Source organism: Anolis sagrei, chromosome 3 (genome assembly GCF_037176765.1).
Source record: "Anolis sagrei isolate rAnoSag1 chromosome 3, rAnoSag1.mat, whole genome shotgun sequence".
Lineage (NCBI taxonomy): Eukaryota > Metazoa > Chordata > Lepidosauria > Squamata > Dactyloidae > Anolis > Anolis sagrei.
Window position 1 is genome coordinate 58266879 of NC_090023.1, and position 1061987 is coordinate 59328865.

General features: G+C 38.8%; 1 protein-coding gene and 2 long non-coding RNA genes across 5 annotated transcripts; 1 reads left to right on the plus strand and 2 right to left on the minus strand.

Annotated features, from left to right (window-relative positions):
* Window positions 1–197542: 197542 nt before the first annotated feature.
* On the plus strand, window positions 197543–974835 carry ROBO1 (roundabout guidance receptor 1). 3 transcript variants are annotated; one of them, XM_067466684.1, is made up of 32 exons: window positions 197543–197947; window positions 308504–308644; window positions 544109–544192; window positions 691276–691602; window positions 848442–848599; window positions 876263–876383; window positions 878189–878327; window positions 879594–879721; window positions 891511–891519; window positions 899657–899781; window positions 901279–901450; window positions 904732–904937; window positions 907404–907485; window positions 907648–907816; window positions 907920–908086; window positions 911936–912057; window positions 916110–916341; window positions 917415–917536; window positions 920850–921021; window positions 927458–927655; window positions 930846–930872; window positions 932459–932501; window positions 938838–938992; window positions 939942–940277; window positions 944828–944932; window positions 949915–950059; window positions 950260–950514; window positions 951523–951932; window positions 952566–952718; window positions 965528–965818; window positions 969062–969261; window positions 973179–974835. In XM_067466684.1, the coding sequence occupies exons 2-32, from the start codon at window positions 308557–308559 to the stop codon at window positions 973191–973193; spliced, it is 4956 nt and encodes a 1651-aa protein (XP_067322785.1). In that variant the 5' UTR covers window positions 197543–197947; window positions 308504–308556; the 3' UTR covers window positions 973194–974835. The 3 variants fall into 3 exon arrangements, with proteins under 3 accessions (XP_067322785.1, XP_060626519.2, XP_067322787.1); XM_060770536.2 differs by lacking the exon at window positions 891511–891519; XM_067466686.1 differs by lacking the exons at window positions 197543–197947; window positions 308504–308644; window positions 544109–544192 and adding an exon at window positions 641794–642217.
* Window positions 321243–325809, minus strand: LOC137096621 (uncharacterized). Its single transcript, XR_010909551.1, has 2 exons — window positions 325709–325809; window positions 321243–322209 (listed from the first exon to the last, which is right to left on the minus strand). It is a non-coding gene; the product is annotated as an uncharacterized lncRNA (long non-coding RNA).
* Window positions 915236–915781, minus strand: LOC137096713 (uncharacterized). The gene is made up of 2 exons (XR_010909637.1): window positions 915706–915781; window positions 915236–915380 (listed from the first exon to the last, which is right to left on the minus strand). It is a non-coding gene; the product is annotated as an uncharacterized lncRNA (long non-coding RNA).
* Window positions 974836–1061987: the final 87152 nt, after the last annotated feature.

The following is a 1061987-nucleotide window of genomic DNA, read 5'->3' on the forward strand; positions in this document are numbered from 1 at the left end:
TATATTACCCTGCATTGCAGAACATTGGAAGAGGACACACTTTTTTGTCTGGCATTTCCAGTGAAGGCCAAAGGAAAGACAACAACTTTGCTGATCCATCTGTCTCTTGAATAGCTCTTAGAGGTAATGGGTTGTATTTGCTCTTCTGTTTGGGCTAATTAACTAACTCTCTCCAAATTGTTTGTTCCTTTCCCCCCTGAAAACATGAATAATCTTCTCTTTTTCAAAAGAAGGCATACACTACAAAGAGGGGCAATCTTGTTATACTGCCAGGTTTGATGCACATCTGGTGATTCTCTCTAATCAATTTTCAGAGAACATAATGGTTCCAAGAACAATTAATTGATTGATGTTGCATTCTGCACAAAGAACTCTGAGTTTGCACTTTTGATCAAATGTAGAATGAAATGAACATTTTGGCAAGAACAAAGCAACTGTGTGTGTTCTTCATTTGTGTATGAAATGTGTTCTTCATTCCTGTATGAAAGGATGTTTTACTAATGTGAGAAAGAAACTGCTATCATTATCTTCAAAAAGACATAATAAAATGCAGTAATATCTTTGAAACTAAGGGAAAGAAGGTAGTCCTAGTATACTTTTTTGTGGGCACAGTCCACTTCATGAGATGTTACAGGTAATGAAATGGACTGAGTCTACTAATTATACTATACATTTCTTCTTTGGAATTAGTCTCAAAGTTGGTACTGTTTACTTATATGCTTTTTTAGGCTAAAAATATACTGACACAGCTTGATCCAAAGTGGTTTGATTAGAAGTAATGATCACTCTTGCGATTATCGAGCCAGTGCCGAAATATCAACATTTTACTGTCATATGTATTAAAAGCTTTAGAAACATGTGGTAAGATGACTGTGGTGCAATTGACTGCACAGGAATACAACAAGGATAGCATCTCCTTGTTGGAAAAGGAAACAATTCCCTGCAAAATGTCCTCAGAAGCACTTCAACTACCCGTTGGGTTGCTCTCCCTACATTTCCTTTAAAACCCTCCTGCTTAGATACATCCTACCTCTGTTCACGCCCAGTGTTTATTTTTAAAAATTTAAACTGTTACATCTGGCCTGGCCATAGGTTTTTAAAAAAATTAAAATTTTGTGTGTTATTGTTTAAATGTGAGTTATATTAATTGTATTGTTTTATTTGCTTATTGCTTTGTTGTTTTACTGATGTGTTGTCGAGCTTGGCCTCATGTAAACCACCCTGAGTCCCCTTGGGGAGATGGTAGCGGGGTATAAAGTTTTTGTTATTAGTATTGTTATTATTATTATTATTATTATTATTATCTCCACCATGCAATTAAATTCAAATTTTATATGTGTAAATGAAGCACCTGTGCAGGTAGCACCAATTATTTGGGTCTTTCCTGTCCAATTGTTGCCTTATGAAGGATGATTATATGATTGGCTTAACACAGATAGCTGCTCTAGTCACAAGCCTTCCGGAACAAATATTGCATTATTATAATCCATTTTTATAAACCCAGTTATCACCTAGGGATGCTCAATTACCACACGGACATTTTCAGAAGTGTGAATGATTGGTGAAAAAATTAAAAGAATCCCATTCAACAACAAATTTGCTTCCTTGTAAAAGAAAATAACATTGCAAAAGGAGAAATAAACCATGCAGTTGATTGATTCATTCCCCTACTATTTGTGAACATTATATTATTCTCTTTGACAAACTTTATAGAAGCTAAGGGAACTACTAAAAAGAGTATGATTTTAACTGCAGTATGTTCTGTGCTGAGCAAAAAACTCCCAGATAAATAAAGTTAGAGAGATGTATTGTTGAAAGCTTTCACAACTTGAATCACTGGGGTGTTGTGTGGTTTCTGGCTGTATGGCCATATTCTAGCAGCCTTTTTTCCTGATGTATCGCCTGATGTATGTATCTGTGGCTGGCATCTGTAGAGGATCTGATGGTAGTAAAGCAAGTGGAGTATATATATCCGTGGAATGTCTGTTGAACAAGTGTAAAGGGTGTGATTAGCAAGCAAGATTTGAATGTGGTGAGTGGGACCCACACATTAGCAGATAGCATCATCAATTAGTGAGGGCATCTTCATCCGGTCATTCAGTCTAAAAACTACATAACATCCTCAAATTAGAGCAAATTCATCTGGTCAATAAAACTCAGGGAATCTTATCTCATACATTTAACAAAGGCAAATTTATTTATACAGTATAAATTAATTATGCACCCAAAGATTTTTTATACTACACAATCCTAGCAGTATATTCCACATTAACTGCCATGGTTCTATCCTCTGAAATCTTAGGAACTGCAGTTGGGGAAGGAAGATTTAGAGAACTCTAATGCCTCACCATATGAGAAAACCCAGGATTCTACAAAATGTTGTTGTGGCAGTTAAAGTAGACTATTGTGCTTAATTGGATAGTGTGAAAGAGCACTCAGTCATATTTCCCTTAAAATGCATAAGACTTCACTGAGTTGTTATTAAAATTCACCTCATTGATTTCAATTTGTTTTCTCTAATCATGTCTCAGCTTGATTCTATCTTGCTAGTTTTGCAGATATTTTCTAAAATGTTGTTTCAGTAAATGTTTTCAAAAAGTCTAAAATCTTTCAACCTGACAAGTCAAAGAATGACAAGTATACATTATCGATTCAAAATTCCCGGTGTCCATAGGCATTGATTAATCTTATCCATATCCAAAACAACACTACATAATAAATGAAATATGTCCTGCAGCTAAACATCTATCAAGCTCATGTTAATTTGAGAGGATTTCTTTGAGAAATTAACTCTAGTTCACTTGCTCAAGAAATGTGTCCCCTTTTGTTTCCCAGGCTGAACATGTTGCTCAACCATGGTTTCAACATTAAACAATAACTCCTTAAGTATAGGCATCAAAGAACATAACCCTGGAATAATAGAAAAGTCTACTCTAAAATGTTAACTATTTAAAAAAGTATATAGGGTCAGAGTCTACTGTATAGACTCATACCTTGGATAGTTTTTAAAAGTTTGGACTATAATTCAGAGATGACTCATCATCACAGTAAAATTAATACTAGTTGTTCCAATAAACCTATAGTCTCTGGACTAATTTTTTCAGCATTTGACATTTCGGAAGTTTTTCAATATTACAACAATATTTAGTATTTTTATTATTTGCATAGCATACACATAGTCACATCACTAGCTTGTGGAACTCATTTTCTCTTAGAAAGGTAAAGGTTTCTGCTGACATTAAGTCCAGTCATGTCTGACTCTGGGGGATGGTGCTCATCTTCATTTCTAAGTTTAAGAGCTGGCATCGTCCATAGACACCTCCAAGATCATGTGAACAGCATGACTGCATGGCTCGCCGTTACTTTCCTGCCAAAGTGGTACCTCTTGATCTACTCACATTTGCATGTTTTCGAACTGCTACGTTGGCAGGAGCTGGGGCTAACAATGGGAGCTCACCCAACTCCCCGGATTTGAATCGCTGACCTTTCAAACTGCAAGTTCAGCAGCTCAGTGGTTTAACCCACTGTGCCACCAGGGTAGTAGTAGATGGGTAATATCTGAGCATGCTTTTTATATTCTGTAACTACAGTGAAAATTGCTAAAGCCTTCTTGATAGCAAAGGGAAATGTTTTCCACAAATCTATCAATCATGTCTTTCTTTAAGTTTCATAACTAATAAAAAAGCCTTGCACATAATGTTGCACACAAACCATAATTTTGGTCCCGTATAAGCAGTTTGACCAATCCTGAGACAGAATAAGCTACAACATTTTACATGGCCATCCTGTGTTCCCCAGGCTTGAAGTGACTTGCACATAAGATGACACCCACTGTCTCCTCCCATTCCTCTCGTTGCGGCAGCAACCAGACATGACATGGGTCATGGTTGTGGCTTGTTTCCTGGAGTGACACTAGCCTGGGTGACAAGGCAATTGGAGATGGGAGAGGAAGCATCAATTTCTCCCCTTCTCCACTACCACTGCCTTTTTGCTCTGATACCCTAGCTGACGTTACTCAAGGCACTGAGCTACGAGCACACGCAATATCATGCCCGCTGGGTGTTGCAACAAGAAAAATTGAAGAGGACCATAAGACTGGCTACCTGGTGGAGCCAAACTGAGTTCAGCACAATTGAATGATCAGGAAAATGTCCCTTTGCAGCAGTTCCTTGTGGCAGTCGAAACCATCCTGTAGCTGATCCAACATTCACTCTAGCAGACAGGCACTAGGATAAATGGTGAGTGTAGATACACCCTGAATGCATTCTGACAAATAGTGGTTGTGGGATAATTTTAGTGATAGCTGGAATAATGTGATGACCCAATTAACTTATATGGTCCTCTTCACTACGTCCTGGCTGAACTCTGCTTTTTTAAAATTTAAGTGGAAGAAATGTGGTTGTATAATCCAGTGAGCTTCTACTTAATTAAATGTCGTAACAGTCATATACATCCTTACAGTATGTCCCCACTCCCCCGAAAAAAATCACCTTGTAGTGGCTTTACCACTACCCACCTCATCACAAAGGGCTAAATCGGCAACATGCCAGTCAGCTCCCATTACATGACACTGTGCTGGCTCTGTAGGTAAAGGAGGGCAAAACTGGCACATGTTGCCAACTGGGCAACATGGGAGATCTCCTGTGTTGTCATACAATCTATGGGGGAGGCACGTGCTCATACTCCCTCCCCCCACCTGATTACCCTTGGTTGGAGCCAGACGATGTGGGACATGGGCGCCATATTCCCCATGCCCCTAAACAAATCGGAGCTCTGCCAGTCGCAAGCCATCTGATGAGGTTGTTCATCTCCACTTCAGTTATTCAATGAAACTCACTCTTAGCAGAGTATTCACTGAGCAAAGGACAAACTAAAGAGCTGAACAAAAATAGCACAAAGGACAAAAATGCAAACACATGGCGACAAGCCAAACAGATCTCCCAGAGTACTTTATGCTTCACCTTGGTTAAGTTAAAGTTCTTCCTGTAAATGGTTCCAAAGTTTTCCTGCCTAATAGCATTAGAAAAATTATTTTTAAAATACAAAGTAAATAAAATCTGTGTCTGTCCTTAATAAATAAATGCATGGTTATGTCTTCTGTATCTTAATACTGTGATTTATAATACAGATTTGCTTGTGCTGCTCACATTTGGAATTTAGCTTTACACTATCCATCAGCAGGAACAATACTATTTCAGGATATATTCAGATTCTCAAGGACAATTTTAAGACAATTTAAAGAGCCTCTGTACTCTTCATTTTATTGCCAGTCAACCATTTGTAAGAAAAAAGCAACAACCAAGTGGAGAATTGGTTATCTGCCCTTTTAAAAAGCATGATATACTTGCTTTTATTTATTGTGTCAGGAGCAGACCAAACAGTTGTACTGCATTTTTTAACAAACAAACAAACAAACAAACAAAACAATACACAAAGTTTGCAAGCTTGGTAGTTGATTAAATGGCCTTTGACCAGTAGCTGGCCACTTGGAGTGCCTCTGGTGTTGCTGAAAGAAGGTCCTCCATTGGGCATGTGGCAGGGCTCAGGTTGCATTGCAGCAGGTGGCCTGTAGTTTGCTCTTCTCCACACTCGCATATCGTGGATTCCACTTTGTAGCCCCATTTCTTAAGGTTGGCTCTGCATCTTGTGGTGCCAGAGCTCAGTCTGTTCAGCACCTTCCATATTGCCTAGCTTTCTGTGTGCCCAGGGGGGAGTCTCTCATTTGGTATCAGCCATTGATTGAGGTTCTGGGTTTGAGACTGCCATTTTTGGATTCTCGCTTGCTGAGGTGTTCCGTGGAGTGTCTCTTTAGATCTTAGAAAACTATTTCTTGATTTAAGTCGTTGAAGTGCTGGCTGATACCCAAACAGGAGATGAGCTGGAGATGTCACTGCTTTGGTCCTTTCACTATTGGTTGCTACTTCCCGGTGAATATCAGGTTGTGCAATACCGGCTAAACAGTGTAATTTCTCCAGTGGTGTAGGGCGCAGACACCCCGTGATAATGCGGCATGTTTCATTAAGAGCCACATCTACTGTTTTAGCATGGTGAGATGTGTTTCACACTGGGCATGCATACTCAGCAGCAGAGTAGCATAGAGCAAGGGCAGATGTCTTCATTGTGTCTGGTTGTGATCCCCAGGTTGTGCCAGTCAGCTTTCGTATGATATTATTTCTAGCACCCAATCTTTGATTGATATTCAGGCAGTGCTTATTGTAGGTCAGGGCATGGTTCAGAGTGACTCCCAGGTATTTGGGTGTGCTGCAGTGCTCCAGTGGGCTTCCTTCCCAGGTAATCCTCAGAGCTCGGGATGCTTGTCTGTTCTTAAGGTGAAAAGCGCATGTCTGTGTTTTAGATCAATTAGGGATCAGCTGGTTTTCCCTGTAATAGGCAGTAAGAGCACCTAGAGTTTCGGAGAGCTTCTGTTTGACCAGTAATGGCGCGACCAGTAATGGCGCAACCAGTAATGGCGCAACCAGTAATGGCGCGATCATCTGCATAGATGACACTCTCTGTCCCTTCTGGTAGTGGCTGGTCATTTGTGTAAATGTTGAACATTGATGGAGCAAGCACGCTCCCCTGAGGCAGGCTGTTCTTCTGTTTTCTGGCCCTGGAACTCAACAAAAAAGCTCCTGTTTTGTAGCAGGTTTCCTATGAGGCGGGTGAAGTGGTAGTCCTTTGTGATATTATACATTTTTCTCAGGAGGAGGTGGTGGTTTACAGTATCATAAGCCGCTGACAGGTCTGTGAAGACAGCTCCTGTGATCTGCTGCCTTTCAAAGCCATCTTCTATGTGCTGAGTCAGGTTCAGCACTTGCGATGTGCAGCTTTTGCCTTTCCTGAAGCCAGCTTGCTGTGGAATCTGACATGGGTCTGTTTTTCCATAATTCTATGCAAAATAATTCTCTCCAGAACTTTGTAAAGGTGGCACAGCAGGGAGATTGGTCTGTAGCTTTTTGGATCATTATGGTCTTTGCCTGGTTTCAAGATGGCTATGACTCTTGCTTTCCTCCAGATTTTTGGATCTGACAGGATGCAGTGCAGTTGTTCATCAGTTCCAGCAGCTAGTACCTTGCTTTTGGACCAAAGTTCTTGATTTGATCCATAGATCATCCAGGTCAGCTGCTTTGCCATATTTACATTTATTGAGAGCCATGTCCAATTCAGTAGATGTAAAAGGTTTATGAAGGTTGTTGTTCTCAATATCTGGTTGTCTGGCTATTGGTTTCTTTCCTACTTTGGTGGCAAGGTTGGGTTTCCCATTCTTCAAGAGCTGGTGTGCTATCTGATCTGCCTTTATGTTGGCATGGGTATTAGTTTGTGAGGGGTCATTGCTCAACCATCTTAGCAGCCTCCATGCCTTCTGGCTGCTCCTGCCCATGTCGACTTATGTTATCAGCTTTATCCACTGTTCTTTCTTGGCTTCAGAGATGGAGGACACAATGCTCTGCACTGCCTGAAGGGTTTGCTCACTAAATGGGTCCTCGTTGCGGAGCCTGTAATAGTTTTCCAACAAGGCAAATGTTTCAGGAGTAATGCCCTGAAGGTAGTTGGTTCTGCAGACTCTCGGTATAGAGGCCCGTAAGCAGGTTTTCACTATTTCGATGAAGTGCTCATATTCCTCAGGGATTGGCACGACCGATATGATCATGTCATCTAAAATGTCTGAGAATTTAGTCCTATCTGTCTTTCTGAAGTTGAATCTTCTTTTAAATCCAACTTCCTGGGGCCTTACAGTTGGAAACAGTTGGCATACTATTGGTCGGTGGGGTGTTTGGAATTGGTGGTCCCACTGATTTAGTGCATTGCTGTACAATGCTGTCGCTCACAAATAAGAGGTCTGGGTTATATCCTCGGTGCCACCTCCTGCTGTTGTAGGATGGTGGGAGCTTACTATCATGAATGAGTGATAGTTTGTGCAGTTCAGACCAGGAGAGGATAGCCTCTCCATTTTTATCCTCTTGAGCATAGCCCCACACATAGCTATGGCTGTTAAAGTCACCAATTTCTATCGCCCTTTGGTGCCTATCAAAGTTCTCAGGGGAGGAGAAACAAAACTCTTCATTTGGGGGCTTGTACCCAGAGGTGATTGTGATGTTATTAAGCTCAACTGTTATAACCTCTGTATTGTTTTCTTCAGTGTTGTGGGCTGGTTTTACAAAGACAGCGCTTCCATACTGCACGTGTGGTCTTTCCGCTACAAAGACCATTCCTGGAACTTTTGGTTGTTTCTATTGTTCATCCCTGTGTGTTTCTTGGACACACAGCACATCGCATTTCTTATCTTGGCACAGTTCATAGAGCAGTTGTTCTTTGGCAGTTGACATGCCTTCAATGTTGATTGAGATTATTGTCATGGTTGGTCCTGAAAAGGTCAGTTGGTTGTTTTGCTTGCTTTTTTGCATGCTGCAAGTCACTTCTGGTCGCTTCTGGAGAGAATCAGCTATCTACGAAGACGTTGCCCAGGGGATGCCCGGATGTCTTGCAATCCTGTGAGGAGGCTTCTCTCCTGTCCCCCGATATACTTGCTGAAAAAACACAAATAACTTAGAAACTGGATATTACATGTATTAGGAGGCAAGTAAAAAGGAAAATGCTGTCTGTAGTAGTCATCCACATGTTCTGGAATATTTTGTGGGTAGAACTGTAATGGTAAGGATCACAGCAGTTGGGAGTTTGCTCATTATACATAGTGTGCATTAAATATTTTCACAAATAGGAAGACATTCGTATGTTGGGGTCAAACTGCCTTTTGGTCAGGATAATATTCCTAAGCAAACTGCTGCTAGCAACTTAGAACCAGAATTCACTGGTAAGTATTGTAAAGAGTGTCCCATCATATGTTCATGTGGGGGCAGTGTTATCACAAGGCCATTAAAGCTTCCAAACTTTTTTGCCACATAGCTCTTTTTGAAGCAAAAGTTTATTGTAGGGTCCCATGAAATGTTTATGTATTGTATTATATAATGTGTGTGTATATACACACACACCCACAGATTTGGCTTTTGTAATTAATGTGAATGTTTTACGTTCAGATTTTACATCATTGTATAATTTTTGTTTGATTATCATTAGTTTAATTTAGTGCTGTTAGGTTCTAATGCTGTTTTTATAGGTTGGGCTTTTCTGAATTTATAATGTTGGTACTTGTTTGCTTTATGGAGGCACTGAATGTTTGCCATTATATGTTGGAATTCACCTTGAATCCCTCTGGGGAGATAGGGCAGAATACCAATAAAGTTTATTATTTTACAAAAACACATTATGACACAGCAAACAAGATATATATGCTGGATTTCTTATAACAAAATTGCAGGTCGAACACTTCCCAAGTGTCTAGGGCTGTGTGATGTATTTTCGAATTATGCATGCAGATCCAAGTAAGGTGGCCTTTTGCAGTTGACAGATCATGCTTTTATCCATGTTTATTGTTGCTGGCTGGGATCTTTTGGCATGGCACTCAGTGTGCCAATTACTACTGGTACCACCTGTACTGGTTTATGCCAGAACCTTTGCAGTTCAATGGCAAATAATGTAAATAATAATAATAATATACATTTTAATAATAATAATAATAATAATAATAATAATAATAATAATAATAATATCTAGTCCAGTTCTCTTCTGCCATGCAGGAAAAACACAATCAAAGCAACCTCAACATGTGGCCACCCATTATTTGTAATAATAGTAATAATCAGAGGGAAAGGGTTTGGATGGCAAGGAAAAAAGGGTCTGGGCTACATGGGAGGCAGGGGGAAAGATTCTGGGAGTGAGGAAGGTAAGGGGAAAATGTTTTGGAGAGCAAGAGAGGCAGAGGGAAAGCTTTTTTGTGATGAAGGAGACAGGAGAGGGAAAGGAGCAGTAAAGAGGAGGGAATGTTTGGAGTGGGAGGAGGGGGAAGGAGAAGTGGACCACAGAGCCCCTCAGTATGCTTCCAGGAGCCCCAAAGGCTCCATGGAGCACACTTTGAGAACCACTGCCTTATTGGAAGGCATCTGAATAGTCATTGTTCTGACAAAAGCTGTATCCTTTCTAAAATGATACAGCTGGAGAAGGATAGAGTTTGACTTTTCCCTTGTGAAATTCACCTATGTTACAAAATGCTATTGCATATAGGCTTTTCTCAACCTCCCAATTCATGTTTTACCATTGTGGATCTACTTATTGTCTGTTTTTGAATGTCAGTCCAATTATTGGTTTTTCCTGTTGATTTTCAATTATTTATTTATTTATTTACTTCATTTGTATACCGCCATTCTCAGCCCTAAGGCGACTCATAGCGGTTTACAACAAGCAAAAACAAGGCGAACAATCAAGGCAAAAATTCAATGCGGCATCAACAAGGTACTTAAAAACAGTTAACACAGAAACAAATTAAACAATTTAACAGTAATAAACATTCAGTGGCGTCTAATAACTAGAATCATGATCCAAACTCGTCAGTCGTAGTTCCATTTCCTGAAATTCATTGCACTGCTTATTCAAACGCCTGTTCAAATAACCAGGTTTTCACTTTCCTCCGGAATACCATCAATGAGGGGGCCAATCTGATGTCTGTGGGAAGGGCGTTCCACAGCTGAGGGGCCACCACCGAGAAGGCCCTGTCTCTCGTCCCTGCCAGCCGCGCCTGTGTTGCAGGCGGGATCTCAAAGTCCTAGTGGGTTCGTAGGTGGAGATGCGATCAGATAGGTAACTTGGGCCAGAACCGTTTAAGGCTTTATAGGCCAAAGCCAGCACTTTGAATTGGGCCCGGTAGCAAATTGGTAGCCAATGGAGCTGGCGCAACAGAGGGTTTGTATGCTCCCTGTGTGCCACCCCTGTTAGTATCATGGCTGCCACACGCTGGACCAATTGAAGCTTCCGAGCCGTCTTCAATGGCAACCCCACGTAGAGAGCGTTGCAGTAGTCTAAATGGGATGTAACAAGAGCGTGGACTACCATGGCCAAGTCAGACTTCCCAAGGTACGGGCGCAGCTGGCGCACAAGCTTTAACTGTGCAAATGCTCCCCTGGTCACCGCTGAAACCTGGGGTTCCAGGCTCAGTGGTGAATCCAGGATCACACCCAAGCTGCGAACCTGCGCCTTCAAGGGGAGTGCGACCCCATCCAGCACAGGTTGTAACCCTATACCCTGTTCGGTATAGATGTAACTCCCATTTTATGCCAGTTTGCTACTGGGCACAATTCAAAGTGCTGGCTTTGGACCAAATTACCTGTCCAAACGCATCTCCCTCTATGTACCATCATGGAGATTAAGATCCTCCGGGGAGGCCCTGCTTTCCATCCCGCCATTGTCACAGGCACGATTGGTGGGGATGAGAGACAGTGATTGCTCCCCGGCTATGGAACTCCCTTCCTTGTGAGATCAGGTCGGTCCCCTCCCTCAGGGCAATTAAGCGACAATGGGAAAGATGGGAAAGATGACAGGGCCAATTGGATTTGATGCGGATGGCTAGGACGGTTTTAAATTGTGTTATTTTAAATGGTGTATTTCAAAATTTAGATAAATGTTTTTTAATGTTTATGTATTGTATCCAGGCATTGAATGTTTGCCATGTATATGTTGTGCTCCGCTCTGAGTCCCCTTCGGGGTGAGAAGGGTGAAATATAAGTGTTTTAAATAAATAAATAATAAATAATATCGTTTTAGACTATATGAATCTACATTTCAGCATTCAGCATTATACACATGCTGAATACTGAAATCAAGAGTCTACTCAGACAGACAACCTTGGGGTGCAGCCAGCAGGTGCAATGTGTTCCCCTTCAACTTGTAAACTTTGGTATAAATATATTAAGAAGCCCCTGAAACACAGTAAAACCAGGCTAATAATAGTGCAATGCCGAGAGAAGAATGGAATACCAAACTGATGTGATATAAGAGATTGGTCGTGTGCTGTAAATCTCATTGCTGGATATTTAAACAGTTTCACACATACTTTAGGCTTTTGTTTATATATGTACCAGTCTCTATGGTGAGATATGTATATATATGTAAAGCCATAAAACATGCATATGTACTGCTGCATAAACATATTTAAAAGTATATGTGTGTATGTGTGTCATTCTAAATGCAACATGTTACAAAATAAGCCCCACAAAACTCTGTAGAATTTATTTCTAAATATACATTGAATATCAAAGACCTAGAAGTAGCCATACATGGATCATGACACAAAAAAAATGCTGCTTAAATTGTGTAATGGCAAATCTGAGAACTCTTATTAAAATTATACAAGATTTAATGCAGATCATTGTTAAGGTTTGTTTAGTATTTTGTGTAACCTAAGCAATGACTAAATGCATAGCCTGTACCTGTTCAATTAATTAGTGTATTCTAATAGCTAATTACCTAAGGGAAGAAGGCTGCATCTGGCACAGATCACAAATGTAAAAAGCATTCTGAACTCATTTTGTATAAAACTTATTTAGATAATCATCAAAGATACAAGGCAAAATGTTAATAAATTATGGATCATTAAGGATAGAGATGATAAGAATGATAATGGGAAGAAAAAATAAGTTTCATTTGGTACAATAAAGCATAGTCACTCATCATAAAGCCTACAATGGAGCTCTTCCAGATTTCATTAGCTGACAAACATTAGTTGACAAACAACTACCCAAGTCTATATGCAAACACAAAGAGCATGGAAAGAAATTCATTCTTAGAGTGGCTATATAGTACAGGCTTAAATCATAATAACTAATAGTAGTACGGGGAACATGAATATCAGTTTTCCAAGAGTGAATTGATAGCAATGACAATTGAATACAAGTAGAGATGATGGATATGAAGGTGAAGGAAGAGTAGAGAACAAGAACATATGTCGTTTTGTCGATGATGTTGTAGATGCCATCATAAGATGGTTTGCATCAGAAAGATGAAATGCAAATATCTCAGTTTACCAAGACACTTTTGACAAGATTTTAATAGACAAGTCTCTGACTGCAATAACGTATGAGGTATAAAAGGAATGAAAGTCAAAGGCATAAGCATCATAAATTAAAAATATTAGGGCTTCTCGAATGAAATGCAGGAGTTGGAATCATCCAGGTAAAACGTGAAAAATGCACACACCAAGAATATACTGACATGTACTGAAACAGAAGAGAATTCTAATTATTACATGGGAGTGCTGGAGGGACAGGAAATAATATACTTCTTATGTTGTAACTATTTGACAAATGTTTAATTTACACATTGATGAATAAAATTCTAGAGAAATGGCACAATTTTGTAAACTCAGTGAAACAAATGAAACCAAGAAGTGGTGATGCAATCTTCAAGAATTTTATACAGATGTTTCTTTGAAATGAATGAAAATAAAAATATATGAATGCTATTGCAGAGATCTCATTATATGGGGTGTTTCCTGTATAAAGTTATTTGAGTTGTTGTTGTTGTTTATTCGTTCAGTCGCTTCCAACTCTTCGTGACCTCATGGACCAGCCCACACCAGAGCTCCCTGGATCAGTATAACCAGAGAGTTCTTCGGGGGGCTTTTGTTTTTACATGAACTTCGCATCACTTATAATCTGTATAAATCCCCTGGATTCCTATACACGGCAACATAATTATATAACATAATTGTTATATAACATAATTGGAGAAACTGTGTTATCTCCAAGTCTAAACATACAGAAAGGCAGTGAGAAGGCAATACGAAATTAGTCATAACGATATAGACAAAGACAGTGGAGGTATTAGTCTGAATATTCTGTCTTCTTCAGGTCTATATACCTTTTGAAACTGCACCAAGATCAAAAATTCAAAAGGAGGTGGTGAAGATTTTCCTTTATACATGAAGCTCATGTTTTTAGAATTGAGGTCCTATCCTTGCTTTATACACTTACATCTTTTTGGAGTGATAACATTCAGCACTTAGGGCTTTTAATGTATTTTAGTGGCTTACATTAGTTTGAGATTGTGAAAATCAGTTTCTTAAAAAATGCATTGCATTAATCCCCATACTGAATTAAGTGTTTTGTTGTAAACTTGACATTCCACTTCAACTGTTTTCTCTTTTAGATAGCAGAAGATGGCTGAGGAACATTGGTCAACTACAACCTATTTGCTATGATTTGTCAACAGGTCTGGGATGACTTGCTCTTATCTGATTGAGGAGTTCAGTTTTGGCACCTTTTTCCAGCTTGAGACTGTTAGTGAACACAGTACTGTCTACAAATTAGATACTGATCTCAGTTTGAGGTGCTTTTTCATCATTTCTCTGAAGTCTTTCATGGCCTATGAAAAATATACTTGAAATGACATTTTTTCTCCTCTTCTGAATCTACTCTGCTCATGGTTCAGGGCTTGTTTTGTGAACATATCATGATAGGTAAGAATTTGATTTATGTTGGCTGAATCACAAATTTAGCCATAAGCAGCATAGAATAAAAGTAAAAGAAAATCATATTTCTGCATTTTTGTGAGACTACATAGACAATACCCCTCAGGACATTTGCTGTAATTGTTCCAAGAGTTTAGAAGGACTTTCCTATTAAGTTTCAACATGTGCATCTTTTTAAATGGTATGCTATGCAATATTTATTTATCCTGGAAGAGAAGTCAGCTGGGCATCTTGGCCCCTGAATATTATTGTTATAGAGTAGATCATAGGTAAAGGTAAAGGTTTTCCCCTGACATTCAGTCCAGTCGTGTCCGATTCTGGGGGTTGGTGCTCATCTCCATTTCTAAGCCAAAGTGAAGTGTGACATCTCCAAGATCATTTGGCTGGCATGACTGCATGGAACACCTTTACCTTCCCACCGAAATGGTACCTATTGATCTACTCACATTTGCATGTTTTCAAACTGCTAGGTTGGCAGAAGCTGGGGCTAACAATGGGAGCTTATACCGCTCCCTGGATTTGAACCTGTGACCTTTCGGTCAGCAAGTTCAGCAGCTCAGCACTTTAACCCACTGCACCACCAGGGGCCCTAGTGGTTCCCAATCTTTAGTCTTCAGAGAGAGATGTTTTAGATTTCAGCTCCCACAATTCTTAATACCTGGTAAGCTAGCTAAGACTTCTGGGAGTTGGTTCAAAACACCTGGAGGATCAAAGATTGTGAACCACTATAGAGAGCAGGCATGGACAGCTTCAGCCCTCCAAGGGTTTTGGACTTCAACTCCCAGGAATCCCAGCCACCTTGCCAGCTATCAGGAGTAGTGGGAGTAACATCTGGAGTGTCAAAGTTTGCACATTCCTGGTATAGAGTGTTCTGTTTCTATTGATTACACCAATGATTTTACTATTTAACTCTTTCAGTGGGTTTTATAATATCATTTCTGGAAGATGTATTGAGTCTTATTTATTATTTCAGTGAGATGACTTTAAGCAATGCAAGGCATGCACAAATTAGATATAAAGCATGCTGTATAGAATCAGAGTCTGGCCAAGATTCTAACAAGACCAAAAACCACCCCACAGCCAAAGGAAAGAAGCAGATGAAAGTTACCTGCTGTCACCCCACTGCTTGTTAGACAAAGGTTAAGAATTAGGTCAAGGAGAACACCTAGAGCAAGTTAGCACATTCATCATGAAAAATAATGAGAATTTTTTAGATAAGAGTTTAAGGCAAAGATAAGGCAATAAGAACGAATGTAAAACTATTTGGAGATGCATACAGGGAAAATGGGTGTAGCTATATTCTGTTTCAAGAGATGATTACAAGTGGATGTTAGTTAAAGTTCAGGTGGATATTCCAGCAGGAGGTAAGGTTTAGCTTTGAACTCAGGTTCAAATCCAGAGGCTAGAATTCATATCCTAGCAATAATAAAACTCAACCTGGAGTATCTTATATGAGTAATCTGAAGTATTATTTCAACAACAAAGACATGTAGACTGATTTTAACCAAGGCTGCAGTATGACTGATTAGCTCCACTTCTGACAGGGAAACATACTGTAATTTAAGAGGCCCTGTTTAGCAACTGGTAGTGGAGGGACTGTGTCTCTGTTGATGTTCTGACCTAAGGTCCTTGAATTCCAAGGACAATGATAATGCAAATTCCTTAGGCTGTAAAGGTAGGCAGGATGTGTCATCTGTATGAGGAGAAAGCGTTCTGAAATGTTGGTTGTACCTCTTCTCTGATTTGAGAATTCTGGTATTACTTTTTACACCAGCAAAGGAAATCCTAAGAACTATTACAAGTCTTGCTATAGTTAATATTTTACACTGGTGTCTGGGGATGAATAAAGGTGGGAAAAACTCAATGCCTTTGGGAAAAGTGCACTTCTCTGACACAGAGAAGTCAACTGTCATAATCATATGGGTAAACTACTATAACCATAGATTCAAACTGCTTGATATGCATTGGGAAAGCACCAAAAAAAATCACAGAGATGGAAAGAATTTTTAGATCTCTTCCTACTTGTCCATCCCAAAGAAACAATTTCTTATAACTCATTATAAATTTGAGTTTCCTTGTAAAGAATAATAATAATCATCATCTTTATTTTTAACCAACCTCCTCTCTCCGAAGGGACTCAGAGAGGATTCCAAAGGTGAAAAGATGGCAAACATTCATGTCATGTGCAATAACACAATAAAACATTAAAATAGACAGTTAAAAATAAACAAATTAAACACCTTGGCTAAAACATATAAATCAGTCAAGCATCATAAATAGAACATATCTATGCAAATATAAAAACATAGCTTTTCACGAAGTTAGGGTAATCATTATCAACATCATCAGACGAGGTGGGATCAATGGTGAACTATTTTTCTTCTTCTCCATAGGCCAATGTACAAAAGCAGGTTTTTAGTCACTTCTTGAAAGATAGAAGGGGCTGTTCTAATTTCTTTAAGGAGGGAATTCCAGAGGAAAGGGGCAATCACAAAGAAGGCCCCCTCTCTCATCCCCACCATCTACGCTTGGGATGGGGGTGAGATTGAGGGGAGGGCCCCCTCCACTGATTGCAGGTTGGGATGTGGTTTGTAAAAAAAAATTGTAGGTTGGGATGTGGTTTGTAAAATAGTCTGGGTACCAACTGTTTAGGGCTTTATAGGTAATTACCAGCACTTTGTATTTAGCCTGGAAGAGGACTGGTAGCTAGTGGAGCTGCCATAACATGGGTAATGTCCGCTCCCTGTACAGCACTCCAGTTATTAATCTGGCTGCCAATCTCTTAAAAGCTTCCAAACTATCTTTGAATGCTGCCCCACATAGAAAGTGTTGTGGTAGTCCAGGCAGGATGTGACTAAGGCATGGACAACCATGGCCAGATCTGGTGTCTCAAGGTACAGGTGCAGCTGGCATACAGGTTTTAATTGTGCAAAGACGCTCCTGGCCACCACTGAAACCTGGGGCTCCCATGTCAACTATGAGTCCAGAAGCACCCCCAGACTGTGAGCCTGTATCTTCAGGGGGCTGTAATCCCACTCACCGTTCCACCTTCCAACTGACCAGGAGTACCTCTGTCTTGTCTGGATTTAATTTCAATTTGTTAGGCCTTATCTACTGATGACAGGCCCCGGTTCAGGATCAGGGTGACATCCTTGGCTTTAGATTGAAAGGAGTAGTAGAGTTAGGTGTCATCTGCAAAATTTGACACCTAAATCCAGAACTCATAGTTTCCTATGCCACATGGCTAGTTTTGAAATTAAGACAAATGTCAAAACATGGGGCTGTGGTTATGTTACATAAAGGAATCAATCATTTTACTGAACACATACATTATTTACATCTCAGTGGGGTACATTGGAGATGTAAGATGTATATTTAACAAATAATTCTACTTTCAAAGCAATGCTCATTACAGAAACAAAGCTCTTTTCAGATTTGTGCTTGCTTACACAAAAGGCAATAATAGTGTTTAAACAGGATGTTGATAATTATGCTCAGTGTAGTTAGATTTGGTTGCTTTCCAGATGATACTAAATTATTCACAGCACTGGGTCTGAAAAGCTGAACAGCAATAATCCTACAGTGGGTCAAGATTTCTAATTCTAGAGAATCAGTCTCATCATTGTTTTATGTTGTATGGCTTCATTTTGAAAAGACAGCTCCACTTAGCTACATAATAGCATGAATTATTTGTGATGATTAATTATACAGAGCATTTACAATCTTAAGAAAATTAATTACACTGCATCTATTCGGTATAATGTTGGATTCAATGATGTTCCACTTCACAGATTAGGGAAAATTTGGTCTGTTCTTCAACTAATTTTGAGCATTTAATACTTTTTATATAAATTAGAAATAGATTTTTTGGATCACTCAGGAATATATGAGTTTTGATATGATCAGCAGCTGTATCTTCTTCAACTTCGTTTCAACAGGCTTGAGTCTTCTTGCCATTCCTTGTATGTTTGTAAATGCATTTACTTATCCATCTTCTCTCACACTCTCTCTCACACACACATGACTTTTTCTCTCTCAAAAATGTTCTTTTTGATAATTTTATAATTAAACATCAAAGTGTATCAAATATGTTATGTTATTATTTTGAAAGACAGCTCTCATCTTGAAGTATAGTGCTATGCTATAAGTTATTAAAACATTGACACATAGATTGGAATCAAAGTGTTGCAAAGTAAGACTGTCATGACTCATCAGTGACTGATCTACACATCACTTCCAGTTGGAGCTCTTTGAGGATAACTGAGTGCTCTAACTGATCTCTGATCACAAGGCCAAGCCAGAATGCTGGAGAGAAGAGAAATGAGGAGATTGCACTTTACAACCATGCATTTCCCAAATAGAGGTCTAATTCAGTGTACATCCAGATATCTTAAAATACCAATTAAAACAATCTTAGAACAACACAGTAATTATGAAAATATTTAAATATTAGTAATCCAGCACATTCATTTAACAAACAGACAGCCTGAATGATCTTTGGGTTGTTGTGAGTTTTCTGGGCTGTATGGTCATGTTCCAGAAGCATTCTCTCCTGACATTTCACCCATATCTATGGCAGGCATCCTCAGAGGTTGTCAGGTCTGTTGGAAACTAAGTAAGTGAGGTTTATATATCTGTGGAATGTCCAGAAAGATCTTTGGCTTCTAGCAGAAAAAAAATAGGAGTTTGTCTAAATAGACTAACCTCCTTTAGAATGGAACTTTATATGCACCCAGTTAGTCTCCACCTGCATAAATCTGTGTTTTGTCTGCACCAGCAAAAAAACCCTTCCTTACCCCATAACCCCATTGTATGGTTGCAGTAATTGGAAATACCCCAAATAGAAATAACCATGATATTGCATTCAGTCTGAATGTGAATAGGTTATCATCATCATCATCATCATCATCATCATCATCGTCATCAACATTGTCATCTTTATTTATATTCCACCTTATCTCCCCAGGGGACTCAGGGCAGATTCCAACATACAGCGGCAAACATTCAATACCTCCATAAAACAAATACCAACATCACAACCCCCCCAAAAAACCCATATATAAAAACAACATTTAGAACCTAACATCAATAGATTAAAGCAAAATGGAATCAAACAAAGATTCACATTGATCTACAGAAGCCAACTATCATTCACAACATTGTGTGAGGTGGTTTTGTGGTCAGTGTGGTTATGTGGCCACCGATGATAACTGGATTAACATGGATAAGCAGAGCCCAGATATGAAATAATTCTCAACCAGAGGTCCGGTAGTAATCTCTCATTGTCTAATCCTCCTCCTCTCCATATGCTAGTTTTTTTGAAGGAGAGGAGGGAGGAGCCAGCTTTATTTCTTTAGGGAGGGAGTTCCAGAGCTGGGGGGGGGGGGGGGGGGTGGTGACCATGGAGAAGGTCCTCTCTCTCATTCCCACCAGCCATACCTGAGATGGGGTGAGACTGAGAGGAGGGCCTCCTCTGCTGAGCACAGTGTCTGAGCTGGTTTGTAGAGCTGCAGTTGGTCAAGTAGCCTGAACCCAAGCAATTTAGAGCTGTAAAGGTAATGGTCAGCACTTTGTATTTAGCCCAGAAGGGTATCGGCAGCCAGTGGAGCTGCTGTAACATAGAAGTGGATCTCTGCTTGTACAGGGCTCCAGTTAATAACCTGAGTAACCTGAGTTAGTTTTTCCCTCACTGTGCTTGCACACTTATCCTCTGCAAAACTACCACACCAAGGTAATGTTTTCCATAATGGGGACTTACCTTTACTTTGCTTCTTAACCATACAGTAAAGCTTCATTAAAAAATCTGCCAGTAGACATTTTATAGGAACAGGAAAAAGCCTTCTTCACTGCCCTCAATGTCACATGAAATGCATGACAACTATCTGAACTCAGTTGAGTTTATTCAAATATTTACATGGCTTGTACTCTTGTTCCACAGCATTAGACTTGGAAGGTAGACATGATCATGCTGATTATCCTTTCCATGTCACGATCAATGAGATTAGACAGTAAGATGTTGGCAAGGTACCTGTGATGTTAAATGAAAACTCAATCATGTAGGAATCTCTGATTGCATGTGTTTCTGCAGGAAACCAAACTATGAGATCCAAAAGTTAGCAGCCAAGATTCGGATCTGGGGATACAGTGCACAGAGATTATGCCTTGCCAAGTTCTAGCTCAACTGGGCCTCAGTAGCAGTGAGCTAGTTAATTTAATCTGAAGGTTTCAATTCTAACAGGCAAATTTAATAACAGCTAATGATCATTAGAAAGGCTTGTTAATTGGAAAATACATATATAAGCAAACACCATAATGATACAAATAGGTTACTTTCAGCAAAATTTCAAATACATGGCATTCTGTACAAACAGTACTGATATTTAAAATCTTTGCATTTTTAGAGGAAAGCTCAAGCATGTGCTTATGTCATTAGGGCACTTCAGACTGTTGTATTTTGTCTGGATCACATTATTCATAGCTTTTTCACAATTTTGAATCTAGTGAGTTGCTTAAGGGAAATATTGGATTGGAATGGCGCCTGGACTATGACTTTAGATCTGTGTGGTTTTAATAATTAATTTTTAATGTATTGATATTATGATTTTTTTAACTTTTATGGTTTTTAAGATATATGTTTATTGTATTTATATGTTTGTATGGTATTGTATCGTTGCCACTTTGGAAGCTGCTCTATGTCCCCTTCGGCATGAGAGAGAGCAGGTTAAAAATATAATAAATAAAAATATAAAAATATATGCATTTACCTTTTAATAACACCTTTTTCACTGTTGTAGTAGTTATTCTTGCCTGCATAATGATGTATTTTCAGATTAAATACCTGCATACTTATTTTTTTAAGTATATTATTTTGACATGTGTTACGTACAGTCTATCATTGGAAATAGAAAAAACACCAATCATGAATTGTATTGATCAAATGTACAGAGAGCAAATTGAAGTCCTGCAGTGTGACACCAAACACATTCTAAGTTCTGATAATTCATTTTCATATGTCTTCATCCATGCTATGGTAGTCTGACCTTCCCTCAGATTTATGTTATCATACACACTAGCTAGCTAGCTGTGATGTTACATTTCATTGTCTTCTGAAGTCTTTGGGGCTCTTTTTTCCTAATTATCACAATAAGCAGATTTGGGTTTCTTTTTCTCAACTTGATCACTTTTTTCATGCATGATGCCATCTGCCTAATAGGCTTCTTTATCCAAGACTGTTATCATTGATTTTGCTATTACATCTTGAGATATCTTAATGCATGCTTTCTCTTCATTAAAGAAATTCCTTCTTGTAAATAGTACATTTGAGCAACACATTTTTCCAGTATCATAAAAAGGTTTTTTTTAAAAAAAAAATGTAATGGACTTGTGTTTTAAGTTGCCATTGCTCCCTAGTGTAGAGTACATAGATTCACTTGTCAGTTCAAAAGGGTATGATTTCAGACACATACAGATGATCATAGCCATAATTCCTCTCTAAATTTTTGTACCAGCAGACCTGCTAGAATTGTTCATCCTTATACTGATTCTTTAATATAGGGGCCCTATATTAACCTTTAATATAGGTTGTTGATATTGTGTGCCTTCAAATAATATCTAATTTAAGTTTCCCCAAGATAAACTTATGTTTTCTCAACAATATGTGTTTAGAGGAGGTTTCTGATTTTTGTTACTGAGAGAGTAATTTCCACTAAATCATCCACTGGGCTTCCATGGCTAAGTGTGAGGAAGGAGGGCAGGCAGTGTCTGGGTTTCTGAGGCATATGGATGGAGAGGGGAGAAGAAGGAAATTCAGATAGGAGGAGGGCAAGAGGAGTAAGCTCAGGCAGGAGGAAGGCAAGAGGAGTAGGAAGGGGCTGTGACAGCTACTCTCAGCAGCAACACTCCCTCCATCTCCTTCAGAGACATACAAACCACCCATCCGTCCCTTCCCTTCCCCATCCCACTCCCTTCTCTCCCAAATATGAAAGAGAATGAGTGAGTGCACAAAGGGGTGCTCTTGTGGTTGAGCCCAGCCATGCTAGTTACATAGGATCTTTTTTGTGTATCTTAATTATGGTTAGAGAAATAGAGCTATTTATTATTCTTCCTATACTCCTAGCCTCTTTCTGTGCAGTACTTATTTATATAATTCCCAATATCTGTCCCCATGAATTCTACACAGCAGAATCACCCTTGGAGACAGGAGACAGGCTTATTTGGAAATTAACCCCATTGAAATCAAAACTTCATGATGATCCACGAAGCCCAACGGCTCCCATCTGATGATACAAAGGAACTTCTAGCAGGGCTCTGTGGGTCATCTAGAAGTCTTGTGCAGGAAGCAATGGGGAAAACTGCGTGATCGTTGCTTCCCCCTATGGGATCAGCTTCCTTTCAAGCTGGCCAATGCAGGGCATGGGGTAATACTAATAGTAATACAATATAATACGTTTATATTTCTTATTATTAGTAATATTACTAATAATAAGAAATATAAACTTATTATATTGTTACTTAAGTAAGTAAGTAACAATATAATAAGTTTATATTTCTTATTACATGTAATATTACTAATAATATTACAGTATAGTGGTATAGTACAATATAATAATATATAATACTAATATTGTGCTATGCTAATAATATAATATTTTGTATGTATATATAACTTTTAAGCCACTCTGAGTCCCCTTTTGGGTGAGAAGGGCAGCATATAAATGTCGTAAATAAATAAATAAATAAATAAATAATGCCCCCCAATGATGGTCGCTGGATTCGCCATGACACAATGGAAATTCCAGCAGCCCATGTGACGAGGTCATAATACTAAACAGTGCACTGTATTTTTGCAGAAACAGAACCTGTTAGGCAGCTAAACTATATATTATAGTTACTGCTTTCAAAATTACAAAATGGAAATACAATATAGGAATCATTGAGTAAATTTGAGTTTCAGTGAATGAGTATACCTGCATAGTTCATTAAAAAGGAGTACCTTCTAGTGGTTGATGTCTTATCATATATTCACAATGAATTTTAAATTGTTTTTTCTTTCAAAAGATTTTAAATAAGTGGAAACATTGTTTTCTAAATCAATATTTACTCTGTCTCTACATATTCAGAATATACATACAGTGGGGTTTTTTTTTTAAAAAAAAATCTAATTAAAAATTTAAAATAGGACGTTCACATTAATAGGCAAAGGGAAGCTTTTCACTGAATACAAAATATATGCATTCCACATCAATTGAAAATGTTTCACTGCTTTTTCTTTTAGGCAAGGACATTTGGGAAAAGATCTATTGTGTGCATCTCTACCACTTTTCCTCTGCCTTACATACAAATTCCATTTGCCTTACAAGGAGTTCCACTTCCTAAACATATTTTTTTCTAGAATCCCTCTGTGGTTCCTGCTTGTTAGATTTCATTTCTATAGCTCTTTCCACAGACTCCATTTTATGGATCCTTCAGTTATCATTATTCTTAATGAGCCAATTGGCACTCCAGGTATTGGAAAGAAATGCCTTTTAAGAAGGTGCTGTATTTACAATGTGCTGTTTTTAACTGTTCTATATCCTTTTACATTATAAACTATTAATTTTAAAAAATCATAGTTTAACTATGTATATTGCTATCATTTTAATCCGCAAACTGCCTTGGATCCTAGTTTTAGGGATCTGGGCATAAATTAAGAAGATTATCATAATGGTGACCCCGAATCTCTGTGTTTAAAGCAAGAAAGATCATAATTGAAATATCCTAAGTAATTCAGTCCATATATATTTTTGATGCAATTCTTTGCCACCATTGTCATTTTGCTTTTCTCTCACACTTTTTCTTACACACACACATACACACTCCACTGAAAAAAAACATTAAGCGAACTCAAAGTTCAGTGCATCAGTTCAGGAAAGCTAAGTCTGTGCAACATTCTATCTGCAAAAACATAAAGCCGGAGTGGAGTGGAGATAGCACAAAAATAAGTTATTCAATTTTCTATTATTTTCTATGTTAAACAATAGCTAAAACAAACATCAATATCCTCAGGAATCAGATTTCCCTTTTTTCAGTCTGGTCCCTTAAACTGTAGAAGAATTGCAATGGTGTAACTTCCTTAACTCCAAGAATACTACCATGTATTTACCTAAAGTTGGGTAACTAGAACAGAATAGTGATTTTGTTGGTGTACAGCCCACTCCACTGCTCAACAGTCTCCCTTCCTGAGCTAACTGGGATAGTCTCGCAGTTGGAGTTGGAGTCTCAGTGCCTAATGGTGCTGGGAGACTTCAAGATCCATGCTTAGAGTGCCCTGTCAGGTGTGGCTCAGGACTTCATGATCTCCATAATAATCATGGGTCTGTCCCAGGTAGTGTCTTGCCCTACAAATTGTAAAGCCAGAAGTAATTGTTGCTCATATCCCCCTTTTGAATAGAAATAATAAGATTAGTGAATCTTAGGGTGCATCTATACTGTAGAATTAATGGGGTTTGACACCCTTTAACTGCCATGCCTTAGTGCCAGAGGATAATGGGAGTTGTAGTTTTGCAAGTTCTTTTTGGTCTTCTCAGCCAGAATGCATGTGTTTCTCCATATGACAACAACCCATGATTCCATCGCATTGACCCCTGCTAGTTAGAATGGGATCAAATTGAACTATTTCTACTGTATAGATCAGCTATGGAAAAACTTCAGCCCTCCAGTTATTTGGACTTTAGCTCTGACAATAACAATAATATTTATTATTATTATATTTACTTATACCCCACTTTATCTCTTCAAAGGGACTCAAAGCAGCTTGATATAAAAGAATTAGTATACAATTTAAAATATACAAATATACAAACATGAAAACAGAATTAAACACAAACAGCACTAAAAAAAAATCACAGTTAAAATCCAGCAAAAACATATTCAAAGTTAAAAACCACAGCACCCCCTAACTAGATCTTAAACATCTTAATCTTTAAAAGCCTGTCTGAATAAAAAGGTTTCAGCCTGCCACCGGAAGGGGACCATTCTGGCTTCCCTGGGCAGGGAGTTCCAGAGTTGTGGGGCAGCCACCAAGAAGACCCGCTCTCTCGTTCCTGCCAACCAAGCTTGAGATGGAGGTGGGACAATTCCTAACAGCTGGTAAGCTGGCTGGGATTTCTGGGAGTTGAAGCCCAAAACACCTGGAGGGCCGAAGTTTGCCCATGCCTGGTATAGATGCACCCTTAAGTATTATTTTTTATTTACTGTCTTATTTACTCTCTTGTTTAGGTATCCACATTTATCCACAGTCTCCCCATCACCACTGCCATATGTACATAGAATATGTGTGTGTGTATACACACATATATATATTCCTTACCTCCCCAAAATTCTATTATATTGAATCTGGAGTGCTCTGGCTTTCACCCTTGTGTTCTTTATTGGGGTAATACCTGATTGAACTGTATTTCACTAGCTCAATATCTATTATTTGTAAATTAGTTAAGGTGTCTGTGCGAAGCATAGCTTCACTTAGCCCTGAGTTGGAAGGGGCTGTTAATCTTTAGAAAAGTTGTATCATGAACAAGACAGCCAGAAAATTATAGCTCAGCAGTTTTCTGGCTGTGGAAGGCTGGTTGTTTTAATGGGCATGAAATTCATGGCCAAGCCAAACCTCTTGCTTGTCGCTGACTCAGTATGTTTAAAACCTTCCTTCAGTAAACAAATGTCTTCAAGGGTACAATTTCATATACTAGACCAAGATTCACAGGTAAGTTCAAAGATCCAGTGTTGGATATTTTCAAACATAAATCCTGTGTATGAAAGAGAGAGTTTGGGGTGCTTGTTGTGCCTTTATTTTTCTATCTCATAATATATTACAACACTGTTATCAACGCAGTTGCCCACAGACCACATAATCTCTAAGCAAACAGAAAATGGCCCTAATTAATATGCATAAGCTAGTAATTAGGCTCATTAAATAGTCATCATTCAGTGTATAAAGTCAGTTAGCTGATCAGAATTATGAGGGTTCCCAAGGTATAACTTCTTCCAGGCTAAAACATAATATGGAGACTCCACCCTTAACGAGCGTTAAAAGCTCCCCTGCTTGTCTCTCCTAAAAGTCCTAAAAAGATACTTGTTTTTTTTTTTTTTTTTTTTAGGGCTGGGAATTGGAAAATGAAGATAGATGAATCTAAGAAGAAATGCAAGTTTGCAATGTGGTTGGGTGGGATAACAAAGAAAAATTCAAAAGACCTGAAAAATGTTCAGCATTACGCAAATGTGGAAAGTAATGATATAAAAACATCATAGACTGTATCTCCACGAAAACTGTTTTGCTTCCATTCATGTCCCAATAAACAAGAATGTACACATCTTTCTCTGTTACATAGTCATTTGGGCACATTATTGTTCTGGGTGCATTTTACAGCATTTCCGCCACAAATGTGATTTGTGCATTATGCATCACCCAACTGTTTTTAGTTTGTGGACTCTTGCCATTCTTCTGAAAATGGGACTTGTTTCTATGCTACAACTCATAAATAAAGAGTGGATATTTGACTTTTCTCCAATCACTGCAGGTCATGCTAACACTATTTGTTCTTTTTCAAGTTTTATTTCATCTCTGCCTGAGACAGGGAACAGTAGACCTCCAAATATTTTTGGCCTAAATTTTGCAGGGTTATGAGAGATCCAAAATATCCGAAGGGCCATACTTGCCAACCAACTTCCTTTACCAAGTATGGGAATCATGCAGTCTTCTATATGTAGTGGGGACTCCCAGAAGCCCTACCTAGCATAGCCAAATGGTGGGATGCTAGGAGGTGTAGCCAAACAGTACCTTGAGGACCCTACATAAACGAAAGCTTCAAAATATTGAGACATTGCTATGCTGTCTCAAGTGAAATGTGCTCTCATGTGATATTCAACAATTATTACATTGCAATGATTAGAAGACCTTAACATCTGAAGCATTTATTATGAATTTTAGTGTATTTCTAGTTGATTTCTAAAATAATACTGTTTTTAACATTTTAAAATATGAAACTTTGTTAGTAAGCGATACACAAAGCTTTTGAGTTTATAAAACAGATTTTACAATACATTTTATTGAATAATTGAAGATTATGTTATTGTCCCAGATATGAAAAATATCTACAATTATTTGAGAAAAAGCCTAAATCAAAACATCTTGCATTCCCATTCAGTCAAACACAGCAGTAATATTAGATCCTAAGAGATAATTTCAGTGGTGATAGCCATAATGAGAATAGCCATCATCAGTTGATTATCACTGTGTGTTACTTTCATTATAGTGATGAGAATTTTTTTAAAAACAATTTTGTTGGAAATTTAACATTTTAATTATATCTGAGAAGTACGGGAAATAAGCACTCCAAAATCTGTAGCAAACAAAGAATATCACTTCTGAGATCTAATTTCTTCAGAGAATGTTGAATCTCACAATTTCTTTGATCTGGTGCTCATCCAACACCAGTGTGCAATGAGTTTCATCAGGCTAAAATGGTACATAGGCAGTGTTGCCATAGAAATGGAATGGCACCATAGAGAGAGCCATATAATCAAGAGTGCACCTAGAATGTTGTCACACATAACTATGCATGAGAAACTGGCATGCTGGGATTGCATCTAAAATTATGCTGGGATTGCTTCTAAAATTGCTATTCCTGATATCTGGCAGTATACAGTGGCTGGTTTGAAATGAGAGTACAAAGAGGAAACAAAAGAAAATCTTCACAGAGAGTGAGAACAGAAGATAAGTGAGGGTCAGACAAAAAAAATGCACTGCGGGTAAATATAAAAAATTAACCAGAATAGACAAGTAAGTAGATGAATGAGAAACAGAGGAGTCTTCAGACTCAAGGAGAAAAAAAATGGAATAACATAAAATGCAATTTTGGACAAGCAATGGAAGGACCAAAAAATCAGGATCAATGGAGAAAATATTATACCCTTAAAAACAAAAGAAATGTGAGCAAGCTTTTAACAGAAGAACAGAAAGTGGTACAGGGGCTGTCCATCCTGATGAAGGTTGATTAAAGAGGTCATTTTTATTCATATATCTTTTAACACAGTGGTTCTCAAATTGTTTTGGCTTTCAATTCCCCGAAATCCCAACAGCTGGTAAACTGGTTAGGATTTCTGGGAGTTGTAAGCCAAAACACCTGCGGACCCACAGGTGAAGAACCACTGTATTAACATGCATTATTTGAAGTGAATTTGAAGTGAATTTGTAGGTATGTTAATGGCAGGTTTGATAGTTTGTTAATTATTTCAACAAGATGTGTCATCTACAAGTATTCAGCTGAGTAAAACTAAACAATGTAATGTTTATGTTTTCCTTACTTTAATTAGACAATTGATTGAAATTACGTGTCACCTTTTAGCCAATAGATGCCAGTGGATCTGATACAGTACTAGAGTTAAATGGTCACAGTCCTCAGTTCAAGACAGTGTTTTTGTCCCCCCCCCCCCCCCCCTTGTTCTAGGTGCCTTCTAATTTGAGATTCTCTCTATTGGAGTCTGCCTGCTAACAGCACCAATGCACTGTTAGCGTAGATGAATTTTTCTTCTTTTAGCATAGATGCAGTTTTCATGATTTCTTTATAAAAAAAAAACCCCAAGTAATCCAGGAAATTTTGGGTACATTTCTTACTTTGCACTTTATGAAATAGAATTAATGTTTACCCATATGGTATTCATGAACAAAATGAACTATTTCAAAGTTCAAAAATATGTGTAGAATTGTGCTTGCCCCTTGACCCCAGAAATAACGAGACAGACAACCATGATATGGATTCAAATTGGGCAACTTTTATTGAATGTTACCTATTTAAGTTCAACTGAACTAAACTATGTGTCTAGGAACTTGGTGGCTAGCCGAGGCAGCGTCCTCGGCTATTTAGTGTGTAATATCTGTGTGCCCTGGATCCCCAACCGGGCAACCTGAAGGTAAAAGTCTGGAGAAGCCTGTCTCATATTATTGTAATCAGCTTCTCCAATTTCTGTGCCAAGTGATGTCCCCTCACCCATTTGGTGACTTCTAGGTGAGTGATTGTTGTACAGTGCCCCCCACCCTTAAGGGGTGCCTTGCGTATACCTCCATGTCTGTGTTTTCCTGATCTATTTATGCTAACCTAGTTAAACCGAACCACCCCATCTAGCCCCTAATAACAGTATAGGGTAGGCGAAAAAATCCCCCAGAACATGAGAGGCAAAAAATTCCTACCCAGCTCCAACGGGCAACCAAATATACTGTCAATGGGCGGGAGTGGCGGGTAGAAAGTCTTAACAAGACTGAAGGAAGGAGGCTGGCTCACGTGATCAGCCAGCCCCCTCCCCTCTTCTAGGAGGTTCAAAGGAACCTCCCATTCTCTGCCTTCTGGGGGGAGGGGCAAATCGCTCTCCCCACCAACTGCGTTGGTTTGGAGAGTCCCTTATATATAGAACCTATATCCAAATTAGTGTGGATATTAGATATAAAACAAGCATGGTTCACAATCTCTTTAGACTGTATGATTGGGGGTCATTTTCCATTTGTAAGCTTATATGTTGCCATCTGGAGTCCATTTATCATCTTCTGGTTGGCTACCTTGTCTACCTTGTGATGGTGGTGAAATCAAGACTCAACTCAAGTATTGGAATCTCAGCATATTTACATGGGATTTTGGCTATTTATTACATGCAGTCATAGCCATACAAACATATACCCTCCCTTTGCAGCTATATCAATGTCCAAACATTTTGCTTTCATCATATCACATTACATTGCATGTAAGGCATTGTGCATTTATTACATTACAGGATATGTCAAGTAAGATGTTACACTTTCATAAATATTGCACCTTTATTTCATCTCATATTTCACTATCAGGCTTCTCTATAATTTTTATTTTTATTATTTATTTATTTATTTGACTTGTATACCGCTACTCCCAATTTGGCTCGGAGCGGTTTACAGCAGTAGATTAAAACAATACAGTAACTTTAAAATACAATAAAACAAGAACAGACATAGTCCCAAGTTATTCACCCATCAAAAGCTTGTCGGAAGAGAACGGTTTTACAGGTTTCCGAAAAGCAAGTAGGTCTAACATATAGACTAACATTATCATCTTCAACAATATAATTCAGCTATTTATCTAATTAGAAATGCCATCATAACTACTGAGAAACTAAACATTTAAAACAGGGATCTGTGAACACACAGGATTCTGACGGTTAATATTTTTGAATACTGCTATATCTATAATGAGCATCCACTACAATCATAATGGGAAATATATTTACATTTAGTATAGTTTCGTTGTTTCTCTTACCCCCACACTTATTTCTATCAGCATGCTTGGGCAATTTATCTGTTCAGAACTGTGCAGATATTTTCAGCTTTCTTTATGCTGTAGATACTAGCTAAAGTTGTCTTGACTTTTCTTAGCTTATTTTATTCAGCACCTAGCATCTGCCCAGCCTACCAGTTGTCCTGTCTGATCCAATAAAATAAGAGGTGTCTAGTAAACCTGGAGGTGACATAACATTGATCTTTCTCCTATCAGTTTTGGGAGATGATATAAACATTCTGGGTTCACCCAGTTCTTGGCTTTTGGCTGCCCTCTATCAAGAAATATTAGTCATTGTTCTGTATGCACCACCTAATAAGATATTATCAGCTCTGCTCATTTCTTTGTTTACTATTGTGTGGGCATTATGCTCGGAACTGTACCTAAGTTCTCTTCGGACACATGCTGATTTATCTTATTCTATGTACACTCAAGCTTGGCAACCAAATTGGATGAAAAAGGGTATAGGAGTTCTGAACCTTTAATAGTTCGGCAGATGAAATTTCAGCAGGAATGCGTTGCACAAGAAATAATGACTCACATTCCCCTTTTCTGTGTACGTATGACTGACAATTTTCTTTCAGTCAATTTTCATAAGAATTTATCAGATAGAAATAACATTAGATTAAAAAAATTAGAGAAAGTAAAAAATAGATGCATTCATCCAATCTCAGAGCTTTGAATGTCTAATATTAAAAGTGTGCCTTGGAATCCCTGTGAAAGAAATCATGACCTCGGTTGCTCCTTCTTTCTTTTTCCTTTCCTTTCCTTTCTTTTGAGAAGCTCTTCATCTTCAATATCTATATTGCAGGCAAATACAACTCAGAATTTCTATTCTGAGAATAGTTGAACCTATTTGGCCCACACAAAAAGGCAAAAGAGATTTTCCAGGTTTCTTTGTCTAAAATTCAATGATTCCTCCATAATTATGATGGAAGGGTTATATAAAGGAATAGTTTTCTCATTCAAGCTTCCACAGACCTTTAAAAGTGCAATCACTCTTTTTCATTTGACCACCCTTCCAAATTCACACATAGCAGCAGAATATTTATATATTTGGCAATGTCCAGTAACTTCTCCAAGTAAGTAGTGATTGCTAATATTCTGAATATTGAGAATAGAGAAATATAGAATTTAAAAGTGGATTGAACCCAGACAAACTTCTACAAGTTCACTTCAGTGGGTCTACTTTAGACATGACTTTCAACAATGAGTACTCCAGTTCTTGTCAAAGCTTCATTAAGACATCAACTCTCCCTTTAGGTTTTTCAGATTGATGGATGTGCATGAAATAATATGTTCCAGACTGTGAAGGGAATTTTACTACCTGATATACAGCTGTCAGCAGGACATGACTTGAAAAGTCAAACAAAGCAGGTGTCCTGTTAACAGGGAGCAAAATAGGCAGAATTGATAAGAGACAAAAACTACAATTTTAAGATTGCTAGAAAAGAGAAAAGTGAAGCAGGTGACAGAATGCATAAAGCATAAATAGAAAACCACTGGCATATTCATAGTTAGAAATGGAGGAATCACTCAATTTCACCTCGTTTCCTTGTAATGTTTTTAGTGTCATGTTATTTCCATCGAAAATATAAAGAAATTAGTACTGCAAAAAAAATCTTTGAAAATAACTATCTTCTCCCATTGCACTAGCTGACTATATAGCTATAGCTATATTCCTAGCATAGACATGAGTATCCTGTACTGCTATGGCATTTAAATGTTAATTATTTTAAAAGTGGCAATCTTAATTAAGCACTGACTTGTTTGACTCATAGGACTGAAAGCTAGGTTTTTTAAGAGCTGTATATACGTAGTTGGCCCAAATTCAAGCCCACCCCTCAATATTGCTCCCTCAACATGCTCTCATTTTAACAATACTATCCAAACTTTAAACCTCTTTCAAACTATCGACCTCAAATCACCTGTTCTTCTAATGAAGTCATACAGATTTTAAAACTCCAAGCTCTTTGTTTGTAAGAATGTGTGGTAGTGATTGTTTATATACTTCTATGTTTTCATTAGAAGCCCCGGTGGCACAGTGGGTTAAACCACTTAGCTGCTAAACTTGCTGACCGAAAGGTTGGCAGTTCAAATCTGGGGGCGGAGTGAGCTCCTGCTGTTAGCCCGGCTTCTGCCAACCTAGCAGTTCAAAAACTTGCACATGTGAGTAGATCAATAGATACCACTTCAGTGGGAAGGTAACAGCACTCCATGCTGTCATGCCGGCCACATGACCTTGGAAGTGTCTACAGACACTGCCAGCTCTTCAGCTTAGAAATGGAGATGAGCACCACCCCCAGAGTTGGACACAACTAGACTTAATATCAAGGGGAAACCTTTAACTTTTATGTTTTCATTTGCTTAAACAGTGTGATTTCTGCAAGACAACAGACAGGTGTGATAAAATCCTATACACAATGGCAAAATCATCCTCCAGAAAATCCAAAGGAACTCCATCACGTTCCAGAGGACATGTTTTGACATTACACATTTTATTACAGCAACATAGGCAGATGTTTCTCCATAGAGGATTATTTAGTGAATAAGAGTAAATTGGACTGATGCCTGCATATGGTGCTAATAGGACTTTATTGTCCTACAGCTTTACTTTTTAAAACGAGGAACTTGCTTTTCAACAAGTAATGCCATCCACTCTAACTCATCACAGTCAACACTAACTTCTAATGACTCTCTAGACTTTCAGAAGAGATAAAAATCTTTGTGAACATTGCATGAAGCTGCCTACCACTGATCTGTTTGCTAGCAAAGCTTGTGTCCAAGCCTTGTGCTATCAGTGTGCATACCCTGAAGGAAGTTATTGATATTTGTGAGGCTGTACAGTGCAGTAACATATCATCAATCACATAGCAGGTCAAAACAGAGGACAGGGTTTCTGCACATTTTATAGTTGTGTAAAATTCCAGTAGATGTGTATTGTCTTAAAAACTTGACCGGCTAAAGTTAAAGGTACAAGGGCCCACTCTGCTTTTTCGTGTAACCATCTTACTGGTAAAAAAAAAAAAAACAGGCTAATTGATTTAGCTCATTTTTTCTATTGCAATTGCTATGAAAATGAAAATTACTATATGCTCTTTTATTATAAACAATTTAAAAAATTGTTCATAATAAAAATGTGAAATTATTAATAGCTAGTGGGAAAAGTCCATAAAATCCCTATCTTGCGCAACTGTTAGAAGATATAAATTAACATGCAACCATGATGATTAACAGCAATCCAAAGAACCATTCATTTTATTCAAAAAAATAACAGCATCAGAATATTTTTAAATACATTTATAGCCTAATTAGTTAATAAAAATGTCAAAGAAAATTAATAGCAATATTTACTCAATATATGACATGAAAACCCTATGCTGCTGTTAATAAGTAAAATAATTTAGGAGCTTTTTCATATTATTATTTCTAGCACTTCACTGCATGAGTTAGCTTTGAAGTAGCCAAAAAACCCACATAATTTCCCAAGCTATAATGCTTATGACAAGATGTACCTTTCTTCATTACATATACAGTGGGTTCTTGCTATCTGTTGGTTTGGTGCCAAGACTTTCTGTGGATACTCAAGTCCCTATATATATATATAGAGAGAGAGAGAGAGAGAGAGCTGGGACATGCCAAAACTTCATTGAAATTCAAACTACCAAGTAGTTAATTTGGATGTTTATAAGGGTATCACTTCATTGTTTGATTTTTTTTAGAACCTCGTTGCCACTCATAAGTGAAGATAGCTACACAGTGAAGATGAGAAAAAGTGATCAAGACCTTTGCCTGCTGTAACGAAATTTGAGGCTGACCCTATGTTAAATATGTCAATGACCGATGTTGCTTGGTAGGTATGACTGCCACCACCCCAGCTTTTATTGGCCTGAGGAACCAAAGGTGTGAATGTGTTGTAGGTAAGGTGTGTTTGAGCTCTTGGTTCTTCTATTTCTTCTTCACTGGATGACTGGACTTTAAAAGGGTTTGACAGACTTAGTTCTGAGGAGATGGATAGACTGAGGCATACACCAGTTAAAAGTGAACTATGAAAGGTTTATTAAATTTTAAACAAACATCGACTCATATAATGAGCGGTACAGAAGCGTAATTCAGTTGTAGAGACTTAGTTACTTAAACAAGTAGTTCCACTGACAGTAAAGCTTTCATCAACTGTGAGATTCCTTAAACACACTGCTCTATCTTTAGAAACAGTAACACTTGGAGAACAGACTCCTATCTGTCTTCCCCACAGGACTAATAAGCTCTCTTATACTTTTCCTCAGTATAATCAGACAAGTCTTTCTGTTACTGATCCTCTCAAAACAGTAACCTTAGCCCTTGTCTGCTGCTTATTCCCTATCTTAAGGCTCACTTTAAAAAACTTTCTTTCCCTGTCAGATTCCTACTGTAGCTTCCTATCTTAAAATCTCATCCTTCTGTGTCTGATGTCAAGACACTTCTCTCTCCCTGTCAAAAGCTGACAGCCTATTTCCCTCTCTCAACCGACTCCTCCCCCAATTGCTATACCCAATCAGGAGTCAGCTTGACTCCTCCTCCTGCTTTTGCCTGTGTTCCAAGATGACAGCCACTGTCACTCAGGCTTCGGCCTTGTCGTCTTAAAGGTAGATTTCACTACACCTGCCCATCCCCAAAATAATGAGATCACACACAATGTCGGAACTCAGATGCCTTAAAGAGTAATGTAAACAAATCAACAGTTTATTAAATCAAAACAAACAAGACTCAGAGACACTTCCTTCAGTGTCTCTGGCCAAAACTCAAAGTTTGCAGCAATTTGCAGCTTAAAAAATGAACTAAGCAAATAAACTGGATTAAACTGGCAAATAATCTGGATTAAACAAGAGTTCAAGCAAAATGCATCAAAATCACAGTTCAAAGATAAAGCCAAAACAAAACACTGTGAAGAGAAGCTGTCGTCCAAAAACAGTCCAAAGTCGAAGAAGTCCCAGTAGAAGATGTTAAAGTCCAAGAAGCAGCGTCGTCGTCAGAAACAGTCTGTGGTCAAAGAGAGGGGAAATCCGCAAGTTCCCCTCTCTATAGTTCAAGCCGGTCAGCACATGAAGAATACAGCAACCTGCAGTTCCAGGACCCAAGCCCAACAAGAGAAGCGGCAGCAACAAAGCCCAAGACACGTATCCAACACTTTGCCTACTGCAAAGTTCCATTCTTTCAGTGCCTTCATTTATGCTACAACTCATCATCCGTTGATGAGCTGCCCTCTGCCCTTTCCTCATCACTGTCAGCTGTCTTACCTTTTACAGCTGAGCGCCAAAACCCATATCTCCAACCCTTCCACCTCTTATCAAGACTTAAGTCTCCCCATGAATCTCTGGTATCCCCAGACTGCCAATCCCCAGAAAAGCCCTCAAACGTATCACTGGATGTGGGTTGCATGCACACATTCCTGACTTCTTGCACTTGAGTGCAATCCAATGGTTCCCCTTCATCCTCACTACTCCCAGACCCATTACTTCCAGTAAAGCCCATGAAATCCTCATCTTCAGTGGGAGCACTAAGTATGTCCCGAATCCTTTTCCTCTAACATTCCTCATCTAACTCCTGCTCTCGAGTAATCCGTTTGACACCTCTACTCCCATCTCCCTCTTCCTCCTCACACATTTCACTCTCTGAGAAACCTCCGAAAGAGTCTTCATCTGTGGGAGACATAAGTATCTTCCGGATATGCTTCCTTTGTTGTTCTTCCTGAAGCACCTGAGCACCTCGTTTGCCTCCTCTACTACTCCCACTACTACTAGTATCATTGCCAACAGACTCTACTACAACACACAATGTCTTTTGGGCTAAATTGTGGCCAACTTTATTTAATGTTACCTATTTAATTTTATGCCTTAACCTAAACTAACAGGTGACAAGAACTTGGTGTATAGAGCCGAGGCGGTATCCCAGCCAGGTATACCCCTCAGCTAACTGGGGCGAAAAACCTAGCTTCCCTGGTATCAAACCCAGGCAACCGCTAAGGGAAATGTGAAAGAAGTCTTTCTCAAACATGTTGAGACTAGACTCTTCCATTTGTGGGCCATCCAATTTCACCTCACCGATTAACTTAACTTTCAAGTGAGCGTTTTAGCAAATGACCCACACCCCTACAAGGTGGGTGCCTTGTGTGAAACAAACTTTTGTATTTCCCTAGCTATTTTCCACTAAGGCCTATTTATATAAAGAACCCACTATACTATCTAGCCCCTAAACAGCATAGAGTAGGCAAAAAACCCTCCCAGAACATGGGAGGGGAAAAATTCCTACCCGGTCCAGAAAGGCAACCAATAATTATACTGTTAATGGGCAGATGTGGCAGGTCGACGCTCAGGTCCTGACTGAGGACCTCAAGGCCAGCCAGCACTTAAGCTGGCCATGCCAGTGTTGCTAGGGGTCGAAAGTCTCTTATTGCATTCCTCAACCATCCAACATTTCAAGTTCTCTTGAAGGAATACAACATTTATTTTTGAAATACACTTTGCAAATGACCCTATGCAGTAAAGAAAAGGGTTAATGGAAAGTTAGTACCCATCTCAGGAAAATTAAAACACATAGGAAAAAAATGGCATGGCCCATGTGACAAGGTCCTAGGACTCTGCCCATATAGCAAAAAATGTAACTGTTGGAGTCATTTATCCTTTCACCGTAATAGGTGATCTCTCATGGCTATGATAATCTTTGAAGGGTAGATCCTTGGTGGTGCATCTGTAAGTGACTGTAGAGCCCTATACTGGATCTGCCTGGTCTTTCACAATGAGGACATACATTTCCAGATAGAAGGTGGTCCCAAAAAGTTTGGAGTCACTATTGATAAAAAGTGGAAGAAACAGCAAGCAGTTTTAGACTCCCTCACTTCTGGTAAGCATGCCACCCATCTCTTCTGATCATGGATCAGAAGCAAGTAACTGGGGGCTTCCAGAAGGCAGGTGAGCATGAATGCCTGATGGCCAGGGCTTACCCCCACCTCTGGTTTGAATCTGAAGTAAGCTGAATCTGTGGATCCTGTAAGTGACATTTCAGTCCATGGGCTCCTCAGAGAGAATAGTTATTTATAAAATGCCATCAGTTAAGTCAAGCACCCTTAACATTTTGAAAATATTGTGTATAAAACATGTGTATAAGGTATGCTAAAATTTAGTTATAAATCTCGTTAGCCATTTCTTTCAGCAAGTGTTCAAATAAGCAAAATTTAGTAAAGCATTTAATTTAGTTCTTTGCCAACATAATTGAGAACAAGGATTTTTAATAGATAATGGAATGCATTTGTCTGCATGTTTATATCTTATATTGATATTCATAAAGGAATGTAATTATAACTTGTTCATAATTACAGCCATATCAACAAAAATAAACTACACTCACTAATGGAAATTTTAAAAAGGCTTTCAGAATTAATTATGAAATTAAATTTAATTGGTATTAAAAATACTAGATTTTTTTCATCAATGCAGAATTTGTATCAATACAATATGATGCTTAGGTTTGAATCCATGTATGAGTCCTAGTTAGAATAAACCCATTAATTAAATCAATAAGACTTTTATTTGTTATACATCTCCAAACAGTTAGCACAAATAAAAAAAACCACATTGGCTCCAGGGAACATTTTTCCTTATTTATTTCTTCATCCTATGCCTAATTTTTTACACTTCTGTCATGTCTCCTCTTATTTGCCCTTTCTCTAAACAGACCAAACATTGTCAAGTGTTCTTGTAAGAAAGTTGCTTCATTGCCTCAATAATCTGTCATGTCTCCTCTTATTTGCCCTTTCTCTAAACAGACCAAACATTGTCAAGTGTTCTTGTAAGAAAGTTGCTTCATTGCCTCAATAATCTTTTGGTGACTTTTTGTGCACCTTTTCTAGATCTATAATTTTTTTTCTTGGTATTTTTTGATGCTAAGACTAAAATCACACATGATATTTTGGTATGGTAACAGTTTGAATTTATATAATGTTAGAGCTTTCATTTTCACCTCTCTTTTTAAAATTATTACAGAATTCATGCTTTTCACTGAGATATCCACCCAACCAAAAGGCCACTTTCTTTGTCAGTTTATTGCTAGCTAAGATCCCATCATTACATATGTGAAATCTGTTTGCTCCAAAATGTGTTACTGTACAGTCTTTACAGTGAATCTATTTATCACTTTACTGCCTATACTACCAGTTTGATACTTTTGAATTCATTTGCAATCTATATTGTTCTGACCTCCAACGATGAAACTGAAAGAAAGAATGATTTCATACCACATTCCAACAGCTTGTAGCATTTTTAATAGAAGACAAACCAACCAAAATTGTCAACCAACCCTGTTTAAAAGCATAAACTCTCCCCACACCCAATAGATTAGGAAATAACTGGTGGTATCTGCATACATCCCAAATCAATTCATGTAATGTTTGCCAATCAGTGACTTGATTTGAGTAGAGAAGGAAAGCTCTAGCAGAATGTGATAACAATGTGCCATTGTTCTATGATACCATATTCTAACTATTTAGTGATTACACACACACACACACACACACAAACGAGGTGTAATATGTGTGTGTGTGTGTGTGTGTGTATGCAAGTTACAGTTTGTGTGCATAATTCTATTAACAAAAAAAAAGAATGATTTTCCTGAACAATATACCTCTATAAAGGTGTCGTAAATATAGGAAGTTGTTTATTAGTTACATTATGAAGAGGAAGTTTTAACAGCATAGAGACTTACCTGACATGAAAAACAGAAAATAGAAAGAAATGAACTGGATTACAAAAATTTGGTGGGGGAAATAGAAGAAATTGTGATTTTTTCAAAGAGACCGGAAACCCTAATGCTTTCATCTATCATACATATAGCCTTTCCAAACATTTTAGAATGGAGAACACAGCTGCTCATCTACGCAGATGCAATTTTTCTAAACAAGTCCATTATGCATAATATTATTTTGACATCTTCACCTGTGGCTTTTAATTGTAGGTGCTTGAAAATCAGTTTGTTTATCCACTGGGTGAATATTGTTTAAAGTGTCCATTACCGACATTGAAACTGATGCATTCACAATGTGTACAAGATTTTTTTTTGCTTGCCAGTAAGTAAATGGATGCTCCTCTTTTCATTACAAAGCCATCCAGTGCAACTATGATTTTCCCAGAGAGTTAGTTGTTTAATGGAACTAGAATTAAAATGATGCATAATCTATTCATTTTAATGGTTAGTTACCACTAGAAATGGCTGTTTGCTGAAATGGGAATTCTTTTTCCTAATACATTTACTTCAGCCTAAATGGAAATGTAAGAGTTTTGATTTGTAATAGGAGCCCCTGAGATTATTTATCCCTCTGCACTGTCCATTTCATAGCCCCATTTCTTTTTATGTCATATAATAGAAGTAAATTAAGTGAAAGCTTTCATAGAAATCCATAGTTACACTATTATAAATTATGTAAAGCATATAATAGCGCTACAAAAAATAAACACAGCCAACAACTATTGCAATAAATAGAAATATTTTCATAACTGACATTCTATTGTATTCCATGTTATCTTGATGTAAACTGATAATAGTGAATCTGCAGATAAATCTGTGGAATAGACAGCAAAACAGAGACATTCAGACTTTCAATTGTTATCAATTATGTATGGCATGAAATATTTAAAAACTATATGTCTGTTTTATGACCTCTCAAACTGCTGTTGAGCCGGTCTGGTGTAGAGGTTGTAGAGTTAAACTAGGACTCTGGTATTTTTGCTTAGCTATGAAAACGCACTGACTAATCTTGGGCAAGTCGCATTGTCTCAGACTCAATGAACCCTTTCTGAACAAATTTTGCCAAGAAAACACTGTGAAAAGTCTACATTGTATGTGTGTATGTGTCTTCAAATTGCCTGTTGATATATGACTACCTCATAAATTTCATAAGGGTTTCTTAGGCAAGGAATACTCAGAAAAAAATTACCATTTCCTTCCTCAGAGGGGAGAATCCTTCTAGTAAAATTTATACTATGTATATGCATCTGTTTTTACTTTTAGTTAAGGTTTTAAGATTCCATTCAAGGTTGCAAAACTAAGGAGTAGTGTATGTGGGACAATCCTGAAAACAAAACCTTCATAGCATTCAAGCCATTAGATATAGGTTCAATTTAGCATCTGATATATTATGATTATGAGTTTTAGGCAATTAAAACTGCAAAATGTTTACAACATTGTGACTGTGTATGTGGTACATACTTATAATTGGACTCACAGAACTCAAGAAGTAGATACACTTGTAGGAAATTGAAATATTGTCACATTACAATATCTTGTATGCTACAGCCTTATCATTTTCAATGACGCAAAATAATTATGGATGCACCACAATATATCTGAGTCAGAGAAAAACCTATGTACATCTAAGCTAAATAAAGAGTATTAGTCCTATAATAGTTATCCATATATGTGTCTAAAGCAGCCTAATGAATTACATGGTATAAAATTAAAGGATAAATTGGTCCATTAAAAAAACAAGAAAGAAGCATGAACATAAAAGAGACAGCAGTCCAGGAACCATAGGAGGCTGCGGCTGTTGATGATTTTCAGAAGAACAAAGAGATTGCATGGGACCAAAAAAAAAAGTCTTTTTAAAAGCCTGGACCAAAGCCATATAGTGCTTGGTCTGCAAATACTAGGTTTGAAAATCAATCCCCTGCTTCACAGGAAGCCAATGTACTTTTGCTCAAAATTAGAGCAACATGAAAAACTGTCTTGGAGTCATTAACCATCTGACTGCTTGTGCTTTTCTATCTTGTCTTTCTTTTCCACATAGGGAGCTGTAATTCAAAGCGTCCAGCCAGGCATCCAAAGGTTAACATATTTTCAGCCATATATCTGTACTACATGAATGCACTTCAGGGTCAGTGATAGAAGATTCATATATTACAATAGGCTATGTAAGCCAGAATTCTAGAATTGCCCGTTTCAAAATTGAGAGGGAGCCAAAAGAAAGTAAAGAGCAATTGAAAAATAACAGTTATAAAATATCACTGTGGAGAAAAATAGACTTTGTAAAGATATACTGTTCTGATCCAGATAAGGAGAAAATGAATATAGCTATCATTATATGGAATAATTTTTAAACAGCCTCTTAAAAATGATTATATCCACTATGCAGTACTCATGTAGCACTTCTGCCTCGAGTATATTTATGAAGCCTTTTCAAATAATTATTCTATTCATGTCATTGATATTTCTTTTTCTTTAAGGCTATTATGCAAAAGAGAAAGGGAGGGATTGTGTTCCACCTTGTAAATGTCCATTTAAATATATTTTTGTACTATTAGACTGCGTGGGGGATGCCTTCTCAAATTGGGTTAACTAGTGTTCTCTGCATTTTAGAATTTAGTCCCAACAATTATTTGGGGGCAAAATAAAAGCTGTAGTTTTAGCTTTCTCTCTCTTTCTAGTTTCCCTCCCCCCCCCCCCCCAAAAAAAGTACCTTTCACAGTCTTTTAAGAAACAAAATTCAATACAAGGTTTATGTAGCCTAGTGAAACAGAGAACTAAATGTTTTAAGAGGCATAACATCAATATTAAAATATTAGATTACCTAATACAACATTGCAGAAAAAGACAAAATATGTAGAATATTTCAAGGGGAAGAGTGAATGAGGAAAAACCATCTCCATTTGAGTGGAATATTTTTTTGTAGCTACAGTTTCCATACATTCAGGGGAGCCTCCCTCTACCAAAATATAATTTATACTTTTCTACCTTGTTTTTAAAATAGATTTATTGGTCTTCCAATCCTGGACTATTTACTGTTTTTAGTAAAGGACAAATATTGATGGGGAAATTTATTATTTTTCTTACTTATTGATAAGAATGTATCTTACTTTCAAAGCCTGCCTTTCTAAACTTTAACTGAAATCATAGTGATGTTAACACACTTTATTCTAACCCAGATGCTAAGTTGTTTAGACTAGGTTAATATTAAGATAAATCCTTTAGGTTTATCTGTGGACAAGTCTACACAGGGACCATTGAAATCCACAAGCATGAGGACAATTTCAACAAAAAGGGTGAAACCATGAAAATGAACAAAATCTGGCTACCAGTATTAAAAAAAAACCTCTAAAATTACAACACCAAAACAACAGAGAGGAAACAAACAAGGACATCTAATCACCTCTCAACAAAAGATTGCCCCAGGCACTGCCAGGCCATCAAATGCTAATCAAGGTGGTCAGTTGAAACATTCACACCTAGCTCCAACAGACAAGAGTTCTTTGTCCCACCCTGGTCATTCCACAGATATATAAACCCACTTTCCTAGTTCCAACAGACCTCACTACCTCTGAGGATACTTGCCATAGATGCAGGTGAAACATCAGGAGAGAATGCCTCTAGAACATGGCCATATAGCCCGAAAAAACCTACAACAAAAAAACTTTGCACCGGGATTGTGGCGCAGCTGGCTGAGTGTCAGCTGCATTAAGATCAAAAGGTCATGAGTTCGAAGCCAGCCCAGGTTGGAGTGGGTGTCCAGCCATTGTGTAGCCTGTTGTCGACCTTTGCAACCCGAAAGACAGTTGCATCTGTCAAGTAGGAAAATAAGGTACCACCTTGTGTGGGAGGCTAAATTAACTAATTTATGAGGCCATAAAGAAAAGACTCCGGGGAATGCGGAAGAACTTCATCGGTGTCGCTGGTGGACGATGAAAGCAGCAGCTCCCCTGGCGGCCAGAAAAAAGTTAAATAGCCTCTGTGTATTGTCTGTTTATGTTGTTTGTCAAACTGGCATTGAATATTTGCCATATATGTGTATACTGTAATCCGCCCTGAGTCCCCTGCGGGGTGAGAAGGGCGGAATATAAAAAGTGTAAATAAATAATAAATAAACAACCCAATCCTCTAGATACTTTCTCGTGTCTTCTTTCTTACAATGCATAAACATAAATTACAGAAGGTTCCAGACTCTCACTTTGCCTATCCATACATATTAAAATAAATTCTTCTTGTAGATTTAAAGTAAGGGTGATACCTCTCAGAAAAGCTGAACCAACATCCCATGATCAGATCAAACAGTGCAATTCTAAGTCATTTTTGCTACTTGAGGTAAAGTGGGTTACAACCTGCACTGTTCTCTATATGGAAGCTGTCTGGGCTTCCAAGAATCTCCCCCATACCTGAATGGAGAAACCTAAAGGATTGGCAGATGTAGGAGATCCTGTGAGTCACTCTCATTGTTAAAGGGAACAGCTAGAGAACTCAGGAGGCAAAGTCATAAACATGCTTTTCCTGCCACATAACATTTACTATTCAAAGTGCTTGTAACAGTTTCCCTGATGGCCAGTTTATATGTGTTTATCAATGAAGTGGTACTACTGAATTGCACTTTGCTTGCTCTCCCCCCCAATCAAGGCCCTTTCAGACAGACAAAAAAAAAACCAGGAGAAATTGGGATTTAAATCCCACTTCCTCTTGGGATGGAAGCCACACAGCTGGCTTAAACCCATGTTGTAGAGACATGGTGCCCAGATACCCCTGCCGATCCTAGACCAGCAGGAGTGGGTATTAGCACTGCCAGCTTCCCCCTCCCGTCTTCCATTTCCCTCTGCGCTTACTGGGAGAATGCCCAATTCCGACATGACCTCCCGCCTTCTTTGTAAGAGGCAAAGGAGGGCTTTGGGTAAGGGAAAGGAATTTCTCCTCTAAGGCCACCTGTTGGATCTTTCAGCGAGGAGGAAGGGAGGCAATTGCTGCTAACCTGCATGGAAGCCTTTCTTCAGTAAGTTTAGAGGAAAAGGGGGGCAGGAAGGAGTCCAGACAGGAAAGAGGGAAAGAAAACACATTTTTTCCATTCCATGACTACAGGGATACACAGGCATGGAAAAATGCATGTTTCTCAGGGAGAACCTGGTTTAAAGGGCAACTTTTAAACACGTGTTTTCCAGCCTTTAATCCAATTCCTCCTGCATTTTGGTAAAATATCGTTTAGCCAACCCTCCTTTCAATCTGGTTAATCTGAGTTATATGAAAGAGGAAGAAGAGAGTTACTGAAGAACAAGACATTCAAAATTAAAGTATAAAATGTTACATGGAGAGATCAGCAGACATGCACATGTACCTTCAGACTGTGTGTTGACTTAAGGTGATTCCTTCAATTTCATAAGGTTCTCTTAGGCAAGGAATATGCACAGATGGTTTTGTTAGTTTCTCCCTCTCAAATATAATCCACAGTACCAAGTATTCATTGGCAATCTTACATCCAAGATCTCACTTAACTTGCAAGATCAGATTGGATCAGGTGCCTTTAAAGTGTTTAGACCACATATTATCATATATTGATATGATTTAAGGTTTCACTCTTCTTCTCCTATAATTGCTTTTAACATAGTGTGTGCGAAATCACCAGCTGTGCAATTTTATACAACTGAGGTCTGTTGTTGTTCATTCGTTCAGTCGTCTCCGACTCTTCGTGACCTCATGGAGCAGCCCTGAGGTCTAGGAACTTGATATTGAAACTTCAGTTCTGAGAATTCTTGGATTTTTGATTAATTTAGGCTCCTTCTACACTGTCAGATAAAATCCAGATAATCTGCTTTCAACTATGGAAGTGTAGACTCATATAATCCAGTTCAAAGCAGATAATGTGGATTATCTGCTTTCATAATCGGGATTATATGGCAGTATATAAGGGGCCCTAGACTTTAACTCAAACCTTGGAAACTTATTATTTTATTTACATCATTTTTACCCCGCCCATATCAGCCCAAAGGCGACTCAGCCATTGTTGCCAAATATCTAGGTTTAGATGTGGATGGGACCCTCCAAGTTATCAGAGTTCTCTCCTTATTTTTTAAAAAGTCAGTTCCAATTATTTAATCTGTGATTCTAGTGGACTAATTCTGGACAACAAAATCATTGCCAATGTTATCCTAATTTCAAAACAAGGCAACAGAAAAGAAAACCTTTCTTTTCTTTTAGAATGATAATTCAAGATAAAAAGTAAGAACCTAAATCCAGCAGGGTAGTAGGAAAACAAATAATGTGGGTTTTTTTTAGTTATACCTGAGATAGACTACATATTTTCCTCAAATACAGAGGCCAGATGAGATCAATGATTAGATCTCCCAAGATTTAAAGCAGCTGTGGAAAGTTATGATTTTAATTGGAGCAGAAAAGCGTGGGAAGTGAGGAAAAACTGCTAAAGCTGCTGGAAATGATATCCTTCTTTCTTGTATTGTTAGCAGCAGCACCAAAAGCCAATTAAGAGAATGAAAACAAGTATGATGGGCAAGGGTTTCATGTATCCTTTCCTAGTGTAACTATTCAAGTCAAATTAAAATTGGTCATATCTGCTATCAAGCAGACTTCACACTGTTATAACATCCTGTCGAGGATACACTATCTCATGTGTACCTCGGAAATGCCTTAGGATAACAATATTCAGGTAGCTTTCACTTTGGGTGCCTGATTTCTGCCTCAATCCTTTGCCATTTCTGGAAACTGCTGAGTTTTAAGCAGCGTTTTTTAAAAAATGATTTCTTTGTTGTAATTTATCAAGGAACAAAAATGAGTAAAGTACTAAGATGAATAAAAAAACTAGTCTGAAGGGGCCAAGATGGAGTACAAATCTTTGAGAATTTTTGTATTTTGACCAGCTATACTTAAGCCTCAAATAGGTCTATTCAGACCTAGATGACAAAGGAATGTGTGACATCAATTACTATGTACACCTAGGTGGATTGTCCAGATCTTTTATAGGTAGATTACGTACATTGCTAAATCCATAACAATGACACTGAAGATCTCAAGGTCAAAAAGCATTCGGCCTTTTTAAAGTTTAGTGGAAACAATGCATGCACTTTAAGAGAATATCTTATAGGTCAGTTGTTTTAACCTTCAACTCCCAGAAATCCTAACAGCTGGTAAACTGGCTGAGATTTCTGGAAGTTGTAAGCTAAAATGCCTGGGGACCCACAGGTTGAGATCCACTGATCTAGATTGTAATATTGTAATAGTATTTTATAGATTAGTACTGATTGTGTATATGATACTAATGGTGTTGCATTATTATATAATGATCAATGATGCCAGTTTCAAGTGACCACTTCCATACCAGCAGGGCAGTGAATTCACCCCACACTTTAGTTTAAACTTTGAAGGAGCTATAATAGGTTGTTCCTCTGAAGTTCAGACAAACATGGATTTGCTGCCCCACTGAAATAGAAATAAACACTTACCATTCAGCACCAATAAAAACAATACAATTTATTTATTATGTAATGCTATTTCTTTACCATCTTACAAACAGATTTAGCAATAGATGGGAGCCACCAATCGCTACTGCTGGTACCTTGATTTAAACCTATGTTTCATTGTTTTATTCATGTCTATTAAAACTGTATTTCATTTTCTATTAATTCCTGTATCCTTACTCTTAGCACAGAAAATAACTCATTTTGTAAATCACTATATCGAAATAGTACTAGATTTAAGGAAGAGTAAGTGGATTTCACGAGATCCACACATTTCTGATCCTAACCAATTTTAGTTGGAACAAAACTTGTGTGACCTTGTTTTAAAAATTGTTATCAGGAGCACCTTTATTTGAGCATTGAATTGTAAGGTTGGGAAGCAAGTGCCAACAATTTGACATTCCTCTGAATATCCCATCTCTTCCATGGCAAGAAAAGCAGCCAATTGTATTCAATTAATTTGTAGTGTGGTGGAAAATGTGCCTCCTATCTATTAGAAATGGAAGGAAAAGGCATTGTGTACTCAGCCTTAAATGTACAAAAATACTATTGTATAAGCTTTTAAAAAATCCTATATTTCAAATCCTAATACATTTTAAAATTAAGAATAGAAGTTATCTAACCACACAAGATTCTATTGAAGGAGTAAATGAAAAATATTTTAAAAGTTTCAGCCAATGTTACGGAAACATAAAGACAATCCTGTATATCAATTGCCCTTAGAAAGCTGTGGGTTAATCACTGCAGATTTACTAAAGCAAATACAATTTTACCGAATTTGCTGTGAATACTAACAAGAATCATGAAAAGATGAAAGATCTCCCTTAGGGCCCCAGGAAGATATAAAGATTGTATTATTTATTGTCATGGTTTTGAGAAGTAATACTTCTAACCCATAAGAAGGGGACCTTTATAAGAAGCTAGAAATAACATGTAAGACATTTTAGAACTTCTGATTATATGTATACCTAAGATGTTGCTACATATCTGTGCATACAAAAATAATATTGACATATATAGAAAACATTTTTGAATGCTACTATATTTTGTTCGTCACAACGTAAGAGAAGGTAGTGAGGGCTTAGGAAAAAAAATCCTACCGGTACTCTGTTCTGCCCTACACTATCTTACCTACTTGGAAGGTGAAGTGGCTGCGAAGGAAAGAGATCGAAGACTATATTTCTCATACTCAATTTCTATAATTGAAAGGTGCACTATGATAAACAATTGCATCTGTATTTTGAAACTGAAGGAAACATTACCTGTGTTTCTTAGAGGTAATGTTGCCATTATTCACATTTTAATTATACTTATATTCCAACAGAGGAAGGCATATTGATATCCATGAGCTACATCTGACTGACCATGGAATTATTTTTGCCCCAAGTGCCTTTTGTGTCCCTCCTATTGCTTTTAATAAAGGCCTTTCCTAGGTTTAAAAATTTTTTGGAAGTCCCCAAAATGTGGAGAAAATGTCCTAGAATTATTTAGAGGTTTTTGAGGAGGCAAAAAGGTTTGAAATGGGTGATACAATGGAGGAAAAGTGTCCACCAATGTATTCTGATGGGCTAATGGTCATCTAGCTTCTAACATTTGCCCATATTCTTAACCACCAAATTAGTATCTTTCTGTTAGTGTGTCCTGCTCACAGGGAAAGTCAGCCTTGGATCCTGGCACAAAACCTCCTTCCACTTTCCTATTCAGTATATTTGTTTTAAGTCCTAAGAAGAGTACTTTGAGCCCCCCCCCCCCCAAGTGTTGCTTTACTTTTAGATGACATGAACAGAAATGTCAATTAATTTACTAAACTCATTAACTCATTGTTACTCTAAGGATCATTTACCCAAAAGATTACAAAAAGTTAGAAGGATGACACATTGATATATGAGTTTCAAGCTTCAGTTCTGTCTTCACCCTTTGCTTATCTGACGGTGACAAAGAAATATCCTTATAGAAGCTAGGCACCTTTCAGAAAATGAAAATCAGATTCACTAATTTAATTTTGGAGATTGTGTTTGGATATCTACCACGTCACATACCATAACATAAGCCTGCAATTTCATTCAGTCACATCATACAATATTGAAACATCAAAGCAAGTTGTGAAAAATGTATGTAGTGGAAAAAATCTGAGGCCATTTTTAGATTTAGAACACTAAAATCATATAAAACTAATATAAATATATTTCATAAAAAATTTTATAACACTCAGTTTGCGGACCTGTGAAATTAATCATGCCAGTGCACAATGCACTATATGAAGAACATGGGGGGGGGGGGGCATGGCAGGGTTTAGCTTTCAATCAGGAGAATGCTGGTTTTTTGATCTCTAGTAGACTAGCATGTTCAAGTTACATTATTTGTGAAGTAATAATTCTCATTCTAAAGGTGGAACATTTGTTACATGCATCAGTTCTCAGATGGGTAAGGGTTTTACTCCTCAATATGGCTCCTCCACAATATGTCACTTTGTTCAGTCGTCATTATATGTCAGGACATCTGGGCTCCTGAATACTGCTAGAACAGGGATAGCTCTGGAAAGTTATACCAAATGTTGATTATGACATCCATGACAGGCTGCAAGTTTTCTGTTTGAGGATCATTAAGAACAATTAAGAACAAACTCATCAAAGGAAGATGACTATCATGTGATAAATTAGCAACAGCATCAATAAAGACAGTGACAATGTGACAACACTATTATCTGCATTTCTGAAAATACAGCCTGCATTGTTGAAATCATAGATTTTTAAGATAAAAGTGTATCAGTGTGTACAACACCAATGAGTGTTTTTTTCCCCTGAAAGATAGGAAGAATTCAGGATTCTTTTAGAGATGGTGCAAGGAACTAAACACCTAAGCTTATACATGTGAGGTATACAAACTGATGCCAGGTGCAGATCTTTACAGTGCACTACATTCCTCTTAAAGGCAATTCCAAGACCCAGTACCCTGTTCTGGGAAATAAAAGGAGTTCTGTTTAATATTGGAGTGCTTATTCACAATGATTCTGCTCCATAGGAAGAAAAGTAATGCTGAACATTCTTTTGACTGCATCTATCATGGATTCCTCAGCAGGAACAGATGTTGTGTGCACTTCTCTCTGCAGAGGGGAAATGGCAACAAGAAAATCTTATATTAGGGATGTAAATCCTCACTTGTAGTGTTCTCATTAGTAAAATCAGCAACAGCAGCAACATTTTTTTCCTTCTATCTGAAAGATTGTGAGATATTTTCTTACTGTATCAATAAGGGTTCACACATTTGCAAAAATTGCGCAAATTTACAAAATGACACTATTTTCTCCATTCCAAGAAGTTTTACAAATGAGAAACACTGGAATTCTTTAGTTTTTCAATCAGGCAGTTCCAGTGTACTTGCTCTGTATGTTTATGTGCACACATACATATACTTTTCTTTACAAAGCAGGAAGACAGTAGATTTGCAGAGATACATCTTAGGTTACTTGAATATTTTTTTTTTTGTGGTGAAAAACAGTCTCATTCTCATTTTAAAGGCAAGAACTTTTGTAGTGACTCAAGAAACTTTCTCAAATGGAAATGGAAATATGCTTCTTATCTCTATTACTAACTGTCAGTCATCTCTTTCTCCCCGTCTACCCGCCCTTTAGATTTTAGGGAAGTGGGAAATTGGGAGCACACACAACAGGCATTATGGATTTGCATGCCTTCAGTAGATCTATGCAGAAATCCTTTTCAATATGTTCATTTCAATCTTCATCATTTTTAAGGGAGATGTACATGTTTCTCTAATTATTCTGTAGCAACTATTCATTTTTGTAATGCATATTTTGGCCTAGTAATTTAATGGATCAAATATTCCTGATGTAGAGAATATTAAGGTTTACTTGATTCTTTGTCAATTTCATGACCAATCCTTCTCCTCCTCCTCCTCTCCTTTTGGAGGTGTAAGGTTCTCTGTCACTTATTTATTTATTGTGTCATCCACAACCAGAACATTGTATTACATTTCTAACAGAACAAAACAAACAAACAGATAAAAAAACCACAAATTTTGCAAACTTGGTAGCTGATTCTCTGTTACTGTCAGCTTTTCTGTTCTTGGTAGTCTTAGCCAAACTCCACTATAAAAATGAAATACAGTTCATTTTAATTAAGAAAGTGCAATGAGCAGATCCATTATGCCACTATGCATACATTTGATGTATCTTTAGAGCAAGATGCAATCTTACATTCTTAACCCTAAATCCAATTGTTTGTCTCAACCACTGTACAGTGTACATCTATTGAATCAATGGAAATGTTATATTTCAAAACTTATGCAAAGTCCCATTAATTCTGGTTGACTCGTAATTTGATTTATGACTTACATTGTTACTTCAAGGAATTTCATATATTTTAAAAGAAAAAAATAACAATATGTAAAGGTCATTCATTATGTCACAGAACATACATATATATGCAGGATGAATTTTAAAAGGGTTGTCGCATTTGGCAGTAGTAATGCAACAGTAACAGAAAAAGAGCTCCTCAGTACATTTCAAAGATCTCCAAATGTATTTTGAGGTGTTAGTGTCTCACTAGGAATATGAAAAACCCAAAAAGTTAATGAACTGTATATTTCGAAGTTGTTATGATGCCATGAAACTGTTCATTTTAATATAGGCATATTCTAATGAATTGTCACCTCATCTTTTTAGCTGAATGTGAAAACGCCACCTTAACAGATCAAGTGCCATTGTTGTGATATTGGCAATGTCATAATAATAAGACAAGTATCTTGTGCTATAATCTAATTTCTTCCCTTTTCTTGGATGTTGGAAAAGAAGACTTTATGTTCTGTAACTCAGAGTAACTTGCTAATATATAACCATGCTCTGACAATATGACTAATTGTGATATTTCATATAATGAAAAAGAAATGGCTTTTCTAGTACAATCTGCATCAAGAACAAAAATCATATTTCAGGGGGAAAGAATAAATGGGACTCTCTCCATTTCCAATTTGTACATCATGATCATTTATAGGCACAGCTGCTTTCACTCAGGCTGCAAGGCACAGTGATTGGGTAAAACTTCTGGATTACAATTAGCTGATACTGTTGTTGGAAACCGGCCTGAGTCCCTCTACGGAGGTGAGAAGACCGGTATATAAAAGTTCTAAATAATAAATAAATAAATAAATAAGCTGCTTTTGTTGTTGCATCCGGAAACAATATCTGAGATCAGGGTCTGAAACTGCATGAAACTGGGTAGATACCATTAATTAAAACTGAATAATCAGATGTAGTTTTCACTCTTGATGTTGATCATTCCAGAAAGGTAAATTAATGCACAGGAAAGGCAATAAATACAACTGCAGAAAATGTAATTATGGCAGTGTTTATTATAGAATATTAAATAATGTAATGTGGAGATAAATGCATAATTGATAAAAAGAGATAGGAAATAATTCCAAGTTATGATAATTATTTTATTTGTAAGTTATGAAATACTGAATATTTATACAGTTTATGTATTTACCATGGTATAATGTTAAATATACAATTATAAAGACTTTTACAAAACAAACAAAATTAAATCTAAGTTCTCTATACAGCTATAGCCCCAGTCCTAGAAGGTTGGCATACAGGAGCTTGGCGATGGTAACAGGTGAGGCCAACAGGGTGTTTTGCCATTGAATGTAAGTGGAAGAAACAACATAAGATAAGCTTGGGTTCAACCTTCTCAGCCAAAGAGATGGTTTTGGAAAGTTTTTTAGGTTAAAGTGTTCTATCTCTTAGGATAAGACTATTTCTGTGAGCTGAGTAGGATGTTCCTTGTTTGCTCATTAAAGGTCTACTATTCAATTGCATTTGGCCAAGTGTATGCCTGTTTGGTTAAAGCTGATTGTTTGTGACAGTTTGGTGGGGGCTTGCTTGAGGGGTCCTTATTGTTTTATTGTTCTGTTCTGTGTAGATCTTCTTCCTAAGTAATAGTCTCAGGAAGGTAGGGCAGATGCTAAAAGAAAGCAAGTCAGAGATATAGTTAGAGAAAGACCTTCATTCCTGGTCCCTGAAGCTCAGAGTACAGGAGCACAAATAATAGGCCAGGCCAACAGGAACATTTTGTGTGCATGTTTACCAGGGAAGTTTTGGGGGAAATGCCTGGAGTTCTGCTTCAGTGCCTACTTGAAATTACTGAATATGCATAGTAAAGGGAGCTGCTACAGTCACCAGCAATAGCTGTAGTAGTTTTGGATTTTTGCTATATGCTGAGAGTTGCTATGCCTATACCAAGTCTATGTTGATGCTGGCTTATGGGGGACCTTTTCATCCATGGAGTTCTCACCATCTACCAAATGAATTACTTTTATTTAAGAAGCACTGCCTGAATATCAACCAAAAAGTGGGCATTAGAAACAATATCATACGAAAACTGTCTAGCACAACCTGGGGATCACAACCAGATACAGTGAAGACATCTGCTCTTGCACTTTACTACTCTGCTGCTGAGTATGTATGTCCAAGTGTGGAACACATCTCACCATGCTAAAAAAGTGGATGTGGCTCTTAATGAGACATGCCATATTATCACAGGGTGTCTGTGCCTTATACCACTGAAGAAATTACACTGTTTAGCCAGTATTGCACCATGTAGTGAATCATACCTTTTGTAGGCCGAAGCCTAAAAGACAGTAAGCCGGCCTCCATCTTGGTGAGGGAAATGCAAGGAAAGTCAGATCAGCAGAGGGGAGGAGTTTAGCTGCCCCAGGATTGGCTAGAACAGATGGGAGGAGCTGAAGCTGTCAGTGTAAAAGGGAGGCGGGCAGCTTCTGACAGGGGGATGTGATTTAACATCAGACAGAGAGAGAAGGGATTTTAAGGGTTTTAACAGCAGAGAAGGGAATTGGATTTCAAGCTGAGGGAAGAGGGTAGTCTGAGAGTGAGTGGAAGATTTCCTGAGGGAGAGTGTTGGAAAGGCAGGTGTGGCTATAGAGTGGCCTGGAGAGCCAATAGCCGCCTGTGAATGGGTGTGAGAGTAAAACACACTGGTTGTTATACACTCTAAAGATCAGAGTATTCTAGTGGGATCTAGATACGCTGAGGGAAATTGCTCGCGTCAAAGAACAGATACCCAGTTGAGAAGTTCAGCAAGCTTGTTAAGTCTTAGTAACTGTTTAAGAAGATTGTGCTGTGCTAATCATATATGCTTTCGTAATTCAAAGAAGAATCCAATTGTTTCTTCTCATATCTTTAAATAAACTTTGTTCTAGTTCAACTTTACAAGAAGTCCTCACAGTGATTCATTTCATTAAGCCTGTTCCAGTAGAATTCTAACATCTTTTCGCCTCAGACACTTTAAGGGGGAGTTAAGGAAAGGGCTGTGGCACACTAAGCTTTACCTCATACATAACATCAAGTTATATTCTCAAAAGCTATTTGAGTGGTGTCAGTAATACCTTAAAAGAAACACATAGAGCTTTGTGACAGGTGTCCAGTTGGAGCCTAAGAAGACAAAGTCTTCTACTCTGTTCCTTCAAGTTGGTACTAACGGCCGATCGATCCCTTAGTTCTGTATAAACTGGCGGCAACGGCCTTTAGTTCTTTATACACCACCTGGCCTCTGCCGGGAAATAGCAACCAATAGTGAAAGGACCAAGACAGTGGCTTCTCTAGCCCATTCCCTGTTTGGATATCAGCTAGCACACCAATGACTTAAATCAAGAGATAGGTTTCTAAGACAGACAACGCCCTGGCACCACAAGATGCAGAGCCAACCTTAAGAAATGGGGCTACAAAGTGGAGTCTATGACATGCAAGTGTGGAGAAGAGCAAACCACAGATCACCTATTACAATGCAGTCTGAGCCACACCACATGCACAGTGGAAGACCTTCTAGTAGCAACACCAGAGGTACTCCAAGTGGCCAGCTACTGGTCAAAGGACATTTAATAAAATGCCAATTTTTCAAACTTTGTGTTTTTTTAAAAAAATACAATACAACTGTTTTGTTCGCTCCTGATATGATAAATAAATATTTATTAAGATTTATTAAGCGGCTGTATTCTTGACAATTGCAGTGCAGACATACCTGTATAATTCATTCCAATACTTTTCCTGGTATTGAAATTAGGCTGATTAGTCTGTCATTTCCTATATCTTTTTTTTTTTTTGCTGTTTTGAAGAAAGAGACAATTTTTGTTCTTCTACAGTCCTTTAGCACCTCACCTGTTCTCCAAGATATCTCAAAAATGATTGCAGGGAGTAAGTCAGTTTAGTTCTTTAGTTCTTAGGATGCAGTTCCTTAGGATGCAGTTAATCTGACCTGGCAGATTGATTGATTGATTGATAGATTTCTATTTACTTCACTTGTATACCACTTTTCTCACCCCATCGAGGGACTCAGAAATTTAATGCCTCATATACAGAAACCTAACATAACGATAATAACATATATTATCAGTTAAATCATAAAACACAACATCATTTAACATTAAAACATGGAATTAAAAACTTATCAATATAAACATTAAAATCACACAATCTAACAATCATAGTCCAGGCCATTCCAAATATCATCTATTTCACATAATCCCTGATCATTCCTTGTACTGCTTACTGCCCAAAGGCTTGGTCCCATAGCCAAGTTTTTACTTTGCTTCTGAAGGCCGGGAGGGAGGGTGCTGATCTAATTTCATTGGGGAGGGAGTTCCATAGCCAAGGAGCCATCACTGAGAAATTTCTGTCTCTCGTCCCCATCAATCGCACGTGCGAGGGAAGTGGAACCGAGAGCAGGGACTCCGCAGAAAATATTAATATCTGAGATGGTTCATATAGGGAGATATGTTTGGACAGGTAAGATGGGCCAGAACCATTTAGGGCTTTATAGGCTAAAGCCAGCACTTTGAATTGTGCTCAGTAGCAACCTGGCAGCCAGTGGAGCTGGCATAACGGGGAGGGGGGGGTGTATATTCCCTTTACCCTGCTGTGAGTAATCTGGCTGCCACCTTTTGTACCAACTGAAGCTTCCAGTCTTCACAGGCAACCCCAGATTTTAATGTATTTCCTTAGCTAAATGGTTTCTGAGTAACTCCCTATCAATTTTGATTTCCAGTCCAGTCTCTTTGCCAATATCTATGCTGTTGCATCGAAGCACACAGTTCTCCTTTAGGGTGGAAACTAATACAAAATACGTATTAAGTATTCCCACCAGGATCACAGCCAGGCAGGAGGGTTAAGGGTTCAACTCCACCCCCGAAATGTGTAAGGTTAAAAAGAACCTGGTTATGAATTTTATGAATTTTAACAGCTTGACCAATTCATGAGTAAACCAGTTTTTTTTAACCGGACACTTTTTTTGAGGGGGGGGGAGGTTAACCCTTAAACCCCCCTGTAGAGAAGCGCTAATCCCACTAGATGCCACCAAAATTATGTGAGGAAGTATTAATCTTCTTTAATGCCACCAATATTCTGTGAGGAACCTTCTTTTAAATATCAATTAAGCTGCCACCAATATGTTTAGAGACGCTGGTTTATGTCTCTGTTTATCTTTAGTTGTGTTGTGAGGTGACTTTGGTAGTGTGGAATGCACCAAGCATAAAAGCAATGGAGGAGGCAGGTTTGAAATACAAAGAGAACAAGTTTTATTGTTAACAGAACGTAATTGTTGCAGTTTTGAGAATGTGAACTTGGCACAAGGCTTGATGTTACAAAATGGCTGGTTTGAGTTACATTCAAGCTTCTGATGTTACAATTCTACAAACTCCTTCTTTAGTGAAGTGCTTATACTACTTCAGAGTTCCCTATTGTGAATGTCCACACTGTTTGCCCTATACTCGGAACAAACCACTGATCACCAGTCTTTCCTTACTGGCGATCCTTAAAACCCCCTCTGTTAGATTCTTTAACCTAAGCAATCTAACAAGGTAACACCTTCAGCTCTCTTGCTGAAGAAATATTCACAAATTCTATGAACTGCTGAATTCTCACAGCTTCACAACCCAGAGCCCTAACTGACTCTGAACCTCTTCCCCGGGTCTCATCCACCGGACTAAACTACTTTTCCCAGAGTCCTTTCTTGACTCTGCTATTTCCCAGAGCCCTTAACTGGCTCTGCCCTCTTCTCAGGGTCTCTTCCTCCTGACTGAATATTAACTGACGCTTTCAAACCTTTTATTCCTTAAACTCCGCCCACCTCCTCTGAGGCTTTGTTACCATGGCAACCTATCTCTCTCAGCTAGGCCCTGGCAACAAATGTAATACATAAATACAGATTCAAACACATTATAGATAACACTTTATAATAAACATTATAAATACAGTCTAAACACATTATAAATAACACTTTATAATAAACACATCTCTACACCTTCCCCCCCAGAAATATTATTTTTGTACCATTCTCGATCCCAGAATGGCAAAAATAATTCCACATATTATTCAACAATATATATATATACATCAATTCTGAAAGGGAAACATATTAGGGTTAAATACATTTCGATTACACATATATACAAACCTTTAACCTATGGAATCCTAGATAAGGCGTCCGCAACTAAATTTCATTTACCTGAAACATGTTTTATGTCAAATATGAAATCTTGTAAACCCAAACTCCATCTTAACAATTTGTTATTCGTACCCTATAAATTTTCTAACCATTTTCATTTGTTGACATACTACATTTATCAGAATGCCAATTTTTATTTAAAACTCCCACAACCTCTCTTTTGTACTGTCCACGATCACCCTCCCAAAAAGAAAAGGGACCGGATTCCTCTGCTGAAACAATAAAACATACATTTGCAGATCTTACAACATAAGGCTTCAACATATTTACATGGACTCTTCTTTCTACATTGGATTGTTCATCAAAAATATCATAGTTTATGTGGTTGTGTCTTCTGATGACCTTCCATGGTCCAGACCAATCTAATTGAAGCTTGTTGGCCTTGTTGGGAGATAAAAATAAAACTTCATCTCCAATGTCGAAGACCTTTGGCTTAGCAGTAGAGTCATAATAGTCTTTCTGTTTCTGCTGAGCCGCAAGCAAATGTTCTTGAGCAATGTCTCTAGCCAGCTGCATTGTTGCTTGAAGATTTCTTAAATACTCCGTCACTGGAACAGGATCCTTCGCCGGACTTTCTTCCCAATATTCTCTTAACAGATCTAACGGACCACGAGCTTTCCTTCCATACAGCAATTCAAATGGACTGTAGCCGGTGCTGTCATGAGGGACAGTCCTATAGGCGAACAGCAGTTGTTGTAACTTGACGTCCCAGTCATAAGGCCTTTCCTGACTGTAAGACTTTATCATTTTGACTAAAGTCTTGTTCATATTCTCAACCAGTCCATTTGTTTGCGGATGATATGCTGTGGAAGTCAGGTGTCTAATTCCACATAACTCCAGCAACTTCGACATAAGCTTGGAAGTAAACTGTGTTCCCAAATCCGAGACCAGTTCTCTGGGATATCCAGTTCTTCCCCAAATGGACAGCAGGGCATTTGCAATTGTAGTTGTTTCGATGTTAGTCAGAGCTACAGCCTCTGGATATCTTGTGGCGTAGTCAATCATGGTTAAAATGTAACGGTAACCACGTCTGCTTGGTTTACAGAGAGGACCTACAATGTCAATGCCTACTCTGTAAAATGGTTCTCCAATTATTGGCATAGGGATCATAGGAGCTTTAACTTTATCCCTTCCAGTGCTCAATCTCTGGCAGATGTTACAGGATTGGCAAAACTCTTTGATCCTCTGGAACATGCCAGGCCAATAAAAGTTTTTAGTGATCCTTTTCGTGGTTTTTCTTATGCCCAAATGTCCACCTTGAGGTTTTTCGTGTGCCACCCTCATCAGCTGTTCTCTAAAACCTTGAGGCACTACAATTTGACTACATGTCACTGATCTTTCTGTCGAGTTTACACTTTTGGATTCTCTATATAAGACACCGTTCTTCAGTATAAACTCGGAGGGCTGTTCTTCTGTCAACACTGTGGGGTTTTGAGCTAAAGCAAATAGAGGCTTCAGAGATCCATCGGCTCTCTGTTCCTGCCGAATCTCCTCAACTCCTCCCGTCTTCTTAACAAGCTCAGCCACTGTAGCACTGGCTTCTGGGCTCTCATCCCCATCTTGTTGTATGGCAAAACACAGGGCTTTCTGTTCAGGGCTTTCATTGTTACATTCTTTCTCCCCACACGCCATCTTACTGTATTTAATCTCCTCAGCCAAATCATTTCCAATTAAACATTGGTATGGTATGTCAGGACTGACTGCAAAATCCCACATACCCTTCCATCCTTTATATCCTATTGGCAAAGTTACCACGGCTGATGGAATCGCCGGTCCTAAACCTTTTAGTTTTATTTCAGAGGTTGGCTGCTGAAACTTCTGAGGTATTATTTCGGGATGCACTATGCATACTTCGGAACCTGTATCTCGGAGTCCTTTCCTGTCTTTGTTATCAATAGAAATGGTTTCTAAGTAGTCCTTAGATGGGCTGCCTGACAGGATGAACAAACATTGTTTCTCTTGAGGCTCTGAGCTTGAACTCTCCTTTGTAACAGTAACCGGTTCTGCCTTTGGTGTTTCTTTCATTTTATTTATAAAGAGGGTTGTTTTCTCATTCTTTAACAGGGGACATTGATATTTTATATGATCCAATGCTCCACATTGAAAGCACTGTCGTTTTACCTCAGGAGCAGTTGGTCTTATTACACTCGGCCTCCTACAGATGGTGTCTTCTAAGTCAGCACCCTTTTCTTGCTGTGGGCGCTTTTGTTGTGAATAAAATGGCTGCCTGTTTGTTCTTTTGTCCCCTGGCAGATCTTCCCTTTTAAATCCTTCTTTCAAGGTTGTTATTTGATCTGCCATACCCGCTGCCTCTACAATCGTGGATGGCTTGCGATCTTGAATCACCCAACGAATATCATAAGGCACTAACTGAAAAAACTGTTCCAGCTTTAAAAATTCCCTCAGCTGTTGATAATCTTCCACCTCAGACGTCTTTATCCAACTATCGAACAGTTGAGATAATCTTGAGGCCACCTTAGCAAAACTTTGAGTTTTATCTTTCTTTAAGGATCTGAACTTAAATCTATAATATTCCGGAGTCAATCTAAACTCTTGTTGAATCTGTTTCTTAAACAGATCATAGTCTCCATAAGATTCTTCAGGTAACTGTCCATAAATCTGCAAAAGTTTCCCACTTATCTGTGGCCTAAGGTATGTCATCCATTTTTCCTTAGCCACTCCAAAATCTCGACAACATCTCTCAAAAGATATTAGGAATTTCTCTGGACAATCGTCCTTGGTATATTTTGGGAATTTCTTCATCAAATCTGGGGTATCCCCTCCAGATCTCCCTTCCTGAACATCATTGGATGTTTGAGACAAAGCCAATCTTTGTTTCTCTAGCTCAAACTCCATTCTCTTCAATTCTAACTCCCGTTCAAATTCTCTCACTCTTTGTCTTTCCTCAAATTCTCTTTGTTTCGCCTCTCTCTCCATCTCCAACTCTCTCTCTCTTTGTCTTTCTTTTGCCTCCATTTCCAGTTCTCTCTCTCTTTGTTTTTCTTCAAATTCTCTTTGTTTTGCCTCTCTCCCCATCTCCAATCGTTTCATCTCTAATTTGTACTTAAGAGCCATTTCTGACATAGGCACTAGCTCTGTCTCTGACTCAGAGCTCGAGCTTTCCTCTTGGTCTCCCTCTCTTTCCTCAGCCAGCTTTCTCTGCCGCCTGGTAGCCATGTTATCAACAACTTTTACCTCACAACTTATTCCTAAATTAAACTTAAGGCACTCGATTAGTTGTTACACGAATCCCGTCGTCTGCCACCAAAAATTATGTAAAGAAGCGCTAATCCGACTAGATGCCACCAAAATTATGTGAGGAAGTATTAATCTTCTTTAATGCCACCAATATTCTGTGAGGAACCTTCTTTTAAATATCAATTAAGCTGCCACCAATATGTTTAGAGACGCTGGTTTATGTCTCTGTTTATCTTTAGTTGTGTTGTGAGGTGACTTTGGTAGTGTGGAATGCACCAAGCATAAAAGCAATGGAGGAGGCAGGTTTGAAATACAAAGAGAACAAGTTTTATTGTTAACAGAACGTAATTGTTGCAGTTTTGAGAATTTGAACTTGGCACAAGGCTTGATGTTACAAAATGGCTGGTTTGAGTTACATTCAAGCTTCTGATGTTACAATTCTATAAACTCCTTCTTTAGTGAAGTGCTTTTATTACTTCAGAGTTCCCTATTGTGAATATTCCACACTGTTTGTCCTATACTCGGATCAAACCACTGATCACCAGTCTTTCCTTACTGGCGATCCTTAAAACCCCCTCTGTTAGATTCTTTAACCTAAGCAATCTAACAAGGTAACACCTTCAGCTCTCTTGCTGAAGAAATATTCACAAATTCTAAGAACTGCTGAATTCTCACAGCTTCACAACCCAGAGCCCTAACTGACTCTGAACCTCTTCCCCGGGTCTCATCCACCGGACTAAACTACTTTTCCCAGAGTCCTTTCTTGACTCTGCTATTTCCCCAGAGCCCTTAACCGGCTCTGCTCTTCTTCTCAGGGTCTCTTCCTCCTGACTGAATATTAACTGACGCTTTCAAACCTTTTATTCCTTAAACTCCGCCCACCTCCTCTGAGGCTTTGTTACCATGGCAACCTATCTCTCTCAGCTAGGCCCTGGCAACAAATGTAATGCATAAATACAGATTCAAACACATTATAGATAACACTCTATAATAAACATTATAAATACAGTTTAAACACATTATAAATAACACTTTATAATAAACACATCTCTACAACTCCAAACTCCTAACTCCTTCTCCTTTGACATCTAGATTTGCATGTTTTCAAATTGCTAGGTTGGCAGAAGCTGTGGTTAACAGTGGAAGCTCACCTCACTCCCTGGATTCAAACGATCAACCTTTTGGTCAGCAAGTTCAGAAGCTCAGAAGTTTAACCCACTGCACCACAGGAGGCCCTATACCAAAGAAAACCACACTGCATTTTTTTAGTAAATAAGAAAAGTGGGAGAATGTTGGTTTCTTCTCAGGCCTCTTCTACACTGCCATATAATCCAGTTTATCAAAGCAGATAATCCACATCATCATCTTTGAAATGGATTAAATGAGTCTATATGCCATATAATCCAGTTCAAAGCATATAATCTGGATGTTATATGGCAATGTAGAAGGGGCCTCAGACTAAATTGCTTTACCACAGGGTTACCATACACCTACCTTTTCCTGGACATGTTCTCTTTTTCAGAGTTAATTTTTTTTAAAAAAATGCCTTGGTTTTCTTACAAGTTTAGGGCTGAAGGAAATGGGTGATAAGGTAGTACAGCTCTGAGGAGAAGAAAGAGAAATATGCTTGGTTAAAGCAGGTTTCTACCTGAGGGAGCTATTTGAGACTTCTGGACTAGCTAAGCATGCTATTCAAAAGGATAAGATTTAAAAAGAAGCTTATTTGTTCTAGTTAGTTACCATATGGAAAAAGAAAAAAGAGCACAATGACTGACCATGAGATAATAATAATAAACTTTATTTATAACCTGCCACCATCTCCCCAAAGAGGACTCAAGGCAGCTAACATGAGGCCAAACCCAAAATAATACAACATGATGAAACACAAGATAGATAAGAAAATAAATCATAACAATGTATATAAAATAACAAATACATGAACAATATAAAAGAACATAATAAAACCGAACACAGAGGGTGGGTCAGATGTATGAGGTAAAAGGTTAAAAGGTTAAAACCCTGGGTGAGATAGGGATAAAAGTGCATTTATAAAAGAGAAGCCCAAAAAAGAGGAGCAATGAGATTTGGCCTTTATAGAGGGCAGGGGTAAGGTGCTTTATTCTGAGGGCAGCTGTAAATGGAAGCAACCAGATGGTTTGAGTGGTCACTCTCTGAAGGTGCATCAGAAGAACCAAGCTTTGAGATCTTTTTGAAAGCAGCTAGTAGGGGTTTGCCTGATCTCCCTAGGCAGCGAGTTTCAGAAGCGCGGGGGGGGGGGGGGCACAGTGGAAGAGGCCCTCTCCCTCATAGATGGTAGTGGTGGTTGATTGCCTTTAAGTTGATATTGACTTATGGTGACAGGTGAGTCCATCAATGAGAGACTTCCAAGTCATCCTATTATCAACAGCCCTGTTCAGATCTTGCAAATCCAGTGATGTAGCTTCCGGGTTGAGTCTATCTATCTGAAAAGCAGTCTTTCTCTTTTTCTTACTATCTTGTACCTTACCAAGTAGTATCATTTTTTTCTAGTGAGTCATGCTTTCTTGTGATATGACCAAAATACCACAGTTTCAATTTAGTTAACTTAGCTTCTTGGGAAAGTTCAGACTTGATTTCTTGTAGCAGCCTTTCATTTATCTTTTTAGCACTCAACGACAGTAGCAAAAATTAAGTTCAATACAACAATGCATTGTTTGTGATAACTTGAGGAATTTCATTTTACAGTTAAGTATTTAAAATTCAATTGTAAATCAGGTCAATTGTTTTTATCATTTATTTATTAAATATATGCCCCACCTTTTTCACAATAGGAGTCATTATTAAATATCACTAAATAGTCAACAAAAAACTGGGTTAATCTGGGTTAATTAACAAAAAATTCTTATTTTAATACAGTGAATACTATGAATATTACTAGTTGCAATGATCAAAGCTTATGTGGTATAGGTATTTAAAGTGAGAGTTGTCATAGTGATCAGTGGTTAAAATCAGTCGGTTAATATTAATCTTTTTTAATATTTTCCAAAATATGATATCTTTCCAAAATATGATAATTCTAGCTTATAAATATGTTCCTCCTGCATTATAATAATGTTACAAAACCTAATAGGAATGGGACAATATTTCTAAAATACAATAGAGGTAAGAGTTTTAGAAAGTATGCAAGAGAGTAAAGATAATGAAGATAAATCTGTAAAAAGAGGTTAAGTTGATTATATTTCTGATAGCCTCTTTAAGCTAGTATTTAATGGATAATCAATTTAAATGCTCTTATCAGAAGCCCTGTGGCAGTATGTAGTGTTCTCAAGAGGTTAAAGTTATTATACTCGAAATTCAATGATAAGATTTATAGCAGAAAGAAACAATAAGGCTGCATTTACAAATACATGGTATCTGTAAATATTTAATTCTAGCTCATCAAATATATTGAAAGCAAATGCATAATGAATCATATAGATATTATATTGCTAATAATGTGTACAAGATCATATATGACAAAGTGATTTTCCATTTTTATCTCATTCATCCCTTTCAAATACCCTCATTATGGGAAGGTTAATCCCAATTTACAGCAATTATGAAATATGTTTTGCCTGAAAAAGATGTCCTAGGTTCCAATTTCAAGTGAGAGATTCATAATCCATAGGGTGTTTGGAAATGGACTTCATGCTCTTTCCCTTAAATAAGCAGCTTGTTTCCTCAAATTGTCGGTAGCAATGACAAATGCTCTTTTGAAAAGCACACTGTATTGCAATTACGGATCCAGTCTTGCTGAGCTGTAGTACATAAAACATCTTATGTTGTGGGGGTCACCATCTTGCAAATGACTAAGGCAAGGGGCTCCCTGTGCTGGTAGTTATCATTTGAAATGCTATGCCCCACCTTTCAAGTGGTAAACATTTCATTCATGTATAGTTCATGGTTGCAAAGAAATAACAATTTCAAATTGGATCCATCTTTTCAAAACACCCTGTATTCGTGGACAATGGACATCTGTGGCTGAATCTATGCATGCAAGAATAAGTGTCATAAGGATGTAGATATGGTAATGGGTACTATGCCATTTCAAATGAAATGTATGGTATATCTCTCTTTGTATTAAAAACAAGAATTACCAAAACCAAAACCTCTATAATTTGTTTTAATTTTTATGAAATACACGATTATTTTGTTGATTTTCTATTTTATAGATTTTCTGTAATTATCTTGACAGTGAAAAGATATGATAAATAAGACAAACATATTTATAATCTCCAAACAAGCCAATCCTAGCACTCAATAAATGTTAATATTATGATATTTCCTAGGACAACAATGCCAGTGCAGAGAAGTTCAGAGCAATCCACAGGTGAAAATGTGAAATTTTTACCCCTGTATTCCAGTTCTTTGAAATCAGGTTCCAGAAATTAGTATTCTACTTATTCCCAAAAAGGTAGCAATCAAGGCCGTAGCTGGGGGGGGGGGGGTGTAGAGATGTGTTTATTATAAAGTGTTATTTATAATGTGTTTAGACTGTATTTATAATGTTTATTATAAAGTGTTATCTATAATGTGTTTGAATCTGTATTTATGTATTGCATTTGTTGCCAGGGCCTAGCTGAGAGAGATAGGTTGCCATGGTAACAAAGCCTCAGAGGAGGTGGGCGGAGTTTAAGGAATAAAAGGTTTGAAAGCGTCAGTTAATATTCAGTCAGGAGGAAGAGACCCTGAGAAGAGGACAGAGCCAGTTAAGGGCTCTGGGAAATAGCAGAGTCAAGAAAGGACTCTGGGAAAAGTAGTTTAGTCCGGTGGATGAGACCCGGGGAAGAGGTTCAGAGTCAGTTAGGGCTCTGGGTTGTGAAGCTGTGAGAATTCAGCAGTTCTTAGAATTTGTGAATATTTCTTCAGCAAGAGAGCTGAAGGTGTTACCTTGTTAGATTGCTTAGGTTAAAGAATCTAACAGAGAGGGTTTTAAGGATCGCCAGTAAGGAAAGACTGGTGATCAGTGGTTTGTTCCGAGTATAGGGCAAACAGTGTGGACATTCACAATAGGGAACTCTGAAGTAGTATAAGCACTTCACTAAAGAAGGAGTTTGTAGAATTGTAACATCAGAAGCTTGAATGTAACTCAAACCAGCCATTTTGTAACATCAAGCCTTGTGCCAAGTTCACATTCTCAAAACTGCAACAATTACGTTCTGTTAACAATAAAACTTGTTCTCTTTGTATTTCAAACCTGCCTCCTCCATTGCTTTTATGCTTGGTGCATTCCACACTACCAAAGTCACCTCACAACACAACTAAAGATAAACAGAGACATAAACCAGCGTCTCTAAACATATTGGTGGCAGCTTAATTGATATTTAAAAGAAGGTTCCTCACAGAATATTGGTGGCATTAAAGAAGATTAATACTTCCTCACATAATTTTGGTGGCATCTAGTGGGATTAGCGCTTCTTTACATAATTTTTGGTGGCAGACGACGGGATTCGTGTAACAACTAATCGAGTGCCTTAAGTTTAATTTAGAAATAAGTTGTGAGGTAAAAGTTGCTGAAAAATGGCTACCAGGCGGCAGAGAAAGCTGGCTGAGGAAAGAGAGGGAGACCAAGAAGAAAGTTCGAGCTCTGAGGCAGAGACAGAGCCGGTGCATATGTCAGAAATGGCTCTTAAGTACAAGCTAGAGATGAAACGATTGGAGATGGAGGAAAAACAAAGGGAGAGAGAGTTGGAGGTGGAGAGAGAGGCAAAACAAAGAGAATTTGAAGAAAAACAAAGGGAAAGAGAGTTTGAAGAAAGACAAAGAGAGAGAGAATTGGAACGGGAGTTAGAATTGAAGAGAATGGAGTTTGAGCTAGAGAAACAAAGATTGGCTTTGTCTCAAACATCCAATGATGTTCAGGAAGGGAGATCTGGAGGGGATACCCCAGATTTGATGAAGAAATTCCCAAAATATACCAAGGACGATTGTCCAGAGAAATTCCTAATATCTTTTGAGAGATGTTGTCGAGATTTTGGAGTGGCTAAGGAAAAATGGATGACATACCTTAGGCCACAGATAAGTGGGAAACTTTTGCAGATTTATGGACAGTTGCCGGAAGAATCTTATAGAGACTATGATCTGTTTAAGAAACAGATTCAACAAGAGTTTAGATTGACTCCGGAATATTATAGATTTAAGTTCAGATCCTTAAAGAAAGATAAAACTCAAAGTTTTGCTCAGGTGGCCTCAAGATTATCTCAACTGTTCGATAGTTGGATAAAGACGTCTGAGGTGGAAGATTATCAACAGCTGAGGGAATTTTTAAAGCTGGAACAGTTTTTTCAGTTAGTGCCTTATGATATTCGTTGGGTGATTCAAGATCGCAAGCCATCCACGATTGTAGAGGCAGCGGGTATGGCAGATCAAATAACAACCTTGAAAGAAGGATTTAAAAGGGAAGATCTGCCAGGGGACAAAAGAACAAACAGGCAGCCATTTTATTCACAACAAAAGCGCCCACAGCAAGAAAAGGGTGCTGACTTAGAAGACACCATCTGTAGGAGGCCGAGTGTAATAAGACCAACTGCTCCTGAGGTAAAACGACGGTGCTTTCAATGTGGAGCATTGGATCATATAAAATATCAATGTCCCCTGTTAAAGAAGGAGAAAACAACCCTCTTTGTGAATAAAATGAAAGAAACACCAAGGGCAGAAGCGGTTACTGTTGCAAAGGAGAGTTCAAGCTCAGAGCCTCAAGAGAAACAATGTTTGTTCATCCTGTCAGGCAGCCCATCTAAGGACTACTTAGAAACCATTTCTATTGATAACAAAGACAGGAAAGGACTCCGAGATACCGGTTCCGAAGTGTGCATAGTGCATCCCGAAATAATACCTCAGAAGTTTCAGCAGCCAACCTCTGAAATAAAACTAAAAGGTTTAGGATCGGCGATTCCATCAGCCGTGGTAACTTTGCCAATAGAATATGAAGGATGGAAGGGTATGTGGGATTTTGCAGTCAGTCCTGACATACCATACCAATGTTTAATTGGAAATGATTTGGCTGAGGAGATTAAATACTGTAAGATGGCGTGTGGGGAGAAAGAATGTAACAATGAAAGCCCTGAACAGAAAGCCCTGTGTTTTGCCATACAACAAGATGGGGATGAGAGCCCAGAAGCCAGTGCTACAGTGGCTGAGCTTGTTAAGAAGACGGGAGGAGTTGAGGAGATTCGGCAGGAACAGAGAGCCGATGGATCTCTGAAGCCTCTATTTGCTTTAGCTCAAAACCCCACAGTGTTGACAGAAGAACAGCCCTCCGAGTTTATACTGAAGAACGGTGTCTTATATAGAGAATCCAAAAGTGTAAACTCGACAGAAAGATCAGTGACATGTAGTCAAATTGTAGTGCCTCAAGGTTTTAGAGAACAGCTGATGAGGGTGGCACACGAAAACCCTCAAGGTGGACATTTGGGCATAAGAAAAACCACGAGAAGGATCACTAAAAACTTTTATTGGCCTGGCATGTTCCAGAGGATCAAAGAGTTTTGCCAATCCTGTGACATCTGCCAGAGATTGAGCACTGGAAGGGATAAAGTTAAAGCTCCTATGATCCCTATGCCAATAATTGGAGAACCATTTTACAGAGTAGGCATTGACATTGTAGGTCCTCTCTGTAAACCAAGCAGACGTGGTTACCGTTACATTTTAACCATGATTGACTACGCCACAAGATATCCAGAGGCTGTAGCTCTGACTAACATCGAAACAACTACAATTGCAAATGCCCTGCTGTCCATTTGGGGAAGAACTGGATATCCCAGAGAACTGGTCTCGGATTTGGGAACACAGTTTACTTCCAAGCTTATGTCGAAGTTACTGGAGTTATGTGGAATTAGACACCTGACTTCCACAGCATATCATCCGCAAACAAATGGACTGGTTGAGAATATGAACAAGACTTTAGTCAAAATGATAAAGTCTTACAGTCAGGAAAGGCCTTATGACTGGGACGTCAAGTTACAACAACTGCTGTTCGCCTATAGGACCGTCCCTCATGACAGCACCGGCTACAGTCCATTTGAATTGCTGTATGGAAGGAAAGCTCGTGGTCCGTTAGATCTGTTAAGAGAATATTGGGAAGAAAGTCCGGCGAAGGATCCTGTTCCAGTGACGGAGTATTTAAGAGATCTTCAAGCAACAATGCAGCTGGCTAGAGACATTGCTCAAGAACATTTGCTTGCGGCTCAGCAGAAACAGAAAGACTATTATGACTCTACTGCTAAGCCAAAGGTCTTCGACATCGGAGATGAAGTTTTATTTTTATCTCCCAACAAGGCCAACAAGCTTCAATTAGATTGGTCTGGACCATGGAAGGTCATCAGAAGACACAACCACATAAACTATGATATTTTTGATGAACAATCCAATGTAGAAAGAAGAGTCCATGTAAATATGTTGAAGCCTTATGTTGTAAGATCTGCAAATGTATGTTTTATTGTTTCAGCAGAGGAATCCGGTCCCTTTTCTTTTTGGGAGGGTGATCGTGGACAGTACAAAAGAGAGGTTGTGGGAGTTTTAAATAAAAATTGGCATTCTGATAAATGTAGTATGTCAACAAATGAAAATGGTTAGAAAATTTATAGGGTACGAATAACAAATTGTTAAGATGGAGTTTGGGTTTACAAGATTTCATATTTGACATAAAACATGTTTCAGGTAAACGAAATTTAGTTGCGGACGCCTTATCTAGGATTCCATAGGTTAAAGGTTTGTATATATGTGTAATCGAAACGTATTTAACCCTAATATGTTTCCCTTTCAGAATTGATGTATATATATATATTGTTGAATAATATGTGGAATTATTTTTGCCATTCTGGGATCGAGAATGGTACAAAAATAATATTTCTGGGGGGGAAGGTGTAGAGATGTGTTTATTATAAAGTGTTATTTATAATGTGTTTAAACTGTATTTATAATGTTTATTATAGAGTGTTATCTATAATGTGTTTGAATCTGTATTTATGCATTACATTTGTTGCCAGGGCCTAGCTGAGAGAGATAGGTTGCCATGGTAACAAAGCCTCAGAGGAGGTGGGCGGAGTTTAAGGAATAAAAGGTTTGAAAGCGTCAGTTAATATTCAGTCAGGAGGAAGAGACCCTGAGAAGAAGAGCAGTGCCGGTTAAGGGCTCTGGGGAAATAGCAGAGTCAAGAAAGGACTCTGGGAAAAGTAGTTTAGTCCGGTGGATGAGACCCGGGGAAGAGGTTCAGAGTCAGTTAGGGCTCTGGGTTGTGAAGCTGTGAGAATTCAGCAGTTCTTAGAATTTGTGAATATTTCTTCAGCAAGAGAGCTGAAGGTGTTACCTTGTTAGATTGCTTAGGTTAAAGAATCTAACAGAGGGGGTTTTAAGGATCGCCAGTAAGGAAAGACTGGTGATCAGTGGTTTGATCCGAGTATAGGACAAACAGTGTGGAATATTCACAATAGGGAACTCTGAAGTAATAAAAGCACTTCACTAAAGAAGGAGTTTATAGAATTGTAACATCAGAAGCTTGAATGTAACTCAAACCAGCCATTTTGTAACATCAAGCCTTGTGCCAAGTTCAAATTCTCAAAACTGCAACAATTACGTTCTGTTAACAATAAAACTTGTTCTCTTTGTATTTCAAACCTGCCTCCTCCATTGCTTTTATGCTTGGTGCATTCCACACTACCAAAGTCACCTCACAACACAACTAAAGATAAACAGAGACATAAACCAGCGTCTCTAAACATATTGGTGGCAGCTTAATTGATATTTAAAAGAAGGTTCCTCACAGAATATTGGTGGCATTAAAGAAGATTAATACTTCCTCACATAATTTTGGTGGCATCTAGTGGGATTAGCGCTTCTCTACAGGAGTGGAGAAGAGATTAGTGATAGAGGCCTAAAGTTGGTCAGTTAGCTAGCGAAGAAGATTATAGCTATTTGGGGAAGGACAGCTGGGTAGGAGTGACAGATCCCAAAAGAAAAGGGCTGTCTGTGTGGAGATTGGGGTTACTTTCAGAGAAAAAATCCTGTCAGTAATCTCTGGAGGGAGAAAGGAGTGTTACTTGTAATTAAGTTTTGGAACTGCTGAAAGAAACCACACGCTTTTAAGTCAATCTTTCAAACCAACTAAGCTTAATACCTGTTTTGTTCAAGTTCTCTGAAATAAACATCTTTGTTTTATTGTTCACTACATCTGCCTCACGTGTGCCTCTGTACAAGAAGTTCTAAAGCAGTTTTACTGAAAAAGTAAAAGGTTAAATGATGGCAGCGTATATTCTAAAGGAGAAATCCTTTCAGCGTTACCTCCGTGCACAGGCCTGAGTGCGAATCCAGCACATTCTAGCTAAAGATGCCTCGAGTAAGCCAAGGGCTTACCATTGCTTTTAGGTTTGGTGGATGCCAAAGAGCTTTCAAAAGGTTTTCAGCCAGAAGAGAGTTCAGCTACATTAGAGTTTTAATTTTGGGTTTTAAAGTGCCTAAGGCCACTTTCCAAAACAAGTGGTATAGTTGCTGGGATTTTATACACCAACTAAGCCTCAAACTATTATGCCATTCTTTAAATATAATAAACATCAAAGCACCCATATTAATGAGCACAAATCAAACAAACCAAATTATGGGACTATTGTTAAATGTTCAATAGATAGGATTTAAACATACATTTCAATCAATTTTTACTACTCAAAACCTGCAGAGGAGGGAAACATTCTAGTAGATAGCATTCTGCCTTTTAAGATTGTATTTATCCTTTTCTCCATTGCCCCTAAATTAAAATGCCTATCTAAAATCAAGTACAGTCCACTTGCTATCTGTTTGGAGATAGTATACTACAGCAGGGGATGCATTTCATATGTACAGAAATGCATTTAATTAAGTCCATTTAGATTAATGATGTAGCAAGACACTGTTTGTTTCTCTGCCCATAATAGATCCCATGAAACCATCAGAAAGCCAGCCTCAACTATCTGTCACCATTCAGTGGCATCACAGGAGCAGAAGAGGCAAATGAGATACAGACCCATATCGGGCTGCACAGAGGAAATGGATGAAATATTAATCACACCACTAAAATGCAACTCAAAAAGTCTAATGAGAAGGGGGTAATCTCAGTAGGCGATATGTTAGCATGGGGTGGGGAGTCAGAACTAAAGCAAAATGCAGTAAATCCTATCACATTTTTAAGTATGTGACATAGACTAAAGAGTATCATGGTCACAGCAGGATGCACTAATATTAACGGTAGCTACTCTTCCAAAGGGCAAATGAAGTCTGTCAGCAATAGTGTAAAGGCAGAGTCTGAACAGAACCGTTTATCAAAATTTCAAAAAGTAGCTCAAAGCAGAAGGACCTGAAATAGGGTTAATTTAAAGTGATTAATCTTTCTGATGTGCGCCTTGAAACACTTTGACTATAACATACATCTTGAGTACTGCCAGGGGTGTCTGCAAGTCTCATCCCTCTGCATGTTTTACGGAATAGAGAATTTGAATGCTTAGGCCAAAATCAATGCCTTCACATACTCCTCAATGCAAAAACAGCATAAAACATTAAAGCTGTGCAAAAAGTATAGAATATGCTGCCTGGATATAAAATGGGAAAATGTTTATATGGGCATATTCTTAAAATGAAATCTATTGTTTTCAGTACATTGGATATAAATCAGATTTTTAGAAGCACAAATGTGAGATTTTACCAACGTAGTCTCATACATTATCAACTTGAGCAAGCAAGCAAAGTTTATTGATTAGTCCATTGACCGTATCAACATTAAAAACAAAAACAGAAACATGCACAAATAGACAATAATCACTATCCTAAGACTTCCATAATAGTGAACTAACATACATTCAAACTTGATTAGGTTAAAAGATAATTAAAAATATCATCATTAAAATGGCAAGGTAAAATTTCACACCACAAAAACATTATCAACTTGAGAATGTTGACAAGAAGGTGCCACCTTGGATGCAGCTCATTTTTATTTTTTTGCAGCAGATGCATTTATTAAGTTCTGTTTCTTAATCACTCTAATACATACTGTACATCCTGGCACTATAACCTCAAAAAATATTTCAGAATGTTCCCTGCTCCCTGATTTTGCTGTTTATAAAGAAAGTGGGGAACATTGGGGGACCATTTGTGTTCAGGTTATTTTTAAGGATTATTTAAAGAGCATGCAATAGACAGAACTAAAAGCATGCATCATGTTAGCTGTGGACCCTTCCAGACAGACCTTTAATCCGAGACCTGTCTCACTTTTACCAGAGGCATTCAAATAACACCTCTGGTAAAAGCTAATTAATGTGGAGTAAATCAAGGTTTCCTAGATTACTCTGCATTAATTACCATAAATACCTCATCAGATCCGGACCTTAATGAAAATTCCAGGTCTGATGAAGTATTGGACCTGTGCGGGTTGACTTCCAGGATTGCATGCCACAATATTGTGGGTCAATCTTCACAGCCATCTTGCACTTTTGGGCTTCTAGAGCCCAAAGGTATGAGAGGGTGCTCTCCCCCAGCCCCTGATTTCATGCCTAAAACATACCCAAAAGGGGCTGGCAACCACTGAGTCTGTTTGCAGTATCCTCCTGACTGGAGGAAATTGTGACTTCTCAGTCACCATTTCCTTCAGCCAGGAGGATGCTACAAACAGGCTCCATGGTTGCCATCTCCTGTTGGCTGAGTTATACAATAGGGCAAAATTGGGGCTTTGTGTGGCTTCATGCCATCCCAATTCGACTTGCAATTGCAGGTAGCCATGCCCCCCCCCCCCCACAGGGAGTGACCAGGGTTTGGGTTGGGGGTGGGGACTAAAACCCAAGTGGAAGCTGGTATTTTAACCCATTTCTACATATGTTTTAGCTGTGTCTGGAAACACTCTCAAGTGACATACTTGAAAAGCAAGTGTCACACAGATTAAAGGAAAATAATTTTGGCTAAATTTATGTGAATTAATTTAGAGAATGGAGAACTCTATCATTTTCACTTTCTGGCTTTCACCAAAATACATTTTAAAATCCAAAATTATTTCCATGCTACATATGAACTCATTTAAATGCATTCATAATTGTGTCCCTATGTAGCATGGAAATAACTTCTTCAAAAAAGGAACAGAAACAAAATTCTATTCTTTGCAATAAACAAATTTAATAGGTGAAGTTATTTACATTGTTGAAAGAGTTATATTATACCTGTTTGATAAAAAAGTATCAGAAAAACATCTTCTCAAGGAAAAAAAACCCAATGACAACCCTAATTCAGCATGACATATGTGGTCAAATACACTGGGATTCATCCAATTTTTTAAAATAAAGTACTTGAAGTCCTGGTAACAGATGAAGAAATCTTCTTGTGACTATATCCTCCGTGGATAGAGGGGTTGCACTGTAATTTCATTAAGAGATGAGTTCACTATTTGTGGACACTGTTTTTGAATTCAGATATACGTATTTCTTCAGCATTCTACAATATTAAATATTCCCTCCACAGCACTGGCTTTACTTTCCATAAAGCTGCTGTCCTTAACAGGAAACCAAAAGAAATACACTAAGGACCTTGTCACATTTAGTGCTCTAATGCAGGTGACAGTGGGGAGGGGGGGGGGGAATTCACTCGGCATCACAGTGATTCCATAGGACATCAGGGGAATCCATCATGCCTTGCATCGCCACCTTCCCCATCACAAAGGTTAAAGCATCACTTCCCAGCTCCCACACACACAATGTTGTCCCCATTGCTGGCAACAAGAACACAGGAAATTTCCCGTGTTCTCTGTCAGAATATCATGAAGTCATAAAATTCCCTGTTAGAGCAGAATTGGCTCTATTAGCTCCAGTTAAGGATCTAGATACCTTCAGGTAATTGTAGTGGTCTTCTTCAGGAACAAGAACACACAAAGTTGTTCTTTCCAAAAAAGAAAGTTTTTCTCTTTAGTTACATCAGCAGTATAAGAACAGATATACAATATGTACAAACTCTTTCTCTACAATCTTCCAATACATCATCCTCATCAACTCAACAACCCTCAGCAAACTAACTACAACTTATATACTATAGTCTCAGAACTAGCCACCACACCGCAATTACAGTGACACCTATGGTAATCCCGAGACATTGACCCTGTTACCACTTAAAGAAATGCTGTATAACTTACAAATCCTGTCATTCTCCTTGCTCTGTTGTAGGACATTTCCAGCACAGTTATGAGACAGAACCCTGCCTGATGTAGCTGTACATCATTTGATGGGATCTTGTGAGCGCCATCCTTGAACTGTGCTGGAAGCGTCCTACAATGGGTAAGAATGCCCGTGTGATGAAGTCATAAGATGGGTATATTTATTCTTCCTGTTGATTAAACAAAGTGAGTTTTCCTTGCTCTAGAATATTTTGGAGGTATGGAGCCTGAAATCCTTTCTACCTAAAATATAAAGAAATGTGTGAATATTAATAAATGCTTATTAGGCATGGTTAGGTCCAGTCAGAATCTTAGTTATTCCGAATAAAGTCAGAAACATTTCCTTTTTGAAACAATTTTGAGGTTTTTAAGAAAACCCGGAAGTCCCTTTGCCCTTCCGAAGCTTTTTCGCCATTTTTGTTATGACTCATGAAGTTATTCAGAAATGATTCAGTGATACAACTCTCTTCTGGTCCCTGGTCCCTGGCCTCGGCTCAAGCCAGAGAAGCGTGGGATGAACGGGAGAAGCATGAATTTGCTCGGCTTTTGTCTCAAGTCAGAAAAGCCAGAGAGTTTTAAACCCATAAAAGTGAATTATAAATGGGAGAAACATGAATTTGCTCTGCTTCTGTCTCAAGCCAGAAAAGCCAGCCAGTTTTAAACCCATAGAAGTGAGTTTTAAATGGGAGAAGCATGAATTTGCTCCGCCTCTGTCTCAAGCCAGAAAAGCCAGCCAGTTTTAAACCCAGAGAAGCGAGTTATAAACCAGAGAAGCATGAATTTGTGAATTTCTTCTGCTTGTGTCGCACACCAAAACTGTGATGAGCACCTTTAAACACACCGCTGTTCTTCAATAAGCAAGAAGTTTATTGTTTAAGTATAAGGCGATTGGCAAAAGCAAAGAGAATATAAAAAGAAGTTCAAACAGCAATCCAATAGCAGTAAATTGAACCAACAAAGTTCCAGGGAGGAGAACCAATTTGGTTCTTAGATCCAGAGAAATGTCCACAGGAAAATAGTCCTTAAATCCAAGAAAGTAGTAAGCCCAAAGTCTCTTGAAAAACCTGAAAACAAACTTGAGGAAGTCTCAGCATAACATGAATACATGGTACAGGCCTGAAGTTCAGCGTTAAACTCAGTAAAGCACAAAGTTGCAGAGGCCCTTTTGCTTAGAGTCTAAGCAAAAACATTCCAATTCCCATGAGAAATATCTTTCAAATTCTTTCTTTCTCTTATCCTGGCAGAACGCCTGACTCCCCTGTCCAGATGATGATCCTGACATATCTGCCCTCTAAGATCAAAGATAACCCCTTCCTCCGAGTTGCTCGTTAGCACATCCCTTTCGGTTTCCCTATCTAGAGACGCAAGCTGGTTCCCATCAACTTGGCCTTGGGAACTAGGCATCTCCAAATCCTGTCTTTCACTCTGACTACCTGTATTTTCTAAAGCAACTTCTGTTTCCTACCAAACCCCTGAGAATGTACAAAGTCCTTTTTATTAAAATAAAACATAGACATTTCTGCAGGGTCCTCCTCTGAAAGGTACTGAATATCATCATGTTCCTGAGGCACAAAAACAATCCCAGGCTGGGCTCCTACAGCTTGCTTTTCCCTGCTTCTGGAGTAAAACTATTACTTTCAATGTAAAGACCATGCAATGGAACAGGAAATGACACTTTCAAACTATTAAGATTCAGAAGGTTCGAAAAGTTTTGAACTTTTTTTCTGTGAAAATCGGAATTGACTTTAGAATCGAACCACCGGCGCCCCCTACATCCAAAACGAGTTTTGAACCAATTTTTTTTTTGATCAAACAAGCCTAATGCTTATCAAAGCCTAACAAAATTCTAAGCTCTCTCTAAATAAAAGCACCATCAAAACCCTGGAGTGTAACAAGATCCTTTAAAAGTACCACAAGACTCCAAACAAATAACTTCCTATATGCCTTTGGAAGATGCTCTTTTAAAGTAAATGATATCTTTACTAATAGCAGTAGTAGCTGGTGTAGCATTGGAATAGTATTTGGACTTAAACACAGCTTTTATGCCAGAAATGGGACTAAAGAGTTATTCTTCTATTATTGGCATGCCCATATATGTTTTATTAGTCATGCAGAATCTTTTTATTTCATATTCCAAAATGGCTGCATGCAACTGTAGAGAAAAAAGCAAAGATCCACATGTGGTATTCATACTAATACTGTATATATTCAGTAGGCTTTTATTTGACATTGTATAATGGATGAAAATGGAAACAGAGATCCATGTTGGGAAACATCCCCTTTCATACTGAGGAGATTGAAAACAAACTACAGTGAGCCCCTGATCATTCTATAAAGGTGTTTGAGCTCTGACTGCATAGGACACAGAAACTCAATGTAGAAACATACAGTCACAATGTACATTGGAATTATTTAATAGGGTGTTAGCCATGTGTCTTTATCAGTGAATTACATATGTTATAGTGGTATCCAGTATAAGGATTGTATAGTGCAAATCAGAACATAACTCCTCTGGTGCTTATTTACACCTTGTCGTGGCTGAAGGGTATCACAACCATGAGCACTCATAAAAGAATTTTTTTTTAATCTATGTGTGTGATAATGCATATAGAGATAAATGCAGCCAAACATCTGGAATGCTGTGTCCAGTTCTGGGCAGCACAATTCAAGAAGAATATTGACAAGCTGGAATGCATCTAGAGAAGGGCAACCAAAATAATCAAAGATTTGGAAACCAAGCCCTGTGAGGAAGAGCATAGGGAGCTCTTAGAGAAAAGAAGGCTGAGAGGGGACATGTTTACATATGTGAAAGGATGTCACATTGATGAGGGGATGAGCTTGCTTTCTGCTGCTCTAGAGAGTATGGACCTCATCCCACAGGCAGGAGGGAAGGGAGGAGTGGAAAAAAGCAGGGGAAAGTGTCCTTAAGAGCGGGGATGCAACCTACCCCGGCAAAATCCATCTTTGGGGATGGCCAGCCATCCCACATATGTCTGTCTTTTTACAGCTTTCTTCCCCGTCCTACCACTGTCTTCAATCAGGAGTCAGGAGAATTGCCAAATCCTGAAAACGGACTCCTCTGACAGTCTTCACACGCTGGCAAAATGGATTTCAACAAGAAGTGGCTGTGTGTTGTGGGAAGACCTTAGTGGGACTCTGTTACATCAGTGTAAAAAGACAATCAGAAAACAGGGGGAAATTAGGGTGGGATAAAGTCATAGGACTCAAAGCAATGGATTCAAATTGCAGGAAAAAAAGATTTCACCTAAATATCAGGAAAAAAATTCATTCTGAAAATTACCTCCCCCCCCCCCCCCAAAAAAAAATGAGGTGGTCAAGTTTTGAAAATAGGAGCAGTGGCCTTTTTCTCTTTCTCTACCCCTTGATTTCTAAACACTCTGAGCTTAGACATTTGGTTTAATTCTCTTTTTTCTTCTGGGAAGGGTTGATTATTTTCTTGAAAATAATAGCAGTACATTAGAAACCAGCACAAAACTTACCGTCATGGAAAACACTGTTTCTTTTTCCAACACAGTAATCCAAACTGGATTTTGGAGTTAAGAACAGAGATTTTTTTTTTTGAATTAAAAGCAATACTGTCTGAGCCAATACCTTACAAAGAATGTGCCAGCACATCTTAGGAAGAAAGAGTTGTTTTTCATCACTCCATCGCACTACATATCCACATACAATAATAGCTAATGATGAAATTTCACTACATCTCGTGGCACATTGATTTCCCACTCAAATGGAGGAATAAAATGCTTTCCAGAAAAGGACAACTACAGATCAATAGGGGAAAAAATCTTTATAATCTTCTGTATTTTAAAATCTTTTCAGTTTTGCGAGAAGAATGTGATACCATTTGACCTCTACTTACTACCTAAACACTTTATTATATGAAGTTTCTTTTTGAAGTTGTTTGTGTCTGCTTCACCTCCACATTTGACATGGCAGAAACACATTCTGTTAAACTATAGTACTCACTCCTTTGCCACTTTGTTCCACTTCTCAGTTTTCAATTGATTCTTATTCTGGGTAGCAGATCAAGTATTTTATGTAAATCAAATCAAGTCCTAGCTGCATTTATGCATTTATCACTCTTTGTAATTTTTATCTACTCTTTACTCACCAAAAATGAAACTTGAGTAGGTAAAGGTAAAGGTTTTCTCCTGACATTAAGTCCAGTTGTGTCTGACTCTGGGGGTTGGTGCTCATCTCCATTTCTAAACTGAAGAGCCATCAATGTCCATAGACATTTCCAAAGTCATGTGACCAGCACAACTGCATGGAGCAATGTTATCTTACTGCCAGAGTGGTACCTATTGATCCACTCACATTTGCATGTTTTCAAACTGCTAGAACTCAAGTAGGCTAACAAAACTGAATAGGACAAGTACAGTATAGGCTTAACAAATATCTGACTTACAAATTACTCAGGCTTCAGAGCAGGGCTGAGATAGCAGGAAGTGAGAAAAATCTACCCCTAGGAAGTGAAATTCACTTCTGAAAGAGTCATAATGGGAAAAGGTGTCTCAACTGAAGCTTTCTCTCCAATCCTTGTTTCTACAACGACATTTTTCAAAATCCAATTATCATAGGGACAGAAAGTGAGGTGAAATCTTCTGAACAGGGGCACAAACATCAAAGCAAACACCACAGGGATATTAATCCTTCCCTATGCTATCCAAAGCATGTGGGTGTGTGCGTGTGTATGAAGTTACACTTAAAACATGTACCTGTTATGATTTACATACAAATTCAACTTAAGAACAAACCTACAGAACCTATCTTGTTCTCAACTTGGGGATTTCCTGTACAATGGAACTGTATAACTAAAGACACTTACGTTGTTTTTTTTAAAAAGTAATTAAATAAAAGTCAGATTTTTTAAAAAAAAAATCAAACTAAGAAAGCCAAAGAACCTGGATTAAAAATCCCTTCTGTAGTATCCAGAATTTGCATGAACAAAAAGAACAAAAAGAGAGAGAGCAATAGTTAATCTATTTTAAAGGGGGCTCTTCCTGTTCCTCTGTTTGGGAATTCCACTATCTAGAAATAGCTGCGTACAAAACCTCATGCAGTCTTCCAACATAGGTTGGGGGTGGGGGGTTTCTTATTCTATCTTACAGATATTTACATAGGACACATTATTGCAATTAATGTATTGCCTGAATACAGATACAATAACTATTCAATATCAGCCTTCTCTTCTTGGGATACTATCTATTCACTATACCTTTGAAATCAGGTACATTTTTTTCATTAACAATCTGTTTTTTTAATGTTATGTGTATTCTTAAAAAAAAAATATAGAACATGCCACTAGAATAAACAAAAGGAAAAGAGAAGAACAAGAAAAGCTCAAGAAAGAGTTAGAAGGGAAGGAAAAAACAGCAAAGCTGAACTTAGACAATAAAAAATTACAACACCAGATATCCATTCTAAGGAAAAAAATAACAACTCTACACTTAGAAGAAATGGGAAAAAAACTTAGATATGTGAAACAAGAATACTTCGAAAACGCAAACAAAGTGAGTAAATGGCTGGCAAGGAAACTAGCTATAAAAAGGCACTCCCGAATCATCACACAAATCGAAGAAAAGGGGAAACTCTTCACCCAAACACCGGAAATAATTGATCAATTTACGGAATATTACAGAAATCTATACGCTGAAGACAACATCCCAAAGGAAAAAGTTATGCAGTTCCTTGGAAAACAGAAGATAACGAAGATAACAGAAGCCCAGAGAGAGGTATTAAACAGAAAGATATCCAAGGAAGAGATAGGAAAGGTAATCCAAAACTTACCACAAAATAAAGCGCCAGGCCCGGATGGCTTCACGGGAATCTACTACAAAACCTTCATAGACCAACTAACAACACCTCTTCTAAAAACAATGAATAAAGTAATGGAAGAAGGGAAAATCCCGGAAACATGGAGACATGCAAATGTAACCTTGATCCCGAAAGACAACACGGACAAGACCCAAACCAAAAATTACAGACCGATATCACTCCTGAACCAGGACTATAAAATCTTTTCCAACATACTAGGAAACAGATTAAAAGAAATCCTAAGTGAAAGAATAGAAGAAGAACAGAAAGGTTTCCTACCAAAGCGCCAATTAAAAGAAAATATACGCATAATAATAGATGCAATCGAGTATTACGAGAAGAAGATACAAAAAGAAGTAGCATTTTTATTTCTGGACGCAGAAAAGGCGTTTGATAACGTCAACTGGTTCCTATTCAAAGAAACACTCAAAGAAATGGATATCGGATACAACTTTGCTACTGCAATAGAAGCAATATACTCCAAACAATATGCAAACTTACTAATAAATGGCCAAAAATCAGAAACAATCAGAATCGAAAAAGGAACAAGGCAGGGATGCCCCCTTTCCCCCTTGATATTCATCCTCACCCTTGAACTACTTCTATGTAACATCAGAAGAAACGAAGAACTGAAGGGATTACGAATTGGAAAATACTCATTCAAGATCCGGGCATATGCCGATGATCTCGTATGCATTGTAGAAGATCCAATAAATAGCATAGATAAATGGTGGCAAGAAATAACCAAATATGGAGAAGTGGCAGGACTTAAGATAAATAAAGACAAAACTCAAATGCTTACAAAAAATATAACGAAAAAGAGGGAGGAAGAACTACAAAAAAGAACATCAATTAAGATAGCAAAGAAAGTGAAATATTTAGGAATCATAATAACAACAAAAAATATACAATTATATAAAAACAACTATGAACAGAAATGGTCCAAAATCAGAGAAAAATTGAAGAGATGGGAGACATTAAACCTCTCCCTGATGGGAAGAATCGCGGCGATTCAAATGAACATCCTACCGGATATACTCCATCTATTTCAGGCAATACCAATAATAAAGACAAAAATAACCTTTAAAACATGGCATAAGGATATAACAGACTTTATATGGAAAAGAGGTAGACACAGAATCAGCCTCATCAATTTGTGTGACAGCAAAAAAAGAGGAGGCCTGGCACTGCCAAACCTACAGTTATATCATGACGCAGCCGCCATCTGCTGGATAAAAGACTGGATAGGACTCAGGGAGCGGAAACTACTAGCCCTTGAAAGTTTTGATTTAATGCAGGGGTGGCACAACTACCTTTGGAGAGGTAAAATAAAAGGAGAGAGTAATTTCAGAAACCACTTCGTATGGGACCCCCTAATCCAAATTTGGGAAAGATATAAAACGAAAATCTATCAAAAAACACCGCTTTGGTTCTCTCCCAACGAAGCAAGCCAAATTAAAGGAACATCGAGAGAAATATGGTTAACATATAAAGAAATACTGAAATACTCCCCCCAAGGACCAGCAATTAAAACCCAAGAAGAACTTAAACAGTATGACACCACACTCTCCTGGTTCCAATATCACCAAATAAATGAAAGTTATAACCAAGACAAAACTTTAGGCTTCGAAATAAAAGACACGATATGTGAGAAAATCATAAAGACAGGAAGCAAACAAATTAAAAAAGCATACCAGCAACTATTGACATGGGAAACGGAGAAAGAACAAATAAAAGACAACATGGTAAAGTGGGCCAAAGACATAGGCCGACCCATTAAACTAGAGGAATGGGAGGAAGTATGGACAAAAAAGCTAAAACTTACCTATGCAAATGAAATTAAAGAAAGCTGGTATAAGCTCTACTTCAGGTGGTATCTAACACCGGAACAAATAGCGAAATTTAGCAAAGGAAAAATAGAGGGGAAGTGTTGGAAATGCCAGAGGGCCAGTGGAAGTTTCATACATATGTGGTGGAGCTGCAAGAGGGTTAAAACCTATTGGCACCAGATTTGTACTGAAATAGAAAAAATTATCCAAATAAAAATTAAACTGAAGCCAGAATACTTTTTGCTTGGCATTCTAGACTTTAACCTGGAAAAAAATGAAAACAAGATTTTTTTCTATCTTTCTACAGCTGCCCGAATTAAACTAGCACAATATTGGAAAACCAACGAGATACCGACAAAAGAACAATGGATCCTGAAAACATATGATATAATGAATATGGACCTCTTGACGAATAAACTCTCAAGCAACTTAGACAAAACCAAAACCACGGATTGGGACAGAGTCCTGAAATATCTCGAGAACACAATGTATTCTATTCATTACATCTTTTAAAACAGTAGTGGTTGGGAAGGAAAATCATCACAGATATCAAAGAACACAGAGAACAAGAGGAGTACATCTTCAGCACAGCTTTATGTCAAAGCATTTTTATCCTTATTAAAAAAAACTATGTAAATAATCTTGGAAAATCTTGTGTGTATGTATAAGCCTGCATGTAAGTCCTATTCTATATGTGCATGAATCATTCTGATTTTTTTAAATGGAAAATGTATATTTGCATATAAATGTAAATTTTAAATGCCCATCAAAGTAAAAATGCAAAACAATAATTGCAATGTCAACAAAGCATTTGCTTCTGGCACCATTCAACTCTGAAAATTACAAATCTTGCCAATCTTACTTTCAAATGGAAATGTTATATTTCAAATGGACAGTGCTACTGTTAAATATTAAGACAGATAAGAGCTCGGTGTTACAGTAAGATAACACATGCCTCTAGGGCAATGTCCTATTAATCTTTATGACTTGACTACTAACTCAAGGAATGCATTCAATGTAATTTTAATTCTGCAAACAGTGGAGCTGGAATACTAATAAGATTAGAACATATTAAGACAAAGACTTTGTTATTCATTAATTTTACATTAACATATGAGACATATATATTATGGTATATTCCTAATAGGTGGAAACATAATGTGTGTGTGTGTGTGTGTGTGTGTGATATGTGTATGGGTGATATGTGAAACCCAAAGATAATGGAAATATTACCCTACATTTGAATATTCTTCCCTCAGTTAATTAGCCGAATTGGTTTATTGCTTCTCCCTTTCCCATATCTCCCCCTTCCCACCATCACTGCTATGGGGGCCCCCCGACCAACAGAACTCCCCCCTCCCTCCAGCCCCCTCCACTCACCATATCCTGACGATCTAATATTGCACTGTTATATGTTACATCAAGATTCAATCCCAATGATGTTTCATCCTTTTTACCATTATTATAATTCATTTTTCCGGTTTCATAGTATAACCTCCAGTTCTTTCCAAAAACATCACCATTATTCACGGAAGTTATAAAGTGCAAGGTGAAACAAGCAATTATAAGCTTAAAGTGACAAGTCGAGCGCAACATTAGAATGACCACTACCGGAAAATTATCCGGCATTGGAGTCACAGCAGCTCATAGTGCTGGGGGACTTCAATGTCCATGCAGAGACTACTCTTTCAGGAGCGGCTCAGGACTTCATGGCCACCATGGCAGACATGGGGCTGTCCCAACGAGTATCTGGCCCTACCCACTGTGCTGGACACACAGATGACCTGGTTTTCTGTCAGGGTTGGGAAGATAGTGGCAGTGTGGAGGAGCTGTCCATCGCTCCATTGCCATGGACCGACCACCACATGATCAGGTTTAGACTTTCTGCAACTTCTAACCTCCGCAGGGATGGTGGACCCATTAGGATGGTCCGCCCCAGGAGGCTTATGGATCCAGAAGGACTCCTGACAGCTCTTGGGGAGTTTCCCACTACCTTGGCAGGTGATTCTGTTGATGCTCTGGTCGCTCATTGGAATGGTGAGCTGACTAGGGCAATAGACACGATCGCTCCGGAGCGCCCCCTCCTAAGCAACCGAGCTAAACCAGCTCCTTGGTTCACCGAGGAGTTGGCGGCGAGGAAGCGAATGAAGAGGTGGCTAGAGAGCATGTGGCGGAAAGAGCCTGAGTCAAACCGAACATGCCTATGCCTTTATCTAAGAGCATATGGTGCGGCAATAGAGGCTGCTAAAAATTCCTTCTACACAGCCAATATTGCGTCAGCAAAGAACCGTCCAGCAGAGCTGTTTCGAGTAGTCAGAGGGTTGTTGAACCCCACCTCGAGTGGGTCCCCTGACGACTCGGCAGTGCGCTGTGAAGCATTTGCTCAGTACTTTGCGGACAAAGTCGCTTTGATCCGTTCGGGCTTTGACACCATATTAACGGCAGTCTCTGAGGATGTAACATGAGCACCTGCTTGTCCAATTTTGATGGATTCGTTTCAATCTGTTCAACTCGAGGATGTTGACAGGATTCTTGGGGAGGCGAGGCCAACCACATGCATCCTAGACCCCTGCCCATCCTGGCTGGTAAAGGAAGCCAGAGGGGGTTTGGCAGAGTGGGTAAAGGTGGTGGTTAATGCCTCCCTTTGTGAAGGCATCATTCCAGCCAGCTTAAAACAAGCTGTTATAAAACCGCTGTTGAAAAAACCATCACTGGACCCCACTCAATTCGTCAACTATCGGCCAGTTTCCAATCTTCCCTATTTGGGCAAAGTCCTGGAACGTGTGGTGGCCTCGCAACTCCAGGAGTTCCTGGTAGGCATGGATTATCTAGATCCTGCGCAGTCTGGTTTTAAGCCGGGGCATGGTACTGAGACAGCCTTGGTCGCCTTAGTGGATGATCTGCACCGGAAACTGGACAGGGGGAGTGTGTCTCTGTTGGTTCTGCTGGACTTCTCTTTGGCCTTTGATACCGTCGATCATGGTATCCTTCTGGGACATCTCGTGGGAATGGGCCTTGGGGGTACTGCTTTGCAGTGGCTCCAGTCCTTTCTCGAGGGGCGTTCCCAGAAAGTGTTATTAGGGGACACCTGCTCGACTCCGCAGCCGTTGTACTGTGGGGTCCCGCAGGGCTCTGTACTGTCCCCTATGTTGTTCAACATATACATGAAGCTGTTGGGAGAGATCATCTGGAGTTTCGGGGTATGGTGTCACCTGTACGCAGATGATGTCCAACTCTGTCACTCCTTTCCACCTGCTACTAAGAAGGCTGTCGAAGTCCTTTACCGGTGCTTGGCCGCTGTAACGGACTGGATGAGGGACAACAGATTGAAACTAAATCCAGAGAAGACAGAGGTACTCCTGGTCAGTCGAGAGGCCGAACAGGGCATAGGGTTACAGCCTGTGCTTGACGGGGCTACACTCCCCCTGAAGGCGCAGGTTCGCAGTTTGGGAGTGACCCTGGACTCATCGCTGAGCCTGGAACCCCAGGTCTCGGCGGTGGTCAGGGGAGCTTTTGCACAATTAAAACTTGTGCGACAACTGCGCCCATACCTTGGGAAGTCTGACTTGGCCACGGTAGTCCACGCTCTGGTTACATCCTGTTTAGACTACTGCAACGCTCTCTACGTGGGGTTGCCTCTGAAGACTGCCTGGAAGCTTCAATCAGTCCAACGTGCGGCAGCCAGATTGCTAACAGGGGTGGGGTACAGAGACCATACGACCCCTCTGTTACGCCAGCTCCACTGGCTGCCGATCAGCTTCTGGGCACAATTCAAAGTGCTGGTTTTGACCTATAAAGCCCTAAACGGCTCTGGCCCAGTTTACCTGTCCGAACGGATTCTCCCCTATGAACCATCAAGGCTACTAAGATCTTCCGAGGGGGGGGGCTGCTCTCGGTCCCACCACCCTCACAATCACGGTTGGTGGGGACGAGAGACAGGGCCTTCTCGGTGGTGGCTCCCCAGTTTTGGAACTCCCTCCCACTAGAGGTTAGATCTGCCCCCTCCCTCCTGACGTTCAGGAAATCACTAAAAACTTGGCTCTGGAAGGTGGCATTCGGGGACTGAACCTAGAACCTTCCCCGGTGATGAATTATGATGAACTGTGACTATGCGCATGACTGTGACTTTGACTGGATTGACGATTTGGCGTAGGAAACTGTAATGATGTAATGGTGATGTTTTTATTGTACTGTGTTGTGTTATTTTGATATGTAATGATTTGTACTTGTTGCTCTTTTATATGATTGTATTTTATATATGCTGTAAACCGACCTGAGTCCCTCGTCGAGGTTGAGAAGGCCGGTATAGAAAACCTATAAATAAATAAATAAATAAATAAATAGTTGTCTCCTTTCATTTAGTCTTTTTCTTACATCACTTCTATGAACCTCAATCATAGCTTATTTCTATAATAACTTTTTTAAAAATAAAAAAGATGAGAAAGGTGAGAAAGGTACTTACCAGAGATTACTTAACATTTTAATAGGACTACTAGATAAAAACAAAAATAAAGTTGACTACAAAAACAAAAATAGTAAAGTTTTATCAGATTGGTAGTGCATCCAGTATACCATTATCTTCTACTGCAGAATGACCAACCAGTTCACAGCAGGACAGGTATATTATACATATAGCACCTCCCTGCTCAGGTTACCCCACAATTTTTTTCACTTGGTGCAATGCTCTTCCTTTTCTATTGTTGTGACAACCAACATGCCTGTGTGATATGTAACTCAACACATATCACATACCATTCGTTCATTTCTAAAATACTAAGTTAGTACAAATCTGGCAGACTACCAGCAAATGCAATGTTTCAGAAACATTTTACAGCAATATTGAAAGAGATGCACTGTCAAGTTTCGTTTTAAAACATAATTTTAGATAGCTTCATATTGTTGGCCCTAAAGTCAAATGCTTGTTCCCAGTACAGCAGCTGTATTAAAATAGTTTGACTACAGAAAGGGCCTTGCCATTAAGGCCCTTATGAGACACTTCCCAGGAGAAAAGAGAGGGGTAGCGAGTAAACATGGGGAAAGCAATGCCCTCCCGGCAAAGCCATGTGTGATGTCCAGCATGGGGCTTTGTCTATTAGATGGAGTGTCCCAGGACACTAAATTCACCCCACCTGATAAGGTTACACGTGCTTACTTTAACATTTCTTATTCATTTATTCTGATGTGAGACCCAGGCTGAGACTAAAAATTGAACGCAGGCCGTTGTTTTTAATGCATATATTGTTGAATATTTATAATGTTTTTTATGATACTGTTGTGGCTATTTTAAAAAAAACAATGTGCCTTTTATTATGCTATTATGATGCATTTTGCAGAACAATGTTACAAAAATAAATGATAGAACAAATGATCTCTCTTTGAAACATATATTTCTCCTTTCCCCAAAAGAAAATTCATGTTTTCCAAAGCAGGGGAAAGTTCAGAAGATACTAAAATTTACAACAGTTGGCATAATTTCTAGTATTTTCAGTGATTATCTATTCCTTGCACATTCAGAGATTCTATTATCAACCAAGGGAATTTGGAAATGAAGGTCAATCTTTAAGGGTCTCGGCTGAGGTTTTAGCCAATGCTGTGTGATTGTAATGATTGGAAGTGCTAAACCCTAATCTGTAGACCATGATTCACTGATTGCAAAATGTCATAACACATAACAAATTATAGCTGTGTATTCCCAGAGATATATATCTTGGCTATAAAAAAGCAGCAGGCTGGAATTTGGCATACAAGGTCTTAGCCTGAAAGCAATTTTTTAAATCAAGTTTTTTAATATGCACAGAGCATATACTTTCATAGACACTTCAAACAATTCACATCAAAACTATCTTAATTAACCTAAACTGGCTATCTTTTTTCCCTTTAAGGGAAGAATTCCTGAAATACATATCTTTGATATAAATGATACATACATTTTACTAAGCCAATTATTCTGGATTTTCTTAGTTACATCAAAGTATTATACCTCTGTAGTAAAGAAGCACAGCTCAACTATCAGAGAAATTAAACCTTGCTATTTTAAGCCAACTTAGCCTTTGACACATAAAGTTTGCTTGCTTGTATCACACCGACTTCTATGTAATTTTAATACACTGTCTGCTTAAAAGAGTGGAGCTATATTATTTGAGGGGAAAAGTGGAAGTTTTAAGGAGTTTCTTACCAAGGTGTTGAACTGGTTGACTTAAACCTATACTGATGAATTGTTAGGCTAAGTCTAATTGCAATATGGTCTTTTTCCAGATGGAAAAGACATACTAGAGAAGGAAATGGGATGAGTGGCACTTCATGGCTGTGTTATACTACTCATTTTCTCCCACTGTATATAATTTTATTCTCCTTTCATATCTCATATTCCTTGCCTTTTTCTAAGCTGAACTCCAAATATTGAACCCTTTTCATATGAAAGATCTGCTGCAGTACCATGATTTGGGGTTAGCTTTTTGCCTCTAATTTGCTTCTAGATTATTCTTTTTGAGATGCAATAGCCAGAAGTTGTATTCTCACCATAGCTTTATAAAAGCATAATTTATTGATACCTTCCAGCCTACAGACAGAAACTTGTCTTTTTCACAGATGCAGCACATTTCCACTGAGGGGTTTGCTAAAGCCCCATCATCTCTTTTCTGATTACTTACAGTTGGTTCAGATGCAAGCATTGTTCATTTGAAATGAAGGTGTTTTGCCCCACCATAGATCACTTTGTAATCAAATTAAACTACATTCACTGTGTTTCCTTTAAATATGTGGTCTTTCCACAATTTAATTTTTGGATAGATTCAATGGAAGTGCCAGTAAAATTCACAATCCATTCTTATAATTAATCTGACATCACACTAAATAAGTACCTTCCAGCCAGAAGAAATGATGGCTATGGTCATAAGCTGGAGATTCATTTCAGTACCAATAGTAGTTGTAATGTTGGTTTTGTTGACCAAATTTGCTCAGAGGAAGTGTGACTTGCCTTAGATTTCCATGGCAGATTGGGGCCCCACATTTAAATCAATACACCATGCTAGTTCTCTGTTATACAAGTAGACGCTGAAATTTAGGGGCAGGTAACTTCAAAAGTCTGGGAAATGATGAAGTGAAAGAAAACTAGAAGACAGACAAATGGTAATGACCAAAGCAGAACTCTCCTTTTAAATCTTGTGAAAAGACTGATGTTTTGAGCAAAGCTGCAATTCCCAGAACCCTCCAGAGTCAGGGGAAAAAAACAATTTTTCCAAGCTTTTATTGGTTTGTTTGTTATAGAAACTGGAAACCCATAGGATGAAGGGGCACAGGCTTAAAAAAGACATTGGGGAGCAGCTTGCAGCCCCAAAGCCCAGTCTAATTATCATATTCCATAACCACTGTTCAGGTTTAACTCTCAATACACTAAAGCTATATCATATAAAAGACTTGATTCACTACTATTAGTTGAAGCCTAATCCTACTCACATGTCCCCTTTTGCACATTTACCTTGTATTTTTCCATTACTTATGGGTATTCATGCTCTTTCTTCTTTGACATTTTTTATGAATCTAACCTGGACAGAATGGTGGATTCTATCATGAGTATAAACTCACTTACCAATATTCCTGAATCCATGTTTTGTCATCGCTCTGCTACAGAAATGCAGCTTCAGCAAGGAAAGCGAGTTCTCAGCAATATCTTGAAAATTAACATAGCAGATGCTTGACTGTAATAGTACTTCTGCCTGAGAAAAAAACCAGAATGTTGCCCACAAAAAATAGCTAAATTTCCTGATTATGTTTACTTTAACCTTGGTAATGGTCAATTCCAGCAGTTACATGAACACTAGCTGTTTTCATAATAAAATACAGCTTTGAATTGCTTCCCCCCAAAATGATTCAGATCAAACATTTGCATATATCTTTTATGTGATGTATAGATGCAGTGTAATGACAAAAAAGGAAATTTATAACCAAAAGCATGTGTAGTGAGCAGATTCCAATGAAAGAGAAAAAGAAAGAAAAGACAAAGAGAAGAATGACAGAAAATGGCTGTCTACAAACTCTCACTCTCTCATTCTGTTCCTTCCCCACAGATTCTGAAATTGCTACAAGGAACATCTGCTTATCATTTTAATGCAAAGACAATATAATTTCTAAATAACATGCATTTTTCTTTGGATTGCCATATTCAGTATTAGTATTTATTTATTTATTTATTTATTTCGAGGTTTTATATACCGACCATCTCACCTTCAAAGAGGTATTCGGACCGGTTCACAACATGTGTTAACATACAAAGAATATACAATAACAACACAATGCCACTTCATAACACGATTAAAATATCAGCACCATACACATTAAAACATTATCATCACAGTTAAAAGAGCCAAATCGTCCAACACCATCACAATACCATTCATCATCCTCCTTTCATGTGGGCAAAGAATTAAATCAGTTGTCAAATGCCGCGTTCCACAACCAGGTCTTTGTTAGTTTCCTGAACATCATGAGGGAGGGGGCAGTTCTGATCTCTAATGGCAGGGAGTTCCAAAGTTGAGGGGCCACCATCGAGAAGGACCTGTTCCTCGTCCCCACCAGCTGTGCTTGTGCAGGCGGTGGGACCGAGAGCAGGGCCCCTCCAGACAATCTTAGTGGTCTTGATGGTTCGTAGGGGAGAATACGTTCGGAGAGGTAAACAGGGCCGGAGTCGTTTAGGGCTTTATAGGTTAACACCAGCACTTTGAATTGTGCTCTGAAGCTAATCGGCAGCCAGTGGAGCTGGTGTAACAGCGGAGTGGTGTGCTCCCTGTACCCAGCACCCGTTAGTAATCTGGCTGCCGCGCGTTGTACTTGCTGCAGCTTCCGGGCAGTCTTCAGAGGCAACCCCACGTAGAGAGCGTTGCAGTAATCTAAGCGGGATGTAACCAAAGCGTGTACTACCGTGGCCAAGTCAGCCTTCCCAAGGTATGGACGCAGCTGGCGCACAAGTTTTAATTGTGCGAATGCTCCCCTGACCACCGCTGAAACCTGGGGTTCCAGGCTCAGCGATGAATCCAGAACTCCCAGACTGCGTACCTGTGCTTTTAGGGGGAGTGTGACCCCGTCCAGCGCAGGCTGTAACCCCGTACCCTGTTCGGTCTTACGACTGACCAGGAGTACCTCTGTCTTGTCTGGATTTAGTTTCAATCTGTTGTCCCTCATCCAGTCCGTGACAGCGGCCAAGCACCGGTTCATGACCTGAACAGCCTCCTTAGTGGCAGGTGAAAAAGAGTGATAGAGTTGGACATCATCTGCGTACAGATGACATCGCACCCCAAAACTCCAGATGATCTCTCCCAAGGGCTTCATGTATATGTTAAACAACATAGGGGACAAAACTGAACCCTGCGGGACTCCACAGTACAATGGCCGCGGAGTCGAGCAGGTGCCCCCTAAAGACACCTTCTGAGAATGACCCTCGAGGAACGACTGGAGCCACTGCAATGCAGTACCCCCAAGGCCCATTCCCGCGAGGCATCTCAGAAGGATACCGCGGTCGACGGTATCGAAGGCCGAAGAGAGGTCCAGCAGAACCAGCAGGGACACACTCCCCCTGTCCAATTCCCAGTGAAGATCATCCACTAAGGCGACCAAGGCTGTCTCAGTACCATGTCCCGGCCTAAAGCCAGACTGTGACGGATCTAGATATTCCTTTTCCACCAGGAAATCCTGGAGTTGCGAGGCCACCACATGTTCCAGGACTTTGCCCAAGTAGGGGAGATTGGAAACTGGCCGAAAGTTGACGAATTGAGTGGGGTCTAGTGATGGTTTTTTCAACAGCGGTTTGATGACAGCTTGTTTTAAGCTGGCTGGAATCTTGCCTTCCCGAAGGGAGGCATTAACCACCACCTTTACCCACTCTGCCAAACCCCCTCTGGCTTCTTTTACCAGCCAGGAAGGGCAGGGGTCTAGGATGCATGTGGTAGGCCTCGCCTCTCCCAGAACCCTGATGACCTCGTCGAGTTGAACAGATCAAAACGAATCCAACAAATCTGGACAAGCAGATGCTTGAGTTACATCCTCAGAGATTGCAGTTAATGTGGTGTCAAAGCCCATGCGGATCAAAGCGATTTTGTCCGCAAAGTACTGAGCAAATGCTTCACACCGCGCTGCTGAGTCGTCGTGGGACCCACTCGAGGTGGGATTCATCAACCCTCTGATGACTCGGAACAGCTCTGCCGGATGGTTCCTTGCGGACGCAATATTGGCCGAGTAGAAAGCATTTTGCGCGGCCTCTATTGCGGTGCCATACGCCCTTAGATAAAGGCGTAGGCGTGTTCGGTTTGGCTCGCTGGGCTCTTTCCTCCACACGCTCTCTAGCCACCTCTTTGTTCGCTTTAGCTCCACCAGCTCCTTGTTGAACCAAGGGGCAGGTTTCGCTCGGCGACTTAAGAAGGGGCGCTCCGGAGCAATCGTGTCTATTGCCCTAGTCAACTCCCTATTCCAGTGAGCGACCAGGGCATCGACAGAATCACCATCCAAGGCAGCGGAAACATCCCCAAGAGCCATCAGGAGTCCTTCTGGATCCATAAGCCTCCTGGGGCAGACCATCTTAATGGGTCCACCACCCCTGCGGAGGTTAGAAGTTGCAGCAAGTCTAAACTTGATCAGGTGGTGGTCAGTCCATGGCAAAGGGGAGATTGATAACTCCTCCACACCGCCACCTTCTTCCCAGCCCTGACAGAAGACCAAGTCAAGTGTGTGTCCAGCACAGTGGGTAGGGCCAGATATTAATTGGGACAGCCCCATAGTTGCCATAGCAGCCATGAAGTCCTGAGCCGCTCCTGAAAGAGTGGTCTCTGCATGGACATTGAAGTCCCCCAGCACTACAAGCTGCCCGGACTCCAATGCCAGGCCCGAGACCAACTCTGCAAGCTCAGGTAGGGCAGCCGTGGTGCAGCGAGGTGGTCGGTACACCAACAACAGCCCTATTCTGTCCCGGTGGTCTTGTTGATACTTCACCTTGTTGATAGGAAGCTTCCCACCGGAGTGGAAATCATCTATCGGACAGATGGCAAGCTGTTTAACCTCAGCAGACTGAAAGCCAAAACCAAAGTTACAACAACATCTGTTATAGAACTCCAGTATGCTGATGACAATGTCGTCTGTGCACATACAGAAGAAGATCTACAAGCCACTCTAAACACCTTCGCAGAAGCATACACGAAGCTTGGCCTGTTACTGAACATCGAGAAAACCAAAGTGCTGTTCCAGCAGTCACCAGCCATCCCCTCCCCAATGCCAGAGATACAGCTTAATGGTGTAGCATTAGAAAATGTTGACCATTTCCGCTACCTTGGCAGCCACCTCTCCACCAAAGTCAACATCGACGCCGAAATACAACACTGCCTGAACTCTGCAAGTGCAGCATTTTCCCGAATGAAGCAGAGAGTGTTTGAGGACCGGGACATCCGTAGGGATACCAAGGTGCTTGTTTATAGAGCTATTGTCCTCCCAACCCTGCTATATGCCTGTGAGACGTGGACAGTCTATAGATGTCACATGCAACTCCTGGAACGTTTCCATCAGCGCTGCCTCCGGAAAATCCTGCAAATCTCCTAGGAAGACAAGCGGACAAACGTCAGTGTGCTGGAAGAAGCAAAGACCACCAGCATTGTAGCGATGGTCCTCTAACATCAACTCCGCTGGACTGGCCACGTTGTCCGGATGCCTGACCACCGTCTCCCAAAGCAGTTGCTCTACTCTGGACTTAAGAACAGAAAACGGAACATTGGTGGACAGGAAAAGAGATTTAAAGATGGGCTCAAAGCCAACCTTAAAATCTCTGGCATAGACACTGAGAACTGGGAAGCCCTGGCCCTTGAGCGCTCCAGCTGGAGGTCAGCTATGACCAGTAGTGCTGCAGAATTTGAGGAGGCACGAGTGGAGGGCAAAAGAGAGAAACGTGCCAGGAGGAAGGCGCGTCAAGCCAACCCCGACCGGGACTGCCTTCCACCTGGAAACCAATGCCCTCACTGCGGAAGAAGATGCAGAGCAAGAATAGGGCTCCACAGCCACATATGGACCCACAAGGAAACCCATAATGGAAGACCATCATATTCATCCAACGAGGGATCGCCTAAGTAAGTAAGTAAGTGGTCTTGTTACATTGGCAGCCAAAAATGTCAAGATGAGTATCTGTATACAGCATACAGCCTTTAAACTCTGAAAAACATGTGCTCAGAGATCTTTTTTCATGGATTCATTATTTGGTGCATTCAAGTGATGTCTCTTGAGTGATGTCTCTTGTTGTTTTGAATAGCATACGATCCAATACATACTTCCCTTTCTAACTGAACAAAGAAGACTTCTACATTTTTTTCTCTGAATATGTCTCGAATACATCTCCATCTGTTTAGACCAGTGGTTCTCAACTTCTGGGTCCTCAGATGTTTTGGCCTCCCAGAAATCCTAACAGCTGGTAAACTGACTGGGATTTCTGGGAGTTGTGGGTCAAAATACCTTGGGACCCACAGGTTGAGAACCACTGGTTTAGACTAAGAGAAACCTCCAGATGTTTGGGACTTCAACTCGGAGGCCCCATCTACACTGCCATATAATCTAGTTATCATGCATTATAATGGTCAGTGTAGACACATATAATGGCAGATTGAGCCACATTGAGCTGGATTATATGAGTCTACACTGCCATAGAATCCTATTCAATGTAGTGAAGCTGCATTCTGAAACTGGATTATATAGCAGTGTAGATGGGGCCTCAGACACCATCATCATTGGCTGTGCTGGTGGAAATCTTTGAGAGTTAAAAATAAAACAGTGGGAGGATAAAAGGTCAAAACCCCTTGGCTTAGAGGGTCATATTTTCAGCATGTCCCTCTCCTAGGTGCATTTTAGTAGCTCCACAACCAAAGAGAAATCAAGTCTTCCAAACTTGTAAACTTGGAACCCTTAACACAACACTAAGACTTGTTCCCCAAAAGTTAAGATGCACCCTGTACTGCAAGCTCAACATGATGGCCAACAGAACTATCTCTAATGGTAAAAAGCCCACAGCAAAAGGGAACAGAACTCTTCATTATCTCCTCTGAAACTTGTTAGGCAAAATGTACCTTGAGCAGAAAATCTTCAACTTTGCAAGGTTCGAGGTACATTTCAGAGAGACACGTCAAGTTTCTCTGTCTTATAACTATGAAGGAATCCACAGACGTAACGTCAGTAAAATATTCATTGACCAGTCATGTTTTAACTAAAATAATTGAACATAGATTTTTTGTGAAACCAATGTTTTGTAGAATTAAATGGATATTGTTGTTGTTGTTGTTCATTAATATTTAAAATAAACCTTGAGGTACTTTGACAGATCCCTATTTCAGAGTTCAAGGCAACTCTGGCCTTCAGCTTTAGTTAGTATTATGCTGCTGGATGTTACTTAATATCTGGATATAAATGACATGTGCTAATAGCTCTAATTTTCTATCTATTTTTTCAACAACTAGTGACTGACAGTTTTCATTATCTAACAAAGGCACAAATGCTCTGGAAGGTAGTAATAATGACAGAATATATTTTCCATTCACCAAACATATTTGCATTTTTATTTTTATTAGCCCTTCTCCATAGAGGTTTATTTTAAATTTCCACACATATTGGAATGTATTTTACAGTTCTAAGTTATCATTAAAAGAATTTAACGAGGCAGTCTAGACCAAGAGTAGAGAGAATTGCATTTATTCTGATTTTGCTGTTAGAATATATAATTATTTTCCACCCAAACTGGTATATCTAACACAATGATTATATAATATCACACTCAACTACAATTTCGCATACAACAGGAGCATTAAGGCATCTGTTTACCCTCATGCACACACTCCATAGACACTATATTTTTCTATTTCCAAACCATTTCCTTTACTACCTCCTCAAATCCCCTTACTAATTGGTGCGGTGAACAGCGAGGTAGTGGTTTAGGCGAATCGGGGCCATTGCGGCAAAAAGCGAGATAGCATTTTTATCAACTGCCCTGGAAAAATTATCCAGAATTTCTGGTACCTAAGGGTACATCTACACTATATTAACACAGCTTGAACCACTTTAACTGTTATGGCTCAAAGCTATGAATCTGGGAGTTGTAGTTTTACAAGTTCTTTAGTTTTCTCTATCAAAAAGTGCTTGTGCTTCACCAAACTACATCTCTAAAGATTTGATATCAATGAACCATGGCAGTTTAAATGGTGTCAAATTGTATTCATGCTACAGCGAAGATACACCTAAAGATGCTACTGAGATCATATTTCAGGCACAAGAGAAGAAAGGAAAGCAAAAGAGTATGAATGATCTCCCAGTTTGTTTACCATTGCTAAACAAGTAGCATCTGGAACAAAGAATGAGGCTCGATTGAGGGTGGATTTCTGCACTAAAAAGTCTAACCTGAATGAAATTGAAAAATGCTATCTATGGATGGATCAAAACTGCCATATATCCCAGGATCTGATCCCAGATTGTCTGGTTATATCAGATTATCTGGTGGTGTAGATTCATGTAATCCAGTTCAAAGCAATTTTTTCATGTCAGGAGCAACTTGAGAAACTGCACGTCACTTCTGGTGTGAAAGAATTGGCCGTCTGCAGGGACATTGTCCAGGGGACACCTGGATGTTTTGATGTTTTAACATCCTTATATGCTGAGTTGCAGTTAAACATTAAAAAAAACCCCAAGATTCTGGCAAGTGGACTGGTTGATAACTGGCAAATAGAGGGAGGAAACGTGGAGACAGTGACAGACTTTGTATTTCTAGGCACAAAGGTTACTGCAGATGCGGACTGCAGCCAGGAAATCAGAAGACGTATACTACTTCGGAGGAGAGCAATGACCAATTTCAATAAAATAATTAAGAGTAGAGACATCACACTGGCAATGAAGATCTGCATAGTTAAAGCAATTGTATTTCCCGTATAACCTACAGATGTGAGAGCTGGACCATAGGGAAGGCTGAGCAAAGGAAGATAGATGCTTTTGAACTGTGGTGTTGGAGGAAAATTCTGAGAGTGCCTTGGATGGCAAGAAGATCCAACCAGTCCATTCTTCAAAAAATAAAGCCCGACTAGTGATTGGAGGGAAGGATATTAGAGGCAAAGATGGAGTATTTTGGCCACATAATGAGAAGACAGGAAAGCTTAGAGAGAACAATGATGCTTGGGAAAATGGAAGGAAAAAGGAAGAGGGGCTGACCAAGGGAAAGATTGATGGATGGTATCCTTGAAGTGATTGGCTTGACTCTGAAGAAGCTGGGGGCAGTGATGGCCAACAGGGAGCTCTGGCGTTGGCTGGTCCATGAGGTCACAAAGTGTCAGAAGCGACTGAACAGTGCAGTAATATGCAGATAATATGGGATCACATCCTGGGATATAGGGCAGTGTAGATCCAGCCTGCGATACATCTCCACTGATGATCTTTGTCTTCTAAAATTGACATAACAATGAGACTCAGATAGAACTATTTTAAATTTCAGGGAAACGTTATAGCTATTTAAATACTATTTTCCTCTCACAACTCCCATAAAAGATTAATTTCTTATTTGACCTCTTCCCATTATCCCTTATATCACCTTATGTCATCTCCTTATCTTCTCCATTTTTTTAAATTACTGAATCCCAGTGAGAACTTAGCAAAAGTCACAGGGTGAAATGCTTTCAAAGCTCTGTCTCTGAGCCTCATTGTTATGTCACGTTTAGATGACAAAGACCATACTGATGCAAAATTTCTTATCATTTTTATCAGGTTTGGTTCTTTTGATTTTTTTAAAAAATCACTTAATTTTGTAATGTAAGAATAATCAAATAAAGTGATGTCAGTTCCAGACAAAGTGAAATGCTTAACCTTCTACTCATTTTGATGAAAGATTTAAGAACATGAAGCATTCAAAGGGCTGAATATTCCATTTATTTTATTTTGTTCATACTCAGTCTGGTATAGTAGTTTTAGTGGTTTACTGCGTGCTCAGTCATTGAAATCCATGGGACCATTTAGGACAAGACACATACTCTCAGTCTTAAACTAAGGCAAATGGTAAACCTCATCTGAATAGATATTGCTCTGAAAATTCTAAGAAAGGGTTGCCATAAGTTGGAGTCAACTTGAAGACAGAAAACAACATCAACCAAATTTTATCCTACCACTCTGTTAGAGAAATGGAGGTATATTTTTGTGTCACAACAATTCCCTGTGTTTGGAATATATATATACTAGCTGTACCTGCCACACGTTGCTGTGGCCAACATTCCCTCCCTCTTTCTCTCCTTACTTCCCTCTTTTTCTTTCCCTTCTACTTTCCCTTCTTCTTTCTTCCTTCTCTACCTGTTTCTTTCCTCCCTTCCTTTGCTCTTTGGTTCTATCCCTTCCTTATCTCTTTCCTTCCTTCCTTCCCTCCCTCTTTCTCTCTTTCATTCCTTCTCTCCTTCCTTCCCTCTCTCTTTCCTTCCTTCTTTCACTTTATTTTCTTCTCTCCGTCCTTTTCTACCTTTCTTTCCTTCCTTCTCTCCTTCACTCCTTCTTTCCCTCTTTCTCGTCTTCCTTCTCTCCTTCCTTCCTTCTCCCTTTCTGTGTGTATGTGTTTTGTGTGTGTGTATATGCATATATGTGTGTATATATGTGTTTATATGTGTGTTTGCATGCAAATATATGTGGTATTGCACATGCGTTGTAATATATTTTTTGCATCCGTCATATACATATGTGTTTGTGTGTGTGTGAATGGCTGGATGGCCCTTTGTCAAGAGGGCTTTGATTATGTTTTCTTGCCCTGGTGAAGGGAGTTGAACTGGATGGCATTAAGGCAGCATTTCATCACCTGGGAAGTCAAGACCCCGGGGGGGGGGTCACCAGGGGGGTGTCAGAACAGTCATCAAAGACCACCAGAAAACACAGTTTTCTGTTGGTCATGGGGGTTCTGTGTGGGATGTTTGGCTCAATTCCATCATTGATGGGGTTTGGAATGCTCTTTAATTGTAGGTGAACTATACATCCTAGCAATGACAACTCTTAAATGTCAAGGTCTATTTTCCCCAAACTCCATCTGTGTTCACATTTGGGCATATTGAGTATTCCTGTCGAGTTTGGTCCAGATCCATCATTGTTTGAGTCCACAGCATTCTCTGGATGGAGGTGAACTACAATTCCAAAATTCAAGGTCAATGCCCACCAAACCCTTTCAGTATTTCCTGTTGGTTTTGGGAGTTCTGTCTGCCAAGTTTGGTTCAATTCCATTGTTGGTGGAGTTCAGAATGCTCTTTGATTATAGGTGAACTATAAATCCCAACAGGTACAACTCCCAAATGACAAAATCATAATTTTTATTGATGGTCACTCCTTGTGTAGTGAGACATACAGTTGCCAAATTTGGTGTGATTTCATTCATTGGTTCTTTTGTTTTTAAGGTACTCATTACGCACAGAGCATCAATATATATATATATATATGAAACTACAGCTCCTAGATTCTATCAGTGAGCACACCTGCAATTGTAGAAATTCAATTAAGGAATAATAGAATCTCCAGTATAACTTTAATACAGTGTTGAGAAACTTTCTACTCCTTCGATTTTGTATATATGATACCAATGGAAATCTATTTATTTATTTACCGTATTTTACCCCACCCTTCTCACCCCAAATAGGACTCAGAGCAGCCTTATAATAGACAACAATTCAATGCCTTATCAAACAAACAATAATAGAAATAAACGTATACATTAAAAGCATAAAAATTAAAAAGCAATATAAACATTAAAATCAATTATTAGAACCACACAATCCATAATCATAGTCAAGGCCATTCGAGTCATGATTGGACATATTCCCGCTTCTCTTTGTTGCAACCCAGAGCAGGAAATGAGACCATAAGATAACAATCCACCACACTTGACTGTGGGAAAAAACAATCCTTTCTTATTGATGAAAAATGGTTACAAAATAGAAGAAAATGCAAAGTCAAAAAGCCACAGTAAAATTCAGCTGTCAAGAATATCCATGAACTAGATCAAAATCCAAAAGCAACACTGTAAAAACCTGGAACCTGTTAGCAATCCACTAACCGTACTTGCAGCACTAGAAGCCCCTTGGGATGTAGGCCACGGGAAACGGGAAATCTGCCAAGGTAATGCCTCAGTCTAAACGATGCCTGATCTAACGAGACAACCCGGCGAGAGGCACTTAAAACTGAAGAAACTGTTTCGTGACACGCCTCCAGACTTTGAAGCCTGTGTTTCCTTTTCCCTTAATCTGCTTGACCTTTGCAGACTCTGCGATTCACTCCTGTTTTTCCAAATCTGTCCTTTTATATCCTCATTAAGGAAGCCAGGTGTTAGCTCCTCTGGAGAGCTATCACCGCTTGGCTCTGCAACATTCTCATCAGAATGTGTAGTTTCACTTTCCAAGCCACTGACCTCAGAATCAACATTTTCATTACCATCAGGGAAAAATACATGTTCAGTAGCATCAGAAAATACAATCAGAGAATCAGGTTCAGGTTCACACGCAGGCTGAACCCCAACACTCTTTTTGTAATGCAGTTCTACCCAAAGGCTTGGTCCCAGAGCCATGTCTTTAATTTCTTTCCAAAGGTCAGGTGGGAGGGAGCTGACCTGATTTCACTGGGCAAAGAGTTCCACAACTAGGGGCCACCACTGAGAAGGCCCTGTCTCTCATCCCCACCAACCGCACCTGCAAAGAAGGTGGTGCTGCAACTCAGGGTAGTTTTCACCTTGCTCCCAAACACCACCACACCAAAGCTGTAGATTTTGTAGTTTACTGAAGAAAAGGCAAAGTCAAAACATAGTATGAGAAATGCAAAGTTTCAAAAAGGCTTAAATGCAAAGACACAGTTCCCAAGATCCAAAGGCAAAAACATGAAACATAATCCTTTAAGCAATGGTCAAACAATAGTCCATGAAAACCAGTTGAACACAAGAACCCAAAATCCCAGACTCAGGAAGCCAGAAGAGTGCTTCCTAAGGTTAATCGATAGAAGTTTGCATGGAAAGAGCCACGTTGAACTGACAATGCCTGTGTGTCAGTGAGAAGGCTAAATACCCTTTGCAGACATGAACACATTGCGATGACTTTTGGCACACTTGGCTTCTCGCTTGCTTGCCAAGCGAGAGCTTCTCTGAACCCTTAATTGCAGATGATCTTGCCTGCTCATTAATTCGTTATCTTCAAGGCTCTCTAACCCCTTATCATCTTGGTCCCGCAGCTGGACCGGATTACCTTGAGAGGGCAAAGGAGGCAAAGACATCTCCACCTGGCTGTGTGGGAATTCACTCTCGTTATCATTCTCACTGACATTCTTTTCCCCTGAGAACTGACTTGCTGTTTCCCCTTCTGCAGCCTCACCGTCAACCCTGTCTGAAGCATGAACAGAAATCTGTAACCCATCATCCTCATCATCATCTTGTAGGAACTCTGGCTCACAAAGCCCACAGGGGTCAGCTTCAGACTCAGAGTCAAGCTGAGTCACAACAGGTGGGATGGAAAGCAGGGCCTTAATCTCCAAGATACATTTGGACAGATAAGCTTGGCCAGAACCATTTGGGGCTTGATAGGCTAAAGACAGCACTTTGAATTGTGCTCGGTAGCACATGGGCGGCCAGTGGAGCTGATGAAAGAGCAGGGTTATGTGTTCCCTGTACGTTGCTCCGGTGAGGAACCTGGCTGCCACTCACTGGACCACTTGACGCTTCCAAACAGTTTTCAGAGCAACCCCATGTACAGTGCACTGCAGTAGTCTATTCGGGATGTTATAAGAGTGTGTACCATGGTAACCAAGTTAGCTTTCTCTAGGTATGGGTGCAACTGGCACACAAGTTTTCATTGTACAATAGCTCCTCTGGCCATTGCCAAAATCTGGGGTCCCAGGCTCAGTGATGAATCCAGGAGAACTCCCAAGTCGCAAACCTGTGTCTTCGGGGAAAGTGGAACTCCATCCAGCACAGGCTGTAACCCTATACCCTGTTCGACCATACAACTGAACAGAAGTACCTTTGTCTGAATTCAATTTCAATTTGTTTACCCTCATCCAGACTGTCAAATGTCTGTCACATTTTAGCTTTCAGTTCATTGGAAATTTGTTGCTGCCCCTTTGGAATCTGGTTTGAAGACTATTGTTTTTAAAAAGGCTTTTAATGGGAAGAGAAAAAATATCCAGGGATGTGGAGCATAGCATCAGCATTTTATGCTGAATTTTATTCCAAGAAAAATATCAATTCCACAAGATGAGCTATTTTCATTGATGGCAAAGAATGCAATTTTCCAAATATGGCTTATTTCCAGAACTCCTAAAAATGTTCTAACTCATGCAGATTAAAATAATCAGCATGGGGAGGACAGCCTCATTATCAGAAAGATTGGATCACTCAGGCAGCCAGATCTGCCAGGTAGTGGAGCAAAGCCAGGTGATTTCATTTTCTGGTTTCCACTCATCTGGGCCCTCTTGCCCTTGCTCATTATTTGCATTTTACCCTGTGGTGTTAGAGCCTTTTGAAAGCAATGAAAGCAAAATCCATTCTTAAGCAGAGCAGTAGAAGTTTGCAAATGAAAGCAACCAGTTTTGTTAAGAAGGAAAGATTAAGGCCAATGCTTCCAAGTACACACACCCTTTGAAGGGGGATGTAAATAATCAACATATTTAGATGGGAATGATATCTCAGAAAGACTTCCTTTGCACAACAGTAGATGCAAAAATGAACACCAAATTTTTCCCATAATTTATTATTTTGTATAAGAATTTCTCTATCACTTCCCAGGCCACAAGGACCCCTGAAGTGATGTACAAATTAAAACAATTCAAAGATTTAAAAACATTTAAAAATAATATTTTTGAAACCCCAATGTAGTCCAGCACTGTGTTGGTTTCAACTTCTGCTGGCAATAAGCAAAGCCACAGGGTGACAAGAAAAACCAACAAATGGAACACAATATTTCCTAGAGCACATCTACAGTGGATTAGAGGCAGCTTAGAAAATGACCTACAGCATGAGCGCATGCAGGAACATACTTTTTGAAGCCTTAAACTGAAATAAGCAAAATTGCAGGATACTCTGAAATAAATTACTTAATGCACTTCAGTGTACATAGGGGTAGCCACATTGCATGGCAAAAACAATGACATGGTTCATGTAGATGTGCTCCTATCTCAATCCCATCCAAATGGAATCAGTGATTGCACTTCACCTTTGTCAATGTGTTTCATTTTTTAAAAAACATACTTTATTTCAGTTCCCCCAAAATTTGTTGGTTTTTTTTTTGCAATTGATAATGGTATTACCTTTGATTTAATTTTGTTAACAACTGTACATCACAAATACAAAACACATAGAATCATAGAATCATAGAGTTGGAAGAGACCTCATGGGCCATCCAGTCCACCCTGCCAAGGAGCAAGAATATTGCATTCAAAGCACCCCTGACAGATGGCCATACAGCCTCTGTCCAAAAGCTTCCAAAGAAGGAGCCTCCATCACACTCTGGGCCAGAGAGTTCCACTGCTGAACAGCTGTCACACTCAGGAAGTTCTTCCTAATGTCCAGATGGAATCTCCTTTCTTGTAGTTTGTAGTTACCTTCCATAAGAAGTAACAAGATTCTAGTGGAAGGGTTTCTGGTATCAGCATCGTCCGGGGCTCGTACACACCTCCAAGCCAGTTCAGGAGCTGGATAGAGGCTATACTAGATGCCCCTGAACTGTTCTAGTGACTGGATGGTGACTACACAGCCTAGTGGCACCAGAACCTGTCCCCACCCCTAGATCTGTCATTTGCCATGTCCACCAGGCATAAACTGGAGCTGAATACTGCTCAGTGTTTGGAGTGATAATAATAATAATAACATAATAATAACACTTTATTTGTACCCCGCTACCATCTCCCCAAGGGACTCGGTGCGGCTTACATGAGGCCGTGCCCAAACACAATACAGGCAGTAATCACAACAATACAAGCAATTAAAATAAAACATAAACAATAAACATATAACATTATCAATAAAACAACATACAGTTAAAACTGTGGGAAGGCCACATGTATAAATTTAAAATTGGAATAGTGCTGAAGCATGGACGAAAAGGTGATAGTGCCGTTTGTGGAAGACATATGAGCAGACCTAAAAGTATAAAGTGCTTTGGAAGGACAAAGTGTTATGGGATCATTATTCTGGGAAGGCACACCGGAACAAACATGTCTTCAAGCTCCTCCTGAAGACTGCCAGAGTTGGGGCCTGCCTGATATTCTTAGGGAGTGAGTTCCAGATTCGAGGGGCCACCACCGAAAAGATCCTCTCTCTCGTCCCCACCAATCGCACCTGCGATGTTGGGGGGATCGAGAGCAGGGCCTCTCCAGATGAACGAAGAGATCGTGGGGGTTCGTATACAGAGATGTGGTCACGCAGGTAGGCGGGTCCCAAACCGTTCAGGGCTTTGAAAATAAGAACCTGCACCTTGAATTGGGTCCGGTAGATGAATGGCAGCCAGTGGAGCTCCTTGAACAGGAGGGTTGATCGCTCCCTGTAAGGAGCACCAGTTAACAACCTGGCTGCCGCCCGTTGGATCATCTGAAATTTCCGGGCCGTTTTCAAGGGCAGCCCCACGTAGAGTGCATTGCAGTAGTCTAGTCTAGAGGTGACTAAGGCGTGGACCACCCTGGCCAGACCCGCCTTCCTGAGGTATGGTCGCAGTTGGCGCACGAGTCTTAATTGTGCAAAGGCCCTCCCGGCCACCACCGACGCCTGAGCCTCAAACGTAAGTGATGAATCCAGGAGGACACCCAAACTGCAGACCTGTGACTTCAGGGGGAGTGCAACCCCATCCAGCACAGGTTACCACCCTATACCCCGATCCTGTTTACAATCGACCAGGAGGACCTCTGTCTTGTCGGGATTAATCTTCAGCTTGTTCATCCTCATCCAGACAGCCACAGCAGTCAGGCACTCGCCTAGCACTCGAGGGGCTTCCTTGGAGTTAGGTGGAAAAGAGTAGTAGAGTTGTGTGTCATCTGCATAGAGATGGCACCCAACTCCAAAACTCCGGATGACCTCTCCCAGCGGTTTCATGTAGATGTTAAAAAACAAGGGAGACAGAATGGAGCCTTGCAGGACCCCACAGGTCAAAGGCCAGGGGTCCGAGCAGGCGTCTCCCAACTTCACCATCTGGGATCTACCCTCCAGGAAGGACCAGAGCCACAACAAAGCCATACCTCCAAGGCCCATCCCAGAGAGTCGTCCCAGAAGGATACTATGATTGATGGTATCGAAAGCCGCTGAGATGTCCAAGAGAACCAGCAGGGTCACAATCCCCCTGTCCAGCTCCCTACGGAGATCATCCACCAAGGTGACCAAAGCTGTCTTGGTGCCATGGCCAGGTCTGAAGCCAGACTGTGACTGATCCAGGTAGTTGATGTCATCCAGGAAGCCCTGGAGCTGAGTAGCGACTACCCGCTCCAACAGCTTGCCCAAAAAAGGGAGGTTTGAGATTGGTCTATAGTTATTCAAGACCATGGAGTCAAGGAAGGTCTTTTTCAGGAGTGGTCTAACCACAGCTTGTTTAAAGCCAGATGGAAAAATTCAAGGGTCCAGAGCTGATGTAGTAGCTCTCACTGCCCCAAGGCAGTGAGAGCTACTACATCCTCAGAATGAACCTGCTGGAAGGAATCCCACAAAACTGGACAAGCAAATGCCTCGGTCACCTCTTTTGGAACTGCGATCAAATTGGAGTCCAAATCAAGACGTATCTGAGCAACTTTGTCTGCAAAGTGCCGCGCAAATTTGCAGCACCAAGTTTGCGGGTCGTCAAAGGACTCCTCCACCTCAGGAGGGTGAAGAAGCTCCCCAAAGACCCTAAACAACTTTGAAGATCTATTTGATGCAGACACTATACGGGCAGTCGAGTTTAGAAACAAATTTTTCCATGGTTGCCCAGCCCTAAGTCTATCACCTAGCAATCAACCAGGGTGTCAACATGATCGCCAGGCTCCATGGCAGGAAGAGCCCCAAGATTCCTCAGGAATCCTTCCGGATCCATCAGTCTCCTGGGGTGGATCATCTTAGTTGATCCTCCAACCCTGCGAAGGTTGGCGGTCGCAGCAAGTCTGAAACTGATCAGAAAGTGGTCAGACCATGACAATGGATAGATGTTTTGCTCTTCCACTCTGACCAATCCGCCGTCCGCTACAAAACCAGGTCGAGTGTGTGTCCAGCCCGATGGGTGGTCCCAGATATTATTCGTGACAGCCCCATGGTTGTCATGGTGACCATGAAGTCCTGGGCTGCCCCTGTTAAGGAGGTCTCAGCGTGGATGTTGAAGTCTCCCAGCACAATCAAGCGCTGGTGAACCAAGGCCGAATTGGAGACCACATCTGCTACCTCAGGCAGGGAAACTGCTGAGTCACGAGGTGGGCGGTACACCAGCAGAATCCCCAAACTGTCACGGTTTCCCACCCTCAGGTGAACACACTCGAACCTGGGAGATTGCAGAAGAGCACTTCTGATCTCGGCGATGGACAGCCAAAAGACTACTGCGACCCCACCTCCCCGACCCCGGACCTGGTCTGCTGTTGCACCCCAAAACCAGGTGGGCACAGCTGGGAGATATTTATTCCCCCCCCCCCCCCCGCTCGTCCAACCATGTCTCAGTGATGCAAGCCAGGTCCGCCATCTCATCCAGGATCAAGTCCTGAATGGCAACAGTCTTTCCATTGACGGACCTGGCATTGACCAGCAGGACCTTAAGTCCAGGGGGACTGCCATGGGGTCTACCACAACCTACCTTCTCCAGGGTCACAAGAACTCTGTTGCGCTTCTCCCTGGTAAAATTGTGACCTGCAAATCTCCTCCCCCACACAACCTGGATGGTGCCCAACTTCTCCGGAACCCCTCCCTCTCCCTGGGAATTAGCTTCCGTGGCTAGTCAACTCTCTGCGAGACGGGGGCTTGAACGTGGGTTATTCTGGGAGTCAAGTGTAGATGTTTCCGATGTCATGGAGAGGGAATCCTCTAGGGAATTAAGAGGGCTAAAAAGAGATGGTATCAGAGTGATGATTTGACGAGGGAGAGGAGAAATATCTCCCATCTCTGATGACCTCCACACTTTGGATATTCGGTCATCGGGGGGGGGGGGGCAAAAAAGGTGCCATCTCCTGCCCCTGTGCTGTCTGAGTCCAGGGAAAGCAGAATGGTATGTAACCTGTCATGGCCACTTCCCAAATACAAAACACATGCACAATTCTCTGGTAAATGAAGAAGTTAGGATTCCTCACATTTGTTCAAGGCAGACTGTAAAAGCAACATCCAGGCAACTTCACCAATTGAATTTTATAGGCTTAATGTGTATATCCCATTTCTAAACTTTTTCAGCAGTCAGCTTCAAGAAAGGTTTACAAGGCACAGGGAAGTAGTTCAGGAACTACAAGTGGCCATTTAAAATCCAACTTGAATTAATGCACAGAACTTTACAATGAATGCCTTCTGTGATAGTTTTTTTTCTGAATGTGAAGAAATTTCTTCATAATTCTGCAACATTGTCAGTATCAACAGCTACAAATGGAAAGTTGTTTTCAATGCTTAAGTGTTTGAAAACATAGGGCCCTTCCACACAGCCATATAACTCAGAATATCAAGACAGAAAACCCTACGATATCTGCTTTGAACTGGGTTATCTAAGTTCACACTGTCATATATTCCAGTTCAAAGCAGAAAATGTGGAATTTTATTCAGCTGTGTGGATGGGGCCATACATAAGAAACACAATGGAGCAAGAAAGACTGAATGGATTTGCACTCTTGATGTCCACCAAAGTTATCAATGGAGCATGTCAACATGTATTGACCCAGGCCCCATCTACACTGCCATATAAAATCCAGATTATCTGCTTTCAACTGGACTATATTGCAGATTAATATAATCCAGTTCAAATCTTATAATATGGATTATCTGGATTATATGGCAGTGTAGAAGGGGTCTCCGTTTTCAAGTGTTTCCAACAGGCATTATGGTATTATTTTGTAATCACTATTTATTTATCATGTCAGGAGCAGACCAAACAGTTGTGTTGCATTTTTAACAAACAAACAAACAAAACACAAAGTTTGCAAGCTTGGTAGTTGATTAAGTGTCCTTTGACCAATAGCTGACCACTTGGAGTACCTCTGGTGTTGCTGCAAGAAGGTCCTCCATTGTGCATGCGGCAAGGCTCAGGTTGCATTGCAGCAGGTGGTCTGTAGTTTGCTTTTCTCCACACTCAGATGTCATGGATTCCACTTTGTAGCCCCATTTCTTAAGGTTGGTTCTGCATCTCATGGTGCCAGAGCGCAGTCTGTGCAGTGCCTTCCAAGTCGCCCAGTCCTCTCTGTGCCCAGGGGGGAGTCTCTCATTTGATATCAGCCATTGATTGAGGTTCTGGGTTTGAGCCTGCCACTTTGGACTCTCGCTTGCTGAGGTGTTCCAGCGAGTATCTCTGTAGATCTTAGAAAACTATTTCTTGATTTAAGTCATTGACGTGTTGGCTGATATTCAAACAGGGGATGAGCTGGAGATGTCACTGCCGTGGTCCTTTCACTATTGGCTGCTATTTCCTGGCGGATGTCAGGTGGTGCAATACTGGCTAGACAGTGTAGTTTCTTCATTGGTGTAGGGCGCAGACACCCCGTGATAATGCGGCATGTCTCATTAAGAGCCACATCCACGGTTTTAGTGTGGTGAGATGTGTTCCACACTGGGCATGCATACTCAGCAGCAGAGTAGCATAGCGCAAGGGTAGATGTCTTCACTGTGTCTGGTTGTGATCCCCAGGTTGTGCCAGTGAGCTTTCATATATTATTTCTAGTGCCCACTTTTTGCTTGATATTCAGGCAGTGCTGTAATCACTAAATTACCATTTAAGGGTCATTTTTAGTTTTTCTTTAAGACTTGTAAGAATTTTGTAGCTAAAATAGAAATTTGATTTGAATAAGTCTATATAAAATATATACAAAATTTAAATTATGGACCTATTCTTCATTATTTTCTTTTAAAAAGTTAAGATTGTTGTGAACCCTGAGAATGGGTCCATGATATCTAGTGGGGTTGGTTTCAGGAAAAACCCCTTCACTGTGGATACCTAAAATCCATAATGCTCAATTCTCATTATATACAATGGTGTATTAAAATAGTGTCCCTTGTATGAAATGGCTAAAAAAAATTTTTTTAAAAAAAATCTAAGCTATGAATGATGGAATTTGTTGGAATATAATCCATTGATATGAAAATCTGACTCTACCATTTTGCTACACCCTTGTATATATGTCATCTGCTTAGACACAGCTACTTCATGTTTGTTTTGCAGTGATCCCTCCCCTATTTAACACAGACAAATACCAGAGAAATTTCTAAGCCCCTTTTCAAAAATTGCCACTTGATAAATTAAACTTGAACTTCTGCAATCAATTAATCAATGACAGAAAAGCTCCAGACTCTGGAGTGTTGAAAATGATGATGACAACAATCTCCATTTTGTCTTTATTAAGACAAATATTCTTAGAATTTCCCTCATATTATTCTAAATTGATAATCCAAGTGTGAGTGAAATGACATTTTAGTAGCTCTTGTCCCGTCTTTGGATCCTGTTTAAATTTCATTCTCTCAGATGATTGTAATTCCTTTGCAATTCTAGTTGTCATCATCATGATATCATTCTGTATATTATCATTAAAGCTAATTCATCTTTCTTTCTTTCTTTCTTTAAAAATGCAATTTTTCAGCAGATCTCTAACCCATTGTTATAAGTTTGACTGGCATCTAAGCAAGAGCAGAACTAGATTATATCTGACTTGCATCAGAAAAATCTTGTTCCTGAATGTCATTGCTAATCATCTCCAATTAATCATAGAGATTCAGCACAAAATGCCTGAAATTGCCTTCGTGCAAGCACTCAATTCTGCATAAATCAACAAACAGTTAGTTTATAATAACTCTAATAATTACATATATTTTGGGTGCGTATCAACTTGAGAGTGAGCAATATATATATATATATATATATAGGATTATAAGAGGCTTAAATGGATTTGGTACACTGCATTTCGGACACCACAAAAGTGATGCAAATTAGCCCTGCTGATACCCAATTACTTCAGTATAGAAGTTGTAGATCTCAGACAGACATTCTCCTTTCCAAAGACCACCTGTATATCACAGATCCACAATTTCTGCAGTTGAGACATTATAAAAAAAACCTCACTTAACAAAGTTTCTAAAAATAAACCACATGTTAACAATGGGTGTATCTATCTACACAGTGGAATGAATGCAGCTTGACACCATTTTAACTGCCATGCCCCAGGGCTGTGTAATCCTGGAAACTGTAGTTTTAAGTTTTTAGCCTTCTCTGCCAAAGTCAGATGAATTTCTGTCATCCAGTGAAGGCTCGTCCCAAGTCACATAGAAGTCTACTCAGATTCCCTAGTACATTGCCATTCTTGGCTTCACACTTCAGCATAAGTGGTCAATGTTCTCGCACATGTCTTCTCAAACTGATTACTTAATGTGCTATGATTAATTAACATATACAGACATGCTTTGTGTAAACAATGCATACATAGAAATGCATACTTAGATAGAAGGAATTGAAATATTAGTGTCATGGATCTTCAAAGTTTGATTATCTGAAGCCTGGGTTCTCCAACTTCTTCAGCCGTGGAGCCCTTTCTGAAGCAAAAGTTTTTCATGGAGTCCCAAGAAATGTTTATATATTATATTATATATAATGTATATATATCAGTCATAGGCAAACTTTTGGACACATGGGCCACATTGCGTTTTAAAATTTGGCATGAGCAGATGAATGGAGAGTGTTTGTGTGAACTAACTAAAAACATGAACAGATTCCTATGCACACTGTACATATTTCATTTGTACTGCAAATACAGTGGAAAACCCAAGGTGCCATCTAGTTCAACTCTCTTATGCTGTGCAGGGAAAGTGCAATCAAAGCATTCCTAACAGATGACCATCCAGTCTTAATTAATAATAATTAATAATAATAATAATAATAATAATAATAGCAGAAACATCAGGGGCCATCCGGACTAACCAATTTTGGCTTGCAAGAAAAGCACAATCAAAGCACCCTCTAACCGGTGGGAGGATAATAGAGTTTTGGAAGCAAAAGAAGTCAGAAGGGGGGGGGGGGTTGTGAAAATATCTGGGCAGTGATGGAAGTAGAAGAGAAATGGTTTGCTCCCCAAGAGGACACTGCTACTGCTGATGCTGTTGTTTTGACAGTTCCAAACTTTTAATTTCCTTCATTTCTAAGAAAGAGGAGGAAAGAGGAAGAGGCAGGGAGCAACATGGTCCCGGGTAGCCCCTTACTATCACTCTCAGAGCCCCAAGAGTTACACAGATCTGAAGTATGAAGATGTCATGATGTCAACTGCCATTGTCTAACATCAGTCTTTTTTATTGTGTGACATCAGATTTAGCTGAATTAATTCATGTCCTTTAGTTTTTTTTTTAAAAAAAAGCACAACTGAAACAGATTTACAGAAAGTGACATGTAAATGATCACTGTTGTTTTAAAGAAGCAAATAGAGCCATTTTCTTCTGCCAAAAGAAAAATCAAAACCCATTCCCTTTTGAATACCACATTTTGGAAATGAGCAGCGCTTTCTCTGTGAGGAAGGTGCAAGACAATATAAATCTCTGAGCCATTCTGGTTTCTTGAAGTACTACTTTTGTTGGTATAAGTGCATCAAATATTAATGATCTCTTCTGTGATATACTCTAGTGACATTGTTTCCAGGGACAGGAGTAAAACTTGCATATTGTGTTAGTAGTGCCACTAGACTTGGGTTTTTTAGTCAAATATTTTTGGTATTTTTGAAACTCTTGACATTGCTCTATGAAAGCTATTTCCTTAATAAAGCATATTTTAATTAGTTCTTCCTAACAAATTGTTTCTTGTCAGACAAAGGGAACTTTGCAAGTAACCCTGATAATACAGAATAGGATTTATAAATGGATGTAGAGTTTCAAACAATAGACACTGGGAATGCGTGCTCTGAATATCATCTGGAATCTGGGACTCAAGCCAGGAAATTAAAAAACAAAAACAGTGTATGAGGTAATGCAGTTTCAAATTCAAAAGACACCTAGCATGTCATGCTGCAGATATTTTATTTAAAATAGCTAGTTTGACTCACTGCTGACTGCCAAAAGGAAGAGACTGTTAGGTAGGAAGTTACATGGAGTGTAGATGGACTATTGAGCTACAATCACTTTATTAAATTAATTTTTATGGTTTGGAAATTATCCACATTATGTCCTGTGGAATTTTATCTCTATCATGTTATGACATGGACCTTTCTGATCTGATCTGATCTGCATCTCACATGGATCAGAACACAGGGAACCTTTGCATTTTGAGCTTTCCAATGTTCTTGACTATTTAAATGAAAAATGTTTTAAATGTCTGTTTTAGGATAAAGTATTTTTAGAAATGTCTATATTGAGAGAGAAAAATATTTTGGGAAAATAAATTAAAATAGGCATAGTATTTACATGTGGACTTTAGAATGATGAATAACACAGAATACTCCTGATCATACTAATTTTTATCTAAATTGTTTATTTAATTATGCCTTTTCTTACATCTGCCATAGATACTCCCTGATGCATCAGATCAAGGGTCTATGTATGCCAGTATCTTGTTTCCAACAGAGACTAACTCAATGCCTGTCAGAGTAAACTTGCAGTAGATCTACTCCTTCATCCTGGCCTGATTTCTTAGAATGTCCTTGACCAAGCATAGATAGCTTGCCAAGTTTTTTGTGAAGGGTGCACCTGTGATCTTGAACTACTAAACAATAAACCCTACATTTTTTAAAATATCTGAGAAAACTTCTTGCTTCCTAGAACCATGGTGGTTCACATTCTGTTTACATCCCATATAGATTACTGCTACACACTCTATGTGGGACTGCCTTTGAAGACTGTTTGGAAGCTTCAATTGGTCCAATGGGGAGGAGCCAGGTTGCTTACTAGAGCAGCATACAAGGAACATACCACCCCCTGTTATGTTAGCTCCACTGGCTGCCAGTCTGCTACCAAGCACAATTCAAAGTGCTGGTTTTGGCCTATAAAGCCCTAAACGGTTCTGGCCCAGTTTACCTGTCCGAATGTATCTCCTCCTATGAACCATCTCAGAGATTAAGATTGTCTGGAGAGGCCCTACTCTCGGTCCTGCCTTTCTTGCAGGCACAATAGGCAGGGATGAGACACAGGGCCTTCTCAGTGGTGGCCCCCTGGTTGTGGAATTCCCTCTCCAGGAACATCAGATCAGCCCCCTCCCTCCCAACCTTCTGTAAGAAAGTAAAAACCTGGCTTTGTAACCAAGAGTTTGGAGAACTTGAGAAATAGAAAGATATGGAATTGATGTGCACTGACTAACTGGAACGGTCGTGATTAACTCTTTTACTGGATCATGTGATTAACTCTTAATGTATTGTTTTATATGTTTTAAACTGTTTTAATGTATTTTATAACTCTATTTATATATTTGTAATTGTACATATCCTATGACTTTGTATGGTTGCCTACTTGTAAGCTGCCTTGAGTCCCCTCCAGGATAGAGAAAGGCGGGGTAGAAATGCTGCAATAAATAAATAAATAAATAAATAAACTCCAGGCCTTAAATACAACACAAGTCATTAAACCAATAGATCTTTCTACTGTTATCCCAGCAAGTGGTATTCAGAGCCATGTTGTACCTGATACTGAAGGTACATAAAGGCATCATGAGGAATTGCCTCAACATAGGCCCCCTCATTTCAATAGAAGTATGTCAGACTGAATAACTGTTCATACACACACACACACACACACACACATACCAGTTTTTATCTTTTCAGTACAGTGGGCATTATTTTTTGTACTTATGTAACCTTTTCTTCTGTTTTTTTACATGTCTCTTGAACTTATTCCCTATAATCCTATTGAGCAGTTACACACGCATAACTGAAATGTATGCACATGTGACTATTTCATATCCACATTCCAGCATAGCTTTAAGTTTAGGAGCTACATAGGACCATGAAGATGGGAGGCAGCCACTGAGATTAATAGAGTCTATTCTCTTATTGATTGGGAAGCAGCTGGTTGATGGTCCCATCTACACCCACACACACAATTTCTGGCATGGTGGGGGAATTGCAACAGTTTTGTAATGTCAGACTGTCTTATTAATCACAACACACTGGAAACAATTCTTCCAACACTTTCTATTTTAGAAAAGTAAAGTTGGTACCTGCAAGGAAACTAGTACTACCCAGATGCCTAAGTAATATGGTATTATCATGGTATTATCATAGGCAAGAAAGAAAAAGATATGAGACATGTAATTAAACTTAGAAATCAAGAGTAATCATGTCCAGACTGATATAAACCTGAAAGTGAAGGGCGTTAACCTGTGAGCTGAAATGGTAGCAAGTGGGATGTCTAGAACTATAGCACTGGGGCCTTAATATCCAGCAATTGGCCTTGAATACTTAAATGCCACAACTGTGGTAACAGTAAACATAAAAAAGGTTCAGAATGAATTGGTCACAATTGCAATAAACCTTTCTCTATTTTGAGGTCTATATTGATTCTTTTGCAGATGCTCTCTTGAAAGTAATTGAGGGTCACTGATTTATATATGTTAGCCCTGGAATGCTAGTACATTGCTGAATTGCAGCTTTAGTTGTGGTTCTCCAGATTAAAAAGTTGGTGGAGAGAGGTCATAAAGAAATTCTCCCAGTCTCCCTGTCAGGGGTTCAAATCAGCATGAAATTGCCTGGAGTATAGCGGATGGGAGTCTTCACTCCTGTTAGGGAGCCAAATACCTTATTGCAGTGAAATAGTCTTATCAGGAACAAAAGAACAAAAAGAGACACAAAGCTGTTTGTTCCAACTGGATGGCTTTTCTTGCTTTATCTGCAATAATAGTATGAATACTAACACAGCATGTACAAACGGTTTGTGTCCTTTCTAAGGGCATATGCCGCGGCAATAAAAGCCGCAAAGAAAACTTTCTTTGCGGCCACTATTGCGTCTGCAAAAAACCGTCCGGCGGAGTTGTTTCAGATTGTCAGAGGTCTTTTAACTCCCACCACCTCAGGCGGGAGCCCTGACAATTCGGTCACGCGCTGCGAAGCATTTGCTCGGTTCTTTGCAGACAAAGTCGCCTTGATCCGTTCTGGGCTGGACACCATGTTAAATGCAGTCTCTGTGGATGTGACACGAGCACCTGCTTGTCCTATTTTGATGGATTCTTTTCAGCTTGTGAAGCCTGAGGATGTGGACAAGATACTTGGAGGAATGAGGCCCACCACGTCCATCCTAGACCCCTGCCCATCCTGGCTTCTGAAGGAGGCCAGAGGGGGATTGGCTGAGTGGGTAACGGTGGTGGTTAATGCCTCCCTTCGGGAAGGCAAGATTCCAGCGAGCTTAAAACAAGCTATTATAAAACCGTTGTTGAAGAAACCATCATTGGACCCCACTAAATTCGACAACTTTCGGCCTGTTTCCAATCTCCCCTTTTTGGGCAAAGTCATGGAAAGCGTGGTGGCCACACAACTCCAGGTATTCTTGAGAGACACAGATTATCTGGATTCGGCACAGTCTGGTTTCAGACCGGGACATGGAACCGAGACGGTCTTGGTCGCCTTAGTGGATGATCTGCGCCGGGAGCTAGACAGGGGGAGTGTGTCCCTGTTGGTGCTCCTGGACCTCTCAGCGGCCTTCGATACCGTCGACCATGGTATCCTTCTGGGACGCCTTGCGGAAATGGGTCTTGGGGGCACTGCTCTGCAGTGGCTCCAGTCATTTCTGGAGGGCCGTACCCAGAAGGTGTTATTGGGGGACTCCTGTTCAACACCACAGCCTTTGACCTGTGGGGTTCCTCAGGGCTCTATACTGTCCCCCATGTTGTTTAATATCTACATGAAGCCGCTGGGTGAGATCATCCGGAGTTTCGGGGTGCGGTGTCATCTGTACGCAGATGATGTCCAACTCTGTCACTCCTTCCCACCTGCTACTAAGGAGGCTGTCAAGGTCCTGAACCGGTGCCTGGCCACTGTAATGGTCTGGATGAGGGCGAACAAACTGAAATTAAATCCAGACAAGACAGAGGTACTCCTGGTCAGTCGCAAGGCCGAACAGGGTATAGGGTTACAGCCTGTGCTGGACGGGGTCGCACTCCCCTTGAAGGCGCAGGTTCGCAGCTTGGGTGTGACCCTGGATTCATCGTTGAGCCTGGATCCCCAGGTTTCAGCGGTGACCAGGGGAGCATTTGCACAGCTTAGGCTCGTGCGCCAGCTGCGCCCGTACCTCGGGAAGTCTGACTTGGCCACGGTGGTACACGCTCTGGTCCCATCCCGCCTTGACTACTGCAACGCTCTCTACGTGGGGCTGCCCTTGAAGACGGCCCGGAAGCTCCAGCTAGTCCAGCGCGCGGCAGCCATGTTACTAACAGGAGCAGGACGCAGGGAGCATACAACGCCCTTGTTGTTCCAGCTCCACTGGCTGCCGATCTGCTACCGGGCCCAATTTAAGGTGCTGGTGTTATCCTACAAAGCCCTAAACGGTTCTGGCCCAAAATACCTTGCGGACCGCATCTCGGCCTATGAGCCCACGAGGGCCTTGAGATCGTCTGGGGAGGCCCTTCTCTCGATCCCGCCTGCTTCACAGGCACGTCTGGCGGGGATGAGAGAGAGGGCCTTCTCAGTGGTGGCCCCCCGGCTGTGGAACACCCTCCCTGTTGACATCAGACAGGCGCCCTCCCTTATGTCTTTCCGTAAGAGCCTAAAGACATGGCTATTTGAGAAGGCATTTAACTGAATGCTACATTAACTGGTAATGACAACTGGAACGGAATATGGTTTACGAGATTGGTTATGATTCTACGATGAGACAGAGCGGATCATTTAGTGTAATTATATTATTGTGTATTAGTGATATGTTGATTGTTTGTTATGGCTTTATTGTAATATGTTTTTTTTATATGTTGTACACCGCCGTGAGTCGCCCTAGGGCTGAGAACGGCGGTCAACAAATGCAGCAAATAAAATAAATAAATAAATAAATAAACTCAATTTCTCCTATCTTCATCCACCAACCTCCAACCCTCATCAACTCAACACAGGATTACTACAAACTTATATGCAACTGTCTCGGCATTCAGCTACCACATCCCAATTACAGTGAACCTGTGGTTAATTTTGAGATATTGATTTTCTTAGCACTTAAAGAAATGTTGAGTAATTCACATATTCTGATACTCCCCACCCAATGTTTAATCAGGTGTTACCACGTACCAGCCATTCGGTGATTCTAAATATTTTTCATATGCCTACATTACTAAGTGAAAAGCAAGTTTAAAAGACATGGGGAGTTCTAACATTCTCACTTTTTATTTTTCTGATTCAAATCAGGTAATAATAATAATAATAATAATAATAATAACAACAACAACAACAACAACAACAATACTCTGAACCATCTCTGTACTATCAGTAAATGACTACACCTTTGTCCTATATTAAGCTTAAGCATAAATATACCTCTTGCTACCATTTTCAACTTAGAGATTCACTCTCTTAACCTTCAGGCTTACATTAGTCTGAACATTATGATTATCCTTGACTTCTAGTCTTCGATTACACATTTCTGATGTCTTTCTCCCTCTACTCCATTATTTACAGTCTGCCCTGAACTTGATTTCTGATCCAACTATTTATATGCTGGCCTTGAACTTCCTGTGGAGCTGGTAAGAATTCTGTCTCTAGATTGTATCTCAATTATACCTGCACTGTCCGGCACATAGAGATAATATGTATGTATTGTGTTAGTATAGAGTTCTTCTTCACCCACTAGGAAGAAGTGATTTTAATTCCCCCATGTTCCCTGTGTTTGCTGCTAACAGACAAAGGCTAAGAATAAGCAGGGGCAGTTCGGTTGCCTTTGGTTTGTTTCTGTTACCTTGGGGAGGCAAGTGCAATTTGTTCTTTGCATAGGGCAGCCTGCTGTGACACACCTTGTGACACCCCCTGCCCTAGACATCTATCCGGCCAATCAATGCTGCCATTCCATGGCTGCTGGCAAGAATCCAAATCTCCCCTTCACATGACCTGGAACAAACACTCAGCGTTAACGGGCTCTGTGGTGACAATCATTCCCTATACTACAGCTGTGCAGCCAGTCTCCGTGTCACTGGAGCAGAGAAACTTCAGGAAAAATAATATGGTTACTGGTTACATACAGCAGTAGGGATTCAGAGAGTGAAAGGAACAAAATATCCTGTCAGCACATCTGACGGAGAGAAGAGATCGGGTGTTGCTGAAGCATTTCCATTCCCTGGTTGTCGTTTCCTTCTTTCTAACCAAGAAATGATCACACAGGAAATCTATTGAGCTGTCTGGACCACCTGCCAAATACAGACAAAATAAGTTTTACATTCCACAGAACAAGTGACAGAGTCACAGCTCACAAGAGCATTGTCTTTTGATAGCTCGAGGCAGCAATGTAGAAAGTTTCAGTGAACTGCAGAGAGTGACTTCAGATGGAACACTCACACTGTCAACTTTTTCTGCATTTAATTGCCTTCTAACCACACCATCTACAATCGCCTCACCAACCCCCTGTACTGTATACAAGACTGGAATTCTAGATAATGCTCCATGAATCTGTTGAAGTGAAACCTAGTTCTCAACACAATAGCTCATACTATAATGTTTTTAAAGATTGTTTGTAACAGTCTATTGCACTCACACAGTGGTTCACAACTTGTGGGTCCCAAGTTGACATAAAACTCCTAGAAATCCCAGCCAGTTTACCAGCTAGTGACTAGCACAAAGCCTGCTACACAAGTGGTTCTCCATTTTCAAAAGTGCCAGAAGACACTATTCAATATTGTGTTTTATTTGTGTCAGAAGATGTACAAAGTGGTTACACAAACCATGGTATACTTTATATTGTAAAAGCAATTGTGCCAGTTATTTCACAACTGGTTGTATAAGTAGTTTCAGTTATGCAGTGAATTGTTCAAGCATTTGCACAAGTATGTGCACAAGCATATGTGCAACAAATACAAGTGCTTGTGGAATTATATCACTCACCAGAGACCTCATCACACTAAAGAATGAATCCACTTTAAATTCATTTTCTGTCTCCTGTTTGTAGTTTAGTGAGGTCTTTAACAGCCTCACTAAACTGCAAACCCCAAAATTCTGCAGGAGGCAGAAACCGGATTTAAAGTGGATCCATTCTAGTGTGATGAAGCAGTAGAGAATGGATTTTCACTCCATTAGCATTATGCTGTTTTTAGGCTATACTTTTTTCAAGTTTTGTTGTTGTTGTTGTTGCTTTTATAGGAGCTAACAACACAGCGGCATGAAAGAAAAAGTACAGTGCTACCTCCCATCTCAACTCCTCTCACAGGAAAGGGTAAGATACAGTTACAACTTATGCAGGAAAGACTGATGTAAAAAAATCAGATTCCTCATTCAAGCACTTAGAATTGAATTGTTCCATCAGCTCCACATCACAAACCATGATATTGCATTAGCTTCACTGCCTGAATCAGTCACTTAGCTCTTGTAGATGTCAGCATAAAAAGTCTCCTGCTTCCCACTAATTTCTTTAAAAAATTTAACTTAACAATGTTTTTTTTTAAAGATTTAACACAAAATAAACATTGACTTTCATCTATATGGAGTTTTAAAAGAAATCCTGCATTGATTAACGTCTAGGGTGTTTTCTGATCTCATGGGAGTTCTAATGTATTTCAAGGGATAAAAAATGTCCCATGTCCACAGAAGTCTTTGGGACTATGCAATAAATAATTAGGCATTCACTTAGGACCAGAAAAGCCACATTCATGTCAAGCAGAACATTCATTCAATCTCATCATCATCCATGTAATAACATTACATTTTGTGTGCTGATAATATTACTATTGTTATTTCCAATTGCAAACAAATAGAGTTAGACCTCACTACCTCTGAGGATGCAGGTGAAACGTCAGGAAAGAATGCCTCTAGAACATGGCCATATAGCCCGAAAAAACCTACAACAACCCAAATAGAATTATTGTGTATCCCAAAAATTAGGAAATAGACATAAACCCTGAAGGAAAATAATAACAATAAACACAACAATACAGGCAATAATCACAACAATACAAGCAATTAAAATAAAACATAAACAATAAACATATAACATTATCAATAAAACAACATACAGTTAAAACTGTGGGAAGGCCACATGTAAAAATGTAAAATTGGAATAGTGCTGAGGCATGGACGAAAAGGTGTTAGTGGTGTTTGTGAAAGACATATGAGCAGACCTAAAAGTATAAAGTGCTTTGGAAGGACAAAGTGCTATGGGATCATTATTCCAGGAAGGCACACTGGAACAACCACATCTTCAAGCGCCTCCTGAAGACTGCCAAAGTTGGGGCCTGCCTGATGTCCTTAGGGAGTGAGTTCCAGAGTCGAGGGGCCACCACCGAAAAGGCCCTCTCTCGCGTCCCCACCAATCACGCCTGCCTCTCCAGATGAATGAAGAGATCGTGGGGGTTCGTATACAGAGATGCGGTCACGCAGGTAGGCGGGTTCCAAACCGTCCTTCTTTATTTTCTTTATTTTTTTCTTTATTTGTAGTAACCAAGTCTTCTCCCTTGATAGGAATATTCCCTAATAAAAGGGTCAGTCTTGGCCATTGTTTAAAACTCTTGACTTGGCAATGCTGTAAAATGCTTACCTTGCAATCTATTTTTCTGTAGCATAAAATAGCTTTGGTGTATTAAACTGTCCTGTCTAGTAGGATGTGGGTGGAGAAATCTCTACAGCTTTGGCCTAGTGCTTAAGAAAAGCATGAATTCTGCTTAACTCTTTTGTTCATTGCATTGCTCTGTGCTATATATCTTCAGGACTTTCTGAAAAGAGAACAATTAGATTCCATATGCCATTGGAATGAACCCACTAGGTTTTTTAAGAAAAATAAATGGCTGTTTACAAGAAGGCAATAAAATAAAAAGGAAACAATGTTAATAACTGTCCAAATATTAGGCTCTGTATTAAATCTCCAGTTATTACAGCATGCGGTAGAAGGACGTCATTTGAGTGCTGAGTGTTAAGCAGTTCACGGCATGCTATAAATTTCAAATGCATGCATGTTATATCAGTCTGCACAAATCATACTTTGGGAGTCAGTTTCATTTGTGCCATGTCTGCTGTAATAGACCAAAAACAATTCAAGCATGCTTAGTTTCCATTTTCAGGGGGCTCAGGGATCATTCAGTTGAAGGAATAGAAGCTTCTAATAGCATTTGAAATATAGCATTAAGAAACGTCAAAAGCAACTATTCAGCCAGCAGAACAGTTTATAAAATTCCTGCTCTCTCAGCACTATGGAGGATTCCATTTTTATCCTTTTCTTTTCTTTATCGCTTTAATTATGAAGTGAATGTTCCAAATGAAGCATATTTTGCAAAAAGTTGTCTTGAAGCAGAGAAACCCAACCTGTAACAATTCAAATCATTGCTCCATCTAACTCAGCAAGAACACCAGGCCTAGAGATAGGTGGGATTGCAATCTTCTATATATGATCCATGTATGCTACAACTAAACAGTGATCCCTCCTATTATTATGTCTGCATTTAAACAAACATTGAACTAGTTATTTATAAGTAAATTAACTTCCCATGCAGTCTTGACTTATCTGACTCATTGCAAGTTGCATGAAAGTGACATGCACCTTGTAATGAATTTCTTTTCTGCCACAACTAAGTAATAACATCAGTTGCATTATGATTGCAGTTTAATAAGTAATATCTCCATTAATTCCCATATAAAATTCTATTACATTTATAGTTACATGCCTGCAACCTCCCTAATGAGTGAAATCACATAGTTTGAGTGCTGATTAAACTGGGCTTGTGCTCAGTTGTGGGTATTAAGGTGAAAAGTTGTTAGTTGCACTTTCTTCCACATTTAAATGTTCAATGATTTTTTCTTTATTGAATATATAAGAGCATTCACATACTGTATTTGGTTATATCCTTTAAATATATAAACATAATGAAATAATAATAATAATAATAATAATAATAATAATAATAATAATAATAAACTTTACTCCACGAGGGGACTCGGAGTGGCTCATAACAATATAATTATGCTAATCATCTTGACAACAACACACATAAATATAGACAACAGTTAATAATAAGACAAAACAATATAAAATAAAGCAACATTTTAAAATTACATAAAGCATCATTCATTGAAAATCCCAGGAACAGTAAGATCTAATTTTAGATTTAGCTCATTTCTCCAACTGTTGGATGACATTAAGTTTACTCATTTTCAGATGGCTGTTTGAATAGCCAGGTTTTCAGTTCCTTCTGGAAAATGGATAGCGTGGGGGCCTGTTGAATCTTCACATATATGTATTGTCCAAATTCAAGAAATAATAGAGATATGAAGAATATTTGCAAAGAATCTTATTTTTAGTAAGGCGGCTTGCTGAGAAGTTTCAGGAGTCAATGAGAATTTTTACTTCCAGGAGTGAGAGAAAGGAAACTTTACCTTTTGTTGAGGTTACCTGTATTTGATGGGGTTACACTCCCCCTGAGGACACAGGTCTGCAGTTTGGGGGGTCCTCCTGGACTCAGCGTTGACCCTGGAGACCCAGATGTTGGCAGTGGCTGGGAGGGCTTTTGCACAACTAAAACTTGTGTGCCTCCAAAAGTCAGATATGGCTATGATGGTCCATGCTTTAGTTACATCTAGAACGGCTTACTGCAATGCACTCTATGTGAGGCTGCCTTTGAAGACAGCCCAGAAATGATATCTAGTAAAAAGATCTGCAGCCAGCTTACTGACCAGGACTCAGTTATAGGGAGCACACCATACCCCTATTAAAGCAACTCCACTGGCTGCTTGTAAGTTTCCAATCCCAATTCAAAGTGCAAGTTGTCACCTACAAAGCCCTACACACTACACAGTTCAGGTCCAACCTATCTATGTGACTGCATCTGTCAAGCACTGTTGGTGAGGGTGAGGAGGAGGTTCTTCTCGGTTGTGCCCCCCGGGCTTTGGAATGCCCTCCCCAGAGATCACAATTCAATCCTTTGGGGGGGGGGCTAAAGATATGGCTATTCAAGCAGGCCTTTGAAAATGGCTAATGTATCATCTAAGTGGAATGACCTAAATATAATGTAGTTTTACCCTGACATTTTAATGCTGATATTTTAATCTGTTTTGCAGTTGAGATGCTAAACATGGTTTGCATAGCTCGCTTTTAACTACAATTCATTGTTATATTTTTATTGGTTATTTCACTTTGCTTGAGGTGTTTTATGTTAATCTCTGTATGTTGTTATTTTATATTATTTGGTGCTGTTTATTGATTTTGGCTAAATTTTGTTATGTTTTATATGTTCTGTATTGCACTATTGTTGCCTTGTAAGCCACCCCTAGTCCCTTTAGCGAGATGGGGTGGGATATACATAAAGTTGTTGTTGTCGTTGTTGTTGTTATTTGCATAGCAATGTCCAAAAATACTCCACATGCACATGCACACGCACACACACACACACACCCCACCCAGTTAGGAATATGCAAAAAGTATAAAACTGGCCAATAGGCCAAAAATATTAAAATAATACATCTAGTTTCGTGTGGTAGGACAAAAGCTATCATTAATAATATTTGCACAATCTACACAATGTATGCAAAACTTCATTTATGATAAAACCTTCTTGAGGATGTCAAGTTTTATCCTACAGTAGTATAATTAATTGGAATTAGTTTCAATTCCAAGAGCTTTACATTAGATTTATGGAAGAATTTCAATTTCAAGATTATCTTACAAAAAATGAAACCTAAGAAAATGTTCACATGCCTAGAAGGACAAGCAATCTATTTATTTATCCTACATGTTCTGATGTTTAGCAAAGGTGCCAGAAGATTTGATGTTTGCTGTTCTTGCTGGGCTTTCAAAGTGGGCTTATCAAGCATTCAGGCATAACCACTTCTGCTATCACTCAACTAAGCACAGCAGCAATAGAAAAATGAAATTCTTCTAAGTTTCCATAAGGAACAGCTCCTCCACAATGCACACATACTCTTTTGAAGCATGTTGAACTTGAGAAAATTCAACATGGCCATAAAACAATAAGATGGACCTGAAACTGAATACTGAATTGAAATGTGACGGTAAAAAAAAGTCAAATCTTTCACAGTTTATTAAATTTTTTGTTATACATCTTCAATTTGTTCCTGACATATAGTGACCCTATCATAGAGTTTTCTTGACAAGATTACTGCAGAGGTATGCCATTGACTTTTTCTCTGTATTCTCCCATAATTTTATATTTCCCAAAATTTCCTATCTCCATGACATTGGTGTATGTTTTATAAAAGTACAAATATATAGAATGCAACTCATATTGTTTGTCTGTATTCATATCTACATTATATATCAATAAACCAAAAAATGAATATATTAAGATAACTTCACTTTCTGGAGAGGTTATAAAGAAAACATTGATATATTATTTGAAGAAAAAATATGACACAATAGAACGTTTTGGAGAGGGAAATGATTTGATATCTCACTATGCTGAATGTTCCACTCACTGCAACCTTGAGTGCCTTGATTTAGCTGATAAGAAGTTTAAATTAATGAACATGTTGGTAATAAACTTAGTCACATTGACATCTATTGCATTGGGCAAAGCTCTTGAGCACCATCTGCTGATGGAGTCAAACAACCTTAGTGAAAAAACGAAATCAAATTTGAATCTCATTTTACATTTTAATTTGAAGGAAGAAATAAAAACATCCCTGAGTAATAAGTAACATTCTCTGAGGCACCAAAAAGCCTACTAGAGTATTTATGTGAGCAAAAAAAAATCATTTCTAGTCTCATTTCACATCAACTCTTACTATTAAAATCCTATTCTTGTTTTACTAAAATCAGTAGGCTTCTGCAGCAGATGAGATGAAAATTTAAATATCCAAGGACCATGTATTCTTGGAAGGTACAACTGTGTTCTTTTATCATGAATAGTTTGTCATTGTATTATTTCTGGATCCTCTTCTAACAGCTATAGCAACTTAAATGACTCATTGAGACATTAAAGTAACATGCATCTAACTGCACATGCATTTCTTTAATGGGTTATTGTAAATATAATCCTCTCAGCTTTTGAACATATAATCCCCTCAAACATATAGAAAACTATAGTTCTCAGGTACATACATCTAAACCTTTTGTGAAAAACAGGGAACCAGTCCAGTTAATGTGGGGAAAATATAACAGGAGAAATATCAATCACAATAATCAAAGCAACTGATCTGCATGATTGATAATAATAATTGATAAAGCATAATGAGTTTCATTATTGTGGAATCAGAATGGAAACGTGAAGGCATTTTTCATTATTGTAAAAAATTAGTGCCAATATTTAGCGGTTTTCATACATGTATGGTTTAAAGCGCTAAAATATAAGTACACGAATACAGTTAAACCAATGGAAAATATGAAGTTTAATTTGAGAAATGATCTGAAATAATTCTTTTATAAAATGATTTACAAGTGTTATTTGACACCAGAGACTCTCTAAGATGTACAAAGTCAGCTCTAGCAAATTTTGGAAATGTGAACAACATCTTGGGGCATTTTATATGTGGTGGACTTGTAGAAAGGCCCAGAAATATTCAACATGATGTTAGAGTTATACATTAAGATAAAAATCAACACATAGAAAGTGTGAAATTTGTAGAATTTTAACTATGTCTGTTCGTTTGTTTGCTATTATAGTTTGTGTCATTTATTATTCCTTTTTTAATATGTCTCTTTTTTCTGAATAAAAAAATAGTTCATAAAAAATCTTCAAGAAACCCATGGAAGGCAATCTATAGTGAAAGAAAAGAATGCCACCCCACCACCTTATAAGGCTGCTTGCCATAAAAATACCTTCCAAATAATATTATAAAAGAATTGCACAAAAATAGTTATGCATATAATGTATTCTGACAGAATGACAAATCTGCATGGCCTTTAGTTTGGATTTGTATTACTAGCTACTGTACGCCTTTTCTCTTCCCTAAAATTACAGCAGGAGTTTCATAGTGGAGTTTGATTATCTCATAATAAAAATTATAGAAGATGACCAGCAGTTCATGGCATTCATGTTTGTTTGGCAACTATTCAAGCTCTTCTTTAAGCAAATATTTTTCTAAAATGTCAGTTAGTTCTCCTGTGGTATAAAAAATCACCATTTTAAAAAGTTTATCTCACTGTACCTCATTCTGTATCCTTATGTGACTAGAAAGCTAAGCTTCCTACTTGTTGTTGCCCTATTGATATTTAACTTTCCATAAAGCTACATCTGAGTCATCCCAGAGTGAAATAGCTTGTACATCTGAAATGAGCTATGAGTCTGGATACCCATGATTTCAGTAGTGGTCAGGGGTGCACTTGTATAGCAGAAATTAGTGCATTAGTTGTGCCTGTTTCTTGAGATGTTAAATCTGATTATGCAAAATCTTGGATGTGGATATATGATTGGACATACGAAGGTGAGTCCTGAGGCATACAGGAAAGGTGGGGATGGGATTTAGAATTTGAATCATTTACCTTTTTTTTTTCAGAAATGTTCTGTAATATCGGGATGTCTCCCAAGGTCAGATTAATTTTCACAATCATTAAGCAACTTTGGTAAAACCAAGGGAACTTAAAGTAAAGGCATGGAAACTTACAAAATCTCATTCTTTTGGCCACATTTTTGCCAGTGCTGCCAGAAGGGAGGCGGTGGGCATGGCCAATCAAAGCCATCGTAACTGTAGTTTGGGAAGTTTGGGAAGGCCAGGCTGCCATTGGTAGAAATTGCAAAAGGCCCTGCCATAAATTACATTTCTCAGAATGCAAATCTGCTCAGTAGCCAAATGATGGCTGAAGGACCCAAATAGCTGGCTGTAGCAGTCTCCATTTATAGTTAGTCTAAATATAAAATAAACTGATTGAATCTGCAAAGAGGCCTAAAGCAAGCAAACAAAAGCCAGGAAAATATTTACTGCTTTCAAAAACCAATACTTTTACTTTGGCCTGATTGCCATGAGCAAGGTACTGTGAGGGGCAGCCAGCCAGCCATTTAGAGTCAGTAATGATAAAATAAAAAGATTGAATTGGCAAAGAGAACTAAAAGTAAGTAATAGTATAAATATGTGCTAAGTTGAAGTTATGTAGGGATAATTAGCATGTCATTGGGGGATAATTGATTTGCTCTAAACCAATCTCTGTGCTTGGCTGTAAAAAAAAAAACAGTGACCTATATGTATGTGTCTTGAGGGTCCCCTCCAGTTCAGTAGAGGAAGCAAATGGATGGCAGGAGAGTTTGATGGTGCCTTTCTGCCTGAAAAAAAAGGGGTCAGTCTAGATATCCCTTGATGGTGTCTGTACAAGGATTTCTGTTCTTCACCAATTTAAACAGTTTGTGCCACATAAACAAAGTTTCTGGAGTATAACAACTACTTTCAAAGTTAAGACTAAATAATAAAACAGGAAATAACATTTTTAAACCAGGAACAGATTTTTTTATCATTAAAAATGTTTTTTTTAATAAAAAAATGAAAATTCACCAAAAATGCATGGATAAGTCAAATGTTCCAAACTTTGGTGTGCTAACAGTAGTTAATGTGTTCTACCACTGTAGCAAGTTCCATCAGGATAGCTCAAATAATGACAGTGAGAGAAGCCCCTGAAATCTCCCCATTGACAGTGATGTTTTCTTTAATGCACATGTGCAATCACATTAATGTGGTACTTTTGTAGATTCATAAGTTTTGAAATGTTTACCCCCAAAATTCAGAAAGAACTTTAGAAATAAAGTGGCAGCACCTACTTTTGAACACAGTTTAGAACCATTGTTTTATGGATCGCACACGCCTTCTGTTTATGGATCTGATTGCCGTATATATCTGTGGGGACTTTGGACACTGCTTCAAGTTCTGATTTTTTTCCAGTTGAACAATATCATCTTATTTTAAATCAAAAATGCAAAAATGCAAAACAAAAAAATGGGGGGGGGGGGGCTGTCACAGAACATACAGTTTTTATGCCTCCATCTCTCATGAATATCCAACCCAATCCAAAGACTGGAAAATAGAAGAAGTAAAGGCAGAAGTGATATAATGTAACTCCCAGTGTTGGCTAACCACCTTGTCACATGGCCACCAAAAGTGCCCTATCTTCCCCTGCTTTTCAGTGGGGCATGGGGAAGCTGCCACCCCACGCCCCACATTGCCAAGTTCCTCTGGCAGCTGATCCCATGGGGAAAGCATTATGTGAAGCGTGCGGCTTCCCCCCATTAAAGTCAGTGGCAACACAGGAAGCCTCCTGTGTGGTGGCATGGAACACTGGTTCTGCCCTCCTTCACCCATGGAGCCAGCAAGACAGCGTCTGATAGGAGCCGGCCAGATTCATGGGTGAACGGGGCTAGATCGGTATATCCCACCAATTTTAGACCCATATGATTTATTTTTTTTCATGTCAGGAGCAACTTGAGAAACTGCAAGTCACTTCTGGTTGAAGCCTTGTATGATGAGGGCAATAGTGACATAATGCAGACTGCTGGAAAATGTGGTGATATAATTGCTCTTAGTCCTTCTGCATTTTTCTCACCAAACTTCTTTTTTATTCTACTGCATGATCTTCCAGGCTTTCTATGTCCGTTTTCTAAACTATTACATCTAAACACATGTAACAGTTGCATGCATATTTTATCATTTTCCTCCCTGTGACCAAATTAAGTCAATCTATAGCAAAGGATGTTGAAAGCATGGTGGAAAGCATTCTAAATCTTTTCCATTTCAGTGTTTGGCTAATTTCTCCACTTTTCATATTTTATTGTATTAAGAGCAGGGCAGTGTACAGGAGGTTGATGTTCAGTAGACAAAGAAACACAAAGGAAAAACCTGAGCATCCTTTATGCCCTCTCTGTCTTTTTCTACAGATTACAGTTTCAGAGTTTCTGAATCTGGTTTGAGTTTTAAAGTGGTTTCAAGGCAAATATATAGCATAAAGGAGCATATCAGAGCAGATTTGTACAAACTTGCATACAAACTTGTGATACTTGTGATATGCATGTCATGGTAGAACTGATTTTCATATCTATGCCAAATTTAATCTCTCTTATGAGCTAAAACGGTTTTTAATAATAATAATAATAATAATAATAATAATAATAATAATAATATAGCAATGGATGAATAGGCTGTCCTTTTTCTGATTTTATGCATGGATGTCTTGAAGCATTTGTATAAATGAGATTATATCTCAAATAATGTTTAGTGTTCACCTGTGGGTTTTGATCCCCTTAGCTTCAGTCATGCTAATGAGGGTCATGTGTAAAAGATGCCCATGTACCATTGCCTGATGTAACCAGCTGCAATGCCTCTTTCTTTGTCATAGTGATGGAGGATGTGTCAAGCATCACAAGCATCTCTCTTCTTTTCACTTGCAGTGCTGCAATTAGTATCCTACTGTGTCATATTTGGAGTTCAGTGACTGTTAAATGTGCTATGCCAGCATCGCAGTAACTACTATATCAGTCATGTTCGATGACCCTCTTGAAAATTGCTGCCAAAAGTTTATGTGTCAGAAATCACTTTCCCAAATGCTTATAAAGTGAAGAATTTTTCACAGCCTTTCAGACACAGAGAACTGTCACTCAAGGTAATCAACCAGAGCCTTTTATATTATAACATATGCAATTCCAGAGTTTTGCTTGGACAATTACTACCTATCATCTGTCAGTGGTTGGGTACTGTGTTTAGGCAGATGTTAACCCTAATACCATAAAATAAGCCCTGGAAATCACTACAAGAGATCTGCCAAACACATCTGCATCACTCTAAGTTTAGATAATCCGTATGCATTGTTGTCAGACATACACTCTCAAATGTCACCAAGAGCAAAAGACAGCCATTCAGATATAATTTACAACTCTACTTGTTCTGTATAGATTATGCATCTCATAAAGGAATTGTTTCTGTCTTTGCCTGAATACCTTTGTCTCCTAAATAAATTAGAAAAAATTATATGAGAGGAGTATTCAATCAGTTTAACATTTTCTGTTAAGATGCAACAAACTATTTCCAATGTGTGTATTTAACTCATAGTGGAATTCCATACAAATTTCTCTAAGTGAAAATGCTGCTCTTGGTATAAGGTATGATGAAGCCCTTTGGGAAATTTAAGCCTACAAACAACATGCCAATTCCAGTGTTACCAAAAATAGTCCTCCCTGCAATTTATGTACCTTATTTATGACACAACTACATGGAAGACCATAGTATGTCATTGTTTGCATCCAGATACAGTGGCATGTTCTCAATAGAAATTCATATGTTGTAGTGGCTGAATAATATGCCACTCCCGTTATCAGTTCACTGACAATTGGGTCCTCTACAGGTCCTCTACAATTGGGTCGCCTGCAGAAGGTGCTTAGTTCATACATTGGACTACAAAGAATACCTATTTGCTTAGTTTTAGTTATCTGATTGCTACAAAGACAATGTTAAGTAAAAAGCCCTCCCTGGATCCCTGAATAAAAGTGCGTAATGACCAGCATTGATAATGGTGGTGGTGGTGATGGCAATGATGGTGATTTACCCAGAAATTTTATCTTTCATATGTTTTCTTAAAAAGGCAAACTTCATTGATTTTCTTATTTGTTTTTATTCTTGGAGCTTTGCATGAAATATAGGGGCCACAGTGGTGCAGCGAGTTAAACCACTAAGTTGCAGAAATTGCTGACCAGAAGGTTGGCTGTTCAAATCTGTGGGAAGGGATGAGCTCCCGTTGTTAACCCCAGCTTTTGCCAACCTAGCAGTCCGAAAACATGCAAGTGTGAGTAGATCAATAGGTACTGCTTTGGCAGGAAGGTAACAGCACTCCATGCAATCATGCCAGCCACATGACTTAGGAGGTGTCTACGGACAACTCTGGCTCTTCAACTCCACAGTAGGACTCGACTAGACTTAATATCAAGGGGGAACCTTTGCATAAATGGAAATAAAGCATCCTGGCAGCTGTAGAAAATTGTTACATTGACAATTGTGCTGTTAATTCCACATGAGGCAAACAAAAAACATTTAATTTCACACTGCTTTTAGCTCCTAAGGCATGATATTCACACAAACTAAGCAGATTATTTTTAAAACATAATTCCACAGCAAGCACATAAATGTAAACTGCCATGGATAGAAGTTTGCCATTTTCTTCTTTAATTTAGTCGAAAAGAAGATACACATTTTTGTAGCTAGCGAGAAAAGTTGTCCAAACCTCTTAGCTGCTATAATAACAATAATAATAATAATAATAATAATAATAATAATAATACATCTTTATTTATATCCCACTTTTCTCCCTAAATGGGACTAAAAGCAGCTCACAACATTTTAAAACAATACAAATCAACCAAATATAAAACAATACAATAAACATTTTAAAATCATTTAACAGATATCAGATAGTATTGTTGCAGGAACTTGTCCGTTCAGATAATAACTTTGCTCAACTCAATGAAAGTTAGCCTTTCTGTCATTCCAAATTAAATATTTTTATTAAAAACTTGCTTAAACAAGATGGTCTTCAGCTGTTTTTTAAAAGATGCCTGGGAAGGGGCTGTTTTAATCTTCTTAGGGAGGGAGTTCCAAAGGGCTGGGGTGGCCACCGAGAAGGCCCTCTCTCTCTTCACTGCCAACTGTATTTGCAATAGTGGCGGCAGCAAAAGCAGGATCTCTCCAGAAGATCTTAACATTCAGGTGGCTTGGCATGAGGAGATGCAATCAGATAAGCAAGTAAAACCTGAGCTGTTTAAGGCATTAAAGGTCAAAATCAGCACATTGAATTTGGCCTGGAAACATATTGGTAGCCAGTGCAGATGCTGTAGCAGGGGGTACTACACTACCTGGGTCCAGTATTTGTGAGTAGCCTGTCTGCGGATCTTTGGAATAGTTGAATTTTCCAGGAGCTTTTCAGGAGCGGACCCACATAGAGCCCATTACAACAGTCTAAATGGGATGTAAATAAGGCATGGACCACTATGGCGAAGTCCAGCTTCTCAAGGTACAATCACAGCTGGCTTAGTTGTGCAAAGGCCCTCCTGGCCACCACCGACACCTGGGCCTCAAGGTTTAGCGATGAGGACCTCCAAACTGCAGACCTGTGGCTTCAGGGGGAGTGTGACCCTATCTAGCACACAGGGGCGGCTCGTCCATTACACAAAGTAAGCGGTCGCAGAGCACTTTTTTTTGCCAGGGGCGCAGAGGCGCCTCTGTAAATGCCCCTCGATTGCCACTTGAGGAGCACCTCCTCAGCTCACAACAGTCCTAGCAGTCCAGGGGAAGCCTTGGCTTTCTTGCCTCGCTGCCGGGCGATCCTCTTCCCAAAGGGGCCAGGCCCTTGAGCCTCATCTAGCCCCTCTCGTTCCTGCTCCACCTGGCCGGCACTCAATCCTCCGCGTTCGATCCCTTCCCCATGACCGGCTCCCTTTCCTGATCCCCCGGTGCTCCACCCACCTCCTCTCCTCTACCCAATCTGCGGGTGGGCCAGGGGGCAGAGCCGCTGCGCCTGGCCTGCTTTGGGTCTGGAGGCGTGTCTGAAGACCCCAGCATGCGCACCAAAAGGCGCCTCTTCTCCTGACTTTCTCTTCAGCCATTGGGACCAAGAGAGAGAGAGAGAGAGAGAGCCCCTCCAGCTGGAGGTATCTCCCACCTCTGCTCCCTCCTTTGTTTTTGCGCCTACCTTCTGGACCCAAAGCGGGCCAGGCAAGGGAGCAAGTGCAGCAAGTGTAGTTACTGGGATGTATAGTTCACCTACAATCAAAGAGCATTCTGAACTCCACCAATGATGGAATTGAACCAAATATGGCACACAGACCTCCCACAACGAACAGAAAATATATATCAATGATTGGTTGGAGGGGGGGGGGGCGCCAAAATACTGTTTGCTTACTGTTGAAAATTACCTAGGGCCTCCTCTGCTAGCACAGGTTGCTATCCTATAGCCTAATCTGCTTATGACTAGATAAGTTCAGCAGACAATTACTGCAGGATTTAGTAGTATGGGCACTAAAATAAAAGTTACAAAAACACAAGATTGAGTGAAGAATAGAACAGAAGTCATTGTAATATAACAGCCAGCTCCATAGACAATAGCCCATGACTTCGAATTGATTTCAGGGCCACTCAAACAGCCCTGCAGTGGTAGTACCAAGATGCTATCCCAGCAATTACAAGGAACTAATAGCAGAGATTTATAATACGGAAGATTTTCTTGAAGACCTATCTCTATCTTCTGTATTTTCATGGAAATGATTTTTTGTGTTGGCATTTCTTCTGAAGAGAAAAGAAAACGAACTATTTAGGGAGCCCTCCTTGGCATCTTCCTATTCTTTGAAGGATTCTAAGCTCCATTGTTCGGGATGAGGGAGCAAAGCACTTCAGTGCAGGGTGGGATGAGGAAGGGAGGCCACACTGAATCTGAGCCAATATGCACTCATTCAATATGATTTGAGCCAATATGATTTGTTAAGAGTTTTTGTCACAGAAGGCTTGAATCTCTGAGGTTACTTCTCTGGGTTATGAAAAATCCATGCAGATCAGAGATAAGAGAATCATATACAGTAATGAATGACAACTCTTGTTGGGAGGCAGAGCAGTCTGGAGGACAGGAACGTGTGTATTTTAGGGTCTAACCTATTCCCAACACTTCTCATAGTCAGTGTTTGCTGCCCAGCACATTAAGGACTTTTTCTATTCTTGTTATTCAGCACATAGTCTACAGAGGAGTTTCTTTTATATGTTCTTTCTTTACCTTCCATACATCAGTCTGCCCTCCTGACTTAAAATCAAACTTGTTTTTCTCCTGATGAACTTTGAAATGGCTGCAAGGCACATCCCTGTCTTATGAAAGCCCCAGTGAACTTCAGAGCAGACTTCTGAAAGTTCAGTCAATGAACAGTGCTCAAATGGAAACATTGCTCACATCACCCTCAAGATACTATTCCCTACTTTTTGATCTTAAAAAAGATTGTGCGTATTGTTTGACTGCCAGTTTATTATTTTTTTACGCTTCAAAACCAAAAGGTTGATTTCAGCTGTACTGAAAGTCAAACATCTTCTCAACAGCCTTTATAATTCATACCATTCATTCCTTGTATTCATCATGCACATATGAGAATGGTGTGACTGTCTGATCTGACAGGCTTGGTACATGGGCCTGAAAAGCTATAATTCAAGAAAAAGACACGTGTTCGTTAAGAAAATCAAGGAGTAGCGGAAACCAAAAGTATGTTTTAATATGTTTATTAGGGTTACACATTTTGGTTTTGTTTTTTAAAAAAGATTCTAAATTAATCTGCTGGTATATTTTTCACCAGTATTTGTTTATTGATTTTTCTTCTTTAATGTCTCACATTTCATTTTAAGGAGAAAGTTGTGGTATAAATCTGTAATAATAAAAGAGAATTCAAAGACTAATCACATTCGTCTGTTTCAGCATAAGAAGACGTAAATGGGTCCTGTAGCACCTTTGAAAGCAAGAACTATCTGGCATAAGCATTCCATCTGTACTCATATTTTGCATTTCATTTACAAGTTCATGCTCACTTTTCCTGATCAGCTATTTGCATATATGTCTATTCATTCTGTGTAGTAGAACAGGCTTGGGGTGGAGTCCATAAAACCTGAGCTAATAATTTCTTTTTCTCACTTAGGTTCAAATGTGCTGCAAGCTTTTTTTATAGAATAATAGAGTTGGCATAATAGAGTTGGAAAAGACCTCTTGGGCCATCCAGTCCAACGCCCTGCCAAGAAACAGGAAAATCACCTTCAAAGCACTCCCAACAGATGGCCAAACAGCCTCTGTTTAAAAGCCTCCAAAAAAAGGAGCCTCCACCACACTCCAGAGCAGAGAGTTCCACTGCTGAACGGCTCTCACAGTTAGGAAGTTCTTCCTAGTGTTCAGGTGGAATCATCTTTTCTGTAGTTTGAAGCCATTGTTCCATGTCCTAGTCTCCAGGGCAGCAGAAAACAGGCTTGCTCCCTTCCCCCTATGACTTCCCCTCACATATTTATACATTGTCCTCATCATGTCTCCTCTCAGATTTCTCTTCTGCAGGCTAAACATGCCCAGCTCTTTAAGCCGCTCCTCATAAGGCTTGTTCTCCAGGGCCTTGATCATTTTAGTCACCCTCCTCTGGACACCTTCCAGCTTGTCAACATCTCTCTTCAATTCTAGTGCCAAGAATTGGACACAATATTCCAGATGTGGTCTGACCAAGGCAGAATAGAGGAGTAGCATGGCTTCTCTGGATCTAGACACTATACTCCTATTTATGCAGACCAAAATTCTATCGGCTTTCTTAGCTGTCACATGACATTGTTGTCTCGAGTTTAACTTGTTGTCCACACGGACTCCAAGATCTTTTTCACACGTACTGCTGTTGAGCCAAGCTTCCCCCCATTATGTATCTTTGCATTTCATTTTTTCTGTCTAAGTGGAGTATCTTGCATTTGTCCCTGTTGAACTTCATTTTGTTAGTTTTGGCCCCTCTCTCTAATCTGTTCAGATCATTTTGAATTCTGCTCCTGTCTTCTTGGGTATTAGCTATCCAGAAGAAAGGAGTAGAATTCCAAATGATCTTTCCATAATAATAAAAAATTGCACTGTGTATAGGAATATACACATGAATATATGTATATGAATGATTCATCAGGATTTTTTACTAGAAACTTCAAAATCTGAGTGTTTTAAGTGAATGAATGAATGAATGAATGAATTGTTTATTGTACTAGCCATAGGCCATGACATCAGTAATACACTAACTTTATAAACACTTTCCAATATAAACCTTAAAACATAACAAGAATTAAAACTAAAACAAGTTCTTTAAAATTATGAAAGCAGAAACATGACAATAACAGTGTCTGCTTTGTGTCATTCCAAACCGTTTCCATTTCTGACCCCCAGTATGGATTTTGCTACTTTGGCTCTGATCTTTTATTTATTTATTTATTTTCTTTATTTGGGGTTCTTTTACCCCGCCCTTCTCACCCCGAAGGGGACCCAGGGCAGCTTACAACAGCAAAGGCACAATTAGATGCCTGCATCACAAAACAATCATCACAAAACTACAACACATTCATAATTACCAACATTTCATGCATTATCCCAATAAAATCAATAGAATCAATAAAAACCAATACAAACCCACTTCCTCCTCCTACACTGTCAGTGTTCGCTATCTCATAGATCTGTTTTTTTATTCCACTTCGACAATCCTGCTGGTCCTTTTGGGCTGCGATTACGAATGTGGCAACCTTTCGTGTTATATTTAGTGTTTTAAGTGTGATCCAAGTTGCAGTGGCCAGTTTTAAGGAAAAAATCCTTGTGCAGGATTTCTAGACAAAATGCCATCTTCAGAGGACTGCTGACAGCCAGCTAACAGCTCTAGCTAATGCCTACCCAACTAAAAATGGATCAGAAATCTTATGTATATTTACTTTTACATATATTTATTCATCAATCACTACCTATGATATATCAGGAGGGAAAGAGGGAGGATGGAAGAAAGGGTATGCCTGTTTATCGTAACACATTTACATGTCCTATGAAAGGCACTTGAGGATATGATAATACTCTTCATGTGAAGATAAATTGTAAACTGAGAACTGTACCTTCTGTGCAAGTTATTACAACAGTCACTTTGTTGTCAAACTAGTTTTGGATAAGTTCCAGAAAATCTAAATCCAAACCTAATTTCTGGCAGGGCCTGTAGGATCAAATATGTCTCTTTGGCATTGATCTGCTGTGTGAAACCCTCAAAAGGGCAGTGAATGACAGCCAAACTTATTATCAGCTCCAGCAAGTGAAGGTCATTGAGTGCAACATCTGCCTTGCTGGGACTTGCCTGCTTATTCATGCACAGCTTTCTACTCATCCAGAGGTCACAAAAAATTCACCAAAATACCAAGTTGCCACTCGAACCGGCTGCTTCTACAGATATTGAAACAAATTATTTCTCTCTCAGTTCAATCTGAATTTTGGCAAACCTTACTGACTGCAGAGGTCATAGTCCACCCTGAGGACATGATTACATGCAAGTTATCAAGGCCCAGAAGTGTGCTTTCTGTGATTGTTTCAGTAGCACAGGCAGATTCATTTCAATGAACAAAAATGACTTTGGTTTGTAGAATAGCTTTCCTATCAAACTGTAGATGTTCTGTATGCAAGGGGGAAACAGCTATTCAGCTGTTATAAATCACCTAAGCTCTGCAGACAACTCTGTCTGATGACCTCAAGCTTATAGACTTATAGAAACAAAGCTTTAAATGTATAAGGTCAGCCCATCAAATCGGTAATTTCTGCAGAAAATCATCCATACCAGTAGAACTTATGCTTTCATTCCATTTCACAATATGATATAAACATTCTACTTATTATTAGTGACCATATGTTTCCTATATTGTGCAAGAAGTATAGCCAGTATACCAACTGTAACCCCACTAGTTTTAGTGGTTGAAATTGTGCTTGTTTTTGTTTATTAATTCTACACACAGAAAGTACACATTGGTTCTACAAAAGGATCTATATAAAGGAATGCATTCCTCTTGGGAATTAGATTCTTGCATGAAATAATTGTGTCAGGACATCCAACACAGGCATCTATGAATGTTTACAGAGTAATTCATTTCCTACTTCAAAAGCATTACCACATGGTTTAATTTTATCCTGAAGAAAAATAAACCACATATGAATTCGTATACAGGGGTTTGCTTTGTCCTGCTTTCCTTTTTTTGTAAAATTTGTTGTGTTTGTTTACATTTCTTTTGCATTTTTCTGCCACTATGGCTGATGGCATCATTGCAGCACTTATTAATGACAAACTGTGGCAGTATGCAACAATAAGAAGAAGAACTTTATTTTTCTACCCTGCCTCCATCTCCCTGAAGGGACTCGGGGCAGCTTACATGGAGCCCAAGCTCAGGCAGAATACAATTAAAATAAAACAATAACAATGAAAACAGCATAAAACAGTGTAAAACAACATAACAAAAATAGCCAGCAACAACAATAACAGCAGACTAATTTTGGAAGGGGGGGGGGAGGAAAACCACTATGTGAACTAGTTAAAGGATAAAGTGGTTTAGTAAGGTGGATAACAATGTATAACAGCTTAGGAAATATCATGGAAACAGAGCAAATTAACCAGATCAGTTAATATAATATAGGACATCAGACTGAATGACAAGACGCAGATAGTTGGGTTAAATAAGGCCAGCTTTATCCACCTGAAGAGCCTGCAGTGCTGCAGCAGGTTAAACCTCTGAGCTGCTGAACTTGCTGACTGAAAGGTCAGTGGTTCAAATCTGGGGAGTGGAGTGAGCTCCCAGTGTTAGCCCCAGCTTCTGCCAACCTAGCAGTTCAAAAACATGCAAATGTTAGTAGATCAAAAGGTACCACTCAGGCAGAAAGGTAACAGCACTCCATGCAGTCATGCCAGCCCCATGACCTTGGAGGTGTCTACGGACAACACTGGCTCTTCAGCTTAGAAATGGAGATGAGTACAATAAGTCAGATACGACTAGACTTATTGTCAAGGGGAAACCTTTACCTTTACTTGTCCATCTATCTAGCCCCTCATAGGCTTGAAAGGAATGAGGGAGGAAACTTTATGTAACTTTATGTACCTTACCTTGATTACTCCCTCACGCTTCCCTTGGGCAAAACACATTAGCCTCAGATGCAGTTCTAATTACTTAGTTGTTCCCCAGGTACCAGGTACTGGAAGATAAACTAACCCCCTCCCCCAACTCCCAGGACTCTATACATGTCCCAGCCCTACGTCTGCTTCCAGCCCTACGTCTGTTCACATACATGTCCCAGCCCTACGTCTGCTTCAAGGGGTACTATTTTTTCACATACATGTCCCAGGACTCTGATGGGCAGATTCAGGGTCCCACGCTACACCAAAAGGATGCCAAAGTGTACAATAAAACTCCTGTATACCCCCACTACCTGACAAATGACAATAGCACCTGGAGTCAATTGTCCAAGTCCCCCAGGTACAGGCTGGGGTCGGGTTAAAAACCTCATGAAATAATGATCATACTGTACTGAAGGTGAGAGGAGGAGCCACTAGAAAACTGGGATAGAGCGACATGAAAAGGTGGGCAGGCCTTTTATTGCCTGAGGCCCCACCCCTTCACAATGTTTTGACATTTGAAACTCAGTGCAAGATTTCAAGCATTCCTCCCCTGGAAGCCATCAAACATGGTCCCTAACCTGTACCACACTGGTAATCACGCAGGCCTGAGACACCATTATCACTGCACCAGTCAAACTTCAGCATTTAATGTTAAAAAGATGGGGTCTAAAAATTACAGAAAACTTCTGGATTTTTGCTTTTTAAAGAAAATATTTAGCTCTTGTAGAACTGGAGATATGGAAAAACCATGGAGGCAGTGGGAGCTGAAGTCCAAAACACCTCAAGGACCAAAGGTTGGGAACCACTGGTCTAAAGGAAGCAAGTCTGAGTGAAACAAGTAAAGGGTGCATAGTGAGGACATGGGATAAGGCAAGGGAGGCAGTAGAGGGAAAAAGGAGAGCAGCAATGCAAAAGAAGCAATGAGGGACACACTGTGAGGTGGGCCAGGGGTACAAGAGACAGTGTTATGTGTCGCTGGTGTTATTGGGAGTGCTAGTGGGATTTTAAAAACTCAAGTTATATCTAAAATCTGAATGCACTGACACTTTTTTCTTATTGTTAGCACTATCTGTTTCCATCATATTCTGTGGTGATATTCAGAGAGCTGATATTTCCTTGGAAAGGGAAACTGCTGGTCAATAGCATTACTTTGAATTGCTATATGTATACATCAGGCAGCTGGAGATCATGTTTATCTGACACATTTATATCCCAAACAGATGGGGCACCATCAAAGCCATGTGCTTCTGTTTTCTTAGCAGTCAATATGTATATCAAGAAATGTTCATATGGAGTCAAGCTTAGTTAATGAGCTATCAGATCTATACACTGTTCAGAAATGTATACATGTCTGTTAAAAAAGTTAAGTCTAATTAAATTCAGCTGACCTTATTCACAGGAAATAGTACATAAGGTTTGAGTCTAACTATTCTATATTCTAGCTAACTAGGCCAGCATTACTTTCATGCTTTACAGTAAATAAGTTACATATATTTGATATTTGGCTTCTTTCATCTTTGCTAAAACCCCAAGACTGTACATGCATACTTTTTCTTTAAATGTCTATATCATGTAGTCTTTAAAAATAAGACAAATAACATAAACTCCTACTTGGAAAGCTTTGTACTGTTAGAAACTCTTTTTGCCACAATATACAACAGATTTGTTCTCCAGCTGAGCTTGTCAGTCTCTAACTGCTGCATGTTAGCAGTCTTTTCTCTTGTCATCAGTTTCCAACTGTTACCATAAAAACAGCAATGTTCAAAATGCCCTTGAAACATTTATTTTTTGTTGATCGCCTGTGAAACAGTACCCTCCTGTAACTCACTATGTACAGACTGCTGGTGGCAACCTGGGGTCATCCACCCTGGATATATGGCCAGCCCAGCATATCTTTTACCGTGATGAGCATGATATCAATTGTGGTTGGCTGGCTGTACTTCAAGGCATCATTATTAGAAATTCTCTTGGCCTGACATGAAGAATATTGTGTTCAACCCATGGGTCAAACAGGAAACTTGTTTAGGAGCTCAATCTGACCTTGGTAGTAGACTGAGACCTGAAACCAGACAGAATTCTAATCTCATCCAATCCCATTAATGCACATCTGTGAATGCTTTGCAGATGAAAATACAGACATATTTGCAATGCCTCCATTCGCATACCAAGTATTACGGCACAGACTCCTACAATTTTCTCTTCTTATTTCATGTCAGTGCCAGGTGGGTTATGAAGCTAACACTTATTTTGCAATACTTACAAGATTTATTTAGTTAAAACCTTTTTGCTGTAATCTCTATAATAACGAAAGCACAGTACTGACTGAAATATAAAGTGTTTTTTGTTTAAAAAACCTTAATATTAAAGTGCAACATAATGCTTACAACACCTTAACTGTTCAGAGACAATTATTACAACCTAAGGTAATTAGGCTGAAGCAAAACAATTACTGTATTGTCGAAGGCTTTCATGGCTGGAATCACTAGGTTCTTGTGGGTTTTTTCGGGCTATAGAGCCATGTTCTAGAGGCATTTCTCCTGACGTTTTGCCTGCATCTATGGCAAGCATCCTCAGAGGTAGTGAGGTCTGTTGGAATTAGGACAATGGGTTTATATATCTGTGGAATGGCTGGGGTGGGGCAAGGAGCTTTTCCCTGCTGCAGTTAGGTGTGAATGTTTCAGCTGATCACCTTCATTAGCATTTGAAGGCCTGCCTGAGCCTGGGAAATTCTCTTGCTGGGAGGTGTTAATCTGTGCCTGGTTGTTTCCTCTCTGTTGTTTTGCTGTTGTAATTTTAGAGTTTTTTTAATACTGGTAGCCAGATTTTGTTCATTTTCATGGTCTCTTCCTTTCTGTTGAAATTGTCCACATGCTTGTGGATTTCAATGGCTTCTCTGTGTAGTCTGACATGGTGGTTGTTGGTGTGGTCCAGCATTTCTGTGTTCTCAAATAATATGCTGTGTCCAGCATATTAACTGTTGTTAATATGCTGTCCAATAAAACAATTACTGCAATCTAAAGTAATGGACTTGTAAAAACACATTCCAAAATACCCCTGCAAATTGGGGTGGGGAAAATGTAGCATATGGTATACAGGGGTCTCTTTGTCCCTAACCCCCCCCCCCCCCCCGCCACCACTCCATTAAAAAAAAGTTTCAGCAAGATTCTCATGTGAAAATCAGCAGAAAATTTCACTCCAAATACACACACACAAAAGCCACCTTTCCCAGCTCCCCCAAGGCCATCTAAGTAAGACCTTGTACCCTATCAAATACCTTTCTCCCGCTATAGATTTCCTTCAAAATGGTGACAAATTGCCAATTTGAAGAGGAAACAGAGGGCAGTTCCAGACAGCACTTTAATGCGAGTGCAATCAGGTTTTAAAAACGTGATTGAACTCTCATTGAAGTCTGCACATGCCCCAGAAAGTGCTTGTACTTTTTTTTTTGGGGGGGGGGGGATTTTTCTAGTTGATTCAGGTAATATTAAACAACACAAGGAATAGAGTAGAACCTAATAGTATCCCATAGTTTCATAGCCATGAGATTGAATTCTATCAATGCCATTTTTTGAATGGATGTGCAAATAGTAGCAGAACCAACACAACAGTATGTCCTGCTACCAACCTAGACAGCTTTCTCTTTGTTGGGAACAATGGACCCTTAGAAAATCAAATCTCAATTTAAGATGTTATAAACCTATCTTACTTTAGAGTTATGCTATCGTTCTTAAGTGACTAAGGTTTGTATTCTTCAAGTCATAAAAATGTAGGATCTTGGGATAAATTTTAAATGTTTCCTTCTACAGTGTGTTTCCTTAGGGAATGTAACATCAGCTGAATTCAAGGGCAGGCAGGGGGGAGAGGAGAATCTTATACATGTTCAAAATGATTCAAATTACAGAAAAAGAAATTCCACCTAAACATTAGGAAGAATTTCCTGATGGTAGGAGCTGATCAGCAGTTGAATATGCTGCCTCAAAAAGTGAATGGCTACCTGTCATGAGTGCTTTGACTATATTTTTCTACATGTCAGGGGGTTGGACTAGATAGTCCTTGTGGTCTCTTCCAACTCTGTGATTCTATATATAGCATTGTTTATTTACCATATTTATATCCCACATTTTTCACCCTGGAGGAGACTCAACACACCTGAAATTTGTTTACCTTCAGTGAAGTCCTACTCATAGTTTCTATTATTCACTCTCTAGCTTTCATTTCATTCTGGAATTTTCTAGAATTTATCTATTGAAGAATAACATTTCCCTGGTTTTCACACAAAATCCACAATTGCTTAACATTTTCACTTATTTTTTTCTGGTATAGTGTGTGCAGGTGTGAATATAAAAATAATATTTTGAATTTGAGTTTTTTCATTACAGTAATTTGGGAAACATAATTGGTTATTGATTAACACCATAAATTAAATAAATGATATCTGGACCTCTGGTGTGGTTGCAGAAATAAATAAAATGACTTGTGGGCCAAGACATCCCTAACTAATCTTGGTTCTTTAGTTAAGTCGTTTCTGTGCAGTTCATAAGGTCAAATAATATGGAGGGGTTTTTTCATTCTTAGTCACAACTTTTGAAGAAAATAAAGGCGACTTGACATTGAACAACCTGCTAATAATTACCAGTAATATTATAACATTTGGGTTTAATGCTTATCTAAATGAGCTCATTACTAATTATAAATGTTTGGAATAATCCAGAGACTTGAAATATTCAATCTTTATTATATTTCTGATATTGATCTAAGGGATTGTGTCTAGTGTGTTCATTATACTATGTCTACATAATATTGCTTAGTAGATCACTTGTTTCTAACCAATTATTATGCAAATAACAAGATTTTTTTTTCCTGACATGCCCTAGAGACAGAAGCTCATTGGTTTAAATAATCATTTTGAAATCATTTATAGCATTAATGAATGCAAATGTACAGAAAGTCAAATCTAGGGTTCTTCTTAAATTTCACAGTTGCGAGCAATATATAACAGCATTTGAACTGCCTTTATGAAATGAAATTTATTTTGTCGTTCTAGATGAATACCTATGTTTTACTATTCTGATCTAGGAGAGAGAATAATATGTGTTACTCTATGAGTTTTGGCTGACTTGATTATTATATATATATGCTTACAACACCTTAACTGTTCAGAGACAATTACAGTATTGCAAGGTAGATTAGGTTGCAGAAAAGCAATTGTTGCAACATTCCACGTGTGTGTGTGTGTGTGTGTGTGTGTGTATACACACATATGCCTGTTCATATGCTCAAAAAGTATTACATAGTGAGTTATACTTAACAGAGCAGCAAAAAGATGTAAAGGCAATCATGGTGTAATGACCAAAGTCAATTCTTGGAATAATAGAATTGTCTCATACCTTGTGTAATCTGTAAATTCACACAATGTTCATATGATATGGCATCCTCCATACCATCTATCTATCTATCTATCTATCTATCTATCTATCTATATGGCAAAAGTATCAATTAAAGAAAGTTTGTTTGAAAAATGTGTCACATTTGTCAAATTTGAAAGCCTATGTAGCATAGCCTAAGAGACCAGGGTTCAGATCTTGTCTCTGCCCTGGAAATGTACTGGGTGATCTTATGCAAGTCACACTCACTCAGCTCAGAGGAAGGCAAAGGCAAACACCTTCCGAAGAAATAATACCAAGAAAATACAATAATAATAATAAAACTTTATTTATAGACCGCCCTCTCTCCCCAAGGGGGCTCAATGCAGTTTACACACCAAAAAAGGCAAACATTCAATGCCCTACACAAAATACAAACATCACAAAAATAATACCAAACAATATAAAATAATTACCATAAACTTGTAACAAAACAGAAATTAACATCAGTGATAGGAAATGCATTGCCATTTCCCATGACTGACATTGATGGTTTTGTATACATCTTCACAACATGGGAGGCACTTCCCATATGATGGGGAAAGCATCACCAAGAGGGAGCTGCATATGGGGTGACAGATTCACCCCATTGACCTTCTCCTTTTGCCCCGATGTCAGAAGAAATGAGATGCTTTACCGGGCCTTTATGATGAGGTGGTAAGAGTACAATGGGGAAGGCTGAAAATCACATTTAGGTTGTTTTCTCTGTCATGTGGGGTCCTCATATATTTAATTCATAGGGGAAACAACTGGATGAAGATGATATTGAATAGCTGCATGGTGGTAGGAGCAAAAGTTAAGCAGCTACCCCTTATCTCCCCTACTTCCACTCAGATGACCAAAATATAGTCTGCTTTTGATTTTTAAAAAGCAATGGCGTTGTAAATCCATGCAGCATCTCCTTGGGTCCTTTGTCTTTTCTATTTCTAGAAAAGATACCAGAAAATTAATTATGCATGCTTTACAGTCACAAAAGCAGCCTGCTGAGGTTAATTGAAAATGCATAGAAAAGCTGTATGTGCTTACTAACAGTAGTCATGATGCTATTCTAATGTCTCACTTCTGATTATGCTAAAAGAGATTCCTTTCTTTAGCTCTGTCATAGCTGGAATATACTTCCGACATAGACATTAATCTTTGATAATATTTGACAGAAAGATAGATTAATTTTTCAGAACTCCTAGGCCCCACCTCATGACATGGCAGTGTCCTCCAAGTGGCTCATAACATGTCATAAATTAAATCATACTAACTCTAATGCATATAATATAACTAGTCTCCTACATTCTAAAAGTTTTTTAAAAAAGAAAAACAACTGTAAGATAGCATAAAAGCAGTGGCCTTACCTCCTATCAAAGCTTTTATGTTTGTTTGTTAAAGATAGCAGTGCATACACTACTAAGGAAGAGGGGCTGACCAGCAGCAAGATGGATGGATGGTATCCTTGAAGTGACTGGCTTGACTCTGAAGGAGCTGGGGGAGGTGACGGCTAACAGGGAGCTCTAGCGTGTGATTGTCCATGAGGTCACAAAGATTCGGAAGTGACTGAAAGAATGAACAACAACAGCGCATACGCTGGTAACCTCAAGGTTGGACTTCTGCAATGTGCTTTACATTAGGCTACCTCTGTAACAAGTTTTGAAACTCCCATTAGTTCAAAGCATGTTACAGGAACATCTAGGAGTGATTATATCAAACCTATACTGAAGTCACTCCAGTGGTTGCCAATTATTTTCTGGACAAAGTACAAAGTGTTGTCTTTGACCTTTAGAGCCCTAAATGTTTTGGCTCCAGGTTACCTATAGGATCACCTTCTCCCGTACAATTTGCCCCTGACACTGAGGCCCTATGGAGGGCATCTGCTCCAGCCTGCCAGAACCCAACTGGCAACCACCACTCAGAAGACCTTTTCATTTGGCTTCCCAAAGTCTGTGGAATGGCATGCTGGAAGAGATATGATGGCTAAATCAGTTGTCAGATGATGATGATGATGATGATGATGATGATGATGATTATTATTATTATTATTATTATTATTATATCATTAGTCCCTTACATGATTTCTGATGGAGACTCCTTTCTAATAGCCCTGGAAAGAATGTCCTCCTCCAGGTTTCATTGCAAAGGTGAAAGAAAGTGACTATTTTAATTCCTCACAATGTCCTGAAACCCGGAGAACTTGGAACACTTGGAAAAATTAGAATCAAGCTATGCAGGCTGTTACAACCCAGACGCCTTAAAGAGCCAGATTCAAGAGTATGTCCAAAAGAATAGTTTATTAATACAAAGCAAAAGGGACTCAGAAACACTTACTTCAGTGTCCCTGGTCAAAACTCAAAAATAGCAGCAAGTGTCAGCTTAAAAAGCAAACTAAAGCACTAACCAGAGAAAAGATCCAGATTAAACTGAAGTGCTTCCAAAGTCACACAAAACAACACAGCAAACGAAGGACAAACAAATAAAGAGCCGTGAAGAAAGAGCCATAGTCAAATGAAGTCCGAGATCGAAGAAAGCCAAGTCCGAAGTTGCGAGGTTCCAAAGTCCACGTGGGCAGCGTTGTCGTCAAAAGCAATCTGATGTCAAGGAAGGGGAAATCCGCACTCATGAGAATCCAAGCCAAGTTGTAACACAAACGGAAGCAGCAACCTGCAGATCCACAACCCAAGCCCAACACGAAAGCGGCAGCGAAAACCCAAGGCACGAAACCAACACTTTGCCTTCTGCAAAGATCTTCCATTTCAGTGCCTACTTTTATCTTACACATCATCATCTGATGATGGGCTGACCTACACCCTGTCATTATCCCTAACACTGTCCTTGCTTCTGCACCTGAACGCCAACGCCCATCCCTCCAACTCTTCCACCTCTTGTCAAGACTTAGCTCTCCCCAAGACTCCACAGTATCTCCCGATTGCCAATCCCCACCACCAGAAAACCTCACAAACGTGTCACTAGACGTTGGCTAAGTACATACATCTTGCCCTCTTGCACCTTGGTCCAATCCATCCCCATTACTCCCAGACCCATCACTCCAAGAGAAACCCATGAAAGACTCTTCATCTGTGGGAGCAGTAAGTATATCTCGGATCTTCTTCCTCTGTCTCTCCTCATCCGATTCCTGCTCCCGAGTAACCCTCTTAGTTCCCCTATTCACACCCACTGTATCTCCTTCCTCCTCCTTACTCATCAACCCTTCGCTCTCAGAAAACCCTTCAAAGGAGTCTTCATCGGTAGGTGACATAAATATATCCCAGGATTCTTTTCCTCTGTTGTTCCTCATCTAGCTCTTAAGCACTCCTTTTCCCTCTTCTGACACCCATGCTACCACTTGCAGTGTTACTAACAGACTCTACTACAACACAGGCCCTACAAGGGTAAAAGAAGAGCATTCTTTCCCTCTCTCAAACTAAGTATCCAGATTGTTCATTGTAGTTGGTAAATACCATAAATATATTTTCACTTTCAAGTTTTTGAAAAGAAAACAGGGAGATAGCTTGTGCACATAATAGAATAGAATAGAATAGAATAGAATAATTCTATTGTCATTGTACATTGTACAACAAAATTAAATGCTTTCCCCAGCACAAATTGCAAAACAACACACCCTTCCCTCCACACTCCAATCACCACCACACAGCCTTTATGGCCATATCAATGCATTGTTTGTCCTTGTCTTGGTCATCCTGTACTGTCTGCCAGATGGTAGTAATTTTAAAAAATGTTGGGTGAGATGGGTCCTTAAGAATGTTCTGAGCTTTCTTAAGGTTGCAGGAATTATAAAGTTCTTCCAAAGAGGGGAGGGAGTAACCAATGATACTCTGGGCAGTAGTGGAAACACTTTGGATCACCTACCTATCTGCTGCTGTGCAGTTAACAAACCAAGTGCAGATGCAGTAGATTAGGGCACTCTCTATAGCACAGCAGTAGAAAGTCACCAGCAGTTTTTATATCCCTGTAGCTAATAAATCTTTATTTATCAGATTCAAGGAGTTATTATAGTATAGAAGTCATATGGTATCTGCAGAGTTTGGTTCCAAAATGCCCAATTGGATGCCAAAATCTGTAGGTGCTCAAGTCCCATTATAAACAGTGTAAATTGTGCCCCTTATATAAAATATCAAAATCAAACTTTGCTTTCTGAATTTTTTTTAAAATCTTGCCATTGATACTTGAATCTGTGAATACAAAGTCTGTAGAATATGGAGAACTAACTGTATAAGAATGATATGAATCATGACATTGTTTCCAAATTACAGATCTTTACTTTTTCAAATACTTGTGAGTTAAGTGATCAGGGCTAAACTAGACAAGATAACAGAGTTGTGTGGATGTATTTTTTAATCTCTTTAAAATCATTAAAGGAATGGTCCAGATCAAAGAAATTTCTCCACCCAAGAGGACAACACTATTTGCCATATAAGCAATAGTCTGGATAAGCCGCCATGATATAATGGATTGAATGTAGAATATAGAACTACACTTATCCAACATAAACTAGCTGGCAGAACGTTGGATAAGTGAAAATGTTGGATAATGAGGCGGGATTAAGGAAAAGCCTATTAAATGTCAAAATACATTATGATTTTACAAATTAAGGACCAAAACATCATGTTTTACAACAAATTGACAGAAAAAGCAGTTCAATACATGATAGTGTTGTGTAGAAATTACTAGGGCTGGGTGGTTTCGTTTCGTAATTTCGTAATTCGTTAAAAATTCGTTATTTTTTTTATAACGAAGCGATAACGAACCATTCAGGAGCAACTTAAAAACGAAACGAATTTTTAAATTCGTTTCGTAATTGTTTCGGATTCGTTTTGTATTCGTTTCGTTATCGTTTTGAAATTGTTTTGTTATTATTTCCGCATGTCTGGGGCAAGTTTTATAGTTGTTGTTTGTTTAATCAGTGAAAAAAAATATCACACCAACAGTCAACGACAGAGGGAGAGGGAAGCTTCAGAAGTTCCCCCTGTCCCATTTGGAGTTTTTTTAGCGTATTGCACGGTCGCGTCCGCCATTAACGAATCAATTCGTAATTGTTTCATAATTGTTTCGTAATTGTTTCGTATTGTTTTGTAATTTACGAAATTTCGTAAATATCGAACTTTTTAAAAGAAAAATTTCGGAATTCTTTTAAAAATCAAAACGCAAAAACCCCCAAAAACCGAATCGATTTTAGAAACAAATTTTTCCGTTGTTACCCAGGCCTAGTAATTACTGTATTTATGAATTTAGCACCAACACATCGCAATGTATTGAAACAGCTATGGATCCAGGCAGGAGGCAGACTGCATTGGATAATACAGAATGTTGGATGACCGAAGGTTGGATAAGTGAGGCTCTACTGTAATTATGATTTTTAGCCACATATTGCTGGCAGTAATACTTGTTTTCTGCCATACTTCAGTAATGCCACCCTGATCATAGGTTTGCAGTGCCATTATAAGATTCATCCCATGTTCCTGACATTGGGTTTAGTAGCTTGTGAATTTTAGTTCTGAAACCAGTGAGCAAACTGAACTATCAAATCTCTCTGCTTTCTGGTTTCCTGCCAGATAGATAGCCTCAGTATAAGTTCTGAAGATGTTGAATTCAATACCTGGATCCCATCCCCTCCTTTAGATTTCATTTTGATTTAATAGTTCTTCAAATACCTGAAATACAGAATTACAAAATAGGATAATCTATATAATCCTTCAAAATGTGTAGATATAATAGCCCTCTTTTGAGCTATCATTCAAACTGTATGTGGGCCATTTAGGTAAGAGGGACAGTTCCTTGCAAAAAGGATATGAACCCAAGAAACTAGAATCATTCATTAACGTATAAAATTCCAGCCCTCTTTACAGAGAGATTTTCTTTTATCAGTCATAGTATTATTAAGAGTTGGAAGTAATGTGTGGATTATGAAGGTGAAATTGTCTGCAATATATTTGACATATGCCTTGTTTGAAGTTCTATTCACAAGGAGAAAGTGTCATTAACAACCTCTAAAGGTATTAGTTGTATGGCAAGGTAAAAGCCAAAGGAAATAATTTCAGTAAGTTTACATTATTGTATGCTCACTTTTTATGCAAGTAAAACGCTGACTGAGGACTGGCATGGTGCTTAATTTGACTGTTAGACTTCAACTCTAGAGGCTGGTGTTTCCATGCTCACTCATGGAAAGCCACTGAGGATTTTGAACAAGTTACACTGCCTCAGCCTTAGAGGAAGGCAAGGGCAAGCCCTTTCTGAACCAAACTTGCCAGGAAAGCAATTATATAGATATTAATGAATAAAGCTGCTCTTATTTCATCCCATACTTTGTGCTTGGTCTCTAGATATGCCTTCATGTCCCCACAAGTAAAAAACAACTTAGAGGCATAGAATGACAACAAAAACTCCTCTGTGAAATATATTTTAGATGATACTACCATACAGCTACTGAGACATAATTACTTCTGACTGTATGAAGAGATAAGATCCACAATATATTTTATTCTAATTAACTGGTTAAAGGAAACATTACGTAGTGCTGTCCTACCACATGAATAGCAAGGCCAGACTACTTCCCAGCAGATGTCAGGTGGTGCAATATTGACTAAGCAGTATAATTTCTCCAGTGCTGTTGGGCGTAGACATACTGTGATAATGCAGCATGTCTCATTAAGAGCCACATCTACTGTTTTAACATGGTGAGGTGTATTCTGCACTGGGCATGCGTACTCTCAGCAGAGTAGGAAAGCAGAAGAGCAAATGTCTTCACTGTGTCTGGTTGTGATCCCCAGGTTGTGCTAGTCAGCTTTTGTATGATATTATTTCTAGCACCCACTTTTTGCTTGATATTCAAGTAGTGCTTCTTATAAGTCAGGGCACAGTCCAGAGTAACTCTCGGGTATTTTGATGTGTTGCAATGCTCCAGTGGGATTCCTTCCCAGCTGATCCTCAGAGCTCGATATGCTTCTTGACTGTGCTGATAAGTAACAAATGCTTTAATAAAATATATTGAAAGCAAAGTTTGAATTTATAAAATAAAAATAAAAATGTACACAGATAATTTTATATTGATATAGTGGATCATTCTGAATGTAAAAAAATACAAAAGTACATATGGTGCAAAAGAAAATCTAACCTGGTTCAAGAAACATATTATAAAAATCTGGAAGTAAACAGAATACCTTCTGATGGTTTGGTTCATCTAATATCAGGCAGCCATGATGTTTTTTGATGATTTTTCCAGTCAGATGACAGGAAATAAACCTAACAGTATCTGAACTGCAGTCCACATACTGCTAGGTTCAAGTGAAAAACGTATTATTTACTTATAAAATCAAATAATTAACATTTTAATGCAACTTTCCCAAATCTGTAAAAACTATATTTCTAGCAAGATTTTTTTTTTGAGATTTGAGTTGCTAAATAGTTACACCATTGCCTTACCTTATATACTCATGTATAGGTCTAGAAATCAACTGAAAAACACGGGTAAACATCAACAGGTCAATGTAAGTGCTGTACCTTAACTCATATAAAAAAGAAACCACCATATGCTCTGATCCAATTGGTGAAAGGCAAGAGCTTAATCTATCCCAGGAGAACCTACAATAAGTACGGACCCCCGCCCTCCACTGCTCTCTCTGATGTTGTGCTATGTCTGGCCATTTGAATGCCTGGGCAAGGAAATGATAGTGAACAAGGCCAAATGGCACCCTAAGATGTCATTAGAGATTTTTCCTCTCCACAGAATGATCCCTGCCTTATCCATGGATCCGATCAAAATCCATAATTTTGACCTGAAAATCTTGCCACAACTTATACATGAGTACGTATGGTAATTATTATTTTAGTGACATATTTAGCAGCAGCATTTCTATGAGACTAAATGTTGAAAGCATAACAAAAGTGCAAAAATGCAACAGATCATAGATCTCAATTTTACACTGTTATTTTCTTGATGTACAATATCTTTAAGATAATACCCTTATAAATATTAGCAATAATTTCAAACCAGTTAGTCATGCTATTTCCCTTTTTTGCATCAAAACTCAACAGCAAAGCTTTTATCCGTACAGTCTCTATTGTAATTTTCTGTCAGCTTTATCATCCCAAGACAGTGAAACCATGTAATTACATTAACTGTGACTGCAAATCATTTTCAATTTTTTTAAAAAAAGCTTATGGTACCTTTCATGCAACATTTAATAAGCCCATTATTAATACTTTCTCCCCTTTAAATACAAGTATTTTTCCTGTGTTGAAATCCCATGTCTCTCACTATATTGGACTGTTTATAAATGACATAGGATTTCAGTGAGAATGAACATATAGAATTGTATAATAAGACAAAACAGAAAAGTAGTTCAAAGTGAATTAAGGATTCAATAAATCCAGGTGGATGATTTTCCTGGTGACTGATTATTTGAACAATCCCTCTTATTCTTGTGTTTGAAATATATATATAGTTAACTAAATATATAATCTACCATTAAACTAAGGACCTCATCACATGTATGTTTCCCCCTGTTTTCTCTTCATTTTCACACACTGGCAAAACAAAGTCCCATGGAGGCCATTCCATCATGTACAGCCACTTCTGGTGGCTGCACATGGGAATCCGTCTTGTCAGTATGCTAAAACAGAGAGAAGACTCTATTTTCAGTAGTCGGGTGTTACCGACTCCTGAAAAATCAGGAGTGTTACCTGACTCCTGATTCCAGAAAGCAGGGGAAAGCAAGGGAAAGTGGGAAGAAGATGGGGAAAGGTTGTAGAATGGCTGGCCACCTCCAAAGATAAGACTTTGCAGGGAGAGAATGAGGTAAGATGGTTTCCCCACTCTTCCCAACTCTTTCCCTTGCTTTCCCCCACTTTCCTCCTGCCTGTCTGATGAAGCCCTAAATGAGGTAGCCCCCAAGGGGGATTCTTAGAGGACAGCAGCCATTATTCCCAAACATTATCCATCTCCACAGATATGTGAAGCTGTGAAGTGTCTGGATACTTAAAGAATCATTAATCAACAGGACTTGCTTGGAAGATTCAAGAAACATGACAACTATGCATTTGGCTACCATTATCTGTATTTTATTGATAACCATTTCATCCTGCTATATGGTACAATCACACATTAGGCATAATCTACTTGTAGTTGCCCTTGAAAATTACTGGAACTCCACAGCTGACCATCTCCTGTAACAATTCAGTCAGGTTCAGCAGCTAACAGTCCAGACCACTCAGTTCATCTCTTACTGTCAGGTTGTCAGTACATTTGAAATGAGCCCCCGGTGGGGCAGTGGGTTAAACCCCTGTGCCGGCAGGACTGAAGACTCACAGGTCGCAGGCTCAAATCCGGGGAGAGGCGGATGACCTCCCTCTATCAGCTCCAGCTCCTCATGTGGGGACATGAGAGAAGCCTCCCACAAGGATGATAAAACATCAAATCATCCAGGCATCCCCTGGGCAACGTCCTTGCAGACAGCCAATTCTCTCACACCAGAAGCAACTTGCAGTTTCTCAGGTCGCTCCTGACACGACAAAAACGTACATTTGGAGGCCAGTATCTTAAACAGTTTTTGTCTCTGTTCTTCTGGAACAGGCACTTCCCAAAGCTACAGTTACTCTAGAGTAATACAAATTAATGAATTAAACTCTGCCTCTCAAAGCATATATTATTTTGAAACATGTTTTAATACATTCCAATGCACTTTTTTGTCACAATTCATCTAAAAGTATGATAAAATAAATGACATTGTCATAAACAGTGCACAGCAACACATTAAATAATTTCATGTCTAATGTGTGGGACAGAACCAACAGTGCATTTGGCTTTTTTAAAACCCTGCTGTCTCTAGGTCAATGCAACACATAGAAGAGGATGTATTTTTGTCTTTGTCTTTTCCGCAGTCTTGGAATTGTGCCTAATAAGAAAAAACATGAGATTGTCCTTGCAGTTTCTGCAGACTGTTTTTCAAAGGGTCAGTCAATGAAGCTGGCATGGCTTTGAAGGATTAAACCAGCTGCAGATACAGAGAAGTTTCTTTAGAATATTAGCTCTGGTAATTCGTTTAGGAAAAATAGTGAGAGTTCTTAAGAAACTGAGGACCCAGAAGATATTACAAACAATTGGAGAAAAATTCATTCCAAAACATAAGATAGAAAATGGGGTGGGAGGGGGGTGAACTGTTGTTTGGGAATTGTAAATGGCGTACATGAAAGGGTGACGTTTTAAGTGGGAACATGCTATATTCAGCATTCTTCTATCCATCTGCCACTCACCTGTTCAGAACAACCACTTCACAATTTCTCCATCATCCCCATTCAAAACCATTATCTTTAATCTTTTCCATTTGTTATAGTCCTTCCCACCTATTATACATTTTCTTTATTCATAACAGACATTTTACTTTAATCCATTCTCCAACACTACCTCCATTGCACCTCTATAATGTTGAGCAGAGTGGGATTAGATCTGAATTCTGAGAACTTCTCTCTATCTCTGTTGTAAATAATGAATGAAATAGCAAGAATATGTAGACTTCTTTCCACAGTGTTCTGTAACTGAACATTGTACATTTGTCTTTTATTGCTATCACCCTGGCACCATGTCTTTGTTTTATATTGTTCTGGAAGATTAGATATGACAACCAGGAGCAAACGAATACTGATGATTTTGTGCTACCTACCAAAAGTGTGTGTATGGGAGTGTATGTGTGATGTGTATATCTTTCACTCAGTAGTTCTCAATCCGTGGGAAAATGCTATCTGTGGAATATAGAAGTACTGCAGCTGGAAAACAAATACCATTACCATAGCCATAAGAATTTTTCCTAGTATTTCTCCCATTTTTGTTTTGCTTTACTATGAACATAGAACTAAAATTGCCTATAGGAACAATAGTATCAGTTAAGTTTCCACTAGCAACAGAATTGTTCTTTCTGTTTATGCTTGCCTCTAGAATATTACCATAATTTTTACATCCTAAAGCCTACCATAAATGATGAATATAACAGAATAATTCATGGGAAGGTTCTTTTACGGAAATTCTTTGCCAGAATAATTGGTAGAACAATCAAATATAACAGGTGGAGGACCACAGTTCTTCCATAATAATGAAATTGCTAGGAGGTGCTCATTGTATTTGCAGATTCCTTCTTGTCCTTCAGTCTTGGACAGTCTTGGGATTTAGGTATTTTGGACCACTAACTGAATCCTTTAATTACATTTGAATCAGATCTCATACTTCAGGCATATTGTTTAGTCATTGATATTCTAAGTCATAAGAATGCCTCAGAATAACAGCTACCATGCAGTAATGTACCATGTCAATTTTCAGGTCTTACAGTTTTGGAATATTGCCAGAGATACAATGCTGGCCACCACATTCCTCCTCATAATTTATTTGGCATTTCTAATTTGATCACGTATTAGCTAGTGGCTGGTGAACTCTGCAAGATAGCAATACTAATAAGTGTCATGAATTACATGTTACATGTATGATTACTATCCCATGCCAATCTTCTCAATGCTGAGCAGCTTGAAACAATAACGGGATAAGAGCAGCCTGTGATACTCTATTGACCTGTAGACCAGGAGTTCTCAAACTGTGCTCTGTGGAACCCTTGGGGCTCTGCAGGTTATAGTGAGGGGCTCTGTGGCACCATGCTGGGGGTGATTTGATTGTGTTTTTCCTGCATGGCAGAAGGAGGTTGCACTGGATGGATCTTCTTCTTCTTATTATTATTATTATTATTATTATTATTATTATTATTATTATATAGTTATATATATATATATATATATATATATATATATATTATATGGCTGGATGGCCATCAATTGGGGGTGCTTTGATTGTGCTTTTCCTGCATAAAAGAAGGGGATTGGACTGGATGGCCCCGGGGGTCTTCCACTGTAAAGTTCTTAATTTGTTCTTCATTTTAAATATTGTATTGTTCTTTTTTCTTTCTTGCTTGCTTGCTTTTTTTCTTTCTTTCCTTTTATTTTTTGCACTGTTTGAATTAGTTGACACAAACTCTCTTTGTCCATCTGGCACTGGCCCAGCTCATGTCTGATATAATACACACACACACACATATTTCTTGGGGCTCCACGATAAACGGTTGCTTCAAAAAGGGCTCTACAGCTGAAAAAGTTGGAGAACCCCTGCTCTAGACTATTGAACACTAAGTAGCAGAGATGGTCTGGAGTGATCAGAAGACCTTTCAGCACACCTTCATCATTTGCATACAGTGAAACCCCATGTCTAGAGGTTCAAGTCAGGGTGAAATTATCCAGTCTCAGACTTAATCATATGCATTCTGTTACTGGTTTTAAACATAGAAAAATGTGGAATATAGGACTTACCAAACCTACAAAAGAATTCTGAAAGCAAACTAGAATGCCTATTCACTCCTTAAGGCAGTTCTTCATAAGCCTAATGACACATCACTGTTCTTCCTGAGACTAATGCCATAAACACAAATGCTTTTAGTATGCTCTTTAACTAGGTCTTTGCTGATTTGATTCCTCTTTTCTTGGCCCACCTCCAAGCCTGATGTATGTCCTCTCTGCCTTGCCTCAGTTAATTACTTCTATTTGATGGCCACCTCTGCCAGTCCCGTTACTTATAGCCACTTGTGAGCGGTTGTAATAAAGGTGTTTGTCACTTACCCCAAGGTCATTCTTGCTCTGTTTTAATTTGGTTGTATTCCCTATCTAGTAATATTGATGATAATACAGTATGAAGCATTTTCAGCTCAGATTGACCCCATATGAGCAAGCACCGTGTATTTGCTGTAGGTAACTTCTGCTGAGTAAGCCTTTAGAACATAGGAGTGTTATCTTGAAATGTTAACTGTAAGTTATCACAGCTAACTGGGGAGCAATATAAGGAATCTGTTGATTCAGTCACTTCTAGGGGAGGAAAAATGATGTTGGGTAGTTTTTTTCTCTGAAATATGTCTTGCTTACTATTAATCTTTATTACAAGCTTCAATGGATTCCAGCTACATGCCTATTTCTCCACATGAAGTGCTTGTTACTATAACAATTCTCTTCTCCCCTGCCGCCACCCCATGAACACATAAAATGACATTAAACATTCATAATATGATCCTATATCACATTATATAATTTAATCATATTTAAAATATATCAGTTGAAATCAGCAGGTCTTAAGTTTGTTTTGACTAACTTAAATACCATTTATTTCCATGGACATCACTATAAATAAAGACTGGCTCCATTCTGTGAGTTGTCTAGGAGCTTCTTATTTGTCTTCACTTTTCTGATCATTTTTGAAGGAATTTCATTCTCAACTCCCCATTTTCTATTTTTTTCTTTGACACTCTTTCTTCACTGCACTCCCCGTGAGGACCTTTTACTTAGCGTCATCTATAACATACAGCAAAAATGTCTATAATGCTTTATCGTCTTTAAATTAGACAATGTCTCCTTGAGAATAAGGGATGTGGAGTTGCTGCTGGTTGGATAATAATGTTTAATATGTTAATATGCATCCCCTATCTAGTATGGAAAAGATCTCGCAAAACTGATAGAAGAGCATTATTTGGCTAGCTTCATGAGATCATTGCTTTAGGATTTAATTCAATCTAAAAAGCCCTAGGACAATTCATAATTTAATTCATATACTTGAGCTCTAAATGTGTATAAGTTATGCCGTGATAAGACAGAGCTACTGTTTGAGGAAAGAGAAAGTGGAAATGACTAAATCCATTGTCCTTTCTCAGCTACTATTTGTTGCCTGTGTTGATTTCCTGATGCATCTATCCTTGAGCAGCTCCAACAGTTGGAATGGTGAAAGAGATTCACATACAACATTTATTAACAGTTGCTTCCTTATACACTCACACAGAGGCTTGCTTCTACCTTCTGCAGGTGTATGCCTCCTGGTGGGATCAGGACATCTGCCTGGAATAAATGAATAATCAAACAGTTGCCTTTTAACAATAGATGGACGTTGCCAACAGCTCCCTTTGCTGAGTCTGAATATAATTATTAGCAACGTTTCTGTAGTTGCAGTTTTCTATTTGCTCTCTTTGACCCATCTTGTCAATTATGGATATATTGCCTTTCTTTGTGTTGACTGACTGATAGCAAATGTTTGTTCAGCTATACAGCAGTATTTTTAATTAACTTTCTTTTTTGTGGTTAATATAATGTGATTACAAAAAAGTAACTGTTGGAATTTTTTTATATAGAAAGGAAGAAATAATGATGGATGGCCTGTTCATATAAATAATAATTTTAAAGGAGTCCAGGTAAATAAAAATGAGAATCTGGTCAAAATATTATTTAGGTCTTGATACTTGAGAGGTAAAAAGATGTGATTCCCAAGTGTTCAAAATGTTAAGATTGGTAAGCAATAATGCCCAATGGAGGAGAAAAAAGAAGAGCTGTTTTCTTCCTTCTAGTTTACCACCCAACCAACAGATAATAATAATAATAATAATAATAATAATAATAATAATAATAATAATAATAACAATAACAACCCCGCTACCATCTCCCCAAGGGACTCGGTGTGGCTTACATGTGGCCGAGCCCACAATACATCAGTAAAAACAATAACAACAGTAATACAAATCAATACATAACTCATAATAAAAATAAGCAGTAAACATTAACAATAACACGATGATGTTTAAAAACCTATGGCTAGGCCAATTGTAATAATTAAAAATTTAAAAATAATGCTGAGTATGATCAGGTGGGATAGAAAATTTTCTGAGAGGGATGGGGCGTGCAGACAATCCTAGATCACTAATAAAAAATGCATTTAGGGACATATTGCTGGGAATTTCCTTATTCTGGGAAGGCACACTGGAACAACCTGGATAATATAATGGAAGCCCATCAGACCACAAAGTACTGCTATTTAACTCCTGGTTGATGACTAAAAAGAGTAGCTCAAGAACTCAAGAACGTAAAATGGAATGTTGGAAGATAGGAAAAGATATTTAAATATGGACTTAAAGCCAACCCTAAAAACTGTGGCATAGACACCGAGAACTGTAAAGCCCTGGCCCTTGAGTGCTGTAGCTGGAGGTCAGCTGTGACCAGCAGTGCTGTAGAATTTGAAGAGGCATGAATGGAAGGCAAAAAAGAAAAACATGCCAAGAGGAAGGCATGTCAAGCCAAACGTGACCAGGACCGCCTTCCACCTGGAAACGGATGCCTTCACTGCGGGAGAACAGCGGGTCAAGAATAGGGCTCCACAGTCACCTATGTATTCACCACCAGGACACCAAACTTGGGAGGACAATCTTACTCAGACAACAAGGGATCACCTAAGTAAGTAAACAAGGTGGCAGACCATACATATACAGGCAGTCCCTAAGTTATGAACAAGAAGGTTTCTGTATATTTGTTCTGAAGTTAAATTTGTATGTAAGTCAAATAGGTACATTTTTAAAGTGAAACTCCAGCCAAAAATATGTACTTTCTAGCTTTGGGTACCATAAGGAAGAGTTAACACACATATGGCCTTTTGTTTTACTGTCTTTACCCCTGCTCAGAAGATTTGATCTCACTTTCTGTTCCTGTGATAATTGGATTTTGAAAAAAAAAATGGCTTGTTGTGAAAATAAGGATTGGTGAGAAAGCTTCAGTGGAGGCACCTTTCCCACATGATAACCCTTTCAGGAGTGAATTTCTCTTCCTAGGTATAGATTTCTCTCACTTCCTGTTATTTCACCCCTGTTCTTAACTATTAGTCATTTGTAAGTTGGATGTTTGTAATTTGGGGACTGAAACTTGGTTAACTGAATAGGGGTGTTAAATTGTTTTTAAATTGTGTTAGATTTTAGCCTGTTCTTGTAAGCCGCTCTGAACCCCAGGAGAGTGGCGGCATATACGTTTGAATTATAAATAAATAAATAAATAAACAAATAAATAAATAAAAACATGACTCAGTTATGCTCACCAGCTTTTCAGGTACAGCAGCATTTGGGTGTATGGATGAAGGATGTAGAAGTGAACTTTCATGAGTCTGTTCCTATATTGAGGCACTCTGGCTAGTAATCTCTAAGATTTGAGTGTATACCTGACATTGAGACAATGACAGGATGGAGATCCTATTGGTGTAGTTCCCACCCTGCTGCCCAAATGTATCCCTGTTAGAGTTGCTGGAACACTGTCATCAGAGCCAGCTCAGAATGGCATGGCATTCATGGCAACAATTGGCATGCCTCAACTGGCATGATGAAGTGGACAGATTTCTTAGCGAAGTGAGGCCAGCCATTTGTCTGTTAGACTCATGCATATCATAGCTATTTTAAGATGATAAAATAGGTCTTGGTAATAGAGTTTGGGGTTTGTTAATGCTTCTTTGAAAAAGGGCTGTTTCAAATACTCTAAAAGAAATAATTGTAAGAGTTTTGTTGAAAATTTTTTATAGCTCCCTAGGTAACTTCTAGGCACTCTCTGATCTCCCCTTTCTAAGTTCTAGAAGACGGAGCGGATTATTTAGTGCAGTGGTTCTCAACCTGGGGTCCCCAGATGTTTTGGGCCTACAACTCCCAGAAATCCCAGCCAATTAATCAGCTGTTAGGATTTCTGGGAGTTGAAGGCCAAAAACATCTGGGGACCCCAGGTTGAGAACCACTGATTTAGTGTAATTATATTATTGTGTATTAGTGATGATTGCTTTATTGTAAATTGTTTTTTTATATGTTGTACACCGCCGTGAGTCGCCCTAAAGGGCTGAGAACGGCGGTCAACAAATGCAGCAAATAAATAAATAAATAAATAAATAAATAGAATGAGTGGTGGCAATACAACTCCAGAAGATGAAATCGATACCTCTAGCCAATCCAGTATGGGTTCACATCTTGTTATGGATGAGAAACTGCATTGTTCACTTTGCTGTACAAAGAGGTGCATCCCTATTGGTCCTCCGATCTTCCAGTGGCATTTCATATCATCAACTATGCTATCCTTCTGGGTTGTCTATCTGGTATAGGACTTGGGGACATGGCTTTGCAGTGGTTCTTGTCTTCCTTGGATGAATGTTAGCAGATGGTGATGCTGGAGGACTGTTGTTCAGCCTTTTGGCCATTAGCCTGTGAGGTCAGTACCCCCCTATACTTTTCAACATTGGAATCCACTGAGAGAGGTTACCTGGAGCATGGGAGTTGGGTGTCAACAGAAGGCTGATGACACCCAGATTTATCACTTTTTAAGAATGTAATCCTATGATAGGATTGCCATAGGACCTCATCACATGGCTCAAGGGGGCTGTGCCATTGCACCAGCAGTTGCCAGCTAAAGGGAAGGCATGTGGGGTGCTTCATGGTGGGAGAAAAGTGTGGGTTGCTCCATTGGAGTTATTCAAAACACTTTCCTTCCCATGGTGGAGGAAGAAGTGCCTGCTGACATTTCCCCTACACTGATGCTTCAGTCCTCATCCAGGCCCCAGCCTAAAGCAGCAAAACAGGTCAATTTATCCCTGTGTGAAGAGGTTCATAGACCACCACCATCACCACAACAACAATTAGAATCAATTGGCACAGGGAATTAGGGTTATGTCTTCCTTACTTCATCCCTCCTCATTAAAAGAAAGGGGGGAGGCTCCGTTGAACTGAGATACTACAAGGGGGCAGTTTCTCTTTAGAACTTGAGTAGCTAGGAAGCAACATAGTGACCTCCTAATGTTAGGATAAAATGAGATTATGAGAAAGGGGGAGAAAAGCAGAGATATAGAGGAGAGGTCACCATAGCAGTGAACAGAATGGAAAGATTCAGTGCAGTGTTCTGAGTAAGAATTGAAGAAGAATACAAGCCAGCTGATGATGTAGCATTTAAAGAATCCATAAAAGGGCAAGCCATAATCAACATAGTTTTATGAAGATAAATGACTAAAGATGGCAATATAGAAATAAAGACAGAGAAATATATATGAATTAAAATTAAGATACTCCAGAAAACTATCATGCCAGTTCACAGGCCTATTTCTGGGAGAAGGTTATAAATTAGTATATTTTTTTCTGACAGAATTGGATTGTGCTGAAATTTAAATGGTTATGTAAATCAAAATGCAAATTACCTATAATCTGCAGGCTGGTGGATTGTTGTCAGGATTGCTTCATAAACAAAATATTTCAGATAACAGCTTTGTGGTTATAAATTCTTATGCAAATTGGTTAAATTGTGTTGGTGTATAAATTTAAAGCTAAAGTTTTATTGAAGGTATGCCACCTGAGGACCTATTATTGCAATGCAACAGTGATGTTGTGTGCTGACCTCCCCCCCCCCCCCCATGGCTCCCTGTAGCTCCTTCCTACTAGTAGGAGATTATCTTAACTTGTCTTCTAGGATGAGCTCAGCAAGGAGCAGCTCTGCACTGTTCAGGAGCCAGATGTGAACCAAATGTGAATGTCTTTTTCTTTAAAATTACTACATCTATTAAGTTCTCATTAGCTAGTCAATTCCATTCTAAACACTGACAAAATAGATGAGTCACACAGCATTTCCTAATTTTACTGTGTAAAGTAGTATAATCACTTTATCCTTCATTAATAAAGAATTGGGTATTTCAGTGTTTGTTAAGATAAGACCTTAGGGTTTATTCCCTTCTAATTTCCAAATTCAAATTTTATATTCATCATTTTTCAAAATTTAACCTAGTCTTTCCATGCTTATAAAAGAGACTTCTAATTGTAAGATGCATTAATTATGTGAGGAAATAGGTGATTTGAAGTTTGCCCTGTTCAAATGATGTAATAGACGAGAGGTTAAAAAGGTTTAAAACAGCTAAATAGGGGTTCTCTGTTACTGTTTACAAAAATTAATAGTACAGAAATAGCTCACAGTGTTTTCATCATCTACCTTGTGTGATGGGTCTGTTCTGTTTCTTTGTTGACATCCCATCAGGGGGTGGGATTCTCCTCCTCTCCCATTCTATCCCCTCCCATTACTCTTCCCAAGCTGTCTGATTTGTTTTTGTTTAATATTTTAGCTATAAACTGTTAAATTGGCCTAACATTAAAATTTAAAATTATGGAGCAGTTTAAGTATAGGAAGATGAGGTTATGGGGGTACAGAGAAGTACAACCATAGGCCATGGATTAGTGAAATGGCACAATTTCATGAATAAAGGGATGTACAATATAGAAGGTGCTTATCATGATATATATCTGCTATGACAGTGAGACTTCTATGGAATATCATGTCTGTGCAATAAAGTCCACTGTGGGTGTATCTTCACTAGCACATTTACCACAAAGGAGGGATTTGCCTTGTGGTGGTTAGAAGGACCATGGATTGATGAAGGACCAGTGTATCTGTCCGAACGGATCTCCCTCTACACCCCACCTCGGAGTCTCAGATCTTCTGAGGAGGCCCTGCTCTCGACCCCGCCTCTATCACAAGTGAGACTGGCGGGGACGAGGAGCAGGGCCTTCTCAGTGGTGGCCCCCCACCTGTGGAACTCGCTCCCCGGGGAGATCAGATCAGCGACCTCCCTTCTCTCATTCAGGAAAAAGCTGAAAACTTGGATGTGGGACCAGGCTTTTGGAAACTCTGGCAGCTAAAAAGAAAGACCATAATGATGGGCAAATAATGACGAAACCTATTGGACCTATGGAGTGCGAAACATTGACCATGAGACTGTTTATTGTTGTGATATTGTTGTGCTATTGTGTGCTATTGTGCTATATATTGATGTTTTAATCTGCTAATTGTTTAATTATTGTAACTGTTTTATATTTTGTATGTATTTGGATAAGGGCATCGAATTCTGCCCTCTTTTTGTAAGCCGCCCTGAGTCCCCCCTCGGGGGTGAGAAGGGTGGGGTATAAGTAGCAGAAATAAATAAATAAATAAATAAATAAATAAATGCAGGATAAAGCAATCCAAAGCTAATTAATGCAGCCTCCGACCTAATTAACAGAAGTCATTTTGTTCCTCAAAATTCCACCATAAACCATAATTTCTGCCATGTATAATAAGCTATACCACTTCCTTTTTTGGGAAGTGGTCACAACTGCTTACTCCACCATCCCCCTTTCCCCATGCTGAGATATCCCAGATTCAGGGAATATCTACCTTGCCTTCTCAACTGCTGTTTGCATTGCCCATGGGTCATGAAAATGGAGTTGGACACTGCACAGAACCTGGAGTAATTATATCTGGATATTGTCTCTCCAGGCACCAAGCATTATCCAGCTCCAATTTCATGTCCAGCGGTAATTGCAAATGGCAGATCGAGAGGGCAATGTAAGGGTTGCAGATGAGCAGTGTTGAACTGGTTCCAGGGCTGAGTCATCAACATCCAGCCACCAGCTCAGCTCAGGACCACACTATGCAGTTGCCATCCAGCTCCCAAGCTGGCTCAAGGCATGGAGTGTAGCCTCCAGCAATGCAGCTCAGGAGTACCTTACTCGCATTAGTGTTGCTGGACTGTCAAGATTCACCCTGTCATACATGAAATGAAATTACTTTTCATTTATTATTTTTGCAAACACTGGAATATTAAATGCTTATTATTGTTTCTTCCTCCTTGAGATAGTCATTACCATTCAATGCTCTTTAGTCTTTTACTATCCAATTGATACCGCATGCAGATTGCTCCCAAACTCATCACAGGACATTTAAGTTCAATACCTATGCTCATTTGCTTGCAAGTAACACCAATCAATTCAGTGGGAATTACTTCTAAGTAACCATCAAAAGTATTGCATATTTAACAATTTACAAGGTGTGTTCACCAAGGCTTCTGTAATGATCAGGTTATTAAATATGCATTCTTAATGAAAAGCCATTGGTATAAGCCATTATGTCTGTAGCAGAAGTGCAAATATATTTAGTTTAATCACATTACATTTATTTCTTTGAAGAAATAAACAAACAAGACGACTTTCATTTATCTAGGGATGCAAGAGTATGTCATTTTGCTAGGGAATTGTATAATAATAATAATAATAATAATAATAATAATAATAATAATAATTCCACCTTATCCCTTATTTAAGACTCAAGGTAACTACACTAGGGTAGAAACACAGGCTGCTACACTAGGGTAGAAACACATATGAATTCAAAAATGCCAGTAGTCATTTAACATATTAAGCATTTGGAAAATTTATAGTGGAACTACATAAGTCATACTATTTCACTGATTTCCAAAACCAATTTGTCTGATTTCCAATATCAGTCCTTACCACACACACAAAAATTTAAATGGCTGTATCACATGCAGTCTGTAATTCAAAGGAAGCCCCACTTATAGGATCATCTCAGTCTCTTAGGTCCAAAATGTATGCCTAGATTGGCGAAGACCCATTCAAATTGGATAACCCAACTCTTTCCATCAAATGAATATAAGTAAAATAATGGATTATCCAGGTCATTCTAAATCAGTGGTTCGCAACCTGTGGGTCTCCAGGTGTTTTGGCCTACAACTCCCAAGATCCCAGCCAGTTTACCAGCTATTAGGATTTCTGGGAGTCGAACGCCAAAACATCTAGGGACACATAGGTTGAGAACCATTATTCTAAATTAAGACACAATTGGAAATGCCCAAAGCATCCCTAATAGTAAAATATGTAAACTAAGTCTTCAATACTACAAATGTCTACCTAAGATAAAAAGGAAAAAAGGGGAATCAGGAAGAACTTTTAAGACCAACCAATCTATTTTAGCAAGTACCATGATAGATAGAATCTACTTTGAAGAAGCAGAAAAATATCTACAAAAGCTTGTGGTGATATAGGTTGCTTAGCCTTAAAGGTACCTATAGATTCTTAATTCTTTAAAATCTATCTAGGGTTACATCTCATTGAGATCTGATAGATCAGTGGCTCACAATCTGTGAGTCCCCAGATGTTTTGGCCTTCAACTCAGGAAATCCTAATGGCTGGTAAACTGGCTGGGATTTCTGGGAATTGTAGGCCAAAACACCTGGGAACCTACAGGCTCAGAACCATGGAGGTAGATTTGCCTCCTCTGTGCATTCAGGTTGTGTATGAATCATCTTGTCATTGTTTTAATTCATTTTTCCTCACCAATTTTGGTGTTACTTTAATTCTAGTGCTGAATGTAGATTTTAGTTTTCAAATCTACATTACATTGTGACGTATTAGTATGCTCACTAGTTTTGTACTGCAGTTTTTAATTCTTATTAGAGTATTTTTATCACTCCCTATGTTCCACCTAAATCTGGCTATTTCAGGGCAATGTGCCATAGTTTTAAAAACATCAACAACAGAACAAAATACAACATGTACATTTCCCATGAAAATTATTCATAGGTTGTTTTATATTGAGAGTATGCGTAAATAAACTGTTAGCCCCAAATCTACACATGCCCATTTTTCCTGACTGTTGGTTGGTTGTTGCTTGGTTTATGTTTTATGATGTTTTATATTTATTGCTTTTATTGTTTTATTTAGCTGTTTATCATAGAATTATAGAGTTGGAAGAGACCTCATGGGCCATCCAATCCAACCCACCTGCCAAGAAGTAGGAAAATCACATTCAAAGCACCCCCGACAGATGACCACCCAGACTCTGTTTAAAATCCTCCAGAGAAGGAGCCTTCACCACCATATATTTTAACTGTGTCCTTTATAACCTTGTTTATATTGGGCTTTGTCCCCATGTGAGCCGCTCTGAGTCCCTTTGGGGAGATGGAGATGGGATATAAGAATAAAAGTTATTATTATAAATAGGTTTGTTTTCAACATACTTGGGACATGTCAGATTTCTAAGTATACCACATAGTAGGTGGTATAGTGCTGCTGCATGTCTTATTCCAAATACCTACAGAGTTGATTTCTGAGCCATGTATTACCAAGAGAGCCTCTCCAAATAATATCACACCAAATGGAACTATAAAAGATAAAGTAATATTCCATGTAACCAGAATAATTGAAGTTACTATGTTTCAAAAATATTCTGCAACACCTAGAGTTAATTTCATTAGGTGTAATACATAGTAAAGGAATAAAACATCCAACTATAATATAACACTATACCTTTCTAAAATAAAGAAATGTTTGAACAGGAGATTTTTAATCCTTTAGGGTTTGCTCGCTTACCAAAACTGTTTGAACATTGAAAGCAAGTACGTTATCCTTTATCCTCAGTCTTGCACATAAACCAAACTTTCTACAGATCAATAGTAATTTAAATGTCATCCTTCCCAGTGAAAGCACTCTGATTGCATGTCTGTTTATTTCACAAGTCCAATGATTCTCAAAATGAGTCTGAAAAAGCAATCACACTTGCCCCTTTGGAATTAAATGTTACAAACAAAAAGAAGAGTCTGCTGTTAAACTGAAACAGTTCAGATTAAGGAGAACTCACCTCTTCAAGTTTGATACTGATTTATTTAGACGAGGCTTACAATTTAATTCCAACACAAAATGAACTGTTAATAACAGATGCTATAAGCTGACAAGGAGAAAGAATATTTTTCAGTGAGCCAGTGAAACTTAACCCATGGTGGTATAAGTATTACTATCCAACTGTTATAACATTTATTTATTTATTTCTATCCCACTTTTCCCCCACATCGAGACTCAACAACTAGAGTAGATCCATTGCATGAATGATATTTACCTTAAGTGTTGACTTCTTATATCCCCACTAACTGTGTCTACTATTGTTAGAACTGACAATAGGATTTTGGCCATATTTGGCATGCTGTCAGATTGTCGTTTGTGCTTCTAACACAAAAGCTCATAGGACTACAAATAAAAAGTTGAATAAATATTCTGTCTTCCTCTCTTGAATGGATTTTATGAAGTAAGACAGAGGAGACAGACACAGCAATTGATCCCCTTTAAAATTCTGTGAAAGAAACAATACATGCAAAATAAAAAGCAGGTCCAGGGAGTACACATGAAATTGGAAGCATACATGAAAAAAGGGTTTAACTCTATCTATAAATGACATGTCTTGAATGTTCTAGAGCTGCATTCTAACCATCTTAGAATTATTATTATTATTATTATTATTATTATTATTATTATTATTATTTTATATATTTATACCCCACTTTATCTACTCAAAGGGGACTCATTTGTTTTTCTGAACTTTGTAATAATTGGTAATACAGTAAATGCCCTAACAGAAATTCAAAGGTGCATATACAATGTACAATGCAGTTTGACATCATTTTAACCGACATGTTTTAATGCTATGAACATTTCGCAGAGAAAGTTAAAGGACTTCTGAAATTACAACTCCCAAGATTCCATACAGAGTATTAACCCATGGCAGATAAGTAGTGTCACACTACATTAATTCTATAGTGTAGATGCATTCCAGGCATCTACATAGAATTTATTCTTTTGTTGCACTAGACATGCTCTAGTAGCCTGTTTTTGTCTAATGAGATAATCAAGTTAATTGGGATTGTTATTGTTGTGTGCCTTCAACTTGTTTCAGACTTAGGATGATAGTTAGCCTAAGGGTTAGGGCAGGGGCTAGGTAAATGACCTTGGAGGGCTGTTTTCATCATATATGTGCTTGGTTAGCCAAGGTAATGATAGATGTTTAGCATAGTATCGAAACATGCATGGAGTTATGTGTTCTGTCATTGGGAATCTCAGAACCTTTGGGAGCACCACAAGGAGCAGAAAACAACATAGATCTAGAGCCATTTTAGAAATGAAGCCAAAGACAGATTAGAACTGAAGTCAAAGTCATAACAATATTTACATAATTTAAAAATAACATCTTAAATCGTAGTACATTGTACTACATATATTGTAATACATATTCAATGCATGTGTTATATTGTTTTCATCATAGATAAATTTACAGATTAATTGTTAGAAGAAGTACACATAAAACAACAATTTAACAACAGTTTTTAAAATATATTTTGCCCATCATTTAATACAATGTGAACAACTGTTAGGCATCTCCAAGGTACAGACTAAAACTGACTCAATAGTTCTCTGAGGATATTAAAGTACCTTCAGTACTGTCATGAGATTGTTTTTTTTTTTTCTGGGGAAAATCATGACAGCATAACTGATATAAAAAAAACCAATATAACTTTGCAGTGTAGAAATGCAATAATAGCCACTAGGACTTCATGTCCTTTACAACAGCTCATTTGAAATGCATGAATTTGAAATTAAAAGGATGTGGACTTAACTAATCTAAAGTGACAGCAAAATGGATTTTAAGACAGAGCTTTAAGATTCTTGTCAATAAAAAAGTGAGATTGAAAATCTTCCACTGAAAATCTTCTATGCAGATTAATGTCAAATTTCCTGTCTGTTTGGCATATGATATAGTACTGCATACTGTTGATTGACCGGCATACTCTAAAAATACTTCTAAAAATGTGTTTCCATTTTTTATTTAAAATTTATGTATATGAAATGCATTTAAACCTTACTAGAAGAATAAAACAAATCATGATGTTTGGGGAAAGGCAGGATGTTGAGATGTAATAGCCAAAGTGACTGTCCCCATATATTTTCCCCCTTCTCATCAACACCTTTTCCTTTCTGTTCTTTTTAAATAACCTTTTCACAATTGTAGCAAAACCAGTGTAGTATAATATTGGAGCAATGAACTATTATTCTGGGAGACTAGAATCTGAATCCCCATTCAGCCATGAAAACTCACAGGATGATCTTGGGTAAGTCACACTCTTGATCTTAGAGAAAGGCAATGCCAAATTTCTTCTGAATAAATTTTCCCATGAAATGATTTTATATGTCAGAGTCAACCTGAAGAGACACAACAACAATCACAATTGTGCAATCAGATTCTCTATATTTTTAGAAGAGTGCAATTGAGCTGCAAAAGTGCCTTCTCCCTTATCCTTAGCTGTGTACTTTGCCATTCTACTTCCCACTCCGAAGTTTCAGACTTTTCTTCCCACAAAAGTAAGCAATAATTCAATGGCTCAAGGAACTGTTTTGCCATGGAAAAGGTGAGTTCTAAAGATTTCACACGCCTTTGCACACCTATTGCAAGACTTCTGTTGACTTCCTGTTGTGTACAGACCAGTGACAGCCAGTAGCATCCATATCGGTGGAACAGTGGAAGCTGTAGACTTCAGTTGAAAGTTACAAGATGGTGAATTCAATCTCTTAAACAGGTTTAGTACTTTTAATAGTTTCATTCCAATGCAGATAAATCCCAAACAAAAACTCAGTTAAAATTCAGAACTCATGAAGAAATCACCACCTTCCACTATCAGACATATCTGAAGGTTTTGCACATAAGACAGTGGAGGTGGAGTACAAGGATTTTCTGACATCCAGATGTATTTGCTGACATAAGATATTTACATGTGTCTAGGTAATAAGGGTGTGTGTGGTAGCAGTAGGTGATTTAAGTCAGCCACAGACTCTCCATTTCCCTCTTCAAATTTCATTGGCCCACTCATCCACCTACTTCCAAAGTATAGCATTATGTGGTTGCATTAGGGGCCGGGTAGGAATCCCCCCCCCCTGTTTTAAAAGTCCGTCCCCCCATCCTACACTGTCACAGAAAGTGGGCAAATTGGCTAGGGTGGTGTCAAATAAATAGCTTTTCTTGGCAGGTATTGGGAGGAACTATGATTTGGTGTTCACCTACTGGCACAATTTGGTGTTGATGGAAATTTTGAAAACCCCTTGCAGGTCAAGAGATCTGGAATGAAGGAGATTAGTATCCTGTCCTTAGGGCTAGTCTCTGAGGTCTTAGCTCTAGTTAGAAGTAAAGTGACTTTGAGGGCTTACACACCTTGATTAGCTTTCCAGATAAAAAATGGCCTTTGAGCAACCATGTAAATTATGGATTGTTAGGGGTTTTGGTGTAAATCTCAAGAGGTGGTTGGGGGCTCAAATCAGGGGTGACAGACTGGCTCAACTGCTCCCATATCAGATTGCTCCCCCAAATAGTTTGATTATTCTCCAGAAACAGCATAACTAGGTAACTACTCAATAAAAGTTGCCCTGAGTTCAATCCATTACTGTAGTGTGGTCTCTTTATTTATCTGGTTTGTCAGCAAACAAGTACAAGACTATTAGGAAAGTTATATGGGCAGAAAAAGAAAGGGAAAATAGGAAGTTGTTGAAGGATAAAGCAACATTTTCAAATATTTTTAAACATTTTTAATAGTGAAAAGGGACATAAACCCATTTGAAGTAACTCCTAGATTACCTACAGCAGTGGTCACAGATCACTTACATGGGGACAGGTTTCAGCATGTTAGACATGGCAGCACTTTTAGCATTCAGGTTAAAATTCACAGCAGATTCACCATTACACGGAAGTTACATGGAAGTAACAACCCCCCCCCCCCCCAAAAAAAAAAAAGACTACAAAGTGAAATGGCCAAATGTGTAACAATATAGAAACATCATTAAGGGCTACCTATACTAGGAGAGTTAAAAAGTTAAACTTTTTAACTTTAATACTTGGAGAGGAAATATTCCTGCCAGGTTAAAACATAAGGTGTAAAGAATAATACTATAGCTTCCATTAATAACACAAGGTGCAGCTCTTTCTTCTGTTTATTATTTACTCCAGAGTAGTGTGGGATTTGATCCAGACAAGAATGGATCAGTTATAAAATCTGCCACTCTCCTTATAAAATCTCTTCTCTGAAGCCATTTTGTAAAAAGGAAGAAAAGTTTACATTGCTTCCAATAAAAAAGATCAGTGTAAAGCATACTTGGATCCTAAATATGGTAGGTGTGCCTTGCAATGGTGGTAAAAAAATGCCTCATTGTCTCAGTACTTCATTGTGCAATCCTAAATTGAGGTCTGAAAGGTATCAGATCTACCATCTCAAGAAAAGCCCAACTATCCCCATGCTATCCTATCCATTGATTTTGCATTGTACTGTTCTTTGCAGTTAGCTTGCGTATACTGTTGGATAGAGTAAAACATATCCACCTTGTCTCTCTGGAACAGCATCCTGGATTATTTTGCAACACCAAGAAAATGGTGCAGACTCAGTGAAGGCAATATAACCTTCATTTGACTATATTTTGAACATTCATAAGGAGTTTTGTTACCAGAACATCATTGTGAAAAATTGGCTATATATCACCTATGCATGGACTCGATTGATCTGTATTGTTGCATACTACATTTATTAATAAAACTATATATCTTCAAGATATTCAGAGTAATAAGTGCATAATCATTACTTTGTATGATTTGAAGAATAATATTTTATCCTATTTTTCATTATACTTCACGGAGATTTATCAACTTAAAAAAATTTCTTCATATTCTAAGTGACAAGTTTCAACATGGAATTTTAATTGGTAATACACGAGGAGAGGAGGGAGAAGTGCACATAGCAATACAACACGATTGCTAATTAAAGGAAACTCACTAATTACAATCCATAATATAGTATGTGCATGCTTGAGGGACAATTAGCACAAAACAGCCTAAGGAGAAAGACACTAACTATTGATAAAGTCTGGATACTTGCAGATCTAGTTCCTTTGCAAAAAGGGAAAGGGGTCCTCTTCTTAATAATTGACTTTGGGGAAAGGCAGCCTATTTGTCATTCTTTTAAATAAGCTTATGCTGGCAGTAAAATTCAGAAATAAAAACCAAAATGGTAGTATATGGCCCAAGGGAAGAATCCAGCTTAGTTAAGAAGCAATACACTGTCTTTCCTTTGTAAGTATAAGACTAAACATTCGTTTTTCTGTAAAATAATCAAGAGTTATACATGTATACACAGGTTTTCTTCTGTAATTTCTGTACATTTCTTTAAAATGCCTTGTGAGTCGCTCGGACAAAGGTAAGACCTCAGTGGTTTTAGAGTGTTTAACAGATAATCAATGATTTGATGCAATACAATTAAATGTTTTAAGTTTATTAAACCTCAGAGACAACTGCAGAGTAGGTGTGGAAAACAAATTTCTTGGGTTGGCATTTCCCAAAAGAACCATCCATTCTGAGACTCCCAAGCTTGGCAATGGAACATAAAGTATTTTCCAAGCCATATAATGTATTTCAAAGGGTAAAAATATTAATACTGCTACCACCCATATATTTTTAAAAGTCAGGTTTATAATGAGAAATATACACAAAGATGGGGAAAGTGTACAAAATGCATACATTGGAGATGTATATCTAGTCATACGTTTGGGGGGAAGACTTTTTAAAAAATTACATGAATTAATATATGAAAAGGAGAAGAGAAATTTCACAACTCATATAGGATATTGGTGAGATTCTGAAAAATGTTACAATAACAAGATGGATAGATTTTCACATCCCTTTTACTTTATCATTAAATGGTTATTCTCATAATTTATACTAAATCAGATAGCAGTGGGAGTGTCAAGAGGTGCCTAAATTTTGTTTCTGAGAATAATCTTCTGGGATAGTTTTTTTAATTGTCCTCTTCCAAAAAAAACAGGGATGGGAAGGCATGTGAAACCATGGGCAAGATTTCTAACTTCTAGTCCAATAATAATTTTAGTACAATAATGTAACACAAACATATACATTTGGTCAGAATTAATAGAATGACATTAATGCTTCCTTTGCCAAAGTGAATGCAGTTAAAGTGCCTTTTCGGCTTTTTAGAATAAGCATACTGTGATATTATTTGTTTCTAACTAACCTTTCTTTCTCTAATAATGGGTAAATTTTTGTAAGTAACCATCTAAGTGTCCCTTCTCATAACAAGAAAAAGACATAAATTGTATAAGACAAGCTGTACAATATCAACAGTTGGGTTATATTTTAAATTTCAGAAATGCCCTTTTAAAAATGTTTGACTTCTGCTGTCAAGCTATAGTACTGTTGTAATTTACTATTGTACGTATAATGGCATTGGAATCAGCTATTATATTTCACAATGTTAGTACATTTAGCTAAGTATATGTGTCACTCCCAATATTTTAACTTTAATTTAAATGTCCAACTATATCACCATGCAAGTAAAGTAATTCTAGGAAATGTGTGTTTTTTATTGGGAATAGTTATTCCTTCTTTGCTGTATTCAACACTTTGGAGCAATAGTATTATCATAAAACCTGGCTCTTGCCAAATCCAGATGTAATGAAAAACAATTGTTTTACAAATGAGGAAGCAAGACAACTGGTGTAAACTAAGAAAGGAAAGAGCGAGAAAGGAATAGCTGGTATATAGACCTATTTAGATTAACACTGACGCTTCACTTCCTTTTCATAAAGATGTTTTACTTCCACTCAACTCCGCTTTTCCTTCTCAACTTCTGTCTAGATAGGAGTCTTTTAGAAGTGTTGACATTGGAAGGATATTTATGGAAGATTGAATTAATCCCATCTCTATGAAGCCTTAGCTATTAAGCCTTCTATGCAGTATCAAAAGCATGAAGGATTTTAGGAGACTATAATGAGAAAGTCCCACTACATGATGATTGAACACTGGCAAAGTCCCTTCAAGTGAGATCCCTCCTACATTGTTGGTTTTACTTGACAACAGAACTTCAGGGGGTTATGGTCACATGTAATAAAACTACCTTTTAGTCGGCTAGGCCGAAGCCTGCATGGCAGTGTTTGGCCTCCTGGTTGTTGAGCAAAGAAGGAGGAGGAGTCAGGCTGACTCCTGATTGGGTGTAACAATCAGGGGTGGAGTCAGCTGGATGGAGGGAAAGGAGCTGTCTTGTCTGACAGAAAGGGAGAAAAGTCTGAGAGTTAGAAAGAGAGTTGTTGGATTTTAGAGCAGGGAACTGACAGAAGGAGAGCTTTAGCTAGTCTCTAGGTGTAAGGTATATGGTGAAGACATTAGGCTAGAGCTTTACTAGAGAGGCTAGTAAAGGAGAGCTGTGTCTTATTGAGCCTGAGAGAGGTTTCAAGGATACCTTATGGCCAGTTGAGGGAGGCAGACAGGGGTCTGTGCTCCAAGTAAAACTGTGTCTAATAATAGAACAGTTGGTTATAGAGACTCAAGCTGAGAAAGCTATTCTGTCAGGAGAACTGTTTGTATTTAAGCAACCAAGTTACTGCAACTGCATCAAGATTTTGTACAACTCATTTCCAACGAGTTGTTGTTATTCTCAAGTTAAAATAAACACTTTATTAGTTTACTTTTAACTGGTGTTCGCCTCAGTCCATTCGTTTCCCTCAGTAATCATTCTCTCAACACATCTTTTAATCTCCAGTTAGCCATTGTAGTTCAGGAGCTCAGACATTCTTTTACTTAAAATACAATCACACCCTTTTGGTTCCTCAGGCCGGCAATTCTGAGGTGGTGGCAGCTATATTTTTACCAAGTGCTTCGGTCACTTAGGGTCAGCCTTTTGTTCCACGCTATATATCCAAGGGCAGAGGTGTGATCGTGGTGTCCACCCTGCCCGGATATTCCTTCAACTTTATTATATCACACAACACTAAATTGCACTTTTTTTCACTAAGATGACAATGGCTTTTATGGACTAATCATGTGTTTCCCTAAAAGATGCATAAAGAACATGGTAATATTGAAGAGAAAATAGTGGCACAGCAAATATTTCTCATGCGGAAGATATCTGCTTCAATCTCTAGAACTTCCAGTTAAAGAATGTCATGGCCGGAAAATGTCCCTTATCTTGACACCTTGGATATATATTAGATGTAGATAATATTAACTTAGATGAGTGATTCTCAGTCTTGGAGCCTCTGAATGTTTGGGACTTCCAGCTTCCAGAAACAAGAGACAGAAAGTATGGGACTGAAGCCCAAAATATCTGGAAGATGAAAAGATAAAAATCACTGTTCTAGAAAGAGGAATGGCCCAGACACAGCACAACTTGGTTTCCTAAATGTGTCTCCTATGGTGATCCACAAAGAGAAGCCACATAAGAAACCAAACCTCCTCATCTCTTTGTTCCGCAGCCTAATCTTGAGGAAGGAGGCGCAATTAGTAAGATAGAAGGAGGTTAATTTCATTATAATAAAATTTACATATTAAGTATTAAGAATATGCAGGTTTCAGCGGTCATTTCTCACTGGTATATCAGTGAAACTTTGAAGTTTAATCTAAACGTGTTTTGGATACTGTTTACAATAAGGACAAAATACTAGTAAGATTCAGATATTTCAGCATGTGTCAGAGAGAGATCGTACTTGTGACTAATGATGGAGGAGGCTGTCTAGCTTGCACTTTATATTAAGGTTCTGTGTATAAATAGTTTATGAAGGGGTAACAGAAGATTAATAGCTGTTATAAGCATGTAACAGCCATGACCATTGTGTGTTATTGAATTATAGGCAGTTGTAAGCACATCAGTACAAGATGTTATAAATCACAGCAGGAACAACCTGTTGGAGTCTGTTACAATCTATTATTGATTCATTCTAATATTCATGTATTAATTCTTTATAAGCTGTTTATAATATTCATACATCCTTTATGAGCTGCTTAAAAACGGAGCATCATTATGAAATGGGATGAGACATTATGCAACACTAAGACATCAATTCTGCCATATAAAGAAAAATCTTCTACAGTATTAAACCATAATGTACCTTGGCTTTTATTGACATAAAAATAATATCACAACATGGACAGCTTTGTACAGTGCAGAATTTTCAGTTTTTACTAGGAAAAAAAGTCCTAACATCAATCAAATTGTTAGAATTTCCTTAGAACATTGTAACCATCTAACTTTCTGAAAAAAGTATTATCTTGAAAAATTATGTTCACTTAACATATATTTGGCCTTTAAGATTGACCAGGTTCACATTGGATTAATTTGTATACCAATTAGGTGAATTGTGATCAATACCACCTAAATGCAACTTCTATTCTCTTATAGACAAACTGAAATACTAAGTATATTTTGAAATACTCTTCTACATTGATTCTTTTTGTACGAAACTATGGAACACAAGCTTTTGTATGTGCATGTGAAAAGGACACTAACAGAACCAACAAGAAATCTTTAGAGGCAACACAACAGTGTGATGTGATAACTACATAATCAGTTATTGATCTAATTACAGGCTATTTTAACATAGGATGGTAAATTGACATTTCATTTCTGTTGTTTTCTTTTACAGAACTGCAGTACATTTCCATACAATATGTATAGCCTGTGCTTTATTTTTTCTGATTCCTTTTCATAATTAGTAACTTGAGTGTATACTTCTCTAAGGGCACATCTATACTGACCATTTAGATAAATTAGGATCCGGTTTTGCAGATACCGTATTTGCTGTGCAGGTGATTACACTGACATTTCTGAACCTGGTTTGAGGCAAGGAAGGAGATTGCATTAAGCACAAAAGGTCTCCTCAGACCAATACCAAAATCTGCAACATCTAGAGCTTGACAGCTGCTGGAGAATGTGTGTATGTGCCCTCTCATTTGCTTGGCAAAATGTACACCAACACTCCAGAGGCATAAGAGGAGGAAACAAGAATGGAAAGTGATCGTTAGTATTGGAAGTAACCTCTTACACATCTCAGGGAGCCAATTGGTCCACTGCTGCCTGGCTATGCCCTTGGGGCATTTTTGGCATTTCCTCCCCACATTCTGAATTATATAATATAATAATAGCAATAATACTTTATTTATAAACAGACCCAGTCTCTCCGAGGGGACTCGGGGCAATCTCCAACACGTAAGGCAAGCATTCAATGCCAGCAAACATACCAACAAATTACATCAAAATGGGATACATCAAACAATATAAAACAGCCTAACTGTAAACTTATACAAGTACAAAGCAAGAAGAGAAAAAGCTAACAATTTTTTGCCCCACATAATAATTATACTTTTATGCACTTTTATGATCATTCAGTAGATGCTGGAAAGTCTTACAGATGGACACAATTGTTAAGGAGGATAAAGGAAAAAACAACCTCCTGCAATAAAACTTGCCATATCATTCTGGATGAAAGATTGTGACATCTCATCTGTTGGAAGGTGTCACTGAAATACAACAGTGGTATCACTGGAACTGTCAATTTTGAAGTATTTGCAACTTTTTTTAAAAAAAATTAGATTAGGATATGAAGAATGGAACTGTTTTTTTTTTTTCCTCTTTTAGATCTAGCTTCTGTTCTAAACCTAATTAAATGAATCTGTATAAAAATATGCTAGATTGCTATGGACAAACATATTCTAAAAATAGAAAATAGAATATACATGCCAAACTGGTTTGCAGAACAAGAAATGTAATGGTTAAGAAATATACTGGAAGAGGATTTTTTTTAGAAAAAGTGGGGGGAAAGCTCCAATTCCCTGAATGCAACTTGAACATGAACACAGTCACAAACATTAACCCAGCGTTTGCTAATGACTTGTTATTTTTCAGGATTCCCACCATATTTTGATGCAACAAATGACCAGTTTTTTAATCATAAGAAATAAAGCAACTTTAGTAAAGTAAATGACAGTTACTATCTCATACACATTCTGTATAGAAACATATATGTTGACTTTGCTTATACGCATGCCCTAAAGTGTTAAAGTTGTTTCTTATACTGTTCTGGCAAGTGTCCTTTTCTTCATTTGTGATCAATAATTCAGGTGACAGCGTCTCCCTCTATCCTTTCCCTTGAGAGGTTAGTGTTTCCTGATATTTCTCTCCATCCTTGGTTTGCTTTATATACAGTTAATGTATATTGACTGCACTAAATCCATCATCTTATGCCTGTTATTTTTGTCATTATACACCTTTTTTCTTCATCTCCATGTGTTATTGATCACTTAATATTTCAATTCAACCACAGAGATTCATTTACTCGCATTATTCCAGGGTCCTTCTAAAAGGTTAAAAGTTTGCTCTACAAAAGAAAGAATTCCACTTGTGGAGAATGAGATACTTTACAGAGGATTTTAACCATAAATCTAGGTGTTTCTTTTTAAAGATTTTCATATTTATTCATAATCAATAGACCATGACAAATTAAAAGACACCTTTGATAGAATTATAAATAAGATATTAAGATAATTTAGTAATACATTCGATAATATAGTTAACATTATACTGTAATATATAACATAAGAGTATGTGACTCACCAGGAAATAAAATAATGCTTGATAAGGTAGAAAGCAATAAGAAAAGGTCACATTACAGATTGATTGAGTCAGCCCTAAGTAGGGATGATGATGAAAGGGTGACTTGAAGGTCTATCATTCACAGATTCATCATGAATTAAAGTTATGAGAGCTGTATTCAGGTTCAGAGAAAGGTGCCACTCAATATCAGTTGCTCTGGTATAACAAGAAATCTCTTATCTTCAAACAAATAGCGGAGCAAACAGCAATTCAATATTTAAAAAGAGTCAGTCCCCATATCCATGGATTCTGCACTCACAAATTTCTATCCACAACTTGAAAATATTTTTTAAAATTTCTAAAAAGCAAACATTGATTTTCCCAGTTTATATGAAATGCAATCTGAATTTTGGTATCTATTAGGGTTCTGGAACCAGCCCAGGACCCAATGTAAACATTGCCAGGAAATAGTCACCTTGTAATCTCCTAAACTTTATCAGTTTAACATGCTGTACATTTCCATAAAAAAGCTTCCCGATGATGTTCAGACAGAATACCCTACCTATCTACCAAAATGTATGAACACGGTTCCAGTGTGTATGTATAAATTATGCCTGACAGACTTCACAGCATTTCATTGAAAGACAGTGCGGAGAACAGTTGTCGCACATTTCAACACATTTCCCAGCCTTTCTATGAAGCAGCTGCTGAGGGACTTTCTGAGAACTGAAGGAAGCAGCTATCATGTCAGGTATCTGGCACTCCACGCTCCACCTCACACCCCTCTCCTGAAATCCATGTGTTCAGACTCATGTCTAGATGTCTAACAGGAAATTATCTTAGAATCAAATTACCCAATGATGTGTATATATTCCCCAAAGAAATCAAAAGCATGTGTGTTTACAGAGGGAGAAAATCCTCATGTTTCAATGAATAAAAGCATTTGCTTTGGAATGGAATGTTCTAAAAACCTTGCAGTTCTGGTTTCTATAAATAAAATGTTACAACTTCCATTGAAAATCCCCTGCCAGAGGTTACTATTTAAATTTTCAATTGAAACAAAATGCTAGAAATTGTTTTGATTGCATGGTTTCCTTTGTCTAACAATATTAACTAGATATTTTTCTTAAGACGTTTTGCATTCGTTTCTGAGCAGTTATGATGCTCATACCACTACGAACTGTATCAATTTCTTGATATATGTAGATAAAGCTCATAAGAATAAGAATAAATAACTCTTTTTCTTGATTTTGGTGCAACAAACCTAAAACCTGAAGTACAATCAATTAATTAAATAAAAACAGGGGCATTTATAGCATATGCCTTATTTCATCTAATTTAACTTAAAATGTGTTGTGTTTTATTAAATTTTTATGGCCATTAGCAAAAAAAAAGGCATTTATTTCACATTTGCTTTTCATATCAATACTTCAATGATTCTTGTAGTCTCCTCAAAAATTAATTGTCAGTTGATGAAAAAAGTTCATTAATTAATTCCCTTAAGATCTTCTGTTGTATATCATCCAGAACTGATGGCTTGTATGGACTGAGTCTTCTCTTGTGTTTTGCCAGCATTTTAATGTCAGTTTTGTCAAGAAGGATTTTTTTCCCTATTTTTTCTTCTCTCCCTTTGTTTTATGAGAAACAATTAAAAGATAGTGGCTACAGAATCTATACAGATAAATTTCTATCACATGGACATTGGCTCACAATGAACAGTCTGCATGACAAACAAACACTGTTATTCTTTTTCAAGACTGCATGGCTTTTCTCCAAAAATCATATTTTCAAACAATATTTGGAAGTGAGCTTATTATAGTGTATTTGGCATTTTAGCCCTTCATACATTGTTTTTGTTAGCACTTTTGTGCACAATACTTTAAGCCAGGTTGGAGAGACAACTGAGGCATACACCCCCAGTTCATGCAAACACACTCAGAAGACTAGATCAAAGTCAGTCCTAGAATGAGAGACTCCAACAGGAATGCTGAAGAAGGTACTAACTAGGATTAAAGCCAAATTCTAAATATTGTATCTAGCAACTTTCCTTCTAACAGAACTATGGAAAGCTAATTTCTCAGAACTCTACCCAAGCCCCAGCTATAGATAGACACTTGATCTAATCTTGTGAAATGGAACTGGAGGAAATTCTGGAACTTCTCAATATTCCACTCGATGCAACAACTGGCATGTATGACTCTTATAAGATAAGGAAGGTGATTCAGAACAACAGAAAGCATTCTAATCTTAGTGGATGGGCTCCTACATTTTTTTCTTATGATAAGGTAGAATTACACCCTGAAAGAATAAATTATACCCAGGTTTCCCCAAGACCAACACTCTTGAGTCCTGTGGCTAGATAGTGGATCCCAGATCCACTCCACAGAGAATCCAGCTGACAAAAGAAATCTGTGGTTATATTGGGCAGGAAAAAAAAATAAAGGAGATTGAGCAACACATACATGACTCCTCTTCCATTCTACTAGCTGAGAGAAGTGTATGAGCAAGCTGCTAAAAGGAAAGTTTGCTTTTTCTTGTTTATTCCCCAACCTTTAACATCCAACTTAAAGTGAACACTTCTAGCATAGCCTATTGGGCCCAAAACAACTTTTTATGACACTGAAGAATGGCATTGGGCTGTGATACTGACAAGAACTCTAATACCCATATGAATTGCAATGCAATGCTATGTTTATTGCAATCACAGACCAAGAAATATATGACAGAAGTTAAAAAGGAACAGACAGCAAAAAGCTAATTCGTTTATGCAATTACAAGCACAATAAAACATTGGGGGCATTTATTTTTCCTACTCCTAATCTGCATTTAGATAAAAAAAATCTTAGACACTCTTTCAGAAACAAAAGAAAACAAATGTTCAAGCCAGTAGGAAGCAATACTTACAAAATAGTTTCTAGGAAAGCTATTAATAGGAAGATGCTAGCTGTGCCCTGAAAACTTAAAATCTATATACCTTATGGCAATGGTCATATGTGACATGCCCTATTGGATGATGCCTCTTTGGATAAAGGAGAAGGAGAAAAGTGCTGTGATAATGACCACAGTTTGGAGCAAGAGGAGGTTAGCAGGCCTGCTGTAACAGAAGAAAGGTCTCATCCATGCCAGGCAACACCTGCAAGTTGGGAAGGTGATATGGAGAGACTGCACCCTGTTGAGAACAGAAATATCAGAGACATTATTCTCTGCCTTAAATATACTATTCCAAGTTAATGAAGCCACTAGGCTAATTTACTGACTAATACAAACTGGCTCAGCCAAGACCTCTCCAGTGCTGCAAACAACACATCCAATGCTTCTCAGTATCAGAGTCAGCTAAGAACTGTTTGCTTCACTTGACTTTGGATTGTCTGAATTATGCTTTTACACTATAGACACTGGCATAACCTTGGAACTGATCTGGCTTTTCCTTGGTCAGCCATAACAGACTGAGGGTGTAGGCTTATAAGCTTGCCTGCTTGTAAAATATAATACGGACTGCACTTGTTTGTGATGATCACATTGCTCCCAAGAATAACTCTTTGCAAGAGAATACTTCTTCAAGCATCAGCAAGCTTGTCCATATTGTCAATAGCTAACATTCTCTAGGGATCATGGATTCAGGATCAGGGGTGGCTCAAACCCCTCCAATACAAATCTCTCCAGGGTAGGTGGCTGAGCTGTGACAGAAATAAGTAGAAAAAATTGAATCACCAAGGTTACTAGTTGTTCAGTTCTATCCATCAGAAATATTTTGAATTATTAAGGAAAACACCCAAAAATGTAACCTATTGTTGTTGAACACTCACAGAAATACCAAAGGCTGAATGCAATCAATCCTATGCTAATTTACGTTGGATTAAGCTACACCAAACATATGGACAGCACTTCTCACTACACATTGTCCCTGTAAGAGTCATGATACTGAAGAATGACTGAATAATAACGGATGGGAGAATTTGCAGACCTGCTGACTGTGCCCTCAAGCACTGTACTAGTTGTGATGGTCTGTCTGAAGAAACTAGATCACAGCAGGAGATAGAATTCCTGTTCTGAATAGCCCAAGGAAAGTATATATCCTCTCATTAGAGTTGTTCACAGAGCTAAAGATAGGTTTTTTTTCCCCTCTAGGACTAAGAAAATTAGTCAGGGGAGCTTGCAACTCTTTTCCTTTGGCATAACTCCAGTTGTTGGTCCTGACTAGAGTAGATGAATTAAATCAGGGATTAACTCTCCATTCAATGATTGATTGATTGAATGGATCTCTTCTGGTTAAGAGTAAGAGAAAAAGTTTAAGAGGAAAAAGGTTTAGAGCAGCAGAGTGACCCTGAATTATTCTTGGAGGGCTTTTCTATATTGGGGGTGTGGAGTCAACATAGGCTGTGGGATTAGTTTCTGTCAATCTTTTAGGGATTTGGTCCAATCTACATAAGTCACAGAATCAGAAAATTGATAGACTTCTCAATGATGAAAATCTAATCCAACTTCTTCCAAGGCGGAAATCCCAACCAATGCCTACCAGTCTCTGGTTATACAGAGGCTGTGTTATACACTAATATAGGCTGTATTGTACATTAATATAGGCCTTCAGTTTCAGTAAACTCAAAAAATTATTTTTATTTCTGCAGACTGATTTTCAAAGACATAGTATTAAACTTGACCAGAAACCTAAAAACCACAGTAAGACAAAACCATAGAATGTACATAAAAAATCTAAATTGTACAAAGGCTTAATATTAACAAAGAATTCAAATATTCTTTTTTGTCTCCTTATGATTTTTTTTTGTTTTCATTAAGGATATATGGAATTTTTCCATCTTTTGTTGCTCCTTGAGGAAATCAGCAAGAGGTTCACACTTTTTCCCAAGCTTTTCTCATTCATAAACTCTGTTTTGCTATATTTTTGATGTTTTAGTTTAATTTAAAGAATTCTTTAAAGATCCTGAATTTTTTCTCAATTGGTCAGCAATTAGTCTGATGTAGGAACATCAGAAGAATCTTGCTGAATTAGATCAAAGAATAATCTGATCTAACATTGTGTCACACCATGGTCAATCAGTTGTATGTGGAAAACCCATTAGCAAAACCTGAGTGCCACTACACTCTCCAGCTTGTGCTTTCCAGCAATGGACATATAGAAGCATGTCATATATAGCCATTCTCACTAGTGGCCATTGATGGACCCCATCCATCATGAATTATCAATTCCCCTTCAAAACCCTACAGGTTATCAATAAACACTACTTGTGGCAGTGAATTCTGCACTTGAATTATGCTCTGTTTAACTATGCTGTATACAATAATCTGTGCTGAATCTTCCAACATTTAGTGTCATTGGATGATCCCAAGTTCCAGCATTGTGGAAGATATTTCATTGTATGAGCCTCTACCATGTCTCCTTTTAATTTTGATTTCCCCCCTCCCCCCCACCTCAAACTAATGTTTACAGTCTGTTCTCTCATACGAGTTGTTTCAGTCTTTGATCATTTCAGCTTCCCTATCCTGCATATTTTCATCTATTGTTCCTTTCTCTTTTTTCAGGAGCACATTTATTTATTTACAGTATTTCTGTTCTGCCCTTCTCACCCCGCAGGGGACTCAGGGTAGATTACAATGCACATATACATGGCAAACATTCAATGACATAAACACACAACATATATAGACTGACACACAGAGGCTATTTAACTTTCCAGCTTCATAAGGGTATGCTTTGAATTCTGGCCACCGGGGGAGCTGTCGCTTCACCATCCACTTGTGATACTGATGGAGTACTTCCTCATTCTTTTGCATGCTGCTAGAGAGTTTTATGGCATTGTAAATTAGTTAAATTAGCCTCCCTGCATAAACGGTACCTAGACAAATAGTATAGGAGTTTACTCTGACCTGGGCTGGTTTCAAACTCATGACTTTTCGGTCAGTAGTTTTTTTAATGCAGTTGACTCCCAACCAACTGCACCACAACTGCACCACAACCACACACTGGGCAAAAATTTCAGAAATAGCAATATAACCACTAGATCCCTTGGTGAGCTCAGATCCCACCAGTATGCAGTATATGTGGTTATTGACATCATCATCACCATCACCATCTATTATATAGTGCCATCTTAACAAGTAAAAAACAGCAAAACAGCACCCTGCTCTTAGGTTTACAGTCTAATTTGGGATTATTAGTTTTTGCCCCACTTGTTTTTACTGAAATTTTCTTTAGCATTTAAGGCCCATCCTTTTATTTTAACCAGTAGCTTGTGGGACTATTTATTTATTTATTTATTTATTTATTTTTTCACCACCACAAATAATTTAATCTTAACAAATTATGAACCCTTTCTAGTTACTCAGCAAGAAGAGAAGGTAGAAAATTGGATGTCTATTTGACTTTTGATAGAAGATGCTTATAGAATCATTTTCTCACTGAAGGCAGAATTTACAGCATAAATGTATGCATCAGATGGTATCCATTGTGAGAATACAATTTTCATTTTTATTTGACATTAAAAGATTTCCCCATTTTCTCTCTCTTTCTCAAATTCTAAACTTAATTTTATTTCTATAGCTATCTTTTTTCTTGAACTTTATGTAGAATATCATCTAAAATGGCGTTTAAATGAATTTTTGCATTTCTACAATAATTACACAAAGAAATACAACACTGATGAATACTGCAAATTAATTCTTATACACTTCGTCCATGGTGTTGTATACATTGTTTTGAGACAATTTGAATATAACTCCTTGCTTACAACTCTGAATTTTGTTGATTACTAGGGATAGAAAAAAAAATAGATTCTGGAAGTCATAGATCTGGAAGAGACCACTAGGGACATCCAGTTCAATGTTCCACCATTCAGGAACACAGAATTAAAGCACCCCTGATAAATAGCAATGTAGCCTCTGCTTTAAAATTTCCAGAGAAGGAGACTCCACCATACTCTCAGCAGCATATTCCATTTCCAAACATCTGATTGTAACATCAGAAAGTTATGTAGCATATGGTATTAAAATTTTGCTTTACAACTTTTGTGCACTGCATTTATATGAAATTTTAGCCTCTGTAAAATCAATGTAAAAAGGTAATTGTGGATACTATGATTCAATGACTTGCACATTGTTATCATGACTATATATTTCCAAACCGTAGCAGAAGCATTAATCTGAATATCAGTTACTAGAAGAAGAAGAAACAACAACAGCCTTCATTGCCCGTTTTTTATTATTTATTATTTATTAACTTTATTTATACCCCGCTAACATCAGCCGAAGGACTCGGTGCGGCTTACAAAAGGCCAAGGCCCTCAATAAAACAACAGCATAACAAATACAACAATAAACTCATAAAGCAAAACAACAAACATTAAAGCAATAGCAAAAAACATTAGAACAATAACACCACAATGCATTTAAAAACTAAGGCCGGGCCAAATGTAATGAATAAAATTAAAAAGTGCTGGACATGACAGGTGACATGGATAAGTTTTTAGAGATAGGTGTGGTGAGCAGACAATCTTAAATATCTAATAAAGTGCATTTGGGACATGATGCTAGGAGTTTCCTATTCTGGAAAGGCACACTGGAATAGCCACGTCTTCAAGCTCTTCCTAAAGACTGCCAACGTAGGGGCTTGTCTGATGTCCTTGGGGAAAGAGTTCCAGAGTCGGGGGGCTACCACAGAGAATGCCCTGTTCCTCGTCCCCACCAAACGCGCCTGCGACGCAGGTGGCCTCTCCAGATGATCGGAGAGATCGCGTGGGTTCATATTTGGAGATGCGGTCACGCAGGTAGGCGGGTCCCAAACCATTTAGGGCTTTGTAGGTAAGCACCTGCACCTTGAATTGGGACCGGAAAATGGACGGCAGCCAATGGAGCTCCTTAAACAGGAGGGTTGACCTCTCTCTGTAAGGAGCACCAGTTAACAACCTGGCTGCCGCCCGTTGGACCAGTTGGAATTTCTGGGCCGTTTTCAAGTGCAGCCCCACGTAGAGCGCATTGCAGTAGTCCAATCTGGAGGTGACTAAGGCATGGACCACCCTGGCCAGATCAGCCTTCACAAGGTACTGTCGCAGTTGGCACATGAGTCTCAGTTGTGCAAAAACCTTCCTGGCCACCGCCAACGCCTGAGCTTCAAGCGTAAGTGATGAGTCCAAGAAAACACCCAAACTGTGGACCTGTGACTTCAGGGGGAGTGTAACCCCGTCCCGCACAGGTTGTCACCCTATACCCCGATCCGGTTTACGATTGACCAGAAGGACCTCTGTCTTGACGGGATTAATCTTTAGCTTGTTCATCCTCATCCAGACAGTCACAGCGGCCAGGCACTCATCCAGCACCCGAGGGGCTTCCTTGGAGTTAGGTGGAAAGGAAAAGTAGAGTTGTGTGTCATCTGCAAAGAGATGGCACCCATCTCCAAAACTCCGGATGACCTCTCCCAGCGGTTTCATGTAGATGTTAAAAAGCATGGGAGACAGAATAGAGCCTTGCGGGACCCCACAGGTCAAAGGCCAGGGGTCCGAGCAGGTGTCTCCCAGCTTCACCATTTGGGATCGACCCTCCAGGAAGGACCGGAGCCACAACAGAACCGTGCCCCTGAGACCCATCCCAGAGAGTCGTCCCAGAAGGATACCATGATCGATGGTATCGAAAGCCGCTGAGATGTCCAAGAGAACCAACAGAATCACACTCCCCCTGTCCAGTTCCCTGTGGAGGTCATCCACCAAGGCAACCAAAGCTGTCTCAGTGCCATGGCCAGGCCTGAAGCCAGACTGTGACTGGTCCAGGTAATTGATGTCGTCTAGGAATCCCTGGAGCTGGGAGGCGACCACCCGCTCCAGCACCTTGCCCAGAAAAGGGAGATTGGAGATTGGTCTGTAGTTGTTCAGCACCGTAGAGTCAAGGGAAGCCTTTTTCAGGAGTGGTCGGACCACAGCCTGTTTTAGTTGAGATGGAAAACCCCCGGCTCCAATGATGCATTAATGATCAACACAAACCAATCAATCAACCCATCCCTGGCTGATATAATTAGCCAAGACGGGCAAGGGTCTAAAGCTGACATGGTCGCCCTCACAGCACCAAGGACCTCCTCCACGGTCTCAGGAAGAACAAACCTAAAAGAATCCCACAAAATCGGACAAGCAGATGCGTCAGTCACCTCCCCTGGCACTGTGATGAAATTGGAGTCCAACTCAAGGTGTATCTGAGCAACTTTGCCTGCAAAATGGTGTGCAACCTCACAACACCGAGTTGCCGGGTCATCGAAGGCCTCCTCCACCACAAGTGGGTGAAGGAGCTCCCCGACAACCCGAAACAGCTCTGATGATCTATTGGATGCAGATGCTATACAGGGAGTCGTGAAAGACTCCCTGGCTACCCGTATAGCCGCTGTATAAGCCCTAAGAGAGGCTTTAGCCCGTGCTTGGTCAGATACGTCTCGAGATTTCCTCCATATGCACTTTAGCCCCCTTCTTGTGCATTTCATCACAGCCAGCTCCTCAGTGAACCAAGGAGATGGTGTGTCTTGACGCAACGTGATGGGGCATTCGGGAGCAATCATATCTATCGCCCTGGTCATCTCACTGTTATAGTGATCAACCAAGGCGTTGACAGAATCGCCAGGCTCCATGACATGAAGAATCCCAAGATTCCTCAGGAATCCATCCAGATCCATCAGTCTCCTGGGGTGGACCATCTTAATTTGTCCTCCACCCCTGAGGAGGTTAGAGGTCGCAGAAGGTCTAAAACTGATCAAATGATGGTCAGACCATGACAATGAAAGGATGTTTTGGACATTCCACAAAACTCTGGTTGTCCACTATGGAAATAAGTTTCTGAACTAAACAAGCCTGTAGTCTGATCGTGCAAAGGTCTTTTTATGTTTTTTATGTTTTATGTTTATGATCGTGCCTATCTCCATTTATTTGAACAGTTAAATACATCTAGCTTCATTTTAATCTAACTCTGTACTCACCTGGAATACAGGACTACATAACATACTGCAGTGGCTATCTGACAGTACCAATGAATCACCAACTCTCAAAATCAAAGCTGGCAAAGCTTCAGTTGTGGTCTGAGCACAAACATTCATATGATTAAAAGAGGAAGGAATACCAATCTTGCTGCAATGCTCTTAATGCTGAAAAATTATAGTTAGTACTAAATAATATGGGAAGATTACATTTACTTTTTTAAAAAACACGGTAATTTATAGGGTTGCTGTGAGTTTTCTGGCCTATATGGCCATGTTGGTTCCAAACTAAGGCCAGCAGATCAGAGGAGGCCCTCCAAAGTCATTTACCCAGCCTCCACCCAGAACTTTAGACTTAGGTTTGCCCTAAGTCTGAAACCACTTGAAGGCACACAATAACAACAGTCCTAATTAGCTTGACAGCCAAAAGAAGGTCCACACTTCCCACAGAAATACTGGTAAGTTTATGTTGGTTAAAATTGCTCTTCATTTTCAATATTGTATTGTTCTTTCATGGTTTTTCCCCCAGATATTTGCAGTGTGTATAAGAATTTGTTCATTTTTTTCAAAATAAAGCCCACCCCCCAAATAATCTGAAGTGCCATAAACTGGCCATTTGTTTAAAAAGTTTGAGAACTCCTGTATCAATCCATGAAATTATGGATATCAGTAACACATTGCAATATTTTATATTGTTTACTGCTTCCATTGCTGTTATATTAATTGTATTCTGAATTTAGTTGTACTATCCAGCCCCATTAAAGTGAATAGAAACAGCTCACAAACTCTTACATTGCTACCATTATTTTAAGAGTGATTGTGAAGAACTTCCCAAAGGATCTTCTTCATAAGGTGCCAGAGATTAATTTCAGGGGCTTGAGTTGCTTACATTTTTTTCATTCTTTAATGATTTATTTGCTCTGCCTATATCAGGCTATTACCCATGCAGAGATAATTGATCGGGCAATTGCATTTTAATTGTCTTAATAGAATGACCCAGTGATTTATTCCTCTTTGTTTTGTTTCACTACAGAGTCATAATCTTTGCTCAGATGGTTAACTGCCCACCCACTTTATCTATTAAACTTCCAATCTACCAGTTCTGTCTTATTAATCCTCACAGATCTAGCAATGAATGTGACATTATTTCCTGCGTTTGGCCAGTCTATCCCTATTACTCAAACTAATATTACTGACCCTGTTGGAAGAGCAAGACCGTTCAGCAAAACTCTTGGATGGAAATATTCAAAATATTTAATATGTGTGGTAGTTTGGAAATCAACAGAAATTTGAGATTCTGAAATGAAAGTTTTTTCATATCAGAAAAACTAAATTAAGCACATCTTCTCTAAACTGTTCTTTCAGCAATATTATCATTATCACTCCTGAATGAACTCTCCTCCTCTGGGTTCAATGGAATTTATTTCCAGGTAAATGCATAGACAAATGTATTTTAAAACAATGGTAACTGTTTAGACTGCTAGATTTTGACATTGTTAACTATTCCTGCAGTGCCTAAATACCATAAAGCAGGCATCCTCAAACTGTGGCCCTCCAGCTGTTCTTGGCCTCCAGATCCCAGAAGCCCTAGCTAGTTTGTTCAATAGTCAAGGATTCTGGGAGCTTGAGGTCCAAACAGATGGAGGGTCACAGTTTGAGGATTCATGCTGTAAAGGCACTAGTTCTCATCTGATCTTCAAAGCTAAGCAGAATCAACCCTGATTGGGACACCACTAGTTAATTCTACCACCTATAGACCTCCTTTGGTCTATATTCCAAAGGGAAAAAACTGACAAAACCAAGCCAGAGTATTCTGAAAGTTAACAGAAACCGGGGGAAAATATTATTTCAAATCTTACCACAACAATCCTGGAGGAAAAAGAAATGAGCTGTTGAAACACAAAATTTAGAAGACTTGTCCAAGACCCAGCATGATGTGAATACATTTCGAAGTACAGTATGAGTATATCATGACAGTTCCCACTGATATATTATCAAAGAGAATCCATAGTTACACCCCACCTCCAGAATATACACAGGTAAAACCTACTTTATTATTTATTCTGAATGGAGCTGATTCAACGTCTTTATCAATGACTTTGATGACAGAATAGAAGGCATGTTTATCTAATCTGCAGATGATATTAAATTGGGAAGGATAGCTAATACCTCAGAGGAGAGGATAAGAATCCAAAACGACCTTAACAGATTAGAGAGCTGGACCAAAATTAACAAAATGAATTTCAACAGGGAGAAATGTATGATACTATGCTTAGGCAGAAAAAGAATTAAATGTACAGATATATATGAATCACAACTGACTTAAAAAGAGGACATGTTGAAGGTGGAGGCTCCTTCTTTGGTGGAGGCTCCTTCTTTGGAAGCTTTTAAGCAGAGGCTGGATGGCCATCTGTCAGGGGTGCTTTGAATGCAATATTCCTGCTTCTTGGGAGGGGGTTGGACTGGATGGCCCATGAGGTCTCTTCCAACTCTATGATTCTATGATTCTATAATTCTATGAAGGGATCCAGGAGTCTTAGTAGACCACAAGCTGAACGTGAGTAAATAATGTGATGCACAAGCTTTAAAAAGCTAATGGGATTCTAGGCTGTATCAATAGGAGGATGGTGTCTTGATAGAGGGAAGTTGTAGTCCTACTGCATTCTGTTTTGGTCAGACCTCATCTAGAATCCTGTGTCTAGTTCCGGGCACCACAATTCAAGAAGAATGTCGACAAGCTGGAATATGTCCAGAGAAGGTTTACCAAAGTGATCAGAGGTCTAGAAGCCAAGCCCTATGAGGAGCAACCTAGAGAGCTGGGTATGTTTAGCTTGGGGAAAAAAGGATGAGGAGGACATGATAGCCATGTTTAAATATTCGAAAGAAAGTCATATTGAAGAGGAAGCAAGCTTGTTTTCTGCTATTCTGGAGACGAGCACAGAGAGCAACAGATTCAAGCTTCAGGAAAAGAGATTCCACTTAAACATTAGGAAGAATTTCCTAATGGTTAAGTTGTTTGACAGTGAAATACATTGCCTCGGACTGTGATGGTCTCTCCTTCTCTGGAGATTTTTAAGCAGGGGCAGGATAGCCATCTGTCAGGAGTGCTTTGACTGCATTTTCCTGCATGGCAGGGGGTTGATTTTGATGGCCCTTGTGGTCTCTTCCAACTGTATGATTCTATGAAAAAAAATATTTTGTAAAACAGACACATACAATGCATGCTCCTAATCAATGTTACAATTTAGTTTGATTAATTTCATCATTGTATTTTTGATTTCATCAATGATGATCTTTTACAAACAATAGTAAATTTTGAAAGTCTTACTATCAGTTCATCTCTTTGCAAAAGGAAAAAAAGATTTGTCAATGATCCCAGCACTCTGACAAATGTCATTGTCGCTTCTACACTGAAAATACAACAGGAGCTGTGTCAACTCTCTATTTTGTTAAGTCCAAATAGCAACTCAGTGCCATAGCTGCATTGTTAATTATCTTCATTATTGACCAAGTTGAAGATGCTACTCACTTCTTTCCATATGCCTTCAAGCCATTTCCAATTTATGGGAATTCTCAGGCAAATTTATCGTGAGTTTTTCTCAGCAATATTTATTCAGAGGAGTTTTCCCACTACCTTCACCCAGTGGTTCTCAACCTGTGTGTCCCCAGGTGTTTTGGTTCACAACTCCCAGAAATTCCAGCCAGTTTACCAGCTGTTAGGATTCCTGGGAGGTGAAGGCCAAAACATTTGGGACTCACAGGTTGAGTACCACTGCTTCATCTGAAGCTGAGATAGTATGACTTGCCTAAAGTCACCCAGTGAGTTTCAGTAACAGAGCAGGTATTCAAACCCTGATCTTGCAGTCCTAGTCCAACACTCAATCACCCTGCTGGCTCCTATGCTACTAACTAGTTCATCTAAATCAATGGTTGGATAATCATCAATTGGTGGGGTTGTTAGATGAAATGAGTGTCAGGGCCTCTGTTCTTTAATACTTATGTGGGAAAGAATTTCAACAAGCGTTCCTTGTCACACAGGGAAAGTCTTTGAAAGTCTTTGTTCAACACAATTAAAGGGATTGAAATCCTGTGCAATTTTTCACCCAGCCACCCTATTGATTAGATTACAGCATGACTTGAGTTTAACTTCTTAGGAATGAAATTTGTGTATAATTTTAAAACTAGGAAATCTGGATACAGTTACAGAGAATTATGGTATAACCGTAGTACAATTAACTATAGAAAGAAATGCATCTAGTTGTGTGTCTGGGAGAATCAGGGGTTATGTATTGACTTAAGACCCATATTGCTTTGGCTCACACAGGAAACAGAGCAAATCTATTTTCTAGTTTTTGAAATGTGTTCCAAACAAAACTTTAAAGATTGAAAAAGTAATTAACATTTGCAAAAGCAAAGGCTGGGTTTATGGGCTCAGTGGTTAAACAGCAGAACTGACATTCTTGGTAGAATAGAGGCATTTATTTATTTGTTTATTTATTTACTGTATTTATTATATATTTGTTTATTTATTTATTTATTTACTGTATTTTTACCCCACCCTTCTCACCGAAGGGGACACAGAGCGGCCTTACAATAGGTAACAATTCACTGCCATATAAAACAGACATATAATCAAATAACATATACTGTACATTAAAAACATAAAATTGAAAAGCATATAAACATTAAAACCGATTATTAAAACCACACAGTTCTGGAATGTACAGCCAGAATTTTCCCCAGACGATTACAGCTATCCAGTAATTTGGAAATCCCTAGCCTTTGTCTCACTGTAGCAGCAGTAGCACTAGGAGCTAGAGTGATGCTGCATTGGTTGTGTCTCAAACCATTCAGCAAGCGAGAGTCCAAAAGTGGCAGGCTGAAACCTGGAACATCAATCAATGGCTGAGACTAGATGAGAAACTGCCTCCTGGGTGACTTGGAAGGTGCTGCACTCTGGCACCATGAGACAGAGTAAATTTTAAGAAATGGGGCTATAAAGTGGAGTCTGCGACATGCAAGTGTGGAAAAAGAGCAAACTACAGACCACCTACTATAATGCAGTCTGAGTCCTGCCACATGCACAATGGAGGACCTTCTCACAGAGACACCAAAAGCACTCCAATTGGCCAGCTTATGGTCAAAAAAAATTTAGTAATGCCAAGTTTTTAACTGTGTTTGTGGTTTTTTTTTAATACATTATAACGGTATTCTCAATTTGCTTCTGACACAATAAATAAATAACCCTTTCAGACAGCCTGTGGTGTTTGAGAGTGTTTAGTTGTACTATAATGAGGACAAAATGGACATGGTGCTACTGAATGGGTACTTTTTGATCTTTTTGCCACCCCAAGAATGGTATAGTTGTCACCCGGAAGCAATTTTTCTTAATAAGGTGACAGAAGAAAAGCCAACCCACCTTTCTTTCTTTGCCAGGGTCCCATCAACCTGCAGTGGAGAAAGAAAGAAAAGAATCATTAATTGCTTTATGATCTCTCCCTCCCACACACACACACACACACACACACACACAAACACTTAATTTTCTACTCCTTTGCTTTTTTTTCTGGGGGAAGGGTCAGTTTCTTCAGGAGTGCTTGAAAAAACCAGAAGTCCTCTTGAAACCAGATTTGTGTTTTGTTCAGTCGCATCCAACTCTTTGTGACCTCATGGACAAGCCCACGCCAGAGCTCCTTGTTGCCGTCACCACCCCCAGCTCCTTCAAGGGCAAGTCAGTCACTTCAATGATAACATTCATCCATCTTGCTCTTAGTCGGCCCCTCTTCCTTTTCCCCCAGCATCATTATTTTCTCCAAGCTTTCCTATCTTCTCATTATGTGGCCAAAGTACTTCATCTTTGCCTCTAATATTCTTCCCTCCAGGTAGCAATCAGGGTTTATTTCCTGGAGTATGGACTGGTTTGATCTTCTTGCGGTCCAAGGCACTCAGAATTTTCCTCCAACACCACAGTTCAAAAGCATCTATTTTCCTTTGCCCAGCCTCCATATGGTCCAGCTCACATCCATAGGTTATGATGGGAATACCATTGCTTTAACTATGCGGATCTTCATTGCTACTTACACCAGTGTGATGTCTCTACTCTTCACTATTTTATTGAGATTTGTCATTGCTCTTCTCCCAAGAAGTAAAGATCTTCTGATTTCCTGGCTGAAGTCTGTGTCTGCAGTAATCTTTGTGCGTAGAAATACAAAGTCTGTCACTGCCTCCATGTTTCCTCTCTCTATTTGCCACTTATCAATCAGTCTGGTTGCCATAATCTTCTTGTTTTTTTAAAAAAAAATATTTAACTGCAACCTAGCTTGTGCACTTTCTTCTTTCATCTTGATTAGAAGGCTCCTCAGTTCCTCCTCGCTTTCAGCCATCAAAGTGGTATCATCTGCATGTCTAAGGTTGTTAATGTTTCATCCAGCAATTTTCACTCCAGCCTTGGATTCATCAACCCCACATCGTATGATGTCTTCTGCATACAAGTTGAATAGATAGGGTGAGAGTATACAGCCTGCCCCACTCCTTTCCCAATCTTCAACCAGTCTGTTGAAGATTGGGCCTCCTCCTCCAACCCCCATATAAGTGGAGCCAAGCCGCCTTTCTTTCCTTTGCCAGGGTCAAATCAAGCTGCAGTGGAAAAAGAAAGACATGATCATCAAGTTTGCAGATGACACCAAATTGGGAGGGATAGCCAATACCCCAGAAGACAGGAGCAGAATTCAACATGATCTAAACAGATTAGAGAGATGGGACAACACCCACAACATGAAGTTCAACGGTGACAAATGCAAGGTACTCCACTTAGGCAGAAAAAATGAAATGCAAAGATACAGAATGGGGGACACAGTAGCTGTGAAAAAGATCTAGGAGTCCTTGTGGACAACAAGTAAAACATGAGCCAGCAATGTCATGAGGTGGCAAAAAAGCCAATGAGATTTTGCACTGCATAAATAGAAGTATAGTGTGTAGATATAGGGAAGTCATGCTACTCCTCTTTTCTGTCTTGGTCAGACCACACCTGGAATCACACTGTGTCCAATTCTAGGCACTACAATTTAAGGGAGATGTTGACAAGCTGGAAGGTATCCAGAGGAGGGTGACTAAAATGATGAAGACTCTGGAGAACAAGCCCTATGAGGAGTGGCTTAAAGAGCTGGGCATGTTTCACTTTCAGAAGAGAAGGCTGAGAGAAGACATGATGAGAGCCATGTATAAATATGTATGGGAAAATCATAGGGTGGAGGGAGCAAGCTTGTTTTCTGCTGCCCTTGAGACTAGAAAGAAAAGGAGATTCCACCTGAACATTAGGAAGAACTTCCTGACTATGAGAGCTGTTCAGCAGTGGAACTCTCTGCTCCAGAGTGTGGTGGAGGCTCCTTCTTTGTAGGCTTTTAAGCAGAGGCCGGATGGCCATCTGTCAGGGTGCTTTGAATGTGGTTTTTCTGCTTCTTGGCAGAGGGTTGGACTGGATGGTCCATGAGGTCTCTTCCAACTCTATGATTCGTTGCGTCCCTTAATTTTGTACTCCTTGTCTTTTTTCTTGGGGGGGGGGGGTCGGTTTCTTCAGGAATGCTTTAAAAATCCAGAAATCCTCTTGAAACCAGATTTGTAAATTTGTTTTAGAAGGGATAGCCAATCTGTGAGGAAAGATCCTGCCTGCCAGTGCCAACCTTTCCTCCTCATCCGGATATTCTTCCCAAAGTTGCGTTCAACATCCCACATCTTCCTCCTCACCCACCACCCCGAACATCAGCCCCAGCGAAAGGGAAGGGCCTCCTGCCCGAGGCATCCTCTCAAGGCGGCTTTTCTTTGGAGAGACACCAGCAACCCGTCTCCCCACCACCGCCGAGGTAACGAATCAATTCAAGGAGAGTCCCCCTCACTCCTCCCATCCATGCCTCTCTGTGTGTGTGTGTGTGTCTGTCTGTCCTCGGAATCCGCTTGCTTTGTAGTTTCCCCCTGCAATGGAGCAGTAGGACCCAGGGGCCTGCCACAGCCACCAATAGACGCTCCTTCGTGGATCTATTTGTATGCAATGCCTTCTGCTCTGCGCATTAATGGTAATACTGAAAAAAACGGAGTCTGAAAGAATTCTCTGCTGAAGACGGATTGGATTGCCGGGGCTCCTGGCAGTGGGGCCAAACCCAGTTTCATCCCTCTTGTACGGAGAGGGGGGAAAACCTCTCGACTCGCGTGTTTGCCTGAACTCACAAGGAGGTCTCTCTCTCTCTCTCTATCTCAACCTCGCTGTGTATGTGTGAGTGCGAGCCTGCGAAGGAAAGTTGCAAGGACTGCCTGGATCATGGAGCCGCTTGTTCTCTGACCTCCTCCTCCTCGTCTCCGAAGGTAAGTGGAGAGTTAATCCCAACATGGATTTTTTTTTTTTACTTGCCTACAAGTGTCAGGTTTGCCTTTGGGGAGGAGACGGGGTGTTTTTGGATGGCGGTTTGGGCTGCAGTTGTGTTTGGGCTGCGGTTATGACGGCTTTGAGACCAACCAGTTTGGAAAGAGGGGAAAGGGACGATTGGAAGATGAAGCCGTTTGGCAAAGCCAACAAGTTTCCTTGAGGCGATCCGGGGGGGGGGGGTAGTTCCCGGGTGACGGGGAGGAGAAGAGAGGGCTCTAACTGCCACAGATGCGAATCGGAAAGTCGCAGGGCACCCCGAAGCGTGGCTTCAAAGCCTGCCAGTCTTTCCCTGGAGCGAGTGAATACCCCTCGTTTGGGAGCTGTCCAATCCATCGCCTTTCTCCGCTGGGTTTTGCTTAGGGCCCTTCCAGACAGCCCCATATCCCAGAATATCAAGGCAGAAAATCCCACAATATCTGCTTTGAAATGGGTTATGTGAGTGTGATCTTCTGGGATATAGGGCTGCGTGGAAGAGTCCTAAGTCTCTAGGTAGGGGACGGTTTGGGGAAGCAACTTTGCCAGAAGGGTTGGCTAACTTGGCTGGGCTTCTGGGACTGCAGAGGAAGGCGAGAGTGCCAGCCAGGTTTCCTTGAGCCTGGGACTTCAGATCTGGCCGCATAACCTTTTGCGATGGCGAGCAAAGCGGTGTGGATCTGGGGGGCATTGCTATACTACTATAGTCATGAAGTATATAGCCTTGTTTGCTTCTTCCTTGAGTTTGGACGCGGGGAATTTGGTGTTTTGGAGGAGGAGGAGGAGGAGAAGGAGGAAAAGGAACAGGCTCTGCAGTCAAGGCGAGCTCTCCTTCTGTGCCTCAGCTTTTGTGCTTGTGTTCGGGATGAAACCTATGCTTCCCTTTGAGATGCTTCTTTGAAAGGAAGAGTCCTCGCCTGCCTCCCCTTTCCTTTCCCATCCCAACGTGGGATTTTGCTTGAGAGCCGGCGCCAAGGAAGCGCCAGGGAAGCGTATTGCAGGTAGGGGAGCCGGCCAGCGCCTGCATTATGCATGCTCTTGCTAGAGGGAGCAAGGGGGGGGGGGATCCTCCTCCTCCTCCTCTGGCTTTGAGGCGGGGAGGACTGCTGTTGCGGCTGCCTCACACAATGGAGAGGGGGAAACCCTTCTGGTTCTGGGCAGGGAGGAGGAGGAAGAGGAGGAGGAGGAGAGAGGGGAGGAAAGGGGGCTCGCCTCGCCGCAGCTTGTTCTGCAGCCTCCAGTGCCGCAAAACTGTCCTCCTCCCTGCCTCCCCTTCTCTACTCCAAGCACACACTCCTCCATCCCTTCCTCCCCTTCCTGGGGACGTGGAAAAGGTACGCTATGGAGTGAAGCGACTCTAAGCTTGTGGGGAGAGAGGAGCAGGCGCCCCACAAATGATGGTGCTTGGTGTTGGCTCCTTTCGGCTGCCTTTTCGCCTTTTCTGTCCTCGGGAGAGGAATGCAAAGGGAGCGTCGCCCACCACCACTCCCCCTCCCCCTCCTCCTCCTCCTCCTCCTCCTCCTCCCGCCCCACCTCTCTTTCCTTCCAGCTGGACCCAAATAGACTGAGCTTGGTTTGGTCACTCGCGAGGCTCCTTCAGTCTCGCCCAAGTAGCCCCAAGGAAGTGGAATTTATTTTCCTGTCAATAAGACACTTGCTTTATTTTCCAAATTGGGAGGGATAGCCAATACCCCAGAAGACAGGAGGAACACATTAGAGAGATGGGCCAAAACGAACAAAATGAAGTTCAACAGGGACAAAAGCAAGATACTCCACTTAGGCAGAAAAAAAACGAAATGCAAAGATACAGAATGGAGGATGCCCTACATGTGAAAAAGATCTTGGAGTCCTTGCGGACAACAAGTTAAACATGAGCCAACAATGCCACGCAGCAGCTTAAAAAGCCAATGGATTTTGGCCTGCATAAAGAGGAGTATAGAGTCTAGATCCAGGGAAGTTATGCTACCCCTCTATTCTGCCTTAGTCAGACCACACCTGGAATGAAACTGTGTCCAGTTCTGGGCACTGCAATTGAAGGGAGATGTTGGCAAGTTGGAATGTATCCAGAGGAGGGTGACTAAAACAATTAAGGGTCTGGGGAACAAGCCCTATGAGGATAAGAAACAAGCCATTGTTCCTTATCCTGGTCTCCAGGGCAGCAGAAAACAAGCTTGCTCCCTCTTCCCTATGATTTCCCCTCACATATTTATACATGGCCCTCATGTCTTAAAGAGCTGGGCATGTTTAGCCTGCAGAAGAGAAGGCTGAGAGGAGACATGATGAGGGCCATGTATAAATATGTGAGGGGAAATCATAGGGAGGAGGAAGCAAGCTTGTTTTCTGCTGCCCTGGAGACCAAGATAAAGAACAATGGCTTCAAACGACAGGAAAGGAGTTTCTCCTGATCATTACGAAGAACTTCCTAACTGTGAGAGGTGTTCAGTAGTGGAATTCTTGGCCCCAGAGTGTGGTAAAGGCTCCTTCTTTAGAGGCTTAAAAATGGAGGATAGATGGCCATCTGTTGGGAGTGTTTTGAATGCAATTTTCCTGCTTCTTGGCAGAATGGGGTAGGACTGGATGGCCCACAAGTTCTCCTCCAACTCTATGATTCCATGATTCTGTGATTTTTTTTCCTGCATTTTTAACCCACTCTATCTCACTTTTGCAATGATTCAATGCCACATTGCAACATAAAAGCAGACCAATATACAACACATTAAATGTTAAAACCATAATAAGACCATATAAATACATTTTTTAAAAAACTAATTGAAACCATTGCATCTTAATCACACAATCACAGTCCAAGTTATCCTGCGGTTGTGCTCCTTCCCAAACACTTGATTCCACAGCCAGGTTTTAACTTTCTTTCTGAAAACCAGGAGGGAAAAAACCAATCTAATATCAGTGGGGAGGGAATTCTATAGTCAAGGGTCAAGAGGCTGGGACTGGGAGCAGGACCTCCCCAGAAGATGTTAACATCCAAGCTGGTTCATAGGGAGAGACACATTAGCTCCCAATACATCCTTCCATTCAGCTATGTGAAATGTTAGTACTAAAGTACTAAACTAGTGTGGTGTGGAGGCCCTATCCGGTGACCTTGGAGGATAGGTCACATTTAGCAAGGATCCAGGAATATGTATTGCCTCAGAATCAAACTTGTGGCTTCCCAGTTTGTATACATAGTACAAGAAACACACAATAGAGTACAACAAACACATTTCACTCTCCAAGGCCGAGCTAGAGTTGTCTCACACCCACAGTCTCCAAGGTGCAAGAGGTGTCGCATTCACGGCTGATGGAATGAGTTCAGGCAGGGAATTCCACAAGCATACATTTCTCCAACCCAACAGTAAATAATACAACAAATATAATAACTATCCATTCATAGCAGTGGCTTGAAATGACTGCGTGACTCAGTTTAACAGCGGGGTCACTTCAGATGGCCACACATGAACATTATACAAGTTAGGGCTTGTTTACATTGTTTTGACCCTGCAATGGCCCTCTTGAGGCTACTTGCACATCACACATATTGTAGTGAGATTGCCATAACAGGCCACACATTTCTCCCTGGCAAACTCTCCCCACTTGTTAGCTTGCCATCCATGTCTCCAATCTTTTGCATTATTTCCAGTCCCTCACATAAGAGGTCTACCCCCTCCCCCTCCCCAGGTCAGTGATGGAAATATATGTATTGTCTATTAAGTGGGGCTATGCTACTTCTGATGTTGCGATATGAAAGTATTTGCACATATTGATCTTCATTTAAATAATAATAATAAAACTCTTGGTGTGAATGACCACCTCCCAGCAACCAGTTCCACTCAGCCTCAACTTCACAGTGAAGCAATGCCACTTAGGCCCCTTCCACACAGCTGTATAAAATCCACATTGAACTGGATTATATGGCAGTGTGGACTCAGATATTCAAAAGCAGATACTGTGAATTATCTGCCTTGATATTCTGGATTATAGAGCTTTGTGAAAGGGCCCTTAGAAGGCCAATCACATGCCAAAAAGTCCAGATTTTCTGGCAGCTAGGAGATAAATGGCAAGATCTTTGAACTGAATTAAAGTCAAAAATTGTGAATAATTGAGAATGTTGTGTGTCAGGATCACAGTGCCTAGAGAAATAAGTAGGACTTTTTGGTTCAGGTAGAAGAACCCTTATTCACCATTTTATGGTGTACTTTTCTATCCCCAAACATCTGCTTCCACACCTCCTCAGATCCCCATACTAGTTGATAGTGATTACATCTTTATGCCCTGGAAAAAGATGTCCATAATTTCTGGTACCTGACGGTGCATCCACACTATAGAATTAATGCAGTTTGGCTCCACTTCAGTTGTCATGGCTCAATGTTATAGAATCATAGAAACTGTGGTTTTAAAGGGTTCTTAGCCTTCTCTGCCTTAGAGAACTGCTCTCTCACCAAACTACAAATTCTTTATTTTCTTAGTATTGAGCCCTGGCAAATAAAGTGGTGTCAAATTGTATTAATTTTGCAATGTAGACATGCCCTTCAGTGACAGTTCTAAAAGGGTTTTCACAGTTTTTGCCAAACAGTTACAACTCCCATGATCCCATAGCATTAAATCATAACAGTTACAATAGTGTCAAACTGCATTAATTCTACAGTGGAGATACACCCTTCATTGTCAGCATTTTTTCTGATGAATGAAGTCTAAAGTGACTACAGCAACTTCCTGATGCAAAAAAGGTTCCATAGCAGAAGCCAAGATTATGGTTTACAGGTGTATGTGTGTGTTTTCAGTCTGCCTCACATCTGTTATTTCAGGAATAAAGCACTGCCTAAAATGGATAACAAATGAGTATGCTGATCTCGCCAACACTGTTGTCACATCAATATATGAGGTACTTTTTCTGAGGAGCACTGTAATATAGCAGGATTTGTGTGTACTTTGACAAGGCATTTCACAAAAATCCCCTGAGATGAAAGCAATAACATACAGAAAACACTGCAGCTCCCATTGTGCCACAAGGTTGTTTCACTTTATTTGCTTCCTAAATGGATAGGATTTTAGATTTAATGGAAAGAATCAGTCCGCATATTGGCTTCGTGAAAAGGAATAAGCAACATTTTAGGATGTTATGTAATGTTGGTATGTCTAAAAGCATTTACAAAAATTTTGATGATACTGAAACATCTTCCCAAGATTGTAATTCAAAATCTAAATTTACCAGAACACTGGTTTTGCTTTTGCAATAGCTCTCATTCCTTTTTTTTCTATTGTTTACTTGTAGTATTCACACTTGCATATAAAGAGTATTGATAGAAAAGGCACCATTGTATGTAATTTTATAGGAACGTAATTTTGGTGAGTTCAGTTGTACTTACTCCTCTGTAAGTACTGCAGTCTATTCAGGAGCAAGGTTTTCATTTTTGTAGCCAGGAATTGGAGCTTCCGACATGGCAGGAAAAACAATAGCTGTGACAATTTTCCATAGATAACCCACTATACAGGAAAAAGAAAGATTCACTTGGTGTTCTGGCTGAATAAATCATCAGATCAGCCACAGAAGAAAGATGATGCTTATGGCTAGGGATCACACTTGTGACATAAAAACTGACTAGTATGAGCCATTTGAAAAACAGTAACCATAGCTATCCATCAGTAGTACCAGGAGCTTTCCTGATCCAATCTCTGGAATTTCTAAGTTGGGCTAGAGCAGGCATGAGCAAACTAAGGCCCAGGGGCCGAATACAGCCTCCTGGGCACTTACCTCAGGCCCTCCTCATTCTCCCTGTCTTCTTGGCATAAGGAAATGGCACCCCACCACTTCCTTGGGCCAAAAAGATGGGGGGAAGGCACACAGACGATGAGAGCCCTCTGGAGCACTCTCAGCCACCGCGTATTTCATTCTCCTCCCAACATAAGGACAGTGCAAGTGGCCCCATTCTTATGCTGGGAGGACAGCTCAAGGAAGGCACGTGGTGGCTGAGAGCCCACTGGAGCACTCTTAGCTGCCAACTGTATCATTTTCCTTCTGTCATAATGCTAAGAGGACAGTTCAAGGATCTGGGGAGGAGGATCAGGGCAGTCGTCGCATGTCCCGTCTTTCTCCCAGCCTAAGGATGGGGCAAGCAGCCCAGTCCTTATGCTGGGAGAAAAACCTGAAGATGACCCAGGTCCTGCTCTGCCTCCTCCTGGCCCCACACTCTCCCAGCCTGTCCCATCCAGCATGCAAACAGCCCCCCTCCCTCCTGGCCTAGCCCTCTTGGGCAAGCCCACAATGCGAACCCAAGGCAAAAATAATAATAATAATAATAATAATAATAATAATAATAATAATAATAATAATAAAAGCTCATGCCTGGGCTAGAGAAACTTCTGCTTAAATTGTGGCAAGTTGCTGCATGTGAATATGAATCATGGGCCAACTAAACTAGAGAATATATTTAGTGGTAGCCAAGTTCACAATGCTGTAGGAAAAGCAAAATCCAAAATCCATAAAAAGCAATAGCTTTATTGGCCAACCAGAAATGCACAAAATGTTGGTACATCATGCAAATTTGTTTGTTCATGGGCAGGGAGGGGAGCACATAGAAGAATAGTGATGACGTTAAGGTCACAGGCTTTCACTTTCAGATGTTATTTCTGTTGCTGGTTATGATGGTCTAGTGAGGACTCAGTGCAGATCTTGTGGGGACTAGGGATAAAGGGATATAAAAATGGGGTAATAAAATGCTTGCCTATGCGGAGACTAGCATAAAGGGCAGTAAAAGGCAGGTAATAAAATGTCAACTCCATTAGCAATGAAAAGAAACTTCCCTTGAGATTCAAGCTGTTCCTGTCCTGTGTGAAGCTGGCTGCACTTTTCTTAGGAAAAAATGTGGAAAAATATTTAGGTGCTGTATAGGTGAATCTTACCTGTTCAAACATATCTCCTTCTATGAACCATCTTGGACATTAAGATCTGCTGGGGAGGCCCTTCTCTCATTCCCACCACCTTCACAGGCACAACTGGTGGGGATGAGAGACAGGGCATTCTCAGTGGTGGCCCCTCAGTGGTGAAATTCTTTCCCTAGTGAAATCACATCAGCCGCTTCCCTACTGACTTTCATAAAAAAGCTAAAAATGTGGTTGTGGGATCAAGTTTTCAGATAGCAATTTCCAAGTGCAATAAATGAATGTGAAATAGTGCAATGACAATTGGAATGGCCTTCAACTATGATATTGGATTACATGATTTTAGTAAGTTGTTTTAATTTATAGGTTTTTTTTTTACAGTTTTTTTTATATTCCACCCTTCTCACCCCACAGGGGACTTAGGGCAGATTACAGTATACACATATATGGCAAACATTCAATGCCAGTTTGACAGACAACGAATACAGACAATAATGTTTGATATGTTTTTAGTGCTTGGTTTTTAATGCATTGTTTATCTGTCTGATGTACATCAAATTGTACATCAAATTGTCATCAAATTGTGCCTTATATGTAAGCCACTATGAGTCCCCTTTGGGGTGAGAAGGGCGGAGTATAAATGTGGCAAATAAATAAAAACTATTCAAATATTAATATCCAGGCTATTATTGACATAATATGAAATTACATGGATCTTAGAAAATAAGATAATGCTGGGTAAAACTGAACACTGAACACAGTAAGAAAAGAGGAAGACTACATTTGTAGGTGGATTGTCTCAAAGGAATCTACAACTCAGAGTTTGCGAAACTTGAGCATGGCTGCTAGTATCCTAAGTCTCTTGGAAGTTTCTCCTTCATAGGAACACCTTAATTAAGTAAAAACTAACTTGATATCAAATACCAACAAATAGGATTTGACTTTTCACATTGCTCTATCATTTATGTGAGAGCTGGGACATCAGACATTTCTCAAAAATCTTTAGTAGCTTTTACAGTAAGGCAAACATTAGATGACAAGAAAGATTACAGTGATTTAAAATATAGTACTCTATACCTACTAAATACTAATTTCAAAAATTTTATTTTAAAGATTTAATTATTTTTGAAGATTAAAGAAAGTATATTTTAAAGAACATGTCGATGTAAATCATCTTTATATAGGTAAAGGTAAAATAAATAACAGTATTGGTATAAATATTGTTTATGCTCATGTAGAATAGAATTCAATATGAATGTTCAATAAATAAAATGACTATATTCTGAGACTGAGATGTTATCACATTTCACAATGTGATTTCAGAAATATTTTTATTGTGACAGTTTGGATTGTTTATTTTGTAAAGACAAATTCATCATGACATACAATATTAAACTTTATTTATATTCCGCTTTATCTCCCTGGAGGGACTCAGAGCAGATTATAGTTTTACATATATTAAGCAAACCTTCAATGCCTTTTTACACAGTTACAAAGACATGCAATACACAGACAGAGGTAAAGGCCTTCATATTTTCTGTCTCCAGCGTCTGGAGGCAATGCTCAACTCCGCCCATGGGAGGTGCTCTCGTTCCATTTTTCCATGCCGAGGAGCCTGTTGTCCATAGACTTCTCTAATCGTGTTCTGGCATGTCTACATGTAGTACCCTTTTACCTGTCTACTGAGGTGGTACCTATTGATCTACTTTCATTACATGTTTTCAAACTGCTAGGTAAGCAAAAACTAGAGCTAACAGCCAGGAGCTCACCCCAACTTGCAGCTTCGAACTGCTAACCCTCCAGTCAGCAAATTTCCTGCAGCTAGTGATTTAACCTGCTGCGCTACCACAGCCCCCTACATTATCTATATATATAAATTTGTTAGGGGCATCCAACGAGGAAACAAAACTCAAAAAAACCCCAACGAAACTTAACCAAAATTCCCATGCCCATAACACAACCCACAAGGTACAAACATATCTACTCAAAATGAAAAACAACACAACAACACACTCACAAAACGGCAAAACAACAAAACTCAAAAATCCCCCAACAAAACTTAACCACAATCCTTGTGCCCATAACACAACCCACAAGGTACAAACATATCTACTCAAAATGAAAAACAACACAACAACACACTCACAAAACGGCAAAACAACAAAATTTATTTATTTGCTTCATTTGTTAACCCCCGCTCTCAGCCCTAGGGCGACTCAAAAATCCCCCAACGAAACTTAACTAAAATCCCCGTGCCCATAACACAACCGACAAGGTACAAACATATCTACTCAAAATGAAAAACAACACAACAACACACTCACAAAACGGCAAAACAACAAAACTCAAAAATCCCCCAACGAAACTTAACTAAAATCCCCGTGCCCATAACACAACCCACAAGGTACAAACATATCTACTCAAAATGAAAAACAACACAACAACACACTCACAAAACGGCAAAACAACAAAACTCAAAAATCCCCCAACGAAACTTAACCAAAATCCCCGTGCCCATAACACAACCCACAAGGTACAAACATATCTACTCAAAATGAAAAACAACACAACAACACACTCACAAAACGGCAAAACAACAAAACTCAAAAATCCCCCAACGAAACTTAACTAAAATCCCCATGCCCATAACACAACCCACAAGGTACAAACATATCTACTCAAAATGAAAAACAACACAGCAACACACTCACAAAACGGCAAAAGAACAAAACTCAAAAAAACTCCAACGAAACTTAACCAAAATTCCCATGCCCATAACACAACCCACAAGGTACAAACATATCTACTCAAAATGAAAAACAACACAACACACTCACAAAACGGCAAAACAACTGAGCATGCGCATTGGCGCCCAGCCGCAAGTTCCATCGCGCGCGCACATGGCCTTCCGGCCAACGTTCCCTCTGCGGAAACCATGCCCACTCCAAGTCCCGCCGCGCCGCTTCCCGCACACACACACACCCTGCCGCACACACACACGCAACCCCACGCTCCATCACTCCCCCGCCGCCGCACACACACATGCAACCCCACGCTCCATCACTCCCCCCACCGCCGCACACACACGCAACCCCACTCCCCCCGCCGCCGCACACACACACGCAACCCCACTCCCCCCCGCCGCCGCACACACACACGCAACCCCAGGCTCCATCACTCCCCCCGCCGCCGCACACACACACGCAACCCCACGCTCCATCACTCCCCTGCCCCAATCTTACCTCCTTTTACTTCAGGCCACCTCCAAACCCCACCCCGCCCCTTCCTGCCCTGTCAAAATCTAGGAAAGACAGGAAGGAAGGAAAGAAGGAAGAAAGAGAAAGGGGGGGAAGGAAGAAAAGTTAGAGGAAGAAGAAAAGGAAAGAAATGGAAAGATGGAAGGAAAGAAAAGAGAGGCAGCAGAAGAGAAAGAAAAAGGGGGAAGGAAGGAAAGAGATAGAGAAAGAAGAGGAGAAGGAAAGATGGGAAGGAAGGAAGGAAGGAAGGAAGGAGGGAGGGAGGGAGGGAGGGAGGGAAAGAAGGAGAGAAAGGGGGAAGATTGGCCACAGCAACACGTGGCGGGTAAAGGTTGTTATTTCTATTATTATTATGCTATTATTCCTATGAGACCCTTTTAGGGGGAATGGAAGAGGTGTCAGGTCCCAGAGGCAATGCATTGCATTATTGTTATTGTTATGATGGTGGTGAAATAAAAGGAAATAAAAAGTGAAAGAAGGAAGCAAACAGGGAGGGAAGAAAGGCAAAGGAAGAAAGGGGGAGGGAATGAAGGAAAGAGAGAAGGATGAAACCAAGTAGTGAAAGAAGGAAAGAAAGAAAGAGGTAGAGAAGGAAGAGAGGAGAGAAAGGGGGAAGGAATGGGTAGGGACCTCTCTTTCATAATAGTCCAGATATCTACCTCAACCTTGATAAGTTGTACTATAGGCCACAGCAATGCGTGGCAGGGCACAGCTAGTTAACTATATGTAGTTAATATTGCCAATAATATTTTCATAACACAATGGTAATTGAAAATGTTACTGTGGATTTCAGGATATTGTGAAACTGCCTTTGGCTGAGCTGGGCTACTAATCCTATTGGTTCTCTGAAGCTCTCTGTGGACTTATTGGAAGACTTTCACCATAATGCCTGGGAGTCTTTCTGACTAAGAATGATTCCACTGGACATTGTACATGAAAACATATATTCGCTTCTTGAGCTTAATTTGAAAGAAAGGGGGGGGGGGACAGCAGAAGGGAGGTCAGCACATTTGGCTATAGCAGAATATCTCATGGCCATAATATTTTCATTATTATTATTAGTCAATTCATTTAACTAAAATGGTTCCACAGGAAGCATTCATTTTTTTGTTTTGTACAGTTTATGTAGACAATACATTCCTGAGTGACACAACTGCAATAAAATATCTGCTAATGTAAATTCCTTTCAAAAGTAGCTGTATGTTGCATTTAAATATATCAAAACAAAACAGTTGATACTCTAGAATAACATAGGGCCCTTCCACACAGCTGAATAAAATCCCTCATTTTCTGCTTTGAACTGGAAAATATGACAATATAGACTCAGATAACCCAGTTCAAAGCAGATGTTGGATTTTCTGTCTTGATATTCTGGGATATAGGGCTGTGTGGAAGGGTCCATAAACAATACAAATCAAAACAAAAAAATACTGGTTGCTAGAATAATCTGTTTTAAATTTAAAATGGCACATAATTTGAATTGTCATGATGCTTCTAAAATAATGGTATTGAAGGAATGAACATTACCATTGTGACAATTTTATCTTCTACAAAAGTAAATGTGACATACTTTCAGTATGACAACTGAAAGTGTGCCACATCTAGTTATTAGGGCTGGGCGGTTTCGTTTCGTTAATTCGTAATTCGTTAAAAAATCGTTATTTTTTTATAACGAAGCGATAACAAACCATTCTGGAGCAACTTAAAAATGAAACGAATTTTTAAATTTGTTTCGTAAATGCTTCGGATTCGTTATGTATTTGTTTCGTTATCGGTTTGAGGTCGTTGCGTTATTATTTCCGCATGTCTGGGGCAAGTTTTATAGTTGTTTTTTGTTTAATTAGTGAAAAACATTTATAATATCACACCAACAGTCAACAACAGAGGGAGAGGGAAGCTTCAGAAGTTCCCCCTGTCCCATTTGGAGGTTTTTTAGTGTATTGCGCGGTCGCATCCGCCATTAACGAATCGATTCGTTATTGTTTCGTATTTGTTTCATTAATGTTTTGTAATTTTTTTAACATTTACGAAATTTCGTAAATATCGAACTTTTTAAAAGAAAAATTTCGGAATTCTTTTAAATATCGAAACGCAAAAACCCCCAAAAAATGAATTGATTTTAGAAACAAATTTTTCCGTTGTTACCCAGGCCTACTAGTTATGTAGAAGATAGAATTTCATCATATCATGCAAGCCGTATTGGTTGACATTCTGCCTGCAGCCATTTGCTATAGTCCAACTGAATTCAGTTATTCTTTGATACAATCTCACTGAATTCAGTGAATCCCTGTTAATTTATCCTACATACCAGAATCCCAGAATAGGAGGATCAGTCAGCTAGACCCCTAAAAAGGCACAAGAGAAAAACCTATTGCTCTGTATTGGGAAAAAAGCTAAGGCAAGAGATCAACCAATAAAAACTTTTCTTGATTTCCTAGCTTGATGAAATTATGTCCAAAGAAGCTTTTAGATCTTCCAAAGAACCTGATGAAAAAATGGAGGTATTCCTAAAAGTCTGGGAGTGCATACTGTTTATCTCTACTAATTTTATCTATTGATCACAAAAAATAACTGTATGTTACGAAAATATGTAAATTGAGAGATAAACATGGACAGGGTTGGATCCAAACTTTGATCCTGAAGAGTTTTTTTCCTCCAGTTGCCCCCTTTTTTCCATGTAGGCTGATATGTCTTTAAAAATATGGTTTTGATAATCCACTGGGACTATATAGGAAATAGCCTTGGGGGGGGGTGCAGGAAGATAATGTGATTATTATTATTATTTCATAACAAAAGCATTGCATAAATTAGTATAAAACTGATAAAAAAACTGAAGGAGCACAGGCGGCTAAAAATGTTTTGACCAAAAATGGGCAACAGCAATGGCATGGTCTGTAGCCTCCAACAATTCTTCCTCGTATATGAGACAGGGCATAGTGGACAAGCATACAGATGTGGAGTTGTCTGTTCTGCTCTACAGTCTCAGAAGTTGTGGGATTTTTTAAGGTAGTGCCATTTTGCCAGTTTGTCTTTTGATCTGCCCACTCCACTTCTGAGTCTGTTCAGGGACTTCCAAGTTGCCCATTCTTGGTTTGCCCCTGGAGGAAGACCCTCATGAGAGGCCATCCAGTTGGAATTTCCTGGTTTAGCTGCCCAGAGAGATTCCCTTGTTGTTGCTGTGATGGCGTCAAGAGGAGTGGTAGTTCTTATAAAGCTTTTCCTTGATTTGAGTCTACTGGGAGGAGGCTGGTAGCAATGTAGTGGATGGCTTTCACAGTGTTCAACCTTATTTTTCTTACATTTAGCAGCAACTTCCCATTGCACATCGGGGGGGGGGGGGGCAATGCCAGCTAGCTTTTAGAGTTTATCAACAGGTGTAGGTTTAAGACATCCTGTGATTATTCTGCATGTTTCATTCAATGCTATGTTCAACTGCTTTAAATGGGCAGACTTATGCCAAACAAGGCAAACATACTTGGCATTTGAGTAAGACAAGGCCAGGGCTGATGTTCTTATTAATTTTGGGTTTGCACCCCATATAGTGCCAGTAAGTTTCTGCAGGATGTTATTGCGTGCAGCTACTTTGTGCTTGGTGTTCAAGCAGTGTTTCCTATATGCTAGTGTTCGATCTAAGGTGACACTGAAATATTAAGGATGGAAACAATGTTCAAGCTCTTGATCTTCCCAGGTGACTTTCAATTTCCTGTTGTCTTCATGGTTGCGTAGGTGGAAAGCACACACTTGTGTCTTGGCAAGATTAAGCTTCAGGTGGTTATCTTTGAGGTAGCTGGAGAGATCTTTCAAGGCATTAATAAGTTGGATTTCAATTTGTAGATGGACAAAGTCTTTTGGTTCATAGAATGTGATGTTTGGATCCAACCTACTGACAATTACTTGAACGTTCAGGAAAGTGATGCATGTTTCCTGTTATTTTCACACAATTTCCCTTCATTAATTTTTGAATGCAATAGGAAAATACACAAATCCTTAGAAGTAAAAACATACTAGTTGTTCTGGTACAGTGTACCAGGAGCTCCAACTTTATTTGCTTTGTATTAAATGTTTGGTTGCAGTCCAAGGTTTCAGGGACTCTGCAGATAAGTGGCTTCCTTTGGTTGCAGTCATAGGGCAAGTCACCTGTCCATCATTGTTAAGTTTTGGTTCCGCCCCTTGCTCAGGGCAATTGGGAAGGGAAGGGAGCCATTTTTTAGTTAGTCTCAGCAAGGAAAGTTAATGTATAGGACGTGTGCAAGCTTCCCCTGTACAAAAGCTTCAACCCTCAAGATTTCCGGGGGGTAACAGTTTTAAGAGCATCCAATAATTTCCAGGAAAACAGCCCTAAAGACCAAAGAACTCCAGCTGGAGAGTCTACTGCCTTACTGGTAGGTCCACTCAGCGTTCGAGGCGCAGTTCAACCTGGTAGCGGAGCCCACATCAGTAAGGATTGGATTACAGTCAACCTGGGAGAAGTTAAAAAGGGGATTTTCCTTTAAAGAAGAAGTTATTGAAGACAGTTGTCTGTCCTTCGTGGGCAAGGTTAGGAATTCACCAGTTGCCTAAAAGCTTAGAATCATTTGCTTAACTTTACTGAAGACAAGAGAAGTTTCTGTTTGATTGTTCATTAATAAAATACTTTGTTATACTTCACAAGCCATCTAAAGACTATTTGTGGTGAAAACCCTCTGAGAATTTCTCTTTAGGCCCCCTGGCTTCCCGCTGGGCAAAGGTTGCACGTCCTGTTCTAAAGGAAATTCTTCACAGGCCCAGCGCGCGACAGAACACTAGTGCAATTTAAACAGCACTTACAATAATGATTGTGTAAATTAGTGGTTCTTGCAAACTATGCAGTTACAATACTATGACAGGCACAGTTACATTCTACAGAATCCCATGGTTTACCCTAAACTTTTCATGGGTCATATGAAAATCCATAATTTTGGCTTCAAAACCTATCCTCGATTTATACAGCAATAGAGCTGGCACCACTTTAATTTCTGTAGCTTAGTACTATAGAATCATAGGACTTGTAGTTGAAGGTCTTTATCTTTCTCTGCCAACTGGTGTGGTACCTCAGCAATCTATGACTCTCATGATCCCATAGCATCGAGTGGATACAGCGGATGCTAGAATTTCTTAGAGGCCACCATCTGTGGTTAATGTAATAATCATCCAGGCCTCCAACTGGTTTTCTTTAAAATATTAGTCTGATCAACCATACCGTGAACCAGTTTCTGCCATACCAGTTCAAAAGTGATATAAGTGCTTGGTGCAGAGGAGCTCTAAGTATGTTATGGGATAGAATTGGGAAACTGTGAGCACACACCTTTATATATCTCTTGTTTTATTGCAGTAGTTAGATACTGTGAATAATGCTTGATAGACTTAAGCAAGCCACTTTCTCTGAGCTCAACAATAGGAATAATGTGACAGTAAAATGCTACTACATGCTTTTTTTTTTTTTTTGCAAAAGGATGGAATAGAAATGTAATCAATAAAGATTGAAAGAAGTCTGACAACAGTGATTTAGGTAGAGAATGTCCTATAATGGTAATTGGACCATGTGATCGATATTCCAGCTCTGGTTTTTGAAAAGGATATGAATAGGTGTTTAGTGCTCCCAGAAAGTCACTCCATCTTTCTCCTGTGATCATGTTTCAATTCCTTTCCTATTCCTGATTAGTCTGTTACATTTATTTAATACTAAAAAAGATAAATTAAAACCTAGGTCTTGTTTCAATCACTAACACAAAAAACAATTTATTATTCCACATATGTTCGGCACTTTATTTCATTTCACCTAACATTCTATTATGAATAGTTTTAATGTTAAACACATGTCCTGGTTCACATGATCACATTTGGAAAAACTTTACAATACATGTATGATTGCATTTTTTTATTTCTGTGGTAAGACGTTTGTGATTATGGTACTAGAAAACAAACACGTCCTACATTTTATACAAATTATTTATCTTTTCAATGTCTTCCTACTGCCTAGTTTCTCTTTCTCAGATTGTCATGTTCGCTATGCTAGAAACTGCTGACAGGAGTTACAGGCGTTACATATCAACCAAATTCCTTACCCTTCTGTAAAAAGAAAATGAGAGACATATGGATAATTTTAAATAAATTATTTTTTATAGAATGAAGCTTAGCTCTGGATATATTGCTCCTCCTTTCAGTATCTTTGATATGTATACCATAAATTAATTGAGCAGCATAATATTGACATAGCCAGCCAAGACAAGGTGGATTCACCTTAAGTCGCCTCTGGCTGAGAAAGGTGGTATACAGATGCAGGAAATAAATAAATAAATAAATAAATAATAACTGGCCACAACTGGACTTAATATCAGGGGACAACCTTTACCTTTACTTAACTTGTTAATATTTTTCACCATCAGTTCTAATGTGTTCTGATAATTCAACACATTCTATTGTTTGTAGAAGAACAGGGCTAGAATCTTCAATTATTTTCAACTGAAGGTAGCCAAGTGGAAATGGTTAGGTATGTGCAGTCTCATGTAAAATTGTATTGCACTCCTAAAAGCCTTTCCATCTGGTTCGCCACAAAGTACAATAGAACTTAACACTGCATAGAATTGTTTTACAGTCGGTCATCCATATCCATGGATTCTGCCTCTATGGATTCCCCCATCCATTCCCCCATGACACCATTTTGCTATGTCACTGTTTATAATGGGACTTGAAAATCCACAGATTTTGATACTACAAGGGGTTTTGGAACCAAATCCAAGCGATACCAAGAGTCCACTATAGTACATTCTGAGGTAGTACAATCCCATGAGTTATTCATACCACTTTGATCAGATTTCTTATTGTATGTGTATCATAAAATGTAGCTGGAAATATTTGACATCAGTTTCATACATTTACTATATGTAAAAGAAGAGGATTTTCCTAATTCCATACTAACATAATTTTTCTAACATCCTTGTTACATTATCAGAGCAATGGTGAATAATTATGGTATGACTGAACAGCAAATGTTGGAAGATAATTAATCTGGTGGTTGAAGATAGCATAAATATTGAAATTATGTGGTCAAGGGTAATTGAGAAATATATAATAATCCAAAGCAATTTATTCTAATCCTGAAGATTCTTTTAAAAAATTTAACATGATAACTTATGTGCATGGGCTTGCTAAAATGATTGCGTAGCCTAATAGTAGAATAGAAGACTGTAGTCTGGGATCCTGAAGCCTTAGAAAGAGCAAAATGCTGACAAAACAACCCCCTCCATAACATGTTGAAGATTAATTGTGATGCCTATAGCCTCGTTGCTATTTTTAGGGAACGTTAGAGATTACTCCATATATTATTCCTGGAAATATGTCCCTCAAATATCAGCGATGAAAATTCTTCTTTATTAGTTGGGGGAGGGGGGAGGGATGTAATTACTGTAATTAATATCCACACACAGATGTCCATCTCTGGGACAAAGCTGTACATATGTGCCTGTATTTTGTTCACTAAGTATTGTGTGGGTGGATGTGTATGTGTACATCTGTATGTATGTTGCTACTTTGGACAATTAAAAATGGTGGCTCCTGCAGACTGAGTCAACAGTGAAATTTCTAACACATGGGATCTCTTACTTCATGGGGAAAGGATTCAGGGGACAGCCTCCCAAATCTATATCACTATTTTCTGGTTGGGTTGCCACAGATGCAGGCAAAACGTCAGGAGAATTCTGAAAAACTTAAAATAACCCAGTGATTCCAGCCATGAAAGCCTTCAACAATACATATTTTCTAGTTGATAGACTTTATGAAGTCCCTGTAGACATGCAATCATGACAAACATGAAGTTGTGAGGGCGGAGCACAGCATATACATGGCAAACGTTCAATGCCGGGACACAAATTCACATACAATATATAAATATTAAAAACATTTAATTCTTTCATTTTGCCATCTTTGTTTTCATTTTACCAACAAGTATTTTTTATTTATTTAGCTAAGCTATTGGCTATTAATAATTAATGGCTACAGAAAAGTCTTTAAATTATTTTAAATTGTTTTAAAATTAAATGAATTGATGCTATATTCCCCCTATCTGATGATATCATAAGTGATTTTCTAGTTGGTCCTTCATACAGTAACTGTTTTGTCTGTGTATATATGTGACACACATTTACTTTGTATCATCCAGCAGGGATGACCACTTGGAATACATAAGTTGTGTGTTATACCCTGCATATTTTATCTATTTGCAGATTCCTCCTTATCTTGGAAGCTAAATATGGTCAGTCTTCATTTGTACTTTGATGGGAGACCATCAATAAATAGCAGGTGTTGTAGGATATATTTCATAGGAAGAAACTAGCAAAGTCACTTTTCACTAGTTCTTGCCTAAGAAAACTCTGTGAAATGCAAGTGAACAGACAACTTGAAGACAAATAAACACTGTAGTCCAATATTACCAAGTACTGAGCAGTTGTATTTTCTACCACCTATTATCTGATCCTTTCTTTATTTCTCTCTTTAAAATATGTCTTTATGCAGGTAGGCCTTTGAATGTTAATTTTAGCAAAGACGTGTATGTGTGAACTGGTGTTCTGTATTTTTAATATTTTACTGGTAATCATGTTTTAATCATTTTAAATAGTTATTTAATTATTTTTAAAATATTGTAAACTAATGTTTTAGTTTTATCTGTTAAAAGTTTTTTGCAAGATGCCTTGAACTCCATTTTGGGAGAAAGGTAAGATTTAAGAAAAGAAAAGAAGAAATACTAGACATTTAAAATAGTGCATTCTGCATAAAACATATGGGCTCCAAAATTTTCCAAAATTAAGGAGACTCACCATCAGATAGCAATCAAGTAGCTTCCAGTAATGAGGAGAAACCAAGTTTCAAAAAGCTTTTGATCAAGTGACTTTCTTCTCCAAGCTAAAATGAATAGGTTGAGCTGAAATATGATGGTACAAAAATTGACATAAAGAACATTTGTTAGACTGAAACAGACCACAGCTTTATCAGTAACAGCTAATGAAGCTTGACCCCAGTACCAATCTATATCCAGGCATCAGTCAGCCTCCATGCCAACTGATTGAGACCAGTTCTCTAAGTCTGATAGCCAGAGGTGGCCCTAGGTAATTTTCAATGGTAAACAAACAGTATTTTGCCCCCCCCCCCAAAAAAAAAACCAATCACTGATATATATTTTCTGTTCGTCATGGGAGTTCTGTGTGCCATATTTGGTTCAATTCCATCATTGGTAGAGTTCAGAATGCTCTTTGACTGTAGGTGAACTATACATCCCAGTAACTACAACTCGCATATGTCAAGGTCTATTTTCCCCCAAGAGTGCCTCAAGAGTGCCCCTGGGCAAAATCAACTATACTGCAAATGCTTACTTTGCGTAATGGGTTGAGCCGCCCCTGCTGATAACCGATGTGCCCAAACTGATAGGTATACCTCTCTTATGACAGATATCATTCCCTGTTACCAGGTGTAAGGTAGAACCATATGTCCCTGGTTACCCATACCCCCAGGTCCTACACTGAAACTCCAACTAGCACTCCTGGGTGTCCTAACTGTATGTGGACCCCATGTTAAAATCACATAGGTGCACAAAAGATTCAAACATGTTGCAGAACACTGAACAGGAAAATTGGATAAGTTTGGGCCAAATCTCCTAAGCTGATTGGTGAGGATAACATGGGAGTTTGGCATCTAGCCGGGGTACAGATTGGCTGGCACAACCTGTGGCTCGCCAAGTTTTGAGACTCCAACTCTCAGAAACCGTAGCCAGATCTTCCAGTGGTCAGGAATTCTGGGAGCTGAAGACCAAAAAACCTAGAAGGCCACAAGTTGTGCAGGCCTGGTATAGGCTTACCAGTTCTGCCTGTCAGGCAGCAGTGTTGACCCTGATTCTTTCCCCTTCCTCAGAGTGTGCAGAACTACCAGATACTCAGAAGGGGGATGAGGCTTGAGAAAAGGGTTCCTGGTTCTGACTCAACATAATCTGGTGCTCTCTGATATGTCAAGCAGTGCTAATCCGCAGTGCTCTTAAAAATGAAAGGCAGAAGAGTGGAAGACATTTTTTGCCAATGACTTCAGAATGAAAAAACTGATTCGCTTAAAATCCATGCCAGGTCTTTCTGGCATTCTAATAAAAACGGAATATGAAACTACTGTTCATGAAGACCAAGCACTTTCTCTCTTTGGCTCTTGGCAAATGAATTGGATTAACATTGCATGCAGTTATTTAAAAGAGTATGTGTAACTGTTATACATTGTAGTCTAGTTTGAAGGCTGCTGATAAAAAGCAAGATACACATTTGTATAATTAGAACTAGAAGAAGAGTTGTGAAATAATTACATTATCTGTATTGACACAAATGAAAAATCTTTCACTAAATTATTCCTTTCCCAAATTTGAAACGTGAGTAAATCTGGCAGTCAATTACTTTGGCTGCATTTCCAAGACTGTACGAGAGGCTTTATTGATTGGCTTCAATTAATGTATGCCAGCAAGTAAATTAACATAGCACCTGAGGCATAATTCTCTGGCGGATCATGCACACTGACTTTTCACCATTCAAGCTGTTTTAACTCCTGTGGAGAATAAGGCTAGGAGGTACAGTGTTTGCAGTCTGGACATGAATAAAACTCATGGCTGTAATGACAGGTCATTTGCCAAAAAAAAAAACCCCATGTTTCACTACAGAACTGTCTCTTTAAGTGACATCTTATCAATGGTAATTCAATTAGAATTTTCAGAGTGAAATTCATTTTATTTTGTGTCATGTAAACTTTATTTTGCATTTTAATTTGTAGTGGTATTTTATATTAACATGCAGTTATGCAAAAATATTACATTGTTAAAATACAAAGATTGTATCATACAACTCACTAAAAAGTCTTTTCTGGTTAGTCAAAAATGTTTTCCACCTTTAAGTATTGGTATGATTTTACAAGAAACACATAGAACGGTTGTGATGGGAAAACCATGTATTCCACTCTGATCACTGGATTACCTTGGACAAATAATTACCGCTTAGCTTCATTAATACTTTCAGTAATATCTATAAGAGCTGATCAACCTGCTTCACATAGCAGACTGTTTCTTGCACACTTACACTTCAGAGAGACCAAAATAAATTTGCAGGTCTTAAAACTACTTTTTAAAATTCTATACATTTACAAATACAATTATTTGCTACAATGAAGTGCCCACCCATATTTTTTCTTTGTGCCTTATCATGACAGGAATCAAGTATTGCCCTTGAAGTGATGAGTCAGCACGGTCTGAAGCAATACATTAAATGAGTACAACAGGGTAAACTGCAGTGCATGGATTTTGCTGATGTTCATATTTGTGGTGGAGTATATGTAATCTTACTGTATCTCTTCCATCACTTTTCTCTTTTCCCTCAAGTGTGTTAATTTTCTTGTTTAATTCATGGAAAGTTGGGTTAGACTTATCTAAGTGGTATATGGGCTTTACATGGGCTTTACATGAATAAAAGTATCATGTTCAATACCCAGTATTGTCAGCTAGTACTGAGAAAATATCTGCCTGAAATCTTGGAGAACTTTTTTTATTTTAGTGCAGAGCACAATAAGCAACCTATGCCCTACAGATGCTGAGGTCAGCTCTCACTAATGAATTCTTAACTAGCTTCTTGATCTTTTAGGACCTGCATCATCTCGCTGGCTACAGATTGCTTACGCTTGGTGTGGACACTACTGAGCTAGTTAACTACTGGTTTCAGAACAAAATAGTCTCTTATAATCTTAAACATAGATAGTCTTCTGTTTTAATTATTACTTACAGTCTGAATAAAGTCTGAGCTATAGCATTTCAAAAATTTTAGAATTCTGTGATTGTGGGATTTTACACCATAGAAAACAAAAGAATCCTTGCAGACATTCATTTCAAACTTGTTAAACAGGAATATTTTAGCAAAGGAGATGCAACCTATGAGTAAATTCTAAAGCAGGGGTCCACAAACTTTTTAAACAGAGGGCCAGGTCACAGTCCCTCAAACTGTTGGAGGGCCGGATTATAATTTGAAAAAAAAACATGAATGAATTCCTATGCACACTGCACATATCTTATTTGTAGTTCAAAAGACAATTAAAAACAATACAATAATTAAAATGAAGAACAATTTTAACAAATATAAACTTATTAGTATTTCAATGGGAAGTGTGGGCCTACTTTTGGCTGATGAGGTAGGATTGTTGTTGTAGTGTGCTTTCAAGTCATTTCAGACTTAGGTTGACCGTGAGCGAGGGCCAGGTAAATGACCTTGGAGGGCCGCATCCGGCCCCCGGGCCTTAGTTTGAGGACCCCTGTTCTAAAGGATCTGTCTTTGCCTCCTTTATTCTGCTTCTGTACTTTTTTTCACCAGCTACTCATTCTTAGTAATAATAAAAAGTAAGCAGCACCAATTATTTGAACCAGAATGGAATTGTTTGGAGACTATTGGTATTCAGTATTTTGTCTTTTTTGTCTTCTTTAATATTTTGGAATATCTCAGGATGTTGCAACAAATTTATAATAACCAGGAAACAAATACACTCAATCTATCCTAAGAAATTATCACATGCATGCTTACAATAGAACATGAAAATAGTTTTCAGATTCATGACAGCATGAAAAGCAGATTTTGATATGATATGGCTCTCTGCTGTTCAAAACAAAATACTGGGAAAACAATTTAATTACAGTGTCATAGTTCTTTCAGTTTTTTATCCAGTCTTAAAATATTTGTATGTTCCTATTCCTAATATATTCCTAATATATTCTTACTATATTATACAAAACTATGTAACATTTTGTGTGTGATGGTAACAGAAATTATGTGCCTACTTCTTTGAAAGGAAATCTGACTGGGTTGTATTGAGCTTGTTCCAAGAAGGAATGCAAGGGATTGTTACACTACTCACAGGCATTTGCTGATGTACCATGATAATAACAACAACAATAAAAAAACATCAGACACCAGATAAAACAAGCAGCTAAATAGTTTTAGGCCAAAAATGGGCCACAATGCAACTGCATTGTCTGTAGCTTTAAAACAGTTCTTCCTCTGTGCATGAGGCAGGGCATTGTGGGCAAGCATACAAATGCTGAGTTGTTTGGACTGCTCCACAATCACACAAGGTAGAGGATTCTTTTAGGTAGTGCCATTTTACCATATTGTCTTTTGATCTGCCAACTCCACTTCTGAGTCCGTTCAGGGACTTCCAAGTTTCCCATTCTTAGTTTGCCCCTGGAAAAAGACCCTCGTGGGTGCCATCCACTTCTGATTTCGCTGCCCACAAGGATATTCTTGCAATTGCTGATGAAACATTTAAAGGAGTAGTGCTTCTCATGACACTTTCCCTTGGTAGCAGGGGCAAGCAGGAATTAATGAGAAGGTCTTTCTTTTATCTGGGTTGTGACAGTCTTTGACTTCCCAAGCTGCAGAGCCCATTTAGGTCTGGAATTTCCATTTTGCAGGACCATTTATGGCAAAATTGCCAGAGTTCTACCTTCTTCCATTACTCCTTCTCTTCCAGTGAAAGCCAAGATTGACCCCTGCATTGTAATTTGGCCACCCCAACCAAATCTTTAGACTCCATATGTGGCCTTTTGCCTTTTCAAAACATGTGTCTCTCCTCTTAGGTAACACTGAGCTAAGTTCCATTGAGTAAATGGGTGTACCCTCACTAGAATTAATAATAAGATCTAGGCCCAGTATTTTTATTTGGGGTGCTGTCAGAGTGAAGGGGCTTTTGAATCATCTAAACATTTTGAACATTATCTTTTTGGAAAAAAATCTCAAAAATCCTTATTGCATATCTTAAGTTGCTCATGTTCTTACAGCAGAATGTTATTTAAAACATGTTTCTTACACTAGAATACTGTTCTTTTCTCATCAGTAGGAAGCCTCGCCAAGTTCAATGGAGCTTAGAAATTAGTAAATGGAAATAGTGCAAGCCGAATGTTTCATTGTAAGCAAAGCCAAATATCTGAACACATACCCAAAGTATAACAGTCATTATGGTAACTTTATCATCTCTAGAAGGTTTTGAAAGGACAACAAAATGGCAAACAGTAATATAATAGAAGTAATACGGGCTTCTCTTGTGACTGATATGTGATTATATAGATTTAACAGAAGAAATGCAAAAAAATGATGGGGTATAGTCACATCCCATTTGTGTCTACCTGGAATAATACTCAGATACACTAATGCTATATTTTATGGTTATTTGTCCCATGACACTATTTAACAACACCAATTTTCAAGATAAATGTGTTAAAAGCATTTTATCCTCCTGCTATGAAAATGTTCTTTTTATAAATGTATTTCACAGGTCAGTGGTAAAAAGCAACAATGTTACTGTTTCTAAAGGTGCATATTATTTACAGAGTTTAAAATGTCATGAAGTAGCTTGAAGCACTATAGGGAGTCCACAGTAATGGGAATTTTTTTTTTCATACAAGTGTTTGTATTTCAGGAATATGGACTTTTGGTACACATTTGGTGATAATAAGCATGACATTGCTTAAGTATAATTCCAACACCAGCTTCTTAAAAAGCTACTTTGGTCATTGTATATAATGACATGGTAATGCACTTAAGGAATAGGCATGGTCCATAAGTACTGCTTATAGTATTTATAGACATTTATTCTATAGAAAGCTGTTAGGTTTTAAGAAAAGATAAGAAAAATGTGGAACCAATTCTATATGTTCCATATATACTGAATCTTAATTCTCACAATTTGATTTATTCAGAATGTTCATTATGGTGCATGAATACACCTGTTAACATAAACTGATTCACTGATAGATTAAAGCTGTAATCCTATGCATGAATGCCTATGAATCAGGGCCATTGAACTTAGTAATGTTTACTATTTAATATTCTTGTATGTGATCTTATTGTAGGCTGCTTTATGAAGTGCAAATTTCTGTATTTTGTATATCTTGAAGTTATATCTATCAACATGAACTCCAACCAAACCATAGTGTTGGTCCTAATTTGAGTAAGGTATCAGATTTGACAGATGTACTATTATACCTTAGGATTGGTGTGTATGTATATGAATAAGTAGTTTTATTATATAGGGCAGCCCAAAGTAGACTAAAAATGAAATATACTGCTGTTTTCCTTTTCCAGTTGAACAGCTGGAAGCAGTACTTCTGCTGTGAAACCAGCCACATGTCATGTGAACTATTCACAGCAATTGTACGGTGAGGCCATTTTATTACGTCTGTGTAGACACAACTTTGGTTATCTTAATAAGTACCAGTATGTTTCATGGCTGAGTAGGGATTTGAGACATGGTCTCCTAGGGCCCTAGTCCAATACACATTAGGAAAATACTGTTTACCCCAGAGCTTCCAGGAGGTAAAAGTAAGGTTTTTCCCTGACATTAAGAGCCCTTCCAGACAGGGCTTTATCCCAGGATCATCCGTGTTTAAAAAATGTGGATGTTCCTGGGGCCCTGTCCACACTCACTCCAGTGCGCACATTCTGGGGTGGGTGGCCATATGTTCTTCTGGGACTGGCCAAGAACACCTGGTGACTCTACCCCCTCTCCAAAATCCCTACTCCCCCCCCCCTTTAAAAATAAAAGTACTTACCAGCCTTCAATAGAGGATGGTAAGTATTTTATTTTTAAAGGGGGGGGGGGTAGGGCTTTTGGGGAGGGGGTTGGGATTCTCACAGTTCTTCAGGCTAATTTAGCCCAGAAAACTGTTGGAATGGTGTCTGGACTATAGTCCAGACACTGGAAGTAGTGGGTTTATCCTGTGCCTTCCAATAAGGAGTGGAATAAACCCGCTAACAAATTAATTCACCACAAACCAGGGTTTTCTTGGTTTGTGACAAATTAATTGGGATTTGTCCAGGACATCATCTGGACAGCCCCCTTTTCATCGTGGGAACTTCCATGTTAAAGGGGCTGTCTAGATGCACTCTAAGTAGACACCTCCAAGGTCATGTGGCCAGCACGACTGCATGGAGCACTGTTACCTTCCTGCAGAAGTGGTACCTATTGATCTACTCACATTTGCATGTTTTCAAATGGCTAGGTTGGCAAAAGCTGGGGCTAACAGCGGGAGGTCACCCCACCCCCTGGATTCAAACCACCAACCTTTTAGTCAGCAAGTTCAGCAGCTCAGCAGTTTAACCCTCTGCACCACCAGGGGGTCCTTCCAGGAGGCTCAAGAGTGATTTCTAGGAAGGTCAGAGATGCATTAGGAATGCACTGATGTGCATCTCTCCTGATTATGTGTGTGTGTGGGGAGGGGGGGGGGGCACTGTAAAGCAATTGAGTACAGGTTCCATTTTCTATGTAATCACCATCCTGGCCTCAAACCAGTTCCGGACATGGAAAGTCAATTTTTTGTGTTCTCATGCAAAATTGGTAACATAATGAGAATTCTTGCTAACTTTTTGGAAATTTTAACATGTTCTACATTTTCCTGAAGTTTTTTTTTAAAGAAATTCAAAAAATGTTTTTGTATGCACACATGCAAAGCACACGTAGAGATCTTTGACTGACATCCTATCAGGTAGTTATGTTATTGTAAACCAACTAACGATCAAAGTTGACAGGTCTCATTTTGCAGTGTTCATATTCTCAAAACACAATTTTATCTTTAGAGCCATTGTGTGAGAAGACAGACAATAGCAGCATGTGTCCTGTTGCACAATGAATCCCATTACACAATGGAATCATAATAATACGAGTTCCATTCTGCAATGAGGCCTTCATTACATATTGGAGTCGCCAGTATGCATTGAAGGGTGATGTCAAAGGCGTAGTTACATCATAGTAAAGTTGTGAATTGTACACTTCAGTGCATAGCTAGCTGGCACAAGTGTTTAACCCATTGCAGCACCCTAGATGTGGAAAGCCTTTCCACAAGAACTCTAACTAACCCACTTTCCTTTTTATTCAGACAGATCTCTGAGTTTTAAATTATATAGCAATTGTTTCTGTGTTTTCTTGAAACAGTTGTTTAGAGGTGGTTGCACTTGCCTTCCTCTGAGACTGAAAGAGTGTGATTTGTCCAAGGTCACACTGTGGCTTTTCATGGCTGGTCTCCCAATATTCAATACTCTCCCAATAGTCCAGTACTCAAGCCAGTACACAACACTGGATCTCTTGATTTAGAGATTGTACAGTTTTATTTTTGATCCCAATTACATTGCTGAGGTATAGCTATAAAATTAAAATTGAGCAAGCATAGCGGTGAGAAGTTATATTTCTTTGCCAACAAAAACAAAGCAATTGTGTAACTATGACAACAAAACCGAATAGCATTTAAGGGGCTAGATCAAAAGGTCAATAAAGAATGTTTTTCTATTCGTCGTTAAATTTTAAAAGTTCTATATTTGAAATTGTCTGCTTAATCAAAGCTGCAGTATGGTGCTGGAGATTTCAAACACACTGCAAACAAAAGGAAACCGTCCCAGTGTTTTTGTTCAAAGCCTAAGCCTTAGAAGCCATCAAATCTTCCCGTGATAGATTTTTCACCCCTTAAGGGCTGAAAGATATATATACACATTGGTTCCATTCATTTCTTTTTAAATGCTCTTCTGATGTATAAAACACATGGCAACAGCTCAGTCTCATTTATTTGCCATTTCTATCTTGATCAAAGCTAATCATGATCAAATTTCAACAAAGGCAGTGATCCATCAATTTTATTACCTAGAAGCATTCTGTGTGTTTCTCTTTTGTTTTGGTGAGGAGCAGGATATGAAGCCCCAGTGAGATATGGGTCTCATCAAAGGCTGACAGGTACAAACTGCAACTTCATATTTTACCCTATAATGTGTCTTGCTGCAAATGAAGGACACACTTCTCTCCCACACTCACACGCACAGAATATCAAGAATATTCAAAGACAAAGGAACAAACTGCTGCATATGTTTCTTTTTGTTAACAAAAATATGCTTGCCTGATTTTGTTGCAATAAACAAGCGCTTAGGCTTCATTTGGATGGGAAGAATGTCACATCCAGTTATACAAATGATACACTGCATAACTATAGGCAATTTCAGGTGAAAATTGCTTTGTGGTTTGAATGTGTCGATCACTTCTGGATAATATGCATGCAAAGCAAAATAGAAAGTAGATCTATTTCCCCTCAAATTTATGTTTTGCTTAGTGTGGATTTATCATTCAATCAGCGCAGAAATACATACAAAGACTACTTTTAATGTTTTGTCTAAAAATATAGCTATTGATCAAGATTGAGCTAAGTTTTTTTCATTTTTATTTTCTATCTTTTGCTGAGGTTAATATCATTTTTTGTAAAAACTGACTCAAAGTCTGGCACTTGAGGACAAAAATGGCCAGCTCTACATTTTGTGTGTATGTGTGTGTGGGTGTATGCCCTCAGGTTTTCTGTTCATTTATGGAGACTCCGTGAATTTCATTCTGTTTAATTAGGCAAGGTATACTGACAGGTAGTTTTGCCAATTCTTTCCTCTGAAATACATCTTGCAGCACCTGGTTGCCAGTTTCTCATTCAAGTACTAACTAGGGCTGATCCTGCTTAGCTTCTAGGATCAGATGGTGCCTTTAAGGTATTTGTGAAAAAAATAATAAATTACATCAATTTGGCTGTTCTTACGGTACATATTCACTGTAGAATTACTGTGTTGACTCAAGTCTAATGCTCCTTAATTTTGAAGAGGTAATTTTGCCCCAAATACAGTTTGACCCCACTTTGACTGCAATGGATCAATGCTATGGAATCCTGGGAGCTGCAGTTTGGTGAGGCACCAGCACTCGTTGGCAGAGAAGACTAAAGATCTTGTAAAACTACAACTCCCATGATTCTGTATCTTTGAGGCATGCCACTTAAAGCAGTGTCAAACTGCATTGAGTCATAGAATCATATAGTTGGAAGAGACCTCACCAGACATCCGATCCAACTCCTGCCAAGAAGCAGGAAAACTGCATTCAAAGCACAGTGCAGCTGCATCTTTAGTATGAATGAAATGAACTCCTTTCTAACCCAACTAGCAGTAATATATCCTTTTGAATATGTTTTTCTTCACCTTTTCGACTCCGTACTTTCTTGGGAGGTCCACATTTGTTCTTTTACTTTTCACTGGTGTGCTCCCAAATCGAAGGCAATTGTGTTAGTGTAGGACATGACTGACCCCTTTCCACACACTTTTCTCTCAATTAATGATACTCTTTCTTCTCCTGCATCATTTCCATTCATTCCTCCTCAGCCATGCACATTCTTTTTTTTCCTGCTTCCCCATACCTCTGGATAACCACATCTCTATAGCAACAGAGTCCCTATTGTATACACCTCAAAGACTCCATTGCCCATATTGGCCTCAGGTACAGCAAAATGTCAGTGAGACTGCAGTGCTTTTCTTATCAGTGTAGACTTATATAATCCAATTCAATATAATTAAACCGCATTGTATGATTCTACACTTACCATATAATGCAGTTCAATCTGCATTATAATGGCAGTGTAGATGGGGCTTCAGAGGCAGCTGGTGTGTTGCTGTCAAGCAAATTATAGAGCTGAGATACTTTGGTTTTAAACTTGTGTTCAGAAACATGAATCCAAGAGCACTAAAAGTATTTGTTAGGACTTTTCACTACAAGGGGTACATTTCGATTCACCATTTAGGAGCATGCCATACACTAGACCACAGCCTTTCCCTAGAAAAACAACATCATATCATTCCAACACACGCATGAATACAGATAAACAATTATTTAATGAAAACTTTAAGATGCCGCATGAGGCTTTAATTTGGACTAATATTGCTTAGAAATTTTGAAAGGGATACTTGGCAAAGAGGAGAGAAAAATGAATGAACCGTGTTGTCTCTCCCCCCAATCATCTCTCCCCAGTCATTGTTCTTCCTATAAAATGACCCAGCTTAAACATTTATTTCAAATTAGGTCCATATCTTCAGATAAGAAGATGATAAAGAAAAAAATACCCCCAAAACAAAAATATAGTAGCAAAAACTGTGTCTATACAACCTGTATCTATTTATTAGAAAGACATTTGCAGATATGAAAGGGAAACCATGTTTCATATTTCTTGCCCAGATATTTGGTTAATTGCATATATATATTCTCCTTAAGTAGTGTCCAGTAAAAATTCATTTCAGCTTCAGTTTGTGCCAGAAAATGTCATTTGGGAACCATTGCAGATAGCTCACTAGAAAGAATCAGGCCAGCATATACCATTTTATAAGAGGAAATGCATAACTCTACCTTTCTGGTCTACAGTCAAAAAGAGCAAAGATTTGCCAATAGACCACATAATGCATCATTAACCAGAACACCCACATTTGGGAGCACATTAGGTTTACTGGAGCACTATACAGAACATTTGCGCTAAAGATAATAGCCATTGATTAAAAATTGACACTCTGATCATTAGTTCTGGTTCTTAATTTGCTCTCAGGCACTGGAGCATTTGAGAGAAAAGCTGAGTGATATCTTCATGAGAACACATTTATTTCATTTGTAGTTTAATATTATTTATATAATTTCTTGTCCACATATTTACCAAATCCCACATTTATTATACTTTATTTAATCAGTCCCTTACTTCAGAATTGTTTGAGGGTGGTTGTTCTTACATATATTAGTAATTAGAAAATGTCCACTGAAATAAGACAGGCTAATCATGGTTAAATAAGGTCCTGTTGTTTTCTATATGTAGAGACAGAGAGGTTCATATTTGCCATAGGATCTATGAGACCTGGAACTATGTGGATACTAAAATTCCTTAGCACTATAAATTGAACAAAAATCAATGCCATCTCTGAGACCACCTGTACCTGTGGTTACACCAAACGGCATTCCAATGCTGTCTCATTACCGTGTGTGTGTGTTCTATACCTTCCTGACTACTCAGGCTTAAATAGTAGTATAGACAGTCCCTGAGTTACAAACATCTTACTTACTATGTCACATCTACTATGTGACTCATAGTAACAAACAGGGTGAGAAAACAGGAAGTGAGTGAAATCTACCCCTTGGAATGGAAATTCACTCTTGGAAAAGTTATCATGAAGAAACAGTATCTCCACTGAATCTTTAATTATCGATCCTTGTTTCTACAACGAGCCAAATTTTTCAAAATCCAATTATCACAGAAGCAGAAGATGAGGTGAAATCTTCTGAACAGGGGTACAGAAAGCAAACAAACACAACAGGGGTATTAACCCTTCCATGTGCTATCTAAAGGTTATATATATGGGCCCTTCTACACATAGCTAAAAAAACAGAAGTAACTGAGATAAAATGGTGTGGTGGCTACACGACGTTTCAACAAAGTGCAGGTGGAATCAGGTTAACAGCTGAAAAGCACATTTGAAAAAGATGAGCTTCGGACCTAATTCCTCCTGAAAAAATGCACATTTTCGCATGGTTGTATATTCCTTCAGTCAAGCAAAACATGTCTTCTCCTTCCCTTCTCCCTGTGTGGACTTCTCCAGCACATGTGCACAGGCTGTCAAAAAAAAAATGAGACCACAGGCACACAGGTGGCTAAAGAGAAGCAGAATGGGAAAGCAATTAGAACTCTCTACAAGCATTCCTTTTTGTCTTTATCATATTAAACAGAGCTTGAATTAACAATTTGGTGAAGAGAGAGATAAGAAATTTTCTGTGTGTATATTAGGACACCCAAGTGTGTGCATGTGAGGTCCAGCACATAATGGGGGATTTAAAACAAAAACTTCAACTGGATGTCCCTCGTCGGCCCTCCAACTTCATCCCCTTTAAAGGAAGTTGTGAGGACAGTGGGGGAGCATTTCCCAGAACTGACAGGTCTTTATGTGGACCTGCTGTCATGTACTAGGATTTTCTGCCTCCATTTTAAAACACACATCTTGGTGTTGTCTGGAAGTGCCCTATATTTGGTTGGAGGTACATTTAAAAATGTACCTGTTCTGACTTACATACAAATTCAACTTAAAAACAAACCTACACAGCCTATCTTGTTCACAACTTAGGGACTGCCTATAATTTCAGTCCTTAGAATCAAAGAATCATAGAGTTGGAAATGGTTGTCAAATAGTTGTGTCTCCGTTCCTTTTAAATTCTTGTTAAATTTTAAAGAAGCATCATGTGACACGCGTGTGACATACATGTGAGTTGAAGAGATAGTATTTGTCTATGAGGCCATTTATTTATTTGTGTGTTATTGTTGTTTGCCAATTTATGTCATTTTTAAAATAAATGAAATATGATATGGTTTGCCATCTTGCATGACATAGAACAAAATAAACTTGGGTGGGCTATATTCTGATAGAACACCAGAAAATGAGTTTATAATGGAAATCAGTGGTCTGACTGAGGGAGGCTGGGTAATACTTAATTGGTTGCCTAATTATCATTGCAGATATTAAGCAAACAGTTGATGTATGGATGGAAATATTATTAGATTAATGTTTAAGTTACCTTTAAGTAATCAAATATATTTAGACATGCCTCGTTCTGGTAACTACTTTCTCCTTTACTGTTACATTGTTTCCAGTTACTTGAAACTGAAAAAGTTAGGAAATAAGGCTGTGGATTTTAAATGCTAATCCAACACAATAAGTTTTTTGTCAATTACTCACTAAAATATGTTATTTTCCTGATACATTTTCAAGATATGTATCAGAAAAATGTCAATTACTCACTAAAATATGTTATTTTCCTGATACATCTTCAAGATATGTATCAGAAAAATATCATATTTTAGTGAGTAATTGACAAAAGCTTATTGTGTTGGATTAGCATTTAAAAAACATATGACACAATAACATATTTGATGCAGCTTATCATGTTGATTTTAGTGCATCATGATGTCTGAGATCTATTATTCAATATATTTCCAAATAAAACAGATATACCCAATACATTTTTACCAGTAGCAGTCCATACTTATGCAAGTTGTTCCTTGCTGCTCACAGGTGTGTGCTTCTGCCTTTCACAACAGTAGCCTCTAATAGAGGCTTACTTGATGTAAGATGAGATGTCATGTCCTGGTAGTTACTGCTCAATCCTATTTAAACATATTAAACCTAGATTTATCAAATCTGAAGGATTTATGTAATTATCAGCTTATAATTCAGCTAAATAATTTGCATATATGAAAGGTAAAACTTGTGTGAGAAATTTCTAGAATACTATACTGATAGTAAAATTACTTGTCGTCACAGAGGGCATATTTTAGACAAGCTGAAAACATGAAAGAAATGGGCTTCTACAGAACCAGTGTGAGTTACAATGTCAGCTCCTCCCAATAATTTAGCTTTAAGGATATGCTCTCACTGGGAATCAACAGCCTACAGCTCAAGGACTGGCAACAGTTCAAAGACCCACATCTAGATAGCACTGCGCTAAAGTATATTTCATGGGATATGGTTTTTTTTACATCATGTGATGGAACATATGTAAGTATTCTTGATTGAAAACAATGGTCACAGCTCTTTCAAGTGTTATTTAGAAGAAGATGAATGCAAAGAAAGTGCAATCCAATACAAATATTTGAGTTCAACAAAAGAAAATCTCTGAGAAATGAGAGGATTGATAAAAGGGAAGCTTAAAAGGAAAGTCAGGAGGTTGAAATCGCGCCACAACACTTGTCACAATTCCATAATGTATGTAACAGGTCAAGAAAGATCCAAGTCAAAGAAATCAGCAATATAGTTAACAAGCAGCGTCAAGGAAGGTATTGAATAAAAGTCGGATTTCCTCAGAAAAGTGGTATTGTTGAATTACAACAAAATGCTAAACACAGTTTTATTCCCTACTAGCTTACACCCATTCATTCCAGTGGATCAACTTTCTTTGGGAGTAAACTGTATTTAGGTCAAAGCAATACAAATTCCCAACAAAAAGCAATCTGAAAAGAGTGATTCATGGATATTACCATAATTTACCTTCAGAAGAGCTTCTCATTGAGAGGAGAAATGCCAGGACAACAACCTCAACAAAAATCTGAAGTCTGGTGTAAAGTCTGACTAGAGAGGAAGAACCCAGACTTTACAACAAGAGTTTTTCACCACCTTGGGAACAGGAGGGGAATGTAGACTCTATGCCTTTGCATCCTTATGAACAATGCATGGATCAAAATCTCTTAAAGAATAGAAGGAATAGGGATACATTTTTCACAGTGAAAAATGTGAGCATTAATGGCTCTAAAGGTTGTGATTCAGATAGAAAAACTTTAAATAATTTACAGTTATAAGTGGCCACCTTACTGAGAAACTATGTTTTGTTGAAAGATGGAAAAGGAAAATAAAATGTCAGTGTTACCGGACATTTGTATGAAAGTCATTATAGCAATTATTCCTTCTGTCAATTCCTAAAATAGTTAAATTTGTTTTTTTATTTTTATTCAGAGGAGCTGTCCAGAATGCTGGTTATTTATCATGATGTATGAAATAGAAACTCTGGTTTGTTTTTCAGCAAATCAGATGGAGGCTGTGTCTGCATGGCCCAAGTAAAATGGACTCACTTTTCACCTACTGCATGGAGTTCACGCAATGCACTGTCTCCGATCATAAGCATCCAGTACAAGGATAAACTAGTTATAGTCTGTAGCTTTAAGGAGATGTGGCTAGCTGGGCCTGGCCCAATCCAGTATCTATGGGTCCAATATACCCATCACTGTGTTGACAACTATGAGCAGCTCCCTCTCAGAGGATTAAACACAATGTGACTTCTCATGAAGTTACAACAGGAAGCTCAGTTATGTTACTGGAAGAAGTGACATTGCCTTTAAAAACTCTTTCAGGGAGCTGCTTCTGGCTGGTATCACGGCAGTGGTGGCCCCAATGTCCCTTCAACTTGACTGGTCATCTGGACACCAAAAGCGCTCTGGATATGTATCAGACGGCATCAAGCAGCTCTGGAACGGTTTACCCCAGAATAAGTGGATATGTAGAGATCCAGTCAGAATCATATGCAGAGTACAAGCCATGCCTAATGACTCTACCTGGTCTATGGAGAGACAAACCAGAGTACCTTTTTTGCAGGTTCCTCACAGAATGCAAAGGAGTGATAAACACCCTGATCTTTACAATCTGTTGCTGTGTATGAGTCCTTATCTCTACAACTCATCTTAACATTTTTCCCCTTGTCACTAGGGATGAAGTTTTATTTTTTTCATTTAGTGGGTAGTTTATCCACTTGGCAGGGAGAGCAGGGTAGGATAGTGTGAGCACCATGCACCTGCTCATTACAATAAGTAATATGTAAATGAAGCCAATAAGTGGTTTTTTTGTTTTCATCTTAAGAAAGACAACAACATGTTACATATAATTACTGGTACTTTTGTTGATTGTTTACATGATTTTCAAAGAACTTTATCAGAGAGCCATAATAATCACAACAATCAACAGATGTGACCCATTATAATTTGAATTTGGCATCAGTATCTGAAAACACCTTTGTACCAAACAGAAGTTGTAGTCAACCTTCTGGAGGCTATCATTCTAAACGTAATTAGTACTCATGTCCTAGCAAAGTTGGCTTTATATTACATGAATGGGCAAGATTCCTATGAAACAGATGGACCTGAGTGCTGGTGAGTGAGAAAGCCATAATTTGCATTTTGTTTAAATACCATCAGCTGGATTTCCCTTTAGGAATGTATGAATTTAGAAAACAGAAGTGCTTCTGAATGATGAGCAAAAGAAACCTTTCATTTCTATCTCCAAATTCATCAAAACTGCAGCAAGGTTTATTAAGCAGGTCTCTTAATAGTGTGCAAAACAAAGGAAATATATTTTTATATTAATGTACCAGATTGTAAAACTGGTACATTAATAACAGGTTATAAACAATATGCCTGTGATCCAAATTTCCTACACAACAGCTCAATATCAAATGATTATTTTTATTGAAAAGGCTTTGTATTCTAGTTCTATAAAAGCTTTTGTTGAAAGGAAGAGGAATACCATTAACAAAAAATCCACTCGTAAATAAGTACCTAGCTAAATATCAGTAGAAAGAGGAAACCTATAAGTATATTTACGATTATTTTGAAGTATTGTAACACCCATTTATGTTCATCTAAGGAAGCATTTTCTTCCTTTGTTCAAACATTTAGTTGGTAAGGTATAAGCATAATAAAATCTAAAGTATCCAGGAGAGTATTGTCTTATACTCTTGCCAATTGCAAATGTAGGCTGTAAATATAAACTAGAATAGTATTTACCAATTGACAAGGGGTGCATTATTCCAAGTTGCTGTGTATTATGTGTGAAGAGTGCCCCAGCTGTGTCATTGGGGAGGTTAAAGGTATTTGCACTTGCATCTTTTAAATGAACATTGAACATGAAAGTGAACAATTAAGTAAGAAATTTGGCTTGGTATCGGTGCATGCTGTGTTTTATTGTGATCTTGCCAGCTTTCCTAAATGAAAATGCAAGAGCAAATTAAACAGCTTTATGAACTTGCAGGAGGAGCAGTTGTTCTACTGGCTTTCATACAAATGTCTAATTAATTCTCGAACTAACCCAAATTGTCCTTTTGTGATCAGTGAAAGGGAATGTGCAAATAACCTGTGCAGATGAAACTAAGTGAAATGGGACATGGGATTTAATGATTAGCTGGCAGTTTGCTGTTGCTGGGACCAGGAAATTTTAGTTAGTTTTCTCATTAATATTACATTAGTAAGTTAATGAAACATTTGGGTGAATATATTATAAGCAATGGAGGCATTAATGTTATTTTTGTTCACTCAATTATGCTAATTGACATCTGTTATTTTGACTCAAAGTGTAAACCTGAGATGTGAAAATACAAGAACAAACAATTATACAAGAACAAACAATTGAATATGGACATTCTTTTTAAGAAAAATGTTGCTTTTCCAACATTATTTTGTACTGATTATTGCACTGAGATTTTTCTTTCTTTTGTTTTTTTTAAACATTTTCAGACAATACTCTATATTTATATTATGAAATACCTGTGGCAACTGCTATAAATGAGAAAGAATACACAGTTATGAAAGATTGCAGCAGTTTGCTTTCATCTGAGTCTTCCTGGAAGTGCAAAAGTCCACTTCTTCTTCCCCTCTGCTAAGTTAATTGGATGCATACTACTTACGTACTTTGAACTTGTTTTACAGAAATTGAAATTGAAATTGAGGAGAAAGTGGGAAAAATAGAAGAAGGAGAGAGAAAATAGGCCATTTTTAGAACAAGTGAAAAAGTCTGACAACAGAAGATCAATTGAGTCTGTCCCTGCCAAATTGGGACAGTTGGGAACTATACAAGTCCTATATTTAACATACTGAATGACACAATATGTGCCATCTAGGTTTCTATAGTAATAAAATGGTGTGTGTGTTTATACTTAAACACAAAGATTCCATGAAATAAAATGGTTTTGACAAACTTCAAAAGCCTATAGCACGATGGGCATACAAATCTCCAGAGAAGGAAAATGTACAGTCTAGAAGCCCCATTGAAAAGCTCTGCCCAGAATCCTCTGCCAGGTGTATTCCCATAAAACATTGATTTAAATTCAAATTTTATTGATTTAGTTTTGCACCAAGGGGCAGCACAAGCCTGGGAACCTTTAGACATGACTAAATGAAAGAATACAAAGCTGCAGATATCTAGATGTAAATACTTAAATACATGAATCTTTTTTTTAAGTAGCAGAAGCTGCTATGGAGAATAACGATGAACCAGGAAGCAGTTGAAAAAAATCATGAAACACCTTTAAATTACAGAAGAATGAACCTTTATGGACAGATCTAAGAAAGATTTTTTAAAGAGACTGAAGGACAGGAGAGTACAAGAACATGATTGAATGCAAGCAAAAAAGCAGAGTCAATTATGGTGTAAAGAGGGCATGGGCAGCTCAAACAACATGTGCTGGCACCAGGGTCATAGCCATGTTTTTGGGAAGGGTTGAAAATTTGGGGGGGGGGGGTTTGAAACCTGCCCCTAGCTCACACTGAAGCAAAGAGTGTGAGTGCAGCTCGGCCCCTGTCAACCACCTCCACCAAGTCTGGCCTCCTTAATGAGAGCATTCAACACCCCCCCCCCCAGCTTGGTTGCTTCACTACATTGGTTATTGCTGCAAGTAATGACAGTGTGAATAAATTATAAGTATTTGCTTGAGATAGTGCTTGCAGTTCTAGAGGGACTCTTAATTTTTTGTGTCTCATAGACTTAGCATGGGGGTTTGGTTAACTAGTTAAAATTCATGAGTAAACTAGGTTTTCTTTTAACCTGTAAAATTTTGGGGGGTTTTGAACCCCTACCCCCCCCCCCCCCCCGGCTACAGGCCTGGCTGGCACCGCTGTGCCAGGAGATTTGAATTTCTTTTTCTTGCACTGCTAGTTTGCATGAATCTATTTAAGTCATGCTTTTCAATCAGGTAGCTTCCCCAGGTTGCAGTCATAGGGCCAGCAACCTGTCTATCATCAGTAGAATCTTTAGACCTGCCCTTTTTCCCAAGGTTTTGGAGGGAAAGGGGACTTTTAGTTCAGTCTCACAGTTTGGAGCCTTACAGCAGGACGTGTAGGCTTTCTCTGTCCCACCTGTAAAAAGCTTCACTTCTTACAGCTTTTGCTGGGGAAAAAGGAAAACCTCTACAGCTTTGCTGGGGAGTAGAGTTACAGTTCCACAGTCTTTGCTGGAGGAATACAGCCAGCCTTTGCTGGGGCAAAAGAAATAGTTCCTACAGCCTTCGTGGAGAAACTAAAGGGCACCAGCTTGGCAGATCTACAGCAACCATTGCCTCATAAGGGACCACTCGGGTTATCCATAACGCAGCTTGGAGCCGGGAGTTGGGGCCTCACACCAGCAGGGTAAAGAAAGATTGCCCAAGGAGGGGTCAGAAGGTTTCCCTAAAGAAGATAGGAACAGTTTATCAAGCAGTTGCCTGGCCCTTGTTGGCAGATCGAGAAAGCTACCAGTTTTTCAAGATTATATAGCATTTAATTAATTTGTTCGAAGATTTAAGCCTTAATAAAGAACTTTGTTGAACCTATTTTGAGCCTCTACAGAACTTTGTGTTGGGAAATCTATGGGACCCTTTAGCTGGGCATACAGAAACTTTGTGTTGGGAAACCTATGGGACCAGTTGGGCAAACAGAAAGCATGTCCTGTAAACAGACATTGTCATAGGCCCACCGTGCAACAGCACACAACATATTGAATAAAACAACTAATGTATTCAATTTCAGTGGCAGGCAAACTTACCATATTATCAATTGAAAATGGCCATAAAAATACCTGAAAATTGTAGGTTGAAAAGTTTTGTCTAAGAACTTAAATCAACTTTTTGTCCATAAAACTCATTATTACACTGGCCAAAACACGTTTTGGTGCCTCTGATGTTAGTCCTGTTTCTGGGTATATTTGATGTGCTGATTCGAAAAATAGCACCAGTTTCCCCTATCAGTTTGAGTTTTTGAGATACAGAAATATTTGCTTGCCCATAGAAAATCTTGATAACTATATCTAAGAAATGAAAGCTAACGCTGTCTGTCCAATACAATTTTCTGAATCAACATCCCAAATAACTGAAAGAACAGACTTAAAACCAAGACACCAAGAATTATTTTAATGGGCTGTTATTATAATAATATTATAATATTATGCAATTGTTGAAGCTGGAATGTGTCCAGAGGAGGGCAACTAAAATGATCAAGTGTCTGGAGAACAAGCCCTATGAGGAGTAGCTTAAAGAGCTGGGCATGTTTAGCCTGGATAAGAGAAGGCTGAGAGGAGATACGATAGCCATGTATAAATATGTGAGATGAAGTCATAGGAAAGAAGGAGCAAGCTTGTTTCCTGCTGCCCTGGAGACGAGCACGCAATGTAACAATGGCTTCAAACTACAAGAAAGGAGATTCCATCTGAACATTAGGAAGAACTTCCTGACTGTGAGAGTTGTCCAGCAGTGGAACTCTCTTCCCCAGAATTTGGTGGAGGCTCCTTCTTTGGAGGCTTTTAAACAGAGGCTGGATGGCCATCTGTCAGGGATGCTTTGAATGCAACTTTCCTGCTTCTTGGCAGGGGATTGGACTGGATGGCCCACAAGGTCTCTTCCAACTCTATGATTCTATGTGAGGCACCACCATTCTTTGGAATAGAAGACTCAAAACCTTGCCAAACCACAGCCCCCAGGATTCCATAGCATTGAACCAAGACAATTAAAGTGAATTCATTCTACATCATAGATGCACCCCGAAGTTTTTTCCCCCATCACTAGAAGCTTTGGTGTTCTAACATAATTGTTAGAAATTCTAAGAATGCGGCAACTGTAATGCTCACCTTTTTTTGCCTAAATTATACAAAGTGCCCTTTTTGCTGGTTCACATTATATTTGGTAGCGAATACTTTTCTTGTTTTCAAGGTTTTGAAAATTGAGGTGCGCATTAGATTCAAGGGCACATTAGACTCAAGTAAATATGGTACTTTTTCTAGCATAGTATTCTATTTCTGTGATCACGATTTCAATGAGTATTTCAAATGTCTTTAGAACAAGAAGAACCCTCTATGTTTTTCATGATTTCTTGTCAACCACAGAAGATTATGTTTTGTTACCCACTCATTTAAATGTTGTTTTATAGGAGCACCATTGTAGAAACAGCCTTGAAATTTGTTGTAGTAAGATCCATTGGGAGCCTTTAGAACTGAGTGGAAAGCTCTAGTAAGAATGCAAGATATAGTGCATACAACAGCCCTGTTTACTGAGCCAAATCTGTGGCACAACTGTTGGTATTGTAATCATGTTTAAGCCCTAATGAATATGCTTGGGTATTACTAGCAGTATGCCACTTGACAAAATAGCCTTTCAGGCAGGATGGAGCCAGGCAAACATGGCAATTATAATGTAATCAGATATATCCCAAAGTAGCCTCCCTGCATGGCAAATGTGAGATTTGAGAGATTTCATTATGCAAACAAGCATGATATTATGCACATCAAAGACAAAGCTTCTATCTCCAAATTAATTTCTGGTAACCATAGGAATAACTCTTAATGTTGGTAGAATTGTGTTTTGTTTCTGCTAGAAACATTACATAGATATACATACATATATCTACAAAATGACTTGCTTAAATTGAATTGATATGGGCAATCTCAAATCTAGATTTTCTGATTCGGGTACAATTGTTATAGTCCAAATGTGATCTCTGAAAGGTATTGCAGACCAGGCTACATTGCTGCACCCTTCAAATCTGGAATTATGCCACTTGTTTACAGGAACTGCAAGTTGTTATTATTTATTACAAAACATTATGTATACATAGACTTTTATCCATTCATATCTGGGAATGGATACAATGAAGACATCTGTCCTTGTGCTTTGCTACTCTGCTGCTGAATATGCATGCCCAGTGTGGAAAACATCTCACCATGCTAAATAGTGGATGCGACTCTTAATGAGACATGCTTCATTATCACAGGATGTCTACACCCCACACCACTGGAGAAATTACACTGTTTAGCTGGTATCAGACCACCTGACATCCACCAAGAAGTAGCAGCCAGCAATGAAAGGATAAAGGCATTGACATCTCCAACCCATCCTCTATTCGGATACCAGCCAGCATGCCAATGCCTTAAATCAAGAAACAGTTTCCTAAGACCTACAGAGATACTCACAGGAATAAGTCAGCAATCAGGAGTCCAAAAGTGGCAGGCTAAAACACAGCACCTCAGTCAGGGGCTGAGACTGGATGAGAAATTCCCTCCTAGGCATACAGAGGAGTAGACAACTTGGAAGTTGCTGAACAGGCTGTGCTCTGGCACCACAAGATGCAGAGCTAACCTTAAGAAATGGGGCTACAAAGTGGAATCCACGACATGAGAGTGCGGAGAAAAGCAAATGATAGACTACCTACTACAATGCAACCTGAGCCCTGCCACATGCACAATGGAGGATCTTCTCATAGCAACACCAGGGGCACTCCAAGTGGTCAGCTTCTGATCAAAGGATATTTAGCATAATGTTCTTTTTTAAAACTTTTTTTGTGTTTTTAAATGCATTTTAACTATTAACTCGACTCGCTTTTGACACAATAAAATAAAAATATCTGGAAAATGATTGCTGACTAATTGAGCTACTCCATTTGCTGACACCTGGATGTGAAATTAAATCATAATTGCTTATTTATATTCAGAATGCAGGAGAACTGAGAAAATTCCAGTCATAGTTCTAAGTGCATGTAATAATAGCTATGGTTATTTTATAATAAGTGACAACATACATTTTCAGTATGCATTATTTAGGGATCACAGTAAAAATAATTTAATCATCTTTTCTTGTGTCTTTCTTACATTAAGAAAACTATAGCTGACATTTTTTTGTTTATTAAAACTATTAAGAATTTCTGGTTTTATTTCAATGGAAATGCTTAACATGTATATATTTTTAAACTATCAGGAGTGAAATTATTGGAGTGAAATGATGATGGTCTTGCTGAAATTAGCAAAAAATATTCTAGGTTTGCTTCGCTGATCTGATCCCTAAAATGAGGCCAGATAATTTGAACCCAACAGTGAGTAACATTTTTAGAGTTTGTTGAAGGCTTTCATGATGGGAATCACTGGGGCGTTGTGTGGTTTCCGGGCTGTATGACTGTGTTCTAGTAGCCTTTTCTCCTGATATTTCACCTGCATCTGTGGTTGGCATCTTCAGAGGGTCCTCTGAAAACGCCAGCCACAGATGCAGGCAAAACAAATAAGCATACAGCCCCACAAGTTGAGAACTACTGACATAGGTGATCATTCATGGCTGAATATGATTGTTTTCCAAAGTCTTGGAGGTGGGTCCATAAATGTCTGTGAAGATCTATTCTGGAGCCACACGGTATTTCACATTGAGGACATATATCTTCAGATGGAAGGTGGTCATGGAAAGGATTTGCTTGACGTACCTTCCTCTCAGCATGTTTCTTCCTTTAACCATACTTTTGTGCCTCTTCAAAATCTATAGCACAGTTAGAACAGCTGACCTCCAGTTATAATGCTCAAGTGCTAGGGCTTCCCAGTTCTCAGTGTTTATACCACATTTTTTTAAGGTTAGCTTTTAGCCCATTTCTTTCACTGTCTGCCAATGTTTTGTTTTCTGTTCTTATGTTGAGAGTAAAGTAACTGCTTTGGAAGATGATGAACAGACATTTGGACAATGTGGCCAGTCCAGCAAAGTTGATGTCAGAGAATTGTCACTTCAGTGCTGGTGGTCTTTGCTTCTTCTGGGATGCTGGTTTTTGTCCACCAGTCTTCCCAAGATATTTGTGTCTCAACTTCTGGAAACTTTCCAGAAGTTGAGAGCGATGTCTGTTGCTGTTCCATGTTTCACGGGCATACAATAAAGTTGGAAGGACAAAAACTTTCTAAAAACCATCTTGGTATCCCTACAAATGTCCTGAGTCTTGTTTATTTTATTTTATTTATTTTATTTATTTGATGCATTTGTTAACCGCCATTCTCAGCCCTTTAGGGCGACTCATGGCGGTGTACAACACATATAAAAGACAATTTACAAAAAGGCAATTACCAACAACATATTAACAATACAACAATTACAAAGTTACGCTAAATAATCCGCTTCGTCTCATAGTAGAATCATAACCAATCTAATATTCCTTGTTCCATTCCAGTCATCTTTACCACATTGTTATAGCACTTAATTAAATGCCTTCTCAAACAGCCAAGTCTTAAGGCTTTTTCGGAAGGACATAAGGGAGGGCGCCTGTCTGATGTTTGCAGGGAGAGTGTTCCACAGCCGGGGGGCCACCACCGAGAAGGCCTTCTCTCTCGTCCCCGCCAGGCATGCCTGTGAGGCAGGCGGGATCGAGAGAAGGGCCTCCCCAGACGATCTCAAGGTCCTCGTGGGCTCGTAGGCCAAGATGCGGTCCGAAAGGTATTTTGGGCCGGAGCCGTTTAGGGCTTTGTAGGCCAAAACCAGCACCTTAAATTGGGTCCGGTAGCAAATCGGCAGCCAGTGGAGCTGGGACAACAAGGGCGTTGTGTGCTCCCTGCATCCCGCTCCAGTTAGTAACATGGCTGCCGCGCGCTGAACCAGCTGAAGCTTCCGGGCCATCTTCAAGGGCAGCCCCACGTAGAGAGCGTTGCAGTAGTCAAGGCGGGATGTGACCAGAGCGTGTACCACCGTGGCCAAGTCAGACTTCCCGAGATACAGGCGCAGCTGGCGCACGAGCCTGAGCTGTGCAAATGCTCCCCTGGTCACCGCTGAAACCTGGGGATCCAGGCTCAACGATGAGTCCAGGGTCACACCCAAGCTGCGAACCTGCGCCTTCAAGGGGAGTGCGACCCCATCCAGCACAGGCTGTAACCCTATACCCCGTTCGGCCTTGCGACTGACCAGGAGTACCTCTGTCTTGTCTGGATTTAGTTTCAGTTTGTTCGCCCTCATCCAGACCGTTACAGCGGCCAGGCACCGGTTCAGGACCTCGACAGCCTCCTTAGTAGCAGGTGGAAAGGAGTGACAGAGTTGGACATCATCTGCGTACAGATGACACCGCACCCCGAAACTCCGGATGATCTCACCCAGCGGCTTCATGTAGATATTAAACAGCATGGGGGACAGTATGGAACCCTGTGGAACCCCACAAGTCAAAGGTTGTGGTGTAGAACAGGAGTCCCCCAATAACACCTTCTGGGTGCGGCCCTCCAGAAATGACTGGAGCCACTGCAAAGCAGTACCCCCAAGGCCCATTTCCGCAAGGCGCCCCAGAAGGATACCGTGGTCGACAGTATCGAAGGCAGCTGAGAGGTCCAGGAGCACCAACAGGGACACACTCCCCCTGTCGAGCTCCCGGCGCAGATCATCCACTAAGGCGACCAAGACCATCTCGGTACCATGTCCCGGTCTGAAACCAGACTGTGCCGAATCCAGATAATCCGTGTCTCTCAAGAATACCTGGAGTTGTGAGGCCACCACGCTTTCCATGACTTTGCTCAAAAAGGGGAGATTGGAAACAGGCCGAAAGTTGTCCAATTTAGTGGGGTCCAGTGATGGTTTCTTCAACAGCGGCTTTATAATAGCCTGTTTTAGGCTCGCTGGAATCTTGCCTTCCCGAAGGGAGGCATTCACCACCACTGTTACCCACTCAGCCAATCCCCCTCTGGCCTCCCTCAGAAGCCAGGATGGGCAGGGGTCTAGGATGGACGTGGTGGGCCTCATTCCTCCAAGTATCTTGTCCACATCCTCGGGTTTCACAAACTGAAAAGAACAATTTCTGCTTCATTTGATAAAATGCTGCATTTGCAGAGCTCAGATAGTGTTGTATTTTGATGTCTTTGCCAAATTTTGTGGAGAGGTGGCTGCCGGGGTAGCAGAAATAGTCAACACTTTCTAGCATTACACCATTAAGCTTGCACCAAACACACACATAGCTGGCTGAAAGCAGTCCTTCCTATATCTAAAGCTGCACAGTTTCCAGGGGAAGCTGTTTAGTTCTCAAGAAGAACTGCATAACTTCTAGAAAACAGCGGTTTTCTGTGGAATTTGCACATAATTTATTTTTAAAAGCTGCACAGTTTTCTGTTATTAAAGGGAAGAGGGAATTCTGAGTGTCTGGAAGCTACTTGTCAAAAACTGCTTTGTTATTATCAACTTCTGTTAGGACTTTGGATAAAAAGAAATAGACTTACTGCACTGTGCAGAATTGGAAGGATTTGAATTATCCAACAATCTATCTTTCTGGTTACTGTTTAGTTTAGGATTCTTATTGTGTTTAGTTTGGCACTGTGACTAATTAGTTTTTGATATGTTGTATTGTTTCATTTCATTGCATTTGGCTACCAAGAGTTTTATTTTAGGTGAGATAGCCAAGGAGGAGTCAAACCTTAGTATAGTCCACCAAGCAGGACATCTCCTCTATGTACCCTGTTTGGGAATATGCTGTGGCAAGATGTGATGGGGTGATTCATTCTTACTTTGCTCTTGTTGAATGGCCGCTGCTCACACTCCATAATGTAAACTGATTTAACATAAATGAAGTTCAGCCTATTGTAAAAGAGATGCTGCTGTTCTCTTCATTCTTGGTGGTGTGGACTGTACAATACTATTTTCAAATGGAACAGCTCATCTTCCTTTTACATAGAAAATATTTAGGGTCAATATGAAAGGGCAGATGAAAACTATACAGGATGTGCCATGAGTGGGTCATTAATTTTACAGCTGATCTTGTTAATCAGCTCTCTTTTCAGACTATTGTCATTTTTCTACATTGGGTTCACTTCTCTGTCAGTCATAATTGGTCTCATCATGGTTCACTGTCTTTGCAAATTAGCACTATCAAAAATGGAATCCTAGTAAGTATGAGCAATTCCACCAGACATCCACTGTAGCTGCGCCTGAACAGACTATATTTCTTTTCATATAAGAATCTATTGTCTGTGAAAAAGTATGAGATGCCTGTTTGCTTTGGCAGGTGTAGTTGCTAAAGATTAAAGTTTTTCCTTCTTTTAAGTTTGGCAATTGCAGCAGGAAATCAAAGTCCTGTTTCTCTGGCAAGTAGAATGATACTTCTTTTTTTGCCAACAAAACGATTCATCAAGAAGGAAAAATAGAAAACATTTATCTCTGTGTGTGTGTGTGTGTGTGTGGGGCTGAGGCCAGAGTCATATACATGGCAGATAGAATGGCAACTTTTGCTCAAATCGTATTGCTAGTTCCAACTACGGGAAAAAACTGTTGAAGCAAGAGAATTTACATGATGATGAAGCATGTTCTCTTTGATTTTAACTGAGACTACCAATAGGATTTAGGCCTCAGAAAGCTAGCAGTTGAAGTACAATGCTTGAATTGCATCAGTAATGTTGTTCACTTTTTCTATTGAAGTACCCCAGCAGTCTAACTTGACATCTATTCATTAGTGTAAGTAGCTGGGAAGATGTGTTGTGTTTAAGCATAGAGCTGGGCACTGTTATTACTTCTAATAAGTTTACAGTCGTCATCTGTCAAAATGCAGAAGAATTTCAAGCTTCTGAAGTTTAATATTTAACAATTTTATTGAAATACATATCTTTTAGGGCTGGGCAGTTTCGTTTCGTAATTTCGTAATTCGTTAAAAATTCTTTTTTTATATAACAAAGCGATAACGAACCATTTGGGAGCAACTAAAAAACGAAACGAATTTTTAAATTCGTTTCGTAATTGTTTCGAATTCGTTTTGTATTCGTTTCATTATCGTTTTGAAATCATTTCGTTATTATTTCTGCATGTCTGGGGCAAGTTTTATACTTGTTTGTTTAATCAGTGAAAAAAAATATAAATATCACACCAACAGTCAACAACAGAGGGAGAGGGAAGCTTCAGAAGTTCCCCCTGTCCCATTTGGAGGTTTTTTAGAGTATTGCGCGGTCGCGTCCGCCATTAACAAATCAATTCATAATTGTTTCGTAATTGTTTCGTATTGTTTTGTAATTTACAAAATTTCGTAAATATCGAACTTTTTAAAAGAAAAATTTCGGAATTCTTTAAAAAATCGAAACGCAAAAACCCCCAAAAAACGAATCGATTTTAGAAACAAATTTTTCCGTGGTTGCCCAGCCCTAATATCTTTGATTGAAACATTCCCCTAATGTCTCTTTTTGATCTTTAGAATTAGAAAAATAAGTAGTAAACATAGAATTATATAGAATACTTATTCTTCTTTTTTCCAAGTTTTCAAGTCAAATTAACATTCTATGACTGGACTTCCCAACATCTCCCCCCATAAATACAGCTATTGGATCAGAGCTGTGGATTGTAGGAGTAAAGGGTAAACCATTGCTTTTTACTTTTTCTTAATACAAAATGCCTCCTCCCTCCCAAATTTGGCCCTAACTGGTGAAAGAATACAGTGGCGCATTTCACAGATAAGGCTTAACTATGTTAACTAATATTAGTTTGACCAAAATCCCAGACAATGGGGATTATGCTACCAGATCTACCTTTAATAATAGATCTCCTCCCTTTACCTATTATTTTTAATGAAAGAAATACACAAAATGGATAGTTTCGAAAGATCACTTAAAAAAAGATTGCATAAGTATTGTATAGTATCATTGTGTAATTTGAGAAATTTATATATTGTGGATACAAATACATCATTCTTAAATGTGAAACTGTGCCTTCTCACATACAATAACACTTGCGTGGATTTGCATTTCTAGTATAACATTCAAAGAAAATGCATAGTGGTGCATGCTGTGTATGCAAATTGTGCTCATGGACATTTATGTAGCTTCCTCACCCCTGAAAAAAAATATGTGGGCATGCTGAGCTCTTTCCTTTATATTTCCCCAGAAGCATATGGTTTGTATCTGTAGGAGTCAGATTGACCTTTGTTCAGATTCAAGAGATTTCCTAGTGTTCTAAATGTGTCTTTTTAAAAGTATTTGTTAAATGTATTTATTTCCTGTTCATATTTATGCTCTATGCCTCTTCCTTCTGGATCTTTTTTCCCCTTCTTTTACCTCGGTTTTTTCTTACTTTATATCCTGTGTCTTTGGAAGATTATTCAATGATTTTCTTTTCCTTTGAAGCCACTAATTTTGCTCACTGTCCTCAGTTTTTTAAAAGTTTCCATTTTGTTTTTGGCTCAATTTGGAATTTAGTTTGGTATTAAATTGCAGTTAGATTTATGCTGTTTGTTCCTAATAAACAGTCGTCCTGTGGTTGATTTAAATAAAGTTTTGTTAACTTTTAGGGTTAACCTACCTTTTACAATACCATGATGACAATCATTGTGTTTCCCTTTAGAAGATAGTGCTTAAGAAACCTTATTTTCATAAACCCTATTTTCTGCACTTTTTAAAAAGATGTTACTATTTCCCTATTCATTATAGCATTTGCAGTTAGTTGGACTGATCAGACTGTGAGATGTACAAAAACCAACTGTAAATCTTCTCTGTGGCGTTGTCTCTTATTGGGCAGTTAAAAGGCATACACTAGGGTAAGAGACTGTTCAGTAATGTCAGATGAATCCCCAGAGCCTTGCACTCTGTCATATTATTCTTTGCAAATGTTGACATAAATGAAGCAAGCGATTCATTTATATTCATATGTACGTGATCATAGTAATGGGACAGTTGATGTTAATCCCACTATGTTAACTTTTATGTAAATAATATATTCTTTTAACAACAGAATGTTATTATTAATGTTGGTTTTCAAAATTTAGTTTTAATTTAGTTATCATGAAGAAAGAGAATTTTAACAGTTATGTTTCAAATCATATGGTAGCTAGCAGTTTATAATATCTATGTCTATATGCAAATGAAATGTGTGCATAATACAGTATTGAGGGAACAGAGCAAAGGGTAGTGACCGTTCTCTCCAAGAATTTCTCATTACTCCACACGGAATTGCACTCAAGAAGAATTGCTTCATAAAGAAAAGTATTGGGGGATAGAAGTCTTGACTAAACCAAGGTTGATGCTTACTTTGCTTTATTTTGTGTTTCTTCTTCTTCTCTTTTGTTCATCTGTTTCTTGAAAATATAGCTCCAGTTCAAAATGTGGTAAATATTCTTTCTCCTGGCTCCTGCAACCTTATTAGTCAAATCTGGTTTTTTAGTAAGTTAGTGTTATACGTACAAGTTTTAATATATAACATTGTCATTCATCCCCTCTTTTTCACTGCACAACCTTTCTGTTGTTTTGTTGTTGTTGTTTATTTGTTCACTCACTTCCGTAAATAATAATTGTAAATAATATATTTGTGACCTCATGGACCAGTCCATGCCAGAGCTCCCTCTTGGCCTTCACCATCCCCAGCTCCTTCAAGATCAAGCCAATCACTTCAAGGCTACCATCCATTCACCTTGCCCTTGGTCGGCCCCTCTTCTTTTTTCCTTCCATTTTCCCCAGCATCATTATTTTCTCCAAGCTTTCCTATCTTCTCATTATGTGGCCACAGTACTTCATCTTTGCCTCGAATATCCTTCCCTCCAGTGAGCAGCCGGACATTATTTTCTGGAGTATGGACTGGTTTGATCTTCTTGTGGTCCCAGGTACTCTCAGAATTTTCCTCCAACACCACAGTTCAAAAGCATTTTCTAATACATATATTTTATGAAAAAGCTCCTATATTTAAAACTATTGAAATACTATTGAAACAGGGAGCAACTATACAGTGTTCCGTCACTGCTCCCCATGAAACAGCGAGCCTGCAATAAGCGAACTGTGAAGTAGCAAGGGAACACTGTAGTGGGAGAACAGAGTTAAACATGCTTGGATCGTTCCTTTCATTCCACCCCATCACCTCTCCCAAAGAATCAAAATCAGAAAACATATCCAAGAAATTGGTAAGATAAAATATTACCTTCAAAGCTATAAGCTATCTTGACCTCTTCTTGTATGTAGTGAAATAGTCCTATGTGCTCTTGTTACTGGTGTCATAATGCTGTGTGTGAGGTGGTGATGTCATACATTGTATACAAAGGATTTTATATGCCTCCCTTTATGAGCTTATCATGTGGTGTTGTATATCAAGAGCACAGAACCTCAAACTTTTTAAACGGAGGGCAAATTCATGATTTCTCAGACGGGGGGGGGGGGGGAAGAGAGAGACTATACTTTGAAAGAAATAAACGAATTCCTATGTACACTGTATATATCTTAATTGTAGTGTAAAACTAATGAAAGAACAATGCAATATTTAAAATTAAGAAAATTTAAAACAACATAAACTTACCAGTATTTCAATGGGAAGTGTGGTCCTGCCTTTGGCTGATGAGATAGTCAAGTTAATTAGGATTGTTGTTGTTATATTCTTTCAAGTGGTTTCAGAGTTAGGGTGACCCTAAGGCAAAACTTTAAGGCAGGAGCCAGGTAAATGACCTTGAAGGGCTACATCCAGCCCATTGGGCCTTAGTTTAAGGACCACTGATCAAGAGGAAAGGCCCTCCTCTACAACAGACTGAGGAAGGATATGGGGAGAGAGAACACCATCTACCAGACAATTTGGAGTTACTGCTTTGTACGTAAGTTAGTTATTCAAGCAAAACAAGGTAGGTTTAGCTTAACTATGGCTAGCCATCATAGGAAGTTTTATTCCTTTAGGTTTTTTATGTTCTAGGTCTTGGCATTATTTATTTTAAATATTTATATCTCATCCTTCAGCCACAAAGGTGTCTTGTTTTCCAAAGTGTCTTGTTTTCTAGCCGTAAAAATTTTCTTAGAAATATATCAGTGCCATCTTGCATTTTAGCAAGTAGAATGGCATGATTTTTGGTATTTCTTCCTTGAAAACATTGGCTCCATATCCTTCACTCCACTGAGTGTGTTTCAATTTATAGAGTTCAATAGTTCTCTTGACCCAGTCAGAGTGGTATAGGAAACGAAAGCTTCCTGCAGTGATACTACCTTAATAGGCTATTAATATTGTATAGTGTCCTAAACTATAGAGAAAAGTTAGATGTTACAGTTAGAGGCATGAACCCTGACATCCACCAGTAAATGCTCAAAATGTTCTTATTGTAAGAGTAATATTTTTTTATTCATTATCCAAGGGATTTTTTTTTCAGAACTGTTATTTCTGTAAAATTTGCTAAACTGACAAATGGGAGTAGCTGCCTTTGTTGCATAGTGAACAAAAGTGGTAGTAGTGATAGCATCATTGGAATAAATCAGTCTGACAAAAAGAAAACCAGCTTTATACATAATGCCAAAAAAATGAAAAAAGATTTTGGCAATTAGTTCTTGTGCTAGAGGTACTCATTTGGAAGCTGGAAGATCTCAATTGGCTGCTAAGGCTACCTGTTGTGACTAATATTTCAGCAATTTTTTTAAAATTGCTACTCAGTATGTATTTAAATAAAATGACACAGGTCACCATATCAAATTCAATTTAATAATTATAGTACCAAAGAGCACCAAGGATAATGTGAGGGGGATTAGAAGAGAGAAAATCTGGGTTCAAAAATAGCAACATATTTATTACGTTCCTTCAGCAAAGATGGGATCAAACCTCTATTACGTTTTTTTTTCAATTAAAAGGATGTAGTCTTATGGGGGGAAAGATGTATTATGGTTTTTTCTTCTTTTAATGGGTGTGGAGAATTGAGAATATAGAACTATCAGGCAGAGAACATGAAGCCCCTAGACTAGGTATTTTCCATCTGTATGTGGTTGTAGTAGTAGTATGTTTTTATACTGTAGTAGGAAAATATATTTTGACTGTTTTTGTTTTTGTATTTTGTTTTATGGTTGTATTCTTGCTTTTTATGTCTATTTGTACATTTTGTGTTATTCTGTATAAAAATATCAATTAGAAAAAAGAAATAAAGAATCAAGCATTATGAAGAACCAACATTTTAAGATGTGTATTTTAATGACAAGTACATTGATTTAAAATTGTACACACACAACCACCACCACCACCACACCCACACACACACACACATAGTAGCTCCAATTTAATACTCTGTGCTCCCTATTCCCTGTATGACCTGCCTTAGTTGAAATGGTGTACGCTGCCTCAAGCCAGAGTCAAGAGGGAGAATTATTATTATTATTATTATTATTACCACTATCACTATCATCATCATCATTTCATTTTTAAATTTGACAAAAGCTGTACATCGCAAGTGCTGAACCTGACTCAGCACATAGAAGAAGGCAGCAGATCACAGGAGCTGTCTTCATAGACTTGTGAGTGGCTTATGATACTGTAAACCACCACCTCCTCCTGAGAAAAATGTATAATATCACAAAGGACTATCATCTCACCCGCCTCATAGGAAACCTGCTACAAAATAGGACTTCTTTGTTGAGTTCCAGGGCCAGAGAAGCAGATGGCGGAAACAGAAGAATGGCCTGCCTCAGGGGAGCGTGCTTGCTCCATCCATGTTCAACATTTACACAAATGACCAGCCACTGCCAGAAAGGACAGAGAGTTTCATCTATGCTGATGATCGTGCCATTACTGCTCAAGCAAGGAGCTTTGAGATGGTTGAACAGAAGCTATCCGAAGCTCTAGGTGCTCTTACTGCCTATTACAGGGAAAACCAGCTGATCCCTAATCCATCTAAAACACAGACATGTGCTTTTCACCTTAAGAACAGACAAGCATCCCGAGCTCTGAGGATTACCTGGGAAGGAATCCCACTGGAGCATTGCAGCGCACCCAAATATCTGGGAGTCACTCTGGACCATGCTCTGACCTACAAGAAGCACTGCCTAAACATCAAGCAAAAGGTGGGTGCTAGAAACAATATCATACGAAAGCTGACTGGCACAACCTGGGGATCACAACCAGACACAGTGAAGACATCTGCCCTTGCGCTATGCTACTCTGCTGCTGAGTATGCATGCCCAGTGTGGAACACATCTCACCACACTAAAACAGTGGATGTGGCTCTTAATGAGACATGCCGCATTATCACGGGGTGTCTGCGCCCTACACCATTGGAGAAACTACACTGTCTAGCTGGTATTGCACCACCTGACATCTGCCAGGAATTAGCAGCCAATATTGAAAGGACCAAGGCAGTGACGTCTCCAGCCCATCCCTTGTTTGGGTATCAGCCAGCATGTCAACGACTTAAATCAAGAAATACTTTTCTAAGATCTACAGAGACACTCGCTGGAACACCCCAGCAAGCGAGAGTCCAAAAGTGGCAGGTTCAAACCCAGAACCTCAATCAATGGCTGATACCAAATGAGAGACTCCCCCTGGACACACAGAAAAGTGGGCGACTTGGAAGGCGCTGAACAGACTGCGCTCTGGCACCACGAGATGCCGAGTCAATCTTAAGAAATGGAACTACAAAGTGAAATCCACGACATGTGAGTGTGGAGAAGAGCAAACCACTGACCACCTGCTGCAATGTAACCTGAGCTCTGCTACATGCACAATGGAGGACCTTCTTGCAGCAACACCAGAGGCACTCCAAGTGGCCAGATACTGGTCAAAGGACATTTAATCAACTACCAAGCTTGCAAACTTTGTGTTTTGTCTGTTTGTTTGCTTGCTTTGTTAAAAATGTAATACAAATGTCTGGTTGCTCCTGACATGATAAATAAATAAATAAATAAATAAATAACTAAATAAATAAATAAATAAATAAATCATTTCTGTTAGCTCTGACCTTTGCTTTCTCCTAACCAACCAGATTAACTAGTAATACTTTAATTCTGTGAATGAAAATATGGGTTAATGTAATTTTTTTCCACACACTTACTCTGCAATGCTTAAAAAAACCCACAGCTAACAGCAGTGCCTTCTTCAATCACTACAGTATTTGACAAAATCAACTAAAATCCTGTGTCTTAATTTTCTTTTCTTGTAATTCATCTTAGAGGCATGGTTTCAGGTAGAATGGATCTCTATTTGTATTACATATGTGTATCATATTCTCTGATGTCAATTTATGCTTGTATCTTAATATAGAATTGGTATTGGTTAAAATTATGCCACTTTATTCTTTGCCAGTGAACCTTTGCTAATTTCTTTTCCTAACACCACTACCAATATATGTGGTCCCAACTCTGATTGCAGTAAAACAACTTGACAAAACTTACCAATGTAGTTTATGACCAGTTTGCTTTAGTGAAGCTTTGTGTGTCTGTATGCCTGACTTCCCACATGTGTGAGAAGAAAGCTTAATATAGCTGCTAAACAATATTTATTACCTTTAAGATTTTGTGATTTTTCTTTTCTTGAAGACAAAGTAAACAAGATTTAAGAGATAAAACCATTTGTTTGTGATGCTGCATCATAAAAGAGACTTAAATGTAATACTGCTACAAATTTAAACCAAATGATGCTATATATTTACTCATAAAATGAATAGCAAAATGTGGAATAGAATAAAATATTAAATGAAGGTATACATAAACTCAGGCAATTTATAGAGCAAACATATCACCAAAGCTCATAACATTTGTTGAGTGATAAAAATAAGTAATGGTTTGGCAAATGTGGTTATAAAGTCAGCATCAAAGAAATATGTGTGTGTTGAATAGATCAATCCTAACATAGCAAACACTGACCACAACAGAGACCTTTATTCGGGATAGTAATGATTTCATATATATGGAATGGTTGAAGAAACTTCATAAATAAACCCATAATGCAATAATGAGCAAAAGGCTTAAACCTAAGTCATTTTAGTGAAATTTTTATTCTGACTTTTGAAACTCTACACTAATTGGGGGTAGTGAATAGCAGTCATTAAGCCTTTCATTGGGCATGTAAGCCATCTTGATAATTAGTTAAGTTTTGTCATAACAGTGGCAAGTGTTCATATATACCAACTCGTGCTAATCAGCACTTAATGTTTTGGCAGGGAAGGGTTGGAACAGCATAAAGAGCATGTCCCAGTATATGTACTCAGCCTCCATATGTCTATCTTGTCACATAAAATAAATCAAAACCAGGCATAAATAGTGCCCATTTGAAGTGAATTATGCCTTTGTAGGGTTTTTTTTGTTACTGTTGTTATTCCATCTATTTTTCTTCAGTGGATATTTCTACACTTAATTTTTTTAATACTATGTGACCAAAAAGGTGTGGACCAATATCCCTTCCTTATTCTTGGTCATTTGGATAGTTCTGCTGCTGTCATCACAGGGAGCCCACAATGGCCAGGAGCTCGCACTGTGGCCAATTGGAAGTAGTGACTGTGGTGACACAGATATGATTCATCCCTTTTTCCCTGTGGCAGTAGTGCCTTAGGTGGATAGCAGATGGGTCTGAATTAGACCCAATCCTGCTATCCACACTGCACCGAAACCTTGTGGTACTCCAGGGTTTCAGGAAAACAGCCCCAGACTTTTCTTAACACAACACTAAACCATATAAACTTGATTTACCCTGCAATATTTATTAGAGGTGGAGGAACATTGTGAAAATAGCCAAGATCAAACTCATGTTGAATATAGTTACTATGCTTGTGTAGAAGTGCTATCAGAGTATTTATTTATTTATTTATTTATTTATTTATTTAAAAGTTTTGTATACCGGCCTTCTCACCTCTCTTGAGGGACTCAGACCGGTTTCCAACCATAATATCACAAACAATCAATAAAACATCATAATACATATTACAGTAAAACATTAAAACAGCAATTACAATCAATAACTATAGAATAAGAGTATATTTGGTCAGGTTGGCTAGTTATGTAGTTAGGAGCAAGAATTTAACATAAATATTATTCCTACAAAATGCTTACAAGAGCTTCTTTTGTAACTAATGTCATGTCACATAGTGTATGATGGTGTAGGAAAAGTGACCTATCAAACCCTCCAACATAAAATTGAAAAAAACAGTCAGGTTTCCATTTTAAACCAAATTTGTGCTCCCAAATGCCCCCCCCCCCAAAAAAAAATACTGTAAGCACTCCAGAATAGTTTTTCTATTCCTCCTCCTCTACTCCAACTGATGAAACCTCTCTGAAACTGGCATAATTTCTAATCTAGTAAGAACACACTGAGAAGGAATTTGGAGGTGAAATTTGGCCCTCGTGCAACTCTGTTCTATTGAAGGGGCATGCACTTTGCATGTTCTCAGAAGTCCCATTTTGGCTCAGAAGGGTGGCACACCAATGAGTTGAATCTCTCTGAAGATAGCTTTATTTGCTGGCCATGGGGAATCACGTCTAAGAGTTGTATCTGCTCTCTTTGCAGGGGTTATTGCAGGTAACATTGTGAATTTACAGACTTGTATCATCAATCACAATTGTTGTCATAACCACAGCTTTCACCCATCCTAAATCAGGTAACCATGATGTGAACCATTCCACCAACCTGAATTTTTTGGGGGCACACATAGACTGAACTGAGTCTCTTGTCATGTCCTTTTTTCTACTTCCAAATCTGAGATGGCTTCATCCTGAGTAATTATAGCAGTTTGTTACCATTTTAATTATCACGGTATCATCTTATTCTGGGATTTGTAGTTGGTTGACCATAGTTGAAAGTTCTACTAATGTACTTTGCAGAGCTACGATATTAGAGTTATCTATGAGAGAATTGTAAATATCACACCAAACTACAATTCCAGGATATCATAAAGTGGTTTCAGAATGCTATGCCCATATAGTGTGTACTGTACTCTGAATTATAACATTACATGTTTTGATATGCACCTGCAAAGCAGTTGGCTTTGAATGCTGGGCATAGTGCATGCTGTCTACTGCAAATTCAACCTTTTATCTTCCATTCTGAACAGATTATATATTGGTAGGAAAACAGTGATGAATTCAAATTAAAATTATAAACCAGAATTTTTGCAAAGTTCAGTGATGCCAGTAAAATTTACAGTTGACTATCCAAAGCACATTGTTGTACTCTGACTTGATTGCTCCATTATTGAGTAGATAGAGAAAATACTTTCCCCCTTCGATCCATTTTCAAGATTTTTTTATTCTTATTTTTATTCAGACTTTTATGGTTTTAAAAAGAACATAATGCAGAAATTTGATAACAGGCTAGAAACCATTTTCTTAAGTCAACTCCACCATGTGAAGCAATGGAATTTCAACTTCCTTTCCTCACATATGAAAGTAATGTTGGAACCAATGTTGCAAATAAGATAGAGACATTTGTATTAGAAAGGAGTAGTGCAAGTGTCTCCAAACTAAGCCCCATGACCTGGATGTGACTCTCCAGGGTCATTTACCTGGCCTCTGCCCTAAACTTTAGAAGTAGGATTGCCCTAAGTCAGAAACGAACACAACAACTACAATCCTAATTAACATGACTATCTCATTAGCCAAAGGCACGCCCACACTTCCCATTGAAATACTGGTAAGTTTATGTTTCTTAAACTTGTTCTTCATTTAAAATATTATAATAGGTTTTTCATGTTGGTATTTTTGCACTACACATAAGATGGAATTCGTCTATGCATTTTTCCCCCAAGCTGTCATCCAGCTGCCCAACAATCTGAGGGATCATGAACCAGCCCTCTGCTCAAAATGTTTGAGGACCCCTGGAGTAGAGTTTAACTGGTTAATGCTTTCAGTGGATGGGAGATATAAGCATTGGTAGTCTTTTCTGATGCTAGAAGTTCATACATTCTAATGATCACTGCACTTCAATGAGCATTCATGCCCTTTTTAAAAATTATAAATACCCATGAAAATAAACTGCCACTCCATTCCTGCCATTAGCAGTCATTGTACTTAGCCGCTGCTAACCACAGGAAACTCCCTCGTGGATGCTCAAGAAAAATCATTGGAATAGAAAATAAAAATGTTGGGCAAAAGACAGCACATGCAGTATCTCATTTTTATATTGTTATATTTACAGACTTAGACTTTCTTAACAGTTCCCCCAATTCCCCATTAAAATATAAAACTTGAGGGGTTTTTTGTATTGTTAAAATGGAAAAAATAACTGAAATTATAACTAAACTTTGTAGCCAGAGGGAATAAAATAACACAAAGCAAAACTGCAAAGGGATGATGAAATTAAGGATGAAAATCTGTTGAAGTATGCATAAGGAAATGTTTTCTTCAATTCATTTTCACGGAAGATTGTAAAAATGGCCATGCAACATTTAAAACATTACAAGATAAAATTTAACTGCCTCTTAAAAATAATTCAGTGAAAATGAATTGGAGAAAGCATTTCTGTGTATACTAATCATTTCTGCATTTTATTTTTGGCTAAAATTTATATAGCAGCAAATAAAACAAACATGGGCATTCACAGCAAGCTATCAATTTACGCTGATTTAATTAGGTACTTCGCTCTTTGTGAAACTGGAAGACACTGCGATATTTCTGCAGGCATGCTTAGTAAGTTAGAGAAGGAAGCAGTGGGTCTACTGTAAATGACTTGACAGGGTGAAAGTCATAGGGAAAAATCAGTCAGGTCTCTCACATGAAGGAAATAAACCCCACTGCAATACCATCTAGAGGTAAGGGCTGCACAGCCTTGGTATGGGTAAGCAGTTGCAGTAGAAAGGAGACTGAAATGGAAGATTATTTTAATTAATATTACATTGTGTTCCAGCTATGCTCACTTTTGTCGTAATTAGTTTAAAAGACAAGGCTAAAAACCACAAAAAGGACTTTTGAAGGCATGGTAGAAGAGCATTATTGGAGGTGACTATCGTAAATATGGAGAATATCAAAGTTTCCTCTGCAACCTCATAATAGCATTGTAAACCAAGTGCCATTAAAGATTTGCTAGAAATGAAGTAAAATTGATTGGCAAATTATGACTTCAAATTTTCTGTGGCAGCTACATTACTATACTGGAGGATCTTTTGCTCTGTTTTTCTTTGTTATTCTATGTATTTTGAAAGGCTTTGCATATAATATATGCCTGCTTTATGTACCCCAGGTTGTAAATATGGTTATCATACGGACACCCAAAACAGAAAACTTTTAAAATATATTGCTTTATGCCTACTAAATATTAAACTGCACGTGCCAGCAGTAATATGTCCTGTCCTGATTCTGAGGTTTTTCAGTCTCTAAACTATGCCTACAGGCAGATATAAAAAGCAAGCATTGGTTTCCATGAGAAGTATGCTGAGGTGATGTCCCAGAGTGAAAAGACACCCCCTCACTCCCTGAAATTAAATTTCATGTTTTCACTTTACATATTGTAAAATATGTGATTTATATGTTGCCAATGGTCACTGAGAAATGACAATGTGGAAGGTTAAAGAATGTCATTGTGTATATTTGGGCAGGTAAGGAACTGGGGATTAGGATTAATAAATTGAAACTGTGGCAGAAGAGGAAATTGCTTTTTTCATATCTTTGTAAATATAATATAGCATGTTAGATGAAGCATAGCTAGAGTGGGATGGTTGACTACTCTATATATGAATGTTTTTCATTAGGCACTCAATTTCTCCTTCCTTAGTTTCATGACCTACTGCTCTATGATTGCAGTTTTTTTTTCACTTTAGTTCTCTTCATGTAAAACTCAGTCTAACTTTCTCCAAGAATGATCAGCTTTAATCATACAATCATTTTAGGAGGTTAGATACCAATCCCACCCCCACCCCCCAAAGTAATCAATACAAATCAATAATTGCATTAAAAATTGAATAAACTAGTGGATCTCCTGTCTTTTGTCAGAAACAGCACAGGCACCATATCACTTACCTACACCATTGTACATCGTAAGATTTTGAAATAAGCTTAAACTATTGTAGCAAAAACGCAATTTGTTATTTTAAAATTCAGCAAGAATGTTTTTTAAACCAAGGACATTACTATCTTTAAAATTAAGCCAGTAATGCTCATTATGCTAGTGTTAATTGTTACTGCTAATAGCTATGCTGTAATAAAATCATCACTGATATATGTCTACAACAGTATTGCCTTACAAGAGGGTTAAGAATAGTATGCTTTCATAATTACTTGCCTTTGGCTATACTACCTTGGGAAAATGATATTGCAGTCCAGCATCTAGTTTGATGAAAATGGAGGTAAAGAACACAAGTACAGTCCGTGGAACTACAACAGTTGAGATCTCTTGCAGAGAATTCTAGACACCAAACTACAAATCACAGAATTCCACAGAATAGTATTGTGGAGGTGTAAGTGGGAGATAGTGGAGAGTCCAACCCTCGAGTTGGAAAGAAGCTGTCCCTTTAAAACACCAGCAAGATCCAAGGATGCCGAATCAAAGCAAGCACCAAGACAGATGTGGAGTAATTGGAAGGAAGGAGGGAGAGTGAAGGAAGGGAGATAAGAGGGGGAGTGGGGGAAGAATGGGAATCTCCGTTGGATTTGAGTTGTTGGAGTGTCTGAAATAATAGTTACTGAGAGTATTCCAAACAGCTATCTGAGTCTTATTTTTCACAAACAGCTGACTCAATGAATAATGCTGGACCCTTTCACAGGGGGTTTATTGGTATCAGGCTGCTACAATTCTACAATGCAGATATGGGAAAATTATTAATGTTTCCTACAATAGATAGAGAGGGCCACAGCAATATCAAGCCTATCCTATGAATGTAATAGAACTAAAATAAGATCTTATCTTGAGGATCTCAAGAGATGGCCAAGTTCATATGAGTAAATAAATCAAGAAACAAACTGCTGAACAGGAGATGTGTTGTATCTAGAGAGTCATAGGCCCAATCAACACTGCCATGTAATGCAGTTTGATCTGTGTTATATGGTGAGTGTAGACTCATATAATGCAGTTCAATGCAGTTAAAGATGGGGCCATAGTCTATATAAACAGTTCCAGTTAACACTCAGGCTGCAACTCTTTCCACCTTTCTTCTGGAAGCATATCACATAGCGGAAATTCCTATTTTTTATCATAGTATATTTGAGTCACCAGGATCAAATATCTTAAAAGATGTGTGCATAGTTTACCTGATTTCTTTAAATATTTCAGATAAGCGCTTCTTTTCTAGCACTAGGATTTTTAAAATGAGCTAAGTGGATTGAATCATGTAGTTGTATTAATGAAAGTGAAACAGGACATTTATTCTGGCTCTTTGTTTTTTCTTAGACAGCTTTTCACTTATCAGTTTTTTGCCCTCTCATCTCGTAATTACTTAATTTTTCTCAGTAATCTCTTCTGGGAGACATTTTCAAAAGCCTTTGAAGTATAAAGAAATAGCTCTCATTTGCCTTTACTTCAAAGCAATCTTTTAGAGTAGTGGGACAAGATTTTCGTTAGCTGAAAATGTGTAGTTAGATGCTCTTAAATCATTTGGGCTTTTAATCTATTAATTTTTTTAAAATTAATATTCTTATGATTTAGCTAGAAACATATTTGGTTTATCTTCCTAAAAGGCATAGCTCTTTACTAATATAAAAATGTGCTCCCTTTAGGTCATTTATGCACTAAGTGAGTGGATTACACATTAAAATATATGATTTCAACCCAAGAACCAGTTGCTAGAAAGTATGAATGTTCCATTCTGTTGAATGTTAAAAACACCGCCCTGTATAGAGAAAAGTTGGCAAAATTGGCAACAGCGATTTTGTGAAGAGAGGTGGCACTGATTAATTGTTGACTCTGTTTATATTGTAACTATTGTATAATGGCATTCTGAATTCCATTGTAGGAAAGATATATAGACAGCATACAGTTTTATGGCCTTTTTCTCTCAATTGTCCAAATTTCTCAATAGTGTTATTTATGTCTGGCTCCCCCACCTCCTCCAGCCTAGAGAGTCAAGGGAGCCTGCAAAAATAGACATCATACAAAAGTTAAAACGAAATTAAACTACCAATACGATTAATGCAAAAAAGCCATCCTATTAAAATAGATAAACAAGAGATATAGATAATTAAACACATTTTTAAAGGTCATTTTGCTCTGAGCAATCCACTGTCAAAATAAGATTTGCTTGCAGAATGATAGCAAAGAGGTCACCAGCCTAGCCTGTCAAGACCCAGGCCAGGCAGAAACACAAACGGCACCGTTGGAGTTAAAGGAAGGTGTTTAATGTCTATTAGCAAAACAAAGGAGACTCTTATCTTCAGAGATGTAAACTAAGGAGGCTTGCAGTCAGCAGAAAAGTAAACAAACCAGTCTCAGTCAGCCTTGACTGACGAAAAGGAAAGTCAGTCTTTAAACCAAAACAAACAGCTTGAATTCAGCAAGGAAACATAGTCCATTCCAAAAGCCAACGAAACAGCATACGGCAATCCTCATGAGGAGCGGTCCAATGAAGTTAACAGGAACAGGCAGAGGCGTAGTCAGACAGTCCGAGGGTCAAGGCACAGAAGACTCACGAGTCAGGAACCAGCAGGGTTGTTCACAGGGTCAGGTAACACGAAGCTGCAACAAGAACTCAGGGCAGGAGTTAACACAAGGCACACGGCATGCGACACTTTGAACTCTGCGATTCGTCTGTCCCCAAGCTGCTGCTTAAATCTCATCCGAATCGCTGGAGTTACTGTCAGCTGGGTCCAAATCCTCAGGTGAATCCAGGCTGCGCCATTGTTGCCAGTCAGCACTCCGTGCTCCATCCTGCAAAGAATCATCTACAGCCCAATCATCCTGAAAACCCTGGAATTCACCACTTGAGGAGGGGGCATTAAGGACATCCATGACTTCCTGCACTTTAGTCCAATCCAGATCTTCCTCTTCGCTGTCAAAGTCCCCACAATCTGCTACATCTCTCGGGCGCTTAGCAACAGATCCTACATCGCTATTTGAGCTGCTGGCTGCTCTTTTTACACCTCTGTAATCGTCCAGCTCCATCTCCTCGCGAGTAAAACCTGCAAAATCCTCCTCATCGGTACTCTCTAGAAACAAGTCCCTGATCCTTTTCAGCTGCCGCTGAGCTTCATCATTCTCTAAGCCACGTTTCCTTCTACTACTGGTAGTAGGTGCATGAGACAGACGCTGAGTCTCAACACTATCCCCCCCCTCCAAGGCCCCCCCCTCCACAGGCGGAGCCATAGGGCGGGAAATACTCTCAGTCACTTGAGGTCGAGATTCAGAGGTAGCTAACTTGAGCATAGAGCGATGGAACACCGGGTGCACTTTCAAAGAAGGAGGCAGTCGCAAACGAAAAGCTACAGGCGAAATCTGCTTAACAATACAATAAGGACCCACATAACGAGGCGCAAACTTGCCCCCAGACGGTTTGAGATGCTTGGAAGAGAGCCAAACAAGATCCCCCTCCTTGAGTTCAGCACCCTCCTGCCGATGCCTATCAGCCTGCGCTTTCTGAGCATCCTTGGCTTCTATAAGAATACGGCGAGCAACATCATGTAAAGCAAGAAATTCATTGGATCGGTACACAGGATCTGTGGAAACAACATCATGCGCCGGAGCCGACCCCCACCTGGGCTGCATACCATAAACCAATTCAAATGGAGAGTGGCGACTGACAGCATGAGTCGCATTGTTGTAGGCGAATTCCGCCACAGGGAGCCACTGCACCCAATCCCCAGCTTGCTGCAAACAAAAACAACGCAAATACTGTTCCAAAAAGCCATTCACTCGCTCCGTCTGGCCATCCGTCTGTGGGTGAAAAGCAGAGGAGATATTGAGCTTGGTCCCCATCTGGGCTTGGAATTGCCTCCAGAATCGTGACACAAACTGAGGGGCGCGATCTGAAATTATAGTGTCCGGAGCCCCGTGTAACTTAAAGACATGCTTCATAAACAACTTGGCCAACCCAGGTGCTGTGGGAACCTTAGCGCACGGTACAAAATGTGCCATTTTCGAAAATAAATCCACTATAACCCATATACAGGCATATCCCCGTGCCCTAGGCAGATCTGTAATGAAATCCATAGAAATCACTTGCCAAGGTCTCTCTGGCACTGACAAAGGAGATAACAGGCCGCTTGGCCTCCCAGGAGCATGTTTGCATTGTTGGCACACCGCACAACTGTCACAATACTGCAAAATGTCCTGCCTCATTTTAGGCCACCAAAAATTTCTAGAAATTAGTTGCACGGTCTTAAACCTCCCAAAATGTCCTGCAGCTGGTTCATCATGGTGGGATCTAAGAATCTCAAGACGCAAACTGCCTGCAGGAACGTACAGCTGCTCTCTGCGCATTAAAATCCCACCCTCATTGTGGAGGTTAGCGATTACAGGTTTTTGGCCATTCTCCAACAGGGTTAGCTGTTCCTGAGTCCAAATGTCCGCAGCTTGTGCTGCCTTGACCTGGTCACAAAGATCCCCCGCACCCTCCATTAAGTTCAAGGCTGCTGTAGGTAATACAGTCTGCATAATGGGTGCTGTATTAGTCTTATATTCAGATTTCCTAGACAAAGCATCCGCTCTCAAGTTCAATTTCCCCTCAACAAACTCAACTCGAAAATCAAACCGGCTAAAGAAGATAGCCCACCGGATCTGACGCTGGTTCAATTTGCGGGCAGTTAGCAAATGCTCAAGGTTGCGATGGTCAGACCGCACCACCACCTGGTGCCTAGCACCTTCCAGCCAGTGCCTCCAAACCTCGAAGGCCACCTTGATCGCCAAGAGTTCTTTCTCCCAGATTGTGTAGTTCTGCTCACATGGAGATAACTGGCGTGAGTAAAAGCCACAAGGGCGCAAGATACCAGTCGCATCCAACTGGGACAGGACCGCTCCCAATGCGTAATTGGAGGCGTCAGCTTCCACCACAAAGGGACGATTCACATCAGGTTGGCTCAGGACTCTCCCATCAGCGAAGCTGCATTTGATGGTCTCAAATGCCCTCTGAGCCTCCTTAGTCCACGCGAAAGGCTGGTCCTTTTTCAAAAGGCGAGTCAACGGCACCGTGATGTCTGCATAATGGGGAATAAAATCTCGATAATAATTAGCAAAGCCCAAGAAGCGTTGCACATCTTTCTTGGAAGTGAGTTCCTTCCAAGAATGGACAGCGTCTACTTTATGCGGGTCCATTTTCACCTCCCGCCCCGAAACGATGTGTCCCAGAAACTCCACCTCAGAGACGTGAAATACACACTTGGAAGCCTTGGCAAACAGGCCGTGTTTCCGGAGCCTCTGTAACACCATCCTCACGTGTTGTCGATGCTGCCGAAGATCTTTCGAGTAGATCAAGATGTCATCCAGATAGCAAACCATGAATTTGTCTAGAAAATCTCTAAACACATCGTTCATTAACCGTTGAAACACAGCTGGTGAGTTACATAACCCAAAAGGCATGATTAAAAATTCAAACGCGCCGAGATACGTGTTGAAAGCGGTTTTCCACTCATCGCCTTCCTTAACTCTAAGCAAGTTATAGGCTCCCCTTAAGTCCAGTTTAGAAAAGACGGAAGCGCCTTGAACGCGAGACAATAACTCAGGGATTAGTGGCAACGGATAACGATCCCGTATGGTAAACTTATTCAAAATACGATAGTCACAAACTAAACGTAAATCACCAGTCTTCTTGGTCACGAAGAAAACTGGAGCGGCAGTAGGGGAACTGGATGGTCGAATGAACCCTTTGGCCAGATTCTCCTCAATGTAGTCCTTCAAGGCCTGACGTTCTGGAAGAGACAAAGCGTACACCCTACCCGCAGGCAACTTGGCATCCTCCATCAGCTTGATCTGACAGTCATAAGGCCTATGGGGTGGGAGTTTGTCAGCCTGAACCTTGCTAAACACGTCATAATAATCCTTATAACAGTCCGGAACCCCCTCGATATCCGTTGGATTTACTGCCAACGTGCCACAAACGGCTGGTGCTAAGGTAATGGTCTTGGCTTGCCAGTCTATTCTGGGATTAATCTTGGACAGCCAGTCCATGCCTAAAATGATGGTATACCTAGGCAGGGTAATCACATCCCAGGAAAACCAGCCCTCTACACCCTGAGCCTCCCACTTCAGGGGCCCAGTTTCCAGGGTGACAGACCGGTGGCCAACTAAAGCTCCATCTGCTCCTTCCACCCACTCTGGCTGTCTCTTCTTATGTAACTCAACGTGATGTTCAAAAGCGAAGCCTTTGTCCATATAGGACCCTGTCGCCCCAGAATCCACTAGGGCCCAGGTGGAGTATTTATTACCTTGACTGGAACAGAGTTCAATGGACAAAAACACATGGTCCTTACACCGGGGCCACTGAACCACTGGCCCTAATGTGCTTGCCCCTGAGCACATTAGGGCTGGCCTTTTCCCTGCTCCTTAGGAACCTTGGCCGGGCAGTTGCGGGCGAAATGGCCCCCCGCACCACAATACAGACATAAATGCAACTGACGCCGTCTCTCCTTCTCCTCCTTGGACAGCCGGCGTTGACTCCCCAGCTGCATTGGCTCCTCAGTATCCAAACTGGAACAGGCAGCGGCGGTGTTGACATTAGAGGGGACGGCGGGCAAGGTCTGCGGCTGTAAATACCCCTCCTTCCGCAGCATGTTCTGTCTTCTCTCCAGCCGAAGAGCTGTTTTAGTCAATGCCTCCCAGGTCTCCGGAGGTTCAAAGCGTGCTAATTCAATCTTTAAAGCTGGAGCAAGCCCCGCTGTGAAGCAAGTCATAAAAGCTTTCTCGCCCCAGTCTAAATGCTGTTTCAAGTAATTGAAACGATTCAAATAGTCCGTCACGCACTCCTTCCCTTGCTTGATAGCATGTAATTCACGACTGGCATTTTCTTCCTGGAGAGGGTCTCCAAACACCTCCTTAAGAGCGTCCAAAAAGCCAGCGTAATTATTCAGTAAGGGGCTATCACTGTTAACCAAATTTACAGCCCACTTACCCACTCGGCCCGACAGGAGGCTGATCACAAAAGCCACTTTGCTTTCATCAGTAGGGTAATCTGTTGCAGGCACTTGCTTAAAATAAACCTTGGTCTGCATCAAAAACAGTGGCAAACCATCCTTTTCTCCAGAAAAGCGCTCGGGGACAATAACACGAGCCTTACGCGGCCCGCCAGCCGATCCTCCCCCATGGAGTGCATCAAATTGCGCTTTTAAAAGGGCTATCTGGTCTGCCAACTCACCAAGAGATGCCATGCCTCCTGCTGGGTTTGTTTGTGGCAGAGTTCAATCTGTCAAGACCCAGGCCAGGCAGAAACACAAACGGCACCGTTGGAGTTAAAGGAAGGTGTTTAATGTCTATTAGCAAAACAAAGGAGACTCTTATCTTCAGAGATGTAAACTAAGGAGGCTTGCAGTCAGCAGAAAAGTAAACAAACCAGTCTCAGTCAGCCTTGACTGACGAAAAGGAAAGTCAGTCTTTAAACCAAAACAAACAGCTTGAATTCAGCAAGGAAACATAGTCCATTCCAAAAGCCAACGAAACAGCATACGGCAATCCTCATGAGGAGCGGTCCAATGAAGTTAACAGGAACAGGCAGAGGCGTAGTCAGACAGTCCGAGGGTCAAGGCACAGAAGACTCACGAGTCAGGAACCAGCAGGGTTGTTCACAGGGTCAGGTAACACGAAGCTGCAACAAGAACTCAGGGCAGGAGTTAACACAAGGCACACGGCATGCGACACTTTGAACTCTGCGATTCGTCTGTCCCCAAGCTGCTGCTTAAATCTCATCCGAATCGCTGGAGTTACTGTCAGCTGGGTCCAAATCCTCAGGTGAATCCAGGCTGCGCCATTGTTGCCAGTCAGCACTCCGTGCTCCATCCTGCAAAGAATCATCTACAGCCCAATCATCCTGAAAACCCTGGAATTCACCACTTGAGGAGGGGGCATTAAGGACATCCATGACTTCCTGCACTTTAGTCCAATCCAGATCTTCCTCTTCGCTGTCAAAGTCCCCACAATCTGCTACATCTCTCGGGCGCTTAGCAACAGATCCTACATCGCTATTTGAGCTGCTGGCTGCTCTTTTTACACCTCTGTAATCGTCCAGCTCCATCTCCTCGCGAGTAAAACCTGCAAAATCCTCCTCATCGGTACTCTCTAGAAACAAGTCCCTGATCCTTTTCAGCTGCCGCTGAGCTTCATCATTCTCTAAGCCACGTTTCCTTCTACTACTGGTAGTAGGTGCATGAGACAGACGCTGAGTCTCAACATAGCCTCTGTAGGAAGGGAATGTTAGACTATGGTAACAACCGCTTAGAATGCCCAGCAGATACCTCTGAGAATGGTGCAACAAAGAAAAGGGCCAAGGAGATATCATCTGTCAAGTATACTAAATGTAACATGTATACGATTTTATAGCTGAGAGCCAGCACTTATCAGGTAAAGAGAAAATAATAGAACAACATGGAATTCTCCTCTAATGGCCTATCTACATGAGCACCAAAATCTGTGGTCAAGCTCAATCATTGATGCTTCAGATCTGCCCCCGATTCTGCAGAGGTGTTTTCACGTCTCTGCTCCCAAACTGTGGCATTGGTGGGAGCGGAGTCCTTACCAGCCACTGAATGCACCCATAACTTTTTGCATATTTTGTTGCTATGAGGACAGCTATTAAACTCCAAAGAGCTCCTGGCCATCCTTTGCCAAATTCAGCAAAGATATTTGCAAGACAAGAGGGGGAAAAGAAAGGGGCGATCCCCTTCATCTCTCCAAATTGCACAGGTGGTTTTGCTGACATCAGCTGGGGTAGCAAATGATACAACAGGCAAGTGCCATCCCTTTTTAGAACTGACACAGCTGTTCACACCAACCCTGAAGTATGTGGTAGTTTCATAGAGAAGCTCAGTAGCATTCCCCAGCTTCAGCTAACAATATGGCAAAGACAAAATATGGCACAGACAAAATGTCTTTATGCACAATTTTGCATAAAGTTTTAATAAGATTTCTTTTACTCATATAAAGCAAATATTGGTTCAATGGACAACAGCCAGATTGCTAACAGGAGCAGTGCTCAGGGAGCATACAACTCCTCTGTTGCACCAGCTCCACTGGCTCCAGTCTGCTACTGGGCACAATTCAAAGTGCTGACTTTAGCCTATAAAGCCCTAAACAGTTCTGGCCCAACTTACCTGTCTGAACGCATCTCCCCTTCTCAACCTCTTAGGACTTTAAGATCATCTGGGGAGGCCCTGCTCTCGATCCCGCCTTCGTCTCAAGTACGGTTGGTGGGGACAAGAGACAGGGTCTTCTCAGTGATGGCCCCTCGGCTATGGAATGCCCTCCCTAGGGATATTAGATCAGCCCTCTCTCTTTTAATATTTTGGAAGAAAGTTAAGACTTGGCTTTTTGAGCAAGCATTTGCAAATACAGCATAACAGACATAGGAAAATGGACTGACTGGACAAATGAAATTGGACAATGGTTTTAACAAGGAGACTGGGATGACATATGTTTTTATTGATTTTACCATGTTTTTATATTATCTTAATTGTTTTACTGTATTCTTATGCTTTGATGTCGGACTGTAAACCGCCCTGAGAAAATCATGCTGAGGAATCTACATTATGTAAATAATACATCCTAATAATACATAATGTAGATTCCTCAGCATGATTTTCACTAGTCAGGCATGCTTGTATTGATCTAGTTTAGGGTTTCCTAAACCCCCAATTAGTAGGTAAAGGTAAAAGTTTTCCCCTGATGTTAAGTCCAGTCGTGTCTGATTTTAGGGGTTGGTGCTCATCTCCATTTTTAAGCCAAAGAGCTGGCATTGTCCGTAGACACCCCCAAGGTCATGTGGCCAACATGACTGCATGGAGCACCGTTACCTTCCTACTGGAGTGATACCTGTTGATCTACTCACATTTGCATGTTTTTGAACTGCTAGGTTGGCAGAAGCTGGGGCTCACAGTGGGAGCTCACACCACTCCCCGGATTCAAGCCTGCAACCTTTCAGTCAGAAGCTCAATGGTTTAACCCACTGTGCCACCAGGGGCTCCTACAATTAGTAGAGCAATGTGGAAAGCTGGATTTGCGGAACATATCCTTCTTTGGAGGCTTTTCAAAGAGGCTGGATGGCCATCTGTCAGGTGCACTTTCAATGTGCTTTTCCTGCACGGTAGGGGGTTGGACTAGATGGCCCGTGCAGTCTCTTCCAACTCTATGATTCTATATTATAGCTTTTGACATTTTTTTTGCTTTCTTTTTCAAACTTTATTCTCCAACTCCACCAATGGATATTAGGGAGATAAGGATCAAAATCTTGAGAAATCCAAAACTGTTCCTCGGGCCCCACTTAAATTACAGCAAAACAATTCACATTTTATAGAAGCTGACATTGTAGCATTTAGTAAGATAATATTAAAGTATGAGATCTATCTCTTACTTTAATGCTATTATGTTTTTTTCCAGATTATAGCTAGAGTGCAACTGTATTATCTGATTCCTTCTGTGTATTTTTTACATAATAAAACCAACCTTAGAACAGGTTTACAGAAGTTACAAAAGCAGTAAATTTGAATGTCAAAGAAAATGTAAGACAGAATGCAATCAGATGAGAGGTATTTGCATGATTTAGTAACTCCTGGAAGGAAAAAAAGATTTGAAAGGAGCATGATTATTGCTTAATATTCTTTCCTTTGTACTAAATATAATAGAACCATTAAAATGATTGATACAGGAAATCATAAAAAAGAGAAAGAAATAGCATTTCTCCATTTAAATCCTTGAATTCAAGGCTTGGATACCTTTGGTTTTCCCAAATAGGCCAGATCCATTGAATCAGTTGATGAATAATGAATCAATACTTATGTCAGTTCTAGCTGCTCATCAAACTGCTCTTGTTGAGGCTACCAATAATATACAGGGTCACATAGAATAATGTAAAAATGCTAATCAAGTCCAATCCCCTGGCATGAAGAAATGCACAATCAAGGCACTTTTAATAAATGACTATCCAGCCACTGTTTCAAGGGAAATTCCATTACACCCTGAGACAATGCAGTTGAACAGTTCTTAACATAGGAAGTTTAGATGGAATATTTTTCCTGTAGTTTGAATCCAGTACTTCATACCCTTCTGGATCAGCAGAAGAACATGCTGACTTCATCTTCAGTATGACATGCTTTCAGGTATTCATCCAACAACTTGCACTTTAACCCTGTATAAGTAAGGTTATTAAGTGACCACCATAGCAGTCAGTCTCTGATAACGCGTTATTGTATGCACTTAACAGCTTTCTATGCACTTTAACAGCTTAGACTAAATCTTTAGCACTTTAAGACCTAGCAATTTAAAATCTACTACTACTTGAACCTAATATCCTACCTCAACCTTGTATCAACTCTGTTCCCCAATGTCAGCATTCCTCCCTTGGGGTCTGCTTATTGTGTTACTGGTGGACTGGGAGGACAATAGAGGGTGGAACGGGTGGGGGGATCCTGGAATTAACACACCAGGAATAGGAAAGAATTGGACTGAGACTGAGTGGCAAAAGTATATAATCTGGTACAAGTCATGGGTTGAAACTACGAATTCTAAGTGCAATATGGTAGAAGAAGGGTATTCCACTGGCCGGGGGGCCCCCATAGAGCCCGTGACGGGGAGGGGGAGATACGGGAAAGGGAGACCACCAATTCGGCTAATTCGGCCTAGAAATAGTAAAAATTTTACAGCCCAAATTCGGCCTAGGGAAAGAAGGAAAAAAAACTTAATTACTTGTAATCGGTCTCCTGACTTGGTAAGTGGGTGTACCCAGGTTGGCAGTCCCTCTGGGTTGAAGATGGTGCTGCTGAACGCCAGATCTGTCAATGGCAAAACATCTTTCATCCAAGATCTAATCTTGGAGGAACGGGCAGATCTGGCGTGCATTACAGAGACCTGGCTGGATGAAGCTGGAGGAGTTAATTTGACCCAGCTTTGTCCGCCAGGATTCTCTGTACAGCACCAGTCGAGACCTGGAGGGCGGGGAGGCGGAGTTGCGGTGGTCTATAAAAATTCTATCCCTCTGACCAGAGGCCCCATTCCACAGTCAACCAATTTCGAGTGTGTCCACCTGAGGGTGGGCGACCGGGACAGAATAGGGATTCTGTTAGCGTACCGCCCACCTCGCTGCACTACGGTCTCCCTACCTGAGCTAGCGGGGGTGGTCTCGAGCCTGGCATTGGAGTCTCAACGGCTTCTTGTGCTGGGGGACTTCAATGTACATGCCGAGACTTCCCTAGGAGGAGCGGCTCAGGACTTCATGTCATCCATGGCAACCATGGGGCTGTCCCAACAAGTATCTGGCCCCACCCACTGTGCGGGACACACATTAGATTTGGTTTTCTGTCAGGGATGGGAGCAAGGTGGCGGTGTTGAGGAGTTATCCACCTCTCCGTTGCCATGGACCGACCACTATCTGGTCAGATTTAGACTCACCACACCTTCCAACCTCTGCAGAGGTGGGGGACCCATTAAGATGGTCCGCCCCAGGAGGCTTATGGATCCGAACGGATTCCTGACGGCTCTTGGGGATTTTCCTGCCACCTCGGTTGGTGATTCTGTTGAAGCCCTGGTGTCTCTCTGGAATGGGGAGATGACTAGGGCCATAAACACGATTGCTCCGGAACGTCCCCTCTCAAGTAGCCGAGCTAAACCAGCACCTTGGTTCAACGAGGAGCTGGCAGCGATGAAGCGAAGGAAGAGGAGACTAGAGCGCGTGTGGCGTTCGGACCCGAGCGAGTTAAATCGAACACGGTTTGTTGCCCTATTAAGGGCATATGCCGTGGCAATAAAGGCGGCAAAGAAAGCTTTCTTTGCGGCCAATATTGCGTCCGCAAAGAACCGTCCGGCGGAGTTGTTTCGAGTTGTCAGAGGGCTATTGAACCCCACCACTCCGGATGGGAACCCTGACAACTCGACGGCCCGCTGTGAAGCATTTGCTCGGTTCTTTGCGGACAAAGTCGCTTTGATCCGCTCTGGCCTGGATACCACGTTAACGGCAGTCTCTGAGGATGTAACACGAGCATCTGCTTGTCCGATTTTGATGGATTCATTTCAATTGGTGAAACCCGAGGATGTGGACAAGATACTTGGAGGAATGAGAGCTACCACATGCATCCTAGACCCCTGCCCATCCTGGCTTCTAAAGGAGGCCAGAGGGGGATTGGCCGAGTGGGTGGAGGTGGTGGTTAATGCCTCCCTTCGGGAAGGCAATATTCCAGCCAGCTTAAAACAAGCTGTAATAAAACCGCTGTTGAAAAAACCATCACTAGACCCCACTCAATTCGTCAACTATCGGCCTGTTTCCAATCTTCCCTTTTTGAGCAAAGTCCTGGAACGTGTGGTGGCCTCACAACTCCAGGTATTCTTGGTAGACACTGATTATCTGGATCCGGCACAGTCTGGCTTTAGGCCGGGACATGGTACCGAGACAGCCCTGGTCGCCTTAGTGGATGATCTCCGCAGAGAGCTCGACAGGGGGAGTGTGTCCCTGTTGGTCCTGCTGGATCTCTCAGCGGCCTTCGATACCGTCGACCACGGTATCCTTCTGGGACGCCTCGCGGGAATGGGCCTTGGTGGCACTGTTTTACAGTGGCTCGGGTCCTTCCTAGAGGGTCGTACCCAGAAGGTGTTGATGGGGGACAGCTGCTCGTCCTCACAACCTTTGTCTTGTGGGGTCCCGCAGGGTTCAATACTGTCCCCCATGTTGTTTAACATCTACATGAAGCCGTTGGGAGAGATCATCCGGAGTTTCGGGGTGCGGTGTTATCTGTACGCAGATGATGTCCAACTCTGTCACTCCTTTCCACCTACTTCTAAGGAGGCTGTTCAGGTCCTGAACCGGTGCTTGGCTGCTGTGTCGGACTGGATGAGGGTGAACAAATTGAAGTTGAATCCAGACAAGACAGAGGCACTCCTGGTCAGTCGAAAGGCCGAACGGGGCATAGGGTTACAGCCTGTGTTGGACGGGGTTACACTCCCCCTGAAGACGCAGGTTCGCAGCTTGGGTGTGACCCTGGATTCATCGCTGAGCCTGGAGCCTCAGGTCTCAGCGGTGGCCAGGGGAGCATTTGCACAGCTTCGGCTCGTGCGCCAGCTGCGCCCGTACCTCGGGAAGTCGGACTTGGCCACGGTAGTCCACGCTCTGGTCACATCCCGCATAGATTACTGCAACGCGCTCTACGTGGGGCTGCCCTTGAAGACTGCCCGGAAGCTCCAGATGGTCCAGCGCTCGGCAGCCAGGTTGCTAACAGGAGCAGCTCTCAGGGAGCATACCACTCCTCTGTTGAGCCAGCTCCACTGGCTGCCAATTCCCTACCGGGCACAATTCAAGGTGCTGGCATTAGCCTACAAAGCCCTAAACGGTTCCGGCCCCACCTACCTCTCCGAACGCATCTCCTCCTATGAACCGACACGGACATTAAGATCGTCCGGGGAGGCCCTGCTCTCGGTTCCGCCTGCGTCACAGGCACGGTTGGCGGGAACGAGAGACAGGGCCTTCTCGGTGGTGGCCCCTCGGTTATGGAATGCCCTACCAAGCGACATCAGACAGGCCCCTTCGTTGCTGGCATTTAGGAAGAAGCTCAAAACCTGGCTTTTTGAGCAAGCGTTTGGCTAATCAGCGCAATTGTACACAGAATGACGGTAAACTGAACATAGGAACGGTATAAGGATATGAGACTGGATCTTGGTTGCGATCGAGGCACTGTACGAATGGTTGTGTGTTTGTTATTGGGTATGCTGTGTTTTAATTGTTATTGTTGTGGTAATTAATATTGTGTAAACCGCATTGAGTCACCTATTATAGGTTGAGAAACGCGGTATAGAAATAAAGCAAATAAATAAATAAATAAATAAATATTTAAACATTGCTACTATGTTACATCTTCTCCAGGCTGAACATACCTACCTCCCCAATAGATCATATTCCAATTTTGTCCTGTTCCAGTTTTGATCACCCTCTTCTGGACATGTTACAACCTGCAATATCCTTCTTGAATTGTCATATCCAGGACCAGATAGAGATGTCTGACCAAAACTGATTTGAGTGGCACACAGGCTAGACACTATAGTCCTATTAATGAAGTCTAGAACCATATTTGCTTTTGTTTTAGCTGTTGCATCATGCTGCTGACTCATGTTCTCATGTTCAACAAAGACTCATATATTCATTTCACATGTCAAGCCCATCCTATATCTGTGCATGTCTTCTCCAGGTGAAACATATCCAGCTCCGCAAGCCACTCCTTGTAGGATATGAATTCCAGACTATTTACCATTTTGGTTACCTGATAATATTAGCAGTCACAAGGTTTACAGGGGATGGATAAGTAATATTTGATAATATTTAGATTTCAGAAATATTTCAGTACAAGGCAGAATATAGCTACGCTGATGTAAGTCCCAATGAAATTAATTTGTTTTGTTCCATGGAAGTATGTAAACGATTGCAGTCCTAGAATCATAGAATTAGAGAAAGCCTCTAGCGCCATCCAGATATTGTTGGACTACTGTTCCCAACATCTTCATTGGGGCTGTGGGAAGATGCATCAAAACAACATCACACTCCCATTCAAGATGAACTTTTCAGGTGATGAATCTCGATAAAGTAATAATTTCTATTTAATAATCATTTTTTTTAGGCAAGACAATATATGGGAATAAGAGGTGTGAAGGTGTATTCCAATATACATTTCTCTGAGCAATGAAAAAACTTGCAAAGATAATGTAAAGAGGTAATGCTTCATTTGGAGAGTAAGAAAGACTTTTACAAAAAAAAATGGTAATATTTGGTATCTTGCAAATACCAAATTAGAGCATAGACAAGATTCAAACAGTATGGGCATACCTACAAGGCAGCAGGTCAGAGTCTGCCCATTAGATTTCTAGGGAATATCATATTCCCCTCACATACACAGGCAATTGCCATAGCATCATAAATATACAAGCTGGTATGTAATGGGTTATGTGTACTAAACTCCCTACAGAGCACTCTCTCTCTCTCACAGACTCCTTCTCTAGATTCCTGAAAGTCAGGAGAGTCATTCATCATTCAGCTCATATTAAAAGTATACAATAAGTGAAAATTGTTGTTGCCATCATGCAGCATCATGGGAGCCCCCCTGCTACTAATGTAGTACCACTTGATGCAAAAAATTTCTTTCAATTATTTTTAATTATGATTTTTAGAAATGTTTAGTAATAAATTGAAAGAAAAGAGAAAAGTCTAATGTCAAGCAAAAAAGAACAAAGCAAATACAAACAATAGACAAATGTATGATTTGCATATCTCGTTTTTATCACTTTATTATTGTTGCATGCCTTCAAGTCATTTCAGATTTATAGTGACCTAGTGCTAACCTACCATGAGTTTACTTGACAAGATTTGTTTGAGAGGGACTTTGTCCTCCTCTGAGGCTAAAGGAGTGTGGCTTGCCCAACATCATCCTGTATTTCCAAATATTATTTGTATATACTAGTTCTGATCTTTTCAAAGAACCTACCTCGCTTGCAGGATGCCTCCTGCATTACTTTTTAAAGATCTGTACATATTGCTATGTCTTGAAAATGTTAACCAGGAAAGAATGACACATATTGATTTCCATGGGTGTTTGGCATGTAGCATATAGCTCCTGGAGTCAGACTGGAGGTCATTTGTGTTCACTTATTCCATTGATTATTCCATCTGTGAAAACAGAGATGTTGTGCTATATTTTGCTTTTCTTTGGTTTCTCTGGAACTGACCAATCCTAAACTTGCTTATCTTCAGCTTAGTACATCATATGTCTCATATTAGACTTATACATTTCATGAGTGACAAAGAACTTTAGCATCCATGATTCATTTAATAATCAGGTTTTGTTATTCCCAGAATTAACTAGAAATGTTGTCAACAGAACCTGAGACTTTTTCCTTTTTTTTAAAAAAAAATCTTTCTATCAGTAAATACAACACTAGAAAAATCAGAAATGTTTGTAGGGTAAGGTGCTGAACTTGGAAGGGTTTGGTTTTTTTAAAAAAAAGAAGTCATTATATTCTCAGTCCAGGGCCTCAAAAATCTAAATATAATCATCCCTCTATATCCATGGAATCTGAATCTGAGGATTCAACCACCCATGGCTTGAAAATCAGAAAACATTGACTGTGCCAATTCATGTAAAGGACACCATTCTACAACACAATTGTATATAATGGTACTTGAGCATCCATGGATATTGGTATCAATGGAGGATCATGGAACCAAACCCCAGAAGATAACTGTCTTTTGCATTTCCTTATAGTTAGTTACAATGTTGAAGTACCGATTTACTTCCCCATTTGTCAGAAGTAACTGAACTCTTCTATGTTGCATATTAAACGCCATATCTGTAATGTCTATTTCATCATTGATGCGGTATACACAACAGAACATAAAGCAAAATAATGAGTTATGACTTCAATAAATTCCACCATCATAGTTGTAATAGCAACTAAAATATGGCATTTACCAGAAAAAGCAGGGTGTTGAAAGACTGAAGTTATCCTTTGCTAAGTTGCAATCATAAAGTAATGTAATTATAACTTAGTTACTGTAACCGAGACTAACTGCAGTTAACCAGCCATTAATTTATTCAAAATGTTGGATATTCTAAAAAGAGTGTTGGTTTTGGTGATCACTGTAAAGAAATCAAGTATCAGAAATAAAGAACAAGGCTAAATCAAGTAAAGGTGAGGGTTAAATACTGCCTTGAGTCACCTTCGGGTTGAGAGGGGTGGTATACAAATAAAGTAAATAATAAATAAATAAATAATAGGATGAAATTTAGAAGTAAAATTTAAAAACCACAATTGAACCCCTGCCATGAAATAAAGAGGCCAGACAGCAAACATATGATATAAAGAGGTCATTATTTGACCTTTTTATTTATTTATTTATTGAACTTCTGCAACCTGTAGGTAAAAAGAGAGGTTAAATCCATCTGATGGGTATAGTTAAGCGACAGGTGTCACTGCACTGATCACCTTCACAGACCACTCTGGGCCAGCACCCAACCCCCAAGGGCAATATCCTGGGTCACTTCCAAAATCACAGGGTTTTACAGGAGTGAGAAACTTCTGTTTGAGCTTGGGGGGGGGGGGGGGAGCTTTTCCAGTCCACCAAGGTAGGGACCCTAGAGAAAGTGTCTCAGAAGCCCATTTCACCCACAAAAGGGATGACTTGGTGCCGACTAAATCTAATTAAAAAAATTTATGTGCCAGGGACAAACTATTTAATCATAATAAAATAATAAAATACTTCAAGCCTATATCCACCTCCTATTGAAACAGTGTAGTGTAGGCAAACTCCCCTCCCCCAAGATTAAATGGGGGATTCCTATCCTGCTTTACATGACCAGCAAAAATCTCACACTATCCTGAGAGTGGGTCACACAACTGGAAAGGAGGCTGATTGCCATATAGGTGTGTGGGGAGGGAGGCTTAAGCCATCCAATCCATCCTTCCCAGGCCCTGACTGGCCTCTTTGTGTGGGTCATCTAATGGCTTCCGTTACCACAGGCATTTCCTTTCTCACTTGGGTTGGGTAATTTACAAGACATATGGGTATAGTGTGAACTTGCAATATTAACAAAGTATTTGTTAGTTTCAGTTGTAATTGCTGACATTGAATGTCAGTAAAAGAAGTAATGGTCCATAAAAGGGTTTATACAGGTGTGGTAATTTAAGATTCGTTACTATATAATTAGTTCACTAAATGTATTTTTGTGTAGAATTAATAAACAGATACTTTATACAATATAAAGGGGAATTGTTTAGAGCACTGACTCAAAACTGAATGAGTTAGAAAAACCTGCCAACATCCAAAATGCCTCCTGTGCAAAAATGTCACTTTATAGAGACATCAATCTTTTTTGAATGTCTGAGGGAGAGTGACTCCTTCAGATAAATTGCCACCATATTTGATTGCTAGAAAGGGTTACAAGTTCTACAAATAAGACTCATCAACAGGAATGGTAGAAGGAGAAGTATATCTCCAAATTCTATACATGATTAAGGGGACACACTAGTAACATCTCTGGTCATATTTCACAAATTGAAGATCCTTCTCTGATTAAAGCACTGGAGCCAATGAGACAGACAGTCCTCTTTGACATCAGGTTAGATGAATGCATGCAAGATATTATGTTATGCTCTGCTCCAATGTTGAAGACAAAACATTTTTTTCTGGTCTGAGTGATCTATTCAGTCCTAGATACTGAGCACTGAGACCAAAGATTATTTCCTCCAAAAATACTGTTCTACAATTAGCTGTAATTCCAAACAGTTGTCAGCCACACCAACAAATCAAAATACTGTTTGGCCTTCATAACAATAACACCTTACTTTGTAAGGAACATTTTAAGTCTGTTGTGCTTTCTGCATTGTTGTGTTCTTTTTGCTGATTCAGAATCTTTGTTTGATATGCTATGCAACATGTATGTTGTTGTTCATTCGTTTAGTCGTCTCCGACTCTTCGTGACCTCATGGACCAGCCTACGCCAGAGCTCCCTGTCGGCCGTTACCACCCCCAGCTCCTTCAAGGTCAGTCCAGTCACTTCAAGGATGCCATCCATCCATCTTGCCCTTGGTCGGCCCCTCTTCCTTTTGCCTTCCACTTTCCCCAGCATAATTGTCTTCTCTAGGCTTTCCTGTCTCCTCATGATGTGGCCAAAGTACTTCAACTTTGTCTCTAGTATCTTTCCCTCCAGTGAGCAGTCGGGCTTTATTTCCTGGAGGATGGACTGGTTGGATCTTCTCGCAGTCCAAGGCACTCTCAGCACTTTCCTCCAACACCACAGCTCAAAAGCATCGATCTTCCTTCGCTCAGCCTTCCCTAAGGTCCAGCTCTCACATCCGTAGGTGACTACAGGGAATACCATGGCTTTGACTAGGCGGATCTTTGTTGCCAGTCTGATGTCTCTACTCTTCACTATTTTATCGAGACTGGACATTGCTCTCCTCCCAAGAAGTAAGCGTCTTCTGATTTCCTGGCCACAGTCTGCATCTGCAGTAATCTTTGCACCTAGAAATACAAAGTCTGTCACGGCCTCCACGGTTTCTCCCTCTATTTTCCAGTTGTCAATCATTCTTGTTGCCATAATCTTGGTTTTTTTGACGTTTAGCTGCAACCCGGCTTTTGCGCTTTCTTCTTTCACCTTGATTAGAAGGCTCCTCAGCTCCTCCTCGCTTTCGGCCATCAGAGTGGTGTCATCTGCATATCTGAGGTTGTTAATGTTTCTTCCAGCAATTTTCACCCCAGCTTTGCATTCATCCAGGCCCGCACATCACATGATGTGTTCTGCATACAAGTTAAAAAGGTTGGGTGAGAGTATGCAGCCTTGCCGGACGCCTTTCCCAATCTTGAACCAGTCTGTTGTTCCGTGGTCAGTTCTTACTGTTGCTACTTGGTCCTTGTACAGATTCCTCAGGAGAGAGACAAGGTGGCTTGGTATGCCCATCCCACTAAGAACTTGCCACAATTTATTATGATCCACACAGTCAAAGGCTTTAGAATAGTCAATGAAGCAGAAGTAGATGTTTTTCTGAAACTCCCTGCTTTTCTCCATTATCCAGCGGATATTGGCAATCTGGTCTCTCGTTCCTCTGCCTTTTCTAAACCCAGCTTGAACATCTGGCAACTCTCGCTCCATGTATTGCTGGAGTCTTCCTTGCAGGATCTTGAGCATTACCTTACTGGCATGAGAAATAAGGGCCACTGTACGGAAGTTTGAGCAGTCTTTCGCATTTCCCTTTTTTGGTATGGGGATATAAGTTGATTTTTTCCAGTCTGATGGCCATTCTTGTGTTTTCCATATTTGCTGGCAAATGGCATGCATCACCTTGACAGCATCATCTTTTAAGATTTTAAACAGTTCAGCTGGGATCCCATCATCTCCTGCTGCCTTGTTGTTAGCAATGCTTCTTAAGGCCCATTCAACCTCACTCCTCAGGATGTCTGGTTCTAATTCATTCACCACACCGTCAAAGCTATCCTCGATATTATTATCCTTCCTATACAGATCTTCTGTATAGTCTCGCCACCTTCTCTTGATCTCTTCAGCTTCTGTTAGGTCCCTGCCATCTTTGTTTCTTATCATACCAATTTTTGCCTGAAATTTACCTCCAATGTTTCTAATTTTCTGGAAGAGGTCTCTTGTCCTTCCTATTCTGTTGTCTTCTTCCACTTCCATGCATTGCTTATTTAAAAATAGTTCCTTATCTCTTCTGGCTAACCTCTGGAATTGCGCATTTAACTGGGCATATCTCCCCTTTTCACTGTTTCCTTTTGCTTTCCTCCTTTCTTGGGCTACTTCCAGTGTCTCAGCAGACAACCATTTTGCCTTCTTGGTTTTCTTTTTCTTTGGAACGTACTTTGTTGCCGCCTCCTGAACAATGTCGCGGACTTCTGTCCATAGTTCTTCTGGGACTCTGTTTACTAAATCTAGTCCTTCAAATCTGTTCTTCACTTCCACTGTATATTCGCTAGGAATGTTAGTGAGATCATATCTAACTGGTCTGTGTATTTTCCCTGATCTCTTTAGTTTTATTCTAAATTGGGCAATAAGAAGTTCGTGATCTGAGCTACAGTCAGCCCCAGGTCTTGTTTTCACCGACTGGATGGATGTCCGCCACCTCTGGCTGCAAAGGATGTAGTCAATCTGATTTCGGTGCTGACCGTCTGGTGAGGTCCATGTATAAAGCCGTCTTTTAGGTTGTTGGAAGAGAGTATTCGTTATACACAGCGAGTTTTCCTGGCAGAATTCTATCAGCCTGCGTCCCGCTTCATTTTGTTCTCCCAGACCATGCTTGCCTGTGATCCCAGTTGTCACTTGACTTCCCACCTTGGCATTCCAGTCTCCTGTAATGAAAATAATGTCTCTTTTTGGTGTATTATCCAGTAGGTCCTGCAGATCCTCATAGAACTGATCTACTTCTGCTTCTTCAGCAGCTGTGGTTGGGGCGTATATTTGGATCACTGTGATGTTGAAAGGCTTTCCTTGCACTCGAATTGAGATCATTCTGTCATTTTTTGGGTTGTATCCAAGCACCGCTTTAGCGAATTTCTTATTAATTATGAAGGCTACTCCATTTCTTCGATGTTCCTCTTGTCCGCAGTAGTAGATGTGGTGGTCATCTGATGTGAAGTGGCCCATTCCAGTCCATTTCAGTTCGCTGACCCCCAGAATGTCTATCTTTAGTCTTGACATCTCACCAATAACAACATCCAATTTGCCCTGGCTCATAGATCTTACATTCCAGGTTCCTATGGTGCGTTGATCTTTAGAGCATCGGATTCGTCGTTCACCTCCAGTACCGTCGGCCGCTAGCCTTCCTTTCGGCTTTGAGCTAGCTGCGTCATCACATCTGGGGCTAGTTGAACTTATCCTCTGCTCCTCCCCAGTAGCATTTTGGCCATCTTCCGACCTGGGAGTCCCATCTTCCAATGGCATACCGACATATCTCTGGTTGTACTGGTCCATTTAGTTTTCTTGGCAAGGATACTGGAGTGGTTTGCCATTGCCTTCCCCAGGGATCACGCTTGGTCTGACCTCTCTGCCACAACCGTCCCGTCTTGGGTGTCCCTTCACGGTTTCGCTCATGACATCATTGAGGTGCTCAAGCTCCAGCGCCCCGACAAGGCGGTGATCCTTTGCTGGAGATGCAACATGTATATTTAAATTTATTTTCTTCTCTTACATGGAAGATCAATAAATACTGTATAGCTTATCCTAATGTGATGGAAAACTAAAACCCAATATGCAGCCAAGTAGAAAGTAAATAAACTGTTGAAAAGAACATGTTGATATAGTTGACTTAATTTATATGCAAATGTGGGTGAATCTGTTGCAGATTAGTGTAGCTAATTACAAAATGCCAGTATTCAAATTAAAATATTGTGTTTTAAAATGGGAAAGTTGATGCAAGAAATCTTAAATTTGAACATATGAAAACTCCTTGTATCTGTATTATAGAAATCTGGCACCCATCACCACTTTTGTCATTCAGAAGGTTAGATCTTATTCTACGGCTATGTGCTAGTGTTTTCAATCACCATTCCTTTAAAAAAAAATGTTAGCATGTCTGTTAGGAAAAAATGCTGTCGATCTTAATTCTTAGACTTCACGACATCAGCATTGGCCATAACCTTGTTCCCTGGTGCTGTGCTGGATTTATATCTCTCCCTATCCCTCTAGAAAAAAGATTTGCAAAAGCTATAGCTCTCATAGGACATATGGGCCATGCAGGGCATAAAAGACCTCTTTGACCAGAAACCTTTCTGAGTAACCTCAGTGAGCAAATTTTGTCATCCTATTTGCTTTGCAGACTACTTTATTGCTGTTAGCTTCCGTTAGTTTAATAGTCAGCCCTTTGATTTAACAACACCTTTTCTTTCAGTATAAATTAATTTGTCAAAACAAAGATAGGACTTGTTTATAAATTCCATATAATTATCTTTATTCTTCTTTCCCAGGTGCACCAATATATTATATAATGGTACATTTTTAAAGTAATGCTAGATTTATTTTTTTTAGTAAGGATGATTTGGCCAACCTGGGGCATTGCTTTTTTGCTGCAAGCACCATCATAAATGAAATGACAGAATAAAGAAAAATGTTGTCTGTTCTTAAGCTTTTCACTTAAGCTATCACTTTTGCTTGTATCACACACACAGAGAGAACCATGCCTTTCCGCAGGTATTTTATGAAAGCATACAGGTTTCTGATAGAAGAGATGCATGTGAAATGCAATGGAAAATCTATCCACTGTATTTCTTTATAAATTTCTTCTGCAACCAGTGGCCATGCAGAGATGAAGCACCAGATCAGTTTTCAAAGATTTTATCTGTGTGACTAGTACAGAAGTAGTATCTCAGTACTTGTTTTTTTTCTTTTTCTTTTTGTATCTGACTGTCCAGATAAATATATATGTGCCTATTAGCACCATTGTGAAAAGCTAATCCAATGCTCACAGACCAGAAGTGCCACATCTTACCTGTTCTTCCAACATATCTCATCATGATAAATATTGTATGTCAACATAGATTATTATAGGCAGTGTTGTCAGGTACTGAAGGTGAAAATAAGGAACACAATTACAATAACTCTGAAGTTAAAGGCAAGGTGAGGTTTAGGGGTGAAGTATATGTTGGGGCAGAGCTCCTACCTGGCTACCTGCCTCTGTATTGATTGGTTCAGAGTGGCAGAGCCCGAGGAGCAGCTCTCAGGAGAGAGCAAGGGGTTCATTCAGAGGATGAGCGGTGAGTCTGGATTGTGGTCTCTTCTCTGAGGGGGCTACAGCCTTTTCCACTCTATGCATAGTGGGGTGAAATAGAATATGGGACAGTTGATATTCCAGGAAATAATGTTATGGGATGCATGACATATTATTAAAATGCAGGACTGTCCCTTAAATTAGAATCATAGAATCATAGAATCAAAGAGTTGGAAGAGACCTCATGGGCCATCCAGTCCAACCCCCTGCCAAGAAGCAGGAATATTGCATTCAAATCACCCCTGACAGATGGCCATCCAGCCTCTGTTTAAAAGCTTCCAAAGAAGGAGCCTCCACCACACTCCGGGGCAGAGAGTTCCACTGCTGAACGGCTCTCACAGTCAGGAAGTTCTTCCTCATGTTCAGATGGAATCCCCTCTCTTGTAGTTTGAAGCCATTGTTCCACGTCCTAGTCTCCAAGGAAGCAGAAAACAAGCTTGCTCCCTCCTCCCTGTGGCTTCCTCTCACATATTTATACATGGCTATCATATCCCCCTCAGCCTTCTCTTCTTCAGGCTAAACATGCCCAGCTCCTTAAGCCGCTCCTCATAGGGCTTGTTCTCCAGACCCTTTATCATTTTAGTCGCTCTCCTCTGGACACATTCCAGCTTGTCAATATCTCTCTTGAATTCTGTAACACCTAGCAACCCTGGCTATAGGTCAATATGCAAAGCTCAGCATATGTCATCATAACATCGCATGATAATATATTTTAACACATAGCAGCACAAATAGCATACTTTCATTGTCATCCCTTCTGAATGATGTACAACCTAAATTTCTTTTGCATTGGTAGTACACCATGTAAGATTGATTGAATCTGATCCGTTTCTGAAATGTATGGGTTATCTCACATATCTTGAGATTGGTCTTTATTTACTCTTATTTTATTTTTATTTCATTTTGTAGTTTTTAAATATTTGTCATTATTTGTTTACAGTTAGGTTGTTTATATTGTCTAATAAGCCCTGTAAGGAAGTTATTGAAACTAGGTATATGTATTTGAACTGTTTAACTATTTGTTTGGTAACAGTAGCTGAAGACTAGAACTGACTGGTTGTATCCACTGTGGCATTGCCAAGGAGACCAGGCAGGAGAGAGTGGAAAGTGGGCGGAGCCTAGCGAGAGAAAACTATCTGCGTTTGAAAAGAAGCTGTTAGTTGGGGGTTTGGAGTCGGAGTTAGCAGTTGAGAGAGAGAGTGGGAAGTAGAGAAGCAGTGTTTGTGAATAGTCAGAGGTTTCTTCAGTATAGGAAGGCTGAAGAGGGAAACCTGATTAGTTTCATTAGTCAGAGAGGACTAAGGGAAGCTTGTTTAGATCACTAGTTAGGAAACAACTAGAGATCTAGAGTTTGATCAAGAAAGGATCAAACAGGAAGGCTAATCACCTCAGGAAACATTGTTTAAGAAAGTGCTTCACTACAGTAAAAGTTAAATACAAGTTGTGTTATACAGAAGAGTGAACTGTATTGCAACCAAGTTACATGTAAAGTTCTCAAAGTATTTCCAAGTTTATTAACAGCCTGCAACCATACGCTTTGTTCAAAATAAACTTATTAACCTTTGTTTGAAGACCGTGTCATCCCAATTTATCTGCGTCTGGGGAACCAGTTCTCATCAGCATTACCTCCCGTTGGTGGCAGTTACATGAATTATATCTATAATTATCCACACCTTTTATAAATTAGCAAATCTTTGGAGATTTAAACAGTAGTAGGTGGAATACCTTCGCAGATTGGCCAGTGTTGCCAACCACAGTAAAACAAATACCATTACAAATTGGTGTCAGCGAGGTGGGACACTATTGCAAATTGGTGAAGTGGAACGTTCCCCCATTGCAAATTGGTGGCATTTGGTGGCATTAGAACGGTCATCTTTGCAAGCCCTATCTGGATCTTTAAAAAACCTGTCAGGATAAAAAGATTTTAGTCTGCCGCCAGAATGACAGCAGGGAGTGGGTATTCTGGCTTCCCGGGCAGGGAGTCCCACAGTCAAGATGCAGCTACCGAGAAGGCCCACTCTCTCATTCCCACCAACCAAGCTTGAGATGGAGGTGGGACCAAGAGAAGGGCCTTTCCCAAAGATCTCTGACCTGGGCAGGTTCATACAAGGAGATGTGGTGAGCCAAATACCCTGGACCCAAACTGTCTGGGGTTTGAAAGGTCATAACCAGCATTTTAGATTGTGTCCGGAAGCAGACTGGCAGCCAGTGAAGCTGGTGCAACAGGAGGGTTGTCTGTTCCGTGTACCCAGTTCCACTTAGTAACCTAGCTTCAGCTACTTGGACCAGCTGATATTTCTGAACAGTCTTCAGAGGCACTTCATATAGAGCTCATTACAATCATCCAGACAGGATAGAATGAAGGCATGTACCATTGTGGCTAGATCTGGCTTCGCAAGGAATGAATGCATTTGTTACACAAGTTTAAATTGTGCAAAGGCACTCCTGGCTACCACCGACATCTGGGCCTCCAGGTTTGGTGCCAAATTGCAAATCTGTGTCTCCATGGGGAATATGACTCCATCCAGCACAGGCTGGATCCATATTGCCTGATCTGCCTTCTGACTGACCAGGAATACCTCTGTCTTGTCTGGATTAAGTTTCAGTTTGTTTGCCCTCATCCAGTCATTTACTGATGACAGACACTAGTTTGGGGTCAGAACAACTTCCTTGGAATTAGGTGGAAAGGAGTAGTAGTGTTGGGAGTCATCCGCATATAGGTAGCACTGTACTCCCAATCTCTGGATGACCTCTACCAACGGATTCATGTATATGTTAAACAGCATGAGAAACAAAATGGAACAGCCAGGGGTTTGAACAGGAGTCCCCCAGCATCATCTTCTGGATACAGCCCCCCCCCCCCTCAGAAAGACTGGAGCCACTGTAAAACAGTCTCTCCCAGTCCCATCCCAGCAAGACAAAGCAGAAGGATAACATGGTCAATTGTATCAAGAACTTCTGAGAGGTCCAGGAGAACAAATAGGGGTAACCCACCAAGGTGACCAAAGCTGTCTCTGTTTCTTAGCCAGGCCTGAAACTAGATTGAAATAGGTCTAGATAATCCATTTCATCCAGAAATCTCTGGAATTGGGAGGCCACCATGTGCTCCAAGATCTTTATGAGAAAGGTAAAGTTGGACACTGGCTGGCAGTTGTCCATTATAGAGGAGTTCGGGGATGGCTTTTAAAATATAGGTCTCACAACTGACACCTTTAGGCAATTTAGAACTTTGTCTTGCTCCAAGGAGGCATTGACCACCAATTTCACCCACCCTGCCAATCCCCCTCTCGCCTGTTTGATCAGCCAGGAAGGGCAAAGATCTAGAATACATGTGGTCACTCTCACCTCTCCAAGGATCCTGTCCACATCCTCAAGCTACACAAATTGAAAGCTATCCATCAACACTGGACAAGCAGGAGCAAATGTTGCATCAATTGGAAATGTAATAACATCCAAGTTGGAACAGACTCAAAGACTCCTGCCTTCTAATCTGTCTGTCCTGATGCTCTGGAGTGATGCCACCAGAGGCACCAAAGCATTCCCTTTTCTGATTGCCTTGTTTCTCTGGCTGGAATCACTCCAAGTGACAAGCAACTGGTATGACCCATGTCGCACCTGCTAGCTGCCAAGACAAGGAGAATGAGAGGGTACAGTGAGTGCCATCTTATGTCCTCAGGACTCCTGAGCCCAGGAAATATGGGATGATCATATAAACAGGTGTAGCCAGTTTTGTCTTATGCCACTTCCACACTGCCCATGATCTGATCCCAGATTATCTGCTTATCCCAGGTTATCTGGTAGTGGAGACACATATAATCCAGTTCAAAGCAGATAACCTGGAGTCAGATCCTAGAATATAGGGCAGGGTAGACGGGGCCTTAGAAATGGCCCAACTGTTTAAATGGGTCCAAAGTCACAGTTTATTTTAGATTCTGTGGAGAATTCAGAACAACTTTGATTAATATGGTTCAAGGACGTGTTAAGTAGCTTTGGTTTGAATTAATTTAGATCAGCTCCATGCATTCAGTCATTACAGAGTTGATGTCACAGAGAGATACACTTCATCCATGTTATTTTCAGTGGTACAACACAGATTTGCTTCTCTGATTTCAGCAATAAGGGTCTTTTAAGCTTTCTGTAACTGTTTCAACAGTTTAGTAGATTTCAGGCCAGAATGTATGTTCTTTCAGGCAGTATTCAATTTATCAGAAAAGATAAGAAAACAGATGCTGGCATCTATAAAATTTTGAAAGATACTGGAGTTCTGTTCACTAAGAAGACTAAACTCATTTTTTGTACTCATTTTAAAGTTTCTGGGGCTATTTGAAATGAGAGGAGTGATACTATTAAAACAAAGATTTGGGAATACCACGAAGCCACTTTCTGAGCTACTTCCTCCCTCTATCTCTTTTGTTCTCTCCACTGGCAGAATTTTAAAGATATGTGCTATAAGTTGCATGCCTTAGTTCCCGCAAAACTTTAGCAAGTCACTTAAAGACTTAAATCTCTTCCTTGTCTAGTTAGTAACTATGCATGTCTAAACGCTAGTGTTCTTAGAAACATTATTGACTGAGGCTCTTGCTGTATCCATTTCAGTTGTTTCCGATCTATGTCACCCCACAAAGTGAACCTATCATAGGGTTTTCTTGCCAAGATTTGTTCAGAAGAGATTTACCATTGCCTTTCTCTGACAGTGAGAAAGTGTGACTTGCGCACTTGAGTGAGGGAAGATCACCTGCTAGGTTTCATCAACCTAAAAAACATGTGTCAAACCCAAGCCCTGCAGGCCAAATTTGTCCCACCATGTCATTTTATGTGGCCCATGAGGTCCAGATGCATTTCATGAGTCCTCTCGAGGAGATAGGATGGGTTATAAATAAAGTATTATTCTTATTACTATTACTTACTTATTACTATTATTAGTTACAAATGACCTTTTGAAGGCAATCATAAGGCTGATGTGGCCCATGGTGAAAATGAGTTTGACACTTTGATCTAAAGAGTTAAATCTCTACCCTGTAGAGATTTACCATATAGACCTCAAATACTTAGTTCTCAGAGGCTTCACTGCCTGAGGTATGTTTGTATATATGTCTTATAGCATGGAACTCCCAGTACTGAGTGGGGCCCTGTTCCATTAAGAGTCTGCTAAATGCAAGCCAAGATGCATATATTATTGGGAAACTGATTTATTGTTTTGCTTTATTCACTACAGCAACTCTGAGTTATATTGTTACTGCTCAGGCCAAATAAATAGATGACAGGTATAGAAAACTGTTTGATCTTCTATTCATATGTTACAAACTAAATATGAGTTATGCAGATATATATGAATTCAGTCTTAGAGGTAGGAAGCTTAACTTTCAAGTTGATCTAATGGCAAGTATTAGCAGTGAAACGGTTGTGGTATGTTCTGCTAAAACACACTTGTTACTACAGCTGAGCAATCTATACAAATGCAGACATGACTCTACTTTACCTAGAAATTGGTAAACTTTCACTACAGACTGCACATAGTAAGAAACAAATAAATCAAATAAGAGTGGCAGGTTCTAATACAATCTTTATTCATTTGTTCATGAGTACAGCACAAGAAATTCGTGAGTGCAGTACATTTCATTGTACCCTTTCACTGCACCAGTTTCAAAGTACTACTGCCTGCTATGTGCTTTTTTCTGAATAATAACTACTGTGGTGTAAATAAATACAATTTTACTGTGCATCATAACTGTTCATGTTCTCTTCATCAAAGAAAAGTTCACCCAGTGAAGGCTTTCCCAAATCACTTGAGGATAGGAGAGCATGAAATAATATTGATTAGATGTGGAAAAGTTCACTGTCTTACTCCTATTTTGTATTCTCTGGAGATATTCTCTTCTATGCATCTTGTCAGCTAAGTGAAATAGCTCGCTGTCCATCAATGGCTCTGGGACACATTTTAATTCCTGGTAGCCTCCTGTCAAGCCCAGCTGTGTGGCTCTGAAATCACTTGGCTGGTAATTAGGTATTTATCAGATTGTTTCTGAAGAGGGATAAGGCAGTTATCTGACACAATTATCTTTGAAAATTGAATCCTCCAGGTTTTTTTGTTTTTACTGAGAATGTGGCAAAATAGAACATTTAAAGCTAAATACCTTTTAGATGCTTTAAAAATGTAGCCATCAATTTTTTCCCTATAATGATTTATTTGCTTGAGGTGATATCATATGTATAGGTTCAGGAGGCAGGAGATGGCTTTCTTATCCATAAAGATTTTTAAAGCGAAAATACCTGTTATCACACATGTACTTATGTATGACTTTATGCAGATACTTATTTATTATTTATTTTGTTGTTAACTGTTTTATATCCTGCTTTTTTGTTGTTGTGACTCAACGCTGCTAACAGCCACACAAACTGATCACAGTTTAAAAGAAAATCAATGCAAAAATAAAAAAAATTAACAGTATTGTGTGGATATAAAGTTAAAATATAGTTAAAATATAGTTAAGATGTAATAAATAAATACAATTAAAATTACATCTAAAACTCACAACCCCCCTCCCACTGAATACCACCCACAACTTCCCCAGCAGTGTGCCCTTTTTTGCTTTTTATTCATTCCATTGCTTATGACTCTTCATGTCCAGCCCACGCCAGTATTCCATGCAAGCCATCGCCACCCCCAGCTCCTTCAAGGTCAAGCCAGTTACTTCAAGGATAACATCCATCCATCTTGCCCTTGCCCTTGGTCAGCCCATCTTACTTTTTCCTTCCATTTTTCCCAACCACATTATCTTCTCCAAGCTTTCCTGTCTTCTCATTATGTGCCCAAAGTATTTCATCTTTGCCTCTAATATCTATCTCTCCCCAAATTCTTGCAGGGCACATAAAGGTCTTAACCTGCCTGTGGAAGGCAAGCAGGGATGGGACCATCCTGATCTCTCTTGAGAGGGAGTTCAAAGTCTGAGAGCAGCCACTGCCCCGTGTTCCCACAAAATGCACTTGAACGAGTAGTGGGACTGAAAGAAGACTCTCCCCAGATTATTGTAGATATCTGACAGCTTCGTAGAGAGATATACAGTTCCTTAGATAATCTAAATCAAAGCTGTATAGGGCTTTGTGGGGCAAAACCATCACTTTGAATTATGCCCAGAAATGGGTCAGCAGTCAGTGAAGCTGTTGCAACAGAGGAATTGTACACTCCCAGTAGCCATCTCCAGTTAACAGTCTGACTGCTGCTCTTTGGATCAACACAGGTTTCTGAGCACTTTTAAAAGGCAGCCCCACTTAGGGTAGTCCAGCAAGAATATATTTAGTTATTATACTCTGAGGCAGTGTCCATACCTGCGAACCTACACCGGGGTACACTGTAACAGAAAAGTTTAACCAGTGATGAAGAGAGTAAGCCACATTTATAACCATCATAATTAGATTTTTGTTTTCATCCTCATAGATAAACTCTCTCTCTGCACTTTATATTGTACTCTCCCTGCACTTTATATATATGCTGCTTATGTTATCCATGCTGCTACTACCTAGGCACTTTAAACCAACATTTGCATATTATATCTTGCACTTTATATGTATAATGTCTTTACATTATGGCCAAGGGGAGGGGGGAGGGGGGAAATATATATATGGGAAAATAGGAAGCAGAGAAGGAGAAACCTTTTAAACAGTAATTTGAGCCATGGGATGAGGGTGGGGAGGGAGGGAGGGCAGCAGGTTGGGGGAGTTCCATCTGTTGGGGGGCCCTATAGAAGTGGTGGTAGGGAAAGGGAGATACAGGAAAAGGAGACCTAATCAATTAATTTGGCCTAAAATTCGGAATAGTGTACTAAAAACTAAATACTCTAAATTATGCTCCTGACATAACTAAACTGAGTACTGGGGATGGCGGCCCCTCTAGGTTGAGGGTGGTGCTGTTGAACGCCAGCTCGGCTAATGGAAAAACATCAATTATACATGATTTAATATTGGAAGAACAGGCAGACCTGGCGTGCATAATGGAGACCTGGTTGGACGAGGCTGGTGGGGTCAATCTCATCCAGCTTTGTCCTCCAGGTTACACCATGCAGCACCAGCCAAGATCAGGGGGGCGGGGAAGCAGGATAGCAGTGGTCTATAGAGATACCATCACTCTGATCAGGCATCCCATTTTACAGTCAACCTTGTTCGAATGTGTCCATCTGAGGATAGGAGACCAGGACAGAATAGGGATTCTGTTAGTGTACCATCCACCCCACTGCACTATGGTCTCCCTACCTGGGTTAGCTGGGGTGGCCTCGGGCCTGGCGTTGGAGTCCCGATGGCTTTTAGTGCTGGGGGACTTCAACGTTCATGCAGAGACCTCCCTTTCGGGAGCAGCTCAGGACTTCACATCTTCCATGGTGAACATGGGGCTGTCCCAACTAGTAACTGGCCCTACCCACAGTCCTGGACACACATTAGATTTGGTTTTCTGCCAGGGATGGGATGAAGGTGGTGGTGTTGAGGAGCTGACCATTGCTCTGTTGCCATGGACCGACCACCACCTGATCAGGTTTAGACTCATTGCACCCCTAACTTCTGCAGATGGTCCACCCCAAGAGGCTTATGGATCCAGATGGATTCCTGAAGGTTCTTGGGGAGTTTCCCACCACCTCGGTAGGTGATCCTGTTGACACTCTGGTAACCCTCTGGAATGGGAAGTTGGCCAGGGCAATAGACATAATTGCTCCAGAACGTCCTCTCTTAAGTAGCTGAGCTAAACCATCTCCTTGGTTTACTGAGGAGTTGGCAGCAATGAAGAGGAGACTAGAGTGTGAGTGGCAGAAAAAGCCTAGCGAGTCTAACCGAGCATGCCTATGCCTTTATCTAAGGGCATATGACGTGGCAATAGAAGCCACAAAAAACTCCTTTTATTCAGCCAATATTGCATCTGCAAAGAACCATCCGGCAGAGCTGTTCTGAATAGTCAGAGGGTTGTTGAAACCCGCTTTGCAAGATGGGTCCCCTGTCGAAGCCCGCAGCGAAGCATTTGCTCAGTTCTTTGCAGACAAAGTCGTTTTGATCCTCTCTGGCTTTGACACCATGTTAACAGCAATCTCTGAGGATGTAACGAGTGCACTTGCTTGTCCAGTTTTGATGGATTTGTTTCATTTGGTTCAGCTTGAGGATATGGACAAGATTCTTGGAGGAGCGAGAGCAACCACATGCATTCTAGACCCCTACCCATGCTGGCTTTTAAAGGAAGCCAGAGGGGAATTGGCTGAGTGGGTGAAGGTGGTGGTTAATGCCTCCCTCTGGGAAGGCAAGATTCCAGCAAGCTTAAAACAAGCTATAATAAAACTGCTGTTGAAAAAACCATCACTGGACTCCACTCAATTTGACAACTTTCGGCCTGTTTCCAATCTTCCCTTCTTAGGCAAAGTCCTGGAATGTGCGGTGGCCTCGCACCTCCAGGAATTCTTGGTAGACACTGATTATCTAAATCTGGTGCAGGCTGGCTTTAGGCTGGGACATGGTACTGAGACAGCCTTGGTCGCCTTAGTGGATGATCTACACCAGGAGCTCAGCAGGGGGAGTATGTCCCTGTTGGTTCTGCTGGACCTCTCAGCAGCCTTCGATACCATCGACCATGGTATCCTTCTGGAATGCCTCGTAGGAATGGGCCTTGGAGGTACTGCATTACAGTGGCTCTGGTCTTTCCTCGAGGGTTGTTCTCAAAAGGTGTTGCTAGGGGACACCTGCTCGACCCCACAGCCATTGTACTGTAGAGTTCTGTCAGGTTCAGTACTGTCCCCTATGTTGTTTAACATCTACATGAAGCCGCTGGGGGAGATCATCTGGTGTTTCGGGGTGTGGTGTCATCTATATGCAGATAATGTCCAGCTCTGTGACTCCTTCCCACCTGCTACTAAGGAGACTGTTCAAGTCCTGAACCAGTGTTTGGCAGCTGTAACGGACTGGATGAGAGCGAATAAATTGAAACTTAATCCAGACAAGACAGAGGTCCTACTGGTCAGTTGGAAGGCCAAACAGGGCATATTGTTACAGCCTGTGCTTGATGGGGTTACACTCCCCCTGAAGGTGCAGGTTCGCAGTTTGGGAGTGATCCTGGATTCATTGTTGAGCCTGGAACCCCAGGTTTCGGCAGTGGCCGGGAGAGCTTTTGCACAGTTAAAACTTGTGTGCCAGCTGCGCCTGTACCTTGGGAAGCCTGACTTGGCCACGGTGATCCACACTCTTGTTACATCCCAAATAGATTACTGTAATGCACTCCATGTGGGGTTACCTCTGACGACTGCCCGGAAGCTTCAACTAGTCCAATGTTTGGCAGCTAGGTTGCTCACTGGGGCTGGGTACAGGGAGCACACAATGGCCTTGTTATGCCAGCTCCATGGGCTGCCTATTAGCTTCCCAGAACAATTTTAAGTGCTGGCTTTGGCCTATACATCCCTGAACAGTTCTAGTCCAGTTTACTTGTCTGAACGTATCTCCCGATACAATCCACCTAGGGCCCTAAGATCATCTGGGGAGACCCTGCTCGTTGTTCCCTCACTGTCGCAATCGCGTCTGGCAGGAACAAGGGACAGGGTGGTGGCCCCCCAGTGGCCTCCCTGTGGTGGCCCCCCGGCTGTGGAACTCCCGAGTGAAATGAGATCCACTGCATCCCTCTTGACCTTCCAGAAACAAGTAAAATCCTGGCTATGGGATCAGGCCTTTGTAGATTAGGCTGACTTGCCGACATGTTGACTTATATAGAACTGATGGACTGCCCTTGGATGATGATTTAAACCGTGACCGCTGACTGATTGATTGTTGTTTTTATACTGTTTTATATTTTTTATACTGCTTATATTGTTTTATATTGCCATTACTATATACTGCCTTATGCAAATGCTGCTGGGAAGGGAGAAAAAACATGACAGAGCCCTGCCTCAGGTATATTGCAGACTTAACTCCTTCCTCTCAAGGAACCAATAAAATCCAGCTCCCTTAATCTGTTTTACCAAGGTATGCGACTCCATTCTTCCTGTTCTGTTTTTGAAGATTATATAAAATCAATCACCAAACATTATAAATCATTTTCATTCAAACTCTGATGATGCATGTAGAAGCCAGGGCTTGAAGGATCAGGTTACTTGTGGTATGTTTCTCCAAATAGCAGAGGTAGAGGTTTTTAACTTAATTTATTTGTAGACACTGCCCAAGGCAGAGAAGCATGCCATTGTTAATGGAGTGATTTCTTGACCTTAAGGATTCTAACCTTAAAACATGAAACAACCAAGTTTTCTTGGTAGTGTAGAAATGAATTAAAATCATAGGGCTTAATCTTACCTCAGTCAGGCTTTAAATCAATGAAATAAAATATTTATCAAATGCAGTTTTAATTTGAAAGCACTGATCTTGCATGATACTCTTGTACCTATTTTTAACAATAATCACTGCTCTGTCCATGTTACATGTGACAAATATGTCAATATTTACTCAAGTTATTTTGATATTCCCTAGCTTCATATTTTAAGGAAATTAAGATATATAATCAAAATGTATGTCTAAACATAAATTTGATCACGATATGAAAACTTTAGCAATAATTACACACACTATTTTGCTGTTTCCCGTGCATTGAAAAGTAACATTTTAAACAATTGTTGAATATGGCACAACCATTCATGCATTTGAGGTTTCTTAAGCTCTCTTTAGATGTTACGACATTTTTTAAATTTCTTGAACACGAGAGCAGGGGGACTTCCAATGGAGGGGTCTTGTTTTGTTAAATAACTTCCACAAAAAGAGGAACTTTCTATATTATCTCGGTATGCTTTCCCAAAAGTTACTGTAGAGGTGCCTTAGAGGTCCTAACATAGTCCTCGACAGGATGCCTGTCTAAAAATGTCTAGGTCCTCAAAATCAACACTTTGTGGTATGCCAGGCATTGATGTCATACAATTTAATGGTCTTTAATCATATCCAGGGTTTCAGGCAACCACTGTCTTGCTAGGATCACATTCCTTGATGATACAGAGTTAATACTGCAATCATCTACTCTATGATAAAATAATGTACTGAGCAATTGTATGCAACATACATGAGTAGTAGGGTCTGATGGGGCTTAGATTTTCCATCATTGCATTTTGAGATGAAAATTTGTGTTACTCATGACAGCAACTAATTTATTCTCAAAGAGATATTACTCTTTGACATCTTCTTCCTTTACAGTACTTCTGGGAGAGCTGTAGGTCACTTAAATGAGCAGCTGTACTATGCGACTTTTACCACAATCCCTTAAGCTCATCTAGGATAAAATAGATTTATTCTTAAAAGGCAGTAAGAAGAAAGTGTTGTCATAATTCATATTTGTTCAGGATTATGAAGTAATGTTTGCACAATTTTCTGTATAGTACAGAAGGAATTTCAATTTTTCTCTTAGCTACATGGTAAAGCTTTGCAGAAATTAGTGATAATATTATGGAAATATGTGGACTATATTGGTGGGCAAATATATTCTGAATCAAACTGAACTATATTAAAAGTTTTGCTTTTACAAGACAACTTCTAATCTTACATTTACATAAATGTTGATGGTATTTGTTTCTTTTTAAACATTACTAAAGATGTAGAAGGCATCATTTTAGTTACCTTATTTCTTACCTTAAATCCTGACTATAGAGATGCAGCATACTACTATGTTTTATTTTCTATTTTTTTCCTATTCTGCATTGAAATCTTTTTTATCCATTCCCAGTTCTCTTGTTTGTTTAGACTCCCACTTGCTTCTGTGGCTATATTTATGCTTTGTTACATTCACTGGACTGCTTATCTTATCTTCTTTCTTTTGTTGTTGTATTGTAAATGGTTCTCTGGTCTTGTCTCCATCCATTTTTCTCTTTCTTTCATCCATTATAATGTCTGTGCTATTGCTTTTCTATTTTTGCTTCTATAGTCAACCTAACTCCATTTGTTTTTTAGCCTTAACATTACAATGTCATCACTGTTGATAGTTGATCATTCTCTCCTTCATTTCTTTTATTTTGAACATCTCTTTGAAAAATGATCCAGATAACCGCCCACCAAAGCTTCATTCCTGAACAGATGAGTCTAGGAAGTCTAACTTTTTATTTATGTTTCTTTTTTAATGGTTTAAATTGATTTTAAGTTCATAGTTATATGTAGTAATTATTTATTATGATTTCATTGTGTGCTGTATGTTAGCATTGAATTTTTGCCATTAGTATGTTGTAAACCGCCTTGAGTCCTCCCAGGGGTGAGAAAGGCAGTATATAAATACAGTAAATAAATAATAAATTATTGCTTTAAAAAGATTGCAATGTTCCCTTCTCTTCACTTTTCATTTCCATCTGTATTCGGGCAGGCAGTGTTTTATGAGCAGCAATATAAATAGTACAGTTGGCCCTTCCATATTTGTGGATTCAACTTTTGTAGGTTTGAATACATGCAGATTTGACTGGTCACAATTGAAGACAGGGAGCCCTTCTATACTGGCTAGTATTATGTGCCTGATCTGGCATTCCAGATACTGAATCGGGTCCTCATGGCAGCCCGAAAGGGACTCTCTTAAGCACCTCAGAGGCAACAGGGATTCCTAACTGTTCCACTGTGCCAAACATCATATGGTGCCGAACACTGGGCAACCACTCTAGAGGTTGCCCCAGCCCTCTAATTTCAGTTTTCTCCAACCATGGCAAACCACCTAGCTGTTCTTGGGCACTTTGCCTGACATCAGGCAGAGTGCCATCTTACTAAGGAAGCTGGGGAGAAGTGGGGAAGGTTCTTGTTAAGGTAGCCTGGCCCTGGTTTAAACTAGATCAGCCTTGTATGACTCAGGCCCGTAGCCAGGATTTCGTTTGGGGGGGGGGGGGCTGAATTTTTTTGGGGGGGGGGTTCGGGGGGGCTGAGTTTCGGGGGGGCTGAGTCTGAGTGAAAGAGGGTCTAGCCTAGCAAACCTTTTGTATCATTACCCCAATACCCCCATGCATATGGGATATATTGAGTATGGTGATCAGATCATGATATGAATAAACATAACAGTTTAAATAATGCACCAGTAAGGCCTTTTCGCGAACCACCATGAGAATTTGGGGGGGGGGGGCTAAAGCCCCTCAAGCCCCCCCCCCCCCCGGCTACATGCCTGGTATGACTGATCCAAATACACAGTGTCAGTGTAAACGAGCCCCTAGAGATTCCTAGAGATATGTTCTCTCACATAGAAATGATAGCATTTATTTATTTACAATTTTCCACCCTCACAAGGATCCAGAACCCTTTAGTAACCATACACATACATGCAAGTAAATTGAAGCCCTTTCTTAGTACTCAGTGATGTTTTATCCTAGAACATAAGGAGCACACTAGTTCAAAATTATTTTTGTAGATGAAACAGTAAAATAATATCCTTCAATTTTACATGACAAACCACTGCTTTCTAATGTTCTTGCTTCTTTCCTTCATCCTTCATAATGTTATTAAAGTGCTCTGCTGCCAAATTCCTGTTTCTTTCTCTGGTTATCCAGCCACCAGTGGATAAAGCAGAAAAAGCAGGGGGTTTAAGTTATTGTTCCATTTTCTGAATTGTTTGTCTTTCAACTTAGTTGTGAAAGTGCAGGTGTAGTTAGGCTAAGGAATAGACAATAAATGAAGAGGAGGACAATAGTCACAGAGATTAATGAATCACATCTATTATGACCAAAATCGTTCAGTAGACTTTTCAGGTTACGCTCAGAAATCAGCTGAACTGACTGATTGAAAGTTGAGAAAATAGAATACTTTGATAATATTTTTGCTCGTTTTCAGATAGAAAGAAAAAGACCCGAAGGAACTAATATGGTTGAATGGATTAATAATTAACAGTCGTTTCCTATTTTTAGTAAACTGACCTCACAAGAATTTGATGTTTTCTTGCCAGATGAAACAATAACAATTCCACCCAAGTCAACAGTCAGGGAAAATGTCACTTTGAAGCTTTAACCAGGCACCTTTCTGACCTGCAGTAGTAAATAGTGCATCACACATGGGAACAGAATGGAACTCTTGTTCTGTGCCCTGTAGTGCCTAGCTATAAAAATAAACACACTGTGATGATCATATTTACTTGGCTTGATAGTTCTGTACTCCTCTATAGTTTTTTTTTGTAACCGAGATAACACTAAGTTAAGAGAAGCCGGAAAGGCTGATATTGATTAAATGCTTTCCCTGTATTGAGTACCGTGCTATTTGTCCCCTTGGGTTTGAGCACTTTTAATTTGCCATTGATTTCTTAATTATTACAGCTGCAGCAGAAGAACAGGTGTTTCTTTATATGCCTTATAGGTAACTCTTCAGGCTCAAATCTCTTTCATGTCTGCACTTCAGATTAGTGGGATAAAATATAGTATAAGAGAACCTAGTTAAGAGTAGTTCTCACTATGAGAGCTCTTTCCTTTCCTGCCTCCCAGTTGTTATCAGATGCATTGCCAATAGGTGAAAATTCTCCTTGTGCAAATATTACTGTATAATGAAGAGCAGGGGAGTCAAAAAAGGTAGGTAGCCATTGTTGCTAAGTAACTGGGCTTGCAGTATTGATTGTTACCTTGATTGCATTGAACAAAAGGGAAGCAAGCAGCTAACACAAGTGTTCAACTTTCTGTCATGAGTACATTTTGAATTTTGTAAAGCAAACCAAGAGATTCCAGTTAAGAGGACATTAGGATAGACAGATTCACAGCATATTAAATAATAATAATAATAATAATAATAATAATAATTTATTTTTATACCACCCTATCTCCCCAAAGGGATTCATTATATGCTACATTAAGTAGGAAGGAATATGCCACCTTCATTTGTACCTGTTTTAGTTATCTTATTTTAGTAATTAGAATAGAATCATAGAACTGGAAGAGACTCCTGTGACTAACCATTCCAACCCTACCATGCAGGAATACACAACTAAAGCACTCTCAATAAGAGCCATCCAACCTCTGTCCAAAAATCTCCAAAGACAGAAACTCCACCACACTCCAATCCAGTGCATTCCACTATCAAACAGCTTTTGCCGTCAGGATGTTCTTCCTAATGTTTAGATAGAATCTATTTTTCTGAAGTTTGGATCCTTTCTTCCGTGACTTAGAGTGTATCTACACTGTAGAATTAATGCAGTTTGACACACTTTAGCTGCCATGGCTCAATGATATGAAATTACAGGAGCTGCAATTTTATAAGACCTTTACCATGCACTACTGATTACTCACCAAAGTACAGATTCCAAGATTACATAGAATCAAGCTGTGGCCGTTAAAGTGATGTCGAACTACATTAATACAACATTGTAGATGCATCTCTAGCCTCTGGAGTAGCAGAAAACAATCTGCCTTCACCTTCAGTTTGACACTTTTTAAAATAGTGTATTTAAACATTCTTATGTTACCTTTTAGCCTTCACTTCTTCAGACTAAACTATTCCTCATACTGCATATCTTTCAGCCTTTTACTATTTGTCAGCCTCCTCTAGACACATTCCAACTATTCATATCCTTCTTAAATTGTAGTGCCCCAAACAGGATACAGTATTCTAGTTGCAGAATAGAGTCGTATTGTTACTTTCTTGATCTAGACCAGTGTTTCTCAAACTCTGCTCCTCCAGATGTTTTGGACTGCATCTCCCACAATTCCTAACTTCTGTTGATGCATCCTAGAATTTCAGTGGATTTTCAAGCTGCCGCATCTTCCACTTCATGAGTCACTGTTGACTCATGTTCAGTTTGCGGCCTAATAATTTCGCATGTACTCTTTTCAAGCCAAGTATCACCCACTCTATGTATGTACTTTTCATTTTTTTCTTCCTAAATGTAGCACCTTACATTTCTCCCTGTTGAAATTAATTTTGTTAGTTTTAACCCAACTCTCTAGTTGGTTAAGGTAATTTTGAGTTCTGATTCTGTTTTCTGGAGTATTCGCTACCCCTCCTAATATGCTGTCATCTGCAAATTTGTTCTCTATTCCATCATCCAAGACATTGATAAAAACGCTGAGTAGCACAGGATAGAATCCACAGGTACCCTACAAGATAGTATTCTTTAGGGTGAAAAGTTGCATTGTCTAGCCCTCAATTTACTAGCTCATTTAAAAGAATATTATGGGGATTTTTATGAAAGGTTTTAATAATATTAAGATATGCTGTATCCAATGTATTTCCTTCATCTACTAAGCTGGTAACTATGAAAATGAATGAGAAAGAGAGAAGATAATGACTGGTCTGGCATGTTTTTGAGAAGCCCATGTTGATTTATTGTGAGTATGGGATTCCGTTTTAAGTATTTCAGATTGTCTGTTTAATTATATGGTCTAGAAACTTTCTTGGTATTGATGTTAGGCTAACCAGGTGTTTGGGTCCTCATTTTTCCTTCCTTTTGGAAGATGGAAAAAATGTTTCCCTTCTACTCTGTTGCAACTTCTCCTGTTTTCAAAAATTACTGCAAGTGGTTCTGAGATTGCTTCTGTCAATTCTTTTAATATTCCTGGCTATAACAATATTTTTTATTATTGTATCAACATAGGTCAAATTCTAATGTCTGGAAACAGAAGACTGTACCTTTAGAATTCATTAGCCCCTAGTGATATAGGCCCAGTCCCTAGGTCACCAGATAGTACTCTGTTTTGCACTTCATCCACTTCCCTGGCCAATGTACAGTGTTTGCACTATCTCTTGCCCAGCTCTTTATAGTTTGGTCATGTCCATGCTATTAATCCTGGTCATTGGTTTTTGTTGAATCTGGACTGATGGGGCTTCAACTGCAATCTACAGGGTTAGTCAAAATGCATAGGCCAATAAGCCATTCAATTGAATGGCTTATTGGCCTATGCATTTTGACTAACCCTGTATTTTATACTCTTTAATGTTAGTGTGTTTTATCTGGATTGTATTTTATGATGCTTTTATTTTAATTTATGTTGTTTTTATGTTTTTGGGGTTTTTTTGCTTTTATGTCTTGTGGACATTCTGTCCCATGTGTAAGCCACTCCAAGTCCCCCCAGGGAGATGGTAGCAGGATATAAAAATAAAGTTATTTTACTATTATAACTTTAACTTATTATATTGAGTGTTACAATAGTCAATAGAGAATTATTTTCTTAATAGTTGTAGGCTAGAAATTTTAGTACATCTAAGCAGTTGAAATTGAAGAATTAAGAAGAATTTCTAAAACTCCTTGGAGCTCTCCATTCTAAGTTTCAGATAACAATAACATTAGGGTTGTTGTTAACTGTTCTGTGCTATACTGTTCTGTTCCCGGAGCCAACTCTTGAAGGCTCCTTAACCTCACGAGGAACAGATTGGGTGTGTATAGGTGAACAGTGAATAAAGAAATTTAATCAAGCAATAACAAGTCAAAATTCTAACTCTTTTTGTATGTCTATTTTTTTTATTTTGGCAGATTGTTTGGTACAAATGGCTGCTATTGCATTCAAGAAATGATAATCAATGTCTATTTCTTTCAGTATATATGACAAAAACTCCCAGTTGGTATTGTCAAAGGCCTTTTCGGCATCAAGGAAAAGTAACCCTACTTCTAGCTGCGGGGTTTTTTTTTCCCATAGTATTCTATAGTATCTAAGATCATTCTTATGTTATCACACATTTGTCTATTTGGTAAAAACCCACTCTGATCTTCTTTGGTTCTGTTATTCAATAATCTTTTCATTCTTCCTGTAAGGATACTAGCGAACATCTTATAGTCGCTGTTCAGCAGTGAGATGGGTCGGTAGTTTTTCAGCCTGATGGGATCTGTGTTGTCTTTATAAATTAGTGTTATGTATGCTTCTTGCCATGTTTTTGGTAAGCCAGATCCTGTCAGGATATTGTTCATCACCTCCATCAAATGTACACATAATTCTTCTTTAAATACCTTATAATATTGTGTTGTTAATCCATCTGGCCCCAGGGCCTTGTTGTTTGCTAGTTTGACATTTTTTTTACCCCTTCTTCCCCTTCTTCTTGGAATGTTTAAAAATTCTCTTTCTAGATCCGTGATTTTCTGCATTTTTTATTTCAAGATGAATTTTGTTATATCTTCCTTTTTCACCTGGTCACTTTTATATAGTTTCTTATAAAATTCCCATAATTGCATAGCAATGTCTTTTTCCCTTGTATAATTCTTTCCTTATTCTATTATTTGTATTATATGCTGTTGTTGTCTTTGTTTTACCAATTTCTTCACTAGGAATCTCCCTGGTTTATTAGCATTTGTGAAATAATGTGCTTTCAGATATTTAAGACTTCTGGCCATTTGCCCTATCTGAGCCGTGTTAATTTCTTCCTTAATTAGTTCAATCTCTAATTTAGTTTTCCTGTCACTTGGTCTTAGTTTTAATTGGTCTTCTTTTGCTTTTAGTTTCTCTTCCAATCTTTTTTGTTCTTCATTTCTTTTTTCTTTTTAATGGCACTCTGTTTAATGAAATGGCCACGCTTGTCTGCCTTGCTGGCCTTCTACACTATTTTTGTCTTTGTACCTTTGTTTGAATTGTTTTTGAAATATTCTTTTAGAATATTCTTATTATGTTTATATCTTCTTCTGATTGGAGTAAAGATTCATTTAGTTTCCACCTCCTATTTCTGATACAATTTATTATTTCTATCTTTAAAGGGCAATGGTCTGTGTTCACTTTTGGTAGGATTTTAACATTTTTTTGTTTTAGTAGTCAGTGATTTCGAAACCCAACACATATCTAATAGCGGGACCATGACTGATGTCTTTCTGAGTAATAAGAGTAGTCTTTCTCCCTAGGGTTTTTAAGTCTCTAGATGTCCTGTAAAAAAATTCTTTTTGGAGTTGTAAGAACTTTTGCAAGAGTTTGCCCCCTTTTGAGTTTTCCCCTCTTATTTTTTTCTTAGTTCTGTCAATCTTGCTGTCAATAACCCCATTAAAATTTCCCAAGATTATTAAGTTATCATATGTTTGTTCTGATATTTTCATCTTCAGGAGATTTATAAAGGCGGATTTGGCCCCTGTGGGGGCATATATATTACATATAACTGTGCTTTGTTCATTTAATCTAAATTTATCCCTACCATTCTCCCATCATTGTCTTTAAAAGCTAGTTCTAGTTTCAATTTTTCCTTTATGTAAATAGCAACCCTTCTTTTTTTTCTGGAGCAGAAGATTGGAAAAATTTACCTAGCTGTTTATTTTCCAGATGTCCTGTGTGTTTTTGTCTAATATGTGTTTCTTGTAGAACTGATATATCACACTTTAAGCTCTTTAATTCGTTAAATATCAGTTTCCTTTTATTGGGGGCATTTATTCCATTGACATTGTTAGATACTATCTTCATTGCCATCTCTTTGCTCCAGATCAATTAAGTCCTTTGTCGTCTTTGTTTGGTTGTATTGTTTGCCATAATCTTCTGGTGAGACTTGTCTTGGTCTTTTATCTCCTTTTTTGGTCTTTATTGGCATTAGAGATCTTGCCAACTTCATTTCCTCTTCTTCGGAGTCAGACGTCTTCTTGGGTCCTGTCTCATTTTTCAGTTGTCCTTTTCCCGGATCACATTCTTTTTAAATTTTCTGGTGAAATGCTTTCTCCTTCTCCACTGAAGTGATCCAGTACTTTTCTTCCTTAAAGGTCATCATTACCCCCTCAGTTCTTTCCCATCTGAATTTTATTTGATTTTTTTTAGTTCATCAGTTGGGAAGTAATATTGTTTTCTCCTACTCATAACTAGGGCCAGGACTTCCTTTATGATAGCCACTTTCTTTCGCTTGTATATTGTAGGCTCCTTTGCATTGTTCTTCAGGATTTGGTCTCTTAGTCTTTTTTTTTTTTTTGTAAAATGTACCACAATATCTCGGGCAGTTTTGTTTTTCTTTGCATAGTTAGTGTGAACTCTATATAATTGGTCAATATTCTGGTCCATCTCCTCCAGAGATATGTCTAAGATTTTAGCAGCTATCTCAGTTATTATGCTTCTTAGATCATCCTGCTCTTTTTCTTCGATATTCCTGAATCTCAGCAGGTAGTCAGGTTTTTTTTATCTCTATTAGTTCTTGTTGTTTATTTAATTTTTCACATAGATCTTCCAGTTTGTCCAATTTCTTATTCATTTTTTCTTGGGATTTCTTAGATGTTGAATTCTCTTTTTTGTTCTTGTTTATTTCTTTCTGCATTGTGCTAATCTCTTTCTTGACTGAGGAAATCTCCTCTTTTAATTCTTCTCTCATTTTGCCCATTTCTTCCTTAATCATTCTTTCCATCTTTTCTTGCAGCTTATCATGTGAATCCTGTAGCTTTCCTTGTGATTCTTGAATTTTGTGCAGTTCGGCCAACAGGTCTTTTAATGAAGGTTCCCCTTGTATAGAGTGCCTTCTTGCTGTCTGTGTTTTGACTGGGTTTTGTGTCATGAATTTCTCCTCTCTCTCTCTCTCTCTATATATATATATATATATAGAGAGAGAGAGAGAGAGAGGAGGAATTATATATATATAATTCTGTTCTTCTTTTTCCCCCTAATTAGGGTGGTTTTGGATCAGAGATATGAGTGTTGTTTGCGGCTTCCGTAAGAGTAGAGTATACCATAATTATTTCTTATCAATTTTAATTCATTAAATTCAGTAAGTTAATCTATACTTGTTTATGTTATTTGTGCTGATTTATCAATATCTCAATATGTCAAAACTTCCCAGAACAATGTTCCCATTAATTACACTTAAATTTCTGTTAATTATCAATATAAATTTGAACTCAAAGGCCGGGGCCTTAACAATTGAATGTATATAGTACAACAGATAAAATAGAGCTAATTGTCCAGTATATTATTGTCAATTGTTATCAATTTTTACAATGATGTAACAAACTATATTTATACAAAGGGTGTTACCTTATTGTTGTAATGTGTATCCTGAGTCTTAGATTTCTATAATCCGATTACGGCTGCCTTTCCTTCTTCCTTTTCTACACCACTTCTTGGCTTTTGCTGCCAGGATCATTCTTACCACCCTTTCTATCTTCTCCTTTATTCCTGGGCCTTGACTGTCTTGCAAGTTTATCTCTTACATTACTCATCCACTCTCGCTTTCCTTGGAGATGTGGCGAGTAGCTACTCGCTGATTTATTTGTCTTATCTTCTTCTGTAGAGTAGGATATTCCTCCCTCTTCTTTTGCCCGTGTGCTTTACAGCACCCTTTTACTTCTTGGCTTCTTGCTTCTTTCCAGGTTTTTTTTTTTTTTGCCTTTACTTTATCTTTTACAGTGTCTTCCTATAATGCTTGCAAGTTTTCTTCTGGCAACTCACGTGGCTCCAGTGCCCCTCCTCTTGTCGGAGTATCTGCAAGCAGTAAGCTTCAGTTCTTTGTGTTAACTGTTAAGTTTAAAGTATATGTTTTCTTCAGTAGCGTTACTTCTCTCTGCTTCCTTTATCTTTCTTAGGTTTTCTTCTTATTTGGATCTTTTTGGTAAAAAATGAAGGCGGTAGGCTTGTACGCTGTGCTTCTGCATTGTGTATCCTCCTCCCAAGGTCGCTACCTCTTCGAGGGCCTCATGTGAGGGTTGGGTGAAGCCCCCCCTGCCACCAGGAGTACCCCTCTGCAAGGTTAGCTGACAACCTGACCTCTTCCCTGTCGAAGTTGGGGAGACTTAGAGACTCTTCACCTTGTGGGGAAGGTTCAGGCCCCGATGCCCAGGAAGCTTCAGGGACCTGCTGCAGCCTCCATCTTGCCTTTACCCAGAAGTGATTGTTCTTGATTACTTTTGCCTTCTTCTGTGTCCTTTCTTTCTTGTTTTCCATACACCTGTTTCTTTAGTGTGTAGCACCAATTCTAAGTGCAGTGTGTTTTGCCTCTTTAGTCCTGTAACACCTTCTTGCAAATGATTGGCTCCAAGGAAGCTGATGGAACTGGCTATGAGGCTCTTAAAGGGAAAGAGTGTTAACCACCCATAAACTATACAATAAAAAGACTGAACCATTCTAACTAAGGGAGGTTTAATTTAGAGAAAATAGTAGAGGTCTGTATGGGAGCATGGCACTATACCATTTGTTGTATGGATACCTGCAAGAAAAATGGGTTCTGAAAAGAAAATAGCATGTATTTGTATATTTGGAAACAGGAAACTGAAAGAATCAGGCCAACATATGGTAATACACATCTTGATAATCTCTGGATGCATTGCAGAACTGCTTTGAAGTTGAGAACATAGCAGTCAGCCAACAAGGGCTAGTTAGTTAAAGTGAAAAGATCATGTCAACAATCAAAGTATTGTGCAGGCTTCTACTGTCTCCAGGCACAATCAGCATTTCTGGATTTGACCTTTAAAAGTGTATAAGGGCTAGCTTATAGTACCTGAAGAAATTTCTTCTTCCTAATGGGGCTCCACGTTAACTAAAGATATCTGAGAACTCAGGTATCTAGAATTACTGACTTCTGATTAAATTGATTTTTAATACACATTGCTGGGTTAGAGACATCACTCAGTAGATTCAGAAAGGTCAGGAAGTTGGACTAACAGCCCAGATGTTTTGTCCATTCTGAAGGTTTGTTTGAAATAAATGTCTGATTGGACAAAGGAGACCTGAAAAGAAACAGGGGCAGCAGAGTGTTCAAGCTCCCTTTGTAGCATTTATCTAACTTGGCTCTCTCTGTACAAAAGAGCAACATAACTACTGGAACATCAAGAGTAGCACAAATGAATCTGATGCAGCCCACTACATGAAAAGGATATTGCTGACTTTTAATAAAACCAAACCTTTAGCTTTTTACAGGAAAAATAAACATGGTTGGCTGGTAACCTAAAAGGAAAACCTGCCATGTCTGACCTTACTGCCTAAAACCAGAACAGGCAGCTGTCAAGACAGGGTTTTGTTACTGTTGTTAGCTGTTTCCTTACAGTAAAATTCTTTGTTGAATGATATTTTTGAGACCATTATGATGAACTCTTTTGAAGGCATGTAAATATGTTTTTCAAAATTACATAGGCCTTGAAAAGGTTGTTTGACATAGTAATTCCTTCTTGCATAGCTGTCTTTTTTGAGCTGATGCTCATAATTAGTAGGTTCTTAATTAGTTTTTTAAAGTTCTATTAGATTAAGCATGTCTACTCTATGTAGGATTAGCATTAAGGGGGAGTGATATGTATAATTCCACAAAACTGAAACTTAAGATCAATTAGAAATTAAAATGCAATACATTTAAAACTTACAACAGATCAACTTTAAAATGCAATTTGCAGTATCTTTTAAGAGGAATTTAGAACACACTGTTGAAATGATAAAAATACAGTAAAATGCTTACTTTAAAAGCAGTTTCTATTTATTTTATGTTTACTGTTTTTAGGTGAGGAAACAGAGGAGGTTAGTTTTAATGGTTGTACTGGTGCCATAAGTGATGTATTGGAAAATTACTGACTTTACAAATTGATCAATGATACTAGTCATGCCCCACAGAAGCTTTTATTGTTTTCTTTGCCAAGCCTCAGTTATTCCCTTAGTTAAAATAGGTTCAATTATTTTCTGTATAGTTTTCTGTGGAGAGGAATTTTAATTAGCCCTGTCCCTTTAAGAACCTTGGTACTGTTCCATTATTTGTGTGGAGGCCACTAGTGGGTGCTAGAGAGAAAAGGCAGTCCATTTTACAGGAGGGGAGTTGTAGGAGGAAAACCATTTTTCCTGTTCTCACTTATTTTACTCCTTCAACCATCCCTCCAACCCCATAAAATGCACTATTATTTATTTATTTAAAACATTTATATTCCACCCTTCTCACCCTGCAGGGGACTCAGGGTGGAGCACAACATATACACAGCAAACATTCAGTGCTGGGACATAAAACTCTAAATATACATAAACATTAAAATCACTTACCGGTATATCTACTTTAAAATCAGCTGTTTAAAACCATCTCAAGGCACCATCCTGGCTCCGGTCAACAGAGTAGGTTTCCTATTATTGCCTCATTGCATTGCCCCAAAGGCTTGGTCTCACAGCCTGGTTTTAACATATTTTTTTTAAGGACAGGAGGGAGCGGAGCACCACCTAGTAGCCTCCCCCCCCCCCCCCGTATACTGGAACAGTATCAGAACCCACCCCACCCCCCCCCCCCAGAGGCAGAGATTGCAGCCTTTAGCCCTTTGCAGCTATTTTTAGTTAGTAAGGGTGCCAGGATGGCCCCCTGGTGGCACAGTGGGCTAAATTGCTGAGCTGTAGAACTTTCTGACCAAAAGGTCAGCGGTTCGAATTCGGGGAGCAGGTGAGCTCCTGCTATTAGGCCCAGCTTCTGCCAACCAAGCAGTTTGAAAACATGCAAATGTGAGTAGATCAATAGGTATCAATTCAGTGGGAAGGTAATGGTGCTCCATGTGGTCATGCCAGCCACATGACCTTGGAGGCATCTATGGACAACATCAGCTCGTCATCTTAGAAAAGAAGATGAGCACCATCCCCCAGAGTCAGACACAACTAGACTTTTAATGTCAGGGGAAAACTTTACTTTGCCAGTTCCATGTCTCCTGTTTAAGAAATTCCAGTTTAAGATTAAAGAAACTAAAAATTAAAGTTTAGGAAACTCAGACGCAATCAAAAGAACATTAGTTAAATCCCATCTGTTCCTTTAAAGTTTTCGTTTAAACACCACCCTGGGAGGAGTTAAGGTACTGATCTTTCTTATCATTATTTTTTATTGTTACACCTTTTTAATGTGAGTTTCTAACTCTGTTCCCACTGAGAATTGGGCACCCAAAAGTTAGCTCTGGGGGCAGAACACTACTTATTGTGGTATAGATCGATAGATAGATAGATAGATAGATAGATAGATAGATAGATAGATATAGAAAATTAGAGAGTCATGGGAAGGGGGAAACTATTTCAGATTTCAAAACTCTGCCTGAATGAAGAAGTATTTATTTACTTGCTAATGGAAAGACTGCAATGAGGTAGCTGTTCTAACCTTTTTAGGACAGAAGTTCAGGAACCAGTAATGTCCTATCTTCCATCCCTATCAATTGTGTAAACTATTACTAAATTTTCTTTTCCCATGATATTGTTACAGATAATACTTCTAAAAGTGCTGTTGGACTGGTGTGATGCAAGAACAGAAGCAACATGAAATGGAAACATTATTCTTTTACTGTCGTGGTAGCTGTACTCAGCCTGTCCCCGATTCATCAGTTACTGGGTCAGCTTATTTCAGGTAGAATTTAATATATCCAAAATGTTGCTATATTTTTGTGTGTTGTATAATATACATGTTGTTGGTGCAAATGTCTCTCACTTTCTATGAGAAAGATACTCTGATGATTATGATTTATTGAATTTTCTCCATTTTACATTGACAGTGTTGTGTTGCTACCCATGGATATATGGATGTGAGCGCTATATATTACTAGTTCTAAAAAAGGGAAAGTGCAAACATAATAAATAATTTATAAACAAGATGCATTAATAATATGTGAGACATAACCTTTTGGTCTCAGCGTGTTGTTTAACCAATCATTTTATAGTCACAATTAGTTATGAATTTTAGAGAAGGTTTACTGAAATAATAATAATAATAATAATAATGCTTTATTTATATCTCGCCCCCTCTCCCCACAGTGAGTGTTTCACATTAAGACTATGACAATAGCCAGAAACAATGCATAGCCACATTAAGACAATAGTACAAAAGAAAAAACCCAATGCAAATTTACTTCCAAAAAACAGGAAATGAGATATATGTTCAAAATTTCCTTCAGCCAAGTTTACTTGGAAATATCTATTTATTTAAACTATATCTCTGTACACCTTCTATATGTATGGTAATATAAAGCATGAAGGTTCCAAACTGGAGAAGATAGATTTTGAAGAACTGTAAGAGTTCAAGATTCAAGCAGTATTGAATGATTTTCTATTCATACCCTTTTCACAGTCAATCATGAATAGCCGACTCAGTAATAAATGAGGTCAGGTGAGTGAAATAGAACTAAGTGTCTGTTGAAGAGAAATTTATATTTATGATCAGTTTTTCTACAGGTTGCACAATGAAACATGATAGTACACAGAAATAATGGCATAAACAGCAGTCTTGTGGCATATGAGGCATATTTATTGTGACATAAATATTCATAGAGTAGAAGCCCCTTTGTCGGATGTATGGGAGTATAGTTGTCAATTGCAGGTGCAGATGGAGCCACATTGTAGGAAACAAAAAGGAGAAAGGGGCGGGGGGAGAAATTAGGTATGTGGCTGCACATTAAGACTATTTGATTATTATTTTAGCAAGAGCTTTCAGGGATATAAACCCATTACTTCAAATGCAGTATAGAATGATATTAAGGCCTTAGATACAAAGCATATTTATATAGTTATGGGAATCAGATGGGATGTAATAGGATCCAAGATGTGGATTTTCTCACATTCTTTCTGCTTTTTATTACATTCTCTCCCATTCTCACTACTGTAGAAATATGCTTTATACCCGAGGCCTTAATAACCACTGCATTAAAGCTGAAAAAGTGGGTTTATATCCATGAATGTTCATGCTAAAATTTAAAAAAATGCTTAATCCTGGGGGTACTGCCAAATGTGTTCTTTTCCCCCTCTCTCCCTCTTTTTTTTTTTTACTCTAACATACTCTAACATAATGGCACGATTGCTTCTTTGAAGACTACTGCAATAGTAGAAGCAATGAATTTATGACATATCTCAGTAAACAAAATATATGCAATATTCGGGGGGGGGGGGAGAGTGAGCCATTTCACAACAGTAGTCATATGTGACAATACACTTGCTAGCTGTGATGTGCTAATTATACATCAAAGGGAGGAAGGATAAATCCATTGAGTTCAAATCTAACAGAGTTTAATTTGCTGATAACATTATTACTCTGCAGTGACATATTCAAATCTTCCTTTCAGTTTTCTCTATCTCTCTCGATAATGGTTTCTCGCACCAGAACGTTCTTAGAGACAAAATTTCTTCTATCAGATTCTAAAAATTTATATTTTTATAGCAACTTTATATCTATTTCTTTTTTTACACACAAACTAATTTAAGCAAAAAGGACATTGTGAGCACAACCCATGTAATGATGCAGTAATTACAGTGGAGTATAGTTTTTATGCTATGTGTAACTTTCAGTAGTGTTGCATAAGAGGATATTAAGATGGAGTTGATATCTACATCTATTGTAGGACTGGTTACTGTTTCAATGTTTCAAGGGAAATGCATAATTAAAAACTTGATCCTATATGGAAACAAATGTCGCTGATTTTAATCAGGTTCATAGATCGTGGAGCCTGCCAAAACCATTTTCAGTGCTAGTCCTACTGTCTTTTGCTGGTACCACTATCAAGAGAACTGACATCAGAACCATGACATTAACATTCAAACAAAATAGTATGCTTAGTTTAAGGGGAAACAGCCAAGTAGGCTTTCCCAATGTGCATTTCAGACTTGGAAACAGTGTGCCTAATTGACATTCAAATCTATTGATTAAGCAACCTTTGAGGAAAAGCACCCTACCAATAACATCGTAACAACATTCATTACAATTTTGCCCTAAAAATAATTTCAAGACTATTTTAGCTATAATTGTTCCATAATTGTTCATACAAGAATAGCTACCGTGCTCTTGCCATATATCCAGAATTCTGTTCAGAGTCTGTTTTCTTTGTATTGCTCTTGCCATTAAATTAGCTCCAGCATAAAATCACAGGTGGCATCTTGATGCTGTCCCTTGTTATATAATTAGCATGAGAAATGTCAGACTTCTACCAAGAAATTACTTTTCCTGGCCAGCCATCACACCCTGTTTCTGTCCAGCTGGTGATGGGGAAAAGGGATCTATATTACTATTATTATTGTAGAGTTGAATTAAAATACAGACATTGCATTTATTTTGCTTTCCTTACATAGAATAAGTCTAAAAATATAGATTTTTTTATTTATGCTGAACTAATGGAAAATGAAAGTTGTTTTATTTTAGTTTTAGAGTTGTTGTGACAGATTGCCCTGAATGGCCCCAAATCTCCAATCCCTGCTACTTCTGCCATTCACTCTGGCCTTGTTCCTCCAATTATTGCCTTGCTGAATTGGGTTATTGGGCCTCAAGTGATCCCTTTAAATGTAGACTTGTGCTACATTGTTGTGTGGATTCTTTAGTTTGGTACGCTTGGCCTAATGCCAATTCAAGCTTGACAGACAGCCAAAGATAAGGGTTTTTTCATGTCAGTAAGATTATCGAACATAGTAGAAAAATATATTAAACTTGAACATGTTCTTCAAGCTCACAAAAGCTATGAATCATGTTTGCTTCTTTCTCAAATCCAAACCTCTGTCTCAGTTCAAAATTAGTTCAAAATCCTGTCTATGCCAGCATACAGTTTAAACCCTGTCTGAGGCCATATCTACACTGACCATTTAATGCAGTTCAATGCTAGCTTCAAACTGCAGTGGCCAGACAACAAATTCCCATAGAGGTTTGTGAAATAAAATATGCATCAGTGTTCTTGTGGTTTTGGGTCTCAAACTGGTTCCAGGATTTCCTATGTAATCACTGCACAGCCAAAGCACTTTATTCAAAACCTGTTTTTAAAACTACATTAAATGGTCATGAAATGCTCAGAATCTTTCCAGAGACAAGCATCTGCATTTTGATGCATTTTATTACCTTGAATACCCTCTTCACAGCTTCACTTGGCTGCCTTGAAGCTATCAGCCTAGCACCTCTTCACAGTTGTGCCTTACATTTTCTGAATATTAATAAAGCAATAGTTTCTAATGACTAGTTAAAGTCAGTTTTAATAAGATAACATAATAAAATTATAATTGAAGTAGATTAGCCATTATCTTTAAAAATAATATGTATTTACTAAGTTTCATAATACCATAGAAAAGAGCTGTGAAATGATAATCATACTTACATTAATTGTAGTATTTTAATTGCATAGATGTAGTTTTAGCAATTAAAGTTGTGGTATTTTAATTGCATAGATACAAGTGTCAATTCAGCTGCTTTTGCTCAGTGCCAATTTTGAATCTTTTGTTCTTTCAATTCTGGATCCTAATAGGAAAGTGTTGAACAACAGGGTTCCATTTGAGAGTCACAAGTCAAAATTGGCTCTGGATGTGCAGAAGTAGGTCAGAAATATGCAGTAGTTGAACCATTCAAACGGTGTTATGTCAGTGCCTCTCTCTCTCTCTCTCTCTCTCTCTCTCTATATATATATATATATATATATATATGACTACCCTAGGTTTTAAACTATTCTGCAAAAACACGCACACAACTAGATTAGATTCATCTAAAGAAATACAGTAAAGTGCTTGTGATGTAGCCATTTCTAATTTCTGTAAATACATGCAAATCAGATAATGTATTAAAGTGCTCATGCATTGATTTTGTGATAGCGAGAGTGCTTATGCCAACATGTGCCACAACTGCCGTGGAGTAACAGTTTTGTGCAATAAAGTCCAAAGAGGTTCTCTTTAGTAAATCTATTATAAGACTTTCATTTTGACTGCTGCTTTATTTAAGTGTTTCCCTACTTCTTCAAAATAGGAAATATTTCCACAATACCAGATTGTGCTGTTTTATACTTTTAAAATCTAAATAGTTTTCCTCTTTTTAAAAGAATTTGTATATTAAAGGTTGGTGTCGATATTTAAGAGGCCCCCTGGTGGTGCAGTGGGTTAAACCAATGAGCTACTGAACTTGCTGACCAAAAGGTTGGCGGTTCGAATCCAGGGAGCAGGTTGAGCTCCCACTGTTAGCCCCAGCTTCTGCCAACCTAGCAGTTTCAAAACATGTAAATGTGAGTAGATCAATAGGTACCACTTCTGCGGGAAGGTAATGACACTCCATGCAGTCATGCTGGCCGCATGGCTCTTCAACTTTGAAATGGAGATGAGCATCACCACACAGAGTTGGACATGACTAGACTTAATGTCAAGAGAAACCTTTACCTTTACCTTACAGATACTTAATATTCATTCTAATTTCACAATGTAAGTTCTAAAAGAATAGGATATTACTGTAATTAAGGAGACAATCTCTAGTTTTCTTGATGGATATCTTTAAAAACAAGAAACATACTGAGCATTTAATAGGCAATAACATTGAATACTGGAATACTCAGGGTATGGCTGTTCCGTTTTTTCCAGTTTTTTGTTTCTATTGTTGATGCCTATAACACAGTCCATTATTCAGGAAGTTATCTATTTCTTCCCAATATGCCTTTCAAGAGCCTGCAGGGTTCCTCAAAAGAAAGCAGGATGTGCTGTTGTGTAAACAGCTTTGTAGTCCTCTTTTTTGGCTATATCGCATTATTGTTGCATTAAATTCACACCTTCTGAGACTTTCTAACTTTGTATTTTGGCATTATATAGGTGCTGGTTTTGCCACCATGAGTAAATTAATAAATGAAATAAGTTGAAAGCATTCAGGTATGATAAAGATTCTCAGTTTAATCTATGACACTCGGTAGAGACATGGTAAACCAATTCAGAAGGGGAATGAATCGTCTGCTGGGAATGTGATTCAAAATTTCATTGGTTTTTGCAGACTATGAGAACAAGCAAGAAATCTGTTAGGAACTGTTATATACCTGTAGCAATTTGCACTGGAGGCATTTGTTTGCATTAACTTGTTAAATATTTATTATAGCTATAATTTTTTCAACTACCAAGTAAACAGAATATTATCAAACATTCCTTAATAATTATTGTCTGTTTAATTTACTGCATTGCTTCTTACATTTGACAGCTTTATAATGTATTCCATCATAATAAAGTGTAGTCTTGGAGCAAGCTATCTCAAGCAAACATCATATGTCATTTATGCCGTTTATGTGTGTTTGCTGTATGTTATATTAAGCTGTGGCTGGGAAAATCACTCTTTCATACTATCATAAGTCAGAAAGTGCAAGATAAATGTCAAACTACAGTTTTATTTATTAGAAGTTAAGTATGATAACTCCATGACATGTGCCAATCACTGTATACCCTTTTGTAAATATTGCTAAGAAACACTGAAGGGCCTTTTTCTTCACTCATTGCTGCTCTTGTCAATTATATTCTTAAACTCTTCACATTTGGAAGGAAGTTCCATTGATGATATCTGGAGAAATCAATTGCCATCAATGCTTTAGGCAGTTAACTCTGGAAAGAAAGAAACTAGAAACAATATCTTTAAACGGAAAGCTTTCTGCATTTATAAGGTAATTCTTTCAGTAGACAGGTTGTCAATCATCATACTTTTTTCCTCTTTCCTTTTTATTTTGATTGACATGGAGAAATTGTCTAAGCCCTTTGTATGTTTCATTTTCACCAGCTCTAAGAGTTGACCTTTGTTTATTCTTTGCCTTTTTGTGAGAATAACAAAGGGTTGGAAAATCCTATCAGCCAAAATGTCATGCCCGAAAAAAGGCAGATATTAATGGACTGGGAGACAGAGAATAAGAAACCACCCCACGTGCCCTGCCTTGTAGATGCTCTCACTATGTATACTGCCAGGTCTTAATAAAGAAAAGATTGCCAGCTGTACTTGAATTCAAGGTCTCTTTATTAGCCCTAGTTCATCCAGCACGAGGTTTTATTAGGTCTGAATAGATGGTGACAAACCAAGAAGCACAGTCAGCTGTAGGGTATGTAATGAAGAAATCCGTATTTCTAATCTAGCTCTATAGTATACAACTCTCCTGCTTTGATGAACTGGCCTTTTGTGATGAACCTGACTGAAAAGCCACATGTGTTACACTGACTATCTAATTAAGTCATCAGAATGCATTGGAGCAAACAGAGTGGTTCACATGAGCTCGTATAAATAATTTCAGCTCCCCTATTACCTGGCTAATAGAAAGTGGCACTATTCCAGATTATGACTGATAGGGGTTAGATAGTCCAGCTGCTGCAATTACACTAGCAAGTAGATTTCTGCAAAACACTCTCTTTTTTGTCCACAAGAATTGTGGGGCCACTTTGTTTCACTCATCTGTGTTTTAGACAGGTGTGTCGATACAGCCACCTTTATTTCTGTGCTACTGCCATTTTCTTCCACTCTCTCTACTGTTCCTATGACCATACTCTTCTGACTTCATATTGTAATTCATATGTCCACTCCTGTTCTGTTCATGTAGGTGTGATATGTAGTAGATGAGTAGTAAGACCTGTTAATACAACAGCGTATTTCATCTGATGTGTGCACACAACCTTCTATTATGTAAGAAGAATGTCTGGATCCATATGATTTTTTAAATTGGAGCAATCAACCCTAAGCACAACTGACAGCACAATGATTTAAATGTCTATGGAGAAGTATATCCCATTGACTTCAGTGGGACCTAGTCCCAGGAAATAGCTATTGCCATTTTGAATCTGGTGCAGCTATTACTACTCTTAATAGTTGGTTGCTAAATAAATAGATGTGTTCACAGACAGATGTTACAAATCCAAAATGACTGTGTTAGGTGCCCCTCGCACCCCCCCCCCCCTTTGCTTGAGGAATCAAAAAGAACACCTATTTTTCTTTAATTAGTCTTTGCTTAAGGCATTGTTTCAGGCATCAATGAAGATGAAAGACTCCCTCAATGGTGCTGCAAAACCCTTCTGGTTAACCATTTACAACCGGGTTTCAATCTTTTGGCAATCAATTTCTTTCCTGATATTTGGTGGTTGTGTTGTCTTTTTGAAGAATATCCATGGGGTAGGATTTAATGATGTTATATACACATACATACATACATACATACATACACACACATATACAAGAACGGAGTTGTGTTCACTCTGTTTTGACAGACAGACCAGAACTACAAAGCCTGAGAGGCTATATAGAAATTAGAAATCTGAAATAAGCAAAAATACTATTTAGTCTAAAAGTTATCATTTATGGTTGGAGATTTCCTAGTGTATATAAATAATAGAAAAATAAGTATTTTAATTTTTTTTGTCGTGTCAGGAGCAAGTCGCTTCTGGTGTGAGAGAATTGGCCATCTGCAAGGAAGTTGCCCAGGGGACGCCTGGATGATTTGATGTTTTTATCATCCTTGTGGGAGGCTTCTCTCATGTCCCCACATGAGGAGCTGGAGCTGATAGAGGGAACTCATCCACCTCTTCCTGGATTTGAACCTGTGACCTGTTGGTCTTCAGTCCTGCCGGCACAGGGTTTTAACCCACTGTGCCACCGGGGGCTCCTAGTATTTTAATGAGGACTGATCATATTGTTAAAAATGAATAAGTATAATGAATAATTGTAACATGGACTTAGAAATTTAGGATTTATAAACAGTAATAAAATGGAAGACATTTAAGTTCTGTTTAATGAAACTTCTTAGGCTATTCCTAAAAATTATGAATTTGGGGAATTTTCAGGTTGTTGTAGTAGGTGATCATTCCAGTGGCAAAGTGGGCTAAACCACTGAGCTACTGAATTTGCTGACTGAAAGGTTATCAGTTCAAATCCAGGGAGCAGAGTGAGCCTCTGCTGTTAACCCCAGCTTTTGCCAACCTAACAGTTTGAAAACATGCAAATGTGAGTAGATCAATAGGTACCACTTTTGCCTAGAAGGTAATGGTGCTCCATGCAGTCATGTCGGCCACATGGACAATGCTGGCTCTTCGGTTTAGAAATGGAGATAATCACCACTTCCCATAGTCGGACACAACTAGGCTTAATGTCAAGGTGAAACCTTTACTTTTACCTTTTCAGGTTGTTGTTGTACATGATCAAGCCTTCTAGAAAATGAAACTCATAGTAGTATTACCACCAATCTCCTTCCAGGGACCTAAATTTAGTTCCACAATTAACTCTTTGTTTTGGGTAGAAGTAATTCATTTTATTGCTCTAACTTGTTTTAAAGAAATCTGTTGCAGGTACAGTAATAAAATAATCTTCAAAATAATAAATTGATGAGAAAATCCAAATAACTATAATCTGTGCACATATTTTAAGGGGTTGCATCTTTTGAGGTTAAGCACAACTTACTAAGGTATTCATTCAGTGTCAAACCTGACTTAAATATCTAGTTCAAATTATTTAACCTCTGTATTACTGGAAGTCCTCCAATCAATGTTAACAGTCACCTTCCAAGCAACATCTAAAACCCCACAGTCACTATTTGCAAGATACTTTTTCTCTCTGTATCTGACTGGCATTAGAAATAAACATGTACAAAAGAAAGAAGCAATATGTGAATTTTGAAATATGGAAGCATTTATTATTTGGTTCACATTAGTTAACTCAATCTTTAAAATGTTTTGAAGATATGTCTTTAAAAAGCCTTCTGCACCAGAATCATAGGACAATGCAGCTCAGAACAAATATTTGAACACACCCCTTCCATGCACAATAAAACACCTCTCATCTCAAGACATTTTTATTAGGCTTGTGCAATTCAGCTGGAGGATTTTGGTATGAAAATTTTGTTGAGTTCCCAGATCTGTTTTTGGAAACCTCCTGGAAATCGGCTAATGGAAAAATCTGTTTTTAGCTGGGCAGCCAGAAGATCCGGAAAGATCCAGCCAATTGGTGGCAATGGGGAACTTACAAGGCTCCCCTTTCCATTCCTGGGCTCTTTTCCTTTCTTCCTTTCAGGGGAGTCTGGGGTGAGCAACGGGTTAAAGGAAGCATGCACCACATGCTCCAGAATAGAAGGGAAGAAGCTGCACCTGCCAGCCATGTGGGCCATATCAAGTGAAAAAAAAAACATGGAGGCTGAGTCCTTGCCTTCTGGAGAAGCCATACAAGCTAAAGAAGCCAAAAGAAAACAGCTAAAATGGATCCATGTACAAGTCAATTTTTTATGGTTTGTGAAAATGATGTATAGTTGGTTTTAAATGAAATTGTGATGAACTAGAAAAAATGATTCTTCACTTAATCTTTCAAATGGTTTGGCCAAAGGGGAAAACCCAATATGTAGATCTTACCCAAACTAAGTGTGGATAGATAACACTACAATATTTGTTCCTGGATTATAAATATCATTTCCTAATTGGTTCTTTCATAGACTCGTGGACATCTTCCTATAGTTTTACAATGAATATCTCATAGAGTCCCAACCAATTCAGCATAGTTTGTGGCAGCCACAAGAATGAAGTTTCTGTAGTGTAACATCTGTTGGGGTGCTTTGAATGCGATTTTCCTGTTTCTTGGCAGGGAGTTGGACTGGATGCCCCATGAGGTCTCTTCCAACTCTCTGATTCTGTGATTCTGTAATTCTATCTACTTTCAAAGTAAGTACCATGTAATTAAACTAGGAACAGAAAAAAAAACAAATTTTGTTGCATAGCGTAATGGATCTATGATACCTAGACAACTATACAAGTGCTATTTTACAGTGCTTTGTTAACTCCTTTGATATTTTTGTTTATTTATTGAATTTTCAGCCTATTCATCTCCCTAAGAGTTAAGAATGTAGTATGTGGTTTCAAGCCTATTGTGAAGGTTAAGCTAGCAGTATTGAATGTCTGAAGGTCACTAGCTGAGCTTTCTGACTGAGTGGAAAATTGGGTTTCCTGATTCTGCACTCTGACCAGTATATCATTCTATCTTTCTGACTGAATATATGGTAGTTTGATAACTTTTTGTTATCACAAAGCTTTAATCCACTCCTGGACATATAATCAGAGGCGGCTCAACCCATTACGCAAAGTAAGCATTTGCAGTACAGTTGATTTTGCCCAGGGGCGCTCTTGAGGCACTCTTGGGGGGAAATAGACCTTGACATATGCGAGTTGTAGTTACTGGGATGTATAGTTCACCTACAATCAAAGATCATTCTGAACTCCACCAATGATGGAATTGAACCAAATATGGCACACAGAACTCCCACGACAAACAGAAAATATATATCAGTGATTGTTTGGGGAGGGGGGCGCCAAAATACTGTTTGCTTACCATTGAAAATTACCCAGGGCCGCCTCTGCATATAATGCAAACCACCCTACACAGTTGAGCATGGGAAATAAGTATGAATAATAAAAATGTAGAGTTCAAAGAGCACCAAGAGTCTTACAGTTCAGCTTTCTTGCCCATGCTGGTATTCACAGCTGAGGCACTCCGACAGATGGCTGTCCAGCCTGAGAAGAAGAACGCATGCTATACTGTACAACTGCTGCAATTACTTCCTTTGTCTCCCCATCTTTTTTTCAGACGTTAACAATTATGCCTTTTAAATGCATTGCTCGAATTCCTCCTGCTTGCCAAACAGGAAAGAACATTCTAATCCATGCATCCAGTCTGTAAGGCAAATATGACAATGGCCATAGTAAAGAATGTGTCTAAAATGATAAAAGGCGTGTATTTCAATATGGGAAAAGGTCACTAAAGTCACAAGGCCAGTTTATTTTGTGAGAGACATGCAAAGTTGTGCACAGCTATTGAAAAGGCTCTTTCTTTCATCTCAATGAATTGTATTTCAAGAATAATTTGGACATTCAGTTAGGCTTCATTGCTATTGCTTATTAACAAAATTGTAAACTTGTTTGCATTTATATTTTTGTAATTGCTAGTATTTTCAATATAATGACCTGTGTTGTGTGTATTTAAGTCAGAAAAGCAGGATAAGAACAGTGCTTCTTTTAGTCATCACATCATTTGGATTTTGTATGACATAAACATCCAAACGACAGAAAGAGAACAATAAATTAGGATCAAATGTGTTCTTCTGCAAATTAAAAATATGTTTCTCTCATGAAGAGTTGGTGTTTATTTCGCTTTAGAATTAAACTGAAATAAAATATTTATTTTGGTGTAATGGTTCAAGTGTTGGACAATAACTGAAGAGGTGGGTTCAAATCACCATTTAGCCATTTTGACCCACTGGGTGACTTTGGACAAGTCATACTCTCTCAGGAAAAGGCAACATCATGACTTGAAGGTACAAGCAACAACAATGCATGAGGCACTATCATAATATTGCTAAATATTGTTTTAAAGATCTTTATCCAACACTCCATATACTTAAATTCAATTAATTTAAATGCTTAAAGATAATGGAAATCATGGATTACAAACTGAGGTATGATGGGTTATTCATTTATAGATGACTGTCACTGATTATGTCACTTTTAGGATCTTAACCTTCCGATGGTTATATCGCTTTTAGGATCTTATTTATTTATTATTTATTTATTTATTTCACAGTTTTGTATATCGAGCTTCTCAACCTCGTTGAGGGACTCAGCCCGGTTTACAGCCATAAAAACATATACATTCATTAAAATATCATATATCACAAATTACAAAACCACTTTAAAATGCACTAAATATAAAACTACTATGGTCAGTCGTCCTATTAAGATGGATCTATATCCACTTCCATCCAGAGTTCTATGATGTTGTCTCATTCCTCAAAGGCCTGACTCCACAGCCGCGTCTTCACCCGTTTCCTAAATGTTAGGATTGATGGGGCGGTTCTGGCCTCCAGAGGGAGAGAGTTCCAGAGTCGCGGGGCCACCACTGAGAAGGCCCTGTCCCTCGTCCCCACCAGGCGCGCTTGCGAGGCTGGTGGGACCGAGAGCAGGGCCTCTCCAGATGATCTTAGTAATCTTGATGGATCTTAACCTTGTTAATCTTGTTAAGGACCCCTAAGTATCATGGATATTAAAAATATGCCTTTAGTTTATCTATGTTATGAGTAATTTGGCTTATGTGGATAAAAGTTCTCTGGTCATATCAACATTGTAGGTCTAGTGGAAGCATTTCCGATGCTTACAAGACAGAAAATAAAATATTTGAAAATAATCATAGGAGGCTAATAAAAATGAATATTTGCCCCTTAACCCCTGAAATAACGAGACAGACAACAAAGTATGGATTCAAATTGGGCAACTTTTATTGAATGTTACCTATTTAACTTTACCTGAACTAAACTAAGTGTCAAGGAACTTGGTGGCAAGCTAAGTCAGCGTCCCCAGCTACTGCGTGTGTGATGTCAGTGTGCCCTGGATCCCCAACCAGGCAACCTGAAGGTAAAAGTCTGGAGAAGCCTGTGTCCGCTTATTGATATCAGCTTCTCTCTTTACTGGGCCAATGGATGTCCCCTCACCCATTTGTTGACTTGAAGGTGAGTGTTTGTTGTAGAGTGCCCCCCACCCTTAATGGGTGCCATGAGTATACCTCCATGTCAGTGTTTTCCTGAACTATTTACGCCACAGATTGGGGGCAAATGTCTATTTCGCCCCCATCCCCCACCAAGCCCCTTAAAACTTGCTGAATGCCTAACTGCAAATCGGCCAAGAAATGTGCATTGCCCAAATCAGTTAAATGAACCCCGTCAGAACGGTAAAACTGTGTTTTGTCGTGCGTGATGTCCTTATGTGGGATGTAAGACCCCCTGCCCCGTGCTAAAGCCGTGCGCATGGCCCGGTTCACACGCTTTCTGGCCTTCTCGAGCTTCCTGACATCACCACCTCCTGGCCACCGAAGGCGTGGAATAATGGCCGACCAAGCGATGTGAACCCTGGGCCATGCCTGCCAGATCTTCAAAATGTCAGCACGTGCTTGCAGATACAAGGCCCTGCCGTTAAGCAGTCCCAGATCATTACCTCCAATATGGAGCACCAAAACATCAGGAGTGGGCCTGCTCCTGTCCTGGAACAACAAGGGAACCAAACCGTCCCAACGAAGGCCCCGAACACCCTTCCACTCGACCAATGCAGTGGAAGCGCAACCCAGATGCTGGCCAAAGGACGAGTTCCTGGCGTATCTCTCCGCCCAGTGGACATAGCTATGCCCACAAACAAGGATTCTCCATCTATGCGCCAGCCTGGCAAACTCTGAAAGAGAAACGACAAACTCACACAAGTACCGAGCGAACGTAACGCCTATAGGCGTCCGATTTCCACCTGCCTATTGATTTGATGGCCTCCACATTGAAACCCAAGTGCGCTGCCGAAGATGCTGCCCCAATCCGAAAGGAGTGAGTTCCAAATTTATGAGTACCCAACCCCAGCATCTTCAGCGCCCTGTCAGTGACAACCCAAAACTGGTATTTTGTAAGGGGGGTGGAATCATGATGACAAAACAAGTATCCTCCCGCCTGCGACCTGACTTGAAAGAACTGTGCCATAGCCGAAACAGGGCAAAGCTCAGGGTCGCTGCATCTGTCCAATGTAACTATAGCGCCCCTGGCTTGCTGGTCCGTCTTGGACGAACGTACTAGAATTTGGAGGGTGTCGTGTGTAAGTTTTATATCCGATAACACCAATGCCCGCTGAGAAACATCCCTCTTAGACATGGCAAGCAACTCACTTATCCGAAGAGCAGCGAAAAAGGCCGTCAAGGCCGCCGCATGGAATAACCGCTGCTCATACTCGGACTGACACACCCTGGGCCATGTTCCCTTCAATCCCTTCAAAATTGTGGGAGACAAAGGTTCCCTTTTATCGTGCGAAGGACCCCGCTGGCGTGCCCAACCCGCAATGATTTTATGGAGGCGGAAATCGTTTGTAGGATCAGAAAAACCCTGTGCCTTTGACCAGTAGGCCAACGCCGACAACTGGGACTTAATAGTGTGCGGCGCTAGGCCCCTTCTGCGTGAGTACACACAGAATTGCGCCAAATGTTCATAAGGAATCGGTACTGTAAACGGTAACAGATAAAACTGTCTAAAGTCATGAAACTCCTCCACCACCCTCATATAAGACTTCCGTGAACTTGGGGCTAAAGCCAAAGCCATACCCATTACCGCCTCGTCCCGCCAACCTGCCAAAGATGGCCTGGCATACGCTGTGGATGAACGTCGGCGTTGGGCGCGAGTTGTCTGAAGCGCTCCATCTGTTTACGAGATAGGGCGTCAGCCAAAGAATTGTCAATTCCCGCTATGTGAAAGGCTTTGAACAAGATATTATGCCTCAAGCAGTGTAACGTAAATTGCCTGAGCGCCCCCATCACCCTATTGGATTTGGAAGTCAATGTGTTGATAACCTGAACGGTGGCAAGGTTATCACACCAAAAATGAACAGTCGAATTAGCAAAAGCCTCCACCCATACCGTAACAGCAACAAGTATGGGAAAAAATTCCAAAAACGTTAAATCTGCGGTAATCCCCTGCGTGTGCCAACTGTCCGGCCAGACTTCGGCACACCAGTGTCCCTGAAAAAACACCCCAAAACCAACTGCCCCTGAAGCATCAGATGCCACCTTAAGTGCATCCTGAAGCCTCAACTCCTGCCTCCAAAAGGAAACCCCATTGAAACCCTCCAAAAATTCCATCCAAATGGACAAGTCTTCCCTAACTGAACGGGTCACCCTAATCCTGTGATGGGGCATTCTAACTCCTGAAATGGCATTACAAAGCCTACGTAAAAAGGCTCTCCCTGGGGCAACAACCCTACACGCGAAATTTAAATGGCCAATTAACTCCTGAAATTCTTTTAAAGTGGCCTTCCTGCGTCCCAAAAACTGTTGAACCCTTTCTGTCAAGTCTGCCACCTTCTTAGGGGGCAACCGGGAATACTGCTGAACCGTATCCAACTCAATACCTAAAAAGGTCAAAACCTTTGCTGGACCCTCTGTCTTTTCTTCCGCCAAAGGCACTCCTAACTCCTGTGCCAGCTCTTGAAATGACTCCAGTAAACCCCTGCAATTGCCTGACCCGGAGCGTCCCACAAAAAGAAAATCATCCAAATAATGGGTGACTCCGGACATTCCGGATTTGGACCTCACAGCCCAATCCAAAAAGGTGCTAAACTGCTCAAAGGCCGCACAGGAAATGGAGCACCCCATGGGAAGTGCCCTGTCGATATAGAAAAAACCCCCAAATTGAAACCCCAGCAGCTCAAAATCCGCCGGATGAACGGGAAGCAAACGAAACGCGGACTTAATGTCGCATTTAGCCAGCTCTGCCCCCAGCCCAAACCGCCGAACCAGCTGCACGGCCGAATCAAACGATGCATAATGGACAGAGCATTGCTCATCTGGAATCGCGTCATTCACCGACTTGCCCTTAGGATAGGACAAGTGATGAATGAGGCGATATTCCCCCTGGGTCTTCTTCGGTACTATCCCCAAAGGTGATACCCTCAACATTGGCGTAGGTAGCTCAGCAAATGGGCCCAACACTCTTCCCTCACGAACTTCCTTATCTATTTTATGCTGCACTAACTCTTCCATACCAATAACCGATTTTAAATTTGGGGATAGAGTATGGAACCTCGGACCCAACGCCGGAATACGGAATCCCTCCGAGAAACCTTCCCACAGGTACTTAGCAGACCCCTTATTAGGATACCTATCTAACCAGACCTTCAACTGCTCCAACTTAATTGGGCTGGGGCCCTTTTGGAACTGGGGCCTGTCCTGAGGGCTTCTTAACGAATTGAGTGTCCCTGGGATTCCCCCTCGCCCCTCTCCCTTTGGGGCAATTTCTGGATGGGTGTGTGCCATAACAAATTGCGCACGAGTGGGAATAACGACATCCCTTACGTGAACAGGCTCCCTGAGCAACAAATTCCCAACATAGAGGCTTTTGTCGCTGAGACTGTTGCTGGGGAGCCCCCTGCCGAAAGGGCTGCCCTGCCTTATTCTGAATGGTATGCCCACTATCCGCTTTTAAAGCAGAGGAAGCCCTAGAGGGGTTCATCACCTCAATCCAAATTTGATCATCGATCAAATCCCAACGTTTATCCGGATGGGAAGCCGCCTCGGTCCTAAACCGCCTATCATATTCCAGCCAAGCATTAGGAGGGCCGCTAACATAGGCTTTATTAATGATGTTCTGATACTGCCACAAAGCTGTAGCCCTTTCAGGGGCAGCATCAGAAAGCAGGTTCGCATACATTGTAAAGCAAGGGAGCCAATTCTCCCAATTCTGCTCCACCTTGCGCTTTTTGATCTTGTCCTTACTGTCCTCGTCTAGCTCCTCCCTCTCTTTCTTATCCATGTCCCTAAAATACAGGGAAAAAATATCCACATATTCGTTCCTTAAAATCTTTTCCATTGTTTTTGAAGCCAAATGGGAGCCCAAGCCAGAAAGACTAACAGTAGGGGTTGCTTGCTGAGGCCATTTGGCCGTTCCCCAGAATTTACTAGCTTCCCCAGTTCGGGCCGACTCCAAAGTAACAGCCGCTGGCTTAATCGCTTGAGAGTTGGCATCCTCCGACTTTTCACCTGACTTAGGATCCACACCACTCACTGACTGGTTCCCAACCGTCCCCTGTGATAGCATCCCCACTGTCGAATGAGCCCGGCCCTGGCCCCACGGCCATGCAATTGAAGCCGCCGTATTAACTGATGTAAGTGCAGGAGATGTGGATGTTAGTGTGGTGCAATTACCTGCCGGGACAGTCGACACCAATTGCTCGCTCCCACCGACACTAGAGGAAGCAGCCATCGACCTGACTGACTGAGTGGACCCGGCCGCAGCACTAGACCCGGAGGCCAATGCCACGGACTGACTAGGTCCGGCCACAGCAGCCACTGAAGCCTCAGCCGCAGCCTGTACAACTGGACACGCCTCGGAGCTGGTAACGGTCTGCACAGCTGAAGACACCAGAGAAGAACTCCCCGCAGCCTCCGGAGCAGCCAATTGGTCAGGAAGCCTGATCGCCCTATCTGTCCCTACGGTCGAAGCCGACTCTAAAATGGAAACACGGGACAACAAGGACTTAAATAGTTGTTTTTTGCTTGCCCGGCGACCTGCCGAACTAGCCCCAACCAAGCCAACCCCCCTATTCCTTTCCACTTGATTAACACGCTGCAATAGGGCCTCTAATTCTTCTAAAGAGACCCCATCGTCGTCCGACGATGACCCGTCCTGGCGCAAGGGTCGCTTGTGACCCGACTTCTCCGCGGGACCCTTCCCCTTAGGGCCCCCTCTGTTCTTCTTTGAAGGCATTCTAAAAATAAAAAAGGGGGGGGGTAAAAACTGCAATAAGCGCCTGCACCACAACACTATACTTAGGTGGCAACCCTCCAAACCACCCCAACTCCAATTGTGCGAGTCCACCACCATATAAACATAGAATCAAAGAGTAGAACGACACCCCCGTCCACATTAACATCGTTATACTGCTGCTTTAGCATCATAGAATCAAAGAGTTGAAAAAGACCCAACAGCAGCGATAGAAGGGGGAAGAAACCCCTACCCCCCGTTATAGAATCAAAGAGTTGAAAGACACATTTCTGTATCCGGCCTCCACACAATAGCAGCCCCACTTAGAGAAGAACCAACTGCTATGCCCATTGGGAACCCCTGTTTCCTTTATACAGTGACAAATCAGGATGGGGGGGGGGGGGAGTGTGCCATCAGTACTTGTATTCACAATGCCCCTTGCACAAATGCCAGGTTACTTCCCAATAAATTGTACCATTCTCCATGGCACAATGTGTGTGACCTATCCCTTTATTATAATTCCCTTGTATATGGATTTATTCATTTACATAAATCATAGGCCATATCTATATACATGAAATATGTCGAAGTGCATGTATACAAATGCTTGTGTAATGTACATGAAAAGCCTAGTCCCCCCAAAGAACTCCAAACTCCAACGAATAACCAGGCCCCGCTGCCAGCTGCAGGCCTATGCTACCCTTAGTCCCAAATTAAACCCCATTCCGAAAGGGCCAGGCCGCTTCCAGATGGCAGCCGCCGCTGGACCCAAAAAGGAGCCCCAAAATGGCGACCGCCACCACTAACTGAAAAAACAAAATGGCGGCCGTTCCCGCCAAACCAAAAGAAAAAACAAAATGGCGCTGCAACGCTCGGGCGCCGCCGCAATCCCCACGCAGCCCCCAGTGCGCGCGCTCCCAGCCGTTCACCCAAAAATCAAATAGCTGGGCGGACGACCGCGCGGCTGCCCGCTAACCCGCGCCCTCGGGCGCAAAAAGAGCGCGACGCGGCTGCGCGCCACCGCGCGCCCCTTGCCAGCGCCACTTGCCCAAAGCGCCCAGGGCCGCCGACAAGCCGCGGCCCTTCCCCAAGGCGCCGCCAAAGCTAGGGGCTTGCAGCCGCATCGCCCGACCAGCCAGGAAAAAACCCCCGGCAGCGTCGGCGAGAGTCGCGCGCGCACCGCGCTCCTCTCAACAGCGGTGCACAAAAACGAAAAACGGGGGCCGCCGAAGAAGCAGCGTCCGCCGTCCCCTCGGCGCCCCGACGATCTCCCAATCCTCCAGGCCGGATGGGAAGGAGCAGCGTCGCCCTCCTTCCCAACGAGCTCCCAACCGACCTGGAGCAATCGCGGAACACGTCTTGTCTCCTCGGAAAGTCAGACAAGACTGAGGTAAGGGGCTGGCTCACATGACCAGCCAGCCCCCGCCCCCTTCCAGGAGGTTCTAACAGGAACCTCCCATTCTCTCCCTTCAGGGGGTGGGGCAAATCGCTCTCCCCACCAACTGCGTTGGTGTGGAGAGTCCCATAATTGAATCAATTCAGGTTTAAATAGCAACAGAGGTTATAAGATACCAGAAATGACATTCTCTTAATTTCACAAACATGGTAAGCATTAAAATGTATTACAAAACCTGCAAAATTAAATTATTTCTACGTTTGGGACTGAGAGGGTTTACTTGCATATTTCTAGTCATTGGCATTCAGTTAATGCTGTATATTCTGTTTCTTTCCCTTGATATCATCTTTTATTCCCTCTGCTAAACACTAGAAGGTTGATATATTCTTACAGAAATTCCCTGAGATGCCAGGTTGATTTCTCCCATGGATTATCAAAGGCTTGAGATCTTTTATAAAATCCACATTTCCAGAAAGAGTGCCCTAGAGTGGCTCATTAAAGCAAGCTGAAGCTCACAAATCTAATGCCATTCAATATTTGATTTTTATAAGCCTTTCATTCCATTTATATATATAATTTTTCTCTAAGTAAGGTCATAATATTTACACGTTATTTCTATTCATGAACTGATGTACTGTTATATACAATGGATCAAAATGTTGACAATCTTTTTATACAACGCTAGCCGCCTCCTGCCATGCGTTGCTGTGGCCCAGTCTGTGTATATGTGTTTTGTGTGTATATATATGTTATGTGTGTGTGTATTTCTGTGTATGTATATATGTGTGTGTGTGTTTGTGTATATATATGTGGTTTTGCACATGTGTTCTAATGTGGGTTTTTTTGCTTTTTAAGTCTCTTCCTCTGTGTTTTTCAGTGTTTTTATGAGTGATGGTCACTCATTGGCCTGAGAGGTGTCTTGTGTCCAAATTTGGTGTCAATTCGCCCAGTGGTTTTTGAGTTATGTTCATCCCACAAACTAACATTACATTTTTATTTATATAGATTCTATTTTTATTCTATTATTATTATTTTATTATTTTATTATTTATATTATTATATGTTTATTATTATATTATTCTATGTTATTATCATTATATGTCTATGATCTTCTGAGCATGCTCAGGAACAGTAGCCTAGCTTTGCAGTGCTGGATTTCTAATTATTATTATTGATGTATTTTTAATTTCTTGCCTTTTTAAGTCCCTTCTGCTGTGTTTTCCAGTATTTTTATGAGTGATGGTCACTTATTGGCCTGATGGGTGTATTGGGTCCAAATTTGGTGTCAATTTGCCCAGTGGTTTTTGAGTTACGTTAGTTCCACAAACAAACATTACATTTTTATTTATATAGATTGACATTCAAAACCTGATAGTAAGTATGGAAATTGTTAGTAATTCTTTATAATATACAGTACTTTCATTTTATTTATGTAGCTGTTTATGAAATAACACCTGCATTAATTTGTTGTGTGTGTGTTACATAAGACCTATTGAGTATAGGCCCACAATTTCTGGTAATTTTAAAATATAATTTATGTGGCTTTCCTTGTATTATTATTTTTCTTACTTTAGAATTACCTTGATTGCATATTTGCATGTATACATGTAAAATTGGGATTGGAAAAATGGCAGGCAAACATAGTATATGGATATTGAAGGAAATGTTCACAAATTCAAGTCACCAGCAACTTGCTCATCTGGATATTAAAGACAGCTACTACACAAATTTCAGAATTTGAAAGCTTTAAAAGGTGAAGGGCATGTATCACAGGTGACATAAATAGTGGTAAAAAATAATTTTCCCTCAGAGTTAGACTAGTGACTCTTGTCTATCCTGGACATTGAGGATAATGACAGCAACATAGTGCTTCACAGCTGATGTTTGAAAGATTGTATAGAGTGAACTCGAAACAAATAGCTGAAATTCTGAAAGAGATTGAACTTACTTTGAAATCTTGAATTGTCATTGTAGACTTGGATGATAAATCTCAAACTATGTTTTATAATTGCAACAATTACTTAAATACATTTCTTGTATATTGATATAAGAAAGTGAGTAGTTTAAATATCTGTGCCTGGTGGTTCATGTTCCTGTTTCTATTTTTCTTGTTGTACTGGAGTATTCTTGTTTTATTATTAGCAGAAGGATTTAGTCACTTTTCAGAGCTGGAATTTGTAGTATTAACCATATTGAAAATAAACCATTTGATGAAGTGTTCATCAAATAATTAAACATATATTTTTTTCTCATCTCTGAAAGTAAATCTTATATAAATAAGATTATTTAATGTCAGAACCCAGAAGCCTTTAAACACGCCAGACACAGTTCAAATGGTAAAACACAGCTTTATTGTTAACAAAAAGTCTTGAAAAGCACTTAATTGCAGTGCTTAAGTCTGCTGGAGCAATTTGGCACCAAAAATGAGTCAATAGAGTAAACTAAAATATAATCCGGATTATAGTGTAGACTCTTAATCCAGATTAAACTAAAGATGAAGCAATTTGCTTAAAAATCAAAATGTAGAAAGAAAACAGTCTATAAAGTTGAAAGAACATTGTTTCAAAACTGAAAGATGTTAAAGTCACAAAGATATTAACAAGCAAAGTCCAGGAGTCCAAAAGCGAAGTCAAACCAGTCCGTAGTCAATTCCGTAGCGAAGCAAGGTTGAAGTATAGAAGTCACTCAGGAAACAGGAACACAGGAGCACACCAGGCTACAGCCCAGGACCCAAGGTGGAGAGTTGGCAGACACTAATGTCCACAACACAACACTTTGCCTTCTGCAACTTGCCATTCAAACTGAACCCCCTTATATCTTACAATTCATCATCGGAGCTTGATGAGCTCCCCACCCTCTCATCATCACTCCCAGCTGCTTCCAAGCCTGCAGCTGAATGCCCATTCCTCCGCCTCTGCCAACGAGTATCAGGATTCAGATCCTGCCAAGAGTCCCCTGGCTGCCAATCCTCAGTGAACCCCTCAAATTCCTCACTAGAGGTGGGCTGGTTACAGATATCCCTTATGTTTTGCACACAGGTCCAATTTAACTCTTCACCATCGTCCATGTCACTCCCAGTCCCAGAACTCCTTTCAAACCCAAAGAAATCTTCCTCCTCTGTTGGTGCACAAAGTTTTTCCCAAATACGCTTCCTTTGTAATTCCCCTTCAGACTCAGGTTCTCGAGCAACTCTCTTTACACCTCTGCTCCCTTCCCCATCCCCCATTTCCCAATCAGTGAAACCTGGGAACGTGTCAGTATTGCTTGGAGCCATAATGATTTCTCTAATGTGCTGACACTGCTGTTCCCCCTCTGACGCCAAAGGAGACCCGTTTTCCCTGCTACTAGGAGTAGCAACTTGAGGAACACGCTGAACGACAACATTTAATCTGTCATCTAGAAGAGTGCAGTAGTTTTGGGGCTGAATCTCATTGAATGACTATATTAGTGATTGCACAGACGTGGTGAAGGAAGGGGGGGGGCTAAAAAAATTTCAGGGGGGGTTTCGGGGGGGCTGAGTTTCGGGGGGGGGGCTGAGTCTGAGTGAAAGAGGGTCTAGCCTAGCAAATCTTTTGTATCATTACCCCAATACCCCCATACATATGGGATATATTGAGAATGGTGATCAAATCATGATATTAATAAACATAAGTTTAAATAATGCACCAGTAAGGCCTTTTCGCGAACCACCATGAGAATTTCGGGGGGGCTGAAGCCCCCCGAGCCCCCCCCCCCCGGCTACATGCCTTTCCCCACTGTTTGTATATTTACATTAATATACTACACCATCAAGATTCTGGCCTTTGTTGGCCACATAACTTGATAAGATATTGAAATCTAAATCTATTAATTTAAATCAGTGGTTCCCAACCTGTGGTCTGTGGACCACCATTGGCCCGCAAGAACAAAGATATGGTCTTTGGCCTCACCATTACTACAGGGTTGTCTTGAAACCACATGCAATGGGAGTGACTAGTCTCACCAAACCCTCTTATAGTGCTGAGGCAATAAGGATGTCAGGAGAGGCGAGGCTAACTACTAGGCCTGGGCGGTTTCGTTCGTTAATTTCATAATTCGTTATTAATTCGTTATTTTTTTTATAACGAAGCGATATTGAACCATTCAGGAGCAACTAAAAATCGAAATGAATTTTTCAATTCGTTTCGTAATTGTTTCGTAATTGTTTCGAAATCGTTTCGAAATTGTTTTGAAATTGTTTCGTTATTATTTCCGCATGTCTGGTGCAAGTTTTATAGTTGTTGTTTGTTTTATCAGTGAAAAGAAATATAATTATCACACCAACGGTCAACAACAGAGGGAGAGGGAAGCTTCAGAAGTTCCCCCTGTCCCATTTGGGGTTTTTTTTAGCGTATTGCGCGGTCACGTCCACCATTAACGAATCGATTTGTAATTGTTTCGTAATTGTTTCGTATTTTCCGAAATTTCATAAATTTCGAACTTTTTTAAAGAAAAATTTCGGAATTCTTTTAAAAATCGAAACACAAAAACCCCCTAAAAACGAATCGAGTTTAGAAACAAATTTTTCCGTGGTTGCCCAGCCCTACTAACTACCCATGAAAGATTACTACTACCATAACAGCTCTAGATTATTAAATATGGTTTTTTGTGGGTGAGTGAATGGTGACTATTGGATGGCATGTTCTGTATCAGAAACTAGAGCTGATGTGGCCTATTCAATGCAATTTTCTGAATCAGCACCCCAAATAACCAAATCAAATCTAAACTTGACCAAAACCGATTTGCAACTCTTGTGGTACTACAGTTGGAGAGTGGTCCCTGGTCAAAGTGGTCCCTAGTCAAAAAAAATTGGGAACCACTGATTTAAATCAATCATGTTTCTAGGTCTTTGCAGGAGTTATTGTTTTCCCATAGGAACAATATCACTGTGTTTGTAGAATGTCAAAGGGTTTTTTTTCTATAGAACTGGCATCCTCAAATATTGTTTAAAAGCCATAGAATTAGTAATCAAAAGATCCTATTATAACCAAGTAGTTCCTGGAATTATCTTTTAATCAAATTGGATTTTCCCTATGTTTTTTATTGTTTTTTTCTATTTGGTTTTTGGAGGGTTTTTTTTGTTTTTGCCTGCACCATTCTGTATGTGGGGGGCTTTGATAATTGGCTTAGGATGGTGTTCTTAAATAGGCAATCACTTGGCAGGTAGAGGGTGGCAAATAATAAGAGCCATAGAGAACACTTTGACACCCTTTTAGTGAAAAGGGGGATTCTGAAACTGCTTCTTAGGTTTTGTGACCCACAGGGTAGGGAAGGAGACTACACTTGGGATTGAATCTACCTATGATTTGTAAGTGGGGTTTTTTTCTATCTCCCTTTTAGTAGACAGCCAGATGAAAATCAACACAGTAATTGGATTGTGCTTGGGACTCAGACCTGCCTAGGAGAATCCCAAGGAGGAAGTCATGAGTGATGGGTGCCTCAGTGCCCCCCTCTTTCTCCTTTCCAGATTCGACTAAATAGATTCCAAATTGAATAAAATGACACCATTCAACCCAATACTCTATGACAGGTTGGCAATAGTTGGTCAGCAATAGTAGATGCAAGTGTGGGTGATCCCTCTTTGCCCAGTTCAGTGTTTTGGTTTCACTCAAAACTGTTTTAGGAAGGAATGGAAGGCTCTATGGAATCTGTGCCATAGGGATGAAAGAACAGAAGAAATTATGCTCATGCTCTCCCAGAAAAGTATCACATTATCCATCTATAGGCCAAGACACTATGTAACCAACCTGTAAAATTTTGATTTTAGAATGAAATAAAAATTACACCTGGTCAAATTGTGGATAGAAGTGAAGTATTGCACACATTCCTGTGTTTCATTGCAGCAAAAAGGAGTTATACAGTATAATGGCCTTTTTTATTCTCTCTGTTTGAAATATCACTTAGAAAGTATTTTCATGAAGCCGTCATTTGTAGTATACATCATTTTTTATCACTTACTAAAGTTATTCAAAATATTCCCATAAAGAATGTGTGTTGGTTATGGCTTGGGTTTACTCATTTTAAGACAGTACACAGATGGAGTGATAGAACAAAATGAATGATTGACATAGAACTTTCTCTTTTAAGGATCTGGAAAGCTTTTCTAGGGAAGAGGAATATGATATATGTTGACAAAACACTTAGTTTCCCTTTGAATAAATATCTGAAATCCTTAATGTAACACCACTAACACCTGGTGCCAATCATTCTCAGCCTCATTAATTCTGACAATGTTATTTCATTTTATGTACTCAGTCTGATGTACATTAAAAATCTATTTGCTCTACAATAATTTCTAGACAAGAATTATATTTCAGAACACGCATTTAGTAAAATCTTTCTCAGCAGGTCTGTGTAAAAAGTATCAGCTGAGGATTTGGGTTTTTTAAAAAAAACATGATGTCACCAGTTAAATGTTAATTGATTTTACTGCTTGCTGTTCTATGTGTGGTGCTGAATATATTTCTACCTGGGTAAAATTTAATATTAATATTAGGGACAACTTGCTGTATTAAATGAAATAAGTAATTACAATAATTATGAACATCTTGCACTGTAGATATCTGGAGGAATAGCATACGTAGTTCATAATTTCCCTGGCATACTCTTTAATTCTGTAGGCTTCAAAATAAGGAATTTAATTTTAATTTTGTGTATTTAAGTTTTGCAGTCTTTAGTTGTTACTACTTGCATGATACTAATGGCCAGGGTTTTTATATCATCCAACAATATAAAATAAAAAAAACCTTTTAAATACAGATAATAAGATACACAGAGAAATTAGTTTGTCTATGAGTTAGTCTATTATTAGATACTATTCTCCAATGCATTGTGTCTCTATGAAACAGAGGGACTTCTTTGTAATGATACATCGAGCTCGTAACCCTGAATAGTAGGTATGTACAGATCAAGCTACTCATCCTGTGAAGGTTACACACACACACACACTTGCAAATACAATTTAATAATATAAAACTCTATTTGAGGTGAACTACATATTATAAATAAAACAAAATAATATAACAATAAAATTCCAAAATGTACATACCTATACAACTATTTACATGCAACTACCTATGGGGAAAAAATTTAAGCTCTGTCATGTCTACTAATACATTTCAAGTATTTATTTTGAACCTAAAATTACTGCTATTCCTTAACTTTTTTTCCTATATTCAGTAACTAAAGTTTTTTTCTTTTTTTAAAAAAATTCTATTTTAAAAACTTTTAAAATTAATGTTGTCAATTTGTCCATTTCAGCAAACTTGTATAGCTTCATTAACAAATCAGTTTGTGTACCCTAAGCTAGCAATTAACAGGTGAAATAGTTTTAAAATAAGAAAGGATTCTCCTGTCAACATACTTGGATTTGCCTATGTGCTTACCACTGTACCACTTATTAGCTGCTTTCTCCTGTTAGAGAGCCTTGAGATTAACATTTGCTGCATTTCAGTATTGAGAATTTACTACCTAAGAGTTTGTTGGAGCATGCAAGAAATCAACTTGTGTGTGTGTGTGTGTGTGAACTGTAAAATAAGATACACAAAGCTGATTGTCGGGCAATGCCCAGGGAGCTGGCTGAGCCTGGGACTTTTGGTTACAGTCATATTTTCAGGCTTCAGCTGTGCGGGTGCTTGCAGAGAAGCAAAGATAAGATAGAGATAAGAAAGAGATTGACTTTGGAGTGTGCTCTTGCTTCATGAGCTGCTGAAGGAGTTTCTCCACATGGACAAAGAAAGACCATTTAAAATCTCTCATAAAAGGACATTATGTGAGTTGAAGTAACTGATCACATTGTACATATGTTGTTCTGAACTACAAAGAGTAAACTACTTGTTCTTTACTGTTCCACTGTGTGGCATATTTTCTTTATCTGGCAAAGCAGTGAGTGAGCTGATCAAAAGTGAACTACACATGGTTTATTTTACATTATGCCACAGAGTTCTCAGCATGCAAAAAGAAATTTTATTGGAAACTGATAAATGCTTGCGTCTACATCTACAAACTGAGTAAACATAACGTTAAAATTAAGAGCTGAAAGGGTAAGAGCTGTGTACATATAAATCTATTTATTCTCCTCCAAACCAGCTAAAACAAGCTAAACTACAATTCTGTAAAAGACAGATTGTTACTGTTATCTGTCTAGGCCACATGTGTTGAGCTCCTGATGCCTGAAAGATAAGGCATAGGGCCACTTTTCACCTAGCATGCATTAATCCTTGTCACTAAAGCATAAGATTTGCACTTCTCCACAAAATGTTACCCTGTAGTTGTTGGGATCACTTTTCTGTGTCAAGGAAAGAAGTGACTCAGAATTTTAAATGTTCCTCTTGGCACGAATCTTCAAGTGTGACTTCTTTCCTTTCTTAGAGTCATTTCTTTGTGTTGAATATCAATTTGTAAGTCTATATTTCTTGGTTATTTTTTTAACATCACCATTTTACTTGTGCGTATCCAAAACATTAAAAGAAGTAAAGATTTTCCATGAGTCTTTACTATTGTTCGTATACATGTATACTTTAAACAATGTGCTATGGAGAACACAGGAGGTAAATGAAGCATGTACAACAGTAAGAAGAGTCCAGCACTTGCTTAACTGAAAAGGTATTTGCCAGCCTGTAAACGAAAGGACGGGGGAGGGGGGCGGGGGGGGGGGGGCAGCCTAACTTCCTACTGAAGGGTATTCCAGAAAGTGGGTTCAGTCACTTAAAAGGTTCTTTCTCATGTTCTTAACCAAGTGATCCTGTGATTATGAATGCCTTGACCTCTATATCTTAAGATTCTGGCAAGTTCATATACATAGATACAATTTTTCAGATAGCCTGGAACTGAGACATAAAGGTCTTTGCAAGTAATTACCAGTACTTGGAATTGTGACAGGAAATGAGATGGTAGCCCATGAAGCTATTTTAACCAGAGAATTATCATTTATTCTACTCACCTCCAATTAATACTGCAGAATTATAGCAGTTCAACACCACTTTAATTGCCATTGCTCCATTTTATAGAATCCTGGGATTTGTTTTTATGGTGGCACCAGAGCTGTCTGACAGAGAAGGAAAAATATCTCATGAAACTACACATCTCAGAATTCCATACCTTTGGGTTGTGACAGTTAATGTTGTATCAAGCTGCAATAATTCGGCAATTGCAGTCTCTGGACTGAATATTTTTTGCAACTGGAGAGTAAAAAGGAAGCACACTAGTTCCTAGCATCAGCCAGGAAGCCTAAGGCCACTAGGAGATTTAATCCCATTTTTTAAAAGAATAGGACAGTAAGAAGTAAAGAGCAAGCCCAAAAATAACAACTGGGGAAAGCTGATTCACCATCCTTTGCCAGAAGGGAAATGTAGACTGAATCGATATTCTCCTTGAAACTACAAAAGCCAAGGGAATAATCACCTGACCTACCTATAAGACAAAGAAACAGGAACTGCTCACTGCTATTCAATGAAAGAATACCATCAAGCATTTAGGGAACATCAGCTGGCATGAACTGGGTATAGCTTGCACACGATCCTGACATGATATGCCTCCTCCATCTTTTCTACTAATTGAGTACCTTGTCTTTTTTAGTTCATAAACTGGGGGGTTAGCCTCTAGTAAGCTTCAAACTGCAATGCATGGTCAGTGTAGAACTGCATTTGTAGCATGCACTTTTACTGTAGCCAAAATCATTGTGGTGATTTGCACTGGAAAGACAGAGGTTACATCACCCTGGGACATTGTAAAAGGAGACATTCACACCAGATTTTAGACTATACAATTACAGTCTCCATTTTCCTGATCAAAAGACCACTGACTGCTCAGAGAACACCCTTCATCCCACATCTTATATTTGTCACGTCACTTCAGAACTCCTGATAGCTATGCTGGCAGAATTTATGTTTCAACAATGTTAAACGAAATCTTTCTTGTTGTGAAAATTCCATAAGAATTTTAAAAAACTAACAATTAGATTATTATATTAAAATGTAATCCATGATCCACCTCAGAGTTTAAGGTCGTTGAGGGAGGCCCTGCTCTCGATTGGTGGGGACAAGAGACAGGACCTTCTCAGTGGTGGCCCCCCATCTGTGGAACATACTCTCCAATGAAATTAAATCGGCTCCATCTCTCCTCTCCTTTAGAAAAAAAGCTCAAATCATGGCCATAGGACCAGGCATTTGGGTAGCACGATTAGCAGTAATAATTGCAATGACTCATGAGAACTGATAATGCACAGGCTTTGAACTGGGACTCTGGATGCTGAATTGGATCTAGATGTGGTTGTATTGTTGTTAATAATGTTTTAATGAATATTCTATAATTTAATGTTTTAACCAATGTTTAATTTGTGTTTATATTGTGCCCCCGCCCCCTGGGGGTTGAGAAGAATGGGATATAAATATTTGAAATAAATAAACAAACAAACAAATAAATAAATGTAGTACTTGAAAACAGTTAGCTCATATAAACATAACAAAAGCAATAAAAATACAGCACACAGCATTAAAAGTATAGCCTGTTAGGATTCATCTACACAGGATGCTTATTTTGAGGACAGACCAGAGCAGAAATGCTCCAAGTAGCTGGAGACCTCACAGGTCTCTATACGCTCTGTCCTCAGCTCACAGCAGTGTATGTAAACGAGCTCTTAGTCACCAAATACCAGTTGAAATAAAATGGCTTTTATCTGCTAGCAATCAAAGAGCAGGGCCTACAAACAGCCACTGAGAATGTCTTTCCCCATGTTCTCAAGTATGCCTGTGATCATGACAACTGAGATAATGCCCTTCCCCAAGAATCTTAGAACTTGGTCAGGCTCATATACGAGATATTCTTTAGATACTCTGAACCTAAGCCACAGTGCCTGATAGGTCATAAACATCACTTTGAAATGCATCAGGAAATAAAGCAGTAACCAATCAAGCTTTTGGCACACTGGAATAAAGCTCCAAACCATTTCCAAAGGCAGACCCACATAAGCACATTAGAATAATCCAAACCGGGTGTAATCAAGGCATGTATAACCATAGCTTTGTGTGACATCTCTGAGAATAGCTAAAATACATTATTTCTTTCTTTTTATTTTTTTATTTATTACAGTATAAAAAAGACAATGCAAGACAAGACAGTACAGCTAAAAAATACATTATTTCAACTATGGAATAAATTCTATGATACCAAAATCTGGGCTTAAGTGTCATGAAGTGCACCCAAACTATGAACCTGAGCTTTCAGTAGGACCATTATCCCCATACAGTACAAGCTGCATACATATTCCCTTATACATTTTCACATTTTTTTATCTATAAGTTGAAAAGCATAGGAATGAAACCAAGCCATGAGAAACTCCTCATGCCAACAATCTGAATTTTGAAAAGGAGTTTCTCAGCACCACCTTCTGTGTTGGCCCTTCTAAGAAAGACATAGGGGTTAGGCAATATTAGTAGGCCAAGGCATGGTATGTTGTAATCATATGATGTCGAAGAGTGGAAATGTATTTCATTATTATAAAAAGTCATCTTTCACCTATTCCCAAGGCTTATCTGTTTTGATTCATCATTTTACAGTAGATTGCTGATATCATTGGTTCAAGCATTACTTTGAAAGTTAAATAAGCACACATTGATTTGTCAGATTTGCAAGAAGGGATGCTGCCATCATTTGCTAAACAAAAGGAGATCTTATCAGGATTTGAATGTCAGTGTTATTTATCATTCTGGTAATCCAGTCTCTCTCCCACTTTTTCAAGGGCATCATTCCATATTCTTAAGAAAGGAAGTTTCATTACCAAGTTATGCTGTAGAATATTTTACAATATTTAATCACAATGGACAAAATAATTAAATGTATTTCATAAAAGTTAGAAATATAGCTATACTTGATGTGCTTCGGAAATTAACTCTGAAATGTAACAAGTAGAGAGTTTGCTTCCAGGCTTCTAAATGTTGGTCCTGTTTCTGAGTAGCAGGTTTTTTGTTGTTTGTTTGTTTGTTTGTCTGCTTTTGGAATTTTGAAACTGTTGTATGTCTCACAGGTATATATTACCTAGCAGTCTTGGCAGATGAAGGCTGAGGCAGACTCTTAGATTTTATTTCATCCTGTCTCTGATGGTACACAAAGCTGCTTCAGCTATAGGCAGCAAATTCATTCTCTTCCCTTGCTTAGCTAGGCTAGATTGATGCCAAGCATTGCAAAATATTTCCAATGGTTAACTGGCTTCTAGAATCATTAAGAGATATCCATGTTCTTGATCTCTGATCTTCCTTGATGCTTGTTCAAGGAAGTAGTGTCAGTGTTGAGATGTCTTACATATTAAAATGTGCTTTTATTTCTTTTCCATAAATTTGAACCAAATTAACTGAGAAGGAATGGAGATCAGTTAAGAGACAAGGATAACAGTGGACATCCTTCAAATGTCGGTTAGCTACAACTTTAATCAAAATCAGAACATAAGGTGGCCTCCACAGCTATTAGTTTTCACTCTGTATATTGTAAACAAGCAAAATTGCTTTGTAATTATATAATAGTTATCTAATGCATATAAACAAAAATCAGCTACTAGAATTATTTTCCTCTAATTTTCTTCTAAAATTACCTATTTATTTTCAAAGCAAAAAAAAGCCAAGGACATATCTATACTACAGAATTAATTATGTTTGACACTGCTTTAAATCACATGGCCCAATGCTATGGAATCATGGGAGTTGTAGTTTGATGAGGCACCAGCAGCAAAGATTAAAGACCTGGCAAATCTGCTACTTCTATGATTCCATAGTGTGATCGAGCCATGGTACCCCCCCCCCCCCCCAATGATTTATAGTTCACTAAGAGACCATAAATAAATATTTGGAGTTTTTTTTCCTTTTTCAGAGTTGTACAAATTCAAAGCTTTAGAAGATCGGGAATAAACCCAGTAGCAGCTGTACTCCTGTGAACTATATTGTGCCAAATCTTTTAATAAATTGTATCCATTTGATGATTTCTTTTGGGTGTAACTTGTATCTTTCAAACTGTGTACCGTATCTATTTCTTATATGAAATGTATACAAACTGCTCCTTAGAAATTTATCAAAATGTAGTCCGGACAGCCACCCCTCTGTGACCCTATTAAAATAATTTCCTAGGAATTGAAAAGGTTGAACACATCTCTCTTAGGTAATCATCAGATTAATTGTATGTATGCAAAGATAGGTGACTTCGTTTGCCAGTCAGATAAACCCAAAATGTTTATGCAATTCACCTGAAGCTCAGAGTCTGCCGCTTCTTCACAGAAACAGAATCTTAAAGTATGTGCATTTGTTTACTTTTATTGACAGCCAAGCCCTTTTTTACCTAAGATCAGCACCTTTGTCTCTTGAGTCCTGCATCTTTGTTTTCTGAGATCCATATCTTTGTTTGGTACAGAACTGGACATATGAGCTAAAAAAAAGCTCATCAGTATATCTGTGCCATTTGTTTTCTCCAGACTGTGCCCTCCCAGGGGGCATCTCTACAGCCGCTTGGTTCTCCATTCTGACCAAAACCACGTCTCCAAAACCACGTCTTTAGTTTTTTCCTAAAAGTAAGGAGGGAGGACGCCGATCTAATCTCACTGGGGAGCGAATTCCACAAGCGGGGGGTCACCACCGAGAAGGCCCTGTCCCTTGTCCCCACCAGATGCATTTGAGAAGCTGGTGGGACCAAGAGAAGGGCCTCCCCAGTAGATCTTAAATTAAGAGGTGGAATGTAGAGCGAGATATGTTCGGACAAGTAAGCTGGGCCAGAACCGTATAGGGTCTTTGGCCCTAATTATAAGAAACCTCTGTGACTTGTCTTCAACCTAGTGAGTTTGTTTCTCTGTCCTGTCCTATCTGGTTTAGCTTACGCTCACAAGTTATGCATCATCTTAACCATGGTCCTAACTGAAATCACTACAATAGCATGTTGTCCTTGCAGTTAAAGTGATGTCAAACTCTATTAATTCTACTGTGTAGATGCACTTTTGAATGAAAAATATTGTACATAAATATAAAAATTGTGTGCACTGTATGAACAAAGATTGCATTATAGGTCAATGTGGATGGGGCCACAGTGTACTAAATTTCTCACCCCCCCCCCTCCCCCTTTAAGCTTAGCATAGTGCTTAATGCACTAGGCTAAGCAGAGAGAGATTTAGTTAGGTTCTATGACCATACGGGGAGAGACTTGATTCCATTAAAATGAAGGCCCATTCAATTCAACACACTGTCTTTCATGCAAATACTACATAACAAATAAAATTTGATCCAATAGAATGGATTTATGGGTGCAAATTGGACTGTTCTGTTATCACCCACAAGAAGGAAGAAAGCCCTATGTAGCCATAGTTGTTTCCCTCCCAGAGCAATAAATTATAATTGAAATCATTTAATTTCAGTACATCTGTTTTTATATGCTAAAAATAGAACTTGTTTTGAAGAGCCATCTGCTGGCTAACTACAGCTGCAAAAATATGTAGCAATGTCTTATAGACATGTTGGTATCCCCCCACAAAATAATACCCATAGAGAATGCAAGTGGGAAGCTTTTCTAATATTTGTCAGTACACTCTATCATGATAGAAATAATTTTTCTTACTTAATTTGCCTTAATGTTTCATAATTTTACTTTTACATCTGTAGTTTAAAATACTGATCTAACCCGAGTTGATCTTATAAGTCGATCTTAAATTGGCTAAACAGATATGTTTCTGCTAGAATTAAGATTATTTTATAGCACTACAAAAAGTAATTCTTTTGTTTTACAAATCTGATCATATAACACATAACAAGGCTGACTTCAAGAGTTATGCAACAAGTCATGTGTCATGGAGTACAGCCAAACTATGAACCTGAGTAGGACCATAACACCATACAGAACAAACTACTGCGTACATAATCCTGATACATATTTTCACTGACTGTATCTTGGTAAAGAGACTTGCTGATCTCTTAACTTTCTTTATATTTTGTGACCTTTGAGTTGACTTAATAAATGTACTGAAAAGCATATTTTTACAATGAATGATGGAATAGCATATTACAATACTTTAGAAAGATTTGAAGTTAATACATTAATTAACTGATATTTTAATATCATTTATCTTAATTTAAATACCATTTATTTTATCATTACAGGCAGTCCCAAGCTACAAACACCTAACTTACAAATGATTCATAGTTAAGAAGAGGGATTAGACAGTAGGAAGTGAGAAAAATCTACCCCTAGAAAGAGAAAATCACTCCTGAAAGAGTTATCATGAGAAACGGTGTCTCTACTGAAGTTTTCTCACCAATCCTTGTTTCCACAACAAGCCACATTTTTCTAAATTTAATTATCACAGGAACAGGAAGTAAAGTGAAATCTTCTGAACAGGGGCACAAACAGCAAAATAAACACCACAGAAATGTTAATCCTTCCCTGTGCTCTCTAAAGCTTATATATGGCTGGAGTTACACTTAGAAAGTGTACTTGTTCCAATTTACAAATTCAACCTAAGAACAACTCTACAGAAGGTATATTGTTCATAACTTGAGGACTATCTGTAATTTGTTAATTAATTAGACTGCCCTACAGGAGCCAACATTGAAATGCTGGACTACAACTCAAATCATTCCTTATCATTTGCTATTTAAGGTGTGGTGTGAGGTGTGAAATAAAGCAAATTACTCACACTTGTCCTACATGTATTGATGACATTGCTCCAATATTAATAACATATTATAACTTGTTTATGTAGGCTTCAGAAAGTTAAAAAGAATTGATTTCCTACGTACCAATTCAGTACTTATTTTCAGTGCACAACAAAGGTTTATAAGAAACAAATAGGAAATCAATTGGTAGCTGTTGCTCTGTTGTAAACATTTTTATTCAAACATAGAAGACAGCTTAAAAATATAGAACTGAAGCTTAAAATATAAAATTAGTTTTTATTTAACAAGATGCAGCACTGAGTGAAACAATTTTTAAGCAGCAGGTATCATTTTCCTTGTGTTTTTTTGCATAAATTATAATAATGATTGTGCCCAGTTGCTAAAGAAATAACTGGTGGTACACTGGACAGAATGGAAGATATATATATATATATATATATATATATATATATATATAGTTTCCATTTGCTAAATATATACATGTCAATGCATATACAAAACATACAGAATAATCACAGGATGTCTTAAACCTACACCTGTTAATAAACTCTACAAGCTAGCTGGCATTGCCCCCCCCCCCCCCCCCGATGTGCAACGGGAAATTGCTGCTAAATATGAGAGAAGTAAGGTTGAACACTGTGAAAGCCATCCACTACATGGCTATCAGCCCCCCCCCCCCCCCCCAGTAAACTCAAATCAAGGAAAAGCTTTATAAGAACTACCACTCCTCCTGCCATCCCCACAGCAACATCAAGGCTATCCCTCTGGGTAGCTAAACAAGGAAATCCCAATTGGATGCCCCCCCCCCCACGAGGGTCTTCCTCCAGGGGCAAACCAAGAATGGGCAACTGGGAAGTCCCTAATAGGCTCTGAAGTGGAGTGGGCAGATCAAAAGGCAACCTGGCAAAACGGCACTACCTAAAAGAATCCCACACCTTGTGTGACTGTGGAGCAGAGCAGACAACTCTGCATGTGTTTGCTTGTACACTATGCCCTGCCTCATGTACAGAGGAAGAATTGTTGGAGGCTACAGACAATGCCGTTGCTGTTGCCCATTTTTGGTCAAAAGACATTTACCCCCTAGACTTCTTCTATTTTTATCAATTTTATTCTAATTTATGCAATGCTTTTTATATGGAATAAATAAATAAATAATGGAGTCTTAAAGCCAGCTGTTGATATTATAGAGAGTGTTAATTTGTTTCCTATTTTATCAATAAGCATTAAACATATGTATCTTGCATTTAAAATATCTCACATTTAAATGGTGTTACTTTGTTAGTGAACATGGTATTTTGGTAAGTATAGAAAATGAATTTTCCCAAAACTACTTCATTTATGAATACAGCATTGTAAATAAATTTCCTGACGGCAGCAATAACAATAAAAACCTAATGGGGAGCGTGAAGGGAGAAAGAGTGGAGGAGTGACTCATTTCTCTTCCAGCAGTTTACTCCTTAAGCCTGGAACTCAATGCTGCCACTTTCATGTCATTTCAGGTTCTCAATGACTCCCAACCCAGTGTTTAAGAAGTCATTGAAATCTATTACCTAAGAGGTAAAAAGTGGGATCTGAAAAGATCATTTAACTACAAGACTTGCAGAAGTATTGCACGCCCACTCAAAATTGCTCTGGAGGACTGGGAAACCAATGCAGAAAGAGTCAATGGTGAAGGGGAGGAAAGTTCTCATTGTGCTGGCCAATATCCAGTAGTATGACATTAGATTTAGATCTAATAAGAAATGACTAATATATGCATATGCACGAGCAGTTTGATGGTTTTCTAGATGTGCATACAGTTGCATCTACTATAATCCCTTGGTATCTACTGCATGTAACAAACCTCCAGGACACTTTGAAGGTACCAAAATCTATGGAAACTCAAGTCTCAGTATATACAATGGTGTCATTTATATAAAATTGCAAAATCAAGGGTTGCCTTTTAAATATATGTTCAAGTTGAACCCACTCATATAGAATCTGTTGATACGGAGGGCCAATGGCATTAATTTTATCCTTTTTTACAATCAGTAGGCTTTGGTACATAATTTTAGTGAATGCTCCCCTTCACTATGTTCCTTGTTGGACAAAATTTCACCTCAAAATTTCCTTCCTCCTTTATAAGCATCCAAACTTCTTTAAAAAAACGTTGCAATTCACATTTCAGAATTAATTTATTTTACAATGATATCCTTCTATTAGATAGATAGATAGATAGATAGATAGATATTGAAATGCCATGGGCTGGAGCCTGTAACAATCAACTGAGGTTTTCATTATTAATTTTGCTAACATGATTTTTGAAGCTTGTTATATTGTTAATTAAGATAATACAAAGTTTAGGCATTATGCCAACTTGGGGATAGTGAGGAATGGCATGCACAAAGAATGTGAGTCTCCAGATTGGCAAAAAATAGGAATGGACAGTTGCAGAAATAAACTAGACACAGGAGCCAGGAGGAAGTACCATAACTATAACTTCTACAAGAGGAGCTGTGCCCAAGTACAAAGAAGGGGATCTACTAGGATGCATCTGATACGAGGGAGTATAAATATCCCACAGTTAGCATACAGGAGGCTACTCCCACCCCCCTTTTTAGAAAGTATGCTGATAACATGGTGTTATGCTGTGGTAAGCAATGGCTGGGGAAGCATAAATGTTACTGTTGTTTTTAAATAACGGACAAATAGAAAATGGGTATTGCACTTTTGGTTAAAACAATATTCTGTACTGATTTACCAACATTCTATATTGTGTTTTTTTTAAAAAAGTTTTTATTTCTATTTGAAGTGCAAGGTGTGGCTGTGTTTGCATAAAGAAATATATTAACCTTTAACTGATACGGTTTTTCTCAAACTGTACTCCTCCAGGTGTTTTGGACTTCAGCTCCCAGAAATCCCAGACAGTTTACCAGGTGTTAGAAATTGTGGGAGCTGAAGACCAAAACATCTGAAGGAGCACAGTTGGAGAAACACTGAAATAGATTAAAGGTTAGGTTGCTTTTGAACTCAGTTTTCCTGATTCCTAACAATAAAAAATATGAACGAGAATTCCTATTTGATTGGCCTACCCAGACAGTATCATGGCATGTATAAAGACGTGTAGATGGCCCAACGATCAATACCACCACACTGCCATCTAAATAAAAAGTATACGTATATGGCACCAATGTAAATGTTAGGAGGGGATGTCTCTCTAATTTACTTCCGCTGCCACCATAAACTGCAATGCACAGGAACACCCTAGCTGTTTAAAATATTAAAAATGCTTTTTAAGAAAGATCATCAAGCACTGTGTCTTCTTATTTTTCTGCTTCAAAGAAAACTAGTTGAGGTTGGGAAGAAAAGAACTATAGCCACAAAGGCACACTGGACTCAGGCTTTTTTAAGTTTTAAAATAATCAAGGAAAGGTTATTGATGGAAATACAGAATGTAAGTGCTGTTTAAATTCTTGGTTGTTACAGAGAGATTTTGGTTCTTGGCTTCAAAGCGTAATGGTTACATGAAATGGCTCTTTCTTTGTTACAACACAGAGATTTTCTTCTCTTTATAAACAACTGTACTTGACAGGAATTGAATCTCTGTCAAGATACATCTGTAGCTTAGCTACCCTAAACTGTGGCCTAGCTAACTACACATCCAGCTATTCTTTCCCTAAATAGCTATTCCCAGTTTGCTACAGCTTACTTCGCTGGCAAACCTAAGGCAAACTGCCTACTCCTAACTAATCTCAAACACGAACTCCTAAAACTACCTTCCTACTCTAATCTCCAACAACAACAGACTGACTGAAAAAGCCTCCTTCTTTCCCTCCAAACCTTGCTAAACTCCGCCCCCCTTTCTAAACCAATCCTGGCTGTTCTAATTCTGACTCAGGCCCAGGACACTCCCCCTCTCTGAAATGGTGCCTTCCCTGAACTAAAATGGCTCCTGCTGCTTTCTGCCAGGCCCACTAAAGCTGCAACTACCTAGCCTGCCTCCTCTAGGCCCTGCCATCCAGGCTGGAAAGGTAAGGGATCTTTACAGCATGCAGCTATGTGTTCAGTTGTAATCAACAAATGGAAGTCAGAACTCTCTAAATGAAGGAACAATGATAATGAAATGCAAATAAGTATTCACTTTTAACATTCTTTATAAAATAGAACTATTATATATGCATGAAATAGCAATATTTCTAGGGAAGATAAGCGGACTTCTCTCAAATACACTCAAATACATTTTACTATAGTAGTGGTAGATTTTAAACATGATCTATTATTATTCACAAGACACTACAGGTGGGGGGGGGGGATGGGACTAACATAGGGGTTAGCTCTCCCTCATAGAAAGACTACAGAAAAAACAGACCAGAAATCCAGCTCTTGGTCATAAATAGAGGCCAAGTGGAGTGTGTGGCCAGTTTTACGTAAGTTCCTGGATATTTTATTTATTTATTTATTTATGTTTTTACTTTGCATGTATACCGCAATTTCTCAGCCTTGTAGGCGACTCAACACGGTTTACAACAAGAGCAAAAGTCAATCCAACAGCATACAAAATTTAAAAACCATTAACAGCATAATATACAAAATGACACATCAATAACAACACATTAACGTCTCGTAACTAGAATCGTGATCCAATTTGTCTTCCATAATTCCGTTTCCTATATTCATCGTGTACATTGCAATTGTTTAACCCAACCCCTGTTCGAACAGCCAGGTTTTTAGTTTTCTTCGAATCACCATTAACGAAGGGGCTGATCTAATGTCCATGGGAAGGGCGTTCCACAGCCGAGGGGCCACCACAGAAAAGGCCCTGTCCCTCGTCCCCGCCAGCCGTGCCTGTGATGCAGGCGGGATCGAGAGCAGGGCCTCCCCAGAAGATCTTAGAGTTCTGGTGGGTTCATAAGCAGAGATACGTTCAGATAGGTAGCTTGGGCCAGAACCGTTTAGGGCTTTAAAGGCCAACGCCAGCACTTTGAATTGAGCCCGGTAGCAAATCGGCAGCCAGTGGAGCTGGTGCAGCAAAGGAGTTGTATGCTCCCTGCGCTCCGCTCCTGTTAGTATCATGGCTGCCACAGGGGGACTAGTTGGAGCTTCCAAGCCGTCTTCAAAGGCAACCCCACGTAGAGAGCGTTGCAGTAGTCTAAACGGGATGTAACCAGAGCGTGGACTACCGTGGCCAAGTCAGACTTCCCAAGGTACGGGCGTAGCTGGCGTACGAGCTTTAACTGTGCAAATGCTCCCCTGGTCACCGCCGAAACCTGGGGTTCCAGGCTCAGCGATGAGTCCAGGATCACACCCAAGCTGCGAACCTGCGTCTTCAGGGGGAGTGCGACCCCGTCCAACACAGGCTGTAACCCTATACCCTGTTCGGCCTTGCGACTAACCAGGAGTACCTCTGTCTTGTCTGGATTCAGTTTCAATTTGTTCACCCTCATCCAGACCGTCACAGCGGCCAAGCACCGGTTCAGGACCTGGACAGCCTCCTTAGTAGCAGGTAGAAAGGAGTGACAGAGTTGGACATCATCTGCGTACAGATGACATCGCACCCCGAAACTCCGGATGATATCACTGTTAAGGGGGATTTGACTTGGGGCACCCATATGGCAGCATTGGTGAAGAGGGCCCAACAGAGACTGTACTACCTGAGACTCTTAAGGAACCAACAACTGAATGAAAATCTCCTGGTGACTTTCTACAGCTGTGCATCTGTGTGCAGTAGGTTAGAATATTTGGTAACTACATAATGGCAGATAGAAAGGAGCTCCACTTCTGTACAGAGAATCATTGGTTGCCTTCTCCCCTCTTTCAAAGAACTTTATAGGTCCCGCAGCCACTTTCATTAGCATATCTCTCTGCTACAAAAACATACCATATATGTGTTTATCTCATATATACATTTTGGTGTATGGATTTTGATGTGAGGATAATTCCACAGAGAGCAGAAAGCATCTACACCATCTAAGGGGACTACCTGCCCCTTCCCACCACTGACATTGCTATACATTCTAAAAGGCCAGAAACAGAACCATGATGGAGAGAATAGAGAGGGATCACTGTTTGTTTTAGGTTCTCTTGGGACAAACACACTTTCATCAAATGAGAGATGCTTCCTTTAGGGATCAGAGTTAAAATATAGGACTGATATTGACACATGGTTAAGTCAACTCACTTTTTTGGGTTTATCCTTTGATGAAAATTTCTAGACTTACAAATGAGTAAAGTTCAAAGAAAGTGGCCCTATGTTTAATCCAGGTTTTTGTGCCTGGCCTTGTTATTTCAGGGTTGTCATCAAATACCTGTTGGAAAATACATAAAACTTTATATGGACATACTTTTGCATATGATATAAAATTTGCCAACTTTGCTTTTTATAACTGCTGCTTATCCTACAAAGTTCATACACATGCACTTTAGTTCCTCCATTTAATCTTGACTTTATTTTTGTCAGATAAGGATAATACTCCCAGAAAGTAACAGAAAAGTGATGTTGAAGAACTTTGTAGACAACCTGGCAATATATACACTGAGCACCCTTATCAAAATCATGCAGAAAAGCTAATTTTTAACTGCAGAATCTTGTTTGTGACAAACCAAGTTTGCAATAATCTTGACTTCGATGTGATGTAGAATCAGCAGTAGAGGCAGTGTGTATTTCAGTCCCACTCCATGACAATAAATAAATGGAGTGTCGAGTCTCATTTCAATCACCTCCAATAATGACCTTGAAGTCATGCAAATGTGAAATTTACTCAATAGGGATTTGGTGGCAATCCTATGATTCAACTGTGAAATTAAAGTAGCTTGTCCTAAAGCGTAAATTTCACACCTGCTAGACTAGTAGACTTTGTTTGTCAGTACTAGAAGCTGTGTAATGTTATCTATCAATCCAGTTGCATTATGTGGTATTATTTGAATTTCTTTGTTTATATACTCACACTTAAGCAAATTTATTGTGTGACTCCAGTAAGAAAATGTTAGACAGATAATGATAGGGTTTCATACTACTTTTATTATTGTTATTCAATAGAAGCAACCATCAATGGACGCTAATTTTAGGAAATTGTTTTAAGATATAAAACTGGTATCAGGCTCATTTATACCTATGCCACTATACAAATAATATGTAAAATAAATGTAATCTCATCAACTTAATCCATGCAGAGAATTTAGAAGTGGAAAAGGTTTCTCCAAATGATTTCAGGGTTAAACTTTGGGAACATACTAACAAAATTTAGAAACATTTTCATGATAAAGCTTTTAAGAGTCATACATATATATCACAAAGCTATTTTATTTTCTTAAATTATATTATTTGCACAACCTCTGTGCTTTAGTTTGCCTGGGCATATTTAACACAAAAGTTCTCATTGCCTAGTATACATAAAAAGATCAATATACTGTTATCCTTATGCTAAATATCCCAAAGAGCTTTGCAGTATAATCAAAGTTATATTGAATATTCAGGCACAAAGCTTGCACACATGCATATAGCTGTTAATCATATGCAGAACTGCTCACCAGTAAGAAAAGACAAAGGAATATTTTCTTTTGTCTGAATGTCTGAGAAACTTCCTTCAGTTCATAAACGTCTGTCCTGTTGAGTATTTAATCTACAAAGGGATTTCTCATATGAAACGATTGTCCAATACAATAAAGCACAAATCCCTTGCCAAGTACATATGCCATTTACTATTTGATCCATTCCCTATGTTTAACTGTTCTCCCTCAGGCATTCTTTTATTCTCGTCCTGCGGGTATATAACCATTAAACAGCCATCCCGATTTCATTCTTTCATGAAACTGCTTCTGGAGGCAAGATATGGATTTCTGTTGTCTTCAAACTGGGACTTCTTCAAAACTTTCCATTTCATCCATTCCCTATTTGTGTGTGTGACTAAACATCATCTGTTGATTTATAGTGGTCCCATAAATTTCATGGAGTTTTCTTAGACAAGTTATATTCAGAGTTATTATTGTCAGTTTCTTCTTCTTAAATATAGTCTACAGCACTTGATATACATTGGTGGTCTCCCAAGTACTATCTAGGGTTGACTCTGATTAGCTCCTGTGATAATATTGCAATTTGTACCTTTAGGACAGAGTTTCTCAAATGGTGCTCCTCCAGGTGTTTTGAACTTCAGCTCCCATAATCCCTAACAGCTAGTAAGATGGCTTGGATATCTGGGAGCTAAGGTCTAAAACACCTGGAGGAACACAGTTTGAGAAACACAACTTTAGGGTATCCATACTCTCGATCGTTTTACCTGTACTTAGTCCTAATTTCTTACTTTTTTAGTGATCTATTAAATTGATGTTATAATTTGTATCTAATCACAGGGCAAGAGATTATAGTTCATATGATGATTAGCATATAACTTAAGTTTTGATTATTGCAATGGATTCATGTGAGTAACATTTTCTCTTACAGAGTAAGCCAAAAACACAAAAGTACAACAAATTCCTCACTTCTCTTACATAAATTTTTATTGTTCTGAAAGTGGAAGAGGCAACAAGGGGATCAGCTATTCTGGATTTGATACTAACCAACACTGTTAAATGGAGTGGAGGTGGTGGGATTCTTAGGTGGGAGTGATCGTGTTCTCTTAGTGTTTGTTATTCATAGGAAAGGAGAAACTAAGAGTTAGTGATGGATGAGAGTTTGCTGAGGTGAGATACTGAGGGCACAAATGCAAACAGTTCCATCAAGGAAAAAAAAAAGAAGTCTACAGGAGCCAGAATGGTTGTCCAAAAAACTTTCAACTGAGCTAAGATATAAAAGGTACATGTACAAAAAATAGAAAAAGGGGGAAATCACCAAGAAGGAATTTCAAACAAATAACCAACATATGGAGGGAAACAGTCAAAAAGGCCAAAGCAAAAAATGAGCTCAGGCTTGCCAGAGAGAGTAAAAATAAGAAAAAGGGTTTTTTGTTTGTTTGTTTGTTTTTTGTTATGTTGTCAGAAAATGGAAGAACATGGAAACAGCAGGGCCTCTGTGGAAAAAAGTTGTGAAATGCTAACAGGGGATAGGGAAAAGGCAACTTATTTGCCTCAGTCTTCTCCCAAAAATAAATCAGTGTTCAACTTGAGGAATATGGAGATGATAAGGCAATATGGGAAATGCAGTCCAAAGTAGAGTAGTTAGGGCATACCTGGCTATTGTAAATGAAATCAAGTCTCCAGGGCCAGATGAACTACATGAAAGAGTATTGAAGGAACTAGCAGAATAATTTCAGAACAACTGGCAATAATCTTTGAGAATTCTTGGAGAGCAGGAGAAGTCACAGCAGACTGGAGGAGGGCAAATATTGTCCCAATCTTCAAGAAGCTGGGGGAGGGGGGAGAACCCAAACAATTATCATTCAGTCAGCCTGACATCAATACCAGGAAAGATTCTGGAGCAAATAATTAAGGAGCAGATCATTAAACACTGTGAGAGCCATTCAGCAGTGGAACTCTCTGCCCCGGAGTGTGGTGGAGGCTCCTTCTTTGGAAGCTTTTAAACAGAGGCTGGATGGCCATCTGTCAGGGGTGATTTGAATGCAATATTCCTGCTTCTTGGCAGGGGGTTGGACTGGATGGCCCATGAGGTCTCTTCCAACTCTTTGATTCTATGATTCTATGATTTAAGAAAGAATACTAAATAGTCAACATGGGTTTCTCAAATACAAGTCATGCCAGACTAAATCTATGTCTTTTTTAAAGAGTTACAAGCTTGGTAGATGAAGGGAATGCTTTGGATATAGCATATTTTGATTTCAGTAAAGCCTTTAACAAGAAACCTCAAGGTCCCGAGGAAGTGGGGTTGGACAGAGAATCAAGGCTGCTCCTGCGGGGGAAGAATTCCAGGTGCAAGCCGAGTCATGGTAAAGGGAGGCAGAGGCTGTGAGAGGCCAATGGAATGCCTTCGTGCATTGCTGTCCTTAATTAGGAAAAGAATAACTCTCAGGTCTCAGATCAAGCACTGTAGCAAATGGATCAAGAAGCTCCTGCCTTATTCCTGGTCCTATCTTAGTTTCAAGCCAAATTTTCTAGTCAAGTTTTGATACCAGTCTTGGAGATTTTACCATGGACTCAAGCTCATGTTTTGTTCTTTGTTTCTTGGACTACTCAAGCTCATGTTTTATTCTTTGTCTCTTGGATTAATAAAGCTCATTTTTGTTCCATACACCTTGGATTAATGTTCATGTTTTAACTTTTGTATTGGAGAATTATCTCTGGCTTTTGGGACTCTTTCTCTCTTTACATATTTGGGGGTTTTTTTAACTCTTTTATTGTGTGTGCCTTATAAATAAACTGCTTATCATTACCCTTGGCTTCCAGGTGAGTTCTTCAGCAAGGTGAACTCTAGCTGATGTGCAACACACAATTAAAGAGGGATATTGAGAAGCTGGAACATGTCCAGAGTAGGGTGACTAAAATGATCAAAGATCTGGAAACAACATCCTATGAGCAGCGGCTTAGAGAGTTAGGTATGTTTAGCCTTCAGAAGAGAAGAAATGAGAGCTGTGTTTAAATATTTGAAAGGATGTCATAAGGAAGAGAGAACATGGTTGTTTACCTGCATTTTTGCCTTTTCTTATTTATTGATTACTCTTGCTCTTCTCCTATGTACCTAATCATGTTCCCTATCATTCATATATTCCTACCTATGTCAATCATCCATCTGTCTTATGGTTAATACTGCTCATAATGTTTTTTTGGGGGGGTTTTTTCACATTCTTGTACACTGTGAAGCTTCTCTGTCTTTGCCTGGACTTATTTGCAATGAATCTTCTTGCAGAACTGCAGAGCAAAATGATTTCTGCTTGTCGGTCCCCCTTCTGATATGAAAAATCAGAATCACTCCAGGGGCAGAGAAAGGGTGCTTCCCAACACTTGGGAGGTATATCATTTCGTCTGAAAATTGAACATACTTTTTCTGTAAGATAAAGGAAAAGCATTTCACAGAACTAGAAGTAACCTTCTTCCCAGCAAACATTTGTTCCAGATAAACCACTACAGGGATAGTACATCGAGACATCAAGTGAACACACTGTGAAAACTAATAAAAACATGTTAACTGTTCTGTAAATTCATAGCATTAGATAAACCAGCATGTTAAATAGTCCCAGTCAAGTGTGACACAATGCGGAACTTAAATCTCCTGCTTTTATGTTGTTAAATCCACAACATAAAACCAGCATGGCTGAACTGCCCATGTATGTGAAGCTCCATTACGATTAAATAAGGGAATGTGATTATTTAAAGTTAATTTCTTTTCCTGCTGTGCAAGAATGGGTGTTGAGTGTAATCTGCATAGTTAAGCTTATTTAATAAAAGAGAATAATAGCTTGTAAATTGAATTGCTTTGCATTAGAGAACAGTTAGGTCTAATTTAGCTGTAAAGGTGCATTGTCTTAATGCATTTATCAATGATAGCTGGAGAAAAACCATATACAGCAAGGTTTAAATATAACAACTGTTTCTGTCTTGTTTTTTTTTAATTAAAAAAACATATTATGTGCCACCACATATACTTAATTTTGGTAATTAATGTCTTCATTGTTACTTAAACATGCTTAATGTTAACTTTAATACATTTTGTTATTCTTGGTGCTTTGATGACCAACTGTGCAATAATGGCGCCAGACATAGAAGACTAGGTTAAATAAGGACCACTATATCTGATCTATATTTAAGTTCATTGAGCTAGAGTGGAGAGCAATCTGATGTGTGGGAAAATTAGAAGAATTGTCTACCTCTTTAGCCTTCTCTTAGATCAGTGGTTCTCAACCTGTGGGTCCCCAGGTGTTTTGTCCTACAACTCCCAGAAATCCCAGCCATTTTACCAGACTTAACTCCTTGCATGCCTGAGCTCTGCAAATACTTTAAAGTGATATTGCATAACTGATACTTTTATACTTATAGAGCACATTGTTAAAACAGTTTAACTGATTACCAATTCATTTCTGTGCTGATCATGTCCAAGAAAGCACTATACAGTCTCAGTCCAAACTATCCGAAAACTTGTAAGAGCTTGAAGATCATCAGGAAAATGCTTTCTTTCAGTCCCACCACAGTCACACCTGATGAGGGCATGAGAAAGAGCCATTTTGGTGGCTGCTCCCACTCTATGGAATACCTTTCCATGGCAGGCTAGATTGTTCCACTCCTGTTGTTATTCCACTGTCAATCAGAGTTTTCTTTCAAGTCAGTTTTGACATATAAGCAAGGGAATGTTAAATGAGGATATTTTATCAATATTTTAAAACTTGTGTTTGTTTTTTAAAAATATTTATACTATTTTATGTGGTTTAAATTATTTTAAATATTTGCTATGAATATTTTTAATGTCATGTTTTGGAAGCCACCTTGGGTTCCATTCTGTAAGATAGCATACAAATACACATCACCGTTATTACCATCAGCACTACCACCATCACCCCTGGACGTGTATATAACAATGGAATGTTATATAGAGAGACTTTCACCCCTATCTCTTCTGATCCATCCCCAGTGTTATCCATCTACCCTGAGGCATCAATGCCAGTTAGGACAGATGAATCCTAATAGAGCCAGCGCTCAACCATGTAAAGAATAAGACTATATATTGTCCACCTGATTTTTTTTGTTTGTTTTTTTTTGGGGGGGGGGGACACTACCCAGAGATGATACCTTCAGATTAGGGACTGGAGGAGAAGGAAAGGAGCCAACTACCCTATACTCTACCACTAACTTACTGATCATGCTCCCAACCATGGTGGGTTGAGGACTAATCACAAAGCATATGTTCTTAGAAAAATGAGTTTTAAAGATTTCCTGAAACAGAATCTGAAAACCATTTGTAAATACATTCCTCAAATCACATGCTGCTTTTCAATCTGGATAAATTTGTAACAGCAAACACAAATTGTCCGGCCTATTAGGCTGGCTCCCCTTTGAAAGTGCAGAAGGATCACCTTGCCCCTTCTTCCTTGACTGGTACTTATACCTGAGTTTCTTCCTTTTGGACAATTGTCCTTTTGAACAATGACAACTTTTACACATTTATGTTTACATTTCAGGGATGGTTTTTACAAGCACAGTACAAACTCCCACACAGCATAGTCTTCTCATTGATAACTGCCTGGTTTTAACAGTGAAAACTATTTGGGCCTTCTGAACAATGTAATCGTTGTGCAACCACTGCTCAGGCATTGGTTCCACTGGGATAATAATATGTTTCCATGGTTGTTAATGTACCTCATCCCATCTCAAGAGAGGTGCTTTCATCTCAAAGGCCTTAGGACTAAACTGAATATTACACACAAATTGTGTTGTCGAAGGCAACTCACTCAAATTATTGTAAGTGCATGTTGATGGTTGCATTGTCTGAATAGAGATGGATATTTGAAATCATTCAAACAGTGATTGGAGATTATGAGACACCTTAATTATGAGAAACCTGGAATGTGACAATCTTTGCATTATAGAGTGTATACTAGACAAATTTTGTACATGGTTTTATTGCACAGAAAAACAGCATTTAATGTACATGAAAGACTGTTCCTGCACAAAATACCACATGCATATTTTGTGCAGAATAAACTTGCAGTGAGGATAAAATTACTAAAATTATTACTTGTGAATGAAATTCGTGAAGAAATAGATTCCTCTGTATGAAGAAATTCATTTCCGCTAACAGAGATGTAGGTTAGATCTCAGGTCAAAGGACATTTGAACTGTTTGGCATACATAGGTTGTGATCAGGCTGGTTCAAGGCACAATAATGAGACATTCCCAGATTGCAAAACTCTGGTTTTCTTTGGAGTTTCTTTTAGGTAAGAAAGCAATTAGTTGAAATGTTCAAGAAAGGAGAGAAGAAACAAGGATAAGATACCATCATTGTAACTACAGTACCTAGCTCATCAGACAAGAAAAACAATTGTGATTGGTATGGGGTCGATTTTGCTATGAAGAAGAATTTTTGATCATTTTCTAGTGTCTGTATCAATGAGACCACAAACTCTCTAGCACAAACAAAATCTCTATAATGATAAAATCATTGCAAAATAAGGCAATTATAAATGTTTTCCATGGTGTTTACATGTTTACAGCAAACACAACTACCAGAAGCACTGCAATATTTTTTTGAAAACGACTATACACAGATTTATATAATTATTGTCTTTGTATCCTGAACTACCTTTTTGAAAGATGCTTTGAGATGTGAATATAGATCTAAGCTCTATTTTTATCATCACAACTCCTCCATTCTAAGAATGTTGTTTCAACAACTTCCAGTGGTGAGTATGGACAAGAAGACTTTGAACCTGTTTATCCTGTCACAGGGGGTGAGAATTGGGTGGCCCTCCATAAATTGTTGAAATTCAAGTCCCAACAGTCATAATCAGCATGGCTAATTTTGGGGAATGCATGTAGTTGCAGAGCAGGAATATCTAGAGGTTTTAATGATTCCCACCTCTGTTCTAACCACTGGAAATACATGACTACCACTTAGCCATCTCCTGGACTGAATGGTTTGACTGAATTTTTCCTGATTGTTTATATTGTTTATGGGAGTGGAGCCAGAATGCCCTTTGTAAATTGTAACAGTTTTTGTGCAATTGCAAAATATTACTGACTTTCATTGAAATTGTTACCATTATTTAAAATGGCCTTTCTTGGAGCATCAAGATGTAGTATCATTTCCACTGGACCATTCTGGCTTGATTGATTGACTGTGGAATTATTCAGATGGCAACTCTATCAATACTTGAAATGTCTGTTGAATGTGGATAGGAAGGAGAGAACTTCCCTGTTATCTCAGTTTTGCCTCATGAAGACAATCCTTTGATAGTTCTGGGAAATGCCCTGAAATTCTAAAATTCTCCCTTTGGACACACATTTTTGTTAATGGAAAATTGGAGCTTTGGCCTCACACCATGCCAGGATGCATCTTCACTGGTGAGAAAAGGTGATGATGATTCACAGTGGGGTGCTCCATATCGGCATTGATGGCGGCTAAACACCACACTGGAGGCTAAATACTAAGTCTGGCTAGGGAGCTGAACGGAGGCTGCACTGTTGGGTCCCAACCAACCTGGCAGCTGGATGGTGGGTACACAGCCAAGTGGTACTGGAACTGGCTTGGTGCCGCTCAACTGTGTTCTTTACCTTTTACCCCTGTTGATCCAGTGTTTGCAGTGCCCAGTGGGCATGATTATGACACCGAACAGCACTTGGTGCCTGAAGTGATGATATCTTGAACAACAAAGCTACATGGGAGAAAGGAGAAGGGAAGGGAGGAACAGCTCCCCTGTTTTTCCCCTTCTCTTCCCCAATTGCATCATCACTCTGAATACATAACTCCAGGCATTTAGGGATAAGTGGTCAGTGTAGAAATGCCAAAATATGACATGGGCTGCTTTATTGAACAAAAGGCTAAAGGTCTACTTCTGTGAAGCATTGTTAAATGGCATCAACAAAATTAGATAAACTATAAACACAATGACCTACATTCTATTGTTAGTCCTAACTAGAGAATGTCTATTAGATTTATATTGGCCTGAAGCCACACTTTACTCTGGATTTTTGGAGAAGCTTCCGAATATCCTGGTGATTTCTATTAACATGGTTCAAGGCCATATTAAGCAGCATTGGCCCATATTAACCTGAATTATTTCTGTTCAACCACCATGGAGCTGATTCAGCCCCATTTCAGGGTAAAGTGTCAGTAAAGATGCACCTTGAGAGACACATTTATCAATCTAATTTGAACTGTGAAAGCAATGTAGTATATTTTTTTTAAATGGCAATGTTTTCCTCCCCTATAATTTTTAAATGACTGAAGGGATGCTCTATGAATATCAAATGGCTATATATTTTTTTCTGAATATAATGTTATCCCTGCTCTGAGTTCATGTAACACAGGCACATGTGGCTGCTTCTCCCTTTTGCCATGGTAGAAACATTTCCTTTGAAATTTGATAAATATGAATCTGTACGTCTTTTGGAAGAGATGTAATGAAGGACTATGGACATTATTCACCACTAATATTTTCTCCCCCAAAATGGGTTTCCTGACAGGTGAGAAATCCCCACTAAGAATGATGGTAGAACAATAAGTTTCATTCCACTTTATGAAACTATTCTTTTTAATACCATTTCACATTTCCTCTAGAGTAGAGATGTAAATCTCGATTTTTCCAGTTTCCAGTAGATATTAGGAGCAATTAAACAATGTTTCATCCCAAGGCTTCAGGATACTCACCATGATAGGAAACTGTATTGCTTTTCTGCGAAAGCTGAGTACCTTGCCCAGAAAATAGTTTTCCAGATACTGTGCAGTTTTCTGCAAGAAAATTAAAAACAGCATAATTTCCAGCACAGAAAGGAAATTGCCAAACATTTTACAATTTGCAAAAGTTGCAGCTTCATTCAGCCTAAGGTTCTTTTCTTACCACATAACATTTCAGTTGTACTCGTTAAAACTGGCAAATGTTACACCTTCAGTAGGCCCAAGCTTCTTTATCTTCTATGTAACATTTGGTTTGTGTTACATTCAGCCTGGTGGAGGCTGGAGCCACCATTTACCATATATTTGCAGTTTTCCAAGTATATAATGAAAAACAATGTAAGTAGGTGTCTTTTTTTCTTTACAGAGAGCTGCATACTTTTCTGTGAATAATGAAAATAGTGCAAATCTGTGATTTTTTTTTGTCCTGCAAGCAACAAGAAAACAATGAAAAAGTTCCTGTGAGTTGTGGTAAAATTCCTATGCACATTCTTAGGGAGTCAGACATTCAACACCAAATTCAAACTCAATCAGGAAATTGATGAATTTCTGTTCCATTCAACTTTAGTCCTTAAGAGCTACAAAAGCTCATCTAGGATCAGAGTCCAACATATAACTCAAAGAAGGCTTAGCATGGGTTGAGGGACCAAGTATGCATATTCAGCATCTGGATTCTGGTAGAATATGTGTTTCATGTCCTTTGTTCATTTCTTTAATTAAAAACCAAAGTAATATTGCTGTGCCCTGCTTCCATTCACTCAGAGTTTTTAAAGAGTTCATTTAAAAAGTTCATGTTAATACATTGCAAATCTCTGTGAAGTCAAATAATTACAAGGTTTAACTTTTTTTTTATGAAACCATCAGTTATTGCTGCTGTGCTCCATGTCATTTAAATCCCAGGTCTGAATATTATGTGTCTCAATCTAACTTCTAATGATAATGTTGATTTAACTCTACATTACACTGATTGGAACAGCTCTATTAAATCCCATCATTAGTACCCATTAGTCTCTCTTGAACAAAGAAGGTATTTTACAATTTCCTGAAGAGGGAAAATGAATACATCTGACAAAAGGTTGCCAACTATAGGAATAGCCCTTCTTCTATTTTTTTTTTAAAAACCACACATGTGGCAGGATAAGCTTCAGACAAAGGTAATTTGAGATTTGTTCAAAAGTGTATGTATGTGTATGCATCCTTGTAAAGCTTGTAAGACAGGCTATTCCATTGTGTATTGGAATAGCTTGCAATGCAGATGTAAGAGAGATTTTGGTGTCGCTCAATAAGGAATGCTGTTGGTATGATTGACACATAAAGTAGGATTTTTTGCCATTTTGTTATATTTTCATGTGGAGGGATGGCTCAAAGACACACCTTTGGAGTAATCCTTTCCTATTGTCATCTGTTAAGGGGAATTTTATTCTAATGAATGAGAGCTGCCTTGTGTGCAAATAAGCAGCCCTTGCTATTTCATATGCACAGAAATTCAATCAGATGCTTAATTACATCTTAACATGAGTTCCAAACAGCTGGCTAATTCCCCTGTTTCTGATTAAAGAGATTACAAAAATAAAATTTAACATTGCATTTACATAGTGCTCTAAAAGGAAACATTTGCACATAAGTTTTAGTCATTTAGCAAATCCATGTCTGTTCAACACTGGGGATCAAAGCTTTTACTGCTTCAATCACAGAGTGATAATATGGGTTTTAGAAATAAATTGTTGATTCACGAATCTTCAAGTATGAGAAACATTGATGGGTTTTCTTTAGTTGTGGACTTAAGGATGGAGATTGTTAAGCAAATAATGCTTTCTCTGTTACTTTCAGAAATATTTAATGATTACAACAAAAAAGTCAAAGAATGTGATTCTTGACAGGAGTTACTACTTCATCACACTAGAGAATTAATCCACTTTAGATCTGGTTTTTGCCTCCTGCAGAATTATGGGGTTTATAGTTTAATTAGGCTGTTAAAAGCTCCTTCCAAAACTACAAACTTCGGAATTCTGCAGGAGGCAGCAACCAGATCTAAAGTGGATTCATTCTCTAGTGTGATGAGGTCTTTAATGTCTCTTAGTATGTACTCTCTTAGATACGTCAGTCATTACATTCCCCCAAAGTGTTTATTCAGCCAGTCAGGCATGTAGCCGGGGGGGGGGGGCTTGAGCCCCCCCCCCCCCCGAAATTCTCATGGTGGTTCGCGAAAAGGCCTTATTGGTGCATTATTTAAACTGTTAGGTTTATTCATATCATGATCTGATCACCATACTCAATTTATCCCATATGCATGGGGGTATTGGGGTAATGATACAAAAGGTTTGCTAGGCTAGACCCTCTTTCACTCAGACTCAGCCCCCCCCCCCGAAACTCAGCCCCCCCTCCCCAAAAACCCCCCTGAAAAAAAATCACACCCCCCCCCCCCCCCGAAATGAAATCCTGGCTACGGGCCTGCAGCCAGTCACACATTGAACAACTAGTCTCAACTGATGACAATTTACAGTTTTAAAGGTAATAACTAACCTTAGCTTATCACTTTATTCAATGTTCAGAGCTCCATTCTTCAGGAGCTATATGATCAGCATATGTATGAAATCTGACACTACATACTTATTTATTGGATATCTCACTTTTAGAAAATGGGGGGGGGGGGGTACTTTGGGCACTAAAATTTGCAGACATTGTTCTTCAGGCAATATGAAATGAACTGTGGGGAGCTTAACAAAAGAACAGCTAAGGGAAATCGTTCTAAATACCTTTCTTCTTCAACGTTCAGTTCCATCAGAGGTCAATCATTCTCAGGAGACAATAAGTAAAATCTTCCACTCCTGAGTTTTCCGTCCATGTATGATCCCATTTGATTTTTTTTGAGAGAGGGGTGTGTTCACCTGTCCATGTTATTGCTGGCATGCATACATCAAAGTATCTAAATTATGCCCCCATATTATTCACATTTTTAAAAGAAATACCTGAACCTTTCCTCATAGTGAATTACTAGTGATTTTTTATTTCACATTATACCCAGTGTTTTATCCCACTGTGTTATTTTTCTTTTATTGTTTGTATTTTGTTTCAGTTGTTCACATACAACTTAGATTTGTATACATGTATTCTGATATTGTAAGTTTTATTTTCTGCTTCTTTCTTAATTATCTTCAATATGACACACAGGATTGATTTTTTTCACAGTACCAAGATTTCTTCATTGTCATCCACTTAGTCTTCTAGTGAGTACATAAAAGGGGTTTTGCTCCAATATGTCTCACTCCAAACCTGCTAACGGTTCAAAAACCCCTTCTTTTTTAATGCTCATTTCCTCCAACAGTGGAAAAACACTGTTGGAGGTCCTTGCCATCTCCTTATGTTTAAACCATTGTGAATAATTATATGTTGTTAGCAAATATGGCCATATTGCTGTTGCTTCTGGGATCCAAATAGTTTCTGACCACGTTAAATAACATTGCTCCCAGGAGTGATTCTTGGGAGAGCTCACTGTTTTATACTGTTAATGTAGAACTAACCATTCAGCCAGTTCTGCTTTCTGTTCATTGCCTTAATGCCGAACCACTCATCTTAACCCAAACCTGCTTTGTACAAAAAAAAAAAATGAAAATCCCTGAAAGCTGTTTTTACAATATGACAATTATTCACATCCTTATTGCCACTCTCAAAGACCTGTAAAAGGTTTGAAAGACATTATATTTGTTTTTGCAATAATGATTACTTATCTTCTGTATGCTGGATAACACTATGTAACACGATTTTTATGTCTGGGTTATAAATGTCATTTACTAATTGGTTCTATCTTAAAAACATGAGAAAATGTATTAAACTGCAGCAAATTTTGCTAGTTTTTCAATAAATATCTCATGGAGTCTCAACCAATTCTACATAATTTGTAGTAGCCATAAAAACATAGTTTCTCGACTATAACAACTACTTTCAAAATGAGTACCACACAGTTAAACAAGAAATAACACTTTCAAAACAGGAACAGAAAAAAATCAAATTTTATTACATATTTATTTATTTATTTATTATATTTATATCCCGCCCTTCTCGACCCCGAAGGGGACTCAAGGCCGCTTACAATAGAGGCAAAATTCAATGCCTTAAACAATTCAACAAAGGTTAAAAGCAATAAAAGCATAAACAATACCATTTACAGCTATAAAATCATGTTATCCACAATCAAGGTTGGGCCATTTCAATGATCATTACACATAAATCCATAGTGTAATTTGTGCTTGGACCTAGATTTTGTATGTGCAAATGGATTAGTGGGAATAGCTATGCTTCCCTTATTCTTCTCATAGTAGCTTCTTCACTTATTCTTCCCATAGTAGCCCCTCCAGATTCTAAAAATCCCTACAGTGATGCCTAAATGATCCTGCTGAATGAGATTAACAATCTCTGAAGAAGGAAAGCCCCCCACGTCAATTTTTGCAACAAAAAACACCTTCTAGAGAGTTTTCTCTTCATGGAGTCATATCCCAGAACTTTAATCTAATTTTCTCAGAACAGGTATTGAGGTAATCATGTTACCAGGTATGCCCTCAGAGCACATGATTAAATTCATGCATGTTTGTAGTATACACGCCTACAGGCTTTTGACCTTGGCAGCAGCATTTCTTCGGCAAATTGGAATCAATAAATGACAGAAGTTGCTAAAAGAAGGATTTTACTGAACACACAATAGCCAAGATAATTACATTAGGGAACACAAATAATATGATAGAGCTTCATAAATGACAAACAATAAATGTAAAATCAAACAGGTACATAATAGAATACAGTTTCTTTACAATGAGGAAATAATAAATCAAATGAGAAAATTGCAAGGCAGGAGACTGGAATTTATTTATTTACTGTATTTATACCCTGCTCTTCTCATCCCGAAGGGGACTCAGAAGTCTGGAATTAAATAATGGGAAAGTTTAAGGATTGCTAAGAAGTGGAAGGGATGAGATAAAGTAATGTTAAAATTAAGAGATATATTTTTTCCTAATTCATGCACACACGTTCACATACCAAAAAGAGGAGAAAAATTCTGGGAAGCTCCCCAAAGGATAGGTTTTAAAGATGTCCTTTGAACTCCTCTTGCCACCTCCTCAGACAGGTGGTTTTCCCCATCATAGTGCACTACCAGCATGCTGCCTGGATGGGGTCCCCCAAAGCCCATCAAATGATGCAGGGCTATTTCAGGCAGGGCTCCGTTGGGCTCTGTGCCAACAGTGTGCTGGCAGCATGCTAAGAGGAAGCCCTGAGGAGTCTGGTTACTACCTGTCACCTAATTAAAGAAGATGGCAGCACTCAAGAAAGCCGGTGACAGCATGGAAACCTCATTGAATGGCAACTCACAACCAACAATGGTAAGAGAACAAAGCTGGGCGCTGCCCCGTGGTTTCACATGCTGTCCCCAGGCTTCTGGACCTCCATGGGATGAGGTTCTATGGAAGAAGTTAGGGAATGTTGAACTACTGACTGGAAGAATACAAAGAAAAGGAAAGCTATCCAAAATCCTGAAAGGGTGCACTGTCAAGTTAATCCAGTCTAGCACTAATTCAACTGCCATGGCTCAATGCAATGGAACTCTTTAGTTTATGGTTTGGTTGGATACCAGTATTCTTTGGCAGAGGACACTAAAGATTTGTAAAACTATAATTCCCATGATTCCATAGCATAGAGCCATGGTAGTTAAAGTGGTGTCAGACTGCACTAACTGTACAGTGTGATGCACCTTAAACTGGAGTGAAGATGAGCTACTGACCTTTGGCCAAAATCACAGATTCAGGAAATCTGAAAGAGTGATCACACTGACAGACTAAGACTTCGGCTAGGCATTGGTTTCAGTAAGAGACTTCCAGAATGAACAGGCAAACAGTTTTCTCAAGAGTTCTTGATTGATACTTCAAGTACACTCCACCACTACAGCAAACTGAAAAGCTTAGTGTCTTGTCTTTCCTGTAAACTTTCATTTCTCAGATCTCTTGCCTGGAAATATCAGTTCAGACACAGGCTTGTGTTCTACATCTGCTGTGAAAAAAAGAGGACAAATAATTTTGCACCTTTGCAGTCTCCTTATGCCATCTCCCTAGCGAATTTCCTGCTTTTGATGTATTCAAACTTGTTTAAAATTGTTGAATGTTCTGAATGCTATGCTTTTTAAATCCTTTTTCATCTCTGCTTGCATTTCTTTGGCATAGTTTGTATCCTTTTTAGTTTTCCTTGTTTCATCAACACTTGCATTCTCTGGAGGAAGCCTTTGTTTCTCTAATGTCTTCCTTGGCATAGCTTATTTATCACAATGGTGATTTCTTGAGCATATTACTATCTTTCCTGATATGTGGTATTCAGTTTGTTTGTTTGTTTGTTTGTTTGACAATTTGACAATACAAGGACAAAACAGTGTTGTAGTCTGAACATTGGACTATGATTCTGGATGTCAGAATATAAATCCCTACTCAGCCATGGAAACCCACTGGGTGATTTTGGGAAAATCACATTCTCTGTGCCTCAAAGAGAGGCAAAAATAAATCCCTTCTCAACAAATCGTGCCAAGAAAATAGGGTAGGGTCAAGTTATGATTCTTATAAATCAGAAATTACTTGAATTTATTTATTTATTGATTGATTTCTACTCTACCTTTCTCCTGATATAGGGACTCAAGGCAGCTAACAACAAACATGACACAATACAATTGAAAAAGCAAATGAATTAAAATATGGATATAAAATTAAAAAACAATAAAATCCTATGTGTCATGAAACATAAAAAGATTAATATCCCTTAAAAACTACACTTGAAAAGCACACAGCTCCACCAAATCCTACTCAACCCATCCCTAGCAACCTGCCTATTTATTTATTTATTTACAGTATTTGTATACCTCCTTTCTCAGCCAATCAGTGATTCAAGGCAGTTTCCAACAAATCAGTACACATAAAATCGTAATACAGATTAAAACGTTTAAAACAGTATAAAACACAACAAGGTAATAAAAACTATCATCCCTCCATAAATGCCCAATGCCAGAGGAATGTTTTTAGTTGCCTAAAAAAGACCTGAAGACTCACAATAGCAAGGCCATAGGCAATGTGGTTTATCTTTGGACAAAGTATTATAGCATAAAATACGATTATGTAGTCATAGCTGAAATTTCATATCAACCATCCCTATAATATCAGAAATTTTCCCCAAGTTACAGTGCTGTGAGTAACATCAAGCATTAAACAACTATCATTTTCTGTAATAGTTTATATAATGGAAGGTATGTAAAAAATAAATTGCAGCATGAGTGGTGCAGCTCTGTGGTCATGGCTGAGAAAACATTTCATTACAATCACTTGTCTTGACAGAATGAGGAAAATTAAAGATGCATAAAACCAGTTGGGACTTCTGGTATTCCCAACGTGAAATACTGTACCATTACATGCTAAATATTGTATTTTCCACTTACTTTTCAGAGATCATACATCTTTGAAAAGCTTCTGAACATACATTCTTGTTGTTCTTGCTATAACATATTACCACCATGAGGATATTATCAATATTATCACCTTAGTTGCACCCTGCTGTGCCATGTATTAGCAGATATACAACTTGATATCTGTGAATCCTGTAAGCCTTACTATAGGTGTGGCTTCATATTTTCATCCTATTTTGTCATTGCATCAGCTGCAGAATGAGATGGGGTGATTTAGATGAATATCTGTATTACAAAATCCCATTTTGATTCTGTTGTTGCATGTTTATATGATTTATTTTATCCTTTAAAAGAATGGACAGTTTACATACCAAACACCTGATGGAATAACAGCAAAATTTTGTTCACAAGAAATCCCATATATACTCATGTATAAATCAACCTCATGGGCAAATTTGGAGGCCTGAATTATGGATTTTGATGTGACCTATGGATAAGTGGAGGGTGATGCATCAGAGGGTCAGCTGTCTCTGGCTACTGTGGCCATTTCCCCAACCAAGCATTCAAAAAGTCCAGAAGTGGCAACGTAGTGATTAAGGTAGAGGGAATGAGTTCTTCTTTTAGATTCTTCCGGGATGTTCTAAGCTCTTGCCTTTCCCCATTCTACTGAGAGAAGGGGGTGGTTTCCTTTATTGAAAAGAGTTAAGGTACTGTACGCATGGATAAATCAACCCAGTTTTGGGGGGTTGATTTTTGACTAATATTTCTAGACATTTAAATGAGTATATAGAGACTTTTAAATGAGTAGATAGCCCGAAAAACCTACAACAACCCAGTATATGGGGTATGTATAAATCTGTGGTATTCTGAACAAGCCTTTTATGCTTTAAAAATTATGTCAGGAATTTTTATGAGTCCAATTCCTTTTTTGCACCACTTCAGGAAGGAATAGTTAATATTTAGCTCCTCTTGGTTCTGTTGAATTACTGTTTGAAAAGAAGCTGAATAAAAAGTAAATGTAATGAAAATATAATTTTGCTTCTGCGTGATGTTTGTTGTTTTCTACATCTACATATATCAAGTAATGTAGTCTTGTGCTAGATTACCCAGTGTTACAAATGTTAAAATTTGCAAAGCAACATCTGGCACTTCTGTCAAATAAATCATGTAATACTAGTAGCACTTAGCAAATCATTTTGTTGACCCCTTTACCTGTGTGTGAGGATCAGTGATATTTTAAACTCAATACTGGTATAAATACCAGTGAGCTGTTTGAACGACTTGGTCTGCAACCCTCCACAGTATATCAAATCAAATCAGAAATCACTAACAAAAATATTGTAGCATATAAAAATAAATATTCAGAGGAGACATTTACTTTAAATGCACATAGGAAGGAGAGCACAAATCAACATATATTTTAATGCAAGTATTATTTTTTTTAAAAAAACTTATTGGAGCAGTTTTTATTGAATTTCAAGTTCTATCCTGATCCAACCTACACTCCAAACTCTGAGGAAGCAACACTTCACTCATCTATTTCCAATAGGTCTTTTTTTCTTTCCTTTTTAAAATTATTTTCATTCTTTCTCTTAGCCTCACCCTGCATGATTTTTTGTCCTCTCCCTTTCTTTGTCTCAAGATGCCCCTCCCCCCAAATATTAAATCTCTGATTCATTACTTTTATGGATGAATTATCATCCTTTTCCTTTTCTCCATCAGTGGTCACCTCGATCTACCCAGGAAAATCTCCTATATATACATATAGGGAGGTACACCTGGAAGCTACAAGGCGTAGAGCTTTTTCGACCTATGCTCCAATTCTGTGGAACTCATTGCCTCCATACATTAGGGCAATGTCGGAGTTGCAACCTTTTGTAAAGGCACTCAAGACTTGGCTGTTTGGTTGTGCATTTAAGTAATCAGCTCTAATTTGCCAAATAGTCACTGTTGAATGTTTTTATGTTGAATGTTTTTATATTGTGTAAATGCCATTTTAGTCTGTAAGTCGCTCGGAGCACCTTGGTGGAGAGCGACTAATTAAGAAATAAAGTGAAGTGAAGTGAAGTGAATAGTTATTGACAGAGGTAGGTATGTCTAGATAGCCTGAAGTGTGAAAAGCTGGGAAAAATTATAATTATGGGACAAAAACGCACTGGAGAAAGCACAGGCTATGCTGGAACTGTGTCAGGATGAATATTGAACTAAAGCCAATAACTGAGGAACTACCTACAATTTTCCTCACTTCAAATGAACTCATTGGAACAACACATGAAATTAGTAGTGAAGAAAAGGGAAGGTGCCAATTATCAGTACCAATATGGGCAATTGGAGATAGTTTATTGGCTTACTTGTATCAATATTACTCAATGAGTGATTTGGTGATGGAATCAGGCTTTCATAACTGGTGCATCCCAAAGGCAAGCTCATAAAATACTTCAGCAGGCATGAACAAGTACTTTTCTGGCGGTCAACATTGCTGCCAACACGATCTCCTATATAAAAAGAATCTCTCACCTACTTGCTACTGCCATAATCTTTACTGATCAAATTTATCAATTATTTCATACATGACCTTAGTAATTCTGCTTTGGTGCACTGCATCATGGCATCTTGATGTCTACTACTTGCAAGTAAGTGAATTTGCAAAGCTCTCATGCTTGCCTTAATATCTTGCTACAGGTTGAGTATCCCTAATTGGAAATGCTTGGGATCAGAAGTGTTTTGAATTTTGAATCTTTTTTGCATTTTTGAAATACCTGTATTTGCATATACATGTTGTTGTTGTTCATTCGTTCAGTCGTCTCCGACTCTTCGTGACCTCATGGACCAGCCCACGCCAGAGCTCCCTGTCGGCCGTCACCACCCCCAGCTCCCTCAAGGTCAGTCCAGTCACTTCAAGGATGCCATCCATCCATCTTGCCCTTGGTCGGCCCCTCTTCCTTTTGCCTTCCACTTTCCCCAGCATAATTGTCTTCTCTAGGCTTTCCTGTCTCCTCATGATTGCATATACATACATAATGATATATCTTGGAGATGGGATCAAGTCTAAACACAGCCTTTGTTTATGTTTCATATACACCTTATGTTCATATCCTGAAGGCAGTTTGCTTCAGCCATGAATTTGGGATGTGTGACATCCATTGTGGGTGTGTTGTTAGAGGTTTTTCTTGGCTGCAAAGCAAAAACCTAACCTCTCCTCCCCTTGATTATCCCAATTGCTTCCTTTAAAAAAAGTAAATGAAGGAACTGTGGCGGTCCTTGCCTGTACCAACCTCTAATATGAATTTCTACTATTAATCGAATGTTTTCTTTTCTTATGAGGCAACAACATTGTGGAAAAACTACTACTTATGAATGCTTCTTTACAAAAGCTTTAAAAAGTCCAAAGTACTTTGAGTTAGAAGCAGCAGGATATCTGTGTGTATGTGTGTGTTAGCTGTTTGCTAATAAACAACAGAACAACAAACAGAGAGATCTGTCTAAGGATAAAAGAGAAACAATTCTCACTGTTGTTCAGTACAATTTGCATGATTTATTACATCTAGGTATTACATACTTGAATAATTTGGATTTGGATTTGCAGTCTTTTAAAATGCCAGACTCTGTCTTACTCTGCCATCTAGCGTTCAAGAATTGTATTTTAATCTATTTAAAGAAATACATGTAAGTCCTATATTTAAAATTAATTAAGGTAAAAGTAATTTTCTGCTCAGTAGTTTTAATATTTTAAACTACAGCTTCCCATGAATACTAGTAAAGTATCTTAAATTGGATTATCAGCACTGAATTATTTATTCCAACAAGTATTATAGAGAACTAATTATTTGAAAAAGTATGCATACTCAGAAAGTTTAGAAGCTAATTATCATCATCATCTTGATTTTAAAACCTCAATAATTAAGAAGTTATTCATTGCTATGTGTGCAATACGGTATTGCTTGGTAGGTATATAAAGCATTAGTTATCCCTGATGTGTCTCATAGCAGAATTGCTAAGTTGATCTATTTCAGCTGTCCCCTCTGGCTTTAGATTAACTGCTAGAAAATGTTATTCAAAAAGAGCCCCTGTCTAATCACTCAGACCCACCTTGCGTTTAACTAGATTCTCCAAGTTCTCTGGAGACAGCCAATATGGATGTGCCCTCTGGCTACCTTTCAGTGACATATATCCCAGCTTTGATCAAACTTTTCTCCCTTCCTTCCATTTCCCTCTACTTTTCCCACTTCCATCTTTCTGCCTTAGATCCATAACTAGTGATTTTTTTCACTACCTTCTGCTCAGTTTTATGCCCAATTGTCTTAAACTGCACTCTACTTTCCTTCTGTTCTACTCTGGCTGCTTTGAAATACTTTTAAAATTGTAGTCAGAACTTGGGAGACAACCCTCAGGAAAAATGTCTGCCAGGTTAATTCTTATGAGTATTTCCCAGAATAGAAGTAGGCTGTGAAAAATAGGCCCAATAAGCAAAATACCATTTGGGATCATTGATATGTTAGACATGTGGAGAGAAGTGATTCAGGTGAGATCACACACAGAAAACAACAACCAGGGAAAATGCACTGTAGTTGTTGTTAGCATCTTGAGCTCTTTGATAAGACTTAAACTGCAGTGTGTACAGTTCTGTGAATCTTCACCCATTTTTATTTAAACCCAGGAAGCTGTTTCTGAAGGGGGAAAAAACATGTGTAAAGGGGAATTTTTCTTCTTACTCTCCCAGTATTATTCTAGCTCCAAAATTCACTGTAACTTCTTCTCTCTTGGTGGAAATTTATAAAAACAACATTTGGAAACAGTTTCTTGGGTTGTAAAGCAGGCTTCTTCTCACACCAACATCTTCCCATACATCTTTGTTCTGGTCCACCTTTTAGCCAGCCCAGTTTGCTCTGAATTTAAGATAGAAAATATTGCAGAGGAAAGCATCGGAGAATTCCAGAAAAGTTTAACTTGAATCTACAAATGCCGAGTTAAGAAACAAGTAGAACAAAGTGCAGTAATTCAGGACATGAGCTTTTTCAGATTTTCCCCACTAACTCACTATAGAACAAGGTTCCAGTAATTGTGATAAGTTAAATGTCTGATTCCTGAGGAAACAATGACAACCCAGGTCCCAGGAGACCATGTTGAGTGACAATGTCTATCATATCAGTGTATGAAGATAAAGAAGCCATGCTTTAATTAATATTATGCTGATTAGAGAAGCATAACCAATGTTTATTGATAGTCAGAACTTACTGTCAGAAATAACTAGTTACATTTCCTAGTTGTGTTAAATTTACTGGTCTGCTAATATGTTTTCCCCTTTCTCCTGAAATGGTTAATTAGCAGCAGCCACTATTTACATGTTGCAAGGAAACTGTCTTGAAGTTGTAGAGCACCAAGAAACCGAATCTCTCAAAGATGCAGTCATTTTCTACCAAGCAGCTAAGCATCCGAATGCAAAGGATTGTTGGGAAAGTACTGAAACACCATATGCTCTCTGTGCTTTGCTCTTTAGTGAACTTAGTGATTGAATGTTTATACTATTGTGTGCTTCACTTATCTGTAATGTGCCTGCAAGGTATAGGGATGTAGGAGTAGTATTTTGATGTTGATATATGTGTCTGTGTGTGTATATATATGCATACACTAACAATACAGTTCTTAGGAAGAATTTCCAATTACAAAGGCACCATATACACTTACCATTTAATGGTTTTGATCCTAGCTTCACTCTGCGGTGGCCAGACAGCAAACACCCACAAAATATAGGCCATACTGTGCATCAGAGGTCTGTGATTTGTGTCATCACCATCTGAGCCTCAAACTGGTCCCAGGATTTCCTATATAATCATCTGCACAGCCAAGTCATTTTCTTCAATACCGGTTTGAAACTGCATTAATGGTCAGGGAAAATAGGACTTAAGAGATATTTGACAGTGGAATATGCCACCTCTCATTCTTTGTGGATTTTAAAACAGAGGCTGGATGGCTATCTGCATGTTTTCTTTTGCATGTTTGGCTAGATCAAATCCTCTGAATGGATTTAAGGAGTTTTTATTTTCACAAGAGAAGAAAACATCTGGGTAGTGTGTAAAATTCTTGATATTGCCACATATCAAAGACAACTGCATCATTTTAGCTTATACATTGTTTTTCTTTTAAATCCCATGCCCACCTTTCCTAATACCCTTTCTACATGTGTGCTGTCCTAATATTGAGAAGGTGCCTGTTTTTTTCTTTTTCAGTCATCTGAGGACCTCACATTATCTTCTAAATACATAGATGCCTTAGCAATGAAATAAATGAAAACAGCAAAGTCATCATAATCACCAGCAATAGTGGAGCCATAAATATTTTGATTAAATTCACACCTGGTTAAAACCAGCATGAAAGTCTAATCCTCTACTTGCTCTTATATTTATTGTGTGATGTTACACCTAAATTGTATCTTGAATTTGTGGCCTTCCAGAAGATAATAAGGCTTGCATTTGTAATAAAAATGTAAAGCACATTGATTATCCTGGTAATCTATTTTAAGTTACTAAGGGACTTCTTTAAACTCCTGAAATAAATACATCAAGATGAAATACAGATTCCAGCAATATCGACTGAAGCAGGCAATTGCATTTAATAAAATGAGGATAAGAAAAAATAATGTTCAGAAAGCTGCATCAGTTTGCTCACTTGCCCTGGTTTCAAATCCGTATGAATATTTTGCTGAAACTATACCACTAGTCAGATAAAAGAAACAGGTACTTTTTCTATATTTGTTTCTGTTCTGTCACATCCCTGCAGAATTCAAGATCTCATGGGCAAGATACAGTTCATGATAACAAGTGTGTGTTGTTTTATTTTTTTAGTGGACAAACAATTTAAACAAGTTAAAACCATTTAATAGAATTGACCTTGTAATTCCCATCACCACCACTGAATTTGGATAAATTATGAACTGAAACCAGCATCCATGCCTACTGTACTTCCAAGAGGAAGAAAGTAATATTGTAATCAACAGATTAATCAATTAGTTGTTATAATTAATCAGATATGCCAGCCTCATCCCTTCTCCTTTGGACCATGCAATATGCATAAAAGTCTACAGGATTTTCCCAGGATTAGAAAGGAAGGGTTCAGCCATGCCTCTACACTGTTGAATTAATGCAGTTTGACTAAACCTTAACTGTCATGGATTAGTGCTATGGAATCATGGGAGTTGTAGTTTGGTGAAGCACCAGCTCTGTTTGCCAGAGAAAGCAAAAGACCTTGCAAAATACAGCTATTGCTCCATAACACTGAGCCACAACAGATACAGCAACATCAAACTGTGTTAATTTGACAGTGTAGACCTCCAAGCTGAAAAAGCATTGTAGAGGTTTGTGGCACCCATGGGGATATGGAAGCAGGACTTGTGCACAAGCCACTCATTTTCTTAGCCAAACAAGTGACATCATGGGATTTGATAATCTCTGACATACACCCAGAAAAATCATTCAGAAATGTTTCTTCTCAGGTCAGTTCAAGCTTTATCTGTCTGTTAAATCCTTTCCCCCACACAATCAGAATAAAGGGACAGGCACAAAAAAATATAAAGACCACTTTATTAACCATTTAATCTGATCTGCAGAAGAGCTGCTTAATGTAGTATAAGCAGAAGAAGGTATAACCTTACTGCTTCTCCAATATGAACCAAGGCATGCCAATCGATCTAGCTTGACCCTGGCTGTCTATTACTTGGAAATCTAAATTTGTTGACCTTCTCCTCAAGCCCTGGTTCTGAAAGCTGAAAGCCATTTGAATTCAGTCCCAAAACCTATTCCTTTTCCTATCATTAATATTGTGTCAATGATTATATGACCAAATGGAGGAGTTCAAAGAACTCCTTTTCACCGAAAACCATCTTTTAAAAATTTAAAGCACCACCAAAAGCTGATTTTCCCATAGTACCAGTGAATCAATACAAGATAGGCAACCTCACCCCCTTTAATGAAGGCCAAGAGGGATGAAAAAAGTAACCAGATGAAGGTTGTATTAACCCACAGGTTAAGTGGCTGAGCCAAAAAAGGCTGGAGAACTGGGATGGTTCGGTGATTTGTAACTTCTCTCACTCCATCCCACTTCCTGTATTGTGCTTCATCATTGCAACAGACTACATCTGATGCAATAGAACCCAGTTCAATCCAAGGAACAGGGGAGCATCCCCTATCAACAGCTAGGGGCCACCAAAACTGCTGCCTTTGTCCCTTTGTCCCAACTTCCTACAGGAGAGCAAATCTTCCCTACATTAGAAAGATGATTGCTACTTAGAAAAGGACTTTCTAGAAAAGAAATTAAAGGTAATATTATACACTGACATAAGCAAAGACTCAACAGAACCCTTATGATGTATCAAGTGGACAGTAAGACAATTTCAAAGGGCTAGCCCTTTCACAGCAGTTTCCCCTTGAGATAAACAACTTCACACAGCCTGCAGATCAATCAGTGAGACCAACAGAAAAGCAAATGTCTGCTTTTTAGAGTATAAGGTATATGCCAGATGTTTATACCATATTTACTCAAGTCTAATGCTCACCTTTTTGGCTAAATTACCTCACCAAAATTAGGATGTGCATTAGATTCACATAATATGGAAATCTTAGTCTTGAGCCAAAGCAAAATGGGAAGCTGTTTTAGGAGCACCTGGAGCTCTTATTAGGAAATGTAGTTTGGTCAGCCACACACATTCTTTGGTAGAAAAAGTTCAAGACCTTGTAAAACTACATGATTTCATAACATTGATCCAGGGCAATTACAATGGATTCATTCTATATACACCCCAAGGTTTCCTTTCCATTGCTGGAAACTTTGATATTCTGTTCTAACACCTTTTTTAAAAAAAAAAAGGAATCCTAAGCACACAGCAACTTTTATGTGCATCTTTTTAAGCCAAATTATGAAGAGTGCACTTTTTGCCGCTGTGCATTACATGCACCAGCAAATGTGTTGAAAATTGAGGTTGCTCATTAGACTTGATAGTGCATTAGACTCAGGTAAATATGGTAGTTACTTCCTGGCTAAAGCTTACTTTTATGTTGGAAGATGTCAAGACTCCTATATTAGCTCAGATACATTAAAAAGCCATCCTTTGATCACATGTGGACTAGAATGAATTGCTGTCTTCTCTCCACTCAAATGTTGTGCAACTCTCTTGCTTATGCATCTGCTGTTGAAAAGGCATCCTGACTTGGTAAGGTGAGAGGAGCAAGTTGTGGGGCTTTATGCATCTTTTTTCTGTTGTATGTATACAGAAGTAGCTGGACCATGATTCATTTTTGATTAAACTTTTTTAAAATCTGATTTTAATTTGTTTTTAATATTGATTGTAATATAAATGTCTTATAAATACATAAACTAAGAATTATATCTGTAACTCACTGAAGAAGTTTGTACATTTTGTTGCTCTCTGTTTGTAAAGAAAGAAGGAAAGAAAGAACCAGAACCAGACAGCCATGGAATTGATGACATTTCCTCATCATGTAGCCATTCCATCATCTAGACAACTCCATTCTACTCCCCTCACTCTACTTTCTAACTTTTTCTACTTTTCTATTTTGCTCCTTTGTTTTTAGTGAACATTCTGGGAACATATAACTTTACCTGCATCCCCAATTTCCCCCACACAACATTTTTAAATACTATTTCAAATCATGGGATTCGCCTGATAACTATATCTTATGCAAGGATAGCATTATTTTGGCCACACAGACTCACTTTTCTTTGCAATTCCAAATGCTAGATGTTCCACTTAATTTTTTTACAAATAAAACCTTCTTTATGCAATTGTCCCCATTAAAGAATATGATCCATGTGCTTAATTCTTCTATTCAACTGAACATAAGAAATGGTAAGGAACAAAACTTTTATTGTGATAACAAATCACATTAAATGTGATAGATACAAGTTCACTACTTCACAAATTTGGGAACATTTACTAGTGGGGTTGCAATTCTAGGATAAGCTTTTTCTAATGCTGTATGGGTCTTATAGTTTGTCTTAACTGAAGAGTTTACTGACTTGTAGAAGACACAATCAGGCTTCATATTCTTTAAGTGAAAACAAATTGAAAATTATTAGGCAAATACTTCAGAAATAGTCACTTATACATCAAGGAATAGCATAATAACAAAACTAGGAATAATACCAATAACAGCAGCTATCAAATGGGCCATTATGTGTAAAAATGTTGACCTTACTGATGATTTTGTGATCTAAATGGGGATATCTTGCTGACTTCATGCCTTGCTGTGTAAAGAACAAAGCTTGGGAATGTTTCTTTTGGACTACAGGTCAGGTGTTGTTGGAGAACTTTTTTAAGTTCTGGAAGTTAATTATGGCTGTATCAATCTTTTGCACTTTAAAATTCAATAGCATAACACCATTAATGGACATATACTTGCAATTTCTTGTCAATTCCACTAGAGAGCAACATATGCTAGGCTCAAATTATAAAACATTTTACAGTAGTTTTTTATTCAGTAAATTTGGATGAAGTTCATTGATTTTGTGTTTAGCATTCTCCTGTATTAATTGGTATTGTTATCTGTCCTTAACACATTGATATGTTTCAATAGAAACCCTTTCTGTTCTGTTAGGTTGTGAACATGGGCACTGATGTGTGTATGTAATTAATTACAATTAAAATTTAATGTGTCCTTCAGTTTATCACTTGAGCTGCCTTATTACCCATATTCTTGTCTAGGAAATAATTTAGTAGTTAAAAGGCATGCTTGAAATGTCTGTAATAGGCTTTTACATTAAGAGTCATGCTAGCGAATGGCATTATTGTCCAAATCCGTGAAAATAAATTGAAAAATATTAAGCGAATATTTCAGAATTAATCATTTGCACTTCAAGGAATTTCTAACAGCAACAACAACAACAATAGGAATAACAACAAAAACAACAGTTCTTAAATGGTCCATTATGTGTAAAATGTTCATGGAGGTTTTTTGCTCAAGATTAATTCTGGCATAGTATATTCTGGGATAATTATATCATTTCATTTTGAAAATGGTTAATCTGATTAATGAGTGTTTTTCATTTTAAAGAGCTTTGTTTTAAATTGCTTCCATAAAGAACTAATATGAAATAGAGGCTCCATTTAATATTTCAGTAAGCTGTGTTTGTTTCAGGGTCCTCCATTGTACAGTGAGTGAGTGAGTGAAAGATAGATCAGGTTCCAAATTAGCATCCATATATGCATCATAATGAGATCAGGAGCTTTTAAATTGTGTTGGCATAGAGTCACAATTTGTCTTTGAATATTCTTAAATATTGTAAACCTTCAACCACAGCTCAATAACTTCCTAGAATTTTGTTGGATTTGTGGGTGAGAGAGTTTACTGATGCCATATACAAAGCATTTGAAGACTTCTTCGAGTGAATCAAAAATTACTATAGTTAAATGGACCATGGGAGTTGTAGTACATCAACAATTGTGCACCACCAAGTTGCCATCCCCATTCTGCTGAAAAGACTATGTGGTTTTATAGCAAAAGATCAATGTAATTTCAATTGTGGTTGAAGAAATGTTCTATCATCTTATTCTGTTTCAATGACAGTTATTTTAAAACCCTGTTGTTTCTCTCCTTCCTCTCTCACACACAAACATACATAAAAAAAAATATCTGAATATTGCTTCTATTTATGTCTTAGAAGAAGAGTAAAGTGTGGGCCTCCGGATGTTGTTAGACTGGAAGTCTTGTCCATAGACAAGTCATGGAAAATATTTTATTTATTTTATTTATATCCCGCCTTTCTACGAGCACAGGACCCAAGACATTATCATGAATGTTATATATTCATAAGGTAATGTGATTCCACTTAATTTGTTTTCCATTGCTACTTCCACCATCTTTTACCATTCACTGTCACCATTTTCCTCCTGCATGATTTTGAACATCTTTGCTTGATTAAGAAACCAGTGAAGCTTAAAAATTTTGCACACCATACTTTGGAGATGGCCCAAAATAGTATCCCTGCTTGTGGATTTTGGATGTTGTTGAATCATTCCTTCTCTTGGGTGATTATTTTTAGTTTTCTGAGGCCCTTAAGGCAATTCAGTGCTTGCTTAGCAGGCTATTGGTGGAAGAAATACTTGGTACAAATCTGGCTGTGTCACAATACTTAATGTTCACTTACAATCATATAAGCCAAAATAGCATTCAGTATCACAGAGCAAGAGTATAGCAGGAGAATGTAAGAACTCAGCAGAAAGAAAGGGCTTTAAAACTCCCTCAGCAAGCTAAAAAAGTTCTGCACCAACAGGCTTTTAAGAATTTACTGCTATGGCTTTTAACAGACTACCGTTTCTGGATTTCATTTGTGTGTGTGTGTGACTGATGGATTTCTATTAAATGGTTTTAATTCTGTAGCATTTTAATAATAATTTTAGTCATACTTTTATTTTTTACCAGTTTAATATATTTGTTATAATTATTGCAAGCCATCATAAGTCCCGATATTGGGGAAAAGGTGGGATACAAAATGCTGGTGATGATAATGTAACAATAACAACTGAATTTAAAGTTACCATAGTTTCTTGTTTTTTATGTAGAAAAGTCCAATTGTTACTTCCTTAAAAGTATTCTTGAGGAACTGCAGAAGTGGTTCTGTTAGTGAGAAAAGTTGCACAGTTGCTTGTGTTAGTGAGAAACGTAACTGCAGAAATGGTTGTGTTAGTCAGAAAAATCACACTAATGATTTTCTATTTCCAGCTATTGCACCAAAAAAAAAACATATAGTGAGATGTTCTAAAAGTGGAAAACAAGAGAAAAATAATCAAGATCACACTTGCTCTAATGGCAAGTTTATTTCTCTTAGCTCCAAAGGGAAGCATGGTTTTCTATGTAATTGTATGTATATAGCATCTTAAAAAACTGGATGTTTAGCCTGCAGAAGAGAAGGTTGAGGGGAGACATGATAGCCATGTATAAATATGTGAAAGGGTGTCATAAGGAAGAGGGGGCAGACTTGTTTTCAGCTGCTCTGGAAACAAGGACTCAGAGCAATGGGTTAAAATTACAGGAAGGGAGATTCCACCTGAACATTAGGAAGAACTTCCTGACTGTACAAGCTGTTCAACTCTGCCTCAGAGTGTGGTGGAAGCTCCTTCCTTTAAAACTTCTCAACAGAGGCTAAATGGCCATATGCCAGGGATACTTTCATTGTGCTTTTCCTGCATGGCAGGGGGTTGGACTAGATGGTCCATGTGGTCTCTTCCAACTCTATTGTTTTATGATTCTATGTGTCCATCTGTACAGCCATTTAGGTCTCCACCAAGAATATGAGTTTAACAGTGGAAGAGGGAGAGGTATTTGCTCTTCTATATTACTCCATATATTTATATATAAGTCTAGAAATTATAGTAAGAAATCAACCCAAAAACCTGAATCAATTTTTCCATGGGTTGGTGTTATATAAAAAAGGTACCATTCCCTTTTTTAAGTAAAGTCCATTCTGGTAACTCTTAAAAGACTCACAACTCCTCCTGTATTCTCTCTGCTGTGGTGCTGCTTTTGGCATTGTTGAATACCTGAGCAGAAAAATGGCAAGGGTGACATTGGTGATTTCTCCTTTCCACGGAATAACCAAGTCATACCAAGATTTTGGCCCCAAAGCCTGCCTTTGACTTATACATGAGTATATACGGTATGTCATTATCAGTACATACTGTTTGTCATTGAGGTCATAGGAAAGCAAGTTTCAGAAAAGAGGGGAAAAAGAGGCCTGCTACTATTGCAGTGCTTACAACTGCCATGCTAGGATGTTACAGTTCTCCTATTCTCCCAAGATCCATCAATAGTAAGGCAACGGGGCTTTATATGTTGCCAATATTATATTTGATCTTGGATTACAGTTCAGAAACAAAAATGAAGCCACTTCAGGTATTTATAGCACTGTACAAAAAAGACTGGGTGGCTAATATTAGGCATGTTCAAGGACTTTTGCTAGCAGTTCTGCTCCTGTCCGGAATGATCAATCTTTCCTCCCACTGACAGTTTCTCGGAAGCCAAATTCATTCTTAAACTCTCAGTTCTGGCTCTTGTTTCCAGAATTGTTTGTACTGGGGGTTGAGGGTGGGGGGAGAGATTTTGGGCAATTCACCAACAGATGGAGCTGTGGGAGTAAACTTAGCACACTCTAATACAATACAACAAGGCTCTGACTTCTGCATTTAATTTTGCCATTCTGTTTATAGGCATGATGACTTAGAGAAGAAAATTGTCTTTCTCTTTTTTAACAACAATAAAAAACAGAGAGGTTGTCAGATTTTTCCACGGCAATACATTCTTGCTGGCTGACACAAATTTTCAGCATAATATGCTGCCATTTTATTTTGTGAATCTATTTTTCAATGACAGCAACTTGACCTAGAAGCTGATATAGGCATTTCTTCATTCTTATTTAAATTGAGTAAATAAACTAGCGAATTCCTTGCTGAGTTGTATGTCAAGTACTAGTCTTCTGCAAATTTTAAATTGACACTTAAGTGTGAATTTTGTATATTCATTAGTTTGGGAGAAATGGCCCAATTAACATTTTGACAAAAGCTCATCTTGAGGACATGAAAGAACATTAATTCTAGGGAAAATGGATACTTAGCGAGACCATTGTGTGGCAGTTTATGACTGTTTATGGTAAGAGGAAAACATGAACCAGACATAACATAGCCTTTTATTCCAGAATAAAATTGATTGCTATGCTGAAGCCTGGAAACTGAGATGCACAGAGGACATAAATTGTTCATGTTTTGCCTATATTGTTCAACAGGAAATACAAAAAAGGATGTAGTTGCAAGTGGCACTTTTGTTCATAGAATGTGTGCAGGGAGTATGTGTATGTGGGAGAGGGGGAGAGAGAGAGATGGTAGTATGACTATTAGTACTTACTGATTCCATTCCTACATGAACTTTCTAGATGGCACATTCAGATGGACATGGGCCTGTAAATACATTCAGGGAAGTTTTAAATAGACAGGGTCCAGAAAGAGTCTGTGTGTCTAAACTCTTATTATGTTTCTAATGCACATGATGGTGTGAAAATCAAGTGTGGGCCCTTTTAGACAGGCCCTGCATCCCAGGATTTAATCACAGGTTTTCTGTTTATCCCAGATTATCTGGCAGTACAGACTAATATAATCCAGATTAAAGTCTTTATGAATCTTGAAATCATATGTCGACATATAGCGATCCCATAAATTCTAAGCAACACACAAAAGACAGCCTGCAGCACCTGATATTCATTGCTGGTCTTCCATCCAAACATTAACCAGGACTATCCCTGGTTAGTTTCTAAGATCAGATGGTATGCTGGATCAGTTCCTGCTTCTTATGACTATATTTTGATTAAAAGCAGTTTGTTTTACATTACATATCTGGTTTATTCTATACACCATGTATTAATTCTTTTGCTTCCTGGATTTTATACGGTCTAGTATTCTCACACCTTTTCTTTGCTTAGATGAAGAACCGTCATAATGGTCTACTTTGTCAAACTGCATTAATACTACAGTTACCCTTTGTCTGTTTTAGCATAAACACTAGGCAGGAATGAATCCAAGACTATCTTGAAGATTAATTAGGAAGAGTTTGCCATTTTTAAAAAATTACACTGTCCATCTGATGCAGTGGACTTAATCCTGTTAGTTTCAAAGGTGCTCCTGGATGCAAGAATGTTATAGCTATAGCTATGTCTTTGTAGGATCAGGTTATTTATAGTGAGACTTTGTGATCATGTATCTGTTTATTGCAATATAATGTGCCAAAGGACTCACTTGATTTTGTTTGTTTACATTTTGTTTAATTTCTACTGAAGATTTACATCAAGGATCCAACTTCTTCTGCAAATTGCTAACTATAAAATTAAAGGCTAGTCCTTCATTTAGTAGTATTAAAGTATTCCTGCAGAAATGTGAGATTTTGTGCATCCTTTGGTGCAAATACTATACACCATTTACTAATGAAAAGTAAAATCCAATGACTTTTTCAATACCTAGTGTTTTATTTGATATATTATAGGAGGGAAAACCTATACTAAAATCTATTGGGATTTTCCCTTTAAATTACAAAGACTAAAGGATCAATGAGATTAATTTCACATTTTAAATGAGGTGTCATTATTCAGCAGTGTAATGCCAATGATAATTGATAATGAATTGCAGAGATTATGTGTTGCTTTATTTATACTTGATGATTAATTAGTAAAAGCCCAATCATGGAAAATATCCCAAGAGACACCAGGTAGAAATATAGAAGAATGTATATTAGTAATAGTTTGCTGTTCTGCAATGATTTATAGTGAGAAAAGCAATTATTTATATAACAAAATAAAACCAAAACCAAACCAAGAACCAAATCACCAACTCAGAACCTGTAATAAGCAAACACCAGTTTAGATGCCATAATTATTTGGATTTGGCAATTTTAATGGATATTTTAATATTTTAATATTTATGCTTTTAATTAATGCAGTTGTTTATTTACCGATATGTATATGTATATATGGCATTGAATTTTGCCATGGTAAAAGTCCCCTTCAGGGTGAGAAGGGTGAGGTACAAGTGTGGTAAATAAATAAATAATGATATAACTCATGTGCAGGTGATTTCAGGATTCCAACCAAATAATACACCACAGAACTTTTTAAGTAATATTATTGGTAAAATCTTCAACAATGCATGGACTATTTTAACAGCTGTATAATCTGGCCAGATAGCATCATGAAATAATTTTTATCACTCTGCTAAGTCTGTGGGGAATTATTTTTGCAAGAAAATTACAACACCCATTCTGACATATAAAAAATAAATATTATTATATTTATAAATATTTGTTATATTTATTTCGGAAGTGCATTTAACAGTATACATTATTAATACACATGTTTAATGCATGTTAAGTAAAGTTGAGATATAGTCTTTAAAGCATACTGTTGTAAGTGCAAGAAATTTGAAGAAATTAACAGAAGTTTAACATGAGACACAAGACTCAAATCACAAGGCTTATGTTCTCAGGGGCATAAGGGTAGAATTTGTTCAGTTCACATCCAGTCTCGCATTTGTGTGTGTGTGTGTGTATGTGAAAGGCATTTTTCCTCACAAAATGCATAATTAATAATTTAAATTTGTCCTCTTTTTCCTGACAATTTAAATGATTATTTTAATTGCCATGATTTAAATAAGTGTACGCTGTCTTTTGATGAAAACAATGCTTGAAATATTAATGAAATGCTTCAGCACCTCCTACTGTCAGCTATTTCATTTCAGAGCAGGAACATCATCAGAGCAATGACTCCAACTAACACAAGGGAACAGGAAAACATTTTTGGGGTTTTTTTTTTGTTTCTTCCTTTTAGGTTATGCATTGGGGGAAAGGAAATAGGAGAAAAGGCAGTGCATGGGCAGAGCATTGTTGGTCTATATCCTTGAAGTACCATGCGGAAATAATGATGTGTGTCTACAATGGGGGAAGATCTGTCAGGTTTTTTTTCCTGCAGATTTCTCCGTTTCCCTTTTCCCCACCCAGGCTTATTGGGTATGTTGTTGCTTTTTGACAGAAAATTCTCACCATATATTTTAGTTTACATGTTTAAATGTTAAAGCATCAATAGACACATTCTGCTATTGATCAAAATGCAGTTGTGTATTCTTATAAATGTTTACACTATGTTATGCATTGTTTAAATGTACAAATGTCACTACCTGGGAAGTTTAAAGATTTCAAAATTTAATTTCAGTATGTTTATGTGTCTGGCCTGCGAGGTGCAAATGTGGTAAATATTTATTGTTGTTGTTTAAGCCACTGAGCTGGAAACTGTGCTGTACATTCATGGACTCTGTTAGCGTCTCATTAATGCAAGTAGTTGATTTGTTACAAAAGGGGGACAGGTGTTTCTATGATTCCCAGTAAACTAATTGCTGTAGACCAGTGGTGCTCAACCTGTGGGTCTCCAGATGTTTTGGCCTTCAACAGCCAGGAAACAGGCTTGGATTTCTGGGAGTTGTAGGCCAAAACACCTGGGGACCCACAGGTTGAGAACCACTGCTGTAACCAATCAATGAAGAAACAATAGTTTCTGCAGTAAATGGCTGGCACCCGGTTGGCTGGTTAGTTCTAACTACAGGACATTCATCTAAATTGCTATTGAAATCAACATAGAAATCAAACTAATAGGTATACTCTAGTCAGGACTAGCAGCCAATTTGGGTCATTGTGTTTATAGTTTACCTTTTTTGGTGATGCCATTTAACAACATATCTATCACGTACTTGATAGAAGGAGAGCACCTGGCTTTTGCCCAATAAAGCACCCTTATGTCATACTTTGCCTGTGCTTTAGATAGCACTATGTAACATGATTTTTCTTCCTGACTTATAAATGTCATTTCCTAATTGGTTCTATCACAGAAACATGGAAAAAGTTTATTAAACTGCAAAAACTTTGTTTTTGCAGGATCCTGTAGCACATTGTGCTATAGTTTTTCAAATAATATCTCTCTGAGTCTCAACCAATTCAACATAGTTTGTAGCAGCCACAAAAATGAAGTTTCTGGGGTATAACAACTACTTTCAAAGCAAGTACCAAACAGGAATAATATTTTCAACCCAGGAACAGATTTTGTTCAAATTTTGTTATATAACAAAAGTGTTCTACTTTGCTATTTACTTCGCTACTAACTAGAGCATATGATAATTTTCGCCAGGATAGCTTAAAGTAAGTGAAACACAGCAGCTTGGCCCTGTCACAGATATCTAGATTAGGATAGATGAGTTCAATGTCTGAAGCAAAACCTCAACCTTGTTCAAATCTTTGAACTAAAAACATTGAGCAAAGGTTGTTTCACACAGAATCTGCTTCATATTTTTCTAGGCATTACTTCAAGAAAGTAATAGATTTTGTTACACCATATCAGCAGTTTTATATTTATTTTATTTAAACATAGCACTTAGTTTAATTTTAGTACTGGAACATTTTTGTGGAGCATAAATTAAACCAAGAATTGACAGACTTTTTGGATGAATTGATGCCATGTATATAGAAAATGCATGATTTCAAATCTACAAACTATACTGGGAAAAAGGATGCATGAGTTGATTATTCAATTTACATCATTTACTATCTCTGTAGCCAGTCCAGAAATAATAGCCAGTGAAAATGAATAAATCCACACTTGCACAAACTTCAAATGTGTCACAATCCTAAGAAGAGCACCAAAAGAAAGAACAACATAATTAAAACACGAATAAAACAGAACTACAGAATTTCATAGACAGACAGACAGACAGATAGATTTCTATAATTCTTATTTATTCGTGTTTTAATTATGTTGTACTTACTTTTGGTTAGTGTGTGCGTGTGTGTGTATGAGACAAAGATTGGGTATAGATGCACAAGAAAAAAAAAGAAATATCAGAGTACTTGCTCTGCATGCAGAAGTCCCCAATTTCATGCCACATGGGAATGAGGAACATGTGCTTCCTTCAATTTTGTTGGACTTATTAATTTCTATTATCATTCACCCCTGGCTAAAAGTGATGGATGTTGCAGTTTAAATACATGTGGAGGGCCATATGTTCCCCAGTGTCATTGTTCATGGATGTTAGATAGCAGGACTGGGAAATGGTTTTTCCTCTTGCAGACAGCACTAGATTAGCTGAACCTGTGGTCTTTCTCAATGTAAAATAACTTTACCTGTTAACCTGTTTGGGGTGTATTCCTTCCAGAGCTGTGTTACAGTGGTGTGCAGTGGTGTGGAAAATGACCCATGAGCATGTACCTGAACTCCTTGGGGTGGGGCACAGGATTTCCTGTAGGAAAATGGATCACCCAGTATCTTTAATCTTAAAAACCATCCAACAACCTAGACATTAACTATAAATTGATTCAAACTATAGGAAAAAGGATTTTGCCTAAATAGGAAAAACTTTCTGATGTTAAGAGCTGTTCAACAGTGGAATACGCTGGATCAGATTATGCTGGAGTCTTTGGAGATTTTGAAACACAGGCTGAATGGCCATCTGTTGTGAGCACTTTGATTGTGTATTCCTGGATGACAGAAGGTCCAACTGGATGGTTCTTTTCTCTTTTAGATCTATAATTTTTTGATTCTGTGAGATTAACATAGCCCTTTTATTGAATTTTTTTCTTCTATAGTCCCCAGTATTAAGGCTCTTACTCTATAATGTGTTTTCTACTTTGCATTTCACATTGGAACATTCCAAAAGATGATCAACAACAGATACAGTATGAACTGCTACTATCTTGGACAGAATAAAGGTCAGGTAAAATATCAGTATTTCACAGCCACCAGGCAACTATATACTGTATTTCATCACATGATAATCACACTTTTATGTCATGTTGTTGTTGTTTAATTTGGGGCCCTAAAAATGGAGGTGCTAATATTATGTGGTGCTGACTATTATGCAATGAAATACGGCATTTGTTAATGTTAAACATATGTATTGAATTAAACAGAGTACACAGTTCTCTGTTCCAAAATCTTGTTTTAGACATCTCTTAATTTTTTTTCTACAGAAGCAATGAAAGCACATGTGATTGTTTTGCATAATTTCAATGTAATACAAAAATATCAATTTTTGATAACATGTAAATCTGTTATTAAATTACATGGTACTTTACAATTCCAGACAGTTTGCATAAAACAAGTTAATCTCCAAATAATATATTGGCAAAAAAATTAGATTGTACTTGCATAGTGTAAATATATAGTCATGTCATGACATGATGTTTATGTTGTACTGAATGCCGGTGTTATGTAACCAGTTGTTTATCTGACAATGTCCCTATTTTTTTCACTGTGCAATGAGAAATGCACAGTAGCCATTTTTACAATCACAATGAATAAAGTGGTACATTGAAGGCACTAATGAAGGTTATGAACCATCCACAAATACGCAATTGCATACTAGAATCTTTTGGTTTGTCCCAACTAGAGTAGACCAATTCATTCAATTGAAATGCATGAGGTAAAACTAACTGTTGTAATGGCTATACTGTAGTCAGGATTAGTTTTAAGCTAATGTGAAGCAGTTATACTTATGAAGCTCATGTAACCATCAACTGAATGAGTGCATGAGGCCAAAAACTTACAAACATGTGTAAATTCTTAGTGCCTGGCATGTACAGAATGATGGCCATTATAAAGTAAATAAATTCTGTTCCAATCAGAAGTGTGTCCCCTTTTTCAGAGAACAGATTTGATCTAGTAACAGTATGTGAACACTTTCAAACTGTACTACTGTACCTGATAGCAAGCCCTGTTAAACTCAATAAAAGTTACATCTGAACAGACACACATAGTCAGTTCTTTGGCCAAAATGGGGCAAATATAAGCACTGATATTTTCTTTTGAATTTTATGGCACAGCAATAGCCACCATTTAGGGGTTTTACTGTCTATTAAAGGGAAAACCAGCTGATTCCTAATCCATCTAAAACACAGACATGTGCTTTTCACCTAAAGAACAGACAAGTATCTCGAGCTCTGAGGATTACCGGGGAAGGAATCTCACTGGAGCATTGCAGCACACCAAAATACCTTGGGTGTTACTCTGGACTGTGCTCTGACTTGTAAGAAGCACTGCTTGAATATCAAGCAAAAAAGTGGGTGCTAGAAATAATATCATACGAAAGCTGACTGGCACAACCTGGTGAGCACAACCAGAAACAGCAAAGACATCTGCTCTTGCACTTTGCTACTCTGCTCTGAGTGTGGAATACATCTCGCCACATTAAAACAGTGTATATGGCTCTTAATGCTGCATTATCACAGGATGTCTACGGCCAACACTACTGGATAAATTATACTGTTTGGTTGGTATTGCAACACGTGACATCTGTCGGGAAGTAGCAGCCTATAATGAAAGGACCAAGGCATTGGCATCTCTGGCTCATTCTTTGTTTGGATATCAGCCAGCAAACCAATGCCTTAAATCAAGACATAGCTTCCTAAGATCTACAGAGATACTTGCAGGAACACTTCAGCAAGTGAGAGTCCAAAAGTGACAGGTTAAAACCCAAAACCTCAATCCATGACTGATATCAGATTAGAAACTTCTTTGTGGGCACACAGTAGACTGGGCAACTTGGAAGGCACTGAACAGACTGCACTCTGGAACCACAAGATGCAGAGCTCATCATAAGAAATAGTACTACAAAGTGGAGTCCACAACATTCACATTTGGAGAAGAGCAAACCACAGACCACCTATTACAATGCAACCTGAGCCCTGCCACATGCACAATGGAGGACCTTCTCACAGGGACACCAGAGGCATTCTAAGTGGCCAGCTTCCAGTCAAAGGACATTTAGCATAATGCAGAATTTTTAAGTTTGTTTGTGTTTTTAAATACATTTTAATTGTATCCTCAATTCACTTCTGACATGATAAATAAATAAGCCACCATTTAAAGAATGACAGGATTTTTTCAAGAATAGAGCAAAAATTTGGAAGAGCTAGCCAAAATATGCTTGTTCAAGACTTTTGCTGATTAAAGGCGAACTTTTCACTCACCCTATAGGTTGAATGTCAATGTAGTCCTTGAAGAGTTAAAAATAAGAATTTTGTAGAGTGCAGTAAGAATGGGTGCTTATTTCTCCAGGGTGAAATAAAGAGATAACTTGAAGTGATATGTTATCTATAAATATTTCTAAATTCTCAGTATGTAAAGGCAAAACACTCACTATACTCAAGTTCATTGTGGTTCTCCCCCTTCTTGCAAATGTGAGGGCATAGAGCAGCATGGAAATTGTCCATTTTTCAAATGCTGCTGAAGTGAAATTCCCAGCAGCCCTGGTGAACAGAAGCAATTGTGAGAAATGCTGGGAATTAAAATTTCACAACATCCAGGAAGCTCAGAATTCTCACTCTGGCGATTGGCAGTTAGAACCATATGTTTATATTTCAGATATAGAATATTTCTTCTATGACTCTTGAAATTTCTAACCTAGTACGTCATATTTAGGTATCTGTAAGAAGTTTCTTCTTTCACATTGAAAACAGCATATAAGTTACTTTTTATGATTTCTTTTTAAAAACAAAGATTAGAATTTGTATCGAAACCATTTTTTTAAGATTGCACAATTTAACATGCACAGTATGTTCCTTTTAAAATATTGCTTTAAGATACTTACTTGATAATATTATATATACAATGGCTAAAGTCAATAGACTTCTGTTGAATTCAGTGGTACTTGAGTTCAATAGATCTCATTTGAAAGAGAAAAAAATGCTCTCTGGTCAGAGCCTTTTATCTGATATATATTGAATTTCATTGATTTCTTTAATAAAAGAGACTGTTCTTTTTGACTTAAAAATACATTTGTCACCAGCTTTGAACTATACCAGGTTTCTTAATAAAAACATACCTGAAAAATACAAATATGCCTTTGAAGTTTTCATTTGCTGACTATTTATGTGATTTTGCATCTCCTAACCTCCTTTTTTTTAGATTGAATGCCAGATAATTATTATGAAATATCATTGAAAATATTTTGATATTTGTGGTTTCACTCAAAGGATGTAAGATAATAGCAGTAATCCTGCAGAAATTATGAAATGATTGGCTTTTATTTTTCAATAACTTTCACATCAAATTGAAAGACAGCCATATAAATGTTTTTCACATTTTTTGAGAAATTTGCAAAAAATTATACTGTTTGCATGATTATGCATATTCCTGCAGCTTTTCAGCATGTTTCCTGTGCTTTTTAAAAACTATTTTTTGGACGGACAATCTACCTTGGAATACGTGCACCTGTTCATTCTAATAGATTTCTTTTGGACTGCTTGAGGATGGGGCTTGAGGACACTCTTTTGGGTATGTAATCACAAAATGATGTCAAGAGTTCCCATTCAACACCTAGTAATTGGTTACTGGCTATCCTACTCGGACAACAAGGGATCGCTAAGTAAATTGGTTACTGGCCTATGGTGTCTCTCAGGGCAGTGCCTTGCCTCCTTGTTTTATTTACATGAGATTGTCCAAAGATCTGATTTTCAATGCCATTAATGTGTGGATGGTATGCAGCTCTACAGTCAACAATCCATATTCACACGGCTCCTTACGAAAGTAGAAAACAAATAAAAAACAAACTTTTTAAAAAACCTGAGAGAATACCTTTCTAGGAATCTCTAGGTGGTACAGCACAATTCTATGGTCAATGCCCCATAGAATTGTTCTGAAGGAATTATAAATGCTTAAAGAAAAGCTCTCTTTAGGTCTTCCATCGAGACTTTGGCTAACTCTCACCAGAATAGAGTAGCATTGGAGTATCAGAGAATTGGAGTGATAACATATTAAGACACTTCATGAAATAAAATCTGCAAAACTGAAATCTGCACATGTGAGGGTCAAATGCATTTCTCTTTTCATCTAAGGAATATGTTTTACGTCTAAACCACTGGATTTGATGAAAATGGACAGGAGAGAGGTGCTCCTGGTAAGTCAAAGCCAGATCAAGGTGTAGGGATTCAACCTTGTTTGGATGAGGGTTACAGTCACGATGAAAAGGCAAGTGTGTAGTTTGGGTATTCCTCTTGATTCAGCCATAAGCCTGGATTTCTGGATTTTAGTGATGACCAGATGTGCATTTTCTGTGCCCTGCTGTGCCTATTCCCATTGATGGCTCATCTGGTCACAATAATGCTTTTTTTCACTACATGCCAATTTAGATTACTATTCATGCACTTTGTGCAGGGTTACTTCTGAAGAATCTGTGTAAACTGCATCTGGTCCAAAATGTTTGTAGTCTTCAGCTGTGGCTAAACGGTTGACCAGAGCTATTTATGCAGGGTGATAGAATTCCTCTTTGCACCAACTCTACTTGCACCAACTCAATTTGCACCTGTTTTTATGTTGTACACCGCAATGAGTCGCCCTTGGGCTGAGAATTGCAGTATATAAGAGCAGTAAATAAATAAATAATAAATAAATATTGGCAATCAATCCACTTCCAGATATGGTTCGAACTGCTGGTTAGAACCTATGAAGCCCTTTGTAGCTTGGGTTCAGACTATCTGAACAATATATTCCATATCAGCCTTATAGAGCCTTTGGGATCTCCAGAAGAGGCCCTTCTCTTAGTCTCATCATCTTCAGAGATATTTCTGTTGAAGACAACATCAACTGAGGATGTGGTTTGCTGCTGAATTTCATACTGCTAAAGTATCCATCCTTCCTTTGCTCTCTATTCTCTGAATGCTGAGTCAACCCCCTTCCCCTTCTTGTCACAGTTACTTTTCCTCAATCTGTTTTTTCACATATGTGCTATGTGTTCTCTGTACACCATTTAACCTGTTTAAAACATCTGCCTTAATAATCACCCTTGGTAGAAATGGTAAATTCATTTTTCACCAAACTGAACCCATGCAAACAAAATAATTCTCATTGCACCATTTTAATGATAATGCACAGTAGGAATCAAGACATTTTTGAAAAAGAAATAGCTCCTATATTTTTTCTCATGCCAGCTGTTAAAACACAGAATGATCAGTATGATTTAATCCATAAAATAAAGTACTGGCATCCCACAGTAGCGGCACGTTTTATAGACTACAACATTACTCCCTTAAATACAGAACTAGTCATGTTCTGGTTACAACTTTAAACAATTTTACAGCTGAATCTGTAGTACAGATCCATGCATTTTAACCTTCTATCTCACCACTTTTCCTACATCTTGCCAGATTTTTTTTCCATAGCATACTTTCACATGTTTCTGTAGTTTTGGGGTAATATTTTTTTTCTTACTATGCTGAATCAAAACCATGGAAGAACAGAGTGGTATTAAGCATGGTTATATGGATTACAGAATTTTAGTTTAAGCAGAATACTTCATCCGATAATTAGGCATCGTTCCTGAATTTGTTTGCATGGTCAAGCCCACTGAAGTTGTGGTTACTTTTTCTTCTGCAGCCCAGAAATCACTTTTTCCCATGCGGTATCCACCATCCACCTATAACAGAAATAATCACTCTCTGAATGTGGTAGACATTCATTGTTTTCCTTTGTAGCAAAGCTATACTCATAGTTGATTCAGTTTGGGCCATAATATGTTCCTATAGCCACATACCTCCCTCTTACTATGACTGGATCTACACTAGCATTTAATACATTTTCTGAATCTAAATTATCTGCTTTGAACTGGATTATATGAGTCTACACTGCCATATAATCCAATTCAAAGCAGATAATCTGAATTCAGAAACTGGTTTATATAGCAGTGTAGACGGGGCCTATTATTCTTTCATGCTATATATTTTGATAGTTTTCGGCACTCTCTTTGTTGTTATATCTCAATTGTTCCTTTTTATCTTTCAATAGATCTAGTTGAAATCTGATACGTAGAACTTGTAGGTTCATACTACCAACCCATAACTCTCATGCCTTATCTAATCACCATTTAATAAGAAGTAGAACAGTGACTTTTTGGACTACAGCTCCAATAATCTTACAATGGTGGAAAAATCCGGAAGATTTGGACCATGTCAATGAATTATTTTGTGTGAATATAGAGGTCTATGAAGTTTGAAGACTCATTAGTGAATTACTCATAGCACTAGAATGAGCATTCAAGTAGAGGTCAGCATTGGTTGGACAGGACTGTTAGGATTTTGTACTGAAGTGAAACTCAAGAATGAAAAAGAATGGTCCATGACCAACAAACACCTCAGAAAAAGCAAGAAGTATAAGTTACTGAGTAAATAAAAAGTGAAGAACAGTAAAAAGATACAAGGAAATATCAAAATGGAGGAAATCCTCTTCTAAACTTGTCTAAAAGAATCCAGTGATTTGTTTAGGCGTATAGGATCAGTTCAGAATTTGATGAGTAATGACTTAGACCAGTGGTTCTCAACCTATGGGTCCCTACATGTTTTGGCCAGAGTTCCCCACTCTGGACAGCCTCACAGAAAACAGTTTGAGACCTGATCATATCTCTCACTTTTATATGGTTGAGATAGTTGTCAGGTTTCAATTCCAGATGTACCCATTAATCTTGGTTTAAACTGTACTCCAGGATTTCCCTGACCTCTCAAAACAGATTAGAGAGATGTTAGAACCTTCTGTCAGTATATGGAATGGGGTCAGATCAGGTCAGGTTTTTGAAGGTCATGGGACATTATCTAAAGAAGCATGCAAACAGCCGAGGCTTAAGGTTTGCATAGTTTAAATGAAGCAGATACTGCTCTCCTTCCTTCCATATATGTTGAAACCTAAGGATTTTTCTAAAACGCTGTGCTATTATATGACAATAGGGCCTTGGTACTCAATGAACATAGAAGCAGGAAATGTTCATGGATAGGTCCTGACCATGAAGGTCAACCACTGGAGGGCAGTGCTGACCACAAAGATCATATATGTTTAACAAGTTATGGGGTTGTGGAGCACAGGAAAAGTATTGTATATTTGTATGACCCATTTTAGAGATAGCAAGACCTACATATAAAATAATATAATAAGAGGGACAGATTATGATGCAATGGATGGGTTTTTCTTCCTCAAATATACTATGAAATTTAGCACTAGGAAAAATGGGGAATTCTTAAAAGAACAAAAATAGCAACAGGCGATTATTTTTTTATGCAAAAGAGTATAGGTGGAATCATTGGCATATCTGCATAGGGCTGGGAAAGACTCCTGTCCCAAACACTGAAGAACAGTATAAACACATCAAACTAATAAATAATGCTGACTCAGTGTAAAGCAGTTTCCAGTGTTCTCCAAAAGTCTCAGTGCATGTTTTAAAATCCCATGCAGTCCATTAGATTCCTTCAATTATACTGAGACTGAAACATTTCAGTTAAAAAATTAGTATAGAAAGCCTGATTTCTTTTGCTGTTTGCTTTTAATTTATTAAAATATGTGTGGTTGATAATTACTCAGTTTTATTATAGGAACAAGAAGTTAATAATGGGAAAGCATCCATTTATAACCTTTGTAAAAAAAATGTCCCACATAGTTTCTAATAATAATACGAAAATCTACTATCTTATGTTGCTCGATATTTAATAGAGTTCAGGAATACATCAAATGTTTTGCAAAGTTATGATGACCAAAGACAGATGGTCATGATTTTATAAGGGTAGTATCAAATGCATGTATTATATAAGGTGTGTATTCACACATACGCATGCCTTTGACTCGTTCTGTCAATCAAATATATGTGTTTATTGTGTCAGCACTTCTGACTTTAACAACCACCAGAAAATTCAAGAGAGTTTACCACAAAGTCATAACAGTTCTTAGGTTAAGTTTGAAGAATGTAAAATCAAAACATACATGTCAGCAAGAGTATTGGAATTCCACTACCAGTTTCTACTAGTTGTTTCTCTTGGTGTCTGTTTGATCCCAAGGAACATTATTAAAGATATTCCTTGTAATCATTGCTAGTATACTCCAATGAATATATATGGCTAGACCCCTGAAGGACTACTATAAGTAATTTTAAAATAATGTATTTACTTATGCAGCTGAGTTTGGGTATGTAACACCCACACTCTGAATGTGAAAGGAATACTTAAAAGACATTTTCTCTTTCTTGAGAAAATGTCTTAATACTTCTCTATCACTGTTTTAAAGTAGAAACTATGGAAGTTTCCTTCTTACCTGACATGGCTATGCAGCTGCTGGGGATGACAGAAATAACTGCTGCCAGTTTGGATCACAATGTTTCCTATGGTGATATGCTAAATTAGGACATAGATTTTATTCACATTAGGCTACTAACCAACAGAGGCTAGTAGTCTAATGTCAATGAGATGGTTAATCCTTTCTGAATTTTAGACTGAACTTTAAAGGAGCTGTCCAAGGTATTGAACTCTGGTTCCAAAATAGGCTTAACAATTTGAATGGTTCCTTTTGAAGTTCAGGGTAAACTAGTGAGCATATTCACTGTCACAATGACACGCCACAAGACTCTACTGTCTGTAACTTTATGTTTATAATCAGTAATGGACTGGATGAGGGCAAACAAATAAAAATTTAATCCGTACAAAATAGAGGTGCTACTAGTCAGTCAGAAGGCAGATCAGAAAATAATGATCCAGCCTGTGCTGAATGAGAGAAAAATGGGTCCTCCTGGACTCATTTTTGAACATGGAGCCCAGGTATCTGTGGTGGCCAGGAGGGTCTTTGCACAATTAAAACTTGTGAGCCAGCTGCTTCCATTATTGGCTGCCAGTTTATTTCCAGGCACAATTCAAAGTGCTGATTATGGCCTTTAAAGCCCTAGATGATTCAAGTCCAAGCTATTTGGCTGATCACATCCCCTTGTATGAATCTGCCCAGGCTCTGAGATCTTTAGGAGAGGCTCTTCTCTCAGTCCCTCCTCCATCCCAAACGTGGTTGGTGGGAACGAGAGAACGAGCCTTCTCTGTGACTGTCCCTCGACCCAGGAACTCCCTGCCTAGGGAAGCCAGAATGTCCCCCACCCTGCTGTCCTTCCAGCAGCAGGTTAAAGCCTTTTTATTCAAGCAGGCTTTTAAAGAAGAAGATTTTGAAGATCAAGTCAGGGGTTTCTCTGGCTTTGGTTTTGAAAAAAAATATGGATTTAAAATGATTTTTTAATACCAGTGATATTTAATTCTGTTTTAATATTTGTATATTTGTAGATTTTAAATTGTATTGAAATGCTTTTAATTTAAGCCACTTAGAGTCTCCATGTGGAGAGGAAAAGTGGGTGTAAATAAACATAATAAGCATAATAACAATAACAATAATACATCTGAGGATGTTTACAGTGTACACAGTAACCACATGTCCTCTGAAGTGGTCATCATGCTTGTTCATTTTTTTGCTGTACTTTAAGACTATTAATATGAGGAAGGTTATGCATTTTTACTGACATTTGACAAAGCGAGCAAGGCCCTGTTTTTAAAACTGGTTGGAATCCATTTTGCAGTACAGGTATTTATTTAAGGTAATTTAACCATATTTAAATGTCCATTTTCAGAAGTTGTTTTATTAGCTATCTTTTTAATTACACAATTCTGTATTAGCAGAGTTCTAAGATGAGAAAATTAAAAATCTTGATTTTTTTTTACTTTTTAAATATGTCTAAGATAGCATTTTCCTTTATGACTGTATCTCATTTGTTAATATTGCCCTTTCCTCACTTAATTTGTGTGTTAGAAAGAACATGTGAGAATAGACTATGTGAATAGAGTATATTGGGCTGAGATGCACAATGCACAGGCTGCATTCCCTACAGATCATTCTAGGTTTTCACAGATTAGAGAAGGGCTCTTACCAGCTGTCCTGTATTCACTGTATTTGCTATGATTATGCACACTGGAAAAGGAGATAAGGACTCCAAGAACAGAAAGAAATTACCAACAATCAACAATAATAAGAAACATACAATAATCAGTTTAGGACCACATGTCCACCAGGAAAACCAGTTCTCACAAATTTCATTTTGTGAGTTAAAGCTCACAATTTATAGTAGTATTTCAGAGTAAGGTAACCCCTACAACATAGAATAATCACTATATAGTGCCATGATTCTGACCCCAGTCTATTTGTATACTCAAATTTATATTGCATCTTAAAATACATTATATGGTGATACAGTTTATTTTAATACAAAAAAAACTGATTTGCCAGTTTCAGGTTTCTATTGAATACTTCTTATTAGGGTTGTACATGGATCCATTTTTCAAAATGGGCTCTGGCTCTTTTAGCTGGTTTGGCTCTTTTAGCCTGCCGTAATGGCACAGGCTCTACCACCATTTTTTTCTGGCCGCAACAGACTATATGGCTGCCAAAATGACTGCTTTCAGTTTCTTTCGGCTACATGTGGAGTGCGAAGAGGCAGCCATACATGCACATGGGGTTTCCATGTAAGCCCTGCCTGTTGAGCCAATCAGAACAGAAGAAAGCCATGATGTGTCTTTTAGCCAAGCTGGGCTTGCATTTTGCTGTTGCAAGCAGGCTTCTGAGAGAAACTGATCCATATTTTGTTCTGGACTTGGAAACTTGTGATGTCCAAAAACAAGTGTCTCTTTTAAGGGACTCTCAAAATCTCAGTACTCAGAGAACTCTACTGATATCTTTTCTACACATTTAATGTAGTCATTTCATATTGAACTAACATAATTCTACTAACTGGGATGCATGTTTGAGAACTATGGTAGAGGAACTTAATATTGCAGGTTGCTTGACAGATTTGCAGTTGGTGACTTTGCAAGCCAGAAAGAAAATATCTGTATATAAAAACACTAGCTTACTTTCAGCTTAGCCTTTCTCACCCTCAAAATGAAATTAAAGTAGATTGTGTCAACTTGTATGTCTTGAGATATCCAACCATTCTATTCAACCAAATATCAGTATTTGTTCAAACAAATACTAATGAAGGCAAGATACCGCTTCTCTTTGAAACTCTTGCAAAATAAGTGTGATTGACTGGTAGACGTGTCAGCTACAGGATAATTTTTCTTTCAATGACACTTTTCCTTAATAGTCTTGGACCAGGTTCGTGGTGGTCGAAAAATTTGCATATGTCTTTAGTTTTCAAACTGTTGTGTTCAAAAGAGTCATTTGACAGGAACACAATGCACTGTAAGATGAACAAGGTATGTAATAAGAAACAGATGTGGTCTCTTCTGTTGATAATGAACAAAGACTACTGTTTCATACAAAAATAAACTGTCATGTAAAATCTGAAGTAGGCTTCTGGTGGCAGATTTTATTTTTGCTTTGCACTTTAATTTTGGACATTATCAAAAATGTAATACAGTATTTAATATGTACATAGAATTAGATGTACTCCCCCAGCTGTTGTTCCCATGTGACAGCTTTTAGTGCAAATACTATATTTTTGTGCCTAATGCATTATGTTGCTATAGCTGCTAACATGGAAATTTGCCAGTGACTAGCCAGAGTATTTATGATGTAGTGCTTGACTCTAAAAGGTTTTATTTCTCAATCACTACTATTTCAATCATGACAATAAGATATACAGAGTGAGGCAGCATTACTTCCTTTTTTTAAAATGTGTGCCATTCAGTCTGTTGAAGATGTAGCAGAGAGCTAGTGGAATTTGGAATGGCCGGCCCGCTCTCCAGATTTGGCCCCTTGTGTTTTTTTTTTCTATGGGGTTTTTTGAAATCCCGTGTTTATGTGAACCGTCCAAGGACCCTAAAAGATTTGAAGACCAACATCCAGGAAGAAATCACCAACATAATGTCTGCTATGCTGGCAAGAGTCATGACAAATGCCAGAAATCGGTTTACTCAGTGTATGGAGAATGGGGGACGTCACCTACCTAATTTGATCTTCAAAACTACGTAAAACAAAACTTTAGGTATGTGCCTTCATTGTAAAAAAAATATGATTCATACAATGGGTTTTATTAAGTTTTGAAAAAAGGAAGTTATGCTGCCTCACCCTGTAGTTATGGCACATAACATCAGGGGAAATGATGAAGAGACTGGTTTTAATATGGGAATGTAAACAATAAAAGTATTAATTCAAATGTTTTATTTGGAGTCGTAATCTGCTTATTTACAGTATCCAAAGTTTATGAGATTCTAGTCAAGACAAAATGTACAAGATTGGGTTTTTGCTACTAATGATTTTGAGACATGTTTCATTATACATCTTGGACAATCTCCATTTATTTTCTCATGCTAATTATAGTTTGACAAACAGAGCATTTTCTATCTTGTTCCTTTTTTGCAAAAGCACATGGTTCTGAAAATTATTGTTGAATAAAAGTGAGTTGGTGACTGCTACCAAGGTTTGAAGGTTGTCCCACTGGATCTTGGAAAGCCTACAACATACAACCCCAGCCCCACCCTGGATTGGACATTCAGACTGTGATTCTTTTTGTGAAAATCAAGGGTTATTTTAAAATTGCATGTGCAACAGGGAGAAAAAGGACACTGATGAATATAAGCATGCCTTTAAAATATATCTATAAAAGCAAATGAAACAGTGAATTAAACATTTTTATCAGTGGGTCTTTGTCATATATTTAAAAGTATTAAGGGGTAGTGTTTAATGAAGCTCCTTTCCGGAGAGTTGCATTCCAGACAGTGAGAGCCACTATCAAAAAGACCTTTGAAATGAATTGATGTCCAACTTTTTATAAATTGAACATTGTCCTTGTTCACATTATTATTTTACTATTGTAATAAATATACCATTTTTGTTCTGAGAATAATCCATGACATGTGTCTTAAAGGCGGTAAAGAAGCTTAACATAATTAATTTTGCATATGAAAGGTTATCTCAGAAGTGCTTGTGATTTTCTGCCATTTTCCACAAATTGCTGTCTCCTTTAATATATTACTTACATATAAAATTTTAGTTATAATACATTCTGTCACATAAATATTTCAGGAACTTATCAAGCAGTCTAGGAAAGAGTAGAGGGGAAATACAGGAGCTAACATAATACTTTTCATACATATTATGCATCTGGGAGAAGTTTCCTCAATTTTTACTGATGGCTCTTAGTTATTATTTTTAGAAGACTACAAGAGGCCATGATTTGACAAAAATTATGATGACTCATAATTATAGGTTTTTCTAAGGACTTCATCAGATGTGGGTTTTCCCCCCTGTCCGAGCATGCTGCCGTAATGCTGCTGGGGAAGAGTCCACCAGAGCCCATCATATGACCCAGGGCTACTTCCAGCAGGGCTCCGATGGGCTCCATCCTGGCAGCATGCCGACAGTGTGTCCAGCAGCATGCTAAGAGCACCTACCTTATTCTCATTGAAGAAACCAAGGACAGCATGAGAGGAAGCTGGGGACAGTGGGAAAACATTGTGGAACGTCATCCCACAACCAACCATAATAAGGGGACAAAGCTCGGACCTCCCTTGTGGATTCCCACACTGTACCCAGGTTTCTGGACTTCAATATGATGAGGTCCTAAGATTCCCTACAGATTTGACTGCATGGATTACTCTATGACATTTTGCAAATATATAAAGCACAGTGTGGTTATTACATTTTAAACATCACTTGTGGATTTTTTGCACATAATTCCTATTGATTTTCAGGGGTTTTCAGCATGTGGAGTAGAGTCATAGTTATGTGTGCATATCTTGTTTAATATACAATGGACATAAACAAATACTATCACCATTCTCAAAACTTGTATTTGGTTTCAAAATCAAAAACAGCAACAACATTAAGTCATACAACCTGCTCTTAAAAAATATTTCTTGGATTCATGCCATTGAAGCACTTACACGCATGTTACTTGTAATTGCTTTGCTGGTGATTTGAAATTGATTTTTCATGCTTCATGGGTGGTATAGTTAAATTATTTCAGATAAGCTTTGATGTCCCTTATTAATGCATTAATTTTAGTGTATTTATTTACTCATGATACTGTAGCATTTGGCCTCAGTCTGTGTATAAAAGCTTTTAAAGATATATCTAAGCAAACATGCAGAACTATAATTATAGATTAGAAATTGTTGTATGTTGATGCTAATGCACAAACACACAGGTCTTGGAGTTTTCTGTAGTAATATTTGTGTTATCTTAAGTTTGATGAACATTTTAAAATAAAGTGTATTAATCCAGGACTCAGAATCAGGGGTTCACAACTGCAAATGGAATTTAAAAGGAAGTTAGATTCATATGCCATTTTTGATAGCAACTTTGGTTTCTATATCAAATATAATGATATGCACAAGCAGAGAGGTCAGTGTTCTATATAGTTTGTGGTTTTACTACAGCCAATAAATGGCAGTCTACATAGAATAATATTTTTAGTACTCAAGCCAGAAAAGCATTCCTTGAAAAATTGAAGTTTCATATAATTTCTTGGCTAACAGACTTTCTGTTTTGTTCTGTATGGGTCTTTTTAAAAAGAAATTTGTTAATATGCAGTAATACCTATTGAAAGAATTTGGTCACGCTGGCAAATAATGTGACAATATAACTTCTTTAGCCATAATAAAGAAATGTGATTTATTTCCCACATTCCAGATATATGATTTTTTTCTGACCCCATCTGCTGAGAAGTCACGACTGAAACTTGTAGTAAACATTGTGTTTTCATCCTGTTCTGGTGAAACAAGATGATTAGTGTATATATCGTAGCTTCGATTTAATGATTGATGTTTAAACTGTAGCTGCACTAGTCTTTTATGTGCCGAGAGATACATCCAGTCCCAATGAAGTAGCAGCTTAAGATAAGCCCTTTGCCAGCAATTCTTAAAGTGCTCATAAACTCTTCCAAATTTTGGAGAGCAAAATAATCAAACCTTAGATTTATAGGACGGTTGAGCTACTCTCAAATGCCTTTATAGCTATTCATCCTTGTGATGAAGAAACATTTGCCACAACTATAATCTCACACTGAGCAGTCAGAATCTCTAATGTGGGCATGATGTGCAGACACAGCAATTTGTATTCATTCATATTCAGCAGCAAGAAACTAATTACAGGAGAGGTTGACTCAGGATATCCAGCTAGATTTTCAACTTTAGAAGATTCTTGAGGTCAAAATGCTATTTTTAAATAACACTGCAGATAGTATCTACTGAACAGCATTCCCTAATGTATTTATATTGTACTAGAAAGAGAAATTTCCATATTTTAAATACTCAGTAATTTATAGATTTTTCAATTAACAAAATGTTGTACCTGATGCCAACTTTCCTTTGTTTGTGCCAACTGCTTTTACCTAATTGCAAATAGCAGAAGGAGTTTAACTTGATACAGATTAAATCCCAACCGATGAACTGTCACTGCATTTCCTTTTAAACTCACATATAATGTAATTCTTCACTGAAGGGACAGAAATATTCTGGCAATTGTACAAGCAAGATATCTTGCCATTTCCTTTCTCCCAACAATTGTATGACTTGTTCCTTCATGTCACCTGAAATCTTTTCCTTTAAAAAACAAAACAAATATATCCTTTTTCATACAGCAATTCCTTATTTATCTACTGGTGAAATTTTTTAATCACACTCACTAGCTGTGGAATTTCCTATTCCTTCAAGCTGTCATGACCCCCAAAAGTTTTGATGTCTACCAGAGGTAGACATCTCATAGGGAAGTATAAAGATCAAGGGATTTTTCCAAGAGAAAAGTTGTCAGTATCTTATTTGGAGTCTTCCAGAATAGCTCTCCTTTTTGGCTGAACTTCTATGTTCCTAAGCTTAACCTAAGTTTTATCAACCCCTGTGCTATAAGTCCTTTCAACCTAGGTAAGGCATTGGTTGTGGTTAGTTACTTACTGAGACAAGATTCTCCCATTGATCTCTAAGTAGGAGATCTTCAGCCAGCAAGGCATCTTGACTTTGAATTATTCGAGGTCTTGTTTTCATCCACCCTTACTTTGATCTTCTGTGAAGTTATACATTTACCTAACTCAACCAGATGATCAGTTTGAAATGGCCATAATTGATATGACATGACCACCAGTTACAAACAAACTTTACATATCTTGACCTGACTTCAAATTTGTGCAACCACAGAATGGGTCATTTTTGTCCAAGATCTATCTTCACATCTTCTGAAGCAAGAAGATCAAAGTTAGCAATTGCTGGCTGAGTCAGCTCTTGTTATGATAGCTCACTCTTCAAGCACCTCTCTACAGGAAGTCCATTCACCACATGAGAGATTATAGCACTATCACAGCTTCACTTCTCTTTCACATCCTCTGAAATACTTTCCCCTTTTCTCATGGGGAGATGTGAATACAAAGAGTATATTGGAATTAGTGAAACATTTCTTAAATTGCTCCTTTCTTCCATGCCTATTTCTAGCCAGAAAAAAATGTCAAGAAACTTGATTGTTCTACCAGCATTGGCCAGATTCACTTGTCTTTCCTATCACAGTCATGTTTCTACATATCTTAGAGTCTGGGTAATAAATGACTGACAACCTGAAACAACTATACTATGAAGAATTCCATCTCCATGTTATAGCATGAAATACTTTTGTTTAATTTCTTCTACTGACAACAAAGGTCAATAAATATGAATATTGCAGAATACTATTAAAATTGTGTATTGGGGGAAGTCACCATATTCAGATAATAAAGTTTTGAACTGAGGTGAAAATATATGATAAAATGTTGTGCTCCTGAATGAGAAGCAACTAGAGAATACAAAATTATGAAAAAATGTTACTATTTTAAAAATAGTATTGAAATGCAGTAAATATTTCAGTAGATGGCAGCCAAACTGAAAATATGTTCATGACTTCTTGGAAAAAGCAGTCCTATATTTATGCTATGCCAGGACTGGAGTTATGCTACAATTATTTTGCTGCAATGGCTGCCTAAAATAAATGCTGCATGGGAGGGGGTAGGAACAACGTACAACCACAACACAGAGAAATTATATTTAAATAGAAGGCACAACCCTAACATGACCACACCCTACCAGTTGGGCTATAACTATGGCAATATCTACATAAACATGAAGTAAATGGGCCTGTTTAGCCCAGAGCATAACAGAATCTGTAGAAATTGCTTGTATGTATGTGATAGTGCTGCAATGACTTTGGGTTAGATTCCAGTGACAGGTCTACTTGATAATTTTCTAGACAGTTTCCATGTATATTGTGATGCCAGGCTATGTGATGCAAAGTGATACTTTCAAATGCAAACTATTATTTCCCCATAGTTACATGGCAGAGTTACCTCCCCCCAAGTGCATCCATGTAGCAACTTCCTAATTAGGAATTACCTTCCACGTAATCAGATGTTGTGATTGGATGGTGTCTTCACTGTTGTCCTATGTTAAGTGAGTAAACTGGAATGTCTAGAAGAAGAAGAACTTTATTTTTCTACCCTGCCTCCATCTCTCCGAAGGGATTCGGGGCGGCTTACATGGGGCCCAAGCACAGGCAGAATACAATTAAAATAAAGCAACAAAAATTAAATCAGCATAAAACAGCATAAAACAATATAACAAAAATAGCTAGCAACAACAATAACAGCAGACTAATTTTGGAGGGGTGGGGGAGGAAAACCACTACGTGAACTAGTTAAAGGATAAAGTAGTTTAGTAAGGTAGATGACAATGTATAATGGCAGAGGAAAAACCATGGAAACAGAGCAAATTAACAGGCTCAGTTAATATAATATAGGACATCAGATTGAATGACAATTCAAGTCATGATACAGGCCATTTGTCATAGGAGTCGTCAATCGAAAGCACGATGAAACATCCACATCTTTAATTCCTTACGGAATGTGGCTAGGGAGGGTGCCAGCCTAATCTCCCTGGAGAGGGAGTTCCAGAGAGGGGGGGCCACCACCGAGAATGCCCTCTCTCTCATCCCCACCAACTGTGCCTGAGACGGGGATGGGAGCGAGAGAAGGGCATCCCCGGAAGATCTTAAGGACCGCGTGGGCTCGTAAGCGAGGAGGCGGTCACGCAGATAGACAGGTCCTGACCCATTTAGAGCTTTATAGGTGATAACCTACACCTTGTATTGGGACCGGAAACTTATCGGCAGCCAGTGGAGCTGTTTAAACAGGAGGGTAGACTGCTCTTTGTAACTTGCTCCAGCTAACAATCTGGCCGCCGATCTTTGCACCAGCTGTAGTTTTCAAATCGTCTTCAAGGGCGTCTTCAATGTCTAGTCATTTATTTAGGAATTAAAGCTCCTTTGATATTGAAAAGAATGACAGGGACATTTCTTGTAACAAGTTGCAGGTTGGTCAAGTTCTCCCATCTATAATAAACATAAACTGAAAGTATAATCCTCTGTACTCTCTATATCTCTATTTCTAACTAGAGTGGACTCACAGTTAAACTATTGAGCCATCAAGCTCCCAGTGATTAATTTGAGGCTTCTCCAGTTGGACTAATGATTGGATTTAAATCTCTTTGCCTTCATCCATAGTCTGACTATGATGTTCTAGAGCAGGGGTTCTCAACCTTTGGTCCTCCAGTTGTTTTGGATTTCAAGTTCCAGAAATACTAGCCAGCTTACCAATTGTTAGGAATTGTGGGAGCTGAAGACCAAAGCACCTGGAGGACCAAAGGTTGAGGGCCACTATTCTAGAGCAAGCTGCCAATGTTATAAGTCATGGTAATAGGATAAGTAGCATCCTAACAGGTAGTAGGGCTTCAACCAAACACCAAAGCCACTGAATTTTAGTACAGAACACTCCTTTATTTATGTATTCACAAACTATTTGTTTAAAAAGAGATTTTTCTAGTAAGCTTCCAACAATAAATCAATACTCTAAATAAATATAAAACAAATAAATAGGAAAGCAATAATTTTTCATATATATTAAATGATCTTGCAAACCAAAAGGAAGCATTTTGTGGTATGCTGGTGTATGGGTATTTAACTGTAGTTTCATCTATGTGTGTAGCGTGAATGTAGCGTGTAGCGTGAAAGTAATGGCATATTTTTAAAAGATTTATAAATATACTTAAATGTTAATCATTTGTGTAGCCTGTTCAGACATTCAAAGTTCTAAGAAATGTATAATCTAGATTTTCCCCCTAAAAGTCTCATTCTACTAGGTTTTAAAGATAAACATTTGCTATCATTCATTACTCAAAAATCACCAGCTGTAATTGCCTTATTTGCTACAAGCTGCCCTAGATCTCATGCAGGAAACATGTAGGATATAAATAAATAAAATAAAAATCTTACTGCTTTAGCTATGCATTAATGTGAATTTTGTAGCCTTACTTTCCATTTTTATGCTCAACCCACCCCTTATGTTTTCTTACCGCTTTCTCTTATGTTTTCTTTACCTGGCTTTTCCACTGTGCCTTTGGCGAGTAGGTGCTCAGCATGATTTTTTGTACCCCCTCAACGTTTTTTGGCTAATGGAGTTCGTGCCCTCCAAACAGGATGTTCTGCCCCACAACTCTGTGTGTTTTGTGAGTTCCATTTAAACTCCCTGCTCCTATTTTATCTCATCCTAGTCTGTTAATTGTTTTTATTCGGAACATGTGGCCCGCCCATTGTCATCTTTATCGTGATAGTGTCTATTGGTATTTTATTTTATTTTTATTTTATTATTACTCTTATTATTATTTTATTATTTTAATGTCATTTTGATAATGTTGCTGTTGTCTGATGTATATGCTTTGATTTTATTGCTGTATTATGTTGTCCGGGCTTGGCCCCATGTAAGCCGCACCGAGTCCCCATCGGGGAGATGGTGGTGGGGTAGAAATAAAGATTATTATTATTATTATTATTATTATTATTATTATTTATTCCCCATTTCCTGTATGTTGTTTGGATTCTAGGAGCAACTTCTAGTCCAATGTGAAGTACAGGCAGTCCCCAAGTTATGAACAAGATAGGTTCTGTAGGATTGTTCTTAAGTTGAATTTGTTTAGAAGTCAGAACAGGTATATTAATATAAGCTTTGGATAGCATAGTGAAGAGTTCATCCCCCTGTGGCATTTGTTTTGCTGTTTTGCCAAAAGATTTCACCTCACTTTCTGTCCCTGTGATAACTGGATTTTGAAAAATTTGGCTTGGTGTGGAAACAAGGATTGATGATAAAGCTTCAGTTGAGATATCTTTTCCCATTATAACTCTTTCAGGGGTAAGTTCTCTACCGGGGTAGATTTCTCTCACTTCCTGTTGTCTCAGCCCCATTCTTAACTCTGAATCATTTGTAAGTTGGATGTTAGTAACTTGGGGACTGCCTTTATAGGGCAGTGTAGATAAGCCCGTGTATTTATTTTCTCTATTTTTTTAAAGAGTATACATTTTTGGAGTAATGTCCCTTTGCACCTTTCCCGGGCTAGTTTGTTTAATTCCTGCTTTTGCTCACTGTAACTTTTGGTTCAAGATCCTAAAGCATATAATAAAGTACACCAATTTGAGTATAGGTACATATGGTTACAACTAGGCTCTTGCATGAATCCACTTCAGCTGTTTTCCTTTGGCCAATCTGGCTTATTTGGCTTGGTCAGATGGCCATAATGGCAAGGGCCTAGCCATCACATTTTTCTGTCCATAACGGGACCATGTGGCAGCCAATCACAGCTTCTCCTCCCCTGTTCAGCATCACAGTTGTATCCTGGCTTCAGTTTATGTTTTGTCTTGGCTTCTGGCTTGGTTTCTCTCTTGAATTGGATTTTCTCTTTTTTATTCTTTTTATTTAATGGGAGTTGGGAATGTTCAGGACAGGTGGGTGGGGAGCACATGTGTGTTTAGAGAATCACCCTTTTAGCGTCTTTTTCTCCTCCCCTCTCTTGTTCAGAAAATACGTCTAAAAGATAATAATTATTAAGAAGAATACTAATCCCGGCAAACAAAAAGAAAAGTCTCATTCTCAGAAAACTACTACCATTACCTCTCTTCTAGAGTAGAAAGTCAAAACAGCTTTAAGGAAGTATTAAACCCAAAGAAAGGCATGGAGGGGGGGGGGGGGGAAACAATCCAGGCAGGGCCTGCAGTGCAAATCAAGACAAAAGAGAGGGCTTTTTAAAGGAAGTCCAGGGTAGGATAGCTCCAGGTCAATCACTCTTTCTTCCCTGGGAAGTGGGAAGCCTCCTTAAAATGCCTTGGAAAGCTGTGTGCAGGGAGAGAGTGTGCATGCCTGCAGCACCTGTCTCCTCTAGAGTAGAAAGAAACCGCTTTAACAAACCCAGTCTCTTCTACATACAGAAGGGAAAGGATCACAGAAAGAGTGGTATCTTAATTTTGATGCTTTTAATCCAGGTCTTAATGAAGGCTATATGTACAAACAATGCCTAAAATGATGGGAAAGAAAGCCTTGGAAGTCCCCACCCCCACTCCCGCCGCCATAATGGGACAGATAGGGTACTTTCTTAAGCCCACTGCTGAAACCCAGGCTCCCTTGAAGGGAAGAAAAGAAAGAATCCCAGGAAAGTTGCTTCCTTAACCTCATTGCTGAAATCCAAGCTTCTTTGAAGGGAAGAAAGGAGAGGGTCCCAGAAATGGAAAGGGGAGCCTCATAAGTTCCCAATTGCTGCCAATGGGGTGGATCTAGATGTAATTTTGGGTGAGGAACAAAAAAGACTACCTGGCTACCCACCGGTTTTCAGGAGGTATGTGAAAATGGATACGAGGGTTTACAGGAATCGGGTCAGCAGAAATGGATTGAGGTTCAGCCGAAATGCACAAGCCCAGTTACAATGTGGTTGAAGTATAGGACAATACTTGTATGAACACCTTAAAATCAAGACTTCCAATTTCAATTTTTCAAGACTTTCTCATTTTTATATAAAAAAAACTCTGTACAAAAAATTAATATATTTAATGTCTTGTCATTTTTTTGACAAAATACTTAGTTCAGGAAAAGTTATCTGGGACTTAATAGAACACAGAAAGTGATGCTGATAACAATGGGAAACTTGGGGAAGAATTTAACCTTCTAATACAAGGTACTCATTGCATGTAAATTTTCAAAAAGGCTTGTATTGTATTTTATATATAGATTGCAATGTAAGCTAGTAAGAATGTTTTCAATGCATTCAAATGTTTCCAATCCATATTAGCTATATAGGAGCAGTACATTAGCTTCTATATGATGTAAGGGTAAAGAAATAGTGGAACAATATTATCTAATATAGTAAAGATGAAATGAGATTCAAATGAATGTATTATCCCAATTGTTCTCTTGACATACTCAAAAGAAGTCTTGAGAAAATTACATATAGCTCTGTTACCAACATTGTGCATTATAATTGCCAAAGTGTGGAGAGCAGATCAGTGTTTCTTTGTTGAAAATGTGCAGGCTTGTATCAAAATCGCCAGAACTTTTATCCAAGTCCAACCACCATGAATATTACATACTCATATATCCATAAACAAAACAGGATAGAAGGAAAGGAGAAATGATGACACTTATCTCTAGACATTGCCAATTAGTTTATTAAGTTTTCTAAAAATTAGATTTTGTTTGAAATATTTAGGGTGTGTTAAAATACATCATAGTTCTTGAAATAATGAGTTGCAGTACAGGCAAATACTTAATTGAGTAACTCTCCTGATGTTTAACAATTTCATTGTACACTGGGTGTGATTTAGTTTTCCTCTAAATGTTGCAAGCAAATTAATTTTAAAGTGCTGAGAAAACAATATGGTGCTCCCCCTCCCCCATTCTATCCTGCTTGAAAACTACACCAGCAGAATAGATAATGGCAAATAATTTTAGAAGACATTTTGGAGGTGTTGGAACTCATTATATGACGGCTCTTCTTCACTTAAACATGAATTTCCCCATAATATTATTTCTCAACATGAATGTCTTAACCCTCTGTGGAGTGCTTTGCAGTAGTCTATATGGGATGTTATAGGTTAACCCACAGTTAGTTGGCTGTTCAAGTCGCAGATGGAGTGATCTCCTGCCTTCAGCCCTAGCTTCTGCTTACCTATCAGTTCGAAAACAGCTATTTGTGTAGATGAATAGGTACCTCTGTGGTGGGGAGATAAAAGGCACCCCTGAAAATATGCCAGCAAATCAGGAAGGTGTCCATGGACAATAGGCTCCTTGGTGTGGAAAAATGGAACAACAGCACCTCCCCATGACAGAGTCGAGCACAGCCTCCAAAGATGCTGGAAATGAAAAAAGAGGGGAGCCTTGCTTGTCTATGTATTGTCTGTCTTCGTTAATTGTATAACAGCATTGAATGTTTGCCACATATAATCCACTCTGAGTTCCCTTCAGGAGATAGAGCAGAATATAAATAAAGTATATTATTATTATTTTACTGACACAAAACCACAGTATGTCACAGCAAATGAGATCTATATGCTGGATTTTGTATCACAAAATCACAAGTTGAACACTTCCCAAGTGTCTAGGACTGTGTGGTGTATTTTCGAATGATGCATGTAGATCCAAGTAAGGTGGCCTTTTGCAGTTGACAGATCGTGATTTTGTCAATGTTTATTGTTTCCAAATGCCGGCTGGGATCTTTTGGCACAGCACCCAGTGTGTGTCGATGACCACTGTGACCACCTGTGCTGGCTTATGCCAGAGCCTTTGCAGTTCGATTTTGAGGTGCTGATAATGGCTGAGTTTTTCCTGTTGTTTTTCCTCAATGCGACTGTCACCCGGTATGGCGACATCAATAATCCAAACTTTTTTCTTTTCCACAATCGTGATGTCTGGCGTATTGTGTTCCAAAACTTTGTCAGTCTGGATTCAAAAGTCCCACAGTATTTTTGCGTGTTCATTTTCCACTACCTTTGCAGGTTTATGATCCCACCCGTTCTTTACTACTGGCAGCTGGTACTTGTGACATAAGTTCCAATGAATCATTTCGGCCACAGAGTTGTGCCTCTGTTTGTAGTCCATTTGTGCAATTTTCTTGCAGCAGCTGAAGATATGATCAATGGTTTCATCAGCTTCCTTGCACCCCCCACCCCCAATGGGTGCCACTTTGTTGTGGTGGGGGGCTTAACTGTTCCAAGGATGCTGAGAGCTATACTGGCAGTAGTGTAACTACCAGTAGGTCCAACCAAGTCAAAGAGGTCTCAGCTGAGGACTGGAACTAAGAGCACCTAACCCATTAGCACTATGGTGAAGCAAACCAAAACAAAGTCTATACTGGCTCGGTCAACACCCAGGATTAAAAGGACCACAGTGGATGCTGCTGATTCTGGACATCCATCGACAAGTGGGCTGCAGAATCAAAATACAAATGAACAATCACAGAAGCGGCAGAAATATACAATGCCAGAAAACCACACAGTTATGAAATGCTTTATTATTATTATTATTATTATTATGCAATTTATGTTATAGGGTATTGTTGAAGGCTTTCATTGCCAGAATCACTGGGTTGCTGTGAGTTTTTCAAGCTGTATGGCCATGTTCCAGCAGCATTCACTCCTAATGTTTCACCTGCATCTGTGGCTGGCATCTTCAGAGATTCTGTTGGCAGTTATTTTATTTTTCCTGAAATTTATGTTACTAGAACTACTTTTGTTAACAATGGCTCTTAATATTCCTTTCATTCTTTCTGCAACTTTTTCTTCCTTGGTATGCTCCTTGGCATTAAATACTTTATTTTATTCAACACAGACTTATTTTTCAATAGCAAAACACTCCCAAAAGTGTGTTTCTGTTAAGTGTAAACTAGGGGGGATAGTTGTTGTTTTTTTTACAAGAGATAAAAATACATTTTCAAGGGGAAAATAAATTTTTCCCATGACACCATTTGAAAAATTGGGACTAGTTCAGGAACTCATAAAAGTTCTTTATTATACCATTACAAAATATAATAGGTCAGAATTCAGATAATTTGCCATATTACATTATAGCATTTCCTAGGGAGAAATAAATCAGTGGAAAGGGTCAGCTTTAGTGTGCTATCTTACCTTCTAGCTTGTAAGAATATTACAGCAACAAGGTGAATCTAGTAAATGTAATTTTTGGTTCAGAATCCCTCATTCTTACAACAAAGTTTTTTGTTCTTCGTAGATATGGTATTTCTGTCTCTTTGAAAACTAGTATATTTGAATGACAAGAACATAAAATGCCCACCCTTTCTGAAGACATGGATGATATTTCCTTCATGTTCTGTATTTCAAAAATACCACGAAAATATTTTTGAAACAACATTGGTTTAAGTAGGGAAATTTTCATTTCACTGTAATGAGAAGAAACTATTTTGGAAATGGGAAATTCATTTTCTCTGTTATATAAAAAAAAATCTATGAACGGTTTTAAGATAATGGAGCTCTGCAAGTGGGGGATATACAAATGCTTATATATTACTTTTTATTTAAGATTAATGCAGGAATGAAATGTTTGGAGATGGGGCATTTTCAGTCATCTTTTTTAAATGATGCTTTTACTCAAAAGGTGAATGTGCCACTTTCAAAAATTTTGCTGTTTTCTTGAACCAGAATACCAAAATATAATTCCCTATGCTGTCCTATGAATGCAGTTAGTGCAACATAAAATAATTTTTAAAGTAACAAAAAAAGAAAAGAACAGGGAAGGCCAACCCCTGGGCATTTTTTATTTTAAATATAAGATTAAAAACCCTTTATGGTCACATGGCAGCTAATATCTGACAATTCCACACAGGGGCTTCCTTTCCTTGAGAATGAATGGCTGTCTCAATGTACATGCAAGTTAGGCAGATAGGTATTTTGTGCACCTTTGATTTCTATTCCAAACTTCAGTCACAATAGATTTGTAAATAATATTTTCATCAAAATAATAATTAAACTATTTTTGGACACAGTATGTGTGTGGGATTCATATCACTCTGCTATCAGTCTTTAGAAATAATCGTGTAAAAACTCTGATTGAAGGTTACTTTGAGATTTCTTGGTTACTCTGAACAATGGTATTTTATATATGAATGCAAACTAAGATTATATTTAGAGTGATGATTTATATAACACAGATGCATATAAATCACACAACTTGCCAATAAGTTGATCAGCTAAATGCCAGTTGAAATCCAAACCAAAGGGATGCCTATACATGGCATTTGTGGATTTTACCTCAGCCAGTTGAAATCAGTCATATCCCATCTAGAAGAAACAAATGGTGGGATAGATTCTCAGCTTGCCAGATTGGTCAGTTATCTCAGACCAAGTTTTTCAAAAGCACATCACTCCATCCATCCATTAGGTTATTACAATCAACAGAACATTAAAACAGCATGTAAAATATATATTGAAACAATACTTGGGCAGTTAGACAGTCACTATGCATATAAATATTAGGGCTGTGCAAAAAATGGTATCAACGTTGTATTGCATACGATTCGTGCATACAACGTAATATTAAGAAATGCAGGTGGTGCCCACACCAAAAACTTCACCCAATACTTCTGCGTAAGTTGTGGTAACATTATAATTCTCTCCGTGACACAATCTTAATTTCCACAACAAGAAAACTGTACAGGGAGGCAAAGCCAAATTTGGAATTCCTCTCAGCCATTCAGGACTGAGGGAAGCGTGGGAAGGAGGTGGAGTCTCAGTCGTGGCCATTCCCCTTTAAATTAAGGAGTGCCACAAAACTTCCTCCATCGCAAGGTGGGAGAGAAGAGCAAGTTAGTCAGCAGAGCAGCAGGCTAGGCTAAGGCAAGGCACACTGTAGGCTAAGGCTACATTGAGAGGCCTAGCAGGACAAAGTGACTGACTGCTATTAGTAGGAATCCAGACTGCTGGGAGTCTTCTATATTTATTTTATTTTACTCCTATAAGTTAATTTATTAATTATTCTGCTAAGGAGTGACTGCTAGGTGCAGAATTTTTTTATATGTTTCCAAAATCATTATGTGGGTGGGAAACTCTTCTTAGTTATTTAATCTGATACTGCATTTCCTGGGGAAATGATCCCCAAAGTTTTAGTAGTTTTCCAAAACCATTCTGTGTTTCGGAAACCTAGTTCAATTAAAGTATACAATCTCCTCTCAGTTATTGCATCTGCTACTGTCTGTGCTCAAGTGTCTGGGACAAAATTCCCCAAGCTTTAGTTCTCCAAGATCATTCTGTTGTGACTTAAAAAATATTTTTGACAAAAAAAATTCAAATTCTTCAAAAATCAGTAGATGTGTGTATCTTTTTGAAACTTGAGGGTTGTGTCATTGTAGAGAAATTCAAGGGGATCGCTATTGTAGTATTTTTAAAATAAATGTTGTTTGTAAAACCTTTAAAAATTCCCAAAATATCAGTAGTTGGGTGAAACATTCTGAAACTTTCACTCATCCACTGATATTTTGGGGGTAACAGTGGTAAATATACTCTACCATTGTAGCAGGTTTTGCTCCAATAGCTCTGAAACTAAGGGAGAAAAGAGCCTCGGAAGCTTCTCCACTTGCGCAATTACATAAAGGAATAGTAACTAACTTTTCATTGCATCGTAATAGTTATGATATGGAGCTCTTACTGATATTTTAGAAACATTTTAGCAATTATTTGCCTCCTCCCCCCCCCCCCCCTCCAAATTAATAATGAGTTTGGAAACATTTTTGTTGATCGCATACCCCTAATAAATGTGGTAAAAACAAATCAATTTATTAAAAATAAAATGTCTTAACAATATTAAAATTATATAGGCAAGAATAATCTAATCATAACAGCCAGGTTAAAAAATGTCACCACTTGCTGAGTGAGCAATTTGTCAAGCTTGAGGGAGTTCCCAGGGAAACATTGTATGATGGGATATACTGGTACTTGGTATTTCCTGGTGTCATGGTTAAAAATGGAGGTTAACATAAAATATGGTTTCAATTTCATTATTATCACAGGGACAGCAACTTTTATTTAGTGGAATTTTGTTAAATCTGCCAGTTAATATTTTGAAAGAAGGACAAGGAAAAGTTCTTTTCTGTATTTTGGGATACCTAACCAATAACCAGCCCAGTTAAGGCACTCCATTTAGCAACTGTGAAGTATTGACCCAGTTAGATTTGGCTAAATAATGATATCAGCCAAGCCAAACATAGCCACTTGCAAGACAGAGGAACACTTCTCATAGGGATCTTTTGACTCCTTTTGGAAGGAATCACCTAATTTGAAATCTGTAATAAATTTGAAATATTTGGAAATGGGAGTGTTTTCAGAAAACTGTTCCATAACAACTCTTACCATCAAGAAATTCTCTCATATTTTGTCAAAATTTGTGTCCTTGCAATTTAAATAAAATGGTTTGTCTACTGCCTCTGGAATGGGGGAATATAAACTTATTTCATTTTCCACATGACAATTCTTCAAATTTCTAATTATAGCACCTCTCAACTTTTTTTCCACGTTAAACATAGCCCATTCCCTCAATTGTTCTTGGTGTCAAGGTCACACACCTTCTTGTTTGTGTCCTCTGAATGTGCTCCAGCTTGTGAGGTGTAATGTCCAGAAAATAATGCTTGGTAGAGATATTTGAAAGGTTCTTCAAGCCATCTTCTGCATTCCTTTGCACTATAACATAGTTTGTTCTATTTTCAGTGTATTTTAGTTTATGAAACCTAGTGCATTTTTAGTCTGTTGGTTAAACACACACATATTTGAACACACACACATACCCCTCCCACTAGCACACACACCTCCAGCATCCTTATTTAATTTTCATGTAGCCATAAAATTTGTCTGTGAGAAATATACACATAAAATCTTGGTTGTGCAAAATTTTATCGATACTAAATACATGAGCTCATTAATGTAACTTTGTTGAAAAGAAAATTAATGAAATATGCAAGGTTGTTCATGACTCTGTGATGTGTATAAATCTTGCCATTATTAAATTAAAGCAATCTCTATATGAAGGATCTAATGAGAATACTTTTTTAAAAAAACCAAAGAGTATCAATCTAGAAGATTGTCCCTTGGAAAGTAGAAAGCATAATGGCACTTTTAAGCAACATAGCAAATGATTCAACATGAACATTTGAAAACATTTGAGACTTCACATAATTATGAAATATCATAGTATTGTAATGGCTTCAACTTATACATGCTTATTTGGGAGCACGGCATTTTGAAATCATTGACCTTCTTCTCAAGTAAATGTTCATAAATTAGGCTGTTAGATTTATATACGCATATGCAGACCACAACCTTGCCTTTTAAAACTGTTGGAGATAATTTCAGAAAACAGTAACATCTTTCTGTGTCTTTTTTCAAAATCCCTGCTTTGCAATACCTCAAGAGTGAAACAAACTGTATGCAAGATAGAATTGTTGATCTAATGTTAATTTCCTAGTGTATTTAATCTCCCATTAAATTTGGATTTACATTTTTATTGGTTTGGAGGTCATTATTTGTGTATGCTGTGGCATCGGTTTTCTAAATTGCAACTTTGTGCTTTCAAGCATAACAATTTTCATTTCAAAGAGAATATATGGATAGTGCACTGAAGAGTGCCAACAGTCATACAATTCTTTTTCAGGATCTATCAGTCAAATTCTTATCTGATCAGGAGGGAAATATGATGAAAATAGTAATCTCTTAGTCCAGCTGTAAAGTTTTAATTTTAAATGGGAGATCTCTCTCTGATTTTTTTTCTGGTGTAATTTGAGCAAAAAATGATTTAATTTTAAAACATTACTTTTCATTTTATATGACCCAAGGCAGATGCAGCCTGTGGAGGTGAAAGGCCAAGATAATAATTTTTCCATTTATATACCGAATCCAAATAAATTTGTAGATTTGGATCCACCAGTTTTTATTTGCAGTTTGCACCAGATGTTAAGAACTTCTAAGGTCCCATAGTGACCATTATCATACACAACTGGGATTTGTGGTTTATGTTTAATTTATTGTTTCACTCTTAATCTCTTTTATTGTCAGACACCTGTCACCTACACATAGTTTCTAGAAATACTGATATTTGGGGAAATATTAATTTCCTCTAGATAGGATTATTGGGACTTCTGAATTTTAAATATGTATAAAATGGGCTTGACATGAATAGCTACTGTGCCACTAGCAGTATTTATTTATACATATCATAACAACAGAACACATCATATGATGTGTGGTGCTTGATGAATCCAAGGCTAGAGTTTTAATTGCTGGACGAAACATTAACAATCTTAGATATGCAGATGATACCATGTTGATGGCTGAAAGCAAGGAGGAGCTGAGGAGCCTATCACCAAGGTTAAAGAAGAAAGTGCAAAAGCTGGGTTGCAGTTAAACATAAAAAACAAGATTATGGCAACCAGATTTATGATAACTGGCAAATAGAGGGAGAAATCATGGAGGCAGTAACAGACTTTATATTTCTAGGTACAAAGATTACTGCAGACATGGAATGCTGCCAGGAAATCAAAAGATGTTTACTTCTTAGGAGGACAGCAATGACCAATCTCAATAAAATAGTTAGGAGTAGAGACCAAGGGTAAGATGGATGGATGTTATCTTTGAAGTGACATCAAAGTGGATGGTCATCTGTCAAGGGTGATTTGAATGCAATATTTCTGCTTCTTGGCAGAAGGTTGGACTGGATGGCCCATGAGGTCTCTTCCAACTTTTTGATTCTATGATTTTATGATTCTATGACTGACTCGAACTTCAAAGAGCTAGGGGTGGCAATGGCTGACAGGAAGCTCTGACGTGGGCTACTCTATGAGCTCACAAAGAGTCAGAAGCAACTGAATGAATAAACAACATCTCAGCATTCATTAAGCACTATTACTACTGTTTTAATTTTTACCCTCTTACAATTAAATAGCTAATCCGTGAATAACTTTTTAAAACCGCACTGCCATATACAGAAATCAGAATTGTTCTCAACTTACTAAACATGCCTAGCATTTTGTACTGCAATTAGAGATTTTTAACCTACAGTTATGAATGCAGAACATCTCTGTATTCAGTAAATTACATAAATGCTGGCCAAAGACCATCTAAAGCCAGCAGCCATTTTAGTTCTATTTGTTGGTCAATCAGAGCACAAGGAAGTGGATTTGTCCTGCAAGCAATGATACACCAATCAGAAACAGAACCCTTGTCATATATTTTTTGTGGCAGCTTCGTTTGAAAGTAGGATGGAAATATAATCCTCTCTGTACTCATAACTGGCAACAAAATAGATCGCCTACCAGGTTAAGTTGCTAGCTGTAGACTTCGTGATTTTTTGATGGCATTGAATTGTTGCCAACACTGTGAACCGTCCTTAGTCCCCTTTGGGGTTGAGAAGGCAGGTATATAAATACTATAAATAAATAAATAAATAAATAAATACCACTTTAATTGACATGGGGCAACGCTATGGAATCATGGAAGCTGTAGTTTTAGGTCTTCAAGGGTGTTGGTACATCACCAAACTACCACTGCACCCTCATCCTTGCATATGTAACTTGACAGACAAGGTGGAATGTTGGCAGATAGTTCATTGAAATTACTAATGTGATATAGGATCATTGAAAGATAATGTGAACGCCTGTATTATCTGTATCATTCCATACACATCACACACTTTTTCTCATGAAAACAAATGTTATAGAGCTTTCTTTGACAGTATTTTGTAGGGAGTACTGCCTTCCACCCCAAGCAACAGAAAATATATGCAGGTGATAGAAGTCACTGTGGAATGTTTTGCTAAGGATGCTGCATAGATTTAGATTTATTTTCCTTTTGAAACTCAGAAACAACATTATCTGATACTTAATGAGAAATGCACGTGTGCAATGAGAGGAGAATAAAACTGCTTGAAAATAAATCAACAGTTTAATGCAATAAAGTACATTAGCTTTGATTTATAAGTGAGAGGGTATGAAAAGATTTTGTTTCCTTTTATCTCCCATAAGTATTCCACTATGCGCTAATAATTACCACCTACATAGATAGCCAGACTTAGAAATTACTTCTATAGAAATCTTTCAAGCTATAATATTTGAGTCAAAACATTTTGTAGTATTCAAGTAGACTTATGAAGCTCAGGGGTTAAAGAATTCAATTATCCACTATGCTTCTGAATCGCTGGTCTTTGCAAGCTGGTTCATGTACCTAGAAGAGTGCCAAAATGAATGTTTCAAATGAATGATTGTGTTGTAAATTAAGCATAATCATTACTTCTATTAATTGGACAATTTAACATCTTAAAAATTCACCTGAATTATCAGCATTTAAAAGTCTGTTTTTAAACACATTTGATAAAGAAATTAGTTTAAAAATTATGTTCTTGGGAGTTAAGCAAGAGAACATTCATTAATTTCTGAAATTTGTATTAAATACATTATGAACAGACTAATATGTAATCGGTTAGGATATAAAGAAGAGAAGGAGAGAGGCTATATTTCAGTGATACTACATATGTTTCGTGTCTTATGAAAGACTTTTGTATCAGAAATCATGGCGGGCCAATGCCAGACAGCAGACACATTACAAAACTGGATGGTCCAGTGTTTTTAATATATGTATTTAAGGCAGTGTCCTATGTTCCTCTAGAAAATATGTACTGTATATTATACCCTAGATCAAAGAGACATATGTTCACATTTAAAGTTCAGGCACAAGAGCAGAATAATCTGAACTCATCATAGGCCTCTAAAGCAGTGCTTCTCAACCTGTGGGTCTCCAGGAGTTTTAGCCTACAACTCCCAGAAATCCTAGTCAGTTTACCAGCTGTTAGGATTTCTGGGAGTTGAAGGCCAAAATATCTGCTCTAAAGGGAGCAGTTTGCACCGCTCCATTGTGTCTTGAGCCCTTTAAAAGCCTCATTGCTGTTCCAACTGCTACTTCTCTGGCCTCTCAGAAAGAGAAGAGTAGCAAGAATCCCAGTACACTAACTGTTGTGATTTGGCAGGGAAATCCCAGTTTTTAAAAGTTTTCATTTCCATTTCCCACATCCTTGTTTGACCTCAGCTTACTTCAATTGCTGCAAACTGAGTTTAAAGTGAAAATGTAGTTCATACTTAGCGAGAAGAAAAAGGGGTAGAGTAGTATTTTGCCCTTCCCAGTAAGCCCAAGCAAAAGCAAAGTGCTGCAGCCTCTCTCATTAACATTTTTTGTCATATTGACCACATATCCCAGTTTTCACCAGTAAATCATTGGAGGCAGGATCCCACACTGCTTTTCCCCTTTCTTTCTGTGTATTTATCTTATTTGAATTATAAACCAGAGATCATGGAACTGTCAAATTAATGATTTGAAAGCAATTCCAGTAACCTTTGCGGCTAAAGGGGCCTAAACAAACAAACAAACAAACAAACAAACAAACAAACAAATGTCTTCAAAAATAATGCTTGTGTCTGTGCATATGCTTCAAATTGCCTGTCAATTTATGGTACCTCATGATTTTTTAAATGAATATTTATTAGTTAAGGGGTAATCATTAGGGCTGGGCGGTTTCATTTCGTTAATTCGTAATTCGTTAAAAATTCGTTATTTTTTTGATAACGAAGCGATAACGAACCATTCTGGAGCAACTTAAAAACGAAACAAATTTTTAAATTCGTTTTGTAAATGTTTCGGATTCGTTATGTATTCGTTTCGTTATCGGTTTGAGGTCGTTTCGTTATTATTTCCGCATGTCTGGGGCAAGTTTTATAGTTGTTTTTTGTTTAATTAGTGAAAAAAAATTATAATATCACACCAACAGTCAACAACAGAGGGAGAGGGAAGCTTCAGAAGTTCCCCCTGTCCCATCTGGAGGTTTTTTAGCATATTGCGCGGTCGCGTCCGCCATAAACGAATCGATTCGTCATTGTTTCGTATTTGTTTCGTTAATGTTTTGTAATTTTTTTAACATTTACGAAATTTCGTAAATATCGAACTTTTAAAAGAAAAATTTCGGAATTCTTTTAAATATCGAAACGCAAAAACCCCCAAAAAACGAATCGATTTTAGAAACAATTTTTTCCGTTGTTACCCAGGCCTAGTAATCATAGGTAGTTTTGCCAGTTCCTCACTTTGAAATATAGACTACAGCACCTAAAATGTAGGTACTGACCAGGTACAGACTTTTATGCTAGTGAAGATTGTCATAACTACAAGGGAAAACATCTATTTTTTACCTCATCAGATAAAAAGTTATGCATATTTACTATGATAATTTTAGAGGAATTTATCCTCCAATTATGTTGTTCATTTATTGGGATGCAGTCGAAAACAGTAATACAATTTTATTCTATTATTTGGGTGATATATTTTTACATGGGAGAGGAGGGAAGAAGCCTTTAGAGAGGTTTATATTAATGCTTTGTTGTGTTCTTTTAAACAATGTAATTGATTCTCAGTTGTAATAAAATTTGTGGAAAATATTGAAATTTCTACTTGCACATATTTTGAGCTGTGCTAAGAAAGTATCCCCAAACTTGCATATCATTCCCCATGACAGTTATAAAACATGTCTTTCAAATGTATTCTCCTTTCAACCATATTTGTACACCCGAGCCCCTTGTGGTGCAGTGAGTGAAACACTTGTGCCAGCAGGACTGCTGACTGATAGGCTAGCTGTTCAAATCCATAGAGAGTGGATTTATTTATTTATTTATTTATTACTGTGCTTGTATACCGCCATTTCTCAGCCTAAATTGGCGACTCAACGCGGTTTACAACAGTACAACAACAATATTCAGTTTAAAACCATAAAAGACAACATACACAATAGACAATATTAGCCCGTCGATAATAATCCAGTGCATCTCTTAACTAAAATCATAATCCAATTTCATCGTCCATATTACCAATCCTTAATCATCAGTTCATTGTACCGAATTAGCCAAATGCCTGTTTGAACATCCAGGTCTTCAGTCTTTTTCGAAACACCATCAGCGAGGGGGCTGATCTTACCTCCATGGGAAGGGCGTTCCAAAGCCGAGGGGCCACCACAGAAAAGGCCCTTTCTCTCGTCCCCGCCAGCCGCACCTGTGAAGCAGGCGGGATAGAGAGCAGGGCCTCCCCAGAAGATCTTAGGGTCCTGGTGGGCTGATAGGCTGAGATACATTCGGATAGGTAGGTTGGGCCAGAATTTGTGGGGACATGAGAGAAGCCTCCCACAAGGATGGTAAAACATCAAACATCTGGGTGTCCCCTGGGCAATGTCCTTGCAGACATCCTTCTTACACCAGAAGCGACTTGCAATTTCTCAAGTCACTCCTGACATGGAAAAAAAACTGTACACCAAACTCCTAAAATAAAAATTGTCTCATAATTTTACAATATTTGCTGAAGCACTTACACAACTGCCTGTGCAACAAAATTTTCATTGGCTATCACCCTTACACTAACTCTTAAAGTGCTCAAACTAGTTCAACCAGACATATGCTAGTGTAATAGCATTGTTGACTATGAACCATTGTGTAATTTCAAAGCTGAACATTTCATAATAGAAAGAAGAAAAACTTGTCCACAGAAGTGTTTTGCCCACATAAGTTATGGAAAAATTAGTTTCTTATATGTACTCTGTATAAATAATGATAACTTTTATAATACCCATATTGCTCCTGGACGAACTGCCAGTTAGATTTTTGCCTATCTTATTTCCAGTCCCTGCCTGAAATGTTTCCATTCATTATCTGGATTCTTCTTCTTCCTCCAATTTAATAACATTGGTTTTGGATATTGTGATCTACAACATTTGAATTCATACCAGTCGAGACAATAATAAGTAAAACAATTCAAGAAGTAATAGGAAACTATATAAGATTTAACAAGCACTCCAGGGAACCTGTGGAATCATTTCTCTGGTCTTTCTCAATGGACTAATTTTCATTATTTAATGTGTCAGTTTCTATAAGCTCACCACAACCCAATATGTTAGCAATTTCCAAGACAGCACTTGAGCTTGTTAGGTATGAGATCTTGCATCTGAGGCCCTTCATCTTACATTGGTTGATGTTTAGCATTTGTATATTTCTGTTTTATTTTTTAGCCACCTCACTGGTGACTATTGTGTACCGTGGGCTGGTGCTTTTAATGAGTTGTGTTTATCAGGCAGTTTTTTTAAAAAAAAAAAAAACAAAACAAAACAGGAGTGGTACTATTTTAGATATTCTGCCAACCCACATAAGCTGCGATCAATAAAGTTGTGACCTTATTTTCATCCAGCATGTGGTGTCTTGGTGTTCATTGTGCTTGTGCAGCTGACATTCATATTTGTCTGGGAAACACAGTTCTGCAATTGCCATCATCACCTCTCATTGCAGCAGTGTTGTGTGCTATTCCAGAGGTCAAGAACATTTTATCCCTTGCGGTCGATTGCATTCCCTCATAAGTAAACGTTGAGAACAATATGTCACTGGCCATGAGTCCAAGCAAAAGTAGGTTGGATGGGGCCAGAATGAAAAGATGGGCCAAAACAACCTCGCTTTCCTTCTTTCTGCTATCTCCACCATGCTTTTTTTTTGTGCCAGCCCTTTCTTCTCTCCACATTTCTGCCACTTTCTGTCTCTGTCCACCCCTCCCTCCTCTCTTTTACTCCATTTTCTGTCTTTCTCTTTTTTCCTGTCCAAGGGACAAGAGGTACAGAGTCTTTCTACCCACATGTCACTACTACCATGTTTTAACCCCTTCTCCTACTTCTGGTTTTGCACCAATTGTGTGAAATCATATTGCGGGTCATATTAAGCACTAGTTCTGCCTGCTGCCTGCACCTGCATTATTTAAGTTTCACAAAAAAAATTAGCCAGACGTACCAGTTATTCAGCACTGATGAACAGAGTGTGATTCCATTGAGACTGCAGCAATGATTTATAATGTGAGAAAGGTTAAAAATAGTGGCTCAAAGGAGCAGTTGTCTCAGTCTGTGTGTGGAATCCAGAGAAATTACACGTCTTGCTTATACCCTGTCTCTAATGCAGTGTAAGATGCATGATAAATTTCAGTATGTTTGAAATATATATAATTTTAGCATTTAAAGAAATGGCATCTTTATTTACAAATGGTGTTCATTTTTCATGTGATTGTTCCCCCCGGAATTAACATAAATCAGCGGAGCTCAAATGTTCTTAGTTTCAGTGTGGGACCCACAGCTGTTTCCCAGAAGTTCCCTTTTGAGACACTGTGAGTCACAAGTTAGACAGGCAAAGTCAGATGTATCTAATTTCACACCATGATATACTCACTTTACATATGCCCAGTGGAGATTATGATAACAGAAGCATTGTGTTAAACTTCCTAGAACCTGTGCATTTAAGAAAACAGTTATATAATTGTCCACTCTCTCAGTTCTAATCTAGCACTTTATAACCATTGTGGCATAAAATACAATCTGCCCGTGAGATATTATATAGATATATTCAGTAGCAAACAGGCATAAAATGATAATATTGTGCAATAGCTCACTGTGCTAGAGGGTGAAATATTTTAACATTATTCAGGTAAAATGTGTCTGTGACTGTTTAAACAAACTCTGATTTTTTTTAAAAATGGAACATTAATAACCTAATTATTCAGGTTGCCAAGGAAGAAAGAAACAGAATTCAAGATAATATTTGCTAAATAAAGAACTTGACAAAAGATAGAAAAATAAAATTCAGAAGAAATAAATGAACATGACATACTTGATAAAATAAATCTGCTGTTTTGTTGCTTGAGAAGATAGAATCGGAATTCAAATTATGAGGAAAACAAGATCATTTGTCCCTGGTTCTTCTAAATAAGGACCCTTCCAGACAGGGCTTTATCCCAGGAGCATCCACTTATGTTCCTGGGGCCTTGTCCACACTCACCCCAAAAAGCACGTGCTTTCTGGGGTGGGTATCCAGATATTCTTCTGTGATTTGCCCAGGAGAACACCTGGAGACTCTACCCCCCTCCCCAAAAGCACTAACCACTCACTTTAAAAAATAAAAGTACTTACCAGCATCCATTGGAGAGCTGCTGTAGCTCTCCTGGTGTGTAGAAATCACACACCAGGAGAAAAGAAGAGTGATTTTTCTCCTCCTCCTCCCCCCCCCCCCCCCCCCCCCCGGTCCCAATGGATGCTGGCACATTTATTTATTTATTTATTTATTTATTTATTTGGGGTTCTCCTCTTACATGGTCAGCGTTCGTTAACACCTAGATCTAGTTTTACGTTCCATTCATCCATCCTGCTGGTCTTACTCGCCTGATTGTCTGATTTAATTGCCAGAGTGCCCAAAGGCCTGGTCCCATAACCAAGTCTTCACCCTCCTCCTGAAGGCGAGGAGGGATGATGAGGCCCTGATTTCCCCCGGGAGTGAGTTCCACAAGTGGGGAGCTACCACTGAGAAAGCCCTGCTCCTCGTCCCCACCAGCCTCACTTGTGACAGTGGTGGGGTCGAGAGCAGGGCCTCCCCAGATGATCTCAGACTCCGGGGTGGGACGTAGAGGGACATACGTTCGGACAGATACACTGGACCGGAACCGTATAGGGTTTTGTAGGTCAAAACCAGCACCTTGAATTGTGCTCGGAACTGAATCGGCAGCCAGTGGAGCTGGCACAGCAGGGGGGTGGTATGCTCCCTGTATGTCGCTCCGGTGAGCAATCTGGCTGCCGCTCGCTGGACTAGTTGAAGTTTCCAAACAGTCTTCAAGGGCAACCCCACGTAGAGAGCGTTGCAGTAGTCTATTCGGGATGTAACAAGAGCGTGGACCGCCGTGGCCAGATCAGACTTCCCGAGGTACGGGCGCAACTGGTGCACAAGTTTTAGTTGTGCAAAAGCTCTCCCAGCCACCGCTGAGACCTGGGGTTCCAGGTTCAGCGATGAGTCCAGGATCACTCCCAAGCTGCGAACCTGCGTCTTCAGGGGGAGTGTAACCCCATCCAGCACAGGCTGTAACCCTATACCCTGTTCGGCCTTATGACTGACCAGTAGGACCTCTGTCTTGTCTGGATTCAATTTCAATTTGTTAGCTCTCATCCAGTCCGACACAGCAGCTAGACACCGATTCAAGGTCTGGACAGCCTCCTTGGTGACAGGTGAGAAGGAGTGACAGATCTGGACATCATCTGCGTAGAGATAACATCTCAGTCCGAAACTCCGAATGATCTCACCCAGCGGCTTCATGTAGATGTTAAATAACATTGGGGACAGAATCGAACCCTGTGGGACTCCACACGACAACGGTTGTGGGGCCAAACAGGTGTCACCCAGTAACACCTTCTGGGACCGTCCCTCAAGAAATGACTGGAGCCACTGCAAAGCAGTACCCCCAAGACCCATGTCTATGAGGCGTCCCAGAAGGATCGACGGTATCGAAGGCTGCTGAGAGGTCCAGCAGAACTAACAGGGACACACTCCCCCTGTCCAGTTCCAGCAGAACTAACAGGGACACACTCCCCCTGTCCAGTTCCATTTCTACATGGCAGGAGAGCTGCTGCAGCTCTCCAATGAAGGCTGGTAAGTACTCTTACTTTTATTTTTAAATGGCGGTTTTATGGCTTTGGGGAGGGTGTTGGGATTCCCACAATGAGAATGGTGTCTATAGTCCAGACACCAAAATCCACTATCAAATTAATCTGCCACAAACCAGGGTTAATTCAGGATTGTCCAGAACATTGTCTGGACAGCCCCCTTTTTATTGCGGAAGTTTCCGCAATAAAGGGGCTGTCTAGATCCACCCTACGAATCTCAACCCTTTTAGCCTTTCTGTTTGCTCACTGTCCTAAGTGTTGCTTGCTGTTGCTGTTATTTTGCATGGTTTTCACAACCCATATCAAGGAACTAATCTGTACTCATTGTCTAAGAATCAGTCTTTTTTTTTTTTTGCTGGAAATGACCAAATGAAAAATTGTTAAAGAGATTGCAACCACCACCTCCTTATGTTACGAACCCGCTCTGAATCCTCTTCCCACGTGGAGTGAATGATAATGCTAGGGTGTGGGCACTTGCTAGTTTTGCTCTAATGGTGGGGTGTGTGTACTTGGTTAGCTACCTTATTTTAGTAGGTCACTTGGAAGGCAACAAAAAAGAGCTTTGTGCACAGCTTCCTCATTGGATGCCACCTTGAGCGGTAAAGGAAACTGATTTCTTGGCTCAGACTTCAGTCTTAAGAGGCCAATCATCCTCATTTGAAGGAATAAAGGGGAGTGACGAAGAACCATGGAAAATTCCCTAGAGTCCAGAGTCAGAAGGGTTTGACTTGAGGGAGGCTTGACCCATTTACTTATCCAATTTGTTGCTGAGTTGCAGATTACCATGTACTAATAAATTGTAGCCATTTTATCCAACTACTCTTGTCCTATGTTGTCATTCTCAATGTGAAGGTGATAATAAATAAACATCTGAAGGGGTTAAATATTTTAAAAGGTCAGGTTGAAGAGAAATGCCCTCAAGACCTTCCTGAATCCAGCAAGGATGAGAACAGATCATAGCTTTCAGAAAAAGAATATATATATCATACTAGAATGAAAAGTGTGTAGCGTAGATTTGAAATTCTAAACAAAGATCAGTAAATGTTATACCATCTTGAAAGAATGAATGATGGATGGGGGTTTCTGCTGCATCTCGTTTCTGTGTGCCCTTTCATCTTCATGTGTATGAATTATAAATGTGCAGCAGAAAACTATTCCTGTTTACTCAGACATTAATCCCTCTGAGTTCAATGGGACCTACTCCCAACTAAGTGTGCATAGTATTACAGCCTAAAATTAGTAATCACCAGCATATAAAGATTGATGGGGATGTATGTAGATGGGGAGGTTTTTTTTTTTTTGCTAAATTCAGTTGTATGTAGCTGTGCACTGAACTGAAGCATGATTATTTTAATTATGCATTATTTTTTTCTGCCAGTTATCGTAAGGCAACATATCTGAAAAGCACAAAACGTATTGTGTGTTCTCTCTTTAATATAGACAATAAATCTGTATCAATAAGATAAATACATTACTGCCACTTAAATAAGATTCATTGCTGCACAGTGGTAGTTTGACTATTACAGTTCAAATGTTCAAATTGGAGAGCAGTAGTCGTTATCAAATGTGGAATTAACAAAATTGTTGACTTATGTGAAGTCATCCATCTCCTCCAGCATCTCCTTCTGGGGAAATAAGCCAGCTGCCCCAGGCTTTTTTTTTTTTTTTAAGTGAATTTTCCTGGCAAGCAACACTTCTTTCTCCTCAAGGGGGTGGTTTATATGCTGAGGTCATTTTATGCACTATGGCTGCACTGTAGAATTCATTTTCTGAAGAAAGCTTGGAGTGCATTTAAATATCAGATTGAAAAGTTAATTCATCATTACTAGTCCAGAACACAAAGATGTATATGTTTAGCCTGGAAATCACTGGGGGGAAAATAAGATTATACCATTTAAATTTGCATTTAAAACTGACGTGTTTCCTGTAGTTGCTAAAAATATATGTAGTTTATTTATTAAGTTAAAGTGGTTAAATATAAAATCAGTCATTGGCACAAATACTGGAGCAATGCAACAACTTGCTTATGAAGATTTCACCATCTCTCTCTTTACTCCCTTCTTTTTCTCATTCTGAAGCTTGCAATATTCTTTACTGAAAGACATAAACTTAGTGTGAAATTTGCTACTGCAGACTTATGTTTGATAGTCCTTTACTGCTTTGAATTAGCATGGTTTGTATTTCTTTTGTAGTTTTCAAAGGAACAAGGATTCCCTTGAATCTTCCAGTATTTCTGAAGAATATGTTCAAAAGATGTGGTGATATTCCAAGGGGATTATTTGGAAGATATTTTCCTGCAGGGTAAGCAGGTGTTAGGAGGCAGAATAGCCAAGACTTTTATGATGCTGCATCAGATGTCTTCAGATGTTTGAAAAATTAGATTGAAACCAGGAAAGATAGCAGAAAGTTGTTCAATAATTTTAAAACATGAATATTAATAGCAACATTAATTAATACTATCCTGAATTTATGATTTAAACTCTTTTATCTTGTAATTTAGAAAAAATAGATAGCAAAAACAAACTATATATAAGTGTAGCTTTGTTTTTACCTTAGTGAAAACAAAGCTATACCTGTATACAGTTTCTATCATTTTGTCAGGAATTTCCCCAAAGGATAGCCCATGGATTTGAATGCGCTTATTAACATTTCACTGAATTTTAGTAGCACTATCATTTTAGGTTTGCGTGTTTTTTTTCTCTTCTCATAGAAAGTACCTTTTGAAAATCAATTGTTTAGCAGCAAATGCATGGTATGAGAACAATTAAGGGTTTGAAAACATCCAAAAAAGAGAATCTCTAGTTAGAAGTTAAAAATATACATTGAAAGAAGTTTAAAACTTTGACTCCAGGTTGGTTTGCTGCCTTTTGTAAAACCAACTAGACATTCAGATCTAGTTCAGCAAATGATAGGTAGTGATGTTATACTAAAATGATAAAAAAATAGATCACAATAAGGATCACATTCTTATTATCTATATAAAGAAAATTTGTTGTGCTACTATCTCTTTTTTATATCTTTATTTTTTAATTGTTGTGGTAAGGATTATGGTAGATGTGTAGCATAGAGTGGGTTGTTTTTTCTCTCCTCTTTGGCCAACTGATATAGGAGCTGGTCTGGCTGGTATGAAAATGTTTTGCTAAATAGAATTAACTTTTTGTTCCACTTATCGTAAAGTCTGGGCTTTCTCAACAAGATAATACTGCATCATGTGATCTCACACCAACACTCACATATGGAAAGCCTGTAATTGTTTTAAATAGAAATGGGGGAATGGGCATGTGAGTTGACCAGTGAAAACAAAGCCATCAATTATTTATTTTTAAAATGTATTTAATGAATTTAGGTATAATTAAGATAAAAGTTTAAACCAATTAATTAACCAAGCATGTTAAATAATTCAAAGGCAGCTATATTATATCATATTGATAAAAATATACTACACTGTTCAGTTAAAAAATCCTTTACAATGGCCTGTCAGCAGTCAAAGATCAGGGCAAATAAAGTCTCTGCCTGCAGGACAGTGAGCATAGAGGGGACCATTTTAGCTTTCTATGAGAGAAGAAAGGATACGTTTTCTATATCCGTTTTATGCACAGAGAATGTGTACTTTTATTGAAAGGCAATAATTTAGCATAGACTATCCAGTTTTCATAGAGTTCATAGAAAAGAGACAGTGAGCATAGAGGGCACCATTTTATCTTTCTATGAGAGAGGAAAGAATATGTTTTCTATAATCTTTTTATGCACAGAGAATGTGTACTTTTATTGAAAGGCAATAATTTAGCATAGACCATCCAGTTTTCATAGAGTTCATAGAAAAGAGATTGTGGGTATGCAATTGTATGTGCCTTCAAGCCACCTACTGACTTAAGTTGACCGCATGAATTCATAGGGTTTTCTTAATCAAGAAATACTCAGAAATTGTTTTGCCAGTTCCTTCCTCTGAGATATAGCCTACAGGACCTGGTATTCACTGACACTCTACTTCTTAGCTTCCAAAATTAGATTGGATTGGGTGCCCTTGGGATATATTTTCACTCTTAATTGTACTAGAACATTTCAGTATTTTCATCCAAATAATATGTGACATATTTTAAAGATTATAAATTATGCCATATGTTATGAGAATGAGGTGCTCTGAGGTTAGTCTCTAAAAGCAGCAAGAGGAAGTGGTTATTAATGTATTGTCAAAGGCTTTCATGGCCGGAATCACTGGGTTGTTGTAGGTTTTTTCGGGCTATATGGCCATGGTCTAGAGGCATTCTCTCCTGACATTTCGCCTGCATCTCTGGCAAGCATCCTCAGAGGTAGTGAGGTGACCTCACTACTTCTGAGGATGCTTGCCATAGATGCAGGTGAAACGTCAGGAGAGAATGCCTCTAGACCATGGCCATATAGCCCGAAAAAACCTACAACAACCCAAAGTGGTTATTCTTCTCCCTTCTTATCTTGGCCTTTGAAAGCAAAATAAAACAGAGACACCATGAGAACATATAACTTCTATTCGAATCTGTATTAATCAAAAGGAGATGTATATCAACAATTCTACTGTTTCCTAAAAAGTTTTGTTCAGTTGTTCATAACCTAGGCAGTATAATTTCTAGTTTTCTGTTATAAAATAAAGAAGAAAGAAGAATGTAAGCTGCAAGGGAAAAGAAAAACAGCAAAAGCTACACAGTCTTCTGAATTTACTGTCAGGATGTCAATGTAGGGATAACAACAAAAATGATATGTCCCCAGTACATTTCTTTAATCTTTAAAGTAAGAGCAAAGTAAATGAAGCAGCAATTCAGATCACGGATCTGAACTACTAAGTGACAACTGGAGCTTTAAAGTGCAAAAATGAGAAAAGGCTTGGCCTCTAAAATATTGTCCTACAGACTGTACATGCTTTCATGATTTAGAAGACCCCCCACCCCCAGAAAAAGATGTGAAAGCATGAGAGTTAAAAAAATACAGACTGAGTTAAAATGGGAAGGACGTATTTGCTTTGTGAAGAGGTTACTGTACTCTACATTCATTTCTTTCCTCAGTTGAGCTAATATTATGCCAACCCACCCCCCAAAACTCTTTCACAGACAGAGAAAGAGAAAGGCAATACAACTTCATTTTGTAGCATGATGTACAGTGGTTGACGACCAGTTCTGGTTTATGTGAGAAACTGGTGAAGACAAGCTTTTATTATATTAAACGAAGAAACAAACTGCTTTTCATTTTAAACTGTGCTAAGCACTTTCCATGTTCCTTCACCAACGTTCCATGTGACATATTACTTAAGCAGTATGCTTATGGTATGATGTTCTGTGTTTGGGTACGTCCTAGCTTCACCCCTTAGTCTGAATGTCTATTGAGGTAGAGTGATGCTTCACTGAATTAAACGGCGGGGGGGGGGGGCGGTTATAACTAAAGCAATCACACATCTGAATTTACCTATCCACAAAACCATATTAATGACATCTAAATGATACAATACAGTGCAGTATGATACCATACCCCCAGGACCTGTATCCACAGTTTCATTTATACACATCCAACTAAATATGTAATCTCTAAGCATTGTATAGCTTCTCCAATATGACAGTATGATAGTCTTCAGCCAGAGGTCCTTCATTTCAATAAACTTCACTATTATCCATGGTTCATGCATCCTCACAAAGCATGGAAGTATATCCCCTATGGATATAGGTTTACTCTTTCACATCAGATATATTTTTATATTCAGGTTTCTATATTTTTCCTTTCAGAATGAATGGGATTTCAGTGACCTTATCTTGTACAATGTGTGAGATGCTGAGATATATTTAGGAGACATGCTTTAGAGGCAGACAAGGCTTGTATTATTGGCACCACTTTCTGCATTTCATATGTCTTCTTATGACACCTGTCATATTTCCATGGTGCTGTCTTTGCAACTTTAATAAACACTGATGTGTTGAAAATAGTAGAATAACTAGCATGCATGAGTATATATTTATCATGTCATCCACAACCAGAACATTGTATTACATTTCTAACAGAACAAAACAAACAAACAGATAAAAAACACACAAATTTCGCAAACTTGGTAGCTGATTAAATGTCCTTTGACCAGTATCTGGCCACTTGGAGTGCCTCTGGTGTTGCCGCAAGAAGGTCCTCCATCGTGCATGTGGCAGGGCTCAGGTTGCATTGCAGCAGGTGGTCAGTGGTTTGCTCTTCTCCACACTCGAATGTCGTGGATTCAACTTTGTAGCCCCATTTCTTAAGATTGGCTCTGCATCTCGTGGTGCCAGAGCGCAGTCTGTTCAGCGCCTTCCAAGTCGCCCAGTCTTCTGTGTGCCCAGGGGGGAGTCTCTCATCTGGTATCATCCACGGATTGAGGTGCTGGGTTTGAGCCTGCCACTTTTGAACTCTCGCTTGCTGAGGTGTTCCAGCGAGTGTCTCTGTAGATCTAAGAAAACTATTTCTTGATTTAAGTCGTTGACATGCTGGCTGGTTCCCAAACAAGGGATGAGCTGGAGACGTCTCTGCCTTGGTCCTTTCACTATTGGCTGCAACTTCCTGGTGGATGGCAGGTGGTGCATGCATGAGTGACTCAATGGAAGTGTTCCTTCTGTGTGTCTATGTCATTGTAGGCCCACTGCTTAGAGGGGAAAGTGTGGCATGAGAATGAATTGTTTGCGTTCTCCCAAACCATTTGTTATTTGACTTTAAGTGATATTCAATTCATAATTCCCTTACTGAAAGAAGATGCTTACAGTCTCAGATTAGATGAGAGGAGGAGGGTGTAAATTACTTATTTAATTTAAATACGTAGCAGTAAGGCTTTAGTGTTTTGTTTTAACTTAACTTACAACCTATTTTTGGTGTTTTAAAACGTAAATGAGAACATATTACCATTTATTCCATGGCAACTTCTCTAGGGACCTTTTCACATGGGACATTTTCACCCCATTTTGCTGCTTTGTTTCATGGCTTGGATGGGGCCTAACATGCGCTATTACATGATGCGCAGCAGGCCCCACCCACATTCCTCTTAAAGTGGAGGAAAAGTGCTGAAAGGTGCTCCTTCCACCACTACGAAGAGGAAAGTGTGTTTTGGGTAGCTCTGATGGAGCTACGCGCACTTTCCTACCCTTTTCCCCATATGATGGGGGAAAGGGCAGCAGGGCAATGCATGTTGCCACCCTTTTCCCCATCTGACGGGAACAGCATGCACCCTGTCCCATCCCCACTGTATGATAGGAGAAGGAGGGAGGACGTACGGGGGGCCACGAGCAACCCCACATGCTTTTCCTTTTGCCATGTGAAGTGGTCCTAAGGCTAAAGATTTTGCATGAGACCACTTTTTCTGTGTACTAATTAATCCTGACAAGGAAAAAGAGAGTTGGAGGGAACATAAGAAGAAAATAATGTACCAACACCTTTAAGACTAGCTGATTTTTTAAGGATGGGTTTTATGGATATCAATCCACTTTTTATATGCCATGGAGAGTGATACTAAATTGTCCAGTTTGTGTTCCTAATTTTTTTTAAGTGGGATAGAATGTAATAGACTCCACAGAAATGCAAATCATGACCTCTGGACTATAATTTCAAAAGTCTGTGTGAGTTGATAGAGGTCAGTTGTATCACTTCACACATTACTTTGAAAATGTAGGGCAAGGGTCATGATTTTTATCTTTCTGGATCCTGTTATATTGTATCACACTTCCACAACTATACAGATATGCTTTATAACATGAGGCTTTGGTATCATTCTGCATGGTATATTAAGAAGTGGATTCTTATCCATAAAATTTCATGCTGAAATAAAAAAAATCAGTCTTTGAAGTGCTGGTATGATACATTTCTTTTTTTTTTCTTTTACTCCTGTAAGAGACAACACTACATCTTGGAAAACTAATTAATCATGAATGTTTGAAGGCTTAAAACACCACAATGTTGGTCTCCTTTCTTGTTTTTTTTTTACATAAATATGAATAATTTATATTAATTTTGTCTATTAACCATAGTTATGCGCTGTAGTTTTAAAATCATGTATTTGTTCATAATCTTTTCTGAATATTAATTGAGTTCCAACTAGAAATGTGGAGATACCATTTGGATAGGCAGCAGTCTAAGCAAGATTGTCTGTTTTCAAATCATCCAATATTCTTCAATGTGCTGCAATCATTCAAAAGGTGGCATCATTTTTCATTTATTATTTATTTATGCATTTGACAGCTTCCCAGCTAGGCTTGTCTTATGCAATCACCCAGCCTCATTTAAAGAATTTTGTAGACAGCATCATTACACATTTATGTTCCTACTTCCTATATTTACTTCAGCCTTTTTCTTATTAAAAATTGTTAGGGAGAGAAAGACAGGAAACGCATAATTCTTTTGTGTTGGTATATTCAGGAGAAGCTGTCAGTCTAAAAATACACTTTGTTGTATCTATTAGTCACCTTATAAAGCAGAATACTTTATTGTACAAAATGAAATACAAGAAGCCATTAATAATATATAAATCCACAAAGTATCAAATGATCTAAAAATAATATAAATTATTTATTTATTTACTTTACTTTACTTTACTTTTATACCGCTGTTCTCAGCCCGGAGGCGACTCACGGCGGTTTACAAGACACAGGACACAGCAAAATTCAACACCAATATAAAACAGTTAATAACCTAATCTAATACACAATTAATACACCATTACTATAATAACCGTTCACTAAGGTCTCATCACTAAAACATGACCCAGATTCATCGTCCATTGTTCCATTCCTATGTCATTACCAGTCATTGCACAATTATTCGAACGCCTGCTGAAATAACCAGGTCTTTACTTTCTTGCGGAATACCATTAGAGATGGTGCTAACCTAATATCTGTGGGAAGGGCGTTCCACAGCCGGGGAGCCACCACCGAGAAGGCCCTATCTCTCGTCCCCACCAGCCGAGCTTGTGACGCTGGCGGGATCGAGAGCAGGGCCTCCCCGGAAGATCTCAAAGTCCTGGTGGGTTCATAGGCGGTCCAATAGGTAGCTTGGGCCGGAACCGTTTAGGGCTTTAAAGGTCAACACCAGCACTTGTATAAATGTATCAATCTTTCTATTATTGACAATGTGGTCTACAGATCATTCACAACAGTTTGATAACAATGAAATCCATTCAGAGGTCAAACAAAAAACAACATTGTCTTACTGTTGTATTTGTTAACAGAGGTTCTTGGCCTGAACACAAAGTTGGCCTAAGTCCTAATTGAAGTAGGCCCATAAACCATTGTCATCAAGAATTACTATATCTGCACAATAAAAATCATTTAAAAAAAACAAACAAAAAAAAGAATTACTATATTTGGTTGGCCTCTACATCTGATATTCTGAAATTTTTAGTTTGTAAGAAGCATCCAAAAGACAAGAGAGAAAGCAGTTTAACTTTTATTATGTCTCAACCAAAAGTGTAGCTCTTTACTTTTTCCTGTAGGTGTTCCAAGCAACTACGGAATAATGTGGCCATGGAATAATGTGACCTGACACAGAAAGCTGGGCAAAATAATGGGGTTTTTGTTTCACTAATTTCATATTTTTGTTGGTTGGGCCTGAAAGGAGCAAGAGAGAGACAAACCAGATATGGGTTAAGTTTTTTTACAAGTATCTACCAGAGACTGAACTATGAGGGCAATCTAATAGTTGGGTTGCCACCTAGTGAGCTACTTACATAAATGTCCCAGAATTTTGTAAGTGAGAAAAAAGTCTTCAGGTCAGTTGCAAATGTAGATTATTTCTGTCCCTACATTTCAGAACCTTGCCTTTCACCTAAAATGGTGTGAAGAAGTACACCGACTTCTTACCTTCTCCTTCTTCTCACCACTTGCCAAATGACATCCAATTTACCAATACAACCTGGAGCCAATTCTCAGATACAGTATGGGGTAGGCAAATCACCCCAGTTAAGGAGAATAAAATTCCTATCCACCTTCAAAGAGACCAATAAACTCACAAAGCTTCAGACTTTGCCCTCATTATGTTCTGGATCTTGGTGCCATATGCCACATGTAAGGCCACCTGATATCTGACTGTGGAGACCATAAAAAAATATTTTCCTCATATACTGGTCCAGGTATGTATTCCATTCAGTGAGAGAAAGAAAAGTGAACCTAGATTATGTAGGGTAAAGACTACCCCTATCAAGTTTGGGAGTGAAACAAAATGTTATCTGTTCCCCAGTAGTTCAGTTCATAGTCCATTTATTTAGCTCCATGATGGGATTATTTGAAAAATCAGCCTATAGGTTTCTGTGTGTAATGTGCTCTATATATATATATGTCTCATGCTGATGATTGTTCAGCACAACCACATTCATTCAGGTTTTTAAAAAAGCAATCTTTATTAGTATTAGTGTGGGTAAGGGTGCCAAAATATCTCAGATAAAGTTAGAAATTTGAATAGTTACTAAAGTCACAAATATACTCCAAAAACATCAAGATTCCCTGATAGAGTTGTCAGAAGGCGTAAGAATCATTAGAACTGTTATTTTGTACTTTAATATTGCTTGATCTCCAGTTTCTCCCTCAGAGCATTCTGACAATATCATCTCTTTTTGTACAAATAATGGCTTTGTAAAAGGATGGTTGAGATGTTATAATAGGATACTCAGATTTTTGTGCTAAAATTTATTTTCAGACTTCATACAAGTAATTAATTCTAGTGACCCTTGCTTTTTTGCAAGTGCTGGCAATAATTACCACATAATGGCATACATCAGTGTACTAAAGGAAACAAAAATTTCTTTGTGCTAACCCAATTGGAAGATAAATGCTGGTGAAAAATAACCTTTATGAGCTCCATAATATCAAAGTGTCTACCATTGGGAATTGTTTAAAGTAGATTGTAATGTGTACATCATAGTAAAACCATGTTCTTATGTTGAGGTGTTGATAGCTTCCTGAGAGTCATCCATCAATATTAGGTTTATTTAGTTTCCTTAGTAAGTGAACAATCCACGTACTGTCCTGCAATGCTACCTTTCTCATTGAAATCAAGACACACTAAAATGAAAATATATAGGTCAAAGGTACCTACATCCACATCTATATGGTTCAAAATAAAGCTTTGTGTTGAATTTATTAAACAGAAATGTTATCATTAAACCAAGGCTGTATGTAATTTCTAGCTAATTTTCCATTTTGTTTGCCCAGTGATTCTTCTTATAACTTTGTTTTGTTTCTAACTAGTTTCTACAAGAATGATTATACCTTTTATTAATATTTGCTTTGTGTCTCAATTACAGAGATAAAAGCAGGATATAAGTAAATATAACAGCAATAATACTTCTGCATTGTGTAATTCTGTGAATCCATTTAGCAATGATTGGATAAAATGAAATATACCATATAGTTGCTTGTTGATAACTAGATGTAAAACACACAAAACACACAAGACACACAGAACTACGTATATTAAATAAGGGATACTTTATTTGACCTATATTCTATTTAAGTAAATTGAACCTGAAAGGAACAATAAAGGAGCAGCCGGATATGGTTTAAGCTGAAGCCAGCTGTCTACCCTCAACTACCTCCTTAGCCTTTTCTTGGGTGAAATACCCAAGCCCTGAGGAAAGTCCAATAATTGGGTTGGCCCTCACTAGCAACTTACTACAAGGTAAACCCAGAGCTGTGGTGTTGGAGAAAAATTCTGAGACTGCCTTGGACCACGAGAAGATCCAACCATTCCATACTTCAGGAAATAAAGCCCAACTGCTCATTGGAGAGAAGGATATTAGAAGTAAAGATGAAGTAGTTTGACCACATAATGAGAAGACAGGAAAGACAGAGAAGGCAATGATGCTGGGGAAAATGTAAGGAAAAAGGAAGAGGGGCTGACCAAGGGCTAAATGGAGGGATGGTACCCTTGAAGTGACTGGCTTGACTCTGAAGGAGCTGGGGGTGATGACACCCAACAGGGAGCTCTAGCATGGGCTGGTCCATGAGGTCACAAAGAATCAGAAGCGACTGAACGAATAAGCAACAACAATAAACCCAGAGCACTCCCATTCAAACCCCATGACCCTGTGAGCGTGAGAGAGAAAAACAGGTTCACCTCAACAACTCTGGAACTCTCTTCCACTGGAGATCAGAACTGCCTCTTCTATCTTAACGTTCAGGAAACAGGTGAAAACTTGGCTTTGGGGATTGGCATTCGACGAATGAGCCATGACCCTGTGATATGGATGGATGACGATGAATAATGATTTTTGATGACTGACCACTGTAATTATATGATTGTATTTTACTATTTTAATGTTTTAGTGTGATTTAGAATATGATGTTTTAATGACTGCCTGTAATATTGATGTTGGAAACCGGCCTGAGTCCCTCGAACGGAGGTGAGAAGACCGGTATACAAAACTGCTAAATAAATAAATAAATAAATGAGTGCAGCCTCCTTCTCCACCTGTCATGTCTTGGGTTCAGTGGAGACCATTCCAGAGCCATACTCTTCACCAAAAGGGTGCCAAAGGCGAACACTAAATTCTTGATTTATCCCCAAGTTTCTTGTCAAAGGACAACTTATTACTTGTCACTTTCCTGATCATCAAGCTCCATCCACGTGTTTATCTCCCTGTCCAGTCCTTTCTTAAAGCAACATACTGTGCCACATCCAATACTTTTTCAGATCACAAAGATATCTACAGTTCTCCTTGAGTAGCAGCATACTGCAGATAAGTCCAGAGCACTGGACGAGTCAATTTGCTTCTACACAGACTGTTTTCATGCTGCTCTGTTGGAGACAGATAACATCCAGGCACTATCGTGGAAATTGAAATAGAGTTTAAGACTATGAAATAAACTTTCCAAAGTACATATTCAGTGCAAAAAATGTTCAGATGTTACCTGCTGCATGTGATCCAGAATTCTTATTCAAGGTAATACCTCTTTCATATGGCTACTTGATTTTTACCAACCACAAAGCAGTAATTTGTCATTATATGCTATGCTTTTTCCTCCCCCATCCACATACCTAGCTGAACATTTACTATAACTTTGTGAAGTGTCATGGTGATTATTAAATATTGGAGGAAAAAGTGGATATACTTAGAACACACATTGGTATCAAAAGCGAAATAACTGCCCCTGACTATACTAATATGTTAAATGTAACTATTGTGCCTGAACTCATTTTACTATGCAGTTTAGTAAGAGTTAAATTAGCATTTTGCTATCATTTTTTAAATTTAATATTTTCAATTCTAAGTGTTTAGTCTCTTGAGTAAATAGGCCCCCTAACTGGAAATAAATAGGCTGGAAATGCAGAAGAATGCCATCAACCCTCTGGCTTGATTATGCTTAATTCAATATATTGGCCTATGATATTTCATCCCTTATTGTATGTTTGAAACAGATTGTAAACATTATATGCCCAATTGTGTGGAATATACTTTTTGGAAGAAAAGAACACATTTCCTATAATTTCCTTTTATAGCTGAACATCCGTTCCAATTTTTCATTCATTGCATCCTTACTTGCAGCATAAGTTCACGTTTCAGCTTCAGATATATCTTCTGATTTAATAACATTCAACCTGTAATCAGGGTTCTTTTTTTGTAAGTGTGTATCTTAAAGTATCCATTGGTGTATTCATAAACAACAGGAAACCATTTATTTAAGTCCCCTGTTTGCCTTGTTGCATTCCCAAGGGGACTTCAAACATTCTGTTTTGTTTTGGTTTTTTTTAAACTAAATTACTGTTCCTCATAATGTCCAAACATGGTAAATTGTGTTTAAATCTTGTTTGAAATTATAGTTATTGAGAACACCATAGGATCAACCCTTCATTTCAGGTTGCTGTATAATGGTTGCTTTAATGAACCATTGGCTGTGAAATCTTGTGATCTATATAACTTAGACATATGGATAACTTAATATTTAAGGTGTTATTTAAACATATTAGAATGCGTAGTATTTTATTATCATGATACAGCTTTCTGTTCCCTTCTTGAAATTTTTATCCATATCAAACTTTTAGTTCTGTTTAATAATCAAGTACAAAATGTAATTGGAACACACCCTTAAAGTGCAGTTCTATTTGCAAATCTTAGAATAAACCAGTGAGTCAAATAATGAGGAAAGGCCTGTTTGCCTCTATGCCATATTGCTAATCATAATTTAAAGCAATGTAAGCTTCTTGATCCCTTTGTAACACAACAGCTGTAACCTAAAATTCAGTGTTTCACTTGTTCACTGTGGTAGTACTTTATCCTGGAGAACAGCTTGTATTTCTGTCCTTGCCAAATTTCTCAGTTCTCCTCTGAGAATGTGGGCTTGGGATTTCATAGTGCTTCTAAGTATAGCAAACAGGAGACTTTGTTATTGTTATGACCACTCCGAATAATTAATTATGGTAATTTGTCATCCTGCCAGATACTGGATTGTACTTTTTCTATCAGAAGAACTGTCAAACCTGTAGCTAGAAACTGTTAACACTTGAGAAATACACAGTTTAGATAAACTTCCAAAGGTTGCATGCCATTCACGGGTGGAACTTCAGTCAACAGTAGGTGTATACAGAAACAAGCATTTTGCTCATTTCCTATTGTTCTTTCTGTTGTCCTATTTGCTCTGTAACTGTTGCAACCCAGAGCAAGAAACTGGACCCGCAGACAACAATCCACCACACTTGGCTTCAGGAAACAATAATTTTTCATTGATAAAAGATGAATACAAAATAGAGGAAAAAATGCAAAAGTAAAAAGCCACAGTAAAAATCAGCAACAAGAAATGTCCATAAACAAGATCATGAAACCCACAGCAAAACTGCTGTAACCTGGAACCTGTTAGCAAATCACTAACCGTACTTAGGACATCTAGAAAACCTCAGAGGAACAAAGCTACTTGAATCAGGAGACCTGCAAATGCTGGCACATGAATCTGGAACGATGCCTGGTCTGAAGCTGTATTCAACACAGTAATATTTAAGGCCAAGAAATCTATTGCGAGACATGCCTGAATATTTTGTTTGGATTTCCTTCAATCTGGCTGACCTGCGTAAACATTGGGCTTCTCCCTGACTCTGCCAAATCTGCCCCCGCCTATCCTCATTAGGCAGGCCAGGTGCCTGATTCTCTGGAGAGCTAAAACTGGGAGGAAAAGCGAGTGAACCATCTCCGCTTGGCTTGGAATGTATGTTCTCATGGGAATCTTGACTTTTGCTTTCCAAGGCTGTAGGATTTTCATTACTCAACCCATCATAATCTAAATTGGCCTCAGAATTCACATGGGCATCAGGAAATACATGAGCATCAGGAAATACAATCAGAGAGTCAGGTTCACGTTCACACACAGGCTGAACCCCAACAGTAATTTATCATCTTTATCTCTTTCTATCATCTTTATCTCTTTCACACACCTTTCATGAACTATGTGCTTCCTTTTTCCCAACATGGAAAACTGCTAGGATCTACAGTTCCAGATAAATTCCTTCTTGTGCATTTTTTGCAATTAAGCTATGGAAAAATATAAAATTATGCTAAGGGGCTAATTTTTCTAGTGTATCATATCGTATCATGAAATGTCAAAAATACATTATCAATTTAGTCATCTTGGCTTCCAGGGAGAATCAGACCTGATTTGCTTTAGGACCCATTTATTTGTCCTTTTGGCTGTCCATCATATCCACAGACCCCACCTCCAACACCACATCTTATGACCTAATCAGATGGGATCCAAATCAGCAACATATGCTGGTTGATCTTCTCTTTTGAAACAGAGTCACTGGCTCCCATCTCACAATATCAGATTATTTCCGGTGGGGCTCCATCTCAAATGGAAAGTTCAACCGGTGTATGTTGCTGCAGCAGCAACAGAGAGGACTCCATGTTCCATTGAGATCAACAGCAGGAAGCTAGGCCATCAATGCTTCCCCCCATGGGATGGGAGAGCCAGTGAGTTGGCTGATGCAGGGCATGAGGCAACAGGTTCCCCACACACCCCAGAAGGGAACCACCAGAATCACCACCATCTGTGGCAATTACAGCAGCATGTTTTATGAGTCTGTCAGCTTAGTTGGTTCTCTTCCTGTCCAATTACATAGCATACAATGTAATTGGAAATACTAGAGCAAGAAGAATTTTTTACTTTAGTATTCAAGTATATATCTTTACACTTGAGATTTTTGTCTAGTTTCTTAATAGCTGCCCTTCCAAGTCCTAGTCTTCTTCTGATTTCTTGATTGGATTCTCATTTTGATTAATGACTGAAGTAAACTTTAAGAAATCTTTGAGTACCTTATCACCTTCATTGTCTGCTTTAAAGTATTATGTAGAATATGTGGTCATTATTTTTTTTAATGTCCAGCCACAAACATGTTTTACACTTACCTCCTTGAATTTTTTTCAGTAGTTGTTCTATGTCTTGGCTATTCTCTGCCAGTAGAATGGTGTTTACATGTTTTAAATGGTTGGTGTTCCTGCCTTAGAATTGAATCCAGTTTTCCATATAACATGTTCCGCATACTAGGGCTGGGCAACCACGGAAAAATTTGTTTCTAAACTCGATTCATTTTTAGGGGGTTTTTGTGTTTCGATTTTTAAAAGAATTCCGAAATTTTCCTTAATTTTTTTTCGTTATTTACGAAATTTCGTAAATTACAAATCAATTACGAATCGATTTCGAAACAATTACGAATCGATTCGTTAATGGCGGGCACGATCGCACAATACGCTAAAAAAACCTCCAAATGGGACAGGAAGCTTCCCTCTCCCTCTGTTGTTGACTGTTGGTATGATAATTTTTTTTTCACTGAGAAAACAAACAGCAATCCTAAAACTTGCACCAGACATGTGGAAATAATAACGAAACGATTTTGAATCAATTACAAATCGATTTCGAAACAATTACGAAACGAATTGAAAAAAATCGTTTCGTTTTTTAGTTGCTCCTGAATGGTTCAATATCGCTTCGTTATGAAAAAATAACGAATTAATAACGAATTACGAAATTAATGAACGAAATCGCCCAGCCCTACTGCATACAAGTTAAATAAATAGAGTGATAAAATGAATCCTTACATAGCCTTCTTTCCAATTGGTAGCCTGCCTGTTTCTCCATATTCCATTTTAGCAGTGCTCCCTTGTCCTGATTACAGATTATGCAGTAGAGAACTGAAATGTTGCAGTACAGACTTTTAAGAGTGATCAATAATTTTCATGATCTACATAGCCAAAAACTCTGCTATGATCTATAAGACAGAGGCTGATTTTTTTTCTGAAATTATTTGGTGTCACATATGTTTACAATATGAACTCTTGTGCATCTTCTGAATCCAGCTTCAACACCTACCATTTCTTATTTCATATATTGTAAAAGCCTTTGTTGCAGAAATGTTAGCGCAATGTTCCAGTGGTTGTAGAATTGTTGCGCAATGGTCCAGTAGTTATAGCAATCACCGGTGCCCCTTTTCATGGGCACTCGAAAGTATATTGAATGTTTCTAATCTGTGGCCATTCTTTTGTTTTCCATATTTTGCTGGCAGGTTTTAGTAAGAAATTGAGTGGATTTTTTCTCTGTTGCTTGAAGCAGCACTGCTGGTATGCCATCTGTTCTTAGTGATTTAGTCCTTCAAAGTGCTTTGAATGCAATTTCAATTCACTTTTTAAAATTTTAGGTTCAACTTCAAATGGTTCTTTCTTGAATGAATCTGTGATACTTTCTTTTCCTTTATATAGTTCTTCAGTGGATTTTTTCCCATCATCTCTTTAATTCTTCTTGATCATACAGCATGTTTCCCTGTTAGTTGTAGAGAATCCACACTCTTGGTTTAAATTTCCCTTTGAAAAGTTTTTTGAGAAGGTGGAAGGGAGTGAAACATTGAAGGAAACTGATTCTTTTATCTTTTTGGTTGTCATAATCTATCTCTGCATTGATTGTTAAGGTACAGTAGGCATTCAGTGAACTGGAACTCAAGCAACCTGTAAAAATGAAAAAAAATTCAAATAAAAATTAAAATAAAACACTTTTTATAGTATATAAAATAAAACATTAAAACCAATTGTTAAAAACCACATAATCTGTCATTGTAGTCAAGGCCATTCCAATCATGATTGCACATTCCCTCTACTCTTATTTCACTGCCTTTTTACCCAAAGGCTTGGTCTCAGAGCCACATTTTCACATTCTTTCTAAAGGTTAGGAGGGAGGGGGCTAACCTGATTTCACTGGGGAGGGAGTTCCATAGCCAAGGGGCAGTCACTGAAAAGGCCCTGTCTCTCATCCCCACCAACCACACCTGCAAAGAAGATGGGACAGAGAGCAGGGCATTCCCAGACAATTTTAATCTCTGTGGTGGTTCATAGAGGGACAGGTAAACTCGGTCGGAACTGTTAAAGCCAGCACTTTGAATTTTGCTCAATAGCAGACGGGCAACCAGTGGAGCTAACATAGGAGGGGAGTTGTGTGCTCCCTGTACATCGCTCTGGTGAGAAACCTGGCTGCTGCCTGTTGGACCACTTGAAGCTTCCAAACAGTCTTCAAAGGCAACCCCACATAGAGCACGTTGTAGTAGTCTATTCGGGATGTAACAAGAGTATGGACTACTATGGCCAAGTTTTACGTCTGTAACTTGGGGACTGCCTGTAGTTTGTTTTGTCCCTGCAAAGCAGTCATTGAACAGTTGAATTCTGAGTTTTGGTGCTATTTCTGTCCCCTTGTACTTTTGCTTTTCATCTGTTCTTAAGAGTTTCATATGTCACCCAATAAGCCTTTTCTTTCTTTTTGGCTGCAGATATTATGTTTTTTTTTTTTTCAGCCTCCTTACACAATGTCTTAGGCTACAGTACAAGGGGTTTTTTTGGCTCCCAGGCACTTAGGCTTAATAGTGCAAATATATCTTTAAATTCTACGGGGATGTCCTTCAAGTTGTATTTTGGCACAATGATTGATTTGGTCTTTCTCTTTACTCTTATTTTGATTTTTTTATATTATCAATTCATTGTCTTCCCCATAATTTGCTCCTAGTGTTGCTTTTACACAGAGAATGGAACTTCCCCATAATTTGCTCCTAGTGTTGCTTTTACACAGAGAATGGAACTTCTACCTTTGTTTCCAGTTATATAATCTATCTAACTACATACGTGGACAGCCATCAGGTGATGTCCACGCATACAATCAGTTCTTTGACTGTCAGAAGAATATGTTTGCAATTAGCAAGCTGTTCACTTCACAAAATTCAATCAGTCACTTTCCTACTTCATTTCTTGGTCATAGAGAACCAACTAACAACATTGCTATCATCAATATAGCCTCCCTTTTTACAGGACACAGCCCTATTACCATAAAAAAGTAATGCCATGTTAGGGCTTCAACCTGAGAACCCCAAACTTTTCTCATTGATATTAGTAGCATAGATCTTAAGCTACTTTTCTGTATATATAGAAAAGAGGGAGAGAATTTCTCCATCAGCATCATATTTGCACCTTTTTTTCCTCCTTCTTCCCAATAATTTCTCAAACCCCCAGAAATTGATCTATAGGCTGCACAAGATAAAAAGGGAAGAAAGGCCCTGGAAAGTTACAGTAACTAAACTTATTTCCATTCATAGAAGGTAAATTAGATTTCAGTGTACTGCAAATAATTTAATCTGAACCCAAAGCACCAATTCCTTTTCTGTTTTAAAAAGTGAAAGGGATCATTTGATATATTAATGTTTTGACAATTATATGGTTGTACTTCTGGCATGCCTTTTAAAATACCATATGTGTCTAAATATATTTATCTATATAATTTCTAAGTCATGTGTAAAGTTAAAAAATACACTTGGTGTAATTTTACCCACCTTTATTTACTAGACATATCATTTTGTGCATTTCCAAGTGTTCTGTTTTCATGTATATGAGATACTTTGGACAGATAAGGGTGGTAGTACTCAAAGGCCTACTTGTTTTACTAGTCATGTCATTCTGCTTCTTTTGCCTATTTGCACTTGCATCTCCTGTTTCACAACCTTTGATTGCTATCAAACTTTGGATTTGGCAGCATGCTAAGTTAAAGTTTCGAGCCAGATAATGTGATCAGCCCTTCTGACCTAATTTCTGTGACTCTATGAAAACTATTATGATATGTTTGGATAGTGTCTTACCAAAAGACATCTTAGCCATAATATCATACTGATAACACAACATGTCCAGACCCAAAAGCCTTAAAAAAGCCAAACACAGTAAAAAGGGTCCAAACAAGGTTTATTAATAACAAAAACAGCTTAGAAACACTTAGATTCAGTGAGTCTTGCGAGGAAAATAAAGTCAGTAGCAAATGCTAGTCAAAAACACAGTTCAAAGGATAATCTGGATTATACAGAGATATAATCCGCTTTAAACAAAAACTTAAGCAAACTGCTGGCAAATAATAGAGCACACAGAGCAAGATGTAGCAAGGTGGGAGCACACAAAAACAAGGTCAGAAAACAGTCCAGGATCAAAACACGAACAAAACAATAGCCAGAAGTCCAAAATGCGATGTCGTAGTCTCAGAAAAACAGTCCATAGTCAGCAGGAACAAAGCAGTCAGCACTTACAGGATTTCCCAACGATAGTAACACAGAAGCTTGATGATCTGCAGTCCCAGGACCCAAAACGAAAGTAATTTATTTGTTTTATTTATTTATTTGCTATATTTATATACCGCCGTTTCTCAGCCTAGCCAGCGACTCAACGCGGTTTACAACATAATATAACAATCAACAGTATACAGTTAAAAGCATAAAAAACATAAAAAACATAAAAACACAATTCATACATCAATACCAATCCAGTTCGACTCTTAACTAAAAACGTGATCCAGTTCGTCATCCATGTTGCCAGTCCTTTAGTCAGTTACCATTCGTTGCATTGGGTTAACCAAATGCCTGCTTAAACATCCAGGTCTTCAATCTTCTTCGGAATATCATCAATGAAGGGGCTGATCTTACCTCCAAGGGCAGGGCGTTCCATAGCCGCGGGGCCACCACAGAAAAGGCCCTGTCTCTCGTACCCGCCAGCCGCACCTGTGAAGCAGGCGGGATAGAGAGCAGGGCCTCCACAGAAGATCTTAGGGTCCTGGCGGGCTGATAGGCCGAGATACGTTCAGATAGGTAAGTTGGGCCAGAACCGTTTAGGGCTTTAAAGGCCAATGCCAGCACTTTGAATTGAGCCCGGTAGCAGATCGGCAGCCAGTGGAGCTGGTGCAGCAGAGGAGTTGTATGCTCCCTGCGCTCCGCTCCCGTTAGTAACATGGCTGCCGACCGTTGGACTAATTGGAGCTTCCGAGCCGTCTTCAAAGGCAACCCCACGTAGAGAGCGTTGCAGTAGTCTAAACGGGATGTAACCAGAGCGTGGAGTACCGTGGCCAAGTCAGACTTCCCAAGGTACGGGCACAGTTGGCGCACGAGTTTTAACTGTGCGAATGCTCCCCTGGTCAGTCTGCACAGAGTAACCATTACAGATCTGCAATGCATTTCCCAAAGGTTCCATCAACATCTCCCTCTGGCTTGGTTTTTTCTTTGTCTGCCTAGTACTCACAGAAGAGAAACCTCAAGGTCCCACTGTCCTTGCTGTGCAATCTCTGCTAAAGAGTTAAACCTCTTTGGAACAGTGTTTCCAGAAATAAACAAGCCCTTCTTAGCAAAGGATCTGTAAGTCTTCACATTCCAATTCTTTTCTTAGATAAATATATCACTTTGTGACCAAGGTAACAAAGATCAGGGGTTGTGGGATCTCTTCCGCTCTTGTTTCTGTTTGATTTCCCTTTTATCCCCCTATAGTGTTCCAAGAAATTGATGTGGCAGGGTTCTGTTCCAAACACATGGTTTTCTGTGTATTTGGATACCCATAAAACTATACAGTCAAAGTGCAACTTTATACGTTTTCCTTTCCCTACATCTGCACTCCATTGAGCATTGAAAATGAATTTCCTCATCTTGCTATATGACACCCAAGACCAAGTTAATCCCTTGCTGTAAGGTCCTGGAGTTGCACCAGAAGGGTGTCGGCTTGATTGTTGCAGATTGTGTTCTGAATATTTAGAAACAGGCCACAGCCAAAGAAAATGCATTTGTGGCTAAAACCAACATAGCTCTTTCCAAAAGTGTAAGTCATTGACAATCATGGAAAGCATATAAGTCACTAGTACATTAAATAGAATCAGAATGCCAATGTTTCTTTCAGAAAAAAAATAAAGCACAACACGGAAGCCAAAAGCAAAACAAAGGACTCCCAATTTTGGATTGTTGTAGGTTTTTCAGGCTATATGATCATGTTCTAGAAGTATTCTCTCCTGATGTTTCACCTGCATCTATGGCAGGCATCCTCAGAGATTTTATATTGCCTTCGACAATACATTACTCCTAATTTTACCCAGATATATCAAAATCCAAAGTCACTAATAGCAAACTATATAATGATATTGGACTTCAGCTTCCCAAATCATTATAATCAAGGGTCATAAATTTTGGAAGCTATATCTCAATAACATGATTGGAAACTACTGTTCAGTGAACCACTGAGAATAAGAACTGTAACTACTAATGAAAGCACCATACAGGTACAATGAGCTATTTGTGAGACCCTTCATATGTTTCATCTGCATTTATATTCCTTTGTAAAACTTTATGGATGGAACTGTCATAGAAAGGGTACAATCTGTATGTTAGGCCCAATTCATGTTGCCCCCCCCCCCAATCATATTATTTGTGTTCCAATGTTGAGTGGCAAAATCTCCAGAAATCTAAGCAGACCCCCTTAATGTGTTTTGCAATCAGGTTTATTAGGCAGATAAACTTTCTCTTTGTGAGTAAAACTTATTTGATACCTTCTGCATCAAACCTTAGGAGGCTATCTTAGATTATGGAATCAGTACATAGAGCTTCATATGTTCTAGTACCCTGCATAATGGATTGGGCTTGTGCATACACAAAAAAAAAATCAACATTTTGCCACTTCAAATTCTGTTTCCTGTGAGCCTTTGGTATTGCTAAATCTTATATATTAGACCATTGTGACCCATATTCTTGTAACCATCAAACTCACTGTGTAACAATCATCCAACGTTTATCCTTAGATTTTCCTGAAATTATTGTAAGAGTAAAATGAAAGGGTAAGGTATGAAATACCAAGTTCTGTTGGAGCAGATTAGGATAAAATATAATCATAATAGTGTAAATACCCATCAGAGGAAAGTGTACAGATAAGAATGCAACTGATGTGGTGCATTTTTCCATTCAAAATTGAATTAATCAACTTCAAATGTATGACAATTTAATTCAGTTATTCTCATTTCAATCTTCTAATTTTTAGAAATAAGGTTATACATAGATGAAAAAAATGGTTTATGGCTGCATTATGGTAATTCCTATATCATTTGTACAGAAACTGTATGGAAACGGTGACATGAAACACACATGAACCCATTGCCTTGCTCAGCCAGTATGTAGCAAGTATTAATTTACTATATTAATCATGTCTCTTGGTGACACAAGGATTAAATTCATACAAAATAAGTGCATTAAAAAGGCAAATAAAAGGGATATACAATTTCATACTTCACTAGGAGTAAAAATCAATATATCCAAAAAGAAGAGGTGCGAAATCTGAAATGTACAGCATCAGCATGAATAAAGGAAGATGATTCATGAATGGAAAACCTTGCAACAGTGTTATTTGCAGATTCAGCACATCTGTGGTAAACACTCAACACTTCATTTAAGCTTACAAGAGAACAGATGCTTCAAAATGCAGTATATCCTTTTGTCACTTCATGTAGCTTTAACAGTAGATAAAGGGTGTGTTACAAGCTACATGCTTAAATAGTAATAGTTAGCAAGGAATGGTATTGGACACTGACTGATCCTAAGCATTTATTTGATTATACAGCAGTTCATTTTAGTAAGGAAAAAGTCTGATGAAAGCTGTTGCAAAAATACTCATATTGCTTTATGGATAGATAAATGTAAATGCTTAAGGCTAAAATTCAAGTCATAATAATGAATACATCAGAATACTACCAAAACTCTACTTTCTATTCTGCCACAACAATTCCACTACCAAAAAGATAGGGAGTCATTGCTTTTGAAAGGGAGCCTATATCTTTGGAATTGCAAACTTATCTCAGATAACTGGAAAACAATCCTCCAGCAATATTCATAGTTCTGTATCCCCTTTCTCTATCTCCCCCCCCCCAAAAGCCATATATATTCTGTATATGAATGTCTATCTTGTTTCTGATTATTTGAAGCCACATTGTCTTTTGAGTGCCCCCTGCAAAATGAGGTTAAAATCATGACAAGTGTCCAGATATTGGGATTTCTAGACTGAATATTGTTTAATGAACTTTCTGAAATATGCAATTTAATACCCTCCAGAGATTGGAATACAGCTCATCCCAGGTTCAGCCACCATAGTCAGCTTCCAGGGCTTATAAGAGTTGTCACCCAAAACTGCTAGAAGTTATCACACTGGAAAATGACATTCAGAGGAAACCTGACATGAATTAATTTGCTTTGATGAAAAAAAAATATGAATGATCACTTAAGAACATGAAGGATTAGATCTTTGAATGAGTTTAGTATTAGACATTCTACTGCCTAATTGGGAACATTTTGATTATAAATTTAAATAGATACATAATATAAAAATAGCAAAATAAAGAATGCTTTATATCTCAAGCACAGAACCTGCATAACTTTCTGGGAGTGGATAAAAGGACCTCAGCTGCAACAGTGATATCAGAAATGGGAGTATATACAGTTGATGGTTTATCCAAAATTAGGGCATATAAATATTGGATAAAACTAAACGCCAGTCCTCTTGGCTAGTGCAACTGACAAAATACATTAGGAATTGTGGACTTCCAATTCTATACCCAAATTTCCTGAAAGAACTAGACCCAAAAATAGTGAATATAGAATATAGAGGCTCAGAAAGACATTGCCACCCTCAGTAAAGCCAGCTCACTGAAATGGCTAAGTCACTTCAAACATACTTTTCGAACAGCCGAATACCTAAAGACAGAAATGCCTAAACATGTAAGGAGGGTATTCACTAGAACCAGATTTGAACAGACAGATACAATGGTTAAACATGGAAGGTTTAACCAAGTTCCATATAACGAACAATTCTGTATCTGTGGAGCAACAGAGGTAGAGGATGTTACACATGTACTGTTTAGTTGTATTTTGTACAAGAAAGAGAGAAATCAATACCTCGGACCATTCATTACACAGAAGACTCACTGGGAATCCCCATATCAAAACTACTGTCTTAATGGCTGGCAAAATGCTAAGATAACACATCAAATGGCTCTTTTTCTTCATAAAGCAACATAGCTGAGAACTGTGTATTTGGAGGCAATGGGGGTAAACTGTAGAGGTGATGCAGATATTTGAACTGAATTGGGATTGTGTAATAGCTAGTCTATTTTAACCTTTGTTTTAACCTTCGTTTTTAACTTTTGTGGTATGAAGTTTTACCTTCATACCACAAATTTTAATGATAATATTTTTTATTACTTTTAACTTAATCAAGTTTTAAAATAGGTTAGTTCACTATTACAGGAGTCTTAGGATAGTGATTAGTGTCTATTTGTGTACTTGTTTGTTTTGTCTTTACTGTTGATATGGTCAGTGGATTAATCAATAAACTTTGCTTGCCTGCCGGAATGCTTTATTTGAACATGTACATAAGTTTGGTCTTTAAAGGTTTAGAAAAAAAGAGGTCTTTCATTTTATAATTTTATAAATTTCTATGCATAAACATGAAATGATAGATAACAGTGTGAATAAATTGTATGGCTTCTCCATACTGCAGATTAACAAAGTTCAACGACCTTATCACATTGACATCGGGATTTGCCATGCATCATGGCGAATCCATGGGTTCCTGGCAGAGGGCATGGAGAACCCATCACCCTACACCCTGCATTACCTGACTTACCCAGAAGCCCATCCCATGGGGGGAAGTGTCCATCACCCAACTTCTCCCTATTGTTGCTGTGCCAGTAGCGTATGGCGCTTGCTCTCTCCTTTCACCAGCCAAAAGTAGATGTGTGTTGTGTAAAGGGCTCCATGGTAAAATGGGAGAGAAAGCAGCATACAAAGGGCAAGTTGCCATGTCTAATAATGCTGCTAGCCTTTATTGGTTTTGAAGGCATTTATAGATCTGACTGTCCTACCGTTATACATGTTCTTACATGATCTTCTTGTTCTTAAAAAAGAGTCCAGAGTTCTTTTAAAAAGGGTCCAGAGTAACTCTGTTCCATAGTTACAAAGGGCAGAGTTCCTGGAAGGGTGCCAAATACCAAATAAAGATTGGAAGCTAAAGAAATAAGAAATTTCCCTAGGCTGAATAGAATGGATGCAAACCTTTCTGTTCTTTTATGCAGAAAACTTGCAAACATGTATATGTGAAAAATTATTTGTTTATTATATTTTAAGACCTCTGGGCAGTTTACAATAATCAGTCAAAACTCTGCTGGTGACTTTGCCAAAATTAGGGTGCACATTAGATTAATATAAGAGGATAATCTTAGTGCTGAACAAAAACAATAGAGGAAGCTCCTTCAGTAGTACTTGGAGCTTCTATTTGAGAGATGTAGTCTGTAATTTAATTGTCATAGCTCAATACTATGCAATTCTGGGATTTGTAGCTTGGTGAGGCAACAGCATTTTTTGGCAAAGCCTTATAAAACTACAGCCTCCATAACTCCATACCATTAATTCAGGGCAGTTAAAGTAAATTCATTCTCCAGTTTAGGTGTACTCCAATGTTTCTTTTCAATTGCTGAAAGCTTTGTTGTTCCAACACAATTGTATCTAAAGAGGGAATTCTAAACAGACAGCAACTGCATTCGCCAAATTGCAATGACTGCACCTTTAGCTGCTGCACATTACATTTGTCAGCAAATACTTTTTTTGATTTCAGGGTTTTGAAAATTGATGTGTGCATTAGATTTGATGGTGCACTAGATTTGAGCAAATACGGGTAATATTTCTGGCCATAAGAATAGCTCGAAATAGCACTTTTATAAATCTTTTTAAAAAGCTCTTCTTTATTATTCCAGTCTATTTTAAAATACATAAAATTGCAAAAAAAAAAAAAAAAAACCCCAACCCCTAGCTTGAATCATTTAAATAAATGGTATGCCTATCTTCAAATCAAGGACTAGATCATTTCAACTAGCTTTCGACAAAGTTTGCTTTGATGCACTGAATTCCAGGTGCTAACCACTTATGAAATATAAGAATAGAATTTGGCTTTTTTTTTTTCTGTAACAAGCATTTATTGATTCTACTGCCCTTGGTGAAGACTAAAGATTTACTAGCATTAGAAATGAATATTGATCACAGATCAGATAAGAACAAAGATGATGATCAATGAATATTAGATTATTTGGGGTTGTTGACAAAGTTAAACTAAGTATTCATGTGGAATAAATATTTATGCTGTTTGTCAGGATGTATTTTATGAAATGTGCAGAATATATGTAAAAATCTAAAAAAAATTCTACATTTTATTTTGTTTTTGTGATAAATGCTACTACTTAATTAAAACAATTCATAGGTAAATCAAGCAACTTTGGATTTAGTTTTGGTATTTTGCTCAATATTAAACTATTGTGCATGAGTACTACCTTATTCAGCACAGCTGAATAATGGTTTTGCTATTTTTGTTATATTATTGGATCACTTTCAGTTATATATAAACATGAAGCAATAATAACACAGGCAACCAATGGAATGCAGTGTTGGATTAGGACCCCATGGCACTGCATGGCCATGGAAACTCACTGGGGAGCATTAGGCAAATCACACTTTCAGCCTCTGAGGAAGGCAGTGACAAACTTCCTCTGAACAAATATTTTTAGGACAATCTCATACATTTGCCCTAGGATTGCCATATGTCAGAATGATGTTTGGTGATAAACCATGAAATAATGAAGTAGAAACATAATTGGGTTAAACAAGGACCATTTTATTTGACCTAGAACCTATTTAATTAAGTGATGACTGGGTTTGAGAAACAGATAGAAGAATAACCAATTGTGGGTCAGCTACCACCTTAGCCTGTCTTGGACCTCTAGGAGAATTCAATTATATGTGTTGCTCACCCTGGATTGCCATTTGCTAGAAGACAAATCTATGGCACTCCCTCCAAAGGCACAAGGCTTTATAAAAAAGGAGCAACCCCTGCCCCCTCCCCTCCTGATAGCTCTAAGAGAGGCCTTTTCACAACCCTTGGCCACAGGACCTAAACAAATCACACCATAGCCCCACTCCTCATTAAAAGGTTTAGAGGTGTATGCTAAACCTCTATATGCTCCCCCCCCCCCCACTTTACCTTCTGGAGATATATGTCATCTTTAACCGATCATCAAAGTAATGAGATAGATATCTCAGATATAGTAATGAGACAGACAAAAAAATGCATGTAAAGGGGAGAAAATTTGTGTCTAGCTCTGAAGTGACCAGAAACTTCACAAGAGTTTAAGGATCTATTCAGCTTTGCTGTAAAATTATGCTTGCAGACTTCAAATGCACCATCTTTGCAGCTTTGAATGTGACTGAACCAAATGGTATACAGCAGGAAAAGAAACTTGGAGTTACAGACGATTGAGCCTTTGTTAATTAGATTTTTTAAAAACCCCAGATCTCGCAGAGCAAGAACAGAAATTTAGGCTGACTGGATTTGGAAGCTTTTTCTGCATTTTCCTTTCTGGGAGGGAAGCTAAATATGTATTTTTCAGTTTCTTGTTGAAAGTTGCAGAGTTTCCAGAAAACTATGCAGTTCTCTGGGCAAGCTACAGAAAGCTGGGCAATTTTCTGTCATTCTATGTATGTTGTGATGAGGACTTCCCAAGTGTCCTGTAGTTGTGGAAAGAAAAACTGTTTTACTGTTTTGAACATCAATCAAGAAGCAGATTTAGCATGCCTAGTCATTCCTGTGGTTACTAAGATTCTCTTTCAGAGTAGAGGTAATGAAGTGTTTGAGGTTAAAGCATAGAGGAAAATTCAGTTCTCTTCAACAGGCAGCTAGTGCTTTTTCTTGGGAAAATGAGTAATGGAAAGCTGGAGGTCAGAGCAACCAGCAGACAATCATGAAGACAGCAAAAGCAGCCTCAGCAATGGATGCCTGCTGATAATAGCTATGCTTACAAAATTTAGATAGTAAGCCAAGGTAATTTAGAGTCTAGTTATGGAACGTTTTAGGAATGCCTGCAAAATTATTGTGTGCCATCTTAACTTCTCTTGTAACTAATGCCAAAGCTGGTAGCAAAGATCCCATCAGGTAATAACATTATGTTAGTTGGAAGGCTTTTAAAAGGCTTGTTAACAGGGTAGATGTGTGCTCACTTTGCAAATGATTGCCAAGCATGCCTTTCTGCACAGACTGAATAAAAGCTTTGTTTTCCCCTTCCATGCCTGCAACAGTCCACTGGGCACATATTTGCTGTCCTTTTTGGGACAACACACCTACAGGCTCATTGCACCTAAACTATAGTTTAAATGCAAAACTTTAACAACATGTTTTCTTATTTACCTATCATGTTCATGTCAGATGTGATTAGTGCCTTGATCTTTACATTTTGATGGTTGTAAATTATGTTCTTGATCCTGAATATGCAATTAGAACAGGGAAATGTTTTTGTGTTGCAGACTTCTCTGAGATGCAAACATTGTTCACAGCTTTAATGTAGCAATGATTTGTTTACTCTGTTTGCAAACACCCAATGTGCCTGATGGGCTTCTATCAGGCATTACAGATGATTGCCAGACTTCCATATTAATTTCAGAAAATGTATGTGTTTGCCAGAGCCTGAAATATGTATTAAGGGGAACTGTTGAATACTTCTATCAAGTTGTCTTCCACCATCTACCTACAGTGATTTTAAGACTATGATACAGTACATTTCTGAACTTAGACCTAATAGAAGATTCATATATGTACATATGTTACTAATAGGCATGTGCAATTCATTAAAATGGTTCAAAAGTCATTGCAACACCGGGGTGCGCTGGTGCTTCAATTCTAAAGCGTTGCTAATGTGTACTTAGTGAAAAGATTGTTACTATAATGCACGTAACAAAATTCCATTATTATTTCATTAGTAATTGTGCATGCACATAATTCAATTATTATATTTGGGGAAAATTCAGGGGCTCCCTTTCTCCCTGATTTTTAAAGTTATTAGAGTGAAACTTGGTACAATGGATTGAAGGTGGTGCTGTTGAACGCCAGGTCTGTCAATGGTAAAACAGCTTCTGGCGTGCATCACAGAGACCTGGTTGGATGAAGCTGGAGGCATGAACTTAACCCAGCTTTGCCCACCAGGCTTCTCTGTGCAGCACCAACCGAGATCCGGAGGGCGGGGAGGCAGAGTTGCAGTGGTCTATAGAGATTCCATTCTTCTGACCAGGGGCCCCATCCCGCAGTCAACAAATTTTGAATGCGTCCACCTGAGGGTGGATGACCGGGACAGATTAGGGATTCTGTTAGTGTACCGTCCACCTCGCTGCACTACAGTCTCCCTGCCTGAGCTAGCGGGGGTGGTCTCGGACCTGGCATTGGAGTCCCAACGGCTGCTTGTGCTGGGGGACTTCAATGTCCACGCCGAGGCCGCCTTATCGGGAGCGGCTCAGGACTTCATGTCTGCCATGGCAACCATGGGGCTGTCCCAACAGATATCTGGCCCTACCCACAGTGCTGGACACACATTGGACTTGGTTTTCTGCCAGGGATGGGAGGAAGGTGGCGGTGTTGAGGAGTTATCCATCTCTCCATTGCCATGGACTGACCACCACCTGGTCAGCTTTAGACTCACTGCACCCCCTAACCTCCGCAGAGGTGGAGGACCCATTAAGTTGGTCCGCCCCAGGAGGCTTATGGATCCGGATGGATTCCTGACGGCTCTTGGGGAATTTCCCGCCACCTCGGTTGGTGATCCTGTTGATGCCCTGGTCGCTCTCTGGAATGGGGAGATGGCTAGGGCAATAGACACGATCGCTCCAGAACGTCCCCTCTCAAGTAGCCGAGCTAAACCAGCTCCTTGGTTTACTGAGGAGCTGGCAGCGTTGAAGCGAAAGAAGAGGGAACTAGAGAGCGTGTGGCGTTCGGATCCAAGCGAGCCAAATCGAACACGGTTTGTGTCCTTTTTAAGGGCATATGCTGCGGCAATAAAAGCCGCAAAGAAGACTTTCTTTGCGGCCACTATTGCGTCTGCAAAGAACTGTCCGGCTGAACTGTTCCGAGTTGTCAGAGGCCTGTTAAAACCCACCATGCAGGATGGGTGCCCTGATGACTCGGCAGCTCGCTGTGAAGCCTTTGCTCAGTTCTTTGCAGACAAAGTCGCTTTGTTCCGCTCTGGTCTGGATACCATATTAACGGCAGTCTCTGAGGATGTAACACGAGCATCTGCTTGTCTGGTTTTGATGGATTCATTTCAATTGGTTCAAACCGAGGATGTGGACAAGGTGCTTGGAGGAATGAGAGCTACCACATGCATCCTAGACCCCTGCCCATCCTGGCTTCTGAAGGAGGCCAGAGGGGGATTGGCCGAGTGGGTGAAGGTGGTGGTTAATGCCTCCCTTCGGGAAGGCAAAATTCCAGCCAGCTTAAAGCAAGCTGTGATAAAACCGCTGTTGAAAAAACCATCACTGGACCCCACTCAATTCGTCAACTATGAGCCTGTTTCCAATCTCCCCTTTTTGGGCAAAGTCCTGGAATGTGTGGTGGCCTCACAACTCCAGGCATTCTTGGTAGACACGGATTATCTGGATCTGGCACAGTCTGGCTTTAGGCCGGGGCATGGTACTGAGACAGCCTTGGTCGCCTTAGTGGATGATCTGCGCCGGGAGCTCGACAGGGGGAGTGTGTCCCTGTTGGTGCTACTGGACCTCTCAGCGGCCTTCGATACCGTCGACCACGGTATCCTTCTGGGACGCCTCGCAGGAATGGGTCTTGGAGGGACTGTTTTGCAGTGGCTCCACTCATTCCTTGAGGGTCGGTCTCAGAAGGTGTTACTGGGAGACTCCTGTTCAACCCCACAACCTTTGTCTTGTGGGGTTCCTCAGGGTTCAATATTGTCTCCCATGTTGTTTAACATCTACATGAAGCCGCTGGGTGAGATCATCCGGAGTTTCGGAGTGCGATGTCATCTGTACGCGGATGATGTCCAACTCTGTCACTCCTTTCCACCTACTACTAAGGAGGCTGTCGAGGTCCTGAACCGGTGCTTGGCCGCTGTGACGGTCTGGATGGGGGCGAACAAATTGAAATTGAATCCAGACAAGACAGAGGTACTCCTGGTTATTCGCAAGGCCGAACAGGGTATAGGGTTACAGCCTGTGTTGGACGGGGTCGCACTCCCCCTGAAGACGCAGGTTCGCAGTTTGGGTGTGATCCTGGACTCATCGCTGAGCCTGGAACCCCAGGTTTCGGCGGTGACCAGGGGAGCATTCGCACAGTTAAAACTCGTGCGCCAACTGTGCCCGTACCTTGGGAAGTCTGACTTGGCCACGGTACTCCACGCTCTGGTTACATCCCGTTTAGACTACTGCAACGCTCTCTACGTGGGGTTGCCTTTGAAGACGGCTCGGAAGCTCCAACTAGTCCCCCTGTGGCAGCCATGATACTAACAGGAGCGGAGCGCAGGGAGCATACAACTCCTCTGCTGCACCAGCTCCACTGGCTGCCGATTTGCTACCGGGCTCAATTCAAAGTGCTGGCGTTGGCCTTTAAAGCCCTAAACGGTTCTGGCCCAACCTACCTATCCGAACGTATCTCGGCCTATCAGCCCACCAGGACCCTAAGATCTTCTGGGGAGGCCCTGCTCTCTATCCCACCTGCTTCACAGGTGCGGCTGGCGGGGACGAGAGACAGTGCCTTTTCTGTGGTGGCCCCTCGACTATGGAACGCCCTTCCCATGGAGGTAAGATCAGCCCCCTCGCTGATGGTGTTCCGAAGAAGATTAAAAACCTGGATGTTCGGACAGGCATTTGGTTAATTCGGTGCAATGAATGTGATGATTAAAGCATTGGTAATATGGACAACGAAACTGGATCACGATTTTAGTCAGGAGATGCATTGGATTGTTATTGATCTACCAATATTGTGTATTATGTTTTTATGGTTTTAAATTGTATACTGTGGACTATTGTATTTGGTATTTTGTTGTAAACCGCGTTGAGTCGCCAGCTAGGCTGAGAAACAGCGGTATACAAGTACAGTAAATAAATAAATAAATAAATAAATGGCAGACCACATTTACCACTGTTAGCCTGCCAAATTTCAGAATGTTTCACTTATCCACAGATTATGGGGGAATTTTCAAAGATTTTTTTTATAAACAACATTTAAGAAAAACCCTCCAAGAGCTATCTGCTTGAATGTTAGCTACAATGCACAAGATAGGCAGGGTATCAATCCCCAGAAGTTTCAGAAAGATTCATATGTCTACAGATTTGTAGGGATTAAAAAATATATATACAAAAACAATTTATCCCCCCCAAAAGCGACAACAGCAATCCCCTTGAATGTCTGACTGTCTTTATGACACACAACCACATAACTTCAACTTAGCACAGATTTATACTATTACTTACTTACTTTAGTCCTCTTTGCAGATTCAATAATGTATTTATTATTATCAGACTGCCTCTAAACGGCTGGTGCCATGGAGGCTTTCTGATGCTGAGCACTACATTCTAGGAAATATAGTTTAGGGCAGGGCCTTTTGTATTCTCTGCCACAGAGAGCCTCGCCTCCCAAACTACATTTCTAAGAAGACTGTGTTCTCAGTCTTCCACCCAGCTCAACTAGTCCCGCCCCCAGTGCCTTTGCTTATGGCAATTAAGCTGAAGAAAAACAGGAAAACATTGGTTTTTAAAACCCTTTATCTTCTCTTGGCTTTATCAAAGTTGCTTAATTCTTAACTGAAAATTAAACTGACCACGGGAGGCATACAAATGTTACAGAATCTTAATGAAAATGATTGATGAATGTTTTGGTTTCTAACCCCCCCCCCCCCCCCATACGCACACACTTTTCCTGCATGTTTCTAATATCAATTCGTATGCACAAATTTGATCTGAAAAACAAATTTAAAATGAACGTTTGCACACTCCTAGTGACTAATGACTTCTTTCATTTGGCAGAGTTTGCACATACAACATTTTAGTGTTAAATGCTTCTTAATTTCACCATTAAGAATTTGTGCTATTGCCCATCTCAAGACTATCCAGGATTCTATTTGAATGGTTTTTTGTTCTTAAGTAATATGTGTGTGCTGACACAACTGTGCCAGGGGTTTGAATCCCCTTTTTCCTTCTTTGCTTGTTTGCATGAATTCCTGTAGGTTATGCATTTTGCAATTTGGTAGCTTCCTACAGGGTGTAATCATAGGGCCAGCAACATGTTTACAGTTGGAAGCCTTTCAGACAGGACGTGTGGGGTTTCTCTTTCTCTTTCTCACCTGGAAAAGGCTTTAGTTCTCATAGCAATCTTCGCTGGGGAAATATAGCTACAGCCAGCCTTCGCTGGAAAAAAGGGAATACAGACAGCTTTGCTGGTTAGTAAAGGACTTCCTTCAACTTGGAAATCTACAGAGACTTTGCCTGGTAAAGTCTACTCGGGTCACCCATTACCCATTTTGGAACCGGGAGTAGGGGCCCATGCCAGCAAAGTAAAGAGATTGCCCAAGGAGGGGTCAAAGGGTTTCCCTTAAAGAAGAAAGGAACAGTTTGTTAAGCAGTTGCCTGTCCCTTGTTGGCAGATTGAAGAAGTTACCACTTTCCAAAGTTATAGAGTGTTTAATCCATGTTTGAAGATTTTATCCCTAATAAAACTTTGTTGGACTTATCAAAAGACACATCAAAACTTTGTGTGGGGAAATCTGGCGGGCCTCTCAGCCGAGGCACCCCGGCATCCCGTTGGGCATTCAGAGGGCATGTGCTGTAAACGGTCATTACTCACAGGCCCAATGAGTGACAGCACAATATACTTGTTTTCCTTCATATTCTTTCTGGAAATTAGGCCCTAATGCTTTCTTGTTCTGGGCAGTTTAGATTCAGGTAGGTGTATATTGGTCTCTCTGTGTGTGGACATGTACATATATATAATCCTATTTAGTCTTCCATATGTGTACATTTCTTGATCATCTGTTTTTAGTGCCTTATTCCCCAAAACATTTTCATGCTACTATTTACATCGGTTCTATGATTTCAAACATACATGTTTTCCAGTAGCATGTACAAGCAGCAGTATGAGTATATATCCTGTAGGTTCTAAATACTATAGGTTAAAACTGAGCAAAATCTGCCCCTTAGACTCAATACAGCCCTCAAAGCCATTTTGTTCCCTCAGGTTAAAAACAATTGCCTCCAGGTGGCTTGAGGGATTTTGGTCACATTTCTAGATCTACTGGACTATTCCTTTCCTAAGTCAAAATTGAACCAATGGAGGACAAAACCTGGGCAATATGAGGTTCTTAAACACAAAAAGGGTAAAGATTATTTTTTAAAGTTGAAAGTAAAGCTGAATTATTTTCATCCCATAAATCTCAGTCAATGAAAAGATTTCAGATGGTTATGGGAAGGGACAAATGTTGAATCAGTTCCCTAGATTTTGGTCTGTTGATAGGGAATGTGCTCTGCTTGTGTACTGTTATAAACTTGAAACCATAAAAGAAAAAAAAATGAATTCTACGGAATGGCCAGTATGCAAGGTACACATAGTCAGGCATTCGGTTTTCAGTGGTAAGGATGACATTTAAAATTTTATCATTCTGTACTTTTGCGTGTGACTACTACTAATCACAGTCCTCAACAATAACATCTTTCTCCAGTGGATGGTGACACATTTGAATGACTCTGCCTGTTTCTGGCATTAACATTGTTGAACAAGAATCTGTATCACCTCAGATTCTTTGGAGATACCTAATATCATGATTTCCCATGCCTGATTTCATTAAGCATCTGGTATTTAAAAAGGACACTTTACACTGAGGAAAAATATGGGGAGGTAAAGACTAGTGTGGCAGCAGCTCAAGTAGTAGCAGGATCAGAGGGATGTTTGTAGAGCAGCTCTATAAGTTAGAATGCAGCAATGCAGTGCAAAGTCAAATGAAATCTGATAATGTAGATCCATGCCAGCTGGTGGAAGACTTAACAGACAAATAGACAGCGAAAATATTATTTTGTTGGTTCTCTTGGACAATTTAATGGTGTTGATGCCAGTGACAATGATAATTTTCCAGACTGTCCCTCTAAGATGGGACTTGAAAGCACAGTATTACAACAGCTGTGGTCCTTATGAGGGAATAAATCCAGAAAGACTTGATAGAAAACTTTAGTTTAATTCCTTTGCCATTTATACATTTAATTCAGTCTAAATCTTGGTCCTTAAAATCATTAGATTTTTTTTCTGCTGTTGGTGGTATGTGTTTGTGCCTCTTTACCTGTGACATGCCTTTTTAGACTATCCTGAAAGATAGCCTAAAATGTTTTATGTTAATAAAAACCTCTCATCAATTTCTGAAGCTACAGAAAAATGAAATTTCATTAGAATAATAATAAGAAGAAGAAGAAGAAGAAGAAGTTGTTTATAATCCGCCCTATCTTATGATTCTTCTGTCCCTTTCTCTTTTCATAAGGTAGTCAAATGTTTAAGAGTTCTTGACAAAAAGACTTGTAACAGACCTTTTATGTCATAAATATTTCCCAAACATATTGCCCTAACTCATTTCACAGCCATGTTTTTATTGTTTACTAGCCATCCCCTGCCATGTGTTGCTGTGGCCCAGTCTGTGTATATGTCTTTTGTGTATGTATGTATGTATGTGAATGTGTGTATATATGTGGTTTTCTGCATGCATTGTAATGTACCTTTTTTTAAAAAAATGGCTTTTTAAGTCTCTTCCGCTGTGTTTTTCAGTGTTTTTATGAGTGATGGTCACTCGTTGGCCTGATAGGTGTATTGTGTCCATATTTTATGTTAATTCGCCCAGTGTTGAGTTTTGTTAATCCCACAAATAAACATTACATTTTTATTTCTATAGATTTGTGAATTTTTATTGTTAATTTCTCATGTTGATTCTATTAATTTACTGTGTTATTTGAGGAACTTATTGACTGTTTTAATGATTATTGAATTTTAATTGCTTGTTTTAATTGTTTTTTACTGCTGTTTATTTTTATTTTTTGTCTTTGTAAGCCACCCTGAGTCCCTTGGGGGAGAGATTGGGTTATAAATAAAGTTATTTACATAGACTGGAGGGTTCTTCATGTATATGTGGAAGATCTTAGCAGGGTTTTGCTCTGCTCTTGCTGCTTCTGTTTTTGTTGCTGCTTCCTTCTGGATAGTCTTCATATTCACTAAGTTCCATGCCTATTCTGAAATACCAAAGTATCCTTCCGGGACGTCTCACAGCAATAGGCCTTGGAGGTACTGTTGTGCAGTGGCTCTAGTCCTTCCTGGAGGGCCATTCCCAGAAGGTGTTGTTGGGAGACACCTGCTCAGTCCCACAGGACTCAATATTGTCTCCCATGTTGTTTAACATCTACATGAATCCATTGGGGAGACCATCCAAAATTTTGGAGTTCGATGTCATTTGTATGCAGATTATGCTCAGCTCTATCAATCCTTTCCACCTGCTACTAAGGAGACTGTTAATGTCCTGAACTGGTGCTTGGCAGCTGTGACAGTCTGGATGAGATCAAACAAATTGAAATTGAATCCAGACAAGACAAAGGCCATCTTAGTCAGTCAAAAGGTCAAACAGGCTATAGGGTTACAGCCTCTCCTGGATGGGATTACACTCCCCCTGAAGGCACAGGTTCGCATCTTGGAAGTGATCCTGGACTCATCGCTGAGCCTGAAACCCCAGGTCTTGTCGATGGCCAGAGGAGCTTTTGCACCATTATAACTTGTGCACCAGCTGCGCCGATACCTTGGGAAATCTGTCTTGGCCACAGTGGTCCACGCTCTTGTTACATCCCAAATAGATTACTGCAACACACTCTATGCAGGGTTGCCTTTGAAGACTGCTCGGAAGCTCCAGTTAGTCCAACGGTACAAGAAGTGTACAATCCCCCTGCTATGCCAGCTCCACTTGCTACCTGTCTGCTATCAAGCACAATTCAAATGCTGGCTTCAGCCTATAAAGCCACTTCTACACAAAAGCTGACAATGGCACTGAAATACAACCCTCTCTGAGCTCTGCAAGTGCAGAATTTTTTTAATGAAGCAAAGAGTGTTTGATGATTGGGACATTCATAGAGGTACCAAGATGCTTGTTGATAAAGCTATTGTTCTTCCAACACTAATGTACACCTACAAATGGAACATCTACAAATGTCACTCTCGACCTTTGGAATGGTTCCATCAGTGTTGCCTTCAAAAAATCCTGCAAATGTCATGGGAAGACAGGCATTCTGGAAGAAGCAAAGACCACCAGCACTGAAGTCATGATTTTCTGCTATCAACTTTGCTGGACAGGTCATGTTGTCCAGATGCCCAGTCACTGTCTTCCAAAGCAGTTACTTTACTCTCAGCTCAATAATTAAAAATGAAATGTTGGTGGAAAGCAAAAGAGATTTAAAGATGGGCTTAAAGCTAACCTTTAAAAATGTAGAATAAACACTGAGAATTGTGAAGTCTGGGCACTTGAGCATTCTCACTCGAGGTCATCTATTATCAACAATGCTTTGAATTTTGCAGACGCACAAGTAAAGGGCAAAAGGGAGAAATGTGCCAATAAGATAGCTTGTTAAGCCTACCCTTGTTGGGACCGCCTTCCATCTGGAAACATATGTCCCCACTGCAAAAGGCCATGCAGATTCACAATAAGTCTCTACAATGACTTATGGTCCCTCAGCCAAGGCTTTACCCATGGAAGACAATCATACTTGGCCATGAGCGATAGCCTATGATAGCCTTAAAAGGATTCTTCTTTTTAAGATTTTGACAGTGTGTCAGCTTACCTAAATTTAATTTCTTAGCTGTTTAATAGTTACATAACTTAAAAATCTACAAAAATGTTAAATGGAGGGGAAGACTGACAGAAAGAAAATGGAAATCAGATTGCTAAGAAAAATGCAGAATATGAGGGAAAATCCTTCTCATTCCAGGGGTAAATTAATTTTAGTGAAGATCAAAGAGTATTTTTGCTTGTATAATAAAATCTAAGATATCATTCCAGCATGTCTCTGGTGCAAAGAAGTTCATAATGTTAAATTTTACAGCTGTGTGTGAGAGAAAGAGACATCCTTGAATCACACTTGCACACACGCACACGCACACACACACACTTTATTGTTTATCTGTGTATTTTACTAAGAGAAGCTTATTTAAGTGGGCTATAGCATTCCAGTTTCTGCTTCATTGCTTGGTGCATTTGTGTTTATGTTAGAAATAGTTTTCTCATTGATTTGCTCTTTTGCCTTTTCCTTGGAAGGGGTATGTCACAATTTATGGAAGATGTTTCATGGCTTGAAAACATTTCAGCCCAGAATCATGAACAATTACCACTTCTCTGTTCAGTTTTATAAGCTTTTAAAAAGCCATTCTTCTGTAACAGTTGAAATGTTTCAACAGTAATGTTTGAAAGGAAAGGAATACCAACAGTAAATTACTTTTGCTCCTTTATTGCTGCTGCTCATTCATCCCATTTTAATATGCATTCTATTAGCCATCCTTCCTTCCATTGAATGATATTCCCTTGATGTCCAAAATAACACATTTTCAAGTGATGCCCAATTCAACCGAACTTGTATGTTTTCTTACGATGTTTTGAAAAAAATTGTGACAGGAAAGATACCATTCAACAGTTTGCTCTGGCAAGGAGAATAGAAGGCTGAAGCAAATGAAAGACACATGGTTGGACAGCTTTGGGAAGAAATAATTGTTTACAGAAAGGAATGTCTTTCTGACACAAATGTGATGTTTCCATTCCTCTGTCTCTCAACTATCCCAATCAAAACCAGCTGGACTGGTATTATTGTGCTCTGGCCAACACTTCTTTAAAAATCGGGGGAAAGAACCAGAACTTCAGCTGGTTTCAATCATTGTAACTTCTTTGAATGTGCATCTTCAGACCTTTTAAAAGTCATTACCCAAAATGACTGACAAATCTCTGCACTGGTGTGTCTCAGTATTGCAGGGGCATTGCTCTTTCACAGTCATTTGGGAGCAGATTTTTTTTAAAGTGTTTGTTTGAGATATGTCAGTTCCAGGCATAAGGGACAAGGGACTATCTAGGAGGGAAGGAGGGCTAAAGAGAGCTGAGGTTCATTGACCATTCCTCTTTTCTGGTCACCCAATCATCTTCTACCCCTACTCCACTTTCACAACTTCTCCTCTCCTTGCCCCCTTTACCTGGACATTCAATTTTCTTTTAGCTCATAAGCCATACACAACCTCACTCCTTCCTCCTTTTCTCCTCCTCCATCTTCTCCAAAAGACTTTACAGGAGATTTCAGACTCCTGCCCTCTATGACAGTTAAGTCCTAAAATTACAACAGCTGTTCTTGTATTTTAAAAGGCCATCCTTAATAATAATAATAATAATAATAATAATAATAATAATAAATAATACCATGCCCCCGAGTCCCATCCCAGCGAGTCTCCCCAGCAGGATACCATGGTTGATGGTATCGAAAGCCGCTGGGATGTCCAATAATAATGTAAAAAAAAAGAGAGAGATGTCCAAGAGAACCAGCAGGGTCACACTCCCCCTGTCCATTTCCCTGCGGAGGTCATCCACCAAGGCGACCAAAGCCATCTCGGTACTGTACCCAGGCCTGAAGCCAGACTGCGAGCAATCCAGAAAATCAGTGTCATCCTTCATTGTGAGGAGTCCTTTCTGGATTGTCTGCCCCGCAGTCCTAACATTATATGTCAATTTTATTACCTGTGCCCAACCCTGTTGTCTTTGATACAACAGTTAGCAAAAGAAAGCTGTATGACTGTGTTCAGTTCAATGTGTTATTATATAACTTTGTATGATTGCCTGGCAGTTCAACAAGCATAGTCAGAAGAGGTCAGAATTTATGTTTTACAAAATGGCTTGCAAAATGCAGGCCATCTAGCATGCAATTAACATGGCAGTGGCCTTTTTGGAAGTTAGTGATTATGATTTATGGCTTTCTCTCATGCCAATCAGCTTAGATTATTGGGGACTTTTCATCATTACTGTAGCTTAGTAAAACAGTTGCACACATAGGCATAACATAGTGGTATGAGAAAGGATTTGTTTAAATGTCTTTCAGAAACTCAAATATATTTACGGTGTCCTTGTAAGGTTCCATATGATAATAAGTCATGTTACATTTCAGGGATGGGTGAGGTGGTATACTTCAATGGAAAAAGATAGAATTTACTATTCAAAATAGATAGTGTTTCAATCTGTCATTATTTGAAATATACATGTCAGCTCTGTTATATTAGTTGCACATTTTATACAGAGATAAAACATCAGGTACTCTATCCACACTGAATTTTCAAATATAGGCAAATCTCACTAAACAGATCTTCCTGAAAGTCTTAGCACTGAGCTTGTCGGGAATTATCTGTAATGTCAGGATGACATCCACGTGAAATCAGAGCTGTGAAGTGTTATAATGAAGTGGGGCATCAAGCAATTGATTCATACACATTTTTAAATAAAATCACTTCTATTTGCAGAATAGGTCTTGAGTATGGCTGGAATTATAGGAAAACAACTCTGTGGCAGGGGAACTCTGCGTCTTTGATTTTGCTATGGTCTTTGCATCACAGGAGTTGGGTTTCAAGGCAAGGCTTTATGTGTCCCATCTTTGATTTGTGAGGTTAAGCTATTCTACATGTATCTTCATGAATTTGCCAAGCTATAATACACTTGGTTTGTTATTATTTACAGAGTTACAGTAAGGACTAAAATAGTTCCAGTACTAAGAAACAGTCCTTGTCTATATGTACAATCAATGAGATACTTGATTAGTTCTGAACTTGGATTACAATGACCTGACTTCAGGTCCCATCAACCTTAAAACTCACAAGTTGTCCTGACTCAAGTTACCAGTACTGTCTTTTAGAATACCTGTCATACATATTTAAGAGATCTTTTCCATTTTATGTTCATAACTATGCTGCTATAAGCATTTCCAAGGAAAATGTGCATGTGAGGAGTTTTTAAAGTTTTAACCACAGGAAAAAAATGTTGTGGCAAGATAGAGACATTCTTGCTTTAATTTGGAGGTAAGGTTTAATTTGCTCTGCTTCATGTTTAACTTGGTGTTCAAATTGCAAAGTGATGGATTCCAAATCCTCTCCCACACTGCGGATTTAGATAGATAAACATTTCCCCCACTGCTCCTCTTCATGGTTTTTTAAATAGTTCTATAACTTTTTCTTTTAGTTTATAGAATATTTTAATTTCAATGACATTCCATAGGGAAAGAGAATTTAATGAATTTACTGTTTCTTCATAGTTGTCAGAACCAATTTAAAGCAATATATTCCCTAGCAATTAACTTTCACTGTTTCTAGGTCTTTTCCTGTAACAGCGGGTTGACAATGAATACTTGGAAATCATGCTGATTCTAAAAAATCTATTGAGAGAAACTGACTGATTTTTAACAGCATAAGATAATATGTGGCACACAATATATGTATGTAATAAAATCTATATTTCATTACTTGATTTAAAATTGTTGATGAAAAAGAGAAGGTTGGGTGAATTAGGAATATAAACGCTGCCTTTCTTGATCAGAAGAAAGGCATTTAGATCCCTTGCAAAAAGAGATTAATAGCAGTACTTTGTTCCGTTAAAACCAAATGTTTAGAGAAGTCCTTTTGATGTACTGTGTGGAACAGATTTATATTTCATAACTTTCTGTTTCAGTTAAATGAACATCTCACAGTTTATTAGTTCTTTAATGCACTTTCAGAAACATACTGATCATTGTGCCCTGATCTGCTAAAGACCTGGCAGGTCTTGACCTTCCAATGTGATCTAAATGACTGTCATAATTCTTCCCCACTTAAATTCTTTTCTTTCTGTCTTGAAAACTTTTTTTTACTTTTTCTTCATATAAAACTCTATTTGGCAAGGTAGCTGTAGGAAGATAGATTGACCAGAGAAAATGTTCCTTTTTTACTTTTCTCATTTAACATACTGTATGTCCCAAAGAAAAAGAAAACCAAGAAGGCAAAATAGTTGTTTGCTGACACACTGGAAGTAGCCCAAGAAAGGAGGAAAGCAAAAGGAAACAGTGATAAGGGGAGATATGCCCAGTTAAATGCGCAATTCCAGAGGTTAGCCAGAAGAGATAAGGAACTATTTTTAAATAAGCAATGCATGGAAGTGGAAGAAGACAACAGAATAGGAAGGACAAGAGACCTCTTCCAGAAAATTAGAAACATTGGAGGTAAATTTCAGGCAAAAATTGGTATGATAAGAAACAAAGATGGCAGGGACCTAACAGAAGCCGAAGAGATCAAGAGAAGGTGGCGAGACTATACAGAAGATCTGTATAGGAAGGATAATAATATCGAGGATTGTTTTGACGGTGTGGTGAATGAATTAGAACCAGACATCCTGAGGAGTGAGGTTGAATGGGCCTTAAGAAGCATTGCTAACAACAAGGCAGCAGGAGACGACAGGATCCCAGCTGAACTGTTTAAAACCTTAAAAGGTGATGCTGTCAAGGTAATGCATGCCATATGCCAGCAAATATGGAAAACACAAGAATGGCCATCAGACTGGAAAAAATCAATTTATATCCCCATACCAAAAAAGGGAAATGTGAAAGACTGCTCAAACTTCCATACAGTGGCCCTTATTTCTCATGCCAGTAAGGTAATGCTCAAGATCCTGCAAGGAAGACTCCAGCAATACATGGAGCGAGAGTTGCCAGATGTTCAAGCTAGGTTTAGAAAAGGCAGAGGAACGAGAGACCAGATTGCCAATATCCGCTGGATAATGGAGAAAGGCAGGAAGTTTCAGAAAAACACCTATTTCTGTTTCATTGACTATTCTAAAGCCGTTGACTGTGTGGATCATAATAAATTGTGGCAAGTTCTTGGTGGGATGGGCATACCAAGCCACCTTGTCTCTCTCCTGAGGAATCTGTACAAGGACCAAGTAGCAACAGTAAGAACTGACCACGGAGCAACAGACTGGTTCAAGATTGGGAAAGGCGTACGGCAAGGCTACATACTCTCACCCAACCTTTTTAACTTGTATGCAGAACACCTCATGCGATGTGCAGGGCTTGATGAATGCAAAGCGGGGGTGAAAATTGCTGGAAAAAACATTAACAACCTCAGATATGCAGATGGCACCACTCTGATGGCCAAAAGCGAGGAGGAGCTGAGGAGCCTTCTAATCAAGGTGAAAGAAGAAAGCGCAAAAGCTGGGTTGCAGCTAAACATTAAAAAAAACCAAGATTATGGCAACAAGAATGATTGACAACTGGGAAATAGAGGGAGAAAATGTGGAGGCCGTGACAGACTTTGTATTTCTAGGTGCAAAGATTACTGCAGATGCAGACTGTGGCCAGGAAATCAGAAGATGCTTACTTCTTGGGAGTAGAGCAATGTCCAATCTCTATAAAATAGTAAAGAGTAGAGACATCACACTGACAACAAAGATCCGCCTAGTCAAAGCCATGGTATTCTCTGTAGTAACCTACAGATGTGAGAGCTGGACCTTAGGGAAGGCTGAGCGAAGGAAGATAGATGCTTTTGAACTGTGGTGTTGGAGGAAAGTGCTGAGAGTGCCTTGGACTGCGAGAAGATCCAACCAGTCCATCCTCCAGGAGATAAAGCCCGACTGCTCATTGGAGGGAAGGATACTAGAGACAAAGTTGAAGTACTTTGGCCACATCATGAGGAGACAGCAAAGCCTAGAGAAGACAATTATGCTGGGGAAAGTGGAAGGTAAAATGAAGAGAGGCCGACCAAGGGCAAGATGGATGGATGGCATCCTTGAAGTGACTGGACTGACCTTGAAGGAGCTGGGGGTGGTGACGGCTGACAGGGAGCTCTGGCGGAGACGACTGAATGAATAAACAACAACGCCCTTATCCATGGTTTCAAACAATGCTCCAAAAATACACCCCCCCCCTGAAGTGTTTGTGAAAATTTCAAGGTCCTTGAGTGTGATTCAATGTTATGCTTCTGACCCAAGTATAGTCAAAATATAGGGTTTTCTATTATTTATAGTTTCAAGTATCCACATGAGGTCTTGGAATATATCCCTAGAGATACAGGGGCTATAGTGCACTGCATAGTTTTGAGCCTCAAAGTAAATCATCCAACCCTAAAATATTCATCTTTTGATGAGTAGTTGGAGAATTTTATTATGTCTATTGTAAATCACACATTCTTTATTTGTCATTTCAGTTTCCTTCTGCAGGAAAACAAATGTAAGTGTATATTTGTAAAATGTTTCGTAGGTAGTTGGTGGGATGCTATTTTTATTTTTCAAAATTAAACTTGAAAAAATAATTTGTCGTGATGCTTGTTGTGTTACTTCAAATCATTTCAGACTTACGGCATCCCTAAAGTGAACCTATCCAAGGGTTTTGTTGACAAGATTTGCCTCTCTCTGAGATTGGGAGAGTTTGATTGCCCAAGCTCACCCAGTGGGTTTCCACGGCTGAGTGGGAATTGAACCCTACTCTCCAGAATCATAGTCCTGTGCTCAAATTGGTACACAGTGTTCTCCCTCTAGTAATGTTATAGATACTCAATTAACTTGAATGTCTCCATAATTCAACTAAGACTGATTATGAGTTAAACCATACTTTCTATGCCTCTGTCATCTGCAATGGTTTCCTTGACTGAGCTGCAAACCCTTCTATCTTTTCCTTGATGTATAACCCTTCAAAATATTTTGTAATAATACAGAACTTTAATAGCAGCTTATAACATAGATTTCATGACTCAGGGAATAAATTCTGGATTATTATGACTCACTTCAACTGTTATTAAATGTGTAGGTACTCAGTTTATTTTAATGTATAGTCTGACATGCATGAGCTAAAGATAAGTGTTCTTTAGCATGTTTTCTTCGATTCTCAAAGACCTAAGTGTGCTTTATCTTTTGTTTGTGTTTAGTGATGCTTGTTTACTAGATGTTTTGCTTAGTGACCTGAACTAATCAATACAAAGTCTGTCCATTGTTTGATAGATAAGTATAGATGAGCTACATGCCAACAATCAATGTAATGTTGATGCTTATTCTTGAGTGCGCCACAGCTACCCTTTCTTCTATCACTTTCTTAGCAGTCTTGCTTTTTGTAATTTGACTTAATTTTTCATACACAAATACCCAGGAAAATAGTGGTACATCAATTTTACAGATTTCTCTAGCACACAACTGACAGCAGACATATAGGAACGGAATAAGGATGTAACATGATCTGCTGAAAAACATTAAAATATAGCAATACACAACCCCATAAAATATAGATCTTGTTACAAATGTATAAACAATGTGTCATCTTTATTTGCTAAGATCATTGAAGAACTATGAGAAATGTGGCTTTCCAGACATTGTTTTTGCTTTCATTTATATCAGTTCTAGCTAGCATAGTCAAGAGTAACTGAGGAATTATTTAAGTTGCACTTCATAAACATCTAGAAGTCTAAAGTTGATATACTCATTATATGCCAATATTCTACTCACATTCACTCCCAAAACAGCAAATAATAGAAAATGGTTGTGCTTGAAACGATGGCCCATAGACAACTTCCAATCCATGCACCATTGGCTACAGATCCCTGGCATGTTTCAAGCATATAAAGAAGAAGAAAATGACTCCAATGGGAACAAATGTAGTAATAGACCCAGCTATATTGAGGGGAGGGATTGTGGTTTCTCATATCACATACCTTGAGAAACTGGGTTAAAATAAAATTCCATTAGATGATGCAAAATAAATAAATTGTTCTGGTTTTGAGTTGGAAAAAAGAGGAATAATTATATTTGGAAGTAATTATTGAAAATATTATTTATTTATTTATTTATTTATTTACTACATTTATATCCTGCCCTTCTCACCCAACAGGGGGACTCAGAGCGGTCTCACAGAACAGCAGCAATTCAATGCCGTACGCATACATATATATAATAAAAATAACATATGCAGTATAACCAAAAAAATATACTCTTTTTCTTGTAGTCTGAATTCTTCTTGCCTTAAAGTACTTAGACAGCCTATTCATTTTCAGCATTTTGTTTACTAAATTCAATTGCTAAAACAAATATACTGATTGCTACAGACAGCAATGCAGTATGTATTCACACCAAAGGAAGCTAAATGCTCTAACATCTGCTAGGTCCTAAAGAAGACAAACAAAAATATATGCTCTTTTATCAATGCTATTTGGCCTACTATTTTACTGTACTGTTTTCATAAACTGGGTTGTTTGGGTTTTTCTGTTTTTGGTTTTTTTTTTTTCCTTCCCCAAAAACATCACCTTGTAACTATCACAGGACTTCTGGGCAAGGAGATTTTATGTGTTGTTGTTATGTGGACCTCGTCCTTATTAATTTTGAACATTTAGTGTTGCCCATACTGTGGATATTGGGTTATACTATACTAATTTGATTATAATACTTTTATTACAAAATGAAATGTATCATATTTTTGTAAATATTAACTCGGGATTCTGTTCTTTTTCCTTCAATGCTTTCACCTCTTTAGTTCCTTAACCTTTTGGTTTGGAAGTCAAAGTTGACATTTACTAGATCCTAACCGAACATGTGCACATAAATATATCCACGATCAGTTCAAAGCTGATTCAGAAGGGAGCATACCTGAATTCAGCATTATCCATTCAGGCAGTATAAATACTATATTAAGAACTGGTGGTTTTTATTTCCATAACTTCCAGCTGTCCAAATTTAGCAAGTGTAGTCTAGATTAATTATCTGACTTCTCACTTTTTCTGTTGTTTTTAAAATTTCCAAGTTTCTCTTTCTTTCTCCCACTTTTTATCTTTGTACAGTGCTTAATAGAGCTGTTTTTCATGTATATCTTTTCACAATATATATATAATGTCACAATACAGCAGCAAATCACAATCTAAAATTATCTCATCCACCCTCCCTTCCCAAAGTCACAAATGTTACAAATCAGTTCAAGGGGGGAAAGTAGTTTGCACTCACTTAGGTTAGTGGAGAAAAGGAGAGACTCAATTTCACATTTCTCAATAGGCTAAAACAAAAGTAATCTGCTATAGTAGTGGTTCTGAACCTGTGGGTCCCCAAATGTTTTGATCTACAACTCCCAGCAATTCCAGCCAGTTTAGCAACTGTTGGGATTTCTGGAAGTTGGAGGCAAAAACATCTTGGGGACCCACAGGCTACAGCCTCTCTTTGCTACAGCCTCTCCTGGTTTATGCATTTTTCTGCATTAACTTTTGCCATCTTGACCACACTTAAATTTCCTTATGTCCCGTTTTTAATCTATGAAATGTTTGAGGGGATATATATTATATTAGTACTGTAGTGCATGTAACTATGGAAAAACTATGCACTGGACTGCGTCTAAAATTCTGTAACCTATGAGTGAAAACACTAAACGGTGAGATGTCACTTAGACTAAACAGACACAAGATTGCCTCATACATCATAAAGGCAGGTTCAGAACAATGAACTTAGATGTTCTTAATAGGGTTAAGTTTGGTTCGGAAAAACCTAAAGTTCAGAAAAACTTAACGAATTTGGACTTTTGAACCAATTTTGAACCATGCAGGAATAGCAGGAGGAGTAATTCTGAATTTGAACCACTTACCCATTTTTCGGAATTATTTTTAGATGTCTCCCATGGTTATTTTGATTTTCAGAACCATTAAGCAACTTTGGCAACACCTAAACAAACGGTTTTAAAATCTCGCTGTTTTCCTTCCCTGGCGAGTGCCAGTGATGCAAAGAGGGACGAGGTGGGTGTGGCTAAGCACAGCTCTTCTTGAAAGCCATGCTCCCAGTGGTAGAGATTGCAAAAGGTCCTGTAGTTTAACAGCAGGACCTTTTGCAATCTCTACCACTGTGGGCGTGGCTTTCAAGAAGAGCTGTGCTTAGCCACACCCACTTCATCCCTCTTTCCATCACCACTCACCAGGGAAGGGAAACTGCGAGATTTTAAAACTGTTTGTTTAGACTTTACCAAAGTTACTTGCTTAATGGTTCTGAAAATTCAGTTTTAAAATCTTGCAGTTTTAAAATCTCGCAGTTTCCCTTCCCTGGCAAGTGCCGGTGATGCAAAGAGGGATGAGGTGGGTGTGGCTAAGCAGAATAATTTCACACTGCCTTGCTGCTCATTAGCCCAGATGGTTGAGCAGCAGTCTTTGTCTAAATATAAAATAAAGTGAATCTAAAGGTGTCTAAAGAGAAGGCAGCAAAGCCTTTCCCTGCAATAAAGATAGCATGTGTCCACCACAAAAGGGGAGCTCCATGGCTTTCCACACACACACACAGTTTGTGCTACACAAAGTTTCTGGAGTAGAACAACTACTTTTCAACTAAATCTGGCTAGCAGTATTTTTAAAAAGCCTCCAAAATCAGCACAGTAACTAAAGAGCAACACTTAAAAAAACAGGGGAATTCCAGACAGGAAACAATCAGGGCCAGCTAACACGTCCCAACAAAGGATTCCTCAGGCAGGAAGCAGCCAGGCTTTGAAGCTGTGAGGCCATTCAATGTTAATCAAGGTGAACAATTGCAGCATTCACACTTGTCTCCACCAGACAAGAGTTCTTTCTCCCACCCTGGTCATTTCAAATATATACACTAGTCCTCACTTGCCCAGATTCCAGCAGACTTCACAATCTCTGACCGCCGGAGAGTGAGAGAGAGAGGCTCTCACACCCATGTTCATACAAAGAAACAGTGCAAAAATCAAGAAGATAAAGGTTCCTATCTCCCATGCAAGTCAATGGCAGCAAAATAGCCTACTGGCAGAGATCCACTTTAGAAACAAAAGCCTTCCCAGTTCAAATCCCCGTCAGGGACAAAAACGCCAAAAACAGGGGTGGACATGGAGGGTTGCCATTAACAAAGCAATTCGGGAATTTTTGATATTTTTATATTTGTGATCTTTTTTTCCAGAAAATTTCAGAAATCATTTCAAAATCGAATCGCCAGTGCCCCCTACATCCAAAACGAGTTTTGAACCATTTTTTTATCAAACAAGCCTAGTTCTTAAACCCTAAGTTCAAACTTTTAGACAAGGTTCATAATGACTACCCAAAATTAGTCCTGTAACTAATATTTATCCCTGTCTAGTATTTGTAAATTACTCCGTGTCCAAAACGTTTCTGAGATCAAAATAGAAAAATTTCATTTAAATGATCAAAACATTAAATGTCATAATTAGTCCTACTTTTGAATTCATGATAACTTGCATTTTCATTCCCATTATCAAAAGGTATTTCATGGAAATATGGAGGGGGGTGGGGACAGGCACTAGTATATACTGTACCTTATTTTAAAGCCATCAAGGCTTGTAACTCTTATTTTGAGTAACCATTGAACTATTAAAATTGAGTCTTTGATCATACCCAGAAAAAGAAGAGCAGCATATCATCGTATGGGAATGGGGGAGATGAATAAAAATTTTCAGAGGAGCCAAGCAATTAATTAAATGATATACTTATTCATCTTGCAGGTCATGCAGTTAATTGTGCCAAAAATTGCTTTGAAATATACATTCTTCATCTTCAACCTTTTCAATCTCTTGGGAATTCTTTAAGACATATTTTAAATCAGCCTGCTGGTGGATGGCAGAAAAATACAGGCTTATCCTGTTATAATTTAGAATTGATTCAGAACTATCTGGAAGATGCATCATTATATGTAATAATTCCAAATTAAAATGTAGAAAAGTCCCCCTTGGGGAGATACAGTGGTATATAAGTAAAGTCTTATTTTATTATTTATTATACTCTAGGATTTCTCAACAACAACAAAAGATATGTGCCTCAAATCATAATTAATATAATGGTTTTTAAACACCATTCTGTTGTTTTCTTTAGTTATTCTCTTCAGGCATGCAGGTGATATTGGTCTCATGATGATTGAACACATAATCTCTATAAGAAAGAAAAAGGAGATTGTTGGTTTTTTTAACCATATGACCCTTTCACTTCCTTTTCCCAGACTGAGTCAGAACACACCCAGGCCATGTCTACACTGGCCACTTAATCAGGACTAGTCCACCAGAGGACTATTGACCATGACTGCAGCCACACACACTGGGTTGAATCCTGTGCAACACTACATCAGCTACCACACAGGCTGGGACCACATTCCCACTTTTCAGCAATGTTCCCACTGCTCCCTTGTGAGCTTTGGAGCTCTAGGGAAAATCTGCCCAATGTATCATAATTCTGCTGAGATCAGAAACAGGTACTTGGACAAGTCATCAACAAGAAGGTCTCATTCTCCCTTCTAGGTTGATTGCATAAAGAATGATATAGATCTTGGCATGGCTTCTGCTGTGTGGATGACTGATTGGGCTGAATGAGACCTGATCCATCTGTCCACATGGTAAGAGACCCCAGATCACACCAGACATAAAGTAGTTGTATATCATCAGCCAGCGCCAGCTTTGGGGTGAGTCCACCTTTTTTTTACCCAGCTCCAGTAATGAGAAGCAGACAAAAAAAAACCTAGTTAGAGTACTGAAAGGTAATGAAGTACATTTCAAGGCAAAAGTAACAGGCCTTCTGCTTGTTACTGCCAATAGCATGCATTCAAAGTTGTATATAATTTAAAAGCTTTGTGATTAGATGATGATGATATTGATGATGATGATGATGATGATGAGCTTTTACCCACCTTTCCTTGAGATAAGAACAGAAAAGACTCTGTCCCATATCACCTGCTTAGTGGAAAATGTCGATAATAAAAATAGCTTTTTGCCCAACTGTTCAATGGGGCTTTAAACTGTGTAGTTATGGTTCATTGACTTCAAAAGGGTCACGCTTAAGGTTAGGGATGAACTCAAGTGTTCTAGAGAATAGGATGATTTTCTGAATTTGAGCCTCAGTGAATCCTGTGGCCACTTGGCCTGCATTTCTGAAAAGAAGTAAGCTCACTTTTGATCTCCAAGGGTAATTTGATGGTTTCAGTGTTCATGAGATATTAGCAAGAAAAGGGAAATAATACACTGTACTGATTCTCTTAGCTGAATATTTAAGATACCATAGCTTTGTTGTGAATGACACTCTTTGTTTCTGGAACAGAGCCCAGCATGACTTCCAGTGAAGTGCTCTGTAAAGTCATGCATATATCTTACAGCTAAAGAAACATCCTTGACTAATTTTTATTGTTTCCCATCATGGCTTAACACTGCAAGCTCTGGAAGTGAGAGAGTAGGTTTTAACTTCTCAGCTTAATTGTCTAGTTTTGCGCTAAAATGTTTCTTGAAGTCTAAAGGGAAATACTATATTTTGTGTATTAGTTTTCATTATGTACAGAAGCTTGAAAGGAAATGAGCTATGACATCAGCGGTGGATGTCTATTGTTGTGAAAGTGTAGGCTCTCTTCAACTTGCCTCATATTCCAAAGCCTGAGATTCTGCCTTATTCCAAAAAACCAAATGGAAGAACATTTATTGGTTTATGTGCAGAAAGATCATTTTCCACGCTCTTGAAAAGCCTGTTATCTGATATCATTGCCACAAGGAAAACCTGCAGCTGTTCATATTTTCTCCCCATAGCACGTGTCACTGTGGCCAATGTAAAATATTTTGATCCATCAAGATTACGGAGGCTGTTGAAAAGCAATAAACAAACACATAACAAGAATTGTATGTGAAAATGACAGCTAATGGTCTAGCCCAAAGTAAAAGAAAAAGAAGTATAGCATGGAAACATTTTAATAAATGTTTTTGTTATAATAGCTTTTTGTACTGACAGTCTTACGTTTTTATATGCAACTGTCAAATAGTCATTTGGTAATATAAAAAGAGAAAATGTGTCTTGTGAAATAACTGATTTTGTCACCAGCATTTTCTATACTAGAGTTACATGATTGTTTTTAGCATGGTGATTAAATAAATGCATGTTTTTGCCTTGCACAACACATTTTCTTGTCAGTTAGCTTTATGAGAGAAATATATTTGTATGTAGATTTTGGGGTATCACTGTTGGAAGGAGGATGGTTTGCTAAATAAACTTACTTTCTAATTCAGCAGAGCTATTTTTATCTAATGTTGTGAGAGTCAAAATATGTCCATAGCTTGATACCTGCAATATTAGAACAAGCTGACATCAGGGGAAAATGCATATCAACCTAGTTGAGTCCCAAATTTATAATGTTTATAGTGAGTTTATAGTGGATTTTTTCATAGTGATGGACAACAAAGTTAAATCTTTATGGAAAATTTCAGACATAAATTCAGAGTATGTCATTCTGAACATAACATGGGTGTAACTCCCCACCCCCCTTTTCTCAGTGAGAAAACATTTAAATCTTTGGTTTATGATTTATACTAAAGAACATTTTGTCATTTTATTTTAACTTTGAATTTTCTGGTTTGTATGAGAACTTTTCCTTATTTTGTCTTTGTGCTAATAAAGCTTGAATGCCTGGTCTATAACTGCATACTGATTTAAGAAATGTATCAGCGCATTGCTTTCTTAAGTAAACAAATGGGTAAGTAATTTTCTATAATGCTTCTAGGTATTAATTTCATTTGAATCAAAAAAGGCAGTTGCACATTCATATGTAACATGCTACAAATGCATATAAATATTGAACTGGAGAACTTGAATGTGTGTCATTTGGTATAGGGTCATTTAGCTTTTGCAAAGAGTTTGTGTGTTTGTTTGCATAGAACTGTACCAGTTAAGTTTTAATATGTGGCAATGTGATATAGTTATACAGTAAACCTACATATTGTGCAAGTTTGTGTTACGTGGTTTCAGATATACATGAAGGTTCACTCCATAGACAAAGGCAAGAGCACCAGGACACCAGGCTACTTGTAATGACCCCCCCCCCCCCTTTCCAGGTGCTAAATCTGGCAGGAAGCCTAGCAGCCCAAAGCCATGCACTTCTCTTCACTGAGAAAGAAGTTCATCTCCTTCCTCTGCTGAAAGAAGCACCAGAAGTTCAGTTGCACTTCTGTTTGCCAAGAAAGGATCTATTCTCTCTTTTTTTCAATGGAAAGAAGCAAACAAAGTCTAGATTCATTTCTGTTTACCAGAAAAGGTGTTTGTTTTCTTTCTCATGGTGGATAGAAACATTATCGGGCTACAGTCGCTCCTGCCCACCAAGAAGGGAATCTGTTTTCTCTGGGGTAAAAAATGCATTGGGATGTTGTAGGTTTTTTTGGGCTATGTGGCCATGTTCTAGAGGCATTCTCTCCTGATGTTTCGCCTGCATCTATGGCAAGCATCCTCAGAGCTAGTGAGGTCTGTTGGAAATAGGAAAATGGGTTTATATATCTGTGGAAAGACTGGCGTGGGACAAAGGACTCTTGTCTGCTGGAGCTAGGTGTGAATGTTTCAACTGACCACCTTGATTAGCATTTGATAGCCTGGAAGTGCCGGGAACATTTGGTGGTCCCTATTTCTGTTGAAATTGTCCACATGCTTGTGGATTTCAATGGCTTCTCTGTGTAGTCTGACATGGTGGTTGTGAGAGTGGTCCAGCTGCAAGACCGTGAACAAGCCACAAGAGTCAAGACAAAGACCCACCCAGAGGAAAAGTGTTCTTGCCATACATCAAGGGAACCACTGACCGCATAGGGAAGCTGATGAGGAAACACAACATACAAACTATCTACTGACCCACCAAGAAAATCCAACAAATGCTACGTTCAGCAAAGAACAAGAGGGATCCTCTCACTTCTGCAGGAGTATACCGTATACCATGCAGCTGTGGACAAGCCTACATAGGGACCACTAAACGCAGCGTCCAAACTCGAATCAAGGAACATGAAAGGCACTGCAGACTACTTCAACCAGAGAAGTCAGACATAGCAGTGTCAGCTCACGACAGCTGGGCTCAATGATGACACGAGACTTCCATCGTAATCAAACAAAGAACTTTACTATCAGATACTCAGACACAGAAAAAGCCGGGATTGCCTGATTGCAGCAGGCAACCCCTTATATACACTCCCACTTGTTCGAAAGGTAGACTCCCGCCAAATCCAGAACCCCGCGCAAAAGTTTCCCGCCACCAAACAACTGCCTTCTTTCAAGGCCACCAGCTGCAGGATCCTTATCAGGGTAATACGTCAGGAGTCTAGTTTTCGGCGCCAAAGTCTGGGCTCCGGAAGCCGGATCCTGACATAGAATCATAGAATCATAGAATCATAGAATCATAGAATCAAAGAGTTGGAAGAGACCTCATGGGCCATCCAGTCCAACCCCCTGCAAAGAAGCAGGAATATTGCATTCAAATCACCCCTGACAAATGGCCATCCAGCCTCTGCTTAAAAGCTTCCAAAGAAGGAGCCTCCACCACACTCCGGGGCAGAGAGTTCCACTGCTGAACGGCTCTCACAGTCAGGAAGTTCTTCCTAATGTTCAGATGGAATCTCCTCTCTTGTAGTTTGAAGCCATTGTTCCGCGTCCTAGTCTCCAAGGAAGCAGAAAACAAGCTTGCTCCCTCCTCCCTGTGGCTTCCTCTCACATATTTATACATGGCTATCATATCTCCTCTCAGCCTTCTCTTCTTCAGGCTAAACATGCCCAGTTCCCTAAGCCGCTCCTCATAGGGCTTGTTCTCCAGACCCTTGATCATTTTAGTCGCCCTCCTCTGGACACATTCCAGCTTGTCAATATCTCTCTTGAATTGTGGTGCCCAGAATTGGACACAGTATTCCAGATGTGGTCTAACCAAAGCAGAATAGAGGGGTAGCATTACTTCCTTAGATCTAGCCACTATGCTCCTATTGATGCAGGCCAAAATCCCATTGGCTTTTTTTGCTGCCACATCACATTGTTGGCTCATGTTTAACTTGTTGTCCACGAGGACTTCAAGATCTTTTTCACACGTACTGCTCTCGAGCCAGGCGTCCCCCATTCTGTATCTTTGCATTTCATTTTTTCTGCCAAAGTGGAGTATCTTGCATTTGTCACTGTTGAACTTCATTTTGTTAGTTTTGGCCCATCTCTCTAATCTGTCAAGATCGTTTTGAATTCTGCTCCTGTCCTCTGGACTATTGGCTATCCCTCCCAATTTGGTGTCATCTGCAAACTTGATGATCCTGCCTTCTAACCCTTCATCTAAGTCATTAATAAAGATGTTGAACAGGACCGGGCCCAGGACGGAACCCTGCGGCACTCCGCTCGTCACTTCTTTCCAAGATGAAGAGGAAGCATTAGTGAGCACTCTCTGTGTTCGTCCACTTAACCAATTACAGATCCACCTCACCGTAGTTTTGCCTAGCCCACATTGGACTAGTTTCCTTGCCAGAAGGTCATGGGGGACCTTGTCGAAGGCCTTACTGAAATCCAGGTACGCTACATCCACGGCATTCCCCGCATCTACCCAGCTTGTAGCTCTATCGAAGAAAGAGATCCGATTAGTCTGGCATGACTTGTTTTTGATAAATCCATGTTGACTATTAGCGATGACTGCATTTGTTTCTAAGTGTTTGCAGACCGCTTCCTTAACAATCTTTTCCAGAATCTTGCCCGGTATCAACGTGAGGCTGACCGGACGGTAGTTGTTTGGGTCGTCCTTTTTTCCCTTCTTGAAGATTGGGACCACATTGGCCCTCCTCCAATCTGCTGGAACTTCTCCCGTTCTCCAAGAACTCTCAAAGATGGTTGCCAATGGTTCCGAAATGACTTCCGCTAGTTCCTTCAGTACTCTTGGGTGTAGTTGATCTGGCCCTGGGGACTTGAACTCATTAAGAGCGGCCAGGTATTCCTGGACGACTTCTTTCCCAATTTGGGGTTGGATGTCCTCCAATCCCTCATCCACTCCATCTTGCTGAGGTTGAAGACTCTCTTTTTGTGAGAAGACCGAGGCAAAGAAGGCATTAAGTAGTTCTGCCTTTTCCCTATCCCCTGTCAGCATTGCCCCATCTTCTCCGCGAAGAGGTCCTATCGCCTCCTTGTTTTTCCTTTTTCTACTGACATAAGAATAGAAGCCCTTTTTATTGTTTTTAATGTCCCTGGCAAGTCTGAGCTCGTTTTTTGCTTTAGCTTTGCGGACCTTTTCCCTACAGGTGTTGGCTATTTGTTTGAATTCTTCTTTGGTGATTTCTCCCTTTTTCCACTTCTTGTGCATGTCTCTTTTGTGTCTTAGCACAGTTAGAAGTTCTTTGGACATCCATTCTGGCTTCTTTGCACTTGTCCTATTTTTTCTCTTTGTTGGCACGGTTTGCAATTGCGCCTTGAGTTTTTCACTCTTGAGAAATTCCCATCCATCCGTAGCTCCCTTGTCTTTTAGTATCTGTGTCCACAGAATGCTGCTCAGCGTTTCCTTCATTTTTTGGAAATCAGCTCTCCTAAAGTCCAAAATGCGGGTTTGACTTGTCTTAGTTTTGGCCTTCCTTTGTACCTCAAATTGCAGGAGCACATGGTCACTTGCCCCTAAGGATCCTACCACTTCAACCGCATCGATCAGGTCCTCTGCATTTGTTAGGATGAGATCAAGAGTAGCCAATCCCCTTGTTGCCTCTTCTACCTTCTGGACCATGAAATTGTCTGCAAGGCAAGCGAGGAATTTGTTGGACCTTGTACTCTTGGCCGAGTTTGTTTTCCAGCAAATATCGGGATAGTTGAAATCGCCATGACTACTACATCTCTTTTCTGTGCCTGTTTGGTCAACTGTTGGCAGAAGACTTCATCAAGATCTTCCTCCTGGCTTGGGGGTCTGTAGTAGACACCTACAACGACATCTTTTTGAGTCCCAGTTCCCTTGATTCTTATCCAGATGATTTCAAGCTGGTTTCCCAGATTGCTGTCTTGAATCTCTTCTGCAGCATAAGAGTTTTTGACATATAAGGCTACTCCGCCTCCTCTCCCCTTTGTTCGGTTTCTGTGAAAGAGGTTATACCCCTCGATATCTACATTCCAGCGATAGGAGTCATCCCACCAAGTTTCAGTGATCCCTATGATATCATATTTGTGGTGTAGTGCTAGAAGTTGGAGTTCGTCTTGTTTATTTCCCATGCTCTGTGCATTAGTGTAAAGACATGTGAGCCCCTGGGATCTTCCCTTGAGCTGTTTAATTGGGATTATTGTGCTTTTGGTACTTGGTCCTTGTTGTGTTTGTGCAGCCCTCCGTTTAGCCTTCTGGCGATTCCCAGACATTATGGGTAAAGTAGTGTTCACAAGGCTGGTGTCCCCCTCCCCCGGTGGACCTAGTTTAAAGTGCGTCTAATGAGGTTTGCGAGTCTGTGGGCAAAAAGGTGTTTTCCTACTTGTGTGAGATGCACCCCATCCCTTGCCAGTAGGCCATCCTCCTGGAATAGCAGGCCATGGTCGAGGAAGCCAAAGCGTTCCTCCTGACACCATTTTCTAAGCCAGTCATTGACCTGTACTATTTTTCTGGCTCTTGTGGGTCCGTGTCTTACAACAGGGAGGAGGGATGAAAAGACCACCTGTACATTACATTCTTTTAGCATTGCTCCTAGAGCTCGAAAATCATTTGTGATCTTTTGAAACGTATGCCTTGCAGTATCATTGGTTCCTACATGAATCAACATGAGGGGAGGACGGTGATAGGGCTTGAGGAGCCTGGTGAGCCTCTGAGTGATATGGTGTATTTTTGCCCCCGGTAGGCAGCATATTTCTCGAGCCATCCCATCTGGTCTGGAAATGACAGCTTCCGTTCCTCTAAGGAGGGAGTCGCCTACTACCAAGACCTGTTTACTTTCAGGAATGACAGGACCCCTTTTGTGCAATGTAGTGTGTAGGTCTCCAGAAAAGTGATCCTGTTGGTGTGAATTGTGTAGGTGAAAAGTGTTGTCCTCCTCCTCGACATCCCCGGTGCATTCGTCAAGGACAATCCATTGAGATTCGTCCAAGAGCCTATGGTTCTCCTGTATGTGTTCCTGTTGCTCCTGGTCTATGGTTGGGGATGGTACCCCTGCACGATTGTGCAAGTGTGAATGTTGTGAAGTGTTGTCCCAGTCAGGGCTATCCCCTGCACACTGATCAAGGATGAGCCACTGATCAGTATCTAAGCCATTCTGGTCTTCCCCAATATGTTGTGTTTCTTGGTCAGGTGCTAGTTGTGTGAGAATTTGGAATCTATTGTGTAACTGCAGATGAGCGGAAGTATTCTGAGGAGGCTTCTGGGTCCTATGTGTCCTTCTAAGGGTGACATTTCTCCAAGCCTGAGGGTTGTCCACATCTGAGGTGCTGTTCTGTTGAGCCTCCCCGTAATGTTGGTGTGATATGGGCCGCGTGTCTAGGCCAGTGTGGTGTGTGGTGTCTAAGAACAGCTCAAGTTCCTGAATGTCCTTAAGGGTCTTAATACGGTCCTCGGACATGACGTTCTCCTCCTCTTCTTCCTCCTGCAACGAAAATGGGACACATCTCTATACGCTTTCTGGGTCGAGAGGCCCGTGATTTTTTTTAGTAACCCACAGTGGAACACGGGGTGGACTTTCCCCAGACTCTTGGGTAGCTTCAACTTATACGTGACATCATTTATTTGGTTCAAAATTCTGAATGGACCCAAATAACGTGGGGTGAGTTTTCTAGACGGCGCGTCTAACCTTATGTTTTTTGCGGACATCCAGACCAATTCGCCTTTCTCTAACTTGTCCCCCTCCCTCCGTTTACGATCGGCAAATAATTTGTGTTTCTTTTGGGCTTCCCGCAGCGATGTGACCACCCCTTCCCAGCTGGCCCTCATTCTGTCTGCCCAATCCTCCCCCCTCCTTTGCTCTCCTTTCTCCCATTCCGGCAACTTTGGAAGGGGGGAAATCTATTGGCCGTAAACCACTTTGAATGGGGACTCCCCGGTTGTGGAGTGCGGGGCTGCGTTGTACGCCAATTCTGCATAAGGGAGAAGATCCACCCAGTCTGACTGACGTTGGTTGGTGTATGATCTGAGGAACGTCCCTAGAGTTTGCTGAGTGCGTTCCACACCCCCTTCCCCCGTTTGTCATGGGGTGGAATGCAGAGCTCAACGTCCTCTCCGCCCCTAGTAGTTGCATGAATTCCTTCCAGAATTTCGCAATGAACTGAACCCCTCTGTCACTGATGACTTGGTCTGGACACACCCATGCAGACGGTAAATATGTTTTATAAACAACTCTGCTAGTTTCTCTGCTGAGGGAAGTTTAGGGAGTGCCACAAAATGTGCCTGCTTGGAGAATAGATCCAGGACCGTCCAGATGTACCGTTGGCCCTTGCTGGGTGGGAGTTCCCCAAGAAAGTCAAAGGCGATCGAGCTCCACGGTCTCGTGGGGTCAGCCACCTTTTGTAACAGACCTGAGGGCTTTGTTGTGGGAGTTTTGTTTCTAGCACAAGTGTCGCATTTTGAAACATATAATTTGGTGTCACCTCTCATTCCTGGCCACCAACATTGCCGTGCTAGTAGTTTGGTAGTTTTTGTGACCCCAAAATGACCCGCACTTTTATTGTCATGACACCTCCTCATCATCTCCTCCCGCAAGACTTTGGGAATGTATGGTTTTCTGTTCACGAACCCCAATCCACCATTCCACTCCATCTTTTCCTTATTTTCCTGGAGCCATTTGTCTTCCTTGTACGTTTGCTTCAGTTCATCCTCCCAATTTTCTCCCCCTCCTCCTACTCCAACAAGCTCTTTGCTGCGTTCTGCTTGTGCTCTGGTCACGACTGCCATCCCCCCTCGCTGCACTGATATGAGGCTCTCAAGCTCCCGCTCCTCTTTCCCCTCCTGTCTAGGCATACGAGAGAGCATGTCTGCGACCACGTTCACTTTCCCTTTGTGGAATTTTAGTTCGAACGGGAAACGGGAGAAGAACTGAGCCCACCAAATTTGTTTGGCTGACAATTTGCGGGGGGATGTTAGGTACTGTAGGTTTCTATGGTCAGTCCACACCTCGAATGGGACTCTGCTCCCTTCTAACAGGTGCCTCCAACATTCCAGTGCCTTCATTATTGCAAGTGCTTCCTTCTCCCAAATCGGCCAATTGCGTTCTGTCTCAGTAAATTTTTTGGATAAGAACCCACAAGGTTTCAAGGTTCCTTCCGGATCTCTTTGCATAAGCGCTCCCCCATATGTCCAATTGGAGGCGTCGCAATGAAGCACAAATTGCTTGGCCATATCTGGGTGAATTAAAAGTGGTTCCTCCGTGAATCTACACTTCAGTTTTTCGAAGGCATCCTGACACTCCTCTGACCACACTAGCTTAGCCCCCGGGGATCGTGTTTTGGCTGTCTCCCCCCTCCCTTTTGTTTTCAGCAGTTCTGTGAGTGGCAATGTGAGCTGGGCAAAATCCTTTATGAAGGATCGGTAAAGGTTTGCGAACCCCAAGAATGACTGTAGCTGCTTGTGTGTGGTTGGGGGCTCTCATACCTTCACGTCCTCCACCTTCGTGGGGTCCATGGCTATACCCCTGTGGGAGATCCTATACCCCAAGAAGTCAATTTGCTTCTTATTAAATTCACATTTGGCTAGTTTGGCGAACAATTTTGCCTCCCTTAGCCTTTGGAGCACTTCCCTTACCAATTGAATATGGTCCGTTTCATTTTTGCTAAAAATGATTACATCATCAATAAAACAAAAGACCCCGCGATATAACAGTGGGTGTTACACTTCGTTGATCATTTGCATGAAGGCTCCTCCCCCTCCTTTTAGGCCGTAAGGACAGACACAAAATTTGAATAGTCCCAATGCACAGAAAAATGCAGTTTTCCACCTGTCCTCTGGCTTCACCCAGAGTTTGTGGTAAGCCTCGACCAAGTCCAGTTTTGTGAACACCCTCCCCTCCGCCAGTCTAGACAGCAAGTCCTTGGTTAGGGGTAGAGGGTAACATGTGGTTGTGCTCACGGCGTTTAGCCCCCTGTAATCTACACACAGCCGTAATGAACCGTCCTTTTTCCGTCTAAATAGCACGGGGGCCCCGAGGGGGGAATCGGAAGGTTCAATGAACCCCCGCGTGAGGTTTTTGTCTATATACTGTTTCAATTCGTCCATCTCCCTAGCCAACATCGGGTAGATTTTGGCTTTAGGGAGTGCAGCGTCCTTGTGCAGTTCAATTTTCACCTCAACCCTCCTTTTGGGAGGTAGTCTGTCAGCTTCCTTCTCATCAAAAATGTCAGCAAAGTCTCGATATTGGGGGGGAATGTCCTGCACCCAATCCCTTGGCTTGCTCTCCTCGCCTCGGCCACCCATTCCCATTGGTGTCTTTGGGAATCTCAGGCTCCTCTCCTCCCAATCTACATTAGGGTTTGCTCCTTGTAGCCATGGCATGCCCAGAATCACGTTGTATGTTGCTAATTGGGAGACAACGAATGTTATCTCACCCTCCAAGCCGCCCACTTTGCACTTCACTCCCCTAACTTCAAACCTTGCTGTGGCGCCTGATGCCATTGATCCGTCTAATTGGGTGAAGGCTATGGGGGTCTGCAAAGCTATCTTCTCGCATTCCAGTTCCTCTGCTAGTTCAGGAGTAATTACGTTCCTGGAACACCCGCAGTCTACAAAGGCTTTGCAGCTGGCCCATTTACCCATCCCCTCTAGCCTGATGGGGAAGACTAACATTCCAGGGTTGTGACTCACCAAAGATCCCTTTGGGGCCTCAAGGGGGAAACATTCCTCCGCTTTCTTTCCGGCAGCGGCTTTCGTTTTGGGCCACGGGGGTTCCCCCCCTTTCCTCTGCCAACATCCAGATGCTCTATGGCCCAAATGGCCGCAAATAAAGCACCCGTTCTGCCGGCTTCTCTCTCTGCTCACGGGTTCTTTCCTGGGCGGCTCCCCTCCAGGCTTCTGGCTCTCCGTCCTTGGCGGTCCAGGCTGCGCTGCCGCTCCTCAATGCCTTTTGATCTGGGCCAACGTTGTCTCAACGCGCCCAGCTAGTTGGATCCACCCTTGGATCGTCCCCGGGTCGTCGCGGTGAAGCGCTCAGGCTAGTAGCTCCTTCCTCAGGCCCTCTTTGAAAATTTCGACCTTTGTTTGGGCCGACCACTCCGGGACTCTTTTGGCGAGCAATTGGAATTCCTCGGCGAATTCCAACACGGTTCTCTGGCCTTGAGTTATTGTTTTCAGCCTGTTCCTCGCCTTGATGCGCTCTAGGGGGTCCCGGAAGCATGTTTCTAGGGCGGCTAAGAACGCTCTCGTTGACCCTAAGCATGGGTCGCGCCGGGCGTGGAGCTGGACGTACCAGCATGCTGAGCCTCCCCTCAGCGTTGCGCCCACGGCCCTCACTCGACTAGCCTCCGACCTGAAAGCGTGCGCGTTGTCCTCCAAGTATCCTCTCACTATCGTCAGGAAATAGTCTTCGGATCTCCCTCCAAATTCGGCACGCAGCTCCTCTCTCCTCTGCTGTGGTGGTTGGAGCTGCATACCTTGGCCGCCTACGTGCACCATTCCTCCCGAGGGTGCGGGTTGTCCAAACAACGCTCCGGGCTGCCCCGTGCCACGTCCTGCCCCGGCTGGGGCTGCTACAGGAAGGGTTTGCGGGTTCGTCACAGCTCCCCGTGGCATCCTCTCTCCTCCGTCACTCAGGGCTGCCTAGGTCCTACGTCTCGCCCCCAGGATCTGGCTGCTCCCCGTGCTCGCCTCCCATGGTGACTCCGCGCGGGGCTGGGGTTCCTCCAGCAGGGGGCCCAGGCGATCCATCAGCCTTGACATCATGGCCAATGTGGTTTCCATGGCAGCCACCCTCTCCTCCAAATAGCCATATCTTTGGGGGGAGGCGAAGTCTATCTCGCTGCTGCCTCTTCCTGCGACCTCTCTCGTTTGCCTTTGGGTGACCCCGTTAGGGGTAGCGTATGCTGTTGAGGATGCGAGCGCCGCCACCCTTTCGAGCTCCACCTCAGCCTCGCCGAGAAGCGAGGTTGGTTTCCCTCCCATCACTTCGAGGACAGTGTCCTCTTCCTCCTCCAAGGGGGATTCGCTCCCCTCTTCCATCATAGCACCTCACCGCTGCTGCAGGATGGTGCGGGCAATCCCAGGTTAATGTCAGCTCACAACAGCTGGGCTCAATGATGACACGAGACTTCCATCGTAATCAAACAAAGAACTTTACTATCAGATACTCAGACACAGAAAAAGCTGGGATTGCCTGATCGCAGCAGGCAACCCCTTATATACACTCCCACTTGTTCGAAAAGTAGACTCCCGCCAAATCCAGAACCCCGCGCAAAAGTTTCCCGCCACCAAACAACTGCCTTCTTTCAAGGCCACCAGCTGCAGGATCCTTATCAAGGTAATACGTCAGGAGTCTAGTTTTCGGCACCAAAGTCTGGGCTCCGGAAACCAGATCCTGACATAGCAGAGCACCTGATGAACCAACCTGGACACAGCATATTATTTGAGAACACAGAAATGTTGGACCACTCTCACAACCACCATGTCAGACTACAAAGAGAAGCCATTGAAATCCACAAGCATGTGGACAATTTCAACAGAAAGGAGGAAACCATGAAAATGAACAAAATCTGGCTACAAGTATTTAAAAACTCTAAAATTAAAACAGCAAAATAGCAGAGGGAAAACAATCAGGGACATCTAATCACTTCTCAACAAAAGATTGCTCCAGGCACTTCCAGGCTATCAAATGCTAATCAAGGTGGTCAGTTGAAACATTCACACCTAGCTCCAGCAGACAAGAGTCCTTTGTCCCACCCTGGTCTTTCCACAGATATATAAACCCATTTTCCTATTTCCAACAGACCTCACTACCTCTGAGGATGCTTGCCATAGATGCAGGTGAAACGTCAGGAGAGAATGCCTCTAGAACATGGCCATATAGCCCAAAAAAACCTACAACATCCCAGTGATTCTGGCCATGAAAGCCTTCGACAATACAATGCATTGGGACTTTGGTCACCTTTCTCAGTAGAGGAAAGAGACAGGCTCCTTTCTCAGAGAGATGTATATGGCCTTGCCCACCTAGGCATCCTTCCTGCCACCAAGAAGGGGATTTTTTTTTTCAGGAGTCCAGTGCAGGCAGATTGCACCCTAACACGTGTGTCTTTCCTTCAGCTATTCTTCCCTCCATAGGGCAGCAAGTGAGTGAAATATTTTTAGCTTTTACCGGCATGCTGGCCGAGGAGAATTTTGTGCCATTACAATGGGAATCCTATGTGATACAGAGTATGTCTTCATTGGACAAGGGATCTTGGAGTTTTTGTAGACTACCATCATGACCAGCAGTTTGGTGGTTGCAGTATAGCTGCTGTGGAATGTCCTGCTTTTAAGAGGTCAGATTAACCTTCCCAGTCAGGATTCACAGACTGTAGCGATCATTTAGGAGGCCTGCTGAAATGGGATGCTTTGCAAGAGACTGCTCTTTGGGAGAAAGGTATGTGTTGTATTAGGATGTGGATTTTGGCTGGTTTTCCCTAGGTTGTGTGGATCCTGTTGCCCACACCTGATTCCTGAGATGTTGTTTTGTGCCTTCATCAACTCTAGATGTGGCTGTGTGCTTGTTAACCTGAAACTCTGGATTGGAATGTGGACTGGCTTCTTGGTGTGACTCTCGGATTGGAATACAATTGAGTTACAGGATAATGGGCATTGGTTTACCTGAATTACTTAATATTATTTTGGGAATTTTACTTGTGTCATGGACCTTGAGACTTTGTTTTATAACTTCAGCTGTGGGCTATCTTTATGTTTTGTAGTTGCACATTGAAAAGACTAAGTATTTAAGTTATTGCTTTAAGTAAGATGGTTTTTTAAAACAAACTGGGTGTTGTTTTGGTTAAACTCTGCCCACATTACTGGGCAGCGCCCTGGAACACAACAGAACATAAGTCAACAGTATAATGTGGCAGCTCAAAAACCCAATGCAATTCTAGGCTGCATCAATAGGGGTATAGTGCTGAGATAGAGGGAAATCATAGTCCCATTTGGAATACTGTGTCCAGTTCTTGGCATCACAGTTCAAGAAGGATATTGAAAAGCTAGAACATATCCAAAAAAGGGCAAGCAAAATGGTCAAAGGTTTAGAGTGGCTTAGTGAACAGGATGTGTTTAGCTTGGAGAAAGTAAGGCTGAGAGGGGACATAGCCATGTTTGAACGATGTCACATTGAGGCAAGCTTGTTTTCTGCTGCTCTGGAGATTAGGACATGGAGCAATGATTTCAAATTGCAGAACAAAGATACCACCTAAACATTAGGAAGAACTTTCCAACACTAAGAGCTATTCAGCAATGGAATATGCTGCTTCACAGGGGGGCAGACTTTTCCTTCTCTGGGGGTGTTTTAAACAGGGTTTGGATGGCCATCCATTAGGGTGCTTTGATTGTGTTTTCCTGTATGGCAGGGGGTTGAACTGGATAGCCCTTATGGTCTCCAACTCTGTGAATCTATGGAAATAGTGACAAGTAATTCCTAATTTGAAAATTGAGATGGTACATTCCTGTGGAAAGTCACAGTATTTTAGATACTGGGCCTCTAAATTAACTCTAGTGTCCGATTGAAAAATTATAATCCACACAAAGGCAATCAACAATGCTTCATACTACAGTGTTACACATTAGAAGCATAAAATCTGAAAGCATGGGGATTACCTACACAAATACCACACATTTGTGGTATAAAATAATTCTCCCTATGAGGAGGTTGTGGAACACGGGAAGCTGTTTTCAAACATTATGGTCATGTGGAACATTGCCATGCAGAAATGGTTTTTCTATAACCTCCACATAAGGTTTGAATTGGCATATTGGGAGGAAACACACAAAGGAAGTCCTGCATTCCTTCAAGCGGAGCAACTGTGAAAATAACTCATGAGTATTCAATTTATTTTTGAAGTCTTCAAAATGATCTCCCAACTGAACATACAGTGCAATTTATTTCTTGTGTCACAGCAATGTTAATCAAACTATAGATGCTGGAGTCTGAGAAGCAGTTTGGAACTTCTCTCACACAACTTACAAGAGACACATTAACTAAAACGAAACTCGGAAATAGAGATAACTGAAAATATTGCCTTATGTCAATAAATTCCATTGAAGGATTTATATCAAGCTAATACCGTAAGGGGGCAAATGGATCAGAGAAGCAGGTGCTTGCCTAGAGGAGTTAGATGAGCAGGTCTTAGTTTATACAGAAATGATATCTTGTGCACCATTTTAGTTATGGCTATATGGTTTCACAGCAGATGGCAGCAGTAGTTCCTCAGCAAGGTTTTATAAAGACCCCAGTAATTTACTGTAAAACTATTGTTTTATGTATTTCCTAAGGCAAAGGAATCAAAAGTGTGTCTGCAGAATGCTTTGAAACCTTTATAGACTAGAAGTCTTGAAGTTGTGCTGTAATGTACATTATGCCCCCCTGTCCTTTATGTAGTTATTCAGACTGCATTCATTGTGGTTTAGTATCCAACACACTAAAAGGTAAGCTCAAAACACCTTTCACATTTGTGGTGATTGTAACTTATTGTAATATCAGTTATAGAAGTAAATTATGCATTTGCTTGAAAATTTACCCCTTTGTCATCTTGTTTTCATCCTGATATATTAAAAACAAAAATTTATAGGTTATCTCATTTGGCAATACAAGTGTCTCATACCTTCATTTTGAAAATGTTAAATAGCAACCTGTTGGTATTGCAATTATCTCATCCCCCATTATCAGCTTTTATTTCTTTACATATACAACTGTGAAATAGATTTAATATTCATCATTCAGTTGACTTTCAAGGTTCAAACCTCTTCTGATGACGGGGAAAATAATTGTGCTTCATGAAAGAATCATTCTATTTTAGAAACAGGCGTTTCTAACACTCAGTACTTTAACAACAGCAGAAGCTGGATGTCTCTTTTCTTAAGTTTCTTTCATCTTTTCTTCCTTTTTAATTTTTTCACTTTTAGTAGAAGGTAATCACGGAAATATTTGGGATGTCTGCTTGGCACAAGGAAATGAGTGGTGAAGGATTACAAAAAGTCCAAGAAACTGAACTGAGAAAAAAGGAACTGTTGGCCTGTTATTTGCTCAATAAATATACATTTATTTTATCAATAATTTACATTTTTATTCCTGGGGGGGGGGGGTGGTGTAAGCAGGGCTCAGTGCTGCTTTACAAATCTTCTAAGCACAGTGAGAATTAAAGGAATGGTGCAGTCTATTTTCACTAATGATGGTATTGCATGAGGTTTGTAAACTGTGTTGGAGGCGTCTGAGCCACAATTTTTTCAAAAACTCACAATCGTATGATATCATCAACTCACTGCAAAGCAATCTTAAACTTGTGTTGAAGCAGTCATTGTTGAAAATGTGCAAAATCCACTTCAGAGCTGTTTAACGCACCTTAAACCAGTCTTCCAAAGCATTTTCCACCATGCAGTAATGTGAAATTGCCTCTACAGCTACTCTGGGGCTAGTGACATATTGTAGGCATGTTGTAGATGTTCCTTTTCTCTAATGCTGTTGCCTTTTCCAAATCTGCTCCCATTACCACTTCCAGTAGGCAGACAGGGCAGCAGTCTTTCTGCAAAGCCAACCATTTCCCTTTTCTCCCAATTGCTTCCTTTAAAAATCAAGTAATTGCATAGCTCCATAGCTGTAACAAACCACTGTTATGATTTCCCCCTCTTAATTAAACATTTTCTTGCAAGGCCAGACCATTTTGCAGAATAGCCTGATCATACATGGTTTTGCATCACAAAAAAAAGGGTTGAAAGTCAAATTTACACCCCCCCCCCTCTTTCAGTACAAACACAATAGGAAAGGTCTTTGAACTACAAAATGCTTATTTATTTCTTAATTAATATTTTAAGTGTTCATAAGGACGGTGTTTTGGTACTCTGAAAACCTGGAAGTGCAGGATTGTGCAATTTTGAACCTCCAAAAGAGAGAAAGGCCAGTCTCATGAGATTGTGAACTCTTGAACTTCTTTAATTTTTACAGGGGAAATCTATAAAAGAGAAGATCATGAACAAAGACAATACATGGATTGCGAAGAGTTAGGTCCCTGCAGCTGCCATAAGCTAAAACACACTTTGAACTTTCTCAAAGTGCATGCCAAGGGAAGCCAGAATGGCCCCCTCTCTGCTATACTTTCAGTGGCAGGCTAAAACCTGTTTTTAAGAACAATATAGGGTGTTCTATGATTTTAACTTAGAATATGCATTGAATATGTTTGAATGGTTTTTAACTGTGAATTTTTAAATATTTTTGATATTTAATTATCTTTTAATGTTTGTATATTTGTATATTTTAAATTGGGTGCTAATGTTTTTATGTAAAGTCGCTTTGAGTCCCCTTCAGGAGAGATAAAGTGGGATATAATAATAATAATAATAATAATAATAATAATAATATAATCATAATACAGTCCCAAGCAAGATGGGACTCATAACCCATTTTATGAGTGCTGTGTGATAATGTCCTAAATTTGACATCTATATAAATAAAAATGTAATGTTTGTTTGTGGGATTAACAGAACTCAAAAACCACTGGACAAATTGACACCAAATTTGGATACAAGACACCTAACAACCCAATGTATGTCCTTCACTTAAAAAAATGATTTTGTCATTTGGGAGTTGTAGTTGCTCAGATTTATAGTTCACCTACAATCAAAGAGCATTCTGAACTCCATCAATTATGGCATTGAACCAATCTTGGGGCACAGAACTCCCATGACCAACAGAAAATACTACAAGGGTTTGGTGGGCATTGACCTTGAGTTTGGGAGTTGTAGTTCACCTACATACAGAGAGCACTTTGGACTCAAACAATGATGGATCTGGACCAAACTTGGCATGAATATTCCATATGCCCAAATGTGAATACTGGCGGAGTTTGGGGGAAATAGACCCTGACATTTGGGAATTGTAGTTTCTGGGATTTGTAGTTCACCTACAATCAAAGAGCATGCTGAATCCCACCAACGACAGAATTGGGACAAACTTCTCACACAGAACCACCATACTTAAGGCCATCCAGTCCAACTCCCTTCACCAGGGCAAGAAAACGTAATCAAAGCCCTCCTGACAAAGAGCCATCCAGCCATAGATATAGATAGATATATATGAGCCACACACACAGAGAGATATAGTATCATAGATTTGAAAGGGACCCCTAAAGAAGGACAATTTTATGTCGCATGTTCCAGAGTAGGCAAACCAGACACTCTCCACATCAACACTGACATAGAAACAACAAAGAATACTGTTTACCCACAAGCATAAAGGAATTACATATATTAGAAACCATTACTTTATTTTCCAGATCACCAGACTTGGCCACAGCAACGCGTGGCAGGGGATGGCTAGTGAGTGATAAAAAGTAACTCTAAAATATATACAGCAAGCAACTAAATTCCAGAAGCTGTTAGCATAAAATTGCTCATATCCACGAAATTGCTCACACAATAGTCTCTTCTATTTTGGAAGCACAGGGCCTGCTGTAGGTGCTTTGACAAAACATGAAAAGTAATTGGGGTTGGGGAGATACATTCACAATGGGATGGTAGTTGCATCCAATTCAGGCCCGTAGCCAGGAATTTGATTTGGGGGGGGGGGCTGAGTTTGATTCCAGGGGGGGGCTGAGTCTGAGTGAAAGAGGGTCTACCCTAGCAAACCTTTTGTATCGTTGCCACAATACCCCCATGCATGTGGGATATATTCTAGTTCCTCTTTCTTTTTTGAACCTTGGAAATTTGGCATTTCTTATTCCGTATAAAATAAATATCTTTAATCTAAAATCTATTTGCTTACTGATGTGGGCCATTGTTTTGTTTTCCATATTTGTTGGGGTATTTTATTACAATTGAGATAGATTCCATCTCTGTAGCTTGAAACAGACTTATTGATGTGATTGAGACACATTTCCACTTTACTTTCTAAGACTGTGGGCTTATTGTCACATGGTTCTTCCTTGAAGAAATCAGACATCGCTTTTTTAATATAGATAGATAGATAGATAGATAGATAGTAGGGCTGGGCAACCACGGAAAAATTTGTTTCTAAACTCGATTCATTTTTAGGGGGGTTTTGCGTTTCGATTTTTAAAAGAATTCCGAAATTTTCCTTTAAAAAATTTCGTTATTTACGAAATTTCGTAAATTACGAATCAATTACGAATCAATTTCGAAACAATTATGAATTGATTCGTTAATGGCGGGCGCAATCGCGCAATACGCTAAAAAAACCTCCAAATGGGACAGGAAGCTTCCCTCTCCCTCTGTTGTTGACTGTTGGTGTGATAATTTTTTTTTCACTGAGAAAACAAACAGCAACCCTAAAACTTGCACCAGACATGCGGAAATAATAACGAATCGATTTCGAAACAATTACGAAACAATTACGAAACGAATTGAAAAAATTCGTTTCGTTTTTTAGTTGCTCCTAAATGGTTCAATATCGCTTCGTTATCAAAAAATAACGAATTAATAACGAATTACGAAATTACGAAACGAAACCGCCCAGCCCTAATAGATAGATTTTCTTAGAATACATCAATACCTTCAATACACTTATATTCCATCCTTAATTGATTACATCAACAATAAGTGTATATATATCTTGTATGTATTTTTTTTACTCTGTGCCTCCCCCCTTCTAAGTCACTTCAGTTTACATTCTCTTTCCAAAATACCATTTCTTCTTGTGGAGGTAATTTCCCATCTACTTCTTTTAAGCCATTCTCAATAAATTTTCCCCAAACTTTATCAAAGTCGTTTTCCTTCCATACCCCTTTCCTGACTCTTAACCTACATGTCAATTTATCATTTATTGCTATTTTCCATAATTCTTTATACCATCCTTCAATTGATATGTTTATTTTACCTTTCCAATTCTTCGCTATCAGTAATCTTGCTGCAGTTAACATGTTATCTATTGCATCTTTCTCTTTTTTTTAATTTCTTAATGTTATATAGTGACAACAGTGCAATGCTTGCACTTTTCCATATCTTCATATCTATTATAGCTTCTATGTCTCCAAATACCTTCCCCCAAAATTCATTTACATATTTACATTGCCACCACATATGTATACATGTACCCACCTCCTGGCAACCTCTCCAACAATTTTTGTGGCATTCCTATTAATATTTGCAATCTTTACTGGTGTTAAGTACCATTTCCAAACCAATTTATAATAATTTTCTTTAACACGTATCGATAAATTCTTTAAATATTTTGATCCCATAATTGTACCTAATCCGCTTCTTTTATTATAATCCCTAGGTCTTCCTCCCATATCTCTCTTAATGTTGCATCCTTTATTTTTTCCCACTTAATATCAATTATTATTTTATACAATTTGCTGGTTATTCCTTTCAGCTTATGGTATCCTCCTGTAGCTCTTTCTTCTTGTATCATTTGTTCAACTTGCGTAAATTTGCCTCCTTCACCATTATTTTTTATCCAATTCTTGAACCATTGCTCTAACTGTAAACAATGGAACCACGAGAGTTTAATATCTCTAAATTCTCTCGATATAGTTTCTTTCCTTATGTTTGCTTTTATCCAATCTCCAATTTTATCTATATTCTTCTCTCTTAATTTTTTATCTAATATGTTTTTTTAAAAATTTGGGGGGAATTTTCTATCCATTAGCCTTAGTGGATGATCTGTGCCGGGAGCTAGACAGGGGGAGTGTGTCCCTGTTGGTGCTCCTGGACCTCTCAGCAGCCTTCGATACCGTCAACCACGGTATCCTTCTGGGGCGCCTTGCGGAAATGGGTCTCGGGGGCACTGTTCTGCAGTGGCTCCAGTCATTTCTGGAGGGCCGCACCCAGAAGGTGTCATTGGGGGACACCTGTTCAACACCACAGCCTTTGACCTGTGGGGTTCCACAGGGCTCTATACTGTCCCCCATGCTGTTTAACATTTACATGAAGCCGCTGGGTGAGATCATCCGGAGTTTCAGGGTGCGGTGTCATCTGTACGCAGATGATGTCCAACTCTGTCACTCCTTTCCACCTGCTACTAAGGAGGCTGTCGAGGTCCTGAACCGGTGCCTGGCCGCTGTAATGGTCTGGATGAGGGCAAACAAACTGAAATTAAATCCAGACAAGACGGAGGTACTCCTGGTCAGTCGCAAGGCCGAACAGGGTATAGGGTTACAGCCTGTGCTGGATGGGGTCGCACTCCCCTTGAAGGCGCAGGTTCGCAGCTTGGGTGTGATCCTGGATTCATCATTGAGCCTGGATCCCCAGGTTTCAGCGGTGACCAGGGGAGCATTTGCACAGCTTAGGCTCGTGCGCCAGCTGCGCCCGTACCTTGGGAAGTCTGACTTGGCCACGGTGGTACATGCTCTGGTCACATCCTGCCTTGACTACTGCAACGCTCTCTACGTGGGGCTGCCCTTGAAGACGGCCCGGAAGCTCCAGCTAGTCCAGCGCGCGGCAGCCATGTTACTAACAGGAGCGGGACGCAGGGAGCACACAACGCCCTTGTTGTTCCAGCTCCACTGGCTGCCGATCTGCTACCGGGCCCAATTTAAGGTGCTGGTGTTGTCCTACAAAGCCCTAAACGGTTCCGGCCCAAAATACCTTTCTGACCGCATCTCGGTCTATGAGCCCACGAGGGCCTTGAGATCATCTGGGGAGGCCCTTCTCTCGATCCCGCCTGCCTCACAGGCACGTCTGGCGGGGACGAGGGATAGGGCCTTCTCGGTGGTGGCCCCCCTGGCTGTGGAACACCCTCCCTGTAGACATCAGACAGGCGCCCTCCCTTATGTCATTCCGCAAGAGCCTAAAGACATGGTTATTTGAGAAGGCGTTTAACTAAGTGCTACAACAATTGGCAATGACGATTGGAACGGAATAAGGATTACGAGATTGGTTACGATTCTATGATGAGACGGTGCAGATGATTTAGTGTAATTATATTATTGTTATACATTGATTGTTATGTTGATATTTCGTTGTGTTCTGCCCTAGTGTAAACTGTTTTTACATGTTGTACACCGCCGTGAGTCGCCCTAGGGCTGAGAACGGCGGTCAACAAATGAAGTAAATAAATAAATAAATTATTGGTGTTAGTGTTGAACTTTCTGATAATAATATTTCCTTGTATCTATTCCAAATTCCTAGCACATTTCTCAACATTGAGTTTTTTGTTCTCTTAATTTCTTTCATTTTTATATCCTTAAAAATATATATTCCAATTTTTTTCCTCTACTTCTTCCAAATCTTCCTCCAACCATTCCAAATCCTCCTTATTTATTATCCCTTCTATGACTAGTCTCATCCTGTTTGCTTCATAGTATTTTTTTAATGTTGGGGAGTGCTAAACCTCCAACCTTTTGTGACTTATACCAAAACTGTTATTTTGTGACTTATACCAAAACTGTTTTTCTTATTGCCATTGCAATATTTATTAATTGTTGCCATTTATTTAATTCCTCCTGTATATCTGTAGTGGTACCATGTCTGAAGAAATCAGACATGGCTTTTGAATAGTTCTTCATTGCTTTGCTTCCATAGAAAGTTTTTAAAAAGTGATCTTAATTACTGTAATGTGTTCTCCATTACTCATGCAGCATTCATATTCTTTGTTTGATTTTCACATTAACTTGGTACACCTAGTGGAAGAGATCTCTTAATCTCACCATTTTTGTCATATTCTATATCTGCATTAATTTGTGTTTTTTTCCTTTTCTTACTATTGAGTGATAACATCATTTCTTCTGTCTCCTCTCTTACTCATTCAACTAAGAAATGTATTAATGTGTAACAGTTCCTGTTCAAAGATTTAAAGCTGCATGTAGACAAAAATAATAAATTGAATTAGCATAATCAATGACCAAACAGTACCTTTCATTATGTGATCTACAACTCTAGGCCAAGACTATCACTGTTTACAGTTTGGCTTTGGCCAGGATTTCTCATTTTCTATATTTTCTGGAGTCCTAGATTGGACCCCTTTTTCACTGCTTTCTGCAACATTTTGAATTATTTTTTGTTTATTTAACTAATATGTGTAATTATGAACAGACTTGAAAGCATATGAACAGGTTTTCAGATTTCCCCATTTTTAATTTACTGGTGTTTTAGATGTTTTTAAAGTCCCAAAATTATTTCTTGTCAGTTTTTTAGCAGCATTTTATTTTAATTACTATTTCTTTGCTTGCTAAGGAAAATTTCATTTCCTACAATGTTCACTGAGGCAAGCATATCAGAATGTTTTGGCATTCTGAACTCAGAATTTTCATGACTGCTTATATGATTGAGTAGTAGCCCTTAAATAGTACAGTGTATGTAATAAACAGTCTATATTCTCTCAGTCAAATGTATTGCTTCGACTATATCTGACAGAACAAGCTGGAGTACCTGAACATTTATGCCAAATAAAATGTGTTAATCTTTAAGGTACCACAAAAGTCTTATTTTGTTTCTTTGTTTGTTTGATCTAACAGACTGACATGATGAAACTTTTATTTGCCAATTTTTTTTCTAAGAGTTGCTGCTTTGAAAGTGAAATCAGTGGATATGGAGCTAGGAGAGTTAGAGTCATATTGTGTAGTCACATAACTGCAGAAGAAGAAATATAAAACATCATGTCAACTAATAAAGATTGCTACGTGCCTATACATTTAACTAAAAAAATGATTCAATGTAATTAAAATATTTAAAACATAGTGTGGTCTTAAAAACACAGCTGACAATTAATTGGAAAATTCCTGCCATTTAATGTTTTTTCAAACAAAGAAAGGATCAAATGACACACAGAATTTTCCCATTATTTCCAGATGGTTTTAATACAGTTCATTTCATACAATGTAGAACAAGTAGCAGAACTCGTTCCCTGCCATTTTAGCCTTAATTCAGCACTAGCTTTATCCACCATCATTTCTAGGCTCAAAAAGATTTATGAACTTAGTCAAAAGGATGATATCCATTTCTTGATTTTAAATTCCCCATTATCCATTCATATAGCATTTCACCAGATGTTAAGTTACAAGGCATAAAGCTGATCGTTTACTTTGCCTCATGGATTGTTTTAACATTTTTTTCTGGTCGCCTTTCAAATAACACAGCAAGATAGCAAGATGGATACAATTAAATAATCTGCAATTCTCGTATATATTATATATATACTTGCTTTACATTAAATATGGAGGTGATAAATAACATCCTCCATTAAATATAGAGGATAAATGACATTCTCCAGTGCCTGACATGACCATGAAGATAGTAATCAAGGCAAAAAATCCCCCCTCTAGTTCCTACAAATTTAATTGTATTCAGAGGTGCAAGTTCTCCTGGAAGCCTCCAAGTTCTTCTGGAAGATCTATCTTCCCCTAGACTCATAGTTGCCAATCCCTATTGTATAAATCCTAAACATGAAAATTCACAGAAGCCCCAAAGGCTCATGTTAACAGGCATTTTGTACCCCAAATTTCAGCAAGCAGATAATATGGATTTTTGTTTAAGAAATTGCAGCTGAAATCCAGATTTTATTTTCAGGTTGGGCAAGAATTGTCTCCAGACCACACCATAGATAACCAATCTGTTGTGTTTCGACCTTTCTTAATTTTCTGTTGTATCATTTCGAATACACATCTTGTAGCAGCAGATTTATAGACTAAATCACATGGCAGAGGCATCAGATTAGGGCACATTGCTTTAGTAGATTCTTATTCTGTGTCAAAAGTTTTCAAGCCACTTGAAACCTGTTAACATAGTTACTGCAGAGGTGACAGGCCCTCTATGTGGATAAAATATTTGTATTCTCCTCATATTGGCTGCTGTCCACCCCGGCAATGTTCGTAATAATTCACATCCCAAAGGTTCTTTGGTGTTTAAACTACTTTAACAAGAATTGCTTTTTAACCCAAAGATCCAAATAAGTTACAGAGATTAATTGATTTCTTGTTTGTTTGTCTGTCCCCAACAGGTGGCTTCATATTGGAGTGAGGGAAAGAGTGACAGGTGGCCCAAACTAGTTGTTAGGAGGTGGCAAGAGCCAGCAGCTTGTGATATTTCCTGGCAGCAAAGTGGCTCAGTCATTGTTGAATTTTTAATTTTAAAATTCATTGCTAATATTTTAAAGGAATTTGTATTCAGATAATCTCAGATATTGGTTGCATTATTACCTTGAAAATGGGTAGTCCCCATGCCTATGGCATAAAAATTGAGATTGACTCTTTTATTTAGAGAACATTGCACAACATTGAAATGCATAAAATATGACTGATAATATGTTGTAAATCAATGAATTGAAAACTTGCCAAAGCACCTACAACAGAGTACATATACTGTTACATCAGCCCAGTATCATAAACATAACATTGTAATATCAGCTGCTGATGCAATATTACCGTATATTCCGGGGTACAAGATGACTTTCTAAGCCAGGAAAATCATCTCAAAAGTGGGGAGTCGTCTTGTACCCCGGTATAATTTTTTTGGGATCATTTTTCCCTCGTCTCCCTCGCCCTGGGCATCCCCGCGTGGTGGAGCCTGCGGAGGAGGGATGGGAGAGGGAGGGAGGGGGTGAGGAGGAGGAGCGCCAGGCAGCATGGTAGCCTACTGGGCTGTCTTCACCCTCGCCGGCATGGAGTTGGCTCCGCCTCCGCCCTCCATCCCAGCTGCCGCAGGAGCCAAAGCCAGAGGGGCGGGGGCGGGGCCGGGAGAGCTCGCCTCTGGCTGCTGAGGTCCCGCCCCCGCGGAGGACCCCGCCCTTCCCGCCCCGGCGGGGGTGTTTGCATGCTGTGCTGTCCCCTCCGCCACTGGTCTGCTGCTAGCTCTGCCTCTGGCCTCAAAGCCAGAGCAACTGCTGAGGGAACCAAAACCGGAGCGGGGAGGCAGTGGGAGAAGAGGATCCCTCGGCAGTTGCTCTGGCTTTGAGGCCAGAGGCGGAGCTAGCAGAAGACCAGTGGCGGAGGGGACAGCACAGCATGCAAACACCCCCGCTTTCCTGGTAAAGCAGCAGGAGCTGAAGCCAGAGCGGCGGGGGGGAACCGGGGGCGGGGCCCTCTGCGGGGGTGGGGCGGAGCACCCAGAGGCCCCGCCCCCACCCCTCTGGCTTTGGCTCCCTCCTGCAGCAGCTGTTCTGAGATGGAGGGCGGAGGCGGAGCCAACTCCATGCTGGCGAGGGTGAAGACAGCCCAGTAGGCTACCACGCTGCCTGCCGCTCCTCCTCCTCACCCCCTCCCTCCCTCCCCCCTCCCTATGACTTCTTCTCACATATTTATACATGGCTCTCATCATGTCTCCTCTCAGCCCTCTCTTCTTCAGACTAAACATACCCAGCTCTTTAAGCCACTCCTCATAGGGCTTGTTCTCCAGACCCTGGATCTGCTCTCTTCTCCCTATGACTTCCTCTCACATATTTATACATGGCTCTCATCATGTCTCCTCTCAGCCTTCTCTTCTTCAGACTAAACATACCCAGCTCTTTAAGCCACTCCTCATAGGACTTGTTCTCCAGAACCTTGATCATTTTAGTCACCCTCTTCCTCTGGACACATTCCAGCTTGTCAACATTTCCCTTCAGTTGTGGTGCCCAGAATTGGACACAATGTCATTCCAGGTTTGGTCTAACCAAGGCAGAATAGAGCATGGGGAGCATGATTTCCCTGGATCTAGACGCTATGCTCCTATTGATGCAGGCCAAAATCCTATTGGTTTTTGTTTTTGTTTTTGTTTTTTGCCACCGCATGACATTCCTGGCTCATGTTTAACTTGTTGTCCACAAGGACCCCAAGATCTTTTTCACACATACCGCTCTCGAGCCACACGTCCCCCATCCTGTATCTTTGCATTTCATTTTTGACAGAAGTCAAACTGGAAAGCTCTTATTGACCCAGGGCTCCCCTTCCTCTTTTCTGATCTCTTTTCCCCTTCTAACAATTAAACATCACCTGGCTGTGTTCTTGAGAAACTCTAAAACAATTCAAGCTGTCACGGTGATTTGAGGATGAAGACATGTCAGGATGTGACCCAGTAAACATGTTCCATGCCAAATGCTACATTTCTGAAGGATGAGGTCCAACCTGCCCCTCTCTTCTGATAGGAGGTCCTGATTTATAAAGACTGCTTATAGATAAAAATTCTACAAATGCTTTGCCTTCACCTCAGTACTCATCGTACAAAGCCTGACTTCTATTTGCATGCAAGCTTCTATGCCAACATACATGTAATCTGAACCATTTAAAGCCTGCTTTCATACTTGCCAGCACGATGTAAAGGACCCAGAGTGTAAATGAAATTCAAGGGAGGAAGAGCAACTATAATGTCCAATGTAAGGTACAATGTCCCTCTCATAGGAACCTGCATGTCAGAAGCATTTGAATTAAAATTACCATATTGAATTCAAATCTGATTTTTTAAAAATTTTATTTGGTGTGCATTGGAAGAGGGGTGGTCTTATACAGCGAGTATATCCCAAACTCTATATTTTAACTGGAAAAGTTGGGGGTCGTCTTATACGCCCAGTTGTCTTATATGCCGGAATATACGGTATATAGATAGACAAACTTGAATCGAAAAATGACCCAGGAACGGACCAAGACGATGGAACGGATGAGGATTCGAATGAGAGGACATAGTTCTTTGGTTTTTTAAAAAATGTTATTATGCACTGTCTTTATGTTTAAATGCACTATAATGTTTCTTTTTTGCTTATCAATGTATGTATTTTTATGGTATCGAATTGTGCCGACTGTGTATACCGCCCTGAGTCGCCTTTGGGATAGAAATAATGTAAATAAATAAATAAATCTCTGATGTTGCTATACTGATTTCCCCCATATTGCATTCTTACAGTGCCATAGTGTCAGAGTAGAATGTGGTAGCAGTGATTCCCCAATATAACATTCTAAAGTAGTTTAGTCTCATCAGAATGGATAGATTTCATCAGAACTCGGTGTCTAATCTAAATATGCTTAAATGCTAAACAGACCATACTGTGAACAAGGATGCTTACTGCATCTGAAATCATAGGGCTAGGAGTAGCCTTGAAACTTATTTAGACCAGCCCTATGCTCCATAGAGCTGCATTTCCCAAACTGTGTTCCAGAGAACCCTAGGGTTTCACGAAAGTCTCATAGGGGTTCCATGAAAAAAATCTTTTTAAAGCTTTTGAGAAAGTGTGTGCCAGAGTATGAAGATCTTATTGAAATTCAATGTATTTCTCCTTTAAAACAAAATTTGAAGCTTTTTATTTCTAAGCCTACATTATACAAAACACTCAGGCAAAAGGAGCAGATGAAAGAAGGAAGAACTTTGTGGGTTTGCACAAAAGGACAGAGGTAGGGTTCAGTGTGAAAATCAGGACAGGGTTAGGGTTCCACGGGTGGGGGTGGGGTGGGGATTTTCTTAAGGATTCCATAACAAAAAAAGTTTGGAAACCACTGCCATAAGGAAAATCCAAACTTAGTCAGTCTAACAGATGGCAGTCCATTAGTTAGTCAGAGCCCATTTTGCTCTCTGGGTACACAGTTACGTTGATTTCATGTCCAGAATTATCTCTTAATATTTCATCAAAACCTTTTCTCCTGTAACAAAAGCTTAGTACAGCAGATGACAGCCCCTGCCTTCTTCATGACTGTGTTTCAGATATTTCAAGAGTACTTTTATACTATTACCACCCACTTTTCACCATGTATTCCTCCAGCCTTTCACTATAGAAATAAATTCCAGTATTTCCAACTTCTAGTGTGTCTAAATGCAGAACTCCTGGTTTCCAGAGATGCAGATCCCTTATGTCATTGCCATCAAAGATTCCAGAAAGTTTCTAGAAAATGCTGGACATATTAGTTCTTCACACTGTACAAATTGTTGAGAAATATGAATCGGAATTTTAATAGCATCTGAAAAAAGTGAATCGCTTCTCTAATGGCAAAAAACTAGCATAAACCAATGACTAGTCTCGTACAACTTTCTCTTCTAAACTATCAGGATTATATTTTGAGCCATTCAGTTTGTGGCTAATGATAAGCTGGCACTCAAGAACAGTATCTGTATATAAATATTAGTTCATATAATGAACGCTGCACCTTAGTGGACCATGAAAACATTTGATCCTCTTGTATTGTGATTGTAATCTCCATATAACTTCCACATATTAACAGCCAATTGTATGCAAGCTCTACGTGAAAATCTGTTTCCCCATTCTGGCCATCAGTCATTTTAGACAAATTTACTAAATCTTCTTTGCAGGAAAAGTAATCTTAACTGGTGAGGATAATAAACAAAAAGTCCAAGGTATTTCAATATTGCTGGAGGCACTAATGTTTTTAATGTAGATTACATTTTTGTAGATTCTCAACAGCAAGAAAATGTGATTTTATTTGAAAGAATATGAAGAAACAAATAAAAATTACCAGTGTGAAATTAAATACAATAATGCTTACAGAGAGAAATGATGTGTAGAGCCTGGGACAGATGTAGAAGATGCTTAAAAGTTTACTCAGTATGCCTGGAGCAGCAATACTGCAAATGCAATTTTGATGGGTTGTTGCATTTTGTTCCAGCTTTAACACTTATATTTGAACTGATATTCCAAAAAGAAAAGAAAAGCCTGCAGACATTACTGGATTTTTTCAAACTTTTTCACCATGCATCTAGGTATGTGATGCTATCCAGATACAATGGAACTTACTTCAAAGAATTGAGTTTATGTAAAGAAAATCATTATCTGAGTCTGTATTATAGCTTAGTAAGAACATTTTACTCACTATCTGAAAAATGAAGGAAAAAGACTCATACATGCCAGTTTCCACTACAGTTTTAATATGGACCTTGAGAAAACAATAAAATTGTAAGGTTTCCCAAGTATCACTTTTATTTTGTTTTTGCTCTGGCATCCACTTTGTTTTCTCATATACATGAATGCATAATATCTGTTGTGGCTTGGTTCCAAGACTCCTTGTGGATATCAAAATCTGTGGATGCTCAAGCACCACTACATGTAATGCCATGGTAAAAAAAAATCCCTTATTTAAAATAAAGGTTTGATTTTCAATCATTGGATGCAGAATCTGTGCGTATTTCCTCTCAAGCATATATACTAAGGACCTTATCAGATGGCCCTTTGTAAAGTGGGAGGGGGGGGGGCTGCAGGGGAAATTGTGGAGCAGCATAGGAAACCATCAAACTGTATTCCCTACCATTGGGAATCCATAGTATCTGTTCTCACAATGTTTCTCTGCAGCTCCAATGTGGCTGAAGAGGTTCTCTCACAAATCCCGCAACAACAAACCAGGGATGTGCATGCAGCACTGCCTAGTTTGGAAGAAGTCAGTAATGCCATCAGCCAACAAAAAAATAACAAAGCCAGCGGACCTGGTGGGATCCCTGCTGAAATTTTAAAGAGGGTGGACCTGAGCTGACACACCAACTCCACCAGCTCATTGAAAAAGTGTGGGTGACCGAAAAAATCTCAGCAGATTTCAAGGATGCCACCATCATCACCCTCTTCAAAAAAGGGGAAAGAAAAGACTGCGGAAACTATCGAGGTATCTCCCTTCTAACCTCCTCTGGGAAAATCCTCACAAGAATCCTTGCAAACTGCCTTCTACCCCTCTCAGAAGACACCCTCCCAGAATCCCAGAATGGCTTCCGCCCCTCCAGAGGAACCGTGGACATGATCTTCACTACACGACAGCTCCAAGAAAAAATGCAGGAAAAAATCAATCTCTGTACATGGCATTCATTGACCTTGCAAAGGCATTCGACACAGTGAATCTCAACGCTCTCTGGACCATCCTCCAAAAAATCAGGTGCCCTGACAAATTTGTGAACATCCTGTGGCTCCTCCATGATGTCATGATGGCAACAGTCCTGGACAGCAGTGGCTTCCAAAGTGACCCATTTAAGGTGGAATCAGGCATCAAACAGGGATGTGTTATCGCCCCAACTTTATTCTCCATCTTCATCTCTATGATACTTCACCTTGTTGATGGGAAGCTTCCCACCGGAGTGGAAATAATCTATCGGACAGATGGCAAGCTGTTTAACCTCAGCAGACTGAAAGCCAAAACCAAGGTTACAACAACATCTGTTATAGAACTCCAGTATGCTGATTACAACGTCATCTGTGCGCATTCAGAAGAAGACCTGCAAGCCACTCTAAACATCTTTGCAGAAGCATACTAGAAGCTTGGCCTGTCATTAAACATTGAGAAAACCAAAGTGCTCTTCCAGCAGTCACCGGCTAATCCCTCTCCAATGCCAGAGATACAGCTTAATGGTGTAACATTAGAAAATGTTCACCATTTCCACTACCTTGGCAGCCGCCTCTCCACCAAAGTCAACATTGACACTGAAATTCAACACCACCTGAGCTCTGCGAGTGCAGCATTTTTCCGAATGAAGCAGAGAGTGTTTGAGGACCGGGACATCAGTAGGGATACCAAGGTGCTTATTTATAAAGCTATTGTCCTCCCAACCCTGCTATATGCCTGCGAGACGTGGACAGTCTACAGATGTCACATGCAGCTCCTGGAACGATTCCATCAGCGCTGCCTCCGGAAAATCCTGCAAATCTCCTGAGAAGACAAGCAGACAAATGTCAGCATGCTGGAAGAAGCAAAGACCACCAGCATTGAAGCAATGGTCCTCCGCCATCAACTCCGCTGGACTGGCCACGTTGTCCGGATGCCCGACCACCGCCTCCCAAAGCAGTTGCTCTACTCCAAACTCAAGAACGGAAAATGGAATGTTGGTGGACAGGAAAAGAGATTTAAAGATGGGCTCAAAGCCAACCTTAAAAACTCTGGCATAGACACTGAGAACTGGGAAGCCCTGGCCCTTGAGCGCTCCTGCTGGAAGTCAGCTGTGACCAGCAGTACTGCAGAATTTGAAGAGGCACAATGGAGGGTGAAAGAGAGAAAGGTGCCAAGAGGAAGGCGCATCAAGGCAACCCTGACTGGGACCCCCTCCCACCTGGAAACCGATGTCCTCACTGTGGGAAAAGATGCAGATCAAGAATAGGGCTCCACAGTCACCTCCGGACCCACCCCCAGGTTACCACTCTTGGAGGACCATCATCGTCGGACTACGAGGGATTGCCTAAGTAAGTCTGCTGTCCTCCACTGTCCCCCGCTTCCTCCTTAACTCCTCTGTGTCTTTTCCATTTCTCTCCACTGCCACAATGCTGCTGGCATGGAGCCCCACAGATTCCTGCTAGAAGCAGCCCTGCATCATGTAATGGGGAACTCAGTGCCGGCAGCACAAAGAAGCGTAGAGATGGTGCTTCTCTGCCTTGATCTTAGTAGGTTATAGGTGTGTGTTGTTCCTGGTCTGACAGGAGGACTGAAGCAGAGAGCCAGAAGAAAGTTATGTATATGGTATTAGTACAGGAGTAAGTTTACAGTAAGGATGAGAAAGGTGCATACTGAAAAAATTAGACGCCCATTTTTTGGAGGTGGGGCTGGGCGGGAGGAGGATATATCACATTGTTAAATTGTTGATTGTCATTTCTACATCCTTCTCATTTTGTGCCAGAAAAGTACAGGCTGGAGATTCTAGGGTGTGTATAGTAAGGGTGAGCCAATTTCTCACCCTTACTGTACTTGTGGCAAGATGCTATTTTTTTTTTACCTTTAGGAAATATTTATGAAAAGTTCCAACATGAAGAGATAGTGGACTCTTGCAACCTCACTGTCCAGCCCTTCACCACAAAGTATGCAGGCACATAGACCAGGGATTCCCTGATTAACGTACTAAATCAATTCTCCAATTAAGTGATTTGATTATATGTTCTATGATTATGTTCCTGTTCTGGTTCCTCACAATTGTGTTAAGGAAAAAGGCTTTTGATTCTTTGAGATTATTTATAGGTATGTGTGTGATATATGTATATGTATGTGGGCATATATTATGTGTGTGTGTTTGTGTTTTACAGTAGGAAGTCAAAGAATAACTGTTAAAGAATTAGGAGTTGAGGACATGAATATATGCTGCCAGTTTAGAGTTTTAGAGTTTTGTTTATATTTTAAGAATTTCAATATATGACATTTTGTTGAGTCTGTGTGATTTTATTTTTCATAGAAAGGAAATAGAGATAACTCAGAAAAATGTAAACATTTGAAATATATGTAGCATGTAATCACAGGGGACTCTCCACACCAGCGAAGTTGGTGGGGGGAACAATTTGCCTCTCCCCCCGAATGAAGAGAATGGATGGTTCCAGTGGAACCATCTGGAAAAGGGGGTGGGGGTTGGCTGACTGTTGCAGCCAGCCTCCTCCCTCATTCTGCTGTGAGATTTCAACCCACCACGCCCGCCCACTGACAGTATAATTATTTGGTTGCCATCTGGAACCGGGTAGGAATTTTTTGCCCCCTATGTTCTGGGAGGTTTTTTCGCCTACCCTATACTGTTATTAGGGGCTAGCTGGGATGGTGTGTTTTAATTAGGCTAGCATAAATAGCATAGGAAAACACAGATATTGATGTAAGGGTGGGGGTCATTACACAACAAACACTCACCTAGAGGTCATCAAATGGGTGAGGGGACATCACATGGCACAGAAACGGGAGAGTCTGAGATCAATAATTTGATACAGGCTTCTCCAGACCTTTACCTTAGAGGTTGCCCGGTTTGGGCTCCAGGGGACACAGATATTACACACTGAATAGCCGAGGACGCTGCCTCGGTTTGAACACCAAGTTCCTAGACACATAGTTTAGTTCAGTTAAAGTTAAATAGGTAACATTTAATAAAGTTACCCAAATTTGAATCCAAACTATTGTTGTCCAGTCTCGTTATTTCGGGGGTTAAGGGGCAATTGTGTTTGCCTCATGGGTATCACTTCAAATTAATTCTTTCCATTTGTGATGTATTGAAAAGATTTGTTTGAAGCTGCTTAGGATTAATATGCTTCTTTCTTTATTTAATAATCCAGATTAGAAGGCACTAAAGGAGGATAAGGAGGCTATGCAATAAGCCTCAAATGTCTTTTGAATGCCACATAGCTGGAGAGAAGTCTTTCCCAATTATTTTCCAAAAGGACTATGATGGAAATACAGGGATAACTATTCATTTAAAACTATTTTTGAAAATCAAAAGGAGAAATTAAACTTGTAAGAAATTACTGAAGTGCAAAAGGAAGAGATAATATGTGATTGAGAAAAGCATTCAATAAAATCCAAGCTTCTTTAAAGGTAGATAAGTACAGTTGAGTCTTATCTGAAATGCTTGGGACAGAAGTGTTTCGGATTTGTTTCAGATTTTGGAATACCTGTTTTTGCATGTATGGACATAATGAGATATCTTAAAATCATAGAGTTGGAAGAGACCTTGTGGGCCATCCACTTCAACCCAGTCAAATCCAGTCCAACCTCCTACCAAGAAGCAGGAATATTGCATTCAAAGCACCCCTGACAGATGGCCACCCAGCCTCTGCTTAAAAGCCTCCTAGACTTGGAGATGAGACTCCAGTCTAAACTCAAAATTCATTTATGTCTCTCTTCAGATGGACATTTTTTTTATTTCAGATTATTTTGAATTTTGGAATTTCAGAAAAGGGATGCTAGACCTGTAATGGCTAGGTTTTGTGAATGCTTATCGGGCTTATGTTTTGCAGATGCTACTCAAAGAGCTAGGGGCTGTACAGAGATATTATGCCAACCTTTTCTTTGTGAAGTCACCTGAATTTTTATCATGACCTAGGCGGTAGTCTTGTTAAATTGTATGTTATGAATACCCATTTGATTCCAACCCAAGCACTCTGGGAACGACACATCAAACAAAGGATCAGATGAAGCATGCACATCTTAAGTGTTGGCATTTTTCAGTGAAGGTGTTGAACTGTGAATGGCTATTATGAGCTCAGTCAATCAGTGTCTTGCTGGTGGAGTATTAGAACACTTTGCTTCCCTATAGCTGTCACTTGTTCTTTAATCCACTGTGAATAGAGCTGACATGACAGATGCAGAGGATATTGGGGGACCTGCTCTACATATTCCACAGTACTGAGAAATCAGAACTGGCGCTGGAATGTATGTTTTCAGTCAAGCAAAGGGGGAGGAAGATTGTCACGCTAGTCAGGTTATCTTTGGAAGTGCCGAAGAAGCGATTGGAAATTAACTTGATGTCATATGCTAGTTTAATTCCAAATTAATTTGGTGTGTTAAGCTCAATGCCACACTTTTCTGTCTACCTTTCTGTTTAGGAACAAATCACAGTAGATGTGATGGATCCAGTGGGTTGTAGTGGGTGGTTTCAAATGTGTCCCAACAGTCATCCTTTGCTCAGTGTCACAGACTGAGGGCTAAATTAGACACTGCATTAAATACACAAGGTACAGTTGTGCCCCAGTTTCTTTCTAACTCCATAGTAAAGTACGTTAGTCAAATCAGTAGCATTTTGCCTTCCTCGTTTTTTTGGATTTTGTTCACACATTAGTTATAAGTAAATCAACCCACAGCAATCCTATGAATGTCAACTAAAGAGCCATCTACACTGACCATTTAATGCAGTTTCAAACTGGTATTGAAGAAAGTGGTTTGCCTGCCAACCGCTGAAATAATGACACAGACAACATTTCTTTGGATTGAAATTAAAGGCAATTTTTATTAATGGTTACCTATTTAACTTTTGGAACTAAGTCTAACTTAGATGTGATTTGAACTTGGTGTCGTGAAGCTGGGGTAGTGTCCCCATCCGGCCTGACCCTCGGCTATTTTGGGTGAAACACCTGGGTCCCCTGGAAACCTCAGTCCGGGCAATCTCTAAGAGAAACATGTGGAGAAATCTTCCTCAAGGTTATTGAGCCCAAATTCTCCCCATTTCAAGGCCAATCGATTTCACCTCAGCCCATCAAAATGATCAGCAGGTGAGTGTTTTAGTTGATGGCCTTCACCCCTGAAGGGGGTGCCCGAGGTGTATACCAACTTACCGATTTTTCCTATTTCATTTCACTAAAGCTTACATAATACTCCACCATCCCAGCTAGCCACAGTGGTCCACGCTCTTGTTACATCCCGAATAGATTACTGCAACGCACTCTATGTGGGGTTGCCCTTGAAGACTGTTTGGAAACTTCAACTGGTCCAGCGAGCGGCAGCCAGATTGCTCACCGGAGCGTCATACAGGGAGCACACCACCGCCCTGTTGTGCCAGCTCCACTGGCCGCCGGTTCAGTTCCGAGCACAATTCAAGGTGCTGGTTTTGACCTACAAAACCCTATACGGTTCCGGTCCAGCGTATCTGTCCAAACGCATCTCCCTCTACGTCCCACCTCGGAATTTGAGATCATCTGGGGAGGCCCTGCTCTTGACCCCACCGCTATCACAAGTGAGGTTGGTGGGGACGAGGAGCAGGGCCTTCTCAGTGGTGGCCCCTCACCTATGGAACTCACTCCCGGGGGAAATTAGGTCATCAACATCCCTCCTCTCCTTCAGGAGGAAATTAAAAATGTGGTTGTGGGACCAGGCCTTCGGGCAATCTGACAACTAGATAAAGACAATTGGATGACTAGGACTGACAGGACTGAAAAGTCAAATTGGAATTTGGACTATGAGATGGCGAACGCTGAGCGTTAATGAGGTGAAATCGGTTTTATTGGTTTTATTGTTGCAGTGCAGAAACTGATTGTTAATTGTTTAATTGCTGCTATATTGTTTTTATTCTACTGTTATGTTGATGCCGGCATCGAATTGTGCCTTTGTAAGCTGCCCTGAGTCCCCCTGTGGGGTGAGAAGGGCAGGGTAGAAGTAACCGAAATTAATAAATAGCCCCTAAACAGTATCGGGTAGGCGAAAAACACCTACCCTTCCCCGAATGACAATACTGATGATTATAATACTGATGATTATACTGTTAATGGGCAGCCGTGGTGGGTTGCTACTCCAATACCAAATGAAGACAAGGGGAGGCCCAGGCTGTCAGCCTGGCTCTGCTCCCTTTCTGGAAGGCTCCACCGGAGCCAACCATTATGTCTTTGGGGGAGGAAGCAAATTTATGTCCCCCCCACCAGCTGCGCCGAAGTGGGAAAGCCCCTTTGCTGACGCCTGGATGGTGATTACAAAAACCAAAGAGCACTGGTGAACATTAAGGCATTTTTTTTGTGTGTGTTATTTTCTAGGTTTTGTTGTCTGGCCACTGCAGTTTGAAGCTAGCCTAAGAATTAGGTTTCATAAAGTTCAATCAGACATAATTCCTAGGAGGATTTGAGACTAAGCTATTTTATGATTTCTGTAGTTGTAAAACTAACAATGGCATGGAGTAAGCAATATATACATAGAATTGTTAAGATTTTGGGAGAAAATATTTCAAGCATTATATTTTATAATTATCCCTTCCCAGTGTTGTTTCATTTTTAATTAGACTTTTCCTTTTGTCAGTGAAATCTAGCATTCCAAATGTAAAAGTCAATAGAATGATAAGATTACATCCAATTCAGTGTGATCACCTATAATGAAACAAAATGTGGTAGAGAAAAAGCTGGCCTTGCAACACTGCAATAGGCACAAATAGTACTAAAATTGTGTATGAGGAAAAGAACAAACACATGTATCTTATTTGAATCCCCAGCCCTAAATCTACTGACATTGGAGAAAGTCCCATTGATTTTAATGTCACTTAGGTTCAGGCCGTTGTGCTTTAGAACTGCAAGTGAGGTGTGCAAAGCAAGTGGGATTTGCAAGACACAGTTCTGCATCACTTCCTTTTCTCCCTTTTCCAAATTAAATTATTCTTTTATTGTCAGTATTTGATTTTCCCTCATTACTGTTTCTAAATTGTTGCAAGGGGCGGGGGTGCGGAGAAGCATCTGAAGTTCTTTACCTTCTTTGTTGAAGTTTCACCAAGTCATTCTAAGATAAATGGAATGTTCTTCTTCAATCCAGGGCTTAATTATGGTAATTAGTCTTTGCAATTTGTAAAGTTTGGCAGCCAATTCAACCCCTAATATGCATAAGCCTCTTTCTGTTACAAATTGAGTAGGCTTAATCAGTTTTAGAAAAAGCAGTCAGAATCCTACTATGTCTACATGGCATATTCTTAGATTTTTGAGATTGGTTGTTATTTCAAATTCTGCTACATCATTAACCGTGCTTCAGTTTTTTAAAATATTTATGAACCTCTCATTTTAGCATGAATCCTCAGCATCTGTGATTATGATGGGCACTTTGGGAATCTGTCTATTGTGTATCTGCTGAGAATAAAAAGCCTGACAGTTCCTGGCAGTAAATTAACCCTCACAATGCCACTTGGTGCCAAACATCTTTAGAAATGTTGCCTTCTGCTGTGTTCTTTTCTTTCCAGATTTCACAGTAATGTCTGATTCCCTCAGCAGACATAAGCTTCATTTCATTCTGACAGCCATCTGTGGCACTGAGGTAGTCCACCCCCGCCCTTTTTCATTCAAAGACTTTAGCGGCCTGCCTTTTAACAGAATGAATATGTTAATGAAATGCAGGGGGAGGGGTGGAAGCGATGTCCAAGGCAAGCAACTAGGGAGCATGTTTGGTTTTCTATGCAGGAGAGGAAACCAAGAACCCTGACAGCAGTCCTTGCTCCTATGATGTAGCAAACCAAGTTCTATCTAGCGTTACAGCTGAGATGCATATTCGTAGCCAAGGAATTTTGCTTTCTAAACTGTAGCTCAAACCATCTCTTCACCCACAGCCCACCATTAAGATCAACATTTCTAAAAGTCTTAGCATACCATACAGAGCAATCTATATCCCTTTTCTCATTGCATCTCATAGAGGGATTTTCATCACCTATCAGCAGGGCAAAATTGTCCTTATAGACACATCCTTTGTCTACTGTTAAGGTATAACACAATTTCCTTGATCTGCTTTAGTTCTTGTGTTTTGGAAATATCTCTCAGAATCTATTTAATCAAGGTCAGAAAGACAATAATTATGAAATGCATGGTGAATGATAGGATCAGGAAAAGAAAATGTAAACCAAATCCATCACAGCAGTGATGAGCAGTGGTGTTTTGTGGTTCCACTATCATAGAATGGAAGGTTTTGAGCTTAAACTTTAAAGGATAAATGTAAGCTGCTATACCTATTTTCAGAATTCAGGACACTTCTTTAAAGTCTGGAGTGTCAATTTACAATTCAAATTTAAAATGCTGGCTTTAGCCTATAAAACCCTGAACAGTTCTGGCCCAACTTACCTGTTTGAACGTATCTCCTGCTATAAATCATCGTGAAGTCTAAGATCGACGGGAGAGGCCCTGCTCTCGGTCCCACCATCCTCGCAAATGTGACTGGTGGAGATGAGAGAAAGGGCCTTCTTAGTAGTGGCCCCTCGCCTGTGGAACTCTCTACCCAGAGACATTAGAGTGCCCCCCTCCCTCATCTTTTAAAATGAAACACAAAACCTTGCTATGGGACCAAGCGTTCGAACAGTAGAGGCAGCAATTTAGAATGTGTGAATGACAATGGACTGACCTGGACTATGATTTCAAACCTGCATGATTGAAACAATGTTTTAGTGATTTTAAAGCATTCACAATTTTTTAATTGCTTTAATCATTTATTACTGTTGTTGGCATTGAACAAATGCCTGTTGTGAAGCCACCCTAAGTCCTTCTTCAGGAGGAGGAGGAGGACGGGATACAAATATGTGAGATAGCTGTGGATTAAAGTAGGCCATATCAATTTTAGTCACATAAAGTGCAGGAGTCAAACAATTTGCTTGGTCCTTAAGTTTTAAATGATATTTTGATCATGTTTAAAGTCCTGCTTGAAGAGCCATGTTTTCAGGTTTTTCCAAAAACATTGGAACGTGGGGGCTAGCCTAATTTCTGTGGGGAGGTATTCCAAAGTCGAGAGGCCACTGAGAAGGCCCTCTCCCTCGACCCCACCAACCACACTTGAGACAGAGGTGGGACAGAGAGGAGGGCCTCCCTGGCAGATCTTAGAACCCATGTTGGTTCATAGGGGGAGATGTGTTCTCGAAGATAGGTTGGACCTGAATCATGTAGAGCTTTGTAGGTATTATTTATTTATTTACTTACTTACTTCATTTCTACTTACCCACCTTTCTCAACCACGAAGGGGACTCAAGGCAACTTACAAATCCAGCAAAAATTCAATGTTACACAAACAATAAAACACATCTAATCAAAATATAAAACAATCTAAACATATGAACAATTAAAATACATATCAATCAATCAGACAGATTAAAAACCATATAAAATGCCAATTCATGATCTCATATCCATAATCATTTTCCAAAATCCATAGTCCATTATTCAAGCTGTTAAAGTCTTATTCCACAGTTTTAATTGGGACTGGAAACTTGTTGGTAGCCAGTGGAGCTGCTTTAATGGGGGTGTGGTATGCTCACTATAAGCAACCTCAGTTAATAATCTGTCTGCCAACATTTGCACTAATTGTAGTTTCTGAGCCGTCTTCAACACCTGAGCTTCAAGTGTCAGTGCCGAGTCCAGAATGACCCCAGACTGTGGACTTGTGTCCTCAGGGGTAGTTTAACCCCTTTGAGCACAAGTTGCCACTCTATACCCTGATCAGCCTCACGACTGACCAGGAAGACCTCTGTCTTATCTGGATTGAGCCTTAGCTTGTTGGACCTCATGTAGTCCATCACAACTGCCAGGCACCAGTCCAGAATCCAGGAAAAGAGTAGTAGAGTTGTGTGTCATCTGTGTAGAGATGGCATCCAACTCCAAAACTCCGGATGACCTCATCCAGCAGTTTCATGTAGATGTTGAAAAGTATGGGGGATTTTTTTTATTTTATACACACACACACACACACACACACACACATATGTATATGTATATATAATTTTAAGACATACACATACACAACATTTACAATTTCAACCACCACCACAAGGATTGTTTTCTTCTACATATTAATCCTCTTTGAGACAATCCTTGTAGTTTTACATAAAAAAAGAAAACATCGGGAAATAATAGAACCTTGCAGGACCCCACAGTTGAATGGCCAGGGGTCCGAGCAGGTATCCCCCAGCATCACCATCTGGAGTGAAGCTCATGGGTTCCTAATTTCAAAGTAAAAAAGCAGAAGATGTTAAGGATGCATCTACGCTGTTGCATTAATGTAGTTCAACACCACCTTAACTTCCAAGGCTGAATGCTATACAATCCTGGGATTTGGTGAGGCACCAGTACTCTTTAGCTAAACTAACTACAACTCCCACAATTCCATAGCATCGAATTGTGGTAATTGCTGAGAAATAGGTGCACAGTTTGTGTAGTAGGCTAAACTTTGCTAATATGCTCCTGGCCACTAATGAGATCTGTATCTCCAGGCTTTGGGATGAAAAAGAGAACCACCAAAGCACAATCCTGAATCTTCAAGGAAATTGCTACCTGAAGCAGCACTGTCAAAATCCCTATTTTTCAATCTTTCTTTTGGCTAATCAGAAACAACTCTTTTCTTATTTCACTTAAGTGTCAGTTTATTCACCTTCCAAAATCAGACATTAACAACCAGAGCAATTTCCTTCAATTTAGAATTATAAGCTGTATCATTTTAAATGTCTACAAAATGTGAAAAAAGACATGCAAATTAACTGTTGGTCACAAAATAGATTCAGAAGTCAGAAAATAGCAATAATGTTTCAGCACTGTTTGTATGTCTGCTTTCAAGTCACCTGTTGATGTATGATAATGCCATTAATTTCATATAGTTGTCTTAGGCAAAGAATGCTCAGAAGTGTTTTTTTTCCAACCTAATATCTCTGAAATATAACTTACATCTAGTATTCATGGCCATTCCACCATCCAGGTACTAACCAGGGCTGATCCTGCTTAGTTTCCATGATCAGAAAGGATCTGGTGCTTTTGTATATTTGACTATACTTTCTGCAAATAAACAGCAGCCTTTCCACATTAAGGAAATGTTTTCCCCTTTTCCTTTTACAACATGCAACTCTTATTCAGCAAATCTAATGTGTGCATCTTATTGAAAAATCTCAATCTCTTCCACTCCTGTTTAGTAAGATGCCATCCTAATTGTATGTTTGAGTTTACGTATTTTATCATACATGTTGATCATTAATTCTGATAATGATGAAGGAGTTTATCAAAACACAATGTTATACATCTACACATCAGAAGTCTTGTAGTCTTGGAAGTAAAACAGGGCTGAATTGTAATTAATTTTTCTTAAAGAAAAACTTCATGAAGACGTAAATTCCTTCTGTGTAACAGGATATCATTTTAAAGAGCAATGGAGGCTAAAATATGTGTTCTGAAAATGTGCTTTAAAAGCATGCTATGTCAAAAAAAGTGATATGATACATCAGTTTTGAATTAAGCTTTATAACACCTGTAAAATATTAAAGTAATAGGAACTCAAGATGTTATGTTTGTGCCAGTGAAAACTTGCATTTTCCACATATTACTATAACAAAGATGGGACATCATTGATCACCATCATTACTATAAGAGGGAATGTTTGTTTTAAATGCACTTTCTCCAAAGTGCAAGTAAAGGAAATGCTTATTATAATATGAACATGGTTCTGATAGCAGGATGGGTAGAGAAATAGAGCTTTCAGTCTCAGAAATCCCTATCAGAATTCCAAAGCTATTACCAAGGGCGGCTCAACACATTACGCAAAGTAAGCATTCACAGTATACTTGATTTTGCCCAGGGACGCTCTTGGGGGGAAAATAGACCTTGACATATGTGAGTTGTAGTTACTGGGATGTACAGTTCACCTAAAATCAAAGAGCATTCTGAACTCCACCAATGATGGAATTGAACCAAATATGGCACACAGAACTCCCATGATGATCAGAAAATATATAACAATGAGTGGTGGGGGGGATACTGTTTGCTTACCATTGAAAATTACCTAGGGCTGCCTCTGGCCTATTACAAATATTTGGAAATTGCTTGAAATAATATCTTCAACTATTCCAATTTGGGATGTTCATGAGTAATAACCTGACTTTTTAATTGCTTTTAAAATGCCCCAGTTTCATTCTCCCTTTCCTGCTTTCTTCCTTTGTTCTTGGTTTATTTCAGTTGCAGAAAACTAATTCCATAGTGCAAAAGCGCCTTACTCCCAATTAACACGGGGTGTATCTATATAGATATTTAACCCCAGGGTGAATTCTGAGTGGAATATCAGTGCTGTCCTGGTAGTTGGGGGGATTCTACACCATTCAGCAGCACCAAAACGGGTTCAGTAACACTGGACAGCTATATTTACTTATGCCATCCTGTTGTCATCTTAGCAGCAACAATGGAGCGAGTAATTGTTCCTGGTCATTGTTCATCACCAATACCAATTCTTGCTAATAATGCTGACAAGCATCAGCGATGACCAGGAGCAATGTTATATTTGGTGGTTGCCTCAATAACAGGATGGTGACATTAAGGCCAACAGGGCCCAAGGAAAGCAGGATGACCATTTTGACAGTGGCACCTGGTTCCAAATCAGAACTTTCCCAATTCATTGCACACTACTTAGGTGTAAGAAAGCTCTCGGCATTCAGTGACTTCAAGTAATGTAGGCCACATTGGCTCCATGTGTCCATTCACCCTCTCCTTGCTTCATTTGGCCCATGTAGATATGCCCTCAGCCATGAGGACAGGAATAGGCAGACTCTATTCTTTTCCAGTAGGACCAGACAAATGAAATTGACTCTCCTTGCATGAGTATTCTTCCTCATTAATCGATTTTGCCATCAAGATCATATTGAATGCAATATTCCTGCTTCTTGGCAGGGGGTTGGACTGGATGGCCCATGAGGTCTCTTCCAACTCTTTGATTCTATAATTCTGTTGTTGTTTGGTCACAAGTTTCATATGTGAAATGTTGGAGTGCATGTGAAAGGGGAAGTTCACTTATGGGCAGAAATCTCAGGAAGAGCATAAAGTGGACTCTTGAGGAGAACAAAACAATGTCAAATGAATTAAAGCTTACCAGTGTATATTGTTGCCTTGGGACACATGAGAAATGCTGTACAATATACCACATCTGTGGAAATTCTGATACTTTGAGAAATACAGCCACACTCTAGAGCTGTATGAACACATGAGAGGTTTTTTTTTATCTAGGTGCCACTATTCACACCTTTCCAATTCTTGGCATAAATGTGGTGACTTTGGAGATATAGCTCAGGAACACACATAGCTATCACTTTGAGAGTACAAGTCCATGAAACTTTAATTCATAATAAATTTCATCATCTTTGAATGCCACTGTATTCTTAGTTGTTCTTCTTGCAACAAAGTAACATGTCTACCTTCTAAAACGGATTAACCTTGCAGTTTTGGTAGATGTGGAAGTAGATTGAAAATATGGAAGTACTGAATAATTTGTTGATTTTGCTGGTATTTGTGGGTAACCTTCCAGTAAGTTCTAAATGTTATAGCCACGATTTCAATGCAGAATTGTTAATATTTACTATCAATAGTAAATTGACAGAAATTATAACACAAATTATAAGGTAAAAAATCCAATTAATGATATGCTAGCAGTGTAAAAGCAAACTAATTAATGTTTTGGCTGCTGTTGTGTTTCTATACCTTTGGCGCCAGCTGAATTAAATATTTAGAAAACTTTTAAAAGATTTTATTGGTTCATTCACTAATGTCAATGACAGAAATGTATCTTCCTTTAACAAATTAGCAGATTTTTTTTTAGCTAACTGTTTTTGGCAACACAGATGGAGAACATAGCAATGAAGGTTCCACTCAGAGACGTCTGATAAACTAATGGGTGGCTTCCTCCATTTAGACCAGCTTGTTGACTTGGCAGAGAGCCTTGGTCAAGTAATGCAACCCATGCTTCTGCCATTTGTTAATTCTGCATAATTAAACACCAATTATACATAGCATTGTTTCATACCAGGCTCCTCAGCTGGCTTTTCTTTATTGTGGTTTTATGCCATTTTCCCTTCTTATTGCCCAAAATTACTGTGTATTTGTTATTCTAATGAGCAGATTTAAAGGAAATCATATTTTTCTAAGGACATAATGACAAATGATTGTGAAAGATGGTGCTTATTTCATGAGCATTCATTGCATTTAATCGGTGTTTTTGGTCTTTTGTTTGTAAGTAATATCACAGGCCTTTTTTCAAAACAAGTCTTTTAGGGCATATAAATGAAAGCTCACACAGGAAACACAAACACACATCAGTGTTAACTATTATCAAAGGTCTGCCTGGAAAATTACAAGGTAGAAAATTTGGATGGAAGATCCTAATCCAAATACTCACAACTCCTTAATGAAAAGACAAAACATATTTAAGTGTTAACCATTTTCATGTGAATTAAGAATGCATAGAAGTGTAACCATATTTTACACCTTGAGGCCCAAACTGATATTGTTATAATATCCCTATGTAAGCCAGTTAGTTTATTCTGACTATAGTTCAGTCAACATGGGGGGAGAGGGCAGGATTTGCATAAACACCCAAATCAGTTTCAGTTCAAATTTATTGCAGCATCGCTTTAAGGATTAGGCATAATCCTGAAAGAAAGCCCTTCAACCAGTCTACTGTTTGCAAAGTGTTTCAAGAAAGCCCAAATCCGCATCTATCCCATGCCTATGTGTCATACGTATGAAAGTGGGAAAGTGGAGGAATAATCCTGGATTCATATGATCCCTGTACACTAGAGGTGGGAAACTGCACAGAGTGGAAGCAACAGTTTTCCACCTTGCATCTACCCAATGAGCTACACCTCAGCATTTCCGCTTGTTCAAAGTGATGCAATGTCACTTCTGACTTCATTTTGGCTAATTTTCAAGCTTTTAAAAAAGGTTCATGTTTCAGGAAGATTTGGACAGACGGAGGAAGCAAACCAATATATTTTGGTCAGTTGTTCCCAAGGATCACATGGAACTCAGAAGCCATACTCCTACCCACCCCTGCTATACACACTATTTGTAGACTCTTTAATGTTAACCAGGTATTAGTTGTAACGACAATCCATTGATTTTTGTGGTCAGAGCACTTTCTTATTTTGGTATCTAGGATGAATGAATCTTATAATATCATTTACCCTGCCTGCTCTCATCTTCTTCTGTCTCCATGACATATATTTTAGAGTAACTATTTTTGCTGTTAGAACAAAATGCTCTCTTTCCACTGAAAAGTGCTCTTTTACCAGATTTCATCCATGTCTGATCTCATCTCTTAACACGTGCATACTGTATCTCTGTGTCTGTTCCCTGAATGTTTTTTTATAGACTCCTGCAAAGCTTTATATAAAAGAAAAGAAGAGACCATTGATTTTACTTCTTCATTACCTTTGGTGGGATTTCTTTAAAACAGAGAACAATTGGAGCAGTATTTTTGAAAAATTATTTTGTGTTGACCTAAAACACAGCCCTCATCAGACAGTAACATTGCCTATTTGGGGTCTTTACAGTGGCAGAATTGTACAATTGTGACATTACTCTAGTGGTGCTATCATGGTATGGATTACAACATTGAGTTAACTTTACTTTCTGTTATTTGAAAAGGGCTTAGTCTATTCTATCATTAACTATCCAGTGTGTAAATAAAGGGTAACTTTACACTGTAATTCAAAATCTAGATTAGAGCAATATCTTTGTTAGGACATAAAATACCGGACAAGCTTTTCATTCGCTAGAATTCGCCATCAAGAAATATTTAAAAGCTAAAAAGGGCAATTGATGTTCAAACCATGGAGTTTCCTTTTAGTTCCACATTTAGTAACAATAGACTTCAGATACTCAAATGAAACTTCAGCAGGTATTGGAATGGTTTCAGGTTGCTCCTGCGGCCCTTTCAAAGGTTGCTGGGAACAAGGAGCAGTTGATCCTTCATTTTTGAAAATGTAAAATGCAGTTAATTTATACCAGTCTCTGTACTTAAGTGAAACACACAGGAGGCAAAACATACAGTGAAGACAAAGTTCAAAATTGAGAAACTCTGCTTGTTATTAAACCCATGCTGTGTTAATCTTTATCACACCTCAGAACTGTATGGACTATATAACAAGTTTCACATGGAAAACAGAGCTTTGAGGATGTGATTGAAACCACCATTCACCATGTCACATGGCTTACTGCTTTTAGAACTTAATATATTTCCAAGAGAAGTTATATATCACTTACTATAGACTTGAATTCTTTTGCATTACCTTTGTTTTACAGAACATTGTGTACATGATTGTACATTACAGGAATCTATGCAGGGGAAATATAGTAATCTGAATTATGTATGTGGTGGTATGCAGGTGGAACTGTTGTGCTAACCGCCAAACTTTATGAGACACCATGTAAGTGGCTGTACTTTTTATGAGTATGCTGGTTGATTGGCCTTAGTATAGTAATACTTGCTACATGTGTAGGTAAGATATTTGTCATAGGCCCATGGTTGTGATAGAAACCATGAAATCCTGGCCTCATTTATGTGCAGGGCCCTCTGTGTGCACATTATAATTTCTCGACACAAGAAGTTAGAGGGAGATAAAGATCATAAAAGCTTTTAAAGGTCCAGTGGCTTGTCATCTTCTGCTGGCTTATATGACTGGGATCTATAACTGAAGCAGGTCTTAATAATGGCCCTAGGTTAAGAGATACACAACAAGAGCCCCTGGATTCATTCCCAGCAGTGGGGAAGAGCCAAATCTACAGTCCTAACTCCAGTTCACAGAAATCAAACTTTCCTTTATTAATTACGATAAACTGTTCAAAACTGAGAGGCATTAAGTACAGTGCTGGATGTTCTTCTTTAATCTCATTTTCCCCATATTTCTGCATTGTCTGAGGAATGTCTCCATCCTTTGAAGCTATGATTCTCAAGTTGAGCAATACCACACCCTGTGGGTGCTGGAACAATTCAAGGGAATGCTACTAGCCTTAGGTGCAGTTGGAGGGTGTTTAATGAAAATAAGGAGACAGTGGAAGCATAAGGAAGAGAAGATGAAATAGTGCATTGGCCATGGACTATGATATTTAATTTCATAATTTTAAATCATTGGTTTTAAGATTTTGTTACATTTTAATAATTGTTTTAATTCTTATATTTTTATTATGTGTGTTTTTTTGGCATCTAATTGTTGTTGATATATGTAAGCTACCTTGAATCTCCTACAGGCAGGCATGTAGCCAGGGGGGGCTTCAGCCCCCCCCCCCCCCCGAAATTCTGATGGTGGTCCGCGAGAAGGCCTTACTGGTACATTATTTAAACTGTTATGTTTATTCATATAATGATCTGATCACCATGCTCAATATATTCCATATGCATGGGGGTATTGGGGTATTGGTGTTTGCTAGGGTAGACCCTCTTTCACTCAGACTCAGCCCCCCCCCCCGAACCAAACTCACCCCCCCCTCCCCCGAAACAAAATCCTGGCTACGGGCCTGCCTACAGGGTTGAGAAGGGTGGAGTATAAATACAGTAAATAAATAAATCATAAATGTCCTGATTCTGTTACACTTCTATTCAAAAAATGACTGCTTTAGCTTTCCACTTTTTGCTTCATCTCCTCTGAGTCTTCATTCTCTTTGCAGTTCTATTTGCAACAATCCCATTGTTCATTTTTGTTCTTATGCTCTCTACTTTGAATTGACTTCTGTGCTATTGTAAGAAGAAAAGATTAAAATTATCTCACATATTGTACTTGGAACTTAGAGTTGTAGTGCTCCACTTCTTTACGTTGGACAGCATTAAAGTTGACATAAGTGATAATATAATTGATTACATATAAAGTGCCAAGTCACTTTATTTTGGGCTGTTTATAACACACCATATTGATTTTCGAGTTGCTTTAATTCACCGTTTCCAGTCTTCTGAATATTGTTCATTCTCATCAAATACAATCCTTCTATTTGAATATTGAAAGTATGATATGACAAAATAGCCTCTCCCCATATCTTTCCTATTCAAAAGTGAACCAGTTAGTGACTTTTTCACTTGTTCTCAGTGATGAAATAATACTTCACCTGTGCTGAATCTGGCAGCTAGGCAGCAGGACACATTTGAGCACAAGACAGGCAAAGTGTTACACACAATTCTGACTTCTCCCTGCTCCTCAACACCATTGTCGTCTGTGACAACTGCCTTATTTTTCTCAATGCAGGAGTGTTCAAAGTATGGTTCTAGGGGTTCGTATGGACCCACAAAGTTGATACTCCTCAATCTTTTCAGACTCACTGAACTATCCCTTTTCTGACAAAAGCAAGATTAATTGTCTTTTTTGCTGGCATCACAGTTTAACATTAAAATCGCATTTCCCCAAACCATAAATTATCTTGCTTATTTATTTATTTTCATATGCATGGAAATAAATTTGGCAATCCATGATGTTTCTGGAGTGTCTCATGAGCTGAAATTGTCCCATAAACTTGCCACAGTTTGGCATTTCTGACCTAATGGCAAATTTGATTCTGGATGAACAATGTGCATTACATGATGATAAAGCCAACAAATTTTTATTTATAATACACAGATTGTTTTTTTCCCATAAGATAATAGTGTGTCCCTTTATAAATATTCATGTTTCATTTAAACATTGTCTTCTAATTTGGATTGTTAAACTTGCTTTGTGGGAGATGTTATACTGTCTCAATATGATTTTAAGAAATGGGAGATACACCTAGAACAGCCAAGTATAAAATGACAGTTCTTCCTATATAATTGCCTGGTTCATAATTGATGGTTCTTTTGCTCCTAAATCACATGTATTGGTCTGCTATCTACATTTCATTCCATACTTCTATTAAATATTTTTACATATTTTGGGATATTGCATACTTACAATTAAGATGGGGCATGGGCTAATGATGTTTTCCTTTCCTGTATCTCCTATAACCTCAGCATTAAATCAACAGCCACAAATTTCTAAGATAATAAAATGACATGTAGGGCAGAAGCAGTCAGATACTGATTTTTCTATGATGCCTTAATTTTAACATTCCTATTTTCTCTACAGTGCTTAGATCTTTTGTTGTGTTATAGTTTATTGAATTATATTTCTATTATATTTATAGAATTTACAATTGTACTTTATTCTATTGTGGATTTGCTAGGAAACAAATGGAAAAGGAAGAGATATGAAAAGATTTTACTAATCAAGTCTTCAAACTCTTCTGTTTATAATAATTGCATAATATTTGAAAACAATTTGCAATACTTGTTAGTGATATACTTTTTAAAATGGTAGAACATAAAAGTGCTTTTATCCATAACTAACATCAAATAAGAAATACTTAAAAATAGTTGGAATGCATGAATAGTAAAATAGACTACATGCCTATAGTCACCTTGGAAACATGATGCATGAAGAATTGAACACAAAAGGAAATCAATGAATGAATTGTTTATTGTACTAGCCATAGGCCATGACATCAGTAAAATACTAACTTTATAAACACTTTCCAATATAAACCTTAAAATGTAACAAGAATTAAAACTAAAACAAGTTCTTTAAAATTATGAAAGCAGAAACATGACAATAACAGTGTCTGCTTTGTGTCATTCCAAACCGTTTCCATTTCTGACCCCCAGTATGGATTTTGCTACTTTGGCTCTGATCTTTTGGGTTGCGATTGCGAATGTGGCAACCTTTAGTGTTATATTTTTAGAATGATCTGCTAGCAAGTCGCAGATCACCGCAGATTGTTGCCATGATGCCCTTTCTTCCAAGAGTGATCCTAGGAGATTTTCAAAAGGAAATCAATATAGTCATTAGTTGGCTTGCCCTCCAGGTGTAGCAAATGATGGAACAGTTTAAATTCAAATAATTTTGGGAAACCGGAATGAGAGGCAAAATCTTAATAAAGTTTAATAAAAACAATGAATTTTATTTAATTATGTAAGATTGCCTCCCTAGTATTATTGAGGAAAGGACTTAAATGTCACAAATGTCAGTGATTCCCCCAACCACACTGATAATTGAAATCAAAAGGTTTAAACTTACAAGATTGATAAAATAGTTTAATTTTTGTGAACTGTGACATTTGAACATTTTTCAGTTATTAGGTGTGTGGGTAAAATAGGCCTGCTGATTTGTAGAATTAGTATAAAACAGGTCTTCTTGGTTACTTAGCCTATGAAACACAAATGTGAAGCTAACTTGATTATATATAACTTTTCAAAACTAAGCCCCATTTTGTTCAATGAAAATTCTTTCTAAGAGAAAGAAAATTGTAGCCTTATAAATCTACTAATTGGATAGGTAAAAGATGAACTAAGAAGATTTGTTGCTTTACCATTCACAGCTCTTTTTTTAAAAAACCACTTAACATTCTATTCTAGGGTACAGTATGAAAATAATGAAAATGCAATGATTGCAAAAAGTCATGAGTAGATTAGGCATACTTTGGAAATAATATATAACTTTTATAAACTGATATAATGCTTTGTCTTTCCTTTCTGAAGTTTTTATTAGCCACAAAATTTATGAGGAGTTAAATCCATTCATTCAGTCACTTTGTCTGCAATCCTGTTTGTGGTTACTTCAGAAGAGGTCCTATAGAAATGTGTGTCACTTTCAGCGAAATGTTAGAGCAGCTATTGTTTCTTTTTCAGAAATATTGTCTTGTGTAGCATATTATTATTATTATTATTATTATTATTATTATTATTATTATTACCTCGCTTTATCTCCCCCAAAGGGGAATCAAAGTGCTCTGTGTTGTGTTAAAGATGATCAAGAGTGCTGTGTCGTGAACTTCTGAAGGCTAGAGCCTCCTGCCTAAAGAAAACCCCTCATCTTTCTCAGTATCAGTCCTTTCTACCTCAGAGACATATGGACATTCCTAAGAACTGCTCTGAAGGGGGCTGTGTGGCAAATCAGTTCAAATTCTACTTTAACACAATTCTCTACAACATGGATTTATTGGTCCAGTTGTGGATTACAACACAGAAGTAGTCAGAAGGCTATGTTAAATTAAATGGAAAACATGAAATATTTTCTGTTTCAATTTATCTATTTATATTTTACTGAAGCATTCTTGTCCTGCAGAAAATGTCCCACATCGCTCTGTTTCACTGGGGGGGGGGGGGGCATGGGCAGCTGATGGGAATTGTTCTGCATACGTCTCCCCCTCCCCCATTAAAGTCAATGGCAACACAGAAAGCCTCTTACGTTGCTGCGGTGCCAGCATGTGCTAGCTATGCCTTTCTTCACCCATGTAGCCAGCATAGAGTCACCTAATGGGAGCCAGCCGGCTCCATGGATGACCAGGGCTAAATCAGTGCATACCACCAATTTTAGCCCCGTGTGATGAGGTCTTGTGTGGCTGTGTACACTGCTAATAGAGGGGAAATATAAAATTTTATTTCTAAAAAAGATACAAATAAAAAGAACAGTAAGAGTGGCTGTCTGAACTCCTGCCCAACTCCACAGCAGTTGGGTGCTGGCATCTTGGGGCTAATACAGAATGCAACATTCTATATCGTCTCTGAAACAAAGGGTCAGTGAAGATGTGCCCTATACAGTTATTGCTACTAGGAACTAAGCTCCTCTGAAATTCATAGCATTTACTTCTTAATAAATATGTACTGTAATGCACTTTTTTCATGTCAGGAGAGACTTGAGAAACTGTAAGTCATTTCTGGTATGAGAGAATTGGCTGTCTGCAAGGACGTTGCCTGGATGTTTTACCATCCTGAGGGAGGCTTCTCTCATGTCCCCACAATGCACTGCAAGAGTTTACAAAATTAATCCTTTTTTGAACTTGAGAGATAATAGTAGTAAAGAAGCTGAGGCCACACTACTCTAAACGTTCTGAAACTTTCCTACCACAAGTCACCCTAAAATGTAGTCTAAATCCACTTTTTAGGCCCAGCTAGAATAGAATGATTGAATAATAGAAACTTGGCATGTTACCACTTACGTCAGCTGCAACTAACAGTTCAGTCGGAGCTTTTATGTTTATAGTTCAAGGCAAGTATGCGAGTAGTTTTGATGTGGGTTTTATTCATTCTACAAACTCTCATAACCACTGAAAGAACATTTGTTATTAATTGCATATTGTATCCCAATGCTTTGAAGTATAAATTATTCCCTTGAAATTAGGAAGAGGAAGAACATACTCCCAACTATCATGAATTCATTTGATGGCTGGAGAAGACATTACATACAAATAACTATACCATATAAGAGTCCCTATGCACCTAAGAGTCAAGGGCAGGGGTAGAGACGTATTTCTAAAAGATTATGCCAAGGGCTGTAAGTGAGCTGTAAAATGCACACATCCCCAACAACTGTGACACTGATCTGTGCCCTACCATCTCTTTTCCACAAAGATGACTTCACTTTTTTTTCAAAATATATGTGATTTGGCTATTTGATCATATTATTACCACCTCTTCACAGGGGGCATTTTTGGCCTCATTTTGTTGCTTCGCTTCATGGCAAGGACGAGTCCTGCTGTGATGACAGGCCTTGCCCACTTTCCTCCCAAAGTCAGGAGGAAATGGCGAGAAACTCTTCCTCCATGACTAGGGGATGCATTGCCACTCATTCTGCCATCTGAAGAGGGAGGGAGAGTGTGCTTTGGCAGCCTCTCCCATCGCCACCAAATGATGAGGGCATGAAGGAGGGTGTGCCGGGGGCCATGAGCCACCCTAAGTGCGAGTGAAGAGGTCCCTAAAGATTTAAAGTTACTGCAGTTACTCTCATTTAAAGTTACTGCAGTTACTCTTATTCCCCTCTGTATAATACAGTTCACCTCTGTATCAATAAAGTTCCAGACCATGTTGATAAAATAATTTGATGTAGTTATTCCCCTATCACAATTCCCTCTGTGGATCCTATTAAAAACATATGTTTTCAAATCATCATTATATTTATGGTTACTCATATCATTGGTTTGCCAAAGACATTCACCATTTTATCTTATACCGATTGACAAAATGATCTTTCTGAGTCTTAACCGGAGGTTGCTATCACTCTTTCATCTCTAGCAGGTGATTTCATCAATCTTTTTTCATTAAAGTCTGATTTATTTACATGTGATTGTAATAGCCCCCTTCCATCTGTTTTCTTTTTCAAGCAAAATTTCTTTATATGTACCACAATCATTTTCTCTATCTCTCAGATTGGGATTGTATGTGGTGAGGGAAACTGCCAGGTAAGGATTTGACAACTCTTTGAGAAAGTTCATTTGGTATGTGACTGTCCTATGGTAGTCATTGTCTCAACTTCTGTATGATTTGTAACCTTAGAATGACTTCGTTGTTGCACTTATTTTTATCAGTCAGCTTGAAATTGAAAATGAAGAGAATGTTTTATGCTTGGAAGTAATAAACACCAATATGTTACTTTAGCATTTTTGTGTGGCTTAAATCATTCGTGTGTGTGTGTGTATCATGCTCACACTTTATTACTTTGAACCCTGTGGCTATGAGAATGTTCATACTCTCCAATTATAACAGGTTTTTGTCAGAACCCAGACACCATAAGAGCCAGACTCAAGAGTATGTCCAAAAGTAGAGTTTATTAACACAAAGCAAAAGGACTCAGAGACACTTAGTTCAGTGTCCCTGGTCAAAACTCAAAGGTAGCAGCAAGTTTCAGCTTAAAAAACAAACCAAAGCAATAATCCGGATTATCCAGAGAAAAGATCCGGATTAAACCGAAGTGCTTCCAAAGTCACGCAAAATAACACAGCAAGTAGAGGACAAACAAACAAAGAGCCGTGAAGAAAGACGTCCGAGGTCGAAGAAAGCCAAGTCCGAAGTTGTGAGGTTCCAAAGTCCACGTAGGCAGCGTCGTAGTCAAAAGCAGTCCGAAGTCAAAGAAGGGGAAATCCACACTCACGAGAATCCAAGCCAAGTTGTAACAGGAACGGAAACAGCAACCTGCAGATCCAGGATCCAAACCCAACACGAAAGTGGCAGCGACAAAACCCAAGGCATGAAACCAACACTTTGCCTTCTGCAAAGATCTATCATTTCAGTGCCTACTTTTATCTTACACCTCATCATCCGATGATGAGCTGACCTCTACTCCGTCGTCATCCCTTACAGCTGCCCTTGCCTCCACACCTGAACGCTGACGCCCATTCCTCCAACTCTTCCACCTCTTGTCAAGACTTAGATCTCCCCAAGACTCCACAGTATCTCCTGATTGCCAATCCCCACCATCAGAAAACCCCACAAACGTGTCACTAGACGTTGGCTGAGTACATACATCTCAAACCTCTTGAACCTTGGTCCAATCCAGTGTGTCATCCCCATCCCCATCACTCTCAGACCCATCACTCCCAGAGAAACCCATGAAAGACTCTTCATCTGTGGGAGTGGTAAGTACATCCCAGATCTTCTTCCTCTGACACTCCTCATCCGATTCCTGCTCCCGAGTAACCCTCTTAGTTCCCCTATTCACATCCACTGTATCTCCTTCCTCCTCCTCACTCATTGACCCTTCGCTCTCAGAAAACCCTTCGAAGGAGTCTTCGTCGGTAGGTGACATAAGTATATCCCGGATCCTTTTCCTTTGTTGTTCCTCATCTAGCTCTTGCTCACGAGCACTCCTTTTCCCCCTTCTGACACCCATACTACCACTTGCAGTGTTACCAACAAGCTCTACTACAACAGTTTTCTTAGGATATCTGTGAGTTATGAAACTGCTGCAGCCACTGGCTGATACTCTGGTGCTCAGCTTGTACAGTATTACAAATTGAAAACACTTCAAGATACCAGTTCGATTACTATAAATCTCAAAAACCCCTTGCTGTGCTGGATGATTGCTTATATGATATTAATTTTCTAAAGCTGAATTTTGACAAGATAGAGTTGTTATTGATTATGATGTTCCCTGGCGGTTTCATTTTAGACTGAGGTTTTATTTTGCCTGCTGTCTGAGTTCGTAAACTTTTAAGTAATCTTTGACCCTAGCATTTCTTTTAAATTCCATGTTGATTGTAAAGCAAATGGTAAAGACTGGTAGAGGGTGGTACATTAATGTACTATTTTTTTTATTCCTCCAAGTTCTGATTCTTTGGCCTTCCATTGTGCCTATGCAGATTTTTATTATTCAGAAAACAATTGTTTTGTCTATCCATTTCTTTCAAATACTTGTGTTAGAACAGCAATGAGGAATACACAAAGTATGATCTTTATGGGTTGCTGTAATGATCTTTATGTTTCTGCAAGATTTGACATACTTGAAATATGTGGAATTACAAATATATGTTTCAAGAGCACAGTTCTAATATCACATTTCAGATACTGACAGACATTTTACTCAGAACAGAGGGAAGGAAAGAGCAAGGTCTCTTGCTAGTTCTTTTTTCTTTGACAGATTAATATCCCTAAATTGTTGTACTCTCTGGCTTTGGAAGCTGCAGTTTGAAACCTGTTCTGATCTTCATGTTATACGTACAAATACATGTCATTTAACTTCTTCTGACACCAAGGGAGAAGGAAATGTAGAATCTTCTAAAGAGGTGGGAAGCAGGAATCTGAGGTTAGATATGTTCCTTTTGTTAAGCTTTGCAGTGGGTTAGAAGATGTAAACTAAATATTAAGGTCACATCCACACTAGGCCAGTATATATGTTTGCCTGGTGCTGACATCAGCAGATTCACCTGTAGTGGCTAGAAGCTTGAACAGAGCTCCTAGCCATCAACTAGGAATGGCACCAACAACACAGTCATAATCCATCACTTTTCCTACACTGATGAGTGCAAGGAAATGTAATGGTGGAAATTTCTATCTGGATCCAGATTGGGCCAAATTGGACCAAATTCCACTTTCCAGATAGACCTGAAATGCTGGGATATTTTGGTATTTCCAGCAAATTCCAGAGAATCACCAGACTTTGCTTAAAGGGGTGAAAAGGCTAAATATAGAGGAGAGAAAAAACCCAAAATAATGTCCAGAGGCCATTAGGCATCCTGAAAACTTTTGTGACAGGCTGCTTGTGGAGAATAGCATGCACTGGAATGTAATTAGTAAACTACTAAATTAGGTAGACTAAATAGATCAGATCTAAAGTTTTACAAGTTTACATTGCTACATAAAACCTGATTTGTCTGGCAATTTAAGTATCAAACAAATGCAAGAGTTTGTGATTTATGATACAATTACCTTACCTATATAAGATCTGCAGCAATCTATGGATAAAAGATGGGAAACTCTGGAGTCTTTTTTCCTGGCTTCTAAAGACATAATTGTGTTGGTATGTAACAAAAAAAAGCAAAAGCTTACGACACTATTAAAGGTCCACAGGATTGTCTTGTTTTGTTATAATTAGATAGTTGAATTGTTTCAGTTGGAAAAACATTGAAGCTTTTAACTGCCTCTCTTTTGATGAAGAATGTTCCGTAAAAGCACTACAAGTTGACATTTACTCAGTAGAAAATTGTCCATTGTGAGTATATGTCATATTGCTGGTATAAGAGAGCTTCTTTCCTTGCACTTTCCTTAGTCTTTCTATACCAAAAGTGGGTAATTTCCAGAAATTGGGGTTTTATATACCTGCCCAAGACTTTGAGAGAAGAGTCTGCGGCCATGACCTCCCAGACTTCAACAATATAGCTTAAGTTTTGTTTAATTTCACAATCTTACATGATGTCAGTCCATGAATGCACAGTTAGAGTAACTAAAGCTCACTTGAGATACATTTTTGCTGTGATTTGATCAACAAAGTCACACAAGTATTGAGTTGATCACCTTGTGTGCAAAGGTGACCTTTTTGTTATCAGTTTGATTTTTTGTCCACAATCCATTGTTTTTCCAACTTTATGATGTCTTGTTGGGAGATACAGTATCTAGCCTGGGGGTATTCAGTTGTGTCCAATTATTTAATTGAAATTCTTGGTATACCTGGTGCTAGTATTAATGGTGTTCACTAGGGTGCTATAGGATTAGACTAGTGATGTTTTCCCAGTGAACCCTTCACTGTCCTTTGAACAGATATTTGAGCAATTACATTTCCATGGGGACAGAAATGCACACATCTTGGTAATGTGTTGCCTGGAGATGACCATGTTAGCTAGAAGATATGGCATTTCTTTAAAATAAAAGGAAAACAACAACAACAACAACCCCAAGATGTTGTGATACCAGTGTTGCTGAGAAATATTTGGCTCAAGGGCCTGCTGAAATCTCATCTTTTGCCTGTCTAGTCCAACTCAACTTTGAGCACAAACACCTTGGTTGTCCACAGCCAGCTATCTATCTTCTCCTCCGCCTCCTCCTCCTCCTCCTCCTCCTCCTTCCCGGGTTCTCTGTGGAAAACAAGCAGACCAGCTGTGATTGGAAAAGGTGGACAAAAAACAAGGTCTCAACAGTCTGTTAAGCTAAATATATCTTAGCATCAGTGTTCTTTCTTCTCTTACCTTTTGAGAGTAACAATCCCCCCCTTCCACTGCCACAATGACCGTTTAACTGATTGCTAGTTTCTTTTGTCTACCTTCTCTGGTTCCACCACCCCACAGCTGGTCTCCTTAAAGAAGTTAGGGAGGAGGAGGAGACAAGCAAGTAGGCTGCAGACAACCACAAGCAGGTGGGCAGTGAGGAGTTCATTAGGGAGAACCTGCTGTAAAAGATGCTCTGACCACATCAGCTCTTCCCGCCAAGGAAGATTAGTGCCAAAGAGCCACTGATGCCACCATTTGCCTTCTCGGGAGTTCACGAAGACCAGAAATTGCAGTGGAGGGCACAAAGGTGCCATTTTGACCAAAGAATAAGTCAATTCCTTTTTTGAGAGTAACATTTTTGGCATTAATTTTTGACTTATACATAAGTATATATTACAAATGGAAGATGAAGTCAAAAAAAGGTTTCTTCTTAAGTAATGTGCCCTGGTGAGTTAGAAATCCCGCAAATAATAACTGTGTTTAGACATTCATATTATAAACTATTGTGATAACACATCTCTTTCATATTTTATGATTTAACACACATTTTGTTTCATTTGGGTATTATCTGAATACTAAAATTTAGCAAACTTGCATGAACTTTATTTTGCTATTTTCTCTTCTAATAACCTGTATTGGTTCAATAAGAGTCCATCATGGAAACACTACTGACAATTTTCCCCTTTGTGAAAGGGCATTTTCATTTTCGGTAGTACCAAATGAAGTGCTCATACTTGTAACAATATATTTTTATCTGGATGAGTGGATAATAAATATAGATGAGACATATTTTTGTTCTCTAATGTTCCTGCTTGAGCCAAAAGATAAAACTAAATTGACCTTTTTCCATTAATGGGAAACTTATATAAAAATTATGTCTGTTTTTCAAAAGATAAACAAGAGAGCATAGTAAAAACTTGTTTTCGATCACTTCATCTTACTATGCCTTTTGCTTCTTTTGGGCATCTCTTGGTTAATTTGTAGATTTTATCTAAAGAACCTCTATATTCTCTAGGGACAGAATACTACTGAATTTCAGGACAGCAATATTAATTGACATTTTGAAGATGATCATTAATAAAAGATTAGGCAAAAGCAAATGAGTATAAACTACTATCAATATTAGAACTGTGTTCTGCAAATTGGATCAATTCCCATTGATTTGTTTCACTAATCTAGAGTAATGTAGGAAGATGCATCTCAGAAAGAGTGCTGAACACATTGAAACTCTAGTGTGAGAAATGATGTGTCTTTAAAGATCACTTTGTAATGCTAAGATTGTAGAAAGCAACAAAGAAAGTCAATGCATGTCAGAAATAGCTCCGATCTCATTTTAGTTTATAGTATCAATTCCTATTATTGTACACTCAGCGTATACCCTAGCTAATCTGATCACCTTCTCCTTTTAATTATTTTAGTAAGTACCTAGATTGTTTAGTGATAATTAATAGGGGGTCAACACTCCTAAAAAGAATGGACCCTGACTAGGGAAGTAATTTTCTTGAATAATACTGCAATCCTAAATAATTTCAATGGAGGTCATTGATACTGTATGAAAGCTGTTCAGAAAGATTTGGCCATGCCATTAGTGACTAGTCTGCTTATCTTGGTAAAATATATATTTCAAGCATATACATTAGTATGTAATTTACTGATATATAAGTAGTAGTCAACTGAAATTTAAATGGTGTAAAATATTGACTTGGAGAAAAAAGTCAATTATTTTAATTAACACAATTGTAAATTACTACTAGTGATAAAAATAAAGTTGTATCTTTTAAAGATCATTTATTTAAATAATAATAAATGTTTATAAAACATTAACTTCTTAGCTATTTGCATTGATCTGTTTTAGTCTCATTAAATGAGCATGGCTGGGATCATGCATGGCAGCCCTTAAAATGTATGTTTTAACAGAGAGCAGAGTTCAAATGATACTCTTTATTAATACCTTGACCAAGTATTTTAAAGACTGCATATAAGCATGGGAAGCCATGATTATTTGCTCACAGTGTCTTTGGTGACTATATGGTTTCCCTGTTGACAAAGATCTTTATAAATGTAAAGAAACATACCTAAGTATAGTTACAAATGCAAAAATATTTGATGTTATATAATGTGCTTCAAATTACTGTTTGTTTTCAGGCCTGCTAACTAACAACAGTAATACTAATGATAATGTCAGGTTTTACAATGTATTGTAATGTAATAGAGCTGAGTCATGCACTGCTAATGGGCTTCTATTGGAAATGCTGAGTCATGCATTAACTGTATATAGAACTTCATTTGGGGAATGTGTTCTGGCCTAGTCCAGGTGATTGTGAATGATGTAATCCTGGGTCTGAGTTAAGTTAATGAGTTGGGAACCAATCAGAGATTTCTATGTGTAAATGAATTGTATATAAGGAAGTCATGTACAGTGTATATCTCTCCTTGTGCTGTGATGTTGTTTGTCGAAGGCTATATGTAATTAAAGAATCTGTCTGCTAAGACAAGATATAACTGTATACTGTGGTAAGTTTGTAATATCATCTAGACTGGGGAAAAGACAGTGGTAAAACTGACAATGGCCGGGCATATGCTCAAGTGTCTGTAAAAGGTTCCAGAATGACTGCAGGCTGTGGGAGCAGTTGACTGAAAATACTGTGCAGGAAGAAGCTACTGGAAAGCACTGAAGTTGTGCAACTGATCTGTTGCTGAATTGTGAAGTTAATCTCAACAGATAAACTATAATTATTAGTTAGAGGATGTGGACAGGATCAGCAGAGTGACTGGCACCACTAGAATCTTGCAACAGCAGTAAGACATTTGCTGACACCCTACTTAATCATATTGTTTTATATAATTATTTGCCTATTTTCACTATTTAGTTTCTGAGTAACGTACTATAGTTTGTAAAATTATCCATTTCCAGAGTCTCTAGAATCATGTCAATCTGACTTCAGGTCTGGAAGTGGATTGCTGCTTGCTTTTTGTTTGTAGCAGGAGCTGGATAGAGAAAATGTGTTCTGTGTGTTTTGCTGGATCTCTTGGCATTTTTCAATATGATTGGCAATGGTGTTCCTCTGTATGACTGGGGACTTGGGGCACTGTTTTACAGTGGTTCTTTCCAATGTAGAAAGACTAGCCCTAAAAATGGTGATGGTGGATTCCATTGGCATGTGAGTACTCTGTTTGTCCATGGTTTAAAATTTATACAAACCATGTAGAAAGTTAGGGTGAGGGGGGCGGGTCTGATCTACTGCATGCTCATGACACCCAATTCTATTTCTCCTTTCTGTCTTAAACCAGTGAATTCATTTTGTTTCAAGACCAGTGTGTGTTGTTAACAATAATGGGTGAAAATGCGTGGACTGGATTTTTTTTATTACAAAATCCAAAGATACTCCTAGGAAATTGAGAGACTGATCAGGCAAAAGAGATGGAGTCTGGGTTGACAAGTTTGTTGTCTCATGATGAAATCTCAGGTCTGCAAGATGGATGTATACATGGATTTAGCCTTGAGGTTTAACTTTCAGCCTTCTATAGTGGCAGGAGAGCATTTGCACAGTTATAGCTAGTGCATCATGGTCATCTGTTTTTGATTTTGACTGACCTGCCCATGGTGACACATGCCTCAGTTACATGGCATTCTGTTTAGATTACTGTCATGCTATCTATGTGAGTTTGTTTTGAAATATGCTTGGTGATTTCAAATCATACCAATAGTTGTAGACAAACTTATTTTATATAAGGCGCAGCATTTTACTATGCTAATGGGAATGGATCATCCATGAATTTTGGCCTCCATGAGAGGGTCTGGAACAAAACCCCAGCAGATACCAAGCACTCACAGTAATTTAATGCTTGCAGTCATGGTGATAAAAAGATTGCAGGGAATGAGGCACATCCAAAAAAGATATTTTTCCTGCGTAGAAAAATCCTCAAAAACACATGGTGACATTTGTGGAGCAAAAGACAACTATGCAAAATTCTGGTTTCTCTATTAGTCTTTCTAGTGAAGTATTTTGACTGCCTGTAAACTCTTTTTTACTAAAAAAAACTAAATTATTCAAGAAAACTTACATAGTGATCCTATTTTTAAAAATGTCATTTCTTTTGCATCTACTGGACCACATTGTATAACTATTGCAATAATGTACCCCACCATTTCTTTAATGAGAAGTTTGTCTATCATCCCATTTGGGAGTGCTGCCCTATAACTGTTAATCTTAGCATTGCTTATGGAAGTCAAGTAAAAGCTAAATATGGTTTTCAGGTTTTAAGCACAGCAACATATTTCAAACAATTTAAATTAATTAATGGCAAATAAAACAACTGGGTGCACCTCTCTAAGGATAGCCACAGCTAATTTCAGATATTTAGATTTCATGGTCTTGAAGCATTGACAGTCTCACATAAAGATAAATATAGATACAGTACACTCCGATGATTACAGATGGATGGTAACAGGACTAAAGAGAAAGGTTTTTTGAGAAGATGGCAGAAGTAAAGTTTTCCTTTTTATTTTGGGAAAACTCCATGTATAGTGGAATGTTTTGGACAATTATGGCATCCCTGTTTTCATCAGTCTTCATTTCTTTAAAGTGGAATGAGCCCAAAGAGGCCAACTCCTACCCATTTCCCTTTTCTCACTGTCCCTGATCCACACATCCTTTAAAGTATGTACCATAAGTCATAACCAGACCTTGCTTCTACTTTATAAACTAAAATATTATGCTGAACACTTTAGCCAAGTATGAATAAATAATTTATTGAGCCATTTAAAGAGATTGAAATCTTTGAAGTAGATTCCATGTTCTATATAAGTACAAAGAAAGCTGTATTTTCCCCCAGAAACCCATGGAAATGAAATACTGTTATAATATTTAAAAAATAGTTTTAATATTGAAAATATTTAAAGAAAGGCATCGAACATAAGTGCCACTAATTTTGTGGGTTGTTGAGTGCTTTGAACTTCTATTCCTAAGCATCGCCCCTCTTCCACCACATTAAAGAAGTTCCTAAATCAATCAGTGATATGTCAGGAGAGCTTATTTTTTTAAAGGATCCAAGTGAAATCCCTACTATTAGGCTGCAACATATAAGGCTTAATGATGAATAACTTCTGCTTACATCTCAGCTCTCAAGGGGGGTTACTTTGCTACTAGTATTAGATTTGAACTTTAATTGCCTGTGTTTTACTGCCCTTTCTCCTCAGCCCTTACCATCTTAATTGGCAATAGAAATAACATTTAAGAGAAAATGTAGACTTGTGACTTTAACACGACCACTTTTGTCTTCTCTATGTTCTTTTAAACATCATTGTCCAATGAAGAAGGCAGTGAAGCTTCAGAAGCTTGCATTATGTCGTTTGTAAATTTTGGTTTGTCAATATAGGTCTGGACTCTTATTTTACATTGTTACTTTTAATGTTAAGCTAGTGAGTATGCCATCTTAGTCCTGGAAACTTGCCATGTACATTTCAGATTTGCTCTGTGCTTTTGACTTCCTAGCATAAACCTTGTAAACTGAAATAGAAAACATGGTGTCTCTTGCACACTTAATTTACCAAGAGACCCACTCAAAAGCTCTTGACTGTTGCAATTTACAAGTAGCCCAATAGCTTCATGAATGTAAATAAGAAAACTGGCATATGTTGAAGTAGATTCCTTGAAACACAGCCTCCTTCAAAGCATCTTTCAGGGATGTTCATGAGATTGCCTGCCTATTACTGGGCAGCAAAAGATAAATGGAGGAATAAATTAGATTTTTTTCACCTTTCTCCTCTATCGTGTTCAAAAGTATTTGTATATAAAAAGAACAAAAACAAAAGAGAAATACTTCAGTGACATGGAAAGGGCACTGCCAAATTACTGTTGTCTTAAAATATCTCTACATAAACTCTTCTTGTTTATGTAGTCTGAAATTCCTTATCTTTCATTCTTTATAGAGGTTGTATGTCAATGATTGTTTTTCTTTATCATGCTAGAAATACCTTTTTAATAAAACAATAACTATTTTAAAGATATTTCCATTTCATTCAATTTAACAACACTGTGAATTCTGAATATAAAAGAGATATGAGAGAGTTATGATTTTCAAGGAAATTCTTGTCTTTGGGATTTAGTAGACAGATATAAAAATACAAAGAATGAGCTGCTTAGTTTAGATAAATGTTAAACTGGCATTAGCAAGATAGCAAACATTATATAATATTTCTTATTTTTGCATATATTTTGGTTAATTTATGACAACCCTATCACCATTATTTTACAATGCTAAGAGTTGTGTTTTTGCTATTTAAGTTTGCAAATTTGACTATTATTTTTTTTAAATGAGCTATAATCCAATGTTCTTATTGAAAAACAACCCTACTGGTATTTGTATTATTATTGTCTTTGTATGATTGCAGTGAAGATCATTTTTTTTCCCATTTGTTTAACAACATGAATACATTCCAGTTGATTTGGTGATACCTTGCTGTTACTTAAATAAATAAGCCCTGCTCTAAATGATTTTCACATTTGAACCTAAAATGATTTCTTTGATATTGCTATTCAGCTTAATAAAACTTCTTTCACTTGATTATAAACTGTTGCCTTTTACTAGATGTGATCATTCTCCTTTCCTTTACAACATCTCTGGAGGAGAAATAGCCTTTATGCAAGTCCTCCTCCTCCTTATTTGACAAGACACTGCTTTTCCCCTTCCCACAAAGAGGTAAAGTCCCCTGAGTCTGTAATTGCCAGGAGATGAAGCAATGATGGGGAGTGATCACAGTCAATAGCTTTGATTAACAATAAGGTAGAAAATTAGCAATGCTAGCATTCAACCACCCTGCCTCCTCTTCCCCATATGTCCACCACAGCATGTGCTGTCTGCTTTGCAGAGTGTGTAGAAAAGAACACTTCAGAAGCTGTGAAATCAGAGTGAAGGTGCAACAGAGGGCAAACAGTAAACGGAAGGGGGGATTTAAATGCCAGAAGGAATGTTACTGAAGATATTACAGAAGTTAATTCAATCCATGATGTGGAAGGATGGAGCGCGCTGTCTGCTGTCACTGTTTGCTTTTATGTCATATGTGGATTTCCTTGTCTATGGACATGATTTGATTGAAATGGCAACTATTGTTACTACTGTGAATCCATCAGCAGCTCTGATGTTATTTCCGACAGACTCTGATGACCTAGAGAGGGGAAACGACAACGGAACACCACTTCCCACCTCAGATAATGAGGACAATTCGCTGAGCTACACAGGTAGAGTGCACCTTTCCAAACTACTCCTTCCAGTTTCCCAATTTCATCTGTCATTCCCACCTGTACACAGTTGTATGCAGTTATTTAACCATCTCACAGTTGTTTAAGCATCACTGATGCCATTGTCATCATCATAAACATTGATATTCATCCTAGAAAGTGAAAATATGCTAGTGAACTTGGACTAAGTTTAAACTAGACATCTAAATACTGTTGAAATAGCATCGTTTATTGCCTCTTTGAATGTTTATATCAAACTGAATATGTTTTCTTCACAGTGAGTTGTTTTTAAATGACTATTTATTTCCATCTTTTTAAATTTGTAGAAACAGGATGTATTTTCTTTCTTTCTCAGAACTCTTTAGTACAGGCATGTTAGATCTCCATCATATGAGGTCATATGAAGGGGAGGGAAACAAAAATAATGAAATCATTAACTGTCTAAATGAAGGGGTGGTACATCAGAAATCTTTTTTTCAATTCTTACATTGTTATTAACAATGAACAACATACATTATCCCTACTCTCATCTCAATAATGCAAGTCTCAACTCTGAATTTCTTCCACTGAGATTATTCATGAAGTAAATATGTTAGGGAGCACCAGCAAGAATGGTTGGTACTAATCTTTTAAAAATGAAATGAAAATTGAAATAATATGATTATATTTTCTACCTATACAGTGGTACTCCTAGAAGGAAATCATACTACTTTTTAAAAAATTAAAAGTACACATACTTGCAGAAATTATTTCAATTGCTTAGAGTAGACAAATTTTGACAAAATGTTAAATCCTATGTGGTTTCTAAATGTTGAGAAGAAACCATGAAAATAAATATGTTATTAAATGACAGAAAATGGTAAGGATGTGTTAATCATGAATATCTTTATAATCTATTACAGTTAATGACCTCTTTCTTTACTGGTTATTAACAATCATCTCATTTTAAACAACTGATAGATCATATACATTTGTCCAAATTTTCTTCCCCATTCTCAGAAATATTAACCTATATAAGATAATTAAAATAAATAACATTAATCTGCTTTTTAAAAAGCAAGTAAACAATTCCAAGAAAATGTGGTATATTTCATATTCTTACAAATATTTAAAGTTATAAAGAAATTTTCTACATATCAGAACCAGACATAATGGCCAGTTACTGACTTCTCAAAGAAATGTTGATGTGTTGACAAGCTTGAAGAAAAGTTGACAAAGTATGTGGAAACCTAAAGGATCACTGGTCTGGTGTAATTCTCTTATGAGAAAATGTTACATTCTCATGTTACACAGTTTTGGGACATATAGGGTTGTATCCAGATTTAGTAGTAGTGAGGTTATAGTGGAACATAGAATGTTATACCCTGCACCACTGGAGAATAAATCCATATCTGTTTCCTGCTGATATGCGAGTTAGGGAAAATAATATTGCATGCTGATGATTATTGTTCCTTTCATCCCCCTCCCCCCTCCCAGTAATATGAGGAAAAAATTCAGAGATCAATCCAATAGACTAGAGCAGCAGTTTTAATTTGCTTTATTCAACCATTCAGAAGTGGGGGTGCTCCCTTGTATGGGATACAAGGACAAAAACAAGAATCAGTAACTCCCACTTCTTCATTTCGCTTCAAGTTGAAAGCATCCCACCCTAATGCATGTCTTTAACCTGTAGTCTGATATTGGTCAGCCTTTATACGACCGGGAATGAAGGTTACTGCACCAGACTGCCAAAGTCTCAGGCTTAACAGAGCAAATATAATGCCCAATGGCCTTAAAAACAGACCTCCAGCCCAGTCCTTGGTTCTCATGAGCCAAGGAATCATCTTAAAGATTCCAAATTCACCAAAATCATTCCTTTGTGTATTCATAATCTATGTAAATCCTATTCTGCACTTTCTAACATTAACTGGAGGAGGCAAAAAGGTTTAGCTTCTTGCCTCAACCTAACCATCTGAGGTCTGGAACAAAAACCTCAAAGAGAAATGCCCTAAATAACTCACTATTCATAAAACATGCCCAGATGATAAATAATATAACCCAGCTCCTTGTTCTGCACTAATCTTATTTCTCTGATGATTCCTTGAAAGCTTTATCTAATTACTATGGAGCCTATCTGTGCACTAGACCTGTTTTAGCTGTTACACAAATCTGACTGCCTAGCCTACAGCATCTCCAGACCATGGATATCTTGCAAAATGCAGATTTTGACTTTCGTCTACCAGAGATTGTTCTCACTGAGATGTATTACCACCATATGTACAGCCCTCTCCTCTAATTCGGTAAGTCAGGAAGTAATGCTTCCCATCCCATCCATCTATGGCCTCTCCATTCAAAGATGGCTCTTGTGCTCAGGCCCAAATGTAGTCTAAATGGCATTGTTTTTGTCCATCAAGGTGCCCAATAGGCTTGGGCCCTAATCAGTTTGAACGAAAAAGATTTGTAATATTTGGTGCACCATTTTATATCATCTCTGAAAACAGACCGGTGAGAAGGGAGCCGAAAAGCCTGGCAAGATCGATTAAGGGGGCCAGATTTTATCGGTTCCTGAAGAGGAAGGGGTTAAATCTGCAATATACTTGAGGCAGGGATCTGCCACATCTTTTCTTCTTCCCCTAGAAGCAGCAATGTCCTCCCAAGCTTAAGGGAAGAAGCTAAAGGGTGACTCAAAGCTCAGAGCCACCCTAAAGAAAAGCACATCCATCCAAGGGATGCTTTCTTTTCTCTCCCAAGACCCAAAACACAGCCAGCCAGTCACTCAGTCAAACTTTCAATTCCCAGTCCCACCAAATAAAAAAAATCAAGAAAATAAAGGAAAATCAAAAAGATTCAATTCTAGAAGCCAAGCCAAGCCAAAACCTAAATCACCAGAGCTGTGAGCAACAAGGCAAGGCAGCACCTCTTAGAGCCAGGATGCAACTGAGCATGATGGAAGCATCATGGAATTCTATTACTCTGATTGGCCCAATGGGCAGGGCTCTTGGAGAAACCCCATATGAGCACACAGCAGCCTCTCCATGTGCTGCATGCTCCTGAATAGAAGGGAAGATGCCCTGTCTGGCATCCATGTGGCCAATTTGGGCAAAAAAACATGGTGTCTGAGCCCTTGCCATTATGGCTACCCAGTAAGGTTGATGAAGCAGAAGGGAAACAACTAAAACGGATCCATGCACAAGTCTAATGATTAAGTGCCATTCTGCCACATGAAATACACAAGATATGGTGCACAATGCTCAATGTACAATACAAAACTGTAATACACAGCATATTATGCATAATGTGCAATGCATAACTAACAATTAATGTGTTATGCATCACCATATAGAAAGACAGAGGAACATGTTTCTGCAACCCATTGCTTGATGGCAACTTTTTGGCCCTGCATTTCTGTATAGATGCATAATATGCCCCAATGAATGCCAGCCACTCAATGTTTTAGGGTGCAGTTCTTATACAAGTCATGGAGAAATCAAAAGTGACTGGCTGCTTTTGTAATATCTACCTCAAATGGAGAGATAAGGAAAGTAGTTAGATAGGAAATAATAAATAGAAATCCTTATGGCTTTCATACAGTAACAGCCTCAAGATTCTCAAATAATCTATACCCCTTTAAATTTTATCAAGATGATGTCTATGAGATAAATTAATGTTACATTCTGTATCTGTATCATTTTATATAATTGTTATTTTAGAAAGAGAAAAGGAGAAATAAGTATAACATATTACAAGTAATTAGCCAAGTAGAGTAATAGCTTTTGTTGACTGCTGTTGAATTGGCGTTCTTTAGAAAGTATGAGACTGTTCGACATACCATATCACCTTTCTTCAATATATTGCTCAATGCCTGCAAAGTAATTTCAAAAATTGTATTGTGCTTTGTTACTGAGGTGTTCTTATAGTTTTTTTAAAAAATAAGGCAACACATTTCCTGTTTAACTTACCATGACATAAATATTGGGGAATCATTTAACAGTTCACTGAGTATGGCTCATGTTACACTGTTGTATAAGATGACTTGTTAAATTCGCAGCACAGCTAAACATTTTCAGATAAGGTTCACTACTTCTTATTAGAACAGTTTTTGCAATCTTTATTAGAGGCACTTTTCAGTAGAAACTTCCAAAGTATGGCATAATTTGGATAAGATTACTTATCATTACTTGACTTTTAAGTGCACCATACCACAGAGGTTTTCTTTTTGTAAAAAGAAAATGGATGAATTTCTTAAATATATGTCAGTATTGTCAATGTGCTGGCATGAGAGCAAAATAACACTGTCATCAACCAAATGAAGGACTAAACTAATATACAGATTTAGCTATTGGCGTAAAACTGTGGTCATAAATTAAAGGAACAATAACAAATTGGCATGTTCAAGGATTAATTATCTGTCTGCAATTGTAATTTAAAGTGTACCTAAACATAGCCTACTTTTTGTTATGGATGACTTATTTGCAAAAAATAGCATGGAATAATCATAAGGAGTCAAACACGTGGTATCAATCAAAATGGCCAGTTTCTTAGAAAACTAAGTTCTAATTAATTTCATTAATTGAACTATATCTGGGGAAAATGAAATTTAACTGTTGCCAGAAATTGATCAGTGCCTTCTACACAAAGATCTCACAAAATTTTAGACCTATAGTGAGTCCATATCAGGATTAATCTTTTTTTATATACAATATAACATTATTACAGTTTTTTAAAAAATAGCAATATTCTCAAAATACATAATAAGCAGCTTCAGCTAGCTACACAGTTGTATTGGAAGTGAAGAATTAACCATTTATGTGTTTCCCACACATAGCATTAGCAATCGTATGTGACTGTGGTCAAGCTTTCCCCCTCATATGCTAACTTTGTAGATATGAAGAGGACTCTCCCACTGTAAGAGAGAGTTAAAGCATGAATTATTCTTGTATTCTGCAGAGGTTGTTGTGTGCCTTCAAGTCATTTTTGATTTATGGTGGATCTAAGACAAATCTATCATGGGGTATTCTTGGAAAGATTCATTCAGAGGGAGTATGCCCTTGCCTTCTTCTATGGCTGGAAGAGTATGACTTACCCAAGTTCACCCAGTGGGTTTCAGAGCAAAGGAGGGAATCAGAATCTGGTCTCTGCAATCATAGTCTTATGGCCAAGCCACAACACCATTTATACTGGCACTCATTCTGTAGACATACAATCTTGTAATCGGATCGAATAAGGTACATTTCATTCCCTGCCAGAATTTTAGAGAAAGAAGTCCCAAGAGTAAATAGAAGAAGAATGTTAAGGTGATTGAAAAAATAAAATCCTTCATTTGAATGAGATTTGTTCAATGCAGTCTACTACTCTACTTACACTATGAATTCAGTCTTATTCAGTTGTCCAGGGATTGGATTGCATTGTTAATCTCATCAAACACTTTAAAGTGAAATAGAAATAAGTGCAACAGACACAAACAATAAAAAGTGTAGGTTTGAACTGAAGAAAAGTTGTCTTTGAAGATAGAATCTTACCGAGTAGTAGGGGAGGCCTGCTGAAGACCTGGCATTGCATTTGCAACTTGTATCAATAGTAAGACACTGTGAATCGCTTGTTTGCTATGTGCAGGAATTTTGAAATAGTTGTTCATGTGTGTGATTTTTTTTTGTTATAAAAGTTGTGTTGACTTCCCCCAAAAAAGCAATGTTTAATGAGATAGATGGAATTCTTCAAACACATTGTAGTACATTCAGTCTTATTAGAACCCTGATAGTCAACCATGGCAGAGCATTAAAAGAGTTCCAGCTGAATTACTGAATTCTTGGATACAATTGCGTAGATAAAGAATTATACAAGCAACTGAACAGAATTTAAAAGATGCTAAACACTGGATAACTGTTCAGTTACTAAAACTAGCTGAACAATTCAGTGAAGTATGGGAAAGAGGGAATGTTCCCAAGGAGTGAAAGGACAACATTATTGACAACTTGCCAAAGAGGATGCAGTTACAGATGAGAACAATTGGAGGGGAGTTTACCTGCTCCTTGTAGTTGGGAGCCTTCTGTAGAATTATTGTCTGAAGAATACGCAAATGTAGCACTATGGGAGCAGGGGGGGGGGTGGTTGACTTTTGGCCTGATGGGTCATGTGACAATCAGTCACGCTTAGAATTTTTAGGAAAAAGTGCATAGAATTGCCATTCTTGCTCTTTGCAGATTTAGTGACAACCACAACAGAATTAGTTACCTCTATGGCCCCAGATTATATGCATTTATCTTATGTTCCCTTGGGGAGAGATGGTGGTATAGAAATAAAGTTGATAATAATAATAATAATAATAATAATAATAATAATAATAATAATAATGTATGTTCTTCTGCTGAAAGTTGTCTGAATCATCCATTGTTTGATGTTTATGTTTTTTTTAAAAAACATTTTGACTTCGCCTAAATTTAGTTTCTGATATTCAAAAAACAACTTTTGGTTATAAATCTATTTTTCAGCTAGAACAATCAAGATGGGATATACACAGAAAAACAAACACAATTGTCGACAATCAATAGCACATTTGAAAATTCATATTGGAGATCTTCTGCAATTGTTGGAATCACAGACACCTTAAAGGGCCAGACTCCAAAGTGGCTTCAAAACAGAATTTATTAAAACAAAAGAAAAAGGACGCAGAGGTACTTAAATACAGTGCCACTGGTCAAAACTCAAGAAACAAACCAGACCTGGTCCAAAAAGGTTAACAGAAATATAATCCAGGTTAACTGGATGCAAAAGAAATGAATCAAACAAAGCACTCTTAAGCAAAACAAAAGCACAGTACACAAATGGTTAAGAAAAAGGAGGGGCAGCAGGAAGAGAAGCATCGTCAGCCAAAGTCCAGGGTTAAAGTGGGAGAAATCTGAAACAGCGCTGCTCCAGTGTCAGCAAAAGCAGTGTCTTTAGCCAAACTGGTCCAGGTCTAAGAAGGGAGAAGTCCACATTCACGAGAAGCCACTCCGGGTCAGTAACATGCAAACGATCAGGAAATCCAAACTGCAGATCCCAAACCAACACCGAGCACGAAACAGGCAGCAGTAAGTCCACAAGAATCCTTTCCAACACACAGCACCCAACACACAAACACTCATCAATACCTTGCCTTCTGCAAGGACCCATCACCCCTGAACCCACTATTATTTACAAATCCTCCGCAGATGCTCCCAGCTCTTCATGTGAATTCCCTTGTCCTTCCCTCCAAGTCTTCCAACTCCTGTCAAGACTTAGGTTGCCCCAAGACTCAGTTGGATCCCCTGATTGCCAATCTTCACCCCTAGAGAATCCCATAAAGGTATCGCTAGTTGTTGGCTTCTCACAAATAGCTTACACTTCTCTTATCTTAGTCCAATCCATGGTGTCTCCTTCTTCTCCTTCACTCCTTGATCCATCATCCCCAGAGAACCCCATAAAGGTATCACTAGTTGTTGGCTCCTCACAAATAGCTTGCACTTATCTTAACTTAGTCCAATCCATGGTGACTCCTTCTTCTCCTTCACTCATTGACCCATCATCCCCAGAGAATCCCTCAAATGACACCTCATCTGTAGGTGCTGTAAATATGTCCCGCATACTCTTTCTCTGCTGCTCATCATCAGATTCCTGCTCCCGAGTAACCCTTTTTCCCCTTCTGGCACCCATACTACTGTTTGTAACATTGCTCACAGGCTCTACTACAACAGCAATGGTATACAGATGTAGAGGGAAGGTTTCCATAAAATGTTTGAGCATGATTTAGTTCATTTTTGCAATCTGAGCCAGGCCTGCCTTGCTTTTCAGTCCCTGATGAAAATAAATAGTGCTGGACTGGACCAGCATGCTTTAAGACAGTTTCCTATGTTCCTATATCATGAGAGGACTGAGGTTTAACCAGAACATTTGATACATAAAATAGTAAATGCCATCACAACAAGAAACCCAGAGCTCACCTGAGTGGATAAAAATGGGTGCTACCTAGAAGCTGTCTTACATGTTTTGAAGTGATTAAAGTAATATATGTCACTTTCTTTACCTCCCACCCCTCCCCACAACACACATACCTTAAACCCATTAATTGCAAAGTCTCAATTTTCTAACATTGCTACTTTATAAGTGTTTGTGTGGACTGGACCAAATTGATTCTGGAAAGATTTTGAAAAAAAATCCATCCTTGACTAGGACCCCATTCTTTAAGGCCAGTGGTTGAGTTCCAAAAACCAACTTTACAAATTCTAGTTGGATACCATTTCCTTCCTCCTAAAACATCTCTCTGTGCTACAGGCAGAGAAGGCAGTTTTTGTTTTTGTGTTAATGGTACCCTTTACCACAAATCGCATCCCACATGCAAAATTTACTACAACCCTTTAGATAAATTTTTCCAGGGACTTGGGAGAGTGAGGTGACTTGAAGTGGTAATTATGTACAATCTGGAAGCTCTTTTGTGTTATTTTTCTTGTAACTTATAAATGTATGTTTTTACATATTTCCTGTATATATATATAAAAAATACCCCTTCATTTCTGAGTGAGATGCATGCATTCATCTGAATTGGCTATTAGAGAAATGGTAATGATGGTTTGAGCTTGTAAAATTGCATAATCCCATCAATATCTATGGCACTTTCAGAGTACAAGAGCTGGATTTAGGGAAGAAGAGAGAGAAAGGGGGAGAATGGCAGCAGGATAAACACCATACTACACAAGTCCATTACATGAGCTTACAAAAAGAGATAACGGATATCAAATTGCATGGATAAGCAGAAAATCTGACAATAGTTACAGATGGTTTTTCAGAAAATGCTGGAAGACAGCAGCTGAAAATGAGTTGTATTCTGAGACTGGTTCATTGTAATCTACAGTGCACAATGCTCCTCTTATAATTCAACATCTGGATAAACATTTCTTAGGTTTGAATATGCATCCCTGGGGCACATAAACAAGAAGGAAACTGTGCAATCAGCCTATGGGGGAGTTTTTGTCATTTTAGTGGGATCTTCACATTGTCTCCAAAGAAAGATTTACCAAAGTACAGGTGTGTAAGATTAGCTTCCACATATTGTTAACAGCTGTACAGTATGAATGACAACTTTGCTTCAGTACTTCATTGTGGAATGCTGGGCTCCAGAGTTGCCAGAAGCTTTATAAACAGAAGATGCTTTGAGTTTAAAATAAAATAGCATCCATTCTAAAGCATATTAATTACAGGGTTTACCATCTGTGCTGATCACATCTTGGAACTGAGAGGCACTCCATGAGTGTACTAATAGATATATTTTGATTGTGCTCAAGGGATAGAGGATTTTCTATTAGGACCAAAATATATTTTTAAATATATTCCACATTTCCTCTCATTTAACTTAAAATATTTCAATAACTGCATTCCTCCACATTCTGTGCTTTATTGCTTGTGAAATACGGAGGGATTCCTTTTTCTTTTGGTTGGAAAGGAAATATTTTCATATTATTCATATATATTTAAAGAGAGGAAGGTTGTACTTTCCTTGGGCTCGGAGAACTCAGGCCAGGACCCTAATAGAACATAGCCAGCCTGTAGAAAGAACAGAATTGGTGCATATATTGGTTTTTTAAAAAAAAAATCCTAGTATGTTCCAAAATTTATTAATTCATTCCTAAAGTTAGTCCTTCAGTAAAATAATTCAAATTACAGTGGGTTAGACCAATACAATGTAGAGTTAAGTTCCGTTGAAACCACTGAGAAAATTTAATCATGAATCGTAGAATCATGAGATTGGAAGAAACTACAAGGTCTATCCAGTCATCTGTCATGCAGGAATGTGCAATCAATGCACGCTTGGCATATGACTATCCAGACTCCTCCAAAAAAAGGAGCAGTACACTGTGAGACAGTATATTCCTCTATCAAAACGTTGTTACAGTCAGAAAGTTCTTTCTATTGTTTTGGTGGAATTTCTTGTCCTGCATTTTGAATCTATTGTTCTGTGTCCTGGTCTCCAGGGCAGTATAAAAACAAGCTTGTTTCATCTTCAAAATTACATCCTTTCAGCTGATTAAACATGACCACAATATCCCTTCTCAACCTTTTCTTCTCCAGGTTAAACATAAAAAGTAAATTTTATTACTTTGACCCAAGAAGTACCAAAGCTACAATTCTATGTGCACTGACATAGAAATAAGAAAAAATGAATACAATATAGTTTGCAGCTAGATAAGCACACATGGCATGTGGTGGTATTTGTGGGGGCCAATCTTCTCAATGATACATAGATAATGAGGCAGCAGGACACCTGGATTACTCTCAGTAGGTAACATAATTTTTACAGGGATTGTTTTTTGATTGATCAGAGCTGTATATATCACTGGGAAAAGGAGAAAAATGAAATTTCTCATACCTAATTAAAAATAATTTGGGAAATTCTGCAAGAAGCCTGAGCAGGTACAACGTGCTATTGCAACATCCATACAAATTCAGAGGAAGAATCGCAGCAAAATATTATCATCCTAATTTGATATTTAAATTTGAATAAGTGTAGATTTCTATGTACCATATACATGCAAAATAATTGTTTGACTAATTTACTGAAGATCTTATACAGTAATTAATTTCTTAGATTTTTTTTAAAAAAATCATAGTTTTTTTAATACAACAAGTGATGACACCACAAGGCTTGTCACAGAATGATATTGCTTTTCTGATGTTGCTGTTGGGACTTTAAGACACTTCTGAGATACAACAGGCTAAGGCAAACTTATAACTGGGGTTTTCTTTTGGGGCAAGATTTGTTCAGAAATGGTTTGCCTTTCTCTGACAAGGGACAAGTCTGAGGCTGACTTTTCCCTAAAGGAAATTAAAATGTATCACACTGGAATCTATATGAAGTCACTGAACAGTGTAAAATCCAATTTTTTGTTGACAGTGATTTTCCCAATTCTTTGATTTCATTTCTACTTGGAAAGATATACTGCATTATAAATATTATAGTTTTTGGACTGGTGTTTGTAGGCAATATTTTTCTTGCTGAAAACAACATCAAAGCCACTAGACAGATGACTTCTTAGTAATTCAGATCTAGACAGCGGAGGCAGTAAAACTGCAATGGAAGATTCAGAAATTGCTATCAAAAGATTAAAGAGGTACACCATAAACCACCAACTCAGATAAACTAATTCAATAAGCCTTCACCAAGTTAATGCTTACTGTTTTTTTTACAATATATTTGAGATCTATTTGAGTTAGCAGATTGTCAGAGCATACGTTTCCACCAACATACTTATGTCAGTCATCTAGAGTCAGATGCTGCTCTTTCTGCTTTACTTCTTTCCAGAAATCAGTTTTGTGCATATCTATCCAATGGCTATAGCAGTGCCACAGAGTTTTTCTTTGAGTTTTTGAGAAAAAAGGAAACAGCCTTAATTTCCAGGATTAAACTGCTGTGTTTTCCTTTAGTGCTCAAGTAAAGGCAGAAGGCATCCAGGTGCACCACTGTAGCCAATCAGGAGCTGTGGTTATTGAGGTTCATTGTGGAGAGCCTTGAGTGCTATTGCGGACTTAGAGCAAAGGCATTGCAGAAGGAAGGACAGGATATCACCTTTTGCAATGCCTGATACAGCACAAATATTGGCACAATAGGCTATGCTAGAGTTTGTCACTATCAGGATCGTAGCATATAACTTTGCTTTGCTATCGACTTTATGAACTAGGTCAGGTTAAAGAAAAGAGATGGGTAGGGCTGGAATCTGATTTTCTTGTGTCTCATTCTAGCATTTTACTACTACAGGTAGCCTTGGATAGCACACACTTCCTTGACCCATTTCAAACCAACTTCAAAGCAAAATATGGAGTTGAGACTGTAATGGCCACCTTAGTGGAAGATCTCCATCTTAATACTGGCTAGGGGAGTGTGTCCCTGTTGGTGCTTCTAGATCTTTCAGCAACATTCAATGCCATCAACCATGGTATCCTTCTGGAACACCTGGGAGGGGCGGTGGTTAGAGGCACTGTGTTGCAGTTGTAGTTCTCAAGCAGTTTCAGCTAGTGGTGCTTGTGTGCTGGCTAATTAAATTGGCCAGGGAGGGGCTGGTTGATTGGTTTGTTGATCATTAATGCATCGTTGGAGCAGGGGGTTTTAGAGGACTGAAGATGCATATGCATAAGTTGGATGTGATGGGAAGAATTCTCTGGATGTGGTTTTTTACGGGTATTGATTCATCTGTACCTTTTTCCTTTAGTCCCATGGCTTAATTATCATACTGGCTCTTTACTTAGTATTAGGCTAATGGCGAAACCTCTCCACTGAAATCCTTTGGGAAGTGACACATTAACCTAAATTATCTAATTTATTGATGCCCCAGTTAATGTATGCAGTACTTCCAGATCTAGTATAACATTTTTTTCAGTTGATAATGCAGAATTTAGAATGGCAAAGAATAAAAATAAATAACAATGTTTAGTAAAAATGTACAGGTTTGCATAGTGTATGTGTGTTTTATATGTACATAATGTTTGACTAACACTCCATCTAGTACTGAAGACATGGACATGGGACTAAATGGGATTTTTAAAGATTAGGAACTACGTGCACAGCTCTGATGCAAAAAAGACATTCAGATCTCAAACAATCTGATCTGCATTACATAGCATGGATTTCATTCTCATTGCATACTTATTGTTGTGCACAGCTGTATCTGAATTTCAGCCAAAAACCTTTAAAAGCTGTTCTAAAACCAGACAATCTATTTCAAGTCAAGTGAAGGTTATGCATAACTTACCTGAATAATCCCGAAGAAAGGACTATCTGTATGTAACATCACAACCAACTGCATTCATTTAGTAGCTGTCTCTAGCTTCATTAGATGATAAAAGCAGATCTTCAAGCCTGGGTCCCACTGGTGTTTGTGAACATAAGATCCAGCTGCTATGCAAAATGGAACAATAAATTAAACATAATTATGCACAGTGGGCACAACCTTATGTAGGCAGCTTGTAAATGGCAAAGAGGTACCTGCCAAACATGCTTGTTCTATGCAAAGGTGACTCTGAAATATCGAAATAGTCACTTGACTTTAAAGGCTTAAAAATTCACATTTGCAGGTTCAACATTTAAAATTGCCTTTGTCTTTCAAAAGACAAAAAAAAATATTCTTTATTCAATCAATTGATACGCTACAACAGAAAACAATAGGGAAAGACACCCAAAGTATACATTTTTAATCCATGGCACCAACTATGTTACTCATTATATTAAAACTCAATATATTGAGATTAAAATTTTATTCTATTTTCATAAATGGCCAAAGTAGGGGAGTGTTGTTACACTAAAATTATATTTAAAAAAATAAATTAAATTAAATTAATAAAAGAAATAAACTCAACTTCCCTTCCATTATTTCCAAAGGTATGAATGTTATTCATTGACAACAAAAAAGAAAAAAACAAGAGTTGACCTCTAGATGAGTATTTAAATAATAAATAGGTTACAGGATTAATGCACTAAACTTTTACCTCAAGGACATCATTTAAATCAATGTAATTACTCAGTACTAAAATTGCAAGTTCAAAGAGGTGACAATACATTTCTACGGAATTGCAAACATCATATAATTCTGCAAAACTAATTTTAGTTGTTCTATAGCTAACAGCCCATTTCTTGGAGACATTACAACTAATAGTCAATTTTAATAGTAGGTATTTTTTTAAACCCTCTGATAAAAACAAATTCTCTTGGCAGTTTCTTTTATCACTCTCTTTTTCAGACTTATATTAAACATCAAAACATCTGGGCATCCTCTGGACAATGTCCTTGCAGATGGCCAATTCTCTCACACCATAAGAAACTTGCAGTTTCTCAAGTTGCTCCTGACATGAAAAAAAATGATAAAATTGAGAGTATCATCTTATAAACCCATATCATAAACATAGCTGATTCTATTCTGCTAAGAAAACCTAAAACAAGTTTCCTCTTTTAATACGTATCCAGCCATTATAATTGCTTCAGCAACACTAGAGCATGCCCCCCTCCAAAAAAAATTGAAGCAAGCCAACACGGTAGGTGGTAGGAAAAATTAAAAACAGGTTAAGTGGTAGGCTGTTTTATGTGGCATCTTGAAAGTCAAAAAAAGCAGATTTATGAGAAGGGGGTTATGGAGTACAGGTTTACCAAGAAGTGGACGCTGGTGGGGACGAGGAGCAGGGCCTTCTCAGTGGTGGCCCCTCACCTGTGGAACTCACTCCCGGGGGAAATCAGAGCATCAACATCCCTCCTTACCTTCAGGAGGAAGGTAAAGACGTGGTTGTGGGACCAGGCCTTTGGGCAACCTGACAATTAGATATGGAAACCAGATGGATAGGACTGAAAGGACTGACAATTGTGGAATTGGAATTTAAACTTTGAGACAGTGAAACGCTGACCGTCAATGAGGTTTGTATTGGTTTTATTGCTTTTATTGGTTTTATGGTTGTTTTTGCCTATGATAATTATTGTTTCTGTTAATTGTTGTTATTACTAGAATTGCTGTCTTCGTTAACTGATGTTATTGTCTTTTGCTGTTATGTGATGCGGGCATCGAATTGTGCCTCGCTTTTGTAAGCCGCCCTGAGTCTCCTCTGGGGTGAGAAGGGCGGAGTAGAAGCAACCAAAATAATAAATAAATAAATAAATAAATAAGTGTATTATATCACTTTTCAGTAGCATTTCTATTGCCTATTGCCTGGTCTTATATTCATGTGGAGAATGTAGTAGTCATGGGCGATTTCAACTATCCCGATATTTGCTGGAAAGCAAACTCGGCCAAGAGTACAAAGTCCAACAAATTCCTCGCTTGCTTTGCAGACAATTTCATGGTCCAGAAGGTAGAAGAGGCAACAAGGGGATTGGCTACTCTTGATCTCATCCTAACAAATGCGGAGGACCTGATCGATGCGGTTGAAGTGGTAGGATCCTTAGGGGCAAGTGACCATGTGCTCCTGCAATTTGAGGTACAAAAGAAGACCGAAACGAAGACAAGTCAAACCCGCATTTTGGACTTTAGGAGAGCTGATTTCCAAAAAATTAAGGAAACACTGAGCAGCATTCCGTGGACACAGATACTAAAAGACAAGGGAGTTACGGATGGATGGGAGTTTCTCAAGAGTGAAATACTCAAGGCGCAGTTGCAAACCGTGCCAACAAAAAGAAAAAATAGGACAAGTGCAAAGAAGCCAGAATGGATGTCCAAAGAACTTCTAACTGTGCTGAGACACAAAAGAGACATGCACAAGAACTGGAAAAAGGGAGAAATCACCAAAGAAGAATTCAAACAAATAGCCAACACCTGAAGGGAAAAGGTCCGCAAGGCTAAAGCACAGAACGAGCTCAGGCTTGCCAGGGACATTAAAAACAATAAAAAGGGATTCTTTTCTTATGTCAGTAGAAAAAGGAAAAACAAGGAGGCGATAGGGCCTCTTCGAGGAGAAGATGGGGCAATGCTGACAGGGGATAGGGAAAGGGCAGAACTACTAAATACCTTCTTTGCCTCAGTCTTCTCACAAAAAGAAAGTCATCTTCAACCTCAGCAAGACGGAGTGGATGAGGGATTTGAGGACATCCAACTCCAAATTGGGAAACAAGTCGTACAGGAATACCTGGCCGCTCTAAATAAGTTCAAGTCCCCAGGGCCAGATCAATTACACCCAAGAGTATTGAAGAAACTAGCGGAAGTCATTTCGGAACCATTGGCAACCATCTTTGAGAGTTCTTGGAGAACAGGAGAAGTTCCAGCAGATTGGAGGAGGGCCAATGTGGTCCCAATCTTCAAGAAGGGAAAAAAGGATGACCCAAACAACTACCGTCCGGTCAGCCTCACGTCAATACCAGGCAAGATTCTGGAAAAGATTGTTAAGGAAGTGGTCTGCAAACACTTAGAAACAAATGCAGTCATTGCTAATAGTCAACATGGATTTATCAAAAACAAGTCATGCCAGACTAATCTGATCTCTTTTTTTGATAGAGTTACAAGCTGGGTAGAAGCGGGGAATGCCGTGGATGTAGCATACTTGGATTTCAGTAAGGCCTTCGACAAGGTCCCCCATGACCTTCTGGCAAGGGAACTAGTCCAATGTGGGCTAGGCAAAACTACGGTGAGGTGGATCTGTAATTGGTTAAATGGACGAACCCAGAGGGTGCTCACCAAGGCTTCCTCTTCATCCTGGAAAGAAGTGACGAGCGGAGTGCCGCAGGGTTCCGTCCTGGGCCCGGTCCTGTTCAACATCTTTATTAATGACTTAGATGAAGGGTTAGAAGGCAGGATCATCAAGTTTGCAGACGACACCAAATTGGGAGGGATAGCCAATACTCCAGAGGACAGGAGCAGGATTCAAAACGATCTTGACAGATTAGAGAGATGGGCCAAAATTAACAAAATGAAGTTCAACAGTGACAAATGCAAGATACTCCACTTTGGCAGGAAAAACGAAATGCAAAGATACAGAATGGGGGATGCCTGGCTCGAGAGCAGTACGTGTGAAAAAGATCTTGCAGTCCTCGTGGACAACAAGTTAAACATGAGCCAACAATGTGATGTGGCGGCAAAAAAAGCCAATGGGATTTTGGCCTGTATCAATAGGAGCATAGTGTCTAGATCTAGGGAAGTCATGCTACCCCTCTATTCTGCTTTGGTTAGACCACACCTGGAATATTGTGTCCAATTCTGGGCACCACAATTCAAGAGAGATATTGACAAGCTGGAATGTGTCCAGAGGAGAGCGACTAAAATGATAAAAGGTCTGGAAAACAAGCCCTATGAGGAGCGGCTAAAGGAGCTGGGCATGTTTAGCCTGAAGAAGAGAAGGCTGAGAGGGGATATGATAGCCATGTATAAATATGTGAGAGGAAGCCACAGGGAGGAGGGAGCAAGCTTGTTTTCTGCTTCCCTGGAGACTAGGACGCGGAACAATGGCTTCAAACTACAAGAGAGGAGATTCCATCTGAACATGAGGAAGAACTTCCTGACTGTGAGAGCCATTCAGCAGTGGAACTCTCTGCCCCGGAGTATGGTGGAGGCTCCTTCTTTGGAAGCTTTTAAACAGAGGCTGGATGGCCATCTGTCAGGGGTGATTTGAATGCAATATTCCTGCTTCTTGGCAGGGGGTTGGACTGGATGGCCCATGAGGTCTCTTCCAACTCTTTGATTCTATGATTCTATGATTCTATGAATGTATTAAACAGGTTGTCTGCAAATGCAACTGTGTCCTGGAAGTAATTCAATATTCATTGTGGCAGAAAAAAAAGTGTTTTTACATCTATCCGATGCTCTTCTAGAAAGATGCCACTGTATCTATAGGAACATTTGAAGCATGCTTCACCACTGAGTCCTTCCATGCATTACTCAAGGCACACATTACATTCTCCACATGAGCAGTATTTCATAAGGAACATCTTTGCATGCTTGAACTGCCCTTTTGTGCTTGCCATCCTGTTAGCATAATTCATCCATAATTATATTCCAGTAGGATATCACTTCAGTATTGCAAAGGAGAAGTTAATTGTTGGCTGTGGCAATGGCTGTTGATTGAAGTTGCCTAACTGAGAACACTAATTGGCAGTTAACTTAGTTTAGGTCTCAGCCAAGCAGTGATAAAAGGCTTTAGTAATCTCAGTTGGATAAACAGGAAGTGTGTGTGAATAAGCAGAAGACTAGGAAGTCAGATTTGGAGAAGGGGCAGCTGGCTCTCAGAAAGACAGAACATCCAAAATTTGAAAACGAGTTACAGTCAAACAAAAGGACCTGTAATAAGCAGGACTGCATTGTGGCCTCCCCAATCTTTCAGCATAGATGTCTGAAGAACCGCTGTGCCAGTAACCACTTTTACATTCTCCATATGGATGGCCATCTGTCAGGGGTGATTTGAATGCAATATTCCTGCTTCTTGGCAGGGGGTTGGACTGGATGGCCCATGAGGTCTCTTCAAACTCTTTGATTCTATGATTCCATGATATATTAGCATGACTAACAAATGCAAGATAAAACTGTACATGTCTTTACATATAGTACTACAAAGATATGAAGATAGGAACAGGCAGATTTGAAAAGGATAGGATGGGTCACCATGGAAAAGCTGAGGCCTCCAGCTGTGTGGGATTTTTTTCTCTTTACATCCTGCCTTTCCTAAAATTGTTGCCATTTTAGCCCTGTGATACTGCAATTAGAGACTTGTGAAGTAAGGGCAAAATCCTCTGTCTATATAGGACACACTGTGCCCTGCTCCTTATTTGAGGGGATTACTACATTGAAGGGGGATTGTGCTACGTGTCCATGCATAGAACATGCAGAGAGATAAGCCACATGAACCGTTTCAGTACAGAAACCCTTGATATACACTTATCATAATGGGGAAGCATTTTGCTACTGAAAATTACACAATTTTCAAGTCACTCTATGCACCTAATCTCTACTTATAAAGGAGAAATACTGAACCAAGTAATTTACACATATGTATAATTCATGTATCAAAAGTTACATACACATTTGAATACATTATTGATCTGATAGCACACTGACTAAGCCTGAATCTATTTCCATCAACTAGTATGGTCCTTTTGACTTAAGGGATCATTGGGTCAGGGCAAATCATTAGTTGCTTAAGGAAGTATAGAAAACAGATATCTCATAGCAGACTGCTACTAGAATTAAAGGGACCATTCAGTGTAAATGCCCTAGCTGTGAAAATTGCATTAACATTGCTTACAGAAAAGGATGCTAGCCAAATACAAGAGTCTTCCTTTACACCTCAATTTATATTACAGCTTGTGTGGACATATATGCATTTTTGTCCCATGCTAACCATTTTGGATAAACAGTCTTTCTCCGTTTGGAATGGTGGAACAAACTCATATTTGCAGTTGTGAAATTCTGCATTGTAAGTGGGAAATGTCCTGAATATGGAGTTATTAGTACAGGGAACTATTCTTCCTAACCCATTTAGAAGTGTCCCAAAGACCATATGCTGACCGCACAGCCAACCAAACTGACAGTACATAAGTACCAGTGTCTTGTCCTCCTGGGAGCTCCACTGTCACTGTTGACCAGAAGCAGCTCCCCAGGGAAGCCAATATTGCTTCTGGTGAGGTCAAAACAGAGCACCCAGTTGTGATTGCCAGAAGTGACATTACCAGCAAGGCTTTGCTGGGGAGCTGCTTCTGGCCAGCAAAAGAGCAGTGACTTGTGGAGACTGAGTTGCCCCAATTCAACTCGATCTAGTCATCCACAGGTCAAAAACACTAGGGATCACCAGAATTTCCTGAAAGTTCTGGAGCAGGCATCCTCCAGCTGTTTGGGCCTCCAACTCCCAGAAGCCCTCACAAGTTTGCTCAGTGGTCAAGAATTCTGGGGATTGGAGGCCCAAACAGCTGGAGGGCCATAGTTTGAGGATGCCTACTCCGGAGTAACCTGCAATTCTTAATGTCTCGAAGCAGTGTTTCTGCTGTAGAACTTACATTTTATTCAAAAGTGGAAATGTGAAGATATGGGAATTTATTAACTGGCATTGAGAATTATTTGTATGCTGGTGGTATTAAAGAAACTATGAGCATATCAATATCTTTATAAAGACTGTGAAGGACTGTGAAGTTATCACCTGGAGAAATATGATCCTCTTTGGAAATGATCATCAACATCCCACATTTGTAAACGAGTATTGTGTAAGTCTTTTGGCACAACATGAGTAGATATAAATTCAAAACAATGTCATCTTTAATCTCTTGCCAAATGACATAGTATTCTGTTTAAAAGGCATACAGGTGTTAATGTATTATCTTCTGAGAATAAAGACATCACCTCATTAACAAGTTCACCGTGTTTTGTTTGCTTCATGTAAAATGTACTTTTTAGATGAAGAGATTAAAATACAATTATATCTTCTGTGGGAATCAGTAATTGTCTTCAGAGCTGACCTATGTTGAATAAATAGTGCTTTCTAGAGCAAAAGAGACTAGGCATAAAAAGTCATAAGGCATTTGATGACCATATTTATATTATTAACTGCCTTCATGAAAAAAAAGTTTCCCAGAACCAATAACATCTGTTTAAGAGATGACAGGAAATGGCATGTAATTCTCAACTGGAGTCGAGATCACAACTAGGGCAAAATTTTAAAGAAAAAAATTCTTTTGTATGGCAAAGTCCAAAATGTTGAAACAGATATACAGTAGACTCTCGAGCAACTGACAAAAAAATAAAGAAATAATATATTTTTTAAAAAACTGTATTTATAATACAATAAAACAATAAACTGTGTAATAATAATAATAATAATAATAATAATAATAATACCTTTATTTTTGTACCCCGCCTCCATCTCTTTGAAGGGACTCAAGGCAGCTTACATATGGCACAAAATGCCAAGACAAAACATAACATAAACACACAGTACAATACAATAAAAACTATAACATATAAAAACAATCGTTTAAAACTCATAACAACGCCCAATGGCCTCTGGTGACAACTACTGCAAGACATTAAGTTAGGTTTATCTATATTAATCTTAATTTGCTTTTAATTACTCTATTTCAATATCAATATCAAGTCAATATAGAATGTTTGGTATGATATCGTATGGAGTATAGTATTATTTATGACTATTTTAGTAGTAACTCTCAAGCAACCAGAAACGACATTTATCTGGGATCTACTAATCCCCATAGGTATCGGTTAACTGAGAGACTTCTGTATATGCAGTTTTTTATTAGTTTAACTGATGTGGGTTCACGACCGCATAGGATGGGGTGCTTGTCAACAGCATACGCCAGCTGGCTTTCCCTTTTATGATGGAGGTCACCAGCTCCCTTCCCAGAAGGTTCCATCAGGAAAGGGAAGGTCAACCAGCCTATGCTGTGGTGGTGGCAACACCAGAGGCTTCCTGTATACAGAACAATGGGGGGGGGGAGAGCCAGGTGGCCAACACTTTCCCGTGGTATGGGGTGACATGTGAGTTGGATGATGTGAGGTGTGTGGCAACAGGTTCCCCTTGCCCCCCAATGGTCACTACCAGATGTGTGGCAATTATGGCAGCAAGTCTGATGCGGTCGAAAGAAATATACACTAACTTATACCCTTCTCCTCATTTCTGGTCTTGTGTTCCCCAAAAAGCAGAATCCATTCTGATCTTGTAAACCTTTCTGTCCTGGCTACCCTGGTTATGAATGGGGGGAAAAGTCTTGTTGCACTTTTGGAATTTCAGAAGCAGCAACAAGTGTCCAAATGCATGCAATTCCTTGTTTGGAGGATAGTATGCAAATTTTCTTTAATGTCAAAAAGTGGTAGTTTCCAAATGTTATTCAATTGTGCTATTCAGTGTTTTCATAGTCACGTGTGTGCTTGTGACAAATTTGTAGGTCTTTAACCTAGAGTCACATTGCTCTGCAGTTGGAATCCAGGTGCAAAGGTGCAGAAAATTAAAAGATATCAAATTGGTATCCCAAACTCAGGAACTAGCAATAAAACAAGAATAAGATATTTGGACAAAAAGCATGTTTTATTACATGTGCAAATGTAACATTATGTTGTCAATGCTATGAGTTGAGCTAGAAAAGGAATGAAAAGGAAGTCTAGAGTACATGCATTACATATTCTAAAACAGAAGAAAAATGTCTCTTCTAATCATGGTATTTGCTGGGAGGGTGTCTTCTTTTATTAAACCGTAGCATTATTTTTCTGTTAATCTCCAAAAACATGAAGCCTTTTAGCTTCCTGCATTATAAAGCTTTTTATTGAAAAGCATTGAGAGAGAAACATAATGCTGCATTACATTAACAACTGAATAGACTGAAAACTAAATAATAACTTTTCAAGGAAGAAAGAAAAAATAAGAAAGAGGATAAAGAGATGAGTGAGGCTAATGCAAGGTGGAAAAACCTGGACTGACCAGAACCAGAGACCAAGATGTCACAAGTGAATTTGCCAGGTTCATGTAAATTAGGACTGAATTAAAATAAAACATGCTTTTTGTCCAAATCTCTTATTCTTGTTTTCTTGCTAGTTCTTGATTTTGGGATACCAATTTGATATCTTTTAATTTTTAAGTTGTGCCATGGGGCTTCTCAAAGGTTTGGCTACATGATACCAGTGCTACCATTAGACACTGGTTTGGGCAGTTATGAAAGGGAATAAAATTAATTTTGAATTCTTTCATTAATAACTGTTTTACTGCTAAGGAACAAGAGTGCTATTGACAGCCTTTTCTGCTGTATATAACAAAATAATTTGGCTGGTGCTCAATACTATACGTTTTGTTGATATAGAGAAAGGGAGGAAATGCTATGAAATTCATGAGGTCTCCATCAGTCAACAGGCAACTTGAAGACACACACACACACATAGGTAGGATTGAATTTGTTGCTATGCCTCAGGTATAATTTGCCTTTGGCCTTTGCTAATCTAAGACCAAGTGGGGAATGAGTATTTAACTATGTCTAAGTTTTTCTGTAGTCAGCAGAGAATGTCTCAAAGCCAGGGAAGTTTAGTGATCTGGACACAGGACTTCCCACTCTGACATGGGAGACCCACCAGTTTACCTCAGGCAAACGTATGCTTTTAGAGGAAGACAAGGACAAATTCTGCATTGTACATTTATCCATTTCTGCAAGTTTGCTTATTTTCGTAAGCCAATCATTCCTGTTAATCCTGACCTAGTCACCACCAGCAATAACTTTCTCCACAACATGGTCATGGGAGTGATGTTCTCAAAGCAACCAGCATGTTTGGCTTTGCATCATAGATACAGATATTTTCAGGAAGGCCCAATTGTTTTATTGTCCATCTATAGAGGTTTGATGTTTCCCCCACACACCTTTTTGCAACTGAAATGGCTTTGAGATGGATTTGTTTCAGCAAATGTCTCTTTTCTTGTCCCTTTCTTCACTTGCAGATTATCGTTGTAGTTTTGTCCAGCCCAGTTGCAGATCTCTCTCACAAACTTATCATTGGCCTCTTGGTTACTTTGCTGACTTACTTCATCACATTAGGCTTTTCTCAGCAGAGCTGCAGTTAAGAACTATATCCTTTCTAGAGAATGCCCATTGTTCAGAGGGTTTTTCTAGTTTTAAAAAAACCTCACTTTGATTGGTGTTTCTACACAGCTTTATTTCAAGCATATTTTAATAGCTCCAAAATGCGCTCCAACAAACTCTAGTGCCCTCTAAGTACATTTAATATGAGATCATGTGGCACTGGAAATTCACACTGGTGATTTCATTCAACTTTGCCTGTGATTTTTAAAGCTATCGAATTTCACCAAAGCATCTTTGGAAATGTGACAGCAACGGGAATGAACATTTATGTAGCAAATAAGTGCTCACATATTTTTGTTGTTTGGTTTTTTTTTTGCCACACTAAAAATAGTTTCCACCTTCACAATGTTGTGTGAGTTTCGCACATCAAGAGATAAAAGATGTGTAGTGATATCGTTTCAATTTCAGATTGTAATTGACATAATGTGGAAAAATTAAGGGGGAGCACATTCTTCTGCAAGGTACTGAAGTTGATCTCAGTAATACAGTTGGAAAATCTATTTGGATTTAGGTACAGCATCAAAATATGAATATAATAGATTTCAATTTTGCCTCTTTTTCTTATACAACTACTAAAACATGTGAAGTCTTTGTGTAAAAGAATGTTCAGGTGGCACACTGGATGGGTAGTTAAGCGTATGGATCTGTTCACCTCTTAATGGGATTGATGCATTCACATCAATAAAAGAACATACCTCTGGGCAAGCAGGTGATTGATGTTAATTAGTTGAAGGAGTTAGTTCCAAGCCAATATAAGTGCTCTAGTTTGTTTCACCGTTGAGTCTGTTCTTTTATCTATTGAACTATAGAATATGAAATGTTCTATATCTTTTAAAAAATTAGTATGGCATTATCTAACAGTAGTCAATACAATCTGTGTTGTGTTGATTTGATTCTTTCTCTCCACCAGTTATCATCGAAATCATGTCAAGTGAAATCATCTAGGACATTTCTTCCCCCTTCCCATGCAAAAAAAAAACAACAAACCTTCTTGCATCATTGAGTTTCCACCAAGCTCTATAACATTTTTTTTGTAGGGGAGAGGTTAGTTTTGGTTGGGAGAAAGGAGGCACCAAACAATGCCTGCATAATAGATAAAGCAGATTAGGGAATGGCTAATCTTTGAATGGAAGGGGGCACCTGGAATTTCCCCTGCTTTCTCTGCTTTCATTCTCATTAGCTCTAGGCAATTGGCAGTATTAGCATTCACTCACTGCTAGGTTTAAAATAATAAGGCTTAGCCGTAAATATCATGATAAAGACTGGAACATCCAAGGGTCAGACTGTGTGCTTTACTTCATTAAAAGAATTAAACTGAAATTCCTTTAGTCAACAGTGAATGTGTGTGTGGGGGGGGGGGGGGGGGGAGAATGTGTGTGTGTGTCTGTGTGTTTGCTAGACTGAGTAACATAATACCAAAATTGGAAACAACTGTGCTGTGGGTTTTTTTGCACATGGCAATGGCTTCAATTTTGAAACATAATATTCTCTCTGAAATTACAGGAGATTATTTTGTGTAATTATGTCGTTCTTCTAAGGAAGGGAAGAACTATGCAGGAGCAGATAATTTAAGAAATAAAATCTTGTGTACACAGAAAAGGGTACTCCCACGGCTTTATAGAGAATTTGATCTGCTTTCTAGAGATTGCCCTCTAGTGGGCACCTATGAGATGCTATCACATTGTAACAAGGGAGCACTCTACAGTGTGCAGTTGTTAAAGAAATAGTCATATAATACTTGATGCTTTTGCCATCCATGCATCCGGTTAGAATCAGAAACACATGCCTGGAGTAAGCAGAGCATTCACCTTTCAAATCCGACAAAACCGTTTTGAAATCTTCAGTATTGAAACTACTGAGGCCAGGCTAGTAATGTCTGAGAATAGAATTCTACTGAAATCAATCTGACATATTTAAAACAAGAATGTTAATGTCTGCTTTTAAATAAAACTAGGATTCCTCATACAGAGAAGTGTGTGGGCATCTTAAAATAATACATATGTGCGAACCTTGAATTGCTGCATTATTATACAAATATCTGGTCTGAGTCCCTTCTGTTTTACACAGTACCCTTCTTTATTAAACTCCTTACAGTTTGTTTTTCCTAGGTTTCTAGTTCTTCTGTTGCTACTTGTCCTAGAATACTTTTATCTAACTTTTCTACTATGAGAAGAATTCAGCCAGTGTCACCCAGAAATTCTTAGAATGAGAACACCTTTGCTTATGACAATTAACAGCACTTAGGCCTAAATCTTAGGGATGTGGTTCTCAACCTTTCTAATGCCGTGACCCCTAAATATAGTTCCTCATGTTGTCGTGACCCCCAACCATAAAATTATTTTTAACTGATTTTGCTACTGTTATGAATTGTAATGTAAATATCTGATATGCAGGATGTATTTTCATTGTTACAAATTGAACATGATTAAAGCATGGTGATTAATCATAAAAACAATATTTTGGGGGAGTATAGTCAACGGATGATGGGATTTGCAGTATCTTCAACCAATTCAGATCTGACTTCCACAGACCACTGAGACCTCCACAAATTACAGACCTGGACCAAACTTGGCATACAGAACTCACACCACCAAGGGAAAATACTGGAGAGGTTGGGGGAAAATAGACCCTGACATTTGAGAGTTGGAGTTACTTGGATTTATAGTTCACCTGCCATCAAAGAGCATTCTGAACACCATCAACAATGGAATTGAACCAAACTTGGCATACAGAAGTCCCACCCCCAAAGGAGCATTCTGAACACCATCAATAATGAAATTGAACCAAACTTGGAATACAGAAGTCCTATGAGCAAAGGAAAATACTGGAGAGGTTTGGGAAAAATAGACCCTGACATTTGGGAGTGGAAGTTGGAGTTACTTGGATTTATAGTTCACCTGCCATCAAAGAGTATTCTGAACACCATCAACAATGGAATTGAACCAAACTTGGAACACTCCCATCACCAACAGAAAATACTGGAGAGGTTTTATTTATTTATTTATTTATTTCGAACATTGTTACCCCGGCCTTCTCAATCCCTGGGGGGACTCGGGACAGCTTACAATTGGCAATAATTCAATGCCGCATCATAAAATACAGAATAACAAATATAACAATTAAACATGAACATTAATAAATAAAGATAAAACAGTGTACTTACACTCCAATTAGCTATTGCCCGTCTGGTGGCTGTTTAGATGATTAGAACATGAGAAGAATTGACAATGATTTAGGGGTGGTGTAGTTCACCTACCTTCAGAGAGCACTGTGAACCCAAACGATGTACTACTAAAGTGATTCCCAACCTTTTTTCCTCCTGGTGTTTTGGACTACACCACCCAGAATTCCTGACAATTGGTTGTGATGGCTAGGGCTTCTGGGAGTTGAAGTCCCAAACAGCTGGTGGAACAAAGGTTGGGAACCACTGTATAGACAACTCCCTAGCAAGCTCCCTTCTAGCCTTCTTTCCCTCTCCCTCCATTCCTTCCTCCCTCCCATTACAGACTGCACTATGCAGGTGCACACCAACCACAAGAAGAGAGTTTGGGAGGGATTCAGTTGCAGGACCTTGATTTCACTTCTGAGAGAATAAAAAGAGACCAAGAGGGAGGAAAGGCTAATGTATATTTTAACATGACAGGAGGCTTTCTCGTTTCTAGAGGGCACCAGTGCATTTCCTCAGTTTTAGTGACAATGGGGTGATAATAAATAAAGGCCACTTAGCAAACAGGAGAGGGAACCCATCGGCAGTGTAATATAATGCAAAATGCTTGTTTGGGAGCCACCTGTGTTTGGAACTGAAGGGGCACCCTCCTTCTCCTGGCTCCGCAGAGGTTTAGGCTGCGTGGTGCAGCTCCTGAAGGAAAGAGAGGAGGGGAAAAAGGAAAGAAAGGGATATAAAAAGAAGGAACACTTGTGAATCTCAGCCTTCAGAAGTCTCTGTAATTCTTTAAAACAAAGAATTAAAGAATTTTTTGCTCTTGCATGCCTTTAAGGTGTTTCCAACGTATGACAAACCTGAAATGAATCTATCATAGAATTTTCTTAACAAAATGTGTTCAGAAGCAAATGGCCTTTCCATAGTTATCTGAGTTGATCCACTATAACTCTTTAATAATACAATATGGATGTTCCAAAAGATCAGAAATGCTTGTGTTCTCATTAAAAATTTATCTCTCCTTGGCCATAAAATAAACCAATGACAGAGGTAAATACAACATACTTTCATATTACATTTGGCAAGTCCATTTGGTAGTCTTAAAGAAGACTTATTAGGGAGATGAATCACTTATTTCATCAGAGAATATATGCTATGGAACATAAAATGATTAATGATAGCATTATTAAACTTAATCAAATAAAATCATTTGGATAGATTCCAGAGAAGCATAAATTCTGAAGGGAAGGGTTCAACACACCTTGCATTGGTTCATACATGGAATAAAAATAAACTACAGATTCTTAAGCATGGCATTACCAAATGTATAGTTGTGTGAATATTCTGAATTCAAAGGATTGCATTTTGCTTCTACATTATGTTTTAAGAAAGATTATTTTTTAAAAAAAATATGTTATGGAATATTTCCAAATCCATTAAAAAGTATATGTATAAAAAGAAAGAAAGGAAAACATAAAAAGAGGGGGAACAAAGAAAATCCAAAAGCGAAAGAGAAACAGATGAAAAATAAAAGTGACTTCCCACCTTCTTTTCAGTAATTATTTCAACATCTAATCCATTTATACATCTCTCATCTAGTAACTACTATCCTTTTTCTATAAAGTCATCTACTAATAATAAATTTTAAATGTGTCAACAAATCTCGTTACTTTCTATAAAAAGTCAATAAACAATTTTTCTACAAAACATCAATAAAGGATTACTCAATAACGGGTACTTCAAAAATTAAAGAGTCAATAAAGGTTTAGCAAATTTATCAAATCACATTATTAGACTTGTTTCTTCTATCAACTAATGTCTAATATTTAATGTCTAAATGTTGTTCATGTTTTATGTTTTAATGTTTGTAATTTATAGTTATAGGTTATTGTCTAGAAATTATACTTTGGTTTTCACATGTATGTATGGCATTGTTATGTTGGAAACCACTTTGCATCTCCTCAGGGGTGAGAAAAGCGGTATATAAATGCACTAAATCAATAAATCAATAAACTAGCACATTTAATCAAAGGCTTATACTAGCTCTATCCATCCATTTTATAGGCAATCTATCCTAATACAATATCTCAGATAATAAGTTAGTTACTCTTTTTAGTAAGGCAGTCCTCCCATCTTTTTCTAACCTACCTAATACCCATTCTCATTATCTACTGTTCTAGCATGGATACCAAACAAATTTATATTTATAATCTGTATTAATTTCCTTTGATGTATATTCATCTGATTGAATTTATCACTCCTTTTCAAACTATCTTTGTAAAGGTGACATACCATCAAAACAGATCTAAGTTTTTCCTCTGATAAACCCAAATATTCCATGTCAGGCTTCCACAGTTGCAACAGAAATAGAGACTCTTTGGGTGATCTCTCATACTCCCTTGAGAATGACCAAAGGAAAAATCCTTTCGTCAGAACTTGTTTCCATTCTTCTGGTCACTTCTGCCAACATTTTTCTTCTCACAGAACTTCATGGTGGAGCTTTGGATGGCCATTGCTGTATCTGGAAGTCACTCACCTTAAGCAAGTTTTTGATTCTCAGATTTATGTAGAAATGGTTGAAAACATCTCATAAATCCCCAGTTAAATATCCAACGGTTCTTGCTAGACCAGTATGAAAAGTTATTTTGTTTTCAATACTCCAGTTTGAAAATGTGACTTCCATGCATGGCCTTAATACAGATAAGAGACAGTATAAGAAAGATTTCCAAATTTTATTTAGTTTTTTGATGGACCAGTACATTCTCATTTTTATATTACCATTCACATTTGCTCAGTGGTGGTCTCATGCACCAATAGTATTTTATGAAACATAGGTTTGACTTTCAGTTCTCCATGCACCCAACACCTGTATTTTATAATAAGTTAATCCTAAATTGGGGAACCTCCCTTTTTATTCCCCCCTCATTCCACATTTCTCTTTCTGTCTGGAATCCATTCTGTTAACTAATATCTCATTCAATGCTCATAGTTTTGCTAGGACCAGAGGAAGCTGGGGTTTTTTTTTCTCCAGGAGGAAGAAGTAAATAGAACACCAGCACACATTCTGTAAACGAATGGAACTTTATTGGTAAGGTGTGTGTTTTTAAAAACAAAGACTTACCTGGCAGCATCTATTTTGAGGTTATGAGCAAATTCAGCAATATCCAACATGCTATATTCCCAGACAGCTGTTGATACTCTGGCCTCTAACGTGTGAGCTTGTTAAGGAATGTTTGGTTTGACAGAACGTATTGTAAGGATTTATTTGGTGTTACATTTCCTTTGTGAGGTCATTGAGAATCTGTAGTCCAGGATGAAGACCAGTCTCATGCTAAAGGAAGTAAAAGGTGATTTATTGGTTGAGCATTAAATGGGCATTTCACCCACCAAGGCAATCATATATACTAGGTATCCATCTTCTATTAACTTACCTGCAAGGCCACTGGGGAGAAGGATATATATTCAGACTATTTCTAGACTGCCAGCATTTAAAAAGCAGCAAGGAGCAGGATGAAAAAACAAGTAAGGCACATTTCAACGAGAAGAATGAAGTATTTTGGCAGTGGTGATAGAAAAGGGGTATAAGAGTGTGCTTAGGAAGAATGAAAACACACACACAAATATACACACCAATCGTTTTCTAAAGCTTACCAGCAGTCCTGACTGTACAAAAGTTTCATATCTCATCAACATCACTCCACATTGATGAGTGTAATGAAGAATTGATCAGCATCCATTCTTCTGCCATGCTGATTCTTTTACTTAATGTCTTCTGCCATTCATGTTCAGCAAACATTGTCAACAATTCTCTCTAGACAATTTGAAAAGACTTCACCACAGATATGTTATACAAGTAGCCTTAAGTCCCAGAATTGGCATGATAATGCAAGATATAAACTAAACAATAAATATAATCTAGAACATGGGTGGGCAGCTGTTTGGGCACTTGATGCCCATTGTCTTTCCATTCCCATCTTGCAGGACACATTTTCCTATAGTAATCCCAAGTACTTTGACTTTTACCACTACAATCCCTCTCACAATGGCAACAGGTAATGATTTTACATAATTTCCTCTTACAATTTTGAGGTAGACTGCAGAGGAATACAGAAGTATTTTGAAGTTGCTTGAAGTTCTGATTGGCTTGTAAAGTAGGATAATTTTACATATTTGGAAATTTTCTTTATGGGCATTCAGGGTCAAATACAGATTTCAGCCTCTTTTTTTAACTGAACTAATTGCTGTGAAGTATTTTTCATGGCCTATAATGGATGGAATCACAGTTCTACACAAATAATCAGCACTCTGCATTTGTAGGTTTGACTTTCACAAATTTGATTAAAATGTTGTCATTAGGAAACTATATTTATTTTATTATTTATTTTATTTAAAATACTTATATTCTGCCCTTCTCACCCCGAAGGGGACTCAGAGCAGAGCACAACATATACATGGCAAACATTCAATGCCTGGATACAATACATAAACATTAAAAACCATTTATCTAAATATAAAAATACATCATTTAAAATAGCACAATTTAAAACCGTCATAGCCATCCGCATCAAATCCAATTGGCCCTGTCATCTTTCCCATTGTCTCTTCATTGCCCTGTCCCGAAAGCTCGGTCCCACACTCAAGTTTTTACCATCCTTCTAAAGGACAGGAGGGGGCTGACCTGATCTCACAAGGAAGGGAGTTCCATAGCCGGGGAGCAATCACCAAGAAGGCCCTGTCTCTCGTCCCCACCAATCGTGCCTGTGACAATGGCGAGACAGAAAGCAGGGCCTCCCCGGAGGATCTTAATCTTTGTGACTATAGGTCCTCCAATGTAACTTTATGGTTAACCTCCCCATAAAATCATGCTGGAGGACTGAAAAAATTCCTAGAGAAGATGCCTTTCTAAACATCTTTAGGTCCTCCAGTGAGATTCTTCTAAAAGACCTAGAGATCCCTAAAAAGATATTCTTTCAGGTAAAAATAACAGCAATTTTCTAGTCATGGATTTTACTTCCACAGGATGCCTGTACCCCTAATCCCATGAATGTGGAGGACTGGCTATAATGATAACATTCATAACTGTTTCACAGCAGCCTTCCACAAATGGATCTCCCTTTGCCCCCATTTGGTCCTGAAAGTTTACTGTAACTGTAAAGCTGCAAAGAATTATGACATATTTGCAAAATAATGGCATTTACGAACAAGATGGTGTATACTGTGAACACTTTATTTCTAGAAAGAGCAGTGCCTATTTTAATAGAGCCAAGTTTGTTTATGAGAAACCCATAGAATATTATTTCCACCAATAAATAAACTATAGTGCTTATTTTGGCAGCTGCTGTTCATTTAATAGAACACAGATGTGTGAATGTAGCTGTGTTTACTTTAGTGCAGGGATCATTTTAATTTATACTCACCAAGAGCCTGTGTCTCTCTGCAGTGATCTTAGAGACTTTAAGGTAGGTCACAGTTGTTGGCTTTACACCCAGCCAAGCCATGGAAGCTTTTTTGTTTTGTTTTGATGCAACAAGGTTGGTTAAAGAATAATATGGATTTGGAGAGTTGTTGTAATTAATCCCCTATCCATATTTTTCAACCTCTTGTCTGCAATCTGAAGATCCAAAAACAAAAACACAAGTTCCTTGTATGCACAAAACTTCATTTTCAGTGCCAGAAATTGCACAACTCAGATGCAGATGACCAAATTTCTTTGGGGGGAGGGGAGTGAACTGGGGAGAGAAAGAAATGCGAGAGAGTCTGTTTCAGTTACTTAGAGCTGTTTCTTTCCCCCCTCAAGATAATCTGCAGGTTCTAATCTGTTGGTCAGGTTTAATTTCTGTCATCACACTTGATTTAAAGACATGCGGCTGTTTCTTGTAGGAGGATCAGTCTTTAGCATATGAAAGTGCACCTCGGGGCTTTTTAAAACATGTGCACAGACAATTAACTGGGAATTTTTTCTTTGCAAACTCATCTACATTAGTGATCGTTATGCAAAACTAGTATCTGTGCACTATTTCAGTTCATAGAGAGAGCAACACAGAACTTCCCTTGAATTGTACCCATTGGACCTCAGGCTATTCCTGACAGATAACTGTATGGCATCCAGCCCATGGAACACCTGCTGCTATATACGTTTATAAATATTTCAGAAACAAGCATTTGGTGGAAAACATTTTCTTTCTAAGTTTCAAGTGTGGGCTTTTCAGCTCTCCCACCCTGCCTTTTTTGTGGATCTCTGCCAGTACGCTATCATAGAAAGACGATTTAAACCTCCACAGTGATTACTTTCTGTAGTGTAATAACTTTCAATGCATTTTACTATATATTTTGCCTACATAAATATTCACTCATGTGTATAATCTGATTTTATCAGACAGGTGTTGAAAACTACGCTGTAAAGCCGGTGAGGTTTTGTTTACCAAGAAAAGCCAAAGGTTCAAGTATGTTTTGGTGTAACATAAAACCCCTGACAATTTTTTTGTTACCAAGTAGTTTATAAATCTATATCAACAAATAGACATTTTCATATAGGTGAAGAAAATACCGGTTGTAATTTATCATGCTTTCACGACAGTAAGTTAAATGTAATGGATTTAATTCATTACCGGGCTAATAAAAATGAGATTAGAAGTGCTACAGCCACTTCTGTGGTAGCAGTTTTTGTAACATCTCGGTTTGTTAGGACTAGTAGCAACAGACACTTTAATAGTTTAGGCAAGAAAGGGAAGCTTGCAGACACATAGACAAACACAAAAAAACTGGATTCAAAATAATCAAGATGCTGTGATTGTCAGTTCACAACTTTATAGGTTTGGAGATATATTAGGTCGTTCTCTTCTGAAGTTTCTGGTTTGAAAGTGTTATTTCCTATTAAATTATGATATTCTTACTTTGAAAGTAGCTGTTATACTCCAGAAACTTCATTTTTATGGCTGCCATGAACTATGTTGAATTAGTTGAGACTCAGTGAGATATTTATTGAAAATCTATAGCAAGATGTGCTGCAGGATGTCCCGCAAAAACAAAGTTTTTGCAGTTTAATAATAATAATAATAATAAACTTTATTTATACCCTGCCACCATCTCCCCAAAGGGGACTCAGAGCGGCTTACATGGAGCCAAGCCGGAACAAGAATTACAATATAACAATACAAATTGCAATAAAATAAACAACATAACATTAAAATATAAAACATCAAAGCATATAAAACAATATACACAAAACATAGGAACTAAGCATAATGACAGAAAGACAAAGGGCGGGCCGCATGTATATAAAATGATTTTAAAATTCTGGGTGAGATAAGGGGGCAGAACTAATTGTAAGGGAGAACTCAGAGAGAGATAGGAAAATAAGCCAACCTTCGTATTGGGGGGGGGGGGGACTCCTGGGACAAGAACATTGGAGGAGCACTAGCATAAAATTATGTGGCTTAAGACTCTTTTTAAAAGTTTCCAAGGTAGGGGCTTTCCTATCTCCGGGCAGTGAATTCCAGAGTCGAGGGCCACACAGGAGAAGGCTGTCTCCCTTGTACCCACAAGGCAAGTCTGATAGACTGGCAAGGGCGAAAGGAGGGCCTCGCCCGAAGATCGAAGGGTACGGGCTGGTTCATGGAGAGAGATGCGGTCACGAAGGTAGGCGGGTCCCAAACTGTTTAGGGTTTTATAGGTAAGAACCTGTACCTTGAATTGGGACCGGAAGATGAATGGCAGCCAATGGAGCTCCTTAAACAGGGGGGTTGACCTCTCCCTGTAAGTTGCCCCAGTTATTAATCTGGCTGCCAACTGTTGGACAAGTTGTAATTTCTGGGCTGTCTTCAGGGGTAGCCCCAGGTAGAGAGCATTGCAATAGTCCAGTCTAGAGGTAACTAAGGCATGGACCACCATGGTCAAGTCAGACTTCACGAGGTATGGTTGCAGTTGGCACACAAGTTTTAATTGTGCGAAGGTTCTCCTGGCCACCGCCGACACCTGCGCATCAAGCGACAGCGCTGAGTCCAGGAGAACCGTCCAGCACAGGTTGCCACCCAATACCCTGATCAGACGGGCAACTGACCTGGAGGACCTCTGTCTTGTCAGGATTGATCCTCAGCTTGTTCCTCCTCATACAGATCGTCACAGCGGCCAGGCACTGGTCCAGTATCCTCGGGGCTTCCTTGGAAATGAGTAGTGGAGTTGGGTGTCATCTCCGTAGAGATGACACCGTACTCCAAAGCTCCAGATGACCTCTCCCAGCGGTTTCATGTAGATGTTAAAAAGCATGGGAGACAGAATGGATCCTTGCGGGACTCCACAGGTCAATGGCCAGGGGTCCGAGCAGGAGTCCCCCAGCTTCACCAACTGGGAATGACTCTCCAGGAAGGACCAGAGCTACAGAAGAACCGTGCCCGCGAGACCCATCCCAGCGAGCCTCCCCAGAAGGATAGCATGGTCGATGGTATCGAAACCCGCTGAAATGTCCAAGAGAACCAGCAGGGTCACACTCCCCCTATCCAGTTCCCTGCGGAGGTCATCCACCAAGGTTACCAAAGCCGTCTTGGTACTGTGCAAGGCAGCCACCTACTCCAGAACCTTGCCCAGAAAAGGGAGGGTGGAAATTGGTCTATAGTTGTCACATATAGTCAGGTCAAGGAAGGACTTCTTCAGCAGGGGTTTTACCACCGCCTGCTTAAGACAGGATGGAAATTTCCCCTAGCCCAGCAAAGCATTTATTATCACAAAAAAAACATTCCAACAACCCCCCTCTGGCCAGTTTAACTAACCAGGAAGGGCAAGGATCCAGAGTGCAAGTGGTCACCCTCACAGCCCCAAAAATCCCCTCCACGTCATCAGGATGAACAAGGTGGAAAGAATCCCATGAGGTCGAACAGACAGGTTCCTCGGTTACCTCATCTGGCATTGCATTTAAACTGGAGTCCAGCTCGAGACGTATCTGAGCAACTTTGCCTGCAAAATGGTGCACGAAATCACTGCACCACTGCCCAGAACAACTCTAACGGTCTATTTGCTGCAGACACTATGCCAGCAATCGAGAATGTTTTCCTGGCTGCTCACAAAGCCGCAGAATAACCCTTAATAGCGGCTTTAGCCTGTGCTTGGTCAGAACCACCCTGAATTTCCTCCAGATGCCCTCTAGACCCCTCCTCCAGCGCTTCATCACAGCCAGCTCCTCGGTGAACCAGGGAGTCGGTGTGGTTCTGCGCAACGAGAGGGGACGTTTGGGAGCGATCGTGTCAATCGCCCTAGACATCTCGCTTCAATTGCCCTAGACATTTAATTTTTTTTCCATATTTCTTTCACATTTATAACCCAGGAACAGAGTAATTCAAGCCAATGCAAAGATTACAGCACAAGTTATTGGGAAAGGTAACTAGAGCAGCCACTTCAACTCACAGAAATCCCAGCCAGCTTTCCGGCTGTTAGGAATTGTGGGAGTTAATGTCCAAAAAACCTGGAGGGCCAAAGTTTGCCCATGTCTGAGCTAGAGCTATCTCAGACTACAACAACATGCTCTGTGTGGGGTTGCCTTTGAAGACTGTTCAGAAGTTTCAAGTAGTCCAACGGGTGGCAGGCAGATTGTTCAACAGAGCGGCATACAGGGAGCATGCAACCCCCGTTACATCAGTAGCACTGTCTCCCAATCAGCTACTGGCTTTGTCCTATAACATGGTTCTGGTCCAGCTTACCTGTTCAAATATATCTCCTTTTATGAACCAGCTTGAGCGCTAAGATCTGCCAGGGAGATCCTGCTCTCGGTCCCACTGGCAGTGCAAGCGCAATTGGTTGGGATAAGAGACAGGGCCTTCTCAGTGATGGCCCCTCAATTGTGGAACTCCCTTTCTAGCAAGGTTAGATTGGCCTCCTCCCTCCTGGTATTCAGGAAACAAGTTAAAACCTGCCTGATCACACAGGCAAAGGTGAGTGACGGAAATCAGTTTTTAACATCTGATCATGACACAGTTAGAAATGAAGCAGCCAAATTATGATTAAGGCATTGATGCAATGCTTTATTTGTGTTGGGGATTTATTAATAAGTTTAAAGGGTTTTAATATGTATTTATATGTTTATTAATTTCAGTGATTTTATATTGTTTTATTTGTTTATGTATAATGAAGCACTGAATTTTTGCCTAGATGTATCATGTTCGCTGCTCTAAGTTCCCCACGGGGTGAGAAGAGCAGGATAAAAATGAAGAGAATAAATAAATACATACTGTCATCAACTGCCATGCTTTCATCTCTAAACAACTAAAGCAAGCACTTTTGACACTCACACCTGACGTGAGAAATCAGTTTTTTGGAGCACATCTTGACATTTTTGCAACTTATTTGTGCAGCAAAAGTAATAGGGTATTTCTCTTATTTTGGGAGTTGAAAGAAATGTGACATAAGAGTGTTAAGTCTTGAAGAAGAGAAATTATGGTAACATTTTGTCTTGGGAAAATGAATAAAGAGTAGTTTTTGGCTAAGTACATATTCTTCAACATTTTATCAGAGATGAAAACGGGAACATAGGTGGCCAAACAACATTAAAATGTAGTTAAAGTGTTAAAAGTTATTAATGAGCAAAAACAAAAATACTAGGAAATAATACAGCAGACTGCTTTTGCCAGAGCCCACTGGGAAGGCAAAATTTCTACTCTCTTTTTTCCTTCTTGCTGACTTAATTAACTCAGGATTACTTTCATACTCTGAAGGTAGCCTGCTACAATAAAAGTAAGCCAAGGAAAAAGGAAGAAAATAGAAAGGAGGGGAGAGAAAACACGGATTTTTTAAAAGTAGCAGAAATGTAACCATCCTTTCTTTCTTTCAGATGCTCAAAACCACAGTAACCATGCAATTTAAGCTTGGTGAAGAAACATACTCTCCAACTATCCTGATTTGACATGGACTATCCCAATTTGTTCCCATTCCTCTCACATTTATGCTACTTCTAAACATTTCCAGTGTCAAGTTGTTTAACGTCCTAGGAAGTCAGAATTCAGTGCTGCAAAACAACAACCTGATCTAATAGGATTTGTGAGGGCTGACATCCTTTGGAACTAGTGCTCAGAAAACCGTAGAATGTTCAAAATACAATCTTTTTCCATCAAATTATTTTTTTTCTTAGTGCTTAAACCATCATGATAGTCACTACAAGTCAGTACATTTTCTCCAGGCTTTCACTGACACAGCTCATCCTATTGTTTGGGTCTCATACTTTTCTTAAGGAGTACAGAAAATTGGGTCAGAACTCTGTGCTGATGAATCACCATTTCTTTTTTTCCTGCCTAGATTTATCAAATAGTTTTTACCTTGCAAGAAATCAGGGCATTTCCTTGCATTTTTCTTCCACACTGATTTAAATCCACCTTATTCTGCATTTCATAATGCTTCCCAGGAAACATAGGACTTATGTTTGAAACCTAATGCTGAGTAGAATCCCACAAGCTTGCCCAGCTGCAAATCTTGGGCTCCCAGTAGATTTTAGTTCTTTTGCCAGACTCCTCTAAGGGCGTTGGTTTCTGACCGTAGTGAATGGAAAAGACAGTTGCTTCCTTCGGCAATGCGTTAACAATTAAGATTTGGAAATGTCCTGATTTCCTTTATTATATCTGTGTCAAGAAGTAAAGTGAATCATAGTTGGCCATATATCCAGTTCTATATATCTGGTTCTATAAGACTTGGTTGAAACTCAGTATGGTCTCGTTCTAGGTTGTTGGTTTTTTTAATCTCTGAATGCTGAGTGAAATTTCTACATATATTTGCTAAATAAAAATGCAGCAAAGCAAAAAATGGCAATTGTAGTGGTATGTAATGATGCCTTTAAGTAGAATTGTCCATTGTATGCAAATATTATATATTTCAGGAAATAAACCCATTTAGAATAAATGACAACTTCTGTTTAATTACTGTACACAATTTTAGTTGTAGTATTGCCTTACATATTCTGAACCTTACAATGAAAAGAAATAAAGTGTTGCAGACTTTAATTTCTTTCACAGTCTGGTAATAGCCCGTTATACAGAAATAATTCATAGCAGGAAGAATTTCTGAAATATTTACTTGTGAAATTTCTACATCAAATCATGCTAATACTACTTAAGCTTTTGCTAAACATGGCTCACAATATAGCACACAATTCATGGGAGTAAAACTACTTGATTGAAATCAGACATATACTGTCATCCCATTGCTGACCAACCACGCAATTAAAGAGACCAGATATAAAGCTTGGGTTGAATAAGAGCCACTTTATTTAACCATGACCTATTTAACTTTTAACTTCTGAGAGATGCAAAAGGGAGAAGCTACCTAATGTGGTAGCAGCTGATGCAGGTGGTCTTCCCTAGATCTCCTCCACAGCTTCACCTGGATGAAACATCTGAGCCTTAAGGAGAACCCGAAGTTGGAGTTGCTTAATGACCACCCACTACTGAAAGATAAGTCTCACAATTTTTTCCCGTAAACTCACATGACTTCTCTGAGTTCTCTGCCCCCAGGCAGTCCCAAAGGAAGCCATTTTCCATGTCCTGTTGGTCCCATAACTTAAAGTGGCAGATGCAGAGCCCTCCACTTCATCAAATGCATGGTAGAGATATTCAACAAAACTCTACTTCTCCCCCCACTACATGCCAAGTGACTACACCTAACTTTGACACCTCCTCTAATCGTCAATGTCCTCAATCTACAGTATTGTTATCGATATGTGTGTTCATGTATTTCGAACTTATAGTGACCCTAAAACAGGCCTATCACAGAGTTTTCTTGGAAACATTTGTCCAAGGAGGATTTCCTTGGCCTTCCTCTAAGTTGAGAGTGTGACTCATCCAGGGTTCCCCAGTAAATTTCCAAGACTAATTGGAGATTTGAATCCTGCTCTAACAGTATCCCAGTACAATACTCAAACCACTCCATAAATCTACAGTGTAGGGTAGGCAAAAAGAAAAACTGTGAAAAAGAAATAAAAGTCCTACCTGGTCCCTGCAATAGAAGGAGAAGGATGGATCAAAGAAGTCTATCAAAGAGAATGGGGCAGCACGATATTTATAATTCATCTAGCTCTTCCTCCACATGCTCTCCATCATGGCGGTCTGCACAGTGATGTATTATCCCTGGCCTCTTTCCCATTGGAGACGAGCAAAGTTACCTCTCTCCCTGCTGCAAGACTACATGGTTCAGAAGATTGGGGAAGTATCTTTGAGACTTCAGTTAGTAATAACATTCTTGCATGTAGCACACTTGTTATAGCACAACTTGTCACTCCTCCCTGCATTGCTGTGTGGTGCAGGAGCAGAGCCTGGGAAAATATCTTTGAGACTTAAGTTTGTTATAGCAAACGTACAACAGAGTTTTAATTCAGCCCACACGATTTTCACCTATTTGCCAGTTCTCAGGAAATACTGGAAGGCATAAAAAGATTGCTGTGTATACTGCCAAATGTAATGAAGAATACTCTTATACACATGAAATTCTGAAGTGGCTTTTCTGTGTTGCATAATACAGGTAGGGAAAGTGAGAGCTCTGATCTGATAAAGGCAAACTGAATAAAAATTTTTGTAATGGCAGCATGCATTTTTCAATATACTTTGAATTTAAAAATGTGAGGAGCAAGTATTTCCAATTTCATATTCATTTCTATTTCTATAATTCAAAGTGCAGTGACAAGGGAAAGTTGTGAATTTGTTTTGTTTTTTTAAAAAAATAATGGTTATACTTGTTTGAGTCTGCATATTCATGTGAAGGCCTTAGAAAGACAGAATCATGCAACTTTTCATAACTTATTACAGGTTTTGAACCTTTATTTGTTGCCCTTAGTGTTTCATTTACATTTTCCTTTCTTTCTTTTTTTACATTTTCAATGCAGTTGCATCACATTAACCTTTATTACAGTTTAATGCAAAAAAAAAATAAAGTAGGGAATGGAGGGTATGGAAATGCAAGTTCACAATGGGAATGAAAAGAAATGGAGTCTATGAAGATCAATGAGTCTATGAAGATCACTATAAGTTTTATCTGCAACAGCAGATAAAAAAGGCTGGTGACCTACATCCCCAACTCCCCAATTTAAATTACTTAGAATTAATTGTATAAGAAATCCAGTGTCTGCTGTATTTAGAGTGTTAGCCCAAGTCATAGTCCACTAGGAACTATAACTTGAGTTATATAAATTGTTATAGTCCCCGGTTGGCTATTGCACTCCCTTGATTGTGGTCAGTCAGTCTCTGTTGTAGCCTATCAAGCATTGGATGAACTTTTTGAGTGCTCAGAGGATAAGGAAGAGGATGATGGGCTGCAACCTGCAATCTCTGAGGAATCTGTGGAGGATAGCAGGAGCCTGGAGGGAGATGTTTTGGAATCTTCAGGCCATTCCCAGGTGACGGGAATATCAGTTCCCATGAGAATAGGCTCGAGTGGTCTTCAGAGGAGAATGTGGGAGACAAAAGATTTCCCAGGTCAAGTCACCTTGAAATTAGGAGGCAGAATGTAACTCATTTTTCTCAGAGGCTTAGAGATAAGGAGGGGGAAAGCAAGTGTGTGCAAAGTTATGTCATGGGAGAGATTGAGGCCTTTTAAATGGTTTCTGGGCTTTCAGGCCTTTAATGAGAACTTTGTAATAAGCGGAAACAGCTCCTGGTTTCTAGTCCTAAGTTCCTGTATTTCAAGACCGGTTGTTTTCCGGTTCCGGTATGGTGGTTAGCAGCAAGAATCAGAGCTGCGCCGATTAAAATCTAAATCTGAGGGAATCCAGGGCAAGCCCCCCTCCCTCGACCACCCAAACTCGAGGAGAGAAACACCAGAAGACCTCGGCTCCTGTCAGGGGCCTGAGCAGCCTGGGGGAATCCCAAGGAACACAGAAAAAGGATCCGGCAAGGCAGAGGAAGGAAGACAAGGGAGTGCCGCCATTACAACGCGGCCGGCTCCCCTCCCCTCCCCTCAACAAGGATAAGACCCTAAAACCTGGAATAAGACCCTAAACTCTAAAGCCTCACCGGTGAGTGTTGGGGCTCTAGCCAACCCCCTTGCACTGTGAAGAGGCGGTCTGCCCGGCCGGTGCAGCTGCCGAGGCCGCCGCCAACGTTGCTGACGCCGCCATCACCACCATTACAGCTGATCCGCTCCTCCCTCGGAGTGTGGGGAAGGGAAGGGACAGGCCGCTGCCTTTTAGCTTGTCATCGCAGTCCGGGCCGCGGCGGGTGTCATCCCCCCTCCCCCCCCCCCCCCGCTGAGCCGCTCCACCTCGGAGCGTGGGGAAGAGACAAGCCGCTGCCTGCCAGCTTGTACGGGCCCGCTGGGTCTGCTGCCTGCCAGCTGGGTACGGGCCCGCGCTTCAATCTGCGGCGGAGGCTTCGGCGGAGGCCTTGGGAGCGGCCGGACCGGGTGCTGCCTCCACGCGTCCATCCTCAGCGGAGGCCTCTACAGCGGCCTGTCCAGGTGCTGCCTCCGTGCTCCATTCTCTGCGGGGGCCTCGGGAGGGGCCTGGCCGGGTGCTTCCCCCATGCTTCCCCCGTGCTCCATCCTCAGCGGGGACCCCGGGGGCATCCAGACCGGGTGCTGCCTCCGCACTTCCATCTTCGGCAGAGGCCTCGGGAGCAGCCTGGCTGGGCTTCCCTGCGTGCTTTGTGCTGCGATTCCTCCGCCTTCCATGCGGCATTAACCCCGCACTTCATTCTGGACGGAGGTTCTAGGGCGACCTGGCTGGGTTCCCCCCGCACGCCCACTGCTGCCTGGGCAAACCTCGTTGAGAGAACTCAACCATCACCGGGCGGCAGAAGAGAGAAATCCTGGTAACTGTTCTGTGTGAGCTGTGAAATGTGTAGGACTGTGTAACAAGGTCAATTAACAACATAGTGTGGACGTTGGGCTCAAAAATAGGACTTAACATCACATCACGGACATTTTGAGCCAAAACGAGAACCCGGAAGTTCTGTCCGTCCATGACTCAGTGATTTTTAACTTTCAGTGCAATCTTCAGAGTCCTATGCCAAAGAACTGGACATTCATTCATTCCACACCGCTCCCTGTGGCCAAGATAAAAAGTGTAAATAACTATTTCCATACATTGGACAATTTGCAATCCTGTGCTGCTAATTAGCAAAAACTGCACTTATTGTCTTCATTACACCATCTGTCATCTGTTCTACTTTGTGTCATCTCCACACAAGACGGTCAAGAAGGACCGGGGGTCTGGCCTTGGGTGCCGGCTTGGTTGCTCCACGGGCCTAAGGAGCTGGGTTCCTGGTGCAAACTGTCTGTCTTGTTGAATGGTTTGAAAGTGAACTTAGTCATAGAAGACAATAACTTTTTGCATTATTTTGCACTTTAGAACTATCTCAGCACGAAATCACTTTTATCGAAGCATTTTAGACCCCTGCCAGAATCCACCCCAGTATTAAATGGTCCATAATTCCAGGTCAAGGGGCTACAACTATTGCACTTTATGCTCTAAACTCTGGGTTCCCACACCTGCACTTTGGAATTAACCATATATACTGTTAACATCAGCATATTATTTTATGTCAATGTTTACTTTACTCCTGCTGCTATTGATATCCCTCCAACCTCTAGCACAAGTGCACTTTATAACAACCTTAGCACAAGTGCACTTTACAGCGTCTGCCATACTGGAAGGAATAGCCAGCACTAAGGGGCGGGAATACTGGGACCCAGTGACAAATAACCATAACTACAAGCATGTGTCTAGTACTGAGATAGCAACTACTGGAAATGGAGGGAGCGTCCCCGGGGAAGGTGGGGCTGCGGGTGGGGGGGCCCCCATAGAGGTGGTGACTGGCAGAGGGAGATACGGGAAAGGGAGAGTAAAACATTCATTTTGGCCCAAAATTCATAACAACAATTTGGCAACCCCTAAAAATGTTAGAAATCAAAGACCAAAGCAAATCCGGCCCAAAATTTTCAATAGGACATTGGCAACTCCAAAAATCAATGCTACGATTCAGCCCGAAATTAACAATAATGGATTGGCAACTCCAAAATCTTCTCCTGACAAAATACAACTGAGGTGCCAGGATGGTGGCCCCTCCAGGCTAAAGGTGCTGCTCAATGCCAGGTCGGTAAACGGAAAAACTTCCATTATTCAAGATCTAATCCAAGAAGAACAGGCCGACCTGGCTTGTATAACGGAAACCTGGTTGGACGAGGGGGGAGGGGTTAATCTCTCCCAACTCTGTCCACCAGATTACTCTGTTCAGCACCAACCAAGGCTTGGAGGGCGGGGAGGCGGAGTCGCAGTGGTCTATAAGGATTTTATCCCTCTGATCAGGTGTCCCATCCCACAATCATCTTCCTTTGAATGTGCCGGCTTCAGGATAGGTGACCGGGACAGGATAGGGATTCTGTTAATGTGTCGCCCACCCCGCTGCACTACAGTCTCCCTACCTGAGCTAGCGGGAGTGGTCTCGGACATGGCGTTGAGCTTCCAACAGCTCCTGGTCTTGGGAGATTTCAACGTCCATGCCGAGGCCCCTCTTTCTGGTGCGGCTCAGGACTTCATGGCCGCCATGGCAACCATGGACCTGTCCCAACTAATATCTGGTCCCACCCATAGTGCCGGGCACACTTTAGATTTGGTTTTTGTCCAGGGATGGGATGAGGGTGACGGGATGGAGGAGCCGACCATCGCCCCATTGCCATGGACCGATCACCACCTGATCAGATTTAGACTAACTGGGCCTCCTAACCTCTGCAGGGGTGGTGGACCCATTAGAATGGTCCGCCCCAGGAGACTTATGGATCCAAATGGACTCCTGACGGGTCTTGGGGATCTTTCCACCTCCTTGGCTAGTGATACTGTCGATGCTCTGGTCTCTCGTTGGAATAATGAGTTGACCAGGGCAATTGACACTATCGCTCCGGAACGCCCCCTCTCGAGTAACCGAGCTAAACCAGCCTCTTGGTTCACCGAGGAGCTGGCAGCGATGAAGCGAAAGAAGAGGAGGTTAGAGTGCGTGTGGCGCCAGAATCCCACCAATCCAGCCCAAACACACCTGAATGCCTTTTTAAGGTCCTACGGTGTGGCAATAGCAACAGCTCAGAAAACATTCATCACAGCCAATATTGCATCAGCGAAGAATCGTCTGGCTGAGCTTTTCCGAGTTGTCAGGGGCCTGTTAAATCCGCCAAAAAGCGAGTCCTCGGACAACTCGGTGGCTCGCTGTGAAGCATTTGCTCGATCCTTCGCGGATAAAATTGAGCGGATTCGGTCGGGTTTTGACGTCATGTTAACGGCAGTCTCTGGGGATGTAACGAGAGCATCTGCTTGTCCTGTTTTATTGGATTCTTTTCAATTGGTTCAGCTTAAGGATGTGGACAGGACCCTTGGAGAGGTGCGACCCACCACATGCATCCTACACCCCTGCCCATCCTGGCTGATCAAGGAAGCCAGAGGGGGTTTGGCGGAGTGGGTGAAGGTGATGGTTAATGCCTCCTTACAGGAAGGAAAATTTCCAGCGAGCTTAAAACAAGCTATTATAAAACCGCTGTTGAAGAAACCATCACTGGATCCCACTCAATTTGACAACTATTGGCCAGTTTCCAATCTTCCCTACTTGGGCAAAGTCATGGAACGTGTGGTGGCAACACAACTCCAGGGGTTTCTGGTAGACACTGATTATCTGGATCCGGCACAGTCTGGCTTTAGGCCGGGACATGGAACTGAGACAGCCTTGGTCGCCTTGGTAGATGATCTTCGCAGGGAACTGGACAGGGGGAGTGTGTCCCTGTTAGTTCTGCTGGACCTCTCAGCGGCTTTCGATACCATTGATCACGGTATCCTTCTGGGTCGCCTCATGGACATGGGGCTCGGGGGCACTGCTTTGCAGTGGCTCCAATCCTTCCTTGAGGGACGGACCCAGAAGGTGTTACTGGGTGACACCTGTTCAACCCCACAACCGTTGTTGTGTGGAGTCCCACAGGGTTCAATTCTGTCCCCGATGTTATTTAACATCTACATGAAGCCGTTGGGAGAGATCATTCGGAGTTTCGGAATGAGATGTTATCTCTACGCAGATGATGTCCAAATCTGTCACTCCTTTCCACCTGTCACCAAGGAGGCTGTCCAGACCTTGAACTGGTGTTTAGCTGCTGTATCGGACTGGATGAGAGCTAACAAATTGAAATTGAATCCAGACAAGACAGAGGTCCTACTGGTCAGTTGTAAGGCCGAACAGGGTATAGGGTTACAGCCTGTGTTAGACGGGGTTACACTCCCCCTGAAGACGCAGATTCGCAGCTTGGGAGTGATCCTGGACTCATCGCTGAGCCTGGAACCCCAGGTCTCAGCGGTGGCCAGGAGAGCTTTCGCACAATTAAAACTTGTGCGCCAGCTGCGCCCGTACCTTGGGAAGTCAGATCTGGCCACGGTGGTCCACGCTCTTGTCACATCCCGGTTGGATTACTGCAACGCACTCTACGTGGGGTTGCCTTTGAAGACTGCTCGGAAACTACAACTAGTCCAGCGAGAAGCAGCCAGATTGCTCACCGGAGCGACGTACAGGGAGCACACCACCCCCTTGTTACATCAGCTCCACTGGCTGCCAATCCAATTCCGAGCACAATTCAAAGTGCTGGTTTTAACTTACAAAACCCTATACGGTTCCGGCCCAGGGTATTTGTCCGAACAGATCTCCCTCTACATCCCATCTCAAAATTTAAGATCGTCCGGGGAGGCCCTGCTCTCGACTCCGCCACTATCACAAGTGAGGTTGGCGGGGACGAGGAGCAGGGCCTTCTCAGTAGTGGCCCCTCACCTGTGGAACTCACTCCCCGGGGAGATTAAATCAGCGACCTCCCTTCTGACGTTCAGGAAAAAACTGAAGACCTGGATATGGGGCCAAGCTTTTGGACATGCTGGCAGCTAAAGGAAGATCTGACGACAAACATGGACGAATGGAATGGAATGGATATACGGAACTCTGAACACTGAGCATGAGATTGTTTTGCTATTTTATTATGTACTAATGTTTTTAACTTGTTAACTGTCTAAATTGTTGTAGGTATTGTTTGTTTATTGATTCAGGCATCGAATTGTGTCGTTGTTTGTAAGCCGCCCTGAGTCCCCCCTCGGGGGTGAGAAGGGCGGGGTATAAGTAATTGAAATAAATAAATAAATAAAATAATAAATTCTTGGTTTGATTCCTGATTATGACTTCATGTTCTTGGAGGTTTTGCCTTTTGGGGGTTTCTGTTTTCATTTTATGGATATAATTTTTGAACAATACCCTGCCTAAGTATTCTTTTGCTTTGTGTTAACTCAGGTGTCTGTGGATTGTTTTTTGATGCCTTAGTTCAAAAGCTGATGAACTCTTGATCTTGTTGGGCATTACTTTTTGTACTTTTGCTGATTATTTTTTGCCTTGCTTTTTTTCCTTTTGTATTTATTCATTAATAAATTTTTATTTATTTGATTATCTGAACATTGTGTGGTGTTGGGTGAAAAGGTGTTCCAGGGCTACAGTGCAACAGTCTATCGCAAGTAATCTCAAATCATTATTAGGTATAAGAATAATACGAGAAGTGAAAGAAAACTAAGATGTAATTCATCATTTAATAGATCTGAACTCAATGACACTTTTGCACTATTGCATGACATATATAGGTTTATAATAAAGTCTATATTGATAAAAAAATATTTCGCCTGTTACTCCCACTAAGAATCAGGATTTCACTAGCTGCTATAAGACCGGGAATGATTCTTTGTCAGTTCAGCTATTCTTCCTATTTGGGGATCATCGCCTTTCTGTTTGGTGTGGAGACTAAAAGTAAAGCTAGTCATTTATGTCAAGGTGACCATGAAAGAAGGCATAAAATCAAAGTAGATAATCTCCTTGAGAAAAGATGGGTCAAAGAAAAATGTTACCATCCCTTTTGGATTGATTCAGTGTACAGAGTGGTCAAAGACTTTGGGTGAGATACCAAGATCTGATGAAGCAATATGATCTTTGTTGCGAGCATGGATTGACTCTGCTGAAACCATTTACTTAATGTGAGGCATGAATGAAGCAGAGTAATACAAGTATAAACTATGAATTATGCTAAATGTAGCTGCTGCATGTGGTGGTCCTGAAATGAATAATGAGTTGACCATTATTCATCTGCTGACCTTGCAGCGATGCAATTGTACTGATGTGCTGATACATCTTTCTACAAATTGCTTCCATATTACTGTACATTGAACATGTGCTTGGGTACATCTCAAGAGAAAGTGTGTGCATGTGTTACTGTAATTACAGGTAGAGAGAGAAATTGCACTTTATGCTTTAGGTTCCATTTGGAGACTATGGCTGAAGGTAACTCAAGATAAAAGCGCATGATGGCTCATGAGGCCCTTTACAACTCTGTGATTGTTTCTAAATATCCAGTAGTTTCTACCTGTGCTTTTTCCCTCATGGGAAGTAATCCCCCCTCCCCCCCCCCCACACACACACACACTCACACACACTCACACACTTGCCCAGGTATAACTGCTTTAAAAGGAATGACTTTGTTTTACAAACTACTACACTTCATTTCCTGTACAATTTTCATTTTGTGCTTTAACAAATAAAATATTTGTTAATTGAGATTCAAACAAGAGGGATTTCAGCAGTAAATATAAGCACTTTGAAGTAAATGCTTGAAATAAAAATGAGAAGTCTTTAATTAAAAAACTGGCTCAGATGTGAAAAATTCTATACTTATAGTAAGTGCTTAACAATCTTTTGTATTATCAAAACAAAGTTGAATTAATTTGAGATACATAATTTCAATATGTGAGTCACATTTTAGTTATCTTGTCTAAGGATAAAAGCAAAGTTTTTAGAGGACTACAATGTCTTTTTAAAATGCTAGCATTACTCAGTAAGACCACTTGAAATAGAATTCCTTTATTTCCCTATATTATTTTTCTTATTAATACACAGTTTTCTATCACCAGAATCAGTAAAGCACAGTTGGTGCTGCTTGAAAAACAATAAATACATTCATTTTTAAACACATCTGAAGTGAATATCTTTTAAAAGCTTCTTGACTAGCATAAAGAAAATAATAACACCTGCCCAGGTGAAAAGAAAACAATCAATTGCAGTAGAAATTTCCCATTTTGTCAGAGAGAGAGGAGGAGGAGGAAAAAGATGAAGTTCCAAAACGGAGATTTGATATAATAGCCCAATAGCTTGGGAAGGCACCATGCCCCTTTCAGAAAGTTCCCACACTCAGACAGATGTCAATGGTGGTGCCACTGAACCGTTACGCAAAGACCCCAAACACTTTGTAAGCTAGAAAACTGTAGGCACAATAGTAAAGTTCAGTGCTAGAAAGAGATAGTGTGGTGAATACACAATACCAAGCTTTGTCTGCTCAGGATTCTGTTGCAAGAGAAGGCTACTTAATCTGCACTGTTTGCCCTGGGGATTCTAACTGTTTTAATGTGCTCTTTTTGAGAGCCTGTGAACTGCAGAATACAAGCTGGTAACAACTTTCTTTGGAGCTGCTTTGGTAAAACCTAAAGCCTCCGATACAAAATGTGGTCCCAATGGTGCTAATAAGCACAAAGGCAGCCTTTAGCTATTTTTGAAGCTACCCTGGTTGAGATTTCATATCATTCCTTGGAGAAGCAACTAAGGCATCGGCTTGTTTTATGAGCATCCAGTTAATGTCAGAGAGTAGAATGCAGCCTCTTCATTCATGCTTTGAATAGCAAGGTTTGATGCATCTTTAATAATCTGTGGGATTTGCGGTTTTCCTTCTTTTTAAGTATACATAAGTGGGTTGGGTTTCTTTAAAATGTGCTGAAATTGAAATAGTTTGAAAAAGAACAATCTATATAAATAAAAATGTAATGTTCATTTGTGGGATTCACATAACTCAAAAACCACTGGACCAACTGACACCAAATTCAGACACCATACAACTATCAGGCCAACGAGTGACCATCACTCATAAAAACACTGAAAAACATAGTGGAAGGGACATTACATACATTATTACAACACATGCACAAAACCATGCATATTTATTTATTTATTTATTTACTGCATTTGTTGACCGCCGTTCTCAGCCCTAGGGCGACTCACGGAGGTGTACAACATATAAAAAAGTTTACAATAAGACAATATCACAACACAATATCAACATAACTATCAATAATACAATTACACTAAATCATCCGCGCCGTCTCATCATAGAATCATAAGCCAATCTCATTATCCATATTCCGTTCCAATCATCATTGCCAATTGTTATAGCACTTAGTCAAACGCCTTCTCAAATAACCATGTCTTCAGGCTCTTGCGGAATGTCATAAGGGAGGGCGCCTGTCTGATGTCTACAGGGAGGGTGTTCCACAGCCGGGGGGCCACCACCGAGAAGGCCCTATCCCTCGTCCCTGCCAGGCGTGCCTGTGAGGCAGGCGGGATCGAGAGAAGGGCCTCCCCAGGCGATCTACGCAAACACGCATATATACACATATACACAAACCGGGCCACAGGAACACGTGGCAGGGGACGGCTAGTTTTTAATAAAATGCATTGAATCAGTTACTATATTTTTCAAAAGCTGATAAATTCTGGCTTTATCAATACCATTGGAATTATATTGGTATAAAATATCTTACAGTAAAGACAAGAGAAACATACAGTTTTTATCTTACATACTTTTGTTTCTAGTAACAGTCATATTTTCATTTAATCTGCACCACCTGCTAAAATATTTTCCCTAAGATACCTTTAAACTGTAAATAACTGAAAAATCAATCAAGAAAACACTATAAAACCACTCACAGATATAATAAAGAATGAAAACAAAATGACCTTGATACCACGATACCATGTGGTAAGGAACCAATCTGTGGCCAATGTTCACCCATAAAATGACACATTATGAATGTTAAGTATAAAGTATGATTTGAAACATGAAAAAGCAGAGTGTATTGCAAAAATGGTTGGGTTATTTGTTTTTATTTCCTATCTACCAATCCACTTATCTACTTCCTATTTATTTATCATGTTAGAGGCAAATTGAGAATACAGTTATAATGTATTTTAAAAAACTTGGCATTATACTAAAGTTCTTTTGACCAGAAGCTGGCCACTTGGAGTGCCTCCGGTGTGGCTGTAAGGAGGTTCTGCATTGTGCATGTGGCAGGACTCAGACTGCATTGTACTAAGAGGTCTGTGGTTTGCTCTTCTCCATACTCATATGCCGTGGACTCAGCTTTGTAGCTCCATTTCTTAAGATTGGCTCTGCATTTCATGGTCTGTTCTATGCCTTCCAAGTCACCCAGTCTTCTGTGTGCCCAGGAGGGAGCTTCACATCCGGTATCAGTCACTGACTGAGTTCTGGGTTTTAACCTGCCCCTTTTGGACTCTTGCTTGTTGAGGTAGATCTTAGAAAGCTATTTCTTGATTTAAGGCATTGGCTTGCTTGCTGATATCCAAAAAGAAGATGGGACGGAGATGCCAATGCCTTGGTCCTTTCATTACTGACTGCTACTTCCCGATGGATGTCAGGTGGTGCAATACTGGCTAAATAGTATAATTTCTCCAGTAATGTAGGACGTAGACATCCTGTGATAATGCAGCATGTCTCATTAAGAGCCACATCCACTGTTTTAACATGGTGAGATGTATCCCACACTGAGCATGTATATTTAGCAGCAGAGCAGCAAAGCACAAGTGCAGATGTCTTCACTATATCTGGTTGAGCAAGTCATTTCTGGTGTGAGAGGATCAGCCATCTACAAAGATGTTGCCCAGGGGACACCTGGATGTGTTACTATCCTGCGGGGAGGTTTCTCTCATGTCTCCCTATGAGTTGCAGTCTATGAACCCACTTAGCTTTTGCGTATCTTACATGAAATGGCATAGAAAAAAACCATGGAACTTGTTCTTTTCCTTTGTCTATTTACTTTGGAATATATGAAGAGTATATATATTTACAGGTATTTTCCTCAGAAGAACTGTATAAGAATTGTGAAAATAAGGGAAGTTATTCACATCATCTCCCCCATTTACTATTTCTTGTATTACAATGTCCTAAGAAATTTACAAAGAATCTTATGATACCCAATAGAAAATCTTATTAAAAAGGATACCTTAGAGTAGCAGGTTAGTCTGCTAAACAATCTTGTAACTCACAGAAAGAGTTAATTACTCCTTTATTGTTGTCTCACTCTGGGCACTCAGCTGATCATTATGTGAATTTTCTTCTAGAGGACTCTGATAGGCTCACAGTAAAAATGGCAAAATTGTTAGTCAGTGCTGTCAAATTATGGGCTGCAATCATGTCTTGAGTCTTAAACTGTAAAATTTAATGCTCAAGCAAATTTAATTATTTCATCTACTCAGCAAGAGCTTTTAATTATATCATGTATATTTGTATCAAGGATATATAATTGATATAAGATTGTCTTAGAATAAATGCTAGCAAGTTTTTATGTTGGTTACATCTTTGAGGTATATTATAGTTCTACAAATATAATATATACTTGTTTGAAGTAAATATACTCATTTGGTGCAAATATAACTTGATTAGATTAGCTCATATCCACAACTGAATTGTGGATCACTGCTGTTTTATTGTCAGTGAACCTGGCATTAAGCAGCATCAACAGACCAGAGGCTGAACTTAAAAGGAAATATGGAGTTTGAGAAATTGGAATAGATTTGAACATAGGATAGATTTCAAACTGTTATCCCACCTTATCTGGTATGTGTTTAGTTTTCTCTGCCTATAATTGCAGGAACAGGGACACCCACTTTATCCCATGTTCCCTAACATGTACAATGTACAATAATATGGAAATAATCAGTAACAAGATATTCCAACTAATCAGTATAACTGCACCTCTGCTAAGTCAACAGATGAATAACCCTTGATTCATGGATAACATTCAACAGGGCATTCCAGGACCACCATTCCAGGAGATACAGCTATCACAGTGCACACTCCCAACAGGACAAATTATTTCATCAGACCTTGGTCTCTCACCCAAAGTTGCTGTTCAGATCTTTGTGAAGATGTCCAGGGAAGGAGGCTTCACCACCTCTCTAGGCAATGGGTTCCATTTCTGAACTGCTGTTGCTGTCAATATGCTCCTTCTATTGTTTTTTATGTTCAATCAAAATCTACTCTCCATGATTTCAAACCATTAGACCTGGTCCTATGCTCTGGGTAGCAGAAAACAGGTCTGTGTTAAAGGCTACAGCTACTCTGAACAATTGAATTAACTTTAGTTCCTTAGCTTTCCAGGTTTTATTCCAACTTATGACATAATTATGGAAGCTGTTCTTGAAATGAATATGCAAAGAGCTGGGTTTGAGCTAGTTGTCATTCAGAACAGGTCCTGGAACCTAACCAGTGAGGTATAGTGTGGACAAAATTTAAGGTAACCCAAGAGCATATAAAATACTTGAGCAGACTGGGCCACTCTGCTATTGTATATATGTGTTGTTGAGGCAGAGCAAGTGATCACTGACCAGGAAAGTGAACTTTCAGCCATGGTGGATAGCTCAGGTGAAAATTTAAATTCAGTGTGTGATAGTCGGGGATGAAGAGGGTAAATTCATTGAGGAAAGGGCTTGAAACCAAAATAATCAATATAATAGTACTTCTTTATACTGTAGGCATGCATGGAATACTGTGTAGAGCTCTGGTCATGAAACCTTAAAAAGGAAACTGTTGAGCTGGAACTGTTGAGGGGAAAAGAAAATCATTGCATGAATAAAGGAAACTGTTTGGATTCATTTCTTTTTAAAGATGAGGATGTGGAATTGCGTTAAGGGTATGTCATAATTCAATAGGGTAAAGAGGAAGAGGAATCCTAATTACCCTAAAAGCACCAGTTCCCATCCTATCTTTGAAGCGAAGAAGAGTCAGACCTGGATAGTACTTGGATGAGAGACCATCAATGAACACCAGATGCTGCAGCTTATATTTCAGAGGAAGAAATTGCCAAAACTATGGCTTAGTATTCCTTGCCTAGAAAACCATATAAAAATATAAAAGTCACAAAGAAACTACTAATCAAGTGATGTGACGCCCCCCCCCCCCCCCCACACACACACACACAAAAGGAAGATAGAGGCAGTGTAGAAGAGTAGATGCAGTGTTTGTTTAGGATTCTGGGAGATCAGGATTTCAATCCTTGCTTGGCCATAGAAATCTACTGAGTTTGGGGTATCTTGGACAAGCTGCACTCTTAGCCTGAGAAACAGATTTGGGAAGCGAGGGAGACAGCTATCAGCTCATGCCTAGCTTGAGGGTTTAGCAGGAACAATATATGAAATAAGATGCTTGACTTAATTGATCTTGATTTGATCCAGTCACTTCTGGCAATGTTTGCATTCATGTCCTTTATTTGCTATGAGATGGGAATGTAATATATGAATCACCTGGCACTCCCCCGTAGGTAATTTAAGAAAGACAGAAGAGATCTCCAATGTGAACAGTTACTGCCAAGAGGAGTAGTGAAGTTGTAGACAGTTTTCAGTGTAGAAGAAACGTGTTTTGAAGTATCCTGGAATATAAACTAATAAAATGAAAAAAAAAGATAAATCAGCCTAAGGACTTTATTACTTGAGACACCTATTCCATTACAGTTGAATAGATAGCAGATACATACCGGAATAGGTACCTTCAATATCGTAGCTCTCTTCAATTGTGCGAATTGTGCCAATTCGAGGTCCTGCAATTGTATGTCTACATACCCCCTGAAGTCTGCCTTCCCATAGTATTTATTTTCATTCTTACTTTGCTTTTGTTCTGACATAGGGACTCAAGGCACACTATAGCTTTTCCATTTTTTTAATTTTAATTTTGGAGCCATCTTGCAATTCCAGTTTTGAAATACAAAATAAGGCAAATATAATAAATTTAAAATAAATGGGAAACTGAATGCTTTGGAATAGGCAGGAGAGAGAAGGGGAAGCCCACTCTCAATGTCTCTTTAATATTGGCTTGCTGAGACAGGAATATTGCGGAAGTGGGAGCTGCGGGAGTGGGAGCTGTCAATAGCAAGGTTTTACCCATCCATAGCAGGTCAAAAACAAAACAGCTAACTATTGTACATAGTCAACCATTAGGGATGTTCTTTACAGTTCTTAAGGTGACATACAAAATATCTACTTTGTCTGCCTTATTTTGTGTAAGTTCTGTAGTAAATCATGTGTCTTGAGGGGCTAAAATGACCTTTCAGACTGGATGAGGGTTAAATATGAGTTTCAGTTATTTACTGTTAGGTATTTCCCATCTTTGCTTTTCTTCCAGTACTTTAGCCAGAGTAGTTTACAGAGCAGTTTATTGCACACCTTAGATCACTTTAGTACAATGGGAATTGCTTTAAAGTTGATAAGTGCATAATTGCAATTCTTAAGCAGATCAGAGATGTAGCAAGATTTCATCATGTTATATGATCATATTTTATGTGTTTTCTCTCTCTCATATATATATATATATATATATATATATATATATATATATACACACACACACACACACACACACACACATACACATACACACACACACACACACACATACAGAGCAGAATTTAAAAACTAAGTTATAGCTCGCAAACTGATAAATTTGATATTGTAGGCTGGGACAAAGCTAATAAGACACTAAAACGTAAATACAACATGCATATCATGCATATTAAAACAAAACAGAGACACTGCAATCAAAAGAAGCAATGGAAAATATAATATCAAAAAGGTTTTTTAAGGCATGCTTGTGTTGTTTATGCCAATAGTGCTACTGTCTGTTAATGTTTTTGTGTATCCCACATCTACATTATATTTTCTATATTATTTATTTATTTATTATCGTGTCAGGAGCAACCAGATAGTTGTATTACATTTTTGACAAAACAAACAAACAGACAGACAAAACACAAAGTTTGCAAGCTTGGTAGTTGATTAAATGTCCTTTGACCAGTATCTGGCTACTTGGAGTGCCTCTGGTGTTGCTGCAAGAAGGTCCTCCATTGTTCACGTGGCAGGGCTCAGGTTGCATTGCAGCAGGCGGTCTATAGTTTGCTCTTCTCCACACTCGCATGTCGTGGATTCCACTTTGTAGCCCCATTTCTTAAGATTGGCTCTGCATCTCGTGGTGCCAGAGCGCAGTCTGTTCAGCGCCTTCCAAGTCGCCCAGTTTTCTGTGTGCCCAGGGGAGTCTCTCATTTGATATTAGCCATTGATTGAGGTTCTGGGTTTGAGCCTGCCACTTTTGGACTCTCGCTTGCTGGGGTGTTCCAGTGAGTGTCTCTGTAGATTTTAGAAAACTATTTCTTGATTTAAGTCGTTGATGTGCTGGCTGATACCCAAACAGGGGATGAGCTGGAGATGTCACTGCCTTGGTCCTTTCACTATTGGCTGCTACTTCCCGGCAGATGTCAGGTGGTGCAATACCGGCTAGACAGTGTAGTTTCTCCAGTGGTGTAGGGCACAGACACCCCGTGATAATGCGGCATGTCTCATTAAGAGCCACATCCACTGTTTTAGCATGGTGGGATGTGTTCCACACTGCACATTCATACTCAGCAGCACAGTAGCATAGCACAAGGGCAGATGTCTTCACTGTGTCTGGTTGTGATCCCCAGGTTGTGCCAGTCAGCTTTCGTTTGATATTGTTTCTAGCACCCACTTTTTGCTTGATATTCAGGCAGTGCTTCTTGTAGGTCAGAGCACGGTCCAGAGTGACTCCCAGGTATTTGGATGCCCTGCAATGCTCCAGTGGGATTCCTTCCCAGGTAATCCTCAGAGCTCGGGATGCTTGTCTGTTCTTAAGGTGAAAAGCACATGTCTGTGTTTTAGATGAATTAGGGATCAGCTGGTTTTCCCTGTAATAGGCGGTAAAAGCAACTAGAGCTTCAGAGAGCTTCTGTTCTACCATCTCAAAGCTCCCTGCTTGAGCGGTAATGGCACGATCATCAGCATAGATGGAATTCTCTGTCCCTTCTGGCGGTGGCTGGTCATTTGTGTAAATGTTGAACATTGATGGAGCAAGCACACTCCCCTGAGGCAGGCTGTTTTTCTGTTTCCACCATCTGCTTCCTTGGCCCTGAAACTCAACAAAAAAGCTCCTGTTTTGTAGCAGGTTTCCTATGAGGCGGGTGAGGTGGTAGTCCTTTGTGATATTATACATTTTTCTCAGAAGGAGGCAGTGGTTTACAGTATCATAAGCCGCTGAGAGTTCTATGAAGACAGCTCCTGTGATCTGCTGCCTTTGAAAGCCATCTTCTATGTGTTGAATCCGGTTCAGCACTTGCGATGTGCAGCTTTTGCCTTTCCTGAAGCCAGCTTGCTGTGGAATCAAACATGGGTATATTTTTACATAATTCTATGCAAAATAAGTCTCTCCAGAACTTTGTAGAGGTGGCACAACAGGGAGATTGGTCTATAGCTTTTTGGATCATTACGGTCTTTACCTGGCTTCAAGATGGCGATGACTCTTGCTTTCCTCCAGATTTTGGGGATCTGACAGGATGCAGTGCAATTGTTCATCAGCTCCAGCAGCCAGCACCTTGTTTTTGGACCAAAATTCTTGATTTGTTCCATCTGTAGATCATCCAGGCCATATGCCTTGCCATTTTTACATTTATTGAGAGCCATGTCCAATTCAGTAGATGTAAAGAGTTCATGAAGGTTGTTGTTCTCTATCTCTGGTTGTCTGGCTATTGGTTTCTATAGGTTTAAATATAGTTTTGCTATATTTTACTATATATATATTGGTTCCTATAATTTTAAATATAGTTTTACTATATTTTACTATAGTTTTACTATATTTTCTATAGTAATAGGTTTTTAATTAAAGTAATAACTATAATAAACATTTAAATAAAATATACAGCAATGATGGTTGTAGAAAGTTGAAGGAAAATTCCCATTATGGCTGCAAATGTAAATAATTATGCATGGCTGGCAACACTGACACTACACAGCTTTCTCTTAACTATCATACTGAGCATAAAGTCCCATCCTATGCTTGGTGAAGGAGGCCCGGAGTTATAGGTCATCCATAGCTAGAGGCCCCATGGCAGCAGAGGTGGACGCTTTCATTGCCATCACATTGCTGTTATAGTTCTGCTGGTAGAGCAAAGAAAGTCTGTGTTTGATCTGCTTTAGGGGAAAATACAGCCTTGAAGCAATACATAGTAAATTTTCTCCCAGAGGAAGTAGTGAGAAGGAAAGAATAATAACAAGTTTTAAAATGGCAAAATGAACCAGAAATTTTAAAAAAGGAAAATAAATTACCATTCCCACCTTCTGACCTGGCCAAACAGGGCTTGGATGTTGTGCTTTCTCCCGCATGGAATCTAATCCTCCCTCCTGCCATTTCTTTGGGTTTCCCTGCATGCATGTTAAGTAGTCAGTTACCATGATGGAATTCTAAGTATTTATCCTTCTCCATCTTTTTTAGTCCTGATGGAAAACTAAATGTACTTCTCCCATCAATCCAGTTTCATAGTACTCAAGTCTGGTCAAAGTAAGTTGGTGTGTTGCTTGCAAAGGCCAGACAACTAAGAAAAACGGCCAATGAGCACTAAAACTTGATTTCATGGAGAAAAGAGTATTTCTCCCAGCCCCCTCCCCCAGCCCCATCCATTTCAACAATAAAAAGCAAGGCAAATGCACAGAAAATTCAGACTCTGAGAAAAAGGGGAAGGGATAGCAAATAAAGGGAAATCAAGCCCAGATGTACAGAGGAAGGGAAAGCTGGAGAGAAAGAAGAAGACAGAAGTAACGAACAAATCTAAAGGAAAGGAACAAGCAGAAATAATGAAACAAACCAGAAAAACCACACAGATACATGGATAATGTGGAGTTAGCAAGAAAAGAGAGGTGAAGAGTAGGAGGGGAAAGGGAAAGGAGCCTAAATGAATGAAGTAGTAGTGTTGAACAAAATTGAGATTTGGAAGCAGATATATAGCGGCAAGGGGAATGCAAAAAGAATTGTTGGGCTGTAATTATGTGGCTACAGCTGAAACCTTTCCTGCCTTAGAATATCTCCTTCATATCTTTTACATACTATAATAGTAGGCTCAGAGATTTTACTGTTTTATACCAAGCTATGGCTCCAAGAGTTGTCCAACTTTGCACACCGAGCGCTACCTTCTAAGAGCATCCACCTCACTTATGACCTCATAACACAACCAATTTTTAGCATTTGAGGATGCTGCCACTGCAGTTGAGTAATGGAGCCACATGTTGCCTATCACATGATGTAGCCTCACTTCCAGTGGGGCTTCATTGCTCAACTGGAGTGGCAGCGGGGTAGGACACTGCACCCACAACACAGGAGCCTCTCCGTATTCCATTTGGAACAACGGATCTACCATGAGGACAAGCCACGCGGCAATGCTTCCCCACATGTGATAAGGAAGCACCTCTGCCAGCTGGGTGGGGCTCCAGGATTGCCCCACTGATTTGCCGTGTAGGCTGGTGAATTGACACGGGAGACATCATCACTAAGGTTCTTATTTTCCCCTTTCTCCTCACCTTATTTGAATAACTGGAAACTTAAAGTGCAAAAACTAATTTGCTCTCATCAGATACTTTGACCACATAACATCAGATACTTTGACCACATATGTTTCAGTTTTCATCTATAACATGTTGAAGATTATGCAATGACTATGAGAGTCATATTTCAGTGATTCTGCAGCACTCTTTGGCAGAGAAGGCTGGCAACCTTGTAAAACTACAGATCCCAGGATTCCATAGAATTGAGCTATGGCAATTAAGGAGCCCCTGGTGGCACAATGGATTAAACCCTTGTGCCAGCAGGACTGCTGACCAAAAAGTCAACAGTTCAAATCCGAGGAGTGGGGTGAGCCCCCATCTGTCAGCTCCAGCTTCTCTGGCCATCCTCTGGGCAATGTCCTTGTAGACAGCCAATTCTCTCATGCCAGAAGCAACTTGCAGTTTTTCAAGTCACTCCTGACACACACACACACACACACACACACACAAATAGCAAATACATGTTCCAAATACATGTTGACACCCTATATGAGAGGATAGGGGGTGCACAGTCCACATACTGCAATCACAATCTTTATATAAATGTATGATTTAGCATTTATATTCCTACTTAGGTTTGCAAAATGCTCATTGCCCTCAAAAAACGTAAATCCATTGCACTAAGTGGCCACTATTTCAAGTGTGGTAGTTGATTATTAAGTGCTTGCCCCAAGCGATCTGGAAACTTATTAAAATATAGCTGTGCCTGTTTTGTCTTTTGTTTTTTTACTGTACCATACTTAGAGTGATAACTACTCAAAATTTAATTCGTTCATCCTCTTTCCTCTTTTCAACAGCTGCTTCTAGAATTGTCCTGGGATTTTTGTTATATGGTCAGGACACTCCTTAAATAAGCAAAACATCAATTAACTTCAGAAGCATTAAAATCCAAGGTTCTCCATAGCTGAAACAGGCAGTCAGCTGCAAAACTTGTATCTGGATGTAGAGTGGATTTTTGACATCTCTCATTCCTGTCTGGTTAGTGTTTAAATTGTATGAGTAGGATTCTCTGTAATAATTGCAACACAGAAAAATGTTGTGGTTCATAATAAGGTCACATAATTTTTTTTTCTTTCAGCTCTAATTTATGAGGGGCTCTCCGCTAAACGCTTTTATGATTTGCAAGGGAAAAACAACTATAAAATTGATAGAACATAACAAAAGCCAAGCGGGATCAGATCAAAGGTCCATATGGTTCAACAATTTGTTCACAGAAAACTAATCTATGGTAAGCCCAGGAGCAAGACCTGGGTGCCACTACATCATCTTGCTTTTGTTACCTGGCAACATATATACAGACATGTGTTTTCTTATACTGAAGGGTCTATATTCATTAGCCCATTTAGAATGGAACTCAGAAATATGAATAATAAAATCTGGTTGGGCCCTAAACTAACTCTGCAGCTCCAAACTCATCAGAGTAGAACCCTGCCTTCTTTGCCCCCCCCCCCCCCCCCAAATTTGTTTAGGTGCAAAATGTTTGTTGTTTATTAATAGTATTCTCTGAGTATATAATGCCCTATTCTAATGTAAGGAAGTTGAATAGCTGTCTTGTATTGGTATATTTGGATAAAACAAACTCCGAACAGATTAAATGTTAATGCCTCTCTGTTCCCTTGGTCCATGTGCAATTTGGCTGTGGCCAAGCTATATGTAAAAATGCATTTTTAAACCTCAACATGCCTTTTTAAACCTCATGCACTATTTTAAGTATATTGATCCAATGAGAAATTGGCCATTTCAGGTATACCAGTCCATAGTTTTTAAAATACAAATGGCATTGTGAACATAGAATACTATTATAATTACATACAGTGAATTCCTTAATTAGATTCCATCAGCCAGAAGTTTCAACTCTATACTAGTTTGTCTCAGAGTAAAACCCGCTGAATAGGGCTTACCTGTTTGAAACTGGGTTGGGTGAATCCTCTTGTAAAGTTTATTTCATCTACACATATAATATCATTGTTTGTGGGGTGGGGGATCACACACACATTAAAATTGGCTTCCCAGTGCACATCATTGGAAACCAGTGCAAACCAGTGTTCCAGATTCTAGGATCTCTGTTCAGATCTGGTTCTATATACAAATGAATTGGGACTGTGTTGATGTGATTTGAATCAGAATCAGAATCAGATGTAAATCACTGGATCAGGTATCAAATGTAATTAGGACTCTCTGAACAACTTTACTTAGAGCCCCAATGCAATTGTAGATTAAATAGGATTATTGCATCAACATCTTATGACAAAATCCTGAACTCTACTTCATTTTGAGTTCTGTTCCTAACTTCCAAAGAGTTGCCCACCCTTCCCAGTTTTGTGTCATCTGCAAACTTGAAATGTATTCCCTCCAACCCATCACATAAGTCATTGATAAAAATATTGAAGAGTAATGGTTCTAGGACATAACACAGAGGCACTCCACTCCATAGGGTTATAATCTGTATTTTTTACGTATCCATGGAGGAAGAGGGGTTTAAAACCAATATCTCACAGATGCAATGACCCCAACTGTATATATACTGATAAGTAACTGCATTCCCCTCCCTTGGAATTATAACCTTCAAAAAACAATTTCTCCTGCAGATTTGAGCTCCTGTAATGCTACAATTCAAAATGCTTTTGTATTTCTTTCTCACTGACAAATATAGCATCAACCCAGGCTCTATTATTCCTTTCAGGAAAAAATACACCACGCATAAACAATTGCTATTATAGCTTAAGACATTATTTTATGAAGACACAAGAAGACACAATATAAAATCCATGATCGGTTGCATAAGGCCTGCTCTTTATCTTTATCATATATATATATACACACACACACACACACACACACACACTAACTAATAAAAATAAACATATTCCTTGTGGTGAGTGAAAAATGTTTGCAAATATTGGAATAAAAAGATAATACAATGAAGCTGACCATTTGGGAAGTAGATTGAACACATGCATCTAAACTGTATTCTAAAGAATGATTGTCTCAAACTTAAGTGATTTAACAATTTATGAAGTGTTCATTGTAGTAATTCTATGGTCCTTCTAGTAATTTAGCTATAATTCTGAATGGACAGGCTTGTGGTAAGAACCATTTCTTTGGCCTTTGCTCCTACATGACACAATACAGTTTGACATGTTTGTCACATGTTCGGCTGCAATACCAGCATCTTCTTTGTTTAGGAAAGAAGACATAACACGTATTTAAAGAATGACCTATTGAAATTAATGGGATGGAAAATTAATGGATAAATTAATAGCCAAACCTACCGTTTCTCCTATTGAATTCCAGTTTATATTTCTGTTAAATTAATATAATATATATTGTATTCAGGCGCAGGAGCTGTACATACCTTTCAAAAAAGAAATGTTTTCTAATTGTTTCATTTATAGTACTTTGGTATAACCGTGGCTGGTGTGTGTGTGGGGTGGGGGGTGGAGTGGAGATTGCTAGTTCTCTGGCTGAATGGGGGATTAAACACAAGCCTCATCTTGTGTATATTACTTTGGTTTGGTTTAGCTTATGAATTCATAATTGACTGACAGAAGAGTCTTTTGTTTGCCTGTTTGGCAGTAGCTCATTTTGTACATACATTTCTGTGCATAAACTTTGCTATCGACAGAGCTTGACAGCCTAAATCTACCATAATGATGTGGAAACATAAACAATAGCTAATGTGCTTTGCATTCCAAGAAAGGGTTCCTTTTAGGCCTTAATGTTTGATATGCCATTGCTCCAAAAATCTGGAAATAGAACAGAATCAAACATCATATGATATCACTCAATTCTTCCAGACTTTACCCTCTATTTATTTTACTCTGAGCATAAAACTGCTGAGAGGGTTTTTTTAGTTCTGTAATGAACTGTTTTAGTAAGCAGAACAAAAAAAATCACTGAGATCTGCAGATCATTTCTGTGAATGAGAACAGTAAATTCCTGTCGCCTGAGGCTTTAAACCTTCCGGGACTTGGACTTCTGCTTGAAATTGAGTTGTTAGTGCTGTTCCTTTAGTTTATGTGATTTATTCTTTGTACTCCATTAGGCTGCATAACAGAAAACCTTTAATTACGTGTTTCATGAAAATATTTGATGTACTGTGCTCATTTCAACTATACTGGGATCTGTGTGGTAATATGCTTTCTAAGTGGGATGAATATTTCATCATTCCAGTCTTAGCTGAAATAAACTGGGGGAATAGCTATGCTGAAAAATATTAAAATTGTCATACAGTATAGGTGGAATTATAGTAGCTAAGCTTTACTGTGTTGTGGTTTGTGTACTGTACAGTTAAGCCAAAAAACTGTCTGCAATTTCAGATATAGACTGTGTGCTGTTTTATATTAACTCACAAAAAACTTTCTATGGCAAGTGAGTAAAGTTAAATTTGAGATGGCATTGACTTGGCTCGATAAACACTGGTTATAATAAACTTCCTTACCTCACCCAAATGGTTATCATAGATTGACTAGTATATGTTAACTTTTCTAGGAGTAAATCTTATTGACCTCACTTCTGAATATATATCATAACTTTCCATAAATATAGTCTTATTGAGAAGTCTTTGTGGGGTTGCCTTTGAAGATGGCCCGGAAGCTTCAACTAGTCCAATGAGTGGCAGCCAAACTTCCAACCAGAGCAGCACACAGGGAACATACTACTCCATTGCGTCAGCTCCACTGCCTGCCAATATGCTACCAAGCCCAATTTAAAGTGCTAGTCTTAGCCTATAAAGCCCTAAACAGTTCTGGTCCAACTTATATGTCTGAACGCAACTCCTCTTATGAGCATGCTAGAACTTTAAGATCTTCTGGGGAGGCCTTGCTCTCGGTCCCACCTTCTTCACAAGTGAGATTAGTGAGGATGAGAGACAGGACCTTCTCAGTGGTGGCTCCTGGGCTGTGGAACTCCCTCCCCAGCAACATCAGCCAGCCCCCATCCCTTCTGGGATTTTTTTTTAAAGCTGAAGACCTGGCTCTGCACACAAGTGTTTGAAGAAGTTTCTACATTTCTGACATGGTCTGAATTAAGGATTATGAGCAAAGTTTTGGATGAATGAACTATGCACTTATATGCTTTTTACATTTTGTATACTGTTTTATGTGTATTATTTCTCGATGTTGATCGCTTTGAATTGATCGCTTTACTGGCATTGAATTTTTGCCAGAGTTGTAAACCGCCTTGAGTCCCTTCAGGTGAGAAAGGCAGGGTAGAAATGAAATAAAATAAAATAAATAAATAACATAGAGAAGTAAGGGTTATATTTTCAAATCATCAGCCAAGAATGCCACCCTGGTTCATGGTTGCATGCCATAGTTTTGATTTGCATTTTTAATATCCTAAAGGATTTTTAGCATTTTATATCGGCATTATTTGAGGTTTTCTTTTATCTGAATTCAATATGAAGTTTTCATTTCATAGAAATGTTTTGTCATTAGCACTGACTTCATAAGTCTTTCAGTTGTAGTATTCATGAAGTTGAATTCATTCCTACTGAAACGAGAGACTGCTACACTAATTTCCACTGGACACTCACACTTTATTCAGCCTAAATGAAGTATAAAACATTGCATTTATGCATTGGAGAAGTTCCTCTCCCCTTAACAACTGAGATTTTCAATAATAGTATTTAGGATAACTTATTATACTATATGTTATAAAGGTTTTAGTAAATTGGTTTTAGAAATAGACTGTCATACTGAGGTGAATGCAGCATAAAGAAAATGAAATACAAAGAACTTGGGGATGAAATATTGGAACAAGCATTCCTGGTCCATAGCATTCCAAGCTCTGTGATTTGAGGGGTGGGACCTCAAGTGATTTTGTGGAGGAAAGCCCCGGCATGAAACTCAGCTGCTGAGAGCATGTCATACACGTAAAATCATAAAAACATCTAGTAAATAGGAGTTTAAAAATCTGTTTGGAAATTGTTTTTCCAGTTTATGCATTCAACAGGAAAATAACCCCCAACTGTGTTTTCAACACCTTAGCAAGCATTGATTTCCATCAAAGTTGTGGTGCAACCAAAGAAAGTCTTCCAAGTTTTGCATTAAACAAGGAAGGGGAATCCAACCTCTTTACATCTCTGCTTTTAATACACTAGCAAGTGCTCTTTCGAGAACCCATGGGACTTGTAATCCAACTAAGAGGCTTTGAAAACCACCCTCAATTCCCCTCTTCTGTTTTTACCCTGAACTGCTTTTAATAATACATGTGAATTGTGTCTGTTATGAGTAATGGACTAGATGAGGATAAATAAATTCAAACTTAATCCAGACAACATGGTCAATTGAAAAGCGAACCAGGAAGATGAAGATGAAGCTATGCAGCTTGGTTAGGATCCTGGGCTGAATTTTGAACCTGAAAGCTCAGTTTCAGAGCTGGCTAGGAGTGCTTTTGTACAGTTAAATCTTGTGCAACAGCTACACCCTTTCTTTGAGGCATTAGATGTGGACTTGGTGACACATGCCTTCATTATATCCCAATGGAATATAATGAACGAGCTTCATTGGTGCAATGGGTTAAATCCTTGTGCTGTCTGAACTGCTGACCTGGTGGTTTGAATCCGTGAAATGGGTGAGCTCCTGTCTGTCAGCTCCAGCTTCCAATGAGGGGGCATGAAAGAAGCCTCCCACAGGATGGTAACACATCTGGGCATCCCCTGGGCAACATCTTTGCAGATAGCCAATTCTCTCACACTTCTGACAATAAAAAGTCGCTTCTGACGATAAAAAAAATGTAATTACTGCACCACCCTCTACATAGGGCTGCTTTTGAAGAGTGTTCAGAAACTTCCATTGATCCAAAGAGGGACAGCCATCTACAAGAAACACACAACTCCTTTGTCGCAGCAACTTCGCTGAATACCAGAAGTTACAGGTGGAAATGGGAGATAGAATATGAGAGGTGGGGTGAGGGATAAGATAGCTAGGAATTGATTTGGAAGGGATAATAGGGGGAGGAAAAGAGAATCAAACATTTAAAAGTATGATTGGAGAAGAGAGACATTTGTAGACTCAGGTCTACTTCATTAACTAAATGCATGCTACACAACAAAATGGGGGGGGGGGGGGAGCCACAGACTTGCAGTCCTGAGTGCCATATTGAAACAAGTATGGATTTGAGGGTTCTTTGCCATTTGTCAGCTAATTGTTCTGCCATAGGGTCTGCTGTGCAATGGCCAGCACTGTATTATCGATTCCATTGCATATTGCATGTTTGGGTCTGCTGTTGTAAGACGAGATACCAAACAGGACACCCCAATACCCATCATTGTAATTTTCCTAGAGGGCTGAATGTTGTGTTAGAGACGTAACTACGTTTCTGCAAAGTTATATCTTGCAGAATTTCAACTTTGATCTTTTGTGGCATGAGTTACAGAGTATAAAGTGGGAATCAGTTTTGCAAATGGAAAAATCAATGATAAAATACAAAATAGTATAGCATTCAACTTGTGCTCTTGAAATTTCTTGATAATCCAGGAATAAGCAAGGTGGAGTGAGCAGCCACAGCAAATTTTGGGGGTAGTAATCTATGTAGTGGGCCATGCCACATCATTTTTAGACAAAAAATGCTGACTCAAAATTGCAGCTAGAAGTATCTTCTAGATTGTTTTTTTTTTGGGGGGGGGGAGCTTCTAAATTCTGTATTCTCCTCATAGGGGCTTCTAAGAGTAGTGGTTTGGCAAAGAAATGCCCAGATTTTGTTAAATGAGGAGGGCAAGTGTCTTTGTGGCTTTGAGGCCTTGGCAATATGCAAAAACGTCCTAAGAACTTAGGTTGTCTGTATGCCACATGATTTCCACCTGTGATGTAAAGCAGTTTTTTCAAACTATAACTTTTTCCCCAATGGACCAATACCATATTTTAGCTTATTGGATACGTTTATTTTCTTTCCTGAAACTGGTTAGGGACGAGAAGTTTATGGCTCATGGACTGGGCCAAAAACAACTACTTTGAGTAGTATCGATGTGAAGGATCAAGGATTATAAACAACCCAAACTGCAAGAAGCTTGGTTTCGAAGTTACAAAATTCAAGTTTATGCAGCACACCCTATGTGTGAGGTTTATGCAGAAGTAAATCATAGTAAAATCAAGGTTGCTGTGGGTTTTTCAGGATCTATGGCTACAGGGAGCAGGTAACCCCCTATTACCGCAGCTCTACTGGCTGCCAGTCTGTTACTAGGAACAATTCAAAGTGTTGCTTATGCCCTTTAAATCCCTAGACAGACCAAGTTCAAGTTATTTGGCCAACCACATCCCCTTGTATGAAACCTGTCAGGGTCCTGAGATTTTCAGGAGAGGCCCTTCTCTTGGTCCAACCTCCATCCCAAGCTTGGTTGGTGGGAACTAGAGAGCAGGCCTTCTTAGTGGCTGCCCCACAACTCAGGAGTTCCCTGCCCAGGGAAACCAGAATGCCCTTCTCCTTGCTGTTCTTCCGGTGGCAGGCTCAAACCTTTTTATTTAGACAGGCTTTTAAAGATGAAGGTTCTTAAGGTCAATTCAGAGGGTGCTGTGGTTTTTTAACTGACTTTGTTTTAATGATTAACTGGGATTTTTAAAATACTATTTATATTTAATGCCATTTTAATGTTTGTATATTTCAAATGGTTATGCTTTTATGTTAAGCTGCTTTGAGGCCCCTTCGGGGGAGATAAAGCGGGTTATAAATATAACAACAACAACAACAACAACAAACAACAAATGTTCCAAGAGCATTCTCTCCTTAGTAAAATCAGTTGGTCAATTTAGGCTTTCAGCCTAAAGGTCTTAGGAGTGATGGGTAGTGACACTATGTGCTATAGTCATTAGTAGCACTGAACTTACATGTATTTGGACAGAGAGTCAACAGTTTTTGTTTGATCAGTACCAAACTACTCTTGAGGAATATTTAGGAATGTATTATATTGCCTAAACACAATGGCTTGCCCTAGTTGGAGTAGATCCATCGGAATCATGGAATATATATATATTGATTTCCCATTCAGCAGTTGGTTCAATTGGTTTAATCAAGGTGGGACTAGCAATTGAATTTAAGTATGCATTTATTTATATATCTAAAATCAAGAGACTTTGGAATGAAGTCTCTTGAATGGAGTAAGAGTTGTCTATAACACTTTTAAATTATTTCTTTCACTCCACCCCTGTGTTAAAGGAAATTTGACTCTGAGATTTTGTGGGGGAGAAGAATGTTAAAGAAAAAAGAAAGAAAACCTGAGTATGCCAAGATATGCTGTCTTAACTTGGCTTTGCTTATTTTATTTTATTTTTGTTTAAAGCGATAGTAAAGTTTATGATCAAAGCAACAGCTAATTTGAAGTGTCTGTCAGCTGCAGTGCATATGTTGCTATGAACATTGTAAAAAGATTGTTACTCCTTACCAGAGAATTGTTTAAAACATTGTTGACAGTCTGATTGCTGACATTTATAGCGATTCTTATATTGAAATGTTTTGCTGTAACTATATCTTCATGTTATTTTATTGAACTGGCTACTGTATGAAGTGACTAGAGAAAAATGTCACCAAATTATGTAAACATTTGAATCAACAAAGCTATTCTAGAATATGAAAGGGGGTGACTAGTTATGGTAATCCTAGTATATGCTTGCCACACACCGTTTGATATACTGTTGTTGAATAGAGAAGGTAGAGACAGAAATGAAGCTGTTTTCATGTTGTTTTTGTGTGTTTGTGTTTTGTATAAAGGTTTTGATGGAATTAACAAAATATGGCACATGTTTTGTATTGATAATAAGAATGAATGGGATACTGCAATTTTGTGAAAACTGTTTTATGAAAATAGTACTAGCTGACTCTATATTAGTTGCTGGGTAAATCCAACACAAATCACACATTGTTTGTTCCTGACATATTTACTGCACAGATATATGAACAGACCATTCACCTCAAACAGAGAAAGAGATAAATGTACTATGTAGTGCCAGCAGAGGGCATTACAGTATAATTCACAGGGCAACAAACAACCCATTCAAAACAAAAGAAACAAAGAATCCTGTCTGAGATATTTTAAAATCTGCTTTCTCTCAAATAAGATTTCTTAATGAAAGCCATTTATATCTTTGTTGTATATGTAGCATTTTTAAACCACAATGTGCCTGCAGGAAACATGGAACTTCAAATTCAAAAGATAGTGAAATGATGTAAAGGTAAAAGAACAAAACTGTGGCTAAACCGGGGTCTATATATAGTTAGTTGTGTCTAATCTTGAACAAAGGTTTGATTGAGGATGCATATGTTTACAAAATATGTTATTTATAGAATAGTCATGTACATTGGATTTAACCTCAAGTATTTTTTGAAATGTATTTTTACTATGCTTATTATGTTTTAATTTCTCTTACATTTTTAACTGATGTTGTATGTTTTAATGCACCATGGAGGCACAATTGTAAGCTGCCTTGAGTCCCCCTCAGGGTTTAGAAAGGTGGGATATAAATAAGGTAAATAAATAAATTAATAAGTTAATAGATCACCATTTCTCAAACTGGGGGTTGGGACCCCTGCGGGGATCACAAGAGGATGTCAAAGGGGTCACCAAAGACCATCAGAAAACACAGTATTTTCTGTTGGTCATGGGGGTTCTGTGCGGGAAGTTTGGCCCAATTCTGTTGTTAGTGGGGTTCAGAATGCTCTTTGATTGTAGGTGGACTATAAATCCCAGCAACTACACTTCTCAAATGTCAAGGTCTATTTTCCCCAAACTCCACCGGTGTTCACATTTCGACATATTGAGTATTTGTACCAAGTTTGGTCCAGATCCATCATTGTTTGAGTCCACAGTACTCTCTGGATGTAGGTGAACTACAACTCCAAAACTCAAGGTCAATGCTCACCAAAACCTTCCAGTATTTTCTGTGGGTCATGGGATTTCTGTGTGCCAAGTTTGGTTCAATTCCAATCAAAGTTCAGAATGCTCTTTGATTGTAGGTGAACTATAAATCCCAACAACTACAACTCTCAAATGACAAAATCAATACTCCCCCACCCCCAAAAAAAACCCAAACCCTACCAGTATTAAAATTTGGGCGTGTCGGGTATTTATGCCAAATTTTGTCCAGTGAACAAAGCACATCCTGCATATCAGATATTTACATTACAATTAACAACAGTAGCAAAATTATAGTTATGAAGTAGAAACAAAAATAATGTAATGTTTGGAGGGTCACAGCATGAGGAACTATATTAAGGGGTCACAGCATTAGGAAGGTTGAGAACCACTTCCCTAGACGCCTATGAGCATTGGCTTAGGACTCTGGGAGACCAAGGTCTTTCTGGAATCCAGTGGATTCATACTCTTTTAGCTTCAGAGAAAGCAATGGTAACCCTCTCGGAACACATTTTGCCTTCCCCGTGTGATTAAAAATATTTAGAAATGTCTTAAAGGCACACAGCAACAACATAGTGCACTTGATACATGATAAAAGGAAGTAACATTCCATAATGTCTTTCTTTAAAACATCTCTTGTCCATTTTTATTCATAATTATATTTATACATGGGATGGAAATACTGATAAAAAAAACTAGGCTCAAATTATAACAACATGTAAAGTTTTAATTACTAGCAGTATGATATCTGCAGGCTGACATTCTATGCTTTTGCTATCCAACAATACTGTAAACGTTAATACTAGCGTCACACTTGGAAGCTGACCATATATGTGGGTGGATATCAAAGACTCTGCCAAATGAACAATTTCTGTGTAAGCTGAAATATTAATAGGTTTGCAGAATGATTCTTTTGAATAGTGCACATATGATCGAGAGTAATAGTCATTATATAAGACAGTGTGTTTGACACATTAGATAAGTTGAACTCAAAAATGAAACTATTCCTCTTGTATATGGGCTTTAACTACTTGGATTGCCAATACAACTTGTGGGATCAAACTAAAAGATGCCAGAATGAGTACGAACATTTGGAAAAGTTACTTTTTTGGACCACGGTTCCCTGAAATCCCAAATCCAGCATGATTGACATCAAGGGAAAATCAGTAGACTGTTGTGTTTACTTATTATAGATGTTAAAGGGCTGGAATGTTGCCAGTAATGACAATGTATGAATCACTTTAAGCCTTCTCCATAGGGAGTCATTCAAAGGAGTGCAATTACTCTTATTTCTGAATGAAGATGCATTGAATTGAGCTGGGTCTTTCATTACTGCAGCACATGATATGTTGCTCTGGATCTCTATGCAATAAAGGGTTATCAATTATAGTTATTTTCCTGAATGTTAAGCCAATTCTGGAAGAACTAATTCATCTATGCTATCAGTTATTTACAATGGTGGTGTGACCTAGACTAAGCCTGGTTGTTGCACATTATAATCATATCTGAAATTCATGAATAATTCTCATAGCAAGAATATTTATGGAATATATTTGTATGTGTGAAAGTGTACAGGTGATCTAGAAGCTGAGCATACAAGATTATAGATTACACAGAAGCATTTTGGCATGTAACTGTATATGCACAAACTCCTCCACACATGTCAGAGCATGTGAATCATTTCACCTGAATAGGACTGGTGGTGGAGTCTCCTTCTTTGGAAGCTTTTAAACTGAAGCTGGATGGTCAACTCTCGGGAGTGCTTTGAATGAGATCTTCCTGCTTCTTGGCAGTGGGTTGGACTGGATGGCCCACAAGGTCTCTTCCAACTCTATGATTCTGTGACTTCATTTGCTATGAATGTGTATCTGCATATTTTGTTAAGACTACATAAGTACCAGATTATTGACCAACTCTTCACATCTTATATCACAATCTGCCTGGACAACAAGTTGCTAGTGCTTCAGACCCAGAGTTCTGGGAAACATCCACATTGTCAAATTAATGCAGTTTGACATCACTTTAACCACTATGGCTCAATGCTATGGAATCATGGGAATTTAGTTTTACAAAGACTTTCTCTCTCAACGGATACTGATGATTCCATAGTATTGAGCCATGGCAGTTAAAGTGGTGTCAAACTGCATTTCTTTGACAGTTAGATGCACCTTTTGACACAGTACCAGATTATCTAGGGCCCTTCCACACAGCCATATAACCTAGAATATCAAGACAGAAAATCCCACAATATCTGCTTCGAACTGGGTTATCTGGGTCCACACTGCAATATGTTCAAAGCAGATAATGTGGGGTTTTACTCAGCTGTGTGGACAGGGCCCTAGAGAAACATTTTGTTACATTATAGCTAAGGGCCTATAGCAGCGGATGAAGAGTTGGATCCTACACAAATGTTTGATCCAATGCCTCCCTTACTTAGGAAGGTTTTTAAAAAATTAGTACTCCTCTTTCCCACACATAGAAATGGGCTTCATTTCAGTTTGAGATTATGATGTTATTCCTTGAACCAAACAATACTATCCTTTTTCCTTTTTTGGCTCTCCATAGCTTGTGCGTGGGCTTGATCTCCTAGGGGCAGTACCACTTCATTACCAGTCCTCTCGGAAAAAGTATGCCATGCTTATGGATAAAGCTCAGTATTTGATGACTGCATTTTCCTGTGTACATCCATACTAATTTCTGAAGCATTCCTCATTGCTGCCAGCATGATCAAAAGGAAAGAGCTTCAAGTGTTTAAATTAAGGGAGGAGATCCCTGCATGTATCCTTGGGGATAGGGATAAGAGCTGTGAGGTCTCTCTCTTGGCAATTTCAAAGTGATAGGTCTCTCATTTGATATACACAGAAGATTTTTTTTTCCATTTGGTTTTTGAAGTTCTGCTTGGCTGTGAGCCAGGGGTGTCCTGGAGAGTTGCCTTGTGCCTTGCAGGCTAGACTGACCTTGGAGTAACAGATGCTAGAAGGTGTCAAGTTCTGTTTCTTTCTGCATTAAATTTAAAGCAGCAGGGTTTTTTTAAAGTTTTTTTTTTAAGGAAAGTAAACCTAAAATGAACAGTCCTGGCTTCTGTTAAGCTGATGTCTAAAACAGGAATCTCTGCTTCAGGGTATATTTTAGAACATAGGGAGCCTAAACTGATCCCCATGGAATTACAGTGTCCAGAGTTAAATGACAAAGGAATGACTATTATCACTGTGTTTCCACTTCAAAATCTATAATTTTGTGCTGCTTTAGATAGACCCTATCATTCTGTTCTGGGCAGTGTATCCTTTTGGTCCCTGTAACACTACCTATATTTTTGTGTGTATTCTCTTTGTGTATTTCCAGATGTTAAATCAATTCTTGTTTCATTCACTGTGCTGTCTATTCAATTCTCTTCTGTTTAGTTTCATAGTTCACTTCACCTTGAAAGCTCAGGACAAGCTCCATAGGGTGTGTGCTCATCCATACACAGAGACAGACACAGGAAAAGAAAGAGTAAGAATTAGTTTAATGTAATGGCATTCTTCTGCCTCGTCCTTATTTAATTCCGAACCATAATGGCTTATAGAAACAGGCAAGACTTACAAAAAGTGTGCAGGTTTGCAGAAAGTGAAAGAGAGACTTTGACTCCTAAACCCAGCCAAGAACTTTCTAATGTTCACAAGCACACCTCTAGTTTCCTTCATTAAAAGTGTAATTCTGGGCATGAAAAAACAAGATATATATTTGAGAATGTTTCTAAACTTTATTTTTAAAATTCAGAATCCCATATGCAAAATTTTTTCCCTCCCACCACACATTCCATGTCCTGTCCCAACTTGTCCAAAGTAGATTTTGAGGGCTAAAGGCAATAGGAAGGAAGGGAAATTATACTGAATAATGCACACAGGCCATTAACAGTCTTTGTTTTTATAGACTGTATAAAAGCCTTTCCTTGTGCAGGTCGTGAAAAACTATGAATCACTCTTAAAGAAGCAGGCATGCCTCAATATTTGTTTGTCCTAATGTGTAACCAATACTTAGGATAAGAGGACACTGCCAGGACAGAATATGGATACACAGAAGCTTTTCAAGCTGGCAAGGGGGTCAAGCAATGTTGCATTTGAATTTAATGTATATGCATGACTATGCAGAAAGCAAGATTAGACTCAGAAGAAGGAGGCATGAAAATGGGGTAAGGAACATGAACAATTTAAGATTTGCACATGACACCACATTACTGTAGAGAATGGCAGAAAACATGGAACAGCTATAAAGGAAAGCAACCAACAGTAATCAGAAAAGGGAACTCCACAAGCATGTGGACAATTTCAACAGAAAGGATGAAAGCATGAAAACTAACAAAATCTGGCTACCAGTATTTTTTTAAAAAAAACTCTAAAATCAGGACAGTAAATAAAGAGCAACACTCAGAACACAGGGGAATTCCAGACAGGAAATAAACAGGGCCAGCTAATACCTCCCAACAAAGGATTTTCCCAGGCAGGAAGCAGTGAGGTTTTAAAGCTGCAAGGCTATTCGATGCTAATCAAGCTGGCCAAATGCAACATTCACACTTGCCTCAAAAAGACAAGAGCTCTTTCAGCCACCCTGGTCATTCCACAGATATAAAAACCTTACTTGCCTAGTTTCCAACAGACCTCACAGCCTCTGAGGTTGGCTGCCATAGATGTGGATTTTTTTTGTCGTGTCAGGAGTGACCTGAGAAACTGCAAGTGCTTCTGGTTTGAGAGAATTGTCCGTCTGCAAGGACGTTGCCCAGGGGACGCCCGGATGATTTGATGTTTTATCATCCTTGTGGGAGGCTTCTCTCATGTCCCCACATGAGGAGCTGGAGCTGATAGAGGGAGCTCATCCCCCTCTCCCCAGATTCGAACCTGTGACCTATTGGTCTTCTGTCCTGCTGGCACAGGGATTTAACCCACTGTGCCACAGGGGGCTCCATAGATGTGGATGAAACAACAGGAGAGAATGCTTCTGGAACATTCCATACAGCCCAGAAAACTCATAGCAACCCAAACTGATTTTGGTATGCAGAATATTTCTTTCATACTTCAACAATAACTGACCACTGTAAAGATCTGAAAGACGTACATCACCGCACCTTCAAAATTTAAGGCAAGAGACTTAGTGTCTTTTTAGTTCCTATCTCATTCTGTTCCACCCCTACAATACTATAATCATGCTATATGCCTGAGGCGTAATATCAGCCTATACTACATATAAAGAAATGAGTTATATCCATAAAAGCCCATGGTAAAAGAAAAACATAGTCTTAAAGGTGCTAATACATTCCTGTTTTCCTCCCCCTCCTGTTTTCCTTTTAAAGCCAAGGCTGTCATACTTTGGATACTAGCATTGCTCTTTAGAAAAAACAACAATAATCCTTGGTAAAGGAGATAACAGTAAGAAATACAGGAAGATTGCATTACAGATAAATATGCTTAATTAAGGAATCTACACCTTTATGTTTGTGAGACTTAGCAGAACTATTAATAATAGGCTGTCTTGGATGTCTCTTATTTATAGAAATAAGTTATTTAACTTTCAATCTAGCATTTGATACCATGATTGTTTATATCTCTTCCGTTAATAAAGAGATGCTTTTAAAGATATGACCAATAATACAATCAATACGATAGATGGTATCTATGATTTTCTTTATGTTCATATTTATATTGTAATGCTACTGAATTTAAAAGCCCAAAAATCCCTTGGTGAATAACATATGGAAAAATGATTCTGATGGCCTGTTAAAACATCTTCAGTAGTTTACTGCTGCTGGCAGATGCTAAATGTACAGTATATCATTGTATTCCATTTATTTTTAATGACGGAGAGGTTTTTCTTAAATTAAAAGCAACTCTTTGCAAATCTTTTAAAAATGGATGTCTTAAGAAACATTAAATGCATGATATCTGAACAGTGAATATACTTCTGTTTCTCAGGCGATTTTTAGGCACATCATTTTGACAGCCTTTCTTCGTTTCCCATATATTTTGTGACATGAACGTAGTCTCAGAACTAGACATGATGGGGGAAAATAGTGCTTTCTTGAAGGCTTGATGGTACCTAGCATAATTACTTAGTCCCTTCCCCCACTGCTGTGTAGCAAGTCTCCTTTCCATTTTATTGTGTATCCTGAATGCATGTCATTCACAGATTCAGCATCCCTGTTTTTGTATTTTTGATTTTTTTAAAAAAAAGAATTGCATCTTCCACTAGGCAATATGCTAATTTTCTTTTGAAAGCTACGCATGGCAGACTGCAACTTGTGGAGATTGTTCAGCTATAAAACATATGGATCATAATAGAGAATTTCAGTGCGAGATTTCCAGCATACAATGTATACAATTCTTAACATGTCTAAGTTACCAGTATTTGTTTCACAAGTCAGAAGTGCTGAAATATGTTGTATTTTGAAGGGAAACATTCTGACCAGATAAATAAGTCTAATTTTCTGGACTGCGTGTGCATGCACATACGTATACACTCTCTCGGACACATTATTACTGAGGTTTGTTGTAGGCAGTCTTAAAGATAATTCAGCTTAATGTAATATATATTTAAGCTTACTGATCATTAAGGTTGCCTGTAATAGTCTGTAGTAATTTTCCAGTGTGATGCAATCCTTCTCATAGATCCTGGCCTGCAACTGACATAGCTCCATTCATTGACCATGCTCATTGAACCGTCGTGGAGTTCTTTGCCAAAACCTCCGGATTGGCACTGTGTTGCGTTCCTCCAACCGAGAACATGGACTCGAAAAAGATAATTTTTACAATATAATGATTCTGCTAACTTCATTCAGTGCATATACCAGTTGTTACCAACCTTTTCTGACAAGGGACCACTCTCCATCATCAGTACCAAAAGGATTACGAATCAGTTTTAGTCAACTTTAGATTGGGGTGCTGATTCAGAAAACTGCATTGGATAGACCACATCAGCTCTAGTTTCTGATACAGAACATATGCCATCCAGTAGTCGCCATCTGCTTGCCCACAGAAAACCATATTTAATAATCTAGATCTGATATGGTCTATCCAATGCAATTTTCTGAATCAGCAACACAAATAACCCCAAGAACAGACCTAAAAGCAAAGACACAAAGAAAAAAATGTTTTTGGTTGGGCTGTTATCACCCGCATATCCCACGGACCTGTTTAGGTCTCCCAGCCTACCAGTGGGCCGCGGTCCATGAGTTGGGAACCATTGGCATAGACAAATGGAAAGATCATTTTATTCCACATTGAGACTCAATCTGCCCTGCATATAATGCAGTTTGGAACTGCAACATATGGTCAGTGTAGATCCATATAATGCAGTTCAATCTGGTTAAATCATCCTATATGGGTCTCCACTAACCATGTAATACAGTTCCAAACTGCATTATTGTGGCAGTGCAGATCCAGCTTTAGAAAGCGGTATACAAAAGAGCTTCACTATGTTGTTAGTTATGGACATTATACAGAAAGAAGGAAATAGATATTGTTTGTCTAACTTTTCAGCTATGCAGGTACTGCAATTATTAAAGTTTTACAATTAAAATATATGATTATCTGTTTCCATCTACGTGTAATACCAAAGCAATGGCATGTAAACTCTGTCCAGGAAACTGTATCAGTTAAAGAGCTGTTGAAGAATACAATTCCCAGAGTTCTTTACATTCAATGCTGTGCAGATTATAAGCACACCTACATGAATTAGAAGGATTGTTTCCAACCACAAATCCAGCTGTGGGCGACTTCAGAAGAATATATTTGGAAAGGCAATCCACTGGAATTCTGTTGGTTAGGAGAAGTGGGAGAAGGGTTCCCATTAAAACAGGATATTTTGTAATTTACTGTAATAACATGTATTATAGGACCAAATAGTCAATTGTACACAATGTAGCTTTCCTTCTCCTAAATATCCACTTTCAGGTGATTATGAGAAGACATTGCACTGAGATAAAGGGAAAATACTTTTCTCATCCACCAATTTTCACTCTCAGTTGTAATTCTCTGGTTTATTTCCCTGTCTCCCAGTAGATATTCAACAATGGCATGCCCTTGCAAGCACATTGTTAGAATTTTGAAAAGAAAAGAAAAAGAAAAAGTGTATGTGTGTGTGTGGAGGGGGCGGGGGGAGAATTTTGAGTGTTGTCACTCAAAATGCTTTCTCAAAGAAATGGAAAGGAATGGAAAAGAAAATAAAAGTTGTAAGGCTACTATTATATATGTTTATGACATATCACTTCTTCAAAGGGCTGGTATTTAAAGATTTAGGTAATTTTACAGATACACAGTTTTGTATACACTTTTTAGTTATAAACTAGTTATAAAATACTTTATTATTACTTATAAACACTGGACAGTAATATTGGAGTGTTATGAATACATGATAAGTGACTATGCCATTCAAAACTACCTAAAAGATAACTACAAGCTTATCTTTACTAATATGAACTAACCTAGCTAATGCCTCGTTTAATAGATTCAACTCAATATGGATTGCATCACCAAGTCCTTTCTGAATGGTCAGGATCAAAATATTTGTAAAATTGAAAAAGTTTCGTAAACCAAAAGGGATTTCTTGCCATAACAAACATGTCAGTGTGTCCAATCACAAGACAAATATGGCAAGGGTATCAAAACTACTACGTTTCCTACATGCTTCCCAAGATCTTTCCCTTATTAACATTCAGATTATTGCTTTCCTGGTAATATTTATCAGACTGTTCTCTAACTCAGAAACTGTAGGATCATATTATATTAAATATTTTTCATACCCAATGGACATACCTAAACAATTCTTAAAATATTCAATGAAAATTAGTTAGAAAAGGTCCTAATTGAATTCTTGCTCTATTATAACTTGTTCTTTTAGTAGCCTACCTGCTGGGAGAGATAATCCGGAGTTTTGGAGTTCAGTGTCAAATTTATGCGGACGACACCCAACTCTATTACTTCTTTCCACCTCATACCAAGGATGTTTGCCATCCTCGGATCCGAACGAGCCAAATCGAACACGGTTTGTGTCCTTTTTAAGGGCATATGCCGCAGCAATAAAGGCCGCGAAGAAAGCTTTCTTCGCGGCCACTATTGCGTCTGCAAAGAACCGTCCGGCTGAGTTGTTCCGAATTGTCAGAGGCCTTTTAAATCCCCCCACTCAAGGTGGGAACCCTGACAATTCGGCCTCTCGCTGTGAAGCTTTTGCTCAGTTCTTTGCAGACAAAGTCGCTTTGATCTGCTCTAGTCAGGATACCACGTTAAAAGCAGTCTCTGAGGATGTAACACGAGCACCTGCTTGTCCTATTTTGATGGATTCTTTTCAATTAGTGAAACCCGAGGATGTGCACAAGATGCTTGGAGGAATGAGGCCTACCACGTCCATCCTAGACCCCTGCCCATCCTGGCTTCTAAAGGAGGCCAGAGGGGGATTGGCTGAGTGGGTTGAGGTGGTGGTGAATGCCTCCCTTCGGGAAGGCAAGATTCCAGTGAGCTTAAAACAAGCTATAATAAAACCGCTGTTGAAAAAACCATCACTGGGCTCCACTAAATTTGACAACTTTCGGCCAGTGTCCAATCTCCCCTTTTTGGGCAAACTCCGGGAACGCGTGGTGGCCTCACAACTCCAGGTATTCTTGGTAGACACGGATTATCTGGATTCGGCACAGTCTGGTTTCAGACTGGGACATGGTACCGAGACAGCCTTGGTCGCCTTAGTGGATGATCTGCACCGGGAGCTCGACAGGGGGAGTGTGTCCCTGTTGGTGCTGCTGGACCTCTCAGCGGCCTTCGATACTGTCAACCACGGTATCATTCTGGAATGCCTCGCGGGGATGGGACTTGGAGGCACTGTTTTACAGTGGCTCCGGTCATTCCTAGAGGACCGATCCCAGAAGGTGTTATTGGGAGACACCTGTTCAACCCCACAACTGTTGTCTTGTGGAGTTCCACAGGGTTCAATTCTTTCTCCCATGTTGTTTAACATCTACATGAAGCCTCTGGGGGAGATCATCCGGAGTTTCGGGGTACGGTGCCATCTGTACGCAGATGATGTCCAACTCTGTCACTCCTTTCCACCTGCTACTAAGGAGGCTGTCGAGGTCCTGAACTGGTGCCTGGCCGCTGTGACGGACTGGATGAGGGCGAACAAATTGAAATTGAATCCAGACAAGACAGAGGTACTCCTGGTCAGTCGCAAGGCCGAACAGGGCATAGGGTTACAGCCTTCTGTTGGATGGGGTCGCACTCCCCCTGAAGACGCAGGTTCACAGCTTGGGTGTGACCCTGGATTCATCGCTGAGCTTGGAACCCCAGGTTTCGGCGGTGACCAGCGGAGCATTTGCACAGTTAAAACTTGTGTGCCAGCTGCGCCCGTACCTTGGAAAGTCTGACTTGCCCATGGTAGTCCACGCTCTGGTTACATCCCGCCTAGATTACTGCAACGCTCTCTACGTGGGGTTGCCTTTGAAGACAGCTCGGAAGCTTCAATTAGTCCAATGCTCGGCAGCCATGATTCTAACAGGAGCGGAGCACAGGGAGCATACAACCCCCCTGTTGCGCCAACTCCACTGGCTACCGATTTGCTACCGGGCTCTATTCAAAGTGCTGGTGTTGACCTTTAAAGCCCTAAACGGTTCCGGTCCAAGGTACCTATCCGACCGCATCTCAGCCTATGAACCCACCAGGACTTTGAGATCTTCCGGGGAGGCCCTGCTCTCGGTCCCACCATCATCACAAGCACGGCTGGCGGGGATGAGAGATAGGGCCTTCTCGGTGATGGCTCCCCGGCTGTGGAACGCCCTTCCCACAGACATTAGATTAGCACCATCTCTAATGATATTCCGCAATAAAGTAAAGACCTGGTTATTTGTGCAGGCGTTCGAATAATTAGTGCAATGACTGGCAATGACATAGGAATGGAACAATGGATGACAAATCTGGATCATGTTTTTTAGTGAAGAGACGCTAGTGAATGGTTATTATAGTAATTGTATACTAACTGTGTATTAGATTGGTTATTAACTGTTTTATATTGATGTATTAAATTTTGCTGTGTCTTGTGTCCTGTGAACCTCTGTGAATCGCCTCCGGGCTGAGAACAGCGGTATAGAAGTAAAATAAATAAATAAATAAATCAGTTATGGACTGGATGAGAGCTAATAAGTTGAAACTCAATCCAGACAAGACAGAGGTACTCCTGGTCAGTCAGAAGGCAGATCAGGGTGTTGGGTTACAGCCTGTGTTGGATGGGGTTGCATTTCCTGTGAAGACACAGGTTCACAGTATGGGAGTGCTTCTGGACTCATCACTAACCCTGGAGCCCCAGGTGTCGGTGGTGGCTAGGAGTGCCTTTGCACAATTAAAACTTTCACAACAGCTGAGCCCATACCTTGAGATACCAGATCTGGCCATGGTAGTCGACACCTTAGTCACATCCTGTTTGGACTACTGCAATGCTCTCTATTTGGGGCTGCCTTTGAAGATGGTTCAAAAGCTTCAAATGATCAGAGATTGGCAGCCAGATTACTAATAGGAGCCCTGTACAGGGAATGATCCACTCCCATGTTGCAACAGGTCCACTGGCTGCTGGTCTGCTTCCGGGCTAAATACAAAATGCTGGTCATTACCTTTAAAGTTCTAAATGGCTCAGGTCCAGGCTACTTGACTGAACGCATCTCCTCTTACAAACCAGCTCGGGCACAGCAGTCAGTGGAGGAGACTCTGCTCTCTGTCCCACCCTCACCTCAAGTATGTCTGGTGGGAACAAGAGACGGGGCCTTCTCCATGGTCACCCCCACCTCTGGAACTCCCTTCCTAAAGAAATAAAGCTTCTCCCCTCCTTCCTCTCATTCAAAAAACAACCGAAGACCTACTTATGCTTATTAGCATATGGAGAGGAGGAGGATTAGATAATGAGAGACATAACATTTGACGTTAGTTTCTACGCTCCTCTCTTTGTTTGATAACTCCAAAATCTGTAGCATTTACTGAGTGAAAAAAACCTACACATTCACATTTGCAGAACTGGGCTTTCAAACATGCTCTAAAATAAAGTAGGTATCATGTGGGTCTAGGGATAGGTCCTGAGGCTGAAAATGTTGAAGGTAATAATTTTAAACTAGATTTAAAGGAATTTCCAGGGACCTTCTGATATAAAATTCATCTGTATTTTTTTACTTTGCAAAGGACAGCAGTGACACATTATATTCAACCAAGCATTTAACAAACAAACCAACCCTGTGATATTTCTTTAAAAGCTTCCCTTGGCTCAGAGATCTTGGTGCTGCAGGATTGTATGCAGGATTGTAGGTGCAATTATATCTCATCTAACAGAGCTGCAGGTAAAGAAGCTTCTGTTGTCCGAAATTTCAGGCTCTTTCCCAATGTATGGCGGTTTAAATCGGTTCAATGAAACAGACAGCAAGAGTTGAAGGCAGGACAAAAATCAGTGTATGCAGCTTTGACCAGAGTGGGCACTGGATATTTTAAAGAAAAATTACATTTGGAGACGTGAACAGAAGCGATTGTTGAAGTTTCCGGATCTGCAGAGATATTGAACACTAAGGTCCATTCATGCCTAGCCGCAGATTGGTTGGAAGTTTAAACGTTTGTGAATCTTGGCTACTGAATAGTTGGGTGGGAATTTCAATAAACTTTCATTGGATGTGACGCTGTCTGGTGCCTGGTGTGTCCGCCTCCTTGGAGGATCTGGAATGGAAGTAGGGCACAGCTAATGGGTGCTTGAGAGCAGGCATGTAGCCGGGGGGGGGGGGGGGCAGGCTCGGGGGGCTTCAGCCCCCCCCCCCCCAAATTCTCATGGTGGTTCGCGAAAAGGCCTTACTGGTGCATTATTTAAACTGTTATGTTTATTCATATCATGATCTGATCACCATACTCAATATATCCCATATGCATGGGGGTATTGGGGTAATGATACAAAAGGTTTGCTAGGCTAGACTCTCTTTCACTCAGACTCAGCCCCCCCCCCAAACTCAGCCCCCCCCCCCAAAACCCCCTGAAAAAAATTCACCCCCCCCCCCCCCGAAATGAAATCCTGGCTACGGACCTGCTTGAGAGGATTATCCCTGGCCACAGGGTTCCCAAGTCCTGGATAATATGATTCCGGGGCACCCTTATGGGTCCTGGGATTTAGGAACAATGGATGTTTGGGTGCCCTGGTGGCAAAGGAATGAGGAGGTAAGTAAACGGGACTTTGCTTTCTGCTAAGCTTGGGTCCTTTCTGAGGCAGGGAAAACCAGCTGAGACCGATTCCTGCTTATGATGATAGTGCTAGTATGGGGAAATGTGTGGTGCGAATGCAAATTGGGGCCTATGGGGAGCTCCCTGTGGTTTTGGAATTTCAGAGAAGGGCAGAGTGGAACCTTATGAGACAATTTATCCACTCTTCATATTTGGAGTTTATTTTCGATAACACTTTTCTTTACAAAATCTTTTAAAGCTCATCCAGGCTGTTTTTTTCCCTCCTTGTCCTCTGTTGAGCAGGAATTGTTTTTAGCAACACTGGCATTGGGACAATGGTAAACAAGGGCTGGAGAAATAAAAGACTTTCCTTGTTGGATTGCAGGAGTGGGTCTGCCACAAAGTGCAATAAAGCTTTAGTTGGGAATGATAGGGACTCTGCTCTAGCCAGCCCTTCTATGGTTTTGTGTGTGTACCCGCAAAAGGAAAGATAAAAACAACCCCCTCCCCTTATTGAGCATGCATGAATGGCAAACAGAGAACAAAGGTGAAAGAAGTCTGCCTCACCAATGATACCCAACATCATAAAAAACAAAAACTTAGATCTGTAAATTTAGAAAATAGAAACTATGAGAAAATCAGAAAAAGTAATCCCTGGATGCATTCTGAGAAAAACTTCCAAGTGGTCACTCGAACTTGCCATATGTTTTTGTCTACTCATGTAATGCTTACCTGTCTGTTCCATTTTACTTGTGCTTACTGTTAATTTTGAATAAAAGTGCAATAAACCACATTGAATTGCTCTCTTTTTGTGGTTGACTAACTTGTCCCTATTCTTTCCAAGTTATTTCTGCCTCTGGTATCAAATTTTCTGTTTAAAGGGTTATGCCTAGAACACATCTTTTTTGTTAACCAAGGTATCTGTATTCCGTGTGGGAATCCCTGTAAAACTGAAGCTTGTGCAAACAGGACTATTTCCCCATCATATAGCAGGTGCCGGTTTCATCCTGTGTGAAAGGGTGTGTGCCTAAACTTGTCAGCTGGAAACAGAACAGTTTTGCAAGAAACAATTAATTGTTAGACTGGGTTATGAACCAGCAGTCTGAGAAGATTGCTTTCATGTTCGTTTTTGCTCTTCGTGAGAGGAAGAACATAATCAAAGAGCCATTAGAAAACATGTATTTTAATGTGTGTATCTTTTTGCTGTTGTTATTCTTGTGTGCCTTAAAATCCTTTCTGACTTTTGACAAGCCTGAAGAGAAGCTATCATGGAGGTTTCTTGGCAAGATTTGTTCAGGGCATTTTCCTTACTTTGAAGCTGAGAGAGTGTGAATACCCAAGGTCCCCAATATGTTTCTTTGGCTAAGCAGGGGTTTAAATCTTGGTCTCCAAAGCTGAAGTCCATTGCTGAAACCATTACACTATGCTGTTTCTGCAGCTAGTTTACAGATACATTAATTTTCAGTCTTTTCATGTGTTTCAAGGAGGCTTCTCGGGTGCTGGACGAGTGCCTGGCCGCTGTGTCGATCTGGATGAGGAAGAACAAGCTGAAGATCAATCCCGACAAGACAGAGGTCCTCCTGGTCGATCGTAAACCGGATCGGGGTATAGGGTGGCAACCTGTGTTGGACGGGGTTACACTCCCCCTGAAACCACAGGTCCGCAGTTTGGGTGTCCTCCTGGATTCTTCGCTTACACTTGAGGCTCAGGTGTCGGCGGTATCCGGGAGGGCCTTTGCACAACTGAGACTTGTGCGCCAGCTGCGACCGTACCTCGTGAAGGCAGATCTGGCCGGGGTGGTCCACGCCTTGGTCACCTCTAGAATGGACTACTGCAATGCGCTCTACGTGGGGCTGCCCTTGAAGACGGCTCGGAAACTACAATTGGTCCAGCGGGCAGCAGCCAGGATGCTAACTGGAGCTCATTATCAAGAGAGGTCAACCCTCTTGTTCAAGGAGCTCCACTGGCTGCCATTTATTTTCCGAGCCCAATTCAAGGTGCAGGTGCTCACCTACAAAGCCCTGAACGGTTTGGGACCACCCTACCTGTGTGACCGCATTTCCATCTACGAACCCACACGCTCACTCCGGTCATCTGGGGAGGCCCTGCTCGTGATCCCACCTACGTCGCAAGCGCGCTTGGTGGGGACGCGAGACAGGGCCTTCTCTGTGGCGGCCCCCCGACTTTGGAATGCCCTTCCAAAAGAGCTTCGTCAGGCCCCTACTCTGGCAGTTTTCAGAAGGAACCTAAAAACTTGGCTGTTCCGATGTGCCTTCGCAGATTAGGAATCCCCATCCCAAGTCCTAGATGCACTTTAGCACAACTAATGTTGCTGCACACCGCACTTAATCCCACGTTCCTCCTGCCATCTCAGCACTTTTAACCCTGTACCCCATTGCGCTGGCCGAACCAGTTTTAATAGTGTCTTGTTGTATTGTCATTGTGGTTTTTTGCTTAATTGTTTGATTTGCTTGTTTATTGTTGTGTTATGTTTTCTATTGTATTGTGTTTTGTGGCTTCGGCCCGTGTAAGCCGCATCGAGTCCTGCGGGAGATGCTAGCGGGGTACAAATAAAGTTAATAATAATAATAATAATTTGCAATCAAGTTGAAAAGAAAGTAAAACAATACAAGAAAGCTAGTGTTTTTCAGAGAACTACATACATGTCACTTATGCTTTAATATGAGTTGTGAATTTGTTGTTCTTGGAAGACAAGTACAGTTACATATATTTATTTGTAGCCACCACCATCTCTCCAAAGGGACTTGGAGCAGCTCACAAAAAGCACACAATAATGCAGAACACAAAACACAACAAGATACATAACAAATATAACAATAACAAAATAAGTTCACAAAACAATAATTGCATAAAATAACGTACAACCCTACTGATTAAAATCCAACAATGAAGCAAAGTTACAGGTATAACAGGCTGTGAACTGTCTTAATCCATAAAGTACTAACAGAATCAATCACTAAGGCCTCAGGTTTAGTGAGTAAGGTGCTAATCATGGTCCAAAGGCTTGCTCAAAAAACCATTTTCAGTTGTGTCTGGAAAGCTTGAAAAGAGGAAGCTAACCTGATCTCCTTTGGAAGGGCATTCCAAAGCCAGGGGGACACCAACAAGAAGGTCCTCTCTCTCATCCCCACCAACTGCACTTGAGATGGAGGTGGGACAAAGAGGAGGATCTCCCTGGCAGATCTTAAAGCTTGTAGTGGTTCATAAAAGGGGATGAGGTCTTGGATAGGTTGGACCCAAAGCGTATAGAGCTTTATAAGTAATAACCTGCACTTTGAATTGGGCCCAGAAACCTTTTGGTAGCCAGTGGAGCTGTTCTAATAGGGGCGTAGAATGCTCGCTATAACTAGCCCCAGATAACCCCCTATGTGCATAGATTCTGCATCCCTGTATACAACCATCTAGGGCTTTAATTTTTTAAAAAAAAAAATCCCCCCCCCCCAAACCCCTCAATTTTATCATTTTATATAAGGGACATCAATTTACTATCCCACAATATATGATGAGACTTGAACATCCATGGATTTCTCTATTCATGGAGGGTGGGGTGGGAGTTGTAAAACCAAATCTCAGCAAGTATCAAAGCTCCACTGCATTGATCCAGTTCTGATTCTGTGAGCCACAGAAGCATTGGCATATTATGATAAGAATCATATTCTATTATTTAGTTTTGAAGTTATTGGAATTTTCAAGAAGTAGTGTGCAATACAAATGAACAAATGGATGCGGAGACAAGATACAGTATTTTAAAGCCTATAAAAGCAAGCAGGTTATAAATGAACACAATACACTTTTTAAAAAGGAGATGTATTCTGTTCAAGGGTGATGAAGTGTTGGGTCACAGATATAAATTAATTTTTCTGCATTCTTACAATCAGCATTCTGCAGATGAATAAAATATATGAAGTAGTTGTGTCTTGGCATAAAGGTGAATATTGCCAGGCTGGCTCTGTACTCTGGTGTTTTGTAATGCTATTTACCAAGTTTCCCCTGCAATGAGGTGTGCACTGCACTGCCAAATCTGAAGCGTGGGAAACCGCCATCCGGACCAACCCTTAAAAGAACTGGTCTTTTGGAGCTATAAAATATTGCTGTGGAATCTAGTAATTAGCTGAAAAGAGTGATGAAAGAATTAGGAGGTCATGATGTGTAGTCTGCAGTGTATAGCAATTCTAGTAATGTTATAATGACTGCCTTTGGGTGAGTCAGAAACCAGGTATGTGTGGTTGGGTGCATGAACTGTTCTTAATGGTTTTAGATTTGAATCATCAACTACATGGGTGGTAAACCTGACACGTTCACCATAAGATAGGTTGTGCATAAATTTATTTTAATTAAAAAATAAGCCAGATGTTTTTCAAACTAGAATGTAAGAAATTACATATATTTAGATGGGTCCATACTGTTATTAAAATTACGTTTCTATTGAAATCCATACAATTTAGCAGTAACTTATCACATTGATTTCAGTGGCGCCTTCACTGAACTAAGTTGCACTCTAACTTACTGAAAACTAAGCCTCACTGCCTTCAGCAGTGCTTACTTCTAGGTGTGTCTTCACAATAATATAACATAAATCTGAACCCAAGTCATAATAAAAAGGCATGTTTGCCCAGTTTAAGTCCTGCTGAATCTTATACTGCATATAGAAATACAGTCTAACTCTAATTTAAAATATAAATTAGTTTAAAATTGTCTAAATTTGATACACTCTCTTCCAACTAAAAAACAATTGGCTATTAAGAATATTCCAGCTGATTGTCTTTTTTTAAAAAAAGACAATCAGTTTATAGTTCAACAACATATGAGAAAGTTCAACAGCATATGAGAAAGTTCAAATACTTACTGGCAGGGGCTTAGTCAAAGTAAAAAGGTAAAAAGATGCAGTTGACATGCCATGATTGATGTATCACAGATAAGAAAATTCCAAAATCAGCTCACCATCAAATGTCAATATTTGGGCTGCAGCACCAATAACATAGCTTCCCTTGGAGCATTTAGAAGCTAAGGAAAAGTTGATACATAGGAAGATATATCTTGAGGTAACTGGATCCTGTGCTGCATATGGTTTTGTGTACTAATACTAATACCATAAATTTTGATCACTACTCAACCGGTAGCCAGAATGAAATCACTTAGCAGACGTGTAATATGCATGCAATAATCCATCTGAATTAGTGAAGTAGCTGCTTCATTGAACAACGTAGAGGAAATTACAATAATCCTATCTTGAGGTCACCAGTACATGAATAACAATGGCTAGGCTATCGGTATCCAGGAATGCTAAGCTGGTAATACGCATTTGTCAATGACCGGGGGGGGGGGGGGGGGGGGAGAGAGAGAGAGAGAGAGAGAGAGAGAGAGAGAGAGAGAGAGAGAGACAGAAAGAGTCCAGATCTAGGCTCTCTAATCCTTGTTTAAATCATAAGAGATATTGATCTTCTTGCAGACTAATTTAGTACTAAGACCATAAGGTGATAATGTTGCAAAGACCCAGGATATGGGTCTTTGAAAATATTGTGATGATAATACATCATATGTTATATGTGTTGTTCAATAATAAGGACTGTGCTTTGGTTTAAAAAAGTGTGCCCATTTTTCTGAAGGCTTGGACTAGAGGAAATTGGTAGGGAAGCACTGAAAGACATTTCCTACACCACTATGGGGAGGAAAGTGTGCTTTGGGTAGCTCTGATGGAGCTACCTGCACTTTCCTCCCCCTTTCCTCGTATGATGTTCCATCCCCACTGTATGATGGGGGAAGGAGGGAGGGCGAGTGGGCTGCCATGAGCCACCCCTCATGCCTTCCCTTTCGCTGGCATGTGAAGAGGTCCTAAGAGAGATAGAAAGAATAATAGAGAGAAAAGATAACCTCGGTTGGCTAGAAGAGAAGCATGAATGGCAGTCAGAAGAGAAGCTTTCTTGCTGACTCTACTGTAGTCTGTAGAAAAGGAGAAGGAAACTTTGAGAAGTTTCCTTCTCCTTTTCTACAGACTACAGTAGAGTCAGCAAGAAAGCTTCTCTTCTGACTGCCTTAAGTCATAGCACTCTTAGGTCTAAGTGACCACATACCTTGGTGTTACAGGGGAAAGGCGGCCTACCACCATTTATGCCAACTTTTCCTCTTAGAACCCTTCATCTTCTACCCACGTTGGACTACACATTTTCCCATCTGTGCTTCTCTTCCTGTAACTCCAAGCCTCTTTATATTCGTTACCATGTTTCAGTTTCTCACCTTTAATGCAAACCATCTATCCAGGTTATCTCAATAGTAAGAGACCCCTACATAGCTAGACACTGAGTAGCCTCAGATTTACTTGTAGATTAAATCATTGTACAGCATAAGGTACATGCATGTTGATGAATAATATGGCAATTATGAACAAAATAGATTCTGTAGGTTTGTTCTGAAGTTGAATTTGTTTTCAAGTTGGAAGTTACATTTTTAAGTGTTCACTCCAGACAGACAGACAGACAGACAGACAGACAGACAAACAGAGGAAAAGTGTTCCTGCCATACATCAAGGGAACCACTGATCGCATAGGGAAGCTGATGAGGAAACACAACATACAAACAATCTACAAACCCACCAGGAAAATCCAACAAATGCTACGTTCAGCAAAGGACAAGAGGGATCCTCTCACCTCTGCAGGAGTCTACTGTATACCATGCAGCTGTGGACAAGTCTACATAGGGACCACCAAACGCAGCGCCCAAACAAGAATCCAGGAACATGAAAGGCACTGCAGACTACTTCATCCAGAGAAGTCAGCCATAGCAGAGCACCTGATGAACCAACCTGGACACAGCATTTTATTTGAGAACACAAAAATGCTGGACCACTCTCACAACCACCATGTCAGACTACACAGAGAAGCCATTGAAATCCACAAACATGTGGACAATTTCAACAGAAAGGAAGAAACCATGAAAATGAACAAAATCTGGCTACCAGTATTAAAAAACTCTAAAATTAAAACAGCAGAGAGAAAAACAGGCAGGGACATCTAATCACCTTTCAAGAAGAGTTTGCTCCAGGCACTGTCAGCCCATTGTATGCTAATCAAGGTGGTCAGTTGAAAAGATTCACACCTAGCCCAACTTACAAAAGCCTTTTGTCTCACCCTGGTCATTCCACAGATATATAAACCCCTTTTTTCCCAGCTCCAGCAGACCTCTGAAGATGCTTGCCATAGATGCAGGCGAAACGTCAGGAGAAATGCCTCTAGAACATGGCCATATAGCCCGAAAAAACCCACAAGAACTGAGTGATTCCGGCCATGAAAGCCTTCGACAATACATTAGACAAACAGAAGTTTTGAATTGCTATCTGTGCCCCTGTTCAGAAGATTTCACCTCACTTTCTGAACCTGTGATAACTGGATTTTGAAAATTTTGGCTTGCTGTAGAAACAAGAGTTGGTGATAAAGCTTCAGCTGAGACACCTTTTCCCCATAATAACTCTTTCCGGAATGAATTTCCCTTCCTAGGGGTAGAATTCTTTCACTTCCTGTTGTCTCACCCCCATTCTTAACTATGAGTGGTTTGTAAGTCAGATGTTTGTAACTTGGGTGCTGCCTGTATACTTTCTTCATCCATTTAGAAAGTGTACTTTTTCAAACAGGCCCTTATCCTAAACAAACCAGCACTGTCATGTAGGTTAGTTACGTAAAGGAGAAGACTTAGGACCAAGATTATGTTGCCATCTAATCTGCTCTTTCTCCTATCTTAACCCTGCTCACTTGGTGGCAAAGTCAAAAAAGTTTATTCCTTTAACCTGAAATAACAGAGGTACACCCCATATACAACATATATGGGTGGAAACATGGCTTCCTACAGGCCTGTGATGAAAACAAAACATTTTCCAATATTGTAGCTGTTTTTAAAATTTGTTTCTACTGAATTAAAAAAAACTCAATAAATTGTATCACACAAAGGTCTTTCACAATTTCCATTACTAATTTCAATTCAGTCACATCTTAGGATATAAAAACATCAAAGCAAGTTGTGAAAAAAACTATGTGATAGAACAAATTGAGGTCATTTTTGGTCTTAGGATGCCAAATTCCTATACAACCACCAGATATTTTATTAAAAGAAAATGTTTTATGTATCAGTTTTGCAGGCTTGAGTTATGTAACCTATATATACTTATTAAAATAACATTTATTTATGCAATGCTTGGTAAACAAATTTCTGAGTGATAGTGCCCAATTCGAGATTATGCTCCTTTAAATGCTTCTTTAGGCGTAAGCCTTACTGCCATTCCTCAAGTGATGTTACCAAGGTTTGGGATTCCTTGGCTAAAAATATGAGCCTGATTAATGCACAATGTAGCTAGTGTTACAGTTGTATATTTAAAGCAAAATAAATCTTCATTATTTCCACATTTCTCAAAGTGCTGACCTGTGGTACAAAACATACACTTCTTCTGTCTGGCTTTCTTTCCATCCATGAAATATTCCTCCTCCTACATTCACGTAACTAAACACACACTAGAAGTTCAATTACACAGCAAAAGGATTGATGTTACTCCTCTTTAATTTGTACAACTATGAGAAACCAGTTATTAGTAATACAAAGTTCTGCTTATGTGCCAGGAACCCAGAGAAGTCCAATTTTCTCCAGGCAGTTGGAGAGGGAAGTTATACCTAATGGTGTGACTAGATCTAAAATTGATTCAAAACCCAAATGGAAATTAAATTTGTACTCCTCTTCTTTTAAAAAAAGAAAAACAACTGGACCATTTATGAACCAAGCTCTAGGAGGGGGTTCACTATCTAGTTAGTAAATAATAATAATAATAATAATAATAATAATAATAATACAGTCCTAAACACTTGGGAAGTGTTCAACTTGTGATTTTGTGAAACGAAATCCAGCACATATATCTTGTTTGCTTTGTCATACTGTTTTTTGTTAGAATAATAACTATTATTATTATTATTATTATTATTATTATTATTATTTGAACCATACCACCATCTGGAGGGACTTGGGGCAGCTCACAAAGCACTCCAAAGTGCCGCACATAACATTTGCAATACATAGACATAAAACGTTAATAACGTAAGATTACAATCACAAATAATATATTAAATTTCATAAAACACAGTATTTGCCTTAGAACAGAGCTAATATGTTGCAGTGGTTTGAGCATTGGATTATGGAAACCAGAGTCATAACTACAGAAAACCCAGTTACACTTTCTCAGCCTTTGTAAAGGCAATTCCCCCATAGCATATCTCTCCAAGAAAACCCCATGATAGGGTTGCCATAAGTCAGAAACAACTTGAAACCACACAACAATAACACACAAGTTGTGACCAAACTACAGTACAACCCCCATCTGAGGGGGATACCTTCCAGGATTTTGTATGGCTATGCAGAACCACAGATAATCACAAACCCTACTGAAATTAAGGACTTCTGGCAGAGGAAATACCCTAGAGTTGCACTGGAGGATCTAGAAGATGTCTAGGAAGGACATCTGTTTGTCAGATATGGATAAATGACACTGTAGAGGCTGGTCCTGCAGATATGGGGATGATACTGTACAAAATGTGAGAAGAAAATTGGTCAGCATCGAAAGGTGGGCTAGAAGGAACTAGCACAGTTTGTTTACCATAGCTTCAGAATAGTTACCCAGCAAGTTCTAAACGGTTCGGGTCCTGCTTACCTTCATGACCGTATCTTCCTCTATGAACCAGCGCAAGCACTAAGATCTGCTATGGAGGCCCTTCTCTTGCTCCTATCTCCATTGCAAGCATGGTTGGTGGGGATGAGAGAGAGGGCCTTCTTGGTGGTGCCCCCCCCTGCTCTGGAACTTTCTCCCCAGGGAGATGAGATTAGCCCCCATCTTGTCCACCTTTCAAAAAAAGCTGAAGACTTGGATGTTCCAGTGTGCCTTTGAATAATGGTTCAGCTACTGATCAAGCCTGTCCAGCCCTCATATTTTGGTAGGATCTCCAGCACTCTCAGCCCTTGGCCTTACAGTTTACATTGCACTAGCCCTGTATTGCCCTATTAGTCTCAAATCTGCACATGGCCACTTTTCTCAGCTGTTGGTTGTTTGTTGCTCGGTTATGTTTTATGATGTTTTAGATTTTATTGGTTTTATTATTTCAATACAGTTGATTATTATATGTTTTAACAGTGTTACTTTGCAACCTTGTTTATATTAGGCTTAGTACCCATGTAAACCACCCCAAGTCCCTTCGGGGAGATGGAGGCGGTGTATAAGAATAAAGTCGTCATCATCATCATAATCATCATCATCATTAAGTTGCAGGAATAAGTTGTCTGGTTGAGTAGCAGAAATGAACAGTGGCATTACCCTGCAGCTATTCAGTCAGCTCCTATTTGATTTAGCTTTCACCAGTCACTAATTTCCACTACATACAATGGAAGGAAAGTAATACCTTTGTCGCAAGCCTCAACTAAGAGATGAAATAGGGCTGTAGAATCATCCCAAAGGGTTTTCCACCGCCTGTGACAATTCACACCACAACGCCTTCCCATGGTGGCCACCCAAGACATCCTGCCCTCAGCATGTGGTTTTAGAGAAGGATCTCTCAGGGACAGAAACAGGTAGTTTTTGACATTTTTGGAAAGCAACTCTCTGTAAAGGAAGGGCGGGAGCCATGCCAGTTGGGAGATGGACTCCCATAGGCTGCCTCCTGAGGCGGGTGACTCACCCCTCCCAATAGGATCACTGACCCTGGTTTCTCTTATCCTGCTTGGGAGAGCTGCCAAACCGAATACCTGTGGTGTGTGCGCACAAACACACAGGAAAAAAAAACCAGCTTGTTTCTGCCTGTTAGGAAATAAATCCAAAATGTTTCCTTATTGTTAAATATAATCTCTTCTTTGTTGCCTTTTGAGAGACCACAGAACAATAGGGTTACACAATCTATTTTCATTTTTTCCAATGGGAGGGGGGGAGCACAGCTTGGAAAAGTTAATTTTAGATGCCAACATCTTAGGATATCTCAGGTGGTTGGAATCAGAAACTGCCTCCTTCTGCTGCTCAGTTATGAATACGATGATAATTATATAGTTCTTTAATTCCTTGGAGCTGTGCTCTGGAGTTTATGTAAGCTGTGCTTGTTTGTGGTTGTGTTATTACACTTTTGGATGACAACTCTGCAGGTATCTCATAGCTTGGTTGGAACCAGAAACTGCCTCGACTTCTGCTCAGTTATGAATGTAATTATAATTATATTGTTTTTAAAGCAATTCCCGTGAGCTGTGCTCTGGAGGTTAAACAAGTGAGACTTATTTGTGGTTGCCCTGTTCAGAAAGTGAGGTGCTTATTACTTCTTTCCTCTCAGGTGGCTCTTTTAACTTGCCTGTCAGCAGAAAACACCCAATTTTTTACTTCCCCTCCGTCTCTTCAGTACTTTTGTAGGGGTTTTTGTTGGAGTATCCAAGCAATCAGTGAGTGTGTGTCAACTGCTAAATAAGATGAATGAAGCTGATTGGTTGGGCAATGCACGGGGTGATGGCCGACCCTGGAACTTTTGGATACTGTTGCAATTTTGTTAAGGCTCAAGCTATGCATGTGCAGAGAAACAGTTGGAAGAGAGGAGAGAGAAACAGACTGATTTGCTTCTTGGCTGCTTGAGGAAGATTCTCTCATATGGACAAAGAAATAACATTTTAAATCTCTCTGAAAGGACATTTAGTGAGTTGCTACAACTGATCATATTGTACATATGTTGTTCTGAGTTAAGAAAAGTAAACTACTTGTTTTTTATTGTTTATCTGTGTGGCATATTTTCTTTCTCTGACAAGGCACTGTGTGGGCTGATCCAACATGAACTACACGTGCTTTATTTTACATTGCACCACAGTTTTATGAAGCCCTCCAGTGGAAAGTCCCATTTTCATGACCAAGGAGGAACATTTAGAAATGGTTGGCTCTGTTTTCAGTGGGTTCTTCCCTGACTACCACCCCTGATATCCCATTTACTTTGCTCCTTTCTTCTTTCCATGTTACCACACCGGGGCTTCAAAGCAGACAGCTGCACATTTCTGCAGCCTGTAGAATTGTGGGAAATGTAGTTTTGGAAGGCGAGGATCTCTGTAGCTTAGAATTGAAAAGGTCCAACCCTGAACTACATTTCCCAGAATTCTGCAAGCAGCAGAAATGTGGGCCTGCCCACTTTAAAGCAGTACGTGTGAATAAGATATTGGAGTCCTCATGGACAACAAGTTAAACATGAGCCAACAATGTCATGTGGCAGCAAAAAAAGCCAATGGGATTTTGGCTTGCATAAATAGGAATATAGTGTTTAGATCCAGGGAAGTCATGCTACCCCTCTATTCTGCCTTGGTCAGACCACACCTTGAATACTGTGTCCAATTCTGGGCACCACAATTTAAGGGAGATGTTGACAAGCTGGAAAGTGTCCAGAGAAGAGTGATTAAAATGATCAGGGTTCTGGAGAACAAGCTCGATGAGGAGCAGCTTAAAGTGATGGCCATGTATAAATATGTGAGGGGAAGTCATAGGGAGAAGTTTCTGTTGCCCTGGAGACTAGGACACGGAACAATGGCTTCAAACTACAGGAAAGGAGATTCCATCTGAACATCAGGAAGAACTTCCTAACTTGTAAGAGCTGTTCAGCGGTGGAACTCACAGCTGAAGGAGTGTGATAGAGGCTCCTTTGGAGGTTTTTAAGCAGAGGCTGGATGGCCATCTATCAGTGGTGCTTTGAATGCAATTTTCCTGCTTCTTGGAAGAATGGGGTTGGACTGGATGGCGCACGAGATCTCTTCCAACTCTGTGATTGCATGAAAGCCCTGATGTTGTTAGTTATTCATTTACACAGGGTGGCTTTCTATCAAGGTGGTGCTGGAGTCCAATACAGACAGCCCCCAAGTTACAAACAAGATCGGTTCCATAGGTTTAATTTCCAATTGAATTGGTGTGTAAGTTGGAAGAGATACATTTTTAAGTGTTAACTCTAGACAAGCTTTGGACAGCATAGGGCAGGGTGAATGGTGATGCTTGTTTTGTTGTCTGTGCCTATTCAGAAGATTTCACCACACTTTCTGTCCCTGTGAGAATTGGATTTTGGAAAACTTGGCTTGTTGTAGAAACCAGGGTTGGTGATAAAGCTTCAGTGGAGACCCCTTTCCCCAATGGCAACTCTTCCAGGAGTAGATTTTCCTTCCATGGGCTAGATCAGTCATGGGCAAACTTTGGCCCTCCCTCCGGGTGTTTTGGGCTTCAACTCCCACATTTCCTAACAGCTTCAGGCCCTTTCCTCAGCTTAAGTGGCTGAGGGGGAAAAGGAAGGGGCCCGAGGCTGTTAGGAATGGGGGGAGTTGAAGTCCAAAACACCTAGGGGGAGGGCCAAAGTTTGTTCATGCCTGGGGTCGATTTCACTCACGGTCTATTGTCTCAGCCCTGTTCTTAACTCGGAGTCATTTGTAACTTGGGGACTGCCTGTAAAATGTGCGGAGGAGGAGGAGGATGGGCTTCTCGGAGCCTTGAAGGTGTCCTTTGGAGAGGGAGAAGGAAATGGAGATGGAGAAGTAGGAGAAGAGGGAGGAGAAGGACGAGAAGATGGAGAAGGAGAAGAAGGAGAAGAAAAAGGAGGAGGAGGATGCAAAGGAAAAGGATGCGAAGCAGAAGAAGGAGTATGAAAAGAAGGAGGAGGAGGAGGAGTATGAAAAGAAGGAGGAGGAAAAGGAGGAGGAATAGGAGGAAGATGAGGAGGAGAAGGAAAAGGATAAGAAGGAATTGTACCATTCTTGATGTTTTCGATGTCTGTTTTATATATTGTAATAATGTTGTTTTAATTGATGTCATGCATGTTAACGTGTTATATTTTTAACTTTGTTGTCTGGGCTTGGCCCCATGTAAGCCGCCCTGAGCCCCTTCAGAGAGATGGAGGTGGGGTATAAAAACAAAGTTATTATTATTATTATTATTAGAAGAAGAAGAGGAGGAGGAGGAGGAGGAGGAGAATGAGGAGAAGAAGGAGAAGAAGGAAGAGAAAAGAAGGAGGAGAAAATAAGGAGAAGGAAGATGGAGGAGAAAGAGGAGAAGGAGGAGAAGAAGGAAGATGAAAGAGAAGGGGAAGAAGAAGGAGGAGGAAAAGGAGGATCAGGGGAAGGAAAAGAAGAAGGAAAAGGAGGAGGAGGAGAATTAGAAGAAGGAAGAGAAGGAAGAGGAGAGGAAAGAGGAGGAGAAGGAGAAGGAAAAGAAGGAGAGGAAGGAGGAAGATGGAGAAGAGGAAGAAGATGGAGAAGGCAAAGAAGAAGGAAAAGGAGGAGGAGGAGAAGAATTAGAAGAAGGAAGAGAAGGAGGAGGAGAGGAAGGAGGAGGAGGAGAAGAAGGAAAAAAAGGAGAGGAAGGAGGAAGATGGAGAAGAGGAAGAAGATGGAGAAGGCAAAGAAGAAGGAAAAGGAGGAGGAGGACGAGGAGGAAAAGAAGCAGCAGCAGCAGTAGGCGCTCGTCCTCCGCGTGGCACCGCCAACTTGAGCGCCTGGGCGCTTCTTCTCCCGAGCGGAGGGCAGTGGCGCTCTTCCTCCACCAGGGGCTGCCTTTCCGAGGAGACTCCAGCGGAGGAGAAAGAGGAGGAGGCGGCGGCGGCGGCAGCGGCTGGAAGTTTTGCCCGCACACTCCTCCTCCTCCTCCTCCTCCTCCTCGTCCATACAGACGCACAGAGAGACTCCGTGGCTTTTGTGTTTGGGGAGGCAGGGAGTGCGAGAGGGAGGCCGGCAAGGGAGGCGATGCTGGCGGCCGGGGATGGGAAGCGGCTCCGCGCCGCCTCCGGTGATGGGACCCGGGCTGCCTCCTCCTCCTCCTTCGCCGGCGGATCCCGGCTCCGTCGCGGCGCCTAAGCGGAGCCCTTCTTCGCCCGGAGGACAGCTTCCCGCGCTCGGCTGGGGGCGACGAGGGCGCGGAGGAGAGCCTTTCGCCTAGGCGGAGCGGGAAAGGAGCCGCCACCCCCAGCCCCTCTCTTGCTCTCTTTCTTCGTGGTGGGATCCGGAGCCCCTCCTCGGGCTTGGCCAGGCTGCGCCTGCTTTGCATTTCTTCTTCGCAGCCCAACTTCTGAGAGGATTTCGGACGCCGCTTTCCCCGAATTTCCTTGCGTGGATTTACAAATTGGAGGCTTTGTTTTAATTTTGGGGCGGGGGCACCCCTCCTTCCCACCCTCCCTGCCTGCCTGGTCCACAGCAGCCTCCCTCCTGGCATGAGCCTCTGGACAGGCTCCACCTGGAGACCATGATCGCAGAGTTTGTCCACTTCTCTCTCTTTGGATTCCTGTGCCTCTCTTCAGGTAATTGGGGTGAGCCTCCCTCCCTCTCCCTCCCCCTCTCTCTCTCTGTTGCTTTCCTCCACTTTTTACATTGTTCCTCTTCGCTCTTCCTCAACCCCTCTGCATTTGGGCGACGCAAAAGCACTCCTGATTCCCATTAATTCCACGAGGAATGAATTAAAGCGCCTCTTTCGCTCTTCCGCTGCAAACAATGGAACTGAATCCCCTCCTCTCAGCCTGGGCCCCAAAGGCGTCAGCCCCACAAGCCTTGGAAGCTCAGCAGGGCCAGCCCTGGCTAGCACTTGGATGGGAAACCGCCCAAGGGACGCCAGGAAGCTGGAAGGGTCTTTTGGACAGGATGGCCCACGGGACCTCTTCCAACTCTATGGGCCCTTCCACACAGCCCTATATCCCAGAATATCAAGGCAGAAAATCCCACATTATCTGAGTGTGGACTCAGATAACCCAGTTCAAAGCAGATATTGTGGGATTTTCTGCCTTGGTATTCTGGGATATAGGGGTTGTGTGGAATCATAGATGTGATTTATTATTATTATTATTATTATTAGAAACGCAACAAGAGTCCACACTGCTGGCTGTTGTAGTGGATCATATGTCAGACATTTCCCGAGTGTCTAGGACTGTGTGATGTATCGGCGAATAATGCGTGCAGATCCCATTATTATTATTATTATTATTATTATTATTATTATTTGATATATAACAAGATTAGTACACAGCAAACAAGTTCACTATACTAGCTTTTGCATTTGATCACACGCCGGACACTTCCCAAGTGGCCAGGACAGTATGATTATTGGGGAATAACGTGTACAGATCCGAGTAGGGTGGCCTTTTACAGCTGACAGATGGTAATTTTGTTAGCACTGATTTCTTTTTAAGTACAGGCCAAGGTTTTTAGGCCTGTACCCAGGGTGCTGATCACGACTGGGACCACCTTTACTAGCTTGTACCAGAGCCTTTGCTGTTCAATCTTTAAATCCTCAAATCGTGTAAAAGTGTTGCTATTATTATTATTATTATTATTATTATTATTGGAATTGTAGAATCTATTTATTTATTTATTTACCACATTTATATACCACCTTTCTCAGCCCAGGAGCAATTCATGGCAGTTCACAATCTGTTTACAATGTTATGCCTCCACAATTGTAAACAGATAAAACAATAATAAAATACTGTTTAAAACATTTAGCATAAAATATAACAATTTAAAAACTGTACAAAGTCATAAAAATATTGTCCTGAGCGTCTCCTTGTCGAGTCCTTAGTCAATTGCATCCTCGAGTCGTATAATTCTGCTGCATTTGGGAAGGCCTGCTCACAAAGCCAGGTTTTCATCGAATCCTAGAGTTGGAAGAGACCTCATGGGTCATCCAGTCCAATCCCCTGCCAAGAAGCAGGGAAATTACATGCAAAGCACCCCTGACAGATGGCCATCCAGCCTCTGTTTAAAAGCCTCCAAAGAAGGAGCCCACACTCCGGGGCAGAGAGTTCCACTGCTGAACAGCTCTCACAGTCACGAAGTTCTTCCTGATGTTCAGATGGAATCTCCTTTCCTGCAGTTTGAAGCCATTGTTCTGCGTCCTAGTCTCCTGGGCAGCAGAAAACAAAATTGCCCCCTCCTCCCTGTGGCTTCCTCTCACATATTTATACATGGCTAACATGTCTCCTCTCAGCCTTCTCTTCTGCAGGCTAAACATGCCCAGCTCTTTAAGCCACTCCTCATAGGGCTCTATGATTCTGTGAATCTATTTCAGAGAAGGGAACTAGCAAACCTGCCTCTGCATATTCCTTGCCAAGAAAGCCCCATGAAATTGGTGCCACCAGAAGTTGATAGGGGACCTAAAGGCAAATACATTCTCAGTTTGCCTGTCTGTCTGTTTGGAGGGTACTTGCCAATTCTCTGTCTTCCTGGCCCTCAGGACCCTTCCAAACAGGCCCAATATTGCAGGATGTGATCCCAGGTTTTCTGCTTATCCCAGATTATCTCATAGTGTGGTCTCATATAATCCAGTTTAAAGCAGAAAAGCTGTGATCAGATCCTGGGATATAGGGCCTGTCTGGAAGGGCCCTCCTCAATCACCTGTATCTCCATGCCTTGTGCCTGTCCAAGTGCTTTATTGTTGATGGATATTACCTCCTCCCCACCTCCCCAATGTAGGATGTAAGGCTTTCATGGCTGGGATCATTGCGGTTTTGTGAGTTTTCCAAGCTCTACGGTCATGTTCCAGAAGCATTCTCTCCTGACGTTTCACCTGCATCTATGGCAGACATCCTCAGAGGTTGTGAGGTCTGTTGGAAACTACCAGTATTAAAAAATACCCTCTAAAATCATAACAGTAAATAAAAATCAACAGGGAAAACTCTAAAATCAGGACAGTAAATAAAGAGCAACACACAGAGAACGTGGGAATTTAAGACAAGAAACAATCTGGGCCAGCTAATCACCCCCCAACGAAGGATTCTCCCAGGCAGTAAGAAGCCAGACCTTGATATTGCTGGGCCACTAAATGCTAATCAAGGTGACCAACTGAAACATTCACACCTACCTCCAACAGACAAGAGTTCTGGACATTCCACAGATATATAAACCCAATTTTCCTAGTTTCCAACAGACCTCACAACCTCTGAGGATGCCTGACACAGATGCAGGCGAAACGTTAGCCGAGAATGCTTCTGGAACGTGGGCAGACAGTCCCGAATACTCACCATAACCCAGTAGGATGTAAGCATTGGTTAGTGCTCAATAGACATAGCTTTGGATGGGAAAGGCAGTGTTTTGGGAACCACAGGACCAAGTCCACAGATGCCTCAGCCTGTAGGGTTCTCTCGCCTCAGTAGAACAAGTACCGCAGAATTAATTAATTAACTGTAGAATTAAATTCAGATTGACATCACTTTAACTTCCATGATTCAATGTTGTGGAATTATAGGAATTGTCATTTGAATACCAGCACTGTTTGTATAGAAAGTTAAAAGACTGTGAAACTGCAACTCTAGAATTCCATAGCATCGAGCCATGGCAGTTAAAGTGATGTCAAACTTCATCAGTGTAGAATATAAATTGTATTGAAATGCTTTTAACATAAGCCGCTTTGAGTCTCCTTCATGGAGAGAAAAAGTGAGGTATTAATAAACATAATAATAATATAGGAGCCCCCTGGTGGCACAGCGAGTTAAACTGCTGAGCTGCTGAACTTGCTGATCGGAAGATTGACGGTTCGAATCCAGGGAGTGGGATGAGCTCCCGCTGTTAGCTTCACCTTCTGCCAACCTAACAGTTTGAAAACATGCAAATGTGAGTAGATTGATAGGTACCACTTCTGTGGGAAGGTAGCGGTGCTCCATGCAGTCATTCCAGCCACATGACCTTGGAGGCGTCTACGGACAATGCCAGCTCTTTGGCTTAGAAATGGAGATGAGCACCAACCCCCAGAGTTGGAGATGACTAGACTTAATGTCAAGGGAAAACATTTACCTTAACTTTAATAATAATAACAACAGATAGATAGATAGATAGATAGATAGATAGATAGACAGATGGATGCACCCACAGAGGGTCCTATCGTATGTATCCTGGACTGTTGCCCCTCGTAGAATTGTCCCAGACAAGTTTAGCTAGAAAAGCATGTTGAGTATGTTGTATTGATTGTCCTGTATAGGAAGAGTGTAGGGCTGATCTTGTAGCATAAGCTGTTATTCCCACACCCAGTTGTCCTTCCTGTTCCTATCAGCCAGCCTAGATGGCATCAAAGGGTCTATTAGTACTTGTTTGATGTATCCAAGAACTATAATTAAAATAGATCATAGTGAAACTGCAGGAAGCAGCTTCTTTCAACCCTGGGATGTAAATAGCTGTTTTCTGCTTAAGGAGGGTTTAAAGTCTGGGGAGGGGGGAGGTCACAGTTAACAGGTACTTTATGCGCTATATGGCTTAATTTGCAAGTGGGAAGAGTTGGTTTTTTAGAATCCTGCTGAGAATATATTATCCCATTGTTTGTAACAGTCCAATTGAAACCATTGATGTTCTCTTCCAGGTAAGTGAGCTATTGACTCTTACATGGATTTGCTTGGGATAAATTTCTCCTGGAATGCCCAGTAACTTGTTTAGGATCAAGGCAGAGTTGTTATCTCTAGAGTTACTGTTCTCCTTCTTGCTGTCCATATTTATTATGTATGTTAACTAGAAACTAAGTTATCCTTCAGCACTCAGTGTGCATAGATTTACACCCCTGGGCAATTAAGTTCATGTTAGTTTTTTTTAGTTTTTTTGGTTTGTTTTTCATTTATTCAGAGGCATTCCTCTGTTTTAACTTTGCTTACCAAGTTGAAGCCTTTTCTCAAAGTCATCGTCAGACTACATATCATCTATCAGACTACAGACCCTCATATCCACAAAACTGATACAAGTTTCACTTATTCATGGTTTCACTTATCCAGGACCATTTGTGCAAGCTACACCCTATTTTCCCATTAACCCATTGCAAGCCCTCTCAGTGGTGCAATGGGTTAAACCTTTGTGCTGGCAGGACTGCTGGCCAAAAGGTCGGCGGTTCAAATCCAGGAAGTGGCGTGAGCTCCCACCTGTAAGATCCAGCTTCTCATGCAGGAACATGAGAGAAGCCTCCCATAGGATGGCAAAACATCTGGGGCAACGTCCTTGCAGACGGCCAATGTTCTCACACTGGAAGTGACTTGCAGTTTCTCAAATCGCTCCTGACACGACCCCCTCCCCCTATTTTTCATACTTGTGTCATTCAGCCTATAGGAAATAATATGGTTTGCTATTGCGCAGGGGTTCACCTATCCATTTGAAATCCAGAAATGCATCCCTTGCAAATACGTAGGTTATAGTTTATACGCAAAGTGTATTTATAATAACTATGAACAAATATGAAGTGGTCTTGCTTGAGAATATTAACTGTAGTGGAGCGAAAAAGTTGATATCTCTGTAAACAGTTTATATGCTCTAACTTTCCTGTAAAATAATGATAGGTTTGCTAGCTTGGTCTAGCAGCATGGCACATGTGTTAAATTATTCAATCTAACCACAAAAATTGTTACAATCCCATGAAACCTGCTCCCTTGATCAGAGCTGACAAGAGAACAGCCTAGAGAGGAGAATGAACTCCTTCCCATGTGCCACATGCCAAACAACCCAGGATGCTGGGGTTCCTTTCTAGTGGTTCTGTGGCAGCCGGCTCTGGCTGTAGGACAGGTGAATGGGTTAACCGTAACACTGATTTTTCTTCACTTCCTTTGTAATGTCACCAGCTCAAGAAGTTTTTCATCAGTTTTTGAAATGCTTTAAAAAGTTGTCTGGAAATCTCTTTCAGCAGGATGAAGCTCCCTTCTCGCTTGCCACATGTCCCTGCTTGATATTATAGCCAAAAGGTTCCTTTGTGATCATTTTTGATTTGATCTTCTACTTTAAAGTCCCCCCCCCCCTCCCTCATATGGAAAGTGAGGTGTCAATCCTGATAAATGGAGAAAGGAGAGATCACCGAATAGATATGGGGATTAGTGGTCATTAGTCACTGTTTGAGCTGGGTTTATTAGTGTTGGGATGTTATCACAGGAGTAAGTAGCATCCTGCCGGTGCAGTAAGCTCTAGACTGCAATTTTAAAAAGTCTCTGGTTTTAATGTTCTTTCACAATAAGTTTATGAGCCATTAATGTGCTGTGGAATTCTTTGTTGTTTTTGCTTAATTCTACTTGATAGAACATACAGTACATTCCGTTGTTTAGGATTAGTTTTCACCTATGAAATGTATTTTCCTTACCTTGAGCTAACATAAAAGTTTTCTTTTAACCTTTATATTTTTGCAGGGCTTGCTGTCTGTTCTTGTTGAGGAACAGGCTGGGGCAGTTGACTTTCCACTTCTAATTGTTGTGTATCGTAACATGCTCATCAAAGGGAAATAATCCTTGTGCTAGTAGTGATGCAGTTTTCCCAAAAGCGTATTTGGTTTTGTGGTGCCTCTTAGCCATATTTCAAAGAACATTTGGTAATGATTCATGGGAAAGAGTGACAATGACATATTTATGTTGGAATCATCAACATGTCTAGTCAGAAGTAAATTCTTTCTGAGTGGAGTGAGATTTACTTCCAGGGTAAGTTGGTAGAAGGCTTGCACCCTAAAAGAAAGTTTTGTGTGGTTATGATAGAAGCTCAGAGTCCTATGAATGGATCTTTTTAGAAAATCAGATTTGCAGGGATTAATGTTGGCAATAGAGTTATATTGTTTTTCTGTGTACCTCAATATGACTGTAGAAAGTTGCATATTATTAAGCAGAGTAATTTCAAATTCTGCAGAGTAACAACAGATTATTAAACGAGTTGCTGATTAAGACAATGTTTAAAATAGATAAAAATGAAAACAACAAATTAACAGCGGTTGTCTTTGTGAACATCTCAGCATATTACAATTAACAAATTGTTGTTTAGGTATTGTATTCCATCAGCAAGAGTTTGTTACTTCTCATATAAAAGACCATGGTTTGTTAATACTGTCTCACCAATTAAAATTTGTATGATGGCAGTATCCCTGTTGCTATTGTTTGTTCTTTTTTAGTGGTTTTAACAACTTTCTACAAACTCTTCTACTTGCGATTCAGGGGTGGGAGCCAGAGAGTTTGCTTTCTCAGTTGGAGGCACATAAACATTTAAGATTATAGCTTTTTTGTTATTAGGACTCTAGCTGGAATGATTTGTGTTTGGTATGAGGTCTTTTCTTATTCTTCATAGCACTACTTCAAAACCCTTGCTTGTTTGGCTAATTACAGAGACCCATTAGTCAAAGCCTAGGCTAGTGAGTATCTGGTTAAAATCTCAGCTGGAGCACAAACTAATTTGGTAGTCTCAGCTTTTCCAGTACGGTTTGCAAATTCTGGCCTACTTACATGGCTGTTGGAATGTTTTCAGGGCTGAAATATTCTGTTTAAAACAGTTTTAAACACTTAATTTGTGTGTGTGTGTTTGTGTGTGTGTGTGAGGAGCGACTTGAGAAACTGCAAGTTGCTTCTGGTGTGAGAAGTACGTTGCCCAGGGGACGCCTGGATGTTTTGATGTTTTACCATCCTTGTGAGAGGCTTTTCTCATGTCCCCGCATGGGGAGCTGGAGCTGACAGTGGGAGCTCAACCCACTCTCCCCTGATTCGAACCACTAACCTGTTGGTCAACAGTCCTGCTGGCACAAGTGTTTAACCCAATGAGCCACTCGGGGCTCCTTAAATGCAATGAGTAAACATTACATATAGTTGTAATTATTACTCTGAATATAAAGGTGGTGATGTAAAATTCTTCCTAAGTTTTTAATCACATTTTCATTGTCATAACCAAACCCTTCAAATTACTCTGTGTCTCCCTCCCCACTCCTTATACGAGTATATAGTCATAGCATAGCAGGAGATTTGGATACTAAAGCTTTTTATGGTTTCTTGATTCATTACTTTTGTGTACCTTTTAGTTTCTGCTTATATATACTAAGTTTCTGAGAGCCAATGAGACACAGTGTTTTTAGTGTTGGCTTAGAAGACAAGGGATTTGAATCCCTGTTCAGCAATGGTGCCAGGAAAGCTGCACTCTCTCAGTTGCATAGGTAACCCCTCATTCCCACAAACAAATATTGTCAAGAAAAGTCATTGACAGCCTTGCCTTCGGGAAACTATACTTTGAAAGAGACTTGAAGGAACAAAATACAACAAAAAGGCTTTCTAATAAAAAAACATCTTTCTATTTTCTTTCCAAATAGAAACTCACTGCCACTTTGTGTTCTAGAATGGTTATGTGATCTGGACCAGCATGTACATGAGAAAGTCTGTTGGCAGTTGTAATAAGCTAAAACTTATTACAGTTGTAATAAGCTAAAACTTATTACAGTTGTAATAAGCTAAAACTTATTATTTTACTTTGTTTTGGAAATTTGTTTACTTGTAGAATCTTCAGTGCAGGTTACTTGAGGCAAATACGGTATTGTACACAAGTTTGAGGTAGTATTTTAGTTTGCCTTCCACGTTGAATAACAATGCATGATCGTTCTGACATAACATTTTGCTTCTTTTGCTGATATTTAACAAGTGGGTTAAGCCCCAAACTTTGTAATGCATTAATGTCATAACTTTTTAATTATTTTTTTTTAAAAGGAAAGACTGAGAAAAACTGAAATATTAGATAGTAAGAGAAAAGGAGAAACAAGTTAGGACAGAAAGTAGAATTACAGAATACAGAAACACATAAATTAAAAGCTGGATAAAAGTTTAACCCCTGGTGTGAAAGGATTGATGTTTTTTACTCTGATCTATTGATACTATTTCCTCTCGTTTGGCACACATTTTTTTAAAAAACATTTCCTTCTGCTAATGATTAGAAATAAATGTTTGTATGCTTAGTGGAACATTTAATAAATAATAACAAAACTTTATTTCTAGACCACTCTCTCCCCCAAAAGAGACTCAGGGAGGTTTATACACAGGAGTCACACAAACATTAAATGCCTTACAAAGTACAAACAACATCAGAAATAACACAGAATAATGCACAAAAATAACAGTAAACTTATAATAAAAATATTAAACATTGAAATGGGAACTAGGTAGCAATAAACCAATTAGACAATAACCTAAGATATGAGTGAACACAAAATATTTATCATTAAAAGCAGTTAAAAATAAATTGCATTTGAAATGGCTAACACAGGTGTTTATTAAAATGTATCATAGCCATCATATAGTGCAAATGGGTTCGCCAGCATTCCAGTGGCTTAAAGTATCTTAGTCCTCCTTCTCTCCATACGCTAAAGTGGATAAGTCCCTTTTCAAAAGTTTCTTAAAGGGTGAGGGCCATTTTATTTCTTTAGGGAGGGAGTTCCAAAGATGGGGAGTGATCATGGAGAAGGTCACCTCTCTTGTTCCCACCATCCGTGCTTGAGATGGGGGTGGGACCAAGAGTAGTGCCTCCTCCACTAACCACAGTGCATGAGATGGCCTGTATAGGGAGATGTGATTGGACAAATAGCCTGGACCCAAACCGTTTTCAAGTGTTACGGTCCCTATTATATTTGCAATATGATGCACATATGAGTGGAGTTATAAAGCACAGAAGTCATATAACTTAGTCAAAAGGATATGGGACTGCATTACAGGCCCTATCTACACTATCATTTAACACAGTTTGAAATTGCATTAGACTCATATAATGCAGTTCAGTGCAGTTACACTGTATTATATGCATATATACGGATTATATTATATGGCAATGTCACAGTCAATCCCTCATATCCACAGATTTTACATCCAAGGATCCGCTATGCACTTAATATATATATATATATATATATATATATATATATATATATATGTATATATATTAAAAAGATCCAAAATGCAAACCTTGATTCCGCTATTTTATACTTTATAAGAGACACAATTTTACTATGTGACTATGTGTACCATGAATTTTGGTATTCAAGGGAAATCCTGGAACTAAACTCCAGCAGATAAAGGGGCCCACTGCATAGGATTCTGAACTTCATATTTCCACACCACGTATAAAAAATAAATGGACATGAACTTCATCTGACTATATTTATGCAATATTGATTCTAATCTTTGTTGTTGGTGGGGTGTCCCAAATTAGAATTTAATCTAAACAATACTGCACAGATATTCAGACATTTACTAAAGGAAGTATTGCATAGCAACTGTTCTGCACTTGAAAAGCTGTTTTGCCAAATACATTTCTTCTTCAAAGAATAATATTGTAAAATATTTAGCTTTCCCATGGCTAGAAATCACTCAAGTCCTAAACATTTCTACATTCAGACATCAAAATATATTCCTTTTCCTCTGGATTTGTGTACTTTGTGTTTTGGCTGTGTGAGCAAGCTGAGTGTTGAATCGTGTCTAGGAATAGAAGTATCTGTAGTTTTACACAATTCTTTCTGTAACTTTCTGTTGGATTTTCAAGATACTCCTCTGAAAGAAACACTTGTAGAACTACAAGATAAATTCGGTCTCACTGGTCATGTTGGTATTTAAATCTTTAGTTTACTAAAATTATTTTGAGAACAATACCTTGGATATTCTCTCATATTTGGCAAATGTGTGAAATACTTTGGGTTATTTTGTACATCTGCTTTGTATACTCAGTTTCAGTTCTTGCAACAGCACTGTGAAGCTTGCCTCTTGATTAAGCTTCCGACACCTGCTGGGCTCCTGACCACACACCCAATAAATCTCAAAAGCAGGGCTGCTAGCAGGAAAACCCAACACCTGTTCCTAGATCTGTGCACCATAGGGATCTTATCCTGGGCCCAAAATTTAAAAGTATCGCATGCTCTAAAAAGAGGACTTGGTCAAGCCTTCCCCAAAGTCCACGTCCAAGAGAGCTTTTTCCATATTCTTATAACATATTACAACTTCAAAGAAAAAACTAAATATCATAATACATTCCTTCTTTGTGTTCATGAAATGGACAATCTTTGGCAGATACTCACTTCAAATACATGTAGCAAAATACACAATGTATTTCCCCCAGCACATTGTGAGGTTCATATACTTTACCTGTGTCATGTTGGTTAACAAGCTGTAACTAATCTATAGCCAGAGACCATTCCTGTAAAAGTGATGGTCTTTGTTGAGTCAAAGCCTAGAAGGATTCAAAATAGTCTGCAGCCTTCCCCTGGAAACTGCAAGCACACTTGCATATAGGGATGCTGCTCAGAATATTTCTGAATAGTCAAAAATCTAATAATCATGATTTAATGTGATGCTTTAAATGGAGCACTACAAGCACTATCAAGGCAAATAATCTAGTAGCAATTATGTAGCAAGTAGGGTCTGCATAAAGTATATGTAGATGATGTTCATGTGACAGGATGTCATGTTTATTCTAATACTAAGCCATTCTAGTGGCTACTGGACTACCTACATTTCACCCTCACCTTCCAATCCTGCATCTTTAAAGTACGTGTCTTTATCACTTGCAAATACTTTAAAGTCAAAGAATAATATACAGTTTGGATCCAGCATTTTGGGAATTCTGCTTCATTCTGAATATTGTATTTTCTCCCAGTTGACATTGAGTATCTTTGAACTTTTTGTATTTTTCTCTCCCTCAGTTTTATCAAAGCAATATTGGCTGTTCATCTATTTTTTCCCTTTAAGATCCAATTGGAAAGAAGACTTACACCACATAGTTGATGTAGTTACTTTCTTATACTGCTTGATGGAAATAAGAAAGAAGCAGACACCAAGAGTTTCCACAACATTGATTCATGGCATTTAAAGTGGTGCCATACTGCATTAATTTTACAGTGTAGTTGTTCCCAAGGACTACTTACATAGATTAATATGCTATGGAGGGGTAGTTACTCCTTATGAGATGCTCAGGAAAGTTGGGATGGATAACTAGTTATGATGTCTCTTTGGCATCAGTAAGATCTAAGTATGGCTGTATACAACTACACACAGTATATTTACCTCATAGGCAAGTGTTGGTGTGAAGTGCTTACTCATATTAGCCTCATATTAGCCAGTTTTGCAGTGCATATCTGCATATACTTAGTAGCTCCTTATTTAAGGAGCCGGCTTAGTTTTTGCTGAATATTCTGCCACAGTCAAATGGACTTGCAGTATCTGCCTTCCTTCATCTTTTGTGCACATCTTCTGGCCCTTTTCCCAAAGAGAGAAAATAAAAATTTGGATGTTGCCCGTATTGAATGAAACGAGTACACCATACTCATTAATATTATGAACAAATAAGGAAAAGGGAAATAGGAAACTTATTGTCCTAATTGTCTTTTGCGAAGTTAATTAGAACTTTCTAACCTCCTCACAAGTAATCATACTAAATAGGTGCTTATGCAGTAATAATGCCAATTGAAAAGTGGATATCAATTTGGCAAGAAATAGTTTTGAGAAGGTCTGAGGTTGTTACTTCAGATCTTTTTGTCTGTTGTAGTCCTGTCATTGTCTCCTTTGTCTACATTTTAGACTTAACTTACAAAAAAGTGATATATTTTCTCAGAACTTCTTAATCTTAGAAAAAAAATTAGCCCTGTACATTTCTGTAACATGAGATCATAAAATGATACTTGATTTTTAAGTTACTTGTTTTGATAATTGTTAAGAATCCTAAACTGAATTGTTTTACCTTTTGTGACAGTTTTAAAAATAACCTTTTGGTAAGTATGTGTGAAATAGTCAGTTTGAGGTGTGTTTGTGTCAACTAAGAATGTTTTCCAGACAGAAAAGAATTTGACTCTTTCAAGTTACACATAATTAATAGTAAGTTTTTAATGCTGAGACTAATATGCATAATTTATATTATTTAGTTGTCTGTATATCTTGCCTATCTGCACAATAAACCAGCGAAGCAGTCCAAGTACACGAAGAAAGTTCCATGGGGATTTGTTTTATTTTTATGCCATTTGCGCCATTATGAAAAAACATATAAAGAATAATGTCTAAGTATATTATGCCCTATTAAAATGGCATTCTACTATACACAGTTAAAGGCAAAGGCCTCTGGCTTTGCCTCCTGCCAAAAAGAGATTATAGAAGAGGCCAACCTAATCTCTTGTGGCAGGGAGTTTCACAGCCACCACGAAGGCTTTCCCCTGTACCCAAACCAACTGCATCTGTGTTTATGGTAAGTCATAGAAAAAGCCCCCCCCCCCCCAAAAAAAGATATTAAGGTCTGTGTATGCTTTTAATATTAGTAGCATTAAAAGTCAGAGTCACAAATGTTGTTATTTCAGAATTTGTTTTAAATTCGGCCACATGAAACTAGGCAGTAACAATTCAAATTCTCTGCTTCCCTTTTCCCCTAGCAGTCACCGTCTCCTGCCCTTTGAAAGTACTGTGCAAACTGGGGGTGAGATGGGGGGGCATTCTTCTAAAGGGATAGCCTTAGTGGCGCAAGGAAGGAATAATACTGAGAATCAAGTACAGTGACTTGCAGTGAAGGTCGATCTTAGATCTAACTCTTTGTGTTTGGAAAAAGGAATTTAAAATCATTTTGGAAAGACAGCAGTTTCCCCTTCCCAGATGTTTTAAAAGTGTTTGTTATTTTAAATGTGAGGTAGAATGAATTCCCTTTGTAAGGGTAGTTTTCCACTTAAATTTAAACAACCAGAGTCCACAGACATCAAACATCTGACATTATCTTGCCTCTTAGTTCACTTTGCAGACTATACAGTAATGTGTTTACTTAGTCTGGAGATAATTGTACTAGGTTCAAATCCTTACTCTCCCCTCCCCAATTTGGTTGTGTGCAGAACTGGCCTTCCAGAGACATAATGGCTCCTTTTCTCTGCATAAGGAATATGATAGCACCTTTTCTGTGCCAAAAGAGTGAAAACATCCTTGAATTCATCCACTGTCACCCCTATAGCCTCATCCCCTGGGGAGGGTTGAGGACTCTTTGCAATATCATGACAGGTGGAACCTGAGGATGGGAAACTGTGGCGGACTGGCTGATGGCAAGTGGCAATATGTTAAAATGTTAATCCCTTTAATAGCTTGCAAATATAATAGAAGTTCCAATGTTATTATTGCATGCAACTAAAATTTACATTGTGTTTCTAGTTTAATAAAAATAATAAACACATTTTGACCATACTGTATATTAAAAAATATAACCAATAATTCTGAAAAAATTAATTCTGATTCAGGTTATGTGGGGCTGACACAGACATTATATACATTTCATTTTTTTCCTTATTAAAAACAAATGGTAGCCTTACAGTTGTGGGTAAGTTCCCTATGCCTTCAGGCAACCAATGTTTTTAGACCCAGTCTGCCATGGCTGGTAAAAGGAATGGACAAGTGATGAACATTGTTGTTTTTCCCCACTGCCAATTGTCCAGAGTAGAGTGTCCTTCAGTAGTTGGTTGGCAGGAAATACAGAAGAATTTTAATACACAAGATCGTCATTCCCCCAAATATTACAAAAAAAATGACATTATAAAAATAATTTCATTTTTAGATATTTCACATTTTGATAATTACTCTGAACCCTCTCTTAAAATGTTCGTTCTAAAATAAATACAGGAGTTGCAAATAAAATGAAGCTTCCTCTGAAAATATCCTCTTTGTCTGCAAATCATGAGTGTGGGCTTGTTAGCAGGAGTGTTGCTGATGCATTCAATGCAAATCAGAAAGCATAGAGCGGAGAGGATGTTCAGTCTTTATGCAAGTGGAAATAGCTTCTTAGTTGGACTCATTTATATGGCAAGAACTGGGTTTCTGTGTGAATGGATAAATTATTTTCCACTGATTTGCATAGACTTTGATAGATACCATCAGTCTGCAAGATACAGACTGTTATATTTCCTGAATACTTTAGCTGTTATGGTATTTGTAGCCTGTTTTAAATAAGTTCTCTCCACTGTGCAGTTTTGTCCAGTAAGTTCTTGATAATTTTTCCCAAAGATTAAATTAATGTTTTCTTGCTTGTTAGAATTTGTAGGCATTGCTGCTAGTGCTGCTAATGCTCAAACAATTCTGTACATTTATATTCTGCACTAGATATAATAACAAGCTGTAGTTATTCTCACATCCAGTGTGACTGTAATTATACAGTTCAGAATACAGTACCAATGAATGGCAAATGAAGAAATGTAAGAGGTTCAGAAATGATGATGATGATGATGATTCTATCCCACTTTTAACTCTCTAAAAAGAGACTCCAAAACAATACAATATATAATAAAAAAAACCCAAACCCCCCCACATAAACATTAAAATAAGATTAAATACTGAAACTATTAACAATAAACAGTTACAACCAATTAAAACATAGGGTTGTTGTAGATTTTTTGGGGCTGTGTGGCCATGTTCTAGAAGCATTCTCTCCTGTCGTTTCGCCTGCATCTATGGCAGGCATCCTCAGAGGTTGTGACCTCAACACAGTGATTCCGGCCATGAAAACATTTTCAAATACCTAAATATAAATTCATTAAAACATTTTCAAATACCAAAACCCTTCATAGCAAAGTACAAATTGAGAACCTCTTATTCAGAATTCTGAAATTAAAAAACTCCTAAATCTGAAATTGTGGACAAAGTTGGCTGAAATAGTGATGCCTTTGCTTTCTGAAGATTCAAGGCACATAAACTTTACTTAATGCACAAAATGATTTCAGAAATGTATAAAATTCTCTTCAGGTTATGTGTGCATGTCATACAGGAAATACAAATTAATTTTGTGTTTTAGACTTGAGTCTCACCTCCAAGATATCTCATTATGTACATATATCAAATAAAGATATTCCAAAATCCCCCTTCTCCCAAAATTGGAAATCCAAAACACTCCTGATTCTGAGAATTTCAAACAAGAGATACCCAACCTAAACTCAGAATGGCTAGTTAATAGCATTTCCTGCCCTCTTTCGTGGAGCAAACTACAAGGAAAAGACAGGACTTACTCTAAGGTGTAGAGCTGCTGTTCTAAGATGCCCTAAGTGTAATGTGCCATTACATTATGGATGCCATTAGATTACATTGCAGACACCATTAGAGCAGCTGTAACCTGCTACAATGTAGAGTGCCATTCATTCCATATTTCATTCCATATTTATAATGCACAGTGTACACTTTAGTGTCTAATGTCAAGAGGATAGAGGGACATTCACATTTGCCTAGAATTCTTCCCTAGTGGCTCATGCTATCTAATCTAAACATGCTCCCATTCTGCCATCAGGCATGTGGCTGATCTACATGCTGCCTTGTTAAACTGCCAGTCCCTTGGCAGATGTCTAGACAAGCTGCCAGCTATTAAGACTGGGTGGTTTAAACCAGTCTCCACCTTATGATTATTGGGTTATTTAAGAACTATAAAAATGTAGTGTCAGGAGGGATTAATTCATCTCACTTCTGTCCTGGCAGTAGAGATGACGCATGTGATTAACAGGGATTGCTACAGTACTCGAAACTCTGACTTTCTTCAAGCTGATGTAGGGTCTGTAGGTGATAGCTTCCAGATTTCTCGGCACAAAATGATGAAGTGAAAAGTGAAAAACACCATCCATTCCCTGCATCTTCATGGTATCTAGATTACAGATAGAAATGCCTTGTAAAAGAGATAATAGGCATTTATCTATACAATGTGTACTTCTAAAAAGGCATGAAATATGAACTGCAGCATTGGTGAACAGGAATATGCCATTTCAGCTATTGCTCTAAAGCACCCTTTCCAGGATTGTGAACTGCATTTTGTCAAGTCTCTTACAAGGTAGAGAAGATATATTTGAGAAATCTTGTTATTCCAGGAGGATGGAAAGGGAGATTGTTTTTTATTTTCCTATAGGAGAAATGTAAATATAAACATAGCTCTATGAAATACGAAAGCATTGCCTCAGAGAGAGTGGTAATGGCTATGTTGCTTGACAGTGTTGTTTCTTTTAAATAAGAGGGAGTGTTGACAGAACTATACTGCAAGGCAGAGCAAAATCTTTAGAGATCAAGAAAAGATTACCAGATCTTATAGACATGGGAGGGAAGAAATTTTGCAGAAAGTAGTCATATGATATTCTATTTTCGTTATTCCTTTTGGGAAAGCTAAATAGGTGGCTGCAGAGGTCTTAGACTCTTGTGCAGTCACCTTCCATGCAACAGTCTCAGTAGGAGTATTTTATCACATAGACCAGAGTTTCTCAACCTGGGGGTCACAAGGGGGGTGTCAGAGGGGTCGCCAAAGACCACTGGAAAATAAAGTACTTTCTCTTGGTTATGGGGGTTCTGTGTGGGAAGTCTGGCCCAGTTCTGTAGTTGGTGGAGTTCAGAATGCTCTTTGTTTGTAGGTAAACTATATATCCCAGCAACTAAAACTCCCAAATATCAAGATCTATTTTCCCCAAACCCCACCAGTGTTCACATTTGAGCATTTTAAGTATTCATGCCAAGTTTGGTCCAGATCCATCATTATTTGAGTCTACAGTGCTCTCTGGATGTAGGCGAACCACAACTCTAAAACTCAAGGTCAGTGCCTACCAAACCCTTCCAGTATTTTCTGTTGGTCATGGGAGTTCTATGTGCCAAGTTTGATTCAATACCATCGTTGGTGGAGTTCAGAATGCTCTTTGATTATTAACTATAAATCCCAGCAACTACAATTCCCAAATGACAAAATCAATCCCACCCCAACCCCACCACTATTTAAATTTGGGCGTATTGGATACCTGTGCCAAATTTTGTCCAGTGATTGAAAATACATCCCATATATCAGATATTTACATTACGATTCATAATAGTAGCAAAATTACAGTTGTGAAGTAGCAACAAAAAATAATTTTAAGGTTGGGGGTCACCACAACATGAGGAACTGTAATAAGGGATTGTGGCATTAGGAAGGTTGAGAACCACTGGCATAGAGAATCCTAGCTATGCCTAAAGAAAAAAGCAGCAACATACACATTAAGATAATTTGAGTAATATGTAATTACTCAGTAAAGTATTACTGTTGCATTCCTTTCCTGTAATTATTTATCATGGCAACTGAAATATTCTATATCTAAAGTTCATAACCAGTGATTTTAACTGTGTCTATGAAATTTGGAATGCAAGGTATTTTATATTGCAGGGGGTGCTGTATAGCACCTTCAATACTGGGAATTAGAATAAATGATAAATATAAGATGTTCTACTTCTGTTATTTTGTGTGGGAAAGCTAAATAGCTATATATTTTCTTATCAGAGAAAGCATGCATATTTGGGAATTATTTATATCTGTGAATGCAAATTCTGGTAAATATAAAAACAATCAGACTTCCCTGTGCCTTAAGAACTTCTTTATCGTAAGCCCTGTTGTATCAGCATAGGGTCTCCACTTCTTCTTCTTCTTCTTCTTCTTCTTCTTCTTCTTCTTCTTTTGAGAGCTGATACTGGGAGAGAACACACTCAGGGAAGGAAATGAGTGAAGATCCAGTTAATGCTCATGGCTATTGTTGTCATTATTCTTATTTACCCTAAAGTTGAATAAAGTTGTCTAGGCAAAAAATACATAATGAGATATATTGGAGATGTGGCCCAAATATAAACACAATATTCATTTGTTTCCTACAGCCTGGACGTAATTTTATACACAATATGTTCAATAATTTTGTGCATGAAGCAAAGCTTATGTACCTTGAACCATAATGACTCAGCCACCCTTGTTGACAGTTTTGGATTTTGGAATATTCTGGATTTTTGAATTCCAGATAATGAATACTCAACCTGTAACCAAAAATCCCATAAATTATTCTAGATTGAAATTATGTGTAGAAATAGCCTGTACCCCTCTGATCTATTAGGCAAATACAAAGTCTTTGGGGCAAATACAAAACTATAAACTCTTAAGGCCTGTACTGCTTAGGTCTATGAAGCAAATACAAATCTATAGCCATATGAAGCATGTACAGCTATAGTCTCTGGGGCAAATAGGTGCTTAGGATTGCTGTTTCAGATGACCAAGCCAGACCAGACACTTTCTGGCTCTGCCAAGGAAAGAATGGAGGGAAAAAGTCCTTCCACCAAGCTCTGATCCCGAAGGGCTGAACCACTAGAGCTTGGCCTCTAGGGGGATCCCAAGCTCCTCCCCCAAAACACAGCAAATGGAACAGTCCACCTCCGAGAGAGCAAACAGGGAAATGAACAGAGGAGTAAAAACTAGACCGAGACTTTACAGCTGTGCACTGAATTGGTTGCTGTAGTTATATTAATGTAAATGGGGATATTTGGAGGATGTAATGAGTTTAAAAGCCCCAGTCACCCTAATTTCCCTGTTGATTTTGTTTTCAGAGGCATAGTTATTAAATTCCATGGGGCAATTGATGATATGACTTTGAGTGGTTATGCCTTTGAGTAAGTGGCAATAATCAAATTAATGACCTTAAAGGAATAATTGTTTTCAAAAAGGAAACAGTTCTTATCTGACATTCTACAGTCCCCCTTCTGCAGTTTACATGAACTTTTCAAATATCATGTTAATGCATTTCATCTTTGACATCTGAATACCTTTATTTCAAATGAAGAGAACTCAGTACATAATTCTTTTCAGTGTTGAGGTTGGAGTGTGTGTTTGCGTACAGGAAGGTCCCATTAGGAATTGAATGCCAGCAATACAATCTATTCCGTTACTGGACTGGAAGAGATGTAACTGTGCTTGTGTGGTATTCCAGAATTGATGCACCAAGAGAAATTAGGCATAGAGTCAAATTTCACTGTGGGAAAAGCGGGACTGTGGTCAAGTTTTGTAGGTCTCAGGGACCCTAAAATGGAAAAAATAGTTTGCAAAAAAATGCTCCCAAATGATTTCTAAAAGGCATGGAGGAAACCCATGGACTACATAGGGTTAATTTTTTTTTCAAGAAAGAGGAAGCTTTGAAATGGCCCCTTGAGACCTAAGAAGGCCTCTAGGTCTTATAGAGGACATTTGAGAGCAAAAATTATTGCTTTTGAAAGAATAGCAGGAACAGTGGTAGAGGGTGCCTCTTGGAGAGCTAATAGGGCTCCCTGATCTTCTACAGTTGCTCACTCCTGAATTAAAGACAAATTCAAGATCATTAAAATAGACACAACTAATCAAAGATGAGTTATTAATTGTGCAATTAGAGCAAATTATTCCAAGGCCTTAGTGGCTTGGTGACTAGGGACCTCATTACTTCTTCTGAGAAAAATATTCATGGAGAAGAAATATCTTGACTTCCTCAAGCACTGTACATCCCTCCCAAATCCCATACGGACTAGTACTATTTACCCTCTACACACACCACTTCCTTATGAATTTCCCTGCAAAGGCATGCCACAGTTAACAAAGTACATGCGTTCCTAGACATCACATAAAAATTGGTAGCAGAGGCAGAAAAGGAAAGAATAGGTATAGACTCCTGCAGCACAAAAAAGAGCAGTTTTCTTCAGCAGTTTTTTTTACCCAAAATCAACACTGTGAACATGCGAAATTAAACAGTCAGATAAGGTAAATTTTGTGCAAGGAAACTAAGACATTTAAAACCTCCTAAAGATAATTTGAATACATCTTCCAAAATGCTTTCAGTGCTGCTGTTTCTTTTATCAGACTGCATATTGCTTTTGATTTTTATTATGCTGGTCAGATTGATCTTTACTTCTTTGACATGCTGGGTTTGGGGCAGTGTTACCCTACTTCCTCTCTACTTTGCTGTCGTAAAAGGCTTAAACGTGTAGGATTTGGTGGTTGGAGGATATATGTATATGTCATTGGCCGTATTAATTTATGGCAATTGTATTTAACCAATTTTACACTGAATATGAAATTTGTTATGAAACATCTCCTTCGAATATAACTTCTTACTGTTAACAGACTGTCTTATTACGAAATATGGAAGTGAGATATTTCTAGTACAGAAACAAAGCAATTCATTTGATGTAGTATACATTTCACAAAAAATGTCTGCCTTATTGTCGTCATGTAGCTTCTGAACAAAATCCATATGTACATTGATTTTGCACAGACAAAGCAAGTCGAAAACAACAACTTACAACATTACTTCACCTGTTTAGATAAGCTTTTAGTAGCATGAAGGCAATAAACTTGAGAAAGATCATTTAGAAATGTTGGTAAATATATCATTATGGGTACTTCATTAATTAGCCATAAATCTAGACTCCACAGACAGTTTAGCTTTCTAATGGTATGAAGTATAAGCATATTTCCTGTATTTATTTTATTTAGCGGACTAATAGATTGAAACTAAAATAAAAGAAACAAAGACTGCCTTCATGAATAAAACCAGAGAGAAACATCATAGAATCATAGAGTTGAAAGAGACCACAAGGGCCATCCAGTCCAACCCTCTGCCGTACAGGAAATCACATCTATCATTAAAAGACTGGCAAAAGGCCACCAGAATGAGAATTAACATGGCATCCCTGAAAAGATATAAAAGTTGTCAAATTGTGGACTCTCCTAAACTACATATTACCCATCTTGAACTGAAGAATGACTTAACTTTACAGTTGCAAGCTACAAACATTTGGTTTGCTTCTCTGTCCTTCTCTTACTGTGTTATTGCCACAAGGAAGATAGTGAGTGCTGCATAGGGTTATATCTTGGACTCAAAAATATTGATATTGCTTAGCACAATATTTTAACCACATTTTCCAAAATGATATTTGTGTGTGTTAGTTTAACGTGCCTGGCATTGTATCTATTAGATAAGCCTTAGAGGTATCTTTCTTGGAACATTTGCGAAAAGGACAAATTTCATATATTTTTAAACAAAGGTATAACGAATTAAAAGTGCTTCTCACTATTCTACATTCTTACCATGATCACAAGATGTAGAAGTCTTGTAAGACCCTCTTATTCTTTTATGTGGGATCTGTATAGGTATAGCACAGGACCCATTCACACTAAAAAAAAATATGATAGTGCTTTGATTCTGCTTGAACAGTAATGGTTCCGTTTTGTGGCGTCTCGAGATTTGCAGTTTAGAGAGGTTTGTTCAGAATTCTCAGCCGGAGAGCTCAAGTGCCCTTTCCAGACTACAAATAACAGGATTCTGTAAAACGTAACTACAGCAGCTAAAATGGATCACAGTGCAAAGCATGAAAGGGCACCCTAAACAGTCTTTCGTGGAAAATAGATATATTGTCTGCAGTTGGAAAAGTGTAAGATACTAAAAAGTTGAAATATGTCCAGAGAAGGGTTAAGAAGCGGCAAAAGTCTGGAAGCCAAGCTGCATGAGGATACCACTCAGTGCCTAGAGTGACACTATCTGGAGCAACAAGGCAGTCAGAGAAGGGAGGAAGGAATAGCGGTAGCTATTCTGGATCGTGGCACGTCAGGCACCAAGTGACAGACACTGCTATTTTTATGCCCAGTAGGCGCCACAAAGACCAAATTGCAGGAGGCAAGGTAAGGGTGGTGGTCCTGTTCTATCCAACAAGTGTACCACTGGGATGTGTGGCTGCCAGCCAGCCACTGGGCAGTTCAGGGTTGTGCAGTGAAGACACCTGCCACCAACTTATCGGCTGGCCATGTGGATCATGGCAATGCTGATCCAGACTACCCCGTTCAGATCCAAATCACTGCTTGTGGTCCATGTATATGGGCTTAAAGAAACAGAGCAATAGATTAAAACTACAAGAAAAGGGATTCCACCTAAACATTAGAAAAACTTTGTGATGGTAAGAACTGTTTGACAGTGGAATATGCCATCTCTGAGTGTGGTATAATCTTATCTCCAATTTCTTCTATGATTCTTTGACAGTTTTATGATTATACACTATTCCACAAATGCTGTCAAATGGTTGGCACCATTTTGCACTTATATTTCCATAAATACAGCATTTTCCATTGTCTCCCCATAGTTGAAAATACTGTAATTCTAAACGTTTTAAAAACTGTTACAAAAATATTTCTATGTTATGTATGTCATAACACATTACAGGATGTGTTGTGCAACCCGTATCACCTGAATGAGGCTTGGAGCAAGTCTTATCACAGAAGAGAATACGGCTTCAGAAGTCATTTCTACACTTTAACAAAACATCCCACCCAGAAGCTTCACTTATCACCCTTGTACGCAGGCCAGCTTTTATAATTCAACCATTTCATCACATCTCCACAGGGTTTCCAACTTGATTAGGTTGACTTGCATTCAACACCTGATTCCTGATAGTTGTATTATGGCTGTCAGTTAAACACAAGAATTAAACTGAAGCAACTTCTCTACAGTGGTTTGTACATAGCATGCAATGTTTCTCTTTAGAAATGCATCTGATGGCACATGATTAGGATGTTGGCAGACATTCTAATTTCTGGCTCAGCATACAGCATTTCTGAGTTTTTTTGCTCCACCCTGACATATGTTGTGACTGGTATTTTATATTATACTTCTTAAATCTGAAAATGCCATAAAGTAGTAATTCATCATCCTACCTTTGAAAAACTATAATAAATAAGAATGTAAAATATAGTAGCCTGCAAGTGGAAGTGTATTTGTGTAAGTGAAAAAAATATACATTTGAAATAATAATGAAAAAATTGACCAGAATATTATTTGTAATCCTCATTAAAGTAGACCTGTTGAATCAGTTGTTCTTGGCAAGTGATTAAATAGATCTGTTTAATTTGGGAAAACAAGTAGAATGTAGGTCAGTCGTTTCAACATTCTTGTATAGTATTCCATATACAAATGTATTCAATAGAATGTATGTTGTTTTATATAATTATTCATAGGCATGTAAAATACGTATTTATATAATTAAAAGCTTAAAATGTACTTTTCAACATAGGGCTGGGAGAAGAAAGAAGAGTTAATTTTCTTTTACTATTTATGTTAGCCAAAATACCTTGTCTTGATAAACAGGTTGATTTCCTAAAAGGGAACATAATTGTCAAGACCAGTGGTTCTCAACCTTTGGTCTTCCAGGTGCTTTGGACTTCAGCTCCCCTAAGTCCTAGTCAGCTTACCAGCTGTTATGAATTGTTACTGGTCACTAACAAATTCCAGAAAAGCACTTTCTTATATATAATGGCTTTAAATACAACTTCAAAATAATTGCAGATCACTTAGCAAGATGTTAAATGTCTCATGGGAAAATCTCTCAGGGGTACTTTGAATATACTTTGCCTGGATTGCAGGGGATTTGACTAGATGGCCAATGCAGTCTCTTCCAATTCTATGATTCTGTTCTGATTCTGAAAATAAAAACTGAGTAAATGATTCAATAGGTTAAGAGTATAAGGCCCGTCGCAAACTCTGTTCCTGCGGGAGAAAACCTTGCTAGCATGTCCCTGACGTCACGAGACTCCGCCTCTCTCCCCGCCCCTTTCTCCACCCCTTTCTCTTTGCCAGCGTGGTTTTTCCTTTGCTAGGGCAGCATTGCCCGCATTTTCTCTCAGTTGGCAGAATTCAACTGAGAGAAAATGCGGGCAATGCTGCCCTAGCAAAGGAAAAACCACGCTGGCAAAGAGAAAGGGGCGGAGAAAGGGGCGGGGAGAGAGGCGCAGGCTCATGACGTCAGGGACATGCTAGCAAGGTTTTCTCCCGCAGGAACAGAGTTTGCGACGGCTCTAATACTAAATGTACCACCATAAACTTACAGAGCCAGGTAGTATTGGTAATAATTTGATACAAAAATATATTGTTGAGTTATGACTGGCATATTTTTAACAATAGAGAAGAACTTCTGTGGATTATGTTTCAAGTCACATAGGCCAGTAATATTGGTTTAAGATGCTATAACGCGATCTTTAAAGGATCTGTTCTGTGTAGGCTCAAGGGAAATTATTATTTCAGTTCACTTTCTGGCTTGAGCAGAATATATGCCAGCCAACTTTGGTGCTGACACAGTTGGGAATCTACTGTGCTTGGCTTGATTCTGAACTCATCTTAAAAATCAAAGTAAACATTTCAGTTTCAACTAGACTAGAATTTCTGGGTAGACAAATGTCTAATTAATACTATTTTGATTGGAAAGGGAACCTATCCATCTCCCACATTTAGGACAAATTATACATTTTAAAACCATGACTTTAAGGTTCCATCTGACATTACACTCAGTAATGAAGGCATAATAGGGAACTATGTCTCTCTTTCCTTTGCTGGTTATTACTTCAGGTCATTGCTTCTTCCCATAGCAGTCTTTTAACTATCGGGAGTTTAAAAAATATCACCATCTGAAAGATAAATTTCCAAAGCTTTTGTGATACAATTCCACCCTTATTAGATGTTTGTTGACGTGTGCCTTCAAGTTGTTTCTGACATATAGTGACCCTGCCTCAGGATTTTCTTGACTCAGACAAGGTCATTGTCTTACTCTGAGAATGAGAGAATATGGCCTGTGAATTTCCATGGCCAAATGGAGATTTGAACTCTAGTCTCCAGGATTCTAGGCTCCTTCCATGCAGCTGAATAAAATCCCACATTATCTTCTTTGATATGGCAGTCCAACCCCATTGTTACATTTTGATGGCTCTCATTACATCAGTTAGAAATGAGCCAACTTGAGGCTTCAGCACCGTTTACAGCATTTTCATAAAGTCCTGTAACTGTCCCTCCCCAGGTGTAACAAATCACATTCTGAAGAAAACATTGGCTTGAATGCTGAGGAATTTCTAAGAAAAAAATTACCATTTTATTATTTTCTGTATTTATATTACACCATTTCCCCAGGCCTGGGACTCAAGGGGGATTACAGAAGATAAAATATAATTATAAGCATATCCAATAAAAGACCAATATGGAACTTATGACAACCTGTTAAAAACCCTTTCCTCATGAAAGGGTAGTTCCCAAAGGCTTGTTGAAACAAAGAGGTCTTTGTCCATTACCAGAAGGACAGCATGGGAGACACCACTCTAGTCATTCTAATAAGGGAAGGACAAGACTTAACTGCAAATACACGTCTGGCCACTAACAAAATCTGAACATTCAGGTTCAAAGTTTAATCCAAAGAGTATACATTAGAGAAGTTTATAGCCTCCTTTGCTCCAATCTAAAAATAATGTAGGCTGGTGTACTACTATCATTTGGACAATAAATCCATTTTAGGGTTTAGTCCAATAGTAAATTATATTCAATATGATGAACTTCTTTGGAGATAATGGCATTAAAGCTACCAATTGTCACTATTGAGGACCTCATCTGAACAATATTAGAATGAAAATTGTTAGTAATGGGAATAATCTGGTTGTACTTTGGGGCTGGATGAGGAATAACCATCTTAAACCCAATCCTGTAAAGCTAGTGTCCCACTATGTTTGGGAGTTGAACAGATCAGTCAGTCATGGACGGGTTGCAGCCTTCCCAACAGGGACTTTTGAATCTTTGGATTCACTAAAGACCCAAGTGGTCTTTGACAAAAGCATCTGTCCCATATTTGGTTGGCTCACTAATTATGACCATTCCTGTGGCCATAGTGATTTATGAACTGGCAACCTCCAGATTAGATTACTGTTATCTACTGAGGTCCCTTTTACACTGCCATATAATCCAGATTATCAAATCAGATAATGCACATTTTCTGATTTGAACTGGATTATATGAGTCTACATTGCCATATAATCCATTTCAAAGCAGACAATCTGGATTTTATATGTCAGTGTAGAAGGGGCTTGCGTATATTTCAGATTGTTATGGATTATATGACCTTAAACATTACATATCCATAGGTGTTACCTGAGGTTACTTTTGTCTGTATAACTATCCTAATCTTTTTGCTCTGTAAGAAAGGCCTTGCTTAATGTACTGTGGGTTTATCAGATTATAATGTATGGGGGACTTCTCTATTATGACATCCACTAGATGGAATAGTTTCCCTGTTGTATGGGCTTATATAATGACATATTTCTGGTGCTAGACATTTCCCTGTGAATTTTGTTGATCTTTGTCCTAGTAATTCTAAGGAAATGTTGTACAGAAGCAAGAAAAATGACAATTTATGTTGCACAGTAATAAGATACTCAAAACAACCTTGGAAATACAACCATAAAATCAGTGGATTAGATAAAAAAGGATTTTTAGTCAGCTGGCAAGCATGTATTTTTTCAATGCCCATATAAATAAAAAGTACTTCAGTTGGTGCTAAAATATAATCAGAATTGTCTTTTGGCAAACCTTAGGAGAACATTCCACAGATGTGGTGCCACAACTAGGAAGTTATCTACTTACATTTAGATGGCAAGTGGGATCTCAGCCATGGAGGAGACTCTTTGAAGTCAGTAGTAAGGTCTGTGTAGGTTGTGTGGTTTTTGTCTTTCATATGTGTGGCTAGGCCTTTGCCAACATGTTGAACTGTGAGTAGAACCTTTCCAAAATTACTAAGATGTGGTGATCTGTTGGCCTGGTCTCATTTAGTAATGCAGCATAAGCACTTTGGAAAATCTTCAAAGCCTAATGTACCACATTTCTGTAGTCTAATCTGGAGGCTATCAGCCCACAGTTTGTGGCCTGGTTATGTCTGTAGCTGATGCCAAGCTAAACTACTGGAAGGCATTATAAGCTAGGGTGATCATTTGAATCTAGTTCATTGCTGGATGTAGCAGTAACCTCAAACCTGTTAAGCTCTAAGGCAACATTCTATTTTATGTAGAACAGAATGAACATCTATGTGGTATTTTGCCTATACTGTATGATGAGACAACATAACTGGAAAATATGATAATGCCTAGTAACATTAAAAGTAGCAGCAAAAGAAGAAATCCATCTTGAAAGTGGATAGACTTACTCTAGTAAGTCATAACCATAAGTATGTTTCTTAAGGGTATCTCATTCATAGGGTCATATAAATTGAAGCTGACTTGACAGGACACAACAGCAACAAGCAGCAAGCACAAATTGCCCATTTCTAATCTAGAAAAAATGATGGAAAAACTCCGAAGAAGACCTAGAAAATGGATTTGCTTTCCCTATCCTTTTATGAAGCAGCCAAAGCAGTGTTAATTACATTTTAAGAAAAACTTTGAGAAAGATGAAGCTTCTTCATGCACATTATTTACTCACATAAGCTATTCACAGCAGAATCCTTTTTGCTTAGTTAAAAGATTTCCACAGAGTTCAGTAAAGCTTACTTCTAGGTAAGTGGACATGCATTCACTTTTCACAGACCAATTTCACGCATATTTACTAAGACAAAGATCTCATTGAATTTGATGGAGATTGCTAAGTGAAAGATTGTGGCTTAGTTTCTTAGCAGGTAACAAAGAATTTTACATTATATAAGTTTGTACTTGTTTCATGTCATGTAGTTGTTTCCTTTCCCCCTCTTTTGCTTTCCTGTTCTGCCTTTGGCTTCCTGCGGCAAAGACAGGCTTTATTGTACTAGTTTGCCATTCTATGCCCTCCTTATGAGGAATTTCCCAGATCCCGTTTTTCTTGTGTAAGCAGGGAGCGAGAATGAATAGTGCTTCCTGCAGGTATAGTATTCACTGTAGTAAGTTACTTTTCAATATTTTATATAAAATACCATTTAAGCAGCCCCCCCCCCAAAACCCCCTGTTTATACATACATATTGCATTATCATAGATGTTTTATCTTCCCAGATGATATCTGGTACTATATCATAGTACCATATAGTACATATAGTACATATACCTTTTAACATTTTTACTATATTTCTTGAGTATTCATTGTGTGTAGGGGAAGAGGGAGAAAAGTCGTCTTATCTGAGAAAAACTTTGTGCTCCAACTTCAAATGTTGCAATATGGACTTCTTTGTTTACTGGAGGTTTTTTTGTTATTTATTAATTTATTTGTAACAATGAAGTTGTAAATGAGGTAACGGCCTCTTAGTAATACAAAGAAATCTGTTTCTTCAGGCTCCATGAATCAAGTGTGAAGGGTGATTACCGTAGTCTGGCTGCACCCCCTGTAATTTTAAAGACTAGAAATGTTGTTACAAGCAAGGAAGGGGTGAAAACATAGTAAAAGTTCCACTGAATGATTTTTATAGCTCTGAGCTAATGTACACAAACAAAGAAACTTTTGTTTCCCTCTTCCATTATGTGTGTAATGAAAGAAAGGTGAAAATTAGGCACCCTTACAGGAGGACTGTAATTGTATTCTTTCAGATAGCAAATTCTATTAAAATACAACTTTCAGAATGAGCACCTCACTTTCTGTATAGCTCTAAAAGAAGTTATGCTAACCATATCTATGGATTTATAAATATACATTTTATTTTTTCACATTCTTTAATGAATTAAAACAGAGATTGGGCTGCATTAAAATACAAAATGTGTAGCAATAGGAAAATATTTGGATTTATGTCCATATATACACTAGGGGGATTGGACTGGATGGCCCACATGGTCTCTTCCAACTCTTTGATTCTATGGTATGATTAGTTGAAATTAGATATTTAAAAGGCAACTAAAATTAATGTTGCATTTCTATTTTATAGAATAGAAGAGAATAACTTTATTGTCATTGTACAACAAAATTAAATGCTTTCCCTAGCACACGTCACAAAAACAGCACACCCATCCCTCCATACTCCAACCACCACCATACATCTTCCAATGTCACATCACATCAATGTGAAACCATGGAGTTCAATTATTATTATCCTAGTTACAGCTCTAGGATAACAATAATTTTAATTGTACCTTTTTCCACTTACGTTTTTTTAAAAATACATACTGCAATACTTGAATGCTCCAAAAGCTTGTCACAGAGAGGCAGGAGTGGACATGTTTTTTGCTGCCCCAGAGGACAGGGCCAGGCCTAATGGCTTGAAGCTACAAGAAGGAAATTTTCATTTGAACATTAGAAGAAACGTCTTGACAGTAAGAGCATTTTGTCAGTGAAACTAACTGAGAGGTGAAGGCGATCTTCTTTGAATGTCTTCAAAAAGTGCTTGGGCACCTACCTGCTGGTGATACTTTAGCTAGAGATCCTGCACTGAGTGGAGATTTAGAGTAGAAGACATATAAGGACTCTTCCAACTCTTACCATTTTAGGATTCCAGGAAAGCTTTCTGAATTCAGAAAACAGACATACAGTCAAGTGATCAAAATATTTAAATAGATCTACACTGAAATATTACATTGATCACTTCATTGTATTGGAAGCCTTAACATGGAAAAAATATACACAGTGAATATATCTTCGTATTTTAAACGTTTTATCAGTTTAAAAGTCAGAAACAAAATCTAATGTTAATTGTTGTGCATTTGTTAAATTCATCTTCTACCTTTTCCTCCAGTGAGTTCATGCCAATTTACTTGGGTTTTTCTGTTTGTTCTACTTCCACAATAGCTCTTTGAGGTAGGTCAGGTTAAAGGAGAGTGTGTGGCCACAGGTCACCCTGTTAGTGGGTTTTTGAACTCAGATCCAGTCCAACACCCAAACTGTTATTATACTTACCTTATGTGCTAGCTTGTCGTGTGAAAATTTTGTTCATGGAATAAAGAGAGCTATTTAGGTATCAGAAAAGTCATATTAATTTATGGAGGACAGAAACCAAATCTAACTAGAGCAACCATTCTCTGCAGACATATTTCATCAATTTGACAAATCCACTTCTGAATATTTCAAGCACTTGGATTTTACAGTTTTTTAATTACTTCACTCTTCCAGTGCAACATAAGTTGCGATTGCTGATTGGCTAAATACCGACTCACAACATGTAAAGTACTAAATATTTTCAAATGACCCTTGAAGATGCTGGAGATATTTTAAGTTGTACCAGTATTGTTGTAAAATACAGAATAACAATGTTACAAATTATTCCCATGCTTTATGTCCCAGATCTCTCAATTACTTACCTAGATTTCAGTATGGAAGTATGCAAACCATAATTATAGTAAGGACTGATTCTTTTAGAGAATCCTTCAAACTATTAATAAGTAAACTTGTTATTAGTAAATCAATCATTCTATCATAATCTATGTATCTATTTTTCTTGTATTTTCAGTGGAGTAAACATTTTTCCTTGCATACTTTGAATATTCGACCTCATGTTACCTTTTCTAGTGAATTAATCTGGGAAGGTCAGCTATTCTCTTTCCCATCCCCTATGTGTGTGAGAGACACCAATGACATTTGACTGCTTTCCTACATTGTTCCTTATTCCTTTTCCATTCCAGGGTTCAGCTACTCCAAAGAATAGGCCCTTTTTGTCATAAGAATACTAGGCTTGCTGTTGGAATTAGGCAAAACACTTGCTAGCACCGACAACAGAACTGTAGTCTCTCATGGATTTATTTAGGAAGCCACTGAGTTATTCTGAATAAAAATAGACCACTGAATACAAGAAAGAAACCCTCTCCCCATGCAAAGCTGCTTGGTTAATCAATGGAAAACCCTTATTAAGGTACTCCTGATTTGATGCCTGCATTCCAATTAGGTCCTTTCCTTTTCTACATAGTGAAGGAAAATAGATTTTTGTGGTGCTTGTGGTGCATGTTGTTTTATCTTTGCTTGGTTAAGATTATTTATTTACTTACTTACTTATATGGTAACTAGCTAGGTATTTCCCTTCCATTGGGAGATTACTAGTTAATGACCCAGGGACAGCAATAGTAAATGTCTCAATGGGAGCTAAGAGGAAATTGTTGGTCATTTCTCATGGTTGTTTGAATGAGAGAGCTGGAGAAGCAGGCAAGCTCACAGAAGGTGACTGATGTAACGTTTGTGATTAAGGTAATGTGTCCGGATATGTGATGGAGAGACACAGAGAGAAAAGAATGAGTGCATTTTTGGGATGTAGCAAGATATTTTGTTATATACATTGATGTCTTAATTGTGTAAAAATATCAGTATATCATCACTAATGTGATTATATGGAAATTAAGGAGAATCTGCTCATAGAATAATTTTAAATGCCAGACCTCTTTCAAGAAGAAGGCAAGCAATTCTATGGCAGTGTTATAAAACATACAGAAACACTTTTGGCTGAATTAAAAATAACTTGATTACCACTAAATTCAGCATACTATTAGTTGGGCTACAACAGTTTAACAATAGTTAAAGATTACAGAATAAAAATATAAAATTAGAATTGCAGATTGTATTTTAACAGCCCCTGCTCATTTCACACCAAGGCAAATAATTAAGTACCCAACCTCTGTTAAATTCTGTGGCCTTTTGGTCTCTTCTAATAATTAACCTTGTGTTAGCATGAAAACCACTATAACTTGTGACCTCAGAATGTAAGTGTACACAACTGTAACTTACAGTGAGCCATAAACTGGATTTGAAGATATGGTGAAAGAATTTACATCACCGATATGGTGCACACAGTACCATATTAAAGAGAAAATGTTACATAGAAAAGACCACTGAACTGTTTAGTGATATTCCTTTCACTATAATTTTTAATCCAGTGTAAAATATTCTCTGTCCTAACCAGGACAGTTATCTTGAAGAAAAATACAGGATAGTGGTAGGTTGGAAAATTCTCTCTCTACCTATGGGAGTTGAGGGAATGATGTAATTATCATTTATTACAGACTAAGAATCTAACCAGAGCCCCCGGTGGCTCAGTGGGTTAAAGCACTGAGCTGCTGAGCTTGTTGATCGAAAGGTCGCAGGTTCGATTCCGGGGAGCGGCGTGAGCTTCCGCTGTCAGCCCTAGCTTCTGCCAACCTAGCAGTTCGAAAACATGCAAATGTGAGTAGATCAATAGGTACTGCTCCGGCGGGAAGGTAACGGCGCTCCATGCAGTCATGCCAGCCACATGACCTTGGAGGTGTCTACGGACAACGCTGGCTCTTCGGCTTAGAAATGGAGATGAGCACCACACCCCAGAGTCAGACATGACTGGACTTAATGTCAGGGGACTACCTTTACCTTTACTAAGAATCTAACCAGAGTAACTTGAGAAGCCACAACTAACATGAGGGCAGTGGACTTTACCAGCATAATTCATCTGGAAATTTCAGTAATACCGGCAAAGGACAACAGCACTATTGTGGATTGCATCCAGTGCTGGATTTACCATTGTGCTTAGGTGTATTTAAACTACGGTCCCCTTTGGCCAGGAGAGCCCATCTACCTGCCATTTTTTAGGATGAATTTGGCATATGTGGTACAATTCTAAATTTGAAGCTGTGCTGTTTTGGAGCGATTCCAGACATAATAATAGAGCTGATAGTCTATGGGAGTGTGCCACAAAGCAGTCCGTCTAGGTCTACAGGGCCTATATGCCTTAGTCACATGCAGATTAGACTACAGTAACACACTCTACATAGGGCTGCCCCAGAAGAGTGTTCAGTAACTACAACTGGTACAAAGTTCAGCAGCCAGACTGCATCCAGGAGCGGGATACAGGGAAAGAACTATCCCGCTCCTGAAGCAACCACACTAACTACCAGTCTGTTGCTGGGTGCAATTCAGTGTTCTGGCTTTAGCCCATAAAGTCCAAAACAGTTTGGGCTCAGCCTATTTGAGGGACCGCATCTCCTCCTACCAGCTCACATGAGCCCTGAGATCATCAGGAGAGGCCCTCCTCTCGGTCCCACTACCATCACAAGTACAGTTGGTGGGAACAAGAGAGGGGGCTTTTTCAGTGGTGGTCCTGTGGCTCTGGAATTCCCTCCCCAGAGAGTTAAATTCAGCCTCCACGCTATTGGCCTTCCACTCCCAGGTGAAGGCCCTTTTATGGAAACAGTCCTTTCCTGACAACACACAATAGCAGTCATCTTGACCAGATAAGATTCACATGGCCAATAGTTGGAGCTCTGAGTTGCTTAGTTTAATGTTTAATGTTTTAATGTGTTAGGACAACCTCAGTGACCTGAGGTGCAGGAATTTTAATAATTATGTTGCATATTATTATTTTTATGTCTATTTGTATTTATGTAACTTCTGGTTTTGCAATGTCTGGATTTATGGGTTATATTTTGGGTGGGTGGGATGATGAGTTTTGTATTAGTTATCCCTAATACCCTGTTAGCTGCTTTGAGTCCCACGGGAGAAAAGTAAGTAAATAAAATAATAATAATAATAATAATAATAATAATAATAATAATCTGACTGTACAGTTTACTTCCTTTCAATTCACATATTCAAACACATTCAATTTACTCCTGTTCAAATATATGACATCTAAAAGATAAGCAGAACCCTTGTAAAGAATTGCCATTCTGTGATGGAGAAACGTGCACATCTAAGGGTACATCTACCTACACTGTAGAATTAATGCAGTTTGACATCACTTTAACTTCCATGACCCATTATATGGAATCATGGGAGTTGTAGTTTTACAAGGTTTTTAGCCTTCTCTCCCTTATAATACTTTTGCACCACAGAGTTGCAACTTCCAGGATTCCATAGCAATGAACCATTCAGTCAAATTGTATTAAATCTACAGTGTAGATGCACCATTATTCCTTTGGCTTATATGTAGGATATATTATATTGTTTTTTCATATCAAAAAGTGGAGTTGGTTGATAATAGTACAAACTTAGCCTGTCTCAGGATTTAGACAGTGTCTTATTCATGTTTTTTTTAAAAAACACCACCCATTCTTTACCACTGAATGGGTGTATGGAGAGATTATGAACTGACTCTTCTGTACTTCAAAGACCACATGGAGTCTTCTGTTGATTTCAGTCTTATGTACATGTGGGTTGCAAACAACTATATTGTTCAGATGTCCAAGAGTCTCTCAAACAAGTGTCCTGTACAGAACCTTCCTTCGTTACTTTCCTGTCTGTGCTCCTAGATTCAAAGGATACATATAAACTACAGAGGGTTGGGCAATAAAATATTTAATCGTTTGGTATCTGTCTTTGAACTATGCTTTCCCCTTGTTCCAGAACCTGTACTACCTCACTTCAAAGGAGAATTCCTATGTACTTAACTTTAAAGAAAGCTTATCCTTGAACATCCTTGAATAGCGTGTTTGGAGGATAGAACAGCTCTTATTTCTTGTAAATTTGTAGTACAGCTCATTATGGAATCAAGAGTCTTGATTTCAAACACCCACACATACTTGGAAGTCAGCTTTATATCCTCAATGTCAGACCTTGATAATCTTGTTAGATGTCTTTACCATGATAACCCCTAGTTTTACAACGTATGCAGGAAGACAATGTATTCTGGTTTCAGCTGAGGAAATTAAAAACTTTCACAAGGAATTACGTATGTTCTCCCCAAACTATGGGTTTAATGCCATTCCCAGAATTCACTGGCTAGCATGGGTAGTAGGCATGATGCTTGAGGCATTGTTCCAACTGTAATTTTTTGAAAAAAGCATTTGCACTCTTGTTCAATAGAATCTGTTGAACTATAGGTTGCAATATATTAACTTACTTTCCCAAAATGAAATAAATCTAGGCACCCCTGGCAAACAAGCTATTCTTGAATTTCCATATTTGAGGAACAGAAAATGATGACATATCTGTGGACTGAATTCAAAGGATTGACTGTGAAGGGACAGGCCCAAACTCCTGTCATTTTATGACAAATATTGTTGCTTATATTTCTCAAGCCTTCTCTTTTCTTGTTTGGAGGAACTGTGTGAACAAAGGTTCATTTGCTGTACTTTTTTAAACATCCCATATTGAAAACAGGCCTGTAGAGCAAAAGCTGAAACACTGAAATAGACATCTGGCTTTATTTGAACACACAATGTACTAGTTACCCAGTAATAATGCTTTACCCTTTCCTGAATGCTTGCAGAGCCTTGCCTTGTACTTTTGTGGGCTGTGGCATGCCAGTGGAAAAAATGTTCCTCAAGTAATGTACACAATGTTGTTCCAAAGACAGAACCCTGTTTTTAATTACTAATATGCATTAATTTTATTCATAGGTTAACCCAGAGCAGGGGTGCATTATTGTTGTTATTAATATATAAAATTATGTTGGGACAGACTAGCATACAAGAATTAACACATGCACACACAGTTGGCATTTTTGTTCCCATATTGTGTTCTATGTGTAGTAGAGGGCAACTGCCTAGCATTTAAAATTGATTTCATCAAAATGGTTTTAATTTAAAGAACTGAAGTATCCACTATTTTGCAATTATGTTTGCAATTAATGCTTTCATATTCCCTGTTATTTATAAGATATTTATAAGATATAGACCTTTAATATGTAGAAATATTCACTTATAAAAACCAAACTTTCTGAAATGTTCATCAAAGTTGTTAAAGTGAGATATCCCTACAAAGCTTGAAATATATATATCAATTAAGTGAAATGATGTTTACAATTTAATTCTTTAATAATTTGCAACTATTTTGTTAAGCATCCTATTTTAATAAAATAAATAAAAGCAAAGATTTTGATATTCATTAATCCCTACACAAATATTTTCAAAAATGTCCACTCAACTCAGTTTCAAACTGGTATTCAAGAAAGTGGTTTCACTGTATATGATTACATAGGAAATCCTGGAATGAGTTTGAGGCCTGGATGGTGATCACAACATCCTGGCATTTCATTTGCTTCTAGAATATTGACATTTTAAGCCAAAGTGCTTTTCCAATGTTTCTGAAGTGCCAGATGTCTGCTGCATATGCATCTCTGTAATGTTTTGCATTGTGTTCTGTACATTTAATAGAGTTTATTTATTTAAAACATATATGATCCTATATCAAAGATGTTGAGGCAGTTTAGAGTACAGTGTGACCATAGGGAATATAGTACATTTATTAAGTTATTGTGGAAGCAGGTAATAGAGTAATAGTGAATCTAATTGAAATGATGTCCACAGGAAGTTATATAACGAACATTCCTAGAGAGATATTCTCTCTAGGAGTTTGTAAGGTCTTCTAATACAACTATGGCAACTTTTGTAAGAAGCATATTGTAGAATCACCTGGAGAAACAGCTAATAATTTCTAGAGAGGTTGTATTTTGGTGGATGTGAGTAGGTGAAACTACAGGTCCTGAGGGGTCCTACTGTAAGGGGGGTGGGGCGGAGGAGACAAATGGTAGACTATTTATCCATAGATGGATTTAAATAAATACGTTTGTAGAAAAGACTTTTAAATGACTAGGTAAATACAAAGATTTTGTCTTGCACCTGTGGCTAGAGTCCTATGCTCACTTTCCCAGCTGCAAACCCAAGCAGGAAACCCAAGGACTTCGTCTCTTTTACCCACTTCACCTCAATGCCTTCCCTCCATAGCCCCAGATATTTGGGTACCTTCTGGAGCAGCATGTGAGGTGATGTAACAGGTTATAGGATATGCAGATTGATGATATACACCCATGGCAGGAACTGAGAGGTGCTCTTTTAATTTTTTCTGTTGTATAGAAATCTTGCTTGAAACAATATTGTGTTTTTTTCATGCTGTTTCTTTAAAAACCAAGCTTACCTGTTGCTTATCTGTGAAGCAGTGAAGCGCAATGGCCAAGAAATGTTACACTATCCTCTTCTGGCTAGCTAATATGCTTGGGGTGTGATGTCTGAGTCTTTGTACCTTTTCTATACCAGTAGAATATTAGCAGCCCTAGTATTTCCACTTTGATGGTGGTCATGCATCTATCACAAATAGTAACCACATAAAGGGCAATTGTTTGGCTTTTTAGACTGTTTTTTTTTTCTAAAAAAAAGGAATCTCATTCCAAAATCAGGTTTGAGTGGTGTCAGTTCCTAGGGGAAAGACAAAAAAACAAGTTAGTTAATAGGCTTTGATTGCAAAACTATTAGGTTCACTCTTTTCACTTGTTAATACCAGCTGTTCTTGTGGGACTATTTTTTCTTTGGTATGAGAGCTTAGTTTCTCCCAGAGTCTATAGAGCAAACTATAAACTTAACTGATGAGAACAATGGCTGGATTTACAAGATAATGTAGTAAAGGATGTCTTGTATCAGATTGCAAAACCACACTCTTAATGTATTCTCCTTATGCTGTATTGAGTTTTGGTGGCATTTTATAAGCTGGTTATTATACATCTTCTGCCAGACTTGACTAATAGAGTGGTCTGTTGACACCATCTGTCTGTGGAATCCACAGCCGCCCCATAACCTCTGGTTCTTTTTTTCAGTAAACACATATTCTTTATGCTGGACACTTCCACTCCCATCTTATAACCTATCCAATCCTACTACCTCTCTAAGGTCCAAAGTGGTTATTCATGCTTGAATTTCATGTTATTTTGCACAAATAGTTACCGCATGTGCATAAAAGAAAGAACGAAATGATTAAATGTGTTACACAGATTTTGTATATAATTTGATACACTGGCACATGTTGCATAGGCAGTAAGAAAACCCTGGGGCAATCAGGACAAAAATAAAATAGCAGTAGTTCATTTTACAGATTATTCCTTTTAACTGTTATGTCTTGAAAAACTGTGATGTGGAAGTATAGACTTTTTGACAGGCCTGTATATTTATCCCATACCTGGTAGAGTGTCTAAAGAACTTCTTCATGATTTTGCGAATGCATATTTATATAAAGCAACATGCTAAAAATATTTTATTGCATTTTTGAAATAACAGACTGCTTGCTAAAGTACACTGAACAAAAATCTTATGTGTGTATACATGTGCACAATCAGTACATAGAACACTAAGATGCTGTTGAAGGTTGTTTGCTTAATAGAAGTGTGCAATTCAGCCAAAAGGCATGCCGTTTCGGGGTCCATTTTCGACTAACCCCTCATTCTGTTTACTGGCAAGTTACTTGAATCAGGAGGAGTGTTGCCATTTTCATTTGGCAAAAATTCAGCCCATTGGCTAACAATGGGAAACTTTAAAGGCTCAATCCGTCTGTCATTTTAAGGCCTATCTGCATGAAAACTGCCTCCATTTTAGACCCTATTTACAACTGTAGGCTTGCTAAATTTCAGAACAATTCACAAATCTAGTGATTTTTAGAATTATTTTAAATTTTTACCATTACATTGTATAAATAGGAAAAACCGCAAGAGAGGGTTCAGAGAATGGTAGTCACCAATTGTGTCCTTTCTCAGCCAATCAGAGCATGGACACAACCAGGCTGGGAATGGACACAACCGGTAACTACAATTTTCAGAACCCTCTCTTGCGGTTTGTCTTTTTTTTTAAAAAAATGTTATGTTAAAAATTCGAAATAATAATTGGCTGAGAAACAGAGAAAAAACCTTCAACTCCCATCATGTTCTCAGAGGAACTCAGAGACTTTTCAGTGCCCGCCCCATGCAAGTACTGTTGGAAAAACGAGTTCCCAGCAGGGCCCTTTCTGGAGGCGGAGCCTAGGGAACTTTTCCGTTGCTGGGGAGGGAGAAAAGACACTGCAAGATCTTCTCCGGAAACCCCACAGCAGACCCTTGCCTCAGGTATAATGCAGACTTTACTCCATCCTTTCCGGTAGCTGATAAATCCAGCTCTTTTGATCTGTTTTGCTGAACTCTTTGGTTCCCTCCTCCCTGTTCTGTTTTTGGGGGATTATACAAAACAGACCACCGAATGCTACAAATAACTTTAAGTCAAACTGATTTGGCCCCAAGCCTATTGCTTAATGTATTTAAGGTTGTTTGCTGGAGCTGGTACATTGTAGTTTATCTTGGGATGATATTTTATTTGTTGTATTCTAGATTTTTTAGTGTAGTTTCCCAATATCCTATTTCAAAAATAATAATTTTTAAATACATACATTTTCTTTTTACATACTTTGATATCTTATATTGGTCTCCGCGCCAATATAGGTTTTCGAATTTGGAATTTTCCTCCCAGGTTTTAAAATACTGCATGTAGATAATGTGATATTTTGGAGATAGGACTAAGGCTAAACATGAAATTCTGTTACCCAAATAGGCCAAATGTTATTTGATTCATAATATTTTAAAATGAAAAAGAAAATTTATGTACACCGAACCATCAGAAATCAAAGATGTCATAATCTCATTGTCATGTGGACAATTTTAGAACATTCCAGATTTCCGGATAAGAGATACTCAACCTATATAGAATTCTTGTTTTTTTTCCAAGTAAGATCATTATACAATCCATAATGAATAAAGCTTTATTATTTAATTTTATTGAGATTTTGTGTTGTAGCCATCCTTATGTGATACTCTAAATAATCTAGAAAACTATGACCCTTGCTTCTCACTTCAAAATTTTGTTTATTGCTTTATTGCTGAAATAAACATTTAAATCACCTTATCTCTTTGGTTGGAATATAAATGTTTGATCATTCTACTCGTATTTCAAGGATAAGATTATTTATTCAGTGAGCTTTATTTTCATAATGTTTCCCCAAAAGTACTCTAAAGAGTAATTAATAATTAGTACTTAAAACTAGAGGTGAGAAAATAAACGGGCAAAAATCTCCATAGATTAGTCTGTGTTCCATACATTTGGAGTTTGCTTACTGGCCTGCAAAAATAAAACAGAATAAGTGCTGCTGTCTTTAGATTGTTGTACAGCACCAAAAAAGTGGGAATGAAGTCATAACTGAGTTCATAGCTTGAGAACTCTTGAATATCAGCTATTTCCATTACTGCTGGAACTAGTCACAGATATTACACAAGGAAATGAAGCACTTGGACAAATAAAGCAATTTTTTACTATGATACTGATGTGAGAACTATTTCTTTATTTTGGAATAACAATAGTTTTGAAACAATATTTTGATTTGGAAATTGAAAAATGGGTTAAAATACTTCTAATGAAAAGTTTGGGTTAAAAACAACTTCACATAAAGACACACAAAACATGATTGTAAGAAAACTAATATACTGTAGTTGGTTTTTAGTCAATTTCTAAGACAAAAATAGTATGAGATAGTAATTTTAAAATTGCACCCAACTATTCCTATCTTTTAATTCCATGTTTGTAAGCAATAAAGATATAATATAATTTTCTGTTTTCTTAATCAGCAAGAACATGTATTTTTCCATTTTCTACTAAAAGTTCTAAAACTGATAGTAGCCTATACAATCTAATGAGAAATAATAAAGTATTTGTATCGTGTAAATAGTAGAATTTTTTTTCTAAACTAGAAACTGGAAGAAGTTGTTGTTTACTTGTTAGGTAATTTAAACTTCTAACTAATATGTTTGGAATTAGTAATGAACACAGAGGATGCTTGTAAGCCTCAAGCTTGTGGATATCCATCTAATTAGTCCCACTGAAGTCATTAAGTCATTCTAGAAATGTTTATATAAGACCAAAGGATGGTTATAATTCCCTTCATTTGTGTAGGGTAGAATTTTTTTAAAAAAAAATATTTACATTTGAAAAATACGTAGTATTTAAGTAGTGCTGTTTTTTTCTCTCCAAATCTAGTTTGTAATTTAAGCCTGTTAGCAAGCATTGCTTTTCAAGCAGTTGATTGATCGTTTATCTTTTCAGTGAAAGAAAGTGATGTATCTGCTCTAATCCCACTAGTGACCCAGGGTTTTCATGTTAGAGATTTCAAGCTAAAGCTTTCCATTATTTGCAGCACAGTATAATGCTTGTCTTGGACTCCTTGACAAGGCATTTTGAAGCTTGAAAAAGTTTTAATGGGAGCTTTCTCTTAAAGGCCAAGAATTTGATTTCAGAGTATAGGCAGAGTATATGGAGATCTTCTGTGTCCCTGTTAAACTCTCATGGATCTGGACTAATGCAACCAAAATATTTCAGGACAAAAAAGAGAACCACAGCACAGTTTCTGCTAATTATAAAATAATACATTGACACAAATTAAAAAGAGATTTTCAAATGGGATGGAATCTCCTGCAATGTGTTATGAAGCAATGATAGCATTTTTAAACTTTTTTTATTACAGCCTCTATTAAGGAGTGGTCTTACTGCTTTACCTGTGAAGTTATCACACCTCTTAGTCTTCCTGTGCGTCATTAACTTAGTGTGCCCACTAATGCTTCTTAAATGTTGGGAAAGTTGACTTTATGGTTTCAGAATAACTACGCTTGACTGCATTCCTTCCAGGATTTGTTGCTAATCCTTTAAAAGGCCATTTGAAATATTTTGTTTTCCAGAAGTATAAATGTCTTTACAAAATTACCTTTAAATTTTTGCTTTACTACTTTCTGTCACAGGGGCTAATAACTCACGTAAACCAGAGCTCCTTAAATCTCTTCCTTGAGTGGGACTATTATGTAGTCGTTTTTTTAAAAAAAAGAATCCCGTTTCACTTGATGTTTGAATAGAAGTCAAACAACAAAGCACAAGTTTGAAGATTCATGACAGGTTCTCAAAGAAGCTTCTGAAAAAGAATGAGTAAAATCTCCTTACCTTTTGTGTCATGGAAAAATTGGGCAATTCATATCAGTGTGTCCCTTTCATGTAATATTTCACAATTTAAAACACATTTCTACTGTATTAGTAGCATACTGTTCCTTGGAGTCTATTGCATTGCTAAAAATGGGATCATTTGTACATGTCTTCAGAAGTTTCACCATGTTCAGTTGGAGTAATTTGTGGTTATTAATGTTATTAAGTATTAGTGCATCGCTGTGTAACAGGACAGCTATTGGTGAAAATATGTATACTGGCATGTATGATGGGAAGGAAAAGAAAGGGAAGTGGCTAGTACTGTGTATCTGCCATTAGAACAAACAGGAGGAAGGGTTGGTGTTTCAAGCAAGCACACATTTGGCCACAGAAGGAGGACACCTCACAGTGGAATTGCTGCATGTGGCAATAATGAATCAAATGCAGGGTCCATATGGATCTGAAAATGCAGACCAAAAAAAGGTTTTTAAGGTGTAGACAGGCCCCAGCTTTGCCTAAAACAGTAAGCTATGTTCACGTTTGCTGAATGGTGGCTTTTTATTTTGTCTCAATCCATCCTTGCAAGAATCGTGATTTATTTTATTTTATCTCATACCTTTCTCCATAAACAGGATGCAAGCTATCACAGTTATAAACCATTTATTTTTACACCCCAAATGCACTATCCTGGAAGCTATACAATATACAAGTTGGGAGAGCAGATTCCATTTGATCTTGGTGTCTTACCAAGATGGGAAACTGCCAAGAAGTACCAGGTGCAGTAGGCTATATTTCAAAAGATGGAACTGGCAAAACTATCTTTGAGTATTCCTTGCCTAAAGAAACCCAATGAAATTCATGAGGTCACCATAAGATGGCAGACAACTTGAAGGCACATACACTCACGTGTTTATAGAAACATTCTTTATTATCATTCAGAATTAATAAATATTTGCCCCTGAAGAAAATTTCAGGAAAATTATTACGAACCAATTCAGAGGTATAGCTGTGTTAGTCTATGATCCCTAAGATCCCTCTCCATACTGATATTAAGAACCAATGTTACACAGATGACAGAAAGTTCAAAACTGTCAAGAACATAATATACTAAAAGGCTGATAGGGGAGACAGTTCTGATTTTATGCCTGAAAGACAACTGAGAAGGTGTCAGTGTCATCTCCCATGTGAGGTAATTCTGCAATTTGGGCACTGGTATGGAAAATGATTTCTGTCCTCTCTGCTCTCATCTCTCCTTGCTGTCCCTCTTTTTTGTGGTGGAATGCAGAGCAGGGCTTATGAAGATGATCACAATTGACAGACAAGTCCTGATCCCATCCATTTAATGTTCTAATGGTAGTTGTCAGTACCTTGAAGCAAACTGGAAGTTGGTGAAATGTAAACAAAATTATTAATAATATGGTCATTACAATAAAATAGGCCTCAGAATTTATACTGTATCTGTCATTTCTCAACACTTTTCAGGAGCAATTTCTTGTAGAATATGTTACAGTCATCTAATTTGAATATAATCACAACATGTGCAACTATGGCTAAATCTGCACATGTGGCAAAATAGCCAGTTGGCAGAATACAGTGAGCCTGCCTGATCTTTAGGTTCATGACCTGCAGATTCAGTCCATAGTGGATTCAGCCACCTGTTTCTTCTTCAAGGTGGCAAGGTTCCTTTGCAAGATAGAAGTGGGCAGCCTATGGGATTTGCTGCTGCATCTGTTTTTGCCCTGCACCATTTTAATTGGGGGGGGGGGAGGGTTGGGAGGAAGCAACTGAAGGTTTTGCAATATCTCTGCAGGCCTTGCAACTATGAACATGAGGCAAGGACTCCAATGAGTCCTTGTTATCCAAAGGAGATTGGTTCCAGGATCCCCTGTGGGAACTGTGCATGCTCAGTCTCCTATTGAAAATGATGTAAGGTTGCAGTGGCAAGCTACAGCTGCCTGGCACACTGCATTCTTAAGGTTTCCCTATCTCTGAAGAACCTGAAGACTGTGTTGCACCTGATTGGGAAGGGGGGGGGGGGGTATTGCCTTGACTGCTGCTGCCTTACACCATTTTAAATAGGGACTTGAGCATACATATTTTTGGTATCCATAGGGGATCCTGGAACTAATGGTTCCATAATGATGTCTCTTATTCCGGATGACAATTTTACAATTTAGTGTTGGGGGTGGATTTCAGACAAGCTTCAAGGAATGCATTCTGGGGCCTCGGTACCTGTATGTATATGTGACTTTGGGTTATAATTTGCCCACCCATGATATTGGGTCAAGATTCAGAGACAGATTTCATAATAGGAGCTAAAACTGAGTCTTAGTAAAAGGTTAATGTGAAATTTTTGAAAATATCACTTAAGTTATATGGAATTAAATGGCATTTTCCCTCATTCTGTAAGGCCTGATCACCCACTATAATAAATCTCTGAAAATGTGTGAATGGGAAGCTGACACTCTTTTGAGTAGGTCTGCTTTGAAGTACTCTCTCCAAAATGTTATAAGGAAAGGCAGTGGGACAAATTGAGTATCTGTTTGGGACTAGAAGTGTTCTGCATTTGAATTTTTAAAGGATTTTTAAAATACTTGCATACACATATTTAGATACCTTAGGGATTTGAATTAAGTCTAAACAAGGAATTAATTGATGTCTCATATACACATATACAGCCTATATTTTCTCCACAGTATTTATAACAATTTTGTGTACAACGAACCATAAGAAAGGAAATATCAGTATTTCTTCCAGATAGTGAAGTGGACAATTTTGGATGTGAATATTTTGGATTTCAGAATTCCAGATAAGAAATGCTCAGCCTGTACTGTTGGTTCAGAAAAAGCTTATTTGCTTACCAATTTACCTATATGTAAAAGTGCAAGAGAGAGTTTACAAGGCTTTCTGATTAGTAGAAAGCAGTTAAGCTTTCATTACTCTTTTTAAATAAATAAGATGAATATGAACCATATTAAGTGCATCTTCTGAATAATACCAGATGTTTGACCATTTGATAGTGATATTTGAGGTCTTATATTAAGTTAGTTGAGGCTGTTGAAGATCAGGTTGTAGTTTTTGTTTTGTCATGTCAGGAGCGACCTGAGAAACTGCAAGTTGCTCCTGTTGTGAGAGAATTGGCCATCTGCAAGGACGTTGCCCAGGGGACGCCCGGATGATCTGATATTTTATCATCCTTGTGGGAGGCTTCTCTCATGTCCCCGCATGAGGAGCTGGAGCTGATAGAGGGAGCTCATCCGCCTCTCCCCGGATTCAAACCTGTTACCTGTCTGTCTTCAGTCCTGCCAGCACAGGGCTTTAACCCACTGCGCCACCAGGGGCTCCATAGGTTGTAGTATTGTGAGGTAATAATAATCATAATCAGTATTTTTGTGCAATCAAATCTCATTTTGTAGGATTCTTATTTGATTTACTTTACTTATTGTATATCTTAACAGCACTATGTCACGAATTTAAATTTGTAACGGCATTCAAGTTCTTTTCTTTCGAATTTCGAGTTTGGGACAGATTCCATTAAACTAAACGATGCATAAACGATGTATGCATAGTTTCCTTTATTAGTTGTATACCTGAATTCTAACTTTTAGATAGAAAAAAAATTATATCTATTGATCTTCCATTAAGTGTAACATTTATGAATTGGGTGTGCTGGTATTTTGAGGAAAATATTTCATATTAAATTCACACGTTTCAAGCACAGGGCCCGTGGGCTGAATCTGGCCCAGTATGTCATTTTATGAGGCCTGCAAAACTTTCGATGCCAGGGCAACACATATTTTTACAGTCTTACAATTACCAATGGCCTTTTGAAGGCAACCATAAGTCTGATGTGGCCCTCGGTGAATATGACACCCCTGGTTTAAATAATCTGATTACTGTTTGAAAGTGTTTCTAAATACAAATTGCCTGTCGGCATACCAATATTTTCTATTCTAAGAGCTAGGTAGTGTCAGTTGTTGCTTACATATTTGAGTGTGTATAATTCTAATATTTTAAATGCCTGCAACTATAAGGTTCTGACATACTTTCAATTCGGCATTATTCATTGTGTAAACTAAAGACATAGCTGACCTTTTGTGTCCCTGGTGTTTCCTGAACTGGGGTTCATGTCCTGTTAATAAATAACTTTAAGAACATACAGACAGTTCTGACATTCCACTTACATTTTCAGGAAAGCAGAATGCGGTTAAGGTTACAGATTTGGTTAAAACCTTTTTTGCCTCTATAAGATTTTACTGTTTCGTTTGGTGACATCATTCAGCAAATATGTTATCTGTGCACTGAAAGTGTAGCTGCATCATTTTAATAATATGAATCAAGCAGACAGAACATTGGTATGGTGTTGCACATAAACTACTGTATGAGAGTTTATTTTTCCATTTAAAGATAAATCAGTTAAAAGTGGAGTCAACAGCTTCCTGGTTATATACAAAAATGTTCATGACTTTTCCTGGATAGCCAGTATAGCTCTATATCATGTATGGATTGATTATAGATAATGGTGTGGTTCAAATTTCTTGATTTGCACATAATGATTGATAAAGGTGATCAAATTTGTAAATCTGGAAAAATACAATGAAACCAAGAGTTAAAACATTTAAAATTGGGGAGTTCCCTTATTAATTAATTAATTAAGTAATTAACCATTAAGTGTTTAGCTCACCTGTTTGGAATCTCCCTAGATGCTACCTCTATAAGGTGTTGGACATATAAAAAGCCTTTAGACCATTGGTTCTTAAGCTGTGGGTCCCCAGGTGTTTTGGCCTACAACTCCCAGGAACCTCAGCCATTTTACCAGCTGTTAGGATTTCTGGGAGTTTAAGGCCAAAGCATCTTGGGAACCACATGTTGAGAACCACTGCTTTAGACAATGACAAAATATCATACTCGGTTAATGGGTTCTTTGAGACATCCTGGTTTCAGTTTGTTTAGCCATTGGTATGCAGTAACCAACACCTTGAGTGTGGGCACAGAATAAACAGGAAATGTTCTTTCAAGAACATAATTTTTACAGAGTAGGCCTATAATAATGTATCACTTAACAATGTGGCCACTGTAATTCTAGGTTACCAAATTTGAGATAAAACTTTATAATGAGAAATTTAAGAATGATGTACAGAAAATGTTAAGTAACACGGGCTATATTTATTTTTTATTAACTCTGAGATCACATATTTTGCATATGTATGTCATAATTTGAAATTGTTGGAAATCAAACATTTAGGGCTAGTGATTTTAAAAGTCAGAATTCTCACGTTTCTTGCTCTAATGAAAAAGAAGCAGAGAGAGATCTCAAAGCACTTAACATATTTTAGCTTAGCAATATTTACATCTCCCTGTCAAGAAAAGCATTATTTATTTCTCTTTATATGAAGGAACCTGAAATACAGTCGCATCTGTAAAGAATATTGGTTTTATTATAAACAGATATGTGGAGTGTGCATAGGAATTTGTTCATTTTTTCCCAATTAGTTCACATAAACATTTCCATCCATATGCCACTGTCCAGCCCATTTTAAAATACACTGTGGCCCCTATGGCCAAAAGTTTCTTAGGGCTCCACGAGAAACTTTTCCTTTATAAAGGGTTCTGCGGCTTTAAAAGATTGAGAGCACCTGCTCTAAAGACACCAGATCCTATCTGATCTTGAAAGTTAAGCAAGATTAGTTCAAGTTAGTACTTGGATGGAAGTCGCCAAGAAATACTAGGTGGTATAAGATGTATTTCAAAAGAAGTAACTGGGAAAACCACTTCTGAGTATTTCTTGTCAAGAAAATTATATGAAATTAATAAGTCAACAAGTGGGGTTTTAATAAGTCAACAAGGGCTTTCAAGCTGATTTCACCTAGAGAAGAGATGTTCTGGTTTTGATAATGTTGGTAACCACCCGCTAGGCCAGCTCTTTGTATAGCTCCTTTATGTTTTAAAAAAGCATCTAAGGAAATCAGTTATTTCTGAATCTGGCTATTCGCTTGCAAATAAATGTATGAAAATGATCAGCATTATGAGCAGCATGTTTGCTCTTTCAAACAAATGCATGGAATGTCGTATGCAATGTTTTGCATTTTTAGATGTAAAATTTATATTAGAGCTTGCTGTGCCAGCATGTTTGTTTCCTTTGAAGCAACGCATATGGGCTTTTTGCAAAGAAAAATGAGGGTTCTTTGTAGATAAAGTATATAAGTAATAAGTATTGTGCTTCTGTGTTCACAAATTACCCCTTCTGGGACAGATGTCCGACAAGAAAATTATGGGATTGGCACCCTTTCTAGGATTTATGTTGATACATAAAGTTGCTTCTACTCAATAAAACACAAATTGGAACTTAAATAACCTGGCTATAAGGGGAGAAAAATTAAAAGTATTGCTGTGGAAGAAGATTACTCAGATGTCAAAGCCATTATATCCCCTCTGGCAGCTGTCATCAAATTTGCTGTTAACGCTCTCTATATGCCACTCATTTCATGAAAATTGTACTGCCTTGTACAATTTAGGGAAGTTTATGCTATGGTTCAGATAAGAGTGACTTTATTACAGTACTTTAACTGAAATACAGTTATAGGCATTTCCTTATTTGTCATCTACAAGGCATTTTAAAATGTTAGACCCAATTTCAAAGCCATATATTTCACAATGACAACATGTTACAATTATCCAAAAATTACAAATCATTTCATAAGTTTTCAAGTTTACTAACCATTTTGAGGTTTTACTAACCATTTGAACTATTTTTCCAGTAAGTCATGTCATCTCATGATATGACCATAAGCATGTTAGGCTCAGTTAGGTCATTCCGTCTTCTTGGAAGAGCTCAGGTTTGATTTATTCTAATCCATTTGTGTGTCTTTTTGACAGTCTGTGGTATCTGTAGAATACAGATATTGTTTCATTGTTTGTGATATTTGATATAAGACTCTCCCCCCCCCCAAAAAAAGACAAAACTTTTAAATCTTGGATTGGCAACAAGATGACCAATGGTCTATATGAATGTTTGCTATTGACCCTTGAATTGTCCCCCATTGCCTTCAGAATTTTTTAAAAAATCTTAAAACAGTATGAATCATGCTTCTGCAAGTCTTGAGGAATTACAATTCACCTTTAATGCAATCACACAGAAAGACATAATATTAAAACCAGAAGTGGGGTTTTCTTCACTTCTGGTTTCAGCCGAAATTGTGGTATGGCAATCAATAGGTCCTGAGGGGGAAAATGTTCTAGATTCCATTGAAGTTCCTACATCTGTATTAAATAATAAATGGAATTAAAATGTTAATATGTTCAAGAGGAAAATACATTTTCTATTTTTATACATGTTACCAAATAGATGACAGATACATCGCTAAAGGAATGTAGCTGTAAAATATCCTATTTTGGTTCTGTTATATTCAAAATTCTCTTTCCATCATGTTTAGCAAGCTGTTTGAGTAAAACATTAATTTGGATTTTGTTCTTCAGGTTCCCGGCTCCGTCAAGAGGATTTTCCACCTCGAATAGTTGAACATCCTTCAGATCTAATTGTTTCTAAAGGAGAACCAGCAACTTTGAACTGTAAGGCTGAAGGCAGGCCCACACCAACTATTGAATGGTACAAAGGAGGAGAAAGGGTTGAAACTGACAAAGATGATCCTCGTTCTCATCGGATGTTGCTGCCAAGTGGATCTTTATTTTTCTTACGCATAGTTCATGGCCGCAAAAGTAGACCAGATGAAGGAGTCTATGTCTGTGTAGCAAGGAATTATCTTGGTGAAGCTGTAAGCCACAATGCATCGCTGGAAGTAGCAAGTAAGTCTCCTCCCTTCATTCATTGGTAGCTTCTTTAGTGACTGTTGCTTGAGTAGAATATGAACATTTGTAATTTTGGAAGTGTCTCATTGAAGGTACAGACATTTAGTTAGATTTGACTGTGTGGCATTAGCACTCTACCTGTGTTTGTATTGTGTAATGAATATATGCAGACAGCAGATGATGTATATGGATAAGTGGACTAAGAAATGTTACAGTATCCAATTTTGTTTTCTGTATATGTGACACAAGACATTAATTCTGATAGCAGTTGTAATAGCAACAAAAACAGAATTATAAAGTAGAACTGAACAATTAAAATGTAAAATTAGTTTTAAAATGCAATAAATATATTACCATATACATTTACATCTATTCAGGATTACAGTAACATATCTTATATTTTTCAGTCAGTTTGCATTTATTGCTTGCTGATGGATCACAAGTTTTACTTTATTTCACACTTATACTATTGTTACGTTTACGCTGGCAGCTGCTACTGTCACCCATGCTCAGCAGATACCAAGATTCATTCTATGACATGGGCTTGGTAAAGAATTGAAAAATGATATTCTTTTTTGAAATATTGGCATAAATAAATAACAGCTTTACCACAGAGCAGGTAAGGTTTATATTGGGCCCTTTCCTTGTAGTTTTTAAACTAATCCTACTTCACTGTAGTTAAGCCTTATAAAGGCATATCTTAAGGCGGTTCCAGATAGCCCTTTATCCCAAAAGCATCCGTCTTAAAACGTGGATGTTTTTTGGGGGCTGTCCGCACCCTCCTCAGAAAGCACACACTTTCTGGGGTGGGTTGTCCACACGTTCTCTTGGGACTGGATTTAAAAATCCAAACTGCATAGGAAGTTTTAAGTAGAAGAGACAAAGGTGACTATATATTTAACCTTGTAATAGAGGAATAGCGTATCAGAATCCAAACACATTGTAGGGTTGTGATCTTCTTGATTTTATGTTATTTTACAATAGATGGACAAGGCATTTTGTCTTCTTTACATTTTGGCCAGTATCAAAATACTTCAGTGAACAAATAGCAATTTTTAGAAATCTCTTCCTAAGGTGCTTCTTCATCTTTTTATTGTGCTTTTACTCATGTTTGAAGTCTGTTCGTTGACAGTGTCTAGCTCCTATAGCATGGAGCCTTGCATCTCACTCTGCCTCCTTCTCCTGTGAATGATATAAGTATGTGTAGGCCTTTCCCTCTATATGTATGTGTGTGTGTTTGATGTATATGATATGTCCAATATATACTTTTAGATATTTTGGACTACTGATCTTGTCTTCTTTAACAACTGATCATATATATTGAAGCTGATTAAAAGTTTACTCAGGTTATACAGATAACGGTATTTAAGGGTGCCGTGTCAAAGATCTCATATCTGTCCATTTATCCAGATCAGTCTCTCTATAATTTTATGTTTTGCCAGGATAATACAGTATTGTAAAATGTATTCAGAAATGAAAGTATTAAATGAAAAAAATGAATTAACTTTGAGTTCATCCAATATTTTTTAGTCAGTCAAAATGCACATTTTTTTGGGAAATATACTTCATTCTGATCAAAATAAAAAGAGTGAATGTGGGCAAACAGAGGAGAAGGCTAAGAAATTATTTTAAAAAATATCTGAAAGCTATGTGTGAAAGGAAAAAAATATTTTGTATGGAAGAGAACCAAAAATGTGCAAGATAGAGAGGTGAGAGCATTGCATTTCGACAGAGTATTGGAATGTATAGCTGTGGGGGATGTGCAGTTTACTTGTAAGCCCTGGGACTTTTGGGAGGGACAAGTGTCAGTTTCCAAGTCATAGAATAGGGGAAGAGTTCCCTACTGCAGATAAGTTAACCTCTTTGTTTATCTGCCTCTGACTCTCTTTGTGTCTCTTTCCTTTTTCCAAAGCCATCTCTTATCTCAGATAATATACTCTTGCCTGCCAGACTACTTCCTACACAATTACTTGGGAAGAAGAAGAAAATATCTCTTCTCCCACTTTTTAAAATTATTAGCCCTTATATAACAGCTCTTTGCTTCCTTAGCATTTCACACCATTATATCCACAAAAAATTCTTTTATGTTAGGTGTTTACAGTTTTACATTGTGATAACATTCACTGAACATAGTGGGATATACTTCCAAATAAATGTGTTTAGGATTGTGTTGCCAATTTTTATAAACATCTACCTCAGCTTATCCAGGTTTGCCAAAACGAAAAGATTTATGGTTTCTCCTTTTTCTAGCAAATTTCCAAATAACCTATATATATGTTTAAAAATAAACAATTTGGGTAAGCCTGTGACAAGTTATTCAGATAACAATATCCAATCATCACCATAACTTTCTTTTAACTGATTTTAGTTGATTTTATATTGCCTACTTATTTATTTTATGCTTTGATGCTGTTAGCTAAAGCAGGGATTAAGAAAAGGAATTGGATATAAATATATAAAGCACTAGCTGTCCCCTGCCACGCGTTGCTGTGGCCCAGTGTGTTGATCTGGAAAATAAAGTAATGAGAAAGTGTTAGTTTCTAATATATGTAATTTCTTTATGCTTGTGGGTAAACATGATTTCTTGCTGTTTCTTTGTCAGTGTTGATGTGGAGAATGTCTGGTTTGCCCACTCTGGAACATGCAATATATCATTGCCCTTCTTTAAGGATCCCTTTCAAATCTATGATACTATATCTGTGTGTGTGTGAATCATATCTATCTATCTATCTATCTATCTATCTATCTATCTATGGCTGGATGGCTCTTTGTCAGGAGGACTTTGATTACATTTTCTTGCCCTGATGAAGGGAGTTGGATTGGATGGCCTTAAGTATTTTCTGTTGGTCATGGTGGTTCTGTGTAGGAAGTTTGCCCCGATTCTGTCGTTTGTGGGGTTCAGAATGCTCTCTGATTGTAGGTGAACTGTGAATCCCAGTGACTACAACTCCCAAATGTCAAGGTCTACTTCCCCCAAACTCCCATCTGTGTTCATATTTGGGCGTATTGAGTGCTTGTGCCAAGTTTGGTCCAGATCCACCATTGTTTGAGTCCACAGTTCTCTCTGGATGTAGGTGAACTACAACTCCCAAACTCAAGGTCAATGCCCATCAAACCCTTCCAATATTTTCTGTTGGTCATGGGAGTTCTGTGTGCCAAGTTTGGTCCAATTCCATCGTTGATGGATTTCAGAATGTTCTTTGATTGTAGGTGAACTATAAATCCCAGCAACTACAACTCCCAAATGACAAAATCATAATTTTGAGTGATGGTCACTCTTTGTGTTGTGAGACGTTTTGTTGCCAAATTTGGTGTGATTTCGTTCATTGGTTCTTTTGTTTTTAAGGTACTCATTATGCACAGAGCATTTATATAGATATAGATATAGATAACTAATTCTGGGGAGGAGTGTGGCTTGGTTGATGGGGGTGGGGATTGGTGTGCCATTGCTACAGCTGCATATCAGGCCACCAGAACTGTTCATACTAGCATCCATTTATAGTATAAATAAAAGCATAGATGTTGTGTTCCTGAACAAAGAGATTATTTTACGACATTTTGTTGTCATCATTTTATAGCAATAATTTTTAATAGCATAACTATTTTGAAAGTGCATAGTTTATTCACGTTTCTAAATCTGATTCTGTAACATGAGGCAGTATTTTTCTTTGTTATATAGATGTTGTCCTCCTTAAGACAATTTAATGACTTTATGGCTGAAAAGAGATTTGCACTAGTCTATTCACAGTCACTACTGTAGTTGAGTTGCATGTGTATTCGATTCAGACTCCAAACCCCCTGAAGTTCCTTTTCTCTGCCTCTCAAAAGAGAATTAAGTCTATTGGAAATTTTCAGGAAAGAGAAATTCACTATTTAAATATCTAGATTTCTGGATATGTAAAATTATTAGTATCTGTACTCAGTGCACCTCTGAAGATCCCCAGACACAGAAATGTGGCCCTTGGATGCACCATAGATACCCACATTTTCAGAGAACTTAAAACTATTATAATGAGTTTAGGCATTGCAATGTCTTTAGGAGTTCAAAACTCTGATAATTAGTTAGCCCTTTGCTCCTATTGGGTAGATTTGTTGCCACAGTCTGGAATTTATGTGTGTCCAAGAATTGGCGTAGCCTATTGACATAGATTTTTTAGAAGTGGGAAGTAGCAGGAAGGGTGTTCACTTACTGGAATTGGAATAGAGATGTTAAAAAGTCTGAGAGATTCTTTTAAAATTCAATCAAAATTTTTGTTTAAATGAAAATGTTTTTGTAAGCAAATTTTGCCCCCTTTCCAAACTGTCCAGAAGGCCCATATGATGAGGTGTAGGTAAGATAAAAGGGAGTAGTAATCACTAATTTTGCTTATGTTATATGGACACCCATTCCCAATCTTAGAAGGTTTGAAGAAAAGACTGAGGAACTACTTATTTATTTTATTAATTTACTGTACTCCCGTAAATAAATAATTTCAGACTCACCTTGAAGGGGACTCAGGACAGTTCATAGAACACTTATACAGCAAACATTCAATGCCAATAATACAATGACAAGACAGACAACAGATAGAGGTATATTTAGGCTTTTTCTCATCATCCAGCATCTTTTGGAGGCTATCTACAATCTCATGGGCAAGAATAGTCAGGTTTTGCTTTATAACAGTGTAGAAAGGGACATTTCACAAGTGTTGAAAGGGACATTTCACAATACCACAGTGGATAAGTAAGGTTAGTATTGATTTTTCCTGTTAAACTCTTGAAATTTACCTAGCTAAGAACATTGGGAGGAAAAGCATAGGCTCTTATAATGCCAGTGAGAGTTTTTCTAATGATCATAGCTGAGTGGTGGGGTGGGACACAATTTAGGGAAAGGAACAAAGGGATAATGTTTACCATCCCTCTGCATCAATTGTAGTGTGTTCCAGAATCTTACTTCGTGTGAACACCATTTTATTGAATGTTCGAGTTTATTCTGTTTTGTGATTTCTCTGGTCATCATGCACAATTAATGATCATACTTGTATGCCTTGTGAGAAGCACAGAGGACATGGGATGTTGGGAGTTCTCTGTCATAAGGGACAGTTTGGAGAGGAGAATAACATTTCTGATTCTTTTCTTTTTCCAAAGTTTCATTGAAGGGTTCTGAAACCCCTTCATACAAGATAGCCATAAACATTTAGTCCTGTTTTACTAGCAAGTGGAAATAGGGACAGTTTTCCTTAATACAGGGGTATACAAACCTTTTAGGCTGAAGGTCAGTTCATGGTCCCTCAGCCTGTTGGGGGGTCAGACTGTAGTTTGAAAAAAAAATAACATGAATGCAGTACTATGCATATGTCTTACTTGTAATATAAAAAATAAATGAACAATACACTATATAATATATAAAACATATAAAAAGAAGAACAATTTTAACCAACATAAATATACCAGTCTTTCAATGGGAAGTGTGGACCTGCTTTTGGCTGATGAGAGAGTCAAGTTAATTAGGATTGTTGTTGTATGCCTTCAAGTGGTTTCAGACACCTGAAGACACATGCTGCCTCAGAGTCTAGTGGAGTCTCCTTCTCTGAAGGTTTTTCAGTAGAGGCAGCATGGCCATCTGTCAAGAGGGTTTTGATTATGGTGGGGGGAGGCTATAGTTGCTGCCTGGCACTTCCCTTTTCTTCCCAAGGGAGGAGCCACTGTAAAGGGAAACCTTTTTGGAAAACTCAGGAGGCGACATGGGATTAAGGTGGGGCAGAGAAGGAATCATAGGAGGGAAGCCAGGCAGGTGCTCAGCTTGCAAGGCCCACTCTTCTTGGCCATGCAGCAGCAGTGGCAGCAGCTGTAGCAGTGGCAGCAATGAGTGCCTGGAGCAAGAAGGGCAATCGGGCAGCCTTCCTTTGCAAAGAAATAAAGAAAAAATGTGGGGGAAGAGAGAGTAAGAGATAAGCGACCACTGGGATGGGATGCTCAAGACTGGAGCCTCCTGAGGAGAAGGTGATGCTTAATCGGGTGAAGGCTGCCATCTCTCTTTCTCTCCTCTTGAGGATTTTGCCTTTTCTGGTGCCCTGATCCCCAAGAATGAATGAATGAATGAACGAAGAGAGGAAGGAAGTCAAGAAAGGGAGGTAGGAAAAAAGCAAGGGAGGGCTGTTGGAAATTTGAACAGGGCCCGCATTTGGCCCCTGGGCTGGACTTTGGACATGCATGCTTTAATTATAAAATATGTCATTCATGCTTCTATTTTGTCCTCTTTCTTCCACATTTTCTTATTACTTTTATATGGACTAATTCCCCAACCCTACTTTTCAACTTAGTATTTTTATTCACAGTTGTGTGGAATGTTCAATGAACTGTTAATAAGAAAAAGGGTAATGTATTGCTTGCCATTTTTTTGGGCTGGTTATAAGAATGTAGGTATTTTCCATCTGGCAAAGCCTAATAAAAGTGAGATTATCTTACTGAAATCATTGTGAAATAGAACACTTTTTGTAACTGCTGCTGTGGTTAGAGTATTCTTGACACCGAAAGCCGAGTTTCTGGAGATAAGCTAAAAAACATTTACTATAAAGGGAAGTAGTAAAAATAAGATACAATCTATGACAAAGACTGAAACATGTGGTTCCAGGAAACTGAGTTAAGTAGTTAGAAGAAGATATAATAGAAATTGGATTTTAGCTGCTGAATCAGCATTTTATTCAAAATTCCCATGTCTTCCCCTAAGCAAAGTAATCTTAACTAAACATTACTTAGATTACCTACCTGAGGCACATCTGTATGTGGCTTTAAGTTGGGTGAAGCTGATGGGGCATGTCAGTAGACTAGAGATTGCAACTTCTAAAAAATGTATAGGTTCAGCAATGGTAATCCAGAAGCAATAACCCACTCATACGAGAGATATATTTCTACTGAAGTCTGTTCAGCTCTCTACTTGACTTTCTGAACTCAGCCTTTTGATGACTTTAAATGTACTTAAATTAATTCCATGTTTTTGTTTTGGAGGAGTATAATAAGGTTCAGATTACCCTCTGCAGGGACATGTTCTCTGGTTCTGAAAGGTCCTGTGCAATGTGGGAAAGGGCATGTTCTTGTCAAAACTGTGCTAGGTAATTTTCTCTATAAATGTCAGCTTTCACAAGGGAGAAACAAGGTTTATCTAAATAGTATAGGCTAGGAGCTATAAGTGACAAAAACATTTTAAATATTAAAAAAGAAATAGCAAATGCAGTTTGGGTTAAGATGTCTTCTGTGGGTACACTGTGGATCAAACACAGCTGTTTCATTTTATATGAAGCACTTTAACCTGTCTCTTCAAATGAAAAAAAGTTCTCAGACCAGTGAAAAGAATGTCCCTACCTTACAGTGACGATACAACATAAAAAGGAAAAGGGATCCTGAGGTAGTGAAAAAGCAAACTTAGTCCCGTGACCTTTTATACCAGGCTATTAAAATAAGAAGTTAAAATAGAAACAATGTAAGAAAAAGAAGGAATCATAAGTCAAGATTGGTGATGGTGTGGCTTTGACCCCATTCACTCCATCTGTTTCACTCTTCAGGTCTTGGAGATGGTTTTCCAATAGAGCTGATGTTGTCTCTAATCACCTTTCTTCCCTGCTGCAGCCCTGATGAAATGTCATTTTCTTGAAGTTCCTCTAAAACTCTTGTCACAAAGTTCTCATTTGTCTCTGTGGTCAGGAAAGTTAGACATTGATTGCAACAACCACATGCTAGTAAATTTTATAAGGAAAGTCAGTTCCCCTTCTTAAGAAGGAAGCCAAAATGCAAACAAACAAAAAATTTGGCAGATTTCATTGTAGTCAGTAAATCCTGTACATTTATGAGGAGAACAGCATACCCAAAGCACAAGTAATTTAATTAAAATGTATTGAACCTGGTTACAATATTGTAAAACTGCTGTCCAAAAGGGAAAAAAGAAAGAAAAAAAAGAAAGAAAGAGAAAAGAGAATGATTCAAACACAGTACAGTGTGTTGGAAAGATCTCTGGAGTCGTAGAGAGAACACCTGAACAACTGAAGCCAGGCATATAGCCGGGGGGGGGGGGGGGGCTCGGGGGGCTTCACCCCCCCCTCCGCGAAATTCTCATGGTGGTTCGCGAAAAGGCCTTACTGGTGCATTACTTAAACTGTTATGTTTATTCATATCATGATCTGATCACCATACTCAATATATCCCATATGCATGGGGGTATTGGGGTAATGATACAAAAGGTTTGCTAGGGTAGACCCTCTTTCACTCAGACTCAGCCCCCCCTGAAACTCAGCCCCCCCAAAACCCCCCCTGAAAAAAATTCAGCCCCCCCCCCCAAACGAAATCCTGGCTACGGGCCTGATTGAAGCTATCAGAAAATGCTGCATTTCAGAGGGGGCTACAATTATTCATTTTTTATGAAGATAATGAAGAAGGGTTACATAGATGAAGATGATGAAAAAGGGAACATAGAGGATATAGTTATGCTGAATGTTTGTGTTTTTAAATTGCATGGAATGTGAGATGAAGAGGGCGAACTGGGATGAAGTGGCATGACACTGGAAAATATAGACATTCCAAAATAAATTGCAGTATTATGTAGGAATACTGGCAGGTTTCACAAGAGATTTTGAAAGAAAGACTTTGAAAATATTTTGAACATAGATATTTTAAGAGGAGAATTATGAATTTCAGCTTTATCAATGGACAGTTAATGGACAACACCATCAGAGCAGAACAGCTTTTGATTGTCATTGGAGAAAGACAAGAAAGCCTAAAAAAATGGATCTCAAATTTAGACAAAGTTGTTGAAATGTGCCAGAAGCTAAGACTGCCTGCATCACGATGAAAATAATAGGGAAGTAGAAGAAATGGATGTTGTTACTGTAAAATGAGTGACAGTATCCAGAAAAGATAGGAATCAAGGAGAAACCTATCTTCTTGTCTATCTTCGCAACTGCATTTTCCTTATGAACCAGCGCGGGCCCTAAGATCTGCTGGGGAGGCCTTCTTCTTGTTTTCACCTCCATCTCAAGCGTGGTTGGTGGGGACGAGAGAGAGGGTCTTGTCGGTAGTGGCCCCCTGGCTCTGGTACTCTATCTTAGGGAGATTATGCTAAGTCCTACTCTGTCTGCCTTCCGCAGGGACCTGAAAACTTGGATGTTCCAGTGTGCATTTGATGATAGTTAGGCCTCTGTTCATGAACGCCCAGCCCTAATTGACTGATAGATTGTACTCAGCACTTTATCCCCAGCCCTGGCCCTATAGTTTGCTTTTTGCACAAGTCCATGCCCTGCTCTCTCTAATCCTGATCACTATATTCCTAGTTACTAGTTGTTGAGGCTTGCTTTTGATACATTTTAATTATGTTTTATACCCTGTTGTTTTTAATTGTTTAATTCAGATTGGGCTTGGACCTGTATATAAGCCGCCCCGAGTCCCTTCGGGGAGGTGGTGGTGAGGTATTAAAATAAAATAAAATAAAATAATAATAATTACAAGCCCAAGAGACAGAAAAGTATGAAAAAAGAAAACAGCAAAATGATCTGAGAAATCAATGCATAGTTTATCAATGCATAGGACTAGTGACATTCTGTAGTTAGTTCAAAAGATGCAGTTGCTTTCCTTGACTTTGAAATTTAAGGATTATTAAAGAATCCTATGCATCTTATCAGAGTGTATGACAAAAGTAATAAAGAAATTCTTTGAGCCCCCTGGTGGCACAGTGGGTTAATTCGTTGAGCTGTGAATTTGATGAACAAAAGGTTGGCGGCTCAAATCCGGGGAACAGGGTGAGCTCCTGCTGCTAGGCCCATCTTCTGTCAACCTAGCAGTTCGAAAACATATAAATGTGAGTAGCTCAATAGGTACCGCTTCTGCAGGAAGGTAGCAGTGCTCCATGCAGTCATGCTGGCCACATGACTTTGGAAGTGTCTATGTACAACACTGGCTCTTTGGGTTAGAAATGGAGATGAGCACCATCCCCCAGAGTCGGACACAACTACACTTAATGTCAGGGGAAACCTTTACCTTTACTACCTCGGCTTCAGAGTATTAAAGTGGATTGAAGATGCCAGAATTCAGAACCGAAGGCAATGTGATGATGAATGAGTTCATACCCAGCTTATCAATGGTTGTGCCCAGTTTGTAATTTTTGTGGCTAGGTATGTTTAGAAGCTCCTGTTTGACTTTTCTTTACTATAAAAAAGAAACTTAGATAATGGATTGAAAGGGAGAACAGATGAAATTAAACATAATTATTGAGGCTACACCTACAAGCACTGGTGTTTAGAACAATTAATAAATAAAAGCAGTTGTCGATAAGTGCTTCATAATAGCTTACTAAATTTCTGTTTGTCCTGCATTGAATATTACTGTACTCAAGCTATAACAGCAGTTGGTATCTTAGGTTATTAGAAGTTGGCATCTAAAGATCCAGAAAATGAAATGACATTTAAAACCTTAATTCCTGTAGAATAAGATAACTTTTTATATGATCCTACATCCTACTGTTTTGCAATGCAGTATCTGACGTTTGTACTTCACAATACCAAAGATTGCATTAGTTTTATCTTCATAATAGCTTGATTTTCTTTTGCAACAGCATTTTTTCATTTGCCATTTAAAATGTTCTGCTAATCTTGGGATAGTAGCCACAGAAAATGCACCGAAAAGGCAACCTATTGTTAATTCAATATCTGAGAGTGTATGATGATTTTGACCAAATAGTAATATTCACATACAGGTTGCTAGAAGTACTGGTTGTGTGGTGGGCTTGAATCCCGAAAATAGCTCACAAAGACTGATCTTATGCAATAGTCATGAAATCCTTACTGACTATAGACTAATATAGGTATTATGCAGATGTGCTTACTGAATTCATGTACAGAGGAATAGTAGCCCTGCATCTCCCAGTATAACTTCTGTTGTTGTCTGGATGGTGTAGACAGGAAGGTCTATCATCTTCCATTTTAGAAGACAGTGGAACTGAAGATGGAAGTGGAGGCTAAATAGGAACTGCTAGTATCACAAACACACTTATTCATTGAATAAATATGTTTGCATTAAAGTTGAGTAGGGTTTGAGGAGAGTTTTAGAAATCAAAGGGGGTGTATCATGATAGCAGATATGACTTATACTACTATTTTGGCAGTTAGTCTCAATTTGGATTCCTTTATCTCTTTCTATAAATCATATGGAGGGATAAACAAATCAGTATATAAAAACAAAATATTAGAGTAGAAACTACTGTTTCAGAGGCAGAAAATGAGCATTACAATGGCTCACTCAAGTGATTCAGCTAGTCTTAAAAAATAAAACAATGAATGCTTCAAGGTCAGTGGAAGAGTGGATGAAGAATTCAATTAAAGTAAAAGAGATATTTTATATATGTTACAGAATTCTCAAAAAGAAACAAGACCGTATTTCACAGTATAATACTCTTATTTCACACAAATGATCAGATAACAGAACAGGTAAGATTGTTTATGCGTATTATAAAAATGAAGGGATAATGATGGAAAAATACTCCTTTTAAATTGAAATATGAAATGCAAGAGCCCTCTTCCCACTAAGAGGATGAGGAAAGACACCAGTAAGTTGGATCTTCAAACTGCAAAACAGCTTTTATTGTGTTGCCATAGCAAGATGGCAAAAACACACATATACAATGCAATCAAAAGGTTTTTTGCCACATCTGGATTCTCATTGGCTCTAATATCTTTTTAACAGCAGAAGCTTAAAACAATGGTTCCGTTCAAATGTCTGACCCTGAGCTATGGAATTTCAAACTGGTATTATCTAGTTGTGTATTGCTTCTTTACATGCCTGTGAGAAATTAGGGTGTGAGGGAGTGTGCATACTATCTTACACCTTGTATCCTTGACTATACAAAGAGCAACAGAGAACAATCAGTTTCCTCTGTGGTAGCTTTCTCTAAGCACCAGCAATTTCTGTCAAGCAAGATCTCTTTGCAAATTATGGGAATTGCAGTCATTAGAAAATCACATTTTAAAATCACATTCCTCTCAATACTATTGTTAATATTTGGCCTTTGGGTAGTGCTTAGAAAGTTCAAAGCATTTCATAATAGTTAGCGGAATAATTTTAATGGTCAAACTGTGTTTCCTTTCTTCTCTCTGCCATTTGGATTAAAATAAAATCAAGATATTGCTTGTCACCATAGGTTATTGGGTGTTGTTCTGAGTTTTAAATTGTTGTTTTATATTCTATATGCTTTACTTTATTGTATTGTACTGTGTGTTTATTTTATGCTCTGTTTTAGGCACTTAGTGTCATATGTAAGCCTCCTTGCGTCCCTTAGGGTAGATGGAGGCGGGGTACAAGAATAAAGTTGCTGTTGTTGTTGTTGTTGTTGTTGTTGTTAAATTCTGTAATATCTTTAATATTTTAATAATACATATAAGGGAACAAACAATATCAGAGTTAGGAGGCTGAGAATGAAAGGCCATGGTTTACCTAAGATCACCTAGTGATTTTGTGGAATAAAAAAAGCTCTGTGTCTGACATGCAGTGCAGCATTTTATTTACTATCGCTGTCTAATTCCATTCCTGATGTATCAGTTTATGGCAGTAATCTCAATTTAAAGTAGGTATTAAATTACATTGCTGCTTTTGTTAATATTTGCCTTTTTAAAAAGATATGTTTCATGACCGATATTAGAAATATCTAATGTAATCCTGGTGAAAGTATTCATTTTGATAAATTAATGTGTGTCCTATAAATTTAAAAGGCGTGACTTCTGTTTCAGTTATTGGGAAATCCTGCAGCAAAGGTTCTTTTGTAGTTCCTGCCTTTCATAGGCGCACTACATGCTTTCAAATATCTTTCCACAATTAATGCCATCAATCAGTATTAAAAAACTCTAAAATTACAACAGCAAAACAGCAGAGAGGAAACAACCAGGCAAATCATATTACTTTTTGCCAACTTATTATATATCAAAGTGTATATTTTTTAAAACTATTTCTTTAAGTTCCAGTAAGTTTTATTATGTAAAATGTATTATTTTATATGACTTTAAGAAGTATTCTACTAAAAACGATGTTCAGAAATTATCTGCATCGTTCACAAATGGGGCAGAACTTTTCAGTGTTAATTACACAACTTAATCATTTCTTTTAAAAAAATGTCCAGCATGCCATTTTATTTCAAATGGTTTGGTTTTCTTCTGGATGTATTATATAAAGTCTTCTAAGTTTACAATGTAACTCTGGGAAGAATTTTCTTTTATTATTACAAGTTCTCTAGAAATCATCTGCAGATATTGAATTTTCACCACAAAGATAAATTCAACCATTCCTCGTTCTATTAGGAAAGGAGGCCTCAGTTGGATTGTTAATACTAACCATATGCTGGTAAATACCTTTGCACAATCATGTGCCAGAAAACCTTTTACTGGTATTGTTCTGAAGTGCTAATGCTGGTATTCTGCCAGAAGCAAAATGTATTCCTAGCCCAGTTGGTGTGACTTGAAGCCTTCTGTCTTGTGTTTTGTTGTCTTTGGAACTGTGTACTTAGCATGACTCCAGTCTCTAGGCTTTTATGAAAATCATGCTGTCATAAATTATTGGACAGATTGAAATGTTAGTAAAACAGTTACTACTATCTGACGATGATTACTATGGCCTACATCCAGTGCTGTGCTAGTGAACACCCACTAGTACGATAGAACATTATCCATCCATCCATCCATGATGGATGCAGAGAGAAGTTAGATTGATGTGTCAGAGACCAACAAGTCTAAAGAAGCAATTATTTTAACAGCTGCAAGCTTGTTAGAAAATGTAATAACTTTTTCTAGAATCAGAAAGGTGCTTATGATATGCTTCCTACTTCAATTGTCTTACACTTGACAGTTTTTATATTTATCTACCTAAATATGGTTTGCACTTCCATGACTTAGTTTCTGCCACAGCTTGATACATTATCTTTTTTCTAAAAATGCCTGCCTCAATCTAGACAGCAACCCTCCTTCCAATATGATGCATTCTTTAAATGAAACACCAAGCTTGACTTTCAAGTAGGATATGTAAAACTAAGTATATAGACAACACATTATCATTATAGTTATTATATTTATTTATAGCCCACTTTCCTCTCTTAAAAGAGACTCAGGGTGGCTCACAATGCTAAAAAACAATAATGCAATGTACAAGTTAAAAACATTTTTTTGTGTTAGGAGCGACCTGAGAAACTGCAAGTCGCTTCTAGTATGAAAGAATTGGCTGTCTGCAAGGATGCTGCCCAGGGGATGCCCAGATGTTTTACCATTCTGTGGGAGGCTTCTCTCATGTCCCCACATGAGAAGCTGGAGCTGACAGATGGGAGCTCACCCTGCTCCCCAAATTTGAAACACTGACCTTTTGGTTAACAGTCCTGCTGGCATAAAGATTTAACCCATTGTGCCACCTGAGGCTCCTAAAAACCTAATCATGAATAGTTTGATTTATTACGCAATTCAAGCTTTTTGCCTGCCGTCATAGATACAATTTTTGATGTGGATATGTACATTATAAAACAATTAGTATGCATTAATACCACTATGTTTCGTTTTTGTTTTAAACCCAAATACAGCCAAGAAGAGTGCTGTATGGCTAACAACCTTGACTCGCGCCATGCAATTGTTCATATTCCTCTTCCTTCCCTCTTTATTCTTAACTTTCCCTTTACTGTTTTATGTTTTTAACAATTTCAGCAGCGATGGAAGTTTCACTATGTACAATGTGCAAAACTTCAGCAGGCTAGATTTGGGAGATAGGCATGGGACATCTCACTGGAGGATTACTATATCTTCACAAGTTAACACAGCATCACAACGAGATGGAAAATCTTTGCTGATTCCATACCCTTTATCCTCCCCATCTAGGAAGGCCTGAAAAATCATGCCTTCAAATTGTGGAGGCATGTAGGAGAAGATGTAAGCAGTCACAACTATGATATTGCATTATATATTTAACCTATTAACTATTTCCATGAACATAGTTTTATTTGGAAACATATTAACTTATTTGTGGAGTCCCCGGTGGTGCAGTGGGTTAAAGCACTGTGCCGGCAGGACTGAAGACCAACAGGTCGCAGGTTCGAATCCGGGGAGAGGCGGATGAGCTCCCTCTATTAGCTCCAGCTCCTCATGCGGGGACATGAGAGAAGCCTCCCACAAGGATGATAAAACATCAAAAATCATCCAGGCGTCCCCTGGGCAACGTCCTTGCAGACAGCCAATTCTCTCACAACAGGAGCAGTTGCTCCTGACACGACAAACATCAGCTGCAACAATTTGCACTGCTGAAGAAGGAAGTCAGATTTGCAGCAGACAGGCATCTTGTCTATGAAGCAGTGAGAGTAGCTGCATATAAGTTCCATAGAAATATGCAGCTTTGACAAAAAAAACTTATTTGTACTGTGATACTTATATGCTGTATTGGCCTGTCTTAATAAAAGAGGGAATGCAAATACTTTAATCAGTTCAATGAATTCAAATTTATTGGATATGTCTGAGTCCCCCTTGGGGGTGAGATAGGTTGGGTAAACAAAACACCAGCATTAGCTACTGTTTCCTGGCTTTGTGGAGCACAGATAAGTATGAAATGGCCTGTTAATACTTGCCCAAAACCATACAGATGTATGGTGTGCATATGTGAAGTACTACACACACGCACGCACGCACACACACACACACATAGATTGAACATCCCTTTCTTCAGTAATACTTAATTGGGGTTTTGGCTTTCTCTGGCTTTTGGTATACCTGTATCTGCATATAAGCACATAATGAGCTATCTTGGAAATGGTATTTGGCTCTCGGAATCCCTGACCATTGGACAAGCTGGCAAGGGTTTCTGGGAGTTGGAGTCCCAAGCATCTGGAGGGCCACAGCTGGTGCAGGCTTAGTCGAAATGCAATAATTCTTATACACACAACCCAAAGGTAATTTTATATAATATTTTAATAATTTTGTGCATGAAACAAAATATCTATTGAACTAACAGAAAGCAAAGGTGTCACTATTTCAGCTACCTATGTGAGCAAGTTTGGAGAATTTTGTATTTTGGAATTCTGAATAAGAGATGCTCAATTTGTTTTGTTTTCTCTCAAAGAGAACATTGTAGCACTGGGAAAAAGCAGAAATAAGTGACTGAATTCAACAGGGGGCGTGGATCAACAACTTTGTGATGAAAAATTACAATTTTGGGGACATTTTACTTTACATGAAAGATTCAGTTAAAAAAATAAGATTATATATTTATATGATTATAAAAATCTGCATGTATGGAAAGAGAAGTGTTCTTTCACCCCTTCTATCATAGCCAAATCTGAATTGCGTCATTTAGGAGAGTCACAAGACAGTGCTTCTGAGTAGACATTCATATGGCACAAGGCTAACAAGATCATGGTGTCTTTGAGGAACAACTAGTCAAAGGCATGCTTCTGAGGCAGATAAGAGCATGCCTTTGACTAGTTGTTCCTCAAAGACAACAGTGAAAAATACTTTATCTGATAGGATACTAGACCACTTAGTTTGGATTTTGGCTGAACAGGCAGTTTTTATTACATGTTTAAATTAATTTATATTCTCCTGTGGTTTTGCATGTTATTTTTGCCTGGGGAGTTTTTTAAGCTGCTGTTTGCTTTAGTTAAAATTGAGAGACTTCTTCCTGGCATTGCAAAAGCTAATTTAGGATCTTATCATATTAGTAATAAAGGTAAGGTTTTTAGAGTCTCATAAAGGCATATCCTTCAAAATAATGTAAACCTTAAATGACCTTGAAGTGGAACATCAAGAGTCACTCGTTTTCATTTCATCTTCTTTAAAACATTTTCTTAACCCAATCATGTAAGCTCAGTGAGCTAGCTTTGTGTTTTTGTGTCCAGATAATTCAGATGACAATCATCTGACCTAACTTGGATGCAGCATGTAAATTGCTTTCAGCTGATTGCCTTGAATGTTAAATGAAATTTAATTTAAAAGTCCCCTCACTATTGTAGTGGATGCTCCTCTACGTCATCTGTTAACTAGTGCGTAGTCAGCATATGGCTGCTCCTCTTGTTTAAGCTGTTTCCTCTTGAGAAAGGGAAATTCCCTCCAGACTAGACAGACATCTGCTGGCTCTCTTACTAGCAAAGCCACAGAAGAGTTATCTTTCCTGTGATTAAAAGAAATAACGTCTGGAAAGATTTTTTTTTAGTTTTTGTTCAATTAATCAAAGATTAAACCCACGTGGGATTCAAGGAAACTGAGCTTCTTTGTGTGTTTCATTTACTCCTGGACACACGAAGGGTGAATTTCGAGATTACCAACATCATTTTAGTATTAACTACATAATTTTGTAATTTAAGAATAATGTAACTTCATAGAATATTTTTACGTGCAAAAACTTCATAATAGCACCGATTCTTCAGAATATAGCCAGAGACTTCTAATGTCCATTACATTAAGATAAATGAAAGATTAGTGGATTATGACAGCATTAAAAGTAATGTTTTTCTCCCTTTCAGTTACACCTGCTTTGCTTTAAAGATGTAATGGTGCATGTGTTGTCTTTTGCCAGTGTATATGATATATTCCCTGTTAAACATTTCCAGCTTTTTAAGCACTCACTCTTAGTTCCTATTCCCTTAAAAAAAATCCACAACCCTTCCTTGTTGCTATATATGTTTTGTGAATCTTATGGTAAACATGCCTGTGGCTTTGTTTTATTTTTGAAATTCCTTTCACATAATGAGTGTCTTGCAAATAGCACATTCAAACTGTGGTTAGTTCAAGGTGGGCCCTGTTTTCGTTTCTTTAAACTAGGAAAGAGAAGAGAAGTAATCAATGCATAATCAACAGTGTCAAAACATCTTGAACCTGAATCATATATAATAAGTAGTTTAGTGAACATGCTGAGTTTTACCTGTGAATGCAGTGCTCCTTTCTTGCTTTTTCCAGGCTTCAAACTATAAAGAGAATATGAACGGAACATTCATAAAACAAAAGGTGAAAGAAAAAATTCTCTCCAACTGCAAAACTGTTGTTTCTATGTTTTATATTATTTCTCTATCCATTGCAAGTAAGAAATTGATGTACCGTATATACTCGAGTATAAGGCAACCCAAATATGAGCCAAGGCACCTAATTTTAAAAGAAAAAACTGGGAAAACTTACTGACTCGAGTATAAGCCTTGGGTGGGAAAAGCAGCAGCTATTGGTAAATTTCAAAATAAAAATAGATACCAATAAAATTACGTTAATTGAGCCATGCAGCTTGTCCTCTCCTCTCGGCATAGCAACCCAGTTGGTGATGCTGTGCTGAGAGGAGAGGCCGTACACCTTCCTCTCCTCTCGGCACAGAGATCCAGTGGGGTTGCTGTGCTGAGAGGAAAGAAGAGGAAGGCATGCAGCTTCTCCTCTCCTCTCGGTACAACAACCCAGCTGGCCCAGTCTGGTGGGAAGGTGCATGGCATATGAGCCATTCATCTTCCTCTCCTCCCCTCCCGCACAGTGACCCAGCTTGGTTGCTGTACTGTGAGGAGAGGCACATACCTTCCTCTCCTCTCTCGGCATAGAGACCCAGCTGGGTTGCAGTGCCAAAATGGGAGGAGGCTTGCAGCTGGTAGAAGCCCTGCAATGGCTTCTTTCAGCCCTAAGCCTGCCCGCCAGGGCCCTCACTCAAGTATAAGTCAAGGGGCCCTATTTCAGCATTAAAATGTGCTGAAAATCTAGGCTTATACTTGAGTATATATGGTAAACACACAGACACAAACACATCCTTTTAACATGGAATATCCAAGTGTAAATTTGCTTCCAGATTTATTGGTCATCTATTTTTAATAACCTATGGTTGGGTTGAATATGGCAAAAGGTATATATAACTATGTGCAAATGTATTCTGATGGAATGACATCCTCGCAGAATGCCACCCCAGACCACTTTAAAAAAGCCATTGGCTGAATTTCAGTATAACAACAACAACAACAATAACAACAACAAAAACAACAACAGATAAGACCCATAGAAGAAAAGAGACTATATTCCAGAGTATTTGCAATCACATAGCTCTAGGAATCCAGGAACTTGTACTGGACTCTAGTCATGTTTGGCACAATTGAAAGCTTAAATTTAAAGAGTTTTGTGAACCAGGAATTCATTACTTTTAGTTGCTTCCTAGGTTGACTTTCTTTATGGTGTAGGTTTTAGCTTCATGTGTCTTGAAAGTGAAAAAAAAATAACAAGCTTTCTAAAATTTTGGAAGAATGGCTTATAAAGTTATTTTTACTATCATAGAAGACAAATGTTAATGTTAACTTAGTGCTAATATTATTTTTAGTAATGTGATTATTTCTTTCACTACAAATGATAACTCTTATTTGATTGAAGTAACTTTTTGGTTTTATTTTTTCTTAGTTTTGGTCATTTTATTCTATTTATTATTGTATTTAATCATATTATTCATATAACACCCAATAAACAAAGCTCTTTGAAAACGTTATAGGGAATATTATTGAGAATCGGCCATGTACATGACTAGGGCAATAAACACGATTGCTCCAGAATGTCCCCTCTCAAGTAGCCGAGCTAAAGCAGCTCCTTGGTTCAACCAGGAGCTGGCAGCGATGAAGCGAAGGAAGAGGGAACTAGAGAGCGTGTGGCGTTCGGACCCGAGAGAACCAAATCGAACACGGTTTGTGACCTTTCTGAGGGCATACGGCGCGGCAATAAAGGCTGCAAAGAAGTATTTCCTTGCAGCCACTATTGCGTCTGCGAAGAACCGTCCGGCTGAACTGTTTCGAGTTGTCAGAGGCCTTTTAAATTCCACCTCTCAGGATGGGAGCCCTGACAACTCGGCAGCTCGCTGTGAAGGTTTTGCTCAATTCTTCGCAGACAAAGTCGCTTTGATCCGTTCTGGTCTGCACTACATGTTAACGGCAGTCTCTGTGGATGTAACTGGAGCATCTGCTTGTCCGATTTTGATGGATTTGTTTCAATTTGTGAAACCCGAGGATATGGAAAAGATACTTGGAGGAATGAGGCCTACCACATGCATCCTAGACCCCTGCCCATCCTGGCTTTTAAAGGAAGCCAGAGGGGGATTGGCCGAGTGGGTAACGGTGGTGGTTAATGCCTCCCTTCGGGAAGGCAACATTCCAGCGAGCTTAAACCAAGCTATAATAAAACTGCTGTTGAAAAAACCATCACTGGACCCCACTCAATTCGACAACTATTGGCCAGTTTCCAATCTCCCCATTTTGGGCAAAGTCTTGGAACGTGTGGTTGCCTCACAACTCCAGGTATTCTTGGAAGACACGGATTATCTGGATCCGGCACAGTCTGGCTTTAGGCCGGGACATGGAACTGAAACAGTTTTGGTCGCCTTAGTTGATGATCTCCGCCGGGAACTAGACAGGGGGAGTGTGTCCCTGTTAGTTCTGCTGGACCTCTCAGCGGCCTTCGATACCGTCGACCACGGTATCCTTCTGGGATGCCTGGCGGGAATGGGCCTCGGGGGTACTGCTTTGCAGTGGCTCCAGTCCTTCCTCGAGGGCCGATCCCAGAAGGCGTTATTGGGAGACACCTGTTCAACCCTACAACCATTGTCTTGTGGAGTTCCTCAGGGTTCAATATTGTCTCCCATGTTGTTTAATATCTACATGAAGCCGCTGGGAGAGATCATCCGGAGTTTTGGGGTGCGATATCATCTGTACGCAGATGATATCCAACTCTGTTACTCCTTTCCATCTGCTACTAAGGAGGCTGTTCAGGTCCTGAACCGGTGCTTGGCTGCTGTGACGGTCTGGATGAGGGCGAACAAATTGAAATTGAATCCAGACAAGACAGAGGTATTCCTGGTCAGTCGCAAGGCCGAACATGGCATAGGGTTACAGCCTTTGTTGGACAGGGTTACACTCCCCCTGAAGATGCAGGTTCGCAGCTTGGGTGTGATCCTGGATTTATCGCTGAGCCTGGAACCCCAGGTTTCAGCAGTGACCAGGGGAGCATTTGCACAATTAAAACTTGTGCGCCAGCTGCGCCCGTATCTTGGGAAGTCTGACTTGGCCATGGTAGTCCATGCTCTAGTCACATCCCATATAGACTACTGCAACGCTCTCTACGTGGGGTTGCCTCTGAAGACTGCTCAGGAGCTTCAAATGGTCCAACGATCGGCAGCCAGGATGCTAACAGGAGCGGCACTCAGGGAGCATACCACTCCTCTGTTGCGCCAGCTCCACTGGCTGCCAATTTGCTACCAGGCACAATTCAAAGTGCTGGCTTTAGCCTTTAAAGCCCTAAATGGTTCTGGCCCGATCTACCTGTCCGAACGCATCTCCTCCTATGAACCAGTTAGGACATTAAGATCGTCTGGGGAGGCCCTACTCTCGGTCCCGCCAGCTTCACAAGCACGCCTGGCAGGGACGAGAGACAGGGCCTTCTCAGTGGTGGCCCCTCAGCTGTGGAACGCCCTTCCTGCAGACATCAGATTGACCCCCTCCTTACTGACGTTCCGGAGAAAAGTGAAGACCTGGCTGTTTGAACAGGCTTTTGACTAAGCAGGGCAATTGATTGATTAGCGGAACATGGAATAATGGATAACGAGACTGGATTCTGATTCTAGTGATGGATCTGATGGATTTGTTATATTGATGTATTGATATACTGTTGTATTGATGTTTACTGTTTAAATTAACTTGTTATGTGATTGCTTTTAAATACCTAATAATCTTGTATTCTGTATACTGAAACCGTTGCTGTTAACCGCTCTGAGTCGCCTAAGGGCTGAGAAGAGTGGTATACAAAATAAATAAATAAATAAATAAATGTACATTAATTGTTCACTATAAATAAAATAGCAATACAGTGTTTGCTTGCTACTTCATGGTTCACTTTTCACGGACTTGCTGTTTTACTGTTTTCCTTCCTTGCTACTCACTGGGCTGAGTTCTGATTCTTCCACTGGGATGCGGCCCAGAGAGTAGCGAGCAATCAAGGGGGGAGGGGGGGAAGAAGCAAGGGAGGGCCACAAAGGCAGAAACAGTGGCAGAAGTAGGACACTGGCCTCCTCTTCTAGGCTTCTGCTTCTGCCGCTCCTTCTGCCATTGCAGCTCTCCCTCCCTTGCTTGCTCACTCATCTGTCCTCTCTCGCTTGCTCACTACTCACCTGTCCTCTCTCGCTTGTTGCGCCACCAGGATGCAGCCCGGTGAGTAGCGAGCGAGTGAAGGAGGGCGGGTGAGCGAGGGAGGGTCACAAAGTGTAAGCAGCAGCAGAAGCAGGAACCTGGAAGAGGTCGCCAGACTCCTGCTTCTGCCGCTGCTGCTGCCCTTGCTCGGCCTGGTGAGTAGCAAGCAAGCGAGGGAGGACAGGTGGGTGAATGAGCGGGCGAAGGCCGTAAAGGTGGAAGCAGCTCTACTGTAGATAGTGTCTACTTTGCAGATTTTCACATTGCGGGTGGTCCTGGAATGTAACACTTGCGATAAGTGAGAGAATACTGTAAAACGTAATGCTGGCACTGTAATGTTAGCAGAAAGATGTACGTCTCTTGAAACCCACTGTGCCTTAAAACATAAAAATCATGTCTGGAGGGCTAGAGCATGTTTAAGCACTGAACAAACTAGGAAGAAAGGGCAAAAAGTCCTGATACAATCACAAATGTCTTCTTGAATTTGGGCCTTTGTTTGCATTAATTTATTTTTAGCTAAGGCCTATTGAATATGGTTTACATAAGAAATTGTTCCACATCTACTATATATGAACTAATCAAGGCTCTTCATTGATTTAATAATTTTACTTAATTTACTCTTCTCTGTGTAATGATTGGAGATGGGATAGCTATCATGTGTGCTAGATCTGAGCTGTTCTTGTCTTAAAGGTAACCAGGAGAGATTTCCTGAGTGGCTAAAATGAATTATATTATGGCTTATTACAGGAAGACAAGACTCCAGCCTGCCTAAAAGAGCTTGGATATAAATTTCTTACTGGGAAAGCTGCCCAGGAATCCCATCATACTACATAATTTTCAGCCAGTCTCCAATAGTGCACTTTTATAAGGTAGTGGAGCATGTGGTGGCATTCCAGCAGGGGTTCCTACATGAGATGGATTATCTAGAACCATTTCAATTTGGCTTTATGTCTGGTTATGAGATGAAGATAGCTTTGGTTGCTTTAGTGAATAAGCTATGGTGGGAGCAGAAGAAAGAGAGTGTGTTACTATTGGTTCTGCTGAACCTCTCAGCACACTTTTATGCAATTACAAATGATGTTCTAGTTGACAGCTTTCTTGGAATGGAACTAGGAAGCACTGTTTAAATAAAGGCCCTAGTCTTTCTTGAAGGAATAAGCTCAGAAGGTAGGCTGAGGTATTCCTGTTTGAGACCATTGGCCTTTGGTATCCCCCAAGGTTCAGTCTTATCACAGTATTGTTAAACATATCAATCAAACTACTTCGAAATTCAGTCCAGAGTTCAGTGCATTGGTGCCAACAGTGTGCTGCTGACACTCAGGTCTATTTCTCTTTTCCACCCAATTTTGAGAAAGCATTTCATTCTTAATGCAGTTTCAGGTGTCAATAGTGGAGTGGGTGATGAAACAAATTATAAAGTATAATCTAGATTACACAGAGGTGCCCTAGATCTTGCAGCCTATAGCTCACAAGGCTTTTTTTTTTCAGGAAAAAAAAACAATCACCCCCATTTATAAGAATTATTGTTCAGATGATGACCCGATATTCCAAATCTGGGTAAATTGTTTCTACATCTCTAATGCTTCCTGTAAGGGAGTGGACATCTTGTTAAAGCAATTAAAGCTGTATCTTGAATAGCAATGGGATATTTCAGGGTTTTTTTTTTTGTTTAGTCTATTTTTATTTTATAAATAGAATCATAGAATCAAAGAGTTGGAAGAGACCTCATGGGCCATCCAGTCCAACCCCCGGCCAAGAAGCAGGAATGTTGCATTCAAATCACCCCTGACAGATGGCCATCCAGCCTCTGTTTAAAATCTTCCAAAGAAGGAGCCTCCACCACACTCCGGGGCAGAGAGTTCCACTGCTGAATGGCTCTCACGGTCAGGAAGTTCTTCCTCATGTTCAGATGGAATCTCCTCTCTTGTAAATAAAAGTAGTATAAACCTGAGTTTTAAATTGTTACAGTTAAACTCAATGTGTTAATGCCTAGTGTCACAGTATATTCCTCACTATAATATAACAGTTACATGAAAGTTAGGTTCTTTGTTAATTGTGATCAGCCTTGGCTAGCTTACTAAGTTTCAGAATGAATAAATTTCATATGTTTAATCAGATTTGCAAATAAAGATTGTCAGATGAAGCAGAGTTACTTGTCAAAAGTTGAAAAAAAATAGTTTAGTGGCACAGTATAGGAGCCATAGTTATGAGAAATAGGTCAGCAAACATTTAGGTATTAAATTTTAGTTAATACTGCCTTTGTGCATTTTTCCTTTTCGCCTATTGTTTAATGAGCTCTGTCAGATCAAAAGTTCCTTTGGAGTTTCAATAGCTGAAAGCAATAATGTTGAAATATTTCTGAAGCAACCACATGATTTAATTTGGAAACTTTTTGGATAGGGAAGTTTAAAAGCAATGTGAACAACTTGTCCTTTATTCACAGAAGTACCAAAATACTTTGGGTCAATTTGCAAAACCACAGCAATTAGTTCAAAATGAAGTCATGCATTGTTTTCTCATGAATACTTTTACGCTTGGATCAGACCTGTTTTTTTAGGAAAAAGGCATATTAAAAATTTAGGGTATTTTTAAGCAAACCTAATTTAGAGTGATTTTTTTTCCTTTGTAGATCCAGGTGGAAATTATAATGTGTTTTAGCATGCTGGATTTGCATCTGGTGGCCACCGCTGGGGTGGTATGCAGTGTCACTTTTAAGGGCTTTCCTACCAGTCTCATGCATTTGAAATAAGATGTTCTAAGAAATACTGAGCTGTTCAAGTTTTATAATGTTTGCATATAGTGAATAATGGCTAAGTGAGTTGGAAAACATGGAAATAGGACATAAATGTGATTTTGGGCATAAGACAGTGCCAGCTGCTTTAACAATATGGTATGGATATTGGAAGGATTCAGTTTGCAAGTTTGAAGAAGACTAGAGTGGGGCAGGATGCCTCAGGCAAATAGCTAAAATACCATTTGATTGGGTAGCATATATATCTGGTGGGTAGATGTTTATACATAATTATCAATGGCTAAGTGAAACAACAGGTTTGTCAGTGGAAGACACTTTGTTGTCAAAGAGGACTTGAAAAGCACAAATGGAGATGGAAGGGAAACAAGAGTTCAGGTCTGAAAGAAAACTGCTAAAAGAAGACCAGAGACAACCATGGAAGGGAGCAAGAAGGAATACTGTGGTGTTCTGATGAAAACAAACAAACGGACAAACCCACAGGTGGACAATAGATCCTAAGGCCAGAAGACTTCAAGCATACGTCTGATCAGAGAAGGAAAAATAGCCCAAACTGTGGGGATTGAAGGAAAAGAGGCATTTTTGTTTCAAATAATTCTGTAATCTAGTAATGCTATTTGGTTGGAGTAAATATTGAGCAAATTCCAAAATCTGTAGATGCCCAAGTCTCATTATTTAAATTATATAAAATGATATTCTTTATATAAAATGCAAAATCAAGGTTTGCTTTTTGGATCAGAGGGGAGACAGGGGATATTTTCAAGCCATGGTGGTTGTAGTTTTCTTGGGTATTGAGTGCTAACTCTATACAGTTTGATGGCAAAAGGTACAGAATCAAATAGTGGAAAATAATCACAATGCCTTTTGATTAATTTTCTTATTGATGTTCTCTTAACAACCCAAATAATCAACCAGTGGTTACATCAACCAGTGGTTACACCATAATTGGTTCAAGTCAATTATGAAAATTGACTTGAACCAATTATGAATCAAATCAGTTTTCATAATTCCTTCTAGTTCCAAATTAAATTTCCCTATCAGCCTTAAATGTGATGGTCATTCAGCATTTATGTTTATTAAGTCAAAGGATTAGTCACTTCCTCAGAAACAAAAGTTAAAATAATTTTGCTGACTTTATTCATGCTGTTCTTTTTTATGAACATAGAATTAAAAAAATCATAGAGCTGGAAGACTCCACATGGACCATCCAGTCCAACCTTATACCATGGAGAAAAAGCACAATAAAAGCATACCCAACAGATGGCATCCAGCCTCCGTATAAAAGCCACATTCTGAGGCAAAGAGTTCCACTGTTGAACAGTTCTATGGTCAGGAAGTTCATGTTGTTGGAATTTCCTTTCCTATAATTTGAACCCATAGCTACAAGTCCTAGTCTCCACGGCAACATAAAACAATCTGCTCCCTCTTCCTTATGACATCCTTTCAAATATTTAAACATAATGATCATGTCTCCTCTCATTCTCCTCTTCTGCAGGCTAAACATATCCTGGTCTTTAAGCCATTCCTGGTCTCCAGACCTTTAATCATTTTAGTCACCTACCTCTGGACACATTCCAGGTGTTCCTTTCACTTTGGTGGCAACTTTCAGAAAACATACCTTCCTTTTAGTAATTAAAAAATTAAACTCTAGTAGCCTTCAAAATTGCTTTCAGAGAAGTTCGTGATATTGTCAAAATATTTTATGGTATCATAAAAACATGTTTTTCTACTTCTATTCTATACAGTTCAACCTCCTCCTACTGCTACTACTACTACTACTAATAACAATTTTATTCTTGTATCATATATAAGCCGCCTTGAAGGGACTCGGGGCAGCTTACATATGGCACAAAGTGCCTAAGACAAAGCATAAAATAAACTATAGCATATAAAAGCAATAATTTAAAACTCAGAACAATGCCCAATGACCTATGGTGACAACTACCGTGAAACATGGCCAAACTGTAAACAAGATGAGGGAATGGGATTGTGCAAATTGTAGCCAAGGAACAGGGCATGCAATGGAAGTGCAGTGCTGAATATTTAATTGTGGACCATTGGGGCTATATGTTCTCAAAGGCTTTTCAAAAGCCTTTTCAAATTCCTACGGAAGGAGAACAGTGTGATGGCCTGCCTAATCTTCTTTGGGTGTTCCAAAGCTGGGGGACCAACATGAAGAAGACCCTCTCCCAGTTCCAACCAACCGCAGATCTCCCTGGGGGGGGGGGGGGGTCATGAAGAGAAACAGGGCCCAAACCATTTAGGACTTTATAGGGAATAACCTGCACTTTGAATTGAGACCAGAAACCTATTGGCAGCTGGTGGAGTAACATTGCTATCTTTTGGATTTTATTTGGGTTTAAAAATTATAATGATAATAAAATCCTTATTTTAATGAAAGTTTCTGGTATAATACTTTGGAAAACACCTTGACTATATTAATTGTATAATATATTTACTCACCTTCAGTTTATTTTTATAATGTGAATAAATATCTATGTGACTATTTATCATTTTAGAACTTTAGCCTTGTGAGCAGGCTGCAGCAGCGCAAAACCTGTTAACAATGAAAGGAAATCCACTATATAGTCCAACATTTCTGGGACTTAATATTTTTACATGGGAAATTATTCAGATTGAACTGAATAATACTCTAAAAGTAAAATAGAGATGGAAGGTATGATACAATTTTAAAATAGTAAATGAAACAAACTTACTAAATAAAAGATATTTCAAATTATATTCTTAGATGTTATTCATTTTAATACAAATCATTTTAATAATTAATTTGGCAATATATGATTAAACATGGCCATTGATGTCATGTGCCTTCAGGTAATTTCCATGTTTCCCAGCCAAGTCGGAATTCAAACTTTAGGCTGCTGAGTTATAAATCGCCAATTTATAAATCGCAACGCTGGCTCGCAAAACATGGCCATCCTATGGATCAGAAGAGCGAACCATGTTTAGATTGTCAATAGAGTTTGCTAAGAATTTTAAGATTTAAACATCCCAGTGAGACTTTTGGTTGCAGATTTTTAAGAGATACAAATCACAAGTATAGACTAAATCATGTAAGAATCATGCATAGCTGTGTCTTTTTAAAAAGAAAATGCCAAAAATACGACTTTGACCGAATTTGGATGCATTGTCTGCATTCTCCAAAATTTCTCAGCACAAAACTTACTACATTATTTACACAGTTTGACATTTAGAAACAGGGGGGGAATCTGTATCAATCCACTTAGGATGAAATGTGTCCTAAGAATGCTTTACAAAGAGTATAACACCATTTGATTTTTTTTTTGTGGGGGGGGGGGGAGGGTTAAAATGATGTCATTGTACAATAGCCCAATGTGTATGAACATAAAGAAAAGACATTAGCATTGCTGCCAATGCACTAGGGAAGAAAATGTTGTATACTGCTGGGCACTGTATGACAGAGAACTAGGATATTCTGCAATGCATATCAAGTTTAGAATCATATCAATTTCTAGCTAAGCCTTGTTACTGCAACTAATCTACAATGTATAATGGTCCCTCACATATATTTCAAAGGAGGCTCAAAATTAAGCATCACATGATACAGGTATCCTGGGTGAAATGAACAGTGCATGAGTGTACGTTGCATAGCATATACGAAGACAGGTGGTAATCCATCTTCTCTGAGAAGAAGCAGCTGGTATTTTCTTTGAGTTTCAGTAGTGCTTTTCAGCATAGTCTCACCTACCAGCTGATATCATGCTTATTAGTGTAATCTAAAGTATGTATTAACCATTCAGTCCAGCCCAGTGCAATGTCTGGGGAGAAATACCAGACAGCTGATCCATAAGCATGTGAGAGTTTATCAATATATAAATGGAAATACTTATCATCATCATTGCTGTGGATTATATCCAACTGTGTCTATTTGCCAGTTGAATAAAATTTCTTCCTGTCCACAGAGGGGAAGTAGTTCTGTCACTGCAAGTGCTAGCATGTTTATGTGTTGAATGGCACACCCACAAAAGATAGGCATTTCCCCATATACAACTTAGTAACCATTGCTGTTAAACGTTCTAAAATTAATTGATTACATTTCCGTGTAAACTTGATTGAGTAGATGGAAGGAGTAATGTAGAATTGAAGTGTTCATGAATATCCAAATATTGATGCTTCCATAGCTTGGAGAAAATGTTGTTAATTATGTAGTTAAAATATTGGCTTGTTAGATTTTCTTCCTAATGTGGCTGAAATTTGAAGTAGATAAATGCTATAATGAATTAGTTATTTTATGCTATTGGAATTTGTTAGGGCAAGCTCTGAGAACCACTACTTTATTGTATTGTTAACCACAGATATGCTGCTGTAATCTGACATGACACATAGAGCCTGTGTTTCTCTAGGCCAGTGGTTCTCAACCTGGGGTCCCCAGATGTTTTTGGCCTTCAACTCCCAGAAATCCTAACAGCTGGTAAACTGGCTGGGATTTCTGGGAGTTGTAGGCCAAAACACCTGGGGACCCACAGGTTGAGAACCACTGCTCTAGGCCATTGGTTCTCAACCTGTGGGTTCCCAGGTGTTTTGGCCCACAACTCCCAGACATCCCAGCCAGTTTACCAGCTGTTAGGATTTCTGGAAGTTGAAGGCCAAGACATCTGGGGACTCACAGGTTGAGAACCACTGTTCTGAGCCTTTTTCCCATTCTTGCAATGTCAATGTTACTAAAAACAAATCCAGCTAAATTGAGGATAAGGAGGAAAATGGAATGGTAGTAAAAGATAGCTATAAAATGATTGTAAAAAGGAACTTCAATAGCAGAGACTTTGTTAACTGTTATCCTATAAAAACACAATTTCTTCATAATTTCTTATTAACTTTTAACAAATAAGGAATTTAAGGGGTGATTTAATTGTTTCTGCTTCAAGAAACAATGTACTGTTTTTGTACAGTTAATAGCAAATATTATAAAATGTATGCTTTAAAAACATTAGAAGTGGCATAATATGTAAGACAGTAAAGCACACATTACACCAAAATCTATTTCAGACATTGTGTATAGGGTATTAAAACATATGCAATATCTTGGTGTATGTTCTTCTATAAAATACATTATGTGGTCTTGGCATCTTATTAAGTTGAATAATAGATTCAGGAAGCTTCATTATATCAAATATAATTGCTGTATTCTTTTATTATTCCACGTTCATTATAAGTAAATGTGTAGTGAAATGTGAGATAGATTCTTTACCTATGGCCATAATTGATCAAAATATTATTAGGTTTAAACAGTGCAATAAACTTGATAATAAGAGGCATTGAATGATGCCTAAATTTCTTTGATAATGAAACTCCAGATGGTTACTCTTTTTCAGAAAAAAATCTGAATGATAATAGTGGGAGAAAAGTATGTTGTTTTGATAATTGAGACACAGATTTGTATCAGGTTTTGGCAAGGGCTGTATTATAGCTATGTGAATATAAACTGAAAACACAGAAAGTGCAAAGTATTTATACAACAAATATATCATTCTTCCATACTGATAATGACCAGGTCTACTACCTGTTATGTTTTCTCCCCAAAGCCAGAGAGTCCTCTTGTTCACTGTTACAGGATATTAACATTCTGTCTCTGAAAACTTTGAAAATGAAAATTGGAAAGCAGTTTGTTGTTTATATGCATTTACAATAACTTTATTGTTTGAATACTAAAATACTTAGAAGAAATATCTGTTTATCAATCTATCTCAAAATTAGCTCCTTCTGGTTATGTCCTTCACTGAGTATATATTTGAGAATATTTTAATGAATCTTTACATAAAAATTAAAACCACAGATTATGAAGGTTGAGCTCTAGCAAGTGGACAGATGCTACCATGAACTTCATTGGGTGGTAGCTCTGCTGGGGATGGGTGTATTGATCAGAATTATGAAATATTTTAAAAGGTTATTTCTTTAGAGAGTTTTATTAGCTTGATAATTTTTGTACATAATTTCTTACTTTCTGGACACATCTTCCCAGTGATTCTTGAAATCAGTAGTTTGGGTTTGAAAGAATACAACCAATGGCTAAGTTTGATGATGATGATGAGGTATTATGAGGATGGGGTAATCTGGTAGTAGATAATAATTTGAAGCTCTGGTGAAATGTTCTGCTTACTTTATTGAGTAGTGGGTCATCTGCTTAACTATCCAGTGACTGTATTATCTTGGTTCATTGTGATGGGCATTCATTTAGCAATAAATCCAGTGATGGATGTCTACATGTGCTTTCAATAGTTCCTGCATCTGATATGGTGATGTTTCTGGGCAACAGCTCTTCATGAAAACTGGTTTTAAAAACATTTTATTTTAAAATCATCCCTATTTTATGCACCAAATTACTTTAATTGAAAAAAGTATTCTAGCCTTTCCAAATTGTAACTCAATTTCATTAAGTTTACAGACAAACATTGTTGGAAATAGTCTGAAGGACTATTGGTAAACTGTATGGTTGGCAAAATTTATTGGTGTTATGTCCCTTGAAGTAGTTTCCAACTTCCAGCAATCCTATGGCAAACCGATGATGGGTTTTTCTGGGGCTAAGAGTGTGTGACTCACTCCTGGTTACCCATTGGATTTTTATGGAGAATTGAACCCTGGTCTTCATAGTCTGGTTTGAACCACTGCATCATGTTAGCTCTAGTCAGCAGGATGGATGGATGGATGGATGGATAGATAGATGCCAATAAATTACTTATAATGGTAGACAAAATTGATTTCCAGTGATGAACAAAGCTGCAAGTGAGCAATAGATTGAAGATTGACACCTTTATTGTTGTTAATTTAATTCTGAATACCTTACATTCTTAAAAATCCAAAGTCAAACTTTCACTTACCTCATATGTACTATGTATATGGAAACAAGGGTATAGGATTTTGTCTGTAATAAAATTTCTTTTCATCAAGATTGCACAAAATGAAATATTTCTCAGTGTTCCTTGAATGATTGTTTGAGATTTTCAAAGGCTGATAAATCTTAAATCTAGCCATAAGGTACCTTCCCCCCAAGAATAAAACAATATGATACTGGTGAGAGAATAAAGAAATTGTAAGGTCTGCTATTCTTCAGATACCCTAAAGATACCATGTCAGAGGAATCTTCAGAGCATGGTTGATGGAATGAGTAACCTGTGATTATTAGTACTGAGTGTAGATTACCCCTGAGAATTATTAATTAGTAATATATTAATTACTATTAAAATTAATTATTAATATAAATTCAACATCTTCAGACAGGAAGCTTGTATGTACCTTCACTCACTTCATACCCTTCTGTAATACATGTATTATTTCTAATATTAAGCGAGATATACTTCATCCATGATTTTAATTGTAATACATCCAGGGTCATTAGGTTATGATTTAACCACCCAGCATATCATTCCATATCCCTTGAACACAATGCCCATAGTGCAGTGTGATACAAGAAAGGAATTAATCTAATTAAGGACTTTTCCCAACCAGTACTTCAGCAACAATGGTAAGAGAGGGAAAAGGCCAAGAATAAATTGAAAATAATTCACACTTTTTCGTGTGGCCATTATACGCAAGGTATTAATTTTTGAGCCCTTCTCTTTTGATTCTTTTATTTTTATAAAATCTAGAATGCATTTTACAAATGTATTTTCTAAAATTTAGAATACTTCACAATAGCCAAGAATAAAAATATTTATAATCTGGATGATATTTCAGTGAAATTGTTGAGGTACAATTACAGTGGACGTCTACTTAAGAGCATTTTGTGTTAAGAGCTGTGGCTCAACCCGAATTTTGCTTTGGCATAAGAACAGTGTTTTATGTTAAGAACTAGCACCAGAGGGAGTGTTAGCGCCTGAACACAGGACCTTAGAGCAACCTCAGTGCCTCATGTTATTGTCCACTTTGAGGTACTGGGTTAGTTGATTTTGTGTGGTTTTTATTCCTGGTATGTTTGGCTTCATGAAAAGAGAGATGTGGGGGGAGAGCAAGGAGGGAGGGAGGCTGGAATGAGTACAGTATGAAGAGAATGATGCTTCTGCCTCTTCACTATGTGCTTCCTTGCCACAATTTTGTGTTTCTACCATTTGAAAGTTCTTCTTACTTTTTTTTATTGTTCCATGTGAATGTGCGGGTTTTGCCTTGCTGCTATACTGTCCAACATGCATTTTGTTGCTCAAATGTGCTTCTTTGTTATTTATAAAGTGTGATTTCTTATTTTAAAACACATAACAAAACATGGGGTGAGGTTGGGTGGTGGAGGAACAGATTTATAGCATTTTAATGTGAACATTTGCTTTGAGATAGTGATTTGAATTAAGGCCTGGTCACGGGACAAATTAAACTCTTAAATCAAGATATCACTGTATATTTAATTAATTTCTAACCACTGTATTGTTACTTGATTGACAGTGTACCTATCAAGAAATTCAGGTTTTAATGCTACATGTATTAAAGCAGGGGTCCCCAAACTAAGGCCCGCGGGCCGGATCCGGCCCCCCGAGGGCATTTATCCGGCCCGCGAGGCGTGGAGAAGGTTGAGAGGCAGTGGGGAAAGAGGCGCCAAACCGCTTCGCCCCCCGCCTTGGCCTGCGCTTCTCCTGCCTCCAGGATAAAGCCTGGCCTTATCCCAGAGGCTGGAGGTGGGGGGAGGCGGGGAACGAAGCGGCACCAAACCGCTTTGCCCCCCGCCTCGGCCTGCACTTCTCCAGCCTCCGGGATAAAGCCTGGCCTTATCCCGGAGGCTGGAGGCGGGGGGAGGCGGGGGGAGGCGGGGAGCGAAGCAGCGCCAAAATGCTTCGCTCCCCGCCTCGGCCTGCGCTTCTCCAGCCTCCGGGATAAAGCCTGGCCTTATCCCGGAGGCTGGAGGCGGGGGGGGAGGCGGGGAGCGAAGCGGCGCCAAACTGCTTCGCTCCCCGCCTCGGCCTGTGCTTCTCCAGCCTCCGGGATAAAGCCTGGCCTTATCCCGGAGGCTGGAGAAGGCTGGAGAAGGCTGGAGGCAGGGGGAGGCGGGGAGCAAAGCAGCGCCAAACCGCTTTGCCCCCCGCCTCGGCCTGCGCTTGCGCTTCTCCAGCCTCCGGGATAAAGCCTGGTTTTATCCCAGAGGTTGGAGAAAGCTGGAGAAGGGGGAGGCGGGGAGCGAAGCAGCTTTAGGGCCGCTTCGCCCACTGCCTCCCCAAGTTTATATTTTACTAGCTGTCCCCTGCCACTCGTGCTGTTGCCCACATGGGCATTCTGTGTGGAAGGTTTGGCTCAATTCTATCGTTGGTGGGGTTCCGGAAGCTCTTTGATTGTAGGTGAACTATAAATCCCAGCAGCTACAACTCCCAAATGTCAAGATTCTATTTTCCCCAAACTCCACCAGCGTTCACATTTGGGCATATTGAGTATTTGTGCCAAGTTTGATCCAGATCCATCGTTGTTTGAATCCACAATGATCTCTGGATGTAGGTGAACTACAACTCTAAAACCAAAGGACACTGCCCACCAAACCCTTCTAGTATTTTCTGTTGGTCATGGGAGAACCGTGTGCCAAGTTTGATTCAATTCCATCGTTGGTGGGGTTCAGAATGGTCTTTGTTTGTAGGTGAACTATAAATCCCAGCAACTACAACTCCCAATTGACAAAATCAATTTTTGGAGTGAAGAACATACATTGGGTTGTTAGGTGTCTTGTGTCAAATATTGGTGTCAATTCGTCCAGTGGTTTTTGAGTTCTGTTAATCCCACAAAGGAACATTACATTTTTTATTTATATAGAAGTGTGGATTTTTGGGTTTTTTGTTTGTTTTTTTGCACTGCAAATAAGATATGTGCAGTGGTTTTTTTTTTTCAAATGATAATCCGGCCCTCCAACAGTTTGAGGGACTGTGACCCGGCCCTCTGTTCAAAAAGTTTGGGGACCCCTGTATTAAAGTGTTCAATGTATTGTCGGAGGCTTAAAGTGTTTGCATTCATTTTTAGTATTATTGAATTTTAACTTAATTTAAAATATACCCCTCTTATAACATCTGATTTAAATTGAAAGCTGCATTCTTTGGTGTTCATAATTAGATTTGTTTACATTTTTTTTTTACATAAAGTAACAGAATTGAAAGGAGCAATGAAGGTCATTTATTCAATCTTACTGCCAGTAGAGGAATTCAAAGCTAAAACACCCCTGAAAATTAGTCACTCAGACTCATTTTAAAAAGCTCCAACAAAGGCTAGTCTACCTTCTGAATTACTCCATTCTTCTGTCAAGCAGCTCTTACTGTCAGACCATTCTTCCTAATGCTTAGTCAGAATCTCTTTTCTTGTAATTTGAAGCCATTATTTCATGCTTTTTGAAATAGCAAGCTTGCTCCATTTTCAACATGACAGCCTTTCAGTTACTTAAAGACAGCTATCCTATCACCTCTCATTCCCCTCTTCTCTGGACTAGATTGCCCGTGTGGTCTCTTCCAACTTTATTATTCTTTATTCTTGGTCACACAAACCCCATTAACTTTGTGTTGTCGAAGGCTTTCATGGCTGGAATCACAGGGTTGCTGTGAGTTTTCCAGGCTGTACTCACCCTGGACATATAAACCTCACTTGCCTAGTTTCCTCAGAGGATGCCTGCCATAGATGTGGACGAAACGTCAGGAGAGAATACTTCTGGAACATGGCCATACATCCCGGAAAACTCACAGCAACCCACTATCTTTGCTTCCTAGAATTGGACATCGAACTCCAAATAATGACAGATCAAAATTCTTTTTATTGGATCCATAAGACTTCTGTCCTCTTCAGTAGGGAGTCACCTACACCATCTGACATCTCTTCTTCTCTAGAAGTTGTAGGAGTAATTATAGACTCAGAACCCTCAAAAGTTTGAATTCCTCCCTACTAGAGAGCTTAACTGCTGTTCCTGTTCAGTGGCCCAGAGACATTGTCTAAGTGAAAGCCTAGAATTGATTACACAAAGTTCCAGAGATACAGGGTTAGTCAAAATGCATAGGCCAATAAGCCATTCAATTGAATGGCAGATTGGCCTATGCATTTTGACTAACCCTGTATTATGCTCTGCTAGTTATGTTCTTCCAGGCATTTCCTTGCTATGTTTGTAGTCTTAATCTCATTGTACATTGCCATTTTAAATGGACTCCCACTCTTCCAGAAGAACAGCCATCTCACAGTTGATGTGGATACAGCATTCTGCATCCTTGCCAGGAAAAAAACATGAGATAGGTGTTGCTCATCACCACAGCAACTTCCTTACTGTCCCTGGAATATGTAGTCCTGGTATATATAGTTAGTGACACAGAACTCCAGGGCTCTATTTCAGACTGTTCCATGACATATGTCTCTGTTTACAGGCTTCTGCTGGCAAATGTATAGAACATGGGAATTTGTGCTAGCTGTGTTCAAAGTCAGTGACTCACTTTCTCTCAGTCACACCCCTTCTCCTTAGACCACTTGCTTTCGTAGAAACATGTACCAAATTGGTGGGAAAGAGTAAACTCTTAAACTAGCCTTCAAATAGATCAGCAAAGCAGATCAGCTGGTGTCTGGATCGGATCCATTTTCACAAGTAATCCGTTACTTCCCATGTCGTCCCTTCAGTAATGGTTTGATTTCAAATATCCCTTACAGTTAACAGCCAGGAACTAAACAATCCTGGGCAGCTCTCTGTATCAGTAACTTTCTAGAGCAGCACAGACCATTTGAAATGTCTGCCTGCCTGGGTAACCTCTGCAGATTTACTTTTTGAACCTCCTAATGTGCATGCACTCAGGTCAATATTACTACCCAATTACAATGGCACTCAGAATAACGTGGTTTCATCTGCTTATGTGACATGCATATGCTGTTGTTTTCATTCTGCTGGTTTCTTTAATAGTCACTCATTTAATGAATTTTTTTGGTATTTTAGCTACGATATTGTGTATGGTCTGTTACAGAAAGGGGGGCATGGGGTGACACCATGAGTTGCCAGACTGGGTTGTGGCAAAATGTAAAATAAACCATGTCACACCATTTAGCAGTAATGAACAAGTAGTTTACTCTTCTTAATTCAGAACAACATATGTATAAAATGATCAGTTGTATCAACTCATTAAATGTCCTTTCAGAGAGATTTAAAATGGTATTTCATTTGTCCATATGAGAGACCCTCTGCAGCAGCCAAGAATCAAATCAGTCTATCTCTCCCTGCTTCTCTCTTCCCACTCTTAGTCATGGGAGTTCTCTATGTCCCAAGTTTGGTTCAATTCCATCATTGGAAGAGTTCAGAATGCTTTTTGATTGTAGGTTAACTATAAACCCCAGCAACTACAACTCCCAAATGACAAAATCAATCCCATCCAGTATTCAAATTTGAGTATATCAGGTATTTGTGCCAAATTTGGTCCACTGAATAAAAATGCATCCGGTGTATTAGATATTTACATTATGATTCATAACAATAGCAAAATTACAGATATGAAGTAGCAACAAAACTAATTTAATGGTTGGGGGTCACCACAACATGAGGAATTGTATTTAGGGGTCGCGACATTAGGAAGGCTGAGAACCACTGCATTTGAGCATGCAATAGCTTTATGGGTTATTTCAATTTTCCACCTAATTCTGCAACCTGTTGCTATTTGTCCCCTTTTCTTAGATTCCCCTCAAAAGTATTTTTTTGTGTGTGATTACACTATATTATTTCTTCATAGAAGCAATGCTGTACTATTTATAAGAATTAAAGAGCTAGTGTGGTATAGCAGTTTGAATGTTGGACTGCAATTGTGAAGATCAGAGGTTGAATGTCTCAGCCATGAAACCCACTGGGTGACTTTGGGCAAATCACACTCTGGCAAACCTTTTCTGAACAAATCTTTCTTAGAAGACTCTGTGATAGGTTCATTTGAGGGTCATCACAGGTTGGAAGTGACTTGAAGTCACACAGCATCAATTCTTTCTTTGTATCCCCAGATCATCTTTTCTATTTCCTAATGTCTTTTGTAATTAACCCTTACTTCTGTTTATCACACTTATTAGTCCTATCTCTCACTTTCACAATTATTTCTCTACTTTTCCTTCCCTCTCAGCACTTTTTCTCCCTTGACATCATTGTTTTGCCTTTAGATTCAAGAGTCTCTGTAATAGATATTTATAAAGCAACTTTATAAGCATATAATAAAACCTGGAGTTTACAAAGACGTGGTAATGCTTTGTAGTGCTTATTATTCAGCATAACTTGTTGGTTTCCTCCTTTGTATTTGTTAAGCACACTGGAACAGTTACAGCATGAGAGTATTTTCAAAATGATAGATGCTCTTAATAATTATGGTCTCAAACATAACCATGAATCATGACATTCAATCATACTAAACTCTACTAATAGTGCAGAGAATGTTGACTGGGCCTGTTCAGAGAAAATGGAAGATATTGTAATCTTTTCTGGAGAGTAGTGAGGGCATGACATATCTATTATGGTAGATACCAGTTGAAAAAAAATCATCACAAGTATTGTCTTTTCATCTTTTTTACTGTGAAGAAATAATATATCTTAAATATAGACAGCATCACAGATAGAGAAATGAAATCAAAATGATAAATTGTTGTAGTCTGTGAAAAATGGTTTTCATGCACCTTTGGCCATTTCACCTGCCCTCAGCCCAATAATCAGTCATTTCAAGTTTTATTATTGTGGAGGCATTTAAAGAAATTGCCATAAGAATGTTACTATCAGAAGTGTCAAGCCCACAAATATGGAATCGAGTTTACAAATAGTTCCCAGCAGTGTAATCCCTAAATGGCAAGATGGTTAGTTTGTTAAAAGACAATTTTTGTGATTTCATAACATTTACTTTAAAAACTGGTAACTGGTTTCACAATGAGTTAATGAAAAACAGTGATGAGTAAACTGATACAGCTATTCTTAAAGTGAACAGTAAACTCTGTAATTTTCAAAATGCTCTAAGCTTCACAAAAGTGAGAAGTAAAAATTTAAAATGTTAAGATCCCCCTCCTCTTTTATATTTTTACTAGTCTGCATTAAATGTTGTGTTGCTGAATATATCTGCTTTGCTTTCTGCTTTTATTTTAGCCTTTGATGAAAAAGTTCCAACTTTATTTTAGAATAAATGAAGATAGTAGAATATATTTGTTAGAAAGAGCAAGTGAATTAGGTGACTAAGCAGAAAAAATGGCATGTAATTAGTAAGTTATTGTGGGATTTTTAAATTTGTAACACATTTTGTTTGAGAAGAATCCGTTGATTAGTTCTGCTAAGAAAGAAACATTTAGTTTTTGCTTTCTCAGAATTGGGTGTGCATTTTAACTTTGCACTTCAGAGTAAAAATGTCTCAGAATGTGTACATGCTTTTACAATGTCAGCTGGCCTGTCTAACATCTTGACAAGTATAGCCTAAGTATATGTTGGCTCAAATTCACCTTTAGAAACAGATCTTACTTCAAAGCTTTTAAGACTTGAAAAAGGTCTTGTGTATAGTTCATTAACAATAGGTCACATATCTTCAAAGATTCCTCCAGGGCCTCAGCCCTGTTAAAGAGATAACAATGAATGAGGGGATTTTATAGCATCAGAAGATAGGATTAAGCAAAAGAAATTTAAATGGAAAGGTAAACTTAATCCCATTTAAGAGAATTGCTTTAATTTATACTGGGCTTCCTCATTAGATGAAGGCTTCTTTATTATGCGTAGAGTTAAGAAGAATTCCAGGGCAAGATTTAACATTTAGATCCCAATTGAAGGATCTGAAGAACATTAAATTTATTATTAACAATAATCTTTAATGATGTTGTTTTCTGAAAAATTGTCTCCTCAAAATGTGTAGGCAACTTCAGTTCTACTCATTGAATAAAATTTATTTGACACCCATCGCCACCAACATTGACTGTGCTTCATTTAAAAAAACAAACAAAAAAAACCCCTTAAGGTTTGAAACCAGTCTGTAGATGCACAGTTTCAACAGTAATAAGTTTTGGTGTGCCTTCAAGTCATTTCTGATGTATGGCAACTCTTAAGATGACCCTGTTACAGGGTTTTCTTGACAAGATATATTTAGAAGCATTTCCTTTAGGTTTCTTTTGAGCCTGAGAGTGTGATTTGCTCAAGTCACTTGGTGAGTTTTTGTGGCTAAGCAGGGAATTAAATCCTGGTTTCCAAAGACATAGTCCAATACTCAAATCACTACACCATATAATATAATATAATATAATATAATATAATATAATATAATATAATATAATATAATACAATACAATACAATATAGGCAATAGGTATTCAGACTTCTAAATATGCAGAGAAATGGCTAGAGTAAGCTTTGGGCTGAGTGTGCATGTGTATAAAAAATCAGGGACCTCTGGGTTTTCATATACCTTTTATTTCCAATCCACCCTTCCCATTTCTTGCACTTGTCTCCAATACTTTTTGGAGAGAAAGAAAGACAATTATCATGAAGAACAGAATTTACCTTTTATTTTCTGTATATAGGAACTTTTTTTTAACCCAATGAGAACTTGCAGAAAAAATTGAATAAATGAATACCAAGATACAAGTAGTTTTGCCCCCTTTCGAGTACATTGATAGCCACTTTGGGTCTCCTTCGAGGTGAGATAGAGTGGGGTAGAAATATAGTAAATAAAATAAGTAAATCAACTGATGTGGAAGTGATGACATATCTATATCCAATTAATTCCTTTATATGAACTAATTAAAGTCAGTTTTTGTGAATTAAGTTGGAAATCTGTTGACAAAAAAAACAATTATTAAATTGGTTTTTAACTGTTATTGCCTAAACATTTTCCTACAGTTAAGTGAACAATTAATTATATTAAACCTCATAGTACATCCAGTGAGAGTAATTAAATTAAGATCCTTTTGCAGCTCATCTCAGTAAGATCGCCAGCTTTTATTTATTTTATTTATTTATTTGCTGCATTTATTGACCGCCGTTCTCAGCCCAGGGCGACTCACGGCGGTGTACAACATATAAAAGGCAATTTACAAAAGGCAATAACAAAAAACAACATATCCACAATACAACAGTTATATAGTTACACTAAATAATCCGCTCCGTCTCATAGTAGAATCGTACCCAATCTCAGCTTCTCCTCCTCTTCCTAATTATGAATTAAATACATCCTTCCTCTTGAACAGTGGTTCTCAATCCATGAGTCCCCAGGTGTTTTGGCCTACAACCTCCAGAATTCCCAGCCAGTTTACTAGCTGTTAGGATTTCTGGGAATTAAAGGCCAAAGCATCTGGGGACCCCCCCCCCCCACACACACACACTATTTATACCCCGCCTCCATCTCCCCAATGGGGACTTGGGCCGGCTTACATGAGGCCAAGCCCAACAACACAATACAATAAATAAAATCAAAACACACACAATGACATGATAAATTACATAAAACATAAAAATACAACAAACAATATAAAATTTAAATCAAACATTACACAGTGATTGTGACAGTGGCAGTGAGTGGGCCGCATGTACAGAATAAAATACTAAGCTAAGAAACTAAAAACTAGTAACACGGGGTGAGAGAGGGATGGAGCAGATTATTTGTGAAGGAGATACTCTTCGGATGTGAGGTCAAGAAAGGTCTTTGTACAGGAGAGAAGGACAAATGTTGAGGGGTAACGACAATATCAGATTATATGGTTAATCACCAAAGTGCAACGGAAGAGCCAGGTTTTGAGATTCTTCTTAAAGCTTTTTAAGGTGGGGGCTCGCCTAATCTCATTGGGCAGTGTATTCCAAAGTCGAGGGGCTACTGAGGAGAAAGTTCTCTCCCTTGTTCCCACAAGGTGGGCCTGAGATAACGACAAAGGCGAGAGGAGGGCCTCCCCTGAAGATTGAAGGGATTGGACAGGTTCATGCAGGGAGATACGGTCACGAAGGTATGCGGGTCCCAAACCGTTTAGGGCTTTATAGGTGATGACCTGATCCTTGAATTGGGACTGGAAAATGAACGGCAGCCAGTGGAGCTCCTTAAACAGGGGAGTCATCCGCTCCCACGTATTTCATATGTCTCCCACTTTCCTTTGAATATGATGAAATGGACAGAGGAGGGCCTTACCTGGGCTTGTACCAGCATATACAGGTAAATATAGGCCCCTTCTACACTGCTATATAATCCAGTTTCCGATCCCAGATTATCTGTCTTGAACTGGATTGTATGACAGTATAGACTCATATAATCCAGCTCAAAGCAGATAATCTGAGATAAGAAACTGAATTATATGGCCATGTAGCTCAGCAGCAGTCTTCCAGATAACCTGTACCTGAATTATTCAGGGTGTTATAGGTTATAACCAGTACTTTGGAAACAAACTGGAAGCCAGTGGAAGTGTTTTAACAGAGGAGTACTTTGGTCCCTGTAACCTGTCGCAGTTAGCACTCTGGCTGTAACTTTTTGAACTAACTGAAGTGTTTGCATACTCCTCAGAGACATCACCTTGGTGATTGCATTACTCTGGTCCAGACAGATTGTAATTAAGGCATGTGTCACTGTGTCCTGATTTGAGGTCTCAAGCAATGATGCAATTTGTTCAAAAGCTTTAAATGTGAAAAACCACCACAGAAAAGTGGGCCTCCACATCCAAAGCTGAGTTCAGGAGCACATCCAAACTACGCAACTCTGTCTTCATAGGAGGTGTAACCTCATTTAAAACAGACTGAATCTGTGTTCCTTGATCTCACCAAGAGCATCTTCTGTCTTGTCTGGATTAAGTTTAAATTTCTTTGCTGCAATCAATTACTGAAGATAAGCACATGTTTGAAGCCAATACAGTCTCGGGTAGAAAATAGAAGTAGATCTGGAGCATATTAATGGCACTGGACTCCAAAACTTCCCAGAGGTTGCATGTATATGTGAAATAGTATGGGGGACAGAAAGATCCCTGAGTAACCCAATAGGCCAGTGGTCAGAAAGCAGAACAGAAGTGTCCCAGCAACACATTCTGAGTTTGCTCCTCCAGGAAAAACTAAAGGGACAAACCCAGTGAAACATCTGAGTGTACTAAAATCCAAAATTGTTCCCATGAGTGACTGAGATAGTGGTATCTTTGCTTTCTGATGGATCAGTGTATGTAATTTTTTTCATGCAACCAAATCATTAAAAGCATTGTGAATAAAATCACCTTTAGGGTAATAGTCATGCATATTTCATTACGTATATGCATATATTCCAAACTTTGCAAAAACAAGAAATCCCAAACCTTTCTGGTCCCAAGCATTTTGGATAAGGGATACTTTGAAGAATTTCTTCCCTATACTTGCTAAAGATGTATATAACACACACACACATACACACAAATATATATGTGGCTGGAGTTACACTTAAACAGTGTACGTGTTCCGATTTACATACAAATTCAGCTTAAGGACAAACCTACAGAACCTATCTTGTTTGTAACTTGGAGACTGTACACTTAAAATAATATTTATTAATGTTAAAAATTAAATGACAGTTCAGTTAAAAGCAGAAGATTAAAACAATATAAAAATACAAGTGAAATGTAATAGAAAAGAAAACACATAAAGCTATTTTCTGACTACCTTTGGTCTTGCTCTGCATAAAATGTTGTTGAACGAGAGGTACAAATATGTCCGTATCTTTATTTAGAAGATACAAAAATGAAAATAAAAATCGTTTATTCTTTTAGACACGATGACTGAAAGCTTTTTAAAAAGCTGCTATAAAGTTATAGATATCTACAGGATCCTAAAGCCCCATTTCAATTTGTTGATGGCACCTTCCAGAATTTCGACTTATTTTCTGTCAAATGTGTGTTGGCTTCTGCAATAAATCACAAATAGAACAGCCAGTGCTTTATTTCTACACTATTGCCTCAACATTGATTAATGTGACTCTTATAATGGAACAATGGTCAATGTGCATATAAGCATGAAATGCTCTTCCGAAGCAATAGATACAGCATTGTACAATGTGCTGAATCTTATTAAGAGAAATGGTTTGTGTGTTGGGGGGGGGGACTCTTCTCAACCTCAGCTAATTGATTAGCACAGTTTATATTCTCTGTTCTTTGACTAAAACTGTAGTGTAATTAGTGTCTCACATATGACACCCAACATACAAAAAGTGGTAAGATGCACAGTAGTGAAATTTACAGTTTCATTAGGAGTTAAATTGCAAACATATAAATCTGTTAGTATGCAGGTTAAATGGTTTGTATTTAAACTTTAGTATCTTGCTTTCAGTTGTACCTTAAGAGAGCAAAGGGAAACAGCATTGTTCTTTAGATAAATGAGTTGTCTCAATATAGCAGGTTTTACAGAGGAATAAAAGAAATCAGTGCCATGTTGTTTTTTTAATAAAATTTGTTTTCAATCTCTGTTCCCAGAGTAGTATATTTTGTAGACTAGGCAGTATGAAGCTATTGTAGTTTGTGGTGGGGGGTGGGGAGAAGGCATCTGATTTTTTTTGTAGTACTATAAATAGCATAACCATCTTTCCCAGAAGAAAAAGAGAAAGGAAAATTAGACTCAATGAAATTAATAATAATAAAGATATGTGAAGCTAATATTAAATTAGTTAATATTAATATTATGAAACCAAAGCTAATAACACGGGTGGTTTCCTTTGATCCTATGAGCTTAGAACACAGTTCTTTTAGAGGTTGTGTAAGAGCTCCCATTTGCCAAATGTTTCTGAATTGGAGTCAGACACAAAGGATTATATGCAACCAGATATAAGCAAAATTCCTGTTGTGAAATGAAGAATTCTTGCTTTCTCTTCCTACTATATCTATCCAAGTAGAAAGAAGTATAGTTGGAAAGGCAAAATTAGAGGAATTCTGTAAGATTCTTGTAGATATCTGTTCTATTTTTGTCATGATAGGATTTTCAAAATGCATGTGGTAAAAGTGTCCATAAATTTAGAGAAACAAAAGGTTATCATTTGAACTACGCTATTCTTCGATTCTGAGATCCCTCCCTGTGAGCTCACAGCAGCCGCCCCAAGAATGACACAGGATGCTGATCCGTAATCAATCAGGAAACTTTTACTACTGGATATGCATACACAACGAAAGCCAGGATTGGCACACAGTCACAAGCCAACTCTTATATACCCTCCCTCACAATTGAATCCCTTTTTCCCGCCGGCCGGGGATCCCGCGCAATATTCCCCGCCAACTACCAACTGCTATTCCCCAAGGCCACCAGCTGCACATCCTTATCAGTTCTCCATGTCAGGACGCGGGTTTTTTGCGCCAATGTCCAAGGCCAGGAAATCGAGTCCTGACACCTCCCCCTCCAATATAAACATCTCTAAAAGTTGGGATGAGTCTTAGAATCATGCATGCTTTGTATATATATGCAAAATAGTCTTTTGTTTCTGTTGGCGGTAATGAAATTGGTGTGTTTCTTACAACAGAAAGCATCTTAGTACCATGTATAAGGCGTCCCAAGTCCCTTTGGGGATATTTATTTATTTATTTATGACATTTCTATCCTCCTTTTCTCAACCCCGGAGGGGACTCAAAGCGACTTAACACACAGGCAACTATTTCATGCCATTAAAAACAACATACAGTAAAAATGATCATTTTAAATAGAATTATAAAATGTATTTAAACATTTGAAAATATTTAAAAGAATATTATCATTTTTAAACCATGCTGTGTCCATAATCGTAATCTGGGCTTGTTGTAGTAGAGCCTGTGAATAACGTTATAAACAGTAGTATGGGTGCCAGAAAGGGAAAAAAAAGTTACTCAGGAGCAGGAATCTGATGATGAGCAGCAGAGAAAGAGGATCCGGGACATATTTACAGCACCTACAGATGAGGAGTCATTATTATTATTATTATTATTATTAAACTTTATTTGTACCTGCTAGCATCTCCTGAAGGACTCGATGTGGCTTACACAAGCCAAGGCCTCAACACAACAACAGCATAACAACAACAATACAATTCAAAGCAAATCAAAAACATAAAGCAATAACAACAAAACATTACACCATTTGAGGGATTCTTTGGGGATGATAGGTCCAGTAGTATGGGTGCCAGAAGGGGAAAAAGGGTTACTCAGGAGCAGGAATCTGATGATGAGCAGCAGAGAAAGAGGATCTGGGACATATTTACAGCACCTACAGATGAGGAGTTGTTTGAGGGATTCTCTGGGAATGATGTGTCAATGAGTCAAGGAGAAGAAGGAGACACTATGGATTGGACTTAGATAAGGGAAGTGCAAGCTATTTGTGAGGAGCCAACAACTAGTGATACCTTTATGGGGTTCTCTGGGGGTGAAGCCTGGCAATAAGGGGATCCAACTGAGTCTTGGGGGGACCTAAGTCTTGACAGGAGATGGAGGAATTGGAGAGAAGGACAAGGGAATTCATGTGAAGAGCTGGGAGCAGCTGCGGGGGATAATGATGGGGCGGTGGTCGGTTCATCTTATGATGATGATTTGTAAATAAAAGTGAGTTCAGGGGTGATGGGTCCTTGCAGAAGGTAAGGTGTTGATTAACGTTTGTGTGTTGGGTGCTGTGTATTGGAAAAGATTCTTGTAGACTTGCTGATGCCTGTTTCGTGTTCGTTGTTGGTATAGGATCTGCAGTTTGGACCTCCTGATCATGTATGTGTTATTGACCTGGATTGGCTTCTCATGAACGTGAACTTCTCCCTTCCTGGAAAATGGCTGCCGTTCATTTTCCGGTCCCAATTCAAGGTGCAGGTTCTTACCTACAAAGCCCTGAACAGTTTGGGACCCGCCTACCTGCATGACCGCATTTCTGTGTACGAACTCACACAATCTCTTCGATCATCTGGAGAGGCCCTGCTCACAGTCCCACCTCCTTCACAGGCGCGATTGGTGGGGACGAGGGAGAGGGCCTTCTCGGTGGTGGCCCCCCGACTCTGGAACTCACTTCTCAGGGACATAAGACATGCCCCAATGTTGGCAGTCTTTAGGAGGAGCCTGAAAATGTGGTGGTTCCAGTGTGCCTTCCCAGAATAAGGAGAACTCTCAGCAATATGTCCTCACAATGCACTTTAAATACTGACTTAGGATGAACTGTACTCCCTCATTTCTCCCTGAAAAATCCTATCCTAGTTATATTTTACCTTGTTCACGTCAGCACATTTTCAATTTTAATCTATTACATTTGGCCCGGCCATTTTAAAAATTGTTTATGTCACTATTGATTGTTTTTTGTTTATGTGATTTATATGATTTGTATTTTATTGATTGTTTATTGATGTTGTGTTTATTGATGTTTTGTTTTATGTACTTTGGGCTTGGCGTCATGTAAGCCACACTGAGTCCCTTGGGGAGATGGTTGTGGGGTACAAATAAAGTTTATTATTATTATTGGACCTGGACCGGTTTGGCTAAAGACGCTGCTTCTGCGGACACTGGAGCAGCGCTGTTTCGTATTCCTCCCGCTTCAACCCTGGACTTCGGCTGACAACGCTTCTCTTCCTGCGACCCCTCCTTTTGTTAACAATTTGTGTACTGTGCCTTTTGCTTTGCCTCAGAGCGCTTTGTTTACTTTGTTGCTTTTGCATCCAGTTAATCTGGATTATATTTCTGTTAACCTTTTTGGACCAGGTCTGGTTTGTTTCTTGAGTTTTGACCAGTGGCACTGCATTTAAGTACCTCTGTGTCCTTTTTCTTTTGTTTTAATAAACTCTGTTTTGAAGCCACTTTTGAGTCTGGCCCTTTAAGGTGTCTGTGATTCCAACAGGGCTATTCCAATAGTCTTTGTACATAATTCGATGGAGGTGGGGTACAAAATAAGTTATTACAAAACATAAAGTTATCTTAGAATCAAAGAAATACGATATTTGTTTTGCCATGTGAGGACAAATTTTAAAGTTTTACAGTTGTGAACTTTTGTCCAATCACATGCACCACTTATGATGTAAATATTGGTCAATTTAGAGAATGATTCTAAGGCATGAGCTGCAAATCTGGAAATTGGTTCCAGTAGCTGTACATACTTGCAGTCGTTACTCCCATTTCAGAACCCTCAAACTGTTTTTTTTTTTTTTTTTAGCTTGGAATAGTATACCCTTCTATATAATGACTACCATGTAGAAAAGTGTGCCTTCTCTAGTTGGCTCAATATCTGAAATGCAAAAATGATACCTATATACTTTAAAAAAAACCACTTTATCACAATTAGCTACTTTAGTACCTATGTTCCTTCCAACTGCTAATTAACTGCATGTTGTTGAGCAGATTGGCAATAGTATTAGTCAGCAGTAATTTTGGTTAGAAGACATACAGTTTTACAGCATATGCAAAATGCATTTTAGCTTTAAACCCAGCTGTAGCAAAAATGTAGATACATGTGTTTTGTGTTAATCATGATGAAATAAGGTGATATGCAGAAACTTCAAACAAGTAGGAGAGCACAAACACAGAATCTGCCTGGGTGGTTCTCATTAATATCATTGTCCACAGCAATGGCAAAAGGAGTTGTTCCAGGAAAAAAAAACCCTAACAGCTTGTTTTAGCTTGAAAGATACTTCCCTTGAAATGCTGATAATGAATTCAAATATCTATTCACTTGTGACAGCTGTGGAACTGTAATCTTTTTTGAGCTAGTTACAGTGAATATAAAGTGGGAAGAGAGGTCTTGGCTTGAAAGGATTCTGAATTATCATCTTTTGTTTCAGAGTTATAGAAAACAAAGTTGTAACTCTAAAATGAAATTCCTAGCAGTTGACAGTTATGGAATAATTACTGGTTTCTAAAGATGTACAAATTTGACCACTTCTGTTTTGTTACTATGAGCCATTGATTTCCTTTAAGGTGTTCATTGTTGTGGTAGTCCAACTAAACATGTTCTTTGTTACTCCACTTACTTTGCATTGGTTAATGGAGGTGCTTAACAAAACTAGTGCCAACTGTCTAAACTAGCATCACTTGTACAAATGGCAAAATCAGGTCTGTAACTCCTTTAGGTCTTGATCAAGAGAGGAACACATAATCATCATCAGGGTGAGAAGAACCAGCACTATCTACAGGATTTCCAGCACACTCAGTCCCCAAGTTACAAACAAGATAGGTTCTGTAGATTTGTTCTTAAGTTTAATTTGTATGTAAGTAGGAACAGGTACATTTATTAAGTGTAACTCCAGTCATAGATATCTTTGGACAGCATAGGGAAGGGTTAACATTTCTGTGGTGTTTGTTTTGCTGTCTGTGCTCCTGTTCAGAAGACTTCATCACACTTTCTATCCTTGTAATAATTGGATTTTGAAAAAAAAATGCTTGTTGTGGAGACAAGGATTAGTGATAAAGCTTCAGTGAAGATACTTTTCCCCCATGATAACTCTTTCAGGAGTGAATTTCCCTACTGAAGCGTAGATTTCTCTCACTTCCTGTTCTCACCTCCATTCATAACTATGAGTTGTTTGTAAGTTGGATGTTTGTAACTGAGGGACTGTCTATATGTACTTGTATATGAATTGAACGTATTGGCCAAGGATGGTGCCAAAATGATGGATTTTGATGTGATTGTGGATAAGTCAGGGTCATTCTGCAGAGAGGGCATAACCAGAGCCACATCGGAGGCCAGTTGCTTCTGGCTTCTTCTGCCGTTTTCACTCCGGGTCATTCAAAAAAGTCAAAAGTGATGTTGCAGTAGAGACAATAAAGGGGTCCCATGCTTCTTTTGAGTTCTTTTGGGGTTGACAAACTCTTGTTTTTTTTTCTACTGTACTCAGAGGAGATGGATGGTTCCTATATTGATAAGAGTTCACATACAGTACAGACAGAGGGTGGCCAGCTGGGGAGTGGCAGAGGTGGCTCCACCTTCCTCCTCAGCCAAGGCTCTTGCTGAAGGGCTGGTAGAAGTCTCCTTCAACTTTTGCCTTCAGCCATGACCCGGGAGCCTTGGTTGGGGAGGAACTTGTAGCCCTTCTCTTTCGCCATTCCTCTCCAGTCAAGGCTGGAGGTGAGGGGTGAAGGAGTCTTCTGCCAACCTCCCTCATCCTTCGCAAGAGCCTTAATTGAGGAGGAACAGCAAGGCAGCTTGCTGACAGTCTCCCTTGTCCTTCCTCCACAGCCAAGGCTTGAAGCAGTGGGTGAAGGAGTCTTCTGCCAGCCTCCCTTGTCCTTCGGCAGAGCCTTGGCTGGGGTGAGGGAGACGGATCTTCTCAACAAGGGTATAGACAGAAAAACAAGCATTAGAGGGGTGTTAAGACTACCTTATGTTATCCAAAACTTAATTTTTTGCTAGAATTACACTTTAAAACGTATCATTCCGAGTTACATATAAATTCAAGTTAACTATATTGTATGTAACTTGGGGACTACCTGTACTTACATTGTCAATGCAGGTTTTTTAGTTGATTTTTGGTATAGTATATACCATGCATATAAATAGTAATTCCCCTTCCTGCTACTATGCCTTTTCCTTCCTTGTTTAGACTGTCAGACTGAGGGCAGGGCACTGTTAAGAATTTTTAAACTGTTTTGAGATCCCTTATGACTGAAGAGTAAAGCATAAATAAATAAATCAACAAACTTTATCCTGGCTCTCAGAGAAACGTCCCTGTCGTTTCTTAAAAGTGTAACTTAAGGATATGGGTTTGGTCAGTTAATAAAGTGCATTGAGTGTGGAAGTGGTTTTCAAGATATATATGACACAAGCCATTATCCTGGTTATAATAATCAGTACATTCCTACTATTAAATATCTTGCTAAACATGAAACCAGATGTAGATAATAAAATAAATGATGATAATGAAAAAAATGATCAAAACTAAAATATGACTGAAAAGTATATTTTTTTCCTGGTTCTTTTTGGACTGTTATATACAAAGAAAAGAAAAAGTTACACTGATAGCTTGTATGTTTAGGCACTTTGGGTTGTAGCAGTTCTCTCTTGAACTCTCGCTCTGCATATATGAAGTAACTTCTTGGGGAAATTAACTTTTTTCTTATCTGCCATGAATAAATGACAATTCTTTTCTAGACTTTTGGGAATAAGCGTATCACTTTTTCTATTCTGATTTAATAACTTTTATTTTTAAGTTCAAGTTAATAACACCTCATCTTCAAAATTTACTGACCACTTGAGACCTTTACTCAACTGGTAAAACAAATGCACGATAGGGGATATCAACTCATGGAAAGAAAATGGTATAATTTTGCACACAGATGTTACTTTTCTTTAGGATAAAGAGCCATTGTTTATATCTAATGTTTTTCAGTTAAGAATGTCAGACACAGGAAATAGCCATCTTAGGCAGTATTATGTAGTTGGCAATGGCAGGAGATAGTTGGTGCACATGCCAATTTCTTGATTAAAAACTGGAAAACACACCTTAATTTTTTCAGGTTGTACAGGTTTGTCAAAGAGATTATGAGTTTGTTTTAATTACATACTGCATTAGACATATTGATGTGCTTCTTTAATCTGTTATGCAAAAGATGTAATTTCACAAACAGAAACATAAAGACCCTGAAGAAATTTTAAGGGGAGAATGGAGGAGGTTGGGAATATTGGCTTTCAAAAGGAATTTGTGTGTGTGTGCTGAATGTTTTTTCACCCCTCCAATCACTTTGTCATTATAAGAGTCCTCCAAAAGTATTAATGCTAACCATTATCTAAAAAAAAACCCCTTAACATTAAGGTTAATATTGGAGATTACAGTATTCATAGAAGAGATTAGAACAAGCAAACAGTGTGGCCATGACTGAACATTTTCAGCTAATTACTGATTTTGAGTAGAAGATGATAATGTTAAAGGTGGGAAATCACACAATTCCTCATTGCTTTTTGAATGGTCCACATTCATGTTGATAGTGCATCTAATTAACAGTGGCAGTCATGTACCAATGTCACTTAAATTGTGGTAGGGAGATACTAGCAATTAAAGACAAAATTATTCATGTAGTGTTCAAAATAAATATAAATGTTGGAAATAATGTATTGATTAATATGATCTTATACCTGCTTGAAGCTATCATTTAGTTTTTAATCCCTGTAAAACTTTAGAAAATAAAGCATCTTCAACTCCAACTGAAAATAGAAAAAACTGCCTAGTAAATCCCTATTTTTATTCTGACAAACCCTTCAAATGAGATGGACATGAGTTTATTTATTGTGATCCCCCTCCCTGTAAATTAGGAGTACCAACAAATCATCTGATGTACCAAGCACCATCAGGTCATCTTATGACAACCATTTTGTTTCTGGAAATTATTCCTTTCTAGTACATATAAGATAGCCAAATGACTTAAAGATCATGCTTGATTTCATAAACATTTTTCTGAGGAACAGGTCTGATGATTGCCAACAGCTTGCATGCTTTTGTGTAATTTGTTTGGTTTAATAAATATATTATCATATAATGGATTCCAAGATATTTTGTTCTTATGGACAGCATGGTTGCTCTTCATAGTTACTCTATGAAAAAAGTGTACAATGAAATGCATATAAAGGCTGCAGTGAATTAGAAGCTTGTTGTGCAGCGTGACATCTACAGCTTGCCAGCCACTTTGAGGCCTTTTGTTTCAGTTTGCTGCAGTGTTTATACTGACCAGCTGGGAATGTATATATTTTTTTGTTTTGTTGTAATCTTTTGATGCAAATTGAATATATGTTTCTTCAGACACACAACATCAGCACAACAAATGAAGTGCAGTCTATTTTTTAACACCCAAAGCTAATTTGCTCTTAGAATGAACATGATTCTGGATGTTTACATGTGGACTTGTTTGTGAATTGGTGTTAACATGAAAAGTCTCAAGAACCCTTTATATTACTTCACCATCACCTCATACACAACAACTTTCAGTGAAATAATTTTGTATATTTATCTGAAATATGGCTTTCTGCCAGAAGGTGCCAGATTTTAATCATTTTTACCTGCTGCAGTTTTCTGCACCTGTTGCAATTTTGCAGGCCAAATCCACTCATGCCCCAGTCAGAATCTAGGATTATCAAAATGAAATAAAGCCACTTGTATATTAATACAACATATGGCAATTACATAGCTAATAAGATAGTTTACAGTTTGGTGATATGTGATAGCTAGAACAAGTCTTATCTCCTGCTGTTTGTTTATGTATGAAAGCTGTACTTGTCTGGCACCAACTAATCTTATATGATGGGTCTATCTTTTCTAGATGAAAACCACTCAACTTTGTGGCTGTTGTGTGCAGTCCAGCTGGTGTTGACTTATAGTAACACTATGAATGAGACTCTTCCAAGAGACTCTTTTACTAATGGCCCTGATTGATCTTGCAAGCTCAAGGCTATGGCTCCCTTTATTGCATCCATCCACCTGAAATGTGATTTTCCACTTCCCCTGTTGTCTTCCCCTTTACTGAACATAATAATAAGAACACTTTATTTATATTCCACCCTATCTCCTCAAGGGGACTCAGGGCAGATCACAGTACACATAAGTGGCAAACATTCAATGCCATTTGGACAGACAAGATGGAACAGACAGAAAGGAGGTATTTTGTGTTGACATCCAGCTTTTTGGCACCTTTGGAGGTTGTGCTCAAATCCAGCCATAGGGAGATGGTGTCGGTCCATCCTTAATGACGAAGAGCCATCAGGACTTCCTCCTTCCTTTTGGTCATCGGCACTTTCTGGTCTTTTTCTTTTATGGTGTCGTAAAATACCTTCCTCTCTTTTTAGCGGTACCTAATTTCTGTACTTACAGCTCTAAGGTGTTTTTGAACTGCTTAGGTAAACAGCGAGCAGTGTTGACTGTCAGGTGCTCACCCCGACCTGGGCTTTGAACTGCTGGTAACCATTCAGTTGGTAGATCTTATTGCTGCTGGTGGTGATTTACCAGCTGAGCTATAGCCCATTATTTTTTTTCCCAGTGAGTCATGTCATCTCCTAATATCCTCAAAGTATGACATCCTCAGTTTAGCCACTTTGGGCTTCTACTGACAGTTCAGGCTACAGTTGTTCAAGGACATGTTTACTTCTCTTTTGGGCAGTCAGTGGAATTTGTAGAACCACATTTGAAATTAATTGATTCTTATAAGTTGATTCAATGTTGTGGGTAGTAGGGAGAATGGGCATTTTTAGTTTTATTCTGTGGGAATTGTAGTATTAGTTTGGAGAAAAGAGTTGGAAATAGACAAGGGCTTTTGATTGGCCAGAGAAGACTAATGGTTGAAATATATTTTCAATCTACCGATTTAAAGAACTATTGAGTGTTGCAGTTCTTTGATTGGCTTCATTAACTAACATAAGCTTACAGTAGGATCTCTAGTCCTTCTTTAATAATAAACCTAGCTTGGACATCTGATATGTCTTGCTTCATATATTGTAAAAGTCTTTTTTGTAAATTCTTTGCTTCAGTGGGAGTGCAGTGGTATGAAAGATGCCTCACTTCTTTTGGGGGGATTAGAATGTATCAAGCATTTCTAGCTTGTGGCCCATTGTTTCCCTCTCAAATTTGTTGACAGGTTTTTGTTAAATACCTCTATTGATATGCCTTCTGTTCCCAATTATTTATTTCTCCCAAGTGTTTTGAGATCAACTTCCAGTTCACTTTCTGAAATTGAATGTTCCATGTCAAAAGGCTCCACTTTGCAGGGATCTTTTATTTTTTTATCTCTTTTGGGTTGTCCTTTAGTGTATTGCTTCCATTGTCCAAGAATTTGGAGCTGAGCAAACATATCTGGGAGTCAGACATTTAGGGGGAGAGAGTAAAGAGGTATTTTTCCCCTCAGAGGGAAAAAGGCCAGATGGGGCTTTGAAGGAAATTAAAAGAAAGATAAAAGATTAATATTTGTTAAAAGGCTAATGATAATAAACTGGGAATAGAGGAGAAGTGGATAAGAATGGAAAGCTGATATAGGAAGAAACTGAAAATAGAAACAGCAGGAGGGGACGATGAAAGAAAGTGGCAGTTGCAGCTAGCGTGTAAGTTAAGTGGAAAAGGAGAAGGGAAAGAAAAAAGTATTAATATTTTGAGAGGCATGTGGACATAAGAATGAAAGAAGGTATACAAGTCTCTTCTGTTTCAAGTCACAGGATGATCAAATCCTGCTTGAAATGAATCGGCTGTGTTATAATGCTCCAAAGGTAATGCCCAGCTGTCACATGAGAAAACCAGAACAGTTTGTCTTACCACTACAAGCATAGTGACAATATTTTTAGTAATTTCCTAAGCAAGACTATACAGAAGTATATAATAATAACAATGTATCATCAGTTTGCATCGTCCCAATGCCCATGTTATGCTACCGTTTTGGTGGGCTCTCATTTACAGTATCTCAGGTGGCCTTTGGGAGTAGGAAATGCATGGTAGTAACTGACTGATATGTACTTTGACATTATTGGTTTCCCACAAAGTGATGTGTACTATGGTAACTTTACAAGTTACAAGCATGGCAACCACCACCCATTCCAGGCCATTAGAATAGTTACACAAAAAGATTTAACTGTATACACAAGCTATTTATTTATTTCTGCCCCGCCTTTCTCAACCCGGGAGGGGACTCAAGGTGGCTTACAAATTTAGTGCCGCACAGGTAAACAATAAAGCGCATCTCATAAAAATGTAAACAATCTAAGCATATATGCAATTAAAATACATAACAATCTATCAAACAGATTAAAGCCACATATAAAATGCTGAGTTACCACTATATGTATATTTATATTTGTCAGAAGCTAAAAAATAATCATACAGCAAGAATGAGAAAATTTAAAAGTTGTGATAAAATAATTTTCCTTTAATGATACAAGATAAAGGCTCAAAATTGGTTACAAAGCAATAGTAAATGATTTATCTAGAAGTGTCATAAAATCCATTATACATTTCTATTTTACTATATTTTGGGGGCTGGGAACCATTTAATGCAAGTACAAAATGTCTTCACGCATATGCAGATATTTCAAAATGTTTTTACCCACACGTTTATCCAAATATTAATATTAACCAAGGCTCAGATGGATTATACTATTTACCTTATATGCTTTGTCTAGTACGTAAATTATAGAATGCATTGCTACAGTGAGGCTACACAAAATATAGCTAAATTGTACTTTGGGTGGGCAACGGAGTCCCCTCAATATGTTTTTTGGCCTATAGATTGCAGCAGCCCTGGTCTGTATAGCCAGTGATGGAAGACACTTATAGTTGCATCCAAAATAATCTGAAGATGACAGTTGCTTATTGCAACATGTATAGCTTTTGTCTGCAGCTCCCAGATGTCCATACAATATATATTTTCTTAAACTTAACCAAAACCAGATTAATATGAGAAAAAGCATTAAAAATATTTCAGTGCTACTTGCATCTTGCATTGCGTAGGGGTTGGGCTCAATGGCCCCAGAGTTCTCTTCCAACTCTATGATTTTGTTCTATGAATTATTTTTAAATAGGGAATTATGAAGGCAATTTCATTCTGGAAGGAAAAAAAGAACTTATCATTAGAGCTCTAATGAACTGGCTTCCAACACAACTAGACAGCCAACTACTGTGAATTCCAATATGAAACCAGCATAGGAAATAAAAGCAGACATCTCTGCTTTTCTGGACTGTGATCATCAAAGCCTGACAAAACAAATTACATATTTAAAAGCTGGATTCATCATTAGCAGTTTCAAGTTCAGAAGAGATGTACAGCTGCAAGAAGATATCTTTTCACTCGGGCAGAAGTGGTAAACTTGAGACCCTCCAGATGTTGCTGGATTGCAGATTCCATGAGTTCTCACCACTAACCCTGCTGGCTAGGGATTAAGGGAGTTACCGCTCAACAACATCTGGAACATGTTTTCTACCTCCGAGCAAGGCTTTAAAAATGAAGAATGGTTGCCATTACCTGCTTTCTATTGAACTAATTTCTTGTGTATAAGATATTTAGATTTTATGGAATGCATGGAATAGCGTTCCATGATATAGAGAATTGTCTTGGATGAAATGTTATTGTTATATGAAGAAAAGCATCAATATAACATTCTGTCCAAAGTGAGCTGTTGGGAGGTACCTTGAACACATTAAAAGAACAAACATATATTTAATACTGACAAAGAACTGTCCTGAATATAGAGTAAAAGTTTTATGGGTATATGAAGAAAATCATTAACATTTTGGCCAATCTGAGTTTTTTTTTCATCCTTACTCTGAATAATCTGGTCATTAGTCCTTCTTACTATTAAAAGAGCAAATAAAGCATATCTCTTGTGGGAATAATTTACTTTAGCCTACAGCATTAGTGCTGCTTTGGCAAGCAGTGTGTTGAGTAAGCACCATTATCCCATCTGTTGACAACTTGTATTTATTACAGTAGCCAATATCCAGTTGTGCTCTTCAGGGTTCTGTGTTAGCCATTCTACTCAGACTCCTGAACACCTCGATGTTTATATGTACAATGTAGGTACATATATTTTATAATATGATCTAGCAAAACTGATACTTTGTATGTAAGTGTATGCTTGATTCTTTCCTATCAACAGACTGTTGCAGTTTGTTTATTTACTTATTATTAAAGTATTTCTATTCCACCCTATACACAAAATCTCAAATGATTTGTCTCATCCACATGAAGCTGTCAGAATCTGAATGTGCTGATGCCATTCAATACCTTTCAAGGGTAAGAACCACAACTCCTGATCTGTATTTATATGTACGTCTGGTATTGTAGACTTGCATACTGTACTTTGTTTTTCTCTTCCCTAGTCTATTTTTAAGGTTGATATAAAAAACTGGGTTGGGATATGAAGATTTAATGGTTTTCTCGGTAGGTATTTAGTGTTCATAAAATATTTTTTTCCAATAGGGATACAATTTATTTGCTAATTCATTTATTTAACATTCTGTCTTTGTCCCAGGGCATATTAACATACAATTTGAATTAGTTTAGTTCAGGCATTGGCAAACTTTGGCCCTCCGTGTGTTTTGGACTTTAACTTCCACAATTCCTAACATTTCAAAACACCTCGGGAGCTGAAGTTTATCCATGCCTGGTTTAACTGCTAAAAGTCCATTAAAACAATTTTTAAATACATAAAGTGCTAAAAATTAAAAAACAACACATAATCCATAATTCGTTTAAAAAAACCTCTGGTCATGCAGACAAATAGCTGATAAAAACTTATCTGTTCGTGGAAAAATGACAAGTGTGGGATTCCCTTTCACTTGTTTGGAAGAGTGTTCTGTAATCAAGGATCAACCAGAGAAGCAATATCTCATGTCTGGAACCATCTTCGGTGATGCCAAGATAATTTTTTCTCCTCCTCACTTTAAAGGCCAACAGGTTTACAGAGAGGAATATGGGCTTGGAGGTAACTTGGACCCAAAACTATGTAGGGATTATAATCATAATCATTCTTCTGATATGCTAACCATATCATTTTTGGACACTTCTTAGCATGAAATGAAAACCAAGTAAAACATGTTTATCAGTTGTTTACATCACTTCTTAACTGAGTTCAGCTGCTACTTTCATAATCCCATTGCTCAAAATATATTTTATCAAATATATATTTTAAAATAAAAGACTGTGGGTTAGATGGTTCTGTTATGTGAATATAGGTAGTAACATTTTCCTAATATAACTATTTGTTTCTGAGAAGCCAGAGCAAAGTTACAAATACTCCCCATTAGAACAACATTAACAAATTATGCACTTTAAAAAATGTGTATTAAAAATGGTGTGAATTTCCATGAGAGAGGAAGTCTGTCAAGCCAACATTTATTGGGAGATAACAATATTACAGGTAGAAATTGAGAATTAACATAGTGTAATAATGTTTTAGGTGCTATGCAGATGAGAACATATACAACTCATCTTAAGTAATAACAGAGCTTTATGTATTTATTTTTTTTAAAAAAAAACTATTCCTGGAGAATCTACCAGAGCAATAATGTTCAAACATGAAAAAAATACCTTGTAACAGTCATTGATAATGTTGTTTATTTGTTCTTTTAGAAACATTTATTTGCTCAGCTTTTGCCTTCTAATGCAAAAACGAATGCTAATCACAAGCTTGTTGAAACTTGTTAATTTAGCATTCAAAATACTATGCCCTTGTTTTTCTTTTATAGGTCTTTGGTTAAAATCATTACATGTTTTTACTAGCACATTCATAAATTATACTCCGAGAAAGAAAAATGGCTTGGCATAACCAATTCACGTTTAGATTGATGAACAGTTTTTAAAGGGTTGACTTTGTTTTTACAGAAGGTTGATTCACACATTTATCTCAATTTTCTTATACAACTTGATTCTGATAGTTCTGAAATCATACTAGGTAGAGAGAGTGTTTGTATGTGAAGATAATCTCTCTAATTCAGGTACGCAGAAATACATAAATAGCTTGGTTTCAGTCCCAAAATTTTGGAGTAATATGCACAATTTCAGCTATTCTTCCAGAATACTTCATTACATTCCTCCATTTTTCATTTTTGTTTTCCTCACCTCCTTTTAGTAGATGCTATTTAGTATGTTCACAGCCACTGTTTGTTTGTTTGTTTGTTTTTTTGAGGGGGGAAAGGGGCATTTTTTCTATCTTTCTTTCTTTGGGACTCCTCTCAGGGCCCTTCCACACAATCATATAAGGCAGAAAATCCCACAATATCTGCTTTGAACTAGGATATCTGAGTCCACACTGCCATATATCCGAGTTCAAAGCAGAAAATGTGGGATTTTATTCAGCTGTGCCTCAGTTGTCTTCTTCTTCTTCTTCTGATTCTTCTTCTTCTTTTTTTTTAAAAAAACCCTGCATACTTGGAGTTATAGTAGAGTCTTGCATATCCAGCATAAACGGGCCGGCAGAACGTTGGATAAGCGAAAATGTTGGATAATAAGAAGGGATTAAGGAAAAGCGTATTAAAGCTAAATTATGTTATGATTTTACGATTTAAGCACCAAAACATCATGTTTTACAACAAATCAACAGAAAAAGCAGTTCAATACACAGTAAGGTTATGTAGTAATTACTGCATTGACGGATTTAGCACCAAAACATCACAATGTATTTTAACACCTGTGGATCCGGGCAGGAGGCAGACTGCGTTGGATAATAGAGAACGTTGGATGAGTGGAGGTTGGATAAGTGAGACTCTACTGTACCTGCATTAGATGATACTTCCCCTTTATTCAGAAGCACTGCTTTGACTATATAAGGACAGATGCTCTGACAATAAGGTTGCTATTGATTTATGTTATACTTTTATTATATTTTTATGTGTACACATTAAACTGTGAAGATGTTAACAAAATGCTATGTGTGTATTTCTGGCAAAATTGTAACCCATTTATTTTTAGAGCAGTTCATGTATTATATCATTTGTTTTTTTTATTGGTGGTGCCAAATCTTTTTTTTTTTTTAAGTTCACATCATATGCTGCTGCCTTTAAATACCAGTCTGCTGCAGCATGGCATTTCAACTTATTAAAACCTGATTCATGTGGTGCCAAATTTATTCACAAGGCTTGTGCTGGGCCAAGCATATCCATCAAGAAAAGAAAAATAGGAACCTCCCACGGGGAGAATTGTGTGGCTAAATTTTGTGAGCTTAGTTAACTTCAGTCTGCCCTGATTCTAAAGGATTGCTGCTGTCCACTTTCTTAGCACGTCCATTTTTATTTGCTCCTAAATGGGCAAGAGGGCATGGGCTTAAACACATGAGCTAACAGAGCTTCTGTAGTCCAATCTACTAATTAGACTATCTTGCACAGATGGTATTTAGCCTTTCTTTTTGGTAGAGAAAGCATGTGGTAATGATATTCATGAATTTTTATAAGATCAAACATGCTACTTAGGTTTAGCTTGCATATTTCCTAACCTTGAAGTAAAGCCAGACTACTGGGTAGAAACAAATGTGAATGTGTAACCAAATGTAGAATAATATGCTTCATAAAATAGTATGTATATTCAAAGGATGGAGAAAGCTTCTGTGGTATATTCTAAGGTGGCAAAATCTCCTGTATTACAGAAATTACAGAGACATCAAGAAATCAAATTAAGGAAGCAAATAACATTCTTAGAAATGTTAGCTGTCCTGCTAAATGGATTTAAAAAATGAATAGCTTTTTAGAGAGGCTAATACTTAGTTGATTAAGGAGAACGACTTCATCATTTAGAATGCCTCCTTTTTCAAATCCTACTACATTCATAATGTTGTCATCTTCTGTGTGATGAAAAAATTGAGCTTAATAGTATAACTTAAATTACAAATGAAAAAAAATATATGTCTACCAGGTCTCATATTAAAATACCGGAAGGAGTTGAGAAGGCTAGTTTGCTTTCATTCTTTTTTTTAAAATCCTTCTCTTGAGTTGAAATGGGTTACAGCAGAATTTAAAATAAATAAAAATTATTTTAAACATGCAAAATACACATTTTTATCATATTGGAAATGACTTGAGAACATAATGAGAGAATTTGCTGTCTACAGAGATGATGCCGAGGGGACGAACTGATGTGTTACCATCCTGATGGGAGGCTTCTCTCATGTCCCCACAAGCTAGAGCTGAAAGACGGGACCTCACTCAGTCTTGCAAATTTGAACCGGCAACCTTCAGGTCAGCAACCCAACCTTCATGTCAGCTGGCACAAGGGTTTAACCCGTTGTGCCACCACAACTCTGTAAAATACAAGTAATCTGAAATTCTCTGAAATCTGAAATTGTCCACATCGATGGCTCTGATAGTGATACCTTTGCTTTCCAATGGTTCAATATAACTTGGTTCAATGCAAAAATACTGTAAAAATAATATCATGGATTCTATCATATAACATATCATGGGATATGTTATATTCCCCAAGATCACCCAGTGGATTTTATGGCTGAGCAGGTCTTTGAACCCTGGCCCCTAGAGTGTGCTCCAACACTCCAACCACTACACAATGCTGGCCCTCTACAACCTCATTGGAATTTCACTTGAGAAGTGTCAGGTTTATCAACTATCAACTTTAACCATAGAATCCATGGGAGGAAGGGCGAGTATAACCAAATTGGAATATTGTATAGATGTTAGGAAGTATTATATTGGTTCATGCATATATAAATGTATATAAATGCATTTCATTTTTATGAATATGTAAATTGAAAATAAAAACATGTAAATCTCAAAAAAATCTTGTCGTTGCCTTTTAACTAAAGGACTTACATGCTACATAGGCCAAGCCACTAACTCTCAGCCTTAAAAGGGGAAAAGGAGAAATCCTCTTTGAACAAATGTAGCCCACAACACCCTTAGATAGGTTTGCCTTAGAGATAAGTCAGAAATGACTTGATAGCACACAACAGCCATGACTGATGAATAATTGCTTTGAGACGTTTTTCTGTGGTATGTGCTGTATGCTTATCTTTATTGTTATTTTTAAAAATGCTTTTCCACTTTTAGAAATGTTTTAAAACAATAGCTTCTTTAACTGTGTTGTCACTTTGTTATCATTACATTTATAGCTTTATTGGTTGGCATACTGGGAAAAAGGCAAGCTATCAGATAAGCAAATAAACACCTCAAAGTGCTTGGTTATTTTCACTGAATTCATGAAATAGCTGGATAGCGAAGTTAGGGCATCCTTTAGTACAGGGGTATCCAAACTTTTTATGCTGGGGGCCAGTTCATGGTCCTTCAGCAGGTTTGGGGGGGGGGGGCAGACTACAGTTTGGAAAAAAATGGATTCCTATGCACACTACCTATGTCTTATTTGTAGTGCAAAAAATTACAATATATAAAATAAAAGAACAATTTTAATCAGGATAAATGTATCAGTCTTTCCATGGGAATTGTTGGCCTGCTTTTGGCTGATGAGAGAGTTAAGTGAATTAGAATTGTTGTTGTGTGCCTTCAAGTGATTTCAGACAGTGGCATATGCTGCCTCAGAGTCTGGTGGAGCCTCCTTCTCTGGAGGTTTTTCAGCAATAGCAGCATGACCATCTATCAGGAGGGCTTTGATTGTGGTCAAGAAAGGGAGGGAGCAAAGAAGCAAGGGAGGCCTGGAGAGAGAGGGCCAGTGGAAATTTGAACAGGGGCCTCAATTGAACCCCCTCCCCCCCCCCCCCAGGCCGGGCTTGGACATGCCTGCTTTAGTACAACATTTCATAACTTCCAGTGTCTACTTAGGCATTGCATTTTTTTTTCAGAATTATTATTTTGATTGTTTTTGTCATCAGAATTAACTTGGGCATAACTGTGCTGTTTTTTTCAAATACATGCTGCATGTAATTATTTTCACAGTGTGGCTTTTTTCTAGTTTTGTCATTTTGTGTGTATATTGGATTTTTCTGTAGAAATATAAAATATTAAGAGAAAGGGGAAAATGCTCTTCATATTTCATGTCTTACATAAATAAGCCTTACAGTACTTAGCAATGATATAGGTAAATTTAGAAGGAAGAAATAAAGGTCATTGCAAAGATATCTATCAGTTGTGGAAAACAGTAATTCATAGAATCATGACAGAGTGCTGATCAGCACGATCAGATCATTGATTGTGAATAATATCGTCAATCAAGTGAAGACTGATTCAAGAAGTTGGCAAAAAGAACAGGAAGCAAGCGAAGGCACATGAGAGAATAATTACACTGTAAATGTTGCTTGAAAAGATACTAGATAAGATGCTGGGATTTTTGAAGACAGCTTCTGTTTGCACTTGTCAAAAGAAAATTGTGGTGACTACAGCTTGAAAGAATATATTTTTTAAAACGCTTATATTTAGTTATAATATACCTCACAGCATTTTGAAGCTTTCACAAATGAGAAATCGTCATATCCCAAGAAATCAATCCATAATTAGCCAGTATGTCTGCAAAATATGTTGGGACTTTCTCGCTGCATTCATTTCTTGTTGAAGTTCCTTGAATATATGTTTATTTTTTCGAGAGAAGAAAAAAATGCAGCATATATGTTGCTGTGTAGAGAAACAAAAAAAATGTGCAATATGATACTACATGGGCAACATGAACGTGCTGTTTTAGACTTTATTATGAGCATTAAATCCTTGTTGTTAGCCGGTCTGGGTCCCTCTAAGGAGGTAGAGAAGATTGGGATATAAAAGTTTTAAATATAATAATAAATAATAAATTGTAGATGGTAATGCAATGGTTTGAGCATTGGACCACGACTGTAGAAATCAGAGTTCAGTTCCCTGCTTTGTCATGAACATGCAGTGGGCCATCTTTGGCAAGTTGTAAGCACTTAACCTTAGAAAATCCTGTGAGAGATTCAACTTAAAGGCACACAAGAACGACAAACATAATGAACTGTGTGGGATGACTCATGCAAACATGAAGTATTCACACATTCTTGATCATACTGGATCCAGTCAGTGTACGTTTTCATAGGTTATGACCAGCATTTTGAACTTGTACCCATTTCAGTTGACTAATATCTGCAAAGTAGTATAAATTCCTTATCAATGACATTGATTTAGGGCCAAAATTAGTGGAGAAAAAAAAGCTATGCATTCCACATACCTTTTCCATAGAATTTGGGCAGTGCCCAAATGATTGAGATACTATCAAAGGATTCCACATGCACGCAAGTTCAAAGGAAAATAAAACAAACACCTGATCTCTTTAGGTGCCACTTGAGATTATGGAAAGTGGTGGTCTACATTTTTTTTCCTCATAGATTTCATTTTTTTAAAAAATCTTCTTAAATAAGGCACAATGAACCGTGAATACAATTTGCTGTGTGAATGCTGCTTGAATCTAATAAGCTGCTTGCCATCAAAACATTGCCATTTGGGAGCATTTTGGTATCATCATGGATATTAAATGGAATTATTGATTATTTTATTGTTTAGATGTTTTGGGGGAGGAATTACATATAAATAATAAATTAATGAAGGTTTTAACCTCATTTCAAATATCAATTCCTATCACCTTAAATGCCAACAACAAGTCAACAGATCACATATCAGCAAATATTGAAGAGTGCATATCTTAACATTTGGCAGATACTTGGAGCCCATAAATTATTGCAGAATCCAGATTTGAGTATTCCATGAACACCATGATATTTAACAATGTTTTGAGAGTCAGAGCCACCATTGTGCTACTTTGTTCTGCGCAGATCAATAGTATTTGTGACAGTCTTACCACCAGCCTCTTTAGTTGTTACTAAGTGTTCAATATTTTGGAATGAAAATATTTATAACTTCAGAAGTACATATTTTCTATAAGAAATTAGATAAAGGAGAAAAGATACTTCTTTACAATTGATTGGACTGACTTACTACCTAAGTGGTTTTTTACTGCTGACTTTGATCCCTAAATTATGTTCAAAGACACAGCCTTTAGCTTACCTCTAGAAAGTACAAAGTTACACTTGGGTGACACATTTTAAAGTATTTTATTTATTCTCTCTCACACACGCATAATAATAATAATTCATATTTTATTATTTATTTATAATATTTATCCCCCATGATTCAGCCAAAAAGGTTCCCCAAACGAATTGCAGATTATTAATTTGCCAGTTTCCTGCTGTCAGGCTTACTATTTCAATATGCTGGGATGCTCAGTGAAAAAGAGATCTCAATGAGATCATAGAATCAGTAGATATAAATCCAGTAGACACTAGGCTTGTGCATGTTCGGCTTGTTCAGTTGGTTCAGAAGCCCGTAATGGCCACCATTTTTTTTACCAGCTGCTTTCAATTTCTTTTGGTTACATGTGGAGTGTGGGGAGGGAGGCACCCAGTAGAAGGAAAAGAATAATAGGAAGCAAGGTTTCTTAAGCCCTTTCTTTAAACCCTACTGTTGTATGTCAGCCCATTCAGCCTGTGTTTGTGTCTGATTATCATGCTGATTTGGATGAAGGGAATGGGAATGATGTTCATGTTCAAGTTGATTTTCATGATGGGCATGGGGGTGATGTCCATGTAGATGTTCCTGAAGGGAATGGGGATGTTTCTGGGTTAGGATCTGGGGATGAGAGGCCAGATTTGGTTTCTGGGTCAGGATCTGGGGATGAGAGGCCAGAGACACCTGGGTTGCTGCAAGGGTCTGAATGGAGTTTAAAAGACAGATCACAGAGGCCTTAGTTGCTGAAAGCAGATTCTCAAGGTCTCGAGCTTGGAAAAGGCTTTGCACCACAGTTCTCTCATCAGTTATCTAGAAATGAACTCCTGGGTGTATAACTTAATGAAGGGAGTGAGGCCTTAAACAGGAAAAGATGTTTCAGTCAACAAAGACAGTCAGTAAAACAATTAAGGCACTCGGCTAGACTCCAACAGAAGTTGGAAGTGAAACCAAAAATTAAGAAAGAATCATTTTTTAGCTGTTTGGGAATTTGGGCAGGGTTGATAAGTGACTACTGAGAAATATTGCTTCAGTTGAAGCAACATCAGTTTCACATCAAGTTCCCAATGTCAAGGTCTCCCTGCTTCTTTGTTATTCTATGGATTATGCCTTTGTTCTGTTCATAGATTCAGGTGCCTTCACTTTTGTTTTGTTTATGAATTCAAGTGCCTAGTTTCATGGATGTTTCTGGACTTTTTATTCCTTTTTATATCAATTGGATTGCTCTTCTCTGGAGTATGACATCTACAGACCAAAGAGAAAGGATCACAGGAAGCGAGGCTTCTTTAGCTCTTTCTTTAAACCCAGGTCTGCCCTACAAACTTACGGGAGAGGATTGCAGGAAGCAAGGTTTCTTAAGCCCTTTCTTTAAACCCATGTGCTCTCTGCAGACCAAAGGGAAAGGATCCTAGAAAGCGAGGTTTCTTAAGCCCTTTCTTTCAACCCAGGTGTCCTCTACAGACAGAAGGGAAAGAATCCCAGAAAGAGTGGTACCTTAACTCTGATGCTTTTAATACAGCTCTTAATGAAGGATATAAGGACAAACAATGCCTAAAATGATGGGAAAGAGAGCCTGAAAAGTTATCTCCCATTGTTGCCAATGGGCTGGATAGAAAATAAATGAATTGAAAATGGATTTCCTGGATTGAAACGGATTTCTGTTCTCCTGAATTTGGGAGGCTCCCAAGACACAGATTGGGCCCCCCACTGAAATCCAGGACACTGAAACGGATTGCAATTTATGCACATTGCACAAGCCTAGTAGACACTAGCTATTTTTCTCTCTCACAAAGGCTATAACAGTGGTAAATGCAACACAGAAGGTGGAGCCACCAGGCATGACAGGGGGCGGGGAGACAGGTGTGGCTGGGTATTCTTCTCTCCCTCAAAGGGCGAGAGAAATGGGAGTTGGAATATGGAGGGAAGAACCATGGAGACAAACCCATGATGAAGGAATGCCTAGCTGTTCTTTGCAATTCAGACTAGTTACAGTTGGAATATGGAGGGAGCAGGTCTTACTAATGCTGGATCAAAACACAGTAGAGATGTTGTGCCATAAGGGAGTATCTGTTGGAAAACTAAGCAGTTGGACCAGGTTAGACAGGCTAACGATACCTCATGTTGCGATAAATGATTTAATAAACATCCCATTAAATCAATTCAATTCAGAAAAACCACATCTTCATTCAGGATGTATCCAAAACGACATTAGAATGTATCTATCTACACTGCTTTTCGTGTAAGTGAATGTACATTAGATATACTTTTAAATTTGTAAGGAATTGTTTCTTCATTTGCATATTCTACAAGCTCTTCCATTTGCTATTGTTGATCACAGGATGAGTAAGCATGAACAAGTGTGAGAGGGTGAAGTCAGAAAATGTATTGTCGAAGGCTTTCATGGCTGGAATCACTAGGTTCTTGTGGGTTTTTTCGGGCTATAGGGCCATGTTCTAGAGGCATTTTTCCTGACGTTTCGCCTGCATCTATGGCAAGCATCCTCAGAGGTAGTGAGGGAAGCATCCTCACTACTTCTGAGGATGCTTGCCATAGATGCAGGCGAAACGTCAGGAGAAATGCCTCTAGAACATGGCCCTATAGCCCGAGAAAACTCACAAGAACCAAGTCAAAATGTTTGCATGTTTGAAAATTGTATTTTTTTTGCTGCAAACAAGACTCATAAAAGGTCAGTGCAGCACTAATTAGAGCCTAATTATTTTTTTTAATTAATGAAATAAACTTTGTTCTATAAGGCAAGTTTAGTATGCATGAAAATGGGGATTCGTCCAATTCTGTCTGTCTCTAGGTTGTAATAACATTTACCTCTTGGCTGTGTGCCCTGTATTGTGCGATCTTCTAAAATTTTATATGATTTTTCTCCAGTTTGTCAGTTCATAATTCCTTTTTGGTTTCAATGTACTTGGGGGCTCAGTGGGTTTCTGCCATTTTTATTGTGCAAGTCACAAGCTGGTTGCATCTAATTTACAAATAGATGTCCAAACCCAAAGAGAAAATGCTTTAATTTCTCTTTGCACAATCTGGTTATGTTAACTAAAGATACTGTAGCATAATTTCTCTTATAATGTAAATCATAAATATGAATTATCTGTGTTTTAGTTTAAGGAGAAAAAGAGGAAATGAGGGAATGTTCCACTTCTGATGTAATTATTTATTGTTCCAAAAGTATTAAGACATTTCTGTAGTATATGCAGCTATTGGAACTCCTGGGAAAAGAAATACTTTCTGTCTTGAATATCACCACAGACCAAACTTCAGTGGGTGGACAAAAGAATGTGGACAGTGAAGAAACATGATCTTACAACTTAGTCTGCACATCTATTTTCTTTTTAGGGAAATAGCGACATGAAAACCTGATCTCTTGATGCAAATGACACAATAAATCCTTCTGTACCTCAAACAAGTAGCCAACTTCCTTGAAAGAGGAGAATCAAATAAATCAGACATGTTAAGCATAATACTCTTCTGTCTATATCATACAGGTATTGCTTTACAAAGAAGGATTCTGAGATGTGTAATATTTAACTTTTTTCCTGGAAATGTAAAATAGGTACTTTTAAATGCTGTACAGTCTTTCATAGTCTTCCACTTAAAATAAAGAGAAGAAATTAATATTTATTTCTTTACTAGTGGTCCCCTGCCATGTGTTGCTGTGGCCCAGTCTGGTGATCTAGAAAATAAAGTAATGAGAAAGTGTTGATTTCGAATATATGTAATTTCTTTATGCTTGTGGGTAAATAATATTTCTTGCTGTTTCTTTGCCAGTGTTGATGTGGAGATTTTCTGGCTTGCCTACTCTGGAACATGCAACATATCATTGTCCTTCTTTAGGGGTCCCTTTCAAATCTTTGATACTGCATCTGTCATATACATATGTGTGTGTGTGTGAATGGCTGGATGGCCCTTTGTCAGGAGGGCTTTGATTATGTTTTCTTGTCCTAGTAAGGGAGTTGGACTGGATGGCCTTAAAGCAGCATTTCTCAACCTGGGAAGTCAAGACCCGGGGGGGGGGGGGGGGTCACCTGGGGGTGTCAAAAGGGTCACCAAAGACCACCAGAAAACACAGTATTTTCTGTTGGTCATGGGGGTTCTGTGTGGGAATGTTTGGCCCAATTCCATCGTTGGTGGGGTTCGAAATGCTCCTTTATTGTAGGTGAACTATAAATCCCAGTAACTATAATTCCCAAATGTCAAGGTCTATTTCCCCCAAACTCCACCAGTGTTTATATTTGGGCATATTGAGTATTCGTGCCAAGTTTGGTCCAAATCCATCATTGTTTGAGTCCACAGTGCTCTCTGGATGTAGGTGAACTACAACTCCAAAACTCAAGGTCAATGCCCACCAAAGCCTTCTAGTGTTTTCTGTTGGTCAGGGATGTCCTGTGTGCCAAGTTTGGTACAATTCCATCGTTGGTGGAGTTCAGAATGATTGTAGGTGAACTATAAATCCCAGCAACAACAGCTCCCAAATGACAAAATCATATATTGTCGAAGGCTTTCATGGCTGGAATCACTAGGTTGTTGTAGGTTTTTTCAGAGGATGCTTGTCATAGATGCAGGCGAAACGTCAGGAGAAAATGCCTCTAGAACATGGCCATGTAGCCCAAAAAAACCTACAACAACCTAGACAAAATCATAATTTTTGAGTGATGGTCACTCCTTGGTTCTTTTGTTTATAAGGTACTCATTATGCACAGAGCATTTATATATATATATAGATTGGTATGCATGTGCAAATACATTTTAGCCTCCCTCCTCCAATCCCACACCACGGCAAAGTGTGCCTCACTTCAATAAGGTAACGAGGACACCACAGAATTATACATGTGTTTAATTGCTTTTATGCCAAAAAACTTTGTCTGTGGAAACTATAGCTATGTTTTTTTTTTGGGAGAATTTATGAGCTGGCTCCATTTTCTATGGTGTTTTTGACTTATAAATAAGCCACCACTTCATTACATTCATTAAATACTACTGAACCACCCACTTAAGAAATGGCAACCTACTGTGTTCATCACATGACTTAGGCTTGTGATGAATACCAGCGAAAACAGGAGGAATGGTTTTCTTCCTTCAACTCCCCCCCCCCCCCCCATAAAATTGCCTATCTTTTTCTGTATAAACCCTCTCTTGGCCTCTACCTGGATAATGTAATGGTACCGAGAAAACTTTTACTGCTGCCAATTTTTGGGATTCCTTTTGAGATTGGATTGTCTCAGTGGTCCTCTGAAAGTCCCAGAAGGTGATGCCACCATCATGTGCTGCTATTGGAGCAGATGGTAATTTTCCTCTCTACCTGCAGCATTATATAACTGCTCAGGGGAAGGGGGGGGGGGGAAAGAGGAGTCAGGATTTGGAATGAGAAAGGGCCTCGATGTGGATTCTCCTTGATGGGGTTTACCTAATATCTAAGAAGCTTCTTTTTTATCTTTCTCTCTCCACCCCCCCCCCCCCCCCAAATATATTCATATACAGTAGAGTCGCAGCTAACCAGCACCCATGGGGACTTGTAGATGCTGAATAAATACAGTTTCTGATTATTTGAGAGTCACTATTAAAATAGGCTTAAGTAATACTTTACCCCATAATATATCATACCATAAACTCTGTATTGACTTGATATTGATATTGAAATACAGTAATTAAAAAGCAAATTAAGACAAAGAGCCATTTTATATAGACACTCCAAGTCCCTTTGGGGAGAGGGGGCAAGGTATGAATAAAGTTTTATTATTATTATTATTTATTATGTAACACTGTTTTACTGTATTATGAAAACTGATTTTACTGTATTGTAAAATTGATTTTCTTTTCTTTTCTTTTTGTCGGTTGCTTGAGAATTTTGATTGCTTTAGTTTTGGTTAACTGAGAGGCTCCTGGTGTGTTTTCATTTATATGGCCTGTAATAGTTGTCCAATGCTACAGCTTCCAAGTTGCTAACCCACCATGCTATTTGTCATAATATCAGCCATACCAACCAGATTTGTGTTATTGAAGTTGATGACACTGTTAAAAAAATGTATACAGTTTGAAGTTTAATAGGAGTTTAAAATTTCTTCTATTTTGAAAGATCTGCCAAAACTGTTCTCAGTAAACCAAATATTACAATAATCATAGTTTACCGTTAGTCTGATGTCGGTTTAAAATCCCTGAAATATAGTTAAAGTGTTCACATGTGTCTCTTGTTGTTATGCTACAGATGTCGCTTTAAGATAATAGACTATTAGAAGATTACTCTGAAATACAAAATTACTATATTTTTTAGACCTATGGAAATATTTTTTCATCTGACACAAATTCCAGGCTTAGCATGTCTTATTCAAAATGCTTAGGTCAGAAGTGTTTTGGATTTCAGAGTGGGTTTTTGTTATATTTTACTGTGTTTTTATTTTAATTGTGTTTTTTCTTTAATGGATTGTTTTATATTTATGTCTTGTGGGCATTTTGTCCCATATGTAAACTGCCCCAATTCCTTCTGAGGAGAAGGTGGCGGGGTATAAGAATAAAGTTCTTGTTGTTATGATTATGATTATTATTTGGGGGCACTTTGAAATATCTGTATTTGGGGATATGTTCATAATGAGATTTGTTGGAGATGGGACTCAAGTCTAAACATGGAATTAATTGATGTTTCGCATACACCTAAGACACATGGCCTGAAGATGATTTTGTGCACAATATTTTGAATAATCTTCTGCATGAAACAAAATTTATACACACTGAACCATAAGAAATCAAATGTATCTCTGTCTCATCCACCCATATGGACACTTTGGAGGTTTGGAGTATTTGAGATCTCAGAATTCCTCATGAGGGATGCTCAACCTATACCATGACAGCCATAGCAAAGGAATATTGCCTTCTGAACTGTCTGTTAAAACTCCATTGCAAGGTGAGTTGTAGTTTAATTCATGTTTAATTCCATATACTGTTATTTTCAAGTTCTGAGTAATTTTAAAATATTATTTGGAGACTTTTGCAAAATAACGAATTATGAACATTTTCAGAGCATTCCTCAAGGTCATGTAGTTCATCACATTAAAATATTCTGTCTTTGAATATCTACCTATCTTTTATTGTATGCTTTTGTTCCCAACTTTATCTTCAAAATGGATAATTATGGGTGGTAATGCGTAATGACTACACTCTTTTTTTTTTGAAAACATAATTCGTGCCTCCCTCCCTCTTTATGAAAGGTATAGTTAAAGTTTTCAACTTAATTTCTATTATATTCATGCTAAAAGCTTTCTTTAAAATGTTCACATGGGGATTTGGATGCAAAATGGAAATACTTTAACTGTTTCTTGAAACATGTGCTGAGCCTTTATTCTCTATTCATCTGGAAAACATAAATTCAGAAAGGTTAAATTAGGAAGAAAAGATGTCTTGTTGCAACTCATAAATGGACATAGAATACAACTCTGTTAAATCTTGGATTGCCCTTAGTACTGGGTATCTGGTCTTTTGGTGTATTTTTTCTTTTTAAAGGGAGGCTGCTTTATTTATGTACCATAACTCCTAGAGAGGACAAAAGCTCACACACCTGATTGTCTTATTTGAAGTCCGTCATATTTCTGGTTAACAAGATCTCAAGTAGCAGGTTTTAGACAGATTTCTCTTTGCCTGAGGCTTCAGAAGGTTCTGCTATTCAAAGCAGATGGACTCTTGGTCTGATTCATCTAAATGCATTTATAAGACAAATTAAGGCACCCTTAATTAGAAACTATCATTAGAAGTAATCAATGTTAGAAAAAAATTCTGCCAAGAGAGTAATCAAATATTGAACTATGAAAACATGGGAACTGGTATTTTACTGGGACTTACAATTTATGGGGTTTTCTGTTAGAAAAGAAGGAAGATAATGTATATGTACATCTTATTATACTGCTATTAATATACTCTCTGGTGTGGCACTCATTGTCAATAGTAGATCAAGATCTTGCATCAACAAATATAGTTACAATGACATGGTTACATCTCCCAAAGCAACCAATATCTGCCAAGAGAGGAATGTGTGAGGTTTTGGAGAGCAGGATGGGAGTCGGGGTGCATCCAGACTTTTCCTGATAGTGGGGAAGATTTCAACAGTTGATGGTTGGGTACTACCACAATTGCTTTTCACTGTACTTTCTGCTACTAGGAGAGGGCTGTGCATGTTACCATTCACTGCCCAACTCTCCACCATTTCAGCAATCTATCTTCTGCAGAAGTTTATGGCTTCAGAAGTAGATTTTGAGAACACTTCCAGTCATTGTGATGCTACAACAGCCATGAAAAGAAAGCTTGTGTACTTAGATGATATCATAAGCCAGTTTTACAATATTATAGGTACTGAATAGGAGGCCAGTTCACATATGAGATTTGGTCTCAAGTAAATATCTTTCCTAAATAGAAAATGAGGTTTCAGAAATACATTAAATTTATATTTTAACCCCTCCCTCCCTCCCTCTCCCTCTCCCTCTCCCTCTCTTTCCCTCCCCCCTCTCTCTATATATGCATTTAAACATGTTTGCATCCCCAGCTCTAGTTAAAAATGTGAATGCACGTATATAGTTTTTCTACTTCTTTCCTGTTTCATGCACTATTTTAAAATGATAGTTTGTGAGTTTTTCCATAATTGTATAGTGAACAATTGTATTACATGTCTTTCTGAAAACACCAAAGAAGCAGCAGTGGAGCCTGTTAGGCAAGTTAATTTTCTGAAAGGAGAGATATGTGCACGTAGTCAACTGATCAAGAGCTGCATACCTTTTGATCATCAGTCTGTTGTAAACAGAGTCAGTGCTAAGTTTCTTACAATACAATTGATGTAAGGGCATTGCATTATTACTAGTATAAAGAAGTAAGCATTATTGGTTAGATTTATAATTAGTTAGGTGTATAATAATGGAGGAGGTAACATTGGCATTACATTTTAAAAGTGAAGTGGGGCATTGTTGCAGTCTTCTTACTCCTTTTTCTTTTCTTCTCCATTGAAGGGACAGAATGTGATAGCCAGATTATGAAAAAAAGGATACAGGGATAAAAGTTGACCGAATGGATATAATCTGAATTGGCATGTAGAAATTGAGAAGGAGTCTAAGTGGGAAAAAAAAGCTAGCTTTGATCTTATTAATATTAAACTGTCAGCAAGCTGTTTTTTTTTAAAAAAAAAAATACATGTTGTAAGCGCAATCTGATATCAGCAGGGACACTCTTTAATTTTTTGAAAGTTTGCATAGTTCCCGAACTGAAGCATATACCCTGCACTGAGCTTGTATAAGGTGTGTTAATGCCAAGCTGTGTTTTGAAAATGGGCATACTTTTTGACAGTCTGTATTTGTGTGTATGTTCCTTCTAGACATTTGTTAATATGTAATCCCATGGATTTCATAGAATTTTTGAGGCAAGAAATATTCACTAGTTGTTTTCTTAATACCTCCTTCTGAAATACAGCCTACAACACCTGGTATTCATTAGCAGTCCATGTACTAAGCAGGGCTCACCCTGCCTAGTTTTAAAAATCAGATGGTATCTAGTGTCTTTATTTATTATTTATTTATTTATTTACTTTGCTTATATACCCCTGTATCTCAAGCCTGAAGGCGACTCACAGCGGTTCACAAACAGTAAAAACAGTAGAAACAGCAGTGGTTCCATACAACATATAACAATTGACTTAAAACATTATCCATAAATTACCAATAAGCAATTACAATGCACAATTATTACAAAAAACAACCGTACCCAATCTTCTCATCATCCAAGCGTAGTCCAGGTTCGTCGTCCATTGTTCCATTCCTATGTTCCATTACCAGATTGCACTAAATTACTCAAACGCCTGCACAAACATCCAGGTCTTCACCTTTTTGCGGAATACCATTAGAGATGGTGCTAGTCTAATGTCCGTAGGAAGGGCGTTCCACAGCCGAGGAGCCACCACCGAGAAGGCCCTATCTCTCGTCCCCGCCAATCGAGCTTGAGAAGCAGGCGGGATCGAGAGCAGGGTCTCCCCGGAAGATCTCAAAGTCCTGGTGGGTTCATAGGCAGAGATGCGGTCAGATAGGTAACTTGGGCCGGAACCGTTTAGGGCTTTAAAGGCCAACGCCAGCACTTTGAATTCAGCCCGGTAGCAGATCGGTAGCCAGTGGAGTTGGCGCAACAGGGGGGTTGTATGCTCCCTGCGCTCCGCTCCTGTTAAAATCATGGCTGCCGAGCGTTGGACTAGTTGGAGCTTCCGAGCTGTCTTCAAAGGCAACCCCACGTAGAGAGCATTGCAGTAGTCTAAACGGGATGTAACCAGAGCGTGGACTACCGTGGCCAAGTCAGACTTCCCAAGGTATGGGCGCAGCTGGCGCACAAGCTTTAGCGTGTCACCACTGAAACCTGGGGTTCCAGGCTCAGCGATGAGTCCAGGGTCACACCCAAGCTGCGAACCTGCATCTTCAGGGGGAGTGCGGCCCCATCCAACACAGGCTGTAACCCTATGCCCTGTTCGGCCTTGCGACTGACCAGGAGTACCTCTGTCTTGTCTTGTCTTGTCTGGATTCAATTTCAATTTGTTCGCCCTCATCCAGTATTTGGAGTATTTAGGCATTTAAACAGTAGGTGCATTTAAGAGTGGGGGAAATGGAGGGGTTTCTAGAGGTGATCTTGTCAGATACATTCAATCCTGTTGGATTGAACCAATTTTAGCAGACTTGATTTTATATTTCGGCAGCAACTGTGAAAAGTATATAATCTAATGTGGCAACTGAGGGTGGCCTGGTCTAGCAACATCTGATGCTGCAATATTTTAGACTTGCTGATGTAGTGTCCCTTCAAGTGGTATGTAACTATTTTGGTTTCCAATCACATAAAATTTTAAAGGAAATATTATTTTTGAGACTTTACATAACTATAATTATTTAGCAAAGGTGCACCAGAGATTCATATGCCATGCATCCCAGCCAACATTCTTTTTTTACTTATCCTACCATTAAAAACAGAGATCAAAAATGAGAAGCACACTGCTTTCAATTGTAATGCTCTAAATCAGTGGTTCTCAACCTGTGGGTCTCCAGATGTTTTCGCCTTCAACTCCCAGAAATCCTAACAGCTGGTAAACTGGCTGGGATTTCTGGGAGTTGTAAACCAAAACACCAAAACTCTGCCTTTAAATCTTAGATGAATCATTTTTGCTTTCTTGCAAGTCCACTACATGTGGAAAAAAAGGTCCCATCCCTATCTTGACAATTCCAAAATTGCTTTAAAGCACCCAAAGACATTTTTTCCAGCTTATTTGAAGTTAAATATCTATATATCATCTTATAATGTTTTTCTTTTAAATTACTGCATAAGGTAATTTTTATCTCTTTCATTCAGATTCTTCTGCATACATCCATTTGAACATTATGTCCAATTTTTGGGTCCATTTTATCATCCGGTCGTTTACAGGTTTACCTTCTGTCTTTAATTTCAATGCTCTATTTAAAATATGTATTCATCATCCTTACATGATTCTAAGTGAAAATAGTTTTCTTCCGTTTCACTTGCCAAATGTTTCTCTATTCATTTTCCTTAAGAAGCATCTCTGTTAATACTCCTAATGATCATTTTTAAAGTTCACATAAGAGTAGAAAATTTGTTACACAACCCAGTCTTTCAATTTTAACCCATTCCTTCCTAACATAAGGCATCCATAACATAAGGCATTTTAACCCATTCCTTCCTAACAGAAGGCATAAGCCGCTCTGAGTCCCCTTTGGGGTGAGAAGGGCGGCATAGAAATGCCGTAAATAATAATAATAATAATAATAATAATAATAATAATAATAATAATCCAGTGGTGAAGGGGAATGCCTTCTGTTATATGTATACCAAACTTGTATAAGAGCTTTCTGAATACACAGATTTTTAAAATTGGCATGCATTTTAATTTTATTGTGTCAGAAATACCCGTGCCATCCAAATTGTAAATGATGATTGGCAGTCCTTTCTCAACAGCAGTGCCTTTACATAGTTGCTTCACTCTCAGAGAATTAATAATGTATACTATTTCATTGCTTGATAACGGACAGACCCCGGACTATGACTTTGGATGTGGATTTGAATTTGGTCTTGGGTTTTAATTGAATATTTTAATTCATTGTTTAGTTAATGTTTTAATTGTGATTTTATTGCTATTGTCTTTGTGGCATCTAAAGAGTGCCTTTTGTAAGCCGCTCTGAGTCCCCCTTCGGGAGTGAAAAAGATGGGATATAAATGTACTAAATAAATAAATAAATGTGACTTGAAGGTCTCGCTTATTTACAAAAGAGTGTTCCATTTGTGATATGGTCTCTCTCCCCATCACACAGATGCATACACACACACAGGAGATTCCATCTGAACATGAGGAAGAACTTCCTGACTGTGAGAGCTGTTCAGCAGTGGAACTCTCTGCCCCGGAGTGTGGTGGAGGCTCATTCTTTGGAAACTTTTAAACAGAGGCTGGATGGCCGTCTGTCAGGGGTGATTTGAATGCAATATTCCTGCTTCTTGGCCTATGAGGTCTCTTCCAACTCTTTGATTCTATGATTCTATGATTTTGGGAGCAGGTTTTATTGTAGCAGACAGAAGTGGAAATTGGGCATTTTGAACATAAGGATAAAAGAACAGTGAGGTGTCTATCAATCTATCTTTCTATCTTTCTAACTGTTTGAATACAGCTAGCTCTGGATTCTACCCTGAGCATTGTTACTCAGAGCTTGTTAATGGTTTCCATTAGGTAAGTTTAAGATCAAAATAAATAAAATTGCTGTTAAGTAAAAATGAGGAGGAGGAGGAGGAGAAGGACAGGGCTCTGTAAAGCTTCATAAATGAGACTAAAATCTATCAAGCCATTTACAACAGCTAAAATGATTGAAAATTGCTGTTTATGCAGTTGAACCAGGGAAAAGATTTCAAAAAAGAAGGCAGTACCAGATAAGTAAGTGTTAGAAGTTGGAATTTCCATTCTTCTTTGATATGTAACCTATTGTATTGGGGTTGTTTTCCAGCATGGCTCTTTAATGATCCACATGATGGAAAATTGTGATTTCATAATAATGTATTCCTAGCTATAGGATGCCACTCTTACCTGCCAATAAATAAGCAATAAAGAAATTAAAAATTCTGAAAGTATTCAGCTTATAACCATCCCTTAAACTGACCTCCTTGATATACAAAAAGTAGGGAGAAATGACTAAATAATTACATTGGGTGCTGTGCCACATTAATAATCTTATCCGTGAATCTGAGCCAGCTGAAGCTGAAAGGAATGAATACTTTCTTCTTATTACCTTCCAAAGAGTATTGTTTATTTTTGTTTCACTTGATTGAAATCCATGTAACTGAACACTTGTCACTTTCAATTTTATTTTGGAGATGGTAGGTTTTCACAGCTGTGACTGAGAACCTAATTTCGTTTGTAAAACTTCAACTACCGGAGGTATATGAAACGAATTTGCCTATAGATATCAAGACTAATTTAACCAAATTAGTGTGACAGATACCATTTTGGGAATTATAATAACCAAAGAGGTGCAGCATTACTGAGGTAAACCAGCCATATTGAAACTGTTCTAAGCAAAATATATTTTCTAGCTAATGTACAGCACAAAGTTTAGTGCCCTTTCTTCCCTATGGCACTTCACTTTTTAGCCTTACATAACTTGCAGTAAGATTCAACACAACATCCCATCTTTATATGTTTTCTATATAAAGCACCTCGGCTGCATACTTGGAGTTGATTGGGGTAAACTGTAGGGGCAATGCAGATATTTGATCTGGATTGAGATCTTGATCCCTTGTTATCAGCTTGCTTATTTTAACTTTTGTTGTACTATGGGTTGTATGCTGTATATGTATGTGTTTTTTAAAATATTTTTATTTTAAAACTGTAATTCACTCAAAATGCAAATTACAAACATGTACACATACACAGTCATCCCACCACCCACGATACAATTACCCATCAACCTGTCCCCATGTCTATGTGTCAAATGTGCTAATCAATAAAATGTGCTACTACTAATAAAATGAGGGGGGGGGGTACTTTTTTAATTGATTGTTTCCTACACTTTCTTCTGAGGCTGCCCCACTTTGAGAGAATAAAAAGTCTTGAAGTATTGTAGGCATGGGCAATCCATGGTTCTAAATGGTTCTAAAGTACTTACAAAACTAGGTGGCGCTGGTGCTTTTAGTTCAAACTTTTGTTCCCACAGTGGCTGATTCTTTGGCTATGGGAAGGCCACAAGAAGAGCCACGCTAGACCTAGAGATTCCTAGAGAAGGATGCTCTTTTATGCAAAATGTAGCAGTTTTTTTATTCATATGCAAAAGGGTAGGGTCTCTTATAGTATTGAATGCAGTACTAACTCTTACCTCTTACAGTAGAGTCTGTGTGTGCGTGCGCGCACAATAATTCTTGTGGAACAATAATTCTTGTGGAACTTTATGGAATTGATAGTTCTATTTTGATCCTGCCTAATAATTCAAAGCATGAAATTTGCCTTTGTCACAGCAATTTCACTCTAGTTTGATATTTCACTGAGCAATCCTTTGCAACTTCCCTTTTCATGCTTAGTTCATTTCCAGCTTAGATTTCCAACAGTATATAGGATGTGTTGCCCTAATATGCATCACTTTACATTTGTTTCCTTTGATTTGAATGTGTCAGATTAATGTCCTTTACCCCATTTTAGCAAAATCCTTTTTGTTTGTTTGTATTATTTCCATTTTGTTTTAAACACTTGAAATAATTTGGTGTTGTCAGCAGGCCTGACCATCTGATTGCTAAGATCTCACTCCAGGTGATTTATGAACAAATTCAAAAGCAGCTGTTATAAGCCAAGCCCTTGGGAATCTGTGCTGTTTACATAATCCGATTGGAAGAATTGTCATATTGTCCCTGCTGTCTCCTCCTCCTAGTTTTGCAAGTTGCCTATCCATAAGAGAGCAGTTAGGAAAATAAGTCCCATAGACTATGTGTCCACTTTTGCTAAATCCAAATGCCACAACAATGACTCCCAAAACAGTTTGTGTGTGTGTTCTGCTGCATTTTTGTTAACCTGAAAATGATCCAAACTGCTACAAATCTGTAGCTGTTTATCTTGTCCACTATCAATGCCTCTCACCTTCAAGTTCTAGTTTGGAGCTAAAAATCATTCCCAGAGGCTGACAAGATGTGCCACAGCAGACCCTGGGGATTAACAGACTCAAAAATTGTCTGTTGTCATACACATAGTTAATTCTATTTCGTAATCACCAAGTCTGTTCAAGAATCTTTGATGAAGAACTGAGGTCCCTTCCAGACTGGCCCTATATTCCAGGATCTGTTCCTAGGTTTTCTGCTTTAAACTGGGTTTAAAACATTCTGTACTATCAGATAATCTGGGATAAACAGAAAACCTGGGATCATATAGGGCCTGTCTGGAATGGCCCTTTGTCAGAAGCCCGTGGAAAATTCAAGTAATCCCTACTTTATCCCCACTACTCACAAGTTTAAAAAACTCTTAAACAGTTAGTGGCAGAGAAGATATTTTATCATAAGCCATTTTAAATGAACATATAAATCTTGTCCAGGAGAAGGAGTAATCTAAGAAAAATAAAATAATGTCGTTCATCAATCAAAACTAAGAAACAATTCCTTCTCCATCTCCAGAAAGAGGAATTATCCAGTGTATGTCTTTGCCCAGATTATTATGTGGATTATCTTGGATGCTCATGGTGACTTGCTAGTTCTTCAGCCAACAACTGGAACTTTTATTTATAAGCTTTGCTCCTGTCTCTCACCCAGGCTGTAGTAAGGCCTTATGGCAAACCTTAAATATCCAAAGAATTTACATCCATAGCTTTCTTGTTGTAAGCCAGACTTCAGTGTATCCGGCTGCATGTCTTAACCCACTCTTCTGATCTCTCTGCTGTTTACTTTGTTATGTCTAGATGCAGATGGTGGAAATCATGGTATGCCAATTCCTATCTAGCAATATAGGGACAGGAAATGTAGCTATTATCCTTCCTTGAAATGTATTAAAATTGTCTAATGTTGTATATTAGAGACTTTGATAAATCAGTAACTTTTATTTTAATCATGGCGTTATCACTTCCTGCTTATTTGGATGATGTGAACAAGGTTATTATGACAGTATTCATAAGGTTGCCGAAAGTCAACTTAACCATACAGAGAAACATCTGAACTGTTATCAGTCAGCATGCTCCCCATTAACATAGTGGTATGTTTAAATTAATTTATAATTTAATCCTGGAGAAACATTAATACTATATTTTTATCTTAAGATAGTCACTTTGGCTGAAAGTACATTGAGTTCTGCTTTTCTCTTTGTAAATTTCCAACTGAATTAATAGTTCCTATCCTGATTAAATATAATATCTCCAAATATCTGTACCACAATGCCCTTAACAAAATTTTGCTCTGCGTGTCATCTGCATTAGGTCTAGATTGATTAGTTTAGTCAGTGCAAACATATAGAAAAGAACAAACATTAAGCATAGGTTGAAGCTTAATTCACTTTGATATTTAACATTACACAGAACGTATGACCAGCACACAGTACAATTACAATCAGCATGATACAACTAGTTCAGGGAAGGAAAATTTTGACTTTTAGGGGAGGAGGGCATTTTGTGATCCATAAAGCTTCTACCTCTCCCCACTCCCCAGTTATCAGGTTTTAAGGCTGAAAACAGCTCAGAATAAATCAAAATGATATGTTTTCACAACTTTTGAAAACTCTTTGTGGTCACAAGAGTGATAAATTGTCTCCACCTTATTTGGTTCACCATATTTGTGCTACCTGCAGTAGCATAGCAGTTAAAGTCACAGCAAAGCTATTGACTGGAGGGTTAGCAATTTGAAGCTGCGAGTCGGGGTGAGCTCCTGACTGTCAGTCCTAGCTTTCTGACAGCCTATCATGCAATGTGAGTAGATCAATAAGTACCTCCTTGACGAGAAGGTAAAAGGGCACCCCATGCAGACATGCAGTCATTCCTGCAAAATGATCAGAGATGTCTATGGACAGCAGGCTCCTTTGGCATGGAAAATGGAACAAGAGCACCTCCCCATGCCCAGAGTTGAGCATCGCCTCCAAATGAAGCAGGGGGCGGTCTTTACCTTATCTGTGTATTGTATGTTGTTATTTGTGTAAAGGGCATTGAGTGTTTGCCTTATATGTGTACTGTAATCCACTCTGAGTCCCACTGGGGAGATAAAGTGGAATATAAATAAATTAAATCGTTATTATGTATTATAACCCATCATTCTTTCTCTCCTTTCTTGTAGAAATAGCAGAATATTTTATAATTATTTTTTAAAATATAATTTACACATTGTATTGATTGAGGGATTTGATTTATATTTACCCTCAGTGGAAATTAAAGTGGCTTCCAAGAATATTCCTCTTTGACGAGTATATGACCAAGCAGGGCAAGCAGTACTTGCAAGGTTTTGTAGGTAATGTAACTTCCTTTAATCCCTACACCATAAAGAATTTCTTGTGTGGCAAAAAGCAGTTATTTCTGAAGCCTCTTTTTTATTACAACAATAAATGAAGTACCGTCTGTTACATCTTGAACACATTGGTTATAGAAGAAAATCAAATGAAAGCAGCTGGTTTGAGAAATGCTTAACTTATCTTTCATCTGTGATTTTCTTTTTGAGCACAATGTAAAGTTATCAGAATTTTTTTAGAAATATACAAATCGCCAGTCTTTGCTAGAAATGCCAGTGTAGATAGTTTGCAACTCAAAACCATTTCCAAGATACAATCACTTTTTGGTATTCTACTGTGAAGTTCACCAGAGACAAAACCTAATCTTTTAGCTCTTAACTCTCACCCTCCCTTCATTCCTTTCTTTATTAATATAATATGTCCAGTTTCTTTACTTGTTCCTCCCACAACTCTTTGTTCTTCTGTTGCTCTTAAAATATCTGTGTCCTCAGCAGATAAATCTATATAGGAGCTTGCCTTCTCTATTACTGTTGGAGGATAATTGCCTCAGCAGCATTTGAACAAAGAGATATATGATTACAATTACTTCAAAATCAACTGTTTGTTGATGATGAGGCAGAAGAACCAAAAATATTGGCAAGTTAATTGTCCTGTGTGTAGTTTTTATAAATGTATTCAGTAAAAGGATATCACTCCTCTCCTCCCTTTTTCTTCATAAATATCAGTTTTATAGTAATAGCAAATGCTGAGGCACTTGAAAAAAGAGGCATCTACTTGTAATGAAGCTCCATGGGGAAAAACAGCCTTTCCCTCGAAGACTGAGATTGACAGACTTGTACACAGAATCATGTTCCATTGTTCTAATTAAATAACATATTGTGTTAAATATTCTATAGGTAACCATTTTATATAATGTTTAAGTGTACATTTGTCATTGGTTCCATTTTTCTAGAGAAAAATAAGATGAAAATACTAATACACCCCCCCCCCCTTTTTGGTGGAAATTGAATTTATCTTCAGAACAAAGTCAAATTTGCATATCCCTTATGGGGCACTCTTTCAATCACTGTTTAAAATTAGGTTTGCATTATGTTTTTCAAGCCAAATACGATTACTTTGAAAACTGATTAGGTTGGAATGCATCATGAATACCACATTCATGTGTTCAAATTCTGCAATCTTCTAACTGAAACATTATGATGCTTTGAAAAACCGTGTCCCTATTTTTGGTGGGTATACCGGGACTTCAAAAATATCTGTGTATTGTACAACCGGTAACTATCCAGTTCATGAACGCACATTAAGAGTTATGTTCATAGTGAACTTGTTTTGCCTGTCACATGAAAGAGAGAAGATTTTCTCCCTCTTTTCTCACATAATCATCTTCAAAAAAATTAATAGAGTCTGGAGTGATGAGCATTTCAGGTTAAAACATAATTTAAAATAGAGAAAAGAAACTATTTGAATACTACCAGGCAAGTTACTTCCAAATGTAACCTGGTATTGTGTTGTCAAAGGCTTTCATGGGCAGAATTGCTGGATTGCTGTGAGTTTTCCAGACTGTATGGCCATGTTCCAGAAGCATTCCCTCCTGACATTTTGCCCGCATCTATGGCAGGGATCCTCAGAGGTTGGGAGGTCTGTTGGAAACTAAGCAAGGGAGGGTTGTTGTAGGTTTTCCGGGCTATATGGCCATGTTCTAGAGGCATTTTCTCCTGACGTTTCGCCTGCATCTATGGCAAGCATCCTCAGAGGTAGTGAGGTCTGTTGGAAGTAGGAAAACGGGTTTATATATCTATGGAATGACCAGGGTGAGACAAAGGACTTTTGTCTGCTGGAGCTAGGTGTGAATGTTTCAACTGACCACCTTGATTGGCATTTAATGGCTTGGAAGTGCCTGGGGGAATCTTTCTTTGAGAGGTGATTTGATATGCCTGATTGTGGACAATTTCAACAGAAAGGAAGAAACCATGAAAATGAACAAAATCTGGCTACCAGTATTAAAAAACTCAAAAATTACAACAGCAAAACAACAGAGAGTAAACAATCAGGCACATCAAATCACCTCTCAAAGAAAGATTCCCCCAGGAGTCTACCGTGTACTATGCAGCTGTGGACAAGTCTACATAGGGACCACCAAACGCAGCGCCCAGACACGCATCAAGGAACATGAAAGGCACTGCAGACTACTTCAACCAGAGAAGTCAGCCATAGCAGAGAACCTGTTGAACCAGCCTGGACACAGCATATTATTTGAGAACACAGAAATGCTGGACCACACCAACAACCACCATGTCAGACTACACAGAGAAGCCATTGAAATCCACAAGCATGTGGACAATTTCAACAGAAAGGAAGAGACCATGAAAATGAACAAAATCTGGCTACTAGTATTAAAAAACTTTAAAATTACAACTGCAAAACAACAGAGAGGAAACAACCAGGCACAGATTAACACCTCCCAGCAAGAGATTTTCCCAGGCTCAGGCAAGCCTTCAAATGCTAATGAAGGTGATCAGCTGAAACATTCACACCTAACTGCAGCAGGGAAGAGCTCCTTGCCCCACCCCAGCCATTCCACAGATATATAAACCCTTTGTCCTAATTCCAACAGACCTCACTACCTCTGAGGATGCTTGCCATAGATGCAGGCGAAACGTCAGGAGAAATGCCTCTAGAACATGGCTCTATAGCCCGAAAAAACCCACAAGAACCTAGACCTCACTACCTCTGAAGATGCTTGCCATAGATGCAGGCGAAACGTCAGGAGAATATGCCTCTAGAACATGGCCATATAGCCCGGAAAACCTACAACAACCCAGTGATTCCGGCCATGAAAGCCTTCAACAATACATTAAGCAAGGGAGGTTTATATATCTGTGGAAAGTTCTGGGTGGGAGAAAGAACTCTTGTCTGTTGGAGGCAAGTGTGAATGTTGCAATTAATCACCAGGATTAGAATTGCAAAGCCTTGCAGTTTCAAAGCCTGGCTGATTCCTGCCCGGGGGAATCCTTTGTTGGGAGGTGTTAGCGGGCCCTGATTGTTTCATGTCTGGAATTGTCCTGTTTTCAGAAGTTGTTCTTTATTTACTGTTCTAATTTTAGAGGTTTTTAAAATACTGGTGGCTAGATTTATTCATTTTCATGGTTTCCTCCTTTTTGTTGAAATTGTCCAAATGCTTGTGGATTTCAGTGGCTTCTCTGTGTAGTCTGACATGGTGGTTGTTAGAGTGGTCCAGCATTTCTGTGTACTCAAATAATATGCTGTGTCCAGGTTGGTTCATCAAGTGCTCTGCTATGACTGACTTCTCTTGTTGAATGCCTTTCATGTTTCTTGATTAGTGTTTGAGTGCTCCGTTTGGTGGTCCCTAGATAGATTTGCCCACAGCTTCAACAAATGCTATGTTCAGCAAAGGACAGGAGGAATTCTCTTACTTCTGCAGGAGTCTACCGTATACGATTCAACTGTGTATAAATCTATATAGGGACCACCATCCTCACAACCTCTGAGGATGCCTGCTATAGATGTGGGCAAAATTTTAGGAGAGAATACTTCTGGAACATAACCATACTGCCCGGAAAACTCCCAGCAACCCAGTAACCTGGTCTTGTTTTCTATTTATCATTATGTTTGAGGAGATATGAAAACAGAAACTTGCTTACTTTTCTGGTCTAGACAGTATTGACTTTACATCAGTACTGAAGCTAGTTATAGAACCTAGTCCAAATATATTTCTGTTGAATGGCAATATAATATGATAATTACTTCTGGATAATATCATTATATGATTTTGAAATACTGTAAACAAAGGCACAACATTTTCATACTATTTTTATAACAGCTTGGAAATGTTCCTGTTTTTAAGAAATGTTATGTTGAACCCTTCTATCTTTTCAACATATGGTAACTTAAAAACATAGCAGATGTAAACCTCAGAGGAATTATATTTTAATGTTTCAAATAAAGTTTAAAAGACTGTATAAATTTGATAACATTTTTAAAATTTGCATGTGAAAAAAAATGTCATAAACTTGTTTGCCTCTGGCACGGAAAACATAAAGAAAGCAACTAATTTTTTGTGACAGAACATTGCAACTAGATGCCAACTGTGACAGGCATTAAAACATACTGGTAAATGCATATATGGTATAGCATTTTATTAAAACTGTTGTTAATGATACTCTGATGTTATTACATTGATGCTGGTAAACAGTTTTATAAAATCATGCTCTAAAATAGATAGATGCCTACATTATGGTTTCACATGAAATTGGCAGAGGCATTTTGTTGTATATACATTGTTTTGAAATGTGTATTTGCAGTATGATCATATTGAAAATGATGAGTGCAACATCACCCACAAGCTGCATTTTCCCTCCTCGGTTTTAAATAAGATACTCAGGATTGGAGTCTGCCCCCCCCCCCCCCCAGTACATTAAGGAGAAAACGAGCTTATTTTTCAAATATGATAAACATTATGTTTCTTTAAATTCATACAAATAGTAAGTTTCTTAAAGTTCATTTCTTATATGTATATTGTCCTCTAACTTCAGGAATTGTGTTTATTTAAGATTCTTGATCAATAGTAACTCGCACGGCTGTCAGTAAAAAGCTATTTGGAAAAGTGTCAGACATTAACGAAGTTCATTGAACAGAACCTTTGTTTAAATTTAGGTGGCCTCTTACAAGGTTTGGAAAGCCGTCTCATAAAGGGATTGAAATTAGCTGTTGGAAACACAGGGTCTTCTTTGTCACTTTTACTATGTTTTCCTGTTAGCATTTGAAGTATTTAAAAAGAGGCCAAAATAGTTTGTAAATGTTGATTAATTGATGTTCTAAGATGATACCATATGTAGCAAGTTTGTTATAGGGCTAAAGGCTCTTGCTGTATATTTCACATAAATGTCTTAAATGTTTTTTTAAATGTTTGCTTTGTTAATATGGGGTGGGATTAGAGCCACTGTGAGATTTTTACTTCTATCTGTATCTTTGTTAGAAATATTTAGTCTCATTTCCCATCCAAGAGACAATGGGGAGTGAGAAAAAAATCTAGCCCTAGAAAAGGAAATTCACCCCTGTAAGAGTTATGTGGAAAAGGTTTCTCCACCGAAGCTTTATCACTAATCCTTGTTTCTGCAGCAATCCAACTTTTTTCAAAATCCAATTGTCACAGAAAGTGAAGTGAAATCTCCTGAACAGGGGCACAGACAGCAGAATAAATGGTACAGGGGAATTAACACTTTTCTGTGCTATCCAAAACTAAAAAATAATTTTGGGGCTTGGAATTACACTGAAAAAGTACCCGTTCTGGCTTACATACAAATGCAACCTATCTTATTCATAACCTGGGGACTGCGTGTACTTGCGAAATGCAGACAAATATACAATGAATGGGATATATTTGAGATTGTATCTTTGTTGAGAATGAATTAAGAACAGTTTGCAGTGCTTGCTTGTTTGTTTGTTTACTTTAAAAGTGGAGTCATTGGCCATAGATGAGTAATAAAAAATCTTAAAAGTTTAGTTTCATCACTTGCTTCACAGCTTTCCTTGAAGAGTTTTCCTTGGAAGGGGAGACTTGCCAAGATGAAAGGCTCAGTAGGGAGAATCAGAGAAAGCTGGAGGCTGCCATTGGCAGCCCTTCTCTGGAACAAAACTTTGAAAAGACAAGAATCACAGAAAGGAGGTTAGACACACCAAAACACTGGTATACCGAAATGGAGAAGAATACTGTATAAATAGCCAGAATAAAATATAGCATGAGCAATAAATATAAAAACTAATAGTAGAAGTATTATGAACTTCTACTACCCCCCCCCCCCCCAAAAGAGAGATTATATTGCAAGTCATCTGCACCCACTGTACCATTATATTTGTCAGCCACTCTGTAGGGGACATGATGGCCTTTTCACCATGTTTTTTTTTTTACCTTTCTTGAACCATCCTAGGCTCAGAAAGCTTTTTCTAAACAATAGGAAGGAAACAGAAAATCTGTGCTACTTCCTTTAAAAAAGACCTCTCAAGGGCATAGGTTAGTTGGGGGGGAAGTATTGTGGGTGGAAGGACCCCACATACATCCCAGAGGACATTTGGGTGCAAAAGGAATTTTTTAATAGGAAAAAAATCAAATTATTTTGACCCCTGAAGGAATCACCCGGTCTCCAAACATTATAGGAATGACCCCTAGAGGTCATTTTAAAGCAAAAAGGCATTTTAAAAATCCCCGAGGGCCCACAAAATGGCCCTGGAGAACCACAGGGAGCCTGCAAGCAAGACTTTGTCAGTTACTGAATTTCAGTTCTTGTCAGAAGACAAAAGCTATAAGTCAGAGATATTCACAGCTACAGGAGAGGTGGTGTCAGAACAGACAACAGGAAAGATCCTAGAGTGCAACAATCCATCAGTCTGAATTGGTAGAAGTTGAGCTGGATAGCAGGCTATAAAGACATTGAGCTGTTGGAATCCACATCTTAATTTAGCTGCTGTCAACCCAGTTTTCAGTCCTCTTGCATGTTTGGTGGATTTACTTATCTGATCCTTGGTGTGTTTCCCAGGCATCTATTTTACTTGGGCCTGCCTACTTTGTACACTGGTAAGATCCCACTCTGTGCTTCTCTAACCTTGCATTGCTTATTGATGAACTTCTCTGCCTCTCCTTTGAATTCCAGTGCTTTCATTATTATTAGATATACTTCCTACTGTCCCTTGCTGTTCCCCTTTATTGATTAGTTTATTTATTTGGTAGCCAAAGCGGTGCATGACACCTACAAAACATGATATAAAAGTTAAAATATAGTTTAATTTACTTTGATTTAAAAGCACCTCAAAGGTGATGGGACTGAGAGAAAACAAACCCTTTCAGATCTTAAGGCATTATTCTTTTTCATAGTATTTACACTTAATCCCCAAGACATCCAGATAAATCTACGATACTAAGGAAAGGCAGTGTGTCATTAAAGCAGCTTATTTCCAATCAGTCATGCATATGCTTTATTTATTAATCCCCCCCCAAACCCCTGTTAATATATCTATATCGCTTGTGATTTTAATGGGAAATAAAGCTGAATATATCATGTCTTCCTTTTTAAAATAATTAAAAATAACTAAAGCAACAATATTTAGAATAATGGTAAAATTCTAGATGTGACTGCATGTGTCAACTGCCGTACATATTTTACTGGTGTCAAATAATGTTTTCAAAAATTGGGTTGTTAGCCATACCTAGAATATGCTTGAGCATTTGCTTTAAACGTAAGTACTACGTAATTTCAAATGAGATTCTTTAAATGGTTTCAGAATTCGGTTCATATTGATAAGAGAACATTTAAGAACTGACTGTGTACTAGAACTAGGATTTCACTTAATCATAGAATAGTCACAAAATCATAGGGATTGGAAGGGCCCCACAAAAGTCTCCCAGTTGCCCATTTGTCATGAAGGAATCCACCGAATGCAGTCCTAAAACCAGCCAGAGGGCAAGCACCGTAAATCTTGCTGTTCCTATACAGAATTCAATGCACGAGAGGAGCTTGGCTGAACTGGCTGTAAACAGCCACTGCAGTTTGCCAGATCTTTCCACTAAATTAACATTTTACAGTGAGTTCCAAATAGAGCTTTCAATTGTTGCCCTGCAGACTGAGCACAGAGCCACTGTATTATAATAATTCCAAACATCTGGGAATTAATTATAGATTTACGACAGTGAATTGCTCAGATCTTTTTGGCTAGGTTGAATTTAGCTAATTTTTAATATGTCATTTTTTTTAAAAAAATTGTGGTAGTTATCACTTTTTTAAAAGTATTCATTTTACTGTATGTTGTTATCAGCACCCTGTCTACAGAAAACTGGAAGCAATATAATGTCTGGGCAAGTTGAACACAATTTTAGGACTTCAATGCAAGTTTAGGAGCACTTTAAGTATTTCTATATAACTAGGGTTTTACTAAATGGAACAAACATGAACATTTAAAATGTTATTGTAAGAGTCCTTTCCCTTATACTTGTTTTATCTCCTGGCCTGTATTTTTTTAACCCTCAGGGTGAAGACAGACCACAAATACTGTACCCATTTGTTTGACTGTCTCTCTGCATCGGAGGACAAAGATACACAGGAAAGCCCACACTATGATTTGGCTCTTTCCTAACAATGGTTCCTTGTCGTTGTGTACCTTCAAGTCATTTATGATCTATGGTGACCGAGTGGCAAACCTATTACAAGGTTTTCTTGGCAATAATTGTTCAGAGAGGGTTGCCTTTCCTCTCTGAAGATAGTGTGACTTGCCCAAGAGTACGCAATAGGTTTTCAATGCTCAAATTACTACACCACACTGGTTCCTCAGCTTCCTTAGTGAGCATCTCATTGTAGGATCCTTTATGTAATTTTGACACTAAAACGTGGTACTTGAATTCTTGTTTTCTCCTTACCCTGTCCACACACACACACATACACACTTTGCCACTAAGAGAGATGGTGTGATATCTGTGGCACACTTATTAAAATATTAACTTGTTCTTTTGGAGTGATTGTGGAGACTGATTTCATCTTTCAAAATCAGCTTCTCTGTTACACGTAACAAACCATTTTATTGATTTATTTGATATGCTGTTCTATGGTCTATATGCCGGGAGCTAGACGAGGAGTGTGTCCCTGTTGGTTCTGCTGGACCTCTCAGCAGCCTTCTATACCGTTGACCACGGTATCCTTCTGGGACGCCTTGCAGAAATGGGACTTGGAGGTACTACTCTGCAGTGGCTCCAGTCCTTCCTGTAGGGTTGGTCCCAGAGGGTGTTATTGGGTGACACCTGTTCGACTCCACAACCATTGTCTTGTGGAGTCCCTCAGGGTTCAGTATTGTCCCCGATGTTATTTAACATCTGCATGTGGCCGCTGGGAGAGATCATCCGGAGTTTTGGAGTAAGATGTTATCTGTACGCAGATGACGTCCAAATCTGTCACTCCTTCCCACCTGTTACTAAGGAGGCTGTCCGGACTTTGAATCTGTGCTTGGCTGCTTTGTCGGACTGGATGAAGGCTAGCAAATTGAAACTGAATCCTGACAAGACAGAGATCCTCCTGGTCAGTCGAAAGGCCGAACAGGGCATAGGGTTACAGCCTGTGTTGGATGGGGTTACACTCCCCCTGAAAATGCAGGTTCGCAGCTTGGGAGTGATCCTGGACTCATCGCTGAGCCTGGAACCCCAGGTTTTGGTGGTGGCCAGGGGAGCTTTTGCACAGTTAAGACTTGTGTACCAGCTGCGCCTGTACCTTGGGAAATCTGATCTGGCCACGGTGGCCCACGCTCTGGTCATATCCCAAATAGATTACTGCAATGCCCTCTATGTGCGGCTGCCTTTGAAGATGGTTTGGAAACTGCAGTTAGTCCAACGGGTGGCAGCCAGATTAGTAACAGGAGTTACATACAGGGAGAATACCACCCCCTTGTTGTGTCAGCTCCACTGGCCGCCTGTCCACTTCCGAGCTCAATTCAAAGTGCTGGTTTTGACCTATAAAGCTCTATACGGTTCTGGCCCAGCTTACTTGTCCGAACGCATTTGCCTCTACATCCCACCTCGCAACTTAACATCGCACACGCGGCTGGCGGGGACGAGAGACAGGGCCTTCTTGGCTGTAGCCCACCACCTGTGGAACACGCTTCCAAATGAAATACGATCGACCCCATCTCTCCTGGCATTCAGGAAGAAATTAAAATCTTGGTTTTGGGACCAGGCTTTCAGACAATAAACATAAAGCAGCACTTTGACTGGAAATGGATTGGCAAGACGAAATGTATGAGGATACGGTTTTATTGTTCTATCAGTGGGTTTGTGGACTGAGTATTGTTTTTAATTACTGTTATGATAATTTGGTTATAATTAATTGCTACTGCTTTAACTCTTTTTGTATTTATGGCTTTATACTGTGTTATTGCTTGTGGCATTGAATTGCTGCCTTTGTTAGCCACTCTGAGTCCCCCTCTCCTCCCCCCCCCCCCCCGGGGGTTGAGAAGGGCGGGGTAAAAATGCTGCAAATAAATAAATAATTAAATTTCAGGGCCATGCACAGCATGAAACAAATAACTGCATCACCTATTAAAAACAAAACAAAAAATAAAAAAAGCAGATGTCTTTATTAACCTTTATTAGAATCAGTAAAACATGAATATTCTTAGTTCAATAAAATCGCTTGAGGCTAAGGGATGGACTCTAGGTATATTGGGAGAGCATTTTGTTATCACAGTTGACTTCTCTTTTTCCACCTGTGCCTGCAGCTGACAAATCAGCTGTACCTGGCAAAAAGGACTTTGTGTGCCGCAAAGGTCACTTGGGTTTGTAATGACAATACTGAAGTCTATACTGGCATGTTATAATGCAGGAATACTTGTATGTTACAAAGCATTTACCTTGGGGAAAATTCAACACTAATTACTTAACAGATTTTATTTTAAAAGTTGTATAAAATCGGAAAAAAATATTAAGTTGTAAGTCCATGTGATTTTATATATGTCAGCATAACACTCCAGTTGTACAGACTATAAATTTAACAAGAAGTGCAATTTCCTAGGAAACTGGTGAAAACTCAGATGCCAAATTCTCAATTTTTCAGCAGTAAAATGGGTGTTAACATAGCTTCCCAGAATTGATAAAAATGGCATGCAAGTTGGCATCTTGAAAAGATCATACAGAAATGGGAGATCACCTGGAAGGCCATTGAGCATCAGATCTATGTGCATTTTGTAATGTCCAATGCATTTGTTTTTCAATTTCTGTGAATCAGGGTGTTATGCTCATGCTGTTTTGTAGTTATGAATATGTTATTGGGACATTTTCATGAATGCTGTTGAAGTCAGTGTGGATATGGCCAACATTATCATTATGAAATATTAGAGGTGACATTTGGGGATTGTATACTGTCTGCTAGAGGACCTAAGTGGAGTAGACCTTAATATTGAGAAGAGTTTTGCTGAACAATTTTCCTTGGATATAACAGTGGTATAGCAGTTTTCTCTACCTCTTTTTTCTAGGAATGACATAAAATAGGTCTTCAGCTTAGTTTATATTTGTTAGGAAATGTGCACCACTGGTTTGTTTTTCCCCACCAGTCTTCATTGCCCTTCAGCAAGGGAGCCAGAGCAGCTTTTATTTGTATACTTGTGTCAACAACCCATTCCATTTCACATTAGGATCCAGTGTATCTGTCCGAACGTATCTCCCGCTACGTCCCACCTCGGAGTTTGAGATCATCTGGGGAGGCCCTGCTCTCGACCCCACCACTGTCACAAGTGAGGCTGGTGGGGACGAGGAGCAGGGCTTTCTCAGTGGTGGCCCCTCACCTGTGGAACTCACTCCCGGGGGAAATCAGGACATCATCATCCCTCCTCTCCTTCAGGAGGAGGGTGAAAACGTGGCTCTGGGACCAGGCCTTTGGGCACTCTGGCAATTAAATACAACATTCAGGCGAATAAGACCAACAGGACTGATGAAGTGGAACGAAAATTGGAACTATGAGTTAGCGAACGCTGACCATGTAGGAGGAGGTATTGGGTTTGTATTGTTTTATTGATTTTATTGATTTTATGGGTATAATACTTGAATAGTTGTTACTGTTTATAACCTGTGAATTGATGTAATTTTTGTTAATTGTTCTGTGATGTAGGCATCAAATTGTGCCTTTGATTTTGTAAGCCGCCCTGAGTCCCCTTCGGGGTGAGAAGGGCGGGGTAAAAGAACTCCGAAATAAATAAATAGGACAGGTATTTTTAAGGAGCAAAATGGAAATTAACCAGAGTTACTGAATAATTCTTTGGGTCCCATGAGGTGGATTGAATAGTTTATTCCTCATTGCAGAGGTGCAATGGTTGCTATTGACCTCAGTTTCATTGAAAGATTTGACAATGAAGCCTAATTCAACAAAACCCCAAAAAATGGCATGCAGACCACCAATTATTTTGAGAACTTTCAAAACCAACCACTGTCAAAGCATAGATGTCTGGAGCTCTATTGAGTAAATATCTCCCCATCTTCTGAATCAAGAGTTTGCTAAAGAATCTATTTTTCATTAATACACTGAGTGGTTTTAAAGCAATGGTTCTCAACCTGTGGTCCCCAGATGTTTTCGCCTACAACTCCCAGAACTCCCAGCCAGTTTACCAGCTGTTAGGAGTTCTGGGAGTTGAAGGCCAAAACATCTGGGAACCATAGGTTGAGAACCAGTGCTTTAAATCCAGTCAGTATGTTAATGAAAAATAGATTGTTTAGCAAACTCTTGATTCACTTATAGAAGTCAATTTGATAAAAAACAAAACAAAAAAATGGAATCTTACCTATGTAAACTTGTATTGGCACTGTATCTTTCTCTTCAACGAGCATTTGGTTGGCTTGTAAGAATGTGTGGCCTGAGACTTTCTGCTTGTGGGAATGATGCAGACAACACGTTCAGTGCAGATTTACAAGTGATTCATGTTTTATGTGGATGTCTACTTTGCAACCTATAAAATGTATAGAGGAATTTCTAGACATGTGGAAACATGGCATGTACAGCAACTGGGGAGCCATGATTAGCCACAGTTTCCTGGCACATATCCACTGTGTTTGGGGAATTGTATCTCCTTGTTAAACTTCACATGTAAAGACAACAGAGAGAAAAGGGATTTTTAGTTTTAAAAAGCTTCTTTTCCTTCTCTATATGAGATTGCTTTTTCTTCCTTAGCTGTAGGCAAGAAGAGTTAAATGCTTTCAGCAGCTGTTCAAGTTACTTTTTCTTTATTAAGCCTATCCCAATCACTAAATGCTGGATTTTATTGTCTGGGATTTTAATGCTTTGTGTCTAATTTGTATCTGTTGTGTTGTTATTGTTTTGCTTTTATTTCTCTGCTGACTATTTTGTTGTACTGAATAGTAAGAAGTCAAGAAATATTTCAGATAAATAGAGAAAATATGAGTACAGTGTGAAGTGCCATTTCCATCTATAAGCTGCCAGTGTGAACAGCTACAGTTAATAATCTGAAAGCCAGCCATCTGACTCCTGCTAAATCTTTCTTTGTCTCTCTTTGCTTTTCTTTTGATGGATATGTTTGTCATCCCCCACCCCACCTCCAGCAGAATTAGTGGTAGGATGACTGACATAATTATAGACAATTTTTAGCTGTCTCCACGGAAACAGGCAAAATCTCATTGCAATGATATGAGCTGTCTTTTTCTTATAAACTATGCACATGTCTTTTTAATAAGTTTAGCTTTGTGACTTTTTAATGCCTCAAACTTTAAAATGTATTACTTTGTGGTATTTGTAAAAAAAAAGTTTTGTTTCAACTAGATAGTGCTCTGAAAAATAAACTCCGAATCAAAGAAGGATCTTGAAGCATACTGTGATTTTGAACATTGAATAGGGCCATTTTGACAACTGTCTTAGAGTGCATTTACACAGTAGAATTAATGTAGTTGACACCACTTTAACTGCCATAGATCAGTGCTATGGAATTAAAGGAGTTATAGTCGGTAAGACACCAGCACGCTTGGGCAGAGAAGGCTCAAGCTCTAGTAAAACTCCCATGATTGCATAGCCTTTAGTCATGACAACTAAAGTGATGTCAAACTGCATTAATTCTACAGTGCAAATGTAGCTTCAGTGGCCGTTTCTTCTTGACAACCTTATAGATTATAGCTCTTAAAGGTTGAAAAAGAGAAAAAGAATATGCCATGTCAGTAAGGGCCCGTCCAGACAGTACCTTTATTGCAGTATCTTCTGCAATAAAGGAGGGGCTGCCCAGACAACGTTCTGGACAGTCCTGAATTAATTTGCTACAAACCAGGAAAATCCTGGTTTGTAGCGAATTAATTAGATAGTGGGTTTATTCCACGCCTTCTTGGAATGTGCAGGATAAGCCCAATATTTCCGGTTTTGGATAAGCGCAGTAAACTGTGAAAATATCCACCCCTTCTCCTGACGCCCCAAGACCCCTTAGAAAAGTAATGAAAACTTACCCGGCCTCCATTACAGGTTTCGGTCAGCTCTCCTGGCATGTAGAAATGATGCACCAGGAGAGTGGGGGGAGGGGAGGGAGGAAAATTGCTTCCCCTCCATTCTCCTGGAACATTTCTATGCACCGGGAGAAATGGCCGAAGCCTGTAATGGAGGTTGGGTAGGTTTTCATTACTTTTCTAAGGGGTCTTGGGGTTCGGGAGAAGGGGTAGCGCTGCCAGTTGTTCTCCCAGGCTAGTCCTGGAAGAACATTTGGACACCCAGCCCTAAAAGCGCACACTATCTGGGGTGGGTGTGGACAGGCCCCTAGGAAAATCCACATTTTTAAAACGCGAATTCTCCTGGGATAAAAGCTTGTCTGGATACACACATAGTTTCTGAACATAGTCATGATATGCAGCAGGTAACCTCGTGGGCTCTTGTTTCCCTTTCCAAGAAATGGAGATAAAGTTTGTTCTGAACTCTAGAACTGGAACTTTATCCCAAGGGCCAGAGCAAGACATTATATTCAGATGATTACACATTGTCATCATGAGTTTTTCCCCTTAAGCACTTTATATTATGATGCATCATTCTTGTAACTACGTACATAACTTTCTTGCACTACTTCATGTATCATTTTTTTCTTTTTTTTATCCAAAGATAGGAGGCTATTTAAAAACATTTCTAGGTCTCTTACAGAAGTTGTGACATGTTTTGTGACAAAGAATGAGGGGTGCATTCCTATTTTTCCCTCTTTCATTTAACTAAATGTCTTCTATGCTTAATCTAGCGCCACCTGCTTGAGCACAGTTCCTGCTTATATTAGTCTGCTGAGAAAAAAAATCTGGAAGCCCAGAACTTGGAGCAAGGACTAGTAATTACTGTTTGGTACTGGGCAAACTAGAATGATCTTCATGAAATAAAAAACCCAACATTCCTGTGTTTGGTTCTAGACAACTCAGTGTGGAGCAGGCATTAATTTGGTTTTATGTAATTCTAAGTATAGGTTTGGAACATGCTTGTAGTAAGTTTTAGTATTAATTGTTATTTTGAAATGTGAATCATTTTTTAAATTAAAAAATACATTATTTAAAAATGAATATATGATATGTATTTAAATAAATATTTTCCCCTATTTAACTTAATGATATTTTCTACAGGATTATGTTATTAAAAGCTTTATTTCTGTCTTACTGAATTGGAATGTATGTGGTTATTTATGGGGGTTACAACCAACCAATCTATTTTAAATACATACAACACTGGCCATTCCATTAACAACTATTTGACTGTACCCACATTTTCTTCTTAGAACTAACAATCTGTCAAAATTTATTCAGTTAGTTGGTGGATAATAATGTGAATTCAGGATTCAAAGAAAAGAATGAATCTTTTTTAAAATGTGCACTGTTTTATACCAGTTGATTAAAGAGCATTAGTTGTCATTAAAAATGCTTTCTAGATGTAAGAAATAGCCACATTATCGTTTAGCAAATGCAGAAAGTGGTGCATCTTTTCGTCCTGGTCTGGCATATCTACTCTGTCTTTATTTCTATAGGAATATTTGTGGTAGCTTCAGCGAAAATTTGAATGGGATAACTGAAACATAGTACCCTATGTTTGGCAGACTTTGTTAAGGATATATAATGAAAGAGCTTGAACTTTTATCCCTTTTTATAATCAACCGTTTGAGATTTGAAGATAACTAACACACACTATGTAGTACAATTTAGATTTTAACTTCATTATATAAACTTCAGTACCTTGAAATAAAAAAAAATAATTTAATACCCAAAGGTGCATATTGACAACTTGTTTCATTCTACTTTTTTTATATGAGCCTCTTTGATGTGTGTTTAGTACAGAGATGAATGTGTTCACACAACTCTTGTTTGTCAAATATGGTGCACAGAAATAATTAAAATAAATGGGAAAGATAATACAGACAGTAATAAAAGGCTTAATGTTGCAACCTTTTTTTTAGTGTGTTACCAGTAAATGGATAAAATATCTTTCTCACATTTCTTGATTTTTTAGTTGGCTAACAATTTTGCACTTATCATTTTGTGGCACCCATCTATAAATATAGTCCAAGATATTTTAAAACAACAATCAATACTGTAACGATTCACTATTTTTTCAACGGTATTGGAAAGTCTGTTGCCAGAAGTAAGTTGCCTCACCCATTCTGTTGTTAGGGCAGCCACACTTTGAACTGTGTTTTAAAACTTGATATTTTAGATGTCTTAATTTTAAATTCACATATTTGAGTTTTCAGCCATAAGCAGTTTATATTGAAAGCCAGTATTAACAGCAAACACTGTAAACAATTCCTGTTTTATAAAGACAGATGAGATAGTTATAGTTCAGATTACATAGATAGGTTTTAGCAGAGATAATAGTAGCTGACGTAATGTATCAGATTGCTTCTTTTGGTCTGCTTACCCCTACTTCATTGCCCAAAGCTCCAAGCTGAAATGTGATTAATAGATTTTGGTCCTTTTTGGAGACTATTTTTGTGAATGCATTTTTCAAACTAAGACAGAACACATTAGCGCCTTCTCCATCATTGTAGTGAGTGTAGAGATCTGAGAAGGCCAGCTGTAGCAGCTGTGTTTCCCCTTGAATCATAGAACTAAATAACTTTCATCTCTGTTGCTGTCTCAGCTGCTGGTTTCAAGCAATGGCCTTCCCATAACTCAACATTTCAAAGCAATGTAAGTAACCTCTTTGGAATGCTTTGGAAAACCACAGGAAGGTAGGGCTCCCCCTCCCCTTTCCATAAAGCCAACAGTACCTATCTTTTTATGTTTTCCCAACTTGTAGGTATTACTCATATGATGTCAGTAAACCTGGAAAAGAGTTTTCATTAAGATTACTTTAAGTATATAGTAGGGCAGAAGGAAATGATCTTTCCAACCAAATATGCTAAAAGCAATGAATTAATTGAGCACATTTATTTTAATTTCATTATTGGCCTCTAGATTGACCAGACTCCTAGATATTTGTGTGCCCTGAGCCAAGTTGGGTTGTCAAAACAGAAAGGCAGTGTGAAGTAAACAAATGTAGTATAGCAATATATTAGAGAAGGAGAAATAGACTATTAAAGAACTTTAATGTATTTATTTTGAAGCTGTGTTTGAATGTTAATTTATCAGGGGATTTGTGAAATTGAGCTAGGATGTATGCAGAGCTCTGTGGAGAAGATTGTTGTCATGTTTGGCTTTCTCTTCCGCCAGCAATTGTCTTTGTCCTCTTAAATTGGATCCAGATATGTTTCAGAAAAAAAAACATGTGAGTTGGAAGAGAGCTGAAAGAGGAAGCTTGAATTGACACAGATTGCCAACACACACTTACACCTATCTAACAAAAGGCCTCCACACTTGCACAGAATTCTAAATGAGTTCTAATTCTAATTGTAATGGCCCAGTCTCTGCAGTTACATTCTTTCATTAAATATATCAGGAAGATTGTAACTCAGAAAACGATAAGTAACAGAAAGAAATTATAGTACATCTATTCTGTAATACAGAGGGACATAAATACATGGGGGCACCATGCACCTTAATTATTTATTTGCTACTGCTTCTGGAAAGCCAGTAAAATGCACGTTGCTAGCAAAATGACACATATCAAAGCAGAAACGGATGGGGAAATAATTACTTCTTCTTCACATGTCATATCTACTGTTGAAGATAGTTTATTCACTTTATCTAAGTTGAACTGAACTTTAAAAATTGCCCACATCAAGCTATTGACTATTTTTATAACTTCATTACTCCAGAGCATGATGCCCACTCTTTCCCAAGGATCATGTTCCTCCATATGAGTCTCTCAGGACCCTGAGACATTCAGGGGGACAGCCTTTCTCAGTCTTTTCACTATCATAGGCATGTCTGTTAGTAATATAGGCAAGGACCTTCTTGGTGACTGGCCCCAAGCTGTCCCTAAGTTCTTGAGGACATCAGACAGACTTTCACTTTTCTTTTCTGCTGCCAGGAGGTGAAAATATTTAGTTTTTGATTTGCCAGACTTTGAATAATGTTTAATAATGTACCCTTTATTGTTGTTATTGTTGTTTATATATTATGAAGTATTTTAATTTTATGGATGGTTTTGTAGATATAAATAACTCTAGATACTTTAATTACATTTTACCAATTGCTTTTGGATGCTTTTAATTGCAGTTACTTTAATTGTAAGCTGACTAGACCTCCAGTTCTTGGGGGGCGGTGGGGGAGGGGGGAGAGCGATATAAGATCTAAGTGACTAAAATAACCATGATCAAAAACAAACAAACAAAACCAAGAATTGTTGTTGTGTGCCTTTAGGTATTTTTGGTCCTCTCATGAGATTGGCAAGGTTTCTTTACTGAAGGTTTGCTTAGAAAAGGAACCTGAGAAGCTTTGGCAGGTCCAAGGTTACCCAGTCGATTTCCATGGCCAGTCAGGGGATCTGGCAATTGCCACACTGGATTGAGCCTGCATGGACTCCTTCACCTGCATTGGAGGTGGAAGTTTGTCCTGCTCAGCCACATTGAACATTACCCCGAGGGTCCCCCCCCCCCCCATGCTACGGTATCCCAAGCCATGACACAGCACCTATCTGCTCTTCAGCACTCTGCCTGATGCCAGTGTAGAGCACAAGGGCAGTGCTGTGTTGTGGCTGAGGACCACCATGACATAGGGGGATGACACAGGGGACTGCCATCCCATCTCCCCAGACTGCCCAAGCCTGGTGAACGTGGGAAGTCGGTCAAGACAGTTGCAGCCTAACCATCTCAACAGCTCCTAAGTTGAGGGAAAGCTCAAATCTTGGCGCAGTTTTCATGATTTCCCCTGAAATAGACTAACTCAAAGCAAGCAGTGTTAAAGTGAACCTGCCATGAGTTATTCCAGATCAGCCCCATGCGACACTTAGTCACTGTGGAGCTGATCTATACTTACATCAACCTAAGTGGTCAGTGTAGATGCACTCAAAACACTCTACCATACTAGCTCTTAACTGCAGTAAAAGAAAAAAAATATTCTTTCCTACTTTTAAAACAAATGTTGTGATCGTTGCCCTCTTTACAATACATTCACCACAGCTTAGTTAATGCTGCATAATTTGGTAGAAGCTGCTCCTTTGCAACCTGATCCCAATTGTTAAATTGCCAGGCATAATTATATACAAACAAGTGGTGTACCTGTTAGAAACAACTGTTTTACATTGGAATTAATACAGCAGACCTCTTTGTTGCTTATAGAAATTACCGAGCTATCCTTTCCTCCTGGTGACATTTATTTTACAGTTCCTCCCCTTGTAAAACTTAACTAACAATGAATTTCCTTTCAGAAAACAGGACTGATACACACAAGATGTTAATCTAGACAAAAACAAAAACCACAAGCACCCTGTCCTGCTTGTTCCCGAGCATATTCTCAATACACTAGTGTAATACAGTCAAGCTGTAATATTTTTGCTAGTTTAGCACTATTTTAGCACACATATATCATGGAAATGGCTCACTGATATTATATTGGTACTACCTGTATGTAAAAGCAAAAGCTTTACTAGAGTTGGGCCAAAATATATCCCTCTGTAATATTGTTACTAAATGTTTCTTTTATACATTGCATTTTTTTATATCTAGACAGATTATGCTAGGCAGGTGTTCTTTGTGAGATGTGGAATATGAAAGAGTTGAAAGAAGAGCTTTCATTACCATTTTCTGAACAATTTAAATGCTTTGACCTTTGTACATAAACCTATCATTGTGATCAACTCAAAGTCTAGTATTGATTTACTGGTCTTCAAACTTGTCATTTCTAATCATAGACCTTTTAACCTTTTAAATGTCTCAAAAAATGTTATGTCTCAAAGTCCATATCTCAAATTGGACTTTGATGCAAACAAAGACAGCAGATTAATTATGTGTACCTTTCATTTATTTGAACAATTTAGACAAAAGATAAAAATGAAATGCACACAATTAAAGGTCGCTTGAAATATTGACCAATGCCTGATCGAGTTTTTTTTTTGTTAAAAAAAAAAGACAAGATAAATTTTATTTACTTTTCCACTGCATATGAAGACTGTAGACAATTTTAAATATATGGTTTTTAATATTTTTATTGAGTACATAGAAACACAATCAGTGAATAGATAATTAACACCTATTGTATGTATACATTCTAGATATTGAAAAAATTCTATGTTATCTATTTGCCTTCTTTACAAAGTTATTTCTTCTCATTACATTTTTTGCCCATGCCTGCCCTTGACCCTGGAACGAAGACATGAAATAGTCATACGAAATTAAATCAGACCACATTTTTATTGAGTTTATTTATTTATTTATTTATTTATTGTACTTATAAAATAAATAAACAAAGGCTTTTCTCACCCTGGGGGGACTCATTAAGTCAAGCTCTGACAGCACTGAATTTGAAATCCAAAATGTCACATGGGTGTTCAGATCTGTAGTTTTCTAGCAAAGAAATTTAACTCACGAACAAAGTTAGAAGGCTTTATTTTTCTAAAAGCATATATGAGGGTACGAAGCAAAATTCCAACTGACAGTTTATTTCCCTCACACCTCCTATCACTCACCCTGGCCCCTCTGCTTCTTTGCTCCCATTTCCATGGCAACTCTCACCCTTGTTTCAAATTTATACAGGCCAGGTCTATGACGTGGCCTAATTTCCTGGCTTCACATCAAACCAGAAAATAAGGTCATGACAATGGGCTACTTATGAGCTAGAGGCCGAACCATGGCAATTCAAATGTATCCAGAGTTATAGAGTTATACCACCTTGGCTACTATGACATAGAAAGTTTCCTAGGTGAGATTTATTGCTGCCAGACTACTATAGAGGTGAACTGAAATGGATACCCATTTTGCTCCTCTCATTCCTCCTCTCTTCCCCCCTCCCAAACCACGCACACTGGACAACTTTTGGACAGAAGAAACCTTGAGAAGCCCAAGGAAGCCATCATTTTACCTCTCAATACAGCCATCTTTAGGTAATTGTTCTTTTCTCATGAAAAGGTGTATTCTAAGTCATCCTTACCCAAGAAGAAGCTAAAGTATCCATTGCATGTACAAAATAAAAGTCATATCCCACTTCAGAAAGATGAACTCCATGAGCATAGTAGCACTGTAACTCTTCATGCCTTATCCTTCTGTGATGAATGCAATATCTGCCTCCATCCAAACCTCACTTCTTCATGTCTCTGTAACATGCTATGCTACTCAACTGATTCTCAATTAACAATCAAGACAAAGTGTGTTGCTCCAAACAAATTTGAAAAGGCATGTTGAAGTGTGGAGCCTTTCCATCTGTCTGGAAAGTGAGTGTAATAAGGAATACTTTCAAGCTTCGATTACCTCCCTTCTATCTCTATTTACTGAAATTTCTTATCCTTAAATTCATTTTACACCTTAAAGGTAGCTACCTCAGTATGAAATGAACAAGTTGTTTTAAAAATCAACATTATATCCTTTGTCTGACTTAAGTTCATTTAGAACTGGAAATTCTTGAGAATCAACTGTGTGAAATGAAACAAGCAGATCAGGTAACTCTTGCATAAGTATTTAAAACTTCTGGAGACTTCTTCAAAGATTTTTCCAAAATGCATCCCAGGTTGATCTTTCCCCTTTAAGCAACCTTCGCTTTTCCATGTTGATGGCAAAACTTGGTGATCTATCCTTTAACATGCTAGGGTTGCTGGTGAGGCATGTTAATCTGCTTTTCCATTTTCATTCTGTTTGTCTCTTAGCAAATGCTCAGTCAATGATTCTGGAGGCAGCTGTTTACCTTGAGGCAGCTGTTTACCTTACCGGTTGTATATAGGCTTACACAGCTACAGGCGGACCACCTACTGTGTCATCCCATTCTTTCCCAGGTCAAGTTTTATTGCATTGCTGCAACCAAACACAAAAAATCAACTTTCCCCATCACTCCTTCCCAATCTTCCCAGTAGTAAAAACAAAACAAAACTTCCAACTGGAAAGAAAACAAAAAAGGAGAGGGAAAACTGGTCTGAGTTCTCTTTAAAAGATGTTGTAAAAATGAGCTTCTTTGTCAGAGGCTTTGTTAACTGAGGTACTGCTTGCCAAGGGCTCATGAGGTCCTCCGGATGTTGCAAATCCCAGAAGCCTTCACTAGCATAGCCGATGGAGAAAACTGCTTGGAACAACAGTCCAGCAGCATCTGAGTTTGATGTTGTTTTTAATTGTGATGAATTGTTTTTATATGTATTTTAGAACTTATTTATTGTATGTTGTTTTATGACATTTATTGTATAGCATTGAATTTTGCTGTTAGCCGTTCTGAGTCCCTCCACGGAGGTAGAGAAGAACAGGATACAAAAGTTATAAATAAATAAATAAATAAATAAATCTGGAAGGCCACATGTTTATGTCATTTTTTTTTAAAAAAAAAACCTGCACACCATGTGTGTGTGTACACACACACACACACACACACACACACACACGGCTGTCCACACCAACAGACAAAATCAAAAATTCCACAAATGCCAAAAGCAACAGCCAAAACCAGAACTGGATACATCACTGACCATCATCAACCTGACAGACAAACAACTCTCTGAAGACCAAGTATCCATACTAGCAAAACTAGGAAATTTTGCTGTACCCGCCACCAGGATCCCAGTAGAAAACATCACCAATGTCGAATCAGCAATTTACCGCCTTTTTGAGGAAGAACCGGAAGAAGTAAGAGGGGAAACAGCAAGGATGCTGTGCTGGACAGGGTTACATCAGGCTGGACACACACTCGGCCTAGTTTTTGTGGCGGACAGTGGAAGAACAAAACATCCTTCCGGTGTCATGGTCTGATCACTATCTGATCAGTTTTAGACTTTCTGCGACCCTTAACCTTCGCAGGGGTGGAGGACAAATTAAGATGGTCCGCCCTAGGAGACTGATGAATCCGGAGGGATTCCTGAGGAATCTTGGGGTTCTTCCTGCCATGGAGCCTGGCGATTCTGTCGACGCCTTGGTGGATCTCTACAACAGGGAGATGTCCAGGGCGATAGATACGATCGCTCCCAAACGCCCCATCACGTTGCGTCGTGACAGGCCGTCTCCCTGGTTTACTGGGGAGCTGGCTGTGATGAAGCACACGAGAAGGGGGCTAGAGCACATTTGGAGGAGATCTCGGGACGTGTCTGACCTAGCACGGGCTAAAGCCTCTCTTAAGGCTTATTCTGTGGCTATATGGATGGCCAGGGAATCTTTCACGACCACACGTATAGCGTCTGCAGCAAATAGATCATGGGAGCTGTTTTGGGTTGTTGGGGAACTCCTTCACCCACCTGTGGTGGAGGAGACATTCGACGACCCAGCAACTCGGTGTTGCGATTTCGCACACCATTTTGCAGGCAAAGTTGCTCAGATACGCCTTGAGCTCGACTCCAATTTCATTACAGTACCAGATGAGGTGATTGAGGCATCTGCTGGTCCAATTTTGTGGGATTCTTTTAGGCTTGTTCTTCTTGAGACCGTGGAAGAGGTCCTTGGAGCTGTGAGGGCGACCACTTTGACCCTAGACCCTTGCCCATCTTGGCTAATTAAATCGGCCAAGGAGGTGCTGGTTGATTGGTTTGTGTTGATCATTAATGCATAGTTAAGGGACTTTTCCATCTAATTTGAAACAAGCTGTGGTTCAGCCACTCCTCAAAAAGGCTTCCCATGACTCCACGGTGCTGAACAATTACAGACCGATCTCCAATCTCCCTTTTTTGGGTAAGGTGCTGGAGCGGGTGGTCGCCTACCAGCTCCAGGGCTTTTTGGATGACATCAACTACCTAGATCAATCACAGTCTGGGTTCAGGCCTGGTCACGGCACCGAGACAGCCTCGGTCGCCTTGGTGGATGACCTCCGTAGAGAGCTGGACAGGGGGAGTGTGACTCTGTTGGTTCTCTTGGACATCTCAGCGGCTTTCGATACCATCAATCATGGTATCCTTCTGGGTCGTCTCTCTGGGATGGGTCTCGGGGGCACGGTTTTGTCGTGGCTCCGATCCTTCCTGGAGGGTCGTTCCCAGATGGTGAAGCTGGGAGACGCCTGCTCGGACCCCTGGCCTTTGACCTGTGGGGTCCCGCAAGGCTCCATTCTGTCTCCCATGCTTTTTAACATCAACATGAAAACTCTGGGAGAGGTCATCCGGAGTTTTGGAGTTAGGTGCCACCTCGACGCAGATAACACACAACTCTACTACTCATTTCCACCTAATTCCAAGGAGGCCTCTCGGGTGCTGGACGAGTGCCTGGCCGCTGTGTCTATCTGGATGAGGAAGAACAAGCTGAAGATCAATCCCGACAAGACAGAGGTCCTCCTGGTCGATCGCAAACCTGACCGGGGTATAGGGTGGCAACCTGTGTTGGATGGGGTTACACACTCCCTGAAACCACAGGTCCGCAGTCTGGAAGTCCTCTTGGACTCATCGCTTACTCTTGAGGCTCAGGCGTCGGCGGTATCTGGGAGGGCTTTCGCACAATTAAGACTCGTGTGCCAACTGCTACCGTACCTCGCGAAGGCTGATCTGGCCGGGGTGGTCCATGCCTTGGTCACCTCTAGGTTGGATTACTGTAATGCGCTCTACGTGAGGCTGCCCTTGAAAACGGCTTGAAAATTCCAACTTGTCCAACGAACAGCAGCCAGGATGTTAACTGGTGCTCCCTACAGAGAGAGGTCAACCCTCCTGTTCAAGGAGCTCCACTGGCTGCCGTTTATCTTCCGAGCCCAATTTAAGGCACAGTTGCTTACCTACAAAGCCCTGAACAGTTTGGGACCACTCTACCTGCGTGGCCGCATCTCCGTCTATGAACCCATGCGCTCACTACGTTCATCTGGAGAGGCCCTGCTCGTGATCCTGCCTGTGTCGCATGCGCGTTTGGTGGGGACACGAGACAGGGCCTTTTCCGTGGTGGCCCCCCATCTCTGGAACACCCTCCCCAAAGATCTTAGACAGGCCCCGACATTGGCAGTCTTCAGAAAGAACTTGAAGACCTGGGTGTTCCGATGTGCCTTCCCCGATTAGGAAACCTCCAATACCAAGTCCCAGAAGCACTTTATTAGAATTAAGATTGCCGCACACTGCACACTGCACTTGCCCTATAATCCTTGCATATCACCTGTCACATCAGCACTTTTTAATCCTGTACCCCTTACTCTGGCCCGGCCCAATTTTATCGTGTTTCGATGTACTGTCTATTGCTTGTTGTTTGTTGTTTTAATACTGCTTTAATTGTTTTAATTTGCTTTAGGTGTACTGTTATGTTGTGTATTGAGGCCTTGGCCGTTGTAAGCCGCATCGAGTCCTTCGGGAGATGCTAGCGGTGTACAAATAAAGTTTAATAATAATAATAATACACTCCCCCTAAAGTCACAGGTCCGCAGTTTGGGAGTCCTCTTGGATTCATCAGTTACGCTTGAGGCTCAGGCGTCGGCAGTGTCCGGGAGGGCTTTTGCACAATTGAGACCCGTGTGCCAACTGCGACCGTACCTTGTAAAGGCTGATCTGGCCAGGGTGGTCCATGCCTTGGTCACTTCTAGATTGGACTACTATAATGCGCTCTACGTGGGGCTGCCCTTGAAAACAGCTCGGAAATTCTAGTTAGTTCAGTGGGCGGCGGCCAGGATGTTAACTGGTGCTCCTTACAGAGAGAGGTCAACCCTCCTGTTCAAGGAGCTCCATTGGCTGCCGTTCATTTTCCGGTCCCAATTCAAGGTGCAGGTGTTTACCTACAAAGCCCTAAACGGTTTGGGACCTGCCTACCTGTGTGACCGCATCTCTGTTTATGAACCCACGTGTTCTCTTCGTTCATCTGGAGAGGCCCTGCTCGCGATCCCACCTGCGTCGCAGGCGTGTCTGGTGGGGACGAGGGACAGGGCCTTTTCTGTGGTGGCCCCCGACTTTGGAACACCCTCCCCAAAGACATCAGACAAGCTCCTACACTGGCAGTCTTTAGGAAGAGTTTGAAGACCTGGCTGTTCTGGTGTGCCTTTCCAGAATAGGAAACTCCAGCAATATGTCCCAGAAGCACTTTATCAGAGATTTAGGATCGTCTGCACATTGCACTTACCCTAAAATCCTACATTGCACCCGTCATACTCAGCACTTTTTAATCTGTACTCATTACATTCGGCCCAGCCCTAGTTTTATTGTGTTATGGTGTATTGTTTTTATTGTTTACTGTTATTGCTTAATGTTTTTGATTTGCTTTATAATGTTATGTGTATTGTTATGTTGTTGTTTTTATTGAGGCTTTGGCCTTTGTAAGCCACATCGAGTCGTTCGGGAGATGTTAGCGGGGTACAAATAAAGTTAATAATAATAATAAAGCCAGAACTTCCTTCCAGTAACATTACAAGGAAGGAAAGACAAGGCATCAGAGACCTCAACTCAGATCCAGATATCATCATTCTCCCAGCAGACAAGGGGAATGCCACAGTAATCATGGATACGGAACAATACAAAGAGAAGATCAGAAAATTCCTGGATCCTACTATATACAGAAAACTTCAAGGCCCAACTTCCAAAATAACCAGAAAAACCAACACTGTGATCAAGAACTCCTCGATCAACTGCGACATACGTCAACAGCTGTGCAAATTGGAAGCCCTCCCGCCTAGGCTTTATGGACTCCCAGAAATCCATAAAGACTCTACCCTACTCAGACCCATTGTGAGTCCCATTAGATCCCACACGTACGACTTAGCAAAATCTCTGGCTGCACAGTTATAAAGCTATATTGGGCTCATTACACACTACATCAAGGACTCAGCCCACTTCATAAAAAAAAAAATCACCAACCTCAAGCTAAATACCAACAACAGACTGATCAGCTTCTATGTGGTGTCTCTATTTACCATGGTCCCGGTAGCAGACACCATTTCACTAATCAACCAGAAGTTCCCAGAAGACATCACAGCTCTGTTTCACGATTGCCTCACCACCAGCTACTTTCAGTGGGACAATGAATTCTATGAACAGAAAGATGGAGTAGCTATGGGGAGCCCTCTCAGCCCAGTCATAGCAAATTTCTACACGGAACACTTTAAAAAACATGCCCTGGAAACAGCAACAAAAATTCCCACTATATGGTTCAGATATGTGGATTATACTTTCACCATTTGGAGCCACGGAGAAGAAGAACTCAACAGGTTCCTGTACCATCTTAACAATGTCCACCCAAACATCTAATTCACCATGGAAAAAGAAAATAAAAGAAAACTGCCTTTTCTAGATGTCCTAGTCATCCGCAAACCAGATCAACAATTGAATCACACAGTTTACAGAAAACCTGCACATACAGATAGATATCTATATAAAAATCCAACCATCACCCAAGTCAAAAAAGAAGCACCATTAAAGCCTTGGCAGACCGTGCAAAAAGAATATGCGAACTCCACCTCCTCCAAGATGAACTGAACCACCTAAACTGGGCTTTACAGGCCAATGGATACTCCACCTCAGACATCAGAAAAGCTGCAAGACCGAGAACAAGCCATGAGAGTAAAGACAAAGATCCATCCAGAGGAAAAGTGTTCTTGCCATGTATCAAGGGCACCACTGACTGCATTGGGAAGCTGATGAGGAAACACAACATACAAACTATCAGCAGACCTACTAAGAATATCCAATCAATGCTATGTTCAGCAAAGGACAAAAGGGAGCCTCTCACTTCTGCAGGAGTCTACCGTATATCATGCAGCTGTGGACAAGTCTACATAGCGACTACCAAATGCAGCGCCCAAACACGGATCAAGGAACATGAAAGGTACTGCAGACTACTTCAACCAGAGAAGTCAGCCATAGCAAAGCACCTGATGAACCAACCTGGACACAGCACATTTGAGAACACAGAAATGCTGGACCACTCTAACAACCACCATGTCAGACTACACAGAGAAGCCATTGGAATCCATAAGCATGTGGACAATTTCAACAGAAAGGAGGAGACCATGAAAATAACAAAATCTGGCTACCAGTATTGAAAAACTCTAAAATTATTACAGCAAAACAACACCCAAACACAGGGAAACTCCAGAGAGGAAACAATCAGGGATAGCTAATCACCTCACAACAAAAGATTCCCCCAGACACTAACAAGCCACACCAAAAAACTGTCAGGCCATCAAATGCTAATGAAGGTGGCCAGTTGAAACATTCACACCTAGCTCCAACAGGCAAGAATTCTTTGTCCCACCCTGGACATTCCACAGATATACAAACCCAATTTTGCTAGTTCCAACAGACCTCAAAACTTCTGAGGATGCTTGCCATAGATGCAAGCGAAACGTCAGGCATGAATGCCTCTAGAACATGGCCATATAGTCTGAAAAAACCTACAACAACCCATGCACACCTCCTTTTTGTATTATTAAGTATGTTAGTGATTCCTTCAGGGGTGCTTTCTCACCTTCCTCCTTCAAAAATAAAGTGTAACACACTCAGCGTTCATCACTGATTGTGCTGAAAGCAATGGACAGCATTTATTTTAATATTGACCTCTGAGCAAGACCAAAATCCACAAGATAAGCTTTGCTCAGTCCTTCTCTAGCTATATAGATAAACTTTCTGATTAAACCAATAATTTGTACACACAGTTGTACAAACACAAAAGTACTCTACTGGACGACTGTTTATTGTTCTGACTTTTAGTTTGAAAATCTCCTTTTTTAAGCTTGCTCTTACTGTGGGGAGGTTCATTAACATTCCAATTTTGTACATAGGGAGTTAAAGCTTAGAGGGAGTGATTTCTCAAGGCTGTACAAGCCTTCCATCTCTCAGATAGGATTTGTGCCCAGCTGTTCCAGATTCTCCCAGGACTTTGTCTACTGGACCACAGGGGCCCTTTGCTAAACAAGGATAACCTTGTAACTGTCTACAGAGCTCTTTGTACTTGTCTGGAAACTATCTAGATAAGCCCTGACTAGTATATGCTTAAAGAATTATACAGTATGGGAGCTGTGTAAATGATCCCACCAGTTTGTTGAACTAAACTTTGATGAGAGCAGTGGTATTTTGAGGAGATAGTTCCAATTACCCATTTATCACTGAGCTGTGTCTAGCCTGTTTTATATATTCCTTTCAACTGATAACTACTTATTCTGCACTAATTAGTGTTAATATATTTTATGGATCCATTCTAAGGCTGCTAAGCAGACTTATAGATGCATTCTTTGGTACAGTTTTCCTCTACAAAGCAGTATTAGCTTATTGTGGTTTGTAAGGGTTCAGAATACAGAATTCTAATTAAATGATCCAGAAGTGTACTTTTTTCCTACAGGGATACCAACCTGGGGAAAAAAATGCTTCAGCGGTAATTAACATTACAGGTAGAGCACCAGCTTTTGGTATTCGGTTTAGGAATTGGCTGTTCTAATACCCTGGGATCCTAGCTGTGGTTGCCCCAGGGAAAACATATGCCAGTGCCAAGGCAAAAGTCTTAACAGCAGAAGATTTGCCATCTGCTACCTTGGAGGACAAATAATCATGGATTAAAGGTTTAATGCCTAAGAGGGGTTTTTAAAATTAATTTCTATCGTGGATTTTACCACAGGACAAAGTGTCATTCACTGCTGATGAAGGATTGATTGGGTGGTGTTTGTCCACTCACAAAGCAGGAATGCAAATCTCTGTCTCATGCACACACAAAGGTCACCTTTTACTAGAAATTACTAAAAAGTATGGAATTAGGTTGTGCAGTACGGTTTAGCCTTATGTGTCTTTCTTTTGTACTGTATTTCTTGAATATTCATCTTGTTTATTAATTTCATGGATTCTTAATCTATGAGTGAAGCCTCTCATAAACTGTTTTTTTTAATCCAACAGAGAGAGAGAGAGAGAGCAAGAGAGGAAAGGAAGAAGAGTTGCTAATTTCACTTTAGTCTACAATTGTACTTCTGTGTAAATGCATAAGTGCACTTATTTTATTGATATGGAAATACATTTTAGAAATTGAAGTGAACAGATTTTACTGTTTATTTGTTCAAATTTACTCCCCAATATCATTCTAAAATGTAGCACACTTGTTGTTAACTAGGCCTCTTTACAAAATAGTTGCACTTTGAATTTGACCCATAGGTGGAAATAGAGGCTTTTTTGGCTGGCTGCTAAAATATATTTGATATACATCATCATGCTATGTAATATGCTGTGATATAACAATGACCAAGGCTGCTGCTATATCACAGTACAATGTGAAGGCTCTATATTGAAAAGGGAAGTACAAACAGAACTTGAAACTTAGTTACAAAAACTGTAAATAGTCATCTACAGTGAGTTATACTATGTCATGGTTTGTACTGTTATGTATTTCTAACTGTATGTAAAATAGTAATAAAATAACTTTTTAAAAAAACAAACATTTTTTTTAAAGTACAATGTGAATGCTTAAATTTTTGAGGTAGCACTACCTCCCAGTTTGATCTCCAGAAGTCTAACAGAAATATTGTTCCAAAGAACCAGGCCTGATTCTTAGATTTGTTAGTGAAGAGAGCACCTCTGGAGTCCCAAAAATATTATGTCTTTATTATATTGTAAGCCTGAAGACAGGGAACTGTTTTGGTGTAATTTACTTGTAAAGTGCCATGTGCAGCAATATCACTAATAAATAAATAAATAAATAAATAAATAGGAAGAGGAGAAAGACCATTAAGGCTGGGGAAGAACAAAACCTGATTCCTTTTTGAGATCATTTATCCAAGAATGACTATAGCACCATCCCCTATGCTGGAATGGGAATTGATAGGATTCGGGGACCATCACCTGCTGAAAACACAGTTTTACATTCAGTTGGGGTCCTCCCCCTTCTCTCAATAAAAACCCACCAGGAAGCTCCATATGACTTTAGGAGAGTGACAAAAATATTCAGCAGAGATTTTGGCATATTCTGTTGATCATTGTTGGCTGTTGAGAAATGATCCTGTACAGAAGCTTGAACATATAAAATAGTATTCTGGGACTCCATGTATACAGTGGTGTGTAATTTTCCTGTCTCTCCCTATGCCCATCCCATATAATGATCCATGTCAATAAATAGAATTGAAAGCCACCGTTCCCTTTATATTCTCCCTGATGTAGATCACTTATTAAGACAGCCAAGGTTACTTTTGTCACGAGTACAGGTTTGAATTGAGCATGAAAATGATCCAGGTAATCAGCAGAATCCCAGACTACATGAATTTAAGAACATTTTATCCAAATATAGTAATTATCAGAAACCATAGAATCCCATCTACATTATTCATAGTTGGCCTCAGCTGCACTTTCTTTGAGCTATCAAGAACCACCTAACCCATGTCTGGCTAACAGTGAGGATAAAGAAAGACACAAAACACCAGGTTAATCTTCCATGTCCTCAAACTATGTGAGGTGACATTTATCAGTAATTGCAACTAAATGGCACTCTGGTTTCACCCATCTGTGACTCTCTTAGTCATGGCAACAGAGTTGGTACAAATAGAAGTTGCTTAATCTTAATATTTATTTATTTATTTATTTATTTAGAGTATTTGTATCCTGTCCTTCTCAACCCCCGAAGGGGGACTCAGGATGGCTTAATAAGCATAATACATTTTGTTACCAGTTCTTGAAATTATACAACCTCAACATAATAACCTGATATTTAACAGGTAAACCTTGCTGCCCAATGTAATCATGCACACAAATTCAAATAGCGCTTAATTTTCTGACAGACAGATGGATCCAGAGCATGCTTCTTGTGTGTGCTTTTCGCACAAAATAATATGGAATTGGCCTTCTTCCTGTGAGGCAGAAGGTTCAGCAACCCTGTAGTTCTTTGTATTTCCATCCCAGGCAGAGGCGAAATGATAGAGGCCCAAAGCAATGAGCAGTCAAAGTTTTAGTAGTGTAAATGAGATTAAGATAGGAAAACATTCTTCCTTTTGAGATGGCTGCTTGGATGTCCTCTTGTCATTTTGATCTTCTAGAAGGTCAGAAGGCATTGACTGGTCACTCTTGATCTTCTGACTGACTATAAAATTACAGATCATCCTGTATGAAACAAACCTCTTGGATTCCTTCTTCTCTGCCATATGGAGGAGGCAATATTTGCCAATTACTCTCTCCCTCTGCAGTGCCTCATGCTGATTGAGCAACAGAGATATGAGATAGAAGAGGGAGACAAGAGATCTGTTCTTCCATCACACCCCCAGTAAAAATGTTCTGCTGAGTCCAAGAACTTACATGGAGAAAGACTCTGGTAAAGAGAGGAAATATCTTAAAAGTTCTGTCTTCCTCTATATTGGTGGTTACCAGTCTCCAGTTGTTTTGGACTTCAACTTCTAGATATTCCAGTCAGCTTACCAGCTGTTAGGATATATGGGAGTTGAAGTCCAAAACACCTGATGGAGCAAAGGCTGGGAACTATTGTTCTATATGCCTCCTGACCTTCTAGAAGAGCAAAATGACAAGAGGAAGATGTAGTACATCCAACTAGCCATCACAGAACAAAGAATGTCTACAGCAATGCCCTGTGTGTATCTATATAGGTGTGTGTGCATGCGTGTGTGTGCTTTACCTCTTTAAAGATTGTGCTTCTGAATTTCAGTCAGGCTCAAAAATGTTTCACCATAATCAGATTAATTTTATACTTGACAAATAGCAATGACAAATAGCTCCAACAATAGGATCATTTTATCACTCCTTCAATTGTATCTAGACTGGATATTTTCACCCTTTTCTCTTTAACAGTATTTTAAGAACTATAAAGCAACAGTTAAATGTTGCTATATGTCCAGTGATGAACTTTTTAAGGAACATAGGACAATACTGTATTTTATGATAGTGATTTTTCATTGTCTCACTGAAAGGAAGCTTATATTATTTTTACTAGAAAATAGTGCATTTGAAAGCCATTCTACTTCCAGAAGCTGCTTTTTAAGGACTAGTTTCTGATTGATGACTAAGATGCCATGCTGTTAAGTCAAAACATTCTTTCATTGGTCAATACAGCTTGATAATAAAGTGATTTGATTTGCAGCTTTTAATTATAAAGAATGCAAAATTTAACCAGGCTAACATTTATTATGGCATATCCTCATGTAATTGTATTTAAAGGGTCTAGGAATCTCTCTCATACCATTTTCATCTCATTTTAATTTTCTTTGTTCTATGAATCTCCAAATGTTTTACGGCATGTGAATAACACAAACCCATTACCATTAAATACAAAATGTGGTTACAGCTTTATAGATTGCATTATAAGGTCAGAAAAGTCTGGCTGTTACACAACAGTAACTCTAAAGTGCAGTAGTCTCCATGAATCACCCAATATTGCTGGATCTTCTAGCAGCAGAAACAGTTGGAAGGGAGCTCTTGTTTCCACTGGCGAGAGCCCAGTGTTATTACCCACTGCTGTGATAATATTAGAATTCTTGGAAAACATAATATTTACTGATATCAAGAGTTCCGTCTGCTAAAGCACAAAGTCAAAAGCATGTAAAGGCAGCCGTTTCCTGAAAATAGATGTGTGAGGAGAGAATAGTCTTTATAAGAGAAACATTATGTGCCTGATTGCATTCATAAAACCCTTTTATCTTATATAGGCAGGGGAAGGATTGGCCATTTGTAAAAGTACCTAATCTGATCTTGTGAAGGATTTCATGGGGAGTCAGGCAGTCAGAGAATTCAGTTTTCATCCACTCCCCTTTCAGACATCCCTAAATGTTTCAGAGTTCTGCAACCCACCAGAACAGATCTTGGAACAACAATGATGTGAATACTTCTGATAGAATTGTACAAATTCAGAAATTGGTATTACTGATTCATGGTGTGATAAGAGGTGGATTCCTCATTCTACTATTGTGGAGAAAGCTCGTCCTGCTCAGACTTCAGGCCATCAGTTGGTCAAGTGCATGCTTTTAGGCTCTAAAAGCAGGTTTATAGTTGAACATAAAGAGAACAAAAGTAATGATAACATATGATTTGTATGACTTAGATGACAGAGACATTAAAATAGTTTGAGATTTTTCATTCTTGGTCAATCTTGATTAAAAATGGACACTGCAGGCAAGAAATCAGAAGGAGATTAGAACTGGGATGGCGAGAACCTAGACAAGATCCTGAAGTTTAAAGATATATAATTAAATACAAAACTTTGGGTTCTTCATGCTATTGTATTTCCAAATTCTTTGTATACCTCCGAAAGCTGGACATTGCAGAAAACTGAACGGAAGAAAATCAATTTATTTGGTATGTGATGCTGGTCTATTCAAAAAGACAAATAAATGGATCCTAGAACAAATTAAGCCTGCATTTTCTTCATTTAGTTCAGTTTAAATGACTAAACTACAATTGGTGTACTTTTGACATATCACAAGAAGACCTGACTCACTAGAAAAGACAATAATACTTGGCCAGGTGGCAGGGAGCAAGGAAAGGGAAAGCCTGCACTGTAAATCGATGGATTCTGTCAACGAAGCCACAGCCCTGAGTCTGCCGTTTCTGTTGATGACAGGGTGACTTGGAGGTCTCTCATTATAGAGTTGCTATACGTCAGAGTTGGCTGGAATACAATTAACAAAAACACTTTGCGGGTATAAAAACAGGGCTTGGCAGATTGCATCTCAAAGATTATGTGATTTTGTAAGCTTGAGCAGAGGGCCCAGTGCTTGTAGTCTTCACAGGTTGCTGTTTTATTTGATTAAAAAGATAAGCTGAAACGTCCCATCTGAAATCCCACAAGAAGTGGAATTCATCTTTTAACTAGGATCCCCATCCATACATTGTTTAGCATCTTCATTTTTTTTTTAAAAAAAAAACCCTCTTTATGGAGTTTTAGTTTTCCCTGTTTCCACTTTCAAGTTTTTTATGTATTTTATATATTTTAATGGTTTGATGGTTTGTTTAATGGTTATTGTAGTAATTGTTCATGTAACGGCATCGAATTGCTACCTATGTAAGCCGTCCTGAGTTCCCCTTTTGAGGTAGAGAAGAGATGGGATATAAATACCAGAAATAAATAAAATAAATAAATAATAAATAAGTTTCTTGGTTTTGTTCTTACATCTGTAGTGGTTCATTGCCCCACGAGAGAAAATTGGCGTGCAGTTGTCCACCCCTAATAACCATATGCCCTTGCGCTTTGTTGCTCTGCTGCTGAGAACGCATGCCCAGTTTGGAATACATCTCACTATGTTAAAACAGTGGATGTGGGTCTTAAGGAGACTTGCAGCATTATCATAGGATGTCTATGGAAAAATTACACTGTTTACAGGTATTGCACCACCTGATATCCGCTGCAAAGTAGCAGTCAGTAATGAAAGGACCAAGCCATTGACATCTCTGGTCCATCCTCTGTTTGGAGAGCAACCGGCAAGCCAATGCCTTGAATCAAGAAATAGCCTCCTAAGATTCTAAACACCTCAGAAAGTGACACTCCAAAACTAGCAGGTGAAAACCCAGAATCTCTGTCAGTGGCTGGTAACAGATGAGAGATTTCCTCCTGGGCACACAGAAGACTGAGCGACTTGGAATGCTCTGAACAGGCTGTGCTCTTACACCACGAGATGCAGAGGTAACCTTAAGAAATGGGGTTACAAAGTGGAGTCCATGACATGCATGTGTGAAGAAGAGCAAACCACAGACCACCAATTACAATGCAACCTGAGCCCTGCCACATGGACAATGGAGGACCACAGCCACACCAGAGGCACTCCAAGTGGCCAGCTTCTGGTCAAAGGACATTTAGCATAATGCCAAGTTTTTAACTTTGTATTTTTAAATACCTTATAACTGTATCCTCAGATCACTTCTGGCACGAAAAATAAATAAATAAATAAATAAATAAATAAATAAATAAATAAATGATATAGATGGTGATGCTGAACAAAACATCATTGAGATTAGGTAGACAGAATGGGATAGATTTGCAGGCCTTGCCAGTTCTATGTGTCACATTGTTTCAGTGTTAACAAAGTTTTCTGTATTTGTCCATTTCTGCGGTTTCACTTCTGAGAAGTGAAATGGTGGGGGGAGAGTATGAATCAGTTCTTATCTCCAGGATACAAATGGCAAAACACAGAACAAATAATAAGTTCTGTCAAAAAGAAGAAAGTACTTTTACATTTAAAAGTAAAGTTTTAAAACTAAACTTTTAAAACCCATATTGAAAGCAGAAGTGTTTGGGAACGTAAGTGTCATTATTTTAGAAATTGAAATATTAAAAATCTAAAGCAAAAATATGTATTATTTTTTTAAAAAAAATATTTACTTTCCACTTCATCAGCATCCCAACAATGATGTGTAACTTGATTCAAGCAAATAAATGAATACTTTAAAAAGATTTCATTTAATTGCCTGCTGTCTATGCCCATTATTTGATCCTATCCTAGATGAAAGGTTGGATATTCAGCCAATGAATAAATGAAATAATTAAATAAAAATAGGTTTTCCTTACACAAATACTGCTCAGAGGTAGTTTGTCTCTGCCTTTCCCTTAAGATAGCCCACAACAGCTGGTATTCCTTAGCTGTGTCTTCGAAAATATTAGTGACAACACCTGAAATACAGGTATTATTGTAAAAAAATTGAACGACTGCCCATGGAAACTGGGAGATGGGAAATGAAGTGATAACAGGACCTTGCTGACTCTCTGCAGTAGACTTAGTCATTGTGTTGGTTGTTACTCCAATTGAGGCCTTCATATAGAAATTCCACTGCCGTGTTTGTCTTATGTTTGCCGCCTCTAACAAGGTTCCTCTACCAGCTAAAGTGCTGCTGCTGAAATATTTACACTGTGCCCAATCCTTAAAATCAACCTTGGTATTTATGCTGTGAATGAGATCAATGAGAGAGAAGGCCTTTTCAGCTTTTTTCCTCATGATGAGCTAGATATAGCTTTTTTTTTTTTTACAGATGCTAGAGAATTAATTCAAACAACAACCTCATATGGGTGGTGCATTTTGTAATATATTTTGTTTATTGTAAAATTTTGTCTTTTTTTAAACAGAAGGAAAATTCTGAGGTTAGGTGGTTTATAAGGTGACCTATGAATAGTTCCAGTTATGATGGGAGATTCCATTATTTGCTGAAATGGATGCTTATTTATTTATTTATTTATTTATTTATTTACAGTTATTATATTCCGCCCTTCTCACCCCGCAGGGGACTCAGGGCGGATTACAGTAACACATATATGGCAAACATTAAATGCCAGTTTGACAAACAACATTTAACAGACAAATACACCGAGGCTATTTAACTTTTTTCTGGCCGCCAGGGGAGCTGCTGCTTTTCATCGTCCATCAACGACACCGATGAAGTTCTTCCGCATTCCACATTCCCCGGAGTCTTTTTTCTTTATGGCCTCATAAATTAGTTAAATTTAGCCTCCCACACAAGGTGGTACCTTATTTTCCTACTTGACAGATGCAACTGTCTTTCGGGTTGCAAAGGTCGACAACGGGCTACACAATGGCTGGACACCCACTCCAGCCCGGGCTGGCTTCGAACTCATTATCTATTGCTTTCATTCTTACTTTCTTGATCAGATAGGGTCATACCACTTTTCTGTGATGCTAGTTTTATGGACCCTATGTTATAACATTGAAGACATTACCTTGATATTTCTTCATCAGCATACTACTGGCTGCCTCTTGACCTCTTGCTATTTGATCCCCAGTGCATAACAGTGTCATTCAGTGGAGAAAAAAGATGCATTTCCTTCTCATGACTTCCCCTACAAATGCTTCCAAGTCTTAAAAATGGAAATGTTTTCACCAGTACTGTGTGATGGTCCTGTACAAACATTAACTTTGGGAAGAAGCCACAAATAAATAATCCCATTCCTTTAAATACATGAAGCAATGTTTTTCTTGATTGGGATTCTGTGGCGAAACATCTTAGTTTCTTTCTAAAAGAATATTCTCATAAGAAGTGAACAGGGGCTTGCTATATTTTAGATATATTTATACTAATGAGTAAGTGCCAGAACCCAGGGATATAATACGTTATGTCTCCTCTCTCCAGGTTTCTTCCTTGTAAGATCCTTGTGTGAAAAGCATTTGTCTTATCGTAACTACAGTGTTCCTTCTGGAATTCTCGGAGGAATCTTATAGCAAATAGTCCTGGAATAAATAGTTCATAGAAATTAAATCTGAAAGGGGATCATTACAAAGATAGTAGTGACTGTAACAGGATTGGTAAACTTTCAAAGTATTACGTTTGTAAAGATTTTTCACTGCACCAAACATCTGTCTTCTGACCAAATTCCTGGTGCCACTACTGTATAGAGTAAGGATATACCAAACATTTTAAGATAGCAATAATCAGCACATGTCCTTCAGCAGCTTTCTAGAGACAGCAAAGTTTTCATCATTTCCCCTGAAGTAAACTAGTGATTTTAAAGAGATGTGTGGGATTTGGTGTGTATGCACAGCTTGGATAGGGAAATGTCCTAACCATGTTAATAGCCAAAGCCACATCTGCTCCTGCTTTTTTATTGGAAAGCTTAACATGAAAACCCAGTTTGCAAGCTGATGTTTTGAATTTTTTTTAAAAAAATGTTGGGCCTGGCTTTATTACAAAAGGCAATTAAGACCATATGTGTAAAATTTCTTGTTCCAAAATTTTACTCTATCCCACCACATGGACCTGCGAGCAGTACATAGTAATATAAGCACTGAATTATAAAACTGGTTATACAGAAAGCACGCCTGCACACACAGACACACACACCCCAATTTCTATAGCACACACATCTGACTGTTTTGAGATATTTATCCCTGAACATATGATTTCTGTTGCATCTTAGTTTTTGGTCAAGCCTTGGAAGCCCTGGTTGACCTTATAGTTTTAAAATGACTATCAAATGTCTTTGGTGAAATATTTGTCTCTCTGTGTGTTATATTAGGCTGCTTCTTTCAACCAATTAGTCTTTCATAAATATGTTGTTATGCTCACTAGGGCACAACAGTGAAAACTGACAGGCAACATGTACTGTAGAATGACATTATTAGCATAAAAGATACATCTTATAATAGTTTTAAACCTTGCATAGAGAATTATTGAGACTTGTAAAGAAATGCTAGTACTAATTTGTACTGTACAAGTGTAATTTTTCTGCCCAAAGCCAAGAGAATAAATTTTATTTTGATATCCTTTCACAGAAAGCTGTTGACAAATACTTTCTGCTATCTTAGACTGTGATAGGGTCCCAGTGGACTTAAAACCTCACCAGTGTTTGCTTGCATTTCAGCTTTCCATAACAGGTAGGGAACTTTTACCACTACAAAGGTTGGTAGACAATAATCCCACCATGGCATGTTTGCCATGGGATAGGTTGGAGAGAATTGATGGAAACTGGAGTCCAACAGTAGCTGGGAGACTACAAGCTTCCCACTCTGGTTTGTATAATAAATATATTTAGGATTGCAGCTTTAATCGTAGTGACATGTTATTCTTCTTGTTATCGTCATCATCATACCTTTCCCCCAATATTTGGACTCATGACAATTTACAGAATATTTCAAATAAAACCAATTTAAAACATACAAAAAGAGTAATAGTATCTTTACAGCTGATTCGAATCCAGTGTTCCCTTTCACTGTGCCTCTTTTTGGCTTGGAGCCGACTCAAGGTTTGTAAGGCTGAGGCTAAAAATGCCATTGGTGTGTGTGTGTGTGTGTGTAGACTTTTTTTCACATGTAGTAGTGGTGGGAATTACAAAATCTACCTGGAGGCAGGTGCATCATTTACTACTTGTCAGCACAGGTAGATGAGGTAGATTTGCCAGCTGTGAATATTTATTCTGTATAAAATGAAATATATCTATGTATCCCTATTGAATTCAAATGAACTTCCTTTTTTTTTTGGAATTTATTTTGAAGGAATTATTTGTTAGTCGTTCCAAGCATAATTTCTCTTAAATTTATCTCTCTGTACACCAAAACAAGGCAAGTTTATTCAGGTACAATCGTGAACACGGATCAGCCAGAAGCCTTTTGGAATATCCTTTAAATGAGAAAAATAGGAAATATCTATATACTGACTCAGGCTATTGGATCATCTAACAAAGCTTACACTTCTTGGCAATAATCTCCATGTAGACACTCACACACGAGGGAAAGAGTATATTTTACCAAAGTTTCAAATTCAAGATGCACCTGGCCCAGATTGCAATCCCATTACTGTAAGGGGGGAAACTGAAGGTAAACGATAGATTAAACTTTTTAAATTGAACTTGCTTCTCTATATATTTGTATCTATTGTCCACATCTAGTGATTGTTCGAAGAGCCAATGAGAAAATGGTTTTAAAACAATCTCAAACTGCATTCAGAACAGATGGCTCCCTGGATCCTGCTTTTAAGGCCTTTCCATCAAATAATAGAGTAAATACTTGTATACTTTCAATAAAACTGGTTATACATAGGTAGGAAAGAGGGTAAGAATGTTTCGTAGCCTAGATAGTATTCTTAAATTTGCAAAATAAGGCATTTTTAAGAAATTTAGAATAGAAATGGAAGCAATACTCTCAATCACTCAATTCATGGTTAAATAAATGGGTTATTCCCATCAAAACGAACAATTAAGACATGAAACTTCTGTGGGTCTGTACTATTGTTCAAGTCTCCTAAAAGATCTGTCTCATTTCAGGTTGTATTCCAGACTAGTAACAAATCTGGCCTACTAGCACTATTCACCTGGAAGTGGAGAAAATACTATAACTCAATCATTCTGCTACCAGCTGCAGCAAGATTAGCTAGGACCATGTGAGATAGACCTATATAAGTCTATCTCACATCTTGTAAAAGGAAAGTCTCACAGGATTTCAGATTTTGTGACAATTCCTAAAATCATTCCAATCTTACAATGTCTATGAACATTGCAAGATGAGGGATTAATTTTGATGCCGGCTGAGTGCTAATTTGGCATATATTTCACCACGTTCATATAGTCTGTAATATTCCTCCATAGAGTCCTGTGTGTTTGACGCAGTGGACAAGTAATATGTTTAATTAGTTGCAAGTGCAAAACTGTATGGCTGCCTCATCATCATATATACCTAGATCCCATATGAAGTAAGTTATATGATGCCTTACAAGCAATGTTAACAATAAGTAATTAATTGTTCACATATACATTCTTCTCTAAGGGGAGTGTATATGTGAATCACTTTGACAATTTTAATATGTAGAGTAATACTTAAAAGAGTACTTAAATGCAATGGTGATCCTAAATCTGACTGACTAAACTGTGCCATTATTCATCAGTTGGAAGTCAAGGCAACCAAGAGGCACCAAAGCAGATCTCCGAATAGATACATATTAGTTGACAGATGGTAAAGAACCATCAGCCTAAAGAAATAAGGGCAATCACACTATTTCTGTTTACTGTTGAGCAGTAATGAATAGGCAGAAATACAACTATCTCTAGTTTTTGTTTCCACGTTGTTGTCATTTATAAATCTACCACATGACCATTTTGGACATGTTTTGTGTACATGTCACATCACCTTTAGCAAATCTCCTTGCATTACCAGATCAGGACAAAGCATGATCTTGAGACTAAGGAGAACTGTACAAAATGACAGAGTTATCCTAGTTCTTGTAGTTCTGTTGCTCTGCTGCATTATTATTGTATGCAGCCACAGAAGAAATTAGTTTATCATGATGTGAATGAGTTTCAGATTAGCAATCTGTCATTTTTGCATGATATATATTTCACTATTTTTGAGAGGTATTGAAAAATATTTTCTCAGAAAGTGTAGATAAGTTGCCAAAAGAGTTTTCAGTGATGAAAGAAAAGTTTATGAAAAATGGTGAATAGTTTTGGCTCAGCTGAAACTTGGAAAGCCCAGGAGGCATTTTCTCCACAATTACTAGATGTGCTGACCCTCAAAATCAAAAAGTCAATAAGAAAGAACTGAAGCTTTTCCCAGAAAAAAGTGAGCCATTTAAGTTTCTCCAGTAGTTACAAAATTCAATATCATGGTTCTAAGCAGTAGCAGAATCATTATTTCAACATCAGATGGGAAAACATCTTTTCACTGAAACTTTCAGCTTGCAAATGATATTTGTTGGTGCAGCAACAGGCTAGCTAATTTAGTTTTTGAAAACTAAATGTTCTGTACAATAGTACAGAAGTAGTGTTGCATGTACTCTTACTGTTACATCAACATATTCCTTGGCTTTAGTCAGTTTTCATTGAACATTCTGTACCGTACAAATACTTCTTTTGGAGTATTTAAATGATTTAATTCGTACATTTCATTTATTTTAGGACCAAGCTCCCCCTCCCCCCAACAAAAAGTCAGAAAAATAAGAAAGAGTGGGACATTAAGCAAATATACATATATCATAACATGGATACTACTATTTCAAATATTTTCGGTTTAGTGTAGACTACAGTTAACAATAAGGGGTTGTTTGTTTTTTTTCAAGAAAGCAGTTAGTATTCAATACAGATTGACAGACCTCCCAACCATGATAGGCTGCCAGTCCTTGAGAGTCCTCTTTCATGCACCTTACAACTATGTGCGGATATCTTTTGAAGAGTTTCTCTTTTCTGGGATGCATAAGTAGAAAAGTGTGGTAGAGCTGCATGCTTGTGTGCATCCCAGTCTCCTTCTGAACCTCTCTCTGACCTCTGGGGAGCCTGATGATTCCTGGATTCATGAAGATTTAAGGAAGGGGATAACACATCATTGCTTTCAGAAGCAGCCCTCTTATAATCTTTCAACAGCTTCCAAGGTTTGACAGATAACACACCAACAGACAGCTCAGTGATGTATGATGCCCCGGTAGTGAGCACATTCCACTGGAATGTATTTGGTAGTGTAGCCTTCAGTTACTCTACCTCTTTTTTTCTCCTTCTGGTAAAGGCTAGTTCTCCTTTTCCTTTCAAAAGATGTTTCTCAGTTGGTTGGCTAGCACAGGAAGCTGTTTAAATTTATGTAGCACAACCCTTCCCTTGTGTAAATGACCAGGAAAACAAACATCCTTATGCAGTGTAGGAACCTCTCTGTTTTATCCTAGTAGAAACAGTGTTGCCAAAATAAATAAATATCACAAAAATAATATTATGAATTTAGAAACCGGTCATTTGCAAGAAACTCAAGTAAGCAGTTATCAAAATTACTGAGGATTAGTTCCTTCTAGTCCTGCTATATCTGCTACCAGGTTAGGTTATTTGTATTTTAAACAATAATTTCCCAATAATAGTTATTTAGAAAAAGTAGGTAAAACTTTTTGATGCATAAACCAAAATAAATCTTTAAGAGGAGAAAATGATTTTATTCACTAAATTATAGTCTAGAGTTATGTTAATGTCATTTGAGTATGATTCTGCCTCACATTTGCTAAAATCCCAGTGTACTAGTGATATATTAAGCTTGCACATCAAGAATGTACAATCAAGGTCTGTTAACACTTAAAACATAAGAAACCTGTATTAAAGGATCCCAGAAGAAGCAGTCTGTTCCAGAGCTAAGCAACACTCACATTCTTCATCATTCTTTGCAGGAATTCTTGCAACCTTGATGTGTATGTGTACGTACCTTCAAGTTACCTGTCAGTTTATGATAACCATGTGCATTTCATACGTTTTCTTAGCCTAGCAATCTATGGAAGCAGTATGCTTATTGTTTCCTCTGAAATATAGCCTACTGTTCCTGGTATTTGTTGATGGACTCCCATCTGTTCTAACCAGGGTTCATCCTTCTTAGGTTTCAAGATCAGATAAGATCTGATGCCTTTAGGTTATTTAGGCAAAGTACCCTGAAGCAATTTTACACTTCTACAAAATTCCATCATTTGATGATTTAGATGTGAGAAACACAAACATTAGTTAACCCACGATATAGCCATCAATGGGATACAGAGTCATTGTACATTAGATCATGATTTCTACTTGTCACATCTAAATATTCAAATTCTAGAATATTGTGGAAGTGTTAATTTTGTGACATTGCTCATTTTAGACTCAGTTGTAGCCAAATATAAAATGACAGTTTTTCATTACTAGAATGTGATTTTTACTTGTTTGTTTAACAACAATTCCAAATAAACATACACATTACAAACATAAAATTTAAAAACATATAAACATTAAGACCAATTTTGCACTTCAAGTTCATCTTATTTTAACTAAGCACATAGCTTCCCAGGATTAAAGGCTCTCAATAATAGTTAGCCAGGTGCTTTACCAGTAATGTCTTGGCAATACCCAAGACCTATTATTTTATTTTTGATATATTTTTAACACTGAGTGAGGAAAGGACACATCCTTCCAAAGAAAACAAAACAAAAAGCAGATTCTCCATTTTGGAGCTAGCAGTAGACACTGACCAGCTCCCAAATCCTGTTCCTAGTGTATAAAAAGCAGTGATTTGGCTCACATTAAAGCCTCAATCTGTATTTTGTTTCAGTTGCAACCAGATTGTATCACACAGAGGTCAGATATCTGCAATAATTTATTCAACAGCAGCTACAATGCATTGTTTTACTTGCATTAATTCCCATAAATTCATACATAGAATTTGAGTTGTAGCCACAGTCTTTGGTATACTGGAATTCTTGACAGTTCAATTTTTGTCATTTGTGTTGACAGCACAGGAAGTGAAATGCTTGGATAACTATGTCATCAGTATGCTGATGACATGCAGCTCTTAAGTTCCCTTTCATCACACCCACAGAGTGTTTTCCCTTGCTTTTCAGAGCATACTTTGGTAAAGATAAGGAATTGGCTTGAAAGTGTGTTGGCTGACATGCAACCTAAAAAACCCAAACAAAATAATACTAACTGTTTGAAAGCCAGACTAGTATATGTCACATTTTATCTTAATTATTATACTTTTATATGTAAATAATAATGATAATACTACTACTAATAATAATAACTTTATTTATATTTCTCTCTATCTCTATCTCCTGAAGTGCTTTCTTCAGGAATTCAACTTGTTTACCTCTTAGTTCTCATAACTATCCTGTGCAGTGTGCTAGCCTAACAGCTGTGGCTGGTGTAATTTTATGGACCCCCTTGGTTATTTGTAGTTGCTGTAGAAGATTTGCACTATGCTTACTGTAATGAAGGAAATATAGAAAAATGGTCACATGTTGAAAGTAATTTTAAAGAAACTGAAATGATTCAAAATTATTTCTGTTCAGCTTTCATAATAGCATCTGTTCTCAGTAATTAATTACAGATTAAGCACACTTTCTATGTGTATCCTTTCAATAGCTATATGAATGAAGAAATTATATTCAATTACTTTTAGACAGTTGATCAATCTACTCTTCATTCATCTGCATTGAAGTTAGGTTTTTCATCTCCATTTTTCTATGAATGTGCAAGCATTTTATTTCATCAGATATTATCTTACATAATTATCCAGTGTTTTGGCCCTAGCAAAAATATACGTCAGAAATGTGCAAGCATTTTATTTCATCAGATATTATCTTACATAATTATCCAGTGTTTTGGTCCTAGCAAAAATATACCAGTCAGAAATACAATGTTCTGGACAAAGTGGAGGACATCTTAGAAAAGTGCCCTTTCAGGACATTCATAGGGATACCAGGATGCTTGTTTATAAAGCTATTGTCCTTCCAACTCTGTTGTTTGCCTGCAAAACATGGGCCATCTAAAAATGTCATTCTTGACTTCTGGAAATATTTCATCAGCATTGCCTTTGAAAAATCCTGCAAATCTCTTGGGAAGACATGGAGCCAAACAATATTCTGGAAGAAGCAAAAACCACCAGAATTGAAACAATGATCCTCCGCCATCCATTTTGTTGAACCGGCCACATTGTCCAGATGCCTAATCATTATCTCCCAGAACAGTTTGTTTGGGAGATGGTGATCTCCCAAAGTAACTTCTTCTCAGCTCATGAACAAAAAACAGAATGTTAGTGGACAAAAAAATAAATAAATAAAGATGGTCTTAAAGCTAACTTTTAAAAAATGGTATAAACACCAAGAAATGGGAACCCATTGCACTCGAGCATTCTAACTGGAGGTCAGCTGTTACCAATGGTTCTATGGATTTTGAGGATGCATGCATAGAGGGTGAAAAGAAGAAACATGCAGAGAGGAAGGCGTGTCAAGCAAATCCTTATTGTGAAAGATTTCAACCTGGAAATCTATATCTTCATTGTGACAGACCATGTGGATTCAGAATAGGCCTCTAAAGCTTTTTTAGTTTCACTACTGTTAATGAATTATCCCACTTCAAATTCTATTGCTGCCTCCTGTTGAATCCTAGAATTTGTAGTTCAGAGAGGAGCCCTTAAAATTCTCAGCCAGAGTGGTCCTGAGCCTCACTGAACAACAAACTCCAGAATTCTATATGAGGCAGCCACAAGATTTAAAATGGGATAGCAACTTTAAAGTGTAATGTGATAATCTCCACAGCTGTATGGAAGGTAAACAAGTACCTCCCAGATAAAGGAAACCATATAATTCCCGTAGGAACTGTAGCCCCTTTTATTCTCATTTTCCTGTGCCCTGCCATGGTCTAGTCCTGATCTTAAATGTCCATCTCAGCAAATTGAGTAGGAAAAAGAATTCCTGGGTTCCATTCCCAGCAGATACTGTGGCCATCCCAGCCGTGAAACAGTTCCTGGAGCAATTATCTAGCCATGTAGTAGCAGAATCGACTTGGTTTAATCCACTCCCTAACTCAATTCTGTGTCTGTGTAGAACCATTCTAAGACATTTTTCACATAGAAAGCCCATCACTAATGTGCTTTCCTTCTTTTTGTCTTCTTATATATTTATTTTGTGCTTATTTTATGTACTCTTTCTTCTACAAGTAAGCCTTTGACTTCTTTTCAAAAATTTCTTTTTACCCTTGGCTACGAACTTCTTAGCCCTTTGCCTCACTGCCAATACTATTCTCCTTCCACCCATGCTGACCTTCAAGAATCTATTTTACATGACATTTTGAAAAGCTAATAAAAGACGTTTATAATGCTTGCACTGAGGTTTTTCTTACGTTTTGTAGCTGTATGAAGCTATTGTGATTTGGCACCTACCTATAACTGGATTAGTTTAAAAGGATACAATCTGCAATGAGGTGCTGTAAGCTTTAGCTTTTGAAGTAATAATCACATGGAAGTCATTGCACGCTGGAGGACTGGTCAAATAAGTTTCTTGGTAGATTTATACATCTGTTATATCAGATTGCATTTATAGTTCTGAAGTTAAGTATCTTCAGATACTTAAGTATATCATTTCTTTCAAAGAAACTTATATCTAGGATGATGATTCCTGAGTGTCATATGCATGTTCTAATAATACAAGATCACATTTGCAACGCAGGTTCTGGATGTATTTCTAGTCTTGGTTATTTTCCTGTTATTGTATTGTGTATAGTTATCTTTACATGAATCGGACACATTTTTTATTATGTGTGGGCATTTGTGAGCACTTTTTCTACCAATAAGGTCTAAAACTGTTAGAAATTTGGAACCCACGTATGAAGTGGCACATTTTTCATCCGTGAATAATCCAAAGTTTCTGATTTCTTCCTCTGTATATTTCACTAGGTGTGGCATGAAATCTCAATCTTAAACTGTTCATCTTACTCAAAGTCATAGATTTCTTGTTTATAGAAAAATAAGATGATTACACAGTGAGTTAGTAGATCCTTGGCCTGTCTCTATTTCCAAGCTTGGCTAGTAATAGATTCAAGCAGAGAAGATGAGACTGCTTTTTATCTCCATAGGAATACATCTGTAAATATTTACTTGGCATTTGGTAATCATTTTAATATGGGTGCATATCATATGGGTATTATATATCTATAAACAAGTAAAAGGCAGAATAGTAGTTTGCCATGTGCATTTTCAGTTTTTTGTGTGTGAGGTTGCTTATGAAAAGAGACAACCTACCTTTTTGAACTTAAAAGAATTATCGTTTAGTCTCTCTCAGAATCTGCTTGCTCTTTTTATTTGTACCTGCCATAGACAGATGACTCATTGTATTAAATACGCCCTTTTGTTTATTTGAACATAGATAGAAATTACTTTTGCAAAGTATGTTACAAATTGAAAATCATAAGGTCATGATTTATTTATTTTTATTGCACTTTTAGACCACCTAGCAACTTGAAATCACTGGGTGCCACATGGATACATTAAAAATTCAAAAGGAAAAATTCAACTGATATAAATAACACACAATAAAATTGAGATAAAACCAGCATAGGAGGAATTCAGCAATACAAAGTAAGACCAGAAGCAAATGAAAACAGAATGAATAGCTGAATGCATGAAAAACAGTTCTTTAAATGCTTGGAAGAAGTTCTCACCTCATTCCTCCAAAAATAAAAGATAGGTGTCAAATGAAAATGGTGTCTCACTGTTATAGTTTTCCACATCAGTTCATTTGGTGAAGACACCTGGAGGAGTTCATTTAGATGTAAAAGGGAGAAGAGATGCCATTCATGTTGCTTGACTTTAGCTACTGTAAAGGTTTAAAGGCTTTTGAAAGTTAAAACCTTTACACTGAGCCTAGAAAAGAAATGAAACCCAGAAATGCATGAGCAAGCTTCGGAGATAACAATTGCTTGGCATAATATTGGCAATATATAATTTTGGTTAGTTTTAGAAATCTATTCTGTTATGCCCTAAAACTCCTAAACAGCCTGCAAATACATGAAATATATATACACACAGCTGAGATTTCCTGACTATTTTCAAAGCAGCATCCTGTAATTATTAACCAAACTTGTTAAGAAAAATGGGTGGGTTATGAAATAGATGAAAAGGATTTAAAAGCTACAGAAGTACCTCTTAATTTCTTGCTATATGAGTAAGTTATATTCTGTTTCCCAATTTCTATAAAGAGAAAGGGCTTGAAGGGAGGAGCTGGATGGTGGTCTTGGGCTGCCAGAAAGGCCACAGAATTCCCACTCAGATTTGAGGATGTAACCTGGGCCAGGAAAGACTTAACATCATTTCAAAGCCCTCACAACTTGCATATCTATCTTGTATGAATTAACTCTGAATTTATCAGCCCTCATTTATTCCATTGCTTTACCTGCATAATCTTTCTCAGATTTTTCATTTAAATATTGAGATTTTACAGAAATATCAAGACACTTAATGGACATATCAGGGAATACAGATTAACATCCCAGGATGTATCCTGTCAAGGAGAAGGGATTATTATTTCTTGACAGAGAAGCTAAGGAAGAGAAACATCTTATATAGATGGCAGAAAATAGAAGAATTCTCGTTTTATTTTAATAATAAAGGATTCCAGCTTATTACTCTGCAACAAGCAAAAGAATTCTGTGATGATTTTAAATACAAATTGTAAGAAGAGTAATTAGAAGGACCTAGTGGTGGAATAGATCAAGAAGAGAAACAGGATGAATCATCTCAAGATTGGAGTGGTGGAAAGGAAGAAAGAGAACAATCTACTGACAGAGTGGAAAGAGCAAGACAACGAACAAAGAGATCAGATAAAAGAAAAGAAGGAAAGAAAGACACACACAACTACAGATATTAATTCAGAGTATGATGGATAAGTTGAAATAGAAAAACATTAAGGTCATTTATTGGAATGTAAAGGGTGTAAATTCACCAATTAAGATATATAAATTTATAAAGAAAATAAATCTAGATTTGACCTGTTTGCAAGAAACCAGAATTAAAAAAAAACATTAAAATTTATTGAAGAAAAAGTATTAGGACAAGTATTTGTTTCATCAAATAAAAGGAAAATTAACAGAGTGGCCTTATGTATTGCAGAATATTTGAACTGGCAAAAGAAACTACATAAAGTGGGCCATTTTAAATTATCATTGTTTATTAGTTTCACCAGTTAGTGAAGTATGATTACAATGTTGCAGTTATTCTCGTATTATGTTCTTTTCATGTGGTATAAATTATGAACACGGGATTGAACGGAAATTTTGCATGCAGTTTACTGCTAATTTTGATTGGATATAAACACATGGAACTTTATGGCGACAGTTCTGATGAGACTATATAACAATTACCATACTTATATAAACATAGGCTTCCTGTGAAGGTAAATGCATAGCAGATCTCTAGGCAGAGACCATTATCTAGTTTTTAGCATGTTTTATCTTATAGTAGTAGGAACTATAATATTGGATTTCTATAGTTCGAATACATACTACATCTGTTGTTCTTAATTTTTCCTCCTAATTGATCCATTTTATAGTTGAATAAGAAAGACAAGTCACGCTGGCTTTTATCTCTCTATTATTTTCAATTAGAAGAACCATCTGATTGCCAGTGATTGTCCGAGTATACAGAAGAAATGCTTGGTTACATCTAATTACTTGGTGCATGAAGCATATTTAAACTGGCATAGATACTTCTTTTCCATTTATGAAAAGCTTAGTTAAAATTAACATCACAAATGCTATATCATTTATTTTTTGAAACTCTTCATCACAATTGCTGTTTGGTTTCTTCTATGGCCCCATCAGAAATGTGCTTAGCTTCAAACCCTTCAGTGGGCAAACCAGCTCCATTAGTACAGACAGGCAGGTTCTACAGATTCTGTAGCTATTTTCCAAGATATCATGTAATTGTATTAAGCTGCGAGTGTGTTTGATGTCTGCAAAATAGCCTTTGAAGATGTGATGTGTCATGGCAAGAGCTTCTTTATGCACTTACAGCCAGTAATACTGCATGATTCTGTGTTTTCTGGCCTCTGAAATGTTTCCTGCATGCCCCCCCCCCCTTTCAAGGATCACATCCAAATGGTCTGTGATTAATGAACATAAAAAATAAAACCTATTATAACTTCAAAGAAACACAGTGGTATAACATGCAAGATACCTTTGTCCAAATGTTAAGCAGCATTGTGATTTAGTTCTGCCATCAGATATTACATTCCAATATAAACTGTATTTTAAATAAATAAAAGTACCCTCTCCTTTAAATTCCGAGGGCATGAACTGCAGTTTTAAAGATGTCCTAGGTATAAACATAATATAAAGAATGTGTGTGTCAATGTTTTAATTCTGCCAATATTTTCTGCTGATTATTTGACACCAAATGTTTTTCAGCTATTGTCTTTGTGTGTGTGTGTGTGTGTGTGTGTGTGTGTGTGTAAAAAACGGATGGGGAAAAAGGAGAGCTACATATAGCCATGTTTCAGTTAATAAAACCTCTAACAAAGAAACTTCCTTTACAGTATTTTATTTTATTTATTTATTTCAAATATTTGTACCCTGGCCGCCGATCCCCATCTCTCCTTTTCCTTCTCATCCTTTGTATAGGGCAGGAGTGTCAAACTTATTTTCACCAAGGGCCACACCAGCCTACAAAAACTATATAAGACTATGTAAATGTAACTATGTTGTCCTGGCATTTAAAGCCTCACAGCCACATAAAATGCCATGGCAGGCCAGATTTGGCCCACAGGTCTTGCATTTGACATGTGTGGTCTAGGGAAAAGTTATTTTAGCATCAGCATTGAGAGGATGGAGAAGCACAGGCTTTTGGTATGGAGTTGCAGTAATATACCTGCAGCAATCAACACCATAAAGTTTGATCTGGGAAAGAATGGAATACTACTGTTCCAGTAAGTTCTACTATGATGATGATGATGATGATGATGATGATGATAATAATAATAATTATAATAAATCACACAGTCCTAGACACTTGGGAAGTGTCCAACGTGTGATCCAATACAAGCGGAGTGATCCAGCGGAGTGATCTTGTTTGCTGTGAACTAATCTTGTTGTGTTTCTAATAATAATAATAATAACAACAATAATAATAATAACAATAACAACAACAACAGTTCCTCACCTCTACTAATGGCTCAAGGCAGGGTACAAAAAAGTCAAAACATATGAATGTAAAATACATTTATAAAAATGCATCATTAGAAAAAGCATACACCAAGCACAGGGTACAAAAATCAACACATAGTGGCAATAGAATGCACATTCAAAGTCATGATTCAAAGTTCACTGGGTAGACTTGCTGGAAGAAATTAGTCTTAAATTCTGACAGATTATTTAGCTGTTAGATCTCTTTTGGCAGGTCATTCCATATTCATGGGGTGGCCGATGAAAAGGGTGACAGTTGCCATTAAGAATCTCAGTGCCCTAAAGGGGGGATTGTGTGGGAGAAAGCAATCCTGTCGGTAACCTGAACCCACACTAAAGAAGAAAACTAACACTTTGTACTTTGCCCAGAAACTAATTGGCAACTATAGATACAATGTGCTATATTATAATATATAAAATATAATATACCTCATATAAGTATAATATGCTTACTCCTAAATGTCCCTGTAACCTGCCATGTTTTGAACTAATTGGAGTTTCTGAACTTCAAACAGAGGTAACCCAATGTACAGCTCATTGCAAAGTCCAGCTTTGAGGTTACCAGCATGTGCACTACTATTTGTATGTTCTCTGATTCCAGGTAGGACCGCTCTCAAACTGTGAACACAGTCTTTCAGGGGAAATCTAACTCCATCCAGAATTGGTTGACACACTGGTTGACACACCTCCATACCCAGGTTTGGACCTTTCACGACAAGCACCTTTATCTTGTTTGGATTCAGTTTCAATTCATTTTTCCTCATCTAGCCCATTCCCTCCTCCAGGCATCTATTCAGAGGAGATATACTATCCTTAGCTGAAACTGTTTTTTGAAGCCATGGATAAATGTATTTGGGTGTCATCAGCATGCTGATAGCACCCAGCCCAATGCTTCTGGATGATCTCTCCCAGTGGTTTCAAGTTAATGTTAAAAAGCATTGGGGATAGAATGGCCTCTTGTGGGATGCCATATAACAGCTAATTTTTTGAAGAGTAGGAATCCTCAAGCACCGCTATCTGGAATTTGCCTGAAAGGTACAACTGGAACCATTGCAACATAGTGCCTCTGATTCCCAGATCCTCTAGATGTTCCAGAAAGATATCATGGTTGATGGTATATAATGCTGCCGAGTGATCTAGAAGCACCAACAGGGACACTGTCATTGTTAGGCTGGAGATCCACTAAGGCAACCATAGCAGTCTCAACTGAAAGCCAGTTTGAAATGGGTCAAGGAAGTATGTATCATCCAAGACTGCCTGGAGTTGGAAGACAACTGCCTTCTCAATCACCTTTCCCAATAAAAGAAGGTTGGAGACTAGTCTGTAGTTATTAAGGTTTAGGGGATTCGTGGAGGGCTTTTTCAGCAGTTTTCTAACTACTGCTTCTTCTAAACAGGATGGAAAATCACCTTCCCTGAGAGATGTATTGATAATTTGTTTTATTGTATATATTGGTGACTACCGCCAAAAGGCAAAGTGAACAAGAGCTAACTCCCAAATCCCTTACTGAGCATGTAGGAACAGTAAAATAGAGGAGAAGCAGGAGAGGTATCTAAGACGGTCTCATCAAATCGCCCTAGCAGGTTAAAAAACAGATCTATAGGTTTAATCATCAAAATTGACATAAAAAGTGGAGACTGGCAAAAGGAAAGGAAAAAGCAGTCCTGCGGGTATTTTGGAAGACACTTTGAATAGTTTCTAGAGGTTCAGGATGTTTTGGTTTACTTATGCAAGGCATTTTTGGTTTACTTATGCAAGGCACCGTGATTCCTGAGAACTTTAAGCTGTGTTTGGAAGCAGTGATGAGTTGGCTATGAGCAAGCAGACTAAAAGTCAATCCTGCAAAAACTGAGATACTCTGGCCCGGCCAGCCGCCAGAATTAACCCAGTCTCTGCCTGATTTCGATGGGGAAGTTCTGGTTCCGTCTGCCACTGTTAAAAGCCTTGGGGTTGTGTTGGATTCATCGCTGACGATGGAGGCCCAGATCAATGCCCTAAGTAAGCAGGCCTTTTTTCATCTTCGCCAGGCAAGGAAATTGGCATCCTGCCTTTAGGTAGAAGCATTGGCAACAGTAATCCACGCAACAGTCACCACTAGGTTGGACTATTGCAATGCCTTATATGCTGTCCTTCCGAGGTCAACGACCCAGAAGATTCGGATGGTCCAAAATGCGGCAGCCAGGCTGCTAGCGGGATCATCTATAAGATCCCATATTACACCGATTCTGCAACAACTGCATTGGCTACCAATAGAACATCGGATCTCTTATAAGATACTGATCCTGGCATTTAGAGCTCAAAAAGGCCAAGGACCTTTATATCTTAGGGACCGCCTCATTCCTTTTCCCCATCAGTGGTCACCTCGATCCACCCAGGAAAATCTCCTATACATACGGGGTCCTAGGGAGGCACATTTGGAAGCTACAAGGCGTAGAGCTTTTTCGATCTATGCTCCAATTCTGTGGAACTCATTGCTTCCTTTGGGAAAAAGAAAAACATATCCTCGCTGAAGAACAGGCTGGCTTTAGACAGAGTAGATCAACTATTGACAATTGCTTTGTTTTAAATCATACAATTGCAAAATATGTCAGCAGAGGGAAACAACTGTATGCCGCCTTTATAGATCTTAGTGCAGCATTTGATACTGTAAATAGAGAGATGTTATGGAAGAAACTAACGGATCTCAATATGGAACCCAGACTGCTGGCACTAATCAAGGCACTTTACACAAGCACCTACCTGAAAGTGCGACTTGGGATGCAAGGAGCCATGACAAACAGTATAGAAACATACAAAGGGGTCAGACAAGGGTGTATATTAGCACCACTGTTATTCAGCTTATACGTAAATGATCTCCCCGAACAGTTGAAGGACCCAGAGGTACACATGCCTTAGCTGTGCAATACACATTTCAACATCCTTCTATATGCCGACGATATGATTTTACTATCATATTCGCAAGTTGGGCTACGTAGACTGCTGAGAAGGTTTAATTCCTATTGTCATAACAACGCTCTAACTATTAATAAATCAAAGTCAAAAACAATGGTATTTGGCAAACGACGTAACAGACACAGATGGTTCCTGGATGATGAACCAATAGACCAAGTTTGCACTTTCACATATCTGGGAATTGTTTTTTCTGAGACCGGCTCTTGGCTACCACACCATCAAAAAAGTTCAGTTAGGGCAAGAGTACGTGCAAATCAACTACTTAAACTGACAAATCACAACCAACCAGGATCCTTAGACCCACTTCTCAAAGTATATAAAGCAAAGGTTACTCCCATGCTCTTGTACGGAGCTGAAGTTTGGGGTCTAAACCAGGTACCATTATTAGAGCAATCACAATCACAGCACCTGCGAAGTTTCCTAGGAGTGGACAGGATGACCCCAGCTGCCGCAGTAAGAGCGGAACTGGGAGTACACACAGTGGATGGCTTATCCAAAATCAGGGCCTACAACTACTGGGCAAAACTGATGGCCATGGAAAATGATAGACTCCCCAAACTGTGCCTGTTAGAGCAGATAGAAAATCAACATCAGACCTCTTGGTTAGTTCTCCTGACAAAATACATTAGGAGCTGTGGACTTCCGACTCGGTATCCGAATCTCTTAGAAGAGTTAGACCCAAAAATAGTTGCTCAACGAGTATTGGATATAGAAGGCCAAAAAGACATCGCTACCCTCAGTAAAGCTGGCTCACTGAAATGGTTAGGCCGCTTTAAACATACTTTCCAAACAGCTCGATATCTAAAAACAGAAATGCCTAAACACCTTAGGAGGGTATTTACCAGAGCTCGTTTTGAACAGCTGGATACACGGAAGGTTTAATCAAGTCCCATACAACGAACGATTTTGTATTTGCGGAGCACCAGAGGTGGAGGATATCACACATGTATTGTTCAACTGTGAGCTGTATAAGAAAGAGAGAGACCATTGCCTTGGACCATACATTATTCAAAAAACACACTGGGACCCATATATTAAAACCTCATTTTTGTTGGCCGGCCAGAACCCTAAAATAACACACAAAACAGCCCTTTTTCTATTCAAAACAACACAGCTGAGAATTGCACATTTAGAATCAATTGGGGTAAACTGTGGAGGTGACGCAGACATTTGACCTGAACGAGATCTTGTTAACAGCTTGTTTATTTTAACTCCTTTTATACCGAGGGTTGTATGTTGTATGTATGACTATGTATGAATATGTGTTAATTGTGTTATGTGTTAAATGTTTTGATACGGCCAATAGGCCAATCAATAAAACGTATCTATCATTGCCTCCATATATTAGAGCAATGTCAAAGTTGCGACCTTTTGTAAAGGCGCTCAAGACTTGGCTGTTTGGTTGTGCATTTAAGTAATCGGATCAAATTTTACCATAGTCACTGCTGAATGTTTTTATGTTGAATGTTTTTATGTTGAATGTTTTATATTGAATGTTTTATATTGTGTATAAGCTATTTTAAATTGTAAGTCGCTCGGACGACTTTGGTGGAGAGCGACTAATTAAGAAATAAAGTGATGATGATGATTTTTGATCTGGTTATTTCATTTCGCATGTACATATTGTCAGTTTGGAATAAAAGGGTTACTAAAAATGTTAAAGTGCTCTTCTTTTTCTATGGTGTAGTACCCTATTACTATTATTTTCCATAGTATTCCTACCTCTGGTTCTAAATTTCCTGTTAAAGAATTAATTCCCAAGAAAACAACTACTTTGATAAGTGAGGTATATCTATAATAACATATTCTATGATAAAACTGTTATATCCTCCATACTTACATATCTTGGTTAAAAACATTAATTATGCTGTCTCTATCTGAGGAGTAATTAATTATTCTGTCTCTACTTTGACTCTTGGATTTTAATCCCCCAGCATTTCTGAAGTATAAAAAGTATCATTTCATTAGCTTCTGAACTGAATTGTTCTGCTTTCGTTAATCTTTAAATAGTGATTTTAGGAATGGTGTCATACCTATGCAACCATTCCTGAAAAGGTCTCCTGTACAATCCATCTAAAAAGAAACCTCTCTGAAGTATGGATAAAAACTCATTTCTAGATAAAATCAGCATTATTGGTTTTTGCTTTTGCGAAATCAAATATATTGTTAAGCCGGATAAGATGAAAGCCTAGAAGACTGTTGACACAAAACATTTCTGGAGGAATGTTCATGATGATAGGATCAACATTCATAGCTGTGTTGTTCCTTCCAAAGAGTTAACATAAGTAGTAGCTTATCCTTATAAATTAACTCCCTTGGGAGCATAGTATTGAGTGATGACATGTTGTGTTCTGGCACTGTGCCATCTAATCCAAGTGATTCACTCATATCAGTCAGCACACAGCTGAAATTTTATCAATAAGGAGCTTCTTCTGGAGAGTGTATTGATACGGTTTGATCTCAGCTTTCCTCTAGGCATAGAGATGATAGTTATTATTATTTCATTTATATTATTTAAGTTATTTTACTCAAGATATTTCAAGTAGTTTATACATCAAAATGATTGCAATAGAGGTGGCTTTCCAATTTGAAGACAGGTTTTCATGTGGATCCATCTACTGCTGGAAAGATGAGCTAGGTAGACTTTGAAGTTCTTTCCATCTCTATGGCTAGAAGCTCTTTCACAAAAATCTGATCCTGCATGGACTATGGCATTACTTAACACCCATAGATGGTTGGGTAAAATTGGGGTTCTTTCATCATGCAGTGCATAGCATGCCAAGCTATGTAATATCATTACTTCAACTTCATCAGAATGAGAAACAGGAAACAAATTCAATTAGAAAAACAAAATTTGGGTGGAATACCTATATTTACTGGTTGCTAGGCTCCCTTTCCTCTTTGCATTTATACAGTCATATTGCTAGTAATGTTGAATGTTAACAAAAGTTTACTTAATGGACAGTTTCTGAAAAAAAATCACTTACATATATAGAGTATATGAACTCTCATATTTGTGTGTCTCTTAGTAATTTTATTCTTCAGAATTTTGGGTGGCTGCAGCACCCTGGAGCAAGAGTTTGTTTTATCATATGATACCAGATAAACAAGGCATGCATAGATTCATTCATTAATGGAACTATGCAGTTTCCTAAGGATATTACAAAACAAATAGATCATCTGAGTCATTATTGCAGAATGAGCAACCATCTGATACTAGGCTGAAAACTGGCTATTTCCTGAGATATTAACTGAGTATTACCAAATTGGAAAGTATTCAGATTGGAGCAGTGAAAGATGGTTCAATAAAGCCTTTGAGGAAAGATGGAAGGGTATATTTAGCCAGGAGGAGACTACACTGGAGAAGCCCAGTGACTTGTTCTCTTCTTCTCCTGAAGCAGGGTTAGACCAAATCAGTTAAATTTTAGTGTAACATTAGGACAAATATCTTTAACAGAGCAATTTGACAATGTGACTAATATCATGAGGGTGGTATGTTCCCCTTCATTAGAGGTCTTGAAGCAGACATCCTTCAGTTAATTATACTGAAACTCTGGACTTCTTGCACTGAGAGTCGGGTGTACAATAAGATCAAATCTTTATGATTTTATGATATAGTCATTAGACCTGTATATTTCATCTACTGAGTACTAGTTATTATAGAATTTTGCATGGAGGGAGGCAGCTGGCTAACTCCTGTGGTAAGACAATAGGCCTTCTACTATGGCTTTTCTTAAGCTGTCATGTAAGGTTCATCAAAAAGTATTACAAGGTCTGTGCAGTTGAAAGATTAATAAAATCTGATTAAAGGACTCTGTAATCCATATAGCATCAGTTGCTTGCATGTATTACTTGGTTTGGCAAAATAGCTAGAAACTTCTGTTTTGATACTATTGATTCAAATATTTGCAAATATTTATTATTTATTATTATTTCGAGGTTTTATATACCGACCCTCTCACCTTCAAAGAGGGATTCGGACCGGTTCACAACATGTGTTAACATACAAAGAATATACAATAACAACACAATGCCACTTCATTACACGATTAAAATATTAGCACCATACACATTAAAACATTATCATCTCAGTTAAAAGAGCCAAATCGTCCAACACCATCACAATACCATTCATCATCCTCCTTTCATGTGGGCAAAGAATTAAATTAGTTGTCAAATGCCGCGTTCCACAACCAGGTCTTTGTTAGTTTCCTGAACGTCATGAGGGAGGGGGCAGTTCTGATCTCTAATGGCAGGGAGTTCCAAAGTCGAGGGGCCACCATCGAGAAGGCCCTGTCCCTCATCCCCACCAGCCGTGCTTGTGCAGGAGGTGGGACCGAGAGCAGGGCCCCTCCAGACGATCTTAGTGGTCTTGATGGTTCGTAGGGGAGAATACGTTCGGAGAGGTAAACAGGGCCGGAGTCGTTTAGGGCTTTATAGGTTAACACCAGCACTTTGAATTGTGCTCGGAAGCTAATCGGCAGCCAGTGGAGCTGGTGTAACAGCGGAGTGGTGTGCTCCCTGTACCCAGCGCCCGTTAGTAATCTGGCTGCCGCGCGTTGTACTTGCTGCAGCTTCCGGGCAGTCTTCAGAGGCAACCCCACATAGAGAGCGTTGCAATAATCTAAGCAGGATGTAACCAAAGCGTGTACTACCATGGCCAAGTCAGCCTTCCCAAGGTACAGACGCAGCTGGCGCACAAGTTTTAATTGTGTGAATGCTCCCCTGACCACTGCTGAAACCTGGGGTTCCAGGCTCAGCGATGAATCCAGGTGAACTCCCAGACTGCGTACCTGTGCTTTTAGGGGGAGTGTGACCCCGTCCAGCACAGACTCTAACCCCGTACCATGTTCGGTCTTACGCCTGACCAGGAGTACCTCTGTCTTGTCTGGATTTAGTATCAATCTGTTGTCCCTCATCCAGTCCGTGACAGCGGCCAAGCACCGGTTCATGACCTGAACAGCCTCCTTAGTGGCAGGAGAAAAAGAGTGATAGAGTTGGACATCATCTGCGTACAGATGACATCGCACCCCAAAACTCCGGATGATCTCTCCCAACAGCTTCATGTATATGTTAAACAACATAGGGGACAAAACTGAACCCTGCGAGACTCCACAGTACAATGGCCGCGAAGTCGAGCTGGTGCCCCCTAAAGACATCTTCTGAGAACAACCTTCGAGGAACGACTGGAGCCACTGCAATGCAGAACCCCCAAGGCCCATTCCCGCGAGGCGTCTCAGAAGGATACCGTGGTTGACAGTATCGAAGGCCGAAGAGAGGTCCAGCAGAACCAGCAGGGACACACTCCCCCTGTCCAATTCCCGGTGAAGATCATCCACTAAGGCGACCAAGGCTGTCTCAGTACCATGTCCCGGCCTAAAGCCAGACTGTGACGGATCTAGATATTCAGTGTCCACCAGGAATTCCTGGAGTTGCGAGGCCACCACACGTTCCAGGACTTTGCCCAAGTAAGGGAGATTGGAAACTGGCCGAAAGTTGACGAATTGAGTGGGGTCTAGTGATGGTTTTTTCAATAGCGGTTTGATGACAGCTTGTTTTAAGCTGGCTGGAATCTTGCCTTCCTGAAGGGAGGCATTAACCACCACCTTTACCCACTCTGCCAAACCCCCTCTGGCTTCTTTTACCAGCCAGGAAGGGCAGGGGTCTAGGATGCATGTGGTAGGCCTCGCCTCTCCCAGAACCCTGATGACCTCGTCGAGTTGAACAGATCGAAACGAATCCAACAAAACTGGACAAGCAGATGCTTGAGTTACATCCTCAGAGACTGCAGTTAATGTGGTGTCAAAGCCCGCGCGGATCAAAGTGACTTTGTCCGTAAAGTACTGAGCAAATGCTTCACAGCGCGCTGCCGAGTCGTCAGGGCACCCACTCGAGGTGGGATTCAACAACCCTCTGACGACTCGGAACAGCTCTGCTGGACGATTCCTTGCGGACGCAATATTGGCCGAGTAGAAAGCATTTTGTGCGGCCTCTATTGCCGTGCCATACGCCCTTAGATAAAGGCTGGGCTCTTTCCTCCACACGCTCTCTAGCCACCTCTTTGTTCACTTTAGCTCCACCAGCTCCTCGTTGAACCAAGGGGCAGGTTTCGCTCGGCGGCTTAAGAGGGGGCGCTCCGGAGTAATCGTGTCTATTGCCCTAGTCAACTTCCTATTCCAGTGAGCAACCAGGGCATCGACAGAATCACCATCCAAGGCAGCGGAAACATCCCCAAGAGCCATCAGGAGTCCTTCTGGATCCATAAGCCTCCTGGGGCGGACCATCTTAATGGGTCCACCACCCCTGCGGAGGTTAGAAGTTGCAGCAAGTCTAAACTTGATCAGGTGGTGGTCAGTCCATGGCAAAGGGGAGATTGGTAACTCCTCCACACCGCCACCTTCTTCCAAGTCAAGTGTGTGTCCAGCACAGTGGGTAGGGCCAGATATTAATTGGGACAGCCCCATAGTTGCCATGGCAGCCATGAAGTCCTGAGCCGCTCCTGAAAGAGTGGTCTCTGCATGGACATTGAAGTCCCCCAGCACTACAAGCCGCCAGGACTCCAATGCCAGGCCCGAGACGAACTCTGCAAGCTCATAGAAATCAACTTGGAAAACTTATCCACACATCCCAGCTGTAGACTCATCTGCTCCATAGGATCTCAAAGAAACATTCACTGAAATAACAAATGTAAGTTATATAACAGTAAAAATTATTTCCCATAATACATCCACCATGTTCAGTACATTAGTATAAGCAAGCTCATGGAAGTATAGAATTGGAAGAGACATAAGGGCCATCCAGTCCAGCCCTTTGCCATGTGATGTGTGATAGGTTTGAATTCAGTAACTTTGGCTTGGTAGCATTCCTCTCATTCTGTGATGTGAAAACTTCCTATACCTATCTGTTGCATGGATTTTGAGATGTGTTCTGTGAGGTGCAGTTCATCTATTTCCTGGAATGTTTCTTGTTTGGAGCCTTCTTGGCCCTGGATTTTTCTGAATGATGCCCACGGCTGCTCTGTGGTAAACTGATGTCTGCATATCGTCCTCCCATCCCTACACTTCATATCAGTGTCTTTCCTTAGTTCTCCCTGAAAAAAAGATTAATGGAATGTGAGTTTGCTGCTTGCTGAACTTTGAGGGAAGTGGGGGAATAGTTTCTCATCTAAGCACTCACATCAGCTTGTCTGCATCTCATTTCAGCCACAAAATGTCATGATACATATTTGTCCATTATACTGTGTGGGACAAAAAACTACTTCAAGGATAACATGTAACAGATACAGATGTTTAAAGGAAAAAAGGTTTAACTTTTGTCTGTTTAAAAGAAAACTGTTTGCAGCAAATGACTGAATCTTGAAAGTATTTAAAACTCTAGATGGCATCATAAAATATCTACCCGTTAAGTCTGGTTCTGCAAAATAGATATATTCAAAACATTTTTGTAAATAAAAACCATCAAGTCTCAAATAAAAGTCTGCATGAAGCAGAAAATCTTGTTTCCTTTCATTCTGTTTGGTCAACTGAGAAAGAACATCTGTACCATCATAGTTCCTGTAATTTTCCTTCTTAGTAATTACCCACATGAGAAAAGATCATATGCAGTGTAAGATAAGTAGGATAAAATTGAATAGTTTCTATCAAGATGGGTAATTTAATGGAAAAACCCTGATTAGGCTAAATTTGCCAATGCATACTTTAATGACATATCTGAAGTTTAACTTCAGAGAAAAAGTACATAGTACTTTATTAAAACAGACTATGAGTGCATTATTCATAGAAATATCTCAATCAAATATTGTTTTTGTATATATTTATTGTGGGTTGGATCCAGTCTTAGTCCCACTTATAGAAAAATATTGAAATAATTTAGGCTTAAATAACAAATAACTTCAGTTGATTCCAATGGGTCTACAATTTGATGACCAAGCATGGAATAATAATACCAAAGACAGAAATTTAGGCTCAATAAGGACTACTTTATTTGACCTACATCTTATTTATGTTGATTAAAACTGAGTGGTGCAAATGGAGTGAATAACCTGGAAGTTCAGCTGAGGCCAGGTGGCTATTCTAGACTACCTTCTCATTCTTCCCTTGGGCTCCTAACTATTGGACAGCCACTTACTGAAAGGTCCCAGGGAAGTTTCAGGAGCTCAAAAGTGGTTGTAAAGGAACCAGGTCAGCCTCAAGGGTAGACTTCTTCCTCACTCTCCAGGTCTCAGGACTTGAATAGACCTTACCCTTCATAAAAGGGTATCACGGTATATGTCAAATCACTCCACTACCTTTAAACTTAAATGATTTTTTTTTGTTTTCCATGGTTTTTTTTTTTTTTGCTTATAAACCCATTGTTTCAATAAGTTGTATTCTTTATGTAGCTTGGTATGTTCTGAAAACTGAATTCTACATATATCCAGATATCCCAAAAGCAAGGGTTCTAATTCCTCACAGATTCCTTTGTTTGTGTATTTCTGGTAGTATAGTAGCAGTTTGGGCTTATGGGGTAGGTCCATTTGAATTTGACACTATACATTGATAAAGATTTATTTGAGTAATTTGTGTAGCTCTTTCAGATATCAATCAGTCAAATATTTAATGTAATTTTGGACTCAGGAGACCTCTACACTGTAGAATTAATGCAGTTAATTCTACACTTTAGCTGTCTTGGTTCAATGCTGTGAATAATGTGAATTATAGTTTGGTGAGGCACCAGCACTTTCTGGCAGAAAATGCTAAATGCCTTGTAAAACTCCAAGTCCCATGGGTCCACAGCATTGAGCCGTGGCAGTTAAAGTGATGCCAAATTGCATTAATTCTATAGCGTAGATGATAATAGTCACACTATTATCAATAGGTCTGGCAAGGTCTTCCAGAATCAAGGTCCTGGGTCCAGACCTCAGCAGCAAATCACACTGCCACATGATTTTACATTGGCAGTTTTGTAAAATTTAGAATTACTGGAAAATGCTTTGGCAAATTTCATGGCTGCAAAGAGGAGGCAGAGGGCCAAACTACCCCTGACAATGACTTGCCACAATGACAGTTGTTCTTCTGGACTGACACAGTTGGATTCCGGCCTTTATTTCCTCATTAAACAATTGAAATGTTCAGTGAATGCCCTCTTTTGCCATAGAATATATTTTATACTAAGTTTATACATACAGAACAGTGGTAAGAATTTAATAGTCTTCCGTTATTAATTTTATAATACAAGGTCTACTTAGCATCAAAACTCAGTTTTGTTTTTAAGTTCCAGGAATAAGATAAGTAATATATTAATAATTTGCAAATAGATAAATCTCATGACACTCTTTTAGTACTTAAAGATTATTTTTCCCCAAAGACAAATAAAAAAGCAGTTATAGTCAGTTTTAGAAAATTTGCTGAAGCGATTTTTGAGTGTTTGTTGCATTAAACTTTTGCCAAACGATACACAAAGGCATTTATTTTTCTTTGAGCTTCAGCTGAAGACTTTAACAGGGTTATGGATGTAAATAAATACTAATCAATGGATCTCTATATTTATTTCTCTGGGAATTATGTACAATTTGAGAGAAACATGCAGCTAGTTGTGGGAATGATTAGTTTTAACCTTGCTCCTTTGCAAGCTTGGTTGGCTTACGTTCTATCAACAAGGGACTTAAATTTACTCTGACACATTTTAATTGGCATTTGTGCAACTTGTACACACAGATGCTGAATTCATTGAGAAATCCTGTGCACCATCTGCTTAACTAGATTTGTTCTCTATTAAAGTATAAAACAAAATAAGTCTTGGGTTTTTCAGCACTTACTCATATATTTAATTTGGTGATATTTTCAATTGCCACATTAATAGTGAGTTGCAGTTTGCTTAGTAGTAACTGTTGGGGCTAATTAAAAGAAATCTTATTTTACTTGCCCTCTATGACATTTCTGCAATTAGCTCCTTTTCTTTTTTTAGTTTGTTTATTCCCTTACACCCAAACACTGGATAAAATCAGTGACTGCCAGCACAGATAAAGTAATAGAAATAATTTAATCAGTTTTCTTCAGTCTGCTGCTCACATGGATGAAGTATACACATACATACTTACATGTACTTACAAATGTTTTCATATGTATATGTTGTTATGTATAGTAACACCAGTGAATAAATGTCTTTTTTATCTGCATTCATTTGAAATACATCATGACACTATGTTCCTTTCAATCCAACAAAGTACCCAACGGCATCGCATAGAAGGATACAGAGTCAGCAGCATATGACTCAACATTAATGGCACTATCTTCTTTGCACTGCTGGAATAAATCATAATTGTAATGAAAATGTGTTATTTCCTACCTTTCCTCATGGTTTGAGATAGGGTACAGCACGGTTTAAACAGACAGATAAACACAACCCTATAAAAATCCATGTACCAAAATACACACAACAAAGACCAACGCCAATAAAATGCAGGTTAAAATTTACAGTTTAAAATTGGATAGGCTTGCCAGAAGAGCAAAGTCTTCAGTTGCATTTTGAATTCTGAGAGATGATTTAGGTGTTGGATCACTTCGGGCAAGTTGTTCCACAATCTCCGGGCAGCTGATGAAAAGGTCCTCTGAGTGATGGTTGGCAGTCAGGTACTTTCTGGCTGGAGTAGATGCTTCCCAAAAGACCTAAGTATCTGGGGCGGATGATACAGAAGAATGTCATTCTGTAGATAACTTGGACCCAAACCATGTTGCCCAGAAACCAATTGGTGACCAGTGAAGTGACTTTAATAAGGATGTAATATGCTTGTTCCTTGATGTTCCTGAAACCAATCCGGCTGCCATGTTTTGAACTAATTGAAGTTTCCAAACTTGGTAGAAAGGTAGCCAAATGTATAGTAACCATGCACTACCATCTTCAGTTCTTTTCATTTTGGGAAGGGGCACAACTGACATATCAACTGAAACTGGTAGTAAGCAGTCCTGACCATCACATCTGTCTGGGCTATTTGAAGGAGCAGATCCATGAGCACTCCCAAGCTGCCAACACAGGTTTTCAGGGAAGTGTAACCCCATTCAGAACTGGTTGACACACCTCCAACCCTAGGTTAGGCCCCTTAATCAATGCACTTCTGTTTTCTCTAGTTCATGTGATGTGTCTCTTTTGCTTCTATGCTGATACGTCAGCAGTAAAATGGCATCAGAAAACAATAATCACTTAATTTACCTTTCTGCTGCTTCCCCCTGCCAATTCCCAAGGTGCTGTTTTCCGTGTATTTTACATTTTATAATTGTAATTATATTTGATCTCTTTTAAATTCTGGAAAAACACAGTTGTAAAAATCATGAAAAATAATTGTACTGTTTAGCAGCGAGTAGTGCTTTCACTGATATTTTTCTAATAATTAATGCAAAAAGGGTATAAAATTATAAGTGCCTAATGTTTAACTGTCTATAATATTTTCTAACCTAGATGCATTTTAATAGTTTATTTTTTTCATCTCCATTTCCTATTGAATCTAAATATTAATTGTTATCTGATTTTTCTCTCCTACCTCATTAATTTGTTGAAATATAAATTGTTGTTTGTGGTAGATGGTAGTTGATTAATTTCCATTGTAGTATTCTTACATTATTTATAGTCGGAAATGTGCATTTTCATTGTTTATGGCAGTGGTTTTACTCATTAAAATGCTTCATCTTGGTTTTAATTAAATCTCCAGATACTTTAATGCAGTCTCTCCTTCCGTGATACATGCATAAGACCATTCTGTAGCTGTGTTTTCTATCTATTTTTAAACATAGTTTTCTGACTTTTTTATTGTTTTTAATTTTTAAAAATGTAAGTCAACTGAGTAAATTTTGCATTTTTTAAGAGTAAGATTCCATAAAATCGCTGAAGAGATATACTGCTAATCTAAGAAAAGGCAGACCAAATCATCTGATTTTCTTTCATTGCTACAAAGATTAAATAAAAATTATAGTCTTCTCCCTAGTTCTACTGCTTTATTGAAAGACATTGATAACCAGCACATAATGATGTAACTGTCACGAGACGTCTGATACTGTGAGCTCTGAGACACAAGAATATATTTTTAATCTGTTTTTCTACTCTGTATATTAATTTCAATCTGCCATAATATAGAATTTCTGCCTTTTATATGAAAAAAACCCTAAATGTAAGGCATTTCATTTGTTGCATCAGTTTGACATAAATCAATAGCTTACCAGATAAAGATGTTTGCGGAGAAGTGTGTGTATATTGAAGTACAAACTAAAACAGGATCTAAGCAACTAATTCTACAAAGAAGATGCCAATCAATTTCATTTAAGGGAAGAAAATCAAGCATTTACTTGCAAAAGGAAGGTTTTGTCTTGTATTTTAAAATGGATATGCAAATTAGCAGATATCACTTGAGAATTCTCTTCTTTTCTCTCCCAAACCAAAAATGCTGAAAGCAGTGGTGTTCTGATTATATTATAATTTTTCCTGTATATTTTGGAACCAAGCATTTTTATCTGGTGCTATATTTTCCTTTCTATTTTGATCATTGACTATCCATGGGGAGAAAACAGGAAAATATATTTTGTATCTATATATTTTGCATTTTATATGTATGGTTTTAAAGATATTTTATATCTTCTGCTTAAAGCCAGAAATAATACACCATATTGCTTACAGTGTTTCTTGAAATGATTCTGAAGGAAAGAAGAGATAAATAAATGTAATTAGCAACCATTACAGATGCGATAAAAATAGTAGTAAAATCCCCAAAGACTTGAAACCTATAAAAGCCCAGGAACACAAAAGAGTTTTCACCTAGTTTCTAAATTTGCAAGTAGTTAGTAAGCCTCTCACAAGGACTGAGGTTTCACTACTTACAATACTGTATCCCTGGAGCCAGTCCACTCATTATAGCTACATGGTTGAATTTTTGTGTTAAATCTCTTCAGCAAGAGTGTATATTTATGGTTTTTTAACCTTTAAGCCATAACCAATATACATTCAGTGATTTGGAGTATGTGATCTTTAACTATCTTATAAGCATCTGGATGAATCAAACTAACACCATCTAGTGTGTTGTTTTGATAAAGAATTTGGGAAAGCAGCAGCTATTGGGTTATCCACTGGAAATCTCTCACCTTACAGTAGATTTGAACACACACATAAGACATACCAGAAGGGCTGAATTCAGATAAACTTGATCGTAAACCAAGTTCTTATTTGGGATAAAATCGAACTAACTGAAGTTAATATTCTAGATATTATACTAACATTTGGAAACATAATGTGAGTTGTTATTCAGTGTGAGTACTAGTCTTGTGCATTTGTATAGAATCGCTATCTGTTTCTGTCTATTTCATTCGTAAGGCCCCATTTTTGCTTTCGAGCCCCTCTACTGAAATTGGGCTCCTTTTTTAATGAGCTTTTGTGTTTTGGGTCAAAAAGAACAAAAATTCTGCAGATTGAGAGGAAAACATCTCAGAATTAGCAGTATCTTAAACCCTATATTTAACCTCAGTACTGTTCTGCAGATGAACAGGAAAACAAGCCACCTTGAGTCTCCTCTCGGGTCAAGAAAGGTGGGGTAGAAATGAAGTAAATAATAAATAACGCTTCAGAAATAGTGGTATCTTAAGTAACTCTGATACTTTTAATAGAGGTCATAATGAAAGATATATGGAAACCATGCAATGGCCAAAAATGATGGGAAGGGGAAGGGAATTTGCCCCCATTGCTGCCAGTTAAAAAAGAAGTGAAATAGTAGGGGTGGACTGTGTATGTGGTGTGTGAAGGATCTTTGACATTTGGAAGGAAGAAATGGTGCCCTCCCTGCTCTGCCTTCCTGCTGCTGCTCCTGGAGAAGTTAGAGGGTGGGGCCAGCAGGGGAAAGAGGGTATGTTTTAAGGAGATTTTATTTACAAAAAGAAAAAACAATCCCTAAAAATCAAGGGATGACACAAACATTATAAAACTTGGTGGGCTAAGAGTGGTAGATGTGCTCTCCACGTGTGGTGATTTTCACCCCTCTAGCCCAAAAAACTGAGGGGAAAGGGAGTGTGGTAAGGCTGCCCATGTTGGCCAGTGGTCCAAAAATGTTTGTCCTTTCGGACCCAGAACTCAAAAGCTCATTAGGAAAGGAACCCATTTTTTGGGAGAGGGGTTTGTAAAAGAAAACAGGGTCTTACGAATGAAACACAGAGAAATGGATATCGATTCTATACAAATGCACTATTTCATACTACTGTCATAGTACATCATTTTAACTGACAACAAAATCAACAATTGAGATCAAAAGTAGGGCCACAACTCTAACATCATCACTTTTCTTCTCTAGTATGATTTTTAGCACTTTTGCCTTATGAAGAAGCCAATGAAGCATCAAACATTTGCATGATGCATTTTCTTCTTTTCAGCTTTCCTTGAGGCTTTCACAAACATATATAGAAAGTGGAAGCACAGCAGCATGTACTGAATTCGCAATTTAACGGCATATCTTTATACTTCAGGATCTAGTTCTTTTAAAGCTACTGTAAAAGAGATGATGACAACTTTCTTTCCTTCACATCTGAAACCTTAGTAAAGAAAAATCCCCACTGCCATGTAGCATCCTTTATATCCTATCATGAAGGAAGTGGATTATTGAACAACGTACATTCAGAACAGTTCTGGACCAGAAATTGGAGAATCCTCTGACTTTGGATACATGTAAATCTTTGGGCCGGTTCTGAGATGGAACCATCCACAACTATTTTCACTTCTATCCCATGTTTCCTGGGCGCATGTGTCCTGAGGACACAGGATGGCACTTGCTGTTGCCTTCCTCTCATTTCTCAGCAGTCTCTGGCTGTGATAAGAGTCTTTCCTACCAGTCAGCCATCGTCTGCAGTGACATTGGTTGGGATGACAGGGCAACTGGGAAAGGGAGAGGGGAAAACAGGGGAAATATACTAGGAAGAAGATTATTAGGCTTGTATTATTTTACTGGGATTACCAGTATGGTATAGTGCTTTGATTGTTGAACTAAAATACGAGCTTGACCATGGAAACCCTTGGACAAGACACATTCTTTCACCCTCAAAGGAAGACAAAGGCAAAGATAACCTCTGAACAAATCTGGCCAAGAAAACCTCAAGACAGATTTTCCTTAGAGTCATCATAAGTTAGAAACTACTTGAAGCAACACACAGCTACAATAATGGTTTTACAGGACATGGTTTTTACGATGCCACTAAAATGCTAATGAGATGTTAAATTAGAAGAAGGGGGATTTCTTCCTCCCATACTTACATTTTAATTCATCCTTCCTCTTTAAGAAGAAAAAATAAGAATTGGAGATTGAATTTTCGATATGTAGCTTTCTTGTCATTAGCATTGTTCAGGCTGTCTACCTTTCTTTATGTCTTTCTGCTGGTGAAAGCATAGGAATGCTAATGAGCTTGAGCTATGACATCCAGAAGGTTTCTTCTCTGACTCGCATTACCCTCCCTCCGAGCTTTGCAAACACAGGGGAATGGGAGGGGGAAAGGGGTCTGACAGCAAGGTTCCAGATGGTATCCAACAGGCAAGTGCACTGCTGCTGTGACCCATCAGCTTTCAACCATTTTCATACAGATACATGCATAATACCAGATATTAGGATGAGTTCATAAGCTTAAGTATGTCACAACACAGTGTTCCTTTTAGTTTGTTTGAAATTAGATTTCAGATTCTAGTTTATTTTGAATTGTGGATTTTATTGATAGATTTCTTATATGCTACATACTGAATGCATACTTAAAAGCTTTCTGAAACAACTGAAGAGCCAGCTTAATTGCATTAGAAATAGATGATACAGTGCTGCACAAAAAGTGATATACTGTTATTTACTGAGAGCATCCTTCTAAAGATAACATTCTATCTCTGTAGTCTTATCTGAACAAATCTAGCTATTTATGGAAATCTATTTCTATCCATACTGAGGAGTGAAAGGAGTGACCAAGAGTTTTAATCTCTTTCTCTCTCAAAAATCTGAAAAATTGCAACGTCTCTAAAAAGGAACAATAAATAACAAGCATTATAATTTATATTGCATTACTTATTTAACTATTACATCTAGGAAGCACAAGAATAATTGAAAATTGTTAGAAAATCCATTCAGTAGAGTAACACATGAATACCCCGCCCCCAATGAAAAGGGGATTTCCTATAAACCATATGCACTTCTGATGGTTCCTCTGTGACAAAGGAGATGTAATATAGCAAATAATTCTTCCCTAGTAATCTGACAGATAGGCATACCAAAACATAAGTTTTGCCTCCCCCATTTCATTGCTTTCCTCCTCTGCCTTTGTATTTATTTCCCCCTTCAGCTCAGAGAATTAAATGCTGAAAGTAAAATTTCCATCTCAGGCCCATTCCACACAGCTGAATAAAATCCCACATTTTCTGCTTTGAACTGGAATATATGGCAGTGTGGACTCAGATAACCCAGTTCAAAGCAGATATCGTGGGATTTTCTGCCTTGATATTCTGGATTATATGACTGTGTGGAAGAGCTCTCAGTCACACAGACATAGCTCTTTAGTTTTTCCTAGCTGGGCCAGGATGGGGCATGTCTTCTCCATCTAGCGGTCAATTTGATTGAGTTTATTTATTTATTTACTTCATTTATATACTTCATTTATATTCATTTTCTCGGCCCTTTTGCCAAGACTCGATCGAGTCTCCTTTTCTTTTTCTTTTCTTTTTTTAAAAAATGATTTTTATTAGAAGATTATAAAGTTACATCGAAAGAGGGGGAATATTTATGAGAAGATAGAAAAGTAGGAAAATAGGAAATAAAAAAAAAAGGAGAAAAATTACCACCCACTTCCCACCAACAGTTCCAAGAGGGAAGAAAAGAAAAGAAAAGAAAAAAAGAAAACACACACAGAAAAAGGAAAAAACAAAAAAAAAACATTGACTTCCATCCCATCCTCCGGTTTTTAGTCTCATTAAATTCTCCAGTTACTTCAAAAAAAAAAAAAAAAAGACAATTTCCTCTTATTCTCTTCTTTCTTTCTCATATTCACCAAAGAGGGTCCAATCCGTCCTCTTTATCGATTTCTCAGTAATTGAGTCTTCTTTTCTGGAAGTTTTTAAACAAAGGCTGGATGGCAGAGATTTGAATGGTTCTTTTGGTCTCTTCCATCGTTACGATTCTGTGATTCTAGAGTAGAAGGAAATGTGGTGGAAAACTTTGGAATGGGGTGTGACTGGCTGGAATTCTGAACAGAAGCATTTCACTGTGGAACATTTTGTTTTAATCCCATTTGGTATTTTATATGTCATTGTTTAGCTTTCCAACAACTTTTAGTTTACAGATGAGAGACATATGTTGAAAATTTAGACTTGGACAACTACAGGAACATGCTGTACTGTATTACAAAATATTTCGCTAATGCAGTTTCAAAAGGATATGCACAGTCAGTTTACTTTTGAGACTCAACATATAAGGGACACGGAAAAATATTCCTTTTTATGAGAAACGATTCTTAAATTTATAACTTTAAATCCGATTGCCAGTGCCTAAGGCAATCCCAAGCTGCAAAAATAATTACAGGACTGATATCTTCAGAGTAATCTTGAATGGATTATATTTTGTTAGCTTTTCATTATGTTATGTTCTAATTCTTTGATGTCCTCTTGAGTCATTTTGTAGTCTTCTAGTTAATTGGCAGAACATTCTTATTTATATACAAGATAAAGCATATATAACATAAACTTTATCCTGGCAAGTATAGAAATTATTCAAATAATTTGCTTCTACTGTTGTAGTATTGAGGTTCTTTGTTGCTTCATATATATATATATATATATATATATATATATATATATATATATACACACACACACACACACACACACACACACACACATACTCCAAGGAGCTATCTGATAAGATTTTGTTATTTTTTTTAATGAACTTCTCCAGGCATAAGAGGCACTTCAGATTTGTAAGAAACAATTACTTATACTTTTTAAAGTTTCTTTAAAATATCTTTATACCAAAATCTTATTAAAATATTTGTTTACTCTTCGGATTCCTGTGGAATTGAAAATCTCATCCTTACCTGAAAACAAGTTCATGTCTTGGCTCCAAACATGTAATGTATATTCTCTTGTTTTTCAAGCTTTTATCAAAATGAATAAATAACAACACAGCCTTTAACAAACTTCTCTCCCCATTCTTTTGAAACTTCTGATTTGTTATGGTGCACTATTCAGAGATTTTAAATGATCTGTTTTAAATATCTGTATTCTAAATATGCATGGTATATTTTTGCCAAGAGATGGCATTCAGGTCTTACCCTCATGGCTCAGCCTTCTAACAGAACCAAAATGTTGAAAATGCTAAATGAAGGCAAATTAGCAGAACACACTTGAAATATATTGTTTAAAGTATTAGGTTTTTTGTGTCTATTATGCAAAGTAGAGGGATATATGGGCATCATGGCAGTTTACCCTAAATTAAAAACAATATGTAAATGATTATATCAAAATAGCACTGAATTAAGAACAATGTAAAGAATTTAAAATATAATGAACGAGAAAATGAGTAGCACATACACACCCATTAACAAATAAAAACATGTTAAAAATGTCTTGGCTTCCCCCCTCTTTCCCCTATAGAGTGTAAATGTGTTTCATTGTTTGTTTGTTTTTTCTTTTGTTTTTTTGTGGGATATATCCTTGGATATGCTCCTATTTGTTTGTATAATCTTTCTGTGCCCAGTGCAGTTTTTATATATAGTACATACATCTTGAATTATTGATCAGGAAGGGCAGAATTAGAAAAAAAATCTATGCAAAAAGGGGGGGGGGTTGCATATTCTGGTCCATTTCTCCCATCACCTGGGCTGTTATTTTAGATGTGAAGGGCTCTTATCAGTGACATCTGATGGATTATATTAATTTGATGGAGCTGTCCAAACTAACAGACAGTTTTAGCATTTTGGATAGCTCTTTTAAAATCCAGGATAAAACTCAAAGACAATTCACTGCCTCACTCTTATGAAAGATATCAGCCAGAAGTAGTACCTCTCCCTTGTAGACTAATAGAACATATGCCAACACGTAAGATCTGCATTTGGAGTTACTTAATGCTTTTCTATTTAGCAATATTTCATACAGTACATGAAATATTTTACAGAGCTTGTTTCCCACTATTTGGTTGTAGATATTCATTTTAATGTGTGATATGGACAAAAAGCTATAATCAGGCAGAAGTTTACAATGAGAAGATGTTCAGAAGAATCTTGGATGTAGCTGTGCAATTACTGTGGGAGTTCTCAAGGAGTTAAAATAAAAGCCTTCTATCAAATATGCATACTTTCCTATGGTCAGAAATGGCATACTTCTCAGTAAAAAGCAACAAACAATGATATTAGCTATAAAGTACACTTCTGCAAATTGTAGGGGGAATACAAAAATCATAGCTGCCTAACACAATGATCCTGTGCATTCAAAGGAATAGATGCTTGAGGAAATATTCGTTAAAATCACTGATGCATATATTGATTTTCTTTCCCCATCCCTTTATTTCTTTCAGTACTGCGTGATGACTTTAGACAAAATCCTTCTGATGTTATGGTAGCAGTTGGTGAACCAGCTGTAATGGAATGCCAACCACCTAGAGGCCATCCTGAGCCTACAATTTCATGGAAAAAAGATGCATCCCCTCTTGATGACAAAGATGAAAGAATAACAGTAAGAAAATCAATTTAAATATAATAAGTAACTCATCAAACCCTAGAAAAATAATTATGAGTGTCTATGTGCATCATAGTGGAATATGTAGCAAGTGTATTAATGTATTTGATGTTTAGCACTGAATGGGCACACATTCATTTGTGCTTATACTTCATGGAAGAATGTTAAAGTACACAGACAAATTGCTAATTCATTATGCGTGTTCAATATAATCCCAAGAAGAAGAAGAAGAAGAAGAAGAAGAAGAAGAAGAAGAAGACGACAAAGAAGAATAGTAATAATTTATTAATGATTGTTTGTTCACTGATGGGTCTATGGACTGTAATAAATGTTGTTGTTGTTGTTGTATATAGTCCCCATAAGAGTTATTTCCCTTACTTCATGTGTCTATGCAAAACCACAGATAATAGCAAACCCTATTGAAATGAAGGCCTTCCAGACCAAGACTACCATAAGATTGTGTTGGAGGATCTAGAAAATGCCTAGAGGGAAATGTTCGTCAGACTTGTATATATGAAATGCCAGGTCCCAGTCCCATGGATATGCGAGTATATTGTAGGGTTACCATGGATGAAGAAAATGAACCTAAAATTTTCAGTACATAGTAAATAGGTAAAAGTAGGTCTAAAACTTTTCTCTCTTTTGATATGTAAAAGAATAGTTTTTTGAATGGGCTTGCTCAAACTTACTGAAATTAGTGAAATGCTCTTCCCCTTGTTATGTTATACTAAATAACGGAGAAAAATCATACAAAAAGGCATGCTGGTGAAATTGGTTTAATCCGAATACAGGCAGTTCCCAAGTTACAAACATACGACTCACGGTTTAGAACAAGGATGAAACAACAGAAATCTACCGCTAGGAAGGGAAATGCACTCCGGAAAGAGTTATCATGGGGAAAAGGTGTCTCAACTGAAGCTTTATCACCTATTCTTGTTTTCACAACAAGCCAATTATTTCAAAATCAAATTATCACAGGGACAGAAACTGACTAGAGTTACCATAACAATGTATTTTTTTCTTACTTACAAACAAATTAAACTTAGGAGCAAACCTGCAGAACATTTCTTGTTCGTAACTTGAGGACTTCTTGTAAACATAAGTAAAATCTTTTAAATAAATGAATCAGCATGGTCCTATGGTATTTTAAAATGTATGTGACCACTATTACATGGTGAGGCAGCATAACTTCCTTTTTTCAAAACTTAATAAAACCCATTATATGAATCAGAAATTTTTATTTTTTTTATAATGTAGGCGCATACCTAAAGTTTTGTTTTACGTAGCTTTGAAGATCAAATTAGGTAGGTGACGTCCCCGATTCTCCATACACTGAGTAAACCGATTTCTGGCATTTGTCATTACTCTTGCCAGCATAGCAGGCGTTATGTTGGCAATTTTTTCCTGGATGTTGGTCTTCAAATCTTGTAGGGTCCTTGGACGGTTCACATAAACATGGGATTTCAAAAAAACCCATAGGAAAAAAAACACAAGGGCCCAAATCTGGAGAGCTGGCCGGTCACTCCAAATCCGCTCGAAAAGTAGGCCTCAACAGCAAAAGCACGCTCCTCACTGTTCCAACGCATGATGGCGACTGAACTGTGTCAGGACAAAACTTTATACTCCCGCCTTTTGAACGAGACCACTAGCGCTCCGCTACGTCTTCAACTGACTGAATGGCACACATTTAAAAAAAGGAAGTTATGCTGCCTCACCCTGTATTTTTTTTTAAAAAAAAAAAAATCCTCCCATTAAAAATAAATAAGAATTACCTGAAAGAAAGAGAAACCCAGTTTGTCAGGAGACATGTCCGTCAGAGAGCACTCTTGCTTTGCTAGTTGCAGAACGTTTAGTTACATAAGAAAATACTTAATAATGTAAAATCTTCCTTCTGCTTGTTAAAATTTACTGTGTATTCTATGTTTAAAAACATCACCACTTAATTCACACCTTATTCTGCTGCGATCTTTAGTAATCAACAATTTGTGGGAAACAGCCATGATGAGTAGAGAATGAAAATCTAATAGGTGTGTCTTAGAAGCAGACCTGCTTCCAATTGATCTTTAATGCATAAAGGTTCATAAGAAACCACATGAGCTTGTCTTTGGGTTTAGTGTCCATGATGTGATTTACTGTGTTAAAACTGCAAGATTTAAGGCAGCACACCACACAGAGGTTAGCTGTCATGCATAACTAACTAACCAAGCTTCCACAGTGTAATGACTGATTTCCAACTGATTTCCATCATGTACCTCCCATATAGGGATTTTCATATATAGATTTGGTTTGAAAATGTGAGAAAACTGTAGATTATAATTAGGTTTAAATTTGGGTTAATTTGTATAGACTCAGAGATAGGAAAATTGGATGATTTCTTCTTCACATGCTAATCTCATGCTCCTGAAGTATCATATTATACTAAAAGAATTTAGAATGGTTTAATACAATTATTTTATTAACATTAGCAAAATCCCAAAATGAAGCATATTCAGGAGAGAATGCTTCTGGAACATGGCCTTACAGCCCAGAAAACTCACAGCAATCCTCTGGGTTTGTGCTTTATACATTATCTTTGCTGTTCTTGTTGTTGTTCATTCGTTCAGTCGTCTCCGACTCTTCGTGACCTCATGGACCAGTCCACGCCAGAGCTCCCTGTCGGCCGTCACCACCCCCAGCTCCTTCAAGGTCAGTCCAGTCACTTCAAGGATGCCATCCATCCATCTTGCCCTTGGTCGGCCCCTCTTCCTTTTGCCTTCCACTTTCCCCAGCATAATTGTCTTCTCTAGGCTTTGCTGTCTCCTCATGATGTGGCCAAAGTACTTCAATTTTGTCTCTAGTATCCTTCCCTCCAGTGAGCAGTTGGGCTTTATTTCCTGGAGGATGGACTGGTTGGATCTTCTCTCAGTCCAAGGCACTCTCAGAACTTTCTTCCAACACCACAGCTCAAAAGCATCGATTTTCCTTCGCTCAGCCTTCCCTAAGGTCCAGCTCTCACATCCGTAGGTTACTACAGGGAATACCATGGCTTTGACTAGGCGGATCTTTGTTGCCAGTCTGATGTCTCTACTCTTCACTATTTTATCGAGATTGGACATTGCTCTCCTCCCAAGAAATAAGCGTCTTCTGATTTCCTGGCCACAGTCAGCATCTGCAGTAATCTTTGCACCTAGAAATACAAAGTCTGTCACGGCCTCCATGTTTTCTCCCTCTATTTCCCAGTTGTCAATCATTCTTGTTGCCATAATCTTGGTTTTTTTGATGTTTAGCTGCAACCCAGCTTTTGCGCTTTCTTCTTTCACCTTGATTAGAAGGCTCCTCAGCTCCTCCTCGCCTTCGGCCATCAGAGTGGTGTCATCTGCATATCTGAGGTTGTTAATGTTTCTTCCAGCAATTTTTACCCCAGCTTTGCATTCATCAAGCCCCGCACATCGCATGATGTGTTCTGCATACAAGTTAAAAAGGTTGGGTGAGAGTATGCAGCCTTGCCGTACGCCTTTCCCAATCTTGAACCAGTCTGTTGTTCCTTGGTCAGTTCTTACTGTTGCTACTTGGTCCTTGTACAGATTCCTCAGGAGAGAGACAAGGTGGCTTGGTATGCCCATCCCACCAAGAACTTGCCACAATTTATTATGATTCACACAGTGAAAGGCTTTAGAATAGTCAATGAATCAAAAATAGATGTTTTTCTGAAACTCCCTGCCTTTCTCCATTATCCAGCGGATATTGGCAATCTGGTCTCTTGTTCCTCTGCCTTTTCTAAACCCAGCTTGAACATCTGGCAACTCTCGCTCCATGTATTGCTGGAGTCTTCCTTGCAGGATCTTGAGCATTACCTTACTGGCACGAGAAATAAGGGCCACTGTACGGAAGTTGGAGCAGTCTTTCACATTTCCCTTTTTTGGTATGGGGATATAAGTTGATTTTTTCCAGTCTGATGGCCATTCTTGTGTTTTCCATATTTGCTGGCATATGGCATGCATCACCTTGACAGCATCATCTTTTAAGATTTTAAACAGTTCAGCTGGAATCCCGTCGTCTCCTGCTGCCTTGTTGTTAGCAATGCTTCTTAAGGCCCATTCAACCTCACTCCTCAGGATGTCTGGTTCTAATTCATTCACCACACCGTCAAAGCTATCCTCGATATTATTATCCTTCCTATACAGATCTTCTGTATAGTCTCGCCACCTTCTCTTGATCTCTTCAACTTCTGTTAGGTCCCTGCCATCTTTGTTTCTTATCATACCAATTTTTGCCTGAAATTTACCTCCAATGTTTCTAATTTTCTGGAAGAGGTCTCTTGTCCTTCCTATTCTGTTGTCTTCTTCCACTTCCATTCCTGCATTCCTTATTTATGGATGTCCGCCACCTTTGGCTGCAAAGGATGTAGTCAATCTGATTTCGGTGCTGACCATCTGGTGAAGTCCATGTGTAAAGCCGTCTTTTAGGTTGCTGGAAGAGAGTGTTTGTTATACACAGCGAGTTTTCCTGGCAAAATTCTATCAGCCTCCGTCCCGCTTCATTTTGTTCGCCCAGACCATGCTTGCCTGTGATCCCAGTTGTCATTTGACTTCCCACCTTGGCATTCCAGTCTCCTGTAATGAAAATAATGTCTCTTTTTGGTGTATTATCCAGTAGTTCCTGCAGATCCTCATAGAACTGATCTACTTCTGCTTCTTCAGCAGCTGCGGTTGGGGTGTATATTTGGATCACTGTGATGTTGAAAAGCTTTCCTTGCACTCGAATTGAGATCATTCTGTCATTTTTGGGTTGTATCCAAGCACTGCTTTAGCGAATTTCTTATTAATTATGAAGGCTACTCCATTTCTTCTATGTTCCTCTTGTCCGCAGTAGTAGATCTGATGGTAATCTGATGTGAAGTGGCCCATTCCAGTCCATTTCAGTTCGCTGACCCCCAGAATGTCTATCTTTAGTCTTGACATCTCACCAATAACAACATCCAATTTGCCCTGGCTCATAGATCTTACATTCCAGGTTCCTATGGTGTGTTGATCTTTAGAGCATCGGATTCGTCGTTCACCTCCAGTTCTTATTAACTGATATTAAGTCAACTCCAACTTATAGCAATCCTATGAATGAGTAATCTCCATATCCATATCATCTACAACTTTACTCAAGTCTTATAGACTCGGATCATGGCTTTCTCGATTTAATCTATCCATCTGTAATGCAGTCTTCCTTTTTTTCCTACTGCCTTCATTATTGTCTTTTCTAGTGAGTCATAACTTTACTCCAAGGTATGACAGCATCAGTTTAATAATCTTGATTTCTGGGGAGTGCCAAGCTTTATTTCCTCTCGGACCCATTTATTGGTCTTTTTAACAGCCCACTGTATCTGTAGAACTCGTCTGCGCATTTTTGCAATATGATTCCTGATTCCTAGTGTCTAGGATTTTCATGAAAAAGATGGTGAAAAGTGTCTTCTGTGCTTCCTTCTGTGCAGTACAAACAAATGTCAGTAATGTTGCCACTGCTTTTCTCTGAAAGATACTTCATCAATGCCACCCCTTACTACTGCTGTTTTCCAGTAGCTGTTTGAAATTTTTAGTCTAGCCTCAGGAAAAGCCTGTCTGACAAAAGGCAGATTTATTCAAGAAAGAATCATTTAGAGATGAACCTATAATTTTAGAAAATAGAATAGCTTTATTTCTCATTGTGCTATTGCACAACAAAATTACATGCCTTTCCCCTCACACACCATGAAGTCAAAGCTACACTCAGGGCACTTGAGAGAAAGAAATGTAAAGGAGCAGGCATACCAACACAGCTGTCTCAAGCTATAGAGATAGAAAACACATTGTTTGGTCCTCTAGGTGTTTGGGACTCCAACTCACAGAAGCCCTAATCTGCTTGTTCTGTGGTCAGGCATTCTGGGAGCTGAAGTCCAAAACACCTGGAAGGCCACAGGTTGTTTAGGCCTGAGATAACATTTATTTTAGTTCTAACTAATATCTGTCAACAAATATGGAAAGCCAAATAATGGTCCACAAATTGGAAATGCTCAACATTCCAATCCTAGCGAAATTGGTCAGCAGAGATTTCAGTAACCACAGAACTATTGTGTTAATGTCCCATGCAAGCAAACTGGTGCTTAAAGGTGGTTTTTTAAAATCATATATGGAGCAAGAAATGTCAGATGCTTAAGGAAGGAACTCTTCCTAAAGATGGCTAATCTGAGGTTATCGTAATGGACTTATCTTGAGAAGACATTACTTACTAGAAAATTCAATTATTTTTGGTAAGATAAAAGATAGTAGGAAAAGAACTGTTGAGAGTAGGGTGATTTGGAAGCCTCTTAATAAAAGGGTTGCCATAAGTCGAGGTTCACTTGACAGCAGTTAACAACAATATAATATAACACTGGATCAGGGGCAAAGCTTCATGAAACAGAATTGATGAATTCAGTCTTATTCATGCTTAGATAGACCCAGTTGACTCAAGCGGCATGTTAGTTATAACTGATTTCTGCCTCATTGATTTCAGTACTCTGAAGGTGAATACATTCTAGTGAGGCTTGTAAGAAAATGTACAAGGTATCATATGTTCATAAACATAGACATTTGCCTTGCTTCTTCAACTACATTCTAGAACTGAGAGATGCTTAGAAACGCATGTCACCATGTTCAAAACAATAATGGTAATATAGGGAGTATTGTAACTACCATCTGAAAATTTCAGAACCAGAATTTGCTTGACTTATTAAAGATGTAAAAACTTAACTAAATTTCTCTGAATTTGGCCTCTATTTTCTTCTTATCCTTTTTGAATCAGATTGGACAAATTTCTTCCTGCACAAAAATTTATATTTTTATACATTTTTCCTTTTATTTGGAAGCTTGCCTAATTACCAGAATGTTTCCACAATATGCATTTTTCAATTATGTACATTTCAGCTATTTCCATTTTGAAATAGCCTCATTGTTTTTGTGCACACTTCCATTCTCAGACATGCACAGTAAGCCTCAGTGGAAAGCACTTTGTTACATAATACATCTTAGCAGGGACGATAATGAAGCTGCATTGGATCCCATGGTGGAGAAAGCTGAGATAAATTATAAGCAAACAAATAAACTATATCGAGGATAGCATTTGATTCTAACGGAATGTATTTTTATTTCAAAATATATTTAATTCTCATCATATTCCATGTTTACGTTATGGAAAATGGTTTAAAGTTGACATGAGTGCTTGCTGTATAAGTAAAGCCTGGAGAATTATATGCATAGATATATAATACTTTATATATGCATTAAAGGGACGGTACAATGAGTAATTTGCACTTGGCTTCAAACAATGGAAGGCTTGGCCTAGGAAGCTGGGTTAAATACTATGAATCTAATTTTCTTTTTTTTGTAATAACACTTGTGTATCATTTATTCCAATCATTGTCATTCACAGTTTAAAAGGAAATCCTTGAGAAGTAATTCATCCTTTTATGTATGTGATTCGCATCTTTTTAGAGCATGTTCTAAAATGAATAATGCATGGAAATTTTCATTATGGTTGTGTGCGTAATTCAGATTTGGAATGACTTATAGTTTAGATAAGTTGTAGCTTCATTTCTGTTCTGCCTGGCCCTGTAAGAAGCACATCAGAAATCTACTGTGTTTGTACGTCTTGCAAAATTAAGTTTTATGAACACAATTTGTGTTGGAAAAAATGATACTGAGAAAGGGTTGGAAAATAACAATGCAGTTGAATTCTGGAAATAATGTCTGAATCATTACTATGATCTAAAATTATTTGTTTACTGTGTTGATAGAAAAAATAAATTACTCCCAAATGCAATTCAGTTTTCTTTCAAAACATTCAGATTTCTATTTGTCTTTCTTTCAAAATCAAACATTTAAAGTATCCAGATGACTAGAAAGAAACATAAAAATAAATGGAAAAAGTTATTATGTCTGTCAGTATGAGTAACAGATGAAAGAAGAAATTAGAAGAAAATTAATCTCTATCCATAAAATGAATTATTCTGATAGAGGAAGGATCAAAGAGAAGGTGGCAAACTATACATTCTTTGCGTCTGCAAAGAACCGTCCGGCGGAGCTGTTTCGGATTGTCAGAGGTCTTTTAACTCCCCCTACCTCAGGTGGGAGCCCTGACAATTCGGTCACGCACTGTGAAGCATTTGCTCGGTTCTTTGCAGACAAAGTCGCTTTGATCCGCTCTGAGCTGGACGCCACATTAAGTGCAGTCTCTGTGGATGTGACACAAGCACCTGCTTGTCCTATTTTGTTGGATTCTTTTCAGTTTGTGAAGCCCGAGGATGTGGACAAGATACTTGGAGGAATGAGGCCCACCACGTCCATCCTAGACCCCTGCCCATCCTGGCTTCTGAAGGAGGCCAGAGGGGGATTGGCCGAGTGGGTAACGGTGGTGGTGAATGCCTCCCTTCGGGAAGGCAAGATTCCAGCGAGCCTAAAACAGGCTATTATAAAGCCGCTGTTGAAGAAGCCATCACTGGACCCCACCAAATTCGAAAACTTTCGGCCTGTTTCCAATCTTCCCTACTTGGGCAAAGTCATGGAAAGCGTGGTGGCCTCACAACTCCAGGTATTCTTGAGAGACACGGATTATCTGGATCCGGCACAGTCTGGTTTCAGACCGGGACATGGTACCGAGACGGTCTTGGTCGCCTTAGTCGATGATCTGCGCCGGGAGCTAGACAGGGGGAGTGTGTCCCTGTTGGTGCTCCTGGACCTCTCAGCGGCCTTCGATACCGTCGACCACGGTATTCTTCTGGGGCGCCTTGCAGAGATGGGTCTCGGGGGCACTGCTTTGCAGTGGCTCCGGTCATTTCTGGAGGGCCGTACCCAGAAGGTGTTATTGGGGGACTCCTGTTCAACACCACAGCCTTTGACCTGTGGGGTTCCTCAGGGCTCCATCCTGTCCCCCATGCTGTTTAACATCTACATGAAGCCGCTGGGTGAGATCATCCGGAGTTTCGGGGTGCGGTGTCATCTGTACGCAGATGATGTCCAACTCTGTCACTCCTTCCCACCTGCTACTAAGGAGGCCGTCGAAGTCCTGAACCGGTGCCTGGCCGCTGTAATGGTCTGGATGAGGGCGAACAAACTGAAATTAAATCCAGACAAGACAGAGGTACTCCTGGTCAGTCGCAAGGCCGAACAGGGTATAGGGTTACAGCCTGTGCTGGACGGGGTCGCACTCCCCTTGAAGGCTCAGGTTCGCAGCTTGGGTGTGACCCTGGACTCGTCGCTGAGCCTGGATCCCCAGGTTTCAGCGGTGACCAGGGGAGCATTTGCACAGCTCAGGCTCGTGCGCCAGCTGCGCCCGTATCTTGGGAAGTCTGACTTGGCCACGGTGGTACACGCTTTGGTCACATCCCGCCTCGACTAATGCAACGCTCTCTACGTGGGGCTGCCCTTGAAAACGGCCCGGAAGCTCCAGCTAGTCCAGCGCGCGGCAGCCATGTTGTTAACAGGAGCAGGGCGTAGGGAGCACACAACGCCCCTGCTGTCCCAGCTCCACTGGCTGCCGATTTGCTACCGGGCCCAATTTAAGGTGCTGGTACTATCCTACAAAGCCCTAAACGGTTCCGGCCCAAAATACCTTGCAGACCGCATCTTGGCCTACGAGCCCACGAGGACCTTGAGATCATCCGGGGAGGCCCTTCTCTCGATCCCGTCTGCCTCACAGGCACGCCTGGCGGGGACGAGAGAGCGGGCCTTCTCGGTGGTGGCCCCCCGGCTGTGGAACGCCCTCCCTGCTGAAGTTAGACAGGCGCCCTCCCTTATGGCCTTTCGTAAGAGCCTGAAAACATGGCTCTTCGAGTTGGCCTTTAACTGAGTGCTATATCTTGGCAATGATGACCGGAATGGACCACGACTATGAGACTGACTATGACCCATGATATGACGAAGCGGATTTTTAGTATAAGTATATGTCAAGTAGTAGTAGCATGTTATGTATTGTTCTGATTACTGTAAATTGTCTTTTCTATGTTGTTGTTCACCGCCACGAGTCGCCCCCTGGGCTGAGAGTGGCGGTAAATAAGTGCAAGTAATAAATAAATAATAAATAAACATATTGAGGGGTAACCTGTGTTGACCATGCAGCAAAATGCCACATCATCCAAAATCCACATAAATAGTATTTTATTATAATATTTAATGTAATAATTGATAAATTTAGATTATTTAATTTCTTATTTTTCATGATGATAGTGTTGTTTATTATTATTTATGAATGAATTTGGGATTAACTGATGAGGAAGCAATACTTTTAACCTTGAAATGTATGGTGCCAAAGCACTCAGTATGTGATATTATTTATTCTTTTAGTCTCTGTTTTCACAATTACTGTTTCATCAGTAACTGTTATTGCACTGTTCAGAGTATGCTGGGTAATTTAGAGATAGCTGTGGGTCTGGGATTGTTTGTTTGTTTGTTTTTTGCAAGATTGGAATGCTCTCAGTAATTTAATTGGCTGTAGCTCTATGAATGAAATGAACCTGTATATAAAATGTTAAAAGCTATTAGGAATTGCTATTTTGCATCAGATAGCTAATATACTGAACATTTCATTTTAATTATTGGACAGAACTGAATATATTCATTAGAGTTTGTTTAGACTTAGACCCCTTCTACACTGCCATATGACACCCATATTATCTGCATTGAACTGGATTATATGGCAGTGTAGACTCACATAATTCAGATTAAAGCAGATAATGTGGATTATCTGCTTTGGTAATCTGGATTATATGGCAGTGTAGAAGGAGCCAAGTGTACTGAGCTATAATTAATAAAGTGTTTCTGCGACCCCTTGTTAAGTTATCTTTGAAAGCTAACAGTCCAAAGTTCCCAGGAATAACTGACATTTTGAGAGTTAATGAAATATGGAAGTGCATTTCTAGATAACTTTAGAATAGGGAATAAATCAGTTTGTCTCATATCAAAAAAATAGACTGAGGGATGGATAGTAAGAAAGTGCAATCCATAAAAATGATTCAAAAGTCATTACAAAACTGGGGGTGCTGGCATTTTGTTTTTAAAGTGTTTTAAAAGTATAGTTAGTGAAAAAAATGTTAGTATAAGAAGAGTTATGAATTTTGTTACTATTGTGTTACAATAATTGTGCACAAATTACTATAATTGGGTAAACTTCAGGGGGGGCTTTCTCGTTTTTAAAGCTATTGGGGTGAAACTTGCTATAACGATAGAAACCAATACACCCGAAAGCCATCTAGTCTAACTCCTTTCTTCCAAGCAAAAGGGCACCATCAAAATTCTATTGACAGATTGCTAACAAGCCTCTAAACTAATTAATATGCTTCCCCTATAGTATGGGGGTGTAGTGAAATCTACCTTTGAGGCGACCAGGCCGAGGCCTGTGTGACAGTGGCTGTCATCTTGGGAGGCAGGCAGAAGCAGGAGGTGGAGTCAAGCCGACTCCTGATTGGGTAGAGCAATTAGGGGAGGAGTCGGTTGAGAGAGGGAAAAAAGCTGTCAGCTCTTGACAGGGAGAGAGAAGTGTCTTGACATCAGACACAGAAGGATAGGATTTTAGGAGAGGAAGCTAAAACTGAGTTCTGACAGGGAAGAAGAGTTTTAAAAGTGAGCCTTAAGGTTAGGGAATAAGGTTGAGACAAAGGCTAGGGTTTTACTGTGTTGAGAGGACCAGTAAAAGAGAGTTTTGTCTGCTTAGACTTAAGATAAGTTTAAGTGAGCTTATTGCCCTGTGGGAGAGACAGATAGGAGTCTGTTCTCCAAGTGATACTGTTTCTAAGGATAGAACAGTGTGTTTAAGGAAACTCACAGTTTTAAAAGCTCTATTGTCAGTAGACCTATCTGTTTAAATAACGAAGTCTCTACAACTAAATTACGCTTCTGTACCCCTCATGCTATGAGGTGATATTTGTTCCAAGTTCAATAAACTCTTTCTAGTTCACTTTTAACTGGTGTCAGCTCCAGTCTGTCAAGCACTTTTAAAGTCCAGTCAGCCAGTTAAGAAGCAATAGAAGAACCAAGGGCAAATACACCTTACCTAAAACACATTCACACCTTTGGTTCCTCAGACCAATAAAGCTGAGGTCGCGGCGGCTAATACTACCAATAACATCGGTCATTGATTTACTTAACCTATGGTCAGCAGTTAATTTTACTATACTGGTGGCAGCGGTGGGATTGTTTGACCACCCTGCCCAAGCTGTGTGGCCGCTTAATTTTCGCTATACTGGTGGCAGCGGTGGGATTCTTTGTTCCCCCCTGCCCCAGATATCCTTTAATTTTGTTATAGGGGGCCATCCATTTAGGGGTTTCTTCCCAGCCCAGCACAGAGATTTACTTACTAGAAGCATCTGTCAATTCTCCTCTTTGCAGATTCAACCATTCATTGGAACTCTTCCTGACTACTGTTAGGAAGGGACAAATCTCTCTCTCTGCTACTCTGATTGGTGCTTTCTGATGCTGATGTATTCTGAGAAATGTAGTTTAGGACAGGGTCTTTTGAATTATCTAGCATAGATCTCCTCACTCCCAGACTACATTTCCCAGAGTTCCGTTCTCTTCCCAGCAAACACCGCTCCCTCTTTTTCCCACTCCTAATGCCAAGACTCAATTGAAAAGGCAAGGCTCTAAGGCAGCCTTTTTGGCTTTGCTTTGCTTTCTGGCACTGAAAAGGAAAGGACTATGAAAGCCTTTACAAAACTAAAATGAAAAAGTATGGGTTAAGTTTTTTTAAATTCTTAAATTTTTGTGTGGGCCACTTATGTACAAAATTTAACATTTTTTTTTTCAAATTATGAGGCAAACAAAAAAAATGAACAACTCTAATGGATACATAGGAAGACAGACACGGACACATATGCCTGAATGAGCTATATTAGTTGAATTTCCTGTGGAATTAATATATCTTGGCATGATGGAGATGTGTCACTTTCACTTTGTTTGGTACCCTTTTTACATTCTTCACTCTTCCTATTCCATGCGTGAGTGACTCAGCTTCAACCAAGCTGGCTCATGTGTTTATTTTATTGAATGTATTGAGTTTAAATATGAAATAAATACCTAAATGCTGATGGAGTAATATAATTTTCTCCATTTTACACTTCTAGTGTTATAGCATATTAATCTGATGTAAAAAACCAGAAATTGCTTTTTAAAAAGGATTGTGTATGTTTGTTCTTCAGGTTGACAATATCCTAGGGTTTTCTCAGTGGAATTTATTCCTAGAATAGGATGAAAGAGTGTGATATACCCGGGACTGCTCCCAGGGTTTTCGTGGATGAGCCAGTTGAAACCTGGTCTCCGAATGTCCTATTTAAGTACTCAAACCAATATACCATGCTAGCTGTCATTGTGTATTTTCCTCTTTTTAAAAAACCAATTGGTTTGTGTGTGTCGATATCAAATAGCATGTCAGGTTTCTTCACACAATTATTCCTTTCACAGGCTGGTAATTTCCTTTCTGTGCTCTGTGAAAGATTTTTATACTGTGTCCATTCTGTGAAAATACCAGACATCTCTTACTTTTAAATTTTAATGTGCCCATAGCAACTATTATTAAGGCTGCCAAAATACCCTAAAGGCACCAGAACCTGTCGGATCTTAGAAGCTAAACCAGGTCAGTCCTTTTTAGTTCTTGGACGAGAGACCACCAACAATCCTATATAGACTATTTCAAAGGAAGGAAGTGACAAAACCACCTGAGTATTCCTTACCTAAGATAAACCTACGAAATTCAAGAGATAACCATAAATTTTGAATATTCATGAAACAGGTGTAAAAATTTCCATGGTATCCGTAATCACATAACTTCTGGAAGCAAAAAATCTCAATACATGTCCAAGTGAGTTGATCAATTCAAAATGATACTGGAAGGCAAATGTAATAGGAATATTCCTATGGATTACAAAATGTGTATGCTTTTATTTATTTTATTATTTATTTCTGGTACTTTTACCCTGCCCTTCTCAACCCCCGGAGGGGGACTCAGGGCGGCTTACAGAGAAGGCAGAATTCGATGCCTTTATACACTACACATAGTATACAAAAATATACAAAAACAAATATACAAAAATATAATTAAAACGATCATCACAGTTAAAACATCAGCAACCGGTGCCCAACATGTTATATAAAATATCATATAAAATGCTTGTAATCAGCGTTTCGTTTCCAGAGTTCCTCGTGTCCAGTCCGTTAGTCATTACCTAGCCATCCATAAAGTTCTCTCTTTATCTGCCCGCCTGACCAAATGCCTGGTCCCAGATCCATGTTTTTAGTTTTTTCCTAAAAGAAAGGAGCGATGTTGCAGATCTAATTTCCCCGGGGAGTGAGTTCCACAGGCGGGGGGCCACCACCGAAAAAGCCCTGCTTCTCGTCCCCGCCAATCTCACCTGTGATAGAGGCGGGGTCGAGAGCAGGACCTCTCCAGAAGATCTTAGGCTCCGGGGTGGGACATAGAGGGAGATCCGTTCGGACAGATACACTGGGCCAGAACCGTATAGGGTTTTATAGGTCAAAACCAGCACCTTGAATTGTGCTCGGAACTGGATCGGCAGCCAGTGGAGCTGACACAACAGGGGGGTGGTATGCTCCCTGTATGACGCTCCGGTGAGCAATCTGGCTGCCTCTCGCTGGACTAATTGTAGTTTCCGAGCAGTCTTCAAAGGCAACCCCACGTAGAGTGCGTTGCAGTAATCTAACCGGGATGTGACAAGAGCGTGGACCACCGTGGCCAGATCCGACTTCCCAAGGTACGGGCGCAGCTGGCGCACAAGTTTTAATTGTGCAAAAGCTCTCCCGGCCGCCACCGAGACCTGGGGTTCCAGGCTCAGTGATGAGTCCAGGATCACTCCCAAGCTGCGAACCTGAGTCTTCAGGGGGAGTGTAACCCCGTCTAACACAGGCTGTAACCCTATACCCTGTTCGGCCTTACGACTGACCAGTAGGACCTCTGTCTTGTCTGGATTCAATTTCAATTTGTTAGCTCTCATCCAGTCTGACACAGCAGCCAAGCACCGATTCAAGGTCTGGACAGCCTCCTTGGTGAAAGGTGGGAAGGAGTGACAGATTTGGACATCATCTGCGTAGAGATAACATCTCATTCCGAAACTCCGAATGATCTCCCCCAGTGGCTTCATGTAGATGTTAAATAACATCGGGGACAAGATTGATCCCTGTGGGACTCCACACAACAACAGTTGTGGGGCCGAACAGGTGTCACCCAATAACACCTTCTGGGACCGTCCCTCAAGAAAGGATCGGAGCCACTGCAAGGCAGTGCCCCCGAGCCCCATATCCTTGAGGCGCCCCAGAAGGATACCGTGATCGACGGTATCGAAGGCCGCTGAGAGATCCAGCAAAACCAACAGGGACACACTCCCCCTGTCCATTTCCCGGTGAAGATCATCTTCCAAGGCGACCAAAGCTGTCTCAGTACCATGTCCCGGCCTAAAGCCAGACTGTGCCGGATCTAGATAATCAGCGTCTACCAGAAACCCCTGGAGTTGAGTCGCCACCACACGTTCCATGACTTTGCCCAAATAGGGGAGATTGGAAACTGGCCGAAAGTTGTCAAATTGAGTGGGGTCCAGTGATGGTTTCTTCAACAGCGGTTTTATAACAGCTAATTTTAAGCTCGCTGGAAATTTTCCTTCCTGTAAGGAGGCATTGACCATCACCTTTACCCACTCTGCCAAACCCCCTCTGGCTTCCTTGATCAGCCAGGATGGACAGGGGTCTAGGATGCATGTGGTGTGTCGCACCTCTCCAAGGATCCTGTCCACATCCTCAAGCTGAACCAATTGAAAAGAATCCAACAAAACTGGACAAGCAGATGCTCTCGTCACATCCCCAGAGACCGCAGTTAACATGACGTCAAAGCCTGACCGAATCCGCTCAATTTTATCCGCGAAGAATCGAGCAAATGCTTCACAGCGAGCCACCGAGTTGTCTGAGGCCTCGCTTTTTGGCGGATGTAACAGGCCCCTGACAACTCGGAAGAGCTCCGCTGGACGATTCTTTGCAGATGCAATATTGGCTGCCAGAAACGTTTTCTGTGCCGCCGCTATTGCCACCTCGTAGGACCTTAAAAAGGTATTCAGAAGTGTTTGAGCTGGATTGGTGGGGTTCCGACGCCACACGCACTCTAGCCTCCTCTTCTCTCGCTTCATCGCTGCCAGCTCCTTAGTAAACCAAGGGGCTGGTTTAGCTCAGCTGCTCGAGAGGGGGCGTTCCGGAGCGATTGTATCAATGGCCCTGGTCAACTCATTATTCCAGTGAGAGACCAGAACATCGACAGAATCGCTAGCCAAGGAGGTGGGAGAATCCCCAAGAGCCATCAGGAAGCCATTTGGATCCATAAGTCTCCTGGGGCGGACCATTCTAATGGGTCCACCACCCCTGCGAAGGTTGGGAGGCGCAGTTAGTCTAAACCTGATCAAGTGGTGATCGGTCCATGGCAAAGGAGCGATGGTCAGCTCCTCCACCTCGTCACCCCCATCCCATCCTTGAGAGAATACCAAATTCAATGTGTGCCCGGCACTATGGGTGGGACCAGATATTAGTTGGGACAGGCCCATGGTTGCCATGGCGGCCATGAAGTCCTGAGCCGCACCGGAAAGGGAGGTCTCGGCATGGACATTGAAATCTCCCAGGACTAAAAGCCGTTGGGAGCTCAACGCCATATCCGAGACCACTCCTGCTAGCTCAGGTAAGGAGACTGTAGTGCAGCGGGGTGGTCGGTACACTAGCAGAATCCCTATCCTGTCCCGGTCACCTATCCTAAAGCCGGCACATTCGAATGCAGATGACTGTGGGATGGGACGCCTGATCAGGGGGATAAAATCCTTATAGACAACTGCGACTCCGCCTCCCCGCCCTCCAAGTCTTGGTTGGTGCTGCACAGAGTAACCCGGTGGACAGAGTTGAGTGAGATTAACCCCCCCCCCCTTCGTCCAACCAGGTCTCTGTTATACAGGCCAAGTCAGCTTGTTCCTCTTGAATTAGATCTTTAATGACAGAGGTTTTTCCGTTTACCGACCTGGCGTTGAACAGCACCACCTTTAACCTGGAGGGACCACCATCCTGGCACCTCAGTTGTATCTTGTCGGGAGGATGTTTTGAAACTGCCAATTTATCTTTGTTAATTTCAGGCCGAATTGTAGTATTGATTTTAGGGACTGCCAATGTTCTGTTGTAAATTTTGGGCCTGATTTGATTTTTCCTTGAGTTGTTAACATCTTTTAGGATTGCCAATCTATTATTATAAATTTTGGGCCGAACTGAATATTTTGGTCTCCCTTTCCCGTATCTCCCTCTACCTGTCACCACCCTTATGGCAGCACCCCCACCCATAGACCCACTCCCCCCAGGGACATACCCTCCATTTCCATCTGTTGTTGTTCCATATGTTATTGCTTGTTGCCAAGTATGGTTACATACAGTTGGATCCTGATGTTCCCACCCCTTGATGTTACCTGCTCCTTCCAGTGTATTGAAGGTGACAAAGTGCACCTGTGTAATAATGGAAGGGAAGAGTATTTGAGAAATTATCGATAGCAGCAAAGATAGTATCAGTGGTAACATAGGAGAAGAATATTTGTAAACAATAGTATATGTAACTAGCTCCAAAGTGGCAGTGCAAAACTCAGAGCATTTGTTTAAAGTGCAACACAATTGATCACTTGATCATGGATCTAGGATTTGGGACCGGTTGATTGCTGGCAAGAGTTCTGGCGGTTAAAGAACTAAAGTGCTCGATTTAAAGTGGCTAAGTGCTAACGGTAGTACTAAGGTGCAAAATTAGTGCCTTCTGGATTAAGTCCAATATCAATGTTCAGTCAGGACAGTAATTTCCAAACCAAGGGACCCAGCTCCCTGGACCCGTGGAGAACAAGCCGGCGCCCGTTGGCCAAGTCCCTGGTTCTTCCTAGCTGTCCTCTGAAGAGATGACCCAGTTCACGGGAAGATGGTAGCCCGGATAGTGAAGACTATAGTTGTTTAACACTAATTACCAGCACAAGTTCTGGCTGCGTTGAGTGATGTTACCTTGCTCAACTTAGCTTGACCATAGAGGGCAGTATAGTTCTCTGGAGATGATAGCAACACGCTGAGTCATGGACAGACAGCACTTCTTGTCTACTGCTTAAGTGTTTAGATCTTAAATGTCCGTCACAACTACATATTACAACACCCAGCAAGCACCTATCAACATACATCACACAATAAACCAGACTAAACTGAACTAAACTAAACCAGACTAAACTAAACTAACCTAAACCAAAACTTTCATTCCGGCAGTTGTTCTTATAAGGCCCAGATTTTAAAGGGCCCTTTGCCCATGCGGTGGTAGCACAAGCGATGGCAATTTGGTAACGCTGTATAGGATAGCGAGGTGGAGAACCGGCCAAAGCGTAAGGCCCAAACAGCTGCAGCCTCGCAGATCCTGCGGCCTTGATGAATTCCCTCCGCTGAGGAGAGCCCCTCCCCTCCACTGGAGCCTCCGCCGTCGGTGGACGGGTGCCGATGGATGGATGGGTGCGCGGTCGCCGTCCCTGGATGCTGCTCCAGCTGCTAATGCGCGCCCGAGCCTCCGCCAGATGGAAAGCAAGAAGATACAGCAGCTCGATCCCTCCACAATACATCCGCCAGATGGAGAAGCGGAGAGGATGCCGCAGCAGCTCGATCCCTCCGCCGCCCAGCTGCCCAACGCAGGGAAGCGTGGGAAGATGCAGGAGGATGCAGGGAGGGACGCCGGCAGAAGAGACAGGGCGCAGGGCGGACAGGCACGCCGAGACGCCAAGGAAGAACGGCCAGCCGATGGAAGAGCTGAGCAGACAAAAACCTCCAACCGGCAACCAAGCAGCGGGGCCCCCCGCAGGGAGCAGCAGCCGTTCAGCCCGCCGCCAAGGAGGGCGAAGAGGAGGAGGCAGCAACACCGCAGACCCGAGTGGTGGAAAACGGAGCGGCAGCAGGAGACAGGCCGCTCGACCCGCCGGTAAGTCCTGCAGTCTTCTTGGGCTGTGGCTCGATCAGGAGGGTTAGCAGCAGATGGTCCGATAGCAAGAGTCAGTAGCTCGGGGGAACGCTCTTATGCTCTTACAGGCCCCAAGATGGAGGTGGCCTCAGCGTTCAACCTCTCCTCCCTCTTCCTCTTAACTCCCTTTTTCCAGATGGAAGCTCACCAAAAAGACATCCAAAGGGCTCCTTCAAGCCCCCGGGTGCCAGAGGTGGCTGCTGGTGGTTGGGGAGGTCTGGATGCAAGGGATTAGGCTTAGATTGAAAATCTCACCGGACTGCTCTGTAAGGGCTGTTACCTCTCCGCCATCATACCGGAAGTATTTAAAAATGTTGATATTTGAGGCCCTCAACAGGAAAAAAATGTCATCATGGTATTTGATCACTTATGCAGTGAATCCATTGATATAGTATTTTGTCCAGCTTTATAAGCTGTAACGTTTAAGAACTTCAGAGTATGAAGGGAATTATGGCATTCCTCTGTGAATCTGAAGAAATTACATTACTGTTCTTTGGGGGGGGGACTATACTGTTATTTTGCTAACACTAATTGATACACACTATAGGGTAGATAGATTTTTTTATATCACTATGGTCTCATAATTCTCAGCAAATAATATATACCAAAACTCTTTCGGGAATTGAAAGAGGATGTTTCTTTCGAGAATGTGTTTTCAGAATTGTTAAAACAAGATAGCCATTTTCATCAAGGTAATAAGGTTTGTAGAATAAAAAGATGTTTAGCTGGACAAGCATTGTATGCTATAACGTTAATTCACACTTAAGAGCACAAAGTACTGTGTCTAGTAAAGTTTGTCATTACGGAAAATCTAGAAGATGGAAAAAGTTCCTGATTATTAGCTGACCATAAATGAAATTTTTTAATAACCATGAGAGAAGAATGGCCTCACTAAGAATATTGTAGTGCTAGAAGGATTGGCTCCACAAAGTGTCCATCCTTTATTGGAAGAGTTCTTGTTTTCATTCACAAGAGGGAGTCGATCTCTCGAGGCTACTGTGAATGGTGTATCAATACTGTAGAATTAATATAGTTGAACACCACTTTAAATGTCATGGCTAAATGCTGTAGAATTGTGGGAGTTGTCGTTTGGTGAGGCATCAGCACATGTTGAAGAGAAGGCTAAAGGCCTTGCAAAATGACAATTCCTGTGATAGCATAGCTTTGATCCAGTTAAAACTGTGTCAAATTGTATTAATTCAATGGTGTAGATCAGTGTTTCTCAACCTGGGGGTCGGGACCTCTGAAGGGGTCGTGAGGGGGTGTCAGAGGGGTCACCAAAGACCACCAGAAAACACAGTATTTTCTGTTGGTCATGGAGGTTCTGTGTGGGAAGTTTGGCCCAATTCAATCGTTGGTAGGGTTCAGAATGCTCTTTGACTGTAGGTGAACTATAAATCCTAGCAATTACAACTCCCAAATGTCAAGGTCTATTTTCCCCAAACTCCACCAGTGTTTACATTTGGGAATATTAAGAATTTGTGCCAAGTTAGGTCCAGATCCATCATTGTTTGAGTCCACAGTGCTCTCTTGATGTAGGTGAACTACAACTCCCAAACTCAAGGTCAATGCCCACCAAACCCTTCCAGTATTTTCTCTTGGTCATGGGAGTTCTGTGTGCCAAGTTTGATTCAATTCCATTGTTGGTGGAGTTCAGAATGTGCTTTGATTGTAGGTGAACTATAAATCCCAGCAACTACAACTCCCACAGGACAAAATAAATACCCTCCCCCAACCCCACCAGTATTCAAATTTGGGTGTATTGAGTATTTGTGCCAAATTTGGTCCAGTGAACTAAAATACATCTTGCATATCAGATATTTACATTACGATTTATAACAGCAGCAAAATGACAGTTATGAAGTAGCAATTAAACTAATTTTATGGTTGGGGGTCACCATAACATGAGGAAGTGTATTAAGGTGTTGTGGCATTAGGAAGGTTGAGAACCACTGGTATAGATACAGACATTTTTTCCCATATCAGCCAGTTTTTGTATAGTAATTGCCTGAAATGGGAATAAATACTAAAAAAAACTCAAGAAAAACTAATTCTGTGAGCAAAATTTAACAAGACTGGGAATTTGTTCAGAGTTCAGTGACCCGTGGAGTACTGGATAAACTGTAATTAAATTCACCATTCATATTAGCCAAAATGGAATGATATTGAATTGTTAAATATTCCTTTACCAAAAAAAAATCTATATTTGAATTATTTTATTATCAAAAAGTGAGTTATAAATCCATTTTATTAGATGAACACATTTATAATACCTTATTAAATAGATGTTGTAAAATGGAATGAAGCTTAAATGCCAAGTATTATGGTTCCTTGTCCATAGCTTTACAATTGCCATTATGTAAACAGAGACATATTATGTCACTCATCATGTAAATAAGAGACTAATTGGAGTTCTGTTTTATCCTATTTTATCAGAAATATTTTGTAATATTCAAAGCCAGAATAAATACATTTTAAGCATCCTCAGAGAATATTATGAGTTTTCAATCAAAGGAATACATTTTCAATCCAAAGAATGAATTCTTCTTTTAAAAACTGGTTCCCTTACTTGGATCTTGCATACAGATGTAAATAATTAGTATATCCTTAACCATATTGCTGTAATATATTTTATTTTCTTTCAGTCTAGTCATTTTGCGTTTTGCTTATTTTGCATTCTGGTTTGGGTAGCTTTGCATTTCTTAAATTTCTATATGGCTTCTGGTTATAGGAAAAAGTATAATTCAAAGCACAGATATTCAAAAATAATATTTGTTTATGGTCTTTGATTTCTTCAACTGAATAGTTACAATTACCTCTCTTTAGTGCTGTGCCAGGAACGGATAGGAAGCTGACTGAAATACATGTTGATGGCTTTACCCAAGTCTGTCATGCAGGACTAGTCAGAAAAGTAGATGCTTTATGTCACAATTTGTATGGTTTTGAGGTTTGAGTACCCAAACTGAAGTGGTTTTATTGGCACGTAGAAGCTATTTTCAGAAAGTTAATGAAAGACAGAAAAATATAACAGAATGGCAGTTGATGGTACACTTATGATTGCATGGGACATTATGGACATAACTTGGAAATTAGTGGACCAATATTTTTGTTGATTATTTTGAACTTAATTTAATAGAAGTGCACCTTCATAGAATCTTAGCATTCTTCAGCACAACCCTGTGATCAACATCTGTTGAAGGTTGATCATAGAGTTGCATTGGAGGACCTAGAGATTGTTAGAGGGAACATATTAATCTAATCCCCGAATAATCACATCAACAAAAGTTAAACCCGCAAATATGGAAAGCCAACTGTACATCTAAATTTGATCTCTTACATTCAACTCTAATAGATGTGTTATGGGATCTAAATCAAATACCAATATTGTACATGACTTAATGAGAAAAAGTCTGTTAAAGTTTTTTGTCACAGGAAATTACAGAATATTTTTATATGAGAGACTGCTACATTTGAGATTATAGTTTATTCTGAATTGTACTTCAGCTGGGTAAAAATTCTAATTGCTTGTGCAGATATATTCTTTACCTTCTGCTGCTTCAAATAGGGGGTGAATATAGTTATTTCAGTATGTGTATGTGTATATAGAAATATTTTCATTAAATCCTCCTTCTATAGGGATGATTACTTTTTTAATGTTCCTATTCAGAAATATTTTTTACCACTATTGCTGCTGTTTCTGTAATGACATTGTGGATAAAATACAAAACAAGCTGAAAGAGGAAGAAATTGCCATTTGAATGAAAATAAAAACATTGTATTGATATTGGAAAATAATTATTAGGATAAAATATGTAATACTAGCAATAAACAGTGAGTAGCTGGACTTAGCTGTAAATATATCAAATCCCTTTCATCTTCCCCTTTTCTTTCCTTCCTTCCTTCCTTCCTTCCTTCCTTCCTTCCTTCCTTCCTGTGGCTAAAAAACTACCACTAAACTGGTACCATTAAGTCTACTTATGTGTTCAATGTGGCCATTATTTGATATTATAAACATGAAGCATGTGTTTGTGTGTGTGTGTATGTGTTAGCAGGTCACCTTTAAGATTCAATTTCCAAGCCTAAAATCTGCTTGAAAGTTTCCACACTGCTAGTTTTCTATATTATAAAGGATGTACTTTTTCTGTGCTCAAACAATCTGTGCCAAAGGGGAAAATTGACATTTATATGCAACACATTCAACATTATATGTGTATGTTCATCTGTCTCAATAACTGACTGTCATCTTTGTGTGCATATGTCTTGCAGTGATAATAAGAGCCATATCTTCAAAATGTCAAGTTTTCTGGGATAGATTTCTAGCTGTAGGCAGCTTTAGTGAATCACTTAGCACTGTGAACATGCTTCTTCCAGCCAACAATCATATCACCTTGTTTAACACTGCTTTACATGAATCTTACTATTTCCATCACATGTACTTCAGCTTTCAATCTGAATTATAATAATTTGTGATCAGAATTCTGAACCCTTTGAGCACAGCTATGCTAACTTTGAAATAAATTTTGATGTATGAATAGGAGAATGCATTGAGTCCAGGATGCTACTTCACAAATTGTTCCATATCAAACATATGTTTAGACTTTTGGGTATCTGGTATTTTCAATAGAATTGTTCTGTGAGGCAGTGCCTTGAAATGTGAGAATGATAACAATTTCTGAATAAAGTAAAATATTTGTTAACAATGATTGAATCTTGCTTTAAACAATAAATTCCCTTCAATATTATCTTACAAAAGAACTAGTTTTTCAGCATTGATCTAATGATGGCCTATGTGAAGCTCAGCCAAATTCAGGTATTTACCATTTTTCTGGGCCACTTAACCAGTTCTCCTTCAGCAGCCACAGAGGATCCAAGCTGCATTTTTCTGGCTTCATGCCACTGCAACGCTAAATCTATTTCAGGATTGTCCTCTTTCAGTCTCTAAGTGGAGGTTTAAATTATAACAAGCATAGGAAACTGCCTTAAAATGAAACAAGCAGTTGTTCAACCTAGCTCACTACTGTAAATTCGGGACACTTTTACATTGACATTAGAATCCAGCTTGGAAGCTGTTCAAAAGGAACCAGTTTCACTGCAGGGTGATTATATTGACAGGACCAGAACCAGTTTGAGGCCAGGAAGGTGCTTACCCACCCCCCAATACCATTTCCTGAAGAGATGTCCATTAATACGCCAAAGGCATGGGGGGATGAAAGTGACAGTTAGTAGAATAATCAATTTACCACTCCTAGAGTAGATTAGTCCCCTGCTTACTGGCCTGCCTTTGGAGTGTTTTTGACAGCCTTAGCTCTGGATTCTTTATTGCACTTCAGCACTTTGCAAAAATAATTTTGCCCTGATCTGGGATATACAGGGATCAGCTACAATGCACTTTTGGTGAACTCAGACTTTTCTGGGACACTGTAACACCCATGATGCATATTGATTGCAGTGCACATTGACTATGCATTTTGTGGCCACTGTGGACTCAAGTGGGGTTCTAACTGCATTCCATGGTCAGTGTAGAAGGCCCCTCGGACTGACAATGTATCTCAAGGACTTCAGTCAGTATTATTTTCTACACTTGTCTAGAGATCCCAATATTATTTGGTGGTCCCCATCCAGACATGAACCAGAGTCAAAGTGGTTCATGATTTATTTATTTATTTATTTATTTATTTTAGAAATTTATATACCTTTCTCTGATCACAGACGCAAGGCAGTTACAACAGAATAAAAACATGCAATACAAAGTTAAAACAACCCATTAAAACATAAATATGTGAAACAGCAAACACAATAAAAACCGTGTGAACATTAAAACCAAGATAACTTAAACATTTAAATAGAATTGGATGGAGACTTGGATTAGATTTGGTGTATTCAGCATTGTATAACTAAAATTCAGTAACTTTCGCTATGTTCAGAGTTATACATGTACTATTTTGGTGCATTCAGTGGGTTATACAAGTAACAAGTGAGTTGTACAAAAGGGTTATACAAGTAACCAAGCAGATGTGTTCCTAGGTATTCTGCCTTTAACATAAATTTTATTATTAGAGGCACAAATAACATGAAAAAATAGGGGGCAAGTTCTTATGTCATAAAAGAAAAGAACAATTTATACCTTTTAATTGACTTTTTTTCAAGATTAACATAACACACGTCTGAAATCAGAGAATTAGATCAGAGAAGCCTTGCAGAAGAAAACAAAGGCTTTTGGTCCTCTACAGACTACCTGAAAGCTTCTTCCAAAATGCATCCAGGGACTTTTTTCTTTCACTCGCCTCCATTTTTTTTGTGATGCAATTTTTGGTGGCTAAACGTATAGCTCTAAGCTTTTAAAACATGCTAATGGTAGATGTTTCTATTTTCTCCCCCCCCCCCCCCCTTTTTTTTTTTTTTTTTTTTTTTTTTTTTTTTTTTTTTGCTGTTCATGCATGGCCAACAAGAAACCCTGGAGGCAGCTGCTGTTTGCCTTTCCCTTGCAGAGAGGCCCACAGGGCTACAATAAGTACTATTAGAACAGAATCCCATTATTTCTCAGTTCATTTATTGTATTGTTTACTGCAAATGCAGTGTGGCAATCTAGAACTGGAACTCTGTGTTTCACCAACCTTCCTTCTTCATCTTCACAATGCTGATGCTACTTTAAAAGAACATTCTAGATAAACAGTGAAAACAGAAGGAAAAGGAGCACATAAAAATATTATTTTAAAAGGGATGTCTATTTCAGAGCCTTTGTTAATTGTAGTATATTTATAATGTGGTATGACGAAATACTTCTTTCTACAGCTACCTCATATTTTAGACCAAGCCAGCAGGTGCTGAGTATTGTTTTGTGCATTTTAATAGTTTCTTAATTATTTTAATGGCTTTAACTTTTTGTTTTAATACTTCTGTGTTTAATTCTATTGAAATGTTTATAGGTTTAAGGTTTTAAATTGTACATTGTATTGTTTTTAATATGGTTAGCCGCTTTGGGTCTCATTTTAGTGAGAAGCAGGACAATCACAGTAAGTATTATTACAGCAGCAAGATCTCTGAAATGAGGGAAGAATTCTTATGTATTTTTCATTATAACATACTCTTTTGTGTGTGAGAGTGTGTAAGTTAGTTAATGTGTGTGAGGAAATATTAATAAATGTGATCTATTGGGAAACTACTCTAGGATAAAATTCATTATGCAAGTGATAAAAAAATAGTGACAGTAGTGAAGAATTGGTAGATCATTGAACAAAGCCATGGTGTTAATTATCAGTTGCACTTGAGAAATCCATATTAGCTACATTGGCATTACCAGTTTGTTTATGTTGAGGGTATATGCATTCTTGGTCTTTAACTGTAGCTTGATATGGTACAAATCAGAAAGATGACATCTCAATATGCAAAGATACAGCACACTTTCTAAAGTCTAGTATTCTCACCCCTCTGATTTTGGAGATTTAAGATGAAAACCTATTATTTGTAGAACTGTAGGAGCTAACCGTTTTCACTGGTGGAGAGAACTAAAGCTTAGTTTGTTTGAAAGAGGTACATGTTCTAGTAATTGGCAATGTGTATTTTGGAGCATCATGTAAAATAAATCACGTATAGTTCATGTTTGATCAGCCCACCCACTGTCTTGTCAGAGAAAGAAAATATGCCATGCAGGTGAACAGTAAAGAACAAGTAGTTTACTCTTCTTAGTTGAGAACAACAGATGTACAGTGTGATCAGTTGCATCAACTCACGTAGTGTCCTTTTTATGAGATTTTTAAATGGCCTTTCTTTGTCAATATGGAGAATCTTTCTCCAGCTGCTCATGAAGCAAGACCACGTTTCAGACTCTCTCTCTCTCTCTCTCTCTCTCTCTCTCTCTCTGCTTCTCTTCTCTCTGTCCACATGCATAGCTAAAGCCTGAACAAAAATGTTACAATAACCAAAAGTCCCAAGCTCAGCCATCTCCCTGGGCATTGCCTGACCAATTAGCTTTATGCATCTTATTTTACAGTTCACACACACACACACACACACACTGATTCCTTGCATGCTATAACATATATGACCGTTTCAGTGAAAGTAAGAGCCTTCAGTTTCATCATACAAGCTGTTTTGTAAATTATACAGCTTTGTCAGCAAGGGCATTCTTTATGTTGATGGAACTGATTTTCTTTGATAAGCTATAAAGAATTATAAAATCCATGTATTATAAGAAAATTATTTGAAGTTTCTCTTCAAAAGAGAATGTTTTCCCTAATGCAAAACTTCAGTATATCTCTGAATACTATTCTGATGAAATAAAGTTTTGTAACTTACAAACAAGTTATAAACTCCCTGATTGACAGAATTTCTAATAACAATAGAGTGTTTGATCTTAACTTAGACATAGTTCAAGAATATCAGTAAAATTTATAATGTAGTGCAGTAAAAGTGATCTTAACTTAGACATAGTTCAAGAATATCAGTAAAATTTATAATGTAGTGGGCATGTGGTTTTCAGCATGGCCAATTTGACACTCCAAATCTGTGGCAACTATCTAATGCTTTTTATTGATGTGGGGGAAAAGGAACCTTCTAGAATGTGTTTACATTTATAACTGTAGTTATGTGACTAAATTATTATTTTGACCTCACCTGATGTATTTCTTGTTCTAGATCAGAGGAGGAAAGCTGATGATCACTTATACGAGGAAAAATGATGCTGGCAAATACGTCTGTGTTGGAACAAACATGGTGGGAGAAAGAGAGAGTGAGGTGGCAGAGCTCACAGTTTTAGGTAAAGGAAAGTTCACCTTTAAGATATTTCATCAATAACAGCATTTTAAACATTAGAGTTTTCTTATGCTAAAAATGCCTTAAAACTAATGAGTGTGTGTTTTAGTTATGATAGAGGGGCAAAATACCAAAATAACTGTTGTAGTGCCTGATTCTCATCCCTGAATATGTGCTGAACTACAATCTCCATCATCCGCAATCATCATAGACAATATGATCGGAGATGTAAACATGTGGAAACTCAAGACTGGGAACAGCTGTGCTGAAACGTTTGGCAACACCATTATAGGAGACATTCTGGATTTAATCACAAGTATATCCAAAGATCTGCTGAGAGATAACAATGATGCTTATCTAGTTGGAGACAATGGTCACAGTGCTTTCTAATTCAACATATAAGTAAATTGAATGTGTTAAAGATGTTCTGTACTATTACCCATCTTAAACAGGAGGGTGCAGTAATAAAACAAATTGGAAAGTAAAACTGTCAGACTCTGAAAAGGGAAAAGACAACAGTCAGATATTTAAATAAAGCTTTGGGAGTATTTAAAAGTGAAATAGAAATTCAGCTGAAAAGTCTTACAGATCTAGCAATTATATCTTTATGAGGCCTAAGTTATTCAGGAAAATTTAATAGCTGACACAACCCATGAGGTTTCTTAACCTTCCTTGTACATAGTAGACCTACTGTTCTTACATTGAAATATTTAGTATATGCATAAAGACTTGGAAAACTGTACAGAAACTAGGCATTTTTGCTGTAGACTTTAGCAATTATTTTTCTATAAGCTCTGTTAATTTTTTTGGCACTCAAAAATAGGAACACGACCAATGGGAGGTGTGTCAAAATAACTTTTAACATCCATAGCAAAGTCCAGATGCATGAGTGTTTCAAGACTATATCATAAGGAAAACAAACAAAACAGAATAAAACAGAAAGCCTAAGATATGTAAGGGGCATGAAAATAATGAAACATTCTGTTATTCGGTACAATAAAAAATCCAGTAAATGTCATAAAAGCAAATCAGAGTCATATAGGGGTAGGACATAATCTATCTAATGAACTTTAAAATTCTAAACTATATAAGCAAATGTATAAAATAAGCTGAAAAATGATGATTCATTGATGATAGCATCTTTGTGTGCCATATCTCTACCTCACCACCATTGGAATCTGTTTTTGTTTTGTTTTTTTTTTAATTCTTTGGGTGGTTTAGTAGGGACAGGGGCCATTTTCCCTCCTGCTGCATTTTATCCAGAGAGCGGGGAAGAGGAAAGGCAGGAACGGGATCACAAATTTGTCAGAGGTTTATAAATAGACGTATCTAATGCAGCATTCATACCCAGTGTTTCATGGGCATTTTAATGATTTGACCAAATAATATTGATTCATTTATAGACTGAGTGGTATGATGTTCAGCTAAAGGGTTTTTTTCCCTTTTACTTTGGATACACATTTCTATGGTCTTAATTTGACAAAATATATTTTGATATTTCAGTTAAAATAATTGCATTATTATTATTATTATTATTATTATTATTATTATTATTATATTTCTTACCTGTCTCTCTTCATGGCTTGAAGGCAGGACACAACATAGTTAAAAACACATTATCATAAAACATTTATTAAATTATATATATTAAAATATATTTTCTACAAAATACACATATCAAAATGCACAAAATAAAGATTAAAATACAGTAGACACAGTAGACTTTAGAATTCATAGTTAAAAACGTATGTGTATCATGTTTTTCTAATGTCTTTCATTCTAACTTCTCTCTCCCTTGGTTTATTTTAGAAAGGCCATCGTTTGTGAAAAGACCCAGTAACTTGGCTGTAACAGCAGATGACAGTGCAGAATTTAACTGTGAGGCACGTGGTGATCCAGTGCCAACAGTAAGGTGGCGAAAGGATGATGGAGAACTACCTAAAGCAAGGTACAGTAAACTTCAGGCATTTGATTTTTCTAAAAAAAAAAATTGTAATGAGGGACTGAACTTTGATATACCCTATTGTGTCCTTGATTTTTGAGAGGGGTATCAGTATTCATTAGTTGCAGCAAAAATAACCAATTTTATTAGCTTGATAGATTACACTGTATGTGTGTCATTGAGTTACTATTTACATATGCCAGCCCCCTTAATTTTATAGGGTTTTTTTTTGGACAATTACTCATTCACTCCTCTGTCATGCACAAACCATTTTCTCATATTACATGCTCACAGGATTGTTGGTGGTAGAGAGGCAGATGAACAATGGAAAGAAATGTCTCTAGAGCATATACTTTTTTAGAAAATAATTTAAAATGATTGACAGGAAAACTATTATGCTTTATTTCATATAATATTCCAGGTGAATCACCCTTAAAGTAATTCAAAACAGATTAAAAACACTTAAAGCACTAAATGCATGAAAAAAGCGATTCTAAGCAGACTAAACTAACTTCTTGAAATAGTAAAATGAAGCCACACTCTTTGGCTTGCTCCAGCCTTTCAGTCCAGAATAAACAAATGAGCTCAAGAGAAAATCAAGCCTGAATAACACCTAGAAGCCAAAATGACTAAACTGAGGTTATCAGACTTTCTACATATATTTATCGACTCATTAGAAAAGACAATAGTGCTGTAAAGTGATTCTGTAGCTCAAAGAGTGCTGACGTCTCACCAAACTACAGCTCCTATGATTCCATAGCATTCGGCTATAGTAGGTAAAGTGGTGTCAAACTGTATTAATTCTGCAGTGTAGATTGGGCAAACTTTGGTACTCCAGATGTTTTGCACTTCAACTACCACACTTTCTAATATCCTGTTAGGAATTGTGGGAATTGAAGTCGAAAACACCTGGAGGACCAAAGTTTGCCTGTGCCTGGTGTAGATGCACCCTTAGAGAGCTCTCATTTATAGGGTTGCTATAAATTGTAGTCAACTTGACATCAGTTAACAGAAGTTAACAACATCATAAACCTAGTAATTCTGATATACTTAGGATCCCCACCATTCCTATGGAACAATATATGTGTCAAACTTCATAGTCCATAAGACCTAAAATTGGAGGTTGAAGGAACGAAACTTACTGGTGTTTATGCTAGTGAATATATTTCCCAGTCTCTAGTGAACCCCATTATCGAATTCATTTTTAAGCCAAATGTTCAATGCTTGAGCTTCTCCACTTTTGAGAGACAACATATTTTCATTTTGGTGTAGATATGAAATCCGTGATGACCATACTTTGAAAATTCGAAAAGTTACTGCAGGAGACATGGGTTCTTATACTTGTGTTGCAGAAAATATGGTTGGAAAAGCAGAAGCATCGGCCACATTAACAGTTCAAGGTAAGAACTGGTTTTGATGTACTATTTATATTTTTAAAAACAAAAGAAAATTAGTTTTTCAACACTAATTTTATTGTACCCTTTAATAATCAGTGAAGAAACTTACATTATACCAACACCTGGAAGATTACCCTGATTTGTTTTTGGGATTTCTACTGAACTATTGAAGTGTTTCAAATACATTTTTCTTTTAGTATATGAAAAGAGTTAAGTTTCATCATGGAAATGGGAAATGAAGGCATTTTGTACTTTCACTGCTCTTAAAAATATGCTGTCAGTAATAACAGAGTTAACAAAAGAGTTCATTTTCTTTATTTCATCACATTCCCATTGAAAGATCCAATTGTAATAGTTTTGCTGCCCAATGTATATATGTTTTTTGTGATTATCAGATATTGGTGTCATAATTTTATTTCTTGCATCTCATCAAATACAAACATGTACTGGACGTTTCCTCTGCTTAACAATGAATCATTGGGTGCAGCAAACAAAGCAGGTCAATACCCATGTTGTAGTTATTTCCAATACACATATGACAAAACAAGTCACAGGACTACTGTTTCTATTGTACTGGAATATTTAAGTGGATCTCAGTGAATGAATATGTGTGAAACTGGCTTTATATATACATTCCAGATGTTCACTCTTGAGATAATCCCTTGTTTCCTTTCCTGGCCAGTAGACAGACAATGATGTCATACCATTTGCCCCTCTGTTTAATTGCTGTAATTTTTCTGTTTTGTTTGTATTCCTTATGATTTAGTCTTGAAACACGCATGCATCTGGACTTTGCTATGGATGTTAAAAGTTATTTTGACACACCTCCTCTTAGTCTTGCTCGTATTTTTGATTGTCAAGAAAATTAACAGAGTTTATAGAGAAATAATTGCTAAAGTGTACAACAAAATACCTGGTTTCTGTACAGTTTTGATATTTTCTAAGCCTTTATGCTCATACTAAAAAATTCAATGTAAGAAGAGTATGTTTACTATGTAAAAGTAAGGTCGAGAAGCCTCTTGAGTTGTGTCAGCTATTAAATTTTCCTGAATAACTTAGGAACCCCACCTGTGCTCGCTTTTTCAAATTGTGAGGCTTACAAAATTACTTTTTTGGACTACAGTCTCCAGAATCCCCTAGCCAGCATGGCTGATAAACATGCAGCTAAAGTTTACGAGAGTTATATTTTTGAAAAATAAGTTATATTTTGAAAAATAAGTTGATGGTATTCTGCTTGAGTCCATGTAATTGCCTGCCAAAAAGATACATGAAAAACTATAGCACAAGTAGATAACAAGGAAGGAAGATTAGGTTACTGTTCTGGAAACAATATATGGAATGTTGATAAACTGAAATTATAACAAAAGAGGAATAATAACAGCCAAGATACTAATAGTGAGAGAATGAGACAGATAGACATTGGAGGATAGCAGGAGGCAGGGAATGAAAATAGATTGGGGTTTTAAAGAAATCATTTTGATGATTTATAATGGGAAAAGACGAGTTAGTTATATTGAACTGTTGGCATTGGGGGGGGGGGGGAGCAGGATATATCCAGTTTTAGTCCATACTGTGCTCACATGGTGTTGTGGTTTGCACATTTACTAGGACTCTGGAGACCAGAGTTTGAATTTAATTCCCCATTCAACCATGGAAATCCACTGTGTGACCTTGGTTAAATTGCACACTCCCAATTGCTGAAAAAATATTTCCTAAAACGTATTTAAAAGGGAATGTCTATTGGATTAATCTTCCTACCTCTCATTAAGTATTTACAACATAGAGGAAAATAACAGCTATACTGAAAAGCAAAAAAAAAATAATAGTAGCATGGTGATGATTATTGAAATGTAGATACACACATGCTGCAACAGATTTCATATATGTAACTACAGTTGTGAGTAAATATGAATTTATACAAGTTATTCACTTCCTAAATTCTACAAAAGGAATGTGTACACAATTTTGCAGCCGTGGTTCCCAACCTTTGGTTCTGCAGGTGTTTTGGAGTTCAACTTCCAGAAATCCCAGGCAGCTTACCAAGCACCTGAAGCACCAAAGGTTAGGAACCACTACTTTAGAGAGAGAAAAAGTAAAGCCATAGTTGAGGGAAGTATTACAAATTAGAGGAAAGTTTGTTTAATGCAGGAAAAGATCTAAGAAGGAAAGTACTTGAGAAAAAGAGAGAATTTTAATATAATAAGAAAAGTAAGGCTTGAAGTCAAGCCGCAACCATAGCTTGAGCAAATGAGAGCAGAAGCAACTTCATTTATCTGAGTCACTATTTTTCAAGTGGTCAGTATAACACTTCTCATGGCTTGAAGCAGAAATGGGCACAGGTGATATAGAGGTATCTATTGCATGGACAAAAACCGATACATTTGCCTGATCATGAGTGAATGGAAGCATTAATTATATCTAATACAAATTCAGAACATTAACACCACTAGCTATAGGAAATAAACCTTAGAAATTCCATTAGAGCTGGGGAAAACTCCCTAACATGGTGGGCCAGCTAAAGTAAACTACAATACAAAGAATGTTAACTTAGATTTATTTTGAGATCATTGAAAGGGCAAAAGGAGGTTGAAAGATGTGGTAGAGTAATTCCTAAGAATATTAAGAGAAATTAGGATAGGCGGATAAGACAGGAGGAGATTCTAATTCAGTAAAATACTCATTAGTCCTGTCACTGCAGTTCTGTCTAAGATGTGTTTACCTCTTTCAATGCTGAGCACAATTCTCAGCAACATTTTCAAGCCCACAAGCTTCATTGTTTCTCTCAGAACTCGGAAAAGTCCAACCAGTTGAGAGCAAAATGATGTTAAATTGGCTTCAAAGTATCTGTTAGAAGCTGGTGCCTAGTATCTATAATTAACATTCAGTAATAGTAATTTTCTTTCATAGTTGCCATGAGCAGTTTAGGATTTCTCTTAATGTGATTTCAAAGAAGTTTTCTCATTATGGATCCAGTTCCATTCCCACGGAAATATACTCTGGATCAAAGAAGAAAATTATTAGGCCTCTTTTATGGAAATTATTGACAACTTATTTCCATCTTAAGCCATATGGCAAGCAATCAACATTTCTGTTAAAAAAAAACAAACAAGAAATTGCCAGCCATTCAGATAATCTTTAATGCTTTTGTTTGTTTTTGTCAGGATAAGAAGGAAAAGATATCTAAATCCATTATCTTTCCGAGAATTAGGTTGTGTATGTGTGTGTGTTGATTGTTTGAAATTGCTTCTTCATAGAATGGACTGTCATTGAATGCAAATGGATACACCTTTGTTTAAGACAAGTAAAGAAAGAATACAAAAAAATTGTATTCTGCCCTCAACAGATTTCAAACATATGATATGCCTATTGGATGAAGAATCTTTTTCGCAGTGAATTGTGAATGAATACCTGCATAATTTTTATAGCGTTCATGTAAGAAATAGTGTGGCATGGCAGTTTCTGGACAAAATGTTTGTCACCTATAGTGCTGCTTCCTATAGAAGATCTCTGCACTATACTGCATCTCTACTTCCCCACTAGAGGATCCTGGCAACAGATGGCACTGGTCTGAAGAATCTCAAAAATGTGGACCATCCTACATGTTGTGCAGTTCTACAAGCCACAGACCTTCTGCTGCGAAATTGCCATGTGGGAACATTTTTCAAGGATTTAAATGCTGGGGTTGTCATATTTCAATCTGCTTTCAAGTATGTTATGGAGCATAAGAGCATCCAGCTTGAGCCAAGTTAAGCCATCACAAAATAGATTGAAACCTGACATGTTACAACAACGTAAAGTGCTGATAAAGGCCAGAAAATCCCTCTCTTATAGATATCTTTCTGCATGTGCAACAGTTTTACTGAAGAAGAAGCGAATTTAGTCCTTCTCCTGGATATGCTAGCTTTTCATATCAATAATGCAGTATACTCAGGGAATCAAAATTCATGTTCTGGGATCTTATAGCTGCAAGAGAACTAGCCAAAGTTCTCCTTCTTTAAGAACTTTCACCAAATGAAATTTAGGAAGTCCTTGTCTGTATGTAACACAGGGTAGGCATGGGCAAACTACGGCCCTCCAGGTGTTTTGGACTTTTACTCCCTACTGGCTGTTAGGAATTCTGGGAGTTGAAATCTAAAACACTTGGAGGGCAGAAGTTTGCTCATGCCTACCCTAGTGCCTAGGTATAAAGGAGAAAAATTATGTGGACTGAAGGCCCTTCCAGACAGGCCCTATATCCCAGGATCTGATCCCAGGTTTTCTGTTTATCCCAGATTATCTGGCAGTGTGGATTCATATAATCCAGTTTAAAGCAGAAAACCTAGGATCAGATAGGGCCTGTCTGGAAGGGGCCTGGGTAACAGATTGGTTCCTTATCTCATATCGATTTCAAAATGCCGCAGTTTTTAGTAACATCTTTACTGAAAAATAAATGACTCCAAGAACAATTTTCTCCCCAAATAGCTTAAAGAAAAAATATCTTAACTTTAATGACTGCTGTCACAGTACTTGAGAGGTTTATCAATAACTAAGAAATCTACACATTTGCCCTCTCTCCCATTTCGAGTGAACTTCAAAGTTAACAAGGAATAAATGCTTTATGACGCCTTATAAGATTGGAGAACAATTGGAAAGCAGTGTTAGCCATAAAGATTTAGCAAAAGTACAAATTCCCTGAAGAATATATTCATATATTTATTTATTTATTTATTTACATTATTTCTATCCCGCCTATATCAGCCCGAAGGCGACTCAGGGCAGCATACACAATCAGCTCAATTCAATGCCATAAAATACATACATTGATAAAGCAAAAAGAAACATTACGTTAAATTTAAACATAAGGACAATGAATAATAAAAAAATATAAAACGATGTTCTCTCATTCAAATCCTCATCCGTTCCATTGTCTAGGCCATTCCTGGGTTATTTTCCGATTCAAGTTTTGTCTATTTATCCCGAGGTTCCGAATGCTTGCTCGAAGAGCCAAGTTTTTACTCTTTTTAGAAAGGTGAGGAGGGAGGGGGCTGATCTAATATCCCTAGGCAGGGAGTTCCGCAGCCAAGGGGCCACCACAGAGAAAGCCCTGTCTCTTGTCCCCACAAACGTGCTTGCGAAGCAGGCAGGATTGAGAGCAGGGCCTCCTCCGACGATCTCAAATTCCTAGTGGGTTTGTAGGAAGAGATGCATTCGGATAGATAAGTTGGGCCGGAACCATTTAGGGCTTTATAGGCTAAAGCCAGCACTTTGAACTGTGCCCGGTAGCAAACTGGCAGCCAGTGGAGCTGATGCAACAGAGGAGTTGTGTGCTCCGAGTGCCACTCCTGTTAGCAACCTGGCTGCTGTACGCTGGACCATTTGGAGTTTCCGGGCCATTTTCAAAGGCAACCCCACGTAGAGCGCATTGCAGTAATCTATACGGGACATAACCAGAGCGTGGACTACCGTGGCCAAGTCAGACTTCCCAAGGTACGGGCGCAGCTGGCGCACAAGTTTTAATTGTGCAAATGCTCCCCTGGTCACCTACAACAACCAACTACTGGCTTGTTTCAAATAAAGAGATTCAATTAAGGCAAAAAGATTGGTTAACAGTACAGTATTGTAAAACTGGGCATATATTATGGGTTCACTGTTACTGTTCTTCGAAGGGGGAAATGTGCCAAGAGCCATGAAATGTAAATAGTTTATTGGTCATTCATATTTTTATAGGAATAAAAGATAATGAACACAATTAAACCTTTAAATATTTAGTTACACATATTACACATACTGTTTACACAAGTGTGTGTGATAGAAAATGGAAAATTTATCCAAGGCTTTACTTACCATTTCTTTTTAAAAAGTGAAATAACTTCTCCCTTTCAGCAAAATATGGCTGCTGAAGAAACGTACAATTATCCTTCTCGATGCAGTTACTTATAAGTAAACACTAAGTCTTGCTGCATCAGCGCATACATGCTAATAATAAGGTGAAATAAAAGCAGTGCCTTCATTCTGTCATAAACATGAAAGTGTGCCAGAATCCTCACATGGAAAGGTATCTTTGCAAAGCCTAATTGCTATGAGCAGAGATCCATTGAATTTTTGGAGTTACATAAATGTTGACTTACTCTTTGGCAATTGAATATGTAGGTCTACCCTAGCTAAGTGTGGCAATTATATTTATGCCTAAATTTTAGTGTTGTCTATATTTGTATGTTTTCTACAATTGTAAATCTAATACAAATAGCACATCCCTTCAGAAGAATTGTTGTAGGCAAAATTTCCTTCTTTGAATTCCATCAAAAAATAGGAGAAGAGATGTAAATTACAGTATAAAACTATACATGCAACACTGTAGAAGGTCTATTGATTAGATACAGCATAATTAGAGAATTGTTTAATATCAGAATGTAGCATTCAATATTATTTCATATTTGCTGAAGCTAAACAGGATAAGTTTTCCAAGTAATAGTAATGTAAGGTCACTGGCATTAACTAGAACACACGTATATTAGACAGGAAAGTTTTAATAATTAAGGTTGTCTTAAAAAGGGATAAACATTTCAAAGGTCTTCAGTCATCTCTTTTTTTACATGTTGCATAGCATTTCTCCAATATTTGAGTCTCAGTTCAAACTTTAGACATTTGTGCTTCTAGTGCTTGAAATCCTAGACTCAAATGTAAGATTTGGTGCCTGCAGAATAGCACATCTTATAACATAGTATGGAGATCAGGCAACAGTGGGATACCGAGAAGCTGACTAGCTCTCGGGTGTCAAGTGTCCAAAAGACCATCTGATCTTTGGATTTAATTGCAGTAGCCTGTATGAAAGCATGGAAAACATAATGGAATATAAAGTCTACGTGCACTTCCATGAGAAAAGAAAAGCACACAATAAGCTATTCAGGAATACAGACATTACATAGTGTGTGGCAGTTGCCTTCCTAAGATGTAACAGATCCATCTTTGAAATATGTATAAAGCCGGAGCCTGCATCCAAACATACAAACATTGAGAAACAAGAAGCACCTTAAGCTGCCTGAATAAAACTTATTTGACAGTGTATACATGTGAACACATAAAACCATTTCCTATGTTATATACCTTTTAAACGGAAATTTCTAGATGAATAGATACCACTTTTAATGGGAAAAGTGAACCTTTATCTGGTTGCTGAAAGAACAGATTTTGTCTTAATTCCCTCTTGTATAAGATGGTACTGAGATGGCAAAGAAGACAACTGGAAGATACACACTTATCTTTCCCTCTATCCCAAAATTTGACTGGAAGATCATTTTCACCTCTGTCTGACTCATCATAAAGACTTAATGTGTTTGATGGCAGTTCAAAAAGTTTAGCTTACTTTTAGTAGTTTGTCAAAATTTATGGTTATCACATCCTGCCTTTCCTGAGTAGCAGGAATCTTGCTCATAACATCATAAGATTTTTTCTTCTTCTGAGATATGTTGGTAAGCTTTGAAATCACAGCAGTGCTAAGTTCAGCTGTTGTAGGGGAAGCACTAGTCCTCCTCCAAGCCCTGAAGGCAGTGAGCTCTGAAACAGTTTGCAAAGCATGCATATATCTTGGTTCTGTAAGGATCTTTATGGCCCAGTATTCATCAGGTTTTCTTTGTCTTTTCCCAAAGCCTGCGGGAGTGGAGTTTTTCTGGCTCATTCTAAGTTGCAGAGAATTTTGAAAGAAAAAGGAATACCTTATTGCTGTTTTTGGCTCAGCATATGTCAGAAAGATTTCAACTTAGCCTTCTTTAAGGCACAGACAATGGGTGGGAAAATCTCTCTTAAGATTATGAGCCTCAGAGAGAGTTTGAAAGTAGTGGCAAAACCTGTTCCTTTCCATATATCTCTGAACAGTAGCATAATATTTTCAGTCTCCCATGGAATGCCAGGGGGGTTAAAAAGCTCTCATCAATAGCATGCTGACAAGTACGTTTATAGACAGATGGATCACCCACAGGAAATAGTACCATTTCCTGTTCATTAAAGATACAGGGTTAACAGAACAAGTATATAGGGAAGGAATGCGATAAGAAGTTTGAGACTGGAACTGTACCTGGAAAGTGTTGAAGGGTTTGACTATATGCAACTTTTATAGGCCACCATCTTACAAAACAAGGTTGGGAATTATTCAGATGTTACTGCTCTACACCCCTAGAATAGCATCTAAATTTGGGTATTGCTGGTTGATCATCCTTTATTTAGAATTCCAAAATCCAGATTATTCCAAAGTTCAATATTATCTGCATGGCTGGCTGAGAAAGTGACACTTTGCTTTCTGATGGTGTATAGTACATATACACATATAGTACACATGGTTTCATGCACAAAATTATTAAGATACTGTATAAAATTACCTTCAGAATATGTGCGTAAACTGTACATGAAACATAAATGAATTTCCTGTTTATAGTTGGATCCCATTTCAAAGATATATCATTACATACATATTATTATTATTATTATCATCATCATCATTATGATGGTTTGTATAAGATGCTGGTCCTGACCTTTAAAACTTTATTTGGCCAGGGTCCATTGTATCTTAGAGAGCGTCTCTCCTTCCACCATCATCGGAGGTCGCCACGACCATCCCAGTGCGATTTGCTCTATTTACCGGGTCCTAGGGAAGTGCACTTGGAAAGCACCAGATGTAGGGCCTTTTCTATTTCTGCCCCTACCTTATGGAATTCCTTGCCTCCCTATTTGAGAGCCATGCGTGACTTAGGGCATTTTATCCTAGCACTTAAGACCTGGCTTTTTACTAGAGCATTTGACCCATGTTAATTTTTAATATTTCTATGTATCTGTTTTATTCTGTATAATTTCTGCTATGTAAATCGCCTGGAGCATCTAGGATGGAGGGTGATTAATAAGTAATTAAAGATGATGATGATGATGATGATTTACTTTATTTATACCCCACTTTTCTCACCTTGCAGGAGACTCAAAGCGGCTTACAAACTCTGGCAAAATTTCAATGCCGCATCATAAAATAACCGTAAAGCAAGCCATATCAAACTATAAAACAATTAAAACATGTAAACAAATTAACATACTTAAAAGCAATAAAACAAATGAAAAACATCACCAATTAAAACATGATGAAGTGCAGAGTCTTGGTTTCCATACATATTGACTTTCTCATGGTCATTATTCAAGTTGTTGGGAACATATATGAAAATGCATGTGTTCCAAAACACTAGCGGTCCCAAACATTTCAGATAAAGGATACTTAATTGATGTGAAAATATTTTAAGTTGATCCTTAGCATTAAACCTGAAGAAAATTGAAGCGGTCTCTTTGCCATAAAGCTAGTTGCTCCCTGTCTACATTCTTTTGGGGCATGTTTCATCCTCAGGTCCTCTTATTCTACATTGGTTTACATCATCCGGGGTAGTTCCATGTTCAGAAGAAGTGACATTATAACTATCTTGTATGCCCATTTTTGTGGCAAATTTGCTGCTTCTCCTATGTACTGTTTACTTCCAGATGAACATGTGTTTCTCCTGCCTAATGAATTTTGACAGGTGGAATATTCTCAGTGTATGTTATTGGAAAATAGCATACTGCAGGTGTTTACCTACTAATTACAGGTGCTTAACAGTGGTTATTTTTAATCTCTACCTGAAATGGTAAAACCAAATGAGAGCTCTGAAGGACTTAAGATAGGCAGAACTTCTCTTAAAATCTGAATGCTTTGACATTTACCAGTTGTGAGTCACATCTTAAGTATATTTGATTTATTCCTTGAATCAGTGAATAGTGTGAGGAGTTAATTATTTCCATCTTCATGCAATCAAATATGTGTGTATGCACTTGGTTGTGCATTTGACAACTCGTGGACTAGTAAACAGCACAGTTTCACCACTTGGTATCCTCTATTAAAGAGTGACCAATATTTTCAACAATATTTTCAGGACTTAACGGCTGTAGCCCTTAGAAAAGCATTTACAGCCCTGCACTTCCAAAAATGCCATAAGGCTGGCTAGAGGGAAAATATAGAGGGTTCTCTTATGCCTTTGTATTTGTGAGTCAGGAGAAAGATAGGATTTAATACACTATCTATTACATTGCCCTTTGTATAATGACCCTAGAAGCAATCTTCTGGGAGCCCTTTTATAAGAAAGGGCAGCATGGCAACAGTCAGCAGTTATATGTGACTTGTTAGCGGATTATTCCAAAAATATAACATTAAAGGTTGCCACATTTGCAGTCACAGCCCAAAAAAACTGAGCTAAATTAGTAAAGTCCACAGTGGAGGCTAGAAATGAAAATGGAGATAGTTTGGGATGATACAAATCAGACATTGTTATTGTCATCATATCACTACTACTGTAATTTTAAAGAGCCCGTACATGAAATAAGTTTTAATGTTTATATTGGAAAGTGCTTATTGTACTTTTACAGGTTGTATAGTATTTGATGTCATGGCCTATGCCTGGTACAATAAATAATTCATTCACTTGTTTGTGTACTTAAGGATAATAAATTTTATTTGTGATAATATTCTTGCAAATTCTCTGACACAAAGATTAAGTAATTTGTGCCATTTCCCCTTCCTGATGATCCTAGATAGTAATTCCTATCGTTGTCTATGCTGGCCACAGACCAGAGCTGATAGGAGTTGTAGTCCAATAGCATCTGGAAAGCCAGAAATTGTCCCTTCCTTCTGTGGGATTTTATTGCTTACAGAGTTGCAATAAGATATTGGTATAGTTCCGCATTTCAAAATTCTGACTTTTTTTATTTTCCAGTTACATCACATTACACGTTAAAGCTTCATTTTTTTAACAAAATTAATTTAAAAAACAATAATAATCAAACTATGTTATAAAAATTAGTAAGAGAGATTTTTCTTTAGTGGAAGAAAGGAAGCAGATCCACTGCCTATTAATAGCCCAGCTGAATAGGAAATCAGGAGAGAGGAAGACAATGCATTTTTTTTCTTCTACCATAGTTTATTTGGTTTTTGTAATGTTTCCCTATCATTGATCATAACAGGATGAAATTTCCTATGTCAGCTCAAGGTGTAGTTCCTATAGAAGTTTTTTGTTGATAACATGCTCAATAAATTGGACAGAGGCAGGGAGGACATAGGGAGAGAATAATCTTTGCAGTGTCCAAATGGGTGGAGAAGAATTTGGGGGGAAAGGTTGGCTGTATCCATCAAAAGAAGCCATTCTGTGCCCAGCCAAGCCTATATGAAAAGCATTCATCTGTTCTTGCTTGTCGGGAATATAATCACCTTGAACACTGAAGGTGATTATGAAAAATTACTCTTAGATTAGGCAATAAATGGAACATCATAATGCACCCTTATTCTATTTCCCAGTGTGTCTTGTGTGGAAGACAAACACTCAACACATTTTAGCAGATTGAGGATGGCTTTTTGCTGAATATGATCCCATCACTCAGCTCAGCAGGGAGACCCTTTTCAGACTAAAGCACATCTCCTGTATCTTCTTCATACATCACAATTCTAGGTTTAGAAATGAGCTTTTATCTATAGCTGAAAAGAACAATGTTTGCTATACCATCTGTTTCATTTTGTTTATTGTATATCATGAATATTTTCATACTTTCAAATACTTTACATTTTGATTACCAGCAAATTGTAGGTTTAAACATAATTATTTTTACATTGTAATTGTTTATTATCATTTGTATACTATTCTTCAGAAAGAATATCATTCCAAGTAGTATATTTAATTTAAACCCCATTCATTTTATGTGGCTTTATTTTGTGTTTGAATTGATTTATTCCATGTTTTCTGTTCTTTTTGTTTCATTTTTAGTTGTATCTGGTAAGTTGAAATTTTATTCGCCATCTTCTAATCATCGTTATTCCTGTGACCGGAACATCTCTCCCCTTTCTATCCATACATTTCCATATCTACCAACAAATCAGCTTCCAACTTTCACTTATAATTGAATGGACAGACTGCAAAGGGCACATTCTCCATGAAGTATGGGTAATTTTTGTGGCAAGGTAATGACTTGCTTACTTTTATCTGTTTTAATTATTGTAATGCTGAATTCTGATTTTTACATTTCCATTTAGCTTTAATTTAGTGCAAGCGCGCCTCTTATTAAAGATGTGCATATTCTTAACAATAGTGAAATCTTCCATTTGTATAGTTGATCATAGTAATTGCATTTTGTTTATAATCCTACATTTCATTTGTCAGAGCTACTGTTTGTTTGGTGAATAAGAATGCCCCCTTTATTCCAAGCCCAGTGATTCAAAACTGTTTTCTTTAATAGAGTCTGATTGTTTCTTTCTTTCTCTTTTTTTCAATTTGAAAAAGAGAGAGAAATAAATGTTGAAGGCATTTTTAAAAATTTATTGGGGCTTATTTATGTAACCCATAGAAATTGAAATCTATCAGACACACTAGAGAGACAGAAGAGGTATTGTTAGACTTAAAAGCTTGGAGAGTGAGAGAAAGAATAAATAGATAGGGAAAGTAGGGTATAAGTAAACATAAACAAAATAATAATAATAATAATAATAATAAGTAAATTTAAATCATTTTTAATCTTTGTGGGAAAACAATACCAAAAAAAAAAAAGGCTAAAGAGCTACAGCACACATAAATACTATATTTTAACGATTCTAAGATGGTATAATGACCAAGTAGTAACAGTAAGAACTGACCATGGAACAACAGACTGGTTCAACATTGGGAAAGGCGTACGGCAGGGTTGTATACTCTCACCCAACCTATTCAACTTGTATGCAGAACACATTATGCAATGTGTGGGGCATGACGAATGCAAGGCTGGGGTTAAAATTGCTGGAAGAAACATTAACAACCTTAGATATGCAGTTGATACCACTTTGATGGTGAAAAGTGAGAAGGAGCTGAGGAGCCTTCTAATCAAGGTGAAAGAAGAAAGTGCAAAAGCTGAGTTGCAGTTAAACATCATAAAAACCAAGATTCTGGCAACCGGACTGACTGACAAGTGGGAAATAGAGGGAGAAAACGTGGAGGCAGTGACAGACTTTGTATTTCTAGGGGAAAAGATTACTGTAGATGCAGACTGCAGCCAGGAAATCAGAAGACGTTTACTTCTTGGGAGGAGAGCAATGACCAATCTCGATAAGATAGTGAAGAGTAGAGACATCACACTGGCAACTAAGATCTGCATACTTAAAGCAGTAACCTATGGATAGTAACCTATGGATACAAGAGCTAGACCATAAGGAAGGCTGAGCGAAGGAAGAACTGTAGTGTTGGAGGAAAATTCTGAGAGTGCCATGGACCGCAAGAAGATCCAAGCAGTCCAGGAAATAAAGCCCGACTGCTCATTGGAAGCACAGATGAAGTACTTTGGCCACATCATGAGAAGACAGGAAAGCTTAGAGAAGACAATGATGCTGGGGGAAATGGAAGGAAAAAGTAAGAGGAGCCGACCAATGGCAAGATGGATGGATGGTATCCTTGAAGTGACTGGCTTAGCTCTGAAGGAGCTAGCGGTGGTGACAGCTGACAGGGAGCTCTGGTGTGGATCGGTCCATGAAGTCATGAAGTGTCAGAAATGACTAGATGAATAAACAACAAAGATGCACCTTTTATCATGTAAACATATCAAAAAAGGGGGTGCATCTTAGAATCAAATATCTCATTAGGCCTTACTCATTCGCCGTCCAGCAAATGGCTGAGGTTAAGGTATTTTGTGTGCTGGTAGAGACATCTAACAGTAATCATTTGAAACTCTATGGCCCTTTCAAGAGTTTAATTTAAAGGTGGTTCATGATTGCAGAGATTTCAAATCAGATCCATCTTTTTGAAATACCGTGCAAATAAAAAAAATCTGTTGTTGATACTGAAATTAGTGTGTATCTTAGAATCAATAGCATCTTAGAATCAGTGAAATATCATAATTAAGTAAATGGATCTCATATTATATATTGCATTCCCTAAAAGAAAAATATATAAACCATATCTTTGCCCTAGTAACCTTATCGTCCTTTTGTTGAGGTAGATTTTAGATTTATTAAGGGGTGTAGGTAAATAAATGGTTACATTTTTCTTAGTATTGTGCCATTTAAACATTATTCCCAGGATCTGATTGGGTACTTAATCTGGATCCTACTACTTCCACCAGAAAAATGTGTCTCCCATGGCGAACCATACATTTAAGCATAAAAATAATGTTGTCCTGTGCCTTCAGGTCATTTCTGACATATGGTGACCCTAGGACAAACCTATTATAGGGTTTTCTTGGCAAGAATTCTTTATAGGGGTTTTCCTCTGATCTTCCTCTGAGATTGAGAGAGGGTAACATGGTGCAAGGTACCAGGAAGCAAGTGGGCTTCCATGGTTAGTACAGATTCACTCCCTTGGTCTTCAATCGAATGCCAATACATTGTCAATTTGATTAGATGTCAACTAAAGAATACAGTCGAGATGCCGATTACAAAATCAAGCAAACACTGTAATTTAATGGTGACTTGTGAAACAGTTCAGGAGAAAAATTGAGCTATTGTTTTTAAAATGAGGAAACATTACAAAAACCATATATACTTGAGTATTTCAGCTCATGTTTTAGGCTGAAAAGCCTCCCCTTGGCTTATACTCGAGTCAGTTATTTATTATTTTACTGGGTTATTATTATTATTGCATTTATTATTTCACTCTATTTACTATCATTATTATTTTACATTACATTATTTTACTCTATTATTAGTTCATTGCATTCATTATTTTACTCTATTATTAGTTCATTACATTTATTATTTTACTCTATTATTATTATTATTATTATTATTACATTTACATTATTGTACTCTATTATTATTATTATTACATTTATTATTTTACTCTATTATTAGTTCATTACATTTATTATTTTACTCTATTATTATTATTATTACATTTACATTATTGTACTCTATTATTATTATTACATTTATTATTTTACTTTATTATTATTGGAAGGATACGTAAGCACATTTAACTGAAGAAGGTTAGAATAATGGTTTAACCAGAGTTGGATAGTCTTATTTTAAATTACAGTTTTATGTAAATATTCAAAAACATTTAACCTATTGCTACCTCAATTAATGTAATTTTATTAGTATCTGTTTTTATTTTGAAATTTACCAGTAGCTGCTTCATTGGCTTATACTCGAGTCAATACATTTTCCCAGTTTTTTGTGGTAAAATTAGGTGCCTCAGCTGATAGTTGGGTTGGCTTATACTTGAGTATATATGGTAGTTAAAATGAGAATACATTGACAAAATTATAAAGGAGAAATATAAGGATCATGAAAACATTTTTTAAAGTTCCATTTTATCATATTGAGTTTGAATCTAAAATCTCTGTAGATACTTAATGTAGTTTAGTCTTGTTGGGGGGATTCTAGTGGTGGTACATTTGAAAGAATTAACTATCACAAGATGCATACAAAATTTTTGAGGAAGATGGGCTCCAGCCCTCCACTTTTTCATGGAAACTCATTCTCTCACTTAAGGAAGGCAAGAGCAAATCTCATCTGAACAAATCTTAAATAATTTTAAATATATATTTTAATACAATGCAAAAGATGACTATTGTCCATTTTATATATACTGAAATGTGTTCGTGGGCGTTCTTTAAACCCCATATAGCTGGATAATAAAATCATCTAGAAAAAAATTAATAATAACAAAAAGTACCTAATTTGAAAATAAGATTTTGTAGGAGTTTTAAAGTATAAAGACAGAGATTTTGTTGCGTATCTATTTTAATGGTTTAAAATCAGCATAGAATTTAAAAGTTGAATTGAATATTCAAAAAAGCAAGGTCTTACCTTTAACTGTGAGAGCTTCTCAGATATTTTGTCCAATTTTTGCCAGAGATTTTTAAAATCTTTTCTAATATGGAATCTTAATTAAGATCATACAGGCTTCTTATGATAAAAGCTTCAGAAGGGAGAATAGAAGAATGACTGTGTCATTGTGATCATCCAACAATTGTGATGATGTAGATGTTTTCCAGCAAAACTAAAGATCTTTAAATGATGATACAATTACTTACCAAATATTATGTTCATAGTGCTTTACAGGGTGGTTCAAAGAGTTCCTAAATGGACTTATTGGCAGATTCATGAACAGAGGAAGGGTGATTGAATTTACATATTGTGAACATGGGTATGAATCAATAGTTAAGAAATATATTCAGAAATGTGGTCAATCGATAGCTTCAGTTTGCACCTCTAGTGCATTTAATATAGCACCAAAATCATGGGAGTATTGAATATACGGAAGATCATTTAATTCTGCTTGTGTATGCTTTTATCTGGATTTCCAAAATTCGAAGAGCTCACAAATACAAAATTGTCCATATGGGTGCTTAAGAAAACAACTATTTCACTTTCTGATGGTTCAATATATGCAAACTTTGTTTTATACACAAAATTACTTTTAAAAATTTCCTTCTGGCTATGTGAATAAGGTGTATATGAAACATACATGAATGTTTTGACTTGAATTCTAACTTCAAGATGTCTCATTATGTATATGCAAATCATCCAAAATTTGAAGAAAGAAATCCAAAAGATAAAACACTTCTGGTCCCACACATTTCGCAAAAAGGAGTTCTCAACCTGCATATGGAAGAATGAGTTGGAATTATCCCAGAACTGTTGGAATTATTCTCAGACATCATGCAATATCAGAAAAATCCTACACATTTTTTTGATAATTTGATTGACCATAATTTGAGAGGCAATACTTCATCAGACCAAAACATTGTCCAGGCTCATATACTATGGCTACAGTAGCCAATGCAGGACAAATGTAATGCTCATGCAACAAATACAAAAAACATACTGCCTCTAATTGAAAAGGGAGTATGTACTCATTTTGAGTCTTAACCTTCCTAGCCTTTGAAATGTTTGTTCTTTATGGATTAGTCTAGTCGCAATATAAAACTGTGCAAGTTGGCAGTTGTTTACTACAACATGTAGTAATAAATCCAAGTATGTGTTGTATGAAGAATTGTTTTCCTGTATCTTCCTGAACCTTTCACCATTCCGTTTTAGGGAGGCCACCAGGTTCTTCAAACTTACCAACTTTTTTCACCATTATGCATGGTTTTATACACTTCTGTGCAATATTATTCACCTTTTACATAAGCTAAATTGTTCCCTATCTCACATGAAGTTAAGACTAGAATGAAAGCATTGTTAAAACATACAGCTTATGTATTGGGACAAAACTCTGACCAGAATTAAGACATTATATTCTGTTGGAGAAAATACGGGAAAACACAAAATGCAGGAAAGAAACACTACTTCAGATGTGCACAGATATAGTTTATTGTCAGCATCTTTTAATTAAAAACACTTCCAATTCAGATCTTCTATAAATCCAAAACTGTTACGGTCTTCTGCACCATCTTCATAAATTGAATTAGCTCAGACAAGACCATTTTGATAAAGGGTCTTGATAAAGAGACAGTATATTTTCTCCCTCATGTACTATTTGGGGCTCATATAGAAACAGATCAATTGAAATAACAAGGGTCTTTCGGAGAGCCATTTTCTTGTTAGCCATATGATAGATGCTTATCTCAGGTTTGATAAGTTTGAATCACCTCATCACCTCTTGCTTTCTTCAATCAACCTAGTTCCTTTCTGTGCTTATCAAAATATAACTACAAGCCAATAATGCATGATGAAGAACTGCATCCATCCCAAAATTATCCAGGGATATTTGTTTGAGCCAGGAAAACTTTAATATTTCCTTGATATCCGCATGGTGAAGCAAACTAATAAACACATTTGGGAAAGCAATTTCTTTATTCTAACAATTTTAAAACATTGTTAATATTGAACTGTAATGATAGCATACTCTATCTATGAATGAATGACAATATTAATCCTTCAAATAATGAAAGAAGTAAAATGCAAATCATTTAGACCTCTGTTATAAGCCATCTCTCTATGGCATGACTGCAGTATAAGACATAAAGTGAAGTAGAGGTTTTAAAAGAATATTTCCTTCTACTCCACTTCAGTCACTGTGCCTAATACACTCAACTGCCATAGCTTAATGCAACTGACATAATTTTTGACATTCTATTTACTGCTAGATGAAGTGGCCATTTATGTCTGTATAAATCAAACAGTTTGGACAATGCTGGCAGTATTTATAATGTCACGATGAGCAGATGTTTCAAATTTGCCTTCATTTACATATAGATTTTGTTTGAACATGCCCTTGCCTATGTAAATGAAGGAGGTATTCTGCTTCAGTGTTGCTTTAGATTCATTCCTCTTCAGTAATTGCACTGAAGATCTTTAAATGGTTATAATTTACACAGAAGCAATCCTGGAGCTTTTGAGTTAAATTGGGGGAAAAATGAGCATCCCATCCTACATCAAAATCAAGCCTCTTATGAAAGCTATTAAATGACTCCTAAGCTACAGTAAATCAAAGATGATGACTTTATGTATCAAAACCCTGAATTTACAGTCATTTTGTATGTGTGTATATGTTGGGTTTTTTTTTTTACTGTAAGAATTAGCAGTGCTGGATGTGAGGGAATTTTTCATTTCTTTTGCTGTGATCTGTAGAAAGTACTTTCTTTTAAGTCCCTTCCCTCCTTCAAGTGCTTTTGCAAACAGACCTCACAAAAAGCAATTTGGCTTTGTAAAAATTTAGACAAAGGCTATACACTTCACATTTTAACAAAGGAGTGTATTTATAAACACTAGTTCCCCATAAAATAGTGTGGAAACCAAGATCCCTGTTCTTTTCTTGTTCAAAATGTCTTTTCCTATGGATGTTGGCCACCAGAACTTAGTCTAGCCTACTGTCATTCAATTCAGACTCTCCTATTTTAAGTCTATTTTATTTATCTGTTTACTCCCTTTATACCTCACCCTTCTCACCTTGAAGGGGACTCAGAGTGGCTTACAAACTACGGCAAAAATTCAATGCCGCATCATGCACATAACAATACACATTCCATATTAAACTATAAAGCAGTTAAACATATAAACAGTTAAAATATATAAAACAGCAATACAGACAAAAACATAAGTCCAGCTTGTTAGTTTTCCCGTAGTCATTATTCAGACTGTTAGGTGAAAGTCAAGTCTGTGTTACCTTACTCCCCAAATGCCTGTATATGGAGCCAGGTCTTTAGCTTTTTTCTAAAAGACCAGGAGGGATGGGGCCAGTCTAATGTCACTGGGAAGGGAAAATTTATCTGATTTTGTTTCAATTTTATAAAATTTCCACTAAAAGTCCAGTGTTGAGTAACAATAGCTGAAGTTTTTATTTTCTTTGTCTAGGGGTGGAAGGTTTTTGGTTTTGTTATATGTGAAGTGTTTGCCTGTCAAACTCAGAGTTGCCATCTGTGGTTCCAGCTGGCTTGCTTACTGGCTATGGGGGAGCCAAGCTGAAAGAAGACCAGGAAAAGGAGGAATTTCCCATGTGTTGGCAGAAACAGATCATGAAAGGAGAATGAGCTATTGCTGCTGGGGTTTTGGTCAATGTCCCCCTTCCTTGGATATACAAGCACAACAGCAGTTTTCTACTTTGCATTCTCTGTTTCTGTTAAACATAAAAATAAATCCAGATCCCTCCGAGACTCAGATATATAATTTCTGGCTGGATCTACACTGCCATATAACTGGATTGAACTGGAATATATGAGTCTACATTGCAGTTAATCCACATTCTGAAACTGCCATATATGGCAGTTTAGATCCAGTGTTAGTTACACTGATTCATATGATCTGGTATATACCAATTTTATACTATTTATTATCTTTGACATTTATTTATTTATTTGTTTGTTTAAAACATTTTTATTCTGCCCTTCTCACCCCGAAGGGGACTCAGGGCAGAGCACAACATATAAACGGCAAACATTCAATGTCGGGAGTATGGAAGTAGCAGGAAGTCCTTCACTGGCATAACTGTATCTTTTCTCTTTCAGAGCCACCACACTTTCTAGTGAAACCTCGTGATCAAGTGGTTGCACTGGGCAGAACTGTGACTTTCCAGTGTGAAGCAACTGGAAACCCTCAGCCAGCAATATTTTGGAGAAGAGAAGGAAGCCAGGTAAAAGGAATTCTTCTTGGATTTTGTCAAACTAACACTAGCCCCTTGGTTGCCCCACACTTTCAGATTATAAATGCTTGTGGGACCTAATTTCTCTGGGAGGGTACATTGGAATACTCCTCTGCCTAATCATCATGTCATACATGGCATCCATGATGCACAAAAATACAGACATGAACACAAAACTGCACAAACCTGTCACTGAGATGTGAGCAAAGAGACTTAGGGTACAATTTTCAAAAGTTAGTTTCTCAATACTGATCCGGTGGAGGCTACTCCAGATAAGTATCAGTGGCAGTTATAATGCGAAACCCTGAGCTTGCTTGGAAGCTGCATGGCATGGCAGCTACGTCATCAGCTTCCAGCATTGCGGCTGCACAAGCGAGTGACACCCAAACTGGTTTGCCGCCACACTCCTGCCACACCCATACCTTGCCCCCCCCCCTTCTAAATTTCCCTAGCAGTGCCCACTAGGCACCAAAATGGCATTGGATACTCTGTGGATCTTGGAATGACATCATCCAGTGCACAGAGGAGATGAGGAAGGAAAGAAATCCCTCTCCCCGCTCTCCTCAGCACTCTGGATATCACCATTCCAGGCTCCAAGGAGTGTCTGGTGTCATGTAGAATAGAACTGGTTTCAAGTGTTATAGATCCAAACACTTGCCACTAGTATCCAAAACTCAGTGAAATATTATTTTGTACAATAAAGTACAGGTTGAGAAAGTGGCCATTAAAAATATCAAAATTACGTTGTGTTGTAGGAACCTTCTGCATGGCAACATATGCATACACATAAAGTAAAATTCTACTAGTATTAAACATTTTCTTGGTGTTTTGAGCAAAGTATGTGCTGCAAAAGAGTGACTTCACATACTTAAAAAACTTGAATGTATTTGCATTCTAATTATTACATTGGTTACATTGGTTTCCTCCCCCCCCCCCCCAATGCACATATTAGTTACTCATTGTGTGCAGTTAGATAGGGATTTTTGTACAGTTTTCAAATTTACATTTTGATATAACTCCCCATAGGGGAACAGAGTCTTCTCTGATATAAAGATAATATAGTTTTTCTCAGCTCTCATATACAATGCCAGAAGCCTGCTCTTCTATATTGACTGATTCTAAATAAAAGCAACCCTTTGTTAAATATATCGAGCTCTTTTTTATATGTTTTCATCATCTTCTGGTAAGCAGACTGTATTCCAGTATTTTGCATTCTGAATCTAAAGTAATCTCCACTCGTTTGGTTGGGCTTACTTCCAACCAATGCATAGCAGTGAAGTCATAGATGGATGTACTTTTTAAGATGGGATGGTACTTGACTTGTAGCCATGTAGAATGAACAACGTGAAAGCATGTATTTGAAAAATATGACAAACCATGCTTTAGTTATACTAATAGGAAAAGATAAATCTTATACTGACAACGTTTGGCTATTAAAGATATTTGGCTATATATAACTTGCTCCTTTTTCCATCCCTTCTTTTCCAGAATTTGCTTTTTTCGTATCAACCTCCTCAGTCTTCCAATCGGTTTTCTGTTTCTCAAACTGGTGACCTCACTATTACAAATGTCCAGCGAACGGATGTTGGCTATTACATCTGCCAGACTTTAAATGTTGCTGGAAGCATCACAACAAAAGCATATTTGGAGGTTACTGATGGTAAAATTTATGAAATTTATTTCCATACTGCTAATAATATAGCATCAGTAGAATATGCTTATGTTTTTATTTGCTTTTCATTGAATGTAACATGGGATTCACTGAAAATATTACAATCCCGCGCTATGTAATATAAGCAATATATCGTAAGACTAATTTTTACATGATGAAATCTAATTGCTCATTACTGATTGCAGTCGGCCCTGACTATGTGCTGGGGTTAACAAATTGAAACTGAATCCTGACGAGACAGAGGTCCTCCTGATTAGTCGAAAGGCCAAACAGGGCATAGGGTTACAGCCTGTGTTGGATGGGGTTACACTCCCCCTGAAGACACAGGTTCGCAGCTTGGGAGTAATCCTGGACTCATCGCTGAGCCTGGAACCTCAGGTTTCGGCGGTGGCCAGGGGAGCTTTTGCACAGTTAAGACTTGTGTGCCAGCTGCGCCCGTACTTTGGGAAGTCTGGTCTGGCCACAGTGGTCCACGCTCTGGTCACATCCCGAATAGATTACTGCAACGCACTCTACGTGGGGCTGCCTTTGAAGATGGTTCAGAAACTGCAGTTAGTCCAACGGGCGGCAGCCAGATTACTAACAGGAGCTACATACAGGGAGCATACCACCCCCTTGTTGTGTCAGCTCCACTGGATGCCTGTCCACTTCCTAGCTCAATTCAAAGTGCTGGTTTTGACCTATAAAGCTCTATACGGTTCTGGCCCAGGTTACTTGTCCGAATGCATCTGCCTCTACGTCCCACCTCATAACTTAAGATAATCCGGGGAGACCCTGCTCTCGCTCTCGCCAACATTGCAAATGTGGCTGGTGGGGACGAGAGACAGGGTCTTCTTGGCTGTAGCCCCCCGCCTATGGAACACGCTTCCAAATGAAATACAATTGACCCCATCCCTCTGGTATTCAGGAAGAAATTAAAATCTTGGTTTTGGGACCAGGCTTTTAGACAATAAACATAAAGCAGCACTTTGACTGGAAATGGATTGACAAGACGATATGTATGAGGATACGGTTTTATGGTTCTGTCAGTGGGTTTGTGGATTGAGTATTGTTTTAATGACTGTTAGGATAATTGGTTATAATTAATTGCTATTGTTTTAACTCTGTTTGTATTTATGGTTTTATACTGTGTTATTGATTTGTTAGCTACACTGAGTCTCCCCCCCCCCCCCCGGGGGGGGGGTTGAGAAGGGCAGGGTAAAAATGCTGTAAATAAATAAATAAATAAATAAATAAATTTAGTTCCAGGACACTTTTGAGAGACCAATATCTATGGATTCTCACAGTCCTTTATATACAGCTACGCATGTTCCTTATATGAAATGGGAGAATCGAGTTTTTGTTTTGGCCTTTTTTTGTGTGATTTTTTTTCTTTTTTAAAAAACCCACATGGATAGTTGAATCTCTAGATAAGGAATCCATGTATCCAAAGGGTCATCTATAAATAATGGAATATTGCTTAAGCAATTGTAAATTGATTGCCTTTCACAGTATCAAAAAGATATAATATAAATAAAATTTAACCATGTGTTTCTTTTATAGGAATGCTAAGGACATGACAAAATAGTCTATAGGTTTAAGTGTATGTAAGCTAGGAATATATAATACCTGAACTTTCAAAAATATGATTTTTTTACTTCATTTTGCATACTGCACAGATGAAACAGTTTTCTTCACACACTGCAAATAACAGTAGGACAGTTGTAACATCATTTAAACAATCTATGTTGATGGTTTTGAAAAAAGCAAAACCTTAGTTTTCATATCAAAATGTTAGTCAGATATACACTTGGTACTTCTCCTGTCTAGTCCCCTCTAGGAGATAGGACAAATAAAAATAAAGTATTGTTGTTATTGTTATTATTATTGTTAGTATGAAAAAGAAGTAATACATCTAAGCAGGTACATGTTGTAAATAGATTGTTGGTAAGACATACTCCATAATGAAATTATTTCATAATTCATGTAATACATTTTAGGGAGCTGTATTAGCACTCCCCCTCCTTCTCTTCTTTTTTGTTAATTTTGTGGTATAAACTAATCTCATCTATCCATGGTATAAGACAATTTCAGACAGTCTTCATTCAATCCAAGATGTTATTTGATTGCATCAATCTGGCAGTATTTTGCACCCCTTAAGAAAAAGTAAATCAATTAATTAGCTACTCACACTGTTCTGAAATCAACTGTACAGAACAATACAATGCATTAAAGTCTTATAAAAGTGATTTACCTTAATGTATCATTTGCATTAGAAAATTAAAACCATAGAGACAGAACAAATATGAAATAGGGTATGAACAAGCCCTATGAGGAACGGCTTAAAGAGCTGGGCATGTTTAGCCTGAAGAAGAGAAGGCTGAGAGGAGATATGATAGCCATGTATAAATATGTGAGAGGAAGCCACAGGGAGGAGGGAGCAAGCTTGTTTTCTGCTTCTTTGGAGACTAGGACGCAGAACAATGGCTTCAAACTATGAGATTCCATCTGAACATGAGGAAGAACTTCCTGACTGTGAGAGCCGTTCAGCAGTGGAACTCTCTGCCCCGAAGTGTGGTGGAGGCTCCTTCTTTGGAAGCTTTTAAACAGAGGCTGGATGGCCATCTGTCGGGGGTGATTTAAATGCAATATTCCTGCTTCTTGGCAGAATGGGGTTGGACTGGATGGCCCATGAGGTCTCTTCCAACTCTTTGATTCTATGTTTGTAAAACTTTATTGATCAACTCTAATGCTCACTTACATTTATATTTACAGATTTCATTACTCAGTAAGAATAGTGTCATTTCAAAAATCTTGTACAATAGAAATTGTATTCATTGGCTACATAAATTGTGTCTGATAGCTGTTCAGTAGTCCCCTTTGTGATAAGTTTCAGTTTTAGAGAATTCCCTGTCTTTAATCGGTTTGAGTGGGTATTTGGTGTAATATGAATAAATAGAAAAGGGCACCTTTCAAAGAAGGTGGGAAATTCATTCCGATATTCTTTATCTCTTTGAAGGTTAATGGAGCTAAGTGAATACCAGAAAAAGTCTAATACATGACACCACCTTTGTCCTGTTAATAACACTAGACATTTTGTAGGTGAACATCATATTATTATCCACTGAATAATGCATGTCTTCCACTTTAATTGCTTATTTAATTATCTTTAGATTCTTTTAAAGCCTGGAGCAACTACGGTTGCTTCGATGATTAAAAAATTTCTTCCAGTTGCCGAAATTTTCATTCCTCCTCTCATTGTTTGTTTGTGTGTGTGTGTGTTTTGCCAGTGATTGCAGACCGGCCTCCGCCTGTCATTCGCCAAGGTCCTGTGAATCAGACGGTAGCTGTCGATGGTACTTTAGTGCTCAGCTGTGTGGCCGCAGGCACTCTCATGCCCACAATTCTCTGGAGAAAAGATGGTGCCCCCATCCCTACACACGATTCCCGCATCAAGCAGCTGGAGACTGGTGCATTACAGATTCGCTATGCCAAGGTAGTTTAATAATGACATTGCACAGTACAGTGTATTTTGCTTTTCTTTTGTGTTTTGTCTTAGGGCCAAGGATGTTGCAGTCTCCAATTTTAGTACTGATGAAATGTTAAATATCTTTATTTTATTCATCTTTATTGCATCCTTCCCTTCTTGAGATAGCTTGTTCTATGTTCCCAAAGTACTGTACTTTAGATGATAGATTACAACAGAAACAACAGAAAATTATATTAGATTTCATCAATAAAATCTGTCTTCAAAGAATTAATTTAGAAAACTGTTTGTCCATCATGGTGGTACCATGGTGCTGAAAATGAAACAGAGCTTTAACACAGACATTTTATGAAACTACTTCATGTGTCTATAATGGATAAATTAAAATCTGAATTACAATTCCAAATGTTTGTGTTGCATCTTATATTAAATCGTTTTTAAGATAGCTTGTCTTAGATTTAGTTACTATAGTTTAAATTTTAATGGGAGTTCTTGAAAAACAGTTATTTGAAAAATAATCAAACAAAAGGATGTTTTCGGAGGACTTCTGAAAGCTCATGTGGTCAATGTGTAATTCTGTTGAGACCAGCTGCAGCAAAATCATTTGTGGTTTTACAAGGCATAAACACCTGTTCTTACATGCTGGAACTTTTTTGCATTAGGACGACATGGTTAATAAATTAGCCCAAGGGAAAGACATATTTTTATACAATACCTTACCTAAAAATATGTGGTTACCTGCCCATGCAACTCTTCACAATTTGTGCTGCTGACATGTTCTGTTGGATTTCAACAAACAAACAAAAATACATTTAGTTCAGCCTTTTAAGAATTGATTAACATTTAATTACTTAAGTATATATTTGGATATTTAGCTCGCCCTCGGGCTGAGAGGGGCGGTCAATAAATGCAAGAAATAAATAATAAATAAATAAATAAATAAATAAATAAATAATGCTGCCTGCAAATCCAGTTGTGGTAACTTGCCTGTCGGTAGATCCTGTCGATGGATTGACAGTTTCGATCTGCACCTCAGACATGTGATGTATCTTGCTCATCTTGGTGCCATGACACCCAATGATACAGATTCAATCCAAGGGCTGACAATATTATTATGCTTATCTTGTTTCAGGACCAATGTGGTGTAATGGTTTGAGTACTGGGCTAGGACTCCAACAGTTCCAATCCTCACATAGTCATGTAAACCATTAGGCAACCTTGAGCAAACTACCATATCTCAGAGAAAGGCACTTGCAAACCTACTCCAAATAAATTTTGTCAAATGATGTTCATTTTAAGGTTGGAAACTACTTGACACAGAGGAACAGCAACAGCATAGAATCGAGATCAGGATAACAACCTATCAATCTATGCACCTAGGATTTTTCAGTATGAGCCCCAGCAGCTCCTGATGATCAGTGATAATTAAATTCCTTAAGGCATTAGAGATTCCAGAAAAGGGGGTGGATACATAAACATCTTGGCAGGGGGTTGGACTGGATGGCCTACGAGGTGTCTTCCAACTCTGTGGTTCTATGATTCTACATTTGATTATCCCTTATCCAAAATGCTTGGGACAAAAAATGTTTCGGATTTTGTATTTTTTGGATTTTTCAATATTCAGATATATAATGAGGTATATTGGAAATGGAACTCAAGTTTAACACAAAATTCATTTATGTTTCATATACATTTTATGTATATAGCCTGAATGTAACTATTTTAAATAATTGTATGCATAAAACTAAAGTTTGTATGCGTTGAACTATCAGAACCAAAGGTATCACTATCTTAGCCATCCATGTGGACAATTTTGTGAGCGCATTTTGAATTTCAGATTTCTGAATAATGGGTTTTTCTAGAAGAATTAAGCAGCAGGCAAAGTGGGAAGAAACTCTATATCAGATTGGGGTATGGGGTGTGATATGTTAGGGTGTAGATGTAGAAGCTTCTAGCAAATTTTAAAAATACCTTTATCCAGATTTTAGATTTTTCACCTCCCCTACTTTTGTTAGTTCCATCCAATGAAAAAGGATTTTTCTCCTAAATGTTATAACTGTTTGAAAAGAAGAACTTCTTGTTCAAAGCATTTTAGGATTAAATGTTGCAGATATTTTATAAACAAATATTACGTGTTGACATTTAAGTGAATTCCAGGGATGCAAATAGTTCACCTAGTCTTATGCAGTGATTTAACTTAGTGATTTGCAAGACAGGAAAATGACGTTAAATCATTGAGACAGGAAATTTTACTACATTTTGGGCAAGATTGCTAGGCCCATTCTGTAATTAAAATTAAAGGGCACAGACACTGCAAGGCTGACAAGCTATTTTACTTTATGATTGAGTGCCTCCTTTGCCCCCTTAAATATCATAATATGGGACTTTGAGTAAGTTAACCTATTTTGAGTAGGACAGATAAAACTGGAGAATGTCTGATAATTGCAAATCTTTATTTCATCTTCTGCTTTTCAGCTAGGTGACACTGGTCGATACACCTGCATTGCCTCAACTCCAAGTGGTGAAGCATCATGGAGCGCTTACATTGAAGTCCAAGGTAAATCAGAGGATTACTCTGAATACAACAGAAACAAAGAATATAAGCCATTTTAAGTCTAAGCTGTCTTTCATTACAATGTAAATTTAAGTGTATTGATACAAGCACACTTGTGGTTCTATGTCAGCTCTTGGCCCATATTACTTTATTGCTTTTTATTAGAATTTGGAGTTCCAGTGCAGCCACCAAGGCCCACTGATCCTAACCTGATTCCCAGTGCCCCATCAAAACCTGATGTTGCTGATGTTAGTAGAAATACAGTAGCACTGTCCTGGAAGCCGAATTTGAATTCAGGTGCAACTCCAACCTCTTATATAATAGAGGCATTCAGGTATTTTGCTTTTCATATGATCTGGTTGTGCTTATGGTTTTAGGTTATTAAATCGCAAGCATGCACTAACCTGTTTTGTATGTATGTGTATTTTTATCCTTAGCCACGCAGCTGGCAGCAGCTGGCAGACTGTAGCAGAAAATGTGAAAACAGAAACATTTACAGTTAAAGGGCTGAAACCAAATGCAATTTATCTCTTCCTTGTGCGGGCAGCCAATGCATATGGAATTAGTGATCCCAGCCAGATATCTGACCCAGTGAAAACACAAGGTAAAACATGTATTTAACAGTGAGCTGAAGGGAATTATTTGCATCCTTGATTTTTTTTGTTTTGTTTAGAGAAATGTGTTGCTTGAAAGATAGCAGATACACTAGTTTTTGCTACTGCTATTAATCCAATTTGGAGATACCTTTGTTAAGAACCTCAAAGACACAAGATTCTGTCTGATACTAGACACTTCATGGAACACCACCAATTAAGTGATTTAGCGCCGGATTCCCCGCAAACGTGCATTGCGCTACGGATGAGAGGCGGCCCCCTCCGGCCGCGCACCACCAATTAATACCAGGCATTGTAGGCTAAATTACAAAAGAAGGAAATGGCAACAAACAGTTGCATCCTAGAACAGGAACAGGACCCTCTAATCATTAATTACACCACACCTTGAATGAAGGAGGAGTCCTTTTTATTTGTAGAATAACTGGAGCCAATAAAAGAGATCACTATAAAAATAAGTAGAAGTCCAAAAGCAAAAAGCCAAATAAAGCAGCAACATAAGCAGTGTCCAAACAGAGGAATAATAACAATGTCCCAAAATTTGCAGAAATAATCCAAATGCAATGAATAGCCAAAACGCCCTTAGAATAAAACCATGAACAGACTAGCCACTGCTAATCCACTTGAAAAACCATGAATCCTTAGAGATGAGGCCACATGAGACAGGAATATCCAGGAGACTTGAGCTAGATTCCAAACAATGCTTGATCTAAAGAAAATTCTCTAAGAGCTCAATTTAAATCCCAAAAGCTGGTTCCTACTCCCCCCCAGTTTTTGGCCTTAACTGCCTAATTCTTTCTGACCTGTGTAAACATTGGGCCTCTCGACGGTTCTGGCTGATTTCCAGACGGTGACTGGTCTTATCTGTCTCCTCATTAGCAACAGCAGGTGTGAAACTATCTTGCAAACTCAAGCTTGGAGAAGGGAGTAAACTTTCTTCCCTGGATGTGACAGGAACTTTCTCATGAGAACTTAGCCTTTCCCCTGACCCTTCTCGATCAGTCTGCAGTAACCTTATTGTCCAAAGTGTCTCCATTTTGCACCTCATCCTCACTGATCACATCAGGTTCACTACTCAAGTCAGACCTAGAAATATTAGAAGGGGGAAACACAATCACAGATTCAGGCTCAAGCACAGGCTGAGTCCCAACACAAACCACCTCTGACTATTTCTTGATGTAAAAACCTCTACAGAATCCATTGGGTTATCAGATGACTTTAAGGCGCGCGCACACACACACACACACACACACACAATTGAAGAAAAATTTTGCACCTCATCCTCACTGATCACATCAGGTTCACTACTCAAGCCAGACCCAGAAAAATTAGAAGGGGGAAACACAATCACAAACACAAACACAAAAAATTGATCCAGCACACAATATACAGAGTGTATCAAAAAGATGGACTTATTTGAAATCGCTCTATCTCTGCAACAACAAACTGCTCATGAATTAAACTATTATCACTTGAAAGGTGAGGGGTAGAATTTCAAATGATTACCTCTAGATGTCTGTCCCAGCATAGAGCCCCTAGCCTCAGTCATTCACAAGATTGCAACCCTGCAACATAAGGTGTTTTGTGCCCTGCTGTTTAGCAGACTGAATCCGTAATTACAGTCTAGCGAGTGTTTCAATGGCATTTTGGTTAGTAAAACTTGATAACTTATTTAATGACTTGTAACTTTTTGTGAAATTGTAACATGTTGCCATCTTGAAATATACTACTTTGAAATTAGTTCCATGATTCTGAAACACTCTGTACATCTTTAATAATTAAAATTTAGACAATCCAAATAGGTTTGGAACCAACAGATACTACCTATGAAAAAATAACTGCTGTCCACATAAGTATCATCTAGTATTTTCATGTTCCCGAATATCGCCATTTAACATTTGGAGATAATAAAATGCAGTTCTAAAATTATGTTACATGATTACCTTCTAGCATTTTCTCTGTATAACAAAATTATCTGAATTACTGCAGAATTTCCATTCTCTGTTTTTGGATCCAGGAGATAGCTTTATACAAAAGGTTGTGCACATATTATTGCAGTAACATAGCTAGCTTAAAGTCAAGGAAAAACTGTTCAAAGACCATTGGATTCTACAAAGGTTTTTGTTTTAATCAAACACTAAACAAAAGAGACAAGCCAATGACTGAGCAGTAGAGGGGTTGCTTCCCTCTGTGGTTTCCTGCTTCTTTTTTTAAAAAAAAATCTTTATATATTTAGAATGTATGGAGGGCAGTCTTTCAAAGATCAAATGAAAAGAACAAAATGAATAAACCATGAAAAGCAGGTCAACCTTTTGCACAATCTACAAAGGGATTGAGGATAAAAATGGGGAAGAGCATTAACGATGAAAAGACCTCTGAACATGAGCAATGTTATGTTATCTGCAAACACACGTCAGACTTTTGTTATTATTCATTTAAAATATTTCTATCCAACTCTTTAGCCACAAAGGCTCTCAGAGCAATCTACACATTGTTCATTTAACAGTTCCCTGCCACCTGGTTTATAATCTAAGTAAGACACAGTACTCAAGAGGAGAATGGTACAAGTGGAAGGCACAGAAACGGCAGTTGGGATGGAGTGAGGATCTTTCATATGTTTCTGGGCCTAGACATGATGGACCTGTGCTTGCTTCTTATTCTTTCCCTTGGAGGTCAGGGCAGGGCATTTCACCTGCTTTGTTTTCTAGGCATGGTGGAACTGTGGCTGCCTCTTCTTCACTTCCTCCAAGGCTAGGGCAGTGGCAGTAGGATAGAGGGAGAACATTCCATCTGCTTCCGAACCTAGGCATGATTGGGCTGTGTCTTCCTCCTCTTCTCTCAGTGACTACTGTTTTCAAGAGCAACACCATAAAATGTTTTATAGTAATGCTCTTCAGAATTAAGGAACCTTCTGGAACAGGATGGTATGTGCTATAGGGAGATGAAATGGCTGCATAAAAAGAAATGAAATAAAAATGGGCAAAATGAGTGAGCAGAAATACACCCCTACAATTAGAATTCTTAGGGTTCCTTTTCGATAAGGTGTAGCTGTCATCTAGACTTTTACCCTTCTCTTTCAGGACAAAAACTATGCAATGAAGAAAATTGATAGTTGGACCTGTAGTTTGGTACAGGCCAAAACCAAAGAAAGATACTATTTTGAAGTGAATATGGTGCTGTCAGCACACACACACAAGGGCTATAATTTTATTTAATGGGACCCAATTCAAACAAATTCCAACAAAATTATTTAGAAGCACAGTTCTCTTGTATATTTCTGCTTTATCTCGAAATCGTACTTTTTTGAGGTGTCAGTTTGAACAGAGTTTTTTTGTTTTGTTGTTGTTTTGTGTGTGTGTGTGTGTGTGGCTTTGATTTATGGGGCCATTGGAGCTACAATGGTCCAAAAAGCAGAAAGGCAAAAGAGAGAGAGAGAGAGAATGAATGAGAATGGAGGGAAAGCAATGTTACTCTGCTGCACATCACCAGATCAGATTTCAAGGCAACAGAAGAACATTGTTTCTGACCTTGCGCTTTGTTTTCAAAATGTATGACAACAAAGTCCAAGACTTCATAGGATGGAAGTCTGTCCTCAGGAGTACAAATTTTGGTTGACAACCAAGGCCAAACAGAATCTACCAGATTATTGGCAATCATTTTCACAGCCTTAAATTGATTTCATTTATCTCTAGCTTCTTCCTCCTTTTTCTACTGTTGAAAATGTACACTGTTTTCTTCTTTCTTACATATGAAAAGTTATATCAGTGGTTGATGGTGGCATCCAACCATTGTTTCTGCAATTCTTCGTTGGAGGGCTATAAACGTTTTTTTAATTGTTACAGATGTTCCACCTACCAGTCAAGGTGTGGATCACAAACAAGTGCAGAGAGAACTGGGTGATGTTGTTCTACATCTCCATAATCCCACAATCCTTTCTTCTTCCTCGATTGAAGTTCATTGGACAGTAAGTAAATTCAGAACATGATAGCAGCCCATACTAAAATCTTAATAAATAATGCATCAACATATTCTTGATCAATTCTAAATACACTTATTAAACTGTTTATGAGCGTTCACAGCATTAATATATGTCCTGTCTATGTAAATTGACACATATTTGGCTATTTTCTGATGTACTCTGCAAAGGAGAAAAGTGGTCAGCTTGCTTTTTTGCTGATTGAAAATTATAATGGGGTTGTTTAAAATTAAAAAGAAAGTAATGATTCCACTATTTTTGGGGGGTTTTGTGGAGCAAAAAAGTGGGATGTTATTATTATTATTATTATTATTATTATTATTTTGTACTGTGATTTAACTAAAGCACTGTGTGGGCACCATTAACTAGTAATAGGAGGTGCAGTGTGAAGATACAGTGGAGATATGCAAACGAAGCATGTTTCAGTTCTAAAACTATGTTTAATAATTTGTAAGTTAAACAGAAAGAAAAGAGTTGAGCAATGAACATATAAAACACAAAGATATAGAAAAAAATGACTGGGGTTATACTATGCAAAGAAAAGATTTTAGTAAAGAAAGATGTGACTAGAATATGTTTCTTATACAGTAATAGACTTGTCCTACTTTTTAAAAGCTTATTGCCTCATATCTTTTAATCAGCCTTGATTCTGGTGGTTAGCGTATCGGAAAAGAGCTTCACGTGTGTAGAACTTTGTTCATAAAACAGCCCTAAGCCACTTCCTGCCCCCCTCCCCCTTTTTCTCTGTCCAGCCCAAGATACTGACTGTATGCATGTTAAGATGCAACTGTTTCCTAGTGCAGTGTGAATGTACTGTTACATGTTATCAAGGTCCAGGAAAGAGTTTGCTGTTGTGACACTTGGTAATTAAAGGGAATTGCTGCACAAAAGGCCACCTGCCGTGGCCTGCTTAATGTTTAACCAACCACTTAAAACCTCACCAAGAGTCCAGTGCCAATACTCTTTGACCTGAAAAAAAAACACTGTTCTAAACAGCTGTAGGTTTAAATAAAATACATGTGACTAGGCTGTGCCATATTAAAAGCTAACTTTTAACCTATATCTTGCCCTATTCAGATTACTGTCAAATGGATAAATAAACAGAGGAAACGTTCTAAAAAGAAACTCTGGGATTTTGAAAATTAGATGCCTGTGTTAATTTCTGCATTGTTTTGTTTATTGAGTATATGCAAAAGAATTCTATCAAAACCTTTGTCAGGTGTGTTTTCTGTCAAAGTTTTCAGACATGAATATTAATAGTTCAGATCCTACATCATCTGCAAGTAAATGTAGTTCCTCCCAAAATATGTTTTACATTTTGAAAGTTCCTTGAAGAAATATAACTAATAAAGCAAACAAGCATTAAAACTTTGGATGAACACTGTACTAACACTTTTTCTCTTTAAGGTAACCATGTTTGGAATCCTTTTGGTTAGTGTCTATTATTGATGTGCTGTAACATTTTTTATTCCCATAAGAGAGAATGAATCATCTAACCAATTTTATTCCAACTGCCAGACGTCTTTGAAAACAATGCACTTTTTGAAGAGGTCTTTTGTTGAGAGAGGAGTGTGGCAAAAGAGTCTGTTGTATGCCAGGTCACCCTGCCATGCCCCCTGATGATACTCAGAGAATATAACGGAAGACAGCCAAGAATCTGGAGGCTGTAGTCTTCCTAGATCCTCCCACACCTTTTACCTTCACTCACATTATACTACCTCTGGAGGAGGAGTATGGCAGCTGTCTAATTAAGGCTGTAGTCTTCCATGTTTTCCACCACTTTTCCCCTTTATCTGGTGCACATCAGGACATTACTTTTCTGCAAGGTTTTCAGGATCCTTTCATAGTTCTGTTGTGCCTGCTCACTGTGCAACATCAGGAAACAGGTATATTCAAGGATTTGAGAAAACTGAGAAAGAATGCTATAGAAAGATTCTTGCCATTGTACATTTTAGACACATGAAAATCCCTTTTTGTTTGTTTTTTCCCTTTAGCATTCAGATATCTCAACTAAAGTACTCCCATTTGAGCAGATGTTAAATAATAAACGACTACATAAGAAAAATCAATTGAATCAGTGCCTTTAGTCTAGTAGAACTAACAACATGTTTTATGTCATTATATATGGAGTTTGGAAATGAGATACACTAGATTATCAAGGTAAAACAAAATAGTTTCATTCAAAGTAGAATTACATCTAATTATAATATTTCTAAACAAACAGAGTTTATGTCTGCCCACATTACATTTCCATTCACACTGTGACCAAGATTCTTTATGGTTGAGTGCAGCATAAAGAGTTCTACATGAAGAACTCTGCTAGATATTACCCTGTCATCATCCCCAGAACTCACAATTACATTATAGCAATCACTTTATGGCCATTGCTGGGGAGAGTGGAGGGGATCAAGAACTGTCTGGCTATATCCTCATAGCAATATGCTGACAAAGGCATCTTCCACTCAGGTCATCCAGAGGCTCAACATATGCGGTCATCAGTCTATATCTGGCTAGTGGGACCTAGCAAAATGTTTCTTGATACCCTCTATTATTTGCAGAGCTAGATTGATAATGACCAAAAGAGTATAAACATAAACTGAACACAAACCAAGAACATTATTCACATCAATTGCAATCCTCTTCATGTCTCAATACATGACACTGTCATTCAATGTCTGCTTATGGGTCACAGAAAGACACTTCTCCAATAGCTCTTGCTGTCCACCAACAACAGAGTTTCCGGGGTGGGAGAGGTTGCCATAATATAGCAGTAAGGAGGGGGGGCATTGTTGCGGAGGAAAGAGGAGAATACCAGTATCCACAATAACAAAAAATACGTACACAGAAATAAGGTGGCCTTCTGCTTGAGTACATCACTAATAGAATGCCAGCCAAAGACTCAAAGTGCCAGTGCAATCTGTCTCAAAAACCATTACTTTTGGATTAACTTTATACACTATACAACTCCTATGTATATTTATGTGTGAAATTCTTATACAGTTCATGGTGGCAGTCATGAATTGACTCTTAACATACATGAGGTGTAATGAATGCACCAGAACCACATAAGGTTCTAATAAATTTACTGCATTTGCAGCATTGCCTTTTCTCAATAAATAAGGGGTTCATATTAGTCCCTTCAGTGATAATGTAAGAGAAAACCTACCTTTATGTACTATACCCTCAGTTGAGAACACGAGAGTAGAGGAAATGATGTTCTTTATCTTGGATAGCCAGGCACAGTTAGCAGAATCTAGATCGTACCAGTTGGCTGCCTTTTTCACTTCATTCATGGAAAATTGGCAAGGAACCTTGTGACAATTTAATGACAAAGAAACTTATGACATCAGCATAATGTCTTGCTTTTCAGGGTCAGGCAATCCCGCCCCCATAGAAATCTACTGACATTGATGGGACAGTAATCTTAGGTGAATTAAAATCAATTCTGGTTTTGTTTTGTTATTATGCATTTTTCTTTATAGTATATTATGTCAAATAAATAGATAGTCAATAATATACATGTTTACATTACATTTTGTTTGAAGAGAAATTTGTTTCCTTGCTGCCCTCACTTACATAGCTTGGTCGAATAGATATTGACTTTCTCAACTACATACACTGCGTATGGATTTTTACCTTGGTCTCTCATGTCTTATCCCAACGTTGTATCCACATCCCAGGAGGCTTTGGATTATATCATTCAAACAACAGCCAACACTACAAAAAAGAGATTTTGAAATGAAGGAGGTTTTCAAAAGAAGTTTGTGATATGGCATGCAGCTTGCTGTTCAAAGACTTTTTAAAAATCTCATTGAGCATGTTCTCTTCCTTGAGTTGATTCCAAAAGTTGCTGTTTAGATCACAGCCAGAGCCTTGCTGCTATTTGAAGTTAATTAAATACTAATATAAAAAAACACAAAAATGCAAAGATAGTTGAACACCATGGTTTCACTGCAATTTAGGATATATTTTTCTACTTAAAACAGTTTCAGCTGATATTTACTAACTAGATTATACAACATTTCTGTCTCCACTGTCAGGTTGACCAACAATCCCAATATATTCAGGGATACAAAATTTTATACAGACCAGCAGCTGCTTCTCAAGGGGACTCTGAGTGGCTGATTTTTGAAGTGAGGACACCAACAAAAAACAGTGTTGTCATTCCTGAACTCAAAAAAGGAGTAAACTATGAAATTAAGGCACGGCCTTTTTTTAATGAGTTTCAAGGAGCTGATAGTGAAGTGAAATTTGCCAAAACTCTGGAAGAAGGCAAGTAGTAGCATGTCTATCTTCATCCTTTTCTTTCTGAAGTATCCTGACTTCTTTTTCCTTTGACATGTTCATTACTTGATGTTCTTTGAAGTACATTCTTAAAATTGGAACTCAGCCCTTCGCTACTGCTAAGAGACTGTCAATGCATAGAACTGATTTGTTTGTTGACACAGAAGTAAATATTCAAAAACATGTGACTGAGAAATAATATGACAAAATAAGAAATGCACTTCGCTCATTTACGCATATCTGCTGAGTTCATAGTCTGGTCACAAATGACTTGTGTCAGATTCAGGCATACATAATAATCACTATCTTGCACAGACAGCATATTAAGCATCAAAGAACGGTACTTCAAGGAATGAAAACCACACATTAGGAGACTTCCTGTCCATACTGGTTACAGTAAGGGAATTAAAGAGGAGCGAAGGCTGTAAAAATAAATGAATGCAAAACCACTAAGCATTCAACTCAATGTTTTTGTGTGGTTGTAATTTGAAATGAAATCTATAAAACGGAGGGGATAAAGTAAAAGTAGAAGTAACACTTCACATGTCATGTCTTACTGCGCAGCCAATACATTTTTCAATATGTTTTGCAAAATAAAGTAGTTGAATTTTGCTTTTTGGTATATTGAGTTTACTTGATACACTGAAAAAATGCTTTTGGAATATTATAGGTTGCTTTGTATTTTTAAGTGTTTTTAATGTAACAATTAAGAAGTATCTGAAAAGCAATTCAGTAATGTGTTTCTGGTTAAAATACTTATATGTGCTACTCTTATGTTTTAAATAATGTTTAGTGCTTTAAAAAATCAAAAACTCTGATCCGATAGTGAATTTTAAAAATAAAGTTTAAGTCTCAAAAAGAATCATGTTGAGACCAAAGTCTGTCACATCATAGTACTATATTCTTAATGTACTTCTGTTCAAGGGTTTGCAGTTAGGCTTAAATGCCACAGAATATGTTTTGGTCTCCACTAGGCCTGTCTCTAGTCCATTAAAAGTTCTGCTTAAGGGCACTGCAAAAAACTTGCCTTAATAACAATCATGCTTCTTTCCACAAATAAGCTCCAAGTGCTCCTCCGCAAAGCGTTTCAGTAACCAAGAATGATGGAAATGGCACAGCGATTGTAATTACTTGGCAGCCTCCCCCAGAGGATACACAGAATGGAATGGTTCAGGAATACAAGGTAACATATCCTAGAAAAATATAGACTAGGTAACGTGGAAAACCTGTTTGTGGTTACCTGGCTCCATCTGGTGGAGAAAATCAAAGCACAATAAAATGATAATTGGGTTGTTCTGTACATGTGGAATATTTATATACTTTTCAAATGTGCCTTCCTGAGAGAAAATATTTGAATAAGCCTAAAACATCAGTGTGTAATTACACATATGTAGCCAGAATTTACCCACAAAATGCTTATGCTGCAGCTAAATTTGCAAGGAGCAGCAGAAACGGAATGGTATCTGGGCAAAGACAAATTATGATGTCAGTATTATAAAATGCAACAAAATATATATGCACACTGAATTGTGGGAGTAAATTTTACCTTTCGTGGGAAGAAGAGGAAAATACTGAGTGCTAGCAATTATGACATACCATGAGGTTTTTAAGAAGCAAGTGATGAAAATGCATTGGAAGTAGTAATTTCCAATATAATAAATTGGCCATATCTTTACTTTCCACATATATATCGAAGTTTTTCAAATAATTGAGAGTTACATAAAAGTTTATGTGACCCAAATCAGTAGTGTTTTCATGGATACAGGCTTTTATTCCACACAGCAATGACTACATTGTGAGGTTTTCTGTGCTGATCTGTTGTTTGGAAATCTAGTGAAACCCAATTTTCCCAATTATTATCTGTCCAATGGAGGAGACTGTCCAAATAAAGGGAAGTTCTTTAGGAAATACTATATACTGTATGCTGAATTATATTTTTCATCAATGACAAAACTAACCTAATTCCTAAATATCCAAATGGTAACATATATCAATATCCTTAAATAGTCTGCTATTTCTCTTGTAGTGCACACTTTCCCATTCTACTTTTGGATGTCCTAAGAACAAATTTTATAATTCTTCTTAGTCCTTTCACTAGAATAATTAAGCTATGTAGTCTTAACTTTAAAGTAGCATTTTTAAAGCAACTGTGCACAATGCAACTTTGCACTCAAATAAGGAACCTTATTAAAATTAGATATGTGATCCAGCCTGACTTGGAAACTGTAGTTGTATTTACTTCTGTATCTGTTTACACCGCTGTCATGGGTTTCCTCTATAAGCATTTTTAAAAGTTGCCTTAAAGAAAAGATGAAGGGAGAAGCAGTGTTCATTTCTCTAAAACTTCTTCTTTTGCAAAGCTAAGTGAAACAAAGCATACCTAACTTGTTTTTTAAAAACATACGCAACAACATGGAAGTAAGTATGTTTTGGCATTAAAAGCAATACCAGAAACACTGATTTAAAATGAGGATGCTTGCCATAGTTGCAGGCGAAACGTCAGGAGATAATGCCTCTAGAACATGGCCATATAGCCCGAAAAAACTTACATCAACCCAGTGATTCCGGCCATGAAAGCCTTCGACAATACTAATTTAAAAGCTTCTGTCTCTTTAAAACAATTGTAACCATGTATCACCAAATTATGTATTTATTAAATATATATCCTACCTTTCTCCTGATAGGGAACTCAAGACAGTGTACAATAATTTTTTTAAAAAAAATCTGCTAAAATCGTATTATGTAGAAGTTTTTAACAGATTTTTTTAAAAAAAATCTACGCTGTCTGCTAAAATCATTCTATACAGAAGGTTTTAGGAGCCGGTTGGTGACGCAGCAGGTTAAACCACTAAGCTGCTGAACTTGCTGACTGAAAAGTTGGTGGTTTGAATCCAGGGAGTGGGATGAGCTCCCGCTATTAGCCCCAGCTTCTGCCAACCTAGAAGTTTGAAAACATGCAAATGTGAGTAGATCAATAGGTACTGCTTCTGTGGAAAGGTAATGGCGCTCCATGCAGTCATGCTGGCCATATGTCTTTGGAGTGTCTACGGACAGCTTTTTGACTTAGAAGTGAAAATGAGCACCAACTCCCAGAGTCAGACATGACTAGACTTAATGTCAGGGGAAACCTTTACATTTATCTTATATAATTTTTTTTTAAAAAAAAAACAAAAACAAAAAACAAGCCATTGTTTCAAAAAGCACAAGGTTAAAACAATTTAAAGAACATTTGAAACCATTACAAATATTAAAATCTCAGCACACTTTATTTAAAACACTTTGCTGCCAAGACTAAAGGCCTGACTGTATAAAAATGTGTTTGCCTTAGAAAAGAGCAATGTAGGAGCAATTGAACCTTACACATTGTTTTCAGCTTGAATACTGTTTTTGACCTTTAGACTCTTAATAAATGGCCTAGCACAATATACATGAAAATTTTGCGTGAAATGTAAGAATATTTCTGCAGAGTCTTCACATCTCAGAGAAGGATCTGTCTTTTCCCAAGCCAATGTAATTTTTGTGGTGAAAAAATGTAATCAAAATCTGTAAGGTTAACTTCAGTTTGGGGGGACATACACATGAAAGGAGATCGTGTTTACTGTATCACAGTGCTAGGCTTCTGAAATGGTTGAAAACTGCTGTTTTAAATGTTTTGATAATCTTTGTTTTGAAGCTTCTTGACATTTTCCATATTGCGTGTTGTTTCCTACTTTCTGTAATTTTGAATACAAATGCTATTTTCTGTCTGTATAATGTTAAGGCCTGTTCTCCATCCCTGTTGGAGCATTTAGTCTAAACACCTTTTTGGAGTGTCAGAGATCCAACTGCATTTTCTACAAACGAGGCAAGTGGTGGGTGAGCTCTTCAAACATCCCAGAATTGCAAGCATGGAGGGGAACAGGCACTCCATCCCCACCTCCTTCCAGCTGTGACCTTCCTTTTTAGGGTTTCCGATCACATGAGCCTCTATAATCATATTCAGCTGAACACAATTAAATTTCAGCTCCAGATTACATTTCAGCTTTACACAGAAAGGTCATGGGTAGAGAAGTTGGGGCCATAATAGGCTTTCTGTGTTTTCTCCATGCTTGCAATTCTGTAACACCTGAAGAGAGCTGTAAAATTCCAGCAAGTTGGTATCAAGGATTCCTAGGAAAGCACATGCCTGGTGTTTCCCACAGTTTGGGACTGCTGAATTTTGTTTCACTAAGGCTTATTATATGAATTCTTCTTAATTTTCCAAACTAGCCAAAATAGAGAGAGAGATTTCTTGTATATCATCAGATCCGTAGACTTACTCACATGGTTATCCAGACAGTTTATTTTTTATTGGTGTTTACATCAATTTGTTAACAGCTTTTACACAAGATCTAATAACTTCACTAAATTTGGCTTGCTATATAATGAAGGAAATAACCATATGGCACATTTTAAAATCTTTACTTATATCTCTTCTTTTAAAGCTGTGCAGATTTAGAGTTTTTTATTCCTTGCAGATCTGGTGTCTTGGCAATGAAAGTCGGTATCACATCAATAAGACAGTGGATGGTTCCACGTTTTCTGTAGTAATCCCCTTTCTAGTTCCTGGTGTTAGATATAGTGTGGAAGTGGCAGCAAGTACTGGAGCTGGAGCTGGAGTGAAAAGTGAGCCACAGTTTATTCAGTTAGGTAAGGTATTTATAATTCTTTTTGTTTTGAATTTAGGAACTGGTGTGAGGTCGGTGGTGTTCTTTTCCCCCCTGATCCGGTGGAATGAAAATCATTACTGTATAATGTTGTCCCTTATATATAATGGAAAAATCAATGTTTAGGGTTTTTTAAATTTATTTTGGAGAGGGGCATTTTTAAGCCATGGTGAGTAGAATCTGTGGACACAGAAGCCATGGCCAATTATGCCTCTCTATAGTAATGTATTGATTTGAATCCATAATATGAAAGTGGCAGAATGCAATATGTAATGTGTTGTCAAAAGCTTTCATGGCTGAAATCACTGGGTTGCTCTGAGTTTTCCGGGCTGTATGGCCATGTTCCAGAAGATTCTCTCCAAATGTTTCACCCACATCTATGGCAAGTATAAGGGATCTTAAGGAAGAAGAAGGCTGAGGAGTAGAGAGGGTTTTTTTTTTTAAATGAATTTATCAGACAGGGAAAGATATAAAATAATCCCAATGCTGCTCCACCAAATTATAAGGAACCTCACACCAAGGAACTTCTTTTAGCAAGGAGAAGGAACAGGGGATTCTGAAATAGTGAATCCCACAAGCTGCCAACAATTGTAAGGGACTCTCACAGGAGGGAGGTTGATAGAAATGGGAAAGATATAACTGTGTGTGTGTATATATATATGAATTATGTCTGAACGGAGAGGTTTTTAAAAGGCTTCTTCAATTGGGTACGCTGCCACCTTATTGTTTAATATCCAGGCTGAGTTATATGTATGGAGAGGATACTTAGTAACACCCTTCTGTGTGACTATAATGTTTATTTTCCTCAGAGGGTTTAAATACCAATGACGTTCACACACAGGCTGTTGTAAAGTGTTAATCATAATAAAACGTTTATTTAACAGGCTTAAAATCTTGTGGTACAAATGCGTAATGTTTTCTGGAAGTTAATGGCACAAAAGCTTTTGGTTACGTTTGATGTACAATCCTTAGATGAGTTCTGGGTTCAAATCTAGAGTTAACATACAGGAGATTATCTCAGGAAATTAATCTCTGAAGATAATTCCAAACCAAATTCCCACTTTCTGGAATCTAGCCAAATAACCTTTTGTCCTAGCCTTCCTCAGTGATAAAAGAAACAGACCATAAGCAAGGTCCGGTTCCCTGTCAGTATTCCTGGCTAATTCCTCTAGTCCTTGAATACTACAAAAGATTAACCCAGTTCTCCTATCTAGCAGTATCAAACTGTGAACACCAACCAACTACTTAACTCCCAACTGGCAAATCCCAACTGCCAAACTCAAGCCTCAAATTCAAAAAAGTACACCTTTTCCCCTTATCTGAATGTTAGGTTCTGCTCCCTATTTCCTAACCAATCCTGGCCATCTACTCTTGGCTTCCTGGACTAGAAAACACCCCCTCTAGGAAAACCTATTCTAAGATGGCGTCTCCCTGTTTTCCTAATTTAAAATGGCCGCCGGGGCTTCGCTAGGCCCACATCCTAACTGCTAAAGGTAAGGGTTCTTTACAGCAGGCATCCTCGGAGGTTCAGGGGTCTGTTGGAAACTAGGCAAGTAAGGTTTATATATCTATGGAATGTCCAGGGTGGAAGAAAAAACTCTTGTCTGCTTGAAGCAAGTCTGAATGTTGCAATTGGCCACCTTGATTAGCATTTAATTTCCTTGCAGCTTTAAAGCCTGGCTGGTTGCTGCCCTGGGGAAATCCTTTGTTGATAGGTTTTTGCTGGCCCTGATTGATTCTTGTCTGGAATTCCCATGCTTTTTAGTGTTGCTGATTATAATAATAATAATCATCATCATCATCTTTGTCGAAGGCTTTCATGGCCAGAATCACTGGGTTGTTGTAGGGTTTTTTCCAGGCTATATGGCCATGGTCTAGAGGCATTCTCTCCTGATGTTTCGCCTGCATCTATGGCAAGCATCCTCAGAGGTAGTGAGGTGTTTTTTGGAACTAGGAAAAAGGGTTTATATATCTGTGGAATGACCAAGGTGAAACAAAGGACTCTTGTCTGCTGGAGCTAGGTGTGAATGCTTCAACTGATCACCTTGATTAGCATATAATGGCCTGACAGTGTCTAGAGCAAACTTTTGTTGAGAGGTAATTAGATGTCTGCAGACTACTTCAACCAAAGAAATCAGCCATAGCAGAGCACCTGATGAACCAACCTGGACACAGCATTTTATTTGAGAACACAGAAATGCTGGACCACTCTCACAACCACCATGTCAGACTACACAGAGAAGCCATTGAAATACACAAGCATGTGGACAATTTCAACAGAAAGGAGGAAACCATGAAAATGAACAAAATCTGGCTACCAGTATTAAAAAAACCCTCTAAAATTACAACAGCACAACAACAGAGAGGAAACAAACAAGGACATCTAATTACCTCTCAACAAAAGTTTGCTCTAGGCACTGTCAGGCCATATAGCCCGAAAAAACCTACAACAACCCAATCATTATCTTTATTTGTAATCTGCCACCATCTCCCAGAAGGGGACTCGGGGCGGCTAACATGAAATCGAGCCCCAAAATAATACATCATAATTAGACACAAAACAACAGAAAAATTACATCACAACAAAATGCATAAAATAACAAAATAAAATAAACAGTGCAAAACAACATAATAAAAATCAAACACAAAGGGCGGGCCAGATGCACGAGATAAAATGTTAAAATGTTAAAACCCTGGGTGAGATAGGAATAGAAAAAGTGCAATTATGAGGGAGGAGCCCAAGAAGGAGGATCAGTGGGGTTTGGCCTTTATATACTGTCCTGTTTTTTGAGGTTTTATTTTTTACTACTGGTAGCCAGAGTTTGTTCATGTTCATGGTTTCTTCCTTTCTGTTCAAATTGTCCACATGCTTGTGGATTTCAATGGCTTCTCTGTGTAGTCTGGCATGGTAGTTGTTAGAGTGGTCCAGCATTTCTGTGTTCTCAAAATGCTGAGTCCAGGTTGGTTCATCAGGTGCTCTGCTATGACTGACTTCTTAGGTTGAAGTAGTCTACAGTGCCTTTCATGTTCCTTGATTTGTGTTTGGGCAATGCTGCGTTTGGTGGTCCCTATGTTGACTTGTCCAGAGATGCATGGTATACGGTAAACTCCTGCAGAAGTGAGAATGAAACCATGAAAATGAACAAAATTCCGGACAAGAATCAATCAGGGCCAGCTAACACCTACCAACAAAGGATTCCCGCAGGCAGCCAGGTTGTGAAGCTGCAAGGCCATTATATGCTAATCAAGGTGACCAGCTGCAACATTCACACCTGCCTCAAGAAGACAAGAGTTCTTTTTCACACCCGGGACATACCACAGATATATAAACCTTACCTGCCTAGTTTCCAACAGACCCTTCAACCTCTGAGGATGCCTGCCATAGATGTGGCCGAAACGTCAGGAAATAATGCTTCTGGAACATAGCCATGAAGGCTGGAAAACTCGCAGCAACCTACAATATATAATGTTCCCTAGTATCAGTGTTTGTCTAAATTCTTTTCTGAGAACAGCTGCCTTTGCTTGACAGAATCTCAGCTTCAGGCTCTTTTGAGCACATATCTCACTCTCCTACTTGGGCATTGGCTCTGCTAGAAGAGAATGGTAGCACTTCAATGTTAAAGTGTCAGGTTTTGGGAATAGCAGCTCGAAACATCTGTTGGTTTGATCTTAGAAAGGATAACTTTGATTAATTCTCTTTCATTTTCTGCTTTCCTTATGCCATCATATTTCAAATTCCTTTCCTTGCTGTATAAGTAGCTGAGGAAAGAGGACTCACTTTATATTGCCTCTGGGTTTTTCTTGCACAGTCACAGAGTGGCTACAGATGGACCTCCAAAGAGGCTTGGGGGGGGGGGGGGCTATATCTGCTGCAAACATGTATTCAGCTTTTCTCCCCAAGTATGTTTATCTTATCCGATTCAAACTCTCCATTCCCTCTCTGTACACATTTATTGGTAGGCTGCCTTCTTTTGATTATTATCATGTTGTGTTCATCTAATTGAAATTTGACTTTAGAAAAACTTTGCATTTTAAAAACTTCAAAAAATGTTTTGAGGCTTTTCAGGGAAAGGTCACAAGTGTGAGCTCCTGCTCATCATGCACATTATTGACACAAGGGCCAGTCAGTGTGCATTGTGCAGAGCCCTTTCAAATAGAATCAGTCCCAACTGCTTTGTCGTGAGGCTGTTCTAGGGGAGATGATTGTGTGTTTGCCAAAAATGCAAGTGCCTTTTCACAGCAGGGGCACTCCTCTATTATGAACATGTGGGCGCACTTAACAGATGATAGCAGATGAAGCTTTAAATGACTGGTTCCTTGTTTTTTTCTTTTTCTTTGTACCTCTTCCAGCAATGTACAATGGGGCTTTTTTAGGCATCTCTGTTTTTTCCTCTGAACAGGAAGTTAACATTTCTTACAAACAGTAACCTGTGTGAATTTATGCAGTTATGAGACATTTCATTCAAGTAATTATACATGCTTAAGTGTATTATTCATGCCATAGACATCCCAAGTGTAATGAATACAAGCAACTCTCCTTGAACTTTTATTGCTTTAACAGCTCCCATTATGAAGTGTGATTTGTGAACTAATTAACATGCCTTTCATAATTATCTGCTAGCAATTGCAAGTATCTGTACTCCCTAATGTTCTTTTGTGTTTAAAGCTGCATCTCATGCAGTGGACTGAACAGAAGCCCACTGATGCTCTTGCAAGGGACACTGTTTCCTCTGTGATCCCCTAGGTGGCTGCAGAAGTACAATTGCGGCCTTTTGTGCGGCTCCTACATTCATTCCTTCTCTATTGTGAATACAGTCTGCTTCAATGAATGCACAATATTGGTTGCATTCTAATAGTATAGGTTTTCCAAGTAATGTATTTCATTCTTTGTACAGATGCACATAGTTCCTTTCTGTAGCCTGGTGTGTTTACATTTACACCTGCATTTGTGCTGCTATTGTTGCATTTAAATTGCTGTTACCCCATGGGCTGATGTGTTGTGCATTTGCTAAATCATCATACTCTTCTCACCTTCCTCAGTTGGTTGTTCACAAAGAAGAGATAGCAGCTGAAGTGAACAAAACTGTTGGATGTATGTGGATTTAATGCAGACTCGCCTCTTCATAGTGTTCATGACAGATCTTTATGTAGACTGTATACTCATGAATATTTAAATGTACAATGAGGCTTATCTGTGAAACCAAGCAGGCTTGACTTTTTGATATTTGTGTCCATAGAAGGGTGTATAGACACTCTGCTTCTATATTAAAGCATATGCAAATACCTGAAGTGAATGGCTGAATGGTTGCCTCATACTAATTAGCTTACAAATAATATCCCATAATAGGAGCCATTAGAACAGTGAAGGTTCGAGCAGAGTGCTAAACGTGCTCTATGTACATGAGGCATTGGCTACATGTATTATGTAGGTAATTATACAAGAGAAGGTATAATTCCTTGAAATTTTAAATTGTGCTAGTCATTTTCTGTGACACGTTGGTGGGAGATGTTCATGCACAGTAGAGAAATACATTGCTCAAATACAATATTCTTGAAAAGATCAAGCAAGATAATGCTTCAAAATAGGAATGTCTTGTGTTGATAATGGAGAAATATGCTGTTCATGATAGGGATATATTTCTAGTGTTTGATACTATAAAATATATTGGAACAGAAATAGAATAGTATCGTTCTCCCCTTTTCAGTGTTCCATTAACTGTTTTCAGAAAATGACATGTAGAGTGATAACCTACATTAAGTGTCTGATCCTGTTGGTGGTTTTCTTAAAGTCCAAACCAGATAGACCTGATTATGTACATGTAGCTGTGGAAAATATTATTCTAAAATACAGACAATACCAAGAATGTTTGGTAATAAAAAATAAAAATTCAAGTCAGCAGAAAAAAAACTACTTACGGCTTCCAAAAATTGGCATCCAGCCTTGACCTTATGGAATACAAAGCAATGGAAGTCTAGAGAGGAGAATCTGGCATATGAAGAGAAGAACAGACATGCTGTTAACAGCTTATTTGTTTGAAAATATCCTGAAGCTACATTACTTTTGATTCATTGTTGGCTGCTTGAAATGGTACACATTGACATTTTTCATAGTCGTGAAAAGGGATAAAGCGAGGGACCTACTGAGCCAAGGCTCAGTTCTAATAAGGAGGGAATGCTAAACAGCACGAGGAAAGCAGCTATGGGATATGGAATATAATCAGTTCCCATTTTTTAGAAGTTGTTACCCTTTTACCAGCTTGGCCTGTGTCTTTGATGTCATATTTACTGAGTGAGAACAATTACAAATATTTATCATTTCCCAGCATGTCTTATAAGTGACATACTTTTAGTTAAGCCATTTAAAGAAATCAAGTCCTATGAGATCAGTAGCATGCGTAACATTGGCTATCTTCTTTCAGATTCTCATGGAAATCCAGTGTCAACAGAAGATCAAGTCAGTTTAGCCCAGCAAATTTCAGATGTTGTGAAACAACCAGCATTCATTGCTGGAATTGGTGTTGCCTGTTGGATTATACTCTTGGTTTTCAGCATTTGGTTATACCGCCATCGAAAGAAGCGGAACGGACTTGCTAGTACTTATGCTGGTATCAGAAAAGGTATTTTGTTGTGACCTTTAAAAAACCTAATTCACTGCTCTCCAGGACATTGAGATGGGTAAATGAAAAACAAAATTAGACTAATCCTAAAATATAAATTCATGGAATTAGAATTACAGTAATACCTATTATAAAAGAGTAAATAAATACCTATAGCTCTTTACTGACTTTTTAAAAAGAACTAAAATACAATATTCTTATAAAATCCTGCATCCTGATAAACAAAAGAATAGACTCTCGTTTTTTGCAGCACATGATGCCCAGTAAATCAGGATTGGGGGACTCTTATTCATTCATTCTGTGCACTATTGAATATGTAGTGATCACAAATAAGAATCAGTTATGAATGTTTTACACTGGGTTATGCAGTTTTAACTGTGATTTTGAATTTCACCCATTGCTTACAGCACATTAATGTATTTAAAGTAATGAGGGCCAACATTGTCCCTTTAAAAACATATTAAGTATGTTTATTTTATATTTATCTGTGTGTAATGACGAATAAAATGATAGCTAGTTCTGAATGTTAGCCATCTTTGGTAATTAAAACATGCCAGTATTGTTAATAATATGTTCCATCACTTGTTACTCATAAAAATACAAAATTCGAATGATATTTCTATGATTTCCCATTCAAAATCTTAGTGTGGTAATTAAATGGCATGATGTGATGAACTTAGCTGTAGATGTCAAAGGAAGTTTTAGTTCTGTTTGGACACTGCACAATGTAGGTTTTTCCTAGGATACTAAATTATTTACACAATAACTTCCAAGATAATAAAGAAGTGATAAAAGCAGTGGCAAAATTATTGTACAGTAATATCACATTAAGGCCCAACAAAACTGAAATTGAAAACAACTTGTATTGGTTACAATTCGTCTGAGAAAGTTAAGTGACATCTTTTTATGCTGTTGTAACTCATTCTTCTTTAGCTTTACTAATTGCATGGTGTCATGCAAACTTGTGTACAGTGTCATGTTAGACTAATACAGTTTCTTTGATATGTGCACATCTAAATCCACAGCATGCAGTTTCTAAGATTCTGATACTTTGTTATTGTACTATGTTTGCAGTCTTGTGTGTCTTAAACATTTCTGCATATAACTCCACAAATTTCAATTACATACATTTTTAAAAATAATATTTTTCTACTGCAACAGTGTTGAATAACACATTTCAAGGAAAAATACCTTCACAGAAATGCAAATCATAATCTGTCAATATTCAGAGCATCAAATAAGACGTGCCAATGGCTGAGCATCCATGAAGTCCATTAATTTCTTCTTTTTTCACCCTTTGTGAGCATCTAGCTTGAGGTTTTGAGAATTGTTAAAAGTATTTTTGTAGTCACACTTGACTACATTAATGTTCCTGGCCATATTAAGCATAGTATTAATATAAACTTCATCAATTAAGTTGGATTTTATGATTTAGTGACATTCATTTAGATGAATTTTTCTTACAAACAAAACTTATATTTTATTTCATTTACTTATTTATTTACTCTATTTATATCCTACTTTCTCTCGCCCTGAAGGGGGCGCAAAAAGGCTCACAATATGGCAAAATTCAATGCCACATATACAAACAGGTAAAAAATGCAATACATCATGTTCAACACACACACACACACACACACACACATACACACACACACAGAGACTATAAATTATTGAAAGCCTTAAAGCCAAGTCATTTTATATTTAGTTCACAAAGGAGATAAACCTTCTGTCTTTTCGCCTGTCCTTCTTGTTTCAAATTAACATGGACATGACTCAGTCTTTTATAAGTAATGTTTATTTTAGATGAACTATGTTGTGTTTTTTGTGGAAAAGCATTACTATATGGCTTTGTATATTTCTTTGACTGTGAAAACAGCCAACAAGACAATAGGTTTTCTGAATTTTTTAAAAAGCGCTGCTAAATCTGAAGTACAGTGCTTGAATTGTTTAGCGATTTTCATTTGTGTTCGGTACCAATAATTTCTTGAAATAAAGTGGCTTGATAAGAACAGAGGCACATATGCAGCATGTTCGAAATTAGTTTTTTCTGGCCCTTGGAGATTTCAGGGCCCTATTCCTAATACAAAAAAAAAAATTGAGATCTATATGCAGCATTAAAAAGAAAGAAAGAAAAAGAAAAGCTGCTGGTACATCTCTATCTTAGCTATTCCATCATCCCTTTGTGGCTTGTGTACTAACCTAAATTTCAAGGCCAAAACCCATTTGGAAACTATTGTGCTGCTTTTCTCTTTCATTTTCTCAGAATTAAGAAGCTTTTCATGGCTTCCTTCTTCCCATTAGCAATACAGAAAATATATTCTATTGTTCAAAAGAAGAGGAAGTGTGTGCTAGGAAAAATGGAAAAGATGTTACACTGGAGGTCTGCTGCTTGATTAGATGCCTTATTGATTCAGTTAAGATCTATAGGGGTTGCAAGAGTAAAGGTTTTCTCAGAAAGAATTATTCTATTCTCAGCAATTTCTCTTTAAATTCTTAGGCTTTTGGATCCAGAGAGACTATTAGTTGAGTTATTCATTAAAAAGCAAACAGCTCAAAAACTGTAATATAAAAAGTAATCATTATATATGTCTCCTATTACTTCTAACAAAAATTATACTAAAATAGCAGCAATTCGCTGTTGCAGTAAAGTGCAAGGCACTTTAGAGGTCAGGTTAAATAAAACTGGTCTATTTTATAGGCTTTCATTACTCCTATGAATATCTGCTTCTTTGCTAAATATCTAAGTGCCAGTATTGATCTTTTTTTTATCAAGCATTTGTTTGATGCAGTAAAGATAACAGTCAAGCAAAATCCTGATAATAGTCAGAATATTAACTACCCATCCTTTGCCCAAACAAAACTGATGATTAAATATCACAAGGTTTTTGTGTACATGGATTTGCAGCAAAACCACACACTAAAACAAAAGGTCATTCAGAGGCTAAACCACTTTCTATTTCTCTCAAGAGTCTACTATAGCAGAATGTCATTCTTCTTCAGAAAGGATATTTGTAGAGATAAGCTGCCTTTCAAAATCAGAAGTTTTGTTTTATTCACATATTGGTATATCTGGACATATTTACCCTTGCTTTATGTCTTATTTCTGCTTTGATTTATACTAATGTGGTATGGTCTGTCTTTCTTCTTCAGCTTAATAACCAGTTTTTATTGTGTTTTGATTTTTCAGTCCCGTCTTTTACCTTCACACCAACAGGTATATATTTGCACTTTTCCCTTGACGGTTTGGCATGTGCCTGTATGATACTGTGTCACCTCTTCTTTTTCATCTTCTCTTATAGAACTAGCACACTAGGAATAGGAAAACATGTAACAAAGTAACCCTGGTATTAAAGCTAACCTAATATCCTGGCTGCGTGCCAGCAACTCACATTTGCTGCACTGACCCTAAAATCTGTAACCGATATGTTTTATTAAGATACTTTTGTTTATCAGATTACAAAATAGCTAGTACCAAATAGTCATGCAAAACTTCTGTATAACAATTGCTTGTCACAAAACGTGACATTTCTTAGTAGATGGAAGGAAATGGGAAATCCATCTCTGAATATTCCATGCTTTAGAAAAATGTAAGAAAATCATGGGCTAACCTTAAGTCAACAAGTGATTTGAAGGCACAGTGTTAAAAGAAGCAATAACAACTATATAGATATTGCTTACAATCATGTATCATTATTAATAGGTTGTTATGATGAATCTAGTTTAAATGTTAATACTAATTGTGAAAGACCAAATTAGATTGGTTTCATTTCAGTTTTTGAAAATACCTCATTTTTAATGGTAAAATCAATTGTTAAAACTGGTTTCCATCTTGTCTGTGAGAGACTCCCATCCATTTTCAGATCCCATATTTTCAGCTCCTAGGTTCCATAGACAAAATAAAGATGTCTAAATTTAAGGATATGACTAGTATTGCTCTCTCTCTCTATATATATATATATATCCACAAATTAAATTTATATATGTTTATTAATGTCACATTTCTGATAGAAGACACATCTTTAGAACCATAAAGACAAAGAATATGAGAATTAGTACTGGTGCAGTAAGTAATAGCTTCACGACAGACAGCAACAAGATTTGACAAGGAGTGGTTTGAAATTCAAACTGTATTTAAAATTTAAAACTTTTCTTTTCCATAATTCAGAATCCAAGTTGTTTAGTTCCACTGAATTTAAATGGTAACAGGCCCTCGTCTTTAGCAACACTCTCAGCAAAAAGCCCTCATACCATTGGCTGCAACATTTTAATCCTGTTATTGTAATCACTGCAAGCAGTTATCTCTGCCTTGCAGATCCCCACTTTGGATTCTTCTAAGGAGCAGAATTTGGCTGCCTTTTAAAACACATTCCTAGTTTGGGAAATGCATAGCTCTGGAATCCATCGTCATTTGCACAGAGGCTAGTTTTTCTTAACCCATTGCTTAACCTGGGCATAAAAACTAAAGTAAAGCAAGTTTATTTGTAATGGTGTTTGTTTAAAAATACATTTATGGGCATAATTATCACTGAACTACTTCTTGTGTATACATACATTTCAAAAAATTTGAAATGTTCATCCCTTACACTTTATAATCTATTTTGTAAACTACAAGATATGTGCCAAATAATTATTATGATAAAACTTCTGCTTGTTTTAAAAGAAACAGCAAAACTCTAACACTGGTATGTATCAGACACTGATATATACTCAGTTCCACATTCATGATATTTGGATTAAATTGGAACAGTAACTTGGTGTCAAAACAATTAATCATTATACCATTTTTATTTTCCATTTTAGTAACGTATCAAAGAGGTGGAGAAGCCATAAGCAGCGGAGGCAGGTAATAATATGTTTTATGCTGGTTTTCAACACAGTGCAATAAAATGAACTGCAGCACATCCGACTTAGCTCCTTTGACTGTGGGTAAAAATGTATCTCAGGATTACAAACAGCAGAGGGAGCACTTTAACTTCAGAATATGCATTCTGCTGATATAAGCATTTATTAAAAGACATTAGAGCAGCTATACTGTGGCATAGAAAGATATTCTGAAAACACAATAAGAAAAAGTGTATTTAATCAGAAAAGACTCTAGCACAGCATTTGTCTGTTCGGCACTTTAAAATCCAAAACAGATGACACATAAGAAACCATAGCTTGCTAGAAACTAAAAACAAATGGGGCTGTGGTGCTCTGAGACATTATGATATTGCTGAATCTTATGTTAACTAACCTATGGGGAAAGCAGTCATTCCCTTTTCAGACAAATGCTCTCGCTTTTATGGAAGACCACTTTATAACTAAGACCAGTTGGAGAGGCAGCATGGATATAATTAACTGCCTTATATTGCATTCGTCCAGTGGCACCCACCCTGACTATTGGTATTCCTTAGACATAATTTGTTTTGCCTAGCCATGCTGTCTTTAGAGTGAAATGGTAAACATCAAGGATTAAGCTGATATACCACATACAGGGTATGACGTAAAGCCAGCATAGAGGAAACAACTGCTAGCAGAATTATGTAGTTTTTCTAGGTGTGGGGCATTGTGTGTTTGTTCTTGTGACACACCAATGCTTGTACAGCTGGGCATGCAACTGGATATACAACTAGATGCACAATAAGTTGTGTTTTAATTCCACACTCATATACATATTATCAAACTAGTGTTATATTGTACATGAGTAAAGTCTATTGACGTGTCACTCCAGGAAAATAGAAATGTCACTGGACCAAAAGCAAGATATTCAGAGGGAATGCCCCATACATACATCTGCACACAAAGTTACCAGTAGGTAGATGAGCAAATAGGTAGCTTTATGTCATAGCAACATGAAGCATAGTATTCTCTTCAAAAAAAGGTTTTAAAATATTGATTAATCCTGTTTACCAGACTTTTTTTGGCATAAGTCTGTCCGTGCAAAGCAGGTGAACATAGCATTGAATGAAACATACAGGATAATCACAGGATGTCTCAAACCTACATTTGTTGATAAACTCTACAAGCTAGCTAGCATTGCCTCCTCTGATGTGTGAGGGAAGCTGCTGCTAAATGTGAGAGAAACAAGGTTGAACACTGAAAGCCATCCACTATATGGCTACTAGCCTCCTCCCAGTAGACTCAAATCAAGGAAAAGCTTTAAGAGAACCATCACTCCTCTTGGTGTACCCCCAGCAACAGCAAGGGTATCCCTCTGGGCAGCTAAATCAGGAAATCCCAACTGGATGGCCACAAGGATCTTCCTCCAGGGGCAAACCAAGAATGGGCAACTTGGAAGTCCCTGAACAGACTCAGAAGAGAGTGGACAGATCAAAAGACAACCTGGCACTACCTAAAAGAATCCCACACCTTGTGTGCCTGTGGAGCAGAACAGACAACTCCACATCTGTATGCTTGTCCATTGTGCCTTGCCTCATGTATAGAGGAAGAATTGTTGGAGGCTACAGACAATGCCATTGCTTTTGGTCAAAAGATATTTAGCCACCTGCGCTCCTTCTATTTTTATCAGTTTTATACTAATTTATGCAATGCTTTAGATATGAAATAAATAACCAGACCTTAATTTCTTTTGCATTATAGGAAGCACATTTGCTTCATATATATGATTTCAAAGAATATAAACTCAGTTGAATATAGGGTGCGTGTCTGTTGGGTGAGCAGGGGGGCTTGGGCCTTGTAAGATATATGCCTTGTAAGATATATGCCAAATGGTGTCTTGGTAATTTGTTTAAAAGCACACACCCACATGCTATAGGGTTATTTAAAAACACAGGAAATTTCAAAAACAATTACTTCACTCAGTAAGAAATAAATCTATTGTTATTAGTGACATGGGATAGTTTATAAGACCTTTCTTTTTCTTTGAATTTCTCATTTTTCTAATTTATTTGGTTTTACACTTTAAAATTCCACTTTTTCATGAGGCACAATAAATAGAAAACCTTGGTGGTTTAAATTTGGGATTACATCACTGGAGTTACTTCCTGGGATGTGAGGTCTGTGCACCAGTTCGCTAGTTTGTCTTTTCAAAGTATATTGTTCCTTGTAGACCTGTGCTTTGAAACTAGAGAATTGGAAAGTCACAGTGCCGCACAGTCTTGAAGTATTGAAGCCGTTGTCACAATACAACCATTTGCCAAAATTAGAAAAAATGGCCCCCAAATGATCCAGGGATGCAATAATATTCTGTGTTTTGCCTTCTATAGGCTATTTTAGGACTTTAGGTCTTTTCTTTCAGTGTGAAGTATCTTAGGACCTCATCACATGGACAATGAGAAGCTTGGGGGATTGTCTGTCTAGCAAAGGGAATCATACCTTTAGATCCTCAATTCTCCCATTTCAAGTCTGTCTTCCCATCCCACATGTTTCCCTCTTCAGCTTTTCCCCTGTTGCTGCCCATGTTGAAATCATCACATAGAATCCTTTTCTCCTTCCTCTCCATATTCATTTTTTTAAAAAAATATATCGGGAAACTCTGCTGTGGAGGGAGGGAGGGAAGGAGAGGAAGGAAGGAAGGGAATGAGAGAGAAAGACAGGGAGGGAAGGAGAGAGAAAAGAAAGAAAGAGGGCAAGGAAGACAGGGAGAGAGTAACCAGTGTAATGATCTCCTTTTGCAAGCATGTGCTTCCCTTCATTAGACCAGTGTAATTATTAACCGCTTTGCCAAGATCCCCTCCTGCTAGGCTTTCCTTTCCTCCATTAGTCCAGTGTTATGTTAAAAAGCTAATAAGACCACAATTTTGAGCCTAGGTTACTTTTAAGGAGAAAATGCAGTGACAGCAAAGTGGCAAGGAACGCTCATTCCTCCACATCACTGAAACGATTCAACATGGACAAATATGTCAGATCCCATCATGAGTTTTTTGGCATTAGCGATGGTTCTGGTGCACTTCAGGGGCTCTGAACACAATTACTTACTCGTGTTCAGAGCTCCTTCCTTTCAGAACACTTCATATACATTTTGAGGATGGAGAGGCATGGACGATGTCTAGAAGTGAGCTTGTACATGAAGTCTTCTAGGATGAGGAAAATCTTAAATGTGATGGGGTCCATAGATGTTAATTTCCTGATTGCTTCCTATTGGCAAACGAGGCCTAAAATAGTGACGGGGAAGAATGTGGCAGCATGTCCCCTATACACTTCCTAAGGTCCTTGGAGGGCATTCATGGTCCAAAACAGATTATTAAAAATGTGAATCCTAAGGATCTCATTTTTCCAACTCTTGAGCATAGAATATGTTGATTACTAGTTACATGTGAGTGCTTGTAGTATAAAATAGCTTCGTTGCATTATGGTTTCAATTCACAGACCTCATTTTATGTTAGTGAACTATGAATGTGAAATCTAGGATGAAGGTCTAGCATCTTGTTATTAGAAGGTCGAAGAGTTTCCAGATATTCAGGGATGCTCTCAGGCACATGTAAAAACTCTTGTATGGCCAGTGTAGCATTTCCTGAAGTACAAACCCATGCCTCAAATAGGGAATAAGTTCGGAATCTGGAAATGCTCCTTGAAAAAGTAAATTTGTCATCTATAGCAGTTATCTCTTCTGAAGAGTTACTGAGGGAAGCATTCAAATTCTGGTTAAATAAGTGCAGAGAGAGAATAAGCCAAAAATACATCTTGGTAGAAAGCTCAGAAGAAGATGCATTAACTAAATGCTTACAGCCAGAACCAGGAATTTAAAAGAGACAATAAGATAATAGAATTCTCTTATTAAATTCTGGATCCTGGAATAAAGAGTGATTTCAGGAAAACCTGGAGCAGTGGTTCTCAACCTGTGGGTCCCCAGATGTTTTGGCCTTCAACTCCCAGAAATCCTAAGAGTTGGTAAATTGGCAAGGATTTCTGGTAGCTGAAGGCCAAAACATCTTGGGAACCACACATTGAGAACCCACTGGCCTAGAGTATCAAGCTCCAGTGCTTCCGGCTTGAAGGAACCTAATAAGACTTAGCCAGTGATTTTGGCAATGTTTTAGAAAGAAATGTGTTTTCAAAGGCTTTCAAGGTCAGAATCACTGGGCAGCTGTAAGTTTTTCGGGCTGTTTGATCATGTTAGAAAGAGAAATCCTAGGAGGCAGGAGCTTCTTCCTAAGACTCCAAGTTCTTTGTCAAAGATGGAAGCCACAATTAGCCTCCATGTAAAATGTATTTAGCTTTCTTCTTTTAGATATTTGATGTACTTTTAAGATAGGGAAAAGCCACTTTACATTATGTAGGTTTCTGAGACAAAAGAACCAACAACACACCTGGATATCCAGGCTAGTTTCCTGAGAGACATTTGTAGATTGTTGGAGTAACTAAAGGTAAATGTCCGAGGGTGCATCTACACTGTAGAATTAATGTAGTTTGAGACCACTTTAACTGCGCTGACTCAGTGCTATGGGATTATGGGAGTTATACATTGAGTGTTCTTTGTCAAATAAAGGTGCAGCCTCACTAAACTAAAAATCCCACATTTCTATAGCATTAAACCATGGCAATAAAAGTGGCATTAATCAGCATTAATTTTACAGTGTAGATGCAGCCTGAATCACTCAATCTGTAAGAGTGATGTTACAGAACACCTGACCTGACAAACACCTACCTGAACTTATTTTCATGTTACTATGGCTATTGCTAAATGCAGGATGGAGAACAGCAAATAAATCTCCATGCTGAGAAGTGTTCATGCTTATGTGTGGTTGATAACCCCCTAGTACAGTTCAACATTGGATATGTATTTGTTCTGACCCAAATAAGATTTTAATTAGCAAATTTGTGTAGGACGTAGTCATAGATGAGTCTCACAAGGATGTTGTGGCAACAAAGATAGTAGTAAAAGTGCCACTAACCATACACCAGAATGTCTTATAACAATTTTAAGTAAACATTGTCTTATATTAAATATAGATCTTAAAGCTACAGTTTTGGGTGTAAGCATCAACAAAATAGGTCAAATTGAATATTTTGTTAATTGAGTTCTATTATGTTTTCCTATTATGTTTTTCCTTTTACTGAAGTAGATGGAGTTCTTTCATTCCTGGAGAATTTAGATCCCCCTCTCCATATTTTTTTGTTACTTAACCCTGATTTTCTGATAGCTAAATGAGTTAGAAGTTAAGACTTAAAAACAGTCCATGGAAAGTGATTTATAATTACGTTTTGGAGAAATTGGCATAAAATGCTTCAGAAATATCCCATTCTTCTTCTTGTATGTTGTGATTTATCAGGTGTTCATGTAATTTACTATTCCAGTGGAGCTTTCTAAACTGTGTCCATAAAAACCTTCTCTTCCCTGATCTGATGAATTTAGAAAGGTGCCTTTCCTATTCTTTGACCTTATCCTCTAGTTTGCATTTCTTACGGATGAATTCCAGATCTTCAAGGAGGAAAATCAGACATGGCATATCTCTTGTAGGTAACCACAAGAGAAGGCTTGCTTTCTCAAATGCCATGCTATAGAGTTTCTTTTCCCACACAGAAATACATTATAAATAGCTGCTGTCCTCTGCAGTGTATAGTTGGTGATAATGTGCATGTAACTAGAAGTGCATGTAGCTAGAAATATAGGACTTACAGGAAGCAATTGCTGGCAAGATTTTTTAATGTTCTTTGCAGGAAGGGATCTCAAAATACTTTAAAAAGCACAGTGCAGTAGGTACAAATAAGCCAAATTAAGGGTTAGTTTTAATTATTTTATTTTTTGTCACAAATATATGTTAATTTATAAAATATATTGATCACCTTCCTGTCTCATAATATTTTTTTAAAATCCCCAATGTCAAAGTTGTAATAAATAAGAGAAAAGAAAAATAGCAAACAAGTGATATACATCTCAACAAATCTCTTTAAAATACCTCAGAAAATAGACAAGCTTCTTCACGTGTAATCAATGGTAGGATATTATGAATATCCATAAAGGGTTAGTTACAAATTCATGGCAGAATCAATTAAAAAATCTCAGCAAAAATTCAAAATGGGGCTTGCCCAGTAAACTATTAGAGAAAGAGGGGCACATGGACACAACTTTAAGCATTCTTGGTAGCAATTATATTAATACAATAGCTGTTATGATCACAGGATCACTGTGGAGATAAGGTAAATTTCCAATACATCACTGTGTACTTTTAAGTATCTAGTTCTTTTCTTAAAATACAACTAATTAAATGAACATTATTAACTCTGTCTTTTGAAGGCCAGGTCTTTTAAACATCAACGAACCTGCTGCTCAGCCATGGCTTGCAGATACATGGCCCAATACTGGGAATAATCATAATGACTGCTCCATCAATTGCTGCACCTCAGGCAATGGAAACAGTGATAGTAACCTCACTACATATAGTCGGCCAGGTAATTATGTTCATTGCTTTAAAATCTTATTTACACCCTATCCTGTTCAGGCAGACAACTGTCTGTATTTTTCTTTATTATTATGCTCCTTGACTCACGGCTGATACTTTAAGAGTGAGAGTTTCTGGTTCCTTCCTAATTGTGGTGGTGAGGGATTTAATAAAGGATTTTGTTGATTTTAGGGTATTCTATTTTTCATCCCTCTAAGAAATATATTTAAATTTACAGCAGTTCTCCAAGTTGATTTCTTTACCTTTTGTAGAGATACTCAACAAAATAACTACTTGCTTCATTCCTTGTGTTTTATAAATTGCAATCCCATTGATAATATTGGATAGTTCTTACAGTTATATCATGTGGGAGACCAGCAGTTTTCCCCCCAATAACTACTTGCTTCATTCCTTGTGTTTTATAAATTGCAATCCCATTGATAAATATGGGTAGTTCTTACAGTTATATCATGTGGGAGACCAGCAGTTTTCCCCCAATGTGCCACCAACTCTTTGCATATCTGAGCCTCATGCCTATATTGTTCCCGCTGGAAGTTCTTCCAAAAAGAATTTAAAAGTAACTATCCAAGGAGGGCTCAGCTTTATCCCCAATATTGTTCCACCACCTGGGAAAGCTGCTTTGAAGATTATGGTCTCCAGTTGGAGCAAATTCACTACAACATTGACATATGAGCCACTAGCCTCTATTAATATAAAAGTAGCATTATCTGGTCCCTATATTTTGATCTCCATGTAAAATGTATATTGAGGTATAACTTAAGCAGAGCGCAGAATTTAGTGAAACTACAGTTTGCTGCAGTCACATTGTAACAAGTTTACTTCTGCTTCTGAAAGATAAATCATAACATGATGCATACATAAAAAATAAACATGTGAAACATAAACTGTGTGTTATAACTAAAAACAGTCTCCCCTTTTCGTCTTTCTGCTTTGAATAGCGGATTGCATAGCAAATTACAACAATCAGTTGGAAAACAAGCAAACAAATCTTATGCTGCCTGAATCAACAGTGTATGGTGATGTGGACTTAAGCAACAAAATCAATGAGATGAAAACTTTCAATAGCCCAAATCTAAAAGATGGAAGATTTGTCAACCAACCGGGACAGCCTACGCCTTATGCCACTACTCAGCTCATCCAGTCAAACATCAGCAATAATGTCAACAGCAGCAGTGGCGATTCAAATGAAAAACATTGGAAGCCGGCTGCACAGCAAAAACAAGAGGGTGCACCAGTTCAGTACAATATTATGGAGCAAAACAAGCTAAACAAAGGTAAATCACATTTAGTATTTTCTTTTATCTTTATGCACTGGAGATTCATTAAGTATTTACGTTTAGATTCTCATCTTATAGAAGCAAAAATAACTACTTATGTTTTAATCTGTCTGCACTGATTTTGGACTATTTCTAAATCTGATAATTAGCTAGTGGAATGCAGAATTTTTCAAGATTGAACCAAACACTGTGGTGCAGTCTAGGTCCTTTGTAGATTTAGAAATTCCTAATTAATAGTGTCAAAGAGTTAATTAGCACTACAATAATGTTCAAAGATTGAATTTATTTTAACCAAATAAGCAGCCGTATCTTTAAAAAGAATAAAATAGAATATATTTTCACATGGTTTTCAGCTTAATTTAAATTTAATAATAACAATGAGGTGATTGTGTGATACTAAGACCATATCTTTAATTCATAAAGCAGATGCAAGGCAGAGGCATTTCACTCACATTTAAAAATAGGTCACTCTATTCTAACGGTGAATGAAAGCTAATTAAACCTACATTTTACTACAAATGATTACAAAATTGCATATGAAAACTTGTATCATGGGCAATGCTAAAGATGGAAACAGACAGATTTTTAGCACTGTTTTTGCATTCCTGATCCTCCTTTCAGTCCTGAGATAAAATTGTTCTCCTGAATCCATCCATTTTTTTTAAAAAAAAAAGATGGCCATGTTAACTTGGAACACCAGAATATAATTTCTGTTCTTAAAGACACATTTTATAATGTAATATGTGAGATTTCAAAAAAAAAATTATGAGACTTACCAATTAACTTACTTTAATAACCTGATTTGCAGAGCAAAATTTCTGGAATCTGGTTCTGTTCTATCACTGAACTTCCTAAATCTATGCTTGTAGCTTTCATGATCACCTGGTAATATTGGAAATGCAAAGGATGTGTTCCATTACCAAAGGATTGCATCGTATGATGCTTGTGTGAGGCCGCACTGAGTCCCCCTTAGGGGGGAGAAGGGCGGGGTAGAAATGCATGAAATAAATAAATAATAGTTTAATAGTTTTAGTTATATGGTATTTTAGCCTTGAATTTGCAGTGTATGTTTTATGGAGACTTTCTGCTTCAGAATTTAGAATGTTAAATCAGTAAAAAGAAACTTCTCTTAAATAAAATTGAATAAATTACAAGCGGAGTGCTATAGTTACAGGCATATGTAGTTACACCAATGGGACAAATGAAAGAAAAAGATAAACAGAGGGTGCATCTACAGTGTATACTTAATGCAGTTGGTCAGCACTTTTACTACCAAAGCTCAATGCTATGGAATCATGTGAGTTTTAGTTTTACCAGGCCTTTAGCTTCTTCAGTCAAATAGTCTGGTGCCTCACGAACCCCCATAATTCCCCTGCTCTGAGCTGTGGCAGTTAAAGTGCTCAGAGTCATTGGATCTGAAATCTCTGTTTCCCTCCTCACTTGTGTAAACTGTGTTGTTGTTCATTCGTTCAGTCGTCTCCGACTCTTCGTGACCTCATGGACCAGCCCACGCCAGAGCTCCCTGTCAGCTGTTACCACCCCCAGCTCCCTCAAGGTCAGTCCAGTCACTTCAAGTGTGTAAACTAGTGCCAGGTATTAATAGGAAATCCTTTTTACTTTATTAACTTCTTTTCTGGATCCAATTCCATATACATTTTGTTGAGAAGTGATCTATTCTTTATCTTGTGTACCCTATATGTATAAGTCTAGAAATTTTAGCGGGGGGAATCAACCTAAAAACCTGGATCAACTTATTCATGGATCAATATGAGTATTGCATCCTAACACTTATCAAAAAAGAAATCATCTCCTTCTCTGGGTAGAATGACAAAAGACAAGAGTTTAGTTTGTCCTGGGAGAGCCTAAAAAGAATAATTCACCCCCTCTATTCTCTGCCATGGTGTCACCTCTGGACCTTTTGAATGTCTGGGTATGGAAATAGTGGCAACAGGGGTCAGGGGTAACTGCACCCCTGAGGTAGCATTGGTGCTTTCCCCTCTCCTTGAAATGACCCTCAACCTACCCACAGATCATATCAAAATCCATAATTTTGAACCCAAAACCTAACCCTGACTTATACGTGAGGTTGACTTATACACAAGTATATTTGGTATATGCATACAATCTAATGTAATACAAAAGAACCAGGTAAATGTTAAATAAAATATTTTGGTACAAGATCCTGTTGACCTCTTTTTCCATGTGCTTTCTGCTATCATTAAGAACAGGTGTCAATAGCAGGTGTTTATTAGGTAATCTGTGTGTAGACACACAAATACACACATCCGACCTCACAACCTCTGAGGATGCCTGCCATAGATTCAGGTGAAACGTCAGGAGAGAATGCTTCTAGAACATGGTCATAGAGCCCAAAAAACCTACAACATTACCCAGTAATTCTGGCCGTGAAAGCCTTCGACAATACATTACATACAGCAGTATTCTCATATTCAGTTATTTTTGTTTTCTAAGCCAAAGCTATATTTCTGACAGTTCATTTCTAAGCTTTATAACAAGAAATAACCATTTTATGAGTTCTCTGCATTCCCTCATTTCTATTTCATGTCCCGTGATTGTTTATGGCTTCCTTTTATTTGTTTCATGAAAGGAAAGTCAGGACCTGGTAACATTCTTAGACATTACAGATATTACTTCAGTAAAAAAACAACAAAAAAAACCCCTGTATTGTTATCTTGGGCATATTTTAAGATGACAAGACTCATTAGAAAAGATGATAGTAGGATAAAAGGAAGACCTTAGTACAGGTGGATAGAGTCAAGCAAGGAAGTCATGGCTGAGTTTTTAAAGATCTGAGCAGGGTTGTTAATAGCAAGGTGTCCTGCAAACCTCTTATTCCTAGAGCCATCATACACAGAAGCAATTAACAATTATATACTTTATCCCTTTGAAAATAAGGTGTGTTTTCCACATAATGTTATTTTAATTAGCAGTGCTTTGCAACTAATGAGGGAGCATGTTTCATATAACAGAATTCATTGTAGGTGGAGATCCTTTGAAGGCCTCGTGTATTTGTTAACTATTGATGCTTTTTTAGGGAATATGGAGAAGAATAAGAATCTATATGAGCATTTACAAGTAGATGTGGAGCACTTCTGCATTCTAGACTATGGATAGCTTTTCACTGTAGTAATATTATAATTAGTTTTATTTATAGAATCATAGAATAGTAGAGAGCCATTTTAATGTAGCGGCTTGATTGCTGTAGTAGGATTCCAGTAGACTACTAGTGAGTAGCAGCATCTCTCACAGGGTTTGACAGTGGTCAGTGTGATGTAGGAAAGAACATGGAAACATGTAACTGAATGTTATGCCTCACCTGCCCAATGTAGTATCTCAGCAATTATGTCTACATTGTCCAAGTGATCCGTAGTTACTGGGATCTTTAAGCATATCTAACTTTCCATAAAGTAGTGGGAGGTATCCTAGAAATCTGTCCTTCAGATTCCTGTAGTGATTGAAAAACCTATATGGTGTTTAGGAAGCTCTGTTTCCTAAGAAATAGTTCTGCAGATTTCAAACACATGGGCACATTGGCTGAGTTTCTAGATAATTTACTTAGTTGCTCCTGTTCTGACTTTCTCCGTTGCCTCAATTCTGTATTACTGGGCATTAGCCACTGTTAGTTGCAGAGATCTGTTCTCCTATTGATCAGGACACAGCAAACTAATCACTTCTCCCAACAAGCAATCCTCCTGCTCTAACCCAGTGGTTCCCAGCCTTGGGTCCTCCAGGTGTTTTGGACTTCAGCTCCTACAATTCCTAGCTGGTAAACTGGCTGGGATTTCTGGGAGTTGAAGACCAAAACATCTGGGGGACCAAAGGTTGGGAACCACTGCTCTAAGCAAAAGAAAATCCCTTCTTCCAATTCCTCCTTTGACCAGAGATCACTCACAGGTGAATGGTAGATGTAGGTTGCTTCATCCTGATGAACAGGAGAGCAAATCCCTGTTGCTTACAATGTTTAGCAACCAGTAAATCAGAACTGGGGAGTCTTTACTATCTCTACATATTCACTACACTATTGAATTTGTAGGGATTGTGAATAGAAATAATATCTTAATACGTAATTCTAGAGTATGCATTTTTTTACTAATTGTAATTACAGTAATTACAATTAGTTAATCTGTTGTATTAAATCCAAATACCTTCCAGATAAACAGCCCTAGTATATTGTAAATACATGTCAAGCTTCAAGCATGTACGTATCATGGTTATTGGGTTACAATTCTAACAGAAAGATACATAGATATCATTTTTTATTATTGTTTTATTATTTAGTCCTATTTTTATACCTAAAGAATGTTCAACTCCATGTGGAAAACATTGCTCACAACAGTCTCAACGCATTTAATAAGAAAACCAAGTGCTTTGTCCATGGTCATCTCAGTAAAATTTCCTGGAAACACATCTGATTCTTCAGATTAGAGCAGGACAGCAAAGGATTTTTTTTCCTGCAGAATATTAGTTTGTATTCTGGAAACCACCAAACTGAAGGAAATATAAACTTGTCTTTATTAAACCTACAGATTACCGAGCAAATGATAACGCCCCAACCATCCCATACAATCAAAATTATGATCAAAATACAGGAGGGTCTTACAACAGTTCAGATCGAGGGAGTAGTACGTCTGGTGAGTATGAACTAGGATCCGGAGCACAATTTAGTAAATTATAAGGCATTAATTGATCCTTGAAGCTGTTATGAACTGTTAGCAGGTTTCTCTAACATTTAAAATACAGCTAAACCAAGAATAATCAGAATTTCACAAATGTTCTTCATTTCCCATGAGAGAAAGGGGTGATTGAATTAGCAGAAAGACAAGTGCACTTTTTAAACAATAGGAACAGAGCATGTTCAAGCTTTTTGCCAAAGCAACTAAGGCAATGTTCCTTGTTTTGTTCTGTACTGATAATGAAAACCTTGTATAACAAGATGGTCCCTGTACCAGGTGGTGAGATCAGTGTGAGAAGCAGATTGCAATGCACACTGTATTTAATGATTTATTTCATTAGGAGGGTAACTAAAACGATCAAAGGTCCGGATACCATGCCCTATGAGGAGTGATATAAAGAACTGGGTATGTTTAGCCTGCAGAAGAAAAGGTTGAGAGGAGACATAAGACAGGTTGCTTATCTGTAACTGTGTTTCTTCGAGTGGTTCTCTGGGAATTCACACCATAATTTAAGGTAGATAAAAAGCTGGCATGTGTCCAAAGAAGGGCAGCTAAAATGATCAAGTATCTAGAGAACAAACCCTATGAGGAGTAGCTTAAAGAGCTGGGCATGTTCAGCCTACAGAAGAGAAGGATGAGAGGAGACATGTTAGCCATATATAAATATGTGAAAAGATGCCATAAGAAGAGGGAGCAGGCTTTTTTCTGTTGCCCTGGGAATTAGAATTAAGAGCGATAGGTTCAAATTACAGGAAAGAAGATTCCAATTGAACATTTGGAAGAACTTTCTGACTGTAAGGGCTGTTCAGCAGTCGAACTCCCTGCCTCTGAATGTAGTGGAGGCTCCTTTCTTGGAGGCTTTTGAATAAAAGCCATCTGTCAGGGGTACTTTTATTGTGCTTTTCCTGCATGGCAGGGGATTGAACTAGACGGCCCATGTGGTCTTTTCCAACTCTCTGATTCTATGATTTATATGCCACCTTTACACTGCTGAAGTGTAGTTTGCACTCAAATCTACAGCATCATTCCTCTACTACTATCCATTCTGCATTTCTTTCAACAAGATGAACTTTCAGATTACATCTAACACTGTCCAGTATTCAGTGGTGTCATCCCATTGGCACCAATACTGTCTCTGAACTGTACACAAGAACACATGTAAACTACTTATGCAACTATGAAAATGGAACTCCATAAGCAGTTTTCAAATATGAGTGTTTAACTACATTGAATTCCCTTTCCATAGAGTATGGGTGGAAAACACAAACCCATCGAAATCAGTGTTAGCAGAGATAGAATATGTTTTTAAATGTTCATGGAAACATGCTGTAATAAAACTACCTTTTTAGCTGGCTAGGCCGAAGCCTGCTTGGCAGTAGCTGGCCTCCTGGGTGTTGAGAGAGAAGGAGGAGGAGTCAGGCTGACTGCAACAATCAGGGGTGGAGTCAGCTGGAAGGAGAAAAAGGGAGCTGTCTTATCTGACAGGAGGGGGAGAAGAGTCTGGGAGACACAGAGAGAGAGTTGGATTTTTGAGAGCAGGGAACTGACAGAAGTGAGAGAACTTTTAGGGAGATCTCTAAGGTTTTGGAATAAGGGGAAAGCAGGAAGCCAGAGCTTTACTGAGTTAGAGAGAACTAGTAAAGGAGGGCTGTGCTTTAGTGAGCCTTGTAAAGGTTTCACAGATACCTTATTGCCATTTTTCTTGGGTCTGTATCCCAGAGAATACTGTGTCTAATAGTAGAACAGTGGTTTAAAGGGATTCTCAGTTATAAAAGTTATTCTGTCAGGAGAACTGTTTGTGTTCAGGCAATCAAGTTACTGCAACTGCATCAAGATTTTGTACCACTCATTTCATCGAGTTGTTGTTAAGCTAAAGTTAAAATAAACTCTTTATTAGTTTACTCTCAACTGTTGTTCGCCTCAATCCATTCGTTCCCCTCAGAAATCATTCTCTCAATACAGTTCTAAACTCCAGTCAGCCATAGAAGTTTAAGAGCTCAAACACCCTTTTATTTAAAATACAATCACACCCTTTTGGTCCCTCAGGCCGGCAATTCTGAGGTGGTGGCAGCTATTTCTACCAAGTGCTTCGGTCACTTAGGGTCAGCCTTTTGTTCCACGCTATATCTAAGGGCAGAGGTGTGATCTTGGTGTCCGCCCTGCCTCGATAATCCTCTGATTTCTATTATATTGGTGGCAGCGGTGGGATTGGTTGTTTCCCCCCTGCCCCAGGTATGTTTCCCCCCTGCCTCGATGACCCTCTTATTTTATTATACATGCCAATTTTATTCCATTCTTATTCTAATAAATAGTGAATGTGCAGAAATGTTATCCAGCATCCATAGGTGTATTTAGAGAACTGTGTTGCCAATTCAACCCACCAATACAAGTCACTGAGTCGCTGAAAGTCAAGGGATCACAGAATAATTATTCAGTGTTAGATTAATGAGGGTTTCATTTGCTATAGATAAAATGCATTGTCTACTCAGCAGTCATTGTGTTGCTCACATGATCTGTTAGTGTCACAGCCAAGAAATAAATCTTTAAAAAGAACAATGAAGCAGCAACTGCTGGTATTTGTGAGCAAATGAGCACAAACAAGTAAGGGAGAGGGAAAAAAAATTTTCTCAGACACTCTCCTATCCCTCAGCCTGGCTTTACCCTTGAATTTTGACACAGCTTTTCACAACTAAATAGGAAATGTTGCATTTTGTTTATAGTTTAATAATTTTGATAAACAATGAGCAGATGTTCCTTGAGTTTGGTCTCTTACATTTATCTATTAAATATATTATATGGAATTTAGGACAAAACAAATGTCAGTTCCACTATCACTTCATCATAATCTTTTTTTTCTTCCATCAGTATGTAGTTTCTACAAACATCGTTTACAATCAACGGTCTATTTTTTCATAATAATGGAATTGATGTAACAACAGCAGTATGAAAGAGTTGGAAACTGGCATGTTTAGAAAAATAAATTAAAATGTTTGCTATTTTATTTACTAGAGTTATTGTAAGGCAAAACATTTTCTATTCTTTGGCAGCACAAGCCCGGGAAAGAATTTGTAATATATCATACTGACTTGTCATGAGGCATCTGTTCTTTCCTTTTAAAATGTACCTGAAATTGTTTCATCTATCCCTATTAAAAATAGATCTGCTTCAACAAAAATAATAATTATATTTCATGTTGAACAAAACGAATTCAACTCCCTTATGTTTGAGAGATGCAGTGATCGATGATGGCTAAGATCCTGAATTAGGGAGACATTACATAAAATTTCTGCCCAATGGAACTACACATTTCCTCAGCCAGCCCTTCCCAAAATTCACCTTGTTCCTATTTCTGCTCCCACTTCCTCCCCAAAAGCCAGTTATTCTTAGGAATCCTTCAGAGGTTGCCAAGAAGAACATAATTACTGTTTGTTTAGCTATAGGAACCTAGAAGGATGCATTCCTTCATTGCTCTTGCAGCTCTGCATCAGCCAGTAAATTATGAGGGAAGGAGCTGCGCCAAGTAAAAGGTGAATTTGGGGAGCAGGTTTTGTCATTCTGCAAAATTGATAGGATATTCTCACCTCCACAATTACCAAGAAAAGGATACATACAAATGTAAGTTAGATATAACACCTGCATATGTCACTACAAATGCCAACCTATTTGTGAAATACATGAGAAAATGATTGGAGTTCCATTCAGTGCTTAGAATAGCTGTAGCAGGCCACTCTGTACTGTTCAGCTATATAGTTCATCGGCTCTTTGTGTAACCCTCATTGTCTCTGTCTGCAAGAAAATTTCATCACTTCTTTACCTGTGTTCATATTTGTATGAAAAGACAAAGGTATACTTTAAGATTTCGAATATGAAGTGTGTGCTAAATTGCACCTACCTTCATAGTCTAGAACTAATACAGTTTTTCTATTTATCTGTGCAGACAGCTCTGACTAAAGAACTGAGTAAAAAGGATTAAAATAAATACATATGACTACATAAAATATATCAAAAAATCAAGCATTTAAAAAGCTATAATTGAAATTTAGCATGCCAGTAAGTACAAGCATGCCTAGAAGTGTACAAATTAGCAGAGTATCTCTCAAGTGCCAATTTTGATTAAGTCTCATGTCAGATTTCCACTCCAAGTGTATCAGCACCTGAATAATTGGTCTTTTCACATGGCTACTGCTTATATCACTCTACTGTAAGCCATAATTTTCCATGATGAGTGGTTGAAAACATTTATGTCATACTTCTTTCTACTACTTTTGCTGTGGATTATTTTAATTCTTTCAGCAATTATTTTCAACTGCACCTGCCATTTGGAATGTGTTTAGTAATCTGATTGTGCCTAAAACATTTCAGTGGACAAGTATAAATTATATATTGTCACTGACTTAACAGTGGAACACTAATAGATTGTATCTTTATGATATTGTGTGTTACATTTTTGTAATTAAATAACAGGAAAATATTTCGGAGGCACTATCTACAGCTCATTTGTTTTAGATGATAATCTATAATGCAATTAATCGCTGTGGAAAGATTGTGTTAATTATATTGCTTATAAAGTTCATTTATAGCTCTAATGTGCTTCAGTCATTTATAATTCAGTTTATTAGCATTTTGTGTGTGTGTTAAAATATATTACAGAAAAATATGCATTATATTAAAGCAAAAAATGTATTAGACTGAAAACACAGTTATTAATATAAATATAATGTGTTTGTCTGTAGTCATTAAATGTTTAAATGCTTACTGAGTCCAGTAGAAACCAACATTAGTAACAAGCATTATTTAAAATATTGAATATTCTGAATAATGTAAGCACAAATAATTATCTAATGAACCCTTGGATAAATTTTTCAGAAGATGATATTAAAGGACTGATGAACAATTTATTCCAGTGACTACTACATAATGATATTAATATTTCTTCATAGGGAGCCAAGGACATAAAAAGGGGGCTAGAACCCCTAAAGCCTCAAAACAAGCTGGTATGAACTGGGCCGACCTACTTCCACCACCCCCTGTGCATCCTCCCCCACATAGTAATAGTGAAGAATACAGCCTATCTGTAAATGAAAGGTAAGAGGAAAGAATAATTCATGAATAAATTTTTGTTGATGTAATGACATACATTCACCTAATCGAGTGAAAGAAAGGATTCATAATGGCATATGTTAGATTTCAGTCTTTAAAGTAACTGATAGGAACTAAAAATAAGTAACATGAATATCTTAATTCAAGCATATGTTCTATATTTATATTACTCAATGCATTCTTAGCTATGACCAGGAGATCCCATGCCCAGTACCACCAGCTAGGATATACCTACAACAGGATGAACTGGAAGAAGAAGAAGATGATGATGAAAGAGGTCCCACTCCACCAGTTCGAGGAGCAGCTTCATCTCCAGCTGCAGTGTCCTACAGCCATCAGTCAACTGCCACACTCACTCCTTCCCCTCAAGAAGAACTCCAGCCGATGTTACAAGATTGCCAAGAGGAAATAGGGCACTTGCAGCACCCACAAGATCGGAGGTGTGTTACAAAAATATTTTCAATCATAATTTTTTTAATTGTACGATGCTAACTCATATCCTTGATGTAATTCTTCTAAAGTTACATCTCAAAGAAAATTTAGAGTGGCAATTAAAATGTTTTTATTTTCCTATGGTCTCCATTGGCCTTCCAATAGTTTGGAAGCCAAGCCCTATGAAGAGCGGCTTAGGGAGCTGGGTATGCTTACCTTGAAGAAAAGAAGGCTGATTGGGGACATGATAGCAATGTTTAAATATCTGAAATGATGCCGCATTCCAGTATGTTCCCCAAGTATGTTATCATCTAAATTGAATAGGGAGACTTCAGGTTCATATATGTATTTCTAATGGAACACTGAGGTTCATCAGCCAGATCTAGTTGCAGAAGACATTCAATCAGAATGAATGGATTTGTTCTGGGCCCCAGAATTGAATCAGTCCCTCAATAATAATAATAACAACAACAACAACAACCATCATCATCATCCAAAGCTTGTTGTCCCAATCTTTATTAATTTCAGAAGTATCATTTAGGATTTCTCTAACCCAATTATAAAATTGGATTTGAGAAATTCCGACACATCTATTGTGAGTCACCCAGGTGAGTCCACCAATCTACTAGATCAGTGGTTCTTAGCCTGGGGTCCCCATATGTTTTTGGCCTACAGCTCCCAGAAATCCTAGCCAGTTTACCAGGTGTTAGGATTTCTGGGAATTGAAGGCCAAAAACATCTGGGGATCCTAGGTTGAGAACCACTTTACTAGATCCATATCTATCTTCTGCCTGTGTACAGTTTAAACAAAGTTGCTATCATCTTCTCCTACCTGCTCCTCACTCTAAAAGATGAGTTGTCCCTTCTCCCCATTTTAATCATTAAGTAAGGTAAAACACATTCCCACTTTGTACAATGGTCAGCTAGTTTTGTCACAAGAATGTACAAAAAGAAGAAAATATAGAACAATAAAAACGAATACAAATATTAACATTTGACGGTTTATTTGTTAACAGGCGTCAACCTGTGAGTCCTCCTCCGCCACCAAGGCCAATTTCTCCACCGCATACCTATGGCTATATTTCAGGGCCTCTTGTATCAGACATGGATACTGATGCACCAGAAGAAGAAGAAGAAGAAGCAGACATAGAAGTTGCCAAGATGCAAAACAGAAGGCTTCTTTTGCGTGGCCTTGAGCAGACGCCTGCTTCTAGCGTGGGGGATCTTGAAAGTTCAGTGACAGGTTCCATGATCAATGGATGGGGTTCAGCTTCAGAAGATGACAACATTTCAAGTGGACGATCTAGTGTTAGCTCATCAGACGGATCCTTTTTTACAGATGCAGATTTTGCACAGGCTGTTGCAGCAGCAGCAGAATATGCTGGTCTTAAAGTAGCGAGACGTCAAATGCAAGATGCTGCAGGAGGTTTGTTCTCGGTCATTCTCTCTCTGTCTCTGTCTCTGTCTCTCTCTCTCTCTCTATATATATATATATAGATATATAATCTGGGATAATCCATTCGATATATGATCAGTGTGTCTTAATGAAAATTATTCCTGGAAGACACCTCCACTGGGATATGCATGTGAATGTGTGTATCTGTTTAAAGCGAGACAATATATAATGAAGTCCAGGAAACCCTACACTGCTCGCTTTTTTGTTTCATTGTGCTTTCACATCCAGCTAAAAGAAATACTTTTTAAAACAGCACACCTGCACACTGATGATTCTTACAAAAAAAACAAACTACTAAAGAAAGAAGAGAGGTTATTTTTAAATAATGCATCCTTGTCATTTGTGTCACTGACAACAGGCTTATGTGTTTTCAGAGTACATAATTTTTAAAAAAGGGGGGGGGGGATATTGTAATATTCAAAAACATTTTAATCATATATTCACTAAAATATTGTGGAATATTATGTCCCGGATAATGTGTAATGGGGAATCATGTTAGTGTTGTTTATTATATAATAATATTTTCATTCACAGAATGGAGAGGTCATTTCTCTTTCAGAGGAACTCAATAAATTGAGATGCTGTGTGCTACTTTCTTTCCAGGTCGTAGACATTACCACGCTTCACACTGCCCTAGGCCCACCAGCCCTGTCTCTACTGACAGCAACATGAGTGCTGCTGTAATTCAGAAGGTCCGACCTGCCAAAAAGCAAAAGCACCAGCAAGGACATCTGCGCAGAGAAGTCTACACAGATGGTAAATACTGTCATTTGATGTGCATCCTTCTAGTGGGCACAGAAATATTTTTATAAAGCTAATTGAAAAGCAGCTTGTATTTCTTGATGCTATGCTCATTCAACACAGCATATAGTAAGCATTGCCATTGTTTTCATCCTGTTCTGAATTCTCTGGAACATACATACATAAAAAGTGTACTTGTTCTCTGTAATTCCCTAATCAACTATTAAATATCACTGTGTTGGAGAGCAGACACCGCAAATGAGTACAACAATGGCAAATAATGCATGCATGAGATTAAAATCTCCATTAAAATAAATCCTCTATAGTGTCATTTTCCCCCTCAAAGAAACAATTTAACATTCAAATAGAAGTCAGGGAATGCATTGAATTTTAATCTTAACCATAGTATTGTTCCATGTGGTTACTTTGTGCACCAAAAGGCAAAAAACCTAATCATCTCCTCTCATGCCTTCACACACAATATCGACTCCTGCTGAAAAGGTAATGCTTGTATTCTCTGGGGAGCATAGAAGGATAATGCAAACATTGTGATGTTGTCTAGAGAGAGCCTTTAATGAAAATGCCTCAGGAGGGCCAGCTTTTATTAAACCACCACCTTTCAGTTTCATAAAACAACCAAAGGCGTTCATTGGAAATTTACGTGAGCTATATTTCCAAAGATTTACACATCATGTCAAGTTTTCTAAATTTGCTAAAAGGGATCAGGGTAGTGCCAAAAGCATTACACACACACACGCCCTGCAATACTCAACAACAACAATCTGATTAGGACTTTCATTACCAGTCAGAATTTTTTCAAAGAAAGGCATCATTTGCCATTATCATATGAAAGCCTAATATTATAGATACTTATCCAGGGTTACAAGAAGGGGTTTTCAAGCCACTTCTCCCTGTGATTCCTGCCACTTGACAGAAAAATTTAATACAAAGCGCACAGCATGATGAGCAAAAGTAATTTTGCAATGAGTGGTTGTTCATGCTATTATCTGTACTTTATTCTGAGTATTTTCTCTCAGCAACATCTATCTGATATTAGACTACATTAAATAGTGGCATGACACAATGCACCTGGGTCTCTTGGCATCTGCCCAGGCTCCTTTTGTCAGTGAAACCGAATTGTCAGAGTATTATCTGATTTCAAGAGGTTATTAAAGCAGGTTTTTGCATGCTTGTTTAGGTGGGGTTTTTTTGTTTGGTTGGTTTTTGTGTGGAGAAAGAATAAATGGTATAAATCCCCAAACTATGCACGGAAGTATATATTTATGGAGCCCCCATAATGGGCTTTTGCAAGAATTTATAGATGTCTTAACATGTTTTATTAGTTTTACTGGTGAGGCTCTATATGAAAAATTGACTAAGCATCAAATCTTGATATGGACACATCTGTGCCGGCTAGAATACCAGAAGAAAAATCTTGTCAAGAGCTTTGCATCATTATTTGTTTTTTTCCTCTACAATAGAAATAAATGACAGTGAGATGCATTTGATGCTAATATTGTGTTGGAAGTATTTGTATATAAACAAAGCTAAATGGCATAGCATGAAAATTCCAACTGCTCTGACAGACTTCATCAATATTTTTCTGTATCTTCAAGCATGGGTTTCTTGAATCTCGTTGTAATAAAGGTGGCTTATATTACACAGGTCACAGAAATGTATTCAATAATATTTGTAATATTAAGATAAACTAGCAATTCGGATTTTTCTGGATACAGAATCCTTTAAAACAGTGGTTCTCAGCCTGGGGCCCCAGAAGTTTTTGGCCTTCATTCCCAGAAATCCTAACAGCTGATAAACTGGCTGGGATTTCTGGAAGTTGTAGGCCAAAAACATCTGGGGACCCCAGGTTGAGAACCACTGCTTTAAAAAATATACCCATCACTGGATTGCTGTGAGTTTTCCAGGCTGTATGGCCATGTTCCAGAAGCATTCTTTCCTGATGTTTCATCCACATCTATGGCAGGCATCCTCAGAGGTTGTGAGGTCAGTTTGGAAACTGGGCAATTTGGGTTTATATATCTGTGGTATGTTCAGAGTGGGACAAAGAACTATTGCCTGTTTGAGGCAAGTGTGAATGTTGCAATTGGCCACCTTGGTTAACATTGAATAGCCTTGCAGCTTCAAAGCCTGGCTGCTTCCTGCCTGAGGAGTCCTTGTTTGGAGGTGTTAGCTGCCCTGATTGTTTCCTGTCTGGAATTCTCCTGTTTTCTGAGTGTTGTTCTTTATTTACTGTCCTGATTTTAGAGGAATCTTCCCAACAAAGGATTCCCCAGGCAGGAAGCAGCCAGGCTTTGAAGCTGCAAGGCCGGCCGTTCAATACTAATCAAGGTAGCCAATGGCAACATTCACACTTGCCACAAACAGACAAGAATTCTTTCTCTCACCCTGGATATCCCACAGATATATAAAACCCACTTGCCTAGTTTCCCACAGACCTCACAACCTCTGAGGATGCCTGCCATAGATGTGGGTGAAACCTCTGGAATATGGCCATACAGCCCAGAGAGAAATGCTCTGGAACATGGCCATAAAGCCCAGAAAACTTACAGCAACCCAGAGATTCCGGCCATGAAAGCCTTGAACAACACAGAATACCCATCTCATTTTTAAAGGATAAATATTCACACGAATGATGCATGTATAGAGTAGGCTATGAAAATGTTCATGGTAATTTTATCCTGCAAGGACAAAAGTTTGATGCAGACATGTTTGAAATAGTTGGCCTGCTCTTTCTTCTGACTAATGACCTACTATAGCTCATTTATTTTGCAAGTAAGTGCTTTATTTTACTTTTGTTCTTTTTCAATATTCTGGAAAATTGCATATTCCACTGACCTGTCACACATGTTAATCTTTTTTATATATGAAAATGTCTTTGATGGCGGACATAATTAGTCTGGGCCACCTTTGAAACCCAGACTTCATGGTTCAGAACGAAATCCAAGATTAGACCAAACTATGACCCTGGCACTTCAAGCAGAGCATAACCCCATCCAGAACACGTTGAATCTCTGTAGCCTGATCTAATCAAGAATGTCTTGTCTGGATTACGTTTCAATCTGTTTGTCTTCATCTGACAACAGCCATCCTGCCAAAATAGATTACTTGGAGTTAGAGAAGAGAAAGAGCATCTTGGTATCATTAAACCTCAAATCATTGGTTAACCTGTCCCACTGGTTCCATCTTTATATTAAATTCCCATCGGGAACACCACAGTTGAATTTTCTTTAGTAGGGAACCATAGTGGATAACCAAGATGCTTGAAAATCTATTTAATATGTGTGATTTGAAAATTTCATATATTTGTATATATGCCACCTTTATTTGCCACTATAAGAATGTTAGTTCTTTCCTTCTGCATCAAGTGTCCATATCTTTCCAGTTGTGTTTTTACAGCTAAAAAAACAGTTCTACTTTTCCCTAACTTTAAAGAAATAAAAGAATTTCCTAACTTGAAGTAGACGACTTTCACTATTCCCTTGGCTTTTAATGGAAAGGAGAGGTTCAGCAAGGTAGATTTCCCCTGGTGCATTTATTTCTCACAGAAACACTGAACACTCTACAAAAGAGAGCAATATGAAAGAAAGGCATGTGAATGCACAAAGCTGTGTAATGTCAAATAAGACAAATGGCACATCTAGGCCAATACACTCCATTGTCATATGTAGTGGATCTCAAAAGCATGCATAGCATGGGCCACCTTCACTATCAGTACAGCTGCATTATTTTTAGCTTCTAATTTAGCACTACATTTTTTTAGTCAGACTGGAAGACCTGTCTGCTACAGATCTCCGTGGAAAAACTTTAGCTCAGTGGTAGAGGTTATGTTTGTATAGAAGTTACAGCTTTTTCTCCTGGGATATCGAGAGGAGATGGTCTGAGATGCTAGTGAGTCAATTGCCAGTCAGAGCAGGCTACACTAAGGAAAATGGACTAAGTTACAGTGTACCTCAACTTCTCATGTACCATTTAGATGTTTGGTGTCAGGTATGGAAACTATTCCATGTTCAAAAGCAATTGCTTCCGGTTTAGGAAGATTTCAGATTACTTCTTGTTCTTGTTCTTATTATTATTTGAAACACAACAAGATTAGTACACAACAAACAAGATCACTATGCTGGCTGTTGTATTGGATCACACAGTGGACACTTCCCAAGTGTCTAGGACTGTGTGATGTCTCAGTGAATAATGCATGCAGATCCCAGTGGGGTGGCCTTTTGCAACTGACAGATGGTGATTTTGTCAGCGCCGATTGTGTTTAAGTGCAGGCCAAGGTCTTTAGGCACTGCACCCATCTGTGTGCCCAAGCAACTGGTTGTTCTTAATCTGTATACCTTGAGGCTGAAACATGCCGGTACTTCTTGTAGCTTTTTACCCTTGCTTTTAGCCAACATGTATCTTAAGCAGCTTTTAATGTTTGCAAATTTTATCCACTGGATGTTCTTAATCTCATTACCTGTATAACTTGTAAGCTATAGTGTAATAAGGGTCTCTGGAGCATAATAAACTTTATCTTTCTGTATGGAATAAGGAAAAGTGTGAAAGACTGGTGCCGAGAGAGGTGGTGAGGAAAGCGAGCACTGCACCGAGAGAGGAGGAGAGGAAGGTGCGCACTTCACAAGGGAGGAGGAGAGGAAGGAGAGCTGGGTTGCTGTGCAGAGAGATGAGGGTCATGGCAGGAAGGCGTGGGGCTGATAGAAGCCCTTCTTTCAGCCCCATGCCTTCCTGCCAGGACCCTCACCCAAGTATAAGCCGAGGGGGGCCTTTTCAGCCTAAAAAAAGGACTGAAAAACTAGGTTGATACTCAAGGATATACAGTACCTTCTTCTCAACTTTGTCCTGTCTATTTTGTTGTGAGCTGCCCCAAATTCCCTCGGGGAAAGGGGTAGGATAGAAATAAAGTTTTAATATTATTATTAATTATTTATTTACTTTATTTGTATACCGCCCCTCTCAGCCTTCTGGCGACTCAAGGCAGTTTACAAGGCAAAATTCAATGCCACACAAATACAAGTACAATTTTAAAATGTTAACAGCAATTAAAATCATGACAACAGCAATAAAAACATTAGTTAGTAAATCCTCAATAAAAACAGTGTCCAATTCCATCGTATAGTTGTTCCGTTTTCCTATGTCCATTACTTAATATTTGCAAATGCTTGCTCAAACAGCCATGTCTTGATTTTTTTCCAAAATGTTAAGAGTGAAGAAGCCAATCTAATCTCCTTAGGGAGGGTGTTCCATAGCCAAGGGGCCACCACTGAGAAGGCCCTGTCTCTCGTCCTGACCAAACATGCTTGTGACAAAGGCGGGACTGAGAACAGGAAGCCCCCCCCCCCCAAGATGATCTTAAGGTCCTTGATGGTTCGTAAGGGGAGATGTGTTCAGACAGGTAAGTTGGACCAGAACCATTTAGGGTTTTATAGGCCAAAGCCAGCACTTTGAATTGGGCCCAGTAGTAAACCGGTAGCCAGTGGAGCTGGCACAACAGGGGAGTTGTATGCTCCCTGAAACCACTCCTGTTAACAACCTGGCTGCTGTTCATTGGACTAATTGAAGCTTCCAGACCGTCTTAGAAGGCAACCCCATGCAGTAGTCTATACGGGATGTAACCAGAGCGTGGTCTGCCATGGCCAAGTCATACTTCCCAAGGTACGGGCGCAGCTGGCACACAAGCTTTAACTGTGCAAATGCTCCCCTGGTCACCCCCGAAACCTGGGGTTCCAGGCTCAGCGATGAACTTATTATTTAAATTTAAAAGGTGAGTCAGTGGCCTGTCCACATCTCTGCACTCCCCCTCTCCCCATTCTTTAATCTGTTTTAGGATAAAGGGAAGGCTTGTTCCACCTCTTGTGTAGAAATAAAAAGTCTTCCTTTTAAGAAGCCACAAACCATGCTGAGTATGCCTGTCCTGCCTCCAGAAGCTATAATTTACTGCCTGTGCCTTTAAGTATCCGGGAGGGAGGAGAAGCTCAGCCTTGGCTTCTGCTTGCCTTGGAATGGTGGTTATTTTCATCAGTTAGGGATTGTTAGTTGGAGTCTAATATTGGAAGGAAGCAGAGATAGGAAGGAGATGCACAGGAATTCATGTCACGTCAGGACTGTATTAAGTCACAAGTCACATCAGAGTTGTAGATAGCATAGTAAACAATAAGTTATAAGTTATGTCAGTCATATTTATTTATTTATTTATTTATTTATTTCGCTTACTTATACCCCACCCTTCTCACCCCGAGGGGGACTCAGAATAGTAAAATAACAGCTGTCATATTTTGACATTAAAATAGCCATCGGAAACAAGAAGATTAAGAACAGAACTGCATAAACTTATGGGGTTTCTTTTCCCACAGAGACTTTACAGTGGCAACCAAAGGAAAGGAAATGCAGTTTGTTTTTCAATAAAATCTTGTTTTTAATTCAAATACAGCCTCAGATCTGTCCTTTGTGTCACAATACCTTCCAATCCAACTTCAGCAAACACAGGGGCAGGACAATGCCCTTACAGCTCCTAGATGTTTCCAGACACATCTAAGATTTAAATCATGGCTTCAGGGACTCATATGGAAGCCAGTCATTACAGAAATACACTGTCTGGAATTGGCAGATTTCCCTTCCCACTAACATAGAGACAGTTATTTTGTTTTCTTTCCCTTGACACCACTGCAAAACTCTGGCAATATTGAACAGAGCAGATTGTCGCCCTAATATAATATAACAGCCTAATTCTATATTTATTTGAAATAATTTATAGATATATGCCATTTTGGACCATTGCATTGTTTGGATTGCATTTTTTCTGTAACTGATTATTAAATACTGAAATGAAAATACTGTTACTAATCTTGAAATGTGTTTAATCCTATAGCAACTGAGCTGCCATCAGCAACAAGGTGGAAATGGTTATAATATCTACCACTGCTTTGTTGAGTCTTGGATGTACTTGTTTCTACAGGTTCAAACAGAATATGACCTCTGTATGACTTTACATATAAAATTATGTGTATGCAAATTATATATATATATATATATATATATGTTTTACAATGCTTAGCAAACAACTGTCTTTGTCTAACATTAAGCTGAGAAAGTATTTTAATGAGACAATTTTAATTTCCTTTCACTGAACTGAGCAAGCTCTCATATTTGATATAGCTTAAATAACTACTTGCAATTTCTTCTTTTAATTTCAAAGTGGCTGAGTGAATTGATTCTCCTTCTCCCCAAATTATTTTTTCATGGTTCCTATATCTTTTCATTTAGAGCACTGCTGAAAATTACAACTACTTTTTTAAAGCCCATATGGAAAATTTTCCCTGTAGGACATGCTATAAAATGGTATTTGTTAATTGTTTTTCTTTAAGCAGACAACAATGCAGCAATATGCAGACAGATATAAATGAAATAGTTGAGTATAGCTGACCTTTCCTAGTTACCTCCGAGTTCCTGAGTTCCGTATATTGGTTTGATGTCACTATGTGATTTATTTTTTATTTCTCACCATGGAGGCCTCTATTTCCTTTTTTAATAACTAAGTGTGCCAGTTTACAGCAGACAAGGCAGACTGATTCTGGATTTCTCTGTGATTTGAGCTGTTAAATAAATACTGTTGGGGTGAAATAGCGTTGACCTCTGAAAAGTTTCCTTTTTTGATTTGAAGGATTCTTCTCAGCAAAGAATGATGTGTGCTGTAATGAAACTTTCTCTACTTTCTCTGCAGGTTGCAAGAAAGCTTTCTATAAAAAGCATATCACTTTAAGTAGTCTTTAGTGTGTATACTAAATTGGATTTTTTTAAAAATGTTTTGATTCTGAGACACTGTCCCCTTATAACACCATCGGCGGTCAAACCCCCCCCCCCCCCCCAATCTAAATATGATATTGGGATACATTTTAGAATTAAGAAACAAAAAATTTCAGGTCCACAAAAACGATTCACCCTGAATCAGAATTATCTAGACCAGGGGTTCTCAAATTGTGCTCTGGGGAGCCCTTGGGGCTCCATGGGTGATAGTGAAGGGCTCCACAGCGCCATGCTGCTCCCCTCTTCCTTCTCTTGCCTCCTCCTGAGAAATATTTTGAGCTGCTGGAAACAATAACAGGGGGGTGGTCTAAATAGCTTCTGGGGTTTCTGCTAGTATTATTATTATTATTATCATCATCATCATCATTACAAAGACTGGAGGGAGAGAAGGGTGTCAAACTGGATGGCCCCAGGGGTCTTCTGCTGAAATACTGTTAAGTTTATGTTGATTAAAATGGTTCTTCATTTTAAATATTGAATTCTTTTTTTTCTTATTTATTTATTGCACTGTGTAAGTTAGTTCACACAAACACTCTCCATCCATCTTCCACTAGCCCGGTACATGTCTGATACACACACACGCACATATTGTATTGTATTGTATTGACATTTCTTGAGGCTCCACAAGAAACTTCTGCTTCAAAAAGGACTCCATGGCTGAAAAGGTTTGAGAACCCGTGATTTAGACCTTTGGCTGTTCTCATTGCACCCCTGTGTGATTTGGGGAAAATGACACCACTGAAACAATTTGAAATATATACCTACAGGATAATGTGCTCTTCTTCCCCCCTTAAAAAGGAATGCCCAATCTCAGTCAAGTGTGGGATCTCCATAAACTTGAGGCATTTTTCAGTTACCTATTTTCAACCTAGTAAGTTGACTCTTCTGTAGTCAGTTTCTAATATATTTAACATTCTTCAAAATTGTTGAAGACTACCATTTGAGAAATAAAGGTATTCAATGAAAGAGACTTCTGCATGAGATCTTCATTAAGCAATATCATTTAATTGCAATGCAGCATCAAGATTATTCACTTGCATTGTTGCCTGTAGAACATAAAATCTCTTACCTATAGTAATAGAAGTACCAATCAACCTTATAAGATTTAACCCCAACCTTCAATGTGAGAACAGGCAGTAAATGCCTGTGTTGTCACCCTAATTTACCCTAAGGCAACATTGTGCAACAGGACCTAACACAACATAAATGACAGAGCTCCTGAACCTTTGAGGGGGATCCAATTTGTAATTTGAATAAAACACAGATTTGGAACATGGCCACAATTATATGAAGATGAGAAGAGTCACATGTTGGCATTGTCTTCCCTTCATAATTGCATGATTGCATGACACAAACCCGTGAAGAGCAAGCCTAGGTTCATAGAAATGCAACATGGAACCTGGCACTGCAACTATCAGCTTTCTAGATGGAGTTGTTGCCACACAGATTTACACTTTTAGTAGAACACACATAGCTTTATTAATGTGAAGAGGAAGAGAGCAAAGGCATGGAGTTGGTGTGACGAAGAATTCAGCTAAATTTTGAGACATAAGGGTTAGGGTTAGGGTTTGAGACATGAGAGAAGACAAAAGCAAATTTATATGTTTGAGGGTTTGGAAAGTACTTGCCCAAAATATATTGGCATTGCACTACATCCCTGGAAACAGAAAGCCAAGTTAATTTTCCTCTCATCAACTATGCAGTAAAATAGGTAATCTTTCCCTAGCAGCAAAATTCTAGTATCTGCTGCTGTGGAAAGTTGCCACAACCTGCCCATTTTATATATATTGATGCATGAATAGCAAACTATAACCGTGTTCTTTTAATATGAATCATTACAATTGCGCCCACTCTTTTCCCATTGTTCATGTTGGCTGAAAGAAAATACCTGATAGACCCATTAAATGGAAAGCACAGCTGCTCTGAGATTTGGGAATGTTCTTATTTCTTTTTTTAAAGAAAATATATTTATTGCAAATTACAGGAGCAGGGATTTTACATTTTTGCTCTTCCTCGTTGTGCAATAGATGTGCTTGGGATAATATACAGTATCAGCACATGAGTACTACTTAGGCCTCTTGCAGGCAGATTTTCTTCAGCTTGCTCCCTTGATGTATTCTTGTCATCGACATCCATCCAGTGCTCTTGATGCAAAGCAGGCTTGGCTCTTACTTCCCTCTAGTGAGCTTTTGAAATCTTTTTCACTTCTGTGGTAGCTTGTGCTATCCTGTATGAAGGATGAGATATTATTAAACAATAAGAAACTCCTAGATCTAGAAGGCCATGATTTTTGCATTTGGGTGGCATGCCTTCTCAATGATATCAATTCTTAATGACAGACCAGAAAAACAGCTTGAGGAGTACATACATGTATAAAAATAATAATTTGGAAAGATATTATTAAAGTTGTTGTCATATATTAAAAGGATCAAGTGCTCTGCTTTCCATTTCCTGAAAACTTTTCAGAGGTGTTTTTTTCTCCATGTGAATATTTCCTAAAACTTTACTTACTTATTTAATTTGCAAAATATGCAATTTCATTATCTGGCCAGGGCTTGATATTTTAAATGCAAGATTTACATGGAGCAAAGCCCATGGTTTATGATACCATACTCTCTAATATCAAATTATTAAAATGTAATAACATGTATATAATAATGTGATAGATTGCATACAGATATACATAGACATCAATTGACCAATGCATTCTTGCTGTCTTACTTGCCATCATGTCAGCTTCCCACATGGTGATCCTAATAATTCCACAGTGATGTAAAATAAAAGATAATGGAGAGATAAATAAATAAGAGACATTCAGGAACCTTGGTCACCAACAGAGCTATTCAGGAGTTGCAAATTCAGAGCCATGGCTTCCTGGATTTAATAAATCCATCTGTAATATTGTGTTCTCATTTTCCTGCTATCTTACACATTGTATTGTCTTTTTCAAAAAGTCTGTTTCTCCCCACAGTCTTGATAGCGTGCTCTTTTCCACATTATATAGTTTAACATCAGAACAACGAGATGTTATAGCACACATTTATTAATTAAAATTAATTAACTTCTCATGATCTACATGGGATAGACAACTGTTGGAAGGTCAGGAGCTCCATTATTCCGCCTTGGGTGACTATGGAGTTCCCCACCTCCTCCATAGTAAACAGAATCCTCAAATTGTTACCCATTGTCCTTTAGGGATCGCTAGGCTCATTGCTGCCATGTTTTTAGGTCCCCTGGCCCATTTCCTGTATAGAAGACGCTGCCAGGTTATGTTCGGTCCCCTCTGAACTATGAAAGTATTATATTGTCCCCTCGCCAACTTTTTCTTAAGATGAAAACTAACTGTTTAAGAGGTAGTTTTGTAAAGAAAGAAATATGGCTGGTGATAGCCTCTTCTTCCATGTTCCAACTACCATGTACCACTGGCATTCCCATTTTCTTATGCTTTTTGTGTTATTTAGATTGCAAGCCTGAGGGTAGAGAACTGTTAAATGAATTATTTCTAAGCCATAGTGGGAAACATTTAGACTGAAGGGCAGGGTAAATAATTAAATCCAAAGGACCTTAAATAACTGTAAACATGGATTTAAGTTCTTCCTCTAAGATCCTTCTGTATATAATAACACTAAGAGAAGCATGAATGGTGGATAGATAGGATGGCACCATCTCTTCCAGAATACCACTGGCTGAATTCACTCTCATAGAAAGTTATAGGCGACCCTTTTTGATAAGTTTTAGGGCAAATTGTTTAAAAAGTTATTTGTTCCACATAGCTTTGTACATTGCAGTTCTACTTATAAGATTCCCTGTTGTTCTTAATTATTTATTTCTGAATTGTTAACATTTTTAGTTTCTAAAAAGAAATACGAGGCTTTTAAACAGCTTTACAGTTATAATTATAACTTACCTTGAAAAATAATCTATACACATAATAAGTGAAAATGTGTGCGTGTGCGTGGCTGAAGTGTCCATTACACAGACAAGCTTCTGCCTCCACAAACAGCTATAGCTCCCACCACTCAGGAGACACGAATGGCCCTCCTTCTAATGACATTGCAGGTTATAGTGAGTGCCATTAACATGTACAAGAGCCCTGCCAATGTTCTCCACAAATACCACCCAAGTGAAGGCTTTCATATGGGAACAATTTCATCCCACCACAGGCATCCCAGTGTTTCTTACTCTCTTGATTGCTGTGGAATTTGCATGACCCTGCCCACAGCCTCTCCCATAACCCTTTCCTAATCTTTTTTATGGCACACAACAAACAGAGGAATTGATCAGCAACTGAACATACTAGAGAGGTTTTGGGGAAATTCATCATGATTTATAGGAGTTATAGGTACTGGGACGTGTAGTTCACCTACAATCTAAGAGCACTCTGAATTTCACCAACAATGAGACTGGAACTAATTTGGCACACAAAATCCCCATGACCAACAAAAATACTGGAGATCTTTGGAGGACTTTATAGGAGTTGTAGTTCACCTACATCCAGAGACCACTGTGAACCCAAACACTTAAGGATCCAGACCAAACTTGGCACACATACCTTATATGCCAAAATTTGATTACTAGAGGGGTTGGGGAGAACTGACCTTCCTTTCTGGGAGTTGTAGTTCACCCACAACCAGAGAAACTGTGACCTCCTCCAATGACGGACCTGAACTAAACTTGGCACACAGAACTCCCATGACTAACTCAACCTACTGGAGGGGTTTGAGGGGACTGACTCACCATAGCGGGAGTTGTAGTTTACCCTACAACCAGAGAGCACATTGAATCCCACCAATGATGCATCTAGAGCAAACTTGGGAGTTTTTTGGTGTTAACTTGGCATAATATGAGTTGTAGTTCACCCACAACCTTATGCATTTTGTACAATTAAAATTGACTTTTTCAATTAACCCAGCAATGCCAGGTACCTAAGATAGTACATTAATAAAATAATTGCAATGGTACAGTTGCAGGATGACATTTTTATTCTTTTTCACCCTCTCTAGATCTTCCACCTCCACCAGTGCCACCTCCGGCTATAAAATCTCCCACTGCCCAGTCCAAATCTCAGCTAGAGGGACGGCCTGTCATGTTGCCAAAGTTGTCTTCTGTAGAACCAAGAACAGAAAGAAAAGGAGCAGGCTATAAGGGGAAAGAAGGAGTTGAAGGACGTTCTGAGATGCGGACAAGTTCAGGCGAACGCCGAGAATCACAGGAACAGCAAAGTGATAGCAAACTCCGAGGAAACAAAGCAATGAGGCGGGATGGCACACCAGCAAAAACTCATCTTCTCCAAGGTGATTTGATATGCTAGTCATGTGTTAATTAAAGTTTTTTTCCCTTGTAGTTATTAATAAAATTGTGAAAGTGTAGTCACCAAATCGCATTCTCCACTGACATATAAGCTAGGATAGCTTCTTCATCTTATTATAGGCATGCAATCTTACCTGATGAAATTTAATTATGTCATAGTACAAAACAAACAGAGCACTAAACTATTCAATAAGTAGGAAATATAAGGAAGAAAATCTTAAGCAAATGAAACACAATTCCCTTAAGGTATCCAGTCTCTCCTCTATGTCCATAGAGAACTGGATAAGTTACTTTAACACAAAAAGAACTTCTTTCCTTGTTCGTGGTCCTTTTATGTTTTAATAAAGTGAATTTACATGTTTTTTTCACATTCCTAATAACAAAGAAGGCAGTCAAAGAAGGCAAAGTACTCAATTATTTATATTAAAAATTAAGAGTATAATAAAAGGGCAAATAGTACTTTGACTTCTGGATATGCAGACTACAAATTTTAAGCCAGTTCATGTAACAAAATGCATAAATGGATCAGATCACACTGACCTGATTTTTTTTTCTTTATGAGAACCAGTAAAGTCTGATAGCAAAATTGTGTATGAAGATATCTATATGTACTGGTATGAAACCTGTCAGGAAAGAAGCAAGACAACCTTTGGTAATCACTAACTTGAACTTATGTGCACATGCACAAAGAGAGAAACTGGGTAGCAAATTCATTAAACGGGAACAAAGGCAAGAGGTCATTGTGAATGGCCATGGGTCAGTATAAGCAGAAGTCATTAAGCAAGATCCTCTAAAATGCTGCAGTTGTTCCTTTGTTAATGGTGTAAAATGGGTGATAAACTTGCTGGTAAAATCGAAAACACTTAATATTCAAGTAATTTATCACCCCTAGAAAACCTTAAAATGTTAGGGTACAGCCTGGGTATCAATGAATGATTCACAGAATTATAGATCTACAAACGAAATTAACACATTTACTGCATAAAACAAATGTCTAAACTATCAAAACCATTATTATTGATAGAACATAGAATCATAGAGTTAGAATACACTATCAAGGCCATCTAGCCCAATCAAAGTATTCCCAAGAAATGGCAATGCCAAAACACTCACAACATGATAGAACTTTGGTTCTAAAAGTAAGTTAATGTTTTGGCGTTTTAATTATTAAATTGCATGGTGGCAGAGCATATACTTTGTTTACAGGCAAGACCAATTTAAAAAAATAGAGATTTGCTGCTTTTCAGTATTGTGAACAGTACTGATATAGGTTCTTGTGGGTTTTTTCGGGCTATAGAGCCATGTTCTAGAGGCATTTCTCCTGACGTTTCGCCTGCATCTATGGCAAGCATTCTCAATACCTCTGAGGATGCTTGCCATAGATGCAGGCGAAACATCAGGAGAAATGCCTCTAGAACATGGCTCTATAGCCCGAAAAAACCGACAAGAACCTAGTGATTCCAGCCATGAAAGCCTTCGACAATACTGATATAGAGCATCTAATGGCCTGACTCAGTGTCAGGCCCTTAACTACCAGTTCCAGTGCAAACCACCAGATCAGAGTTTCCCAAACTGTGCTCCTCCAGGTATTTTGGACAGTTCTTAACAGCTGGTAAGCTGGCACTGAATTTCTGGGAGCTGAAGTCCAAAACACCTCAAGGAGTACAGTCTGCAAAGCACTGCACTAGAGTATATCTGGGTTTAAGTCACCATATGATGTTGGGTATGCAAAATCTTTACACTGTATAAGCTATTTCATAATTCCAAATCTGCCACTTTCCACCAAAATTCACACATTGCACCAGCATGATGTCTCACATCACATCAGCTTTATACTTCCTCAGCCAGGAAATCATGAATTTCAGCTGCAACCATTCAATAAACAGAAGCAAACAGGACCATTCTCAGTGGATGTACCTTCTCCACCAGTAACAAGAGTATGAGAGAAGGCACTACTGAAGGAGGGTAGTCAGTTGTGTATTCACAAGAAATGTGTTACGACAGGGTTGGATAAACTGTTTAAAGCACATGGCCATATTCTTTAGCAGGTCACAGATGTATGTGAATATAGGTTGAATATGTATTTTCCTTCCCTATCCCAGGAATGAATACATTCTGTCTCTCTCTAGTTCTCTCCCTAGATATAGAAACATACAAGCCCGAATACACATGTGTTCCTTTCTCTGCCAGTACTGGAAGGCAATGTTCAAGTATCTTTCCTCCTTCAAACTTTGTTTTATTAAATTAATTATTTATTAAAATAGTTATATCACATTTTTTATTACAAGATCTAGCAACAAGGTACAATAGAATCAATTTCTAAAATAGAATCATAGAATCATAGAGTTGGAAGAGACCTCATGGGCCATCCAGTCCAACCCCCTGCCAAGAAGCAGGAATATTGCAATCAAAGCACCCCCAACAGATGGCCATCCAGCCTCTGTTTAAAAGTCTCCAAAGAAGGAGCCTCCACCACACATCAGGCTGGTGCAATGTGTGAATTTATTTTAAGTGCATTAAACCCATGCTGAACAAGCTAACAAGGTTAAAACAATTTAAAATCATATACACATATAATAGGGAGAAAGCAATCTCGGGTACATGTCTTGAGATTAAATCCTCTCCTCCCCCTTGTTCAATCTTGCTGACATCCTGATCAAGAACACTCTTTCAGCCTGAAGAACTACTTGGCAGTCTGTTTGCTGCTGCCCAACTAATAGATTCTTATATGGACAGATTACATAGAAAAACGAGGCAATAGATTGCCTATTTATGTGTTATAGAGAAGACATGGGCCAGCATCCTGTATGTCACGATATATAGTTATAGTTTTGCAACTAATAAACAGATGGACATTCAGCTCTCCCCAGACTTAGCCTCCTTCTCCATGGCTATGGAAAATATGAGGGATGTCAGAGAAACGTCTGGCTATGTCCCTGAAGTGAGATGCAAAATGATTACATCATCTGCAGAGATCTGCTTGGGTCTTCTCAATGATCAACAAAATACATATTCAGGCCTCACGCAGACATATAACTACATTTGCCACTATCAGTATGCTAACCAAAGTATGTCTGTTACTGAGAATGAGCTCGTCTCAACAATTGAAGTCTGTTTCCCATTTGACAAATTCTAAGATTATGACTAGCTGGTATATACTAAAGTAGAACAGAAGACAGTGCATTTGCAGTAGCCATCTTCTCATAGACATATCATTCTCTTTATAGAGGACATTCTGCCATATTGTAGACCTACCTTTCCAACATCAAACAATACTAGAGATCCCAGTTCCTCAAGCTCCATGTCATCCAGAGGATCAGGAAGTAGACAAAGGGCTGAACAAACAAATCTAGGTCGAAGAAATGTTGCGGAAATGCAGGTATTTGGAACTTATGAACGCGGAGAGGATGAAGAAGAAGAATTACAGGTAATGTGAATTTCAGTAACCATTAAGGAAATTAATCTGTTGTGAAAGTTACAAGTGTTTGTCTGTCTGTCAAGCCTCATCTTTATCTTTTAACTCGTTAGTCTAGAGTTTTAACAATTTTGATTTTGTCATTTTGCAAATATATTGCCATTTCATATTTTGTTAAATATAAGAGTAGCTCTGAATTGAGAGCTTTTACATTTCTTGATAATCCTTTGCTACTACTTGTTAAAACATGTGAAGGTGAAATTATGAGTCAACATGCTAAATGTGGCTAATCAGTAATGTATTCAGGATATAGCCAGCCCACTGTATGACAAGCACTATGCAGAAATGCAGGTTTCCCTGCTGCGGCATTCCACCATTTCACAGATCCTCAGATTCTCCCTGGCACTTGTTTGAATTGTTTGTTATTTTATAAAATGGATGCCACTTTATTATAGCACTTGAGCATCCATAGATCTTGGTATGCATTGATATGAGGGCCCTAGCAGATATTAAGGGCCCACCGTATTATCATTTAAAGCTTAGATATTAGAGCTATCAAAGTCAAAACCATATTGGTTAACCATATTTATGATAAAAAGATATAAATCTGTGCACTGAGGTTATATATATATATATATATATATATATATATATATATATATATATGCTCTGTTCATAATGAATACCTTAAAAACAAAGAACCAGTGAACGAAATCACACCACATTTGGCAACAAAACGTTTCACAACACAAGGAGTGACCATCACTAAAAAAAATATGATTTTGTCATTTGAGAGTTGTAGTTGCTGGGATTTATAGTTCATCTATTATCAAAGAGCATTCTGAACTCCACCAACGATGGAATTGAACCAAACTTGGCACACAGGCCTGCCATGACCAACAGAAAATACTAGCAACATTTGGTGGGCATTGACCTTGTGTTTGGGAGTTGTAGTTCACCTACATCCAGAGAGCACTGTGGACTCAAACAATGATGGATCCGTACCAAACATTCCATATGCCCAAATATGAATACAGATGGAGTTTGGGGGAAATAGACCTTGGCATTTGGGAGTTGTACTTACTGGGATTTATAGTTCACCTACAATCAAAGACTATTCTGAATGAACCCCATGAATGACAGAACTGGGACAAACTTCCCAGAACCCCCATGACCAACAGAAAATACTTAAGGCCATCCAGTCCAACTACCTTCACCAGAGAGCCATCCAGCCATAGATATAGATAGATACATATGATTCACACACACAGAGATAAAGTATCATAGATTTGAAAGGGACTCCTAAAGATGGACAATTATATGTTGCATGTTCCAGAGTAGGCAAACCAGACAATCTCTACATCAACACTGTCAAAGAAACATCAAGTAATGCTGTTTACCCACAAGCATAAAGACATTACATATATTAGAAACCAGCACTTTCTAATTACTTTATTTTCCATATCACCAGACTGGGCCACAGCAACGCGAGGCAGGGAACTGCTAGTCTATATATAGAAATGCTCTGTGTGTAATGAGTACCTTAAAAACAAAAGAGCCAATGAATGAAATCACACCAAATTTGGCAACAAAACGTTTTACAACACAAGAAGTGACCATCACTCAAAAAATTATGAGTTTGTCATTTGGAACGATGGAATTGAACCAAACTTGGCGCACAGAACGCCCATGACCAACAGAAAATACTGGAAGTGTTTGGTGGACATTGACCTTGAGTTTGCGAGTTGTAGTTCACCTACATCCAGAGAGCACTGTGGACTCAAACAATGATGGATCTATAATAATAAATAATAATAATAATAGTAATAATAGTAATAATAGTAATAATAGTAATAATAATAAATTTTATTTATACCCTGCTACCATCTCCCCAAGGGACTCGGTGAGGCTTACATGAGGCCGAGGCCAAAGTACATCAACAGTAAAAACAATAAGAAAACAATTAATACAACAGTTAAAATAAATCTCATAAACAAAAGTAAACAATAGACAGTAACAATAACAACAAGCATTTAAAACCTATGGCTGGGCCAAATGTAATAATTTAAAATTTAAAAAATAATGCTGGACATGGACAAGGTAGGATATAACTGGGATAGAGTTTTCAGGTAGTGATGGGGTGCGCAGACATTCCTAAATCAGTGATAAAGTGCATTTAGGGACATATTGCTGACGGTATTTCCTTATTCTGGGAAGGCACACTGGAACAACCATGTTTTTAGGCTCCTCCTAAAAACTGCCAGAGCTGGAGCATGTCTGATGTCCCTGGGGAGCGAGTTCCAGAGTCGAGGGGCCACCACCAAGAAGGTCCTCTCCCTCGTCCCCACCAATCATGCCTGCGATACACGTGGGAGCATGGACTCAAACAATGATGGATCTGGACCAAACTTGGCACAAGCACTCAATACACCCAAATATGAACACAGATAGAGTTTGGGGGAAATAGACCTTAACATTTGGGAGTTATAGTCACTGGGATTCACAGTTCACCTACAATCAAAAAGCATTCTGAACCCCACGAACGACAGAATCAGGGCAAACTTCCCACACAGAACCCCCATGACCAACAGAATATACTTAAGGCCGTCCAATCCACCTCCATCAGGGCAAGAAAACGTAATCAAAGTCCTCCTGACAAAGAGCCATCCAGCCATAGATATAGATAGATAGATAGATAGATAGATAGATAGATAGATAGATAGATATGATCCACACACACACAGATATAGTATCATAGATTTGAAAGAGACCCTTAAAGAAGGACAATGATACGTTGCATGTTCCAGGGTGGGCAAACCAGACACTCTCCACATCAACACTGACAAATAAACAGCAAGAAGTACTGTTTACCCACAAGCATAAAGAAGTTACATATATTAGAAACAAACACTTTCTCATTACTTTATTTTCCAGATCAACAGATTGGGCCACAGCAACGCGTGGCAGGGGACAGCTCGTATATGTACACACACATACATACACACACACAGGGTGAGGCAGCATAACTTCATTTTTTCAAAACTTAATAAAACCCATTGTATGAATCAGAATTTTTTTATATATATAATGTAGGTGCATACCTAAAATTTTGTTTTACGTAGTTTTGAAGATCAAATTAGGTAGGTGACGTCCCCCATTCTCCATTCTCCATACACTGAGTAAACCAATTTCTGGTGTTTGTCATGACTCTTGCCAGCATAGCAGGTGTTATATTGGCAATTTCTTCCTGGATGTTGATCTTCAAATCTTGTAGGGTCCTTGGACGGTTCACATAAACACGGGATTTCAAAAACCCCATAGAAAAAAATCACAAGGGGCCAAATCTGGAGAGTGGGCCGGCCACTCCAAATCCGCTCGAAAAGTAGGCCTCAACGGCAAAAGCATGCTCCTCACTGTTCCAACGCATGATGGTGACTGAACTGTGTCAGGACAAAATTTTATACTCCCGCCTCTCAAACGAGACCACTAGCGCTCCGCTACGTCTTCAACCGACTGAATGGCGCGCAGTTTAAAAAAGGAAGTTTATGCTGCCTCACCCTGTATATAATAAATACACTCACTGCTATGAGAGATTTCAATGTGTCTTTAAATATTATTTAAGCCATATACTGTAATATGATAGAAAGTTCTTTTAGTATATGTATTCTCAATAGAACAAACATAAACATTTTGAGAGAGAAAGCAATGCAAGTTTAATAATTAATATTCAATCTTAATAAAATTTCATAAAATTATGTATTGGATATACAAAAAAATCTACAGAAGAACTTTTTTGCATCCCTAACTCTCATCTGCACTCTGCTGCTACTAGAATAAAGGCAATACAAAAGGAGCAAATGTACATTTCAACTTGCCTGATCGTAATTATAAAACATTAATTTATACCTCAAACTATTGATGTTTTACAGGAAACGGAAAGCTGAAGATGTACTGTAACAAATTTTTGAAATGTAATCCGAAAATATCACTTAAGATGCCTCAAGTCTGATGATATTTGATGCCAGAAATAATGTTCAGTGCAATCAGAGTGTACAATTTCTCATCTTTTTTAATGATATCAGAATGCTAGTCCTTTATTTTATGTTTAGACCCAAATCATAATGAACACCCCTTGTTTTGTACGTAGTCAAAATACAGCACATTGTCTCTGTCCATGAGAGCAATTCCACTGCTCTTTTTGGTGCTATAATTGCTGCTGCTCCTGCCTTTGGACAGAAGTTGGAGTCCTACTTTTCTCCCTTTGGGGGCAACCCAGTATAATACAAGTATGTCAGCAAACTCGTTCATAATTCTGTGTATAGACTATCATTGATTGGACAATTTCAAGTTGCAAAGAATGGTATCTATGCAGATGTTTATCTTGCTTTATTTTGTTTTAAATTTTGCAATGCCGTACAGACTGCACTTGGTGCAAAAGGCCTTGTGCTTCCTTCCAGCAGTCAGACCCCTCTGCAGTAAAATTGCAATTTGAGTTTTGGTACCTCAAATTAAAGGCATAATCCTTCTCCAAAACCCCACAGTATTTTAATTTTTCTAGATTGTAATCCATTTATTCCTGGAAGTACATTCTTTTCTGCAAATGTTCTTTAGGACAGGGAAAGGGTGTGTCAATGAGAACCTGGCAAATATGGCGTGAGTTAAATCTATTATATGCTCAAAGCAGTTGTCGGACTTGACCAATGCAAGTGAAAATGCGAATCAAGAAAAAAAAATGGACATTTTTAAGCGTCCTTGGCAAAGAACGTCATCATCTTCGTGACTGGCCCAAATCTCAGACCTCTACTTTATAGTGTCAATTCACCTTAAAGAAGAAGTGCCACTTAAAGAAGTTATGTTTTGATCTTAGATTTTGGGGGAGGGAGGGTTGTTTTTTGATTTTAATGCACTGTTTATCTTTTTTTTTTTTTTGGTTTTAAAAGCACAATCACTAAACTTTATTTGTAAAACATTGTAACTATTAACCGTTTTTGTCTTACTGTAAGATGTTAAGCCTTCGTTTGTTTTTCCACATTTTATTAATGCTCTATGTTTGTATTGGGAATATTTGAATGCTGACAGATGACAAAGGTAGCAAACCTAGAAAGGGCCATAAACAGAACACGTTTCCCATTTCCTAAGCTTTTAATTCACGTTTCCCATGGCCTATCTCAGTGTTGGATTTCCACTGAAACTGAAACAGAGCCATTTGTCCCTTTTGAAATTCCAGAACTGTGTCCTCTGCCTGTAGATTTTTATTATCTCTTTTGTAATTATCTAATTTCTTTGTCATCAGTGCTAATGGAAAATTGTGTGTTTGTTTATGGACCATTATCAGGCCTAGCTTCAGTGAGGGAGGGGGGAAAAATGTTTTGGTATTTACTGAGGCCTAAAGAAATTCATTTAGCTAACTTTTAAGAAAGGGTTACAATAGGGTGTGCAGAACTGAGGGAAAAGCCCATGTGATTAATGTTTTTCATTATGTTCATGTAAGAAGCCTCATATTTTAGCCATAATTTTGCATACCAAGGATTCAATAATCATAAAGTAATTTTGTCACATTATTTATTAAAAACATTCTGAAATACATCATCCTTTGTTGTCCAGTTTCTTGTATTACCTACCAACCTTATTCACAGAGGTTCTCATTCAGCAGTATGAACCACCACCACAATCAAACAAGTGGATTTTATGTTTGATTTACAATACAACAAGGAACATTGGGGGGGGGGGGGGTTGTTAAAATTGAAAGGTCATTAAGACCTGGAGTTATGGTTTTTGTTTCTTGGTTGTTTTTACAATAACAACATAATGATTTTAGGACATTATCAGAACTGCAAACGATAGGATTCCTTGATTCAGGGCCTCCCAGCATGACTAGCATGTTTTACAACAATGCTTCCATTTCCAAAGAATAATTTGGCAAAAATGAGTGAACAGGTGGGTGGGTGCCCTATGTGGATAGGGGGCACATCCCAAAGTCTCTATGCCCTTGGTCTTAGTGTGCAGCCATACTATTACTCTCAGAAACTATGAAGATGAGGAGAGCCAAGCAGGTTAGGGAAGAGAAAGAATGGTGTTGCAGGAAATATTTCAAATATCTTTCCCATCAAGAAGCTTCTGCAAATGGGAAGGTGAGATTTGATCTCTTGCTCCAAGCATTAAGGAGCTCATGTGTCTCTCCAACCTGTTATTATTAAATCCAAGACCATGCACCTTTGAAGGAAAGAAGGGGCCATGGTGGCACAACGGGTTAAACCATTGAGCTACTAAACTTGCTGACCAGAAAGTTGGTGGTTCAAATCCATGGAATGGGGTGAGCTTCCACTATTAGCCCCATCTCCTGCCAACCTAGCCATTTGAAAACATGCAAATGTCAATAGATCAATAGGTAACGCCTCGGCGGAAAGGTAAATGGCACTCCATGCAGTCATGCCGGCCACATGACCAGGAGGGTGTCTACAGATAATGCAGGCTCTTCAGCTTAGAAATAGAGATGAGCACTACCCCCTAGAGCCGGAGATGAGCACCACTTCCCAGAGCCGGAGATGAAGGGGAAGCCTTTATCTTTATCTGTGTGTCTGTGTTTCATTGTTTTGAGGTGTAGAATGTTTGCCATGTCTCTTTATATGTTGGAAACTGCCCTTAGTCCCCTCGGGGAAATAGGGTAGAAAACAAATGAAGTGTTGTTGGTGTTGGTGTTGTTGTTAATTATATATTATTATAAAGCACATAACAGGTTCTTTTGGAGTGCACATTGTTTAGTTGTTCAGGTTTTGGTGCTGACTAAAAGCATCAGGTGTGCAAACCCATCTCTCTCTCTCTCCCTCCCTCCCTCCCTCCCTGGTAAAAAAGAAGTAGTGCAAGTCTTTATTTTCATGAAATGGGACAAGCAACAGCTGCTGCTCCACCCTCTGTTTGGGGACAATGTCCAAACCCCACAATGTAATGCAATAGTAGCTATCATTTGTGTGGCCATCTCACATCCTATTTGCTCAATTTCACTTTTTTATGCATTGGAAATAGTCTAGTTGAAAAAAAACTTATTTTATTTGGTTGTTTGTGACTCCTCCATTGGCAGCAGTGTTATAGATATTGACTCCTGCAGGGGTGGCTGCTCCACCAGATTGTTAGAAACCTTATCTTTGAAAAAAAACACGCCAGTCCTTTCAGTCAAAAAGAGAAAGGACAAGCTTTCTATAGTTCTCTTCTTCTTGTCCTTGAGGGAGGAGGAATTATCCCATGAAAGAGCAACAAGTATCGTCATGGCTCAGGCAAAGGGACTTTTTGGCATAACACCTTGAGCATACAGCATAAAACCATCACATTTTAATATCTATATCACTATTTTAATATCATATAGCCTACAGAAACATTAAAACCAACAAATAAAGTATTAGAATCCATTTTGCAGTACAATCTTTTCAAAATGCTTCTCTAGAAAATTCACACATGCCCAAGCATGAAATACGGCTGCTCTTGCATTGCTAACACAACCAATTGTTCATTGATGGGAAAGTTGGAGCTGCTAAATCTCTTTTCAAAGCCAGGGAAAGTTTAATTGGTCTCTGGACGTACATGAAATACTAATAGCATAAAAAAATTAGGGAATCTGTTGTTTTCACAGATAATGACTTTCATGAATGCAGATGTTTAAAACGATGTAGTTATATGTTTTGACATACTGTAATCCTTGAAAATAAAATAAAGATCAAGTAATTACAAACTAGTAGTCACATAAAAATAGTGCAATTGTTTAAGCTGCTTTAAATAACAAGGAAAAAAATAAAAGAATAGTCATAATAGTTGTCACGATAAAACAACAACAAATAGTCTTCTGGGTATTACATCTTACATAGACATACAGCTCTGTTTAAAGAAACTCTCCCTGGAGTTAATAGCTACTAGAAAAGACATACTATTTCAATCTTCTCTTTCACATTTATTTTTGTAATCATTTAAATATTTCTGTAGGTTTAAAATGTTTTTGTTGACTTTTAGTTCGGTTGAGCACTATTTTCTAGTAGAAAATTATATAGGATTGTTTTCAAGGGGAAAAGATAAAATAGAAGATTACAAAATAAAATCATATAATAAGGTTTTGTTGTTTATTCATTCAGTCACTTCTGATTCTTCATGACCTCATGGACCAGCCCATGCCAGAGCTCTGTCGGCCATGGCTACCCCCCAACTCCTTCAAAGTCAAACCAGTCACTTCAAGGATACCATACATCCATCTTGCCCTTGGTCGGCCCACCTTCCTTTTTCCTTCCATTTTCTCCAGCATCATTGTCTTCTCCTGGCTTTTCTGTCTCCTAATTATGTGCTCAAAGTACTTCATCTTTGCCTCTAATATCCTTCCCTCCAGTGAGCAGTCAGGCTTTATTTCCTGAAGTATGGACTAGTTCAGTGGTTCTCAACCTGTGGGTCCCCAGGTGTTTTGGCCTACAACTCCCAGAAATCCCAGCCAGTTTACCAGCTGTTAGGATTTCTGGGAGTTGAAGGCCAAAAATATCTGGAGACCCCAGGTTGAGAACCACTGGACTAGTTGGATCTTCTTGTGGTCCAAGGCACTCTCAGAATTTTCCTCTTACACCACAGTTCGAAAGCATATATCTTCCTTCGCTCAGCCTTCCTTATGGTCCAGCTCTCACATCCATAGGTTACTATGGGAAATACCATTGCTTTAACTATGCAGATCTTCATTGCCAGTGTGATGTCTCTACTCTTCACTATTTTATTGAGATTGGTCATCACTCTCCTCCCAAGAAGTAAATGTTTTCTGATTTCCTGGCTACAGTCTGCGTTTGCAGTAATCTTCACACCTAGAAATATAAAATCTGTCACTGCCTCCACGTTTTCTACCTCTATTTGCCAGTTATCAATCAGTCTGGTTCCCATAATCTTGGTTTTTTGATGTTTAACTATAACCCAGTTTTTGCACTTTCTCCTTTCACCTTGGTTAGAAGGTTCCTCAGCTCCTCCCCGCTTTCAAGCATCAAAGTGGTATCATCTGTATATCTAATATCTATATCTCTCTATTATAAGGTATACATGCTTAAAGTAAATCTGGGCACAAATCCCAACATAATTTAATGCTTTTTAATTCTTTTTAATTATTGTTCTATTCACAGGCCTGATTGGTTTGGTAACTTTACAGACAGCACTGTGAAAATTAAGTGAAGTGTTAAAGTTAAAAAGTAGAAGTCAGTTTCTGCTCTTTTACATTACAAATTCTACACTCTTTTATGGTCATCATTTCATATATCCTTAAGAACAAGTGTAGGGTTTATTTCATTTCTACAGATTTCTGCTACTGCCTTGTGCCACAATCCTTTCATGGGACATTGACTAAAATGGCCAGAGGCAGAAACATACTAAATGCCAAGACAATTTTTATTCATATTTTTCTAGATGTCTTTCTTATACCGCTAGCTATTGCATCTGCCTTACCAAACAGAAAACAAAATATCTGTACGATGGGATCACCATATCCAGATATAGTATGAGAATCATATCTTTGTCCTAACTGGTTTTGGTGAGAAGAAAAATCAGAAATTTCATCTACTACAAATGTGAAATGTTTAATTTCTACCTTTCAAAATATCCTAGACAAAAATAAAATACGCAATACATTGCCACTGTTGAACGTTTTTCTGACAAGTGGCAGGCCTAGAGCTAACATCATGGGATTTCCTTGACAAGATTTATTGAGTGAAGGCTTTTATTGTTTTCCTCTGAGGCTAAGAGAGTGTAACTTGGACAGGGCCACCAAGATGGGTTTCTGTGGCAGAATGGGGATTAACCCACTGGGCTCCAGAGTCATAGTCTGGATTGGGCAAACAAAATGTGAGCTAGAACTATTGGTTTACTAGAGAATTTTATATGTTTGTTCTTACTTTTAAAAGTCTATTATTATTATATTTATATTTATACCCAACTTTATCTCTCCTGAAAGAGACTCAAAGCAGTTCTCCCAAAGGAGACACAAAGGACAAATTCCCTCTGAATAAATTATGTCAAGAAACCCACGGAATCACTTCGCCTTAGGGCTGTCTTTGGTCAGAATTTTTTTTGCAAAACGAGTTCTCGTTGTATATTTGAACCATCACTTCAGCACTACAATGTGTAGCACTGTAGTGTGGTAGAAACTCCTTGTTTGGAAGCTTTTAAACTGGGTGGATAGCCATCTGACGGGGGTGCTTTGATTCTGCTTCTTCTGCATGGCGGGGGTTGGACTAGATGACCCATATGGTCTCTTCCAACTCTATGATTCTATGTAGTTACAAGCCACCTTGAGTTCCTTGAATCCAGTTTTGGAGATAAGGAAGAGCAATAATAATAAATATAGTAATATAATTAGTAATTATTATTACCTCTAAAATCGCAAAAATTGGGAGAATAACAGAACTGATGTGAGTTACTGGTGGAATTCTGAAATGCTTACAATCCAGTGCTGCAAGAGTTTCATAGCACTTTTTCTATTCGCAAAATTGCCTATCATTATATTTGTTTGCCTCATCTCATTTTTTTCATTAAAAACCGAAATTAAACCTAAAGGTGCAATAGGGAGACTCAACACAGTTTACCACAGTTTCAAAGGATACATTTCTAGGCATATTCTCAGGAGCCAGTGTGTAGCAGCGACTAGGAGACAATTTTAAATTGCTTAGACAGACCCAAAAGCAAATGAAATTTGAAATGACATTTTCCCCATGAGGCTAAATTTCACAGCGATGCAAACACGTGATGCAGAGTAGTGTAAGGCAAGACAACATGCACAAAGGAAGACAAAAGCGAAGTGTTACACATGAAAAAATGTTGAAGCTGCAGAGTAGAAAGATACAATCCGATAGAGCCAATATGATCTAATTACAAAATTAATCAAGCAGAGAACAAGGATCACAGTTGCTCCGGTGTTCTCTGCATTCCCTGAGAATCACTGTGGGCTGAACTGCCGGATGAGGCACCCTGCAAGCAGGTCTCTTCGGCACCACATCTCCCCCCGGGGGAAGAACACAAAGGAGAGCAACCAAAACACTAGTGGAGAGGGCTTTAGCTTACCAAGCCAGGCAGCAATTTAATCATACTAGGATATTAAGCACTTCACCTACTCAACAGCAGACTCTGTATAGGGCTGTGGAGCCAATTGCTTTTAATATTTTGAAGCATGACAATAAAACCATATTTATTGGATTTTTGCTCAGATCTAAGCAGTTATTTAGCAAGAGCAGTATTGTGAAATGCAACAGAATCTCTTTAGTATCGACGTTTTCCTGCTTCTGGCTTGCCATCAGTATGAAAGCAGACATGTATGTACAATAACTGCTCCCTGTGGATTTAAAGCAATGAAAACCTGGATGGTCCTATCTGATTATACCAAGTAAGTGGACTATGGCTGTTTGGGCAAATTCAGCAATATTCTACCCTTTAAATTTTTACAGATATGTCCAAACCAGCACTTCAAATATTGTAAACACCTCTTCATTTTATATTAAGGCTTCCTTTAAAAGAGATTTTGGTTTTCAGGATTGAGTTCACAATTGCCTAAAGAAATTTGTCATAAACACTAACAATATTATAAAACAAAAGCCCTTGATAATGCTTTAGATCCAAAGCAAATGCCTAGGATACACACTATTTGGCTTTATTCCAAAAAGGGAGGAAAGCCTACCAAATTATTGCTACCCTTTGCCTCTAGTTTTATATGGTAGTTTAATAATATATAGAAAACGCTTTCACTGTCTGTGGTTTGTTCCTGCAGTGGTCATTAAAATTTTGAATTGGAAACATTATTTTGAAAACCTTGTATACAAGCACACATCAATTCTTGGCAGTTGACCAAGGCTATATGGCATATTTTTCAAATATTACCATCAGTATGAAAGTCCATGATTTTTTTACTTGGATTGATGGGGACACATGGTGTGTGTGCATGCATATAAATACCTTAATCTTCTAAGCCTAATATATTACATAACTTTCTGTTAGTCATTTGAAAAAAAATGCACAAAACAATCCATGGATTTTCCACCATATCATTCTGCACACATCTTCCCTGATTTCAGAAGTAGAGTTGCACTTGGTAAGTACTGTATATGGAAAACCTCCAGAGATCACAAGGGATCTCCAGATACGGCTGGGAGAAAATCCTGAAGTCCCAGAGAACCTGTGGCAATAAGAACAGGCAAAACTGAGTTAGATTGAGAACTCTGACTCGGCTTCCTACACTCCAGTGTTTCCAACTCGGGAAAGATGTTTCTCTGTTTCTATGGGAAAACTGCTACCTTTATTATCATTAGGCCAGTCTAGATGACAGTGAAGTTGACAGGAAATTATTTTCTTTTTATGACTATTTTCACTCTGAAACGTTTTCATACATAAGTGAGGTATTCTGGGTTCTATGGGGTGCCCCCAGGACTTCAAAAGACTTAAATGTGATCTACATGGGCAACCAAGCAATAGAATCCTCCACCCACTGTTCCATTTTGCCGCAAGCTGTGATCTTTCAAATTTTGGTGGTAACCCCGCCCACTCCTCTCAGGGTATAAAAGGTGCCCTGGCTCCATGCTCACCAGTTTCTTTTTTCCCACTGCCACTGCAGCTCAGATCCAGAAAGCTCCTGGCATTGATGATCCAGATCTGGGACTGGTGCATCAAACACGAGGTAGCCCTGACAGCCCTCCATCTGCCTGGTGCACAGAACAATCTAGCAGATGAGTTCAGCAAATCCTCAGAGACCACTCACAAGTGGATGCTTGACCCAAGTAAGCTACATTGCCTCTTCAAACAATGGAGATGGCCAGCTAACTTTCAGTGAGTTAAGCTAAGTTTATCCTCTATATTGATCAGTCCCCCACAACAACTGTATTTGTTATTTATTTATTTTTAAAAAATGTTTATTTATGCCTTATTGTATAGCTAGTTTTATAGGTTATTGCTATATGTATGGTTGACTTGCATGTTTGTGGGGAAGAAAAAAGTTTGGATTATTGATGTCGCCATACCGGGTGACAGTTGCATTGAGGAAAAACAACAGGAAAAACTCCGCCATTATCAGGACCTCAAAATTTTCCTGTTGTTTTTCCTCAATGCAACTGTCACCCAGTATGGCGACATCAATAATCCAAACTTTTTTTCTTCCCCACAATTGTGATGTTTGGTGTATTGTGTTCCAAAACTTTTTCAGCCTGGATTCAAAAGCCCCACAGTATTTTTCCATGTTCATTTTCTACCTTTGCAGGTTTATGATCCCACCAATTCTTTACTACTGGTAGGTGGTACTTGTGGCATAAGTTTCAGTGAATCATTTGGACCACAGAGTTGTGCCTCTGTTTGTAGTCTGTCTGTGCAATTTTCTTGCAATTATTATTATTATTATTATTATTATTATTATTATTATTATTATTTGCCTTCAAGACAAATGGCCAGCTCCCTCATTATGAAGGAAGGTGGATACCAGTCAGCAATGAGGCCAGTCTAAAGGACTCTTTTCTCCTCCACTGGTCGAAAGGGTTTCTCTATATGTTCCCACCGATTCCCCTGATCTTAGAGCAAACAAGCACATTATATTGGCACGCTTGTTGCACTTCCGCTTCCCTTACCAATTATTTTTGTGTAAGATGAATGGTGGGAAAGATAAAGAAAAGCAGTTCCTCCTTTAACCCTCTTCTGTTCTCCCTCTTTTAAAACATTTACATTATAAGTGCCTTATAAAAACTTTTGCAATTTACAACTCTTTTAGAACCTTTTTTTTCAATTCTGAAAGAAAAATTTGTACTTCAAACCACAGGACCACATTAGCAAGCGACACCCCCCCCCCCCATTTTTAAAAAGAGCCCCAGTACAGATACAAGAAATTGTAACATCCAGCACACCCCCCCCCCCCAAAGAATGAAAAAGAATGCACTGACACAAAAGAAGCAGAGATAGGGAATTAAACTGGCAAAACCTAGCAAGACCCAAGGAACTATACTGTGAGATCTCATTCTTCTTTAGCCAAATCTGGAAGACCTGGATCAAATCACCTCTGTCCATGAAATCTTTGACTGGTAGGAACAGAGATACATTTGTAGTTCAAAAGTATGCAGCACCTTCTATTTACCTCTTTAGTTAAGTGCTACATAAAATGGTAGGTGGGAAAGAACATTGCATAATATGGAAAGGAGCTGATGGGGGGAGGGGAGATCCTTCTTTTTCTGGTGGTCCTTTTGAGTAGAGCTGATAGTGAGAAAGTGCATTTCAACATGTTGGAGGGCCACACAATTACCACCGTTGACTGATAGGTTAGAACAGTGGTTCTCAATCTGTGGGTCCCCAGGTGTTTTGGCCTACAACTCCCAGAAATCCCAGCCAGTTTACCAGCTGGTAGGATTTCTGGGAGTTGTAGGCCAAAACATTTGGGGACCCACAGGTTGAGAACCACTGGGTTAGAACAAAAGAAGTTCTTTTCCCTCGGTGACCACTGGAAAGAAAAGGAGCTGCTAATGGAGAAAATGGTCAGCTCTTCCAACCTACCAGTAAGAAAGAATGAAAGAAGGATTAACAGAAAATGAATGTCGTGTTGATTTTGGGGTTTGATCCCCACTCTCCCGCATTCTATGGTTTCAGATCTCTCCCCTTGAGACAATGCAAGCCTTACCCCAAAACAAGAGGAACAATATCCTGCTCTGTGGCATCATTACAATCAATAAAACAGTTGGGCCTCACTGCACTAGTGGTATAACTGGAAAAGGTTTCCATGTTATTTTCCTTCCCCTCCTCTCTGGCAATGGTCCACAATATATATTTCCAGTATAGCACGCAGGAAAAAGCTTGGCAAAAAGATATCCCTACCTAATCTTTGCACACACAATCTTTTGTTAAGTTTGAGAATGTGGATTGTTGGGTAGAATTACACACAGGTCATTGTTTTTTAATATTTTCTAATATGCAGGGTGTGTGACAGGATAAAGTATGATATTTTTTCTATTCGCACATCAGAATCCTATTCAGTGTGCAACTGTTCAGAATGTTCTTTTATCATTTCTTTTTAACAGAAGTTTCGCTCACATGCATGGTTTTATTATCCTTAGATCTTTCTCCAGCAGGAACAACTGAGAAAGTCACTTTGTAGTTACATCTTAATCAATAGGGGTTGGTTCATTGACATTTTCCGTGAGCAGCATATTATTTCACAAGTAAAGCCACTGATGTTTCTCTATTCAAGTAGTTCTAGCATAATGTAGCTTGCCGCTAAATGTTCTTAAAAGGGAAGTGTATCCCATATATAAAATCAATAAAAGCTTTGAGACTGCATTGCAAATAGAAATGTTTTCCGTCATTTCCAACATGCCAGCAATTGCTGATCCTTTATATTAATATTATATTGTCACCTGATCCATTGCATGTAGCAAACTTATGTAACACTTATTCAGACTGCTTGTTCATTTAATATGGGAAGTATTCAAGCTGATACCAGTTATTCTGCCTACATGGGCAGGATCTTAATATTTTTCACTACAAAAATTGCATCTCCCAGTCTGTAAATCAGCGATACACCATTGTGGTGTATGTTATTTGCCATCACCTCCATCCTGAGGCACTCTATCATGGGGTTTTCCTGGCTGAATGTATTTGGAGGTGGCTTGCCAATGCCTTGAGAAAGTCTGACTTGCCAAAGGTCACCCAGTAGGGTTCCAAAGCTAAGTGGGGATTTGACATTTGGGTTCCTGGTTTGTAGTCCAGCATTCAATCCACAACACCAGCATTCAATCCACATTCAATCCACAACACCACGGTAGTTCTCAATATACTATCACTGTTTATGAAATAATGCCAGTTGCTTTTTTCTACTTAAAAGGAAATGTGCATAACAACCTGTGTTAAACTAAATAGTAGAAACCTAAAAGATGCTGACTTTTTTGTCATATACCACTTGCTCTCCACTTTCGACACGGAGCTCATTACATGACGCACAGGGACTTCCGGTTGGGCTCTGTGTCAAAAGGGGAGAGCAAGTGGCATATGCTGCTGCCTCAGGATCACAGTAGACTTCCCGTGTTACATTTGGAGCAATGGGGGGGGGGGGGGGGAGCCAATGGCAACACTTCCCTCAATGGGATGAGGGTCCAGGTAAGTTGAGTTATGGAGTGTGGAGCAAAAGGTTTTCTGCACATCCCACCAGGACCATGGATTTGCTACAATTAATGGAAAATCCATAGCCTTTTGTGATGAGGTCCTTAGTTGCCATTGTTGTGTACAGATAACATTAAGTCAACTGGTCTTAAGTCAACAGATATATAAACCCATTTTCCTACTTCCAACAGACCTCACTACCTCTGAGGATGCTTGCCATAGATGCAGGCGAAACATCAGGAGAAAATGCCTCTAGAACATGGCCATATAGCCCGGAAAACCTACAACAACCCATTAAGTCAACTACTTAGCTACTGCCAAATGAAGTTGTACGTTATTAAGCACATTTACTATGGGTTTTTTTTTTCCATGTAAGGAACGACTTGAGAAACTGAGAGAATTGGCCGCCTGCAAGGATGTTGCCCAGGGAATGCCCGGGTGTTGTTCCATCCTCTGGGAGGCTTCGCTCATGTACCTGCATGAGAAGCTGGAGCTTAAAGTCAGAAGCTCACTACACTTTCTGGATTCTAATCACCAACCTTCTGGTCAGCAGTCCTGCCAGCACAAGGGTTTAACCCATTGCATCACTGGGGGCTCCTGGCATTTACTATGTGAACTGAATGGAATTTATTTCTAAGAAAAAATCAAAGGAGCAATATGTAAGACAAAAACGAGCCAACGTGATTGTTTGGGAGGTTTGATGATTTGTTAATGTTTATGTCTAACAAGAAATGATATCGGATGTCAGCTCACATTTTGTTTTGTGTCAATCCTCTAAATGGATTCTACTGTATATTTATTAGCTGTGTGCTTCTAATATCCATATTCTGGATTGTTCCTAAAGGGGTTTGTTTATTTAATGATCAGAAGTTCTTCATTCCTATGAAGTCTGTCTTTTAGCTTAACCAAGACTAATATTATTAACCTTAACTCTCCTACATAATGTATGTTTGTAGACACACAGAGACCTACACTGTGGACTATTGGTTTTTAAGAGACACAGGGATCAAAATATTTCAAAACACTAGAACAATTAGAGTTAATGTATATCTGAATTAATTTCATACATCAAGCAGTTTGAAACCATATACAGTCACATGCGCCATAAGTAATAACAGTGCCTCCATGTCAATTTGCTGCATGATTCTATTCAAAATGTCTTTTCAGTAAGCTTCAAAGAGCTTTATTTATTATCAGACTATTGAAGTGAAATAAATTTGTATTACAATAAGGGGAAAATAGACTTCCAGTGGATTCATCCTTTCTTTTTAATACCTTCATTGCTTCTGTGCTTTTAAAAAAATGCAAGGATTTTTTAGAACATTTTTGATATCTATTTTCCCCAGGCACAAAATGGCAATATATTCAAACCACCACTCTTTATTCCTGTGAAAAGAAAAGATAAGTACTGTGTTTAAGTCTCTATAGGAATAAGCAGCAACACAATCAAGACTAAAAGAGGCCAAATTCATTTAGTACAGGTTGATCCCTTATCCAAAATGCTTGGAACCAGGAGTGTTTTGGATTTGGGAGGGGGGGTTCTTCTTCATATTTTGAAATAGTTGTGTTTGTATATTCATCAATAATGAGATATCTTGGAGATAGGATACAAGTCTCAACACAAATTTCACTTACATTTCACTTACACTTTCTACACATAGCCTGAAGTTAACTTTATGCAGCATTTTAAATAAGTTTATGCATGAAACTAAGTTTGTGTACATTAGTGTACATTACTACAGACACACAACATAGTTAATTGTTATCTACTTTAAATTTTAATTACCGTGAAGTAATTTTAATTCACTAACTGGCGTAAAAATGAGCCATGACATAACATTTAAAAGGGTTACAGATCTTTGAAACACTATTTGATAATTGAGTCTCAAATTCTTGTAAAACGACAAGACTGGCATACTCAACTTATATCCTGTCTATAAAATAAACAGTTATTTCAAAGTGACAGGTTTCTGTCAATAAAACAGAAGGCAAGCTTTGCAGTGTATGAACAGTTATACTAACCCTCTGTCATATGCAGCATTTTGCATGATTCGACTAAGTAACGTTTCACCTTGAGCAGAATATTTTAGCAACTCCATGCTGCAATGAGAGTAAAGCAGTCACATTAAGCATGTGTTTAATGACGTTTTGACTCCAGGATGAAACATATGCATAAAAGGAATCTTGACCCACTAAATATTTCCTTGCACAATAAACATTTTACAAAATCAGAGTTTAAGAAGTCTTGGCAGACCTACTAACTAAGGCAGCAAATGGAGAACTACAGCAACACTCTCCTTTCTCTGCCCAAAATCCTGAAGTAAGGAAGAGCCTGCCATCTCCCTAAGTAATAAAACTGCTCTTGGCATTACAAAATTTCATTTAACTAATGCTCCTTTATATGAACTGTGCCTTAAAACTGGCCTACTTTTTAAAATCCCATATGATTCCATCCAGTACGTTTGAATCCACAGCAACATCTAGCACCATTTACCATGAAATTTCTACAAATTATGTAATGCTATTTTCCAGGACAGCATTGGTTCTAGTTCTGAAGAGTATGTAATTTATGATGATATTTTCCAATGTGGCAGTTGTGGATGGTAAAGATTATAGCAAAAAGCATTAACTTGAGGCATGTAAGGAAATTAATATGATCTCAGATTCTTCCTTGGCAAATATGGTTCAAAGAGCTCAAAATAGGAATAAATATGGGTTAGTGGTTTGGAGTTGTTATTTTGAAAAAATAATTAGAATGTTCAAGAAATATGACACAATGTGGTCCATAAAACTGGTTAGTTATTTGGCCAGTAATTACTTAATAAATGTGGGGAATAAAAGTAAAACGTTTAAAGTTCTGTGTTGAATGCAAGCTTCTTGTCTTGCTACAACAGATGCCCTTCTTCCAATCATACAGAAAATACATTAACACTGAATGACAGCTCACCCCCTCATTTTATCCCCACACTATTGCTTTGGTCTCCATCTGTTAACTCCTCAAAGAACTTAATTTGTTTAGCAACCAAATTAAGGCAGGATGCATTGGCAAGTCCCATCAACACTATCTATCAAAATAAGTTCTACAAAAAAGAAAGAAAAATGTTTTCTATAGGGCAGCCCAGAAACTCCAGAACTATTGAGCCACATCTCCTCTGCCTAATGTTAAATATTAATGTTAAATATTAATATTAAACCAAAATTTATCAATAGATTATTAAGCCTTGGATTTTTTCTTTCTTTCTTTCAGCAAACCTCTTAGATTATGATTTCTGTTGTGCTATCCTAACTTACATATTTGTAACTTTAAAAAAATATATTGAGGTGGGGAAGCTAGCTAACTTTGCCCTTTGTCTCTTTTACTGCTCATCAGATAGTCCTCTGTTCTGCACTTCATCCACTTCCCTGGCCCTATAATATGCTGTTTGCACTATTCCTTGCACAGCCCCTTCTAAATGATTAGGTCCATTTTTAGCATGCCTGGCCATTGCTATTGTTGAACCTCACCTGATGGAACTCCAATGTATTCGGTTTTATATTTCATGTTTAGGGTGTTTTATCAGGGGTTTTAATTTTATTTTATGATGTTTTTACTTTATTTCTATTTTATTTCTTATTTTTATTGTTCACTATTTCAATTATTAAGTTATTGTTATGTTGTTTTCTATTGTCTAATGTGTTTTGTTCTTATGTAAACTGTTTGTATGGTTTTTCTTTGGGCATTGAATGTTTGCCATATTTCTTGGAAACTGCCCTGAGTCCCTTCAGGAAGATAGATAGGGTAGTCTATAAATAAAGATGATGATGATTATGGTGATGATGACGACGATGATGATGGTGATAATGATTGTCTGCTGTAGGCATAGGCTGCTACAGTAGGTTCAACTAAGATATAATTTTGTTTTTCCCCAGCTCAAACATTTTTCCCCAGCTCAAACATTGAATTTTTGAAACATTGAATTTTTTAAAAAAACATACACCATCACACCACAGCACCAAAACTCTTTTATCTTTCTTTCACCATCTTTCCAGTGCCAATGCTGATAAACACTTCCTGCAAGTCAAAAGACAAGAAGAGAAATGAGGCTAGAGTAAATAGGAGCTTTTTGTCAGAAACTTTGTTAATCTGTATTTTAGAGCCTCTCTCTAAGGAAACACAGTATATTATCACAACATTTTGTTCATCCTCTTTTGTTCACCACTATCACCCCTTGCCCCAGTTCCCTTCTTTCTCTTTCTACTTCTACAGTTTCTGAGTTTCTACCACATAAAATCAAATACTGAAAAAAAATGTAATAGGATTCTGTCAAGTTGCAATAGTTACAATTCTCACTGTTGCTACCATTCTGAGTACAAGCTGAAGTTCCCAAGTTGTCTTCGTAGACAATCTCACATACAACATATTAAAGTACTCTAGTCAGGATGTTACTGTGGCCACTGTATCCCTGTTCAGCAACCATCACATCTGGCAAAAGCACCTGAAGATCCTAAAAAGCACCCAAAGCGACAATGGATACTTGAGCCTCAAGTGACAGGCATACCCCCAGGTTATATACCTGCTCCTTCAGAACAATACAGACCTATTTAGAATGGGCTACACACCTAATTCCAGCACATGAAAGCAATGTACCCTGAAGGCCTCTGTGTTGTTGAGATTCAGCTGCAATTTATTCACCTTTCCTAATCACAATGCTGAATCCAGGTATTAGTTTAGCCAGTCACAACTTAGAAAACAAAGAGAGAAAGAGAGATGGATCTCATAGTTTATTGATGGCAGACCCCTCCAAATGATAACCTTACCCAATAGGATCACATGCATATTAAATACAATGGAGTTAAGACAGACCTAGGCAAGCTGCCAAAACAGAGATGCCACAGAGTGAAAATCCACCATCCACCCCAATTTCTGAAATCAATCCCCCACTGTATCAAAATGTCTCTAGCACCCAAACAGCGATAACTTAGGACCTTATCCCACAAAAAATATTCCTGGCTAAATGAGTCCTCAAAGGTCTTCCCACGACACATAGTCACTTCTGGTGACTATGAGTGCAAAACTATCATGGCAGAGAGAAAAGCTGGGTGTTCCCCTGACTCCTGATTGAAGATAGTGGGGGAAAAGTGGAGGAAAGCAGGGAAATGTCATAAAATGGTGAGCCATCCCTGAAAATGGATCTTGCTGGGGTGGGTTGCATCCCCACTATTAAGGATGCCTTCCCCCACTTTTCTCCCTCCCCTCCTGCCTGTGGAATAAAGGCATTAGTAAGAGAACATGGCTAATGAGTATCAAAAATTGCTGAGAGGTCAATAAGTACTATCAGAGCAGTGCATTCCATGTGTTGTGTCCAGTTAATCATGCAACGCAGAAGAAGACAGTTTAGTACCCCCATCCCCACTAGTTATATACAGATTTTGAAAAGGCAGTCAACACTTAAGTTGCCATTTGTTGTTATTGTTGTAATGTCAGTTTCAAGTTATGGTGACCTTATGAATGAAAGATCTCAAAAAGGTGTGGGCATCAACAGCCCTGCACAGATCTAATAAAAATACAACCCCTAATGACTGTGATTTCACTGGTTCGCTGCCTTTGTGAGGTTTCATTTTCCTCCATCCAATTTTCATGTCTCGTTTGTCAAAATCTAATCCCTGTGTTTGTATAATTATATTCTGTTTATACATTGAACAGGTAGAGAGATAAAATGCAGCGTTCTTTCTTTGAACTCTTTGCCAATGTAAAACACACGCTGTTTTTCCACATTTTTCTTGACAGTGGCCTATTGTCTGGAAGATCTATTAGGCCACAAGAGCACTGATTTTTATTGCCTATAACTCAATATGAGATAGTTTCTTAAGAGGTATCCATGCTTACTCTTCTAATGTATAGTCAAAACAGGTTGGCTTTGTGGAAGTTTTAATCTGGCCTGTTCCCCAGGTTTGAGTTTATCAGAAACAATCCAACCTCTAACAAAAATCTGCCAATAAGTATACATAAAAAACAATAACACCCAGTCAAGAAACATCGAGTAAACATTTCAATACCTAGGAAAGGGGACAGTGGGGGTTGTAGTAGCCATTGAACCATTGTATTAATTTTTCCCATGCAAAAAAAACCCTTGAAAAACCAAGATTTCTCAATAGAGGCTTTTATCATATAATGGAATAATATAAATGACAGATACCAAAGCTATGTTCAGAAGAGGAGGAGATGCTAGATATATTGGAAACATATTTTTACTTAATGCAGCATATGAAAACATTTTGGAAACTAAATTAATCGGTGCCTTTAAAATTATTTTATTATTTTGTAAAACATGTAAAATTATGGATTGTTTTTAAAGAAATAGAATACCACAGCATTCAATTGTCCTGGTGCATAATTTATATTCTCTTTCCGGGAACTTCCCTGGACAACCTTGCATGGCTTATGGAGGTACTGAGCCTATGAAAGAAAACAAAATGGTCATATATAGATGATCTGTACTTTTAAAACCATTTTCATCACACCATCTACCACTTCATCACATGGGCTTTCAACTGAGAACACAGTTCCTGGACAGAGCCCACCAGATCCCTTCACACAACACACAGCTAGTTCCTTCAGGGGTATAAATGATGATGATGATGATGATGATGATGATGATGGAGAGCATGGGAGGCTTCCCATATTCTTGTTGCCAGCAACAGGGACAGTGTGAGGGAAAGCCGGGCAGCAACGCTTCCCCCCACTTGATGGGGAAGGCAGCGCTGTGAGCACTGTGGGGCATGGGACAACAGATTCCCCCGCTGTCCCACAGATTCACTGTGATGCTTGTATTAGATAACTTAATGTGATGAGACCTCTAATCTAGTTCCCCAACTGTGCCAGATATTACTGCAATTATTGGTAACATATTGAGTGTTTTGATTCATACACATGCAGCAACAAAAATACTCACTGATATCTACAAAGTGGATCTCATAGTTAAACATCTAGCTCTTGTTTCTCCTGCGCCATTCCATTTTTTTCAAATCACTTTATCTCAGAGTTTGGAAGAACTTTGAAGCCTGCACTCTTTCTCAGAATCTTAGTTGGCATTTGGATTTTGTTTTTAGTCAAGTCATCTGAGCCTCTGTGCAATTCAGTGGAAAGAATAACCTTCTAGTATAAATGCTACTTATCTTGTTGCAAATGCAGGATTGCAATTCAGGTGGTAATCCAGCCAGGGCAACCCTTTTGGCCTTCTGTGAAGCCAAGTGTCTAATATACCCCAAAGTGCAATTCATCACACACAAGAAATTACTGCTGAAAAAGCACTACACAAACCTTTGAAAAATATTTTCTCTTCTTCTCAGTATGAGAGTAATATGGAAATCTTGCCCAAGGTTTTATGGCCTGGCCTTAAACTGTAACCTCTCTTTATTGGAAGAAACTAGATTGCTGTCACAGAGAAGATTTTCCAGTTTTACTTTATTTGACTGTAAGCCTGAAAGCCGCTGGCATATAATAACTTGCTGTTTTTTATCCCAGTATCTTATGCTCTCGGTCTTTTTGCGTACTTGTTCTGCTGACTGACATGCCCTGCAAAGCAAATATGCCAAAGAGACACATGATTACTACAGTCTTGCTTGTGCTCAGCATTAATACAGAATGTGCAAGAACATAATTTATAGCAACATGTGCCACATGTAATGAAATAGAAAAGTTGCTTCTTATGTTGTCCTTTAGGATATAATAAACTAGAACACAAACTTGTCTGAAAAAATTATGCATGCCTGTTTAAGGGGTCAGATGGCAATGTACTCAAAGTATATATAAAATATGTTATCTGGAAGTTTGAATAACTTAACATCTGGGGTAGCTCTACATATTCTTAACTACAACTATTTCTGAAGTTATTAAATGTCGGGCTAGCCCTATCCAAACAGGGAAAATTACCTACCATGTTTTTGAACTTCCTGATCTATGACTTCACTTTAAAGGCCTGAAATATTAATAGCAATTGGTTATGAAGAATCTGAAATGTACTATTACCAACTTGTCTCAGGACCCAACCAGATGTTATGTGGATGCCTCAAGATGAGATTTCATGAGATTCCTGCTCCAATATCATTGCTCAGGAACATGTAGCATATTTCCCATTCATATATCACAAGAATAACACTGCATTTCTCTATCTATTATTGGAGAAATATTTAGCCAAAATTTTCTTTATTTTCAGTAGGTACATCTAAGACTCTCTGTTTAGTAATCAAATGCATTTATTTTTTTATTTACGATATTTCTATCCTGCCTTTCTCAAGCACAAAGGCGACTCAAGGCGGCTTACAAATTGGCAGCCATTTGATGCCATAACAATCCACAATATACAATTAAAACATTTGAAAATATTATAAAATTAATACAAAAACAATTAAAGCCATATAATAGCCAAAGTCTTCCTGATAATTTCATTTTCCAATAGCAATGTCCAAGCTGTTCCATGTTTTAATCTTACACAATTCAGTGTTTGTCTATTGCCCTGCTTTTCCAAAGGCTTGTTCAAAGAGCCAGTAAGAAAAGTTTTTGTGAACATTTCTCCAGTCAACCATGCCTCCATTTCCAATTTAGAGAACAGAGTTTCTAAAGCATGTGGTTACAACCAAAGCATATGTCCAACATATGGTCCAAAATTATACTTCTTATTTTGTGGTTGAATATTATCTGAATCAGAATTACCCCGACACACACTGTAATGAGAGAGGACATCACAAAAACTATTGTTAAATATAATTTCTGTCTGATGAAGGAATGTAATTCAAGATTTTTTTTACTTCAATTTAAAATATGGATTCAAGAACTGCATTCTTGGCAGAGTGAAAAAGTATGTTCCACACTTCAGTGAACCAATGGGACTACATTAATCCCAAGACCACAAAGTTGTATTTTCCTTATTAAATGGATTGGTTCCCATGGAAGCATTTCAGTAATACAGAAATTAAACTGCATGACACATATGAGTGAGATATGTATTCAAAAGTGCAATACCAAACTCTTTCAGGAAAATATCAGCCTTAACTGACTGGGAAAACTTTTTTTTACCAAGATGCAGTATATTTTGAAGAAAAATACTCATGATCTGCTGGGACATAATTTTACCACTTTCATGCTAGTGTGCACCCTACAGGTTTCACCTGACATGATATGTACACAAACATGGCCTTTGTGAATGATGAATGAAGAACAGGAAATTGGGGGCAAGTATTGATGGTATAGGGCAATGGCAAACTGGCAATGGCTTAATTTTAAACTACAAAGAACAAATAGCTCTCATTCATTTTAATTTTCTTCTGAAAATCACTTTATTGCCATGTACTCCATTAGAAAATCTCTTAAATCTGTAAGAAAAAAAGGCAAGATTTCTTTATAATCCTGGACGGTGTGACAGTTAATTGAGCAAAGAAAGTTAACATGCATGCAAGACCTTCTTTTTTATGGTCTTGGGGTTTATTTTTTAATTTTTATTTTATTTTATTTTTTGCTATTCAGCTATCACAGAAATATTTTCTCTTTTTTCAGTGTAACAATTTATACTGCAAAAAAGTATAACCTTGCCATTTAGGGAATACTAATTCTTTTCTCTGCACCATAAATCAGATGGACTGTCAAAATAATACATATAATTTCTGGGACTCACAGCTCCCATAAATAAAATTTTCATTTTCAGGACTGACAGTCTGAGTTTCTAATGTCATAGTGAGCACTAATCATGCCACTTCCTTTTTATGACTAACAGCATACATATTACAGGCATACAGACTTGATAGATCTGCTGAAATCTGGCTTTCCCCAAAGCTTCAACGTGGAATAAAAGTTCAGTAAAATGTACTTGACTTCATATTTTTGTTTATGTACACTAGCCACATCACTGATGAATTTTGATATATAATTCTGCAGTGGGAAAAGAAAAAAAATGAAATGGAATTCTGTATTACAAAATGTTACAGTACAGAAATTCTATTTTGTGCTTGATACATCCACAAGCCCAAGGATTTCTGCAACTTTTTGATACCTTTATTATGCATAACGATTGTTGCATATTATTACATATGGTTGTAAACACAGGATCCCAATACAGATTAGGGAAATGCTGAGTGATATTCTAAGGTTAACAAACACTAGTAGGGTTGGGATAATATTCAATACAACAGATCAACAACATAAAAGTGCATATTGGTCCAAGATTATGCTAATACTGATATCAGCATTCTTGTCCTACATGGGATATACACGTAAAAGAGAGAGATTGATAAACTCTGTTAAATCATCAATCACACTTTATTTATGGGTCGTTGCATTCTGGTTTCTGGCCAATTTTCAAAATGAAGCCCTTCTGTATAAATGAAACAGAAAGTTGACTGAAGGCATGCCTCTTGATTCAACTGAATTGGTATGGCATATATCTGGATCACTTGCTTAGACTGGAACAGGTGGCAAGGTTTTTTGCAGTGTTCTGGCCCTATCCAATTGGTAAATTTCAAAAGGTAATGCTATATGGATCTCTTGTTTAGTACCATGAAATATATATTATGTTATCCCCAAATGTTCAACATTTTCCCCTGTGCTATGTAACAACTACAAGAAATCAATATGAAACCATTGGAACATAATGGCTCTCATAATGGCTCTAACTTCATGGTCCAGAAGGTAGAAGAGGCAACAAGCGGGTTGGCTACTCTTGATCTCATTCTAACAAATGCGGAAGACCTGATCGATGCGGTTGAAGTGGTTGGATCCTTAGGGGCAAGTGACCATGTGCTCCTGCAATTTGAGGTACAAAGGAAGGCCGAAACTAAGACAAGTCAAACCCGCATTTTGGACTTGAGGAGAGCTGATTTCCAAAAAATGAAGGAAATGCTGAGCAGCATTCCGTGGATACAGATACTAAAAGATATGGGAGTTACGGATGGATGGGAATTTCTCAAGAGTGAAATACTCAAGGCACAATTGCAAACTGTGCCAACAAAGAGAAAAAAATAGGACAAGTGCAAAGAAGCCAGAATGGATGTCCAAAGAACTTCTAACTGTGCTAAAACACAAAAGAGACATGCACAAGAAGTGGAAAAAAGGAGAAATCACCAAAGAAGAATTCAAACAAATAGCCAACACCTGTAGGGAAAAGGTCCGCAAGGCTAAAGCACAAAACGACCTCAGGCTTGTCAGGGACATTAAAAACAATAAAAAAGGGCTTCTTTTCTTATGACAGTAGAAAAAGGAAAAACAAGGAGGCGATAGGGCCTCTTTGAGGAGAAGATGGGGCAATGCTGACAGGGGATAGGGAAAAGGCAGAACTACTTAATGCCTTCTTTGCCTCAGTCTTGTCACAAAAAGAAGGTCATCTTCAACCTCAGCAAGATGGAGTGGATGAGGGATTAGAGGACATCCAACCCCAAATTGGGAAACAAATTGTCCAGGAATACCTGGCTGCTCTAAATGAGTTCAAGTCCCCAGGGCCAGATCAACTACACCCAAGAGTACTGAAGGAACTAGCGGAAGTCATTTCAGAACCATTGGCAATTATCTTTGAGAGTTCTTGGAGAACGGGAGAAGTTCCAGCAGATTGGAGGAGGGCCAATGTGGTCCCAATCTTCAAGAAGGGAAAAAAAGGATGACCCAAGAAATTACCATCTGGTCAGCCTCACGTCGATACCAGGCAAGATTCTGGAAAAGATTGTTACGGAAGTGGTCTGCAAACACTTAGAAACAAATGCAGTCATCGCTAATAGTCAACATGGATTTATCAAAAACAAGTCATGCCAGACTAATCTGATCTCTTTTTTCGATAGAGTTACAAGCTGGGTAGATGCGGGGAATGCCGTGGATGTGGCGTACCTGAATTTCAGTAAGGCCTTCGACAAGGTCCCCCATGACCTGCTGGCAAACAAACTAGTCCAATGTGGGCTAGGCAAAACTATGGTGAGGTGGATCTGTAATTGGTTAAATGGACGAACCCAGAGGGTGCTCACCAATGCTTCCTCTTCATCTTGGAAAGAAGTGACAAGTGGAGTGCCGCAGGGTTCCGTCCTGTGCTTGGTCCTGTTCAACATCTTTATTAATGACTTAGATGAAGGGCTAGAAGGCAGGATCATCAAGTTTGCAGACGACACCAAATTGGGAGGGATAGCCAATACTCCAGAGGACAGGAGCAGGATTCTAAATGATCTTGACAGATTAGAGAGATGGGCCAAAACTAACAAAATGAAGTTCAACAGTGACAAATGCAAGATATTCCACTTTGGCAGGAAAAATGAAATGCAAAGATATAAAATGGGGGGTGCCTGGCTCGAGAGCAGTACGTGTGAAAAAGATCTTGGAGTCCTCATGGACAACAAGTTAAACATGAGCCAACAATGTGATGTGGCGGCAAAAAAAGCCAATGGGATTTTGGCCTGCATCAATAGGAGCATAGTGTCTAGATCTATTTATTTATTTATTTATTTATTTCTGTTGCTTATACCCCGCCCTTCTCACCCCCAAGGGGGGACTCAGGGCGGCTTACAAAAAGGCGGCACAATTCGATGCCTTATCCAAATACATACAATTATAAAAACAATTACAATAGTTAAACAATTAATGAATTAAAAACATCAGTATATAACACAATAACACAACAATAAACAGTCTCATGGTCAGTGTCTCGAGTTCCATAGGTCCAATAGGTTTCGTCATTATTTGCCCATCATTATGGTCTTTCTTTTTTAGCTGCCAGAATTTCCAAAAGCCTGGTCCCACATCCAAGTTTTCAGCTTTTTCCTAAATGAGAGAAGGGAAGTTGCTGATCTAATTTCCCCGGGGAGTGAGTTCCACAGGTGGGGGGCCACCACTGAGAAGGCCCTGCTCCTCGTCCCCGCCAGTCTCACTTGTGATAAAGGCGGGGTCGAGAGCAGGGCCTCCCCAGAGGATCTTAAACTCCGAGGTGGGATGTAGAGGGAGATCCATTCGGACAGATACACTGGACCAGAACGGTATAGGGTTTTATAGGTCAAAACCAGCACCTTGAATTGTGCTCGGAATTGGATCGGCAGCCAGTGGAGCTGGCATAACAGGGGGGTGGTATGCTCCCTGTATGCAGCTCCGGTGAGCAATCTGGCTGCCTCCCGCTGGACTAGTTGGAGTTTCCGAGCAGTCTTCAAAGGCAACCCCACGTAGAGTGCGTTGCAGTAATCCAACCGGGATGTGACAAGAGCATGGACCACCGTGGCCAGATCCGACTTCCCAAGGTACGGTCGCAGCTGGCGCACAAGTTTTAATTGTGCAAAAGCTTTCCCGGCCACCGCTGAGACCTGGGGCTCCAGGCTCAGCGATGAGTCCAGGATCACTCTCAAGCTGCGAACCTGCGTCTTCAGGGGGAGTGTAACCCCGTCTAACACAGGCTGTAACCCTATACCCTGTTCGGCCTTACGATTGACCAGTAGGACCTCTGTCTTGTCTGGATTCAATTTCAATTTGCTAGCTCTCATCCAGTCCGACACAGCAGCCAAGCACCGATTCAAGGTCTGGACAGCCTCCTTGGTGACAGGTGGGAAGGAGTGACAGATTTGGACGTCATCTGCATAGAGATAGCATCTAGGGAAGTAATGCTACCCCTCTTTTCTGCTTTCATTAGACCACACCTGGAATATTGTGTCCAATTCTGGGCACCACAATTCAAGAGAGATATTGACAAGCTGGAATGTGTCCAGAGGAGGGCAACTAAAATGATCAAGGGTCTGGAGAACAAGCCCTATGAGCAGCGGCTTAAGGAGCTGGGCATGTTTAGCCTGAAGAAGAGAAGGCTGAGAGGAGATATGATAGCCATGTATAAATATGTGAGAGGGAGCCACAGGGAGGAGGGAGCAAGCTTGTTTTCTGTTTCCTTGGAGACTAGGACGCGGAGCAATGGCTTCAAACTACAAGAGAGGAGATTCCATCTGAACATGAGGAAGAACTTCCTGACTGTGAGAGCCTCACTGCCCCGGAGTGTGGTGGAGGCTCCTTCTTTAGAAGCTTTTAAACAGAGGCTGGATGGCCATCTGTCAGAGGTGATTTGAATGCAATATTCCTGCTTCTTGGCAGGGGGTTGGACTGGATGGCCCATGAGGTCTCTTCCAACTCTTTGATTCTATGATTCTATGATTTTCATCAGACTCAGATCAAGCAATCCTGTAAATACTTAAGAGTCAGTAATAACCTCAACAACACTCCTGACTACACTTGATCTGGGGCCAGTCTGAGCATTATGCTTTGAACTGCACCTGAATTGATCATGATAGCAGTCCTCCACACTGGGCTGAATCCTCTGTCCTACCACATCGGTATCCAGATGGTTCAAGACCATGCCAGTCCCATTGCCTTGTTCTCATGTCTCCATCACTATTCCTTGATGGCCAGAAAGTTTCCTACATGAGTGTGACCATAACAGTCACATATGATGAGGTCATAATGGGGTAGCTGTACAATTATAATGAGGGAGTTGATTGTGTAGGTGCCCTCAGCAGACACAACTGTCATGGCCAGGCTACTGCAAGGAGCTATTTGGCCAGTAAGGAGAGCAGTAGTGATATGAGGCTGACCCATCTGATCAGCATATGGGAAGGCTTATGGCAGCAGTGGATTATGTGTCAGGTTCAATAGAATTTGATCCAGCCACAAAAGCCAAGGGCACTCCAGAAAACTCCAGAATATTCTCTTGTTTTACTGCAGAGCAAGGGCTTAAAGTCCAGAATTTTTCTGGAAGTTACTATATGTCATTAGGACTGCCAGAACCATTTTTGAGGTGAGTGCAGTTTGCCAAACTATAGCCCTATCTAGTTAAATCAGAGGTGCTGCTGGCAATGTATCAAATCAGGGATGTTGTTTTCAGTCTGTTATACATGCAGCATGTTCTGCCTTAGACAAGGTGGTTTGTAGCTAGAGTGCCCCAAGATAGAAAATCAGGAAATTACATATGCTTCAGCATTTCCCCTGGCAAGGCAAGCAGGACTGGAACAGCAAGTTCAATTAATATGTGCAAGGTAACTCTAAAAGCTAGACAACCATCTCCATCCATTCCCAATTGGTGTCAGGGCTCTTAGTTCAGCTTGCAGATTTTTGTATTTACTTTGTGCTTGCACAACAACAGTGTGTGCATACACGCACATGCACACGTGCACACACACACAAACAAGGCAATGGGACTGCAGAAAGAATAAGTGGGTCTATGCAGTATGCACTGGAGTCTATCATGAATTTAGAAGACAGTAAAAAAGAATGAAGAGCCAGCACTGTAATTTTTGAGTCTTCTTCCTGCAGAAATTCTGACTGCAGTGACATGGGGCCTGGGGCCTTAAAATCCTCCATATGGGCTGGAAGAAAGTCTTTCCAGTCATCCCATTAACATGAACTTCTCACGTGTAGAATATGAAGAATGGGAATGGGAGCAGTCATTGCCACTGGATATATTTTATTGTCTACAAAGGGACAAAGGGCAGAAGGGAAAAAATAAAAAGAAGTGAAAAGAAAGAAATTGAGAGAAATGGGGAGAAAAGAAAGAAAGAAAGAAAGAAAGAAAGAAGAGGGAAGGTATATGAGAGAAATGGAGGAAGGAAAGTCAGAGTAACAAAGAGAGCCTGACCACCATTGTCAGAGCATTGCCATGAAGACATGGTAAGTCAGGCATACTCATTGCTGAAGGAGGGAGAAAGCAGGCAGGTAGCTGCCCCTCCAACACCCAAGCAACACTGGGTATGTGTGTGTGTGTGTGTGAAAGTATAAATAATATATATGCATATGTTGGTTGGTATGAATAAGGCCTCCACGTGACCTGATGGATCTGGACCAAATTTGGCACACATATCCTTTATTATCAACTTAAAATAATTGTGGGGTTTGAGCTAAAAACCAACTTCTTTCTGGCCCAGAGTTTAGAGAAAGAAAGGGAATAAAGAGTATTAGGCAGTTGCTCAGTGAAGTGGTCCCCTGTGATGTGACTGAAAAAGAATGGGAGTGAAGCAGATTGGATGCTGCAAGGTAGCATGTGTATGAGGGGAATGGAGGAAGGATAGAAGAAAGGAAGGGAAGGAATGAGAAAGGGAGGAGGGAGGGAGAAGGGAGGGAGCAGAGAAGAAAGAAAAAATAGAGGGAGGGGGACAATAAAGAGAAATATGCGAGGGAAGGGAAGAAAATGGAGGGGAGTGGAGGGGAAGGGGAAGGCATTAAAGGGCAGGGCAGGACAGGACAGGGAAGGGAGGAAAGAAGGAAGGTGTATGAGGGAAAGCAAGGGAAGAAAAAAGGCGGAAAGAAAGAAAAGAGAAAGGGACAAAATGTGTGGGGAAAAAGGAGGAAGAAAAGAAAGAGTCACAAAGAAAATGCAAACCCGGCAACACTGGTATATACTCTATAAACAACTAAAATAAAATCAAGAATACATATGAATACAAACTTATTTAGATGTATAACTCATGAAAAATTAAATGCAAACTAAAAAAAATTAGAAGCCCTCTGAAAGGCAGCAAAAAGTAGGACACATGAACATCTCAAAAGAACACACACCAAAAATGTCTCCCAGAAAAGGTATTTGCTAAATCAGTACAGTGTTCATAACAAAATGATTGATATGATCATCTATCAAATATCCTATTTCTGGGCTGAGCAGTCCTCTTTTCCACTCTGAACCTGAGAAAAGTTCAGATTACAGCAAGAGCCTTCTAATTTCATTAATAATATAAATATTTTAATGCGACCATTTTCTAATTGCAGTGCAGTGCAGCGGTGCACAAACTGTGGATTATTAATCTAAGCCTGACTGCATAGACAGTACTTGGCCTCTGCCTTTGTGCCTAATGTACTAAGTAAGAATTAATACAACACACTTCACACTCTGTCATGTCCCATTGGTTAATTAAGCAATCAGGAATATTGTGTAGATAGCAAAGAAAATTTAGCTCTGTGAGTTCCATTAATGTCACCAGATTCTTGTCACTAAATCCCCACTACGCAGCTTTAAATTTGCTCCCCTGCATACACACTTGGGTTTGCTATTATGATTATTATATGCATTTCTGCTCACTTGAGCCTTATGACTTCCAGGGGAATTTTATGCAGTATTATTTTCAGTGGCTGAAAGGACAGTATTCCAACTCAAGTAATATCTTTGTCATAATTTCCATTATAAATGCTGCCTTTCAAAGATTTTATGACTCAACTGCAAAAAAATTGTCTCTGTGATGATATCCTGCGTTACAGCAAAACATTTTACAACTATTTGTTTGTGTTCTCTTGCTTTCCATAATTATTACGAGAATTGATATCACTGCATACATTCAATGGCATATGAAAATATGTTTTAAAAATGATAAAATAACTCAGGGTTTAAATAACTTTAGATCTAACTAAACTCTGTGAAGCTCTGTCTGCTTCTGAAAATTGTGAACAGTCCAAATCAAATTATGATTTTCTTCACTGAAGCTTAGTGACAGAAGTTTTGCTTTTGACTTTTGCATTAAAGGAAAAAAAACTATGATCAGACTGAGAACTAGTAACTAACCTGAAGTCTCTCTTGTGAACTACACTGCACAGTGGGAATTGAAACCTAGGAAGTATATCTAATTGTTAATTCAAATTAACACCGATCCACTGAATCTAATTGAGTTAGTAAGCATCATATTAAGTTCTCATTGATTCAATAAGCATAGCTATTCCAGAACTAACAAATGGATATAAGTTTGGGTTTCTTGATTTCCAGGCTAATACCTCAAACATTATATTATAGTGGCTTTACATCTTTGTGGCACCTGCATCATTATGGAGTATGTTACTCATGTATATCATGTGATCCATCTTGTCTGGTTTGAAAGGTATGGATGAGTGACACAGGATGCTTATTTTTGTTTCTTCAATTAAGATTCTATATAAACATGCAAGTGTAACCTGAATAGCAGCTTAGTGGAGGCAAGCGGCACTGTGGAGAACAAAGTATGTACGTAGTGGCAACATTAAATACTCCTTGCCACTTTTTCTGAAGCTGATTTTATTTACTAAAATAAGCTATTCAAGCTTCACCACACATATTTTTGAGCATCATACAGTTTGCCCCTTTGTCATAATCCCATCTGGAAAATGTTTTCCTTTTGCAAGTTATGCAGAATGCATGGTTTAAATGTCACTCGGTGAACAATATTAACATTACTAAGTGCCTTGGAGATGGATTTTGCAGCTTCCATGCTGTGCTTGAATCAGTTCTGCTTTCAGGCAATCCTTTCCTCCAGTGATTGGCAGTAAGAGGGACTATAAGGTTTCTAATTCAGTGCTGTTGGAAACCTTAAAATTGATGTGATGATTATTTGTTATTTTAGCTAAATAAGCTTCGAGACTGTAATAATATGTGGATTTTGCAGTGCTATTATTGTACTTTGTTATCACAACACTACATCTAGAGCTAAAAGAAGCCTCTTCCTGAGGGGAAGAGAAGATTGCAGAACTGAAAGATATGTTGTATTTCCAAGGAATCACCAACAAGAGCTTCAGAGGTAAAAAAAAAAAAAATCACTGTCAAAAAGAGCACCAGTGCCTTATACACTCTTCTACCCATTGCAAATAAACTTATGGAATGTAAAAGATTAATAAATTTGTAATGAAACAATCTTTCATTGACTCACTACTCTCCATCAGATTATCATGAGATGAAGCAAATGTTGTTGTTGTTGTTCATTCGTTCAGTCGTCTCCGACTCTTCGTGACCTCGTGGACCAGCCCACGCCAGAGCTCCCTGTCAGCCGTTACCACCCCCAGCTCCCTCAAGGTCAGTCCAGACACTTCAAGGATGCCATCCATCCATCTTGCCCTTGGTCGGCCCCTCTTCCTTTTGCCTTCCACTTTCCCCAGCATAATTGTCTTCTCTAGGCTTTCCTGTCTCCTCATGATGTGGCCAAAGTACTTCAACTTTGTCTCTAGTATCTTTCCCTCCAGTGAGCACTCAGGCTTTTTTCCCTGGAGTATGGACTGGTTGGATCTTCTCGCAGTCCAAGGCACTCTCAGAACTTTCCTCCAACACCACAGCTCAAAAGCATCGATCTTCCTTCGCTCAGCCTTCCCTAAGGTCCAGCTCTCACATCCGTAGGTTACTACAGGGAATACCATGGCTTTGACTAGGCGGATCTTTGTTGCCAGTCTGATGTCTCTACTCTTCACTATTTTATCGAGACTGGACATTGCTCTCCTCCCAAGAAGTAAGCGTCTTCTGATTTCCTGGCCACAGTCTGCATCTGCAGTAATCTTTGCACCTAGAAATACAAAGTCTGTCACAGCCTCCACGGTTTCTCCCTCTATTTTCCAGTTGTCAATCATTCTTGTTGCCATAATCTTGGTTTTTTTGACATTTAGCTGCAACCCGGCTTTTGCGCTTTCTTCTTTCACCTTGATTAGAAGGCTCCTCAGCTCCTCCTCGCTTTCAGCCATCAGGGTGGTGTCATCTGCATATCTGAGGTTGTTAATGTTTCTTCCAGCAATTTTCACCCCAGCTTTGCATTCATCCAGCCCCGCACATTGCATGATGTGTTCTGCATACAAGTTAAAAAGGTTGGGTGAGAGTATGCAGCCTTGCCGTATGCCTTTCCCAATCTTGAACCAGTCTGTTGTTCCGTGGTCAGTTCTGACTGTTGCTACTTGGTCCTTGTACAGATTCCTCAGATGAAGCAAATAGGGCCTGCAAAAGTTTTTGCCATACATGTGTCACATCTTTCACATGCTCCAAGTTTCTTGTGTTTTTGTTTCACCAGACTAAACATAGCTACCTCCCTGTAAACATCTTAAAGGTAAGTGGTTCTAATGGAATCTCTGTCTACATTTAAGCTTACCATCCAATAAAGACATTTATTGTTGTTGTGTCCCTTCAAGTTGTTTCTGACGTATTTCAACCCAAAGGTGACCTTACCACAGGGTTTTCTAGGGCTGAAAGTAAGTGATTTACCTAAAGTCACTCGATAGTTTCCCATGGCAAGCAGGAAATCAAACCATGTTCTTCAGAGTATTAGCCCAATGCTCTAATCACTACTATAAGATAACTAGGAGTAAAGTTCAGTAAAACCTAGTTGTGCTAATTGCTGATTAGATAGATATAAGAATATCCAAACTAAGACATGGATAGATATCTAATTAATTCTATGTATGGGTTACTGTGAGTTTCAGGGCTGTATGTTCCAGAAGCATTCTCTCCTGAACTTTTGCCCACATATATGGCAGGCGTCCTCAGAGATTGTGAGGTTTGCTGGAAACTAAGCAAGTGAGGTTTATATATCTGTGGAATGTCCAGGGTGGGAGAAAAAACTCTTGTCTGCTTAAGGCAAATGTGAATGTTGCAATTGGCCACCTTGATTAGCATTGAATGACTTCTTCCTGCCTGGGAGAATCCTGGGTTGAGAGGTGTTACTTGGACCTGATTGTTTCATGTCAGGAAACAACACAATTCTATGCATGTTTCTCTCTTCTTACATGATGAATGTGTCCTGGCAAAAATAATTCCATCCAGTAAAACCATAGTCTGTATACTAATCTTCTGTTGACTAAATTAATATACCAGTTAACTAAAATGAGACTATGGAAGATAGTCTTAATTGTATAAGCACTATTCTTCCCCAAAGCAGAAATCAAGCCTGAAAATGGCTAAATCTGGATTATGAGCTTCACTGAGATTTTTTTTCCTCCCATATGCATGGGAGCAGTTTTTTTTTAAAAAAAAATAGCAAACAAAGCCTTGAAGTCTGAGAACAAAATTAATGGATTGATCTTTATGATGAACTGTTTTGAATATTTGAAAGGATACCATTCTGATATATGTTCATTTCACTCTGAAAAGCAATCTTGCAAATATGCTCTTAACAACTACCCTAGTGCATTACTGTTGAAATCTATTGTTGGCTGTATACCAACACCAACACTAACTATAAAAAACAGGTCCACTTTAGTGACTTTACCTCTGAGGAAGATTCTACTTCCCTTTCTGAAGGATCTTCATGTTGGACCTTTTCGTCCCATAGAACCAATACTTCTGTACTCAGATGTTCTAATCAGACTAGATACCAATCTAGGAGGTTTTTTCAGGGGGGCACCACTCATAGAATCATAGAATCAAAGAGTTGGAAGAGACCTCATGGGCCATCCAGTCCAACCCCCTGCCAAGAAGCAGGAATATTGCATTCAAATCACCCCTGACAGATGGCCATCCAGCCTCTGTTTAAAAGCTTCCAAAGAAGGAGCCTCCACCACACTCCGGGGCAGAGAGTTCCATTGCTGAACGGCTCTCACAGTCAGAAAGTTCTTCCTCGTGTTCAGATGGAATCTCCTCTCTTGTAGTTTGAAGCCATTGTTCCGCGTCCTAGTCTCCAAGGAAGTAGAAAACAAGCTTGCTCCCTCCTCCCTGTGGCTTCCTCTCACATATTTATACATGGCTATCATATCTCCTCTCAGCCTTCTCTTCTTCAGGCTAAACATGCCCAGCTCCTTAAGCCGCTCCTCATAGGGCTTGTTCTCCAGACCCTTGATCATTTTAGTTGCCCTCCTCTGGATACATTCCAGCTTGTCAATATCTTTCTTGAATTGTGGTGCCCAGAATTGGACACCACAGAAGATGAAAACTTGATTGTCAATTTATCAGGCAAGACTTTGTCCACTCAAGAAAGAATGATTCTTAATAAAGGTCTTTCGTTTGTCCCTACACCCAGGATTAATACTTTCAGGATTCGTATTGAATTAGCAAACTTTTTTCGTTTGATTAGATTATGTCACCACTTTGAACCTTTACTGAATCTTCTAGGAACCCAATTTAGATCCCATAGCATATTCATGTGGGTATCAGGGCTTTTGAAAAAGTGGTATGTGACGAGATTTTTTTGCCAAACGTATATCTAACAGAGTTAGGTACAGTACCAATTTCTCCAAAACAGAATGGGAGAACTCTAATCTTTAACCCAGGACAAAAATATTGTTTTCAAACCTGCTGATAAGGGGGGAGTCATTGTCATCATGAATCATACTGATTACATGACAGAAGTGCATAGACAATTATCCGTGAGGACACACTACTCGTTATTAGAAGGTGATCTGACTAAACACATTGAGTTTATGATCAGAATACTTTTCGAAGGTCTTAGCCTGGGATACATTAACTTGAAAGAAAAGAATTTCTTAACTACTACATATCTACGTATCCCTGTATTCTATACATTACCAAAAATACACAAAAATATTAGACCCCTCAATAGGCCGACCTATAGTGTCAGGTTCTGGTTCCATTCTTGAACCACTTGCTAAATTTGTTGATTCTTTTTTATACCACATGTGAAACATATTCAGTCTTATATTAAGGACACAAAACATTTCATTACCCTCATTGAACCGCTTACCCTCCCTATGGATGTGGTACTAATGTCCATGGATGTAACATCTCTTTACACCAGCATTCCCCTATCAGAGGCACAAGTAGTATGTAGGAATAAATTTGATTCCAGAATTAACTACACATTTTCTTTTAGACTTGTTGGATGTCATCCTAGAGAACAATTATTTTAAATTTGATGGGCAATTTTACCCTCATATTCAAGGTGTTGCCATGGGAAGCCTAATTGCCCCTTCCATTGCCAATTTATTAATGGATGATTTGGAAATGAAATCAATTTTGAACTCCACACAGAATCCCATCTTTAGTCATATGATCAAGTACTTTAGGTACATTGATGATGTGTTTATCATCATGAATAATCCTCAATCCTCATATGATTTATTGACATGGGCCAACACCATTCACCTGGACATTAAATTTACTGGACATATTGATCCAAATAGCATTCCGTTCTTAGATGTTTTGGTAACCAAACTGAACAGTAGATGAGTAGTCAATACTTACCGAAAACCAACAGATCTAAACTCAACTCTTCATTATTCCAGCTTCCATTCACCATCTTTAAAGAATAATTTACCTTATTCTCAGATACTGAGAATCAAATGCAATTGCATTCTGCAACAAGGTTTTGAATATAATTTAACATCAGTAAAAAATCAATTTATAGCCAAGGGTTATCCAGGTCATCTTATTGATAATGCCATCATCAGAGCATCCAAAGTTCCACACACCACTCTGCTGGCAGACAAATCTGTGTCCAACAACAACAGATTGGTCTGGCCCGTGATATTAACTAATTTCTCTTGACAGGTGATCAAAACTGTAAAAAAAATTGGCAATTCATAAGGGACATACCAGGTTGCGAAAAACCTCCTATGATAGCACACAAAAGAACACAAAACTTGAGAGACATGTTGGTACATACAGATATCAACCATGATTCTCAAATGATGAGGACTGGACTAAATTTAGTAGGAAATTTTCCTTGTCATCATCGCACCATATGTCCGCAATTTATTCAAACTAAGGTTTTTCAAAATGCTCAATCTATAGTATTTATTAACTGCATCATTCTGCTACATGCACCACTAAAGGTGTCATTTATGTCATTTTCTGTCCCTGCTCCCTGATGTATGTTGGACAGACCAGCAGAGAAATTAAACTCTGTGTAATCGAACACAAGAGTAAAATTAGAAATCAGGCTGTTGACTCAAGCCTATATAAACATTTCAATGTCATGAAACATAGTCTGGAATCATTCAGGGTCCTAGTTTTAGAGGTGGTTACATCCTCCTCAACTAGACTACAACAACGTGAAGCCTTCTGGATTTTTACTCTTAAAACTGTGCATCCTAAGGGTCTAAATGATTCCACTCCATTTCAATGTTTTATGTGAGCCAGTACATGCCTCCTTAAACAGATTTTTCTTATGAGTAACTTACTGTTGATGACCTGGATACACCCACCAGATAGCTATACCGGGCCCCTTTAAATTTCTCTTCATACACTTTAAGTTTCTCTCTATACTGGAGTTACCACTTGCTTCTCCTGGGCTTGCCATAGAATCATACTAATAGCAGAGCACCTTTGAAGGAGAACCTACTTGAGTATTTTTGGTTCCTGTTCTGTATGCTTTCACTACATTTGGTAATTGTTTTCCTATACTATGTTCAGCCACTCAAATGTGTTCCCTTTAGGCCCACATCATTGTTGACATTCATATATTGACTTTACTTGAAGAATTCTCCACTTTGCAAAACTTAACATTTGTGATTTCTACACCTGTATCAACTACTATCTGAAGAAGACTCCACGTAGTCGAAACTGGTTGTGGTTTATAAACTGTGGATTCTAAAAAAGGACTGATATACTGTATTTTGCTGTTGACAAACTTTGGTTTAAAATAAGGAATTACAAACTTGTACATTCAGCTGTAGGAATCAGCTGTGTACCCACATCAAGAAGCTCTGGATTAAGAGACTGGCAAAAAAAGACTTACAAACTTTGATTTGTTATTGATGAAGTTTTGGTTTTCAAAAAGAATCTACAAACCTGTGCATTTTACTGTAATAATTAGTTGTTTATCCCATATAAGGAAATCTTTTGGTTTAGACAATTGCATGAAGTATACTTTGTAGTAGATGCCAATACATTGAACGTTTTAGTATTATAGTATAGATATGAGCAGGGCCGTAGCCAGAAAAAAAATTCGGGAGGGGTTGAAATTTTCAGGGGGGGTGTGTGAAAATTTCGAGGGGGGGGTTTAACATGCCTCCTAGCTCATGCTGAAGCCAAGAGCACAGCAGGGGGCAGAGCAGCCTTCAGTAGCCTGCAGCTCCGCCCCTGTCAACCACCTCCACCAAGTCTGGCCTCCTTAATGAGAGCATTCACCCCCCCCCCAAACTTGGTTGCTTCACTACATTGACTATTGCTGCAAGTAATGACAATGTGAATAAATTGTCAATATTTGCTTGAGATAGTGCTTGCAGTTCTGGAGGGACTCATAGACTTAGCATGAGGATTTGGTTAACCAGTTAAAATTCATGAGTAAAATAGGTTTTTTAAAAAATCTGAAACATTTGGGGGGGGGGGTTGAACCCCTAAAACCACCCCCTCGCTACAGGCCTGGATATGAGATACATTATTGTGAGTATATAATTGTATTACTTTTTGGTCTATAGTGGCCTTCTGCATCCATTTCTCAGACCTATTCATTTTTCTCCCCATGGTGCAGGAAATAGAATACGGAAGCTATGGCATCACACCTGCAGATGTTAGCCCTCAAGTCCCAGCAGCCATAGTGAGCATCACCAAGAGCAAGGAATGTTGGGAGTTGCAGTCCAACATCACTATGACCCAGTTTCTAGGATTGCAACATTTCTTTTAGGTCCAAATGCAGCCTGTTACTATCCTAGAAATGGAGTTACCAGGAAGCACAAGCAAATATATCCAGTATATATACTTGCTGGATGTCTGGAATGGAATAAAACTGCTTATAACTTTTTCAGAAGCAAAGCTTTATATGCAAAATCCAGTCATGCTATATTTATGCAGTTTGCTCAAGCAAAACATTTCCATCTAGACATGATATTTAAATCTTGGCTTAGCAAACTGCATATCTATCTCATGACTTCTGCAGAACTGGGCATATTATCATCATCGGTTACATTAGTTTAACCAAAAGTTATATTACAATTCAGCTTGAATTTGTTTCTATACTATTTATCTTGCTGATTTTTCTCTCTATCCACCCTAAATTCTTTTGTTATAGGCTAGGGGGGAAATTGATGTCAAAGTAAAAAAAGTTAATATATTTCAATGACAACTCTGTGTGCTATCTAAACAGATTGGTACTGAATGCCTGCAATTGAAATGGCATATAGTGTATATAGATGTACCCTGTAAAACTAAAAGTGCTGGGATGCTTTTATTTTTGTTTTTTTGTTTTTTTAAATTAAAGCAGATGGATGTTGTGCCTATAGATGAACATGAACTGTGATACAACAGTATATGAATCATTTTATAATTAAATATAAAGCATTGCCCTCTTATCCAGCTTCACTTCTGCACATTCCAAAAAATATATCCCCCCCCCCCCAGGAGTATTCATGGGACTCTTTAGGTCCTTTGGTGCAATTCTATGGTATTATTCTAGCCCAGTGCCACCTCAGGGGGCACGTGTCCCTGGCCGCTACCATCATTTTCTCAATCAGGCACTCTAAAAGGCCCAAATCAGAACAGTGGTGGAGGAAATAGTTTCTTTTATGTTTTCCTGGGGTGGCCTAAGTGCAAAATTTTTACCACTCTACTCAGATGGATCTTTTTTGGCCCATTTTTGGATTGAATTTTTTGACTAAAATTTCCATACTTATGTGACTATTTTTCAAAAAGGTGTACCTATAGATATAGATCTGTATCACTTGAATTATGGTAAATTAAATATCATTTCCCTTCACACCATTTAGCATCTCCCTAAGATCAGATGGGAACCTCTACTCTACAGCCCTGCTATGGCCAAAATACTACTTGGGATGCACAAAAGTGTATTTTTATGGGCACACCTAAAACCATTTTCTTCAGGCTTGTTTTTCTCTCCTGCTGCAAAGTTAATATTTACTGCTACCCCTCAACCTCTGAGAATGCCTGCCATAGATGTGGATGAAATGTCAGGAGAGAATACTTCTGGAACATGGCCATACAGCCTGGAAAACTCACAGCAACCCAGTAATATCTTTTTATTTAGCACCTTTCTGTTTTAATGTATTATTATTATTTCTAATAATAATAATAATAATAATAATAATAATAATAATAATAATAATAAAAATAATAATAATAGCTAATTTTAACTGTTTTAATGGAGGGGGTATTTTATTGTTTTTACTGTTGATTTTACCAGTATTGAATTGTATCGGAGTTGTAAGCCGCCTTGAGTCCCTGAGGGGGAGAAAGGTGGGGTATAAATTAAGTAAACAAACAAACAAACAAATACACTACACTGCAGGCATAATTAACTGGACACGAGTCAATTGGATCCCTTGGACATGAAAAATTATGACTATAAATTGAGCCCTGCACCTAAGAAGGGTCATAGTCAGACTCTACCTAGCAAGGTCTGAAAGAGGAAGAGGATTGCTCCAAGTCACACAATCAATAGAGGAAGAGAAAGGGGGTATGAAAGGATACATCCAAGAAAGCCAAGAGCCACCATTGGAAGAAGTCTATAAGGCTGAGATGCTGAAAGCCAAAGAATAAAAGAAGACTACAGAGCCCAACAGTTTACAACATGAAAAGAGAAGTGACTAAGCAAGCCACTCCATGGGCAGTATTTTAAGAACATTGAAGGAGAGGTCAACAGCAAGAAAACATGGTAGTGGTTTAGAAGGGGAATTCTAAAAAAGGAATCTGAAGGCCTAGATTTTGCTCCACAAGAAGAAGCCTTATGGACAAATGTAATAAAAAGAAGAATTGAAAAGTCCTACAATGATCCAAAGTGCTGTTTATGCAAACAGAGTGATGAAATAGTGGAGCATCTCATTTGTGGTTGCAAGAAAATAGCCCAGGCTGACTTTATTGAATGTCACAACAAGCTAGCAGCAATTGTGCATGGGTACCTTTGCCAGAAGTATGACGTACCCTGAAGTAAAACCTGGTCTGAGCACAAGCTGGAAAAGACCATGGAAAATGAAGGAGCAAAAATACTCTGGGATTTTAGAACCCAAACAGATAAACACCTGTCACATAACACACGAGACATAACAATTGTGGAAAAGAAGCATGTTTTTATAATGGACATTGCAGTACCAGAAGACAGCAGAGGAGGAAGAGCTGGAAAAGATCATGAAATACAATGACTTACAAACAGGAATTGGACGACTATGGCAAAAGAGAACATTAGTGGTTCCAATAGTGGTTCATGCTCTTGGAGACATTCCAAGAAACCTTGAAAAGCACTTGAAAAGCCTTAATTTGGACAGAACATCCATCAATATGCTACAGAAGCTAACATTTCTCGGAACCATGCACATTCTACAAAAATACCTTTAATATCCTAGGCCCTTGCCTGGGATTCATAGACGAATCCTAGATACCTGGACTTAATGTGCATGTGTGCCGTGTTGTTACGTAGAAATAAATAAATAAATAAATAAATAAATAAATAAATACATTTCTTACCCACCTCTTCTTGTGGCTTGAAACAGGTTACAGAATAATTAAACCACATAAACATTATACAATTCTATAACTATACATATTCAAACATATTTCTATAAAATACATATTAAAATATACCTCCACCTCCCAATTAGGGTGATGGCAAGCACCTCTGTTTTAGGGTGATGGCAAGCACCTTTGTTTTGTCTGGATTCAATTTAAATTTGTTTTTCCTCATCCTGCCCATTACCACCTCCAGGCATTCATTCAGAGGAGACACACTATCTGTAACTGAGGATATTTTTGAAGGCCTGGAAAAATATATTTGGGTGTCATCAGCATATTGACAAAACCCTGCCCCATGCTTACAGATGATCTCTCCCATCAGTTTCATGAAAATATTAAAAAGCATTGGGGATAGAATGAAGTTTCACATTTGATTGCATATTGCATGTAGATATCTTAATTTTTGGTAAGTTCTTTCATTGACTATTACTAACTTATTCTGTTTAATCTGCTTCAATACATATTTCCAATAGTGGAAGGAATATTCTCAATGTAAAAAAAAAAAACGCCAAAAAGCCAAAACAGTCCTGAGAAACATTTGATAAACTTGTAGCCCATAGGGATTACCATGAAACCCTGGAATGCTTTTCAGTGCCAGAGACTATATAACTTTTTCCCCAAAACCTTGTGGTGTTGTGTTATAATTGTGGTCAGTTTGCACTGTTCATTTATTTTCCTGTCATATCATATGCACATTTCACAATTTCTTCCATATGTAGTGCTGCCTTATCCTCAGAATTATTGTGTCTTAGTGGCCCTGTCTCCAGATTGGAAAGATGAAGATCTAATCATAGCTGGCATAGCTGCATGTACATAGTAGGTTCTCATATCACCAGGAACCTGGCAATATCAGTAACAGAGCTAATAAAGCTTGAATACCCTTGAGGTCATGTTTTAGGAGGCTTTCCTAGCACCTAGGAAAAGACTGAAAAGCTCAAGATCCCAAATTTATTTTACAGATCAAATACAGCTGCCATGGTCATAGTTGATATGTAATCACTAGGCATGTGCAAAAAAAATAGAAAATCATTGTAATTTGGATGAGTTTCGTATGATTCATACTTATGACGCGGTATCAGATGTGCCTGCGTGGTCCATGCCAAAAATTAAGAAATCAAAACTTATCCCTACTTTTTCGTTTTAGTTTTGTAAATCTTGGAAGGCTCCCAAAGTCAGTTTCATGTTTAGTGCAAGAAAGCAAAGCTCAAAAAGCAAAGCCAAAAAAGCTGCCTTAGTGCTGCCTTGCCTTTGCTCTGTAAATTAATGACCTCTCACCATTAGGAGAGGGGAACAGAGGGAACATTGTTTTCTGGGAACAGCACAGAAATCTGGAAAATGTAGTTTGAGAAGGGAGGAGCCCTATGCCAGAGAATTCAAAAGACCCTGCCCTAAACTACATTTCCAAGAAAGCATCAGCATCAGAAAGCACCAAACAGGGTAGCGGAGAGCAAGATTTGTCCCTCCATAACAGCAGCCAGTGAGAGTTCTATTGAATGGTTGAATCGGCACAGAGGAGGACTGACTGATACTTCTAGTAAATAAATCTCTGTGCTGGGCTGGGAAGAAATGCCTAAACGGATGGCCCCCATACTATAGGGGAAGCATATTAATTAGTTTAGAGGCTGGATGGCTATTGTTAGTAGAGTTTTGATAGTGCCCTTCTGCCTGGAAGCAGGGGGTTGTACTAGATAGCTCATGGGGATCCCCTCCAACTCTAAGATTTTATGAAAATGTAGAATTGGTTAATACTGGTTTCTATTGGTTAATATGAGAGACATTCAATAAGATAGCTGTTGTGGCTTTTTTAAAAAAAGTTTTTGTCAAAACTTTAAAAAAAAATCCTAGAATCAGTAGATGTATGAATATTTCTAAAAGTTGGGGGAAAATATCCCCTGTTATCTCCTGTCATTGTATAGAAAATTCAAGGAGATAGCTCTTGTAGATTTTTTAAATGTTGTTTATAAAACTTTGAAAATTCCCCAAATATTCATGGATAAGTGAAACATTCTGAAATTTAGCAGACCAACAATAGTAAGTGTGCTCTATGATTGTACCACGTTTCACCTCAATAGCTTTAAAAATGAGGGAGAAAGGAGCCCCTGAAGTTTCCCCAATTATGGTAATTCATGTGCAATTACTGTAACGAAATAGTAACATTTTGTTACTCTTGTGATAGTAATGTTTTTCACTATTTTTTAGAAACAATTTAAAAATGTGATGCCAGCAAATTCCCCCCCCCCCCCTCCAAGTTTTGTAATGACCTTTGAACTATTTTTATGGTTCACACATCCCCAGTAATCACAGTAATAGTTGTGATGAACAACACAAACATCCCCATTGTCATGTGTGTACATGTGCCCTCAGTTCTTAACAATGTCTATAATTATTTAGATCTCCTTTTTCTTAAAACTTTTCTTCACTATGTCAGGCAATATTTCTATATACCTCCCATAAATATGTATTAGAGTAGAAAAGATAGCTTCCTGTGTCACAACTAAAAATGTCAGCAATCTGGAGTTTGCAAAGTACAGGAAGGATAATGGAAGATAACTGTCAAAACAAAAATGGTTGATTTAAGCAAGCAAGAAGTTTAAGGGTTCTTTCACACTACACAATGATACCAGTGCATTCCACAATGATACCAGTGCATTAGAGCTCCCTAGAATTCTAAAAATCCTCCATAATTTTCACATTCCAGGATTCCATAGGATGGAGCCATGGCAGTTAAAAATGGATTCAAAGTACTCTACTTATATCATGTGAGCGTACCATGGCTTGGGATCTCTCTACTTTCCTTCCAACTTTCATACATTTATAGATTGAGGTGTGTATCATTCATGACTTGGGCTTCACTTATCCAAATGACTGATTTGTAATTCTCATTGGGTTGGGTTTAATTATGGGGGTTCTGCTGATGAGGGTAGTGGCATGGCAAGCTCATTTACCAAGAGTGCGTTAAGATATCATTCCTTTGGGTTGTTGTACATTTTTCGGGCTGTATGGCCATGTTCCGGAAGAATTCTCTCCTAACATTTTTCCTGCATCTATGGAAGGCATTCTCAGAGCCTCACAAACTCAGACCTCACAACCTCTGAGAATGCCTGCCATAAATACAGGCGAAATGTCAGGAGAGAATGCTTCTGGAACATGGCCATACAGCCCGAAAAACGTACAACAACCCAGTGACTCCAGCAATGAAAGCCGTTGACAATATGACTCTTTTTCCCCCCTGTCCAGCCACATGCCTAGAGAACAGAATGATTCACATTCTCTTATTCTGGAAGCAGATATTTATAAGGGAGGGTTACATGTTTTGTAGCCTGCATTATCTGCTTGATTATGGACCTGAAGTCATTCATTGTATATGCAATGTGCATATTCTTGAAAGTCACTTGAGCTGGTATTTGGCAGCTGGAGAAGAGTTAATGTTGAGTCGCACACGGAGCTATACAATGGTTATTAATTATTGCTGAGGTCCTGTGTTAATGCTTCTCCTGGAAACAACTTTTTTGCTTTTTGCTATCACAAGTAAAATATAGCCGCACAACAAAAGGAAGAGAAATAGTGAACTTGACACTTGTTAATGAAACCAGCTGTATTCTGTCTTATTTACCAGACTATTCTCCGTCTGTTATTGCTGAAGGGGAAAAATGCAATTGCTTAAAATCATCATGAAGAGAGCATGCTGAAAGCCTATGAAGACTAAGTGACTGAACTCTCAAATCTAATTCAATTCAAAAAGCACACTCCATTTAGACCTAATTGTAAACAGTTTCCTTTATGCTACAATAGTGTAACATCAGAGAACTGTTCCCATATCAGAACAAACGTGCTCTATCTATGTAATCTAATGTAGGTTGGTGCACTAAGATTTTGAGAAAGAAAGAAATATCTGTATCCAATGAGCAAAAATATATTACTGACCCTTGGCACATTAGGGGTGGAGAATGACAGTCCCTCAGCTAAATTAGCCTGAAAAATGCTGTCATATACAATTGCTTCAACACTCAATATGTTGATGGCTATCAAAAAAACTGTTAAGAATTTTCTAGTGTCTCTCAAGTGCTAACTCTAAGCATTATTCAGGCCCAGCCAATGCTCTGGCCCAAAAGAAATAGAATGTCCTAGACTAAGCAAGAGTGGTCTACCAAAACCTTGCCCATCTCACTAAGAATTCTCTAGAGCAGGCACTCCTGTCTTCCAAGCCTGCATATACTTCCCATGACTCAAGGTGACCTTACAACAGGCAGAAGTTTGATGCCATGCATACATGTCTCAAATAAACAATTACAATTAAAACCAAACAATTAAAACATGAATTATTAAAACATCAATTAAAATCATGCCATCCATAACATAATTCAAGACTATTCAATTTGTTAATCACATTCATTTGTGGTCACTTATTGACTGCTTCAATTACTTATCAAAAGCTTGGTCCCAAAGTCATGCCTTAAGATTTTTTCCCTGAAGGTCAGAAGGGAAAGAGCTGATTTGATTTCGTTGGGGAGGGAGTTCCACAGACGAGGGGCCACCACTGAGAAGGCCCTGTCTCTCATCCCCACCAGTCGAGCCTGCAATGGAGGTGGGACTAAGAGCAGGGCCTACCTGGATGATCTTAATCTTTGAAATGGTTCATAGACCTTATTCGCTTTGTCCCAGTTCACCTTCCCATTGAATGGATCTTTCACCCATCCTCCTGCTCTACTAGCTAATAAGAACTCTACTTGTTTCTGCCATTCTTTCTTAACTCATGCCTTTCAATACAAAATCTCATAATTTAAAATAGTGGAAGTTGTCCACTTATATTCCTCATAAGTCTTTTTTCTCAGGTTATGCTCCAAGCTTTCAGACTGAGAGGAAGACAAAATGTGCAATTTATTGTTGAAGGCTTTCATGGCTGGAATCACTAGGTTCTTGTAGGTTTTGTCGGGCTATAGGGCCATGTTCTAGAGGCATTTCTCCTGACGTTTCGTCTGCATCTATGGCAAGCATCCTCAGAGGTAGTGAGGTCTGTTGGAAATAGGAAAATGGGTTTATATATCTGTGGAATGACTGGAGTGGGGCAAAGAGCTCTCTGCTAAAGCTAGGTGTGAATGTTTCAGCTGAAATGCTAATGAAGGTGGTCAGCTGAAACATTCACACTTAGCTTCAGCAGAGAGCTCTTTGCCCCACCCCAGTCATTCCACAGATATATAAACCCATTTTCCTATTTCCAACAGACCTCACTACCTCTGAGGATGCTTGCCATAGATGCAGATGAAACGTCAGGAGAAATGCCTCTAGAACATGGCCCTATAGCCCGAAAAAACCTACAAGAACCTACAAAATGTGCAAATTCATTTACAAAGGGGAAGGCCAGCTATGTTGTGATAGTGGTGGTTGTCAAACTTTTTTCTCTCACACAACAAACCATGATGTCAGTGGTGTCATTTCACTTCCAGTTCTTGTTTTCGGCTAGCTGTTGCCACTTCTTGGGTTTGAGGACAAGCAGCCATCACATTTATAAACAGTTTTATTTTCTAAGGAGATTTAGTTTTTATTTAATCAAGCTATATTTAGTTTTTGTAATCTTAGTTGATCTTTTTTGTTAATCAGTATGCCTTAAAGTCATTCCTGACTTATGACGATTCCAAGGTGACCCTATTATGGGATTTTCTTGAGAAGATTTCTTGAAAAAGGGTTTGCCTTTCCCTTCCTTGTCTGAGTATGATTGATCAAGACTGCCCAGTGAGTTTCCAGAGCCAAGCTGGGATTAGAATCCTGGCCTCCAGAGTTATAATCCAATGTTCAAACCAGTGCACCTCTGTAGGTTGATTTTTACTATCTGGGATAGTGTCAATGGTATGTTAATGTTATATACTTTAAATATGACCCTGACTTATGGTGACCCTATCATAGTTTTTTTTTTTTTGCAAGATTTATTCAGAGGAGGTTTGGTGTCAAGCTCCTCAATGTCCGAGAGAAAATGGTTCATCATAACTAGATTCATGAAAATATTGTCTCTTGATCTTTATGACACTAAGTTCTACTCCAATGTCATTGGAACCTTTTGAATTGATATGTACAGCTTGTGTTTGATTTTTCTCTTTTGACTTTTCTAATTGGCTATTACATTTATTTGATTAACTTTCTACAGAGTGTACCCCAGATATTGAACTATGAGTGGCTTCATATGTACAAATATACACAATGCAATCACGTTTCCTATTTCCTTGCATATCATTAGCATTTGAATCTACTTTTGTCTCTGGCAAGAACAATCTTTGTTATCTTCTGTAAACTAAGCAACAGTTTGAAAACAGATGTTCAACACAAACTAGAATAACTAGTATCTTAGATACATTTCCATTGTTCAGATGATTTTGACAGAAATGCCTGAAGAATTATGGATATTACCAGCATACAAAATATTAAATATACCATGAAATATTAATTTCATGATGTATGTTATGTGACCTGGTGGTTGCAGCATTTGTTGTTAAAAATGTTTGTGAAAATACCATATACAGGCAGTCTCCAAGTTACAAACTTCTGAACTACAAATGACTCATAGTAAAGGTGAAACAACAGGAAGTGAGAGAAATCTAGCCGTCGGGAGGGAAATTCACTCCTGAAAGAGTTATCGAGGCGAAAAGATGTCTCAACTGAAGCTTTCTCTCCAATCCTTGTTTCCACAACAACCAAATTTTCAAAATCCAATTCTCACCGGGAGATAAAGTGAGGTGAAATCTTCTGAACAGGGGCGCAGACAGCAAAACAATCACCACTGGGATGTTAACTCTTCCCTATGCTAACCAAAGCTTGTGTGTGTGTGTGTATGGCTGGAGTTACACTTTAAAATATATCTGTTTCGACTTAACATTCAACTTAAGAACAAACCTAAAGAACCTATCTTATTTGTAACCTGGAGACTGTCTGTATTGGTAAACCAGAGTCATGGAACATGTAACTTAGATAACTTATGATTTACTTGAAAAGGTTGCTTCTTCAACCTAACATTTATGATCAGGGAGAATAAAATCAAAATGCCTCTGGAAAAACTTTTAACCCAGTTGGTTGGGCTGTGGATTACTCCACTGAGCCATGTTCTGTCTTAAACTGTTTCATCTAAATTAAAGTAAAGTAATGGCCAGAGGCTCTCAGAGAGAAAAACATAATCTTGTAGTCCTACAAAAGTAAATATTGGGGAATCAATTCAGAAAGTACAGCCATTCAGCCTGAATTAATCCTCAGTAGATTTAACATGTACTCTGAACTTTCAAAACAGCAAAAGACAGCAAAACCATGTAAAAGTTTTCCTTATGTAGACTTCTCAGATTGATTTTGAAAATATTTCATGAAGGCAGGATGAAAATAGGTTTTATTGTCAAGTAAGGTAATGTCTTGGAAGTTTGTTTTTCATACTTCCATGAAAACCAATACATTTTGCTTCTAATGCTCTACTAAAATCTATATTTAAATTAGTAATCTTAGTACATAATTTCACGCTGTTGCGAAGATGGCTGTGAACACTTGAATATGAATATTCACTGTTTGTTGTTATCTTTGCACAGAAAGCACGTGTCTCAGAATGGCTGTTTCTTCCAGCTTTAGGCATCTCAACCATAACAAACAACCAGTGACATATACAGTTGCAATCAGAGTAAGTTGCTAGGCCTTGATTTAGATATGGTGTCCAGATATTTCCAATGTCAAACTTACCTTTGGAAGAATCAAGAAGTTGTAGAGATATAATACTATAGGATGCTTTAACTGTCTCTTACGTGAAAAGGCAGACTCTCAAGGTCTTATTATTTCCTCATAGATAAAATGGTAATGGTGCAGATCTTATAACTGTGTCACATCAGAGGTAAGTAAGGAGTAGCAATGCATTGTAGCAATGCATTTGACTGGGATTCTTATGAAGGCTATGTCCAGGCAGAAGTCGAATGAATTGTCATTGTACAGGAGTTGATTATAAATTGTATGATTTTAACTGTATTTGTGTTTAGATTGGCTGCAGTAATGCTGGAGTGGCCTAAGTCAGAGGAGTCCTCCATGTGTGGAGGAAAGTGGGAGGAGCTTAGAGGGAAGAGTTTGAAAAAACGACAGTTAAAAATCAGTTAGGGTTTAGGTTTAGAGGTGTGAGCAGTCTGGGTTTAGGTTCAGGGGAGTCAGGAGTTAGGTTCAGAGGAGTGAGGAGTTAGGAGTTGGTAGAGAAGGAAAGGAAAGGTGGCGGAGTGACTTGTGAAGCAAAGCTTTGAGGCTTTGAAAAGCTGGGTTTGGCTATTGGAAGTTTCTCAGGCTAGTGCAGCTGAATGGTGAAACAGAGCTGGTTCCTTTCAAATTGGTGGCAACAATAAATCATCCCTCCGCTCCCTTGCTTCTTTTTAGTCATATTATGCAATACTCTTACCAGGCATGTAGCCGGGGGGGGGGGGGGGGAGGGGCTCGGATTCTCATGGTGGTTCGCGAAAAGGCCTTACTGGTGCATTATTTAAACTGTTATGTTTATTAATATCATGATTTGATCACCATTCTCAATATATCCCATATGTATGGGGGTATTGGGGTAATGATACAAAAGGTTTGCTAGGCTAGACCCTCTTTCACTCAGACTCAGCCCCCCCGAAACTCAGCCCCCCCCGAAACCCCCCACGAAATTTTTTTAGCCCCCCCCCCCCGAAACGAAATCCTGGCTACGGGCCTGACTCTTACGTATAACAAATATTCAGCACAGCAAATAGCATGACATTTGTTTCAAGTATCAGATGAATGTAATCTATATCAGTCCTGAAGTGTTGAATCCGGAATGAAATAGGCAATTAATGACTTAGTAAGATTGTACAATCTGCTTTGGTGTCCTGGATTTCTGTGGGTTTCTCGATCCATTTTTTGGGAGCCTTCTGAATTCGGGAGGACAAAAATTTGTTTTCAATCTGGGAAGCTGAAAAATTCATTTTCTATTTGACCCATTATGAGGAGGATTTCTCAGGTTCCCCTTCCCATCATTTTAGGCATTGTTTGTCCTTATATCCTTAATTAAGACATAAATTAAAACATCAGAATTAACCTATTACTCTTTCTGCGATCCTTTCTCTTCTGTCTGTAGAGGAGACCTGGGTTGATGCTTTTGTTAAAGCTGTTTCTACTCTAGAGGAGAAAAGAGCTATAGGTTCGTGCACCGTGCAGCTCTTTCCCTGCAGGAGGTGGTTTTCCAAGTCATTTTAAGAGGTCTTCCCATTTCCCAGGGAAAGAAAAGGGATCAACCTGGAGGTCTCTTACCCTGGACTTCCTTAAAAAAGCTCTCCCTTCTCTTGATTTGGAGGCACCAGAAAGGATAACTGGTGATACCTTAGAATACCTCCCTTCCCTCAGAGCTTCAATCTCCTTTCTGCTTCCATATCAAAAGTGGGGGGGGGGGGCTTAAGAAACCTTGCTTCCTGGAATCCTTTTCCTTCTGACTTTAGAGATTACCTGGGTTTGATGCTCCATTAAAGTTGTTTCTCCTCTAGAGGAGACAGGAGCTGCAGGTCCACACAGCTCTTTCCTTGCAGGAGGCAGTTTTCCAAGGCATTTTAAGAGGGCTTCCCATTTCCCAGGAAAGGAAGAGGGATTGACCTGGAGGTATCCTATCCTGGGCTTCCTTAAAATAGCCCTCACTTCCTGGGATCCTTTTCTTTCTAGTGGCTGCCTCCTTCTCCACACTTCACGTGTAACCAAAAGAAATCGAAAGCAGCTGGTTTTTGACAGCCACTGTTCTGTTGTGATCGGTTTTTTAAAAAATGGCTGTGAAGGCCATGCCGTTAAAGGCTTCTGAACAAGCCAAACAAACTGAACACAAATATCTAAAATGAATCTGTGCACAAGCCTATGACTTAATATTAAAGATCTAATTTTATCGATTAACACATTTTGCTTCTGTTCTCTTTTTGGCTTGCTTGCTTTACCAGAAGCCTTTTTTCTTAGAGTTTGACTTCACTGTGAAGCAAACTAACCCCACATCTGATTTTAAGTCACCAGCAGTGGCTATGCCCTGCCTCCGGCTCCCTGCTCCCCCAAGAGCTACCAGCTTTTTCAAAGTGGACTTGCCAGCTTTGGCTTCACCGCAGCATACATCTGGGAAATATTTAGCAACTGTACAGGCATATAATCAGCTAAATGGAATTGACATTTCCTGACTTTAGCTTGTCCCTATTTTTCTGTTAGCACAGCAAAAGAACTAGCCAATAATAAAAACCAGTTCTTTGAATTACATGGCATAATTTACTTTCCACTGATATTCCATTCATATTTGCAATAAGATTTGGTACATATGTAGAGAGAGAAACAGAATATGGCAGCTTGCTAGACTCTTGTCTTAGACATGAAAATATTCCCCCTTTAAGCTATTCAAGCAATTGCATAATTTAGTAAATTACATGTGATTTCCACAAAGATTGTCATCTTTATTAGTCTTTAGGACTTCACATTTTCCTCATCTCTAATTATGGAAATGAAGATGTTCTTTAAATCAGAAACGTGTAGATTGTGATCCAAGCATAAGCAGTAAAAATTGGAATTTATTGCTTGATCCCTAGGTGATCCATTATATGACGGTTGGGTTGTTTTAACTTCTAAGTGTTCAATGACAGTAACAACTTTCCCCAAAACACACACTGTACACACTTATGTATTGATTGAAGTAAAAAAAGCATGTGGAGATATGGGTAGTCAGTACCAGTTTGGTTCTCTTATTCAAAATAATTCAATCCTAAATGTGTTTCATAGCTGGCTCATTAGTGGACCTTTGAATAATAATATGACGAAGAAAAAAGAAAGCTTCCAAGTAATTTGTAATGTAGATTATTCTGAATAATGTTTAACAACATCAGCCATACCAATTAAAAACCCATATTTCCAGTGCAATTTCACTCTGTATCTTATTCTGTGGCAATCCTGTCAAGCATAGTATCGGTATAGCCAATTACTGTGAAACAAGGTAAGTGTTTATGAAGTGAAGGTGAAACATTCACTACAATACAAATCCTCTGAGCTCTAACAAATTAGACCTTTTTTTAGAATTTTCAAAATAAAATTATTCACACAAAATCTTATTCCCAAGCTGTTCCTAACTAAACCTTTAATCCTACCCTGCTGAGCTCTCACATGTTGCTGTTCAAATCTCTGAATCTTCTTATCCCAAAAACTGTGTCAATGGATACAAAAAGATATCAATCTGTCAATCATTATCAACACATTTAATATTTATAGTGAATAGTTTTATGCCAGTTATAAAAGCATGACAGGAACAGCAGAAGGCAGGTTTTCCAATGCTGTATTCACAGTTTGTTCATCAACCCCCTGTGAAAGACATGGGATGTCTCTCTCATCAGAGGTATGTGACATGATCACAGGAGGTCTATGTGTGGCTACCATATTCACTCTTAAAACTTCTCTGCATGAATACTCTCTTAGGATTACATATCAATGCTAACCAAGTAATGGAAGGTAAAAGCAACCATGGAGAATTTGGGCATTTTAAAGATCCCCACCCCAATACGCACCTGTGGATCACCAGCATTCTTGTCCCTTAACTGGTTTCACTATGTGATGTGGTTCATAGCTACGTATGCATGCTGATGTGAATTATGGGCTCTGTTTTGGTGTATCTCACAATTTTGCTTATTCTGGTTTAAGGTTTCTAATACATATTCTTGCATACATCCACACCACACATCATCAGAGCACCGCATGTTTGAGATGCATTCAATTCATGTTACATGTCCAATGAAGATTTGGCCAAAGTGAACCTGGGCTTCTGTAACTGAGGATCAGAAGCTGAAATTCTCGTTGGCATCATGGCAAATAGCTATCTAGTGGCATATAGCAGTGGCTCTTAACGTGTGCTCCACAAACCCATTGAGGGCTGCAATGTCCTCAGCTGAGTTTAGGCAGTTCCCAGAGTGGATGTTTCCACCATCCATTAAAAGATTTATCTCTTAACTCAAGCATTTTTTATTATTGTCCCAAGTATTAACATTAACAATTTATTTTAGTTATCAGTGTACTTATTATGTTTATTTAGTTTAACCCTTGGTTTCAGTTGTTTATAAGTTATATTGAGTTTATTTTATTTAATGTTTTGCCTTGATTGTGGTTTATCTGTTTTTGAGCATTGAATGTTTGCCATTTTAGTTATTTCTGTAAACCACCCTGAGTCCCTTTGAAGAGAGAGGGTGAGGTATAAATAAAGTTTTTATATCATAATCATCATCAACAACAACAACAACTTGCTTTAATGTCATTTTGTTGCTTTTTTCTTTTTATTAATTTCCTCTATTGGTTTTATTATAATTGTTTTCATTGTAACCCATTTGGCTTGTGGGTTGTTGTTGTTTTTTTTTAAAAAAAATAATAATTGGGAAAATGCTATATAAATAATTTGAAAAGGTAGGTTGCTTTGTCAAGTTGCCATGTGCTGATATAAGAAAATGGTTTATTGCTATCAACATAATTTTAAAAGTACAGTTTGATTTTCTGTTTTGTGATACATTTTGTTTAAAAAAAAGGGAGTCCCTTTCTTTTTTCTTTTTAAAGAGATTTTTGAAATGGTGAGGCATTACTCAGTGTGTGTGAGAGAGAAAAGATGGTTTACTGTTTTTCATTTTACATCTTTAGTTGTGTAACTACTTAGGAAGGTGGATTGAAAGGACCTTGTCTGAATGCAATGAGGACATGCACATTTGAAACAACAGAACAGAAGAGGGAGAATTAGATTTCTATTATTTAATTTACTAAGTAATCTACAGTGAGGGAGGTAAACAGTTAAAATGAACCCCCCCCCCCAAACGGAGGGGGCAAAAGGGGGAGGAACCATTTCTACCTTGCTGCCATGTTTAACACCAGAGCCAGAAGGAAGCAGGAAGAGCAGTGAGAAGGAAGAATTGGGGATGTGCAGTAGTCAAATGTTAAGCAAAATAGCAGAATTGATTAAAGGAGAGGCTGAAAGACAAACAAAGGAAATGAACCTGAACATGAACTTGATGTTTGATAAAGAAAGAGAAATAAGGAAGGGCGAAATTCAGGCATTGAAGCAAGAAATTCTGACGAGCAATAAAAAAATGAAAGAACATCTGGACGCAGAAAGAAAAAGCTCAGATGGAAAATTTCAGACAATAAGAGAAGCTCTGGAAACAGCACATGGAGAAATACAAAAAAAATAGAGCAGAAATTGAAAGAAGTAAACAGGAACAACTGGTACTCAAACAACAAACGCAAAAAAATGAAAGTAGGCTCTCAGATGTGGAAAGAAAGTTTGTGTACATGCAAGACAATCAAAGAAGAAACAACGCAATAATAAAAAATTATCCAGAAGGAAATAAGAAAGAAGATTTGAAATCTGAGATTTTGAAATGGTTGCAAAAGATCTCGGCAACATTAAACTGGTCAGAATTGGATATTGAGAGAGTTCATCGCCTTCCGGCTGGAAGAAATAAAATAATTCCTAGGAATATAATAATTCGATTTCACAACTTCGTAAAGAAAGAAGACTTGATGAAAATATTAAAGAAGAACCCAGATTCTCTAAAGATGGGCGACTCAAAATTGGAAATATTTAATGACTACTGTCCTGAAACTAAGAACTGGAGATATTCAATGAAGCCTATTACGACGCAGCTAATGAAGGCTGGAAATGTGTACACTTGGGGATACCCCATCTTTCTCAAATTTCAATGGAAAGGCAAGAGATACAGAATAGACTAATTGGAACAAGGACAACAACTACTGGAGGAGCTTGGTATAGTAAGAAGACAAGAGAGAGATCGAAAGGAAGAGGAGGAGAAGGATCCGGAGGCAAGAGAAATGGAGGAATTAGTTGGCGCTATTGGAGGAATCGGAATGTAAGAAGAAATTAAAACACTGCAATTAAATTTACTACTTATTTTAAAATGAGCACTCGGGGGGAGGGAGACTCTGGGCCACGGGATGACTTAACCCCCCCTCCCCAATTGGGAAGGCCGAGGGCCATGATTGGGATGAGAAGTCCCGAAGAATGGAAGGGGAGGAAGGGGTGAATGAGGGAAGGGGGGATCAGGGGGGAGGGAGGAATGGGGGGCAAGGGTAGGGGAGGGTAAGGGACAAGGGTTCACATTGTTTCAAGCCACAAAAAAGCTTTTAAAGGGAAATGGAAATGATGTCCCATAAATTAAGAATTTCAACGCTTAACAGGAGAGGGTTGGGGATGGTAATTAAGAGAAGGCGGATTGAATCCCTACTGAAGAAGGACACGGTGGATGTCATCTTCCTACAGGAAACGCATCAAAACAAACCGGGCTCAAATGAACTAAAGTCGAGCTGGATAAGGAACTATGAAACATCTTTTGGGTCATCAAAGTCAAGAGGAGTAGCTATAATAATAGCAAAGAAATGTAATTTTGCCATAAACAAGGTATTGAAAGATGAGGAGGGAAGATATATAATAATTAGGCCTGGGTAACAACGCAAAAATTTGTTTCTAAAATCGATTTGTAATTGGGGTGTTTTTTTGTTTCGATATTTAAAATAATTACAAAATTTTCCAAAAAAAAAGTTCGGTATTTACGAAATTTCGTAAATATTTACAAAACATTTTGTAAAGATGGCACCCTTTTTTTTCAATATTTTTAAAATATTTTTTAAATTTAATTATTAATTTAGTAGAATAGGGAGGAGAAATTATTATTGAGGGAAGGCAGGCACTCACTCTGGCGGGCCCTCTCGCTCGCCGCTCGCTCGCCCTCTCGCTTGCCGCTCGCCCTCGCCCTCTCGCTCGCCGCTTGCCCTCTCGCTCGCCCTCTCGCTCACCGCTCGCCCTCGCCCTCTCGCTCGCCGCTCGCCCTCTCGCTCGCCCTCTTGCTCGCCCTCTCGCTTGCTGCTCGCCCTCGCCCTCTCGCTCGCCGCTTGCCCTCTCGCTCGCCCTCTCGCTCGCTTGCTCAGCCGGCGCCGTGAGAGGAGAGCTCCCAGCAAGCCAGACGGCCATCTTACGTATTTCCGAAATGGACGGAAATACAAAATTTTTTGGCGCCTGCCGTTTCGATATTTAAAAACACTTCCAGGTTTAAAAATAAGTTTTGTAATCGTTTTGTAATTCAAAAATTAATGAATTTTTTAACGAATTACGAATTAACGAAACGAATTGCCCAGCCCTAATAATAATATATGGGGAAATAGGGGAGGAAAAATATGTACTAGTAAATGTATACGCACCAAATGCAAAACAACAAGAATTTTATGAAAAAGTGTTAGAGCAAATAGAGAATTACCACCAACAAAATGTAATATTTGGAGGAGATTGTAATTGCTATATGGACCCAAAGAAGGATAAAACTACGATAGCATCAAAAACTAGAAATATTGAAACAACGGAATTAAGCAGAGTAATGAACAAATAGCAATTAAAGGATGTGTGGAGATTGGCAAAAGGGAATGAAAGCAGATATACATATTACTCATTGGTGCATAAGGTGTATACAAGAATAGATTATATTTTCGTCTCCAAAAATATGTCAAGTAAAGTGCTAAATGCTGATATAGATATGATTAAGATTTCGGATCATGCTCTGGTTTCAATTGAGATTGTGTTGAAATGTGATTATGACAAAATGAAAAGGTGGAGGTTAAACACAAAAATATTGAACCATAAAGACATAGTAGATAGAGTACAAGCAGAATGGCAAGAAACATGGGGCTTTAATGAAAAGGGGGTGACAAAAGGAGTTCTATGGGATACTATGAAAGCAGTGACTAGAGGGTTATGTATAAAAGAAACAATTAATCTAAAAAGAAGGCAAGAAGAAAGGAAAAGGAACTTAGAAAGAGAAATAGAAGAGATTGAAAAAGCATATGTAATAAAGAGAGATATACAAATTTATGCTAGGTTGAGAGCAAAAAAAGAGGAATTGGATAAAATAGAAATAGACGAAGTACAAGAAAATGTAATTTATTTAAGGAGGGAATATTTTGAGTTTAGTGACAGGAATTCAAAGATGCTAGCCAAATCGCCACAGAAAAAGAAAATGGAAGGAATGATAAATACGATAAAAGATAAAACAGGTAAATTATGTAGAGCTATGAAAGAAAAATTGAAAGTATTTGAAGAATTTTATAAAGAATTATATCAAACAAAAGCAAGCCCCACAGAGGCAATTAGGAAATATGTGGAGGAAAATTGGGAGAGCAAGTTAGAAGAGAAAGATAAAGAGTTACTGGAACAACCTATTAAGAAGAAAGAAATAGAGGAAGCTATTAAGAAATTAAAAGTAGGGAAAGCTCCAGGCTTGGATGGTCTAGGGACAGAATATTATGAAAGCTTTAGACATATCTTAACCCCAAAATTATTAGAATTGTATAATGGTATAATGAAGGGAGATAAGATACCAGAATCATGGAGGTCATTAATAATATTAATACCTAAACCTGATAAAGACTTAACAGACCCAGGGTCATACAGGCCCATATCATTAATTAATCAGGATGCAAAGATATTGTCCGCAATAATAGCTAATAGAATGAATAAATGCATGTATAAGTATATAAAAGAAGATCAGTGCGGGTTTGTACAAGGAAGACAAATGTCAAATCTGATAGGGAGAGTATTAAAAAAAATATTGGGCTAAAGAGGGGAAGGAAAAAGCAGGGATATTATCACTAGATATTTTTAAAGTGTTTGATTGTGTGGAATGGGAGACATTAAGGGAAATACTGAATAAATTTGGAATGGGAAATAGAATAAAAGGAATATTAAAACAATTTTATTCAAGGAATTCAGCAGTGGTAACTATAAACGATGGAGCGACAAATGAAATAAAAGTGACTAGAGGAACTAGACAAGGGTGCCCTTTGTCTCCGATACTATTTGCAATGGTGATAGAACTGTTTGCTAATAGCATAAGGAACTATAAGAATTTAGAAGGGTTAGGAAAAAAGGAGAAACAGAAGGTGAGTTTATTCGCTGATGACACATTGTTATTTATAGAAAATATAGTGGAAAAATGGATAGAATAAAAGAACATTTGGAGATATTTGGGAAAACAACGGGTTTACAAGTTAAATGGAATAAGTCAGAAATGATGCTACTTAATTATACAAGGGAAGAAGAAAAATATTTTATAGAACAGAGTAAAATGGGAATAAGAATTAAGAATAAATTAAAATACTTGGGAGTAACAATAACAAAGGATTTAAAAGAAATAGAAGAAGTAAATGTAGTAGCATTAAGGAAAGAGGTTCAGAAAAAGTTAATAGAGTATGAAGGTATATGGTTATCCTGGTTTGGAGGAATAGCATTAGTAAAAATGAAAATACTTCCAAAGATAAATTTTATATTTAGGATGCTGCCACTTCAAATCACAGAAGAAGAATTATCTAGATGGCAACAGATAATTAATAAGTACTGTAATGGAAGTAAAAGAAATAGACTAAACAAACACTTATGGTACAGATCGCAAAAGGAGGGTGGACTAGCGCTACCTAATATTAAAAAATATTATGAAGCAAGTAGATTAAGTTTGGTTATAGAAGGAATGGTTAAAAAAGAGGGAATAGATTGGCTTAGTAATGATTCAGGAAAAGTGGAAGATGAAAGTTGGAATATATTTTTTAAACAGTTTACTAGAAAAGAAATGAGGGAAATTAGAAACCCAATGTTGAGCAACATACTGGAAGTATGGAACAAATATAGGGGGAAGTTAATAAAGGAGGGATCAATTACAACCCCAATAGTGATGGAAAAGAAGTTTCCAAAAAAATTAAAAAAAAGTAATGGATAAAAAGGCAAGGGAAATAAATTTAGATAGGATAGGGGATTGGATGAAGGTGGAAATGAAGAAGGAAATGATGTTGGAAGAGTTTAAAGAAATAAAATTGTCATGGTTCCATTGTATACAACTAGAACAATGGTTAAAAAACTGGAAAAAAAAATAGAAATGGAAGCCAACCCAATCAATTTGAACAAATAATACAGAAGGGAAGGGCTGTAAAAGAACATGAAAACTTGAGAGGTATAATGAGTAAAATTTATAAGATATTAATTGAAATGAAGGATGAAAAAATAAAAAGTGTACCCTTAAGGAGATTTGGGAAGAAGATTTAGGGATGAAAATAAGTGATACAGAGTGGCAACAGTTATGGGGACAAAGACATTTAAAAAACTTATCGATACGGGTTAAAGAAAATTATTACAAGTTAATATGGAAGTGGTATTTGACACCAGTAAGAATAGCATATATGAATAACAATAATTCAATAAATTGTTGGAGAGGGTGTCAAGAACCAGGAACATGTGGTGGCAATTTAAATATGTAAATAATTTTTGGGAGAAAGTGTTTAGAGAAATAGAAGATATAATGAATATGAAAATAGATAAAAGTCCTAGTATAGCCTTACTATCATTATATAACAATAAGCAATTGGAAAAGGAGGATAAAGAAGAGATAAAAAAACTTACTAACAATAGCAAGATTGCTCATAGCAAGGAACTGGAAAAAAGAAATGAATATACAAATAGAGGAGTGGTATAAGGAAGCATGGAAAATAGCAATAAATGATAAACTGACATGTATATTAAAGGTTAAAAAAGGTATATGGAAACAAAGTGATTTTGATGCTGTATGGGAAAGATTTGTGGTAAATGGTTTAAAAAACAAGGAAGGAAAATTACCGTCACAAGAAGAAATGAGATTTTGGACAGATGATATGTAAGAATTGTGGCTTGAGACGGGTGGAGGGGAGCACATTGGTGAAATAAAAAAGGGGAAAATGTTAAAGCAAAATAATAAAACAACATGTTAAAGAGGTTGGTGTACAAAGCGCAATAGTAATAACAAATGTATAATGAATGTAATAATTGTGACAAATCAATAAAAATTATTTTTAAAAAAGTAATCTACAGTGGAACCTTTACTTAAGAGCATCCCAACTTAAGAGCATTTTGAGTTAAGAACTGTTGCTTGGCCTGAGTTTCACCTTGACACAAGAGCAGAATTTTTAGTTAAGTGCTAGTGCCAAAGGGAGCACTAGCATGAGAGTACAAGGCTTTAGGGCTTCAAGGGAGTAGCCTCTGTGCCTTGTGATCTTGTTGGCCTAGGGAGATCATCTGCTTTGTTCTTGTCCACTTTGAGGAACTCTGGGTTAGTTGATTTTGTGCAGTTTCTATTCCTGGTATGTTTGGCTTCATGAAGAGAGAGAGGGAGAGAGAACAAGGGAGGGAGGCTGGAATGAGTACAATATGAAGAAAATGAAGCTTCTGCCATAGTTTGGACTTTGTTCTTCCTTGCCACAACTTTGTGCTTCTACCATTTTAAAGTGTATTTTTATTTTTATTGTTACATGCTACATATTAATATGCAGGTTTTGCCTTGCTGTTACACTGTCCATCACACATTTTGTTGCCTCAAATGTGCTTCTGTGTCACAAATTTGTGCTTCTATCATTTTAAAGTTGATCTTTCTTTTTTAATTGTTCCTTGTGAATATGCATTTATACATTATTTGTTATTTAGAAAGTACATGTTCTTAATTAAAAACAGGTAACAAAAATGGGGTGGTTGGATTTATAGCATTTCAATCCATCTCAATACTTTGATATAAGAGTGTTTTGAGTTAAGAGCTCAGTCATGGAATAAATTAAACTCTTATGTCAAGATATCACTCTGTGTGTATGTGTGTAGGAATTCCAAGTATGTATGCTTGTTTGTTTGCCCATTTGTACCACAAAAGCTACTGCTAGGTGAAGGGGCCCTCTGTCATGTTACTGGATTGGCTGTTGCTAAGTGAAGTTTTCCTCTTTGATGTCATTGGGAAAGAAAGTTGACATATATATGAGGAAAATGGAGGAAGGAAGGGAAGAATAAAGAAAAAGAAGAAGAAAACCAAGGAAAGGAGAAGGGAAGGAGAGGCAGAAAAAGAAGGGAAGGAAGGAAAGGAAAGGGTAAAAGGTATGGGGGAAGGGAGAAAAGGAATGGAAAGAAAAAGATGGGAAGAGAAAAGAAGGGAAGAAAGAAGGGATGAAGAAAGGGAGGGTATGTATGTATGTCCATTTGTGCCACAATGACTGTTGGTAGGTGAAGTGGCCCTGTATGACATCACAGGATAGGCTGTTGCTTGGGGAAAGGATTGGTTGTTGCTGGGTGAGGTAGTGCTCTCTAATGTCACTGGGAAGGAAAAGTGATGCGTGTATGAGAGGAAAAAAGAGAAAAAGAAGGAAAAGAAAGGAAAGGAGATGGAAGAACGGAAGAGAGGGAGGAAGAAAAAATTAGGGAAGGAAGTAAGCAAGAGAAAGAAAGAAAGAGAAAAAGGGAAGAGAAAGGAAGGGAAGAAAGAAAGAAGTTGTGTGGGGGAAGATGAGAAAGATAGAAAGAGAGAACGAGAAGGTGTATGAGGGAAACAGAGGAAGGAAAGAAAGAGCCACGAAGGACCTTTTCACATGGGGCAACATTTGGCGGCAACTTCAGTTCCGCAGCAGCTTTGCCATGGAGCCCACTGGCTCCCATGACACACCAGCGAAGTACTTCTGTGGCAGCTCAGTGGCAAAACTGCTGGGGAACTGGAGTTGTCTTGCAAAAATCTGCCACCGACAACATGGGAAACTTCCTGTGTTGCATTGCCATCAATGGGGCAAGCCAACTGACAGATGCTTCCCCAATGTGATGAGGTGGGGGAAACGTGGGACAGTATGGGGCATGTGGTGACAGATCCTCATGCCCCCTGGCCAGGTGCCTCTGGGATCATAGAATCATAGAGTTGGAAGAGACTTCATGGGCCATCCAGTCCAATCCCCTGCCAAGAAGCAGGAAAATTGCATTCAAAGCACTGGGATCTGTGGCGATCCGCTACGTGTGACGAGGCTGATAGAGAGCTTGCTCAGCATTGCCAGTGTCGCCATGGAGACATTGTGAAATAGACCTCCTCAGAGCTGGAGAAATGAGGAAGCAGATGTGTACTGGTCCCAATGGCACTTGGGCAATGCCGGGTATATATGCCAGTTAAATTATATACTATCTTCTTCTACCAATACAGTGAAATATTAAAAGAAAACAAGCAATATGATGCTAATATTATGTCAAGCCAATGGGATTGGCTTCAAAATGTGAGAACATGAATCCACTGGTATAATTAGTTCTGTATTTGTCTGCTTCATCCAACTTCCGCATCCTTGAATATGCTTGTCCACTGTGTCCTGCCTCATGTACAGAGGAAGAATTGTTGGAGGCTACAGATAATGCCATTGCTGTTGCCCATTTTTGGTCAAAAGATATTTAGCCGCCTGTGCACCTTCTATTTTTATCAATTTTATACTAATTTATGCAATGCGTTTGATACGATATATCCTTGAAAATAACAGCAAATATTTTACATGCCAAACACACCCGTTTCATACAACTCACTTTGTGATATAGCTCAATTTCATCTGATTAAAACTGTATTAATACTACAATCATTGAATTATAATACTGGAAGAGACCACAAGAGTGATCTAGTACAGCACCCTGCCATGCAGGGACACACAATCAAAGCAAAACTAGCAAGACAAAAATATCTTGGGAAAATAGCCTAGTGATCCAGGACTCAGTTGTTCTGAACTATCAGCTGGACTTTCCACAGAAGTTGAGGAAGCAGGAACCCATTTTGTTTCCTTCTGCTTCAGGATAAGCTTTGTTTAAATTTAACTGCTTTTCAGTGCTGCTTGTTTGAGAGGAGGGCCTTCCTGAGTTTAAAAATTAACTGCTTTGTTTGAGAGGCGGGGCTTCCTGGTTATCCTATATAAACCAGTGTCTGAACCCAAGGGGCAGCTGGGCTTTCCACAGAAGTTGAGGAAGCAGGAACCCATTTTGTTTCCTTCTGCTTCAGGATAAGCTTTGTTTAAATTTAACTGCTTTTCAGTGCTGCTTGTTTGAGAGGAGGGCCTTCCTGAGTTTAAAAATTAACTGCTTTGTTTGAGAGGCGGGGCTTCCTGGTTATCCTATATAAACCAGTGTCTGAACCCAAGGGGCAGCTGGGCTTTCCACAGAAGTTGAGGAAGCAGGAACCCATTTTGTTTCCTTCTGCTTCAGGATAAGCTTTGTTTAAATTTAACCGTTTTTCAGTGCTGCTTGTTTGAGAGGAGGGCCTTCCTGAGTTTAAAAATTAACTGCTTTGTTTGAGAGGCGGGGCTTCCTGGTTATCCTATATAAACCAGTGTCTGAACCCAAGGGGCAGCTGGGCTTTCCACAGAAGTTGAGGAAGCAGGAACCCATTTTGTTTCCTTCTGCTTCAGGATAAGCTTTGTTTAAATTTAACTGCTTTTCAGTGCTGCTTGTTTAAGAGGAGGGGCTTCCTGAGTTTAAAAATTAACTGCTTTGTTTGAGAGGCGGGGCTTCCTGGTCATCCTATATAAACCAGTGTCTGAACCCAAGGGGCAGCTGGGCTTTTCACAGAAGTCGAGGAAGCAGGAACCCATTTTGTTTCCTTCTGCTTCAGGATAAGCTTTGTTTAAATTTAACTGCTTTTCAGTGCTGCTTGTTTGAGAGGAGGGGCTTCCTGAGTTTAAAAATTAACTGAACTCATACACTCAGTAACCTATACTTTCACCCCTGCATACAGACAACAACATAAAACACACACCAAGGGGAGGTCATTAGCAACCTCCAGATGGAACAAACACGAAAACTTCCCGTCTCATGCACAAGCTGTGGCATGTTCAGCTTTTTCACACTACAATTACTCAATTACATCTGCCCCAAGTGTCAACAGATCACTCGCATGGAACACAGGATCCGACAACTCGAGGACCGTATTAAGACCCTTGTACAGAAGTGTTTATTATAATGTGTATATAACTGTATTTATGTTTTACATTGGTTGCCTATGGCCTAGCTGTGAGAGATAGGTTGCCATGGAGACAAGGCAGAAGAGGAGGTGGGAGGAGCTTAGAGAGAAAAAGGTTTGAAAGTGACAGTTAAGTTTCAGTCAGGAGGAAGAGACCCTGAGAGAGTAGCAGAGTCAGAGAGGGACTCTGAGAGAGTAACTCAGTCAGGAGGAAGAGACCCTGAGAGAGTAGCAGAGTCAGATAGGGACTCTGAGAGAGTAGCTCAGTCAGGAGGAAGAGACCCTGAGAGAGTAGCAGAGTCAGGAGGGACTCTGAGAGAGTAGCAGAGTCAGGGAAGTGACTCTGAGGAGTGAAGAAGTGTAGAGTTAGTTTAGTGTTCGTGAATATTTCTTCAGCTAGGGAGCTGAAGGGTAAAACCTCGTTAGATTACTTTGGTTAAAAGAACTAACTTAGGCTTTGTATGATCGCCAGTCGGTGGAAGACTGGAGTTCTATTATTTGATCCAGTATAGATCAAACAGTGAGAATATTCACAGCAGGGAACACTGAATAATAAAACCTTCACCAGAGCAGGAGTTTATAAGTTGTAACATCAAAAGCCTGAATTGTATCTCTACCAAGTCATATTGTAACCATCAAGTATATGCCAAGCATAACCTCTCCATATTGTAACCATCAAGTATATGCCAAGCTTAACATCTTCATTATTGCAACCTTTCGCTTTGTTCAACAATAAACTTGTTCTCTTTGTTATTTTTAAAACTGCCTCATCTCCATTGATTTTACGTTCGGTGCATTCCACTCTACCAAAATTACCTCACAACATAAACAGAGACTAACAGAGACTTTAATACCAGCGTCTCTATACATTATGGTGGCAGTTTAATTAGCATTGTCGGAGGTTCTTTACAAATGTTGGTGGCATTAATACTTCTTTGCAACCCTTAAGGACATTCAGGAACTTGAGCTGTTCTTAGACACCACACACAACACTGGCCCAGACACGCAGCCCATATCACACCAACATTACGGGGAGGCTCAACAGAACAGCACCTCAGATGTGGACAACCCTCAGGCTTGGAGAAATGTCATCCTTAGAAGGACACATAGGACCCGGAAGCCTCCTCAGAATACTTCCGCTCAGCTGCAGTTACACAATAGATTCCAAATTCTCACACAACTATCACCTGACCAAGAAACACAACATATTGGGGAACACCAGAATGGCTTAGATACTGATCAGTGGCTCATCCTTGATCAGTGTGCAGGGGATAGCCCTGACAGGGACAACACTTCACAACATTCACACTTGCACGATCCTGCAGGTGTACCATCCCCAACCATAGACCAGGTGCAACAGGAACACATACAGGAGAACCATAGGCTCTTGGACGAATCTCAATGGATTGTCCTTGACGAATGCACCGGGGATGTCGAGGAGGAGGACAACACTTTTCACCTACACAATTCACACCAAAAGGATCACTTTTCTAGAGACCTACACACTACATTGCACAAAAGGGGCCCTGTCATTCCCGAAAGTAAACAAGTCTTGGTAGTAGGCGACTCCCTCCTTAGAGGAACAGAAGCTGTCATTTCCAGACCGGATGGGATGGCTCGAGAAATATGCTGCCTACCGGGGGCAAAAATACACCATATCACTCAGAGGCTCACCAGGTTCCTCAAGCCCTATCACCGTCCTCCCCTCATGTTGATTCATGTAGGAACCAATGATACTGCAAGGCATACGTTTCAAAAGATCACAAATGATTTTCGAGCTCTAGGAGCAAAGCTAAAAGAATGTAATGTACAGGTGGTCTTTTCATCCCTCCTCCCTGTTGTAAGACACGGACCCACATGAGCCAGAAAAATAGTACAGGTCAATGACTGGCTTAGAAAATGGTGTCAGGAGGAACGCTTTGGCTTCCTCGACCATGGCCTGCTTTTCCAGGAGGATGGCCTACTGGCAAGGGATGGGGTGCATCTCACACAAGTAAGAAAACACCTTTTTGCTCACAGACTCGCAAACCTCATTAGACGCACTTTAAACTAGGTCCACCGGGGGAGGGGGACAACAGCCTTGCGAACACTACTTTACCCATAATGTCTGGGAATCGCCAGAAGGCTAAACGGAGGGCTGCACAAACACAACAAGGACCAAGTACCAAAAGCACAATAATCCCAATTAAACAGCTCAAGGGAAGATCTCAGGGGCTCACATGTCTTTACACTAATGCACAGAGCATGGGAAATAAACAAGACGAACTCCAACTTTTAGCACAACACCACAAATATGATATCATAGGGATCACTGAAACCTGGTAGGATGACTCCTATCGCTGGAATGTAGATATCGAGGGGTATAACCTCTTTCACAGAAACCGAACAAAGGGGAGAGGAGGCGGAGTAGCCTTATATGTCAAAAACTCTTATGCTACAGAAGAGATTCAAGACGGCAATCTGGGAAACCAGCTTGAAATCATCTGGATAAGAATCAAGGGAACTGGGACTCAAAAAGATGTCGTTGTAGGCGTCTACTACAGACCCCCAAGCCAGGAGGAAGAACTTGATGAAGTCTTCTGCCAACAGTTGACCAAACAGGCACAGAGAAGAGATGTAGTAGCCATGGGCGATTTCAACTATCCCGATATTTGCTGGAAAACAAACTCGGCCAAGAGTACAAGGTCCAACAAATTCCTCGCTTGCCTTGCAGACAATTTCATGGTCCAGAAGGTAGAAGAGGCAACAAGGGGATTGGCTACTCTTGATCTCATCCTAACAAATGCGGAGGACCTGATCGATGCGGTCGAAGTGGTAGGATCCTTAGGGGCAAGTGACCATGTGCTCCTGCAACTTGAGGTACAAAGGAAGGCCGAAACTAAGACAAGTCAAGCCCGCATTTTGGACTTTAAGAGAGCTGATTTCCAAAAAATGAAGGAAACGCTGAGCAGCATTCCGTGGACAGAGATACTAAAAGACAAGGGAGTTACGGTTGGATGGGAATTTCTCAAGAGTGAAATACTCAAGGCGCAATTGCAAACCGTGCCAACAAAGAGAAAAAATAGGACAAGTGCAAAGAAGCCAGAATGGATGTCCAAAGAACTTCTAACTGTGCTAAGACACAAAAGAGACATGCACAAGAAGTGGAAAAAGGGAGAAATCACCAAAGAAGAATTCAAACAAATAGCCAACACCTGTAGGGAAAAGGTCCGCAAGGCTAAAGCAAAAAATGAGCTCAGACTTGCCAGGGACATTAAAAACAATAAAAAGGGCTTCTATTCTTATGTCAGTAGAAAAAGGAAAAACAAGGAGGCAATAGGACCTCTTCGAGGAGAAGATGGGGCAATGCTGACAGGGGATAGGGAAAAGGCAGAACTACTTAATGCCTTCTTTGCCTCGGTCTTGTCACAAAAAGAGAGTCTTCAACCTCAGCAAGATGGAGTGGATGAGGGATTGGAGGACATCCAACCCCAAATTGGGAAAGAAGTCGTCCAGGAATACCTGGCCGCTCTTAATGAGTTCAAGTCCCCAGGGCCAGATCAACTACACCCCAGAGTATTGAAGGAACTAGCGGAAGTCATTTTGGAACCATTGGCAACCATCTTTGAGAGTTCTTGGAGAACGGGAGAAGTTCCAGCAGATTGGAGGAGGGCCAATGTGGTCCCAATCTTCAAGAAGGGAAAAAAGGATGACCCAAACAACTACCGTCCGGTCAGCCTCACGTCGATACCGGGCAAGATTCTGGAAAAGATTGTTAAGGAAGTGGTCTGCAAACACTTAGAAACAAATGCAGTTATTGCTAATAGTCAACATGGATTTATCAAAAACAAGTCATGCCAGACTAATCTGATCTCTTTCTTCGATAGAGCTACAAGCTGGGTAGATGCGGGGAATGCCGTGGATGTAGTGTACCTGGATTTCAGTAAGCCCTTCGACAAGGTCCCCCATGACCTTCTGGCAAGGAAACTAGTCCAATGTGGGCTAGGCAAAACTACGGTGAGGTGGATCTGTAATTGGTTAAGTGGACGAACACAGAGAGTGCTCACTAATGCTTCCTCTTCATCTTGGAAAGAAGTGACAAGTGGAGTGCCGCAGGGTTCCATCCTGGGCCCGGTCCTGTTCAACATCTTTATTAATGACTTAGATGAAGGGCTAGAAGGCATGATCATCAAGTTTGCAGACGACACCAAAGTGGGAGGGATAGCCAATACTCCAGAGGACAGGAGCAGAATTCAAAATGATCTTGACAGATTAGAGAGATGGGCCAAAACTAACAAAATGAAGTTCAACAGTGACAAATGTAAGATACTCCACTTTGGCAGAAAAAATGAAATGCAAAGATACAGAATGGGTGACGCCTGGCTCGAGAGCAGTACGTGTGAAAAAGATCTTGGAGTCCTCGTGGACAACAAGTTAAACATGAGCCAACAATGTGATGTGGCGGCAAAAAAAGCCAATGGGATTTTGGCCTGCATCAATAGGAGCATAGTGTCTAGATCTAAGGAAGTGATGCTACCCCTCTATTCTGCTTTGGTTAGACCACATCTGGAATATTGTGTCCAATTCTGGGCACCACAATTCAAGAGAGATATTGACAAGCTGGAATGTGTCCAGAGGAGGGCGACTAAAATGATCAAGGGTCTAGAGAAAAAGCCCTATGAGGAGCGGCTTAGGGAACTGGGCATGTTTAGCCTGAAGAAGAGAAGGCTGAGAGGAGATATGATAGCCATTTACAAATATGTGAGAGGAAGCCACAGGGAGGAGGGAGCAAGCTTGTTTTCTGCTTCCCTGGAGACTAGGATGCGGAACAATGGCTTCAAACTACAAGAGAGGAGATTCCATCTGAACATTAGGAAGAACTTCCTGACTGTGAGAGCCGTTCAGCAGTGGAACTCTCTGCCCCGGAGTGTGGTGGAGGCTCCTTCATTGGAAGCTTTTAAGCAGAGGCAGGATGGCCATTTGTCAGGGGTGATTTGAATGCAATATTCCTGCTTCTTGGCAGGGGGTTGGACTGGATGGCCCATGAGGTCTCTTCCAACTCTTTGATTCTATGATTCTATCATTTACCTTTCAGGAAATTTGGCTTTCAACTCCCAGAATTCCTTGCATTTTTAAATACAAACTGCCAAATATCTGTAATACCAAAGTTGGGAACCTTGCTCTAGATAAATTTCAGGCAAACTAGAGTGCTGTTTGTCACTTAACAGCAGAACTCAGATGAGCAATCAACCTCTCACACACAACCTTCAGATTGCTTTAGTGAGACCTCATTTTTCTCCCTCTGTTTTGTCCCTCAGCAGGCTTAGGAGCAGGGTTATGCCAGTAGATATGTGGGAACCTGCTTTGCTCTCCTTCCACTTCACCAAACAAGTGTGGCTTTGCTGAAGTCTGGAGATAAACACTTTTGGATGGGGTTGTTGACATCTTTTGCTTCCATTATAATTTTCTCTATGACAAAAAAAATCATTATTAGATGATCCGTGGTTATTAGTTTTTGGAGCTGAGTTTTGGTTGAGTGTATTGGCTTGTTGTGTTTCCTAGCTTTATTTATTTATTTATTTACTTCACTTGTATACCGCCATTCTCAGCCCTAAGGCAACTCATGGCAGTTTACAACAATCAAGCGAAAACAAGGCGAACAATCAAAGCAAAAATTCAATGCGGTATCAACAGGTACTTAAAAACAATTAACACAAAAGCATGTTAAGCAATTTACAATCATAGAAGTCGGTCAATTGGCGTCTCATAACTAGAATCATGATCCAAACTCATCAGTTGTAGTTCCATTTCCTGAAATTCATTGCACTTTTTATTCAAATGCCTGTTCGAATAACCAAGTCTTCACTCTTCTCTGGAATACCATCAATGAGGGGGCCAATCTGATGTCCGTGGGGAGGGCGTTCCACAGCCGAGGGGCCACCACCGAGAAGACCCTGTCTCTCGTCCCTGCCAGCCGCGCCTGTGATGCAGGCGGGATCGAGAGCAGGGCCTCCCCGGAAGATCTCAAAGTCCTGGTGGGTTCATAGTCTGCTTACAGAAAACTAAAGTTATTTCAAATATGCTGACAGAGTGAGATTAAAATTAATATTGCTAAACTTGATAAACAACTTTGCTAGGCATGATATATAACTTTGGGGGGTGGGGTGGAACAACAAACTATAAACAGATGTTGTTCAAAAGACAGTAACAAATAAATGACTCTATTATACTGACTCTTGATACATACCTTTCTTTCTTTGAGTTGCAACAGTCGGATGATGCCGCTTATCTTTGTAATACCAGCGTAAACAAGTTTGGATATTTCTATGCTTTCAGATTAAAGATTTTGTCAGCCTTCCATACCATATTGCAATAGCTGTATTGCAACAGCTGGTCCCTTTGAAGTTTATTCTTGAAAACAGATTCAGGCACATGCAATGAACCCCACACAGCACAGTAGGCATCTTATTTCAGGTCTATGTTTTTTTCTTCTCATTTGGTAGCGCTTATAAGGTCATTCATCCCTTGATGTTTCCTATGCTTGAAATCTATTATCTACCTGATTGAAATGACAGACCCCTCAGGCCAAGGACTGTGTCCTCCTGTGTGGTACAATGCCTTGTATTATGACAACATGTAATACATCATCATAAAAGATTATGATCGGGTAAGAAAGTCCCCTGAAGTGCATGTCTTTGCTGAATTCCACAGAAACAACATATCTCTTGAGATTTGCTTTGGCCTCTTTAAACAGAAGGATGGTCCACACATGAGATTTCAAGGGTTCTGCATTTTTAAAAGACTTTTTTTTACATAAGGCAGGTTAACTAGCTTAAGTAATTTTATCTGATATGGCACACAATCCTGACATGCTTCTTCATAAATCTAAGCAAGTAGCTTTCCCAAGCAAGAAAAACTATTTATTTTAAAAATTAACAAGCCAATACATATTTTCCATCACCACCAAGGTGAGATTCTCATTATCCTATTTCCAATCCTCCTATCGTAAGTCTGAATTCTTTATCCACTTATGCCTGAAAGCTGAGTTCTAGTTAGTTCTATGGCTAACTGACGGAGCATGATTTTGTAAAGCTTCCAAGTTTGCATCATACCTATCTTTAATTTTGAAAAATAAATTATATTATTGATTGAAAAATGATGATAATAAGATATGAGTTATGTAGATCAGTGATAATCAGTGGTGGTTCCTAGACCCTTGCTAGTCCTTGAGCCAATGACTGCCAGTTTCTTACAGGTGTCCAGGGAAAGATAGAAACAATTACCTTAAATTTAGAATCAGCCCCTGGCACTCTCTGAAACAGTAATTCCCAGTCGTTCACATCAGATAACCTGAAAGATGAGTAAAGATAATGACTTCCAGAGATAAGGCCATGTAACTCAAGCATTCTTGACCTTGCAGAAATTAAGAGTCTTTGGAAGTAATATGAACAGCGAGTGATTAAAAGAGAGTTGCTCAGACCATATGAAACATATGTTCCTTCCCACTAAGTAAAATATCTGCCCAGTTATCAAAAACTAGCATTAGATATAAAGGATTAGATGTACTGGAGGGGAACAATGCAGTTTTAATGTGTGCCAGACTCACCACAAAATATCTCTTTCTACTGCAAAGATACTACTGTACACTATATAAAATAATCTGAAGCAGTGGCTGAGAACATGCAAAATGCCTTTTTACACACCACTTACCAAGGAAGTGTCTATCTTCTGGGCCAGAAAATGGAAGGAAAGGGAAATTTGCATGTTACCATTTTTTTTTTAGAAACAATACATCTCAATTTTCAGGATTGCTGAGCTACAACAGTGCTAAACAGGGAGCTATGGAAGGAGGGCAAAAGGATGGAACACGGCAGCCAGTCACTTTCTATTTCCCATGAAGAATGGCATTAATATCTCAGAGACAAGATAGCATCTCAGTCTGCATTTTCTTCACCCCACACAACAGTAGGAAAAACAGAGAACTGCGCAATATTACAAGACAGAGCTAGACATACAAGTAGTAAGCATTGACATTTTTTACAGTAGTGTTTCTATAGTATCAATAACCAAATGGCTCCAAATCAGCCCTTGGAAAATTATGTTCAAGAGTATATAGTATAATGATATGTTGAAACCATTCATAACTGACCAGATGAATCTCTGAGTTATTTCTTTGTGGGGCAGACAGTTTAATTTCTATAATTCTTAAGGAGGAGAGAGAAGTAGCACTCATCAGTGTATATAATTATCATTATCGGTTTTACAAGCAGATAATGGCCCAAGCAACTGAAGGATAAATTAAGAACAGCTGTTTCTTGGGTATGGTGATGCTTGCCACTTTATTGAGCAATACAGTGATTGACATAAAATTCTATACATTTCTATTCAAAAATAAGCTTCAGTGAGTTGAATGGAAATTACCCCTGGGAAAGAACACAGACCTATAGTCTTAATCTAAATGGAGTAGGCATGACCTAAAATTCCTAAATAAACCAGTACTGGTTCACAATATGAGAGCCTTTTCCATTTTTAAAAGCATTAACAGAAAAGTAAGAGAACAACCATACCAGTACTTTCCTAAGGAGAAGCAACAGAATAGTCTGCCTTATTAGCGACTAGCTTGGGGACCTGGCGCTGCCCGGGTTATTTGAGAAAGGAATTGTGTATCAATGTTGGTCTTTATCAGTTATTTATATGGCTAGCAGGGGTCTCAGGAAGTTAGTGAAGGTACTGCGAGTCCCATCATCTGTGGTCCATCCTCCTCCAAACTGCACCAAGATGGAGAGTGGGTCATGGGGGCTCTCTGTGCCAAGTTTTTTCTTTATTGGTATTTTGATGAGTGTTGCTGTGACTTCAGGAAGTGAGTGAAGGTACTGCAAGTCCCATTATCCATTGTCCATCCTCCTCCAAACAGCACCGGGATGTAGAGTGGCTCATGGGGGCTCTGTGTGCTAAATTTGGTCTTGATCTGTCATTAGATGAGGGTTGCAGCAGTCTTGGGAAGGGAGTGGAGGTACTTGAAGTCCCATCATCCATGGTCTGCCCTCCTTGAAAGTGCAGCAGGATGTAGAGTGGGTCATAGGGGCTCCGTGTGCCAAGTTTGGTCTTGATCAGTCATTGGCGCGGGTCTCAGTGGTCTCAGGAAGTGAGTAAAGTTATTGCAAATCCCATCATCCATCTCCAAATTCTTCCAAACCGCACCAGGATGTAGAGTGGGTCATGCAGGCTCTCTGTGTGAATTCTGGTCCTGATCCAACATTGTTGGCAGTTGTAATGGTCTCGGGAAGGGAGTGTAGGTATTGCAAGTCCCATCGTCCATTGTGCATCCTCATCCAAACTGCACCAGGATATAGAGTGCATCATGGAGACTCAGTGTGCCAAGTTTGGTCTTTATCGGTAATTGGATAAGGGTTGCAGTGGTCTCGGGAATTGAGTGAAGGTACTGCAAGTCCCATAATCCATGGTCCATCCCCGGGCAAACCACACCAGGGCATAAAGTGGGACATGAGAGGTCTATGTGCCAAGTTTGGTCTTGATCAGTAATTGGATGAGGGTAGCAGAGATGTCAGAAAGTGAGTGAAGGTACTGCAAGTCCCATCATCCGTGGTCCATCCTTCATCAAGCAGCACTTGGATCTAGTGTGGGTCATGGGGGCTCTGTGTGCCAAGTTTGGTCTTGATCAGTCATTAGATGAGGGTCACAGCAGTCTAGGGAAGTGAGTGAAGTTACTTCAAGTCCCATCATCCATGGTCCATTGTCTTCCAAACTGCACCAGGTTGTAGAGTGGGTCATGGGGGCTATGTGTGCCAAGTTTGGTCTTGACCAGTCATTGGATAAGAGTCATAGTGGTCTCGGGAAATGAGTGGAGGTACTCCAAGTCCCATCATTCATGGTCCATCCTCCTTCAAACTGCAGCATGATGTAGAGTGGGTCAGGGGGGCTCTGTGTGGAAAGTTTGGTCTTTATTGGTCATTGTTGGGGGCCGCAGTGTTCTGTGGGAACCAAAGTGTTGGAAAGTACTACAAATCCCATAATCCATTGTCTGCCCTCCCCCAAACCTCACCAGGATGTAAAAGGGCTTATGGGGGTTATGTGTGCCAAGTTTGGTCTTGTTCAGCCATTGGATGAGGGTTGCAGCGGTCTCGGAAAGTGAGTGGAAGTACTTCAAGTCCCATCATCCATCGTCTGCCCTCCTCTTAACCACAGTAGGATGTAGAGTGGGTCATGGGGGCTCAGTGTGCCAAGTTTGATCTTTATCAGTCTTTGTTGGGGGCTACAGTGGTTCCTGGGAACCAAACCGTTTGAAATCCCATAATCCGTGGTCCACCTCCCCCAAACCGGACCAGGACGTAAAGGGGTTCATGGGGGTTATATGTGCCAAGTTTGGTGCTGGTGCGTCATCCTTCTTGGTCACAGTGGCCTGTGAAAGCAGCAGCCAAGCAGAAAGCTGCCACATACACTTCCGTTCTTCCTCCCTTCCTCCCTCCGCATACATACATACATACAAACATTCTCTTTTATTATATAGAAGATAGATAGATATGGGGGATATAGGGATTCTACATTGTGTTACCCTATTGGTAAGCACATTTAACAACAACAACAACAACAACAACTTTATTTATAACCCACCTCCATCTCCCCAAAGGGGACTCGGAGCGGCTAACGTGAGGCCAAGCCCAAAAATAATACAACATAATTAGACAAAGAAACAACAAAAAATACATCATAACAAAATACATAAAATAACAAAAAAAAATAAACGATATAAAATAGCATAGTAAAATCAAACACAAGGTTGCTACCAACCTTAAAAAAACAGTTTTCTTTTCATTTATTATTTGGTAGCTAGTACTACCTAATGTTTCTTGTTTCTGCTTCCATGAACACACAAGCAACCACACCTATTCTCTGTCTGAGATACACATCCTGAAGAAAAACAAACCCAATCTGCTTCTCTTCACTGAACTGGAAAACTGCAGTTTCATTTTGTACAGTAAGAGAAAATGCAGGAGCCTCATAGAAAGGGTTGAGACTGCATAGCACAATTAAACTGAGCATGTGCAGAATTATTTTGACCTTTTTTAAAAAATAAAATAAAAATAAATAGTTATAATAATACAGACCAGACTGGGCCAACATAGATTGTCCCAGGACAATGACTCACCTGTGTTTATCAGCATGCAGGCCTGACAATCCCAGGTGGTTCATGATAGCTGATGAAAAAACTAATGAAGACCAGAGCTAGAAAATGTAATAGTTGCTAAAGATGTAACTAGTTGCAGGTGGTTGCATTATTTGTAGCTCACTTTTTCCAGGCTCTGAACATGGCAATGTCATCCTTGCTATGTCATAATCTTTAACCAGAGGCAGAAATTGTGCAGTCACCATGATGATGTTGAGCTGCAAGTCCCAAGTGCCCTATTCAGCATAGCCAGTAGAGAGAAATGGTGGGAGTTACATTCTGCAAGAAGACCCCAGGATTTCCATCCTCGTCTTAAACAAAGGCCAGAATGACTTGGCCATAGTGTTTGTTTTTTTCCTGTAACTGTCCCAATTTGGCAAGGATAGTCCCATTAATAATCTATTATCCCTTTTCCTCCAGTTGTTATTAAACATCCCATTTTCCCTCTCTTCCTTCCACTATTCTCTTTTGTCCTCAGTTGCTGCAATCTGAGCTCAAAATGCAAAAGTAGGTTGTGCTCAGTTGACTCAGCAGGTAGAAAGGAGATGGTAGATTTTTTGTTTTCCTTTAGACTCAGGCAAAGGCAAACTACCTGCTAGCCTTTATGTACTATTCCTCAATAATAATAATAATAATAATAATAATAATAATAATAATAATAATAATTTATATACTGCCCTATTTCACCAAAGGAACTCAGGGCGGTTTACAACCAAAGTAACGGAGTGGAAAACATTTAATTTCAAAATTAACAAAGAACAAATTAACTGGAGCCGCGGCGGCCTGGTGGAGGATGCTGACGAGACCCTCCTGGGCCCAGCTTAAAGGAGGTAATAACCTTTACCATCTTCATCAAACACTCATATTGTTTGCCATACATGTTCCAGCTTTGACACATGAAATGTTAGCTGGTATGAGCTTATTGACTTCATTTATGCACATTCTTATAAATGAGTTAGTGATGCTTTGGCAGCATGAGAAATCTTAATAATCTTAATAATGCTGAATGTTTCCATACCATTTAGAAATGTGTGAGTATCGAACTATATGAGCAGGTGATGCAGCTGTTAGAAGCCTCTCTATGCCAAAACCTGATAAACAATATCTATCAATCATCTATCGAACAGAACAGCTTTGCCACCCTGTGTGTTTTCAGTATATTTTGTATATTGTGCACCCATTTCTAAGGACAGCAAACTCAGCAAACACACACACATATGCACAGTAACATCTTTGCTCAGTATTGCTGCATTGCCTTGGGTACTGAGTTGTCTGTTCTGGAGAGATAGTTAAAGGAATTGACGGTAAGGTCTAAAAGTCATAAATGTATCATGTACACAACTTTACAACCTAAAATAAAGTCTTGCTCAGTGGTGCCATCGGGACAAGACTCTAGGGCATAACTCCAAGGTCCTATTCAGTAGAGTGAGCAGGAGGATCCTAAGGGCAGCAAGAATAACTTGCCACATTTTGAATTAAATAGGTCATTAAGTCCAGAAGCTAACATTACCTAAACGAACCACCAGTTCTGTAGCCTGTAAATAGCACTGCAAGTAGGTCAAAGGAAAAGTATGTAATCAAATTGGGAAGCTATGGGTGATAGCTACAAAATGCACCTCTAACAGGGAATTTTATAGTATTTACTAAAAATGTAAGGCACTGTCACAGTGCCTTACATTTATTACAGTATTTTTCCCCATCTACTATCAGGTAAACTAAAGGGCTCATCCACAACAAGAAATGCTAAAGTAGCTAAAAAAATGACTTCACAAGGAAGTCCTCATTTCCAAAGCCAGGCTTGATTGTGAAACAGGTGAAGATGTTCTTGTTTTAACCCTTTATGGTTAACTGGGAATGGATTCTGATGGTTGACTGAATTCATTCTGAATTCTAGCTAATGATCTGCTACCCGGCACTGCATTATTTAACGATGCAGTGCTGGGTGGACAATGACTTGGACCATCCTGTCTGATCTGCATCACAGGCATGTCCCTTTTAGTACTGAGACAGCTCAGAGGAAGCAAGTAATGTTTATATTTTCTCAACATTTTTCTTAAAGTCTCAGCTATGTGCAATCAGCTATTGTCCAGAAATGGCAACTTAATCTAAGTCTAAAATGCCAGCATTTTTAATAGTAAGGACATTGTATTTCTTTTTGTGCCTTCAAGTTATTTCCAACTTATGGTAACCCCAAGGCAAACCTATCACTTGTATTTTTCAGACAAGATTTGTTCCAAAGCCTTTGCTGCCTTCTGAGGCTGAAAGAGTGTGACTTGCCCAAGGTCACCCAGTGAATTTCCATTGCTGAACTCAACACTATATTACAGAATTTTAATCAAACCACATTTGTAATATTGCAACATAATGTCATTGGGAACACCTATCTATTAAAACATATAATCTTAAGGATGTGTTTAAAAGTTATAACCCCAACAACCTGAAGAGTGTTTCTGAGTCAGAACCCAAAATTAGTTGGGTGGAATACCTGAGCATTATTTTCTGTCTTAACACTCACACCCCCAATGATTAGTTACCACAGCTGTGAAATTGATACAGGCAATTTCTTTTATCATAACATGCATTCCACTGTGGTGGCAATGCAGAGATCTGCTACAGACTGAGCATTTCTCATCTGAAATCTCTAATACTCCAAAATCCAAATTTGTCTGAATGGCTAGCCAAGAGAGTGTTACCTTTGCTTTCCACCAAAGTGATTTCATGCATAAGATTATTAAACATTTTGCATGAAATTACCACCAGGCTATGTGTATAAGGGGTAAAGTAAACAAAAGTCCAAAATACTTCTGTCCACAAGTATTTTGGATAAAGGATATGCAATCTGAATAAGAAAGTAATTTTATTACAGTCAAGAAACAAAGTAGTATTGAAAATGGCCCTTAAATCAAATTGTTAATTTTGTGTGTACAATTTGACAAATAATGTCCTCGGTATAAAAGTGCATTTAAAAAATTAATATCATTTCTGAAAGTTGATATTTGCTGGAAATATGTGCTCCTTCAGATTCTTGTCAGTAAATGTTTACTCTGGGTAGGTCCCACATTATAAGAGATGGCAATGAATATTCAAATCGTAGCCTTACCATTTACCATCAATGAAAATGAAGGATTAACTAAGGCAATACTTTATTTCCTTCTGTAATTCTGAATACATAACATTAATTATATTATTAATCCATCCTGAAATGTTCATACAAAGCTATTTTGAGCCATTAGTTGCACCATTGTAATTGATGGATTACTGCATTAACGTTTAATTTAGCTTTGTTTTCAAGGCATAACACTCAGTTTCATTCAAATTAATTGTACAACAGAATAAGGAAATAAATTGTTCCAGGAGGATTCATTATGTAGTTTCAGGATTCTTCCAAAGTCAATTGATCCAATTCACTTTTGTGTCTGGAGGTAGCAGTTAGAGATTTAAATTCCATTTTATATGAGTAAGCATATAATTCCTAGGATATTAATATACACATGTTAAAGGGATTTGATCCTCTACATTGATGCACACATTTGTTGCCCAAACCAACACTATGTTTATTTGTTAAACAGCACCTCTCCAAAAAACGGTGATTTTCCTTTTCCGCATCTTCAAAGTAATACATGTTTTTTGGTTTGACCACTGATCCCTCAAAACCAGCATAATCAACTTTGACTGACAGTAAAGAGATCTTTTATAGTTTTATATCATGACCTTATTTAACAAGAGATGTGAGCAACCAACCTGAGCTGTGGGGAAAAATGAGCTTGATATTCAGATCTGACTTCTTCCTTCTAAAGGCACAATATTCCCTCACCTCTTAGACAGAGGTTCAAACTACCTTTGAACTGACAACCAAAGTGCTAGGAAGCCGAAGGGCGCTTGCCTTAAGATGTTGCTTATTTGCTGATGCAGCAAGGCTTAGGATCCGCCTGCAGTAGGTATGCTTCATTATGTACTGTTTCACAAAGAAAAATGAAGGAAGAAACTGCAAGCATGAGAAATTACTCCAGTGGATGTAGCATAGCTCATTTGCCTCCAGCATCAGTTGGGGGTAGATGTCATATATTCATGTCATGGCATAATGACACACTCTAGGCTATTCTCATATACATTCACATTCCAAGCTCATTTGTCAGTTGTCTGTAATTCCAACATCTTCCTCATGTGGGCTAGTTTATATATCTTTCCTCAGCTGGCTATAAACAAATTTCATGTACTATATGGCAATTGACAAATAGATGGAGCTAGCCAGGTGTGGTTCTTGTGCAATCTGCATGTCACAGACAAGAGAGGCATTTTTGGGAGGAAAAATACAGTAGCCACAGCAAGAAAGAAAAAGAAAGATAAAAATTAATTGAGTTTCAGGACTGATCCTCCCGCTCCTTTTGTGCTCAGGTGCATTACAGGAGGATTTGTTTTGCACTTGTAACTGATTGCTTCATAACAGCTCATCTTAAATGTGTAAATAATTATGAAACCCTTGGGAAGTGATATATTCCAATCCCATTTCACAGCTAATTTGATCCCATTCCTGAATCTTTGCATTCTGTGGCACTCCTAATCGTAACAAAGCATGTCAATGTTCTGGACCTGAGGCCAAGTGTGTGTTTGGTTGTATAGCATTGTATCCATCATGTTGTTCCCTTTTCTATGGACATCTTAAAATGTATAAAATATACAAAACACAGATAGATAAAAGCCTTCCAAAGAAGAAAGGACAATCCATCTTAACTAGGACAGAATATTTTTATTTCAAAACTATATTTTTATTACAGATATGTTGACTGAAATCTACCCCTCAGCCTTTGTTCAAAACGTCACCCCCCCCCCCCTCCATTGCATTACTTACGTCTTTTGTCCTGATTCATCAATACTTTTCTGGTTCCAGGACTAAATTTTCATTAGCTGGTGAATGATTTTCCAAATATATCCAACGTCCCAGGAAGAAGCGCAACAGAGTTCTTGCGACCCTGGAGAAGGTAGGAAGTGGTAGGCTCCACGGCAGTCCCCTTGGCCTTAAGGTCTTGCTGATTAACGCCAGATCCGTTAATGGTAAGACCGCTACCATTCAGGACCTGATCCTGGATGGGGAGGCGGATCTGGCCTGCATTACTGAGACCTGGTTGGACGAGCTGGGGGGAGTAAATCTCACTCAGTTGTGTCCACCGGGCTTCGGAGTGCATCAGCAGGCCAGGCTAGGGGGGTGGGGAGGAGGGGTCGCAGACGTCTACCGGCAATCCATCGCCGTGGTCAGATGCGCTGTTCCGCAAGCACCTGGGTTTGAGTGTGTCCACCTGAGGGTGGGGAACCGTGATAGTGTGGGGTTTCTGCTGGTGTACCGTCTGCCCTGCGACCCAGTAGTTTCTCTGACTGAGCTAGCAGAGGTGGTCTCCAATTCGGCCTTGGTCTCCCAACGCCTGGTTGTGCTGGGAGACTTTAACATTCACGCTGAGACCCCCTTGACTGGTGCAGCCCAGGATTTCATGGCCGCCATGACAACCATGGAGCTATCACAAATTATATCTGGCCCTACCCATCAGGCTGGACACACACTCAACCTAGTTTTTGTGGCGGACAGTGGAGTGATCAGAGTGGAAGAACAAAACATCCTTCCTGTGTCATGGTCTGATCACTATCTGGTCAGCTTTAGACTTTGGGCGACCCTAAACCTCCGCAGGGGTGGAGGACAAATTAAGATGGTCTGCCCCAGGAGACTGATGGATCCGGAGGGATTCCTGAAGAATCTTGGGATTTTTCCTGCCATGGAGCCTAGCGATCCTGTCGACGTCTTGGTCGATCTCTATAACAGGGAAATGGCCAAGGCGATAGATACGATCGCTCCCGAACGCCCCATCACGCTGCGTCGTGACAAGCCGTCTCCCTGGTTTACCGGGGAGCTAGCTGTGATGAAGCATGCGAGGAGGGGGCTAGAGCGCACTTGGAGGAGATCTCGGGACGTGTCTGACCGAGCACGGGCTACAGCCTCTCTTAGGGCGTATACCGTGGCTATACGAGTAGCCAGGGAGGCGTATACGACTACCCGTATAGCGTCTGCAGTTAATAGATCATCGGAGTTGCTCCGGGTCGTCGGGGAACTCCTTCAGCCACCTGTGGTGGAGGAGACCTCCGACAACCCAGCAACTCGGTGTCGCGATTTCGCACACCATTTTGCAGACAAAGTCTCTCAGATACACCGTGAGCTCGATTCCAATTTCATCACGGTGCCAGAGGAGGTGATTGAGGCATCTGCTTATCCAACTTTGTGGGATTCTTTTAGGCTTGTTCTTCCTGAGACCGTGGAGGACGTCCTTGGGGCTGTGAGAGCGACCACGTCTGCTCTGGACCCTTGCCCGTCTTGGCTAATTAAATCGGCCAGGGAGGGGTTGGTTGATTGGTTTGTGTTGATCATTAATGCGTCGTTGGAGCAAGGGTTTTTTCCATCTCACCTGAAGCAAGCTGTGGTTCGGCCACTCCTTAAAAAGGTCTCCCTCGACTCCATGGTGCTGAACAATTTCAGACTAATTTCCAACCTCCCTTTCCTGGGCAAGGTGCTAGAGCGGGTGGTTGCCTCCCAGCTCCAGGGCTTTTTAGATGACATCTACTACCTAGATCAGTCACAGTCTGGTTTCAGGCCTGGTCACGGCACCGAGACAGCCTTGGTCGCCTTGGTGGATGACCTCCGCAGAGAGTTGGACAGGGGGAGTGTGACCCTGTTGGTTCTCTTGGACAGCGGCTTTCGATACCATCAATCATGGTATCCTTCTGGGACGACTCTCTGGGATGGGCCTCGAGGGCACAGTTTTGTCGTGGCTCCGATCCTTCCTGGAGGGTCGATCCCAGATGGTGAAGCTGGGAGATGCCTGCTCGGACCCCTGGCCTTTGACCTGTGGGGTCCCGCAAGGCTCTATTTTGTCTCCCATGCTTTTTAACATCTACATGAAACCACTGGGAGAGGTCATCCGGAGTTTTGGAGTTAGGTGCCACCTCTACGCAGATGACACACAACTCTACTACTCTTTTCCACCCAACTCCAAGGAGGTCTCTCGGGTGCTGGACGAGTGCCTGGCCACTGTGTCTATCTGGATGAGGAGGAACAAGCTGAAGATCAATCCCGACAAGATAGAGGTCCTCCTGGTCGATCGTAAACCTGACCGGGGTATAGGGTGGCAACCTGTGTTGGACGGGGTTACACTCCACCTGAAGCCACAGGTCCGCAGTTTGGGAGTCCTCCTGGACTCATCGCTTACACTTGAGGCTCAGGCGTCGGCGGTGTTTGGGAGGGCTTTCGCACAACTGAGACTCGTGCGCCAACTGTGACCGTACCTCGCGAAGGCTGATCTGGCCGGGGTGGTCCATGCCTCCAGGTTGGATTACTGTAATGCGCTCTATGTGGGGCTGCCCTTGAAAACGGCTCGGAAGTTCCAACTGGTACAACGAGCAGCAGCCAGGATGTTAACCGGGGCTCCTTACAGAGAGAGGTCAACCCTCCTGTTTAAGGAGCTCCACTGGCTGCCGTTTATTTTCCGAGCCCAATTTAAGGTGCAGGTGCTTACCTACAAAGCCCTGAACGGTTTGGGACTGTCCTACCTGCGGGACCGCATTTCCATCTATGAACCCACACGCTCATGCCGATCATCTGGAGAGGCCCTGCTCGTGATCCCGCCTGCGTCGCAAGCACATTTGGTGGGGACTCGAGACAGGGCCTTTTCCGTGGCGGCCCCCCGACTTTGGAACACCCTCCCCAAAGACCTTAGACAGGCCCCTACATTGGCAGTCTTCAGAAAGAACTTGAAGACCTGGCTGTTCCGATGTGCCTTCCCAGACTAGGAAATCCCTATCACCAAGTCCTTAAGCACTTTACTAGAATTAAGATTGCTGTACACCGCACACTGCACTTGCCCTATAATGCCTTGTATACCACCTGTTCACACCAGCACTTTTAATCCTGTACCCATTACTTTGGCCCGGCCCAATTTTATTATGTCTTTGTTATTGTTTATTGCTTGTTGTTTCTATTGCTGAATTGTTTTTAATTTGCTTTGGTTCTGTATTGTTATATTGTGTGTTGAGGCCTTGGCCTTTGTAAGCCGCATCGAGTCCTTCGGGAGATGCTAGCGGGGTACAAATAAAGTTTAATAATAATAATAATAATAATAATAATATAGATTTCAACATTCTCCATTAGACTAGCTTAGGGTTCCTTGGGGCCTGGCACTGAGTTGGAGAGTTTGGTCCCTCTTCTCTGGCCTAAATTACTACTACTACTACTACTATTATTATTGCTATTATTGCTATTATTATTATTATTATTATTATTATTATTATTATTATTTATATCCCGTTTTATCTCTTTTGATATAGACTCAAAGCAACTTAATATAAAAGCATTAGCATACAATTTAAAATATTAAAATATACAAATATGCAAACATTGAAACAGAATTAAATATAAACAGTATTTTGAAATTCACAGTAAAATTCAAGGTGAAGTGCTGCCTTGAAACTATCAATTAAAAATAATGTGTAACGGACCCCACTGCTTCAGGTTGTTTTACAACGGCTACTGTAAACTCTGGAGATCCACCTGAGTACCTCCTTCTGCACTGTTTCTTCACTTGCAAACAGCATTGAGACTCCGTGAAATGGAGCTGCCTCATTATTTGTTACCTCTTTCAATACTTTTATGTATTGTACTGTATTTATTCATGTTGTGAGCCACCCCAAGTCCCTTGGGGAGATGGGGCGGAGTACAAATAAAGTTTATTATTAATAAATTATTATTATTATTATTATTATTATTATTATTATTATTATTATTTAGTATCTGGGTATAGAATTGCCTGTTGTGGCTTGTCTTATCTTCACTTCCCTGGTTCTCCGACCTTTTAAAAAATTACTCCAAATAAATGAAATGGCAATATAGTTTCATTTTTTGCTCAGAGTTTCTTCATTTTTAGCTAAAAGTCTGGTGCGAATGTTTTTCTTTTTCAGGTTAATTTGCTACATCGCAATTCCTGTTCTTTTCTTTGCATTCTTTATCTCTTTTTCATTCACATTTTCTCCCCATAACTCTTTCTACTTTCATCATCTTCCTTACTACCCATCCCTCTTTTTCTCTTGCCTTCTTTCGCTACTCACCAACCCTTTCAGTCCTCTTCCTTTCTCCTCTTTTTTCATATTGGTATTTCACCCTTTTCCTAATATCCTCCTCCTTGCTTCCTAACTCTTGCTAAATTGGTTTCTCCTGTATTTCACATCCTTTTGTTTCTTACTCTCATCCTTTTTCTCCTTCAGCCCTCATCATCTTCCTTCTCCTTCCAGCCTTATCTATTTTTTGATTTGTTTCTCCTTTACCCTCCCCCAAAGAACCTTGACATCATGATTGGGAAACTTTAGAATAGATTATCAGAACATTACAGTTTTAAGTTCAATTAAACAAAGCTTCCTTCTACATATGCATAGATATAATTGCTCTGTTGGATTATCATCGTCCTTGTCCTCCTCCTTACTCACAAGCATATTAGGTGATTTTTGGCTGCACTATTATAATTATTGTGTGGTAGGTGTTCAAAAAGAGGCAATTAAAATAACCACTGAGCTCACTTATTAATGAAAGCAACACATAAAATTCAGAGATTGGGGGTTGTTTCCTCACTTTCTACCTCATCACACAAAGTGATTTTAACATATCTGTCAGGATGCTTCCTCCTTGGAGACCCATGCCACCCATCACATGACGTATAGCAACTTCCGGCTGGATTTCATGGAGAAAGTGTCCTGACAGCATGGCAGGATGCCTCTCTCAGAACATGGAAGACTTCCCATGTTCCATTCAAGACAGTAAGGCCTGCACAAGGGGAAGCTGCATGGTGACATTTTTCCACATGGGATAGGGAAGCATCACTGTGGGTGTGGTGGGGTACCAGGATTGCCCCGTTGTCCCCCTGATTCACCACATAGGCTGGTGAATTGGACCAGGGGACTTCATTCATGTGATGAGGTCCCCAGAAAAGTGTATTACTTTGGAGTATAATTTCCATGTGTTAAAAGCAGTGCTTGAAAAAGTGTTAAAACAGAAGTGTCTAGTCATTCTGTTCAAAACAGAGAATGAAGAATTTTCTTTGGAAGGATTTTAAACCTTGTATGTTGTTAGCAGCACTGCCTGGCTAGCTGATTTAAATAGGACTGGAAAAAATGTTGTGTTATCTTATCCAATATAGACACAGAAAACATTCTTTGGTTGGTCTACATTTCCAGGTTTCCTAAAAGTAGTTTTCACAAAGGTGTTAAAATGTTGGTGGAAAAAAAAAGTATCCAATTTTATCTCCAGACCAAATATTGGGTACCTTAATTCTAAACCAGAAATGTTTTCTCAAGTGAAAGGCTCCTGGCTTTATTGCATAAAACCACTATCATGTGGCATTCCTGCAGTCTGGAATACAGGTAATCCTTAAGAAGAAGTGGGAGATTGTGGGGAATCTTTATGAGAAGGGATAACATGGAGACTCTTGGAGACTGATGATCCTGTTGACACCCTTGTTGATCGCTATAATAGCGAGATGGCCAGGGCGATTAACACGATCGCTCCCGAAGGTACTCTTTCCTTATGCAGAGTCACTCCAACTCCTTAGTTCACCAAGGAGCTGGCTGAGATGAAGCGCTGGAGGGCATCTGGAGGAAATCTCGGGGTGTATCTGACCAAGCAAGGGCTAAAGCTGCTATTAGCGCTTACTCCGTGGCTCTGCAAGCAGCCAGGAAAGTATTCTCGACTGCTGGCATAGCGTCTGCAGCAAATAGACCATCGGAGTTGTTCCGGGTTGTGGGGGAGCTCCTCCGGCCTCCTGAAGTTGGGGAGCTTCCTGACGATTCGGCAACTCAGTGCAGCGATTTCGAGCACCATTTTGCAGGCAAAGTTGCTCAGATACGCCTTGAGCTGGACTCCGGCTTAAATGCAGTGCCAGATGAGGTAACCGAGGCACCTGTTTGTCTGATCTTATGGGATTCTTTCCAGCTTGTTCTACCTGATGATGTGGAGGGGATTCTTGGGACTGTGAGGGCGACCACTTGCGCTCTGGATCCTTGCCCTTCCTGGCTAGTGAAGCTGGCCAGAGAGGGGTTGTTGGAGTGGATTGTGGCAATAATAAATGCCTCTTTGGACCAGGGTAAATTCCCGACCTGCCTTAAGCAGGCGGTGGTAAAACCTCTGTTAAAGAAGACCACTATTGACCCCACTGTATGTAACAACTACAAAGCAATCTCCAACCTCCCTTTCTGGGCAAGGTTCTGGAGTGCGTGGTAGCCTCGCAGCTTCAGGGTTTCCTCGATGACACTGATTATCTGGATCGCTCGCAGTCTGGCTTTAGGCCTGGGAACAGTACCATGGTATCCTGCTGGGAAGACTTGCTGGGATGGGACTCGGGGGCACTGTTCTACTGTGGCTCTGGTCCTTCCTGGAAGGTCTTCCCAGTTGGTGAAGCTGGGGGACTCCTGTGGGGTCCCGCAAGGATCTATTCTGTCTCCCATGCTATTTAACATCTACATGAAACTGCTGGGAGAGGTCATCTGGAGTTTTGGAGTGTGGTGCCACCTCTACACACATGACACCCAACTCTACTGCTCTTTTCCACCAGATTCCGAGGAAGCCCCTCGGATACTGGACCAGTGCCTGGCTGCTGTGGTGACCTGGATGAGGAGGAAAAAGCTGAGGATCAATCCTGACAAGACAGAGGTCCTCCAGGTCAGTTGCTCGGCTGATCGGGGTATTGGGTGGCAACCTGTGCTGGATGGGGTTGCACTCCCCCTGAAATCACAGGTCCGTAGTTTGGGGGTCCTCCTGGACGCAGTGCTGACGCTTGATGCACAGTGTCGGCGGTGGCCAGGAGGGCCTTTCTCACAACTAAAACCCGTGTGCCAACTGCGACCTTACCTCGTGAAGTCTGACTTGACCATGGTGGTCCATGCCTTAGTTACCTCTAGACTGGATTACTGTAATGCTCTCTACATGGGGCTACCCTTGAAGACGCCCTGGAAACTACTACTTGTCCAATGTTTGGCAGCTGGATTAATAACTGGGGCAACCTACAGGGAGCGGTCAACAGGGGGGTTGACCGCTCCATGTAGGTTGCCCCAGTTATTAATCTGGCTGCCGAACGTTGGACAAGTAGTAGTTTAAGGAGCTCCACTGGCTGCCATTTATTTTTCGGTCCCAATTCAAGGTGCAGGTTATCACCTACAAAGCCCTAAACGGTTTGGGACCCGTCTACCTTTGTGACCGTATCTCCCGCCATGAATCATCTCGTGCCCTCCGACCTTCTGAGGAGGCCCTTCTCTCACCCCTGCCAGTCTCTCAAGCTCGCTTAGTGAGTACAAGGGAGAGAGCCTTTTCCGCTGTGGCTCCCTAACTCTGGAACTCACTGCCTGAAGAAATTAGGAAAGCCCCTTCCCTAGAAATCTTCAAAAAGAACCTCAAAACCTGGCTCTTCCACTGCGCCTTTGATGAGTAGGTATATAATCCCACATGATTGCTCTGCCTCAAAGTTCTGTCATTGGATTATATGTCCCCCCTCATGGGAAAGCTTGATTCCACAACTCCCGCTAAAATGAGCCCTCCTCCATAAATTACCTGCTTCCCTCTTTTATCTTTAATCAGTTTGTCTTTTAAATCACTACATGTAGCCCGCCCATTATTATTGTGTCTGTGCATATATTTTTTATTTTTTATATTGTTATATATTCATATGTTTTATGTAACTATGATGTTATTGTTTATTGTACGTGTTTTCGGTTTGTGTTTTTGGTTTTTCTTTATTATAATTGTTATTTGGGCTTGGCCTCATGTAAGCCACTCTGAGTCCCCATTGGGGAGATGGTGGCGGGGTAATAAATAAAGATTATTATTATTATTATTATTATTATTATTATTATTATTATTCCCATGCCCTCTCTGGTAAGAGATTGCAGCATGATGCTGCCCAATAATTTCTCCTGCTGTTCCCTTACTTCTCAGCCTGAACGTGATGAGTTCCCTATAGTGGTGGAGGGGAAGTATGTTCTTGTTCAAGTGTGATTGAGATCTTTTATCCTAGGCCCCATCTACACTGCCATATAATGCAGTATCAGAATGCAGTTTAACTGCATTGAACGGCATTACATGGTAATGTAAATGGAACCTCACTCTCACTTGTAAAAGAAAGTCCAGGATCTCTGTGTTGAAATATGAAGCAGTTTCTCATACCAGGGAGAAAGGGTACAGCAAAAGACATTGAGAAGAAATGTTGGGAGTAATTTATGACCTTGTCACATGACCGCAGAAAATGTCCCATGTTGCTCCACTTTGATATTGGACATATGGAAGCCACCACCCCATGCTCCCAATTTCCTGGCTTCTTGGCAGCCGATTCCATGGGGAAGCGTGTGTGTGTGTGGAGCACACACACACACTCCTGCATTAAAGTCAATGGCAACATAGAGCCGCTGTTGCGTTATCTGATGGGAACTGTCTGGCTCCTTGAGTTTCCAGGCCTAAATCGACACATGCCGCTAATTTTATCCCCATGTGACAATGTACTTTGTGTGGTAAGGGAGGCTTTATTTTCTCTCCTTTCATGATTCTCTTCTGATGCAATGGATGTATTGTCGAAGGCTTTCATAGCTGGAATCACTGGGTTGTTGTAGGTTTTTTTCAGTCTATAAGGCCATGTTCTAGAGGCATTCTCTCCTGATGTTTCGCCTGCATCTATGGCAATCATCTATGGCAACCAGAAGTTCCCAGAAGACATCACAGCTCTGTTTCACCATTGCATCACCACCAGCTACTTTCAGTGGGACAATGAATTCTATGAGCAGAAAGATGGAGTAGCTATGGGGAGCCCTCTCAGCCCAGTCATAGCTAATTTCTACATGGAACACTTTGAAAAACAAGCCCTGGAAACAGCAACAAAAAAACCCACTATATGGTTCAGATATGTGGATGACACTTTCACCATTTGGAGCCATAGTGAAGAAGAACTAAACAGGTTCCTGGACCATCTTAACAGCATCCACCCAAACATCCAATTCACCATGGAAAAAGAAAATGAAGGAAGACTGCCTTTTCTAGATGTCCTAGTCATCCGTAAACCAGATCAACAATTGTATCATACCGTTTACAGAAAACCCACACACACAGATAGATATCTACACAAAACTTCCAACCATCACCCAAGTCAAAAAAGAAGCACAATTAAAGCCTTGGCAGACCGTGCAAAAAGAATCTGCGAACCCCACCTCCTCCAAGATGAACTGAACCACCTAAATTGGGCTTTACAGGCCAATGGATACTCCACCTCAGACAGCAGAAGAGCTGCAAGACCGAGAACAAGCCATGAGAGTAAAGACAAAGATCCATCCAGAGGAAAAGTGTTCTAGCCATGCATCAAGGGAACTACTGACCACACAGGGAAGCTGATGAGGAAACACAACATACAAACTATCTACAGACCCACCAAGGAAATCCAACAAATCTCATGGTTTGTTTTTGGTCTTGCAGCTCTTCTGATGTCTGAGGTGGAGTATCCATTGGCCTGTAGAAAA

Bases quoted from the DNA above. Each gene is read 5' to 3' on its own strand.
- ROBO1 (XM_067466684.1), top strand. From the start codon at position 308,557: ATGAAATGGAAACATTATTCTTTTACTGTCGTGGTAGCTGTACTCAGC. The intron at 912,058-916,109 runs GTAAGTAAATTC...CTCCACTGTCAG, and splicing joins CGATTGAAGTTCATTGGACA to GTTGACCAACAATCCCAATA. The intron at 951,933-952,565 runs GTTTGTTCTCGG...CTTTCTTTCCAG, and splicing joins AATGCAAGATGCTGCAGGAG to GTCGTAGACATTACCACGCT.